This window comes from Vicugna pacos, chromosome 12 (genome assembly GCF_048564905.1).
Source record: "Vicugna pacos chromosome 12, VicPac4, whole genome shotgun sequence".
In the NCBI taxonomy this organism is placed as follows: Eukaryota; Metazoa; Chordata; class Mammalia; order Artiodactyla; family Camelidae; genus Vicugna; species Vicugna pacos.
In genome coordinates this window covers 53,592,803-54,608,889 of record NC_132998.1, presented here as the reverse complement: position 1 = coordinate 54,608,889, position 1,016,087 = coordinate 53,592,803, and the positions used below count along the sequence as shown (strand labels likewise).

The following is a 1,016,087-nucleotide window of genomic DNA, read 5'->3' as shown; positions in this document are numbered from 1 at the left end:
TGTTTTCACGTCTTCGTTACGGTGAGCAGAACTTGGGTTTGAACTCAGTTCTGTCCGATTCCATGTTCTTGCTCTTAGTTACTGTCTCTCCAATTTCCCAGATTAAAGGGCTGGGACCAGCCTACAGAGAGGAGAGTCTAGGGATGTGAAGCCATTACTTTTTTTGATTCCCCGTTACCCTTTGCACCTACCGGCCAGGCAGTTTGCTTTTACATTTAGGTAGTGTTTTAGAAAACTGAAACAAGAGCAAAGATTAACTACATGGCCCTACATCCTGCTCTCATCCCAAAACCCTGTAACTGGTAGAATATATTTGAAAAAGACTACATCTATAGCAGGGAGGGGAATCAGGAAAGGACAAGTGGATCAGAGGATTATGGGAGACTGAAGGCAAATGGGATCTGACCACTAATGGAGGAAAACACAACCTAAAACACCTGCAGGAGCCTATTCCAGGTTCTGGGGATGCTCCACGGTTAGAGACAATGCACACCTTGCACTGCAGGAAAGGGCTCTGAAGCAAACATCAGGGTGATTGGTTGGGGAGCCCACATTTTAAGCATCCAGGCACTTAGCCCTTTGTATGTCTTATATCCTCTTACACCAAGTGGTGAGTAGTGGAGGTGCCTGTCCCACCCTCCTATCCAGGCTGAAGTTATGAGTGTGGGTGTTTTGGCTAAAGAACTGAGATAGTGCCCAAAGATGTTTGGTAACACCAAGAAAGAATGGGGAGACCCCATCTATTAAAGAAAAAAATTGCCGAGAGGTGATTCTTGGATCGTGTCCTATTGTTTCCCCACGACTATTAGAGATGCATGGTAATAAAAAGAGAATACACAGACAGGAAGCTAGGGAATCTCAAAAATAAAGAGGCATCTGACCTAAAATCACTGAACCTCTGAGAAAGAGCAACACCTTGAAAGATGTATATACCACCATCCTTAGAGTGGAAGGAGATCCTGTCATGTGCTACAACACGGATGAAACTTGAGGACGTTGTGATAAGTAAAATAAGCCAGGCTCACAAGGACAAATACTGCATAATTCCACTCATAGGAGTTATCGAAAGTAGTCACTCAGAGAAGTAACTGTGTTGAGGGTAAGTTTCATGTTAGTGTGTGGTTATTTTTTACCACAATAGAAAGAAAGAAATAGAAATGGGAAGAGAGAGAGAAGGACGGAAGGAAAGAAGAGGAAAAGAAAGGATTGATTCTTCTCTAGAGCCTTTAAAGGGAGAATGGCCCTGCCAACACCTTGATTTCAGCTACCTAACCTCCAGAACTGTGAGCAAACACATCTCTGTTGTTTTAAGCACCCAGTTTACAGCCATTTATTATGGCAGCCCTAGGAACCAACATAAGACAGAAACACCAAGCTCAACACATAGAAGAACTAATGCCTGAGGAAATACAAGAGGGAAAAAAAAAAGATTTTAAAAGAAAGAAAAAGTATTTTCACAGGGACGAGGGAAGATATCCATGAAATAAGAAGAGGCTCTTAAGCGGTAAGACCCAATAGCCACCATGGATAACATCCTAAAACTCAAAACAGATTTGATAGTCTGAAGAGCGGGATGGACATCCACAGGGAATGAAGCCTAGGGATTCTCCCAGAATGCTGTGCAAAAGAAGAAAAAGATAGAAAAGAAAGTAGATTAAGATACGGAAAATATCTTGAAGAGACCAAACATCTTCAAACAGGAAGTCTAGAAGGGTGAGTGGAGGAAATACAGGGGAAAACATTTAAAAATGAACAAGAAGACATTTCCCAGAGTTAACGAAAGACACAAGATTTCAGACACCATGGGCACAAGAATGATGAGCCTGGAATGGAGAAGATGGTATTTTGATGTAACATGTCAGTGCTTAGCAAGTGAGGTGCTCACAGGTAACTGGGTGCCCCACCCTCACCCCTACCATTTATACTAGGCTTATCCCTATATGGAAGAAATCTGCTTTCTCTCTCATCTTCAATGCAACTTCTTCGTTACCTGAAATGCAATCAGTTCAGAATTCATCCTTGATTCTGGGCCAGTATTTGTGGTGTATGGAACTGGAAGTGCCCATTTCAGAAGAGGCCTGTGGTGTAATTAGAGTTTATTAGTCTCAGTAGTGTGTGTTCATCAGAAGTTCATCCCGTTTGACACAGTCTTGGCCCGGGATAAGCAAAAGCTTTCATCCCTGCCAAATTAGAGGGGAAATCAAGATAAGGAATCATCTCTAAGATCCTTTATTGCATATAAAATATGCAAAATGCTGGGAAAAAGTCGTGTAACAGTCTGTTTGGGTAATATTGGAATGTATTTATTGGAGATGTTGACGTGCAAGTGAGAAAATTATTGTTCATAAAGCGAAGTGGACTGGGGATTATAAGAACCGCTGACCAGATAACAAAAATAAAGAGCTCCATACACCAATCAAGGTTTTAAATTAAAAGAGCATTAATCTGGGATGTGAGGTATCAATTTTGTAAACATGGTTCAGGGCTGGTTCTTAGTGAGGTCCAGTGTCTCTTGAGGAATAAAACAATTCACAGGATTATTTTGTTAATCGACTCTTCGGAGACAGAATCAGACAAAAGACGTTTTACTTAGTAAATGAAACATATTGAATTTGGTGTCTCATTCTGTGTCGGTCTGTCTTTAGAGGAACCCATATCAAGACATGTAACAATAGCTTCCCATCAATAATTCTTTGACAGTTACTATGCTACTGGGTGCACCTTTCAAATTTGTAATTAGGAAGACTTGGCAGATGGGACATCTTGATCAATAACATAGTCAATTTTCTATTATGGAAATAAATGGGTATTTCCACTGTAAAAACATTTCTTTCAGTACTTCAGAACAACACTATTTATTTCCAGCAAGAATGTAACTAAGAGGAGGTATAAATGTTAGACAAATCATAGTAGGTGGGTACCAATCCTTTTGACTATGCTACATTTTTGATATTCCTAGGAGGTGTCAGGTTTGCTCAGCAACTTCTTTGGAAGAGTTTTGTTCCTAAATTGCTGCCTCAAGTCAGGAGAACTGGTCCCCATACTTATTTTACTGTTCAGCCAACCATGGTCACTATTATCGGAAATGGAGTTGGCCTTGGTGAAACGTGTGATGCAGAGGAATACAGATACAGAGCACAGATCTGGACATAAATCTTGGCCTTGAACTTGAACATCCTGCTGACACTCTCCGAACCTTAGATTCCTTACCTGTATGTTGGAGTCAACTAGATCTCTGTTCAAACGCTCACCATTCTACTTGCTCACTAGCTGGGGCAACCTCAACAGTTGAAGTAAGAAAATCTATATAAAGTCTCTAATAGAGTGCCTGAGACCTAGTTGGTCCTCTGCCCCTGTTGGTGTCCATCCTTTCTTGAGGGAGTGCTGCCCTGAGAGAGTTCACTCTAGGATTCTCCAGCATTGCTAGCCTGACTCCAGTGCCTTTTCATCTCCTTGAGGTTTTCTCCTCTCCTACCCCTAGGCTCAGCAACGCACGCGCACGCACACGCACACATACACGATTTTATTTCATTCCAGTCCCTATCAATGTCAGATCTTCACTTTATTTTTGGCATCCGCTTCTCAGCCTCCCTTCCACTCCCACCAATTCCCGCATGTCAGCGTGTCACTTGCTCTAGATCAGCAGGGTCCCTGGTGCCCTACAAAGCCACGTGGACCCTCTCTGGAAATCTGCTCAATGGACCTGCCCCCCTTAGGAACCAGGCTTGAATGGGAGGCTTCCAGCATTCATGGGCTCACTTAACCCAATGGGGGCCAGACCTGAAGATGCCTAGAGAGGGAGCTAGGGGCCTCGGGAATAGAAAGAAAGACATTTTAAGGGTTTAGGGAAAAGCTCCAAATTGCTGCTTTCCTCCTCAGAGCGGATTGTACTTGCCAAAGATGGTTGCAACAATTTCTCCCATCCCACAAGCTCTTCTACAACATGACCTAGACTCTCCTCCACCAAGATGTGGGGTGGGATTCTTCCTTTGGAACCTGAGCTCATCTCATGACTTGCTTGTAACTGGTAGAATGTGTCTCTGACTTTCAGGACTGGGTCAGAAGAGGCCAAGCAGCTCCCATCTGGTGTTCATGAACTGCTCGGTCTGGGCACACTCCCACCTGGAAATCAGGCACCGTGCTGTGAGAAGGCCATGCCACAAACAGATGCTCTGGATGCATCACCCCTGCCCAGGTACCAGACCAGCCCTCCAGCTGATCCCAGCTCCCAGGTATCTAAATCACCACTAGCCATCTGGTTGTCCCCAAGTGAAGCCCCAGATATTGTGAAACAGAGACAAGCCCTGCCCTTGGCTCCTTGCCTGAATTCCTGATCCATATAATCTGTGAGCTAAACAACATGGTCATCACTTTACACCAGTCAGTGTGGGGTGGTTCATTATGCAGCATTAGTGACTGGAACACTCCCCAATGCATATAACAGGTAAGCACATGTATGCGCGTTCACCCATGGTGGAAAGTGGGGCAAATGTTGAAGAAGAAAGATCAACTTGCTAACTCTCTCTATGGCCCAGTTTCCCCATCTGGCAGGTGGTAAGCAGGTATGACGATGCTCCCAGCACTAACATTCTGCTCCTGCGATCTCCCCTCCCTTCCCTTCCATTAAAGCCTAGTGTGAAATCCTCCAGGTTCTCAGAGGTACGCATGACTGACAGCTCCCCAGCAGTAGTTGCATTTTAGGCAGCATCAAAGCCTAAAGGGAAAGGAATAAAGCTTTGATGGTGGAATGTCAGAGCCAGTGGTTGTTTTTTTAGAGGATGAGGGAGACGTGGTTATCTTAAGTCTCAAAATCATGACAGTATTTGCATATTATTATGATATAAATGTTATATTAGACACAGTGGTCGTTACTTTACGTGGAGTGTTACCACGTGTTGATGTGCACTTCATGACAAGCGTTCTTCCAGGCGCCGCGCATGCGTTATCTTCCCACCCCAACCCCCTAGTCATGAGCGGTACCTGCCCTGATGCCATGGGAGAGAACAGAAGGAAACCTGTCCCCTAGGGCAATGAGCATGCTTGAGAATTCTACACTCAATGTGGGTCCGTTCAGCCCAGAGCTTTCCAAACTGCACTGCAGTGAAACACTTAACGTTTTATACTCTGAATCAAGATGTTCTGCTGATCAAATTGAATAATGTTAATTTCTCATTTGCAGAAGAAATAATGTGAGTAAAGAGGATTTTCAATTTTTCTCCCATTTTCTTTTTAAACCTTTGACGTTCAGCACCAGTGCTTGCTGGCTAGGAAAATCAGTTCTAGCTCAAAGGAGAAGAAAATATTGAAGCAATTATGAAAATGGGCTCTGGAGACAGATCTGGGTTTGGAAAAAAATGAACAAAATTAATCAACCACTTACAGCTGTGTGACCTTGGGGACGTCACTGTTCTAATGCTTAATTCTGTGATCTGTAACATAGGGTACCTATAGTTCCTCCTTCACAGGGTTGGGTTGGGACTGTTACCGAAGGTACGTTATGTGCGCGGCGCACCATGAGGCCAAACTGAAAGGTCGGAGTTTGGAGCAGAGGAAGGGTTATTGCAGGGCAGAGCAAGGAGGATGGGGTGGCTCACGCCCAGGCAAACCCTGAACTCTTCGAAGGGTTTCAGCAGAGCATATTTAAAGGCCGGTAAGGGAGGAGGGGGTCACAGGGTACACGATCAGCGTGTGCACAATTCTCTGATTGGTTGATGTGAAGTAACGGGGCAGTCAACACCATCAACCCCCAGGCGCCAGAAGGTCTAGGGCCACCTGCTCTCAATCATCAAGTAGTTAATTTTTTCCCTTTGGTGGTGGATTTTAGCATCTGAAAAACCCAGGAAATATACATGAGGTACTAGTATCTGGGTACTTCAGAAAGGAGCTACAGCAGAGGATATCGGGAAGGGGTCTGTCCCGGGAAGGCCCCACTGGGTCCGGCTCCGTTATAGGACTAAAGAAGATTGTGCATCAGGTAGGTTGCCTAGCACACATGAATAGTTCATAGAAGTTTGCTGCTTTTTATTAGTAAACCGTTCTTATATCACTGCAGGCAAATGCAAGATAGAGGCAATTTTCAGGGTGATTTTGGCCTGCCAGAGAAAGTCAGGGAAAAAGGAAAGTTGTGTGTGAGCACGCATGCACATCTGAGTTTTGCAGCTTAGATAGCTTCTTACGATAGAATGTCCAGGTTAGTTGTTTAATGTTCACTCTTCTTTTCTGATATAAAAATACCCTGGAGAAAAATAATACAATGAAGCAGGTAAAGCATGGCCTTGGGAGCAGAACAGAAGTGGGTTCTGATCCTGGACTAGTCACTCATCTTTGCTGAACCTTGGTGCAGACACGTATTAAGTGCTCAACAAGTATACGTGGAACAGAATTCTAAAATTTTTATACTACCTACCTTTTTTCTTTTTGTAGGATTAAATGAGATATAGAGTGAAAGTACCTAGCTCACAGTTGCGAGTCAGCAAATGTTCAGTTTTTGAATCCATATATTATTTTTTAAGTGCCTGACATTTTTTATTAAGAAACGCCAAATTTCACCAGTTTTTTTATTCTGATAACTGTCAGTTCCTCTGTTTATCATGCAGATAACTGTTTTAGCTACAGAGCTGGTTTTGCTGAATAAACTCACTCCGCTCTATCCAGACATTCTCTAAAACAACACACTGCAGGGCTATTCAGAGGCACTAAGAAGCTGCAGGTATCTCAGTCCTTATCCTTGTGAAGAAAGTAGGAAACACATCATTTTTCATTAACTTAGGAGATAGCTGAGTTTGCTTTTATCATGGACACACACACACACACACACACACCCCTCCTTATAACCATGAAGTCTGAGATGGTCATGGAATCATTAGACTCCCTTCCTCTGGAGATCAATTTAGCTCTCTGTGACTTCCTGAAAGAAGATCATTTGTTTCATCTTTAAAATTAAGAAGCAGTGGGGGAATGTTCCGGTGATTCTTTTTTTAATGCTCAGCAATTTCTGCTCTTCCACTTAGAAGCGACTAAATTCATGTCACATGACTCACCTTCCTGCTATAAATCTGGTGATCAATCTAAAAGCCCCAGTCTGCCAACCATTTCCTTGGTAACCAACCCCAAGTGACTTTAATGGACAGCCCAGAAGAGGCAGAAACCAGCAAGAGAAAGGAAAAAAAAAACTATCATTTTGTACTTTTTCTCAATATGCTTAAATAATTAAAAACACCATCAAGAAACTAATCTATAGATAGAATGGTATGTACAGTGTGATTGCTGAGTTCTTCTTCACCTTCATTGATTCACTCGAGAGGGGAGCGAACCATTTACTTTATTTGTCCCGAGAGAAATTTTTTCTGACCTTTGAAATGAAGTTAGAGTTATCAGGCTAGATCTTGTTGAGCGGATGAGTTACAAATGAGCATGAGCTAAATATTTGCAACAGCAATGACCTCGACGTTTGCTTTTAATCTGGAAATATTATAAACCGACTCTTTTCAGAATGTACATTGGGTTAAAGTTAGTAATTCAAGGAAACGTAAAGGTTAGAGCATCCTTTTGGGAGTTGGTCCTCAGTGAATTTTGGATCCAACATATATCAGTGCATGACCTTTGGAAGGGATACGAATCTTTCTTAGCCCCTATTTATTCATTTGTAAGGTGAGAGTAATGAAAATAAATTGTATCTCATAGAGTTATTGGGACGTCTACATCAGGTAACAGAATAAACCACCTAGCGCAATGCCCGTCACAGAGTAAGCCCTTAACAAAGGTTAGAAATAAATGAGAAAAAAAAAAAACCCCACCATCTTGTACGTAAATACTCTCTGAGCATCAGACACTGGGTTAAGGCATGAAAATACAAGAGCAATAAAGAGTTAAGTGGCTCTAGTTGTAAGAAAGAAAACCGTTAGCTCCGAATATCGTCAGCGGCTTTATAACAGTAAACATATATTGGGCACCCTCTACGTGCAAAACACAGTAGCAGATAGAGAGCCCATGGGTTTTTAGAATCAGATCGAAGTAGTCTGAAAGGCTATTTTTTCCTTATTAGCTATGTGACTGTGGATAAACAACCTACCTTCTCATCTTCAAAATGGGTACATCTATCAGGGCTCATGGTTGCAATCAACATAAAAAGACTCAGCAATCTTAACCCAAAGTGCAATTTATTAGAAGTACCAGGGTCACTTACGGAGTCAATGAAAGACCAGAAGACACGTTTGGAAAACTGGTTAAGGTTTGGAAAGTTCTTAGACAGCCAAGCGGAGGGAGCCACGGAAAGGCTGAGTGGTAGCAGTGGTCTGGTTAGAGGTCATCAGTGCTTCTGGCCGCCTGTCCTGAGGTCACTGGCTCAGGATTCAAAGTCCTTGTTTGTGACTGCTGCACGATTCACATGCTGCTGTTGACTCTGCCAGGATAAAAGAGACCTCTTCAGCCTCCCTCATGGGAGCAGGATGCTACCTCCACCATGACCATGCATAGTGAGCTATTCCAGAAAAGGACAATCCGGCACCAACACAGCAAACACTCTCAGAGGAATAATGATACAAAATATTCCAAACTTGTGAGGATGCAGGTGTGTATCACAATGCCTGGCACATAGTTGGCACTCACACATTGGAAGTGATTGTTATTACATGTTCAAAGCGTGGCCTCCAGAATAGAGCAAAATTTAATTAACTACGTAGTTTGTGCCTGGTCCCATGGGAGGCTGAAGATGGACTAGTGAAAATATAGCTTCATATAACGTTACATCTGCTCATAGTGAGATTACAGTGGAATGGGGAAAGCAGAGAAGTCAAAAATAATAATAGCAATTCAAAATAGCCATGATGAGGACCATATGCTCTGGGTAGGAGTGAAGTCCTCTGGATTCTAAAAGGAGAAAACTTTTTATTCTGTCTTAGATGGCTGGAAAAAGTGAGGACAGAAAAAAACAAAAGGAATTCCTTGCTGAAATGGTAGTGGTTGAGCCTGGAAGATACTCTCCTGTCCATCCATGCTGATTCTGTATATTCTTCAAGGCTCTGCCTTTAATGAAACAGCCTTGCTACTTAATCCAAAATGCAAATTGAAGGATTTGAATAGTGAAAAATTCTGGAATGAAATCTTCCAGGTGGGCAAACAGTTGACAGTCAAAGACATTCTTACATTCTTTTTTTTTTTTTTCCCATTATTAGTCATTGTCATCCTGACATCATTCTCAGGGGAATGTTTTTCCTCCTTAATGAATGGTCTGATGCAAAAGAAAGGTTTTTCTTTAACTCACTCATTCATTCATGATTCCAATAGATGGCCAACATTCATGGAGGTGACCCAGGCAGTACTGTTTCGTGGTTAAGCACCAGGATTGTGGAATCAAGCAGATCAGGATATAAACCCGACCTTTACTCCCCAAGTAACCTTGGGCAACTCTCTGAAGCCGTTTAACTGTGTGTGAACCAGGGATTCACAGAGCAAACACGATTCTCAGAGTTGTGACTGGATGCACATACACTCTCTTGCGGGATGATAGGTGATCAATAAATGTCATAATAAATGTTGTATTATTACTCTAAGTGGAATGTGGTAGAACTGTTTTCCATTAGCAAAAGAAGGTAGCCTAGAATTTTCAAAATGCTTTGTTAAATACTAGCAGAGACAGGAAAGAAAGAGAACTCAAGAAATACAATGGTATTCAAGGACTGATTTCTGATTCTTCCATCACCAGTTTGTCCCATTTTACTGTTTCTTCATGACTGGCACCAAGAAAGGTGCTTTATAAACATTTAATAAATTATTAAACTAAAACATGTGTTTAATTAATCAGCAAGGTTTTGCCAGGAACATCAATCACCTTACACAAGTCCAAGGGATATCATTTACATATGACACACATAGATGGCAACATTATGCTTAGAGCAGTGGTTCTCAGACTTAGCTGGACTTTGGAACCACCTGGCAACATTTGAAAAAATAATAGTGACTTGAGTCCTACCTCCAGAGATTCTGATTTAATTGGTACAGGGTGTATGGTCTGGGCAGTAGGATTTTCCAAAACTCCTAGGAGAATAAATTGTGCAGCAAAGTGTGAGAACCAGTTCTCCAAGGGACCATTGCATTCTGGGTGAGCACCCTGGATTATGCTTTAGGGTGTTCTGTTATTAATAGCTCAAGTCCCACGTTCTTGAAGATGTACAGTGGCAGGGAGCTGGGGAATGGGCAGGTCTGCCTATGGTGATAATTTATTGTGGTAAAAGGGTAGAGAATTGAGGTCAGGTAGACCTGGGTTGACATCTAGGTCAGCTTCTTACTACATTGTGTAACCTTGGGCAAGTTACACTGGGGGCCTCAAAACTCAATGAGCTGCGCTACATAGAGGACCTGGGAGAAGGGTCAGCCCTGAATAAAAGGTGATTATAACTAAGGCTTCCCTGATTGTTCGACAGTGATCAGTTTTTCTCCAGCCTTCTCTCACAGTCAGTCTAAACAAGGAGTTAGCAAAGCACAATCAGTGTATCAAAAATACACTTGTGTTTGTAAATAAAGTTTTATTGCAACACAGCCAAGCTCATCACTTTACTTTATCATCTATGGTTGCTTTCAGACTACAACTGTAACCAGACAGAACCCTATTGTCATCATCAGTGACCATCTGATACCTGTAATGGTGTTTGTAACTGCTCAACTGTATGATAGTTTAAAGGGTTTTCTCTCATGCTCTTGCTGACTAAGGTTGGGCTGGGAAGGAGGGAGGCCTGGGTGGTCCACCCAACCCCCTTGTGATGCTGTGTGCAAGGATCATTCTCAGAGCCTTGCTTTTGCCTCCAGTGTCCTGCTTTTGACCCAAGTGCTCTCTTCTTGACCCCGACACCTCAGAGCGAGCAGTTAAGTGTTTTGTGCACCTTGTTGTTCATAGCTGCACATGTCTGCAGTTATTTTTAGCCCTTTGTGACTTCTTTGTATTCTGTTGTTCCACATGCAGGTCTCAGCCTGTAGCAAGTGGTCTCAGGACTCAGCCTACCTGAAATACTAGATGCATTTATCAACCTGACTTTAAACTGCACAAATTTTTCTCTAAAGCATTTTTCCACAGACCCCCTTCCTAAGACCCTTTGTTCCAGACACAAGAATATTAGAAGAGTCCCAAAGCTGGCGGTGAGGGTCATACCCAGCAAAAAGAAGGGGATCATTGCTTTTGCAAAAACAAGAACAACTTTGCAACAATTTGTTGCCCTGTATGCTGTCTCTATGGAAACTAGCTCCACCTCTTGAATTCTCTAACTTTTACTATAAAACTCCCTGCCTTGTCTGCCTAGCAGGTTCACAGTCATTGAGGCATTAGCCTACTGAGACCTCTTTTGCCTGGAAAACAGATAAAGCTGCCTTTTCTACTTCATCCAAAACTCTGTCCTCGAGTCTCAATTCAGTAAATGGGGTACGGAGGCCATGTTTCGGCAACACAACAGCCACACTGAGTAGTTACAACAGAGACCGTATGTCCCACGATGCCTAATTTTTTTTTTTTTATCTCACTCTGCAGAAAAAGTTTGCCTGCCCCTGGTCTAATCCTTAGTTAAATACATTTTCTGTGCTGTTTATGATGGTGGAGATCTATTGTTATTTGAAAACCCCCTTCACCCCCCATTAAAATTTTAAGTTCTTTGAAGCTGGACCACCTCATGTAGTTTTTCTCTAATAATACTATTTCACATTCACTTCTTGCTTGTCAAAGAGCTTTGATGTGCAAGCTGTCATTTCCCACAGAGCCGAGTACAGTGTTGAGCAAACAGAAGACACTTGAAATATTTGACTGATTGATTGCCTTTGTCTGATTTATTTCCAGCTCTAAGCAATTGGGCCAATGGTTATTTTTATCACTGATGTGATGGGTCATAGAGACCATCACAAATCCCTATATCAAATGGGGACGGAATATTTCAAACCATTGTGTGAAATGGCTTTTTTGTAACGTTTCTGGTTGTCACTCGTTTCCATCCAAATCTTTTCTAAGCATTATGTAATTCTTGCCACAAGAGACAGGGCTGTGTCTGTAGAAAAGAACAATGTTTAGAGTCAGACTTGAGCTAAAATCCCAGCGTGGCCACTTCCTAGCTTTGAGGTCTTGGCCATATGGCTCGTGTTTCAGTATCATTTAGAATCTAGACAAGTCAGGAACGTGTTCTTCCTTTCCCTCATATGTCTTAGTCTCACTTTTCTACCTCGCAGAGCCACAGAAACAATGGTTTAGAATTTACCAGTTCCTGGGGAATCATATTGGGTGAATTGTCTTTTTTCATTGTAGACAAGGGCAGAGACTGACCTAAAGTCAGGTAAATTTGCTAAGAGAAAACAGTGATGAGAAGCAATGTTCAAGGCAGAAGATAAGAGATGCTGAGAAGAATACTTGCCTATCTGAGCAGCTCTAGAGTGATGTGACGTTTCTTGTCATTGATCTGACCTACTTAACAGCTCTTCCATGTGCGACAAAGCACTCAATAGTATTAAATATTCTATTTCTGCATGACGTGTAGTTAATTTTAATAATGTTTAGTTATTTTGTGCTTGTTATATAAGCCAGGAGGACCATCCTTTTATTTTTTTTTCAAGTAATTTAGTTTACCAACAAGATTTCATTATAAAAACAAGTTGAACATGGTCCAACTACTTAATATTATGGCTAAATATAAACCTAATGTTGAAGTTTTTAAATGGGAGATCTATGTAATTATTTTGAATTAATTCTGTCTTTATTCCAGGTATTGGATGCCCCTTCATTGGAATCTTGTATTTACCGAATGCTTTTTTTCTTGAATAATTTATAAAAGAGCCTCTGAAGGGAATTATGTAGCTAGAAAATAAGACCAAGTGTGGAAGAGATGCTTTTCAACCATATGAGAAGATGGCATAGACACTGCAGATCGCAGGTAACCAAAGACATAAATTGTCTTCCCTACAATCATACATTTGGCAGCAAAAGGGATTTTTATATTTATATTTGAATATGGAAGGAGCTTATATTATGAGAATTCAGGTCAAATTAGATAACAAACCATGAAGACTTAAACTTGAGCCTCCTTCAGAGCTTAAATAATGATAAGTCTTGGCTAATATAATAATAGTCTTTCTATGACACTGGTCTCATTTGATCATCACAGTGATCCTACAAGGTAGGCATGGCAAATATTAAAATCCCTATTTTATAGAGAAAGAAAGTAAACCTCAGGGAAAGCAAGAGCTTTCTCCATGCATACTACTGGGTTTTAAACCCATAACTGACTTCAAATTTTTGGGGGTTTCCAATCCTTTTAGATAAGCTCCTCAGAAGAGGGTCAAGCCTGGTCATAACAATTGTCCTGCATTCTCCCCCTCTGCAGAGTCTATCTATATGGCTTCTGACTTTTTGTTTTTGGTTTTGTCCCTCAATTCTAATCTGCATCCTTGGGAACCATTACAGAATTCAGCTTCCATTTGGGTGTCCTATTTCTGATTCCTTGTTGTTTTAGGGTAACTATTCAGGACTACCCAACCTTGCTACAAGACCTGAATCTATTCCTCTCCACCACTGGCAGATACTGCCTGCTCTAATAAGGTGCTTTGGCCTGCAAGGAGTCTCTGCACCCCATTTACTCTGGGAGCCTATTTTCAGAGACTAATAGTAGAGGCTTGAGTTCTGATTGGGAGCCAGGGATTGAAGAGGATGTGAAGATGATGAAGGGGATATTCTCTATCTGTAAGGCCACTAGAGTCAATTTTGGTCCCTATTGCTAGAGGAATAAGACAGATAGGATTGTTTTATTGAGAAACTTTATGAAACTCTAAGCAAAATCAAAACTGTTTTGGAGCCTTGTATAGAAATTTATTCAGCAAATATTTAATGAGCAACTACTGTGTGTCAGACACTGTTAATGGACACCAAAAATATGTCAGGGAATGAAACAGGAAAAAAATTCCTTCTCCCAAAGAGCTTACGTCCCGGTGGGAGATGCAGACGATAAACATGAACTATATATGTATTTTTTTTTTTTAGTCTTCCAATCCTTGAACCTGGTATACATTTCTATTTATTTAGTTATTTTACTTCTCTCAACAATGTTGTATAATTTTTTAGAGTACAGATCTTTGGGTATATTTAATTCTAAGTATGTTTTAAATGTTATTATAAGTATAATTTTAAAATTTCATTTTCCAACTATATTCTGCCCACATATATAACATAGGTGATTTGTTTATATTGATCTTGAATCATGCACCCTTGTAAAATCCACTTACTATTTCTAGTAGTTGTTTTGTAGATTCCTTAGACTTTTCTATGTAAAAATAATCATGACATGTGCAAGTAGAGACAGTTTTACTTCTTCCCTTTTGATCCTTATGCATTTTATTTCTTCATCTTGTCTTATTGCTAAGGCTAAGCTGTTCATACAATATTGAATAGATCCAAGATCGTGGAGATGTTTGCCTTATTCTTGATCTAAGGGTGGAAGAATTCAATATTTTACTATTAATTATCATGTTATTTGTAAGATTTTTTTAAATGTGTGTTTTAACAGATTAAGGAAGTTCCCTTCTATTCCTAGTTTGCCTAGAGATTTTATTATGACTAGGTATTAACTTTTGTCAAATGTGCTTTTACATCTATTGGCATGTTCGTTGACTCTTCTTATATTCTGTTAATATTATCAATTATACTGAGTTTTTAAACACAGACATATACATAAATATATATGTGTTATATACACACATTATATATATATATATATGTTGTAGAATAAATGCTATAAGAAAAATAAACAATTTAGAGGGAATAAGAGGGAAGTGCTATTTCAAACAGAGTGGGCAAGAAAGACCTCTCTGAAGAGATAACAGTTAAGTAAAGATTTAAATGAAGTGATGGACCAAACTATGCAAAACCATGATGAAACATTCCAGGCACCAAATAGTAGAAAATGGGTTCACAGAGATAACCAGGGGCTGAATATACCATGTGCCCTTGGAGGCAATTGTGAGGAGTCTGGGATTTTATTCTGAGATGCTGAGGAATCTTTAGTAGGTTTTTAGCAAAAGCGCATCATGAACTGTTTGTGGTTTTAAAAGACCCTTCCAGCTGTTGTGTGGAGAATTGAATGTAGGTGGCCAGAGCGGCATTGGGAAGTCAGTCAGGAGACTGTTGTATCATGCCACCAGGGATTATAGCATCTGGGATTGGAATGGTAAAGACGAGGTGGTAAAACGTGACCTGTTTCGGATTTTCTGTTGGATTGGAACTGGGGCCAGGGGAAAGTGAGAATTCAAGGAGAACTTGTAGAGTTTGGAGCCTGAGAAACTGAGCATATAACGATGCCACTTATTGATGGAGGAGAAGAGGACTGGGAGATAAAATGAAGAGGTCTGCTTATACCATTTAGAAAATCACCTCTGTAGGTGAATCCAAAATAGACAGCTGGATACAGAATCCTGGAGCTCAGGGAAGAGATGAGAGTAGAGAAAGAAAAAAGGAAGTCTTAAGAATATAGATGACATTTAATTCCACAGGGCTAAGTGAGTTCACAAAGGAAGTGAGAGTGAACAGAACTGTGTCCTGGGAAATTCTGAATCTTGTAGAGTCAGAAGGAGGAGGAAAGGCCAGCAAAGGAGGTTGGGAAGAAGCAGCCAGTCGGGTAAGAGGGAAATAGGAGGAATGGGGTGGCTCAGAAGCCAAGTGAAGAAAGGATTTTGAGAAGGAAAGAATGATCCATTGTGTCCGATGCTCCTAAGAGGCCAAGTGAGATAGAAAATCAAAAATTAAGAGGCTTGGGAGTGTGGTGGTGACTGAGGTAACAAGGGATAGAAGGCATAATGGGGTCAGTGCTGGGGGTCTTGTAGGGGAAAATGAGGTACCAATTTTCATGATGGACCCCCTTTAGGGATTAACCTAGTGGATAGTTAGCTGTGGGAGGCAGATTGTCATGGTTTTACCAATTCTGGGGGCCTCCTTAAAAGCCATGATGGGTTATATTATGAGATGTCTCTTCCCACCTCTGCACAGAAGCCCACACCCCGAGCCCTGGAAGTTGGAAAAGGACTGAGTCACTCCACCCTGTGTGGAGTCCAGAAGCATCATGCTGAGTGTGGGGAACAGTGACAGCTGCAGGGATCCTGTAGGCAGATTCCAGAGTGACCTTTTAAGGAATTCACCCCCAAATGGCCCACATTCCTGCATGAGAAGATGTGGGTAGAGAGCATTCCAGCCACTGTAATTTGGGTATAAGTGTGAAGTGACCCCATCCTCTAACTGGGTGGTTGAGGCTGGAGGACATAGAAGTTAGAGGCAACAGTTCCAATATCGAGCCTCTTTGTAAAACCTTCCCCGTATAACATACTTCTTGCTCCCTCTCTTTTAAAAAATGCAAACTTTGCCTTTTTGGAAAGCGTCCCTAGAGCAGCAGCAGTTCTTAAGCAGTTAGATTTCAAAGGATGGCTTCACTTGCAGAGCTACCCAGAGTTGACATGCCCACAAAGTAAGTTGGAACGTGGAAAGACATGGGGCTGTCACGTTCAACTTGTGCAAGATCGTCTGCGCCAGGGCATCCAGGACAAGGAATCCTGTTTCTAATCTGAACTAAGGCAAAATTCAGGCTAATGGTGGTCCTGAGTGAATACGCTTGAAAGCAAAACCAGAGCATATGTCCAAGAGGCAGCAGAGCACTCTTCATCTGTGTAAAGTGGGAGGACATGGACCTCACTGGTGGGAAGAGAGATGCAGGTGAAAGGTGGAGAAAGAGACCCGGTTATTTAAACGCTTCTAAAGGGTCAGCCGCTTTTTTTTAACAAGTCTTTTCAAAAAAAGCAAATTACGATATTTTTATCTTCAACTCTACGTGGAGTAGTGGAGGGTCTCTCAACATCTCTTTTAGCTCCACTACGGTATTCACTTCTCTGTTTCCCTTCCCTTTCTGAGGGTTAGGATGGTGGTGTAATTCATCTTGTATTCCCAGGACTTGACCATAAATGGACACGTGGAATATGCTTGTTGAACTAAAAACTGTGCAATATGCTGTGCATTGAAAGTTTCAGTTCTAAGACAATTCTGAGCTCAGAGTTTTATTATTACAAAATCAGAATGGATACTAAAAATAACTAATTTTTGTCCAGAGCTCCATATGAAGTATTTTAGTTAACCTGCACAGCGTAGTCCATAAGGTAGATACTGTTATTGCCTCTCTCTTATAAATAATAATAGCTATAATAATAATAAATAATATACAGTGTGTAGTAAGTTCCAGGCACTGTTCTAAGCACTTTTATTTATATGAACTAATTTAATCCTCCAAACAAACCTTTGAGGTAGGTACTATTATTACCCCAACATTAACGGCGTGATAGCAGAACCGAGTTGTAATGAACACATTTAGTAAGTAGCAGAAGTTGGAAACAATCTGGCTCCAAGATCCATGTGATTACATTGTTTCCCCAATATCCCTGGTCAAAATAATAAACATTCTAGGATTTTCCAAAACATCTATATTGACTTCCATCCCCAAACCAAGATGATTCTCAGCCCTGAATCCAAGAAATTCTGTGTTCTTAGGAGGAGAAAGAGTAACAAGAAAAGGGAAAGTGAGCCTTTGAACATATTTAATCCCAACGAAGCACTGATGGGAGGAAAAAAAAAATCAAGAGTTTAGAAATGTTATTTCAAAGCCTGACTGCACCCTTTCAACGACCCTCACAGTAAGTGGCCCAAGTATAGATTTCCCATTTGGTCATTAATACCCATTATCTCCCTCCCCCCAACAGACTTGCCAAATTTACTTTTAACTGCTCTCAGCACTGAGACAGAAGGGGGGCAGGATAATGAGTCTCCGCAATGTATAATTATTATAAATGAGCAGAGATAAACTACACCTGTCAAAATAAACGATCAGCGTCCTGAATCGCTGGTTTCTCCATTTACTGTTTTGTAAACTCGAGTTATTCACCCTTGCTAATTTCCCCCACTGCTGTTCCCACGAGTTCTTTTTTTCCTGAATTGAGCCCCTAGAGTTAGCTCGGAAGGTGCTTGTCACCCCCAAATTCCTCTGAGGATAAGAGAAAGGCTCGAAGTAAATGGCTCCTGCAGAACATGAAAAACTAGTTCGAGTTCCCTGAAAGGATGTCAGACATGGGCTGGCTCATTGTGGCTCCGTCTCTCAACGTTCAGCCCTTCAATAAAACCCCCTTTTTGTTCTTTCCCTAAGGTTCTGCCAAAGTGACAAAAAGACAATGGCAGCACAGCATAGAAGTCAGGCTAATTTTAAGTGTAACTGTATTTAAGAAACGTTCCACCGACAGTGTTTTGGATGCAGAAACACTTCATTCCATAATCTCTGAAGCTCAAATCCAACTAACAGAACTATTGACGGGTTCCAGGTCCTTGTGTCTATACTAGTTTAGAATAACTATCTCTGTGGTTTTTATTTACTCACTTTTATTTTTCGCGGGGGGAGATAATTAGGTTTATACAGTTCTTATTTTTAGTGGAGTACCAGGGATTAAAGCCAGGACATTGTGCGTGCTAAGCACACGCTCTACCACTGAGCGAACCCCTCCTCCCTATGTGGTTTTTAATGAGGCTCCACTTATGTCTCTTTCCTGTGATTTTTGTTTCTTACTCCCTGGATCTATTGGTCGGGATTCTCAGGATGTGAGCAACAGAAAAAAAGGAAGGGAGCTTTGTTGGAAGGACAATGCAGTCACTCCGCAAATCAGAGATGGAATCGGACAATCAGACAGCATGTCTGGAAATAGGGACACAGGACCTCCTAAGGGGATCGGGTCAGATTAATTTTAGCACCCTTCATTTTTCTGAGAGAGGACCTGATTGCCCTTAGAGAGCCAAGTGTCCAACTGCAGGGGCGAGTGAGCAGGATACAGCGAAAAGGGAATCTGTAACCAGAGGAAGGGAAAATAAGAACAAAAGAAAAGAAAAGAGAGAGCGTGCATCCTGGGTTTGGTGTGTTTCTCTGCACAAGGAACCCTCAGCCTTCTGGAATTTAGTTCCTTGGGCCACAGGCCGTGGCCCAAGGCACATCTGCTTTCCTTCGAGTTCTTGGGGGACAAGCAGCTCTATGAAAAGGGCAGGTGGTGGTGGTCTGAACACGAGGCTGCTCAGACCAGGCTGAGTCCACAGACTTGCTCCTTATTGGACTGGTCTGGAGGTTCAGCGTTTAGGAAGAATAAAGACTGGAACTAGCCTCTGTTTACCCAACACCCTCAAAAATAGCTCTCACGCTCTCGCAACCCATTGGAGACCCTGTGGTTAACCTCGCCTTAGGGTAAATACAGGATGATATTCAAAACCTATAGTAACCTGCATAGCACAGCCTCCCCCTTCCCCCCAGTGCAGATCCAGACCCTGTTGTGCCAGGAATCAACCCCTTTAGTTGCCAGATCATGGGGCGTCCAAAGGCTGCAGCGGGGAGAAGCGGGGGGTGGCCAGAATGTTGGCAGGGGCCCTCAGGGGTCTCAGTACAGTACCAGCCAGTACAGAGCATTTCAGTAGGTCAATCCCGGCACAGACCAGATGCTCATCCCAGGTGAAGGTCTGCCCAGTCTCAGAGACCCTGCCCTCATCCCCATAGCTGCAGCCTCTTGAAGCCCACCCACCCGTCTGTAGCCAGTTCTCAGGAGCAGTTCTGGGAGCATTCTGCCCCAAGCCCTTTGTGGCACGTCTGAATCGGATGAGTTGCTCCTGTTGGGTATCTGGGCTCCAGTCCTATTCTTGAGCAAGAAACCCCATGGAGTGACCCATTATGTAGATACTATAGTCACCAGCTTCTGTTCCAATAATATGCCTAGGATCTCACTCCCAACCTATGACTGGGGCAAGGCCCACTCTGCACCGTTTTCCCTGCGGTTCATCCATTTGTCTGTTCACAAATAACTCCCTGGGGATTCTGAGATGAATCAGAACACAACCTTTGCCCTCGAAGAACAAAACATCCTACTCTTTGAGCCTCACCTTATGCTGGAGGCTCAATACCTGCTCATGGAACTCTTAGAAAGTGACGACCTACGTGGCCTTTTGGTTTATTGCCGTGTCTAAAACTGCAGAAGCTACACTCTACCCATTTGTGGGGAAACCTGAATATTTAGGTGGTCCCTGCAGACTGGATATTAGGATGCAGCCTTCCTTCAGCACTAGGTGATGCTCCATTCCCCCCAAAATGATATTAATTTAGCTTTATTAACTCCCCTCTCACCTTCCCCGGTCTTACTAAGTAACAAGCACATCTAGCTGGATCCCCAGTGTAGCACCCTCAAACTCCTCCTCAAGTTCTGGTTCATCGTCATCATCACCGTGGGGACGCCTGTGTTCTCCCTGTTCCTTGGGAACACCAAGGCCAAGGGCTGAATGAGTCTGTGCAAAATGTGAGTGTTCAGGTTTCCCCAAAGCCCCTGTTTTAATACAAAAAGTATGATATTAGCTTAGCGAGGTCACCGTAAAAAAACCATCACCCAAAATAGGTTATTAATTCAGAAGATGCCTGATTTTGAGATGCCCTACTTTGTTACCCTAAATTTCAGACTTTGCTCTACCCATAGGCATAACTAGCTACTGTATAGCTGTCATGGCGTTTACAGAACACAGGGCATTGGAAGCCGTGGCTGAAATATGTTTGAGGATATATTTGTCCTTCAGAGAGAAAATAACTCCCAAAAAGTCAAATGTCACCTACTGGTATCAGGCAAATTTTTCTTTTTATACCAGAGGCAACCAGGACACTGGTGGAAACTGAACAAGCACGAGAATGTCTTCCTTCATTGGTTCTGCGGTGAAGAGAAACCTGCAAAGGTGAGTAGGTGTCACTGGATTGGCTGCATCTTGTCAATGTCCCAAGATGTGAAGAAGAAACATTTCTAGTAGAAAATGGCCATTGACAGTCAGCCCTGCAAGAGCTCATCTCCTTGATGCATTCACACACCTGGACCTCCAAGACCCAGTGCTACTTGGTTCTGACCCTCTTTCCCAGGCCCTCTCCGTACATTGCATTCCAACCTGGTCCCAATCTCATCACTCTTTCCTGGTGATGGCCGAGGTTCATTTTGAAGGCAAAATGTTCCGTCACTGTTTCCCTCTTTCCTTACTATGACCTTGGTTGACATTCAGAAGCCATTTCCAGCTACTTGGCCTCTGGATGCTGTGGGTAAATACCTTTTCCAATTCTTTTTGGCCGCTGGGCACTAGAATGGCGTCTCCAGGAAAAGAGGATTGATAGGCAATCATTGTCACTCTCTTGAATGAACTAACATTTATCTTTCCCGTAAAGACTGGCTGTGGCACGAGGCCATTCGCTTCCAAAGAAACTGTGAAGTCTATTGCCTTTGTGTTCTAGCTGAGATTTCATGAGGTTTTGTGCAAAAACAAAACAAAACAAGAAACCCACCAGATTGGCTTCCCAAGTGGTGAATTTGGATGTTATGTGGACGTTGTGGCTTGTCTTTGGTTAGAGCAGCAGGGCCTCCCAGCTGGGTCTTCTGGCCCTGTTCTTGGCTGTTGAAACCTCTCAACAAATGATACTCATCACTTTTGGCTATTTGGTACATTGTAATAATTAGTTGGCAGTTTATGTGATTGATAACCGGGTTCTTAAAACAGATTATTTTCCCTTCCTGTCCCCTTGTCAAAAATTTAGGGTTTAATTGTTCTTTCAGAGTATTATTGAGAGAGCTGAGGAAGGGTATAGAACTCAAAACAAAACTGATGCCTATGTGAGAAATTTTCTGAACATATTCCATCATGCACCTGCTTACTGGGCAATGAAATTTTGTTGGGGAAAATGTTTGAAAAGGGAAAGTTATTCTGAGACTCAACGTGCTCCTGGATTTAGTTGTTTATAAAAGCAAAGAAGAAAAAGTGGTGTTTGGCTCTGGTCTTTAGAAAATGTTGAAGTGAGACACCTCCATCTCACCACGTAAAGCTCCGTCAAGGTATGTTTTAGTAGCAAGAACTCTGGACTCTGAATTACAGAACTAACTTCTGCCCCCAACACATCATGTGACAGAGAATACATATTCATTCATTCACAAATACTTGTTGAGCACCTACTATGTGCTAGACCTTTGCTAAGCATCAAGAATGCTCAGTAAGTCCAGTAGACACCATTCCTACTGTGAAGAGGTCATGTAAGACTAGAACTGGATCCAGCAAGATGGAGGTCAATAGTGACTTTAACAAGAGCCATTTTCCATAAAGTACTAGTATCAGAAGCTTTTGGGGTGGTGGTGGAAGGGATTGGTTTAAAGAGTGACTGGTGGGTGAAGGATTGGAGGTAACAAAGGCCATCAAACATTTCTAAATTTTTCAATAAGGCAAGCACATCTGAATTGCCCATGCTTAGAGCAGAGACATTAGGCATAGGTCAATCTCCCTCCCTCAAATATAGCAGATAGATAATGTCAAAATTAACCACTTGATGAGAGATTTCTCTCAATGGAGTTCAAATTTCAAATGGTTTGGATTCTGTTCTCCCAGAACAGAATGATTGTCACCTTAGTAAGGCTTAACGAAGAAAGAGTTTCCCTCCTGTGTCCCTCTTACCCTGATAAGATCCTCTACTATGACTTTTGGCAGCTATAACATGAGTTCAGACTAAGGGCTGGGGTCTTAAACACAACTTTGCTTGGAGTAGATGCTCCAAGGACTGAGGATTGACGTGTTTGAAAATTATGTGGATGTTGGGTTAGTGCGGGCACGATCTTATGAGTTATCTTGGTGAAACCCTTTCTTGACCTGCAAGCTACTTGCTCTATTTATCTCTTTCTTAATAGCAAAACTTCTCCAAATGCAAAAGAACAGTACCTGGAACATAGCAGACATATGTGTGTGTGTGTGTTGTTATTGTTGTTAGCAATACTGTTATTTCCACGACTTAAGCCCCTTGTACCTCTAGTCAGGACTTCCATGAGGGGTGTCCACGTAATACTGGTAATTTTGAGTGCTAGGCAGGTGGTCCCAGAGAGCTACCAAACAGAAACACTTTCACACATAAGAGAATTATAAAAACTATGCAATTGACATTATAGCTCCACCTGGGGTGATGGAGAGGCCTGGGTGGATGGCTCTTGAGATGCGTGTGTTGGGATGCGTTCAGCTGCAAGTAACACGTGACATTGATGCAACCAATCTAAACAGTAAGGGAGTTTTCAGATTTCAAATTGCAAGCATCCTGAGGTGAGGTGTCTTCAGAATGGATGAATTCAAGGTTTATTGGCATTATTATGAAACCACATTTCTTCTAATTTTCAGCTGTCCCACCATATTAGCTATGTGCTTGGTGAAATCGTGGTCCTAGACTGGCTGCTGCCACTTCCAGCCTTACATACAAACACCAAAATGTCCAAAGGAAGGAGGGGGCTGTCTCTTCTCCTGTGTCCCTTTTTGTCAGCAATGAAGCCTACGCCCCAAAGCTGAAGCCTATTTCTCACATCTCATTGGCTAGAACTGCTTTAAGATGCATCTCTGAACCAATTTCTGGCAAGGTGTATGGGCCTCAATGGTAAATTGAGAGTCATAAGGATTTCTCCTTGGAGCTGGGGACTTTGCCAGCAAGGATGAAGGGAGAATTGCTTTGGCAGTAGGGACCGCACACCGTCTGTACAGCAGAAATTCTGCATGACCAGCATGTGAGTAGTCTGCAGACTGCTTGCTTTGCTTTAGAGAGCTGAGAATAATCAGGCCTCCTGGGATCACTTTCCCTGGAAGGGCGTATGAAGTAGCCTAGGAGTGTTTTATAAACAAATATTTCACAATGAGCTGGTGTTCTGGGCTAGGAGTGATAAGGGAGCAGACTTGGAAATACTGTTTCAGGCTATTTCCTGCTGGACATGCATTTATGGCCACTGACCAAAAACCTTCCGTGGACAATGGACTCTCCAAATTTCCCTTAAGACCTTCAGCTGTCAGTTATGCTGCAAATTTAGTGAGGATGGACAGTTTGATATGGTGATTTATAAAAAGAAATTTCTGTTTAGTCTTTGTCATTTCTGGCACACAGCTCCTAAAATCCTTGGAATTTCCTAAGAATCTAAGAGAGATTAAAAGCGTCTTTTGTTATGTTAATGAGATGACTTTTGGACTGCACCTAAGGATGGCAGCTGGTTGCCAGGAAACCAACTGTGTTATTAGAAGGTTGGAAATTTCAATCCCAACCCCCTGACCTCCAGGGAGGAGAGATGGGCTGGAGGTCGAATATACAGCCAATGGCCAACAATTTGTCAATCTTCATCCCTCTTTAATTTCCACATCAAAAGTTGGAAACTTACCTCCTACCAAGACCAAAATAATGGGGATTTCCCTAAATTAAGACACATTACGTGGCTTTCGGGCAAGATGGCGGAGTAGAAGGACGCTTGTAAGTCACCCTCTCCCACAAATACACCAAGACCCACATCTACAGACCCACTCAGCCAACCAGAGCACCTGCGGAACTCCAACAGATCATCGCCCTCTTCAAAAGATAAAGACGCCAAAAATCTGAGAACTTGCTCCACAAAGACAAACAAGCAGCTGGGTCTTGGCTCAGAGCAGGGACGAGGCTGCCCCTAGGTCTTCCCCGAGCCCACCCGCTGAGCGCGACCAGGGCGGAGCACCGACCAGGACGGAGCGTGACCAGGGCAGAGCGCCGGCCAGGGCGGAGCACCGGCGCAGAGCGCGCAGCCGCACAGAGCAGCGGAGCTACCGGCGGCGCAGGCAGGGGGAGAGCGGCCCCCCGCCTGTCGGGCAGGAACACAGCCCCTGACCGAGGTGCTGGGAGGGGGCACGACCCGCCCTCCTGCCTGGCCAGTCTGCAACGTCTGACTGCGGCATCCGGAGGGGCAGTGACCCGCCCGCCCGCAGCAGAGGAGAGCTGCATCTGACGCCGTGTTAGGAGGAGGCGCGATCTGCTTGCCGACAGGTGCTGGGAGCAGCACAGAAGAGGGCGCCAACAGAGGGCCAATGAAAACAAGCTGAGCTTCCAAAACAGGACGAAGACAGAAGGACATCACATTAAAAGCACACACACTCCAGGAGAACACCGACAACCCCCCCCTTTTTTTTTTGTTTTTGTTTTTGTTTTTTTTAATCTGTTTTTACCTGTTGTATTTTCAATTACTCTCTTAATTTGTACTTCTTAATTCATTTCTATTTCTCTTGGGTTTTGATGTCCTGTTATTGATTAGACACAGGCTTCAAACACATATATTCATCTCCCCACCCCCCCTTTTTTTTTAAAGGTTTTAAAAGGACGTCTTCACCCGATTAATACTCTGCTTCAACCCGCTCTTCTATTATTCATTATACATTGTTTTCAAACCCTCTTTCTCCCTTCTTTTAAAAATCTTTCTCTCTCTCTCTTATTCTTTTCTCTTTTTTTCTTTTTTCTTTTTTCTTTTTTTTCCTAAGTTCTATTCCTAAATAGGCATTAGATAGATAAAATCCTTAAGATCCAAAATAGACAACTGATACCCCATAAACCACAGTGCCAGAGAGGTATGAGCAAGATGAAGAAGCAGAGAAACCTTTCCCAATTAAAAGAACAAGAGGAATCCCCTGAAAGAAAGCTCAATGAAATAGACATCGATAGCCTACTAGATCAAGATTTCAAAAAAGGAGTGATCAAATTGCTGAAGGAATTAAAAGAGATAATGCTTAGAGAAATAAAATATGTCAAAAATGAAATTGAAGCTATAAAGAAGAGCCAAGCAAAATGGGAAAACTCATTGACAGAGATGAGGAATGATCTAACAGCTGTGCAAAGCCGACTAGTTAATGCAGAGGAACGAATTAGTGATCTAGAAGACAGGGCAACAGAAAGCACCCATTCAGAAGAACTACAAGATAAGCAAATAAAAAATAATGATAATAGCATAAGGGACCTATGGGATAATATAAAGCGTCCCAATCTTCGCATAATAGGGGTCCCAGAAGGGGAAGAAGGATCAAAGGGGATTGAAAAGGTTTTTGAAGAAATCATGACTGAAAACTTCCCAAACTTAAAGAAGGAATTAGATATCCAAGTACAGGAAGCTCAGAGGGTCCCAAACAGGAAGAACCCAAATAGACCCACACCAAGACATATCATAATCAAGATGGCCAGAGTCAAGGATAAAGAAATGATTCTAAAGGCAGCAAGAGAAAAGCAAAGAGTGAACTACAAGGGAACCCCCATAAGGCTCTCAGCTGATTTCTCTACACAAACACTACAGGCCAGAAGGGAGTGGCAAGATATATTCAAAGCCCTGAATGAAAAAAAGACGCAGCCTAGGATACTTTATCCAGCAAGGCTATCCTTTAGGATAGAAGGAGAAATAAAGAGTTTCACAGACAAAAAAAAGCTGCAGGAGTTTAGCAACACTAAACCCATGCTAAAAGAAATATTGAAAGGGCTATTCTAAATAGAAAAGCAGCAGGATGCTACAGAAATGAGAAACGTACAACTGGAAAGGTGATAACTCATGAATTACAAATAAAGAAAACACGAAATTATAAAAGAAGACATACAAATCACTGAGAGTGGGAGAGGGAGGCAGGGAAATATAGAATTTTTCTTTCTTTCTTTTTTTAAATTTTTTTAACAGTAGGATGGGTTTGAGATCATGTTATTATCAGTTTATTAAAAACGGGTATAGGTTAATAGATTTACAAAAAAGGGTAACCACAAGTCAAAAATTTACAAGGGAGTCACAAAAATTAAATAAAATCCATGATAATACAAAGGAAAATTACCAAACCACAAAAGGAAGAAGAAAGGAACAAAGAGGATATACCAATTCAACTGCAAAGATAAGTTCAAAATGGCAATAAAGACACATCTATCATTAATTACTGTAAATGTTAATGGACTAAATGCTCCAGTCAAAAGACATAGAGTGGCAGAGTGGATAATAAAGCAAGAGCCTTCAATATGCTGCATACAAGAGACCCACTTTAGGGAGAAGGACACATATAGATTGAGAGTGAAAGGATGGAAAAGGATATTCCATGCAAATGGAAAAGCCAAAAAAGCAGGTGTTGCAGTACTGATTTCAGACAAAATAGACTTTAAAACAAAGGCCATAAAGAAAGATAAAGAGGGACATTTTATAATGATTAAAGGAGTGATACAAGATGAAGACATTACACTCGTTAATATATATGCACCCAATATAGGAGCACCTAAGTACATACAAGAATTACTAACAGAGATAAAGGGGGATATTGATGGGAATACAATCATAGTTGGAGATTTTAACACTGCATTAACATCACTAGACAGATCTTCCAGACAGAAAATAAACAAGGCAACAGAGAAATTAAATACTACAATAGAAAAACTAGATTTGGTGGATATTTTCAGAGCATTACACCCCCAAAAAATAGAATATACATTCTTTTCAAGTGCACATGGAACATTTTACAGGATCGATCATGTACTTGGACACAAAAGAAACCTCAACAAATTTAAGAAGATAGAAATTATCTCAAGCATCTTTACTGACCACAATGTCATGAAACTGGAAATCAACAACAGAGAAACAAAGGAGAAAAAAAGAAAAGCATGGAGATTAAACAATATGTTATTGAAAAAACAATGGATCAATGAGGAAATCAAAGCTGAAATTAAAAAATACCTTGAGACAAATGATAATGAAAGCACAACCACTCAAAACCTATGGGACACAGCAAAGGCAGTGCTAAGAGGGAAGTTTATAGTGATACAGGCCTTCCTCAAAAAAGAAGAACAATCTCAAATAAACAAGTTAACCCACCACCTGAATCAATTAGAAAAAGAAGAACAAAAATCCCCAAAAAACAGCAGAAGGAAGGAAATAATAAAGATCAGAGAGGAATTAAATACAATAGAGATTGACAAGACCATAGAAAAAATCAACCAAACCAAAAGCTGGTTTTTTGAAAAAGTAAATAAAATCGACAAACCTCTGGCCAAACTCACAAAGAAGAAAAAAGAGAGAGCACAAATTAGCAAAATAAGAAAGGAAAATGGAGAAATTACAACAAACAAAATAGAAATACAGAATATCATACGAGAATATTATGAAAAACTATATGGAACCAAACTGGATAACCTAGAGGAGATGGACAAGTTTCTGGAAACATACAGTCCACCAAAACTGAATCAAGAAGAAACTGAACATTTGAACAATCCGATCACTAGAAAGGAAATAGAAATAGCAATTAAAAACCTCCCTACAAATAAAAGTCCAGGACCGGATGGCTTCACCGGGGAATTCTACCAAACATACAAAGAAGAACTCACACCAGTCCTTCTCAAACTCTTCCAGACGATTGAAAAGGAGGAAATGCTCCCAAACTCATTCTATGAAGCCACCATCACCCTGATACCAAAACCAGGCAAAGACACTACAAAAAAAGAGAATTATAGGCCAATATCACTGATGAACATAGACGCCAAAATCCTCACCAAAATTTTAGCAAATAGAATCCAACAACACATAAAAAAGATTATTCATCATGACCAAGTGGGGTTCATCCCAGGGACACAAGGCTGGTTCAACATACGCAAATCAATCAATGTAATACATCACATCAACAAGAGAAAGGACAAAAACCACATGATCATCTCAATCGATGCAGAAAAAGCATTTGATAAAATTCAACACCCATTTATGATAAAAACTCTCGCCAAAGTGGGTATAGAGGGAACATATCTCAACATAATAAAAGCTATATATGACAAACCTATAGCCAGCATAGTTCTCAACGGTGAAAAACTCAAAAGCTTCCCACTAAAATCTGGGACAAGACAAGGATGCCCACTATCACCACTCCTATTCAATATAGTCCTGGAAGTCCTAGCCAAAGCAATCAGGCAAGAGAAAGAAATAAAAGGGATCCAAATTGGAAAAGAAGAGGTAAAAGTGTCATTATATGCTGACGACATGTTACTATATATAGAAAACCCTAAAAGGTCCACAAAAAAGCTACTAGAGCTAATCGAAGAATTCAGCAAGGTAGCAGGTTACAAAATTAATGTTCAAAAATCAGTTGCCTTTCTTTACACTAACGATAAATCAACAGAAAAAGAAAGTAAAGAAACAATCCCCTTTAAAGTAGCACCCAAAGTAATAAAATATCTGGGAATAAATCTAACCAAGGAGGCGAAAGAATTATACACAGAAAACTATAAACCATTGATGAAGGAAATTAAAGAAGACTTTAAAAAATGGAAAGATATTCCATGCTCTTGGATTGGAAGAATCAATATTGTTAAAATGGTCACACTGCCCAAGGCAATCTACAGATTTAATGCAATCCCTATCCAATTACCCAGGACATATTTCACAGAACTAGAACAAATCATAATAAAATTTATATGGAACCATCAAAGACCTAGAATTGCTAAAGCATTACTGAAGAGAAAGAAAGAGGCTGGAGGAATAACTCTCCCAGACTTCAGACAATACTGTAGAGCTACAGTCATCAAGACAGCATGGTATTGGTACCAAAACAGACATATAGACCAATGGAACAGAATAGAGAGCCCAGAAATGAACCCACAAACTTTTGGTCAACTCATCTTCGACAAAGGAGGCAAGAATATACAATGGAATAAAGACAGTCTCTTCAGCAAATGGTGTTGGGAAAACTGGACAGCAGCATGTAAAACAATGAAGCTAGAACACACCCTTACACCATATACAAAAATCAACTCAAAATGGATCAAAGACTTAAACATAAGACAAGATACAATAAACCTCCTAGAGGAAAGCATAGGCAAAACATTATCTGACATACATTTCAAAAATTTTCTCCTAGAAGAAATAAAAGTAAGAATAAACAAATGGGACCTAATGAAACTTACAAGCTTCTGCAGAGCAAAGGAAACCAGAAATAAAACAAGAAGAAAACCTACGGAATGGGAGAAAATTTTTGCAAGTGAAACCGACAAAGGCTTGATTTCCAAAATATATAAGCAGCTCATACAACTCAATAAGAAAAAAATAAACAACCCAATCCAAAAATGGGCAGAAGACCTAAACAAGCAACTCTCCAAGGAAGACATACAAATGATCAAAAAGTACATGAAAAAATGTTCAATATCACTAATTATCAGAGAAATGCAAATCAAAACTACAATGATGTATCACCTCACACCAGTCAGAATGGCCGTCATTCAAAAATCCACAAATGACAAATGCTGGAGAGGCTGTGGAGAAAGGGGAACCCTCCTACACTGCTGGTGGGAATGCAGTTTGGTGCAGCCACTATGGAAAACAGTGTGGAGATTCCTCAAAAGACTAGGAATAGATTTACCATATGACCCAGGAATCCCACTCCTGGGCTTGTACCCAGAAGGAAATCTACTTCAGGATGACACCTGCACCCCAATGTTCATAGCAGCACTATTTACAGTAGCCAAAACATGGAAACAACCTAAATGTCCATCAACAGGTGACTGGATAAAGAAGAGGTGGTATATTTATACAATGGAATACTACTCAGCCATAAAAACCGACAACATAATGCCATTTGCAGCAACATGGATGCTCCTGGAGAATGTCATTCTAAGTGAAGTAAGCCAGAAAGAGAAAGAAAAATACCATATGAGATCGCTCATATGTGGAATCTAAAAAACAAAAACAAACGAAAACAAAGCATAAATACAGGACAGAAATAGACTCATGGACAGAGAATACAGACTTGTGGTTACCGGGGGAGGGGGGTAGAGGGTGGGAAGGGATAGACTGGGATTTCAAAATTGTAGAATAGATAAACAAGATTACACTGTATAGCACAGGGAAATATACACAAAATGTTATGATAAATCACAGAGAAAAAAATGTGACAATGAGTGTGTATATGTCCATGAATGACTGAAAAATTGTGCTGAACACTGGAATTTGACACAACACTGTAAAATGATTATGAATCAATAAAAAATGTAAAAAAAAAAGACACATTACTACTATGACTGTCCTTTCACATACCTTATGTCCAACGCTCACAGTGATGTCTAAATTTGCTATTACGGTACCCATTTTAGAAAGGAAATTAATCAAGGCTCAAAGAGATAAAACAACTCACTTTATGAAGTTATGTAAGCAAACAGCTGCGATTAGGCCAATCAAGTTCTTTTTTTTTTCTTTTAGTTTGTAAATAGAATTCATATCTTTTTTTTTAGATTCTACTTATAAGTGATATCATATGATATTTGTCTGTCTCTGTCTGATGTACTTCACTCAGTATGGTAATCTCTACATCCTTCCATGTTGTTGCAAATGGCACTACTTCATTTTTTATGGCTGAGTAATATTCCATTGTGTGTGTGTGTGTGTGTGTGTGTGTGTGTGTGTGTGTGTGTGTGTGTGTATACGTGTGTATACCACAACTTCTTTATCCAGTCATCTATTGATGGACATTTAGGTTGCTTCCATGTCTTGGCTATTGTAAATAGTGCTGCTGTGAACATTGGGGTGCAGGTGTCTTTTTGAATTATAATTTCCTCCAGATATATGCCCAGGAATAGGATTGCTTTATCTTATGGTAAAGTCTATTTTTAGTTTTTTAAGGGAACTCCATACTGTCCTCCATAGTTAAGCCCATCAAGTTCTGATTCCCAGCGAGCATCCTAAGCCAGACCTTTCTGATTCCTAACTCTTTGTTATTTCCCATGATGGCACTCCTTTCTGTTAATAGAGAGTAAAAATCACAACGTGACACAAAACACAAAATCCAACATCAACAGCAAGCCCTTCCCCCCAGGGGAAGCACATCACCCCTAGTAGTAAATTTTGGGAGAATTTTCTAAACAGTGTCCTTGCATAGGAAGATTCTGGAGGGTGAAAGATAATGTCCTCACCGGGAGTTTTGCAGCAAACGCAGGAGAGGAATGGGTTCTGCTGCTTCTTGAGGCAGCACCGCATCCTATCTGAGAGCGCAGGGGTGGGGAGACATAACACCCCTGACTTTGAACTCTGCCTCCTTCACTCGAGCTGTGGCATCCTGGGCGTGTTCCTTAACCTCTCTGAGCTTCATCTTAGTCTTCTGAGCAACAGGATAAGAATAGAACCGTCCCCTTTGTCATGAGAGTTGAAAAATAATGCATCTAAAGCACTTAGGGGGTGCAACGTCTGACATACATTAAATGCTCAACAAGGATTAGCTGTTACTATCCTTGGGTGACCTTTGATAAAAGGCACAGGCATTCCACAGAGGAGCAAGTCAGCTCCGGGTTCCGAGGGAGGCTACAGTGAAGCGGCTGAAGCCTCACATGGGTCCAACTTGATCCTGAACCTCTCCTCAAGTGAATTAAGGCTGAGTTTCATTGTATTTTTTTCCCCGCCAGGGATACAATAACATTCACCCTCCCTAATTCACAGAGTCATTAAGCAGGCAAAGTAAGATAATGTATGTGCAAAAAAAAAAGCACCAGGAAAAAAAAAGTTAAATGTCACCAAGTTGCAAGGTATTGTTGTCCTTGTGGCTGTTACTGTTTCGGAAAAGCGTTTACCCTGGTAAATAATGAGACTTGCCCTCAAAAGCCCTTAAGGATGTAAGGTCCAAATATGTGAGCAAAAAAGAAGTTTCAGGGATTTAAATTAGTCTGGCAAAAGGAAGGCTGAACAGGGTGATTTAATTATTTTTTTAAACTGGAATATTGCCTCCACAGGAAGGGTTGTGACCAAATCGCCTGGTTCCTACCAAGATCTGAACAATAGGAAATTAGTTTCAAGTGCAACTGGAAGAGATTAGGTTAACTCTAAGAGGTTTTATTGGAAGGATTAAGATGTCATATGATAATGCTACCTGGGTAACAGTGGGGGCTTTCTAGGAGCCCAGGTGGATGCTTTGACCAACTAACGGGTTTATAAAATAAGATCATGGCTTTTATTCTAAAGGCAAGCAACTGACCGGAGGGGATCCCAGCAAAGCCACCATGACTGAAAGGCCGTCCCATTCCCACTGGGAAGCAGCTGGGATGAGAGAGACAATCACAAGCCCAACTCAATTTAGAGTCCAAGAACTGTGGCAGTTTTCAAATAATCCCCTGCTTAGGACAGGGTGTTCCCAGAATATGACCGAAGGATAGGCTACAGAAGGAGTTAAGTAGGTCTTCCGGCACAAATTAGAGGAGACAGGAAGACCATCACAAAGGGTGAAGCTGGGTTTCCCCATCTCCCTTTAACAGAGGCAAAACTGAAGGACAAACAGAGTGGTAGGATATTGCTGGACAGAGTCCCAGAACTGTGCTGATGTGGGTGAGGATTAATTCACGCTGTGCTCAAGGGACCACACTGCTACGTGGCCATCCGCTGATTCATCTCTTGTTGATTGCGCCAGATGCCCTCAGCGGCTGTTCACGTCGTCGTCTCTTGAGGATGCTCCCTCCTGTTCACTGAGTTCCAGCCACACTGGCCTTTTCTTAGTCCCTCAGACCGGCTGCATTCTCCTGCCTCCCTGCTGTGCACATGCCGTTCCTCCGACTTGGACTCTTGTCCTCACTCACTGCCTGACTTACTCCTACATCAGATCTCAGCCTCAACGTACTTTCCTTGGAAAGATCACCCTGAACCCTTAACTCCTTTTCCCCACTGTACCTGTTCTGTTTCCTTTGTAGTATTTCCCTAATTAACCGTGAGGTACATATTTGTGTTTGTTTAATGTTTGTCTCTCCAACTACATCATTTTCTCTGTGAGAGAAGGAACACATTCCTTATTATTTGGCAAGAAGAGGAGACCCTCAAAAGATCTGGGTTGAACACATGGATGTTAAACTCAAATATCTTCAGTGGCAACATTTTCCACCAGCATGTAGCAAGTAATTTACCTAGGTTAGGCAGGAAAGAGTTAACTAATGGCCACAATAGTCTTCATGGGATGCTGAATCCACAGCAACAATCAGGCTAATGGTTAGGCTCTTCTGGCTGGCTTTGGCTTGGCTAATCCGACCACCAAATATGGTCTTCTTAAGTTCTTCTCATGTCCTATTGAAGTGGAGGATTATTCCCAAGAGAAGATGCAATATCTGAATTCCTATCTGAATTCCCACAGCCTGCTTCCACTGGAACTTTCCACTGGAGTATGTACTTGTCACTAAAGTTCAGCATCAAGCAAATCCTTCAGCAGGTGATGCGCATGAACAAAGGCCCTATGACCAGGCACAAGGAAATGATAAGCAGTGGTCCCCTCCCTCGTGAGCATGAAACAGCTTTGGTCCATCGTTGCCTTTTGCAACTTTACGCAATACAATTGCATGGAACAGGGGGCCTCTCCGTTGAGTTCTTATTTCTAGCAACTACACAGCTGTTGGTGGGGGTGGAGAAGGAAACAGTCATGGGTCAGGTCAGTCACCTTCACTGAGCCAATCGAAGCAGGAGGAACTTGAATTCATAGACAGACCCTTCGACATAATTTCTACCAACCCCCAGTGTTTGACAGAGTCCAGGTCTCAACTAATGAGACTCTGAAAGATACCGTTTCCACGGGTAAAGGAGTATGGGAATGCGCAGTGGAAGGAAGAGCTGGGAACTGTCGTTTGCATACCCCATCCTGTTCAGAGCATCAGAGAGCCAGGTGGCAGGGAAAGAGAAGACTGCTTCTCAGTCTAGCAAACACACATGACCCAAGTCAGCTGGGGGGTGGGAGTGGGGGGACACTGGCCAGGAGCTGTTTGTACCTACCAATCTCTGTCCAGCTGTAGATCTGGAAAACAGTTCCAAGCTACCACTCTGAGGCTTGCTCTAAGGGAAATCCATCACCAGCGTATTGGTAAACACCACATGTAGGTGAATTCCTTCTAACTTAAAGATCAACAGAGAGGAAAGAGCAATTATATGAAGCCAATGAAAAGCACTGCAAAGGTGGGAGGGTATAGCTCAGTGGTACAGCATGTGCTTAGCATGCACGAGGTCCCGGGTTCAATCCCCAGTACCTTCACTGAAAGTAAATAAACTTAATTACCTCTCCCCACCAAAAAAAAATTTTAAAGGCACTACAGAACAAGGAAAAGGGAAGAAGAATCTACAGATTTAAGCAAAGAGGAATTATCTCAAAATGATTTACTATTGGAAATAAAGTAATATTTTAGAACCCACTTGACATCAATAGAACTAGAGCAGAAAGGCCAAGATGCCAAGACAAAGAAAATGAAGTTCAAAGGGAGACAGATGGTGTAAAGAATTGTAAGGAGAATGAAAAAAAAATACAAATAGAAAAAATTAAAATTTACGATGAAGCAGTGAAGAACAGAAATGAACACATGGAAATGTGGATCAGGGGCAAGGGAGGACAAACCAGGGTAGCCCTCTCCAAAGGATTCTATAAATAATTGGGGGTTAAAAATAATGACACGGTGAATGGCATCTATATTAGATGACACAGATAGAAAATATAGGGAGCTAGCCTGCATCTCTATCCGCCTCCTCCCCAGCCATTAGTCAAGGTTGTGAACAACCTTTAAAAAGCCCCTGCAGCTCTGTTCGAGCGGCTCAGAGATGCACCTCCAAATTCATCTCCTCGTCTGTGTTATGATCGCCGTAATTTGTTCTGGTGCTCACTCTTTACAGAGGCAATTTGGCATGGTAGTTAAGAGCACGGGCTCTGGAAATAAACTCTCTGTGTTTGGATTCCAGTCCTACTGTTCCTAACTGGGTAACCTTTGATAAGTTACCCTACTTCTTTGGGTCTTAGTAATCTCACCTGTAAACTGGCTACGATGATAATACAGGTGTCCCCCTCTGTCTAAAAGCAGAGCATTCCGCAAGACCCTTCATAAGCTGAAACGGCATCAAGTGAAGAAACAATGAGCTTAGGACGCATCTTGCTAATGGATGCACAGGATAAAATGAGATAAAGCACAGGTGCTCACAGACGGTGCAAAGCTACGGTGGCCTGAAGCTGAGATGCTGAGTGTGGTTCCCGGGGAAGGAGCTTGGCAGGGGCCCCCTCTCCCTGCTTGGGGTGCATGCTGCCTCTGTCCAGTCTCCCTGCAAAACAAACGCCAATCGCTACTTTCACTTTTCACCTTTTTATTAATAAAACTGAAGATCCTCTTTGGATTTCTTTTGGTTAACGAAGACAGGAACTGATACAGGTCTTTTATAAAAGAGGAGTGGCGTACAGTGCTTTTGCAACGTGGGGGATACCTGTCACCGTAACACCCTCATAAGGTCGAGTATGAGTAAGCAAGCTAATACGTGAAAGTGTTTTGAACAGTGCCTGGTGGACTGAAAAATCCGTGGCAAATCATTATCCAAGTCTTTTAAAAGCATCATCCCTGGTTACTTCTTCTCTATTCAAACCTGACTGATACTTCAGGGTTGACACTTTATTTGAGGCTTTCAAGCAAGGTTCTGGAATATGGGCTTCCCCTTGGCTCTACTTTCTCAGGCTCATAGAACTCTTGGGGACTCCCCAAACCCTGTCAGGGCTGGGTATCCAGATCCCCATGTAGGGGAGTCAGACTAGAATTATATTTTTGGAAAGGAAGTGGAATCAAGACAGAAGTAAACATAAGTTTGTAAGAAATATGCTCAGATTTACTTTGCGGAGGTAAGTTGGTTAACATGTAGGACAGGGAAAAGGCTGGTCTGAGAAAGCTACAGCTTTTAAGGTGAGTTTTGCAATATTCCGGGTGAGAGATTAAGATCTGAGCTGAGGCAGAAACAGTTTGGATGAAGCCGAGGAGATGGATTTGAAGGATGTTTTGAGGGTGGGATGGACAGGGATTGGTGACTGAGGAAAAACAGTGGGTGAGTCAACGAAAAGTTAAGAATTTAACGCACCACCTTGTAATTTCCCCCTCTCTATCCACTTGACTGTGAGCCACTAAAAGAACAAGCACTGTCTTTATTTGTATTAAAATCCTTAATGGTCAGCATAGTAACTGACACACAGTAGGGATTCAGATACTCTTGGTAAAATAACTCTGGATCCAACTTAGCTGTCCAGTTTCTGATCCCTTCAATAAATGCATCACTGTAGCCAGTCACACCTTCTGCTTAACATCTTTGTTGCTCCTCAAAGCTTGAAACTTCTCTACGTCTGCTCAAATCTCACCAAATCCTCAAAATCCAACAAGAACCTCCTGCTCTTAGAAATTTTCTGAAGACTAGATGAACCATGGTAATCTCTCTTTTTCAGATTCATGACACAGCTTAACTTTACTGTATCTTTTGAGAAGACCCGTGACAAACTCTTTGTATTTATCTAATGGTTTGCAAAGTCATTTAACTCCTCAGAGTAAACGCCTGTCTCCTGAATTGGATTTGGAGATGCTCAGTTGTAGAAACCACATCCATATTTCTTTCATCCACTTTCCCTATCACTCCCACCCCACAGAATGCGTAGCAAGGTGCTAGTGTGTGGATAGTAGTTATGCTCTAAGCCGTAGGTGACATGATTCTAAACACTCAAGTTATATTTTTAAAACTTCTTAAGTGAGCAATAAAAAAAATTATTTAAGATAGAAATCTCTGACTTTCTAGCAGGACTGGGTAAAACACTGTCAGAAACAGCCCTTCCCTGGCTCTCAGGTATGCCTTCATCTCCCGTGAAAGAGGAGACTAATTTGGGGCTTGGGTTTTGAGTTTAACTGGGATAACGATGACTTGCCCCATCCACACAGAGGTCATCAATCTAAATCCCCTAGTTCTGTGACCATAGCATCCCCAAATACAAACACACAGAAATAAAAGCCAAAGGTCCAATTGCCGTGGTGAAGAAAAGAGCTGTTACAGGAACTTTTGAGTCATCGGCAGTTCTCAAGTCAGGTTCTTGCCAGAATATAGATCGTTCAAGGTCAAAGCGAAGGCTCTGGAGGCAGGATCCAGCCCGATAATAGAAATACCATAGCAGAAGCTATGGAATGGGGGTGAGGAGGATTAAAAAAACAACCAAGCAGTCTGGGTCTCAGGATGTGCCTCGGACTCAGCGGGGGATTGGAATGTGAACTAGATTCCCAGGCAAAGGAAAGTTGTCCTTCAGCAGACCAGCACGTATGATGGGTATTAGGTGGAGCGTAGGGATTAATACTCACAGGGCAGCTAGGTCTCTGTTCATGCCAAGCATAAAATTAATGATTTCCAAGCCCAATTTCACTCTCCAGAGGAGAGGGAGCTCCTGGTACCCTTCCACAGGTAGCTGTCACTGCATCCAGGGAGTGAGTCTTCGGACCTAGATCTTTTTGTCTGTATCAGTTAGGATGTTTTGACACAAGTAAGAGAAACAACTAAAACGTACATAGTAGGTTGATTTATTGGCCCACATAGATGAGGTTCAGAGTAAGGGTAACTTTCAGGGTTAGTCCTGTTCAGTGACTCAGTGGCATCATCAAGGGTCCTGGAGCAGGTGATATTAATTTGTACCCAAGAGCCACTTCCTCCCCTTCTTTGCTAACAAAACCCAACAATGTTGCACCTCCAGAAGGTGAATCACAATTAGCATAAGTCAATCCTAAGGAGGAAATATAGTAAAAGAGAAAGTGCTTTCTGCCTGTCTTTTTCTTTCTGCATTGGATGCTGGTTTGAGAACATGATGTTTGGAGCCACCACAGCCATCTTGTGACCATGAGGCAACACATAAAGCCAATATGTGGCAGATGGCAGAATAGCAGACTAGATATAAAGATCTTGGGTCCTTGACGAAACCACGGAGCTGCTGCAGCAAACCTGGACTTGCCTACCTTGAGATTTCTCATGATGTGAGATGATTATGTAAGGTCCTAGTAGCCTGACATTCTGTTACTGGCAGCAGAAAGCAATCTTGATACGTACTGGGTGTTCTGTCTCTCTGTGCTCTCCTATTCTCAGTGTCAGTTTTATCCTTTGTGGCAGTGAAAAGACTACAGCTTTGAATCTGTGGACCACATGGTGAAAAAAACACTTTTGGTAGTCCAGCATCCCAAAGTCCCGAGAGTCACCTTGATTGGACCAGACTAGCTTATCTACCCAGCCTTGCACTGATGATGGTGGTCAGGACTATGGAAGGCATTGGTTAGCTTATGCAGTTCAGGCTCTGCTCCTGGAATGAGGAATAGATAGGTTGGGTTCCAAATAAAATCTGGATTCTTGTAGCAAATGCTGTCAGTGTCTTGCTCATATCCCCTAGACCCACCGTGGGGATCACCTCCACCTTTGATGGACAGTTTCTATATACACTGATGGTTCCCTACCTGAAGCACCTGTTACTCTCTGCTGGGGGTATGCTCTGGCCAGGGAGCATGGAAGAACTACCAATTCCAACAGTACTAGGAACTGACCGATTTCCAACAGTAACTCTCATGAACGAAAGGATTTGGTGGATAAATATTCCTCTAGGTTTCCTGGCCCTTAGTAAGACAATTCCAAGTTATTTTCTTCACTTGTCCTGTCCAGCACAGTAGCCAGTAGTCATATGTGGCTATTTACATGTAAATCAATTAACATTAGAGAAAATAAAAAATTCAGTTTCTAGGTCACACTAGCCTCATTTCAAGTGCACAATAGTCACATGTGGCTAGTGGCTACCATATTGGACAGGACAAATATGTAACATTTCCATCACAGTGAAGCATTTTTGGACAATGCTATTCTAAACAATTTTCTCAGAGGGTCCTTATCAGAACTGAGCACCCACTGGCCATTTATTAATTCATTCCTTATTGGTCTTCCTCCCTTTCCTATTTCATTTCCTCACACTCTCACCAAGCTTCCAAATAATCTTCTGGCCCCCAAATTCTTGCCTCAGGGTTTACTTTTTGGGGAACTCTAGTAACACAATACCCATAGGAATAGAAAGGGAATATAGGATGTGGTTGACTACCAACACGTGTCCTTTACAGCCTTGCTCCTCAAAGTGCGGTCCATGGACAGGAACTTGTCGGAAAAGCAGTCTCAGGCCCTATTCCAGGCTGCTGGTCAGTATCTGCTTCTTAGCAAGATTCCCAGGTGATATATGCACATTGAGGTTTGAGATGTCCTGATCTACGGGCCCCTTAGATAGACGGGGTGGGGGGGAGTTAAAACCTGATAAAATATATCTGCACAACCATGACAGCCATTTAAACAGAGTTTATGCCTAAATGCCCCCAAAAGTATATGCTATCATCTTTTATTTCAGGACTTTGATGTCTTTACCAATGTTCAAATTTTTTTTTTTCATTTTTGTTTTGAGGGTCTTGTGAGCCACTAGCTTGAGGAGACCTTATCTTTACTGGGGGTCGGGATCTCGGGAGAAAAATCTCATTCCGTCCTGTAAGTGGACATCTTCAGCACTGATGTTTCCTTTCTGTCTCCAGAGGGGCTTTGGGTCCCCAGTGAAGCATTTTATCATAAGGTGATCAGGGTGCTCTGTACCTTGCAAGGTTTTCATCAGATGGACTTTCACAGTCAGTAAGTGAATCAGCTCTCTCTCCTAAAGACAATGGGATTCTCCATCTAGAGCCAGATTTGTTCTAATTAGCTGGCTCTGAGGGTTTTCAATGGCAAGTCTTCCGGAAGTTAATAATGCTATTTTGAGAATACCTGTACCTTGCCTGCTTAATGAACGTGATGATGAGAACATAGACTATCTCTTATTCCACTAAGAATATTTCATCCCCATTCCTGTCTCATGTCTCAGTTCTAGGCTTGCTTTGTTTTTTAGTTAAATTATGTTCAAATCACACTCCCATGAGTGTTAATTTGGTGGCTTTTGCAGCGTTCTTTATTTCTTTAGCTAGGAAGGAGCTTGTTCTCTGCTTAGCCCCGATGGAAGCATTTTGTTTTGCTCCGGAATGTCTTTTGAATATTGACCTCAACGACAGAGAAGAGTTTCACAGCCAGCACTTAAATTTACACTTGAAATGTGTCTGGATAAGACATCTCTTGCAGATATTTCTGCACTGTTGGTTAAAGGATAATTAGACTTCTCCATATCTGTGCAGCCTGAGTGCTGTTTGATTCTTGACTCTCATAAAGGATCTCTTAACCTTATTTACTGGTAAGATATAGGAAATCTATCATGTGGCTGCCAAGGATTTGGACGTCCTGAAAATCTGATGGCCAGATACTGAAGTCTACAGAAAATTTGGGGCAACTTTAGGTATGATCAGACCTGACATTCCATTGTTTTGACAAATATAATATTACTTGCTGAAATATTGAAATCCTTCCATGCTGGTTGGTTAAGTGTCCTTAGCAGTAAGCACCACCCCTCCACCTTTCCAGCATACTCTGTCTTACCACACCAGCTACCATCACCCTCCCCCAGGAATCCCCCCATGCCTGCCACTTCCACTTCCGCCACCATTTCACCAGGACCCACACTGAAGATTTAATAGTTGGCCTGCAAGGTGCTTCCAGGACTCTGGTCCAGGGCCAGCATCTCTATGGTTAGCTTCCTTCCCATAAGTTGGCTAGTGGATGCCCTGCTGTATAGGTTGTTTAAAATTTCTTCGTATCACCCCGTGAGGATTCATTTGTCTTGCTACCTAGCACTTGAAGATCATTCAAAGCATTCAGAAAAGAGCCCTAAAATCTTAGAATGGAGGTTCTACTTGGAAGGGTAAAAATAATTGGGTTGACTTAAAGATGGTAGGAGTATGTGGCTACTTTCTTCTCAGTTAGTACAATATTCTTTTTCTGCTGTTTTTTTGAAGGTGAGGAAAGAGTGGGACAACTAACTTGTTGACTCATGAGTCAAAATGGGACTCTGGTCTTTTAAAAACATAATGCCTGATTTGCCTCCAAAGCTTTCACCAGGCTTTTAACTTGTTTTTAGATTCAGTTTCATTAGGTACCCAGAAAAAGAGACCCGGAAAAACGGAGGTGAGAGCAGGTTTCTGTTTCCTCTTTGAGATGCCTTTAGGGCCCCCTAGTGGCTGTTTTAAGACAGGTTTCTTCCGATTAGGTCTCCTTGACCCTGTTTTTTAAAAAAGAGATCTTTGTGAATCTCTCCTGTGACAGGTGCAATAACTGTGTGGAGATAAATAGATAACAGTTGGTTTGGGCTCAATATTTTTTCACTTCTCGGTGCTTAGCAAAAGCAGTGCAGATTCCTCAGAAATAACAGATATATCACCTTACATATTTTATTCTGCATTCCTCATACTATATTATGCCATAGCTGAAATCCTTTGAAGACATTTATATCTGGTTCGCGTCAAAGGGCTGTAACTCACAGGCAAGTACATCCTACTTTAGGAGATATAGGTATAGATAGAGATATAGATTAAAATTTCCCACTGGTGGGGCAAAGGAATTCTCTAAATGTGGGGCTTGACATGGTATTAACCGACAAAAGGGTTCAGTTTGTGAAATAATGCAATCTGGCAACATTCCTATCATTTACAGCATTAGCTATCCCACTGACTTAAAAACACTGCAACACTGCATTGATGGAGCAAAGCTTTTTACATGTTCAAGGTGGTTACTGACTGATGCAAGGAATTTTTGTGAAATCCCTGAATAATGAATATGTGTTCAGTATACCTTACTGACTAGGGTGAATATTGCTCTGCACCCCACCCCCGGTCTTATTTATTTTTTTCTCTAAAATCCAATCTAGAGAATGCACCACATTTGGGTAATTATAATGGAGATATTTATTTTCCACGTGCTTATCTTTCAGTTTCTTATGTTATTCCATTATTTTCTCCTTTGCTTGTAAATTTCATGTCTTTCTTCCCTTCCTCAGTCACATTACCCTTATTAATATGGTAATGTATTGTAATAATACATTTTACACTACTAATGAAGTGAAGCAAAGCAATCAATAAAAAGAAAGCCCAAATTCTTGCTTTAACTTTACCCGGTTCCGGGGCGGGGGTTGGAGTAGGGGAGGAGGAATGTAGTAGGAAGCAAGGACATTCGGCTGCAAAAAATAAAAATGACCCCCTTGTTTTCAGCGCTTTCTAGAACAGAGCTCCACGTCACAGGAAGAAAGGAGCAGCTTTCGAGCTAAAAGGCTTGGCATTAAACTTTGACACTTTCATGGTCTCTAGGATATTAGATAATATTTTATCATACAATGTTCTTCTCCGACACGGTAATGGCATCCAAATCAGATAAGATCTCCCATCCCTGCAAACGTGCAGGGTAAGACTCATCCCAGCAGAGATAAGACAGCAGGACCCCAGCTTCTCAGTTAACTTATCCTGAAGCTCCAATGCAAACGTTTTTCACTTCGCCGGGACGCTGCTGTGCAACCGCTACCTTCTCGCATTCTGCTCGGCGGCTCCGTCGGCCACTGAGATTAGGTAAACAGCGCTCCAGAACTGGGGAAGAGCGGGTGTTGGTGGTGATGGTAGAAGCTGGGGGGTAGGTGGGTGAGGGGGTCGTTGCTGAAAGAGGCTGCAAGGAAGCGTGCGGATGGGGGAAGGATCCCGGCTGGGGCAAACTAAAAAGGCCGAGAGCTGGGTTAGTTAGGTAGGAGACACGTCCGGAGCCGAGCGAGGGACAAACCTCCGAAGCCCTTGGCCCCGAGCCTGACCTCTGGGGAGTGTGGTCAGCGCGGCAGCTCCAGCTTGGCGTCCTTTTCTTACGCACCCCCTCCCTCCTCCACCCTTGCACTTTATTCCTCCTTTTGCATCCTTCCCCTGCCCCTTCCTAGAACTGGGGTGGACTTCCCGCTGCCTCCTCTCTGAGCCCAAGGGCTAAGAGAGCGGCACGCGGAGGCGAGGTAGAGACCCGGCGGCCCGCCCAGCTGGGGAGAGGTTGGGGCCCCGGGGGGAAGGGGACCCCAGAAGCCTTGGGACCGAGCTGAGGAAAAACCCGGGAGCTGGATCGCGCGCGGGAGCGCCTGTCTCCCAGTCAGAGTTGTCCATCCCTCCGCGTCCTCCTCCTCTGGGTTTTCTCTCCAGGCCTCCTCCTTCTAGCCACTCTCACATCCCCTCCCCCTTTGCCCGGGCAATTTCCCCCACTCCCTCCCATAGAGGACTCTCGGCGCCCCACTCTCGTCTTTAGGTCTGGGAGGCTGGAAGTCCATTCAGTGGATCCGCTCGGGGTTCTTGCGCCAGGAGGGAGAGAGCAAGAATGAAGTCGAAAGAGGGAGGGGGCGTGTTGTGCATGCATGGGGTGTGTGTGTTTGGAGAGGGGCGGAGGAGGGGGGCAAAGAAATGCAGGTTCTCGGAAAGAATAGGGAGCCTGGGACGGCTTTCTTGAATACATAACCCCAAATGGTGCTGTTCAAGCCCTTCAGCGTGGCTCCCCGTAGCCTGAGCCTGCCCCATACCCTGTCCCTTTTCGAGAGAACGGCGACCCGAGTAGAAGTGGAGGCGGGGAAACTTCCTACTTCCCACGACGGCTGTTTTGTTCAAGGGGGAGTGGACAGGCTGCACGGTCTTGCGAGCCTGCAACAGTCTCTACGATAGCAGCTGCGGGCCCGTCCCGTTTCCCTTCCCCCTCTTTCCGCGAAGCTCGCCAGGCCTGAGGCGGCCGGGGTGGGGGGAGAAGGGCGGGGAGCTCCCGGCTTGCACCCTTTCATCCCGACCCAGGCCAGAATCCCGGCTCCGGGTGTTGCTTCCGCCTGCGTGCGAGAGAGCTGGAGCAGTAGAAGGGAGGTGCCTCGCCTGGGGGCGGAGCCTAGGCGGGGGCGACCGCGCGGTCCGCGCGGCTGCGGCGCGTGCCATTGGCCGGCCGCGCCGTCACGGGGTGGGGGCGGGCGCCGAGGCGGGCGCTGGCCCCGCCCCCGCTCGGAGCCCGGCCCAGGCTCGCGGTCCCCCCCAGCTGCACAGACATGACACAGACACACAGTCACTGCAGCTGCTGAGCGAGCCCGGCGCTCTGGGCACGCGGCGGCGGGGCCAGCCCGGAGCCCGGACCCCAGCGCTCGCCCGCCCGCCCGCCCTCCCGCCGGCCCCCGCGCGGCGGCTCCCGCCTGGCCGGGCGCGGGAGGCGGGGATTGCGCGCCGGCTCCGGCCAGCGGCGCCGGGCTGCCGGAGGCGGCTGCAGCGGCCGCCCAGCTCCGAGTGCCGGGCGCTCGGGGAAGCCGGCGCGTTTCTGAGGCGGCGGCGGCCGAGGCCGGCGAGCGCTCCCGGCTGCAGCGGGGCCGCCCGCCTCGGTTCCCTGCACCCACCGCGTTGCGCTCCGCCTCCGCTCCGGTGACCTTCCCGGGGCGCCTCCCCCGGCCCCGCGCCCCTGGCCCCGCTCTCCAGGCCGGGGCGAGGCCCTCTCCAGCGCCTCCTCACCGCGGAGCCGCGGGCGGGCGGCGCAGGCCCGGGGGGAGGGGGCGCCGCGGCCGGCTGCAACCCCCCCGCCGCCGCACTCGGTGCCCGGCCGGCCAGACTGCCGCTGCCCCGCTGCCCCGTTGCCGCCGCGCGGGAACCCGGGCGCCTGAAGCTGGGGGCGCGGCCGCGCTCGCCTGGCCGGGCTGGGATCGGGCAGGCCCTGCCTTGAAGGGGCGAAGCGGTGGGGAGCGCGAGAGGTGGAGCCGGCCCTGGCGGCTGCCCCGTGTCTCCCCCCAGTGCCCCGTCCCCGGACCCGGCCCAGAGGCGGACCCAGGCCCTTGCCCATGCGGGGCGCCCCCGGCTCGGAAGAGTCCTCGAGGCAGGGAGCAGCTCCAGGCAGCAGCGCCGGAGGGAGAGGAAGAAGGGACAGTGATCCTCTTGGGCGGCCGAGACCCTCCTCGCCGCGTTTGCAGGCGGGGGCGTCCCTGAAGTCTGCGCTGGGCACCGCCGCTTGGACTAGGGCAGCGCTTGCTGGGACCCCGACCCGGAACCCCTGCGCCTCGTAGGCGCCGGCAGCGCCGCGGCGCCACTCAGCTCTTCCGCGGTCTCCCTCTGCCTGGCGGCAGTCACGGCCAAGGTAAGAGCCCCGGGGGTGCGAGAGGGCCGCCCCGGGGACGCCCTGGTGAGCGGCGCTGGACAAGTTCTCCGAACCTGTAGCTGGTAACCCCTGTCCTCAGGATGCTGGCGAAGAGGGAGGGAGTGAGGGCACATCCTCTGCCGCCTGGGCTGGGAGGTAGAATTGGCCGAATTTCTGCTGTCCCCCAGGACCTACCCTGCTCCGAGACTAACAGGCTGCTAACGGGAAGCATGGAGGAATTACCCGATAACACCAGGAGGTGATGCCCACCCCCCTTACCCCGCAGCTTGCAAGCTGTGCACCTGTGCTTTGGGGGAACCTGCTGTGTTAGGAGCTGTCCCTCTTGGGCGATCCCCACCTGCTTTTTCTGGTGTGATGCTGTGAAGAACTTTTCTTTGCTCCTTGTTGCGGAGTTGAGGCCGATTTGGGGTGAGAGCCACAGCTTGCGAGTCCCTCTATTGGACAGAGCGGTTGGGTGGCAGCGATAGCTGTAGAGAGGAAACCCAACCAGCGTCAGTCCTGTTAGACAAAGCTGCTTGTGTTGAGTAATCAGTGGACAGCGATCCAGACAGTCTTGCGAATGTCACTGTTTCTAAAGGGTGGAGTGACCGACTCCATAGTTTGTGTGCCCTTACGTTATTTTGCTCGATGCCTTATTGCCTCTTAAGGAACCTCAGTCCTGCAAGCCTGCTCTCGTCTGTTTGAAATCTGTTGAACCTATGAGCCTTCCCTGGAACCATCTGATTTTAAATGGGTCACTTAGGGGGGAACAGATTGTCTCTCTTGCATCGAATCCATCCCCCGGGTGACCCTGTTTAATGCGGATGGGTTTTTCTTCATCTGCAAGCTGATGTACCTCGGTTGAGCAGGTTTCTGGTGAATTCCGAATCTGTGAATTTTGGCACTCAGTCCATTAAAATGATCTCCTGAGGGAGCAAAGTAGCAACTTAACACTTTCTGTGAATGTCACAAGTGCCCCAAGAGAGGGCTTAGGGCTCCTGCTTCCTTCATGGTGGGAGGGAGGAGAGGCGGCAGGTGGACGTTCACCTCCTCTAAATGCAGTGCCATCCTTCTCAGACTCGGGTGGAAACCCAAAATGCTTATTCACTCCTTGTCAGCAGTCACTTCAGGTTAATTTTCTTTCTCACTTCTCCTGCCTTCCCACCTCTGGAGTCAGTTTTGATAGACTTAAGATAAAGGAAGGTTCTAAATTAGGAAAGGAGCAAGTGGAGATTTCTTTTCTCATTTCTCACAGATGGGTGACATGAATGAATTACTCACGGGCATGCTGAGTCCCCACTGGAGATTAAAAAAAAAAAACACCTGGCTTTAAGGTTTCACACATCTCTTAGTGTACCTTTACTTTGCAAGAGTACTTTACACCTTAGTGAAAATTGCTAAGGGAGAACACATGCTTATCAAGCCTGGCCCTGTTAATTCCATCCAGGGAAAAAAACTAATTGGAAGAGAGAGGCAGAATCATCAGGATTTAGGTCTTAGTGGGTTCTCAGGAGTGGCAGGGAAAGGAAACCCATCTCCCTAGTGGGAAAAACAAAAGGTGGTAATCATGTTGAAGTAGACAGAAGTCGCTACTAACAAGCGTGGGCCCTGTTACTTCACTTAATAAAGTGTGCTTTATTTGGCTATCAAAGGCTTCATAGACTGATTCTCATAGGTTAACTTTTTGGTGTGGGATAATGCAGACCGCTTTCTTTTTGAAACATAACTAGAAGGGCCTTGCGAATGAAATGAAGATGTTTTTGTTTTTGTTTTTGTTTTTGTTTTTTTTTGTCCTATTGTAGGTCTCAGGAGTGCTTCCATCTCTTGGGAAGGAGGTGAAGGTTTCTCTTGGTTCTGGGTTCCTGAGCTGTGCTTGAAAGTTGATGCAGAATGTGGGAGTGTCTCCATCCTTCGGCCACCTACAGTTGCAGGACACTAGGGGGGACTAGTTTTCTATTTCAGCACTGATGAAGAGAACACTAGGACCTATGTTACAAAAGGCCGTGGTTTATCTCTAAGGCTCAGGAAGCTAACTTTTTGGTACCCAGTGCGTGCTTGCACGAATGAGTGGATTCTGAACGGTTAAGTAATGGGTCTGCCTACATCTAAAGTATCATTTGGGCAACTCAGAACAGGTTAACTGCAAAGTACCCTGTGAGACTGAAAAAAAGCTCAGTAATAATCTCTAAGTATATGGGGGCTTCACATTTCTGGGAGACAGAACCTTTTGCACGTTCCAGCCTTTGAGCATTAGACCATGCTAACTTTAAGTTCCCTGTTTTTTTGTTTTGTTTTGCTTTAAAGAGAGGAGGTGGTAATTAAGTTTATTCATTTATTTATTTTTAATTACTTTTTTTTTTAGTGGAGGTACTGAATATTGAACCCAGGACCTTGTGTGTGCTAAGCATGTGCTCTGCCACTAAGCTATACCCTCCCTCTCCTCTGGGGGTTTGTAGTCAAAACTCCCCCTTCTGCTTTTGGGGCTGCACCTCCCCTGTGCAGTCTTCATAATATTGGGCTACCCTTGTTCTAGATGGAGACTAGTATCGACTCCTTTAAACTTACAATTTCTCACTGTCATCCTCTTAAAAGTACATACCTTGTGTTTGTACAGATGTAACATCACATTTGACAGTGTGGTTGCATTTTCATTTCAGATGCTCTCTCTGCACTTTTAACAGTATTAAATCATTAGTGTCTAGGTTTCCTCCGGCAGAATTGGAAGACAGTTCTCTTTCTGCTGAAAAACAAAGCCGCATTGCCCAGGCTTACCCACTGTGGCCAAGTCTCATCAAAGCTGACTCCAGAGGTGGGCAGATAGGAAAGGTTGGAGAAACAGTCCAAGAATCCTGGCATAAAGAAAGGCGGATGTAGCCAAAGTTTAGGACTTAAATTGGATTATTAAAGACCCAACACAGCATCCAGAATTAGATTCAGTATTTAGATCTGTGAACTTGCAAGAGTTGCTACATTTCCCTGAACTCTGGGGTCGGGAAGACTTCATTTGTGATCCTTTACCCACATGTATTGAACATATTTAGGGAGTTAGAGGGGAGCTATCACTGTGGTAAAGGGGAAATGGCCAGCATAAAGCTTTATTTCGGCTATCAAAGGCTTCATAGACTGATTCTCATAGGTGCAGTATAGCCAAGGAGGAAGAGATTGGAACAGAAAAATACTGTTAAATTTGCCATTGAACATGAACTAGTGAAAAATGGTCCTAGAGAAGATACGACCGTGATCTTAAAGCACGAGTGAAGCCTTGTGAATTTCAGGGAAGCCGATGGCGGAGGTACCGTAAGAAGTCAAGGTGGGATTCTGGCCTTCCTTAGGGTCCGTGAATGTGATGAAGGTGTCCTTGCAGCCAGAGAGTCTCAGAGAGGAGGCAGCACGTGGGCTCAGTGGTGTAAGACCTGGGGGACTGAGAGCTCCAGGCACCCCACCACTGACACACCGTGGCGATTCAGCCGTCTCCCAGAGTCTGCTGGTGTTGGCTTTGCTGCTCGGCTCCAGAGCATTTGACATCGAGAGGTGCTCAGGTTCTCTGTTCCTCCCTGACCACACTGACATTTGGAGAGCAGTAGGCAGCAGCCAGTAAAGTTAAGGCTTAATTCAATGTATTTTAGGAGACTTTTCTCCGTTTAACTCAACAAATAATAACTGAACATCAGTTGTGTAGCAGATACCATGCTCCATGTGGGGGCTACAGAGGGTCCACATTTAGTTTGTAGTCTTTTGAGGGGAGGCAGACAGTGAGCCATTACAATCAGCTCCTTTGGTACAGGTTTGTTCAGAGGATGAGCTTGAGTTTGCCAGGACAGTAGAATGGGAGGGAATCCCAGGCAAAAAGGGCAGCATGGAAACCTTAAAGTCTGTAGCGTGAATGGAGAGTGGTCAATAATGTGGCTGGAAGATGAGATGTTCTGGAAGAGGGAAGCTTAGTGTTAACAGGGAAATAATTTCATAGGATTCCTAGTTTCATGCTCCATGTAGTCAAGCAGTGACAAGAATAGTGCTGGATGAGGTCCAAGAGTACTGTTTGATTATCCCACATTGTTATTAAAAACAGAAAAAGAAATTTTCTCTTTTGCCCTTTATCCGTCTCCATATAGCATTTTGCCTGTTCTTTAAAAAACTACTAGCGATGCAGATAAAGAAAGGGTCCCTTATCAACCATAAGTCTGCCCTCTTGTGTACGTGACTTCCATTCAGGGGCTTTCATTATGTGATTATGCAGCAGTGGGAGAAATGACAACGTTACTTGACAAATGATGGAGTGTGGGGGACAAATTCTTCTCTGTGAGACCAGATTCCATTTTGTCAGATTTGCTTCTGGGTAGAGTGATGGTTGCATTTCACACTTGAACAAGGTTCTTGTGTTTGAATCAGTCCTGGCCCAAATTTCCTTTGCTGTTGGAAAAGGAAGGGTTTTATAATGGAGGATGGATGTGTGCGTGCATTATATGTGTGTTTTGGGGGATGAGGAAACTGTATAGTAAGCATGAGAAGCAGCAACGCTGTAACTACCGAAGAGGATGTCAGAGAGAATGGAAACCACAGTTGCAGCAGTCATCCCCAGGGTCAAAAATATCTAGTTTTTTAGAAACGGGAGCCAGAAGCACAATGGCAGAAGAATCAACCTGTGTGTGTGTGTGTGTGTGTGTGTGTGTGTGTGTGTGTGTGTGTGTGTGTGTGTGTGTTGTTTTTATCATCCTTCCCTGAGTTAAGCTGAATGGGAGGCAGGGTGGTTTAAGTAAAATGGAGAGATCCGGGTTCTAGTCTTGCATCATCCTATGCTAACTTGCTGTGTGACCTTAGAATACTTCTTGACCTCTCTGGGTTTCAGGTGCTGTCTCCATACTTAAATGAGTTTTCTGTTTTGTAACTAGGTATGTAGAGGCCCAGAGAAGGGGCTGGCCTGAATTACTGAAAAGCTCAGACTGGTTAGGTTTTCTAGCTTTCTAGCTCTGAAATGGGAAGAGGTCCAACCAGTTGAAAGGTGTACTCTACCTTGAAATGTCAAGCATGCAATGCTGAAGAAAGGAATCAACAAGGCTTTGCTGTGTTGGTTGTAGATTCTGTGAAATTCTAGATTGCATTAGGACGTAGCAGTTAGGCCATTCCTGAGTAGCTGGCCTTGCTTGCTAACTTCTTACGTGTTATGGAAACCAGTGGGTTTGGGAATGTTCCCTATTTGAGGACTAATTGAGGGTGAAGTGCTTTGAGATCAAAAGCAATGCTGAAAATTACTATTATTTCCAAATTAAGTAGATAAAAAATCAGTTGACCCCTTGGAATTTTGCAAAGTCTGCACTCTAACATGGGAAGGGGAGCCCTCTCATTTGGCCAGGGAGGTTACCTTATAAGGGAGCTATGGAGTGAGTGTGGAGAGGAGGGATGTTGGGAAGCAAAATAGACGCAGAAAGCCATTGCATAGCAGTACACATCAGGGAGAATGCAAACCAGCTTAACCTTATGCCTCCCAGTTTGTGTTGCTAGAAAGAGGACTCCTCACCACTCTGGCAGTGATGATCTGGTGTAGAGGGCAGTGCTTATTGGAACGAAGAGGCTTGAAGCAAGTGTAATGTAAATATGACATTTGTTACATTATTATTTCAATGTGGATGCTAACTGGAGGAATGCCCTATTTTAGAAGAATTTGGCTTATCGATCTGATTTTAAAAGCAAATAATTTAACACAAGTAACTCTTTGGGGTACAAAAGGATTTTGATTTTACAAAAAGGATACATAGCCAGTCTCTTTTTTCATAGTCAGTTCTTGTGTCTCAAATTATTTGGTTAACATAATCAGGACGGATACTTTTGGGAGCTTTACCTGTTACGTAAAACCAAGGATTTTTCAGATATAAACTTTTCAGCGTTTGAACAAATAACTCACCAGATTCATCTGCCAAGGAGCCTCATACTGAGCTGTATTACAGAAAGGTACCCCTAGCAGTTACATGAACTTTGTAACCACTGACCGACCACGTAGTATTACTTTGCTGACTGACTTGCTGGGAGGCAGGTTGGTGATTTAACTTCCTGGAGATAGGCGTCCTGAGTCCCCACCTGCGTGAGTTCCATAACCACCCCCACATCCTACCTCCAAGAATATATCAAGAACAGAAGTGGTTTCAAAAGTAAATTAGGGAAGAGTTTTTCTAGGATTCTGAGTTTGCCTAGTTGCAGAAACACGGAATTAATTTTGTTCTGCCTGAGTATACAGTAGAGGCGGTGTGCACGAGACATTTGGAAAAAAAAAAAGAAATCAAAATCACGTTCTCTGGCTGGCTCTTCCTTCCCCACCACAGAAATATCTAGGGCTTTTGGGTTTTTTTTTTGTTTTGTTTTGTTTTTTTGTTCCTTTATCTCTTCTGGAAGTTCCCGGAGAAGAATTGGTTCTAGGAATGAAAGCGCATGGAAGGCGTGTAAGGCTCCAGAGGTAGTTTGGGGCAACCTGGAGTCGTGGGTAATCACAGGCTGGGGCTAGAACGGGAGTGCAGTCTCCCTGGTAATTTTAGCCTCTCTCGTCACATCACCGGGCTGTGCCTTGGGCGGGCAGCAAACGCAGATGGAGATGGAGCCCTGACTGCTGGGACCAGCTTGCTCTTAACATAGTCCCTTTTTGAAGTACCAAGGCCAAGTGGAAAGACAGGACTTGCTGGTCTTTCCAGCTCCCCATGAGAGCGTTAGAATTTGGGAGGATTTACTGCAGAACATGGGCATGTGGGGACTTCATTCTTCCTTTTTTTAAAATAAATTTAAATTCAGCAGGGACTCACGAACTCTTCAGTGTTCTTCTGTGGTTAGGAAGTGCCTTGGATATATTAAACACATATTTGTTATTATTAAGGTTAACATTTTTGTGGCTGACTGGGACCCATCCCCTCTCCCCTCTGGTTTCCAGAACAGTTGCAGAGATCCTTAATCTGCCAACACTATTTGTGTCCCAGCCTCCTTGACTGATGTCAGCTCTCATCTGGGCATGGTATTTCAGGGTTGCTTCAGGAGCCAAGAGAGGCACAGGCAGAGTGATAAGCAGGGTGGGGCTTTTCTCGCCGCCAGGAGTGGTGCCTGGCGCTTAGTGGGTCTGCACTGAATAAGTTGTCGTGTCCACACAGAATGATTGAGCTTTCTGAGTAATAGCCAGTTGCGTTTCCAGCCCCCTGGGATGCGAGTGATGGGGAGGGAGAGGTGAGTGGATACCGGTAGACTTGCAGACTTTGGATTCCTTCAGGCCTCCTCCGTCAGCTGTTATTTTAAAAATGTGAAGGACATTTCAGATCAGCCAGATGAATTCTCTTAGAGATCATTGTTGTGGTTCAGACATTGATGGCTCTGTAAAAAGGCAGAGAAAGTACAGTACCGGAATGCCTCGTGTGTTTTTGTTCCTCTCAGTTTGCAGGGATTTTGACTTATCTGACATGAGATGGAAGGCTCTAACGCTTGTTCCCACGTTCATGTCAGGCTGCCTTGAAGGTGCCTGGACAAGTGTCTTAGGGACAGCAGACCTTAGGATGGACTGCGGGTGGTGATCTCTGCGGTGCTGGAGATGAATGTGGAGTGACTTAGATGTGGATGGGCCAGGCCTCCCACGTTTGGAGGCGGGGCCTCCAGGAGGGAGAATTCTCCTCTGCCATCTCGGCATCTTCTCCCCTTGCTCCGTGGAGTTGACTCACTCCCACTTGGGCTGTGCGATTCCGGAAGCCCTCACCGATGCCTGCTCCGTGTAAGGCAGAGCTGCAGCGCTGAGAGGCCTCCGGAGCTGGGGGAGACCTTTGAGCCCGCTAGACCCACACCACCATTTCACAGCTGTGGGAACTACGGCTGGGGAGGTAAAGAGAATCATGCAGAGGGCACGCAGGACCAGAACCCAGGCCTCCTGACTGCCTTGTGCAGCCAGTGGCTCTGCCTTCCTACACCCAGAAGGATATTTGTGTGTCGCTTTTGTGCCAGGGACTCTTCCATCGTTCTCTTCCATTTCATCCTTAGAGCTACCCCATGAGGTGGGTGGTCTTGCTGTCCCATTTTCCGGATGTGGGAGGTGAGGCTCACTCAGGTCCCACAGCCCTGAAGCCAGGAACCAACAGCTGTTCTCACTCCTCAGTCTGCCCTCAGTGCCGCCCTCGTCTCTGGGCAGAATCTCTCCTCGCTGCCTACAGACCCTGCTCTTTCTAGTCTGCATCTACTAAGCCAGCATTCATTCATCAGCCAACACCCACTAAACTCCCCGCTCTGTGAGGTCTTGGCTGGACATCAGGAATGCAGAGGTGAGGAGATCCCCTGTCTGCAGCAGCTAATAGCCTTGTCTTGGTGAGGGAGGTCAGTGCTAACAGAGGCGTGGACGGAGGGCTGTGGGCAGTGTCTTGGGTAGCATTCTGCTTGAGGGAGTAAAGGAGAGAGTGTTCGAGCTGGGTTTCAGTGAATAGGAGACAGGATAGAGCCAGGGTTGGGGGAGTGGGCATTACTTAAGACACCCCAAAGGCCTCTTCCACTTGACATCATTAATGTCTTTATACTCTGCTTATTCCCTCCGTGTCAGCACGTTAAAGCACTGGGACTCGGTTCACACCCATCCTGCTACACTCCTGAGCACTTAGGAACCCTTCAGTGAACATTTATTAAGTTAAATTGAAAGCCTTCTGTCCTTGCCCTCAAGCAACGTAGTTGGGAAAAAAAATGTATGATAAGTTAAACCACAATAGAAGATTCAAATGAACAGTTCATAGCAAACAGTGGGAAGGAAGTGGCAGTGCAGTGAACGCTCGTGGCTCACGGGAGCCCAGCGTTGCTGGGAAGTCAGCGGTGGGCGTCTACTTGAGCTGCTGAAACTCAGCGGAGGTTGGGTTTGACTTGGGTCTTTGGACACAGGATAATTAAAATTTGAATAGAGGAATACAAGGGAGGTAGAGGGGCCAGCTTCGGTTAACAAATGCACAAATGTGTGTTTCGGAGTTACAGAAGAAGTCGGCTTGGGTTTCTGTTAGCGAGGAGTCGGAGAGGAAGTGGGCGAGCTGGGTTGGGGCTGTGGGCTTTTGGAGGCAGGGCGACTTTTGATCGGGAAGAGGATGTGTTCAGAGCTCTGTTTTAGGAAGATGAGTAGCGGTACTGGGGCTGGATTGGAGTGGGGAGAGAGGGAAGCTGGGAGGTCCCCTAACAGGCTTTTGCACTTAGTTCGTACACGAAGTTCTAAAGTCCGCTGGGTTCGAGCTGGTGCACAGTTGGATGGAAGCCGAGGGAAGCTTCTGAACTCTTCTCCAGCCCTAGTCATTGGTACTGAAGTCTGAGATAGTTTTCATTGCCCCCTGGAAAGTGACCTCATTGGAATGAAAGTCTGCTGTGACAGAAGCAGCCGTTCTTAGAATCACGCTTTCTTCCCTGGCTTGGCTGGACTTGGGGACAGGGCTTGGGGGACAGCGTCCGCCCTGGGGCCCCTCGTGGGGGGCATGTGTTCAGGTGAGCACAGGGTTATAGAGTAACCTTTCTTCTAGTCTGGGATGACGCCCCATAAGGGATGTATGTAGAAAATCCTTCTCTTCTTCACGAGGGGCCCCCAAAGCCGCTGTGGAGGGCTGGGAGGAAACTGCTCGGAGCCCTGGCATCTGGGCCCCGGATCCACCTCAATGCTGAAGCTGAGCTGTGCTTCCCGTGATGGGGGGGGCGTGTCTCAGCCCGCGGACATTGCACATTACAGTACCCCCTTTTCAGAATTGTGGAGTAAGCCATTGTGGCTAACAGAATTTTTCCAATAGGATAGGCTGATTCCTCATAGATAGAGCCTTTCTTTTCAAGCTTTAAAGAACAGGGGCTTTTCTAGAATGTTCTGTGTATTTACCCTCACTGGCTCACTATCAGCCACTGGAAAACATCCAGCTTCCTTATCAAGACACACCAAGCTTGCTGTGAACTGGCCCCTGCCTCTCTCTGCAGCCTCGTCTCTCGCTCCCCGCTGCCTCCCCCTACTGCATGCGTCACCGAACCCTAACTCATTATTTTTCTTCCTTTCTGATTATCACCCCTCCCCCCCAAACCTGCCCAGCTGCGCACATACCTCTCCTTTTGCCTGATAAGTTCTTTCCCTCTTTATCTGCTTGGACACTTCTGGTTTTCCTTCAAAACCCAGCTCAGGCGCTCTAGCCTTCAAGCTTTTCTCCTGATTTGGGGCTCTGAGCCACATCTCTCCTTGTACTGGCTTCTGCCGCCGCGCTTTCCGCACCATGTTCCCGGGGCTTCCGGCTGGCTGGCGTGCCAGAGTGTGGGAGCCCTTCAGTAAAGACCGTACCTTATGGCTCTGGGGACTCTTCAGTGTTTTACCGTGTGCCTGGATCACGCTGTCTACCCGATAAGTGGTGGGTGGTGGTGGTGATTTTGGATTTGCTGGATTTGGATTGAATTTGCTGGCTAGGCATAATGTAACCCTTTCTTGCTGAACCTTGAGTATTACACTGAACTCAGGGGTACCTGGAGTGGGTATGTATTAGCTCCCCAAGTTAGTCCCACATCTGAAGCATGCATGCCCCCTTGCCGATGACCAGGTGGCAGTGGGTCTTCCCTGGGGCCCACTGATGCCTTCAAGGAAGCTGGTATAGGTGGTGGGGTAGGTGGAGGAGGTGGAGGTGTTGGAGGTGAAGGAGTTAAAAATGATGGATTTGGAAGTGGAGGAGGTGGAGGTGACGAAGGGGATGGAGGTGGTGGAGGTGGAGAAGGGGCCCTTACGGTTTCTCCAGATGAGCAATCTCTCTGGGCAAGCCCTCAAGTCTCACCCATCAAGGGGGCTGGGAGGGCTTGATGGACCCAGTCGCTCCCCTTCTCCTGGTCTGTGTAATCTCCACTGCTGTGTTGCCACAACCCTCACCCCCATCCCTCTTCTATTTGCTGCCTTTTCTGTTTTTTTGCTGCTTTTCTGTGTGTTTTCCGTTTCGTCAGATCCTCAGCCTCCTCGTTCCTCTCCTCTTAGGCGCTTTAAACCCTGATGGAGAAGGTCAGTCCTTGGGAGGCATCGTCAGACAATCCAAAACACACCCTTTCTTCAAGTGTTTGATGGAAGGCCTTATCCTCAAGTGTTTTACACTTTCTGGCTGTGGCGTTGGTCCCTAGCTGCTGACGGAGCCCTGGACTGTGGCTTCTGTTTACTAGGCTTCACACCGTTCCACGTTCCTAGAGAACCAGTCGCAGCACTGCAATTATAATTGATGGAGAAAGTATCAGGCAGGGATGGGGAGTGGCTCAGGAGGACTGGATGAATTTGGGCAGAAGCTCGGCGTCGGTGCCCAGAGACTCTTTGCTGGATAACCATGTGCTTATGTTGGAATGTTTATTATTGCCTCTAGTATTTGTGAGGTCCATTTGGATTTTTATTACAGTGCCCGTGTAAGCCAGGCGTTGGTGCTGCATGAATAGGTCTGCTTAGCGAATCACGCAGGAGTGATAGATGAAGCCTGGGCTTCTGAGATGGTTCATGTGATCCAGGCACCAACAACGCTTCATGAACTTGCACTTGGCATGGGCGCTGGTTGCTTGCTTCAGGGAGCCCTGCTGCTTTTCCAGCAGAGGTCTGACCTAGTACCCACCAAGGGATGCTTTCTCTGGCTCGTGCTTCTGGACATTTTCCTTTTCCTTCTGCTCGGGTTTGTCCATAAGCCCTGTTGAAACAGCATTTTTGAGCTCATTAAGCCTGTTAACGTGTGTGTAATGCTTAGGACAGGTGCTGGGATGCAGAAAGCACTCCATCAGTACCGGCTTTTGTCGTTGTCATTATTACGTGGAGCCTCTGCACTGTTTCTCCCCCTCTCCCTCCTGGTGGTTGTGTTTGGGAAAATTAGAAGACAAACAGCTCCCAGGGATGGGGTTTGCTGGGGGGTGGGCACCAGCTTTCTCTGTTCAGCCTCGTCCAGGGGTCTCAGAAAGTAATCACCTGAGGCCATTTTTCAAGAGCTCTTGGGCCACCCTGCTCCTTTCTCTCGCCTGATTTTGGGCTCTGGCAGGTAAAGGGGATGAGAGCCAATGAAGGGTACAAGAAAGGACTCTCAGCCAGAAGTGATGCACAGCATTTAAAATAACCGTAGCAGCAATCACGGGTGGTAACAATTATACCTCTCACTTACTGAATGCTTCTTATGTGCTTGGGAGATGTGCTTGGCATGCGTGGTGTTTTTTGATCCTCCCTGCAACCCTCTGAGCTGCACAGTTTCATTTTACAGGTGAGGAAACTGAGGCGCATTGAGGTTATTTGCCCACGTGGTGAAGCCAGAGACAGGAAGTATGTCCTGCTTCCAGAGTATGTCCTCTTAGTCATGATCCTGGGATCCACCAGCCCAGGTAGTCTTGACACTGGACTATACATACCCCTAGGGATTCATGAAGATGTCTGTGGAGCATTGCAGGTGCAGAGAGTTTTCAGGGAATCAGTTTCCAGATTTTTGACCTCACCTGTGGACCCTTCCTTCAAATTGACCCCTGCTGGGTCCATGGTTCTTCCTTCTACCTCCATTTTCACAATCATGCATCCCCATTTTATAAAGTTACATTTCTTGTCCAATACTGATCTCACTCGGGTGAGTGGCTCTGAGTATGAAAACCGTAAGGGGCACTAAACAAAGGAACTGTTGGAAATAGGTTTGTGGAAACCTTCTCATCGAGGGAATTCGGCCAGGCTGCCCCTTGCCACGTTCTCTTTTATGTGTTTAAACTTGGTGGTAGAAACAGGGCATTCGGGCCCCTGTCTCATGCTAAGGAATGATATAAATTGTTCAGCTCTTAAAAAAAAAACCGAAAAACTTGGCTCTGAATTTTTCAAATGCACGATGAGTATCAGCTTGTTAGATTCTGTTAAAAAATACGATGTGAAAGTTTTATTTGAAAATGTTAATGTTTACAATATGCTGGAAATTCTATTCTTGGAAATTATTCAGTTGCTGATGAAAACTTTAGATGGCAACCTAAAAATAGGCAAGTCATTATACAAGGTTTTCAAATTTCAGAATACAAGAAAAGCTTGAAGATCACGGTACCATACTTCCTCCTAAGATACTGAAGTTTGGGGATGGCAATTCTTCCGTTGTTTTCTGCCACAGACCCTTATGTGTACCTAAATATTTCTTTTTTCATAGAATTTCAGGGGCATCCATATCTCCTAAGGCTCGTTCATTGCACTCCTGATTAAGAACCCTTGAAATCATAGAGGATTTCAGTAAAATATAAAATACTTTAAATTTTGATGGAACTTTTAAGTATGTAGCTAGATGAGTGTTCATGTGTGCAGAGAGCTTCAGTGTCTCAGCAGGGACCGTTTCAGACATAAGTGATAGAAGCCCAGGTCACCCTGTGACCATAAAGGGGAAAAAAATGGACTTTATCTGCTTCAGTAACTAGAAAACAGAGGGAAGCTTCAGGCAGTGCTGGATCCGGGTCCTCAAGTGTCATCATGAAGTCCTTGCTCTGACTCTTGGCTCTGCTCTCTTCTGTACTGGCATCATTCTCAGGCAGAGTGTCCCCTTGGAATGGCAGAGAGCATCTTCAGGAGCCCCAGGCTCACCTCCTGCCCAGCTCACTATCACAGTTGAAGGAGAGCACCTTTTTCCCAGTGGATCTGGTGAAAGTCCTGGTCATGATCTGTTTGGAAGGACCACGATCACACCCCTGGACCTAGTCCTGGGAGATGGGGTCCATCCTCTTTGCCTTGCTTGGAGAGGGGAAAAGGGGTGGTTCCCCAAGAGAAGCTGGACAAACAGAAAACCCCACTATGTTCAGTAGGAAGATTAACCTGAAGGTCTCGAAGGTCAAACAGACTACAGGCACCTTCTCTAAAACCCTTCACTCTCCTGAGTGTGCGTCCCTTCCACACACCACCAGCCAACACTTTCACTGTTGCGGTACCCATCTGCCCATTGACACAGTGACGTTAGTGATGCCGTCTGTTCCCTGCTTTGATAATTTCAAGTCTTTTACGGAAATGCCAAAAATCCTTGACTTAATGTATTTTGTGATTTCTTTTTTTTTAAAAGCCGTTAGTTATGCAATTAAAAAAAAAAGAAATTAAAAATTATGGAGCTCCATCTGCGTTAGTATGCTAGGACTGCCATAGGAAAGCACCAGAGACTGGGTGGCTTAAGCAAAAGAAATGTGTTTTCTCACGATTCCAGAGGCTAGACGTCCCAGATCAAGATGCCGACCGCGTCCTTCCTGACGCCTCTCTCTTTGGCTTGCAGACAGCTGCCTTCTTTCTCTGTCTTCACTTGGTCTTCCCTCTGTGTGTCTGTTCCAATCTCTTCTTATAAAGACTTCACTCATATTGATAAGGGCCCACCTTCATGACCTCACTTAACCATAATTCTTTAAGGACCTTTTCTCTAAATAAAGTCGCATTCTGAGGTCCTTGCGGGTTGAGCCTTCAACGTGTGAATTTGGGTGGGAAGGCGGGGGAGGGGAGCAGTTCAGCCCATGACACCATCTGTTGCTTTAACTCTGCGAATGGATTATATTTTGAAAATTAATATTAATGCACATGCCTTGTTTAAAACACAAATTAGTAACCCGTTCTCCTGTGCAAATGCAAACTAACCGTTTTGGGGATGGTAAGTTCGGCGTGGTTTGTTGCATGAATATACTTCCCCCTTTAATAGTGGTAGAGAGAAGATAGTGTCGAGGTGAGAGTTAGGGGTGAGTTTGTCGAAAATATCTCGTCTTCTTCACTTTTGTGTCTTAGGGAACGAAGTTTGCAGGCGAGGGGTTTAACGAGTCACTTTGACCCGATGTCACATCAGAAATCGCTTTGCATCCACAGCCAGGGAGCATCCTGTTTCAGTGCCTCAGATGACAAACCTGTCTCTTTTGCTGAGCAGTTGTCACTGTTCTCTTCCCTGCATTAATTATTGTTTTAACATGGCTTGTGTGTTCCATGTCTGGTCTGTCGATGTTTGTAATGGAACATCACAGCTGAAAAGATGTGGGGAGAAGGTAGCAGCCTGTCAAATTGTAGTCTTTTCATGTCAAAAATCAAAAAAAAAAAATCCCCCACTTGAATTTTGCTTACCTAAAAGCCAGAGACTCTAAAACATGATGCTTTGGAAAGTTGTCCACTCCAGGATGGGGTTGAAGGGCACGTGTGTTACCTGGGAGGAGGAGAAGGTTTTAGAAAAACCCATCCACATGGTATTACCCCTTCGTATGCTAGTATGGATTGTGGTAACTGATTTGGAGATTGTTTGAAAACAGGTCACAGTCTGGGAGAGAACAGGACCCTGGAGCCAGAGGTTTTGATTGAGCAAAATGTTAATTGCATGTGATTTACTACCTCAGCTAGGATAAGGTGCTTGCCTTCTCTGTATTAGTTAATTGTGGCTACGGTAACAAAGTACCACAAACTGGGAGGCTTAAAACAACAGAAGGGTATTGTTTCATGGCCCTGGAGGCTAGAGGTCTGAGGTCAAGCTGTCTCCAGGTGTCTCCAGGGCCATGGTCTCCGTTGGCTCTGGGAGAATCCTTCTATGCCTCTTCTAACTTCAAGTGTTGGCTGGTAGCCCTTGGTGTTCCTCCAGTGGTCCTTCCAGTCCCATGGAGGCCTGCTCCCTGTGTGTCTTCACGTCATCTTCCCTCTGTATGTACAGATAACACCTTTTTTATAAGGACACTGGTCATACTGGGTTAGGGCCCACCCCAGTGACCTCATTGTAACCTGAATCCTCTGTAAAGACCCCATTACCAAATAAGGTCACCTTCTGAGGTCCTGGAGGTTAGAACTTCCGTATATCTTTTGGGGATCACAATTTAACTCATAATTAATTCTTCAAGGTTTATTTTTCCTCCTCTGGGAGACAAGGTCCATCGCCCATTCCCACCGTCAACCTAAGTTCAAACACAATCACCTGAGAAAGCGCTCTAGAAAATACATCCCCTGGCTGATGGCAGGCTGCCCTGGGGGACATTAGATGTCTCTTATTCCCACGATATGGTATCCAGTGAGCATTTGGATCCAATACATGACATGTTCTGTGCAGTTTTTCAGTTGGAAGTCAGTTGGGATGGTGTGGATGTTTGACCTGAACTGTGTGCTTGGTGGAAACTTGGAGCAACTTGCAAGTTGGCAAGATTTGCAAGGGAAGTGCTACCCAGAGCTGTGCCCTCTTAGGAGTCTGAGATGGCTGTATCCTGACTCCCTGGCTGCTCACTGCTGCCCTGATGTTTGATTTGGATGTAAATCCTGAGTATCTGTCCCAACTCTTGAATCTTTCATAGAGAGCATGGGAACATGTAGTAGTTATGTTCGTTTCTGTTCAAGAATTATATTTTGATATTCCAAAGAGGTTCATTGGGGCAGAGGCTAAGGAGTTTTTTCAGAGTATTTTTCTCTTTGGCTTTCCTCTAATAACTTGCAGTGGCAAGGAAAAAAGCTACAAAATAAACCAGCCACAAACAGCCCTCAAAACTCTCACACTGACATTTGAGGAAATCGGAGTCTTTAACTTCCTTTTACATACAGCATAGGATGTGCTGCTGCCTGAATATGTGTGCCTGTGGATGTTTTGTCTGAGGTGCTCAAAGCTCTGCAGAGCTCTCACTTTGTTGACTAGGTCTTGGCTCCCTTCCCATCAGCGGGACCAGAGTTTTTAGGGGCTGCCAGTCACGGATGCTGCTTGGTTCTGTTTCATTCCTTGATTCGTTCACTCAGTGAACTCGCAGTCTTCAGTCATCTGCTGAGTGCCAGGCACTGAGCTGGGCACTGGGGTGGGGAGGAGAACGAGGCCCCGCCCGCATGGAGCTGTCACTCTGGGTGGCTCGGTTCCCCTGGTTCGGTTGTCTCTCAGCTCTCCATCCTGTTTGCAGGCAGTCTGCCTCCGCTGCCACTTACCACCTGTATTCCAGGCCAAAAGCTACCCTGTACCCAATGCCACTTGGTGCTTGTTGGGTTGTTGCACCAAATTCTGCAAAGCCAGCGGCATCACTGGGTTAGGAGGAGTCCTCTTTCTTCCACTCCCAAGAGGCTGCTCAGTGGGCTTTGATGATCCATAAAACTCAGCTCTGTTTCTGACATGGGAGAGCTTGTAACCTTTTCCACCCCTTTTCTGAATTTGAGTCCTTTACAGAGTATGTTGAGAGCTGGGCACTGTCGGGCGGGTTTTACGTCGGTGTGTCTCGGGTGGGCGATGAAGTTCTGGGATCAGTTTTGTGATGTGGTGCTCGGAAGCATTACCTCACAAGGAGTATTCTTTTCCTGACAAGATTTTGATGTGCTAATTGAAATGGGAATGGCTGAAAGGACCATCAATGTCTCCACGCTACAAGCAGAAGTTGACGCCATCTTACAGACGAGCCAAGGGTATTTGCCGCCTTGCTCGCTTCTGATGCGGAAAGAGTGGAAACGGTCCCCGCTGTGGGTGTCTGGCCCAGCACGTTCTGTCCTTGGGTATCCGTCCTTCCATCCACGTCCTGATGGGTAACACTGGGAGAGGACTTGTTTACAGTGTTTAGAATACGCTGTCTTGAAGAACAACTTGAGGGATCGGGGGGCAAGAGAGAAGGTTTCGACACAGAAAGGAGAAGAGGGCACTGGGGGAAGATGTCTCCGACAGTTGTGTAATGGGTTTGTTTTGTCTTAAGATGAATCTTGTAACGATCTTGTTGAGAGAGAGAGACGGAAAGAGAAGTAGTATTATTTGGCTTAAAGTTCTTCACATCCCTCTGGATCTTGTAGAAATGCCGAAACCTTGGGCTCCAAAGAGTCATGTGGACCCAGTGATTTATTTGGCAAGTGGGACACTTCAGCCCAGCACATCAAGGGACCTGCCCAAGATCACACCAACTTAATGGTCAAACCCAGGCCCCCTGACTTCCAGCCTCTTAACCATCCGCTTCTAGTCCAGGCTGCCTTCCCCATGATCCAGTGTCTCTTTAAGCAAGACGAAAGCCCATATCGGGCATGTGGCTCCCCCAAAGAAACAGTATGGCTCTCCCCGTAATGGTTGGGTATCTTTTTGGTTATTCCAGCCGTGGCCACACTGATGCCAGAAGGAACACCAGGGGTGGGTCTTGTGTTTTAAGTGGGGTCTCATTGCTGCGATTATCAAATGTATCTTTTAAAGATGAATATAAAACAGCTACCCTCCCAAGCAAATCATAAAACAAATTATGCCCTTGCCACCCCGAACTGCCGAGAAACAGCAGGCTCTTCGTGGCACGGAGAGTAATGGCTGCAATATTAAAACAGTGATGGGAAAACCAGGATCTAATAGCTGAAAGGCAGGGAGGAGAACAGTCCCATAATCCCCCAGGGATAATGGGTCTCGGCGACAGGCCCCTGCGATTTATTGTGCTTAATGTACTTATTTTTATTTGTCCCCTTCAACACGGAGCTTTGTCACCGAAGAGATTCGATAATGGCCTGTTTGCAGTCACTTAGACTCCATAATAAAGCGCCATGTTTTGGCTGTCTGGAGACCCGGCCGGCCTCGTTGGCACTCTCCCTCTGATTTCACCTTTGCTGGCTGAGATGGAGTGGATGGAGGCAAGGGCTTCTTTCCCGCCCTCGTGTGTTCCCATCGCACCTCCCGTCCCAACTCCTGCCACAGAGCCAGGCTGCCTCGGAACCCCTTATTCTGCCTGTGACCATAGATTCCCTAGGACTTTGTTCTCACGAACCACTCCAGAGAGTGTCCCGTTTGCAGTTTTTTGGGTAAGCCAAAATAAGAAGGCAGGTGTAGATGTGGGAGGTTTTCAGACTGAATGGCCTTGACTGGAAAGCTGTAACACGTTCTGATCGTGGTGGCCAGCTGTTTTGCAAAGATAGGTGTGTCTCAAAGTTGTGAGTGAGCCACCCTGAGGTTTTGTTTCAGCTTCTTCCCGGGTTTTGGGGGACAGGAGCTGGAAGGCTCCAGGGAGCATCTCAAAGAACCGACCGACTCCTTCCTACAGAACTGCCCCTAACCTCCCAAGTTTGGGGCAGAGGACTCCATGAAGCAAAAGTTAGGGGGAGATGGCTGGAAAAGAAGCTCCAAGTCTTTTCTGATGCGTTTCTTCCCATGAGGACCTCTCCTGGAGGACCGCTGTCAGGTCTGGTCTGAGCAAGATGCTCTGGTGTGTTACATCCACACTTGGCCCCCATGGCGAGGCTGGGAGAGACTCTCGCTTTTGCTGTGAGCTTATCTGAATACCGAGAGAGAGCAAGTAAGTATCTAATTATAGATAATTCAAACAGCAGAACAGAAAAAGACTCCTTTCAAATGTGCAGTGATAGCAGCAGTCGGGTGCAAACTAAGGCTGGGTTTTGGGGGTGGACGGTGTCCCTGGGGCCCGTGGGTGGGGTGCTGCAAACGCTGCTGAGTTTGCACATTCTAGCAAGGCAGCGGCACCGTTGAGGGACAGGTGGTGCCGACAGCGTGACACCGCTCTTGGGTAGTTGGGCACCCTTTCCTCTCCCTCTGCTCCTGTCAAGACTTAACAGACTCCGAAGCCACTTTTCCCCAATGTAGGCACACGTGGGCCTCAACAGTGTCCATGGTACCAGGTGATCCAGTAATTCCACTTCTAAGTATATACCCCAGGGAACTGGAAGTAGGGACTTGAATGGGTACTTGTACACCCAGGTTGATAGCAGTGCTATTGACATGAGGCAGAAGGTGGAAGATGTTTATGAATGGATGAATGGAAAAACACAGTGTGGTTATACCCATCCAGTGGAATGTTACTTAGCCTTAAAAAGAAGGGTTTTCTTTTTTGTTTTTATTTTTGTTTTTGTTTTCTTTGTTTGTTTTTATATACATACATATGTATTTATTGAAGTATAGTCAGTTTACAATGTTGTGTCAGTTTCTGGTGTACAGCATAATGCTTCAGTCATACATGAATGTACATATATTCGTTTTCATATTGTTTTCCACTGTAAGTTACTACAAGGTATTGAATATAGTTCCCTGTGCTGTACAGTATGAATTTGTTGTCTGTCTATTTTATATATATATTAGTTAGTGTCTGGAAATCTTGAACTCCCAATTTATCCCTTCCCACTCCCTTCCCACGCTGGTAACCGTAAGTTTGTTTTCTATGTCTGTAAGTCTATTTCTGTTTTGTAAAAAAGTTTGTATGTCTTTTTTTTAGGTTCTACATGTAAGTGATAGCATATGGTATTTTTCTTTCTATTTCTGGCTTACTTCACTTAGAATGACAATCTCCAGGTCCATCCATGTTACTGCAAATGGCATTTTATCATTTTTAATGGCTGAGTAGTATTCCATTGTATAAATATACTACATCTTCTTTATCCAGTCATCTGTCGCTGGACATTTAGGTTGTTTCCATGTCTTGGCTATTGTAAATAGTGCTGCTATGAACATTGAGGTGCATGTATCTTTTTGAATTAAGGTTCCCTCTGGATATATGCCCAAGAGTGGGATTGCTGGGTCATATGGTAAGTCTATTTTTAGTCTTTTGAGGAATCTCCATACTGTTTTCCACAGTGGCTGCACCAAACTGCATTCCCACCAGCAGTGTAGGACGGTTCCCTTTGTTCCACACCCTCTCTAACATTTATCGTTTGTGGACTTTTGAATGATGGCCATTCTGACTGGTCTGAGGTGATACCTCATTGTAGTTTTGATTTGCATTTCTCTGATAATTATCGATATTGAGCATTTTTTCGTGTGCCTATTGGCCATTTGTATGTCTTCATTGGAGAATTGCTTGTTTAGATCTTCTGCCTGTTTTTAGATTGGGTTGTTTGTTTTCTTCTTATTGAATTGTATGAGCTGTTTATATATTCTGGAAATTAAGCCCTTGTCAGTCTCATCTTTTGCAAATATTTTCTCCCATTCCAGAGGTTGTCTTTTTGTTTTGTTTATGGTTTCCTTTGCTGTGCAAAAGCTTGTAAGTTTAATTAGGTCCCATGAGAAGAGTTTTCTGATTCATGAGCCAACATGAATGAACCTTGAAGACATCATGCCAAATGAAATAAGCCAGTCACAAAGGACAGGCACTTATGATTCCAGTCATATGAGGTGTCTAGAGTAGTCAGGTTCACAGAGAGAGAAAGTAGAATAGAGGTTACCAGGGCTTGGGGACTCAGTGTTTCATGGGTGCAGAGTTTCAGTTTGGGAGGATGAAAAGAGTTCTGGAGATGGACAGTGGTGGTGGTTACACAATGGTGTGAATGTACATAATGCCACTGAACTAACTACTCACTTAAAAATAGTAAATTTTGTTAGCTATCCCTTACCACCATGAAAAAAAAAAGTGGTCCTCGGGGATCCCCAGGTCCTGATATTTATGGCCTTGTGCAGTCCCACCCACGTGGGTGTGAGTGGATAGGGCTCATGACTTGCCTGGCCAATACACCACGGCGCAGGTGATGGGGTATCACGCCTGTGATTGCATTTGTTGGCTGACTTGCTGTAGGGGCTCTCCTCACTGGCTTGAGGCCGTTGGCAAGGAACTGTGGGTGGCTTTGAGGAGCTGAGGGTGACCCCCTGCCGGCAGCCAGCTAGAAGGTAAGGCCCTCAGTCCTGCAGATACAAGAAAATGAATTGTGCCAGCCCCCAAGTTTGCAGGTGGACTCTCCCCTCAAGCCTCCACCTGGGGACACCTGGATTGTAGCCTTGAGAGTCTGTGTGCTGAAGACCAGCCAAGCTACGGCCAGACTGCTGAGCCCCAGAAACTGGGAGAGGGTGTGCCGTTTCAGGCCGCCAGCTTTGTGGTACTTTGTTACGCAGCAGCAGGTAACTAATAGGCGCCTCAGAGGAGCCTTCTCTGAACTTACTGCATCCTCATTTTCCACCCTGGACTCCTCGGGCCCCCGTCACCTCTTCTTGTCCACTGGGAGTGCATGCATAGCCTAGTTTTCATGTTGATGTTCAGACACATTTGTTGTTAGAGCCACTTCATCCTCTGGTTCCTTCCTGTTCTCTTGTGCTTTCTGGGTGCATTTTGAGAGGTGTGTCCCATCCCCTACTGGTGGGAAGAGCAGTAGTTTTTAGCGCAGTGACTTGAGTCTTGAGACTCTGGGTACCAGTTCACCTCTGTGCAGGTGAGCTTTCCTCTCCCTCCCTGACTTGCTCAAGCACTGGCCTACACCCTTATCTTGCCTCTCGGTGACAGTGCTCACTACACAAAATGTGGGTAATCCGATTTTCTGGAGTGGATCTGATTTCAAATATTATCTGCCTCCTTTGTTATCCTCATAAACTGTGAAGCTGTCCCCAGTATTTTATTTTGGTATATAAACTTTTCTCCCTTTCAATAAATTAGTAAGAGCCTTGCCACTTCGAGGGACCTGCTGTATGTCACACGCTTGATTAATGATTCTCACTGTGTCTTCCTGTCAACCCCAACGAGGTCGGATCACGGTGCCCGATTTCCAGAGCAGCACACTGAGATGCAGTGGGGTTCACTTGTCCAAGGTCACATGGAGCTTGTGGGTGTCCAAACCAGGATTGGAGCTGCAAAACCGCGCTCTAACTTACCTGGGCTTGCTGCTTTGGAAGAGTCCAGGAGTGTTTCTGCTAGATCCCCTGTCCCCGTTTTGCCTGGAAAATAGAGTTGCTGCACACAGGCCACCTGGAGGTTTCTGATGGTTCTTTCCCGATGGACCACAGGGGGACAACTTGCTGTTGGGGGCAGAGCTGAAACCTTAAATTAAAACAGGGAGGGAGACCACGTGGTCAGGAACGGAGGTTCCAACTGGGGTTAGCTGCCCTGGTAAGAGGGAGAGTGACTGGTCCTCAGCCTTGGCTGTGTGTTAGGGGCATCTGGGAAGCTGTAAAATCTACTCATGCTGGGCCCCACCCCTAGAAGAACTGATTCGACTGAGTTAGGATGCGGCTTGGGCACTAGAGTAAAAAATTCCCCAGGAGATTAGCATAATTATCCGAGATACACAGTCCTGGAAGGAAGACCTTCGTGGGATGGCAGTTGGGCAGAAGGTGGAAAGACAGAGGCTAAGGAGGGGGTCATGGTCTCCACACACCCACATTTCCCCTTCCCCATATAGAGGCAGGCCTTATGTGCTTACAGCCTTAAACTCTTGGATCCAGGCCCATGGGAATGGCTTCTAGGACCCAATATGGGGACCCAGCGAGGCAAGCGGATGGTTTACTATGGATTTGATAGATCCCTGAATCTCCAGTGCGATGAACTCACTTCTCACTCAACACACAGTGAAAGGGATGGAGGGGCTAGGACATGCACCCAAGAGGCCTTAGTAAGTCAGCTGTTTGTGTCTGCACGGCCTCTCTTTTCCCACTGCTTAGAGTTTGTGATTAAATCTGGGGTTTGCGGTTTTCCCAGGTCACTCGGGTACCTCTTGATGGCAAACACTTCGTGGACAGGGACCCCATATATGAGTCGGCTAGAGTGGAGGACGTGGTAGTTTACCTGTCCTGGGTGCTTTGTACAGCTTCATCTGATGATTGACTGATTTAAAAAGCTTCTCAAAGTTAAAGCCCAGAGAACCTAAGGTCACCATGGGAGATGAAAAACTTGGTGGTTTCCCCCCATTTAAATACGTATCTCTGTTAACTCCACCCACCCTCCACCTCCTTGCTCTGTTTCTTCCTGTGTCATCACCATCTGCTCATATGCTGTGTAATATTCTTGATGGTCAGCCGATGACCGCAGAGGTTTCTTGTCCCTTTATGTCTTGCACATTGAAGCCTCTCAATAAATATTTGTTGAGAGAATGAGCAAATGGTGGCTTGTAGCTGGTGTCAGCAGGACCCAGAGGGAGAAATAGACTCATCTAAGATTTATTCCTTTGATTGAGCCCTGGAAAGAACTGCAAGCTTTCCTGGGGCAGGAGGACTGGAGAGCCAAGGGTTAATTTTCTTTGGCCTGCCCTCTTGGTGCCTGTGTCTTCTTTCTCAATTAAAATGTATTTTTTTTTAAGCAGTTACCTTGTAATGGAAAACGACATTTCAGCAGACTTCGGTCTTTTATGTCTTCTAAACGGAGCCCTTTCTCCTGCTGTGGCTTCAGTAATGCATCATTTTATAAGTTCATGGACTTTAATGTGCTTCTGCTGAACCTCTAGTCTCAGCTAGGTAGTTAAATGAAAATTAACCACTGTAGGTTTCATTCAAAGTCACCTCTTTACCTTCTCCCTCTTCATCCCCTCCCTCGCCCACCCCACTTATGTAAAACAGTCTCACTTTTTTTTCTTTTACTGAGAGGGTGTGATGTGTTTGTGTGTGCATGTGGGTTCCCAAGTGTAAATGGATACATAGATTTATTTCATAATCAGAGATCCATGAAAACATAACAATGTGTATACACAAATTCTTCAAATTCCACCTATCCAGCTAACATACAGTGGAGTCTAGGGACCTGTCGCAAACTAATATTTAATGAAGAGTGTTACTAATGTACCAGATTTAGGATTCACAAGGGCTGCTGCTAAATTGTCGTGTATCTTGACAGGACTCTGAAATTTTCTCAGTATTCATTCATTCACTCATTCATTCATTCATTCAGTCAGTGCCTGAAGATTATTTTATATGTATGAGACACCTGGGTGGTGGATGTGATTCATTGTTTATATGAATGACCCCAATTCTTCACACATTTCTGAATTTCTAGCCAAAGATTGTGGTTTTATATTTCTGCAGCTTTTGACTTGGGCTTCACCGTGTGGCTTTCTTTGACCTGAAGGATGACGCAGAGGGGATGGTGTACTAGGTCAGAGCCTAGCACTTAGAAGACCTTGAGTGTTTCTCCTTTTTTGTTTTCCTGCCTCTTCACCTTTGCTGAGAGAACAGCATACCCTGGTAGCCTGTTGCCCAAGGAGAGGCAGGATGAGGATGAGAGACACTTGGAACAGAGCTGCCCAGCCAACCCCAGAGTCTTCAGTGAAAAGCCAGTCCCACCGTAGGTCAGCCGAGTCCCAGCTGACCTGCAGGTGCATGAGTGAAAATCAATGACTTGCCTCAAGACACTGCTTTGCAGGGTGATGTGTTACATGACACGATTATGCAGTGGTTGGCTGGTGCAGTGGGATATTGATATGATTCCTCTTTGATGTGCATCCTGTATGAAAGAAGTCTTGGTGAAAGAGTTTGGTGATGGTGGTGGGAGGGCCAGGGCAGGGTTAAGAAAGTACTGCCTGTCCTAAGAAAGAACTTAGTAAGGGGAGTTTAAGGAGGGAGAGTCTTCTGGGTGAGTGATCAGAGAAAGCCTCAGGAGAGGGTGGTCTTTTGAAAAGATGTTTTAGACTACATTATCACAGTTTAGATTAGAGAAGCATTGACTAGGTTTCTGAGTTTAAAATATGTGATGTTTCAAAACTGATTTCTCATCAAAGCCAATGCATGATGCCAATTTCCCATTAAATAGCTAATGACTTTGCTTTGCTTTCATTGTACCAAAAAAAAAAAAGCCAAGACATAAAGCTACTTTGGTATCAGAAGGCAACACCACCTCTTTGATAATAACCAGTATTTACAATGCTCATCACAAAGAATTAACCAAACTACCAACCTGTATTTGGCTCCCTACTGAGTGCCTTGGATGCGCTTGCTCACCATGTGGGCATGAGTTCATGTAATCCTCATCCTCATCCTTACAGACAGTAACAGATACTAATGTTCATTCAATTTTGCAGGTAAATTAACCAAGCCAGCAAGAGTAGGTTCCTTGCTAAAGCCATGCAGTGACATCAAAGTCTCATTCCACTCCCTGTCTCACCTGTTAGATTGACATCTTCTCCATTCATTTCTCTATCACTAACATATAGCATGAGGCTTGGCACGTAGTAGGTGCTCAGAAGATGTCTGGTCAAGGAAAATATGAATAAATCTCTTAAAAGGAATGATGGCGTCATTCACATCAGAATGGCAGTCGTAGTGTGGTTAAGGAGACATATTCTTGGACTGATGCTTATAAAACAATGAGGCAAGTCCGTGATGGAGAGAGAGGAAATATTTGTAAGTATTTGGGAGACCACAAAGGAGATGCCTTTGATATGACCTAGAAAGATAACACCTTCTGAAAGTGGTAAACTCTGAAATAAGTCTCAAATGAGGAGTCTGAATTAGATAAGGGAGGAGCAGGTGGCCAGAGTGCAGAGGAGATGTGACTATACAGCAGCCCGCGTGGCTTTTGGGACACGATGGCTGCTCGGTTATAAATGTTTATTGTTCTGACCTGTTGGATGAGGGAGGCACTGGCGGTGAATCTTCTGAGCTGCTGTGACCAATAAAACTGTGAACATTGGAATCTCTAGAGTCTGCTAACCTCTTTCTTTCCAGCTTCCCTAGCGCTGGTCACTTTGGGAAGACCAAGGCGGTGCAACGAAAGGAATTACGACCCTCTTTGTTCTAAAGAACTTGAGGAATTGTTGCCTAAGGAGGCTGGCTAATCACCAAGATGATGGTCCTCTTGAATCGTCTTAGGAATTCTACAGATAGATATGAAATAGCCCATGGTAGCCCAAAGCTTGAGGTTTTTGAAACTACATACGGAAGACTCCCAGCGTGACCCAGATCTGAATCCCGGCTCCAGCATTTACCTGTGAGATTTGGTGAAGTTCCTTAATCGCTTCCTGAGCCTCAGTCTCTTCATCTGTGAAACAGGGATAAAGTCCACATCCTAGAAATATTATTCAGCCATAAAAAAGAATGAAATAATGCCATTTGCAGCAACTTGGATGGACCTAGAGATTATCACACTAAGTGAAGTTAAGTCAGACAGAGAAAGACAAATATCACCATATCACTTATATGTGGAATCTAAAAAAATGATACAAATGCACTTATTTACAAAACAGAAACAGACTCACAGACATACAAAACAAACTTATGGTTACCAAAGGGGAAGGGATAAATTAGGAGTTTGGGATTAACAGATGCACACTACTATGTATAAAATAGACAACAAGGACCTACTGTACAGCACAGGGAACTATATTCAATATCTTGTATGGACTTACAATGGAAAATAATGTGAAAAAGAATATTCATGTATAACTGAATAACTTTGTTGTCCACCTGAAACTAACACAACATTGTAAATCAGCTGTGCTTCAATATTAAAAAATCCACATCCTAGGGTTGTACAGGTTCATTTCAAAAAAACAGCTAGCATTTTTTCTTTTTTTTTTTTAAAAAAAAAACTATGTGCCAGGCACTCTTTTAAACCTCTGTATGAATGGATTTGTTTGACATTTAAGTCCGCACAAAAAAAGCCCTGTGATAGGATCAACATGACGACGACCCCACTTTACAACACCGATAATTTGCCCCAGATTACAGGGCTGATGGGGGGAGAAGCTAGGATTTGAACTCCCAGCCGCATGCTCTTCCCGCCTCCCCCGGGCTGTACTAACTGCCTGGCGCACAGCAGGCACTCACGGGCCCCTGGGCCCCCATCCCTTCTCTGTGCAGGGCCACCCACCATTGTTGTCCCCTGGCCCCAAGAGGAGCTGGTGGATCTGGAGGTGGGTGGGGGCTCCCTCTCAGCACTGACGTGGCGGGGAATTTGTTGGCCTGTGTGTTTATCCTGTGGTTTTGCACACGTGCCAGGGACGGGGACTGTGTCTGCCTTCCTGGACCACACGGTATTTCTGGAATTAAAAAAGCCTAGTACCTCGTGCACACGGAGCACTCCGTAAACGCCCAGTGAATGGATCTACTTCCGTTCACGTCTCTCCTCCTCCATCTTCATCACGCGATTCCACTCTCCACTCAAGACCTCATTTGAGGGGGAGGGTGTAACTCAGTGGTCGAGTGCATGCTTATCATGCATGAGGTCCTGGGTCTGATCCCCAGAATCTCCATGTAAAAAAAAAAAAAAAAAAAAAAACATCTAATTGCCTCCCCACCGAAAAAATTTTTAAAAAGACCTCATTCAAAGGACCCCCGCATCTTGTGGCGACACTGGCAGCGGGAGCCTGTCTGTGACGCTGGTGTCTCGTGTAAGTTGGTGCCTCTGAGCGTTGGTGGGGTCTCTTTTCCTGCCTGTCGGTGAGCCCCTGCAGGACCCCGAGAGCCCACCTCCCCACATGGAATGTTCTCCATCAGCGATGTTGACATAAGTTGGTTGTGATTATGGGAACAGACGTCCCATTTGAGGAGAGCCTGGCTTCTGCCCCTGCTGGAACCTCCAAACAGCTCAAGAAAAGACAAAGTTTATTTACGGAAGGCGTTTTGCAGAGTTTTCCAAAGGTGTCTTTGTCCAGCTCCAAAATCTCAAACTTATGAAATGGATGGACTCCGAAGCATGCGTTTTCTCTTCTCCCATCGAGAAGGATGTCATGAAGGATGCTGAGGATTCCTGGGCGGTACACAGGCATCTGGGATGGGAGTTACCTTCCTGGGCCTCTGCCCTGGGAGTTGTCAAATGGCTACGCTTGCAAACCTGACAAGACGGGAGGACGATGTGATGGAATAAGGATTGTTTTCATTTATATTGAATGAAGGGGCTGGAGGAAGAGTCCATGTAATTAAAAGAACCATGGCACTTCTAGAGAGAGCTCGGGGAAATTCTGAGAGGCAGGTGCCCCATCGGCTCACTGAGCCCAGTCCTGCTTCCAAAGATCGAGTTTTCTTTAGGGTCAGGCAAGACCTCAATTTAATTTGGACCCTTGACTCAGTGTGCGGCTGACTTTAAGCTGCTGAAAACACCACCAGTTTTCCCATCTCTCAAAAGGGTGAGATGTGTTTTCAAGGCTGTTGTGAGGACTGTGTGAGGGTGTATGTGAAGGTACTTTATAGATGGGAGGGGCTCAAACGTTGGCCACTTTCTCACCGCCATCTGTGATCCATAAACACCCTTGTTACATGGACCCACCAAGTGCACATCGTTTCTTGGCTTGGAAGGGGAATGGAGAAGCAGTTGAAGATACAGCAGGGAGGGGTTTTGGGGGGATCACAGAAGATTTGGACAAAGTGGAAGGGAAGAAGATGACCTTCTAGGAGCTTGTTTCTCAGTGTTCCTGCACGTTGTAGGTGTTCTCTGAGTCACTGTTTTTAAATTGAATTTTTGTTCTTCCATTTACATTTTTTTTAATTGACATTTTCACGTCATTTCAAGTTAATCTAAGTATCCTCTGGGTCACCAGTGTGACCCTGAGTCACCAAACACTGCTGGATTGGCACCGGTGAGTCAGCGCTTTGGCACCAAGTGGCACCTCTTCAGTGGAGGGAAGCTCACAAAGCGGGCAGGGGTGAAGGGGGCGTCCAGGTCGTTTCACAGTGTTGCCAGCATCAGGAAGGCATGAGGCTGGGGGCACCAGCTGACCTGAGCAGGGCCCACGAGACTCCCTCAGGAAAGTGGTGGGCTAGGCTTAGCATCCATTATCACATTCAGGCAGTTGAAACTCGTTTTGATGTTAAACTGGACAAGAAAAAGGCACCTTGTCAGTTTGCTTTGCTTCAAGGTGGTTGTAGAGCCACGAGTCCTGGGCACGTGTCCCTCCTCTGAAGTCTCTACTCTTGGCTCAGAATTCTGTTTCCTTCCCCACCACTCCCATCCTGGGTCACTCCTGCTCTCACCTCGCTCTCAATTTATTTAGTCTTCCCTCAGCCCTCTCTCACCACCTCGCCCATGTCGAAACTTGCCTTCTGTGTTTCTAAAGACCTTTCAGGTCATTTTCCCAGTTGATTTTTATGGCTTATGTGGGATGTTTTAGTTCATTTCTCTCTTTGGTTAATTGCTGGACTGGAATCTTCTTGAGGGCAGGGCGTGTCCTTTTGTTCCCGTCCGCACTGCTGTGTCCTGCACCGTTTAACCAGTGCCTGGCACTTAGCACTCAGTGAATATTATGTGAATTTTTTTATTTTAATCTTTTACATTTTAATGCTTAAAAAATTGAAATAAAAGCAATTCAAGGTAAAACAGAGTTCCTTGCCAACTTCTTTTCTATGCAGGTGGCTCCTGGTCACTCAGGTCTGAGGAACGTAGTGAAAGAGGGATGGCCTTGGGGGGAATGGCTGAGCTTATGCAAAGGGAGAAGTAGGGATGTATTGGGTCCATGTGTCTTTGCCGAGCACCAGGTTGGGGGCAGGACTGCCCCAGGGCAGCGTCCTGTGGATCAGAGAGGAGGGGTGCCGCCTGTAACTCACTTTGGCTACTTACGTGAGAGGCTAATGGGGGAGATTATAATTCAGGGCGACCCCCTCAGGGTTTGGTGTCTCCTGAAGGGCCTTCATAAGGGCTGCATTTGTGTCTTGCATGGTGTTTGGTGGGACTCCAGCTTGAGTAGGAAGATGTAGCTCTGGTGAACTCACTCACCCCTCGCCAGATTTCATCGTAATTTTAATTTTGTTTTAAAAGCCTTTTACAGGTCACAAAGCACATTAACAGACCTTTTAGTGCTTCATCAAAATCACTAGGTCCTGACCGCAACCGTGGGATGAATAAACGTTCCCATTTCACAGGTGGACAGGCTGAGGCTTAGTGGGATTGATTTGCACTGGGGGCTTAGGGCTGCAAAGTCCCGTTGCCTCCACCGTGTCCTGTGAGCATCGAAGGGAGGGGTGTCTGCCTCCCTCGGTGCTCCTGGACTCAAGTCTGGGGTTTCAGCTGCCCCCCTCCGCAGGGGATCCCCTAGCACCCCAGCTTGTGATACGGTGGCTCAGTGGCCACTTGATTATATTTTCAGCCACTTAGAAAGGGATGGATTCTGTGCAGCTCTATGGAAGACAGTGTTGCTTGTGAGAGACATCCTGTCCGTGGACACTGGGGTGACGGCAGGTGCGGCTGCTCCCCGGCTGGGGCGGGTAACTTCTTGCTGTCTGAGCCTCGGTTTCCACGCAGGTGAAATGGGGATAGTCGCGCTTACTCAGGGCACTGGGATGGAAGGAGTTACCATTTGAAAACTGCCCTGCTCAGCACTGACACGCTCCATTTAGTATTCCCATTCCTCCCAGATTCTTACCTGTTCTTTTATTAAACGAATGTTTCTGCCGGGAAGTCTCCCCGGTGCCCCAGTGCAGTCACGGGCCTGGGGACTTAGCCTTGATGCTGGGCAGGACCTCAGACCTGCAGGGAGCTGGGGCTTCAGAGCCAGGAAGGAGGTGGACCTGAGCCGTCAGGAAGCCTGGAGGCCGTCCCGTCACCGTCCCTTGGCTTCTGGCGTGTGTGCCGTGGCCGGGATGATGACTTGCGGCAGGCCAGTCAGAGGGTGGGTGGCAGCCCTCAGCAGTGTGAGCGGCGACCTGGCCAATCGGGCGGCTCCGTGGTACAGTGACATCTGGTTTTGGGGCCTCCCCGATCTGGCCTTGCCTGGCTCCCACTGATTGATTCCTCGTGTGGTGGTGACACACTGGCCACACTCACAGTGGCTTGGGTGCGGCCCAGGCCTCCCCATGTTGGCTTCTCTGCCGGGGCGGGCTCGGTGCCAGGGCCTCAGGGGAGGTGTGGGGTTTGGTAAGTGGGCAGCTTCTCCTGGGCGGACTCACCCGCAACGTGGTGTGAAGAGCACACTCCGTAATGCCACCAGAGGACCCGTGCGTGCGGTGGGCCAGGACCACGTTCTTGTTAAATACACAAGTGCTTTCTTCAAAGTGATGCATTCCCACATCCTAGAGGGACAGCTCATTAATGATGAGTCAGTGGGAGGAATCCGTGTGGACTGAGGCCCGTTCTGGGGGCTCAGATCCCCCCTCATGGAGCTTACACTCAGGTTGAGGGGGGGAGAGGTGGTACTGTGATCAGAGACCACCTTGTGGCACACCTGCCTTTAAATCTTTTTTTTTTTTTGATTCATCTCAGACATTTACTGACTGCTGCTATGTGTGAGGCACTGCTCTAAGTAATACACATGGAGTGATAGAGCTCCCTGTCCTCGGGGAGCTTATATTCTAGCTAAGGGAGACCAAGACAGGCTAATACATGCAAGAAGTAAAGTGATGGGAGGAAGGGAGGTGCACGTGTGTGTCGGAGGGGAGGGGGTTAGAGTTTGCAGGTGTTAAGTTGGTCACAGAGGATGCTCAGGAAAGGTGATTTGAGCACACACCTGACAAGGTGATGAGATGAGTCATGGAGACTCATATGGAGGAGGCTGAGGTAAGTGCAAAGGCCCTGAGGCCATTTCTCAGTCGCTAATTGAGAGGCCACGAGGAGGGAGCAGAGAGGAAAGTTGTGGGGGATGAGGTCAGAGAGGAATGAGGGCCCAGTCGTTCAGGCCCTCGTGGACTGGGGCCGTTGGAGGAATGGCCGGAGTTGCTCATTTATCAGGGGCCTTGGGGCCACTCCTGTGTTGAGGATCACCCATGGCGAGCGAAGAGGGAAGCAGGGGCTTTGATGTGGGGGGGCTTTGACTCAGGCAGAAGAGGAGGGTGACTCGGCTAGGGCGACAGAGACAGGTGACATTGAGAAATGGTGATGCGGGGTCTCTGTTGCTTACCTCCCCTGTGACCCTGGGTGAGCTACCTGCTCTCATTCAATTTGCATTTTCTAGCGCTGCCACAGGAACACTAAAACCTACTTCGCAGGGTGGTTACGAGGTGGCAGCCGAGCATCGGCCTGGCCCTGGAGGGGTACTTCCCCGCGCAGCCGGCGTTACAGGTTTCTGCCTCACCCCTTCCACCATATCACACAGGGAGGCTCTTATGTTGCTGAGCCTGAAACGTGAAGATAACTCCCCACAGCACAGGCTCCTCCAGGGCCGGCGGCCGAGGAGATCTTTAAACAAGTTCTATCCCGACCTTCTCGTGTTACTGATTCGTCAGTCGGGTCCCAGACTGACTGTTTTCCCATTTTCCACATAACTCATCCAGCTGTATGTCACGCCCCGTGGCCCCTGTGGCTTTGTGAAGAGGCCAGGGCGACGTGTGGTCCAACAGAGGAAAATCGGATTATGGAGCAATAAATTAAAAAGAGTGCTCGATCCGTCTGTTGGAATCCCCATACTTTTGGGGCTCCTGGAGTTCGAGGTAATCCTAGCAAAGAAAGTAGGATGGTGGAAGAAAATAAACATTTCGGCGCCATTCTGTGAGTGCGGGATGCGCCCCTGTTGGGGCCAGATGGAGTCTCAGGAGTTTGCTGGAGATGCTGGAGGGAGGTCACCGAGTGCATTTGGTTGTTCTGTGGAATGCATGGAGCTCGTGTCTGCAAAGTGCGTTGTCCCCCCTCCTTTGTTAGTTTATATGACAAGGGTCAGCATTGCTGTTTGGGTTTTACTTACGAGTGAGCCCCCCACTCTCCTCACGGAATTTCATCCTGGGTGTTTTTCCTAAGCTTTAACCATGTCCCCTGCGAGGAAGCCTCCTGGCCCTCCTGTGCCTCCGTCCCTGGCCCCGTTCTGACTGCTGGGGACAGGGGTGCCAGCGGCCTGGCAGAGGTGCATAGCGAATGGGCCAGCCTTAGACACAGGCTCAGTGGCCGTAGGTCTTTATGCAGAAGGACAGGGAGCAGTGAAGGACAGAGGTGGCCTTGCTGCTGCAGAAAAGGTGTTTGGCTGGACCTGCTCTGGGGGAGACTGGGCTCCGTGTCATCTGTCCATTCTGGTTGTTACGGGCCTGAGGGCTTTTGCAGCATCTGCTTAGCATCCTGGGGGACCGGTCCCAGAGGTGAGTGTGGACGTGTCCACACTCAGGGGGGCAATCACTGGCATCAGGCCCCTATTTCATCCCCTGCCCCTTTGACGCCTTGTTAACAATACAGTGTCACTTGTTTCTTGAACCCTCCAGGCTCAGCTGTGGTGAAATGGACCCGGTAGATGGGTCTTTCTCAGAATGGGATCCATGGGTCTGTAGTCTGTGTTCTGGAAGAGGGAGCAACACTGTTTAAATTGGGGGGCTGCTGGTGAGGGTAGAGCTCAGTGGCAGAGCGCGTGCCTAGCACATATGAGGTCCTGGGTTCAATCCTTGGTACCTCCATTTAAAAAAAAGTCAGTCAATAAAGTGTGGGGCTTATATTTTTAGGATAAATAAAACAAAGCCTTGCCAAGATTCTGAGCCTTGCTCATTTGCACTTGAAATATAGTTTCATCGAATGAGACCTCTGCTTTTAAACCAGCTCCCCCTCCCTTTTAAAAGGGTGCATTTATTACCCACGTTTGGGACACTTGATCATCCAAATTGTTTTACTTTCCATTTCTCAAATTCCTCTCCAGGTGGTGAGGCTTCAGGGTCAGGCTTCCTACACAGGTGCTCACCTTCCCTTCAAATTGTCCACCTGCTCGTTCGAGAGCCGGAGGTGACTTTACCTGGAGACACAGCACAGGAACCCCTGGGGGCTCCCGGGCTGCTGCGGGTTTGGAGCGGTTTGCTCGTAAAGCTGGGCAGGAAAATGTGCAGAGAGCCTGCCTTGTGTGAGGGACTCCTTTTCCGGCCCCAGGGGGGCTGGTAACTGTGCTTCTGGAAACCTGGTACATGGGGAGGCGTCTGGAATGTTAGACTCTCCATATGGGAACCTGTCAGGATATGTCATTACAAGGTGGCCCGGCGGCCTCTGTGGCATCTTTATTGAATGTAAAAAAAAAAAAAAAAAAAAAGCTGCTTATAAAGTAGAAGGGGACAGTTAGGAAGAATAACATTCATCCTTTGCAATCAGCAGCCTAAAAAGTACATGGACATACGTAGTCTTTCCCTCTTTCTTCTGTCCTTCTACCTCTGTGTTCACTGCCCACAGAAGGGTGCATAGCAGGTATGAGTGAGGGAGAGAGAAGCACCTGTACCCAACGCCTGTGTCCTAAGAGGGAACAAAGACCTTGCTATGGAAAGTTTTTTTCAGAATTGGGAAGCAAGTTCTTGCTCAAGGTTCAGATGAGAACATCTTAACCTGTGACATCTGGGAGGGGAGGTGGAACTTCTACAGAGCAAAGAAAAGGTCAAGTGCACAAGGCAGTCCTGCAGTGACCAGAACCTGGCCAGTCAGTGAGCCAGGACACACGGAAGAGGCAAGACTATGACCTTCGGGTCCCGCAGGGCGGGGATTCGGCATGACTCTTGCAGCGATGAGGAGTGAGTTGGGATGTGAGCTTTGTCTCATTCCGCTTGGTGACCCTGGGCAAATCTGCAGTCTGTTTCTCAGATGAGCCTCAGTTTCCCTATCTGAGAGCCAGCATAAGAATAGCAGTCTCATAGTACTATGCAGGCGCTCAGTGAGAAAGCGCATGAGAGTCCACTCTGATACCTGTCTGCCATGTAGAAGCTGGGGATGGCTGAGATTTTGACCAAAATGATTCTTCCATCTGATCTGACTTAGACCCAGACATTCTGAAAAATAGGGCCAGTCGTGCGTGGTCCAGGCAGCTGTGAGATGATGTCTTTTGCTTCAGCTTAAACCTGGTTTGTTTTCCTGGCCATCCAGAAATGCTTTCATGGGCACATGGCTGGGCACACTTTGGAGTGCTTGATTAACCCAGCAATTAATAAGAGTGGAGAGGTGACAGTTGGTGTTACCAAGCTACAGTCAAAGCAACGCACTTGGCCTCTCTCCACGCAAACAGATTGGTGGAGGAATCCACCCATGGGGAGGACCATGGGAATACAGAAGAGGGAAGCTGGTGGGGAAGAGGGACTCAGAGCAAAAACTGGGGTGTCGAGATGGGGGTTGATTATTTCATTCAATCAACAGACATGTATTGAGTGATGCCTGTGTGCCTGATACTGTACCAGGAACTGAAGTGGACGCGTGGACCAGGCATCGCGTGTCTCATGATGAGGCACAGGCTGTCCTGGAGGTAATAGACCCATAAGCAGTGGATTCTGACACTTCACGGTAAGTACAAGGTAGATGGTGTCTAAAGTTCATGGGTGACGGAAGGAAGGAGTGATTGGTTTTATGAAAAGAGAGAGAGCCTTTTTGACTTCACAGAAAAGGTGGTTTGAGCCAGACCTTGCTGCAGGAAAAGGGCACTTGAGCATAGGGAACCACAGGAGCCGAAACGAAGGGGGAATCTGTCGTTACAGGGACTGGAACTGAATCCTAGCTTTGCCACCTCCTAGCTGGGTGACCGGGCAAGTCGCAGAACATTCCTGCGAGTCGGTTTGATTGTCTGTAGAATGAGCATAAAGAGTCCACGTCTCATGGGATACTGGGACGATTCATTCTTAGTTCACATAAGGCACAGCATACTTGGTTCAAAGTCACCTCTCCTGGGTGTGATTTGGTGCAGCCACTATGGAAAACTATGGAGATTCTTTAAAAAACTAAAAATAGACTTACCCTGTGATCCTGCAATTCCATCCCTGGGCATATATCTGGAGAAAACTCTAATTTGAAAAAGATACATGCACCCCAATGTTCATAGCAGCACTATTTACAGTAGCCAAGACATGGAAACAACCTAATTGTCCATCAACAGATGAATGGATAAAGAAGATGTGATGTGTATGTGTATGTATATATACATAATGGAATACTACTCAGCCATAAAAAGGAATGAAATAATGCCATTTGCAGCAACATGAATGGACCTGGAGAATGTCATACTAAATGAAATAAGCCAGAAAGAGAAAGAAAAATACCATGTGCTATCCCTTATATGTGAAATCTGAAAAAATGACACAAATGAACTTACTTACAAAACAGAAATAGACTCACAGACATAGAAAACACACTTGTGGTTACCAGGGGATAAAGGTGTGGGAGGGATAAACTGAGAGTTTGGGATTAGCAGGTACACACTACTATACATAAAATAGATAAGCAACAAGGACCTACTGTCTAGCACAGGGAACTGTACTCAATATCTTGTAGTTACCCATAATGAAAAAGAATATATTTATGTGTATAACTGAAACACTGTGCTGTACACCAGAGACTAAATGTGTGCTGTACAGAGACACGTTGTAAATCGACTGTATTTCAATAAAAATAAATAAATAAATAAAAATAAAAATTTGTTTGGATTCTCAAAACAAAGATACAAGGTGACTCCCTCCTTGAGAGCCCTGAAGTACTGAGGAATCCCAGGTTCCTGGAGTGTGCCCTTCGTAAGAAGGAGCGGAGACTGGAAATGTCATTTGGGGCCAGGTGTCAAAGGTGTTGAACTATCACACATCCTGATCTTATCTCTGCAAACGTTTACCCGCACCCTGTTTAAGCCTTGAGGTATCAAACAACTGTACCCTTTGAAACAGCCACCCACTGGTGGTCCTCGTGGCAGGTAGCTGAATGTTAGCTCTTCATTCTTTTCTGGGGTGGTAGCGTGGGGAGGCCACTGTTTTAAGGAGCAGACTTGGAGACGGGGGTGAATTAGTATCCAGTATTGGGAAGAGCTCAGCATTTAGCAAGACCTGGAGTCAGATTCTGACTCCACAGTTTGTAAGCCACACGCCCTTACGCAAGTCACTTCATCACTTCTGGGTTTCGTCTCTACCTCCATGGAACTTGGTCTAAAATGTATTTACGTAGGAAACATTTATCTGTAAGAACTGGGATGAAAATCCCTCTGAAAGAGGGAACTGCCTTTGTGTAGGAAGATACTTGGATAAGCTGGAACAGTGCTGCCCAGTAGAAATACAATACAGGCCACGTACGTAAGGTAAAAGTTTCCGGTAGCGACATTAAAAAAAAAAAAGTAAAAAGAAATGGTGAAGTTAATTTTAATCATCATAGGTCAGCCTAGCCAAAATGTATTAAAAAGATACTGAGATATTTTAATTCTTCGTTTCATACCAAGTCTTTGAAATCTGGTATATATTTTACATTTAGAGCACAATTCAGGTGTTCAGTAGCCACACGCAGTTGCGGACTACCTTCATGTGCCCATGCTCAGAGACGACATGGCTCGCCTGGGTCTCAGGGCTTGAGAACAGATCTGTGGCTCAGACCCGGAGCTGTAAGGCTCCAGAGCCTGTGCTCTTGACTGTTCCCTGTGTTTTCTTCTGGGACGTGTCTAAAACCCCAAGGTTGGGATGTTGAGGTTGAGATTGCTGGACCGAGCAGTATCCTGGGGCGGTTGCCGCGATGCTGCACCGGCTTTATCCCCAGGGCAGGCTCCCGGGCCTGGGGGCTGAAGGCCACGCCGCACCTGCCAGAGGGACTTGGCTGGCAGAGCCCATCCCGGGTGGGGCTGGGGGGCAGGCCCGGGGCTGGCCCTCCCCACTTGCTGCTGACAGACGCCCTCACGTGCTGGCGAGGGAAGCTTTCAACGAAACAGTCAGATGGGCATTTTCCCCCAGAATGAACGTGCTCTGTGTGGCCAAGTGAGAGCTGAATGCGCTGGTCCGCCCTGAGGGCGGGGCTGGGGCTGCTGCCTGGAGCGCCTTGGACTTGAATGCTCGTCTGCACCGAGGATGGAGCCGGAGCGGGTCAGGCGGGGAACGAGGCAGGGAGGAGGGCAGCCTCTGCCCAGCCTGGAGGCCCCTTGGAATGGTTGGAGGTGGGCGGACATACGTGTATTTCAGGACTAGGAGCTTCTCTCTCTCTGTCGTGAGCTTCTCTCTCTTCTGCCCCCACCACCCCCCGGTCGAAAGGGACAGGTGGTGGCTGTCATTCTGTCACTGGCCCCAGCCACGGAGAGATTTGCCAGCAGTTCTGGAGTGGAGATCCCCCCCGCAGCCTCTTTGGCCCAGAGAACACAGCTTGACCCATAAAACGGCACACGGGCAGTTGCCGGAGCCTGGCTTTCTCTCCAGTATGACAGGAGTGGATAGCAGGCAGAAGTGTAAGTAGTTACACTGGGCTTGGTGCCTCTAGGACTGAAATTTAATTCAAAAAGGCAAAATAAAATCACCCCTCTGGAGGGAATGTTTCTTACAAAACTAAAGCCAGTATCATTATAATCCTAGCGAGTGAGTTGCTGAACAATTTACTCCTTGCTGGCCACTGGGCCTAATGTCAGAGACTGAATGGGGTAACTCTGGACCCAGACAGTCTTGGGGTGAAGCCTGCATCCGCTGCTCAGCTGTGTGACCTTGGGCAAGTTACTCAACTTCTCTGTGCATCTGTGAAATGGGTTCACAACAGTCCCTACATCTTAGAGTTGTTGTATAATGGGTTAATGCATATGAAGCACTTAGCTCACTGACGTGTTGAAGTCTCAAGAAACATTCATATAATGATGATGATGAGGATGTGAACGGGGTCAGTCATAGGTGTTCTAGGTAGTTTTGTGTTCTGAGTTGATAGACAAGGAAATGGAAACACAGACAGCGTCAGTTCCTGGCCCTGTATTTCACAACCAGTAAGTTGCTGAGGTGGAATCTGAACCCAGAGCTGCCTGATGGAATGCTTTCCAGTGAATGTATGGTAAACCTATTACTGGCTTACTCAGGATTTATCGCCTAGAGATTACATTTATTTCAGAACAACCCCCCTCCCCCCCAAAAAAAAAACCAGTTCTGGTGAAAACAGGACAAATGCTAATTATTTTATGACTCATTTAAAATAATAAACATAGCTAATGTCCGCTGAGTGCATTGCCCCATCCCAGCTGCTCCATCTCCTTTGCCTTATTGTTCGGGTCATGTCCTTTGTGAAAAAGTTTGGAGGTCAGAGCAAATCAGACGGCAGCTTTTCTCGCCAGGGCTGACGAACATTTGTGGTGGAGTCTTAGGAGCAGGGACGACCCGCTTTCTCGTCTGTGTCTGCGATCTGTGTCCTTAACGGGAAGTGTGCTTGTCACCCCAGCTGGTTGGGCCTTCCTGACCCTCCATCCCTCTTGTGACCAGTCCTCGGTGTCCCTGTCGACTCTTAACAAAGGACCAAATCAGCGAAGAAAGATGAGGTTTCGGGTTTGACAAAGGTGGGACGGCACAGTGCAGCCTGTGGGAATAATACAGTATTTTTTTCATTTAAGTTCCCTGAGCAGAGGTGGGAAAACTGGACCAGAGAAGAGGCAGAAGGGAGGAGGGAGAGAGAGAAAAAAATAACAATGGGGTGGAGAGTGGGGGAGAAGTGTCAGCGTGGGAGGGTGAGAGGGGAGGGGATGGGGCAGGGGTGGAGGCGGAGGAGACGGGAGGTGCAGGGGTGACTTGCACTGGATTTTTGTGACATGTGAGGGTGGGGCAGGACTAGTGGGAGGCACATCCTAGGCCTGGTGGAAGGGGAGAGGAAGAGTGTGAGATGCAGCTATGGGAGAACGTGTGTAGAGAATGTGTGTGAACATGAGACCTCGACAAGTTTTAGTGCCACCTGATGGAGCCCTGTGACGGGCAGGCGGAGGCCCACTGTTGGCCACGCAGCTGATCAGTGGCAAAGCTTCCTGGTCCCGGTTCAGTGCTCCCTGGCCCTGCCATGTCCCCTTGCAGTCCGGTGGGAGATGAGCTTGCTGAAACTGGGCTGCTCTGTGGTTGGGTCTGCAGGATTGCTTCCCGCTTCCGAGCTCCCCAGGGACGCTGGCCCGGGTGCCGGAGCAGGGCACCGCTTGACACCCTTCAGAAAAGACCACACGATAAACTTCACCGTGTCTCATCAGTCCGGGAACAGCACGAGCTCACGGGGGCGTGCCCCTGTCGTGCGCTGCTCATGCCAGGGGTTAAAAAAAGAAATACTCCCGGCGATCCAAGGGCTTTTTGTGGGCAGGGCAGAAATAAGAAACCCACACCCAGAGTCCAGCCGTTTCAGGCGCTAGTTTGCCTGTTCCACTGAGGCTGGATTCTGGCGGCTCCAGGAGGTCATCGTGGCTGCCAGAGGCAGTCAGTTCCTCACCCTCTTGGGGGGCGGCCTCCCGGTTGCAGGGCAGAGGTAAGTGGGCATGTTTTCTGTTCAGAGGATCAAATTTTAGTGGAACAGACTTGTTTGTTTTCCCAGCGAGGCCAGTTCCACAGCTTTTTACCACGGCCCCATATTCACTGCAAGACGGCCAGCTCCCAATGTGAGCAGGGCCTGGCCTCCCTGTGCACGCATTTTGCATTTGGTCCCCATGTTCCAGGAGTACTTGTTTCACAGGTGTGGAAATTCAGGCCCAGGAATGTGGGTGACTTGCCCAAAACTTCTGTGCAGCTTTGGTGGTGGTGGTGGCAGCGGTGGTGATGGTGATTATGGTAGTGATGGTGGTGATGGTGGTGATGATGTTGATGATGATGGTAATGATGGTGTTGATGATAGTGGTAATGATGATGGTGATGATGATGACAGTGATGATGGTAATGATGGTGATGATGGTGAAGATGGTGGTAATGATGATGGTGAAGATGGTGGTGAAGATGGTGGTGATGATGGTGAAGATGGTGAAGATGGTGGTGATGATGATGGTGAAGATGGTGGTAATGATGATGGTGAAGATGGTGGTGAAGATGGTGGTGATGATGGTGAAGATGGTGAAGATGGTGGTGATGATGGTGGTGAAGATGGTGATGATGGTGATGATGGTGAAGATGGTGGTGATGATGATGGTGGTGATGATGATGGTGAAGATGGTGGTGATGATGGTGGTAATAATGATGATGATAACAATGAAGAAGGAATAGGATAATCACTGCTGTTTGCCTAGGCAGCCTGTGAAGTTCTGTGATGGTGAAGCCTGTGTTAGTAACAGCTGTGACTAATGTGTATTGTGTGTCTCCTCTGTGCTCTGCAAGGCCCTGAGCATCTCTGTGCACTTGATCTGGGAACGACTCTGTAAGGCAGACGCTGTATGCTACATTTACAGGGGAAGTGACAGAGGCTGGGTCACGTCAGAGCCTGCATGCTTTCTGCCAAGTCACATGCCACATGATGACCATGCCAGCTTGCTGTGTGTGGGGTGACCCTGTGGGTGGGCTAGTGGCCAGCTGAAAATTGGTGATATGTCACTATTCTAGACCCTTCTTTGGCTCCTAGGAACCGTTGTCCCCACCTCCCTGACATACCTCCCACCACCCCATCCCCATCCTTTTTCCCAGAGCTGTTTTCTCCTCCTCTGTTGATACAGAAATGGACTATTTCTATAGTCTAATGAGGGAACGTGTTGCTGAATTAACACTAACCGTCACTAGTTATCTATTAACTTTTGTTATTCAAGGCTCTGACGCTAAAATAATGTTTTCTGAAGGTAACCAATGACCTCTGTTCCCTTCATTATGGATCAGTCATCATGAACATTGAATGTTGCTGCACATCCTGTAGGACACCTGTGGGTTCATGCAGTGAAAACAATCTAGTATTTTAGGAAAAAGTTGCAGAGAGGAGAAAACAAAGGTGGAAAGAGGGAGGAAAGAAAGATTGTGTGTGTGTGTGTGTATGTGTGTGTATGTGTGTGTGTATGTGTGTGTGTATGTGTGTGTATGTGTGTGTGTGTGTGTATGTGTGTGTGTATGTGTGTGTGTGTGTGTGTGTGTGTGTGTGTGTGTGTGTTGGGGCACGGAGTTGGATTAGCCTAATAATAAGAAATAAGCTTGAAATTGAAGACGTAGTTCAGATGTCACCTACCTCGAAGCTATGTGCTGTCTACCTGGGCATATTGAGGCATCTGTCTTGGTTCTCCAACAGCACCTCCAGTAGCACCTCTGTTCTGATCAGACATAAGATTTACCAAGATATATAGCAATTTGACCATTTCCATGTCCTTCCTGGGCTGGGGCTGTGTCTTTTATGCTGCCTTTAGCTGACACGGTACTGGCATATAGTAGGCACTCATTAAATGTTTACTGAAATAAGAAAAATAGCAGTAATACATTTCTTCTGGTTGTATATAACACTGAAATAAAAGGAAACAGGTTCTCTTGAGGTTCTGGTATGCGTTGGAGCCCCTAGTGTATGCTGCTCCCAGAATAAAATTAGGCTTTTAAAAATTATGTCCTTGAAAAGTTTAAATATTAAAAAAATTAAACTATGTTTAAAAATTTTTTTTTAAATGTTTACTGAAATGACTGAGTACCTAAGAGATCTGTAAGAGAGAAGCTTTATGTCACACTGCTTGCTTAGGATCCAGGTAACGTGGTTACTCCTTTCCTGATTTCTGTTGCCCATGTGGGCTTGGGCCAGTCTTAATTGCTAAAATGAACTAATTTAAATTTAATTTGAGCTAATGCAGTCTATGCAAGGCACTGCTCATTTGGTTAATTTGTTTGTGTCGTCAAATAAGCAGTTAGTTGAAGGGCCAGCTAGTATGGAGCTTTGTATTGGGCAGGTGAAGAGAGAAGGATGTGGGCTTTGAAACCAGAGCACCTGAGTTCAAGTCCAGATTCAATACTCTTCTGTATCTGCACAGATTCTGGGCCTGGGTTTGAATCCTGACTCCACCTCTTACAAGCTGTGTAACCTTAGGCAAATTACCTACCTTTCTGTGCGTTACTCTCCTCTTCATTAAAGTGGGAATGCTTCCTGGGGTTGATGTAGGCTTAGGGTCTTTGTGGGGATTAAGTGAGTTACTACATGTAAAGCATTTAGAACTGTATTGGCATTTGTTATTGGCATTATTTGCTTTTAACTAAACTTCCCTGTTCTTATGTGTTAAACCTGACTTTTTAGTACCTGAGTCTTCGTAGAATTACGATGAGGATTGTATTCGTTTCCTGTGGCTGCTGTAACAAAAGGTTATAAACTAGGTGGCCCCAAAAGAGAAATTTATTGTCTCACATTTTGGGAGGTTGAAGTCTGAAATCAAGGTGTATCGCCAGGCCATCCTCGCTCTGAAACCTGTGGGGTAATCCTCCTCGCCTCTTCCTAGCTTCTGGTGTTTTGCCGGCAATCTTTGGCATTCCTTGGCTTGTGGACCTATCACTCCAATCCTCTGTCATCACGTGGCATTCTCCCTGTGTCTCTGTCGTCACGTGGCATTCTCCCTGTGTCTCTGTCGTCACGTGGCCATCTTTTAATAGGGACATCAGTCCTATTGGATTCAAGGTCCATCCTGCTTTATATGATCTCATCTTAATTACAACTGCAATGTCCGTGTTTCCAAATTAGGTTGGTCCCACTGAAAGTGAGGACTTCGACATACCTGTTTTGAGGAGACACAAGTTAGCCTGTAGCAAGGATGAAGTGGGAGAACCCACTTGGGGCGGGGTGTTGGGGGTAGAGCCTGGAGCAAAACAGTGTCAGTAAACTTTAGCCATGCCTGTTGTTCTTGTGACCCTGTCCTCGTTGTCATGATGCCTGCCCTTTGCTGGGTGGCCTTGGGCAGTTCTCCGGACATCTCTGAACCTCAGTTTTCCATATACTGACTGCGAACGGTGTGTCCCCTTGCAGGGCGAAAGAGGTGCTTGAGCTCCCTGGTCTGCGTTGTCTCGTCTCTGAAATTGGGAGGAAGGGACCGCCTACCCAGCAGGAAGTGAGGGCGAGCATGTGCTGGTGGCCCAGGCACACGGGGCCTCCTGTGCTTGTCACCCCTCCTTTCCTGCTGGTGCTTCGTAGCTTGGTGAGGATGAGTCTGTGTGGGGGTCCTGCACAATAGAGAAGGCTCCTGTTCCCCTTACCACAGGGTCTGAGTGGCTCAGAGTCATGTCTGGGTGAGGCGTGAGCAGGTTTGGATTTTCCGGATCCCCCTGTTGCTTTGCAGTCAGGATGGGAAAAAAAATACTGTTTTTCCATCTGGGAGCCAAGCAGATTTGCTCCCGAGAAGTCTGGATATCTGTGGAAGCAGTCCTAATTTTAGCCTTGCTGCACTTGATGCCAACCCCGAGAGTGCAGTGTTGGGTCAGGGCCCAGGGAATGGGGACGGTAAGCAGCCTGAAAGGGTCAGAACCAGCGCCAAGTAGCCAAGTGACTAGCGAGAGACAGGAGGGCGGAGAAATCTGAGTGGTTACAAAGGCGCTGGGACTTTCCTCCAAGGAGAAAATGGGTCCGAAGAGGGGGGCCTGGAGGGATGGGCATGAATCAAAAAGTAGCATTCTGAACTGAGGGCTCTCCATCCCCTCTCCCCACCCCTCAATCCCTGTCCACATCCTGCTCAACTTCAGGTGAGTTCGAGACCTTAATTTCAGCTTCTTACTTTAAGAATCAGCCACTTCTGCCCTGAATTCCCATCATCTTTCGTAATTCCGTGGATGCACTTACGGCAGCCCATTTAGTTTTGAGGTGAACCCATGTCCTTGCTGTCCCCCATTTGTTTCTGAGTCCCTCAAGGTCAGCTGTGGCCAATGTCCTGTCTGTATGCAGAGCCTGCCGTGGAGTGGACATGCAGAAAATGTGTAATGACCCCGAGTCGACATGTCGGGTGATCTCTGCTTAACTGAACCAGGGGCTGGGCTGCTACTAGAAAGGGGTATTCAACGAGTGAGTATTGTGCAGTGTCCAGACGCACTTTGGATGGGAATGGAAGTTGCCTGTAATTCTGCTCAGGACATGTTGGGGAGGGCCACAGGAAGCCGCGGCCGTGGAGGTGACAGAAGGAATTGACACAGACTGGTCTTGGCCATGCAAGGAGCATCACTCCCCTCGTGTGTCAGCCCCGCCTTCCCGGCCAGGTCAGCCCCTAGCAGAAGTCAGCACAGAATATCAAACACAGGAAGAACCTTAGGTATCATCCACATTTGTGTGTTTTGAGATGTGATTTTCAAGACAAGTATTTTTCACACAAATACTTGGTGATTTGTTTTAATGTGTGAGACCTGTTAAAAGCATGTGTCCTGGTCCTCATATAACCATTTGGCAGGAAGTCTTACAGGGATGGCGGAGGTTGCCGGTACAAATTCTTGTACTCCATTTCCATATGCCCTGTGTCCTTTTCAGTAGGATGAAAAGCGAGGTGGTTGTAAAATTGGGAAGGTAACTGTGCAAGAGATTGCAGGGTGGGCCGCCCAGACCCAGTCCGGCCCCCTCCTTGGAGTGGTAAGAAGATGGGCAAGACCCAGGTAGACGAGATGGCTCTGGTAGATAGTGACAGAATTGGGACCTTGAACATCTCCTCCTCTTGTTTGCCCACCTTGGCATGCTAGAGAGAATGTAAACTAGTTCCTGCCAAGTACAAGTTATCTCATTTAATCCCACTAACAATATTGTGAAGCAAGCCCTACTTCCCTTTACTACACAGCAAGGCTGAGACTGAAGGGGTGGAAATGACTTGCTGAGGCCTGTCCGCTCGTCCAGTGACTCAACATGTCTCCTCCCACGGCATTTAGCTGTGTCAGGGAGCTGCGAACCTACCCAAGGGAGCTTTGGAGTTTGGGAATAGAAGCACATACAGAGGCGTGGTGCCATCTGCCTCCTCCTGGGAGAGCGCTGCCCACTGAGTCGGAGAACTGGGGCTGCATCCAGGCTAAGCTGCTCGGTCCAGCAGGCGTGTCGGAGGGCTGGGTAGGAGCTGTCTGAGCAGTGGGATGCCTCCCTCTTGGGCATTTCCGTGTCCAGGGCCAGTGAAACGCTGTTGGCCCAGGGGGAGAGGTGGATGCCAGCTCGTCTGTGGGTTCTGTTCCCCTCCTGGGCACTACAGAGGAGAGTGAGCTGGCCCTGCTGACCTGGTGAGTCACAGCACAGCCCAGAATAGAAGCTGGAGGGCATGCCTGTGAAGGCTATCGCTACCCAAGTCCTTAGGGTTTTAAGATTCATGTTAAAGATGATTAAGCCTTTCTACATAACACTGCTTGCCAACTGCTTTGGGATCATTTGTTAGTGTTGCCTGGCAACAGCTCTCTGAGCTAACCACACCCACCGTAGGGTAATTCACTCAGTCACCCAGGGCCCAGCTCCCTACTTAAGCATTTATGGGCCCCCTACCAGCCCCCTCCCTCCATTCATTCATTCATTCATTCACTTTTATTAGGCACCCCCTTCATAGTTAGTTTTGTATTTGACAACATTCCCTTTTCATTGCTGGGGGTATTTAACAGGTGGTAAAAACCAGAAATGTTACTGTTCCTGGTCTTTCAGCATAATCACTTATTAATCATTTATTGAGATTGTGAGCTCCCTGAGGGCAGGGCCTTTGTTCATCTCTGTCTCCAGTGCCTAAAAGAAGGCCTAGTATATAGTAGGTGCTCCATGAACAGTTGTTGAAAAACCAAGTGAACTCAGTGTCTGCTATGTGTTTGGCCCCACGGGATGTGCTTTGCATAAAAATCTTTCTAATTCTCCCAACAGCCCATTCTGCACTGTATCTGTGTCTGCCCCCCATTGTAGGGTACCAGCTGGTGAGCGTTTACCATTATTGTAAGCACTTGCATAGCAGATAATCCTCATCATGAGTGAATGATGTAGTTCTTATTATCCCCATTTTACAGATGAGGGAATGAGGCACAGAGAGGTTAGATAATTTCCCTAAGGTCACACAGACGCTGTAGCTTTAAGCCATTTTTCTTTACCTCTGTGCCATCACTGTCTGGTAGAACTTTGTGCAGGATGGAACTCCTCTATATCTGCTCTGTCCACTAGCCACCAGCCACAGGTAGTTACTGAGCACTTGAAATGTGTTTGTGGGACTCAGGAACTGGCTTTTTAATTAAATTTTAATTTAAGTTAAATAGCCACCTGTGGCCGGCGACTACCATGTTGGACAGCACACCATCTCTAAATAATAATGATCACATCCCACTTCTATTGAGTACTTTCTATAATGCTGAAAAATTGTAAACACTTTACCTATAGTCTGTGGTTTAAATTAATCCTCACAACCACAAATGAATTAATGGTGGTCAGAAGTTAAGTACCTCTTCCCACCTCCAAATTTTACAGCAGGAACGTGGTGTAGCTGGATTCTAGCCCAGGGGGAGCTCTGCCTGACCCCAGAATTTTAAATGATCCCCTTGTTTTTCTCCCAGGTTTCCGTGTGATTAGCAACATGGATTGCCATGAAAAATAGGATTTCATTGTTCTAAGTGTTTTTTAGCCCCAAACTCAATACTTCCCACTGTGCTTCTTGGTAAAGGGGTCAACCCATATGCAGGCTTGCGAACTCACTCTTCTCACCAAATGACTCATTTAGGTTGAAAACATTTATATACTTCAAATGGAATTATGTCAATGTCACTCTGAAAGGAAACAAAAAACAAAAAAACAAAAAAACAAGGTGCCAGTATTCCTTACCAGAATGTTTTTTAGTTAAAACAAATGAAACAACACCTACTTCCTGGTGTAACGGTGATATTTTGAGGTTGGGCTGAAATTGTCTGCATCTTGCTGGGCGGGACAGGTGGCTGCAGCCTGTGGACATAGTGGTCAGATTTGATTGCTTCCAGCTGACCCTTCCCTTCGTGAGGGTGGGTGAGTGAGGAAGGGTGCTGTCAGGGGTGGGGTGACAGAGGAGAAAGCACAGGTCACTGAATTTTGCTCCACAATGGAGGTCAGCCATACTGGGTGACAGAAACTCATCTGACTGTGTTCTGTGTGCTGGAGCGGGGCTGTCAGCATGCCTGTAGCTCAGCCAGAAACTGAACTTATCTACAGGCAGTGCCAGGAGTTCAGGTTAGGAGCAGAACTGGGATAAAACTGATTGGGAGGGGCACGTGGAGAGAGTGAGAGAGAGAGGCCAGAAGGATGAGACCACATCAGGAGCGCAGCCTGAGTTCAGGCAGCAGTTGTAAACCTGGGGACCACAGGTCCGGAGTGCTTTGGGTTCTGATAAAAAGGGAAAAAAGAAAAGTGGCCACAGGCCTCTGGGCAAGGCCTTGTTTTGAGGGCTTTGATTGACTAGTTAAATCCATATTCTTCTGGTTGCTGCCTCAAGGCAGTCACACAGCTTCCCAAACCAGCCCCATCTCTCTGTCTGTTTGTCCATCCATTCATTCACCTATCTACCCATCCATCCATCCATTCACCCACCCACCAAGCCATCCATCCATCCACCAATCCATCCATCCATCCATCCATCCATCCACCCACCCATCCACCAATCCATCCATCCATCCGTCCATCCATCCATCCATCCACCCACCCACCAATCCATCCATCCATCCATCCATCCACCCACCCACCAATCCATCCATCCATCCGTCCATCCATCCATCCATCCATCCATCCACCCACCCACCAATCCATCCATCCATCCATCCATCCATCCACCCACCCACCCACCAAGCCATACATTCATCCATCCATCTACCAGCCTGTCCATCTATCCATCCATCCACCCACCCACCCACCAATCCATCCATCCATCCACCCACCCACCCACCAATCCATCCATCCATCCATCCACCCACCCACCAATCCATCCATCCATCCATCCACCCACCCACCAATCCATCCATCCATCCATCCACCCACCCACCAATCCATCCATCCATCCATCCATCCATCCACCCACCCACCAATCCATCCATCCATCCATCCACCCACCAAGCCATACATTCATCCATCCATCTACCAGTCTGTCCATCCATCCATCCATCCATCCACCCACCAATCCATCCATCCATCTACCCACCCACCAATCCATCCATCCATCCATCCATCCATCCATCCATCCATCCATCCATCCACCCACCCACCAATCCATCCATCCATCCATCCATCCATTCACCCACCAGTCCATCCATCCATCCATCTATACATCCATCCAGCATTTGAGTCTCATCTCTTTCCACAGTACTGGGGATAGTGTGGTGAACAAGGCACCCTCCCTATTTGTGAGGAGCTCATAGTCTTTTCTAGAGACGTGTACGTGTTTCTGAAGCAAGTAAAGGAAGGCTTTGATGCTCTGTATCCCAAAGCCAGCTCTACCTTGCTGTTACTAGCTTTCCCTAGTAACATGAAGCCAGCGTTGGTTTCTCTACTTCCCTCTTATCTTTGTCATATGTGATCATGTCATATGTACTTTGTGTCTTGTGCTTTGGGGTATTTAATTTATACTCAGTGTAGCACCTTCTTGCAGCTTTATGCTTGCCCTCCTGAAAATAGGAGACCCCATGTCCTCCCTGGGATGCAGCTCAATTGTGGGCCCTGTTGGGGACTGCTGAGGTCAGTCAGAGCCCTTAAACCTGGAAGGGACCTTAACAGTCATCAGGGACCTGCAGGGTCACTCCCTGCTTTCTCCTCTCTGCCCTCCTTAGGTAAGGCCCATCTGGGCGGGTTACTATTAGGAACTGTTGCTGGTCAGTGGGAGAGGGAGGGGGAGCCCCGCCCCTCACTGAAGAGAAGTTCTCTGAAGCCCATGACACCTCCCATGTTTTACAGTCACCTGGAAAAAAAACACGTGGGGAATTAGTTCTGCCACATTATCAGGCGTGGGATTTCACATATTTACTTTGCATTCAGGTTAAACCGGAATCAAATGTGAGCACGCCTGACATTTTTTTTTTTTTGGCTGTGCAAAAGTTCCAGGTTACCTTTGGTGCCTTCTAGGTAAGGAACCCCAATTTACAATCTTCTGAAAATAAAGGCACCCCTACCTCTCTTGATTCCCAGTAAAGTTAACCTGAGCCTGGAATGGAGTCCAAGGCCTGGCCCAGACGCCTGCAGGTCGGGGTGGCCCCATCCAGGCACGATGAGGTGTGCAGGAGGCCGCGGGTCAGGCTGAGAGGACCGGGGCCCCCAAACTGCTAGAAGACAGGACCCCGGCATGATGGGGATTTCCTCTGTGTCAAGGACTTAGCTCATGTTTTATTTTAATTGTCTCAGTTACCCAGTGAGGCTGTACTAATCTCCACTTAAGAAATGAAGGAACTTGATAAGCCCAGTGAAACCCATTTTGGACTTATAACCTTCAGAATTGGAAGATAATAAATTCATCTTAAGCCAAAAAAAAAAAAAGGACCAAAAAAGACTTAAAGAGCTGATACGCCCAAGGTCAAACAGCTTTCGAGTGGCTGATCTGAGACTTGAACCCTAATCTGTTGGCTCAGGTATGATGCTACTGTAAGGGGGTGGTGGGGACTTTGAATTCCCTGCTGAGGCCCCATGTGGAGGGACTCTCCCTTTTTTTTTTAATTCTTATTTTTTATTGAAGTGTCATCTTTTACAATGTTTGTTTCAGATGTACAGCAAAGCAATTCAGTTATACATACATATATATATATATATTTTTTTCAGATTCTTTAGGGAATCTACTATATTACATTCACATAATCTCGGGAAATTCAGTTGACTTTTGCACCTGTTTTCTCATCTATAAAATAGGTTAATAATAATAATAATAATGCCTCATAGGATTAGTAAGGATTAAGTGAGATTATTCGGGTAAAACCCACACATCATAAGCCCTCAATACATCTTAGCTCTACTAGATAAACAGCTATAATAGTAACATTAATGATCATCGTAGGTTTGACTATTTTTATTTCCGTTAACAATTTTGACTGTTATGTGGCTGGACTGCCCCTTCTTTGTTGACAGAGTTGTTGTTTCATTAATGAAGACACAGATCTTATAATAAGAAATTATATTTTACAATATCAAGCCCGCAGGGACCATCATGGTAGCCTCTAGGAACACGTAGCAGAGCTGGGATTTGAACCCAGGCCAGTCTTGCCTCCACGTCCCCATGCGGCCTCTTCTGGGGCCCCGGGGTCCTGCCTGCCACTCAGTTTCATCTCCCATGGTCCTGGTGATCCTGCTGCTGGCAGCCACTGCGTCAGGTAGTCCCGCCCCGGGTGAGTTTATAACCTAGTTGTGGGGATCCCACAACTGCTGGAGAAGGGAAGACATAGCAGGAGGTTGCCGAGCTACTCCAGGCTGGGCTTGAGTTACAGCTCAGAGATGGCTGGCTGTGCCCTTTCCGGGCAAAGTCCTGGATTGTTCCTGGCAAGGTTAGCAGTCACCACCACAGAGAAGCCCTCCCTGATAACACAGACCCTCCACGGTGGGCTCCTGGGTGGAGTGAGTGGAGCCTTCTTTTCTCCTGTCACAGTTTGTGTGAACTTTGTTGTCGCCTTTTCCATCCTGTGTTCTTAGGCATTTGTGTCTCTTTCTCCTCCTCTGGCCGTCAGCTCTGGAGGACAGAGGACTGTGTCTGGGTTAGAAACGTCTGCTTGTTGCCCAGATCCGGTCCTCCTCTCCTGGGCCCGTGAGAATGTTTCCCTTTCCTGGCTCTTCTCCTTGAAGCAGGACCATGCACTGATTTCTGGCTGAAGGGTGGTGAGTGGAAGTTACTTGTGCACCTCCAGCTACCGCATTTATTTGTTCAGGAGCCCGCGGGGCAGGAGCAGGTGATTGGAGCAGGATGGGGAGGGCGGCACCAAGCATGAGGTGAGGATGTCTGCGAACCCAGAGCCTCACAGCAGGGCTGAGCAACCAGGCATGGTAGCGTGTCCATTCCACCCCGAGGACCCTGAAGGCTTTGCGAGATTGACCACCGTCCAGGGTCCTACAGCTGGGATTCAAGTCCCGGTCTGACTTGTTCTGTGACAGTGTGCTGCCAGCGGCTGGTCCTGGTTTCTTGTGTTGTTATAATTTGATGCTTAAGGGGTGTGTGTGGAGGGGGAGGTGGGTGTGAGTTGGGGAACATTCAACAAAACTGCCAGGCTTGGCTCCCTTTTGCAGAGGGGGTGATGGTTGGCTGCATCCTTCCTCCAGGTTGGGGCTGTACCTGGCCACCAGGTTAACTGAGGGGAAAACGAGTGAGCTGTGATCTCTGTGCAGAGCCAGTTTCCCTCTCATGTAGGGTTCTCGTGAGAAGGGCAGGACACGGCTGTGTTTACTAACTTTTGCTCGCTGCACGGCTGGGAACAGGGAGCGTGGGCCGAGCAGGAGGATACAGGAGAGGGAGCCGCGGAGGAGGCTGCCTGGGTGATGCACCCCCCGTGCCCCCCCCCGAAATACTCAGGCTCAGGAAGCTTTCGAGCCACTGCTGACTCTGCGATTCGGGGAGGAAGGACGTGGATGCACCATTCCAGAGTGGCAGTTGGGGTGAGTGGCAGGCTGGTGCGGGGCATCAGGGCGGTGGCCTGGGGACCAGTCGCATTGAGTTTGTCCCCACTTTGTCCTGCTGCTTCCGATGAGGCTCACGTTTACGAGCACTCAGTGTATTCCAGGCAGTTTGTTAAGCCCTTTCCCACGCATTTATTCTCAGAATAGTCCCTTCTGAACTCTGGACTCTCTGGATGCTGCTGCCCACTTTACAGATGAGGACCGGGGATGCTGGGTGACTTTGCTCAGGACGCTTGGCGTCTGAGTGGAGAAATCAGGTTTGCACCAGGACATTCTGACTCCACAGTTCCTACCGCTGTGGTTTCTCTTCCAGGCACTTAACTTGTCTGGGTGACAGCCTTATTTCTTTTGTTTTCTTTTTTTTCTAAATTGAAGTATAATTGATTTACAATATTGTGCTATTTTCAGATGTGCTACAATGTGGATGAGTCATGTGATTGAGTTTTATATATATATATATATATATATTCATCTATTTTCCATTATGGGCTATTATAAGATATTGAATCTTGACCCCTGTGTTGTACAGTAAATCCTTGTTGCTTATCTATTTTATATATAGCGGTGTTAAGCCCATCCTCCTAATTTATCCTTCCCCCTGTCCCCTTCCCCCGTTAGGACACAAATTTGCTTTCTGTGTCTGTGACTCTGTTCATGTTTTGTAAATACAGCTTTGTTTCTTCCTTTGAAAATGAAAACAATGGGAGGCTCAAATATTTATTTGAACACCTATTATGCCCCAGGTCCTATCTTTAGATAATGATCATTATCTTGTCTAAATCTTGTTTCAAGCCCTGGGCTTAGATATCATTTTGTTGATTTGAAAAATACATATGTTAAACAATTTTTAATTGCGATAGAATACACATGAAAGATTTACCATCTTAACTGCTTTCAAATGTTCAATTAAGAACCATTAAACCCGTCCACGTTGTTGTGTAACCAGGCTCCAGAACTCTTTTCATCTTGCAAAACTGAAACTCCAAATCCATTCAGCAGCCCCTCTCCCTCCCTTCTCCCAGGCCTGGAGACCACCATTCTACTCCGTCTCTATGAATTTGTCTCCTCTAGGTACCTTGTATGGGTGGAATCATACGGAATTTATCTTCTTGTGACTGGCTTGTTTCACTCAGTCCTCAGGATCCATCCATGCTGGAGCATCTGTAGTGTCAGAATCTCCTTCCTGTTTAAGGCTGAACGATACTCCGTCTAGACCACGTTGTGTTTCTCCATGCACCTGTCAGTGGGCACTTGGGTTTGTTTCTACCCTTTGCCTGTGTTTTCTCGATTGTATTCATCAGTTGAGCCCAAGGTCACACAGGTGCATTTAAACCCAGGCCTCTGTTGGGTATTCAACGTCTGACTTCTTTTTATTTCTGAGGTCCTCTAGCTGTAGTAGTTGGGAATTTTGAGGTATGAGGGAATGGTGCATCCTCTAAAGGGGCCACTGGAGAAAGTTCTACAAATGTTGGCTAAGGGCCTTCGGGCTCCTCCTGATTCCTGGCTGCTGTGGTGCCCCTGTGTTTCTTCCTGAGCTTCTGCAGTGGCTTGGCAGGTGGTTCGGAGGAGCCCCAGGGAGTGGAAGGGGGGTGCCGGGGCGCACAGCAAGAGCAGAGGATGCCCGGTTTCCAACCCGGGCTCTGCCGCCCTGTGCGAGCCTGGGACCTTCGCTCCTCTGCTCTGGGCTCCGTTTGTCATCTGAAGAGTGAGGTTCTGGATGTCCTCCCAGACCTAGATGTTTCCCAGGCCCTTAAAATCTGGCCCCGTCTGGCCGGAGAAGTACGTTCACCGGGCTCTCATTAAGCCTGAGGTGGCCTTGGACCCTTTCTTTGAGTCCACACCCAGCACTTCGCTTAGAAGCCAGAAGTGAAGGCTTTTTGTTTGTACTCCGTTGGTGCCCATCATTTCCCCAAACTGCTCTTCCTTTATGCACCGGCCGTATCCCAGTTTGTAGAGTTCTTGTAAAGCTCTTACCTGTTCCTATTTTAAAACTGTCTTGAGATGCTGTTGTGAAATGAGCAAGGATGGTACTGTAACATGATTATCCTAGAGGTGTGGGTTTGCACGGGTGGCCCCCTTGAGGCTTGGTGTTTTCTCAAGGCCTGACGAATGGAGAGCCCAGTCTTGGGGCTTAATGATGTCACACGCAAGATCTCCTATGGAATATGCCAGAGTTTCTGTCCAATCCAGTCTGTCACCATTTGCTGTTTAAAATAAGTGTTCTGTTTCAGTAGGAGTGCGTTAATTACCAATCGCTAACATTTACGTGTCAACAACTATAAGAAAGATTTAAATCAGCGTTTCCTTAGGGAAGTAGGTTCCCTGAGAAACTAACTGCCCTTGGACGCGGTACCTTTGTACAGTTGTGTGTCCACTGGGGATATTTACTGCTCTCATCTGCTGAGCTCCAGCAGCTGGGGGCTTCCTTGCTGTTTGAATGACAAAAGCTCATAATGGATTTCCTCCTGCCCTTGAGGGGACTCTGTTTCTTTTGCTTCCAACTTAAAATCAAGGAGGCGTGTGGGCGATGAGGTGAGCTCCCAGAGGTCAGCGAGCCCCATCTGCCCCATGAACCTTGACTTAAGATGCTATTTCTGCCTTTGTGTTTGTTCTTGGCAAAACAAAAATTGGAAGAAAAAGAAAAAGCTAATTTCACACAGGTTCATCAGACAGCCCACCCTGGAGGGGCGTTTAGAAGCATTAGCCATTTGTAGAGCATCTGTCACGGGCCAGGTAGGATGAGGAGCGTTTTCAGTGTTCTGTTAAATCCCCACAAAATGTCCCTGAGTTCAGGGCTTGGTTCTGGTTTCCCCATCGCAGGAGACATAACAGCTTCCACTTGCTGGCTCGGAGGTGATTCTTAATCCCAGTTCTAGCGGGATTCTTCCTCTGTGTCTCGGCCTTTTTGCTGAGGGTTGGTAGATTTCCTTATTTGTCACTCCTAGGAGCTGGAGAAATCTCAGAGGCTTTGTTTCAGCTTCTTAATTTGGTCTGCACTGAGGCCCTGAGAGGGAAGCCACTGCTTAGGCCCTCCACACAGCTGGCTCCAGGAGCGGTTCCTGCCCTTCTTCTGTGCAGCGGGTGTGGCTGGCTGGCTGGAGAGCTTTCCCGGAGGCGCTCGGCACCTGAGAGCTCTTCCAGCCGTGATTCAGCACTCGCGCTGGTCGGACCCTGTGTGTGGAACATTCTGGAATCTCTTCAGTGGAAGTCTGGCATGCAGCTCTCTTCCCCGGCTCCCCCCACCTTGGCTTCTAAAAACAGAGGCCATTCCTTGTGCGTGCGCATCACCCCGGGGCTGGGGTCCGCAGGAGGAGGCCCCCGGGTAAGCAGCCCTGAGGTGAAAGGTGCTTTTCAGACAATTCAGGCTGAATCCCGACTCCATCACTGATTCTTTGTGTTCATTTAATCCTTTGTGCCTCCGTTTCTCTATCTTTAAAACAAGGAGGGGTGAGAGTAACTCCCCATGGTGTTACTGCAAGGACTCAGTGAGCAAAAGCATTTAATGAGGGCAAGTATTTTTGTTTTACTCAGCCTTGTATTGCCAGGAGGGTACTTGATAAATATGCATCGAATGACTGAGTGAGTAAGGAATCCCCTCTCTACGCCTCATTTGCCCCACTTTGAAAAATGAGATCATGGTGTTGATCAGTGATCTTAAGGAGGGGATGCTATCAGAAACTCCTTGGGGACCTTTCCCATAAGCACATGACCAAGCCCCACTGCTGAAATTCCGTCTCATTACCTCTGGGTCTTGGCACAGGCATCCTGAAAACAAGGCTTCCAGGTGATTCTCTTGGGCGGCTCTGGTTAAGAATGAGGGGCTCACTGGCCTTCAGGGTCTCTTTCCTGATTCTGTGTTGGACATGTAGAGCTGCATGCCATACTTCCACTGAAGAGGTTCCAGAATGTTCTCCATGCAGAGTCCATCCAGAGTGAGTGCGAAATCGTGGCTGTAAGAGCTCCCAGGGGCCCGGCCCCTCTGAGAAAGCTCTCCAGCCAGACAGCCGTGTACCCTCCACAGAAGAAGGGCAGGAATCATTCCTGATGGAACCAGCGGCCAGCAAATCATCAGTGTCTTCTCAGTGTTCTCTCAACCCCTCCACCTCCCACCCATCCTTCAAACCCAGCTTAAACGTCACCTCCAGAAGGACCCCGTTGTCCTCGGATGGCAGGCACCCACTCTGCTGGATGCCCCATGGTCCTGCTTCTCAGCTCCTATGATTCCACTACCAGCTGTGTCTTCTTTATCAGACCATGGGCAACCCGAGGGCAGCGTTACCCTGATTCAACATGGTGCCCCTCACAGCACCTTCCCCAGCCTCTTGTATCTAGTTGGCACATCATATATATTTAATTATGTCACCAGGAAATATGTGAAAGGCGATTTCAAAGCTAACCTCTTTGGTTTTATACGTAAAAGTCACAGCTGTCTCCCAGGAGATGCCTTCTGTACTTACTCAGACCAATGACAAAGGGCATCTTTGTTAGATTTGTTTTTTTTTTCTTTTTAAATAAACCAGAGACATTTAGGGGGGAAAATGCGATTTACTCTTCCTTTGTAATTAGCCGTGTTGATTAGACCGTCTTTTCCATTTTGTTTCATTTTTACTTTCCTGGAATTTATCAAGTGGCCTCTTTTCTGTGAAGGTTACCCTTCAAATGCGTAACGGAGCTTGATTAGAGCACTGGGGGTTTAACTTTGTGTTTTTTTTTTTTTTAATAAGGACTATGATGGAGAGGGCTGATGTCAGCAGATGAGTAAAAGGTCAGCTCTCGAGATATAAAAAGAGGCCTTCTCATGAGAGACTGAAACTGATGCTCCAAGAATAAGTTTTGCTTTGTTTTGTTTTCTCTTGCTGGCTACTGCTAAAGTCATTAATAGTCACTTTAATTTTCAAATTTGTTTTATATTTGACAAAGCCTCCTGACCAGTCCGTCATGGCTTGTCTTTCATATCCAGGGCAAGTTCTTTTTTTTTTTTTAAAGCACATTAGTAATTGCATTCATCAATTATAACTTTGTTAGCTGTTTGATTGTATTTGGGTTTTTTTCTTTTTTCTTTTTTTTTGGGGGATACAGCTAGGTTTCAGAGTGAATTCTAGAGTGCCTTGGTAGATGACTTAATCCCCACAAGAAACTGAATATTCTTATTCAGCATCTAAAAGGAGTGTCCTGTGAGGCTGGGCTGGGTGCCTACTGCCTTCCTGCCTGCCTGGCTGGGATTAGCTGGGGGACACACTGAGAGCAGTTTCACTTTCACACCTGCTTCCTCTTGTCCACGTGAATCAGCAAGTGTTCTTGGGGGTGGGGGAGGGTCCCTGGAGTGCAGAAGGAAGTGCTTCCATCCACCTATCCATCCACCCACCTACCCACCCATCCATTCACCCATCTACCCATCCATCCATCCATCCATCCATCCATCTGTCAACCCACCCACCCACCCACCCATCCATCTGTCCATCCATCCACCCATCCATCCATCCATCTATCCATCTATCCATCCATCCATCCATCCATCCATCTACCCATTTGTCCATCCATCCATCCATCTGTCCATCTGTCCACCTATCCATCCATCCATCCATCCACCGAGTGACTGTTTAGTACCCATCCTCAAAGAGGATACAGAAGACATCCCCACATCCTGTGCTTGTGAACACGCTTCCGCACCAAGCTCTTTCTAACACAGCTTACGTGGGAAGGGAGGTGTCCTTGCTGCCCTAGGCTCACTTACTTTGTCTCAACACTGTGTGCTGTAGATATTACTAGGGATTGTATACACACACATACATCTGTAAACATACTGGCGTGTGCTGTTTTGCCAGTCAGGTGCAGCTATGGAACTAGGCAGCTGGAGTTTGAGAGGAGACCCTGCCTCTTACCAGCTCTGTGATATTGAACAGGGACTTCACGTTTATAGCCTTGTGTCTACTGAATGAGGCGAATGGTTGGACTTCTGGTCTCGGGGTCACTGAGATAACGTATGAATTGTGCAGCACACAGCTCGGCTGCCCAGGGTAAACTCTTAGTAGGTTGGAACTGTAACAGGGGAAGAAACATTTTCTTCTACCCGGTTAGACTCAGTGGCCAGGCCTGTGAAAGAAACTGACAAAAGACAGATAAACAGGAGAAAAGGGTACACATTTTGATATTGGATGTTCAGAGTTTTACCTGGCACAGGAGTGGGGCAGGGGTGGGTGGAGACTTCATGGGAAGAGGAGAAAATCTCCAAAGAAGCAGCTAGGGTGGAAAGCTTTGTATACAGTTCTGACAAAGGATGATAGATCTGTAGAGAAATGACAAGACGAAGGAAAGGGGTTGCTGCGGTTTTTAGGGTCAGTAAATCGTGGGAAGGTCAATATATGGGGGATAGTCATGGCAGAGAAGGCTATGTAGCAAGGTTGGTTTATGTCCATTCTTCTCGGTGGCATCTCCATCTCTGATAAGGATGTTCTCGGGGACACCTTCATGGGGGAATTTATGCCCTGCTTTCAGGCCATAGGGAGTGGGCAGAGGCCTCACCCTGTGTCTGCTTTTTCTCAGCGCCTTCTGCTCAGAATTGACCTTACACCGGAGTGGCATCTTTTGAGGGGGCATCTTCTGGTCCCCTGCAGTACGGATGCACAGATGTGTATTGTAAGCCTGTGTGAGAAGGGAAAGCAGAGGCTCTTCCCCACAAGTCTGGAGTCATTCCTGCTTTCAGTTCTGCACCAGGATGGCCATAGGTCCTGTTTGCTGTTGTCAAGGCAGATTGTGACACAGAGTCACCTGGAGACGCGGGTGCCCCCGGCTCCATCACGTAATTGCTGGTCGGTGATCCCGGACATGTTCTCAGACCTCCCCAAGTCTCACTTTTCTCATCTCTGAACTGGGACGAGGACGCTAATTTTCACGGTCACCTTCTCCGGGTCCTCGAGCCTCTGTTTATGTTGCACAGGGAGGCAGCCTCCTCTGGAAGCCCTGCTTATGTCGCTTCCTTGCCCGGCATTCCCGGTCCCCTTCCCTCTGCTCTGTTTTCCTTTCCTTCCATAGCCCTTACTGCCCTCTAACATCCTGTAGGATTAATTTTTTTTTCAATGCATTATGTTTATTTTTAATCATTTTGTTCCCACATTGGAATGTCATCTCTTTAAGGGTTGGGGGTCTTTATTTTGCACCGAGACCCCCCTTTGAAATTGCCTGACACAAACAGATACTGTGGAGAGTTGAACAGATGACCAAGAAAAGAAAACAAATGAAACGCCAGCCCCTTCTGAGCGCTCGCAGCTTGGAGCTGGGCTGGCTCTGATAGCTGGGCTCTGGTATTCTCCTGTTGGGCATGAGGAATTTCACAGCACACTGACGTGTGACAAGGTCACTGTGTGATGGTGATCAAATGAGACACAGACAAGGCCACTCCGTGATTGAGACAGAGCACAGAGAAAAACAAGAGCACCGTGCAGTTCACAAAACTGACCAGACCGCCGCCTCTCCCAGGGCGTGCGAGGAACTGCTGTGTCTTCACAGGTAACAGCCAGAGCCCCGCTCTCTGCCTCCAGCCTCCTCCGTAAACCTTACAAGGATAATTGGGCGTAGAATTCCTGCTTTATGACTGCACCCACTAGAGCAAAGCTATGCCTCCCCCCCTTTTTTAAAATTGAAATAGAGTTGATGTACAGTGTTGTGTTAGTTTCTGGTGCACAGCATCATGATTCAGTATATGTCTGTGGGCGGCGGAGGTCCTGGAAGCAATCCCCGGTGGATACTGAGGGACAACTGTGTTACTAGCTGAACACTAGTGAGCAGATGTGTTATCTGCTGGGCCTGATTCTTCTAATCTGCAAAATGAAAGGCTTTCCCGGATGACTCACTCCTGACAGGTGTCACATTCTGTAGTTTCTGGGTATCACTAAGCACCGTGTCTGTTGTGCATTGTGGGGATTATAAAAGAAGTAGAAGCAGGAGGTGGCATCTTGAAATTCCCTCCTGGGCTGCCATGCTTATTTGCTGTGTGGCCCTGGGCGAGATCCAGAGCGCTGAACTTCAGTTGTATTAACTATAACATTGTGATAATGTTGGTTCTTCATCATCATCATCATCATCATCATCATCATCATCATCATCATCATCATAATAGTATTACGTTTCTAAGAGCTTACTCTGTGTTACCTGAGTCAGGCTCCCATTAGTTCTCACAATAACCTTAAGAGATCAGCACTGTTATTACTCCATTAAACCCACAAGGAAATGAAGTCACAGAGGAGTTCAGCAACTTCCCTAAGATCACACAGCTTCGTAGCATTGGAACTGGGATTCAAACGTAGATTTTTGTTACATTAAGTCACGTATCATACTGTAACTCCGAAGCTCAAACTCCTAATCACTACACTTTAGTGAACTAAGGTGGTTGCTGCTTAACAGATGTCACACCATGTTTAGCATGAACCCTGCTTTCAAGAGTGCACAGTTTAATTGCAAGACTAAGCCATACATACGCTTGTTGGTGGTTGAAACAAACCAGAATGTGATAGAAAGCAAAATACAGGGGTTGGGGTGTATGTGCCTCAAGGCATGAAGGTGAGAGAAAGGGAAAGCCTGGGGGACCGGGCTGATGGAGGAGGAGGTGGACGCCTCTGAGAGGCAGGAGAGCGCTGATGTGAGAGTCGAGACCCAAGGTCTTGTCTTGATCTTACTACATGTGAGCTCCTAGCAACTCTCATTGTGAGGTTCTTAATTTGTCAAACGAGTCAGTCATCTCTCATCTCACGTGAGTAGGTAACGCCTGTGAGAGCGCCTTGTAAGTGGCCACGTGCTGTGAAAGGGTAAGGCCGCCTCTCATTGTGGAGAAAAACAGTCACACGCAGTGTCAAGGTGTTTCATGCAACGTGAGCCAGGTGTTAAAAGTACCCTCCCCCCACTGCCCCAACTTCAGAAACCAGGGTTGCCATAGGAACCTTGTCCTTATCATTCAGCAGTTGTAGACTTGTTAGGGCGGAGTGTTTATTAAAGACCTGTTAGGTTACAGGTAGGGTCTTGGGAGTGAGAGTGTGGTGGGAGGGGCTGGCTGGAGGTGAGGGAGGAATTAGAATTGGGAAGGGAGCCGACAAAGCCCCTGCCTCCCCCAGGTGAGGGGACCAGGATCCAGCTGCTAAGCCATTTACCCTATCCCCTCCACTCTGAGTCAGCCTGAGTTGCTCAAGGATATAAATTGGAAGATGTGTTAGCCAGATTCTCCTTCCAAATAAGGTTCGGAGGTCTTACATGTAAAAGGCAGGAGGCGTTCCTTTGTGGAATTTCAGATCACGATGATGATGACAACGGTGATGGTGGTGGTGGTGATAGCAGTACCACCGTCTCCCACGTCTCTGGGTCTTAGATACCAGACGCTGTATTCAGCATGAGCCTGCACTGCCTCATTTAGCACTGACAGCAAAGTCATTATCATCCCCTTTCGCAAAGGAGGAAAGGAGACCCAGAGAGGCTAAATTACCCACCCACGGTCACTCGGTTTCACAGCCTAGGTTTGAACTAGGTCCTTCTGACTTCAAGTCCCAAAGCCTTAAGATGGCCCCCTGTGTCCTCACGAATAATCCTAGAATGTGAGAGCTGTTATTTAGGGCCGTCATCTTCCAGGTGGGAAGAGACTGTTTAGAAGAGGGGAGGTCCCTGTTTGAAGACTGTATGATTGGTGGTGGGGCCTGGGGCCTGGATCCCTTCCTCAGTCCAGGGAGTTAATATGCCTTTTCTCCGGATGGATTTAAATTTGTGTGGTTGTGGCTGGGGGGGTTCCTCAGGCAGAAGTGTGGGCCTCCTTTTATTTTTCACTTGCAAAAGACCTAAGGCCACAGATCCGGGGTTCCCATCCTGTCTCTCCCTGTGACCAGCCGTGTGACCTGGGGCTTATAATTTAATCCCTGTATGCCTTTATGTTTCCGCATGGGGAAAATTGAGATAATAACCATGCCAACACCATGGGGTTATCATAAGAGCTACAGAAATTAAATATACTTAAAACTCTTGGCCCTGTGGCTACTATGTAGTGTGTTGTCAGTGAGGGCTACCCGGTTATAACGTATTCCATTGCTTGCTGGAAGGGTTAGTCCTCCCTGGAGTCTGTTCCAGTACGCTGGAGTTCCTGATTTTGCCGCCAATCCCCGGGCTCAAACCCATACCTCCCTGGAAATATGGGTACTATTGAAGATATGGTGAAGTCGGTGGGAGGCTGGATGGTGGAGCGGAGAGTTACTGGTTCATGAAAAAATGTCGTTTGTGTGCCTTGCCCATGCAGGTGGTTGGGGTGTCTGTGGAGTGGACCTGCCTGTGTCTGCAGGACCTGGAGTTTAGGGGACGGGTTTTTTTGAGGCAGCGTCCCGTGCTGGGCTGACTCAGGGAGGCAAAGGCATTCCCTGGTGATCGAGACTAATGACGCACTGTCGCCCCTCGACCAGAAATGGCACAGGGCTTGGAGGTCTCTCCTGCTTGTTTTTCTGTGCATGGTCCCTGTGCCAGAGCATGTGCTTGCTGGGTGAGTGGTCCAGGGACTGTCCTCCATGTCAGGTGCAGATGAAGTAGAGGGGAGAAGCGGATGAAGAATTCGGGAGCAGAGTGGAACAGGGTAGGGTGGAGTAGAGAAGAAAGAAGAATGGAATTAGCCTTGATCATGGGATCAGTCCTCTTCATCCTTTTTAGAACGTTTAGGAGGTCGTGAATATGGTCCTCCAGTTTGGAGACCAGAAGAGATGTCTCAGATAAGGTATTGCCCATGGCTAGTTAGGGGGTGAATCAAGGACTTGAACCCAAGTCCCTCTGGGATGGACGCAGGGTACTCTCTCTGAGCAATGAGTTGAATACCAGTTTATTCAGGATCAGGGATCTTTAAATGGCGGGCATGCCTTTGGTGAGACCACAAGGATGAGCGTCCAGTGCCGGCAGCAGGCAAGGAGTGCGGGGCTCCGTGGTCTCCTTGGGGCTTTGGGAAGAGCCCCTTCCCTCTGACAGAGGCAGAACCAGGGTCAGGCTGGGGGTGGGCCCCCGCTGTGGGGACAGGTTATAACAAGGGGCCTCTTTCCTTCTCTTCTTTAATCCTGGAGGGAATGGTTCTCACTTCGAGTGGTTCAGCGGCCCTTGAGGAGCAGGGAGGATGGAGTAGCGCTGCTGGCTGAAAGCTCTGAACGCCTGCCCGATCTTGTTCCGCTGCCTCCTCCGGCCTGTCAGCCTGGTTTTAAAAATCACTTGGCTGCCATATTGTTCCCCTCCTTGTGATGTAAACAGAGTCGTCATGGAAAATTCTGGGGTGGCTGAGATACACTGGGTGGGAGATTTTTGGTTAGTCTTTTACTGATAAGCATGCACTTGTTTATACTCTGAGCTTTCACAGTTAATACAAGGGTTAGTATCCTTGTGGTCTAAAAAAACACAGGCCTACTGAGGACTTAAAAAAAGTCTGTGTTGCCTGATTTAATTTTGATTGCTCGTATCCCTGGCTTCTTTTATGGGACAATTAATTGACTGTAAGGGAGTAGCTGCTTCTCGCCAGGATAAGTTCCAAGTCATGAAGTGGAACGGTGGCATTGATCGTTTGGGGTCCTGAAGGCGCTACTACATGGAAGCAGGCTGCTAATTTTGTAACCACCAGTTAGCATTAGTGGGGGCGGTGGGAATCACTGGCTTGATTATTGATCAGGGAGGCGGGGGCTGTGGTTTATGCTCAGGCTGTTTGGGGGAGGAGAAGACTGATGGAACGGCTGAGTTAAGGCAGTAAAAGTTGAAATCATGTGGGGTTTTTCGCAGTTGTTTAAAAAAAAATGTGAAGTGGTGAGGAATGGGATTTTCTTGGCTTTTTCTGATTTGTAACCTGACAGTGGAAATTTTTAGGAAACTGGGATGTAACACACAGCACGCCTGGTGGAGCCCTTGTGCGAGTTAGTTGGTGGTACATCACTACTTTTTGGAAATCCACCTGGTTTACTAGTTTTGCTTATTTCTCTGAGAACTATTTACCAGTCACTTACTATGTATGAAATGCTATTCTGGACACGTGCCAGAATTTAAGCTGTAATTGTTAACATGTTAAGTGTATCTTATTGAATTTTTAATTAAAAAAACCCAATACTCTCATTATTAAATGAAGGGTTTCAGAACAATAGTGGGGTTTAATGCAATTTGGGTAAGAATTCAAAACTACAGCTTTCTGCATTGATGTATGTATGGACCATTTTGGAAGATACATAAGAAGCTGGAAAACAGCCTGATATAGAAAGTGATCATTCATGGCTGCCAACAGCACAAAAAAGAGAAACAACCAGATGTTATGTGTTTCCTGATGGAACTTGAATCTGGTCAAGACCCTGGATCTAACTCTGAAATTACCAGAAGTAGAAAGGGCAGACATTCGTATTCAATGACAAACAGAGATGCAATCGTGAAAATCCAGGCAGTGGGAGACTAGAAGAATGACCTAGTTCTTCATCAGATTAATTGTTAGAAGAAAAAAAATAATGAACAGTGATCTTGGACACTTGGATGTCAGATGATAAAAAATTCATGTTTTTTTTTTCCTAGTGTGGTAATGAAACTGCGGTCTAGTTTTTCAGAATCTCTATCTTTCAAATAAATATATTGAAATATTTTATAGCTAGATGGATAATACATGGGAGTTTTGCTTCAGAGTAATCTCAGGGGTATGGGAATTGGTAGGGGAGAGAGAAAGCAAGACGCTGACCGTGACTTGATGGTGTTGCTGCTGGGTCACAGGTGTATGGAGGATTCCCTCTTGCTTTGAACATTTTGACATTTTTCATAATGAAGTTTTAAATGAGGTTATCAATCTTATTTCTTATCCCCTCCATTTAGAGAGGTGTCATAAGGTCCATTGTAAGTAACAATTGAAAGTTCCGATTTAATGTGATCTTAGAAAGATGCTGATCTAGTTTCTTAATGATCCCCTTGCCTGAGTTTCTAGGATCCTGGGTTTCCTCTCAGGGAGGGAGAGCGGCTTAAGTAGGTGCAGATCCACGAACTTCACAGACACACTTTGATCACAGCTGTTCCACCTGGGTGTTTCCGTATCTTGGAGTTTCTCCATAAGATTTCATTTGGGACAGAAAGGCACTTTTACTCCTTAAAAACCAACCCCCTAATTTTATAAAACAGGAAACCGAAGCCCAGACAGGGACGGTGATGTGTCCCAATTCGCACAGCAGGCAAATTGCCGAGCCCCGACCTCTTGTTAGATGTTCTTTTGCACCACTCAGCCGCGCTACTGGTTATCCTGTAACCCTCCTGCACAGGGGCCTCCAGGAGGATAGGTCACCTGCATTCTGATTCCAGTGCTACTTCGCCCTGAAGTGGAAGCTGGGCTGACCTTTGCACCTGCTTCTCTGTGTGCAAAGAGCCAATGAGAATGTCCCGCGAGAGAAGCATTTGCTGTGTGCTCCACGCTCCTCAGTGCTGTCTCTTACTAGACTCCTGGCTGAGTCCTCCTGCCAGGGAGCCTTGTAGCAGGCGGAAGACATTGAGTTTGGGGAATGAGCAGTCTCGACAAGACTTTACCTGTATATTGAACACTTAACCATTTCTAATGCTTGTTTCACCTGCTGCTCATCTTTATTTGCCTCCAGTGAAACCTAGGCGCCTAGAACTCAAGAGATTCCCCATCCTTCAGGGCCAGGTGCACAGGTGGCTCATAACTAGAATCCAGGTGTACAGGGCTGTTTCAGTTAATTGAAGGTCTCCTCCTCCCCCTCACTTATCCAGGAAAAGAGGAGGGCACACTAGGAGTATGAGGGAGTGTTGTAGGAGCTTAGAGTTGCTTATGTATATCTCTTATGTGAATGCTGGACCACTGCCCCTAGAGTTCTTGTTAACTGGCCCCCAAACCTGCAGGGTAAGGCTTATCTCTATCAGGAGCTTTTTGGTCAAGACTCGGCCAGGTTGGGCATGCGGAGAGGGTCTGCTGGGACGTATGGGGAGGGTGGGGGTGGTAGTCTGTTTGCATGCCCTTTGAATAAGCCCCCATAAAAATCTTTGATCTTCCTGAGACCACCCCTCTGCCGTTGCTTGCCTCTGGGGAGATCTCCTTTTCAGTCTCTTAGTTTGACGTTTAGAGCAAGGCTGTTTCGCATTATGGAGTGTATTCAGAACTGAGTTTAGGATTAATAATCTTAATCTTTAACGAGGATACTCTGACTCTGGATTACAGGGATGGTTAAGACCCAGTACCTTCTCCAAGGTGCAAAGTCTAATGATTTATTGGAAACTAATGCGTAGGAACTCAGTTTTATTGAGTCTTTGCTCTTTGATGGGCAGCCTAGTAATGTTTTAGCTGTGTTTGGCCATTTAGTTCTTCCAACAGCCGTAAAGGAGTGGCCATTAGTAACTGCGTTTTACAGACGGGGCATTGAGCTCAGAGAGGTCCTGTAACTTGCCTGAGGTTGTACAGGTACTAATAAATACTGGAGCTTGGATTTGACACTAGGGAGCTGTCTCTACAGCGATCACTGTTACCGCTGTGTCCTACTGCCCTCCACTGTGGACGGGACAGGCTGGCGACCCAGGACGGTGAGCACAGCCAGAGAAATACGTGTCAGCACAGAGGTGGTGGAGAAGGAGGGGTGACCCGCCTCATGAGTGGGGGGAGAGAGGGAAAATCAGGGAAGGCTTCAGAGGAGAAATGAAACCTGGGCTGGCTCTGGGGGATGAAGACGAGTCTGCCAGGCAGGCGAGGAGTGGAAATTCCAGGCCAGAGGAACAGCATGTGCAAGAGTCCTGAGGCACAGATTCCCAATTTGGGGAACACCAGGTGATTTTTTTGTGTGTGTGCTGGGATGGAAAATGCAAGTGGGAGAGAGCAGATGACATGCCGGAGACATTTTCAAGGGCAACTTCTGTTCTGCCCTCCAATTCAGTCACCACTAGCCACTTGAAAATAATTATAATAAAGTTAACTAAAACTTCCAATTCATTAATAAGTTTCGACTGTCAAGCACAGGGAACTATATTCAATATCTTGTAGGAACCTATAATGAAAAGGAATATATGTATGTACATGGATGACTGAAACATTATGCTTTGACCAGAAATTGACACAGCATTGTAAACTGACTATACTTCAATTAAAAAAAAAATTCCGGTTTCTCCATCTCAATAGCCCATGTAACTAGTGGCTATGATGTTGGACAGCACAGATGTAGACCATTTACATCATCACAGAAAGTTCTGTTGGACAACGATGGGTTAAATCGCCTTCTTACTTGGCACATTCCCGGCAGACTGCACGCACCTGGTGTTCTGTGCCACCTGCGCGTGTCAGGTTTTAGAGGGTTTGTCGTGTTCAGTGGGAGAGCATGTGTTGGCTGCCTAGGCCCACTGTGGAGGGTTGGGGGATGGTACGTGCCTTTAGAGGAGAAGTGTTGTGCAATTTCTCAAGGTATGAATGCTGGTAACTTTTTATTTTTTACGCAGTGCTCAGATCAATATATAAAAATCCCAAGAAATCTGTCATTTCCCCTCTAAGCCGGCAGAGCTACTGGTTTCATTAAAGAGGCAAAGGCAAATCTATTTTTAATTTTATTTTTTATTAAAAAAGGCCCTCTTGCTTGAGATTCTAATCTCAAACTGAATAATAGGTGTCATTTTAGAGTTGCAAATAGCCAGCGCGGTAGCATGCACTGATGGGACTTAATAAATGGGAGTCAGTGCTGTACATTAGTGGAGGGACAAAAGTAGGTCAAAAAGCTTTTCCTTTTTCCTTTTGAGTACGCTGTTCCGACTTTCCAGATGGTGAGGAGCCATTCAGAGCTATAAAGGGATTTGGATTTAGATAATGGTCACCTTGTGTAATTTTACAAAATTTATATTTTGTAAAAGGAACTTGGCTGTCTTTGAAGTTCTGCAGGCAGTCGATCAATATTTTAGAATGTTATCTGTGACTAAGAGATGCAGTTTGGAAGGCTTTTTGTGATTTACTCTCTATGTTTTAAAACAATTTGCCACTATTTTTGGAGTACTCAAGTTTCAGAAATTGGTACTCGAGTCTCTCCTGATTTTGTCTCCTTGCATCGGTGTGACTTTGGTCAAATCACGTAGTCTGTAGTGGGCACCTCTTGATTTTCCAACTCAGCATTCACTCACTCTGCTCAGTTTTTCTTTGGAAATTCACCCTTCATCCCTTGAGCTTTGGTGGAGATGATGTACGTGACTTTGGGTGAGACATGTGACTCCATTTATCCCTGACCACAGTAGTGCAGGTGGGCATGTAGCCTAGTCAGAGCCAATAAAAAGTGATGGGAATTTTGCCAACTGCTGACAGAGGTATGTGTGTTCTTTTCCACTGGCTTGAACCTTAAAGGATGTAGCTGTGCACATTCTAGCTACATTCTACCTCACACTGTCTCTCCACAGCTTGGCATTTGGGAATGGAGTCAATCTGGGTAGAAGCAGAGCTCAGAAATGGAGAGAGAGTAGGCCATCCCTCAGAGCTAGATCAAACCTTACCTGAGGGGTGATCTATACATGAGCTTTGTAGATTATAAGCTACTAAATTCTGTGTTTTGTTTAGACTAGTTTTTTTTTTTAATCACTTGCCACTGGAAACTCCCATTTCCAATCTCTGTGAGACTTTTTTACACATTTGTAAAAGGGAAAAACAAGGAGTGTTTGTCCATTACCTAGGGTTGTAAAGTTGAAGGAAGGTGATATATATCCAAAAGCATTTTCAAAGCAGTAAAACCATGCTCACGTATTAGATATCTGCAAGGGAAAAAAATGCGGCAACTTTTCAAACCAAATTTTGACTTTGTATTGGTTAGAGAGCAACTTCCCACAGATCAAAGCTAACAGGAGAGATTAGACCATATTATAACACTTACAGTTTTCCCCAAGTGACTTGGGCTCCAAAAATAATTTTAAATGAATATACATAAAAGCAGTTCTTGAGGACCGGGAATAAAACTGCCGAAGGATTCTGTATTTATTTTTAGGATCATTTTTGTTTTTCTGAATTAGATCCTTTTTTTAGTGTTTGTGTCCTCGATGAATTTTCTTAGACTTTTAAGTGGGGGCTGTCCATTTTGAGGGGAGGATGCCTGTTCGGTACTGAGCTAGCTGTTTTGCCTCTGATATCATTACATCGAATACTTAGATGTTGAGTATGAAGTAGGAAAGAACCCCAGACCTGGTCGGTATGGGAGTGTGTCTCTTATATGGGATGTTTCCCTGGAGGTTTGCATCGCCTCTTAGCTTGTGTAACTCAGAAGCGTTTTAGAGACACATTCTCTCACAATCTCAAATCATCCACAGGTGACTGGAACGAACAGTTTTATGTCACACGCAGCCGAAAAGGCCTGGACTTTGCATGGATCTGGGTTTGAAACCTGAAGTCTTCACTCCCTGGGGCTGGGTGACCTCATCTGAAAAAAATGAAGGGTCCCAGTTCTTTACAGTGCGTTTCCTGTGCAGATTAAAAGGGGCGATGTGTATGCAAGGGCCTCATACCTAGTAGGTAGTCAGTCATCACTTTCCTTTTTTTAAATTCATGTAAATGAGATACTTTAAGGCAGTCAGTCTGGCCCTGGGGAAATGAAGAATTTTATTAAAGAACCACTTGGTCTCTCTAGCTTTCATCTTTTCATTCTTTAGGCTGCTAAATCTTATCCTCACTAGACGTTCTGTTTTGGGGATCTGGACAAGGTTTGGTAGAATGGTGAGAATGCTTTCTGTTTAGGCATGCTAAAATATATTTGTTTATTCATTTGTTCCTTCAACAAATATATAATTCATTCTCTGTCAGGTCACATAGAGGAAACATCTTTTTCTTAGTTTCTAAGTCATTTCTTGATTTCCCGGTAGATCTGTGACCTGGGCTATTTCTGAAGCTGATGTTGAGATAAAAGTAAAGTTTTCCAGCAAAATTTCCACCTTGGCTCCCTCTTTGGGGATAGATTCTTCTGTCATGGAAGCAGTCTACTCCTTTCATTTTTCTTCCCCTGATGTCAATAAAAATGTGGAGAGCAGTCATGGGGAAGACGAACTGGGTAGATGCTGCAGACAGCAACGAGGAGACCCAGCAGCTCTGGGGAGAGTAACAGGGAGCTGGGGAGGTACCCCAGGCAAGACTTACAGCAGCTGCAGCCGTCCACCCGTGCGATGGGCAGTTGTAGGATGCAGCTGAGATCCTCTGCAGAGGTGTTTCAAGTGAGGCCAGAGGGCAGTTACTATTATTATTTTTTTATTGAGGTGTAGTCAGTTTGCGAAGTTGTGTTAGTTTCTGGTTCACAGAATAATGATTCAGTTATACATATGTATACATATTCTGTTTCATATACTTTTTCATTAATGTAATTTGTATATTACAATTTTTAACACCATGATTTGAGATCCTTGTGGTTCTCTGAATCACCGGAGACTGAGCAGAGGAGAGTCCAGCAGCCATAGTCCCGGCATGGAATGTCCTGAGGACCTTGACCTTCCAACCCTGTGATGAGATCACCACGGGGAACGATCAAGGGCAGGAGTTGGGCACCACCTGTTATTGCATAGCCCACGAGCAAGGGATGGCTTTTACATTTTTAGTAGTCCAAAAAACAAAAAAAGAAAAAGAAAAAAAGAATACTATTCCATTATTCCATGACATGTCAAAATTACATGAAATTTAAATGCCAGTAAGGTTTTGTTGGCACAAGCACACCGTTCATTGGCCCTTGTCTAAGGCTGCTTTCTGCTGCAACTGCAGGCTTGAGTAGCTGCGGCCCCCAAAGCCTAAAATAATTACCATCTGATGGTTTGCGGAAAATGTTTGCTGATCCGTGTTCTAAAGCAGAAACTTCCTGACTCCTTGCACCATGAAGCTCCGTGAAAAATGATGTTTGCACGGTGCACTGGCGTAAACGGGAGATTCCCTGCCGGCCCAGGGCTGGAGGGGCAGGACCTCCGTACACCCGAAACCCCCATTCGGAGACCACTCTGGCCTCTGGCTTCAGTCCCACCGGTGGCCATCTGACGTGGACGTTCTCAGCTGAGTCAGCTCTTCTCCTGCGGCTCCTTGAAGAAGCCTCAAGACTCAGATGTTCACTGTCATCTACAGAACAGGCTCTCACAAGCGTTCCTGCCCTCCGCAAAGGGTTTTCACGGATGCCTCTTACTCTCTGGTTTTAATGGCCTTCACAGTCCACCTGGTTCTGGTTCCCCGTTTGAATTAACCTTTCTTAAAGGTGTTATGGGCAGGTACCAGAGCGTTTGCTGTTAAGAAATGCATAGCGTTGTTGGGGAAACGGGATTTATACATATGTAATAGAGGGTATTACAAAGACTGCGCCTTCGACATGACTGTTTTGGGACTTACCACATCCACGGCACCTGCTAATGGCAGTGGCCTCAGCCTTGTTGCTGGGGCTCTCCAAGAATCTCTGCTCATTGGCTTCAGGGTGGGCAGCTGACCCACCGGCCGTTCCAGAGTCTGGGCAGCATCCTTTGTAGCAGGCCAGCATACAGACCTGCCACCTTATTGTGATCATGGTGTTAGTTATGTGCATCTTTTGAGAATCTTAGCTAGAAATACAGAGAGAACCAGCCACTTGTTAACAGGAAATGAAGCAGGAGAGGACTTCATTCCTGTGGCCAGTAGGGTGTGCCTACTAAGGATGAAACATGCTTCTAGGAACATGAGGAAACAGACAATCCCCGCCTTCTTGGATGTTGTATTCTGGGGTAAGGAAATGTAGAAGAAATGTATTTTTTTTAAGATGAGTACTATGAAGGAAATAATACAGATTGATGGGGTAGAGAGTGGGTGGTGAGAGGGAAGGGTCAGGTGGTTAGGGAGGGCCTCTTGGGGAGGGGACACCCGAAGGCTGTGAAAAAGCTGCTATGCAAAAACAGGACAGTAGAGAGCTCTAGACAGAGGGAACCGCAAGTGCAAAGGTCCTGAGGTGCAAGTAGGCATGGCTTGTTCAAAGGACAGAGAAAAGCCGTTGAGGCTGAGATGGAGCAGCAGGAGATGAAGATGGAGAAGACAGGGCCAGATCTTACAGACACAGGGAGCAGCTGAACCAGCTCACGCCAGAGCCCACACTCTCCCAGCTGGGTCCCTTGTGCTGCGTGGGTTCTAGCTTCCAGCCCGCTATTGCTTGCACTAGAGTTGCTGTTCTGAGGATCATGGGAGAACCTGTCTCCCTTCCGTCTTCTGAGAGTTCACAGGAAAATGCCGTTCTCTGAGCTGGTGTCGCTGAATCTTTCTATTTTGCAATCACATACTCATCATAGCTAGTACTTGCAACACGCCAGACCTTATCCTCATACTTTGCAGGGATTAATTTTTTTCCAATGAGATGAATAATACCATCATCTTCATTTTCTAGATTAGGAACCTGAGTCACAGAGAAGTTGAGTTTCTGGTCTTAGAAACCAGCAAGGGAGTGGAAAGGCTGGTGTTTGAACCCAGTGGCTCGATTCTGAAGCTGTGCTGCCACTGGAACACAGTGGAGACTTGTCAGGAGGTTGTACTTGGTGGCAGTAGGGGCATGTTGAACTGTAGATAGGTGTACTCAGGTGAGATGGAGCTGGCCTGATGCATGCATATGAAGTTGGCAGGGGTTCAGGGTGTGCAGGAAAGCAGCCAATGGATGGATGGAAAGAGAGGAAAGGACTTGTACTGGGTCCTGTTGGCCAAGAAGAACCTTCTGTTTCTCCAGCAGAGACTGCAGCTGGAGAGACTAACACTTAGCTGGCACCACTGCATGCCAGATGTTTGTTATTGTACTTAACCATCCCAGCACCCCCTGCGAGGAGGTGGCCTTGATGCTGTGTTACTGAGGAGGCATGGTGCTCAGAGGGGTAGAGAGCCATGCTGAGGTCACCCAGCGAGGAGGGCACAGAGCCAGGGCTTTAACTTTTCAACAGTCTGACTCCTTTGTCTTTCCCTCCATCACACCAGCTCTGTCCCATCTGCAGGAGGCAGGCTGAGGGAGAGGCGAGAGGCGGACTCCACACTGGTCATTGTCAGCCTTTTCTGGCTGTGGTTCCCTTGGAGAGGCTGTTATGATGTGGCCTCTTCCCCCAACGTGCTTCTTTGTGCACGTGTGTGTGCATGCACACACACACACACAAACACACACAGAGTTCTGCACACAAATTGAAGGGCTTTGCTGAATCCCTTCTGGGGGCCCAGAACTCTGTTCCTGACCTTGCAGAGTCAAGGCTGGACCAGGGCTAACACAGTTGGGAGGAAAAGAGTGATTCCTAACCGTGAGCCTTATCTGTCTCTTTCTTGCCAATAAGCAATGAAATGACCTTGTTCATCTAAACAGTATAACTTGAACACCTAGGATGTGTCGGGCATGGGGCCAGGAAAACTTAACATGCCTGATTTCATTTCTGTGTCACTTTACTCCTATGATTATGTGTGGGTGTTACGATTTTTCTCTGTTTTATGATGTGGGTATTGTGATTTTCTCTGTTTTCAAGATGCTAGAACAAAGCTCAGAATTGGAGGGATTTATCCCGGCCAGGTGGGCTTAGAATCCTGGATTAAACTCACCTCGTAGTTATACGGATTCTCAGAGTAGTTGGGCCGCCGTTAGAACCAGCATGTTCTTAGCATGAATCATCGAGTGCTGGTGGATACTGCCAGGGCCTCACATGTCCTTTCTCATCTGCCTCTGGTAGGCAGCTCAGATCCGCGAGCCTGGGAGACGCTGGTGCATTTCTGGTCCCGTCTTGAATGCTATCCTCTGTGTTCATTAATGTGACACTGAAAGCACCTCCCGCTCAAAGAGAGTGGGTGTAGAAACATGAAATCCTTGCAGCCCCTTTGTTGCAGGTGACAGTTTCCAGTCTGAGAAAGCTTCCAGTCGTCCAGGTGGGTGACAGTCATAGAGGGTTTGCACTGACTTGCCTGCCATTACAGACCCCAAAGTGCAGAACTGTAAATGAAGAAAACACTTAAAGAAGCCACATGTTGTGTCAGTGCTTCTCCAGTGGTAAAACATTATCCCGACATACAACCCTTATAAACATGTAACAATAATTTATGCCTCAGCACCAGCCGTAAAGTGAAATTCCACTCCATCCGGTTTTGCAAGAATTTTCCCTGGCAGAGAGCGCTAGCCATTGTGTGAATTCTCATCTGGGCGAAGAAAAACAAATTCCATTTCCCTGAGCATGGATATTCTTTGAAATAGCCTGGGCCTCAAACTTTAGAGGGAAACATTTTCCCGCATAAGAAATGCTAAGTATATCATTTCTAAAACCACAGGCTTTGTTGCTAAGGCTTATTAACATGATAGAAACTTCTGCTCAGGGCTCATGACTTACTTCTGTCTGATTTATTTTTTTTGTCTACTTAAAGAAGAGTGGAATAAATAAGCGATGCTGTCCCCTCCCTTCTCCCCAGCATTTTCCCTCTGAATATTCACTTTCATGGTTTAGGTTTTTTCAAAGGGAAACTTTAATTGTTTGGCTTCAATGTTTATAGTCAGAACTGTAGACTAGAATGAGGAAAAAATTTGCTTATATTCCCAGCACTGTACTTATTTCTAAAGGTAAATATTTTATTTTGTTTTTTATTTTTTTTATTGAATTATAGTCAGTTTACAATGTTGTGTCGATTTCTGGTGTACAGCACAATTTTGCAGTCATACGTGAATATACATATATTTATTTTCATATTTTTTTCACCATGAACTACTACAAGATCTTGAATATATTTCCCTGTGCTACACAGTATAAACTTGTTTATTCTATATATATAAAGGTGGATATTTTATATTTATCTGATTATAAGTATCATTTATCTCCTATATCATCAGTCCCGTGAGAGAAGGGGTTTCCTGTCACTATAGTATTCTTGGCACCCAAAAAAGATCTTAGTATATAAAAAACAAAAAAGCTAAACAAACAAAAGGTCTTAACACATGGAAGATACTCAGTAAATATTTTTGAGTAACTATCAGAATAATCAGAAAGTGGCAGAAAGAGCCAGGCTTCATTCTCTTGAACCTCAGTTCACCACTTAGTGGCTGCCTGGCTCGGGCAAGTCTGAGAATCCCCGTGTTCTCGTGGTAAAATGACAATGACCGGGCATCGAGACTGATGCCTTGCGGGGTATATTAGGTAGTTAGGGCCACAACCCCAGAGTACCACGCACTAGGTGGCTTCAAATACAGGAATTCTTTTTCTCGCCATTCTGAAACTACCCTTCCTGATAAGCACCCAGTCCCACCGGACCACCCCAGTGATGCCGTTCGACCTCCGTTACTTCCTGAAAGTCCCTCCTGCAAGTGCAGTCGCATTCTGCGGCACTGGGAGTTAAGACTTCAGTGTCTGAATTTGCAGGGGCAGGAGGATGGGAGACACAGTGCAGCCCGTAATGCAGGGTTCCTGATTTGATCACACCTTGTAATCGGTAAGGTGCTATTCGGGTGTTTAGGCGTTACTGAGGAGTTTCAGATCTCACTGGGGAAATAATGTAATTAACAACGTGAAAGTCAACTCGCTCTGCAGGCTGACATATTCTAAGCTCTTTGGCAGGCGTGGTGCTTTTGGGGTTCTGGGGAAGACGTCACCCCACCCCCACAGTGGGACATAGAGGGGTTTTCCAGAATGTGCTTTCCAGTTGAAGGTACATGTGTGCCCTGGGGCTTATCAAAGCACTGGGGCCTGCGTTTACCCACCTGCGGGCAAGGCCACACCTCAGACACAGTTCCAAGTGGGCCCCCATGGAGAGTTTCAGAAAACTCCCCCAGAATCACAGAGCATGTGCTGGAGTCTAGATGTGCGCCCAGGGAGTCTGCTCCCAGCTCTGTGCTCCTCTCACCTACAGGGCTGTACTGACTCCAGGGGAGGTGTCCTGGACGCTCAGCCTTTCTGGCCTGGACCACAGGTGCTGATGCTGGAGGAGGGGGGAAAGCCCCTAGGAGCAAGTCTGAGGCCGCGGCTCCCTTATCCTCCAACAGGTGGTTTCAGGGTTCCATTGGCAGCCCCGAGAGTGCTCCTGTGCGCCTGCGGCGCCCCCAGGCTCCAGGCAGGCATGAGGTCCTGGCCCAGCAAGGAAAAGGAGGCAACTCCTAATGACCTTCCCACACCCCACTTCAGTGCAGCTTTCTCCCGACTCTTAGCATCTTTTCAGCTCAACAGACCTGTCCCCTCATCTTCAGATGTGTTACTGGAGGAACAGGAAAGGAGATGCAGGGAAACGGTGCTCATATGCACCCAAATGCAAGTTCAGATACTGCCATACATATATATACACACACATATATATATAATTAAAGTATAGTCAGATTACAATGTTGTATCAATTTCTGGTGTACAGCTTAATGTTTCAGTCATACATATATATTCATTTTCATGTTCTTTTTTGTTATAGGTTACTACAAGATATTGAACATAGTTCCCTGTGCTATACAGGAGAAACTTGTTGTTTATTTTATATATAGTAGTTAGCATCTGCAAGTCTCAAACTCCCAGTTTATCCCTTCCTACCTCCTTCCCCCCCAGCAACCATATGTTTGTTTTCTATGTCTGCAAGTCTGTCTCTGTTTTGTAATTAAGTTCAATTGTGCCCCTCCCTTTTTTTTCAGATTCCACATGTAAGTGATATCATATGGTATTTTTCTTTCTCTTTCTGGCTTATTTCACTTAGAATGGCAATCTCCAGGTCTATCCATGTTGTTGCAAATGGCATGATTTTATTATTTTTTGTGGCTGAGTAGTATTCCATTATATAAATATACCACAACTTCTTTGTCTAGTCATCTGTCGATGGACATTTAAGTTACTTCCATGTCTTGGCTATTGTATATAATGCTGCTTTGAACATTGGGGTGGATGTATCTTTTTGAATTAGAGTTCCCTCTGGATATATGCCCAGGAGTGGGATTGCTGGATCAGAGGATAAGTCTACTTTTAGTTTTTTAAGAAATCTCCATACTGTTTTTCATAGTGGCTGCACCCCACTACATTCCCACCAACAGTGTAGAAGGGTTCCTTTTCTCCACATCCTCTCCAGCATTTATAGTTTGTAGACTTTTGAATGATGTAAAATACTACCTTTTTACCACACTCTTCTCTTTTTTTCCCCCCATATTCTTTTTTGTTTGTATTTTGTTTTGTTTTGTTTTTATTGAAGTACCATCAATTACATAATGTGTCAATTTCTGGTGTACAGCACAATGTCCCAGTCATGCATATACATATATATATATTCACCTGACTCTTCTTTTAATGAAATTTTTTGTCACTCCTTTGCTCTGTGTACCCCCAGCATCTCTGTCCACATGTGAGCAGTGTCACCACCGCCACTAATGCCGTTTCCATCAGCACTGCCTCCCCCCATCACCATCCTTATCACCGTCATTACCATACTTATAATCACCATCACCATCATCACCGTTATCATCAGCATCATCTCATCACATCATCTCCAGCCTCTAGAATGCTTGCATGAACCACCACTTGACATACACGGACTCATGTAATTCTCTGACAGCCTGGATGTTAGTAACTTGTTGTGATCCTCACCTTACCTTTGAGGAAACCGAAGCACTGATGTGTACAATGTGTTGTCCCTGATTATACGGCTGATAACTGGCAGAGGCGGAATTCAAAACCAGGTCCCCTGGCACGAGTGTGCATCACTCCTGCCTCTCACAGAGGAAATGTGTCCCTGAGTTTCCTCACCTGTGAGTTGAGAAGAGGGATGAACCACAGCCACCTGCTCCCTCTGCCTTGGCGTCCTCCCGGCCTTGGTTTCCTGTCCTCCCCCGAGCTCCCTGAAGTTTTCTGTGCTCATTGAATGTGATCTGCTCGCTCAAGACAGTTGATTATGCTGGACAACCTCTTTCTGTAAATTTCAGAGATGGAAGGTCCCTTGAAGACAGAGCGGCCGTGGGTCTCAGGCATTGAGGCTGGGAGCGTACACCACCACTTTAATAAATGAGCTGGAAGCACAGGTCGCCCCCAGCCAGAAGGACCCTGTTGACTGATGGGCAAAGAGTATGTTACCTGTCATGGCAGCATCATTCTTCACCTCCCACGGCCGCTATCTTGGCTAAGTGCTTTTGCTCGGAGTTTCTCCATCTCCTCCCTTTCTGAAACAAGTCATCTGTAATCTCCCACGGTGGGGGGGGGGTCCTCCCTGGTTTCCTGTTTTCACCCTCAGTGGAGGGTGGTTTCTTCCCGGGATGCCCGGAAGCTCTGGGGCTCCTGGCTCGGAAGGAGTTAAGTCCAGCCAGGCTGCCTCCTGGGAACCTGTCCCCGTGGATCACTGTTGGTTTTCATCTTCATTATCTTGAATGACAATGCTGTCAGCACCCGGGAGGGGTCCTTGAACAACCAGATGGTGGCTGGATTTTTCTGCCAGTCATCAGTTTTCATCTGATGGCAGCGCAGGTGCGGGGTGGGGGTGGGGGTTTGTTTCTCAGCACTCCCCTCGACTTCCACTGTTCAAGTACATTCCTCCAGGAACCCTTGAAGGGACTGTCAAGGCTGGGAGAGGGAGAATTCCAGAGAGGTAAGGTAGTGGATTCATTCACTGAATACATATTGACTGAGCACCTACTATGTGCCAGGAACTGCGTTAGGCACTGAGGATACAGGAACGAGCCGAGCAAAGCCTCCACGCCAGTGGACCTTATATTCTGTTGAACAAAGAAACAAGTCTGAAACAGGTCAAGTGCAGAAGGGCTGAGAAGGGAAAATGTAGCAGGTCAGAGGGGTCAGACAGTGACCGGGCCATGAGTGACGGATGGGATGTTGCTTTAGAAAAAGAGATAATTAACAGCTTCTTGGAGAAGGTAGCATGTGATCACAGCACTGAATGAAATGAGGAAGCAACTTACCTAGTTAAGTGGAGAAAAGCATTCTAGAAAGAGGGCAGGGACAGGGCTCTGAGCAGTGTGATTAGCAAGGAGGCTCCGGTCGCTGAGCGTGGGGAGGGGAGGGTCACACATTGGTTTCATGCGCAGGGAATTCTTTTCTTTCTCTCATTCTAGCATTATTACATTTCCTCATTCATTCATTCATTCAGGGATTCTTTATAAAGGATGCTATTGATGTCAGGTGCTACTTTAGACACTGGGGATTGAAAAGCAAGTGTACTCCTTTTGGGGCACCCCTGGGATACTGCATGCTGGCATTAAGGGCACCCCCAGAGTTACCATGAACTCGCTGTACCGATTCCTGGCCCTCAGGCCCTCCTTGTCATTCTCTTGCTTGCCTGTTGCATCTCTCTTTAGACAGCTTTTTCCTCTACAGAGAGTGGCCCCTTGTTGTAAAGGTATAAAACCCTTTCTTTCTCATCCCAACTCCCTTCTCTGTCTGCCTTCATCCCCGGGCTTCAAAGAAGAGCTCGTGGAAAAGGCTTTCGCTTTCTCAGCTTGGCCACCGAAACCTGGCTTCTTTCCCACAAGCTGCTGTAGGTGCCGCCGTGGACCTGGTTGTCACATCTGAACAGCTCTCTGCCCTCCCCACCCTTCCCGAGCTCGCCAGCAGATCTCATCGCTCTGACGCCTCCGTCGGTGGAGGCTCCCTCTCTGCACTTCTGGAAGAGAGCTGTCCCGGGGGCCAGCCCGCCTGCCCCTGGAGCACTCCCGTCCTGTCCCCTCCTGCCCTTCAAAGGCAGGTCGCCTCCAGGTTCTGTGGCTTTTTCTCATTTATGAACCTGCCCCCTTGGTGTGTGGATGTGTTTTCTCACCTGTCCCGCCAGCAGCGTTCCACTCTGTGTATCAGATACAGAATTTTTCATCTTCCCTCCTCCGGACGGCTTTCCCTGACTCTCCTTCTTTTGGTGAGTACCACCTTTGTCCCTCTCTGCCACTCCATGTCTCCTCATCCACCAGGATTCTAGGGATTCTCGCAGGACTGGCTCCAATATTCACCCCCTTGAGTCCATTTCTACCTCTTCTCTCCTCCCTTCCTACCCTATGCCCTCGCTTCTCCCGAGAACAGGGCTCTCCATGTGTTGCCATAACACCCGCAGCTTCACATGCACCTGTGAACTTGTTAGAAATGCACGTTTGTGGGCGCCAACCCAGATCACCAGAATCTGAAACTCTGGGACTGGGACCCAGAAATCTCAGTTTTAACAACAGCTGTCGAGGTGGGCCAGAGGCTCCGTGACGTTTGAGAACTGGGGGAGATAACGGCTTCCTTCACAGTGTCCACGGCTCGTCTCTGCTCCAGCCGGCGGTGCACGCGATGCCAGCTTACCTTCTTAGAGAGCAGCCCTGATCTCACCCCTCCCCTCCTCACACACCTCCCGTGGCCTCTGCAGCAGCCACCGTGCGACAGGTCTGAGTTCACGCTGTCCAGCTGTGAACTTTTCATCTCCAGGCTCCTGGGCTGACTCAGAGGTTGCTTTTTTGGTAAATGATATCCCTTGGGAGAGATGCGCCTCCTTTTATGCCATCAGTGGGTCCCATGTCTTAAACACTGTGGATTTTTTCTGAGATGGGGAGGGAAAGAGGGTAACAGAATATTCTTTTCAGTGAACTCTTTTAAGTGTCCTGGGAGAAGCCACGGATTACTGGAGCTCTCGTGTGCTAGGCTGGGTCTTCTGGACAATCCCAGCCAATCACTTTCACTCCCGGCTTCCTCTTTCCCCTTGGAGGGAAAAGGAATTAGCTGATTGTCAAGGCTGATTCCAGCTTGGATGTTTTAGTTGTGTGACTCTTACTTGTTTCTTTGGAAAGGTTACATGTTTCTTGATTTTCTTAAAATGAGGTAGGAAGAGAACTGTAATAGGCTGAGAAATATCCCCCAAAGATATCAGATCCTGATTCCTGGAACCCGTAAACGTTAACCTTATTTGAAAATAGGGGAAAAGACCACTGGCGATAATCCTGGTGACGGTGGGGAGCATGGGTGGGGCAGGGGGTTTGCTAAATGCAGTCGCGTGTGTCCTTGTCAGAGGGAGGCAGAGGGAGATTCTCTACGCACAGGAGAGGAGGAGGCAGAGATCGGAGGCGTGCCGCCAGAGCTGGGAGAGGCAAGGAAAGACTCTCCTCTGGAGCCCCTGGAGGGAGCACAGCCCTTGACACCTGGATTTTGGACTTCTGGCCTCCAAAGCTCTGAGAGAATAGGTTTCTGTTCTTTTAAGCCACCAGGTTTGTGTTGCAGCAGTCATAGGGGATTTTATCACAATTAAAAAAAAATTTAAAAGATGCTGTAAAAAAAGAAGAGAAATGGCTGCGTCTGTTTGAAATGTGTCCTGGTTGGCAGGTGTGTCTGTCCTTGGCATCAAGGATCGTAGGTGTGGGGTGGGCGGGGTTTATGTCCTCAGCCCTGAGCCATCCCAGCTCTGTTCTGACCGTGTCCTAACCTCCCTGCTCTGCTTTCTCAGTCACGAGTGACCATTTTTGTTTCGCGATCCCAGCCGCTTCCTCCCCATCATAGTGCACCCCCACGTCCACACTTGCTGTTTTGTTCTCACTAATTGCAGCCGAGGAGATTTGCAGCATTCAGTGCTTCTTGGAGGTGGGATTGATGGGCAGTGGGAAAAACCAAGTGGGCTTCATCTCGCTGAAGCTGTCACCATCTCCTATCTGGAGACTTGATAAATGTCCCTCTTTGGAGTAGACTGGCCTCTGGGACGTTCCTTTATGAAGTTTCTCCTTCAAACTGGGGGCCCCTCCATGGTTTTCTGGAGTAAAGGCCAGTGTTCTCTGCAGGGGGAACTTGGAGAACGGTCTGCAATGCTTAGACATGAAGTTGCTCATTTATTGGTCAACTCCTAGCATCACAAGTCAGAGTATTTTCAGACTGGTTCCTGGAAGTGACCTGATTCATTTTCCTCATCTTGTTTGTAAGAAAGAAGAGGTCCAAAGTGTTACCTCTGGGGCGAGCTCTGGTAGGACTGGACGTGAGCCTGGTCCTTGCTGTCCGCCTGTCTCCCCTGCCTCCAGGCTGTGCTCTGATGTGCTAGCTGTCCTTATATTTCAGTTTATGAACCGCTGACATTTATTGAGGCCCTCCTATGGGGCAGACACCACTATGAACATTTTTCCGAAAGTCGTTTAATTCTTGTGACAATCTTATGAGGTCAGGGCTATTATTAGTAAAAAGTGTTTAGACTTTGTAATTGGTCAAACCTTTAGATTCTGGAACCATCCTTCACAGTTAAATTTAAAGCTCATGTGTAACATGGGGATAATAATGCCTCAGGCCCTCCATACATGTTTATAAGGTGGAAGGAAGACGTAGATGAACAGATAAATCACAGACTCAGAGAAATACACGGAACAGAGAAATATCCATCGATAGGATGTTAGCAAAATCCAGGGGCCTGGGTGTCTGATGTGGGCATGTGACGTGAACCTGTGGTTCTATCCTTTTCTAATCTGTGAAATGAGGGTAATGATATCCACCTTATAGGACTGTTCTAGGGACGAGTAATTTAAGTAGTAATTATTGAAGTGAAGTTCCTGCCCCGTATACAATGGAATGGCATGAAATTAGTGAACACGGGGTAAATGGCTGTTGGTTTTGTTCACTGTTGGATAATGCAGATGAGGAATGCATTGTCACCAGGCCATGGGGGTGCCCTGCGGTGACTGTTAAGTCTTGTACCAAGATCTGCCCTTTCAACAGGACAGGCAGCGTGAAGTACCAATGACTCCGTTTGAACAAGGACATCTTGACCCCAGAGGGCAGCGGGAAGAATTCTATCCACCAACAGGCCTGGCTGGAAAATTCCTCACCGTCTAAGGGGAAGGCATCACGGGCAGAGGGTGCTCTTGGCCGCGTGCAGCTGCATCTGACCACAGTCACACTGGCTCTGGGCATGAGTCATTGGCTGTGTCCTAAGATGTGGAGGGCAAGGACGGGGACACGCCATGTCATTGGACCTAACTGTTGGGGTGGGCGGAGCTCTGTTTTAGACCGATGGCTGGACCTAGTTCTTTCTCTAGTTACAAGTTCCATGTAAACTTGGGGAAGTTACTGTAGTGTTTTTTTTCCCGATCTCTAGCAAGATGGTTAACTTAGATGAATCATATTGACTTTGGCTCTGTACCAGGCAGTGTATTAGGTTCTGGGAAGACAGGAAGAAGAGACATGGTCTCTGTTCTTGTGTAGCTTACAGCTCCTTTCAGACCCCATTGCAAGGAAGCAGCAGTGGCAGGTGCGCTCTGGTTCTGTGGACGTATTCACACGCACGCACACACACACACACACACACACACAGCCTTTGGGCAGCCAAGGTGTGTGTCATGGTCTGAGTATTATGCAATGTTCTCATTGGAAGGGCTCTTGGCAGATGACTCATGAACTTGCTTTTCTTTTTTAATAAACCATTTATATTTATCATGGATTAGGTTATGCTATTTATGTGAACAACCTGCAGATCTCTGTGGTTTAAATAACAAAGATTTATTTCTTACTCATGTAACACATTCATCTGCATGTGGTATGTATGTATGTGGAGGAGGGTCCTGTCCCACATTACGCTCTGAGACTCAGGCACGTCCCACTCCCTGGAATGTCACAGATCACAGTGGTCAGAGGGAGTTGGAGCCTGGGGCACCGTGTTCTGGCTCTTCGCGGCTTCTACTCATAATTCCTTGGCCAGAGCTAGTCCCACAGGCACTGTTCACATCCAGGAGCTGGGGAAGAAGGTCAGGTCTACCTGTGACAGGGAGAAGAAGAAGCAGAGGATTCCTGACAGCCTGAAGGACCTCCGCACTCTTCCGACCAGCTTTGTGTTTCAATTCCTCAGCTAGAGGATGTAACAAAACAGTGCCCTTGAAAGAGGAGCTTGAAAAGCCAGCAAGCACCATGAATGACAAGTGACAGTCTGACCCGTAGGAGAAGTATAGGAAAGCTGTGTCCACCAGCTCTAAGGTCAAGTATATCTACTGCACTGGGCTGATTGCCTGGACCCCTTTGTAGCTCCCAAGGGCACACCTAATGCTGCTGCAGCTTAAGTAAAATTTAGTGCAACACTGATCCTTAGCCAGGCCCCGTGCCAAGGTCAGGGATACATGATTAACTGAGATCATTAAGAAAAATTTAGAATATATTTATAATATTGATTATAAAATCAGAGAAGTGTCTTTTCGTTTAGTTAAAATGAAGTGGTTTAGCATTAAAAACAGTAAGACTTTTGTTACCTAAAAAAGTCACTTAAATGGTACCTGGGGAATTGGTGCATCGCTGTTTACAGTTTTCCGGTTCCTTCCTGTGCCGTTTGTAAGTGCTTCGTCATTTGCGCAGCCTTCAGTCTCCCTCCCTTGTTCTTGTTTTTTCTTGTTCATCATGCTCCCAGTTGTTGAGCATTTCCAGTAATGTACTGAAAACTGAGCTACTTTGATATAAGCACAGACGTGTACACACGCACATCTGTCTGCCTGGAGAAATATGGGCTTCAGCAAACAGAAGATCATTGGTTGGGGTCAGAGAGGGTACATGGTGTCACTTTGGAGTGGTCTTGTCTGTTATCTCTGCTCTGTGCTCTTTCTCAGCATGCTCTAAGGTATCCTTTTATGCAGGTAGTTGGAAAGAACTTCTTAAATATCTTTGGCTGGCTTTCCTGGAGAGCTTCACTACCTCATTCGTCAAATAAACATTTATCTGACATGGTTTTTACCCTTAAGGCATGGTGGGGAAAGAAAGGGAGGTGTCAGGCATGGCCCCAATACTCGGGGAGTTTACAGTTTTGAGATGGGGGGTTAAACTCGTGTGTACCTACTATGCGCGAGGCACTGTTCCAGGCCTACTCTGGATACGTCACCTCTTTTAAGCCTACTGGAACCCTCAGTAGCTGCCGTTTTTTTCTGCTTTACGATGGAGAGATTGAAACTCATGGAAGACCGCTGACTTTGTACGTGCCTACATAGTTAAGGGGCAATATTTGTATATGAAGCTAAGATTCTCCATTAGTTCCAGCTTGTGCTCTTGCCACGCCTGCCAGGCAACGCGAAGCAGTTAGAGTTCCCTAAACCAGAGCAGGCTCTCAGGAGGGCAGACACCTTTGTTCTCTTCACTGTTGTGTTCCCACTGACTCTGTGAGAGCCTGGCAGAGACACAGTGATGACTGAGAAGGGCTCCTGCCTTCATGGAGCCTACAGTCCAGAGCAGTGAAATTGACAAGTAAATCCATCACATCAGCGCGGGATGTCAGCTACCAGGGACCTTGGCACAGAGCAGGGTGCGTCCCGTGAAGGCTTTCAGCAGGGGTGTGGCTTTTAGACAGCAGGTATCTTGAGCAGCAGCCTGGAAAAGGACCGGAAGGGGCGAGTATGGAGGGAACAAGGCCAGTTAAGACCTTGAATGAGTATGAATGAGAAGGGGCTGAGTTCAGACAGCAGCAGGGGCATGGTGAAGAAGTGTGTGGCACTAGGGGTGTTAAGCATGGGGAAAAGAAGGAGAGGGAAGAGTCTGGGAGGCCCTGCACATTCCTGGCTTGGGCAATGCAGGGGGTGGTGGTGGACCAGGAGGAAGACCAGGTTTGACAGAAAAGTTCATCCTGTTTCGAATAGGATGGAGACAAGCCCTGGTTCTATGTTAGCTTTTTGACTTTGGGCAGATTCTTAACCCTCCGAGGCTTAGATTCCTATACTAACTGTAAGCGTGAAATGAAAGCATGCACATAAAGCACTTAAAATTTGATATGTAAACACTGGCTGTTAATAATTATTAATAATTAATTAATAACTAGTGATGCATATGGATAAACGACAGCTTACTATAGTGGGGAAGTTAATATCTGGTGACCTCTATTCTCATTTTAAAGAACTGGAACAAAGTGCTACAGGAGAAAGTAAAGGGAGGAAGGAAAAATATGCTCAAATATCGTTGTATTGTCAGGCTCTGTGCCCAGTCCTCTGCATTGTGTTTGGCAAGTTGTCATTGTTTAATTGTCACAACCATCCTTTTAGGGTAGAAGAATGGTGCATTAGGTTAGAGCAGACTGAGTAGACCCAAGAATGTAGAATGAGTCAAGATGTTTATTTCTCACTCTCGGAATGAGTATTTTGGGGAGAATATTGGCTGTGGCGGGGAGCGGTGTCTGTGCTCCACACACAGTGACTCAGGCTGCAGGAAACTCTGTCATCGTCTGCATGTGATTTCTAAGCTCTGGACTCTGGTGTCCAGACAGCAGAGGGCATGAATGTGAGCCTGAGGAGGGTCCCACATCACTGCTGATTAGGACTTTGTCCTCTGGTCACACCTCGCTGCGTGGAGGCTGGGGACTGTCTCCACCTGCCCAGGATTTGGTGGACAGTTGTCACTCCCCACAAAGGGCCCCATGTGTAGGTGAAGAAATGGAATTTCTGAGACGCTAAAAACCTTCCTGAAAGTCACATAGATCATTCACAGGGAAGGCAAGATTCACATTCATATCCATTCCCCCCACCCCACCCTCCCCATGAGAAATGTAGAAAGGCTGGTGAGGAGGGCTGTGTGGGTTAAATGGAGTGGATTTACTGGGATTAAGTATTTAATAAAGTAATTAAGCAAATAATGAGTAAAGGAGGGATATTTGAAGTTAAGGCAGTTGAGTCAACTTCTGGAGGATGTCTGGGGCTGAGAACTGGCACTAAGGAGGCATGATGGTAAAGGTTGTTAGCAGGGAAATGAATGACTTGGTAAAGCAGTGGCCCATTAGAATAGCCCTGGATGGCGATGTAATTGGAAAGGGAGCTGGGTTGGGTGGGAGACCTGAGATGTGTTGGAGAACAGCAAGGGGATACAGAGCTTGTGGCCAGAAAGCCTGAACTTCAAAAAAAAAAATCATCCACAGCATGTGCGTATGTGGAGTACCCGGTTTTCTCAGCTCTGCCATGCACATTATAGAACATTAAACCGATAGTGAGCTTTCAGCTCACAAACCACTGAGAGGAGATAAAATGTGATGTGATGGTGAGGCTGACAGAAATTGGCTGTTGTGATCAATACCTTTGGATTACAAAGACCACGGGGGCCCGTGTGAACCTTGAAGTTGCTTGACATCTGGGATCGAGCTGCTGGTGAAATCGATGAGTCCAGTTCTCTTCAAGCTGGTGGTCTTTGAAGTTGCTTTTGAGCGTGGGGATAAATCAGTCTATCAACACGTACCGTGGTATTAGCATGTACCACATGCCCAAATATTTATGGCGCCAGTTCTTAGGATGGCAATGGGAGATGGGAATGAGGTGTAACCTGCAGCCGTAGCTGGGATCCGGTTGTGGAGAGGATGTTCTCCTGGGGAATGGTTGAGGGTCTAATCAGTCATTTAGCCATCCCAGGGAGACGGAAGACAAAGCCCTGGAGGTTGGGATGACCTGGGTTCTCATCCACTGGGTTCTGTGAGCCTTCAACAGGTTCCTGGGTTTGCTGGTCCTTGGGTGTCTCATCTGTTTAAAAGTAAACAAAAAAGCACGGGCAAACCTTCTTTGTTTTCGTGATCCGGTAAGTATTTGCTGTGTACCATCTGTTCAGGTCCACAGGGCACGGGAGGGTAGGACACAGAGCTGCTGCCCTCAAGAAGTGGGAGGAGCAAGATGCATCCACGCGGGGGGCAAGGCAGGCTTCTCCAGGCTGGCGGCAGATACTTCCGAGAATCTCCGTTGTCCAAGACTCTTCTCTAGGGCCATCTGCCTCCCTGCCTGCTTGCTCTCAAGTCGGTTCCAGTCGAGCGCAGCCGCCTTGAGTTGACTCCCTCCCCTCCCTTTCTCACCCCTCCTCCTTCCACCTCTCTTTCTTCTTTTCTTTCCCTCTCCTTTATTCATTCAGAAAATATTTACCAAACACCTATAGTTTATCAGGCTCTGGAGAGACAGCCATGAATGAGTTGACAGGATCTTTGTCCCCGTGGAGTATACATCCCCGTTGGTTTGGCAACCCGTCAACGAGTGAACAAATAAAGACGATGTCAGGTCTTAATCTGTGCCTGGAATACACTGCATTCAGGAGTGTGGTGGAGAGGGACTTGTGGGGGGCACGCTGTAGGGCAAGGTCTGGGCAGGCCTCTCTAGGGGGTGACAGGCTTCTCTCGGAGGAGGCAGGAGGAGCCGCCTCATGACTCTGAGGGACCAACATCTAATGTGTGGGCAGAGGCTCGATCCAGCCTGTGTAGAACAGGAAATGGAAGAGGCTGCAGTGGGCGGACGTCTCAAAACTCTGGAAGATGATGTGGGTAGATATTGAGAGACACGTAAGAAACATTAATGCACCCCCCCACCATTTTTTTTAATTAGTATCTGGCATATAGTAGAAGCTCAGTAAATATTATGAATGAATGAGTGCACCCAAATATACCACCTGTATTTTTTTCAACTAAAAGACCACCTCTCACTTTTTGCATTAAAATGCCCTGTCCATATGAGGGCTGTTAGTCCCTACACATGGACAAATCTTGAAAACTACACTCTGACCCTGCACCCTGCATTGACTGAGCCTTGGAATCCCTAGGTTGGAATCCTGAGCCCTCGGTCCCTGTGCCCCACCTTGAGTAGGAGGGGAAATGCCATTTATTCAGCTATTATGAAGGGCCCTTGTAGCATGGAGAGATACTGATATCTGTGCTCGTATGAGTAGATATAGAAATATCCCCATTTTTATAGGTGCGGAACTGTCCAAGGTCAGGTTGGTTGTGGAGCTGGAGTCTAAAGCTGTGAAGCCCTGTTCCCACCCACTACACCATGGTGTCCCCGTCCTGTTCCCCCCTCCCTCCTCCCCTCCCCCACCTCCTTCAGCTTCTGCCTCCGTCAGACGTGGATAATGATTTTGTCCTGCCTTACCACTGGCCCCTCAATAGTATTGACCCAGTGGGAAGCTGTAAGGCATGACTAATAAAAATGATGGTGAAGCATTTTGCCAATAGAAGGTGTGCCGCTGACTGCTGATCCATGGAGGAGCCTGGCTGTGAGGGGAGGGTGGATTTATTAGGTGGCTGTTCAGCCAGCCGAATTGTCCTGCCCCCCACTCCCCCCACCGCCAAGTCGACTCTGAAGCCATGCCCGGCTCCAGCATCTCCGTCCTCTCTGTTTTCGCTCTTACCCTCCTGTGATCTTTCTCTCTGTGGATCTGGTGACCCTGGGACCACTCGGAAGCGCTTCTGGTGCTTCGGAGTTGGGTTTGGTGGGTGCCACGCTGGGTGCCCAGCCATGGAAGCTGTGGGATCTGCCCCAAGGGTCTCCGCCCTCCAGAGAGTTGAGTGACATAAAGCTCCTCAGCTCTGGTTGAAGGAGAGGGAGGAGGCAGCTGGGGAGCCCACCACAAGGAGTCTGAGATGTGGGCCAGCGCAGGGGTCAGGGGCTTGAAAGTCTGGAGCCCACCAGCCCTTTCTGGCCGGTAGACCTTGGGCAAGGTATTCATACTCTCTGTGGCTGTGAGATGGAGATGGCAAGACTGCCATCATGGCCTGACAGTTGGGCTGATTTGAGCAATCAATGAATTTCTATGTGCAAAGGACTCACAAGAGTATCTGATATACAAGTACTTTAGACGCGAGGGTGTGTCTACACGTGTATTCCAGGCAGAAGTATTAGCACCTGCAAAGGCCGGTGGTGGGCATGCCCTTGCACAGCGTCAGCTGGGAGGCAGGGCTGCAGGCGGGTGCCAGGACGCTTGTGTGGCTGGCAGAGGGGGAACTTCTGAGCCGCCAGTGTGTATATTTGACGCTGTGTGTGTATGTGTGTGTATGCATGTGTGTGTACACACACGGACACACATCTGACATCCACCCAGTGTCTTAGCTCCAGGTTGAGGTCAGGTTGAGGAGGATGACATGAATGATTGAGACACTCAGAGGAGGGTGACAGTCCATCAGTCTAGCCTTTCCAGGAGAGCATTCTGGAATTTGAGATGATTGAGTGAGTCATGGAGGGGATATTTATTTTGGAAGTCAGACAGACCACTTAGTATCTTGGCCCTCAACATATCTCTCTGTATGTCTGTGTATCTGTCTATCTATCTACCTAGATATCTATCTGTCTATCTATCTACTTACGTACCTGTCTGTCTGTCTATCTATCATGTCTATCAAAGCCAAACTACCTCTTGTGGCTTAAACCACACATGAAATTCCAGATGCTGCCCTGCAAGGTTCCTAGATTTTTCACTTCTCATCTCTTTCCTACCCAGGCCACAGAGGGGCGCTCCCTGAGCCAGGTCTTGAGTTTCCATCTCTTAAAACACTTTGTATCTGTGCCGGCAACCAAACGCCAGACCATGCCTTTGTGTGCTCATTTAATGAGAAAACTGAATACGAAAGAGGAAAAGTTGGAGATAATTGGGCTCAGGAGGGTTGCCTGTTTTTTGGGAGGTGATGAGCGGCTGATAGTCTCATAAGAAGTGCTTATGATCTACACATGGTTCAGAAGCTGGATTCCTTCCTTCTGAAGCACCTCTCTCCACGGTTTTCCTCTCACGGCAAACCCTCCCTGTCCTCTGCGGATGCAGAACTTGCATCCTTGGGGATGTGAACACACACACCTTCCAGCGCCATCCCTTGTGGGAAAGGCAGAGAAAGAGCTCAGATCCTTGCTGCAACTCTGTGTCAAGGCTCCATTTTTCAGGGTCAGCCAGTCTCTTCCCTGAAGTTGCAGCCACAAGTGTGTGGGCCCTGGGGTTGGGATGGCAGACAGGTGCCTGCACTGTGTACATTGTTCCATCCCCAAGATTCGGTCTTGGATGCCAACAGCTCTATTTTGCGGATGTAGAAGCCACTGTAAAAAGCCAATCGCTCACCCACTTGTTGTGGACCAGATGAAGGCCACGCAGGGCTTTTCTCTGATGGCAGATTCTCCCAGCATCAGGAAAGGAACAAAATTGGAAAACGGGCAGCGTTCACAGAGCAATTACTGTGCCCGCTGGTGGGGTTTACATGAAGAATTCCTGTGAGTGAATGAAGAACAGTGAGTTTGGCATTTGTGTTGAATAGCTGGACAGCTTGATATGGGAGCAGGCGAGGGGGGCCGAGGGCTTAGCCAAGGGGAAAAGGACCGAGGGAAACCCTCAGCTCTGCTAGCCCCTTCCTCAGTGCCCTCCCGGTCTCCTTACTGTCCTGGGAGAAGCTGAACATGTCAGACTCCAGCTGCCAGCCTGCACCTTCCCCACCCAGACGGAGAGGCACCCCTTTGGCTGGGCTGTGGGCGCCCATCTTCCTCGGGCTGTGCTCAACATGTAACCAGTGGCAAACCACTAAATCTCCTTTCCTTGGCATTCCCATTAGGGATTCCGGTGACTTTGTGGGGGACCATGTGTCTTGGGGGAAGCAGCATACCATTTTGAGAGTAAATGTCTGAGTCTAAATCTTGGTCCTGTCTTTTAACGTCTGTGTGTTCCTTGGACACATTATTTAGCTGCAGGGAGCTGCAGTTTCCTTGTTTGTGGGGAAGGCAGTCTTCCGCAGGTGAAGAGGTTATATGCAACGTTATGCGTGGGTTGGTCATTGTATCATTCGGTGTTCTCCAGAGAAATAGGACCAGTGGGAGATATGGATATATAGAGAGAGGAATATACATATTCCTAAAGGCTTTACTTTCAGGAATTGGCTCACGTGACTGTTGGGGCTGGCAAGTCTGAAATGTGTGGCAGGCTGGAACCTCAGGCAGGAGGTAGTGCCTTGTGGAAGCAGAACGTCTTCCCTGGGAGACCTCAGGTTTTGCTCGGAAGGCCTTCAACTGATTGGACGAGGCCCACTCACGTTATTGAGGATCCTCTGCTTTACTTAAAGTATCTGACTGTAGATGTTACCCACATCTACAAAATAACTCAGACTAGTATTTGCTTAGTAACTGGGGACTTTAGGCCAAGTTGACACATAAAGCTAACCATCACAGTCATTGTCATGGGCATGTCAAGAACCAAGTGCTGTGTTGGAGATACTGGAAAAGGGTCATCTGCTGGCCTGACACACACTCAGTGCCTTAGCTCCAGGGACAGATCGTGGTGGGTGAGGTCAGTGGACGGTGACCATCCACCAGTCTAGCCTTTCCAGGAGAGCATTCTGGATTTGAGATGACTGAGTGAGAGTCACGGAGGGAATGTTAATTTTGGAGGTCAGATAGACCAGACATAGAATGTTGGCCCCTGACATATTTTCCGTCCCAGCCCACATTATGGTCATTAACTTAAACCTCAACAATGGTCTTTTTCATTTTTAACTTAAAATGGGGAAAAATAATTATCTTCCAGGCTTGTTGCAAGTGTGTGAAGTATCTCTCGCATGATTTAAACACTCAGTAAATAATCACTTCCCTCTCTGTATATCTGTTCAGTGTTCATGGAGTTGCTATGATGTGACATTTGTTTGAATCCAAAGATTTTCCTATAAGGGGTTTGAAGTTTGAGAGCATTGCAGAATGCAAGAGAGTTAAGGAAACCTGGGGATACCCATCAAGATGGGGCAGAGGATGGTGTTCAGGGATTCCTGTGTTCATAGTGAAAATGCATTTCACCATGACATCTTTGAGCAGAAAAGATGGAACATCCCGAGGCAGTGCTTTGTCATCTGGAGCTGGGAGCTGAGGTTGGGCGGAAGTGGAGGGTGGTTTCTCATTGGCTGTAGCCAGGTGGGACCAGCAGCGCATCATCACTTTTGAAGATGAGTGCTCACCATTCTCAGACCTGTTCAAGCATGCCCTGCTCTGTTAGGCAGAGGGGATCTCACAAGCTAGACACATCTGGCTTCCACTAAGATGTGTGTGGTGGTGGTAGGGGGCAGCATTGGCACCCTGTTCTCTTTCTGGCCCTGGAACACTTGACTGTCAGAAGATAAACAAAAGAATCTGTGTGATGCTGCTCTGTTACTACAAGCTTGACATCCTTACCTGGGACAGTTTGTTGCTTCTAAGAATGACACTTCTGAATGCAGTGGATGTTTCTAATAACACCACTGCAATAGACTGTCTGTGTGTCTCTCCCCAAAGTCATCACTATTAGGAGGTAGGGCCTTTGGGAGGTGGTTATGATTAAATGAGGGCATGAGGGTGGAGCTCCCACGAATGGGATTAGTGCCCTTATAAGAGTCGCCACCACCTGCATTTCACCATGTGAGGATATAGTTGTCAGGCTGCAGCCTGGGGCAGGGCTCTCAGCAGAACCTGACCGTGCTGGCACCCTGATCTTGGATTTCCCAGCCTCCAGAACCACGAGAAACAAACTGCTGTTGTTATAAGCCACCCCGTCCACGGTGCTTTGCTAGAGCTGCCCGAAGCCACTAAGACAACCACTGAAGCCAACGTTAAACTGACAGCCTGCATTTACATACTAACTCAGCATCACCCAATGGGAAAACCAGAAAGCCAGCAGAGCCAGTCTCACGGTAAATACACCTGCATTTTATTTGTCTTTTTCTTTCTTTGTCCGCTGGAGGAAGTTGTGAACTCCTTGAAGGACAGATGGTTTTCTTTTCATCTCTATGCCTCCCTGTCCAGCACGAGGTCTGGCATGCTGTCAGGCCTCAGCCATGTTTGTTGGGTGAGTGAACAGGCTGGGAAGAAGCGTGGTGATCCGTGTTGTGCTGTTGGCCCAGACAGCTGTTGAGGCTTGACTGTGCTTCTGGAGCAAACTGCTCTACACGAAGGGAGACTCAGCCGTGGACTGGCATCCCCAGAGGGGCATCTCAGAGGGTCTGACAGATGGACAGGACAGCCCGGCAAGGCGTGCACTGTCTGCACCCTGACCCGGCGGATCAGAGAGGAGCGTGTGATTGAGCGAGGTCTTAGCAATGAAAGCTCACCCGGTGCACACTGGGAGGCTCTGGTTTGAATCCCGGTTTTCCTTGGAGACTTGAGTTGATGGAAATGGCATTATGGTGTGCAGAGCCTCACTTGGGCACGCATCTGGGGGGAGTGATGACAAAGAAAAGACAATAATGCCTAAAAGAGCCTTGTTCAAGACGAAACTGCCTGTCATAAGCTATGGGCAGGTAAGCTGCTCTGTTGGAACCATTGGAAGGCAGAGTAGGGCAGACACAATTCTCGGTACATTTCAGAGTCTGTTGGAACTTAGCATGGTCTTGACCTCAGGGACCAGCCCTAGACATTAAGTGCCCTTGAGTAAGAAAAGAAATGAGTTTTCTATGTCAGTATTTCCATCTGTTAGTTGTTTTCTGCATGGGCCCATCCAGATTAAACCTATCAAAACAATGTCTAAAGGTCTCTTTTCATGGCATCATCATGTCCTCAAGGTTGACATCCCAGAGTCATCCCTAGAAACTTTCTCTCTCTCTCCAATTTCCCCTCTCCTTGCTCCCTCTCTCTTAGGTCATCCAGTTGAGCGCTAAGCTGCAGTTAGTCCATTCCCTCCTGATGCCTCCCGCAGGATTTTCCACCTCCATCTGTCACGGCCCTGGGTGGGGTTCCCATCATCCCTGGCCTGGTTCCTCCCCCCTTTGTCTCTTAATCCATCATTCTCGTGCTGCCATGGTGGTTTCTCGAAAGCCCAGAGAAGCTCATGGCAGTCCCTGCTTAAGCCTCCTTAAGGATCCCTTGTTGCCTCCAGACAAGTCCTGAACAGCCTAATATGATGTATAAAGCTTTTCCCAGGTGGGCTCCAGCCTTCTTGCCCTGGGCCCTGCCTCTCTATACCAAATCTCAACTTTCCCACTCTCTAAAGCTGACCGTCTTCCATGTTTCCAAGATTTGGGAATTCTTTTTTTAATTGGAAAGCGGATTAACATTTTCTGCCTGTCCGGCGCCTCCTTATCCTCCAAGGCTTCAGGTTTTGTTGGTTGAGCCGAACTGCGTGCAGACGGTGACTGAGAAGCTGCTGAGAGCGGCACACTTCTGGGGAGGGCATTGCTTTCGTGTAGTGGAAATTCTCTTCAGCTCAAGCCGGGAGTGCCCCACAAGGGAGCCTGGTCTGTTCATGCCTTTACTGGCTCTGCTAAATTGTGTTTTATTAATGTGTGTGATTGAGCTGATGCTCAGGCTACTGTGCTAATGACTGATAATTGCCTTAATGAGCTATTTGTGAGAAATACAGTAATGCCAGTAGGAATGAAAGCAGACCCCACCACAGCTGGTGGTGTAATAGCCCTTTGGCTGACTTCGGGGAGGAGCAGCCTGCAGGTTTCCGGCAGTTAAAATAAGGAAGAGCTCCAGAGTTCCCCACTTTTTTTGGAACACCAGATCTACCCATCTTCCACTCTCAAGTTAACCATGAGCATGTCAGGAGGCTACATTATGATGGGTAACAAAGCTCAGAGACTTGCAGTGATCAGAGTTGTCCCCCCAAACCACGTGTCTGTCCAGGGTGGGTCACCTATGTCTCAGCTCTGTGCTGTTTTCACCATGGGATCCAAGATGGTGAGGCCACCCCATCAGGACCATTTCTGGTCATTCTAGCAGAGAAAGGAAGACACACAGCTGGTTCTGAAAGCTTCCTCTCCATCACTTGTGCTCTAATTTCATTGGCCAGAGGAAGTCTCGTAACCATGACTGGGCAGAGAAGTTCTGACCTGATATGCTCAGAGCCTGAGGACTGATACTTGCGACCAGACTCTGGTCCACCAGACCAGGGAATATTGGTACACGCATATGTCTCGTGTAGTTGGGTTCTAGACGTCCATAGACAGATTTCATTCCCTTCGTCTGAAGCTCAGGAGTACCCTGGCGAAGGACACAGATGTGGGATTTAACCAGTCCGTGGTTCAAACCCTGCTTGCCACTGACCAGCTTGGTCAACAGATGTAACCGCTCTCGACCCCAGTTTCTCCTTCTGTGCCATGAGAGCAGCAATGCCTCTTACAGGATGGCGAAGGATTCCATGAGATGATGGGTCAGAAGGCAACTGTCGTCGTGTCACAGTGAATGTCCCTGTCTCCCTTGCGCTAGATCTCATTCAGCATGAAAGGTCTCAGTTTTTCGGGTGATGACTGTTGTGGTTTGTTTCTGTGCTTTGCCAGGCAGTAGCCACCCCACCCTGTGACTGTTGAGCGCCTGAAATGTGGCTCATGTGGCCGGATCTTCAAGTTTCACTTAATCTTAATAATTTAAATTTTAAACCTGGAGGAGTGTGAAATGTTTTTCCTTTCCACACAAGTTTATTATTTTTAGAAGGATTCCACTTACTTTAATCATTGAAAATTTAGCATCCAAATTGAAATGTACTTAGTGTCAAATATACATCCGATTTTGAATATTTAGGATGAAAAAAACCAGAATGTAAATGATCTCATCAATTATTTTTATATTGGTTACATGTTGAAATGGTAATATGTTGGACCTGTTGGGTTAAAAAAGATATACTATTAAAATTAATTTCACCTGTCTTTTTTTTAAATATGGCTACAAGAAAGTTGAAAATTACATATGTGGCTAGCATTATCTTTCTATTGGGCAGGGCTGGTTTAGAGAGAAATGTCCATGCCTCACTGGGATTTCAGTCTGGCTATCTGTCTGTCCATTTGTCTGCCTGTCTATTCATCCAGTCGATTTATATTTACTGACAGCCTCCTAGGTGTCAGGAGATGTGTTACACCTTTGGGAATCAGTCCTGTTAAAACACATGGTCTCTGGGCTCACTGCTAGGCTGGGGGGATGGGAACTAATCATATGATTGCACATTGGATGCCACGTTGGATGGTGCAGGGGGCTAGGAAGGCATGAGGCACAGGACATAATCTTTTTCATACCTTGGGTAGGTGGGTGGAGTTAAGGAAAGACTTGCTGAGTTCCACGATCAGAAGGAGGAGATTGGATGAAAGCGAGTGTCGGGTTTGGAGGGGTGTCCCAGGCAGGGTGGAGAGTGTGCTGACTCCTTTTGCTGCATCCTCGAAGGAGTATCATCCCAGTGCACGTTTCCCCCAGTGGACTCCGTCCATCTCTCATGTCAGATCTTAAGAATCCCCAGGATAGGGGAATTCTGGGTCTTGTTTATGTTTTCAGTCTCAGAGTTGTGCAAAGTGCCTCCCTCGCAGTTTATAAACACTCAACAAATCATGGTTGATTAAATTTATACACGACTGAAGAAGGCTCATTATCTGGATTAGCCCCACTTGTTTGTGTCAAGCACCTTTAGGATGGGTGGGGAGGGGCTGCATATATTCTCTTGCTGACTTCTCCCAGCACTCCAACAAGGCTTCATCCTTCTTTTTCCAAATGAGGATATGGAGGACCGAGGGGAAATGGGGTCAAGAGGGATAAATTAGGAGTTCAGGATTTGCAGATACCACATACTATATAAAATAGATAAACAACTAGATCCTACTGTATATCACAGGGAACTATATTCAGTACCTTGTAATAGCCTATAATAAAAAAGAATATGAAAAGGAATTTATATGTATGTGTGTAGCTGAATCACTGTGCTGTACACCAGAAACTAACAACATTGTAAATTGACTGTACTTCAATTAAAAGAAGAGAAGTTAAGACCTGATTTTGAAAGTGAACCCTCGTTAAGCACCTACTGTGTGCTGGTCGCTATTCTAAGCGCTTTGTATGGATCAGCTCATTTAATCCCCAGCAGTCCTGTGAGGCAGATATCATGTCTGTCATCCTGATTTTGCAGGTGGTGAAACTGAGCACAGAGCAGCTGGGAAATTCAGCCAGTGTCACACAGCTTGGAAGTGGCAGCCCTGGGTGGGGTTTGTATCCAGGCAAGCTCTCTCTAAGGCTTTGCTCTTTGTGACTTGCTGTGGTCTTGCCTGAGGCACCCAACTACCGATCAAGCTGTGGTTCTGGGAATTGCACGGTTTGAAGGTGTAAGGAAGAGGATTTGAGGGCAGCCCTGAGTCTTGTCCCCCTCTGAGCAGGGCAGCTGGTACCCCTGAGAAGCTTCATAAGCCTGAACACTGCTCCGGGGGCCAGAATTCAAAGAAGAATCAGCTCTCTTCCCACCTTCAAGGAGCTTATAGTTGGGGAGATGTCATATGACAGATAATTTCAATGTGATGCTGTAGCCATGTTCCTGGAAAGTGTTCAAGGAGCTATTTGTCCTTGTCCGATCTGTGACTACATAAAGATGTGTTTCTGCTGAAGGTTCTGTAAGCACTGTGTCCCAAAAATGGTCCAGGTTCATCTATAAGGCCCTTGGCTGTCCGGGAGGCAGGACTCAGAGACTCTGCGGCGTGCTGAGGCATGTCTGTAGCCGAGTTTGCTGCAGTCTGGTCCTCCCAGAGCTCCTCTCACAGCTCCTCCAGGGAACCTGGCATGAGTCAGCTTTTACTTCTTCCTTCTCCCTCTGGATACAGCCCATTGACTCATTCATTCATTCATTCCTCTCTCTGTCCATCCGTTCATTCATTTAACAAACGCTTATTTTTGCCTACTGGCTTTTTTTTTTTTTTTTTGGCCATGCACTGCTCTTTGGTACGAGGAATACAGTGGTGAAAAACACAAAGACTGTTGTCATAAATTAAGTTCTAGTGAGGGGCAGGGAAAGAAGTCAGACACTAGAAAAGTCCCATATTATATAATTCCATTTACATGAAATACCCAGAATAGTTACTCTATGGAGACAAAATCCAGCCCAATCATTACCAAGGCCTGTGGGGAAGAGAGAATGGGGAAAGACTGCCCAGTGGACGGCGGGTTCATTTGGAGTGATGGAAATGTTTTGGAACTAGGTAGAGATGCTGATTGTGCAACATGGCAGATTGTTCACTTTAAAATAGTTAATTTTATGGTATATTGCATTTCACTTGAATACATTTTTTACAACAGTAAGAAAAAGTGCTAAGGAGAAAGGTGGACATTCGGCCAAGTTCATAGTGATAGTGACCATTTTAGAAATTTAGAAACATTTAAGAAAAGAAAGGGAAGGGAAATGGGGCATGCCTACAAAGGGTGGGGGAATGACGGAGGGAACCAGTGGTGGGCAGTGATCAGAATCAGGATGTTTTCAAGACCAGATCAACACACTGGATGTGGAGAGCAACAGAAAGACCGGAGTCAGTGGTGAATCTTGTTTCTCATTTGAGCCACTGGAAGGAAGGGGGAGGGGGCTTCGATTTACCCTAATGGGGAAAGTCACAAGAGTAACCAGTTTGGAAGAGGATGTTAGTAGTTTGGCGTTAGTCTTAGAGAATTAACGGTGCCTTTTTGATACCCAAGTGAAGACACTGGGTTATGCAGTTGGCCATGAGCCTGGGGTCCCAGGGCAAGGCTGGGATGAGAGATAATCGGTTGGGAGTTACCAGCTTGTAGGTGGTGTTTAAGGCCATGAGCCTGGCAGGGATTGGCCAGGAAATGAGTATGAGCAGAGAAGAGGGGCCTGAACTTGGCCATACTCTCTCTGTGCTCTGGAAAACAGAATCTGGGGTGCACTGGGCTGGTTTAGTTAATTTAAAAACAGATTTTTTTTTTTAAGGCAACAAGTTGCAGTCTTACTCCCAGGGGAAAGTAGAAGTAGGTTGCTCCAGGTATCAGAACCACACAGATGTACAGCTGGCTGCGAAGTGTTCCATGGTCCCTGCCCTCCTGGGTGTGGTCTAGGGGGAGGGGATAGATACAGAAGCAAAGACTTCTGGGTGGAAAGTTTTGGGCATAAGGCTCCTTAGGGTCACACAGGAGCATGTGCCGAATTCATCCCGGTAGGGAGAGAGGTTGGGTGGTAAGTGAAGTTGTCACCCTACTGTGTGTCCTCAATTATCCGAGAAAGGGGGTCAGCCCAGGGGCTGTTCTCTGTCTCTGTCTTCATGGCCATTTAAGAAACGCAAAGGGAAGAGAACCCTCTCTTGTGTGAGTCCTCCAAAGGCTAATTTAAAATACTCTTTTCATCTGGGGTTCAGCTGGCACAAGGCCACCCGCTAGTACACAACTGGGGACCCAGCCATGTCCTAAGGCAGGTGGCTGTTCCCCTCCCTCACCTCCCGGTGGTCATCGAAGAAGACACCCAAACTGAGCGGTCTGGAGCGTCCCACAGGGTCTAAGTAAGAACTCTTCTCGAAGTGGATTGGGTCCGAAGCCCCCTTTCTCGTGCTGCCTTTGGAGTTCCGAGCCCTTCGCAGGGAGTATAGCGGTTATGGAGTCGGCAGCTGTGAGTCGAAGAAACCAAATTATAGATTTTATTTTTGGCTTTGCCTGGGGTCACAGTTTCTTTTTATTCCTCATTTACTTTCTGTTTGAGAAACTTGGCTTGATTTCTGTGTGCAGAGCCTTCTTTGGGCATCTCTGCCTCCATCAGCTCTTCCCTTTGTGCAGACGTGGGTGTGCCCGCATTTTTTTCATGTTAATGATCAGGCATCTGCTCTCAGGACTTTCCCAAGGTGGTCTGAGCGAAGGGAGGTATTACACATTTCCTAATAATAATAACCACAGCAAGTACTGAGCGTTGAGCACTGTGTGCTAGTGCTTTATATAGTTCAACTCTGCATTCTTAAAATAACTCAAGAAGCAGTGCTAGGATTACTGTCCCCGTTTTACATATGAGGAAACCGAGTCATGAGGGGAGGTTAAGGAATCGGCCCGAGTGCCTTTCCTAATCTTGGATTTAAAAAGGGCAGGAAGGGACACACAAAGCACAACTCACAACAAACAAACAAACGCAGAGGATAAATTGGGCTTAATCGAAATGTAAAATGTTGCTTCGGCAGAGGAGTCAACAAAAAAAATAGGGAAAAAGACAAGCGCTGACGACTGTGGACTTCAGGCGAGACTGACCAGGGCTCGGACTGTGTCTCAGGCAAACTTCTGGACTGTGTCCTCTTCCAGGTTGGGGGCTGCTCTCCCCCCAACCACCATGGTAATCAGAGCAACTCAGACACTCACGCACACACTCAGACACACACATGCACCCTGCGCCAGTCACTGGCACGGGGCTTTAATTACACTGATTGGAACCACAACACTTGGGGTGGTAAACTCCTCCCCAAACCCAAACAGCTGGGTCCTCTGGGACCTTTGGGGAGGAGGGAAGAGGAGCAGATGGCTGTAGAGGCAGGGAAAGCAAGCAGACAACAGTGTCCGGAAGTCATCGCTCCAGGCCTGGGTGGGGCTGCGGAGTGTCCTCCAGGGAAGGTGATGGAAGCTGAGAAGCAGAAGGGAAGGCGGATGGCCTGACTGAAGGGGTCTCCTTTCCACCCCTGTCATCTGCCTACTTCTGCCACCCACTCATGCACCCACCCACCCGACCTGTTTCTAGTGTTCTTTGCAGGGTCCCATTTTAACGAGCGTCTTCCGAGATGCTTTTAGAAGAGCCTGGGTCTTACCACGTCAACATTAAGGTAGAAATGCCCCCTCCCCTTCCACCTTGTCTGGGTCTCTCTCATTCCCTGGGGTCTCCCACAAGAGGGGTTTTGCTATTTTTCTTTCTCTTAGATTCTTGTATTGTGTTCTTCTCTGGTCTGATCATTTTTCAAGGCAGATCCAGTTCCTGACAGCTCTCCTCCTCTGATTTATTGTTTTGAAGGTTTATTTTACTTTTCTTATTAGAGTTTTAGGTAATTTGAGATGCCCCCTCCAAGTGTGTTAGAGGTCACGACTTCTTCCAGGTGCTCCCCCTCCCTGCCTTCTAATGTTTTTGCTTCTTAGCAGTTTGTTCTTTATTTCTCATTGAAACTGACCCTCAGAAAAGAGTCCAAGAACATGTTAAATTAAATTAGATAATGCAGGTATTTATGTCTGTATTTCCTGTGTAATATTTGAGCACTTAATATGTTTTAAGCTACATATATATATATATATACATACTTAGACATCACAGAATTGCTATGAGGTAGGTACAGTTTTTATCACATTTTACAGATGATGAAATTGAGGCCCAGAGACATCAGCTGACTTGCACAAAGTCACACAGCCTATTAGTGGCAGAGGCAGGATTTGAACCTAGGCAGTCTGGCTCCAGAGTCTACACTCTTAATCATTATGTCTACTGTGTATACACACACACATTTATACAACCTCATATACATATATCCATGAATGTATATGTAGTCATGATTGCTGCAAGAATCAAATTGGTTACATCTGTGTACAGAAATGAAAGTAAGTAACAGTAAATATTACGGCTAAGGGTTAACTGAATAGGTACTGCCTGCCAGGTACCGGTCTAATTGCTTTAGTTGCATTATTGCACGCTGAGCTTGCTACTGTTGTCAGCCCACGTTTTAGATGAAGACACTGAGGCTGAGAGATTCAGTAATTTCTACCAGGCGATCCAGTTGACAAAGATGGAGCCTGAATTTAAACTTCTTTAAAGATCAGTTCTCTTACCTCCAACACTGTTGGTGGGAATGTCAGTTGATGTTTTCACTATGGAAAACACTATGGAAGTCCCTTAAACAACTAAATATAGAGTTACCATAGGATCCAGCAAGCCCACTGTTGGGCATATAACTGGAGAAAACTCTAATTTGAAATGATACATGCACCCCGGTGTTCATAGCAGCACTATTTACAGTAGCCAAGACGTAGAATCAACCTAAATGTCCACTGACACGTGAATGGATAAAGAAGTTGTGATAGACATAAACAAGGAATAGTACTCAGCCAGGAAAAATGAAATAATGCCATTTGCAGTGACATGGATGGATCTGGAGGTTGTCATACTAAGTGAAGTAAATCAGAAAGAGAAAGACAAGGACCATATGGTATCACTTATATGTGGAGTCCAAAATATGAATGCAAATGAACTTATTTATGAAACAGAAACACTCACAGACATGGAAAACAAACTTATGGTTAACAAAGGGGAAGCAGGGTGGGATAAGTTAGGAGTTTGGGATTAGCAGATACAAATTACTATGTATAAAATAAATAAACCACAAGGTCCTACTGTACAACACAGGGAACTATACTCAGTATCCTGCAATAAACCATAATGGAAAAGAATATGAAAAATAATATGTATATGTATGTATAACTGAATAACTTGCTGTACACCAGAAACGAACACAACATTGTACATCAACTATACTTCAATTAAAAAAAAGATCAGTTCTCTTAAAAGAGGACCCACGATTACTACAACCATTCACTGAGTCCTATCCCTTGGTAAAGACTGAGGCAAACACTCCTTATATGGTCATAGTTCAACCACCTTCTGGTATTTTGGCCTCATGGGCTTCCTTCCACTCCCGAGAGTGCCCCTCCCACTTGGGGTGATTGAGTCTGGCTGCTGGGCAGATGAGGAAACTGCGTTTAGGGAATTTGTGTGACTGCCCAAGGCGACACGGCAGGAAGGGGTGAGTTGGGTTTGAAGTCTCTGCCCACGGAGCCGAGGCGATCAGCTATGACAGCACCTGGTTCCTGTGAGATTCGCTGCTTCTGGGCTCCTCCCAAGAGCAGTTTTGACTGAAAAAACTTGGTCTCTGGACAGATGCCTCACACTCCAGCCCGAGTCCTCAAGGCCCTGCTGGGACTGCTGGTGCTTGCATGATGCCAGGGCTTTTGGCCCCTCCCTCCTCCTCCTCCCTCCTTCCTTCCCACCAGAGACAGACATCATCTTTTGTGGTCCAGTATCTGGGAAAAGACAGCTGCACAGTGTCATTCAGCCTTTGCAAATGATTCACAAATTCTACCCATGGGGCCCAGACACACACTTCGTGGACCTGAACGCGGGTCCTGGGAAGCTTGTGGGTTTGTGAGTTTAGGAGGGAGACCATCACATCAAGTGTAAACTTATCTTCCTGCTGGCAGCCTTACCATATCTGAGCCTGGGTTGTTCTTTATTTTCCCTGCACTTGTGAGAGAAAGAGGTCCTAGTGAAAACTTGGAAGCCAAAATCATCAACAACAACAGCAGCAGCAAAACCACACAAAAAAACAGAAAGCGAAAGACGCTGCCTTTATCAATTCCATTTTTATTAGTTTTTCTTTGTTTTTAGATCTATTTGCGTAAAAGCTAGAGAGTCTCACACTGCCCTTCTTTTCTGATTATAACAGAGAGGCAATAAAAAGAGAGTTTGGAGGGGAAAGGGGGCTTGCTTCATTTAAATAAGCAGAGGTCTGCAGAGATGAGGAAGTATGCAAACCTGCCAGGCAGATTAGAAGACAAGCTGGGGGAGGTTCCATGCAGGGGGAAGTTTCCGTGTGTTCTCGGGGTGGCAGGAAGGAGGGACTCAGAAAGTGACAGCAGCCATCCGTACTCTGGAAGGAAAACCCTTCAGGGAGGAGAGGAGTTCGTTACTTCACACTCACAGCCTGCGCTGGGTTTCAGATTTACAGGTGGGAGTTGGGCAGTGCCGGCTTCCATTCCCACAGTGGAATTGTAATAAAACGAAACTTGAGTCCTGATTTAAATAAATATGGGGGAGCTGTTGGGAGCCGCTGTTCCCTGGTTTGGAGGGTTGTTTCTGCTCAGTTGCAGGAGGCAGTACGGATGCCAGGCAGGAGCAGAGACATGGTCTCCTTCCTCCTTTAAATCTGGAAAAGGCTAGTATCTGTTACCAGACGTGGGCTGTTTTACTTTCTCCCCTAGCTGTTACGTTTTTTTTGGAAATTGGCAACCCTGGAGCGATCCAGGATGGTGAGAGAGAGTAAGGTTTTAAACTTTGGAGACAAGTTATCCAAGTCTTCCCTGGGGCTCTAATGTGAGTGACGATGACACCTGCCTCGGAAATGCTTTAAGAGTGTGACGGGCATCGCAGAAATATGGGCAGCGTTGCATGCGATGGCTCAGCCAGTCCTGGAGCTCCCTTCTCCAGATGCACTCAGGAGTCTTTGTTCTTTTTGTGAAAAGTGGTTCCTGGAGACACACATGCACTTATTTACAAAACAGAAACAGACTCACAGACCTAGAAAACAAACTTATGGTTACCGGAGGGGGAAGAGAGTGGGAAGGGATAAATTGGGAGTTCGAGATTTGCAGATGCTAACTACTATACGTAGGACAGATAAACAACAAATTTCTGCTGTTTAACACAGAGAACTATATTCAATATCTTGTAGTAACTGATAAAGAAAAAGAATATGAAAACAAATATATGTATGTGTATATATATCTGAAGCATTATGGTGTACACCAGAAATTGACACAACATTGTAAACTGACTACACTTCAATTAAAAAAAAAAGTGGTTCATGGATACTGAATAAGATAGTACTGAACACAGACTAGACATTCAATGTTAGCCACTTCTGCTCCTCACCCTGCCTTTTCCTTTCTTTTTGGAGGGTGTGGGGTTTTGGAGAAACTCCTGGACATGGCGGGATGGGAAGTCTGAGTTCTCCTGGGGAATCGGTTGGGTAGAGAAGTGCGGGGAGACACTGGTGTGGACGGTTTGGCAGGGGCTTGGCAATGCCTGTACTTCCTATGGAGGAAAAGTCTAGATGCCTGTTGTGTTTTTGGTTTGTGTGCTTTGTTTTTTGTTTTTGAACATGTGACAACTAGTCTGGTTTCTCGTGTGGCCGTAAGGGTGTGAAAGATGCTTCCCGTTCTTTCCTGATCCCCCAACATCCTGCCCTCCTCGTGGGGAGTCCCCAATAACAGATTTCCCTGGTCATGCTTTTCTCCTCCTAACGTGTCTGATCCCACGAAGTTTGCAGTCCTGGTGTGTCCTGTCACCCAGAGTCAAATAACACCGGCCTTGGAGCTGGTGCGTCAGAGTCTAGACATCAGCCCTGTGCTGGTGGCAGGGCGCCTTGGCATCCACTCAGCCTCTCTGGCATCCCATTCCGCAGGAAAGGGGACAAGTGATAATAATGCCATTTACCCATTAGGGCACTGTGAGCCCACCCAGGGTCTGCCTATCCCAGCATGCAGTGGGCATGTAACAAAGGAGACACGTGAAGGTCGCCTTTCCCTTAGACACAAAGAAGACGCACAATGTTTTTTACCAGAAAGATGGTGGTAGCAGTTATTAGTGCTGTGGCACTAGTAGTGCTGTAGTAGTGATACTAGTAGTACCAGTGCTGCTAGTAATAGTGGTAGTTAAGCCTTTGGCTTAGCCTTCATGTGAAAGTCCATAATGATTTCTGTATAATAATCTAATAGATTATGTCACACATATGTAATATGATAACCTAACATTATATTACATGCTAATATTAAGCTATTATTAGTATATTAATAAATAATATGGCAAAGTAATATCGATCATCATTATTATTAATGCATCATTTTTATTAGCATAATAATTTTTAAGTGAAGTATAGTCAGTTTACAATGTGTCAATTTCTGGTGCACAGCATAATGTTTCAGTCATGCATGAACATACATATCTTCTTTTTCACATTCTTTTTCATTATAGGTTACTACAAGATATTGAATATAGTTTCCTGTGCTCTACAGGGTAAACCTGTTGTCTATCTATTTTATAGCTAGTAGTTATATCTGCAAATCTCCAACTCCCAATTTATCCCTTCCCTTTAATAATAACACAGCTTAGCAGTTTTAGTCCTATGAAAATTTATGCATAAAATGCCCCCAAACCTCATGCTAAGGCATTGTTAGCCGTGAAGTGTTCCATACAGGTGGGTGAATTTCCAAATGAAAGGACAGTTTGCCCCCTAAGCAGCACAGTTTCCCAAAACAAAAACAAAGTGCATAATTATATCCTGGCAACTGGTCTCAGCTTGTATTTTTCTCCCTTCTCTAACAGAAGAGTCTGACTGTTCTTTAAACTTTTTACCACGTGACTCATTTCATCTTTGTACCGTCCTGTCGTCCTGGGAATTTCTGAGGCGTGAAGAACACTTCGCCCCTATCGGAAGTGGCCCCACACCCGCCTGCTGGACTGCCTTTTACTGTTTTTTTCTTTAGCTCTGCTGTCAGACTATCCTCCTCACATCAAAATTGCTTGGTGAAAGTTTGAAGATGGCTATACTTTTTCAGCATAGAGCACATGGACTTCTTAATTTATCTCATCCGTTCCTGAGCTTTCCGTACTGACTTCTAGGAAAGCGGGTTCTTTCTTCACTTAAACGTCTTGTCGTCATGGCTAATGCAAGTTACCGAACAGAGCTTCTTATGCTCTCTTAAGGAAATTGTGTTTATGGCGTATAAAAAGAAAAGTTATTGCGGTTGTTTTCAGTAGAATTTGTAACCTGATGTTCACCTTGAAGGGACATGTGCCTGCGGGCATTTTGGAGCAAAAAAAAAAAAAAAAAGGATTGAAACTTCAGAAGTCATCTAAATAAATATTCTGGATAGGTATTGCTGTGGAAAAAAGATGCAAACCAGCTTTTGGGAATACCCATCAATTTTATCTTCTATTTTGCTAAATTTAGGTGGCATGTCAGACTGGTGCATCCTGTGCATGTGGGCTTTCTCAGTCTTTGTGACGGTCAAGGTAAACCTCAACTTTGGTCACCTTGCACAGAGGTACAGCCTGGTCTTTCATCGTCTCTTTGAAGGCAGAAAGATAAATGGCAGTCCCCGGGTGGTATGAGTTCTAAGTATTTCTGATGAGTTATGAATGCCTCAAGGTTAAGAACTACTTAGTTTTCTCTTTATTCACTTAACAAATATTTATTGGCTTTTGAAGCCGTTTGGTAGAGAGTTCCAAAGCTGAAAAACATTTTGGGCTCGGAGTAAGAAGACGTGGTTTACATTCCTGCTGTCTCTAGCACGATTCAGCGTGTGTCCCTGAGTCTCAGGTTCCCTCCACAAATAGTTATTGAGTGGTTGCTTTGTTCCGAGTGCTCGGTCAAGTACATGGACACGGCTGAGAACCAGCTGGACCCTCCATCCCTGCCCTCAAGAAGTTTACAGTGGGGCAGGGCTTTGTAAACTCTCATTCCCGTCTTCCTGTTCAGTGTTTGGCCACGTCTTCTGAAAACCTCATTGTTTATGTAAATACATTTATGGTGATTTAAGAAATGGATACCACTCTCCCTGAGTAGCAGATGACCAGACCAGCCATCCTCTCTGCGTTACAGTCTGGCCAGGTGCTGCTGCCAGCCAGAAGCATGTGGTGTGAATTCTCAGTTCCCCTTGTTGAGAGTTGGAGGGCAATAAGGAAATACTAGCGCCATACTGAGAGTTGAAAAGGGAGGAAGAAACCTTCTCACCAAGTCCTTTTGAACTAAAATGCACAGATTTTCAAAACCTGAATTGAATGCTTGATTTTCTCACTCTGCTGGAACTGAGGTTGGCCTGATGGGGAAGGCTTCATCAAGGAGGTGACAACTGAGTCAGGGTCTGGAAGTCCCATGAGGGTTAGGAGTTGACACCTGATGGATAATTTGGAGGAAGGATATTCCAAAGGCCAGTCATAAAATTGATTGTATTTGGTTTTGAAATGTCCATTATTTTACATCTGGTGTCAAGTGGGGAAATCTGAAATTCTAGAAATTAAAAGAAATTTCGAAAGAGTATTGAGACTTCACCATGAAGATCTGTTTTTAAGATGATCACAGGGGGGAGAAAAAAGATATCCTGATCAATTTCCACCTGCCCTTACTTCCTGCTAAGGATGATAACATCACCTCTTGGATTTAAGTCACCAGAATGCCTCATGGTCCTCATGCACTGAAGCTGGCCTCACCAGTGCTTTCACAGAGGTTCTGGTTAAGCGGTAAGTCAAGGTGTTTCTAAGGTGTTCTGTAGTTCCTGTTTAAAACTGGGTGAAAAATATTATCAGCCATTATTTGAAAGTAAAGTGTGTTATTTACTTTACTTAGAAAGAACCAAGCCCCATGGAACTTACACTCTAGAGGGGAAGACAGTAAAGAAATAAAATGACCTTGCAAGTAAGTGTATTTTGTAAAGATGGTAAATGTGAGAAAGGAGTGGTATTCCCTGAGCTTATGGAATTGCGACCAGCGGGGAGTTTAAGGGGTAAAGGAGAGGAGAATCTGGAAGGAAGAGGATGCTCTGAGACCCTTGGGAGGGAGTCAGGAGCGAGCTGGGGCTCCGGCCTCCCTCCCTGGTGCCTTTGTATAAGGTCAGAATATTTCCTACCATTTCCCAGTTCCTGGAAAAAAAAGAATCCATCTTTTCCTAGGTGACCTCTCCCAGCTCTGCAAAGTCTGAAGTGAAATTCCAAGGGCTGTAACTGCGACTGAATGTGACTTGCTCCTCAAAAGAGAAGTGCCCTTTGGCTGTGGAGTAGCAATATTGAATCTTACCTTGATAACTCATGATGGGGTGATTGGGAGAGTACTTTATTATTCCAGTTGAATAAGAACCTTGGTGTTCCTTTACATGATGCAATGAAAGTAATAGTTAAAAAATAGAGTTATCCTTCCTACCAAGGGCCGTATTAGAACTTGGTAAGAATTTGGAAAGCCACCTTCTTCATCTTCCCAGAGTCTGCATAGCACACGCCACTTAACGCCAGAAATGGCAGGCTTCTTAAGGAATTCCTCATTTCCTAGTGATCCTGAGTTATATCATTCGAAAGCATGTTTTTTCTACCTAAAGGATTTAAAAAAAAAAAGAGGAAGAGTTGGCCTCCAGGCAATTTAGGGCTGCCTGTGGCTTCCAACTCGGAGCATTTTAAACATTCTCTGCCTCTTTCCTTACTTTTATTTCTTTTGCCATCCTGCCCTGGTGGAGAGTTAATACAGCATGCCTGTAAATATCTCCTCCTTGTTTGTACAGAAGTAGTGCACAAATTGGATCAAATAGCATTTCCTTTTCCTCCTGACAGCTTGGATTTTTTTTTTTTCTTAATCGCTTTGACAAGAGTCAGGGCCAAATTATCAGATCATCAGGGTGACCCTTTCTGTTCATCAGCCACTAATGAACTTAGAAAATTGGAATCTCGTCTGGCAGAAAAACTCATTTTGTTTGACAAACAGCTTAAAAGTATTTGTAAACAAGAACAAATTGGGGTGTGTATTTTTTTTTTCTTCCTCAACTGGCTGCATGAACGAAATGTGTGGGTTTTAGAGACTTTTTTTTTTCCTTTTTAAACTTCTCAGAGGTTTATAGAAACACACTGGATTTTCTTCATGTTTTAGTTCCTTCCGTTGTGTTCATTGTCAGCCTGGTGGACCGTGAACACAGCAGCCCTTCCAGAATTAATGGGTGAGGTGTGCTAGAAAGAATGCTAGAAAGTGTGTGAGATCTGGTTTGACCAGTTACTCATCAAGTGACTTTATTACCTATGGAACTCAATTTCGTAGTTCAGAAAATGGATAGTAAAGTTAAGTAAAATGACGTATATGCATGTATATACATCATGTTTATATGTTGGATACTGTATATAGTATATATGTTACTATATGTGTGAATATAAACTATATATGCACCTGTGTGCCTGATTCTGTGTGTATGTATTTTTTAATTTATATCTACATGTAAATATTATATTCACTTTGTCTTATTATTACCTGCAACTATCTCCTGAAAGCAGACAGACCTCTTTGAGGTTTAGAAAGTCACTTTCATTGTAACTTTTCAGCACATTGTATAATTTTGTATTGGCGTTCCTAAACTCTGCAGTGGTTTGAAAAGCAAATTAGGACATGAGAGATCTTTACCTTCAACTTCTGTTCCCACAAATTAGGAGGAGCATTCAGAAATGCTTTAGTTAACCGCCCGGGGTCCCGCTCTACAAGCAGGACGTGTGGTGGAACACAGATGTTCTGGAGTCTGATGGCTGAGTTTCCATTCTTGTTGCATCGCTCACCGGTTGTGCGATGTTGGGCAAATTGCTCGGTTTTCTCTTCCATAAGATGGGGATTGTACCACCTAATCTACTGGGTTGGATTTCCGTAAGACACCGTATGGACAGCATTTAAAATACAGTGCTTGGTACAAAGAGGCTGCTCAGGATTTGATAGAAAATGGTACTAACCATTTTCTATTAGTAACATTATTAGTAACATTATTGCTTTATTCATTAGCAATAAAAACAATGGTTGCAATTGTTAAGCAAAAGAGAAAAAGCATTCTAATTAAAGAGGGTTTTTTTTGGGGGGGTCTTTCAAAGGAGTCTGGGTCAGCGTCACTAAAGAGGTGGTCCCCAAAGGATGGGTTGGAGGTTGTCCTGACTCGTCATGCACAAAAGGAGAAGAAGGGAGGAAGAAAGTGAAAGGTGGTCTTAGTGGCTCAGCGCTGATTGGCTTTACTCACTTAAAGTTCCCTTTGAGTACATAGGTTCTCTTTGTCATCCACTAATGAAAGAAGCTCCTCCCACCCCCACCTCCCCCCACCCCCCGCCATGCCCCTTCTTCCAGCAGAGCCTGGTGATCAGTAGCCACCTGGCACTTTCGAGCCTCCTGTACACAAGATTGTCAGAATCATGCAGTGGCACTAACGTTGCTCGTCTTGTTTTAAGATCGTGTTCCCTCCTGCCAGCTAGATCTGTCACACACAGTAGGCTGCGGTGGATATTTGTCTGATTAAATTAACAGACAGTTACAACTCTTCTGCCTGGAGTACAGAGTAGCAGTCAGCTCTTCTGCCTTTCATGGAAACTCTCATTTCTCAGCCTTCTTTCTCTTTTCCCATCCCCCGGCTCCAGTCTGCCTTCTGGTAAATCTCAAATGTCTCTTCCAAAATTGTTCTTTTCCTGAAAAAAACATAGTCCCTGTTCAAAGGGACTCACTCTCTGATGAGGGAAATCCAGACCCAACTAACTAAAATAGATTTTGCCGAGTGCTCTGATAGGAGACTGAGAAGACAGGCATTGGACTCCTTATATGATCTTGAGGACACGGGAAAACACTTTCTGTTTCTGTGGATTTGGACTGGGAGGTTCTTGAAGGATTTTTCTCTCTCTTCCATCTTGGATGCCTCCAAATCACAAGTCTTTCTACATTTTGGTCCTTTAAACATTTTAAAAAATTACGTGTGGACTTGATGATGACGATGGTGATGATGATGATAAAACTGAAACAGCAGATCAGGAGGACGAGAATTCAGAATCTAGACGTAATTCTGTCCTTTGCTCTCTGGATGACTGTGGATGTGTCATTCCCTTGTCTGAGCCCCACTTTCCTTATTCAGATAATTTGTATTGGATTCAAGAACTGCTCCCTGCTCCTTCCCCAACTTCTCTTTTAGGCTTACACCCAGTTATTTTGAGTCCGTGCATGCATATGTTGATTTGCCTTAAATATGCTTATTCTTTAAGTTTCTTTCTCTTATCCATAAAGCTGGAATTGTCTTCTTTTTTTTCAATGTCAGTGCTCTAATAAATATAAAAATAACTAAATATATATATCTAATTGTGTGTGTGTGTGTATAAAATAGTAGCATTTTTTTCAGGTACTTCTTAGAACAGATGAGGCAATTCACATAAATTATTTAGCAGAGGGTTTGCGCGTAGTAAGTACTAGATAAAAATTCTTTGCTAAGGCAATGATGGGTCACCCTGGGTAGACCAGTTGTCTTTTGCCTGTGCAAACTTGTTAAATGAGTCATCCCACATGACCCCAGTTGGAGGCTTTGTTGATCCTGGGATGGGGCCTCTGATATCTGCTCTCTTTCCCTCTTTGCCTTCACTGGTTTGTGGAACACGTCAGTGTGAAATTATAGATTTGGAAAAACAAATGCCACGAGAGGAACAATTCGCCTTACCCCGCTCCCTTCAAGTGGCGAGGGAAATGAAATACGTCCAAACTAAGACAAATGTATCGGATACCAAAACCACCAGGCTATTGATTCTTAAAGCCAGACAGCAAGGTTATGAATTGGGTGATAAAAATGGAAAGCATGTAGCTTGCCTTCTAAGACGGGGACAGCTTTGTGTGTTATCACAGCTATTGGGCTCTCCTGACAGCCCCACAACTAATGAACTAGCACTTCTTAACTAGGCTGTTTACTTTACGTGCTGCATCTGTCGAACGCGTTGTGTGAGTGAGATATATTGGAGCAATTGGATTTTTTTTTTTAATAGATGCCTGGATGCCTGCGATTGAATCTGACTTCATTTGAAGGTGGCAGGAACGTTAGCTGAAAGTTCTTACCTGGAGCTAGACAAGGGAGAGATTGTTAGACGCCATGAATGGTCCTGCAGCCCCGCAGAAGAGGGAATTAAATCCCCGATGGATTTCGGGACTGATAGGCGGATGCCGTGTTCTGGGTGTCAGAGATCAGTCACGGAGCCTGTCATTATTTTCGCTGGCTCCCGGCCCAGACAGAGTGAGTGTTCAGGTGGGTCCCGGAGTACATTGCCGGAATGAGATGTTCTGCAGCTTGGTTTCAGGCTCTTTGTCTCACACCATTTAGGGTGTTGAGACCTCTAGTAGAGTTCAGGCCAGCCTGTCCATCCTCCGGTTGCCTGGAGACAGTTCTGCGCTCTTTGACCCGTGGCCTCTGAGAATGGGGTATCTCTGACCCTGTTGAACTAAAATACCTCTTCCTGACTCTGCCTCGTGGTGGTTTCTTTTCTTGAGTTTTGTGTGATGGTGAAGGTAACTGTTAGGGGATTGATTGTGTCCCCTGAAAAAATTCATACGCTGAAATTTCAGCCCCCAGGACCTCAGAATATATTCTTATCGGGAAATAGGGTCATTGCAAATGTCATTAGTTAGGATGTGATCACTGGATTAGAGTGGGTTCTAATTCAGTCTGACTGGTAACCTTTTAAAAGGAAAAATTTGGAGACGACATATAAACCCATTCATAGGGTCTCCACCCTCATGACCTGACTACTCCCAAAGACCCCCACCTCCTAATCTCATCATATTAGGGGTTAGGGTTTCATTATATGAATTTTGGGGGATCCATTCAGTTCACTGGACCCATATATGGACCAGATCAGCAATTCATTAACGGAAATGTCCCCAAATTAAGAACTTGTGTATTGCCGTGGCTCCCAGGCATCCACTTGACCTCTGGGCAGCACCTTCTCCTCACCAACCTGGTCCTCACACTGTTTGTGGAGTTGTTGGTTTCCTTAAGTACAGATGCTGTCATTCCTGCTCAGGAATCTTCAGTAGCTCCCCGGGAGCTGTAGGATGAAGTTTGCGTTCTTCACTTAGTGTCCAAGGCCATCCAAGTCCCGTTCCCTCCACCCATCAGCCTTGTCATGTGATGGCTCTGGGCACCGTCCTCTGGAAGGAGTGGTTGGCTGCCATCCCCGTTTCAGACGTGCCCTTTCCCTTTTCCTGGTGGTCCCCTCTGCCAGGGATGACGGCTCTTTCCTCGCCAGCCTTTTGACATCACAGCATCCTCTTTGGCTGAGATCTGATTTTTTTTCTCCTGGGAACCCTGCCTCCCCTGGTCCTGTCTTGCGTTCACATTCATGGGCTCTGTGTCTTTCCTCTGCATTCTCATAGGGCTTCTCAAGGGTGGGGGCCCTGTCATCTCCACCTCTGTATCCCTCTCCCCACGCCCCAGGCCTGGAATAGAGCGTGTACGCCCAGTGAACGCGGCCTGCGTGGAATCGATGAGTGGGGAAGAGTAGAGAAAAGGTAAAGAAATCACTGCCTTCATTTTCATTTGCCACAAGAGATATTTGCATAAAATCTCCATAGGCCTCTGTACGCGAGGGAAAAACAGACTCTGCAAGTTAGACACGTAATCCCCCACCAGTCGGACCAACACAGTCCGATGGGTGGCATCACGGGTAGCCTCGTGGATGTGATTAAGTGCTGATTTAACATTCAGAAGAAAAACACAAAAATCAGCCTTCCCGGAGCGGCAGTCTGACCCCAGGAAAAGTGTGTATCCTCTGGAAAGACTGATTTGCATTAAAGATCGGTTTGGCAATGCATTGTTCAAAGAGGTTAATGTTGTAAGTGGAAATTTTTGATTGCTTTGCGATTCTTTTTCCCCTTTTTGCTCCTCCACCTGTGTCACCCCAGAGAGCGCTCTGTGCTAGAAGTGATATTTACACTGCCCGCCTACTGATGTCCCCATTAAACGTGAGTCCTTGCCCTTAAAAAGCAGAATCCAGGGTGCATGGTGTAATGGAAGGGGTGGAGATGAGGAAAAGTACCTGGGAGGCAGCTGAGCGCACTCCGCTTCGCCTGGCCAAGGGAGATGCCTTCGAAGGAGGAGACGACTGTGGTGAATCTGTAATTCTTCCATGGTTGTGTGTCCCATGGAAGGATGCTCTGAGGTCTTCAATGAGGGATGGGTCCCCCCTGGAGAGGTGGTGCCTTAGACTACAGTTTCTCAGCCTCAGCCCTGTTGTCATTTGGGCTTGATACTTGTCTGGGGGATGTCCTGTGCCTGGTAAGCTGTTTAGCAGCGTCCCTGACCTTTACCCACTAGACGCTAGTAGTACCCCCATTGTCTCCAGTCTCAACCATCAAAAATGGCTCTAGACATTGCCAAATGTCTCTGGGCAAGGGGCAAAATCATCCCCAGTAGAGAGCCTCTGTTCTAGGCTTACTGTGTAGATCATCAGGAGTTAGTCCGGTAGGAAGAGGAGGCAGCAGGCGGAAAGGCAGGGAAGTGTGAAGGACATGGCACCCCTCATTCATGCGGTGGTCCCGCCCTGAGAGATTGGACTTGGGTGGGACTGGAGGGACTAGGTTGGCAGGACTCAGATCTCGGGGGCCTTAACTGCCATGCTGAGGAGAGCACATTGGATCTGAAGTCAGAGGTCTTGGGGTTAATCCAGTGCACCTCTTCCCAGCTGTGTCCCCTGAGTTACCTAACCTTTTGAGCCCAGGCGCCCTCATCTGTGAAGTGGACTTTTCCCAGGTTGGTTATGAAGACTGACTTTTTACGGCCACATGGAAGCGTAAGTATGGTGGCTGGTATCGACATCATAGTTGCCTAGGGAACGTCTCCCTCTTTCCTGAGCGCGCCCGCATCCTCTCTAGTTCTGCTGCCGCCAGCTGGGGCTGCTGTGTGTCCAGCCTGTCTTCCTACAAAGCCCCGTGGGCTCTCTGCCTCCAGTCCATTCTCAAGTCCATAACCAAACTTACTTCCCTAAACAAGATATTTAAACTTGAACCACCTGACACCATGGCTCTTGCCCACTTGAAGTGTGGCTAGTTCCAATGAATATATATTACTAATATATGGTGCACTGGATTTTGAAGGCTTAGAATGAGAAAGAGTGTAAAATATCTCATTAATATTTTGTGTTGGGTACGTGTTCAAATGCTCAGATTTTAGACATGCTAAGTTAAATAAAACATATTCTTAAAATGAATTTCTATTTCTTTTTACCTTTTTAAAGGTAGCTGTAGAAAACAGGAGGAGTTTTGTAAGAGTGGCTATGGTCTTATGTAGGGAAGCATATTGATTCTTCATGGGAGAATCATGTCCTGGTGCTGAGTGTTGAAATATAATTTGTTTGGTGGGGCAATCCCTTTTTTAAAGAACAGAGGCCATCCCTTTATAAAGAGCAGTAACGTCTTGAGAGATGTGCTCAGCCCAGTTTAGTTTTTCCCGCTGGTAGATGTTAGAATATTCTTTCCTTTTTGCAGTACTTCCTTCACCGATTTGCACCACTTTGAGGCAGCACCATGGCACGTAATAGTTAGTTCCTTCTCCCCTGTTGTGTGGGCTGAATGTCTGTGCCCCTCTAAAATCTGTATGTTGACTCCTGACCCCCAGTGTGATGGTATGAGGAGGTGGGGCCTCTGGGAGGTGATTAGGTCATGAGGGTGGGACCCCTGTGAATGGGATTAGTGCCCTTATGGAAGAAACCTCGCAGAGCTCCCCCAACTTCTCTGCCATGTGAGGACACAAGGAGAAGGTGGCTTTCTATGAACCAGGAAGCAGGGGCTTCACCAGACTTGGAATCTACCAGCGCCTTGATCTAGGGCTTCCCAGCCTCCAGAACTATGAGAAATAATTGTTTGTGGTCTGAGCCACCCATTCTATGGTATGTTTGCTAGAGGAACCCCAGTGGACTAAGACATACCCTTCTCCATGCTTTGTGAATGTCGTAGCAAGGAGGTAGTAGCGTCTGCTGTCCTTAGAATTTGATCCGTCAAGCAGTTAACATTCAACTAATTCATTTTAATGTTATTAATACTACTGTAGCATCTCACCTTGCTGTGTAATCATATTTTGGGTTTCATTTGCTCTTCCCTGATCCTTGTGAAAAGAGATGGGAGCCAACGTGCAGAGCTCCCTGTCCTCTGTAAATGCTGTGAAGCCCGCATGCAATGCCGGCTGTGCCTGGGGGTTTGTTTTTTTAACATAATTAGAAATAAAATGGGCTAAAGTCTTAGGTGTGTCTTGACTGCGGAGTTTTGGGAAAATGGGTGGTTGAAGACTGGGTTTGAGACCCTAGGGAGGCCTCTGTCCTTAATCTGGGGCATCACAGTGGTTCTGAGGGCAAAAGGACATGTTTCCCTATAGCAGGAGAATTGGAGCTCACAGTGGGATCAAGACAAAGTAAGTTGTCTGGGAGGGACCCTTCAAGTCCTCAAAACACTGTGATCTCCACATTGTCAGTGTTTGTTTCAAAGCACATTGCATGTGGTTCTTACTCCTGTAGTTCACATGATCAATTTTTAAACACTGCCTCTGAGGCCAGGTGCCATTATCCAGATGAAGAAGGAGATGGGGAGACAAGTTGGACAGACCAATAGGGATGATGCTTTGGGGCCTGATGTGCAGATAGGAGATGAAGGGAGGAAGTGACTGCAGGACAGGCCTTCAGGAGGGATGCTCCAGGCCCAGAGGGAGAGGCCCGATGCCTCATGTGTTCTCTTCCTCCTGGGGCAGAGAAAGGAGAGAAAGTTGCCAAAGTCAGCCTTGCAGCAGAGACCTCAAACCTCACGAAGGGTCTCTAAGGGACACACTGTTGCTTCAGGGACCTACTTGAGATGCTGTGCGGATTCTGGTTCTCATTTTACATGTGGTGCCCAGTCAGACAGCTGGTTGGCAGGCTCCTGTTTCAAAGGGCTTCTGGAAGAACACTAGAGCGACAGCAAGGCGCCTGCTCACTGAGGTTCTCCCAGTACCTTCATCCATTGATTTGTTCATCCATCCATTCAAGGGAAGCCTCCTCTGTGTCTGAATATAAAGCAGTCATGGATTTTGCCCAAGTGGAGATTAAAATCTAGTGGGTGAGGCAGCCATTAAATGAGTAGTCAGATAATTGTGTAATTCCAAAACTGGATGAGTTCTGTAAAAAAATCACCCAGGGTGTGGTAATAGATCAAATGAAGAGGTGTGGGGGGGCAGTGTTTAGGCAGGGCAGTGTCTGAGTAGACCTCTCTGAGTTGACAGCTTTTAGAACCTAGAATTGAAGAGTGAGAAGGACTCAGTCCAGCAAAGAGCAGAGCGAGAAGCATTCCAGGCAGAGGGAGCACGCGTGCAAAGGCCCTGGGGTACATACCAGAAGTGAATGTGGCTGGTATAGAGGAGAATTAAAGGGAGAGTGGCCAGAGATGCAGCCCTAGAGAGTTAAAAGTCAAACCAAGCAGGTCCTTGGAGGCATGGCAAAGAGCTTAGGATTTGAGTGCTGGGGGAAAACGTTGAATGATTTCAGGTGTGATCTGAGAGGGCCGGCTGCTGTAGTAGGGACACATGTGAGATGATGAGGCTTCGATTCATAAAGTGGCAGGAAAACTAGAGAGAAATGGATGTATTATTGGAGGGAATATATATTTTATTTTTTAATTGGGGTATAGTTGATTTACAATGTGTTAGTTTCAGTTGTACAGCAAAGTGATTCAGTTTTATATGTATATATACGATCATATATATATTATATATAAATCTGTTCTTTTTCAGATTCTTCTCCATTATAGGTTACTACAATATATTGAATATAGTTCCCTGTGCTATGTATGGAAGAAATTTGCTTTTGTATCTATTTTATATATAGCAGTTAGTATTTGCAAATTTTGAACTCCTAATTTATCCCTTCCCAGCCCCTTCCCCCTGGTAACCATAAGTTTATTTACTATGTCTATGAGTCTGTTTCTGTTTTATAGATATGTTCATTAGTGTCTTCTTTTTTTTTTCGGATTCCACATGTGAGTGATATCATATGGTATTTTTCTTTTTTTATCTGACTTACTTCACTTAGTATGATAATCTCTAGGTCCATTCATGTTGCTGCAAATGGCACTATTTCGTTCTTTTTTAGGGCTGTGTAATATATGTGTGTGTGTGTGTATATATATATATATATATATATATATATATATATGCATATGCACACATATACATATACATACACACACACACACACACAACTTCTTTATCCAGTCATCTTTCAGTGGATGTTTAGGTTGCTTCCATGTCTTGGCTATTGGAAATAGTGCTGCTGTGAACATTGGGGTACATGAATCATTTTGGTTTTTTTAAAATTTATCTTATATGTACATTTATCTATCTTTTGTTTTGTTTTAGGGGAGGTAAGTATGTTTGTATGTTTTTTTGTTTTGATGGGGGTACTGGGGATTGAACCCAGGACCTCATGCATGCTGGGCATGGACTTTACCACTTGAGCTATACCCTCCCTGCTGAATTGTTTTCAATTATAGTTTTCTCCGGATATACGCCCGGGAGTGGGATTGCTGGATCATATGGCAATTCTATTTTTAGTTCTTTTAAGGAACCTCCATACTGGGGAGAAAATACAGGGTTTGAAGGTAAAAATGGCGGGATTGGAGGGTGTATGAGTTTGACAAGAGAAGAGGGCTCCCAGGTGTCTGGCCGGGGCAGTGGGGTGGGTGATGTTGCCCTCTGTGGCGGTGGGGCAGATCTAGGGAGGGACGGGTTTGGAAGGCGAAAGCGGAGTTGAGGTGTGAGGCATATGCAGCAGAGGAAGGTCGTTGTATGGGTGAATCCCAAGGTCAGAGGGGAGGCCGGGGCTAGAGATACAAGTGTGGGAGGCATCAGCCTAGAGATGGTTTTATAAACCATTGAGATGAGGGATCTGCCCTGAATGGAGTAACAAAGATGGGTCCCCCACTGAATCCTGGAACACTCCCGGAACTGACTGTTCTGAAAAGAAGAGGTTTGAGGAAAACAGGAACATACGAAATAAATATCTCAGAGGATAAGAGAGTGAGTTTTCCAGAGAAAGAGTAGTAGAATTTTGGAGCAGTTGGCCGCCCATTTGACATCAGAAATGAGTAAAGGGGACAAATCTGCCTGCCTGAGAGCGTGCTTTCACACCCTGACATTTAGCTTCCCAAGTGAAACCATGGGGCACAGGTGTGGTTGTGAACATCTGAAGCATCAGATTTTTCCAGGCTAGTGCGGTTGGAGAGAAGGAGGACCGGGGAGATGTGAGTGCTTGCAGAGGGAAGTTACAATAATGAACCATGACATCTGAGCCGAATAAGAGAAAACAGAAAGAGGATCCGGACCTGGATGAATACTGATGAAGACAGCCGGTGGGTTGGGGTTCATGACAGTGAAGAATTTGTGTGATGGCGGCCTGGGAAGGCGAGAAGAGGGGACTGATGCTGACATTTGAGATCCTGGGGTTCATGCTGGCATGTGAACCTGGCAGGTATTTTGAATTGGCCATTTTCATCATGGAATTAAGGTGGAGAGGTGGATGGAGGTGTGGTGAGAGCAAACATCTTCGAGAATGAGAGGTGTGACCAGGACTTGCGGCATGACTGATGTGGACAGGGAGAACCCGGGGAGTCCCAGAGGAACTGTGGTCTTCAGCGAGGGAGGGCGGAAAGCTTTGGTAGTGACAACTGGAGTCCAGGAAGACAGAGATCCACTTCCAAGCCCTTAGGTAAATGCCTTGAGAGTAGGGGACAGGCTTTTCCCTTGGGAAAGCAGTGGTCCAGGGGATGGCTGTGCTTTCTCTTAGGAGCTGGAGGTTGAATGAAGCAAGAGGAAGCTGAGGATAAAGAGAAATTTGTTGGTCGCAGAGTGGAAGTTCCCCTGGATTCCATCCTTGGGCTGGAGAGGAAGGAGCGGGCTGGAGCTTGTGTGAGGGGGTAGTTTGAATGATAATGAGCATCCAGGGAGGCTACTGGACTCAGTCATTGATCCTCTCGGTGCATTTTTATTGATCACCTCTTTATATGCCAGATACTGTGGAAGGCGTCCTTCATCTACCTTGTTGTGCTGGTAACAAACAGAACAGCAGTGGCCAGAATGGACGAGGTGCCTGCCCTTGAGGTGTCTGCTCTGACTGGGGAGATACAGGCTGGTTCTCAGTCGTCTGTCTGGTAGCAAAGAACTGATTTTCTGTCTTATTTTTGTTTTATTCCAGAAAATACTAGGATCTGAGTCTCAGGGTTTCCAACAACCAAATCAGTCTCCCTAGCCTCTCTTAGTTTCAGTTTTCTTTTGTAAGATGGATTTAGTGATGTCTCTGTGGATCCGGTGCTGTTTAACCATTATTCACATGTGCGAGTGTTTTTGACAGAGGTCGGGGTGAGTCGGCAGAGCCACCTCTAGTCCATAAGATGCTTCTGTTTAATTAGAAAAAGGCAGTTTTCCTTCTAGAGACTCAGTGTCCATCTGCCAGAGAACTGTAGTAAATATGCCATTGAAGAAATCCAGGGCGTGAATGGTGCCCCCAGTGCACTGGCTTGTCGTGCAGGGTAGGGTGAGGGGGCAGGTAGGGGGGTGGGAGGCCAGCTTTGGGTGTTAATAAGTTATTTACTAAGTACCTGAGTACAGCCTCTCAAACAGTCACGCACAAGCGAATCAGCTAGGATCTTGTTAAAATGCAGATTCTGATTCAGTGGGGCCGGGGTAAGGACCTGAGATGCTGCATTTCTGCCAAGAATTCAGCTGCCGCTGCTGTTGCCTCTGGTCCAGGCACCACACTCTAGGCTGAGATGGCTAAGTGTAAACCTTCATCTTAGCTGCTGGTGGAAGACCTGCATCCTTTGCCCTTAGGGGTTTTGGTCTGATGAGGAGAGATGAAGGCACCGGAAATGATTCGAAAACCAGTAAGTCACCAGGAATGTGCTGTTGACACCTACTGGGGTTCAGATCCAAGGGATGGAATGCTTCTGGGTCTGGACTTGCCGGAGAGGTCCCGCAGAAGCAGCCATGGCTTGAAGTTCCTCCTGAGGTCCGGCATGGGAGGAAAGACGTTGCAGGATGGTTGGGGTGTATTGAAGAGGATGGCTGGAGTCGAGGCATGAGGTGGGGATGTAATGCTATGTACAGTAATACAAATAGTGACCGGTAGAGGATCTGTCTGCTGTAGGGTCTGTATTATAAGCTCAATGAGTGGCACCTCTTTGCCCGCTTAATACAGAGGTGACAATGTGTGACTGACAGGATTCAGCTGATCTTCTAGTTGGAAAAATTGGTGGTCCAAAATCTGTTGCAAACCCGTAGGCTCAGTTTGGGATCCTAAGTGATTCTGATGGGTTTCAGCCTTTGGGTTCCTTGGACTTTTTTTAATTTTATTTTTGGAGGCTATTTAGATTTTTATTCCCTCTTCATGTGCAGTGTTTGTGGACGCTTCGCACATCTTGAACACCCATGAAAAATCATTTCTAACACTCATGATGCTAATTAAAAGATAGCCTCGGGTGTTGATCAGAGATGGCTGGAACACAGCAGTGTTTGCAATGTGGGCCTCTGACAGGCATCGTTCAAATGATAACCAGCCATGCCTGGAGGATATATTCCCAATTAGGATCCTACAAATAGATGTTAACTCACTGCGCCTAGCACTGTAAACTGAAACTAACACGTATATACGACACTGTCTGCGCTGAGGTGTTTTGAATTGCAAGCAATATAACAAGAAGACATGGTGATTTAAGCTTGTTAAGTATTTTTAAATGATAAAAGCAATGCATACTCCCCGTATAATATTTGGGAAAATATATATACTCATTTATTGAAATTACCCACATCCTATACCCAGAGATAACTTTCAACGCTTAGACCTTTTTCATGTCTATAGTTACCTAGGTATTTATACATTTATGTACAATTTATTACATTGGATTGAAGGATACTTGTGATCACATTTTATGTTCAACTTTGAATCCTGCTTTTCTGGCTTAACAGATCATGGTCATTTTTCTGGCTCACAGGGTGTATTTCATAGATGTGAATTTTATTGGTTAAGGCAGATGGAGTAGATGTTTAGGAGGAGAAACTGACCAGCTTGGTCAAGGCATTGGATGTTGGACTTGAGGGAGCGGCATTTAGAGGTGACCCTAGGTGAGGCAGTCTGCCTTTCCCTGAGGCAGGAACAGTTTAGAGACTGGTTTTCCTGGTTAATGCATCAACATTTGCACATGCTTGCGATGTAATTTCCAGCCCACCTCCGGTTTCTTCCTTCCTTTCTTCTTCCTGGGTTGATTCCTGTATTAACTTCCTGGAGGAACTTCTGATATAAATTGAGATTTTTTTTTAATGTGTTTTTTTTTAAGTGCACAGAGGTGTCATTTAAAAGTCTAATTCATGAAGGAATATTTTTTACCTGCTGGGTTTAATTTCAGATGCCAGCGTTATCATAAAACGCATACCATCCTAGACTCTGTTTTAAAACTTGGTACAAATTGTGCCAGTTGAAATTAACTTCTGCAGATGGAGAGAGGAAAGGAGGAAAATAAGTGTTTCAAAGAGTCTTAAAAAGTGTTATTTAAATATTAATGCACTTGAGTTCAGCTCCATATATAGTCCGATTTTCCCCTAAAGTCTAAATTCTTCTGTAGCTTTCCAATTCTATTTCTGTCTATTGAACTTTTTTCTTTTTTTTTTTTAATGGAAGCAAACAATGGTGATATGTTTGACCCTGGGAAAGAAAATAATCAAATAATCATAAAATTCAATATGAAGGATTTAGGTTCCCTCAAAAGGAAAATGTCCACTGGCAAAGTTGTTAGAATCAGTTACTAAAGGAGAGCGGAGCCAGAGGTGTCTCTGCCATAGGCGTGTGCAACCACTGGCCAGTTAATTCATCTTTCTTGGCCTTTGTTTTGTCATCCATAAAATGGGGATGAAAAATAGTCCCTGCCTCATAGGTTATTTTGAGAATTAAACAAGTAAGAAACATAGAAAAGTGTTTGACACATACTTCCTGCTCGTTGTCTTTACCATTATTAAGTGAACTGTTTAAAAAAAAAAGTCTGTTTCTGTTTTGTAGATGAGTTCATTAGCGTCCTCTTTTTTTCTTTTACTGTGCTATGTAAGTATTTTTAAAGTGATTTTTATGGGGGAGGGGATAGCTCAGTGGTAGAGTGCGTGCTTAGCATGCACGAGGTCCTGGGTTCAATTCCCAGTCCCTCCATTAAAAACAAACGAACAAACCTAGTTACTCCTCAAATTAATTAATTAATTAATTAACTTTTTAAAAAATGATTTTAATGTAATGGTACCCCCTGAAGGAGAATTGAGTGGATAGATCCTTCAGATTTAAAACACCTGTTTGGCATGTCAGTCAAGACCTGTTTGTTGAGATACATTTTCTGCCAAACCCTGTAGGGGCCGGGGAGGCTGGGAGTGGAGAGAGAGAAAAACAGAAGTAAGGCTGCTCTTTGGAAGAGAAAGAGGGGGATGAGTGGGAAGTCACCTCTGCCACATGCTTGATCATTTTTGCTAGTCACTTACTCTAGGGTGCTCCCATTTAAGCCTCAAAACCACCCTCCCAGACAGAGGGCACTGCTTCATTGCATAGTTGAACAAAATGAATCTCCCCCTGAGATGGGGGCTTGCCAGAGTCACAGCCAGTTGAGTGTCACACCTGGATTTGCATCCAGATCTAACTGCACAGCAACTTTCCCCGTCACTCCCTCTTCCAAAGAGATCCCTGGCATCTCTTCAGTTCTCTCGCTCAGGGCCGAGCAAAGTTTGCATGTAGGGCTTGTTTCCCATGCCCCCGAATGGGAAACTTCCCTGGGGGGACTTCTCAAGTCAGCATTCTTTGTCTAAAGGGCTTTTGCTTTCTCAGTGTTACTTTCTAGTCTGCACCCTCCAGCCCTGTGATCTTTCATCTGTTCCACAGAAGGCCACTTAGAGAATCCTGTCGGAGCGCCTACAGAAGGAAGCTTCGCAATGACAGCTGAGGCTGGCTCCAGGAGGCGTTTACTGCCAGCAACTTGCTGAACACAAATTCCTGAAGCTTGAGAGGGTCGCCTTTGGTTAGAATCTGATTCTATTTATTTGTTCAGCAGACATTTATCGGGCACCTGCAGGTGACAGGTGGTAGGCTAAGTCTGAGCCAATGCAAGGTGGCTGGGGCGAGGCATCTGTCTTGTGGAAACACCAAGACTGGTGGGAAGGGAGACACTTCAACCAGACCATCGTCACATGGGGTTTAAGGGCGACAGCAGAGGGGAGGACAGATGGTGGGACTTTGCAAGGGGGCAGCTGAACCAGCTCTTTCTTGGCCATCCATTCCTTGGGAATCTGCAGCTTTTGTAACTGTCTGGGTGGCAGGTTCTGCTCTGTGAAGGAGGCTCCTTGTGGACTTTTCTCTCCTGCATGCAGTGTGATACTTGTGTTTGGAGCTGGGAGATGAGAATGTCTGGTCTGTTGGTTTTTAAACCTTCCTGGTATGTCGCGTGACTTCCTGGTGAAATACTCAGGTGACAGATCACAAGCTCTCTGCTCCATCTGTATCGACCTCCTGCCTCTTTTAATCTGTCACAGCCAGTTCTCTGCAGTCTAAGGATTGTCCCTCTGCAGGCTGGTTGTAAGTTATCTGTCTGCATCTGTCCGTTCCCTGCATCTTTTCATTGCACAATACTTTTCTGGGCATCTTCTTCCATATTAAAAGGTGGAAGCTATTGAGAGAGTGGCTGTGAGGTTTTCCACTGTGATGGAGAGGCAGCCTCTTGCCGATGATGCTGAGGCCTCTCTGGTCTCCTTTCCTTTGAGTGTGTTGTCCGCCAGCCCCGCGTGCCTTTCACAGTTCTCTCTGCCCGAAACATAGACCTGTTCCGTCCCCTTGACCAAACACAAATCAGTCAGCAACTTCATTTGTTCTTCCCTTGGGGTCCGTGCAAGACTCAGTCATCACAGTCTCAGAGCTTTTTTGGATATTTTATGCTGGTCTTTCTTGTTAGACTCTGCTCTTCAAAGCCACCCCTTGTGCGAGTCATTTTTGAAAACACAGCACCTGGTTAGTGTTTGGTACATACAAGATGCTTATTAAGTGCTCCTTTAATAAGTGTGTTAGTCCAGGCTTGAAAACTCACCTGTACTGTACAACGTGTGTGTGTATCCATGTGAGAGTCAGAAAGAGAAAAAGAGAGAGAGAGAGAAAAAGAGAGAGAGAGAGAAAAAGAGAGAGAGAGAGAGAAGTCCCTTATAGTTTGTATCATCCTCCATTTGTTTATTTTGTAGAGAACGTTCTGCTCTCAGTTTCAGTAGACTACACGACTGCAGCAACATCTCTTGGGATAAAAGGTTAACAGGAAATTGTAGATGAGCCGAACCGCTTTCAGGATCTGCAGGATATTTCTCTTCCGCAATTTGCATCCATTTACACTGCTGAGAACTCAGCCCTTCCCCTTTGCTCTTCCTTGCAGAAAGTATTATGAGGGAGGCCGAGGACTCCAGGCTCCGGGCAGAGAAACGGCGCTGGGAATAGGGATTGCCACTTCTGAGAGGATGCTGGGAATCTGCAGAGGGAGACGGAAATTCCTGGCTGCCTCGCTGACTCTGCTCTGCATCCCAGCCGTCACCTGGCTTTACCTGTTTGCCGGGAGCTTTGAAGGTAAGAAGGCAGCTTTCCCAAAGGGAGAGGGACGGAGGGGAGAGAGAGGACACTGGCTGTCCCCAAATCCTAGGAAGAACCTCCAAGTCTTCTGATCCCAACTTCTCACTTCATAGAACAATAAAATACTGACGCCCAGTCACAGGGAAAGATGCGCGTCCGCTGGCACGGGTCGTTGGAGGGAGTCAGTAACGGGAGGAGAAAGAGAGAAACACAAAGGCAAAAGTAAGGTGTGCCCAGATGAAGCAGCGTGGTGGAGGCTTTGCAGACGTCAGGTTGCGGCTTTGCACGTGGAGCGCCGTGCGGATAACGGGGAAGAGGTTGGTCCCCGGGGGATTACTTCACTCTTCGCCGAGCTAGATGTGTCATTCATTCTGTCATCTGTTCACTCGTTTATCTGCACATTCAACATTTTGCTGTTGTCATTACTGCTGCTGCTGCTAACAGGTCTGGACCTTCAGAGCGCAGTGGAGGAGACGGGTCAGCACGTGAGCCCTGGGCGTTGCTGTCCATGGTACCCATTAGGCTGAGGCAAGCCCAGGGCGCTGGGGGAGAGGGTGGTTGGAGCTGCCAGGCGGGCTGGGTACCAAGATGCGCAGTGATGGTGATGGAGTGAGTACAGGGGTGCAGCAGAGGAGTCGCCCTCCCCCGACAAATAGCAGAAGCCCATCCCTGCCGCTTTCTCGAAATCCATCTGAAAGGGGAGGCTCACCATTCCTTCAGCCAGCAATTTCAAATGCAGTGCAACGTTTTGCGTCTCGAAGATGGTTTTCTAAGCTTTGGGGAGGGAAGGAATGGCAGTGGTGAAGATCACACTTTCTTTGTCTTTGCCCCCACACTTGAGTTAAAAATATATATATCTCAAGTGAAAATCTGTCTCCAGGAAGTCAGTACTGTGTTTCTAAACATTTCCTTTATGCATAATTTTATTGACAGCTCAAGGCTACCTTTTAATTAGGAGTTCCACTTCACTTTCTGAGATGTGCCCTGCGTTGGCTAGGCTGAATGTAAACGAGGTGGAACTCTGTCTGCACAGCAGGGGAGGGCCCCGCGCCACCCCCTTGCCACTTGCCTGCCCCAGACATCCCTGGAGCAGTGGGCTCAGGGTCCCTGAGCCCTGTGCCTGTTTCTGGTTATAAGGTGGACAAGTGTTCCCTGAGGCATGTGCAGTGAGACTGGGGAGGCCTGGCCCCCAAGATGAATGGTGCAGTTTCCTAAAGAGGAGAAACTAGAAATGGATCCAGGTTAGGGAGAATTCATACCTGGCTGTGCTTAGTGGTGGGTTGATGTGAACTGGAAGGCAGCTTGCCAGCATCATGCTCTCTGATCCAGCGCTGGCTGACAGAGTGAATGCTCCTTGCCTTTGAATGATTTTATTAGACTGGCTGATAAGTTGCATTAAATAGGGGCTGTGTGATGTGGGTACACGAACAGACGTGGTCTAGCTGGAATGATAAAGGCGATGGATTTCTTTTACTGGGTATCAGTTAGTCCACAGCTGGGCCACTGCATTTATTTCTGGATGCTACACTTTAAGAACAGTCTAGACAAGTCAGCACCTTTAGGAGAATCTAGGTGAGGGTGCCAACTCAAACCCTGTGTCACACCAAACAGCAGAAATCATGGGGGCTGTTTACTTGGGAGAAGCAGAGGCCCCAGGTGTCTGTGGCCAGTGGCAGCAAACAGTCAAAGGGCTGTCACCTGAAAGAGAGAGTAAGATCACTCTGATGGCCCCTGAATCTATGGAAGGACATCACGGGGAGCCAGAGGTCCAGCTCATCATAGTCAGGGTCCTTCTGTCCGTGCTGGGATGCGCTGCCCTGGGTGGGAGGGGAATACTGGGCATGAGAGAGGTGTGCAGGCGGACGTGCAGCTGACGGGAGGGAGTGAGCATCAGGGTAAGTTCCACAGCGTGACCTGCCCGACCCGTCCTGACCCAGAAAAGGCTGAGTACTTATCGAGAGACAGGGGCTTCCTCCTTGGAGTTTCTGCCAGTTGCCACAGGCGTCAGTGCATTTCCAAAAGGACCCGCGGAGACCTTCCCTTCTTTCTAGTTAAACGTAACCACTTTGCAGTCCATTTACTGACACCCTTGAGTTTTCTATTTCGAGGCCAGTGGAGCCATCAGTAAGGGAGAGAAGTGCTGCCTGGATTCAGGGTCTTGCTCTTCAGACTTTACGTGGGTTTATGTATTTTTCAACCCTGTTTGAATTTCGATGGATTGCCTGAGAGCAGAACCTAGAACTTCCCCCGAGATGCAGATGCTCTCAGCATAAACTTCTGGACTCAGATGACACACAGCAGCACGATGACACTGAGAGAGCACTGGATGGGGTCAGGGTCTCGGGCTCTCGTATCAGCTCGGCCAGGATAGCTGGGATATGTGGGGCACAGTCACGCCTCTCTCTCTATCTCCTCCTGCTTGAAATGACTTTGTAAAAATGAAGCCCATCTATTGAAGGCATGAATGTCCTACAAGTTTATGATTGTAAGCAGCAAATGTGAATGAATTAGAAATGACCAGAATCATCTTCAGTTGATGGGAAACATGACAGGGAGAGGGAGTAGGATCATTGTGAGCTGTGCCGGAGTGTGGATCCAGGGTCAGTGCATTAAAGTTCTGAGGAAGCAAGCATCTTCTCAGCATAGGAAGGGACACCTGTTCTAGCACATTTGCCAGGTGTTGGTGTTCACCATCTGGGAAGGCATCGAGATCCGCATTCCCAGAGAGTGGCCTTTGGTTAAGGTTGCTAATCAGGGGAGGCTTCTGCCGGTGCTGTGACCCCCAGGTTCCTAAACCCTCCTGACTTCATTTCTTCCCAGATCCTCCTCGCTTCCTCCACCATCTCAGTTAACATCCCCAGCCACCCCTCCTTCAGGCTCTAAGCTTTGGAGTCTTGTTCTTTTCTTTCTTCACTCCCCCCATCGCTGGGCTGCCCTAATCTGCTGGATCTGACCTTGGCTTCTTGCAGCTGTGTCTTTGGCGTCCTCCCTTTCACTGCCTCGGATGCCCTGGCTCCGTCGTTCACGTGTGTCCTTTGTGATCAGGACGGAGGCAGCAGCCGGCTCTCACACGTCGCCCCCGCCCTCCGGCCCCATCTCCTCACGCCCTCCGCACATCCTCCATCCAGCCCTACTGGACTTCCCTCGACGCCCGTGTGCACTGCCCCCTCTGTCCTCTGGTCTTGGTCCGTGCTTTCCCTCCCCATCTCGTCTTTGCTGGCTGACTTAGATCCTCCTGTCTCAGCTGTAGCGTGATTGCTTCTCACCCTTAACTCGGTTGGCGTCCTCTGCTCCACGCCCCACCCCCACCTCCTGGTCCTTTCCCCTTCCTCCTACTCAGGACATTTGATTTTTCTTGTTTTTATCACTGTTATCTTCACAACTGATGACAAGCTTCAGGAGGGAAGGGGATGTTTTACTCTGTTCATCCTTCTATCTCTAGGACCGTTTGCTGAGTGAGTGAGCAAAGGAACATGACCTCTCCTGGCTCTGAGTGCTGACCACTCTCACCACTGCCTCCCGGGTTAACTTCAGATGCTTCATTACGACTCTAGGGTCGTTCACAGACTTTCTCCCTTAGCTGATCATTTCTGCCTCCACTCAGGGGAGAGTGCCTTATCGAACACCCTGAGAAAACTTCTTAATTTTTGCTCCTTGTCCCTTCTGCCCAATATTGAGCTCTCTTTTTCCACAAGGCTTCCTCCCAGCCCGCACCTTCAGTGCCCAGATTCAGTGTCATTTTCCCCTTAAGTCTGATCCCGTGTGGAGCCTTCTGTGACCTCACTCACCAAAGGGTGTTTTGCTTGTTTGGTGTCTTTCTAGCCATTTGCCTCCGAGTTTCCTGAGACAAGGGGCTGTTTTATTCATCTTCACGTTCCCAGAATTTGAGTATCACCCTAGTGGGTCCTTAGTATGTGTTGGCTGGAAAGGGTTCTGTCTGTTAAGGGCAATGGGAGCCACAGGTAGACAAGGGCTCCTCCTGGTGTTCTGAGCATCTCTGATTTTGAGACCTCAGGATATGGCTCCAGGAACCTTACTTTCCTTGGGTATGGGATGGTATTGCTGGGGCTTGAGTAATGCTGCTTAAACACACCTCCATTTGAATTTAGATCAATACCTATTATTTTCGACCAGAAAAATCGCCTTTTCTCGTGGGCATGTGAGTTTTACTTGCCTGGGCATGGTGCGCTTCTGCCCATCAAGGAAATGGTGTTCAGCCGCTGTTGCATTAGCAGCACGTGGGAAAAGGGTGCTTCGCAGGCATTCAGAAAATTGTTCACACGTGCTGCCGTCCGATAGTTTATAACCAGCTCCGGGCAGACGCTTCCCGCGGTTGGAAAGGCGGCACGGTGAGGTTGTGGGTGTTATTTAAAAGCACATGTCTTCAGAGACTGCAGTGTCCTGTGCATTTCAAAGCAGTGTCATGGCCAGGCACAGGGTATTAATTTCTGAACTGATTGCAGCCTGCACCCACGTTTTGTCATTCTCGAAGCCTGACTTTGTGGTTATTATCAACACAAACTCCTCCCAAAACAAATGGTTAGAGAGTCATCATGATACATTTCAACAGAAAGAAATGAGGTCCTGACACCTGACCGTTTTGAAGAGTTTCAGTGAGAACCAAGGAGTTGTAAATTAAAGTGTTTTTTTTTAATTGTTTGTTTTTGGTCTTTTTGCTTTATCCTTATGGGGGATCATGGGGCACATGAACAAAAGGAATAGGGGGAAAGGGGAGGTCTTTGATCCAAGCAGAGCTTGTTCTAAGATGACTGATTCCCCAGCCCTGCATCCACTCTCCCCATCCCTCAGCCCAGAGACAGTGCTGGGGGAGGTCTGTGAGCTCAGCCTGTGCAGGGTGCTGGTGGACCATTTGCTAAAGGCTCTGTCAGCCCCGAGGCTAGGCTGTGTGGCAGCTTTGATGGCAGCCAAGCCATTTTGCCTGCCTGCCAGTGTCCCGAATGTATCACTCAATAAGGATATTATGGGGTAGAAGAACATGGGATGCTGAATGCAAAATGAAGTGGAGAGCATCTTATAGAAGTTTTATTATTATTGTTTTAATCAGAAATGAAGGGCTTCCTAGCCAATGCTTAATACACGTGCTGAGCTTAAGCAAAAGCCTACAGAGGATGAGGATGTGACAGGCACTGGCTGCAGACGGTGCGCAAGCCACAGGGCACACTGTGGCTGCCTGGGTCTGCTTCTTACCTTGGGCAAAAAAGGTCTTGGAATCTGAGAGGGCAGTTGAAGTCTATCACGATTTTGCTTGGTTGTGAGACGGTTGTGAAGGTGACCTCTACTTTTCTTAACACCCGGCTTTTGATCTTCAAATGACATCAGTGGTCCTGCCGGGGTGGAGAGAATGACCGTGATGTGTCAGCTGGCTGCATCTGCCGGAGGAGCTCAGGGTCAGAGTCTCGGACCAGCGTCAGGAAACCTGGTTTCAGCTCAGCCCAGCAGCTACCTTGTATGGGCTGCCTACGGCTGCCGCAGCAAATGACCACAAATTTATTATCTGACAGTTTCAGAGGTCAGAAATCTAAAATCAGTCCCACTGGGCTTATAAGCCAAGATGTTGCCAGGGCTGGTTCCTTCTGGAGGCCCCAGGGAAGAAGCCATCTCCTGACCTTTTTCACCTTCCAGAAGCTACCTGCTTTCCTCGGCTCATGGCTCCTTCCTCCACCTCGAAGGTCAGAAATGCAGCATCTTCAGATTGCTCTTTCTGACTGTGACCTCTGCTTCTGTGGTCACATCTCCTTGTCCAGTGGTGACCCTCCTGCCTCCCTCTTATAAGGACCCTTGTGATTATTTGGGGCCCTAAATCCAGGATAATTGTTCCATCTCAAAATCCTTAATTTAATCACATCCTCCAAGTCCCTTCTGCCATGTAAAGTAACATATTCACAGGTTGTGGGGATTGGGACGTGGACATCTTTGGGGAACCATTATTTGGTCCTCCGTGCCCATCCCCGTCCGCTTCTGCACTCCCTCCGTCCTGTTACTGTTCTTTAGAGACAAAGCAAAGGAGTGTTGTACCATTGGCTTTCTCGTACGGACCTGTTATCCTGCTCCAGGAGTTTTGGCTTCTATAATTTTAATTTGATACATAAATATCTAGCAGGATTTACCAGTCCTGAAAAAGGCATTGTATTCAGATGCATTTGCCTGTTCAAACAATTTTAGACCATAATACTTTGTCTATAATAGGTGCTTAATCCGTAACCAATAATAGGTTAGGGTTTTCTGAAAAGGCCGAGAACTTCTGCTCTTTGCAGGTTCTGCTTTCAAAGTGATTTCATTTATTTTTGTTTCAAATATCAACTTAACAAAAGGAGGGGAGGGGGATTTCATTCAGAGAGATCTGTTGATGGTTGAGTAGGTCTGTTAATTTTAAGTAAATGATAGCCATTTGTAGAACCACTTAGAATACTCTGGTGTTATCACCTAAACCTAACCTCTCTGTTCTGTCCCCAGTCATAGACCAAAGAGAGATGTGTGTACGTTCGCACAAAAGACATGCAAGAGAACTTCACATCAGCATGTGGGACATGTCTGTCCACAGTAGACATAAACACATAAAGAGTGGCATATTTATATCGCAAAGCACAACAGACCAATGAAAATCTACTCACAGGTAGCGTTGAGTGGAAGAAAACAGACACGAAAGAATATATACCATATGGTCTCAAATATGTAGGCAAACATTTATCTAGGGGTACAGATGAGACTGGAACAGGACAAAAGGAAGACTTCAGGGTGCTGGTAACTGTCACTTTAACCGGTGTGATTGTACAGGTGTGTTCATGTTGTGACAATTCAGTTTTTCATTTATGATTTGCTTGCTTTTCTGTACGTGTTTATTTTTTAAAAATCTTGGTGGATCTCGATCGTTTAAGTATCTGAATCTGAAGAGATTCTGTGGGTTTTGCATTCTTTTCAGATGAGAGGAATTTTATTAACCTTCGGGATTTACGAAGCTATGTCACTGTTTCGCTTTGAAATTCAGATGCTTTTTAAGCATGAAACTTTTCTTTGGGGGTGGATGTTTAACACTTGGATGTAGCCACACGTCCTTTTTTTCCTTCCTGGCGGACCTCACCATTTGGACATGTATTCCCCCTGTGAGGGTCTGATCACAGCTGTGACTTCAAGATCTGAAATTTGCTCAGAAAACCCTCATTCTGAAAAAGTGTTTTCATCCCTTTGAAACAAGACCAGTATTCCTACCAGAACTCTGGCAATGACATAGCTCCAATGAATAATTCAAACGATAATATTTCTTAACATGGTCACCAAACCACCTTGGATAAATGTTCCCATCGGCATTAGTCACCATACACCTACATCCTCATAAAGCCCTTGTGCCTGGAAAAGAAGGAAAACTTTTATTTTCTTGTAGGAGATGGGAAAGCACGGAAAGGTGATGTGCTATTGAAACCGTAACCACAGTGGAAGCCAGAACAATAGTGTCCGCCTGTCGCTTGTTAAGCAGAAATTGGCTGCAAATGACCTGCAGTTATGATGGGTTCAACCTGCCAACTGCCGTTAGCGGCTTTGAATGTGCTGTTTAACAGTTAAAAATTGGGAGCGTGCACATAAAAATAATGACTTCTGGCTTTCCTTAGTGAAATGGAAGGATCCAGCAAACCAGGACCTCATGTTGTGATGGCATCCACTGGCCGGGGTGGTGTAGTAGCTGTTCCTTTGCACAGTGAGGGAATGTTCTGGTCTGTCCCGGTGCCCACCCTCCCTGGTCGTCCTGTGCCACCCCACGCCCGAAACGGAACTGAGAAGAAAGGGCCGCTGGCATTTGGTCATGTGACTTGCTGATCCCTGTCTGGCGTGGGTTAACTTTGAGTTTGGACCCTTTGGCTTACCGTCTGGGCCCATGTGCTGGCCTAGGGGTTTTACACATTCAGTCTCATTTATTCCCCCAGTCAGCTCCACACTTGTCCCATTTTGTAGATGAGGAAATGGGCTCAGGGATGTTCAGCTTTCTCTGGCCAAGGTCACCCAGCCAGTAAGTAAGGGAGCCGACCCTAGAACCCAATCTTGCTAGAAGAGACCCTGCACACCGCTGTCTGCCAACAACTGGTAGGTGACATCTGACGTCAACATGCTCAGGTTTAAGGACAAGACGAACCCTGAGACAAGGGAAAAGGGGCCATCTCGGACGAGAAGGCAAACCATGTTCTGTGGCTGGCAGGATTATTCTAAGCCAATACAAGCAGAAAATTCGATTAGGCCTTTAATGCAATTTTGCATTTTGTTTCTGCCATAGACCCATACAATTAAGGGCAGGAATGGATGGTAGACTCATCTCGGCAGGCTTACAACCTAAGCAGATAAAGCCTTTGAAATCTACACAAGGACATTATACAAGGCAGGGCCTGACGGTGGGGTGCATGTGTCCCTCAGTGACAGGGGACACTGTTGAAATCACAGAGTGACAATACAGGAGCTGCCTAACGTCTCTGCCGGCGGGTGTCTCCGCCATGAGAAGGGGGATGTACGCTCTAGCTCATACATACCCATGTTAACAGGCTGAACAGAGTACGTGTTACAGATCAGCAGGGTTCGTTTCTTCCCCTCTAACACATTCCCAGGATGTTGGCAGGTCGTCCTGGGAGAGATGAAGAAAGATCACCCACCGGGGCTAAGTAAGGCCCCGGAGGCACACAAGGTCTAGAGAATGTGGCTGAATGAACTAAGCTCATAATCACAGCCTCAGCCAGTTTTTTTTTTAAATTCTTTTTTTTTTAAGTTTTTTTGGGGGGAGGGGTAATTAAGCTTGTTTGTTTAATTATTTATTTGTTTTAATGGAGGTACTGGGGAACCCAGGGCCTCGTGCATGTTAAGCATGTGCCCTACCGCTGAGCTCTACCCTCCTCACTCAGCCAGTTTTTTAATTGGAACATCACCCAAGTGGTCTGTGTCACCACCTGATTCACCGCTGGTCGTCGCCATCTTCATTGTCAGCTTTAGTCAAGACAAAAGACAGATGTCCCATTTGTTCATGGCTCTCTGTATTTCCAGACTCTAGCAGTTGGAAAGCAGGGTGGGTAGGTGGGGAGAGGGCAGGGAGACGCTGAGACATACGGTAACTGTGGTCATAAATGCACCTGCAGCTGCTAATTGTGGCCCCAGCGGCCATGTTTGGAAAAAATGATTTCACTCAGATGACCGGTTGTGAGGACGTTCAGGAGTCACAAAGAGAAAAGGACTGACCTCTGACACAATGTAGAATCACTTCTAGATCTGAAGGCTTGTCTGGTGGGGCTGTAGCTGAGTCCACACAGCTGGTTCAAGTTCCCAAACCTCCCCTTAAGTGCTGTGTGTCCTCAGCCGAGTCACTCAGCCTCTCTGAGCCCAAGTTGTCTCCTCCAAAGGTGGGGATGCTGCTTCCTATTTAACAGGGTTTTTGTGTAGATGCAGTGGAGTTCATGGTGTCAATCTATTGACAGTCATTGTGTGTTCAGCTATGCTCTTTGAAGCAAGGAATTGCTTAAGGAGTCAACAGAGTCCTGTTTCGGATGGCATGGTTGGGAAGATGCAGGGTTCCTTCTCTTTTTAGAGTGGGACCTTCAGAGAGTAGATCTTGGTCACTTTTGCCCCAGCAGAGGGCACTCCATTCTCCTCTCCTGCCCATCATGAACGCTCTTGTTGGCGCAGAGCCAGCGTTGGGTGCTGAAGCTTGCAGTGACATCTTAGAAGGCACGTCCTCCTTTGTGCCAGTAGGTGGTGATGAGGGTTAGGTAGCATGACGTTGTTGACCTCGAGCTTTCCCATGTACATTTAAATTATCCTCCCACTGCCCCATCAGGGAGGGGGAGGGTATTCCATTTCACAGCCCTTAGGTGGGTTGCTCAAGGTGGTTCATTCCTTCGACAAACACAGTCAGGCACTGTTCTGGGACACTGGGGACAGGGCTGTGAATTTCAGGAGTGTGTCCCCTCTTCTCAAGGAGCTCACTCTCCAGTGCAGGAAGAGGATGATTAACAGAATCACACTCTGCTGAGTGGTGATACAGGCTACAAAAAAGACTCAAGCAGGAGAGCTGATGGTGCACGGGGCAGTGGAGGGGCTGGGGGAGGAGCAGGGGAGTGGGAAGTGCTTTTGCTATCGTGGTCTCGGCAGGGCTCTCTGATTGGTGACGTTGAAGCCGAGCCAGGCAGAGATGGGGGAAAAGCATTTCAGGCAGAGGGAATAGAGAGTGCTTTGATGCCTTTGCAGAAGAGCAAGGAGAAATCAGGGCGGCCAGAGGGAGAGGAGAGGAGGGCTCATGGTGGACGCAGCCAGGGAACATAGCAGGGGCCCACCTTGCAGGCCTGGCAAGGGGTCTTGGAATCTGTGCTCTGACTTGCCTTTCCCTCATCCAGTCTCCTCCTTGGGAAGCTGGCTCCTTGCAGTCTGGACTTACCTTGGGCTGCTAACCGAAGAGGAACCTCAGAGAGTATTTCTTCCTCCTGCCAGGAAGGAGGTCACCGGGCTCTCTGGTTCCAGAATTGCCAGAGGATGAGGGCCACCTGGGCATCAGTTGAAGTGGCAGAGGCTCGGCCCACCCTGGGACAACACTTGAGAAAAATAGTTCCGGGGCCCTGGCCCGGGTCTGCTAAATGGGATTTTGCAGGGGAGGTGCCCAGGTGTCTTCATTTTCAACAAGTGCCTCTGGTGATCCTGATCTTGGGGCCAGTTTGGGAAGTTTGACCTGGATAACGTGAAGTCTCTGAGGGGCTGATCTCAGCTCCCCTTCTCAGCGCCTGGTCTTGGATTTCATAACCATCAGCTTGGTGATGACAGCACTGATGGAGTGCCTGCTGTTTGTCTAACAGAGCAGCTGGCTTAATTCCCTGTTGCCTTTGACATTTAAATCTTAGTCCTGAGGGCGATATTATTATCCTCAGCCACTGTATTGTTTGTCCTTCTGTTAATCACTTGTGTTGAGTTGCACCTCACATAACCTACCTCCTCTTCAGACGTGTAGTGCAGGCGTAGTGGTGTGTGTTACTGAGCGCCTGGCCCGTAATGAGGGCTGGATAAATTGTTATTATTACTATTTACTCAGATTTCTGCACCCTTCGAGTGGTGAGGCCTCACCTTTCTGTAATCTTCTTCAAATCCTTAAGCCTTTGGCACAATACCTGAAATAACATAGATGCGTAATAGGCGTTGGTGTGCCAGAAAGCAGGCTGATGTTAGCTACCATTTACGGGGCATTTAAATCTTTGACTTGTATTGACTCATTTGTTCCTCAGAACTGCCCTATAAGGTAGGTACGGATAGTCCCATTTTACAGATGAGGAAAACGAGGCACAGGAGAGTTCAGTAATTAGCTCAAGTTTCCAAGCTAGTAAGTGGTAGAGGTAAAATCTAACCCGGGCGGTCACATTCACCAGGATCTCCAAGGTTCCATTTACCTCTTCAATTGACGTCATAGAGCTTCCTCTTTCCTGGTAAGGTTCCTTCCTCCTGCTCTGTTCTCCATGGAGATAAGGAAAAGTGGGTCATTTCCTGTGTATGAATAACCCTTGACATATACTTGGAAAATGTCCTAGTTCCAAACTTCTTTCCCAGGCCAAGTGGGTTCAGTTGTGTTAACCTTACTTTCCAAGTCAGTTTTCCTTGCTTGTCTCCTGGGCTTAGCTGCCGGTTGCCTCTGCACCTGTTGATGGTTGGACCTAGACTTCAGGGACAGACAGGTGTTCTGAGCAGTGGAGGGAACTGGGCGGTCACCTTCTCTTCCCAGAAGCTGTACCTGTGTTTTATGTTTCCCGGGATGCTGTGCCTGGCTTGTTCCGGGGCAATTTGGGTTCCAGAATTCTTCCAGTCAGCAGTCCAGGAATGAACAGAGAGGCACACCTTGTTGGCCCAGAGAGGCAGGGCTCACACGGGGCCCGTTCTGGGGTGGCAGTGAGGGGGACAGGTCGGAGGAGAGAGGAACATCTCCCCCATAGCTTAATTTCATGTTTTGGATAAACACTCTGAGATGATTGATATGAAGGGGCGGACCAGTAAGGATCTCTGAGTGCAAGTATTTGTGAAATATTTGTTTTGTGTTCACCAGCCTCTGTTCATAGGGAGTCTGGTCAGATGGCTCTAGGAGCAAAAAGGAGTCTGCTTTTCCCTTCGGTCCACCCCTTGGTCCGCCCTTCTGCCACAAGCTGTCTCTGCTTTGCTTCAGTGACAAGTAGTAATCAGAAAGAGACCCTTGAACTGCTTATTTTCTCTGCTTCTTCACTTGTTCTGTTCCCAGGTGAAATTCCTGATCTCTGTTTGGCTGTGAGGAATTCCTTCCTTCTGTCCTTATGGATAGGATAGGATAGTATAGTGGAAGTTAGGATAGGATGTGATAATGAAAGGAAGTTAGCACTGGCCGGCATTTGCTCTGTGGACTGTTCTAACCCACCTGCTCTCAGGTAGAACCTCCCATCTTCCCCCTTTTATAGATCAGGTGCAGGATGCTAAGAAGCTGCCCTAGGTCCCAGCGCCAGTGCGTGCACACCCAGGTCATCTGACTCGGAGCCCATGCTCTTAACCGCAGATGAGTGGCTCTTGCCTCCCTCCCCGTCTTCTTTCCCTCCTGATCAATAGCACATCTGTAGCATCTGCCTCTGTGCCGAGCACTGTACCAGTCACCCGGGAACTGAGTGAGCGAGAGGTTTTCCTGGGCGTGGGAACACAGATGAACACAGAGGTCACGTTGTGTTGCCGGTGCTCTGAGGACACGGTACACAAAGCACGATGGGGCCCTGCATGGGCCAGAGGTCAGAAAGGGGTTCACGGACACAGTGATCCCGGGGCTGTTTTGAAAGGGCCCTTGAGAGAGCGTTTTGCCATTTGAGGGGAGATGAATGAAACAGCCTGGGCAAGAGGAAAACTAGAAGACATCCCCCATTGCTTATTCAAGAGGCGCGTCCACCTCCTCGGAGTGAGGACAGTGGGTCAGAGTGGGAGGGACATGGCTTTGCAGCAGCCAGAAAGCCCTAGGTTTGAGGCCAGTCTGTGTCACGTAGCGGCTCTGTGACCACAGGCACATCTCTCTCACCTTTTCTAAGCCTCAGATTTCTTATGGATAAAAGGGAACAAGGATGCCTTCCATAAGGATTTATTTGAAGGTCTACATGTGATGATTAATGTAGGCAACTGATAACATACTGGGCTCTCAGTAAATCGCAGCTACTTATTTTATGACATTTGTTTTTGATGAGGTCATTTATCGATAAACTTCAGATCTGTAATTGCAAATAAAATATAGCATAAAGAAATCCCTTGGCACATAGTCGTTGCCCAGTAAATATAAAGCCGAGGCTTCATTTGCATGCAGTTGGACTGGCCTTGTGGCCACATGATGGAAAAAGCACAAAAGGAGAACAGAGCGGTTAAGTGATGGCTCAGGCTCACTCAGCTCGTACGGGGCAGGGCCCACTTTCTCGTTGGATCTGCAACAACTTTGAGTCAAACCAGGACAGCACTGTATTCCTCGTAGAGAAAATGAGGCCCCAGAGAAGCGGGATTTCTTGCCCAAGTCATTCCAGCCATTGGGACCTAGGATGGACTTCATCACCAAATAGGCCCGTGGCCCATCAAGGACTCTGTTTCCTCATCTGTAGGATGGGAATGATGCTGTCTGCCCTGACCTCCTGTAAGAGTGATCGTGGATCATTGGGAACAGCCCGTGAGGAAGAAAACTAGGAAGTACATAAAAGTGAGCTGGCCTGACGAAGGACATGCAGAATTTCACTTCCAGCTCATAATTTTCCAGGGCTCCCCTGTTGAGTTCATTTCCGTTTTCTAGAAATATGGAAAACATTTGGAAGCGAGACGCTATTTTCAGTCCACGTAAGGATGTAGAAGAGAAGTCAAAAGATGAAATGCTTCCTCCCTCTGAATATAACTGAGGTCTGCAGAGTAGAAGGTGGAGGCACTTAGCCCTGGGGGAGAAATTCGGAACTTATCTTCTTCCTCATTGCACTGTTCAGAGGGCAGCCTCTGAACTCACCGCTTTGCGCTCCCAGCTCCTGCCCAGACTTCCACGTCCAGCAGCAAGGTGCACCGCCCTCCCCAGAGCCTTTTTCTTCCCAGTCATCCCTCTTTCCCGTGCAGTCCATCCACGTGGGCCAGGCGTTTAGAACCAGGGTCTGCAGTCTTGTTTTGCTTTCCTACTGCCTCATCTACTTATTCACTCACTCAGAAAAAGCTCATGAGGGTCTGCCATGTCCAAGGCACAGTTTTGGGTTCTCTAGAAATACTTTGGTCATCATGGAGCTTATGAGTTAATAAATAAACAAGAGAATGATGCTGCCGAGAGCAACCTGCGTGCGCCATTTTGGATATCGTGGTCTGGAAGGACTTTGATGCTCAGAAGTGACATTTGAGCTCAGACCTGAAGTATAATGATGAGCAAGCTGTGTGGGGATGACACCCCAGTAAAGAGAACAAGCATAATAGTGCAGAGGCTGGGAAGGACTAGATGTGTCTGGAGGCCAACAAGGCAGGGGTGGATGAACAAGAGGGCACGTGGTCTGAAATGAAGCTGGAGACGGAGGCAGGTACCCTGTGAACAGGCCACTGAGAGGAGTGTGGATACTTCTAAAGTCCACGGGCTGTCTGCCTAAGTCCGGGGACCGCATGGCCGGGTGTGTTAGCTTCCTGTGGCTGCTGTCACAGGTGATCATAACCATTGTGACTTGACACAACACAGATTTATTCTTAAAGTTTTGGAGGTCGGGAGTCTAAAATCTGTCTCCCTGGACTGGAGTCAAGGCGCCGGCAGGGCTGATTCCCTCCGGCAGCTCTAGGGAGCCGTGTGTCTTCCTACCCCTTCCAGGTTCGAGAAGCTCCTCTCATTCCTTGGCGTTGGCCCCTTCCTCCACCTTCAAAGCCAGCAGTCACATCATTCCAGCCTCTGTCTCCATCATTGCATCTCTCTGACTTTGACCCTCCTCTTATGAGGACCTTTGTGATTACATTATGCCCACCTGGATAATTAGGATAATCTTTGCGTCTCAAGGGCCTTCATTTAATAACATCTGCAAAATCCTTTAAGGCAACATGGTCACTGGCTCGGGAACGAGGAGGTGGACAACTTTAAGGGCCAAATTCAGCCAGACATACCAGGTTTACATTTCCAAACAATCTGGTGTCTATATTGAGAATGATCTGAGAGGCATAAGAATTTAGGCCAGGCCTTCAGCTAGGTGGCTAATGTGGCCATCTAGGTGAGCAGCGAGGTGACCTGATCGCAGGTGGTGGTGGTGGAGATGAGGCAGAAGTGGCCTCTGGAGATAGAGTTTGGAGGTAAAGCCTCCAGGTCTTGGTGGTGTTTGGGCTGTGAAGGTGAGATGCGGCCGAAAGGACCAGAGGTGACTCCCAGGCGTTGATGGGAGCATGTAGATGCCAGGTGGGGAAGCCTGGAGGAAGAGCAGGTGTGGGACAGGAGATCAGTGACTGGCTTGGGGAAAGAGAGAGAGTGTGGAGTAAAGATCTCACAGTCAGCGCCCCCAGCCTGCTCACATCTGGGTGCGAGAACCCTCGAACCAGTGACGTCCAGCAGGGAGGTGAGCTAGGAGGCCAGCGTCAACAATCTTTACAGAAAAAAAATAAAAATAAAAAGACGCAGTATGGAAAACAAGATTGGGGTGCTTTTTTCATTTCCAGAGTAGACACTGTAGTGTAACTTTCATTGTGAAAGTGTGGTAGAAATAAAGCCGGAGTGCCGGCCTTGGCTTTATCAGGCCTGCTCTCACGGTGTGCTCGGGATGGGGGGAGTTGCATGCATGGATTCGAGTTGATTCTGCCGCTCACCAGCTGCGTGGCCTTGCTGCCGCCCTTGATCTTTCTGACCCTCATCTCCTTCTCACTCTTTAAGGAGCGATTTCCACAATTAAATGAGCTATAATACGTGGCAGGAGCCTTGCGTGGGTGGTGCTAGGTGTGCAGGGGGTGTTCAAGCGTTAGCCTCCTTTAAGGGATAAGGGATGGGTAAGGACGTCATATCAGCAACAAGAATAACCACTAATTTATTGAACTTACTACACGCTGGACCCTGTTCTGTGATTTACACAGATTCATTCACTAAGTCCTCACAACCACCGTGTGAATTTTGCCCTGAGAGGGAAGAGGGCAGGGCACAGCCATTAAAGGAATGATACAGAAATGGCAGACAGGGCAAAAGCTAGTTAAAACCTGACTGGGCCCAAGACTGTGGGAGCTTCAACTCCCAGTAGACCTTGAGCTTCATAGACGGTCACTGTAATATACTGACGTGGTAAATGGCACTCCCACAGGCGCCAGGACAGTTCGGAGGCTGAGCGTGAAAGGTCAGAAGTGGGCGGTGGCCCAGTTCCTGGGAATCCCCACCCCTTCCTCAAAGTAGTTGGAATAATCCTCCCACTCGTTAGCATGTGAAATTACTGAGCCCTTGAACACTAACCACCCTGCACCTCGAGGTCACTCACTGTGTCTTGCCTTTGCATACGGCCCACGCTCTCTCTATGGAGTGTGTATCTCCCTGAATACATCTGCTTTCACTTCACTGTGGCTCATTCTTCAATTCTTTCCCCTGAGAAGCCAAAGACCCTCACTTGATAAGGCGTGTCCCAGAGACTCGCCCGAGACCTGGGACCTGGCCACCCTCTGGTGCCCCATTTTCCTGCCGCAGCCCTATTATTACCCCTCACTTACAGGTGACAAAAGTGATGTCCAGAGAAGGTTAAATTACTTACCCAGGGTCACTCAGACTCAGGACCCTGCCATCTGGCTCCAAGGACGGTGCTCAGCACGTGGAGAGGAGCATGTGATCTCTATCTAACAGAGAAGAAGACTGAGCCGCCGAGAAATTAAATACAAAGAGAAATTAAATACAAAGACACAGCGGGTCTGTGTCTTTGTATTTAAAGCTGAAGCTGGTTCTGCTGGGGCTCTGAGTTGAGGGGTTGTTCCTGGTTCCGAGCAGAGGCTCCAGCTGCAGGGGCGGCGTAGATCCAGGCTCGGATGCTCTTCCCTCTGCTCGCACCCTCCTCCTGGCCTGGGTCTTGGAAAGGGTGGATTTTTTTGTTGCAGGGCTGCTGCCCTGTTTCTCCCGCCCAGCTTCCGTTCCAGGTGCTCTGATTGGACTGTCTCAACATCCTGTTCCTCTGCAGCCCCTCCCACACCCCTGCCTGGGGCTTAGTGAGGAATTACTGTCCTGGATGGGGGGGAGGGGCATGTTGGTGCTTCAGCCAGAATCCTGCCCTAAGCACTCGCAGCCAGGCTGGCGCTGCGTGTGACTGCTGCCTCAGCGTTTCTGCCCTCGGCTCAAGCCCACGTATGCGTTTAGGGATGTCTCGAGTCCACTAGAGATGCTTGCAGCCAGCCCCTGGTGATGACCGTTCCATCTTTAGCCTCTGGTTTTTCTGTAGAATATTTACATTCCTATCGGCCTGGAAGTGCCTTTAAGGTTCAAACTGGCTTTGGGTCTCTTGAAATCCCCTACTGTGCTTTGTACACAGTGGGAGTGGTACAGTAGTGGGGGATGGTCCTGTATCAACCACTTTTTTAATTTGTCTTTTTTCTTTTCAGATTGAAGTATAGTTGATGTACAATGTTGTGTTAGTTTGTGGTGTACAGCATAGTGATTCAGTTATACGTATATATGTTCCTTTGCATATTATTTTTCATTATAGGCTGTTACAAGGTATTGAATACCTTGTTCCCTGTGCTCGACAGCAGGACTTTGTTGTTTATCTGTTTTATATGTAGTAGTTAGTATCTGCAAATCCTGAACTCTCAATTTATCCCTCCCCTCCCCTTCTCCCCTGGTAACCACAGGTCTGTTTTCTATGTCTGTGGATCTGTTTCTGTTTTGTACTTAAGTTCATTTGGCTCAGGTTTTTTTTTTTTTTTAGATTCCACAAATAAATGACATCATATGGTATTTTTCTTTCTCTTTCTGGATTACTTCACTTAGAATATTTAACCTACCTGAGGGGTTCGTGTTGTTGCATGATTTATCAACTTTTTTTTTTTTTAGAGGATAGGTAAGCTATTGTGTTGTTAAGACTCCAGTCTACAGGCATACCTCATTTTATTGCATGTGGCTTTATCTCACTTGGGCACTGTTTTCCAACAGCATTTTCTCACTTTGTGTCTGTGTGTCACATTTTGGTAATTCTTGCAACATTTCAGACTTTATATTTGTTATGGTGCTCTGTGATCATTGATCTTTATTATGGTAATTGTTTTGGGGCTCCACGAACCCACCCATATGAGATGGTGAACTGAATTTTTGGAATGACAACAAAGGATTTAGAATATTACATAAACTTAGTCGCTAAGGCAGCAGCAGGATTGACTCCAATTTTTACAGAGTCCCTAGGGGTGGGTCTAGCTCCGTGGAAGAGCGCAGGCTTAGCCTTCAGGGGGCCCTGGGTTCAATCCCCAGTACCTCCATTAAAAAAAAAAAAAAAAAAAGAGGCCCTGTCATGGGTAAAATGCTACCAGACAGCATCCCCTGCTATAGAGAAATCGTTCATGAAAGGAAGAGTCAGTTGATGCAGCAAACTTCTTTGTTGTCTTATTTCAAGAAATTAAAATTTCTTAATTTTAATTAAGCCCAGCCTTCAGCAACCACCACCCTGGTGAGTTGGTCCGTGACCATCACATTGAGGCAAAATTCCAACAAAAAGATTACGACTCGCTGAAGGCTCAGATGATGGTTAGCACTTTTTAACAATAAAGTATTTTTTAATTATGGTATGCACATTGTTTTTTAATTTTTATTTTGTCTTATTGAAGGATAGTTGACTTATAATGTGTTAATTTCTGGTGTACAGCATAGTGATTCATTTATACACATATATATATATTCCTTTTCATATTCTTTTCCACTCTAGACCGTTAGGAGGTACTGAATATAGTTCCCTGTGTGACACATGGTTTTTTTAGACGATGCTGTTGCACACTTAATAGATTACAGTATAGTGTGGCCATAACTTTCATATGCACTGAGAAACCAAAAACTCCGTGTGACTCACTTTATCGTGATATTTGCTTTACTGTGGTGGTGGTCTGGAACCTGGCGCGCACTCTCTCCAAGGTGCGCCTGTAATTAAAAGCTGGGGCAGCGAAGCCCCAGCGCTTGTAAGGCTGCCGCATTTATTCTGTATGCGTGTGCTTTGTGTCCCCGAGAGCTGGTTATTACACGCTCAGCACGCGCATGTGTTCATCAGACACTTTGCTGATGGCTTGTCCTCTTGCGTGAACCCCCAACCAGCACCCCCTCACAGCTGATGTTTTTCGTGCCCTTGACAAAGTGGTTCCAGTTCGCTCTGTAAAGCACGGGGGTCAAGCTTGTTTTGCACGAGGCCTGCACTTCCAGGATTCTCCCTTTCTGATTCCGCATTTCCCAGACCCGTACGCCCAGTTGTCAGATGGTGTGGGATTTGGGGAGTCAGGAATCCTGAGCTCATCTGAGATGAAAATTCACCTGAGTTTGAGTGAGGGTGAGTAGGGAGGGGAGAGAGAGGAGACTTCCCTTTGCTGCCCTTTTTTTAGTGACCACCTTTGAGAAGGATGCCCATACTCTGAACAGGAGAGACCTGCTGCCCCCCATGCCTTTGTACATTTCTTTGTGATGTGAGGTTTCGTCTTTGCAGCTGGCTGATTTTCAGTGCCTCTTTGTTCCACCCCCATGTTTTCCTGTCAGATGATGGGACATAGGTTTATTAAGGACCCAGGGTGTACTTGATACTGGCCCAGAGTCTGAGAAAGACACAGATAAGCTTGACTCATGGTCCCGGCCCTCAGGGAAACTTGTTTCCTTATTGGTCTTGGGGGACAATGACTTTGCTCCATGTGTTCCTTCCCTGAGGGTAGTGGGTCCTTAGAGGAAAGCAGGAGATGAAGTGATGGAGATGCTGTTATGGAAGTTACAGAATGGTAGGAAGGAAGCATTTAAGTCCAAGAGGAGCAGTCTTTTTGGGGGATGGCTCCCAGTAGGAATCCACAGTGATTACTGTAACAGAAGCATATACATCTGTCCTTGGGCATCCAGAACAAAGGACTCTGAACTATTTGGGGACATCGAGGAGAGCTTCATGAAGGAGATGCCTCTTAGGCTGAGTCTGGAAGCATGGCTTAGAGTGGTCCATGGAGAGTGGAGTTGGAAGGCCACCTGAGCTGTCATTGGTTGGAATCTTGAGATTGCAAGGAGGTGACCATCTCTCTGCTGAGACCACCCAGTGATAGCAGATGTGGTCTTTGAGACCAGCATGTTTAACCAGGTTGGTCCAGTGGTTTTAGGAGGAAAAGCACAACGTAGATCTGAAACTGCAAGGTCTCGTGCAGTGCCTTGGCCAGCAGGTTTCTGTTAGAACTTTTGAGCCTTGAAAAAATATTACCTTCATACATTCAGGGTGTTCCTTTCTGCTTCTGCACGGTATTGGTGAGGCAGTCTTGTCCCCTCCCCCACCTCCCTCCACGCCCCCATCTTTGGCCCTCAGTGATTCTGTATTAATAGAAGCGATTAAGCCACCTCATCTCATCAGGGAGGAGATATTAATCTTCATCAGGCCCCAGGAGGAGCTGCAGTTTTTTCCTACTCTTCCCTCCCCTTCTGCCAGGAGCTCAGGGGCTGCTCCAGTCTGTGGGAAGCTCTGTAATCTGCTTCTGCAGATGCGTTTCCAGGGGTCACTTCTCTGCCTCCCTCCCTCAGCCTCCCTGCGTCTGAGCATCGCACTCTATCATTGAAGACCACGGTCAGGAGATGAAGGGAGGGGGGGAAATGTCCCCTCGGATGGAAACTCCCAGCTTCATTGTCCTCACTGCTGCTGGGGAAATTAGAACAGGGCAGAGCCACAGCTGGAAGCGGCAGGCCTTCTGGTTTCTGAAATCCTATTCAGCCCTCGGAGCAGTACGCCAGCACCTGGGTGCCTTTTTAACGCTCCGTTTCTGTGATTAGCTGTGAGCTGAGGATGCTGGATGCCAGGGGACAGAGGCTGAAGGGAGGCTGGGGGATCGCTCAGAATTAGGATGAAAAGGAGCTTTTTCCCAAAGCTCAGCATCCTGGGCTCTTCCTGCTTGTGGGAACCGACTGCCAGTAATAGCTCATTACACATTGAGATTCTCTTCTGTGCCGGGCACTGTGCTGACACAAGTAAATTACGTACGTTGATTCATTGAAGCCTCACAGACATAGTTGCCAGATGTGTGTGGTTGGTCCCTTTTTCAGACGAGGACACTGAGGCCTGGGAGTTAAAGTGCCTTTATCCAGGTGGCCTGGTGAGCAGAGAGGAAACCAGATTCTATGCTCGGTTTCTTGTCTCCTCCCGTCACGTTCTGCCCGCTGTACCTGGGAAAGCTGTACAATTGATCATCCAGACTGGAATGCTTTAAAGGATGAGAGGATGCTATAATAATTAGGCTGGGACAGCAGGCACGAACGGGGATTGGTCCAGGGCAACTGAGAAGCTTCCACTCCAACTGAGGTAGAGAGATGCTTTCATGCTTCTTTTAGAAGAAGGGATGGTGAGATGCATGCTCGCCTCACCCCCAGCTCCCTTCCATCTCCCCTCCCTCCAGAAGTCAGCCCAGGCCCCTGGGAGCCCAGCTGGCCTGCCTCGTGCCTGGTGCGGGAGGGCCTGATCAGTTTGCTTCCAAAGGAAGGATCTCAAATAACCACTGCCCCTTCCTGCTCAGCACGCAGCCTTCATGCCCAGACCACCTCCGAGGATCTATCTAACTCCCTGTCCTCGGTGGGATGGATTGGTGTTTATGTTTTGTTTTGTTTTGTTTCTTTCTCTTTCAGCCTTTGAGCACACCTGGGTTGGGGAAATGGTTCTTTTTCCCAGAATGGGCTCTGCTTGCCTTCCACCAGCAATCTTCCTACTCAGAGGGATTCTCGGGACGTTAAATTAGCAGAAAATGACATTAGCACTAAGAACCAAGCTCGATTACCTGAAATACGAGTATTTATTGTAAGGAGTCAGACAACCTCGTCTCTGCCTCCCTGTGCCTAGATTGTATCCTCACGCCGGATTCTATTAATGCCATTTTCCTTCACTCTGGCAGCACTTCGGGCGTGGGGGAGGGCAGATTATCTCAAAGGCAGAGTATATAGTAATACTATGTATCAGCACAAGGCGAGTTTGTATGTGGCTTTTTCCCCTTGTAATTTGCCGACTTTCCAGGCTGTGGTCCTTGCATGTGAATTCTGACAGAGGCCACCCTCTCTCCCTTCCCACGTCCTCATCTCCCAACCGTCTAGAAGCATCATGCATCTAACTTGACAGATATCTTTTCTGCCTTTATTTTTGCCCCATTCTCTGCTTTTTCACTGTGTAAGCTCAACCTCAAGGCCCCTTGTACTTGAACCGGTCCCCAGCTCACTGTTTGGCCCTGGTGCTTGCTTGTCCCTCTGTCTGAGTGCAGAACTGGTGCTTAACATGTGCTGTAAGTGGAGCAGTGACATCGCTGCCGCATCAAGTCGTTAAGGCGTTAAGTAATCCACGTGGAACACAACGTGCGGAACCAGGCACACAGCAGTGAAAGTCAGCAATTACATGTGTGACTATTAAATACTGGGACATGACCGTGTCAGTACTCAGTGTGCGTCTCCCCCACTATAGTGACAGTTCCTCTAGGGCAGGGCCTCGTCACCTTGTTCGGTTTGGTATCCCTGGGGCCAAATACAAGGTACGCGGTATAAGTGTTCAATGAATTTAATTGAGCGAGTAAGATAAGTCCCCGTGGGAGGTGAGGTTTTGATGAAGATACTTCAGTCCCCTGAGTACCTGCGGGGCAGTGTGTGGCGGGGAGTGGGGCACAAGACCTGAGATTAATTAAAAAGGGTTCTGGACAGATAAGTAGCAGATGACAGACGTGGGCAAGTCTGTTCCAAGCACCCAGGGTCATTTCAGGCTGCTGCAGATCTGAATGTGAGTGTTTCCATGGTTGGGGCGGGGGCACAGCCTCTGGGAAGAGGGGAAGAGGCTCCCTCTGACCTGTGCCACGTGGAGACTTGGTGCGTGTGGGGAGGTGTGGCTCTAGTGTTAAGGTGCGCCTCCTTTCTAGAATCTGGCTGGGTGTTGGGACAGTGAAACAGATTTTATGTGGATTACCATCTCCTCCAAAGGGAAACAATGAAAGTCAACTCAAAATGGATCCTAGACCTCAAATAAATGTAAGACTCTTAGAAGGAAACATAGAATAAACCTTAGTGACTTTGGATTAGGCAATGATTTCTTAGATACAATTCCAAAAGCACAAGCCAAAAAAAAAAAAATTAGACTTTCAGAATTTATGTCTATTGTGTGTCAAAGGAAACCATTCAGAAAGTGAAAAGACAGCCCAAAACATAGAAAATATTTGCAGTCATATGACTGACAAGGGACTTGTATCCAGAAGAGATGAAGAACATTTATAGCTCAACAAAGACAAGGCAGATAAGCCCCTGAAGAAAATGGACCAAGGACTTGAATAGACCCCTCTCCAAAGAAGGTATACAAACAGCCAATTGCATGTGAAAAAGATGCTCAGCGTGGTTGGTCACTGGGGAATGCAAATCCCAGTCACAGCGGGATACCCCTCACAGCCCCTAGGGTGGTGATTATCAAAAAGATAGAGAGTAACAAGTGTTGGAGAGGTTGTGGGGAAATCAGAACCCCCGTACCTTACTGGGGGGAATGCAAAATGGCTCCGCCACTTTGGAAAGCGGTTTGGCCGTTCCTCAAAGTTACACGATCACCCAGCAATGCTAGTCCTAGGTATATGCCCGAGGGAATTGCAAACAGATACTCCAGGACTTATGTTCATAGCAGCTTATTCATAGTAATCAAAAGGTGGAAACTACCCAAATGCCTGTGAATTGATGAAGGGATAAAACAAAATGTGATCTAACCACACAGTGGGCTCTTATTCAGAACTAAAAAGAAACGAAGAATTGATACATGCCACAGTACGATTGAAACTTGGAAATATTAAGTAAAGAAGCCAGCCACAAAAGAGCATATTTATGATTCCACTCATATGAAATGTCAAAATAGACCGTAGAGACAAGCGAGTTGATTAGTGGTTTCCAGGGGTTGGGGTGGGGTGGGGGTAAATAGGGAGTGACTGGGAGTGGGTCCCCTGTTTCTTTTAGGGTTATGAAATCATTCAGGAATTAGATAGTGGTGATGGTTGCCCAACTCTGGGAATATATTAAAAGCCACTGAATTGTGTACTTTGAAAGGGTAAATTTTATGGTATGTGAATTGTATCTCAATAAAGGTGTTATTAAAAAAAAACAGATAAAAATGGAGCTGCTCAAGGTAAGACAGGACCAGGAGGCTCGGATTCCTTGTTTATTCTGGACCTCACCCCACAGGGTGTTCCCCGAGATGCCCTCACAGTTCTGGGGGGCACACTTTGCAGCACCTCTGTGGCCCTCTGGCTTGGGTATCCTCTCGCTCTAGGAAACGAAGGTGAGGAATCTCACGGCAGTGAGAGAAAGTGTGGAGGTGTTTCTTTTTCCCTCTGCCCCTGACTCCCTGGCTGTGAAAGGGGTGTGGCCGCCAGCCTCCCAGTCTAAACAGAAGTGGGAGAAGGTCGTCGTGATGACTGACCACTTGATGTGCAGATCAGTTCTGTGCCAGTGCGGAGGCCAGGGTTGTTAGGAAAGAGAAATATGAACCCCACCTGCCCCCCGACAAGTAGAAATGTGAGGGTTCAGTGGGCCTTCCCTGCCAGTTCTTGGGACAAAGAGGAACCAAAGGACAAAATTAAAAGTATCTTCATGTGGCCAAAAGAGTCTTCCCAAAGCACCACACTGTTTTAATCCTTTGCTTAGAACCTTTCTGTGGTTTCTCATCACTAGTAGGACGACAGCCATTGTCAAAGCCTCGGGTGACCTGGTCCCGTGTTCCACACCCTGAGCTGTGTCACTGGCCTGCTTGTCAAACAGTCACACCGTCCCCCAGACCTCCATTCCCTTGACTGTGCCAGCTCTCTTCTCTGCTGTCCTGTTGGTGAGCTCGTGTTTGTCTCTCGAGAGCCAGCTTGTCATGTTATGGGTTGAACTGGGTCCCTCTCCAATGATGCTGATTGAGGTTCTAACCGCCTAATGTCTGTGACGGTGACCTTGTCTGGAAATGAGGATCTGGTCAAGACGAGGTCATTAGGGAGGGACCTAATCCAAGATGACTGGCATCCTGGTGAATAGGGGAAATTTGGACCCAGAGACATGAACGAAGTGGACACACAGGGAGCATGCCATACACAAGCCAAGGAATGCCGGAAGCCACCAGAAGCTAGGAGAGAGGTGTAGGACAGGTTCTCGCCCATGGCTCTCAGTAGAAGCCAACTCTGCTGTTATCTTGATCTTGGAGTTCTGGCCTCCAGAACTCTGAGACAAGGCATGTCTGTTGTTCAAGCCACCCAGTTTGTGGCACTTTGTTATGGCAGCCAGAGGAAACTGATGCCCACCATCTTCCTGAATACGATGGCCTTTCTGCTTTTCTCCACCAAACCATTCACTTCTTGAGTCTTCTAGCACTTTTTCATTTGATTCTTATGCTTATTACATTGTGTTTACTTCTGTTTGTCTCTCTAAATAGATTGTGATGGTAGGGATGGTAACTGAATTCCTACGGCCTAATGGTGTACATGTCATACAGGAAGGAAGGATGTATGAATAAATGGATGGGTGGGTAAATGGGTGGGTGGGTAAATAGATGGATGGGTAGATGGATGCATCAAAAAGTCAGCCAGTCTCTTGATTCCCTGACTCCAAAAGAGAAAAGCCAAGTTCTCTGTATCAAAGTTTAAAGTACAAATTAACATTTGAAAGATACACATGTCATCTTTGTTTGAGTCTCTCTTTGGCACATACTTCCCAGCGTAAATAACTTCGGCTGTGTCAAAAGAGTTCAGCAGTGTTTAAGTTCATTAAATTAATGTTGTCATTTTGAGTTGCCGAGCGTGTCGCAGGTTGTAAACTGTTCATCGCGTTTCTGTGATTCTGCAGTACTGTCATCTTCAGGAATGTGGGGTGTATTAAAAATAGAAGAGTTGCTTTATACCAAGAATCCTAGACCAGAAATTAAACAACTCTGTCTGCCACTTAATGCTGTGTGGATTTTATTTTTCCATCCACTCAGGCATTCAGCTAAAATTTGAGTGCCAACTTTCTGCCAAGAACTCTGTTGAATATTAGAGGTACAGAAGTAAAAGCAATGAGGTATTTCTCTTAAGGAGCTTATAGTCTGGAAGTATGCAAAATGAATGAAGCAAAATTTGGGTACATAATTAAGTGGTATGGTAGGAGTTAGTGCAGGGTGCTGGGGCATAATACTCAGTACTTATACGTACCCAGTCTCTTAAGGTGGTTGTCAGGAAAGGCTTGTCACAGGCGGTGATTTGTCTGGTCACGGGTGAGGGGGTGGGTGGTGTTCCGGACACTGAAAGCACATGCAAAGGCACTGAGGCCTGTGCAAGCCCACTGGGCAGGTCCCTGAGAAAGGGGCCACGGTGACAGCCAGCAGTAGCAGCAGCATGAGAATAAATGATGTGGCCTCTGATTGTGGGTAGTTTGGAAGTGACTGCAATTGTTTGGATACAGAGGTTCCAGGGGACTTCTTAGAAATTCAGTCACATTCATTATTTTTTTTTCTCATTTGCCAGAGATTTGCTTACTTTTCACTTACTTGCCCACTCACCTGTTCATCCATTGACAGGATGCATACTCTTCCGCACTCCTTTTTGTCAAGCTGATGCCATGCACTGGGCACCTGGCAGTGAATCAGTCAAGCCTTACAGAGCTTCTGTCTGGAGGAGACCTCCTGGTCTGTGCCACTCCCCCCGTTCTGTGCTGCTCCCTCAGCCTGTTCATTTCTCTCCAGAAATGCTAGCCACTTCCTCCTTGCTACTCCTCCAGCAAACTTCTGCCTCAGGACCTTTGCACTGGATACTGGATTTTTTCTGTGGCCCTTCCCTCTCTACTCGCCCTTCTCCACCTTGGTGCCCCTCAGCCTGACCTGTATGGAGCACACCCACAGGCATGCTTGCCCCTAGTTTCCTGTTGGGAGGACCCTGGCAGGAGATCAGTGAGAGGGAAGAGAGTGAGGCTGGGGTCATTTCTTCCCTGTGCGTCCTTTCTGAGGGCACAGGAATGAAGCCAGGAGGGCTATGGCTCCTGCGGGCAGCCCTCCCTGTGCACTTCTGTCACATCCCCAGGACCACATCCTGTCTAGAGGTGACCCAGTCCCTCCTCTTACTAACCCTGGGCTTCTGCAGGACTTGTAGTTGCCCTAAACCCGACTTTTATTCCAGTCTCTCCTCAAATTCCAATTGGAGGATGCCACCTTCTTCCTGCCAGGAGTCCAATGAGCTATTCCCTTCCTTGGAATATTTTTTTCCCCTTAGATATCCAAATTTTGCTCAAGTACAACCCTCTCCGTAAGTTCCTTCCAACTGCTCTGCTTAAAAACGCAAACCCATCTCCCATTTCTTACCTTTAGTTTCGACTTAATTTTTCTCCTTCGTACTTGCCACTTTCTAATACGCTGTAGAGTGCAGCTAGTTACTATCCTTGGGTCTGTATCTCCCCCCAACACGCATGCATACGGGTACACACACACACAAACACGTGGATGGAACCTTCGTGGGACCAGGGGTGTTTCTCTCTGCTGAGTGTTGCTGTGCTCCGGCACTGACACTTGTACCTGGTGGGTTCTAGGTCTCTGTTGTTACGTGTTGGATGGGACCAGAGAGTTAAGCACTGTAGACTGTTTGAGCTCTAATTCGAAAAGACACACATACCCCAATGTTCACAGCATCACTGTTTACAATAGCCAAGACATGGAAGCAACCTAAATGTCCATTGGCAGATGACTGGATAAAGAAGTTGTGGTATATATGCACAATGGAATACTACTCGGCCACGAAAAAGAATGAAATCTTGCCATTTGCAGTAAAATAGAAGGACCTGGGAGTTGTCATACTAAGTGAAGTCAGACAAAGACAAATAATCATATGACATCATTTATATGTAGAATCTAAAAAAAAATGAGACAAATGAACTTCTTTCCAAAACAGGAACAGATTCACAGACATAGAAAACAAACTTATGGTTACCAGGAGGGAAAGCGGGGGGAGATGTGGTGGGATAAACTGGGAATTCAGGATTTGCCGATACTGACTACTATATATAAAATAGTTAAACAGCAAGGTCCTACTGTAGAGCACAGGGAACTAAATCCAGTACCTCGCAATGGCCTGTAATGAAAAGAAGTATGCAGAGGAATATGTATATGTGTAATTGAATCACTGTGCTATACACCAGAAATCAACACAACATTATAAACTGAATATACTTCAATTAAAAAAAAGTTCTATGGTAATAAAAATAAAAATTTTAATTCAAAAAAAAAAGAAAGGACTGTGTTCTGTGTTTGTGTAGGTCCTAATGTACTGTGACTCATTTGTTTCTCCTAACAGCCCTCCTCAGGAAGCCGGGAAAATGACATTTGATGTGTAGGAGCCGAGGCTTGGGGCTGGGGCCGGGGCCGTGTTCATCCTGTGTTCTGTCTGTTGACCTTCATCATGGTCCTCAACATCATCTCTTGCTTGGGAATGAGCTGTGAAGTCAAATCTAAACCAGGGACACCCCCACCTTTTGGGTCAATGGTGGCATTTTTAGCTGGAGTAAATGAAAAGTCCCTAAGATGCTGCTTTAAGGGGACAGAAGCCACTGGGTGCGGGATGCCTGGTGGATGACAGTCTGATTGGTCATGTTCTGAGCACACTGCTCTCCTATGCTTCTGAGCATAAAGATCTCTTTGCTTCCCCATCTCCTACGATGTGTTGCTGGAAGTGTCTGTCCCCTGAAAGCTGGCACTTGACCCCTTCCCCACGGCATTGTTCGTTGTTCCTCCTGTCTCATCAGAGAGACCCTCAGCTCAGCCCTTTGCCCTTCCTGCCCCAAGTGCCTTTCAATGTGACGGCTGAGTGCATCACCATCCTCTGCTGGGACTTGATGTGATCATCCCCTTTCCAACCCCTTACGCCATTATATATCTCCTTTTGCCTAATCTGCACTGGGAGTCCTGCGTATATATCATTTAATTGTATGGCAGCTCCTTTGGGAGAGGTGCGGGAAGCCAGTTTTAAATTATAAATTGAGAATTATTTTTTTAGTTGAAGTTCAGTTGATTTGCCATGTTGTATTTAGTTTCTTGTGAACAGCATAATGATTCAGTTACACACACACATATATAATTTTTCATTAGAGGTTATTATAAGATATTGAATGTAGTTCCCTGTGCTATACAGTAGGACCTTGTTGTTTATTTTATATATAGTAGTTTGTAGCTGCTAATCCAACACTCCTAACTTATCCCTCCCCCCACCCCTTTCCTCTTTGATAACCAGAAGTTTATTTTCTATGTGTGTGAGTCTCTTTCTGTTTTGTATGTTCATTTGTATCGTTTTTTTCAGATTCCACGTATACATGATATCATATGATAGTTTTCTTTCTGGCTTACTTCACTTAGAATGACAATCTCCAGGTCCACCCATGTTGCTGTAAATGGCATTATTTTATTCTTTTTGTGGCTGAGTAATAGTCCATTGTATGTATATGTATGTGTGTATGTGTATATATGTACATATATGTACCATATGTGTATATATATATGTCCACAACTTCTTTATCCAGTCATCTGTCCATGGACATTTAGGTTGCTTCCATGTCTTGACTATTATAAATAGTGCTGCTATGAACACTGGGGTGCATGTATCTTTCCAAATGAGAGTTTTCTCTGGGTACATGCCCAGGAGTGGGATTGCTGGATCATACACTAACTCTACTTTTAGTGTTTTAAGGACTCTCTGTTTACTGCCTTGATCAGTTAATCATTCGAATACATCGTTTTATGATGACACCGCATAAAATGGGTTCCATTTCTGAAATAAAAGGCTGATTCCCAAAATTACTTCTTTTTGAAAACAATGAATACCCCTGAGCTTCTGTATCTCTTATCCACGTACCAGACAAGCAGAGAAACCTGGGTATTATTTTGTTCACAGAGTTGAGAAGACTGAGGCCAGTGACAGGCCAAAGACTCATTTGCCAAAGTCTGTACAGGGACCCCTCTCCCCGCATTTTGAATGTTCACTTTATGCCAGTGCTCTTTTCCCGAAGACCTACAACAGAATCTGTGTTCACTAACTGAACGAAATCCCAAGAGGATATGCACTTCTACAAAAAAAGGCAAAAAGCGAAAATAGTGCATTCCATGTTTGTTTTGCTGTGAACCCTTACAGAGGCACCCAGGCACCCCCAGCAGCAAGGGGGGTGCCCCGCCAGCTCCTTCTCCAGGAATGACACTCGGCCCCCCAGCATCAGCTTTGCACTGTCTGTGAGAAGGTGTTCCTCAGCTCCGTGCCTTTTGTGCATCCCTGAGCAGGACGTGTCCTTAGGGAACTGCTTCTTCTCTTTAGGGCATTGCAGCTTACAAACGGTTTCTGAATAACACTGCTTTCCGATCGCAAGCAAACCTGTGTGTTCCCCTTTCCTTTCTTCTTCTTTTGCGGACTTGGTGTTTAAGCTTGGTCCCCCACACTCGAGCACCCACTGGTAGAGCTGCAAGTCCTGCCTCGTGTAGCTGGTGGGGAGGCCCGGCAGAACAAGCAAGTCTGGAACAGTCCACGTGGTAAGCCGAGGCGTGGCCTCCTGGGGTGGGAGGACCCGGGAGTGGGTCTGTCCTTGACGGTCCGGGACAACTTCCCATCGACAGTGTGCCTGAGATAAATCCCCTGGGGATGTTTTAATTTGCAGGCTGGAGTCTCAAGGCTGGAGGAGCCACCTACAAGTGTGTAAAAGAGTTGATGGACAAATTCAGAAAATAACCCATGGAGCTGGGCTGATAAGGTCAGAAAGGGTCAGATCATGTGAACCGTGTGGTATAGTCAGTGGAGGGCATTTCTGAGTCAGACTTGGATTTTACTTCAGTTTGTTGGGACAGTTGGTGTCTCCTGTCAGGCCTTGTGTGGTCCAGGCCCATCTGCCTGGCCTTTGTCCCAGTCGTTTTTTTTTTTTAAATTGAAGTATAGTCAATTTACAATCCTGTGTTAGTTTCTGCTGAACAGCACAGTGACTCAGTTATATATATATATATATATTCCTTTTCATATTCTTTTTCATTATAGGCTACAGCACCGGGAACTATATTCAATACCTTGTAATACCTATAATGAAAAAGAATATGATGTCCCCAGTCCTTTGGTCCTGCTCCTCACCCCTCTGATGTTTTCGGTGCTGGCCCTGCTCCTACCAGGCCTTCAAGGCTCAGCTCAAATCCCACCTCCCCTGGGAAGCTTTCTCTGCCCTTGCCAGGCCACAGGAATTCCCCATTTCTCTCCTTTTCTGAGCTTCTCTGCCTTTGTTTCCAGTGTTAGTCATTTAAAGAAAGGACCCAGTTTGAGGTCCCAGCCTTCTTGCCCAGAGGATCTGTGATCTTAGTCATGTCATGGTACCTCTGTGTCTTACTTTCTTCCTCTGTAAAATGGGCTTGATGATAATACTTTCCAGGCAAGGAAGATAGACACGTATCTGTCTCCTTCCTCAAACAAATGAACTTGGCCTTGATCTCATTCCCATGAGACAGCATTCATGCTGGAGTTTGAAGCCACGGGGCCCAAAATGTACATTTCTTTTCATGGTCTGTGGTCCAGCTCCGTCCGACGTGCCACAGTGTGGTGGCAGAACAGGGCACTAACACACCCAGATCTGAACACTGGCCTTTCACTTCCCTGGGTTTTGGAAATGCTTCACTTCCGAATGAGGGCCTTGTTTTCCTCACTGCAGTACATATGGAGGAACTTCCTGCCACCTGCTTTACTATGAAGACTGAATCAGGTTGAATGGATAAGGCCACGGTCAGTGCTCAGCCCTGAGTGGGTACTGCTTACATGACTTAAATCAGCTTGGGCTGCAGTGTTTGGTGTTTTAGAGCGGCCTGACATCCCTGGGTTCCTGATAACAGCCACTTAACAGAGCTGTCTTGAGAAGTAGAAGGCATTTCTCTTTGGGGGCCAGTTTGGGGTACTCTGGCTCGGGAAGCCCTCTTCCTGTTCATCCTGTGGAGTTTCCCTGAGCCACCCTGACCTATGTCACCTTGGCCTGTGTCACTGTGACCTTCAGGAAGCCTTGGTTCTGCTGGCAGCATTTCGTCCTCACCCGTGGCAAACTGATTCTGTTACCAGATTGGTCAGGTCCTAGCCCAGGCTGAGACCCCACCCTGTCCTGGCCAGGGAAGTTCTTTTTCTGATCAAATTCGAGCAGGCAATAACGGAATGGATACTGAAGCTGGAACAGCACCGGCTTTACTCACTGGCCAAAGAATGGAGAAGCAGGAACCTAGTTCACTAATCAGCTTCTCAACCCAATGCAGATGGAGACATGGAATATATAGGAGGGTGGAGGTGAGAGGGAGGGGATTAGAAAGAATAGGAGGAATATCCGTGAGGCCAGGGGTGTGCTTTGGACCTGCAACTGATACAACACACTTTGCCGTCCTTGTATGGCCTTTTCCGGTTGTTGTCATGGTGACTGACCATCAACTGTCCTGACGCTGGTGGGTGTGTCACTTCACATGCTAATGCATACAGTGAGCTTACAATGGGGCTCAAGGTCCAGTCCTCTGCCATCTTGGGCCTAGTTGGTTCTAACTGGTTCTTGTTTTTTCTCTTTGCAGCTGCCTCCCGAAACCTAGATAAGAGTGATTGGTTTCTATTTGAGGGAGAGGCAGGGGTATGATTCTGGGGCAGCAGCCCTGGTAACAATTCTCCCTACGTTTGCTTTTCCAAATCCACTCACATCTCATCTCAAAACCTCTCTCTTTCCCTCACTTGTATTGCCTTAATCTCTTGTTCCTCTGCCATTAAGTAGGTATTGATTTGTATTAAGATGAGCATCAGGGTTTATTGAGTGGAGAGGTAAATATGGGCAGAGGCAGGTGAGGGGGGATTCTGCCCCCTCTCCCGCATCCTGCTCCCAATGTGGTACCCCAATCTGTGGCACTGGGGGAATTGCCCACCTTGGGCCTCGGCAGGTAATGAACTCTTCACAGATGGACCAGGGTAAAAGGAACCTCTTGGATCTTGTGTTAGAACATCCCCAGTCCTGGCCTCATGCTTGGCCCAGGGGAGATGTCAACACATGTTTTTTGGAAGGAAGGAGGGAGGGGCCAGTATCTAGTAAGACATTTGGTACTCCTCTTCTCTGGGCAAAGGGAAAGGAAGTCAGGATTTCTGTGACGAATGTTGCCACCAGATTATATTTAAAACAAAGCTAATGTTTCTGCTCCAGAGAAGAATTAACCCCCAAAATGTGAAAGCTGGAAGTGAGTGATTTTCTGTGTCTCCTGAAACTTCACAGTGGTGGGCACTGCTTTAGAGTGAGGAGGGGGAGTCCCAGGGCCACATGCCAATTCTTGGCAGAGCTTGGCTTAGGGATACTTTTGGTCCGTTCCCTCATCTTTTCCCTATTTCTTGATTTCCTCATTTTTATCTCAATTTGTCTGCCCATCTGTTGCACTCTACCTGTCAGTCTGCTCACCTGTGTGATAAATAGAAATACATTTATGGTTTATTCCTGCTCACAAGCCTTCCATGCCTCCTTCTTGCCTGGAGAACAAGAGAGTTGGGCCAGTTTCACATTTAGTGTCCTCTGGGATCTTTTCTCTAACTTCTCTTTCCAACTCTGTCAAAGCAACCACCAAGCTCAACTTCCACTCACAACCCCACCCCTTAACCTATCCTAACTTCAGCCATTAGAGTGGGGTCCCCAAATGCATGTGTCCCTCTTCTGTCTCTGCGCTGTTACTCATGCAGGGACCTCCTCCCTGGGCCAACCCCACCCTCTCTATAGAGTCCATCTTAACTCTTTCCTCTGCCAATACTGTGCCGTGTTCCATCTAGTCCAAATTACTTTCTACCTCCACAATATTGCCATTATACCTCCATCCATTGTGGGAGTTGTTACAGCATGCCTTCTGCTGTGACCCTGTTGCGTGCTTTTTTGGCTGGGTGGTAATTCGGTTTACTTATTTATTCTTAGAGGAGGCACTGGGCATTGAGCCCAGGACCTCAGGCATGCTATGCAGGCACTCTACCACTTGAGCTATACATCCCCCTCTTATTGTGTGCTTCTGTCCGTCCACTCAATTCCAAGGGCAGGAACAGTGCACCTTCGTAACGTCCAGCTTAGCGCCATATACGTCATAGGTCTCAGCTTATTTGCGTATCATTGAAGAATTTTTAATATCGTCTTTGTCACATGTTTGTTCTCATTGTTATTGTCATCATCATCATGAATATCTTCATAGTAACTTAGAAGTGACAAAGTAATTTCTTATCCGGGCACTCTGTTATACTTCTGACCACCATGTATAAACTAATGTGTCAAAGACAAAGATAAACAATACAGAACGGAGTCAGTGTTGCATACAAGTCTTTTCTGATTCCCATTTAGCATCGAGGAAGATATTGCTCAGACCAAATCAGCCATTCTGTGTGCACAGGGGATGTGAAGCCTAGAGAAGTTCATTTATCCTGACACCAGTTAGAGTTTTTCTATCCGGCCTGTAGCCTGCACTGACCACTAAGCTTAAAAGGAGCACCACTCATATTTATTCTGTGACTGTCTTGGTCTTTCTTCTGCCAAATTTGTACGATGCTCTTCAATTGGGAGCTCAGGTTTGACTTAAAGACATCCCTTCTGGACACTTGGTGAAAATGTTCATGAATGCATTTCTTTTTTGTCCTCACGGCTTTGTAGCCTTCCACATTCTTTGCCCCACTTCATCCAGACCTTTAAGTAATGTGGGGAATTTCTAAGTTTATGACAACAAACAGCCCCCCATCATTGTCAAGAATTATACCTATAAGACACTTGCATCTTCCAGTTCTCACGTCGTCTTCATAATAAACATTAGAAAAACAGGTATTTTGGCCCACATTCTATGAATGAAGCAGTTGAAATTCATGCTTTGCTATGATTCAGTGACTTGCCCAAGATCACACAGCTGGAAAGCCAAGATTTCAATCTAAAGCCAGCAGCTCAAAGTTCAGAACTCTTTCCCCTTCCTAACACCTGATTGCAAAAGTCACTTGTGCTGAAAAAGCTCACTTAATCATACAAGTTAAGTTAAAGTTGTTTAGTTGACACCACACTGCTGAATCCTACTCCCTTCTGCCTCTGTTTTGCTTTTGTTTTCCATCAATGTTTGATTGGCCTTTGATGCTCTGAATTTCTGGTGTCAGTCCCTCGCGAATCCCAGAGGCACTCGGGAGGGACTCAGGAATTGCCCTCCCGGAGCCGAGTGAGCGCTCTGCGTGGGGGCGGGAGTCCGGGGGTCGAGCCTCTCCTTCCAGCAGCCCTCTGGCTTCAGTTGCCTCAGATTTCATGAGTGCCCATCTTCTGCTCTGCAACCAAATCACTCCAACCAACCATTTCACTCTCTTACTTAAACTCCCTGCCCCCACCCCCTCCATACAGTGGCGTAGGACAGTGTAAACTTCTCGTGCCTGCAAGGATGTGTTCAGATGGCCCCCGTCCGCCTTGCACCTCTGGCCATTTCCTTCTCTGACAGTCTACTTTCCCACCTTGTATAACCACACGTTGTCTTTTCCAGCCTTCGACATCCAGGTGTGCACTGGTATACCAACTCTCAGAAAAGAAAGAATCTTTAAAAGCCCTGAGATGTAGCATTGGCCCATTTCTGTGGTGTAAATTCTCCCACCAGTAGGAGCCAGCTCCAGCACCCTGGCAGTGCCAAGCCTCCTGGAATGCCCTCCTCTCCTCTCTTCGCCTAGCTGATCCTTGGTGGTTGGAATTAAGTTCGATAGTTGCAGAAAAATCATTTGATAAAATTCAACACCCATTTCTGATAAAAACTCTTAAAACAGTGGGTATAGAGGGAACATATCTCAACATAATACAAGCTATTTAGGACAAACCTACAGTGAACATAATACTTAATAGTGAAAAGTTGAAAACCTTTCTGCTAAAATCTGGAACAAGACAAGGATGCTCACTCTCACCACTTCTATGCAACATAATACTGAAAGTCCTAGCCATAGCAATCAGACAAGAAAAAGAAATATAAGGGGATATGTGGATGACATGATACTATATATAGAAAACTCTAAAGACTCCACACAAAAACTATGAGAGTTGATACACAAATTCAGCAATGTAGCAAGATACAAGAGTAACATACAGAAATCTGTTGCATTTCTTTACACCAACAATGAAATATCAGAAAAGGAAAGTAAAAAAAAAAATCCCTTTTAAAATCACATCAAAAATAATAAAATACTTAGGGATAAACCTGACCAATGAGGTGAAAGACTTATATGCAGAGAACTATAAAATATTGATTAAAGGAATTAAAGATGACTTAAAGAAATGGAAACATATCCCATGCTCTTGGATTGGAAGAATTAATATTGTTAAAATGGCCATACTACCCAAAGCAATCTACATATTTAATGTGATCCCTATCAAATTACCCAGGAAATATTTCACAGAACTAGAACAAATAATCCTACAATTTATATGAAATCACAAAAGACCCGAGATTCAGTTCAGATGTTGCTTCTTCCAGAATGATTTTCTCTACCAGCGCCCACCTGTCCCCTGCCTGGCAGAAGCTCTGTGTTTTCACTTGCCCCCTTGCTAACACTGGTTATAAATAGCACTCACCAGACTGTCTCATCATTGTGTGTGCTTGGACATCTCCCTTCTGTTTGCTGCACTCTGTGGGTGGGTACCAGCTGTGTTTTGATTCATCTCTCTAACCCAGCGCTAAGTACAAGGTCAAAGACATAGAAGATGTTCAGCAAATGTTTGTTGGGTGGAGGCGTGTTTTGACTTGAAAAGGACAGTAACCTTTGTACTTTGCTCAAGAAATGTGTTTCGTGTTGATGCAAGTTCTGATCCTGCGTGTTTTAGTTGCAAGACATACAGATCTGCTCAGGTTCGAAGAGGGGGCTGGTCGTGTTATTTATGAGACTTGGGTACTGCCTAAAAACCCAAGAGCAAAAAGTATAGCTCAATTTTTACTTGAAAATTTTGGAATCAAGGCTTTTTCTTCTAGGCTAGGGGGGTCATAGGCTGTGTCTAGTTCTATCTCCTCGTTTCTAGCTCTCCATCTTCCTCCTCTGGCTCTCTTTCTCTCTTTCTGCTTCCCCCACCCTCTCCTCCGTGTCTCATCATTCATCAGCTGTGTTCTTTCCCCCCTGCACCTGTCCAGCTTGCTCTATTCTTTCTTCTTTTGCACCACCCAGTATGGTCTTCGAGCCCCAACTCTATATGCCTGTGAGCTTAGGCACCTATCACCGGTGAGAACTTGTCTTTGTGTGTATGTGCCTTCTTTAAAATTTCCGTGAGAATAAATATGGTTGGCTTAGCACTGCTGGTTGAAGCTCCCAGTCGCCATCTTGGATTAGGACTCCTTGGCTGGAGTAGTGGGGAGGGCAGAGGCAGGGTGGGACACACAGACAATACTAGACCTGTTGAGGACATTTGGAAATAAGGTGTTTTCCTCTAAAGGGTGCAGTTCCATTGTGAAGCTAGAAATGATGGTAACTTGGAGCTGGAGTTGGGTGGCCACTTCATTCTCGGTAAAATAGTCATGGATTGGGAAGGGAAAAGCTCAGTCCATTCACCATGTGGCCAGTCAGCTCTTTGTTGGCTTCTGTTATTTCCGCCCAGTAAGAACCTGAGTCTATTAGAATAATCATGGCTGTAGCTTCCATGATTGCTGCTGGGAGTCCAGTCAACAATTAATTGATTATCTTAAGCATGAACAGATTTTCTCTAAAAAGCCTCCTGTCTGTTTATTTTCTTAGCCTCATTCTGTGTCTTCTAACTTGTCCACCTCGTTCCCCCTCGTAAATTGGTCACTGTCTTAGGTGTCTCCCTGGCATCTGGTTTGGCTCTGCACGACGTGGTCTTCTGGTGAGCCAGCTGGGTTCTGATGCGCCACGCTTTGCCAAGAATCCTCCGAGCAGGAAGATGAGTGTTTGTTAAGGTCTGCCTCTTGGATCGATACCTCAGGATATTGACATCCTTGGGCATTTGCTATCTAGACACAGTCAGTGTGCTAATAAGGGGCAGTGAACTGATAATAAATAGTGGTCCATTTGGCTTGATTGAAGGAGAAGTATAGATAGTACCTAGAATTGTCTGCAAGGAGACGATAAAGGTCGTCTACACTGCAGTATTGTGATGGAAACTCTGTTTAAATGGCTTATATTACAAAGTATTGCAGGAACTGGGGGATGAGAAAGAGAAAAGCTTTTGGGTTGAGATGGAAGGAACAAAAGCAGAGTCATGACAAATAAAAGGATGTCTCAGAGGTGGAGATGAATGCTGAATAGAGTGGGGGAGCCCAGCACAGCAGGGCTGGAATAGGGATGGATGGCCTGACTCTTTGGGACCAAGTGACTTTGGAGGCAGATGTTTGAAATGAAATTTTAGGACCCAGTTAGCTAAGTGGTTCCATGTTTGGTTTCAGTAGCCTTCCTTCTTCGTGCACTAAGTTTCCTTTTCCACTTGTTTGCACCAGAGAGAGAAGTAAGTGGCAGTTGGCTTCTTAATTACAGTCATTAGTACCTGGGACTGTTCACCCAAGAAGCATCTGTCTGTTTGGATCAGCAGTCTTCTCAGATCACCTGTGGCTGAGAGCACTCCTGCCCCACCGTGGGTCCTTGGTGTCCTGGAGTGGATGTATTGATCCCCAAGGGCACCTCTGTGGCTTTTTTGCATTTCTATAGGGTTGTAATCTGATCCCTAGGAAGTGTACTGGGTCAGGAGAGAGTCAGGGGCCTTAGCAATACTGGAAGGAAAAAGCCCTTACTCTGTGTTAGCAGCTGGGAAGAGGTTTACAAAACACTCCTCAAAAGAGGCCCCTGATAAAAAAAAATGTTGGTGATTGACTCTGAGAGAGTCAGTCTGAGGCACTAATCCGGATATCTCCTCGGATCTTTAGAGTGTTGCATCATTGGATGTTATAATAGAATAAAAAAACAAATGGTATAGTGTGTAGGTATAGGTGGGTGGATGGATGGATGGATGGGTGGGTGGATGGGTGGATGGAAGGATGAATAAGTAAATGAAAGGAAAGGAAGGAAAGAAAGGGAGAGGTTCACCAATATGATTCCTAGACAAAAACCACTTTTGTTCTACTTGGAGAGGCCAAAGGTAACATACATAGTTAAGGGGACTATCTTTCGTGTATCAGCTGGGAATCATTTGGGTTCCAGTAGCAGAAAAACCAACCAACAGTGGGTTAAACAAATAAGAGTGTATTTATCTTGCTCTGCCATCTCTCGAGGGGAGGTGGTTGTTGGCACTGGTTGCCTGGCTCAGTACCCTCGGTGCTCTGGGTGGGCTTCCCTACTGGTCCTTTGGTCTCCTCATATTTTTGCAGAATGGTTGCAGGAACTCCAAGCCTCAGCAATACTAAAAATTATCTCCTCCCCAACAGCCACTTTGGAAACATTTACCACCTACCCTGCCTATATGTCTTGTAATCGTGGTAAGTAACACAGAGTAGAGGCTCAGTATATATTTTTTGAGTGAACGTCACCAGATAAAATACAAGGCTCTTTGTTACATTTGAATTTCAGATACACATGTAACAATTTTTAGTATTAAGTATATCCCAAATGTTGCATGGAACATACTTATACTGAAAATATATTTTAGTTCATCTGAAATTCAACCCCAACTGGGTATAACTGTATTTTGATTTCCTAAATCTGGCAACCTGAGGGCATAGGAGTGACTTTGTCAAAACAGATTTGCTTCCCTTTCACAAAGTGAGGGCTACCTGTTTCAATCATTCTTAAGCATATGGGATGAAGTGGAAATTTGAGCATAGATTGTGCAAAGAGTTGGAACAACTTACCTAGAGGGAAACATGCAATTGGAATTAGCCGTTAGTGATGGAGAATTAACTCAAAATTAAATAAACTGTGGATGGTTTGTAACTCCTTAGAGAGATTTCTTGGTGTTGATTTCAGAGCAGTGAAAAGAAAGCCCACTGCCAGCTGGGACCCGCAGCATGTCAGTGGGGAGGCCTTTGCTTGGTGACATCTGCCTGTGATCACAGGAGAGTTGTGTCTGAAAGGACAGCTACTTCAGCCTGGCGTGTCTCCTGCCACTAGGGTTGCAGATGGGGGTCTGATTTGCGATCTGATTTGTGATCATTGCCACATGTCACTGGCTGGGGGAGTTTGGGACAATTTCTGAACCTGGAACTCGTTTGAAATGCAAATTCCTGGACTCCTCTCAGGACCTGCTGCAGCAGGTGCCTCGAGGGTATGGGGCCTGCAGGTTCTTACATTCCAGCCAGTCCTCAAGGTGACTGCCATGCCTGCGTACGCTGGGAGCTGCTCTTCTAGTCGGTGGCAGAATGTTTGCTTTGCATTTCAGAAGCTGGAGCATCTGCAGTGTGAGCACAGCTGGCCTGGAGAGATTACTCGAAGTCTAGGGAATCACCCAGGTCTTAATCCCAATATCCACCTACTAACCTGCTCTTGGAAGGGAGCATTAACTCAGAGAAGCAGGATGGCAAGGAATCTGTTGTGCCTCCAAGGAGTAGTGGGGAGGGCTCAGTGGATGGTGAAATGTTGCATGTGGATGTGAAGATACGGGAAAAATCCTGGGTGATAGGTGGGTACCCAGGGTCCTAGTCCTGACCTGGCCAGGAACTTGCTGGTCCATTGCTTACTTCTCTACAGACCTGTTTCTGTTTGTGTAAAATGAGGATGTCAGAGGGAACAGCCTACCTCTGATTCTTTCTAGCCCAAGCTTCTCATGCAGAAGACAGGAGAGTGGAAGGTGGGGCTTCCCACCAGCTGAGCGTGACTCTCAGGTCCCCCTGCCTCCCATCTGGGCTCGTTCCTCTCCACGTCGTTGTCCCCCTCCTTTCTCTCCTTGACTTGTAGCGAGCTCCTAAGGATGTCAGAGAGGGGACCACCTGTGACTTGAATTCTGGAGGATGGCCTGGAGTGAGACAGGGGGCCCTTGGAGGACTTCTGAGCTGAGTTAACATTTCTAAACTGGACAGCAGACAAGGTGATGCCGGATGAGCAGATTAACCTGCTCAGCCTCACTTTGTTCATCTGAGAAAAGGGCTAACAAGCTCAGACTCAGGCAGGCATGGTGACGGAATGAGATAAGGTACTGAGAGACTAATTCCCTCCTCCCTCCCGCCTCCCCTGCCACTCCTGATAGGATCGTCCCACTCATGCCACCTCTGCCTCTTCAGAGGCTGATGATGGTCCACGTGAGGTACCACTCTGCATCCTTCCATAGTCTGGGGTGGCTTCCATTGGAATTCAGGGGACCCAGGAGGCCAGAGTGAGGTTCAGGTGGGTCAGAGACCTGCGTGTGGTTGGCTGGTCTGGGAGGCTCCAGCGACGGTCCTGAGTGAGGACAGGTTGAGATGACATCATGGTTCATTTTACCTGGACATGGCAGACTGTTTTTCCAGTTTCTTTTGTTTTCCTCATCTGCCGTTGGTTTATTACTCAGGTCCGTTTGTGTTACAGTTCCTAACTGAGCGTTTACAGGATCAGATCAGCTGTTGCTTGGCTGTCTCTCCAGTGTATTGTGTGGTGTCTTTTCTCTCCATTTTGACATTGCCCATTTGATCCTATGAAGTAGGTATAATTCTTTCACCAGTTTACAGATGAGGCCACAGGCTTAGTGAGGGAAGGGGCATCTCCAAGGGTGCACAGGCCAAGAAGCCAAGATCTGAATATTTGGTCTGACTCCAGAGATGACACTTGAATTTTTCCAGACACAGATCAACTTTTTCATTGTCTTTGGAGCTTGTGATCCCATGTTAGTGTCGGGAGACCATTTCTGGCCTTGTCCGTCACAATAGCAGTAGGATGTAGGAACTTCCACATGTCACAGCCAAGTTAGTAGGAAGGTAGGAGCCAGTCTCCAGTTGCCTGGACCAGATTACAAGATGGTCCAGTTCACAAGATGGTCCAGTTCATCATTATTGACTGGTGGGCGTTGATTTTTAATGCTGATGGTCAAAGAGGAAGAGTAAACAGATAAATAGATTTTTATACCTAGGGGGAAAAAAGCCTAGAACAAAACCACCAGCTAGACAAGTAAGGAACTGTCAGATTAAATAGAATGTTAACCTGATTTGCTGTGTCCAGCCATGGGTATGCCGGCTGGTGTGTTGGAAAATAAACCAACAATACTTACGGTAATGAGTAATCTCCAAACTGCAATTGCGCTTCCAAAAGCCAGAGGTGGTGCCCTGCATTTGTATGCTAGAGGCACAGCCAAGGTGGGAGGTTCTTAGTGAAAGGCTGTTTGGGGACACATTTTAATGTGGTTGCAGAAGGAAGCAGAGAGAGTCCTCTTGGTTTTTTGTTTTTTCCCTCTGACTCGGGGGAGGCAGAGGGAGCTGGAGCCTTTTTTAAAGCCAACTCCATCCATTTCTTTAATGATCAGCTGAACAGCTAACCCTTCTGGGACCATTACATATAATTGTTCTCTAAGCTGCATCCATTCTCCCTGGTCTGTAGATATATCTATCCCCCGCCTCCTTTTTAAATAAAACTGATTAATTGTAAGAAAATTGATATGAAATGAAGCTCCAAGCTTCTTAGCAAATCTCAGCCCTCGAGTGAAGGGATTTTGCTCTCAAGATGGAGAGGTTCATAAAGGGAAGATTTTTGAGGACAAACACAAAACAAATTAGCCGTGGGGATAGGCAGCTTAGGTGGCTGTAAATGTGTAGCTGTCATTGTCACCATCAGCAAATATTTATGACAGACCTTCTGTGAGTACAACTGCCATGCAAGGCAAATTCCTAAAGGCACTAGACTCTGTGCCCGAGGAACAGAATTTTAACTTGACTCTATTCAGGAGTGTTGGAGGCCCAGGGTAGTGGCTCTTCGTCCCCCTGTTTTTGCCTCTACTTCCTTTTTTTGTTTTAAAGACTAATATGTTACTAGCTTTTGTTGCTGGTCTTGGTTGGTTATATGATACTCACATGTGTACACACACACACATTTCGTCGCTCCTTCCCTCCTCTCTCCATTCCTCTCTCCATCCTTCCATTCCTCTCTCCATCTCTCCATCTCTCCATCCCTCTCTCAATCTCCCTTCCTCTTCCCATCCCTCTTTCCCCTCCTCTCTTCATTTTCCTCTCTCTCCATCCTTCCATCCCTCTTTCCATCTCTCCATCCCTCTCTCCATCTCTCCCTCTCTCCCTCCTCCTCCTCTCCCTCCTTCCCTCCATTCCTCTCTCCATTCTCTTCTCCCTCCATCCTTCCATCCCTCTCTCATCTCTCAATCCCTTTCTTTCTCAACTGCTGTGACTCTAACCGCTCTTGGATTCCACCTGTTCTCCTGTGTCTTGATCACACTTGGAGCCAAGTTGAGATTTCCTGATGTCTTTCCATTGATGATGGAGTGGAATATGCAGCTCACCTAGTTGCCCAGTGGTTGGACTGTCATTCTGCTGTGCCTCATAGCCGGTGGGTCCCTGGCATCAGTGAACACTCCCCTTAAAGGCCTCTAGTCCCATGAACCATCTGATGCTGCCTGCCTCAAGACTGCTTGGATGCCCAGGAAAGGGCCATTTCTCTGACTGAGGCTGGCATCCTTGCTGGTCCAAGGCCATTCATGCCCATTAGGCCTGGCATCCAGGTTCCTTGGCTTCCCTACCAAGGTAGCATCCACCATCTTGCTCCTCAACCCACAAGGCTGTTGAATAGGGTAGTGGGGGTAATTAAAGCTCTCTAGAGCCGAACTACCTGGGGTTGAATCTTGGCATTAGCTTCTACTGGTTGGGTGATGGGACAAGTTACTCTACTTCCCTGGACTTCAATTTCCTCGTCTGTAAAGTGGCACACCGCTAAATATGCAGCAGGCGTGGGCTCTCATCTTAAGTTTGTGAAATCTGGAAGAAGCAACTTTTATTTAAAACCCGCATTTCTGCATGCTTTCCCCTACCCCGTGCTCTTTTCTCTCTGTCTGGTCTCAGGCATTTCTGCTCAAATCATTTGGCTCCAGGCAACACGGATTTTTTTTCTGAATAGCACCATATGGATTAGCCCACTGTGGGCAACTTACCTCACTTTGCTACAGTAAGATGATCAATCCCATTCCTGGTTTCCAGAGCATTCCTCAGAATTCTGTTTCATTTAAATGAAAGAGTAAAGAATTTGGATTGAGACTGGCTGTAGCAAAGTATTGTAACACAGAGATTAGAAACCTTTGGAAGGATCAATCTAGCCTGCTCTCAGAGTCTCAGTTTCTGCCCTTCTTCCTCTCTTGCTGCAGCTACATTCCCCTCCATCCCCCTCCCTCTCCACCCCTCCCCTCCTAGCCCCTCCCCCTCCATCCCTCTCCTTTCATACCCCTCCCCCTCCACCCCTCCCCCACTACCCCTCCCCCTCTAACCCTGCCTTCACCATCTCCTAGACCCCTCCCCATCCCTCCCCCTCCATCCCCTTCCCCCTCCATTCCTCTCCCCCTCCATCCCCTCCTCTCCCCCTCTACCCCCCCTCTCCCCATCCATCCCTCTCTCTCTCCATCTCTCCATTCCTCCATCCCTTGGCTCTAGCAGTTGATGAATTTGGGAGCCCTGAGGCCACATCTTGCCCTTGTACTGCCTCTTCCTTAGCACAGACCCCTTTCTCCCTTCTGCCTTGTTTCCACTTGTTTACCGTGTGAAACTTCCACAGCTCCGAGGAATTAAGTTGGAGTCAGGTGTTTCCCATCCTGTTACCTCTTATAGCACCTGGCACGCTTAAGCCTGCTCAGTGCCTAGCAAAGTGCCTCATACACAGTAGGGGCTCAATAAATGATGCATGAATGACTTCCCAAAACAAGGGTTTGGAACGGTTTGCTATCAAAGGTCTTTTCCAGTTCTGTGATTTGTTGCTTCGGAAACATCTAAAGATTATAGCTGGTCTTTTGAGAAAATATAAAACAACATTTATATTCCATTCTTATGCCTGTTGGGGCAATGACTTCTTGTCGACATGTGCCGCTGGTTTTCAGGAATGCTGCTGTCTCCTTCTCTAGTGTAAGGACCTCCTCACTGCCCTCGAGTCATCATGCTTACCTTTGGAGCCACCTTCCGTGATTCATTCTCCTGCAATCAAAGCAGTGCAGTTGAGATGATATCAGTTGCTCAGAAACCTCTTGCATCATTTTATTCCTCTGCTCAGGATAACTGAATGGATTTCTGGTGCCCATTGTATCTGGTCTAAATACCTCAATTGAAAGCACCATTCGTGGTCCTCCAGGAACCCCCTCTCCTGTGGGTGTCAGCTCCATCTTCCTTCTCCAGACAGCCCACCTCCTTTTTGTCCCTTGTCCCGTTATACATGGTATGGCTTCTGAGCCTTTGATTTATACCATTGTTCTTCCCATCTGGTTCAACATTCTGTGAAATCCCCGTCCATGGCCGTCCATTAGACCCAGACCTAGCTATTACCCAGGGCCAAGGCCAAGGTTTCCAGTTTTTGTTTCCCATTTGATTCTTTGATTCATAGATTGACGTCTCTTATCTCCCAAGAAGAGACTCTTTAAAATCCTAGCCCTATGTTAGTCACTAGGTATTCCTCAAAAACTAAACGTGTGTTCATATAATCTGCATTATACTGTTCTGCATTCTCGAATATTTTTTATCTCACTGAATTAGTGTAAATGCCTTGCTGTTACGAGCAATCGTCTTCTGCTTCTTTAGAAATGGCCCATGGTAATTCTTTGCTCATAGAGTTACTGAGACATTTGTTGAATGGTAATGACATTCTCCAAATAGGAGCATAGACCACAGGGACAACAGAGTTAGCTAATGACGATGGCATATTCCTTCTCTTTTCCACCCAGCAAGGGTCTGGGAAGGGAAGAAAGAACATCAAAGCAGTGCTGGAGTTAATTCTAAAGGGAAAGTTTAATTGGTCCCCAGGCTCTCCATCATCTGCACCTGGGCAGTGCCTGTTATTCTCAAGGGCACTTCCGTATCCCCGCACTATTCCTGTTGGAGATGCTGCCCTGATGTGCTGGTTGGGTGGGAGGAAGATACACGGTAGGGAAGAAAGGTACTGGATTAGGTCTGATGCAATCCTCAGCCATCAAGCAGTAGTCCCAGTGTCACCTCCTACAGCAGAATCGTGGAATTTCAAACTGGAAGGGTCTTTTAAGGTTACCTTGACTATACTGGCCATTCATACATTCAACAAATATTTATCAGCAAACTGTTACATGCAAGGTTTTCCATTAGGCACCATCAAGAGGCTCTTAGGAAGCATGGAATTCAATTTGGAGAAAAGGCATCCATCAAATGAGGGCTTTCTGAGGGTTGTCGTGATTCTACAGTTGAATGGCTTATAATGGAGGTTTTTTAAATACTGGTGCACTGCCCTGGAGAGTGGGTAGCTCGGCCCCATCATGGTGCCTGGACACCCCTGAACAGAGGAGAAAGAGTTATAATGGTAAACAGTTACTGGCTCAATGAAGGGCGTTTTTCACCTAAGTAGTCTTGGCATACTTGCGTGGATAACTCCCGGGGATGAAGATAGACAGACCCTGGATGCGAGTCCCCAGTGTCACACTTTTTAGATCTGTGACCCTCTGGTAAGCTAGTTAACCCTCCTGAGCACAGGTCTTAGGCAGAGGCAGCTCTTTAGGAGTAGAAGGATCATGTTTTTAAAGGCCTGGAAATGTGGGTTTGAATCCTAGGTCTGCCACAAACGAGTTGGTGTGGCTTTTGAGAAGTCATTTACTTCCTGTGTGTCTCCTGCTCCTCAGTGGTAATGCAGATGGTGGTGACTCTGATGGGTTGAGTTGTCCCCCCCAAAATTCTTATGTTGAAATCCTAACCCTCAGTGTCTCAGAATGTGACTGTGTTTGGAGATGGGGCCTTGAAAGTGGTAATTCAGGTGAAATGAGGTTACGTCCAGCAGGGCTGCTGTCCACTCTGGGCAGTGTGCCTGCCCTGATCCCGTCTGACTGTTGTCCTTATAAGAAGTGGAGGCTGGAACACAGACACAGACAGAGGAAGGACCGTGTGAAGACACGAGGGGAAGACGGCTGTCTGCAGGCCAAGGAGAGAGGCCTCAGAAGAAAGAAACGCTGCCATCGCCTTGATCTGGGACTTCAGCCTCTGAAACCGCGAGAAAGTTAATTTCGTTTGTTTAAGCCCCCCGGTCTGGGGTGCTTGGTGGTGGCAGCCCTAGAAGCCCAATACAGTGACAGTCACCTGGAGAGAGGCAGTGACTGAGAAGGCACGTCCCACGACGTCTAGGTTAAGGCGTGTGACACATGGCGGGCATCCTGGTGAGACCAAGGAAAGTAGGCTCAGACTGGCATCTCCATCCAGGCCTCTATGTCCACCTTCACGACTGCAGCTGCCTTCCATGGTGTGCCTCCTGGCAGACAGATTCAGGGCCTGGCGCACGGCCATGTTAACTAGATTCCTTTTAAAGTGGCAGCTCCATGGAGGGTCAACGTCTCTTGAATCTGTGGAGGCTGATTCCACTGCGGTGCCAGGCTCAGTTGAAAGTACTTTTTCTCCTCCAGGCCATGTGGTCGATGAGTCCTGAGTTATCCACCCTGGGAAACGGTCAAAGAAGTGTTTCCTAAGATCCTACTAGGTGATGTTTGGGGCTGCGTTGTTCTCAGCACCTCCTCTCAAAGACTACGGCTCAGTCCAGGATGCACGTGTGTGCCCATATCCACTGGATGGGCCTCTGCTGAGCGATGCTGCAGATGTTTTCAGAGCCAAGGGTGCACTGATTCCCTCATTCTCATCTCTCTGGCTTTCTCAGATGGGCCCACCACTGTGGATCCTTATGGGGGGGGCATGCCCCCAAGGTTTGCACAGTGCTACTAAAATCACAGTAGTGAAATCAGCCTGTTGGGTGTGTGGGTCGCCTGTGGGAGGCAGCTCCAGCTGGAAACTAAAAAGAGAAACAAAAATCCTCTTCTTTTCCTTCCCCCGGACTTTTCTGGATCTTTGCAGGTAGACGGGGCCAAGTAGGGAATTTACAAATTGACACCTTTTTTCCCCAAGCAGCTTGATTTTTTTTTTTTAAGTCCCTTTGATTGCAAGGAACTGGGTTCAGGGAATAAGATGAGCTGGGAAGCCAGAGCTATTGGAGAAAGGTGGGCAGGCGGGTGGCTGGGGGCGGGGGGTGATGCATAGGTACCCGGAGCCCTGGGAGCTTGGAAAATCTCACTTGTTCACTGCCAGTGTAGCCATAAACCGCAGCAAGAGGAGCGCGATAACCATTTCCAGCTGTTAACACCTGGAGGCTTCCTAAGTTACATTGAAAAAAGCATCTCCGGCAAGCCAAACTTGACTTTATGAATTTTGTTACATTAGCTTGAATGCTTTTCCTACTTACTTGGGCGTTCCCTGTACTTGACTGATAGACACACGGTAAAACAATCAGGCTGCCTGTGCCACAGGGCAGGGGTGGTCCCGGGAGGTCTCCCTGTAGCAACTGGTAGGAGGGTGACAAGGAGAAAGGAACACCCCAGTCATGTCAGGACAACGAGGAAAGGAAGCCAGGAGTGGCTGGTTTTCCCCCTTCTCCCTCCCATTTCTTTATTAGTCATAACATCGTTCAGCTGGAACTGGCCTCGTGTGCCAATTCTGGATCTCCTGGAGATGTTCAAATTCTTACTTGAGAATGGAGGTCACAGTTCTTTATCAGTCTGCTTTCAGCCTGCAGTATCAGCAGGATGCGGGCAGATGTAGGGTCTTGAAGGGGCTGTGGTGGTGGTGCCTTAGGGCAGAGAAGGGCCAAGCCATGGGTTTATGCCTGTGCATTCTGAGAAACACTTCTAAGAGGGGTAAGTTCACTGGGCAGAATGATCTGGGACCCAGGTCTCTTGTCTCGATTTGCTGAATCACTTCCTTTCTTTAAAACTAATCCTCCATTCTTTACCGAGAGTCTCCCCTCCTCCCTCCAGAGTGGAGTCCAGAATCACACCATGTTGTTTAATAATTGTATTCGTGTTCATGAGGCCAAGACTGACTTGCCCCAGGTCACGTGCTGGGCTGCCGGCAGAGCTGGAACTTGAACTTGTGACTTTTTTCCCAGCCTGATGCTCTTCCCCTTGTTCGGAGCTACTGCTGCTGCTTTCTCGGAGCCCTCACCTTTCTGCTCCCGCCTCTGCACCGCAGAGGGTGCCCCTGAGGGGGAGCCCTCCCATTCTCTCCAAGGCTCTGATGGAGAAGGCCCCTCTTAGCCATTGGCGGCCTGTGCTGGGATGTGAGCTCATCTTTGTGATTCTCATTTGCTATAATGGGAAGCGGCTCTCAGAAGAGAAAGACGTGCATTTGTCTGCAGCCAGTTGGATGGTGTTGAAATAAATGCAGCACTGATCAAACCACACATGGTCAGCACATCGCGGGGAGACGAACCAAAATGGAATTGCTGACTTTTCTCACCATCTCCTTTCAAAACCTTCTTCCTTGCCGCCCACCAGAGGCGGCTCACTGTTGGGACATTGTGACAGAAAACTTGGGTTTGGGAGACCGCCCTGTGTTCAGATCCATTTACTGAGAGCTGTATTTTTCCATTTCTAATCTGTGGAACTCTTGAGGGAAGTCACTTTTCTGAGCTTCACTCCTTTCATCTGTAAACTGGGCTAATTAGGGCCTCGCTCATGGATTTGGGGAGCTAAAATAATAGATGAACGTAAAGGGCTCTCTGCTCGATGCCGCACACGTGTTAGCATTCGGGAGGTCGGTGCGGTCCCCGTCAGCGGCAGCACCACCGTGACAACTGCCTCGTTGACCTGGATGGACGTGGGAGTGTCTGTGATAAAGTACCCAGTCTAGAACCTGGCCCGAGGTTACCTTTAATAAATGAAAGCCGTTGCAGGTGTGTGGAAGAGCTCGAAGATCTGAATAATTCAGCAGATGCAACAGAACTGAAAGAAGCCAGGACTTACATTCTTCTCCCAGCTCTGCCTCAAAAGAACTATATTGCCCAGGGCCAGTCATTTTCCTTTATAGGACTTCACGTCCCGCATCAATCTAGTGGGCCCCACTGAGCACTGGGTGACATTGAAAAGAGGGGGCGGGAAGGGAGGTGCCCAGTGCAGTGCTGGAAGGGGCGGGGCTGCATCAGCGGCTGTGGGATCTGAATTGCTGGTCACACTGTCGTCGCTCTCCCTGGAGATAAAACTGCCAGCCCACCACAAGAGCCAGAATTTGTGCTTCCCCTTTAACTCTGTCCTCCTCTTTTCGTAGGAACGTACTGTCCCCAGATAGAGATGCTGAAAGGAAAGGTGGAGCTGGGGAGCGTAGGGCAAGTCAGAGCGTCACAGCGGAGATGTTTGCAACAGCCCAGGTGGAAGACCCTGCGTGTGCCCCGCGCTGTCAGGCACTTGGGGTGTTTTGAGATCACAGAGCCCCCGTGGCTGTGCGAATGTCAGATGCGTGGGGAGTGCATACGGCTTTCGATTTGCGGGGTGCCCCGTCGGGAAGGGAGTTGAGGGGCGGTGTGAGGCAACGACCCGCTATTCTAACCGCCGTCCCGAGAGGGCGAGTGGGTTTCGGAATGGTTCTTCGGTTCGTTGGGCAGCGCTCCCTGTGGGTACCCCTGCTTTGACCACAGCCAAGGCACTTCTTGGAACCTCTGCAGCGCCTGCCCCGTGGCCTCAGGGATTGGGTGGCAGTGCCAGAGCGAAGCCAGCTTGTCCAGATCTGTAGCTGTTTAGAGGCCACCTAGGTGTTTCCTTTGGCAGCAAGTGACATTCGGCAAAAGGGCATGACTGGCAGCGGCCCTGAAGAGGTAGGTGTCGGGTTGGAGACGATGTGATGCACGTCGAGAGCCTGGAGGGCAGGGAGCGGGGTGGCTGCGGTTGTGCGTGTGAGGGCCGCCCGGTGTGCAGACGCCCGGCAGAGACGTGTGCGGCACAGAGCAGATAGACGGCCTCCTCTGCCTGCTCTCTGATGGGCCTTGTGCTCAGGAAATGCAGCTCGGTCACCTGAGTTTCAAGGGTCCCCTGGCACCTAGCGTGTGCCAGGAGAGTGACAATCGTCCTTCCTCAGAAAATTCAACAAGGTAGTGTTCACAAAGCCTTTGGCCCCATGTGAGCACTCAGTGTGCTGGCCCCCTTCCCCTTTCCTAGAGGCTGGGGTGAGGGAGGGAGGTTATTTATTTGAGCACGTGGACTTTTTAGACATAAGATAATCATCTGGCTAGGATTTGGGGAAAAAAACTCCCAGTTTCCAATACAGTCCGCTGTCCACTCGTGTGTGCGCATCCCTGATGGCAGCTCTGCAAACAGGTCTGCATGTTGGGAAACATCTGAGTAGCATTGGGAAGGCTGGATAGTGGTTACATCTACCAGTCAGTGATTCCTTCTTTTCATAAAGTCGTTCCAGTCTCTGATAAATGAGATGAGAGCCAATAAAATGGAGAATTAGACGTGTGGTGATTCCTTAGATTTAAGATCTAAAAAACTGGCGATTCAGTGCTTCAGCACAGGCAGTCTTGAGATATCGTGTCTCTGCTTAATTTCCTTTAGCAACCTGAATGTGGTGGGCAACATGGAAATTCAGCCTGGTACTCAGGTCTTTTGCTGATTTGGTCCGTGGCTTCCCTCCTCAGCTGGTTTCATCTTTCTGACATTTTTCTTTAACATCCCTGAAGGTGCACCTCAGTGTATGTGTATCAGTTTCTTGTTGCTGCTATAACAAATTACCATAAACTTCATGGCTTAAAATAGCACAGATTTATTCTTTTCTACTTCTGGAGGTCAGAAGTCCAACATCAGTCTCTTTAGGCTAATATCAACGTGTTGGCAGGGCTGTTTCCTTCCGGAAGCTCTGGGGGAAGAAAAATCCATTACCTTCCTTTTTTTTTTTTTTTTTTTAAGCTGCAGGTGGTTTCCTACATTCCTTGAGATTTGTGGCTGCTTCCTCCACCCATGAAGAGTCTTTCTTTCTCCAGTCTCTGCATTCATTACCACAATGGCTTTTTCCCTGATGCCGACTCTCCCTGCATCTCTCTTATAGGGATTTTGTGATTCTATCCGGTCCAGCCAGATAATCCAGAATAATCTCCCCATTTCAAGATCTGAATCGTACCTACAAAGTCCCTTTTGTCATATAATGTAACATTTGCAAATTCCAGGATTAACACTTGGGCATCTTCAGGGACTATTATTCAGCCTGCCCTAATGGGTCCCTGGTTTCTGTACGTTGTATTCTTGCTCTCTGAGATGCCTTTTTGTGCTTTCTTTGCCAGGCTGACTCCTACTTACCCTTCAGAACTCAGCCTCAGGGTCTTCTCTGTAAGAAGATATTCTTGGACACCCTCCCTCTCCTGTCCCATTACTCTGAGGCCATGTGCCTCTCCTCCTTGCTTACCTAGCATCTTGGCCCTGTGCCCTGAGTGGTGTTCTCGCCCATCGTATTATAATACAGTTTATCTGTTTGCCTGTCCCAGTGGTGCTTGCAGACAGGGACAGCATCGTCATTGCCTTCTTACCCCTACCATGGAGACCCAAGGCTGCACTTTGTAGACACTGGTGGATGGATGTTCAGGGAACATGCCTCCCATCTTGAAGACATCCCAAGGAGAAGCCCTTTGTCCTGGTTTCCACGTACCCTTGTTGGCCTGAAATTGCATTTCCTCCTGGGAAGTGAAGTCCTTTGGGCTTCAGCCTGTCAAGGTCCCATGCTTTCCTGTCCCTTCAGCTGCTTAATTCCCTCTTCATTGGGCTGCAGTAGATTAGCCCAAGAGAAAGAGAATAGACAATTTCCTATTAACATTTATATTGCTTGCTTTTCTATTTCTTGGCAAGGCTCTGAGGACGGGGATGGCTGCAGAAAATGTTCTCTCATCTCAATCATGTCCCTGTTGGGGGTTGGATTTAGCCTTTTTGCTGGGCTGTGGTGAAGAGTGGATGTGGTGGACTCATGAGCCCAGAAACGGTTGAGGCACAGAAGTCAATCCAGAAACTGCAAGTCGATTCAGTAAACGTTTGTGGAGTACCCGCTGTGTGTCTGTGCGCATGCTAGGTCTTGGTGTCCCAGGATTAATGTCTAGTGTTTATTAAGTGGGTATTACGTACCAAACATTGTTCCAAGTGGTTTAATTCTCTCGCCTCCTTGACTTCATGAAACTGCCCTGTGAAATATAAGTCCCATTATCTGAGTTTTACAGATGAAGAAATGGAGGCAGAAAGAGGCTCTGGGGGGTGTGGGTGAGGATGGTTGGAAATGGTGCCCTCATTTTACCGTCAGGCGAAAGGGTTGGGCAGATCTGTGATGTTCTCAAGAAGAAGGGCAGTCAGTGGAGAGGAAAATGGGGCGTGGGGGCAAAGTTGTTCAGCAAGAGGAGGAAGAACCGGAGTTCTGAAGATGCAGAGGAGGCTGATGGAAAGAGAATGGTGTGTCAGTGACAGTTAGGCTGGATAGTATATGACAGCAGGTCCCCAGTAACAGTGGTTTAACCAAAGGGAAGTTTCTCTCTCTCACATCCATGAACTCATGTTGGCAGTTTGGGGTGGGGCAGTAGTTTAATGGTGTCATGAGATCCCAGAATACTGTCTTCCAGTCTTGCCATCTTCAGCTCTAAGCCAAGCTCTCAATATCCAGTATGGCGCTTGGACGTCGACGTCTTTGTTGGGGGCCAGCCGCCAACAAGGAGCAGGGAGAAGGCCAGAGTGGGCGCACATCTCAGCGGGCAGACTGCCTCTGAGTGGTCTTCCTGGAGTCCCCCGGCCACGCTTAGCTGCCCCAGAGGCTAATTCTCTGGCTGCTTGGCTCCTCTGAATGGAAGCAGGGAGATGGATGTGGGGTGGCAGCGTGGCTGTCTGTGCCACAAGTGGACTCTGCTGAGAACTTGAGTGGGGAGGGGATGTTGAATGAATCAGATTTTAGAGTACACCTCTTAGACTGACAGGCTCTGAACCCACTCGTACCCTCTGCCTGACCTAGTTCCTGAGTATGAGTATCTCTCTCCTCTGTCTTAGAAAATCTGTGCAAACCCTTCTCACTCGAGAAGGTCCAGCGCCATTGCCTCCTCCTCTGAGAAGCCCACCAGGACTCTTGAATCAGAATCAGTCTTCCATCCCCTGAACGGAGCGTGGTATTGGCACCTCCATTGGCCTGCATTTTATTCCAATTTGTATTTTATTTAGTCATTTGCACCTGTGCCTCTTCCTTAGATTGCAGGGCAGCATTTGGCCCCCAGCATGGTGCCTGGCACAGGATGAATTCCCAGGACGTTTTAGTTAAACTTGACCGATCCAGCTGATGGCATATGGCAGAAGTGTTTTTCCTATAACGGAGCTCCTTAAACGCTAGTGTCCATCGAAATCAGCGGAGGGCTTGTTGTAACAATTCCCTCTCCCCTCAACTTCTGATTCAGGACTCAGGGAGCCCAAAGGTGTGAATTTCTAACAAGTTTCTGAATGATACTGATCCTCCTGGTCCCAGGACAACCCTTCGAGGGATTGTGGTCCTTGAGAAACACCCAGATTTTTTTTCTTTCCCCTAGAAGAATCTGCTATGTAAATCAGGTCTGAAAATAGACTTGGGGGTTAAATACAGGGAAATTAAGTCAATGAATGAACCAGTGGAGAAATATTTGGGTTTAAGAGTGCCTTAGCATTTTGGTCCCAATTTTTTTCTTAAACAAACTTCCTGTATCACCTAATCTTAGATGCTGCCAATTACAAGACGCACCATTATTTTCTATAAAGCCAAGAAATTAAAAGCACTTTTAATTAAGCTGTGACACAACGCTTTCTCATCCCTTTGAATCTTTTATACTTACTGAAAGAGCCCTTTTAGACCTAATTGGATGGGTTTTATCGTATTTTACTGCTGTGCCTACATATGAAGGAAAATGTGGTCAAACATGTTGGTTTAGGTATTTCTAAAACTTCTTCACGTTGGGTCTGTCTTTGGAATCCCCTTTCTTCTCGGTGTCATTGCCATCTGTGTGTTCTATATTGTCCTGTCCTCCACACCACTGAGAGCACCAAATTTCTTATGAGAATTCTGCGAAGAAGGCACGTGTGTCCACGTTGCAGCTCTGTGTTGCTAGCCTACTCCTGGGTCCTCTTTTGAGAATGCTGCCAACACATCTGACTCTCCACCTGCCCCTTCCCGCAACCATTTGGTGCATGGGGTTGAAAGAGCGACCTCCCCCCCATCCCCCTGCCATTGTCTCCAGGATTTTCCTGGCAGCCACTGACACCGGTTGTGCACCTGTTCTGAGTGTGCTGGCGGCGTAGCTGTGTTATCACTGTTTTGTGGTCTCCAGTAACTGCCGGAGGCTACTTGACTTCAGAGATATTAGAAGGTGAAAAACATTTTGTCCTGGAATCATTAAAAATTTTTTAAATGTCCACCAAGTACTAGGTGCACGTTTCACCGTCACGATTTTACGTATAACCCATCTCAGTTAATATGCACATTCGTTGTCTGAAGCATCGTGACCTCAGTTTTATGGATGAGGACCTTGCCAGCAGGTGATATTTGTTCACTCCTCAAATTTATTGAGCTCCTAAGATGTGTCACCATTCTAGGTACTGGGAATACTGAGGTGGAACATCCCCTGGGGGGAGAGTCAGTGAAGAAGCAGGTATGATCAGGCACCAATATCTGCAGGTTTCACATCCATGGATTCAACCAACTGTGGATCAAAAATATTCTAGGGGAAGAAACATTCCAGAGAGTTTCAAAAACAAAACTTGAATTTTGCCACATGCTAGTTACTATTTACATAGCATTTACATTGCACTGGCTGTTACAAGTACTCTAGAGGTGACTTAAGGTATTACAGGAGGCTGTGTATAGGTTATATGCAAACACTGTGCTGTTTTATTTAAAGGACTTGAGCATCGATGGATTTGTATTCACAGAGGGTCCTGGAGCCAATCCCCCACAGATACCAAGGGATGACTGGATATAAGATTGAATTATACAAATGCTATAAGAAGAAAAGTAAGTCAGGATATGCCAGTTATTAGGGAAGGCTTCTTGAGTAAACACTAGAGTGAAATGAGGGTACATACCATTCAGATAACAAAAGGATGCAGGTTCCAAGCAGAAGAAATTGCAGGTGCAAAGGTCCTGTGGCAGGAGTATGCTTCTCTTATTTGAGGAACAGCAAGCCTAGACAACTTTTAAATGCACGTGGGTTTCTTTCCACACCGGTTGTCCTACTCTCTGGGCTCCAACTGGGTATCTTACAATTCAGTTCTGTTCTGGCAGTAACTCCTCGGAGTTAGTTCAGACCCCGCAAGTTAAGAGCTCAGTTCCACAAGACTGTTGTAATTTCAGATTCCAGGCACGTGTCCCAGGTTGTCACCTGTACTCCTGACCAAGTAAGGGGTAAATTCAGAGGGTCTGCACAGCCCCCTTCTCTGGAACTCGGGAAAGTGCCTGACTTACTGCCCCTGGTTTACTGTTGAGAGATACAACTCAGGAACCACGGAATGGAAGAGATGCGTAGGGCGAGGTATGGAGGGGGCAGGGGTGACATACGCACCCTCTCTACACATGCTCCTCCCAGGACCTGGGTGTGTTCATCAACCTGGAAGCTGTCTTAACCCTGTCACTTAGGGGGTTTTATGGAGCTCTCACTGTACAGGCATGGTTGACGTAATCATTGGCCATTGGTGCTTGACTCAGTCTCTAGCCCCTCTCCCCTCCCTGGAGGTCAGGAGTCGGGTAGCACTGAAAGTTGCGGCCCTCTAATCATGTCTTGGTCTTTCTGGTGACCGATACCCACTCTGAAGCTTTCAAGGGGTCCCCTGCCACCACTCATCTCATTAGCATACACGAGACACTCATCATTCCAGAATTCCAAGGGTTTTAGGAGCCGTGTGCCAGGAACTGGGGACAAAGACCAAACACATGTTTTTCACAGCAAGGAAGCCAGTGGGGCTGGAGCAGTGGAAGCTCCAAAAAGTCTTGGTCGATGGCCCAAGCTGGGAGGTACCTGTGATTTACACATCTTGGGGTTCCAGGTTCAGGGTTTGTCTGCAGGTGGGTGTGAGAAGCCACTTCAGATTACATCCTTCTCTCCTTACTGGAGTGAGTTTAATCTTTCAGGAAACACATGTCTTGATTAATTCAGCTCCAGTCATGAGGCACAGCAGTAAAAGGTGCTCATTGCCGTCACCGTTCTAGGAAGTCCCCACGGTGTCTTGTTCCTAAGCGGTGGTTAAACCAACCCAGGTAAGGATAACGGCAGGTGTGGGAAGGTGGGCAAAGAAAATGACATGGAAAGACAAACATTTCATTCCCAGTGCATGTTCTCAAAATAGAACATGAGACTTTCAACTCTCTCTCCTTTGAAGAACACTGTCAAGAGAGAGACTCTGGCAGTGCGGTGTGGAAGAAAGAACAGAGATCAGGGTTTTGAACCCCAGTCTGCCAGTAATTAGCCGTGGGACTCTCCCTGTTAGAGTTCAGGCATGGACAAGAGAATGCATGAGTTTAAACAGAAAAGGACTTATGACCATTATTAGGTACCTTGCAGAATTCTAGGAGAAGCTAGACGGACAGGCTCTCAACTGAGCTGCGAGGAGCAGTTCTCGGAACCACCCAGAACCAGACCTCCAGGGAAACTGCGGTGAAGAAGCCACTGGGACAGCCCTGCCCATGAGGACCATGCCTGGTCTGCTGAGATCTGTCAGGGCACGATGGGCGCCCTAGTTTATTCATACTCAGGAAGTTCAGGACTGGACTCAGGGATCTATGCAGAAGCCCCCCCCCCAAAAAAACCACACATCTCTTACTCACGCTTGCCAGAAGAGAGTCGAGGGAGCAAAGAGTTGCCCTCCTTCATGGTGTTCATTTTTTGCATCTGCTGGTGGTCTGCAGCTGCAGGGGTGTCTGCCTGGTGGAAACTAAGTTCCACAGTAGGTGTCCAAGATGTAAAGGCATTCGGAAAGCATCTGATGTGGCTTTCAGTGTATATAGAGGCAAAGTTAAAACAATCCTATTGTAAACGGGAGAGGATAAAGGGATGCAAAGGGAGGTAAAACTCTCTGCATTTTACTCAAACTGGTAAAATGTCATCCCCGTAGGCACTGATAAGTTATGCAGATGGAATGCAATATTCAGAACAACTACTCCAAAAGCCATACAAAGAAATACTTTGAAAAACACCATAAGCAAATCAATGGGATTCTAAAAAAAAAAAAAAAAAGATGTTTGATGACCCCACAGAAAGGCAGGGAAAACCACAATGAGACGCCACCACAAACCCACCAGAATGACTAAAATTAAAAGGACTGACAACATCAAATGTTGGCAAGGATGCAGTGCAGCTGTAACTCACACGTTATTGGTGGGAGTGAAAAAATGGTTCATCAGCTTTGAAAAGAAGCCTGATAGTTTCTTATAGAAACAGACACCTACCTTCTGACTCTTCATTTCCAATTGTAGTCAGTGCTAAAACTGCAGACAGCCCAGGTGTTCATCAGTAAGAGGATGGATAAATAAATTGTGGTATATGAATACCATGAGTGTATCACTCACTGAGCAATACAAAGAAACAGCTGAAACATGCAACAAGGTGGGTGGATCGCGCAAATGTTACACTGCAAAAGATGCATACCCAAAAGATGATACACTCTGATTCCTAATGAACGAAGTTCTGGCACAGGAACATCCAATTCATGATGAAAATGCATTTAAAATGTGGTTGTATATGGGGAGGGTGGGCAGAGACTGGGTGGGAAGAGGCTTGGCTAAGTTACATCATCACCTCAGCTGTTCTGAATCTTAAAATGTGGTTTGGGTTATACAGGTGTGTACTTTAGTCAAAACTCGCCCATGGTTGGTCTGTGTATTTCAATGTATGTAACTCTTTTGAACCCTAGTTAATGCAGTGGATACCAAGGTGGCTAGAGAATAATGGGCTAATGACTGACTTGCTATTTTGAAATGAATTAGAAAAAAAATGGGTTGAAAGATGGATAGAAGGATAGTAGGTATGATACAGCAAGTATGGTAAGATGTTAATGGTAGAAAGTGGGTGTGGGGATATACGTATTCACTGTAAGATTCTTTTACCTTTATGGTATGTTTGAAAACTTTCATAAGAAAATGCTAGGAAAAAAATCTTAAAAAAAAAAAAAAAAGGATATGTTTTTCCCTCCTCTCCTGCACCAGGTGGCTGTTGTTGTTAAGAAAGTCACTCCAGCTGCCGGGCACTACACTATGGGACAAGGTTATTTTTTTCTAGATTGGATATAGAGCACAAAGGACTGAAAAATTTAGATGACTCAAATAGCTGAGATTAGAGAGAAAGTCTGGATATAGCATCCATCCACAGGAGATGCCCGGTAAGGACTTAATGTACTCTTCTTACTCTTGAATGACAGTCCCAAACTCTGATGTCTCTGAGTCCTTGTCCCTGCCTCTCCACCCCAGAGTCAGTGCCAGCCATGCAAAGACTACAGCTAGCCATTTCAGAGAGAACGTTAAGTATGAACTTTTATCATTGGAAGGGACCAAGGGAACTACCTAATCCTGTATCTTTTTGTGTATGAATGTACCTGAGTCAATTTAGTCATGCAAAAATCTTAGGTGATTTTATAGGTAACAGTAGTGGCCAAAACGTTTGAGGTGAAATTGGGCTAGCTTTCCCCACTACACCCTCACTGCATGCATTAGTCAGTAGGCATCGAGTGATTCAAGCAATCTTAAAAATATTAGTGTCTTTGCCCTCTGTCCTTATGCTCCGTCCACCACCTTACAGACAGACTCGCAAGAGGCAAGCACGGTGTTACCATAGGGACCATGGGTCTCAGCCTAGTAGCTGACGTCCGGCAAACAGAAAGAGGTCTTTCCAAACAAGAGACTGGAAACAAGACTGCTCAGGGATCACCCCTGGGATGGTTATCACTCAGGAAAGCAATTCCAGTTGCTCTAGATTTCCAGTCTGTTTAAGGAAAGGAGGAGAGACTCTTTAAAATACTTGAGCAGGTCCACATTTCTTAAAAACCTTATCTTATCTCACCAATTAGCACTCTTTTCTGATTCCATGTGCCATTGAACAAGCTGCTACATCACCTAGAAAACCCCATTCCTAAATTCTCTAGACCCGGATGCTGGTAACACACAACCTACAGCATGCTTCCTGGTTGAGGTTTTCCTAGCAGAGTGCCTTTTGTTTAACTGTCTTAAAATATACATAGCGTAAAATTTACGTCCCTGACCATTTTGAAGTGTCCACTTCCATGGCATTAAGTGCATTTGCAGTGTTGTGTGACTGTGACCGCTATTCATTTCCAGAACTGTCTCATCACCTCAAGTAGAACTCTGTACCCATTAACCCGTAACTTCTCATTTCCCTTCCCCCAGCCCCGGTAACCTCAGTTCCACTTTAGTTCCATAAATTTGCCTATTTTAAGTACCTCGCATATGTAGAATCATGATATTTGTGCCTTTGTGTCCAGTTTCCTTTACCTGGGAGATGTCTTTAAGGTTCATCCATGTTGTAGTGTGTGTCGAAATTTCCTTCCTGTTTAAGGCTAACACCCCATTGTGAGTATGTACCGCATTTTGTCTACCTGGTCATCTTTGGTTGAATATTTGGGCTTTTCCACCTTCGGAAGATTGTGGATAATGCTGCTACCTCTTTTTCTTATTTTAATATCCAAACTTTATGGAAAATATGTATCTCAACAGCACATTCTGGGGGTGATATTTACATAGGGGAAATTTTTATTTGCAAAAAGCAAGGTAATATTTTAAATAAAATAATGTATTACCACAAGTATTAAGTTACAGACCAGATACAATTGGTAGAAAGTCAGAATCATCTATAGACATTTTGAGAAGCTTCCCAGCCTCAACAGGACGAGAATGTGACACTGGGATGTTGCCAGCACTGAGAACGGCCACGTGGCCTCACGCACAGCGTGTGGACGCCGACAGCCACATGACAAGCATTCTGGTCAGGAAGCCACGTTTTAAGCAGTTTACATCCTCAGGATTTCTCACTTCCATACAGGTGTTTTATGTTAAGGTGTCTTTATTTCATTTTAGGAAATTGGGAGGAGGGAGTTGGTTTGCATAGAATGCATTGTGAAGTTTTAATTACAATTTTAATTTATAATTTTAATTATAACTTTTCCCACTAAAAATGCATGGAGAATGGGCTCCCCGTTTGCTTTTTGGCACAAGAGCATTTTATTTTCTGGAATGAATTATTGAAATAACAAGAGAGAAGCTTGCCTCCGAAGGTATGTTACGGAAACTGTAACACGCCTCACTTTGAAGAGAAGAACTCTGGGTGCAAAGGGAAGAAGAGTCTTGCTTCCCCCCAGGGTTCTTGGAGCTGCTTGGAGAAGAGCAGGGCACCCCCATCCCAGGCCGTGGCTCTCCCTAATTTCTTAGGGGTCTCCCACTGTATCTGTGTTAGAACCATCGAAGGGACTGGCCCGGGTTGGAGGCTAATTGCTGACAAGAGTCATGGCCTTTGCAAATGCTTGTTAGAATCAGCCAGGATGGGCCAGGACCCATTGGGAAACTTAGGAGAGATTAATGGAGCTTGGCCAGTTTGTGTGTCTGAGTGTGTACGGAGATGTGTGGACATGAGCCGAGAGGCAGCCTTATGCTTGCTGACTTGCCTCCTCCGGGCCTGTGAAGAGCCATCGTCCAGCCTTGGGCACTGGCTTTCTCCCTGCACAGTCGATATTTGCTGGTGAGAAATGAGCCCACTGGTACCACTGCGTCCGGTACTCAGCCACACCGGTTCCCTCTGATCAAAGATGTGCACGTGGCTTGTCGTGTTAGGGCGACAACAAATCTATTTTTAATTTCCCCTGCTTCCTCCCATCTTTTAGAAAAGGGTGAAGCCACTCTTCCTGACCAGCAACCTCTCCTCTGCCTTCTCCTCCCTCAAAATGTCAGCTGGATTAACATCTTGCAGTGGCAGCTGCCCCCGCATCTGCTAACACCACGTGGCGGGACTTTGCAAAGCAATTGCACGGAGCCCTTGTGGGGTTTCCGTGTTTATTTTCTTTTGATAACGTCCACAGCAAATTTACTCTGCTCTCCAGCCAAAGGGTGTTTCGTGTAACTGCCAGGGCTGCACAGTCAACTGGGGCCCTCGCGAGGTGAGGATTCTTGGATCTGCTGCCTCACCGGCTCTAATGCAGCTTCTAGAGCTAGGAAGGTACCCTCATTCTTACTGAAGAGATTCCAAGGCAGGGTGCACAGGAGCCCCTGTTCTGTGCAGCGGCAGTGGCTTTGCTGGAGGAATCCAAGAGAGGAATGGAGGGATGGATGTTTGGGAGGACCAGCCTGATGGGACCCCCTCCCTGTGCTGGCCTCATTGGCTAGAGGGACCTGCTAGGCCAGAGGGAGGTGATCCAAAAGCTAACCTTCAACTTCATTGCCTTTGTCAAGTTCTCAGTATCTCTCTACCCACCACCCTCCCAACCCCTTAAAACAATTTTTTTTTGATTTCTTTTACTGAAGTATAGTCAGTTTATAATGTTGTGTCAGTTTCTGGTATATAGCATAGTGATTCAGTTATATGTATATATTCCTTTTCATATTTTTTTTCATTATAGGCCACTACAAGCTGTTGGATATAGTTCCCTGTGCTATACAGTAGGACCTTGTTGTTTATCTATTTCAAATATAGTAGTTAGTATCTGCAAAGTCCAAACTCCCAATTTATCCCTCCACCCTCCCCTTTCCCCTTGGTAACCATAAGTTTGTCTTCTGTGTCTGTAAGTTTGTTTCTGCTTTGTTAATAAGTTCATTTGTGTCATTTTTCTAGATTCCACATATAAGTGATACCATACGGTATTTTTCTTTCTCTTTCTGACTTACTTTACTTAGTATACAGTCTCCAAGTCCTTCCATGTTGCTTTAAGTGGCATTATTTTATTCTTTTTTATGGTTGAGTAGATCCATTGTATAAATATACTGCAACTTCTTTATCCAGTCATCTGTTGATGGCCATTTAGGTTGCTTCCTTGTCTTGGATATACCCTACCCGCTTTTTCCTCTTCTCTCTTCTTTGGTGTCTTTACCTTCTCACTGTCTTCCATCCCACGTAAGGAGGCAAAGGTGCTTCTTCCTCCTTTTTCTTTTCTTCCCATGTTCTCCTTCCCTCCTTTCTCTCCCCCGTGGTCTCTAGTGAAAGGCACATGGAGTGTGTTTGAATTTCACCTCCTTTTGATTATCGGGGGTATTAACTTGAGTACCAGTATCTTCAAGGGTTAACTTGGGATGCAGACACTTATATCTGCGGTTGTTGGGATGACTGGGTAATAGGAACAGTCACTAAGACCAATATAGCTCGTGCGTCTATAGCACATTTACTGGGTCTCCTTGTGCACACTCAAGCCTCAGGACCACCCGGGGGCAAGCCTGTTATCCTCAGTTTAGATGAGGAAACTGAGGCCCAGAGAGATCAGCCAACTTGCTGAAGGTCATTTGGGTCACAGAAGGCAAAGCATTTGTTTGCCCCCAGCCTGCCTGGCTTCACCCTTCACACCATGACAGGATCACCTGTGGAAGCGTCTAGTGTGTGGGGAAACGAGTGACTGACGTTTGTTGACCATCTGTGGGTGGAAGTTCATTAACATGCATGTCGTAAGTATTTCAAAGATTATTCATATCATTTTTCTCTCCATTCTAATTATCTTTCCTTTTTTCTTTCCCTTCTCTTCATACTTGTGCTTATTCGCTTCTCTTAGGGGTTTGGTGCAGCCTTCTTTCCTCTTCCTTTGGTCTTTTTGACTTTTTGGACTCCCCAGTATATTCTCCTTTCCCTTTTTGTCTCCCTAAATCTCTCTTCCTGGCCCTCGGTTCCACGCTGGGTTTTTATTTCCTCCTTCTTTCTTCTGCCCTCTCTGTCTCTTCTCTCTCCGTTTTGGATCTGTCTTGGCACTTGCCAAACCAAATCCCCAAACTCCAGCAGAGTTTGAAGTCAGCCCCCTGACACAGTGGGACACGAGCCCCGGGAGTCGTGCTCATGTGGGGCCTCGTGACCCAGGACACACAGGGGCAGAGGATGGAGTGCAGCCCCTTGAGCATCCATCTGGGTGCCCTCTCTCTATGTATGCATATTTTAATGGAGGTGCTGGGGATTGAACCCAGGACCTCGTGCAGGCCGAGCCCTCACTCTACCACGGAGCTCTACCCACTGCCCCAAGGATGTGTTCTGTATTCACTCCTGTTCGAGGAAATGGGCCCCAGGCAGAGGGGCGATCACGACTGCATGACTGTGGCTGAGAATTTAATCTCCCCAAAGTCAGGAAAGTTCTGAGACGGAACTTCTGCATTCCTCTTAACACACTCACACACATTCGCACATGCGCATGTATGTATATTAAGGCAGTAAATTTGTCAACCTGGACAGTAACACACAGTTCTAAATACAGGCACAGTAGGAAGAGAGGTGGTTACTGTGGGAACTATAATTTTTAATTTACTGGCTTGGAGCTCTAAACCAGGGCCTGGTGCTTAATGTAGTGTTTTTACATTTGAATGTGTGCTCAGGAAAGGCATAAAACCTTGCAAAGCGAGGGCCAGTGTTAGGAAGAATCACTGAAGGAGGTTCAGGCTGGGGGTGGAGGAGGGGTTTAAAAATTAAGGATGTGCGGAAGGCCAGTAAGTGTGCCTGTAACAATGACAAGGGAAGATGGAGACAAATCCCGGGGGGCCCAGCTAATCAGCCCGGGAGGCTTCATGACCAGCAAGTCCATTTCCATCAACTAACTGATTAGGAGATCCAGGTCCAGAGAGAAGGACATGGCTGGGGAAGAAGCGGGGAGGAGCCAGAGGTCAGGTTCAAAACAATGCAATGTGCAAGGGATGCGGACTCCAGAAACCTGAGCTAAGGAGGTGATGACCACTCAGGTACTGCTTCCATGTGCCGAGCGCTATTCTCAGCCATTAAGACTCACTCGTTTCATCTTCAGTGCGTCTCCATGAGGCAAGTACTCTCCTGGCCACTGCTTTACAGATGGACGTGACGTTAGAGAGAGTGGCAGGCCTAGTGTTTTGTCCCAGGCATTCGGGCTCTCAAATCTATCTGCTTAACTTGCTGTGTTTCACTGCATTTAAGTCCTACCTTGGTTCCTTAATAGCTGTGTGATCTTGGGTAAGTTACCTAACCTTTCTGAGCCTTGATTTCCTTCCCAGTAAAATGGGGACACTCATACCTCCTGCATGTGGTTGTGGTGCATCTTAGGAAAAAATGAGCTTGTGGAAGTTCTCTGCAGGTGTGGCATTTTCTTGTTTACTATCCATCGAGAGAGAAGCAGATTGAGGGCCCTTTTTTGAGGACAAATAGGACAAGAATTAGTATTGGAGTATTTTTACTTTTTAAGTGGCCAGCACCCAGGTTGGCATCAGACCTACCTGACAAGCGGGTCTTCTTCCTCCCTGCCATCTTCTTTGCCTCATCTTGAGGCCATCAGTCCCATGGGCTCCCCCACCTCCCATCCTGACGCATTGTCCCAGCACAAGCTGTCACTGCGACGTAACGCCACCTGCTGGGGGTTCAGGCTGGCACGGCTTCTGTGCGGCTCTCTTGAGTGGAACAGACTGTGATGCCTTCTCCAACACCCATTCCCTCTGGACCTGTTTATTGTGCACCTACTGTGTGCCACCCGTGGTTATCAGCTCTGGGGGTACATTCATGACTAAGATAGTGTTTCTGCTCATAAGACTTATTTTCCAGTAAGGGCAATGGGTAAGAAATTCTGTCCACTGGCAATGAATGTTATGAAAAATAATCCAGGTAAAGAGATGGAAGCTGAGGAGCTGAGTGGAGAGTGGAGTTTTAGATCAGAGAGGACTTCTTGGAAGCCGCCGTCTTGGAGCAGAGGGCTGAATGGAGTCAGGGGTTGGAACCATGCAAAGGTCTGAGGGAAGAGTGTCCTGGATGGGAGGGAACCACACAGGCAGCCATTCTGAGGTCGAACAGATTGACGTGCTCACGGGACAGCCAGGAGGAGGAGGTGAGAACAGAGGGTTAGGCCGATGCCAGTGATGTGAGGCTCGCAGATGCTAGTAAGGAGATTGATTTTGATTCCAAGGGCAGCACGAAGGCATGGATATAAGGTTTCCAGATAAAATACAGGGCGGCCAGTTAAATCGGAATTGCAGATAAACCACAGATAAACGTGTAGTCTGGACACACCTGGGCATTCTGCATTTTTGTTTGCTAAATCCTGACAACCCCCCCATCACTGGGCTCAGAGCAGGGGCCTGCTGTGTGGAGCAGGTGTTGGCTGGAGGGGATTTTGCAGTCGGGGGACCAGGAATGAAGGAGGCTGTCCTCTCCCAAGACCGGGCTGGGGCTGGTCTGGGCCATGGCGGTCCCAAGTGGAGGCGCTGAGAAGTATTTGGATTCGGGATATATTGTGACGCCTATGGGATTTGGTAATGGATTGGATATACCAGGAAAAGGGAGTCAGGCGGGCCTGAGCTGGTCCTAGTTCACGAGAGGAAACGTTGAGTCTTGGGGCCTGAGCAGCTGTATCCCTGAGCTCTGATGGGTGAACGATTCAGGGCCCCGCAGAACAGAGAGCCGTTCACCATGGTTTGCTGTGTGTTTCTACACTTGGTAAATCTGTATGCATCCTGTCTGGATAGATGGGTCGATAGATGCTATCATAGATGAATACATCATCTTTTGAGCACCTGCCCTGTGGCAGACCCTCCGCTGATTGCTCTCCACGCCTGTCTCCTTCTGTTGGAGTCTCCCAACCAGGTGGGGTCGTGCTGGGATCATCCGCATTTTACAGCCTGATGAAGCAGGCCATTTGCTTTACCGGTGTCGGGGCTGTTTCTCTGTTCTCTGCAGGGTTGTGGGCATGTGAGGACCAGACCCCGAGACATGGCTTTAATGAGGGCTGTCTTCCAAAGCTGTCCTCACATCCAGGCCAGACTTAGAACCCATTTCTGATTCCACAAGTTTCTCGAGTGGCGTTCTCAGTCTTTAGTGGGAATAGAAACCACCTGGCGGGGAGGGGGGTTGTGGGAAAAAATGCACATTCCGGAGACCCTTGCCTGGGATTCTGGTTCAGTCAGACCCGGGTTGTGGCCCAGGGACCTGCATTTGGACAAACCTCACAGTGGATTCTGACGCCGTCATTTCTGCATCATGCCAGACATAGAAAACCCCCGTTCCCCAGGTGTCCCAGTGGGCGCGTGCTTGGATTCCATCATCTGGGTATTAGGGATGCAGTTTTGAATGCAGTTTGATGGCGTGTGTTACTCATACTCAGATTTTCAGGAATTTCCACGTGCCTTAATAGATGCTTCCGGGAGGCTCTGCCGTCAGCATTTCAGGCAGAAGCGCTTTGGGTTTCTTCTGCATATTGATGTCTCGTGTTTGCGCAGCACCCCCTACTTCCAGGGGTTTCCAGGCCCCCATCACTTCTTTTCTTCTTGTCTCCGAGACCTGTGCCAGCTGCCCCCCGCCACCCACGCTGTCCTGGGCCACATGTCCTCTCCTTCCCTCCCTCCCTCCCTCCTTGTGTGCCCAGTTTAAGGAGGGATTGCGGTTGGCTCTGTTTCCGTGGCGTGCTCGCTCCAGGGGGAATCTGTGCTGTTAGGGGTTTGGGGAAGCAATTGGTTCCACCCCAGGTATCTGGAAGTCATGGAAATGGACTTGAAATGATGGCGTGTGGGGTGGGTGGGGGCCTCAGCAGAGGTCAGATCGCACCTTAAGGAAGCGAAGAGAAAAGCTCAGAGCCTTGACTGGTAAAGCCGGAGGGGAGCGGGGAAGAAAGTCTGCGGGGCTGTGGGAAGGCCAATGGGATGGAGAGCCGTCGTAGCGGAGTGTGCGGGGGTCACAGGGAGGAGAGGGGAGGTTGTATCTGCTTCTTGGCTACACTTGAGCTGGCTTTGCCACGTTTTCATCATCCCTGGGCACACTGATGAGAAATTTGCCATCACGTCCACAGTGACCCCCAGTGAGCTAGGTCCTGAAATTCCACAGTTCCTCGTGTGGTTCTGTGCGGCCATAGCTGTCCCTAAAGGAGCCACCCCCTTGCGAATAGGCTAATTAGGAAGGCAGTGACACAGGAGATTAGCCCTCGAAGGAAAGGTTCTCAGGGGGTCCTCTCTGGGGTTTTCTCCTGCATCCGTCTTGTTTCTCAAGGGTAAATTATGCCTTGTGGGTACCAGGGATGTAAGGCTATAAAACACGTGGACAGCCCGGGGCCAGTCTCGGTGCTCTCTTTGGCCTCTGTCATTGTGTCGTGGTTCTCTTACATTTCCTGTAAGTCTGTTGTCAAGGTGTCGGTGGTGGGGAGCTTGGGGAGAGAAATGGAACAGATGCAGGAGAGAAGGAATTCCGGAGAGATGGGACATAGACAGTCCTTCCGCGGACACATTGTGCATTCACTGTGGGTACCGCCCGTGATGGTTTCTGATGCTGCAGACTTAGAGGCAAGCACTTTGGGTTCTAAATCTTGCTTCGTGTCTTATTAAAGAGCTTCTCATTATGCAAGTATTATGTGAGTATCTCAGAATGGTTTACCCTCAGCACCTCCCCGCCCTCCTGGCATCCATGCCAAAGGGCAGCCTTCAGGCTAGAGCAGTCTTGGTGCTGTTACAACTGCCACTGCCACCACGAGTAATGTGGAGATGGCCGTGGTGTCCCTGACTCCGCTGGGGCTTCACCTACAGTAAAACATCAGTTCTGTTCTCGTATTTCTGGACACATGCTGGGGCTTTTCACCAAGAGCTGCAGAGAGGGTCCCCGCTGTCCTGTGATGCACAGTCAGCCTGCTGGGAAGAGAGGCAGGCATGGCGGACAGTTCATGTACCACCCCCGCCATGTGAGAGCCGTGCTACTTTTGGGTACCATGCCATTCTGTTCCTCAGTTTCCTCTCCTCCAAAACTGCAGGTAGTAACCGCATGTGTCTCATGGTGCTATAAGGATAAAATAAAGAATGCAAAGTGCCTAGCGTAACACTTGTTACGTGGGAGGTTAGAATACGTTACCTAGTGTAATTCCATCACAGCTATTGTTACTCTTACGTGGTAAGTTGTAGCCGGGAAAGCTGGGGGTGAACTTCCTGCTCTACCTCTTCTGCCATTGTCACTTTGGGCTAAGGACTGCCCTCCTGAGTCCCAGCGAAACCAAACCACGCGTCTCTGGTGTTCCCTTGGGTTCAGGTAACAGCGGCGAGCACGCAGCGGAGGGACTGGCCCACCGCCGGCGATGCACTCGTAGGTACACTTCCCCTGAGCTCCTGCTCGGTGCCAGGCTGTGGATTAGTTAGTGTAGATCCAGCGATGCAAAGATGGATGGTCTCTGGTTCCAAGCAGCCTTCTGTTTTCTGAGAACACAGATGTGACCAGAGAGGATTTCATACGAAGAGAAAGTTGCCAAAATGGAAGACGGCACCACTAACTTCTGCCTGCAGGAGTCAGAGGTCTTCCGTGGATGGGTGTTGAGGGCTTGAGAGCTGTGTAAGGATTTCCCATCTGGGGGGAGTGGTAGAGGCCTGGGTGACAGGGACAGGCATGGGGCGCTTTGGTGAAGGGTGAGGTGGAGGATGTGGGGCGGGGAGAGGGGCCACGGCCAGATCGCAGGCCATTTGTTCTGTATAATCTCTGGGTGCTAAATGTCTTCCACTTTAGTATCTCACCATCCCTTTCACAAGCCACACAGTTTTCAGATGAATATAATTTTCACTATAATATTACTTACATGTGCAACCTCTGAAGAGATAGCTCGAATAAACTTAACAGTCCAGTACATAGATTTAGATATTATTTCTAACAAAACAGTGAACATTCAAATTGTCAGCGTGATTTTACTACGTCAGGTGATGCTACGTTATGCTCCCAGCAGAAATTCTGGGTGGACCACCGTGGCACAGAATCTGGAATGCCCATGTGTTACGTGATGTCTTGTTTCCCCTTGTTACTTTCCTCTCTTCCCACCAGAGAGCCCCAAACCACTGTGCATTCTTGGCCTTTGTATGGTGTAACTGCATCATCCATGTATCCACTCTTTCTTCGTTCCCTTCTCGTTAGCCCAGGAGAGTTGAGATCACGGGGACTAGCATGCCCATGACCACAGGTGCAGAAGTGGCTCCACTCTAAGGTGGCTGTCCCCGTGATCCTGAATGTGCTTTGATGAATTTTTGAAAAATTATTCGCAGGGGATGCTAGGGAATAGCTTAGTGGTAGAGCAGGTGCTTAGCATGCATGAGGTCCTGGGTTCAATCCCCAGTACCTCCATTTAATAAACAAACAAACTTAATTAATCTCCACCCTCCCCCCCAAAAAAATATAAAAGTAAAATAGTTGGACAAAAAAATTTTTTTTAATTATTCTCAAAGTGAAAATTCCAAATTAGCCAACAGTTTTAGTGAACACATGGAACCCCGCCCACCATTACATTGGAGAAATAGAAATGCCAAAGGGATTATGTGGTGGAAATCTAGTTGACAGAATCACTCTAATGTAGAGTGAAGGAATAATAACTACTTACTGTTCCACAAGTGATGATAGTTATTAATATTATGGGAAAGACTTACGGTAGCAAGTGCTTAAACTTTGCTTACAGGCCCCATTCTGAAAACTTTCCAGGCATTATCTGACTTCATCTTAACCACACTCCTTCGAGGTTGGTGCTATTAAGTATTCTCTCCTATGAAAGATGAAGCACAATTTAAGTCATGGTCCGAAGGACACAAGGCTGAAAAACAGCAGATCTTGGATGTGAACTTGGCTAGTCTGGCCCTAGACCCCTTGCTCCTGAAAACTCCTCTTTTACTAGCTACCTACTCAAATAACTAATGACCCATTTCCATTATTCTCTGCACGTGTTTAGGGGTAGACACTTGTTTAAAATTTAATATTCAGAGCAATGCTGCTACCACTCTTTGACAGTTTCAGATATAAATCTACCTTAAAGATGTGCAAGTACAAATTATGCAATGTGATTTTTTAAGTGCTTTTCCAGCAATGTAGATAATGAAGCGTGTTGGAACTGGCAGGTATCGTACATTAAATTGAGTGCAATTAAAACACTGTAATATTTTTTAATTAATAAGAAAAAAAAAGTGGAAAAATCAAGAAATCTGAAACTGTCTTTGCAGCCTCCTCCAGCTGGTAACTGGGCGGGTGATGGCAGAGGGGGATTCGGAACACTGACGCTCTGGGTTTCAAGTGTGATGATAGTCACATTTAACACAAAGAGCACTTTGATTTCGCTTCTGTGTAACAGGCAGACGACATTTCCAACGACATCATCTTTTCAGTGTTTTTTTGAAAGCAGATGACAAGGGGGTATTTGGAGAAGACATCTGAGTTGAAATAATGACTTGCCTTCTGGGTGGCGTCTCAATGAGACATCTGAAAGTCAGGGTTCTCTGCGAGACGCCCGAAGAATCCACGTCTTTCACACTCACGGGTGGGCTTCGCCCTTTGCAAAAAGCACGAGTCTGTTCACTGGGACCCAGGAGGGACCCACAACTGTTCGAACGGCTTTTCACGTCCCTCCCAGAGGTTTGATGGGTGGGGTGAGAGCTACTCTCGGCTAATAGTTGCTGTAAAATCCAATTGGTACTTTTTTTTTTCTAAAGTCCTTTTTTGGGGGGTGGGGGGAGAAATTAGGTTTGTTTATTTAGTATTATTTATTTTTAACGGAGGTACTGGAGATTGAACCTAGGACCTCATGCATGCTAAGCATGCGCTCTACCACTGAGCTGTACCCTCCCCCGGTACATGTTTGTTGATCAAAGATCTCCTTTGGCCTCCCCCTCAGTTCTGGAGTTAGAAAGGTCCCGGCAAGACACCACTGGCTGATTTTGTTGTAAACTTGCCTATACCTTTGAATTCACCTGAGTCTCTCCCCCGGAGTGGTCATCTCACCTACCTGTCCACTCACTCCTGGTGCTCACTGTCCTTTCTCAGTGTTCAGAGACTCCACAGAAATCCCATTTTTTGAAACGGGATGCATGGCCTGGAGCACGTGGTTTTCAGTGGCCCAGCTGGGGACTGTGAATAGCTTTAGCCTGGAGAGTAACTTCCTCAATTTGGAGTCCCTGTGTACTGATTTGCTAGGGCTGCCGTAATAAAGTGCCACAAACTGGGTGGTTAAACAAAAGAAATTCATTGTCTTCACATTCCTGGAGGCCGGAAGTCCAAAATCAAGATGTTGCGATGTTGGCGGCCCATGCTTCCTCTGAAGGGGCCAGGGAAAATCTGTCCCCCGCCTCTCTCCATCTGTCCCCTGCCTCTCTCCCAGCCCCTGCTCACTCTCAGGATTGTGGCAGCGTAACTCCAGTCTTTCCGTGGCTTTCTCTCGTGTGCGTGTCTTTTCCAAATTTCCCAATTTGTAAGGACACCAGTCCTTGTGGATTAGGGGCCCACTCTATGGGACTGTGACCTCATCCTCACTGGTTACATCTGCAGATGCCTTGTTTCCAAATACAGTCACCTTCTGAGGTACTGGGAGTTACAGTATCAACATATAAATGTGGGGGAAACATAGTTCAACCCATAACAGCCTGTAGCCAGTGAGCCACTGGCTTATTAATAGATATCTACATCCCTTGTTCATTCAGTGAAGATGTTCGTGACTTACATGTGCCAGGCACCATTCTAGACATTGGAGATGACCAGTGAGCTAAACCAACTCCTGGATCTCAGGAAGCTCTATCTTAATGAGAGAGATAGATACTAAATTAAAAACCTGTCAAGTGGGGGGATGTGCGATGAAGACAAATGGGAAGCAGGTAGCTAGTGGGAGGTGGCATAGGAGACTGTTTGAGATAGAGTGGTTAAGACAGGTGTCACCTGGGCCTGGCGGCATTCAGGCCAGAACTTCACTGAGTCAGCAGTAAGGTGTGGAGAGATCTGGAGAAGGAGTGTTCAGGCAGAGATGAGTGCTCCGTTGCACACGCATTAAGCAGTTCATGTTTGTAGAATCAGTTCAAGAAGGTATTTAGGGAGGGAGGTTATTCTTTAAAACACTCTGGGAGTATCTGGGAGTGAATGCTGATAAATGCGAGATGGGAAAGCACATTAGGGTCAGTGCCTAGTAGAACTCCCAGAACCTTCTGTCACATTTTCTGAACATCAGCCTGGAAAAGCATTTTAGAGGTTTTGGGGGATTCTACCCCTGTTTGAATCTTGGATTCATGGGGTTTCAAAGAAACTCCACATCCATTCAGAGCTTCCTCCCACCTGGTGCAGAAATGAGCCTCCTTTTCTGATGTCTCCAGTGGGACTCTGCATTCAGCCCTCTCCTGAGCCACCTCTTGGACGTGCAACTCAGATGCCCTGTTTAAGATAGCCCCCTGGACCAGAAGCTCCGAACCTAGCGTGCTAGCCCATGGAAATCTGTACTCCTCTGATGCTTCTCCTGGCCCGAAGTGTCTGTGTCCCTAACCCAGTGGTTTTCAAGGCTCCCTCCATGACAGAGTCATCTGAAGGGCTCTACAGATGGGCGATTCCCAGATCCCAACCCATATGTGCCGAATTGGAGTTTTGTGGGTAGGGGGCTGGCAGATATGTCTTTACAAAGCTCTGAAAATATTTCTGCTGTTAAGACTCACTGCCTAAAGCGCTGAGATTATTTCCCCAGTGGTCAGCTCTTTTACTAGGAGGACATCAAGAAAAGAGATTAGACGGGGATGTCACCTCTGCTCCCACCGTGACGCCTTGGCCATCATGATGCCAAACTGTCTCCGCTGCGCCCCTTCCTCCCGGTAATTACGAAGTTCCTCGTGCACTCTGCTCGGGTTTGTGGAGGAGACGTCACCTCATAAATCACACACACTCCTCAGATCTCAGCACGTCATTAAGAAACGCTGAGAGATGCAGGTCGGCTTGGAGAAGCTGAAAAAGAGAGAAAGCTCGTGCAAAAAGCAGAACTTGAGCAGAGATTTATCTTCTTGTTGCCTAAGGACCATTTGGGCAGAGAAATCGGAGCTAATAATGAGGTTTCCTGCTCTGGCATCTCCATACTGAAATCCTGTATGAAGTGAAGAATTCTCGGCAATGCCGAGTCCCCCCTGCTGCCCACCCCACATGTCTTGTGTTCACATTCAGGTGACTATTTATACTGAGTTTTTTATATCAATTGAGACACTTTGCTGCACGCATTCACAGCCCCTGCTGGAATTTACTATCAGCTTCTTTGGGTCAAACAGTTGCCCTTGCTTTGTTTCCTTTTCCCTCAGAGTCTGCCCTTGATGGGGTTAAAACGCAGCTTTCTGCAACTGTTGACTAGTATCCCTTTGCATAAAATAAGAACATCCTTCCCCACAACTGTATTTTTATGGTTTTGCATATTGGATTTTTTTTTATCCTTATGATTATTTTGATTGCTCTCATTTGGTCTCTCGCCAAGTCCTCCAGATTCCTCCCGAATTGAGTAAACACATCTGACTCCTTTTAAGTAATTTTTTGATTCCAGCTTGGCTTTGCACTCCTGCCGTCTGTGTGCTCTTTCTCTCAGATGGTAGATCTCAATCATCTGTCCTTTCTTTCTGATGGTCAGTGTGTTTGCAGTGAACACCGTTGTCTCAGAGAATCGGCTCTCACCCTTGGCTCCGGCCGGCATTCGTCATGGTGTTGGGAATCACAGTCTGGATCCATCCTTGCCCTTGGCTGATTGGACTAAGAATGTGTCTGTGGCCGATGTCTGGCTAATCCCTGTGCTTGGCTGTGACCAGTGGGATTCTCCATCCCAAGACCTGGAACAGAGACACGAGGCATAAGCAGTGGGTCTAGAGCAGAAAGGGAGGGTGGCATCCAGGCAGTGGTACCGCACTGGCAGGTGTACTTGTTCATGTGTCAGCTGGGGATGTGAAGGCGGGCACCTGAGAGCCAGCAGGGGACATCAGCTGGTAGAGCAGGGAGACTGCGGCAGACCCTTGAGGAAAACACAGATGAGGGAGCGAGGGAGGGAGGGTCAGTGAGAAAGGGACAGAGGGGGAGAGGGAGAGGGAGGGAAGAAGGGAGAGATGAAGGGAGGGAGGAAGGGATGATGAGAAGGAAGGAGGGAGGTGGGGACGGAGATGGACGTGGAAAGACAGCTGCCTTGATTTCCAGTGGGTTCCCAGTTCCCACAAAACTCAGAGTGCTTTGTTCCTGTAAAATTTCCGTGTGTTTATTATAAATGGTCCTTTTTCCAGTTGGGCCAGTTTACGTGAGTTTCTGTTCCTTGCCACCTGAAAGGTTGCAGACTGAATCCTGTTGGGAGCCCTTCCATCTTGAGGACCGTTTCCTCCTGGCGTGGTGAAAAGCCTCTGATTGCTAAAAGCCCCGCACGCCTGGCTTCTGCTCCTGGCTCTGCCCTTTATAAGCTGTGCACATTGTTTAAGGTCTCTGAGCCATAGTTCCTTCTTTTGTAAAATGGGGGCAAATAACAGTTGCCTCACAGAGTAGGGTTTTATGAAAATTATATAAAACTTTGGGAAACATTTTAATTTCCCTCCTGGTATAATGTCGAAGCTCTTTGATGTCTCTTTGAAGAATATAAGACTTGTCTTTTATTATTCTTATTGAGATATGGTTGCTGTACAATATCATATACATTCCAGGTGGATAGTATAGTGATTGACAATGTTTAAAGGTTATACTCCATTTATAGTTGCTATAAAATATTGGCTGCATTTCCCAAGTTGTACGATATATCCTTGCGGCTTATTTTATATCTAAGGGTTTGTACCTCTTACTCCCCTACCCCTGTATTGCCCCTTCCCCGTTCCCTCTCCCCACTGGTGACCACTAGTTTGTCCTCTAACCCTGTGAGTCTGGAGAAGATTTGTTCTTGACCTTCAAGGACAGGGCTTGGTAAATTATGGCCAGCAGGTCAAATCATGCTTGCTGTGCGTTTCTGTAAATAAAGTTTTATTACAACATAGCTTTATTTGTAGACTGTCTGCGGCTACTTTTGAACTACAGATGGCACAGTTGAGTGATAGCTACAGGGACCATGTAGCCCAGGAAGCCTAAAATATTTATTATCTGGGCCTTTATAGCAAAAGTTTTCCAACCCCTATTCAAGGATCTCAGAGTCTTGATGGGAATTAATGAAATATCCTTCTACTCTTCATGTTGTATTATATAGACTTTAGCATTTTGGGGGGGGAGGGGGGAAAGGAAGGTAATCAGGTTTATTCATTCATTCATTCATTCAGTGGCGGTACCGAGGTTCGAACCCAGGACCTCGTGCATGCTAAGCATGCGTTCTACCACTTGAGATATTCCCTCCCCCTGACTTTAGCGTTTTAATTTTATTGTCTAGTTCTGTTGGTCTTTGATCATGTATTTTGACTTTCAGTTACTTGTCTAGTACATTTTAATGCCGTTCTCAGTTCCTTCATTGTCTTTATAAACCATTTTTAGCTAGCTGTTTTTTTTTTTTCCTTCCCTTTGACTCTGTAACTGCATGATGGGTAGGCTGAGCCCGCTGGGCATGCTCTCACGTGCAGAGAACCGCGTGTGGCCAGTGACATCGCTCAGAGGATTCTCCCAGCTGTAACTTACTGGCTCATGCTCCTCTGGTCTCATCTCTGGGATCTGGCTTCTTTTGGGGGAACCTCAGAGCAGTGACTCAAGTCTCCCAGTAAGCAGACTGAGCCCGGAATCCGCATGAGCCACTTTTTCATGTTTTGTGCCAAAAAAAGAAAAAAAAATCCTTTGTTACCAAAATATCACCTACAACTTAGGCTGCTGGTGTCTGCAATGCATAAAAACAGAACTGTCTTTTGGAATAAGAATTTAAATAAGTATTTAAAAAAACCATAAACTCCAGGCTTCACAAGAGACATAATTTGGTGAAAGTATCATGGATGTTGGAGACAGATCTTTATCCAAACCTCAGGCTCTTTCACTTGGCAGCTGAATGACCTTGGCCCAATTGCTTTAACTTGTCTTAGCTTCAACTTACTGTCCTCTAAATCAGAGAGAGTATCTACTTCAGAAGTGTGTTGAGAGGATTAATTGAGATACTGCGTATAAGAAATTAGGGCAACACGCATTGTTTTCGTGTCCCAAACGTATATCAAACGCTTCTTGAAGTTAAGCAGTTCAGAGTTCACCACAGAGCTCTTTCTCTTTGTATCCAGCAGTTGTTTTAGGGATTAAAGGAATAACTGAGGATGAGGTTTGGCAATGATACCAAGTGAAGAAAGGAGATGTTAACAGCCTGCCATGGGAGGGGTCGAGGCAGGAGTTAAATTCACTGTAGGTTGACTACTTTTAGAATATGAGGCACACACATGTAAATGCTAGATGATGATGAATTTGGTTTGTAAAGCATTCTGCACTCAACATTGTGTTTTTACTTGGGTTCAGTAGGTTAGGTGAAGTTGCCAGCCATCCTGCAAAAACCGCATAATGGTTTTCATCAGAATGGGTCTGGTTCTCACCAGACCTCCATCCCCACTCCTCAGTTGGACTCAGTCAACCATGTGGCATCCACATGATGAGTGGGAGATGCAGCCATTCTGAGAACTGGGGGAAAGTTCAGTAAAATTCAGGTGGAATTGGAGTTTGTGCAACGGGGAACTTTAAAATTCTTTTGTGTCCCCCAGGGGACTCAGAATGAAGGCCAAGTTCATTCATGCGCTTACGGGGCCCTCTAGGATCTGACACACCTGCCTTTCTGGCATCTTCTTTCGCCGGTCCTCACCTTGCCATCAGTGACTTAGTCGTATGATGGGACTTTATGTCTGCTGTAAGGATTGTGCCTCTGGTCTCTGAACCACAGCTTTGCACACTTTCCCATTTCTTGGGGCCCTTGGTGTCCTGGCAACTTCTCACTCTGCCCACAGGCCAAATGAAAGATCTCACGATTTCGCGTATTAAGTGTGTACGTCCTGTTTTGTAACTGCATGAGAAAAGAACACACAGCAACTGAAGGCAAACATGTTTTTATTTCCCTCTTAAATAGCCACAGCTCTTTACTTACGGGATGTGTTTACCTGCTGGGATACACGACTTCTCAAGCCTTGGAATCAGACGGGGCACCTGTCACACCTTGATGATCATGCTGTTGCTGCCTTTTGTCATAGAAAATTCTGAAAAGTCAGCTTTGCAAAAAAAAAATTCGAAAGGCATTGAGCTGGTCATGGAGACAGTGCCCAGCAGATACTGAGAATGGCTGGGCTTCTCTGGAACTTTTTAAATGGTGGCGCCCCCATGGGTTTACTGGGGCACCTGGGCACCCAGTTTGGGAACCATGGCTCTGAGCCCCTGCGTATGCTGTTTCCTCTGCTGGAACACTTCCCCTCTCAAAATCCAGCTGCTACGGTGCTCATTCTTCCGCTCTCAGCATGGATATGACGACTCCTCGAAGGTTCCCTGAGCCTTTAAGACTGAGCTAGGAGGTGCGTCTGCCTGCTTCGCTAGCATACACTGTCCTGGATTCCGCTGCTTTATCTCTTTGCACTGTAATTTTGTCTTTACTTCTTTTTCCTCCCAATGGGCTTTAAGTTCCTTGCGGGAAATGGACTGTATAGTCATGCTATAGTATCAAAGATGCTTGATAAATGTGCAAGTGGAATGAATGAACGAATAAGTAAATGAATGAGTGAGTGAATGAATGAATGAGTGAAACACCTGTTGGATCTGGTTCAGAAGCTTGTAGAGTGGAGGAAATCAAGTAACAGTTCCAGGCAGGTTGACAAGTAGAGGACTCTTCATTTCTATAAGGATGTTTTAAAAGAAAGAAGCCTCGGCCTTAAGGACTTGCCGGATTTTTTGCTCCCCGTGCTCTTCGGCCCCTACCGCAGACCTCCCTGGGTACAAGCACGGAGGCTGCCCGAATTAGAATGCAAGTAACAGTGGAGGTCATTTGGATTCTTTTGCATTTAGTCATGTTGTGAGACACTGACCCATATACACATCTCTTTGGCTCGATAATTGTAGCTGTAACTTGCTTCCAATGTGTTTGTTCCTGTCCTCTTTAGAGGGAAATATATTAAGTTGCCTGATGGCTCGGACTCCCAACATCCCGTAGCATGATGGGGAATACAGTCGTGCTGCAGTCATTTAATCTCGAGGGGGTGGAGACTTGGGGCCTGGGGCACCACCCCTTTCTGAGGGAGCAGAACTTGTGTTTTACACTAGAGCAGGTGGGAGAGGTCACTCTCAGCCTCACCTAGCAAACAGTGGTCATTCAGGAGCCTACACACTGTCCTGGAATGAACAGAACATCAGGAGCCTTGTGATGACATGATGAATGTCCCCCACCAGGCCAAAATCACTCAGATGGGTTTTCAGAGCTCCGTGGACATTGTGTTTCTTGAGTTTTGCCTTATCTTCATAATATGAGGATGATAATGGTATTATCTGCACAGATGCCTGTTTTCACAAGTAAATTAAATTACATGGTGCATGAACGTTGGCTGATAATAGTAATAGTAATACTGACCAAGTCCTGCATATCTTCACTTGTCCTAGTCCCGTAAGATTTCCTGCCCCACCTCAGCCCATCCCAGAGGCTTTTTTAAAATGCATTTTCAAAATGGCCCTTTAAGGTAGACAGAAAGGTTTGTTCCCTGTTAATGGAGGCTTGGAGGGGTTAAATGACTTGCCCAAGGTCAGCACAGCTGGGAACCCCTGTGTCCTCATCTGTGATGGCTCCCCTGGTGCAAGAGAAGACCTGTTTCTCCACGCCTTTTCATGTCATTAAATTCTGGTACTCCTTCTAAAGTTATAAAGGTGCTAAGAAGCCACCAAATGAACACTAGAAGCAACTTCAGGAAATGTGAAATAGCACAAGGAGAATTCCGCTTTCCTTCCGGTCCTGCTCCCAACATGCCCGGAGTCGTTAGGCAAGTGCCCGTGGGCCTCTGGGTCTCACTTGCCTCGTGGAGAGGAGGGCACGGTTATCCCTGTTCTACCTACATCACGTCACGGGAGAGACCAATGGGCTGGCATATCCAAGGATGCTCCAGACTGGTCTCATGGTGTCCCACCAATGGAAAGGAGTATTATTTTTATCAGAAACACAAGGAAGTTTATTTCAAAGCCAGCATCCATGGTCGAGAGTAACTTGCCTGATGTAATCAAATAAATCCCTAATAAGAATTTTTACCAAGCCTTTATTTCATACCTAGCATGGGAAGCCTCTTGTGTGTTATCTTATCTATCTTCCCAGCAGCACCACAAGGTAGATGCTCAGCAGAAGACTTCCTAACTCACTTTCTCTTAAGAACACATCCAGTAACCAAGCACTTTCCCCATTGCCTCTGTCACAGCCCTGGTCACTGGCTTCTGCATGTGGAGTCTCCTGCCATTGGCCTACTTTCTGGCACCTTTTGGCACTGCTGGGTCCACCCATTGAATTGTGTTCTTCACAAAAGTCGTTTTAATAGACCATCAAGCCTCTTACAGCATCCCTTTACCATATAATTAGATAATATAATCGAATTATTACAGAACACAGTAAAATACTGCAGGAAGAAGCACTTCTATAAAAACACGCAGTGGTGTAGCTGTTGAATTCAGTGTAAGCAAGGCAACTGAAAAATGGAGGAAAAAATAAAAATGTGACAGGAATTCTGTAGTCAGATTCCTTCACAAATACCTTTTACGTTTTTCCCTACACTTTAGAGATATTCAAGCCGAAAGCATTTGGCAGTTTGTGGTTTCAGCAAGAAAGGCCATGTGGAATTTCACCCACTGAGCGTGTCCTTACAGAAGAGACCTTGACCCCATGTGAAAAGGTTGTCAAATGAAGGCATGCTTACAGGTTATAAATGAAAATAAACTGTTGACAGTCTGTATATACCATGAGGGTGCCGTGTAAGAGGGTCTTTGCAGAAGCTTTACTCCCATTTTACAGATGCGGGCACTGAGGTGCCAAGAGGATCACGAACTTAACCAAGGGTGTTGTTTCATCCTGTTGTCTGTTTCTGTCTTGAGGATGCCATGGGTATAACTTTAGACACCCTGTAAATTTAGACCTGGCAGCCTCCTTATCACCCTCACACCGTTAGCGCCTACAGGTGACACTGGTCTTTTGAAATCCCTGATTTTTCAAGCTGTGCTGAGGCCAGTGTCCTTGCTCTACTCCTGGGTGCGGAGGTTTTTCTCTGTGTGGCATCCTTTCCTGTGGGAGGAGAGACAAGCTCAGTAACTTCTTTCCTCCTCACAAGCCAAGATAACTCTCCTACCAGAGAGAAGCCATCAGATACTTGGAATTGCTGTGTGCATTTCCTTCTTGCTTCTTCCGGGCTGAAGCTTCTTAGTCGACAGGTGCCAAGACTGAAAAGTGTCAAATAGGCGGGGAGGCTGCAAGCCTTCTTTTTGGGGAAACCAATAACCACTCCATCAGCCGGTAAAGTAACCCAGGCGTGCCCGCGTGTGCCAGGCTGAAGAATGGCATTCCTCAGGGACACATCGGGTGGCAGACTACATCCTTGTGAGATATGGGAAGCGAAGTCTCTTATTTGAGCTGGGGATTTTGACACGTGGCGTATTTGGGGACGTGGGGTTTATTTCTGCTGAATATCCGGCCTGATGAGCGCGGAGAGGCACAAGCGAAGCGGCCCGGAGCCCCGCCCACCCAAACCGCCCCTGCGCGCACAATCAGGAAGCGCTTCTTCCTCCTATTGTGGCTTCGGAGGGAAGTGTGCTTTACATATGCAAATACAAGCCCCAAGTTTCACTTAATAATTATCAGCTGGAGATTCTATTGATGAGCAGCTGGAGCTACTCATCAGGAGAGAAGCTAGGAGTTAACCATTTCCAGGGCCCCGAGTTCTGTTGCTTCCGACCAGCCTCTGAATACTCTGGTGATTGCAGACAAAGCGTTCTGATTCCCCCCATTCTTCCCGTCTCCTGTCTGGCTGGGGTCTGGCGGCTGAGTCTTTCTGACCTCTTTAAGCAGCACGTGTGCATCTTTCCCGTGCCCCCACCTCCTCTCTGTTTTATGAGCTGCGGAAGGGAGAGTAGATCCATCTCTGTTTGCAGCCATGAGATTGCTCATGGGTCCAGAAATGATGGCTCGTGTTCTCCCCGCAGTGGCTCTCCTGCTCAGGCCACCTAGGGCTTTTTTTTTTTTTTTAAGTTGAAGGATAGTCAATTTACAATGTTGTGTTAATTTCTGATGTACAGCATAGTGATTCATTTACACACACACACACATACATACACCTTTTCATGTTTTTTTTCATTATCGGCCATGACAAGGTGTTGAATATGGTTCCCTATGCTATACAGTAGGGCCTTGTTGTTTATGTTTTATGTATAGTAGTTAGTACCTGCAAACCCCTAACTCCCAATTTATCCCTTCTTACCCCTTTTGCCCTCATGGCAACCATAAGTTTGTTTCCTATGTCTGTGAGTCTGTCTTTTTTGTAATTAAGTTCAATTGTGCCCCCTGCTTTTTTTTAAGAGTCCACATGTAAGTGCTATCATATGGTATTTTTCTTTCTCTTTCCGGGTTACTTCACTTAGTTTGATGATCTCCAGGTCCATCCATGTTGCTGCAAATGGAATTATTTTATTCTTTTTTATGGCTGAGTAGTATTTCATTGTATAGATATACCACAACCTTATCCAAACATGTATAGATTGACATGTAGGTTGCTTAGCTATTGTATATAGTGCTGCTATGAACACTGGGGTGCATGTATCTTTCTGAATCAAAATTTCCTCTTGATGTATGCCCAGGAGTGGGATTGCTGGATCATAGGGTATTTTCAGTTTAAGGAACCTCCATACTGTTTTCCATAGTGGCTGAACCAAACTACATTTCCACTAACAGTGTAGGAGAGTTCCCTTTTCCCCACATCCTCTCCAGCATTTATTGTTTGTGGACTTTTTAATAATGGCCATTCTGACTGATGTGAGGTGATACCTTATTGTACTTTTGATTTGCATTTCTCTGATAATTAGTGATATTGACTGAGCATTTTTCATGTGTCTATTGGCCATCTGTATGTCTTCATTGGAGAAATGTTTATTTGGGTCTTCTGCCCATTTTTTGATTGGGTTGTATGGCTTTTTGCTATTGAGTTGTGTGAGCTGTTTGTATATTCTGGAAATGAAGCCCTTGTCCCTTTTAAAAGAGTGTCCTGATGGCATTCTTTTAAAAGGACACAGGCTGATCCCAGGCAGGGTACCCAGGATGTCTAGATCAGGACATCAGGAACCTTCCCCCTCTCTGCTTCTCCTTTTCTTTCTCCCGTGGGTGCTTGCTCTCTGGGACATCTGATAGGATGTGTGGGCTGCTTTATCCTCTTCACCTGTTCTAGCAGTGGGCCTCGTAGAGTTCAGTGGGCTGTTGGAAATGGTTTTATGCGGATTCCCTTAGTATTCATCCTTCTGCAGGAAGTTCCTTACTGTCTTGATCCTGATTGAGCCTGTTCTGCTACTTGTCTCTCTTGTAAGTGTGGTATATGCAGGATGTCCCCTGTTTGTCACATGGAAATTCAACCTTTATTTCCTGGAAAGGGCTATTTAAAAGCAGAAGGTAGAATGAAAACAGAATGTTTTTTTCGGGTGTGTGGGTGGAGAGGGTCGTCAATTCAATTTTTCCTTTTTTCTTTTTTAACAGAAAATCTTGGCAAGTTCCTTCAGCTCCGTGAGCCTCTGTTTCTTCCTCTTTAAAATGGGGACAATAAGGGAGGAGGGTATAGCTCACTGATAGAACGCATATTTAGCATGTATGAGGTCCTGGTTCAGCCCCCAGGACCTCCATCAACAATAAAATAAAATAAAATGGGGACAATAAAACCCACCTCAGAGAATTGGGACTTAGATAATGTGTGAGACTCACTCAGCCAAAGCCAAAGTAGGTGTTCGGTAAGGGAGCTATACCTGTCATCCTCATTTGAAACCCAATTTGTGTCATTGACCTGTGTGAGTAATTTTTGTCTTCCTTGCCTTAGTCATTTAAGGCATTTATTGTAGGCCTATTACATGCTCAATTCTAGGCCCTGGAGATACAATGGTGGATGAGACATACCCATCAAAGACTCTTGCACATTTTCTAGAGAGTAGGGTCTTGTCTCGCACAGGAGAGAATTCAACAGCGAGCCACAGTAAAGTGAAAGCAAGTTTATTTATAGATGCACATTCAGTGGGCAGACTGCGGTCCGTCTCAGAAGGGAGAATGGGCTGGGTGTGGGGGTGGTTAGTTCTTAGGGACAGGGTAATTTCATATACTAACAAGTGGGAGGACTGCCCAAACTGTTTTGTGGAAGGGGTGGGGATTTTGTAGGATTGGGCCACCACCTGCTTTTTGGCCTTTTATGGTCAGCCTTGGAACTGTCAGGGCACCTGTGGGCATGTCATTTAGCATGCTGATACATTACAATGAGCCTATAATGAGGCTCAAAGACCACTGGAAGTCACATCTGCCGCCATCTTGAGACTAGCTGGTTCCAACCAGTTTAGGTCACATCTTCAACGGCTTTGTCATTCTTTTAGTGGTTGTGCCCTGCCCCCTTTCCCTCCTGTCTCACCATCCTTGAACTTGTATTCCAGGGGTGTAGATAGGCAAACAAGAAGGAAACAAATGTATACATGGGGAGAGTGTGGTGATGAGTGCAGTGGAGAAGGATAACCAGAGGAGTAAGAGAAGGACTGGGGCTGAAGGATGGGCAGGGATGGGGTTTCAGAGACTGGTGTACAGATGCTTCTCTGGGGCCTGGTACAGAGAAGGTTTCCCAATTAACAGCATGAAAGAGCCCCCAGGGTGGGACAGTGATGAGTATATTGGAGATGCATCTGGAAGGCTGGTGTGGTGGTGGCAGAAGGACTGAGGGGACATTCTAAGGTCAGAAAAATAACCATAGCCAATGTTTTGTGGCGACTTGGAACCCCATGTAAGGTGTTTGGGTTTTGTTTTAGTTTGCTGGGAGGCCATTAGAGGGGTGGTCTGGGCAGGTTGGTGATGGGTCTGAGAACTATTTTTAAGTGTCATCTGGCTGCTGGATGGAAATAGACTGTCTGAAGCAGAGGGGCTGGTTGGGTGGCTGTTGCATGAGTCCAGGTGGGAAATGTGGACTGGAAGGGTAGTGGTAAAAGTTTGGATTCGAGGTGCACTTTTGGGCGAGGGGTAAATTAGGTTGATTTATTTTTAGAGGAGGTACTGGGAATTGAACCCAGGACCTTGTGCATGCTAAGCATGCGCTCTACCACTTGAGCTATATCCCCTGCCCGGATTCGGAGTACACTTTGAAGGCAGAATCAACATTCAGGTATCTTGCTAATGCCGTGTATGTGGGACCTGAGGGAAGATACTCAGTAACAAGCTGTACGTTTTTGGCCTGTGCATTGGGAATAACAGTGATGCCGTTGGCTGAAGGGGAAGTGGAAGTTTCTGGAAGGGGTCTCCTTTGGCTGGGAGGACATCACATAACTCCTTCGTCATTGTCCCTTTCCACAGTTGGTGGCACAGAAGGAGGCCCATTGCTTATAGACCTTGTGCTAGGCGCTCAGGAAACCAGTGACTCCCCGTGGTCCCTGCCTTCCCTGGCTTGGCGTTTGCCCCGAGCAGGTGCTGAGGGAAGGGAAGTCCCAGTGCCAAGCCATTTTCCTAAACAGCTGCTACAGATGTAGTAAGAGCCATTACCTTGGATCCATGGTAGCAGGTTACAGGGAGAGGAATGGAGAGGCTCGCCCACCCTGGGCAGATGGGAGAAGGACATTGGAGAGGCCGAGGTAACTCACCAGATGTCAAGGCCCGCAAAGGGAGGAGCACGGACACTTAATGCTTATGCAGCTTGCCAGTCCTGCCACCCAGGACCTTAGCCTAGGCTTTGCTCGTGTAAGGGCTTTGGGAATAACTCGATGGTGAAGACCATTGTTTCTCAGAAGTACTCTTCAGGGCCAGAGGATGGCGTCAGAAAGCACAGCGGATTTCAACAGCAGTTTCAAAAAGTCCAGGAAGCCTTGAATAAGGGTTTTCCCATGACAGACCCACTCCAGTGTCCCCATCCTGAGGCCAGTACCATTTGTACAGCTTCGGGTGGGCCTCTGTCCTGCGAGGGGCTCTTCTCTTTGGGGCCAGGAGTTGGAATCTGGTCCCGGATCTCCACCATCAAGGCATCTCTTGGGTCCCCTCTTGGTGGTCCCTGCACCTAAGCCCTCGCTTCCTCTTGACTTGCCAAGGAAAAATCCTGGCTTTGCCTCACAATAGAGCTGAGCGGAGGGGCCTTGGTTTTATTCTTCTTGCCTTTGTGATAAGATTGGAAGCCCCTTATAGAAAAATCTCCATTATCCCTGGAGTAGGACTTGGAGGAAATAACAATCCGTCGAAAGTAGTGATGGTAGGTTTTGCTTAAAAGGTATTAGCACAATATTTTACCCAAACATCTATCTTGCTCTTGGTAATGTCTTATCTTTGCCAAGTGCCCATCCTGATAAAATGCTATTTCTGTCAAGCTGAGCTCTTGATAAAAATCTTCTATCTATCTGCTCTTCCCCCCTCCACCCCATCTTTCCCAATAAAAACCTCATTCTTCACTTCTGATTTCCTCTGAAGGGCTGGCTTAGATTTGTCAGGAACGGGTGAAGAAAGGATAAGGGTTTTTCTTTTCTTTTTCTTTTTTAAAACATTGTTTCCATATAGGTATTTGTAGCAATTGGAATAGAACTTCCAGTAAGTCAAAGTGATAAAGGGAGGGGGTGGCTGGAGGCTGTGAAGAAGTGGAAAGGGAGAGAAAAGGAGGGCAGTCATTTCTAGGCTGGGGGTGTTCAGGCAGGCTGTTGCTTGTTTTCTCTTGTTTTTAATTTATAGCGGAGGCGAGGAGGGTAACATTGATTTAGGCAATGTGGCAGTTTACAGGAAGGGGATGCTACTGAAGGAACTGAAGGAATCAACCACATGCACAGAATTATTGCCTCCTTTTCTCTTTGAAATGCGTGAGGATGTTCCTTACACGGCTCCTTGTGCTGGTGGTTGGCCCCGCAGCCATCGCTAACTGTTGCCTGTGCAGGTGGAGAGCCCGAGATAACTAACTCTTTCTACTCCTCCCTCCCAACCTCCTTTTTTCAGTATCTTGTCGGCTCTAACTGTATCCTGAACATTACAGGCCAGAGGACTGGCTTCTCCTGATGCAGCGCATCCCGGAGACAACGTGACATCCATAGAAGGTTGGGCAAGGACCGGGAGGTTTGCATGAAGGGCTGTGGCTTTGTCTCAAAGCCAGTTCAGTGTAGGGGAGAGGAGGTGCAGCAGAGGACCTGGAAAACACGATGCAAATCAAGCCAGTCCTCACTGACGGGAGACCTCCGGAAACACCAGGGGTGGGAGAGGAGATTTTTTTTTCCCCTCCATTAATCCCTTACGTGCAGCGCAGAGGAAGGGAGCTTTTGCTCAGATTTGGCATGAGCCTGATCTCAGGTGCAGTGGCGGATGAGCACAGGGACTGCCATCACTGACATGGAGCATGAAGAACACTCTCTCGACTTTGGGTCCGGTTTTGCACTCAATTTTCCTCTTTCACTCCCAGGACATTTGTAAGAGCTCCATCCTCCAAAGGCAGGAGAATATCCAAGTCTGAGTATGCTGTTTGGTTGTCCCCCTCCCTCCCCAGGAGAGCGAAGCACCATCTTTGGAGTCTGATGCAGCCCAATTAAAGATGCACCCATGGGGGGAGTAGAGCTCAGTGGTGGAGCATGCGTGAGGTCCTGGGTTCAACCCCAGTACTCCCATTTAAGACAAAAAGAAAAAAAGAAGATGCACTCATGATGAAAGGCAGTGGTTCTTTCGGATCCTTTTTTACAAGAGTCCCTGACTCTTTTCCCTAGATGTGAATTTCGCTCTGACCCTCTGCCCCTGAAACAGGGTGATCTGGAAGCACCGGGGACAAGAAGGGAGCAGAATGGATGGGCCAGGGCTTTTCTGACTTGTCTGGAGTCCTGCAGAAGCTATCGTCAACACGCCCCATTAAAATGTTTAAGTAAAATGTTCTTTTTGATAAATCAATAGGGCCACCAAGAATGGCGATGGGAGGCTTCTGGCCAGTATGCATTCACATTTTTAGAAAAGGATGGTTTTCCACATCCTTAGTGTGATGAATGTAACATTTTAAAACCTTGCTAAAGAATTCTCTCCTGTAGCTTTCTTGATGTGAGTAAGATTTTAACTACTCCTCCCTCTCCCCCAAAGTTAAGCCTCAAATTTTACTGTAAAATAGGATTCTCCCCTTGGAACACAATTAGTGGGGTTTTATAAGGGCTACAAATATTTCATATAAAATAACACTTTTATTGCTAAGGTTAAAAAAAAAAAGATCAGTGGAGACATATGCAGTCATTTATCTTGAGTGCTGCCAAAGAGAAGATTAAAAAGAAATTCCGGAATATTTCTGCATCAAGGGCCACGTCGATGACTTGGGTGAGGATGTCCAGTTGACACTTTACAAAGGACACAATCATCAAGTTCCTTTTGTTTTTAGTTTTGATGTCTCTCCCAGTAAAGGGAACTATGTCCAGTGATTGCAGGTGTATGAAGTGTCTCAAGAGACTGTGGAAGGGGAAACACTGCTTTCTCAAACTCAGCCATTGGACGCTACCAGTAAAGCCAGGTGTCTTTGAGGCTGTGCAGAAAGTGACTGAAGCTAATGAATTAGCTCACTGGGGGCAGAGAGTGATCAAAGGTGATTGGGATGTGAGTATCTTTGCTCCCACACACTGGCTGATTCTCCGGATTAGAATAAATACCACGTTTTCTTGGATGGACTGTAATGCTGCCCTCCAGTAGCTATTTGCTAAACCACCTGGTGATCTAAGAACTCAGCTGTGCTGTCAAGCCATTCAGTTTTCTAAAAAATAGAGCACTAAATGCACTATCCTTTGCCTTGTTTGTGACAATTTGAATGCTACCAACAAAGCCCTATTTTCATCTTAGACTCCTGGACATCAAAGAGAAATAAGATCAGCCGGATTTAGAATCAGGGAGATTCAGAGATACTCTGCTCTGAGAACCGTAGTTCAAAGACCAAATGCCTCAAACTTTCAGAACTTAGGATATTTGTCCCCCCAAAATCTGATGCTTTGAAATTGTTGAACCTGAAATTTCAAGGGGCAAACCACTAACATCGTTGCTTACTAGGATAGATTTCCGCCCATCCAGCTGAAACCCAGCCTTGGATACAGCCAGTTGGTGCTAAAAATCTCTTCATTTTCTTGACTTAATGAAGCTCATTAAGATGAGGTTGTGGAACATAATTTTACGGAGGGAAAATGGCAAATCGCAATTTACTCGATTGTGATGAAACAAATCCAGGCTCCTTTTCCTGGCCTGGTGGTTGTGGATTCTTTTTAGAAGCTTGTGGGGAGCTCTTTGCTCACTGTTGTGTTCAGTCTTTGCTGGAAGATCTCCAAGGTCTTTGCTGGAACTCCAGTTTGCTTTGGTTGCCAAAGATGACTTCTGGAAAAATCACTTTGGGGTGCTCTGGGTAGAACACTCCCTGTTTCCCCCATAACAAGCGAGCTGGCTTTTCATGTCATTACCCCTGCTTCCCTCCACACAGCACATCTGGTTCCACAGTTCCAGAACTTGGGGAACCTCCCCCCACCACCGCCACCCCAGACCCGTGTCTTACTCTGATGTGTAAACTGCCAAAGAGAGGGGAGCCTGGAACCAGGGAAGCTGGAAGGTTCTTGCAGCTGCAGTCATAGGGCCCTGCTTTGAGAAGAGCTCTCATCCTGGAAGGACGGAGATGTTAGGAACACAAGAGCCCCAAGCTCAGAGGAGCTAGAACACCAGGCAGGCTAGGATACAGAAAGTGAGGAAGACCCTGGGTGACAGGATGGAAGCTATTCGAAGAAACAACAGAGACTCAGGCAGGGAAGCTGGGGCCCTGGGTCCGAGCAGGACTGGAACTACGTGTGGCAGCGATGCTAAGACCTCTTTGCGTGTCTAAGCCAGTTCAGTTCCTTAGATTTGCCTTAAAGAGTAAACAGTGTGATGGCAAGTGGGGCTTATCGTGTCTCAGCCTGAAGACTGGGGGAAATGCCAGGGCTTCTCAAGCTCGACTACACATGAGAACACAGGAGGGTGGCTGCTTTTAAAAATGCTGATAACCAGGAGGGCTGGGGTAGAGCTCATGCCTAGCATGCACAAGGTCCTGGGTCCAATCCCCAGTACCTCCATTAAAAAAAAAAAAAAAGCTGATAGTTAGACTCTAACGTCCAGAGATTCAGAGCTAATTAATCTGGGTTTTGTTTTTTTGTTTTTTTGGGTTTTTTTTGAAGTTTCCCAAGGGATTGTCATGGTAGCTAGGATTGAAGACAAGGACAGGAAGCAGAAGCAACAGCAGCAAACTAGACTGGACCTGTTTGGAGAAGGGCAAAGAGGAGGCATCGTGGTTTGGGGCAAATAGAGCGATTGATCTGGAGCCAGTGAACCGGGGTTCAAGACCGCCCCCCCCCCGAGCTGCTGGGATGACATTGAGCAAATCATGTGTCTGTTTCTTCTTTTTTCATTTGTCAAATAGGGATAGTGAGAACACTCACTTCATTGAAGTGTTGAATAAAAATTAAAATGAGCCGACCCAGCCTCCAATACTGGACACGTTCTCAAGAGAAACTGACCAAGTGTTTGTTGAATTTGATAGGTGACCTCGAAGCAGATGGAGCTGCACTGTCGAACTGCAAGATGTGGTGGGAGTGGGAACATCATTAAGATCATTATTCCTGGCCCCCATGAGTAGGGCTCACAGGACCTGGGAGGAAACAAACCAAGGAGACCGATGTCTAGAACAGGGGTCCACAAACCAGCCACGCATCTGGCCCAAGACTTGTTTTCGTAAATGAAGTTTTAAGGCAACGCAGCCACGCTCACGTGTCATGTGTTCCTGTGGCTGCTTTTCTGCGGCAACGCCAGAGTTGAGCACTGGCATCGGAGACCACCTGGCCTGCCGAGGAAAACATATTTACTCTCCAGCATTTAGAGAAAAAGTTTGACGACCCCTGTTTTAGGATAAGATTTAAAGGCTGGTTTGGAGATGGAATGTTTGAAATGGAATGAGAAGCAAGTGCTTCAAACATCAAGAAGGGAGAATTGGCAGGCCCTGGTGACAGATTGTACGTAGGGGGGTTTTGCCATTTAAAGGTTAGGGACTCAGTGTCTTCCTCGCCGGTAGAATGATGCGCGGCGGGGGGGGCAGCCCTTCTGAAATCTGGGCATGAGTGCAGGATTGCGGTGTCTTTGACTAGAAAGATCTAGGACTGTCGCCACTGGCAGAAGCCAGTATGAGTCTCCGACATGGGTGTCCTCATGCCTCCCTTGATGAGCCCCAGAGTTCTGTCCATTTGCAGTGGCGGATGTCACAGTGCAAAACGCCCATACTCCAGCTAGAGCCGGAGAGATTCAGGGCACACCAATTGATTCAGATCATCGCTTAGGACGTTTTGGATGGCAAGTCCCTAATCTCTGTCACCATACTGCACGGAGGTTGATTTTCAATTTACCTTTTTTGTTCTGCATCTTAGATGTTTTGATTCTTAATTCAGAGCATTCATCTCAAGTGGATTCAGAGATTCAGATCCGATGATAAATTCATGTTTGTTGAGACGTTCTGCGGGGGGAGGAGGAAGATGTTGTCAACTGAGATTTTGAATAATGTCTTGTTTGACATTTTAAACTCAAAAGTGGGCTGAACTGTAGATCAACACATAGAGGCTTTATGTGACAGAGAGATGCACCATGTGTACAAATAGACTGTGTAGATCTGAAAAAAAAAAAAAGAAAAGAAAAGAAACCTGGAAGGGAAGGTAATAGAAAATCAAAGGTAAAAGTGTTCGGCAATGAAGGATCCTATTCACCATTGTCTTTATATGTCCTGCCTCCAGCTTTGGTGGAAAGGGGAAATTTGAACATGTACTCTGGTCAGGCCTGATGTTGGCAACACGCATGCCCACGTGCCCACACCCACACCCCATGTCCCCATTATACATACGGGGACAGCGAGTCATGGAGAAGTCAAGCACTCCGCCTGAGGTTAATTATTAGTAGGTGGCAGGACCATAATTCAAACTCCGCTCTTTCTTATTCCAAATCCCCATGCTTTTATGACTCTCTTTGATGTGTTGGCTTTTCTCGGTTATCTCTCACTCTTCTCCCTGCAATTAATATTATAATGAGGCTGCTTTTTAAGTACAGTGGATCCTTGAACAGCACAGATTTGAACTGCACGGGGCCATTTACATGCAGGTGTTTTTCTAATACACATATACAACAGCCCGGCATTATCTGTGTAGCTGATCGAATCCTCAGATGCGGAACCACAGACACAGCCAACTGTAAAGTTATACTTGGACTTTCAACAGCATGGGGGGGTCGGTGCCCCTAACCGCCCCCCAACTGGTGTTCAAGGGTCAGCTGAGCTTGTAGGTTAAGATTTTGCTAGATCTATTTTTTCATGCCTTTTTTTTTAAATAGAGAGGATGCTAGATGCCAGTTATTTCCTTCATCCCTCCTTCAGATGCTTGTCAAGTACAGGCAGCGTGCCAGGTCCTGAGGACAGAGAGACTGGGTATCGGGCAGTGGTACTCAGTGTGATTACAGACTGTTGGTGGTCCCTGCCTTCGTTAGTCAGGGTTCTTTAGAGAAACAGACCAATAGGGGGTGTGTGTGTGTGTGTGTGTGTGTGTGAAGAGATTTATTATAAATAATTGGCTCATGTGGTTATGCAGATGGTCAAATCCTGCATCTAAATGCAGGGTCAGTCTGCAGGCTGGAGACCCAGGGGAGCTGATGGTTCCTCTAGTTCTACTTGAAGGCTGGCAGACTCAAGATCCAGCAAGAGCCAGGGTTTCAGTTCAAGTCCAAAGGCAGGGAAAACCAAACAATGTCTCAGATGAGAGGCTGTCAGGTAGGAGTGACGCACCGTTACTTGTGGGGGAAGGGTCGGCCTTTTTGTTCTATTCAGGCCTTTGCCTGGTTGGATGAAGCCCACCACGTTAGGGAGGGCACTCCAGTCTACTGATTCTAATGTTAATCTCATCCAGAAACACCCAGGGTGAGTTTGACCTCGCATCTGTGATGCAGGAAAACGGATGTGGGGCGTGAGGAGGGCCTGTCCCAGGTCTCAGTTGAGCCCCTGGGACGTGCCCTGCCAGGTGTGGGTCCTTGGCTTCATGCAGGAAAGAATTCAAGTTGAGTAAAGGTAGATTTATTTAGAGAGATACACGCTGCATGGAGTGTAAGGCAAGAGAAAGGCAAGGAAAGAGGTGTGGGAACTGGGTGCTCAGGTTAAAAGTAGGCACACACTCCATAGACAGATTGCAGGCCGACTCCAAAGAGGAGGGAGTGAAAAAGGACAGCCAGGCGTGGTGCTGCCGGTTTTAAAGGGCTCAGTAGCTACATATGCCTACAGGTGGGACCATTCCAACTGCCCTGGGGAAGGGGCTGGGATTCCCAGGAGCTGGGCCACCGCCCATTCTTTGGCCTTTTTTGGTTAGCCTTGGGACTATCATGGTGTCTGTGGGCATGTTATTTATCACACTGTTACAATGAGCATATAATGAACCTCAAGGTCTACTAGAAATCAAACCTCTTAATCCTCAAGGCTAACTGGGAGTTGAATCTTCCACCATTTTCGTGTTAAATTGCTGTCATTCCTTGAGTGGCTGTGCCCTGCCCCTTCCCTCCTGTCTCATCTGGACACCCCAGGGCCCAATCAAGTTGACACCTAAAATGAACCATCTGAGTCCCCAAACCATTAGGAGTGGAATGAGGTAAGTACGGAAGTTGAGAGCAGTCATGTAGAAACTTCTCGAGCAGTTGGACGTGCATCAAACATGCAATCAGCAAACCTGTCTTGATGGCCAGGTATAGCCCAGTTTGTTGAGTTCAAGTGATGGATGGCCTGTGGGGCAAGCTAGGTACTAGGCACGTGGATTGGGCCAAAGGTTTATCCAAGATGGATTGGGGGAGAGAAACGTCACCGCTGACTGAGAAATACCTGCTGTGGGGAGCGTTGTTTCCAGAGGCCCTGAAGTCCCACGTGGTGAGGTTTATAATGACGACAAGGATGCAAAACAAGAGCAGCGCTCCTGAGAGAGACTGGAGCTCAGAAGATGCCACGGAGAAGTGCACACGTCTTCCAAGAGGGCAGGCTTTGTGCTGTCCTGACCCTCCCCCTGCCCGCCCCCAGAGAGGTAGGAGAAGCGGGACCAATGGCATCAGGAACCAGAGAGCTGAGAAGTCCAAGAACACAAGTGGGAGTCCGGCTGAATTCACCTAGAATGAGCTGCGAACACAGCAGGGCAACGGGCCCTTCTGTCTCGACTTCTGGCCATACAGCTTAGAGAAGTGGGGTCCATTTGTATATCACCTACCCGCCTCCTTGGACGGGGTTGCAGGAACTAACTGATACCCAGTGTCTTCCAATGAGAGGCCAAGGGCCTGGGGCTTTGTGTTTCTGTGTCTTACTGAAGCCTCCCATCAGACTTGCGAAGTCAGCATTTCTGCTCCCATTTCAGAGAAGGGAAAACAAAAGTTCAAAGCATTTCAGTTAATCCCTCCAAAGCCCAAATTTAGAGTTGCTGTCTGTTGTAAATTTTCCAGAGTTTCTGGGACCCTGGTGGGCTTCCAAAGCTCCCTGGGTTCCTCCCCACATGTGCCAAGGCCCTTTCAGAAGAAAGAAGACCTCGCAGGCCCCAGAGCACCTGTCCCTCGAACTTGGTGCATAAATGCAGGAGCTTGGCCGTGTGCAGTCACGGAGTCCTTGTTTCCAGTCATCACGATGGGAACTTGGCTTAAGCTTTGAGAGGCTCAGTTTCGCCTTCCGTACTGGGGACACCGACTGCCGCCTGCTTGTGCTGGGATAACCCAAGGCGTCATCCGCCCAACTACCCAGCACCGTCAGACGCACAGCAGGCACCGCACAAAGCGTGACTGCCCCGCCCTGCCCGCTGACCGAGCGAGATGTTTGTTTCTCCCACCCTCGCCTGAAGGGTCGATGTTGGCCGAGAAAACACAGTTGCTGTTGTCACCTTTTTCTTTCTCATTCTCAGTGAAGCTGATTTGTTTTTACCAAACGGGGAGACAGGTTTCAAAAGCCTGGGTCGGAGCTTGTCATGGGCCAGCTCGGTAACAATGCAACCTTAACCAACCCGTGATTTCCCGGCGCCACACGCTCGGCCTCGGCCTTTGATCTGTGGTCCTGAGCGGTGGAATGCAGCCAGTCGTATTTTTGCTGCATTGATAGGAGAGGACCAGGAGCTCAGGCGTTTAACCCTGAGGTGATTAAGAGGGGGGGAAAACGGAGTCCTGTTTGTGAAAACCCCGAGACACATCAAAAAGCCCTGGGCAGAGGCCGGCGCAGTAAGACAGCACAGGTGAGACCCGCAGGGGTGTCATTCATCACATTCTTTGATCCTGAAGTTTTGTGAGTCACAGAGACTCTCTGGGGTGGTTTGCAAGCTCAGTGGGGTCTAGGCAGGAAGGAGAAAAACTCAAAGTATGGAAAAAGAGGAGTGTGTGTGTGTGTGTGTGTTTTAGCAGGCGGCTGAGAGGGTAATTTTCTAGAGAAGTGATTTTTGCTTGGTAGTCTCTGAGACAGCTGTGTTGTAGCTGGATCCTGGGATGTGTGCAGCATGGAAACAGAAGAGTGACAGTTGTGGGTGTGTCTCATGTCCTTGGGGCTCCTCAGCAGTAAGCATGCATTGAGCACCTACTGTATACAAGGGGTTAAGCTAAGTATGATTGGGAGATGAGGTTTTTACATTAATAACTTTTAAATCCATAAGTCCATAAATACCCTATTATGAAACTGCATTGAAGTGGAAAGTATCCAGGCTCGGCCAACAGAGAAACCCGAGTATGAATTCTGATATCACTGTGTTGTGACTGTGTGACTTTGAGAGACCCACTTGTCCTCTCTGTGTGGGATTGTTAAATAGACTGTTTCTGGCACTCAGTTTAATGATTCTGCTCCTACTTCTTCCTTGTTGCACTTAATTATTTTATGTGTTGCATGACACATGCGTCCACCTTTCCAATATTTATCAGCTATAATGATATGTTACCACAAACATAAGTAAGATCTAGTTTTTTAACAAAGCCGTTTACCAAATCCAGTATGACAGGTGCATATTTTTCATAGTGCTGCTGGTATTTTATCTGCAAATTGAATAAGGCTGCCCCTGGGAGGTGATGCTTCTGAAACTGGGTTTTGAAGGATGAATAGGAGTTCACACAGGAAGGACTAAGTAAACGTAGTCATTATTAGTATTTCTTTCTTCTTTTTGTATCTTCTCTTCCTTTTTTGCCCTCCTGCATTTTCTCCTACTCCTTCTCCCCCTTCCTCCCATCCTTCTCCTTCGCCTCCTCCTCTATATTCATGTTTTATTGATAACAAGAGTATTTCCCTGGAAATGTGCCAAGTAGGGAAAAGACAGTGCATTTAATTAGGAAAATTATATTATGATTCTCTTCTCCAAACAGCATGTTAGCTGTGTTGGTTTTTTTAAAATCACCACAGTAAGGCATTCTGTTCTCAACTTTGTTCCCAGTTCAATCTGGCTGCGTTTATTCGTAACTCCCTTTCCATCTGCTCTCCCTTCCAAATGGGACTGTGAAAGAAGCCTCGCCGTGGAGTCGTGGATGTCTGGGGTCCATGGAGGGGCCTGGGGGGCTTTCCTTCGGCCTAACTCTTCCCTGGTCTCTCCGCCCCCGCAGATGGGAAGCCGGTGTCTCTGTCCCCGCTGGAGTCCCAGGCGCACAGCCCGCGGTACACGGCCTCCAGCCAGCGGGAGCGCGAGAGCCTGGAGGTGCGCGTGCGCGAGGTGGAGGAGGAGAACCGCGCGCTGCGCCGGCAGCTCAGCCTGGCCCAGGGCCGCGCCCCCGCCCCGCGGCGCGGCAACCACTCCAAGACCTACTCCATGGAAGAGGGCACCGGGGACAGCGAGAACCTCCGTGCCGGCATCGTGGCGGGCAACAGCTCCGAGTGTGGGCAGCAGCCGGTCGTGGAGAAGTGTGAGGTAAAGAGCATCTGGAACCTTCCGATGGCCCAGGGCCCCCATCTCCCACCCCCATCCTTTGCAAATGCCCCCTGGAAGCACGGCCAGCGGCCTGGAAGGAGCTGGCATTCTTGACTCAGATCTGGGCATGAATCTGGCTTGGTCACTGACTTTGCCGTCTGGCCCAGCAAATCATTTTGTCTCTCTGAGCCTCAGTTTCCCTGTCTGGGAAATGGGAGCAAGAAGGCCCGCACCACAGAGCTATTCCAAACTGATGGAACTTGCTGCTTGTTTCTTTGTGGCTCATTTTGACATGCTCAGGATCTCGAGGCTCAGCTGTCATGAGGGGGGTGCAGGGCGGGGGGCGGGGTCCCTGGTCCCTGTTACATAGCCTCTGGTGGGAGTGGTGCGCCTGGTGCTGGGGCCCTGGTAGGCCGTTCCCCTGGGCCTCGTTCTCACTTTAGCACCAGCTTCTGTAATTTGGAATCAGAGGCTTGCTCATCTAAAGCAATTGTTTGAACTTTTATAGCTTAATATCACCTCCCCACCAATAGAGTATGCTTGCTTTTTTAGGAATTCTTTGGTTGTTTGGAAAACTTACCCACTCCTTCCACCCCTGACATCCCCTTATTCATCCATCCATGCTTATGTGTGCGCTGAACATACACACACAGACACACACACGTTTTGCTTCTTCCAGTCCCAGTGGAGAAGAATTAGAGCACCCCTGTTAAGGGCAAGGCCTTGTGACACAGACAAGCCTGAGTTCATAGCCCAGCTCTGGTGGTTTCTGCCGTGAGTACACGTTGCCTTGCCTCTCTGCACTTCAGATGCCATCGATAAGTTTCAGAAAAATAACACCTGCTTCATGGAGTATTTCAGAGAAGTAAAAGGGATGGCGGAATAAAGCCACAAATAGTGTCTGGTGTGGTGCACATGTTCAATTATGGGTGAATTTTTTGCTATTTTTAGTTAGATACAGAGATTACCTGCTGTTTGTATATTCCATTTCCTGGCTGTGTTTTCAGAGTGTCAGACTTCCGACTCCCTGAAGAGAAAACAGTTTGTAAACTGTAATGCACTGTTCACGTGAATGGGGTTTTTAGTGACGTGGGTGATACTGAGTAATGTCATAAGGGAATACCGGGCTCGTGGAATGGTGTCCACTCAGTTCTATGGAAGGTTAGCGGTCAGGGCAGAGCTTTGAGACTGGAACGGTCAGGGAGAGCCCCTGAGGACAGTGGGGTTTCCTCTAGACTTTCAAGCCTGGTTGACGTGTGGGTTGGGGGAGAGGCAGAAGGGCAGATGGGAGACATTTGATGAGGAATGTTCCTGGGAGCAGGAGAAATGGAAAGCAGGCGTGGTCGGGCGGGAAGGCGCTCAGAACATGGTTGAGTTGGTCGGTCAGGTGAGCACAGAGGACGTGGGCAGGGAAGTGGCGGCCGTGTTATCATCATTCATCCAGCAAATACGTTTTGAGCCTCTGTTATGGGTCTCTGTGCTGGGAAATAGGAATGATGAAAAAAGAGACAACACTCCCTTTCTTCTGGTTCTTACGTTCTGAGGCAGGAAGGGAGGAGGAGATGATAAACCGAGAAACTCAGGAGATGTTAAATGCTGCACCCTCGTTCTGCCCTGACTCCATGCGAGGCCCAATCTCAGGTGCTTTTTCACAACCATTGCTAGTTTTATCAAAGATCTCTGTTTTATATCTTTGCAAATGAGGACTTAGTAACTTTAGCGAATTCCTTTGATCCAGGCTGGTCCGAGGAGGGCCCGAATTGGGGAAACTTCTTTCCTCCCCCGGGTGAAGGCTTGTTTGATTTCTTACAGACTCTCTGCTCCTGGGTTATAGTCAGGGCATCAGTTAGAATTTAGGGTGTAGGCGGGCCCAGACAGAGGAATTCTTTTCCTCGGATGTGTTTACGTTATTATGATCAGGCCTATTTAAACAGCTAAGATCAAGGAGGTGAAAAATAGAAAAAGAGAAGGAAAAGGAAAAAAATGGGAGGACAGAAGTGTAACGGAGGGAGAAAACAGGATTTCTCTTCCTGCTGTGGTCTGTCTGGCCAGTGCCTTCCTTCCCCTGCTCAGCTTTCTGAAGAGGGCTTCTGCCCTGAACGCCTCATGAAACAGTGTGGGCAAAAGACCACTGGCTGTCAAAGTGGGAGACAGGAGCCTAATCCTGGCTCCCTGCCTGCCTTGACGGCCATGTGGCATTGAGCAAGTTACATCCCTTTTCTGTGGGTCGATTTCTTTGTAAAAGTGACAGATTAAAATCAAGTTCCTGCCTCAAACTATTTCAGTGGCGACATTGGCTGTTAGAACTTAGGGCCCACACTAACATAGTTAGTTGTATTAGCATTAGATTTCACTGTGATTTATCAGACAATCTAAAGTAAAAATGGCTTTGCATCTTATTTCTCTTTACATTTAAGATGTCTGGAGGCTCTTGGTGTAGGGGTGTTAATGTCTGGGATGCAGGCTCCCTTTATCTTTCACCCAGCTTGCTTGACTGACATGTTCAAGGTCATCTCATGGTTTTAATGACTGTCAGAGCTTCAGCCCTGTCATTCATATTCCAGCTAGCAGGAAAGGAGCAGCATTAAGTAAGGGGATGCATATCAGATTTCGTTAAGAACACGTCTTAGAAATTTCACAATCCGTTCCTTTTACAACACGTTGGCAAAACCTCATTTAGCTGGTACCCTTAGCTGCCACCTAGCTGCAAGGGAGCCTGGAAAAGATAGATTCTATTCAAATGAAACATGTTCTCGGTTAACATTTTGCTACTAGAGGGAACAGAAATTACGGTTACAGTGAACATTCTGTCAAATGAATAGTTACTGAACGCGGTTGTAGATCAGAATTGCATACCAAACATGCAAATTCATGAGAATCTACTGATTGAGAATCTCTGAAAATAGGACCCAAAATATACGTATTAAAAATATATATCCAAATGATTCTGATAGTGGAAACTAGAAACCACTGCTTTAAGGCACAGCCAAAATAAATGATAGGGGTCACTTTATCCCTGTGATCTTTGAGGGATACAGTAGAAATACAGAAATTCAGACCTTGAGCACATTAACTGTTACTGTAACTTACTGTTTTAGCCTTTTGCGTCTTAGTTGTTTGTTGTTACTGTAATTTATTTGTCAGACTTTTGCACATGAAGAGTAGATTTTGTTCATTTGCTTTTCTTCTTTTACATGTCTTGATAATTTACTTCTTAGCCCCTTAATAAGTTGGGTTTGGTTTTTCTTTTTTTTTGGTAGAATTCATCTGTGATGAACCCTGGGTCCCCTTCAGAGGTTCCAGAGATGAGTTACAAAGTCCTGACTTGCCGGCGTCTTGTTTCAGTGTGCACATCTACCCAGAGTTGCTGGCTTCATACCCATTGGCAGGATGCCTCTCCCATTTCCATCACTGGGCATCTTTAAAGATGTTAGCGAAATGCCATAGAGGCAAACGAGAAATGTCAGTCAGTGGAGTCAAAATAGAAGCCTCCCTTCACCACCGCACTGGTGGTTACCAGTGCCAAAGCTAGCCCTGACACCCTGTCAGGGTGCAGGGCATCGTCCCCGTGGACCTTGCCACCATCTCTTGTCGCACTGAAACGTCTCTGGGGCATGACAAGTATTTCTGAAAGCTTTTCTATAATGATGCCCCGGCTGTCAGCTGAGATATGTGTTGAGAGAAATAACAGTCTGGCCAGTCCTGGGGCTCTCTTATCTTTTCTTAATTATGAGGCCTTCACACCACTGCCCATTTTATTCTTGCATAGTTCTGTTGTCAGGGCGATGCAGCTTCCGTGAGGGACAGGTTTCTGTGCACCTCGGGTCTTGAAGCAGGATGACCCTCTTTGATCTCCGCTTCTGCCTGTGTGTGTGCGGATAGGTGTATTTTTCTTGCCTTTCTGGTTCAGATCTATTCTGGGTGTCAGCGAGGGTGCAAAAATCACTGGAGCTGGAGTCAGAATTCCTAACAGGAACCTTGACTCTGGCACTCAGTAGCCATGTGACCTGGGGCAGTTCAGTTACCGTCTTGGCGTCGACTTCATTATTATAAAACGAGAATAATAATGTGTTCCTCCCAGGGCCATTCTGAGGATGAAATGAGGTAGCAAGCGGGAAACTAACTCTGTGTGAGCATCACGTGTGTTTATTGCGGGTATTCCAGTCCCCTACTGCCACCTGACGTATCACCGGAACCGTAACGAATGGCTTAAAACCACGCCAGTTATCTCATTAGCTCTTCTGGTTTCTGTGGGTCAGGGATTCGAGAAGAACTTAGCTGAGTGGTTCTGGTCTGGGGGCCTCATGCAGTCGGCTGGTGGCCGGAGCTGGAATGACGAGGGCTGGAATGACGAGGGCTGGAGCGGCGGGCCCTGGCCAGCATCGCTCCCCGCTGTGGTGGACGCAGGGTCTCTCCGTGTGGTGTCTCCGTGGCTCCTTTGGGCTTCCTCACAGCATGGCGGCTCCTGGGCAGCCAGCTGCTTCCATGGCAGCTGAAGGCTTTCAGTGCAAGGATTTCCGTGAGCAAGGCAGGACGGAAGCACTGTTAATGCCCTGGCCTCAGGCATCACCTAGTGGCACTTGTGCAAATAGCATAGTCTGTTAGTTGAGAGGACCCCCAAAGCCCACCCACTTTGAAGGGGGAAGACCCCCCCAACACCTGTCTCAGTGGGAGGAATGTCAAAGGATTATATTACATATTAACATGGAAAGTCAGGTGAGTGGTACTCTCTGATGTCAGACCCCACCTTGAGCCAAGTGTCTCTTTCCCTGTAGCCCATGCTTTGAACTTCATTCAAAATAGAATAGTAATAAAAGTTACGTGTCCCGAGCCCTGAAAGCGTGGCAATACCATGCTAAGACTTACATGAAGGATTTAATCGGTGTGTCATACGTTCATCACTGTACAGGCTAGACAGTTACTGCTGAGAAAAGGTAAAGAATTACTGCCGAGGCACACTGCCAGGAAGAGGTGGAGCTCCCACTTAACCCCGGCCAGCTGCCTCCCAGAACCCGGGCTTTGAACCACTGTGCTGGACACTGTGTATTCGAGCCCCTGGGACCCATCGGCTCAGAGCCCGGGTCCTTATTCTGTGCCTGGCAGGTGCCTCACCCCAGCAGGCTTCCGGGTGACAGCCTTGACATGATGGTCATCTTTCACCTTGGGGGCTGTCACAGCCCTGTGAGGGTAATTCCTTCTCTGTGGGTCTCGGCAAGCACCTGTCTGTTCTGTAAAAAGAAGTTGGGTGGTTTTAAATTGCCTTCCAGCTTGTGGCTGCATTTATCAGCTCAGGAGGAGTTTACCATTTTCCTTTAGGCTTCGTGTTTATAAAGCTTGACACATTTTACCTGCATTTTCTGGGGCCCTAAGAAGCTCCACAGAATTTCGGTCAATTTGATTTATTTCTTGGCTTTTGCTCCATCTTCCAGGTCTTTACATAATCCCTCCACCGTGGACAGGCTTGCCTGCCATCTTTTCATACATCCCATTGCTGTTGGAAGATACTGTCACAGCATCTGGGTTCACATTTCATTAGCCTCAGATGTTGTCTTTGGGAATCCTTCAAGGACAAAACTTGCATCCTAGACTTCATAGCTTCAAAACTGAAAGTTACCACGGTGAGGCCATACCAGTGACCTTGCTCTTTCAAGGAACATTCATCCCTGTTCCCGGACTGTCCCCACTCCCACCGCAAGCCCTGCCTCTCCTGTCCCTCACTTCTGCTCCCACAACATTTCGGGCCACCCAGAGCTCTTCCAGGAGTACGTTCATGACACTCCAGTTCTCTGCTTTCCCGGGTATCAGGGCCTGGCTGCTGCAGCCCCAGGTGATGAATTTATTCACGGTGGCAGGTGTATGAGATGAAACCAAAGAGATTGGAAAATTATGTAAAATGTTTGAGAAGGTGCACGCTCGTGCTTACATTTAATGGGCCCATTTAAAAAAAGTCCCTGAGTCCTGGAGCCAAGACAAAGTTTGATATCTCGGAGGCCGCGCATTTAAACATTTATGATTCCGAGGAGCCTGATTCAGCCTGCTTTTACCCGTTTCCGCCCCCTCCCTGCTTGTGTCTCCCACGCACAGGCGTCTTCTTCGTCATTTCCTTCATGATTTAAATGGTGACAGTTGCGTCTACATTATATGCATTCATCCTGAGTCCTTTGGAGACAATCCCGGCGATCAGCCCTGCCGTCTTCATTTTACAGGTGGAGAGGTTAAGATGCGCAGGAATGAGATTGAGAAAGGTATCTTTGGCGCCCCGGGGGACCTGTGCTTCGCCCCACCTGCCCTCCCCATCCTTAAGACAGGGTGCCCTCAGGCAGCGCTCTCAGCCTCTAGGGCAGAATAACTCTTTGCTGTTGGTGCTGTCCCGTGCATGGTAGGGTGTTGAGCAGTACCCCTGTCCTCTACTCCAGATGCCAGGAGCCCTGCACACCCCCAGGAGTGACCACCGAAGATGACTTCAGACATAGCCAGATGTTCCAGGGGACGCGGGGGGAGTAAATTACCCTGGTTGAGAACCACTGCCTTCCTGCCGAGGACTTTAGGGTCTTGGGTATTGGACATTGTGAGTTAATCGGTCTGAGATGGGACTGGGGCACAAGGGTATATTTTAAAATTTTCTGGGTGTTTTTGGTGTACCAGCAGCAGGGATAAGAATCTCTTTTGCAGAATTCAAATGCCATCTCTCTCAGCCTGTTTCCCGATCTGTGACACTGGGGACAGTAACGCTATACTTGCCTCGTACAACTCCGAGACTTGCGTCTGCTTATCTGTATACAGTGGTGACAAGCGCAGGACCTGGAATGGAATAATTTGCTCAATAAATATTAGCTCTTAGTGCGCTTTGCATTCCTCTCTCTCATCTTCCTTCTTGGTCCCCGGGTGTAAGCATGGTCCAGGGGTGGGGGTTTGCGTACTGAGTGTGGGGGCTGAACATGTCAGGGAGCCAAGAGGAGGGGAGATGGGTCAGGTCAGCAGCGGCCAGGTGGGGTCTGTTACACAGGGCAAAATGGGTTGTCCATGAAGAGGAGGGGCAGGTACCGGGGTGAGAGGATCTGAAAATCCTGCAGCTGTGGGTGAGCCCGTGATTTCAGGATTTCTCGAGAGAGGCACGAGAGGAAGCTGAGGGTCATCTTCTGGGAGGCCAGGGCGCAGGGAAGGTCCTTGGAGTTGGAGAGGGCTTGGAAGTGCATTCACCCCAGACTCTCGGCTGGTTCATCCTCAGGATAGTGGAATTTCCCTTGGTGATGTCAGGAGGCGGGCGGTGAAGTAGACCTGGGAACCAGAGGTCGCGTCCTGGAAGCCTGTGATGGGACCAACCAAGATGTCAGAATGGCACTGCAGTTGGAAGGGGCTGAGGAGGTAACAGGGGATCTGGAAGCTGTGCCGCGGGAGGAAGGACTGACCGTGAGTCGTTCTGAAAATGGAGACTCTTCCCGCGCATTTCAGTACTGGGTGCCTGGGGGCCACTCCATGTTCTCCAACACTCCCAGGACACAGCAGGGCTGGAGCGGGTGTTAGGAGGCAGGTTTCAGTTCAGGGAAGGCTGTGATTTGGTCAGAGGGACAAAGCGGAGAGGCAAAGCCCTCTGTTCTTCGGGCTGTCCTGAGAGAGGCTGGGCGACCTCCTGTAGGGGTGCCTGAGCGATGTACTTTCCAGTCTCTGTCGGGCTCCCCCGCTGGCTCCCACAGAGGATAACTGGATGGCATAAGGAGGGAGAGGAAAAAGGGACAGTGGAGGGCAGCCAGGCCTGGGGGAGGGGTACCCCTGCCTGGTCGCCCGGAGATCTCACTCGAAGAGATGAGTATCTTCATCGCCCGCAACTCATCATGGCACACTGACGCACCACGTCACCCTGTTTGGGAAACTCCACTCTAGAGGACATTTTGGCTGTGATTGCACTGTGTCTGCCATGTTCTGCTCTTGGCATAGTTCCCTCACTTACTGTGACACCCTGCAGGGCACATATCGTGACCCTCACGATGCAGTGAGTCAACCTGATGCTACATCTTTCCTGGGCTAAGGGACAGACTCCTGTCCGGGACCCACATTCCTGGCTGCTCGGAGGAGATGACCCCTTCACATCGCACTGATTCTGCCGTCTTCGGTTCTGTGCACAGTGTCCGGCCGGGGCCCAGAGCTGGTCACTGGTTCCTTTGCCCTGTTGTCAGGTTACCCCTGACCTGGGACGTCTTGTAAGAACACTTCCCACACTCCCTGAGCCACGACTTCTCAGTCTGAGGTCCTCATTTGTCAGTTCATCCTTTCAGGGCGTATTTCTTTCTTCTCTCTTGTCACCGATTGTCATTGTCTCCGGGTGAGGGGGGAGCATGGGGCTCACTGTTTGCCTGTTTGAGCCAATTGTCATTTCCCTCGTCCCCAAAATGGAACTGAGAAGCGCCTTAATGGTTTCCAAATGATGATGGCTCCATAAACCGATTAAAAAGGCCTTAATAAAACTGTCTCGAGTCATCCTTCACCGCAGCAGACGGTGCACAGTGTTTCCCAGTGATCCCAGCAAGAGATAAGGGCGCTTTTTCTCTTCCGTGCAGCCAGCGGCACCAGGAGGGTCCTCTTCCTCTGTCTAACCGTTCGCCTGCTTTCTCTGCTTCCCAGACAATCCACGTGGCCATCGTCTGTGCCGGATACAACGCCAGCCGGGATGTCGTCACCTTGGTGAAGTCTGTCCTGTTTCACAGGTAAGCGTGACCGTTGTCCTCTGCGGGCTCACGTGCGTGGCTGCCGGCCTGCGCCTTTCCTCCAAGAAGGGTTAGATAAAAGCACCGTTTCTCATCAATCATGTAAGCTGCTGTGGAGATGTAATTTTTGTCTGAAGCCCTGGGGAGATTATTGTGTTAATAATGTTTAACAGCAGCGATTAGGTGCCATCTCGCAATGTTTAAAATTATAGCTCTTCGACCTGAAGGGACCTTCAAGGACATTCCAGATTTGCTACTTCAATTTCTTCATTGGTTTACCCTGCCTGACAGTCACCAGACCTCTGTTTACCCATCCCTGTTGACAGGTTGTGTTACGGACTGAATGGTGGCCTTCTAAAATGTATCTGTTGGACTGCTAAACCCCAGTACCTTTGAATGTGACTGTAGTTGGAAATAGGGCCTTTAAAGAGGTAATTAAGTTAATATGAGGTCTTACAGGTGGACCCTCATCCGGTATGATTAGGGTTTTTGTAAGAAGAGGAGATTAGGACAGAGGGACAGCCATCTGCAAGCCAAGGAGAAAAATCTTATAAGAAACTGACCCTGCTGACAGCCTGGTTTTGGACTTACAGCCTTCAAAACTAGAGAAAATAAATTCCAATTGTTTAAGGCACCCAGTCTGTGGCATTTTTTACGGCAGCCCTAGCAAGCTAATGTAGGATGCTGACTCTATTCCAAGGTATCCACCCCATCTCCCGACACTTCTGACCGTTAGAAAGCCTTACCTTATATCAAACTGAAATTTTCCAAACTGCAGATCACGTGATGATGTCCGTTGGCTCTGGTGCGTCATCATGGAGACAGTCACACAAAGGATAGTTCCCTCTGCCGCCTGAAAGTGACCGTCTTCTCCCGAGTCGTCGTTTCTCCAAGTTAAACCCCTACCATTTGCTTCTACTTTTTCTGGGGACTTTTCTCCTGTCCCCTCACTGTTTTGATTGGTACCTAGACATTCAGGGTGTGTCTAGAATTGAGTCTGCAGCTCCCGCCAGGGTCCTCGGCTCTGTTCTCACATTCTTACCAAGGGTGTGGGTGAAGCTCTTCCCTAGCCGCAGCCAACAGAATGGAAATGTGTCAGAGGACACGGCAGGACCCAGAAGGCTCTTAGCAGTAGGAACAATCATGAAGAGCTCTCAGAGTTTAACTGAACGGAGATCAGTGTAAAGTTTTCTACCCAAATCTGCTGTCAACAGCATAAACAGAGATGGGAGGGATGGTAGACGCCCGAGACCTTTCTACCCTGTGAGAAACCGGGGTTGGCCTGGTGTCCACCTCTCTCAGTCCCCCAGCCAGCCCATCTGTTACCACTGCCTCGAGGCTCTCCCTCCTGGGTAACTTTCAGTTCCACCCCTTCTCTTGGCCCCCACCGTGACTGGCATACTTCAGGTCTGCGTGTACTCTCACCTGGACTTGTCCTTTGCCTCCCCTGCCCATCCTCTCTCACGCTGGAATGATATTTCAGACAGGCAAGTCTGATTTCCTAAAACCTTTCACTGGCCACTGCTTGTCAAGGGGAGAGAACTGAATCTCTTTACTGTGGCGCATCGACCGTCCAGAACCTGATGTCATTTCTCAGCAGTGTTTTCTCCCTCCTCCTCGCTGTTTCTTCGGGCTCCAGCAGCACTGCTCTGCTGGTAGCTCGCCACCCTCTCGGGGGTGTGCCCTGCCTGGTTTTCATCGCGCTCCTCTCTCTGCCCCTTTCTCCCCTCGCACCTTCTCCCCGACCCGAACCTGGCAAACCCCTTTTATCCTTTAAGCCTTTGCGTGGGCATCATTTCCAACAGGAAACCCACCTGCACCTGTCAGTCTGGTTTGGGGGTCCCCCTCCACCAGCCAGTAATACCCTGTGTATCTTTCTGTCATTGTATTTATTACATTGTATTTTATGTATCTATTCATGTTATGTCTTCTGTAGAAGAATCTGGGGCTGCTGGGGACAGGAGCCATGCCTTTTTGTTCCCATATTCTCCGTATCTTAGCAGAGTACTTAACATGTATGATATGCTCAGTCAATGTTTTACTTGTTTAATAAGTGAATCGAGGAGACCGCATTTTAATAACCTGATGACATATTTATTCAACCAGCTGCCTACTAGCCCAGACTTAGTTCGATCTCACTTGCGTGCCACTATATACCTCAGTGATTTTCAGCAGGTCATTTTACTCCTAAGGCTGTAGTTCGTATTGGTTAGCTTTTGCTGGGCATCAGTTCACGGTGTAACTCACGTGGGTGAAAACAACATTTATTCATTAGCTCGGTGTTTGTACTGAACTCACCTGGACAGTTCTTGCTGCTCCCCTGATGTTCCTGCAGTCAGCTGGCAGGTTAGCAAAACATCTGATTCACGGCCCTCCGGGAGCTGGCAAGGGAGTTGAGAGAGGTGAGCAACCAGTGAATACATTACGTGCTCAGTTACTGCCAGGGGCTCTCGGGTCCTCCTGGGAGCTCTGTCCAGTCGACACTGGAATCTCAGGTGTACATCTGAGAAGGAAATGGAGGTGCCGAGTCAAAAGGGGCCCTTTCCCACCACCCTGGCTTCTGTGCAACTTTTGACATTCTGTAGCAGTCACCTGCCTCTTGAAACCAGGCATGACATAGGCTAAGTATTGAATTAGATGAATGGTTTTCAGCCTTCATGTATTTATTCTTTGTCTCCAGTAAAGAACTCAGGTCCCTCCCTGATTGAAAAAAAAAAAAAAAGCCCATCCTTTAGAGAAGTGTATAGATAGTCACTTATGCTATTTCTCAATTACGGCAAATTTTCAGGTCATAAAAACTTTTGGTGGTGGTGTGGGATGTAAATACGATTGCAGTTGCAATAGTACTTAAATACAAGCCTAACAATTTCAATAGCTGTTGAAATCGTAAGAATCCTACTGAGTACAAACTTTTACTCCTACGGTAACTGCAGCACAAAGATGTTAAGTTTAAAAATAGCAGTAGTTTTATTATCGGCTGCTGATGGCATTCCATTCTTTCATGGCGGCGTGCGGATTTGAGAAGAAAGCAAATTCTCAGTATGTGGCTTGAAAATTCTGCACCCCACATCAGTGACTCCTTGATCTCCTTGGACCAAATGGCCAACTAAGTCCCTCCCATCCTTGAAATTCTACAAATGAGAATGATTATAAATTGATATGCTAGTGATAATGATTTGAGATATCAAGACAAAAGGACTTCTGAAAGGCATTCAGCTGAGAAAGCCCGGCTATAAATAGCTTCATTGCTTCCAAAGCACATTACAAGGATTAACTAATACATGATTATAAAATGCTTTGACAAATGAAGTACCTTCCTAATGTTAATAATATAATAACAGGGCTGCAGGATGCTTCTTTTGGCTTTCACTGTTAATTACAGTAATTAGATTTATTTTTCCAGACATGATTTTTAGTAAAATTTCATTTAAGGTTTGCTTTGTTACATCAAATCAGTTTTGCTTCTGTAGTGCACCTAATGACAGTGGGCATGCTGTATTTTAAAAGATAGTAAAAAAAAAACAAAAAATGCTCTGGGCACTCTCATATGCTGATGCTGGCACTAAAACTTGCTATATAACCTTTTAGCAAGAAAGTTCATAATATTTCCCGAAGACCTTTACCCTACATGGCTATTTTAGGGATTCTGAAAGGATATTCCTAACTACAGAAAAAGCTTTTATGAAATACTGCTTATAATTATAAAAACTTGAATAATGCTTACAAACAGCAAGTCTAAATACTGGAACATCTTCTTATAGTAAACCATGTTCTTTGTTGGCTTTAAAAAGTGTTATAACGTGGAAATGTAATATTTTATGATATAAAATAAGTGACAACAGAATTCAAAAACGTATTCATAATGTCATTCCCCTATATAAATACATGTGTGACGTGCATACATATACACGCTTAATGGGCAAAATACAGGAGTTGAAAGACTAGCAAAAAATACATGAAAAATATAATTTTTATGTGTTGTGTTTGGGGTGGTAGAAATAAACGTAATCGTGGTTTTGTTTTCTCTTTACATATTTTTCTTGGACATCTCATTCTGCAACCTCTATCATGAAGAAAAAAGGTGGACGAGAAAAAACACAAAATATATGAGAGCAAAGGTTGCCCTAGTAGGAAACAGCACAATATGTGTCTAGGTCCCCAGATGGAAGACTATATGAGGAAAAATTGGGGAAATGCAGTCCCAGTTGCAGATAAACTGGGAAGTTTAGTTCTTCAAGGAAATGGAACTTTAAGTGAGCGGAGGGGGAAATATATATATATATATTTACTTAGCAACGAAGTGCTTACCTCCTGGGCAGGAGGGTAGACCAGCTTGTGAAAATGGAATACTTGTTTGCTAGGATGATCTGCTTACTGTCTCACTGCAGCTCCGTTGGCAGGAAGAAGCTGGGTGATTTCCCTTACTTTGCATATCAAGCAGCTGGTTTTGATGTTTTTTTTAACGTGTGCCCCTCAAGAACGTAGAGGATAAAACAAGCATCTTTGTGAAAAGTATCTGCCTCTAATTGTCTTATTGCTTATTCAGGCTTAAACTTGTTATAGAAACAGATTCTAGATTCTAAATGGAGGCACCTAGGATTTGAATAAAGCAAAGAAACAGAAGTGGGTTCTGGTTCTGCCCTTTCCATCTAGGAACTGGTGACCCAGAAAAGTCACTGTGCTTCTTGGAGTTTTGGCTTGTTCCCCAACCTCTCACAGAGCCCTGTTTTGAATAGCAGAAGAGGTAATGGATGTGAAACATTTCTGTGTTTTATTTATTGAACAGGAGGAAGGTAGTTCTCACGCTGCATCAGGCTCTGTTCTAAGAGGTCCTCAGATACGAATGCACTGAATGTTCATCTAGCTCCATGCGGGCACTACCATTATCCCCATTTTACAGATGGTGAAACTGACGATCAGTCTGTGAAGTCATGGCTCAGGGTCACAGGGAGGCTGGGCAGAGCTGGCTTTGGACACAGTCAGCCTGACTGCAAAGTCTGAGCTCTGAAAAAGTTGCCACTTTGAGTGTCATGTTCTTAATTTTAATCATCATTTTGGGTGACCATGTAGACATTGGTGTCACTCCTGTGATCCCAGTGACCATCTTCTTTTGTGTTGAGTGTGAATCATAGTTTTAAAGGTCTGGACGATATAGTGTTCTAGTAAGACTTAAGAAAATGGTGTGGGGGAAAGAAGAGAAAACAGTGACTATGTGAGGCGATGGATGTGTTAATTAGCTTGAGTCCAGTGATGATTCCACAATGTATACATATATAAAAATATCACTGTAAATGTTTTCAAAATATTTAATACATACCTTAAATATATATACAGTTTCTATTTGTCAATTGTATCTCAATAAGTTTAGGGAGAAATAACAGCAAGGACATGTAATACCTTGAAGAGATAAAAGATCTATGCTGCATGGCCACACATGTGTATCTAAACCCAAAGAGAACGAATTCGTATAACTCAGGTGCCAAGGCTGGGTCATTGTATCTGGCCTTCATCTCAACTCCGTACAGTAGATGCCAGTATCCCTGCAAATGAGGAAACTGAGGCTCGGGGAGGGTAAACGGCTTGTTCAAGGTCACAGGTGAGTGAGTGATGCTCCTGGGGTTCCAGCCGTGATTCTGGCAGACCCTGGAACCCCTGCTGCACCTACCACACCGCGAGGCCTTTGATTTGCTCAGTTCCTCTCCTTGGAGAGCTCTTCTGACAGGACACCAACCTGTCCTCAAATCTTCCCACATTGTCAAGGCCACTTGTCCTCCCTCCAGCCAAGAACTCAAACCGAAAAGCCCTCATTCGGGCTGCTGGGTTTTTCTGGAATGAGTTCCATTAAATCTCTTAAGTGTAACAGATTCACTGAGCATTCGAGTTGCTGTCACAGGCACTTTCTTTTTCTCAAATTGCAATTCCATTGTAAACTTAATAATTAAGGATTATTTCAGCTCAGATGCCCCTGCGTAGCTTAACAGAAGCAGACCTTGGATTGCCTTCTAGGGTGGCTGTGGCACTTTTCTGACAAAATAAGAAAGGGAAAGCAAGGAGAGAGCTAAGGGTTTAATCATCTTTGCCTCTTTGTATTACCATATTTATTGCATCCCAACCTGGAACAGGGGAGCAGTTAGGGAAACCGGAGGCAGCAGGAGCATTGCTCATTATAAGCAAAGTCTGGCTTCCTTCTTTGTTATAAAAGTGGGATCTGGTCTGAATATAGAACAGATCTAACGTATGCATTGCTCGAACCCAAGCAAGCTACATGGGACCCATCATCCGGGAAGACGCGTCCTCGAGCTGGCCTGTTCGGGAGAAGCCTCTTCTCATGGGCTTAAAGCAGTGCTCCCAAAATACATATGGGAGCAGTAGTGACTGGAATCAAAGACTATTTTAGATGTTGGGCAGAATAAAAGTAAATAACATTGAATTGAGAAAATGATTCCTTTTGTGGTCCTTCTAAATGAGTTCTTACTGTCTTCAGTGGGCGCAGCTCACTTTGGTGTAAATACGTTCCTAACATCCGTCTAACTTGCCAATCTCCGTCTGGACGACAGAGCAGGGTAGAGGCTCCTGGCCTTTGGCTGATGTGGAGAATGAAACACCATCATTGTTGCGGTTTGTCTGGAATTGTGGGATATTCTTTCAAGTGTGGGTGCAGTCAGGCTCTTTTTTGTCCTGATGAATTGGGTTTACCTTACAGCCTGAGGCCAGTTGCAGGCCTTGCCTACCTGGGCACTTTATTTGCTGTACAGCACAGCTCCCTAAGGAAAGAAGCCCCAACACAGCTGAGCAGACCAGGGCCCATTCCCCCTCCCAGACTCAGAGGTCAGACCGTCACTCCCGTCTCGGGCCAGTTAGTAAGTATTGGGATGTAATTCACACACCAGGAAATTCACTCTTAAAAAGTGTACAGTTAAGTGATTTTTCTTGTATTCAGAGTTGTTTCAACTCTCACTAATATCTAATATTAGACCGTTTTCAGTATCTCATGAAGAAATCCCTCCACCCATTAGCAGTCACTCCCCATTTCCCATCCCTCCATCCCCTGGCAACCGCTAACATTTCTGCCTCTGTGGGTCTGTCTAACCTGGACGTGTCACATCAGTGGAGTCGTGTGCTATTTGTTCTTTTGTGCCTGGCCTCTTCTAGGTAGCATAACGTTTTCAAGGTTCATCCATGAGTCAGTACTTCATTCCTTTTCGTTGCCTAATAACATCCATTGCATGAAGATATTACATTTCGTTTATTCATCAGTTGGTAGCCATTTGGGTGATTTCCACTTGATTATTATGAATGACGCTACTATTAAAGTTTGCGTACAAGCTTTTGTGTGAATGTGTCTTTTCTTTTCTTTCTTTTCTTTTCTTTTCTTTTCTTTTCTTTTCTTTTCTTTTTTCTTTTCTTTTCTTTTCTTTCTGTATATAACTTAGTGTGGAATTGCAGAGTAACTCAGCAGTGGTAACTTTATGCTTAATCTTTTGAGAAACTGCCAAACTGTTTTCCAAAGCAGCTACAGTCATTTTAACAATTGCACAAGTAACAAACAAGTGTTCCAGTATCTCCACATCCTTACCAACACTTATTATTGTCTTTTTTTTTTTAAGCCATTTTAGTGGGTGTGCCGTGGTGTCTCAGAGTTCTGATTTGCGTTTCCCTGGTGACTAGTGATACTGAGCATCTTTTCCTACGGTCACTGACATTTGTATATTTTTTTGGAAAAGTGACTGTTCAGATTCTTTGCTCAGTTTTTAACCTGTTTAATTGTCTTTGTATTGAGTTGTGAAAGATCTTTATATATTATGGCTACCAGTCTCTTTATCAGACATGTGCTTTGCACATATTTTCTCCCATTCGGAGGCTGTCTTTTTCACTTTCTTGATGGTGTGTTTTGAAGCACAAAAATTTTTAATTTTGATGAAGAGCAGTTTATCTGTTTTTTTCTTTTGTTCTTTGGGCTTTAGATGTCATACCTAAGAAACTATCATCTAATGCAATATTAAAAAATTTACTCTCACATCTTCTTCTAAGGGCCTCTATAGCCAACTTCTAGGTAATTGTGTCCGCTGTGAGGGAATTTGGATCTCTTTGGTAATTATCCATTTGTCCATTTATTCCTTCTTTCAATAAACAATTACTAGATGGTTATATTTACAAAGAACTGTTAAAAATCTGGGGAAAAGATTGTTAACAAAATGTAGCTCCCTGTGCCAGGACTCCATCTAGCAGAGAACAGTTGCAAAAAATCTAAGTTTTGAGCCCTGAATTCAGTGGGAGGCGCTGAGGGCGTCTGATTCTGTGGAATGGCTTCCTCGGAGCCATGGTGTCTAAATTGAGAACAGAAGGCTAGAAGCAGTAAGGGAGGCAGCGTGTGGGCGGTTGTGGAAGAGTTGACAGCGTGAACACAGCCTGCAGAAGAACACAGCTAAGCCCTGGGACTGAGTCACGGCCAGGCACTTCCTAAGCACTGGGGTTGTAGAGGGAGTAAACAAGAGAGTAGGTACTTTGTGAAACCAAAGAACCTCTGCCCTAGACCGCTCACGTGCTAGTGAAGGATGGAGGATATGGAGATTTCTACTTCTAGTGAGTGATAGGAAGAAACCAAGCAGGGCAGTGGGGCAGGGAGTGGTGGGGGAGGGAGAGGGGTGTTTTGGATGGAGTGACCATGGAGGGCCTCCTTGAAGAGATGACCCTTCAGTTTATTCCTGAAGGAAGGAGAGGAGGCGGTCACGTGCCGGTCTGGGGAGGTCCATGGCTGGAGTGCAGGAGGGAGTGGGGAGACGTGAGCTTGGAGAGAGCAGGGTGAGATCGTTGAAGGTCCTGCTGATGAGTTAGAGGGTTGGAATTGGGGCCGCCTTGATTCCAGGGGGCCCACGGGGGCATATGAAGGTGGGACCACCTGCTTGGCATTGGAGTCACAGTGAAAGCTCGCGGGAGACCTTCTGGCCCACACTGAGGCGCGGTGAAAAGTGGCCTGGGCCGTGTTTTCAGGTTCTTTCTCCGTGACCACAGGAGGTGCCGTTGACGGGACCCACGTTCTCGTGATGGTACCCCAGGTGGGGCGCTGGCAGAGCCGCCCCAGGCATTCTCCCTCCCCACGATGCGACATGAGCCGCTGCTGGGCAGCCTGCATTTGACTGCTGAGATGGGGTCAGCAACTGGTCAGGGTCCCGGTGGTCCCCTGGGCTGGGGCCCGAGTGTCCTCTGATTAAGCATTTTCCTAGTTGTCTGAGGGAACCTGCTGAGGCTCATTGCCCTCCTTAGCCATGCAAACACCTAGTTTAGCGCTGAAAGATGAGCTCCTTGTCTTTCTAAATTGACTCTCCCTTCTGGAGAGATACTTTAAATAGACCAGACGGAGAGCATGGAAGAGGGGGAAAGCCTTGTACCAGTGCCTGCAGCATCCTCCTCTGAGAGTCTGTTCCTCTCACCCACGCTGGTCCATCTTCTGCTCTGTAACCAGATTAAGCTCCTGAGTTACAGCTTTGATCTGCTGCCTGCCAAGCCCCCCGACCTTATCCGGATATCCTCTCTCTCCGAGAAAGAAACTCAGTGTTTAGGAATTCACACACTCTGGCCCAGTCTGTCATTAAGACTACCTCTTTTTCTTTTCATCCTCCCCATTCCTGGCATAGACTAAGTGTTCAATAAACACTGGTTTGTGTGAGCCACTCAAATAAGACTTGTTCTTTCACAGACACACTGTGGACTTTCCCACCTCTGTTCCTTTCCTTGTTCTGTGACATCGTGCTGAACGCCTTCCTCCCTCCTCCATCATTTCCCATCCAAAGGGCCAGTTTACTTGCCACGTCGTCCATGGAAACGTCCTAGCTTCTCCACTAGCGAGAAGTGATCTCTCCCACCCTCATACTCCTGTAGCTTGTGTGTTCCTCCCTGTGGAGCCGTCCTGTACAGTTGTGCAAGTTGTTCACTGTCCAACTCTAGGGATGCCTTCACCAACCATCCATGTCGTGTCTTCAGATGGCTTCCTGGGAGCTGTGCCATTCCCAGACTTGGCAGCTGTGCATGCAGCGTGGTGCCGTGGCACACCCGTGTTCTAATGTTTATGTGGGTGTTTGTCTTCTGTCTCTCCATCTCCGCCAGATTGAGCACTGTCTGGAGAGAGGACTCTGAGCTCATCCATCGCCTAAATCCCTGTTCAGCCTCCCTTGCTGTTTGATAGCTCTTTGTTGGGTGTTTACTCATGCAACTCACTTGTGGTCTGTGGGTAGAGGAACTGATGGAAGATACTTCATTTGAAAAGTGATGCAAATGCAGTAGAGAAAAGAACAGATTCATAGGCTCATGTTGATAAGAGTTGTCCTAGTCCATTTGGCAGCTACATGTAACAACATAGACTGGGTGGCACGTGAACAACAAAAATGTATTGCTTCTCTCAGTTCTAGTGACTGGGAAGTCCGAGATCATGACCCCAGCATGGTCTGTTTCTGGTGGGTGCCAGCTTCCTGGTTGCAGACTGCAGACTTCTGTGTCCTCACGTGGCTGAAAAAGTGAGGTGTCTCTCTCTGTCTCTGTCTCTGTCTCTCTCTCACACACACGCACGCGCACACACACACACACACACACACACATGGGCACTAACCCCTGTAGGTAAAACTCTGCCCCTGGGACCCAATCATCTCCCAAATGCCCGACCTCCCGGCACCATGATGGACGTTAGGATTCAGCATGTGAGTTTGGACTGGGTAGCAACAAACATTCAGACCATACCAGTAGTTAACAGACATTAAAATCTTACTGCATGCCAGGCATCTTGCTAAGCACCTTGTGTATATCACATGGCTCGAGCCGCATGATGACCCATCATAATGTTGCTCACTCACCATGATCGTTCCTGATTTGAAATGAGGAAATTGAGGCCTAGAGAGATGAAGTCACGTGCTTATGGTCACTCAGTGGTGAATGCAGCAGGGTTCCGACCCAGACGTTCTAGAGCAGAGCCCCAACCTTGAACCATGGACGCAAGTGTACTGTCGGTGACTCCTGCTTCTTCTGGTAACGTTAACAGAGACAGGGAAGGAGGGGCGTGGGCTGTCTCTTCCTGTTGTCTGAGTGTTTCTTGAGCCCCCAGTACTTGCTCACCTCTCTGCTGGACCCTGGGGATGGAGATGAAAAGATGGTTCCCGTCCTCGGAGGCGTCGGTGGAGAGAAGGCGCCCGGTGCTGGGGTTTGTATCCCGGTGCCTTGCTGTAGGTGGAAGATTTGCCTTTCATTTGAGGTGCCGAGTTAGCAGGAAAAGGAAGGGTGAGACTGGGCTCACAAAAGGCTTTCAGGAGAGGACTTACAAAGGGAATTTGGAAGGCTGAACAGGAACTCACGGGACCTCCAAGTATAGGGAGTGATAGTCCAGAGAGACGGAACAGCCCAAGCAAAGATACAGACAGGTGGCAAACATGATGCATTGGAGCAAATATGAGTAGCTTGGTCTGTTTGGTGTTGTTACCCCATGTCTAAAATTGTGTGGATAAAAATGTCAGTTGACAGCTACACAGATTTACCTTCATCCATTCTTGATACGTAAGGCTCCACTGCGGCTCCTGGGACGGGGCGATGGCTGTGCCCACGCTGAGGGCTGAAGGGACAATCTGTCTTCCCAAGGACTGTGACTTCCTACCACTGGCTTAGCGTTCAGGGAAGTCTATAAGCAAACACGCCGTCACTCTCTCACGCCATCAGTCATCACTTAGGACTCCTGGCCACTTCTTACAGGGAAGCTATAGGGCACACATACCCCTTCCTTCTGGGCATAGATGCTTTAGTGGGAGGATGTGCAGTGTTCAGGCGGTGGGTGCCATGGAGAAATTCTGCAGTGCTGATCGCTGCTTTGGGCCAATTATTCAGTCTCCCTTATCACCCTTGAGCACCTGTTATGTGTTTGGCAGGTTGGCCTTGGAGAGTAACTTCTTTTAAGTCCAGACTCATCTACCCAGCTCCACCTGCCTTTGTCACCATCACCTTAAACTTGGTCTACCCAATCCCAGAACCTCGCCTTCCTCCAGTGTGCCTTTCTTCTTGTGCACCCCATCCTGGAGACATCACCACCAACTCTAGAACCCCAGTGTCGTCATCTTCTTCCTCTCCATTTGCCCCCGTACCCGAGATCTCTTCTCTTGAAATCCCTCTGGATTCAACATCTTTGTTGCTCTTCCACAGACACTGCCTAAATCAGATTCTCATTTCACTTTCCTTTAGTCTGCTAAATGAAGTGTCCACCCCTCGTCCCCTGATCTGCCCACTCTCCATCACCCATCCAACCATGCAGTACATTTGTCAAACTCCTAGTGCCTTTCAGGCACTGAGCTAGACCATGGGGCTCCCGTTTGAGCGTAACTGGCATGATCCTTCACCTCCCTGACCTCACAGTCAAGCGGGCTGTAGACAAGAGAACAGGCGGTCACAGCCTAGGGATGGTACATGGTCCTGAGATGCTGTCCATTAGGAAGGGCCCCTGAGCTGGTCGTGGGTAGTCAGGGAGGAATTCTAGGAGCAAATGATGGCAGACCTCAAAGGTAAAGGCTGGTGAGGGAGAACCAAATGGGGAATGGAGAGTGTGAAGGAGAGGGGAGGAGGAGGAGGAGGAAGGAAGAGACAAGACCGTGAGATGCCTGAGAGCAGGGATGGCGTGTCTTACCACCATGTCCCCAGCATCCTGTTCATCACCTGCAAGTAGTAGGTGTTTAACGGGTATTTATAGAATGAGCAAATGCAGGAGGGTTTCCTGCAGAGTAAACCATGTAGGTAAAGGCCCAGGTGGAGAGAGAGCACGGAGCCAGGCGGCACTGAGAGACGTCTGCATGGTTGGAACTTAACGCAGGGCTGGGGAGCGACTGTGCGCTGTACACGGGGCTGAGCACTGCAGGGCTGGTGATAGTCATCCCCCTGCTGAGCTGATGAAGTCCAGACTGCCCCGATGGGCGTTCATTGCTCCGCTCTAACCCCCGAGTCCCTGCTGACCCCGTCCTCAATCACCACACTCTCAGCGCACCCTGGACTCCAGCCACAGCCTCACTCCTCTCCTCGGATTGCGTCTCCTCTTCCTCTGCCGCCTGTCAGAGCCGTTTATCCTGTAGGGCGCTGCTTCCCCCAGCTCTTACACATCCTTCTGAGCCAGTCCCGCTCAGCCCTTCTTTTTCTTTCCTCGCCTAGAACCTTGTCACCACGTTCCACCTCCTGTTTACATTTCCTTGTGTTTCTATTTAACCGTCTCTCTAAATAGCATGAGCCCCTTGAGGGTGGGGGGCCAAGGTCATTCTCATCTTTCGATTTTGCAGCAGTGCTCCTTTGTGGTGTTACAATTTATGCTGTTACTTCTGCTAGCACAGTGGTATTTATGATGATGGTTCTTCTGGATTGAACTCTTGCTCTGTGCCTGGCGGTCCCTCAGGAAGGCATGTCTGCTGTCTGTCATTGTCCCACCTGTTTGTTATTGGCATGCATCGTGTGTTGTACTTCTCATCTCATTGACCCAGTAGCCCAGAGAGGAGGCTTCTCAAAACATTTTGCAGGATGAGGCAGCACCGTGTGGAGGTGTAAGTGACATGCTCGAAGTCCCCGCTCGGAGATGCCAGAACTAGGCTTTGAACCCACGTCTGTTTGAATCAGAAGCGTTGCCCTTGTGTCATGCTGGCTTGTATTTTGGGAGCTGCCTCGGTATAGCCGCAGGTTGACTGAGGTAGAATGAATAAAGGCTTCAGAAATAGAAGCGAGGGCGAGATGATACTGAGTGGGGGGAGCCCCTGATGGTGCCATCGTGGGTGCCTGGTTTTCTCTGGGGAGGACAGGATTCAGTGCTGTGCTGTGGGAGGGGGACCTTGCCAGCTCCATCCAGCCAGTCTAGAGACCTGACCCTTCTGGACCAATGCCCGCACGTCCAGCTGGTAAAGATAAAGCATCGGCCAAATTGTCACCTCTGCTCTACTTAGGATTTTTGGAAACACAGATGCTCTAATAACTGGTGGGACGGTTGGCTTGCCTCGGGTGTCAGCCATGATTTTCCCTTCTGTGGTCCTCGGTCGTCCCGTCCCTGAAATCCTGACTTTGGATGAGACGTCTTCTCTCCTTGTCAGCTCTGACACGCTCACCAGTACACACTGGTTTGGTAACATGCCTCGTTTACCTTCGCGATCGCTGTTGGAAACTGGCCGCGTTGTTACAGATCGGTAAGAGCGTGTTTCTGTGGCCGGAATTCAAAGGTGTCGATTCTCCCTCCTGACTCCTCCTCTCACTCCCGCAGGCGGAACCCCCTGCACTTCCACCTCATCGCCGACTCCATCGCGGAGCAGATCCTGGCCACGCTCTTCCGGACCTGGATGGTGCCCGCCGTGCGTGTAGACTTCTACAACGCGGACGAGCTCAAGGTACTGGAGGGAGGGCGAGGTGCCGCCTCGGTCTCGTCAAGCCAGATGCTCTTCTTGTTTGTGGTTCAGACAGAAACCTCAGCTCCCACCTGGAAGGGCCCAGTGTTTAACTAGGGTGTTTACCCCTGGAATCCGATTTTACTGTCTGAAGCATTAAAGTGGCCTCTTCTTTAGCACAGAATGTGCGTCGGTCTCTGTAGTCCTGGCCACCTGCAGAAGTGGCCCCTGGCCTGGCACGTATCTAAAGGAGGCCCGTGGTGACTTTAATCTCGAGAATTTTGTTACCAAGTGAGGTCAGTACTGAACTCAGGAGTCTGACGGACCTGGGTTTGAATTCGTATATTGTCATTAACTGGTCATAAGACACAAAATAAATAAGCTGTGCTTTTGCTGGGTCTGTTTTTCAGCAGTAGGAATGTGCTGACAGTACCAAGCTCACAGAGTAATTCAGAGGCTCAAACGAGAGAGTATGTGTGAATGTGCTTTAAAGACTCTGCTGAGTAAATCTGAGGGGTTAATTGGGCCAGAAGGTTTCACCCAAACGATACTCATTTGACCACATCATCCCCTTGCTTAAAATCCTCCCGTGGTGCCACGTTGCCTGCATCTAGATTGAGTTCCACAGTTTGATTCAGAAGTCCTGCGTGTTCTGGCTCATGATTCTTCTTCCCGTGTCATCTCTGGTCATTCCTGCAAATTCACCTGTTACTTAGCTCTAAGAAACCACCTCTGGGCTCTCTGTTCTGCCTCCTGTGTTTGAGCCTTTGCTTATGCTGTTCCTTCTACCCGACACACCCTTCCACCTACCTTATCACAACCCCCACTCGTCCTTCAGGACTCAGCTGCCTGGCCACCTCCTCTGAGAACTTTCTGTGACTTCTCCAGGAAAGAGGACTATGTTTTCTATTCACTTGTCTGTCTGCTGCTTTAGTTTAGAACCCTCTTATTGGAGGACAGGCCTGCGGTGCATCGTATTCTTTTCCCTATTTCTGGCACATGTGTTGGTACCTGTAACGCTCATGGATTTAACAAATTGCTCTTATTAGTGGAACCTGTAACTCTGCAGAAATACATGGATGCTCTATCCCCAATCACCTTGGGGAGGACTAAACACCTAGGCATGAGGCTGATTCTAGCAAATTGCTTGTTCCCAGCCTTCTCGAGCCATTATCTTTTCATTTCAGAGCCATAATGTTTTAAATAGATCACAGAGATGCCGACCGCAGTTTCTGATTTTCCCATATCTCAGGCTCCGAGGTTGATCGAGATGTTCAGAATTTAGCCTTTGGGGATTGTCGTGGTAATTTGTGTGCCATTCCAATCTATTCTGAGCTAAAATTGATTAATGCTTTTAAAAAGGGAAAAACAAAATTTAGCAAATTGCTGCGCTAATTAAGGTGAAAGCAAGCCACCGTGTCTCCCAGGGTCTTAGCGCCAACACCGTGGTGAGAGGCAACGGAGAGGAGGAGCAGAACGCTCATCCTCCTTTCTTAGAGCGGTCTTGTTCTCGCGCCCCATGCAAGCCTGGAGCCCCCAGCCTTTAAAGAAAACACCAAGTAGTTGGAGAAACCCCAACTTCATATCCTGTCTTGCCACTGAAGAACTATCTGATTTGGGTTCTGAGCCTTGGCTTCATCAGCTGTCAGATGGGTGGGATAGGACCAGCCCCCGAGGACAATGTTGACAGATACTGGGTTGAATGAGATGAGTCATGTAAGGGCCTGGCAGTGCCTGAAAAGCTGCAGGTTCTGGAAAATCCCTCATTCCCCTTTGCAGCCACAGCAATACAGGGTTAAAATCCTTTTGAGTGTATGTCTGTGATGAATCCACAGGCAGTTTGGGGTTGAAAGGTCAGTCTCTGTGGCCTGTAACCTGCTCCTGGGCACCCCAAGGCTTCCATAGGGTCTTGGAGGAAAGGAGGGGGGTTGGGGGAAGATCAGAGCTCTGACTCCCTCGTGCCCATGGGAGTCCAAATATCCATGACTTTTACATGCTGGATTTGTGTCCATTTGAATGGAAGCCTCCGCGGCTTACAAAATAAGAACTAAAGATAATACACTCTGAGGTGTTCTAAAAGATGTCCCCTCCAGAGTCCTGCCCTTTGCTCTGACTTCTGCCGCTGGCTCTGCCCTGCCAGGTCCCTTACTTCCCTACCGCGTCCGTATCTATTACCCACAGTCGTGCATCCCATCACTGCTGTCAGAATCCAGTAAGGACAGTGAATATGGAGGCACTGTGTTAAGCATCATTATTCCATAATACATGATAACAGTAGGAATAATGTGAACATAATTCTGCTCAGCAAACCCAGAACCGGGGTCTGCCCACTCCCCGCAGCCTGATCCTCTCCTGCTTCTGGCACCACCATCCGCTCAGTTACTCGTCCAGCACCAAGAGCCTGCCTTTGATCGGTCCCCTTCCCTCACCTGCGTCTAACCACTCCAAGTCCTCCTTGTCTCTGTCTCCCTGGCCACCATCCTAGTCAGCAACGTGTGGTATGTTCCCCAGCACAGCAGCAGTGTTTTGTCTTTTTTTATCCAGACAAATCTCTTCCCTTCTCCTCTGCTCACTCCTCCTCCTCCTCCAAATCTCTTCTCCATAAGAAGCAAGAGTCCTCTTTCTCGAAAGCAAACCCAGCTGTGCCGTCCCCTGTCTTCTGTGTAAAACCTTTGATGGTTTCCCAGTGCTTTTAGGATGGAGCCCACAGGCCCTTAACTGAGTTGTGTTCCTCAGCACACTCTGGCTCCTGCCTCCTTCCCCCTTCGTCTTGTGTGGTTAGCACCATCGCTCACCCACTCAGTCTTCCAGTCTCCTGTGCGCCTTCCTTTCCACTGGGGCCTTTGCACAAGTCCTTCCTTCTGTCTGTTATACTCTGAGCCTTCTCTCCCTCGTTGCTGACTAATTCCATGTTCCTGTGCTTAAGACTCCGTTTACTTAGGGGAACCTGCCCTGCCTCATCTCACAGGGGCTCCTTTGTTGTGTCTTCTCGCAGGATCACATACATTTCTTTAGTAAAGTCGCTGCAGAGTGTAAGCTGTCATGCCTTTGGGTAGGCTGGTAAATGTCTGTCTCTCTCCCAGAGTTTAGGCTTCAAAAGAACTGGGATCCTGTCTGTTTCTCCTCGCCCTTATATCCCTAATGCCTGGTGCGATGCGTGGTCTACGGAAACGTCTGCTAAATGAATGATACACAGTAAACTCAGGGTTAGGTCCCTAAGAATCATAAAGCCATTAGGAAGGGGTTTCTTGGTCACTGTCAGGGTTAACCGCAGTCCTGAGGCCGGTTGTGCCTCAGGGCACAGGCAGGCAGCCAGGTACTTGTCTACCAGCGACCCTGCAGTGGCAGAAATAAGGCGGCTGCATCTGTACCAGCCCCTTCTAAAGTCCCAAGAGCAGCTGGGGGACAGGTGAGTGTCTTTTCATGACAGGTACACTGGGGAGGGAGGCATTGAAACTCCACCCACTAGGGACGGGTGACCACACGGCATCATGCTGTGTTCTGCACTCATGCTCGGGAAGCGTGCCGGGCGGTACCCTCAGCAGACACTTAAGACGGCCTCCCCCCCATACAGCTCTGAGAATTTGCCTGTACAGCTGTGGGAAACGGCGTTTCTCAGAACTGCTCCTGCGGGCCCCTTATTCTATCTGTCAGCCCTGGAGGATGGAGTAATAGGGGAAAGGAAGTTATGAAGGATCGGTGCATGATGAAAAACGAACTGTGAGAAATTCGCCCTGGACTGGTACGCTTCTCTCCGTAATGACCAATTAGTGTGGATTTGCAAATAGCGATCGCTCAGCCTGCCCGCCCCCGTGGCCTGTGAGATGCTCATTGGTCTTTCTGATGTTTCCATGGCCCGTTCATTTCCGGCTCCCGAGTCCCCAGATCCACAGGCTACCAGGACGGGGTGCTCCCAGCCCCACTCCAGACACGCAGCTCCTGTCACCAGGGGAGGGAGGTGGAAGGAGGAGCAGGACGAAGACGACGCCCCCTTCCTGTGTGGAGCTCCATGCGTGGCTGCAGGCTGGCACTCGCTCCTCACGACAGCCCCGTGGGGTGGAGAGAGGGTATCATCACCTCCATCTCACAGGCAGTTTATAAATTGAAGCGCGGAGTCAAAGGAGATTTGCCTTCGATCAGGCAGCTAATAAATGCCAAGATTGCTATTTGATTTTTTTCCTTTTCCAAATGAAATGATGGGGGATACAGGACTGTGTAATTCAGTAGACACGGAGATGGGGTGGATCTGAAAGAGAGGTGAGAGGCATGGGCTGCAGCCTCCAGGGGATGAAGCTGGCACCACTGAGCTGGACTTGAACTCAGAATTCCTGGTTTCGGTGATCTTGGACCCGGCAGGCTGCGGTGTAACCTCTCTGATTTGCGGGACACTCTCTCGTGTCTGCGTGGTTCTCTCGTGGAGCACTCACCGTAACTCTGGGGATCTGTCCCACTCTGATCCCCATTATACATATTGGGAAACTGAGGCTTGGGGAGGTTAAATAACTGACTCCGTCCGAATCTTCCATAGCTAGGACGTGGCGGTGCTGGGATTAAAACCCAGAACCGACTCCGTGATCCACGTTCTTTCTCCTATGTTCTGTTCCCTTCTCTGTGGCCCGACTTTAAGCTAAGATACGATAATTGTGTCTAGACAAGGGTCCTCTGAGCTCTCGGTGGTGTTCTTTTTCTGGTTGTTCCTGAAGAACAAATGCACTAAGCATGACCCCTCCATTTAAAGGCCCGCGGGGAATGGAGCTTCCTGCCGGGGACAAAAGCATCTCTTCCTAATGATGCTCTGAAGATTGGGATGGCCCCGTCACTGCTATCCAAGGATCATTTTCGAAACCAAACAGTCCTCACTCTGGACAGTTTGCCTTAAATCAGCAAGATATTCGCCGATTTTCAGACAAGGCCCCGCATGCCCACCGGCCTTTGATCTTGCCCTGGCTGGCCCGGAAAGTCACCCCCATACCGCCCCCGGGGCGAGGATGATCCCAAGCTCGCGAAGGGAAGTGGCTGGGGCAGGGACTGTTTCATGATTCCCCCTGTCTAGCTGGGAGCCCCAATTTATCTCCTTTTCTCTTAGACCCGAGGCCTGCTCATTACTGGCATCAGAAGGATTAGGAAGTGGGATTCAGGACTGTGGTTGTAGAAAATATTGATGGTTGACTCTAAAAATTGGCTTCCTACTCATACTCAGTTGCCTTTGTACTGGTCCCTGTGGAGTCCTGTAGAGGCTCTCTTTAGATAACTGCCATCTTTCAGCATCTGCTGTCCTTTGGGACACAGACACCTATTGCTTCTCTCACTAGGGAGGATGGAGAAGCTGCTCTCTGCTTCCAAGGAAGACAGGCTCCCTGAGTGATGGGCATTTTTAGCCGGGAGGGACTGATGGGGATGGAAACTCATAGGGTTTCAGGATTAGAAATAAGCCCGTACTCACCAATTTTTTGACAGATGAGGCCCCGTGGGGCTAAGCAAGTTGTCCAGCATCTCACATATGATTTTTTTTGTAAACAGTCCTCTTCCCCAAGTTGGGTCTGGGTTTCATGATCGCCAGGCCTGGAATATAGTTCACAGGGACCACAATGGCCATGGCAATGGCTGAGCTCCCCAGTGCAGGGACCAGACACCCCCATGGACTGGAGGAGTTCCAGGCAGACGTGGCCTGCAGAGGAAAGAGGAAAGGAGACGTGGGACATGTCTCGCTCATAAAGGGCATGTCCTGCTCTGCGATGCCCTGCAGAAGAATGAGAAGTGAAGCAGGGTGCGTGTGGCCTTTGGGGCTGCCTCGTCCCATTTCACTAATGATATGGTGGCACTGAGCTTAATGATGTCTTGCCAAGTTGGAAGCTCTGGCTTTCCTTCATTGGCGAAGACAAAATGCAGTCAAATGAGATCTTGTAATGGAAGGGACAGTGCTTGGCACATAGTAGGCCCTCAACAGATTCTGTTTTCTTCCTTTCCTCTTTGGTATAATTGAAGATGGCAGTGGTTAGCCTTTTAAACCTTTTTTTCCACATCCACCATGTCCATGCACCTTCTCTTCCACTATAACAGGAACAGATGACTGCTCATCGGAGGGTTTGTATTTTAAGTTGCTTTTCTAGACAGTTTATGGATTTAGACTCCTGTTCCTTCTCTCCTTTTGGGTCCAGCATTAAGCAGGAGAGCTGGCTGAGGTTAAATATTAAGTCTGGGTCGGGAAAAGTTAGCATTTTCCCATTTCCTTCATTGCTTTACTGGTTCCTGGATTATCTGCCGATGGGAGAGCTGGTTCTGTAAGGCTGGTAGTGCTTTTCCGGCCTCTGTGTTAGCCTTTTCTCTCTAATAACAAGGACAAGATCACAGAACAGACATCAATAAGTGAAATACGTTTGAAAACAGTACCTTTCTGTATTCAGAAGAGTGATCTTTGGCTTTTAAATATTAGACATGGAAAATTGTAGGCAGCCATCAAAGTTGTAATCTGTATTAGAAAAGATCTTTCTGTGTCAATTGTACAATTCACTTTGTGCGCAGGCAAGCGTTTCTCTGTACAACGGAGTGTCTTAATGAATGGGCCCTGTCCCCTTTTGAGAATCATAGAATCTTAATTAGGAAGGAACTTGGCATTCGCCGGGCATAACCTTCCACTTTCTTCTGTAATATTCTATGTACATGGTCATTAATCTTCTGCTTTTGAGTACTTCCAGAGATAAGAGATCATTACCTCCCAAAGGACCTCGTTCCACATTAAGAAACACGATTAGAAATGTTCTCCTGGTGCTGTACTGAAATCTTCATCTATTGAATCCACTGCCCCCAGCCCCGCCATTGGTCCTGAGCCCTGAGAAAGACCAAATGTGAGTGTATATATCACCGTCTGTTAACTTGTTTGCCTTCCCCACTAGACTGTGTGAACCAGGAGGGCAAGACCTAAACTTTGATCTCTAGGCCCAGCTTTTGGGATAAAACTTGGCCAATGATGGCTCCCAGAAAATGCGTTAAGTTCTGTGTTTGGGGTCTGCAGAGCGAATCGGCCAGGTGTCAGGACTAGCATCTCTCCCGGGTCCTCTCTTCATCATCCGCAGTCCTTCAGCCATAATCCAAATAGCAGTGCTGGGAGCCTAGCTGACACTTAAACACATCTTCCGCCGTGTTTGTGTAGTCAATGGTTTCCGAGCTGTTGACTTGCTTGAATGGACTTCGTTTTGTCTCTGTGTCCCGTGTTTGCAATTCTCCGTGGTTCTTCAGAATGTAACAGTTGTTCCAGATCTATGCACGTGACCTGATTAAGTTGGCACGTGATCAGTTCTTACTCATGAGAGTTATTCTTAAAGGAAGAATTTTTTTTTATTCGTTATAATTTAAATGTTTTTCTAAGGTGTACCCCGATGTGGACAACTGTCACTGGTTTCACCTGGACTGAAGCGGCCGCTTTTGGTCCTACATGCATAGAATTCTTTTCAGCTCCTGACAGTTTTTCTTGGATTTCATCAGCCTCTGAAAGGACCATGCAACACCCTGATTTTCAAGTGCCTTCAGCCCTAAATTTCATTAGCTCTTCACCAACTCAGCCACTCCACCTGTGGGTAACGTGCCCAAAAATATACCTCCTCTAAGACACTGAAGCTCTAACATTTCACTCCCCAAATCTAGCCTTTTATCCTTTCAGAACATTTGGACAAAAACTCCTGTTTTTATCGTAAAAATTTTCTAACCTCATCATAATTTTCAGTAAGCTCTCTCCATTACTTTCTCCCAATCCATCAAGTGCCTCCGATCTCTGTCTCTTTTGTTTCTTTGGTCCAGCTTGTATTCCAAAACCCATCCTTATGACGGTACTCCTGAATCACTGAAGTTGTTTTTAACTCAAGTTCTGGACCCGTAATATCTGTGAGATGAGAGAACAGCGTTGCCCCGAAGGCCAGGAGAACTAGATTTTAACATCACTCTGACCTCGGATTAATAGCAGCCTGCTGATGATGTCTTTGGAAAATTCCTTCTTAACAAAAGGAAACATGTGCTGTTTTTGTAGCACGGGATTCTTGAAAAGGCACAATGAAATAAGGTGCATGAAAGCATTTACTTCAAGGGGAATGGAGAAGAAGGCCATAGCAAGGAAAGTGCGAAGGGACTAGTGATCAGGATGGGGAAAAGGTGGGTCGGGGACATAATGCATTTTATTTAATCCTAAACATTCCAGCATGGGATCAGTGTTTTAAAAGTTACTAATGAGATATCTTGCATATTTTTTTTGTACCAAGTCTTCAAAGTCCAGGGTTGGTTTTATATGTCTCAGTTTGGACACGCTGCATTTCAGGGGCTCAGTGGCCACATATGGTTGGTCGGTGGCTGTGGACGAGGAGTAGAGCTTGGCTTCTGAGGCTACCTTGTAATGCAAGGGTGGAGAGAACCAGTCTATGTTTGAAGAATAAAAATTCTCACTGTTACAATAAGAATGTCCTAATAAAATGTCTACAGAGTTTTGAGCAGAAAAGACGAGAGACCCCAGAATCCCAGCCAAGTTCTGTCATGTATAAAGGCAACAGGAAAAAAAAAAAAAAAGATGTCATGCTATGCAAGAACTCAAAATATACACCAGTGTATACTTCTTGAAGAAAGTATTGTAAGTTATTTCCCAGCCAACCAAGAAAGTAATCAAAATGAATATTCAGGAATGAGGAGGTCTTTTTCTAAAGGGGCAGGCAGGGTGTGCTGGAAGAAGTCACACATGGAATCATCTGTAAATAATTGTTCTTAAGTCAGTTGCAGAGCTGAATGCAAATGCCAAAAGTTGTTCTTGAAAACATACAAGTAACCAGTTGATCACAGACATTTTAAAACAGCCGAGGAAGTGTGGGTTGGGTTTAAAAGCTGCTAAGCTTCTTGTGTTTGGTGGGGTAACTCAGAAGATATTTTTTAACCCATCATTCTGAACACCGGGGGGAAGAAAGATAAGATGTTTCTGGAAAGCTTAAAGATGACTTCTGGTAAAGTTATAAATAGATTTAAGGCCAAGTTATTGGAGATGATTATTACAAATGAAGCAAACTCTATATAAAATAGATAGGGAGCAAAGAAAACGAGACAGAAAAAAAATAATGATGCTGCAATATTTGATTTCCTTGTGGGGGGAAGCTGAACCTTGACCGTCATTCTATACCAAATACAAAAATTAACTTGAAATGAATCGTACGCCTACATGCAAGAGCTATGCATGCAGAACTGGTGGGAGAAAGCAGAGGAGAAAGTCTCAGCGACTTTAGGTGAGGCAAAGATTTCTTAAATAGAATACGAAAAACGCAACTAAAAAAGAAGAATCTTGCTAAATTGGACTTCGTCTGAACTGATAGTTTTTGTTCTTCCAAAAACATTAACAAAATAAAACGACAAGCCACAGACTGGGAGAAAATATTTGCAAAGCACATGTCTGATGAAAGATTCGTATCTGGAATATATTGAGAGAACTCTTCCAACAATAACAGAAAGACAAATGACCCAGTTTAAAAATGGGCAACATATTTTAACAGACACGTCACCAAAGAAGACACAGGGATAGTCAGCAAATCCCTGAAAAATGCTCAACATCATTAGTGCAAATTAAGATCATCGTGTGGCACTACTTCACACTCACTACAGTGGCTAAGATTACAAAGACTGACAATAAAGAGTGTGGCTGAGAATGTGGATCAGCCAGAGCGCTCATCCATTGTTGGTGGCTGTATAAAATGGTACAACCACTTTGGAAAACCATCCGTCAGTTTCTTAGAAAGTTAAACATATACTCGCAATATGGCCCAGCAGTTCCATTCCTGGGCATTCCTCCAGGAGAAAGAAAAACGTACATGCTCACAAAAATTTGTATGTGAATATTCATAGCTTTATTCATAGGACTCCAGAGTCCATCACTTGGAGGAAACAGTGGTCCGCGTAATCAGCCAATGAAACATTTGACCTGTGTAACAAAAGTGCGTGAATCTCAGAAGTGGTACCCTAAGTGAAAAAAGCCAGGCACCAGATGTTATGTATGTATATCATTCCATTGATTTGAAATTCTTGAAAGCAGATCAGAAGTGACTAGGGGCCAGTGCTGGTGTGGTGGGGGTTGCTTTAAAAGGGACATGAGGCAATTTGGGGGACTGAAGACATTGTTCTATAAAGTGATTGCTATGGCCATTGGAGACTGTGATTTCGTTGAATTATACATTTAAAAGGGGTGATTATAATGTGTGTAAATTTTTTTCTCAAAGCTGAAAAGTAATGCCTAAAAATACTATTCCAGAAGCAAAACCAACATCATTTGTTTTAAAAAAAAATAAATGCTTTAAACTCTTTTATTATTGGACAGAACTCTGATGCTTGATTAAATAGTGATGTCTTAACTATGTGCTTACTATCTCCAAGAAGCACACCTAAAATAAATTATAAAGTTTGAAAATAAAATTTGTAGGATGTCTCAGATGTGTGGAGACAAACATGGTGCCGGTATGTTAATTGCAGATGAACTCAAGTATAATTAAGTACATTTCATTAGATGAAATTGATAACTTTGAATTGATGAGTATGATTTCCGTAAGAGGGTGTAACAGCCAAGCTATTTTCCAAGCAGAACTCTTCCAAATATGAAAAACAAGGACTGGTAGAAAATATAGGACATATTCGGAGAGTTTCAGCCACTAAAAAGGCAAATCGTATTGTTAATGACAAAGTTTTAAAACTGTAATCAATATCAATAGATGTCAAATTTCATATCAAAAATAGATTTTCAAGTGTTCATGAAAAAGCTTACTTAAATTGAGGGCCAAAGGGAACCTCAGTAAAATTCAAATCAGAAAAATTATAAAGGCCCCATTTTTGGCCACAGTGCAGTAAAACTACCTATTAGAAACAAACTTTTAAATGGGAGGCTCAGGAGAATTGGAAATTAGGGGAGGTTTAAGAATTTTTCTAAATGCTTATTTAATCCAAAAGGAAATGAAAGCTAAAATTATAGCCCATTTTGAAAACAGCACAAGAGGAACATTTCACAGTAGAGTTTATGGAATGCGCCCAAAGCCGTCACTGGAGATGTCGTAATAGCTGTCTGTGCTTTCGTTATTCAGAAACAAAGATGATGATAAATGAATCTCACATTCCACTTGGTACTTTCTTGGTAACAAGAAAATGGAAGAAAGCAGAGGGGAAGTACGGTGGACAGCAGAAGCCTGTGAACGAAGAAAAATGAAAAACAGAAAGCTGAAACTAAAACTTTGAAAGCTGATTTTACGCACGAGAAAATGGTAATCCCCTGGCAAGCCTAACCATGATCAATGGTGAAGGTATTAATAAGCGAGAGAATGAATGTGATAGCGTGCGACAATACAGGTGGAAAATGGTAATAAAGTATCAAAAATAGCCAGCATTTGTTTGGTATTCACCACATAACAAATGCAGTCATAAGCATTTAACGTGGATTATGTCATTTAATTCTCGCAACAAAACAACCCTTTGGAATTAGTGCTGTTATGATCCCATTTTGCAGATGTGGAACCTGAGACTTCGAGACAATTTGACCAACACATCTGGGTTAGAAAGGGGTAGAAACAGGAAAGGAGCCTCTCAGCCTGGCCGTGGGTCTGGGTTTTAACCCTGCAGCATGACCCTCTGTAAAACCCCGTGCTGATTTACGAAATCACTGAGGTGTGATCCTGTGTTTGCCTGAAATACGGTTTGCAATTATTGCTGCCAGTTGCCTGAGGCACTGTCAGTCCTGATTACTTCGAATTAAATTCTCCGTTTGAGGTTTGTCAGGCCTAACAGGTAGCCTGAGTTCAGAGCACATGCCATTGTGTGGCATGGCTTTAAGGTGTTAACTCTCCAGTACTGCGTCCCCCGCCGCCAACCAGCAACCAGCTCCAGTCTGCCATTAAACTAAAGACCGGTGTGTTTCCTGGCTGTTCTCTTCTGGATGGTGGAGTTTATTTCTGGATCACCTTTATACAGAGAGTGAGGATTTGAGGGGGTCCTGACTTTATGCAAATGTCTTCTCTTGACTCCTTATTAAGCCAGACCAGGACCCTTATCCTTTCTCTCCTGCGCCCCACCCATAGCAATGGAAGCAGTGCTCAAGGGTTTGCTTCCCTTGGGCAGTCCTGGGGTTCAGGAATGACTTATAGTCTAATTTTGCAGCTTCGACTTGCTTTTAATATTTGCAGTTTTGCTTTCATGCCAACTTATGTTTTATGTATATAATATGTAAATATAAATATACACATTTATTTATATTTCTTTCTCCCACTGAGAGGGGTTTGGGATTACCTAGTTCACCATGTTACCTGAAACAGATGTCTTCCCTCCCCATCTCTCATTTAGAGCTCAGTTTCAATCTCCAGGACACTGTGGTTGGCCCACCATCCTGTTAATTAATGTGGGGGTTCCCCTCCCATAGGCTGTGCTGCCACCCTGTGCTCCCTTTGTCATGACACTTGTCATTGTATAATTATTTGTTAAACATCTTCCTCGTATAACTGTTAAATACCCTCAAGGCTAAAGTGTTAGGTGTAGGTCTGACTTGTCCACCACCACGTGGAGCCCACTGGATGGTCTTAACTGCCCCATTTCTATTGCTAGAAGACTGCTTGCACATAATTGACTCTCAGTCAACATTTGGGTGAAAAAAGTCTTGATAAGGATGCTGAGGGTTTTTTTTCCTCCACTCAGAGTCCCAGGAGCAGTTATTTCTCTCAACTGTGACTGTGAAAAGGCGAGAGTGGTATCTGAGTATTTGTCGACCCTTGCTTAAGGAAGAGCTAGCAAGCCGTAGAGAAATAGTGGGTTATACAGCCAAAGGCATTGTTGTGAAGATTGAGCATTTGGGAAAAGATCAAATAGAATATATTGAGATAGAAAAAATAAATTTTGGATTGATTAAAGAGTTAAGCTGAAAACAGAACATTAAACAAAACCAGAAGAAAAATATGAAAATTTTCCTGTAGGGGGTGAGGAAAATTTGCATATGTCCAAGGGAAATGGAAAAAAAAGAAGTTGTCAAGGAAAACTCTGGTAGATTTGACTAATTAAGATGAGGGGAAAAAGGGAAAAATTCTGAGTGTTAATCAGCAACTGAAACAAAATTAAATGGCAAGTAATAAATTGGAAAAATTATACTTTAAACAAACATAGCAGATAATGTATAAAGCATTCTTACAAATCAATAGGAAAAATAAACAGACCAATGGAAAAATGCATAAAGGATAAAAATAAAGGAATTCACAAAAGAAGATAAACAAATGGTTAAAAATATATATATAGTAATATATAATAATATCACTAACTATTCAAAGAAATAGGGAAATCTGATTTTTATGTCTGAGTGACAAAGGCTTTGAAAAATGTATCACCAAAAAAAAAATGTTAAAAAAAATATATCGCCTAATATTGGCATGTATCCACCGGGACTAACTTACAAAAGTGTCTGTTGCAGACGAATGTCAGAATGGCCTTTCTTTTTAATAGTGTGGCAGTATTTACCAAGATCCTCTACAAATACATACAAGCTGCATGATGCAGAACTTCGTTGTCCTACAGAAATAGAAACAGAGTCATAAAATGTCACTGTGCTATGGTTTGTTTACCAGCAACACACATTAAACACAACTTAAATCCCAGCAGTGGCCAAAGGATAGAGACATGGCACGTCCTCGCGATGGGACATTCAAAGCTTTTCAAAAAATCACTTTTCTGAATAAGATTTTTGTTGATTTAATAACAAAGTTGAATGTTGCTTGAATAAACAAGAAAGGGGAAATACTTGGGATGCGATATTAAGCTTTTAAAAAAAAGACACAGAGCTACTTCTCCTCAAGTTGAACGTCATCCATACAGTAATGTAATTATTCCAGCAGGAAGAACATATGGTAACATTTCATAGGTCCCCTCTGGGTACAGGGCTTCTAGTTCTCTTTTTTTGTTGTTGTTGCATTTGACAGAATTTCTCTAGTAGCAGAGTTTAAAAAAGAGATACATCTTTCCTCCAGGAAGAAGGTGGGGAAGAGGAAGAAAGGAAAGAGACAGTAGGGACCGGAAACAGGTAACTGGGATAGAAGCCTTGGTGGTGCCCCAGCGTGGTGGGCAGCACGGTGTGTTCACAGGTGTAAGCGCACGTGCACCGCGGGGTCCGGCCCGTGTGCCCGGGGGCCGTGGCCATCAGGGCTGCCACCGTTCCTGTGAGAGGGGCTTACAGGTGGGGCACTGGTTGGGGGAGCGCCCAAGGACTTCCTGGGGCTTTATGTACGCTGGCCAATCCACCCTCTTTACCTAGATCCCGTCTGAGGTGTCTTTGTGGGACAGATAAAGGAGCCTAATGTAGAGACAGGTCATTAGGAACTTGCTTCACCCCGTTCTGTGCAGCCCCAGGGACACTCGCGTTATTTACGTGGTCGGAACAGAACTGTTTCATCCAGTCTAGACTCGCCGTTCTATACGGTGACAGTTCCCCCAAGAGAAGGTACCGGAGTGTTTTGGTTAAAACCTGTGTTGTTCCTAGTCTTTTCCATAATGATTTAATATCAGTTAGATTGTGTTTGTTGCTAATGGGGGGAAAAAAAAAGACCCCAGTAAAGATGCTTCAACAGCGTGTTTAGGGGGAGGGTATAGTTCAAGTGGTAGAGTGCATGCTTAGCATACTTGAGGTCCTGGGTTCAATCCCCAGTACCTCCTCTAAAAATAAATAAACCTAATTACCTCCCCTCACCAAGATAAATTAAAATAAAATAAAATGATACAATAGTAAATAAAAAAAGTAGACAGTATAAAATTAATTAGAATTAAACCATAACTGAAAAAAAAAACAGCATGTTTATTTTTCTCACACAGCAAGAAACCCAAAGGCTGACAGCTTCATGAGAGATGATGGTTGTCTTGGGGACTGTCTTGGGTTGCTCGTGGTCACAGTTCACAGAGCTCACTGCAGATCCAGCAGTCACCTCCTCACGGGAGATGGCTTATTCCTTAATTCCTCTCTCTACCAGGGAAGGGATCTTCTCCCCCAAATCTCCAAGCAGACTTCTCCCAGCTGCGCTGGCCAGGACTGTGTCTTATGCCCGCTCAGGTCTGCGGAGGAGACCGGGGCAGTGAGGGCGTGTGTGTGTGTGTGTGTGTTTGCAGTCTTTACCGTAGAGAATTGGAAGACTGGCTCTGGGTAGACAAACAGCAGTCTCTCACACCACCCTTCGTGGATTTATCTTGAGAAGATGCGTATTTAGGAAGCAGGGATAATCACGGATGTGTTTCTCTCCCTTCACTTTCTCTCTTTAATCCGTGGCTTCTGAGTTCACTGGTTTGGAGTTTGGCTTGAATAACTTTGTTGGGATTTCCCGAGGCATGTGGTCTGTACGTGAGGAAGCTCCCAGCCCCTCTAAGACCAAGGTGGATGGGCTGCCAGTAGTTCCATTTTCTCAGTTAGCACAGGGCAGCTGGCTGGCTTGGAGAACCGGATGCTAAGTCTAATTAATAACTAGCTGGATTCTTACCTAATAAAGAGAAAACAACTCACGTCTGAACCCGGGTACAGATCAATCAGCAGATGAGGCTTTGGTGAACGCACACTGTTCCAGGAGAAATCAGATGCAGGAAAGATCATGTCTTCCCCAAGAATTTAGTGGAAACTAATGAAATAGGGAACGGTGCTGTGTCAATAAGTTCTCAGCTGGAGAGTCAGGAATGGCTGCCCAGGAGAGACAGGACTTGGAGCTGAGCCTTGAGGGCTCGTGCCATCTCCAGAAGCGAAGGGGGAAGGGAGGGGGCGTTCCCCGTCAGTACGTCGTTATCAAGAACAGGTGCAGGGCTTTTTATCTTGCTCTGAATTAATAATAGGCGTTCGTTGTCTAAAGAGGAGAAAGACTTTCCCCGGGCAGAACTCCTTTGCCCACTTATGATCTGCTGAGCTTTGCTGTAAAACTTAATGCCCTTATCATTGCACTTCTTCTGTCGGAAAAGAAAGAAACGCATTTCTTTTATCTTCCTGGAACTTCTGTTTTTCACTTGTGAAAGCTACACCTTTTGGTAGTTGAAGCACCTCATAAACCAGATCACTAAAACTATCCCCCAGGACCACTCCGGATGCCCATAGCCTGTCCTGAAAATGGCTTTCACTATCCACATAGTCAGTGTGTCCATCTTCAAATTAGAAACAGTTTGAATGTCTGCTATATGCAGAGTGTTTGAAAAGCACTAGGGGCATTTCCAAGGTAAAAATTGTGACTCTACCATAAAGGATGTTCATGTGGGGGAGAAAAAGGTATGCTGGAGCGAGTTATCCACGGACTCAGTGAGGTGGAGGGACGCAAGCGTAGTAGCAGATGAGTGTGGCCTCCCTGGCCTTCCCTTTGGAAAATTGAACTTTGATTTTACAGTGCGCGGAGTCCACTTTAAAATCAATTTCCCTGACCTATTCAGTGCATTTGAGGGCAGAAGAGGGGGCTGGATGGGATAGGCATTGTTGAATTCCTGCCCGAGGTTCTGTTTCTCTTATTTATTAGACAACTTGCAACAGAAAACCAGCTCTGCCCTGTGGGGTGTCACTAAAATGAACAGGTTAAGTCCAAGACCCTGATCTTAAGGTTCCCCAGAGACTGAGTGACAATAGAGGCAGGGTGTCTTGGTGGGTGAGTAGCAAATCAAGAAAGAGTAGAATTTTTTAGAAAGATTAGAATTGGTTCATCTACTCCAGACTTACCATTTTATACAGTGACAGCTCCCAAAGAGGAGGTAGAGAAGCATTTTGGTTAAAAGGTGCATCCGTAGACAGCCCTTGTCCGGTCCAGGCGACTGCCTTGAAAGGCAGGCAGATTTTACCAGCAGACTTGACAGGGTTTGGGCCCACTGGACATGGCCGTCGAGGGAGAGAGCGATCAAGTTCAACTCCTGGAGTTCTGGAACAAGCTGGCGGGTGCGTGGTGGTGTTACCTAAGACGGGGGAAACTGAGGAAGGAGCAGGCGCTAGTGGGAAAAGCAAAAGTTCTGTCATCTAGACATCCTCTTAGAGTCGGTCGGTCGGGAGTATGCTGTCTGTGACAGGAGCTGTCCAAAGGACAGAAACACTCATCCTAGGTGTGATGGCCCCTTCCCCCCACAAAAGCGCACGGTGCTGGATTAGCAGGTGCCCACGTGCACCAGGAGTCCTGCCAAGAGGTGAGCCCCAGGTGGGCGACAGCTAGGTACATCCTGAGGCTGTGATCCAGCAGAAGGAATCCACACATCCCTTTTTGTGTAGGGGAAGCATGAGCGTGCTCTTGACCTAGTGAAGTTCACATTAGGGCTCCCGCATGGGGGTGCCTGAACTCAGGTGGGAGTGTTCAGGAGATGGCTGAGCAGCAGCAGCCGCCCAGCACCCGGGGCTCGGCGTCCTTGGTTCAGTGTGAGGCTGAGTTCAGGATGAGGCTCATCTGGTTGGCGGAGGAGGTGCTGAGTCTAGTGGGGAAGTGGAATCACTCCTGCTGGGAGCGGGGCATCCGTGCGTTCGGAGAGCGGGTTGCTGCCGGCCAAGAGAGACCCTGGCTTGAATCAGCCGCTGGGCAGTCTTGCTTGTCTCAGCTTTGTGTTCTTTCCTTTATAAGCTCCATTTAATTCTTTCTTATCGATGGGAGTTACGGAGTTGTCCTTTTTCTTCCTTTAAGTCAGGATGCTTGAGGACTTACCCTGATGCCCTTACCTCATTCCTAGGAGGCAGTTCCTTAATTCTGGATGGATATTGCAGGATTTTCCAGTAGGTCAAAACTGAGGCAAAACTTGTACCCTTGTCCCAGGATCAAATCAAGATCCTACTGTTCGTCTGCACACATTTCTCTGAGTCTTCACTAAAACTTCCAGACACGGACGTTTGCTGTTCTGGGCTAGATAATTCCTTGTCGTGGGACCCATCCTGTCTGACATGTGACAGCGTCCGTGATGTCTTCACTCCAGACGCCAGTACCACCCTTCCCCTCTAGTCGCGACAGCCAAAAATGTCTCCAAGCATTGCCAGTCACCCTTTGAGGCAAGCCCTGACTGACCTGTGATGCTTTTGATGGCAGTGGGATGGAAAATTCAAGCCACTCAGTCAGAGACCAGCTGCATGGATTTACGTCTTTTTTTATTTCCAGTCGCAGGAAACGTAAGTACCATCCAGCTGTTCCTTACCGGACACGTTGCCTGGAGACCCCATCGCGATATCCAGTCATAACTCTCTGACCTCATGTGGGCCGCTGAGGGGTCCAACCCTCTTTGTTCCCTGATTGAAACATGGAAAGCAGGCCAGAATTATTTGTAAACAGAGGTAAACTTGAATACATTTCAAGCTCTCACCCCTTGGTGCACCATGTCACCAACTTGACTTCGGCAAAGGGTACACGTAGGCATCAAAATGTGAGTCTCCTTGCGTAAGAACAACAGGCACAGTGGGTGAATTCCACCTGCTTCCCGCCGTCGTGTCAGAGCCTTGCCTGGGGGCAGCAGAAGGCCCTGGGCTTCATGGAACTGATTTTCCTGAAGGTCCCAAGAGGTGGGTTTCAACCCCCCCACCATTCACTAGCTTGGAACAGTGACGTTTTGAAGTGTTCGTTCCTGTATGTAAAGTGGAGGTATGGATTCCTTACTTGCTTGATTCACAGAATGATTTTGAGAATCAAATGAAATATGAGATGTGAAACTGCCTTGTGAACTAGAAAATGCCCTGCATCCCTGATTCATGCTGTCTTCACCATCCCTATTAGCGGTTTTGAAAGATGGACGTCTTTCCAAACTGACCTGCTAAATAGCCTTTTATATATCCCACTCCCTTGGCTGAAAACTTCTCCAACTAGGATATTTTCATTGGATTTAACCACTCAGCCAGGCTGAATGCAAGAACCCCAGTGGGTTTTAAGTCTGCTCACTCCTGGCTAAATAGTGTGTTTGAAGAGGAAATAGCAAGTGATGATCAACATCTTATTCGCGGGGATAATGGCGCTGCGGCAACTCCCCTTTCTCATCCCCTATTATTATCAACATGGTGTTATTACCTAACGTACATTGTGTCCCAGAGTGTGCTTCTTGCCTTTACATTATGTATACATAATACATAAGCCCTACCCCCCAAAACCAGCCGTTATGAAGAGGCGAGAGGAGATCACGGTGGGTGGCAGCTGTGGGAAGGCACTAGCGTTCTGAGCTCCCTCACTGTGAGCAGACCTTTATTCTGCTTGTCAAGTCGTGAAATATTCCTCATTCCAGATGCCGCATCAACCAGCCGCTCGTGAGTGTGGATGCGGTTAGGCACTCTGCTGGCTGCTTCCACATCCATCATCCCACGTTTCAGCCTTCCCAAACAACTGTGGATGGCTTTGGCTCCATCTTTCAGGTGCCAAGTCTGAGACAGCAGGGGACCGACCCAACTCCAACTGGTGTGTTTAGACTCTGAGTCCAGGGCTCGTTTCATTATTCCAGGTGGCGTCCAGGTCAGGAACGCTTAAGTATTCCCACACCAGAGAATTAAACACAAAAAAACGTCTATAGATAGGAACTTGACGATATCCTTGCAAATAGCAAAAACGAACTCAAGGGACAGAGCTGGGTGGTGCTGTTCCCAGCCTGGAGTTAGCACTGATGGCTTGGTGCATTGCCTCATTGTTGGGGCCCTCAGGCTTGATTGCACAAAGGGATTGCTTGATGGTTTTAGAAACACAAAACAACACCTGGAAAGCAATGCCTGGGCCTCCCCTCCTGGAGTGTGTATCAGCATCACTAGGTGTGTGGCCTTAATCAAGCCAAAACGAGCAGCGATGCCTGGCCCCACCACTAGATACCCCGAATTAGTTTTTCTGGGGCAGACCCGGGAGTGGGCCCAGGTGATTCTAATCTGGACCATGGCTCCCACGGGTCTCCACCTGTGTTCTGGAGAGTAGTACCCAGCCTCCATTGGCCTTGGTTCTGGACCCTTGATAGATGGCATTGCTCACATAGAAGGCCAGGTGAGATTTTCTCTGGCACCCTCTTGAGGTGCTAAAGAGTAGACATTAAAAAGATATTATACTGTGCACCAGAAATTGACACATTGTAACTGACTATATACTTCAATTAAAAAAATCCTTGTACAGTCTTTCAGGATCTAGGCTTATTTTTCAAGCTTCTCTTTCTGCTTTTTTATTTGGGTGTTGTTAAGAGTTTTCTTTGTAGAATGCTGCTGGCCGCGTGCGATCCTGCAGGTGTTGGGGAAACACTTGGGCTGAGAAGGTCCAGGACTCTTCATTGGTTGCGTCTGCTGTCACTGTGTGGGCGTGTTCCTTTGTGCTGGAGATCTGGGCCTGGGACAGCAGTCACCTTCACCTTTTCTAATTTTATCTCCTACTTCCAGGTGCAATTAGTGTCTCCACCCCAAGAATTCTAGTAAGACCTTCTATATAGTTTTCACCTCCTAATGATCATTTCAGTATCGTACTCAAGTCAGTTTCCAAAAAGACTGAGATTTTTGGATCGAGGCGAATCAGATTTTCAGTCCCAGCGCCTGCAGTTCTTGAACATTGTATGATTTCCGTGATGTCTACTTTATTCAGATTATTGTATGATTTAAAAGATAATATTTGTAAATTGCTTATAGTGTCTGTTACACAGTAAACAGTTAACAAATGTGATATTATTATAATTATCATAAATACAATAATACTCTTCCTTTTAATGGTGATCTAAGAAATAGAAACATTCCACATTTGTTTTATTTTGTTTTATTTTTCCTTAACATTTAGTATAATGTTGGCACACACAAGAAATATTTAGATAAAGAAATCATTTTCAGAATTAGGTGTATTTTGAAGGAGGAGGATTTAAAGCATTAGAATTTCCTTTGATCAGTAGCCAAATGCCCAAGTGGAAATAAAGGCTTAAATGGGATTATTTTGTACCACATGCCACCATCTATATAGCACTGTCTTAAGTGTGACATTCTTTTCCCTTCTGCCTTCTCATGTGTGATAAATTCTAAATCTAGACAAGTAGGCAGCTACCCTCAACACCTGGTTTGCTTGACAACCCTTATAAATAGTAAGGACCTGTTACGGGGGTGAATGCCAACGTAACTACAGTCTAAGTCATCTGAAACAGGCTTCAAGGACAAGATTAAAATATTTGAAGTTACACTCAGACCTTTATTTAATGTTTCCTGGATGCATTACAAGAGTTGAGTAGAGGCACCATCTTTTCAGGGGCGACGGGTGAAGAGGGTCGTCTTGGCTGTGAGCCGGAAGTTCTGACTGTCATTGGCAAGGTTTTCCTTTGCATCTTTTCACTGCACCTGGGAAGTTTTGCCTTCCGTGTTTTGTGAAAGAAAACAGCTTTTAAAACAACCAGAAATTAATTAAGTGGCACCTGTGGTTCATCCTCCTTAACCCTCTTTACCTGCTTGGAGTTGCCTCCCAGGCGTTTAGAGTGAAGTTGACCTGCAGCGTGGATCTCTGAAGCTGGGACCAGAGAGTGTCACCAGCAAAGGCTTTGCCTCCAAAGGATTACAAAGCCCTCTGAAAGTAAAAAGCGCCTCATTAATGCAGAGCAGCGTGGTACCTCATTAATTGCAGGCTCCGAGGCTGCCCCTTAGATGATCCCCTGCAAAGGAGGTGGTGACAGTGGAGAAGGCGCGATGGAGGGGGTGAAGGGGAGAGGATGGACAAAGCGCTCCCTGGATCTCCCTCCAGATGAACTTGAGAACAGACCACTGTCATGTTTTGTGATTAAACTGCCTCCTGATTAAACTCAGGAAGGCAGGAAGAACTGCTCGACTCAGCAGATGCAAATGTCTGGATTCAGGTTTTTGGTTTATTTGTGTGCTTTCGCACATTTCTCTGTTTGTGGCTAATTCGGTGTCGTATAACCCTGTAGAGCAAAACTTATCAACCTTTTGAAAAGTTTAGTATCGCCATCACCCCAGGAGCCTTTTTAGATATGTTTTTCCTAACTACGACCCCATTAGATTTTAGTAACAAATCATAGTAATATCCAAGATTTTTTGCCCTACAAGAAGCAATTTTTGCTTTCTTGCAGAAAGCAGAACTTTTGCATTTTGAAGAATGAATGCTGAAGACTAAATTCATGATGAAGAAACAACAGGGTTTTTTTTCATTGCATTTACTAGCAAAATGATTGTCTCCATTCTTAGCAGGAGCTGAGTGTGTGTGGAGGGGGGTTTGCAGGTACATGTGACTTTTAGCTGGTTAAGCTGGGTCCCCTTAATTCCAAGTCCTGGGTTCTCTCCAGGTCACATTCTTACTCCTTGGTCACTGTGATGTCTTTCTGTAAACACAGGCACATACACACATTTGAAGACTGCAGATAAACAGATTGTGACCTGCACCAGTAAAACACCACACCATCTAACTTAGAGCTAGAACAGGATCACCAAAGCCACCTGGATGTCTTCCCATTCCATCAGCCTACCTCCTCCAACCCCCATCAGGACAAACCACCAACGTGAGTGCTGTAATAATGCTTCTGAAGTTTTCATGTCTCCCCAGACTGTACTGTGATCCCCTCAAAGCATTCATGCTGGTGTTTGAATGAATGAGTGAATAAAGCCGTTCACCAGTGTATTCCCATCACAAGGGATGGTTCTCAGTAAGCATTGCTGGTTTACATGTACTGTTTTTACTTTTTCAAAACTCTTCGCCAAGTGGCTCTGTGTGTCAGACCCCGTGCTAAGGAGACACACATAAATACACATTGTGGGCTGCAATAAGAATTGCAGCTTCTAAAAATATTAAGTCCAGGCTACGCAGGAGCTAATGCAATTTCCTCCTCAGCGCATTGAAAAATCTATTAGTTAAGAAGGCAGCAATATTTCAGGAAATTAAACCACTGTAACAGTCCAGTTCACAAATCAGAACTCCCAGTGCTTTGAAATGCTCCATTTCCTAACATAAAGTCCTGAGAGAGGTTTGGGCCATCCCCCGAAGCATCACAGAGCTAAATGGAGAAGGCTTCTTGCCAGGCGTGGGGGAGGACGGGGTTTTGTGGCCACTGATACGAGGAGGAAAGAGTTTATAGATCCACAATCACGTTCCTCTTGGTTCACTGTGCCTCTCTCTTCATTCCAGAGTTAATTATGTTTGTGGAAGATGGTTGCTCAGTAGATTTCTGAATAATGAGCGTTTCAGGGGAAAGCCAGAGAGCTCATTTTTTGGCTGGGGTTGTATGTTCTGAATAAATATTTGTGGACGTCCAGGTGGGAACACTGTCACCTGTAAAGACCAGCTTAGGGGTTCTTACACACTCTCCCTCCAAGTTTCCATTGTGGGAAGACGTGAAATGTGTGACTTAGCTCTCCAGTTGGTATTGGTTACTTAGAATTTCACAGGAGCTGACCTAGAGCTGCTTGTCCTGAAACGGGATTTCTGACTTTAGAACGAAGAACAGCCAGGAACTCATCATGGCTTCACTGTCAAACCGCCCGTGAGGCATCAGGTCATCTGAAGAACTCTTGCTCTTCCATGAGCACTTTGTTTTATTAACCTCTGAGAAAGGTCCCCTCTCCCTGGACCTCCAGCCCTGTCAAGTTCAGGTGGGACGCTGAAGTTCAGGGCTATCCTGTATCTCGTGTTTGAACAGTCAGCTGGTTGGTGGCCCAGCGTAAATGATGCAGCCAACAAGATCTTGGAAAATCCGGTGTTTGCTGTATCTCCTAAATTAGTGTGTCTAAGCGTGTAATCCGGGGACACCTGCTTTAGGCTCCCAGGGGGCTCTGGTTAACAAGACAGATTTCTGGGCCCTACCCCAAGCCTGGGAATCTGCATTTTCCATAGGCATCCTCCAAGGTTTTGATCCCATCAGCTGCAGTTCTGTTCATCTTTTTCTTCCCTGGGTTGCTAGAGTATATCCCCAAAATACAGTTGAGATGATGTGTCTTCGCTAGTGAGGACCTGTTTGTTTCCTCCCACCGTGTCTGGGTCACTGCCCAGAGTTCCTGAGTGCACATACAGCAGTCCCCGACGTCTGACCCTTTCCTGCCTGCCCAGAGCCTCTTCCATCACTGACAGCTTCCAGCGTTACCGAGGTCTGTCACACTGTAGTTGTTTTACATGTGCCCACACACACATGATCTTTACTTATATCTCTGTGCCTTCACTGATGCAGATACCCCTCCCCTCCTGCCTTCCTCCCAATATTTGAGAAGCTCAACTTTCAACCCATTGGTCAAGATCCAATTTAAGGCTCATCCTTTCGGGACATCTCTAAGTGATTATTACCTCTCCCGTCCAAGCACCCCCCTTTGACTATGCTTTTCCTAGATCGATGCCATACACATACCTGGAGTTTATCACAATCCGGTTCTTACAGACGGTTCGTACTACAGACGTGGTAGCTGGTTTCCAAGATGGCCCCCCATGACCCCGTCTGCTGAAACTCACACCCTTGTCTAGTCCCTTCCCGTGATGCACAGGACTGACCTGTAGAATCGAGTAAGACGTTGCAGAAATGATACCGTGTAACTTTGGAGGCCGAGTCATAAGAGATGTCCTAGCTTTCTTGTTCTCTCTGAGATCACTGACTCTGGGAGAAGCCAGCCGCCATGTTGTCACGGCATCCGAACTGCCCTATGGGGTGATCCTGTGTGGGGAAGAGCTGAGGCTTCCTGCTAACAGCTGGCATCAACTCCCAGGCATGTGTGAGGGAGCCAGGCCGATCCCAGGCATTCAGATGTCTGCAGGCTCCACCAATGTCTTGACTACAGCCTCATGAGAAATCCTGAGCAAGAGCCACCCGGCAAATGTGCCCCCAAATTCCAAACACAGTAACTGTGCAAGATAATAAATAATTATTGCTGTTTTAAGCTGCTGTCTTTTAAAGTAACTTGTTACACAGCAGTGGCTGATGAATATCCACTAGACCATGGACTCCTCGAGCACTGGCCATGTTTTATTCATCATGGATGCTGGTCCCCAGCCCATCCTCGGTACCTGACCCAGATTAAGTGTTCCATAAATGCCGACTTAAATGATTACAAGTGAGTTAAACTGGAGTATTTTTTTTTTTTGCTGGCAAGGATAAATACAAATGCAGATGACTTTATCTAGCAGATAAGAATCTCATCTTTTAGTTTTGATCTTGGTTCCAAATATCATTGGTGATAACATTTATTAACAGTTTAAAATAACAGCCAATACTTTGATACAGCACTGAATTTTCACAGTCCTATCGCGTATATGCTGAATGTGCTCATTTTACAGGTGAAAAGACAGAGATACATTGAGGTTTAATTACTTGCCCAAAGTGACCCAGCTAGTGAGTGATGGAACCAGGGTTCAAACCTAGGTGGTCAGACTTCAGAGTGTGTGCTATTCACCAGATTGAAAGCTAATATGGAGCACTTACAACACTGAACCAGGCGCCTTAGTTCTCTTGCCTCATTTAATGCTTTTGCAAATCTCATGGTATGCATTTTGTTTTATTTTCTCTATTTTACGGGGTTAGGAAGATGACCTCACCAGGATAGAGGTGGTGGAGTTGGGAGTCTGGACTTCCAAGCTTATATCAGGTTCACGATCCTCCTCCGTGACATCACCCCGAGTCCCGACCCCACTCGAGCTCCCTGCCCTCCCTTCCTCAACAATTATGTTCTGAACGTACAGGTTGGTTGCCAAGACGACCACTCAGAAACAACATGAAAGGCAGATAGGACTTTCCAAATGTGCTGCAGCCAGGATGGTTTCTTTTTATTTAATTTTTAAAAATGGGTCAAGATGATTTGTCATCCACCAGGAAAATGTTGATTGTGGTTAGAAACGTATTTTGAACAATAAATATTTCCAGGATGATGAGGAAAGTTTACAGATCACCTAGAGCACACCCCTCTAGGAAGGGAGCCGGATATGCTACTGTTGCCCCCATTTTACAGATGAGGAAATTAAGGTCCTGACTTCAAAGCCAGGACTCCCCAACTCCACAGCCTTTGTGCCTGATTGCCTTGAACAACTGCTCCTTGGTGAATATAGACTTGGCCGGGTGGTGGCAGGGGCTTGTAGTAACTAACTTGGAGAAGTGAGAATACACCTCAGTGGGCCAGGGGCTGTGGGAAGGGTGAAGAAAAAAGTAATACTTGCAGAATTTCAGAATAGAGTATCTAGGCCTGGGTCACTGAAATTTGAGGTAAGGGAAAGGACTTGGTCCCCACCCCCCAAACTTTAGGTACTGGGATAATGCTATCTGACCTTTCAACTAGTTGGAAGGGATTTAAGAAAGATAGCACATAGAAAGCTCTTATAACAGTGCCTGATACCCAGTGAACACCCAGCAAATGCTAATAGCATTTTCTATTGTTATCATCAGGGGCATCCCAATGCACCCTGGAAATCAATACCTTCAAGAAGAAATGAGCATCATTTCCTGACAAGACCAGACTCTTTTCTGGCCTTCCCTTGCCTGTCAAAGGTCAGAAACTAGCATCACCCCTAAGATGGCACTCTCTTTGATGCTCCGTGTTTTAAGCACACACCTTTGGAGATGTGTCTGTTGTCCAACCCTCTGCCTCCATCCTCATGTCACTGCCAGAATTCCTGAAAAACTTTTCTGTGAACCACCCAGCCTCCGATGAACCCTAGAATCACTTGCAGCTCTTCAGAGAAACTCCCCTTGGGGTCCATTCCCCCGAGGAACTAGCAGCTTCAGGAAGGTGATTTTCCCCTTGAGAGCATCCCCCACCCCCCACTTTACACAGAAACCCTGAAAACCTGGGGTTGCTTATGCCATCTGGATGTAAGTGCATGAGGTGGTATTCTGGAACACAATTTCAGTTTTGCTAATTAAATCTTAGAACGTGCTGCTTAGAATTATTTATTACCAGCCATTGCAGGGATACTCATCTGTCCATTAAAACAAACCTAACTTTCATTCTTACTATTGTCTTAGTCACATGAACCCTTCGGCATGTTTAATGGTGATGAACAGGCTAGGATATTGCTCTGCTAGGTGGCGTTGTCTCTATAGGATAGTCTGGGGTCAGTTGGTGTGGGGCCCTCTAGGTTTCTGCAGCTTGCCTCCAAGGAGGGTCTTCTCTCCGATGACCCCAAGACATAATGTCCCCAGTTGGATTGAAGTTTATGGTAGGGTGGGAGTGAGATCAGTAGCAGTGTGGATTTGCACCAGGAGACTGCCCCAGTCTGTGATATGGGTGACCACTCCCACCCACTGTTCCTCCTCCCATAACCGAGGATGTGCTGTCTAATTTGGACAGCCACCAGAGGAGGCTTCAAGTTTTCCAGTAGACCCCAGTTTGTGATTTATTAATCTTTTATATAGAAATATAAGAAAAAGTGATGGGTGATTTATTTCCCCGGACAAAACTATCTCCATTCCCTACTTCCCCTGTACTTTTACTGTCAGAGGTACCATAACTTCTTGCCTTTATGAGACTCCAAATCCTGAATCATCTGAGCCTGGATCCCATCCATTAGGAGAAGGAAAGTGGGCTTTATAGGGACAGGATGCTTTTTCAGTCCTTCCAGCAATATTGTGAAGTGAATATTTTAATCTCTGTTTTATTTATTTCCTCCCTGATCTTTGTTATTTCTTTCCTATTGCTAACTTTAGGTTTTGGTTGTTCTTCTTTTTCTAATTCTTTTAGGTGGTAGTTAGATTGTTTGTTTGATTTGTTCTTGTTTTTTTTGAGGAAGGCCAGTATTGCTATGAACATCCCTCTTAGGACTGCTTTTGCTGCATCCCATAGAGTTTGTGTGGTTGTGTTTTCATTGTGATTTGTTTCAATGTATTTTTTAGTTTCCTCTTTGATTTCATCATTGACCCCCCTTTTTTTTAAATAGCATGTTTAGTCTCCATGCAGTTGTTTTTTTCTCATTTTTCTTTGAAGTGAGTATTTTACTCCCCCACTTTGCAGATGAGCTAACTGAGGCTCATGGAGGTTAAATGACTTGTCTGTGGTCACACAGCTTATTAGAAGTGGAACTGGTGCTAAGGCCCAGGCTCAGGGGTTCCCCAAGCTCTGCCTCTTCCAGTGACCTGTACTGATCTGGACCCCAGCAGTTATGGAGGCCTCTGCTTCTAGTTGAGAAAATGTCAAAAGTAGCATTTGAACCCAGGCTGGGCTGACTCTGTTGTTACCACCGTACAAATGGCATCATCCTTGCCTCAAGGAGTTGCGTTTCAGAGCAGAAGAGAGGCTTGGAAAACTAGACACAGAGTGATAGCTTGCTGTGCGGTGGATGGAAACAGCTTGCATGGGGGGCCCTCTCCCAGCCCCCGGCAGTGGGGAGGGGATGACTGCAGGCTGTTGCCTTCTAGGTTGAGACTCGGAGGAAGAGCAGGAATTGGACAGAGGCGGGGAGAGCGTGGAACGTGCTACCTCTAAGAACAGGAGCCATTTATAATAAACGGATGTTTCTTCCCACACGTTCTTTCCCCTCATAGATTCCTTAGTTTTCTTTCTGAATACAAACTCATCCAAATGCTTCCTTTACCTCTAAATGAACACTCTAACTTAATTGATTATGGATTAAGTTGGGGACTTGGGGCGACGTTCAGGCCTGGGCTCATGTTGAGATTAATTTATTCCTGTATTCCTACTGTTCTGTGATGCATCTGAGTGCCTCACACGTGTGTGAAAAATAGAGCCGGGAGTTGGAGCAATCTAATTAGACGGCTTAACCCAACGCGCTGGTGTTCAGCCTTCACCAGGCTCTCCTGCTTTGATGGTAACCAAAATAGATGAATAAGTTAATCAGAGGGCTGATTAAATAGCACGGCTCTGCAGCATGGGCCGATGATTGCCACGTTCGCGTTCAGGCAGATTCTCAAGGGAGGGAGGAAACCAAGCTGGGTTTTAAAGGCGAAGGCTTACCCAAGGAAGAGCTTTATAAACCCCCTGCAGGGAATTACTTGGGGTCCTCAGGCCTCAGATCTTAAAGTGACAGCTAGTCCGGAAGCAAACTCCAAAGGAGGGATAACATGGTTTGGGGAAAGAATGCCAGCGTTTACCTGGCAGGTTCCAGCTATAGCTTTGCATCTTGCTTGCTGAGGATTGTAGGCAAAGCACTCACCTTCCCGTGCCATCCACCCAGCTGTCCATCCATCCAGCTGTTCATCCGTCCACCCACCCACCCATCACATAGACGTCTGTGATGTGTGAGGCGTGGCACCTTGACCTTGCCATCATTACTTTAAGTGAACGATTGTGCTGTTGTATTAGGTTTCTCCCTCCAAGTTCGCCCTCTCTCTTCTTCACTCTGCTTCGTGCCTCTTGGGGCTGATACCTAAGTGCTGCCACCCTGAGCTCACTCCCTTGCTGGCTTCTGTTTGGGTTCGCCCAGTGGGTGCCCTTGCGGGAGACCAGTGGGTAGGAGGAGAGAGGAGCTGAGATCTCTCTCCCCGATCCATCCTGTGGAATTGTCACAGCAAGGCCATGTCCCTCTCCTGAAGGTCACTGCTCCTGCCAGGTGGCTGATTCATCTGGCTCCCTCCTCTCTGGATTCTAGCAGCTGCTGGCATTGGCCCTTCAGGCCGTGGGTGGTAATGGTCCCCCATCCTTCCCCTCCGCAAGTCTGCGCAGTGCCTTGTTCCTGCCCCTAAATTCTGCATTCACCTACACCCCTAGAAGTGACTGCCCTTTTAACGGCAGAAGCTCAGGAAGACTGAGCAAACTTGTCCAGGTTGACATGGAGACTAACTGACAAGGCCCAAATCTGCAGCTGTGTCTGACTCTAGGACCTGTGGTTCAATGCTGTACTGTATCCAGGACCCCCACCTTCAATACAAAGCAGTTACAGAGGCATCGAAATGAGGAGGGAGAAGCAGGAAGAAGGGTGGGAGCATGTATCTGCAGAGGGTCTTTGTATTCCAAGCACTGGAGTCCTTTAATGTCCTTTAATTTCTACATCCACCGTGTGATGTAGGCAGCATCTCCACTTTACAGGTAAAGAAACTGAGGCTTAGAGAGATCAGCACTTCGTATGGGGCTGGAGTCCATGCTAGAACTTTTGTCTCTCTTCTCCCTCCTCCGTGCTGTCCAGGAACACGGTGACAGGGATCACAGACAGTGGATGAGTCTTTGTCTTGGTGAAGAGTTCTGTCCATCGGTTTACGTTTCCTTTCTTCTGGTCAAAAGTGCACTCACTTATGCAAAGGACCATTGCAAAACTGAGAATAAGGAGCAGATAAAATATTTTCAAATAAACTGGAGATGAAGGCGTGATGTGGCACAGTTGTGGGAGATGGAACGGGTCATGTGGATCAACGCAGAGGGGATTTTTTCATAACTTCCCTAAACGCATTCCTGTTTCCCACTGTCACCAGATCTTGATATGTTTAAAAATAATGCAGTGCTTAGTTTCTCTTTACAACAGTTATAGTTGCTCATTTTCAAAAGTTGAAAAGTACAGATTAAATGTGTGTGTGTAATATATACATACATATATAGAGAGAGACACTGATTCTCCCATCATCCCCGAATGATTGCTGTTAGTCATTTGATGCCTGCTTCCATTTCTTTTTTCCTTCTGCATGAAGTTGGGTGGGTGTGTTTTCACGTTTGATTATACATTGTGGTTATTAAGCAAAAGCAATTTTGAAACTTCTTTTTTTTTTCTTTTAACATTAAGAAGAGATAAGAGAAGCATATTTCATCTCCATTGTTTTTAGCCTTCCAGCGTATGCTATCAGATTTTTTAACTAGCATGTTTTAATTAACGGTTCAATTTCTCAGCCCTTGGATTGTTGCTGTTTCTTCACTTTTACAGCGTCGCGGTGAACACTTCTGGGAATAAAACTGTGGTCTCTTTGTTTTTAAGTTTGACTATTTTTTTTAAGGACAGTGTCCCAAAGTGGAATTATAAAGATAAAAGAGGGGGATAGTTTTTGGAATCTTGATTAAGTGACCACCTTTTCCATTAAAGGTTCCATTACAACTGTTAACTTCTTGAAACTAAGAGTGCTTTGGCTTCCAAGGAGATTCCCTGCCCATAGTGGTCTTCATTAGTGACCTGTACTTCTGGGAGCCTTCATCACTCCACTATTAGGTATTATTATGAGCCTTGGTTATTATTATTAATTATTATTATTATTATTGTTACCACGTGGTACCAAGGTGTGTGACTTGCTGATGATTCTGGTCACCTGTGGGACATTTGTTCCCCATCTATATCGTCAGGATTTCAGTGCTAGCTCTCCGTGGTCATCCTTCTGTGTGTGTATACCCCGTCTTGCTACCCAGTGAAGAGGGCTGCATAGATTATGACCAGGTCCTTCTTGGGTGTTTCTCTGAGTTCCAAAAGAGTTGTGCAGCACCAAACTGCTCAATCACAGTTGTAAAAATAAAACAGATATGCACGAGCTTTAACAACACCATTAAGTAGTAGTTTTTAATGACGGAAAAATGGAATATGACTTGAAGAAATGTATCTACCTAGAAACAGTTAGGTACCGATTTATATATACAGTCTGACTCAGTTCTTGAACTTTTATTTCTCCTTTTGTGCATATGCTGATTTTCTCCAATGAGCCTGTATAATTTCTATGCTAACAAAAAAATCTTACTTTAAAAAAATCTGAGCTTAGTGTTTGCAGGTGATAATTATTTTATAAATACTACTTTCCCTCTCCCTTGATTCGGACAGGTTTTCTTCCAAAAAAAACTTAACATGCCAAACTGTAAATAATGAGAACCAATCTTTTAAGAAAATATTCATTTATGTGCTCAACAGGTTTTTATTGGGTATTTTTTATGTACCAAGCACTGTTTATAATGGTGATGCAAAAAATTAATATAGAGATTTTTTCTTCCTTTTCTCCAACTCCCTCTCTTCACTACCCTGTCTAGTCGGAAGTTTCCTGGATCCCCAACAAACATTACTCTGGGATTTATGGTCTAATGAAGCTTGTCCTCACCAAGACGCTTCCTGCCAACCTGGAGAGGGTCATTGTCCTTGACACAGACATCACCTTTGCGACCGACATCGCAGAGCTGTGGGCTGTGTTCCACAAGTTCAAAGGTAATTGCAGCTCATTTTTTCCTGGTGTCTTTGAAGATGTTGGCGTGCCGAGAACAGTAATTGTCGTTTTTTATAATGTGAGGTCAGCCCTTAATGAGGTCATGCTAATGAAATGAATAAGGAATTACGACTATAGCTGCGCCTCGGCTCTACTGCCGTTTGAAACGTGTTAGAGGGAAACTGGGATGTGTTTGCCTTTCTTTAACACTTGAAGAGGGGAGGTCGATGTTCAGAGGGGGAGCCCAGTTGAGGATTGCTGAATGGATTTGTAGGAGATGGTATCAAATGTGTGTATTTCGTATGCAGATGATTAAGTGCTGACTTCCCTGCGTGGAGTCGTGCGTTTATCGGTTTTGTCTTTTTATCAAATGGCACTTTGATTGCCAAGAAACCCTGTGAGGTGGTGGAGATGGGTATTGATTACAGAGTGTTTGAAAGTGTTCTTATGGCTTTGGTTTCATTAACGGTGTGGTTTGTCATTTTAAGGAAGGATAAAAGTTTGGCTTGATAAGACGTCCCTTCTGGTTCCTTCTTAGCCGTTACTGTAGTTCTTGCCACTACCCCAAGGTGTGTGTGAGTGTGAGGTGGGGAGTTGTGAGCCCGATGGGTGTACATAACTGGCGTGGATGCAGGAGGGAAGTGGCAGGCTAGCACCAGCCTTGGACTGTCATTTTAATACCCCTCTTCCAGCTGTCTTCCTTAAAACTGCATTATTTTAAAAATTCTTCTCGATATTAGACAAATACAATGACAGATGCATTTGGCAGTGAGATTTTTTTTTTCACCCTCTAGATTCTGTGTTTAAAATCCCTCCTGCCTCCTCTGGGTAGCTCCTTATCCTGTGAAGATGAAACACCACTTAGTGATGTTAAATTGCAGCGTTTTCATAAACCACAGGATATTCCAGTTGGGTTCAGTTTCCATTCATGGACAGAGGAGTAAATTCCTCACCCACTCCAGTCGCTGCCTGCTTCCTTCTAGGGGCCTCCTTGCAATGGGGTAATAGAAAACAAAATAAAGGCCTCAGCACACCATGGGGGGAGACACTCTGACCCTCAGACTCTTCCTTGTCAGGATCAAAATTTTCCTTACCCGTGTCAATAATGACACTAATAAAGATATCATTTAGCAAAACTGTTGAAACCGAGTGTCTCAGCTTTCCAATCTCTTTGTAGAATGCTTGGATCTGTCCTTTTATTTTATTTATACAAATAAAGAAATGGAAGCTTGGTGGAGTGAGGGTTCCACCCGGAGCTGGACCAGAATGCATGTGTGTACTGGCATCAGGTGCATCTCTTTTGAAGCCCCCCTATGTCTACTTGTTTTTTCTGATTACATTAAACTCATTGGGGACAGTTTTTCTACAACGTTGTGGCATCACATCCCTATTTTCCTGCTGGTGTTCAGTACTCAGTGATGTATTTAGTCAACAGGCACTCATTGGGAGTTGGCTGGGAGTCCCTGGCTGTAAGGAGATATCCACTGGGTGCTGGCTCTGAAGGACTGAGCCGTGAAGGAGCATGAGAGTTGCTGCCTCTCCTGAAGAGGGCAGAGAACCCAGCTGGGACAGTGTCACAGAGGAGGTGACCACCGTGTTCCGGCTCACCGGATGAGAGCAGTGGTTGTGCGCAGTGGACGACCACATTCCCCTCTGGAGTAAAGGGCTCCTTCCTGCAGCTGCCGGGAGCACTGCCTGCGGGCGGCCCTCAGCCCTTGGTCCCCTTCGGAAAGGTCTCAGGTGAAGAGTCACCTTGCCTGTGGCCACGCCCCCTCCTGAGGCGCCCACAGCGTGGAGTGACTGATGCTTGGGGAACCTTGCAGAATCCACTGTAGCGTTCCTTGGAGTCTGCCTGGCAGCTCCCTTTCTCCCTCTGCCCCATCCTGCTCGTCCTCCCGCTTCACAGGTGCTGTCCCAAGAGCTCTCCCTAAATTAACTTCCCGTGTGCTTACGTCCATGGCGGGGTCCGCTTCCGGAGAAACCCAGCCGGCAGTGTGCATTGACAGCTGCAGGGCTCCCCTGGACAAGCGGGACTCCACAAAGTCACCGGAACAGGTGGTCACTAATTGCCACCTCACAGCCAGGCATCACATTTCTCCTGTCCTGGCTAGGACCCGCCCCAGGGCTGGTGGGGCTCTGTCGCCAACCACAACAGCAGTCACAGTCCTGGTCTTAAATGCCAGCCCCCTCCATCAGCCATGTATGGGAACGCTCCCAGGACTCTCTCTGCTCCCAGAGCTGGCCCCGGGATTGGGATTTGGATTTAGATTTGGATTTGGAGGGATCTGAGACTCAGGGCAGTTCCTGGGGGCAGAGCAGGAATACGGGCCAAGGTCAGGGCAGGGGAAATTTGAATATAAGGAGTCGAGTTAATGGGCTGCGTTTTATTTGTTCCTCCTTTCGTTGGTTTATTTCTAGCATCAGTCAGGCTCCCGCTGTGCAGAGGAATACATTAGATGCCGCTGTTAGAACAGGGGCAGCTGCCTTCAAGGGGCTCGCAAGCAAAGCCTGCTGTGTTCCGCTTTCATCTGTCACCCACAGCGGAGTGCAGAAGCCTCCGAGGTTTCCCCACGCCCACCCTAACTTTTCTGGGAAAATATGGAAGTGAGAAGAAAATAAGTTCTCTCTTCTCTTTTCCATATGCACACTTTTGTACAGGGTTTCGGGTGTATGTATGTGTGTGTGGTCATTTTTCCCTAAACTGGAAAGATTAGAAGCCATGTCATGAAACAGGAAGAAAGTCCCTCAGGACAGACCCGTAAACGTAAGACGCTCTGATTCAAGAGGGAGCGTTCCCCTCTCAGAGTGGCGATCACAGTTGACACCTTTCACTGTGAACATTTTGAGTGACGCTGATGCAGTTTGGCCTCGTTGATTTTCCTCTGGTTGGGGACAGCTAGTTACCTGGGGCTGCAGTGTCTCCAGTGTCCAGTCCCATAGCGGCTTGACTCCTCCAGGATGCTGTGAAATCCCCCTCACCTAAACTCGTTACGTGGAGGAGTGAGTAAGAAGCTTTTGGGCAGGGGCTCGGACCATCCCCAGCCTCGGGCACCGGCACCTTCGTGTGTCTCTCGGGGCTGTCCGCGTGCTCCCTGAGCCCTGACTTAACCTGCGTGGCGGATGCCTCTCCCCACTGCCCCCAACCCCACCTCATCTGCATCCTTATCAAGCCTGCTCCAACAGCTGGAAAGTTCTCAGAGCCGCTGGTTCTTAACAGAAAGAATCAGACGTGCCATTGATGGTAGAATTCGGAGTCACCCATTCAGTCTTGTTTCCTGGACCCCTACTAGCTGCCAGAGAGTTTGCCAACTATGGGGAATATTGCAAGAATAGAGCAAGTTCAATCCTTATCCCTGTGAGCATGTATTTGAGTCGGGGGAGAGAGACAATCAACAGCAACAACAAATAAAATGTGTATTAGGCGGTGATTAGTGCTCAGGGGGAAATGAGAGAAAGGAGCCAAGGAATCTGTGTATGTGTGTGTGTTTTCATAGTCAAATAGGGTCATAATGGAAGGTCTTACATGAAAAGTGACATTTAAGCAAAAATCTGAAGCAGTTTAGAGGCCGAGCAGGCCGGCTCTCTAGGAGAAGAGGAATCGTGTCCATCGGGGAGAAGGAACAGCAAGTGTGAAGTTTCAGGAGCCACATGGCCTGGCTTTTTTGGGGGCCAGGACAGCATGCAGAGCAAAGCAGAGTGAGCCCGGGAGAGGGCGGGGGCTAGTGAGGGCAGATCGCAGATCGCAGAGCTGTGGGAAGCCAGCGTCCAGCTTTGAGCAGAGGAGTGGTGTGACCTGATTTATGTTTTTAATGGATCACCCTGGGCACCCTTTTGAGATTAAAAGGAAGCACAGAAACCCTGTAGGAGATGGTAGCAGTCACCCAGGTGAGACGTGCCGTCGGCTCCAGACTTGAAAGGGGCAGAAGCAGGGAAAGACGTCATTGTATTGGGGCACCTTCTAAAGGCCGGATCACCGGGATGTTCTGTTGATTGGATGTGAGGAGTAGAGAGATCGGAGTCGAGGATGCCCCCAAGGTAGCTGGAAGGGTGAGGTGACATTTGTGCGATGAAGAAGATAGCAAGACAAACGGGTCCTGGGGGACGGTCAGGAATTTGGTTTGAGGCATTTTAAATTCCAAATACCTAATTGGACGTCCACGTGGAGCTGGGGAGGAGGCTGGCGGATAAAATGAGTACTTGCCAAGCAAAAGGGGATAAAAGCACTGCTTCTTAAATACTTCTTCTGTTCCAGGCACTGAGCTAGACGCATTGCACATTTGAAAATGAAAATAAACGGGGCCCAAGAGGTTAAATAACTTTTCATGGTCCAAGGGCTGTTGCCCCAGACTGCCGGGCTGGGGGTCCGTGCTCTCCCTGCTGCCTGCGGCGCCCCCTCCAGGCTTCCCCCCGGCCCCGGGGGAGGGCACCTGGGAGGCAGGGTCTGCATCTCAGTGTGGGTGTGGCCGCCCATCGTGAGTCAGCTGGACCCCTGAGTGCCACAGTTTGACTGCATGAAAATTTGGAAATACTATCTGATCTTAGCAGTTTGGAGAAGATGCTGTAAAGGCGTAAGTGATGGGCGCACACCCGTAATGTGAAGCTTTTGGAGGAAAGCCGTGCTGAATGTTCAGGACAGTCTTTCTCCTCATAAGGACAAATGCCTTTCCTTTAAGAAGGTCTTGTTGCCATGGTGCTGAGTTCTGGCCTGGAAGCAGGTGTTGGCAGGGTCTCGAGGCCAGGTGGGTGTTACCCTGCTTACCCTCACATCTCCACGGTGTGGACAAATATGTCACAGCAGTGGGTGTTTTTTAAGGCTCCAATAGACTAATTCCAGTTCACATTTGTAAGCACTGATCCTGTGCCAACCACTCTGTTAAACACTCTCTGGGTAAACTCATTTAATCCTCACGGCACTCCCTTGAAGTAATTACTGTTGATGTTCCTATTTTCAAGATTTGGGAACCGATGGTTAGGGAGGCAAAGCAGCTTACCCAGCGTCTCAGCTCTTAAGTAGTGGAACTGGGATTTGAACTCAGATGGTCCAGCTCTAAATCCAGCACTGTGCACCCTGCCCCCGCTCTGCCCGGAAGAGGGGAGGGTGGAGCTTAGTGTCTCTTTGGAGAAACCAAAGTCAGGTGGATGAAAGAACCCTCAGTGACCGTAGAAAGTTTGCAGAGGTGGGCCCAAGATGATGCAGGCTTTTAGAGAGCAGGCATGGGGGCAGAATCAGAGGCATGAGGAAGTGTGGTTTTCTCTGAATTTGAGAAAATAAAACCTCAGTCTCCAGAATCCTGGCCCAGCTGTGACTTCCCAAAACATCCTCTTTAAAGTCGCTGTGATCCGTCAAAGCCCCCCCCCCACCATGTCCTCAACGCGGTCCAGTAGAATACGCCAGAATCGGGGCTTCCCGCAGGGATTCTGTGACCCCGGGCAGGTTACTTGACTTCTCTGGGCCTCAGTGAACAAGGAACAATACCAGCAGGGTCCTTGCGGGAAACACACCAGATCACAGGCACGGTCTTTCGCGTTCCGTTTTCTCAGGACTCCTGCCAGCGGGCGTGGGATGAGGGCGGAGATGGAAATGCATGTCTGCTCATTGCCTGGCAGCTTTGTCCCCACAGCCGTCGGGGCTGGGGTGGCTCCAAGTGTAAAGTAATGTAAAAATGCTCAGTACGAAGAACACCGAAGTATCATTTTTGAAAAGACATTCGTAGAGCTTTTGTGATTATGATCACTTGCCTTGAAGGGGGTTTTAGATATTCTTCCTTTCTTTTTTCTTTTTCTTTTTCTTCCCCGTTCTTTTTTTAATTGAAGTGTAGTCAGTTTGCAGTGTTGTGTCAGTTTCTGGTGCACAGCGTAACGTTTCCATCATACATATACATACATATATTCGTTTTCATATTCTTTTTCATTATAGGTGACGACACGATACTGAATACAGCTCCCGGGGCTGTCCAGTAGGACCTTGTCGTCTGTCTATGTTTTATACACAGTAGCTAGTGTAGGTCCTCTTGGACCTGTCTTCAGGTCTCCTCTCTCCTTCTTACCTGGCCGTGGCCTGCCCCTCCCTCCCTCCTTCCCTCCCTCCTCTCTCCCCAACTTCTCTCCCTTTCTCAGTGGAACTGGTGGAGTAGGGAAAGCTTTGCAGAGGAAGGTACCAAGTTTTAAATCCCTGCTGGTCTCCTCATCAGAGGATGGCTTGGGGTGTTGTTTTAGCATCTGTCAGCCTCACTCCTGCACCTGTACAAGGAAAATCCTGGTGTCTTCTCTTAGTGATGTGAGGTCCAGGCAGTGGTCCACTGGTTCCCAGTGGATGCTCAGGCCGCAGGATTTCCTTTCACCCTTCCTTCCTCCTCTCTCCTGTGTGAGTTTGTTCTTACCCACCCCTGCCCTTTCTCCAACTTCCAAATGAAGCTTCATGCTTCCCTCCCTTCAGCTGGTATAAAAGGAATCAAAGAAGGCCTTTCAGGATGACCATATAACCAGCCGAAAGCCGCCCCCTTCGGCCCGGCCTGGTGTGGTCCTCTCCTGCGGGTGCTAGTGGCAGACAGGGCCCCGGTCACCGCACATCTGCTCCCGACAATTCCTAAACTTGAGAGACTGTTTTGCCACGGGGAAGAAAAACAGAAATTTTAAAAGCTATAAAGTCTGCCATAAAGTGCTGTAAAATGACTCCAGCTGCGCTGTGCGCGTGAGGGACGCAGTGTCGGTGCGGAGGTGCTGGAACTCTGCCGGGACAGAGCCGAGCTGTCTGTGGTCTTCGTTGTCCGTCGTAAGATTCCGCTAAAAGGCTGGGGCACTTCTTTTTCATCTGGGCTGTGGTGTCAGTGTTGCCCTGCACTCCTGGTACTGCGGGCTTCCTTCCTCAGCACCCAGTTTCATTGCCCAGTTCTCTTTTTCACCTTCTAATTCCTGGGAAGCTTCCTGTGGCCCCTTATCCTCCCTCCCTCCACCTGCTGCACACCTGTTGTCCGCCCTGCCTTCCACCGAGAATCCAGGAGCTACGCGCTGATCCTCTCCGGAGATGCGTCATGGTTCTTCCATCGACAAGCGGAGATGCTCGCTGTGGGGGGCTCTCGGGACTTTCAGTCCTGGCAAATTTGGGGAAGCGGTTTTAATTATTTTTCAGATAAACTTTGACATGGATCTGCCTTCTCTCGCTGTTTGAGAAAAACTCTTTTGCCTTGCCTGAGCCTCTTGTGTTGCTGTTCTGTGAACGTGGGGGAGCGGGTACAGTACAGTAATCACTGCCCCACAGGCTACATTTGGTGGTTAAGTCGGCAAATGGCTCTGCCTTGCACAGTACTTAACAAGTAACTCCCTTCCTTTCCTTCTGCATTCGTCATTTTCATCTTGTTTTTTCAACCTGAAACTCCTGAGAGTTGGGGGAACGGAAGTCTGCCTGCCCTGCCCCCTGCCCCCTGCCCCCTGCAACCTGCCCCCTGCCCCCTGCCACCTGCCCCCTGCCCCCTGCCCCCTGCCTTCCACATTCTTTCAATCACCCGTTCTTTCATCAGTTTGTTATCTTTTGAGCCCTTGGACCTGTCCTAGGTCCTGGGGATAAAACAGTAAGTCAGGCAGACCCAGACCTGCCCTCATGTTGCTAATTTCCATTAGATGCTTTTTCTGTGTCAGGCGCTGGTCCGGCTCCTCGGCCCTCAGAGGTCTTTAAGTTCCTTGCCCAAGACCAGGCAATGAGGCAGTGGCAGAGCCTGGATAGAAGCCAGGCTGACCCCAGGCTGACCTCAGAGCCCTCACTTTTAGCCACTGGATTCTAAATCCAGCTTAACACACAGTCACGTTATGCGGAAAGTACCTTGAAAGGCAGAATCCAGCGTGAAGTGGAATCACATTTTGGGGAACGCAATCCTGGCCAGGTGGGCTGGGAGGTCAGGGAGGCTTCCGCAGGGAAGAGGCATGGGGACCTCAGCCTCCATGGCCCCACTTAGGTGGGGGGGTGTCGTATCCAAAGACCTGAGGCCCAGAGAGGGTGGTGCAGACCCTGAAAGAAACATTAACTCTGCTCCTCAAACAGGCCAGGCGGCCTCTGCCTTTGGTCCTTTGCTCTGATGTCCGCCTGCGGGGGCCGCTTGGACCCCAGACCTCTCCCTGTCTTGCTGCCATAAGTCCCTTTAAGTCTTTGCTCAAATCTCAGCTTCTCAGCCAGATTCCCCCCGACTGTCCCCTTTAATCCTGCGTCCTGAGATCCCCTGCGTCCCGTCCTTCTCACCCCGCTCGCTTCACCTTTGTGACGGCACCCCTCACCTTCTCATCCAGTTAATAGTTACTTACTGAGATGGCCGTTCTGCTCCCCGCAGCGAGCAGCACGGACCCAGGTCCCAGGGACACGGCTGGCTTCACCGGGCTCCTGTGTCTTTCCTGCTGAGACAGAAGCACCACACGGGGAGAGGCCTTGTTCTGTCTGCCTTGCTCCCGACGCCTTCCCGGCACCTGAGACAATGCCTGGTAGAGGAAGGGCGCTCAGTACATGGTTTCTGGACTAAATGAATAAGGCATGTGATTCTAAAAATAAGGCCAGAGAACTACGAAAGGTTTTATAAGTTACAGCTTTGGGTTTCACCCAAAGGTAACTGAAAGACTGTTCAGAGTTTCAGGGACAGAAAAGGATACTAGATTTTCAGATTTGAAAGGTTGCTTTGGCTGGAGTGCGGGATGATCTGAAATCTGAAGCAGGAAACCAGGGCCTTGGAAGACAGTTCAGATAGTAGGTGGGAGGCTGGCTACTGCGGTGGTCCAAGCAAAATAGGATAGTGGCCTGAGGCAGGATGTTGTCCTTGGGGGCAAGAGGAGGACCTGGGTTAGAGATGGACAGGGAGGCTGAGTGGACCCTGATGACAAGTTCAGTGTTGAATGTATGGAGATAAAGTGACGGGTCTGGGCCTTACAGAGAAGTCCGGGCTGAAGCTGTCTTGAGGTGTTTCCTTTTAGGGATGAAAATAGAGCTGTTTTATTAAGATGGTCCCACCAGGTTATGACAGTTTTCCTTTGCTGGACTTCGGGTGTAGAACCTGGGGATGCCAGCCCTGTGCCTCCCTGGCTGGATTTGCCGCATCTGTTAGGAGGCCAGTTGGGTGGTGGCAGGTGGGGATCAGCAAGTCCAAAGGCGGGGCAAGGTGTGACAGGCAAGCTGTGAGCAGCAAGGAGGGGGAGCAGAACCCATCAGAGGAAGATCCCTGAGCTCACCTTGGATGTGTTTGGAGCCCCTGAGCCTGCAGCCCATCCCCAGTGAGTGATGTCACCTCCTGCCCCAAACTGCCACTTTATCATCAAGCCAGCCACATCCTGAGTGTCAGGTCTGTGCTCCTCCTGGGATGGGGCCAGACAGCCACACTGTTCCCCCAACAGGGGAGGCGGGGCTTCCGTGCATTGTGTGATGTGCCTTCATGCACAGGGACCAGGTCCTCTGTGAAGCGAGCTGGAGGACACTGAGGCTCATGGGGAAGAGGAGGAAAGACAGATTTCTAGAAGTAGCTGTGTTGTATTTCTTTCCCCTCTTCCTTACCCAACTCAAGTGTCCATTCCCAGGGTGACAGGACAGAGACATCCGAGTCTTTCCTTAGGGTTGCTCCCCATCCAGCCTCTCACCGTCTTTATAACCTTGACACTTCTCAAATCTCTGAACCGCTGATTCCTGCCAGCAAAGTGGGGATGGTAACGTGGTGAGGGTGATGTGTGATGATACATAGAATGTCTCGGCGCAACACCTGACACCGCGTGAGCACTAACAATGTCTCGCTGCTGCTCTTACTGTCATTAGAGCCATTTCGCCGTCATCACAGTAAGGCAGCTGTCATCACACCTGAAAGATTTGGGTGGGGAGGGTCTTTGAGCTTAAAGGAGATGATAACAGTCCGCATGAGTAAGGAGAGCCCCCCAGATATCCTCAGTCACGATGAAGACAGGCCTAGATGGAGGGTTACAAGCGAATGAGAGTCAGGATTCTGTCCTGATTGGAAAGAGCTGGCTGCGTGTCTCAGTGGGGAGAGCAGAGGCTGGGGTGGGTGACAGTCCCCCAGGGACCTGGGTAGAGGCCTGGCTCTCCCGTGCAATCTACTCCTTGGTTTCTCAGGCTTAATGGGAACAATGTTTTGGAAGCAACATATGTAATTCACCTGGTCCTTGGCAGGTGTTTGTTATATAACCTCAGTTCTTTGATGCAAGGTTTTTGGTTCTTTTTCCCCTACATTTTACCATTTCTGAAATTAACATGTAACTTACCAAGTCAACTTGACTGATGAACATTTTTTCTTGTGGAAAACATTTTGCTATATCCTACATTCAGTGGCCTCTAAGAATCCAGAGAATACGGCGTTACTGTTTTTATTGTTTCTCTAGCTTTTCCATTTATCCTAGAGTGGTGGAGAAGAGAGTTGGACGGTGAGTGTGGCTCTGGACTGGAGAATGAAGAGCTGAATTGGGAGGCTGATTCAAATCAGTGAAAGAGAAGGATCTTAGGGTCTTAGTGTCTTAGGGTCTTTTATTGTGTGACCACAAGGTCCTGGGACATTGTGCTCTTGGTATTTTGGGTAAATACCTTGCTTGTGTCTCACATATTGGAATGGTTACCACCTCCGGATGGGCCTGGCCCTCCCCTTGTGAGACTGACCACTTGTTTCTTGGAAGTGGATCTTTATCTATGTCTTGGGCATGGAGAGAGTGGAGGACAGGGGCCGTCAGGTCATGGAATGGAAACAGTTTGGATTTTTTAAAAATTTCAGGAAAAGCTACTGAAAAGTTTAAGGATTAAACCTAAAACTCCAGGAAGTGACTCTGCCCATTTCTCACTCATTCAGATACTCAATAAATATTTACTGAGCACCTACATAGCACAAGTTTATGTTCTCTAATGCCCGGTCCATTAGAAATTCATGTGACTAACTCATCCTTATTGGAAAAAATCAGATACTTCTGGGCCCATTTTAGGGTTTCCTGCTATTAATGTGAACTGTTTAGCTAGATCGCTTCTCTGACATTTAGCTGACGTGAGCTGCCTTGAGTCAAGGAGATTTTGATCGTGAATGTTACTATTCATGGATACATGGGAGGGGTAGCACTTTCCTAGGTCACTTCGGGGGAAGGGAGGGTAAGGGAGCAGATTGGGACCAAATTAAGGCACAAGAGACTTAGTGGGAGTGACAGTGAGAGACAGGTGCAGATCAGGTAGTGGGAAGAGGCAAGAAGCAAATACTTGTTAGAGTAAGTTTGTGGAGAAGGACGAAGCCCATCTTTAGAATCATGTGCTCAGAAAGGAAACTGTTTTTTTTCTTTTTCTTGTTTATTCTACCAGTATCTGGGCCAAAGGGGTCTTCTAGGAAGGTTAGCTCTGCTCCTAGTCTATATAGTAAAATACAGATTGTATTTTGTGACAGCCAAGTAGTAACCTGATGGTCATTTACAGCTGTGCTCTCTGAGCAGTAATTCTGATTGCCAGGTGGAGGGTGGCTAATAAGGATTACCTGTAGTGTCTTTCCAAATTGTGCAGGTCCAAGGCCCACTCCCATCCCCTAGCAACACCTGGACAGCACCGATGCTCTGAGAATCATGACTTTATTGCAGAGTTTCTTTACCTCAGCACTATTGGCATTCGGGGCTGGATAATTCATTGTTGTAGGGGGCTGCCCTGCCCATCCCTAGCCTCTACTCACTACATGCCAGTTGTGACAACCAAAAGTATCCCCGGGATCATTAAATGTCCCCTGAGATGCAAAATCTTTCTCTACTGAGAACCACTTCCTTAGTGACCCACCATCACCGATAAAAAGGTGTAGGAACAGTCAGGTGATGATGGTGTTGGTGGTTTTAGCCATTTGATAATGGCTAGCCCCAAAGAAAAAAATGAAATCTGAACTTCCTACCACTTGTTTATTGGTTCAAATCTTGAAGGCCCCCTAACCATGTGCCCTTTGAATGACGTTCTGAATCAGCCCTGTGCTCAGGCGCCTACTATGTGTGCTTCAGACTTCTTCCCCTTCTGTTTTATACTCAGCCCTGGCCGCCAAACTGCTCGAACTGTGACTTTTCTCCTCTTCACGCCTACAGATAGTTGAATAAGTCAGTAGTGAATTTCCTCTTTCAGAAGATAAATAAATGCATTCGTTCCCTTGTACCTGGGAGGAAATGTGATACCAAGGGGAAATATGATTGAATTGATCAGTCTCAAATGCACTGATGCCGTAGATTTGGGTCGGACCCACTGGAATTTATGATATTCCCTCAAAATTACAAGAGGAAACCAACGTGCTGCTCATCTACATACTCGTGAAGAGAGGGCGTCGGCGCGTGTTATCCTGTGACCGTCACAAGGACACAATTTTTTTTCCTCCCAAATGCATATACATAGATTATTAGCAGCACATAGTCTATGACAAGGACGGACGTGGCCTGTCAGGGAAGACAAATAGCTGTTCTCCTCCATGTGTTGCGCTGGGCTTGCCCATCTGGAAGAGTGCAGTGGGCAGACTTGTGTGTGCCGATCCCTTATTGTGATGGATGGAGGGACCGTTTAAGGGAACACTGTCAGCCAGCAAAGGACCACGTCAAATCACCAGCTTCCCTAGAAGCAGAAGGATATTTTTTTCACACGTAACCTTCGCCATTAGACAAGGAGGCTTGGGTTCCTGTTTCCTCGTTGGCTTTTTGATAGGTCTCAGGGACGAAGAAGGTATGACAGTTTGGGACATCTTTACTGCTTAGATGTCAAAAGATCATATCCCATGATAGCAAAACTTCTTATAAGATAAAAAAGAGGATTTCCCAAATCAGGCCAATAATCTTTTTTTTAATAATGTGATACTAGGATATTTTTAAAAAAAAAGGCACCCCTTGAAGGGCTTTGTGGGGTGAGGATTGAGAAGGAAGGAAGGAGGGGTTTGGCTGGCAGTGATGAAACTTACTTTTTCTTAAGTGGACTTTTAAAATTTGGGGACAGGTTTTGATTTTACAGAAAAATGTTGAAGATAGTGCAGAGTTTCCACGTACCTTGCACCCAGTTTCCCTTACGATTCATATCTCACATTAATATGGGACACCTTGGGGGGAGGTGGGGACTGGCTTTGAGAAGATGCCTGGTACAATCCAGACTGTGCAGGGAAGGCTAAGATGTTCCACATACATTAGCTCCTTTCATCCTTACGACAATCCTGACATGTTCATTCCCCATTTTACAAGGCGAATCGGTGCTTTAAAAGGTTAAACAACATACCCAAATCATCTGAGTGATAACGGCAAGAGCCAGGATCTCACTCAGCCTGTCGCTTTCATTTGTCAGTTCATCCCACAGGTTTTTAAGCCCTGCTCCTTGTCGGTCTCAAAGTCAGTACTGAGCTGTAAGAATGGATAAGAGGACACACCTGCCTTCATGGAGATGATGCTCTAGTTGAGAGTTCAGAAGGGCAGACAATTCTGAGAAAGGACTGTGGTGAGACATGGGGGGGCATGTACCAAGCACAGTGATGCTGTCCTAGAGGGGAGAATTAACTTTGGGGACTGGGAAAGATGTCACCCGCAACATGAGATGCATTGGTCTTGTGGATTGGCTGGAGATGTCCATGTTGAAAACCAGGACCAGGGAGAACAAAATGGACCAAACTCATGAAGCCATGAAACAGCATGGCATGCTGCCTGAACTTCAGGGGGTTCCCTAAGGCAGGTATATTTTATACAAAGAATCAAATATGGGAGGATGGATGGGGAGTGTGATGGAAGATTAAAAAGTAGGCAGAGCTAGACCATGGAGGGTGTGGTGTGGCATGCCACACCAAGGAGTTTGGGCTTTTCCAGAAGACAGTGAGGATCCACTGACGTCTCTAAGGAGCAGAGTGATTCTAACCAGACCAGTCAGTCCTCAGCATAGAAAGGAGATGGTACTGGCGAGGAGGGGATGGGTTGGATGGTGCAAAACTAAAAATGGAGGCCAATTAGTCAGCCATGTCAATAATCCGAGAAAGACATGGTCATTACCTGGACTGAGGCAGAGGTGGGATGCAGCAAAATTTTAATTTTAATCAATTAAAAATGAGTGTCCTGGTAAGATGTAGTATAAGAGAGAAAAGATGTGTAGATGACCTTGGCTTCCCCGTTTAGCAGGCTGGGTGGGGAATATAAGAGAAAGCATAGACCTAGAGTGAGAAAATGAGTTCAGCTCTTTGACCTGTATGATGCTGGGATAGTGGTGGTGGATGTTTAACTAGATAGCAGGTGCTTCCTCGTAGCACACCGCACACGTGCCCCTGTGATAGAAATGCTTCACCTGCTCAGGTTCCATGTCCCCCTTCCACCAGCCTCAGCAGAATGCCCCTTTTTCTTTTGAAAACCATGTCTCTCCTTGCCTTAGTTGGTTTTCAGTGTGCATAAGGGGTGACAATCCCATCCCTGGCTGCAGGAAAAGGGTGGGACCCAGTCCCGTCCAACAGCGGGACGGCAGCCCTCTCCCTGGCTCTGGTGATTGCTTCAGGGTGGTTATGTGCGCAGAGCTGGGCCAGTCACAGCTAATGAGCATGGACCAAGGATTTTTGCTGGAACTTCTGGGAAGGATTTTCTAGTGCAGCTGCTAAACTGAGGAGGTGAGACTGGAACCTCCATCAGTCATCTTGCTACTGTTCGGGGGTCCCCAAGAGCACCCCAAGATTCAGGGGTTTGTTAGCAGGACTCACAGGACTCAGCATGCACCACACTCATGGCTATGACTTATTACAACAAAGGACACAAAGAAAACTCAGCAAAGGGAAAAGGCCCATGGAGGGAGGTCTGGGGATAATGAGGCTCAGGCTTCCAGAATCCTCTCCCAGCAGAGTCCACATAGGACACACTTCATTCGTCCAGCAATGAGTTGTGGCAACATGTGTAAAATGCTGTCCACCAGGGAAGCTCATTATAAACTCAGCACCCCAGCCATTATGGACAACAGTACAGAGGTTCCTTAAAAAACTGAAAATAGACTTACATATGATCCAGCAATCCCACTCCTGGGCTTATATCTAGAAAGAACTCTAAATTGAAAAGATACATGCACCCCTGTGTTCATAGCAGCACTATTTACAATAGCCAAGACATGGAAGCCACCTGAGTGTCCACTGACAGATGACTGGATAAAGAAGTTGTGGAATATTTATACAATGGAATACTACTCAGCCATAAAAAAGAATTAAATAATGCCTTTTATGGCAACATAGATGGACCTGAAGATTGTCATACTTAGTGAAGTAAGCCAGAAAGAGAAGGAAAAACACATATATAGAGAATCTAAAAAAAAAATGACATAAATGAACTTACTTGCTAAACAGAAACAGACTCACAGACATAGGAAACAAACTTATGGTTACCAGGGGAAAGGAGACATGGAATGCAGGGAGAGTTTGGGATTTGCAGATGCTAACTACTGTATATAAAGTAGGTAAACAACATGGTCCTACCGTACAGCACAGGGAACTGTATTCAATATCTTGTAGTAACCTCTAATGAGAATGACTATGAAAAGGAATATATATGTATAATTGAATCACTGTGCTGTAACCAGAAATTAACAAAGCATTGTAAATCAACTATACTTCAATTAAAAAAAAGAAAAAGAAAAACTCAGCACCCAGGATGCTTTGGTGAGGGCTGGCCACGTAGGCATCCTCCAACACATAACAAAATCCCCGACTCCTGGAAAGAAAGCAGGTGTTTATCAAAAACCGTGATGGTCACACAAGCAGCTTTAGATGCATTGGGCCATTCTTCCCAGGAAATAGTGGGAAGCTTCCTGGAACCCAAGTTTACCCATTGCGGCCAAGGGCCAGCTTGGCCAGCAGACCTTTCTAAGGATAGCGGTCTCAGGCCGGGGGTTACCTCTTTCCTGCACAGCCGGTCTGTCTGAGAGTGCAAGCAAATCTGAGATTCGGAGAAGAGAGACAGATTCCAGACTATATTGCGTTGCCATCTCTAGTTCCCAGCCGTGCCCAAAGCAAAATTTCCCTTTTTCATTTCTTAAGTCAGTTTAAATTTCTGTCCTGTGCAGCCTTAAGAAGCATGCTGGCTAATAGAACCCGTTCGAAGTAAAGTAGCTCTCTTCTGACTTCCTGCCCGCAAGTCCCCATCACCGTGTCTCATCCAGACAGGCTCCTCCTTCTGGGTGACCACAACTGGCGTGTAACAGACATTTGTAAATCTGGGGCACGTGAACATATTTCCTTTAGCATTTTAGAGGACTGCTCTGTCTAGATGGGAAAGGTAGATTTTGGAGCCTCTTTATCCACGAATGTGACCTAAGTTGAAAGTTTGATCTAGCTGAAAATCTCCTTCATCTTCCCTTTTACAAATTACTCCTCCCTGAGAAATTGGCCACTGCTCATGGTAAGCAGCGCCCCCAGCTCAGGCTCAGTCCTGAGCTTTCTTCCTGGTTTGGCTTCATTAACCGTGTCATCATTCATGCAGATTAGGTGTGTGCCTTCCTGGGACATCAACTGAGAAAGTCAGTGTTTGTCAGCGTGAAGAGGTGACATGTTGAAAGCTGAATTTTCTTTCTGGTCTCGTATGGGAACAGTAGGAAACAGAGGAAGTTTTGTCACAGCTTGACTGACATGCGCAGGTGTAGAAACTGCACGGAAGGAGTCTTAGAGATGGTGAACCAGTGCAGTGCTTCTTGTTGCAAAGGTACAGAAAGATCCAGAAGGTCTTTAATTTGTGATGGAGCTGCGGGAGGACTTACCTTGGATGCCGGTCCCTGTAGCCTCAGGCCAGTCGCTCTCCTTTTCTGATCCAAGGATATCTATTCAATAAGTATTTATTGAATGACTGGTGAAAAGATGAATGAATCTGTAAGGTAGGTTCGACTGGGTGGTCTCAATGTTCCTTTCAGGTCTGTGAATCTTACACAAAGTCACACTGTCAGGAACAGAGCAAGCACCATGTAAAGTATGAGCCCTTTTGATGTCTTTCTTGCCTTCACACTCTGCATTTATCTGCCAGCAAATCCTGCTGGCTCTGCCTTCAAGCATCCCAATCCAAGCCTGGATGAAATATCGGTTCCAGTAGTCCCCTCCTATCTGCAGGGATGTGTTTCAAGACCCCCCAGACTGAGGCTAGTACCAAACCCTATACGTACCTACTGATGATAAAGTTGAATTTATAAATGAGGCACAGTAAGAGATCATCCAAATTGCCAGCATCGCTGCTCTTGTGCTTTGGGGCCATGATTAAGTAAAATGAGGGTTACTTGAACCCAAGTGTTGTGATACCGTGATAGTCCATCTAATAATAGCTGCTGAGTGACTAATGGATGGGACACACGACAAAAAGATGCTTCATGGCCAAGGTGGGATGGCATGCAGTTTAAAACTTATGAATTGTTTATTGTTGGAATTTTCCATTTAATATTTTCAGACCACGGTGGACCATGGGTACGGAAACTGCAGAAAGTGAACCTTTGGGTGGGGGAGGGGATCGGGTTTCTTTTGGTTCTACGATGCTCTTTTTTCCCTTTCTGCTCCTATGAAGGAACAGATCACAGATGCCCTGCCATCACCAAGGGGGCTTGCATCCCTGAGGTTGCATCCAGGCAGGAAGCACTATCTAAGGCAGGAATGCAGACACAGAGTACAGGGGAATGATGAAGTGAGCCCCAAAACAGACTTCCACGAGAATTTAGACCTCCTGAGAGTGAGTGGTGACCCACTGGCTCGGCCCAGCAAGAATCCCAACATGTAACATTTGGCTTCCAAACCCATGTTAGGTTCTAGCCTCTTATCTCCAGAGACAGGCTTGGAAGCCCTTTCAGTGGGACTTGGGCTGGCTTTTGAATACCTCTTCAAAATGGCGCTTTGATGCCTTTCACAGCAGCACACAGTAGGTGCTCACCTCAAATGTTTGTGTCCCTTCGGCATAGGACATCCCTTCTTATATATATAGGTTTAGTTTGGGGGAAGAAAATATATTTTCTTTGTAGAACCAGAAGAAGAGCACTCCAGACAGGACGGGGGAAGGCAGCATAAAGGTGGCCCCAGGCATTATTTTAATAGTGAAAGGGTTTCGTCTCCAGAGGTAAAAACAAGAATTTACTGGACCCTTTCAAGAGTAGACTGCTCTGTCACGGGCATCATTAAGATTCACAGGACGGATCCACTTTCTGTGTACGTCATGGATGAAACAGGGCGAAGGTATACAGCACACAAAGAAGACAAAACCCTCTTGGGGTCTCTGCTACCTAGACTTGAGTATTGTGAACATTTTATTGTGAACATAATGTGTGCATTTCCTTTCAGGCACTTTTCTGTGCATGTAAAGCTTTTAAAATATATAAATTGGAATCATATTATAGTAGCATCTACATACTGTGTTTTTTTTTCTTTAACTACATATTGCAACCATTTCCCCCTGTTATGCACCAGGTCATTTGTTGTGTGTCCTGGTATTTGTGATGTGGCTGTGTTATTATTTATCTATTCAGGCCTTCTATTTTGGATTTTTGGATTCTTGGGCTGATTCCACCTGTTCTTGGTGTTCTAAAGAACAGCAAAAGGCTATTATAAGGCTCTGGCCCAAGACTGCTCGCATACAGACATTTGTAGATGCGACGTCCTGACCACAAAAAGGGTCAGATATCCCTGTGTCCAACTCCCACCCTGTCTGAGATCTTGGATGAACCGCTTAACCTCTTCCAGTGGTACATTACCTGTATAAAACTGGGCGCCTTCTCCACCAGTTCCCCGAGGCCGGCCTAGGGATTGGACCAGATCACCTGCCTCTCTGTCCCCTTCACTTCTCCCAAATGCACTGTCTCTGCTTGGGCTGCAGGTTAGAATCATCAGGGGAGCTCCTTGCGAAGAAAGATGCCCAGAACCAAGTCAGAATTTCTGGTCTGGACGCTGGATACCCATCCTTTCCAAGCTCCTTATGTAATGCTCAGAGGCAGATGGGGTCGAGATTCATTGCCCAGAAGTATCTGACCCAGGATCTGCTGGCTCCTGCAACCAAAGAGACATTGTGTCTTGGCTGTTTTGTCCTGGAAGTGGTGGGGCAAGGTGGCATTTGGGAGAAGTGTTTGGAGACAGGATTAAAATCCTGGCACTCATGCCTCCCAGTGAAATGTGCCAACATGTTTATTTTGTGTCAAAAGCTCAAACAGTGCTCAAAATCCAACCCGACATCATAAATACCAGAAAAGGTCAGGGCTGGGCTGGTTGTGGGATCGAGCCTGCGCTGGGACTGGCACTCGGTCAACTCCAAACTCTGAGGTGGCACGTGGTGCGGGGGGGACTCACCCGGGCCCCAGGCACACGGCGCCCCAGCCACGCAGTGGAGGTCCACACGGCTCTGTTGTTTTTGCCGAAGGAGGAGAAATGCCATTTTCTCAGCGGTGGTTCCCCATGACTCATTAATGAAGGTGGCATGTGGTTATTTTGTAACTTCTCTGCAAATACTCACAGAAAGAGAAAGGGAGTGGAAGCCGGGAGGTGTTCCTGTTTACTGAGCTTGGATCCGGGCCAGCCTTCCCAGGGTGGCAGGGGTGTCCCCCTGGCCCCAAGCCCACTGCCCACGGTGCAGCTGAGGGCCCTAAGTCACATGGCCACCCAGGAGCCGGACTAGGGATTCCGTCTCAGGTCAGCAGAACTTCAAATCTGACATTGTTTCCTCGGGGCTACACATGTTAAGACTTCAGGGGATGTAATCAGACCACTTCTGGATAATCAGACCTTGGTTGCGACAATCAGAAGGAAACCCGCGTGAAGGCTGTTCAAAGGAACTTACCACGCACGTTTGTGAGGCAGCCGAGGTAACAGAACAGGTGCCTTCCCGCTTCGGGCTCGCATAGCAACCCCACCGGCTCCTTTAATAAAAGAACATCCCAGTCCTCAGGGATGGCAGGGGAGTGTGACATGCAGATGTCCGTGGACTTGGGGACCTTACCTGCCAGGGCTTGCTTGCTCTTTGTATCTAGGTGGAGACATAGGACCAACAGTACTTTTCACACCTTTTTGGCTGTATCCTATAGTAAGAAATTAATTTTACATCACAATAAAAAATGTGTGTATGTGTGTGTATATATATATATATACACACACACATACACACACACACATACATCTGTACATATATACACATACGTATGTAGAGACTCATTACATAGATGTGCAGCTTAAACAAGAGTTTCATAAAACAATACTTAACCTTACTATGTTCCATGAATTTTTATATTTCTCTTTATTTGATGTATTTTGATTTTTAAAATGCTTGTGAAAGCCACTCAGTTATTTTCACAACCCCCTAATGTGCAGCAGACTCTAGTTTCAAAAACGCTGGACTGGAAGGTCTCTTAAGATGCCTTTTCACTCCGCGTTAAGCATTCTGAAATTCAGAAAAGCTGCCAGGAATGAGCGAAGAGATCATACGCTCATTTTCTAGAATCCACGTGCTGGAAGGGGCCACAGGGACATCATTTTGGCTGCTTCCCTCGCATCTGGCAGACCTCCACTTAAATGAGCTAACGTGTGTGGCCACCAGTGTCAAGCACAATACACACATAGTAGGGGACCCCTACGTCTCGTTTTATTCCTCTCTGTGTTCCCAGTAGCCAGTGTAATGCTCAGCATTGGGCTCAGTACATTAATAGGAGAAAAATGAAGGTGTCCTAGTTCCCTTTTTTTACTTAACCTTTGGGGAAGGTTGCACAGTCTGCCTTTTATAATGCAGTCCACTTATTTATTTTCTTAATTAGTTTTAGTTTAATTCAGGAATGTGTCTTGAACACCTTCAAGGTGGCAGGTAGAGTTGGATATGGAAGATACTGAACAGTCCACAAAGAAAGGAATTCTTGCATAAATAGAAAGGGGGAGAAAGAAGCAGAAATAACTGCAGAGTTACAGAGTTGCTACTCATCTGGGGAGTTGACCAGAGTGCTGTGGGGGCATTAAAGGTGGAGAACCAGCTCTGCTCAGGAGTGGCGGGAAAAGGATACAGAGGAGAAGAACTTGAGCTGGGCTTTGAAGGTTAAGTAGGAGTTTTCAAGAGGCCAAGTAGAAGGGAATTGCAGGCAAAAGAAACACCTTGGAAAAACCATGGAAGAATGGTCCTGAGGGTAAATTTGGTGTGACTGGAACTCATGGTTCATGGGGAAGCGGGTGTGCAGTGTGGTTGAACTTGACCTTCAGGTACTGGGTCTGAATCCCAGGCCTTCCCCTTTTTACCTGTGGTGGAAAGAATCCTACCCCCAAGGTATCTTCATCCTAATCCTTAGAAGCTGTGAAAGTTAACCTGTGTGGCAAAAGGGACTTTGCAGGCAGGATTAAGTAAAGGATCTTGCTTGGGGAGACTGTCCTGGACTCTATGTGTGAGCCCTAAGTGTAATGGGTCTCTGTGATCGAATAAAAAATATATGTCTGGTCTTTGTCCCCATTTCCTGACACAGAGCTCCTAAACTCTTTGGAATTTCCTGTGTAATTGGAACATCTTTTATTCTAACAAGGCCACCCTTGGCCCCAAGGCAGCTTTAGGATGGGATGGATCGCCAGAAAGACCAAGGCATGATTAGAGATTTGGAACCATCAGCCACATACCGCCAACCTCCTGGGAGGGGAAACGGGCTAGAGATGGAGTTAATCATCTCCACTGGCCAGTGATTTAATCAATCCTGCTATGTGATGGAACTTTCATTAAAAATCCCTAAACAGTGGGATTCAGTAAACTTCTAGGTTGGTGAATCCAAAGAGGTGCTGGGAGGGTGGTCTACCCAGAGAGAGCTCGGATGCTCTGCACCACTTCCCACACACCTACCCTAGGCATCTCTTCCGTTTGGATGTTCCCAAGTTGAATCTTTTGTAATAAACTGGTCATAGGAAGTCAAGTGCTCTCCTGAGTTCTGTGAGTTTTGCAAACTATTGAATCTGAAAGGCAAGGGTCGTGGGAACCCCCGACTTTCTAGCCAAGTTGGACAGAGGTGTGGGTACCCTAGGGATCCGATACTGCTGACTGGCATCCAAAGTGAGGGAATCTTGTAGGTCTGAGCCCTCCACCTGTGGGGTCCATGCTGACTCTGGGTAGTAAGGGTCAGAATCAAATTGGGTGATAGGACACCCAGTTGGTGTCCAGTTAGAGAATTCGCTGGTGGGAGGAAACCGCCTACACATTTGGTGTCATCGGTGTTATGAGTAAAAGCAGATCATGGTGTCCCTGGAGGAGGAGGAGAAGAACATCTGACTGCAGAGAGAAGCGATGTGATGATGGAAGCAGTGGCCAGAGTGATGCATGTTGAGGACCAAGAGCCAAGGGATGCAGGCAGCACCCAAAACTGAAAGGGTGAGGAATCAGAGTCTCCCTCAGAGCCTCCAGAGGGACGCAGCCCTGCCGACACCTTGACGTTAGTCTACTAGGATTTTGTACTGACCTCCGGAACCGTGAGGGAATAAATGTGTGGTTTTTAAGCCACTGGGGTTGTGATAGCACGTGACAGCAGTTAGGAAACTAAAGCAGTACCTAACCAGCCTTTTCAGATGACCTCACCTCTTTAAACCTCATGTGTAAAATTGGGGGTAAATGGAAGTAATCAGACTGAAGCAGCAACTTCACAGGGTTCCAGTGACGATTTCCTGTGTAAACTTTAACATGCGGCTTAGCCACGGACTGGCACACATTAGGGCCAGGAAGCAGATAAAGATGAGAAAAGAGAAGCAATCACAGGTGGGTTTCACGTCGTACTGAAAGGGCTTGTGGACTTGTCTGTTTCTGGCTCACTGCCGGGGAAGGGACCGCGTCTGTCCACATCACTGTCTCCCGGTGCGCGGCGCAGGCCCCGGCATGTCCATCTATCTGTAATTAACTGGGCAGCAATTGAACACATGCTCTGTTGTGTTTAGAGGGTCTAAACCAGGGGGCGGGGTGACGAACAGCACAGAGGCTGCTTAGAGAGGGAGGGGTCGCAGGTGGGGAGACCCTGTGGCCCCCGCAGTGCTCCAGGTGAGAGGTGACTTCTCCTCTCGTCCGGGCGAAATCCCTTATGCTGCACTTTCAGGCTCAGACCCTTTGGTTCTGTTCTCAGAGCAAAGGAACAGCTGGGAGCTGTCCTCAAATGGTCTTTTCTTCACCGTTAATTTGTTCTTCCGCCTTCTCTTTCCAAGCAAAATGACCCAAATTATTTTGGCTTTCCCTTGTTCAGGGTGCAGAATTGCCTTGCCTTGCACATGTCACAGGCCCTGGCCCAGTAGATGAGTTTGGCTTACACGTGGGGTTTAAGTGACCCACAAAATGCCTTTTTAAAAATGCAAATTATGAAGCTTTTTTTTAAAAAAAATGTAAATTATAAAACATTTAAATTACATTTAAAAATGTAAATTACAAAAAAGCATAAAACATTAGGGAAAAGTTTTTAGAAGTAAATTATAAAGTTATAAAAATGTAAATTATAGAAGAGGGCAGATTGGACACGTGAGCTAATTTTTCTTCCTTCCCAGAGGCCACGAAACTGGAAGGAAAGGAGTAAAGAAAAGACATAGTTTACAAGGACTAAGATAATAGGAAGAAAGAAGGACAGACAAGAGGCATCACTAAGTCCGGGAAGCAGAGTGCAGGTGGAGGAGTGGGATCTGGCCTCTCAGAGCAGCAAACAGGTGCATGGCTCTGTGACCCCAGACGAGGCTGAGCCCTGAGAGGTTTGGGGTACCCCCAGCACAGCATGCAGTGGGTCTGAGTATGAGGTGGTCGGTCGATAGTCTTAGATGAGAAGCGGTGGGAACCCCAGCCCGCCGTCAGCCCCACACAGTGCTGGAGCTTTTGTCCTGGGACACGCTGCATCCACGGCGGCTCCGGACACAGCTCACCGTGCACCCACGGGGCTGGGCCAGGCGCCGGAGTGAAACTAGGGAGATGACCTGAAAGTCTGCATCCTGAAAGAGAATTCCCCCTCAGCAGCGCCTCCTCTCCTGAGTACTTAGGAGGTTCAGGCTGGTTCTGCATCCTCCAGACCGAAAACTGGGCCGTCTCTGGGGAAATGACCCAGCAGGAGAGTCCGGCACTGACGTTTGGGAGACTCCATCCCCGCTGTGCTCATTTAAGGTCATTACTCTCAGTTTCCATCCCACCGTTCCGGACTCCGCTGTGTGACCCTGGGCTGGGACTCTGCTAACACGTCAGTGTTGCCCGCGGCTCCTGGGAGGTTCTCCCCACCGGGGCAAGAGGGCGCCGGCGGGGGAGAAGGGTCTGCTCCTGCTTGTCCGCTGTCTGTTCTTGGCAGAACCGTCCCACCAGGGCTTTGTTGTCTGGTTGTGCGGTTCATTCCAGTCTGCAGCCCTGCATTGGGCTGCCCCCTTCTCAGAGGCTGGGTCCTTGTGCTGTGAGCCCCCCTTCTGAGCTCCAAAAAGTCTAGCAATCCTAACCCCTTCCTTGTATTGGCTCAGCCCTCTGGCAGTGGTCCCTGGCAGGTGCTATTGCCTCTTTGCTTTTACAGCGCCCCCATACCTGGCAAGCAGCACTTTATTAAGGTTCCTTGGTGTGGGATTCCTGTTTCCTGACTGTACCCTGATAGATGGACCCAGTAAAAGTCCATGACTTGCTTCATCACCCTTTGGTGAAGCCCAGCACCTGTTACATGCGGAGTCCCAGCCCGGAGCCTGTGGGGACAGAGATCAGAATAACACGTGTTACAGGTGAGGAAGATGGGACACGCAGAGACTAACAAGCCCGTGGAGCTCACTGTACAAGAAAAGAAGGACTTACAGAGGTTAAGACCAGTAGCCCATGATGGAGGATGAAATAAAGGGTATATCCGGTCCTCCTCACCCCTGTTGTATTCAGTTCACTTACTTAGCAAATATTAGCTAAATGTTCACTACGTCCCAAGCATATCAGAGTTTGTACACCACTGTTGCATCTAAGTTTGTTTCAGAATTGGGCTAAAACAGCTTTCTGGATCTTCTTGGTGGTCCTGAGACTTCAAGCCCTTCCTTACAACCCCCGCCTTGCAGGTGTGCAGCCTCTGTTGTGTGCATCCACTGGAATGCCTGGCAGGCACGAGGCCTGTGTTGTCTGCATCCCTTGGAAGGAAGACCGTCTTCTCTGTTTCTGGGCCTCTTGAGTCAGCCTTGCATAAGCGTAACCCCATGGCTGTCTTACTTCCTGTCTCTGGTTTGAGTTCTGTCCTTAAGACCTTATAGCCGAGGTTGTCTGAGCCTCCTCTGACTGTCCTTTGAGTAACTGAAGTCTGCTTTCACTGCTGCCTGGGAGCTTCTGTACTCCACGCCAGATAGTCGGCATTCCTCTAGGAAAAAGGATCCTGGTTCACCAGAAGCTCTGCCTGGGGGCAGCAGCAGGCAGCAGTCACAAACCAGCTTCCCTTACACTCTACCATTTTCTAGCTTTATGACCTTGAGCCTAACCTCGGCTAGACTCCTCAGGAGGAAGTAGAGGTCACAGTGGTGCCTAGCCCCCAGGTACGGAGGAGACTAATTGATGTAATGTTATGTGAGAGGGTTGTACTCGGAGTGAGGGTCCCAGTTGTCCACGAGTGCAGTGTCTCTGGCTCGATATGGTCCAGTGTCAGGTTATAGAGGAGGAGGTGGTGATACAGTCAGGACAAGCCAGTCTTCCAGAGAGGCACATCTCTCGTGAGAACCAGATATCAGTGCCTGTCACCACTGAATGCCTGGGTGGAGGGTCAGTCTGTGTAGTGCCTGAACTCCTGGTGTGCACACCGTGGTACTTCATGGCCAGTCAATAGGATACTGTCCTTCTAATCGCAGGAAAATGACCGAAGAACCAGATAATTGCACCAGAATCCTGAGCCCATCATGTAGGCTGGTGTTTCTTGCATTTGAATGTACATCAAAGTGTGGCCCCTGGGGAGCTTTCAAGATCGTGGTCCCCGTCCTTGAAGATTCAGATTCTGTGGGTACTGGAGTGGGGCCTGTACTCTGGTGAATCTGATGTTGCTGCCTTCAGGGGTCATGAGAAGGCAAATATGCCTAGCTTCTCAGTGCCTAAGTGAGCTGAACTGTGTAAGGCCAGAGAGGACAGAGTGTCTGGAACAGAAGGAAATTTTCACCTGATTGTTCTGTTTTCATTTTTGGTTCAGCAGAAAAATGTAGAAATGGTGTTATTAGGAAATTTATCTGATAACTTAAAAAAATGCCTCAGCAAAACAGTCTTTACAGACAGAAAATGCACATCTTCATTTTTTCATCTTCTTGGCCAAATGCTATTTATATCACTTCCCTTAGGAGAGCTTTTGGCTGCAGGTAACTGTGCTTTAAGCCATGAGGAGGCAGGGAGTCCAGTGCCTGGGCAGCAGCTCAACAACATCATCAAGACCCCAGATTCTTTCCATCTTTTTTCATTCTTAGCATATTGGGTTTTTGTCTTTGTGCTCCTTGCCTCTTGGCGGCAAGATGGCTGCCATAACCCCAGACATCTTGTCTTCCCCCCAGGGTCTCAAGCAGGAAGGAAGAAGCAAGGCCAAAATTCTTTCTCCAAGAGGCCCTGACTTTTTATTTAGGAGAAGGCTCTCCATGGCAGACTTCCCTTTACCTCCCATGGTTTAGAAATTGGTCATAGACTGAATCTCGGACTCTATCACTGCTAGTAGGGAAGGAGATCACCATGACTGGTTTATGCAGATTATTAGTCAGACCCAGGAAACAGTAGAGGCCTGCCTTTCTTGAAATTGGGAATTTCCACCTGCCTGAACATAAAGCTTGGTTCTTTTATCAGAAGAGAAGAGGGAGACTCAGAGAGGATAAGTAACTTTCCCAAGGACACACAGACAGCAAAGGAGAGTCAGTGGTCAGGTTTAGGTTTGACTCTGAAGCCTGTATGCTGCTTCTTTTGCCATCTGGCTTCTCATACCACAGTCTTCTAGTGAACTGCACATGCTGTCTGGTCAGGCAAACCTTAGAAATGGCCCAATCTTTTGCCCTCATTTCACAGAGGGAGAAACTAAGGCCAACGTCAGGGAAGCAGTTCAGCCCAGTTTCTGTAGTGATTTCGTGGGTTGTGAGCCACACTGCCTTTCCTGCCATCAGCTACACGCATCAGGGCCACTTTCTGTCTCGTGTGTACTTCACTGTCCACCGTCATTTTGGGCACCACATGCCCACGTGGTGCTCCTGACTGGATCCCATGTGGGTAATGGCGTGTCCACAGTAAATGAGGAAGATAATTCTAGCTGTTGCATTTTGGTGGACCTTAGTGGTGGAGTTGGGATTACACTGGGCTGGTTTGACCTAAGGGACACGTAGCAGGGGGAAGCGTAGAGAGCAAGGGGGTTGGTTGCCAAGGCGAAGGGCCATGATGACACTCAATGGCAATGAGTCAGGGATTAGAGTGGGATCGCCGTTTCTTCTCCTGAAAAATACAAGTTTTCAACTTCCTCTTTGGAGAATTCTTTTTCTGGTAAGACATGACTAGTTAAAAAAAAAAAAGGATACTGGGGAAGGAAAAGAGAAAGAGGATAGCTTGCACCTTGTTCTTGGTGGGTATACAATAATTGTAGTTGGTGAGCTTCTCCACCTTCAAAAATCGGGGTGATAACAGTAACTGCCTCTCAGGAGTGCCCTACAGACTAAGTGACTCCTCGTATGCAAAATGCTTAGAACAAGGCCTGGCGCTTAGTAGACACCCATTAAATAATCTACTGTTATCCTTAATACTGGAAATTCTGTGAAATTTGACCCCCTAGAACCCATAGTTTGAAGAAGAAAGCAGGTACGTTACTTTGTGCGGAGGTCTGTTGCTAGAGCCTTTTCCCCCATATTTAATCCTTCCAGCAGCCTGAGGGATCGATATTAACATTCTGATTTTACAGAGAAGCAAATTGAGGGGACCCAGAAAGATGAAGCTATTTGTTCAAGTCCAGAAATATGCTGACACCAGAGCTGGTGTTTGCTCTGCTCTTCCAAACTGGAAACCCGTCTCCGCTGACAGCTGGCTGTGTCCCACCCTGGGGTGGGGTGTGATTTGTCATTTAGAAATGCCAGTTCACTCACTCTTCCTCCTCCCCAACTGAGCCTCCTCTCTCCTCTTTTATCTTTTCCCTTGGTTATTGTATCTCCTTTTGGCCAAGGGGCCAAACAGTCCCTTTCTGTGTATGTTGTCACCTTCCTTTAATGGGGTCAGCATCTGGGCAGGTGATCATCCACAGAGGAGCCTGGGAGCCTCAGCATCTGTGGCACTCAGAGTCTGGATCCAGAGCTGTCACATCTGATACCAAGACACGGTAAGTCATCTTGATGGAGAAAGACGACAACAGCGTTTAATGCTGATGCTCATCTTTGAGGGAGTCTGTGAACTGATCCCCAGCCTGCAACCACCCACCAAGAAAGAGTCATCTGAAAATGGATTGCCATGGGGAGGATGGATCTCATCTGCCCTTCCTCTGTGCATCCATGGTGTCAGCCGCCTGGCCCTTGGGAGCCCCTGCCATGGGATAGTATCATTGTCATTGTCCCAGTGTTTCTCAGGGTTGTTCTCAGGACCACCAGCCAGAAGCACATGGGGCATCCTTGCTGGAAAGCAGATTTCCAGGTCTGGCTCCCCCGACCTACTAGGATTTGTCCTTGGGATGTGTATTTTTAACCACCTCCCTTGGCGGCAGGGCTGTGGTCCTTGGGCTACACTCTGGAGAGCGCTATGCTGAACAGTGAGCTGCACAGGAGCAAGTCTGTGACACCACCTTTGCATTCCCAGCACCTTGCCTGGTGTTTTGTTTTTTTTTTTAATTGAGTGATGGCTTAATTGAGTCATTTGATTAATTAGTATACAAGAAGAACAGAAGGGATTCCAGGAAATGAAAAGTTCTGGTTTCCTAAGAGTAAAAGAAAACAGAATAAATCAAAGTTTCCCTGAAAGACTTGAATGGTCTATGTGATTTAAGGACTGTGTTTTGGCTTCTCTGCGTGAGCTCTTCCCAGGGCGCCATGCGGTGCCAATGCCATCCTGTGTTGCGTGCACTGCAGCCACTCTCCGGACCTCGTACTCCGCAGAATTTTCACTCCAAGCCAAACCCTTAGTCGGGGAGCCTCACTGAAGTGTAAACTAAGATGACCATCCTAGACTGGTTCCTCTGATCAATGCCTCCAAAGACCCCAAACCAAGGTGAACATCACCCCCTCTTCAAAGTCCACCCTTCTGTCCCGAAGCCAAGCAGGGTCCATCTCTCCTTTATGTACATGCCATCTGTGTCCAGAACAAACCTCTTTAAGAGCTTGCACTGCAATCATGTAAAATGTCCCCATGTGCACCTCCGTCATTAGACTAGAAGCTCTTGAAGACAGAGCTTTAAGTGCTGTGGACAAAGTAGGCATACACATCTTTCTGGAAGCAATGAATGGTTAATGGGGTGAGTGACCAGATTCTGATGCCACTTCTGCTTCTTCGGAACTAGCAGATGTCATCTTGCTGCCTCTGGTTTTCTTGAATCTCAAAACATGAATGACTAAGCAGTGGATCAGGCTGTGAATGGAGGAAGACACTGAAAAGTGGGCAGAAGGTTCTTTGTTGTCATTTGTAATGTCTGGGATGGAGACCAATCACTTTAGCTCACCTTCCAAGTTGTAAGCATATTGGTTAACTTTGCTTTGATTTTTTTTCCCCTAATACTAGTTTTTTAGCAGGCACTTATTTACTGGACAAGCTCCATTTCTTTTTTTTTAATAGCAGCATTATAAAGATATAATTCATATACCATAAAATATATTCTCTTAAAGTGTGCAATTCAGTGACTTTAGTATATTCAAATAGTCGGAGTTGTGCAACCATCGCCACTTTCTAATTTTAGAGTATTTTAATCACCCCAGATTAGATACCTCTAACCCGTTAGCTGTTCACTCTCCATCTTTCTCTCTCCTCCAGCCCATGGTAACCAGTAATGTGTCTCTAGAATTTGCCTATTCTGCATATTTCATCTAAATTGAATCATACAACATGTCATCTTTTGTGACTTGCTTCTTTCACCGAGTATAGTGTTCTCAAGGTCTTCCATCTTGTAGCGTGTATCTGTCCTTCATCCCCTTTTATGGTCCAATCATATTCCATGGTATGGATAAGCCACATTTTTTTTTAATGTGTTCATGAGCTGATAGACAGTTGGGTTGTTCCCACCTTTGGGCCACTGTGAATGGCGCTGCTATGAATATTCGCACGCACAGGGTTTGTGTGGACGTATGTTTTCAGTTCTCTTGGGAATGTACTTAGAAATGGAATCATTAAGTCATATGGTGACTCCGTGTTTAACATTTTGAGGAACTGCCAAACTGTGCCAAAGTGACCGCATCATTTGCAAAGCTCTATCTTAGACCGAGCTGTTCGTGTGCGGAGAATACCAATGCCCTGTATCTTCATTGCATGCCAGCTAATCAGACAGGTGAAACAGGTGACTAATGTGGAGCAGAGAGCTGCAGAATCTCGTCACTGCAGCCACTCTGGGCACCAGTTCAGACCTGATGAGTGGGTCCAGGGCACTGGATTGAAACACAAAGGACCCCCGGTAAGAGGGGTCACCTGGGAACAGACGAAGTTGTTTACCCATGAACTAAAGGCAGGATACTATCTAATGGATAGATTCCCATGCCTGGGGCCTGCATCCTAATTTCACGTTGTGTATCACTTGCTTTTGCTTTCCTTTATTTTCAGTGACATGCAGCAGAATTATTTGAGGAGCTGTTTCCTGCAGCTTTCGGCTTGCTTCCATCTCTGTTTTTTTTTTTCCCTTTGCACAGTAGTCACAATCAAGGTTCTGAACACCTCTGGTCTCTTATTGGTGGTCACACCTTCCAGGCCGTAGATTGTGCTGACACCATGGCCTGGGGAGGGGGTACTGGAATTTGCCTAGGAGGCTATTTCATTGAAGACATGTTTTCTCTGGGTCTAGATCTTAAAGGGTCCAACTGAGCACACGATTGCCAGAAGGTTGAGGGACCCCTCTGTTCTTGATGGCAGAGTCTGTTAGGAGACCTTCCAGAACGGGGTCAGGGTTGAGTCTCATCCTCTTTCCTCCCGGCCCTAATTATTCCTCTTAACTGAGGTAAGACTTCGAGCTTTATGACAAGACTCTGCTTAATGGAAAGATTCTAGACCAAGATGAAACATTGAAACCCTCCCTAAGCCACTAGGGCTGTGTACTAAATTAACAAATGCTTAACCGTCTCGGGGGTGCTTCAGACAAATTCTCTAGAGTCCCTTTTGCTGGGTTTCTTTACCAGAACCAACTCCCTCTGCCAACCAGAGATGAATTTAGTAGATAAACATGGGGGGAAAGGTCCCTGTACTGTGCCTTCTCCCATTGGGCTGAGCTCTCCTTATGACTTCTGTTTAACTTGAGAGTTATTTTTTTCAATCTCTGCCTTGCAAATTTTGGTAGACCGGTGGCTTCAGCTACCAGGGAGAGGGAAGGCGCCATCTCAGACCTCCAGGGGTCATCCCATTTCTTCACACCCACGTTGGAGTGAGACAAGAGATGGGCTGACCCTGAGACCTCTGGGATGGAAGACCACTGTCTGGCACCTGAGGTAGCTCTGGAAAGGGGTGGTTGCAGAGAATGTGGGAGCTCAAGAAAATGATGATGGGTGAGATGTGATGTAATCCCAGGAATGAGTCAGAAATCTGCTCTGTCTGCTTGAGTAAGCAAATTTTACATCTAATCCTATGCTTGGAGCACTAGAGGAGATTTCATACAATGAAAGTGTATGAAGAAAAAACTAAACAGATTAGAAAAGAAAATAGTATTAGTGATTTCCAGGAGCTGAGAATGATGGTGGGATGTGGGGGAAGTGCAAGGGAGTGGCTGTGATTTTTAGAGGGTTGAATTAGGGAGATCTTTGTGGTGATGTATCTTGATTGCTGTGATGGTTACATGAATCTACACATACGACAAAGTGGTGTATACACGTGGTACTCACGTCAGTTTCCCAGCTTGGATATTGTACTGTAGCTATCCAAGACATCACCATCAAAGACATCTCTGTGATGAGTACATGGGACTTCTCTGCATTATATTGCAACTTCCTGTGAATCTTTAATTATTTCAAAAAATTCTTAAAAGACTTTAATCTGGGAGAAAACACTAAGAAACAGTGATGCAAACAGAAAACAGTAGATGATATGATAGACAGTGCAAATAATGGCGTAGCATCTAAGTAGGTGTTACCTCTATTAGGCTTCTGACAAATGGTGACATTTAAAACAGGAGGGCAGCCACATGGTGGCTAATGTAGTGGCTGTCATTAAGATGTACCCAGAGGAAAATGCCTATGACTCATGTCACAGACAGTGGGCTAATCTCAAAATTATAGACAAAGAACTCCTGGAAATTAATATGAAAAAGACCAATAACCATGGTCAAAGAATATGAATCCACAGTTCAGAGAGGAGGAAATACAAATGGTCCTTAAACATAAAAAGAGACTCAACTTCCCCTTCTTAAAATTTTTTTGAAAAGTAATGCAAATAAAAAATATATCAAGATAGTATTTTTGGACTCTTAGGTTAGTGAAAATCTGTAAATTCAGGAACACATTCTGTTGGTGATGCCAGGGCCCTCTCGGGCTTTGCTGGTGGAATACAAATGGGTACAGCCCGCTACAGACTCCTACTTGGCAGTCTTGACAATATTCCTGAAACAGAGGCAGCTAACTGTTCACCAAGGTTCATTTTCCCCTTCCACACTAATACAGATGCAGCTGGAAAGTGGCTCAGCAGACAGGAAAACACTTCCCAGCTCTCTTTGCAGACATACTGCAAGTAATTTCTCATGGGATATGAGTAGAAAACGTACATGTGTATGCTTGTGAACATGTATGCACGTTTGCAAAAATGGCCAAAAGTTCTTCCCCTCCTTATGCCTGTGCCCTGGACCATGGCTTTGCAGCCCCTCCCATCAAGAAGAATCTGGGCAGCCCTTGTCACTTGTTTCAGCCAATGGGACAGGAGACAACATGCTACATGCAGAGACCTGAGAGCGCTTGCATTGGGGCTCACTGTTCTGCTGCTCTTGGAAGCCTTCTGCCATGATATGAACAAGCCTGGGCGAGCCTGTCAGAGGGTGGGGGACCATGCAGATCGAAGCCCCTGTCACCTGAGCTGTCTTATGAGGACTGGCAAAACCATCATATAGTAGCTAGTGCCAGCTGAGGCACCAGCTGAGGGGAGATGCTGAGCAGGACCAGCCAAGAGATCAGTCACACCCAACCAGATCCAGAGCAGCCCAGCTGAGTCAGGCCACATTGCCCACCAGCACCTTCAAGCCACTATGTGTGGGGTGTTTTGTTACACAGCAGTGCTAACAGATATAGTGTCCTACTTCTGGGACAAAATTTCTCAGAACCACAAATGCCCCCTCCGTGCTTCCTTTTCACCATGTCCTGAGATAACTTACAGTTCAAAGCCAGCAGAATATCATATTTTTCAGTTAGGCAGACAGTACCAGTAAATCCTCAAGACTCCACTTTGCTAGGTGCTGGGGACAGATGCCTCAAATTCAAGTTTTCCCTTCAGCAAAGGGGGATGCATGTGGAAAAGGCAGGAGATCACTGATAAGTGCAATGATGAGAATAAAGTGGGAAGGTTGATGTGCCTTCCCTAAATTACCAAGGAAGGGAAGTAGGTGTCCTTTTACAAATGAGGGAAGAGAAGCTCAAACAGAACAAGTCACAGAACAATGCCTTGTGTTTTGCTCGGCAGTCCCACCAACTTCTGTCAGGCTGTGTTTCACAGAGCATTGCTGAAGCCAGTGCAGGAAGATGCAGAAAACATTAGGAAGTCAGGCTGAGCCGGCTGGGATTAGAATTCAGAGATGTGGAAGCAGTCAGGGAACTGACCGTGGTTCTGCCCTGTGCCCAGGCGGGTGGTGTGCACAGGGCCGTGAGCTGCAGATAACCCAGTCTGTGTTCTGCACAGAAAGGCCTGAGTTACCTGCGATGCTTGTTGGAAACAGGAGCCTGGAGGGTCCTTTCTGCACAACGGTGGGATCCAGGGAAGAATATTTTATCAACTCCGCACGTGCATCTCAGACCCACAGCAGTTTAAGAAGCACTGTAATAGGTGGATGGTCTCTTAGTCTCTTAGCTCTCTTTGGCTACAAGAGGAAGCCAGCCAGAGCAACTTTTGAACCCTCAGAAGAGAATGCTCTTTAAATGAATATCAGGAAGATGCAAATCTCCCTTTCCTTAAGAAAACTTGTAAAAGTTCTCTTTTATGCCCAAATTAAAAACAGAATGTGGGCTGGTGATGCAGCCAGTCCAGACCAGACCTCTAAAAAGGCCTTCTTCTTCTTTTCTTCCTTTTCCTTTGCTTCTAAAATATGAAGTTTCTTTTTTTGGTTAAGTGACAGCCTTCCTTCAGTCGGGGATGTAAAAATAGCAGTGATTTAGAGAAAATCTGGGAAGGAATCTTTTCTCTTTTTTTGATCTAGGAGGTAAACACCTCAGGGGTGGGAGACCAGGAGCCTGGAGTCTGATAAAGTGGAATCTGATACGGGACCTGCAGGATCTGCAGGGTCTGCTTGATTTTATCAGCTCAGGTAACCAGCCTCAGGGCCTGGAGTGGAAGGCGGGTTTTAGAGGTAACAGTGCCCCCTTCTGGCACAAGTGGATTTTTAAAGTGTAACTTGCAAACCCTGAGCCCAGTGGCACTTCCAGTCTCTGGGACCAGATCCGAGCCTCAGCCGGTCAGTCTCCTTTGGGGTGAGTCCTGCTCTGGGGTGTATGTGTCCTCCACGTGTGGGCAGCTCAGGGGCCAGAGATCACTGTGCTAAGTGAGAAACTCTTCAGTCTTGGGTTTTGACTCACCATCCTCCGCATATCCATGGGGTTCTTCCTTCCTGCAGAAAACCAAAAACCCAAGTACCCTTTGACCGTGGTATCTATTATAAGTGAAACCGTCTCTTTTTCTTTTCCTAGAAACGTTGTAAGTAGCTGACTAAGTGGGGTTTTCCGTTTGCACGTCTGTGTGCTTCTTGCTGGGTGTATCTGAACGCGATCAGAGTCTAAACCTTTACCAACGACCACCACCACATCCCAGTCCCCCGGCAGGTCCCCTAGGGTAGGTCTGGCACTCTCTTTACTACAGACTCACTTCTCACTCGTTGGCGCCTATCCCTGGGGACTGTCTGTGGCCAGCTGGCCTGGGAGGGCCCCGGAGGGTAAACAGTACACAGGATACAGAAATGGTCAACACGAGTGGGGAGGCCCCATCTGCCTGGGCTCAGGTCTGAGTCTGCTGCTTACTGGCTGTGTGGCTTGGAGCAGGTGAGTTAACTTGAGTGGCCCCAGTTTCTTCATCTGTAAAATGGGGATGGTCACACCACTATCTGACTCACAAAGCTCATGTGAGACTCAAATGAGTGCATCTCTGTTATACACTTAGAATGGCACTTAGCAAAAAGTGCCCAGTGCACGTTCACCATGACGCTGGCTCCCTAGCCTGAGGCTTAACGCTACCCCGTGGCTGTCTTCTTGGCTCTATTTCTTCAGATCTCTCCTTGGATCCCACTGCCTTGGGAAGAGGGAGCCCTCCATCACAGCAAAGTCAGTAGGGGTTGGAATTTTCTAAGACAGCAAGGGACGTGAACTTTTGGTCTCATTTAATTCCACTCGTAATGTCTAGACCCTGATCTCTGGGGTCCAGCTTTGTGGCCTCATTTCTCCAGAGGAAGCCACCGTTATCGACCCTGACCTACCCCCTCCCCTTTAGGGTACACGGCACGTGTCTGATGCACACGCAGGGCAGGGGCTGGGCCAGCTCCCTGCAGGCACCCCCATTCCCAAATCAGGCCGCCTTATCTGGGGTCCACGGACAGACTACGACAATTCTCAGACCCTCCTCAGAAGTCGTGCAGAAAATTCATTGTGTATTAGGTGCATTTTTTTGGTGGAACTGCTCCACAGAGGTCGTCATTGTCTCAGAGGGAAACTGTCCTAGAGGTTAGAGTGTGTCCATCATACTTGACAGGCAGTGATGGAGGAAGGGGAGCTGGAGATGAAGGATGCACTTGTAACCACTCCCCAGCTTTTCATCCTATGGTGGGCTCCTGAAGTAACCTAGAGTTGGCCCTCCCGTGGCTCAGGCTGTGTGGCCTCCAGATGGTAAGTCAGGACCTGTTCTCCGCTCAGGAGAACACGCAGAAAGGAAAGCCACACGCCACCTTCCAGAGCCGGGCGTGCTCATCGGCTCTTCTGAATTATCCACACGTCCACTCCCACTATTAACGTAGACAGAAGAATTGGCAGCATTCTGGAGGCCCAGGCCCCAACACAGGAGTGTTTTTTTTTTTTAAGTCTCCAGTAAACATTTAAAAAGAAAATGATGGTGTCCCCATGGGCACTTCTGTGGGATTCTTGTCACCACTCTCTGGTAAATGGGGACAAAGTAGCTTACATAGGAGAAAGCTGGGGCCCTGCCCCCGGTTAATACAGGCCTTGTTCTTGAGGGTAATCTTGGTTAGTCCTCCGTGAATGGAAGAGCCAGGAGCTGGGCCAACTTTGTCATTGGTGGGGTCCAGGGCGAGAGTAAATGCGGGGACCTTTTACAGAAGTTGTTATGAATTCCAGAATAGTGACAGCAGAGCGGTGACCCAAGCAGGGTCCTTCTCAGCACGGGGCCCCGAGTGGCCGCGCAGGTTACAGGACCCTGAAGCCGGCCGTGGCAGGAATGCTGGGATGTGGGGCTCCTCCCTCATCCTCACCGCACTCCAGCCCCCGGGGCTTCTCGCCGCGCCTTCATCACACTGGGTGCCCGGCACACACCTGCGTCATGGCTTCGTACCTGCCGTTCCTCTGCCTGGAAGGATGTGCCTCCAGATCACCTTAGAGCTCACTGCCCTCTTTCCCCTGGGTTTCTGCTCAGAGGTCATTTAGCGGTGACACCTAGCCTCCCTGCTCACCCTTCCTGCACCCTTTGCAGCAGAGACGGGACTTTCATTATATATTTCCTCTTTTATCATTTGTTGCTCTTTTTACCCAGCGAAGCGTAAGGTCTTAGAGGGGGACTCGGTTGGCACGGCTCCCTGCTCTCTTTAGAGCCAGCGCCGTGCGGGGCGTACGCTGTGGCCCACAGGTGCGTGCGTAGGACGCAGGTCGGGGGGCTTTTTGCCGGCTGCCGGAGGCAAGCCCAGGGGCACGGAAATGGGGAGGGTTTGCTGTCAACTCCACCTGCTTATCCCTGGCCTTCTCGGGCAGAAGCACGTCCTTCCTCCTGGTCTCCACTCCGGGTGCCGTTCATAAGATTCAGGACCCTGACCGTGAAACAGAGAAAGGGCCTTGTGGTGACAGAGGCTGAATTCATCACTGATTTTTGAGAATCTGCTAGAAACACACTACTTTCTTTTATTATTTTTATTTTTTATTGACGTGTAGTCAATTTGCAATGTTAGTTATAGGTGCCCAGCAGAGCAGTTCAGTTATGTATATATTTTTTTTAGTTTCTTTTCTGTTATGGCTTATTATAAGATACCGAATATAGTTCCCTGTGCTATACAGTAGGACCTTGTTGTTTATCTGTTTTATATATAATGATGTGTATCTGTTAATCCCAACTCTTAATCTCTCTCTCCCTCCCCCCCTTTCCCCCGGGTAACCACAGTTTGTTTTCTGTCTGTAAAACACACTTCTTCCTAAGGCATGTTGACAGGTGCTGTGTAGCAGGGCTCCCAGGGGGTGGGGTTAGACCAGGGAACCAGATTCCTGACCTCAGGACTCTCAGAGCCCTGCATATGCTAATGCACATTGCATCCTCCAAACTTAGTAGGCCACAAGAAACGAGCTCACCGGGCCGCATCACAGGACACCACCGGTCCGGGAGGGGTACCCTGGGACACCCCGGCGTGGGGGCAGGTGCGCAGGCCTGCCCGTCAGGAGGCCAAGTCGTGCTCTTCCTGAGCGCTGCCTTCTGGGCAGATTAAGTCAAAGGACTGTAATTGGGAAGAACAAATCCAATTCCATGTTGGGTCTGGTTTTTTTTTTTCTTTAACCTTTGGATTCTGTTGATTTTGCTACAAGTTAATCACTAAAGGGATGTCAGCTATAGGCTTAAATTATGCATAATGGCCCATCTCTGGGAACCTGCCTCCCAGGTAATGAGCGTTAAGCTAAAGTACCTTTGCTTAGCTCACCGGAAACATCCTGACCAGGCCCGCCTGTGAATGGCTGCAGGCAGGAAGAAATGAACACATCGCCTCCCCGGAGGCTGACTGAAATCAGAGAATGTTTGACTTTACTCCCTCCCTCTTTAGCGTAAAAGAAGCCTGAATTCTAACTCAGGCAGGATGGTTCTCTAGGACATTAGTCCGTCATCTTCCCGGTCTGCTGGCTTTCCGAATAAAGTTGCTATTCCTGGCCCCAACAGCTCATCTCTCAGTTTATTGGCCTGTCGTGCGGCGAGCGGTGACGGGACCGCCACCCCCTCTCCCGGGTTCTCCAGTCTGTAAAACGAAGGCCTCTTTTCTGAGTCTCCCTCCTGAACGTGTGCTGGGTGAGCCTGGACTTGCTCTCCAGTGCCAGCATTCTGGAAAAGACAGTCCTGGCTTCCTGTTCTCTGATCGCTGTCAAAATCAACTCATACATTCAACAGCATGTGTTGAGCAATTACCACAAGCCAGGGGTTCTTTCGGCCCCTCCAGAAACGGCAGTGCACACCAGCAGACCAAGCCACTGGCCTCTAGGGCTTGTTTATATAGATGGCCAGGAGGGGCCGCCTGGCTGGGCGGGCTTGCTGTCTGTCCAGGTCCGGATGGATCAGTGGAAACTGGCGAAGCCGCTTGTAACGGACGCTGTAAAGGAAGGAGCGCTGGGACCAGCGTCTAGAGACCCAGGTGGGTGTCCAGGCCTCACCACCACCAAGAGTGACTCTGGGATCAAGAGCTTGTGCTCCGGGGTCACCCTGCCTGAGGTCCAATCTCGGCTCTACTGTTTGCTGAGACCTTGAGCAAGTAACTTCTCGAGGTCAGTCTGGTTTTGTTTTTGTCCTCGTCTGGAGGGTTAAGGGTAGGAAGCCCATCTGCCACCAAGGAGACACTGCATGTAAAGCTCCTAGCCCTGTGGCAGCCCCGCCGGTGAGCCCGAGGGGAGCTCGGGGGGCAGGCAAGCAGGCAGCTCCCTCCCAAGTCCTCAGCCTCTGCTGCCACCCCCAGCGGTGCCCCCTGAGGGGACTCGGGATGTGGAAGAACAGGACACCGGCCCTAAATAGCGAAGATGCAGCGCAAAGGGATGATCTCGATGAGCCCAGAATTCTGCCTCTCCCCATGCATAGAAAAGCACTAACTTCCTTAACTGGAGATGTCTGGCTTTCTTTAATTAACAGTGATCTTTTGATATTCCGACTACCTAGTCTTTGTTGCAAGAACTATTACATATCCTGGCTCCCCTATGTCTTCGGAGCAGAATCTCAGACCGAAGGGGCTGTCTCCCGGACTCGAAGTTCTCAGGAAGTTCACCAAATAAAACATAACTTTCAATTTTTAGGTTGTGCTTTTTTTTTTTCCTTCAGTCGACAGTCAGGGCCTGGTTCTTGCTGGTCATGTGACACTTTCTGTTCCTCCGTGTTATCACAGCCTCAGTGACCTTGGGCAGGTCACTTTCTTTGGACCTCGGCTGTCCCTTTGATAAAATGAAGTGTTTGTTTCAGACTCAGTTTCAATAGTGTTGGAACGCAGATGACTGTCTCTCCTCCACGTGTAGACTGGCCGACCGAGTGTGGCTGTCAGAGATGTCTGCATCTGTACGTTGGTCCAGGCTCACCTCGGAGAAATCGCAGGCGGGTTCCAGGCGACTGCAATGAAGCCAATACTGCAATAAAGCAAGCCACATGAATTTTTGGTTTCCCAGGGCGTACAAAAATTATGTTTACACACTCCTGTAGTCTATTAAGTATGCCACAGCATTATGCCTTAAAAAAAAGAAGTATGATTAAAAAATACTTTATCGCTAAAAGATGCTAACCATCAGCTGAGCCTTCAGTGAGTCGTAGTGGTAACGTCAGAGATCACTGATCGCAGATTACCATAACAAATATAATGATAATGAAGAAGTGTGAAATATTGCGAGGATTACCAAAATGTGACAGAGACATGAAGTGAGCAGATGCTTTTGGAAAAATAACCCCAGTAGACTCCCTCCACACAGGGTTGCCACAAACTTTCAGTCTGTACAAAATGCAGAATCTGCCAAGTGCAATAGAATGAAATATGCCCGGATAATGTGTATATGAATATATATTATATCTGTGCACATAAGTCTATGTGTATATATCTGTGCCTATGAATGTAGGCGTAATCACTGGGGTGTGCACACGCGCTCACGCACACACACGCGCGCGCACACACACACACCAGCTTTCAGGTGTCCAGAGCTTTCTACGCTTCACTGCAACCTTGCGGCCAGGGTTCTAGCCCTGGCACCCGCTGCTTTTTCGTGTGTTGGAGTGCTCCAGGCCCAGAAACGTGAATTCCTGCCCCTTCCGATGCAAGAATTCTAGCAGCCGTGTTGTAATCCAGGGAGATTTTACTTCCTTTCCTCGTTTGCATGGTGTTTCTTTTATTTCCATTTGAGAGCTGCCTCTCCCTGCCTCCCTCCTGGCTCTGCTCCTCTCTCTGCACCACTTAGAATTTCCCTGGGCAGGAGAACCCGTTTCTTGCTTCTGGTCTGCGTCGTCCACCTGTAAGACTCAGGCCCTGGCCCTGTGACAGTCTGCAATAGGAACCAGAGAGTGCTGGACTTGCCCTGTGAGTTAGCCCGTTTAGCGCACAAAGGATCCCAGCCAAAATTTGGACATGGGTAGCTTTTCCTATTACCTTGAAATTAGTCTCGATTACCCTTAAATTATTGAAGATTGACTACCATGCAAAGTGGCTTCTCCTTTCATTAATCTTACTAACCGGCTGCATTTGCAACAAGCCTTTTTTATTTTTTATTTTTTTCCTGAGCCAGCACATGACTCCTTTTCTGCAGAAAGGCTCGTCTCCTGCAGGGCCTTCTCTTTGATATTACTTACTTTTATTTGAGCATTTGATTAATAGTCACACCAGAACACGTCCTGACAGCCTGAGTTTCTACCTGTGTGTCACCCACAGAGGCATCTGGATGCAGGGTTTGCATCCTCTGGGATCCTCGGGTGTTAGGCACCTCTTTTTGCAAAAGCCTTGGATGGAGTGAAACAGCACATCTGGCTCGGGCATTTTAAGAATGATATTTTTAAAAACAGCGAATATGCTTTCTTATTATAGAATAAAGCATGCACATCACAGAATATGTCGAGGACTGGAGAAAATCAGGGGAGAGACCGAAATCTTACCTCTCTAGCCAGCTGGAGATCACCACTATTTGATCAGTTACTCCCAATTTATTTTTCTGCCCCTTTTTAAAGATAGTTGCAATTCTGGTTCTTGCTTTTTATTTTCACTCAACATGCCTGATCTTCATAACTCTCTCTTTCCCTGGCTGGGTCATGTTCCATCTAGTGACACATCATCATCATTATTTTAAGACATTCTTCTTATTTTTGGCCAGTCAGGATGTTTCTGACTTTTTTTGTGTGTGTGCTAGATTTAATTAAGACTTTGTTGAATTTCTTTAGCATGTGGCGTTCCTTCTTTCAGAGTCATTATTTCCTATAAATTAGCAGAATGTAATTTCTGGGTCAAAGGATTTGAATTTTCTTAAGGTTCTTAATGTATATTGTCAGTTTTCTCCTTAAAAGGCTTGGGCCACTTCATAGCGCAACAGACGATGTCAGAGAGAGCCCGAGCAGAGGTACATTTAATGTTTTTCTCTCATAATGAAGTTCTGCCTGTGACTGATTTTTTTTCTTGAACAGGGTGGTTTTGATCAAAAGGGAAAAATAGTGGTTTTCAAAAGAATTATTTTAATTGTATGACCTGCTGCCAACTGACAAGAAAATGATTCCGTTTCCTGGGTTTTAGTTTTCCTACCTGTGAAATAAAGAGATCAGATGGAGTGATGCACTGTGGTCCCATCCGCGTGTGTGGGTGGCCGTTACAGTTGGACAGTTTGACAAAAGCATCTCCTCTGGTGGAGTCGAAGGAGGAAAGGCTGGCCGCTAAGTAGAAAAATGACATTCTGTTTCGCAGGGAAAAAGCAACCGTGACATCATTCAGATTTGTCTTACCAAGCTGGAGAGGCGGAAGTGGCCTCACATGAGATGCAGGATGCCATGGAGACGGTTAGGAGGCGAGAAGATGCGCTCCATGTGAACGCGTCCCTTGTACCACGCCTTTCTCCACGGTGGAGCGTTCCACCCCTGCCGTACGGGCTTGCAAACATCCCTGCTCTGGACTGGAGTCGTCCTGTCTTTGTGGAATTAATCTCAGTGGTGAAACTTGATTCACCTAAATCCTTAGCCTATTTGGGAACTACGATAACAGCCGGAGATGCTCTGGGGTTTATGATGCAAAGCTGATTCCTGCTTTTGCTCTCTGTAGTAGCAACATGGATAACATGGAGAAAACCTCTTTAAATGCCAGGGAAACGCCACCAGCGCTGTCTGCGTCAGAACCTTCGGGCCTCCTCAACAGTGTAAAGGAGGCTCAACTATTAGCACGAAAGGTATGAAGCTTCCGGACCACTCCATGTACAGGCACAAGGGAGGGCACACACAGGTACGACTCCTGTGCTTGGCACCGTCAGTGTAAGGAACAAGGCGCCTTAAAAGCTGCATGTGAAGATACCCAAGTGCAGCTGCCACATGTGGAAACATCTGTCCAAATGGGAGCAAAAATCTGGCTCCCCCAGATCGGTCTCATTAGTCATTTAATAACCCATCAGTCGAAGGAGAAGAAAGTCGCCTTGTGTGTGACGGCTGGCTTGACACTCTCGCGCTGTCACGGCCCCGCACCCTGTTGTGCGTGCTTCTGTGTGCGCGCCTGGCCTGCTTTCCGGAGTGCCCATCATCAGAGAGCCCTGGGTGTGCAGCGCGGACTTCAGCTCAAACGCTACGTGCATTTGTAACCTTCTGCAGGCTTTGGTCTTTGTATCCGTCGGCACATGGGTGATGTCGCTCACCAGCAGAGTGTCCCTGTGACAGCACAGTGGTGCCTGCATGTGTCCGGGGCCGGGGAGCATGGGCACACATCTGACCTCCATCTTCTATTAGCAGAGTGGCATTGGCCAAGTTGTCTAGCCTCTCTGTGGCTCAGTTTCCTGGTCTTTAAAAGTTCCTAACTCACAGGGCTGTGCTGGTGATTAAATAAGTAGATGCGTGCCAAGTGCCCAGAGGGAGTGTGGAGCCCAGCGGTTGCTGTGTCCGCATTTGCTTGCCTCACTGGCCCTGCCACGGGGGCCGCAGGGACCAGGACTCACACCTTGACACTGCTTGGGGTGTGGGGTGCTTAAGAGATGGTAGTGACTACGCCCGCGTTTATACCCTTTATTCCTTGCACGTTGCGTGCTTGTGGTGGTTTACTGAATGGAACAATTCCTTCAGTTTATTCCCTAAACTGTTAGATAGGGGCCAGAGTAATTATTTTACTTTATTATTGTATTCACACATTCACACATCTTTGGGTTGAAAATGTTCCTAAAGAGACAGTAGGCGATGGGTCCTCCCAGTGAAGCACAGGACTTTTTTTTTCCTATTTGCCAAGTCCTCAGAGTAGCTGAAGCCCGCTTCTCCTTTAGTCTCTTTGTGATTCACTTCATGTCAATGAAAAGCAGAATAGAGAGACTGTAAAATGCCCCGTTAGGTTGGGGGCAGGCAGACAATGCATTTCTAGCATCCCTGCCTTTCAGTAGACGGCCCCCTGTTAAATGTAGCTCTGCCCACTGTGCAGCGTTGTGGGGGGTGGCCGCTGTGCCCCTGTTCTGGGGGTGGGACACCCGAGGCAGGAGAGGCAGAATCTGCTGCTTCGGCTGAGGTTAGGAGAGTCGTGGTGAGGCCAGTGGTTCTCAACAGGTGGCCCAGGGCCCGCAGCATCAGCACCACGTGGGAACTTTTTAGGTAGTCGCATTCTTGGGCTCCGCCCTAGACCTGCTGAATCAGAATTTCCTGGTGGCGGGAGGCGGGGTGGCTGCAGTCCTGTGCTTCAGTAACCTTCCCAGTGACTCGGATGCGTGGGGAAGTTTGAGACCCAGTGGGTTGGGCAGAACATTTCAGGCAGGTGGTACCTTTTGTAAGGACAGCCTAAGACCTGCCATCCCTGCTCTTTTTCTTTGCTCCCCAAGCGAATACATACCTGTGACCACAGTCAGAGTGGTAAATTGAAGCCAATTAGCAGCTAAGTGACTGCCAGCGCTCGTTACCAGGGTAGTTGTTAGTAATTAGCACTAATGACTCCAGAGAGGAGAACGGTTGTGGTTCAAAGACATCCTCACCATTTGAATTCACTCTGAGTTTTTCCTGCCATGTTTGTCTTTTACATTCAAACACCATCACGGTGGGATTGACGCTTCTCTTGAGACAAGATTGTGTGAAGTAGTAACACGTGGTGGTGTTTTCTTAATGCTTGCTAGAGTGAGACAGTTTAGTCGGGGTGTAAGCGAAGGGTGTGAATCAACCGTTTGGATGCACCCACAGTTACAAGTAGCTGTAAGTTACTGTGTAAGTGACTAAAGCCGTGGCAGGATATACCTTGTCACTTTCTTCAGGAGGCATGAAGTGGTGTACCAGCATGACAGCACTTGTCGGATGAGCTCACCAAATGACCGTTCTCTCTGAATTTTGTGAGAATACACCCAAAGAGACAGAAGGAAAACCAAGAAAGGGTCATTTTCAAATAGAAATCAAATATGTAAAATTTAGAGTTATCAAAGGTAGGTTTTAGAAAACTCTTCTAAGAAACGTTAGATGTTTAAGGATAGAATTTAATGTGCCGCTCCCATCCACTCGTCCGCGAACGTGGTGTATGCTGGAAGAGGGGAGCCCATGGCACACCTCCCAGTTGGCAATGACTGTGTCTTACTGGCCTGGGGTTGACTCTCCCAACAATCTTCAAAAGGGCTGGATTGAGTTGAGTGGAGTTGGAGCGAACGATGTCTGATTTTGGCTGTGTGCAGTTCTTCTGTTCAGCACAGATACCGTGTGCTCCACCGTGATCAAAGCTCGTCACTGTGAAAGTTTTTGAAGTTGGCAGATGTTTAGTTGTGCGGGGTCTTGTTAATTAGGAGAAGGAGCGAGTTATCAAAGGGAAGCCTGGCTGTTTCAGCTGTCGCCTTTCTTCCCTCAACCCAAAGGGATAAAATTAGGGACACTTGTTTGAAAAAAAAAAAAACCTAGGGGATAAGGGGGAAATTTTGTAATTGGAAGGTTCACCTCTTTCAGGAGGTGACAGCTACTGAAAACTGCTAGATTATCCCACAGGTGCTGGGCTCCTCTACTGCATCAGTGCAAAACAGGCTGAAATTTCTGAACTTCCATAGATGAGAGAAGGGTGGTCCTGGACATGTGTCCATCAGAATACCACGCTTCCTGGGTGCATCCTTTAAAAAAAAATTTTTTATTGTGGTAAAATATACATAACAAAAATCAGCATCTTAACCATTTACATGTTCAATTCAGTGGCATTAAGTACTTTCACACGGTTGTGCCACCATCGCGCCCATCCATCAGTCTTCCCAAACTGAAACTCTGTGGCCATTAAACACTAACTGCTCGTGTCCCGCTTCCCCCAGCCCTGGCAGCCACCCTTTAACTTTCTATCTCTATGAATTTAGCTACACAAAGTATCTCCTCTCCATGGAGTCATACAGTATTTGTCCTTTTGTGACTGGCTTTGTGCATAAAGTCTTCAGGGCCCATCCACGCTGTAGCTGGTGTCACAGTTTCGCTCCTCTGGGCATGCACTGAAGGACCGTCAGCATCCTGGGCCAGATGTGCAAGGCTCCTCTCTAGGCTGCCCATCAACCTTAGGTACCTGCACACAGAACTGTTTGTGGTTGGCTAGGCTCACAAGCTCTCAGGTCTCTGTTGCCTTTGCAAAAGCTGACACCCGTGCCCAAGATGCGCCTCTCATCAGCCTGCTAAATTCCAGCTCATTCTTAAGGTTTCCCTCAGGGGTCACACAGCTAGGTACTCCCAGCCCTCTGTGTTTACAAGGATCACACCTTGTGATCTCTCGTATGACAATGACGCTCTCATAATTGTCAATTCTGTGACACCCTCATCATTGTCAATTCCCGTATCTCTTTCTTACTCCTCACTCCTGGTCCCTTCAGCCTGTGAGGACCCCAAGAACAGAGACCATTGTTCTAGCATCTTCTCCCCAGTGTCTGGTGCAAAGTCCTGCAGTCTGTGCTCATAACCTTTGTCGTTCAGACAGATGATTCTAGCAGCTTGCTAATCAGAAGCCAGAGAGCCCAGAAATTCTGCTGGAATTTTTACTAATGAAGGAGATCTATTTGGGACCACAGGGCTTCTCTGTCCAGCTGCATTATACTGTTCTCAGCCCCTTCCCGAGGGGGATTTTGCAGGTGGAGTCCAGCCCGGGCAGAGGGAGGGGTCTCCCCCAGGACACGTCCGCACGCATATGCCCTTAATGCCGAAGTCGTGCCCTTGCGGGGCTTGAGCTCTGGCCTCGGGAGCTGTGTGCTTTCTCTTCCTGCTCCAGAGTTGTCATTTATTGCTAGGTTTAAATGGAAAATTGTTTCAGAAGCAGCAGCTGCCTCCCAGCCCTGAGTAAGAAGAGTATCTCTTTCTCTGATTCAAAATACATATATTTCACGCAGCGTGTACTATGTTCAAGGCATCCTGAGAGGAGAGGAGGTTTTTTGTTTTATTTTTTGCAGTGAGACCCATTCTCCCTTCAGGGAGGATCTAAACCCTGAGGAGGGTCAGGCAGGTGGCAGGAAGAATGCATTGCAGTGAGTCTTATAATCGAGCGAGAACGGCGCATAATTGTAAAGCAGAGAGGGTCCTTCTGCCCTGGCGCGGACATTCAGCTCTTCCTATGGTCAGGGCCCCGGGGTATCTGGGACTAGAGGACCCCCTGGCAAGGAGGGCAGCATGCTCATTAGAGCCAGTGTAGAATGGCCAGTGCTTTGTAGAGCAGAGGGCAGGTTGCCCCGGGGACAAAGTTGTTGTCAGATCCTTCTTTTATTAAGCATTGGTAAGTGAGGGAAGAGAAAGGAAATTGATTCCAAATGATGGGAACCAACAGATGATGCCGAAAAAGACACACTCTCAGCACGACAAGGCTTCCATGTGGCTCAGCGATTCATTGAACGAGGGCTCAAAATCCCATCTGGGGACTCTAGTATTTGAACTCTTACTATTATTTTTCTTTCAAATGTAGTTCAGTTACTGTAAAAGTTGCCCATTTGTATCTGGAGTACTGTTCAGTGGCGTTAGTATATTTATAGAGTTGTGTGACCAGCACCACAATCTAAGTTTAGAACTTTCTCAGCATTCCAGAAAGAAATCTGTGCCCATGAGCAGTCACTCCCATTTCTCTGCCCCTCCAGTGCTAAGTAACTGCTAATCTGCTTTGTCTCTATGGATTTGCCTATTTTGAATGTTTCACATAAATGGATTTATACAACGTATGACCTTTTGTGATGGACTTCTTTGACTTAGCGTTACGTTTTCAAGGTTCATCCCTGTTGTAGCCAGGACCTGGAGTCCATTCCTTTTTATGGCTGCATGGTGTTCCGTTGTGTGGATATATCACGTTTTGTTTATCCATTCGTCAGCTGATGGACATTTCGGTTGTTATCACTTGTTGATTATTATAAATAATGCTACCGTGAGTACTTGTGTACAGGTTTTGACATGCACATATGTTTTCGTTTCTCTTGGTCTGTACCTAGGAGTGGAATTTCTGGGTCATGTAGTGATGCCATATGTAGCATTTTGAGGAACTGCCAAACCATTTCCCAGAGTGATCGCACTGTCCTCAGTCACTGTTCTTGACTGCTTTTTTGAGTGCAGGAATCATGTCTTAGGTGTCCTGGGCGAACCTTCCCCAGCTCATCTTTCTAGTTCAGTAACCCACCTGGTGACTTTTTACTGCATTGCACAAAGCAGGAAACTTCCTGAAGCGCACCTACTTGGGGTCTCAACTCTGGGACTCGCCACTGCTGTATCTTTGGGTTTTTCAATTATTCTTTCTCCATCAGTAGAATGATTTGGTCAGAATTAGTGAATTGAAGGATTCCATGAGGTACAGGATAGAAAAGCCTGGCACAGAGCCTAGCGCATAGTAGGCACTCTTATTCACTCAACATTTCTACTTGAACTCCCACTATGTGCTGTCAAAGCACAGAGCAGAAGCCAAAGGGGTAAGCGCTGAACAATACAGACAAAATCCACGCCTGCCTGCCTTCCTCGTCCCCTCTCCCCCTCTCCTCTCCCTGCTTCACTCTAGGAGGACTGGTGTTCTGTGTTTCTGGAGTGAATCATTCTCCCTCCCACCTCTGGGCCTTTACACATGCTCTTCCCTCATACTGGAACTTTCTTCCCAGTGTTCCTAGGCCAGCCTCTCCACTGTTCTTGGTTGATCCTGCGTAGCATTACAACCTCAGCCCTGTCATCATGGCTTCAGAAGACCCTCACGTGTGCAGATACGTTCCTCTGATTTTGCACCTGCACACAGACATCGCACATTGCCCCGTTGCAGCACCTATCACGGCTGTTATTTTACATTTATCTGCAGTTGCGTGATCCTCTGATTAATGTCCATACTGCCCCGCCCCCCAAGCCTATAAGCTCCAAGAGGGCAGGGCCCGGGTGGCCATTGCTCATTGATCGCATCCCCAGCACCAGGCACACAGCAGTAAGCGCTCAACCAGTATCCAGTGATGGAACAAGTACCTGTTTCTTGCCCTGTAATTACAAACTGCCGAATATGCCTTGCTTGACGCTGGAAGGAGGGCACCATCTACATCTCGCCTGGGCGAGAGGACAAGCCGCCTGCTGCCACGTCTGGACCGCCGTGTTCAATGGGAATACGCCATGATGGACAGCCAGGTGTCGAGCAGGTTGAGATTAAGAAGGACTTGGAGCCCTTCCTACCAGTTCCAGGAAAGAAACCCAGTGTGTGTGAGATCAGAGTTGAGGGCCGCCAGCAAGCAGTCAGAGGGAAACCAGCCCATCTCCTGCTCTGCACTAAAGTGAGTTAATCCTCTCGTCTTCCTCCCACCTTGTGACCACTGCCGGGACTGATCATCACAGGTGCATGCATCCAGATTACTGCCCCCTCTGGGGCTTGGCTCTTTCTGCAGCTGACACAGGGGCCACCTCCCACCCTCTCTCCAAGTCAGCACCGTCTGTTTCCCACTCCTGCTGTCATGAGGAACAGCACCGCTCCCCAGCCCCTCTGCCGCTCGCTGCCTTTGAAGTATAAGTAATAAACTTACAGATGGTGACAAGAAGAGCCTCATTAGCTTCATCCCTGACTTGGAGAGTGGCTCTAATCCACTCGCCTTCTGAGTCCAGCTCTTTAATGTATCATTTTCAATCCTGTACCTCTCCAGTGCAGCCCTGGGGCGTCTTTGAAGTGTCACAACCACCCCCCCACCCCCCAGTCCCTTGATTTCTCTTTATGTTCCAAGCGTCAGTGCAGGGTCCCAGGCTGGGCCGGGAAGCCTTCTGTGGGCTCCCCCAGGAGCCTCCGTCTTTTCACTGGTCCGGTGGTGACGGTCTGCCCCTCTCCCCTGTGCTCGAGTCTCTGCTGAGGACATGTGACCCTCCTCCAGCCCCTCTAGGCATGGTAACTCTTCCTTTCATTTCACTGTGAATTTCCATTAAGCCAGTCTCTTGGATTGGCCTCTGTTAGCAAGTGCTAAAGCAATAATAGTAATAGTATTAATAACACTAGTAATAAGACATTCCATTTATTGGTAAAGCTGGTCATTAGACTAACGGCTTCCTGCCTTATTTAATCTCCCAACAATCATGTAAGGAAAGGTAGTTTTGTTTTGTTTTTTAATTGGTATTTATTTGATTTACAGTGTTACGTTAGTTTCTGGTGTACAGTGTAGTGATTCAGTTATACATAAATATATGCACACATATGTATATTCTTTTTCATTAGAGGTTACTACAGATATTGAATATAATTCCCTGTGCTGTACACTAGGATCTTGTTGTTTATCTATTTTATATATAATAGTTAATATCTGCAAATCTGGAACTCCCAATTTATCCCTCCCCCTGCCTTTCCTCTTTGGTAACCGTAAGTTTGTTTTCTATGTCTGCGAGTCTCTTTCTGTTTTGTAAATAAGTTCATTTGTGTCATTTTTTAGATTCCACTTACAAGTGATATCATGTAATATTTGTCTTTCTTGTTCTGGCTTACTTCACTTAGTATAACAATCTCCAGGTCCATCCATGTTGCTGCAAAAGGCATTATTTACTTCTTTTTTATGGCTGAGTAGCATTCTATTATGTGTGTGTGTGTGTGTATGTTTGTGTGTGTGTGTGTGTGATAAAAAAATTTTCTTTATCCAGTCATCTGTCGATGGACATTTAGTTTGCTTCCATGTTCTGGCTATTGTAAATAGTGCTGCTATAAACATTAGGGTGCATGTATCTTTTCAAATTAGAGGTTTCTCCAGATATATGCCCAGGAGTGGGATTGCTGGATCATAGGTAAGTCTATTTTTAGTTTTTAAAGAAATCTCCATACTCTTTTCCATAGCGACTGCACCAAAGTCTATTCCTACCAACAGTATAAGAGGGTTCCCAGACTTTTTCTTTTAATTCCCATTTTATGGATGAGGACACAAAGCTTCAGGGAGGTTAAGTAGTTTGTCCGAAGTTGCATAACCATCAAGGAGAGAGTCTGCGGTTAGAATCAGGCCAAATGGTGCAAGCACATGCGCTTAACCATCTTATAAGCCAGGAAGCTATGGGACTTTAACAGAAACATTCTGTAGAGTTTGTATATCCAAATGGTCTCCCATGGGACACTCTGCACTTTAATAACACTTCCCCCTTGCTTTAATTGTCAACATCATGGTTTTCAAATAGTGTTTGTTCCTATAATTGGACAGGTAAGATTAGGGGTTTGGGGAGACTGAGTTAAAGTAAGTGCCTTCCTAATTCCTTTGCTGCCTAAAGTGTTCCAAAGCTTAAATGTAATGGTCTTTAGAGAGAAGCCTCTGCCTCGCAGCACCTAACTTAGTACATGGCTTTACATCCTTGTCCTCAGGCACCTGCCCTTTGAGTAGCAGATGATTTCCCTCCACTCCTTGGGCTGCAGGCTTCCTCACTGAGCTCTGGAGGAGGAAAGGTCCTAAATTTCACTGTGTACCATCTTAAGTCCCTGGCCCACTCCTTACTCAGTTGTTATAGTTAAATCAGTGATTATGCTGATTGCCTTAATCAGACAGGGTCCACACTTTGAGCAGGGATGGCAGTTAACTAAACTGAACGGTGGCCACAAAAATGGGAGAAGAGAGGAGATAGGAGGAGGCTGTGAGTGCTAGCCTGCAACAAAGCATCTCCCTTGAATTCCAACACCACATTCAAGTCAGACAGCCCTGGGCTTGGGGTCCACTCTGACCCCAGAGTCCACCCTGCTACAAAGCAGTAGCCTAATTCTGTGGAAGGACAATAGGCAAAATGGCATATCAAAGAGGCTACTTTGGATGTCCATCATCCCTAGAGTCATATTCAAAATTACATTTAAACCTCACAAGTCTCTTTTTTATGGTGGGTTTTATGTAAATAAATTTTTAAAATCTTTATTATCTTCCTTTACTACCCATCTTATTGACAAGGTTTAGAGGTGCATGAGGTGCTTGGCTTTTCATGAAAATGAAGTCAACTCCCTGAAATGTATGCCAGCTCTTAGGTGTTGAGAACATGCTTTAGGATCTGAGGGCAGTTCTAAGACACTCGGCTGTTGTAACAGTAACTTTAACACAGCAACATCATTAATCTACATAACCAGCCTCCCAGATGACTATTCTGAAGAGGAAAATATCCTAATCACAGCTTGTTTTCTTCCTACTAAGTCCTTCTGAGGAGTTCTCGAAATTATTTTAAGAGAACAATTCCGCTTGAAGGATTGTTCCCCTTTATTTGAGGTTTAGAGAAATGCCATCAGCGAGAAAGTTACACTTGACCGCCCGCATGGTGGGGCCAGAGACAAGTCGGTTCTGTCTCGGACCCTCAGCTTTCCCATCTGTAAAATGAGCACCCTGTAAGCCTCGCTTTGTGCCGTGGGCATCAGCTGAGGTCAAGGATCTGAACGCTCTGCTCGTTAACTGTATTCAGTTCAGTTATTGAGCAGAGCATTAGTAAAAACTTGGAAGTGATCAGTAATACATGGCTTTGATATTCATGCCTTGCTCTAGAAGAAGAGTTCCTCTTCTGTGTGCACCAGGTACTGCGCACTTGGTATGTTTTACGACACTGAGAAACTGACAAGAATACAGCCCTCTGCTTCTGGCAATGATCCTACATGAATCATCTCCGCTGAAGTACAGGGCTCTTTTCAGACATCGTGCAGAATGGTTATGATAGCTGGCACTTCTGCAGCCCTTACTCTGGGACAGTCACCACGAGGCCGGTGTTTTATCATGGTCCTTAGTTTATATCGAAGAAACTGAGGCATCGGCTGGTTACTTCATTTGTCTAAGAAAATAGCAGAACAAAGGTCTGAACTTGGCAGTCTTGTTCTTGAGCCTGGGGTTTGGGTCCTTCTCCACGTATCTCAGAATACTTCAGAAAGAGCCCTGTTTTCAGCGACAAAAGCAAACAAATAAACAAAAAGACATCGTAAAAACAAACAAAAAAGAAATCAAAGATGAATTTATTATTTACTTACTTGCCATGCAAGGGAACACACGCCAGTGAAAAAAAATTTTACGGAACAGATGGCAGAGAGAAAAGTTGAGAGTTTTTAAGTGCAAAAGGGGAAGGAGGGATCGGAGATGGAGTTTGAAAACTGCTTTGCGTAGGATGGAATAAGTTCATGGGTTTGTACAGAGCTGTTCATTGGCTAGGAAGGAAGAAAGAGCATCGCGTTAGATCAGGTTAGAGCTTGCCATGACCGTGGTCTCTTAACAGCTTCAGCTGTTCGGTTGTACTGAAACGCAAACTTCAGTTTTGATCTCTACCAGGCACCTAGGTACTGGTAGGGGTGCAAATTTTTCTTTTTCATGCTAACTTCCATGTATTTCACAAAGTGAACAAGACAGTCCCGGGGCTTGTTTTAGATTTCCAGGTGGGGGAAACAGACCATACCCAGGCGAGATAACTCAGATGGCGATGTGCTGTGAGGGATGAGAGGGGAGCCACAGGCTAAGAGATTGAGGGAGGCTGAGGGGTAGGAGGCTCCCATTTAAAGTCATGGAGGAGGAGAAGGTTCAGCTCAGAGAAGACACCATCCCTTGCAAGAGGAGGAGTGATCTAAGCAGACAAGGGCATTTGCAGAAGCCGGAGAGAATTGGGGATGTTCGGTGAAGAGAAAGGAAGCCATGGTCCCTGAAGTGTAGCAGGTGGAGGAGGGGGAGTCGGGGCTGGTTCACGGAGGACTTCCTGATGAACTGGACAGGGGACAGAGAGAAGAGAGTCAATCCGCAGCTGTCCCTCGACGTGGGGCTTGGATAGCATCCGTGAGTGGAGTCTGGCTCTCCCCCTGGAACCAACAAGGCACAGTCGTCTGCCTGAAGGCAGCACGGGGAGGGGATGGAGGGCAGTTTCCTGGCTTCTCATGGGCTTGCAGTGTAGTCCTGGTGAAGCCGATTAACTTTCTTCGCTGTGATTTTGCATAACCTGTAGGTGTTTTCAAAGCAGTAGTGGCAGAAAGAGAACCCAATTCCTGGTCTTCGTTGCAGCAACTATGACTAACCTAGTGCCTTGAAGCAAGTTCTTTTTTAAAAAAATTTATTTTATATATATATATTATTGAAGTATAGTCAGTTTACAATGTCATGTCTTTAATCTCACGTTGCTCGCCTGCAAAATGATTATGATATTAGTGGAGCTACCTACCTGTGAGGAAAGTTGTGATTATCAATTGGAAAAACTGGTGGGAAAGCAGTTTGTAACAGTTAAAAAGATACAGATGCACGAGGCATGAATGTTACTGACCAATTGAAAATGTAAATAGTGGCACAGCATCTTAATATTTTGGTGCAGTTATCATCATCATCATCATCATCATCATCATCATCATCATCATCATCATCTACCACTGACGGGACACTCGCTCTGTGTCAGGCACTGTGCTGAACACTTTGACATACATTAATCTGTGTTGTATTTTACCAGCAGCTCAGCCATTTCAGTCATTGACACAACCCATCAGGCAGCATTTAACCAAGGGAAGTGCATCTCCACTGCTCTTTGCAACATCCCCAAGAGGCAAGTTTTGTTATCTCCATTTGACCGGAGGGGGATCCTGAGAGGTGTTGGTTAGATTCAGTGCTCAGAAGCCTGCAGCCTGTAAGTGGGAAACTTCCAGATCTACACCCGGGGCTGTCTGTCTTCAAGGCTGATGTCTGACCACTGTGCAACACTGCCTCCTCTCAGCAGGCTTCTCTAGAGCTGTAAGCATCGCTAGTGTCTGCAGATTATCTAATATGCAAACTTCACTCCCGGGCTGAAGAGGTTAGAAAGCAGGCTTCACGTGAGTGTTTACCCTTGTGCCCGTGTTAAACTGAGAACGGGCATCACCATACTCAGAGTAGCATCTTTTAGATGGGAGCCTTTAGAAGGGGTTGAGCAACCACTGTGCCCTCTGCAAACAGAAAGCATCTCATGCCTGCTACCCAGACCGAAGACAGAGGGCGCTGGTCAGCGAACAGGTTAGGAGAGCTTCTTAATCGTGTCAAAAGAACGGGCACTGGTAGTTATTAGCTTGGTGCTATGCAAATGTGGACCTCCCAGGGGCCCCTGGTTAAAATGAAGGCCCCCAAGTCCAATTACGTGGATATGAATCCAAGCCTCAAGATGTCCTAGCCTGGGTCACCTCGGACAAGTGGTTCTACCACTCTGTCCTCAGTTTCCTCATCTGCAAAACGTGTATGACAGTACTGCCTACTCCACAGGGTTGTTGAGAGGGGCTAGTTGGGGACAACTCATGTACCTCCCTTTGGCCAATACCTGGACCGGCACTCAGAGTCAACTATCATTTCCATCAAGCCAAGAAATCATGTCACTTCCACAAAAGACACTTAGAGACGTGGGCGTATACGAAAAGACCACGCCAATGGGGACATGCACGCGGGCAGAGATGCTTTTCACCAGGACGGCAGCACGGAGGGGTCGTTTCTCAATATAGGAGAGTTACACACACGTTACTCACCAGAGCCCTGCTAGTCTCCTCACTCACCCAGCCAGTAAAGGTAATTTTGGCTTTGATCGGATACTCTGGTATGTCTGCTTTGCCCTGAAAATGAGATGTGAGCAGGCAGTGCGGTAGACTGTGTTGCCTTTCAAGACAGAGTGCCCGTCACCCACCCCGCCACTGCCCTCCCTTCTCCCCTTGGGGACTTGCTGTTATGCTGGACACTGTTCCAAGACCCCAGGACAAGGACAGTATGCCCTTCCCTATGGTAATTTAAAACGTTATTTTTCTATTAAAACACAAGTATATTACAAGATAAATTTTAAATGCACACAAATGATTAAGATAAAAATTGAGACTTAAAAGAAATCACTCGCTGATTCAGGAGCAGACTCATGGGAGCCGTATATTCATCCTCAGGGGCTCTTTGGGATGGTGTTAGTGACAGAATCCGCAGAGCTCTGGGGACGCACAGCCTGGGCCTTCGAGCAGGTCAGCCGCAAGTCCCGGCTCTGCTTCCTGCTTTCTGTGTAGCCGGAGTGTGTTACTTAGAGACCCAGTTTCCCCTGCTGTGAAGTCGAGATGATACTGCTTTCCATGTGGATGAATTGGGGCTGCATCAAAGGAGATGACCTGTGTCAAAGTAGAGCGCGGGTCCCAGCGGGTGGGTGACGCCCAGGACAACTCCCCACCCTCCACTGGCTTCGCTTGGCGTTGAGGAAGTGGGAAGGGCTGGCTCTGCTCCCTGGGCCTTGGAATCTGCAGCCCGAGCTCCTGGCCCCGTGCGCCTCCCAGATTCGGAGGCTTTGTCTGGAGCTTGGAGTTTCTGGGTGCCTTTCCCTCACCTCTCCCTTGGTGACACGTTGGCTCATCTGTCACCTGCCAGTGGCTGATCAGTCCCCATCAGTCTTGCTCTTACCTGTTCATCCACCTGCTTTTTCTCTTTTCTGCCGTCACCCAGTGTGTCCTGCAACACTTCCCTGGTACCCACTCTGTTCAGAACGCAGCATCTTTTGCGTCTTTCTAGTTGTCAGATATCCCACGAGACTCTTGCCGTCTGTTGAGCCCTGTTCCCCTTCAGTGGGTCGGGCTCCATTTCAGCAGACACTTCGCATTCCAGCTGCCTCTGGAATGCTTTCCTTTTGCCCCTGACCTTGTCTGCATTTCATAGTAATTCTGCCACGTCTTGAATGCTGCTGCTTTTCTGTGTCATTCAGACAATTTTGCTTAGTTTCAACCACGCAGGCAGCGATAGCCAACAAGACGAATGGATTCATATTATCTGAAAGCTTTTCACACCTCCCCAGTGCTGGGCACAGAAACGGGGCTATGAACCTCGTGATTGAGTTCCAAGTTCAAATTAAGTGGCTTATTGTCCAGGCAAAGCCCTGTGTGATTTCCTCTTCACAGACAAAGACCTGAGCTCGGGGGAAATGCAGCCAAGCAACACTTTAATTAAAAGGAAGTTTTGAGAAGATTCTTCCGTCTTCAGAGTTTTCTCTCACCTTGAAATGAGCTCCCGGCATTGTCTTTTAAATTATTGAGTCCTGGCTGGCTGGGATAGCTCAATTGAGAACACGCATTCATCTTTTTAACTACTTTTATCAGCAGTTCTGTCTGACCCTCCACGGATGCAGGTCTAGTGACCTCAGTCTCTTTCCACCCACATGCAGCTATATATAAAAACATAGTTCCTGCTTGGGTCTAATTAATAATTCTTGCACTGCGTCTTACATAACCGCACAGAGGAGATGGCCAGCTATTTAGAAAGAGTATTTTGGTGCCCCCGAGCTTCCGGAAGTCCCCAAGCTTAAAAGTAGACACGGAACAACCATGGCGCTGGTAATAATTCCAGAAACTGCATGCTTGTGGTGTAAAGTTATGATTCTCTTAACTGCCTTGAGAGCTAGAGCTGTCCCCTCTTGACCAAAACATTCTGAGACCCAGAGACGGATCTGCCCCAGGGTGGTGTCACAGCCACTGAGGTAGGTGTAGGTACCGGGCTCAGGTTGATCTGGGTGAGCTGCTGAGATTCTTTGCAGTTTCTAAAGGACAACATGTAGACAACATAAAAGAGAAGAAACCTGGGACTAGCAGGGAAGGGTGCCCAGAAAGTTGGCGGCAGCGGAGGAAGGAGGTTTATGAAGCTTGGGGGCAGAGGGCCACCGAAATGTCAGTGCTATAGGCTCTGAAGACAAGGAGCCTCCCCACCATATTTGAGTGTGAAGAGTGATGGAGGTGATGGAGACGGTCAGTAACCACCTCTAACTCACTTTGTCCCTGAAGGCATCGCAGACAGCTGTGCAGACCTCCCAGGACCTGTTGCACCCATTGTGCTGGCCTCAGCTCACTCTAGTCAGGGACTAACACCAGAAGCATTTCAATAACCTCCTGGGTAACAGTACATGGATGATTGTGGCTCCACAGAAATTAATTTCGATTCGTAATAATGGTAGCTATGTCCTGAGCAGTTTCCTTGTTCTCTGCGCTATTGTAAACACTATCTATCTTTTCATTGGAATGGCACGTCAGTCCTTGGTAGTAGATGAGTGAGGTGGAGAGAAAAGCCATCTTTTTCAAATAAAGACAAAGGGGCAGGGATTTTTCTTTCATTCTCTAAGGTAGGGAAGCCGGGCAGGCTTTGCAGTTGGTGTCCTTGAAAGCTTCTGGAGTGAGTAAATGAGGCTGGATAGGACAGGGTCCCTGCCCTCCTCGTTTATCCATGTGAACCCAGCAGGACTAACATATGCCTAAATACATGCACATAATGTAATAGCGCATGATATTTGGTAAATCAACGTATTTGCAACGTAACAGGAGGACCCAGTTGAGAGAGGATCAGAAAAGCTCCAAGTACCATTGCGATCAGGGCTTGGAGGGGGAGGTGGCCATGTGTGCACGGTGGAGAAAGCACATCCCAGCATCCATAAGACATGCCTGTCTGTAGTCTCTGCGTGTCCAGATGCAGCGACCTTCCCCGTGAGTGGGACATCCCGTACCCCAGCCCCATCTGTGTGCTCCCGTCTTCCTTCTCCTTCCGTTTCCTCCTTGGCACTTACCTTCATCTGAACTACGACAGCATCACCTTGTCTGTCATCTCTCTCTGCCACCAGAATGTGAGCTCCATCTGACGGTCAGAGCATTTGTCTAGTCCCAATGTGCATAACACGGCACGTGGTAAGTGTTCCGTAAAACTTCACTGAGTGAATAAATGACAGTTTCAAAGGATTTAATAATCGATGTAGTAGCTGGATATAACAAAAGGACCCCACCAACCATTTTCTGGCCTCTGTAACACCGATGCCCATGTGGCATCCTGTGTGTCTTAATATCTTTATGTATCTGTTGCCTGTCCTCTCCTATTACAGGGTAAGCTCCATGACAGCAGGGATCTGTTCTTGTTTTCTGTTTTCTTCATTGCTCCATCTCTAGTGCCTAATACAGGATCCTGCATGTAGCAGTGTTTGATAAATATTTGTTGTATTGAATTAATGAATGAGGCTGCCCCCGGGGTATCAGATAGAGAAGGGGCGGTGAGGGCAGCGGGGTGGAGGAGAGATGGTGGTGGATATGGCGGAGTCCGCAGTTCGGTTGTGCAGGGGATCCTGTCTCAGGCCCAGGGCTTGTGATAAGCACTCTAGAGAACAGAGTCCTGTGTGGAATCTTTATGACCACATTTGCATTTTACCAGGAGCACCGGGTGTAGCCTGAGGGAGGCTGGGAGCATGTCAGAGCACTACGCTGCTCCAGGTTAACCCTAGACCGGTGACTCCTTGCTTTTCGGAAATGACACTAGATTATCAGAATTCAGCAGTCAGGGCAGATAGTAGGGGAGCTATTTGGCTTGTAGGAATGGATTCTGTATGACTTTTTAAAAATGTTTGTATTTTTGCTAATCAGTGAAAGATCTGAAAATGTCACAGCTCTGGTGCTGAATGGTGCTGAACTGTTAGTAACCATAGCTACTCAGTCTGTCCTATAAAACCATTAAATGCCCCCAGAGCACTTTGTCAGGACAACCCACAAATGAGGACAGCCTCGCCCGCTTGGCCCTGGCAAATTACTGAAAACATGCCGAAATTTCACGTGCCACTATGTAATTGACCCTCATGCCCTCCTGTTGACTTTTCCATTTCTCCTCTCATAACTTATTCCCCATCTCCCAGTGCTGTCCAGTAGAACCTTCTGCAGTGATGGAAACAATTGTCTGTGCTGTTCAGTAAGGTAGTCACTAACCACATTGGTCATTAAGCACTTGAGATGTGACAGCTATAACTAGCGAAGGAAATTTTAATTTAATCTAATTTTGATTCATTTAAATTGAAGTAACTACATGTGGCTGGTGGCTATGGTATCAGACGGCACAACTCTGGACGTTTGAATCGACTCTGAAATTTCACCACATCTTTTGGGCACCATTGAGGTATTTAAGCCCAGGACTATCCGAACTGCTCCAGAAAAACCCTTTTCCTGGGAAAGAGAAATGGCAAAGTCTTTCTCCTTGATCGGGGGCTGATATGAGTTAGAACAACTCGGGTTAAATAAGATGCTATTTGTAAAAGTGCCTTCACAGGCTGGCTGGCTCATAATAAATGCTCAATAAAGTGGCATTTACTTAATCCTCGAAGTAACCCCAAAGGGGAGATAGCATTATCTCTGTTTCGCAGATAAGGAAACTGACATAGAATTTTAAATCAAGTACCTGAGACGGTCCTACAGCCAGTGAATAACGGAACAGAGGTTCCTCACCCCAGTCTGTTTGTGCTTTCCTGTATAGAAAGCCAAAAAGCAAACCAGTTTTCCAGATTTCAGTGCATTTTACCAGCCTACTCTGCTGAATGAGGTCACCTCTTCACAGCACCAGCACAGACACTGCGTCTTCTGCAGCCCATTCATGCATCTCCCAATTCGATCCATATACTGACCCTGCAAGACGGATAGGCACTCTCTCTGATTATACCAGCTTGGCAGCCAGAGGGAAAGGCCTATCAAACCGAAGTGCTCTCCAAAGGTCCCGACTTGGGTAACTCATAGCCAGAAAAGCAGCCAGAGGGGTGTGTGTTGGAGGAAAGGACTTGGAAGAGAAAAGGAGAAAGCTGGTAGGCTGCTGCAGAGAAGCCATCAGACTGGTGTAAATCAGAGCAAGGGGAATTGATGGCCTCCACCTCTAATTGGAGTTGGGTCCTGGGGGATTCGGCAGACCTGTGATGAGGACAGGAGACAGGTGCCTAACTCCCAGCTCCAGTGAACTGCCTCCGTCTCTCCAGTTTGAGTGAGATGCTTTACCAGCATTGCCTGGATCAGTGTCTCCTCAATAGGAGACGTCCCATAACTATCTGGCGAATGGATGAACAGGTGAATGAGTGAATCATTTGATGAGCATAAATCTACTGTTACCCTAAAGCACTTTTCCTTTAAAAAAAAAAAAAAGTGTTTGCTCCTGCAAGCCTACAGCCATCTAAAAGGACCGGAGAATAAACTCAGACTGCAACCACTCATCCGGAGAGAATGTGAAAAGGAATATTTGCGTCTGCAATTCAGATCAGCCTTTTGATAAAAGTCACAGAATTACAATAAGATACAGTCATATAACCCAGTAGACAGATTTGATAGGGATCTCGATATATTCTCCCAAATGAGTTACGGGAGTTATAGCCTCAGCTTTCTGAAGATCCTGCAGCCAGGTTTAGGAGTGGGAGCTGGAGAAACCCGCCCAGGTCCCTGCTCCCCATCAGAGGGGCAGAGGAGGGGCACCAGGATTAGATGGGCACCCGTTCAGTTCGTATAAGCCCTGTGGGATTAGTGCAATGTGACAGCTGCCTCAGGAGTATTTAAGGAAGATGTGGATGAATTGCATGAAAATTCGCTCCCCTGCCTCTTGGTGCGCTTTTTCTCTCTCTGAAGTTACATTTACTCTCGTTGACAGTCTTGGCCAGCTGTCTCTCCTGGCCTCTTCTGTTTAGTCCTGCTGACTTTGTCATGGCGTCTTGGGTGCCCTCCATGCTTGGTTTGGATGCTCCATTTGGGCATCTCGATAAAATGAACGAGCTAATCTAAATGAAAGCATGTTGTAAATTGTCAAGTGCCGTGCCGGTGGAAGAAGGTGGGTTGGGTGGGGTGGTCATGATCAGACACGCACCCTGCTTGCTTTCAGTTCGTGTTGTTTTCTCCTTGGAGTCTGTATAACATCAAAGAATACGGAGATGGAAGAGCCTTTGGGCGTCAGGTACACCCAGCCCTCTCATTCACATTAGTGAGGAGACGGGCGCAGGGCAGACAAGCCACGCACTCAAGCTCAGTCCAAAATTTAGCAGTGAAGCCCGCACTGGCCGCAGGCCTCCTGTTCTCTTCCTGTCCCCTGTCCCCTTTGCTGGCTGGAGTGCCAAGGAGCAAATGTGCGAAGACCATCATTTGTTCCTAACAGCTCTTTATGGTTGGCAAAGAGAAGCATTTGCTGTTCTCCAGATAATCTGGGTTTATGCCTTCAGCATCCTTTGTCCTTGGGCACCAGGGAGAGAGCAACAAACAGAACAGACAAAATCCCTGTCCTCATGGAGCTCGCATTCTCCCAGGGAAAATGCGCAGAGATGTGTGTTAGGTGATGCTGCCTGCCTTGGTGAAAAGCAAGTTAGCGCTGGGGAGGCGGGGAGCACCAGGGCGCCCGGGGAGAGGGGTCTCTGTGGGACGTGGTGGGTGTGGGTCAGAGAGGCCTCACTGGTCATGTAGCCCTTGAGCTGATGGTTGAATATGATGGTGGCTTAACTTAAAACCCACATTCAATAATTTGGTAGAAATCGGGACAAGATTTTAAAAAAATAAAAAAGCATCTACTTGACAAAAAGTCAATGAATATCCACTAAAACGTTAACAGTGCTGATCCCTAATTAATAGGATTACAATGATGTCTGTTTTGTGTATTATTTTCTTTTCTACAAGGAATATATATTCCTTTTGTAATTAAAAAAAAGAAAACAATGAGTCATTGATTATATTGTGGGGGGAGGTATCACTGTAGAGAAGTGACAGCAAGCTAACATGGGTGGGAGTGAGAGGTGCAGGGGTGCAGAGGAAGAGAGAGATTGAACAGGAATAACCAGACGGGGGCACAGCTTTTAGTCCTGGCACAGTGTCTACTGACAAGTTTAACTAAAAGAATTTGGGAGAAGGAAAGCACAACCATTGCCATGACCCTTAAAGTCAGCAAGAGAGGATTTCGTGAGCCTCTACGTCGAGGCTCGCCCAGAGCCTTCCTGCCCTCCCTTCCCTCCTCGGTTTAAGATGTGAGAGTCCTCTGGCCCTTTAACATTGCTTCCACCTTTAGATGCAGAAACTCTGAGAAGATGGGAAAGAGGAATTTATCATCCTTTAACGTTTGTTTTCCAGAAAACATTATTCTCTTTCTAAGTATGATTCACAGTAAGATTTATCGAGTAAGTTCTGTTCCTGCATTTAAATCGTGATGACATTGGTTTTCGGTGGGGGGAAGAAGACTCTTAAATGGTCATTAGGTTGAAACTCTTCAAGGTTAGGTACCGTGGGTCATTTTTCTTTGTCTCACCCGTAGCACTTAGCCCCATAAATATTTACTGATTTTGTTAGAAGGTTTGATAAAGTGAAAGAAACAGTGGAAATGCAGTAACTAATGTTTTAAACGTAGGGACATCAGAATCTCCCCAAGTTGCCCATTATCCCAGTCTCTTTATTTGGTGAAGAGCATCTTCGAGGAAAGAGATGTCTTTGGCCATCTCTGAAGGGTGTCTCTGGAGCCACAAATGTAATTGTAGGGGTGAGGCGATGATCGTCAGCCCAGATCACTGCTTTCCACTGCTTTACACCCACTGTCTCTTCAAATGTGCTTGAGGGTTAAGAGGAAAGTAAATTGCCCCCATCTTGCCCGTGAGTCTTACTTTCCAAACCACCGTGATGACTGCACCCATTTCAGCAGACTGAAATTCACAGGGAATGCGGCGCCCCTGGAAGACAGGCGCATCTCTCCCAGAGGGTTATGCCTTTCAGCTCTCCAACCTTTTGGTGTGCCATCCCCGTTTCTGACGAGAATTCGCAAAGCCAGTGGCCCACTGCCCTGCCTCCATCAGTTTAACTAACTGAAGATAATTTAATTGTTCTTTAACAAGGCTGGATCTTAGTGCCTCGTGGTTATAATTAAGACCATCAGCGATCATTATAAGCATCTATTATCCTGTGCAGTCCCCTCCTCTCTAGTTCCCCCGGCTCCTTCCCTGCCCACTCTCACCTACCTCCCTTTTATTTAAGTGCCGAGAGCTTCCATCCCATAATTTCTCACCTGCCTCTTCACTGTCCTCATCCCTTACCGTCCATCCTTTCCTCCTCAAGTTCCCAAGGTAGCCCCAAACTTTGCTGGGCTGCTGGTTATATAAGAAAGCATTTCCATTAATACGTAACAAGTAAATATATTGATGTTTAATACTAATTAATTTAATGAGCTCTTGGATCTGCAAGGTGATTCTGGAAGTAAAAATGCCATCTTTTCTAAGAAGAGTTTGGTGCCCTCTGAATGTGACCTTCCCCTGTCGGGGGGGCATTTCTCTCTGTGCTCCGGCAGCAGCGTTACTGGCCCTCTGGTTGCTACCACATAACCCTTAATGCTGGAGGGTGACCTGAACCGAATGCCGACCAGCCAAGACTTTCAAAAAGATCGAAATTCTGCAATCGAAACGTAGAGGGGAAACAGTATTCATAAACAGAACATGAGAGGCAGAACCGCAACCTGAAGGAGATGAGAAGGGACGGTGTCTGGTGCTGCAAGGAGGGGCTGGTTTGCCTCAAGATGGCCCAGCCCTGTCCTGTCTCACGTGCCGTCTCTGCTTTGCTGATTTCCCAGCATCGCAGGAAAAGGGCGCCAGACCTGCCCCCACCATCCACCTGGAGCCCCTCCAGTGCTCAGCCTCCTGGCACGGTCGTGGTCAGAACAACGGAGCCAGCTTCGCAGGATGCTTCCCCACCCTCAATGTCGGACAGGGGTCTTTTAGCTCAGCTGTCTGTGACCTCCAGGGCGCTCAAAAGTTTGTCATCCCAGAAGAGGCTGCCACGGGCTGACTTTGCTAAGAGCGCTGGTGTGGTTTCTCTAGGACCCATTTCTACATTAATTGCCAACTTCTGCCTGGGTTGGTGGTGGCTTTGAGGGGCAAGGTTTACCACCTTCAAGAAATTCCTTTGATCATCCAACAGATAAATTAGTGATACACCTGCAGTGAAGGGTGTTTTGTCTCTCTTGCCAGAGTATTGTTTTCCCAGTAACTATTTGACAAATAAGGAGACAAGAACACTACAAATGAAAAATTGGGAGGATGGATGAGGAGAGGAAAGAAAACACCATTTTTTAAAAAAGTACTGAAACAAACCACTCCTTTGGGATTAGCAGATGTGAAGTACTATATATAAAACAGATAAACAACAGGATCCTACTGTATAGCACAGGGAACTATATTCAATATCTTGTAATGGCCTATAATATAAAAGAATATGTAAAAGAATGTATGCATATAACTGAATCACTGTGCTGTACACAGGAAACTCATACAACATTGTAAATTAACTATACATCAAAAGAACGCTCTACGGAAAATGCACATCATAGATGAAAAATTATGGGTCAATATTTCAATGTGCAAAATGTTTTTACAAATCAATAAGGAAAAATGAGAAGGATAGGCAAAGGACACAGTTTGCTCCTCCCATAAGAAGGAAACAAGTCAACTGACACGTGAAGAATTCTACATCCCAAGTAATCAAAAAATTAAAAATGAAACTGGAATGAAGCACTGGCAGTACTTTGTCTACATAGTTCCAATGACAGTAAAGACAAGAAAAATGTCAACCCTTCTTGCTGGAAGTAGTATAAATTGCAAAAGCATTTTTTGCAGGACAATTGGATAAAATGTATCTAATTTTTAAAATACACATATGTATGATGTAGCCGTTTCATTGCTAGGAAGTTATAAGAGATGGGAACAAGGAGGTCTTATCATTATTTATAAGAAAATATTTAAGACAAACCCAACTTCTGAAAACAAGGACTTGTTACATTTTGGTGGGTTCATGCAACAGAGTATTTTGAAACTGGTAAATGAAATGTAGACTGTTGCCATGAGTAGGTGTCGGTGACACATTTATAGATCCGCTGCAAAAGTGGATTGTGTAATAATTCTACCATTATCCTATTTTTGTCAAAAAATATATATATATCTCTGTATATCCGAACATGGAATTAAAGTCTGATTACATTCTTATATTGCCTCTAGGTGATAACATTACAAGTAATTTTTATTTTCTTGTTTATACTTTTTTCTGTTTTGCACATTTCACGCAAGGAAGATGCTTTTGTTTTGTCGTCGGAAATGGAGGTAATATACATCTAAAGCTATTGGAAACATGAGATTTGATTTACCGAGATGCCTTTTATGTGCAGCCTTTGGAGGATGTGTTCATTGTTTAAAAGCAAGGCCCAGCTCTCTACAACTGGAATAGGACTTCCTTCTGGAAAATACTGCCAGGGAGGACAGAAAAGTCTACTGTGGGCTCTGCGGGGCTCAGCTGTCCTCCCTGGCCAGAGAACCGGAGAAACGAGCAAGAGATTTACACCCACTTGACTCCTTGTTCTTATCCGTTTTGATTAAAAAATACTTCAAGACATGAAACGGATGGGAAAAACCCATAAAAATTGTTTTACTGTATTGTAAAAGGCTTATACTTCTGACACTGGGATCACTAAGGGATTAATTGATGCTGTCACTCTCTGCCTTTCTATCCCTCGCTGGGATAGCGCAGCCCTGCTCCCCGACCCTTGAAGCCATGGGGGTGCTGCTCCTTCTCCCCGCGTGGCTGTCTCCCCCCTGGGTTCGGTTCAGGCAGTATCCAAGGTCTCCGTAGCTCATGGAGGGCAAGGACCTTGTCTTGTTGTGTTCCCTGAATTTTGTACGTTGCTTAGCCCACAGGAGACATTCATTTTTGTTACTGTCCCCCACCACTTATTTTGAATGGCATGAATATTAAAATACCCTAATAATTTGAGGGGGATAAACAGATCAGGAAGCAATCTGAGAGCAATTTGGTGTGTCAGCGAGTAGTCATCCTTGATAGCCAGTTTTCCAAATGGTTGCTTGGCTGAATTTATTCAGTCATTCATCTCCTCATTCAACAAATATTTACTTAGTTCTTTTAAGTGCCAGGCACTGTTCTAGTCCCATTGGACACAGAAGCTGCTAACAATAGACAAAGGCGCTGTTTTTACGGAGTTTATGTTCCAGGAGCATTGAGGGCAGTTCATTCCCTCGTTCCTTCTTTTCCTTTCTCCTTTTTTCCCATCCTTCCTTCCTTCCATCCATCTACCATTTACTGAGTGTTCATCAGGGGCCAGGGGCTGTGCTGGGCAGGGGAGGACACCCATAAACCAAGACCCTACTTCTATTCTGAAAGAGCATAGAGGCTGGTGGGGAAATGAGACGAGGTCAGAGCTGTCGTAAGTGCTGTGCCAGGCACAACTGCAGGGCACCAAGGAGGGCACGTGGGAGCATCCCCCGCCAGCTGCAGGTCACCTCTTTCCTGACCACAGAGGCACCTGCCATTATCTAATTCCTGCTGTGGTAGCTCATCTGCTCTGGGAGAAAAGGTGCGTTCATTGTTCAGAAATTAGGCACATAAATAAGTCAAGAGATGTCACCATGCTGCCAAAAGCAGACTGAGGAATAGTTAAGTTTCCCAGAGGAAATCACTGCTGACCTTGCATGTCAGCATGCAGATAGTAAGGCTCCTTGAAGAAATTGGTAAAATCCTTGATGTCAACCACACGTTGAGCCACTTGCTCCATCCTGGGGGTTAAATGAAAGATGTAAATCTCAGGACACCCAAGGTTTAAGCCCCAAGGAGCATTCCCAGGAGAAGATGGCCAGCGATACTCACTCACACTTTTAAGTGCCAAGTCAGTGACACAGACTGTCCCTATTCCAGGAATCCCATGAAATAAAAAGAGGAAGAAACAAACCCACTGATGCATGGTAGATCCCTCCCAGGCATCGTACCAGAGGATTCTATGCACTATCTCACTTAATTTTCACAGAATCCTCTGACAACTAGATGGTTGTTTTCACAGATGACGAAATTGTGGTTCAGAGAGGTTAATTGGCTTGGCCAAGGTCGCAGGTATTGACCTGCTAAACCGAGTTCCCAAACAGAACTGTCTGACGTCTTCATCCTTCTGCCATTAGGAAAGCAGCCTGGAGGGGAGGGGACCCTTTGGCACTTTGTTTGACGTCCTCTCCCAGCAGTCGTTCCATCCTGCTTTGTAATGCAGCGCCGTGTCCCAGACTTCTGCTGAACACAAGATGTTAATAGGTGTCGGTGGTTAAATGCCTTGGGGGGATGCTGGGTTAAACAGGTTGAAGGAGGGAGCTCTTCCGTGCCTTCAGTGCTCCTCCATGAATTGTGACACTCGAAGAAGAAATTGCAGCAGGTGTAGACAAACACACGGTGCCTTGTGGCACTGGTGTCCCGTGGAAGCCAGTTTGGGAAGTGTTATTTAACCAGCTTCTGATGAAGCTGCTGCTCCAAGAACGACACCTGTGGTCCATGCTCTCGCCTCTCTCCGGACTGTAAAGAGAGGTCAGTTTCCTTGCCCTCTTCCCAGTGCCCACTGACTTGTCATAGTTAGAATTTAATTAAGGTGTGAGTGGGTGAGTGAAATGAGCCTTGACCTTGACCCCAAAGAAGGTAGAAGAAATGGTCATAGACTTACAAGAGGGGTTCCAGGAAACAGAAGTCACAGGACCTGTGACTCAGGTGCAGGAATGGAAATGCTGGGTGTTAGAGAAGTGGAGAAAGAGATTTAGGGGAGGCAGAGGGTGAGTAATTTAGACTCTGACAATGTGGGATCCTTTCTCTGGGCATTTGGACTGTTATTGCTATAAAATGGACTGTGCAAAACTTCAAGAGACAAGTGGTGGTCAAGGCTTGAATTTTCCATTTATTACGGATTTACTGCAATTCTTAGCAATACCTAGGTCATAGCCCTACTGCTTCTAGTCCATTGCTTAAAGGGGGGCTTATTCAGCTGAGCCCCAGGGCTGGAGGGTCTCACTGAGCTTTCGAGAGTGGGGATGGTGATGTGGGTCCGTGGCTGGGGGAGTTGTGCCTGACTGAGGACTGGCTTCTGGGAGGATGTTCTGAGCTCTTCTGTGATTTTTCTTGGACATGAAATAAGGTCCAGTGAGGATAAACAGCTTTTTTTTTTAACCTTACCGGGGAGACTGATGGGCACAATTTTCCCCAATCTTTTGTTGAACCAAAAGAGCAAGCCTGCATGGTTTCTAAATAAAGAGAGATTTTTGACAAAGAATCTTTAGATGGTGTAATTATCAAATAGAAACTTCCAACAAAGGGCCCTTGGGAGATTGCAAAAAGTCCCCTTTCCTTACAACTGACAAGTAAATGCTTTCTTGGAAGGGACCCAATAGTCTTGCCTGACTTCTGCTGAAGTGTCATAATTACAGTCCTTTGATCCCCTCCTGATTCGTATTAAGAAGGAAGAATCTATACACTCAAGTGTCAGGATTTCTCCAGCCCCAGGTGGGGCTTTTTCTAAGGGTACTCCTAACAGCGTTCCCCTGGCACCGGTGGCACTTTGAAAACTGAAAGTCACAGCAAAGCTCTTAGCGCTTCTTTTTCATCTCTTTGAAAACTTTTCCAAGGAAAGTTATTTCTACGAGACCCGAGAAAAGAGAGCTTGTGACAGGCCCATAAGACAGGAAATTGTTCCCTGTGTCCTGGGCAGCCGCGAGCCCCTCCTTACTGGCCTTCGTTTCAAGCAAGCAAAGCTGAGGAGTAGCAGGTGTGTTGGTCTGCTCCGGCTGCCTAACAAAATACCGTAGACCAGGTGGCTTAAATATTTATTTTCTCACAGTTCTGGAGGCTGGGAAGTCCAGGATGAAAGTGCCAGCGAGGCAGGTTTCTTATGACACCTCTTCTCTTGGCTTTGTGGATGGTCACAGGATTACTCTGGGCTCCCGTGACCTCTTCTTCGTATGCACAGTAGGGGGTGGGGGATGCAGTGGGATGGGAGCAGGGAACACGCTCTCTGGTGTCTCATATAAGATTATTATAAAAGCACTAACCCCATCAGAGCAGGGCCTGCCCTCATAACTTCATCTAATCCTAATTGCCTCCCAAAGCCCCCATCTCTGAAACCCCTCACACTGCCGTAAGGGCTTCAAAAAACGAGTTTTGGAAGGATGCAAACGCTAGTCCCTAACAGCAGGGTGGCACACCATGATGCATTTCTGAGCAATGTCACTGAAGCTTGATGAGGGAAATCCTGTGTGTTGTCCGTGCCCTGATACCGCCATTTTAGTCTCTGATTCTGCCCCTTTTTGTTCAGGACCTTGCCGTGAATTTGGGTCTGCATAATTACTACCCAGTTTTTCCCTGGGGGTGAAGGTATGGTGCAGAACAGGCATGAAATGATGACCTTGTTTAAGTGAAAACATTCTCTAATAGCACCTATTCAAGCTGTGGGTTCTAGACGGTGTATGGGTGACAGAAATGGGATTTCAAAGAATGGCTAATTGTTCAGTTGTGTAATTATATCTTAATAAAGTTGTAAAAGAATAATAATAATGGGTAGCTGATACTCAGTATCCAGAATGGACCAGGAACCGGACTAAACATTTTTATCTCCTTGATTGGTGTTCAGAGCAATCTCTATAATGTAAATTCTGTTATTACCATCCTTACGAAACAAATGAGGCAGCCAGTTTTGAAGTATGCAACTTGGCCTTGACCGGTCAGGTGACGGAAGAAGGAAGGGATGAAATAGGAATTTGAACCCTGGTGGTCCAGCTCCAGTCCCCACCTTCAATTTTGGATTGGGCAAGATTTCAGAGCAAACTTCTAACAGCACTGTTTTACATCCCAGAGCTCTGTTCCAGTGAGTCGACTTTACCATTCCCAATCCCAGAATTCAGATCTTCTGCTCCTACTGGTCAAACGCTTTACGGTTCCCAAAGGTGGGTGCTTACAAAGAGAGGCGTGGCTTGCATTAGAGGGCGTGAGGTCTCGGTAAGTCCCAAAGTTACTTTCAGAAACAGATGTCCCTGGCTTCTCGCTCCCATTTGTCTGTCTGCTATTTCATCCAGTTCTCCCTTGAACAGAATTGCTTCGAGCTTGCAAGTGAGCAGCTGTGTTTTGGGTGCGGGAGCTGTTGCGTCTTGCTGACAGCTGAGTTTCCCCTGGGGACATCAGCTCACCCGCAGCATCCTGCTCCTGTTCCGCACACCTTCCTCTCCTATAAGCTGTGGTTGACTTCCTCTCGTAACCACAACTCAATCTAACAGAGAACTGTTTTCTAGTTACTGCTTATTATCTCAAAGCAGATGCTCAAGGGGAGACTCAGGGTCACTTATCAAAAACGCAGAAGATATTTGTGTCTCCACGTCGTAGAGCGTGCTCTCAGATTCATACACATACAGGCAGAAGGGAGGCCATGTCACTACACAAAGGTTTCCAACGGCGAGTCGGTAGCTATTATGTCTCGGGAATCGTAACAAAGGGTGTCACCTGTGGAGTGACATTACCTTTTAAACATCAGGCTAAACACGATGGCCGAAAATACACATCTGAGGCCCTTTGGGTAAAAACGATTATTCAGATTTCATGGCGTTGAGGTTCCCGTGAAAGTCTGTGATGCTGTCGTACTAGGATTCCTTTGCGGAAGCCTGGCCAACCTACTCGCCCCCCGCGAAGATGTGCTGGGGTGCTACTTTGTGGAAAATAGTAAAAATATGGGATGTCTTCAAATTGTAGGGTGATGGGAAGGTGTGCCTTGGTATCAGCCACACATTTCAAGAAAGGAGCATGAATATGGGGTAACATGTGTGTAACTATGAGAAGATGCCTCTTCTTTTTTTCTTTTCTCCCTCGCCTCCCATTCACGGAATAATATTTTTTCAGTACTTCTCGTGTGCCAGGCACTGTGGGTTTAGGGGTATAAAGAAAAATAGGTGGTATGATTTTGAAACCACAGTATATTTTAGTGGGTTCATGTTACCAGGGTGTCCAGCTCATCCCACTTTGCCTGGAACTTTCCCAGCTTTGCATAGAAGCCCTACATCCGGGAATCCCCTCAGGACAGTTAGTCACCCTAGTGCTCGGACTGGCCACCCGAGCAGTGCTGGGGGCATCCCAGGCGAGCATCCGCAGGGCGAATTCCCGTGCGTGTGATTGTCGCCCGTGCAGACAGAAACAGGTGTGGTTGTATCGGTGGCTCACGTATTCCAAGCGGCTTGGCTGCTGTTGTCATTATTCCACTAAACGATGGACGACTCTTGGTAAAATTCCAAACAAAACAGAGTACTGTCTTCCCTGCATTCGCACAGCAGTGCATTGCCAGAAAATTCAGCATATGTGACCATTTGCAGAAACATATGTTTCGAGTTCGGATGTAGACTATGACTTAGATTTTATATACAGGTGATTATTGGCATCCTTTTCACTCAAGTGAGTATCTCATGAGGTACTTGAGAGCCCTAAGAGGTGGGAGACAATTCTTTGTCGTGTGGAATTGCCCCATGGACTGCAGAATATTGATCATCCCGCGACTTCGCCTTCTCCATTTAGCCAATAGCATCCTTCAGTCATAGCAAACATTTGAGAAGAAATAAATATTTAAGAAGAGATAAAGTACAGCTGGACCCTTCTACTGTTCTTTTCTCTTCTCCTTGTTCTTTTTTTTCCCCTCCTTCATCAAGTACAAAGTGTTGAAATTTTCATTGTGTACAACACCCGAGAGAATGCTTGGAAAAGCTCGCCACCAGCTCCCACCTTTGTCTCCAAGCAGTTTAAGGAACGCTCGGACATGTAAAGCCACCTGAAAGGATCAGCTGTGAAATGACCCGTGGCATGAAGCCGGGAGTGTCTGCTCGCCTCCAGCTGCAGCTGATAGGTGGGGTGGATCTTCCCCGATGCCTTCTCTGGGCTCACAGCTGAGCCTCCACTTCTCTTCTGGGGACCATAGCATCAGCCCAGTGGCTTCAGCCTCTTTTTGTCCTCTGGCCTGGCGACGGGAGGGAGGGAAGGAGCGAAGACCCATACCTGCTGGAGTGGAAGAGTTTCCTGAGTGGTCCTGTGTTTACTCTCAGCCCAGTTATTCAATAGGTTACATATTGGCAATTTTTTCTGAGTGAGACTCAGTGATGGGAAATGAGATGGATAAGGCACTTGAAATTAGAGAAAAAGAGACCTGGAAGAAATTATTGAAGAAACTCATTGAGAATGTGAGCAGGTGCTTTGTATTGTTCTAGAAGCAACAGCAGTGACAATGATAATAACATAAAATAATAAAATACAATCATTATTATTGTTTTCATATTGATGGGATTGCTTTTGGACTTTCCAAAATCCATGTCTCGTTGCGAGAAGAAAGACTCAGATGTTGAATCTCATCACATTTATAAGTCACTTGTAGAAACATTATCATATAGAGTGATCCCTTGGTATCCGTGGGGGATTGGTTCCAGGACTCCCTGCAGATACCAAAATCCTCCGATATTCAAGTCCCTGATATAAAATGCTGTAGTGTTTGCATCACCTCCACATACTTTAAATCATCTCTAGATTATTTATAATGCCTAAAACAATGTAAATGTTATGTAAAAGTTCCCTGTGCATGGCAAATTCAAATTTTGCCCTTTAGAACTTTCTGGAACTTGGTGGGGCGGGGAGAGATTTTCTGAGGTTGGTTAAATCCCTAGACACAGAGCCCACGGAGACAGGCTGACGGTACAGTCCTCACAACCACCTGCTACTGTCCCTGTTTCACAGTGTGATCTGAGGCTCAGTGTGAGGGGGTGACTTGGCCAAGGTCCCACCAGCCAGAAAATCACTGACTCATATCCCCCAGCGTTGTTGCCACAACACTGCACTGCTTTGTACACAGTGGGTATTTGTGGAACCGAATCTACATTGCATATTAGGTGTGTGGGATGTACCTTGTGGGGGGGGGGTGGAAGGGCCTGCTCCCCCTTACGGAAGAAGTGAAACTCAAACTAGACCTGGAAACATGGGGAAGATTTTGGAGGGGAGAGGGGGGCTCTTCCTGGGTGGTGAGGGAGGGGATGCCCAAAGGGAGCTGAGACCAAGCACTTGCATGTATTGACAAGGAGGGGAACTTGGAACAAAAGCAGGAGATTCTGAGATCTTTAAGGTCAGAGACTGTCTGTTCAGGTGTATAGTCCCAGGACCTGGAACACACATGCCTCAGACAGAGTAGGCGTTCCCTTGAAGGTTGTATCGGCAGGTGGAAGCCAAGCCAAGGCGTTTAGGCTGGAAGCTGTCAGCAAGAGAGAACCTGTCTTCCTTTTCAAGCCCAGTGAAATATTGGGCTTTCTAATTAAGGGAACTCGCAAATGAGTGATAAACGGTGAACGTGGTATTACAGGAAGAGCGATCTGGCAGTAGTGTGAGCTGGAGAAAGGGTCCAGTCGGAGGCAGGTCTGGATGGCGATCTGGGCTCACAGGCCATCACTCGGGAAGATGAGAAGAAGTGAGACTCCATGAGATGCTTCAGGAGGTAGCTTTGGGTAATAGAAAGAACTGAGCTTTATGGTGTCACAAGCCTGAGTTTGAATCCTGGCTCCACCGCTTTCTAGCCGTCTGCCCCCAGACAAGTAGCTTCAGCTCTCAACCTCAGTTTCCTCACCCTTAAAAATGGGGGTTAGGATCTGTACCCCAGAGAGCTAGTGGGAGAAATAAAACAGATAATGTGCACAGAGCGCCTGTTTCTAGGAAATAATCAGTCAATGTTACGGCTTTTTGTCTTTCTTTTTCGCAAAGGGATTATTGATCAGAATTTGATAATCCATTGAGTTCAAGGCCCCACAAGTGTTGCCTAAGACTGTTGACCGTGTTAGAAAAGTTAGGAGTTTGGGTTCTTGGTATGTTGAAATTTGAGTAGCAGCCTAGTGGGGTGTCTGGATTGGCGTTGGTGACATGGGACTGAAACTCGGAAGAGGTTTGATAGGAGTGAGTAGCTAAGTCCTCAGCAAAGAGGACCTTTCTGCTGAGGGTGACAGTATCAAAGCCCAGACTGCGGTCCTGTGTTTGGTGCAGTCATCAGCATCTCCACGCTTCAGGAATCGGGCTAATTCCATTCGACAGGATGCTTCCCAGGTATTATTGTCAGATTCCTCACCTTTTGCTACAGCTGGTAAGATGGGCTGCATGTGGGGTCTCCCGTCAGAGCCTCACCACGACACAAGAGAGGCTAGGCTGAGCTACGCCAGTCTGCACAGACAGCTGGACCTGGAGAGTGAGGCTTTTGGCAGCTTGGAATTCAACCGGAGCCGTTCCAGATGTTGGAACCAGAGCACCCTGCTTTTCTGTTACTTTCTGCCCACGTAGCATTAAAATTACCCAGAGAGCGAGCACCAAGTAATGAAGTCTGGGTCACTCCCCGTCTGTCTCACTAAATGCCACTTGGAACCAGTGCCTTTTCGTTTGACAATAAAATCAATGAATGAAATATCACACAGTTGAAAGCGATGCTGTGCAGAATTCATTACGGGCGGCGCTGTGTTCCCAAGGATGGAAAGGCTTGGCCCTCTGTACTTTACTTTCCGGTAACATCAACACATCTACTTAATGAAACTTGAACCTTCTGTTAATCCTTCACCTTATTTGCTTTTAAACTTGACACCTTTGAACAAAACTCAGAAGGCCTTCTCTTTGGATTCTGCCTCTTTATGAATGAGCTGTAATAAATTAAAATTATAAAAGGAAAATGCATCAGTTAAGGGGAAAAGGGTCTAGTTAATTAGGAAAATGGTGGATGAGATTAGAGGACTTTTTCTAATAATCACCAGGTTGCTATGCGCCAGCAGTTTCCTTTGAATTATTCTTTCCCTCTGAGCATCATCTCAGTACTGAGCACATTGAGCTGAGTGTCACAATTTGTACAGATTCAGAGACAGCCACAGGGTCAGTGGGCAAAGAAGGGTGGCTGAAGGAAGGGAGGGTGACTCCACGCTTTTCCTTTGAGTTGGCACCTGCCCCTTGGAGCATGGGAGAGACCATTGAAACAATAATATCATTCCTTTAGAAGTGATGAAAAAATAGGATCAGGGTGAGAGAATGACCTCTAAAGGTCTGTGTGTAGCAGAGTGGGGAGAACAGAGGAAAATCAGGGGAGAGCGAGGCGAGGGCTGGTGGTTCTGCTGCCCTTTTGTTACATAGAAGTGTTCTTTCCTTGGGAAAGCAGGTATTTAAATGAGGAAAGGAGAAACATCTGGGATCATAGTTAAGTTCATGGTTCATCTAGGGAATACCTTCAGTTTTAATCCAAGCTTTCTTTTTTTTTTTCCTTCAACAAATATTTATTGAGCACTTACTATATTCCAGACACTACTGGGCTCTGGATACATAATAACTCATGGCCTCCCCTAAAAAACTCCTGTCCGAGTGTGGAAGAGAGAGGAAAGAGAGCAGGCGAGAGAAGAACGAGACATGATGGGTGCTGAGAAGGGAACATAAGAGACTGAGAATCAGAGAATAAGAATCTGGGGGCTAATTTGGAGAGAGGGCCATGGAGGAAGGCTTCTCTGAGGAGGAGGCATTTAAGCTGAATGAGTGCACATACCCCTTGGTCAGTACCACATTATCTTTATATTATTATCGCTTTCTAATAAATCTACATCGCTGATCGTGCTGGTCCCCTCACCTGTTCTCCTCCCTTTTTAAAAACTTAAAAAAATTGAACTATAACAGAAATACAGTATATGTAAGTATATAGCACAATGAATTATAAGTCTTGTATTCCCCAAAATACACATTTTAGAGTAAGTTTGTCACGTTCTATGCATGTATGTGCACACACACGTGTTGAGATTTAGATTGGAATTTTATTGACTCTATATCCATAAATCACTTTGATGAGAATTGTTATCTTTATGATAATGAGTCTTCTTATCTATAAGCATGATTTGTTATTCTTTTGGTTTGCTCTTCTTTAGTATCTTCCAATAACATTTTACAATGTTCCCCATAAAAGTCTCACACATCTTTTGTTAGATGTATTTCTGGTACCTAATATATTTTATTGACATTGCAAATGATATTTTAGTGTATTTTTTTACTTATTCCTGGTATATGAAAAGGCAATTAACTTTTGTCATCCAGAAACCTACTAAACATACTAATCTTATTGACTCTAATAATTCATTGGTAGACTTCAGTTTTTTTCATAATGTAGAGACCACCTCTAGTAATGTCTTTTACCTTGGAATGTTAATTAATTGCCATGTTTCGTATTTGCCTTTTAGTTGTTTTTTCGTCTTTTTATTTTCAATATTCTTTCTTTTAAATGACATGTAGCTGGATTTTTAAAAAAAACAATTCTGTATAAATATCTGTCTTTCTCCCAGGAAGTCTGGTTTATTTATCTAGATGGCTGTTACCAGTACAGTTGGTGTTAGTTGTGCCATTTGATTTTGTGCTTCGTGTTTGTCCCATAGTTCCTCATTTCTCCTTTCTTACCTCCTGTGGATTGATTTTGGGTTTCTATGTCTCATCCCAATTTTAACCTCTTCTAGGTTGAAAGTTACATACTAGGGATCTTAACCTGAGTATTTAACTTAAAGTTTGAAATGAGCATCTTCCTTCTCCTAAACAGTGTGAGAACTTTAGAATGCTTTATCCACCATCACCTCCTCCTGAATTATGTGCCTGTTATTTACAATATGCTTGCTTACTTTGTTTTGGTTCTGTTTTCATTCATTACACAGCATTGTTGATTTTCGCTTGGTATGTTTTTATCTGTAAATTGCCTCTTTTCTGACTGTTCTTTCTCACATTTCAGACTTTTCCTTCTGGGATCATTTTCCTTCTTCCCGAAATATATCTTTTAAAATTTCCTGTAGTGAGTGTCTGCTACTGGTAAAATCTGGCTTTGATTCTCTGGGAAAAAGTCTTTATTTTGCCACCCTGAGAGGTGTCTTCACTGGATCTACAGTCCTGGTTGACAGTTACTTCCTCTCAGCACATCAAAGACATTATTCCACTCTCCTAGCGCTTACATTGTGTCTGCTGACAAGTCAGCTGTCAGTCACTTTTCACTTCTGCCCCTTTTACTTGGTTCCTTTTCAAATACGCTCAGTCATTTTTGACACTTTTCTTGTTCTTTGTTGTACTTTTTGGAGCCTGTATAGTTATCTAGTCATGCATAACAAACTATAGTAAAATTTAGTGTTCTAACAGTGAAGTTTAGAATTCAAACAAGTCACTTTATTAGGTCATAAGATTTCCATTAGATAGAAATTCAGGAAGGGCTCAGCTAGATCATTCTCTTGTGGCACCTCTCATGCAGTTGCAGTCATATGTCATCTTGGGCTGGATAATTGACTTTTTTCACATAAAAATGATACTGTGTAATGGTGTTTGTATTTTGGTTTTTGTTTGTTTTGTTGTCAGCTTCATTGAGATATAATTGACTTACAGCATTGTGTAAGTTTAAGGTCTACAACATGTTGATTTAGTGCACTTATATATTGGGAAATGATCACCACCATAGTGTCAGGTAATACGTCCATTTTGTCATGTTATTACCATTTCTTTTTGTGGTGACAGCATTTAAGGTTTACTCTCTCAGCAATTTTCCAATATATAAGGCTGTATTATTAACTATGTAATCACCATGCTGTATGTTAGATCCTCAGAACTTATTCATTCATTCTTATAACAGGAAGTTTATACCTTTTGACCAATGTCTCCCTATTTCCCCCGCCTTCCAGCCCCTGGTTAACACCATTCTACTCTCTGTTTCTATGAGTTTGGCTTTTTTCAGATTCCATATGTAAGCACTACTATACAGTATTTGTCTTTCTCGTTCTGACTTTCTTAGCGTAATGCCTTCAGGGTCCATCTGTATTGTCACAAATGGCAAGATTTCCCTCTTTTTATGGCTGAATAACAGCCCTGTGTGTGTGTGTGTGACATATTTTTTATCCATTCATCCATCAACGTACATTTAGGTTTTTTCCATGTCTTGGCTGTTGTGAATAGTGCTACAGTGAACATGGGAAAGCGGGTATCTCTTTGAGATTCTGTTTTCAGTTCTTTCGGATATATACCAAGAAGTGGGATTGCTCAATCGTATGATAGTTCTACTGTTAATTTTGTGAGGAACCCCCATACTGTTTTTTAGCGGCTGCACCAATTTGCATGCCCACCAACAATGCACAAGGGTTCCCTTTTATCTGCATTCTTGCCAACACTTACTGTCTCTTATCCTTTTTATAATAGCCATTCTGAGAGGTATGAGGTGGTATCTCACTGTGGTTTTCATTTGCATTTCCCTGACGATTAGAGATGTTCGGTAGTTTTCATGTACCTTAGATGTCTGCTTTGGAAAAATGTCTATTCAGTCCTCTGCCCATTGTTTAATCAGACTTTTTGCTTTGTTTTGTTTTGTTTTGCTATTGAACTGTATCAAGTCTTTATATATTTTGGATATTATCCCCTTATCGGATATACGATTTGCAAATATTTTCTCCCATTTCATAAGTTGTGTTTTCATTTTGTTCATTGTTTCTTTCACTGTGCAGAAGCCTAATCATTCAATAAGAGTCCCCTCCATTTATTTTTTGCTTCTGTTGCCTATATTTTTGGTGTCATGTCCAGAAAAACCTTTGCCAAGACCAGTGTCAAGAAGCTTTTCCCATGTTTTCTTCTAGGAGTTTTACAGTTTCAGTTTTATTATATAAATCCTTAATCCATTTTGAATTAATTTTTTTGAGGAGTGTAAGATCAGGATCTAATTTCATATTTCTGCATGTGGTCATCCAGTTTTTCCAACACTGTTTTTTGAGGAGACTGGATAATTGACTTTTAAGATACACTGACCTAGCTGGCAAGTGGGTGGCTGCTGTAGGCCAGTGGCTTTATTTTCTCTCACTGGAGGCTTATCCACAGTGTATCTTGAGTATCTTCATGACGAATGAGTAAACAATGAGAGAGAGAGAGAGAGAGAGAGACTATGAATGAACTAGGCAGTTAGAGAATGAACCAGCCAGAGGTTGTATCCTTTTTTATCACCTGAATTCAGAAGTCATATAGCATCACTTCTGTCACATTCTGTTCATCAGAATTAAATCATTAAAATGAATCATTCAGTGGGAGGGAGATTAGACTCTACCTGTTTGCACAAAGAGAATTCAAGCATTTGGAGATGTATTTAAAACCACCACCTATTTCTGGTTATTTATTTAAATATATTAAACACATCTGCCTTGTGTTCTGTATATAATAATTCCAATGATCAGTCTTTTGGGGTCGAATTCATGATTACTTCTGCACGGTCTGTTTCCTGATAGATTTTGTGTTTGTGACTGTGTGTATGTGTGTGCGTGTACGTGTGTGAGTTCATGTTTCTTGGAAATTCATCTGTGGGAATTCTTGGAGGCCAGGTTTTAAAACACAGACCTCAAGAGAGGATTTGTATTTGCTTCTGCCAAGCAACAAGTTTCACAGTGGCTTTCAGACGAAAACAATACCACTGAACTCTGGCCCCCAGACTACCTGAGGGTTAAAATATTCTCAGTGGAGACGTCTGTGTCATTGTCTTTCACCCGGATCCAAACCCAAGCCAAGTTTCTTACCGTCTTCTTCGATGGGGCTGGCATTCGACCACTTCACCCACCAGGGGTCTGACTTTGGGGGGATTCTGGATTTATGCTTCATTCTCCAGGTTGCTTTTGCAAAGTGCTAGTCTTCTCCTTTTCCTGTATTTGGCTCATTGAAACCAATGTGTCATGACACTAACAAGAGGCAGGTTCCGCAGCCTTGGCACTGCTACTGTCTTCAGTTTGCTTTTCTCTCTGGATTTGCCCTTTCTTATTAAATTTCCTTACTAATTCTGAAGTTTTACCTCATTTTCTTGTCTATTCATCTTTTTCCTACACACACAGACACACACACACACACACACACACATACACATATACATCACCTTTTTTTGATCCAACATTTTTAGTCGTTCTCTACCAGTGTTTTATTTTATTTTTCAGGATATATTGCTCTCCATAGTGTCCGATAGGCATGTACTTAGGGAGCACTTTAAAAATACAAATTCTCTGGTCCAACCCAGACTTAGCAAATTCGAATCTCATGAGATGGGGGCCAACTACATATATTTTTTAAAAACCTTCCCAGAGGCTCCTGATGCCCGCTACTGCCAAGAGATAATTATTATAATGAAGACATGGTCCAGAAGCAATGGAAGAGCTAAATTTGGCTCACAAAGTTGGGGAAGGTTTTATAGAGGAGGAAATTGCTTTTTTTTTTCCCCCTTAACATTCCCTCTTATCCTCTGACTGCTGCAGTTAGCTTCCTGGTCTGTAAGCAACCCAGCATCACCATCATTCCATGTCTCTGAACACCCCAGGGGAACCTGAAGGCAGCCGTCTTCTCACTGTGCGTGTAGCAAGGTCACGTGACTTGGCCTACCTTGTGGTGTAAGGTTCCCCAGCCCTTGCTAATGTCTGCCCAGTGCATGGACTCAGAGCCACCAGTGGTCCAGCTTACAGAGCAAGCATCCCCCTGCATTGTTCTCCGGTCCTATTGAGGGTATGGAGTGGGCTTTCTGAATTAACAGGTAGAGCACAAAAGTCAGAGAATTTCAACCTTTTCCCTGGACAGGAAGGTTTCTGCATAGGAGACAAGTTTTCTGAAGGTCAGGTCCCAGGCTTATGCAATCTCAAGCTGTACCAAACCCTGTCCAGGAAGCTTTGTGTAGACTTTCACGTCTAGTAGATCTAGTGGACCACATCCCTAGATCCGCTTTGGAAGGAGATGCTAAACAGTTCAAGAGGCATGCACATCTGGAGTCAGGAAGACCTAGTTTTGAATCCCAGCTCTACAGCTTACTAGCAGCATCACCACAGGCAAGACTCTTCGATTTTTCTGAGCCTCAGTTTCCACTTCTGTTAAGTGGAAGGTAATAATATCTGTCTTCTAAGGTGATCGGAAAACTTAAGTGCCCTGTACAGTGTCTACTGGACACTTCTGTTTGTTATTTTTTGCTGTTGCCATTACGGTTCTTAAAAACTCAAAGGATAAATAGGACAAGGATTATTTTCATATTTTCTCCTGTTGAGCAAACCTGATGTACATTCACCTCTGCATACAAGACAAGACCAGCCTTCCGTCTCTGCACACACCCCCCAGGCTACAGAAGTTTCCAGACTGCAAGCGTGCAAGGAAAGCAGCTTCTCTCTGCCCAAGTTGCGTACGTTCCGAAAGTTTGACTTGATCAGCTCTCCTGTTCCCAGTCTACGTCTCGCTCTCTGGCTCCCTTTGGCTTCCCAGTTCTCACCTGGCACATGATTCGAAATCTACAAAAGGTGACCGGACAGTGTGTTGGGTCCCCTCAGATCAGAGCTGCAGCTGCCCCCATGTAGAGGCCCTTTAAAATGATTCATCATGAGGAGCCCTACACCTAAGTTACTGGGTCCTCATCAATCACAAACCACATAAATGGAATGGAATTAGAATCTCTCGGGGACTAAAAAGTTGCGTTTATAACAGATCCCTCCATTTCTCTCATGCCTTTCATTCAGTGACACCTCAGTGGGAAGTTAATTGAAATGGAAAACGTCAGGTACAATGACAAAGAGGACTTTATAAGATCTTTGGGACTCGTCTACACTTTGATTTAGGCATAGATGTAGAAGTCCCAGGCAAAACACAGAACTTTATGTTTGAAACTATTAAGACAGTGCTATTTCTAAAATCTGCCTGTCTCTAAGAAAGATGAGAAAAGTACCCAACGTGGGAGGTATTGATGCAGCAAATAAGGTAGGTCAGAGTTCTTGGATCGTACGGGAGGTTTTTGGGTTCCGGTGGGTTAATGATTACATCTGGGTCTTAAGCAGCTATGAGATAATTGGCGGCCATAGTCTCCGAGGCTGTCAGAACTCAGCGGGGCCTTTGGGATTACCTCCTGGAAATCATTCCCAGAAGTGGAGGTCAAGGTCTCAGAACAATTTGGTCTGGCCTAGAACTCAGCTCCCTCCTTGCTTATTTCTGACACTGTCTGCAGTAACTGCTCAGACTGTCACCAAGCTGGCCATAATCTACAAACAAACATGCAAACGAATCATCGCTGTATGATAGGAGAATTGCCCCAAATGGAGGTATGTTAGAGCCAGAGCTTTTTCTGTGAGTCGGAGTCCACTTTGGGTCAGTTATGTGGCATTTTCCTTACATCGCCTGTACCCTTAATGTTATATTAATATTAATATACGTATATATAACATAACATAATATAACATTAATATTAATGACATTATTTCCAATTCCAGTTATGGAAAGCAGAGTTAATATTTAAAGGCATCCTTCAAGCACAGGAATGCAGAATCCAACTAGATTTTCACCACCTTTCTGAGTTGTCTAATTCAATAGCATTTTTTTCAGCACTCACCCTTATCAAATCTTTTATCTTTTCAAGAATTCAGTTCAGTTTTTCAGAGCAACAACCCTCTTATCACACTCGTCGCTAATCCACTTACATAATATTTACTTAGCAGACTTAATTGCCACACCAAGAGCTGGCACAAACAGGTTGAGAAGCAACCACCACTCGCCCTTGGTAAATGCGCAGCCTGATGGGTGAGGGGCCGGGGATGGGGTGGGGGGACATGCTGGAGCAAGGCTCCGGGTGGACTTTGCTCTGCATGCTGTGTGCTTCAGTCAGTATAGAGCGCAATCCAGTCCCTCCCTTTCTGGACCCAGGAAAGAAAGAAAGGTGACCTGGTCGTCTTATTAATGTAATGATGGTGGACCTTTTGTCAGACACACTCACAGTGCCTACCAGGAGAGAGTTCTTATCCGTGGATCACTTTTAGCAGCCCGGACCTGGTCTGTCTACAATTGGTACAGTGTCTTAGTTCACATGGACTGCGGTAACGCAATACCGTAGACTGGGTGGCTTAGAAACAAGGCAAATTTACTTCTTACAGTTCTGGAGGCTGGGAAGTCCAAGATCAAGGCACCAACAGATTTGGTGTCTGGTGAGGATCTCCTTCTTGGTTCATGGATGGCTGTCTTCTGGCTGTGTCTTCAGGAAGGGGAAGGGCCCAAGGACCTCTCAGGGGTCTCCTTTGTAAGAACACTGATTCCATTCATGACGCGCCACCATCATGACCTAACCCTCTTTTAAAGGCCCCACCTCCAAGTGGCATCAGCTTAGGGATTACATTTCAGCGCATGAATTTGGGGGTGGGGCACAAATATTCAGTCCATAGCGTATGGTAAACACTCTAATCAGTGGGTTTATGGGACATGGCCCCCTGGACAGCAGCACATAAATAGTGTGAGTGCTGGAGTATAAAATAGGGATGTGTTGGCTGACACAGGTGCCTTTAGTGTAGTGATGGCAGATTCGTAGCTCAGAGGCCTTGTATGTTACATCTGATCTCCAGCGTGGCGAGGAATGGGGCGTGACGCTGGCTGTCCTGGCTCCTCTCCGCCTTCCTCGTGCCTCGTGATCACTTGATGCTAGGAAGGAGCTCTGGTCCTTGCAAATCTGACCCTTCATGTTATTTCAGTTGCTTAATCCAGTGCATGGATTAAGTGTATTTCAGTGAAGAGAGCCTCTGATGCCTGTTCAAACTGCTGTGGGAAAAGGATAAGATGACTGGTTTTTCCCATTTTTCAGGTTTTGAGAAAACCCAGACATGTAGTGGAAACTTCGGGAAGTGAAATGTTTGGTCATAGGGACTGGAGGTCAGAACAAAGTTACTCCTGCATGAGTTTAGCTAGAACCAATGAAGAAACCAGGATCCAGGAGAGAGAGACAGACAGACAGACACAGAGACAGAATGAAGAGGCTGCTGGTCAGATGTGTCCGGGTCCAGGTTAATGTGCAGGGCCTGGTCCCTGGGTGATAAGGCTGAGCTCTTCTCTCCTGGGCTGTGTTTGACTCTCTGTGCATGAGCTGTAGCTTTATAGACTCCACCACCGGGGTGGGGTCATTCTGGTTGCTCTCTGGAAGGCTAGACTAAGCATGTGTAGCTGCCCACGTTTGGAATTCAGTGAAAAGACAGCATCTCAAAGCCAGAGTTCTCAGACAGTCCCAGACCTTTGTATGGTGACAGTGAAGTCAGCTTGTCCCTGGCCCACGACTAGAAGCTGGAAATGGGAAAATCATTTTCAAAAACTCATGTACAGCAAGTCACAGTCAGAGACCATGTAAGATGTTTAAGCAGACAGGGATCTAATAGCACTGTTTGTACAAATACTCAGTGTCATTTGTTACTCATGTGTAGCCTACTTTATTTTATAAAAGATTTTAGGCAACTTTTCAGAAGAGATACGGTAATGTATGAACTCTGTCTTTAAAGTTGACCTCTGAGCTTTTTGGCAGTCTGCTCAGTCAGTTAGAGGTTTCTTGCTCCAAAAGAACATCTGTCGTTTACTTTCAGTGGACTCGTGTTAATCCTGTTGTTTAGTTTTGAAAGGAGTCTCTCACCTGGGACCTCCCAGAAGGAATACCGACCTAGCCCTGCAGGGGGCAGTGTTCTCAGCAGCACCCCTGCGATATATGCATGCAGTGGAGAGTCTTACGAGGCTCTTCCGCTCAGCGTCCAGAGGGACAAGCAGGAGGCTGGACACGGGACTTGACCGCAGGAGCAGAGGGTGCGGCTCAGGTGCACAGAAGCCTGCGATTCCCCTGCTGGCCTTCGGACAGTCCGACACTGTGACTCAACTCTGCTGGGTGTCTGGAGGGTCCTCCCTAGCAGATTATCCAGAGTTAATTTCTAGAGAAAGGAAAAAGAGCATTTTGGAAGCTATGATATAAATGAATTGAAATGGTTGTCATTTTGACTAAGGAAACAGGACGGGAAAGCTGAAGCCACCTTGAAAGGAGTGCCTCTCAAACCGCTAAACCTCTGGGCCGAGGGAGGGTCATTTTTCTGCAGTTTTCCATCTCTCTCTGAGTCGGGCTTTCTTCCCCTCCTCCGATGGCTCTGAAAAGTGACTCTGACATATGCCCCACGCAGCCACATCCCTTCCTGACCTATTCATTCTCAGGCAGCCCCGAGCCCTAAATAAGGAACAAATGTCATCCCAGGCCGACTTCCACCCGCCACTCGCTACAAAATCGGTGACCTTTTCCAGATCGAGCCGGCGACAACAGCTTTCTTATGGAGCCGCTCACCTGGGACAGGTGTGCCCGAGCGGCCCCCACAGTGCCTTTCCTGGAGGCCTTGGCCCCGGAGCCTCCCTGTTCATCCAACACTCACTCCTCCTCCCTTGGCATCCCACTGAGCAGGGAAAATTTCCTTTCTCCTCAAATGTCACCTCAGCTGTGCTTTCCCAACCACCCCCCATCTTCTCTAGTGGAGAGCCCTGCCCCCATCACTCTCCATCCCTTCATCTGTTTTACTTTTCTGGTATGTCTTAGCACCACTTGGCCTTTAGTCATACACCTACTTGTGGTCTAGCTCCCCCACTAGAACGAATGTGCTGCTGAGACAGGGACTGTTGAGTTTGGAGCTTTGTTATTGTTGTTGTTTATGGCTCAGAGCCCAGAACAGTACTTGGCACATAATTGGCACTTGGATGAATGCATGAGTGGATGGATGGATGGATGGCTGATGGATGGAGGGATGGGTGGATGGATGATGGATGGATGGTAGGTGGATGAATGGATAGATGGGTGGATGGATGATGGATGATGGGTGGATGGATGGATGGATGGGTGAACTTAAATTGAAATGCAGTCTCTGGCTCCTTATTAAAAGTGACTGCCCAGTGGTCCTCACATAAACATGCATCCCTGCCTTTTGCTCTCCCCTACCACTGACCAACCGACCATCTCTGTAACTTTGCCAGACAAAATTATTTTCTACCTTGAACTTGGAAACCTCCATGTAGTCTCTATCAGAAAGGATATCAAAACTATTAAGAGGCAAGGTCTTGTGTGTTGTTATGGTTGGTGATTGAATGCCATGCCAAGAGAAGACCATTAGCTGACTATTACGGGTGTGTTGTCCTTGGCTTGCTAAGAGAGGACTGTCTCCCGGGAGAATGGCAGTGAGCAGGCTTACGCAGGGTGGCTTCACGAGCAGAACCCCCAGTGGTTCATGTGGCACGTTTGCTGCTCAGCACGTGGGCATGTTGGGTGAGCGTAGTCTGTATTAGGGCCTGAAGGAAGCCAAGCTCCATCTATACACCCAATTCCAGCTGTTAATTTCAGCAGCCTTCATTTCCAAGTTGACATGGAGCAGCTGAGAAGCACGATTTTGTTAAGAAACAAGGGTTCTGGTCCTTCCTCGGCTGCGTGATCTTGAGAACGTCATCTCCCCTCGCTGCAGCTGATTCATCTGTCGTATGGTGAAAAGACTGGCTGAGATGATCTCTAAGGTTTTTCCCAGTGTAGTATTTTTGATTGTATTAACATCTCCTATTTGTATGGCTTTCAGATTTCCTTCTAAAGTCTGCCTTTGTTAGTGTGCCTCTCTAACACGCCTTCCCATCTATTTGGTCACGTGCTTTGTCTCCTTGATGAAACCACAGCCTTTCCAAGGGGGAGAACCCTGTCTTACCTCTAGGTTTGGTACCCAGGGTCTAGCACAAGGCCCGGTACTCGTGCATTCGGTGCACAGTGCAGCCCAGCTCTTTCCCCGGCATCTGCTTACCTGTTGGTTGAGTTGTCACTGTACAGTGAGATGTCCCCAAAGACAGTGAATCTGTACCAAATTCACAAATCATCCACACGTAAGTTCTCAGCATCTGATCGCTCTTACTTGCCATCTCTGGCACTTCTGAGATGCAGCAACTTCTTTTAATCTTCTCTCTTCTCCTTCTCCTTTAATTTCATCCCAGTAAAACAGCATTGATGCTTCAGGGTCACACTCGGATCCCGTTCCATCATTTACCACTTAGCTGTGCAAATCTGGGCAAGTTACCTTCCATCCCTGAGCCTTGCAGTTTGGTTACAGGGTTAAGTACCTAGCACAGTATCTAAGAGGTACTAAATATATGTTAGTGGTTCCCTCCCGGGCTCAGCTCGAAGTGTCCCTTCCCCTTAGAGCTTTCCCAGCCAACCCATCTTGGCAATTGTCCTCTAGGCATCCTAGGATATGATACTTCTATTACTGTTGGTCTTGGAACATCTGAACTGACTTCTGCAAAATGGACTATAAAATGCTAAAACGTCAGGGAGCCTCATGGTGCCTACGAAAGTGTCTCCTCCTTTCTTAGGCCAGTGGCTGGCAAATAGCAGGTGCTCGATTCATGCTGCGTGCTGGCAAAGGCAACAAACAGCACAGTGTGAAGGAGGAGCGCGTCCTCACCACGTGGCCTCGGTTTGGCCACAAGCCCTCTCTGCTTCAGCTGTCTCATCATTCAGATGAAAATCTTGGTCCCAGATATCCCCCAGGCCCTTGCACCTCTGATACCCTGTGCCGTGCTGCTGCACCAGGTTTTTACCAGAGTATGAAAGCAGCATCCTCAATGCAGGAGTTTCCTGTGACACAGAGGGGCCTCGCTGAACACGGGCACAGCCTTCTTGCCTGAACAGCTGTGCTCAGGTCACTGACGAGGACGCATGTGGTTTGGGGCTCACCCTTCTTCAGAAGTGTGCTGGCTCCCCACCCAGGGGAAAGACCGGCACTGGTTTCTCTCATGCAGGAATGCACATCATGACACATGTGTACCAGGCATTTCAACCCAGAGTCAGTGAGAGGAGACTGGTTTTTCACTGAGGATGCTAAGGAGGTCAGTTACGAAACTCACCATAGAGAGATCATCTGGTGAAGGAAGGGCGGTGGCAGCTGTAATTAAATGGTGGTAAATATGGGCTTTGGAGTCAAGGCGGCTTGCCTGCAAATTTTTGGTCTAGAAAGATCTAGGACAGTGACAGTCTAGGATCCCGTTGGCTCCACTTGACCCAACACCACGTGGAGACCTTCTGCGCTTTACGGGGTTGGGGGGCAGCGTGCACGTCCTCATTGTGGAAGAGTCCTTCCCCGGCTTCTCCTCCTCCTTTGTTCAACAGCTAAGCGCTGGGAGGGCCCAGCCCTCCACCTTGGCCGTCTTCTCCATTCGCCTCTCCTGTGGATGAGCTCATGTTCTCAAATATCATTTAAGATCCAGATCTGCCATTTGGATCTCAGACGTAACCAGCAAAACAGAACTCTTGATTCCACCCAAATTATGTTTTATCCATACATTGGAATACCCCTCAGCTATGAAAAAGCATGTGATAATAATACATGTAACAATTCAGATAAATCTCAAAAATAGTATGCTGTTGGAATAGTTCTGTATCCTGATGATGATAGTTACCTGGCTGCACACAACTACCAAAATTTCTCAAACTGCGCCTAAGATGGATGAATGTATTGAATTATATTGTACTTCGTTAAAGCTTGGGGAAGAAGGACTCCATAATTTCTAGTCTAAGCAACTGGGCGGATTGAGAGAGGGAGCTGGTCTTTCCTGATCTGGGAGACACGGTTCGGGAAGAGAAAAAAAATCAAGATTTCGATTTGGGCTATTTAAGCCTGAGGTGCCTATTAGATGTTCAAAGTAGAGGTGTCAGGTGGGCAGTTGAATTTATGGTTCTGGAACTCCGTGTAGAGGGCAGACCGGAGATATAAATTTTGAAGTTGTCAACGTATAGGTGGCATTTAAAGCAAGGGCCTGGAGGAGATTGCCAAGGACACGGAGAGGCTAGGGAGGCTGGAGGCCAGGAGAGCCCGGGGGAGTGAGGGAGTCCCGGGCACCCCAGCATTTGTAGCAAAGACTCAATAGGGTAAAACTTTGTAAAATTACTACTGCCCTATTCCAGTGATTACTTCCCTGCTCCCTGTATGGTGATCATTTTCTGTTAAGGTGAAATTTACACAATTTTATGTAAGTAGCTATTTTTCAATGTGCAATTTCAGTGGTGTTGAGTTATTTACAACATTATGCAGTTGACTCCTCTCTCTAGTTTTAAGATTTTTTTTAATCACCCTGTCCTCATCAAATAATCATTCCACATCTCCCCTCCACCCATCTCCCATTAACCTCTAATCTGCTTTCTGTCTTTACGGACTTGCCTGTTCTGGACGTATCATATAAGAGGAATCATATAGTATGTGATCTTTTGTGTGTGGCTTCTTTGACCGAGCACAATGTGTGTGAGGTTCATCCAGGCTGTGGCAAGTATCGTACTTCGTTCCTTTTCATGGCTGGATACGTTATATTGTTGTATTATTATTCCACGTCTTTCCCCACCTTGACTCCAGAGCGTGCACGAGTGAGTGGTCCTGCCTGAGAATGTCCCCCTTGTGTCCTCTCCTCCTCGCCTCCCTCCCCTCCTGCCTGTGCTGATTTGTGTTGCAGGGGCCTTTTGTTTTGGTGCAGTCTGCCTGCTCCTTAGTGACACCCAGCAGCACCTCTTCTGCATCCCCCAGGACATGTACCTTAATGATTTCTTAAAGTCGCCCCTACCGCCTCTTTCTTGGAGCCTGATTGGGTCCAAACACAAACTAAGTTGTTTTTCCGACGTGAACATTCAGTGAGCAGGAAGAGAGCCCTTGGACGCCATCCACACTGTGCTGAGCCCCGGGACACCTGGGGTTACAAGAGCAGTGGAGTCTGCACCCTTTTCCCACACGACCCATCCCCTTACCAGGTGCAGGGGAGGTGAGCGCTCCCATTTCTGCCTCTCGGTGTGGCGCTTGGCCCGAGCACGTCACCTGCGCACAGGTGCCTCAGGAGATGTTTGATGACTGTGATGTGTGTGTACAGCACTTAACCTCCTGCCCAGGCTTGTGTGTCTCTAACATGATCTTTCTTAAAGAAAAGAAGAAAAGTGAAACCCTTGGTCTCTAACCCCGCAAATCATCCGTTGTTCCTTTCCCAGACAGCAGCAAGAATATGCTTTTCAGAACAGAATCCTTATCTCATTGGCTGCTTACTTACAGCGCCACCATGCTGCTACTCCGAGAGGCACTGTTCCCACTGTCTTCTTTGCAAATGGTGCTCCCAAGCTGTGCAACAGGCTGGTCCTGCCTGCCTAAGACCCTCGCGTGTCCTGCCTGGAGAGACCTCCTTCTGGGCCCCGCGAGCACGCCCTGCCAGCTTCAGCCTCGTCACCCCACTGCCAGCTCACCCTCCTCCCCGTGGTCTGTGTGTCTCAGTCACACTGGCCTTTAGTCCTTTGAGAGGTGTGTTCTCCTGACACCCATTAATTCTCCAGTTCTCTGAAAACACCAGTTGACAGTCTTTCACGACCGCCTGCTGTCAGCGTCAGACCCCGCGGGTTAAGGACTCAGACCCGCAAGACTGCAGATACTTCAGACACTAGTCTCAAGTGTTGGGTCCCTGGGTTACCCACGCTTCTGTTCAGCTTGGCTCCAAAGTCAGGGGTTTCCAAGACCCCCCCCCAGGTGGGTTTGCTACTTTGCTAGAAGGCCTCATGGAGCTCAGGAAGGTGCTTTACTTACTGCCACTGGTTTATTATGAAGGATACAATTCAGACCCAGCCACATGGAAAAGATGCACCAGGCAGGGTATGAGGGGTGGAGCATCCCCTCTACGACCCACCGCCCTCCTAGAACCTCCGTGTGCTCCCCCGCTCAGAAGCTCTCTGCAGCCTGTCGTTTAGGGGTTTGCAGGGGGGCTTCATCATGTAGGCATGGTTGACAGTCATTGGCCATCAGCAGTGAACTCAGGCTCCAGCCCCTCCCGCCTCTTCCCTGGAGGCTGGGGGGTGGAGCTGGAGCCGAATGTTCCATTCTTCCCATCAAAGCTTGACTCTTCTGGCAACCAGCCTGCATCCTGAAGCCATCGTGAAGGGGCTGCCAAAGGGTTTCCTCATTAGAACAAAAGATGTTCTTATCACTCAGGAAATTCCAAGGATTTTAGGAGCTCCATGCCAGGAAGCAGGAGCAAGCACCAAATCTCCTCCTGTGACAGCTCAGTGCTCGTCCCTGCCAAGCTTCCCACGGCAAGGTTTTAACACACACTGTTCCCCCGGCCTTGACACCCTAACCACCTTCCTTCAGACCTCGATGTAATCCTTATTTCTTCAGACGACCTCCTGGCCTCATCCCCTTGTGGACCCTGACCTCACTCTGGACCCCTCCCTCTCAGTCCTTTCAGAGTCACGGCTCCACATTTGTCAGTGTGAGTGGTTGGTGACCTTGCCCTGTGGTGTGGCTGAGTTACGTCGCCCCAAAGTTCATACATTGAAGGCGTAACCCGCAATGCCTCAGAATGTGACTGTACCTGGAGTTAGGATCTTTAGAGAGAGAATTTGGTAAAATGAGGTCATTAGAGCGGGCCTAACGTGGAATGACTAGTGTTCTTGTAAGAAGAGGTGATTAAGACACAGGCACACGGAGGGGTGACCCTGTGAAGACCCAGGGAGAAGACGGCCGTGTACGGGCCCAGGAGAGAGACCGTGGAAGGAACAGCCTGCCCAAATCTTGATCGCAAACTTCTCAGCCTCCAGAACTGTGAGAACACAGGTGTCTGCTGTTTAAGCCGCCAGTCTGTGGGGATGGGTTAGAGCAGCCCTCACAGTCTCCTACGCACCCCAAAATTGAGTCCTTTGGGCCCGGGTCGCACAGTTGATAATTGGAAAAGCCAGATCCTGAACATTGCCCTTCAAATCCTGCAAGAGGTGCTTTTTCCGCAACCCCACTAGGAAGGTTAGGGCACTGCTCCCAGGCACGGTTATTACTGATTCAAGGAGTGTCCAAGAGTGAAGGATCTGAGAGACGCCCACCGATTGTGTTTTTAAAAAGAGGCAGATCCAAGAAGCCCACGGTTGGAGGTGACAGCCGGGTCCAGGCCGGCTCTGCTCCCCCAGCTGAGGCCGCGTCTAAGAGGTGAAGAAGCCAGCATCCTGGGAGCCTGTGTGATGAAAGCAGCCTTGGAAGAGAGCCCAGCGGCTGGCTCCGCGTCTGTCCCTTTTTAGTTTTTCCCATTCCCCGAGACCAAAGATCACGGAAGGAAGAGGAGAGAAATCATTATTTGAGATCGAGCAGGAGTTTTTAAACGTGAGTTAAGTTGGCAGGGGCCCGCTCGGGGCTGACTTGGGGGGTGGGGACACTTGTTCCTACATCTCACCAGAGAGAATCGTCATCCGGAGGCTCTTTTCTGAGTCTCAGGGCTGCCTTCTCTGTTCTCCCTCGGTGCCCCTGGGTGGGCTGCGCTCTCAGCTTGGCACCCTGGGATAAAGGCTGAAGGAACTTGGACTCAGAGTGCCCGATGGGGACCAGAGGACCCTGCAGAGCCCCAGACCCCTGCCTGCAGCCCCAGGAGGCACCCTGGGCAGGAAAAGGTGGGCTGATCAAATACACCTGGAGAGCCTTTCCGCCCTTTCTGTCTGTGCCCTTCGGAGCTTTACCCGCTGCAGCCCTTCCCCTGGAGAGAGAAAGGCCCTGCAGATTGTTCCTAAGCACGAGTCTAGGTGTAAAACATGGGCTTTTGCAACAGAGAGACCTGAACACAACTCCAGCTCTGAGGTCCTTAGCCACATGTCTCTGACATTGACTTTCCCTCCCTAAACCTCAGTTTGCCTTCTGAGAGACGAGCCCTGTGCCCACCTTGTGGGGTTGTTGTAAGGGGTTCAGAGATGAGGCAAGGAAAGCACATATCATGGTACCTGGGCAACGTGCTCACAGAGCAGGGGCTGCCCTGAGAAAACAGGCTCCCCTTGGGGCCAGCTGTGTGCACACACACACAGCACATGTCCAAAACTAACGTGGGTGGGATGGTCCAGCTTGAGAGGATGTTGAGAAAAGGCATTGCTGGTCTAGAATAAAGAGACCTCATGGTCAGGTTGGAAGGGAGCTTTGAGGTCATCAAATCCAGAGTTCTGCTCAGTACAGATAAGCCCCCTCCCACAGCATGCCTGCTCAGGTGACTTCCCGCTCCCAAAGGTCCCCAAGCCTGCCGTGCATCGGCATTCATAGAGCTGTCCTTTGCAGAGAAATACCCTGGGCTTCACCCCAGGAGAATCTGCTTCAGGGAAGTCCAGCTGGGACCTAGCAGGCAGCAGCCAAACCATTTGAGAAGCTTTTTGTAGAGATCATACAATCGGAAAAGTCAGGACTAGGTCTGTTTCCTTCAGTGCGTGTCTCCAGCAGTTGGCGCATGGCCCAGGTCACGGCAGGGACATGGTGAATACCTGCTGGTCGGGGCTGATCACGCAGCCTCGTCTGGAACCCTTCCGGTGCTTGGAAGCTCCTCCCTGGAAATGCAGTTCATTTCTGTTGTGGTGAACCCCAGTGGCCTGGCTTGTAATAAGCAAAATCTATTTTCCTTCAATCTTCACTTGTAAAGCCTAATTCTACCTTCCAGAGTGACACTGATTCTAATTCCTCCCAGAAGGAATATCTCTCAGCTACAGAGGTCAGTAAGGGTGGAGTGTTTTTCCCCGAATGAAATCAGGGTTGGCTGAATAAGGAATAAACTGGAGGGGCCAGGGAGCTTCATCAAGCAGCCTCCAGGAGGCAAAATGATTGACAGCAGGACCTTTTTAACTACAGCCCATAGCTTCCAACTCAAGGACATGCTGTATAAACGCAGGGTGCATCAACCTGGTTAAGAGCCCCAGTGATGCCTGCAGAAATAGTTATCTTTACTGTAGTAATTTTACAGAGGAGGAAACTGAGGAGCTGAGAATTTGCCCAGGATTACCATTGACGCATAGAAGAGCTTGAATTTGAACTAGGTGAGAATCATATTAAAGTTGAAGGAGAGAAGAGGAGGCCACGTTAGGGAACCTCATGCATAGAAAAGACGTGGAGCGTAGAGTTGGTGGTGGAGTCCCGGCTCTTGCGTCGCCGGCATGTTCCTCAACACCTCATTCCTTTCTCTGGGCTTCACCTGTCAAACTCGGTGGTCCCAGAATAATTACTAAGCCCTCCGCAGCTCATACAAACTTCTGTGATGCCCAGGGTGCATTTAGCTGGAGCCAAACCGGGAAAGTGGGAGCGGTGAGACGTGCAAGTTCAGAAACAGCCCTTTTCAACCCATTCAGGGCTGTTTAAATCCCCTTTTGTGCTGCATCTTCTCAGGAGATGTTTTATTATTCTGCACCCACTAGCCAGGGGCACCTCTGGCTGTAGAGCAGTACTTTTCAGATGTTTAGTAAACAGTAATGTGATACTCTGTGTTTTCCTTAGTATAGCCACCCTGCACTCAGACATGCATTGAATGCTACCATTAAAGTCTTTTCTGTTTTAAAAGAGCTGAATAGAATAAATACAAGGTTGGAAGAGCATTGCTGCTTTCTCTGCTCAGACCTAGTACAGCCCCCGGTTATCACATTTTCAAATCCGCCTGCTGGTATATAAGGACAGCTGGTTTGCTACACAGCTGGGATTGGCAGACTCCCTCTGTGCACCCTGGAGCTTTCCTGGGGGTGGGAAAAAGCACTAGAAGCATCCATGATCCGCGCTAGAGCTACCTGCTCCTGGAGTTTACCTGGAGAGGTTAACTAGTAGCATCCTCCACCCCACTGACACAGAGTTCTCCAGATGGGCTGGGTTGATGGGTTATAGACAATGTTTCTTTTTCATTCGTTCATCCATTTATTCATCCATCTGTCTACCCATCCATCATCTATCCATCCATCCATCCATTCATCCATCTATCCATCCATCCACACTCAGCTGGGCCCCAGAAGCATTAAACTTTTCAATCAGGGAAGCAAAATCATTAAATTTGAGCTTTTAAAATATTTCTAGGGCTGAGTAAAGCAAAACGGAATGGCACAGGGCTCTCGCTAAGGGAAAGGTGATCAGGTGTGACTCTGCTAAGGTCTCAGAGAAGGAGAGATCATGAGGGCAAGGATGGGAGAGCTAGGAAGGGGATGAGTTTGACAACCAGCAGATAAGATGTGTAGGAGTTGACTGCAGCAGTGATGAGATGTGGGAAGAGAGGAAGGTGTCAGGGTGGAGTCAAAGGTTCTAGCTTTGGTGACAAGTTGGAAATCGATGCGCCCAACCAGCAGAACGGGCAGGACTCAGGGCGTTTTTTAGGAGGAGAAAATTGTGGATTTAACTTTGAATAATTTGAGTTGAAGGTTGTTGCGGAAACAGTCAAATGAAGATGGTGAGCAGATAGCTAGATTTAAGAGTAAGAAGCTCTGGAAAGTAGTCTGAGGTGGAGATGAGGGGTTCTCCCCCTACCGGTGGTATGTGGAGCCCTTGGAGTGGAGTCCATCATCCAAGATAAAATGTACAGTAAAATGAGAGGGGGCCAAGGATGGGAGTTGGGGAGCTGAGCATTGAAGGGGAGGCAGAGAGAGAGGAGTCCCATGAAGGAGGCGGGGAAGGAATGTTCAGAGCCGGGAGACTAGTGTCACGGAAACTAAAGGCTTCCAGAAGTTTCAGGGGAGCAGTGGGAAGAGCCAGCAGGGTGGGAGTTCGGGGAGCAGTCGGCCACATTTTGCAGAGTCCGGTCTGTACAGCTAGTGTCAGTGCTGGAATAGGAACACTTAGACTTTATGAACAATGGCCATCACGAAAGGGAAGGAGAGAAATGCCTTTAGTCGAGCATCCATCACCAGCCCGGGGCTTTGCACACATTGTCTTCTTGGATCTGCACACCCATTCTCGAAGACAGGTGGGAGATTCTATCCTTGCCTTTTTACAATAAGGAGATTGAGGCTCAGAGCAGTTACGCCTTGGCCAAGCCATACAGAGCTGGAGCTGGAACCCTGTTTTGCCTGGTTTTAAAACCCTTTGTCTTTCTCATTTACCATGCTGCCTTCCGCACACCTGGCGAGTGAATACCTTGCCTGCCCTTTCCGCGTCCAGTGTCTCACGCGGAAGCATCATCATTCCCGGCTCCCCCGGAGCCTCACCTCCTGAGTGGCAGGAACCCTGCCTTGAGCCAAAAGCTGCGGAAGGAGGGAGCCAGGGGAGTTCCCCGTCTGGAGCCATCCGTCTGCTGGCTGGTGACACCGACACCAGGGCCCCAGCAGAATAGCAAGCTTGTTCGCTCTTGTCTGGCTGTTAGCGGTGATGTATGAATAAGCAAAGAAGACAGCTTCATTTTCATAAGTTAACTTGTGCCTCGAGTAAGGAAGACTGGAAACAGTGCATTTAATCATAACCACAGGGCCAGCATGGGAAACAGTGACACAGCCTTTTGTGTTCGTCCCAGTGTTTCATGATAACAGCTCCTAAGAAGAGGAGACAGGCGGTGTGGAATGCGGGGGGAGGCAGCACACCTGGTCACCTCCCCAGGAGGAGTCCTGGGATTTTACCTCTTAATAGGGTGACAAGCCCCGAAGTGTTTGCATCGTCAAGATTAAGGCTTTGGACTTTGAAGACCAGGGTGTCAGTGCTACCTGGCTGATGAGCTGGGATTGGCAGAGCTGCGAAAGATAATGTGTCTCATATGTGCTGTCACCGCGGACCAGAGGGGACGCTATGCCTAGAAGGGTGTTACAGGACAGCACTGTTATCAGAAAAACTCTGGGGGGGCTTGGGAGTTTGGAGGTCTGTGTGGAAGGGGCAGGTGCAGCCTGCAGTGCGGCAGGGGCTGTGTGGATGCCTCCGGCGGGGGTGGGAGGGTGGGGCGGGAAGCAGGCATCGCCCACTTTCCCCCATCAAATCCATTACTCCCTGCCCTCCATTCGTCTGACTTACCAGTGTTTCTGTCATTGCATGTACCTCGCTGCTTCATAATTGTTTATCTGTCTCCTCCTAACTGCCTCTAGGGTGCTGGCTATGTTTTATTTGTCACTGATTCCTTAGTATTTTATGTGGTATCTGACACACAGCAGACCCTCAGTCGATATTTACACTGAACCAGAGTCTGGGCAGAGTAAGGATTGTGTCAGCAAAGGCAGGGAGGGGGCCGCTGAGATTGCAGGTGCCTGAATCCAGACACACGGGGCAGAGTGCAGCGCCAGGGAATTCTGGGCATAATGCTAACAGCAAAGACCTGCTGGACATTTTACTATTTTCCATGTACTGTTAATGGAGACATTTGAATAAGCAAAGAACACAGCTTCTTTTTCAGAAATTAACTTGTGCCTAGAGGAAAAAAATGTTTAATTCTGAGGTACGAACTTTTTCTCAACTCCATGTTATTAGTGAATGACGAAATAGACACAGAGAGGTTAAGTAACTTGTCCAAGGTCACACAGCTGCTTGCTATGTGAGGAGCCAGGATTTGAACCTGGGCAGTCTGGCTCTGCTATTCATCTTCTTCACCACTTTTCCTCAAGAAGCGTAGCATTGGAGATTGCCACTGAATTCTGCTGGTTTATGTGCAATTTTTAGACACCAAATGAGTTTACTGTGTGCTAAGGGCCCTGCAGGTGAACATGACCACTGACTGTAGCAAGGACAGAGCTTCCAGACCCTAATCAGTAATTCTCAAAGTTTAATGTGCATCCAGATTACGTGGGGATTTTTTTTTTTTAATGGAAGTACTGGGGATAGAACCCAGGACCTCGTGCATGCTAAGCAGCCACTCTACCACGGAGCTGTACCCTCTCCCCAACCTGGGGATTTTTTTTAATGCTGATTACTCAACCCAAGAGCCAGAATTCTTATTTAGAAGTGTTAGGTGAGGAGGGAATTCATATATGATATTACTCCTACACTCCGGGATCCTTTGAGATAAGATAAAGGAATGAGAACAAAATATCACGTTATTTTGCTCATAAAAGTTATATTGGAGGGTTTGACTCAGATGTGTATCTGCAGTGGGTGCCTCTATTCGTAATACCCAACCCAGAGCCAGCATCGCCCACCCCATCCCAGGAGGTGTGGGGCATCTGCCATCTCATCTGGAGGGGTCCTGCCACATAAAACTGAGTCAGGGTGGTGTCCTGCCGGCACGCTGGCTCCTAGGAGAAAGATGAAGGAAGGGGCTAAGCTACCTAAACTCAATTCTCTCTGCAACTCACCGGGTCAGGTCACTCCTTCCACATCCTTGCGGGAGAGAAAGGCTGGGGTAAGATGCCAGGAAATCCCTCCTTCACAAAGCCAGAGATATAGGGGGAGGCAGCCTCCAGGTCACAGTTAACTTCCTAGTCGAGGCCTGGGCGTCTGCATTTTTAACAAGAAGCCCAGGTGTTTTTGTAGCAGATGGTCCTCAGACCTCACCTAGAGAAACAAGGTTCTAGAAGGACCTCACTGTTGTGCTCAATGACCTCCAAAAAGAAAACCACATGGATGGGCTCGCTGTCTTCCAAAAGCTGATGGATGAGCTTGAATGATGATATTTTTGAAAAGGGCCATTACTTACTTAATGTGTCCCAGCCCCTATGATTAGCCCTTACACGTGTGAAGTCATTTAAACGTGCGAAGTCACAACAGCTGTAAGAGTTAGATACGGAGGCAGAGAGAGGTTAAGTCATTTTCTCAAGGATACACAGCTAAAGACGTGGAGGGCTGGGAACCGGAAGCAGGCAATCTGGTTCCAGTCTTCACCTCCGGCTACGCTGCTTGCACGTGGCTCCCTGACCACGGACACAGACCCCAGCCATCATTTTGATCATCAACAGAGCCGCTGATGTCTTCATCCAAAAAAAAAAAGCCAGAATGAAGTCTTAGCAGCTGTTTATCATTTTGCTTTCTCAACCAATGGATAGTAACCTTACAGCTCTCTTGGGGCAAAGTAAGGATTTTGTTTTCTTAACCTTGAAGAGGACTGGCAGATGTGAAAGGGCTGTGTGCCCCCGTCCTAGGAAATGCAGCCCGGGTGCAAACTGAGAGAAGGGGAACTTGGTTGCTGTTCTCTGAGATAACATTAAGGTTAACCAGGCAAATTACTCCTTCTCCGGAGATTAAGACCTTGAGTTCAAGCCTTCCAGTAGAGCAACTGATATAAAAGACGCTTTCAGGCGCTGCCTGCAGTTTTCCATGTAGGCGAAGAAGATGCCAAAGATCCCATAGCTGAGCGCGAGAATGTGGTGACACTGGGGAATGGGGAGCAGGTGAAGTGCTTTGCAGCTGCAGGGATGTGGATACACGAATGCACTGACATAAATGGTCTTCAGTCAGGAGAAATTTATGCAGCGGACGTCATTTATTTAGCAGATATTTATTAATGCCTCTGAGTATGTTAGATATTATGGAGTCCTTGCCCTTGGACGAATGGCGGGATGGACGTTTACAGATGAGCAGTGTGTGTGTGCCTGAATGTCACCCACTCTGTCTTTAACAGGATGTAAGTCAACTGATGGCAGGAATACCGGGAGGATGCCCCAGGTAGAGATGTCCCCATCTCAGGCGGGAATTCACAGGCGGCTCCGTGCTAGAGATGGGCCTGAAAGGATTACCGGTGGGGGCGGCAGGGGGCAAAGGCAATCCCCACCACGCGAGAGCCGTGCCAGGAAAACACAGAGGTGGGAACGCGAGCAGGAGAACTGTCCCTTCTCATGTGGCTGTTAGAGAATTCGTCTGAAAGAACACAATTCATGAAATGTCAGAATGTGGAGTGTGGACTTTCAGACAGCTGAAGAGTGTCCTTCCTGAAAGTCAGGTGGCCACCCTAAAGTCAATGAAACAGTCATTCCCCTTTGTCGGTTGTGAGCACGTGACACCCGTCACCCTACCAAAACCAACGTGGCAGCGCCAACCAGGGGTCATCGGTGATAATGAACCTGCTCCCCCAAGGACCCCACATCCTCTCTGCATCCCAGCCTCGCAGTGGGGTTTATTAAATGGGCTCTCCAGTGAGGTCATTGCATCAGGACTCAGCGCACGGCTTTCTGTGCTGAGGGCCCCGTGCCTTTCAGATCTAACTGTTGTGCACGAGCGTCCCAAGCTTGTTGCGGGCGGAATTGATTGGCTCTTGCGCGTCCTGAATCGGTGATCTGTTTTTCTGAGGGATTCTACGAGTTCTGAATGTGATCATATGCGATGACAAAGTGGGTGGTAGTATTTTTCCTATGCCTCTAATTTATGTGTTTGTGCTGGAGTGATGATTTAGATAGGAGCTCGATAAATTGATCAAATAAATTCCACCAAACCCACACACCATCATTTCAGGGAGCTGTCATCACACCAAGGAGGTTCTGTTTCACCCAGCGTGGTGTTCCCGGAGAACCGCTGTGCTTTCTGCACATGTTTCTGGGCTTCCATGCAGTCAGAAAGGGCTTTATTTCTCAGGCTGGCCAACGGTGTAAGGATCTGAGCTCTAGAAGGCATCAGTTAGCTGTGGATGACAGTGACTGTTAGTCCTGTGACCTTTAACAAGTTGTTTAAACTTTGAACCTCAGTTTCTCTTCCTGTAAGATATGTATTTGTAACTTCTACCTTAAACATTTGTCGTATAGGTAAGCAATAATGCTTTGAGACGGTGGAAAGGATCTGGGTGTCAGATAAGTGTAGATCCATGCCCTGGCTCCACCACTAGTTATGTAAATCACGGTCCTACGTGAGCCCCAGTGTCCTACTCTGTAAAATGCTGTTGATAATAGTTGCAAGAAATGCCTTCTGCACCTGGCATGACAGGGTTTTCTTAACGGAAGATAGTTGATTCTGATGCCTTCTTGCCCTACTTAGAAGTCCTGAGCCCAGAAACATTAACGCTGTAAGAAATCGGGGTGAGTGGCTCACTCACCCGAGGTGCTGAGATGCTAAGAAATTGACCGAGAGACCTGACTCATACCTTCGACGTTGGCCTCAGTACATGAGAGAGTGAGGCCAACGTCAAAGCTGAGCTCTGGGGACACAGAGGCAATTGTTCCCCTAGAAAACACTCCTGCCTTGAGATGATGTTTCTTGACACGAGATGAAGTGGATGTGAGAGTAAAAACGCTGCGGGAAGGTGGCTCTACTCTGGGGGCTCCCTTCTCCTTAACCAGGGGTCCTTTCTTCCTCACTGAGTGGGAAAATTATCTCAGCTCATGCTCCGAAAGCCAGTAAATTACTATACATTGGGAAATAGTGAACTGGAACGTTTGAAGAAGACTGTGTCAGTAAATAAATGTGTTGCATGAGTTGAGGGAGGGAGGGAGGGATAGATAGATGGATAGATGGATGGATGGATGGTTTGGGATTCTGGCTTTATCACAGATTAACTCGGTGACCTCAGGCAAGTTAACTAACTACTCTGGGCAACCTCCATTTCTTCTCTATAAAATGGGGATAATGAAAAAATATGGGTTGCCTAAGTGTGAGAATTAAATACATTAATACAAAGTATGCACTTAGGTCAGGGCCTGGCACGTCGTAAAAGCTCCCAATAACAAAAGCTGTGTTATGATGACTTGCTGTTGTCACGGCTCCTGTTCAGTACTCACTGTTCCACGTGGCTGGGCTTCTTTTAAGACCTCTGCATCCTCTGTACTTCACAGGTCAGCAGGTCCTGGGCCTGGTAGAGAACCAGAGTGATTGGTACCTTGGAAACCTGTGGAAAAATCACCGGCCTTGGCCTGCCCTTGGGAGGGGCTACAACACAGGTGAGTCCTGAGGGTGGCTTGCTGGGGAGGGGGCGGGGGTTGCAAAGAGCAATGTGAGGACTCAGTGCTCCTTCCTCGGGGAGAGGCGGTGGGCTACAGCGTGGGAGAAGGCCGCCCGGTTGCCTGAGTTCTGCGGTGGACGGTACATAGGCTATTGGCCTTCTGGTTCTTGCTTAGGGCTGCAGCTACAGGCACATAGGTACTGGGCCTGGCAGTCGGTGCCATTCTCACCAGAAAGCCCCTCCCCTGACCGACCTTCAGTCCCAGATCCGCTGGGCGTCTTTGCGAGTATGCCGTGTAGGTTGCTTGACTCCTAGAGATCATTCTGTCCCTTTTAGGTCCCCAGGATCTGCGTGCACCATGAGCAGTCAGGATTCGTCTTCTTTGTATAGGGAGGAAAGTAGCCAATGTCCTATTGACTTTTTTTTTTTAATGGAAGTGTAGTCAGTTTCCAATGTGTCAATTTCTGGTGTACAGCATAATATTTCAGTCATACATGTACATACATATATTCATTTTCATATTCTTTTTCATTATAGGTTACTAAGAGATACTGAATATAGTTCCCTATGCTATCCAGTAGAAACTTGTTGTTTATCTATTTTATATATAGGAGTTAATATCTGCAAATCTCAAATTCCCAGTTTATCTCTTCCCACCCCTTTTCCCCTCAGTAACCATAAGATTGTTTTCTATGTCTGTAAGTTTGTTTCTGTTTTGTAAATAAGTTCATTTGTCTCATTTTTTAAAGATTGCAAGTATAAGTCATATCATATGGTATTTTTCTTTCTTTTTCTGGCTTACTTCACTTGTATGACATTCTCCAGGTCCATCCATGTTGCTGCAAATGGCATTATTTCATTCTTTTTTATGGCTGAGTAGTATTCCATTGTATATATATATGTGTGTGTGTGTGTCTGACGACTTCTTTATCCAGTCATCCACTATTGACTCTTAAAGTTTCGGGTCAGAATGACGTAAATTCAGCTAACATTTCATTGGCTAAAGCATGCCATGTGGTCATGCCCACCTTTAATGGGTGTGGCCAAGTGCAACTCTACCATGTCCCTGAAAGGAGAGAAGGCAGAAATATTTGGTAACTGGCACTAGGGCGTACCACAGCCCCTAAACACCATGTGTCTGAAGTCAGATCTATTTTCTACCTTGTTGCTACTTCAAATGTGTGTCTCCTCTTTTCTTTCTCTCTTGATACCATCCTTCATTCATTCATTCATTCTTTGTTCATCTCCTGCCTGTCTGATGCTTCCTGTGCACTGGGCTCTATGCTAGTGCCCCAGACACAGCCCATGACCTCGTGGAGCAGAGAAACAGTGAAACTAGAACTACCTCCCTCTCTGTAGGCTCGGGTCCCGCCACTGTCTACCCTTGACCTCCACCTTTGATCTCTACCTTTGCCTCTCGATTGCCTCTTCCCCTCCATCCTCTTTGCCACTTCTTTCATACCCTATTCTCAAAGGATGCAGACCTGTGATCTGTATCAGGACTAGAATTGGAGCTCAGGGATCCGTAGGGTAGGTGAGGCCAAGAAGGGCTGGAACTTGGCATCTGAGACCAGTGGTACTGGGTTTGAGCAGGGCTCTGGGGATGGCACCACCAGAATGTGACAGGTGGCAGCCTGTCCTGGAGGCTAAGGTCATTCTATAGTGGGAAGAGCCAAAGAGTCACCTCCGAGAGCTGAGGGTCAGATTCCCCAGAAGTCAGACGCAAACACAGGGCCCCAGAGGCCACAGGAAAAAGGATGAGAGTCAAACTTCCAGAAGGGAAGTTCAGAGATCCAGTCCAAATGGGGTCAAAGCTGGAATCAGACAAGGAAAGAAAGGTCCAGGTCAAGGTCCTGAGCAGCCAGAGGTCAGGGAGCCCTGTATTAAAGGCCGGCCTTTGAGTTGGTGGACATGCTGATATTGGCCAGAACATCCAGGTGTGCCTCACGGGATGTAAGTCTTCCCTGCACCGCCTACCAGGCATTACTGGAAGCCTGCAGAGGTTGCAGTTGAAGAATTTCAACCACCAGCCCTTAGCAGACCCACAGCTGCATCCCCGAGGCTCCCCTGCTGGACTGGGCCTTAACCCTTGAGTTGCTGGATGGAGGGGAACTCCGGGGAGTGCCTGAGTTCAGGGGCTCAGAGCAGCAGCTCTGATTAGCCGGTTTGGAGGTATTTCTGGGTCTTAATTATGGGTAAGGCAGTGCCTCTGCATACCAGCTAAGGGTTGGCCAGGCACTGTGCTGGGCGCATTCAAGGTGGTAATCTCACCTCTTGAGGCAGGTGCGATTCTTGTCTCTGTTTTATACCCAGGATGCTCAAGCTTAGAGAGTTGAAGGCTGTCATCTGAAAAGTAAGGCTGCTGTTAACTACTAACCTTCCTAGCTTGCACTTGAGTGGCTTTCAAGAATGCTTTTTAAAACTGTGGAATCCTGGACTCTGCCGCCTTGAAACGTCTGGGCAGGGGCCCAGGATTCTGCCCTATAGGAAGCCTCCAGATGTTTCTGGAGCAGAAGGTCCAAGGCTCTGCGCTGATGGAACGTGGCACCTGTTTCCCATTCCAGCCAGCTTCCCCAGGAACTGTTTTCTCAGTGCGTTTGAGGTTGGACCCTTTAGGGGCCCACTGGGGCCAGTGGGAGGGCTCCCTGTGTCTCCTTTGATCAGTAAATGACCACCCCACGTTGATCTCCTGTGCCCGGATTCTGGCACATCCACTCCGGGCTTTCGTAAGCCGGAGACACCCATGTTTGTCGGGTGGGAGAGAAGGGGCATCTCAGGTAAACCCTGGCGTGTGTTTAGTTCCCGTCTTCCGCAATAGAGAATGAAAGAAAATGTCACGTGGACTTATAAACCACAGTGCCTCCAGGACACAGCACTGGGGTCATGGTTATCCGCGTCAGACAAAAACCGCCGGTCATCAATCCGGGTTTGCAGATGGAAGAAAAATGGAGCACGCTGGGGAATTTATTATGACCTAAATGCACGTCCCCTCCCGCTCCTCCTCGTCTGTCTCAGCACGTGAGGTCAGGAGATGTACAGGGACCTCGACCCTCTCCAGCTCCTACTCGATATGCCAAGGCTGTGAGTTACCTCCCATGCTGCTTCTTAAAGGGCAGAGCAGATGGGAAAGAGCCCTGTTAGAAGGGATGTGTCCGTTTAAATAAGCCAGTGACACCAAATGATCATTAGGAAAGAATTTATGCGACATCAAAATGCATTGGCTTTCACGATGGGGATTTGTTATTTTAAGACTGAGGATTGCGCCCTGATCCGTGGATGAGTCATTCAGACACTTAGATTCTCACGGACATCGAGGACGCCCCTGGAGGGAACCTGCCCCCTAAATCCCAGAGCATCTCAAGCCTCCAGAAGGGGTATGTCCAGCCAAGCCCCGTGTGGAGCCTTGAGCTTGGTGCTAGGAAACCGAAGCAGGTCCAGGTTAGGTTGCAATTCAGCCGTTTAGTCTCCTGGGTCCAAGTCGCTTCACCTCCTTGAAACTTGCTCCTCTCCCTTGTGAAATGAGTTAAATAACACTGGCACCCAGCATGCGAGGATTAGCAAGGTCACCTGTTTAATGAGCTTAGCCTGTGTCCCTGTTGCATTTTTCTGCCACTCAGTCTATCAGGCAATGGAATCCACCTGCTTTAAAAACGGTGGCGACCTGATTGCCTAGGGTTTGCTAAGGCTTCCTCAGCCCTGGGGTCAGAAAGAACCAGTACGTATTTTGCTTTTCTCCAAATATAATGCAGCCACCTTGCAGTTTTTCTCTCCACTACCTGGAAAATGTTAACTTTTCGTATTATTTTAGGTGCAAAAAAAATGACAAATTTAGTGTGTCTATCAGCTGTGTTCTACTTTGAAAATCCCCAGAAAAAGCATGAAATGTTTGATTTGGAGGCTCTGCCTTCATGGCCAGTCGCTTTTCCGCCTTGTGCCTCTGGGAAGCTTCTCAAGTGTCAAGCCCTGGGTTCTTCATCTGTAATCTGGGAATGGTGGTCCTCCCCGAGCCCGCAGTCAGGCTCCCACGTGGTGGTGTAGCTACAGGGCACTGGTAAACCCAAGTGCTTTTGGAAGTTGGTTATTGTTTTTCTTTCTCCTCCTAACCACAGCTTAGCTGAGAACCAGTTTTCAAGTAGTTCAGATTCAGCCCCATTTATCAGATTCAGCTGCATTCACCAGGCACCCTCCTAGGTACCTCCCGGTGCATCATCTTGGTTAATTGCTAGAATTATCTTGGATGGTAGACATTCACCTTCAAAGAGCCAGCCAGTTTCCCGCTCCTCTTTGTTTTTCTTTCCCAGTCTGCTTGCACACAGCCCACAGGGCCCTAAAAATCAGAGATCTGCCCACCTCGCCCACTCATCCAGCTCCCGTCTTCCTGGAGCGGTTTACAACTTAATTCCGTATCAAGGGAGCTGGTAAGCCACAGCAGCTGTGAACCACCTGGCAGATGCCAGAACAGGGTCCTTGCCATCTCCATTCAGGTGAAATAAAGGGTAACTCCCACATTCTTGCACAGAGAGGTGTCCATTCCCGACCATTCTGTCAATGCATCGTGTCCTGGTGCGAGCAGCTGTCATTCACGCAGCACTCAGCTGTCTGCAGGACTTTAAACAAATAAACAAACAAAACCAAGATGATGATAGTCTCAGAAAGATTCAACCCACTTCAGGTCATATGCTGACGGCGAATATCTTAAAAACAAACAGCAGCACAGAAGAGAAGGGGGTGGGAGCGCTGACAGCAGCAGGTGTTAGGAGAAGGAGTGCGGGAAGGCAGGTCAGAAGGGGGAAGATGGCGAGTTCATGAGAGGTTTGCTCGTGCTGGATCCCGGGGGCTTCTCAAGGAGAGGCTGCCTCCTCCCTGAGACGTATTCAGGACATGATATTAACCAGAGGATGCGTTTTAAGAAACAATTTAAAAAGAAAATGCATCCTGTTCCTTTTCAGTCCCCAAATTAGGCCAGAAACAGGCAGATGGAGACCTGGCTCTCCAGGGAGGGAGGGAGAGTTTCTCTAGGAATCCTTATCTGCAGAACAACAAAATTGGGACATTCAAGGACTGACTCACCTCTGAGGTTTGAGCAAACGGGGCCGTGAAGAAGTAAGTGGAAGGTAATTCATGGTAAAGTCAGACACTGTGGCGAATTCTATAGGGGGATTAAAGGGGCCAACTTTGGATAACTTGCTGAAGAACTGTTAAGGAAATAGCTTTAGTGGGGTAACTCCAAGTGTGGGGTGGAGGCCCGCCCTCGGCCCTGCCTCTGACACCCAGCCTTCTGCAACCCTGGACAAATGTTTTCATTTCCCCGAGCCTTCCTTGTCTCTTGGGCCAAGAACTAAGATCTCTTCATGCTCTGAAGGCATACTGTGACTGGATGATTTCCGCCTGTAAGAATTAACGTCTGGATCAACCAGACTGAAATGTAGTTTGTTCATTCAGTACATGCTACCAACTGCCTGTTATTTGGGGTAAAAAAATGATTTTTTAAAATGTGATCCCAAGAACCTTCCTTCAAGAAGATGATTGTCTAGGAGAGGAGAACTTGCATGTCTACAAATAAGTTCAGTACAACTTGAGCCTCTAGCATGGTTGAGATGCGGAGTTGAACATTAGCCCTGCAGTCACCCTCCCTGGACCAGCATTTTCTGGATGAATTCTAGAGGACATCGCAGGAGATGGGAATATGTGATCAGAAACTGGGGACAGGAAAGGTTGAGAAATCTGCATATTGCGTCTCTCCCTTGGAGATTCAAAGTGCGTGTTGGCGTATTAGAGATCCTGGAAAGCCCAAAAGTAAAGCTGTTAAACCTGGTAGCGTTCCCCACTCTTAACTTGATCCTAGAACTATGGAAACAAGTTTAGGAAGAACTGCCCGTACATTAATTCTGGGGTTGGGGGTTATCACTTTTTGAGCTCTGTATCCCAAGCCCTTGGCTTAGAAATATTTAAACAAAGAGTTTGTAGAATAATCCCTATGAAAGATGCTCGCTACTCTAGGAACAGTTCATCTGACACCACACTGAACAGAAGTGTCTACTCTCTTTTGTACCGTAGCTTCTCGTTCATTTTTCTACTGTAAGGACGTACACACCATATCATTGCACTTTCTTAATCAACATCCTACGTGTCGTTGTGTATCTGAAGCCGGTCACCAGCCAGCAACCCTCCAAACCTTTCCAACCTGAATGACATGCTCTGGCTCTTATCAAACTACAAGGGTCTCACTCCTCCACCTGGACACTTCTGCCCACTTTTCTGCATCACTTAAAATGCCTGTTGAAGATGTCATGCTTCAGGCCCCAACCCTGAGAGACCGAATCTGAGTCTTTAAAGACGAGGCCAGGTAACCATACTTTAAACATGCTCCCTACATGTTCTGATGCACGCTAGCCTCCTAGTACTGGCTTTCATGCTCATTTGCCCATCAAGCTCCAATTGAATTGAGTTCAGCTGAAAACTCTTTGCATGACCGTCCAGCTGAAGGTTCCCCGTTCAGCACTCCTGTGATAGATTTATTGAGCCTAAAAACACAGACTTTATGGTGAGTTTTATCTTAGGGAGGCCAATCTTTGTGTCATTTTCTTTGACTTCATTTGAGTTCTCAACTTAAGGTCAACCGCAAAAATAATGAAAATGCCTTCTGTTCATTCAGCCAGTGGCCTTGCCCCATTTTTTGCTAACATGTTTTGAGTGCCTTTCTTATAATCCTAGAATAAAATTCAAAGATTACCTGTGTGACACTGTTTACCAATGTAATTTCAAAAAAAATCAATAAGGTGCCTTTGCTCTGATATAAAGGAAAAAAAAGGAAATTAATTTACTAGAAAATATATTGGCTACAACATGTCATTGCTCACTCTCGGCTGCAGTTGAAGACATAATGCAGTGAACGAAGTGGTGGGTGCTTCTGTGCCTGTGTTTGGGACAGAGCCGTCTGCAGTGTGACCGCTGCCAAGCAGGACGGTCCTGATGGGAGACTGGCAGAACAAATTCCATGAGCGGTGTTTGCTGTCTGTGAGACGTTTTCCAAACTAGTGAACACCTCTAGCAGGAAGTACCATCTCTTCTTGATTTGTATTCCAAGTTCAGTGTCTATTAAATCATGCCCCAAAGAAAGCGCTTTGTTTTGTAAGTAGTATTTTTCCCAGGCTCAGCTAGTTGTAACAATTATATACAAGTATAACATGGATGTCCAGGGGGCCCCATGCGAGGGGCAGGAATACCCTTCATCGTGCTGGTCGGTCCTGAGAAGGGGTTCTGTCCTCCCCGAGAGTCATGAATCCAAAGCAGCAGGCTGACTCACATGCAAAGCCATGACGTGCCCAAGAGCCCCCTGGAGTTTGGGGTCAGTGTCTAAGAGAGTGCTCCCTGCTCCCGGAGAGGATTCAGTCTGCCCGAAGTCTACTCAGCTGTCCTCCCGTCCAGCTACTTCTCTCCGCTTAACTTTTTTAATTTTAATTGAAGGATGATCAGTTTACAATGTTGTGTTAATTTCTGGTGTGCGGCATAGTGATTCAGTTATATGTACATATATATATTCCTTTTCATATTCTTTTTCATTATAGGTTATTACAAGATATTGGATATAGTTCCCTGTGTTATACAGTAGGACCCTGTTGTTTATCTATTTTATATATAGTAGTTAGTGTCTGCAAATCTCAGACACCCAATTTATCCCTCCACTCTCTCCTTTTCCCCCTGGTAACCATAAGTTTGTTTTCTATGTCTGTGAGTCTGTTTCTGTTTTATAAATAAGTTCATTTGTGTCACTCTTTTGGATTCCATTTATAAGTGATATCATATGGTATTTTTCTCTTTCTGGTTTTTATCACTTAGTATGATGATCTCCAGGTCCATTCATGTTGCTGCAAATGGCATTATTTCATTCTTTTTAGGGCTGAGTAGTATTCCGTTCTGTGTATGTGTCTGTGTGTATTTACCACAACTTCTTTATCCAGTCATCTGTCAATGGACATTCAGGTTGCTTCCATAGTCTTGCCTCTTGAACATAGTGCTGTTGTGGATACTGGGGTGCATGTATCTTTTCGAATTAGAGTTTCCTCCAAATATTGCTAGGTCATAGGGTAAGTCAAATTTTCAGGAATCTCCACTTAACTTTTTTCTAAAGTTCAGTGATTTTACCCAAAGCTTTTCCACTTCCTATCCTGAACCAGAGTCTCTGTTGGCCCTTGTGGGTTCACATGGAATAAATCTGCTCCCTCGTCCACCTGACGACCCCTTAGCTATCTAAGGGAAAGAAAGCAAACGGTGCCTCCCAGTCTTCTCTTCTGGTTCCCTGCACCTCTCTGATTCTCTGAGCCCCAGTTTATTCATATATGGGATGGAGATGGCCGGGGTTTCTACCTCACGGAGGATTGCTGTAGGTCAGCGAGGTAAGAGAGTACATTTAATGTGGTAAGACAAGAGTGGGTGTGTAGTCACACTCAGGAAATGCCACAGCAGTTGCCTGTTGTCATCTGTTAAAAGGTAGAAAAAGAGACTACAGGAAGTTCAGCCTCTTACAGTGTTGGTCCCTCTGTGCCCCGGGAGCTCCTGTTTCATTTTTCCTGTTAACAGACAGCATCACTTATGTTCTGGAGGTGAACTATCCTGGGTTCGAGTCCCGGCTCCATGATTCTGGGCAACTAGCAGTGTTTTCTTTAGTTACCATATCAGGACAAGAAGGGTTTCCCTCTAACAGGGGTTGCTTTGAGTAAGAAATGAGATCAGATTTGAAAAGTACTTGGGACAATGGCTAGATCAACACATGTCAGCTGTTAGTACTTTCTCTTTCCTTTCATGTTTGAGGTTCACAGGCAGGGCGGACAGGTGGGGCTGTTCGGCGTTTTTGACAGTAACTCTGTCTTTTGTCCGGTGAGGGCACCCAGGGCTGAGCACTCCCTCCCCAGAGCTCACCATCCACTTGTCCATTCATTAGGCACATATTCACCAGGCACCTTTCTAGGCCCTGGGAATGCCACTGCCCAAGACAAAAAGAAGCCCTGTTCATGGGAGGTCCTTGTTGTTGTGGGAGAGAAGCCATCTTCCCCGTGTCCTGTGGTACCATCTCCTCCTGGGCTTCCGCATTCACCCAGCTCCAGCCATTCTTTCTTCCCTGCTGTGCCTCGAACTCACCTGTTTAAACCTGTGAGCCTCTCAGTCTCCAAGGTACAGCCTCGCTCTGCCCCCTTCCCTGCCTCATTCTTCTCCATCCGACCTTAAGATCATCGCCATCTGACCTAAGATCAGTTTGCCCATTTTCTTCTTAATTTTCTGTTTCTTTCCATGAGGATAAATTCCTCAGGGGTTATAATTCTGTCAGTCAGTTTTCCCGCTTTGTCTCCTGTACCTAGAATCATGCCTGGCGTATGTTAGGCAATGAGTAAGTATTTGTTGTTGAATGAAATGAATGATTTTGGAAGATGGTGTTTTGAAGACAGTAAAATAGAACAGCGGTGGCAGATTTGGTGCCCCGGGGGTCGCTGGCAGTGTCCGGAGACATTTTTAGTTATCATAACCAGGGAGATGCTACTGGCATTTAGTGAGTAGCAGCCAGGGAGGCTGCCACCCATCCTGCAATGAGCAGGAGAGTCTCCTACAGTGAAGAACTTCCCAGCCCAAAACGTCAGTAGTTCTGAGTCTGGGAAACCCTGACAAAATGTGATGGCTGGGAAGCATGGCAGGGAATCGGAGTCTTCTAGAAAGAGCCATTTTTTACAGAAGGGTTTTCCGAGAGAATAACACTTGAGTGCTGATGGAAGGGGAGTTGGCAGCCAGGCTGAGATCCAAAACAGTTGGATCCTAGGCAGAGGGGAGAAAGTGCAGAGATCCCTGAGCAGGAGTGGACCTGGATGTGTGCGTTCCTCTCACATGGTCATGCCCCCGACCCCCTGCTCAGAGACATCAAACGGGCCTTCGCCAAGCCGCAGGTGATTAACCGCTCACCGACGCTCTGTACGCATATATTGGATTCTCCAAGTGTTCAGAGTCAGAACGCCATCAGATTCTTCCCTGCACGCCCTGTGAACTCTCTGACTCAATTAACATGCTTTAGGGCCTTGCATCTGGTCCTGTTCCCCTGCCTCAGCTCTAGGGTTTGTAAAGGCCACTTGTAGCCCAGAGTGCATCCAGGCAAAGCACAGCATCCTGGGAAAAGAGTCCTCCTGGGCTGGTCTTGGCTAAACTCTCCAGACACATAGTCCCTCGTGGCTCCTACTCTTCCCTGGGCACCCCTGTTCAGCCGTGCTCGCCTCCTGACCGTTACATTCCCAAATGCATTCCCACCCCAGGCTTCAGCCCTCTGCCAGCTGCTCCAACTCCGAATCCTGTTACTTCCTCCAGTCTGCTCAGGTGTCATCTCCTCACAGTGGGCTTCCCTGACCGTCTGATCCAAAGTAGCACCCTCAGTCCCCCTCCTCTGATTTATTATTCTTCATGGCACTTCCCATCAACATCATAAAACATATGAATCAAATAAAAATATCAAATGTAAAAATTAAATAAAATGTTGTTGATTCCCCTGCTGCCTATTTGGTAGGCAGAATGCCCACCCTTCCTGCCCAAGATGTCCAGGCCTTAATCCCTGGAACCTGAGATTATGTTATGTTATGTGGCAAAAGAAACTTTGCAGCTGTAATTATGGACCCTAAAATAGGGAGATTATCCTGGATTATCCGATGGGCCCAGTCTAATCACAGGACTCCGTAAAGGCAGAGACTTTCCTCTACCTGAAAGCAGAACAGGTTGTGGCAGAAAGGAAGTCAGTTGGAAGCATGAGGAAGACTCCCTGTGCTGTTACTAGTGTGGAGACAGAGAAGACAGAGTGACGAGGAATGCAGGTGGCCTTTAGGAGCCAGTAAAGCCTCCCAGCTGACAGTCAGCAAGAAAGTGGGGAGCTCAGTCCTACAGCCGCGAGGAACTGAATTCTGCCAACAACCGGATGAGCTTGCACTGGATTCTCACCCAGAGCCTCCAGATAATACCCAGGCTGGCTGACACCTTGATTTTGACCTTGTGAGAGTCTAAGCAGAGAACCCAGCCCGGCCCCTAGATTTCTGACCTATACAACTGTGAAATAATAAATTGATATGTTTTGAGCTACGAAGGTAGTTTGTTGTGGTAGCAAGAGGAAACACACCTCTCTGTCTTTCCCCACCAAGACCAGTCTCCTTGAGGGCAAGGATCTTGTTTTGTTTACTCCTAAGTCCCCATAAACCTGCAAAGCTCTCAATAAATAATTGTTGAATGAATACGAGAGTTCCAGCTTTCTGCACCACTGCCTTTCTGGGCGTGGCAGAGAGCTGGGGGAAGCTGCTCGTGGGAAACATTCTGTATTCCTAAGTCTTACAGTGTTGCCTACTCAGCAGGCCAAGCCCTCAGCAGGTACCAGCCACCTGCCATGGGGCCCTGCCCCATGAGTAGAAATTAAAAATAAGATGCAGTCTCTGCTGGCACCACCATCAGCCCCGGCCCCCTGCAGGGGGTCCACTGTAGACTCAAAGATCAGAGATTAAGGACAATTATGTGCAATGAGGCCAGCTGCTGTGATGGAGGGGCACGTCTGCAAAAGGAGAGCTAGGGTGGAGGCCTGCTTGGAACCACTGAGAAGGGTGTCAGAGCCAGGAGGGCTGCAGGTGGGGAGGGTGGGTTGGATGTTCAAGACAACAAAGCAGGAGGTGTGGAAATACTTGGCAGGGTCAAGAGACAACAGATAGTTTGTCCATTTAGTTTAATCACGTGTGGAGTCTAGGCCTGGGATACAGGGCGTGCTGAAGTGCCTAAACTCTGCCTCCATCCTGACTAGTAGAGTGGGTGGCCTTGGACAGATCGCTTCATCTTTGTTTTAGGTCTTCTGTTTGTTTATTCTTTTGGGGTTTTTTGACCTGACTTTCCTCATCTGTAACATAGATGTGCCAATACAGACTCACAGGATTTCTGGAAAGATTAAGTAAATGGGAACACCTGGAAACCAGGAAACCCTCAGGAAATGGTGGCTAAGACTCCTGGCACAGCCGTAGAGATGGAGCGGAGGTGCGTGCTGGGTAAGCAGTGAGGCTGGGAGCTGGACAGGCCTAAGGTCTGGGTGCCAGAGAGGCAGTTCAGCTTTATCCAGCCGCAGCGGGGGGTTAAACAATGCACGGCTGCACTCCTGGCCTCAGGGAGAAACCACCCTCACCCAGCATCCTCTTCCCTTGTTACTGTCTCCATTCATGTCTTGTCCCTGAGCCAAGAGGCGCACACTGTTCAAACACGATGCAAAAGCTCCATCAGCAGGCCCAGGGCACCTCTCCCACCGCACTGCCCTCGGCGGCACTGGGTCGCCTGATGGACCCTCAAGAGGCAGCCAAGTGCGAGCTTCCCCCTGCTCGTTGGACTTGGTGGGCGGCCTCTAGTTAAACTCTGCTGCTCAGGAGTTTTCCCAGCTGCATCCTGAAAAGATGGCAAGGTCACCGCCCTCCGGAGCCAAAGCCACTGTTCTAGAAGAGCCCCCCGTCCTCGCTTCCTCTTCCCCGACCCGGTCTCACGGGAGAGAACGTGTATTTCATTTAAGGCTCCCAGAATCCGACCCTAAGCGCAAGGAGACTGCCCCCAGCTTCTCCCCTCCCTCTGAGACCTTTTCACGTGAACTGTGTTTCATATAAGCAGTTCTGTTTCCTGGGTGGTTCCGACAGCAGTCTCACGATTGTCCTCCCTCTTTGCTAAGTAAATCACAAGGCCTCTGCATGCTGGACAGGTGAAAAGTGAAACAAAAAGAAACTGAAAGCAAAAGCAAAACTTTCCCACCGAGCTGGGCCTGCCCCGCAGCCGTCCAGGTGGACTAGAGCGGCCGCATCTGTCAGACTGGAAAACTGAACACTGGCCGCTCCCCCTGGGTTTGTCCCTGATGGCTGTGCATCCTGCACTTCAGGCGGTCAAGCCACCTGTCCAAGCCCCGGCGTCCTCTCCTGTGAACTGAGAGTCAGGATGCTGTCGTGGCCCTTCCAGGCTGCCCTGGCAGAATGCGATAGGCTGGGGGCTTGTAAACTGCGGAAATGCATTCCTCACACTTCCAAGGACTGAAGTCCAAGGTCGAGGTCTGGTGAGAGCTCATTTCTGGCTCGTGGATGGCAGATTTCTTGCTGTGTCCTCCCATGGTGGAAGGGGCTGGGGAGCTCTGTGGGGTCTCTTTGATAAGGGCACTGATCCCGTTCAGGAGGGCTCCATCCGAATGACCCAAGTACCTCCTAAAGGCCCCACCCCCAATGCCATTACACTGGGGGCTCCACATAGGAATTTTGCAGGTACACAGTCATCCAGTCTGGCATAAATGACTTTCCTGAAATGTCACAATTTTGCTGAGAAGAGGAAAGGTACAGATACTGTAAAGTGGAACAAAATAGTCGGCAGCAGCATCTTTGTAACACGTGAGCACACGTGCCATCAGTGCTGCTGCCACTTTGTTAATGACGTGCTACCACTGCCCCTCCCAGCCATTCCTCATTGTACCTGCAGCCAGAAACCTCTTCTCCCCGAGGCCTGTGACAGGCACCCTCCTTCATCCATGGGGCTCACTTTGTCTTCATGTTGAGAGGCTGGTGAGCAGTTTCAAAAACCCCAAGGCTTGATACCTAGATCGGAGTGTTTCAGGGGACAAGTGGAGGTATCGTAAGGTACACATTTAATGTATATGCATAAAAAGTCCTTACAGAAGTGTATTAAGTGCCTGCAGTTAAACTGTAGCTCTTTTTGCAGAAGTTGGCACACAGTAGACCCTTCAGAAAGAGTGGTCCAGTTGCTTTAAAAATTCCATTATGGGGGAGGGGAAGGTATAGGTCAAGGGTATAGGTCAACACAAGGTCCTGGGTTCAATCCCCAGTACCTCCAATAAAAATAAACGTAATTACTTCCATCGCCCCACCACCACCAAAAAAAAAAGACAAAACAAAACAAAAACAAAAAACTCCATTATAGACTTTGCCAGGTGTTCTAACATTGTTAGATGACTGCAAAAGATAGGACATCTTTTAAAAATTACATATGAAAAAAGCTATTGACAGCAGCCCTTATCCACATTTGTTGTAAAGGACAAATAGTGTAGAAATGCAGCGATAGCCTGGGATTGTGAGAACCTATTGTTGAACTTTCAAAAAATGGGAGAGCTCTGGTTGTTAAACACAGCCAGTATTAAAAATCAAATTATCTAAACTTACCATTAAATAGTTTGAAAGCAAAGGTAATACTCAAAGCTCATGACCTCCTAATCATTTTGCTGTTGTCTCTGCTCTTAAGTTTATTTCCATCTGCTGTGGTGGCTGTGGGCAGGAAGCACTGTGTGATGACATGCTACTGCAGGTGGTTTCCCAGTTCTGGCAGTCACTATGTTGGTAGCTTGAAATCTGCCATGGTGGGAGTATTTACACCATGGAAATGGGCAAACGCTACGTATACATCAGGGCTTTTCTGTCTAGAGATCCTGTTAAAACTTAATCGTCATACCACCAAAATATACCACTGAAATACACAAATATATAAAATCCCTTTCTCCATCACGTTCCCCAGAGTTAAACACTGTTACAAGTTTGCAGTATACTCCTGTCTTTCCATGTGTGTAATGACCTGTTTCTCTCTGTATATGCATCTCCTTTTTAATTATTTTATGCCCTGCTTACTTAAGGATAAGATGTTGGGTATCTTTTACATTGATACATATAGTATTTTCTTTTTTCTTTTTAAGAACTGCATAGTTTTCTTTTCCACTTGATGAATGGACCATAATTTCATTTCCTCTTAATTGGTCTTTTAGTTGTTCCGAGATTCTCCACCACCCCCCAGTTATAAGCAACACCACCCACAAACATCCTTTACATTCTGCTGATGCAGTGAATTCTAAGAAATGGTACTTCTATATATATATATAGAAATGTTAAATGTTTATGTTTTAGAAAACGCCAAATGTGTCAGAGGTCAGATAGGTAAAAATAGAACTAATATTTAAAAGTAAACTGTTTTAAAATTAAAACAGTGTGCATGTGTGTGTATGTATTTAGCTTATTTGTTTACTGTGCTGGGAACACAATCTGTATGTTGCATAAAAACCAGTATTTTGCGGAGTAAGTGACTTAATGGAAACCTGCTATGGACTGAATTGTGCCCCTCCAGATTTAGATGTTGAAGCCTGACCCCTGCAATGTGATGGTATTTGGAAACGGGGCCTTTGAGAGGTGATGAGGTTTAGATGAAGTCAGGAGGGTGGGGCCCCCAGGGTGGGATTAGTGCCCTTGGAAGAGGAGACATCAGAGAGCTTGCTCTCTCCTCCACCACGTGATCATAGTGAAAAAGTAACCCTCTGCTCGCTGGGCAGAGAACTCATCACTGGAAAGCAACTGTACGAGTACCTGGATCTTGGACTTCCAGCTTCCAGAACTCTGACAGTTAATTTCTGTTGCATAAACTACATAGTCCATGAGATTTTGCTCTAGCAGCACAAACCGCCTGACACAGAACCTAGTTTTAGCCTTTTGCGACGTAGGCAAATGGTCTCTGGCTAAGAGGTCCAGCCAGGGCTTTGAAGCTGTGAATGACAGACCAGTAGCCAAGTGAAGCAGAGCCCTTCCCTTGCTCTGGGTAACTCTACCTGGCTCTGGCATTTCAGCGCTGGGACTAAGTGAACTGACCTGACCCATTAGTGGACACAAGGGGTAAGAGTTTCCTGACAATGTTTCTGCCCCGACTCTGCTGACCCATGGTTTCTGTGTCACTCACTCAAGTCTTGGCATGGTCAGAGCTAACAGGAGCCGTGACCCAGCCACTCAGATGCCTGTGCTGTTGCGTTTGCAGTGGAAGGGAGAGAAGGGAGGGCGCGATCCTCAATCTAACTGCCGTAAAGAAAATAATCAAATGTTCATTCAGTGCACGGTTTCCCTGAAGACGTATTTATGGTGAGAAGAGGCATCTGATTTCCTGGAGGTCTCTCAAGTTCACAGTACCCATCTCTTCAATTTGACTCGCGCATTCATGTGCATTAGCTCACGTAATCCCCATTTCAGAGGAGCCAAAGAGGCACAGAGAGGCTAATTGACGGCAGAAGTTAGCGGAGCTGGTAAACCACAGGGCGCAGTGCTGACGCCTGCCTGCCAGTGTCTTCTCAGAGCTGCAGTGCTGGAGAGTGACAGGGCGGTTGCTAAGATCCGCTGCAGGGGATTTGTCCAGCCCCTTCCCCAAAACACCGGACCTACTTTCTTAGCCCATGTGGACCATTTTATAACCATCCTTGAATCGAGGGCCCAGTGTTGTGTTCCTATCACCAACTGACACTGAGCATTTACTTTGTGCCAAGCCCTGTGCTAAGTGCTTTTTCTGCTTTATCTCATTCAGTTCTCCCTACATTTTTTGGAGAGGTTTACACGATTTTTCAAAATCTTACATAATATGTAAAATGTGTATACATATCACATTTTCTTTATCCATTCAACCTCAAAAGGCATGTAGGTTGAGAATAATGCTGCAGTGAACGTGGGTGTGCAGATGTCTCTTCAAGATATTGATTTAAACGCCTTCAGGAAGTTACCTGGTTTAACTACGTAAGGTGGTGGATGTATTAATTACCTTGATCTTGATAATAGTTCTGCAGTGTATGTGTATATCAAATCATCACGTTGCATACTTTATATACAATCTTACATATCAATAATTCCTTAGTAAAGTTAAATAAAACAAACCTTAAAAAACAACCTTAAGAGCAATTGCAAGAGATCATGATGCATAAATTCCCAGATGGAGAAAGCCCTGGGGCCACAGGGAAGAGGGGCTGCAGGGATGCCCCTCCAGTGGTTGATTTGCACCTCTGTTGTTGCCAGGGTTATGATCCTGTACTTTCCCTGGGACTGACAGAGCTCTGCAAAAGAAAAAAAAAAAGTGAGTGACATCATAGAGAGAAAGAGAGACTCCAGCCTCCTAGTCCGTCTCCTTGAGAGCTGTTCCTGGCAACCACCTTTATGCTGGAACATCCGTCCTCCCCCTCCCCCGCCTTGTCCCCCTGAGCCCTCAATTGCCCAGTCTCCTTTTAGAGCATATTTGACATTTCCGCACAGCAGGGCAGCTGTATTTGAATCAGAATGGCACCAGCGATGCTGAAATCGGTTAGCAGAGCCCTGTGGGACCTGCTATGAGTCAGGGAGTCTCTGCTCAGACAATTATCCGAGAGCAGCCTCCCATCTCTGAGCCCACGTCGCCTCTTTGCTCCTCGGACCCCCCCTGTTTCAGCACAGACCGTGTGCCCAGCGCGGTACAGACTGGCTCATCTTCAGCTGTGCCCAAGGGAGGCAACAAGAAAAGTAGAAAACATGGCTCTTGTCTTCAAAAAAAAAACGAAACCCATCCCCATCATCAAGTTGGAGCAGCAGGCAGATATACCGAGGGAACATTTAAATCTTAATCTTATTCAAAGTCGATGTAATATCTTCCTTGTGAAGGTTTACCAGTTTCCGGCAGGGGTCGGGTCCTGCCAGGTTTAGCCACGACCTGCTTTTGTCTGTCTCGAGCGAGGGAGCGTTTTTACATTTCTTTCATAATTGAGAAAAAATCCAAACATAAGTATGCTTTGTGACACTGGAAATTGTCATGAAATTCAAATTTCAGTGTCCAGCAATGAAGACTGATTGACACACAGACACACCATCCATTTTTGTTTTGTCTGTGGCTGCTTTGGAGCTAAAATGGCAGACGTTGAGTAGGTGCAGCAGAGATTTTTTGGATCACCAGGCCGAAAAATATATACGATCGGGCCCTTTAAGAAGAAGGTTCCTAGGGAAAGCTTGCAGATTAGCAGAAAGTGCGTGTTTGGGGGAATGCAGCAGACTGGGGTCAGGATCTTCCCTGTGCCACTTGGCTTTCCGCTCCGGGAAAATGGAAAAAAGAGGATACCATGACTCGGTGGTTGTGAGGATCGAACAAGCTGTTGTAAACATTACACAAAACCCACTGATCTAGAACTAGTGCTCAGTAAACATTGGTTACTTTCACCCACCTTAATTGTAGGCAGATGTAATTTCCTATCTAGACATTGAAAGAAGGGCAAAATTGCATGAGATCCGTTGAAATCTTCACGCCCCGCCCGTGAAGGAGGGAGTTACAGGTTGTGGTTACTCCCTGAAGTCGTTAACCAGGACTGGTGGGGATCGTAGGGACAGACCGCTCTGCGGAGGTGATGTTTCAGCTGAGACCTGAAGGGTGCATTGAAACTGGCCATGGGCTGAGCCTGGAAACGAGCCCCGATGTTGGCGCTCATTTGCCTTGTTCATGAACTGACCACAGCGGGAGGGGCAGGGGAAGCTTGACACTGGGGGTTAGGCCAGAGCTGCCCGGACTGTGATAGGATGATCTGGAGTTTGGGTTTTGTTCCATAACTCAGTGGCAAAGACAGCCCCCAGCTGAGAACGTCAGCGATCTCTTGTACGTTATTAATTAGTAATAATTAATTCCTTTTTACCACTCCTCATTCAGTATGAATTTTACAGGACATCACCCCCCACTCCCTGCATTTCAGTAAGCTGTTTATTGGTGCTTTGCTATGCTGGATTTGGACACTAAGAGTCACCCCCCACCCATGTCTGATCCTCTCTCCAAATGTTCATATGATTCTAGGACAGTGAGGGCACATGCCTAATTCTGTGTTCCAGCAGTGACTTAGGTGATGGAACGAAGTGGACTTCATCAGCCATTCAGTATTCCCTACAGAGATGTCTGCATCATCTCCCCACCCCTCTCTCTGGCCTTCGCGGCTCCTTCCAGCACACAGGTGGGATAGTCCAGATGGCTCTGGAGTGTGGAGCATGGCTGTTCCAGAACCTTCTACTGGTTTATTTTACCACCTTACTCTCCCATTTCCTCCCTTTTTTGGAATTGTCACCAACAGGTACACTCCAAAACTTGCTATAATTAAAGTGAAAAGCCTGTGTTTGAGGAAAAGGTCCACAGACTTCTGGACGTGGTAGAATTATCCCCAAGGGAAACTTGCCTCTGGAGAAAAGAGTTGTATTGTCGCCCCTATTTCACAGATGAGAACAGAGAAGTGAAGCGACTGTCCCAGCATCACACAGCCAGGAAGTGTCAGAGGCCAGATCCAGACCCAGGTCTGCCTGACTGCACACCCCAGCTCTTTCCAACTCCTGCTCTGGCCCAAAGGTATCAACAAGTGGGCTGAGAAGGTAGGCCTGAGGGAACTTCCCACTGCCGAGTCCGTGACATCTTGGCTATGACTGGGAGATGGACAGTCATTTAACACAAGAGTGGCGTCTTGACTTCCTGGCCTGATCTGTCCTGGCTGCAAGTGGGGGCTGGACAGGTCCCACCCCATCCCATCCCACCCCCACCCATCCAGGACAAACTAACTGGGCTCCCCACTGTCTCTAGGAACTCTGTCTTTAACCAACTCATTTGCATGTATCAGAGCCCATTTGACAATTAGTCATTCAGCAAATATTAATTGAGCTTCTGTTAGATGCCTCTGGGCAGGGCCTCTGTCTTATTTCTGAATTCATTCATTTATTTATCAACTCAGTCATAAACATTCTCTGAGTCTGTCTGCCGGGCCTGCCAAAGGCACTGGTGTTTGTAAGGATGACACCATCCCTGCCCTGGAGAACTCAGCACCTAGAAGGGGACCGCCGAGCAGCAAGATGACTAGTACAAGGGAATAGCTTCCAGGTGGAGAGGGGGTGGGAGGTGGCCAGCTGTGCCGCAGGGTCCAGGCAGGAAGGCATCTAAAGAGAAGGCTGGGGAGGATGAGGAGTAGAGCAGGTCAGCGGTAGACGGAAGCCTGAGGGGGAAAGAGCAAATTCTATTTAGCCAAATTAGAACTCAGAATGTCATGATTTTTCATTCTAGTTTTATTGAGATACAATGGACATATAGCGCTGTATCAGTTTAGGGTGTGCACCATAATGACTTGACTTAACACACGTCACAAAATGATTAGCACACGTTTAGTGAACATCCATCATCTCTTATGGATACAACATAAAAGAAAAAGAAAAAAAATGTTTCCTTGGAACGAGAACTCTTAGGATTTACTCTCTTAACAACTGTCGTATGTGACATACCGCAGTGTTAGCTATGTTTATCTTGTATATTACATCCCTAGTGCTGAGTTTTCTTGCAACTGGAAGTTTGTACCTCCCTGCATCCCCTGCCTCTGGTAACCTCAAATCTGATCTCATTTTCTGTGGGTTTGGTTGATTCTTTGCCTTTTAAAGGATAATTCTGTGATTTTAAAGAGATTCAAAGTGGTTTTGAAGAGATCCAATTATAAAAAGGCCTGAAGGTAGGGGGAGGAAGCCTAGCTTAGGGTGACTGCATGCCCATAAACGCAACACGAGGAAGCCAGCAAATTCCTTTATTTTCTGATTCCCACCCTCCCAATACGGAGTCCATCCATCTGGGGTCCTCTTTGGTTATCAGGATTCCTGAGAGTCACCCTGGAGAATTGCAGACCGGCCCTGCGCTCACCACGCCTCCCCTCCCCCGCTTAACAGAAGCAGAAATAAGTCTCCAGGGGAGGAACTTCACCCTGCCTTAAAGAGCTCCTTCAAAGGATAAGGCAGTTGGCTCCACCTTCTCCCTTCCCTTCTTTCTGTGTTATTGAACGCTGGAAAAGTTATCAAGGGAAGGACATTGATCACTCTTGCCCGAAAGCTTGAACCAGGGATAATTTTGCACAATCTTTTAAAATGACTGACACCACCACAAAGCTGGATTTAGTTCTCCCTTCATTCTCCCCAGCACTCAGTGCACGCCCTGCTAATCCAATTTACAGGAAATCCTCTCCCGTGAAACAGATCAGGCTGGCGGAGAGCAGATAGCCCGTTCATTAGCGAAGGTTCAGACCCCAAAGGGTTACCACGGCCTCCTTGCCTGCCGGCATCGCTTTCCAGTAGGTGGGGGGCCTGTGTGTGCCCACAGGAATAATGTTAATAGTCCTAGCTAACATTTATTGAGCACTTGTTATGAATGTGATATTTCAAATGGATTATTATCTTGTTTAACTTTCACCGCAGCCCGGGAGGCAGCACTGCTCACGGTTCCTGCAATATATCAGCTCTCTCAGGGCCTTTGCACTTGTAGCTGATTCCTCCGGAGTTCTGGCCCCATATCAGCGTGGCAGGCTCCCTCGCCTCCTGCATGTCTTTGCTTACAGAGTATCCCCTTCCCAGAGAAGCCTTTGCCGAGCACCCGTTGCAAATGTCCCCAGGTCCCGCACCTGAGTCCTCCTGCCTTTCTCTGCTTTATCATTGTCGTCACGCATCATCCTATATGTTTAACCTACTTCCTTTGTTTATTGTCTTCTCTTAGCATAAAGCCTCCCCGAGGGTAAGTATTTCTGTTTTCAGAAGGGGTTCTGGGACCTAGGAGACCCTCCACAGGTATTGGTTGGATGGAGAAATAAAGGTAGCATCAGCATACCCATTTCACAGGCTAGGCAAGAGGAGTTCACAGTCACTCACATGCCCCAGGTTCTACAGAAAACAAGTAATGGATCCAGGATTGCCTGCATCTCGGGCCTCCAATTCTTGACAGCATTACAGTGCCAGCACCTGGCCAGATCCAAAGCCTCCTCTAGAACTTTGGTTGTGCTGGGAAATAAGGAGACAGAACTGCCTACTTATCCCATTGAAATGACCCCTTGAAGTCGGCCTCAGTACAATAGGGAATCGCATTCATAGAGGAGCCACCTCCAGCCCCTCCTCCGCTCTAGGCACTTGCTCTTGGGAGACCCAGCTCCCCCGAATTCACTCAAGCTCTGCATCAATGCAGGTCATTGTGCTTGTCTTGAGCAGACCTACTGTGCGCTGCAGACTTTTGGAAGCTGTGGGTGCAGAGTCAGTCAAACACAGTTCTGCCTGTACATGTCTACACTGACTGTATGTCTTAACGTCACCGGTGTAGACGGGGTTGCGTAGTGCTTTTCTGCAGCCAAGTTTCCTGTACTGGTCGCATCATCTTATTGACAACGGTATTAGAAAATGTGAATTTCTAGTGTGAGTCTGGGCTAAACTGTGTTTGAATCCAGGTTCTTAGCATCTTGGTTACTTACTCGGTATTTCTGGGATGTCATAAGGAGCAGAGGTGATGGGCGTCCCTTGTGCAGTGTCCTCGTTATTATTAGCGCTGTTAGTGTCATCATTTATTAGTATTCAGCTTCTGAGTGATGAGTTCAGTGCCTCCAGGTGAATAGGAACTTAGTTTGGGTTTAAAAAAAATCTGCCCCAAGTCATAACAATGGCTCATTATTTCACTGAGACCAGCGTTTGTGTCAGTCACTGTGCTGAGTGTTGTGTTCTGTCTTATTTAGTCCTCGGCACAGTTCTCTGAGTCATTACTAACACCTGTTCTACGGAAGCGTGCACTGAGCCACAGGCAGTCCTCAGGTCACTGGGCCAAGGTCATGCAGCTAGTGAGCATGGAGCTGACATGGGGACTGACGCAGGACCCTTGCCCATCACCTTTGCGGCCGGATCCCCAGGAGATCCGAGTACAGGACTGGAGAGGGGACTCTGTTCTTGCCGTCATCCTTGAACCAGTCAAGGAAGCCACAAAAAGTAGCAAGGCTGCTGTCAGAAGACCTTCCATTCAAGTCCTGATGCTGCCACCACGGACGCGTGCTGACTTCAGGAGACTGAGCTCACTTCTGTGGGTCCCAGTTTCCCCATCTACAAATACAGCAGATAGATGCCGTCTAAGGGTCCTTCCCACCCCGTGGCCTCTGATTCAGGGAGGCGGCGCGTCCATGCCGTGTGCCGCAGGCCTACCAGAGTCAGCAGCTCAGAAAGAAACCCCAGCTGTGTGATCTCTCTGAGACTCTCAGTTTCCTCGTTTGTAAACTAAGCGTAATCATCCCAGTGTTCCAAGAGCAGCCCAGGGGATTAAGTGAAATAACATGCATGTAAGAGTCAGGACCCCATCACCTCGTCCGATAATTCGAGGTGTTTACATGAAGCGGCTGTTTGTGGGGTGAGTGGACAGCATTGACGGTACCAGCAGGGAGACTAGCGGACGCAGCGAGCTGGTACCAGCTCTGGGCCCGGAGATGCGTGTCAGTGTGGTACTTAGCACCACAGATGGGTGGCCTCCACAGGGGAAATTCACTTTCTTATGATTCTGGAGGCTGGAAGTCCAAGATCAAGGGTTGGTTCCTTCTGAGGCCTCTGTTCTTCTCTCATAAAATGCCCGCCTTCTCCCTGTGTTGTCACATGGTCATCCTCCAGTACCTGTCTGTCCAGGTGGCCTCTTACAGTTACTGGACATGCCAGATCAGAGCCACATGAATGACCTCATTTTAACTTAGCACCTCTTTTTTGCTGTTGTTGCTTTGAGGGAGGGTGGAGATAATCAGATTTATTTATTTATTATTTTTGTTTTATTTATTATTTTTATTTGTGATTATTATTATTATTTTATTTAATGGAGGTACTGGGGATTGAACCCATGACCTCATGCATGCTGAGCTATACCCTCCCCTACTATTAACTTAACACCTCTTTAAAGACACGATCTCCAAATACAATCACATCCCAAAGTCCTGCGTAGGGGTTAGGACTCCCATGTGTGAATTCGTGAGGGATACAGTTCAGCCCATAGCAAGATACAAAGAGAAGAGCTAATGCTGCCAGAAACTTGTGAGAAGAGAACCACGGAGGGTGGCTGCCCAGCGGAAGGCGCCGGGGAGGGGAGACGGGCACTATGGGAAACACCTCCCATCTCGAGAGTGCACAGAGCAGGTTACCCCCACCTCCCTCCCCAGTCCAGTCTGATGTGATGCTTCCAGCTGGGAACCAGCGACCAGGGATCCCCGGCGATTCGGTCTGCGAAGGCTGTGAGCCCTGCATCCCTCACCAGTTGTTCTTCCAAAGTCTGCTTCTTCATGGAGCGTGTGAGCGAGTGAACGGTTGAAAGGTGCAGAGTGTACCCTTCCATGCGGGTTCACTCTGTTTAAGTCTGAAATCTCAGAAATGCTCCTTGCCGTTCTGTTCCCACAGTCCATTAGCTCGGCGTTCAGTCAGGCGCTAGCACCCATTCAGCTAGTCCACGTTACTCAGCCATCCCAGCCGTCTCGCCCTTCCTGGTGAGCAAATGAGACATCATCTCGTGCAGTGAAGCATCCAGCCAGACCGGTAGGGAGACACAGGCTCATTATTTGTTAAAAAAAAAAAAATTACAATCTCCATACCAACAAGCCGCTTACAGATCTGACTTCTGTTCAGGGAGTAGGTATTTTTCAGTACCTAATAGAAAGCCCGTGGGGCTCGAACCCCCAGGCAGGCTCTGTGGTGCTGTCCTTCCTCAGCTCTTGCATCCACCTCTGGGTTTTCTAAGCATCATAATGGGCTTCATGTCGTTCAGTGGTCACTTTAAGACCAAAATCTTGGACATTCTACATTTTTCCCCCTTATGGATTCAGAAAATATTTTTTTTTTTTTTACTGGAAGAAACAGGCTGGAGAGTCTTTATTAACTCCCTTAACTGTGGTGGCCTGGGAGTGGCCAGAATGTCTTTGCTCAGTGTCTGTTATCTCCTGCTTTCTGATGGACTGACCATGAAAGGCTGTGTTGTCTCAGAGCTGGTTCTGTAACAGATTCGATCTCCTGGTGGGTTTTCTGGGTGGGAGGAGAGATGGAACCACAGACCAGGGAGCATGGTTTCTGCCTTGTGTTTTTCTTATCACTTGCTGTCTAAAATGGGCAAAATCACTTTTCGTCTGTGATTTAATGGTTATGTGAAAAAGTCTCCAAATCTGGGAAATGGCAGTAGTAAGTTTGGGCCAGGACAGCAGCTTAGGGTGCTGAGGAATCTTCTGTGTTTCTTTTAGAGGAAGCAGGTAGATGTGGGGTCTTGACGCTTGTCAGTTCCCTAGGACCGCTGTAGTCAAGTACCACTAACTTGTCGCTTAGACAGAAATTCATTCTTTCACAGTTCAGGAGGCTAGAAGTCCAAAATCAAGGTGTTGGCCAGAAGCCACTAAGAGAGGCTCTTTCCTTGCCTCTTCCAGCTTCCTGGCTTATGACAGCATCACTCCAATGTCTGCCTCCATCTTCATTCAGGACATCCTAGAGAGGCATCTGACAGCATATGGAAAGCTAACCATGGTCTTCTTCCTTCTGTGTTTGTTTGTCTGTCTTCTCCTCTTTTAAAGACACAAGTCGTTGGATGAGGGATGAGGGCTCTCCTTAATTTAGCATGGCTCTTCCTCACGTGATTATGTCTGCAAAGACCCTGTTTCCAAATAACACCCCATTCACAGGTCCCCGGGGTTGGACTTGAACTTATCTTGACTTGTGGTGCTCAGTTCAACTCATGACAGCACTTTTCCTAAACTTCTTACTTGCAAGCCACTCTCGGGTTAAGAGCAACTATCTGTAGAATCGCCTCAGGTCTGCACAGTTGACCAGGAATCACCCCCCTCATTGGGCAAATGAGTCTAGAAGGGCGGAGGGAAGCTGAGCTGACTTGAAACAGATTGACTAGAGAGGAGTGGAGAGCTGGAGGAAGAAGTGAAGTAAAGCACGGGGGGAAGGTGGGGTCTGAGGGGCTCCTGAACTTAGTTTACTTTGTGTTAGTTATTTTACCTTGACCTGCCCACTTCGCCTGTTTCCTTAGGGAAGTGAGGGTGGGGGACATGTATCTGATAACCTTCTGGGGTTTCTTCGAGCTTAATATTCTTTGATTCCACCCAAAACTAGCACAATAGGCAGTGAGCACCGCCCACCGAGGAAAGTCCAGCCAGCACCAAGCGGTGGGTTTTGACCAGATGAATATATATAAAGAACTCCTGCAAAACAACAACAAAAATAGGCAGACATCATGATAGAAAAATGAGCAAAAGACACTTCCTGAAAGAGGGTGCCCAACTGGGCAACTTGCATCAGGAAAGGATCTGAGCTTCGTGAGTCTTTAAATATGCAGATTTAAATACATAACGTGAAACTGCTATGCACAGACCGGAAAATCTAAAGTGCAAAAGGCAGGCAGCACTAGTTCTTAGTGGGAGCCTGGACCAGGAGGAACTCTCTGGACAACCAGTGGGAGTGTGAACAGGAAGAACCACTTGGCAGTATCTACTTAAGCTGGACACGGGCGCTCCCTGTGACCCCAAAATTCCACCCCTAGGTTTGCATCCAACAGTGATGCATACATGTGACACCAAAAGACGTGTTCTAGACTGATTATCACAGCCTTCAAAACTGGCAAGAACCCACGTGTCCATCAGCAATATAATGGATAACTAGGGCGAGCTACATTCATAGGCAAGGTAATGATGCAGCATTGAATGAACAGACTGCAGCGACATGCAGTAATATGAATGGATTTCACAGAAGTGGTGAAATTCACAGATTTCACAGATGAGCAAAAGGCCACAGAAAGGGTGCATACTGCACGATTCAATGGAAATATAATTCAGAAACTGATAAAACAAAACTGTGGTGATAATGGCAGGACAAAATCCCTATAGAGGGATTTCAAGGGGGGTTCTGGTCTGTTAGTGACATTCTGTTTCTTGGTGTGGGTTCTAGGTACAAAGGTGAGTTCACTTTATGAAAATTCCTCACACTGTGCACTTAGGCTCTGTGCTTTTCTGGATGTATGTTGTACTTCAGTAGAAAGATGACTGTGGGAAGGGATAAATTGGGCTTTCGAGATTTGCAGATACTAACTACTATATATAAAATAGAGAAACCACAAGATTCTACTGGATAGCACAGAGAACTATATTCAATATCTGGTAGTAACCTATAATGTAAAAGAGTATGAGAAGAAATATATGTATGTATGGGTATGACTGAAACATTATGCTGTACACCAGAAACTGACACAACAGTGTGCCAATTTACTGAGTATACATCAATAAAAAATTTTTATAAAAGTCCTGGCTAAGAAGTATTTGCCAGCCACCAAACCCTTTATGTTCTTAGTCCTATCACAGTCTTGGCCAAGTACGGTCTGTCCAGTGAGAGGAAGAAGGGTGAAATTCTCTTCTCTTAAAGGACCACTCCCCACAGCATGAGATCCAAACCCATGCTCCTTCTGAGCCAACCCTGCCTGCCCAGAACACACCTCTTTCTACTTCAGTCCCCATAGCATCTTCAAACTCTTGAGAGCAGGGACCACCATTTTTTCCATCTCTCTACACCTAGTGCCTGGCAGGTAACAGTCCCTTGATAGATCTTTATTGAATACATGAATGAGTGAGTGAGTGAATGACCACCAGCCTTTTATAAGATCTGAGCAGCCCTATATACTCCATCCATCCACATTTTCAGAAATCCCGGCAAAGTCAGGGAAGGCTTCAGATGGAAGGATTTCTGTTTTCTCTCTCTGATATAGAGCTTTCGAGAAGGAAAACATTTAAAAAGCAAGAAGTAGAACCTTTTAATTTATATGATCCAAAGTGAATACTCAGTAAAATCAGCAGGAGATTTTAAATTAGGTGAATGTTAATAAACTCACCTTCTATTGGGTCATCAGGCATAAGAAGAGAACTCTAGTGCTTCAAAGCAGAAGAGGGGAAAGTCGAAATTATGTGGGTCGTTGTCATAAACATTGCCAAGATGAGAGTCTGCATCTTCCCCAGATCCTCCTGCACAGCAGCCTGCTCAGTGCCCAGTTAGAGTTTTGTTTCTCTGGGTCCAAACAGCAAAGCCACAGGAAATGTTAAAGGACCAAGGATCAGATCTTCATTTTCATCTATCAGCCCTTGCAATGTAGCTGGAGAGCTGAAAAAATGCAGATGGAAGCCAGAGAGGACTCCAATGAAGCAAAAGGCAATATTCTACCCATTTCCTGGGGGAGAGAGAGGAAGAGGTCCTGGTAAATAAATCTAGGATGTATTGGATGCAGTAACCACCTTGGAGATTTGCCATGCGCATTGATAAATCCAACACTGTGTAATTTTATTTAACTCACTATCTCCCAAACTTATTTAACTTAGCCAGCCCTGCTTCCCACAACACCTATTGACATCCCGCTGAATAGCATGGAACACACTGTGCAAAACACTGAGTTCAGGATAAAAGGTTTCATCTGAAACCTGCTCTGAATTGGTCTGAAGGTGTCAGGTAGCCACTTTTGGACCTCAGTTTCTTCTTCTGAATAAAAGAAGCACGTGATCTGAATTAACCCAGCCAGTCCTGTCCCTAATTTTTTAGCTTGGCTGAAGAATGGAAGCAGGCTACGTGGGAAAAAAAAGAAAGAAAAGAGCGACAGAATCTCATCTTAAACAGCCGGTTTTTCCAATCACACATGTATATAGACCACTATACTAAGACTTCATGGTAACCAGAAACCAAAAATCTGTAACAGAAATATACACAGAAAAGAAAAAGGAATCAAAACATAACACGTTATTGACACATTAGACTAGATGGACTTAGTTGATATTGACAGAGTACTCCATGTGAAAGCAGCACGAGACACTTTCCTGTGAAGTGCACGTGGAACATTCTCCAGGATAGATCACACGCTGGGACACAAAATGAGCCTCAGTAAATTTAACAAAATTGAAGTCACGTCAAGCATCTTCTCCAGCCACAACACTATGAGACTAGAAATCAACTGCAAGAAACACAACCATGTAGATGCGAAACAACATGCTAATAAATAAGCGATGGATCACTGAAGAAATCAAAGAAGAAATTTTTAAAAAATACCTAGAGACAAAGGAAAACAAAAATACAGTGATCCAAAACCTCTGGGACACAGCAAAAGCAGTTCTAAGAGGGAAGTTTATAGCGATCCAAGCTTACCTCAGGAAACAAAAGATATCTCAAATAGCCTAACCTTACACCTAAAGCAACTAGAGAAAAAACAAACAAAACTGAAAGTTAACAGACAGAAAGAAATCACACAGATCAGAGCAGAAATAAACGAAATAGAGACTATCAAAACAATCAAAAAGGTCAATGAAGCTAAAAGCTGGTTCTTTGAAAAGATGGACCAAGTTGATAAACCTTTAGTCAGACTCACTAAGAAAAAGAAAAAACGGAGCCCAAATCAATAAAATGAGAAATGAAAAAGGAGAAGTTACAACTGACACCACAGAAGCACAGAGGATCCTGAGAGGCTACTATACACAGCAGTACACCAGGAAGATGGACAGCCCAGACGAAACGGACAATTTCTTAGAAAGGTACAATCTCCCAAGACTGAACCAGTAAAAATGTGGGGTCTCCCACATAATGCACCACGTCTTTAGGATACAGCAGTTTCTTAATAAATAGTAGGGGACAGTCAGCAGCATTGTCACCGTTTTTAGTATGTTCTCACTTTTGCAGTTGCATTGGGAAATATCAGTATCTGGCCCATTTAAAAAAAAAAAAAAGGTGCTTGATTCTCTCTCTCCTCTCGGCTTCGGCATCCAGCATCCTTTCCCGGCCATCTTGGCTACCGAGCTGTTACTACATGTTCAGTTTGGGAAGAAGAAACACTACCCTCTCTGATCCACAGATGAAACGCCCCACCACTAGACCAGATGTTTACAGGAGAAGCCTTTGATTTTTAATTTATGTATTCATTTATTTATTTAGTGTTGGTCTCATTGGTCTCTCACACTCCCAGCACAGCAGCTGGAGGTAAGGCCATACAGCTCTGTTGGGAGGGCCTTCAAATTCAAGGCGCGCTGCTCCCAGACCCCAACCCCAACAGCAAGTATGGAAATGCACAGATCGCACAGCAGCAAAGGCCAGAGTCAAGCTTTGGGGCACCCCTGCCCCCACCCCCAACAGCAGGAGAGCCGTGTCAACGTCTGATGTGGGGCACACATTCCAGAGCAAAGCTGTGTTGTTCCAACTTGAAAGGGTCCCGTGTCAGAAGGAGCCACTCTCATCATCTTCACCAGCGTTCGCTCACACAGCCTGTTCCACACTGCAGGCGGGCACGTAATGTGTGTTAATTCTGGTGGAAATGAAGCAAGTTCCGTGAGTGAGAACTAGGCACCTTAGGGAAGAATGTGGTTTCTGTTACTTTCTGTAACAGTTATTTATAAGCATGTATGGACCACTTCCTGTTTCCAAAGGCCTTCACGATCGTTAATTAGGGTATGAGTGAGGTCGAGAAGTGGTTGGAGTTTTTATTTCTCCCAGAAATGTTGTTTTTCAGCTCTCGTACCATCTGGGTACACACTCCCAACCTTTGAAGAAACAGGCAGTTTCTCCCACAAGTACGAGTCCGCGTGGTCATATTTGTTAGTTTAAGCAGACAGACTCCTTAGCTGCTCAGGAACATAATTTGTGCACGACGGTCCTTGGGGTGGATCTTCTGTCCCTCGTTATTGTTTTTTCTTCCCTGTGGGTTGTACCCGTTTAGCTGCCACATGCGGTAACCCCAGGGGACATCCTAATCATGCTGGTGGTGATAACCTAAGCTGATTGTGGACAGAAGACTGAGAAGGAATACAGATCTGGCGATATTTGACAGGTTTTAAGTGTCCAATGCATTCCAGGTGCACAGGGGATTTTTAAGATTCTTAGAAAGACCAGTGAATTCAGGCTTGTAGATGAATGATCGGGTATGGACATGCATTCTCAATTAATACTCCTCAAGTCAATCAATATTTTGCAATATTGGGTACTATTTGTCCTGTATGAGGCACTGTTATTTTTTAATGTCATGGAATCTTTACTTCAAGGTAGGACATCATAAACCATGTCCTACACCAGATACTTTTAAAGATATAATTTTTAAGTCCTTATAATCATCTTGGAATTTGTCCCCATAGTACAAATAAAGGCACTGGGACTCAGAATCCCAGTGACTTTTTTTCCAGAGATATTGCAGTCAGGACTTAAACCCAGGGCTTGTGGTTCCAAGTCCAGCAGAGTTTCCGTGTTCCCTGCGCTCCCTCCTGTGACGGCGACAAAGATGCCTTGTTTCAGGCATTCACACTTCTGCCTCAGTGTCAGGATACGGGGATATTTATTATATAAATAACCTGTGGTTAATTAAAGATTTATGAGCAAAGACAAATGTTTTCATCCATGCTAAACAACTTTATGCAGCCTCTTTAATTTTCATCTTTTGGGGAGAAGAGAGGGAAATGGATCATTACCTTTTAAGGTCTGCTGTTCAAACGTGGTAGAAAATGCCTCCTGCCTGATGGACATTCACAGCCCTGAAGGGAGACGTCTGTCTTGCTTGACCTTCAGGTGTGTAATCCTCTGTATCTTTTAGGTTTCAGTTTCGGCATCGGTTAGTTCAGGAAGTTTTTCCCTAATGCTTCCTGACCCCCAGATGGCAGTCGATTCCCTTGTTCCTGACTCCCGTGGTTCTTACCACATCTCGCGTCTGTCGCTGTTTTGCATTTTCTTGGTTCCCCGTCTCCCTTCCCTGTTAGGCTTTGCTCCCCAAGAACAAACTGCTGAGCCCCCAGTTAACTCAGTGAAAAGAACCCTAGGAGATACTCAAAACACACCTCTAAAATGAATTGTATATACATTATATTTCCCCTTCTGTGTATACTGCAGCGTGCTCACCGCTGAGAGCTTAGCTTCCATCCATCACCTAAAGTTGACCCCCGTTACCCATTTCACCCTCTCCTCACTGCCCCTTCCCCTCTGATAACCCCTACTCTGTTCTTTGTGTCTTCATGTTTGTATAATGCTGCACACATGAAACCTACATAATGCCATAAGCCAGTGTTACCACAATACAGTTTTTAAAAAGCAAGTTTCAGTTAGGTTGCACATCATAGGGGCTCGATAAATAACTGTTGAATGAGTGAGTTAAAGAAGAGACATGAGAGGCATTTTAAACATAGAATCCATGGGTCTTTGTGGTGGCCTGGGTGTAAGAGAGAAGGAAGACGGAACAGTTCTGAGATGTTTCTGGACAGATAGCACCACCAACCCAGCAATCCTTGCACAGCTTTGGAGGCTCTACCCCAGCAAAGCTCTCAGAACTGTGCCCGATGAATTGGCGTTAGGATGTTTATTGCTGCATTGTTTATAAGGGCAGGAACACAGGAAACAGCTAGAACGTCCTTCTGCAGGGGAAACGCGCAAATAAATTGTGGTATAGTTATGCAGCAAATCAAGTGATTACGCTGAATAAACTGGATACTGAAATCTTAACACGGTTAAATCTTAAAGCCGTAACATCAGGTGAAAAGTAAGTTAGAATAGAAAATGTGCACTTTAAAACATACTAAAAACACCATATATTGTTTATTATTATGTACATAGAGAATAAAAATTAAAACACATGCAGAGAAATGAGACCTAGTCTCTCCAGGATGCTGGCTACCCTTGGGGAAGGGAGGGCTTAACTGAGATGGAGGAGTTTTTCATTTACTTGGGACATTTTATTATAAACAGCAAATAGGACAATAGATCAGCACTTACTGAATCAGTGGGGTAAGGATTTGTCCTGTCAGTCTCTGTAGTTTTCTGTTGGTTTGAAATAGTTCATGCTTTTTAAAAATTACATTAAAATCACACCAAGGGGAAAGCTGGGTGCCTGAGAGAATGACCTCACATTGCTGACTGCAGTCTTCTGTTCTGGGCACCCCCTCTCTTTTCATCGAGCCTGGCAAACGGTGTGGAATCATGTCTGCCACTTAGGACTTGCCAAGTCTTAACACCATTTTAAAACCTCAGTTCTCAGCTCCATCTCCAGAGACTGGAAGATCTGCTCCTCGCTCCTCTAGAGGCTTCAAAATATGCATAAATATCTTTCATCATTGTTTAGAGCTTCCACCCCTACCCCTCACTGTTTCTGTATATTGGAGCATCTATCCCTAACACTAAATCTAATTAAAATTGGTTTCTGCAATAAGATTTAATGAAATTTTCCTTCACATGGGTGACTGGAATCTATTCTTTGGAAGCTTTTGTAACTTTGTACATTTTCCTTCCCTTTCTCCCCCAAAGAAGCGATCAGATAACACCCTTGTGGTGAATTTCGCTATTTCTAAAATTCCTTCCGCGTCTGGGGAACACTTTCAGTGGTGTGCTGGACCTCGCTCCCCCGAGCTCAGGAGGGCCAATTGGGCACTTTTCTTCCCAACTGCTTGCTTGACGACATCACATAGGTAGCTTGAAATTGGCCACAGTGAGAGTATTTGCACCATAGGAATAGGCAAACGCTACAAATCAGGTTTTGGTTTTTTTCCCCTCCCGGGAGAGCTGCTGGATAAACATTTACTAGCCTCCCACTAGGGGGCGAGGCAGCTTTCTGAGTTTGCAGGGTAAGTAGCATTTTCCTCCTTTTACAAACCAAAAGTCAGAAAAGGAAAAAGCTTAAGTGTCTGACTCAGCCCCTCCTCAGTTTCCCCACCTACAAAATAAGGATGACACTGTCTAGCTGATCAACGTGCAGAAGACCTAACAAAGCACAAGGGAGACACGCAGTAGATGTGATTTGCTCTTCTGACTTACAAGTTCAGATCTCTGATATTATCCCATTTTTCCCATAACCACATATATATATTTTTTTTAATTTCAACTCTACCTGACCAAACACTTTTCACTAAATAGTGAATACACTTTTTCTCCAAGTGTGTGCTACTGGAATAAGTTTTAAAAAAAAGTCTCCGTGTTGACATTTATGTGTGATTTGGGGAATCGGTTTCTTTCCAACAGTCTTAGAAATGTACGTACCAGGTACCAACTAAGATCATTTTTCAACTGCCTGGAGTTTTCTCCACTGACTCTTCTGCTGAGCTCAGCCTCCTAAGCGGGATTGATGTGGGAGCCCACGGGTGCCACCATGCCAGCCACCAGATTAACTGCAGTGGCCTGCAGGGACATCCTCTCATCTGTCCGTGTGCTTTCTCAGCTCTCTGCTTCTGCTGGCTGCGCTCACCGAGCTGCTGGTAGACATTTGCTCCTAAGCCATTGGACGAAGCCAACATTTTTTTTTCTTTTTAGACTTCTACGGTTATATTCACTAGAATAATCCATTTGGTTGTTTTAACATTTTTTTTAAAAATGTGCAAGTGTATGCAATGGTAATTTCCCTTCCTACCCAAGTCCCCCATTCACCCAAGACCGTCCCCATAAAAACTAACCCCGGAAAAAAAGGTGGAGAGGAGGGGGTAAGCGGTCTCTGTCAGTTTCTTATAAACCCAGAGGGTCTTGGCGCACACCTTGAACACCCAGCGTCAGCACAGCCTTCACTATAGTTTACATCTCTGTCGACTGTGTTGGGCCAAAGAAGGCTATTGAAATCCGGAGCACTGAAATGAGCTCTTATGTCTCGTCAGTCTGTATAAAGCGAATTGGCAAAGACCTGCTGAGAGTAAAGTCAGAGAGGATCTGCTTTTCTTTCCCTGTAAAGGTAAATGGCATTATGATGTACAAACACCATCCATCAGCTCGCCCTGTGTAGATGGTTGCGTATCTGGGGAAAACAGGGGAGAGTCTGTGCTTGCAGGGACATACTGCGTGTCAGGTGCAATGCGAGGCGTTTTTGGGTGGGGGGAGTGGTGGTGGTAGAATGTGCATAACATAAACCTGTCACCATCGTGACGTGTGTAGTTCAGTGGCAGCCAGTACTTTCACCAGGTGCTGCCATCAGCACCATCCATCTCCGGCAAGTGCAGGGCTCCTTTGCCCACCTCATTTGGTCCTTACAGAAGCCCTGGAGGTCTCTATCTGTGTCCCCCCTGTGATAAGGATGTTTCAGAGAGATGGTTTAGTGTCTCATACTGAGCAACTGGCAGAGCCCTGGGTTGAACCCAGTTGTGTTCGTCTCCCAAACATGTGGACGGGGATGCCTGGCTCTCTCTATCTCTCTCTCTCTCTCTCTCTCTCACTTTCCCCTCTCTTCCATCCTCCAGGGGTGATCCTGCTGCTTCTGGATAAGCTGCGGAAGATGAAGTGGGAGCAGATGTGGAGGCTGACTGCAGAGAGGGAGCTCATGGGCATGCTCTCCACATCCTTAGCTGACCAGGTGAGTGGCCAGGTTAGAAGGTACCATTCTTCCTGAGCACCCGGGGCTGTTTCCCAGACTTGCAAGTAGCTGGGTCTGCATGGCTTTTCCAGCTGCTTTGTGACTGCTTATGTGGATAGATCGGCCTTATACTTCCCAGCCTGTGACGACAGCACACTCTCCTTAGTTCATTCCCCTGGGTCATTCATTTGTTGGTTCAGCAGACTTTCCCCGCTCACTGTGCCTGCCAGGGACTGTGTTCAGAAATAGGATTACAGAGATAAATGAAGGACACAGTCCTTGGCCTCAGAGAGCTCCTCGTTTATTGAAGCAGTCTTATAAGTAAATGATAATTTGGTGTGTTAAGAGGAGATCACCATCTTCATCTCGGTGTAGAAGGCGCAGTGCCTGCCCCCTGAGATTCCTGAATGCCAAGGTGTATTTCCCAGACAAGATTTCATTTGGCTTTCTGACAAATAAAACCGAACTTTTAAAGCAGAGCCTTTTGCTTAGATCTTATACAATGACTCCATCCTCAAGGGAAATGTATTTAAATAGAAGGGACAAACCTCCTTGGCTGGTGAAACTAGCTTTTAATCCATGCAATCTGAAAAAGCCCATGAACTTCGCTAAACGATGAACATAAATTCATCAAAACCCCATTTCTCATTTTTGCTAAGAGATGTGGGGGCCTGAGCCTTTGACCTTGAACCTACCAGGGTCACATATTTAGATTTTGAGTTTCGCATGGTATAAATGACCATCTTGACGTGCAGAGATTTCTCAGAGTTCTCTGCCTTTTATCCTTTTCTGTTCAACCAAAAAGCAAGCTCACCCTCTGTGTTTTTGTTCGTCATTCACTTGTGTGATTCATTGAATTCTTGCAAAGTTTTCTAATCCAGAGGAAACAAGAAACTCTGTAGGGCTACTTCACTTTTTTTTTCTTTAGCATTGTTACTGTTCAGTATTTCCCAAGCAGCCAGAAACTCATTTCCTTTTTCAAACATGAGATACGGTATAATGAATGAGTTAAAAATTACCCAGGTAGCTGTTTTAAACCTGAGGGGAAAATTGTCCTCCATTGTCATATTTCAAGTCAGGGCACAATGACTTGAGTGTGTCCCCAAAAGCTAGCAATTGCATGTCCATGTCCAATGAGGATAGTTTATTCAGCCATCTCCTTCCGCTAAGGCCCATAATTCACCTCCCAGCACCACCTGTCAGCAGCTGGTTAATAAGTACAGCCTCGTGCGGGAGCTTGGAGAAGAGCTGGAAAGGCTTCCCTAGAAAAGTCAGAGCTGGATTTGGAAATGGGGAGCAGTGTGTACTCGGGCACCCTGGCACAGGGACCCCAGGCACATCCATCATCGAGTCTACCCAAAGCCCCAGGAAATGCTGCTGAAGTAGGATCCGTCGTTTGTCTCAGCCCCTGAATGAGCAGAGCAACTTGTCATCACGCAGTTTCCTCTCCCGGAGGCTCAGGATGGATGACAGGGGCTCCTGGGTGAAGCGAGAAGAGGGACAGAGAAGTGACGTCATTTATTACATACCAGCTTGGGTGGAAAAGGTGCTCCTTGTCTGCACCCCCCCACATCCCTTTGCTGCGTGATGCTGGCTGACGCCAGCAGGACCCAGGAGCTTCAGGTCAGCGTGGGACATTTCCCCCATCTCTGTCCAAACATTATTGCTTGGTTTCTAGAGGGGAAAGGCAAGGAAAATGCCCTGCAGCACAAGCCAGACTGTTCAGAGCAGGAGGCTCAAGAGAGATTGTGCAGTAGATGCGGTGCTGTGAGAGCCAGCCTGCCAACCTGAACCCATCTGACTGTTTTGACTGTGTCTCTGGCTTTTATCCTCCAGGATATTTTCAACGCCGTCATCAAACAAAACCCCTTCCTTGTGTATCAGCTCCCCTGCTTCTGGAACGTGCAGCTGTCAGACCACACCCGCTCCGAGCAGTGCTACAGAGACGTGTCTGATCTAAAGGTAGAGTAAGGAAGGCCCTGGTGGGCACCCGCTCATCCCCCAATTAGAGTGAGGACCAGTGGTGGCAGAGGGATGGGGCAGCACCCTTCGAGGGGGATGAGTGGCTTGGAGTGCTGTGTGCATCTTGGGGAGAGAGAAAGGTGCAGAAGAGCAGAAAGAATGTGCTTTTCTTCTTTGTATTTTTTTGGCTCTCTGTCTTGTTTGGGCTTTCTGGAAGGGATAAGGCTTCCCAGCATAAGAGCCAGCATGTGTGGTCATTCTTTCCGCCACCTGCTGCTGGCTGTTCTGGATCATGTCAGCTCCCCAAATCCAGTCATTTAATTCAAACAAAAACATTTACTGAGGGCCTTCTCTGTGCCAGGTGCCGTAGAAACAGATATGAATCACTTGTTTTCTACTTTCAAATCATTCTTGATATAGAAGAGCAGAGAAACACGTAAGGAAATAAATGTATAAAAAAAGAAAAATGGCAGTTGCTCTGATGGTTGTGGATGAAGTGAGACGTATAAATGTCTCATTCTACCTCAAGGAGAAGGGACAGGGACAGAAAAGCCTTCATCCTTGGTCTCTAGGTACCAAACATAGTGGTAGGGCCTGGCAGTAGATAGATGAAGGCGGTGGAGTGTATCAGTTATCTACTGCCATAGATAATGCTGTGTAACAAACTGTTCTAATCGGGGCTTAAATCAACAACCGTGATGAGTCTGCAGGTTGGCTGAATGGTGTCTAATAGTTTCTGCCTTAACCAGATGGATTGGCTGGTGGCTGGGGCAGCTTGGTTCTCCTCCAGTGTCTCCCGTGTCCCATCAGCAGGCCAGTCTGGCTTGTTCTCATGGTGAGGCAGAGGCAGGAGAGGAAGCCATAAGGCACACAAGGAAACCTGAGGCCTTTTCGCTGATACCCGATTGGCCAAAGTAACTGTATGGCTGAGCCCAGAGTTAAGGGCTGTATCAGAATTCCCTCCCCATGGTAGAGAAGGAGTGAGGAACTGACCTCATCTAATTAAGTGACAGATCAAAGATTTGAACCCAGGCCTGTCTGATGCCAAGTGTATTTGCCCTCTGGCTGTAACAGAGCGGAAGTAGATGTATGTATCCATAGAGAGTTTATTTCACTTAAAATTTATGTCCATTGCCCAGGAGACCACATGGTAACAATAATTGCAAGTTTTAAAAAGGAAAATGGACCCCAAACCTTCCTTTTCTAATCAATCAGTCTTTTCTAGTTGGTTTCTGGTCCATTTCCACATTGTGTGTGTATTGTGTCTCATTTATTGTCACAATACACATGGTATTTTGTATTTTTCCACTGCTTAGTCATTCTTGTTACCTTAGTTGTTTTCAGACTTTCACAAATATAAATGGTGTTGTAACAAACAGCTCAAAGTTCACACCTTCTCAGGAGTGAAATCACAGAGTCAAAAAGAAAGAACTTTTTTTTTAATGTACTTGAAGTTCATTACAAAATATTAGAAAATACTTAAAAAGAAAGTGCTTACATCATTTATTCTTTCGATTAGCATTTATGCAGTTCCTTTAATATGTCATGTACTTGTTAAACATCAGGAAAATAGATGAAATACATGGGACTCTTCCCAACAATATCATGAGTTAGAAGTTCAGAGGGGAGGAACATAAAACCAACTCGATAAGGAACACCTAAAAATGCTGCATACAAAAATTTTGTTAATGTTTTGAAAACATAGTTGATCAGTCCAATAAAGTACATGAAGTCAGCAGAGGCCAGAAAACAGTGATAAAGTAACTACAGAAGGATGAGCAAAAAGCAGGTGCATCTGAGATTTTCCGGGTATTTGCAGATCCTTGTGGCTGGAAGCCTGGTTTAACAGAAGGTAACTGTATAATTACTGTTCAAACAAGGGAGTGCTGCCATGAGTTCCACTGGGATAACAGGCCTCAATCAAAATCGGGCAAACAGTATGTATACCCATTCTATTGAAATGCTATGTGTGGGAACTTGGGCCCCAACAGGAAAAAAGACAATCAGAAGACCTTAGCATAAAGTCAGGATCCATGAAAAGTGATATATTCAGTGGATAAACAGTTTAAACCCCCATGGTGTAGAAGACGAGAGAGATTGTTGCCTATTCCATTCTTTGCTTTTAGGGGAACAAAGGAGAAATGTTTCCCCTGAGAGTTTCTAATCTCAAGCCTGTGCTCATATTATTTGCAGGGGATGGGGGGCTAAAATTATATGTGTGGGGCAGAAATACAAAGGAAGAAAAATGAAAAATTTCCAGGCCCTTGGAAGAAACAAACAGAAATCTGATCTGGAAGAATACTTTCAAAAACAAGACTTCAGAATTCTTTAGGGAGAGTTTCTAGAAAAACGAGTCCTCAGTAGTCACTGTACACACAAGGAAATAAGCTACCATGGGAGAGGGCAGAAACTGCAGGCTAGAGAATTAAATCTCAAAGGCTGCAAGTATTAGACTCATCGGGCATAGAACATAATAGAAGCATTTGTATTGCATGAGAAATAAAAAGAGAATATTGAAAGTAGAGTGGAGGAACAAGAGATCTGCCAAGGTGAATAGGCCTGTTTAGATCAACTAGGACTTTTAGATGTGAAGAATATAATTATTGAATTTACAAATTAAATGACTGTGTTAAGCAGTAGATTAGACCCAGCTGAAGAGAGATTTAGTAAATGAGAAGAGAGAGCTGAAGAAATTCCCCAAAACACAGCACACAGAAAAAAAAAAGAGAGAGATGGAAGACTAGGGAGAGGTTAAGATATTGGGATATGTCTAGTTAGATTATCAGAAGGAGATAATAGAGAAAATTGGAAGCAAGTCATCACTGGATGGGATAGTGAATGGAAATTTTTCAGAACTGTTGAAGATATTCATAGATACAAGAATTGTGTTTCCTAATCAGTTTCAATAAAGAGAAAGCCATTTTTAGACCCATAGTAGTGAAATTACAGCACCTTAAAGAAAAGTTATTTTTAAAATAGCCAGAGAGAGAAGATAGATTACCTACAAAAAAAAAAAAAAGAAAAAAAAAATTCCGTGTGCATCATGAGAGTTCTTAGCAGCAGCAGTGGAAGCCAGAAAAGAGTAGAAAAACATCTTTAATATGCTCAGAGACAATAACAACAAGTTTTATACCTAAACTAACAGTCTTTCAAGCATGAGAGAAGAGGACCTAGATGAGCAGAAACAAAGAAAATTCACCACCAACGTATGCAAAGAAGCTTCCAAACGATGTACTTTGGAATCCTTTGGGAAATGATTCTTGTTTCAAGAAGGAATGTCTAACAAACAAATTAGAAATATGTTGGAACTCTGAACAGTTTCTAAATGTAGCAATAGTAGTAATAATAGTAATACTACAATTTTGGGGTTTAAAAAGGTTGTACCTAAAATGTCAGACAGTGACATCATGTAAGTCAGGAGGGAAGTGATGGAAATTAAAGTATTCTTGAAATCATTGTTCTGTTGAAAAAGGGGATAAGATATCAGCTGCTAAGCTAGGTATGCATGCTAACATTTCAAGGTTAAGATCTAAAAGAATTGGAAAAAAGGATGGGGTGGAATGGAATAAGAAAAACCAAAACAACCAACCAAAATACCTCAATCATTTAAAAGAAAAACTATAATAGAAGAAAAGAAAAAACAAACAAACAAATAAACGTATAGGAAAAGTAGGGGGAAATAGAAAACAGGAAATGAAAATGATAAAATTAAGTCCAAATATATCAATAACCAAATAATCTGATTTTGCCTGTGAGAAGATAAGTTGTCAGATTGGATAGGAAATGGTATCCAACTACGCTGTCTGCAAGAGACATGCCTGATACAAAACAACCTAGAAAGGTTGACGGTAAAATTGTGGGAAAAGAATATCAGGCAGTTATCATCCAAAAGAGAACTGGGTAACTTATCTCGATACAGATGAAGCATTGATAGGTATAAAGATGGTCACATCTTAAAAACAAAAAGTTCACCAAGAAGATATAAGAGTTATAAACTTGTGTGCATGTCCCGCTGTCGTGTATATATAGGCAGAGCTGAACACAACTCCAGAGAGAGACTGACAGTTCTACTATCCTAGTAGAATATTTTAACATATTCTTTTCAAATATTGGAAGATCAAACATGAAAAAAAAAAGATTTTAAAAATACGGAAGATTTGAAGTACATAGTTAAAAATTCTGATTTATTGGACAAATAAAGAACTTTGTGCCTGACAGAGATATATGGCCTTCTTAAGCTCTCACAGGATGTTTATTGAAAACCACATGCTAGACCGTCAAACAAATCTCAGTACATTTCAAAGAATTATACTAAGTGGCTCATGGTTCTAAACAGAAATCATAATTGAAGCCAAAAAGTACTTAGAGCTGAATGAAAATAAAAACAGTACATGTCAAAATTAGTAGAATGAAAGGAACATACAGGGAAACTGACAGCCTTAAATGCTTATATTAAAAGGAAGCCTGCAAGTTAAGAAGCCAAGTTTATAACGTAAGATGATATATGAAGAACATTAGAATAAATTCAAAGAAAGTAAGAGGCAAAACATAAGACAGGAACAGAAACTGATCAACAAATTCTTCAACAAATTCCAAAGGGACCATGAAACAGACAAAGCTGCAGCGGGACTCATTGAGAAAAAGCAAGCGAACTCACCAATAAATCAATCAGGAGACATACATTATTCATTGTCTAAATGTTTTTGAGCCAGGGATTCTTCTGAGTTCTAGGAATACAGCAAAGATTAAAGCAAACACATGTCTCTCACTTGTGGAACTTTCAATCGAAGAGAGAAAGCAGAATTATAGGAGAGAATAAGAGAATACTGTGAACAAAATTATATCAGTATGTTTGAAAACGGTGAAAGGAACATATTCCTAGAAATGTGTAATTTACCAAAACTGACTTCAGGAAAAAAAAAATACAAGGTCTGGATTATTTTCTAGTCATTAAACCTTCTTCCAAAGAAGACAGAAGCTCTAGATAGTGAGAAGAGAGACATTCTACCAGTTTCTTTTAATCAAAAGATATTTCCAATTTTAAGTCAGCTTTTCCAAAGAATAGGAAAAGAACCTTTTTAACTACTTCAGTGAGGCCAGGATATCCTTGATACCAAAACCAGACAAGATTACAAGAAAGGAAAATTGCAGGCCTGTCTCACGCATAAATAGTGATGCAGAAATCTTAAGCAAAGTATGAGCAGACCGAATCCAGCCATGTATGAAATAGATAATACATCATGGCCAAGTTGGGTTTATTGCAGGAAAGACAAAGAGTGATCTAACATTGAAAAATCCACAAGTGTCATTTGGCATGTTAAGGGTTTAAAGGAGAAATACCATATAATTATCTAAATAGACGCAGGAAAATTATTTGACAAAATTGGATATTCATCTGTGACAAAAACTCTTATAAAGAGTATCTTCTGAAAACCTACAGCAAACTTTGGCTGAGCGTTTGCTTAGGGTTGTGCTAAATAATTAAAAGAAAAGAGTGGAGAGCCCAAGGGCGCCCACACATTTATGGAAATTTGCAGTATGCAGAGGTGGCATTGCTGGCCACTGGAGAGAGGGTACAATTTTCCCTAAATGGTATGGAAACATCTGATTATCTATGTTGAAAAAATGAAAATGGGTCCCTGTCTCACACATGCACAAAACTTACCCTGATCGATAAGAGACTTAAAAGTGAAAGGCCAAATTAAACATTTTTTAAAAATTAGGAAAGTAGCCTATGACCTCAGGATAGGGAAGAATTTATTCAACTTAGACACCCAAAGCATATGTTGTAAGCGAAAGGTCAGTAAGTTAAACCACAGTGAAATTAATAACTCCATCAAAGTGGCATCAAAAAGAGAAAAGTTTCAACAAACAACTAACGAAGGACTAGTAAACAAAGTATAGAAAAATTCTTTATTATTATTAAGAAAAATGTGTAAAAGACAAAAAGTCGTTCCACAGAATTACAGAGAAAATGACCAATAAACACTTGAAAAGATGTGCAACCTCTTTGTTAATCAGGGAAGTGAAAATTAAGACCACAGATAATTTCGCATCCACAAAATTGGAAGGGTGGCACCATCAAGTCTCACTTATCAGTAGGAACTCTCCTATACTATGGATAGGCGTGTGAAGCGGAAACAAGCAAATTGGAAAAACACTTTGGCGCACCGTGTTATAAAATTGAAGGAGCACCTGTTTTACAGTCTGGGGCTTGGATGTAATCGGTCAAAAATTGAGAGGCGGATGCCTTTCTGGGGGCAAATGGCGACAGATTGAAGCCAGGCCCTGTGTCCTCATAATAAATGACATTGTTTGACTAGGCAGGGGCACAGAACGCTTTTAAACTTTCTAGTCTCATTTCCATATCAGAAATAGAAACGAAAAATTGCCACAATAATCAGTGCAACTAAAAACCTCGGCAGGTTCTTATGAAGGGAGGAAATTCCGATATACGCTACACCAGGGATGACCTTTGAAGACGTGCTCAGCGAGATACTCCAAACACAAAGGGACAAATATTATATGATTCCACTTATATGAGATACCTAGAATAGTCAAGTTCATGGACAGAGAAAGTAGAATAAAGGTTACTCGGGTGAGGAGTTTCAGTCTGGGATGGTGAAAAAGTCCCGGAGATGCCTCGTGGTGATGGTTGCATAACAGGGTGAATGTACTTAAGGGCACTGAACTATACACTTTAAAATGGTATACAATATGTATATTTTATTGCAATAAAAAAAAAACCTGGGAGTGGTGGTGGAGGGACCTTGGCAAGTGTCTTGTGAAATTGATTGTTCTTAGGAGAATTAGTGTGCGTTCCATTAAAGAACCCAGTCATAAGCCAGGAGATTTGGCGTGATATCTGAGAGCCTCTAAATTGGCAGCTACAAAAAGGAAAAGAAAAAGCATCATAAATGAGAGGAGACTCCTCATTTGTGAACTTCCAACTTCCAGCTTTTGTAGATGCCAACAGAACTTGGTCTCCAAGTGTGTGTCACATCGCCCACCGCATGCACACCGAAGTGTTCATGCCCCCGAATTTACTGAGTGGTTACTATATGCCAGGCACCGTTACGGGCCCCGGTGATGCCACAGGAGGCTGAACAGACAAAGCTATCGGTCCCATAGAGCTTACGTGTTGGTGTAGCAGATGGCTGTACCTCTTTGGCATCGCTTAAGGGTTGCTTAATTAATGTCACTTTGAACCCATCCAACAAAATAATCAGTGGACTCTCTTTGGCAGCCTGTTCTCTGTGTAAGTAGAGGAATTTCCATCAAATGGCAAAACCATGAAGTTAAGAGTTAAGCCAAGTTTGATCTGTATCTTTGTAGATAAACCTAAAAAAGAATCCAGAGATCATTTTACCCACTAAAATCTTATCTAACAAAATCTGACACAGAACCCTAAAATATAGGCACTGTATAAAAGGGGAGCTGCCCTGGAGGTGGGGCGAGGATTAAGGGACAAGGCAGGGAGGTTAGCAGGCCTGAGCCCCACCCTCTGGGTCCTGTCAGGGTCTGGACATTGACAAGGAGCCTGAAGGGCTGTTCCAAGAACACAGCATGTCTGTCAGTCCCTCCAGGGCAACCTGGTCTTCAGATTCCAGGTCAAGGTGTATCTTTGTTTTTTTCTTCTTACTGTCTGCCTTCTCTTCTTCCTCCCATCCTTTATCTTATTTCATTCCTGGTGCTCAGCATCTATGAGGAGCCTCCTCTTTGCTGGCGGATTGTGTTCCTCCCTGGGGAGCATCCAGAGGTGCCTGAACTCTGCTCTCCATCAGCTCATGCTCTGTTGCTCCAAAGGGTAGCCAACCTGAGAAACCCTCCTGTGGGACCCAGAGGGACCTGCGCTGGGTCAGCTGATGGAAGATGTCAGCGTAAGCAAGAATCCTAAAAATATGTTAAGCTTGATTGGCCTGTCTTTGGGGGCAAATCCAGAGCCAGGTCTTTTTGTCTGCGGATTGTACCGTATGAACACTTACGGCTCTCTCTCCTCACGCCTCCTCTGTGGTTCTCAGGGCCCTTTCCAGCCGAACAAGAATTTAAGGGCTCTCACAAAGCAACTGAAGGACAGCCCTGCATTTCCCCTTTCATAGTCCTCTCACCCATGCCCAATCCGATAGCCAGTTTTTTTTTTAGGAACTTCTTTTTATCGAGTTGTTCCAGAACATTTAGCTTGCCTTTCATGGAAATAGCAATTCTCACCTAATTCAAAGACTATTTCATTACATGTCTGATTATGTTTGAAGGACAGGTGGCATAAAAACCCATCTGGTAACAAACACAGCTCCCTCCTGGTAGCATGGAGCTCAATCGTGATCCCACTTCCTGCTACAGAGGTGTCTGCCCTCCTCGGGCATCTACCATGGCCTGGGTGTCGGCCGTGAGCTCCGTGCTAAGTATAGGTTGGTTACGAGACCGTGGAAGGGGAGAAGTGGTTTCACTGAGGAGGCAGGAGCCAAAAATACAGGCTTCTGGAGCCAAGCCATCCTGTAAATTCTAATGACAGTTCTGCCTCATACCAGCTGAAGGACTTGAGTAAATCACTTAACCTCTCAGGCTCAGTTACAAAATTCTCGATAAAATGGAAGCCATTATTCTTGGCCCCATTCTCATCCAGGCCCCTGAAGTGCGCCAGAGAAATGCACTTGACTTTACCTCGGTCTTTCATGTTGCAAAGACCTTCATTTTTTCTCTTCAATCCTAAAGCTGGATGACTCAGCCTTCCCTGGCAGAGTCTTAAATTAAAAGGGAAGGACCCAAAGGAGCATCTTTTTATTCCTTCACCAGGAGCGCAGACTCAGGAGACCAGCAAAGGAGCTGTGTGCTGGCTTAGCGGAGGGAGACTGGGAGAGATTCCAGAAAGCAGTGCCCTGGTCCTTGAGTCTCCTGCAGACTGTTAGAAAAGGAAGCTCTGGGCAGAAAGGCTGGGCAGTGGCCAGGATGTGGCAAGCAGAGGGGTCCATCCTCGGGTCTGTAAGAGTCAGTGGAGCCCAGGGCTGGGTAAGTCATGGTTCTTGCCCTCAGGAAGATAACAGGCTATTGAGAATGAACCCGTAAGGAAACAGAAAATCCCAATGCAACCTGCTAAGAGCTGTGAAGTCGGGAAGTGAAGGGGGCTGACAGCAGGAAGAGGACCCGGGTTTAGACCGAAGCATGATAGGAGGTTCTATAGGAGGTTGGGGGTGAAACTCACTATTCACCCTCTTCTGCCCTCACGTCACTCCTCAAACACGCTTGCTGCTCCTCTCCCCAGTCCTCCCCCTCTTCCTCCCCAACATGCCCCTGGAGATCAGGGGGTGGAAACTCACATGCAAGTTAGGAAGAGTGAACCGGGGGCTGGGTAGGCAAGCAACGGGGGCCACCCCATTGCTACAAAACCACCTGCCCAAATGCACCAATCCCTCTCGGGGATGGACAGGAAACACATCTCAGGGGAAGCAAGCTGGGGCCAGGACCTCAAAGGATGAAATGGAGCATTCTAGGTAGACTGTGTGGGGATGATGTTCCAAACGTGGTGTCACCTGATCTTTACAAAAGATTATTCACAAGGTGAATATTGTTCAGTCTATTTCATAAATCAGAAAATTAAGAATCATTTGGATTTGTCACTTCCTTGCCCAGAATCACACAGCTGAAATTTGAGCGCTTGTCTGTCTTACTCCAAGTCCAGAGCTCTTTCTTCTGACATGGGGTTGAGTTCCCACCAGAATATATTTTCCCAGGGTTTCGTCTTATGGGAGGTAATGATTCTATAGGTTTCTTCTATATGAGCCCTATTGAAATTAAATGGGTTTTCAAGGTCTAACCCCAGAACAGAGACCCTTAATATAACATTATCTCCTCAAAAGAATGTTTGATTTTTAAGCAGCAGGTGCAAAGGCTGAATTTTTGACTGCCATCCATTCACAGACTGGGAACTGAGTGCACGGAAAAGAAAAACCCTGAAGGAGAGAAGAGAAACCAAGAGAAAACATGCCATCCATGTGGGGGGAAATGATGTATGTTCCTGGAGGCAATCTGTAGCATTTGCATAAGCGGAGTAGCGCATAACTCAAGATTTAAAACATTTTATAATACTTAGAGAGGTGTCAGGTTCGGCATCTTTTGAGGAAGATGAGGGGCTACCGTGAATTTGCATACCGAGCATGCCTTAGAAATGCCTGCTGCAGTGAGAAATGAGGCAGGGGAAACCAGAGAGAGGTAATAAGAATGATGAATGGTAAGGTTGATCCTGGAGGATTAGGATGGATGGAAGAAGAAAAAAACAGTTGCTTTGGAGGAGAAGAGCTAAAATCTAGAATTACCACCTTCCAACCAGACCCCTCTTTCCTTCAGGCCGGTGCCTGTTTAATTTCATCGCGTAACCCAAGTCCGAGGGCTCTAAGTGTTTTATTGTCTCTGCTGCAGTTGCTAAACCCGAGGAGTCCCGGGATTAAATATGAGGCATCTGGCTCCTGTCCAAGTAGCCTGTCTTTTGGCACCAATTGTTCTGCGGCTCATGCCTTGGGATCGCCCATCTCCCAGCAAACTGCACAGCACCCACTGTGCGCCAGGCTGCAGCACTGTCATTTGGTTACTTAACCTCTCTTCACCTTGTCCTCCCCTGAAAAGCAGGGAAGTGATCACCACTCAGTGGAGGAGATGCAAAGATCAAAAGAGGTGATGCATTAGCTCCAGGCTATGAAACGTGAATTAAGCCTACTGTTATTATTAATCATCCATCAGGGTTGTCCCCACTCGGTCTTTCGGGGTAATTTTCAGTCAGCTGGTGGGCAAAACACGTAGACAAGGGGTCTTCTTCCTTGTGCATGCTAATGCTCTCATTTCACAGACTGGAAACAGGGACCGGAAGGGGGAGGTAGCTTCCCAAGATCAGGCACTGGCGTGTCACGCCTAGTCCTGTGCCCACACATTGTGCTGGAGAACGACCCGCCCTGCGGAGGGGACTCTGGGTGGTTTCAGCTTTAGTCTTCTGTCTTTTCTCAACACTCACTCGTTCTTGGCTCATTTGGTAATTTTTGGAACTTATCTTCTTCGGGTGTTACTGATTTGAGTTGCCCATCCCTGGCTTTGTGACGCATAGCTGATGGAGCTCAGATGCCTGTATTCCTGGAAACATCAACAAGATTCCTAGAAGCAAGGTGATGGCTCTGGAAAATTTGCCCGGCAGTAGCATTTGAGGGAGCATGTGTCCAAGCAGTTCTAAGAACTGTTAATGGGTTTCATTAAAACAGAGGGAGCTGGAGAGGGGATGGGGAGAGGGGAGTTCTGTGTACTATAAATTCTACCATATACCATATTCTGAAGTCCTGCAGCAAGGGAATCTGAGCAATTTTATTGATTCTCCCCATTTCCCCCACATACTCCATGTCAGCACACAGACCTGAGACCTGTGACCATGGCATGCCTTGTGGTACAGGCTTCTTAGAAGCCTGCTGTAGGACACCCTTTCCTCAATAATCTGGGTTCTAGAAAGAAGAAAAGGATTTGGGGAAAGAAAAGCACCAATTAAGCAATATTGGTGATCGTAGACATCAACCCCTGAAGTTTTGAAGAATGCGGAAATGAGGGTTTTGGTAGCAAACATTGTTTTTTTACCTCAAAATCCTAATAATGATGAAAACGATTTCAAACATTTATTTCCTAAAAGCTCCATCTATATCACAGGTTCTTTCTAAAAGTAGTTAGTTTTCCATTCATGACCCTTGCACTGAAGGATCAGATTCAGGTGTGAATTTTTTTTTTCTAAAAGCATGAGATATATAGCCTGCCACCAAGAACCATTTTTCCGTAAGAACAAACTGTGTACATCATCTTTGCGTATGCCGTGTATTGTAAGTCCTTTGCCATGACTTAACCAGCGAAGCTGTCTGTTGGACAGATTTTCATTGTCATTCTTCATGTCATTAGAAAGTATTGTAAAGATCCTATGATATTTTCCGTCTTGTCTTCAGAAAGTTAACCAAATCAGTGACATCTAATAGTACTAATGTACTGTGGCTTCCGGTGTTTCCTTGCAAACTTGCCTATCGGTGATACAGTAAAGGAATTCAGTATGGGGCGCTTCCTCTGTGACCGTTCTCGGAATCCCTTTTGTTGTTCCAGTTAAAGCAACTGTACCTTCAGTGCTTCCACATCTGCACTCTCCATAAAACGTTACCATCATTAAAGGAGGAATTCACTGCTCAGAACATAACTGCTCCAGGACATCTTTTCTTTATTGCTCACTGGAAAGATGTCCTTTGTGGATTTCATTTTCTAAACAGAATCTTGCAAACGTCATGAGATGACGAATCCTCTGTACTTTCCGATTTAAGTCTATAGCAAATCTCCCATGCGATTTGTTCTGATACTAGTTTCTTCAGGCTTTCCTCGTTTGTTTTCTAGGACTCTTCCCACAGTATCTGCTGACAGAGGAATTTAGTTCGTTTGTTAGCACATTATCCTTTGTGCATTTTCCCAGCCGTACTTGCCAGGGCAGGAAAAACCAGTGTTTTCCTTACTCGATTTTATTATCTTTCGTTTTGATGTATGAAATCTCCAAAGAGACTGCAAAACTCTTTTTCACGGGATTTAGTGAGACGTTGTAAAGTTCGAGACTGACTATCGCCAAGACTTGAAACGTCATAAAAAATCGGTGGAGGCTTGTCTTCCTATTCTGGGTGCTTTGTTTTCCAATATCTTGCCAATCATGCATCTCTGTACTGACATTAAGTAACATCTCAAGGCATCATACATACTTGGGATGAAATTCTTCCATAACAGTTGTGGTTGTACATATATTTCTGAGATCGTCTTGAGAATTTAGTATTTTCCACCATCTTCTTGTCAGATCGAATTAGATAGGCATTTCTACACGTGGGGGTGTAGGAGCAGAGGCGTCAGCCGAGCTGCCGCCTTGCTGGCCACATGAGCTTGTGTTACTAACGTTCTCCGTCTGTCATCCCTTTGTAGAACTCTGTTTTTGCTGTTGTTTTTAATATACACTCGTACTTGGAAGAATTTTACACTTGCAGAAAAATTGTAAAAGTAGTGCACAGAGTCGCAAATCCCCCTCCTCCAGTTTCCCCTGATGTTAACATCTTGCGTAATGATGGCGAATTTCCCAGAACTGACAAACCAGCATCGGTGGATCGCTGTTCCTCAGCACTGGGCTCTAGCCGCATTTCCGCAGCTTTTCCTGTGTCCTTGGTCTCCTCTGGTCTCTGACAGTTTCGGTCTTTCTTTGTTTTCCATGACTGACCTTGATAGTTCCGGGTTGTGCACTGGTCAGGCAGCTTATAAAACATCCCTCAAATGTGGTTGGTCCAATATATTTTCTCATGGCTAGACTGAGGTTATGGGTTTGGGGGAAGAACATCTCAGTAGTGAAGTGCCTTCCCCATCGCACCCCTCTGGCAGGGACCTGGCCTCACACACGGTACCACTAAGGATGCTGACCAACCATCTTTCCTTCGCTAAGGGGGTGTTTTCCAGGCTTCTTTCTCCACTGTGAAGTTACTGTGTTTCCCTTCCTACTTCCTTTTCTGGAAGTGAGGCACTATATCCACCCCACACTTGAAATGAGGAGGTTAAGCTTCACTTCCTGGGGAGGGGGTAGAAGTGACACATATTGTTGGGGTTCTTCTCTGTCTCTTTCCCCTGTTTTTATTTATTTCTTAAATCATTTATTCATAGCCCCGTGGACTCATGTGTATTTATTTTGCACTTTGTGTGCAATTTGTGACATTTATTTTAGTTATATATTATTATTATTAAGTCATATTAGTAAATGCACTACAGTAGATACAAACATAGCCAGGCACATTTATGCCCCAGTCCATGTCAGCATGTGAGGGCTCCGTATCCTGCCCTCTGCATTGGCACAGTTCGATCTGGGAGCTCAGATCCCTCACTCTCTCCTTCTCTCTCTGTCTCTCTTTCTTGCTGCCTCTGCTGTTCTCTGTCACAGCGGGGTGACTTCAGGCAGCCCCCCAGCCAGTAGGGAGAGCTTTGCCATCCAGCAGGTACATATATGCACACTTGCACTCTTGCTGTGAGCCGGGCACTGTTCTAAGCACTGGTTGAACGTAGGGAAGCAGCCGGTGCAGGCCCCGCTCTCCTGAGCTTACATTCTAGTCCAGGATACAGATACCAAACAAGGAAACGAGTGATCAAATCGGTCATTTCAGGCAATAAAATGTGCTGTGAAGAAAGCTAGGCCAGGTCATGTAAAAGTGCCTAGGGTGCTGTGTGAAAGGAGAGAAGGTTAGCGCTTCCCTTGACAAGGATGGAAGAGGACCTTGGGCCTGACAACACGCCTACGGTTAAGGCTTTGCACCTGCGTCGTGACATCTAACCTTTGTTTTTAAGTTCAGGAGTTCGAGATTTGCAGATACTAACTACTATATATAAAATAGATAAACAACAAGGTCCTGCTGTCGAGCACAGGGAACTGTATTCAATACCTTGTAAGGGCCTGTGATGAAAACGAATATGAAAAGGAACATATAAATGTGTAACTGAACCACTATGCCGTACACCAGAAATTAACACTGCATTGTAAACTGACTACACTTCAATTAAAAAAAAAAGAGTAGGACACATGATCTCACACTGAAGAGAGAGACTCTCTTGCCTGCAGCGACTCTGGAAAACAACTCTGTGGACCCTTCATGGGATGCGTGCCCACGATGGTCAGGAATGACTCACTGGTCAGCCTGAGTCCCGTGCCCGAGCTCTGGCAGGTCAGGCCTGACCGATAACCCTGTTAGAATTGCAGGAGGAGGGCAGGGTCTGGTTCTGTGAAGGAGAGGTGCACGGTGCACGGAAAAGTGACAGTAGGCCCCTACAGAAGGTGCCTGCTGGGATCCTGGAAGCCAGCTGCCTTTCCAGGAGTTTCCAAGCAGGCAGTCATAGGGTGCCCCCCCCCCAGGGGTGTTATTGACATCTCGCCAAACTGGCTTCTCAAGCAGCCTTGGTGGAATCCCTCAGCTAAGAAATCCATGCCGGTCTCTCGAGATGGAACCCACTTCCCTCTGTCCTCCATGTCCAGAGATCAGTGGAGACACTCCCAGGAGGACCCTGTGGGGATTCTGTGAAAGTGACTATAGAGTCTTGGTAATTCATGCCGTAGAGGAAGCACGCAGGGCTTGCTACCGCCCATAGGTCAGATGACCATCAGGCAGCTTCATGGATGGTCCTTGTGCTGAATGCATCACTTTCCCACTTCCTTCTCTCAGAGGTCCATCAGGAAGTCTTCAGACGTACCAGAATCCAGTTCAAATTGATTGCTACCCCCATCTTACAGGAAAAAAAAAAAAAACCAAAACATTGAACATGGGAAAATAGAGCTGAGTCTTCTTGGATGCATGACCCTCCCAGCCCTGAGTGTTATTGGAGATTCCATTTTCCCAGTGTCATTTTTTCCTCTCCGCAACCTCTACCACCTCTGGCAGGGAAAAATGAGAAATGTTACAGATGACAGAGCAAAAAACGACAGGCTGTAGGACAGGGCCTCCGATGCATGCACTGGCCTAAGTCTCTTTATTTTCCAGATGAGGGGACTAAATCATCGCTGAGTTGCGCTTGTTTTCTTCCCCTTTCCTGGGTAATGATGCATTTTTGTCTGGGAATTTTTTTTTTTCCGTTGAACTTGTAAAAACCAAGGAGCAACAGGAACCCTTGTAAAAGGAGGCAAAGGGTCCCAGGGCATTTGTGGCTTGAAGTCTTGAGTAGCAGGGACACTGTTTTTATTTAATAGCCGCTCCCTGGTAATTGTCAGGGGTGGGAAAGGAGAAGGGAGTGACGTGGAATGGAATCGTTAGCAGTTGATGAAGAAGGGAAAAAGTGGAGTGGATTCCGCTGGCAGTCGGCAAACACTGACCACGCCTGTCACTGTGAATGCAAGCGGGACAGACACAGGTCTTGCATTCAGGGAACCAAGAGTCTAGGTTTTAAATACAGACTGAGAGACAGTGTCATTTTGGAGGAGATCCCATGGGAACGGACTGTGTATTTTCCAGAGACCCAGGCACGCTGAACGCCAGTCTGCTCCGTGCTGAAAGCCTTTACATCTCTTGTCTCGTTGAGCCTCTGAGGCAGGTGTTATTAGTATTTCCTTTTAACAGATGGAAAATAGAGGTTCAAGTACATTAGGCTGTTTGGGTGACCAAGTTGGGAAGAAGCGAGGGGGAGATTTGCCTCACTCCCCTGCCTGTTAGCGCTCTCCAGTCTCTGCCTAGTGTCTTACGCCTCCGTACCGCTTACCTTCCTGAACAGCCCCCTCCAGGCCTCTCCTTGAGGTCCAGCCAGGAGGTGCCTGCCCCTGGCGTGGTGTCCCCTCTAGGCGGTGCTGTCGGTATCCATCCTCCCCTTCTGCTCTGGGCTGCCACACCTGCAGTCCCTCATTTAAATTCTTTTTTCTTCCTCTTTCCTTCTCTGTTTTCATCCGGACTTCCTAGTCGGTAAGGTCTCATGAAGTCTAAAGCCAGAATTTTTTGCAGTTTAATGAGCACATGTGAAATGCCTTCATGACCATCAACACATTAGTCCTGGTCTTGACCACAAATGGCAAGGCAGTTGCTGTCATGTCCCTTTTATAGGTGAAGGACCATCTCTGTGATGCTAGGCAGCAAAGTGCCGGCCACCGAGCAGATAAGAGCAGGAGCTGGATGTAGGCGTGTCTGTCGTCCCTTTCTACCGTGCATCGTAATCCTGAGGGTGACAAGGAAAGGGACCTGTGAGTCTGTTGTCCTTCTCCTTGAAATATGAAACAAAGGAAGAGCAGAGGAAGCTCAAACTCCTTCAAGAGAAAATGACAAACTGGCCCTTACACAAAGAAAGGGGGAATGTGTTTCTCCATCCTAGAGCCCACATTAATAGGGCTTTTACAACTGATTTGCTGTAGACAGACAGGATGTGAGGATTATTAAGAATGTCATCATCATGATTTCCATTCTTGAACCAAAGGGCAGCTATTGAATACTAACTACTCGCCAGGCATACTGCACTCAGGAAGAATTATAACTCCGGGTCCCACCAGCCCAGAAAGTCACATCCCAGTGCTGTCAGATGCAGGCATGTAAATGAATAATTATAAGAGCATGCAATGAGTTCTGTAATAGAGTTAAGTGCAAGAGTGTTTAGAGCTCTGAGAATGGACCCAACAATTGCCTCAGCTGTTATATGAGGAATGCTTACAATGAGAATCAGAAAACCCAACTTGGAGTGGTTTACAATAAAATAGGGGCTTTGAATTTCTTAGCTAAGAGCTCTACAGTAAGTGGCTATAGAATTGATTTATAGATCAGCAATATATTGATCTCTCCCTCATAGTCACAGGATGGCTGTCATGGTTCCAGTCATTACATCTTTGTTCACAACAGAAAAATAAGTAGGGTGGAGGAAGAGAGTGCCTTATCTGAACCTCATGACTGAGAAATCAAATATATACTTCACCATGTGTCTATTTGAGCAACCCTGGGTCACATGGCCACCCCTAGCTGCAAGGGAGTCTAGGAAATCAGAGCATAGAAGCATCACGATTGTTGGGATCTTAAATGCATTGTGAACCATTCACAGGGGCTAGAGATTTTGCAACTACAAAGTTAATGCTCTGTTAGGAATGAAGAATAGGGTGGAAAGACATACTGGGAGGCAACATTCTGGTGTGAGTGATCATACAAAGATTAACAAAAGAAGTATATTTGAGCTCAGCAAGCATTCATGTGGTACAGAAGAAATAAGGATATTCTAGGGGGCAGGGAAGGGGGAAAGGCATAGACAAAAGCACTGAGTCATGGAAGACAGGTTCAAGAAATGCCAGGAAGTTCTTTTAGCTTGAAGTTAGAATTGAAATTGTAAGTGGGAGCCAGTTTGCAAGAGGCTTTGCTGCCAGTCTAAGGAGGATAGTTTATTCTATGAGCCAAGAAAGTCAGTGGAGGTCTTGAGACACACACTCATTTCCCAAATATCCCTTATCTCAGTCATTTGGAACACATAAGCTCCATTTTCTTATTCACCTGACACTTGCACACAGGTTCTGATTTCTTAGCACTTTTGCAGTATGAATTATTTTTATGAACCCACTGGGTTCCAAGTACTTTAGAAGCCAGGGTTTTGGCTCAACTCTTCCCATAGCCTTGTCCTTGTACCAAGGTCTTGTTTCTGTCTTTGAAATGCTTTTTCCTTCACCCTTGATGGGTGACAGAGTTTCCTGTTTCTCCTTTAATCACATTGGCTTCTGCTGTCTTCCCAGATGATGTTTAAGTTTCCTGGACAGTAGTCAATTTCCATCAATCTCTCAGGCTCATTGCAGGCTGATTCCAGGTCTGCACATACACGCAGTCTTTACGGATATTTCAGATCCAATCAGATCACACCCCTGGGGGCCCTGATGCCTGGCAGCTTCTGCAGCCCACCTGCTGTGCAACCTGGATGCCTCCCTCTGTGCTTCTTTCCAAGCTGGAGGTTCAGCCCGTGTATCTGAGAAGTCCTAAGACACCTGGCAGCCTTCCTGTCCCAGGGATGGGTGCGGCCCCTGTACTGGGGAGGAGAGAGTCGGTTTCATTCCTGTTCTGTGATCTGCTGAAAATCTCATGTTCATTGCTATAAACAGAGCCATTTGATGATTACAGACCTGGGAAAAACAAGAGAAATTCCTAATGTCTCTCCCTCTTTGGGTTCGAATCCTGACTCTCCCACTTTCTAGCTGTATAGCTTGGGGCAATTTGCTGAACTTTCCTTAGCTGGAAGACGGGATAATGAAAACACTACTGGTAGTATTGAGTAAGGAATTAATGAGCTTGACAGATGAAGTGTTTGGAGCAGTGCTTGGCACTGAGCAAACATCCAATATATGTTCCCCGCTAATATTAATAATAATTATTATTATGATTCCTGTGCTAAGGTGTCCCAGCCAGTGGAATAGGTTGTGATCAGTTTTCATCACCAGCCTCCTAGACTCACATGTACTTCCCAGCTCCTTGAGAAAATGTATTTCGGGCACCTTCCCATCTTCACTCCATCTCGAGTGTGAAAGCTTGTCAGTATATGTCACCTGCACCACCAGCTTGCTGCCCCCAAGCCAGCGATGATGGGTGACTCTGTCCCTCGAGGGACCAGGAAATGACATTTCTCAGCAGTCAGACATGCACTGATCAAATTATCAGCCGTCTTAATGCTGAGTCTGTTTCTCAGAGGCAGGCTTGTGGTGTAGTGGGAGCGGCAGTGCCCCGGGAGACAGAGCCGGGCACGACGTCCCCCTGTGCTGTGCCTCGAGGCACTCCGCTTTGTCCCTCTGGGCCTTGGTTTCTCTACACCTGCAGTAGCCCAGCCCAGAGACAATCACCAACAACCTCTCTTGACCATCACTTTAAAAGCACATGTGATACTTAAAATTGAAATCGGATGGTTTTTCAGCATCTGCCTCTACCCCTCAGTTGTCAGTTCCAGAAAGAGGGTCTTGCTCTCTTGTGTTCATCTTGGCAGTCACAGCCCCTGCCAGTGCCTGGCACATCATGATCGGTGCTCATTCTAATATTTGTTGCATGAACGAATGATGTGGTAGAAAGAAAAAGATTTGGGAGCAAGAGAGGCCTGATTTTGTATTCAGATTGGCTGCTTGCTAGCTGAATGACCCTGATTATATCATCTGTAAAACGGAGGTGAAAATAGAAACAAACATAGCAGGTCATTTTGAGGATTGAATGCGAAAACACACGCACACACAAACACATAACAACAATCCGTGCCTACATCTAGCATGTAATGGCTATTAGATAAACAATAGTTTTTACTGACTTCTCTAGAGCCTAGCACAGGGGGATGGAGTGTTCTACGTCATGATGATTAAAAACGAGATGGAAAAGGTAATTCTGAATATACATTAATAGACTTTGAGTGGGCATACCTGTCACAGGACAGCCAGGTTCATAGGGTTTTCCAAAAGCCCCCCTGGTCTGCCGGCGACCCCGCCACCCTCTCCCCCTACCTTCCTTTAACCTTTGCTGCTTTTTGTGAAACCCCAGCATTTTCCTGTAGGCGAGCCGCAAGCCCAGATCCCTAGGCAGAAATAACCTGTTGAGGCGCAGTGGAATCAGAGATGCCTGGAGCGGGCGGGGAGCACCAGGAGACCTGCGTCGTCCTCCCAGCTTTAGCCTGGTCCACACTCACCGTGTGATCTTGGGCAAGCCACCTCTCTCTCCCCTGCAGACCTCCCTCTTCCTGTCTGTGAAGTGCTCCGCCATTGACACGGAACACCAGAGTGGTTAGGAACCTGAGCTTTCGGGTTCAGAGCTGGCTTTGGGTCTCCGCTCTGCAGCTTCCCAGCTGTGACATATACGGGCGTGCCAAGTACCATCTTTGTAAAATGGACAGTGAAATTCAAATGGGCTCATTTGGAGCATTTAATGACGCAGTGTCTCCAGAGTGCCTGGCAGATTTGTGTGCAATTTGTTTGTCCGGGGACCCATGGGCTCACTCTGATTTCCCCTTCGTTTAAGCTTCTCCCTGTCAAAGAAGTCCAGGTTTCCTGAGTCAGGGGCACATCCATCAGCCTGCCTGCTGCCTCAGCACTTGGCAAGCACCGAATCTTTCCCAGCAAAGATGGGATCCCCACAGGGTGTGAGTGACAGCAGCTCACATACAATTATTTTAATGCGTGGCCCAGCACCTTCTCCTGCTCGGCTCGGGTGTATTCGCAGGGAGTCCTCTCTCCCCTTCCCTCTTGCACCCTTCTGAGGGCTGAGGAAGAGAATCACGGTCATCCTTCCCTGAAATGCAAATGCTGCGAAGTGGCCTTGGTCCAAGGAGGATCCGATGGCCCTCTCTGCCCTCTCTTGAGTGCTCGACGCCTGCTCCCTTCCCCACTGTGGCAGTGGACCTCCTGCAGGCAGGAGTGAAAGGAGGCAGAGCACACGTGGTACAGGCTGATGGGGGGAAGCCTGCAAAGCCCCATCCTTGAGGGGGAAGAGCACCCACTGAGATGGGATCCCCCTGACCTGCAGGCCATGCACCAAGCATTTGTTTTACCGTCTCTTAACCACTTTGGGAAGGTCAGGGCTATGACCCTACCTTGCACGTGAGGAAACAGGGGCTCCAGGAAATCCAACAGGTTGCCCAGGGATGCACCCAGCACATGCGGAGCACAGCTGGGATTCAAACCTCGGCTGGTCTGATGTCCCGGGTTCTTGCTCTGCTGTTCCACCGCCGCTAGCACTGGTGGTTCAGCGGTAGAATTCTCGCCTGCCACCATCGCTGATTACGGGAGAGCTGGGGTGTGGTTTGGACCCGATAGGCTTCCCACTGTTCACTCTGCCCTGAGAGAGGGCCTTGGTCTTACAGAGCAGTGCTTACCCAGCTGGCTCCAAGGGCTGTCCCTGCCACACGTCCCTGGGACCCGGAGAGAGGGCAGAGGGACATAGGTCTCAGACCTCTCTCTGGATGGCAGGCCCTGTTCAGGCTCCCACAGACAGAGTGAGGCTGAAGGAGGCACCAGGAGGTTCTGGACGCCCAGTTCCCCTCCTCAGCCTGGACGGTCAGAGAGGCTTTCCCTCCCACCCTGGGAGGAGAGAGTAAGGGCCGTAGGGGCCCGAGGGGGCGAGGGGAGAGCCGAGGGGGCGAGGGGAGAGCCGTGTTGTCTCTTTTGTAGTGTAACTAAGCATGAGACAGAAGTCTTTAGAACCTGGTTTCTCCTGTTCTCTGCAGAGCAGAGCAAAGAAGGCTTTTGAATCAGATTTATTCCGATGTATGTTTGAATCCGACCTCCAGCATTTACCAGCTTTGTGGCCCTGGGCAAGTTCCTTCTCCATAGTTTCTTCATCTTTAAAATTGCATTCCCCATTGGGGTCATCGTGAGGGTTAACAGAAGACAGCGGGCATAAAACAGTGTGGAACAAGAGGCAGTCCACTCAGAGATGACTCCCCAGCCAAGGGGGTGAGCACCGCCCCCTGGACATGACCGCTGACTCAGAACTGGGGTCCTGGGCCCCACTTTGGGCTCTCCCTCCCCACGACTCCCATCCTCACTGTTACTATCAGAGAAATCTTCCTAAAACCCAGAGTTACTCATTCCCCCCTCCTTAAAAATCCCCAGTGATGCAATCTGAGTTCAGAACATGGTCCCGGGGCCAGGATCTCCCCAGCTACGCCTCCCACCCACCCCGGCCAGGCCCGGTCTCCCCAGGAGGTCCCTGCTGGTCCTTCAAGCCCCAGCACAGGCACCTCCTTCTGAGCATCCTAGAACCGCCACTTCTCCTGGACCATCCCTCCATGATTGCCTTCTGTCACCTGTTTAAGGAGATGTCTCCCCAGCAGACCGTGAGCCTGCCAAGGGCAGACACTGAAAATAGGGGCCCCTGGCCATCTCCTAGCTCAGTATACTGTAGGCACTTAATAGTGGGAGCCAGCATGTATGGAGCGCTCATCCTACACCAGGCACTACTTACATGCTTTACGTGTATTGATGAGTTGATTTTTTGCAGCAGCTCTGTGAGACAGTGCATCCATCAGTCAGACTGGTGGCAGAAACCATACCAATTATTTGAACAGAGAATTTAATCTTTGAAAATGGTAACTTGACATAAAGTGTTCACTTGGTAACTGTAACAGCAAAAATAGAAAATTTGCAAGGAGCAGTTCCCACCCCTGGGGCTGAAGGAACCGAGGGAGGAGGTGGGGATTATGATTATTACAGCGTGGGGCTGGAACCCGCACTCCATCTGAGGCAGGATCAGCAGGCAGCTCCAGGGGGCAGCAGCACTGGCCGGGGGGACAGAGGACCAGGATGCTGGTTCTCAGTTTTGGGAAAACTGCAGAATGGGTTTCGCTGCCAGCAGGAAGAAAGGAGATAGGGAGATGCTCACGGGAACAGGAAGCAACAGGCAGGAGTGCGATCCCTTTCCTCCTCCAGACTCTGTCTCCCTCTCGTGGCCCCGTTGGCAGCATCTAACAAGGAGTGACTAGCAAAGCAGAAGCAGAGTTTGTAGAATCCTGGCTTCAGCATCACCAAGCAGGTTTGGGGCTGAGAGATCAAAGCTTAAGCACTGGCCTAGGTGGGAGCTGTTACCATTCCCATTTCACAGATGGGAAAACCAAGGCACAGAGACGTGAAGTAATTTGCCCCAAAGTAAATCACTGTCTAGAGCAGAGCCAGGATTTGACCCCAGGCAGTCTGGCCTTAGCGTCCCTGGCTCTAAACCCCTCTAGCCTAAATGTTGAGTAAGTGAGTGAGTGAATGAATGAATGAGCAACCCCCAAAGAGCACTGAGACCAGTGCCCAGCTGTGGCTTCCCACCAGCCCAGGTCCCCCCTGCCTGACCACCTCCTGATCACCCTGCCAGGTCATTCACTGGAACTCCCCCAAGAAGCTTCGGGTGAAGAACAAGCACGTGGAGTTCTTCCGCAACCTCTACCTGACCTTCCTGGAGTACGACGGGAACCTCCTGCGCCGGGAGCTGTTCGGCTGCCCCAGCGAGGCTGACGTCAACAGTGAGAATGTAAGTGGCCCCGGGGCTCGGCCACGCAGGGGCGGCCTGTCTGCTGGTCTGCTGGTCTGCTGGGGCCCCCCCGTGCACCAGGCTCCACACCAGGCTCCTACCAGACGCCATCCCTGCCCCGGGAGCCCGCCGTCTGGTGGGGGGGCCGGGCACACCAGCAGGTCACTTCCGTGCTCATCACTGTGGACGCAGAGGAGGTCTGCTCCGCCCAGACGAGGTGAAGTCAGCAGGGGGTTTCCAAGCAGAGGAGTCAGGATAGCGAAAACACCAGTGAAAGAGCAGACAGTGTCTCTCCCCAGCCAGGAATCTCTGAGGTCTTTGGGGACACAGCACCCACAGGAGAGACCCAGGGTTCAGGGTCAGTGCATGGGGTGGCACAAAAAGATGTTCACAAGTAACTGGCTCCGTTAGGGGTTGGCATGGATGAAGAACATGTTAGGTAAGTGGTCACAGGCATAGCTGACATTTACTGTGTTGTCCTGTGTCTCCACCGTTTAGAATTTTTTTATGTGTTATATCTTATTTGATGCTTACAGAAACCCTCTTTTCGCCCCCAGGGTTGATGACATTTAGGCACAGAGAGGTTAAGCAGGTTGCTCATGGGCACACAGCATGTAAGAGCAAAGTTGAGACTGATTTGAAGTTCTGAGGAGCAGGATGTGGGGAAGGAGGACACTACAGTGAACGATGCAGGGCATCTGGGGTCAGGCTGACCCAGGTTTGCCATTAATCTCTTCCAGTTTCCACCTGTGTGTCCTGGGTCAAGTTACTCAACCTCTCTGTGCTTCAGTGTCCTCAACTGTCGGATAGAGATAAGAAAAAACTGTAATAGGGGCGTTCTGAGACTTTAGTGAGAAATTGCATGTCAAGCACCTAGCTCAGCATCTGCCATATGTTAGAGGCTTGATAAATATTTCCTCCCTGCCCTTTCTTTGACCCTCAGTATTAGATACAGAAGTAGTTGGTTCATTCAGTCAGTCAGCAAACATTTACTGAAGGCTGCCTCATTCTGAGCACTGAGGATTCATAGGTGAAAAAGGACAATGGTCCCTGCTCTCATGGTGTGGATATTCCAGTGAGGGAGACACAATTAATAACTAGACAAACTATAGGAAAAATTATCAGCTGGTGGCAAGTGCTATATAGTGACGTATTAGTGAGCAGCTGGTTTGGGGGGTCAAGGAGGACTTCTCTGAGGAGGTGACACTTAACCTGAGACCCAGATATAAGAAAGAGACAGCCTTGGAAGAGCAGGAGATCAGGGAAATGCGAACCAAAGCCACAGTGTGGTATCTCCTCACACCAGTTAGGATAGCTATTATGGAAAAAAACCAAAAAAGATGCCAGGAGCTGGCGAGGATGTGGACAAATTGGAACCTTGTGGGCTGTTGGAGGAATGTAAAATGGCGTAGCTGCTATGGAAAACGGTACAGAGGTTCCTCAAAACATTCACAATACAACTATTGTATGATCCAGCAATCCTGCTTCGGGGTATATGCCCTAAAGAATTGAAATCAGGATCCTGAAACAATATCCACGTTTTCATAGTCACTGTAGCAGTATTCTTTTCTTTAAATTTATTTTTGTTAACGTATAGTTGATTGACAGTGTCGTGTTAGTTTTAGGTGTACAGCAAAGTGGTTCAGTTTTACACAGACATGTGTATCCATTCTTTTTCAAATTCTTTTCCATCATAGGTTATCACAAGATACTGAATATAGTTCCCTGTGCTCTACAGTAGGTCCTTGTTGTTTATCTATTTTATATATAATACTGTGTATATGTTAATCTCAAACTCCTAATTTATCCCCACCCCTTTCCCCTTTGGTAACCATAGTTTGTTTTCTGTCTGTGAGTCCATTTCCAGTTTGCAAGTAAGTTCATTTGTAACGTTTTTTTTTTAGATTCCACATATAAGCAACACCATTTGATATTTGTCTTTCTCTGTCTGACTTACTTTACTTGATATGATCATCCCTAGGTCCATCCATGGTACAGCCGTATACTTAATAGCCAAGCTATGGAAATAACCTCAGTATCCATTGACAGGTGAATAGATAAAGGAAATGTATATACATATATATACACACACATACAATGAATTATCATTCACTCTTAGGAAAGAAAGAAATCTTATCATTTGTGATAACATGGATAGGCCTGGGAGGCATGGTGCTAAGTGAAGTAAGTCAGTCACAGAAGGAGAAGTACTGCGTGATTCTTCATATATGAGGCATTGGAAATAGTCCAACAGATAGATGTAGGCAACAGAATGGGGGCTACCGGGGAAATGGGGAGTTGTGATCAGTGGGTCCAAAGTTACAGGATACAAGATGAGTAAGTTCCAGGGATCTCTTCTACAACATAGCACTTACAGTTAATAGGATATTGTGCACTTAAAAAATTTTAAGAGGGTAGATCTCATGTTAAGTGGTCTTACCAGAAAAAAAAAAAAGAAAGAAACTTTTGGAGGTGATGGATATGTTTATCACCTTGAATGTGGTGACAGTAACATGAGTATACACATATGTCCAAATTCCCAAAGTAGTTTTCAGTGTGTGTAATATTTTGTATACCAATTATACCTCAGTAAAGCGGGGGGTGGGGGAAGAACAAAGGAAGTACATTTCAGGTGGAGGAAGTCGCTGGTGCAAAGGTCCTGGGGCAGGGCGGGTTGGAAGTGAAGAACTGAAGGGTGGTCTGTGTGCCCAGGGGTTGGTGGGGAGGGAGGAGCACAGGAGATGCTGAGCAGCAGGTAGGCAGGAGGCAGACTGGGCAGAGCCTGGAAGTGGATCAGAGAGTCAGAATTTTGTTTTAAGACTGTTCTTATGTCATGTGTCAGGGGAATTGTCAGGCTCCAGTGGCAGTGGAGGGCGTGTGTGGAAGCTGTGCAGGCACACACCCACCTGGCCCTTTTATCAGGATGACTGGTAACACGGCCACCCCTGCTGTCTGTCATTTGGCCCCTGGGCCCCAGTGGAGTAGCCTCTGGCTCCGACCCTTCTCCGCATCACCCTCCATGCCTTCCTCGGGACCTGCCCTTCTTTACCACTGACTGTAGAGGCAAGAAAACCATTAAGCACTTGACCTCTGTCTCCGATTCCGGGAAGCACTTGGAGGTCTCGACAGACACTGTGTCCTTCTGGGTTTCCCATCAGTTCTCTTTACTCAGATCAGTCTTTGTCATCATCATCATCAATGTTAGAGTGCACATTCAGCACTTTTTTCCCAAACATTAAATATAAACTCTTTTCCTGCTCCCCCCCTCCCCCACCCACGGAAGAGGCTCAAATAAAAAGCCTTGCAGGGTGATGCTGTCAGTTACTCTCCTTATGGGTGAGTTCCTGGGGTGCACTGCTCAGGACCTTATGAAGCGGACTCCCTTTTTTTTTCAAAATTTTTTTACAGTTTACAGTGTTGTGTCAATTTCTGGTGAACAGCCTAATGTTTCAGTCATCCATGTACCTACATATGTTCTTTTTCATTGTAGGTTCCTACAAGATACTGAATATAGTTCTCTGTGCTATACAGCAGGACCTTGCTGTTTATCTATGTTATATACGGTAACTGACATCTCCAAGTCTGGAACTGGAGATTGTCATTCTAGTTGAAGTAAGCCAGAAAGAGAAAGAAAAATGCCACATGATATCACTTATATGTGAAATCTCACACACACACACACACAAAGACACAAATGAACTTTTTTAACAAAACAGAAACAGACTCACAGACGTAGAGAACAAACTTATGGTTACGGCGGGTTGGGGGGATCCCTTGAGAAATGACTCATCCACTTCCCCGGTGGGTCATCAGAGGGGAGAAGTCTTCGGGGGTCCTTCTCGGAATCTGTGGCTGCATTTACGTGCTCAGGAGGCAGGCGTGAAAGCCAGTCATCTGCCGGGCGCCGTGCAGGAAGGACGCTGTGGTTGGAATTAGAGGCTGGCCCAGGCCCTGCAGAAGAGGCTTGCCGCAGACCACTGTCAGAGATGGCGGAAGGGCATGTCTGGGTACCGCAGGCCCGTGAAGGAGAGCAGCCTTCTCGGAGGCTCACCGCAGCCGTCCTCCCAAACACCCTCCCCTTGACACTCAGCCCCCACCCCCACCTTCCTGTGCCACTGTGTACATCCCAGGCTCCCCCCAGCCACCTTCCTAAGTCCTGGAGCACCCCGGCCCACCCCAGCCTCGGGGCATACTGGACTCAGGCCCTCAGAGAAGTCACGTGAATGCTCCGAGCCCCGGCCTCACCATCTGATAAATAACCCAGGACAGCAATGCCAGTATCATAATGCTTCATGGATAACTTATGTTAAATCACCAAAATGGGACTCGGTGCCAGGAACACGGCGTTCACAGAATTGGGTTTTTTCCACAAACCACATTGCCCGACCTGTGTGATCATAATCCGTTGTTCCACGAATGGGTGTTCGGTTTTTTAAATTTTTTTCTGGGAAGGCTTGGCAGAGTCACTTAGAAATCTGTGTCTAAAACGTGGGAGGGGCTGTCACACTTGCTCTGGATCCAACAGTCCCAGGTAGGTTTCCCCACAATTAGGAGACTCCGAGTAGGGGGGAGAGGCCATTTGGTTGGCCTTTATGCCAAGAAGAGAGAGGAAGAAAGAAAAGAAAAAAGAAAAGAATGGGGGGCCTAAGATCAGGAAGTCAGGGGACTCAACTCTTCAGTAAGGAGCAGACTCCATTTTTGAGCCTTGCTCCAAATCGAGATGGTTTTGTTTGGGAGAACTCAGGCTCCAACTGTGGTGCAGAATGACAGTCGCTGATGGGGTCCGGCCTCTCCTGCCCCATAGTTTGTCTGAGCATCTCTCTAGGACCAGTGAGTTAGTCTGTGGAATACAGCAAGCATCCCATAGGCATTAGTTGCTGTAATTTGATTGGAGGAGCACTGGAGGCTAGAATGGCATGCGTGAGCATTTCCCTCCCGCTTCCTCAGCATCCCAGCCCCCTCAGGCAAATCCAAGAAGCCCTGGGACCCCACAGAACACAGCTGGATAATCACGGATATCCTCCACCCCCTCATCCATGCGAAAATCCTCCTACAGCCTCCCTAACAGGCTTGCATCTGGCTTCTGCTGGAATCCTCCCAAAGACAGAGAGCTCACCACCTCCAACAGCTTAACTACGCTGTTGGGAAGCTCCAGATGTTAACCGATTCTTCGTGCTGAGGTGCAATCCTCCCTTCTGGAAAGAATCCATTCATCCGAGTCCTGTCCTTTGGAACAGTGAAAAATAAGGACACCCGCTATGGTCCCTACCAGCCTGGCAGATAGGGTAGCAGCTTTCATTCAGTGTGTTGTTCGGAAGCCTGTAACCCTCCCTGAGCATTGTATTTATAAAGGGCTGCTTTATCATCAAGATAATAAAATTCCCTTGCTCCACCTCAGGGAACTTTCCAGGTAAAGGAAGCTTACCTTTTTAAATGTCAAACCATTCACATGTATGTCATTACAGATGTTTTATATTTTCCCAGATGGATGGGAATCTGGCTAAAGTGCATGCCCTTCCTTAGTAACCAAAGTGCACTAAACTCAATTTGCAATTTTTGATGACTCAGGTTGCACTGAGTCGGCCGAGGGGGCGGGAATTGGCCAGAGGAGGGAAGATGCAGTTTATCGTGGCAGGGAATGGCCTCTGACTCTTTGCTGCTTATTCTCCAGATTCCTTCCTGACAGCTGTCACTTTCAGTTCATCAGCTCGTGAACAACCCTTTCTGGGCTCATCTCCCTGTTTATTCTTCCCCTGGTGGCCAGAAAAAGAAAAGCCAATGGTATTAAAGCCAGAAAGGCCAATGATAAAAGAATTATCCACTGTCGTGTTAGCAGTTGAATTATGAAACATAGCAAAAGTCCAAAAAGTGAAAACAAAATACTGAACATTAGTGAGTTTTCACACTTATATATAAGTCACTAGACAGTGTCTGCCAACTTAGCATCTTCTCATCCCATGCCCGCAGCAGACATCACTAGTTGATGACCCCAGTCATCCGCCTGGGCTCAGATAAGTCACTAGACAGTGTCTGCAGATTAGCATCTCCTCATCCCATGCCCGCAGCAGACATCACTAGTTGATGACCCTAGTCATCCATCTGGGCTCAGCCCCAACCCCAGTATCCTTGCCCAGACCGCACTCCAGAGAACCAGTAACAGTCTCCAAGCGATGACACGGGAGATGCAGAAGTCCGTTGGGCATCCGTGTACTAGGCATTAGTCACTCTGTTCTCTCCTGCACTGGACAGCTCTCTTTGCTGCTCTAAGACCTTTCTCTGCTTCTTCTAGCCTTTGATGATGAGAGACTTGCTTCCTACAGGGAAAGAAAAGGGGAAATGCAACTTTAATCTTCACCACAATTGAGGGAAGTAGGCATCACTAGTCACATTTCAGGGATAAGGAAACCGACGCTCAGAAGAGATGCCACATGCTCAGGGTCAAGCAGCTCCTAAATGGTGGGGCCGTGATGGGAAACTACCTAACGTCGAAGGGGCAGACCGGAGCCAGGCTTCGCAAGGGGACGTAGCTCCCTATTTAAACATAACGGGAACCACAAGTCATTCCGCGGATTCTTCTTGTGGCTTGTGTTTGTATCCTTGTTCTTCCTCTTTTACAAACCCTGCCAGGCAGTTTTTATTGTTATTTTTTAGAGGAGGACGTGGAGGCTCAGAGAGAACTGAAATCAGAGAGCAAGTTGGTGGCACTCTGGAACTGGTGTCAAGCTTGACCCATAGCTGAGTGGTCTTTTCTCAGTCACTGAGAACACTCCCTGATCTAAAATTATAACACTTGCCCCAACCCCAGCGCTGCCGTCTCCCAGAGCCCCTGCCTTTATTCTCCATTGCACTTACCACCAACCAAAGAATGTCCTATATTCTGGGCTTATTTTGTTGATTCCATCTCTCCAACCAGAATGTAAGCTCTGGGATGGCAGGGATGTTTCTCTCTTTCATTCACCAGTATATCTTTATGTCTGTGAAAGACTGCCAGGTCCGTGCTGGGTAAATTTTGTTGAACAAGTGAACGATTACAAGTCCTTGTCTTGAAGCATTTGTGGTGTGCTGGAAAGATCCCTGACTTAAAAACAGAAAACCTGGCCCCAGGACGCGGTCTCGGACTTTGAGCATAACTCTTGCCTTCCATGAGCCTCAGTTTTCCCACCTGTAAAGTGGTCTGTGAACAAGCCCAGCCCAGGCTGGGAGGAGGGCTGAAGGGGCTGCGGGCCAGAGGAGGTCTCATTATGAGCGTTGGCCAGAAGCTCATCCCGAATGCCTTGTTTTCCAACCTCACCTCCGAAATGAAGGCTTCCACGCTCCGCCCCTCTTGCTACAAGGGTGATGGGCTGCCTGAGGGGTCACCGGTACTAAGCCACTGGGAAGAAAAGACAACGGCACCACCATGGCTCAATTACAAGTTAAAAATAAGACACATATAAACAGATCCTGCAAAGACTTTACAGCACCACTCTGTACAGCAATGCCAGGGAGCAGATGGCTCTGTGCAAACAGCTGGATCCCAGAGAAGCCCCGGAGAAAAACCGGAACGCGTTATTGCTCTCACGTGCGAGCCGCATGTCACCAGCTCTTTAATCACGCAGTGGGCAGTGGAGCCCGGGGTGTACAACGCCCGGAGTCCCACGACAGGCTGCCAAGGCCAGCCTCCAGTGACCCTCCATGGCGTGTTCAGTATCAGAGCCAGAAGCCTCACAGCCTTTGCCCGGATGGCCCGCGGAGGGGATAAAGGAAAGAGATGCAGGGTTAGGATCCTCACGAGATATGTCTGGGGCCACGGGCACGATCCACCTGGCACACATCCCTCCCTCACGCCCCTAGGCTCCAGCTGTAATCTATCCACACATGCCAGGGGCTCTACCCCCGGTGCATCTTAGAGCGGCCCCCCGCCCTCTTCTCCTTTCGGCTGAATCTTCCTCCTCTCACTGGCTCCTTGTGTGGTACATAAGAAGGCAGCTCTGGAACAAGACTGCATCACGTAAAATGTAAGGAATACTACCCATGGGATTTCAGGCCACTTCCTTAAACTCTCTGAACCTCAGTTTTGTCATCTGTAAAATGGGAGTCAGGTAGGCCTGAGTAAGGTAAGACAGGTCAGGAGCTTAGATCAGTGTAGCACATAGCACATCCCTCACTGACTTGAGTTTTGTTTGTGTTAATGGATGCACAGTTTTGTAATTGCTAACTGGCTTCTTTGCTCCCCGACCCAGACTATATGAACAATTAAAGTGCAGACACTGGCGTTCATTCCCCATTCGTAGAGTAGAGCTTATTAATTGTGTGTGATGTACTGATACCTGGGAGGGTGGACCCTGTGCCTTTTTCTTCTTTGTTTCCTCAGAGCCTCAGTCAGTGCTGGGCGGACCCTCTCTAAACCTTCACTGAGTGGTCCTACGCCCATGCCTCTCCCCTCCTACGAAAGAATGAAAGCGGCCCATTGTCTGGTTTCCTTGGAAAACAGTGTTTGGGGTTCCTGGACCGTTGTTGATTAATACACACAGCAGGCAACCAGTGAGCTCGTAATCTCTCTATACCCATACGTGTGGTTTAATAAAACTTAATCGCTTCGTGGAAACCACAGGGAAGAGCCCCGAATTAGGTTCCAGGAGACGTGAGTTAGAGCCCCAGATCTTCTGAGCACATCCCTTATGTCCCGGTTTCCTCATCCATCACCTGGGGGCAAGAGGCCAGCCCTACCTGTGTCATGCAGATGCTGGGAGGAACAGATGAAGACATAGATGTCGAGGCCACTGACCGTGGAAACTGAAAGTGTAAAGCAACACTCTTGAGTGTTGTAATCTTACCCACCAGATGTTTCTACCCATTATTCTAAGGCATCAGAAGGACACATGACCTAAGAAGAAAGATGGCCTCAGAGACGCCTTACTTAGTCTGTTGTACTGTCTTTATCACTTACCAGCTCGAAGAGTGCAAGTAGCTGTGTTAGTTAAGGTAACACAAGCAATTGTAAAAAGGGCTTGGCAGGCTGGTAAGTTCTTGACTCACACGAAGTCCAGGTGGGTGTTCCTGATTGGCACGTGGCTTTTCTCCAGGTTCAGGGCCCCGACTCCTTCCAGCCTGTGGCTCTGCCCTTCACGGAGCATCCTCTGCTGGAGGCTCTTGTTCTGGGTGACAAAGTGAAGACTGTGCATGAGACAGTCCTAAAAGTGCTTTCTGTAGCAGTCAGAATCTGCCCACATTCCACTGATCCGAACGTGGCCACACAGTTACCCTTAACCGCAGGAAGGTTGGAAAGGCTGTGCTGTGCTGCCGGGAAGACCCGAGAATGTGAACACTGCTGAGCACACCGAGGGGAACACAGGACTCAGTCCTCTGCAGTCCAGCACTAGAACTAGAAAGATCCCCAGAGGCTGATGAACAAGGCAGTGTAGTGGCTTGACGATGTACAAGAACTCAGGGGAAACACACCTGGGTAAGAATCTTGGTTGCTCTGTTCATTCATTGCATGACCTTGAACAAGCAGCTCAGCCTTTCAGATGATGACCATCTTCGTCCATAGGGCTGGTAGTGGTCTGTAACCTGTGGAGACGATGTGAGCGTGAATGAGAAAGTGCCCGTTACCTGCCCAAGAGAGCACCTGAGCCTGGAAGCCCAACCTCTTTGTCTTGCTCTTGGGAGAAATGACTTGCTCAAGGTCATGTGGAAAATGAATGTCGGAGGAATCAGGTCTCAGTGTCCAGTTATCCCCATAGTGTTTCCTGACGTTGAACAGAAGTCCATTAGGCCAGAGCCCAGCGACTCACTTCCAGCCCCTCTCAGCCCTCAGGCAGGACCAGCCATCGTCTCTGACCAGCCATCAGTCATCTCTGCCAGCTCAGAGGTCAATCTAGACCACTGTCCTTAAGGACAGGAAGAAATAAATGCAGACTGCTTAAAGGCCATTTTCCCTTAAGTCCAAATCTCCTATGCCTCAGCCGGCTGCCCGAAGAAGCAATTTAGCAAATGCATTTTATCTCAGGAGAAATCAGCCTTTTGTTTCTGTGACTTGCTTGTCAGGAGCCCCCTGCTCCCCGCGTGACTGGAGTGTGGCGAAGGGTAGCATTCAGACCCCACCAGCAAAAGCCACCACCCCGCCCAGCTCAGCGCCTCCCTGGGGAAATTACCTGTGTGAAAAAAAGAGACAGGTTTTAAGCCGCTCAGGTCTCCCCCTTGATATAACATCAGCCATGCGGTCGGTCGGCAATAAGCAGTCCTAGATGAGAATGTGGAAAGGTACATAACGTAATCATCATAACATTGCTTCGGTATGCATCATGCTCTACAGTTTACAAAGCCCTTGTACATCCATTTGCTAATTTGAGAAAATTGCAAGGAATTACTAAAGTACAGAAAAGTGTAAAGAAGCCAATAAAATTCATCTGTGAATCCACCACTCAGAGAAAAGCTTTGTTAACATTGTAATGCGTTCCCTTTGGTCTATTTTCTGTGCGCGTTTTCTGTTTGTTTGTCTTTTGGCTGCTTTGGGATCATACTGCATATGCATTTTTATGGCCTGCTTTGTTCACGCGGCGTTGTCTCTTCCGCCAGCTCATTTGATCCGCACATCCATCCCCCAGGAGAAAAGTAATTGTGCTGTGAAATGTCCCTGGTGTGAGGTCCGAAGACTGGATTTGCAATCCAGACTGCCTCCCTCTAGCTGTAACAGGGAGACTGCTGACAACTTCTGAGCCCATTTCCTCCGCCGTAAAACAGAGATCTGGGCTGAAGGATTAAATTAAGAAAGCAATGCACCTGATTTAGCACAACACCTGGCGCAGAGCAGGTGCTCGGTCCATATTAGAGCAAAGGTGCAAACCACCAGGTGGATAATAAACATCACGTTAAAGCTCAAGGAAGGCATCTGGTTGGTCCAGAGTCCCATAGACCCTGACGTCATACGTCTGATGTCATACCTGTTGTGCTTTCCGCAGCACTCAGTGTGGTTGATGGACAACAGTGTTCCCTAGACCCTATCCCTTAAGCACTGCGATGGCTGCAGGCAACCTCAGAATGTGGTTGCTATGGAACCACACTGGCACCATGAAGTTCATAGATGGAGGCTGCTTATCCCCGGGGACTGCTGGTAGACCCTCCCAGCTAGGGCAGGCCATACCTTGGTAGCCCTGGGAGCACTTTCATTGGCCACTGTTCCCTTTCTTAACATGCCGGGGTGACAAGAACACCCAATAGAAGCTTGCTGGGCATGCAAGGTACGCTCCACGGTCTGGGTTCAGGGGATTCAGAGATGGATGGGATACAGCTCCTGCCTTTAGGAGCTCACTATATGGGTGCTTTTCAGAAAACAGCTCTCAGAGCTCTTTACCTTGGATTGTGGTTTTCCCCAGCTCAAGGGCATGTGCCTGTGTTTGGATAAGGGAGGGGAGAGACCCCGGTAACACCTGCATGTCTTATGTTCTGGTCACTAATTTTCTCTCTCACATGAGGAGGATAAACAGCTTCTTTGAAATCTCATCAGGGAAGACCCTTTGCTCCACACATACATGCCTGGCCGTGCCCACTCTCACACGTCCACACACCTCCTCACACTTTCCCTCTTTCTCTTCATTCGACTGAAAGCCACGCGCTCCTCTCGGCATATTAAAAGCACAACACAAAACAGGTGCCACCCTGCCAAACTGTCCTGCTTTTGCGAAGAACTTGGCAGCTGTTTATTCCCTAAAGGGGAATAATTGCTTGTGTTCTTTGGCAGGTTGGGAGAGAAAGGGAAGGTGGTATCAGTTGCTTACGTGTCCTGCCGGCAGGCAGCACTGTGGTTTCCAGGCATCCTGGGGCCCAAGGACTGTCTGCGATACTCATGAAACAGAAGACGAGCCAGCCCCGTCCAGCCCCTCCTTCCTGGCCTTCCAGACCCTTGCCATGCCATCTCCTTCAGGTGACGTTTCAGGACAGCCAGCATCCACCTAGGATAAGGGATAACCCAGAACATCACGCACATCTTGCGTGCCCGGCAGGCCTCTATTGGATTGTCTTGTCGCCATGTTAAGAAAAAGAACAGTAGCCAATGACAGTGCTCCCAAGAGCTATTAAGGTCTGGCTTGCCCTAGCTGGGAGGGTCTACCAGCTGTCCCTGGAGCCCTTTCCTAATTGTGAGAGCAGTCACTGTGGAAGATGACATCTGTTGAGTCACTCTATAAATGCTGTGTTCAGATGCAGTATCTCCTGGAATCCTCCTGCCATGGCATGAGGGAGCCACTGTGTTACCCCCATTTTACAGTTGAGCAAATTGAAGCTCTGGAGGGTTAAACAATGTACCCACTCACCCGAGATCACACAAGGAGTGGGACAGAAGCGGTAACCTCAGCCCCAGTCCTGTGTCTACTTCTTGACACAGACCCAGAGTTGACCTCCCCAGGTGACCTCCAGATCTCAAAACTGCTTTCTCAACTGTCAAATGAGCCTGAGTGTCTCCTAGATCCCTGGATCACCGGAGAGCTCAAAGGGGAGGGAATCAAGCCCTCCCAGCACCTTGCACGGAGCCGGGCACATGCTTATTTGCTGTCCAAAACCTTTTCAGGCATTACAGACCCTTGACCTACAAATATAGGAGCAACTAATGGGCTTAAGAATGACCCCCTTCAACCCTCCTACACTGTTGGTGGCTGTGTTAATTGGTGCAGCCACTCTGGAGGACACTATGGAGGTTCCTTTAAAAACTAATAATAGAATTACCATATGATCCAGCAGTCCCACTCCTGAGCATATATTTGGCAAAAGCTCTTAACTCAACAAGACACATGCATCTCAATTTTCAGAGCACTATTTACAGTAGTCAAGACATGGAAGCAACTTAAATGTCCATCAACAGATGACTGGAAAAAGAAGATGTGGTGTGTGTGTGTATATATGTGTATGTGTATGTATGTGTGTGTGTGTATATATATATATATACACACACACATATATATGTGTGTGAAATACTACTCAGCCATAAAAAAGAATAAAATAACGCCAACTGCAGCAACGTGGATGGACCTAGAGATTATCATACTAAGTAAAGTAAGTCAAACAGAGAAAGACAAATAGCATGATTTCGCTTATACATGGAATCTAAAAAAAAATACAAATTTTATTTACAAACCATAAATAGACTCACAGACATAGAAAACAAACTGAGATTACCAGAGGGGAAAGGGAGGAGGGTTAGATTAGGAGTTCGGGATTAACAGATACATACTACTGTATATAACACAAATCAACAACAAAGACCTGCTATATAGCACAGGGAACTATATTCAATTTCCTGTAATGAGCTGTCATGGAAAAGAATCTGAAAATATGTATGAGTATGTATGTCTGTGTATAACTGAATCACTTCGCTGTACATGTGAAACTAACATTGTGAATTGACACACTTCAATTAAAAAAAAGAAAAAATTAAAAGAATGACCCCCTTCGAGGTATAACATTAGAGGATACAAAGGGAAAATGACAAGACCAGGCTGTCACAGTGACTGCAGCCTCCTTGTGTGCAGCAGATCTTTCTCGTGCACACTGAGCACCTGTCGTGCAGTGGACATGGTGCTGGGGACAGTGGTAAAGTGTCCCAGTCTCGCCAGAGAAGTTACCCTTAAATAATTTCAGTTCAAACGGACAACTGCTTTGGTGGATTTATGAATTGAGTGCTCTCTTGAGGCACAGAGAAGAAATGGCCTAGCCCTACCTGGTGGAGCCTGTAAAGGTTTCACAGAGAAGGTACCACTGATGCTGAATCTTGAAAGGGAAATAGAAGGTCCCCAGCCAGAGAAGAGCAGGTGAGGGAGAGGGGGCAGGGCGGAGAGGGAAGATGTGCAGTCATGGAGGTAAGGGACGAAAGGCAAGTCTGGGGGGCAGAGGGAGGACCACTGGTGTGAGGATAGAGTATGTAGTGGGGACAGACAGGGATTGATGAGAGAGAGAGAGCATATGACTGTCAGCAAGGATCTGGGTTTGTCCCTGCAGGTCAGAAGATACTGAGTTTAATCCTGCAGGTCAGAAGATACTGAGTTTAATCCTGCAGGTCAGAAGAGGCCACCTGGCTCTAAGTTCTTAGATGGAATGAGAATTCCAGTTTCCTGGCCTTTAAATCAGTTACCCTATTGGCACAGTGAGAATCTTCACATGGGCAAGGACACTGAATTGGATTTGAAAGCTGAAGAGTATCCCTGCTTGCATCCTTTTTAAAAGTGAAAAATGTTAAAGGTAGCTGAGAATGTCTCCTAGATCCCTGGATCACGACCAATTCCCCAAGTGGCATTTGGAAAAATGTGGGTGCATTTGGAGTTGTCCATGGCCTGTCTAAAGAATGGGCTAGAGCCCAAGAGGCTAATTGCCCTGTGAAATGTGGGGGAGGCTCACATAATGAAAAAGTACTCACGCAAAATGCCAATGGCATTATCAGTTATCTAGTGCTCAAAATCCATAAAAAGCTCGGTGGTGTACCGTGAGAAGGGTTTTGGAGACAGCTCTGCTGATCGTGGCTGGGCTCGCTCACGTGCCTGGGGCAACGAGAGACTCCTCTCTGCTCCAGGGGGCTCCCCTCCCCTGGCAGGTTAGCCCAGGCATTTTCTCAAGAAGCAGGCACTTCGTCTTGAGGCCTGGCCTCAGGACTCGGGCAGCATCTTCCCCTCCATTCTGTCTGCCAAAGCGAGTCACAAGTCCAGCCCTGATTCAGGGTTTAGGGAAACAGGTTCTGCCTCTGTAGGAAGCAGTACCGAAGGCCACATGACAAAGGGAAAGGATGTGGGACAGGGTGAAGAATTAGTGATGAACTCAGTCATCTGCAGAGCAAATGTCTTAAGAAATAACACTATAGCTCAATCCATCAAGGCAATGGTCTTAACTGATAGAAGGTCATAAAGAAGTGAGTGGATATACTTTCTTGTTGATTACTACACTATTGGTTTGGAGATTTAAATATATATATATTTAAATATGTATATATAAATACATATATATATATATATTTAGTCTTCTTGGGAAAATGTTCTGTTGCATTTAACTAAGGTAGTAACTCTAGACACAAACTTTAATCTATATTCAACTGTATGTCATTATGTGATGGACAGGGCTCATGTAACAGAAGATATATTGGAAGCAACCATGTGGCCTTTGGCAAATTATTATTTTCTTTAAATAAATTTTATTGAAATACAATTTGCATTTGATAAATCCACCCATTCTAAGTGTGCACATGCTTTCACAAATGTGTACACCCCTATAACCATCACTTTGATCACAACATAAAATGTTTCCGTCACCTGAAAGGCTTCTCTCCTGCCTCTTCCCAGTCCATTCATTCTGCTACCGCACATCCACTGATCTAATTTCCATCACTGTCAAAGTTCTTTTACTGTTTCACTGCAGCTCTACACCTGTAAAACAGGCATGGTCACACCTGCCTGGGAGGGATATGGTGAGGTTTACATGAGAGAGTTGTAAATTGGGTGACTGCGTGTTGGAAGATCTGGAAACCTGTGTGTCTGTATCTGCTTATGTGAAATGCTAAGTTCCTAGTTCTCTGTTATCAGGACAGTTCACTCTTTCACTAGTTGGGTAAGAAGGAGAAGAGTAGAACTGAATAAAGAACTTGTACCAGCAGATTAATGAAGTAAAAGACTTCAGAGTGTTATAAGAGTGGGTACTGAGACTGATTGAACTTGGATGAAAATAAAGGAGAAGATTTGTTTGTTTGTTTATAGGTTTGTTTTGTGTTTCTTTCCAATGCCTAGTGCAGAGATTGAAGTCCTGTAGTTCTAGGGAGAGAAAAGCATCACACAAAGGTTTTCATTACTCTGTTCTTAGCCAGTTTCCCCCGTTACTTAAAATTATTGTGCTAGGTTGTCAAGGAAGATGTTTTTTGTGTGTATAGGGAGTTTGTGGTTGCTTATGTATTTGTCAGTGCTGCCACCATCACTCTCAGCTCAGAAGGTCTCTCTCATTCTCTGATGGTGAAGCAGCTGCCCTTTATCATTATCTCTTTGAAATCAGATTAAATTGCAGAGGAAAATGAAAACAGGATCCTGTCCTCCTGTGTTTGGCCCATCAATAACGTCCGATGGGTAACAGACTAAGGGGAGGACAAGGCACAATGGACTGGCCCCTTTGGGGATTTCCTTCTTGTTCCCAAACCCTCTTTCCTACCTTTCAGCTCCAGAAACAGCTTTCTGAGCTGGATGAGGATGACCTGTGTTATGAGTTCCGGCGAGAGCGTTTCACCGTCCACCGAACCCACCTGTACTTCTTGCACTATGAGTATGAGCCTGCTTCAGACAGCACGGATGTCACCCTGGTCGCCCAGCTCTCCATGGACAGGTATGGCAGACGGCCCCCCATTCTCCACACCATGCCCTCACTCCTGCCCTTCACCCAGTTGATTGGAGAAGGGAGAGATGGCCTCACAGGCTTAGGACATTGAAGCTGATAAGGTGGGGCTTATGTGTCATCCCTCTCCAGCACTGGAAACAAGCGGCTCTAATGTTCTGGTGGTGGTGGTTGGTTTTGAAGATGGAGGAAGAATTGATTCTAAAAATCTGAGCTATACTCAAATTCCCTCAAGGAAAAGGGGAGGTGTATTAGAGGGAGACACATGGACCAGACCCACAATTGCTGTTGGAAAGCAGTTGCTGTTTCTCTTCCTTATATGCATGTTGATGCAAGGATCATTCCTTGAGGTTTATCAGGAAGTACTGACATGATCCCCACCCCTGTGTGGCTTACAGTGTATTGCACTGATTCTTGACCTTGACTGGGGACAAACTGAATCACCTGAGGGGCATTTAAAAACAAACTCATGGCCAGGCTCCACTGCAAACCAGTTGAGTAAGAGTCTTTGTAGGGTGGAGACCTTGCGTTGTTTTAAATTTGCCATGTGCAGCCTGATTTGAGAACGTGGAACTGGTGGTATAACAAGAAATAATTGAGTCAAGTGATTATAATTGTGATAAGTACTTTGAAGGAACAGAGACAGACAATAACAACATCAAGTCAGGGACCCTCTTTAGGTGGCATGGTTAGGGGAAATCTTTCTAAGGAGGGGACATTTCTGCAGAGACCTGAGGATGAGAAAAGGAGTCCAGCAAGTGAATTGCTGAGAATAGTTTTCCAGCCAGCTGAAATAGCAAGTGCAAAGGCCCTGTGGTAGGAAGGGCCTTGCATACTCAAACACCTAATAGAAGACCAGTGTGGCTGAAGCATTGCAGGGGCTTGAGAGGAAAGTGACATAAGATGAAGACTGTAAACGTTAGAAATGCATAAAATATTTCGATTTTATTCTAAGTGTGGTGAGAACTTATTGTAGAAATTTACATGAAGTTTTATACTCTGATTTACGTTTTTGAAAACATCCCCCTGGCTGCCAGGAGGTGAATGGATTCAAAGCCATTCAGTGCAGTGTTTCTATACCTGGCTGTCCTGTGTCTTCTGGCCACCTCAGCTGGCCAGCTTCCCCTGCAAGGTACACGTGGCCAACAGGAGCCGTCCTGGCCCCCGTTTCCTTCCGTCTTTCCCCTTCAATTCCCACAGTTAGGAAGGGAGTTCATCTCATTCTGTCTTTGAATCACTTTGGAGATGCCTGTCCAGCCTATGGATGAGAGCCCGTGGGGTGGTTTTAGGTTTATAAATGAGTTCATGCCTGAAAAGTGCTGGCACACTTAGTAAGTGTTCAGTAAATGTCGCTCGTTCCTAGTCATGAATGATTGAAGAACTCGCAGACAGATGAAGGAACCTGCAGTCGGACACGAAGAGGCTCCCAGAGAGGAAGCAGGCTGGGGGTTCTGGGGAGAGCGCGGAACCTGGCCCCCGAGGCGTCCGGGAGTGATGCGCGTTGGGCGTGGTGCGCGCTGGGCGTGGCCGTGGAGGCGGGTCCCGCTGCTCATTAGCCAATGACGGCTCGCGGAATTAAATAGCTCCCTGGGCTGGCGGCTTCCTCGAGATGCACAGCTTCCAAGACGCCTGTGCAGAAACTCGGAGCACGTGCTGACGGTAGCAGGTGACAGACACACGATGGGACAAAGGGGCGAGCTCAGAGGTAGCACCAGCTCCGTCCTCCACCCGCTGTGTCATCGCAAGCAAGGTCTTTCCCTTCACACGGCCGCAGTTTTCTCATCTCCAAAATTCCCGTGATGGCTCAGCAGACAGTCCGTAAGCATCTGTTACTGGTGTGTGCGTGCCAGGCTCCTGTGGGGCTGGGAATATAGAAGACTAGTCCTGCCTTCAAGGAATAACTAGTGTATTCAGGGCTCAGACCACGTATTAGTTTTGTATTGTTGGTTAATAAGTCACCACAGATCCCACAGTGCAAGGAACATACATTTGTCTGACGGCGTCTGAGTCAGGAGCCTGGACACGTGTCAGCAGGCTCTCTGCCTGGGGTCTCAGGCCTGAAGTCCAGGTGTTGTCTGGGCTGCGATCTTGTCTGGGAGTCGGTGCACTTCTGGGCTCATTCAGGGTTGGGCAGAATTCACCTCTAGGATGCAGGTCCTGTTTCCTTGTTGGCTGGGGGCCCTTCTGAGTTCCTGGAGGCCACCCTCAGGTCCTGGTTGTGTGGCCCTCTGAGCGTAGCAGCTTCCTTCTTCAAAGCCAGCGGGAGAATCTCTCCAGTCTGTTGTATCACCGAATCACAGTGATTTCCCATCGTGTTCTGGGTTCTGCTCGCACTCCTGGGAGGGGTGATGCAGGGCAGATACACCAGCGGGGCAGGAGTCTAGGGATCAGCTTCGACTTCCGGCTGCAAGAGGCAGGAAGCAGGTGCTGACGACAGGGGGAGGCTGAGAACCCCTGGCAGGAAACCCCCTTCCTGGCCAGGGCAGAGAAAGGAAGATACAGGGATTGTTCCCGAGGGAGGTAGAGGCCCAGGAGACTGAAAGCAGAAGGCTCGTAGAGAGAGAAGGAGGTCCCCTGCGCCACCACATGGAGAGTGTCCCTGGAACAGAGAGGACACGGGGCCCCCTGGGGAACACACGGAGGCGAGTGTGGTTAGAGCTTAGGTGCTTAGCGTGTAGGTGAGGAAGAGGAGAGCAAATGAACTTGGCCGGGTAGGCAGGGTGTGGGGAAACAAAGAGAGGTGGCCAGTCCTTCAGCTCAGACCTGTCAGGCTCTCAGGGAGAATCCACGAGGGACTGACCTTGACCTGTGTCCCATGTTACCCCTAAGCTTCCTTGTCAGTCTAGGTGCCCATGCTCTCCCCGACCAAGCCTAGTGTACCTCAGCCCCCTCAGACGAGGCACCTGAAGCTCAGACATTCTGATCTGCCCACGTGCGTGAGTTCCATGTAATCCCAGGCTCCCATCTTTCAGAGCATCCTGGGCTTCCTTGGTCCCATTCATGCCTCCTATTACACATTCAGTGTATCACCAAGACATTCTGCATCAAGATCAGTGGCCAGTGGCTGCCTCCAAACTCTCCAAACTTGGGTGAAAACATGAGACTGTCTGTGAAAACCCTTGACACTTAACCTTGCATTCAGTAAATACTTGCTGGATCCAGACGTCTGACCACAGCGTCTGCACAAGGCAGGTGTTTAGGAGAGGTAAAGTGATGTAAGGGGAGAAAAAAAGAAAGACCTAGGTTCAAAGTCAAGTTGTACCACTTACTAGCCATGTGAATTTGGGCAAGGTACTTAGGGTTTTTGAGCCTCACTCTACTTATCTGTGAAATGGCAATAATATGGTCAAGTTCACAGATCACTCAGTTTTATAAAGTAAGAGGCTGGAAAATGCCCCATGAGAAGCAGGTATGCCAAAAATATTAGCTTCTCTTCTTCCCTTAATGTTTTACCTTTATGCTGGCTGTGGGATTTGCTACCCGGAATTTATAATCAGAAGAAAAAAAATGTTTAATTATTAACAACCCAAATCCATCCTTCTTCAGGCACTTGTTATCAGCAAAAGAATAAGGCAGGACAGGGCCTCTCCTGTCCAAAGACATCCAGCCCGAAGCATCCTCCTGGCCAAGGCTGCAGGAGACCCGGCAGGACCTCCCCTCACAGCTAGCTGGCCCCTCTCCCATCTGCTGCAAACACTAACCTCAGACGCCTTCCCCTCCAAGCACACACATCCCCGAGCACGGCAGGCGCATGTTCCCCGCAACATGTTGTGACAAGTACTGCCAACTGGACAATACCTCTGAGAACCCAAGGAATTCCACGCCCTAACAAGAGATGCTTAGCGGGACATAATCCAACATTATAAAGCAGTACTGCAAACTGATGAAGACAATGGAAGTCCCCCTTCTCCCCCATCCCACACATCCAATTATGATGCGGCAGGCTGACTGGTGCCTGTTGGATTGATTTTTAATTGAAGAAACATTTCAAGTGTGTTTGTAAGCCTTTGAGTCAGAAGTAGGCCCTACGTGAGTGCCACAGCAAATTAGGAGAGCCAGCAGGCAGTGCCCAGTTCCCTCTAGAATTCCGTTCGGAAGGCATAAATGTAGCCTCGCCTGCCGCAGCCATGGGGCTGGCAGGTCTGCTCCCCGCCCTGCTCCTTGGGAGGGACGGAGGCTTCCCTCCCATCCCAGAGGCGGACGAGAATGGTTGAAAGGACAGAGTGGGCTGGCCAGGAGGGATCCTGGCCACCGCAGCCTGGCCAGCTGACCAGGAGGCGCTTGCTCTCTCCTGCCCTTGGACGAAGTTGTTCAGGTCCTAATGGGAGTTCCAGGGAATCGTGTGGCAGAGGGAGGGGCCTTCTGTCTGTCTTCTGCGACTCGAGGGGAGAGACCGTGAACTGAGCCAACAGGTCCCATCCTGTAGAGCCAGGCTGCTCCAGCCAGCCACGCAGCATCACTCGGGAGTCTGTGAGAATACAGATTCTCAGGACTCAGCCCAGACCCGCCCAACAAGCATCTCTAGAGGGAGGCCCAGGACTCTGCTGTCACAAGCCTCCCGCATGAGCCCCAGCCTGCTGGAGAGGGAAAGGGACTCCCTTCCTCGTGTAACAGCCAGGGTGATATTTTAAAAATCTTTCCATCAAGTCGCATTATTAGAACTCTCTGATGATTTCGCATTGCCTTTAGAATAATATCAGAGCTGCCCACTGTGGTCTCGCAGACCCACCCCTCCATGACCGAGCACCCGCCCACCACCCAGCTCTCCTCTCTTCCTCCTCCCTTGCCCGTCTGCCGTCCACACTGGTCCTGTCTCTTCTTCCTTGAACATGCTAAACTCTGCTCGATCCCATGGGCTGTTCTCTCTTCTTGGAAAGTTTTTCATCCAGGCTCTCCCAAGGCCGATCCTTCTCATTGTGCGGGTCTCGCGGTGGCCTCTCCGTCTGGCCTTCCCTGGCCAGCCCTCGCCCTGAGTCCCGTGTCTGGTTCTGCTGCCTCTCTAGCTCTTCGTTCACTCCGAACTTACCTTGATTTGTTATCTCCTCCCCCCACTGGAAAGACACTTCAAAAGTGCAAGAACCTTGTGTTTCTTGTTCGTGCTGGGGCCCAGCCCAATACCTGCACCTTGCTGTTACTCAGGAGATAGCTGTAGGCTGAGTGCATGTCTGAAAGGCAGAATTGGAACCTGAGGGGGAAATTACAGCTCTCATGTCCTGGGTACCTGCTGCATTTCCGATTTGCGCCAGACATTGATAGGGGTGAGTAAGGAGACTTGTTCACACGGTGGTGGTCACAAGGTTCCAAGGGCAGCTGGGGGCAACCCCCCCACATACAAGCACTTTTTAATACCTCTGCTTGCTTCGTGTTCCCTAACATCCCATGGATCAAAAGCAAGTCGCAAGGCCAGCCCAGAATCAGTGTTGGGGAGGGTGCTACCACAGGGTGAGACGAGAGGGAGAGGAATGACTCATAGCCATTCTGTAATGCACAAAGGTGTTGTTACCCCTGATATGCAAATATGGACATGTAATCCTGGGGATGCTGACGCCCTCAGAGTTCAAACCCAGTTCTGTCTGAGCCCAGAACCCATTGTCACTGTCTGTAGCCTGCAGCCTGCCTGCCTTGCTCATGCACCAGGTTGGAGATGTCTGCCTTGGAGGGAGTGGGTTCCCCATTCCAGCAGAGGTTGAGTGGCCACCTGCCCGGGCTGCTTGGGCCGACTGACGTTCTAGAATTCCTTCCAATCCCAGTCTTTGAGGTTTCGGACTCGACCATCTCCCTGCCTGCTCCCTTGCTCCTGCCCGGACCGTGTGGTACTTCCTGTCTCGGTAGGACTCCCTGGGGTCTTTTTGGATCTTTCTGGATCTTCCAGACCTCTCTTGGGCCATTCCTGAGCCTCTGACCTCCTCTTCCCAGTGTAGGGGAGGGAGACAGCACGGGACAGAGCACCAGGCCTGGGGGTCCTGGTGTCAGGCCTTCCTCTTGCCCATCATGAGCTTTCCCGCAAATCACCCCTCCCTGAGGCTGAGCTCTTTCTTCATAACAGCGGTATCATCAGATGAAAAGTCTCCAAGATTCTTTCCAAACTGATAATCCTATAGTTATAGAATTAATCTTTGTCTCTTGAAACAGTCTTCCTTGGCCCAGGCCCTTGCTGGGCCAGGCGCTTTTTCCTTCCTTCGTGAGAGATCAAAGAAAGATTTGGCACAAAACTTAGTGTCAACAAGAGCTGCGCGGGGACTTGAGGGGCGGGTGTGGGGAGAGACAACCAGGAGAAGGATGGAGAGCACGGGGGATCATGGAGGGAGACCCCCAGAGAGACTGGGGAGGAGGAGGAAGGAAGAGAAAGAATCGGACAGCCAGAGAAGAATGCATTCCTGTTTGGGGAGACAGGCGACGGGGACATCTTTCTCCACCAGAAACCAGTTCCTTTTGAATCGTGGTCTGGGTCCCGGGCACTGGCGTCAGGCAGACCTGGGAGTGAGTCCAGCTCCTCACTTGGGAGCTACGTGACTTAAAGGAAGTCGCTTCACCTCCTGGAGCGCCCTCACCTGTAAAGCAGGGATGAGCATCTCCACTCTGTCTGTAGCATCACTGTGACTGTTTAAAGTGGTAACAGCCAAAATGTGGCCGGCACGTCGTGAGCCGCAGATGAATGGTGGGGATTTATTGCATCGTGATCGCATTTTATGTATTATCATCATGATCGTGGACCTCAGTTTGTCACCGGTGTTCGGGTCCTGGCGGAAAGCTTGGTTCTAAGGGAGAATAGAGAGTTTGGGGCTGGTGGCAGGAGCAGACGTGGTTGTGCCATCATTAGTTTTTGCTCACTGAGTTTCCACGAAATATCGGGCACCCTTTCGTGTAATATCCACGTGGATGTGATGTTCGTCACAGCAGCAGCACCTCTCTCCTGAGAAACCTAAGTGCTCTGTGTCTCTGTTCTCACTCTAAACTCTTCACAGAGGTGGGAAGACGGGCTGGACCAGGTGGGGCTTGCTCCCTGCTTGGAAAACTCAAGACACAGAGTCAAAAACCACATCACTGGGAGAACCCACAGCAGAGGCTGACCTCTCATCACAGCCCCACGTGCCTCCGACATCCCGCTCCCTCCAGCAGCTCTGACGTCCACGTGTTAGAAATGATCCTTGCCCTGTCCTCTCCAGATCTCAGAGAATTTGTCGAAACAGCTCTCTCTTCCAAGTTCAGGGTCCTCCCTCTTTGCAGACAAGGAAACTGAGGTGCTGGTGGGATAACTCAGCATCCCTGATTCTCGGAGCCCAGCAGAAACCAGGGCCCTCGTAGCAGAGGCTGAACACAAATTTCATGAAATCAAGCCTTGTGGTGAATGTAGTGCCGCTTTAAAAACTGACTCTGGTCACTTTGATGAACAAGTGTCATAAAGTATGAGAAATGGAGGGCATTTTAGCCTGATGAATATCTTAATCCTTAGTGAAACAGGAAGCCAATCTAGGCAGTACCCACTCACAGAATGAGAGGAAACTGAACGTCCATCACGAAAGCCATTGACACAGGACAGGTGTGCCCATTTTCTTTTGTTTAGAAGCGTGGAAATGCATGAGGTCTATTTCCTGGTAACTGTCCGAATAAAGTGGGCCTGCTGACCGGGAGGCCGCTGATTCTGTACCTCTTGCTGGGTAGGGGAAAAAAATTGAAACAGGCTTTTGCTCTTTCTTAACCATAGATTTTGTGTACCAGGCACTTCTAATGCCTCTGGGGGAGAAAAATCTTTATAGATTCCTCTTGAAACATTTTTGCAGGACCTTCTCTGTTGGACGCACCTCTTGTTTTTACTTTGGGCTCCATTCTTCCCCCGCTCTCCTTGGCGCAGCGCTTCTCAGGTGGCCTTGCCTGGCGCTCTGGAGCAGTAAGGGCTCTGAAAAATGAAGACACCGTCACTCCAGGCTCACTTTTGTCCCCAACATTCACTTTTTCTTCCCCTTCCCTTGGCCAAACACCCAGTAGTACTTTCTTCTCACTATCTCAGAAGTCCTGTCTACACACATTTGGCCCAAGTTCGAGAACCAAAGGGGCCTGGACACCTAGAGCCCCAATTCCTTGATTAGGAAGATGGGGGGAAGGACAGCGGGGGCACAGGGTTTGGGGGGAGAATTCTGCAAAGTGTCTGGAGTGTGGTAATGAGTCGGTAATTGTGGTTATTATGACTCTTGTTTTTACTGCTTATTTTAATGCTCCTTGTAACTCACGGCCTTGATTTGGCTAAATCTCCTACGGCTGGTCCCTGCTTTAGGAGCGCAGTAGGGCTACTGTTCATCTTTGCTGAGACAGAAGGAGAGGTAGGGAGTTTCAAGCTGGAAGGGGATCTTTACATCATTTAGTATATTCTTCCCCACCCGCTGCGGAAAAGACGAGTCTGAAAAGAAAAGGCGTATAGTGGGATGTGACGCTCAATGTCACATCAAGATTTTCACATTTAGCTGGAAGCAAAGACTAGTAGCAGAAAGGTGAGTGTTTTTGTGCTCATTTTATAGGCAAAGGAACTGAGGTTTGGTGATTTGCCCCCATCACACAGTGGTTAATGTTTAGGGCAGGGGTTTGGATTTGGAGCTGGCTAACGAAGAGCTGAGGGAGATGGGGGTCTCCCAGGAGGCTAGCGGATACGCGGGTGATGCGGGGACGCCACGCGGGTGCGTCACGTTTCCCATCTCCTGCAGGCTCCAGATGCTCGAGGCCATCTGCAAGCACTGGGAGGGCCCCATCAGCCTGGCCCTCTACCTGTCGGATGCCGAGGCCCAGCAGTTCCTCCGCTACGCGCAGGGCTCCGAGGTGCTCATGGGCCGCCACAACGTGGCCTACCACATCGTGTACAAGGAGGGCCAGTTCTACCCCGTGAACCTGCTGCGCAACGTGGCCATGAAGCACGTGGGCACGCCCTACATGTTCCTGTCCGACATTGACTTCCTGCCCATGTACGGGCTCTATGAGTACCTCAGGTGAGGCCGCGCGGGGACGCAGGCTGGGGCGGGGCGGGGGCCAGAACTCCCCTTAGGGTCGCCGTCTAGTCCAACGCCCCGCGATAAATGGGGCAGCCGGGACCCAGGCAGGGACGATAACGGGCCAAGTCCACCCAGAGATGACGGCCCTTGACTGCCGGGTTTGGAGGACCCTTAGGCAACCGCACATCTTCATCTCTCTGATGAGCAGACGAAAACCCGGGTTTGCCTCCTGCAGCGGCAGCGGCAGCGGCAGCGGCAGGGCTTGGTCTAGGAAACAGCTCTGGTCTCCCAGTCTAATGCTCTCTCTATAGCGTCTATGAAAACAGATCGTCCCTCATCCAGTTTTGGGTCAGACTACCTTCATCTAACCCTTCTAAAAGATCACTGCCTATTCTGTAAAACGAATTGAGTGGTGGTGGCAGCTAACATTTACGGACGTGCTTGCAGAGTGCCGGGCACTGTTCCGAACATGTGCTGAGCAGGATTTCAGTCCCTCCCCTTGCAGTCCCTGCCACAGGTGGTATTGTTATTATTATTATATCTTTATTTTCCCAACGGGAGACTGTAGGAGGGGGATGGGGAGCTGTGATGCCAGGGCTGCTCACCTACTAACGTGGGACCCGGGGTCCGCTGGCCTGACTCCGGGGTCATGTGCTTAATCACTCTGGCCTCTGCCTCTGGGGTGCTCTGTGACCCTTTCCAACTCTCCCCATGTGGAGAGGCGGGCATCCAACAGCTGGAGCAAGCTCCCCACTTGTGAACAGCCTCGATGGCTGTGTGGGGAGAGGCATTATTATTGAATAACAAATCATCCAGACTGGAAGGGGCCGTAGAATTCATCTAGCCCAAAGGTCCCCACGCGAGCAAACTTAAATCACAAGATGTAAATGGCCAATGTTCTTTAATCTTTTATCATTGTTGTCAGTGTGAGTTAGGTCTGCTCCCAAGTGAGTGCCTGCCTGCCTGACCCAGGTACCATGAGGGGTGGTTTGCACAGATTAATTGTCCTGCTGGGACCACACTTCCAGCCCAAAAGACAGGCATGGTTACCAGCCCTCCTTTTATTGTGGGGAACAGTGAGGCCCAGAGAAGCAAAGGAATCTACATTCTCGGGCTGCTCTAGGATTTGAGCCAGTGTCTGGAGGACCCCAGGCCTGCAGGCCGCCCTGTACGCATCGTACTTGTCTGCCTGCTCTGGGGTTCCTGACTGTCCCAAACAGGGCAGGGTCTGAATTCTTTCTCTCCAGTTCCCTTGCCCTTCCCACTTCCCTCCTTCCGTGTGTGTTCCTGTCTGTCTCTGTCTCTCAGTCTGTCACTCTCACTCTTCAAAGAGCTTCTACAGGAGTCTCTAAACGTCTTGCACTCAAGCCAGGGCACGGGTGTGATGTGAGCTCCATCTCTGCCCTGTGTTCTCCGTCCACTGTCCAAGTCAGCTTTCCTTCCGGGGTTATCTTGGGATTTCAGAGCATCAGCCTCTCCCCTGTGAGCCGGTGGAGTCCCTTCCAGCCTGTCTCTGTGAAGAACAGCAGGTGATCGACCCCTGGGCAGCATAACCCCCAGCCAGGGAGGGTGAGAGGTGGCTTCCCAAAGAGCCTAGACTGTGGCACGGAGCACCAGGATCCCCAACTCCTGACCCTGCGGGGCTCCAGGAATGGAGCGGTCCTCCAGCTCCGGCTCCAGCTGGGCCTTGGGATCCCAGTGTGTGGAGTGAGGGTGCCCCCGTGTGGCCAGAGGGCGCTCCCAGCCCTGGATTCCTGTAAATTCTGAATGGTCAGCAGTTTGTGGGATGATGACAGAGCTCCCAAGCGAACAGGTGGTGGGGGTGAGGGCTGCCCCTGACCTGGAGGAGAGAGGCTTCAGGGTTGGAACCCAGCCCATCCTCCACCCTCCCGGGGCTCTTCTGCAGAGCACTCGAGGAGACTTCCCTCCAGCTAGTCGAAGGTGAATAGCCCCATCTTAAAAGTCTGTGGTCTCTCCTCCCCCATCAAAGACGATTTGATTGTCTTGCCTCGGGGGCTTCACGATGTGAGAAGCATGGCACGGGATCAGGCTGTGTTCTGTGCTGTCTCCCTACGTTTGATTGACGGAAGATGTCGTTAACTGCCTATCGTGACCTTACCCACCGCGAGGTAAGTGGTATTGCCCATTAGTTAGCATTTCCTTCCTGCAGTCACCTGAACTTTGAGTTGGTCTCAGCCATCTTATCACAGGAAGGTGTATGGTTTCCCTTGAGCGTTTTGAAATACTGCGAATTGCCCCGAACACTCCATTACTTTCTTCCCGGGCCCTGTAGACGTGCAGAGGCCCTGAGTGGAGAATACCTGATTTTGTCCACTTCTCAGTTACGTGCACATGTGCTTAAGTGCCCAGAGAAGTGAAGTGACTTCCCGTCTAGAGTGAAAAGGTAGTGGGACTTTCGGAGTTTTTCTTCTCTTCCATCCACAGTATCCATTTGCTTAGTGGATATTCACAACTCATCTTAGGGACCCCCGTATCTGTGAAGCACATGGGATCTGTGAATTCCAGAGCTTTAAGCCAACAGGAATATTTAAGACACAGATTCTTTAGCTACTGTGAGTGGGGTGTCCCATCCCAGTGTTATGAACCTAATCTGGGGTGGAGGCAGTCTGGGAAAGGATGGTCTAGAGAGATCTAAGTGGAGACCTGAAGGCTGAGCTGGAGTGAGCCAGGAGAGGGGGGTGATGTTCCAATAGAGAGGTCCATTCCAGGGAAGCAAGGTGGCCAGAACCCTGATGGGGAGGACAGCAGGAGATGATGTGGCCAGAAATGTAAGCCAGGTGGGTCCCGCAGGACTTCTCATAATATGCTAGGACTTGGGATTTTATGAGGCAGGGCGGCCAATGGAAAGTCGCTGAGAGAATGGCTTGATTAGCTGTGCATTTAAGGAAGGTCATTCCTGCTGCATCAGGGAAGGATCGCAGTCAGTAGGGCTAGAAGAGATGAGTTAGGAAACTGTTGCAGTCATTCTGGTGCGAGATGCTGGAGGCCAAGTGCATGGAGCAGCAGAGACAGGTAGATGGACCAGAGAGAGATTCTGCAGTGGAAATCATTAACTGTCTGCAAAGGAGGCTGAGCTTTGGAAGGGAAGACAAGGAACCTCTTTCAAATGTTGCCACCTGAGACTTGCAAAAGCCTGTACCTGGAAGTCTTTGCCTACTTTGGTCTGTTTCTCATGCCAGCCCCTACTCTTGGTTTGGTGTACCCATGTCCTTCCTGGTTTGAACATGATGTCATGGCATTGACTTTGTGTTTTATGGTGGACAGGGCATCGGCTGCAACCCAGGAATCCTGGCTCCCGCTTGCACCCTGTGCCGTAAGGAACTGTGTGACTTCCAACAATCCTGTTTATTTCAACCTGTGTCCTCATTGTAAAATGAAGACATGGACTTCTGTCAGGAGTCACAAACCTACATGCTTGCTGGGGCCAGGACCTTGGCCTAAAGGAGCCAAGAATAGGAGACCAGAGCCCTCATCTCAGGCAGCTGCCATCTGTTCACTGCAGTTGTGGAATCATTGCTCTGGAGAGAGTAGTGGGCCAAGGTCTCTGTATTTTTCAAGAGGAGCTAGAAATCTAGATGCTCATGTTTTGGTTTTTAGTGTTGACAAGTAACTTCTTAAAAAAGAATTCAAACAACTGTTGTGCCAGATCAAGCATGTCTTCAGGATCAATGGAACCGTCCCACCCCAACTCCAGACCAGTTTGTGACCTTTGACCTCGTTCATTGCTAGGCGCCAGAATTTTGAGAAGTGGTAAGGAAAACGATTCTATCAGAAGTCCCAAATAAGCATGCGCTGTCCTTTATCATAGGCACATAACCATATTGGCTCTCCATTGGCTTAAGGAAAAACTTCCCCTGTGAGTGGGTGGACTTGTTTCTGATCCAGACGCTTAAAGTAGGTATGTTTGTGACCAGGGTTACGGTGTTGGTTGGGATGTGGCTCAGAGTAGTTTGCGGTGGCAGCTGTGAGACCCCCCACCCCTCACCCACCCAGGGCTCCTGGAGACTGACTTCTTCAGCGTGGATATCCAGCAAAATGCTCCACCCAAGCTCTGTTAAAATATATCTGCTAAAAATGATGATAGTTGCAATTTATTGAGCCCTTACCTTGGCCAGCAACCCTGCCAGCTGTTGGTGTAAATCAGCTCTGTTCCTCACGCCCCTCTATGAGGTCAGTGTTATTACAGATGACCGGACAGACGCCCCGGAGAGGTTAACTGTTGGTGTCAGCAGGGGAAGGTGGGCTCCCCTCTGCAACAGCCTGCTCACTAATGGAAGGGGCTAGATCCATCTCAAACCCCAGGATACCGAAGCAGGCCGACTGGCAGCCCTTTGACCAGACCCCCCAGACACTTGCCAGTATCACTTTTTTTTCGGAGCCTACTTGGTTACCAAAAAAAAAAAAATCAGCATCAGAGCCTCCCTGCATGATTGCTTAGCAACCAGCTAATACTATCAATTGGAAAATAATGAAATCAGTTATATGCATGGACATAGCTACAGAGTTTCACTCAACCCTCCCTCCCACCCCTTCACCTGTTTCTTCTAAAAAATGAGCTTGTCGATGTGCAGCTTTCACTCTTGGTTTCAGAAATGTCAATGGAGATTCAGCAGGTGTGGCAGAAGTCACGCAGACCTGCACTGGAACCCAAGTTTTGCCACACTTGTCCAGGATGTGACTTGGGGAGGCTGCCTCGGTCTCCCCAGTCCCGTTTCCTCAGTTAGTACAGGGGCTAATAGTAGCTTCTTGCAGGGGTAGAGTCGGTGCTCAGCAGGGGTTAATTTTCTGTGCTTTGCTCCGTTCACTGCACTCTGAACAGTACTCCTTTGCTGGGCTCCCGCCCATGACCCTCCCTCCACCCCCACTGCGAACTCTGCCACCTGCCACACAGCCTGATAACTTCCAGTAACCATCTCAGTTTTTCTCCCTATGAAATAAGAAACTATATACCCATATTCATCCCAAAGAATACTGAGTGAGCACCTGCTGCGTGCCAGGCGGTGAGCTGGCCCCAGAATCACCCAAACCCACATTTCAACTTGGCATCTGAGTGCATGCTGAGTACTCCTTGCTCAGCATTTATGTGACCTTGGGAAAGGTGCTTAACCCCTCCAACTGTCTCCATCTATAAAATGGGAATCATATTATTTCTTCCCTCTTAAGGTTCTGGAAAGATCCAATGTAATACAGTATTGGGAAAGCAGCTGGCACAATGCCTGGAACATTCTACATTCCAGGGGTACACATGGTGCGTCTGTGCCGGGGGCTGGGTTCCTGCTGTCCAGGGGTTTGCCTTCCAGGGGGCGCTCCAGCTGCAGCTGCCGCTGCTGTTCTCATGATCCATCAAGATACAGTAAAAGATAAAGGATGGAGTAGCTCAGAACAGAGACACAAGACAGAGCAGCTCAGATACATGAGATGACTCTGTGTGGGAGGGCAGGAGACGCCTTGAAAGTAGGTGATGGCTGAGTGTGGGCTTCAAGGAGTAAGAGGTGTGAGGGCGTGAAAGACCGTGGCATGTACCCAGGATGGCAGAGGCCTAGGCAGCCCCCCTCAGCTGGGACTTCCCGCATCACGAGGCTGGGGCTGGTTTCTCGCCTCTGACACTAACCCTGCAGAATCTTCATCTTTGTTCAGCACTCGAAGCTGTAAACCTCTCTGCTTTGCTAACGTTGCGTGGCTTTCTCGGGGACACACACACCATGTTGGTCGAGACTGTATCCTGACAGTGTACCGGACTGACGCATTCCATTTGTCTTGTGTTCTTTCCAGGATGCCGTCTACCCTCGCTCCCCCGTCATGTCCCCTGGGGCACATAATACCTGCTCTATAAATACTGATTGAATGAGGGCAGAACTGTGAACAAGGCCAGGGACAGGTGGCGCCAAGCGAGGCCGACTGGCTGCTTGATGAGGGACATGACCAGGTGGCATTTCCTGGTGTGAATTCATCACTTTAATTCTACCGTAACGTTTAACATTTATCGAGCGCATACTATACGCCGAGCACCGATCCAAGCTCTTGCGCCTGTATTTTGTTGTTTAACCTCTGCACGGTTCATTTAACAGGTGAGGATGCTTCGGCGAAATAACATGCCCACGGGCACAGCATTGCTAAGCAGACAGCTCGCTCATCCTGGGCTTATCCAAAGGTGTTCTGTGCTTAACCTGTTAGCGATCCAGCGGCCGGATGGGCGCATCCCCACCATCATCATGCTGGCCGAGACCATACTCACAGGCTGCATTTATCGAGTGCATTCTCTGCATTAGAGAGCTGTCTTCACTTCCGCATGAGATATTCCATTTAATCTGTACAAAACCCCACAGCCCGGCTCCTGAGAGCATCCGTGGGGAGACTATGACACAAAGATAGAACTTGTTGGAGAGTGTGAGGTGGTGAGTGTCCAGGTAGGGCCCGAATCCGGGCAGGCTGCCCCACTGCGGAGCTCAGGTTGACCACCCCCCTCCCTAGTAACTGCCCAGCCCGCAGCCCACCTAGGGCCAGCACATGGAACGCTCCCCGATGCATAGCCATGATTGCTAAAAGTCTGGGCGGTGGGTAATTAAATCAGGTTGAATAGAGATGTCGAGAGCTGCATGTGAGCCTGACGTAGAACACAGCTGGGAAAATCACCTTTGCCTTTGTCTTGCATTCGTTTGCCCTGAAAGCTCATCCTTAGCTTCTCTTTCCTCCCTGCCCCTCCCTGCCGGACAGCCTCTCCCTCCGGAGGTGTTAATGTCCTCAGTGTGGGAACTGCCCAGTCTTGCTGGGGCCCGGGAGCCTCCCGGCTCTCAGATGGCCCTGCCCATCTCTGACCACATCTGTGGTGTCCGCCTTGCGGTGACACTCCCTGTAGGTGGCCACATCTCCCTTCTTTGCAACACTTGGCTGTCGTCCCCGCATACCTCCTGGGAGCCTGTCTTCTGGGAACTCATTTCCTGTGCAAATGGAATGGAATCTGAGCAGACCGTGTTACCTGGCCTCAGCGGGCAGGGGTGGGAAGACAGGGCTGGGACGGGCTGGGACCCACTGGGCTTCCAGCTGTCGACGCAGATGACAGGCACAGTTTAGCTCTGCCCGCTCCGCCCTCTCCGCCTGAGATAGGTTGCTCAGTCCCGAGAGGTGTTTTTCAGACGATTTTCTCTTGCTCTGGTTGAAAGTCACACTTCTCTTTCTTTGAAGCCAGGCAGAAGAAGGGGAGGCGGGCTGCCGGAGACCAGGGGGCTTCTCGGGCCACACACAGACTTGCACGTGCACACACGCCCTTCCCTGCCCTTCAAGGTCATTTCTACCTGTGGCCTCGTTCGCCCTGCTCATGTTCTAAGAAATTCAGTTCCCCCAAATCCTGCATGCTTTCTTGCTTCCAGAGCTTTGCAAATACCTCGAACCCCCTCTCCTGACTGGCTAACTCCTGCTTCTCAGTAGAGCCCCGCTGTACACCAGAGACCCCTGCACGTCTGTCTCTGTCCCTGACCCCCGACCCCACTTCGGGCTCTGTCAGGGCAGGGGTTGTATCTGTCCACTCTGCTCCAGATTCAATATCTATGTCTGGCTTCATCAATATTCACTAAATGATGAATGTATTATCTTAGTTCTCTTAATAACCGAGCCTGTGAAGTATTTATTATCATCAAGATAAGAAAACAAAAAGCCTAGAGCTAAAAAAAATTGCCTGTGATTACACAATTAGTGAAGTGGTGGGGTCGGGAGGGACTCTCCATCGTCAGATGAGTGATCATGCCCTTCCTCTCACTGCTCAGCCCCTCTTCAAACGGGCGTCCCCTGCGAGACACCCAGCCTCACGTGTGTTGAAAATCATTTCAGTTGGCTCCTCTTGAAACGTCAGACTATCTGGCCATCCCACATGGCAGCGCCCGCATTACCGCAGGGGCTCCTGACCCGTCTCCCAGCCTCTCCCCTTGTGACACCGCCGTCGGCTGTCAACACAGCAGTCGAGCGAGTCTTCTAACACAGAAAACAGATCGCCCACTCCCCAGCTTAAGGAGTTTGTGTTAGTCTCCTGTTGCTGCTGTAAGGACCCTGGAAAGTGTCTCGTGGAGGTCAAAACCAAGGTGTGAGCAGGGCTGCGTTCTCTCGGGAGGCTCGGCGGGAGAGTCTGTTTCCTGGCCGTCCAGAGGCCACGTACATCCCTTGGCGCATGGCAGCATCACTCCAAGCTCTGCTTCTGTCATCCCATCTCCTTCTCTGGCTCTGACTCTCCTCCCTACCCCTTCTAAGGATCCTTACTATGACCCTGTGCCCACCTGAATAATCCAGGATAACCTCATCTCAGCATCCTTAAGTGCATCAACAGAGTCCCTTTGCCATGTAAGGTCAGATACCTGCAGGTTTCTGGGATTCGGGGGTGGATATCTTTGGAGGAGGTGGGAGTTCTGCCCACTGCACCCTTCGGTGGTCTCCAGGACCCTGCGTGAGCTGCTCACTCCTTCCGTCCCCTAGTGCCTCTCTGGCCCCATCTCTGGCTACATTCTCTGTTCCTTATTCTGCTCATGTCATTAGGGCCTGTGCCCTGGCTGCTTCCTTAGCCCAGAAAGCTCTCGCCCCAGATCACCATGTGACCTGCTCCCTCACCTACTCAGGTATTTGTTTCAATATCCTCTTCTCCCTGAGATCCCTGCCTGGACCACTCTAAATTTACAACCCTTTCCCCACCTCCGGCATTCCTGACATCCCACATCCAGCTCCATTTTCTCTCAGCAGCCCTCACTTTCCAGCATACTGTGCGAGTCACTGTTTGTTCTCATGGGCTGTCCCCTCACCCACCCACCAAAATGTCAGCCCCACGAGGACAGGGATCCCTGCCTGTTCTCCCGACCAGGGCACCCCAAGTGCTTCAGCATTGCCCGGCACAGAGTGGAACGGTGAGGAAATGAACCAGTGAGGGGACTGAGTGGGAAGGTCCCGCCTTTGTGACCGTGGTCAAGCTGGCCCGAGAAGGTGGGCTGCAGCTTGGCTGATGGCCAACCCATACCAGGTGCTCATCACCTGCCAGGCCCGGAGGAAGCACCTGACCTGCAGGAACCCACGCGAGCCTCACAAGCACCCTCTGAGAGGAATGCTGTTAACCCCACCCCCACCTTTACAGACACAGACACAGCGGAACAGAGAGGTTAGGTGATCAGCCGGGCTGCAGACCCCCGCCGCCCAGCCTCAGCCCTCATCCTCACCACTGATGAGGTGATGTCACAGGGCCTCCTTGTGCCTGATTTCTCGGAGACACTTTCTCATAGTCTCTTCATGCCAGGAACCTGGGCTCTTTTCCTGGTGGCAGAGACCCGCCTCTCGGGCAAAGGATGGGGCTAGAAAGAGAGAGAGGGAGGGGGTGTGTGTATGCACACAGGGCTGTACACACGCAGCCAGCAGCCTGGATCGGTCTTGGGGTTTGGTCATTTTAAGCACCGGGAAGCCCAGCTACCTCACAGTGTGCCCTTGCGCACTGTTTCTTGCACTTAGCGCTGAGCCCCGTGGAAGCCTGCGGTCTCTGCCCGCACCCTCCCCCTCGATTGGCTTAGGAAACCTCGCCGTCCACTCACACACCCCTGCTGCACCCATCGGGTTTTACCAGGTAGGAGCAAAGAAGGCTCTGAATTATCTGCATCCTTGAGATAACTGAGGAGAGGCTGAGGGGGAAAGATGCAGAGGAGCGGAGAGCGGGGGACTTGAAGATCGTCACGGCCAGCTCGCGGGTCCGCCCGGTCAGCTCCGCCGGGCTGGAAGGGATGGAGGTCCCTGGCAGGAACGCCTCAGTTGTTTTTGACACGAAGAAGGACTCAGGGACCTGGCTGGAGCCCGAAATCTAACAAACTCTGTTTCCCACAGACAAGCAGGCCGGCAAGCCGGAAACCGGTCCTGGTTGTATGCAGTTGGTGGCCTTTTTGGAATCCCTCCCCCGCCCCCGTTCCCTCGTGCCAGGCCCACCCCTGAGCGGAGCCAGGAACGGGGAAGCAAGCTCGTTTACCCGTTACTCTGAGTCAGACACTGCGTCCAGCTCTAGAGGGATTGTTTCCTTCCATCCTCACAGCGATTCTGGTCAATAAGACGGGAGCATTATCTCTACTTTACAGATGGAGAACCTGTGGCTACCAAAGGTTTGGCGATGTCCCCAAGCTTGTAAGACAGGGTGGCAGGCTGCACTAGAACCCAGGGCTGGCTGCCTCCAGGGCACGGCGCCCCCCCACGGTGCCTGCAGGGTTCTGAGTGACTTCAGTAGGTACCTAAGGTTTCTTTTAAGAAACCTGAATCCTCAGCCCAAAAAGATTGTAGTGGGTTTGTGGATATTTTTGAAAGGGTCTTAGACAAGGGCAGTGTGTCAGTGAGGATTCTGCAGAGAAGCAGAGCCACAGGATGGCTGGCTGGGTGGAGAGGAAGTTGTTCTGAGAACTGTGATGACCGGCAAGTCTGAAACCCACAGAGCAGGCCAGCAGGCCGGAAACTCAGGCAGGAGTTCTGTGCTACGGGTTTGAAGCAGAATTCCTTCCCTTCCAGGAAAGCTCAATTTTTGCTCTTAAAGTCTTCAGCTGATGGGATGAGGGCCACCCACTTTATTAAGAGTAAGGGCTTTGATGTAAAGTCAGCTGATTCTAAATGTAACTCACATCCACAAAACACCTTCACAGCAACATCTAAGCGAGTGTTTGACCACCCAGCTGGGCGTCATGGCCCAGCCCCACTGACACAGAAAATTAACCATCACAGGCAGCGACCATCAAGTACTCAGCGCTCCATGTGCGCCAGGCGTCCCACCAAGCGCTTCCACACGCACGCGTGCTCTTTCTCATCAAAATACTTAACACACGCGCGAACTCTGAGACTCAGAAGTGACTTGCCCAAGACGAGTGGTGGAGCCAAAGCTAGAAACCCAGTTTGTCTGGTCACTACTACATGAGACTGCCTTCCAGAATCTTCTGTGTGATGACTCTGGATGAACCACTCAGAGAGAGCCGCTCAGCCGGTCGGAGATGGCTCCCAGTCGGGCTCTCCCACCTCGCCACACTGCCCCTGGGCTCCCAGAAGATTCTGCACTTGAAACACTCCATCCCCTGCAGGGCTTGCTTTCCAGGTTAATGGTGGCCGCCAGCCTTGCAGCCCTAGGTGGTCAACAGGCCCCAGCCGGGGAAGGATATGCGAGCGGGACACGGTGCAGGAAAGCGCAGGCTGCCGTTGCCACCTCAGTGAACAGACGTGCTCAGAGTTGGGGCCCTGCAACCACTTTATGGCTGAAACGACTTCATGGGGGGGGGGGGCGTTCAGGGCACCAGTATCAAAACCTCCTTGAACTGAGGCTGAAATGGACCGATCTAGTGACAAATCCGCCTTCGCAGCAGTTTGCGTTTCAGTGAGATTAAAGGGAATTTGCAGAACGCGCTCCAGAATCTGACTCCCTCTGCAGAAGGAAATAAGGCTTTCTAGGACTCGATTTCATAAGGCATGCTGCCGACTGGGTCTGCTGACTCTGGGCCTGAGATACACTGGTGGTTTGGTCGCAAGCAACCAAAACCAGTGCTAGACACTTAATTAAAATGAAAAGAAATCAAAGGGGATAAATTCCTGCATGCTGTATCTTACAAAAGCAAAGCTGGATCTGGAAAACCACTACTCGAGACAGTAATTAACCCCGGGCAGCTCCCGACCCCCCTGCAGCAGAGCTTCAGAAGCTTCTGGAGTTCTGCTTGATGTTAGTGCCAGTCAGCTCTGTGATCTCGTGTCTGCATCTGTTCAAATTTCCAGGAGAGAGAAACTGACGTGCTCAGCCTGAGTGTCTACACCTGAGCGCACGGCCCTGGCCAGGGCTTCATGTGGGACAGCAAAGATCAAAGCTGCCCCCATGTACCAGGGCCATGAGAGAAGGAATTATCTTCTACTCCAAGAAGTGGCTTCTGTAATAACCTTGATTGTAATAGTAATTTGAGATTTACATAGCTAGAGACAGCCACGTGTAGACTTCCGTATCGAGAGTGTGTGTGTGTGTGTGTGTGTGTGTGTAGGACTTGCCACTCCCTTCCATTGCCTCCCACCTATTTCCAAAGCAATCAGATCTTAAAATAATTAGCTGCAAATGCAGTCTTGGACCCCAATTTAGCGTCTTGAGACATTTAAGACAAGAATGTAATCACCAGGCAGGAGGAAGCTTTGGCTGTTTCGTTCCCTAGCACAGTGCCTGGCACAAAGTCGGTGCTTGGTGATTGTTGAATGCATAACCCCTGCCCATCAGCCCTGGGACACCTTCCCTCCTCTCCCCAAGGGCTTTGCCATCTTGATCCAAGGATCTTCTTTAGACCCCTAAGTCCCATCCCCAACACCCATGATCAATAAATAAGGTACAGACCTTTTCCGGGGGGAGGGTGACCAGCCCCAGCTCTGCCCGTGTCTCATGTAGGGTTTATATGAAAGAGATTGCCTGGCTGTGGACGAGGGAACCTGGGGTGTTTGAAAACCATGAAGTTACTGTCCAGAGAAAGACAAAGAAAGAGAGGAACGCAGGCCAGAACAGTCTGACTCAGACCCCTGGTCCTCCCACCGGCTGAGTCAAGCTCACCCAGGTCCCATCTTGGTCTCATCCTTTATGGAGCTCCCGGGAAATAGTGGCCTGAGGGCCGTATATCACATGGTATCTAATTAACTTAAGCATAATTGTAAAGAGTGGACTACAGACGATGCTTGGAGGACTCTAATGTCGACTTCCAGTCCCTCTCAACCGGCGCTTCTGCACGGGGAGCTGCTGATCGCTTCACCAAGGGTTGTTTCAGAGACCCATCCTGATTCCGACCTGCTCCAGAATCCCCCCCCTCACCACGTGTTGATACCAAACCTTGCGGTGGTTCTCCTTGGGCTGCCACTCTGTTCTCGTCCCACGCTGGCCTGGATCAACACAGTGACTTCCTTGGAGCATGACTGCTCCTTGCAGACCAGCCCCGGCCCCTGTGTACACACAGGCTCCAAGTTCTGTTGAGCAAAGGGACTTTGAGAAGTGACAGCAATAAGCAACTGTACGGCTACAGAGGGCTGCTGCCTCCAGTAGTTTTGCAAAATGCCTTCAATGCCTGCGTTACCCGGGGAGACTGCTTTCTCCATTTCAGAGATAACGAGCAGACAGCCTTGGCTGGCCTGAGACCCCGAGGGTCAGTGGTTGCAGCAGGACGCCAGCATGAAGTACCAAAGCCATGGTCAAAAGAGATCCTGGAAGAGCAAGCCAGGAAACAGGACAGCACTGCAGTGTGATAGGGACCACTTGTTGCTTCACGCCTGCCGTGTGCTGGGTTTACCTCCCAGAATTAGAATTTCTGTTTACCTTGTCCAGTCTCTCCCGCAGCTCAAGAGGGAGATGTTATGGCCCCATTTTAGGGAAGCACCTGAGGTCGGGAGAAACTAAATTCCTTGCACAATATGGCCAGATTTCGACAGAGCCAGGATTTATTTCTTGCCTGTGTTTATGCCAAGCCTCATGTTCTGTGACCCTTCTGGCCTTTCTCCCCTTTAAATGATGGCCACAGAGCTGGGCAATGGCAGACAAATCTGGAAGGCAAGAGCTGGGTCTCCCAAGAGCAGAGGGCCGGGTCCAAAGGCAGGAGTGAGTGGGAGGATGGAGACCTTCCCACCCGTAAGTGTGATACCGGGGCTGTACGTGCAGGATGCGGGCCGCGCGGGCTCTGTCTGGCTAGTTTGAAAGTCCGAAATCTGGAAGAGTCAAAAGATTGAACAGTCGCAGAGAGGGGACCCACAAATGCCCAGGCTGGTCATGATCCCATGAAGTAGATAGATGTCCAGCCCTCCCTTGTGGCCGGGGGTGGACTAGGAGTGTGTGGTCAGCCCAGTGGACCCAGCAGACTGCTCTCCAGTGAATCCCCGACACCTGGCTCCTGCACTTGTCTCCAACGGGCACATACTGCAGAAGCGAGGGAGGGTCCCGGCCCCTCTGTCCACTCCCCAGGAAGGCTCCGCCGTCTGGCCCAGAGACAGCGGGGCGCTCTGGTGGTGCTGGACCAGCTGCCTGGCCTCCCAGGGCCTCAGTTTCCCCATGTTTGAACCGAAAGGCTGACTCGGGCTTTGTCTCCCACCCCTCCCTGTGCCAAACACCTTCCCACCCTGGCGTGGGGAAGGCCTTCGCCTGGCAACCCCAGGACCATGTGTCTGCCTGCCGTCTCTTTCCAGGAAGTCTGTCATCCAGCTCGACCTCGCCAACACCAAGAAGGCGATGATCGTCCCCGCATTCGAGACGCTGCGTTACCGGCTCTCTTTCCCCAAGTCGAAGGCAGAGTTGCTGTCAATGCTGGACATGGGGACTCTCTTCACATTCAGGTGAGCAGCCCTCACTGGCGCCCCCCTCCGGGGGTGCCCGAAGCCCTTTGTCGCCAGCGTTAGGCCACCTTAAGGCCAAGAAAAGCACCGCTGGCCTCAAACTGTGTGCTTGGCACAGTCTTTCTCTTCCCACCTGCCACGTGCTTTCTGTACACTTGCGACAGAACTGGGTCCAGGCGGAGGGACAGGAGTGCTGGGCGGGGGGTTCAGCTCATCTCCTTTTGTACTTCCCTCAGCTCAGGTTCTGCCCCATCTCCCAGCTCTTGAGTCCTCTCTTTGGTTTGCTTGTCCACTCGCTCATCTGGTAAGTGGGTTTCATCATGTGAGCGCTGTGGTGGCCGTCTGCCTTTTCCTTCCTTCCTTTTTTTTTTTTTTCCTTTCTTTGTGAGCGGTCTGTTCTCCCAGGTCCTCAAACCTGGGCCGGGCAGCTGTAGCTTCAACCACTCAAGTCATCAGGGTGACTCCAAGTCATCGGCGGATGCAGCCACTGTGGAAGCTGCCTTTCCTCTTGCCTAAGTGACAGTCTCGAACAAACCCCTCATTTTCCTGGTTTCCTAGACCCCTAAGTCCTGCACAACCATCTCAGAGGAATTGTCCTGCCTCCTGTCCACAGTGCCCAGGGAGTCGGTACGACTGCACAGGTGGGAAAGGGTTCTGGCTCCTGGGGACAGGCTGCCAACACTCAGTGTGGCACCCCTGCAGGAAGCAGGAATCCTGGGGGTCTCCTGGCAGAGCAGTCCGAAGGGAGAGCCATGTCTTCCATCAGCTCCTGTTTTAAAGAGAGGCTTCCATCTTGAACAGTGTGAGAATGGCCAGCACTCCCTTTGAGCTAAAAAACATACAATTCTAGGCAAGCTGAATTTTATTGAAAAGATCACAATATGAAAACTTCGGTTTTCATACCATTAAGTTACTAGAAGCTTCTAGAAGGTTTTTTCAAACAGACATTATTTTGTGAAAATATCTTTATAAGATAGGTTATTCATTCAACAATTCAGAGATGATCCCTTTTCACCTTTCATTCAGATAAAGAAACTGAAGAGTTGAGGGTCCTGGAGGAGCCAGGACTTAAACTCCAGCCTTCTTTCTCCATCCAGAATTCTAGAAAGTAGCCTGAAAGAGTTAATACCCCACCAGCCAATCCTGCTTTCTTTTCGGAAAGAAATAATAACTATCACTTACTGAGTGCTTAACACATGTCAGGCCCTGTGATCAGTCCATTAAATCCTCATCACAAATCCTTGAGGCAGATACATTGTCCCCATTTTACAGATAAAGAAACTGAGGCTCTAAGAGGCTAACTGACTGTTCCAAGCCACACAGCCAGTCAGAGCCTGGATTCAGCCCAGGTCTGAGGAGCTGCCGAGCCTATAATCCTAACCAAAATACTGTCAGATCTCTGATCAAGTCCTGAATTTTCTTACCTGTGTTGAAGAGGCATGCAAAAATGGAGACTTTGGATGTAGCCTGATGACTGACCACCTGGCAAATTTCCAAGGCATCCTTCCTTCCATCTCCATCCCCAGGTGATTTAAGAACTCATTTCAAGGCCAACTTCGTGGGCGTGAGAGCTGGGGTTTGGCCTGCTGTGTACATGATTGCTGCTCCGGCCAACAGCTTGCCAGCCGCCCACGCCAAGTGCTAAATTACATACCTTCCCTCCGAGAAATTGCTTTTGTCGCCTTCCCTCCAAATGATGAACTCTTAATGCTTTCCAGCAGCTGGAACCTACTCCCCACCGCACCTGGAATGAGAAACTATCCACACCATCCACGTCCTCCAGGGCGGTGGTTCTCAGAGTGTGGTCCCTGGACCACTAGCATCAGCATCTTTCGGGAACTCGTTAGAAGCATCAGGGTCTCAACCCTCATCCCAGACCTGCTGGATCAGAAACTCGGCGGGTGGAACCTAGCAATCTGACTGTTACAAAATAGCCCTCCAGTGGATCTTGATACACACCCAAGTCTGAGCACCTCTGCTCAAAGCACAGTGCCCCAAGTCTCTTCTATACAGCGTCCTACAAAGCATGCCCAGGAAACCTCGCTCATCACTGGTTTTTTTGGGAGGCTGATGTTGATGGCCTCAGAGAGCAAGTCCTAGAGAACCAGTGTCGACTGGTCTGAAAGTAGGTTCCTTGGAGCAGTTTTCAGGCTGTGGCTTGTTTTAGTTAATGGCAAGTTAACTGTAACCTCCACTTGTTCTGTGCTGACCAGCCACTTGGTGTGCCATCAGTCTCCAGGGCTGAGCCCACAGAACCTGCCTGCCCACCCAGGGGAACAGAGCTGACCTAGCTGCCTCTGCTCTTTCCTTCTCTTCCTCCTCTTTTTCACATGAGAACAGGCCAAGAATTCAGGTTCTAGAAAAGGAGGACAAATAAGATGGCTATTGGTACCACTGACAGTAAGACCACCCATGAGTCGACATGTCTCGGAACAAACCAGGGGAAATCATGAGAATATCTTTATATTCTGAGGCTGTTACTGTGTATCAGACATCGCTCTAAGTATCCCACGAAGTAGGGATCATTCTCTCTGTGTTACCAACAGAAAGCAGCACAACCACAGAGGAGGCAGGTGACTCCTCTGCACCTGTCAAGGGACAGCGCAAACCCAGACAGGCCCCGAATCCCACCAGAACCAGTGTTTTTAACCACCTTGCAGGACTGGGTGGCAGGGAGCCGGCGTTTGTGGAATACCCCGCCCCCCGCCTCCCAGCACCGGGCCAACCTCTTTCCGCTTTCTCATTTAAGCCCCTCAGCAGTTCGCTGGTGGACACAGCAGGAAACTAAAGCCTGGTTTAGATGCTCTGCAGTCGGAGGTCCTCAGCGCCTAAGAGGTGGAGGTGATGTTTGAACCCTGGTCCAGTGGCTCCACTGTGCTGCACTCTAAACCTAATGCGTGTCCACCGCTGTCCTTGTGCCAGGCCAGTTCAGTGAAAGGTGTCAGGTGGCCAGACTGCCTGTTCACAAATGGAAAATCACCTCCTTCCTGGCCCGATTTTTGGACCACTCCCAACAACTCACAACATCCTTCTTTTTCACCCTTCGTGAATGTGGCATTACTCAGCCTTGTGTTGTCCTTCCACTGAAGTGACCTTGGTTGTGGTAGGAGCTGCTGAATTGGTGGAGTGGCAGGTTCCAGTGCCTGCATCCTCCCAGCCTGGTCACCTCCCCCAATAACACAACTTCCTGGAAGTCCACTTGCGGGCCAGGGACCAGCCAGCCACGCTGGATGGTTCTCTGCAGGTCCAGAGGACATCCAGCCTCAGTGTGAAGCAGCAAAATAAGGAAGCAGCCGCATCTCTGCCCAAAGCGGGGACACAATCCAAACCCCAGCAAGGGCTGTATCAGCACATACCTCTTTGTCCTCCAAACCAGCAGCATTCAGAGCTCAGCTCCTGTCCCTCCACCCAACGGCTTTTTCTCTGTATGTCCCAGGTACCACGTCTGGACAAAAGGCCACGCACCCACAAACTTCGCCAAGTGGCGGACTGCCACCACGCCTTACCGGGTTGAGTGGGAGGCCGATTTCGAGCCGTATGTTGTCGTGAGACGGGACTGTCCTGAGTACGACCGGAGGTTTGTGGGCTTTGGCTGGAACAAGGTGGCTCACATCATGGAACTGGATGCGCAGGTGAGAAGAGTGGAACGTTGGACCTCGTGCTCTGGCGGGGGAAGGAGAGGCTTGGATCTTAGCGCTGAAAGGGCCTTGGAGATGAGAAGGCAGGGACTGAGAGGGAACAAGATGTGTTCAGGGACCTAGAGGGGGAACGTGGCAATACTAACCCTCAGTGCTGCGGATCCCCAAACTCTTCTACCTTGGGTGAGAGTTGGTTCCCAGCCAGGACTCAGGCAAATGTGAGTGTCCTGGGACAAACCATTTCACCACCACCCACCTCATGCAACCCAGGGATGAAGACGAGCAAATGAGGACCATTCATCACTGGGTCTGTGAGTCACATAATTGACACAGAGCATTCTGGGAGTTTCATATCAGTGACACAAAGCATGCAGCTAAGGCGAAGCTACTGATTCTACCCTGTAACTGACAGACGGATGAGTTTCAGGCTGTATTTAATCATGAAACCTTTCATTCATTCAACTCATACTTGCTGAGCACCTACTTCAAAAGAAACCTCCTGCAGGGTTCTAGTAGGTTAAACCAGGGGTCTGCAGCGCCTTTTTCTAAAGGTCCAGATAGTGAGCTGGGAGGGCTTTGTGGGGCCTTCAGGCATCCTTTTCAACTGCTCAGCTCTGCCGTTGTAGTTCAGTTATAGCTGGTTTCTCAACAACCAATGTAGCTGTGTTCCAATAAAACTTTACTTACAAAAGCATGTGGCTGGCCAGACACACTGCAGCCTGGCAACCCCTGTGTCAAACAAACAGGCGCAAAGCTGACCTGGTTCAGCCAAGAGGAGGATGCCTGAGCCCCTCAACCCCACCCTTTGGTCTCTTGGAACGCTGTTCTCCAAGGCACCTCCTCAGCGCACAGTGCAAGTATTCCTCAACAGGACCATCCCAAAGTCAGGAGAAGCAATGGATGCTCAGTGCTGGCGGCCCTGAGAGTCACCTGGAGAACTTTCCAACAGTTCCAGGGTGTTTGAGAGCAGCCCCTGAATAAATATCTAGGGTTGCAAACCGGTGATGGAGATAGAAGGTTGTGGAAGAGTGTTCATGTTAAACAACAGAAAGCATGACCTTTAGTGTCCATGTTTCCAATAATCCTTGGGGGTGGTCCAGTGATGCTCACAGACAGAAACGCTGAGTCTGCCTTACCTTCTGCTGGAAAGAAATTTCGTAATCTTCGTGAGTCCGGCAGTATGGTGAGGCGAACTGGTTCCACCAGGTTAATTCTTCCAGCACTGAGACCTGGGCTTTTATTTGTTTTTAGCAGTTTTGACAGAACACTTGAAAATGTGTTGCCTCTTTTCCTTGCTTTGCTGTAGCACATGCTAAACATAACTTTACCCCTTCCAGTGATTTAGGGACATACACCCCTGAGAGGTAATCCAGCCACACCTACAGGGGCTAGTGGGATCGGAAAGGCTCTCTGTCCCCACATGAAGTGTCCCAGACAGCCAAGCTTCGGGAGTGCTTGCGTTTTCATTTCATGGTTTTTCTTAACTTCTTCCTCACCATCAACTGTCATTTCTTGCTGCTGTCAGCATTCCTCCATCTGTAACAGCTGCCTTTCCCCATCCTGATTTTTCCCTTGCTGAGTTGATTCTGATCTGCTCTGGGCTGCAAAACTAGATAACCAAGGCTTACCAGACATGCTGTCCGAAATTAGAGTACATGGATTCTGAGTACAAGTGTGCTGGTTCTCCTTTGAGTGACACATCCTAAATTTACACCCTCTATTTTGGCTCCTCAGAGGCCATTCATTTTTGATCTGAGTTTCTATATTCTGCAAAGTGGAGAACACCATTTGATGGTGGGACTTGTAATAAGGCTGTGTGGGTGGAAATTTGTGTTTTCGGTTTGTTGTTTGTTGGGGCTTTTTGTTTGCTTTGTCTGTTTTGTCCTTGATAAGCTTCAGTCCAGTGGAGTTTTTGTTTTTTCCCCCTCTTTCTTTTAGTGTCCCCTCTTTTGTACTAATCTGTCAAATCTCATCAAACTCTGTGAGAAATCACATAAACAGACATCATTTAATTGCACAAGAGAACCTCCCGTGGCTTGTGTCATTCTAGAGCAAACACGTGGGCGTGTAGTCTCATTTATCAAGAACCTGTTATGGGCCCTAAGCTCTGCCCAGCATGAGCCGTACATTATTGGTCATCTCGCAAGGTAGGTATTACTCCCTTCACTTTATAGATGAGAAAACCCAGGCTCAGGGAAGCCAGGTAATGTGTCCAAGTCATGAAGACAGCCCCGAGCTGTCCCCCTGCACGTGGTTGTGCTCTCCATGGTGCTGCCTTGTTTCTTGGTGTCACTCACATCATTCCTTCACTTAGTCAAGTGGTCTTCCGCCTGCGCATCCCTCATACAGGCGCTCACTCTGCTCTCATCTTCTCCCAGGAGTATGAATTCATCGTGCTGCCCAACGCGTACATGATCCACATGCCTCACGCCCCCAGCTTCGACATCACCAAGTTCCGGTCCAACAAGCAATACCGCATCTGTCTCAAAACCCTGAAGGAAGAGTTTCAGCAGGACATGTCCCGCCGCTACGGCTTTGCCGCCCTCAAATATCTCACGGCCGAGAACAACAGCTAGCACCGAGAGGCCCGGCACCAGGGAGACATTCTGCAGTGGGAGAGCCCCGTGCTGCGTGGGGCCCAGCCTTGAAACTCAAATGGAGCATTGCTTTTTTGGTTCGTTTTTGTTTGTCTCTTTGGCCCAACAGAGCTGCCCTCTCTACAGAGATCTGGGACAAGGATCCGGCCAGTCCCTCTCCGGCCCATGACCTGTCATTCCCAGAGTGTGGGAAAAACAGCCCATCCACATGGTCTCTCCAAGAGATGGGGCACAGAGGGGTGAGACGGAGCAAAAGGGTTATCCTTCCACAAAGCCAGATGACCAAGCAGGTCTTTAGGATGTCCTCATTGCTTTTAAAAAAGGGGAAGGTGGGGTGGGGGTGGGGGTGGGCAGCCATCCCAGGAAATAAAAGCAAAAATGTCTCTTCTTCAGAGAAAACTTTCTTCTTTGCCCTGAAATTTAGTTGAGTATCCCAGGGTAGGGCACACCAATGATCGGAACCAACTATTTGGCAAAACCCAGTGGGGACACTGTACCTGGCAGGACCTGGAGGTCGGATTGGTTGGTTCTTCATCCTCAAGGTCACCCTTGTTTTGTTTTGGGGAATTTTGTTTCTTTGTTTGGTTTGGGTCTGGGAATCCCAAATAGAAAACCTGATCTTTTAAGGCTCTGAAGGAGAGTCAGCTGCCTCGGTGAACATCCCCCTGTCAGCAGTGGCCCAGCAAGGAGGCCAGGAGTCCCGGCCACTATTTAAACATGGGTAGCCTTCTTCGGGATGATCACCGAGTGCCCCGGGACCCTGAATTCCCTACTCTGCAGGATCCAGGGGCGGTGATTGGGACTGTGGATATACAAAGACCAGCTGTTTCACAACCGGTCACGTTTTCTATTGGCTATGACTGACTCACGGGGAAAGGGCTTTAAAGGGACGGTTTCCATGCACGCAAAAGGTGCGAACCTCGCAGGCCTTTAGAAGAACTTTCATCGTTCACGCGAGCCCAGTCCCGAAGAGTCACAAGTCCACTTGGAGACCTTCGGGAAGAATGTATTGGGCTCCTGTGGTGTTGGCATCGGCTTCGCTGAAGCTGGGACGAGGTCACGACCTCAGGTTCCCTCTGCGACCCGGCCCAGGGTAGGCAGGCACCTTTGCCGTGACACAGATTGAGGGGACACTGGACTTTTTACCCATTTTCTTGAATCTTCGGTATTAATGTCGTGTTTACATTGATGAGAACAAGAGTCAGTGCCCTCCTCTCTGCCGGGCTGTGTGTGTCGAGTTGCAGTGTGACCAGCAAACGCTGCAGTCAATAAACGGAAGTCCCAACTGTTTCTTCCCCCGTCCCCACCCGCTCTTGTCAGGAGCTCCCGGACACACTGCGGTGTGGAGAGCAAAGTCGATAAATGGCAACTTTACACTTTCTCTTCTCCCACTGTGTTTTCTCCTCATTTGAACTTGAACCTCTTTTGCTCCTTGCTTGAGGTTAGATCTCACTTCATGCTCCAACCTGCAAAGTGTTTTCACGTTTTCCATTTAGCTTCTGTCTCAAGACCAAAGCCAGATGTTTCCAATACTCGATGTGGGCTAGCATGGTAAATCGCAGCGATGGTCCTGATAAATCAGGGAATGCCGGGGCAGCCTGATTTATAAGAGGCCCTCAGGGCACTCAAGTGCATGCGCTCAAATTTACTGAAAATTTTAGGAAAACCGTTAGGATGAATCCTCACATAGATCTACATAAATTTACATACGTGTGTGTGTATGAATCTATCATAGGCATACATTACATATATACAGCATTTGTTATTACAGAAGGCATACATGAATACTGTAAAAGTGAAGCATCACTAAAGGCTTCAAAGTCCATGTGGAAGTCCCCCTTGTCCCCTGGTGGGCGGAGCCAGCGCAGACCAGCTCACAAGGACTTCAGGTGCACGTCTCATTCCTACTCCTGGGTTCAGTGACGTCACCCACATAGCATGAAATCATCCACGATCGGAGTGTTTTCACCATGGAAACCAGAAAACACCACAAGTCAGGGCACCACCAGCCTGAGAGCCAGTTGTCACACATCCACCAGCACACCACAGCTCCTTCCTTCTCCCTGTGCACACGCACGTGCACACACAGGCACTCAGACTTCCTTCTCTAGAGAAGACCACTGCTAACAGACGCACTGATACAGTTTTTAAATTAATCACTACCAGCTACTTGAGCCAAGTGAAAATAGGCCAGTAGGCCTAGTTTCTCGGTGTGGAAAATCAATTTTCAATTCCCTAAAGCCTTTTTTTTAAATTTTTCACGGCCAGCCACCTGGGTTTCCCTTGAGTTTCTCTAGTTATAGTTGCGATTGTATAATGCATCATCCAAATGGGCCACTTCCGCGAATGAAAGAAGGTGCTAATTACTCTGAGACAATAGGTATAAATTGGAAGATGATGTAGCTTCACATACACTGAATTTATTAAAGCCGGAAACCAACAGGAAAAAAACCCTCTTTCCCCCAAAACAGGTGCCTGGCACCCTGAAGCCCCTCTCACTTAAGGCTAGAGCTCAGATATTGTCTGGGGCCCAAGTTCAACACAGAAGCTGCCAACCCAGTGGAGGCTGAGGTCTGCAGAGCCAACAGCATGAGTTCCCAGAACTTATGCTGGGGACAGCAGCTCGTCGCCAGCCCCCGCTCCCGTGTGGGGAGCTGCAGCCACATGGGCAGGAGCAGTTGCTACAGATGTTGACTCCTTCATATCGGTTCCCTAGCTTAAAACAAGCCTATAAATGGGGCGCACTGATGTTTTCATGCTTAAGTAAGCCAGTACCATCTCGGCTTTCAGCTGGAAGAAGGAAAGGAGTCTCTCATTTAGCCCCAGTAGTATTCAGTGTTCGGGAGAGCTGAGATTTACTGAGTAACCCCCATGAAAGGATATTTGGGTACATTAGCTCATCAACTCCTTGCAAAACAAAGGGGATATTACTGTCTATTGATGAGGAAACTGAACTCTGGGAAATTAAGTAACTTCCTCATGGCAGAACCAGAATTTAAATTCAAGCCTACTTGTTAAACCCAAAGCCACATAACCTGTCACGAGGCTGTCTTCCCCCATGAAAAAGGAGCACATATTAAATATCGGCAGACAAGAGTATCTGAACCGATGCAGGAAGGTTATGAGATTCCTAGTCCTCCTTCGCCATCCATCCAGTCACACACACAGCCTAGACAGCACCCTCTCCTCCAGGCTCCAAGTCTCGCTGTGCCCACGGGTTCTGAAAACTCATTTGAGACGGAACCTGGCAACCTACCACCACGTGTAGGCAGCTGGGATCAACTCTAGGGGGCGGTAACGGACTCCCCGAATGCTTCTCCTGGGTTATTTCCTAGATGACGGGGCACAGGTAGAGGGACTACGCTTCCAGCTCCCCCTCGGACCTCAAGTCAGCACACTGCTTCAAAGTGATCTCTCTGCGCTGAGCTGATTAACAGAGGACGTATTTGCCGAACTGACTAATAGCTTCTTTGTACCCCATCATGAAAGGACAGACCCTACTTTAATTCGATTCCTTTCAAAGACTCTACTGTCTTTGAGTTAAGGCCTCATTTGTGGTCACCAGGCCTTTAGGGAGCTCTGTGTTAGTGGGAGAAACGTGATTGAAATCCACTCTGACACGGCGCCTGCACACTCTTGGTGAAGACAGTCCGAGTGGCCATTTACTGAGCCAGGACTTCTATGGGAGTTGGCACCGACGGGTCCTCACAGCAACGTTATAATATAAGGAAGGCATTAGTACCCCTATTATGTAGCTAATGGAACCAGCCGTCTCGGAGAGAAATTACGCCACTTACCCAAAATCACACGGGTTGTTAATGGAGGGGCTGGAATTGGAACCAAGATCTGGCTAACATCAGAAACCAATGTCTCTCCGCTATATGCTGTTGTCTCCTCATGTGATACTGAATTCAGCTTGGCTGCTGTCCATATACAGTCATATCTTCATGCAGTTCATGGTCACAGGCTTTTTTATTCCTTACTTTTAATGCTAAGGGTTTATTTTCCAACTTAATGCCATTAGAGTTTAGGAAATGTTGGTTATCTACCAAAGGCATCCTAGGAAGTTTCAGTCCCATAGGATCTAGTGTTGGGGATACCAGAGTCTTTGTCCTCCTTCATTTAACAAAAATGTTCTAGTAAGTAATTTCAAGTTCAGTTTATAATTTCAAGGAATGATTGTTGAGATTGGAAGGAGACTAAGGGGGCGCCACCAAGACGTAGGATTTTGAGTGAATATTTGATGGATTTGGTCATTGGTTTCTTCCAACCCACTCAGATAGTCTTAAGAAACAGTATCTTCTGTAATGAAAGAAGGTCAGTCTGTGCTGGGAAAGTGTTTCCCAAGGTGTGGTACCCAGACCATCTGATCAGGGAGGCCGGGACGATGTCATGAAATGACTGACAGAGCCTGCCCAGAGCAGTCTCTTCAACAGAGTCCCGGGTAAGTTCTGCTGCAGTGGTTCCGAAGGAAGAAAGCCTGGGCTGCAGTGGCACCGGGTCAATTTCATGGCACTCTCCATCATTTCTCCTGTATCTCACATAACTGAGCGTCTGCTCCGTGACGGGCACACAAATCCGACAGGACACCAGGCACAGTCTGCTTTCACGTCATGCAGAATGAGCCAGTTAGCAGAAAAATAAACAGACTGTGCCAAGATGAGTTTCACCTTATTACAAGCATGTGAACATTTTAGTTCATTTTTAAACTTAGATTGCAGCAGAGTGGCAAGAGGACTACAAAAAACTTTCGCAGATCCTTCATTTAGGTTCGGCAGTTACTAACATTGGGCCACGAATGCTTCCTATCTCTCTGCCTGTAATATTTTTTCTGAAACATTTGGGAGTGAATTGTATCTGTCACGCCCTTTTAAAACCTGATTATTTTAGCGTGTATTTTTTTTTAAAACAAAGACATTCTCTTGTAGAACCACAGTGCAATGGTCAAATTCAAAAAATTTAACATTGAGATGATACCATCATCTAATACACAGTCTCCATTCAAAGTTCACCAATTATTCTAGCCACGTCTTGGTATCAGTAACCCCCATCATTCACACCCCTCACCCCCAACCCTGATTCCAAGATCCAGTCCAAGACATAATGCACTTTAGTTGCTCATAGTCTCTCATCAGGAACAACGCCTTGGTCCTTTTTTTGCACCTTATGACAGGGATATTTTTGAAGAGTACAGACAGGTGTTTCGCTGGCTTAGTGTTTTGAATGAGAAGTAGGTGTACTTACTCAGGGCAATTCAGAAAATAGGTGTCTATGTATATGTGACTTTTCAAGTTCGTTAATATTAAATAGCATAGCAACTCTGAGTGATTTAGCACACAAAACATACAATCCACAAACATAAAAACCTACATCTAATAGAGGAAGCTGACGAAGACCCTGTTTAAGCATGTCCTCTGACAACCATGTTCAGAGCTCCCGGTAACCAGTCACGGCTACCACGTGTGAAGCACGCACGTGCTGGTGGGCTGAACTGTTGCTTCTGTTGCCTGTTGGAATCTCATGAGAGGAAAGGTTATTCTTTTCCTAAGTGAGGAAACCGGGGATCGGTGAGAGGAAGTCATTGATGGAGCCACACCTCAAACATTCCTGACTCCAAGGACTGTTCTCTTGGCTTTGGTGGATGGAAGTGAAGTGAGTATGGGATAGGGGGGCAAAGAGCGTGGGGTGAAACACGCTCCCCCTCCTTAGAGCCTAGGTCCTTTCCTCCTGCTGCTTCGTTGTCACGAACCATCCTGAGTAATGCCGGCAACGGTGAGTCCGGAGCTGGGAAGGAGGGGGATGGGACAACCATTTGCCGAACAACGTACAACATATCTTATTTAATCAGCAACAGAAAGTATGATGCAGGCATTATCCCCATTTTAAAGAGAAGGGAGGGAGCAGAAGCTCAGACAGGTTAAAAAGAGCCCTGAAAATTGAACTCAAGTCTACGTGCTCCAAAGCTCATGACGTTGTCAGCTGTCACTTGCGCCGTTTCCCAGGGATTCAGAATCTTCGCTTTTGAAAGAAACTTAATAGTAAGAAAAAACCTAGTTGTTGAGGATACAGTTTTTTTTTTTTTTGGTTAATACCAGTGCTTCTCAAACTTTAATGTGCATATGAATCAGTTGTGAGGATCTTATCAAACTCTGATTCAGTATGTACAGCCTGGGAGTCTGCATTTCTAACAAACTGCCACGTGGTACAGACGCTGCTGGTCAACAGACCACACACAATAGGGTCTCTTCACACCTTTAAGACTCAGTCAGCTCTTTCCAAACATTTGTGCAGCCCTGACAGCATGTCCAGCAGTTCCACTAGAGACTGCAGAAAACCCCCTACTTAAGCAAGTGATTGGTTCACTTAAAAAAAAAAAAACAGTTATTAAGGTTCAGCCTCTGTGCCAAGTGGTAATAATTCAAAGACGAGTAAGACATAGGTCTTGCCCTCACGGACCCCCAGTCCAGTGGGCAAGGCCGAGAGGTGTATGAATGGTAACATTGTACAGGGGGATAAAGGGAGAGGAAGCCCAGGGTGTGATGGGAGCCTGGAGAAGGGTACTCCCTCACTCTCCAAGGCAGATGACAACTGGTAAAGAAAAAGTATTGATTGACTCAAGACTATTGCTGTAGCTGTCAAGACAGGTGCGACAGTGGGGAGAGACTGGGCTCAACTCTGAGTACAGGGGAGATTTGTAGACAACAGGCAGAATGGAGGGGACTGGTGGATGGAAAATGACTAAGAGGAGGCAAGCGTTGGGGGATTCTTGCTAAACCCACTTAGCAGGATTCTGGGTGAAGGCGATCAAGGACTTCCTCATCAAAAGGTAGGGGGTGAAGAATTTGATCAGATATCAACAGTGCGGTGGGATGGTTCTTACTAAATGGACATAGGAGGACTCTTTGCTAAGACTGCGCTGGGCTGCCCAAAGGCAGGAAGGGGACCTACTTGAAGAGAAGGCTCTGAGCAGCCGGAATAAGGTTTGATCAAGGAGAGAGTTTCTGTCCCACCTGAAGGAGGACATCACTAGCCTGGAGAACAAGAAGGCAAACTTGTTTACCAGCATGGAGAGGCCTGAAACTGTCCTGTTTTTCTTGAACCTGATTTAGACTTGATTTCCCCGTGAATAGGTTACAATATGACTTTAAGCCTGTGGATTCCAAAAGCCTTTACCTTCAGGATTAAAGGTAGTTTGCAAATTTAGAACCACGCCTCTGACCTTGAACAAAACACCTCCTCTCTCTCGGGAGCTCAGTTTCTATGTCTACAATGTGGAGCAGTAGATCTCCTGTATCTCTGAACACAAATTGTTTTGGTTTTGACTTGATGATAATGTCAGAAAGCACTGGGGTGGTCCTTGCTACATACCAGTCACAGTTCTAAGTATTCCGTGTGTAGTGAGTTCAGTAGTAAGTTTAAGTAGTAATCGAAGGTAGGTACTATCACTAGACCCATCTCAGAAAGGGGCAATTCAGGCACAGGGAGGTTAAGTAATTTGCCCAAAGTCACACAGTAAGTAGCAAAGCTGGAATTTGAACCCAGGCAGTTTGGCCCAGGGTTCACACTCTTGACCACTGTGCTTTATGGCATCCCTGACCAGGGATGAAACAGCATGTAATTATAACAGATCCCTCATTGTGCATTCAATATTTTGGGGGTGGGGTATCCATTTTCTATTAATATATAACAACTTACCACAAACTAGGTGGCTTAACCCAACATACACATGTTATCTAATAGTTTCCATGGGTCAAGAGTCCAGCGGTGGGTTAGCTGGGCCCTCTGATCAGGGTCTCACCAGGCTGCAGTCAGGTGCCAGCTGTGCTGTTTCTCACCTGGAACTCAGGCTCCTCTTCCAAGTTCGCTGCTGGAAGAACTCGGTTCCTTGTGGCTGCAGGGCTGAGAGCCCTACTCTCTCGCTGGCTGCTGGCTCAGGGCCCTCCTCAGCTCCCAGGGGGCACCTGCCCTTTCCTGCCACGTGGCTCTCTCCACCACATGGTGATTTACTCCTTCAGAGCCAGCGGGGAAACCTCTCCCTCCATCCTGCTAAGACAGACTCTCATCTCATTTCCTTCACGCCTGGGCACGCTGACAGGACATCGGATACATAGTGACCTCACTGAAATTCTAGAACCAACTACTGCCTTGAGTTTTTGTTCGGGTTTATTTAGTTTTTTAATCCTTCTTTCATTTTGTTTTGTATTATGTCTTGGCTTTGGTTCATTTTTTTTCTTTTTTGTATTTTTTAATAAAAGAAATAACCCTTTTCACACATTCTCTGGGAGCCACTTTTGAATCACAATTTGAATTTGGGACACAGAAAAATGGTCCCAATGCCTTCGGTCAGCCATACCCTGAGATCACCTTAGGAGTGAATGTAGACACAGAAGAGGGTCTAAGACAGAACCCAGAGCACTTCCAGAAGTTCCAATTCTCCTTGTTCTCTGGGAGTTTAGACGTTGCAAAACCTTCATCAAGACAGAAGATAAAATGGAAGAAAAGCTGTGAAAGAATCAGTGACAACATCACATGGAGGAACCTCCAGTTGGCACAACCAAGTGGTCGCCATCCCTGCTAGGGGATCTCCATCCTCCAGGCTAGACTGGACATTCCTCGGGAGAAGGGGGCATCACCGCGTCCCATCCCTGGCACACTGTCCGGCACACAAAGGCGAGCTCAGGACACGCTTGCTGCACATTCCAAGATATCTGAGAGATGGTACGGCTCTCACTTTGGGTGATGCCAGGCTTGGGCAATGCAGGTATGGTACCCACATGGACTGGACACTAACACTTTATTTTGAAAACACTGATGTTTCTAAAAGGAGAAGTCTCTCCCTTCTATCCCAGACATCTTTACCCCCGAGCTCTTCCGTAACCAACTTTTCTCTTGTTCCCTTGTGTTCATTCTCTTCTTGGGGGGGTGGGGGGTGGGGGAAGGGTTCCTTTTTTCTTAATCAAAGGCAACAACAAACATTCAGCCCCACAGGCACTGAAAGAAGGCATGAGCAGGAGCTCCCTGTTTGCTGCAGAGGATGGACACACAAACCATCAGTGTCAGTTGTGAGAAGAAATGAACACCAAGTACTGGCTCCAAGGCAGGTGTTTCCTCCCTGTACTGGCTGAAGGAGGTCATTTTTATAATGTGATCTGAAGGTGGTCCTTAGGAAATTGTTTTCCTTTAGAAAGAAACTGTATCCCAGCACCAAGCATTGTGCCCAGCACCTAGTAGATGCTCAATAAATATTTAGTGCCTGGGGAGCAAGAGATATATATAAGTAGTCAAGAGCTCAGACTCAAAAAATTCTCATTTTGCATCAAGGATGGGCCACTTCCCAGTGAGTAATTGTACTTTTCTGAGACTCCATGTCCTCATTTGTTAAGTGATGACACTAAGGATCTACCTTCCAGGGCTAAGAAGTTTACATGAGACAGTACCTGGGACACAGTCAGTGTACACACCTGCACATGCATGCACACACACATACACACACAAAGTTGATCCTTTCTTTTCCTTTTATGTTCCCTATGGTTTTCTCTGCCCCTTTCACAGATGTTTCCTCTACAAATCCTTGCAAGAATGCAGAAAGAAGGTCCTTAGGGCTGGAGTCTGAAAGCCACCAGGCGGAGAGGGGTGGGAGGGAGAAGAGATGGGATGGATGGTGACAGGATATAGGGCTGCCAGGAAGTACAGAGGGAAGTACAAGATACACAGAAGAGGAAAAACAGAGGGCCAACCCCAGTTGCCTCTAGTATTTTTAATTATAGTCCTTCCTGATGTTATATCACTTTATACTTTTCATATGCATCGTCCCATGTAACTCACAAAACAAGCTTGACATACAGGCAGCGTGCACATTTTTATCCTGATTTTACAAGTGAGGAATTTAAAGCTTAGAGTGGTTAACCAAAGTGCCCAGGTTATACACAGTCTACAGATTCAATGCAATACTTACCAAATTACCAATGTCATTTTTTCACAGAACTAGAACAAATAATTTCAAAATTTGTATGGAAACACAAAAAGCCCTAAATAGCCAAACAGTCTTGAGAAAAATCAACAGAACTGGAGAAATTACCGTCCCTGACTTCAAACTATACTACAAAGCTACAGTCATCAAAACAGTATGGTACTGGCACAAAAACAGACACATGGATCAATGGAACAGGATAGAAAGTCCAGAAATAAACCCACGCACTCATGGTCCATTAAACCACAACAAAGGTTGTAAGAATATACAATGAAGACAGTCTCTTCCATAAGTAATGCTGGGGAAACTGGACAGCTACCTGTAAAAGAATAAAATTAGAACATTCTCTTACACCATATACAAAAATAAACTCAAAATAGATTAAAGACCTAAATATAAGACTAGGCACCATAAAACTCCTACAGGAAAACAAAGGCAGAATGCTCTTTGACATAAACCACAATAATTTTTTTTATCCATCTTCTAGAGTAATGGAAATAAGAATAAAAATAAACAAATGAGACCTAATTAAACTTATAAATTTTGAACAGCAAAGAAAACCATAAACAAAACAAAAAGGCAAGCTACAGAATGGGAGAAAATACTTGCAAATGATGCAACCAACCAGGGATTAATTTCCAAGATACACAAACAACTTATACAGCTCAATATAAAAAAATAAAATTAAATAGAAGAATGGGCAGATGACCTAAGTAGACGTTTCTTCAAAGAGGACCTACAGATGGCCAACAGGCACAGGAAAAGATGCTCAACATCACCAGTTATTCAAGAATTGCAAATCAAAACTATAGTGAGGTATCACCTCATATTGGTCACAATGGCCATCACCAAAACGTCTACAAAAAATAAATGCTGGAAAGGGTGTGGAGAAAAAGGAACCCTCCTACACAGTTAGTGGGGATGTAAATTGGTGCAGCCACTATGGAGGCCAGTATGGAGGTTTCTTAAAAACCTAAATATAGAGTTACCAATATGATCTTGTAATCCTACTCTTAGACATATATCCAGAAAAGATGAAAATTCTAATTTGAAAAGATATATGCACCCCAGTGTTCATAGCAGCATTGTTTACAATAGCCAAAACATGGAAGCAATCTGTCCATCGACAGATGATTGGATAAAGAATTTGTGATGTATATATATAATGGGATATTACTCAGCCATAAAAAGGATGAACTAATGCCATTTGCAGCAACATGGATGGACCTAGAGATTATCATACTAAGTGAAGTAAGTCAGACAGAGAAAGACAGATATCATATGATATCACTTATATGTGGAATCTAAAAAGTGATACAAATGAACTTACTCACAAAACAGAGATAGACTCATAGACATAGAAAACAAACTTATGGTTACCAGAGGGGAAAAGGGAGGGTGGAGGGATAAATTAGGAGTTTGGGATTAACAGATACAAACTACTATACATAAAATAGATAAACAAGGTCCTATTATAAAGCACAGGGAACTATATTCAATATCTTATAATAACCTGTAATAAAAAGAAAAAATATATATATATAAGTATAACTGAATCACTTTGCTGTATACCTGAAACTAACACAAAATTGTCAATCAAATATACTTCAATAAAAAAAAAGAAAGCCCAGGTCTACATAAGAAGCAGAGTCAGCGCTGGAACCCAGGCCTGGCTCCAAGGCCCGTGATCTTGGGATAACCCTTTGATGAGCCATTGGCGTGAGAGAAGCAGCTGGAGTGAGTGCTGGATCCAAGCGGTTCATCAAAAACCCACTCTCAGACACTGTCAGCATCGGCAGGGGCTTTACAAAGGGGAAAAGAAAAGGCTCTGGTATGCTGGAGGTTGACAAATAAAGAAAGCAAAGGTTGAAAAGCTTATAATAAATCATCCATGGATTCTCTTCAAGATTCCTGGTTGACTGAACAAAAAACCAAAAATGAGTCGACAGAACGCAGACAGCAAAGGTGGCTCTAGACTGCTGAAGGGAGGAGGGGACTAATGTGCACGAAGCAGCCACCATGTACTGGCTCCTGTGCTATCTCATTTAATCCTCAACCAGCCCTGTGACACAGATGCTACGATCCCCACTTTTGTGCACGGGAAGAAAGGGTCAAGGAGGTGACGCAAGAGGCCCGCAGTCTTGCAGCTGGGGTGTCAACTCAGGTCTGCCAGGCTCCAGAGCTCGTGCCTGTCCACTAGCACAAGCCCAAGGAGACACGAGTGATTTCACATGGGATTTCTCAGAAAGGAATGAAAGAAGAGTCTGAGGAAGAGGTCTTAAAATGTTGGTTTGATTATTATTCAGGAATGATGAGGCCAACAGATCAGGAGATGATGGTCATTGAAAAGAGGGTTTGTTAGCCAGTGTTCCCAAGAGGAGGGGGCTCAGCACACCATGCTGGGACACACAGGGAAGCACCAGGATTGGCCAGGAGGCAGAAGGAGGAGGAGGAAAGTGTAAGTAAGAGCCATTATTCTTCCAGGGGAAGGAATGGGTGAGGCACGCTAGGCAGGCTCAGGACTGGCCAGTGTGAATAGTTTGTCGGCTCTGGGGTAAGGGCTTATCTCCTTGTCTGGTACCTGGCCCTACAGTGACTGGAGCAGAGAAGTGGCTTACAGTGTAAGAGGTGGCAGGGATGTGAGCTTTGGACTGGCTGATTTGCATATGGAAACTAGCTCTGAGAGGGACAGTCACTCCAGGGTCAGCAAAGTCCCCAGATGCCAGAAGGACATGATTCTTAACTGATGAGCAATATTTAACCAAGCAAGCAGGTTACATCACAAACCTTCAGAGTGGCTAAGAATGGAGCCCTGGGTCTTCTCTACATTCTGGAACCAGAGAGTGGGACTTCATAACACCAGGAGACGTTGCATGACCATCATGCAATACCATGCAACTGCACTGCATTGAGAAGTTGGGACGGCCGTTATTTTGGGCACCCCAACAGAAAGTAATTGCGGATCAAATAACCCAGGTGGATAAATTACTTGGAAATAAACGAAATTAACTAGAATAAAGCTTGGTTATCCCTGCACCAGGAATATCAAGACATCGTGCACGTGTAAAGTGCACACACAAACCAGGCTTGCAGAGAAACAGGAGGCATTTGACTGCCTAGGTGGCCAGGAAAATAGGATGTGGCAAGGGATGGAAGGAATGTCTTTCCAAGTTTATTTTTTTGCCCTTTGGGTGGTTCATGGACATAAATAGAAATTGAATCTGCCTCCTCTATTACTTATCCTTAACATTATTTGACAGTGCGACTAGGGGTAAGCAATGGAAATAGGAATCAGATAAACCTTTCGGTATTTCTTAGGATAAAGATAAAATTTCTTATCATGGCTTATAGAGTGCTGCAGACTCTAACCTCCACCTCCATTCCTCACCTCATCTCAGACCACACTCTCCCTAACTGCCTGAAAGGCCCTTGGCTCCTCCATCAGCTACCTGTCACTCATCCCTCAGTTCTCAGCTCTAGCACCATTCCCTCAAGAAAGTGTTCACTGAACTCCCTGCTCAAGTCAAACCCCCAGACAATGCTCTCACAGCACCAAGTGCTTCTCCCTTGTGACACCTGTCACAGCTGAATTCTCATTTGTTTATATAATGACTTGTCCCATAAGGCTGATAGGGCTGTAGGCTCTAGCGGTAGGTAAGAACTGACACTGGTTATATTCACCAGAGTAACTCAAGATTGTAACATGTAGTGTGTCCTAAATAGATATTTGTTAGATGATTAAATACATGAATGAACTTGCATTCTCTCTTCAGACCCATCTCTGCCCAGCTTCTCATTCTCAAACATATCATTTCCCCCTCTCTGAGCCTTCCTTTCCTCATCTGTAAAATGGAAGAATTTATTGTAGTGCTTTCTAAAGCTGTTCCTGGTCCCATGCTGACAAGGGCTGTTGAAGGTGCCAACTAAAAATTGGTACTTGCCATCCACTTCTACAAGGATGAAGTCATGAGCCACTGCAGCCACTGACCTTCAATACATCCTGAAAGGGTTCAGGGTGGAGATCAGGAATGAGGCACTCTGTGCTCTGAGAAAACTGGTGGAACAGGCCTGCAGATAGATATTTTCAGGAGATTTTATGAGCCTAAATTCTTGCATCCCCTCATATTTAGAAAAGCACTAAAATCATTGACGGTGACACCTGCTCCTTGTGAGTCTGCCTGAATGTCTGCTTGACTGTACAGGCCCCCTTCACTAAAATCATAGATAACACTGATGTTCCTCCCTGCCTCTTTGGAGCAGTTTCTCAGAGCTGTCCGAGATGCATCTCCCAGGCTATCGCCCTCATTTTGCCCCAAATAAAACTTAACTCACAACTCTTATGTTGTGCTTTTTTTTTCCTTCCAGTTGACAAAAGACTTTCTGCGTCTTCAAGGGAGAAATGTTATTTCCTAGGAAATTCTGTTTCTTCCTTATGGCAAGGAAAAAGGGGCTTCTTAAAGATGTGGAAAGGCTGCTGGGAGAGAGGGTATCTGTAATGTCAAAGGATGGTCAGGGAAGACCTCGCTGATAAGTTCAGAGACTTGAAGTGAGAGAGTAAGATGTGTGGACCTCTGGGAAAGAGCAAGAGCAGTCAGGTAGGACAAAACAGCAGGTGCAAAGGCCCAGGGGCAGCAGAATCCTTGGCAGCCTAGAGGATTAGTAAGAAGACAAGGAGGGCTGGAGCAGAGTGGGCTGGGGAAGAGTGATAAGCACTGAGGACCAGGAAGTAAGGATGGGAGGGGACGAACACACAGGGCCCAGGGAAGCTGCTGTGAGACTCTGGCTTTCACTGACAGTGGGATAAGAAACCATTGCAGGGCTTTGGGTAGAGGACTGACATGAACTGAAGGCCTGAGTTCCTGGATGACAGTTGAAAAATTAGTTATTGTAAATTGAGCTTATATTCGCTACAGCTGTAAATTCCCTGGAGTTCCATTTCCATAAATTCATGTCATGCCATAAAGATACTGCAATTACTGAAGGAAACAAAAATATATGTCATAAAAAAGATAACCTTGGGATTCCAACTACTCATTTCCTCACCTCCCTGTCCAATGGCCTCTGTGTGTATAGGATATATAAATATGCACCAGCTTTGGTGTAAATGCAGACCTTAAATTTTGTCTCTGAAAGTTATCAATTATAAGACTTTGAGCAAGTAATTGCTTAAATTCCCAGAACCTTGTTTGCAAAGTGAACACAGAAATATACCTTAATATATGAAGCATTGGGCTAACGTAACCAAGCAGGACCCTCTTGGCATCAGTGACCATCTGATATCTGCAATGATTGTAACTGCTTAGCTGTATAATGGTTTAAGGGATTTTTCTCATGCTCTTGCTGACCAGGGTTAGGCTGGAGAGGAGGGAGGCTTGGGTGACCCTCCCAGCCCCCTTGTGGTGCTGGTGTTGTATGCAGGGATCATGCTCAGTTCCCTGCTTTTGCCCCCAGTGCCCTGCTCCTGACTCCTTGTGGTTTCCTTGTATCCTGTTGTTTGAGCTGCAGGCCTTAGCCTGCTTAAAAGGCTAAAAGCATTTATCAACCTGGCTTTAAACTGCATGAGTTTTCTCTAGAGCTCTTTTCCATGGAGTCCCTTCCTATGCAACCTTTTTTCTAGGTACAAGAATGTTAAGAGAGTCCCAATGCTGGAGGTGAACTTCATAACCAGCAGAGGGAAGGGGACTGCTGTACCTGCAAAAACAAGAATAACTTTGCAAAAATGTGTTACCCTATATGCAATCTCTAAGGAAACTAGCTCTGCCCCTTGAAATTTTGAACTTTTACTATAAAGCGCCCTGCCTTCTCTCCCCAGTAGGCTCACAGCCTTACAGGCATTAGTGCACTATGACCTCCTTTGCCTGGCAAAGAAATAAAGCTGCCTTTTCTACTTCATCCAAAACTCTGTCCTCGAGCCTCAATTCAGTAAGCAGGGTATGGAGGCCGTGTTTCGGCAACACTGATGGGAAAGTTAAATGAAAATGCACACCCAATATCCTTAGCATAGTGCTTGGTGCCTACTTGGTGTTCAATAGATGCTAGTTTCCTTTCCTCTCCCTCCTTTTCTGTGGCTGGAACAAGATTTCATATGGGAGTTGGTGGCTGGGGTTTGGGGCACATTAAGATAATGATAATACTATACACTTCAACAGAACTTGCTGATGTTTCTAAGCACTGGCACCAGACAATTTTGTAAGCTCTCCAGAAGAGAGATAGCTATCTCCCTTTTACATGGAAAGAGTACAACCCGGCCAGTTAGAGTGGCTTGTATAGGATCACAGAGTCAATCAGTGGTAAAGTAGGGGTTTTGAGTTTCCCACTCCTGGTGCTTATTTCTGTGTTCTTTCCAGCTACTTCTCTCCAGGGTTTGGCTTCAGTTTGTTTTAACAGTCAACCAATTTCCAAGAACGCCCGGGATCTGTGAAAGGTTTAAATAACAAAGGCAGTCCCCATAGGTGTTATCCACACCATGCCTACGAATCTCTTCCCTTGTCCTCTAGATGTGTAAAAACCATATTTGAAAGATGAAAAGAGCCACGCATCTCTCAGTAGATTAATTCTGCTGGAAGAATTACAGCTGATAAATTCTTGACTTGCCTTGCTGACAGTTGCCTGCTCAGCTGGCAGAGGAAGCAGCAAGAACAGCCATTCTGGACTTGATTTAGATCAATAAGGAACCACTGAGTGCTTGTCTGGAAATGACAATGAACTGAAAGAAACAAGTCAGCATGGGGTGAAGGGAGGAAGCCCCTCCACCCATCTCCCCGGGCTATAATCTTTGATAATGCGGATGTCAAATGTGAGGCAAAAAGGAAAAAAAATAGACCCGATCCCAGGAACTGACTCTTCCAAAAAGCAGCTAAGATAGAAGATCCTAAAAATGAAATCTGACAATACAATTTAAAATATTCTTAGCCAGAGATGAAAGAAAGAGACACCTTAAGAAATTAACGTGGCTGCCGACGTAGGGTCTGTGTCTTAGGTGGGGCCCTTTGGGGTGCGAGTACCAAATCACTTTGAATTAACTTTAGAAAAACCAAATAAAGAGAATATATTAAAAAGGATTCTGGGATAAATCACAAAATCCAAGGGCAGCTAAGGCTCTCTAGTGGTCTTGAATCTCAAACAATAAACTCAGATATGCAAGAAATACTACATCAGCGTACACCTTGGTGTGATTCATTTTGCCAGGTTGAAGGGATATAAAATCTTGGTTATTTGGGGACATCTTGCCCACCTTTGTCCAAGGGGCACCAGAGAATAGTGGAAGTCTCTCCAGTCTCTGGTCAGCAAGTCTCAGTTTCCATCTGTTGTTCCATTTTTCCCATTGTCCGAGTCATTTCTCCCATTGTTCTAGTCATTTTCTCTATCATCCTAGTCTGTACTTCAGGTCTGGAAGCTCAGTTATCTTCTTGCTGAATCAGATAGAAATCAATATGGCTGTGTACAAAAATAACAATGGCTTAAAATAGAAGTCTGTTTTCCCTCTCATGTTCAAAAAAAAATCCAGCCACTTTTACATGGATGGCCAGATAAAATTTAGCATTCTTTTCTTCAAGAAGAAGGAAAGAATGGAAACTGGGAAGCTGCTAGCAGTCTGACATCCCTGCCATCCTCTGAGCACGGGGAGCTCCGGTGAAGCTGGGAGCAGAGTCCTGCTTCTGCTTCAGACTCAGGAGGCAGCCCTTCCCTCTGTGGGTCGGTCCATTCTCAGACACTGCTTCAGAGTTTGGCATGAAGCACTGCTCTTCCAGGCCATCCTAATCTCTACCCTCTACCTGGTCTGCTCCACCTGACACACACTATGTCCTCCAACTCCCTCATCACCCCTAGGGGCTTATAGTCCTGCTCTTCAAATAATTTCAGGCTTTGGGAAAAAATTAAGATAATAAAAATAACTTGCACATACTTATCAGTTCCTTTATGACATGATGGTAATTGTTCTAAGGATATTATACTTACAGTTAACTTAACTGTCACACTCACTGTATGAGATAGGCAGTGTTACCCCTATTTTACAGATGGGACAACAGAGGGAGTAAGTCATCCACCCAGGTTCACAGCCAGGAAGTGGTGCAAGATCCTTCTAAACCAGATGGCCTGGCTCAAGAACACATGCTCTCACCCACAGCCCCGCACTGCTTCTCTGTGTTCTTCAAGCAGCTCTTGCCTTCTGCCCTGTAACATGGACAGTCAAGGAAATGGGAGCAGGGACAAGCAAGAACACAGATTGGAATTTCAAAAAAGAATGCTGCCCTGATTGGCTAGGACCTGGAAAGTCATCAGGAGTTCATCTCCTTGATTCACTGTCTCTCATTCATTCTATGATTTGTCCATTCTCCTCTCTTACCAACTCACTGTGTACAGTCCAATGTCCTCCATTTTGAGATAGGAGGGAAGAGGGCAGGACATAACCACTAAAAGAATAACACAATTAGCAATAAGACAGCAAAAGTTCAACTCCCAGTAGAACTTGAGGGCCAAAATGGCAGGAGATTTGACTCCCAGCAGACTTTGCCCTTCATATACGCTCATTGTAATACAATAGCATGCTAAATGGCAGTCCCACAGGCACCACTACAGTTCCAAGGCTGACCATAAAAGGTCAAAAGGTGGGTGATGGTCCAATTCCTGGGAATCCCAGCCCCTCCCCCAAACTAGTTGGAATAATCCTCCCACTTGTTAGCATGTGAAATTACCCTGCCCATAAAAACTAACCCCCCCAGCACTTCATGGCCACTATCCCTTCTGAGTAAGATGGCCCACATTCTGCCTGTGAAATGTTTATCATCTAGGCCCCTCTGTCACCCTCTTGTGCCTTCAGAGACAGCTCACACTCTGTCTATGTAGGGTGCATCTTCTTTTTCTTCAACCATCCCAAGACCTCGTGGTCTCTCTGGCTTTCGGAGATGGCCTACATTCTGTCTATGGAGAGTGCATCTCTCTGAATAAATCTTTTACTCAACTATAGCTCACTCTTGATTTCTTTCCTGTGCAAGGCCAAGGACCCTCACTTGACGGGGCATGTCCCAGGGACTCACCTGGGACCTGGGACATGGCCATTCGCTCGTGCCCCATTTTCCTGTATCAGTTTCACAAACTCGGAGGTCCCAATCTCTCCATTCAGGTAGCCAACCCAAGTGAAAATACCAATTCAGTCTTAGCTCCAAATTCCTGAGAGAGAGAGAGAGTCTGATTTCTCAGGGGTCCATCCTTTGTCCAGTCAACTATGGTCTAGGAGAATGATGACCTTGCACAAACCCTACATCTGGCAGTCGGCTCTCAGAGAAAGGGAATGACCTTAGAAAGTGTCTCCTGGGCTATGTTTATAAAAAAGAAGCCTATGTACAAACTCAAGAGGGAGGGAATCATAGCCAAACAATGATGACAAATTATTGAAACCAGAAGAATATTGCCAGGAAAAGCAGTGGCTGGCAAAATTGTAAATAATACTACAAAGGAAACAGAGAAAGGTACAGACTCACTTCATAAAGCAGATCTTAGAATGTGAACACATGAAAGAGAGAAAAGTAAATGATTGAACTCCTACTTTGCTTCACAGCCAAGGGGAATAATTCTAACAATAAATGGTAAAAATGCTATCTTTCAGCAGACACTTCCCCTGAAGATGAAAGATAATAATAAAAGAGCACTTAACGTGCTTTAAATTCCCAGAACCAGAATAATTACATCCCAGGGCACAGAATGTATTAATAAAATGTATCTTATGTTGATGAAGTTGACATTTCTGCTCTTTAAGAAATGATGGAGGAGACTTAGGCTGGAAGACTGGGGGAAGGTAAATGTTGCTTAGTTTTACCAAAACGGTAAAAAAAGAGGGCTTCTAGAAATACATATTAATGAGTTTGAAACTAGAACAAGAAAAAAAACTGAGGGAATTATTTAAAATATGGTAAACATTTATAACTTAAAAAGATAATTATTAGGAGTCAGCAATGTTTATTTGATTAATTAATTTATTCATTTGTCAAAACATTGATTGAGTATGTAATACATGTGTCAACTGAAAAATAAAATGCACAACCTAAAAGCTGAGAATTACGTTTTGTTCGGCGGACTTGCTAAGGACTTAAGCCCAGGAGGCAACCTCTTGGATAGCTCTGAGGGATTGCTCCAAAGAGGCAAGGGAGGAGCCAGGATATAAAGAAGTTTTTGCGAAAAAAACAGGTAGTCAAAACATCAGAAGATTACTATTTAAGAAAACCAGACATCTCAAGTTACTGAATTTAGCACTTTTCTATGTATGGGAAGATGCAAGAACTTGGGTTCACTGAAGTCATTTCTTTGATATGCACCTTGTCTAGAGTGGCCGTCCTGCTCTTCTCCATCCTGAAGCCCCTCAGGGTGCAAGAGGGGGCAGCTGCAGTGGCTGATGGCTTAATGGCCATGACATCCTATGTTTACTGATATGACAGGTGACTTTCTTCATCCCCACATGCCAGACACAGAAGTTATAAAAATATGTAAGATTTAGCTTTACCATCAGTCTAACAGCATTTGCTCTAATAATTCAGAATGAACTAGCCTCACCGTATTTTTGGATGCTTTTACCAGTTTGGTGGGGATGCACTTGGATTTCAGCAAGAGCTTGGAAATGGACTCCAACAGCTTACAAACAAGGTGGGGATATATGGACTGGCTGGAACTTGTTACGTGTTTTCATAACTGGTGAAGTCACCAAAGACAGAGGCTGCTGACTCCTTGGCAGTCTTACCAGAGTGAGCTTCTCTGAGGCCCAGGCATTTTGTTTCCCAGCTGGTGGGGAGAAGGAGTGAGCTGAAAGACTGTACAGGTTCCTGTCACCCGGGTGGGACAGCAATGGGGAAACTGATCTGGAAACAGAAGCCAGTTTTGGAGTTTGAGGAAAGCTAAGTAATAGCACCATTTTTCTAACTGAGCCCTATGACAGACAGATTCATCCACCTTGTCACAGGTCATGTTGGACACTTGCCATGTGACAGCAGCCCCTGTTCCACGTTTGGCACGGTCCCGAGAGGAAACAGGGGAGGAAGGCAGTGGGTTACTCATGCCCAGTTTCTTCTTCAAAAACCACAAACCTCATAAATGGGAGCAGTTAAAGCCAGGTGTGTTTTATTAGTTGTGCTACCTCCAGGTGGAGAGACCCATCAAGAGTAAGAAGTGTGTATTTCTTAACAACAAGCTCCGGAAGAAGCACCCAAGTGCCACACTCAGAGGAACACGCTAGGCTATCTGATTGCCGAAGCTGGAGCAGTTGGCTCCAGGATATTCAACATGGTAGAGTATCAAGAGTCCAGGTAGTGAGTGACAGCAAGAAATCAGATTGAGTGATGGGTCAAAAATCAGTGATGGGGTTCCAACCCTGGGGAAAAAAGAAATGGCAAAAATGAGGACTGATGTTAACTTAGTCAACAGTCTGTGACTCAGGGTAATTCCTTATTCCAGGGGTAGGGGCTTTAAGAGGAGACAGAAACCTGGTCAGAATTTCTAGCGCAATGCTTCTCAGTTTCTCAGCATTTGCAGAGCACTTCATGGGCATTTGCTGTACGCAAGGCACTGATTTGGGGTTACCTGTAGCCAGTTTGATAATGAAGAGCTCAACACATGTCCAAGTTCCACAATCAGTAGATTTCCTTACTCTTTATTCCTTCTAAATTGGAAGATCCCAAATCATAATTGTAAGGATGCTTAGATAATTCTGGATATTCAAATAAAACATTGATCCAGAAAGGACAGATTTATCACTGAAGATGGCTTTCCATGTTCATCAGACATGCACACATCATTGGCAAAGTTTTAACTTTCAACTAATCTTTCAACTTGAAAGATGAATACAATTCATTCTTGGGTTGAATGCATCTCTGAAAAATATGGTTTATGGCAGCATTTCAATTTGACTTTTCAAACATTATCAATAATGTATCATCAGTTTCTTTCTCTGACAATGGAAGAAAAATATTAGCTGTAAGGGCTGAAGAGGAATTTGACACAACATTGTAAAATGATTACAAATCAATAAAAAATGTTTAAAAACAAATAAGGGTTGGAGAATTTCTTTACCATTTGGTCTTAAGAATTTCTAGTATCTTGTTCTGAACATTAGAAATTATAATCCTTTTGGTCTGAAATGATAGATTCAGTTTATTCAAGATACTGACTCCAATTTTAAAATACAGCAGTCCATTCTAAGTAATTGAAGTAATCAAGTCACAGAAAAATGTTTTCTTTTTATGCCTAACTTAAAAATAAGAGAAGAATTTGTTTGTATCAACTCTTATGTGTCAGTATGAAAAAATAGAGTTTCGTATTCACCAACTATTTCTCAACACATCACCCTGAAAATTTGCACAGAAATTGGCTATTATTCATCATGGTAAAAACCTCCAGTTTTTTCCAACCTTGGATCAAGATTTAGAATCATATTGTTGGCTGCTGATTAGCCTCTGGGAATAAAATATTTGGAAAAATAGGTGACAGTATTCTGAGCCATGTTCTTTGAGCTCTTTTGCAGATACTGAAACGCCACCAAATGGAAAAAGTTAACTGTGTGCTGCCCACAAGCATGCAGACCCAGACCAGTCGGAACCAGAATGCTGATGTATTGACTCCCAATTACGCCACCAGCAACCAATCAAAAGAATGTCCAGAAGCTGATCATGGACCCCACAACCCCCTTCCCTCACCCCATCTTTAAAAACCTTTCCCTGAGAGCCTTCAGGGAGTTTGGGTCTTCTAAGCACTAGCTGCCTGTTCTCCTTGCTTGGCGCCTGCAATAAATGCCGCACTTTCCTTCACCACAACCCGGGGTCAGGAGATTGGTTTTACTGCGAGGGGGTAGGTGGACCCCAGTTTGGTTCCGTAACACATGCACTACACATATTCAAGGAGCTGACTCATGTTCTGCATATCAGTGGGTTGAGCTACATGTAAAGCAAAGTATATGCTGGAAATGTACACCTAGTAATCTCTCTTCACATCTTTTTACAGTTGATAACGTGTAATATTGGAAAGTGTTATTTGATGAAGGAATTTTGCAAAAATTTCACTAACTTTTTGACTAGTTCAACAAGCATTTCAGCAGTGGTGTGCCTGGTACGTATTTTGAATAATGCCTCTGTAGTTTTGGACTCTTTTCTACGTTTGGAAATACAACTCACTTCTACTAGCAAGCATTATTTGGAGCAAGGCCTTGAGGGGAGAAAACATGACTGGATTACCAAAGAGGTCACTGTTTTATTTGAAAATGCTGCATTTCTACAGCTAGCTGCCAGTATTTGCAAGGATTCAAAACTGACAGTTCCCTGGGCAGCAGTAGAAGCAAATGAACTGCACATTCAATAAAACACATTTCCAGATACTTATTATAACATTTTGTATTTAAACTTTTTTGGCTGAAGATTTACTCTTCACTCTGTGTTGTATGGAGACCTTTCCATAAGTTACATTTATAATGTTATTTTGAATTTCTCTTCACTCTACTGTATGGAGAACTTTCCACAACTTGCATTTATAATATCATTACAATTTTCATTACTTTTATGTTTCGAAGAACTACTTTTGAGTCAATGGTAATTTGCATAATTTAGCCCCAAGTGGAAGAGTGGTCTTGTCATCACTTTTTAAAAGATGATGGCACTTTAAATGTTGTCTTCATGAGGTTGCCTTAAAGAAATTAGATAAGATATGGGAAGCCAGCCCAGAGCCTGACACACAGTAAGCAATTCTATAAATGACAGTAGATTCCAAAAGAGGTGACTCCATAGGGGTAAGTGGGAGCATGCAGGTAACTGTTAGATAAATGACTTTATGCAATTTAATCTTCCTGATAACCCCACAAGCTTGGTTCTCCAGTCTCCTCACCTGGATGCTACAAATCCATCAGTGTTTACTTTGAATGTCACTTCTCAGGGGAAGTCTTCACAACTCTCCACCCCAGTCCCCAAACAAGGATAGACAGATAATTCTGCTCTATGTTGCCATTTAATTCTATGATTTTTACCTCATGGCATTTTCTCAATTTCTTGTTAATGCTTGTTTAATTATCTTTACTCCCCACTGGATTACATGCTTTATGAAGGTGGTGACTGTATCTGTTTTGCTCAATATTATACCCCTAGTATCTTAGACAGTGCTTGGTTTAAAACAGAGAGCTTAGCAAAGCCTGGTTAAATGAAGGACTGAATAAAATTGGGGCTCAGAGCTTTTGAGATGCTAGAAAGCTCATAGTCTGTAAGTGGTAGGTGTCTAGGCCTACCTCCTCAAAAATCACCTGCTGATGCTCTAATGCCAAGTACCTGAGAATGTGACTATTTGCATTGCAGGGAATAGGGTCATTGCAGGTGTAACTAGACATGTTTAGACAAGGTCATTCTGGAGTAGGACGGGCCCCTAATCCAACAGGACTAGTGTCCTTATAAAAGGGGGAAACTTGGACACAGACATACACACAGGGAGAATGCCATGTGGAGATGAAGGCAGAAATCAGCGCGATGCTTGTATAAGATTGCCGAAGATTGCCAGCAAACCACCAGAAGCTAGGAGAGGGGCGTGGGGCAGATTCTTCTGCACAGCCCTCAGGAAGAGCCAACTCTGCCACCATATCAGACTTCCAGCCTCCAGAACTATGAGATCATGTATTTCTGTCCATAAGCCACCCAGTTTGCAGCACTTTGTCACAACAGCCCTAGCCAACTAATCCATGTCTCTAGAGTTTAGTTTGCTGCCTTGTTAATCATTAAATTCAACTTAAGTTTATTGAACACCACTGAGGTCTTCTACAATCATTTAGATCCTGTGGGGAAAACATATGAAATAGGAGATGCCCTCCTTGGGGAATGTACATATGGAAAAAAAAAAAAGGAAAACTTAATTCTTTCAGTTCCCAGAAGGAGTTCTGAGATTGTATCCATGTCAACCAAAATTATATAAGATTGAGTTAAAAAGTAGAAGCCAAAATACTCATTTACAGTGTGAATCTATTTCCCAATATTTATCATCCAGCCGACACATTTGTGTTGCAGTTAAGAAATCTACTTGGGAAGTGCATTAAGATTAGAAGATTGATTAGTGCATATAAAGTGACTTTGGATAATGAGTATTTTTAACAAGTGCTGGGGGCAGAATGAGTCACCTGTCTCCTCCACATGTACCGTAAGTGAGTCAGGGTTCCCACCCACGAAGAGTACACATGGAGGTACTGACAGTGTCTACTCGTTATTCATTCCCTGATCTAATATTGATGGAGAGCTTTGTCTGTGCCAAGCACTGTACTAAGTACTGGAAATTCAACAGTGAGAAAGACCCAGTTCCTGCTTTCAAGGGGCACCATGTAATAAGTGCTGCTTTGAGGAAATGCAAGCTGTTGTCATGAGAGCTCAGAGAAGAAACATCTCAACCAGCCTCGAAGAATCAGGGAAGGTCCCTAAACTAACAGGATGGGGAGTGGGTGTGTCTGGGGGACATATTGTTGAGGTAGCAGTAATAGGATGTACAACATTCCAGATTTAATCAAAGAAGCCTGTCTGAAAAGGCTACAAACTGTACAATTCCAACCAAATGACATTCTGGAAAAGGCACAGCTACAGAGACAGTAAAAAGATCGTGGTTTCCAGGGGCTTGGGGAGAGGGAGGGAGGGAGGGATGAGCAGATGAAGCACAAGGGATTTTTAGGGTGATGGAATTATTCTGTATGATACTATAGTGGTGGCTACATGTCATTATGCATTTGTCAAAACCTATAGAATGTACATCAAGAGTGAACCCTAATGTAAACTATGGACTTTGTTTGATAATAATGAGCCCATGTTGGTTCATCGATCGTTCCAGATATGCCACACTGATGAGGGATGTTGAGGGTAGGGAAGTATATATGTGTGGGTGAGGAGGGTTTCATGGGAACTCTGTATTTCCTGGTCAATTCTGCTGTAGACCTGAAACTGCTCTAAAAAAATAAAGTCTATTTAAAAAAAAAAAAGAGTCCAGATTTGAGAGACAGCACGTGTGTTCTTGGAGCTACTAGGGGCTCAGTATGGCTGAAGCAGGAGTGCAAGATAGTGAGTTTAAGTGAGGAAACCAGAGAGGTACGAAGAAGCTTTACCACACAACGGGTTGTAGACCACATTTAGCTGTTTGGAGACTTGGCAACGTGGTTATTCCCAGGAGTACAAGGCATCCTGTGGAAACTGGAAATGAGAGTGCCTAGTTCCCAAGACAGAGAGGTCAAAACACTGAGCAGATAGTCTAAGTAGAACTCACCCAGGAAGAAGGAGATGAGCCATGAACTTGGGGAGAAGTTATGAATTGGTAATTGAAGGAGACATAAAGCATCAAAGCGAGAGCTATTGGTACAAAGCTGAGCTTAACTGGATGACAAAGTGAAGAGTACAGGGGGTCCAGGCACAGAACAAGCAGAAAACAAGTAGTGCTGAGACCTAGGGTGGGTTAGAAATGGACGAGAAAAGGGTTCATCCAAGTCGATGGCTTTTTGATCAACAAGTAAGAATATCCACCCTCCCCAAACTTATCTACAAGTCCAATGAAACATCAATCAAAACCTCGTCGACAAGCTAATTCTAAAATGTACATGGAAACACAAGGAATTTTGAAGAGCCAAAGCAATATTGAAAACTAAGGGGAGAATTGGCAGATTTACACAACTTGACTTCAAGACTGCATTATTGACATGAGGAGAGACAAACAGATCAATGGAACATAATAGTCCAGAGGTGTACCCACACATATATGGTCAATTGATTTTTGGTCAGGGTACCAAGTCAATTCAAAGGAAGATAGAGGGTCTTTTTAACAAATGGTGCAAGAACAATTGGATATTATTTTGGAAAAAAATGAAAAAGAGTTCATATCCCAAATATAAGAATACAAAGAAGTCTTTCAAATCAATAATAAAAAGGCAAATATCCAATAAAAATAGGCAAAGACATCAAAAGACACTTGAAAATATTTATGAATGGGCAGTATGCAAATATTATTAGTCTTCAGGAAAATGTAAAAATAAATCACAAGAGAGGATATTTAAAACCCACTATCATGACAAAAATAAAAAGGACAGATAAAATCAAAAGCTGGTGATGATGGGGAGCAATGGGAACTCATACATTGCTGGTGGGAATATAAAATGATATGACCATTTTGGAGAATGGTTTGTCAGTTTCTTAGAAAATTCGATGCATATCTATATTATGCCCCAGACTGTCCACTCTTAGGCATCTATTCTCTAGAAATTAAAACATATGATCACAAAACGAGTTGCAGATATATTTTCTCCTGTATCAGGAGAAATTTGCTATGTATTAAATGACATTAGATTGGTGTCTGGAAATAATAATAAGCTTCTACAACAAATCTAAGAAAAATGCGAACAGTACAAGAGTAAAAGGCACAAAATTTTGAAAGGGCAACTCGCAGAACACGTAGAGATATTGTTAACTTACTGATAACCAGAGAAGTGTAAGTTAAAATGACTATGATATTTCACATGGTTGCCAAAAAGGAAAAAAAACAAAACCTAAAATAAAAACAAAACTCCAACCGGTTGATCCTAAATGTTGGCAAGCCTGTAGATAAATGAGCACAATCACCCACTGTTGGTAGGAATGTAAATTATTCTAATTATTTTGGAAATGCAGCTGACACTATGTATGTATACTCTTTGACCCAGAAATTTTACTAGATGTTTACGCTTCCCCTTGATTCCAGCATAAATAGAATAATAATAATTTTTAGTACAGCACAGTGATCTCTTATAGCTTAATAAATATGCCGATCTGTCCCTCTTTTTCACTCCTACTAAGGTCAATTCTTGCCTTCTTTCTCTCTTCTTTTTTTAAACAGATACTTTATTTATTAGTCTCTTAAGGGTAACTTTGACTTGGTGGATCTTACTGTTTGTTTTCTATTTCATTAATCTTCACTCTTACTGTTTCATTTCTTCCATTCTATTCCCTTTGGGAATTATTCTAGTCTTTCTCTCTCATCCTTTTGATTGTAACAGCTTCCTAAATTATTTCAGTCTTTCTTGTCTCTCAATATATGAATTTCAAGTTATAAATTTCCCACAAGGTACTGCTTTAGCAATGTCATAAAGTCTTCTCTATGTACTGGTTTCATTGCCATAATATTCTTAATATTTTCTAATTCTCATTGCAAATTTTTCTGCAAACCATGAATCATAAAGATGTATATTGCTAGTTTCAAATGTGGCTTTAGCAGTTCATATTTTGTTATTAATTTCTAATTTAATGGCACTACAAAATACTTATTCTTTGCTGTTTGCTAAGTTTTATTTAAGGACTATTTTGTGGTCAGTTTTTGCAATGGTTTCTTATGAGCTAGAACACACATTTATTCTCTTTGGTGGTGAATGTCTCTATTTGCCTACTGGCTCAAGTTTGCGTATTAGGTTGTATGAATGTTCCAAATGCTACCAATCCTTGGTCTGTTCAGTCTATTCATTTCAGAAGTGATATCTTAGAAACTCAGTGATTAGGGATTTGTTACTTTTTCTTTGTAATTATGTCAGTTTTTGCCTTACATATTTTTAGGTTCTTTGGCTAGCCACTTACAAGCTCAAGATGTATTTTTGACCCTCTCATTCTATCCTCAACATCTCTAACTTTTTATTTTGTATTTTATGTCTACCTCCTTTTGTTGCATTCTGGATAATTTTTCCAGTTTGCTCATTCTCTCTGTAGCTGTATCTAATTTGATTTTACCCCAACATCTAAGTTTTTAATTTCAGTTGCTATGTTTTCATTTCTTAAAGTTCTATTTGTTGCTATTTTGTAAAACTTGAAACAGCTTGTTTTGGGGGGGGTCTCCCATTTATTAGTATTTTTCTTATTCCTTTACTCATTTTAAACATACTTACAGCGCTTTGGACATTATTTATTAGTTCCAGCTTTGGGCAAGGGGATGATCATTTTTCTATTATCACATGTTCTCATGACAGGTCATTTGCTCACATATTTTGTCATTTTTCCCCCTAGGAAACTCAGTATTAGCAGAATTTGTTCAATTTCCTTTTTATTTTGAGTTGGAAGGAGAGAACTATGACCACTATTGTGAAAATGTTCCTTCATGGTAGGTTTACACTTATTTCTTCTTGAACTCTGTGGCTTCAATTATCTTGGACTAATTTTATTTTTCAGTTCTCAACTTGGGCTTCTCATCATGCAGGAGGTATATTTAATTCCTACATCCATGCATGGCAAAAGCATGGGATTTTGTTATCTCATGGATGTCTTTCTCTCCACCTCATCAGCCTGCCACTAAATTATCTGGACAGATAGAAAGCTTCCTTGCCCCTGATGGTTGGATCTGTAACGTGTTTATATGTAGTAAGTTCCCCATTAGTGGAAAAGTGTGGTGGGAGGATTTATTGAGTTGGACTAGGAGATCTTCACCGTCTAACTCTAACCAGCCATAGTAATCTCTGCTGTCTTATATTTGTTACATTTTTCAAAGCTTGTCTATATCCACCGTCTCACTTGACAATGAGATGCCCATAATTTGATGGTCTTTAAGCATCAAGCCTTAAATCTTAGATTCCTGGTAAACAGCTGGAGACACAGGATGCTCATATAAAGTCTCTCTTTCCAGTGTTTGAGACATGCTCTGTCTTTTCAGACCTGCAATAGCTGCCACATGTGCCCAGTTCCTGTGGTCTCCCTCTAGCTCTGGGCTGGAGTGGCCCTGGTGCCCTGTGGGAAGGAGTGGCAGCAGCATCCACCAACTCCTGGGTGATTAATTGTGGTTCCTTGATCTCAGCCATGACAGGAGCTCAGAAACTGTCAAATTTTTACCTTGATCTTTACATCCTGCTAAGAAAAAAAAAATCTAATATTCTGTCAAGCAGAAAAAAAAAAACAGTGGAACTTGGAGGTTGAGGTGTCAGTTGTAGCCCTAATGCGTGGGAAAATGTTGTTGGTTTCTTCACACCCCAACACTTGCCAAAGAAGAGACTGAGACAGCAAGGAATACACACACACACATGCACACACACCATGGATCATACATAGAAACAGAACATATGAATTGCTAAAGGGACAGGGAGCCAAGCTGACAGCGGCTGAGGCTATTGCCGTCTGGGGATACAAACGGTAACAGCAAATTGTATTTTCCAAAAATAGGCTCGACAGCATCTCCCACCGTTCTTCTCTTCTGCTATGTGACTTTAACACACTCTCATCAGGAGGTGGAGTCTATCTTTCCATTCATGCATTAGTTTTCTGCTGTAACAACTTACCACAATCTGGGAGGCTTAAAACAACAGGAATTTGTTTTCTCACAGTTCTGGAGGTCCATAAGTCACAAATCAAGGTGTCAGCAGGGTTGGCTCCTGCTGGGGGCTCTGAGGGAGGATGTGCCCTGCCCCTCCCCTAGCCTCTGGTGGTTGCGGACAACCCTTGGTGTTCCTTGGCTTATGATGGCATCACTCCAATCTCTGCTTCTATCACCACATGAGTTTCTTCCCTGTATCTGAATCTTTGCCTTACCTCTTATAGGATGCTAGTTATTGAATTTAGGGCTCACTCCAATCCAATGACTTCATTTTAACTTAATTCATGACGTCAGCCAAGACCCCATAAAACAAGGTCCCATTCTGAGATTCTGCATGGGAATGAATTTGGGGAACACTATTCAACCCAGTGAAACCCTTTGGAATTGGGCCAGCCCTTGTCATTGCTTTGACCAGTAGAATATTGTGGAAGTGACTCTGTGCTCATTTCAAGCTAGTTTCTGCTTGCTGCCTCTTGGAATGTTCAGTTTTGTATATCCCCTATTGGAACTCCACCATCATGCTGTGAGAATTTCATGCCACCGCAAGAAGCCATATATAGGGTAGAGGGGCTCAGGTGGAGCCCCAGTTGAGCTCCTAGTGAATAGCTACCATCCACTGCCAGCCGTAAGAGTGAACCATCTTGGACATCCATCTACTGGAGCTTTCATATGACTGCAGCCCCAGCCAACATCTGACTGCAACTACATGAGAGATCCTTTTGTTTCTTAAGTGTTCCAAGTTTGTCCTGAACTTGTGGCCTTGGAACTTTCTTTTTTTCCCCAAATGACTTTTCCTTCAAGCACTGACATGGGTGGCTTCTTCTCATTCAGATCTGAACTCAAATATCACCTCCTCAAAGTAGCCACTCTATCATAAAATCCCATTTTCTTTTTATCATAATGTTGTTACCTGATATTTTCTTGCTTACATAGTTGTTTACTTGGATTTTATTCTGTACTTCCTCTCCTTCCCCTAAAATGTGTGCTTCATGCAGGAGAGACCTGCCTTGTTTACTGCTGTCTTCCTAGCTCCGTAATGGCACCTGACATATAGTTGGCTCTCAGTAGGTAACTACTGAATGAATGAATGAATAAACTTGAAAGGGTTCTGGAGTCAAGCAGACAAGGGTTCAAATCCCACCCGTAGCATTTATTAGTGTCCTCATGCAAGTTAGTTAACTTTCCTGAGCTCAGTTTCCTCATCTATAAAACAGGAATAAAAATATTCACCTCAAAAATGTTTGTGATTATTTAATGAAATAATTTATGTGTAGCGTGTACAAATCTCAGTTGGGAAACTCAGGCATTTTTCTGAATACCGTTACTTAATTTTATTGGAACTTGGTTTTCTTACTATAAGCCTCCTGTGTTGGGATGATAATCTCAGACCATTTGGGTTTCTCAGCTTCCTTTGTGTTGTCACTAAGTGCTGGGCATGTGTGGTGTCACGAGTGCTCTTCACCGAACATTTCTACTTTCTCTCTTCCAGACACATGGCAGGGTTGGCCCCTTTGAAGACAGGAGTGACCATGTGATGCACGTTGCCCAGTGAAATGTAAGCAGGCATGGCTTGTGTTGCTTCCTGGTAGGAGCATTAAGAGTCAGTGTTTGACAAATAATCCTAAAATTTATATGGAATCACAAAAGACCCAGAATTGCCAAAGCAATACTGAAGAAAAAGAATGAAGCTGGAGGCATACCTCTCCAGACATCAGACAATATTACAAAGCCAGAGTAATCAAAACAGCATGGAGTTGGCATAAAAACAGACATAGGGATCAAGGAACTGAATAGATAGCTCAGAAATAAACCCACACACCTACAGTTAATCTTTGACAAAGGAGGCAAGAATACACAATGGAGAAAAGACAATCTCTTCAGCCAGTGCTATTGGGAAAACTGGACAGCCACGTGTAAATCAATGAAGTTAGAACAATCCCTCACACCATGCACAAAAATAAACTCAAAACATCTTAAAGACTTAAACATAAGACAGGACTTGATAAACCATCTAGAAGAAAACATAGGCAAAACATTCTGCGACATAAATTGTAGCAATGTTCTCCTAGGTCAGTTTACCTAGGCAAGAGAAATAAAAGAAAAAATAAACAAATGGGAAATAATTAAACTTAAAAGCTTTTGCAAGGTAAAGGATATATAAACAAAATGACAACCTACAGAATGGGAGAAAATATTTGCAAACAATATGACTAACAAGGGTTTAATTTCCAGAATATATAAACAGCTTACACAACTCAATAACAAAAAAGCAAACAACTCAATGAATAAAAGGTCAGAAGATCTAAACAGACATTTTTCCAATGAAGATATCCAGATGGCCAACAGGCATGTGAAAAGATGCTCAGTATCACTAATTATCAGAGAAATGCAAACTAAAACTACAATGAAGTATCACCTCACACCAGTCAGAATGGCCATCATTAAAAAGTCCACAAATGATAAATGCTAGAGAGGGTGTGGAGAAAAGGGAACCCTCCTACACTGTTGGTAGGAACACAATTTGGTGCAGCCACTATGGAAAAGAGAAGGGAGAGTCCTCAAAAAACTAAGAATAGATTTACTCCATAATCCAGCAATCCCACTCCTGGACATATATGCAGAGGAAGCTTTAAATCAAAAAGATACATGCACCCCCATGCTCATAGCAGCACTATTTACGATAGCCAAGATATGGAAGCAACCTAAATGTCCAGCAACAGATGACTGGATAAAGAAGTTGTGGTATATTTATATAATGGAATAGTACTCAGCCATAAAAAAGAACAAAATCATGCCATTTGCAGCAACATGGACAGACCTGGAGATTGTCATACTAAGTGAAGTAAGCCAGAAAGAGAAAGAAAAGTACCACATGATATAACTTATATGTGGAATCTTAAAAAAAAAAAAAAGGACACAAATGAACTCATTTACAAAACAGAGACAGACTAACAGACACAGAAAACAAACTTATGATTACCAGTGGGGAGAGTGGGTGGGGAAGGATAAATTGGGAGCCTGGGATTTGCAGATACTAACTACTATATATAAAATATATAAAAAACAATGTACTACTGTATAGAACAGGAAACTATATTAAATACCTTGTAATGGCCTATAATGAAAAAGAATATAGAAAGGAATATATATATATATATGAATCACTATGCTATACACCAGAAATTAACATTGTAAATCAACTATATTTCAATAAAAATAAATAAAAATAGATACCTGCACCCCAATGTTCATAGCAGCACTATTTACAATAGCCAAGACATGGAAGTAACCTAAATGTCCATCGACAGGTGATTGGATAAAGATGTGAGATATACATATATCCATATACCCTATATATATGATACATATCAATAATCTATAACAATAAATATGAAATATATATACGTAACTGAATCAAAATGTTGTACACCAGAAACTAACAGAACATTGTAAATCAACTATACTTTAATCAATTAATCAATCAAGTCCAAGAGCTAAGAGGAAAAAAAGAGTCAGTGTTCAATATGCCACGGTCTCATTCTCCCTTGATAATTGTACAAGGAAACATTAGGATGGAGGCGTCAGCAACTGGACCCCTGAGCAACCATGCTGAGCAGAGACTCCTTGCTGACACGTGGTAGACACGTAGCATGAGCAAGACCTTTTGTATTGTTAGTCCAGCCTTAGCAAATTAGTACAGCCATCTCTCAGGGTGTCCAGCTATGAGACTCTTTTCTTAGAGACCAAATCTTTGTGCCCCATCTGATACCGTCTCTTCATCCTAGTCTGGGATCTCTTTTCTCATCTGCAATCCTGCCTCTAGCCAAGGAAATCTGCTCATGCATTCTCTGTCCCCTGGGGCTCCACACAACCTAGACTTTTCAAACCTGAGGCCAAACAAATAAAAACAGACGGACGACTAAAAACATAGGATGTAGAATGGAGGCCAGAGGGAGGCCTGGAGGGGCGAGAAAATACATGACACCTGTCACATATGGAGGTTCCTAGCAGAGGCTTGGCATAGAATAAATGCTCTGCAAGTGGTCACTGCTATTATTTTATCATCATCCTCTCCATCATCATCATCATCTCCATTATCATCCTCTCTATCATCATCATCATCATCTCCATCATCATCATCTCCATTATCATCATGTCCATCATTATCTCATCATCACCGTCATCATCTCCATCACCATCATCACCACCATCACTACCACCTCGTAAGCTGTTAACAATCTGACTTAAGTAACTTCCTCTATCTGGACATTTACCACACCTCCCCTCCACCCTCACTGTGTTCTCTCTCCTTAGAGCCCTTCAGAATTCCTCCTCCTCCTTTGCATGCTCAGTGTCTGAACCTGCCTTAGAAAACCAGTTCCTGATAAGAGTCAACAACCCTTAGAAAAGTGAGAATTTAAATGAGTTGTAGTAACTCTGAATTCAAAGCACATCCTAACTTGAAGCTCTGCAGAAGTTTCCAAGGCCGGCGAATCCCCTGCCCAGGTGATGAATGGTGCACAGATATACCACATGGGGCACGAGTGTGGGCTCTGGCTTCCTGCTCTTGGAAAGCTAGGTTGTATTTGGTGTGCAGCCACTTTCTCATTTTTCCCCATCGTTTTGAAGCACGATCGCCAAGTCCCGGAAGACTTACGAGTCTGTAAGTCAAGCACCCTGGGAAATGGCTACCATCACTCTCTCATTTTTCACCCCGCCTTTCCAATGGGCCCCATTCATCTGCGGCTTCCACGCCGCACACCTTCCTTCTCCTATGTACTGCTTTGTGTTTCTGTCAACTAGATTCCAGTGAGGCCATCATCTAGGATGCATTTCATCAAAATAACCATGCCAAGAGCTAGAAGGGAGGAGCCAAAGTGAGAAAGCTGAAGGGTCAAGGCTTTCCAAACACCAGAAGCAAAATGGGACTTAAACTAATCTTCAAGCCATCCACTGCCAGACTCACAGATGCATGGTGGTTTTATCTTGGTTATTTTTTTTTCCCTCTTTTTCCCTGCAGGTGATCATGACAGAGTTCATCCTTGCCTTTGGTCCCCAGAGGATGTGCACAAATTTGTCATTTGCGGGAAACACTGCAAGTCAGTGGGTGTACCCCACTTTGATGCTGTTACAGTTCTTGGAACACTGCATCTGTACGATATAGAAAAAGCTGCTTTTTCTCTATCACTAATGTGACATTGGCATTTTGACAAATGGGCACCGATCACCAGGCTCGGCAACCGGGAGCAATCTGCTTTGCAGGCTGAGAGACACAGCTGTAAAACTCTGGTCTGTAAAAATCTGTTCTGTTGTGTTCAAATGCATTTTCGGTTGAGAAGCAGATTGGTGAAGAGGAAAGGGCGTGGTCTTGGGAGCTGGAGGGATCTAGGTTTGAATCCTGACGCTTCTGCTCACTGGCTATAAGTGGTGAGCAAGTTTTTTAGACATTTTCCTCATGAGTAAAAATGAGGAGATAAATACCATTCTTGCAGAGTTGCTGTAATGATTAGAGAGAACACTTTTTCTTAAGTGCCCAGCACAAGACAGGTGCACAGATGGTTTCTGGTAGTCAGGTAGTGAGGAGAGAACAGCAGCCATGTTAATTATGGTTGTAGTAATGATTGCAGTAATCGTAGTATAAGGATTAATAAGAGCAGTTGTTGTATTCATAGTAGCAAAGTGATGAAAGTTGCTAGTTATGAGCCAGAAGCCTGGGGTTGTACCAGTGATAGAGTTAACAGAATGAGTGGTAGACTGAAAATCAAGAGACATGATATCTAGTCTTGATAGTTCGACATTTTTGTGAGTCAGTGTAGAATTAAAGAAAATTGGACGATTTTATGGTCCTCTCCAAATCTTCATTTAGATGCTCTTCCCTTACTGAAATAACATATAAGTTGAACAGCAAATGTTTCTTCCTTGTTCTGTGTGATCTCAGTGTTAATAAAACAAGAGGAATTTATGCTAACTTCCACTGAGCATGTGCCACGTATCAGGAATATTTCAATATTACACATATTGCTTCATTAAGTTCTTATAAGTACTCTATGAGCTATGTCTCAATTTTATGCCTATAGTTTGGTGTTGAGGCATAAAGCAATTAAATATCTTACCTAAGGTCACAGAGCCAGTGGTAGAATCACAATTGGATCCTAGGAAACCCAGCTCCAAAGCTTGTGTCTAAACCCTTTACTGTACTATCCTCCATCAGTGAAAGTTGTCACAACTTGAAGGGCAGGGCACATGGTTGGTATCGTGGGATCTGTCTGTGTGAAAGCTGCTGTTACAATCTGTCAAGAGTGGTTTAGCACAGCTGAGATGCCAAGACCGAAGAATATATGAATTGCTTTTGTCTATTCAACCAGTCAATGAATCAACCAGCAAACAACCGATATTTATTGAATGCACAGTTCTTCAAATATGACTTGTTTTTAAGAGTTAATGAGCAGCCGAACCTTTTGGAGGGATTGGTTTAGAGAGCAGTGAAACATTATGTAACGGGACAGGATGGAGAAAGACCTAGAATGTCAAGCTAGATCTGAACTACAGATAATGAGGAGACAGACACCCCACTTCTCTCCTTCAGAGCACACTCTTTATAGTGATTGTGAACTTGCCTGTTTCATTCAGTATCTTGTAAACTGTTTGAGATCTATGACAATTTCAGTGTTCTCCTGACCAGTCCAGACAACAGTGGGGTCTTCCATCAGAGCCTCCCAGGCCAGTTCAGTCACCTGCCCGTAATCTGAGCCCAGCCCGTGTCTGAGAAGGGATTGACTCTCAGAGGTTGGAGTAAGTTAAGAACCTAAAATGAGCACAAACTTATTTGCCATGAGCTTCCTTTCTTCTTCTAGAAAGAAAAAAATGTTTATTTTTCTTTTGGGGGAATTCTAGGTCAGTGGCTTACGCTCTGATATCCAGGGTCCTTTTAATTTGCTGCTCCAGGAGGGCAAGGCTTGGAACTAACTGCTCTAGGATGCTCACCAGTGCAGTGCCTCACCACTGCGCTTGCACACGAGAGAGCCAGCGTTAAGTTCCAGGACATCAGTTATTTTACTTAAGAGCTTTGAAGGGATCATTCTACAGTTCTCCAGTCTCTGTTGTTCGTAAAGAACTCTCCTATCAATCTACTCATAATTCTTTTATAGTGTAGCCTTGTTTTCTTTCTCGTTGTTTTTATGGTTTCTTTTTGTCTCTGATGTTCAGAAGTTTTACTGTGATGAAGTTTTATGGATTGGGTTTTATTTGTTCTTCTCAGGATTCAGTGTGCCTTTTCAAGCCATCTTTGTTCATTTCAGACAACATCCCAGCTGTTATCTCTTCAAATATTGCCTCTCCCCCATCCTTTCTGTTCTCTGCTTCAATATTCATATCCTCTTTCTGAAATTCTACTAGATGTATTCTTGCACCTTTTTATGTCCTCATTCAATAGCTCATAATTTTATTTCTCTGTGACACAATCAGCTTCATTTCCTTCCAATTTACTGATTCCTTTTTCAACTATATCAAATCTTCCATTTAAATCCACCATACTGTTTTCAATTATAATGACTCTACTGTTTCAGTCTTCAAATTTTCATTTAATTATTTTTCAAATACATGTATTATTTTTTACTCATGCTCCTTACTTTTTATGACTTGTTTTGTCTTTTTTGTCTATTTTACATATTATTTTGTATTTTTTGGGGTTGTTTTCTTTTTTCCCATGTCGTGTGAGTACTAATTCTCCTCTTTATTACCTAAATTTCCCTCATAATAATTCTGTTGTTTAGTTTGCGATTTTAGATGGGAATTTATGTTCATATGATATTTCTTTTTCCCTGTGGGAGGCCTGTGTATGTATGCTTACAGAGTGGTTTTGGATTTGTAGCTGCTAAGATCCTTGTAGTCACAGTAATTTCAAAATAATTTTTGCCTTTACTTCCTTCTTGGAGTTCTCTGAATTATGGTAATAATGTGAATTCAGTGAATTCAGATCACCTACCATCCATGCTTCAGGCTTGACATTTCTGTTTTTCATGATGACTTTTTCTCATTCACCGTTATATAGAAACTTACCTGAGCTGGTGAATGAAGTTGATCTCCTTTTCACAGATGGAACAGCACTTCGAGGCTCCCAGCCCTGTGCAGGGGGCTCCATCCCAGCCCAGTCTCTCTCCCTTTCTCTCTCTCCCCTGTGCTATACAGTATAATCTTGCTTCTCTATTCTATATATACCTGTTAGTATCTACAAATTTCGAACTCCCAGTCTGTCCCTTCCCACCCTCTTCCTCCCAGCAACCACAAGTTTGTATTCTATGTCTATGAGTCTGTTTCTGTTTTGTATTTATGTTCATTTATTTTTTTAGGTTTCACATATGAGTGATCTCATATGGTATTTTTCTTTCTCTTTCTGGCTTGCTTCACTTAGAATGACATTCTCCAGGGACATCCATGTTGCTGCAAATGGCATCATGTTGTTGTTTTTATGGGTGAATAGTATTCCACTGTGTAAATATACCACATCTTCTTTATCCAGTCGTCTGCTTCTCTCTTTTATCTGTGTCACGGGTACCTAGCACTACAATTGGTGAATGCTAAAAATAACTCTAACACTGATTGAGCTCCTACTTTTGTGCTGAGCACTGCTCTACATACTTCACACATACAATTCCACTTTACCTTTACAACAAAGAACTGAGGCACAGAGATGTTAAGTAACTTGCTGATGGTCACATAGCTAACAGGTAGTGGGGCCAGTATTCAAGTCCAGCCATCTTGATAAGTGAGCACTTCTAACAAGTACTTAAATAAACACCCACTGGACGGATGGGAATATGTTGAAGTTACCATTATTACTGTCATCATTATTAAGTTTGGAGAAGAAGAATGCATTTGAGGGAAATCCTCACTGACTGTGAGCAAATGGAAAATTGACAGACAAGAGAACCAAGAGGCAGGAAGTGTATTAAGGAAGCAGTTCAGGCTGTTGGTGGGAATGTAGTTTGGTGCAGCCACTATGGAAAACAGTATGGAGATTTCTTAAAAAACAAAAAATAGACTTACCCTGTGATCCAGCAACCTGACTCCTGGGCACATATCTGGAGGGAACTCTAATTTGAAAAGATGCTTGCACCCCAATGTTCATAGCAGCACTATTTACAATAGCCACGGCATGGAAACAACCTAAATGTCCAACACCAGAGGACTAGATTAAGAATGGAATACTACTCAGCCATAAAAAATAATCAAAAATGCCATTTGCAGCAACACAGATGGACCTAGAGATGATCAAACTAAGGGAAGTCAGAGAAAGACAAATATCATATATCACTTATATGTGGAATCTTAAAAAATGGCACAAATGAACTTATTTACAAAACAAAGACAGACTCACAGAAATAAAAGACAACTTATGGTTACCAGGGGGGAAGTTGGAGAAAGGGATAAATGAGTTTGCAATTAACAGATCAAACTACTATATATAAAATAGATAAACAACAAGGTCCTACTGTGTAGCACAGAGAACTATATTCAATATCTTGTAATAACCTATAATGATAAAGAACATGAGAAAGAATGTATACATTACGTATGACTGAATCACTACACTGTACACCAGAAATTAACATAATTTGTAAATCAACCATACTTCAATAAAAAAATTTTAAAAAGGAAGCAGTGCAGAAACACAGCCAGCCCCTAGGTTTACGTTCCAGTTAGAACTGCAGCAAACTGGTCTTTCCGTCCACGCCTGGCCCCAAGCACCTCACTTGTGATCATTAATAACTCATCTGTAATATCACCATGTAGATCCAATGCTCTGTATGGTGGGAAATGAGTATATGTATTTTTAAGAGCCAGTTTGGGGGTCAAGTCCAAGCTCCACAACTTACTGCACCTCAGTTTTCCCAGTTGTAAAATGGAGAGAATGTATAACCAGCAGGGTTGTCACGAAGACCAAATTAGATAATGCAGTTGGAGAAGGGGCTCCCACATCCAGACAATATTTCTGAAGCCCTGATGGCGGGACTAGAGGACACAGCATTTCTCTTAAGGTCCCACCGTGTTTGCTTGGGCTTGTCTTTGGGACTGGGGCTCCCCCTGAGCGGAAGGAGACCACTGCAGGGAAGCGTGGACTGGGGCTCCCCCCTGAGCGGAAGGGGACCACTGCAGGGAAGCGTGATCCAGGAGTTAAGAGCACTGACTACTGAGCCAAATAACCTGGGTTAAATCCTGCTCTGCTACTTGCTGGCTGTGTGATGTCAGGCAAGTTACACAGGCTCTCTGTGCCTCGGTGCCCTCATCTGTCAAATGGGGATCAAAGAAGATGCTACCTCATATGGTTTTTTTATAAGGATCTCCTGAGCTAATACCTGGAGAGCACAAGGTGACACCGCCTAGGGACCCCTGTGCCCTGACCACCAAGCAGATGCAGGAAGGCAGTGTCTCCTGTCAGGAGGCTGAGTAGAAGCTTTCTCAACGAGCCATTTGACATCGCTGACAACCAATGCTGAGGGGACTTCACTGGGAAGCATGGAGTATGGAACTATGCAAGTTTCCAGCCAGCTACCTGGCAGGAGCTCCCCTGCCCAGCAGGGGCCACACTCACCTAAGCATTTGCTGCCAAAGAAGAAAGCAATCTCTCCCCCTTCTCCTCCAGACAAATGACTCTGAATAATCATTCTGATTCCTTTCTTTTGGCTGGCGGGCCTGACTGTCTTCTTTTGACAGGGACTGGCAGCCTGCAAGCCTGTGACCTACCTCTCCTGGTTCTTCCGAACACCAGCTTCCCTTGTCCCGTTGCTAACAAGTGTCACAATCTGAACTGCCTTTGACAAGGCCTGCAGGCCGAGATCAGACGCATTACTTAGCCGGCACCAGGGAGTTTGCTGGCCCTCAATTCAGGTCATGGTGGACCCTGGGACCTGGGACAACGTTTCCTGAAGTGTGATACTTCCGCGATGTTAATACATGACAAAGGAGTCTTTTTGATTAATTCCTTTTGGTTCTTCCCCTCCCTTTTTCATAAGGGCAAAGTACTGAGCAGAAGGGAGATGTACCTTATAATTTTAGTAAGTTTCTTAACAGAAGGAGGATGCTTGACACTTCTGCTTCTAGGTGTGTGTGGTGGGGAAGGTGTGGTGGGGAGTGGAATCCAGGGTCCCCCCCGACCTTCCAGTTTTTCAGGGTCTCCGTCCTGTGGAAGTAGAGGAGAGAAGAGGGCAGATCAGAGCCCAGAAGCCTTGCTCTACCCACGCCCGGCTGAATCTGTCCTGGAAATAGCACGGGAGTACATGCAGCTGTGTTCCTAAGAGAAGGAGCATGAAGGCTTCAGCTGAAGGATTTCCAGGAGATGGGGAGAGGAGAGGCGGGAGCCAGCCTGGGTCGTTGAAATGTGCAAGACACAGAGATCGACTTTTTCTGTGGCTGCATCTTCTGCTAAACAGCACCTGAGTCAGCACAGTCTATGCACAGCCTCAGTGCCATGCCCAGGCAATTTAAAACCCTCTAAGATGGTAAGACCTAAATACTTGTTTTAGGTTCAGAGGGGGAAGAAAACCCAGGGTCATCGACAATTTGGGGTGGTCAGGACAGCAAAAACCTTACGCCCACACTCTCTTCAAATGGAAAAGGAGGAAGGCAGGACCTCCACTCCCTCCCTCTTCACCATATCAAGTTCTTTTATCTGTTTGCTCTCTTTTTCTGTGCGGACTCTCCACTTCACCTCCCGCTCTTCCTTTAGTCTTTTTATTTGATGTTTTTCTCTTCCTTGATTTTTCCACGTTTTAAACAGCTTTTAAAACAAGACAGGGAGTTTGAGATTTGCAAATATTCATCACTATATATAAAAATAGATTAAAAAACAGATTTCTTCTGTAGAGCACAGGGAACTATCTTCAATATCTTGTAATAACCTTTAATGAAAAAGAATATAAAAAACGAATATATGTATGCAAACGCACGACTGGGACATTGTGCTGTACACCAGAAACTGACACATTGTAACTGACTATACTTCAATTTAAAAAAATTAAATAAAACAAAAACTAAAGTTAACGAAACAGGCATGTATCGTTTTATAACTTAACCTCCAAGCTTCTAACAATATTAGCGTAACCTCTCTCCCCAGACAGTCATTTCGAGAAAATGGCTTGAGCTGGCAGCAAACCCAATAAATTCCAAGCTGCCTCAGCTGTGTGCGACCTCACAGGTCCAAAGAAGGCCTTTCTCTGTCCTCTTCCATTAAGAGAGGTGAGCACTTCTCCCCAGAGCCCACTGTAGCAGAATTCAAGGCTGAATGAAATCCACCAACCATTGGATGACCCTAGCAGCCATCGGTCCTACAACAAGAATCAGTTATTATAGTGGACTTTGATCAGAAAGTAATCTCAAAGTTGTTTTCTCAGGACTAAGGCTGTTAGAGGAGGATCCTTCATGAAAGATGCCCTTGGGATTCCCAGAACTGTCCCTGATGACAGTGGGGGGAGTTGGACCTTAACTGCTGCTCTGAGCTTCAGACTAATTACCTGCCTCGAGGGCAGGGCAAACAGCAAGTCCGGCGGGCATGGGGTCTGAGTTCTGGTAGCTTGAAAGGCGGCCTCCAGAATCAAAAAGAGCAGAAGGCCCTTTGTGGCAATGGTTTAATGCTTTCCTAACTCCAGAAGGAACCCTAAGGAGTGCCATCCAGCTGGGCTTAGGGAAACCGCGCCGGATTGGAATCAGGAAGATATGGAAGGTCTGAGGTTCCTTTCCAGATAAACTCCTTACTGGCTCAGACTTCTGTTCACTGATTTACACAGTCCTGCTGGACCCCCACTCTGTGCAAAGCACCACGCTAACTATTTGGAAGGAGACAGCATAGCACAGAAAAGAGTTTTTCAGCATTTGGCTCACACCTAGTTCTCCTGGGGAGGTTGTAAATAATGCAGATCATTGTCATAAGCTCTAGAGATTTTAAGTCAGAAAATCTGGGGTGAGGTCCTATGTCTATATCTCTTACAGGCACCTCAGGTAATCCTTGTAAAGGTGGCTCTTTGCCAAGATTAGGAGAGACATTGGCTTTTAGTGATTAAAAGTGCAGATTTTGGATCTCATAGGTTCACGTCTCCACATTGTTCCTTTAATCAAAATTGTAGCCTCTAACATGAGCTTCCCTGGGTTGGAATCCAAGTTCCACCTCTCATTAGCTGTTTGAATTAGTTAAGATAATGCCAACTACTGTCTGAACTCTCAAAACTCAGTGACTTAGTAAGTTTTTCACACTTAACGTGATGGTTTTGTGTGGTTATTTCTGTTTGATGGGTGTAGTGAGAGCAAGTTTCAGGAGTTTTCCATTTCCTGGGTCCTTCTTAGAGTCCTCAGTATTCAGACGGCAGGTAAAGGCAGAGGGTGTAGAAAGCACACCCGCTTCTTAAGTGTCTTAGCCTGGAAGTGACACACATCCCTTCCACTTGGACTTTATTGGTGAGAACTAGTCACGTGTCCCACCTGGATGCGAGGCAGGCTGGTAAATAATCACGGGCTGAGTACCTGCCTCCCAGCCATCACTGCCTTATGGCAGTGGAAACATGAAGTTTGCAGACAGCAGCTGTCATCTCTGCTACACCGTATAACCCCGGCCAAGCTCCTTAACCTTTCACAATCTCACTGTCCTTGTCTATAAAATAGAACTAATAGTTCCTACATCTCTGGGTTGGTAAAAGGATCATACGAGCAAATGAAGTATTATTGCATGCCCAGTGCCTAGCACACAGTAAGCACCCATTGCATTATAGCTAGTATTTATTTTGAACCTTGCATCCAAGGAGCTCATGACAGATACAGACAATAAGGCAGAGAGATGTCAGTATCCTGAGAAAGGAGAAGCTAGGGTGTACTAGCTTGGGTACTTGGAAGAGGGGAGAGGTTACTTGCAAACACTGGGATCAGCGAAGACTTAAAAGAATTGATCTACGAACTGGGTCTTGGAAGATGGATAGAGTTTGTGCACGCTGGGGTAGGAGGGAGGGGCATTCCAGGCAAAGAATAGTAGGCATGGAGGCAGGACCGAGAAAAAAAGACAGAGGATATGCAGTGGGCATTTATCGTCATTGGCGTATAGATGAATGATGGTGACTTGAATTTCAGGAAAATAAAGAAATATTTAAACAGCTGACCAAGAACTTTTGGTTAAAGGAGAGGCCTTAAGAACTCTTTGGTTCAAGAATACTAACCTAACACGAGGTGACCGGGAAAGAAGGAGCTACAGGTGGGAGGCTCCCATAATGGTCCAGAGTTCTGTCTGTGGACTGAGATTATCCCTCAGGAACGTCACATCTTTTAAGAGCTTTAGAATACTTACAGATTTCTCGAGGCTCGGCTGGAAGAGAGCACAGAGCTACAGTGAGAAGTGCACTGGGGTGAAGTCAGCAGACCTCGATTTGAATCCTGGACTCGCCTCATTAAAGGCACATGATCATTAGAAATGCACTGAATAAATTGAGCTACATTTTTTCTTGTCTCTATGGATTCTCAACTTTTCCACCTCCCTGATGTGCTGCGAGGAATAAATGCAGTAACAAATGCAGAGGCATTTGCAATTATTAATTGTGAAATAATTTAAACCTATACAGAGATGGGACGCAGCAAAATCAGGCCTAAGAGGGAAGTTTATAGCTATAAATGCTTTACATTCAAAGAACTGGGAGAGTGGCCTTGCTGGTGGAACAGGAAGACGCAGAGCTCACCTCCTCCCACCAGCACACCAAAATCCCAGCTCTCTGGAGAACCACTGATGAAAAAGACCGCAAGCTACCGGAAAAGTCCTTCCGCAAATAAAGGCATAAAGAGGGAACCACATCTATATGAGAAGGAGGGGCGGGCTCATGATATAAGCAAATCCCATACCCCCAGGTGGGAGACCCACAAACAGGAGAACAATGATATTGCACAGGGTCTCCCACAGGAGTGAGAGTTCTGAGCCCCGCCTCTGGCTTCCCAGCCTGGGGGTCCAGCACCAGGAAGACGAGCCCCCAGAGCATTTGGCTTTGAAGGCCAGAGGGGCTGAAGTGCAGGAGCCCCGCAGGACTGGGAGAAAGAGACAAACTTGCGTGCACCGGAACCCAGAGCAAAAGCAGTAATTTGATAGCAGCCTGGGCCAGGCCTACCTGCTGGTCTTGGAGAGCGATGATCCTATCAGGGAACATTCAGCTCATTCGTGCCAAGACCCGGCCCCACCCAATAGCCTACAGACAGCAGTGCTGGGACGCCTCAGGCCCAACGACTAACTGGGAAGGGACACAGCCTCACCCGGCAGTAGACAGGCTGCCTGAAGCCCAGAGCCCACAGCCAGCCCTAGACCTGGCCCTGGACACGGTCCTGCCCCCCAGAGGGCCAAGACCCAGCTCTACCCATTCGTGGGCAGGCACCAGCCCCTCCCACCAGGAAGCCTGCACAAGCCTCTAGACCAGTCTCACCCAGCAAAGGGCAGACACCAGGAGCAAAACCATGATCCTGCAACACAGGCCAGACCCTACCCTGGGACCAGCTGGCCTGCCCACTAGCAGGCCAACACAACCTTCAGGACACCCTGGACCCCATACCCAACTGTGTGAGGATCTGCTCCCCGCCGCATGCCGCCCTCCCCCCATCGATCTGAAGAGAGCTCTGGGATCCCTGAGCCCCGCAGCCAGACTCCAGGAACCAGCTCTAACTGCCAGTAGCCTGGCACTAAGCGCAGGACCCGGCTTCACCTGCCAGTGGGTGAGCAACAGCCCCAGAGTCTTCAGGATCCTGACTCTGCCCACCCGTCAGCCAGCACTAGCCCCGAGGGGACCCCCTAGGGTTCCCCAACCAGGCCCCGCTAAACAGCAGCCGGCAGCATCCAGGGCCTGGCATCCCACCGGGCTAGGGGCCAACCAAAGAACTCTCTCAAGTCAGCATCCTAACTTTATATCTCAAGGAACCAGAAAAAGAACAGACTAAATCCAAGCCTAGCAGAAGGAAGATTAAAAAGATTAGAGCAGAGATCAATGTAATGGAGAATAGAAAAGCAATTTTAAAAAATCAAACTAAGAATTGGTCTTTTGAGAAGATTAACAAAATTGACAAATCCTTGGGCAGATTAACTAAGAAAAAAAGAGAAAAGACTCAAATAATCAAACCAGAAATAAAAGAGGGCATTACAACCCGTGCCACCGAAATGAAAAGGATTATAAGAGAATACTATGAACATTTGTATGCCACGCTTAGATTGAAATGGACAAATTTCTGAAAACACACAATATACCAAGACTAAATAATGAAGAAAAGGACAATCTGAACCGAACAATAACTAGGAAGGAGACTGAATCAGTCACTACCCCCTACTCCCCGCCCAGCAAAGAAAAACCCAGGAACAGGTGGCTTCACTGAGAATTCTAACAAATGTTTAAAGAGCTAACATCCATCCTCCTCAGACTCTACCAAAAAATTGAAGAGGATGAAACATTTCCAAATTAATTTTATGAAGCCAGCATCAGCCTGATACTAAAGCCAGACAAAGACGATACAAGCAAAGGAAACTGCAGACTTCATCCCTGATGAATAGTGTGTTAGAGTTCTCCAGGGAAATCAAACCAACAAGATACACGTGTTCGGGGAGAAAGAAGTTTCTTATAAGGAATCGGCTCTACAATTCTGGAGGCTGACAAGTCCTAAGAGCTGCAGCCACTAGGCCAGGAGATCCAGGAGAGCCAATGATATAGTCCAAGTCCAAAGGCAGGAAAAAAAAAATTGGTGTCCCAGCTTGAAGGCAGCACACAGGAGGATTTCCCTCTTACTGATGGGATGGTCGGATTTTTTGTTCTCTTAAGACCGTAACTGGTTGGATAAGCCCCATCCATGGTGGGCAGGCCAGTCTGCTTTACTCAGTCGCCCTACTCAAATGTTAATGTTATCCAGAAACATTCTTACAGATACATCCAGAAAATGTTTGACCAAACATCCTGTGGGCATGTGGGCACCCTGTGGCCCAGTCAAGTCAACACATAAAATTAACCATCACCATATAGCTAGAGAGAACCTTAATTCAAAAAGATACATGCACCCCAAGGTTCACAGCAGCACCATTTACAATAGCCAAAACATGGAAACAGCCTAAATGTCCATCAACAGGTGACTGGATAAAGAAGCTGTGGTATATTATACAATGGAATACTACTCAGCCATAAAAAAGAATAAAATAATGCCATTTGGAGCAACATGGAAGGACCTGGAGATTATCATTCTAAGTAAAGTAAGCCAGAAAGAGAAAGAAAAATACCATATTATATCACTCATATGTGGAATCTAAAAAAAAAGACAAACTTATTTACAAAACAGAAACAGACTCACAGACATAGAAAACAAACTTATGGTTACCATGGGAGGGAAGGGATAAATCGGGAGTTCGAGATTTGCAAATACTAACTAATATATATATAATAGATAAACAACAAGTTTATACTGTACAGCACAGGGAACTATATTCAGTATTTTATAGTAACTTATAGTGAAAAAGAAAATGAAAATGAATATATGCATGTTCCTATATGACTGAAGCATTGTGCTGTACACCAGAAATTGACACAACATTGTAAACTGACTATACTTCAATAAAAATATATTTAAAAAAATTAACCTTCACAAGTTATGGAGTCAAAATTGCTCAGCAAACCAAATACAATAGTGCATTAAAAGGATTACACATCATGATCAAGTGGGATTTATTCCTAGAATGAGAGTTCAGCACAGAAAAATCAATATAAATATAGCACATTAACAGAATAAAGGGGGAAAAACCCACAAGATAATCTCTGTTAATGCATAAAAGGCATTTGACACAATCAAACACTCATGATAAAAAAAAACCCTCAACAAATTAGTCACAGCAGCAGACTTCCTCAACATTAAAACGTCCCCACATACGAAGCCCACAGCCAACGTCTTAGTGGTAAGAAACAGACGGCCTTCCTTCCAAAACCTGAAATAAGACAAGGACTCCCCCTCTCACCGCTTACATTCAACACCGTATTAAAAGTCTAGGACCAGGCCGGAGCAAACAGGCCAGAAAAAGAAGGCATCCAAACAGGAAAGGAGGAAGTCAGATTATCTCTGTTCACAGATGTCATAATCTTACATGCAGAAAATTCTAAAGATTTCACCAAAAACCGTTTAGAATTAATAAACAAATTCAGCAAAGTTACAGGACACAAAAATCAGTCACATTTCTATACACTGGCAATAAACGAACATGGGGCCCACGAGCAGAAGATCTCCCCAAACAGAACAGACTCAGAGCGGCTCCCGGGAACCCAGACTGGCTCGCTTCCCGGAGGGGAATGAGCCCAGGTGAACCGGGCAGAATTTCCCATCCTGCGCAAGCCAGGGTGGCTCCCCCTAAACGATACACACCGAGACACAAACAGCAAATAAGCTACGGTTGCACAAAGATGTAATCTAGAGATTCCACTTCCACTCCCAGACAGAGGCCTCCGAACAGATTGGCCCAGCCCTCAAAAGAGAGCAAGCCCCAAGCAGCTCGCCATGAGCCCAGAGCGGCTCGCTTTCCACAGGGACTGAGCCCAGACGGAGCAGAGGGAATTCCCAGCCTGGGCAAGCCGGAGCGACTCACCCCAGGGCAACACTGAGTATGGACTGCAGCTCCGGACGGACGGACGGACGGACGGACGGACGTTTCTTGGCTCCAGACAGCTCCGAGCAAGGCGACTGGCGTCTGTCTGTCGGGGAGAGTCCCTCCCAGTTGCCCTGAGCGAAGTGAGCTCCGGCAGCTGCTGGGGACCCGGGGAAGGGGCCGCCCCTGGCCAGCGTCCACCTGCCACGAGCACAGACTCCTACACTGGCTTTGCTCAAATTGCTACCAAACCACGAGTTCACGTGCCTGAAGCACCCTGAGGCCAAGCAGACTGAAACGTGGGAGTTTGGAGCAGAGAAAGGTTTTATTGGTGGGCGGAGCAAGGAGAAGGAGTGGCCCAACCCCCCTCCTCAATTCCCCTGAGGGCTTCAGCTTCGCATTTTCACAGGCCAGGTGAGGGAGGGGCGTCCCGGGCATGTGAGCAGCTTGTGCTCGGTTCTCTGATGGCTGATGTTGAGGTAACACAGCTGTTAACCTTATCGATCTGTAGGCGCCCCAAGGTCAGGGGGCCACATGCTCATGATCATCAAGTAGTTAATTTCTTCCGTTTGGCGGTGGCTTTTAGCATCTGAGAAACTCAGGGAAACATGCATGAAATATTATCTGGGTACTTCAGAGAGGGGCCACAGCAGAGGATACGGGGAAGGGGCCTGTCCTTGGAAGGTCCCATAGGGTCCTGCTCTGTACAAGTTCATTAACTGAAACATTTCCAAGCAAGAAATGTTACATTTTGGTGCAACGCAGAGTTAGAATCTTCTCTAATGGTTTCAGAGATCTTCTGAATTGCAGCCCTTTAATCCCCACAAAAGCCATTATGTGGCTCACTTGTGCTTCTGAGATAATAAGGATAATGATCATTATTAGATTAATTTTCGTATTACACAAATAGCTCTTTCTCTGGCGGTGAAATGAGTTCCTTTCCTAGAACTCACTGTCACTTCTTGTTAGCTTTCAGCTCTCTCCAGCCTCCGAGTTCCAGTATTTCTTCCCTCTCTCCTGATGACATTAATTTTCCTTCCCCAAGGGCTTTTCATCTGATTCCCCCGCAACAGTATGTGTATATTTTCCCTATTCATTTATTCTTTCATTCAATTCATGTACCTCATAATATTAATTGTAAAATTCCCTGCTAAACACCGTGGGGACACACAGACTAATAAGATGATCCATCACACTCCAGGACCTAGAGACCACATGCAAAACAAATATATAAACATTGAAACACACATTCAAGTGGTACAGGGAGGAGGGCATGATGGGGGCAGAAATATACTAGTAGCTGACTTTACCAGGGATGAGCAGGTGGTGATCACGCAGGGCTGCAAGGAGCAGGCGGTGGATGCTTCAGCTGAGTCTCCCAAGAGGAGTAGGCGTCAGCAAGGCAGAGTGGGCACGGAAAGCATTCTGGGAAAAGGAAGCCGCATAGACAAAGTCACAGAAACCCAAAATGCTTGAGATGCTGGGGGAAATAACCAGCAGGCCCGTGTGGGTCTCACCTTAGCGTGCATTTCGTCACCTCTGCTTGCCTTTCCAGCTTCCTTTCATGCCACTCTTCCCTCGCTACAAACAACTTCTCCATCCATCAGTTAAAGGTGGGGACAGCTGTGGAAGCCTTCCTAACCATAGCCAAAAAATAGATACTCTTGGTACACCTGGGAATTGATTGAGCGATGGAGCAAGGAGTCGTCAAAGGATCGTTGCTCGGCAGTTCCCCTGTGGAACACTGGGTGTGCAAACTTGTGGTTGCCAACGGGGCAGGGGGTGGGAAGGGATAGACTGAGATTTCAAAATTTGTAGTTACTGACAGGCATATGCAGAAAAGATAAACAAGATTATACTGTATAGCACAGGGAAATATATACAAGATCTTGTGGTAGTTTACAGAGAAAAAAATGTGACAATGAATATATGTATGTTCATTTATGAAAAATTGTGCTCTACACTGGAATTTGACACAATATTGTAAAATGACTATAACTCAATAAAAAAGTTAAAGTAAATAAATAAATGAAAGAGGCCTAAAAAATAAAATAAAATAAAAATAAAGACATTTATTTGAAAAATAAAGAAAGTACAATTTTTAAAAAAGGATCGTTGCTCGGCAGTTCCCCTGTGGAACACTGGGCGGCGCTGTTTACCCACCAAAGGGGAGAGGCTCATTTCCAAGCCGTTTGTAGCAAGCATTTTCTTGGGAGATAATACTCACCCGAGGTATAAGACAGTTGGGCATCCTGCTCTAGGAGATCTTCTTGAATTGGGACAAATTAAAAAAAAATCTGACTTTGGGAAGGAGAAAGAGGGAACCTGTCATTCCAAATTAGGATCTCAAATCATCAGGGCTCGCTCGCTCTCTCTCTCTCTCTCTCTCTCTCTCTCTCTCTCTCTCTCTCTCGTGCGCGCACACACACAGAATTTAGAGTCTGTTTTTCTAAGTTCTATCTTGCCTGCTAAACTCTTCAGAGGTCCTTTCTTAACAGCAATTTATTTTTTGAAGCCATCTTATGTTGCAAAAAAGAACTATCACCAGCAAAGAAAAAAAAAAAAAACAAAGAAAACAGGACTTTGGCTAATTCCTGTTAATTGCCTGGCTGTCCAGGAAATTTCTCCTCCCATCCTCCCCACTGCCTTCTAGGGGACATCTCTGCTTCCCACAATGCCCCATTGTTCTTCTTCAAGGAGCCACTTTCCAGGGAAGCTGGCAGGACCCTGGCAATCAGTCCCCAGGACAGCCAGATCTGAGGTGCTGATGTAAATGCTGCAGAACTCCTTGGTGCTCCCAGGCATCCATCACATTCTCTGAAGATGAAGACCCAAAGGAGAATGAGGCCAAGGAGAAAGCGGTGGGAAGGGTGTCATACTGATTATTGAGCCGCTCTGTGGATCCCCGCTGTACTAGACAACATCTTTTAGGTCCCTTAGTTCTCAGACACATTTCCAAAGGCAGGAATAAATATTAAGTCCAAGGAATTGATACGTCTTCCTTTATTTGCTTGGAGTAAACACGTAAGCATCTGGCAACCTGGTCATGAAATGAATGGCTTCAAGTTCTTATTCAGAGAGTCAAGTAATGTCTGTTTCCCATTCTGGGACCTTTTTGCCTAAGAAAGCCAAGCTGGCATATGGTTTCCGTGCCAGAAAGAGGAATTCCATTTCTAGCATGGAAGGATGAGGGGGCCGCCTCGGGGTGTGCTGGGGCCCAGGAGGCTCGCGCCACTCTCCCTGAACCGGGCAGACCCTGCCCACTGTGGGAGGCAGAGCAGAAACTGGTCAGGGGGCGGTTTCTGCAGGAAAGATTGGAGTGGGGAGAGTATTTCTCTCTCAGCATCCCAGTGCTTCATACCAAAGCACCCTGGCTCCTGATACAATAACTACTACGCTTCTCAGCACGGCCACAGCTTAATCCTTTAAACTACACGTTAGATCAGGTCACTCCGCTGCTCCAAGCCCTTCTGTGGATCCCCATTTTCTTCACAATAAAAACCCAAGTCCTGATAATGGCCTTCAAGACCCCACAGGATCTGACCCTTCTTGTCTTTCTAACTTTCCCCGCACTCCCAGCTTCCTTCCTCTGTCCGGCCACACTGGCCTCTTCAAACACCAAAGGTCCACTCCCTCCTGCACTTTGCCTGGAAAACTTCTCCCAGTCGATAACAGAACTGTCTCCCATATGTCTTCCAAATTCTTGCTTAACGTTTCTCTTCTAAGAACAACTATTTAAAATTGCATGCAGCATATGCCCGACCCACTCTACATAACCCCTAACCCATTCTATTTTTTTTTTTAATTTCATGGCAACCATCACCTTTTTTAAAAAATTGAGGTAATTCCAATATAATAAAATCACCTTTATAAAGTGGTGATTTATAATTAAGTGGGGGGTTTTATGTTTTTTTGTTGTTGTTGTTGTTGTTGTTGTTGTTTTATTCACGAAGTCTTGCTGCCATCACTGCTGTTTAATTCCAGAACAGTTTCATCCCCGCCAAAAGACACTCTGGACCCATTCACAGTCACTCTCCAATTCCTCCTTCTGTCAGCCCCTGGTAACCACTGATTTATTTCTGTCTATATAGATTTGCCTTTTATGGGCATTTCATATAAATTTAATGATACAATATGTGGCCCTTTGTGTCTGGCTTCTATCCCTTAGCACCACATTTTCAAGGTTCATCCGCACAGCAGAATGTGCCAGTAATTTATTCTTTTCTTGCCTGAATAATATTCCATTGTTCCACATGGAACAGAGGTGAGATGTCTTCACAGAATCATACCCAAATTTCAGATGTAGAAAAGAAAGAAATGTTTAGTTGCTCAGTGTTTGTGTGCTTTGTTATGCAGCAAGGGCTAACAGACGCAAGTCCAACAGTGAAACATGGATTAAAGATCTAATGATTCACTTATAATCTTTACTGGTTTCAATAATCCACAACAAAACTTACCTGGGTCCTGTAGCCGCTCATTAATTCTGTGTAAGACTCACTGTTCAAATCTACTGGGTAGGAAAGGAGAGAGAAGAGGGGAGGGTGAGGGAAAAGGGAGAAATATTTTCCCTTGGATGTCAGACCCTTTTCTGAGGGGAGGAAATTACTTGGATTCAGCAGAGCCATAGGGCAGACAGAGACAATATTGACCAGGAAGGCAGAGAAGTTCTTGCCACCCACAAAACAGGAACGCTATATGTTGACTTCACGTGGGTTCCCGTACACTGCTGTATGGGACTTGCCTAGTGCGAACCAGGAGGAAGACGGGGCAGAAGGAGTTTCTCCGTATTTTTAATTTTTACACAGTTTTTACAGATTACACTCCATTTAGTTATTACAAAATATTGCTCTGTTCCCCGTGTTGTACAGTACATCCTTGTATCCTATCTTAGACCCAGGAGTATGTCCCTCCCCCCACCTCACCCCACACTGCCCCTCCCCGCTCCCCCACTGGTAGCCACTAGCTTGTTTCCTGTATCTGTGAGTCTGCATCTTTTGTTGTTATATTCACTAGTTTGCTGTAATTTTTAGATTCCACACATAAGGGATGCTATACAGTATTTGTCTTTCTCCGTCTGACTTCTTTCACTTAGCATAACGCCCTCCGGGTCCATCCATGTTGCTGTAAATGGTAAAATTTTGTTCTTTTTTATGGCTTTTATGGCTGAGTAGTATCAATTGTGTACGTGTGTATGTGTGTGTGTATACACATCACATCTTTGTCTGTTCATCTGTTGTTGGACACTTGGCTTGATTCCATATCTTAGCAATTGTAAATAACGCTGCTATGAACATCGGGGTGCATGTATCTTTCAAAGTAATGCTTTGGGTTTTTTTTTTTTTTTGGATATATACCCAGGAGTGGAATTGTTGGGTCATATGTTAGTTCTGTTTTTAATTTTTTAAAGAAACCTCCCTACTTCAACAGAAAGTATTTCTGAGTGCTATCCTCCTCTCCATTCATTCCCTCATCAAAGGTGGCTCAGAGAATGATTCATCAGCATATTTCATTTTTATTGTAATGTAAGCAATTGTTCACCCATCACAGAGACATTTACATCACTAACCTCATCTTTAGTTGTAAAGGAAGGGCTGTGCCCCCGAGGGAAAATACCAGGATTAAATGATGGAGGCGGGGCTGGTGGATACTTACCTGGGCTTCAGAATCATTGTAATTGGGCGTCTCTCAACCCCTACACACGGCTGGTTCTGCGTCATCACCCTCTCCTTCTTCCGCACGCACACACATACAGGCTGGCACCTTTCTGTGCTTGTGAGAAACGGCCAAATACAATAGAGTTTGATGAACTTAAAGTTATCATTTTATTCCTTTAAGAGTAATGCTTGTAATATCCTGTTGACGAAAACTCTGCCTAAACCGAGACATGAAGATAGTCTGCTGTGTATTCTAGTAAAAAGCTTGATTATTTTATTGTATGTCTATACTTCTGCTGTGTCTGATTTTTGCATACCATGTGAGATAAGATACATCTAGGGTCATTTCTATAAAATAATAAGAAATCTAGGAAGAAGCAGAAGAAAGATATTTCTCACCAGGCAGGCCAAGAAACCCAGGAGGACCTGGGGGACCAGAAGGCCCTGGTGGTCCTTGGACTTCATAAAGCCCAGGATTTTCTGGATCTCCAGAGGACACCACAGCCATTAGCATAGACATGACCGAAATCCAGGCACCTGTATCAGAGAAGCAAGAAAGACAGACACATGGTCAGTGCTGGCATTTCCTTCATTCCTATATGAATCTTATGTAATGAATTCCCAGGTAGAGATGGGACTTAATTTTCTTTGGAAGAAGAAAAGCTGTCATGAAAAGTTAGACCTACATATACAGAAACGGAGATTCAACTCATCTTTGGAAGTGTCCCTATACATTATGTACCAATGACATATATCCATCCATTTCTCAAAGGGCAAGTTTAACAGGATATATTTTGGTTTTTGAAGGGACTTGGCATGAACTTTTGGAACTGTTCCAACTTGAGCAACAGTTGGAAGGGAAAAAAAATACATGTAGCCTGAGATTCTATCTTCACAGTAAAGAGAAGCAGTGGATAATGCAATGATATAGTGTAATGGCCCTGGAATAAGACAATCTGATTTGGAACATACCTCAATGATTATAAGCCTTGGGGAGATGCATCACCTTTCTTAATTCTAACAACCCTAGGAAGTACGGACTACAAGCATCTCCATTTCATAGATGAAGAACTCAAGGCACTGAAAGATGAAGTCACTTGTCTACACAGCTGTGGATGCAAACTCATGAACACTTAGCCAACCAAGTTATGCTGCCTGGGAACATATGTATTTGAGACATACATACCATGTGAGAAAGAACTTCGCTCTTCTTACCAAGAAAGATCACTGAAAGCGGGAGTTAGGACATTGGACAAGTTAAGCATTGTTGCGGGCCCTAAGGACTGACTGGGCTTCTGCAGCATTTTCAAGCATCTAGACAATGAAGGCAGGTCAACTCTTCACACAGTTATGACCTCAGACATTCCTGCTTCAGTGAGGGTATAATTATGCATGATTTATTTGTTGGAGCCAAGGTCCCTGGGAGACTTGAGGAACATAAAACAGAATTTGGCTCCCATGAATAGAGAAGGAAAGGATTTCCTTGAGAAAAAAAAAATCCTAATAATCTGAATATTAAATACAACATTATCCTAGTTGTAATTGAAATCTAGCCTAGCTGGAGACATCTAGTTCACGCAAATAAGTAACTACTTATTATTGGTCACAATAATTTACTTCCCTCTAATATTTTATATCCACACCTTTTCCATACTCTTACGCTAGGCAGAGTGTGACCTCCCCTCCCCTTGATAGTTTTTTATGCTTTCATAAGAGCCAAATGCAACCAAAATACTCAAAATTAAATTTACAGACAGCGAATTACGGGTGGGGCTGGCAGCACATGGATTTGACTGCGCCCAGGGGTAGAAAACCCATAACGCCTTTGAGAACAGCATGAGCAAAAGCATCACGGCCTGGATTAATAGACTCTGAGACTGCAATGTACGTGGTCTTCTGACCCTCAACTCTCTACTAGGAGGAACCAGATGATCAGCCTGTTCAGCTGCCAAGAAGAGCATTTTTCCAAATCTCTCTTTCAAAGTATCTAGGGCCAGAAATGGAAACAGTACCTCCCAGAAAGAAGAGCCAGAACATATGGAGAGCAGTAGACTGGAGAGATCCTTTCAGGGAGTCGGAGCAGTTACCTACTTAAATAAGGATCCTCAGGGTAGCAGGACCTGGAAACAGTTGCCCAGAAGGGTTTCAGAGTTGCTTTGGATCAGTAATTGATAAGCACTTCACTTTCTTTCTATTTTTAAATGAGAGTCCTTCACTCTCCTACCACTGTTGACCATCATATATAGGCTACAGTAAAAGATAATTTGTCTCTTTAATTCATAGGTCCCCATATGAAAGTCATCTGCATCAAGATGATGTAAACCACAAGATGACTTCCAGCCTGATGCTATGAGGCGGTGAGGATTTTGGAGTTTTTTTTGGAGGTGGAAGAGACTTTAAAATTTGTAACTAAGATGGCATACTGGGGATAAATTCAATTATTGGTTCCAAGATTCTGCCCTCTTCAGCTGTGGTATGATACATCCACACTCTTGCCATGGCCTCATGGGGAGCAGAATTACTTCCACACTCTTGCACTTTGGGGCTTGGTCATAGACCTACTCTGTGCAAAAAGATGTTAGAAGACATAATCGAAGGAGAGGCTTGAAATATGTTTGCATTGCTGGTCTTGCTTTTTCAACTCCAGTGATCTCTTTGAGAGTTACTCTTCCTTGATGGCTTGTATTTTTTCTCCTCAATGTGGATCCCAGATTGAGACACGTGGAACAGAACTGATCCACATTCACGCACTGGAGTGAGGTCAACCAAATGTTAGCTCAGCCTCGCCTGAATCAGTAAAGCTATTGCTGACCTGCAAACCAGTGAACCCGGGAACAAGTATGTGTTCTTTCAGGCAACGAAGTTTTCAGGTGATGACTTTCAAAGTATGTTTGTATTTTGATCAATTGATTTAGTCAGGTGGGCTAACTAAATCAACTGATTTCACTAAATATTTGATTTCTTATCTCTCCTGAGGTTAATGGATGGGTTAATTTTTAACCAGAGAGGATTTAGGGCAATTGACATCCAAACTAGCTTCTTAACCTCCATAGACCTCAGGCAGTGAGTTGTTGACTCAAGACCAGGATCTGGATTGCTGAAGTAAGTGGACTCTGCCTCGGATCTACTCCTCTTTCAGCCCCATCCCCGCCTCTGAATATGAACCCAGTTCCTCATGTTCCTCCTCCTACCTACAGAATAGGACCAGAGGTGTTCCTTGGATTTATTAGCTTGGGTTTTAGACAGAAGACAGAAGCTAGAGAATTAAAGGATGCCAGTGGGAAAGGCATGTAAGCTACAAGTCCTAGGTGGTTCTTGATTTTTGATGTGAAAAATTGCCACAAATTTAGCAGCTAAAACAGCATGCATTTATGATCTCACGGTTTCCATGGGTCAGAAGTCTGGGCATAATGTAACTCAGCTGTGTCCTCTGCCAAGAGTTTTGGTAGGCGACAATCAATGTGTCCTTTCTGAAGGCACTGGGGAAAAATCTACTTCCAAGCTTATTCAGACTGTTGGGAGAACCCATGCCATGAGGTTGTAGGTCTGACGTCCCTGTTTTCTTTCAGGCTATCAGTCAAGGACCATTCTTAGCTCTTGAAGACTTCCCTGACCCACGTTCACAACATTCGCCTACCTTTCTCTCTTGCCTTCCTTTTCTGCTTATAAGGGCCCACGTGATTACATCAGGCCTGTCCAGGCAATCCAGGATCATGTCGCTGTGTTAGATCGGTCGTGCCGTGTAACAAAACACAACCGCAGAGGTAAAATCACACTAACAGGAGGCTGGACATGAAACCTTCAGGGGCACGACTCTGCCAACCACAATGTGTTTTCATTTCTCTAGGATAAATATCCAGGATTGGAATTGCTGTTTTGCATGATAAGTACATTCAACTTTATACAAAGCTTCCAAACTGTTTTCCAGAGCAGCTGTACCATTTTACATTCCTTCTAACCATATGTGAGAGTTCCAGCTGCTCTGTATCTTTGTATTATTAGTATTTTTTTCAATTTTAACTATTCTAGTAGATGTGGAGTGATATCCCATGTTGGCATTAATTTGTATTTCCCTAACGACTAATGATGTTGGGGCAATTTTCAATGTGCTTGTTTTCTATTTTTTTTTTCTATTTTCCATCTGTACACCCTCTCTGGCGAAATGTCTGTTCAGTTCTTCCATGTTCAATAGGCTAGTTTGATTTCTTACCGTTAGGTTTAAAGAATTTGTTATGTAGTCTTCATACAAGTTCTTTGTCAGCTAGGAGATTTGCAAACATTTACTCCTAGTCTGTGGCTTTTCTTTTTAATCTCTTAGTATTTTAAGGAGCAAAGTTTTCCTTTTCCATAAAGTCAATTTTATCAATTTTTTTCTTTTATGATTTATGTTTTTGGTATCATGTCTAAGATCTCTACCCAGCTTAAAGCCAGGAAGATTTTCTCCTATGTTTTCTTCTAAAAGTAATACATATTTACATCTTACATTAGGATCTATCATCCATGTAGTGTTAATATTTATAATGAGGTGTGAGGTTTAGGTTAACATTAATTTTTTTGACTACCAATTGTTCCAACATCATTTGTTGAATATCCTATCTGTGCTCCACTGATTTGGTTTTGTACTTTTGTAAAAAAAAAATGGGTCAGTCATGTGTGGTTAATACATAGACTCTCTTTTATGTTCCATTGATGTATGTTCATATCCCTCTGCCAATACCACAGTGTCTTGATCACCAATATTGTATTGATCACCAATCTACTGTATAGCACAGAGAACTATATTCAGCGGCTTGTAGTCACCTGGACGGAAAAAGAATATGAAGAAGAATATGTGTATGTATAACTGAATCATTTTGCTGTACACCAGAAATGAATAAAACATTGTAAATCAAAAAAAATGCAAAAAATTCTATACCAAGTCTTGAAAATAGAGCAGAAAAATCATGTGATCATATCAATTGATCAGAAAAGTAACCTGACAAAATTCAACACACATTCATAATGAAAACTCAGCAAACTAGGAATAAAGGGGAACTTCCTCAACTTGATAAAAAAAATCTACCAAAAGAACTACTCTTAATATCATATTTGTGGTCTGAAAATCATGCCTGGTACATGCATGTTCAGTTAGTTCTCTTCTGTGCTCTTGGTTCTGGCTGCAACCCCCATCAAAATACATTTCTGTAGCAAAGACTCTCCCTGACAAGAACCCTCTCCAAATAGAATTTTGGAGCCTGCGTGGGAAGATGAGATAAATGTTCCCCCACCTCAGTATATATAAGGTCAAGTTTGAACCTTAGTTGATGGAAGAAATCCCTAACTATCATCAGTTACATATGTCTTTAGTACAGCATAGATTAAAAAAAAATCCCCATTATATTTTATTTAAATGAAGAGATGACAACTGTTCAACACTCTGCTTGCAAAAATATTCTGAAAGTGAAGTTAGAGGATTCATTCGCCTACATGTTCTGGGTCATTCACAGTCTTCTGTTCGGTCAGGCAATTCTATTCTTCTTTTTGACAGCCATCTATATGCCATTCAGCCTGTACTCTGGGCAAGTACGGGTTTACAGGAAAGCATCCAGAAATTATTCACTTTTGAATCATAGTTCACCTACATTACATGTTCAATGCTGAGTGATCCCCTACCCCAACTCAGAATTAACTTCTAATTTCTTCTCCCTGTAAGAATGTCTTCTTCCCACACATTTGTATATTTGATGTAGATACTAAAGGAGATGTTTGATTCAAACGTTAGAAAATGGATGAGTTCATCAAAGTTCAGGGGCATAAGAACTCCAGGCAGAAAGAACAAAATAAGGGTTATGAGCAAGAGTATGGAGTGTTGCTTTGTATAAAATATAACATGTAATACAAATATTTTCCTTATAAAGTTGTTATAGGCATAAAAAGAGGTAAGTGACCTGCGTGTTAAAACAGTAACTAATATTAATCAGCATGGCACACTTTACATGTGCTTGACCATCCGATTATGTATCAGTGAATTACTGTTGCTTTCCCGTTGCACATTATTCTCATTGGAAATTGCCCTCCATTCTAGACTTTCTGCCCTGCATTTGGCTTCCTGTCCAGAAAATGGTTTGTCATGACTCCAGATCTGTGGTTAAACATAAGGAATAAGTCTTCATAAAGAAATCATGGGGAGGGTATAGCTCAGTGGTAGAGCCCATGTTTAGCATGCGTGAGGTCCTGGGTTCAATCCCCAGGACCTCCATCAAGAAATGAATAAGCAACTAAGCAAACCTAACTCCGTCCCCCAAAGCAAACCAAAAAAGTGCAAAAAAAACCCAAAAAACAACTGTATTTCTTTTAAAAAAAAGAAGTCAGAGCAAGAGGAGAAATGGACCCCTTATTTTGGCCTCATATGTGTTGACAGCTGCTCCCATGGTAGACCTGCTGGAAAGGACACCTGAAAATGACAGGACTTGTAGTTGAGAACCCTCCCCAGGCTGAGATCCAGATTCACAAAGAGCGGGTGACCTGAATCACCTTGCCATTAAATATTAATTTTGTTGTTGTCCCAGATTGCACCAGGGGTAAATATTTGAAGAAGCAACTTTATACCGTTTAGCGAAGGCCTTGGGTGACAGGGGCCCAAGCCTCAGACACAGAGCGAGGCATTTCAGAAAGAAATCTGAGAGAAGCCCACCCCAAGGGAAAGACTTTGTCCCGAGAATGGCTGGTAGGAGACGGACGCAGGTTGTGGGAGGGGCTGATCTCCTCGTTCAAGTATTTGCAGGAGAGTGGAAGAAGGGTATCATTTTATTAATAGGGGTATGGATATCTGAGTGCCAAAGATGGGTTTTCTGACATTATTGCTCTGGGTGAAGAGGGTAAACACAGAGAGGGGATGCCATCTAACTCAAGGTGCTTCTTGTGGGTTGCTGTGCTGCAAGCCTTGGCTGGAAAAGTCAAAGCCAAGGGCAGAGGGTTTGGAGAAACAACAGGGCAAGGAGGCTACCTAATTAATTACCTAGTTAGAATCACTTATGGGTAAGAACGCTGATTCTTAACTGAAAGTGCCTAGAGGTAGAATCTTGTCACCAGCTGTACCTAACTAGCAATCTGGTTAGGAATAAGAACCGCCTCTTTGAATCCCAAGCTACGAAATCTGTCAAATGAAATAGGCACCTTACCTTGCAGGGGTATAATGAGTGGTTCTAGGCACTTTCTCAATAAGCTACTTTGCCATAGACAACTGGACCACAAGTATTTCCTCTGCAAACATGGTTGCTCCATAACTAATTGGCCAAAAGGCCATTTTGCTGTAAAAGATAAAATAATGAAAAATAAAAGAGGGTCATTAAAAAGGACATAATGAAACACAAGAAATGAATAACAAAATTGAAAGAGGCTTTATTGTGACATACAAAATATTTGAATACATTAACAATGCTGTGTAGATTCATGGCAATACTGTGCAAATAACTGATTTTACTCTGTAAGTTGTACCTAAGCACTTGTCTTAAAAGTCTTTCATAGTATTTTGCACTTTTTTTTTTTTGCTTGTTAATTTGTTTCTTCTTTCGGCATCACATTTTTTCTTTTTTTGCTAAAATTTTCTCCTTCGTTAAGAGAGGTATCAGTTTCCAAATACTAGGATGCATATTTGTGACTGAGCTTTGTGTTGTGTTGTGAAAGCCAGTACATGGGTTGTTCTTGGCATATTGTCACATGTCACATGGAACGTTGATGAACGTTCCAAAGTTCTATGGGAAATGTGGGTTCAACTCTGCCTTCAGATCACCCAGGGACTTGCAAGCTGATACGCTGTCATTTTCTAGTATAGTATGCAGTCTGGCTTTACACGCTCTTATTCCACACTTCCAGGAAGTTTTATCACCATATTTTCTATCAAGTCGATGTACCTAGTCGTTATCATCCACTGTTTTAAGACTGCCATGCCTACGTGTCTCTGTATGGACCATTTTAAGGGCTAAGATTTATGTAATACAAAAATGGGATTGCTGCATCAGTGGAGGAATGAAATCAAACTGTCAACCAGTTATTTCGTCTTTTATGGCAAAATTGCCTTGCAGCCAATTAGTTATCTGGCAAAATGTTTGCGGCAAAGATGTCCATGGCAAGGACGCTTACGGCAAAAACACTGGTCGTGTCATGAAAACTTGATCGTATGGTATTTCTAGCACAATGTTTTTTCCATGATAAGCACTCAATATATAGTATGCTCCAGCAAAAAGGAACTGTTTAGTGACTCAACAAATGTTATTAAGTGCTCACTATGTGCTATCAGTTCAAAGATGGATGAAAACAAAGGTTGAAGGTCCAGGATTCAGAATCACATTTAATTGAGTAATTATTACTATATATTATATGATAATGAAGGGGAGTTAACAAATTCTAACTAAAGTTCAGAGGGTCACATGCTCAGTTTACTAGTAAGGGTCAGGGTGACATTTGAGTCCATGTGTCTAATTCTAGAGATGATGCACTTTATGGACCCGGTTGCAACTCTACCTATCCTGTCCTCATATAAAAACAAAACAAAACAAAATGGAGGGAAAAAACCTCTCTTTGTTTCTTTAATCAAGGTATCGGGATATTGGTCAACATCATCTTAGTGGCAACTGCTGTCTTTGAGAAAGGAGGATGTGCTGGACCTCCCGGGGCACCAGGATATCCGGGACCTCCAGGTCTGAGAGGGCCTCCTGGTCCCATAGGTGAGATGTGTATTTCTTCCCTCTTATTTTGTATTCTTGGCGGGGAAGCCATAATCCTCATAGGCTCAGGAGGCATTGAAGATGAAAAGAATGTGTAGAAAATAATCAGCTGTAGGTTTGGGTCCCAAGGCAGGGAGGCCAGAGCCCAAATCACAGGGGACAAGGGAGAATGGCCCAGTTCCAGTACCAGGGGACTGTGACCCACATGGGTTAGTCATGGTGGGAGCAGGGGCTAAGTAGAGTCAGCATCATGAATCAGACTGTCTGATAAACAGTAATGAAAAAAGGGGTTATAAATTCAGCAGGGCATCACGCACCAGCAGAAGAACTGGATTTCACTGGGCATTTAGAGCCCAAAACCTAGTTATTATGAAAAGGATGGTGCCCAGTGAGCACCTGAGCATGCAGCAAGATTCTTCCTAGATTCTGTCCTGGTTACCAGGACTCCCTTGCAGCTTAATGAGACTAGACCAAGAGGGGACTCTCAGGAAAGCTCACAATCGTGAATAGTATCTTGTGGGGCCATTATTATTGGTCATTACCTACAAGGATTAGATTTGGTAATCTAAAGATTTTCTGGTCCCCAGACTTAGACACTCAGGCCCTTTTATTTATCATCCTTGGTAAGATTAGAGTCATTAACAAGAATCAGTCCCACCCAAATCAGGTTGAGATAATATATAGGATCACTGACATCCATATAGGATCAGAAATCACATTGTTCACCCTGTACTGTTTCATTTCCCAAAAGTATCCCAGGAAGTACAGAATCCTACCAAACAACCGGGGCCCAACAGAATTAATAATAGCTAATGTATGTTTTCTTAACAGTTGATTTCTTTAACTGACAAATAAAAATTGTATATATTTAAGGTGATGTTTTGGTACATGTATACCTTGTGAAATGATTACCATAATCAACTAGTTAACATATCTGTCACCTCAGATAGTTACCATTGTGTGCGTGGCGGGGGATGAGAACATTTAAGATCTACTCTCTTAGTAAATTCCAAGTATACAATACAGTGTTGTTGGCTATAGTCACCACGCTGTCCATTAGATCTCCTAAAGTCGTTCACCCTGCATAACTGATGCTTTGTCCCATTTGGTCAGCATCTCCCCATTTCCCTCCTCTGTATGTATTTGAGTAAAGAAAAGAGAAAGAAAGAAAGCAATGGCAGGATGAAGAGAGGAGCTAGAAGTAGAATAACGTGCATTCTCACTATCTGGTGTAGCAAGAATCAGAAATTTTCAATGGATCTGGTCAACTATAGTCACCATGCTGTCCATTAGCTCTCCAGAGCATACTCATCCTGCATAATTGAAACATTGTATCCTTTGACCAACATCTCCCCCTTCCCCCTACCCTTAGTCTCTGGCAACCACCATTCTACTCTCTGCTTCTATGTGTTCGACTTTTTTAGATTCAGCATATAAATGAGATCATGACATAAAGGTTTTTCTGTAAGGTTTAATGTTTGTTTGGCCACTATAGTAAATAGTTTAAATGCAGTCTCATTAAGACTTCACAATAGCTGTATGAGAAGTCAATAATATTATTTTCAGATGAAGAAATACAGCCCCGAAAATTGAATTGACTTTAGCAAGTTCACATAGCCAGCCAATTTCAGAGATGTGACTTGTAAGCATTTAATCGTACAGCAAAGATCACTCTCTTAACCACGATGTTATAATAAAAAAAGTGGTGGTTTCACAGATCAACTGAGGTATCACCTTTTTATTGGATGCTATGAACTTCTTACTGGCTTGTCTCCATTTTCCCAAGGGGCCCCAGGTTTCCCAGGACTTCCAGGACTTCGAGGACAAAGTGTAAAATGCCCATGCGACAGAAAGTCAGCCTTCACTGTGAAGCTCAGTGGCAAGCTACCTTCACCATCGAAGCCTGTCACCTTCACAGAGGTCCTGTACAACGCTCAGAGAGACTTAAACAAGGACACGGGGGTCTTCACATGCAGGGTGCCAGGAAATTACCTTTTCCTCTTTGATGTAGAGCTCCGTCACTGCAAGGTGACCGTTTGGCTGATGAGGAACAAGAACCCTGTCTTAGAAAAGCATCAGGTCTCCACCAAAGAGTACAGGAATCTCTCAGGCATGCTGTCCCTTCCACTGAGCGTGGGTGAAATGGTGTGGCTAGAAGCTGCAGTGGAAACTGAGGAGCCTGAGCAAGCCACACTCACCATCTATTTCTCTGGTTTCCTAGCCTCCATATAGCAAAGACAAACCCCTTATGACTCTGCTGTCTAAAGCAAGCAAGCAAGCAAACAAATAAGCATGCACCACATCTTGACCTCTTGGACTTTTCCTTAGCATTTTGGAATTTTGGTAAATAGGTTCTACAATTATAGGAGGGAACAGGTAGATTTGGTCACAGAGGAACTGGGCTTTAGAAGTCTGTTTCAGAAGTCAAATGTGTTTCACTTAAAAACCACTCTTCTAATAATTACCCAGGCCACTCTGTCTCCTTGTCCCCAGACCCTACTATTGGATGGAAACCCTTTTCTCTAAGAGAAGCACACACATGGTCTCCCTTTACCCAAGCTACTTCTCCATCTAACTGACAGCTTCCACCATGAGCCCTTCCTCATCCCTCCAGCTCTTTCCTCTTCTATCCTTCACGCTGCATATTCTGTCAAGTCCTTTTTACAGTGAAAGGGGGTTGAAGTGAAACACATTACCATTATTCCACTTACGATAATGAAAGAATGAACCCTCCTTCCAAAGCTACAAAAACTTGGGGAAATATTGCATGATTTAAGGTAACACTAACTAATGAAACAGGTGAAAAGGGCTTACTTAACTCAATAGAAGTTTACTTCTCACTCATTAAAGTTCCAATATTGATATTTTTGGCTGGAGGTTGAACCTCTCCTAAACAGTGATTCTGGGGTTCGGGTTCTTCCCTCTCTTGCCTCTGCTATCTTTGACATGTAACTTACAAGCTCTCAGTTATTTCTGTACCAAGATAGCCAAAGGGGAAAGATCACAGAGAGTCGCATGTGAAATGTTTTGAATGGGCAAGGCCAAGAGATGGGTCACAGAATTTTTGCTTGCATGCCATTGACAAAAATCCAGTTGTTAACCATCCATAACTTTACCTCCTTTGGAATTTTGGTAAATAGATTCTATACACTTAAAAATCACTCTTCTCAAAAATAGATTTAAAAAATTTTTCTTCTGTATAGCACAGGGAACTATATTCAGTATCTTGTAATAACCTTTAATGAAAAAATATGAAAATGAATATATTATATATATATGCATGTCTGGGAGATTATGCTGTACATCAGAAGTTGACACATTGTAATTGACTATACTTCAGTTTAAAAAAAAATCAATTAAAAGAATCACTCTTCTCATAGCTACCAAGATCATACTTTCTGCTTATCCCTAAACCCACATTACTGGCTGGAGGAATCCTTTATCATATTTACAAATTAAATGAGACAATTACATAGTCATTTAAAAGGACAATAAAAGCATTTGATAAAAACTGGAACTTACTAATAATTTTTAATCTGTTAGGAAATAAAGAATAGAATTTTCTTAATCTGATAGTGACTACTGAAATATTACATGTAGAACATTTCACCCTGGAAAAGTAAGCTTTCATATGGAGGACCAGAATAATATGCCCACAATCACCACTACTCAGTACTGTAACTGAGCCCCCTGGGCTTTGGGGGGCCTTCCCGGGGCAGACCCCTCCCCCATATCCTCTGCCGTAGCTCCTCTCTGAAGTATCCAGATACTAGTCACCAAAAATGTCTTCGCTCATGCTGTAGCACCTGCTAGCCTGACTCTAAATTGCACATGTTTCTTTAGCGCCCTCCCCATCCCTCTTTGTTCCAGCATGTTTTGTTCCAGGCACAGAAATGTCTAGAGATATGACTTGTTAACTCCAGGTGCAGAAGACAAACACCAGACCAAGGCCCACTGGAGGCGGAGGTCATGGTCTGATAACCACAGAACCAGGTGGCCCCATCACCAGGTTTTCTTGATGTCAATACAATCGTGTCAAGGAGGAAAGAATGCAGCCCCTGCATGTTCACAGATGTTTATCAGAAGCTCTGTTTCTTGCTACTACCCCACCCCAGATCGGGCTCACAGTCTTGAGACGCTAGCCTGCTGTGACCCACTTTGCCTGGCAAAGAAGTAAAGCTCTTCTTTTCTGCTTCACACAAAACTCTTGTCTCCAGATTTCAATTTGGCACCAGGGCACAGAGACCGGGATTCGGCAACAGTATCACACCGGAGATGTCAGTCGTGGGGTAAGCAGGAAAAAAAGTAAGGCACATAAAACTGGAAAGGAAGAATCAAACGTTTACGACATTCCCAGTATGGATCTGAAAATAGGTTAACACAGGTACTGTGAACAGCTTCTTGAGACTTTTGGGGACAGACCATACCACAATAGATTAATGGTAGAATTTTCCTTAAAATGTAACAGATACTCCCACTGATATTCATCCTGGGGAGAAATTAACATCGGGGTGGAGACAACGCAGCCCCTGCATTGGGGAATGGCTGCATCTTCTCTTCCCCTTGGGCGCCAGGATTACTGAGATTTAAGCGTTGAGGAGAGACTTGGAGCAATGCAGCTCTTACTGTTCTGCATCAGTTCCCTTCTTACGTGCTTTGGAGCAACTTCCTTACAGTTTTGCCAAATATTCTCCCCAACTTCTTTTATCTGTAATACTTTGAAGTGGTTAAGAGAATGGTTTCTAGCCCTTGGCAAAGTTTCCACGTGTAATAGAAAAAGATACAATCTGTCCTTCAAATATGGAATGGTGATGTATATAAGTAATAAGATTTCCCTCCTGATAATGTTTTACTCAAGCACTGAAGGCACGTGCAAGGCAAGCTCACCCTCTTATCAAGACGGCAGAGAGAGGCGACCTCATAACCGGTTAGCCAGGTGAAAAAATATTAGGCTAATTCACCAAAAGTCAATTTTCCAAAAGCCAGTTCAGTAAACGAGCTATGTAATGATTGGCCATTGTGTGTGTTTTAGGATTATATGCGTTTGCCTACGATTGTCGTAATTAATCAGTTATTTTGTGTCTGTTATTTAAATCAAAAACTGTAAAGTGGTACCGCTAACTCTAATACAGATAAATAACTACATATGGTATAAATGTGAGTGCTAGAAAGTTGAGGGTATAACTGGACTATTTTCTGGCAACAGGTCTAACAGTAGAGGGTAGGCTGGTGACTAGGGACAAACCTCCTCTGAATTTTGACCCCTTGGTTCACCAGAACTTCATCCAAATGGGACAAAAGGGCTTTGGGCAGCCGCTCCAGGGAACAGGGCGGCAGACAGCTGCCCGCATCGCTAAAATCATGTGTGTCTGTATTTCTTGCTAGACAAATGATGTGTGTACTTTCTATTACATTGAAAGTAAATTTCCACAGCGCTGTGTGGCCTGATCAACATTTCCATACTCTAGAACCCTGTCAGTTTTTAACCAAAAGATCGTTAGTTCTGAATAGCAGATGTCACAATGTTTTACTCTCTCCTTCTTCTCTCTCCCACCATTGTCAGCAAAAGGAAATTAGTAGTAGAGATGTGTTTCTTTCCCATTGATGGGAAATGTTATTTTTACCCTCACCCTTGGACACACACACACACACACACACACACACACACAGAATAGTCAAAAATAGCAAGAGTCAGTTTTGCATTTCTCATGTCCTTTCATCCCTATATAGTGATAAAGATGGTGGAAAATTGAATGGGAACATGTATCTTGAAAGAGGTTTGGAAGGATAAAGTGCCTTGCTTATGCTCTTTACCATGAGGAAAGATTTCATATTCAGAAACAGCTGAAACTTTTGAAAAAACAAAATACATCCTCTCCAATCTTCATTGAAATTTTTCAGAAATAAGTCAAAAATACTGGCAAAATGATATGCCTCCCTCGAAGTGTTTCTGGATATTATAGAGTACCAAGTAAATTAAGACACGCCAGGTGAAACTATTTATTGAGAGTGAAGTGGTTGGAAAAAGTATGTATTTAATACGTATAGTTTTATTTCCTCTTGCTCCTCTCCATGTCACACTGTAAATATCTGTTTATTGGGAGCTATGATCAAGACCTTTTCTTCACCTCCTCTGGTGAAAAATGTTCAGCCATAATCAAGGAAAGGAATAATGGCTTTCCTGTTTCCCCCACCTCCAAGTAGTAGGCAGCTTCCGACCAGTAACTATTTCCTGACATACCCCTTCCCCGAAGTTTCTAGGATATAGCAGAGTACACGAAATGCGATGGACTTTCAATAAGAAATTGTTGACCAGTTAATGGATTATAAATTTTAACTGTTCTTTGGGTTACATTCACATTGGTGAACGGGGCGTTCTTAATGGTATTCATCCAATGGTCTCACTTAAAAATATCTAAGGGGAAAGGGAAGTATTCTGTAGAATTTAGGATCACTTGAGGGATTTAAGTGTGCCGTTATCCCTTAGCCAGTGTAATTTCACTAGAGCAAATACCCGAAGAACACGCTTTGAATCAATCCTTTCTCAGTCTCTGCTGTGTCTTGCTCGGATTCCAGCCAGACTCTGTCTCCCACGGTCAGCTGCAAGATGACATTTCCGGAAACATGCCTATAATTATCCTCGGCCCTGGCTTCCTTCTCGAGGACTTGGGTGCCATTCTTCATGAGCCCTAACTTCAGGGCATGCTGGAACAGCTCGATGTCAAAGCCAAAGTGGTACACGCCAGGGACGCTGCAGGTGAACACGCCCGTGGTGAGGTTGAAGTGCTCCTGGTCGTTATGCAGGGCTTCCTTGAAGACAGTGGGCTGGGAGGGGGCTGGGAGGGGATCACTCCGCTTCACTGCAAAGGCAGGTTTGGCGGGGGATAGACACTCCTCAGTGTTTCCTGGAATCCCGGTTAGCCCTACTGGTCCTGGAAAGCCTGAAAACCCTTAACACCAAAGTAAACAGAAGGAGGTTGGAGGAGTTTTGAAGTTCATGCATTTCACAGCCCATATGTTTCTTTCCACACTACTCCTCCTCCCAGTCTCACTCACCCTTCAAGGATCATCTTAAGTATCACTCTTCCCAGGAAGTCTTTCTCTCATCTCTGCCATCACCATAGCAGAATCCAGCATCTACTTTGATCATAGCATTTGCCACGCTGGATAGTAATCTCCCCCATCAAGTACCTATTTTGCTTCCTTAATTAGACTATGAGCCAATGACCTGCTTAATTTTGTTTCTAACGCACCATCACAGTGTCCAGTGTAGAGTTGGTAGAGTCAGAATATTCTTTGAAGCAGTGATTGGATAGTCACTTGAATTGCCCTTCCTGTTGATTTCATAGGTAGATCATATGTTTTTTGTTATCACAAACACCAATTAAGGATGACTCTCGGGAAACACTGGCACAGGGAAATCTAGGAATTGGATCATTCCAGAGATAAAAGGGGATGTTAGAGTGATGTTTCCTGAGCTGGACTGTGCACTAGTGTCTGCAGGGCAGACTGTGAATAATACAGTACCTTGGCTAATAGTGCAGTGACCTTCTGAATTAGAATTTCAGGGGGGTGAATCCAGGAACCTGCATATTAAACAACGTCCACAGATAATTGTGATGCACAATCAAGCTAGGAATTCCTGATGCAGGATCGAATTGGGATAGTTTCCAGCAAGGTTGAGATGGCAGAGCTAGTGCTCAGAATTGAGGGGAAATCTCCTAACACCGGATTCTCAATGGTTGTCTCCAATACCATTTGGCCCTTGAATTTGCAGGAAACTCACCAGTACCTGTATTAATTATGGGTTAGCATAGAGTAACTGCCACTTTAAAGAGTGCACCAATCTAAATGCTATCTAAACCATCATTTAGGTTTACAAGGGGTGTCTTCAGGACTCATCCCTGAAGTTTTTCTGGGGTAAAAACCTCATCTCCTGTTTTAAGATCCTAGGTGCTTAGCTGTGCTTGGAAGTGGAAGTCTGCAGTAATTTTCCTCCAGAAAATCGTTGTCTCAGTCATTACTGTGGGAAACACCTGGGTAATTTCCACTGGGTTTATGGATATTTCAATCAGAGAGAAAGAAATGACCAATGCAATGTGGAAAAAAATGTTTTCTCACCTCGTGGGCCAGGTGGCCCCACGGGGCCGGGGGGCCCTGGAGGTCCGGGATATCCTTGAGAATCACAGGGCCCTTGAATTTCTGGAGAGTTGACTTCGGCCACGGCTGATACAACAGACAAAGCTAAAATCCCGACACCTAGAGCAGGGGATCAATGGATAAAAGTTCACAGAAGTTGAAAGTTGGTGCTGCTTCTCTTGAAGGATTATGTTCCCAGCACTGTTTGGGGAAGCAAATTCTCACAAGAGCTAAGTATGAGCTTAGTCATATCAGTGCTTTCCCCTCGCCCCCATCTTGCTCCTTGATGGGGTACAATCAGGGCCAAAGCTTCGGTCTCTTTAAGTAAATGCTCCCAGTGGTATCATCCCTATGATGGTTGGGCACTTGTAGCCCCTACAATTAAGCACAGTGTTGCCTCAAAAACAAGCCAATTGGAAGTTTCATTTACTACTCACTGCTTGTATCTGCATGGAAAACTTCTTTTCATTCTTAAAAACTAGTTCAGAGATCACTCATCTTGGGAAATACTCCATGACATGAGAAGACAGTCTATGAAGACGGGTGCCTCTCTTATGGGTAAACACTAGAGGAAATTATCCCAGAAGACTGCCATCCATCTCATCAACGAAACATCGATGAAACAACTTTTGTTAAGTATAGTCGTCTAAGTGCTAACCTTTTAACTGGTAACAACATATTTATTACAAAAACTCTTTATGGAGATACAGTTTGCATACCATAAAACTCTCTCATTTTTTTTCCATTTTCATATTCTTTTTCATGACAGATTACTAAAAGATACTGAATATAGTTCCCTGTGCTATACAGTAGAAACTTGTTGTTTATTTAATATATAGTAGTTAGTATCTGCAAATCTCGAACTCCCATTTTATCCCTTCCCACCCCCTTTTTTCTGATTTATTTTGTGATTGCACATAAAGTGCCTCAATTAATCCATAAAAAAAGAAGTTCAGCGTGTCCTCCCCCATCTTTGCAGGTGTATACTTATGTCCAAACTCATCAGGTTGAATACATTAAATACGTAGTCTTTTGCATGTGAATCATACCTCACGAAAGTGGTTTTAAAAAAATTCAAGAGGGAGGACGGGACAGTGTAGCAGATCACAAATAGATATGTGAATGGAAAATGTCCAGATCTTTTTGCTTTTGTAGTATAAAGACTAGAAACTCAAACTGAATACTGTAGAAATTAGAATTTAATTCCGTATTATAATTAGTTAAATAGTGAAAGAAGTTAGATCATTTTCAGGAGACAAGAAGAAGATTACAGGGGAAAGCTGGAGGCAGAAGGGACTGAAAATGGGATCAAAACAGGAGAAAGTGACACAGGAAGAATGACAGCAGCTCTCAGATGGGCAGAGAGAGGAAATGCGTGGCAGAATCCGAGATGCGTGCAAAGAAAAGCCCAGAGACCCTGCAAGCGCCGACATGCTAGATTGTAAGGATCAGCGGATTAGCATTAGGTTATGTATCAGAGCATGGACATAGAAAACACATTAACAGTCCATAGTCAAATATGTAAAAATTTTGCATCATCTGCCCTTCGGCTTTATTGAAGTCATAATTCCCCTGTACTCATTTACATACAGCAGACCTACTTACATCTGGATGACATAAGCTTTAGCTCACATAAAACTTCCACTTCCGCTCCTTTCTGTTTGCCGTATCAGACTGGAAAGGCTGAAATGAATCTATCATTTTGTCCAGTGTTATGGGAAAATCGTGTCTCGGAATTGTTATGATAATAAAAAGAACTGCAGGTGATCACAGGAGACTGAACTTTGGGTAGATCTCTGTACCAGCAGAGGGGGTCCGGTTCCTTACCTGTCAGTACTGGTTACACTTACCGACAATTCCCATGGAGAGAGACCGTCCTCCTTCCCTAGGCATCCTGATGTACAGGTGGAAACTGCTGTAATGAGTATGTCTTCAGCTGTTCTGTTCCTTTTCCACTTGTTTGCCTTTCAAAGGTACAGGGAAGATATTCTAATAAATCAGTTTTCTTTAATATTTAATTTTTTGGCTTATCTGAGGTCATTGGCCAATGACCTCAGCTGGTTTTCACCAGAGTAAAGTACAAGTTGATGTTCAAACAGAGGCTCTGTTTGTTATTTGTTCCTTTTTTTCTTTAACTGTCTTTTTTTTTGAATAATTAAGAATTTTTTTTTAAGGATCTAAACTTATCTCCACTACTGGTTCATTATCTTTACCTTTGATTTTATTGTTTTAGTATGCTTTTTCTAACATTTAGACTATATATTTTCAACTTATCACAGTATAATTACAAATATTATACCTCATCTCTTAATAGATAAAAACTTTAAAGCAGTATATTATCATTTACCCCTTTTCATTCTTTGTGATATTTCTGTCATATGTTTGTTTTCATACCTTTAAACTTTCACAATACATAATTATTTTTCTTGTTTGCAATAATTATTTTTTAAAGTCAGTAAATGAGCAACATATCTTACATGGTTCCACAAATTTACTATTTCTGATGCTCTTTATTTCTTCAGGTAAATCTGAGTTTCCTTCTTCACCATGATTTTTCAAGAACATTTTCACTGGATGTACAAATCCAGGCTGGTCATCATTTTCTTTCATGGCTGCAAAGGTATAATTCTATTGTCTCCTACATTTCATAATTTCCTTGGATAAATCAGCAACCTTTATTTTTTTCCCTTTAAAAGTAATGTGCTATTTTCTCTGACTGCCAGATTTTCTCTTCGTATGATTATGAAATTAAAAATGTGATGAAAATTAAAAGGAGAGTATCATAATGTTTTAACAGTCCAACAAATGAGGATTTGCACAAGTCGGCTCAATCATCTTTCCTAAGGAAGCTATTCTATGAGCATTCTCACTAGTCAACATTGTTGAGGGTGGTTTGAAAGTACAGACAAGTAGGGGAGAAGTAGACTCTAGTTAATAGGAGGTACAGGGGCCCTCTTTGGCTACAAGCATCATATATTTGTGGACTGAAAGGCTGTTTAGTTAGAGCTGTAAATACAGGAAAGACTGAGATGTAAATGGAGAAGGATGGAGGAGACAGGCCTTGCACAGCATTGTAAGCCAAGCAAAAGGACTGGTCTTCATCCTAAAGAAAATTGGAAACCAGTAAAGGATTTTTAAGCAGGGGATAGTATGACCATATTTACATTTTGCAAAGCTCCCATGGGTTGATAGGTAGGATGACTAAAATAGTATCACTTTAAAAAGATAAATGGGGCCAGAAATAAGCTAATTTCTCAGTTTTGTATACTTGAAAGCTATCCAACCCACAGATCGTCTTATTGACTTCACTACGGTTATTGAATTACTTGGGATTCTGAGCTTACTTGTTCAATTATTTATCCCTCCTCTGTAACATTTACTGAGGTCTAGTGTTTATTAATTATGTGTCTCACATGTATACCTACATATAAGACCAAGTCTTACCCATTTCTAGGGATAAGTCTTGCTCATTTAACCCAACAAAAAAAGGACTGGCTCATTTCTTTAAGGAAAGAAGAGTGATGGAGAATTACATAGAGAAGTGAGGAAGATGACAGACCCTAGAGAAAGCATAGCCACAGAAGAAAATATATAGGTTTTGCATGAGTAGGGAGACTACCAGGATGGGAAAGATCCCTCAGCTGGCCTGGACTGACATGAATTGGCAGAGTTAGGGATGCATAAATACCTGTAAGACTGTTAAATGAATTAAAGTTATTATCAAATCTTCTGAAAAAAAATCTCGAGACCAAGATGATTTCACTAACAAATTTCACCAAACATTTGAAGAAGAAATAAACACAATCTTAAAAATTCTCCTCCAGAAAATAAAAAAAGAGGACAATTCATAACTCATTTTTTAAGACCAGCCTTGTCCTGATACCAAAATCAGACAAAGATAATATGAAGAGAGAAAACTACAAAGTCATATCCTTCCTGAACATAGATGCAAATATCCTCAATACAATTTTAGCAAAAGAAATCCAACAATATATAAACAGAATAACACACCACAACCAAGTAGGGTTTAGTGAGGAACACAAGGCTGTTGCAGTCTGCAGACCTCAACAATATTAACAGTTTAAAGAAGAAAATCCTCAGGGTCATCTAAACAGATGCATAAAAACATTCAGCAAAAATCAACTTCCATTCGTGATAAAATTATCATCAAATCGAGAATAAAATTGAATTTCCTCAATCTGATAAAGATTATCAACAAAAAGTCCATAGCTAGCATCGTACTTAACCATCAAAGACTAAATTCTATTTTCCTAAGAGCAAAAATAAGTAAGGATGTCTACTCTCACTCTTATTCAGCATAGTCCTACCCAATGCAAAAAAGCAATTAAAGGAAATAAAAGGCACGCAGAATGGGGAAAAAATCTGTCCCTATTTGTAGATGACATGATTGTCTATGTTAAAATTTCAAGGACTCTACAAAAGAAACTTCTAGAGCTAACCAGTGAGTTAGGCAAGGTTGCAGAACACAAGGTCAGCACACACACACACTCACACACACATCAGTCATATTTTTGTATACTAGAAGTGAACCATTGGAAATAGAAATGAAAAACACTGACACAACATTGTAAAATGACTATTACTCAATAAAAAAAATGTTCAAAAAAAAAGAAATGAAAACCACAATACCACATATTATGGCTGTGAAAAAATGAAATACTTATGCAAAAGTCTAATAAGACGTATGGGAGATGAATGCTAAAAACCAATCAATAATCCCACTCCTGGGTATTCATCCTAGAGAAATGAAAATCTATGTTCTTGCAAAGATCTGTGCATAAAAGTTCCTGACAGTTTTATTTGTTATAGCCCCAAACTGGGAACAAACCAAATGGCCTTCAATGAGTGAATGAATGGGTAACAAACTCTGGTATGTCATATAATGAAATACTTGTGAGCAACAGAAAAGAAAAAAAATTATTGATACACACAGCAGCTTCAATCTGTTAAACACAAAATTCCATCAGGTAGATCTGAAGATCTAATTGGCTTTAGTAGGTGATTCCTGAATCACATGGCATCCCATCTAGCAACTAGAAGATGCTCCAAGAAATGGTACAAAATGGAAGGCTTTTGTAGAAAGGAGGGTGGGGCAAAGAAGCCATTAGCAGAAGAATGGAGAGGGTTATTTGGGGCCAGGATGTCTTTTGGGGGGAAGGAAATGGTGAAGATTTCATCAAGCAAACTGCCTCTTCTTCCTTTGGAAGATGGAGGTGGCACCACGGGACAGACTACCTCATTGGTGCTGACCAGCAAATCCCCAAATGGTTGATTAAGATTACATTTCTGGGGAAGGTCAAAAGTGCAGTTAGGTTAGGTACTAAATCTAGGTTTGGTGCCATGGGCTTTAGCACAAGTGATACCATTTGGGGCCTGTGGGTTTTCTCTTTATTAGGTGGATTTTGAATTCATTGTTTTGCGTGAAAAGGTCAATCACAAAGCCACTCAAATATCCATCAGCAGAAGAGTAAATAAGTAAATGGTGGTGTATTCATACAATGAAACACTATACATTTCTATACAATGAAATACTACACTACTGTTACCACAGTGTGGATAGAGTTCACAGACAGTATGATGTGTGAAAAAACACCAGACACAAAAGATTTATGCTGGATGATATCACTCATATAAGGTCCAAGAATAGGCCAAGATAGTTGATGATGCTAAAAGTCAGAATAATGGATTCAGTGCTGCAGATGTAGTTGTGGACCAGAAGAGCACCAAGGAGACTTCTGGGACGATAGAAATGCTCTATACAGTCATCTGGATGTATCCATGTTTGTATGTGTACAAAATTAATTAAGCTGTGTACCTGAGAGTTTTGCACTTTACTAAAGTTCAGCTGTAGAAAAGTATACATGAAGTATATATATTGAAGTTTATACTTCAATAATAAAAAAGCAAAACCCACCAATATTTTTTAAAGTCTAGTCATCAGTAGTGTAAGGTTGGCTTAGATCCTCATCACAATGTACAAAGAGCTTGATTACTTTTATCCTGCTATATTATGTGGCTTTGGTTTAATGCCTGCAAGATGGTTGTTGCGTCTGGAAGAACCGCATCTTCATTCTTTATAGAGAAATGGAGAAAGCAAAGGGCAGAGGCCAGAGGCCAAAGACGCAAGCCAGTTGAATTGTTTCCATTTTAAACGCGACTCCAGCAAATATCATGAACTTAACATCTCACCAGAAAAGATGGCGTTTTCTACGGTCACCGTGAATGGAATAGAATCTCGTCAAATTACATTTTTGTAATCGGGCTTATTGAGGCAATGCAAACAAATTTAGCTAGAATAGAAATTAGCTGGAAGAAGGGATTATTGAGTAAGGAACTAACAGCCTGAAGGAAATTAATGACCTGAAAATTATGAAGCCACAGAAATTCCCTCACCTCTGTCTTTGGCCCTCTGCCTCTATTGCCACGTCACCCACCCAGTTATGTATGCCTTTGGGAAATCATCCGATGGGAAGCATTTTCATTTGGTCTTTTAAACCAACTTGCTATCTCTGCTAGAGATATTTACTTCTATATTTATATCCTTAATTCCAAAAATAGATTTGAGACTTTGAGCAAGGTTTTTGTCCCCTGGAAGAGATAAAAAACAAAAAAAAAAACAGGCTTAAGAAAAGAACAGAACGGGGCTTTTTCTGGTGTATTCAATAGAAATCTGGCTGGGCAGCTTCCTATCTCAATCTTTTTTTTTTTTTCCTACATTTTTGCCACTCAGGACCTTGAATTTTGGGAAATCACAAAAAAGAAATCGTTGAAATGTTGATGAACCATGAGTCTTTATTGATTTCAGTGATTGGTAATACATTCATTTTGTTCAACTTGGCCATTACTGATTTTGTGAGCTGTTCATCTTTTAACAATTCTAGAGGAAATACTTGGCATGAGAGGAGTAGAAAGCTTCTTTTCTTAAATTCAGAGTTACTTGAGGGAGGGAACTATGCAGCTAACCCAAAGCCATTTTAATTTCCATTGATCAAAAACCCATAAAACACGGTTTGAATCATTCCTTTTCCAGATTCTTCTTTGTCTAGCATTGACTCCAGCCAGACCCTGTCCCCTTTCTCCAGCTGCAGGATGGAACTTCCTGAAACATACTCATGGCCGTCCTTGGCCTCTGCCTGTTTGTCTCTGATCTGGGTGGCATTCCGTAGGAGACCCACCTTGACAACGTTCTGAGACAAAGCAATGTCAAAGCCAAAGTGGTACACACCGGGGACGTGGCAGGTGAACACCCCCGTGGCCAGGTCAAAGTGGCCGGGATGGTTGTACAGAGCTTCCTGGAAGACAATGGGCCGGGAGGGTCCCGGGAAAGACCCATTCAGCTTGACAGAAAAGGCAGACTGAGGTAGAGATGGGCACTTCTCAACCTCTCCAGGTAACCCAGTTTTCCCTCTTGCTCCCGGTACACCTGGGAGTCCTAAATTTCAAAATAAACAAACAAAAAAAATAGAATGATATAATTTAAGATTTTGTATTTTGCATGGTATGTGAATTATTTCTTCCTTCCTACCCCTCTTCCTCTCCAACTTCTTTCTTCTCACTGGTCAGAGCCTAGCCCAAGCATCACTGCTTCCAGAAGGTTCTCCTGTCTCCTCCAGATTTGGAAAAGTTCTATTGCCTTGTACCACATTTGGTATTGATTGTTACCATGGTTATAAAGAATTACCACAAAGAATTGTAATCTCTCCCTTATGTGACTATTTCCTTATCCATACTGGGAGCTAGGGTCTGAATTTTCTTTCAAAATGCTATACTCAGTAGCAATCATCAAATTAGCACTCAAAAATGTTCAATAAGTGAATAATTAAACGATGAATATGTGAATTGATCATCAAACATGTTCTGCCATGTTTTTTTCTTTACCATAAGGCTGAATATTAAGGATCACTCTGCAGCTACCCAGACAAATCCAGGGATCATAACATAACAGAATTAAATGGGAATTTTGAACAGTGGTATCCAAACATGCCTGTTTCTTAGACCCAGTTGTGGAACACCATCCCACCCGAATCCCCCAATTATTCAATGCCAGTAAACACTGTGAGCCTTTCAAGGAATCTCTGAGGATGGAGACTAGGAAGCTAAATGTTAGCAAGTCTGTGGATGAGTCTGATGCTCAGCCAGGTTTCAAAAACCACTGCTTCAGAAGGTTGGTACAAGTGTTCAAAGCAGATGGGATCGCCACGTGAGCTTAGCCCAGCGTACCTCTCAGCAGAAGACAAGAGAACAGGAAGCCGTGTATCTGCTGCCCCATGTGCCTGATGTGTCGCTGTATGAAGCTCAGCTCACACCTACACCGTGCGACACCAGTGTGAGTGCTCTGCCCTAGTCTCAATGTGGACTGCACCTCTCATGTGTCCAAAGAGCTGTTTTAGCATATAGATTTCTTGGTAGTTAGATGCTGTCTTAGTGGAAGAACATTACGACTCTTCAGGGTTGAGAAAAAGAGGGCGTAGTCATTTGTTACCAAGAAATGACTTGCCTTAATGATCAGCATTCTCATCAGATCACCTGGAAGATCTCGGTGAATCCATGAACATTGCCATCAGAGAGAATCTATGAGAGGCCAATAGAGCAGTTAGGTTTTTTTTTCACCTGGAAGTCCAATTGGCCCTGGAAGACCTCTGGGTCCTTGAGGTCCTGGGGGTCCATGAGGTTCACACGGCAGACCATCTGTTGAAGACTTGACATTGGCCACAAGTAATAGGAGAAATAGGGCTAAAATCCAGAAACCTGAAGCAGAAGAAAAATGAATGAAGTTTCAAGTAAGTTGGGAGATGGATCAGCCTCCCAAAAAGAGACTGTCTTACAAATTTTGTCAAGTGGCTGCACGTTTTCACAATTCCAAGAAACTGATGTTATTTTGGTCTTTAGTTCCACCAAATGCCACACGTATCAATGCTGTGACTTAGCCGGAGAAGATTAGAAGGCACGCTGAGTTGAGATGATTTCATGCCGAGCACAAAATCCAAGAAAATCAGCTAATCCATCCTATTTGAAACCAATGCTGCTTTCCCAATCTCATGCGAACCCCAGAGGTTCTCTCTCAGGGACTCAGAGCCTCCTGCCATCTGTTGAGCAGTGACCTTTAAATAATTGGATGATGATGAATAAGCACCTGAATTGCCCATCTTACTCTATATTGACTTATTGTTTTATTGTTTGAATGGGCTTGGAACAGAGAAGATATATGATTAATTGTTCTTTGATGGTGAATGAATCAATAAATACCAGATATTGAATTAGCCAACTACTCTTTCCCACTACCCTAAAATTTTTTACTTAGTTGCCTTCATTCCACTTTGAAGTATCAAACCAGTAAAAACAATCTGCTTGCATTGTACTTGCTTCGATGAATGCACCTGCTGTATTTCCCCCTTTATGAGACTACCAGGTCCTTGCGGGTAGCATTAAACCTTCTACCTGCCCTCAGTAATCAACTTTCAGGGGTTACAAATATACACAACAACTACAGGAAACACAACCAACTTTAACGTGAGTCATACACTCTTGAAAGTAGAGTGTTTCAATTCTTAAAATATCAGTCAGTGATCACAACTTTTAGAATATCTTTTCTAATTCAAACAAGACATTAATCACTTTTTGCCTTTAATTGATGATCCAAATGATGCTCTTCCAAAGCTGAAGATAAGTCATGAAAGGAAACACACTGATTTATGAGCGTATTTTAAAAGTCAGAGGACGTCGATTCAAATTCTAGCATTGCTACCTTAATGCTGAGTGACCTTAGGTCAGTCACTTAACTTCTCTTGCAGCTGTATCTACAGAACGATGCTGGGAGCATGTGCTTGCCGTGTTTAATAGTTTTAAAGTTTAAGAAGATATGTGTATGGTCTTTGTATGGCTGTCTAGCAGATAATTCATATTTCTTTACGAGTTATTTCTTATTAATTTTATTCTTATTGCTATCTTTCAAGGAAAGTGCTATTCTGACTTTAAAACTAGAGAGAACGTTAATACAAAGAGTTTCAACAATCAATCACATGAAAATGAAGGACACATCTCAAAACAATTTAAAAACAACTCTGAGTGTATCTTGAACAGTTTGGCACATTCCAGTGTTTCATGTTTCCCAAACTCCTCCACGAAACAGTGAGGGGCTTGGTAACCAAGGCCTGGAAAAGATGATGGCTGTGCTCTCTCCAGGCTTTTAAGTTTTGAGGATGAAACCAGGATTGAAACCTACATATCCAGACTCTCTGGTGATTTGTTCTTTCACACAAATACGATACTGGATTGTCTATGTCTTGGTGGATAAAAGTGGGCCACAATTTTTGTTTACACTCACTGCCTCCCCCATTCCATTCCATATACACACACACATTCATATAAACACACAAAGGCCACACAGGGAACTAAATTAAAATGATATATTCAGTTGATTTTGCTGAGATGAACCAGCATTATTCTCAAAATATAACGCCAGGACAATAAACGGTAACAGGAAATCTTTCATTGAATTTATTGTAGGAAAATCGACAAGGACTTTGTGGTTTAACTTACTCAGTATCCATAAATGAAAATCCAGGAAAATTATTTCCTTTTGCCGTAAGTTCAAGACCCTCAAGAAAGAAGCAGGTGTGACCTTCATACACAAAAAGTAATTTGCATAAATGACTTTTTTTAAGAAAGAAGTAGGCATAAACTTCACCAAAAAATTTTGTATAGTGACTACGTCTTTATCATGAAGCTTGGATACAAATTTTCATTTAAATTTCAAAAACTGCCTTGATAACTACACCTTATTTCCTCTCGTCTTCATTTTAGCCTACTTGTTCTGGGATTTGCTATAATAAAAGTTTTTTTTTCTTTTAAAAATCAATATTCCTCTGTCTGTTTATATTGTCCTGTGAATACTTGTGAATTCATGTAAACTCACTCCAGTTCTCTGCGGAATCAGGGAAAGTTTGAGAGACAGAAGTGAAAACTAGATGTGCGTAAGGATGTATGTGTGTGTCTGGTGGGGCTGGCAAATGGCTACAATGCTTTTAAAACACTGGGAATTTTACATATTAATAATTAATAAGAATAGATATTGTCAAAATATACTTTACTGTCTTATCAGTTGATATTGTTGAATAGTAAAGGAGTAAAATTAGTTGTGTGAATGACAAATACTGCAAACCAGATCAGTAAACAAAAGAATGCTGAAGCCATCAAGTCATCAGCGGCTGCCGCCACCCCCCAGGGAAGACAAGCCTGCAGCCCGGCCTCTGCAGCCACTCACAGTGGTGCCCTCTGAGGGGACTCAGAATAAGAAAGGACAGAATACTGGCCCTAGATAGCTAGGTGCTTGTCAAAGGAATGAATTCAATGAGCCCGAATGTTTGCTCCCTCCCATACATAAAAGAGCACTAAATTCTTTAACTTGAGATGCCTGGTTTTCTTTAGGTAATAAGTAATCTTTTAATGTTTCAACTACCTGGTCTTTGTTGTAAAGCTCTTATATATCCTAGCTCCTCCCCTACCTCTTCGGAGCAGTACCACAGAGTGATCTGAGAGCCATTCCGGCTCAAGTCCTCCCGCCAAATAAGAGGTAACTCTCAACTTTTAGGCTGCGCATTTATTTCAGTCAACAGTTTGAAGACAATGAACAAGGATTTCAAGTGGGACATAATCAAGAGAGAGCTAGAAAGGGACTCAAAGAGAATAAACAGTAAACACAAAATAGTCATAGTGAAACACATTTGGGGGTGAAATCAAGACAAAGAAAGGCAGTAACAGAGACAGATATCAAGAAGCAGAAAGAGAATAAGAAATTTTAACATGTAGAGCAGTGTGTTTTACTATTGGTTTGATCATGAGCATTGTAGTTTTGAATTTTAATGCATAATTGGAAACTATAAAGGACTTTGTTAGCATCCATTCTTTTGTTTATGTGAAAATAGCCTTGATTTCATTTGAGTGACTGGACAAAGGTCTTGGTTCCCAGGTGACACCTACTCCTTCTCCATTATTTGCAATATCCAATTGGCAGGTTTAAGAAAATGCCTTTCTTTTTGGCCAGCATTACCAGCAACTGCCTTCCAGGGTTGTTTTAATTTTAAAAAATAATAATAATAATAATAAAAATCACATGCAGAGAGAAGAAAGTGCACCTTACCAACACAATGGGTTGATTTCATCTTGACAGACATTGCTAAGAACACTTACCCACGATGCTCATGGAGAGAGCGCTTCCCTTTTCCCCAGGCATTGAAGCTTTTTCACGGACCACCTCCTCACCTGTCCTATAACTAGCTTGTCTGCTTGATTTTGAAACTTTATGGTAAATGGTTTAATAGATTGGTTTTGTCTCAATATTTGATTTTCTGGACTCTTGATGCTGAAGTCAGGGTTAATTTTTAATCAGGACAGTTAAACATTGAAATATGTTTAAGACAGCTGACAAGTTGACATCCCAAGTGAGAACACCTCTGTCTGCCCACCCCGGGAAGGCATCTCTTCTAACGACGGCCAAGCCTGGGCCCATTAGGCTGACAAGCTCTGTTTGGGGTATTCCCCCGCTCCTGGTCATTTCTTTAACACCACCTGAGAGTCCACCTCTGACTCTTCCCGGACAACAGAAATATGAGATGGACGAGAATCTCATTTCCTTTACTCTAAACCCATAATTTTATAGACTGGGAAATCAGCCCCGGGGGAACAAGTGACTTAGGTGATAAAATCAGGTCTAATTATAGGACAATAAAGGCTTTTCTCCTAATTTAAGAGCCCAGGCGTCTTTTTCTTCAACTTCTCTCCCTTACTATCAATATATCCAATAAATTCTTGCTTTGCCATAATAATCAGCTGTCGACTGAAATAAATGCGCAGCCTAAAAGTTGAGAGTTACCTCTTATTTGGCGGGAGGACTTGAGCCTGGATGACAGCCTCTCAGATCGCTCTGAGGGACTGCTCCCAAGGGGTAGGGGAGGAGCTAGGATATATAGGAGCTTTACAACAAAGACCAGGTAGTTGGAACAATAAAAGATTGCTTGTTATCTAAAGAAAACCAGGCATCTCAAGTTAAAGAATTTAGTGCTTTTCTATGTATGGGAGAAGCAAACATTTGGGCTCATTGAATTCATTCCTTTGACAAGCACCTAGCTATCTAGGGCCAGTATCCTGTCCTTTCTTATTCTGAGTCCCCTCAGAGGGCACCCACTGTGAGTGGCTGCAGAGGCTGGGCTGCACGCTTGTCTTCCCTGGGGGGTGGCTGCAGCCGCTGATGCCTTGGTTTCAGCATTCTTTGTTTACTGATATGGTTGCAGTATTTTCGTTCACACAACCTACCGACATCCTTGTATGTGCCCACCAAGCTCTCTGCTTGACAAGGTGAACCGAAGTTAAAAATTTAATTGAGAGTGAGTCCTTGGGAATAGCTTGGCAATCTTTAAAAAGCAACACTAAAACTGTACAAAATTGCCAAAAACAAACAATTAAAATTCTGGGAAATGACCAAAGTATAAAACAAAGTAAGAAAAGTTAACTAAGAAATATTTATTCCAAAAAGTCCACCGAATCTCAGTAAGAACAGTGACAACCTATGGCATCTCCACCAGGGGCTCCTGCCGTCTAGCCCTCAACTCTGCGGCCAGACGTTCGGCCAAGGTAGGGCAGGCGACGAGGGCTGGTAGCAGGTGGCGCTGCCTTAATTTTGAGCAGTAAATGGAAAAGTTCATGCTCAGGGCACTGTCAAAATAATAGTGTTTTAAGTATCCAGTGACCAGGAAAGGCCAACATCACAGCTAGTCTGAGATCTTGAAAATACTTGCAGTAAACAAGGAACCAACAAAATACTGTAAAAGCTGTTGATGGAATGGGACCACCAATAGTTCGTAAGAAGATCCTTATTATCCACGGTGGTCTGGAAAGCTGTGCGGGCTTTCCCTGTTCTCTCTAGCTACCAATCTCCGCCTTCCATGATTGGAAACACATGGTCCACCTCTCCTAGGGCACGTTTCTCATTGCCCCAGGCCGCAGGTCCCCTCACCTGGCCTCCGGCAGCCCTCTCCATCAGCGCTCCATTCAGCCCTTAGCCTGTGCACTGGGTGACCACTAATCTTTTTATTATTTATTAACAGAAACACAAAGTATTCATGTCTGAGCTTTCTTATCTGTCCACACTCTCCCTCTGTGTTAGTTTTCTAGGCTAGTTGCCTGGTGAAAAATTACTGCAGACTTAAGAGACTTAAAACAGCACCCACTTACCAGCCCACAATTCTCTAGGTCAGATGTCCAGCCAGGGTACGGTGAGGCCCCCTCTCAGGGTCTGGTGAGGCCCCCTCTCAGGGTCTGATGAGGCTGAAATCAAAGTGTCAGCCAGGCTGTGCTCCCTTCTGGATGCTCTGGGGGAAAAACCCACTTCCAAACACATTAAAGTTGCTGGTCAGGATCAGTTCCTATGGTTGTCATGCTGAGGTCTCAACTTCCTAGTCAAGGGTTTGTTTTAGCTCCTAGAAGTCACCGTCATTCCTTGCCAAGTGGCCCCCATAGGTGGTTCACAACATGCTGCTGCTTCTTCTTCCAGGCCAGTGGGACTGCATCTCTGCCCTCCCTTCTTCAGTCACCAACTGCAGAAAATCTCCTGCTGTGGTCTGTTTGGTTTCTTTGCTTGCCATGTGGTCTCTTTTTTTTCAAATAATACATACTATAAATATAAACAAATGCACACTATGCATTTATATACAGTGCAATTTAAAAATTATAAACAATATATATTGATTTTAATAGTTATTCCATGATTTGTTTCTAAAAGGTTACAGCAATTCCTACCACCATCAGCAACATTTGGGAGTGTGTATCTCCCCAAATCCAAAATAACAATTAAAGATAAGGGCTAGAAATTTTTTCCAGCCTGTTTGGAGAAAAGTGATTATATTATTATTTTAATATGCATTCTCATATTTCTGTGAAATTTATCATCTTCATACGTTTCTTGGTGAATTGCACTTATGTAAGTTGCCAGTTCATTTTTTTAATTAATTTTCCTTTGGGGTTATTTATCTTTCTTGTCCACTTTTTAGAGCTCATTTTTAAATGATAGATATTAAACACAGAAGTGACCATTTTTTTCAACTTTTCTTTGGTTTCGTTGCCATGAGGTTTTATTTTAGAGGCTCAAATACATTTACATGTTTTTAATAATTTCTGGGTCTCCAACCTTGGTTAAGGTCTCCCCCGCCTGACATTGTACTCATAGTCCCCTACATCACACTATAAAACTATTATTATTGCCACACTGCTGTGTGTAATGTGTCTAGAAATTTTCTTTTATTGGTTTAAGAGCAGGATCCAATTTTATTTTCTTCCACTAGGATACCTGGTAGTGTCGGTACCTTGTATACATCACTCACACTTTTTCATTTGGGAAAATAACAGCTTCACTCAAATATAAATTATCATGTATCCTAGGATCCACTTTTGGACTCTATATCCTATTCCACTCACTCATAAATAAGTCAGTCCATAGCTGTGCCAACCTCATATTTGTGAAAACACTCTGCTTTTAAAGTGCTCGCTTGATTAGGTCAAGCAATGATCTCCCTTAAGTCAACATATATATAACATAACCGAATCCCAGGAGTAACTCCGGCATGCTCACAGCCCTGGAAGTTACACAGGGCATGTACCCCAGGAGGCAGGGGACCTAGGGGACATTTTAGAATTCTGTCTACCACACCCTCCAAGCTTCTCTCTCTGAAGGAAGAAGTTTTGCTTTTAGGGTCAGTTTCTGAACTCTCCTTTGTAATCTGAAAACTGGACCGATTCCCAGCCCAAACTAGTGAGAGATGGAGCCACACGTCCCCTCCCAGCAGGTGGCAAGTTGCGGAGCAGGCCGGGAGCACAAGCTTTCTGGAAGGAAGTGGGGTCTGTGAACATCAGGACTGGAGTGAGAAGAAGTCAGAGGGAACGGTCTATGAGGGAAGGGATGGGCATATGAGAGCGGCAAGGTCTGGGCCTCCTACATGTGCGGGAAACTGAAAAGAGGCAGGAAGGAAACACGAGCTTGATTTCAAGTAGACATTTAGTAGCAAGTCGAGAATGAGGAAGGGAATTGAGAAGAACAGGGGAAAGAGATTTTTTAAAAGTATTGCTTTGAGTTATAAATTGTATCCTCTGAGATATGCCTAAGAGAAGCCAGTAAAAACATAAATTTGCTTTTAATAATGTTAGTTACTGAACTGTCTTTCCTTAGATGTGACTCGGTGCCGACACCGGGCCCAGTAATACATCTTCCAGTTGCACATGGAGGTACCTTGTCTTACTGGTTAGGCTGTAAAGTTACCTTAGTCCCCAGAATACACGACCGAACTTAAAAACCAAGGGAAAAAGTGAGTATGCACGCATGTTTTGTGTGGTCTGCTCTCTCAGTTCCCCAGATCCACCCATTTTCTCTCATCTACCAAAAAAGATTTCTTCTCTAAGTATTGTAAAAGTGAGTATTGTTCACATTGTATCTGCATGCGTGTGGGAGTGTGTAACTGAGTCATCTTTCATACTATATGAAACAAACGTATCTCAATTTGGAAATTACCAGCATTGGCCAACTCTTGATGAAGCACTAACAAGCGGGAAAACCCGGGATCTCCAGCCAAGACACCAGCACTGGTGTGTGGATTCTCACGGAGCCCCAGGCAGGGAGCACTGGTTTCCTTAGCTGATTACGAGTCACCTGCCCCACTCCCAACCGTTCTATGTGTCTTAGATGGAAATATTGACCATGTTAGTATTTGCCTGACTTTGCCCCACAAAACAGCAATTTTGAATGGTTTCACCTCCGAGAAGCAGTGGTATGCAGATGGAATCCCTTTCTGAGAGATGGTTTCAAAGTACGACCAGCTGCCTTGAACCCAGATGACTCTTCAGCAAGATGGTGGGAGGGTGGGGATGAATCTGTGCTGCTGACACTTTTACCCCTAAGAATTCTCCCAAAGTTCTTCATACGTGCTCTCAATGAACCTAATGGGTGCGCTGGTCCCTGCCCACGGCACAAGCTGCCTGTGGCTGGTAACCAGAGCTATGTGCTTGGATCTCCGCTCCAGCGGTGCATCAAATACCCTAAGCACACAGGTTATCTACAGCTACTCCCAAGTGTCTGATACAGTAACTATAGGATGAAGCTTTGACAATCTCATGCATAATCAGAGTTGAGAAATAGCTCATAGCCGTTGAAAAGAATTGAAACTTCTTCAATTGCTTCTTCTTCAGCAGTTTTGTCAGAGTCACCTGGGAAACAAATTGAAACATTACAACCGAGAGAGGAACGAAAGACCAGTGAAAAAAAAAGGAAACAATCCCCGCCTCTTGGATGGGCAACTCCTGTAGAGCCTGGGAGCTGATGGGCTTGGGGATCCCTGAGGGTCACGGGGCTCAGGACGTCCTTCGTCCTTCAGACGAGAATTCAGCTAGGATTGAGATGATGAACAGGGTCCAAATCCAGGAACCGAGAGCAGAGGTTACAAGTAGATTTGCACCTACAAAGGATACATTTTAAGGACAATAAGGACAATGGGTACCAGGTTTCTCACTGTCATAGAAAGGGTTTACGAACATGGAAAAGGTGAAAATATGAATGAGCCTAGTGGTGTAGGATTGGAATTGGAGGTATTATGTGAATTCAATTTAAACAGATAGGCATAGAGATACATATCGTGTAAATATGCACATCGTCTAGCTTTGTCCATTGATGGGGCCTGGGAACAGTGACACCCTAGTGCCCAGGTCTTGTTTGTGAAATACCCTTCTCCACTCTGAGGAATGAGGGCTCTTTGGAGCAAAGGCAGATTCCAGGCAGAAATAGGAAAAGAACCAGGTGAACCTTAGAACATTTTGTGCCAGAAAACAAAAACAAGTGCTCAAAGAGGATGGGGACGTGTCAAAATGACAGAGAAACTAGTTTGCAGGGGCTCTAGTGGCCAAATCAGGGACAACGTGCCCGTCAGAATACATGACAGGGATGGATTATAGCTCACCATAATTTGATAACAGGAAGCCAGGGGTCCACTTGATATAATAATTAAATGCATTAATTGAAAATTTGATGAAGAGCAATCTTAAAGCACCTTGCCCTCTCCCAAATACTTCACAGTGGGTGTGATGTGCAGACGTCGCCTTAATCAGATGGTCAAAGTGAACATCATCACTAACAGAACATTTCAACACCACGTGCCACCTGAAAAGACCCAAGGAGAGGAGCACGGCATCACGTGTGTGGTGTTCCTGCTAAGGATGCACAGGCTGATCTAATCAGGAGAGCGTCAGAAAACCCTCAGGTGCTTTTACAACACAGCTGGTTTGCCATCTTCAAAAGGGCTAAAATCATGAAAGTCAAGGGAAAAAACTGAAGAAATGATCTAGGTGGAAGGAAACTGAAAAAAGCATGACAACCAAATATACCGCATGATTCTGAATTAGATCTTTTTATCAAGAAGGACAAATGGGGACACTGGATGAAACTGAATGGGATCTGATGATTAGGTGGCAGTAATGGATCAGTGTTAACGTCCTGATTTGTGTGATGTTTTGAGGTTGTGTAGGATTTACACACTGAAGGACTCAGAGCCACTGGGCACCATGTTGGTGATGTACCCTCAAAGTGTTGAGAAAAAATAAAAGTCTCTACTACACATACAAATTTTGGGAAAAGTTGAGATTATTTCAATGTCTTTAGTTTTTTTTTTTTTCTTTTTAGGGGGTGGGAAGTAATTAGGTTTATTTACTTAATTATTTATTTCAGTGGAGGTACTGGGTTCCTCCACTGAACTCAGGAACAAAATTCTAAATTCAGATTGTCTTCACTTTTAGCCATTTGACATTCTGTTCCTTTTAAAATGTTACATTGTGCAAAAACAGTGGTTATCATTTCCTGTTTTTGAAGATGACTGAACAGATGAAGGCGTCACATGCCTACATAGATGGGACTCTGCCTAAGATCCACTGAAGATGAACCCAGGACCTCCTACGTGGAAGCATGCACACCTATCACTTGAGCTTTACCGTCCCTCCTTCAATGTCTTTAAAATGTGGGAGAAAAAAATACCTCTGTTCTTTTGGAATTTATATTTCAGCAAGAAGAGACAAATAAATACATAAGAAAAACATGTAGTCTAGCAAATGGTTACAGGCATGAGCCCGAGGGCCTCCCACAGTTAGAAATTAAATAGCGGACAAATCGCCAGCCAGGGATTGAGGAGAGGGCATCGGTGAGGCAGGATGTAAAGGAGAAGCTGAGGGAGAAAGAGTTTTCTAGAAGGATGAAGTGGCCCAATTTGTCAGATGCTGCTGAGAGATCAAACAAGATGAACAGAGAACAGGTGGTCCCTAGGGTTGGCCCCAAGGAGTGATGGGAGGAGGCACGTTGGAGCAGTCTTCAGCTGAGTGAGGAGAGCAGTCACATTAGGAAGGGTTGAAAAGAAAAAGGGTGTGAGGACATGGACTTGGTGAATAGAGATACCTCGTCCCAGAAGTGTTGCTGTCAAACGGAGCGGAGAACGATGTGGTATTTGTAGGTTATGTAGAGTCAACACAGATTTCTTTGTAAGAGGGAAGGTTACTGGGACAGTTTGCACAATGAGGGGGCTGATCCAGCAAAGAGGGAGAAACTCAGGATGCAGGACACACTCAGCCTCAATTGGAGGAGTGAGGGGGCTGCGGTGGAGGTTGCATGTGGGGACACTGCCACTGGCAGGGGCAGAGCCCCTTCAACCGAGTTATAGCGGGGAAGGAAGAGGGGAGAGGCCCAGGGGAGATGTGGCGTCTCCTATGGTGGCCAGGAGGGGAGGGCTTGGCCTGAGTTGCTCCTCTTCTCCCAGGGTACCCCGCGGCCGGTCATCTACTGAGATCAGAGCGGGGAGAAGGTGAGTGGTTGGGCGTGTGTGCTGGGACTTTGAAGAGAGGAGAAGTGAAACAGTGCTGGTCATTTTGGAGAGTGGGGACTCAGACAGAGGGCTGCAGAGAAGTGACTCAGATGGCCGGGCAGACTGGAGGGCCCACGTGAGATCTGTGGTTATGAGTTTCAAGTGAGACCTGTCAGCACGCTCAGGGGTTTCTCTCCCGCATCATCCAGCTGTGTGGGTACAGCAAAGACTAAGGTGCCAAGTCATTTCCCCAAATATATACATACATATTTTTTTTCATCAAAGACACTAAAAGGGTCTAAAAAAAGAAACAAAAGGTATGACTTGCAAAGCCTTTAATGATCGTGTTTGTATTTTTTTAACAGCATGAGTGATTTCTCATCTGTGGTTAATTAGCAATTATTTCCATACTTGCAAGCTCATCGGCCTCTGAATTTACTCATAATGCAGGAAGCTAATGAAATTAAGGAAAAGCAACCCCTCATCTAAACTCTCTATTTCTTGATCTAATCTCTCTTCGTGGTCAGCAAGATGCATGAAGGAGTTCTTTAAAAGGGCTAAAATATATCGATATATAGCTTGTGTGTTTATTTTTAAAGCTTCGTAAACACAAGCTTTCTAAGAAAACAGTTAAAGCAAAGGCCACACACTTAATGGAAACAAAAATCTTAATTCAGATTGTCTTCATTTTTAGCCATTTGGCCTTCTGTGCCCTTTAAAATGTTACATTACCCAGCAAACACTGGTTATCGTTACCTGTTTTTGAAGATGACTGAACAGATGAAGATGTCACGTGCCTACACAGGTGGCACTTTGCCTAAGATCCATTCAAGATACTCTTTAGTTACATTTCCATTGAATATTGGCCAGTACTTGTATCATTCAAGATTTAGTCTGGGTTATTTCCTTGATTAAGAACTGAATGGGCTGCAGATCTATTTGATAATTATGGTTTTAGACAAATGTTCACCAGCATTAGTTCTGTTAGCCAACCGAAAAGCACTGTAGGCCTCATATCCAACAAGAAACACGTTAGTAAATATTAAGCCTCTTAGAAAAAAGACCACATGCTCCTGCTTTTGTAGAAACATTATTTGCTTGAAAGAATGGTAGTATGACCTGTCACTTAAATTTTGATTCCTTGATATGAAAAAGAGACAAAATGAGCTGAAGAAGGAAACTCCGCAGTTACAATCTGCAACCCGCAACATACTTCCAGACATCTTGGCCTCGGCATTTATTTTTCCATGCCTCCCTGGAGAGAAAGATGAAACAAAGAGGAATAAGGTTAAAACGTAGCGGCATTCACTTAGTGTGATAATCTACCAGAAACTAACACGACATTGTAAATCAACTCTACTTGAGTGCAGAGAATCTTGAAAACTCTAGAAATCTGCTACAAGAAATTGAGGAGTAAAAGGGTAAGATTCTGAATCAGTTAAAGTAGATCGTTTTGAGGTAACACGCTTTTCAGTGTAAACCTGGAGCTGTAGTCCTCAGGTTTCGGCAGCACACTATGGTCTTTGGAAATGTTCCCTGACTTTTCTCAGAACAGGAGGGTAAACCAGAGCTCCCCTTTGATGCTTAAAACACAGCGTACTTGTAACAGGAACTAACAGAGTGTGGTAGGTGCCTTATACTTCAAAAGCAAACATACAAAAAACTCAGAAAAACAGATTTGTGGATACCAGAGGTGAGGGTTGAGGGCGGGATGAGAGGTGGGGAGGATGGAGAGGGGGAACTGGATGAAGGCAGTCAAAAGTCACTACAAATTCCAGCTATAGTAAGATAAATACTGGAGCTGTTATGTACAAACTGATAAATTATATATATAATAAATACAATAAATTATATATATAATTAACTGCTACATGTTATGTATAAAACTTGTTAGAGAGTAAATGCTAAAGGCAACACACAGAATTTTTTTCTTCTATTTCTTTAATTTTGTATCCATATTGTTGCTGGTGATTAGGTTCTTGTCTCCTGGTAGAAAGAATTCAGAGATGAGAATCTAAGAAAGTAAAGCGAGGATTTACTAAGGGACCGATAGTACACTCTCACGGGGACAGCAAGCAGTCTCAGGGAAGTTAGTGCCCTGATTTCGCTGGCAGATCAGTTACATAGAGTGTGAAAATGAGTGGGCGGAATATTCATTGTGGAGGAATTGGTTTGGGGTCGTATTCCCTGATTTTCATCCCAACTCCACCTTCCCATAGGGAGGAGGGATTTTTGTCCTTATTTAGTGTGGCTGGGAAATGTCATGGCTTTGGTGCATGATGGGTACTTCTAATCTGCAAGGCTAATTTTATGGTAATGAGGGCATAATGAGCAAAAGGTTACATTTGGACACTGGAGGTTCCTGCCTGTTCCCACCTTTCTTTGTCATCCTCCCAACCACTTGTCACTCTAAAATTTGTGACCGCTCATCAGCCCAGAGGTTCCTACTTTTCTTTCTCTGCCCAGGGACCCCTGTTGTTTACATGATGTAGGGTTTCCTGCATTTGGCCCCGGCCCCTCCTTTTCCTGCCACGTCCTGCCATTTGGCCTGCATCCCCCCTTCTCTGCTCACATCTAGCTGTCTGCCTGCTCTAACAGTCTGAGGGGATGGGTGTTCACTAAACCTACTGTGATGTACGTAAGTCAAATCATTACGCTGTATACCTTAAACTATCCAGTGCTGTATGTCCATTACATCTCAATAAAACTGGAAGAAAAAAAAAACATACCATGCTCTAACGCCTTTTGGGTCCCTGACAACCCTCTTTGCACATTGTATGGCTTTGGTGATGTCATCTTGCAGCAAAACTGAAAAAGAGATGGTGAGGAATGAAAACAACAGTCATAGAGATTTCATTTTAACTTAACATTCAGCCAGTTTTATTCTCTTAAGCGAAGAGAGAACGCAGATTACTTTTCAAGAGTCTATGTATCTACGAATATTGAGAGAAAACATTTTCTTCCTTGCATCACATTTGGCATGAAATAAAGCATTCTGTTTCTCGTTTTCCAAAGTCATTGGAAGCAATGGAATTATTAACTAATATGATAGATGTTTCTTTTTTTTTTACTAAACACTCTAAAACAAATGAACAAACAGAAACTGGCCTAGCATATTTTTGCTCAATAGTTCTACTACTGGAAAAGTATTACTAAAGAAATAATAAAAGCACACTCAAAGATGTATGTACAAGGTGTCTCATAGCAATTAATAAAGGGGAAAATGGGAACAGCCTAAGAGCTTACCAGTAAGAGCTAGACTGATAAATGACGGAATATTTATGTAGTGGAATTCTAGTCATCTTTAAAAACTAATACAGATTGGTATTTGTTGACTTAAAAATAATTTTATGTGATAAGAACAAATTGTAGAGCAGTATATAGAATGCAATATCAGTTTTGTTAAAACACACATTGCCTGGACATTTGTATGTGGGTAAATACGTGCATGACATCGCTTTACTTTCATAGACAAGTTTGATACATGTTCTGAAAGAATTTGTGTATACCAAGTTACCAGTGGTCACAAATCTCTGGGTAGTAAGAAATTTCATTCAATGACCACAAATTATTATATAACAGAAAATATTTTAAAACATAAATTAACTGAATATAAAAGAATATTCTAAGATCTTCATCTTCTGTATTAGAAAATTTACTATTTAAAAATTTAACAATAGAAAATTTTGCAATACTTCTCCAAAATTTTATACACAAAAGATTCCACATTCTCTCTAATTTTAAACTCAGTAGAATATTTGCTTCACTGCAATTAAACAAATCCATAAATTAGCTTGTTAGAATGACTATGATTATATAGGAACTGTATTTCTGGAAAGTGTAAACTAAAGAATTTAGAAATTAAATGTCATAATGCTTGTAATTCACTTTAAAATCGCTCAGTCAAAAAAAAATATATATATATACACACACAACACACACGCACGCAGAAGTAAATAAGGCAAAATGTTAGCAACTGTTAAAGTCCATGATGGGTACATTGCTGTTTATTATACCAATTTCTATAATTTAGAATATTTCATAATAAAAAGTAAAAACAATCTTTAGAAAAGGAGCACACACATTCCTCTTCCTTGATTAGTTAACGACTAATCCTTTCATTTTCTATAAAGGACCATAGATTTAAAAAAAAAAAAAAAGGCCAAACCACCAAATTATCCCCAAAGCTCCTCAGAGTAAGTCAGAGGAGTGCATAGTTCTGCACAGAGAGTCACACAGTCCAGCCTCAGTAAATTGATGGATCCCTCCAGAAACTTCTGTGTGTTAGAGAACAGCAACCTTTCATGATAAGAGCACTTTACGTTCTTACTTCAGGAATCAGGAGGAGGGTAATAAAGAGCTTCTGGAAGTTGAGATGGAGGTTTCCTAGGTCCCTGGTGACCCCATCAAGGCTTTATCACTTGTTCTGAATCTCTGTTCTTGTAAACGTGACAGGACAGTCCCCGTGCCCCCGCTCAGCGTCATCTTGTCTTACCGTTACATTTGATGCCACAGCCGTTCACTGCTTTTGGAGTTTTGCCATCGTCACACCAGTAGCGGCTGTTGATCTGGAATATCCCGTAATCGGTGCTTTTGCTGGGGGGGTTGTAGTTTGTAGCTTTCGTGTTATAATCACTTTCCCATTTGGTCAAACACATCCCTGAAAAGAACTTACTTTTAGTAGTAAACAGCAACACCACGTGACTTACATGGCAAAGCATGTTCTATTAGGCAAATTCAATTTTACTAATGACTGACCGCCTTTGTAAGTATAAAGATGACTTTTACATGTAAAGTATTTTAACACCTTAGTGCTAAAAGGCCCTTAAGAGAATTCTTTTGTTATCAAATCATTTTGTAATACTAATGAAACAAGATAACATACTTTAGAAAATACGAAACTAGTGGTTTTTCTATTACGCTTCCCCTGTTCCCATCCCTCAGGTAAGATTCAGCCTAGAAGAGAAAAATCAAGAGTTGTTGAGTGGATTTGTGCTTAGCAGTAGATATATAATGATGATGGAGAAGTGCTTTTTAGTGGGGAAAATAAGGATTGTCTGGGAGGAAGAAATTTTCTTATAATATCAAAGGTGAATTTGGATGTCAAATTGGATCCCAGACAAGAGCTGTACAATGGAGAAGGCTGTTCCATCCACCCACCCACCCACCCATCCATCCAACCAGCCATCTGCTCATTTGCTCAGAAATACTTATTGAGGGGAAATGTCTCAGTTCAATCTGAAAAATACGTGTCTACATCGACAAATATGCACTAAAATAAAGAGTAACTTTTACTTAGGGCACAGCTTGAATTCTGTGGAAGAAAATGAAAAATACTTAATCAACTAGAGGGAGTAAGAATGATGAAACGTCCTTTCCTGCTGCATTTCACGGATCCTCATACAAACACTGACTGAGGGGAAGTTGGGTCCTACTAGCCCCTGTGCTAGTTCAGCGGGGAGGGTAGAGCTCGGTGGTAGAGCGCATCCTTAGCATGCACGAGGTTGTGGGTTCAGTCCTCAGTACCTCCATTAAAAATAAATAAATAAACCTAATTACCCCCCCTCCAAAAAAAGAGTTCCACAGAATTGTTAAAATTTGCTGTTAAAACCCCAACATCATGATTGGAAAGGAGAAAAATGCTGCATTACTCTAGGCTTGCAGAACCCAAGTTCCAAACTAGACATGGCTGGAGTCAAATGCCAAGGGCCTGACAGAGACATCCCAGGTGCCCAAAAGTCAGCAATCCTAATAACTCCAAAAGTACCTTTCAGCCAGCCTTACGCGGGCCGCTGAGGGAACCGAACCCGCAAATTTAGTGACACTGGAAGCATGGGTCCCGGCATGCTTAGAGCGGTATAGAATTTTGCCCTCCCATATCCTCAAACCTTCATCTGGTACATCTCATTCCAAAGGAACAAGTTGATATTTCTAAACATTGTTAAGTGTACAAGTCTTCCAAGAGAGTTTTTAAAAAGTCCGTTCGCTCAAAGTCCCCTTCTCATTTTTCATCCTGCATTACTATCCGTTCCGCCCCCACCAGCTATTTGGAAGGATGAACAAGAGATGACTTACAGTTGGCCAGGCTGACTCCCCTGTAGCCGTCCATTCCGAGTTCCTTCAGCTTTCGGGCCAGCGCGCATCTCTCCCAGACCTTGCCCTGCACAGCGACAGCGAGGAGGACGAGCCCCAGCACAAGGAGAGCCTTCATGGTGACTGAGATGCCCGGACTGCAGTCTGCCCGGGGCTGAGCCGGCCCCAGTATTTAACTCCTTTGGACTTCCCTTACTCCTGGGGGTTCGGGAGCTCCACCCCTTGAGATTTGGGGGAAACAGGAACCATTTATTGGCCCACTGCCTTAAAATATTTTCTTTCTTATGTTTGAAGAGGGATATTCTCACATACTAAGACTTCACCTGCCGGAAAATAATGAAATGAGCTTGTTTAAAGTTATTGCTCAGGAACAATCTGGATTAGCACTGCTGCCAAAAGAGAAACTTCCTCCTGTTTTGTAATGAATTTGAGCAACTATAAATTAAAAAAATAATGGAACGAACATTTTACGCAACTGAAAATGAGCTCCCATCTTTGATTAACACTCATTCGCATTAAATTGTTTTATGTGCCTTCGCTCTGGGGTCTTCATCTTTTTCAGTTAAAATTTCCTTAAATGCACTTTCCACAAAAGAACACGACACCTTGCCTGTTGTTTCCACAGGGACATAGCGCAGCAGCACGCTGCTCAGCCAGATTCCGATACTAACTTCTTTGGATACTATTGTAGATTTTTAACTTCTAAATTAATGTTTTACTGTTGTAAATGTGTCTCATGGGAACAGCAATCCTAACAACTCCTTGTTGACAAAGCCTTACTTCACCTTTCTGTGTTAGAACATAAAGGGGTCCTTATAAGGCAAGGAAATTTGTAATGAAACCTACAGATGAATAGCACCAAATGCCACCAAAAACTACACCCCTTCAGCGTAAGGAGTATTTTGAACTGAAGGCAATTGAGAAGAAGCAGATCCAAGGAAATTTCTGTCTACCCGCTATTTGCCCGAATGCAGAACATAGATTTGTACAAATGTCAAACTCCAACAAGCCCAGATGCCTGTCAGCCCCGAGACAGCCCTGGAGGACACGACGTAACAGCCTGGACTGACCAGCTAGTATCTGCCACTGGTTTCTTACAGGTTTATCTGCCTACAATTTGCCACCCTTTGAAGCCTAAGACCCCTTTTCTCTGTCATGTCACTCTTATAAAAGTACATTGTTCTTTGATTAAGATGCTATGTAGGTCTGACCTCCAGCCACCTCTTTGAGTTACTCATCCTTGCATTTCTCCCAAGTACATATGAGACATGCATGTTAATACACTTGTTTATTTTTCTCTTTTGTTATAGAGTCCACAAAAAACCTAAACGGGTAGAAGAAAAAGGTATTTTTCCCTCCTGTACAGTTCTTGGTGGTGAGGATGGGACAGTAAAGCCTGGAACAATCCACTCTCCTCGGAGACCACAGCTGAGATATGAGGTAAGTGAGAGCAGACCCACAGAAGGTGAGAATTCTGAAGCACATCGACTCCCAGATCTCTGTTTGCAGTGCACAGTCAGGAGGAGGATAAACATTTCTCCTTGTCTCTTCTCCAAATTCACAATGGCAGGAGGAAACATTTGTATAAATAGCTCTTGAATCCTGACTTTTGTGAATTTGGTTTTGGTAATCCATGCCTATAGGTGTTAATTCTTAGCCTCCCAGAAACAGTCATATTTTCCTTTGTCTCTTTTGTTTTGTGTCATTTGTCATAAGGATGAGAAATCATAAGATGAGAAACTCCATTTGTCTTCTTTTATGTCCTGAGCCAGCTAGAAGCCTGAGACATGAAGTGACAGGCAACTTTGTCCAAGCATGGCAGCTTTCAGGGAAGTGTGTCTTAATAAAGGGTCACTGGCTATAAAGGGCCTGTGTCATCTCTATGCCTTCATTGCTTCGCTTGTGCTGGGAAAATTCTCATCCCAGTATCACCTTTCTGGTAACACAGCTTAGAGGGTCTGTGATTTACAGTGTCTGTCTTGTGGGAGATAGAGGTTTCTTTGCCACCTGTGACAATGAAGGTCTTTGGTTTTTAAGTTGTCTTCAGAGTGACTCTGCATTGAGAGGGCTGTATTTCTTTAAGGACATCTCTTGTGAACATGGTTAAGCCATAAACAGCTTATTGTTTTGTGTATGTGTGTGTGTGTGTGTGTGTGTGGTGGGAGGTAAGTAGGTTTATTTGTTTTTAATGGAGGTACTGGGGATTGAAACCAGGACCTTGTGCACGCTAAGCACATGCTCTACCACTGAGCTTTACCCTCCTCCCTGGCTTACTGGTTTTAAGCATAAAAAAGACCTACTTGTTTGGAGTCACCAGTAAGAGAGCTCTCATCTTAAACAAATGCCTTATTGATACCTAAGGGAAGACTAGGTTGAAAAAAAAAAGAGACAAGAGAGAGAAATTGATACAGAAGAACATCTTGTGAGAAAAGAGAAAACAAAACACTTTGTTAAGAAGATTAGGAGGTGATCAAACTTAGAAAAAAGGTCAGGATCTGCAGATGGCACTGAAGCAGGTGTAAAAGGTAGGTAAATATTGATAACCAGGAAACAGATTTGACAAAGACTCAGAAGATACACAGAAAATTTTGATTTGTTGTCCCTCACTCTGTAATCATACCCCACTGGTTCCAGACCTTCCACACATTGGACCTGTTCTACCAAAAAAAATTTCTTGGACTACCCGACTCTTAAAGGAAAGAAAAAGTTTATAGTAATTACACTACACATTTAAGACTAGGCAAGTATGCCCCTGAGTTCATTCTTAAGTAAAACCTACACTTCTCCCTCAGTCCCTTGGAACTATTAATCATAATTTATCTTTGAGATGTAAGCATCCAAAGAGAATTGTTGGCAAAAGCAACCGTGGAACAGGAACAATAAAGGAAAAAGAAAAAGAAAATAGAGATTTTTTAAAAAAGCAAACTGCTATATGTTCTATAAGCTTTCTTTCCCCAAGTTTTGTCTAGAGCCTTCGTATATTTCTATTAAAGACAAATAAAAATCTTAAAAACTCTTCTCCCTGGATATGGTCAAAGGCTTCAGCTATCTGAGTGGGTAACCTTAACTTGTTCCATCTGCCAGAAACACCACTTGGATCCAACTCTTATAAGTTACTGAGTTTTGTACTGTTGTACCTGACGTGCGGCTAAAATATTTAAATGAAAGCTATAAAATCTGTTTCCATCTGTCTGTACGTCTATGTGTGTATGTTACATATATGTGATGTATTTCTCACTCTGGATGTTACTCTTAACAACTAACTTGTAAAAAAGCTTAATTTAATTGGCTTAAAGAAAATGTAAGCACATATAAATGAAGACTAGTCAAATAAGTTCACGTTATCTCTACGAGGTGTTTGAGATTATGTAACTGCAAATTCAACATAAGAACTAAATGTACAATAAAAATGACTTGCTCAATGTATGTCAACATGGCAGGAAAACAAAACCCACGCTTAACTTTTTATATTCTTTGTTTCTGTGATATGTGCCACTTGCCTGGTTTGTCAACGAGAAAAATAACTTAAAATGATGGTAAATTTTTTAAATCTCATGAAATCCTCACAGCAATTCAAGAACAATTGTCAAGAACCCATGAATTAAATGGATGAAAGCGGGAGAAAATGCTGTAAATGAATTTTGCAGCCGTGATCGTGTTTTATAAAATACGGCTGCCTGAAAAAAGTTCCCAAATCCTTTTTGTAACCTTAACCTTAAATGATGGCTATTCATTAAATATCAATATCATTTCTAAATCAGAGAAAATACTGAAACACTAATTGCTAAACATAGGTTTAAGTTTACCTACGTTTGGCTTCTTATTATAGAGAATAAAGACATTAAGGTCCATTAATAACATGTTCTTTTTGCCACGTTAAAAAACTGTACTATAAAAAGGCATATGTCTCTAGACATTACAAAATGATATATTCCTCCATTTGCTAGTCTACTATGCAATGTCAATATGTGGCAGACAGTTCACAACTGCTTACTCCCAACTTTTTTGGAAATTTGTGTTACTAAAGGTTAAGCACTCTAATCAATATATGTAATGGAAACTACTAGAAATAATAAGGGTAAAGGAAAAAACTGTGTGCAAAGTATCCAAGGGAAGTAAGATATATTTTGCAGGGAAAGGCATGAGGTATCAGGATGCGGTTTTGTTAAGAGAAAGTAGAATCATTTTATCCTAAGTTAGAGATTATTTAGAGCTTGTTTTAGACCAGGACAAAAGAAAATGAAGGACCAAATCTACATGAATACAGCAAGTTAGGAAAAGAGAGACAGAATGAGTGAGAGAGAAAGAGAGAGGAGGGATTCCTGTCTTGTGTGGTCAAGTGAATGAAAATGGAATGAATTTATGATATGGGTTTTTTAAATGAGCTTTAACAGCAGTAGTGTGCCGATGCTAAACTAGAATTTAATTTTTTGTCCCGGTTAAATGATCAAAATTGTCCTCGATTACTGTGAAAATTTTTCTTTACCTGTTAAGTAACTCGCCTGGGAAACAAGGATTCTGAGTCTTATCGAGATCATTAATTGCATGTGCTTTATGATCTTCATCTGGTCTTTGATTACTTAAAAAGCCCAAGTTTTCCCAAAACTAAAAGAGATAAGTCTTTTTTTCCAGGTCCATTACTTCCTGTATTTGCCTTTGAAATACATAACTAACTATTGTTTCATAACAGTTTGTGATCTTATTTAATCAGTGTCAAACCTTCTGACATTTTCCGCTCAGCTCCTTGGTGCCTATCTCTTAATTATACATAGTCAGCAACAGTTGCCAGATACTTGATGAAAGCCGCTATTGTGGAAGACAGATCAAAATAAACACTTGGAGAAGAGGAACTCAGAGGAAACAGAGGCAAGAAAAGAAGAAAGAAGAAAGAAGAAAGAAGGAAATACAACTGTAATGAATATCTCACAGAAGTAAGAGAAAATGTCACATCCATGGAACACGCAGGACTGCTGTATAGCAAACAATCAGGGAACAAGAGAGGAGCCCTTGTGATTTAAAAATATTACCACATTCATAAAACATTTAATAGAAAAGCCAAGAGAAAAATTAGAGAAATATTCCCAGAAGTAGAATAAAAAGACAGAGATTAAAAACAGGAGAGAAAATATGAAAAAAATAAACTGCAGAATAAAGAGATCAAACATCCAATTAATAAGAATTCTTAAACAGAATATTTAAAAAAAGGAAATGTAAAATAAATTCACAAAACTGAGGGACACAGGTTTCCAGACAGAAATGACCACCAAGTACCCAGCACAATGCTATAGAATAAAATCCATATCATGCACACTATCGTGAAATTTTAGAATTTCAGGGATAAAGAGAATTTTAAAATTTAAGGCCAACGATGTTAAACCTAGATTCTTATATACAATCTGTCAAGTGTGAGAAGAAAAAAACAAAGACATTCTCAGGGACCAAAAACACTTCTTTCTGCACCGTTTCTCACGAAGCCTCTGAAGGACACTTTCCATTTAAAAGAGAGGCACTAAGATAGAAGATGTGGGTTCCAGGAAACACAGCTCTAGCACAGGAGAGAGGAGAAGGAATTATCGAGGTGAAGGAGGAAGAGATGCCCGGCACTGACAGATGTGCTACAGGCTAATCGAAGCCAATCCATGTTGTAGCAGGAGGGGATGGGCTCCATGTGGACGCCGGGGAAATCCAAACTTAAAGATGGCCTGGAGTGTCTGCACCTATTGAAGGGAGCTTGGCTGAGACTTCTGGTAATGAATTAAAACATAAATAAATATATGGAAACCTAAGCAAACAGAAAACTAAGGCAATTATTAATTCTGAGAAAACCAAAAGCCTTGAGTGGAAATACAACCAAATTGTACCATCATATTAGACTCATCTGGGAGTGTTTGTGCTTGCGTGTAAAGGGGAAAACAGAGCAGGGGGAGGTGAGAGAGAGCTAAACCTGCATTTTCCTGGGTAGAAATAAACAGAAAATATCCATGGTTGAAAATGAAGAAATGGTAGAATCACCCTGCTCCTGAGATATGTGGCAGTAACACTAGAGTGTAGTTAAAGAAGCTAAAAATAGCTAAAGAAGTTAAAAAGGTGTTACCTCTGGTGTTGGGAATTAAATTGGAAAGGTTAAGCCTGTTTTTCCTCATTAACCTTATAACAATTTAGATGACTTTTTAAAATATACACATGTATTTTGTGATTTAAAAGTTTAAAAATATATTGTGTAAGAAAAAGAACTAAAAGACATACAACGAAATGTTCACAGTGGTTATTCATGATTACTTTTCAGAAGTTTTATTTACTCTGCATTTTTTGGCATTTTTAAAGTTTTCTTCTCTCAGCATATATTTTTGCATTTGCAATAAACAAAATAATAAATAATTATACACACACAGAGGAATGTGCAGAATTAGAAAAAACAAAAACAGGTGGTTATTTGAAGTCCTAAACATTTCTCTATGTGTATCAATTCAGCCATATATGTAGGAATATTCTTTCATTTAACTTGATCTTTCTCCTGTGTAGAACTACTGTACCCCATCAGTGGTTTCTCAGATTTCAGTGGAATAAAGTTAAATATTAATTTTCCCTGAGCTTCAGGAGCAGCATTAAAATGAACTTATTTACAAAACAGAAACAGACTCACAGACACAGAAAACAAACTTATGGTTACCAGGGGGGAAAAGGGTGGAGGGGTAAATTGGGAGTTTGAGATTCGTAGACACTCACGACTATACATAAAATACATAAACCACAAGGTCCTACTGCAGAGCACAGGGAACTATATTCAATACACTGTAAGGGCCTGTAATGAAAAAGAATATGAAAAGGAACATATGTGTGTATAACTAAACCACAGTGCTGTGCACCAGAAATCAACACAGCATAGTAATCTGACTGGACTTCAATTCAAAAGAAAAGAATACGAGCAGCACTAAAAAAAAAATCCAGATGCTGATGTGTAAATGACGGATGGTTGTGGAAAGCTTGTGACACCTTTGTGAATTCTTTCTGAGTACCATTCTTTCTGTCATCTTTAAACTTCCAGGGCCAATACAGTTAGAGCTTAAGCTGCATCTCATTTCCCCTTTCACAGTATGAGCAAATATTTCAATTCCCACTTTGGTCAAGCCCCAACACAACCATTGGGCATTCAACACGGAGAAATTACATGAAGTGTAACTGATTTCTCAAACATGTGATGAAACATAATCTTGTTTGCAAAGAGGCAGAAGTGTTCCCTTTTTAGTGACCGCTTTCCAGAGGAGTATTCTGATTTCATTTGTCTTTCGAGTGTGACTTCGGTTTAAGGTACAGTATGATCTTTTTATTTGTGCCCATGCAACTGAGTATTTGTTAAATTTCCTTCACTGAGCTAGAAAACAGTGATTTCAATCTATATATGAGTTCTGGTAACATCACAAAATGCTGAGGCAAGAGAGAAGAAATTGTTGCAAAGAGAGGAGTAAGGTCATGTAGTTGGCTGGTATTTTTCGCCCTCTCGACACACAATTTACTACTGCCCTTAGCAAGTAAATGAGATAATACACTCACCCTATTACTCAGAACAATTTCAGCGCACAGTGTCCTGCAGGTGCTGCCGCTCTCCCTGTGGCATCACTCCAGGCTGTTTCAGATGTCGCCACACGTCCTCTCCCCGCAGGCCCCCACCTCCCGTCACTGTGACACCTCTGTGAGCTGGCTGCTCGCTGGCATGGGAATGGTCTATTTCCAACTCAGTCAAATAGGAGCTGAACTCACACACGGCACCATTTACACCTGGGTCTCACAGTGTCCCGACCCAGAGACAGTGAGGGCTGGTGTCAGTGTCTACACAGTCATCTAAAACATAGTTTCCTTGATGGCTGATTCAAAATGATTTTCCGTTGAAGAGTAATTTAGCACGCTAGAAATCTTATACAGACATTGAATGGTAAGCTCTAACCTGCTAAAAAAATGAATGGATGTTTTAACACCTAGGAAGTTAAGGTAATCTTATGTTTCCTAACAAGTATACTATCTTCTAAAATAGAAAAGTTTACACACACACATATTCATACACATATGACTACTAATTTTTGTGAAAAACAATGAGAATAAAAGAAACCTGAATACAGAAACACCGCACTGAAAATGTCTTCCTTGTGTAAGAAATTCTGCAAGTCAGATGTCCTCCATGTACTCTGGTGAGTGAAATCTGCTTTAGACCTGAATTTCGTGGTGGGACTGCTGACATGGCCTTACCTCCGGCTCGTCTCCCCTCCAGCCCACCCTGCATCCAGAGCAAGCCAACCCTGAACGCAGAGGACTCGCGGTTTGTGACACACAGATGCCAATCGCATGGCATCTACAACTTCATTGTCTGTCCTGTGCTGAGCTGTCACATTGTCCTCATATTCACCCTGATGAGCTCTTTGAAGGCTTATGGTCCTTTAAGGCTTCTCCTCTGCCTTCTCAGAAAGAAGCACATTCATGTGTACAACGTAGACATTCAATAAAGTTGGTAATTCACCGTGTAAAAAGTGCATTCTATATCACTAATTATCAGAGAAGTGCAAATCCAAACTACACTGAGGCATGACCTCACACCAGTCAGAACGGCCATCAGTACAAAGTCCACAAATGACAAAGGCCGGAGAGGGTGTGCAGAAAAGGGATCCTGCTACACTGTTGGTGGGAGTGCAGCGTAATGGTCAAGGAATTATACATGAACAGCTGTATTGTGGAAGAAGGTGCACTGTCACATTTAGTTATAAACATTAGGAATTTGTTCATTAATTAATCCAATAAACAATAACAGTTGATTGAATGTTTTCTATGTAAGATGCACTATATTGAGGCTGAGGATACCAAGGTGAAAGGGCATGACTGTTTCCCTTTATAGGACGTTCCAACCGACAATTACAATTCAATATAATAGTTGCTTTAGTGTTGGTCCGCACGGAGGGCTGATGGGGCATGGAGGGGCCTGAGGTCCGTGGGGGAGAGACAGTGAAAGCTTCACACGATGTCAGCTAAATGAGAATTGGGGGAAGAACAGGATTTTGTTTGGTGGGCAGTTGGGTAGGAGACTTGTGACAGGGGCTTCCCACGTTTGGTTCTCCTTCTGGTCACATGGAGGATTGTACTTCCCTAGTCCCTTGAACCTGGGGGAGACCTGTGTAGCTAACTTTGGTCAATGAGCTGTGGGCGCACATGATGTGAGTCACTTCTAAACTGAGACATGTAATGCTAGGGCAAAATCTTCCAGAGATTTTTTTTTTAAGGCAGATATATGAGAGATCATGGTATCTTCTGGAAATTCCCTTTCAAGTGGGGAGTAATTGAAGAGTTTGGCAAGTAGGCACAAGAATTTTTAAGCTATTCAAAGGGGATTCAATGTTTAAATTGTGAAACCTGGCTGGGGAGGGAGAAGGAAACGAGGAATTAACGCCAAGATGGTAAGAGGGGTGGTGATCTTCCAGCTCTCTTGACTGTGGTCCACTTTGCAGGGGGGAGAAATGACCCCAGAACTTACCTCATCCCACCATTGCTGCTTTCCCGAGAATAAAGTACTGAACTTTTAGGATGAAATGTCATTTTTTAAACCAAAATTTGATTGGATTCTATACACATCTTCTTGATCATTAGGGTTGTGAATGATCAATATTTCAATCAAAATATGTATGTATCTTTAAATATAAAATCTTTAAATATAAATAAACCAAAGCATGGTCATATAAATAGACATATATGGAAAATTATCATTAAAAAGCAAAGAACAGGAACTGAAAACTATGACCCTGACAACACGGCATCTTTTCAGACACTGAGGTGATTCCAACTGTTTCTGTAAAGTAACACTGCATTCAGCCAGACTTCCTTGTAGGGTACAGTTTAATCCGTAAATCCTATTAATGTGCTAATTTTAGTTTATTAATACAAAATTTCAGTAATGCTTACTACCTCACTTAGGTGATCTTTAATAATTAATCCTTTGCTGTATATGCAAATGAGGATATATGGAATTATGCACCATTAGCCCACAAAAATTTTTAAAAACTTTCATTGTTTTTTTGTTGGTCTCTTTGGGGGACTGTAGACTGCAAATCATCATATGAGAAATTGCTGCTACAGTCTACGAGAGAAATAATGAGTGACCAAGATAGGAGAAGGCAGCAGATACAGAGCCCAGGAGGTAGATGAGATAGATATCAAAGGACCAGAGAACCAGGAGAATTTTTTGATTGCTTGGACGGGGAGAGATAAGGTAGAGAGAAAAAGCTAGCTGGATGTTTGGGTTTCTGGCAGGCCAGTTATGGGGAATTCAGGACAGTGAATGAACTTGAAGGAGGAGAGAGTGGGTAGGAGCTAACTCCAATTTTTAATACGTTGTGTTTGAAATTCAAGTGGATGAGTGTGGTAGGCGGCAGGATCCTGGGATCCTTCAGCTTAGAAAAAAGTTCTGGGCTGGAGCTGTTGAGTTCCTAAGTTGGAAAAGGGAAACATCCATATCAGAGTTTGACTTCTCTAACATTTATAATAATATATAGGAAATCCATTTTTAAAAAGCATTCCACTGCATTTCTGGAACTAAATATAGGCACCCAGGACTAAAGAGGGGGAAATTCAGAGCAACTAAGAATTCCCGAGATGCAGCAAGAGTGACTACCCTGGGTGATTACAAATTCTTGGTGAACGAAGTTTCTGTTGCCTAATTTCTTGATAATATGCTCTCCACATCTTTGTTCCTCCTTGCCCGTCTCTCCCTCTTTAAATCATGGGATTCTGGTGTCCATTTATTTGTTGTTGCTCTTTTACTGTTTATTCATGTCTATACTCACTTTGAGTAAAGTTCACAAATTTTAGGTGTCCAGCTGAAGGACTTTGTACATATTCCTGTACACTCAACACACAGATCAACATATAGAACATATCCAGCAGCCCAGAAGATCAGATGATACCTCCTTCCAATCAAGACGTCTCCAAAGTTAGCCGCTCTTTTGATCTGTATTATTATGGATTTTTTCTGTTTTGAGCTTCATAAAAATGGAATGAGAGGCTATGTTTTCTTCATGTGTGCTTATCTCTTTCCACATAATGTTTTTAACATTAATTCATGTGTTACCACTTTGTAGAAATTCATTTTTTCTCTGAAGTATTGTTTTGTATAAACATGCCACACTGTAGCCATTCAATTTTTATTGAAGGATTTATAATTTTATAGTTGTTTTAGGTGTACAGCATACTGATTCAGTATTTTATAGATTATACTCCATATAAAGTTATTACAAAATAATGGCTATATTTCCCTGTGCTGTACAATCTATCCTTGTTGCTTATTTATTTTATACACAGTAGTTTACTACTCTTAATCCCAAATCAGAAGGGAAGAAGTGAAACTGTCACTATTTTCAGATGACATGATACTATGTATAGAAAACCCTGAAGTCTTCGCCAACTTTAAAACTAATCAATTAATCCGGTAAACTTACAGGATACAAGATGAATGCACAGACATCTGGGGCTTTTCTGTGCACTAGTGATGAACTATCAGAAAGAGAAAGCAGGAGGAAATCGTCTTCAAAACCGCATCAAAGAGACTGTGCTGCCTAGGAGTGAACTCAGCCAACATGTGAGAGACCTGCACTTGGAAAACTATAGAGCATCGAGGAAGGAAACTGAAGAGGATGCAGTGTTATCCTGTGTTCTTGGATTGGAAGAATGACTGTTGTTAAAGCTTCTGTACCACCCAAGGCAACCTACAGATTTAATGCAATCCCCATCAAAGTACCCATGACAGTTTTCACAAAACTCGCCTAAAATTTATATGAAAGGAAAGACCTCTAATTACCAAAGCAATCTTGAGGGGAAAAAATCCATTCTGCTATTGATGAATTATGTTTCACTTTTTTGGTAAATATGAGTAAAATTGCTATGAACATACGCACACATGTTTTTGGTAGACATATGCACTCCCTTCTCTGGAGTCTCATCCAAGCAATGGAATTGCTGGGTCAGAGGACCAGTGTTCGTTTGGCTTTAGTTAGTTTCACCAGTTTTGCAAAGCAGCTCTGCATCTTTAGACTCCCACCAGCAATGAGGGAAGTCCCCATCTCTCCAGACTCTCAGTATTAACGGCACTTTTAATTGGCGCCTATCTGGTGGGTAAGAAGTGGTATCTCATTGGTTTTTTAAACGTAACTTTTCTAAGGTATAATATACATAAAGTAAACCTCACACATTTAAAGTCTGTCCAAAAGGGTAAGTTGTGACATATGTGTATACCCATGAGATGACCCCCACCAAGACAGTGAACGTGTATTTATCATCTCGAAAGATTTCTGTATCCCTTTGTAATTTCTCCATCTGCTCAGCCTCACCCTCCTCTTTCCATGCAACCACTGGTGTGCCCTCTGTCACTGTAAACGTGCACTTAGTGGAGTTTTATATGAATGGAAACACACAGGGTCTACTCTTCATCGTCAAACTCCTTTAACTCAGCATAGCTGTGCTGAGAGTCGTCTATATGATGGCAGCTGGCAACAGTCCATTGTTTCTGTAGCTGAGCAATATTCCATTGTATGGCTGTACCACAATCTGTAACTGCATTTTTCTGCTGATGGACATTTAGGCTGTTTCCAACTTTTGGCTATTACAAATAAAGTTGTTTGAACATCTGTGTCCAAGTCTTTTTATTTTTATGGACATATATTTTCTTTCTCTTGGGTAAATACCTAGGAATAAAATACCTGGATCACATGTTAAGTGTTTGCTTGACATTTTCAGATATGCCAAACTGTTCCACCAATCCTTGTCAACACATGCTATGGTCATTCTTTGTAAATTTTAACCACTCTGATATCCATTATCTGTTTTGATAACCATTCTAGTGCATAGTGGTATCTCATTTTGCTTTTGATTTTCATTTCCCTAATGACTAATGGTGTTGAACATTTTTTCATGTGTTCATTCAGCATCTCTGTATGGCCTTTGATACAGTGCCTGCTGAAATCCTTTGTCCATTAAAAAAATACTTTGTGAACTTAAAAAAAGGGACAAACTCAACTGCAAAACAGGAACAGACTCAGAGACATAGGAAACAAACTTACGGTTCCCAGGTGGAGGAAGGGTGCAGGAAGGGATAAATTGGGAGTTTGAGATTTGCCGATACTAAGTACCATATAGAAAACAGATAGACAAGTTTACACCGTACGGCACAGGGAACGACATTCAATATCTCATAGTAACTTATGGTCAAAAAGAATATGGAAACGAGCATATGTATGCTCCTACGTGACTGAAGCATTGTGCTGCCCACCAGAGGTTAACACAATACTGTAAACTGATTATACTTCAATAAAAATATACTTTAAAAAGAATACAAAATACACATGAATATTATTGTCGTTGAAAAAATGGTTTGCTGGTTTTCTCATTGCTGGTGAGTTTTGAGAGTCCTTTATATATTCTAGGCACAAGGAACTTTTCAGACATTTGCTTGTTGATTATTGTCTCCTAGACTGTGACCTGTAGCTTGTGTTTTCGTCTTTTAACATCATCTTTTGAAGGTTAACCACTTTTAATTTTGATGAAGTTGAACTTACCCGCTTGTTCTTTCATGGGTTGTGCTTTTGGTGTTGTAGATAAGGTCCAAAGATTTTTTTTTCCTTTGCTTTCTTCTAGATATTTAACAGTTCTGGTTTTCGCACTTAGGTCTGTGATCCATTTTGAGATTATTTTATGTATGGTGATATGGCTCGAGTAATGATGATGTTTTTCTGTCTGGATACACACACACACACATACATGCACCCGTACACAATTTAAGTTTACTAAATAACCAAAGATAAAATTGACATCTCAAAGAAATAGATTTCTTTCTTTAGATGGTAACTCAGCAAGGAGCATTTCCAGATGCATCTACACTGTCAGGATGTTGGAGGTCAGTTAGGTCTGTAATCGAACTGCGAGTGGCTGTGTTGTGGTTTTGATTTAGTTCACCATTTGCTTTGAGAGTAGGATGAGGACTTTCCCTTTAGCAGAGCCTGGGATCTGAGGACTAACAGGGTCCCAGAGACGCACCTGGGCTTCGTAGCCATGTCACCATTCCCAGAATCCCCCTGCGTTACTGCCAAGCTGCCAGCTGGCTGGGTTGCTGGGGATTTTGCTCTGCCCTTATGTCTGCCCTCTTCCTTCAGTGCTCGGAGATCCCTTTCAGCCTCACTGTCCATCCTCCGGCCTTTGGAGGACAGCTGCCCTTCTCTCCGTGAAGGTCCAAAAGGCCTCAGAGGGGTTTCTCTCAGCTCTGCTGCTCTGGGAGTTTGGGAGTTGGAGTCTGGACTGCTTCTGAGGTGCCCTGACCCATCACCGGACTTTGAAGGTTGGACCCTGGAGAACCCCTGGCGGATTTCCCTCAACTCTCCTGCCTGTTCCTCTTGCCTCCAGGGCATGGCTGCTTTAAACCTGCAGAGGCTGCACGCACCTCAGGAGGGGATCTCTTTCAGCATTTCCTCTCTCCTCCCAACCTCCTGCCCACTTCTCCTGAGTAGGACCCACAGGGAAGAGTGAAGGGTTGGGTGCAGACTTGCTCTGTGGCTGGGTGTCCTTGGAAACTTGATTCGTCACAACAGCCCCTATGTGTCCAGTAGGTGTTGATTATAATTTAGCAGCTTCTCCTTACATCCATCCCCGGTGGGTTGGTCCTTCCTCTTGCTGTTTCTCCAGTGATAAGAGCAGCTACGTTCTCTTATTTTCTTGAAAGTGCTCTTGACGTTCTGGAATTTCTTTGTGTTTCTTTTCTTTCTATGTTCACTTGTGTCTTCAGCTCTGTGAAGCATTTTTAAAAACTGTATCTGGCTTGTTAATATGAGAGTGATAACCTATGATTTTCTACAACTAAGTCAGAAGCAGGACTGAAACCTGTTGTTCATCATTTGAGAATTGTGACTTTGCAAATAAGTCTATTTATGGCTAAATGGGTAACTAAGGTTTAGAAAAGAGAAGCAACTTGCCAAGGTGAAAAAATGGAGTAGGGGCTGTCTCAGCTCCAACTGCCATAACAAAGTGCCATGGACTAGATGGTTCAAAGAAAAATAAGTTTTGTTTTCTCATGGTTCTGGAGGCTGGAAGTCCAGGATAGGGTGCCAGCATGATGAGGTTCTAGCAAAAGCTCTCTTCCTGGTTTGATGACAGCCACCTTCTCACTGTGCCCTTGCGTGGCAGAGAGGGCTCTGGTGTTCCTTCCTCTTCTTGTCAGGGTACCACTGTCCGTGGATCGGGACTGCAACCTCAGGACCTCATGTAACGTCAGTCATGTCCTTAAAGGCCCTATCTCCACACACAGTCACATATGAGTTTGGGGAGGACACAATTCAGTCCATAGCAGCAGCCTGCCTGAATTACAATCCCGAGATTCCATGGCCAGTCTTTCCAGGGTGAAGACCGAGAAGACAAACACAGGGTCAAGGAGCTCAGAGTCAGGGTAAAAGCAGTCTTAAAAGCAGAGGCTTTAAAGTCACAAAAGCCTGAGGTTCAGTGCTGGCTCTGCTCTAAAGCTGTGAGGTTGCTCTCCTGGGAGATGTGAGCGTCAGATGTGATCACATATGGAAAGTGCCTGTCTGTCTTGATCGTCCCTGTGGGATTTTACTTAATGGAGGTGCCTGAATGACGTCACAGTGCGGCTAATGTCATTGAAAGAAGGCTGTATTGTACTCACAGTTCCCAAGAGGGGGCACGTGGGACTCACCATGTCTCCTGTGTGGTTGATATATGTACAACCCCAAGACCAACCTTGAGGGTTTATTTAGGATTTTCTGTCTGTCCTTTGGCTTTTTCATTTCATTTTGTTTGGTACTGTTCCTCCATTTACAGCCAAATAGTTTTGTGTCATTTGAAATTTTATTGATGTTCAATGGAGGAAAGGAACTTAAAAAAAAAAAATCAAAACCCTGTCTGTTCTTGTCTGAGAGAGGGACATTCCCAGCAAGAAGGGAAAGGTTCCCATGGTTCCTAAAGTCACCCAAATCCACATCCCAGATTTCAGCCCATTTGGTTGAGGCCAAGGCAAGAAGTCAAGGATGGAGATGATCAATTGCTATTCATGGATTTATGGGATGACAGCTCTGTAGCTATCCTGTGAAGAAGATGGCATCCTTTACGTAAGGATTTGTGCCGTTACATCAGGGAGAATTAGAAAAGGCAGGGAACAGGAGTGCGGATATGACGATATGCTCCAAACCTTCCCTCCTCCAGCTGAGCTCGCTGACCCAGCTGCTCTGGCCATCATGCCAGTGTGTCTGCTCCTTCACCACCTCCTATTCCTGTCCAGGCTGAATTCCTGGCACTCGGCTCAGGACCTCCCCTTCTTATAGGGATCTATTTGAAAATTCTGTGTTAGTTCCTGGGGCACAAGGGACTGGTCTGGTATCGCCAGCTAAGACCCAACAGGGTACCCAGTTCAGGCCGGGAGACACTCCTGGGGCAGCACAATTTCCATTAGGCTCTTATCTCTTAGTACACACACGTATTTGACCAATGTGCCTGTGTGTAATCAATCTCCCAGCACTGGCACGCCATGCAATAGATGCTCCCGACGCAGGCTCTGATACCCCTCATCGCGCCATCCCTCCCCCCACATCTGGATGCCCTCTCTACTGTGCTTACATCTCTGACACACCGTGCTGGGCCACTCTCCTTACAGGAGGGAGGGCTGACAGTTTTACTGTTGTTTACTCTCACATTCCAAACACCTACAGCAGTGTCTATAACATGATACACACTCAATAAGTATCAATTAACTCTCTTTCTGATTATTTAGTATATTTCCCCATGTTGAGCATTCTGAGATTTTTTTCTTACTCTCCAAGCACATGATTCCAAGGCTCAGGTCTCAAGTTACATGGCTGCAGTGCACACACCAGCCACGGGAGGGCAGCAGAGGGCCCCAACACAGGTGCAGCTTCAGGCTTCAAGGTTGTGGGATCATTTTGGTATGAATAAATGGAAAAGAGTATGGGTTTATTCTTATCAGGATATTTAGAGATGTGTGAAGAATGGGTCAAGTTGGGAGAGAGAGGCTTGAAGAGTGGCAGCTCAGATGCATCTAGATTTTGTACAAGTAGATTTTGGTTCACTAGGTCTGGAGGCGGGGCCAAAGATGCTACATTTCTACCAAGCTCGCTGGTGCTGTCAGTGCTGCTGGTTCACCAGCCAGTTTTTAGTAACAAAGAAACAGACGGTGCCCAAGGAGCTTTTACACTAACTCCTTTCATACCCATCCTGGGTCTTATTTCTCCCTTCAAGGAAAAAGACATATAGCATATTAATCCCATTGTTCCTTACTAGGTGTTCATAGTTTATGGACAAGTCCATGGGCTGAAGACTTGAAATGTCTGTGCTCAATTCCTGGCTTTAGAAGTTACGACCTCTGTGAACTTGAGCAAGTCACTTAACTTCTCTGTGCCTCAGTTTCTATCATCAAAATATGGAAAATAACAATGTTTTATAATGTTTTTTGAGTTTCACAGGTGACTGTGATGCTTCAGTCGGTTTCAGTACCACTGATCTGTGCTCTGTTTGCTTTAAGTTAAGAAAAACAATTCATGCACTCAATGCATTCAGAAAATGTATTTTCAATGGTAACTACAAGCTGGACCTGAATGAGGCACAGGTATAGTTACGTATACAAGTGCTTAAGGAAGGGATTACACTTCAGGGAGGTAAAAGCTATGATAAAAATAAGCACCAAATGCTGTTCCCATAGAATAGAGAGAGAATCCTTAAGAGTGAATAGATCATAACATAAAATGGGTCTATGGGAGGGAGGGAGACAGAAATATGTTGATCATAAAATGCATGAGTTCAGAATTCCTTCCTTCTTCTGTCTATATAACTTGGAGTATAGGACCTCAAGGTTATCCAGGAGAAGTGGGACCAAGAGGGCTACTTGGAGCTATAGAGAAGTGCCCATCACCATCAGAGTCTGCCTTTTCCATAAAGTTGAGTGAACCCCTCCTGAAGCCCCTCAAACCCATTATTTTCAAGGAAGCCTGTATAATCAGCAGGATCACTTTAATTTGACCATGGGAGTGTTCAGTTGCACCACTCCTGGTGTGTATGGTTTTGACTTGACATTGAGCTGTGTCAGAGATCCGTGAAGATAGGACTCACAAGAAATGGCATCCAGGTCAGACAGCAGCAAGCCCAAGCTGAAGACAGCTATAAATGTGCTTCAAGATCGGTCATTGTGCACCTGGAGAAGGAGGACAAGTTCTGGCTGGAATTCAAGCTGGATGAAGCACAATCTGAAAAGGGGACCACTCAACTTAGGTTCTTTAGCTATTTGTTTTATGGAAAATAAGATGGCTTGATATTCATAGCACTCCTCCCTTCCCCATGTGAGTCTCAATTAATGAGCATAAATTTCCCCTCTCACACTTTTCCTACAACATCATAGAATAAGCAGAAGTCCATAAAATTGAGTGCCCAACTGAGAAAAGTGAATTTGACAGTGATGAAAGAAACACTGAAACAGTCCTGGCCAATGATAAGTATGTGAGAAAGGCTTCTGAGAAGTCTATTTAAACGGGATCTCACCTGAATTACTCTTTGACTCCTAGCTTTTGCCGTTTGTCCTTCTCCTTTCTTCTTCCTTGGTCTGCAGTATAATAGTAGGAGCTGTAGCAGCCATGCTGTGATCATGAGAACTAAAGCTCAATGCTAAACATCTATCTTTTTAAAATATAGAGCGTATCCTATACCCTATGTTCTTTTCAACAAAATCAAGTTTCTCTTTCTTTTAACATAATTTCTTTTAACACCTCAAATTTAGAAATTCTTCCCTAGCCAGGAAAGACAGTCTTTTTTCTAATTTTTTAAACAGCAGGTTAATTGTCATTAATTAAACTAGAATTTGTTTTGATAACTGCTATGAAGCAATGATCTAAATTAAGTTTTCTTGCCAATAGCTCATCTATTGTGACAATATCATTTACAGAATTACCTTTTTCTTCCTTACAGATTTGATACTGTTGAGAAAATAAACTGAAAATAATACAAAACATGCAACTTACTGATAAAAGCTCCCGAAGCTTATAAAGTTCCATTCAAAAGCTTTAACAAATCAAAATTAATGTATACAAAAGCCTTTTTATAACACAGATTATTTATATTACACATAAATGTATTAATATTAATTTTGTTGAAAACACAAAAATGTGGACACTTGAATTTTAAAAGAGAAGCTTCCTCTACGAATTGGCCACATTTATGGGAGAAACAAGATCCATAATGGAAAGAAAATGACCAGTGACAGATTACGGTAGCATATTGCTTCAGACCTTGCAAAGTGATCACATACGTATCTGCTTTGCGTTCACAACACAGTAGACCAGGTAAATACTTTTACAGATGTAGAAACTGAAGCATAAAAATTTTAAATGAGTGTGATTTTAAATTTTATACAACTACCAAGCGGCAAAATTACAACCAGTATTCAGATCTTTTAACTCCGAGTCACGGGTTTCATGAAAATACAAACAAAACACTATGTATAACCATTAATGGTCAGACAACAACCTCTTTCTCCTCTACATTCTCGTCCCCTACTCCCATTTACTAGATCCCTTCTCCCAGCCTACAAATAAACTGGTCTATTTCCCCTGGAAAACACCGCCCTCTTGACCTCATATCCTGCTCCTGCTACTGCTTCAAGGACTGCTTTCCCTTCACAGCCAAGCTCCAAGACAGAGCTGTGCACTGCGCCTGTCCCCAGTTTCTCTCACCTCACTCTCTCTTGATCCACTTCAACTGACCTTCTGTCCTGACTGTTCTCCTTCAACCGCCCCCATTAAGATCACCAAGGGCCTCCACCTTGCGGTCACCCACTTCCTGGCTCAACTCACCTGACCTATCAGAGGTACTGGGTACAGTTAATGACTATTTCTTGATGTACTTTCTTCACTTGGCTCTAGGATTACGTGCACCTAGCTTTTCTCCCTTCACACTCATTTTTCTTTCTTAATTTCCCATGCTGGTCATCTTCTTAATCCTTAAATGCTGGAGTGCTCAGGGCTGTCTTGAACTCTTCTATCTTTACTCACTCTTTTGATGATACTATGTGGTCTCTCAATTTACAAATCCATCTCTGTATTAACTTTCAAATTTATATCTTTAGCCCAGACCTCTCCTTGAATACCAGACTTGGGGTACAACTCCCTTCTCCCTTCAAACGAATGAAAGATCAAAGGAATAACTGAAGGAATGGTGACAAATATCAACACAGGGTTGGTAAACAGGTTTCATTTTCATCTTGAATGCCAACTGCAAATGACAGGCAACAGTTGCATCAAATCCTGTGCAGTGGATTCTGAGGCCACATCAGCTTAGAGGGGAAAATACACCATGACTGATGAACAGTGAGGCATTCTGGTTTTCACCCTCTCAGCATTAATATAAAACTATATAAAATTAATATAAAACTGTCACAGTATAGCAAACTATAATAATGTTATGCAAAGTTCTTCAAACGAATTTTGTGAGTAAAGACTAGTAAAGAGAAAAATGATCGAGTGACAGGTTAAGCAAGATTAATGAAAAGCTATGTTTAAATGTAATTAGTGAATAAAAGGCAAACAGAATTTCACAGTATGTGAGGGGTCTTTACCGTCCTGACAGCAGGCCTACTTTGAGAACATCTAAAACATCCTTCCTATGCAGCAATACATACTTTGTTTTATAATTTAATAGTCGCTAATCATACAATCCTTTCACCATTAAAGAATACATTATTTCTCAGGGTTAATTATGGGCTCATGGCACTTACATTCTGTTTCATGCTTATAGGCTCCTAAGGTAAGCTGACGAGATGTGGTTAGTAACTGTTGCATCATCGCTGTTGGGTCTTGAAATATCTAATGGGATAGAATGAAAAAAAAGCCCAATAACTTCAAAGTGTACCATTTAACATGCTTTACAAACTCTCATCATTAAATCTACTTACCATTTCATCATAGAATTCTGAAACCACTGTCTTTTCCCCCAGCATTGCATTGGTGTCTGACTGAAACAGCTTTAATAAATGATACAGGGTTACCTGTGAAATAAAAACAGACATGATATCTGTGCAATGGTTTTCATCATCATCATGAGACATCATCATTTCTGTAACTGATTCAGTAAACATATCATATTCAGGACCTTGTCTCAACAACTTACTGTGGCAGATCACCGAAATTCTCTGTACTTTTATTTTTCTATTAGGTATTACTATCCATCCACATCTACTAACTACAAATGTTTTGAAGAGGGTAAGGATCTGTTACAAAACATCTCTAGAGAGTGACTGTATATAAAAGTCACACAAGACACAGCTATGGAAGTTAAACTGGGGAATCACTAAGACTTGAATTCTTTTAATTATACAAGTGAAGTTAGATTCACTGTGACAGTTACTCTGTGAAGATTAAAGTTTACAAATCTACTGTGGGGAAAAAAGATTTAATACTTTCAAAAGGAATGACCAATATTAAAATGCTCAGTGAGGGCAAGATAATTTCTCTAATGTAAGAATAAGATTATTACATAAATAGTATAATAAACAAAAAGTTACTCAGTGATAATTCACTTTGGCAAGAGCAACACGTCTTCAAAATACTTAAAGACAGATACAGTTAAGACATCAAAGGAAAAGCTTTGTAGCGTGATGTGCGATTACTTGAGCAAAATAAAACCTAGCTGGTGAAACATCAGAGTTCATGTTGAAGCTGCAGAAACCTATTTAGAACCTCAAAGAATTTTCCAAAAAGTTACCTAAAATCATTATAAAGTGTATGCATCAAATGCTATATTTAAAGCAGTGTGAGGTCTAAGTGGGGAGGGTATAGCTCAGTGGTAGAGCATGCGCTTAGCATGCCTGAGGTCCTGGGTTCAATCCCTAGTGCTTCCGGTAAATAAATAAGTTAACAAACCTAGTAACCGCCCCCCTCCAAAAGAGTGTGAGGTCTGAATGCAAATACTTGGGCTCAAAAGCCAGCTCTGCCACAATCAGCTCTGTGTTTTGAGCGTGTGGCTTCATCTCTGAGCCTTCGTACCCTCATCAACCCCACAAATTGCTGAAGGGTCAAAGTGAAAGCTTGAAGGGACTTTTTACATTATCAAGCAACAAACTGAAGAAGAGGTCAAAAGATGAAAACATCAGTGGTTTTAAATAAGGATTCACGAATAAGATATAAAGCTGCTAGGACTGATGGGAGTTTGAAAAAGCAGTAAGACTGTTTCAAGGCCTTTTAACTAAAACACTGGATAGTCCCATTTCAGGGATCCTGTGGACTCAACCTGTTTATTACTAATAACCAAATGATACTAATGACTTTTAAACTTTTTGATGTAGTAAGCCTATGACTGCCATGATTTCTTTCAAATAACTGTTCACACTGTATCCCTTCATTTTATACTTGAAAAATGGAAGAGTTTTGAAAGGCACTTCACTTAAAAATGAAAAATCGTAACTCACGGCAAGTTACACCACGCCATAAGCTTACATAGAGTATATCTGAATAACAGTGTCAACATATAACAAGCTATTCATTAGGTACTGTTACATTTTCACAATTACTAAGAAAATACCCATTTTACATTTGCAAAGATTAGCATTACTCACAGGTCTTTCATTAGGATCAATGAAAAATATTTTGATGATTATTTCAAATTCACCCCATCCTGTTTCAGTAATTTCATATGGAGGCTTTGTAACAACTAAGAAAAGAAGAAATAAAACAATTATAAATTATAAATTATCGATACAGTTTCCCAGCTCTTTTTAAATGTATGTGTTATGAATCAAAAAACTACTGTACCTCTTAAAGGATTGCCATAGCTTTCATGTAATTTAAATTGGATTTTCTTCACATACGCTGACATATCCTAAAATACAGAGGAATTAATTAGTTCTGCCATCCACATATAAAACTGGGAGAGAACTACACTGAGTATATATACTAATTTTATAAAAGATACTTCCCCTCAAATTTTATGGAAATCAATTTTCTAAAAACATGAATTATACCCTGGAGGTTTTTTTTATTTTAAACAAAGGAAGCTTGTGCTGAATTTTCATAACTCATAACGTACAGAAAATCACATGTCCCTAATTCACTTATTTTGCAAATCCTGTTTTTGTACATCTCTGTAGACAATACTCAAATCAGTTTTGATTTTTCCATGAAACACAGTACGTTTCCAATAATTTTAATAGAAATAACCACGTAAACCAAAGCAAATCTAAGAACTAAGCAACTTCAAAGAACAAAACTACACCATACAGGTCAACTAAGCTAAGCGACCTAAAACTGCTGGATGTAGAACCCCTCCTTTTCTTAATTTCATTTTGAAGCACAGAAGCATATTCATTAGTTCCTGCACATAAAAGGGATTCTCCCTGTGAAGATGGCCTCTTCAAAAAGAATTCGTTATAGAGAAATAGGAAAACGCAAAACAGAGTAAGTCGCATTCAACAGTAATGTTCATTAATCTTCTTACTTGCTGCCCTCAGCTCAGTCACGGTTCTGCATGGCAATTTAATGTGTGGCATATTGCCCTTCCTCTCATTTACCTCTACATTTGTAATCTCTTAATTTATTAAATGTGACTGAACATACTGTGGGGTTACGTGGGGAGAAAGTGTATTTCAGTATTGGAAGAAATTCTGAATGATAAGTCAGCATCTCCACCCTTAAAACTTACAGAATTATTTTGAATATTTATTAAATTCATTCACAAAATGTGTCCTCTTCATAAATTAAATGTATGTCCAAAATTCTAGTCTCCTACATATAATCCAAAGTGTTTGCAGCAGACTGCCTTCATCATGATCGAGCTGTGAATTTACCCCTGGGCTATTAGCCACCGTTTTCATCTTTTAAGTAACACCTCTTCATGACATCTCTAAATGATTTTTCAGACTTTCCAAACAGTGACAAATGATTACAATGATAACATAGATTCTCACTAGTCTTCTTGCTTCCACTATGTTGGCTCAATGATAACTGAAATACAGAATGAAGGGTTTTCAAGAGTTCATTCACTCAGTGCATATCTGCTGAATACCTACTATGTACTGGCTGCATTCCAGGCACTGAAGATTCAGCAGCAAAATAAAATTACCAGCAGCTAGATTACATAACAGTTTTGTCTTTCATAATCTCTGATGGTCTTATTATCAAATTATCACTTAAATTTACTCTTCCTGAAACATTTGATTATATACTAGGTTACCTTAAGGTGTGGTGATTGGAAGATGTACTGTGTTTCTAGCATAGTTCTTGTTACCATAACTTAATTAAAAAAATTATTTGGAAAAATTGATTTCTACTAACAATTATATGAAGATGACAGCTTTTACTTTATTCCATCAACTTTTTTATAATGGGTCAATTTTATTATTAGGTTACTATAATATTACAAGTTATCTTCAAGCAAAACAAACTGTAGCTTCAAAAAAGTTTCAGGAAAAACAAGTACCTACCTCATTTCTATATGGCTTCACGTATACTGTCCACTGATGGGTGTGCCCATCCTCCTCTCTTTTCTTTCCAAAATATCGAGCAACATTACCATAAACTATTGGTTTAACGATAGTAACCCCCTATAAGAAAAGTAATTTCAAAACCAATTAATATTGTATTGTTACCCAAATGAACAGAATGAGAGCTCTGAAAGCTTGTTTTAAGGAATGGCAGGCAGTCTAACAACCCAAGTTTGCTCCAACCATGGATTCCCCTCAAAAAATCAATTCCAGACAATTATCCTTATTTCATATTATCATAAATAACACTAGATTAATTACAATGTTCCCATTTTGAAAATGTCTATTTCAATCATGTAAAGTACTTTGAGAGCTGCTTTTTTTTTTTTTTTTAAGAAACAGAAAAGGGTCTTTAGTGAAAAACTTTAAAGTAAGGTCTGGATATGGTCATCGATTTTGACTGCCATCACCTGCTGGTAATGTCCTTATTTCTCAGCTTACAGCAGTGTTTTCTAAAGCACAGCACAAAAATTAAAGGCAGTTTGGAAGAGGATTTTAGGTGGAATGAGGGCAAACGTTTTCCTTTTATTACTGATTGTGCTTACTTTAATCTGTATTAGACAAACCATAACTAGAACTAGCAATTCAAACCCACAATTTCAAAAATCGTAACGCACAGGAAAGGGCTTTAAAAATTGACAACCTGTTAAACATTACAGTTGGATTCAGATAATGATAAAGAGGCACTTGGATGACTGAGCTTGGTAAACACTGGATGATGGAATGTTTGCTACTTCTGTGCTCAGTTCCAAGATGTACATACATGTTACTCATCACATCTGGTAAGAGTAAAAGGCAGTGAGTTTTAACAGATTATGACGGAAAGAAGAGAGGAAAAGTTTCAAGTGAAGAGAAAAAGCTGAATGTTGCACGTGAATCTGAGATCAATCGTTCAACAGTAATAACCTGAAGGTCAAAGAGCAAGATACATCACACGTAAGAAGTGCTGGGCCAGTGTAATCAGCGGTTAGCAAGAAATGAGGAAGAGCGGTGAACAAATGGGAAAACTTTTCACTGTGACTAGATAATTCACAAATAAACCCAACACCTTTTAGCCTAAAGTTAGTTCAGAAGAAGGGAAGCAGTTTGCATGCGAACTTAGACAATCCCAGCCAGTGCTATTGGTATTCTTGTGACAACCAAAGATGGGGCCCCAGGTCCAAGGCTTGAATGAACACACAGAAGGAGCACTGACATGCTGAGTGGCTAACAGATCCTCTAGCTGCTACAGCGTTGCTAGGAACTTGCAGAGTTCCTCAGAACACCCTCTACCTGGGTGAACTTTAACTAAATTGTAAAAAGATGCTTACAAGCCCACATAACAATCAGCAAGGAGGAGCAATATGTCCCATATTTTAAAGTTTTACATGACTAACTCACACCCGTTTTTGGTGGAAAAGCTTTGAGGACTACAGACCTGATCTCAAGTCATTTTGGATTAAAAACTTTCAGAACCCAACATGAGTACAAGTAGAGAAAGTTTTGGAAGTTTGTCTCCAAAATCTAGCGTTGTAACACTTTGTTCAGCAGTACTTTCTTATCAGTCCAAAACCTGGCCCCAAAGCGTGGGCAAATGTATATGTTAATGAAGCTTATGGCACTATGAATTTTACCTGACATCTCTCTCCCCTTCCATTAAATTTCAGAAGCTTTTGAAACTTTCGAAGAACTCCCACTTTGCAAGAAGTACTAAAGCACTGTGTATGCTAATTGTATACACAGTATAAAATCACATGAAAACAATGTAACAGAGAGAAGAGATTGGTGCAAAAGTGGGTGATTCCTTTTTAAAGAAAAATTTCCTTTCTGCGATCAATTAAAACCAGAAGGGGTAAAATAGGTGTTTTATCGGGACCAGCTGGTCCTGTCGTAAAAAGTTAACGTGCCAGGGGATGTAGTGGGAGGAAATGTGTCACAGTGTCAAACACTACGGTAGGCTCTATGATAACTTCTATTAGAAACAAAGCAGCTAACATGGACTCAATGTTGCCTATGTGCTGGGCAGTGTTACGTTCTTTGCAGGCCTTGGTTAGTTTTTCGGCTGTAGCTTTGGGGCTTTATGAACACCATGAACTTGGGGACGTTTTCTGAACTTTTCTTCCCTCGGTTCTTCAGTTACTCGTGAATACTGGGGGGAAGAGGGGTTTGATGCTGCCTTTGTAAGGTTGCTATAGGGTCTGAATAAGAGAATCGGGTAAAGCGTTCACCTACTGGGCTTCCTCAGTAAGTGAGTATCGAAAATGTGCTACTGTTATTATTCTCACAATAGGTGGGCACCCAGACCCCCACCCCGCCCCGGTTTACAGGTGACCTGGGCTGGCAGCGGAGGAGCACCAAGCCGGGACCTCCCAGCCCGTGTTTCTTGGCAACAATGTCCAGCTCTCCCCTGGGCACCACTGATGACATCTGATTTTTGGGCCGGGACGGAAGGCAGGCGGCGACGCGCGAGGCTGGGGCCCAATGAAACCGTGATGTTCCCTCTGGGGCTCGGACTCGCCGTCCTCCCGGAAACCGCGGTTCCATCCCGAGGCCAGAAGACGCGAGAGGCAACCAGCGGGCCGTCCCCGGCCGCGCAGGGAGGAATCGGGGCGCGAGAGCCTCTCCCGGAGGGGGGGCGCGGGCCGGGCACTGACCTTCACTCTCCCGCCGGAGTCAGGCCCAAATTCAGCCATTCTCTTGAACATATTGTCCTACGGAGGAAGCCGCCGCCGCCGCCGCCAGGGAAAGAGACCGGGGCCGGCGGGCTCGCCGCTCCCCTCAGAGGCCCCGCTCCTCCCGCGCGGGCCCAGGAGGAGGGTTTCTGGCTGACGGAGGGCGAGTCACTGAGGCTCGGGGCGCTGAAGAACCGCCAACTCCTCACGGCGGGCGGCTTCCCGGAAGCCCATTCAGCACCGCGCCGGGGGAGAGCTGAACCCAAACAGCGGCTGCGGCGGCGGCGGCGGCGGCGACGTCGTGCGCAGGCGCCGACGAGCTCGTGCACGAGCGCACATTACGCACACTGCGCACGCGCGGGCACTGCGCACGCGCATGGCGCTTCACGTCTCGGTCGTCCGAGTCTGAGGAGTCCGGGCGTCTCCAGCCAGCCTGTCACCGCCACTGAACGCCTAGCTTCCTAATGACCGAGAAATTCGCTTTTGGAGGCAATGCATCTCCATCGCCAAAGCATTACAGTTCTGAAATGAAGTTCACGAAATCTCACCCACCCACAGCTTTTCGTTGTCTTCATCCAGCCCCCTAGGCCTCCCAGACTTCCAAGCTTGGAGCGCTGATTTCTTCTTTTATTTGCTCCCCTTTTCGTTTCCTTTCTACCTTTTCTACTCAGTTTAGGTTCTAAGGCCCGTAACGTGGCACAACCCCCCCCCCTTCTTTGCCCTTCTGTGGTTCTAACGGCTTTGCAGGTTAGCGCAGTGCCAAGTTAATGATCTCCAATTTAAGCGAAGTATTAAGAGGTTCGCTCTCCCTTTTCTTCTGTTTTAAACTAGAAGCTGTTCAGAACTTTTCGCTAGTCTCTTCAAACCTCCAACCCTCTCATTCTGATCAGGTGACTTGGCATCCTATTTCACGGAGAAAACAGACCTCCGTGCCCCCAGACCTAAACACGAGCTTTGGTTTGCCTGATATCCACCCTGCCTTTCTTCTCTTCTGTTCAAGAGGGAATCTTCTACTTTAAAATACTTCCGTCTGTGTTCTTGATCTCATTGTTTCTTGCTTTCTCAACGTTTTTGCCCCATCAGCCATCTCCACTCTGCCCTGCGTTGCCACAAACCTTAAATTTGTTAAAAACAAACAAACAAACAAACAAACAAACAAACAAAAAAACCAATATCTGCAGGAGCACCATAAAGTGAAGCACAGCAAACTGTGAGTTTCCAAACTGAAAGATCCTTCCAAGCACCCAGGATAAAGATGACAGCAAATCCACATCAAGGCACGTCACCATGAACTTTGAGAACTCTGGGGATGAAGAGAAGATCCCACACAATTCCAGGTTGTAAAGACTCCAAAATCAGAATGGCTTCAGTCTGCTGACGAGCAACATTGGACTGTAAGGAACGATAGCGTTCTCTAGAGGCTGTTCCCCAGGTGGTCCCATTGCAATGGGCCACCTTCAAAATTCTGAAGGAAAATTAATTCCAACTTAGTGTCCCATACCCAGCCCACTAACAACCCAGTCTGTGTGTGACTAGAACACACACGACTTTAGACATGCTAAATCTCAAAAAAAAAAAAAAATTACCTCTCTTGTACCCTTTCTCAGGGAGACTCTGAGAAATGTGGTCCAACAGGGAGATGTGGTCCAACAAACTGAGGGAATAAAATAAGAAGGAAGGAATTATGAAAAACAGGGAACATAGTGACTATCCAATATGGAGAGAAAAGAAGAGAATCCCAAAATGATGCGGAAAGAAAGAGCCCAGGATGATAGCCATGTATTAGACACAGACAGGAATCAGTCCCAGTTAGATTTGGTCAGAAATCTTTGGGAATTACTGCTTTCAAAAGATGAGATTGATGAAATTGTAGCTGCGTCTGAAGACCTGAGAGGAGACTTAAATGTAAAACTTAAAGAGTGGCAGATTAAGAAGTACAAGCTACTATGTATAAAATAAATAAGCTACAAGAAGATATTGTACAGCACAGGCAGTGTAGCCAATATTTTATAATAACTATAAATGAAATATAACCTTTAAAAATTGTCAATCACTATGTTGTTATATAATATTGTACATCAATTATACCTCAATAAAGGAAAATAAAAGACCTAGCATTTGGGAGTTGAACTAATGACAGATAAACAGAAAGCTAAGCCAAGTTAAGAATCATGAAGTTATTAGCACTAGGGAAAATCTTGTATAACAGAAGAAAGCATGACTATGTAAATACCAATTACTGATCATATATATATGTATATGTATATATGTGTGTGTGTATATATATATTTACATTTTAAGGATGGATTTTGGAGAAAGGTGCCATGTGTGATGGAGATGGGGGAGGAGGAAATAGAACTTAATTCTTAACAGTGGGAAACAATAACTTAAAATGGAAAAATCAAGGAGCAACATAAGCCTAATACTTAAAGCATGAGAATAAATATAAACTCATTAACATTAAGCTAAAACAGTAGAAAATTGTTGCATGTGAAGGAGGAGAAATTGGGAGGTACATCTGTCAGAACAAACTTGTAAAACTATCTGACTGTAAGCCTCGAGAATTGATAACATTGTTAAAATTAAAAATGATTTAAAATATAATTCGTAAAATGTAATTTGTATATAGATGTGTGTTTAATTGAAAAACATTGTGTCTGTGAATGACTTTAGTCACTCCCGATTATAAGTTAGTATACATTATAGCAACTTCTAAGAAAATATTTTTAAGATGAGTCCACTGAATAGAAGTGCAAGAAATGTGCTCAGGGCTTACCTATAATTAGCGCCAGGCGAAGAGCTCAGTTATCATCTGGAACATCACTCTGCATTTGAAATAATATCCTGGGGTGAAATTAAGGAACATGGAACTGAGTTTCTTTTAAAAATAATCAAATATTGATATTGAATTTGTTTTCTTCCAGAATAAGGGTAGGAATTTGGTTTGGAAACTTAATTGTATTAAAATAAAAGGTATAAGTAAGACTTGATATTTGTCAAAAACACTAAGCAAAATCTCCAACAAACATTGCTTTCCCCCTTTGGCCAACTTTCACCATATTCTCTGGTTATTTCTTCCATCAGCCATCATTGTGGGGCTATCCTGGTGCTTCTTGGATATATCCCATCTCTGCATCTGAGCTGTCACTCTTCAAGCCTCTCTCCCCTACCTTGACACGATCTTCATACGCCTCTAAACATCCTGATAAGAATAAACCTAAGTTCTTTCCCATTTATTCATACCCAGATGATCCCGGAACCTCAAAGCCTGAGGCTGCACCTGTGTTGGTGCCCTCCGCTGCCCTCCCGTGGCTGGTCTATGCTCTACATTCACGTAAGTTGACACCTGACCCTTGGAATCCCAGAAGCTGTTGTACTGCAATCATGTGGGCTCCGAGGGTAAGAAAAATCTCAGAATGCTCAACGTAGGGGAATATAGTAAGTAATCAGAAAGCGATTCAACTGATATCTATTGAGCATGTATCATGTTACAGACACTGTTCTAGGTGTTTGGAATGTGAGTGTAAAAAACAGTAAAAAAAATTCTGCCCTCCTTCCTATAAGGAGAGTGGTCCAGCATGGTGTGTCAGAGATGCAAGCACAGTAAGAGGGAGTCCAGATGTGTGGGGAAGAGATGGCCCGGTGAGGGGTATCAGAGCCTGAGGGGAGAGCATCTATTCCATAGTGTGGCAGTGTTGGGAGATTGGTTACATACAGGCAAATTGGTCAGATACATGCATGTAAAGAGGATACATTTAAAGGATATTAAAGACAGTGGGTACCAGGTTTCTCACTGTTATAGAAAGCAGTTACCAACGTGGAAAAGGAGAAAATTAGAATGAGCCTAGTGGTGTAGGATTGGAATTGGAGGTATTATGTGAATTCAATTTAAACAGATAGCCATAGAGATAAATATCGTGTAAATATGCACATCGTCTAGCTTTGTCCATTGATGGGGCCTGGGAACAGTAACACCCTGGTGCCCAGGTCTTGTTTGTGAAATACCCTTCTCCACTATGAGGAATGAGGGCTCTTTGGAACAAAGGCTGATTCCAGGCTGAAACAGGAAAAGAACAAGGTGAACCTTGGAACATTTTGTGCCAGAAAACAAAAAGTGCTCAAAGAGTGATGGGAATGTGTCAAAACGACAGAGAGGCTAGCTTGCAGGGGCTGTAGTGGCCAAAACAGGGACAGTGTGCACATAAGAATACATGACAGGGATGGATTATAGCTCATAGTAATTTGATAACAGGAAGCCATGGGTCCGCTTGATATAATAATTAAATGCATTAATTGAAAATTTGATGAGGAGCAATCTCAAAGTACCTTACCCTCTCCCAAATACTTCACAGCGGAGGTGATTTACAGACATCACTTCAATCAAATGATCAAAGTGAACATCATCACTAACAGAACATTTCAAAACCGCATGCCACCTGAAAAGACCCAAGGAGAGGAGCACGGCATCACGTGTGTGGTGTTCCTGCCAAGGATGCACAGGCCGATCTAATCAGGAGAGCGTCAGAAAACCCTCAGGTGCTTTTACAACACAGCTGGTTTGCCATCTTCAAAAGGGCTAAAATCTTAAAAGTCAAGGAAAAAAACTGAAGGAATGAACTAGATGGAAGGAAACTGAAAAAACATGACAACCAAATACACCACATGATTCTGAATTAGATCTTTTTATTAAGAAGGACAAACTGGGACAGTGGCTGAAACTGAATGGGATCTGATGATTAGGTGGCAGTAATGGATCAGTGTTAACGTCCTGATTTGAATGACACTTTGAGGTTATGTAGGAATTACATACCAAAGGACTCAGAGCCACTGGACACGATGTTGGTGACGTACTCTCAAAGTGTTCAGAAAAAATAAAAGTCTCCACTATACTTGCAAATTTGGGGAAAGATTGAAATTATTTCAATGTCTTTGTTTTGTTTTGTTTTGTTTTGTTTAGCAGGTGGGAGGTAATTGGGTTTATTTAATTAATTATTTATTTCATAGAGGAACCCAGTACCTCCTCCACTGAACCCAGGAACAAAATTCTCAATTCAGATTGTCTTCATTTTTAGCCATTTGACATTCTGTTCCTTTTAAAATTTTACATTGCCCAATATGCACTGGTTATCATTTCCTGTTTTTGAAGATGACTGAACAGATGAAGGCGTCACATGCCTACATAGATGGGACTCTGCCTAAGATCCACTGAAGATGAACCCAGGACCTCCTACGTGGAAGCATGCACACCTACCACTTGAGCTTTGCCCTCCCTCCCTCAATGTCTTTAAAATGTGGGAGGAAAAAATACCTCTGTTCTTTTGGAATTTATATTTCAGCAAGAAGAGACAAATAAATACACAAGAAAAACATGTAGTCTAGCAAATGGTTACAGGCATGGGCCTGAGGGCCTCCCACAGTTAGAAATTAAATAGTGGACAAATCGCCAGCCAGGGATTGAGGAGAGGGCATCGGTGAGGCAGGATGTAAAGGAGAAGCTGAGGGAGAAAGAGTTTTCTAGAAGGATGAAGTGGCCCAATTTGTCAGATGCTGCTGAGAGATCAAACAAGATGAACAGAGAACAGGTGGTCCCTAGGGTTGGCCCCAAGGAGTCATGGGAGGAGGCACGTTGGAGCAGTCTTCAGCTGAGTGAGGAGAGCAGTCACATTAGGAAGGGTTGAAAAGAGAAAGAGTGTGAGGACATGGAAAGTTGGTGGTTAGAGTTATCTTGTCCCAGAAGTGTTGCTGTCAAAGGGAGCGGAGAACGATGTGGTACTTGTAGGTTATGAACCGTCAACGGAGAGTTCTTTGTAAGAGGGAAGGTTACCGGGGCAGTTTGTATAATGAGGGGGCTGATCCAGCAAAGAGGGAGAAACTCAGGATGCAGGACACACTCAGCCTCAATTGGAGGAGTGAGGGGGCTGCGGTGGAAGTTGCATGTGGGGACACTGCCACTGGCAGGGGCAGAGCCCCTTCAACCGAGTTATAGCGGGGAAGGAAGAGGGGAGAGGCCCAGGGGAGATGTGGCATCTCCTATGGTGGCCAGGAGGGAGGGCTTGGCCTGAGTTGCTCCTCTTCTCCCAGGGTACCCTGCGGCCGGCCATCTACTGAGATCAGAGCGGGGAGAAGGTGAGTGGTTGGGCGTGTGTGCTGGGACTTTGAAGAGAGGAGAAGTGAAACAGTGCTGGTCATTTTGGAGAGTGGGGACTCAGACAGAGGGCTGCAGAGAAGTGACTCAGATGGCCGGGCGGACTGGAGGGCCCACGTGAGATCTGTGGTTATGAGTTTCAAGTGAGGACCTGTCAGCCCGCTCAGGGGTTTCTCTCCCGCATCATCCAGCTGTGTGGGTACAGCAAAGACTAAGGTGCCAAGTCATTTTCCCAAATATATACATACATATTTTTTTCATCAAAGACACTAAAAGGGTCTAAAAAAAGAAACACAAGGTATGACTTGCAAAGCCTTTAATGATCGTGTTTGTATTTTTTAACAGCTTGTGTGATTTCACATTTGTGGTTGATTAGCAATTATTTGCATACTTGCAAGCTCATCTGCCTCTGAATGTAGTCATAATGCAGGAAGTTAATGAAATTAAGGAAATTATTATATGCTTGAAAGAATCGTAGTATGACCGGTCACTTAAATTACGACTTCCTTAAGATGAAAAAGATGCAAGATGAGCTGAAGCAGGAAACTCCGCAGTTACAGATCACAGCCCGCAATATACTGCTGCACATCGTGGCCCTCACAGTGGTTTTTCCATGCCACCCTGAAGAGAAAGATGAAACAAAGAGGAATAAGGTTAAAACGTAGCTGCATTCACTTAATGTCTTAATCTACCAGAAACTAACACGACATTGTAAATCAGCTCTACTTGAGTGAGGAGAATCTTAAAAAGTCCAGAAATCCGCTATAAGAAATTGAGGAGTCAAAGGGTAAGATTCTGAATCAGTTAAAGTAGATCGTTTCGAGGTAACACGCTTTTCAGCGTAAACCTGGGGCTGCAGTCGTCAGGTGTCGGCAGCACACTTTGGTCTTTGGAAATGTTCTCTGACTTGTCTCAGAACAGGAGGGCAAACCAGACCTCCCCTCTGATGCTTAAAACACAGCGAGCTTGTAACAGGAACTAACAGAGTGTGGTAGGTGCCTTATACTTCAAAAGCAAACATACAAAAAACTCAGAAAAAGAGATTTGTGGATACCAGAGGTGAGGGTTGAGGGCGGGATGAGAGGTGGGGAGGAGGGAGAGGGGGAACTGGATGAAGGCAGTCAAAAGTCACTACAAATTCCAGGTATAAGATAAATAAATACTGGAGCTGTTATGTACAAACTGATAAATATAATTAACTGCTACATTTTATATATGAAAATTGTCAAGAGAGAAACTCCTAAGAACATCACACACAAGAAATTTTATCTTCTGTTCCTTTAATTTTGTAGCCATATTGTTGCTAGTGATTAGGTTCTTGTCCTCTGGTAGAAAGAATTCAGAGATGAGAAGCTAAGAAAGTAAAGCGAGGATTTACTAAGGGGCAGATAGTACACTCTCACGGGGACAGCAGGCAGTCTCAGGGAAGTTACTGCCCTGATTTCACTGGCAGATCGGTTACATTGAGTGTGAAAATGAGTGGGCGGAATATTCATTGTGGGGGGAAGGGTTTGGGGTCCTATTCCCTGATTTTCATCCCAACTCCACCTTCCCAAAGGGAGGAGGGATTTTTGTCTTTATTTAGCGTGGCTGGAAAATGTCATGGTGTTGGTGCATGATGGGTACTTCTAATCTGCAAGGCTAATTTTATTGAAATGAGGGCATAATGAGCAAAAGGTTACATTTAGACACTGGAGGTCCTTGCCTTTTCCCACCTTTCTTTGTGGACCTCCTGGTTGCTTGCCACACCTAAATTTGTGACCGCTTATCAGCCCAGAGGTTCCTACTTTTCTTTCTCTGCCCAGGGACCCCTGTTGTTTACATGATGTAGGGTTTCCTGCATTTGGCCCCGGCCCCTTCTTTTCTTGCCAAGTCCTGCCATTTGGCCTGTGTCCCCGCTTCTCTGCTCACATCTAGCTGTCTGCCTGCTCTAATAGTCTGAGGGGATGGGTGTTCACTAAACCTACTGTGATGTATGTAAGTCAAATCATTACGCCATATACCTTAAACTATCCAGTGCTGTATGTCCATTACATCTCAATAAAACTGGAAGGAAAAAAAAAACATACCATGCTCTAACGCCTTGAGGGTCCCTTACAACCCTCTTTGCACATTTGACAGCTTCAGTGATGTTATCTTCCAGCAAAACTGAAAAAGAGACGGTGAGGAATGAAAACAATGGTCATAGAAATTTCATTTTAAATTTAGTTTCAGCCAGTTTTCTTCTCTTAAGCTGAAGAGAGAACAAAAATTACTTTTCAATTGTCTATGTATCTGTGAATGTTGAGGGAAAGTTTTTCTTCCCGCATCCCATTTGGCATGAAATAAAGCATTCTGCTTCTCGTTTTCCAAAGTCATTGGAAACTCTGGAATTATTAACTAATATGATACATGTTTCTTTTTTTTTTTTACTAAACACTCTAAAACAAATGAACAAACAGAAACTGGCCTAGCATATTTTTGCTCAGCAATTTGACTACTGGAAAAATATTCCTAAAGAAATAACAAAAACACACGTAAAGATGTATGCACAAGGTGTCTCATTGCAATTAATAAAGGGGAAAATGGGAACAGCCTAAGAGCTTACCAGTAAGAGCTAGACTGATAAATGACAGAATATTTATGTAGTGGAATTCTAGGCATCTTTAAAAACTAATACAGATTGGTATTTGTTGACTTAAAAATAATTTTATGTGATAAAGAACAAATCATAGAGCAGTATATAGAATGCAATATCATTTTTGTTAAAACACACATTGCCTGCACATTTGTATGTGGGTAGATATGTGCATGACATCGCTTTACCTTCATAGACAAGTTCCATACATGTCCTGAAAGAATTTGTGTATATCAAGTTACCAGTGGTCACAAATCTCTGGGTAGTAAGAATTTTCATTCAATGACCATAAATTATTACATAATACAAAATATTTTTAAAAAGAAGTTAACTGAAAACAAAAGAATATTCTAAGATCTTAATCTTCTCTATTAGAAATTTTAAGATTTAAAAATCTAACAATATAAAGTTTGCAGTATTTCCCCAATACTTCATGCAAAAGACATTCCACACGTTATCTCTATTTTAAGATAAACCCAATAGAATATTTGCTTCACCCCAATTAATCAAATTAGCTTGTTAGAATGACTATGATTATATAGGAACTTTAGATTTTGAACGTGTAACCTAAAGATTTTAGAAATTAAGTGTCATAGTGTTTCTAATTCACTTTAAAATCACTCAACAAAAAGTATGCATATATACACACACACACATAACAGAAGTAAATAGGACAAAAAGTTAAAAACTGTGAAAGTACATGATGGATATATATCTGTGTATTATACAAATTCCTCTATTTTTCTATATATTTAGAACATTTCATGATAAAAAGTAAAAACAATGTTTACAAAGGACCACACATATTCCTCCTCCTTGATTAGTTAACTACCAGCCCTTTCATTTTTTCAACAAAGGACCATGGATGAAAAAAAAAAATAAAAGGCCACGCAACCAAATTATCCCCAAAGCTCCTCAGAGTAAGTCAGAGGAGTGCATAGTTCTGCACAGAGAGTCACACAGTCCAGCCTCAGTAAATTGATGGATCCCTCCAGAAACTTCTGTGTGTTAGAGAACAGCAACCTTTCATGATAAGAGCACTTTACGTTCTTACTTCAGGAATCAGGAGGAGGGTAATAAAGAGCTCCTGGAAGTTGAGATGGAGGTTTCCTAGGTCCCTGGTGACCCCATCAAGGCTTTATCACTTGTTCTGAATGTCTGTTCTTGTAAACGTGACAGGACAGTCCCCGTGCCCGCACCCAGCGTCACCTTGTCTTACCGTCGCAGTTGATGCCACAGCCGTTCACTGCATGTGGAGTTTTGCCGTTGTTACACCAGTAGCGGCTGTTGATCTGGAATATCCCGTAATCGGTGCTTTCGCTGGAGGGGTTGTAGTTTGTAGCTTTCGTGTTATAATCACTTTCCCATTTGGTCAAACACATCCCTGAAAAGAACTTATTTTCAGTAGTAAATAGGAACACCACGTGACTTACGTGGCAAAGCATGTTCTATTTAGCAAATTCGTTTTTATTAATGACTGACCGCCTTTGTAAGTATAAAGATGACTTTTACGTGCGAAGCATTTTAACACCTTAGTGCTAAAGGGCCCTTAAGAGAATTCTTTTGTTATCAAATCGTTTCGTAAAACTAATGAAACAAGACAACATACTTTAGAAAATATGAAACTAGCGGTTTTTTCTATTACGCTTCCCCTGTTCCCATCCCTCAGGTAAGATTCAGCCTAGAAGAGAAAAATCAAGAGTTGTTGAGTGGATTTGTGCTTAGCAGTAGATATATAATGATGATGGAAAAGTGCTTTTTAGTGGGGAAATAAGGATTTTCTGGGAGGAAGAAATTTTCTTAGGATATCTAAAGGTGAATTTGGATGTCAAATTAGACCCCAGACAAGAGCTGTACAATGGAGAAGGCTGTTCCATCCACCCACCCACCCACCCATCCATCCAACCAGCCATCTGCTCATTTGCTCAGAAATAGTTATTGAGGGGAAATGTCTGAATTCAGTCTGAAAAATACAGTGAATACATTGACAAATATGGACTAAAATAAAGAGCAACTTTTACTTAGGGCACAGCTTGAATTCCGTGGAAGAAAATGAAAAATACTTAATCAACTAGAGGGAGTAAGAATGATGAAACGTCCTTTCCTGCTGCATTTCACGGATCCTCATACAAACACTGACTGAGGGGAAGTTGGGTCCTACTAGCCCCTGTGCTAGTTCAGCGGGGAGGGTAGAGTTCGGTGTTAGAGCGCATCCTTAGCATGCACGAGGTTGTGGGTTCAGTCCTCAGTACCTCCATTAAAAATAAATGAATAAACCTAATTACCCCCCCAAAAAAAGAGTTCCACAGGATTTTTAAAATTTGCTGTTAAAACCCCAACATCATGATTAGAAAGGAGAAAAATGCTGCATTACTCTAGGCTTGCAGAACCCAAGTTCCAAACTAGACATGGCTGGAGTCAAATGCCAAGGGCCTGACAGAGACACCCCAGGTGCCCAAAAGTACCTTTCAGCCAGCCTTACATGGGCCGCTGAGGGAACTGAACCCGCAAATTTAGTGGCACTGGAAGCATGGGTCCCAGCATGCTTAGAGCGGTATAGAATTTTGCCCTCCCATATCCATTCGCGTCAAAGTCCCTTTCTCATTATACATCCTGTATTAATATCCGTTCCGCCCCTATCAGCTATTTGGAAGGATGAACAAGAGATGACTTACAGTTGGCCAGGCTGACTCCCCTGTAGCCGTCCATTCCGAGTTCCTTCAGCTTTCGGGCCAGCGCGCATCTCTCCCAGACCTTGCCCTGCACAGCGACAGTGAGGAGGACGAGCCCCAGCACAAGGAGAGCCTTCATGGTGACTGAGGTGCCCGGACTGCAGTCTGCTCGGGGCTGAGCCGGCCCCAGTATTTAACATCTTAGAACATCCCATACTCCTGGGGGTTCGGGAGCTCCGCCCCTTGAGATACGGGAAAAACAGGAACCATTTATTGGTCCAACTGCCTTAACACGTTTTCTTTCTTATGTTTGAAGAGGTATAATTTGATGTCACAAACATCACCTGCCGGAAAATAATGAAATGAGCTTGTTTAAAGTTATTGCTCAGGAACAATCTGGATTAGCACTGCTGCCAAAAGAGAAACTTCCTCCTGTTTTGTAATGAATTTGAGCAACTATAAATTAAAAAAATAATGGAACGAACATTTTACGCAACTGAAAATGAGCTCCCATCTTTGATTAACACTCATTCGCATTAAATTGTTTTATGTGCCTTCGCTCTGGGGTCTTCATCTTTTTCAGTTAAAATTTCCTTAAATACACTTTCCACAAAAGAACACGACACCTTGCCTGTTGTTTCCACAGGGACATAGCGCAGCAGCACGCTGCTCAGCCAGATTCCGATACTAACTTCTTTGGATACTATTGTAGATTTTTAACTTCTAAATTAATGTTTTACTGTTGTAAATGTGTCTCATGGGAACAGCAATCCTAACAACTCCTTGTTGACAAAGCCTTACTTCACCTTTCTGTGTTAGAACATAAAGGGGTCCTTATAAGGCAAGGAAACTTGTAATGAAACCTACAGATGAATAGCACCAAATGCCACCAAAAACTACACCCCTTCAGCGTAAGGAGTATTTTGAACTGAAGGCAATTGAGAAGAAGCAGATCCAAGGAAATTTCTCTGTCTACCCGCTATTTGCCCGAATGCAGAACATAGATTTGTACAAATGTCAAACTCCAACAAGCCCAGATGCCTGTCAGCCCCGAGACAGCCCTGGAGGACACGACGTAACAGCCTGGACTGACCAGCTAGTATCTGCCACTAGTTTCTTACAGGTTTATCTGCCTACAATTTGCCACCCTTTGAAGCCTAAGACCCTTTTTCTCTGTCACGTCACTCTTATAAAAATACATTGTTCTTTGATTAAGATGCTATGTATGTCTGACCTCCAGCCACCTCTTTGAGTTACTCATCCTTGCATTTCTCCCAAGTACATATGAGACATGCATGTTAATACACTTGTTTATTTTTCTCTTTTGTTATAGAGTCCACAAAAAACCTAAAAGGGTAGAAGGAAAAGTTATTTTTCCCTCCTGTACAGTTCCTGGTGGTGAGGATGGGACAGTAAAGGCTGGAACAATCCACTCTCCTGCGAGACCACAGCTGAGATATGGGGTAACTGAGAGCAGACCCGCAGAAGGTGAGAATTCTGAAGCACATCGTCTCCCAGATTTCTGTGTGCAGTGCACAGTCAACAGGAAGATAAACATTTCTCCTTGTCTCCTCTACTCCAAATTCACAATGGCAGGAGGAAACATTTGTAGAAATAGCTCTTGTATCCTGACTTTTGTGAATTTGGTTTTGGTAATCCATGCCGATGGGTGTCAATTCTCACCCTCCCAGAAAGTGTCACATTTTCCTTTGTCTCTTTTGTGTCATTTGTCATAAGGATGAGAAATCATAAGATGAGAATCTCCATTTGTCTTGTGTTATGTCCTGAGCCAGCTAGGAGCCTGAGACATGAAGTGACAGGCAACTTTGTCCAAGCATGGCAGCTCTCAGGGAAGTGTGTCTTAATAAGGGGTCACCGACCATAAGGGGCCTGTGTCATCTCTTTGCGTTCTTGCCTTTCTTCTGCTGGGAAAATTCTCATCCCAGTATCACTCTCCTGGTAACAGATTAGTGGGTCCATGATTTACGGTGTCTCACTTGTGGGAGATAGAGATTTATTTACCACCTGTGCCAATGAAGGTCTTTGCTTTTTAAGCTATCTTCAGAGTGGCTCTCCCTTGAGAGGGCTCACAAGGACACTTCTTGTGAACATGGTTAAGCCATAAACAGCTTATTGTCTTGGATTTGTTTTGTGTATGTGTGTGTGTGTGTGGTTGGAGATAATTAGGTTTATTTATTTTTAATGGAGGTACTGGGGATTGAACCCAGGACCTTGTGCATGCTAAGCACATGCTCTACCACTGAGCTTTACCCTCCTCCCTGGCTTAATCGTGTTAAGCATAAAAAAGACCTACTTGTTCGGAGTCACCAGTAAGAGAGCTCTCATCTTAAACAAATGCCTTATTGGTACCTATGGGAAGACCATGTTGAAAAAAAGAAAGAAAGAGAGAAGAGAGAGAAATTGATACAGAAGAACATCTTGTGAGAAAAGAGAAAAAAGAAACAAAATACTTCTTTAACAAGATTAAAAGGTGATGAGACTTAGAAAAAAGATCAGGATCTGCACATGGCACTGAAGCAGGTGTAAAAGGTAGGTAAATATTGATAACCAGGAAACAGATTTGACAAAGACTCAGAAGATACACAGAAAATTTTGATTTGTTGTCCCTCACTCTGTAATCATACCCCCACTAGTTCCAGACCTCCCACACATTGGACCTGTTCTACCAAAAAAAAATTCATTGGACTACCCTTCTCTTAAAGGAAAGAAAAAGTTTAAAGTAATTACACTAGACATCTAAGACTAGGCAAGTATGCCCCTGAGTTCATTCTTAAGTAAAACCTACACTTCTCCCTCAGTCCCTTGGAACTATTAATCATAATTTATGTTTGAAATGTAAGCATCCAAAGACATAATTGTTGGCAAAAGCAACCATGGAACAGGGAAAAAAAAAAAGAAAAAGAAAGGAGAGATTTTAAAAAAGCAAACTGCTATTTATTCTATAAGCTCTCTTTTCCCAAGTTTTGTCTACAGCCTTCATGTATTTCTATTAAAGACAAATAAAAATCTTAAAAACTCTTCTCCCTGGATATGGTCAAAGGCTTTAGCTGAGTGGGTAACCTTAACTTGTTCCATCTGCCAGAAACACCATTTAGATCCAACTGTTTTTTTATAAGCTACTGAGTTTTGTACTGTTGTACCTGATCTGTGGCTAAAATGTTTAAATGAAAGCTATAAAATCTGTTTGCATCTGTCTGTACGTCTATGTGTGTATGTTATGTATATGTGATATATTTCTCACTCTGGATGGTATTCTTAACAACTAACTTGTAAAAAAGCTTTATTTAATTGGCTTAAAGAAAATGTAAGCACATATAAATGAAGACTAGTCAAATAAGTTCACGTTATCTCTACGAGGTGTTTGAGATTATGTAACTGCAAATTCAACATAAGAACTAAATGTACAATAAAAATGATTTGCTCAATGTATGTCAACATGGCAGGAAAACAAAACCCATGCTTAAATTTTTAGATTCTTTGTTTCTGTGATTTGTGCGATTTGCCTGGTTTGTCAACGAGAAAAATAACTCAGAGTGATGGTTAATTTTTTAAATCTCATGAAATCCTCATGGCAATTCAAGAGCAATTGTCAAGAACCCATGAATTAAATGGATGAAAGCGGGAGAAAACTCTGTAAATGAATTTTGCAGCCATGATCGTGTTTGTTAAAATATGGCTGCCTGAAAAGACTTCCCAAATCCTTTTTGTAACCTTAACCTTAAATGATGGCTATTCATTAAATATCAATATCATTTCTAAATCAGAGAAAATACTGAAACACTAATTGCTAAACATAGGTTTAAGTTTACCTACGTTTGGCTTCTTACTATACAGAAACTAAAGACATTTGGGTCCATTAATAACATGTTCTTTTTGCCACGTTAAAAAACTGTGCTATAAAAAGGCATATGTCTCTAGACATTACAAAATGATATATTCCTCCATTTGCTAGTCTACTACGCAATGTCAATATGTGGCAGACAGTTCACAACTGCTTACTCCCAACTTTTTTGGAAATTTGTGTTACTAAAGGTTAAGCACTCTAATCAATATATGTAATGGAAACTACTAGAAATAATAAGGGTAAAGGAAAAAACTGTGCAAAGTATCCAAGGTTAGTAAGATATATTTTGTAGGGAAAGGCATGAGGTATCAGGATGAGGTTTTGTCCTAAGTTAGAGGTTATTTGGAGGTTATGTTAGACCAGGTAAAAAGAAAATAAAGGGCCAAACCTACATGAATATAGCAAGTTAGGAAAAGAGAGAATGAGTGAGAGAAAGAAAGAGAGAGGAGGGATTCCTATCTTGTGTGGTCAAGCAAATGAAAATGGAATGAATTTATTATATGGGTTTTTAAATGAGCTTTAACAGCAATAGTGTGCCGATGCTAAACTAGAATTTAATTTTTTCTCTTGGTTAAAAGAACAAAATTGTCCTGGATTATTGTGAAAGATTTTCATTTACCTGTTAAATAACTTGCCTGGGAAACAAGATTCTGGGTCTTATCAACATCATTAATTACACGTGCTTTATGATATTCATCAGGTATTGATTACTTAAAAAACCCACGTCTTCTCAAAACTTAAAGAGATAAGTATTTTTTTCCAGGTGCGTTACTTCCTGTATTTGCCGTTTATATCTTATATTGTCACTTTGGTTAAATACATAACTAAGTATTGTTTCATAACAGTTTGTGATCCTTTTTAATCAGTGTTCAAACCTTTTGACATTTTCCACTCAGCTGCTTGGTGCCTATCTCTTAATTATACATAGTCAGCAACAGTTGCCAGATACTTGATGAAAGCCGCTACTGTGGAAGACAGATCAGAATAAACACTTGGAGAAGAGGAACTCAAAGGAAACAGAGGCAAGAAAAGAAGAAAGAAGAAAGATGGAAATATAATTATAATGAATATCTCAGAGAAGTAAGAGAAAATATCACATCCATGGAACATGCAAGAATGCTGTATAATAAACAATCAGAGAAGAAAAGAGGAGCCCTTGTGATTTAAAAATATTACCTCATTCATAAAATATTTAATAGAAAAGCCAAGAGAAAAATTAGAGAAATATTTCCAGAAATAGAATAAAAAGACAGAGATTAAAAACAGGAGAGAAAATATGAAAAAAAAACTGGAGAATAAAAAGATCAAACATCCAATTAATAGTTCTTAAAAAGAATACACAAAAAAAGGAAATATAAAATAAATTCACAAAACTGAAGGATCCAGGTTTCCAGATAGAAAGGACCACCAAGTACCCAGCACAATGGCATAGAATAAAATCCATATCATGCACATTATCATGAAATTTTAGACTTTCAGGGATAAAGACAATTTTAAAATTTAAGGCCAAAGATATTAAACCTAGATTACTATATCCAATCTGTCAGGTGTGAGAAGAAAAAAACAAAGACATTCTGATATATGCAAGGACGAAAAAACCTTCTCTCTGCACTCTTTCTCAGGAAGCCTCTGAAGGACACGTTTCATTTAAAAAAGAGCCAATAAGGTAAAAGATGTAGGTAGGTTCCAGGAAACACGGCTCTAGCCGTGAGAGGAGAAGGAATCACACAGGTGTATGGAGAAATGATGCCCGGCACTGACACCTGTGCTACAGGCTAATCGAAGCCAATCCATGTTGTAGCAGGAGGGGATGGGCTCCATGTGGACGCTGGGGAAATCCAAACTTAAAGATGGCCTGGAGTGTCTGCACCTATTGAAGGGAGCTTGGCTGAGACTTCTGGTAATGAATTAAAACATAAATAAATATATGGAAACCTAAGCAAACAGAAAACTAAGGCAATTATTAATTCTGAGAAAACCAAAAGCCTTGAGTGGAAATACAACCAAATTGTACCATCATATTAGACTCATCTGGGAGTGTTTGTGCTTGCGTGTAAAGGGGAAAACAGAGCAGGGGGAGGTGAGAGAGAGCTGAACCTGCATTTTCCTGGGTAGAAATAAACAGAAAATATCCATGTTTGAAAACCAAGAAATGGTAGAATCACCCTGCTCCTAAGATATATAGCAGTAACACTAGAGTGTAGTTAAAGAGCTAAAATTAGCTAAAGAAGTTAAAAAGGGGTTACCTCTGGTGTTAGGAATTAGATGTGAAAGATTAGGGCTATTTTTCATCCTTAAATTTATGACATTTTGTATGACTTTTAAAAATATACACATGTACTTTGTGATATAAAAAGTTTAAAAATATATTATGTAACAAAAAGAACTAAAAGACACAACGAAATGTTCACAGAGGTTATTCATGAATACCTTTCAAAATTTTTATTTATTCTGCATTTTTTGGCATTTTCCAAGTTTTCTTCTCTCAGCATATATTATTACTTTTGCAATAAGCAAAATAATAATTACACACAACAGAGGAATGTGCAGAATCACTAAAAAAAAAAGGATGATTATTTGAAGTTCTCAACATTCCTCCAGGTATATCAACTCACCATATTTGTAGAAATATTCTGTCATTTAACATGACCTTTCTCCTGTGTAGAACTACTGTACCCCATCAGTGGTTTCTCAGATTTCAGTGGAATAAAGTTAAATATTAATTTTCCCTGAGCTTCAGGAGCAGCATTAAAATGAACTTATTTACAAAACAGAAACAGACTCACAGACACAGAAAACAAACTTATGGTTACCGGGGGGAAAAGGGTGGAGGGGTAAATTGGGAGTTTGAGATTTGTAGACACTCACAACTATACATAAAATACATAAACCACAAGGTCCTACTGCAGAGCACAGGGAACTATATTAAATACACTGTAAGGGCCTGTGATGAAAAAGAATATGAAAAGGAACATATGTGTGTATAACTAAACCACTGTGCTGTGCACCAGAAATCAACACAGCATAGTAAGCTGACTGGACTTCAATTCAAAAGAAAAGAATACGAGCAGCACTAAAAAAAAATCCATATGCTGATGTGTAAACGACGGATGGTTGCGGAAAGCTTGTGACACCTTTGTGAATTCTTTCTGAGTACCATTCTTTCTGTCATCTTTAAACTTACTGGGTCAATGCAGTTAGAGCTTAAGCTGCATCTCATTTCCCCTTTCACAGTATGAGCAAATATTTCAATTCCCACTTTGGTCAAGCCCCAACACAACCATTGGGCATTCAACACGGAGAAATTACATGAAGTGTAACTGATTTCTCAAACATGTGATGAAACATAATCTTGTTTGCAAAGAGGCACAAGTGTTCCCTTTTTAGTGACCGCTTTCCAGAGGAGTATTCTGATTTCATTTGTCTTTCGAGTGTGACTTCGGTTTAAGGTACAGTATGATCTTTTTATTTGTGCCCATGCAACTGTGTATTTGTTAAATTTCCTTCACTGAGCTAGAAAACAGTGATTTCAATCTATATATGAGTTCTGGTAACATCACAAAATGCTGAGGCAAGAGAGAAGAAATTGTTGCAAAGAGAGGAGTAAGGTCATGTAGTTGGCTGGTATTTTTCGCCCTCTCGACACACAATTTACTACTGCCCTTAGCAAGTAAATGAGATAATACACTCACCCTATTACTCAGAACAATTTCAGCGCACAGTGTCCTGCAGGTGCTGCCGCTCTCCCTGTGGCATCACTCCAGGCTGTTTCAGATGTCGCCACACATCCTCTCCCCGCAGGCCCCCACCTCCCGTCACTATGACATCTCTGTGAGCAGGCTGCTCGCTGGCATGGGAATGGTCCATTTCCAACTCAGTCAAATAGGAGCTGAACTCACACACACGGTACCATTGACACCTGGATCTCACAATGTCCCGACCCAGAGACAGTGAGGGCTGGTGTCAGTGCCTACACATTCATCTAAAAAATAGTTTCCTTGATGGCTGATTCAAAATCATTTTCCATTGAAGAGTAACTTAGCACGCTAGAAATGTTATACAGACATTGAATGGTAAGTGCTAACCTTCTAAAAAATGAATGGGTATATTAGCACCTAGGAAGTTAAGGTAATCTTATGTTTCCTAACAAGTATACTATCTTCTAAAATAGAAAAGTTTACACACACACATATTCATACACATATGACTACTAATTTTTGTGAAAAACAATGAGAATAAAAGAAACCTGAATACAGAAACACCGCACTGAAAATGTCTTCCTTGTGTAAGAAATTCTGCAAGTCAGATGTCCTCCATGTACTCTGGTGAGTGAAATCTGCTTTAGACCTGAATTTCGTGGTGGGACTGCTGACATGGCCTTACCTCTGGCTCGTCTCCCCTCCAGCCCACCCTGCATCCAGAGCAAGCCAACCCTGAACGCAGAGGACTCGCGGTTTGTGACACACAGATGCCAATCGCATGGCATCTACGACTTCATTGTCTGTCCTGTGCTGAGCTGTCACATTGTCCCCATATTCACCCTGATGAGCTCTTTGAAGGCTTATGGTCCTTTAAGGCTTCTCCTCTGCCTTCTCAGAAAGAAGCACATTCATGTGTACAACGTAGACATTCAATAAAGTTGGTAATTCACCGTGTAAAAAGTGCATTCTATATCACTAATTATCAGAGAAGTGCAAATCCAAACTACAATGAGGCATGACCTCACACCAGTCAGAACGGCCATCAGTACAAAGTCCACAAATGACAAAGGCCGGAGAGGGTGTGCAGAAAAGGGATCCTGCTACACTGTTGGTGGGAGTGCAGCGTAATGGTCAAGGAATTATACATGAACAGCTGTATTGTGGAAGAAGGTGCACTGTCACATTTAGTTATAAACATTAGGAATTTGTTCATTAATTAATCCAATAAACAATAACAGTTGATTGAATGTTTTCTATGTAAGATGCACTATATTGAGGCTGAGGATACCAAGGTGAAAGGGCATGACTGTTTCCCTTTATAGGACGTTCCAACCGACAATTACAATTCAATATAATAGTTGCTTTAGTGTTGGTCTGCACGGAGGGCTGATGGGGCATGGAGGGGCCTGAGGTCCGTGGGGGAGAGACAGTGAAAGCTTCACACGATGTCAGCTAAATGAGAATTGGGGGAAGAACAGGATTTTGTTTTTGTGGGCAGTTGGGTAGGAGACTTGTGACAGGGGCTTCCCACGTTTGGTTCTCCTTCTGGTCACATGGAGGATTGTAATTCCCTAGTCCCTTGAACCTGGGGGAGAGCTGTGCAGCTAACTTTGGTTAATGAATTGTGGGTGGACATGATGTGACTGACTCCTAAGCCGAAAAATGTAATTGCCAGTAAAAACCATCCGAGTTTTTATTTTTAAGGAGGTATGTGAGAGAACATGGTATGTTCTGGAAATTCCCTTTCAAGTGGGGAGTGTAAGTGAAGAGTTCGGCAAGTAGGCACAAGAATTTTTGAGCTATTCAAAGGGGATTCAATGTTTAAATTGTGAAACCTGGCTGGGCAGGGAGAAGGAAATGAGGAATTAACGCCAAGATGGTAAGAGGGGTGGTGATCTTCCAGCTCTCTTGACTGTGGTCCACTTTGCAGGGGGGAGAAATGACTCCAGAACTTACCTCATCCCACCATTGCTGCTTTCCCGAGAAAAAATTACTGAACTTTTACGATGAAATGTCATTTTTTAAACCAAAATTTGATTGGATTCTATACACATCTTCTTGATCATTAGGGTTGTGAATGATTAATATTTCAATCAAAATATGTATGTATCTTTAAATATAAAATCTTTAAATATAAATAAACCAAAGCATGGTCATATAAATAGACATATATGGAAAATTATCATTAAAAAGCAAAAAACAGGAACTGAAAACTATGACCCTGACAACACGGCATCTTTTCAGACACTGAGGTGATTCCAACTGTTTCTGTAAAGTAACACTGCATTCAGCCAGACTTCCTTGTAGGGTACAGTTTAATCAGTAAATCCTATTAATGTGCTAATTTTAGTTTATTAATACAAAATTTCAGTAATGCTTACTACCTCACTTAGGTGATCTTTAATAATTAATCCTTTGCTGTATATGCAAATGAGAATATATGGAATTATGCACCATTAGCCCACAAAAATTTTTAAAAACTTTCATTGTTTTTTTGTTGGTCTCTTTGGGGGACTGTAGACTGCAAATCATCATATGAGAAATTGCTGCTACAGTCTACGAGAGAAATAATGAGTGACCAAGATAGGAGAAGGCAGCAGATACAGAGCCCAGGAGGTAGATGAGATAGATATCAAAGGACCAGAGAACCAGGAGAATTTTTTGATTGCTTGGACAGGGAGAGATAAGGTAGAGAGAAAAAGCTAGCTGGATGTTTGGGTTTCTGGCAGGCCAGTTATGGGGAATTCAGGACAGTGAATGAACTTGAAGGAGGAGAGAGTGGGTAGGAGCTAACTCCAATTTTTAATACGTTGTGTTTGAAATTCAAGTGGATGAGTGTGGTAGGCGGCAGGATTCTGGGATCCTTCAGCTTAGAAAAAAAGTTCTGGGCTGGAGCTGTTGAGTTCCTAAGTTGGAAAAGGGAAACATCCATATCAGAGTTTGACTTCTCTAACATTTATAATAATATATAGGAAATCCATTTTTAAAAAGCATTCCACTGCATTTCTGGAACTAAATATAGGCACCCAGGACTAAAGAGGGGGAAATTCAGAGCAACTAAGAATTCCTGAGATGCAGCAAGAGTGACTACCCTGGGTGATTACAAATTCTTGGTGAACGAAGTTTCTGTTGCCTAATTTCTTGATAATATGCTCTCCACATCTTTGTTCCTCCTTGCCCGTCTCTCCCTCTTTAAATCATGGGATTCTGGTGTCCATTTATTTGTTGTTGCTCTTTTACTGTTTATTCATGTCTATACTCACTTTGAGTAAAGTTCACAAATTTTAGGTGTCCAGCTGAAGGACTTTGTACATATTCCTGTACACTCAACACACAGATCAACATATAGAACATATCCAGCAGCCCAGAAGATCAGATGATACCTCCTTCCAATCAAGACGTCTCCAAAGTTAGCCGCTCTTTTCATCTGTATTATTATGGATTTTTTCTGTTTTGAGCTTCATAAAAATGGAATGAGAGGCTATGTTTTCTTCATGTGTGCTTATCTCTTTCCACATAATGTTTTTAACATTAATTCATGTGTTACCACTTTGTAGAAATTCATTTTTTCTCTGAAGTATTGTTTTGTATAAACATACCACACTGTAGCCATTCAATTTTTATTGAAGGATTTACAATTTTATAGTTGTTTTAGGTGTACAGCATAGTGATTCAGTATTTTATAGATTATACTCCATTTAAAGTTATTACAAAATAATGGCTATATTTCCCTGTGCTGTACAATCTATCCTTGTTGCTTATTTATTTCATACACAGTAGTTTACTACTCTTAATCCCAAATCAGAAGGGAAGAAGTGAAACTGTCACTATTTTCAGATGACATGATACTATGTATAGAAAACCCTGAAGTCTTCGCCAACTTTAAAACTAATCAATTAATCCGGTAAACTTGCAGGATACAAGATGAATGCACAGACATCTGGGGCTTTTCTGTGCACTAGTGATGAACTATCAGAAAGAGAAAGCAGGAGGAAATCGTCTTCAAAACCGCATCAAAGAGACTGTGCTGCCTAGGAGTGAACTCAGCCAACATGTGAGAGACCTGCACTTGGAAAACTATAGAGCATCGAGGAAGGAAACTGAAGAGGATGCAGTGTTATCCTGTGTTCTTGGATTGGAAGAATGACTGTTGTTAAAGCTTCTGTACCACCCAAGGCAACCTACAGATTTAATGCAATCCCCATCAAAGTACCCATGACAGTTTTCACAAAACTCGCCTAAAATTTATATGAAAGGAAAGACCTCTAATTACCAAAGCAATCTTGAGGGGAAAAAATCCATTCTGCTATTGATGAATTATGTTTCACTTTTTTGGTAAATATGAGTAAAATTGCTATGAACATACGCACACATGTTTTTGGTAGACATATGCACTCCCTTCTCTGGAGTCTCATCCAAGCAATGGAATTGCTGGGTCAGAGGACCAGTGTTCGTTTGGCTTTAGTTAGTTTCACCAGTTTTGCAAAGCAGCTCTGCATCTTTAGACTCCCACCAGCAATGAGGGAAGTCCCCATTTCTCCAGACTCTCAGTATTAACGGCACTTTTAATTGGCGCCTATCTGGTGGGTAAGAAGTGGTATCTCATTGGTTTTTTAAACATAACTTTTCTAAGGTATAATATACATAAAGTAAACCTCACACATTTAAAGTCTGTCCAAAAGGGTAAGTTGTGACATATGTGTATACCCATGAGATGACCCCCACCAAGACAGTGAACGTGTATTTATCATCTCGAACGATTTCTGTATCCCTTTGTAATTTCTCCATCTGCTCAGCCTCACCCTCCTCTTTCCATGCAACCACTGGTGTGCCCTCTGTCACTGTAAACGTGCACTTAGTGGAGTTTTATATGAATGGAAACACACAGGGTCTACTCTTCATCGTCAAACTCCTTTAACTCAGCATAGCTGTGCTGAGAGTCGTCTATATGATGGCAGCTGGCAACAGTCCATTGTTTCTGTAGCTGAGCAATATTCCATTGTATGGCTGTACCACAATCTGTAACTGCATTTTTCTGCTGATGGACATTTAGGCTGTTTCCAACTTTTGGCTATTACAAATAAAGTTGTTTGAACATCTGTGTCCAAGTCTTTTTATTTTTATGGACATATATTTTCTTTCTCTTGGGTAAATACCTAGGAATAAAATACCTGGATCACATGTTAAGTGTTTGCTTGACATTTTCAGATATACCAAACTGTTCCACCAATCCTTGTCAACACATGCTATGGTCATTCTTTGTAAATTTTAACCACTCTGATATCCATTATCTGTTTTGATAACCATTCTAGTGCATAGTGGTATCTCATTTTGCTTTTGATTTTCATTTCCCTAATGACTAATGGTGTTGAACATTTTTTCATGTGTTCATTCAGCATCTCTGTATGGCCTTTGATAAAGTGCCTGCTGAAATCCTTTGTCCATTAAAAAAATACTTTGTGAACTTAAAAAAAGGGACAAACTCAACTGCAAAACAGGAACAGACTCAGAGACATAGGAAACAAACTTACGGTTCCCAGGTGGAGGAAGGGTGCAGGAAGGGATAAACTGGGAGTTTGAGATTTACCGATACTAAGTACCATATAGAAAACAGATAGACAAGTTTACACCGTACGGCACAGGGAACGACATTCAATATCTCATAGTAACTTATGGTCAAAAAGAATATGGAAACGAGCATATGTATGCTCCTACGTGACTGAAGCATTGTGCTGCCCACCAGAGGTTAACACAATACTGTAAACTGATTATACTTCAATAAAAATATACTTTAAAAAGAATACAAAATACACATGAATATTATTGTCGTTGAAAAAATGGTTTGCTGGTTTTCTCATTGCTGGTGAGTTTTGAGAGTCCTTTATATATTCTAGGCACAAGGAACTTTTCAGACATTTGCTTGTTGATTATTGTCTCCTAGACTGTGACCTGTAGCTTGTGTTTTCGTCTTTTAACATCATCTTTTGAAGGTTAACCACTTTTAATTTTGATGAAGTTGAACTTACCCGCTTGTTCTTTCATGGGTTGTGCTTTTGGTGTTGTAGATAAGGTCCAAAGATTTTTTTTTCCTTTGCTTTCTTCTAGATATTTAACAGTTCTGGTTTTCGCACTTAGGTCTGTGATCCATTTTGAGATTATTTTATGTATGGTGATATGGCTCGAGGAATGATGATGTTTTTCTGTCTGGATACACACACACACACATACATGCACCCGTACACAATTTAAGCTTACTAAATAACCAAAGATAAAATTGACATCTCAAAGAAATAGATTTCTTTCTTTAGATGGTAACTCAGCAAGGAGCATTTCCAGATGCATCTCCACTGTCAGGATGTTGGACGTCAGTTAGGTCTGTAATCGAACTGCGTGCGGCTGTGTTGTGGTTTTAGTTTGATTTAGTTCACCATTTGCTTTGAGAGTAGGATGAGGACTTTCCCTTTAGCAGAGCCTGGGATCTGAGGACTAACAGGGTCCCCGAGGCGCACCTGGGCTTCGTAGCCATGTCACCATTCCCAAAATCCCCCTGCGTTACTGCCAAGCTGCCAGCTGGCTGGGTTGCTGGGGATTTTGCTCTGCCCTTATGTCTGCCCTCTTCCTTCAGTGCTCGGAGATCCCTTTCAGCCTCACTGTCCATCCTCCGGCCTTTGGAGGACAGCTGCCCTTCTCTCCATGAAGGTCCAAAAGGCCTCAGAGGGGTTTCTCTCAGCTCTGCTGCTCTGGGAGTTTGGGAGTTGGAGTCTGGACTGCTTCTGAGGTGCCCTGACCCATCACCGGACTTTGAAGGTTGGACCCTGGAGAACCCCTGGCGGATTTCCCTCAACTCTCCTGCCTGTTCCTCTTGCCTCCAGGGCATGGCTGCTTTAAACCTGCAGAGGCTGCACGCACCTCAGGAGGGGATCTCTTTCAGCATTTCCTCTCTCCTCCCAACCTCCTGCCCACTTCTCCTGAGTAGGACCCACAGGGGAGAGTGAAGGGGTGGGTGCAGACTTGCTCTGTGGCTGGGTATCCTTGGAATCTTGATTTGTCACACCAGCCCCTATGTGTCCAGTAGGTGTTGACTATAATTTAGCAGCTTCTCCTTACATCCATCTCCGGTGGGTTGGTCCTTCCTCCTGCTGTTTCTCCAGTGATGAGAGCAGCTATGTTCTCTTATTTGTTCGAAAGTGCTCTTGACGTTCTGGAATGTCTTTGTGTTTCTTTTCTGTCTATATTCCTTTGTGTCTTCAGCTCTGTGAAGCATTTTTAAAAACTGTATCTGGCTTGTTAATATGAGAGTGATAACCTTCTATGATTTTCTACAACTAAGTCAGAAGCAGGACTGAAACCTGTTGTTCATCATTTGAGAATTGTGACTTTGCAAATAAGTCTATTTATGGCTAAATGGGTAACTAAGGTTTAGAAAAGAGAAGCAACTTGCCAAGGTGAAAAAATGGAGTAGGGGCTGTCTCAGCTCCAACTGCCATAACAAAGTGCCATGGACTAGATGGTTCAAAGAAAAATAAGTTTTGTTTTCTCATGGTTCTGGAGGCTGGAAGTCCAGGATAGGGTGCCAGCATGATGAGGTTCTAGCAAAAGCTCTCTTCCTGGTTTGATGACAGCCACCTTCTCACTGTGCCCTTGCGTGGCAGAGAGGGCTCTGGTGTTCCTTCCTCTTCTTATCAGGGTACCACTGTCCGTGGATCGGGACTGCAACCTCAGGACCTCATGTAACGTCAGTCATGTCCTTAAAGGCCCTATCTCCACACACAGTCACATATGAGTTTGGGGAGGACACAATTCAGTCCATAGCAGCAGCCTGCCTGAATTACAATCCCGAGATTCCATGGCCAGTCTTTCCAGGGTGAAGACCGAGAAGACAAACACAGGGTCAAGGAGCTCAGAGTCAGGGTAAAAGCAGTCTTAAAAGCAGAGGCTTTAAAGTCACAAAAGCCTGAGGTTCAGTGCTGGCTCTGCTCTAAAGCTGTGAGGTTGCTCTCCTGGGAGATGTGAGCGTCAGATGTGATCACATATGGAAAGTGCCTGTCTGTCTTGATCGTCCCTGTGGGATTTTACTTAATGGAGGTGCCTGAATGACGTCACAGTGCGGCTAATGTCATTGAAAGAAGGCTGTATTGTACTCACAGTTCCCAAGAGGGGGCACGTGGGACTCACCATGTCTCCTGTGTAGTTGATATATGTACAACCCCAAGACCAACCTTGAGGGTTTATTTAGGATTTTCTGTCTGTCCTTTGGCTTTTTCATTTCATTTTGTTTGGTACTGTTCCTCCATTTACAGCCAAATAGTTTTGTGTCATTTGAAATTTTATTGATGTTCAATGGAGGAAAGGAACTTAAAAAAAAAAAATCAAAACCCTGTCTATTCTTGTCTGAGAGAGGGACATTCCCAGCAAGAAGAGAAAGGTTCCCATGGTTCCTAAAGTCACCCAAATCCCCATCCCAGATTTCAGCCCATTTGGTTGAGGCCAAGGCAAGAAGTCAAGGATGGAGATGATCAATTGCTATTCATGGATTTATGGGATGACAGCTCTGTAGCTATCCTGTGAAGAAGATGGCATCCTTTACGTAAGGATTTGTGCCGTTACATCAGGGAGAATTAGAAAAGGCAGGGAACAGGAGTGAGGATATGACGATATGCTCCAAACCTTCCCTCCTCCGGCTGAGCTCGCTGATCCAGCTGCTCTGGCCATCATGCCAGTGTGTCTGCTCCTTCACCACCTCCTGTTCCTGTGCAGGCCGAATTCCTGGCACTCGGCTCAGGACCTCCCCTCCTTATAGGGATCTATTTGAAAATTCTGTGTTAGTTCCTGGGGCACAAGGGACTGGTCTGGTATCGCCAGCTAAGACCCAACAGGGTACCCAGTTCAGGCCGGGAGACACTCCTGGGGCAGCACAATTTCCATTAGGCTCTTATCTCTTAGTACATACAAGTATTTGACCAATGTGCCTGTGTGTAATCAATCTCCCAGCACTGGCACGCCATGCAATAGATGCTCCCGACGCAGGCTCTGATACCCCTCATCGCGCCATCCCTCCCCCCACATCTGGATGCCCTCTCTACTATGCTTACATCTCTGACACACCGTGCTGGGCCACTCTCCTTACAGGAGGGAGGGCTGACAGTTTTACTGTTGTTTACTCTCACATTCCAAACACCTACAGCAGTGTCTATAACATGATACACACTCAATAAGTATCAATTGACTCTCTTTCTGATTATTTAGTATATTTCCCCATGTTGAGCATTCTGAGATTTTTTCTTACTCTCCAAGCACATGATTCCAAGGCTCAGGTCTCAAGTTACATGACTGCAGTGCACACACCAGCCACGGGAGGGCAGCAGAGGGCCCCAACACAGGTGCAGCTTCAGGCTTCAAGGTTGTGGGATCATTTTGGTATGAATAAATGGAAAACAATCAGCTCAGATGCATCTAGATTTTGTACAAGTAGATTTTGGTTCACTAGGTCTGGAGGCGGGGCCAAAGATGATACATTTCTACCAAGCTCGCAGGTGCTGTCACTGCTGCTGGATCACCAGCCAGTTTTTAGTAACAAAGAAACAGACGGTGCCCAAGGAGCTTTTACACTAACTCCTTTCATACCCATCCTGGGTCTTATTTCTCCCTTCAAGGAAAAAGACATATAGCATATTAATCCCATTGTTCCTTACTAGGTGTTCATAGGTTATGGACAAGTCCATGGGCTGAAGACTTGAAATGTCTGTGCTCAATTCCTGGCTTTAGAAGTTACGGCCTCTGTGAACTTGAGCAAGTCACTTAACTTCTCTGTGCCTCAGTTTCTATCATCAAAATACGGAAAATAACAATGTTTTATAATGTTTTTTGAGTTTCACAGGTGACTGTGATGCTTCAGTCGGTTTCAGAAATACTGCACTGTGCTCTGTTTGCTTTAAGTTAAGAAAAACAATTCATGCACTCAATGCATTCAGAAAATGTATTTTCAATGGTAACTACAAGCTGGACCTGAATGAGGCACAGGTATAGTTACGTATACAAGTGCTTAAGGAAGGGATTACACTTCAGGGAGGTAAAAGCTATGATAAAAAAAAGCACCAAATGCTGTTCCCATAGAATAGAGAGAGAACCCTTAAGAGTGAATAGATCATAACATAAAGTGGGTCTATGGGAGGGAGGGAGACAGAAATATGTTGATCATAAAATGCATGAGTTCAGAATTCCTTCCTTCTTCTGTCTATATAACTTGGAGTATAGGACCTCAAGGTTATCCAGGAGAAGTGGGACCAAGAGGGCTACTTGGAGCTATAGAGAAGTGCCCATCGCCATCAGAGTCTGCCTTTTCCATAAAGTTGAGTGAACCCCTCCCGAAGCCCCTCAAACCCATTATTTTCAAGGAAGCCTGTATAATCAGCAGGATCACTTTAATATGACCATGGGCGTGTTCAGTTGCACCACTCCTGGTGTGTATGGTTTTGACTTGACATTGAGCTGTGTCAGAGATCCGTGAAGATAGGACTCACAAGAAATGGCATCCAGGTCAGACAGCAGCAAACCCAAGCTGAAGACAGCTATAAATGTGCTTCAAGATCGGTCATTGTGCACCTGGAGAAGGAGGACAAGTTCTGGCTGGAATTCAAGCTGGATGAAGCATAATCTGAAAAGGGGACCACTCAACTTAGGTTCTTTAGCTATTTGTTTTATGGAAAATAAGATGGCTTGATATTCATAGCACTCCTCCCTTCCCCATGTGAGTCTCAATTAATGAGCATTAATTTCCCCTCTCACACTTTTCCTACAACATCACAGAATAAGCAGAAGTCCATAAAATTGAGTGCTCAACTGAGAAAAGTGAATTTGACACTGATGAAAGAAACACTGAAACAGTCCTGGCCAATGATAAGTATGTGAGAAAGGCTTCTGAGAAGTCTATTTCTACGGGATCTCACCTGAATTACTCTTTGACTCTTAGCTTTTGCCGTTTGTCCTTCTCCTTTCTTCTTCCTTGGTCTACAGTTATAATAGCAGAAGCTGCAGCAGCCACGCTGTGATCATGAGAACTAAAACTGAATGCTAAACATCTATCTTTTTTAAATATAGAACATATCCTAAATTAAAACAGCACGTAAAACATCAGCACAGTGTAAATAGTGATAAAACGAGTATCTGTGTATACAACATTCAGGCCAATTATCAGTAGAAATTTTGTCAAACACCAGAAGTATCTTACGTCCTCCATCTGCAAGGTGGATATGAATATAGAGCAAATTTGGTTCCTTAATATCTTCCTTAAACAGGAAACTCAGCCCTGGACGTCCTCTTTCTAGATATTTTGTTGTGTGAGACAAATTAACTTCTCATATAACTTCTCATTTAGTTACGCCATTGAGGTGAAATTTCTGCCATGCAAAGTCACCTCTTACCCTACATAACCAGGAGCTTGCTTTCCCCTGTGCCTATTTCTTTCTCCCGCCATTCCTTTTCCTTCCTGATTTGTCCCTCTTCAAAGTCAACAATGAACCAAGTGATGTTTTGTCACTGAGCATATAGGAATCGGCAGAACTCAGTTTCTACCCACGAGGGACTTAAACTAACCAAGATACATAAATACGGACAGACAATTCCTGCTCTCTAATGAGAGTTCTAGCCCTGAAAAAAATAATTATCCCACAATGGTTAAAATCATTAGCTCAACAATGAGTTTCCATGGGTGGGAGCAGAATGCATGACCTCCCTCTCTTTCCCCACCTCATCTTTTCGCATTGCTCCACTTCACAATAAATGCCGTGACCCTCTACCCAGGCCCGCCAAGAGCCTGTTTCCCTTACCTCTCTCGTCCAATTAAAGCTTGTCAGTTTTACCTTCTAAGGTTCCTACACAATCAATTTTCATTTTTCCCGTGTCTACAACCATCTTCTGCTATTCAGTTTCCATTCTCATGGACAACACCTAGCCAGATCTTCTGCCAATTGCTTCTCAACCTGGCAGTCACAGGAAGTTTTAAAATGCAGTTATAATCACCTTAACACTTGCCTTAACAGCTTCAGTGGTTTTCCATTGTTTCAGACTGTTTGGCCACTTCTCCCTCCTCTTCTCCCTTTGGTCACTGGGTTTCTGGTCTAGACATTTTATTTTCACACATTGCCATCATCTTTCCCGTATCATGGTTTTGAATATACTCTTCCATTGCCTGCGATTCCTACACCCCACCTTCCCCACCTCCACCACCTCCACCGCCACCTATGACTTCTCACAGGGCTCAGCGGATGCCTTTCTGTGCAAAGACGATTGGGCTTCATTGGACGACCCTCTTTCCTACATCCTTAACGCACCAAGTTCCCCTCCTGCGGAGTATTTATTACAATTTAACATATGCCTCTTTAAAAATTCTTAAATTAATGTTAGTATCCACAACTAAACTACAATTTCCATGACAGACAGACTTCGACTTTCATTTCGCTCTGCATTTTAATTCCATAAGCCATTATTAGACATTAAAGCACTCAATAACGTTTTGAAAGAATGCAACACTTAGAATTTATCATCTCCACTGGCACAAAATGAATATTGGCCATTATTATTATTGTCAGTTTCATTGCTGTAAATTGATCTCATGTCCCTACTGATCTGAGCTTGTAGATTTCATCTCCTTGATATGTTCACATCTTTTATGCATTCAGTAAATTTTTGTTTACTGAATAAGATAAAAAAATTAATAGAAATAAAGTGACATTTGTCAAGTTTTTTATATGCCAAATATGCCTGCTGCTGCCCTCACAATTCATTTTCTATTATACAAAATGCGGACACCTGTCCTAGAAGGGTTGGCATAGTCCCAGTTTATGTATATTGTGCCAATGCAGTTTCACACTGTACCAGTGCAGTTATGACTACTGTCCCTTTTACCCTTAGAATTGCCCCTTGATGGGAAAAGTCTGTATAATATATATATAAAAAATGATATGTTTCATAACCATAAAAATCTAAGAAATATTTAACAGGAAAAAATCATTTTGCCTTCAATTTTGAACTCTTTATGACTATAGCAAGTAAGATAGAGAAGATCATATATTCCGTCTCCGTATTTTCAAGATGTTTGGCTAAGCACTAACACCATTCTTAGTGACAGGCAACTTCCACAAGGAACTTTAAAGTTGCAAAACCCCTCGTGGACATTGTCCTGTGCAGTCTTCAGAGCAAGCTTTTGAGGAGCCTTTGTTGTTGGTATATTAGGATAATACCCTTAACATACCCCCCTCATTGTGACCCACCCGAGGCCCCTCTGCCCTGTCTGTTCCCTTACCCCCCACATTCCTCCGCACTCAGGAGATTTGTTGTTCCTCAGGTTAATTGAGTGACAAGAGCGATGTGAAGCTTTAAAAGAGTATGAGAAAAAAGTGGAGATTAAATATCTGAAGGTGCATTTTACAATTAAAATTGCATTCTGTGGTTCACTGTGCTTGAATAAGTTCTTCTCTCCCTTCCTCTGATAATCAAACAGGACACGTGCCTAGATGGTCTGAGAAGGCAATTCCAGCACCATATTTAGTGAAATTGGCCCTGAACTTGAGTTATTGGCTTATTCAGAACTCACTAGAGATTCAGAGTTGTGGTCCCATTGGACGCCCTCCCAGGTGATGATGACCTGTGCTCAGAAACAGAACAGAATGTCTTCCTGAATCCCAGGTGGCTGATTGTCTTCAGATCTAACTGGGGGTTGGATATACAAGCAGCCAGAAAAGTGCAGTGATAGGGAGGGACGGGCTAACAAATGCTGGACTCCCTCTTGCTTGCTCCCTCCCTCCGCCCCTCATTTCACTTGCACCAGCAACTGAGTGATGAGAAAAATCTCTTCTCTCTGTGGAACAGATCCTGCTGCTGTCTCTAGAGGGCGCTCGACAGCCACTGATCTGCACGCAAGCGCTTCCGGACGGAAGGCGGAGAACAACGAAGAGCCAGAGGAAGAGCAAGACATACAAGGAGCACAGAGCTACGGAAAAACAGAGCAAAATCTGTTCTCCTCTCCTCGGGGAAAGGATCAGCGACCCCCGAGTCTCTGCCCTGTTGGGTCACAGTATTTCAGTTAGCATTTGGCCTTTTACCCAACAAGTATCTCCGGAGGCAGAACGAACCTGTGCACTCCTCAAGGCCAGACTCCAAAGGGGCAGCACCGTGTGTGAGAACGGAATAAACGAAACTACCATTAAATGTGCATCCGCCTTGTGTGTTAGTCTGTTCAAGATGCTTTACCCACACACTGTAACTTACACTCATAGCAGCACAACAGGATGCGTGTTATTCTATTTATTTTGTAGGTACGGAAGTTGAGTTGCAGAGATGAATAGCCTGACCAAAATGAGCACAGCTTATTGGTATTGGAAGAAACTCCAAATCCATGATTTCTCCGGAACACCATCCAACCCTTTTCTCAGGCACTTAGCAAATCCATACTGAGTTATGTAAGCAATGATTTGCACACGGAATGCAAAATAGCAGAATGTGGTAACAAATGTTTAAATGCAGCATGTGGAAGTTTATACAACAGAATTTCAGGGCTAAACCTGATCTCGGAGGCCATTCAGTTCACAACACAAATCAACGAGTCAAACTTCATCGTATGTTAAAGGGTCCTTTCCAGCTTCTGCTTGAATGCCTCAAATGACAAGGAATTCCCTAGTCTGCAAATCCATCCACCCACTGACAAACTATTCTGTCAGAAAGATTTTCCTTGTTTGATCTCAAGTCTATTGCCCTGAAACTTCCAGCTGTATCCTAAAAGCATCCCTTGTGCCCAGAGTACACGATCATTCCTTGCTTCATATAACCACGTCTCACGCACTGCATGCCGGTCAAGCTGGCCCCATCCCAAGGGTTCTCCTAGGGTGACTCCGCCCCTCTCTGCAGCTGGCATTGAGGGGCAGCTGGGCAAGGCCCTTTACCTCCTCCCAACACCGTCCTCACGGGGGTTTAACACCTCTCTGCCACTCTCTGTCTCTATAGAGTGAGAACAATATTGGCAGAAGCCACAGAAAAATTTGCCTTGCACCTGATTCGTTCAAATTGATGCTCATTTCTGAACTAGTCCCGTAGCCAGTCGAGTGCTCTTCACTGATTGGCTTTGGCCTGGGTTCTCCCTCTGGAAACGGGGATCTGACTTCCAGGATTAGCTCAACTAATGAAGCCCCAACCCCGCAGATGTTGTGGAGTGGACGTAGGGAAGTTGACAGTAATTGTGTGGTCTTGGACAAGTTGTTCACTCCTCCGGGCATCAACTCTCACTGATAAAATGGGAATAGTCACACACATTTTGTGGTGGAGAGTACCTGGGGTAGTTCACGTGAAATGGCAAAATACTGTGCCTGACACTTGGGAGGGGCTCCATAGGTGAATAAATGTTTGATGAATCCATGAACCAAGTAATCAGGTTCCTGAAGGTGGCAATGGCCAGGAGATGGTCATTCCCTCATCCCCCTCTGGCTGGACATTTCGGGTGCATAACTCAGGAAAGTCCTTGAAACGGAGTTAAGCAGGTGAAAAATCTACCCACACCGGAGCAACCCAACCTGCCTGGGTTGACGATGAAGAGCTTGGGCTCCATGGTTAGACTCCCCAGATTTTGAACCCAGAATGTGCAACTTCGTGGCTGTGTGACTTTGGAAACATGCCCTTCCCTCCCCAAGCTGCTTCTTTCTCCACGAAACGGGTGGGTAAGAAGCAACACGCATTAAACACGAGCATCAGACAGGCATCGTTCTCAACCGTGATCAGGTAGAATGTCAGTCAGTCCTCTGTACAGTCCCATCATCTCGGCATTGTCATTACCCACCCAACCCACCAAAAAAGTGTGGAGCCAGGATTTTAACACAAATTGTTTGACTTCAGAACATGCCTTCGTAATAGTTAACTTCTACTATAATAAGAATACATAACTCAGGGGATTTTCATGATGATTAAATGATATAATGCACGTACGGTGCTCAGCAGGCTCTGTGAATATTGTGAATCATTACTATTTGTCACAGGTGGTGATGAAAGATACTTCTACTTTAGCCCAGCATTTCCAACCCACTGTGGGGGAATCTTCCTCTTACATTTTTTATTTTTATTTTATTTCATTTTGTTTAAATTGAAGTATAGTTGGTGTACAATGCTAGTTTCTGGTGTACAGCACAGGGATTTGGTTATACATATGTATATTTCTTATATGTCTTTTACATATTCTTCAGTCTTCTGTATGTGAATGCTTTATTCATCTTCTGTATGTGTGATAATGATATCTTAAGTTTTAAAATTTCATTTTTCATTTATTTTTTGTTTGTTTTGTTTTTGCTTTTTACGGGGGAAGTAATTAGGTGTATTTATTTACTTTTGATGAAGTACTGCGGCTTGAACCCAGGACTTTGTGCATGCTCGGTATGCTCTCTAACACTGAGCTCTACCCTCCCCCACTGAATTTTAATTTTAATTTTATTTTTAAAGCTTCAAATCAAAAGGCTGAAGGCAAAAAAATCTCATTAAGAAGAAAACCATAAAATTAAATGAAGCCACATGGTACTTGAGAATATTAAATCCGTGATTAAATTTTAATATTTGCTTTAAGTGTGGTTTAAAATGCACTGTGATAAATAAATAAATATTTTTTAAATGGTTAAAAGGCATTTCAAAAGTGCTGACTGTGGTAAATACATGAGATGATGAGCATAATACGAATAGAAACTTAACTCTCAGGGATTATTCTGTTTCTTACCCTTGGTATCGAAGCGGTTTCTCAGTTGAGTGGGCCCCATCGTGTGTGAATTATTTGTTTTCTCAATTATGGGGAGACTCCAGGATGATAACCATCCTGAATTAATCTTGCTGTCTGGAAAGAACTTCATGGATGCTTAAATGTTGAATCAGTGGTGAAAATGTATTTTGACCTCTGGTCATTTCACATTGACCTCTTGATTAGCAAAACTTCTGATTGAGATGGGGAAAATCTAGCAGCAGGAATGAATTCCCACTGAAGCCCACGTGGGATGCTGTGGTCCATTCCTCATTCTGAGCTACTTGCAAGTATCATTCGTTCAGGGCTCAGCGAAAGGTTGTGCTACTGGTCAACTTCGTGTTGTCCACATCCTCTGTCCACACCCTCATCTGCTGGACAGTGAGTCTTTGAAGGAACTCTGTCTTCTTTCGCTTCTGTATCCCCATCTGTTTCCCAGATGCATGGCACAGTGGGTGTGCCCAGTCAGTGGGTGCTGATGGAGCGTTTCTCAACTGAGCAACAGCTGGGAAGGGCCACATCAGAATTTCTTTCTCCACCTTAAACAACCCACACCAGCCAGCTGGGGCCTGAGACTGAGCTTGGAGACCTGGCACTTGGGGAGCTGCTCAGATAAACCCAAAGGGCCAAGGTCAGAGGGAAACTTGACAACCATCTGGGCTTTTGTGTTCATTTTGCTACTGAGAAAGGGAGAGCCACAGCGATGAGGGATGTTACCTGATCTGACATACCTGGCAAGCAGTGAAGCTTGGACCAAACCTCGTTTCATCTGGCTTCCAGCCTAGGCACCTCCTGCTTTGTCACAAGGCTTCCCCTGCTCAGAGGGATGTGCCCCTCCGTTTATATGACACAGAACACTTCCAGGCTATGAAGCATCATGCCATCTCCAGGATGGGGAGCCTGCAGCCAGCCTGTCTTCAGACAGCTCATCTTCCAGCCTTACAGATTCTACTGAACTGGGGCTGCCAGCCTGGCCCAGTTACAGCATGCCCCACTTTAAGAAAACCCATCATCTAGAAATAAGAATTAGGCAAAAGGATTAAAATCTGAGGTTGAAGATTGACATAGCAAAGAGTTTCTTTCCTTTCTTCACTGAATGGGGAAGAGTAAACAAGCAAGGCTATTGGATTCCCAGCTTCCATTGTTGACCTGTTAAACCTCGGGGTTGGGGTTGCCCTTACTGAGGGTGGTAAGTTAGGGGGTGCTCAGGGCAGGGGTATTCGGCTGGGTCTTGAAAGACAAGTGAGGAAAAGGGAAAGAGGGCTGCAGATAGGGGAGGCGGCACATGCAAATTCCTGGAAATAAGAAAGTGCAGGACCTGATCAGAGAGCCGCCTGAAACAGCTGCAGAAATGGAACGGGAAGGGAGCCGTGCCTTTTCCGTCTTCCCACATCTCATCTTCGCATGTTCCCTATTCCTGTTTCCCTAGGAAAATTCCCGCTTGTCCTTAGATCAATCTCCCTACCTAAAGGCTTTCCCTGTTTCCTACAGCTACCAAACTCCGCCATCCATCATGGGATGCACACTGTCCACCTCTCCTAGGGCGCGTTTCTCATTGCCCCAGGGCACAGTTCCCCTCGCCTGGCCTCCGGCAGCGCTCTCCATCAGCGCTCCATTCAGCCCTTAGCCTGTGCACTGTGTGACAACTAATCTTTCTATTATTATGAACAGAAACACGAGGTATTCATGTCTGAGATTTCTTATGTGTCCTCACTCTCCCACTGTGTTAGTTTTCTAGGCTAGTTGCCTGGTGAAAAATTACTGCAGACGTAGAGACTTAAAACAGCACCCACTTACCAGCCCACAATTTTCCAGGTCAGATGTCCAGCCAAGGTACGGTGAGGTCTCTTCTCAGGGTCTGATGAGGCTGAAATCAAGGTGTCAGCCAGGTTGTGCTCCCTTCTGGATGCTCTGGGGGAAAAATCCACTTCCAAACACGTTGAAGTTGCTGGTCACAACTGTTACGGTAACGACAGGCCAGCCAAGAAACAAGCACCCCTCGGAGGGTTGGCGTACTCAGATGTATTACGCCGGCGGGCTCAGAGGGGCTTCTGCTCCGAAGCTCTGAGCACCTCCAAGACGTGCGCATGAGGTTTTATAGGGTAAAGTACAAGCTTGGGGTATTCGGCCAACAGGCATGGAACAGCTTTAGCAGCATCATTATCACAAAAGCGGAGGCAGGGAGGCAGCAAACCAACATTCCAAAGCCAGATATATCTCTTTGAAAATCCAGCTGGCTAGCAAAAAAACCATGAACAGCAAACCAACACTAACTAACGTAGATTTACAAGTTAGTCCAGCAAACTCACATCAGTATTCCGATACTTAGATTTGTAAGTTAACTTGTCAGCCCGGCTTTTCTTGTTAGCCCAGCCTGGCTTTTCCTTCACACAACCAGTTCCTATGGTTGTCAGGCTGAGGTCTCAACTTCCTTGTCAAGGGTTTCTCTTAGCTCCTAGAAGTCACCCTCATTCCTTGCCACGTGGGCCCCACAGGTGGTTCACAACATGCTGCTGCTTCTTCCAGGCCAGCGGGACCACATCTCTGCCCTCCCTTCCTCAGTCACCAACTGGAGAAAAGCTCCTGCTGTGGTCTGTTTTGATTCGTTTGCTTTTTGCCATGTGGTTTATTTTTTTAATAACACACATTATAAATATAAACAAATGCACATTATGCATTTATATAGATTACAGTTTGAAAATTGTAAATCATATATATTAATTTTAACAGTTATTCAATGATGTGTTTCTAGAAGTTTACAGCAATTCCTGTCACCGTCAGCAACGTTTCGCAGTGTGTATCTCCCCAAATGCAAACTAACAATTAAAGAAAAGGCTTAGAATATTTTTTCCAGCATCTTTGGAGAAAAGGGACTGTATTATTATTTTAATATGCATTCTCATATTTCTGTGAATTTTATCATCGTCACACCTTTCTTGGTGATTTGCACTTATTTAAGTTGCCTATTCATATTCTTAATTAATTTTCCTTTTGGGTTATTTATCTTTCATGTCCAATTTTTAGAGCTCCTTTTTAAACGAGAGATATTAATCACAAAAGTGACCATTTTTTTCAAGTTTTCTTTGGTTTCATTGCCATGAGGTTTTAGTTTAGAGGCTCAAAGACATTTACATGTTTTTAATAATTTCTGAGTTTCCAATCTTGGTTAAGATCTCCCCCGCCTGAGACTACTCATAGTCTCCTAGGTTATACTATAAAACTATTAATATTGCCACACTTCAGTGTGTAGTGTGTCTAGAAATTTTCTTTTATTGGTTTAAGAGCAGGATCCTATTTTATTTCTTCCATTAGGATACCTGGTAGTGTCGGTACCTTGTATACATTACTCACCCTTTTTCATTTGGTAAAATCACAGCTTCACTCAAATATAAATTATCATGTATCCTAGGATCCACTTTTGGACTCTACGTCCTATTCCACTCACTCATAAATATGTCAGTCCATAGCTGTGCCAACCTCATATTTGGGAAAACCCTCTGCTTTTAAAGTGCTCGCTTGATTAGGTCAAGTAATGATATCCCTTAAAGTCAACATATATGTAACATAACCGAATCACAGGAGTAAACTGCGGCGTGGTGATAGCCCCGGAGTTACACTGGGCATGTACCCCAGGAGGCAGGGGTCCTAGGGGACATCCTAGAATTCTGTCTACTACACTCTCCAAGCTTCTCTCTCTGAAGGAAGAAGTTTTGCTTTTAGGGTCAGTTTCTGAACTCTCCTTTGTAATCTGAGAACTGGACCGATTCCCAGCCCAAACTAGTGAGAGATGGAGCCACACGTCCCCTCCCAGCAGGTGGCAAGTTGCGGAGCAGGCCAGGAGCACAAGCTTTCTGGAAGGAAGTGGGGTCTGTGAACATCAGGATTGGAGAGAGAAGAAGTCAGAGGGAACGGTCTATGAGGGAAGGGATGGGCATATGAGAGCGGCAAGGTCTGGGCCTCCTACATGTGCGGGAAACTGAAAAGAGGCAGGAAGGAATCACGAGCTTGATTTCAAGTAGACATTTGGTAGCAAGTCGAGAATGAGGAAGGGAATTGAGAAGAACAGGGGAAAGAGATTTTTTAAAAGTATTGCTTTGAGTTATAAATTGTATCCTCTGAGATATGCCTAAGAGAAGCCAGTAAAAACATAAATTTGCTTTTAATAATGTTAGTTACTGAACTGTCTTTCCTTAGATGTGACTCGGTGCCGACACCGGGCCCAGTAATACATCTTCCAGTTGCACATGGAGGTACCTTGTCTTACTGGTTAGGCTGTAAAGTTACCTTAGTCCCCAGAGTACACGACCGAACTTAAAAACCAAGGGAAAAAGTGAGTATGCACGCATGTTTTGTGTGGTCTGCTCTCTCAGTTCCCCAGATCCACCCATTTTCTCTCATCTACCAAAAAAGATTTCTTCTCTAAGTATTGTAAAAGTGAGTATTGTTCACATTGTATCTGCATGCGTGTGGGAGTGTGTAACTGAGTCATCTTTCATACTATATGAAACAAACGTATCTCAATTTGGAAATTACCAGCATTTGCCAACTCTTGATGAAGCACTAACAAGCGGGAAAACCCGGGATCTCCAGCCAAGACACCAGCACTGGTGTGTGGATTCTCACGGAGCCCCAGGCAGGGAGCACTGGTTTCCTTAGCTGATTACGAGTCACCTGCCCCACTCCCAACCGTTCTATGTGTCTTAGATGGAAATATTGACCATGTTAGTATTTGCCTGACTTTGCCCCACAAAACAGCAATTTTGAATGGTTTCACCTCCGAGAAGCAGTGGTATGCAGATGGAATCCCTTTCTGAGAGATGGTTTCAAAGTACGACCAGCTGCCTTGAACCCAGATGACTCTTCAGCAAGATGGTGGGAGGGTGGGGATGAATCTGTGCTGCTGACACTTTTACCCCTAAGAATTCTCCCAAAGTTCTTCATACGTGCTCTCAATGAACCTAATGGGTGCGCTGGTCCCTGCCCACGGCACAAGCTGCCTGTGGCTGGTAACCAGAGCTATGTGCTTGGATCTCCGCTCCAGCGGTGCATCAAATACCCTAAGCACACAGGTTATCTACAGCTACTCCCAAGTGTCTGATACAGTAACTATAGGATGAAGCTTTGACAATCTCATGCATAATCAGAGTTGAGAAATAGCTCATAGCCGTTGAAAAGAATTGAAACTTCTTCAATTGCTTCTTCTTCAGCAGTTTTGTCAGAGTCACCTGGGAAACAAATTGAAACATTACAACCGAGAGAGGAACGAAAGACCAGTGAAAAAAAAAGGAAACAATCCCCGCCTCTTGGATGGGCAACTCCTGTAGAGCCTGGGAGCTGACGGGCTTGGGGATCCCTGAGGGTCACGGGGCTCAGGACGTCCTTCGTCCTTCAGACGAGAATTCAGCTAGGATTGAGATGATGAACAGGTCCAAATCCAGGAACCGAGAGCAGAGGTTACAAGTAGATTTGCAACTACAAAGGATACATTTTAAGGACAATACGGACAATGGGTACCAGCTTTCTCACTGTCATAGAAAGGGGTTACCAACCTGGAAAAGGGGAAAATGTGAATGAGCCTAGTGGTGTAGGATTGGAATTGGAGGTATTATGTGAATTCAATTTAAACAGATAGGCATAGAGATACATATCGTGTAAATATGCACAACGTCTAGCTTTGTCCATTGATGGGGCCTGGGAACAGTGACACCCTAGTGCCCAGGTCTTGTTTGGTAAATACCCTTCTCCACTCTGAGGAATGAGGGCTCTTTGGAGCAAAGGCTGATTCCAGGCAGAAACAGGAAAAGAACCAGGTGAACCTTGGAACATTTTGTGCCAGAAAACAAAAACAAGTGCTCAAAGAGGATGGGGACGTGTCAAAAGGACAGAGAAGATAGTTTGCAGGGGCTCTAGTGGCCAAATCAGGGACAACGTGCCCGTCAGAATACATGACAGGGATGGATTATAGCTCACCATAATTTGATAACAGGAAGCCAGGGGTCCACTTGATATAATAAGTAAATGCATTAATTGAAAATTTGCTGACGAGTAATGTCAAAGCACCTTGCCCTCTCCCAGTACTTCACAGCGAGTGTGACGTGCAGACGTCGCCTTAATCAGATGGTCAAAGTGAACATCATCACTAACAGAAATGTTTCAGAGCCACGTGCCACCTGAGAAGACCCAACGAGAGGAGCATGGCATCACATGAGTGGTGTTCCTGCCAAGGATGCACAGGCCGATCTTAATCAGGAGAGCGTCAGAAAACTTCAGGTCCTTTTACAACACAGCTGGTCTACCATCTTCAAAAGGGCTAAAATCATGAAAGTCAAGGAAGAAAACTGAAGAAATGATCTAGATTGAAGGAAACTGATAAAAACATGACACCCAAATAGACCACATGATTCTGAATTAGATCTTTTTATTAAGAAGGACAAACGGGGACAGTAGATGAAAATGAATGGGATCTGATGATTAGGTGGCAGTAATGGATCAGTGTTAACGTCCTGATTTGAATGATATTTTGAGGTTCTGTAGGAATTAGAAACCAACGGACTCAGAGCCACTGGGCACCATGTTGGCGATGTACTCTCAAAGTGTCAGGGAAAATAAAAGTCTCCACTATACTTGTAAATTTTGGGGAAAGTTGAGATTATTTCAATGTTTTTAGTTTTTTCTTTTGTTTTATTTTTCTTTTCTGGAGGTACTGGCTTCCTCCACTGAACCAAGGAACAAAATTCTTGATTCAGATTGTCTTCACGTTTAGCCATTTGGCATTCCGTTCCTTTTAAAATTTTACCTTGCACAGCAAACAGTGGTTATCGTCTACTGCTTTTGAAGATGACTGAACAGATGAAGGCGTCACATGCCTACATAGATGGGACTCTGCCTAAGATCCACTGAAGATGAACCCAGGACCTCCTACGTGGAAGCATGCACACCTACCACTTGAGCTTTGCCCTCCCTCCCTCAATGTCTTTAAAACAGTGGGAGAAAGAAAAAACCTCTGTTCTTTTGGAATTTATATTTCAGCAAGAAGAGACAAATAAATACATAAGAAAAACATGTAGTCTAGCAAATGGTTACAGGCATGAGCCCGGGGGCCTCCCACAGTTAGGAATTAAATAGCGGACAAACCACCAGCCAGCGACTGAGAAGAAGGCATCGGTGAGGCAGGATGTAAATGAGAAGCTGAGGGAGAAAGGCTTTTCTAGAAGGATGAAGTGGCTCACTTTGTCAGGTGCTGCTGAGAGATCAAGCAAGATGAACAGAGAACGGGTGGTCCCTAGGGTTGGCCCCAAGGACTCATGGGAGGAGGCACGTTGGAGCAGTCTTCAGCTGAGTGAGGAGAGCAGTCACATTAGGAAGGGTTGAAAAGAGAAAGAGTGTGAGGACATGGACTTGGTGAATAGAGATATCTCGTCCCAGAAGTGTTGCTGTCAAAGGGAGCGGAGAACGATGTGGTACTTGTAGGTTATGAACCGTCAACGGAGAGTTGTTTGTAAGAGGGAAGGTTACCGGGAGAGTCTGCACAATGACGGGGCTGATCCAGCAAAGAGGGAGAAACTCAGGATGCAGGACACACTCAGCCTCAACTGGAGGAGTGAGGGGGCTGCAGTGGAGGTTGCATGTGGGGACACTGCCACTGGCAGGGGCAGAGCCCCTTCAACCGAGTTATAGCGGGGAAGGAAGAGGGGAGAGGCCCAGGGGAGATGTGGCGTCTCCTATGGTGGCCGGGGGGAGGGCTTGGCCTGAGTTGCTCCTCTTCTCCCAGGGTACCCCGCGGCCGGCCATCTACTGAGATCAGAGCGGGGAGAAGGTGAGTGGTTGGGCGTGTGTGCTGGGAGTTTGAAGAGAGGAGAAGTGAAACAGTGCTGGTCATTTTGGAGAGTGGGGACTCAGACAGAGGGCTGCAGAGAAGTGACTCAGATGGCCGGGCAGACTGGAGGGCCCACGTGAGATCTGTGGTTATGAGTTTCAAGTGAGACCTGTCAGCCCGCTCAGGGGTTTCTCTCCCCCATTATCCAGCTGCGTGGGTACAGCAAACACTAAGGTGCCAAGTCATTTTCCCCAGATATATACATACATTTTTTTTTCATCAAAGACACTAAAAGGGTCTAAAAAAAGAAACACAAGGTATGACTTGCAAAGCCTTTAATGATAGTGTTTGTATTTTTTAACAGCATGCGTGATTTCTCATCTGTGGTTAATTAGCAATTATTTCCATACTTGCAAGCTCATCGGCCTCTGAATTTAGTCATAATGCAGGAAGTTAACGAAATTAAGGAAAAGCAACCCCTCATCTAAACTCTCTATTTCTTGATCTAATCTCTCTTCGTGGTCAGCAAGATGCATGAAGGAGTTCTTTAAAAGGGCTAAAGTAGATTGATATACAGCTTGTGTGTTTATTTTTAAAGCTTCGTAAATGCAACCTTTCTAAGAAAACAGTTAAAGCAAAGGCCACACACCTAATGGAAACAAAAATCTTAATTCAGATTGTCTTCATTTGTAGCCATTTGGCCTTCTGCCCCTTTTAAAACGTTACATTACCCAACAACCAATGGTTATCGTTTACTGTTTTGAAGACGACTGAACAGATGAAGATGTCACGTGCCTATGTTGGTGGCACTTTGCCTAAGATCCATTCAAGATACTCTTTAGTTACATTTCCATTGAATTTTGGCCAGTTCTTGTATCATTCAAGATTTAGTCTGGGTTATTTCCTTGATTAAGAACTGAATGGGCTGCAGATCTATTTGATAATTATGGTTTTAGACAAATGTTCACCAGCATTAGTTCTGTTAGCCAACCGAAAAGCACTGTAGGCCTCATATCCAACAAGAAACACGTTAGTAAATATTAAGCCTCTTAGAAAAAAGACCACATGCTCCTGCTTTTGTAGAAACATTATTTGCTTGAAAGAATGGTAGTAGGACCTGTCACTTAAATTTTGATTCCTTGATATGAAAAAGAGACAAAGTGAGCTGAAGAAGGAAACTCCGCAGTTACAATCTGCAGCCCGCAACATACTTCCCGACATCTTGGCCTCGGCATTTATTTTTCCATGCCACCCTGGAGAGAAAGATGAAACAAAGAGGAATAAAGTTAAAACGTAGCGGCATTCACTTAGCGTGATAATCTACCAGAAACTAACACGACATTGTAAATCAGCTCTACTTGAGTGAGGAGAATCTTAAAAAGTCCAGAAATCCGCTACAAGAAATTGAGGGGTAAAAGGGTAAGATTCTGAATCAGTTAAAGTAGATCGTTTCGAGGTAACACGCTTTTCAGCGTAAACCCGGAGCTGTAGTCGTCAGTTCTCGGCAGCACAGTTTGGTCTTTGGAAATGTTCTCTGACTTGTCTCAGAACAGGAGGGCAAACCAGAGCTCCCCTTTGATGCTTAAAACACAGCGTGCTTGTAACAGGAACTAACAAGAGTGTCGTAGGTGCCTTTTACTTCAAAAGCACACATACAAAACACTCATAGAAAAAGAGATTTGTGGATACCAGAGGTGAGGGTTGAGGGCGGGATGAGAGGTGGGGAGGAGAGAGAGGGGGAACTGGATGAAGGCAGTAAAAAGTCACTACAAATTCCAGCTATAGTAAGATAAATACTGGAGCTGATATGTACAAACTGATAAATTATATATATAATAGATAGAATAAATTATATATATAATTAAGTGCTACATGTTATATATAAAAATTGTTAGAGAGTAAATCCTAAAGGCAGCACACGGAATTTTTTTCTTCTATTTCTTTAATTTTGTATCCATATTGTTGCTGGTGATTAGGTTCTTGTCTCCTGGTAGAAAGAATTCAGAGATGAGAGGCTAAGAAAGTAAAGAAGGGACAGCAGTACACTCTCAATGGGGCAGTGGGCAGGCTCAGATGAGCCACTGTCCAGAGTTTCTTTGGCAGATCGGTTACATAGAGTGTGAAAATAAATGGGCAGAATATTCCTTGCAGGGAGAAGGGTTTGGGGTCGTATTCCCTGATTTTCATCCCAACTCCACCTTCCCAAAGGGAGGAGGGATTTTTGTCCTTATTTACTGTGGCTGGGAAATGTCATGGCGTTGGCGCATGATGGGTATTTCTAATCTGCAAGGCTAATTTTATTGAAATGAAGGCATAATGAGCAAAAGGTTACATTTAGACACTGGAGGTCCTTGCCTTTTCCCACCTTTCTTTGTGGACCTCCTGGTTGCTTGTCACACCTAAATTTGTGACCGCTTATCAGCCCAGAGGTTCCTACTTTTCTTTCTCTGCCCAGGGACCCCTGTTGTTTACATGATGTAGGGTTTCCTGCATTTGGCCCCGGCCCCTCCTTTTCTTGCCAATTCCTGCCTTTTGGCCTGTGTCCCCCCTTCTCTGCTCACATCTAGCTGTCTGCCTGCTCTAACAGTCTGAGGGGATGGGTGTTCACTAAACCTACTGTGATGTATGTAAGTCAAATCATTACGCCATATACCTTAAACTATCCAGTGCTGTATGTCCATTACACCTCAATAAAACGAAGGAAAAAAAGACATACCATGCTCTAACGCCGTGAGGGTCCCTGACAACCCTCTTTGCACATTGTACGGCTTTGGTGATGTCATCTTGCAGCAAAACTGAAAAAGAGATGGTGAGGAATGAAAACAACAGTCATAGAAATTTCATTTTAAATTTAGTTTCAGCCAGTTTTATTCTCTTAAGCTGAAGAGAGAACACAAATTACTTTTCAAGAGTCTACGTATCTGTGAATGTGGAGGGAAAATATCTTCTTCCTTGCATCCCATTTGGCATGAAATAAAGCATTCTGTTTCTCATTTACCAAAGTCATTGAAAGCTCTGGAATTACTAAATAATGTGATAGAATTTTTTCTTTTACTAAACACTTTAAACAAATGAAGAAACAGAAACTGGCCTAGCATATTTTTGCTCAGCATTTCAACTACTGGAAAGATGTTCCTAAAGAAATAATAAAAACACACTCAAAGATGTATGTACAAGGTGTCTCATAGCAATTAATAAAAGGGGAAAATGGGAACAGCCTAAGAGCTTACCAGTAAGAGCTAGACTGATAAATGACGGAATATTTATGTAGTGGAATTCTAGTCATCTTTAAAAACTAATACAGATTGGTATTTGTTGACTTAAAAATAATTTTATGTGGTAAAGAACAAATCATAGAGCAGTATATAGAATGCAATATCATTTTTGTTAAAACACACATTGCCTGCACATTTGCATGTGGGTAGATATGTGCATGACATCACTTTACCTTCACAGACAAGTCTGATACATGTCCTGAAAGAATTTGTGTGTACCAAGTCACCAGTGGTCACAAATCTCTGGGTAGTAAGAATTTTCATTCAAGGACCAGAAATTATTATATAATACAAAATATTTTTAAAAAGAAGTTAACTGAATACAAAAGAATATTCTAAGATCTTCATCTTCTCTATTAGAAAATTTAATATTTAAAAATTTAACGATATAAAAAACGAAACATAAATAAAAATTTGACAATATAAAATTTTGCAATACTTCCTCAATACTTTATGCACAAGAGATTCCATATGTGACCTCTATTTTTAAATAAACTCAATAGAATATTTGTTTCACCCCAATTGAACAAATCCATAACTTAGCTTGTTAGAATGACTGTGATTATATAGGAACTGTGCACAGGAACTAAAGAATTTAGAGATTACATGTCATAATGTTTCTAATTCACTTTAAAATCATTCAACCAAAAAAAAATATATACATACAGACACAGAAGTAAATAGAAGAAAATGTTAAAAACTGTTAAAGTATATGATGGATATATTTCTGTATATTATACTAATTTCTCTAATTTTCCATATATTTAGAACATTTCATAATAAAAAGTAAAAACCATGTTTACAAAAGGGCCACACATATTCCTCCTCCTTGATTAGTTAAGTACCAGCCCTTTCATTTTTTCAACAAAGGACCATAGATGAAAAAAAAAAATAAAAGGCCACGCAACCAAATTATCCCCAAAGCTCCTCAGAGTAAGTCAGAGGAGTGCATAGTTCTGCACAGAGAGTCACACAGTCCAGCCTCAGTAAATTGATGGATCCCTCCAGAAACTTCTGTGTGTTAGAGAACAGCAACCTTTCATGATAAGAGCACTTTACGTTCTTACTTCAGGAATCAGGAGGAGGGTAATAAAGAGCTCCTGGAAGTTGAGATGGAGGTTTCCTAGGTCCCCGGTGACCCCATCAAGGCTTTATCACTTGTTCTGAATGTCTGTTCTTGTAAACGTGACAGGACAGTCCCCGTGCCCCCGCTCAGCGTCATCTTGTCTTACCGTTACATTTGATGCCACAGCCGTTCACTGCTTTTGGAGTTTTGCCATCGTCACACCAGTAGCGGCTGTTGATCTGGAATATCCCGTAATCGGTGCTTTTGCTGTCGCGGTTGTAGTTTGTAGCTTTTGTGTTATAACTACTTTCCCATCTGGCCAAACACATCCCTGAAAAGAGCTTACTTTTAGTAGTAGTCAGCAACACCACGTGACTTACATGGCAAAGCATGTTCTATTAGGCAAATTCAATTTTACTAATGACTGACCGCCTTTGTAAGTATAAAGATGACTTTTACGTGCGAAGCATTTTAACACCTTAGTGCTAAAGGGCCCTTAAGAGAATTCTTTTGTTATCAAATCATTTTGTAATACTAATGAAACAAGACAACATACTTTAGAAAATATGAAACTAGCTGTTTTGCCATTGCCATTACCCTTCCCCCACTCCCATCCCTCAGGTAAGATTTAGCCTAGAAGAGAAAAATCAAGACTTGTTGAGTGGATTTGTGCTTAGCAGTAGATATATAATGATGATGGAAAAGTGCTTTTCAGTGGGGAAAATAAGGAATTTCTGGGAGGAAGAAATTTTCTTATGATATCTAAAGGTGAATTTGGATGTCAAATTAGACCCCAGACAAGAGCTGTATAATGGAGAAGACTGCTCCATCCACCCACCCACCCATCCATCCAACCAGCCATCTGCTCATTTGCTCAGAAATAGTTATTGAGGGGAAATGTCTCAGTTCAATCTGAAAAACACAGTGACTACATTGACAAAATTGGACTGAAATAAAGAGCAACTTTTACTTAGGGCACAGCTTGAATTCCGTGGAAGAAAATGAAAAATACTTAATCAACTAGAGGGAGTAAGAATGATGAAACGTCCTTTCCTGCTGCATTTCAGGGATCCTCATACAAACACTGACTGAGGGGAAGTTGGGTCCTACTAGCCCCTGTGCTAGTTCAGCGGGGAGGGTAGAGCTCGGTGTTAGAGCGCATCCTTAGCATGCACGAGGCTGTGGGTTCAGTCCTCAGTACCTCCATTAAAAATAAATGAATAAACCTAATTACCCCCCCTCCAAAAAAAGAGTTCCACAGAATTGTTAAAATTTGCTGTTAAAACCCCAACATCATGATTGGAAAGGAGAAAAATGCTGCATTACTCTAGGCTTGCAGAACCCAAGTTCCAAACTAGACATGGCTGGAGTCAAATGCCAAGGGCCTGACAGAGACACCCCAGGTGCCCAAAAGTACCTTTCAGCCAGCCTTACACGGACCGCTGAGGGAACCGAACCCACAAATTTAGTGACACTGGAAGCATGGGTCCCGGCATGCTTAGAGCGGTATAGAATTTTGCCCTCCCATATCCTCAAACCTTCATCTGGTACATCTCATTCCAAAGGAACAAGTTGATATTTCTAAACATTGTTAAGTGTACAAGTCTTCCAAGAGAGTTTTTAAAAAGTCCGTTCGCTCAAAGTCCCCTTCTCATTTTTCATCCTGCATTACTATCCGTTCCGCCCCCACCAGCTATTTGGAAGGACGAACAAGAGATGACTTACAGTTGGCCAGGCTGACTCCCCTGTAGCCGTCCATTCCGAGTTCCTTCAGCTTTCGGGCCAGCGCGCATCTCTCCCAGACCTTGCCCTGCACAGCGACAGCGAGAAGGACGAGCCCCAGCACAAGGAGAGCCTTCATGGTGACTGAGGTGCCCGGACTGCAGTCTGCCCGGGGCTGAGCCGGCCCCAGTATTTAACTCCTTAGGACTTCCCTTACTCCTGGGGGTTCGGGAGCTCCGCCCCTTGAGATACGGGAAAAACAGGAACCATTTATTGGTCCAACTGCCTTAACACGTTTTCTTTCTTATGTTTGAAGAGGTATAATTTGATGTCACAAGACATCACCTGCCGGAAAATAATGAAATGAGCTTGTTTAAAGTTATTGCTCAGGAACAATCTGAATTAGCACTGCTGCCAAAAGAGAAACTTCCTCCTGTTTTGTAATGAATTTGAGCAACTATAAATTAAAAACAAAATGGAACGAACATTTTATGCAACTGAAAATGAGCTCCCATCTTTGATTAACACTCATTCTCATTAAATAGTTTTACGTGCCTTTGCTCTCGGGTCTTCATCTTTTTCAGTTAAAATTTCCTTAAATACACTTTCCACAAAAGAACACGACACCCTGCCTGTTGTTTCCACAGGGACATAGCGCAGCAGCACGCTGCTCAGCCAGATTCCGATACTAACTTCTTTGGAAACTATTGTAGATTTTTAATTTCTAAATTAATGTTTTACTGTTGTAAATATGTCTCATGGGAACAGCAATCCTAACAACTCCTTGTTGACAAAGCCTTACTTCACCTTTCTGTGTTAGAACATAAGGGGGTCCTTATAAGGCAAGGAAACTTGTAATGAAACCTACAGATGAATAGCACCAAATGCCACCAAAAACTACACCCCTTCAGCGTAAGGATTATTTTGAACTGAAGGCAATTGAGAAGAAGCAGATCCAAGGAAATTTCTCTGTCTACCCGCTATTTGCCCGAATGCAGAACATAGATTTGTACAAATGTCAAACTCGAACAAGCCCAGATGCCTGTCAGCCCCGTGACAGCCCTGGAGGACACGACTTAACAGCCCGGACTGACCATCTAGTATCTGCCACTGGTTTCTTACAGGTTTATCTGCCTACAATTTGCCACCCTTTGAAGCTTAAGACCCTTTTTCTCTGTCATGTCACAGAGGTGTCACAGTGACGGGAGGTGGGGGCTGCGGGGTGAGGACGTGTGGCGACATCTGAAACAGCCTGGAGTGATGCCACAGGGAGAGCGGCAGCACCTGCAGGATACTGTGCGCTGAAATTGTTCTGAGTAAGAAGGTGAGCGTATTATCTCATTTACTTGCTAAGGGTAGCAATAAATTGTGTATCGAGAGGGCGAAAAATAACCCAAGTACATGACCTTACTCCTCTCTTTGCAACAATTTCTTCTCTCCTCACCCAACATTTTGTGTTGTTACCAGACCTAATTTACAGATTGAAATCATTGCTTGCTAGCTCAATGAAAGAATTTAACAAATACGCAGTTGCATTGGTACAAATAAAAAGACCATACCGAGCCTTAAACCAAAGTCACACTTCATAGAGAAATGAACTCAGAATACTCTTCTGGAAAGCGGTAACTAAAAAGGGAACACTTCTGCCTCTTTGCAAACAAGATTATGATTCATCACATGTTTGAGAAATCAGTTACACTTCATGTAATTTCTCAATGTTGAATGCCTAATGGTTGTGTTGGGAGTTGACCAAAGCGGGAAGAGAAATATTTGTTTATACTGTGAAAAGGGGAAATGAGATGCAGCTTAAGCTCTAACTGCATTGACCCAGTAAGTTTAAAGATGACAGAAAGAATGGTACTCAGAAAGAATTCACAAAGGTGTCACAAGCTTTCCGCAACCATCCGTCATTTACACATCAGCATCTGGATTTTTTTTTTAGTGCTGCTCGTATTCTTTTCTTTTGAATTGAAGTCCAGTCAGATTACTATGCTGTGTTGATTTCTGGTGCACAGCACTGTGGTTTAGTTATACACACATATGTTCCTTTTCATATTCTTTTTCATCACAGGCCCTTACAGTGTATTGAATATAGTTCCCTGTGCTCTGCAGTAGGACCTTGTGGTTTATGTATTTTATGTATAGTCGTGAGTGTCTACGAATCTCAAACTCCCAATTTACCCCTCCACCCTTTTCCCCCCTGGTAACCATAAGTTTGTTTTCTGTGTCTGTGAGTCTGTTTCTGTTTTGTAAATAAGTTCATTTTAATGCTGCTCCTGAAGCTCAGGGAAAATTAATATTTAACTTTATTCCACTGAAATCTGAGAAACCACTGATGGGGTACAGTAGTTCTACACAGGAGAGAGGTCATGTTAAATGACAGAATATTTCTACAAATATGGTGAGTTGATATACCTGGAGGAATGTTGAGAACTTCAAATAATCATCCTTTTTTTTTTAGTGATTCTGCACATTCCTCTGTTGTGTATAATTATTATTTTGCTTATTGCAAAAGTAATAATATATGCTGAGAGAAGAAAACTTGGAAAATGCCAAAAAATGCAGAATAAATAAAAATTTTGAAAAGTATTCATGAATAACCTCTGTGAACATTTCGTTGTGTCTTTTAGTTCTTTTTCTTACATAACATATTTTTAAACTTTTTATATCACAAAGTACATGTGTATATTTTTAAAAGTCATACAAAATGTCATAAATTTAAGGATGAAAAATAGCCCTAATCTTTCACATCTAATTCCTAACACCAGAGGTAACCCCTTTTTAACTTCTTTAGCTAATTTCAGCTCTTTAACTACACTCTAGTGTTACTGCTATATATCTTAGGAGCAGGGTGATTCTACCATTTCTTGGTTTTCAAACATGGATATTTTCTGTTTATTTCTACCCAGGAAAATGCAGGTTCAGCTCTCTCTCACCTCCCCCTGCTCTGTTTTCCCCTTTACACGCAAGCACAAACACTCCCAGATGAGTCTAATATGATGGTACAATTTGGTTGTATTTCCACTCAAGGCTTTTGGTTTTCTCAGAATTAATAATTGCCTTAGTTTTCTGTTTGCTTAGGTTTCCATATATTTATTTATGTTTTAATTCATTACCAGAAGTCTCAGCCAAGCTCCCTTCAATAGGTGCAGACACTCCAGGCCATCTTTAAGTTTGGATTTCCCCGGCGTCCACATGGAGCCCATCCCCTCCTGCTACAACATGGATTGGCTTCGATTAGCCTGGAGCACATCTGTCAGTGCCGGGCATCTCTTCCTCCTTCACCTCGATAATTCCTTCTCCTCTCTCCTGTGCTAGAGCTGTGTTTCCTGGGACCCACATCTTCTATCTATTGGCTCTTATTAAATGGAATGTGTCCTTCAGAGGCTTCCTGAGAAAGAGTGCAGAGAGAAGTTTTTTTGTGCTTGCATATCTCAGAATGCATTCGTTTTTTTCTTCTCACACTTGACTGTTTGGATATAGGATTCTAGGTTTAGCATCATTGGCCTTAAATTTTAAAATTCTCTTTATCCCTGATATTCTAAAATTTCACGATGATGTACATGATGTGTATTTTATTCTATACTATAGTTTTGGGTACTTGTTAGTCCTTTCTATCTGGAAAACTGTGTCCTTCAGTTTTGTGAATTTATTTTACATTTACTTTTTTTATGTATTCCTTTTAAGAATTCCTATTAATTGGATGTTTGATCTCTTTATTCTCCAGTTTTTTTTCCCATCTTTTCTCTCCTGTGTTTAATCTGTCTTTTTATTCTATTTCTGGAAATATTTCTCTAATTTTTCTCTTGGCTTTTCTATTAAATGTTTTATGAATGTGGTAATATTTTTACATCACATGGGCTCCTCTCTTGTTCTCTGTTTATTATACAGCATTGTTGCATGTTCCATGGATGTGACATTTTCTCTTACTTCTCTGAGATATTCATTACAGTTGTATTTCCTTCTTTCTTCTTTCTTCTTTTCTTGCCTCTGTTTCCTTTGAGTTCCTCTTCTCCAAGTGTTTATTTTGATCTGTCTTCCACAATAGCGGCTTTCATCAAGCATCTGGCAACCGTGGCTGATGATGCATAGTTAAGAGATAGGCACCAAGAAGCTGAGCGGAAAATGTCAAAAGGTTTGAACCTTGATTAAATAGGATCACAAACTGTTATGAAACAATACTTAGTTATGTATTTAACCAAAGTGACAATAAAAATTTTCAAAGGCGTTACAGGAAGTAACGCACCTGGGAAAAAATACTTATCTCTTTTAGTTTTGAGAAGACGTGGGCTTTTTAAGTAATCAAAGACCAGATGAAGATCATAGAGCACATGTGAGTAGTGATCTTGATAAGACCCAGGACCCTGTTTCCCAGGCGAGTTACTTAACAGGTAAAGAAAAATCTTTCACAATAATCCAGGACAATTTTCTTCTTTTGACCGAGAGAGAAAATTAAATTCTAGTTTAGCGTCAGCACACTATTGCTGTTAAAGCTCATTTTAAAAACCCATGTCATAAATTCATTCCGTTTTCATTCACTTGACCACACAAGACAGGAATCCCTCCTCTCTCTTTCTCTCTCACTCATTCTCTCTCTCTTTTCCTAACTTGCTATATTCACGTAGGTTTGGTCCTTCATTTTCTTTTGTCCTGGTCTAAAACAAGCTCTAAATAACCTCTAACTTAGGACAAAATGATTCTACTTTCTCTTAACAAAACCGCATCCTGGTACCTCATGCCTTTCCCTGCAAAATATGTCTTACTTCCCTTGGATACTTTGCACACAGTTTTTTCCTTTACCCTTATTATTTCTAGTAGTTTCCATTACATATATTGATTAGAATGCTTAACCTTTAGTAACACTAATTTCCAAAAAAGTTAGAACTAAGCAGTTGTGAACTGTCTGCCACATATTGATATTGTGCAGTAAATTAGCAAATTGAGGAATATATCATTTTGTAATGTCTAGAGACATATGCCTTTTTATAGCACAGTTTTTTAACGTGGCAAAAAGAACATGTTATTAATGGACCTTAATGTCTTTAGTCTCTATAATAAGAAGCCAAACGTAGGTAAACTTAAGCCTATGTTTAGCAATTAGTGTTTCAGTATTTTCTCTGATTTAGAAATGATATTGATATTTAATGAATAGCCATCATTTAAGGTTAAGGTTACAAAAAGGATTTGGGAACTCTTTTCAGGCAGCCGTATTTTAACAAACACGATCACGGCTGCAAAATTCATTTACAGAGTTTTCTCCCACTTTCATCCATTTAATTCATGGATTCTTGACAATTGCTCTTGAATTGCCATGAGGATTTCATGAGATTTAAAAAATTAACCATCATTTTAAGTTATTTTTCTCATTGACAAAGCAGGCAAGTAGCACAAATCACAGAAACAAAGAATCTAAAAAGTTAAACATGGGTTGTTTTCCTTCCATGTTGACATACATTAAGCAAATCATTTTTATTGTACATTTTATTCTTAGGTTGAATTTACAATTACATAATCTTAAACACCTCATATAGATAACATGAACTTATTTGACTACTCCTCATTTATATGTGCTTAACATTTTCTTTAAGCTAATTAAATTGAGTTTTTTTTTTTACAAGTTAGTTTTTAGGAATACCATCCAGAGCGAGAAATAATCACACATACATAACATGCACACATAGACGTACAGACAGATGCAACAGGTTAAGTTTATCCAGTCAAATAGCTGAAGCCTTTTACCATATCCATGGAGATGAGTTTTAAGACTTTCATCTGTCTTTAATAGATATCTTATGAAGGCTGTGGACAAAATTTGGGGCAAGGGATCTTATAGAACAAATACCAGTTTGCTGTTTAAAAATCTCCCTCTTTTTCATTTTTTTTTCTTTTTTCCTATTCCATTGTTGCTTTAGCTGACAATTATCTCTTTGCATGTTTATATTTCAAAGATAAAGTAAGATTCACATTTCCAAGGGACTGAGAAAGAACTGTAGGTCTTATCTGAGAAGGAACTCAGGGGGCATATTTGCCTATTATCAGATATCTAGAGTAATAACTATAACGTTTTTCTTTTCCTTAAGAGAACAGCAGTTTTTTTTTGGATAGTCCAGGCCCAACATACGGGAAGGCCTGGACCCGGTATGGTATGATTATAGAGCAAGGAACAATAAACCAATTTTCTGTGTATCTTCTGAGTCTTTGTCAAATCTATTTTCCTAGTTATCAATATTTACATAAGTTTTACAACTGTATGAGTGCCATCTGTAGTTGCTGACTTTCATTGTTAAGTCTAATCACCTGCTAATCTTGTTAAGGAAGTGAGTTTTTCTTGTTCTATATCAGATTCTCTTCTTTCTTTCTTTCTTTCTTTCTTTCTTTCTTTCTTTCTTTCTTTCCTTCTTTCTTTCTTTCTTTCTTTCTTTCTTTCTTTCTTTCTTTCTTTCTTTCTTTCTTTCTTTCTTTCTTTCTTTCTTTCTTTCTTTCTTTCTTTCTTTCTTTCTTTCTTTCTTTCTTTCTTTCTTTCTTTCTTTCTTTCTTTCTTTCTTTCTTTCTTTCTTTCTTTCTTTCTTTCCTTCTTCCCTTCTTCAACCTAGTCTTCCCATAGGTACCAATAAGGTATTTGTTTAAGATGAGAGCTCTCTTGCTGGTGACTCCAAACCAGTACGTCTTTTTTACGCTTAAATCCAATAAGACAGGGAGGAGGGTATAGCCAGTGCTAGACAGTGTGCTTAGCATGTACAAGGTCCAGGGTTCAATCCCCAGTACCACCATTAAAAATATATAAAACTAATTACCTCCTATCAAAAACAAATTTTAAAAAACCCAAAAACCAGTAAGTCATTTTTGGCTTAAACATGTTCAAAAGAGATGTCCCAAAAGAAATATAGCTCCATCAAGATGCAGAGCCACTCTGAAGATGACATAAAAAGAAAGACCTTCATTGTCACAGTTGGTAAAGAAACCTCTGTCTCCCAGTGTTAAATCACAGACCCGCAAATTGGCATTACCAGGAGAGTGATACTGGGATGAGAATTTTCCCAGCACAAGCAAAGGCAAGAAGACAAAGAGATGACAAAGGCCCTTTATGGTCAGTGACCCCTTATTAAGACAGACTTCCCTGAGAGCTGCCATGCTTGGACAAAGTTGCCTGTCACTTCATGTCTCAGGCTCCTAGCTGGCTCAGGACATAACACAAGACAAATGGAGATTCTCATCTTATGATTTCTCATCCTTATGACAAATGACACAAAAGAGACAAAGGAAAATGTGACACTTTCTGGGAGGGTGAGAATCGACACCCATCGGCATGGATTACCAAAACCAAATTCACAAAAGTCAGGATTAGAGAGCTATTTCTACAAATGTTTCCTCCTGCCATTGTGAATTTGGAGAAGAAAACACAAGGAGAAATGTTAATCCTCCTTTTCACCGTGCACTGCAAACAGAGACCTGGGAGATGGATGTGGTTCAGAATTCTCACCTTCTGTGGGTCTCCTCTCAGTTACCCCATATCTCAGCTGTGGTCTCGCAGGAGAGTGGATTGTTCCAGCCTTTACTGTCCCATCCTCACCACCAGGAACTGTACAGGAGGGAAAAATCCCTTTTCCTTCTACATTTTTAGGTTTTTGGGTGGGGCTCTGTAACAAAACACAGACTAACAATAGAAAAATAAACAAGTGTATTAACATGCATGTCTCATATATACTCGGGAGAAATGCAAGGATGAGTAACTCAAAGAGGTGGCTGGAGCTCAGACCTACATAGTATTTTAACCAAAGAACAATGTATTTTTACAAGAGTGACGTGACAGAGAAAAAGGATCTTAAGTTTCAAAGGGTGGCAAATTCTAGGGAGATAAATCTGTAAGAAACCAGTGGTTATTGCTACCCTTAGCAAGAAAATGAGATAATACGCTCACCTTCTTACTCAGAACAATTTCAGCGCACAGTGTCCTGCAGGTGCTGCTGCTCTCCCTGTGGCATCACTCCAGGCTGTTTCAGATGTCGCCACACGTCCTCACCCCACAGCCCCCCACCTCCCGTCACTGTGACACCTCTGTGACATGACAGAGAAAAAGGGTCTTAAGCTTCAAAGGGTGGCAAATTGTAGGCAGATAAACCTGTAAGAAACCAGTGGCAGATACTAGCTGGTCAGTCCGGGCTGTTAGGTCGTGTCCTCCAGGGCTGTCACGGGGCTGACAGGCATCTGGGCTTGTTGGAGTTTGACATTTGTACAAATCTATGTTCTGCATTCGGGCAAATAGCGGGTAGACAGAGAAATTTCCTTGGATCTGCTTCTTCTCAATTGCCTTCAGTTCAAAATACTCCTTACGCTGAAGGGGTGTAGTTTTTGGTGGCATTTGGTGCTATTCATCTGTAGGTTTTATTACAAGTTTCCTTGCCTTATAAGGACCCCCTTATGTTCTAACACAGAAAGGTGAAGTAAGGCTTTGTCAACAAGGAGTTGTTAGGATTGCTGTTCCCATGAGACATATTTACAACAGTAAAACATTAATTTAGAAATTAAAAATCTACAATAGTATCCAAAGAAGTTAGTATCGGAATCTGGCTGAGCAGCGTGCTGCTGCGCTATGTCCCTGTGGAAACAACAGGCAGGGTGTCGTGTTCTTTTGTGGAAAGTGTATTTAAGGAAATTTTAACTGAAAAAGATGAAGACCCGAGAGCAAAGGCACGTAAAACTATTTAATGAGAATGAGTGTTAATCAAAGATGGGAGCTCATTTTCAGTTGCATAAAATGTTCGTTCCATTTTGTTTTTAATTTATAGTTGCTCAAATTCATTACAAAACAGGAGGAAGTTTCTCTTTTGGCAGCAGTGCTAATTCAGATTGTTCCTGAGCAATAACTTTAAACAAGCTCATTTCATTATTTTCCGGCAGGTGATGTCTTGTGACATCAAATTATACCTCTTCAAACATAAGAAAGAAAACGTGTTAAGGCAGTTGGACCAATAAATGGTTCCTGTTTTTCCCGTATCTCAAGGGGCGGAGCTCCCGAACCCCCAGGAGTAAGGGAAGTCCTAAGGAGTTAAATACTGGGGCCGGCTCAGCCCCGGGCAGACTGCAGTCCGGGCACCTCAGTCACCATGAAGGCTCTCCTTGTGCTGGGGCTCGTCCTTCTCGCTGTCGCTGTGCAGGGCAAGGTCTGGGAGAGATGCGCGCTGGCCCGAAAGCTGAAGGAACTCGGAATGGACGGCTACAGGGGAGTCAGCCTGGCCAACTGTAAGTCATCTCTTGTTCGTCCTTCCAAATAGCTGGTGGGGGCGGAACGGATAGTAATGCAGGATGAAAAATGAGAAGGGGACTTTGAGCGAACGGACTTTTTAAAAACTCTCTTGGAAGACTTGTACACTTAACAATGTTTAGAAATATCAACTTGTTCCTTTGGAATGAGATGTACCAGATGAAGGTTTGAGGATATGGGAGGGCAAAATTCTATACCGCTCTAAGCATGCCGGGACCCATGCTTCCAGTGTCACTAAATTTGTGGGTTCGGTTCCCTCAGCGGCCCGCGTAAGGCTGGCTGAAAGGTACTTTTGGGCACCTGGGATGTCTCTGTCAGGCCCTTGGCATTTGACTCCAGCCATGTCTAGTTTGGAACTTGGGTTCTGCAAGCCTAGAGTAATGCAGCATTTTTCTCCTTTCCAATCATGATGTTGGGGTTTTAACAGCAAATTTTAACAATTCTGTGGAACTCTTTTTTTGGAGGGGGGGTAATTAGGTTTATTCATTTATTTTTAATGGAGGTACTGAGGACTGAACCCACAGCCTCGTGCATGCTAAGGATGCGCTCTAACACCGAGCTCTACCCTCCCCGCTGAACTAGCACAGGGGCTAGTAGGACCCAACTTCCCCTCAGTCAGTGTTTGTATGAGGATCCCTGAAATGCAGCAGGAAAGGACGTTTCATCATTCTTACTCCCTCTAGTTGATTAAGTATTTTTCATTTTCTTCCACGGAATTCAAGCTGTGCCCTAAGTAAAAGTTGCTCTTTATTTCAGTCCAATTTTGTCAATGTAGTCACTGTGTTTTTCAGATTGAACTGAGACATTTCCCCTCAATAACTATTTCTGAGCAAATGAGCAGATGGCTGGTTGGATGGATGGGTGGGTGGGTGGATGGAGCAGTCTTCTCCATTATACAGCTCTTGTCTGGGGTCTAATTTGACATCCAAATTCACCTTTAGATATCATAAGAAAATTTCTTCCTCCCAGAAATTCCTTATTTTCCCCACTGAAAAGCACTTTTCCATCATCATTATATATCTACTGCTAAGCACAAATCCACTCAACAAGTCTTGATTTTTCTCTTCTAGGCTAAATCTTACCTGAGGGATGGGAGTGGGGGAAGGGTAATGGCAATGGCAAAACAGCTAGTTTCATATTTTCTAAAGTATGTTGTCTTGTTTCATTAGTATTACAAAATGATTTGATAACAAAAGAATTCTCTTAAGGGCCCTTTAGCACTAAGGTGTTAAAATGCTTCGCACGTAAAAGTCATCTTTATACTTACAAAGGCGGTCAGTCATTAGTAAAATTGAATTTGCCTAATAGAACATGCTTTGCCATGTAAGTCACGTGGTGTTGCTGACTACTACTAAAAGTAAGCTCTTTTCAGGGATGTGTTTGGCCAGATGGGAAAGTAGTTATAACACAAAAGCTACAAACTACAACCGCGACAGCAAAAGCACCGATTACGGGATATTCCAGATCAACAGCCGCTACTGGTGTGACGATGGCAAAACTCCAAAAGCAGTGAACGGCTGTGGCATCAAATGTAACGGTAAGACAAGATGACGCTGAGCGGGGGCACGGGGACTGTCCTGTCACGTTTACAAGAACAGACATTCAGAACAAGTGATAAAGCCTTGATGGGGTCACCGGGGACCTAGGAAACCTCCATCTCAACTTCCAGGAGCTCTTTATTACCCTCCTCCTGATTCCTGAAGTAAGAACGTAAAGTGCTCTTATCATGAAAGGTTGCTGTTCTCTAACACACAGAAGTTTCTGGAGGGATCCATCAATTTACTGAGGCTGGACTGTGTGACTCTCTGTGCAGAACTATGCACTCCTCTGACTTACTCTGAGGAGCTTTGGGGATAATTTGGTTGCGTGGCCTTTTATTTTTTTTTTTCATCTATGGTCCTTTGTTGAAAAAATGAAAGGGCTGGTACTTAACTAATCAAGGAGGAGGAATATGTGTGGCCCTTTTGTAAACATGGTTTTTACTTTTTATTATGAAATGTTCTAAATATATGGAAAATTAGAGAAATTAGTATAATATACAGAAATATATCCATCATATACTTTAACAGTTTTTAACATTTTCTTCTATTTACTTCTGTGTCTGTATGTATATATTTTTTTTTGGTTGAATGATTTTAAAGTGAATTAGAAACATTATGACATGTAATCTCTAAATTCTTTAGTTCCTGTGCACAGTTCCTATATAATCACAGTCATTCTAACAAGCTAAGTTATGGATTTGTTCAATTGGGGTGAAACAAATATTCTATTGAGTTTATTTAAAAATAGAGGTCACATATGGAATCTCTTGTGCATAAAGTATTGAGGAAGTATTGCAAAATTTTATATTGTCAAATTTTTATTTATGTTTCGTTTTTTATATCGTTAAATTTTTAAATATTAAATTTTCTAATAGAGAAGATGAAGATCTTAGAATATTCTTTTGTATTCAGTTAACTTCTTTTTAAAAATATTTTGTATTATATAATAATTTCTGGTCCTTGAATGAAAATTCTTACTACCCAGAGATTTGTGACCACTGGTGACTTGGTACACACAAATTCTTTCAGGACATGTATCAGACTTGTCTGTGAAGGTAAAGTGATGTCATGCACATATCTACCCACATGCAAATGTGCAGGCAATGTGTGTTTTAACAAAAATGATATTGCATTCTATATACTGCTCTATGATTTGTTCTTTACCACATAAAATTATTTTTAAGTCAACAAATACCAATCTGTATTAGTTTTTAAAGATGACTAGAATTCCACTACATAAATATTCCGTCATTTATCAGTCTAGCTCTTACTGGTAAGCTCTTAGGCTGTTCCCATTTTCCCCTTTTATTAATTGCTATGAGACACCTTGTACATACATCTTTGAGTGTGTTTTTATTATTTCTTTAGGAACATCTTTCCAGTAGTTGAAATGCTGAGCAAAAATATGCTAGGCCAGTTTCTGTTTCTTCATTTGTTTAAAGTGTTTAGTAAAAGAAAAAATTCTATCACATTATTTAGTAATTCCAGAGCTTTCAATGACTTTGGTAAATGAGAAACAGAATGCTTTATTTCATGCCAAATGGGATGCAAGGAAGAAGATATTTTCCCTCCACATTCACAGATACGTAGACTCTTGAAAAGTAATTTGTGTTCTCTCTTCAGCTTAAGAGAATAAAACTGGCTGAAACTAAATTTAAAATGAAATTTCTATGACTGTTGTTTTCATTCCTCACCATCTCTTTTTCAGTTTTGCTGCAAGATGACATCACCAAAGCCGTACAATGTGCAAAGAGGGTTGTCAGGGACCCTCACGGCGTTAGAGCATGGTATGTCTTTTTTTCCTTCGTTTTATTGAGGTGTAATGGACATACAGCACTGGATAGTTTAAGGTATATGGCGTAATGATTTGACTTACATACATCACAGTAGGTTTAGTGAACACCCATCCCCTCAGACTGTTAGAGCAGGCAGACAGCTAGATGTGAGCAGAGAAGGGGGGACACAGGCCAAAAGGCAGGAATTGGCAAGAAAAGGAGGGGCCGGGGCCAAATGCAGGAAACCCTACATCATGTAAACAACAGGGGTCCCTGGGCAGAGAAAGAAAAGTAGGAACCTCTGGGCTGATAAGCGGTCACAAATTTAGGTGTGACAAGCAACCAGGAGGTCCACAAAGAAAGGTGGGAAAAGGCAAGGACCTCCAGTGTCTAAATGTAACCTGTTGCTCATTATGCCTTCATTTCAATAAAATTAGCCTTGCAGATTAGAAGTACCCCGCATGCGCCAACGCCATGACATTTCCCAGCCATACTAAATAAGGACAAAAATCCCTCCTCCCTTTGGGAAGGTGGAGTTGGGATGAAAATCAGGGAATACGACCCCAAACCCTTCTCCCTGCAAGGAATATTCTGCCCATTTATTTTCACACTCTATGTAACCGATCTGCCAAAGAAACTCTGGACAGTGGCTCATCTGAGCCTGCCCACTGCCCCATTGAGAGTGTACTGCTGTCCCTTCTTTACTTTCTTAGCCTCTCATCTCTGAATTCTTTCTACCAGGAGACAAGAACCTAATCACCAGCAACAATATGGATACAAAATTAAAGAAATAGAAGGAAAAAATTCTGTGTGCTGCCTTTAGGATTTACTCTCTAACATTTTTTATACATAGCATGTAGCAGTTAATTATATATATAATTTATTCTATCTATTATATATATAATTTATCAGTTTGTACATATCAGCTCCAGTATTTATCTTACTATAGCTGGAATTTGTAGTGACTTTTTACTGCCTTCATCCAGTTCCCCCTCTCTCTCCTCCCCACCTCTCATCCCGCCCTCAACCCTCACCTCTGGTATCCACAAATCTCTTTTTCTATGAGTGTTTTGTATGTGTGCTTTTGAAGTAAAAGGCACCTACGACACTCTTGTTAGTTCCTGTTACAAGCACGCTGTGTTTTAAGCATCAAAGGGGAGCTCTGGTTTGCCCTCCTGTTCTGAGACAAGTCAGAGAACATTTCCAAAGACCAAACTGTGCTGCCGAGAACTGACGACTACAGCTCCGGGTTTACGCTGAAAAGCGTGTTACCTCGAAACGATCTACTTTAACTGATTCAGAATCTTACCCTTTTACCCCTCAATTTCTTGTAGCGGATTTCTGGACTTTTTAAGATTCTCCTCACTCAAGTAGAGCTGATTTACAATGTCGTGTTAGTTTCTGGTAGATTAAGACATTAAGTGAATGCAGCTACGTTTTAACCTCATTCCTCTTTGTTTCATCTTTCTCTCCAGGGTGGCATGGAAAAATAAATGCCGAGGCCAAGATCTCAGGAAGTATGTTGCGGGCTGCAGATTGTAACTGCGGAGTTTCCTTCTTCAGCTCACTTTGTCTCTTTTTCATATCAAGGAATCAAAATTTAAGTGACAGGTCATACTACCATTCTTTGAAGCAAATAATGTTTCTACAAAAGCAGGAGCATGTGGTCTTTTTTCTAAGAGGCTTAAAATTTACTAAGTTGGATATGAGGCCTACAGTGCTTTTCGGTTGGCTAACAGAACTAATGCTGGTGAACATTTGTCTAAAACCATAATTATCAAATAGATCTGCAGCCCATTCAGCTCTTAATCAAGGAAATAACCCAGACTTAATCTTGAATGATACAAGTACTGGCCAATATTCAATGGAAATGTAACTAAAGAGTATCTTGAATGGATCTTAGGCAAAGTCCCACCTGTGTAGGCACGTGACATCTACATCTGTTCAGTCATCTTCAAAACAGTAAACGAAAACCATTGTTTGTTGGGTAATGTAACGTTTTAATAGGGGCAGAAGGCCAAATGGCTACAAATGAAGACAATCTGAATTAAGATTCATTAAGTGTGTGGCCTTTGCTTTAACTGTTTTCTTAGAAAGGTTGCATTTACGAAGCTTTAAAAATAAACACACAAGCTGTATATCAATCTACTTTAGCCCTTTTAAAGAACTCCTTCATGCATCTTGCTGACCACGAAGAGAGATTAGATCAAGAAATAGAGAGTTTAGATGAGGGGTTGCTTTTCCTTAATTTCGTTAACTTCCTGCATTATGACTAAATTCAGAGGCCGATGAGCTTGCAAGTATGGAAATAATTGCTAATTAACCACAGATGAGAAATCACGCATGCTGTTAAAAAATACAAACACTATCATTAAAGGCTTTGCAAGTCATACCTTGTGTTTCTTTTTTTAGACCCTTTTAGTGTCTTTGATGAAAAAAAAATGTATGTATATATCTGGGGAAAATGACTTGGCACCTTAGTGTTTGCTGTACCCACGCAGCTGGATAATGGGGGAGAGAAACCCCTGAGCGGGCTGACAGGTCTCACTTGAAACTCATAACCACAGATCTCACGTGGGCCCTCCAGTCTGCCCGGCCATCTGAGTCACTTCTCTGCAGCCCTCTGTCTGAGTCCCCACTCTCCAAAATGACCAGCACTGTTTCACTTCTCCTCTCTTCCAAGTCCCAGCACACATGCCCAACCACTCACCTTCTCCCCGCTCTGATCTCAGTACATGGCCGGCCGCAGGGTACCCTGGGAGAAGAGGGGCAACTCAGGCCAAGCCCTCCCCTCCTGGCCACCATAGGAGACGCCACATCTCCCCTGGGCCTCTCCCCTCTTCCTTCCCCGCTATAACTCGGTTGAAGGGCCTCTGCCCCTGCCAGTGGCAGTGTCCCCACATGCAACCTCCACCGCAGCCCCCTCACTCCTCCAGTTGAGGCTGAGTGTGTCTTGCATCCTGAGTTTCTCCCTCTTTGCTGGATCAGCCCCCTCATTGTGCAGACTGTCCCGGTAACCTTCCCTCTTACAAAGAACTCTCCATTGACGGTTCATAACATACAAGTACCACATCGTTCTCTGCTCCCTTTGACAGCAACACTTCTGGGACGAGATATCTCTATTCACCAAGTCCATGTCCTCACACCCTTTCTCTTTTCAACCCTTCCTAATGTGACTGCTCTCCTCACTCAGCTGAAGGCTGCTCCAACGTGCCTCCTCCCATGACTCCTTGGGGTCAGCTCTAGGGACCACCTGTTCTCTGTTCATCTTGCTTGATCTCTCAGCAGCACCTGACAAAGTGAGCCACTTCATCCTTCTAGAAAAGCCTTTCTCCCTCAGCTTTTCATTTACATCCTGCCTCACCGATGCCTTCTTCTCAGTCGCTGGCTGGTGGTTTGTCCGCTATTTAATTCCTAACTGTGGGAGGCCCCCGGGCTCATGCCTGTAACCATTTGCTAGACTACATGTTTTTCTTATGTATTTATTTGTCTCTTCTTGCTGAAATATAAATTCCAAAAGAACAGAGGTTTTTTCTTTCTCCCACTGTTTTAAAGACATTGAGGGAGGGAGGGTAAAGCTCAAGTGGTAGGTGTGCATGCTTCCATGTCGGAGGTCCTGGGTTCATCTTCAGTGGATCTTAGGCAGAGTCCCATCTATGTAGGCATGTGACGCCTTCATCTGTTCAGTCATCTTCAAAAGCAGTAGACGATAACCACTGTTTGCTGTGCAAGGTAAAATTTTAAAAGGAACGGAATGCCAAATGGCTAAACGTGAAGACAATCTGAATCAAGAATTTTGTTCCTTGGTTCAGTGGAGGAAGCCAGTACCTCCAGAAAAGAAAAATAAAACAAAAGAAAAAACTAAAAACATTGAAATAATCTCAACTTTCCCCAAAATTTACAAGTATAGTGGAGACTTTTATTTTCCCTGACACTTTGAGAGTACATCGCCAACATGGTGCCCAGTGGCTCTGAGTCCGTTGGTTTCTAATTCCTACAGAACCTCAAAATATCATTCAAATCAGGACGTTAACACTCATCCATTACTGCCACCTAATCATCAGATCCCATTCATTTTCATCTACTGTCCCCGTTTGTCCTTCTTAATAAAAAGATCTAATTCAGAATCATGTGGTCTATTTGGGTGTCATGTTTTTATCAGTTTCCTTCAATCTAGATCATTTCTTCAGTTTTCTTCCTTGACTTTCATGATTTTAGCCCTTTTGAAGATGGTAGACCAGCTGTGTTGTAAAAGGACCTGAAGTTTTCTGACGCTCTCCTGATTAGATCGGCCTGTGCATCCTTGGCAGGAACACCACACACGTGATGCCATGCTCCTCTCGTTGGGTCTTCTCAGGTGGCACGTGGCTCTGAAACATTTCTGTTAGTGATGATGTTCACTTTGATCGTTCGATTAAGGCGACGTCTGCACGTCATACTCGCTGTGAAGTACTGGGAGAGGGCAAGGTGCTTTGACATTACTCGTCAGCAAATTTTCAATTAATGCATTTACTTATTATATCAAGTGGACCCCTGGCTTCCTGTTATCAAATTATGGTGAGCTATAATCCATCTCTGTCATGTATTCTGATGGGCACGTTGTCCCTGATTTGGCCACTAGAGCCCCTGCAAACTAGCTTCTCTGTCATTTTGACACGTCCTCATCCTCTTTGAGCACTTGTTTTTGTTTTCTGGCACAAAATGTTCCAAGGTTCACCTGGTTCTTTTCCTGTTTCTGCCTGGAATCAGCCTTTGCTCCAAAGAGCCCTCATTCCTCAGAGTGGAGAAGGGTATTTACCAAACAAGACCTGGGCACTAGGGTGTCACTGTTCCCAGGCCCCATCAATGGACAAAGCCAGACGATGTGCATATTTACACGATATGTATCTCTATGCCTATCTGTTTAAATTGAATTCACATAATACCTCCAATTCCAATCCTACACCACTAGGCTCATTCACATTTTCCCCTTTTCCAGGTTGGTAACCCCTTTCTATGACAGTGAGAAAGCTGGTACCCATTGTCCGTATTGTCCTTAAAATGTATCCTTTGTAGGTGCAAATCTACTTGTAACCTCTGCTCTTGGTTCCTGGATTTGGACCTGTTCATCATCTCAATCCTAGCTGAATTCTCGTCTGAAGGACGAAGGACGTCCTGAGCCCCGTGACCCTCAGGGATCCCCAAGCCCGTCAGCTCCCAGGCTCTACAGGAGTTGCCCATCCAAGAGGCGGGGATTGTTTCCTTTTGCTTTTACTGGTCTTTCCTTCTTCTCTCAGGTTGTAATGTTTCAATTTGTTTCCCAGGTGACTCTGACAAAACTGCTGAAGAAGAAGCAATTGAAGAAGTTTCAATTCTTTTCAACGGCTATGAGGTATTTCTCAACTCTGATTATGCATGAGATTGTCAAAGCTTCATCCTATAGTTACTGTATCAGACACTTGGGAGTAGCTGTAGATAACCTGTGTGCTTAGGGTATTTGATGCACCGCTGGAGCGGAGATCCAAGCACATAGCTCTGGTTACCAGCCACAGGCAGCTTGTGCCGTGGGCAGGGACCAGCGCACCCATTAGGTTCATTGAGAGCACGTATGAAGAACTTTGGGAGAATTCTTAGGGGTATAAGTGTCAGCAGCACAGATTCATCCCCACCCTCCCACCATCTTGCTGAAGAGTCATCTGGGTTCAAGGCAGCTGGTTGTACTTTGAAACCATCTCTCAGAAAGGGATTCCATCTGCATACCACTGCTTCTCGGAGGTGAAACCATTCAAAATTGCTGTTTTGTGGGGCAAAGTCAGGCAAATACTAACATGGTCAATATTTCCATCTAAGACACATAGAACGGTTGGGAGTGGGGCAGGTGACTCGTAATCAGCTAAGGAAACCAGTGCTCCCTGCCTGGGGCTCCGTGAGAATCCACACACCAGTGCTGGTGTCTTGGCTGGAGATCCCGGGTTTTCCCGCTTGTTAGTGCTTCATCTAGAGTTGGCCAATGCTGGTAATTTCCAAATTGAGATACGTTTGTTTCATATAGTATGAAAGATGACTCAGTTACACACTCCCACACGCATGCAGATACAATGTGAACAATACTCACTTTTACAATACTTAGAGAAGAAATCTTTTTTGGTAGATGAGAGAAAATGGGTGGATCTGGGGAACTGAGAGAGCAGACCACACAAAACATGCGTGCATACTCACTTTTTCCCTTGGTTTTTAAGTTCGGTCGTGTACTCTGGGGACTAAGGTAACTTTATAGCCTAACCAGTAAGACAAAGTACCTCCATGTGCAACTGGAAGATGTATTACTGGGCCCAGTGTCGGCACCGAGTCACATCTAAGGAAAGACAGTTCAGTAACTAACATTATTAAAAGCAAATTTATGTTTTTACTGGCTTCTCTTAGGCATATCTCAGAGGATACAATTTATAACTCAAAGCAATACTTTTAAAAAATCTCTTTCCCCTGTTCTTCTCAATTCCCTTCCTCATTCTCGACTTGCTACCAAATGTCTACTTGAAATCAAGCTCGTGATTCCTTCCTGCCTCTTTTCAGTTTCCCACACATGTAGGAGGCCCAGACCTTGCCGCTCTCATATGCCCATCCCTTCCCTCATAGACCGTTCCCTCTGACTTCTTCTCACTCCAGTCCTGATGTTCACAGACCCCACTTCCTTCCAGAAAGCTTGTGCTCCTGGCCTGCTCCACAACTTGCCACCTGCTGAGAGGGGATGTGTGGCTCCATCTCTCACTAATTTGGGGTGGGAATCGGTCCAGTTCTCAGATTACAAAGGAGAGTTCAGAAACTGACCCTAAAAACAAAACTTCTTCCTTCAGAGAGAGAAGCTTGGAGAGTGTAGTAGACAGAATTCTAGGATGTCCCCTAGGACCCCTGCCTCCTGGGGTACATGCCCAGTGTAACTCCGGGGCTATCACCACGCCGCAGTTTACTCCTGTGATTAGGTTATGTTACATATATGTTGACTTTAAGGGATATCATTACTTGACCTAATCAAGCGAGCACTTTAAAAGCAGAGGGTTTTCCCAAATATGAGGTTGGCACAGCTATGGACTGACGTATTTATGAGTGAGTGGAATAGGACGTAGAGTCCAAAAGTGGATCCTAGGATACATGATAATTTATATTTGAGTGAAGCTGTGATTTTACCAAATGAAAAAGGGTGAGTAATGTATACAAGGTACCGACACTACCAGGTATCCTAATGGAAGAAAATAAAATAGGACCCTGCTCTTAAACCAATAAAAGAAAATTTCTAGACACATTACACACTGAAGTGTGGCAATATTAATAGTTTTATAGTATAACCTAGGAGACTATGAGTAGTCTCAGGCGGGGGAGATCTTAACCAAGATTGGAAACTCAGAAATTATTAAAAACATGTAAATGTCTTTGAGCCTCTAAACTAAAACCTCATGGCAATGAAACCAAAGAAAACTTGAAAAAAATGGTCACTTTTGTGATTAATATCTCTCGTTTAAAAAGGAGCTCTAAAAATTGGACATGAAAGATAAATAACCCAAAAGGAAAATTAATTAAGAATATGAATAGGCAACTTAAATAAGTGCAAATCACCAAGAAAGGTGTGACGATGATAAAATTCACAGAAATATGAGAATGCATATTAAAATAATAATACAGTCCCTTTTCTCCAAAGATGCTGGAAAAAATATTCTAAGCCTTTTCTTTAATTGTTAGTTTGCATTTGGGGAGATACACACTGCGAAACATTGCTGACGGTGACAGGAATTGCTGTAAACTTCTAGAAACACATCATTGAATAACTGTTAAAATTAATATATATGATTTACAATTTTCAAACTGTAATCTATATAAATGCATAATGTGCATTTGTTTATATTTATAATGTGTGTTATTAAAAAAATAAACCACATGGCAAAAAGCAAACGAATCAAAACAGACCACAGCAGGAGCTTTTCTCCAGTTGGTGACTGAGGAAGGGAGGGCAGAGATGTGGTCCCGCTGGCCTGGAAGAAGCAGCAGCATGTTGTGAACCACCTGTGGGGCCCACGTGGCAAGGAATGAGGGTGACTTCTAGGAGCTAAGAGAAACCCTTGACAAGGAAGTTGAGACCTCAGCCTGACAACCATAGGAACTGGTTGTGTGAAGGAAAAGCCAGGCTGGGCTAACAAGAAAAGCCGGGCTGACAAGTTAACTTACAAATCTAAGTATCGGAATACTGATGTGAGTTTGCTGGACTAACTTGTAAATCTACGTTAGTTAGTGTTGGTTTGCTGTTCATGGTTTTTTTGCTAGCCAGCTGGATTTTCAAAGAGATATATCTGGCTTTGGAATGTTGGTTTGCTGCCTCCCTGCCTCCGCTTTTGTGATAATGATGCTGCTAAAGCTGTTCCATGCCTGTTGGCTGAATACCCCAAGCTTGTACTTTACCCTATAAAACCCCATGCGCACGTCTTGGAGGTGCTCAGAGCTTCGGAGCAGAAGCCCCTCTGAGCCCGCCGGCGTAATACATCTGAGTACGCCAACCCTCCGAGGGGTGCTTGGTTCTTGGCTGGCCTGTCGTTACCATAACAGTTGTGACCAGCAACTTCAACGTGTTTGGAAGTGGATTTTTCCCCCAGAGCATCCAGAAGGGAGCACAGCCTGGCTGACACCTTGATTTCAGCCTCATCAGACCCTGAGAAGAGACCTCACCGTACCTTGGCTGGACATCTGACCTGGAAAATTGTGGGCTGGTAAGTGGGTGCTGTTTTAAGTCTCTACGTCTGCAGTAATTTTTCACCAGGCAACTAGCCTAGAAAACTAACACAGAGGGAGAGTGAGGACACATAAGAAATCTCAGACATGAATACCTCGTGTTTCTGTTCATAATAATAGAAAGATTAGTTGTCACACAGTGCACAGGCTAAGGGCTGAATGGAGCGCTGGTGGAGAGCGCTGCCGGAGGCCAGGCGAGGGGAACTGTGCCCTGGGGCAATGAGAAACGCGCCCTAGGAGAGGTGGACAGTGTGCATCCCATGATGGATGGCGGAGTTTGGTAGCTGTAGGAAACAGGGAAAGCCTTTAGGTAGGGAGATTGATCTAAGGACAAGCGGGAATTTTCCTAGGGAAACAGGAATAGGGAACATGTGAAGATGAGATGTGGGAAGACGGAAAAGGCATGGCTCCCTTCCCGTTCCATTTCTGCAGCTGTTTCAGGCGGCTCTCTGATCAGGTCCTGCACTTTCTTATTTCCAGGAATTTGCATGTGCCGCCTCCCCTATCTGCAGCCCTCTTTCCCTTTTCCTCACTTGTCTTTCAAGACCCAGCCGAATACCCCTGCCCTGAGCACCCCCTAACTTACCACCCTCAGTAAGGGCAACCCCAACCCCGAGGTTTAACAGGTCAACAATGGAAGCTGGGAATCCAATAGCCTTGCTTGTTTACTCTTCCCCATTCAGTGAAGAAAGGAAAGAAACTCTTTGCTATGTCAATCTTCAACCTCAGATTTTAATCCTTTTGCCTAATTCTTATTTCTAGATGATGGGTTTTCTTAAAGTGGGGCATGCTGTAACTGGGCCAGGCTGGCAGCCCCAGTTCAGTAGAATCTGTAAGGCTGGAAGATGAGCTGTCTGAAGACAGGCTGGCTGCAGGCTCCCCATCCTGGAGATGGCATGATGCTTCATAGCCTGGAAGTGTTCTGTGGCATATAAACGGAGGGGCACATCCCTCTGAGCAGGGGAAGCCTGGTGACAAAGCAGGAGGTGCCTAGGCTGGAAGCCAGATGAAACGAGGTTTGGTCCAAGCTTCACTGCTTGCCAGGTATGTCAGATCAGGTAACATCCCTCATCGCTGTGGCTCTCCCTTTCTCAGTAGCAAAATGAACACAAAAGCCCAGATGGTTGTCAAGTTTCCCTCTGACCTTGGCCCTTTGGGTTTATCTGAGCAGCTCCCCAAGTGCCAGGTCTCCAAGCTCAGTCTCAGGCCCCAGCTGGCTGGTGTGGGTTGTTTAAGGTGGAGAAAGAAATTCTGATGTGGCCCTTCCCAGCTGTTGCTCAGTTGAGAAACGCTCCATCAGCACCCACTGACTGGGCACACCCACTGTGCCATGCATCTGGGAAACAGATGGGGATACAGAAGCGAAAGAAGACAGAGTTCCTTCAAAGACTCACTGTCCAGCAGATGAGGGTGTGGACAGAGGATGTGGACAACACGAAGTTGACCAGTAGCACAACCTTTCGCTGAGCCCTGAACGAATGATACTTGCAAGTAGCTCAGAATGAGGAATGGACCACAGCATCCCACGTGGGCTTCAGTGGGAATTCATTCCTGCTGCTAGATTTTCCCCATCTCAATCAGAAGTTTTGCTAATCAAGAGGTCAATGTGAAATGACCAGAGTTCAAAATACATTTTCACCACTGATTCAACATTTAAGCATCCATGAAGTTCTTTCCAGACAGCAAGAGTAATTCAGGATGGTTATCATCCTGGAGTCTCCCCATAATTGAGAAAACAAATAATTCACACACGATGGGGCCCACTCAACTGAGAAACCGCTTCGATACCAAGGGTAAGAAACAGACTAATCCCTGAGAGTTAAGTTTCTATTCGTATTATGCTCATCATCTCATGTATTTACCACAGTCAGCACTTTTGAAATGCCTTTTAACCATTTAAAAAATATTTATTTATTTATCACAGTGCATTTTAAACCACACTTAAAGCAAATATTAAAATTTAATCACGGATTTAATATTCTCAAGTACCATGTGGCTTCATTTAATTTTATGGTTTTCTTCTTAATGAGATTTTTTTGCCTTCAGCCTTTTGATTTGAAGCTTTAAAAATAAAATTAAAATTAAAATTAAGTGGGGGAGGGTAGAGCTCAGTGTTAGAGAGCATACCGAGCATGCACAAAGTCCTGGGTTCAAGCCGCAGTACTTCATCAGAAGTAAATAAATAAACCTAATTACTTCCCCCGTAAAAAGCAAAAACAAAACAAACAAAAAATAAATGAAAAATGAAATTTTAAAACTTAAGATATCATTATCACACATACAGAAGATGAATAAAGCATTCACATACAGAAGACTGAAGAATATGTAAAAGACATATAAGAAATATACATATGTATAACCAAATCCCTGTGCTGTACACCAGAAACTAGCATTGTACACCAACTATACTTCAATTTAAACAAAATAAAATAAAAATAAAAAATGTAAGAGGAAGATTCCCCCACAGTGGGTTGGAAATGCTGGGCTAAAGTAGAAGTATCTTTCATCACCACCTGTGACAAATAGTAATGATTCACAATATTCACAGAGCCTGCTGAGCACCGTACGTGCATTATATCATTTAATCATCATGAAAATCCCCTGAGTTATGTATTCTTATTATAGTAGAAGTTAACTATTACGAAGGCATGTTCTGAAGTCAAACAATTTGTGTTAAATTCCTGGCTCCACACTTTTTTGGTGGGTTGGGTGGGTAATGACAATGCCGAGATGATGGGACTGTACAGAGGACTGACTGACATTCTACCTGATCACGGTTGAGAACGATGCCTGTCTGATGCTCGTGTTTAATGCGTGTTGCTTCTTACCCACCCGTTTCGTGGAGAAAGAAGCAGCTTGGGGAGGGAAGGGCATGTTTCCAAAGTCACACAGCCACGAAGTTGCACAATCTGGGTTCAAAATCTGGGAAGTCTAACCATGGAGCCCAAGCTCTTCATCGTCAACCCAGGCAGGTTGGGTTGCTCCAGTGTGGGTAGATTTTTCACCTGCTTAACTCCGTTTCAAGGACTTTCCTGAGTTATGCACCCGAAATGTCCAGCCAGAGGGGGATGAGGGAATGACCATCTCCTGGCCATTGCCACCTTCAGGAACCTGATTACTTGGTTCATGGATTCATCAAACATTTATTCACCTATGGAGCCCCTCCCAAGTGTCAGGCACAGTATTTTGCCATTTCACGTGAACTACCCCAGGTACTCTCCACCACAAAATGTGTGTGACTATTCCCATTTTATCAGTGAGAGTTGATGCTCGGAGGAGTGAACAACTTGTCCAAGACCACACAATTACTGTCAACTTCCCTACGTCCACTCCACAACATCTGCGGGGTTGGGGCTTCATTAGTTGAGCTAATCCTGGAAGTCAGATCCCCGTTTCCAGAGGGAGAACCCAGGCCAAAGCCAATCAGTGAAGAGCACTCGACTGGCTACGGGACTAGTTCAGAAATGAGCATCAATTTGAACGAATCAGGTGCAAGGCAAATTTTTCTGTGGCTTCTGCCAATATTGTTCTCACTCTATAGAGACAGAGAGTGGCAGAGAGGTGTTAAACCCCCGTGAGGACGGTGTTGGGAGGAGGTAAAGGGCCTTGCCCAGCTGCCCCTCAATGCCAGCTGCAGAGAGGGGCGGAGTCACCCTAGGAGAACCCTTGGGATGGGGCCAGCTTGACCGGCATGCAGTGCGTGAGACGTGGTTATATGAAGCAAGGAATGATCGTGTACTCTGGGCACAAGGGATGCTTTTAGGATACAGCTGGAAGTTTCAGGGCAATAGACTTGAGATCAAACAAGGAAAATCTTTCTGACAGAACAGTTTGTCAGTGGGAGGATGGATTTGCAGGCTAGGGAATTCCTTGTCATTTGAGGCATTCAAGCAGAAGCTGGAAAGGACCGTTTAACATACGATGAAGTTTGACTCGTTGATTTGTGTTGTGAACTGAATGGCCTCCGAGATCAGGTTTAGCCCTGAAATTCTGTTGTATAAACTTCCACATGCTGCATTTAAACATTTGTTACCACATTCTGCTATTTTGCGTTCCGTGTGCAAATCATTGCTTACATAACTCAGTATGGATTTGCTAAGTGCCTGAGAAAAGGGTTGGATGGTGTTCCGGAGAAATCATGGATTTGGAGTTTCTTCCAATACCAATAAGCTGTGCTCATTTTGGTCAGGCTATTCATCTCTGCGACTCAACTTCCGTACCTACAAAATAAATAGAATAACACGCATCCTGTTGTGCTGCTATGAGTGTAAGTTACAGTGTGTGGGTAAAGCATCTTGAACAGAGTAACACACAAGGCAGATGCACATTTAATGGTCGTTACGTTTATTCCGTTCTCACACACGGTGCTGCCCCTTTGGAGTCTGGCCTGAGGAGTGCACAGGTTCGTTCTGCCTCCGGAGATACCTGTTGGGTAAAAGGCCAAATGCTAACTGAAATACTGTGACCCAACAGGGCAGAGAATCGGGGGTCGCTGATCCTTTCCCCGAGGAGAGGAGAACAGATTTTGCTCTGTTTTTCCGTAGCTCTGTGCTCCTTCTATGTCCTGCTCTTCCTCTGGCTCTTCGTTGTTCTCCGCCTTCTGTCCCGAAGCGCTTGCGTGCAGATCAGTGGCTGTCGAGCGCCCTCTAGAGACAGCAGCAGGATCTGTTCCACAGAGAGAAGAGATTTTTCTCATCACTCAGTTGCTGGTGCAAGTGAAATGAGGTGCGGAGGGAGGGAGCAAGCAAGAGGGGGTCCAGCATTTCTTAGCCCGTCCCTCCCTATCACTGCACTTTTCTGGCTGCTTGTATATCCAACCCCCAGTTAGATCTGAAGACAATCAGCCACCTGGGATTTAGGAAGACATTCTGTTCTGTTTCTGAGCACAGGTCATCACCTGGGAGGGCGTCCAATGGGACCACAACTCTGAATCTCTAGTGAGTTCTGAATAAGCCAATAACTCAAGTTCAGGGCCAATTTCACTAAATATGGTGCTGGAATTGCCTTCTCAGACCATCTAGGCACGTGTCCTGTTTGATTATCAGAGGAAGGGAGAGAAGAACTTATTCAAGCACAGTGAACCACAGAATGCAATTTTAATTGTAAAATGCACCTTCAGATATTTAATCTCCACTTTTTTCTCATACTCTTTTAAAGCTTCACATCGCTCTTGTCACTCAATTAACCTGAGGAACAACAAATCTCCTGAGTGCGGAGGAATGTGAGGGGTAAGGGAACAGACAGGGCAGAGGGGCCTCGGGTGGGTCACAATGAGGGGGGTATGTTAAGAGTATTATCCTAATATACCAACAACAAAGGCTCCTCAAAAGCTTGCTCTGAAGACTGCACAGGACAATGTCCACGAGGGGTTTTGCAACTTTAAAGTTCCTTGTGGAAGTTGCCTGTCACTAAGAATGGTGTTAGTGCTTAGCCAAACATCTTGAAAATACGGAGACGGAATATATGATCTTCTCTATCTTACTTGCTATCGTCATAAAGAGTTCAAAATTGAAGGCAAAATGATTTTTTCCTGTTAAATATTTCTTAGATTTTTATGGTTATGAAACATATCATTTTTTATATATATATTATACAGACTTTTCCCATCAAGGGGCAATTCTAAGGGTAAAAGGGACAGTAGTCATAACTGCACTGGTACAGTGTGAAACTGCATTGGCACAATATACATAAACTGGGACTATGCCAACCCGTCTAGGACAGGTGTCCGCATTTTGTATAATAGAAAATGAATTGTGAGGGCAGCAGCAGGCATATTTGGCATATAAAAAACTTGACAAATGTCACTTTATTTCTATTAATTTTTTTATCTTATTCAGCAAACAAAAATTTACTGAATGCATAAAAGATGTGAACATATCAAGGAGATGAAATCTACAAGCTCAGATCAGTAGGGACATGAGATCAATTTACAGCAATGAAACTGACAATAATAATAATGGCCAATATTCATTTTGTGCCAGTGGAGATGATAAATTCTAAGTGTTGCATTCTTTCAAAACGTTATTGAGTGCTTTAATGTCTAATAATGGCTTATGGAATTAAAATGCAGAGTGAAATGAAAGTTGAAGTCTGTCTGTCATGGAAATTGTAGTTTAGTTGTGGATACTAACATTAATTTAAGAATTTTTAAAGAGGCATATGTTAAATTGTAATAAATACTCCGCAGGAGGGGAACTTGGTGCGTTAAGGATGTAGGAAAGAGGGTCGTCCAATGAGCCCAATCGTCTTTGCACAGAAAGGCATCCGCTGAGCCCTGTGAGAAGTCATAGGTGGCGGTGGAGGTGGTGGAGGTGGGGAAGGTGGGGTGTAGGAATCGCAGGCAATGGAAGAGTATATTCAAAGCCATGATACGGGAAAGATGATGGCAATGTGTGAAAATAAAATGTCTAGACCAGAAACCCAGTGACCAAAGGGAGAAGAGGAGGGAGAAGTGGCCAAACAGTCTGAAACAATGGAAAACCACTGAAGCTGTTAAGGCAAGTGTTAAGGTGATTATAACTGCATTTTAAAACTTCCTGTGACTGCCAGGTTGAGAAGCAATTGGCAGAAGATCTGGCTAGGTGTTGTCCATGAGAATGGAAACTGAATAGCAGAAGATGGTTGTAGACACGGGAAAAATGAAAATTGATTGTGTAGGAACCTTAGAAGGTAAAACTGACAAGCTTTAATTGGACGAGAGAGGTAAGGGAAACAGGCTCTTGGCGGGCCTGGGTAGAGGGTCACGGCATTTATTGTGAAGTGGCGCAATGCGAAAAGATGAGGTGGGGAAAGAGAGGGAGGTCATGCATTCTGCTCCCACCCATGGAAACTCATTGTTGAGCTAATGATTTTAACCATTGTGGGATAATTATTTTTTTCAGGGCTAGAACTCTCATTAGAGAACAGGAATTGTCTGTCTGTATTTATGTATCTTGGTTAGTTTAAGTCCCTCGTGGGTAGAAACTGAGTTCTGCCGATTCCTATATGCTCAGTGACAAAACATCACTTGGTTCATTGTTGACTTTGAAGAGGGACAAATCAGGAAGGAAAAGGAATGGCGGGAGAAAGAAATAGGCACAGGGGAAAGCAAGCTCCTGGTTATGTAGGGTAAGAGGTGACTTTGCATGGCAGAAATTTCACCTCAATGGCGTAACTAAATGAGAAGTTATATGAGAAGTTTATTTGTCTCACACAACAAAATATCTAGAAAGAGGACGTCCAGGGCTGAGTTTCCTGTTTAAGGAAGATATTAAGGAACCAAATTTGCTCTATATTCATATCCACCTTGCAGATGGAGGACGTAAGATACTTCTGGTGTTTGACAAAATTTCTACTGATAATTGGCCTGAATGTTGTATACACAGATACTCGTTTTATCACTATTTACACTGTGCTGATGTTTTACGTGCTGTTTTAATTTAGGATATGTTCTATATTTAAAAAAGATAGATGTTTAGCATTCAGTTTTAGTTCTCATGATCACAGCGTGGCTGCTGCAGCTTCTGCTATTATACTGTAGACCAAGGAAGAAGAAAGGAGAAGGACAAACGGCAAAAGCTAAGAGTCAAAGAGTAATTCAGGTGAGATCCCGTAGAAATAGACTTCTCAGAAGCCTTTCTCACATACTTATCATTGGCCAGGACTGTTTCAGTGTTTCTTTCATCAGTGTCAAATTCACTTTTCTCAGTTGAGCACTCAATTTTATGGACTTCTGCTTATTCTGTGATGTTGTAGGAAAAGTGTGAGAGGGGAAATTAATGCTCATTAATTGAGACTCACATGGGGAAGGGAGGAGTGCTATGAATATCAAGCCATCTTATTTTCCATAAAACAAATAGCTAAAGAACCTAAGTTGAGTGGTCCCCTTTTCAGATTATGCTTCATCCAGCTTGAATTCCAGCCAGAACTTGTCCTCCTTCTCCAGGTGCACAATGACCGATCTTGAAGCACATTTATAGCTGTCTTCAGCTTGGGTTTGCTGCTGTCTGACCTGGATGCCATTTCTTGTGAGTCCTATCTTCACGGATCTCTGACACAGCTCAATGTCAAGTCAAAACCGTACACACCAGGAGTGGTGCAACTGAACACGCCCATGGTCATATTAAAGTGATCCTGCTGATTATACAGGCTTCCTTGAAAATAATGGGCTTGAGGGGCTTCAGGAGGGGTTCACTCAACTTTATGGAAAAGGCAGACTCTGATGGCGATGGGCACTTCTCTATAGCTCCAAGTAGCCCTCTTGGTCCCACTTCTCCTGGATAACCTTGAGGTCCTATACTCCAAGTTATATAGACAGAAGAAGGAAGGAATTCTGAACTCATGCATTTTATGATCAACATATTTCTGTCTCCCTCCCTCCCATAGACCCACTTTATGTTATGATCTATTCACTCTTAAGGGTTCTCTCTCTATTCTATGGGAACAGCATTTGGTGCTTTTTTTTATCATAGCTTTTACCTCCCTGAAGTGTAATCCCTTCCTTAAGCACTTGTATACGTAACTATACCTGTGCCTCATTCAGGTCCAGCTTGTAGTTACCATTGAAAATACATTTTCTGAATGCATTGAGTGCATGAATTGTTTTTCTTAACTTAAAGCAAACAGAGCACAGTGCAGTATTTCTGAAACCGACTGAAGCATCACAGTCACCTGTGAAACTCAAAAAACATTATAAAACATTGTTATTTTCCGTATTTTGATGATAGAAACTGAGGCACAGAGAAGTTAAGTGACTTGCTCAAGTTCACAGAGGCCATAACTTCTAAAGCCAGGAATTGAGCACAGACATTTCAAGTCTTCAGCCCATGGACTTGTCCATAACCTATGAACACCTAGTAAGGAACAATGGGATTAATATGCTATATGTCTTTTTCCTTGAAGGGAGAAATAAGACCCAGGATGGGTATGAAAGGAGTTAGTGTAAAAGCTCCTTGGGCACCGTCTGTTTCTTTGTTACTAAAAACTGGCTGGTGATCCAGCAGCACTGACAGCACCTGCGAGCTTGGTAGAAATGTATCATCTTTGGCCCCGCCTCCAGACCTAGTGAACCAAAATCTACTTGTACAAAATCTAGATGCATCTGAGCTGCCACTCTTCAAGCCTCTCTCTCCCAACTTGACCCATTCTTCACACATCTCTAAATATCCTGATAAGAATAAACCCTTATTGTTTTCCATTTATTCATACCAAAATGATCCCACAACCTTGAAGCCTGAAGCTGCACCTGTGTTGGGGCCCTCTGCTGCCCTCCCGTGGCTGGTGTGTGCACTGCAGCCATGTAACTTGAGACCTGAGCCTTGGAATCATGTGCTTGGAGAGTAAGAAAAAATCTCAGAATGCTCAACATGGGGAAATATACTAAATAATCAGAAAGAGAGTCAATTGATACTTATTGAGTGTGTATCATGTTATAGACACTGCTGTAGGTGTTTGGAATGTGAGAGTAAACAACAGTAAAACTGTCAGCCCTCCCTCCTGTAAGGAGAGTGGCCCAGCACGGTGTGTCAGAGATGTAAGCATAGTAGAGAGGGCATCCAGATGTGGGGGGAGGGATGGCGCAATGAGGGGTATCAGAGCCTGCGTCGGGAGCATCTATTGCATGGCGTGCCAGTGCTGGGAGATTGATTACACACAGGCACATTGGTCAAATACGTGTGTGTACTAAGAGATAAGAGCCTAATGGAAATTGTGCTGCCCCAGGAGTGTCTCCCGGCCTGAACTGGGTACCCTGTTGGGTCTTAGCTGGCGATACCAGACCAGTCCCTTGTGCCCCAGGAACTAACACAGAATTTTCAAATAGATCCCTATAAGGAGGGGAGGTCCTGAGCCGAGTGCCAGGAATTCGGCCTGGACAGGAACAGGAGGTGGTGAAGGAGCAGACACACTGGCATGATGGCCAGAGCAGCTGGATCAGCGAGCTCAGCTGGAGGAGGGAAGGTTTGGAGCATATCGTCATATCCTCACTCCTGTTCCCTGCCTTTCCTAATTCTCCCTGATGTAACGGCACAAATCCTTACGTAAAGGATGCCATCTTCTTCACAGGATAGCTACAGAGCTGTCATCCCATAAATCCATGAATAGCAATTGATCATCTCCATCCTTGACTTCTTGCCTTGGCCTCAACCAAATGGGCTGAAATCTGGGATGGGGATTGTGGTGACTTTAGGAACCATGGGAACCTTTCCCTTCTTGCTGGGAATGTCCCTCTCTCAGACAAGAACAGACAGGGTTTGTTTTATTTTTTTCATTTCCTTTCCTCCATTGAACATCAGTAAAAGTTTTAAATGAGACAAAACTGATTTGGCTGTAAATGGAGGAACAGTACCAAACAAAATGAAATGAAAAAGCCAAAGGACAGACAGAAAATCCTAAATAAACCCTCAAGGTTGGTCTTGGGGTTTTACCTGTATCAACCACACAAGAGACATGGTGAGTCCCACGTGCCCCCTCTTGGGAACTGTGAGTACAATACAGCCTTCTTTCAATGACATTAGCCGCACTGTGACGTCATTCAGGCACCTCCATTAAGTAAAATCCCACAGGGACGATCAAGACAGACAGGCACTTTCCATATGTGATCACATCTGACGCTCACATCTCCCAGGGGAGCGACCTCACAGCTTTAGAGCAGAGCCAGCACTGAACCTCAGGCCTTTGTGACTTTAAAGCCTGTGCTTTTAAAACTGTACCCTGACTCTGAGCTCCTTGACCCTGTGTTTGTCTTCTCGGTCTTCACCCTGGAAAGACTGGCCATGGAATCTCGGGACTGTAATTCAGGCAGGCTGCTGCTATGGACTGAATTGTGTCCTCCCCAAACTCATATGTGACTGTGTGTGGAGATAGGGCCTTTAAGGACATGACTGACGTTACATGAGGTCCTGAGGTTGCAGTCCCGATCCACGGACAGTGGTACCCTGATAAGAAGAGGAAGGAACACCAGAGCCCTCTCTGCCACGCAAGGGCACAGTGAGAAGGTGGCTGTCATCAAACCAGGAAGAGAGCTTTTGCTAGAACCTCATCATGCTGGCACCCTATCCTGGACTTCCAGCCTCCAGAACCATGAGAAAACAAAACTTATTTTTCTTTGAACCATCTAGTCCATGGCACTTTGTTATGGCAGTTGGAGCTGAGACAGCCCCTACTCCATTTTTTCACCTTGGCAAGTTGCTTCTCTTTTCTAAACCTTAGTTACCCATTTAGCCATAAATAGACTTATTTGCAAAGTCACAATTCTCAAATGATGAACAACAGGTTTCAGTCCTGCTTCTGACTTAGTTGTAGAAAATCATAGGTTATCACTCTCATATTAACAAGCCAGATACAGTTTTTAAAAATGCTTCACAGAGCTGAAGACACAAGTGAACATAGAAAGAAAAGAAACACAAAGAAATTCCAGGACATCAAGAGCACTTTCAAGAAAATAAGAGAACGTAGCTGCTCTTATCACTGGAGAAACAGCAAGAGGAAGGACCAACCCACCGGGGATGGATGTAAGGAGAAGCTGCTAAATTATAATCAACACCTACTGGACACATAGGGGCTGATGTGACGAATCAAGTTTCCAAGGACACCCAGCCACAGAGCAAGTCTGCACCCACCCCTTCACTCTCCCCTGTGGGTCCTACTCAGGAGAAGTGGGCAGGAGGTTGGGAGGAGAGAGGAAATGCTGAAAGAGATCCCCTCCTGAGGTGCGTGCAGCCTCTGCAGGTTTAAAGCAGCCATGCCCTGGAGGCAAGAGGAACAGGCAGGAGAGTTGAGGGAAATCCGCCAGGGGTTCTCCAGGGTCCAACCTTCAAAGTCCGGTGATGGGTCAGGGCACCTCAGAAGCAGTCCAGACTCCAACTCCCAAACTCCCAGAGCAGCAGAGCTGAGAGAAACCCCTCTGAGGCCTTTTGGACCTTCACGGAGAGAAGGGCAGCTGTCCTCCAAAGGCCGGAGGATGGACAGTGAGGCTGAAAGGGATCTCCGAGCACTGAAGGAAGAGGGCAGACATAAGGGCAGAGCAAAATCCCCAGCAACCCAGCCAGCTGGCAGCTTGGCAGTAACGCAGGGGGATTCTGGGAATGGTGACATGGCTACGAAGCCCAGGTGCGCCTCGGGGACCCTGTTAGTCCTCAGATCCCAGGCTCTGCTAAAGGGAAAGTCCTCATCCTACTCTCAAAGCAAATGGTGAACTAAATCAAACTAAAACCACAAGACAGCCGCACGCAGTTCGATTACAGACCTAACTGACGTCCAACATCCTGACAGTGGAGATGCATCTGGAAATGCTCCTTGCTGAGTTACCATCTAAAGAAAGAAATCTATTTCTTTGAGATGTCAATTTTATCTTTGGTTATTTAGTAAGCTTAAATTGTGTACGGGTGCATGTATGTGTGTGTGTGTGTATCCAGACAGAAAAACATCATCATTCCTCGAGCCATATCACCATACATAAAATAATCTCAAAATGGATCACAGACCTAAGTGCGAAAACCAGAACTGTTAAATATCTAGAAGAAAGCAAAGGAAAAAAAAATCTTTGGACCTTATCTACAACACCAAAAGCACAACCCATGAAAGAACAAGCGGGTAAGTTCAACTTCATCAAAATTAAAAGTGGTTAACCTTCAAAAGATGATGTTAAAAGACGAAAACACAAGCTACAGGTCACAGTCTAGGAGACAATAATCAACAAGCAAATGTCTGAAAAGTTCCTTGTGCCTAGAATATATAAAGGACTCTCAAAACTCACCAGCAATGAGAAAACCAGCAAACCATTTTTTCAACGACAATAATATTCATGTGTATTTTGTATTCTTTTTAAAGTATATTTTTATTGAAGTATAATCAGTTTACAGTATTGTGTTAACCTCTGGTGGGCAGCACAATGCTTCAGTCACGTAGGAGCATACATATGCTCGTTTCCATATTCTTTTTGACCATAAGTTACTATGAGATATTGAATGTCATTCCCTGTGCCGTACAGTGTAAACTTGTCTATCTGTTTTCTATATGGTACTTAGTATCGGCAAATCTCAAACTCCCAATTTATCCCTTCCTGCACCCTTCCTCCACCTGGGAACCGTAAGTTTGTTTCCTATGTCTCTGAGTCTGTTCCTGTTTTGTAATTGAGTTTGTCCCATTTTTAATTTCACAAAGTATTTTTTTAATGCACAAAAGATTTCAGCAGGCACTTTATCAAAGGCCATACAGAGATGGTGAATGAACACATGAAAAAATGTTCAACACCATTAGTCATTAGGGAAATGAAAATCAAAAGCAAAATGAGATACCACTATGCACTAGAATGGTTATCAAAACAGATAATGGATATCAGAGTGGTTAAAATTTACAAAGAATGACCATAGCATGTGTTGACAAGGATTGGTGGAACAGTTTGGCATATCTGAAAATGTCAAGCAAACACTTAACATGTGATCCAGGCATTTTATTCCTAGGTATTTACCCAAGAGAAAGAAAATATATGTCCATAAAAATAAAGACTTGGACACAGATGTTCAAACAACTTTATTTGTAATAGCCAAAAGTTGGAAACAGCCTAAATGTCCATCAGCAGAAAAATGCAGTTACAGATTGTGGTACAGCCATACAATGGAATATTGCTCAGCTACAGAAACAATGGACTGTTGCCAGCTGCCATCATATAGACGACTCTCAGCACAGCTATGCTGAGTTAAAGGAGTTTGACGATGAAGAGTAGACCCTGTGTGTTTCCATTCATATAAAACTCCACTAAGTGCACGTTTACAGTGACAGAGGGCACACCAGTGGTTGCATGGAAAGAGGAGGGTGAGGCTGAGCAGATGGAGAAATTACAAAGGGATACAGAAATCTTTCGAGATGATAAATACACGTTCACTGTCTTGGTGGGGGTCATCTCATGGGTATACACATATGTCACAACTTACCCTTTTGGACAGACTTTAAATGTGTGAGGTTTACTTTATGTATATTATACCTTAGAAAAGTTACGTTTAAAAAACCAATGAGATACCACTTCTTACCCACCAGATAGGCGCCAATTAAAAGTGCCGTTAATACTGAGAGTCTGGAGAGATGGGGACTTCCCTCATTGCTGGTGGGAGTCTAAAGATGCAGAGCTGCTTTGCAAAACTGGTGAAACTAACTAAAGCCAAACGAACACTGGTCCTCTGACCCAGCAATTCCATTGCTTGGATGAGACTCCAGAGAAGGGAGTGCATATGTCTACCAAAAACATGTGTGCGTATGTTCATAGCAATTTTACTCATATTTACCAAAAAAAGTGAAACATAATCCATCAATAGCAGAATGGATTTTTTCCCCTCAAGATTGCTTTGGTAATTAGAGGTCTTTCCTTTCATATAAATTTTAGGCGAGTTTTGTGAAAACTGTCATGGGTACTTTGATGGGGATTGCATTAAATCTGTAGGTGCCTTGGGTGGTACAGACGCTTTAACAACAGTCATTCTTCCAATCCAAGAACACAGGATAACACTGCATCCTCTTCAGTTTCCTTCCTCGATGCTCTATAGTTTTCCAAGTGCAGGTCTCTCACATGTTGGCTGAGTTCACTCCTAGGCAGCACAGTCTCTTTGATGCGGTTTTGAAGACGATTTCCTCCTGCTTTCTCTTTCTGATAGTTCATCACTAGTGCACAGAAAAGCCCCAGATGTCTGTGCATTCATCTTGTATCCTGTAAGTTTACCGGATTAATTGATTAGTTTTAAAGTTGGCGAAGACTTCAGGGTTTTCTATACATAGTATCATGTCATCTGAAAATAGTGACAGTTTCACTTCTTCCCTTCTGATTTGGGATTAAGAGTAGTAAACTACTGTGTATAAAATAAATAAGCAACAAGGATAGATTGTACAGCACAGGGAAATATAGCCATTATTTTGTAATAACTTTAAATGGAGTATAATCTATAAAATACTGAATCACTATGCTGTACACCTAAAACAACTATAAAATTGTAAATCCTTCAATAAAAATTGAATGGCTACAGTGTGGCATGTTTATACAAAACAATACTTCAGAGAAAAAATGAATTTCTACAAAGTGGTAACACATGAATTAATGTTAAAAACATTATGTGGAAAGAGATAAGCACACATGAAGAAAACATAGCCTCTCATTCCATTTTTATGAAGCTCAAAACAGAAAAAATCCATAATAATACAGATGAAAAGAGCGGCTAACTTTGGAGACGTCTTGATTGGAAGGAGGTATCATCTGATCTTCTGGGCTGCTGGATATGTTCTATATGTTGATCTGTGTGTTGAGTGTACAGGAATATGTACAAAGTCCTTCAGCTGGACACCTAAAATTTGTGAACTTTACTCAAAGTGAGTATAGACATGAATAAACAGTAAAAGAGCAACAACAAATAAATGGACACCAGAATCCCATGATTTAAAGAGGGAGAGACGGGCAAGGAGGAACAAAGATGTGGAGAGCATATTATCAAGAAATTAGGCAACAGAAACTTCGTTCACCAAGAATTTGTAATCACCCAGGGTAGTCACTCTTGCTGCATCTCGGGAATTCTTAGTTGCTCTGAATTTCCCCCTCTTTAGTCCTGGGTGCCTATATTTAGTTCCAGAAATGCAGTGGAATGCTTTTTAAAAATGGATTTCCTATATATTATTATAAATGTTAGAGAAGTCAAACTCTGATATGGATGTTTCCCTTTTCCAACTTAGGAACTCAACAGCTCCAGCCCAGAACTTTTTTCTAAGCTGAAGGAGCCCAGGATCCTGCCGCCTACCACACTCATCCACTTGAATTTCAAACACAACGTATTAAAAATTGGAGTTAGCTCCTACCCACTCTCTCCTCCTTCAAGTTCATTCACTGTCCTGAATTCCCCATAACTGGCCTGCCAGAAACCCAAACATCCAGCTAGCTTTTTCCCTCTACCTTATCTCTCCCCGTCCAAGCAATCAAAAAATTCTCCTGGTTCTCTGGTCCTTTGATATCTATCTCATCTACCTCCTGGGCTCTGTATCTGCTGCCTTCTCCTATCTTGGTCACTCATTATTTCTCTCGTAGACTGTAGCAGCAATTTCTCATATGATGATTTGCAGTCTACAGTCCCCCAAAGAGACCAACAAAAAAACAATGAAAGTTTTTAAAAATTTTTGTGGGCTAATGGTGCATAATTCCATATATCCTCATTTGCATATACAGCAAAGGATTAATTATTAAAGATCACCTAAGTGAGGTACTAAGCATTACTGAAATTTTGTATTAATAAACTAAAATTAGCACATTAATAGGATTTATGGATTAAACTGTACCCTACAAGGAAGTCTGGCTGAATGCAGTGTTACTTTACAGAAACAGTTGGAATCACCTCAGTGTCTGAAAAGATGCCGTGTTGTCAGGGTCATAGTTTTCAGTTCCTGTTTTTTGCTTTTTAATGATAATTTTCCATATATGTCTATTTATATGACCATGCTTTGGTTTATTTATATTTAAAGATTTTATATTTAAAGATACATACATATTTTGATTGAAATATTAATCATTCACAACCCTAATGATCAAGAAGATGTGTATAGAATCCAATCAAATTTTGGTTTAAAAAATGACATTTCATCTTAAAAGTTCAGTACTTTTTTCTCGGGAAAGCAGCAATGGTGGGATGAGGTAAGTTCTGGAGTCATTTCTCCCCCCTGCAAAGTGGACCACAGTCAAGAGAGCTGGAAGATCACCACCCCTCTTACCATCTTGGCGTTAATTCCTCATTTCCTTCTCCCTGCTCAGCCAGGTTTCACAATTTAAACATTGAATCCCCTTTGAATAGCTCAAAAATTCTTGTGCCTACTTGCCGAACTCTTCACTTACACTCCCCACTTGAAAGGGAATTTCCAGAACATACCATGTTCTCTCACATACCTCCTTAAAAATAAAAACTCGGATGGCTTTTACTGGCAATTACATTTTTCGGCTTAGGAGTCAGTCACATCATGTCCACCCACAATTCATTAACCAAAGTTAGCTGCACAGCTCTCCCCCAGGTTCAAGCGACTAGGGAATTACAATCCTCCATGTGACCAGAAGGAGAACCAAACGTGGGAAGCCCCTGTCACAAGTCTCCTACCCAACTGCCCACCAAACAAAATCCTGTTCTTCCCCCAATTCTCATTTAGCTGACATCGTGTGAAGCTTTCACTGTCTCTCCCCCACGGACCTCAGGCCCCTCCATGCCCCATCAGCCCTCCGTGCAGACCAACACTAAAGCAACTATTATATTGAATTGTAATTGTCGGTTGGAACATCCTATAAAGGGAAACAGTCATGCCCTTTGACCTTGGTATCCTCAGCCTCAATATAGTGCATCTTACATAGAAAACATTCAATCAACTGTTATTGTTTATTGGATTAATTAATGAACAAATTCCTAATGTTTATAACTAAATGTGACAGTGCACCTTCTTCCACAATACGGCTGTTCATGTATAATTCCTTGACCATTACGCTGCACTCCCACCAACAGTGTAGCAGGATCCCTTTTCTGCACACCCTCTCCGGCCTTTGTCATTTGTGGACTTTGTACTGATGGCCGTTCTGACTGGTGTGAGGTCATGCCTCAGTGTAGTTTGGATTTGCACTTCTCTGATAATTAGTGATATAGAATGCACTTTTTACACGGTGAATTACCAACTTTATTGAATGTCTACGTTGTACACATGAATGTGCTTCTTTCTGAGAAGGCAGAGGAGAAGCCTTAAAGGACCATAAGCCTTCAAAGAGCTCATCAGGGTGAATATGAGGACAATGTGACAGCTCAGCACAGGACAGACAATGAAGTCGTAGATGCCATGCGATTGGCATCTGTGTGTCACAAACCGCGAGTCCTCTGCGTTCAGGGTTGGCTTGCTCTGGATGCAGGGTGGGCTGGAGGGGAGACGATCCGGAGGTAAAGGCCATGTCAGCAGTCCCACCACGAAATTCAGGTCTAAAGCAGATTTCACTCACCAGAGTACATGGAGGACATCTGACTTGCAGAATTTCTTACACAAGGAAGACATTTTCAGTGCGGTGTTTCTGTATTCAGGTTTCTTTTATTCTCATTGTTTTTCACAAAAATTAGTAGTCATATGTGTATGAATATGTGTGTGTGTAAACTTTTCTATTTTAGAAGATAGTATACTTGTTAGGAAACATAAGATTACCTTAACTTCCTAGGTGCTAATATACCCATTCATTTTTTAGAAGGTTAGCACTTACCATTCAATGTCTGTATAACATTTCTAGCGTGCTAACTTACTCTTCAACGGAAAATCATTTTGAATCAGCTGTCAAGGAAACTATTTTTTAGATGAATGTGTAGACACTGACACCAGCCCTCACTGTCTCTGGGTCGGGACATTGTGAGATCCAGGTGTCAATGGTACCGTGTGTGTGAGTTCAGCTCCTATTTGACTGAGTTGGAAATAGACCATTCCCATGCCAGCAAGCAGCCTGCTCACAGAGGTGTCATAGTGACGGGAGATGGGGGCCTGCGGGGAGAGGACGTGTGGCGACATCTGAAACAGCCTGGAGTGATGCCACAGGGAGAGCGGCAGCACCTGCAGGACACTGTGGGCTGAAATTGTTCTGAGTAAGAAGGTGGAGGTGAGCGTATTACCTTATTCACTTGCCAAGGGCAGCAGTAAATTGTGTGTCGAGAGGGCGAAAAATACCAGCCAACTACATGACCTTACTCCTCTCTTTGCAACAATTTCTTCTCTCTTGCCTCAGCATTTTGTGATGTTACCAGAACTCATATATAGATTGAAATCACTGTTTTCTAGCTCAGTGAAGGAAATTTAACAAATACTCAGTTGCATGGGCACAAATAAAAAGATCATACTGTACCTTAAACCGAAGTCACACTCGAAAGACAAATGAAATCAGAATACTCCTCTGGAAAGCGGTCACTAAAAAGGGAACACTTCTGTCTCTTTGCAAACAAGATTATGTTTCATCACATGTTTGAGAAATCAGTTACACTTCATGTAATTTCTCCGTGTTGAATGCCCAATGGTTGTGTTGGGGCTTGACCAAAGTGGGAATTGAATTATTTGCTCATACTGTGAAAGGGGAAATGAGATGCAGCTTAAGCTCTAACTGTATTGGCCCTGGAAGTTTAAAGATGACAGAAAGAATGGTACTCAGAAAGAATTCACAAAGGTGTCACAAGCTTTCCACAACCATCCGTCATTTACACATCAGCATCTGGATTTTTTTTTTAGTGCTGCTCGTATTCTTTTCTTTTGACTTGAAGTCCAGTCAGCTTACTATGCTGTGTTGATTTCTGGTGCACAGCACTGTGGTTTAGTTATACACACATATGTTCCTTTTCATATTCTTTTTCATCACAGGCCCTTACAGTGTATTGAATATAGTTCCCTGTGCTCTGCAGTAGGACCTTGTGGTTTATGTATTTTATGTATAGTCGTGAGTGTCTACAAATCTCAAACTCCCAATTTACCCCTCCACCCTTTTCCCCCCGGTAACCATAAGTTTGTTTTCTGTGTCTGTGAGTCTGTTTCTGTTTTGTAAATAAGTTCATTTAAATGCAGCTCCTGAAGCTCAGGGAAAATTAATATTTAACTTTATTCCACTGAAATCTGAGAAACCACTGATGGGGTACAGTAGTTCTACACAGGAGAAAGGTCATGTTAAATGACAGAATATTTCTACAAATATGGTGAGTTGATATACCTGGAGGAATGTTGAGAACTTCAAATAATCATCCTTTTTTTTTAGTGATTCTGCACATTCCTCTGTTGTGTGTAATTATTATTTTGCTTATTGCAAAAGTAATAATATATGCTGAGAGAAGAAAACTTGGAAAATGCCAAAAGATGCAGAATAAATAAAAATTTTAAAAAGTATTCATGAATAACCTCTGTGAACATTTCGTTGTGTCTTTTAGTTCTTTTTGTTACATAACATATTTTTAAACTTTTTATATCACAAAGTACATGTGTATATTTTTAAAAGTCATACAAAATGTCATAAATTTAAGGATGAAAAATAGCCCTAATCTTTCACATCTAATTCCTAACACCAGAGGTAACCCCTTTTTAACTTCTTTAGCTAATTTCAGCTCTTTAACTACACTCTAGTGTTACTGCTATATATCTTAGGAGCAGGGTGATTCTACCATTTCTTGGTTTTCAAACATGGATATTTTCTGTTTATTTCTACCCAGGAAAATGCAGGTTCAGCTCTCTCTCACCTCCCCCTGCTCTGTTTTCCCCTTTACACGCAAGCACAAACACTCCCAGATGAGTCTAATATGATGGTACAATTTGGTTGTATTTCCACTCAAGGCTTTTGGTTTTCTCAGAATTAATAATTGCCTTAGTTTTCTGTTTGCTTAGGTTTCCATATATTTATTTATGTTTTAATTCATTACCAGAAGTCTCAGCCAAGCTCCCTTCAATAGGTGCAGACACTCCAGTCCATCTTTAAGTTTGGATTTCCCCAGCGTCCACATGGAGCCCATCCCCTCCTGCTACAACATGGATTGGCTTCGATTAGCCTGTAGCACAGGTGTCAGTGCCGGGCATCACTTCTCCATACACCTGTGTGATTCCTTCTCCTCTCACGGCTAGAGCCGTGTTTCCTGGAACCTACCTACATCTTTTACCTTATTGGCTCTTTTTTAAATGAAACGTGTCCTTCAGAGGCTTCCTGAGAAAGAGTGCAGAGAGAAGGTTTTTTCGTCCTTGCATATATCAGAATGTCTTTGTTTTTTTCTTCTCACACCTGACAGATTGGATATAGTAATCTAGGTTTAATATCGTTGGCCTTAAATTTTAAAATTGTCTTTATCCCTGAAAGTCTAAAATTTCATGATAATGTGCATGATATGGATTTTATTCTATGCCATTGTGCTGGGTACTTGGTGGTCCTTTCTATCTGGAAACCTGGATCCTTCAGTTTTGTGAATTTATTTTATATTTCCCTTTTTTGTGTATTCTTTTTAAGAACTATTAATTGGATGTTTGATCTTTTTATTCTCCAGTTTTTTTTCATATTTTCTCTCCTGTTTTTAATCTCTGTCTTTTTATTCTATTTCTGGAAATATTTCTCTAATTTTTCTCTTGGCTTTTCTATTAAATATTTTATGAATGAGGTAATATTTTTAAATCACAAGGGCTCCTCTTTTCTTCTCTGATTGTTTATTATACAGCATTCTTGCATGTTCCATGGATGTGATATTTTCTCTTACTTCTCTGAGATATTCATTATAATTATATTTCCATCTTTCTTCTTTCTTCTTTTCTTGCCTCTGTTTCCTTTGAGTTCCTCTTCTCCAAGTGTTTATTCTGATCTGTCTTCCACAATAGCGGCTTTCATCAAGTATCTGGCAACTGTTGCTGACTATGTATAATTAAGAGATAGGCACCAAGCAGCTGAGTGGAAAATGTCAAAAGGTTTGAACACTGATTAAAAAGGATCACAAACTGTTATGAAACAATACTTAGTTATGTATTTAACCAAAGTGACAATATAAGATATAAACGGCAAATACAGGAAGTAACGCACCTGGAAAAAAATACTTATCTCTTTAAGTTTTGAGAAGACGTGGGTTTTTTAAGTAATCAATACCTGATGAATATCATAAAGCACGTGTAATTAATGATGTTGATAAGACCCAGAATCTTGTTTCCCAGGCAAGTTATTTAACAGGTAAATGAAAATCTTTCACAATAATCCAGGACAATTTTGTTCTTTTAACCAAGAGAAAAAATTAAATTCTAGTTTAGCATCGGCACACTATTGCTGTTAAAGCTCATTTAAAAACCCATATAATAAATTCATTCCATTTTCATTTGCTTGACCACACAAGACAGGAATCCCTCCCCTCTCTTTCTTTCTCTCACTCATTCTCTCTTTTCCTAACTTGCTATTTTCATGTAGGTTTGGCCCTTTATTTTCTTTTTACCTGGTCTAACATAACCTCCAAATAACCTCTAACTTAGGACAAAACCTCATCCTGATACCTCATGCCTTTCCCTACAAAATATATCTTACTAACCTTGGATACTTTGCACAGTTTTTTCCTTTACCCTTATTATTTCTAGTAGTTTCCATTACATATATTGATTAGAGTGCTCAACCTTTAGTAACACAAATTTCCAAAAAAGTTGGGAGTAAGCAGTTGTGAACTGTCTGCCACATATTGACATTGCGTAGTAGACTAGCAAATGGAGGAATATATCATTTTGTAATGTCTAGAGACATATGCCTTTTTATAGCACAGTTTTTTAACGTGGCAAAAAGAACATGTTATTAATGGACCCAAATGTCTTTAGTTTCTGTATAGTAAGAAGCCAAACGTAGGTAAACTTAAGCCTATGTTTAGCAATTAGTGTTTCAGTATTTTCTCTGATTTAGAAATGATATTGATATTTAATGAATAGCCATCATTTAAGGTTAAGGTTACAAAAAGGATTTGGGAACTCTTTTCAGGCAGCCGTATTTTAACAAACACGATCACGGCTGCAAAATTCATTTACAGAGTTTTCTCCCGCTTTCATCCATTTAATTCATGGATTCTTGATAATTGCTCTTGAATTGCCATGAGGATTTCATGAGATTTAAAAAATTAACCATCACTTTGAGTTATTTTTCTCCTTGACAAACCAGGCAAATAGCACAAATCACAGAAACAAAGAATCTAAAAAGTTAAGCATGGATTTTGTTTTCCTGCCATGTTGACATACATTGAGCAAATCATTTTTATTGTACATTTAGTTCTTATGTTGAATTTGCGGTTACATAATCTCAAACACCTCGTAGAGATAACGTGAACTTATTTGACTAGTCTTCATTTATATGTGCTTACATTTTCTTTAAGCCAATTAAATTAAGCTTTTTTACAAGTTAGTTGTTAAGAATACCATCCAGAGTGAGAAATATATCACATATACGTAACATACACACATAGACGTACAGACAGATGCAAACAGATTTTATAGCTTTCATTTAAACATTTTAGCCACATATCAGGTACAACAGTACAAAACTCAGTAGCTTATAAAAAAAGAGTTGGATCTAAATGGTGTTTCTGGCAGATGGAACAAGTTAAGGTTACCCACTCAGCTAAAGCCTTTGACCATATCCAGGGAGAAGAGTTTTTAAGATTATTATTTGTCTTTAATAGAAATACACGAAGGCTGTAGACAAAACTTGGGAAAAGAGAGCTTATAGAATAAATAGCAGTTTGCTTTTTTAAAATCTCTCCTTTCTTTTTCTTTTTTTTTCCCCCCTGTTCCATGGTTGCTTTTGCCAACAATTATGTCTTTGGATGCTTACATTTCAAACATAAATTATGATTAATAGTTCCAAGGGACTGAGGGAGAAGTGTAGGTTTTACTTAAGAATGAACTCAGGGGCATACTTGCCTAGTCTTAGATGTCTAGTGTAATTACTTTAAAATTTTTCTTTCCTTTAAGAGAAGGGTAGTCCAATGAATTTTTTTTTTGGTAGAACAGGTCCAATGTGTGGGAGGTCTGGAACCAGTGGGGTATGATTACAGAGTGAGGGACAACAAATCAAAATTTTCTGTGTATCTTCTGAGTCTTTGTCAAATCTGTTTCCTGGTTATCAATATTTACCTACCTTTTACACCTGCTTCAGTGCCATCTGCAGATCCTGATCTTTTTTCTAAGTCTCATCACCTTCTAATCTTGTTAAAGAAGTATTTTGTTTCTTTTTTCTCTTTTCTCACAAGATGTTCTTCTGTATCAATTTCTCTCTCTTCTCTCTTTCTTTCTTTTTTTCAACATGGTCTTCCCATAGGTACCAATAAGGCATTTGTTTAAGATGAGAGCTCTCTTACTGGTGACTCCGAACAAGTAGGTCTTTTTTATGCTTAAAACGATTAAGCCAGGGAGGAGGGTAAAGCTCAGTGGTAGAGCATGTGCTTAGCATGCACAAGGTTCTGGGTTCAATCCCCAGTACCTCCATTAAAAATAAATAAACCTAATTATCTCCAACCACACACACACACACACACACATACACAAAACAAATCCAAGACAATAAGCTGTTTATGGCTTAACCATGTTCACAAGAAGTGTCCTTGTGAGCCCTCTCAAGGGAGAGCCACTCTGAAGATAGTTTAAAAAGCAAAGACCTTCATTGGCACAGGTGGCAAATAAACCTCTATCTCCCACAAGTGAGACACCGTAAATCATGGACCCACTAATCTGTTACCAGGAGAGTGATACTGGGATGAGAATTTTCCCAGCAGAAGAAAGGCAAGAGCGCAAAGAGATGACACAGGCCCCTTATGGTCGGTGACCCCTTATTAAGACACACTTCCCTGAGAGCTGCCATGCTTGGACAAAGTTGCCTGTCACTTCATGTCTCAGGCTCCTAGCTGGCTCAGGACATAACACAAGACAAATGGAGATTCTCATCTTATGATTTCTCATCCTTATGACAAATGACACAAAAGAGACAAAGGAAAATGTGACACTTTCTGGGAGGGTGAGAATCGACACCCATCGGCATGGATTACCAAAACCAAATTCACAAAAGTCAGGATACAAGAGCTATTTCTACAAATGTTTCCTCCTGCCATTGTGAATTTGGAGTAGAGGAGACAAGGAGAAATGTTTATCTTCCTCTTGACTGTGCACTGCACACAGAAATCTGGGAGACGATGTGCTTCAGAATTCTCACCTTCTGCGGGTCTGCTCTCAGTTACCCCATATCTCAGCTGTGGTCTCGCAGGAGAGTGGATTGTTCCAGCCTTTACTGTCCCATCCTCACCACCAGGAACTGTACAGGAGGGAAAAATAACTTTTCCTTCTACCCTTTTAGGTTTTTTGTGGACTCTATAACAAAAGAGAAAAATAAACAAGTGTATTAACATGCATGTCTCATATATACTTGGGAGAAATGCAAGGATGAGTAACTCAAAGAGGTGGCTGGAGGTCAGACATACATAGCATCTTAATCAAAGAACAATGTATTTTTATAAGAGTGACGTGACAGAGAAAAAGGGTCTTAGGCTTCAAAGGGTGGCAAATTGTAGGCAGATAAACCTGTAAGAAACCAGTGGCAGATACTAGCTGGTCAGTCCAGGCTGTTACGTCGTGTCCTCCAGGGCTGTCTCGGGCTGACAGGCATCTGGGCTTGTTGGAGTTTGACATTTGTACAAATCTATGTTCTGCATTCGGGCAAATAGCGGGTAGACAGAGAAATTTCCTTGGATCTGCTTCTTCTCAGTTGCCTTCAGTTCAAAATACTCCTTACGCTGAAGGGGTGTAGTTTTTGGTGGCATTTGGTGCTATTCATCTGTAGGTTTCATTGCAAGTTTCCTTGCCTTATAAGGACCCCCTTATGTTCTAACACAGAAAGGTGAAGTAAGGCTTTGTCAACAAGGAGTTGTTAGGATTGCTGTTCCCATGAGACATATTTACAACAGTAAAACATTAACTTAGAAATTAAAAATCTACAATAGTTTCCAAAGAGGTTAGTATTGGAATCTGGCTGAGCAGTGTGCTGCTGCGCTATGTCCCTGTGGAAACAACAGGCAGAGTGTCGTGTTCTTTTGTGGAAAGTGTATTTAAGGAAATTTTAACTGAAAAAGATGAAGACCCGAGAGCAAAGGCGCATAAAACTATTTAATGAGAATGAGTGTTAATCAAAGATGGGAGCTCATTTTCAGTTGCGTAAAATGTTCGTTCCATTTTTTTTTTTAATTTATAGTTGCTCAAATTCATTACAAAACAGGAGGAAGTTTCTCTTTTGGCAGCAGTGTTAATCCCGATTGTTCCTGAGCAATAACTTTAAACAAGCTCATTTCATTATTTTCCGGCAGGTGATGTTTTGTGACATCAAATTATACCTCTTCAAACATAAGAAAGAAAACGTGTTAAGGCAGTTGGACCAATAAATGGTTCCTGTTTTTCCCGTATCTCAAGGGGCGGAGCTCCCGAACCCCCAGGAGTATGGGATGTTCTAAGATGTTAAATACTGGGGCCGGCTCAGCCCCGAGCAGACTGCAGTCCGGGCACCTCAGTCACCATGAAGGCTCTCCTTGTGCTGGGGCTCGTCCTCCTCGCTGTGGCTGTGCAGGGCAAGGTCTGGGAGAGATGCACGCTGGCCCGAAAGCTGAAGGAACTCGGAATGGACGGCTACAGGGGAGTCAGCCTGGCCAACTGTAAGTCATCTCTTGTTCATCCTTCCAAATAGCTGGTGGGGGCGGAACGGATAGTAATGCAGGATGAATAATGAGAAAGGGACTTTGAGTGAATGGACTTTTTGAAAACTCTCTTGGAAGGTTTGTACACTTAACAATGTTTAGCAATATCACCTTGTTCCTTTGGAATCAGATGTGCCAGGTGAAGGTTTGAGGATATGGGAGGGCAAAATTCTATACCGCTCTAAGCATGCTGGGACCCATGCTTCCAGTGCCACTAAATTTGCGGGTTCAGTTCCCTCAGCGGCCCGTGTAAGGCTGGCTGAAAGGTACTTTTGGGCGCCTGGGGTGTCTCTGTCAGGCCCTTGGCATTTGACTCCAGCCATGTCTAGTTTGGAACTTGGGTTCTGCAAGCCTAGAGTAATGCAGCATTTTTCTCTTTTCTAATCATGATGTTGGGGTTTTAACAGCAAATTTTAACAATTCTGTGGAACTCTTTTTTGGGTGGGGTAATTAGGTTTATTCATTTATTTTTAATGGAGGTACTGAGGACTGAACCCACAACGTCGTGCATTGTAAGGACGCGCTATCCCACCGAGCTCTACCCTCCCCGCTGAACTAGCACAGGGGCTAGTAGGACCCAACTTCCCCTCAGTCAGTGTTTGTATGAGGATCCCTGAAATGCAGCAGGAAAGGATGTTGCATTATTCTTACTCACTCTATTTGATTAAGTATTTTTCATTTTCTTCCACAGAATTCAAGCTGTGCCCTAAGTAAAAGTTGCTCTTTATTTTAGTCCATATTTGTCAATGTAGTCACTGTATTTTTCAGACTGAATTCAGACATTTCCCCTCAATAACTATTTCTGAGCGAATGAGCAGATGGCTGGTTGGATGGATGGGTGGGTGGGTGGGTGGATGGAACAGCCTTCTCCATTGTACAGCTCTTGTCTGGGGTCTAATTTGACATCCAAATTCACCTTTAGATATCCTAAGAAAATTTCTTCCTCCCAGAAAATCCTTATTTCCCCACTAAAAAGCACTTTTCCATCATCATTATATATCTACTGCTAAGCACAAATCCACTCAACAAGTCTTGATTTTTCTCTTCTAGGCTAAATCTTACCTGAGGGATGGGAACAGGGGAAGCGTAATAGAAAAAACAGCTAGTTTCATATTTTCTAAAGTATGTTGTCTTGTTTCATTAGTATTACAAAGTGATTTGATAACTAAAGAATTCTCTTAAGGGCCCTTTAGCACTAAGGTGTTAAAATGCTTCGCACGTAAAAGTCATCTTTATACTTACAAAGGCGGTCAGTCATTAATAAAAACGAATTTGCTAAATAGAACATGCTTTGCCACGTAAGTCACGTGGTGTTCCTATTTACTACTGAAAATAAGTTCTTTTCAGGGATGTGTTTGACCAAATGGGAAAGTGATTATAACACGAAAGCTACAAACTACAACCCCTCCAGCGAAAGCACCGATTATGGGATATTCCAGATCAACAGCCGCTACTGGTGTAACAACGGCAAAACTCCACATGCAGTGAACGGCTGTGGCATCAACTGCGACGGTAAGACAAGGTGACGCTGGGTGCGGGCACGGGGACTGTCCTGTCACGTTTACAAGAACAGAGATTCAGAACAAGTGATAAAGCCTTGATGGGGTCACCAGGGACCTCGGAAACCTCCATCTCAACTTCCAGAAGCTCTTTATTACCCTCCTCCTGATTCCTGAAGTAAGAACGTAAAGTGCTCTTATCATGAAAGGTTGCTGTTCTCTAACACACAGAAGTTTCTGGAGGGATCCATCAATTTACTGAGGCTGGACTGTGTGACTCTCTGTGCAGAACTATGCACTCCTCTGACTTACTCTGAGGAGCTTTGGGGATAATTTGGTTGCGTGGCCTTATATTTTTTTTTTTCATCCATGGTCCTTTGTTGAAAAAATGAAAGGACTGCTAGTTAACTAATCAAGGAGGAGGAATATGTGTGGTCCTTTGTAAACATCGTTTTTACTTTTTATCATGAAATGTTCTAAATATATAGAAAAATAGAGGAATTTGTATAATACACAGATATATATCCATCATGTACTTTCACAGTTTTTAACTTTTTGTCCTATTTACTTCTGTTATGTGTGTGTGTGTATATATGTATACTTTTTGTTGAGTGATTTTAAAGTGAATTAGAAACACTATGACACTTAATTTCTAAAATCTTTAGGTTACACGTTCAAAATCTAAAGTTCCTATATAATCAGTCATTCTAACAAGCTAATTTGATTAATTGGGGTGAAGCAAATATTCTATTGGGTTTATCTTAAAATAGAGATAACGTGTGGAATGTCTTTTGCATGAAGTATTGGGGAAATACTGCAAACTTTATATTGTTAGATTTTTAAATCTTAAAATTTCTAATAGAGAAGATTAAGATCTTAGAATATTCTTTTGTATTCAGTTAACTTCTTTTTAAAAATATTTTGTATTATGTAATAATTTATGGTCATTGAATGAAAATTCTTACTACCCAGAGATTTGTGACCACTGGTAACTTGATATACACAAATTCTTTCAGGACATGTATGGAACTTGTCTATGAAGGTAAAGCGATGTCATGCACATATCTACCCACATACAAATGTGCAGGCAATGTGTGTTTTAACAAAAATGATATTGCATTCTATATACTGCTCTATGATTTGTTCTTTATCACATAAAATTATTTTTAAGTCAACAAATACCAATCTGTATTAGTTTTTAAAGATGCCTAGAATTCCACTACATAAATATTCTGTCATTTATCAGTCTAGCTCTTACTGGTAAGCTCTTAGGCTGTTCCCATTTTCCCCTTTATTAATTGCAATGAGACACCTTGTGCATACATCTTTACGTGTGTTTTTGTTATTTCTTTAGGAATATTTTTCCAGTAGTCAAATTGCTGAGCAAAAATATGCTAGGCCAGTTTCTGTTTCTTCATTTGTTTTAGAGTGTTTAGTAAAAAAAAAAAAAGAAACATGTATCATATTAGTTAATAATTCCAGAGTTTCCAATGACTTTGGAAAACGAGAAGCAGAATGCTTTATTTCATGCCAAATGGGATGCGGGAAGAAAAACTTTCCCTCCACATTCACAGATACGTAGACTCTTGAAAAGTAATTTTTGTTCTCTCTTCAGCTTAAGAGAATAAAACTGGCTGAAACTAAATTTAAAATGAAATTTCTATGACCATTGTTTTCATTCCTCACCGTCTTTTTTTCAGTTTTGCTGGAAGATAACATCACTGAAGCTGTCGAATGTGCAAAGAGGGTTGTCAGGGACCCTCAAGGCGTTAGAGCATGGTATGTTTTTTTTTTTCCTTCCAGTTTTATTGAGATGTAATGGACATACAGCACTGGATAGTTTAAGGTATATGGCATAATGATTTGACTTACATACATCACAGTAGGTTTAGTGAACACCCATCCCCTCAGACTGTTAGAGCAGGCAGACAGCTAGATGTGAGCAGAGAAGCGGGGACACAGGCCAAATGGCAGGACTTGGCAAGAAAAGAAGGGGCCGGGGCCAAATGCAGGAAACCCTACATCATGTAAACAACAGGGGTCCCTGGGCAGAGAAAGAAAAGTAGGAACCTCTGGGCTGATAAGCGGTCACAAATTTAGGTGTGGCAAGCAACCAGGAGGTCCACAAAGAAAGGTGGGAAAAGGCAAGGACCTCCAGTGTCTAAATGTAACCTTTTGCTCATTATGCCCTCATTTCAATAAAATTAGCCTTGCAGATTAGAAGTACCCATCATGCACCAACACCATGACATTTCCCAGCCACACTAAATAAAGACAAAAATCCCTCCTCCCTTTGGGAAGGTGGAGTTGGGATGAAAATCAGGGAATAGGACCCCAAACCCTTCCCCCCACAATGAATATTCCGCCCACTCATTTTCACACTCTATGTAACCGATCTGCCAGTGAAATCAGGGCAGTAACTTCCCTGAGACTGCCTGCTGTCCCCGTGAGAGTGTTCTATCTGCCCCTTAGTAAATCCTCGCTTTACTTTCTTAGATTCTCATCTCTGAATTCTTTCTACCAGGAGACAAGAACCTAATCACTAGCAACAATATGGATACAAAAGTAAAGGAACAGAAGATAAAATTTCTTGTGTGTGATGTTCTTAGGAGTTTCTCTCTTGACAATTTTCATATATAACATGTAGCAGTTAATTATATTTATCAGTTTGTACATAACAGCTCCAGTATTTATTTATCTTATACCTGGAATTTGTAGTGACTTTTGACTGCCTTCATCCAGTTCCCCCTCTCCCTCCTCCCCACCTCTCATCCCGCCCTCAACCCTCACCTCTGGTATCCACAAATCTCTTTTTCTGAGTTTTTTGTATGTTTGCTTTTGAAGTATAAGGCACCTACCACACTCTGTTAGTTCCTGTTACAAGCACGCTGTGTTTTAAGCATCAAAGGGAAGCTCTGGTTTGCCCTCCTGTTCTGAGACAAGTCAGAGAACATTTCCAAAGACCATAGTGTGCTGCCGAAACCTGACGACTGCAGCCCCAGGTTTACGCTGAAAAGCGTGTTACCTCGAAACGATCTACTTTAACTGATTCAGAATCTTACCCTTTGACTCCTCAATTTCTTATAGCGGATTTCTGGACTTTTTAAGATTCTCCTCACTCAAGTAGAGCTGATTTACAATGTCGTGTTAGTTTCTGGTAGATTAAGACATTAAGTGAATGCAGCTACGTTTTAACCTTATTCCTCTTTGTTTCATCTTTCTCTTCAGGGTGGCATGGAAAAACCACTGTGAGGGCCACGATGTGGAGCAGTATATTGCGGGCTGTGATCTGTAACTGCGGAGTTTCCTTCTTCAGCTCATCTTGCATCTTTTTCATCTTAAGGAAGTCGAAATTTAAGTGACCGGTCATACTACGATTCTTTCAAGCACATAATAATTTCCTTAATTTCATTAACTTCCTGCATTATGACTAAATTCAGAGGCAGACGAGCTTGCAAGTATGGAAATAATTGCTAATCAACCACAAATGTGAAATCACACATGCTGTTAAAAAATACAAACACGATCATTAAAGGCTTTGCAAGTCATACCTTGTGTTTCTTTTTTTAGACCCTTTTAGTGTCTTTGATGAAAAAAATATGTATGTATATATCTGGGGAAAATGACTTGGCACCTTAGTCTTTGCTGTACCCACACAGCTGGATGATGCGGGAGAGAAACCCCTGAGCGGGCTGACAGGTCTCACTTGAAACTCATAACCACAGATCTCACGTGGGCCCTCCAGTCTGCCCGGCCATCTGAGTCACTTCTCTGCAGCCCTCTGTCTGAGTCCCCACTCTCCAAAATGACCAGCACTGTTTCACTTCTCCTCTCTTCAAACTCCCAGCATACACGCCCAACCACTCACCTTCTCCCCGCTCTGATCTCAGTAGATGGCCGGCCGCAGGGTACCCTGGGAGAAGAGGAGCAACTCAGGCCAAGCCCTCCCCCCGGCCACCATAGGAGACGCCACATCTCCCCTGGGCCTCTCCCCTCTTCCTTCCCCGCTATAACTCGGTTGAAGGGGCTCTGCCCCTGCCAGTGGCAGTGTCCCCACATGCAACCTCCACCGCAGCCCCTTCACTCCTCCAATTGAGGGTGAGTGTGTCCTGCATCCTGAGTTTCTCCCTCTTTGCTGGATCAGCCCCGTCATTGTACAAACTGCCCCGGTAACCTTCCCTCTTACAAAGAACTCTCCGTTGACGGTTCATAACCTACAAATACCACATCGTTCTCCGCTCCCTTTGACAGCAACACTTCTGGGACAAGATAACTCTAACCACCAACTTTCCATGTCCTCACACTCTTTCTCTTTTCAACCCTTCCTAATCTGACTGCTCTCCTCACTCAGCTGAAGACTGCTCCAACGTGCCTCCTCCCATGACTCCTTGGGGCCAACTCTAGGGACCACCTGTTCTCTGTTTATCTTGCTTGATCTCTCAGCAGCATCGGACAAATTAAGCCACTTCATCCTTCTAGAAAAGCCTTTCTCCCTCAGCTTCTCAATTACATCCTGCCTCACTGATGCCTTCTTCTCAGTCCTTCTTGGCTAGCTCTTTCCTCTGCAATTTAATTCCTAACTGTGGGAGGCCCCCGGGCTCATGCCTGTAACCATTTGCTAGACTACATGTTTTTCTTGTGTATTTATTTGTCTCTTCTTGCTGAAATATAAATTCCAAAAGAACAAAGGGTTTTTTTTTTCTCTCCCTCTTTTTTAAAGACATTGAGGGAGGGAGGGTAAAGCTCAAGTGGTAGGTGTGCATGCTTCCACGTAGGAGGTCCTGGGTTCATCTTCAGTGGATCTTAGGCAGAGTCCCATCTATGTAGGCATGTGACGCCTTCATCTGTTCAGTCATCTTCAAAAACAGGAAATGATAACCAGTGCATATTGGGCAATGTTAAATTTTAAAAGGAACAGAATGTCAAATGGCTAAAAATGAAGACAATCTGAATTGAGAATTTTGTTCCTGGGTTCAGTGGAGGAGGTACTGGGTTCCTCTATGAAATAAATAATTAATTAAATAAACCCAATTACCTCCCACCTGCTAAACAAAACAAAACAAAACAAAGACATTGAAATAATTTCAATCTTTCCCCAAATTTGCAAGTATAGTGGAGACTTTTATTTTTTCTGAACACTTTGAGCGTACATTACAAACATGGTGTCCAGTGGCTCTGAGTACTTTGGTATGTAATTCCTACATAACCTCAAAGTATCATTCAAATCAGGACGTTAACACTGATCCATTACTGCCACCTAATCATCAGATCCCATTCAGTTTCAGCCACTCTCCCCGTTTGTCCTTCTTAATAAAAAGATCTAATTCAGAATCATGTGGTGTATTTGGTTGTCATGTTTTTTCAGTTTCCTTCCACCTAGATCATTTCTTCAGTTTTTTCCCTTGACTTTAATGATTTTAGCCCTTTTGAAGATGGCAAACCAGCTGTGTTGTAAAAGCACCTGAGGGTTTTCTGACGCTCTCCTGATTAGATCAGCCTGTGCATCCTTGGCAGGAACACCACACACCTGATGCCATGCGCCTCTCCTTGGGTCTTTTCAGGTGGCATGCGGTTTTGAAATGTTCTGTCAGTGATGATGTTCACTTTGATCATTTGATTAAAGTGATGTCTGTAAATCACCTCCACTGTGAAGTATTTGGGAGAGGGTAAGGTACTTTGAGATTGCTCCTCATCAAATTTTCAATTAATGCATTTACTTATTATATCAAGCGGACCCATGGCTTCCTGTTATCAAATTACAATGAGCCATAATCCATCATTGTCATGTATTCTGACGTGCACACTGTCCCTGTTTTGGCCACTACAGCCCCTGCAAGCTAGCCTCTCTGTCGTTTTGACACATTCCCATCACTCTTTGAGCACTTTTTGTTTTCTGGCACAAAATGTTCCAAGGTTCACCTTGTTCTTTTCCTGTTTCAGCCTGGAATCAGCCTTTGTTCCAAAGAGCCCTCATTCCTCAGGGTGGAGAAGGGGATTTTGAAAACAAGACCTGGGCACTAGGGTGTCAATATTCCCAGGCCCCATCAATGGACAAAGCTAGACGATGTGCATATTTACATGATACGTATTTCTATGTCTATCTCTTTGAATTGCATTCACATAATACCTCCAATTCCAATCCTACACTCATTTTAGGCTCATTTTAATTTTCTCCTTTTCCATGTTGGTAACTACTTTCTATGACAGTGAGAAACCTGGTACCCACTGTCTTTAATATCCTTTAAATGTATCCTCATTACATGCATATATCTGACCAATTTGCCTGTATGTAACCAATCTCCCAACACTGCCACACCATGGAATAGATGCTCTCCCCTCAGGCTCTGATACCCCTCACCGGGCCATCTCTTCCCCACACATCTGGACTCCCTCTTACCGTGCTTGCATCTCTGACACACCATGCTGGACCACTCTCCTTATAGGAAGGAGGGCAGAATTTGTTTTACTGTTTTTTACACTCACATTCCAAACACCTAGAACAGTGTCTGTAACATGATACATGCTCAATAGATATCAGTTGAATCGCTTTCTGATTACTTACTATATTCCCCTACGTTGAGCATTCTGAGATTTTTCTTACTCTCGGAGCCCACATGATTGCAGTACAACAGCTTCTGGGATTCCAAGGGTCAGGTGTCAACTTACGTGAATGTAGAGCATAGACCAGCCACGGGAGGGCAGCGGAGGGCACCAACACAGGTGCAGCCTCAGGCTTTGAGGTTCTGGGATCATCTGGGTATGAATAAATGGGAAAGAACTTAGGTTTATTCTTATCAGGATGTTTAGAGGCGTATGAAGATCGTGTCAAGGTAGGGGAGAGAGGCTTGAAGAGTGACAGCTCAGATGCAGAGATGGGATATATCCAAGAAGCACCAGGATAGCCCCACAATGATGGCTGATGGAAGAAATAACCAGAGAATATGGTGAAAGTTGGCCAAAGGGGGAAAGCAATGTTTGTTGGAGATTTTGCTTAGTGTTTTTGACAAATATCAAGTCTTACTTATACCTTTTATTTTAATACAATTAAGTTTCCAAACCAAATTTCTACCCTTATTCTGGAAGAAAACAAATTCAATATCAATATTTGATTATTTTTAAAAGAAACTCAGTTCCATGTTCCTTAATTTCACCCCAGGATATTATTTCAAATGCAGAGTGATGTTCCAGATGATAACTGAGCTCTTCATGTGGCACTAATTATAGCTAAGCCCTGAGCACATTTCTTGCACTTCTATTCAGTGGACTCATCTTAAAAATATTTTCTTAGAAGTTGCTATAATGTATACTAACTTATAATCGGGAGTGACTAAAGTCATTCACAGACACAATATTTTTCAATTAAACACACATCTATATACAAATTACATTTTACGAATTATATTTTAAATCATTTTTAATTTTAACAATGTTATCAATTCTCGAGGCTTACAGAGTCAGATAGTTTTACAAGTTTGTTCTGACAGATGTACCTCCCAATTTCTCCTCCTTCACATGCAACAATTTTCTACTGTTTTAGCTTAATGTTAATGAGTTTATATTTATTCTCATGCTTTAAGTATTAGGCTTATGTTGCTCCTTGATTTTTCCATTTTAAGTTATTGTTTCCCACTGTTAAGAATTAAGTTCTATTTCCTCCTCCCCCATCTCCATCACACATGGCACCTTTCTCCAAAATCCATCCTTAAAATGTAAATATATATATACACACACACACATATACATATACATATATATATGATCAGTAATTGGTATTTACATAGTCATGCTTTCTTGTGTTATACAAGATTTTCCCTAGTGCTAATAACTTCATGATTCTTAACTTGGCTTAGCTTTCTGTTTATCTGTCATTAGTTCAACTCCCAAACGCTAGGTCTTTTATTTTCCTTTATTGAGGTATAATTGATGTACAATATTATATAACAACATAGTGATTGACAATTTTTAAAGGTTATATTTCATTTATAGTTATTATAAAATATTGGCTACACTGCCTGTGCTGTACAATATCTTCTCGTAGCTTATTTATTTTATACATAGTAGCTTGTACTTCTTAATCTGCCACTCTTTAAGTTTTACATTTAAGTCTCCTCTCAGGTCTTCAGACGCAGCTACAATTTCATCAATCTCATCTTTTGAAAGCAATAATTCCCAAAGATTTCTGACCAAATCTAACTGGGACTGATTCCTGTCTGTGTCTAATACATGGCTATCATCCTGGGCTCTTTCTTTCCGCATCATTTTGGGATTCTCTTCTTTTCTCTCCATATTGGATAGTCACTATGTTCCCTGTTTTTCATAATTTCTTCCTTCTTATTTTATTCCCTCAGTTTGTTGGACCACATCTCCCTGTTGGACCACATTTCTCAGAGTCTCCCTGAGAAAGGGTACAAGAGTGGTACTATTTTTTTTTTTTTTGAGATTTAGCATGTCTAAAGTCGTGTGTGTTCTAGTCACACACATACTGGGTTGTTAGTGGGCTGGGTATGGGACACTAAGTTGGAATTAATTTTCCTTCAGAATTTTGAAGGTGGCCCATTGCAATGGGACCACCTGGGGAACAGCCTCTAGAGAACGCTATCGTTCCTTACAGTCCAATGTTGCTCGTCAGCAGACTGAAGCCATTCTGATTTTGGAGTCTTTACAACCTGGAATTGTGTGGGATCTTCTCTTCATCCCCAGAGTTCTCAAAGTTCATGGTGACGTGCCTTGATGTGGATTTGCTGTCATCTTTGTCCTGGGTGATTGGAAGGATCTTTCAGTTTGGAAACTCACAGTTTGCTGTGCTTCATTTTATGGTGCTCCTGCAGATATTGGTTTTTTTGTTTGTTTGTTTGTTTGTTTTTAACAAATTTAAGGTTTGTGGCAACGCAGGGCAGAGTGGAGATGGCTGATGGGGCAAAAACGTTGAGAAAGCAAGAAACAATGAGATCAAGAACACAGACGGAAGTATTTTAAAGTAGAAGATTCCCTCTTGAACAGAAGAGAAGAAAGGCAGGGTGGATATCAGGCAAACCAAAGCTCGTGTTTAGGTCTGGGGGCACGGAGGTCTGTTTTCTCCGTGAAATAGGATGCCAAGTCACCTGATCAGAATGAGAGGGTTGGAGGTTTGAAGAGACTAGCGAAAAGTTCTGAATAGCTTCTAGTTTAAAACAGAAGAAAAGGGAGAGCGAACCTCTTAATACTTCGCTTAAATTGGAGATCATTAACTTGGCACTGCGCTAACCTGCAAAGCCGTTAGAACCACAGAAGGGCAAAGAAGGGGGGGGTTGTGCCACGTTACGGGCCTTAGAACCTAAACTGAGTAGAAAAGGTAGAAAGGAAACGAAAAGGGGAGCAAATAAAAGAAGAAATCAGCGCTCCAAGCTTGGAAGTCTGGGAGGCCTAGGGGGCTGGATGAAGACAACGAAAAGCTGTGGGTGGGTGAGATTTCGTGAACTTCATTTCAGAACTGTAATGCTTTGGCGATGGCGAGGCATTGCCTCCAAAAGCGAATTTCTCGGTCATTAGGAAGCTAGGCGTTCAGTGGCGGTGACAGGCTGGCTGGAGACGCCCGGACTCCTCAGACTCGGACGACCGAGACGTGAAGCGTCATGCGCGTGCGCAGTGCCCGCGCGTGCGCAGTGTGCGTAATGTGCGCTCGTGCACGAGCTCGTCGGCGCCTGCGCACGACGTCGCCGCCGCCGCCGCCGCAGCTGCTTGGGTTCAGCTCTCCCCCGGCGCGGTGCTGAATGGGCTTCCGGGAAGCCGCCCGCCGTGAGGAGTTGGCGGTTCTTCAGCGCCCCGAGCCTCAGTGACTCGCCCTCCGTCAGCCAGAAACCCTCCTCCTGGGCCCGCGCGGGAGGAGCGGGGCCTCTGAGGGGAGCGGCGAGCCCGCCGGCCCCGGTCTCTTTCCCTGGCGGCGGCGGCGGCGGCGGCGGCGGCTTCCTCCGTAGGACAATATGTTCAAGAGAATGGCCGAATTTGGGCCTGACTCCGGCGGGAGAGTGAAGGTCAGTGCCCGGCCCGCGCCCCCCCTCCGGGAGAGGCTCTCGCGCCCCGATTCCTCCCTGCGCGGCCGGGGACGGCCCGCTGGTTGCCTCTCGCGTCTTCTGGCCTCGGGATGGAACCGCGGTTTCCGGGAGGACGGCGAGTCCGAGCCCCAGAGGGAACATCACGGTTTCATTGGGCCCCAGCCTCGCGCGTCGCCGCCTGCCTTCCGTCCCGGCCCAAAAATCAGATGTCATCAGTGGTGCCCAGGGGAGAGCTGGACATTGTTGCCAAGAAACACGGGCTGGGAGGTCCCGGCTTGGTGCTCCTCCGCTGCCAGCCCAGGTCACCTGTAAACCGGGGCGGGGTGGGGGTCTGGGTGCCCACCTATTGTGAGAATAATAACAGTAGCACATTTTCGATACTCACTGAGTACAAGCCCAGTAGGTGAACGCTTTACCCGATTCTCTTATTCAGACCCTATAGCAACCTTACAAAGGCAGCATCAAACCCCTCTTCCCCCCAGTATTCACGAGTAACTGAAGAACCGAGGGAAGAAAAGTTCAGAAAACGTCCCCAAGTTCATGGTGTTCATAAAGCCCCAAAGCTACAGCCGAAAAACTAACCAAGGCCTGCAAAGAACGTAACACTGCCCAGCACATAGGCAACATTGAGTCCATGTTAGCTGCTTTGTTTCTAATAGAAGTTATCATAGAGCCTACCGTAGTGTTTGACACTGTGACACATTTCCTCCCACTACATCCCCTGGGACGTTAACTTTTTACGACAGGACCAGCTGGTCCCGATAAAACACCTATTTTACCCCTTCTGGTTTTAATTGATCGCAGAAAGGAAATTTTTCTTTAAAAAGGAATCACCCACTTTTGCACCAATCTCTTCTCTCTGTTACATTGTTTTCATGTGATTTTATACTGTGTATACAATTAGCATACACAGTGCTTTAGTACTTCTTGCAAAGTGGGAGTTCTTCGAAAGTTTCAAAAGCTTCTGAAATTTAATGGAAGGGGAGAGAGATGTCAGGTAAAATTCATAGTGCCATAAGCTTCATTAACATATACATTTGCCCACGCTTTGGGGCCAGGTTTTGGACTGATCAGAAAGTACTGCTGAACAAAGTGTTACAACGCTAGATTTTGGAGACAAACTTCCAGAACTTTCTCTACTTGTAATCATGTTGGGTTCTGAAAGTTTTTAAATCCAAAATGACTTGAGATCAGGTCTGTAGTCCTCAAAGCTTTTCCACCAAAAACGGGTGTGAGTTAGTCATGTAAAACTTTAAAATATGGGACATATTTCTCCTCCTTGCTGATTGTTATGTGGGCTTGTAAGCATCTTTTTACAATTTAGTTAAAGTTCACCCAGGTAGAGGGTGTTCTGAGGAACTCTGCAAGTTCCTAGCAACGCTGTAGCAGCTAGAGGATCTGTTAGCCACTCAGCATGTCAGTGCTCCTTCTGTGTGTTCATTCAAGCCTTGGACCTGGGGCCCCATCTTTGGTTGTCACAAGAATACCAATAGCACTGGCTGGGATTGTCTAAGTTCGCATGCAAACTGCTTCCCTTCTTCTGAACTAACTTTAGGCTAAAAGGTGTTGGGTTTATTTGTGAATTATCTAGTCACAGTGAAAAGTTTTCCCATTTGTTCACCGCTCTTCCTCATTTCTTGCTAACCGCTGATTACACTGGCCCAGCACTTCTTACGTGTGATGTATCTTGCTCTTTGACCTTCAGGTTATTACTGTTGAACGATTGATCTCAGATTCATGTGCAACATTCAGCTTTTTCTCTTCACTTGAAACTTTTCCTCTCTTCTTTCCGTCATAATCTGTTAAAACTCACTGCCTTTTACTCTTACCAGATGTGATGAGTAACATGTATGTACATCTTGGAACTGAGCACAGAAGTAGCAAACATTCCATCATCCAGTGTTTACCAAGCTCAGTCATCCAAGTGCCTTTTATCATTATCTGAATCCAACTGTAATGTTTAACAGGTTGTCAATTTTTAAAGCCCTTTCCTGTGCGTTACGATTTTTGAAATTGTGGGTTTGAATTGCTAGTTCTAGTTATGGTTTGTCTAATACAGATTAAAGTAAGCACAATCAGTAATAAAAGGAAAACGTTTGCCCTCATTCCACCTAAAATCCTCTTCCAAACTGCCTTTAATTTTTGTGCTGTGCTTTAGAAAACACTGCTGTAAGCTGAGAAATAAGGACATTACCAGCAGGGGATGGCAGTCAAAATCGATGACCATCTCCAGACCTTACTTTAAAGTTTTTCACTGAAGACCCTTTTCTGTTTCTTAAAAAGAAAAAAAAAAGAAAAAAAAAAGCTCTCAAAGTACTTTACATGATTTAAATAGACACTTTCAAAATGGGAACATTGTAATTAATCTAGTGTTATTTATGATAATATGAAATAAGGATAATTGTCTGGAATTGATTTTTTGAGGGGAATCCATGGTTGGAGCAAACTTGGGTTGTTAGACTGCCTGCCATTCCTTAAAACAAGCTTTCAGAGCTCTCATTCTGTTCATTTGGGTAACAATACAATATTAATTGGTTTTGAAATTACTTTTCTTATAGGGGGTTACTATCGTTAAACCAATAGTTTATGGTAATGTTGCTCGATATTTTGGAAAGAAAAGAGAGGAGGATGGGCACACCCATCAGTGGACAGTATATGTGAAGCCATATAGAAATGAGGTAGGTACTTGTTTTTCCTGAAACTTTTTTGAAGCTACAGTTTGTTTTGCTTGAAGATAACTTGTAATATTATAGTAACCTAATAATAAAACTGACCCATTATAAAAAAGTTGATGGAATAAAGTAAAAGCTGTCATCTTCATATAATTGTTAGTAGAAATCAATTTTTCCAAATAATTTTTTTAATTAAGTTATGGTAACAAGAACTATGCTAGAAACACAGTACATCTTCCAATCACCACACCTTAAGGTAACCTAGTATATAATCAAATGTTTCAGGAAGAGTAAATTTAAGTGATAATTTGATAATAAGACCATCAGAGATTATGAAAGACAAAACTGTTATGTAATCTAGCTGCTGGTAATTTTATTTTGCTGCTGAATCTTCAGTGCCTGGAATGCAGCCAGTACATAGTAGGTATTCAGCAGATATGCACTGAGTGAATGAACTCTTGAAAACCCTTCATTCTGTATTTCAGTTATCATTGAGCCAACATAGTGGAAGCAAGAAGACTAGTGAGAATCTATGTTATCATTGTAATCATTTGTCACTGTTTGGAAAGTCTGAAAAATCATTTAGAGATGTCATGAAGAGGTGTTACTTAAAAGATGAAAACGGTGGCTAATAGCCCAGGGGTAAATTCACAGCTCGATCATGATGAAGGCAGTCTGCTGCAAACACTTTGGATTATATGTAGGAGACTAGAATTTTGGACATACATTTAATTTATGAAGAGGACACATTTTGTGAATGAATTTAATAAATATTCAAAATAATTCTGTAAGTTTTAAGGGTGGAGATGCTGACTTATCATTCAGAATTTCTTCCAATACTGAAATACACTTTCTCCCCACGTAACCCCACAGTATGTTCAGTCACATTTAATAAATTAAGAGATTACAAATGTAGAGGTAAATGAGAGGAAGGGCAATATGCCACACATTAAATTGCCAAGCAGAACCGTGACTGAGCTGAGGGCAGCAAGTAAGAAGATTAATGAACATTACTGTTGAATGCGACTTACTCTTTTTTGCTTTTTCCTATTTCTCTATAATGAATTCTTTTTGAAGAGGCCATCTTCACAGGGAGAATCCCTTTTATGTGCAGGAACTAATGAATATGCTTCTGTGCTTCAAAATGAAATTAAGAAAAGGAGGGGTTCTACATCCAGCAGTTTTAGGTCGCTTAGCTTAGTTGACCTTTGTATGGTGTAGTTTTGTTCTTTGAAGTTGCTTAGTTCTTAGATTTGCTTTGGTTTACGTGGTTATTTCTATTAAAATTATTGGAAATGTACTGTGTTTCATGGAAAAATCAAAACTGATTTGAGTATTGTCTACAGAGATGTATAAAAACAGGATTTGCAAAATAAGTGAATTAGGGACATGTGATTTTCTGTACGTTATGCGTTATGAAAATTCAGCACAAGCTTCCTTTGTTTAAAATAAAAAAAACCTCCAGGGTATAATTCATGTTTTTAGAAAATTGATTTCCATAAAATTTGAGGGGAAGTATCTTTTATAAAATTAGTATATATACTCACTGTAGTTCTCTCCCAGTTTTATATGTGGATGGCAGAACTAATTAATTCCTCTGTATTTTAGGATATGTCAGCGTATGTGAAGAAAATCCAATTTAAATTACATGAAAGCTATGGCAATCCTTTAAGAGGTACAGTAGTTTTTTGATTCATAACACATACATTTAAAAAGAGCTGGGAAACTGTATCGATAATTTATAATTTATAATTGTTTTATTTCTTCTTTTCTTAGTTGTTACAAAGCCTCCATATGAAATTACTGAAACAGGATGGGGTGAATTTGAAATAATCATCAAAATATTTTTCATTGATCCTAATGAAAGACCTGTGAGTAATGCTAATCTTTGCAAATGTAAAATGGGTATTTTCTTAGTAATTGTGAAAATGTAACAGTACCTAATGAATAGCTTGTTATATGTTGACACTGTTATTCAGATATACTCTATGTAAGCTTATGGCGTGGTGTAACTTGCCGTGAGTTACGATTTTTCATTTTTAAGTGAAGTGCCTTTCAAAACTCTTCCATTTTTCAAGTATAAAATGAAGGGATACAGTGTGAACAGTTATTTGAAAGAAATCATGGCAGTCATAGGCTTACTACATCAAAAAGTTTAAAAGTCATTAGTATCATTTGGTTATTAGTAATAAACAGGTTGAGTCCACAGGATCTCTGAAATGGGAATATCCAGTGTTTTAGTTAAAAGGCCTTGAAACAGTCTTACTGCTTTTTCAAACTCCCATCAGTCCTAGCAGCTTTATATCTTATTCGTGAATCCTTATTTAAAACCACTGATGTTTTCATCTTTTGACCTCTTCTTCAGTTTGTTGCTTGATAATGTAAAAAGTCCCTTCAAGCTTTCACTTTGACCCTTCAGCAATTTGTGGGGTTGATGAGGGTACGAAGGCTCAGAGATGAAGCCACACGCTCAAAACACAGAGCTGATTGTGGCAGAGCTGGCTTTTGAGCCCAAGTATTTGCATTCAGACCTCACACTCTTTTGGAGGGGGGCGGTTACTAGGTTTGTTTACTTATTTATTTACCGGAAGCACTAGGGATTGAACCCAGGACCTCAGGCATGCTAAGCGCATGCTCTACCACTGAGCTATTCCCTCCCCACTTAGACCTCACACTGCTTTAAATATAGCATTTGATGCATACACTTTATAATGATTTTAGGTAACTTTTTGGAAAATTCTTTGAGGTTCTAAATAGGTTTCTGCAGCTTCAACATGAACTCTGATGTTTCACCGGCTAGGTTTTATTTTGCTCAAGTAATCGCACATCGCGCTACAAAGCTTTTCCTTTGATGTCTTAACTGTATCTGTCTTTAAGTATTTTGAAGACGTGTTGCTCTTGCCAAAGTGAATTATCACTGAGTAACTTTTTGTTTATTATACTATTTATGTAATAATCTTATTCTTACATTAGAGAAATTATCTTGCCCTCACTGAGCATTTTAATATTGGTCATTCCTTTTGAAAGTATTAAATCTTTTTTCCCCACAGTAGATTTGTAAACTTTAATCTTCACAGAGTAACTGTCACAGTGAATCTAACTTCACTTGTATAATTAAAAGAATTCAAGTCTTAGTGATTCCCCAGTTTAACTTCCATAGCTGTGTCTTGTGTGACTTTTATATACAGTCACTCTCTAGAGATGTTTTGTAACAGATCCTTACCCTCTTCAAAACATTTGTAGTTAGTAGATGTGGATGGATAGTAATACCTAATAGAAAAATTAAAGTACAGAGAATTTCGGTGATCTGCCACAGTAAGTTGTTGAGACAAGGTCCTGAATATGATATGTTTACTGAATCAGTTACAGAAATGATGATGTCTCATGATGATGATGAAAACCATTGCACAGATATCATGTCTGTTTTTATTTCACAGGTAACCCTGTATCACTTATTAAAGCTGTTTCAGTCAGACACCAATGCAATGCTGGGGAAAAAGACAGTGGTTTCAGAATTCTACGATGAAATGGTAAGTAGATTTAATGATGAGAGTTTGTAAAGCATCTTAAATGGTACACTTTGAAGTTATCAGGCTTTTTTTTTCATTCTATCCCATTAGATATTTCAAGACCCAACAGCGATGATGCAACAGTTATTAACCACATCTCGTCAGCTTACCTTAGGAGCCTATAAGCATGAAACAGAATGTAAGTGTCATGAGCTCATAATTAACCCTGAAGAATAATGTATTCTTTAATAGTGAAAGGATTGTATGATTAGTGACTATTAAATTATAAAACAAAATATGTATTGCTGTATAGGAAGGATGTTTTAGATGTTCTCAAAGTAGGCCTGCTGTCAGAATGGTAAAGACCCCTCACATACTGTGAAATTCTGTTTGCCTTTTATTCACTAATTACATTTAAACATAGCTTTTCATTAATCTTGCTTAACCTGCTCGATCATTTTCTCTTTACTAGTCTTTACTCACAAAATTGGTTTGAAGAACTTTGCATAACATTATTATAGTTTGCTATACTGTGACAGTTTTATATTAATTTTATATAGTTTTATATTAATGCTGAGAGGGTGAAAACCAGAATGCCTCAGTGTTCATCAGTCATGGTGTATTTTCCCTCTAAGCTGATGTGGCCTCAGAATCCACTGCACAGGATTTGATGCAACTGTTGCCTGTCATTTGCAGTTGGCATTCAAGATGAAAATGAAACCTGTTTACCAACCCTGTGTTGATATTTGTCACCATTCCTTCAGTTATTCCTTTGATCTTTCATTCGTTTGAAGGGAGAAGGGAGTTGTACCCCAAGTCTGGTATTCAAGGAGAGGTCTGGGCTAAAGATATAAATTTGAAAGTTAATACAGAGATGGATTTGTAAATTGTGAGACCACATAGTATCATCAAAAGAGTGAGTAAAGATGGAAGCGTTCAAGACAGCCCTGAGCACTCCAGCATTTAAGGATTAAGAAGCTGACCAGCATGGGAACTTAAGAAAGAAAAATGAGTGTGAAGGGAGAAAAGCTAGGTGCACGTAATCCTAGAGCCAAGTGAAGAAAGTACATCAAGAAATAGTCATTAACTGTACCCAGTACCTCTGATAGGTCAGGTGAGTTGAGCCAGGAAGTGGGTGACCGCAAGGTGGAGGCCCTTGGTGATCTTAATGGGGGCGGTTGAAGGAGAACAGTCAGGACAGAAGGCCAGTTGAAGTGGATCAAGAGAGAGTGAGATGAGAGAAACTGGGGACAGGCGCAGTGCACAGCTCTGTCTTGGAGCTTGGCTGTGAAGGGAAAGCAGTCCTTGAAGCAGTAGCAGGAGCAGGATATGAGGTCAAGAGGGCGGTGTTTTCCAGGGGAAATAGACCAGTTTATTTGTAGGCTGGGAGAAGGGATCTAGTAAATGGGAGTAGGGGACGAGAATGTAGAGGAGAAAGAGGTTGTTGTCTGACCATTAATGGTTATACATAGTGTTTTGTTTGTATTTTCATGAAACCCGTGACTCGGAGTTAAAAGATCTGAATACTGGTTGTAATTTTGCCGCTTGGTAGTTGTTTAAAATTTAAAATCACACTCATTTAAAATTTTTATGCTTCAGTTTCTACATCTGTAAAAGTATTTACCTGGTCTACTGAATTGTGAACGCAAAGCAGATACGTATGTGATCACTTTGCAAGGTCTGAAGCAATATGCTACCGTAATCTGTCACTGGTCATTTTCTTTCCATTTTGGATCTTGTTTCTCCCATAAATGTGGCCAATTCGTAGAGGAAGCTTCTCTTTTAAAATTCAAGTGTCCACATTTTTGTGTTTTCAACAAAACTAATATTAATACATTTATGTGTAATATAAATAATCTGTGTTATAAAAAGATTTTTCTATACATTAATTTTGATTTGTTAAAGCTTTTGTATGCAACTTTATAAGCTTTGGGAGCTTTTATCAGTAAGTTGCATGTTTTGTATTATTTTCAGTTTATTTTCTCAACAGTATCAAATCCATAAGGAAGAAAAAGATAATTCCGTAAATGGTATTGGCACAATAGATGAGCTTTTGGCAAGAAAATTTAATTTAGATCATTGCTTCATAGCAGTTACCAAAACAAATTCTAGTTTAATTAATGACAGTTAACCTGCTGTTTAAAAAATTAGAAAAAAAGACTGTCTTTCCTGGCTAGGGAAGAATTTCTAAATTTGAGGTGTTAAAAGAAATTATGTTAAAAGAAAGATAAACTTGATTTTGTTTAAAAAAATTAATTTCTGCATTTCTAAAGGGCAAAAAGAAAAATAAATTTGTGGAAAATATGGCAAAGAATTAATATCTTTAAAACCCTAAAATAAATAAAATAGAAAAAATATTTTTAAACTTTAGCTGATAAATAGACAAAAGGCATGGATAAACAGATGAAAAAAAGAGATGACTAGTAAATAAAAAGGGAAATATTCGACACTGCTAGTAATTTTTTAAATGCAAACCAAACAGTAGTGGGTGGCTATATATGTATCAAATGAGCAAAAGGAGTCTCTAATAGTTGTACTATTAAAGATGTGGTGAACCTTGCATTCTCATGAATTGTTTGTGTGAATAGGCCTTTTAGGCAGGCAACAAGAATATTAGTCAGAGGTCTAAAAAATGTACACTTTTACCAATTTGAGAGCATTGTGCTCAATATTTGGTAATAATATCAGATATATTGAGTACTTACTATTTGCACTGTTCTAAGTCTGTACATGCATAAACTGATTGAAATCTACAGTAACTTTATTAGTTAATCTATTTAGAAAAGGAAAATGAGGTACAGGGGGGTTAAGAAGCTTGCCCAAGTACTAGTTAGTGGTAGAGCCGGGACTTGATCCCAGATCCTTAGAACTTAGGATCGAGAAACAGTAATATTTTTAGATAGAGTAATAAGATAGAGGTTGCTTATTATACAGCACATTAAAAATTTATAAAGGTATTTATACTAGTAAGCCATGGAAATTAAGCACTGTTGATGTGGCATTTAATAGAAATTGATTTTACAAGGAATAATTAAAGTGATAACGAACACTTAATGAGAACGTACATGTACTAGACAAGTGCTTTACATTTCTTAACTCACTGAATACACTTCAAGGTACTAGGAGGAGGGTACTGTTAGCCCCACTTTGTAGGTAAGACCACAGATCATAGAGCAATTTGATATCTTGCCCCAAATCACCCAGCAGAGCCAGGATTTAAACCCAGATAGAGTCTGTGTTCTTAACCAATACGTTGTTCTATCTCTGTATAAAAGCTTTACAGTCTGTGCTTCTAACCTGCAAGCTACCTTGGCTTCATGAAAGTAGTTCTTTTTCTTTGATTGATTTACTCTAAATTGAGGCTTCATTTGAAAATTTAAAACAGAAAATTTTTTAAAATATATATGAGCATTTATATATAGGAAGCAGAAAACTAGAACAAGCCGAAAGAAGCTTTTTAGTATTTTCCCGTAGGATCTCATTGTTAATTAACCCAGTTCTTCCAGTATATGGTTCCCTTTGCAATCCTATGATTTGTCAAAAGTAAAGTAAAAAGACTAAATTAAACAATAAGAATCTGTAGTGAATGCTGCCCTTCTGACAAATGAGTTAAATTAGGTCTTCCTGACTCTATTTAAAATTACTTGTTATAGTCATATGGGACTCCTTTTTGTTTCCCAAATCTTTATTCCAGTTCACCTGCCTTATTCTTTTCTCAGTCTTTAAACCTCAGTTCAGATTTTGCTGCTGCCTAGAAGTCTTCCTTGATACACACACATGCCCTTTCCCAATGGTGTAAATCCAGTCTGCTCTCCTAGCTCCTTGTGATTACCTCATGATGCTGTAGTACATTTTTCTTGTCTGTCTCCTACCTCTGCATCTTATCATCTAACAATGTGCCTTTCACTATGTATTTTAATTGATGAGGAGAGAGGGAGCAAGGAAATAAAAATTTCTGCATAGTAAAAGCATTGTCAGCAAAGCCAGGAAAAAGCATTGTACTCATGTCACAAATGACTAGTGTCTTTAATATATAAAGAGCTCCTGCACATCATTAGGAAAGACCAAAAACCAGTAACTAAAAAGCTTCTGCAGAACAAAGGAAACCATCAACAAAATGAAAAGACAACCTACTAAATGGGAAGAAATACTTGCAAATTATATATCTGATAAGGGCTTAATATCCAAAATGTATAAACTCATACAACTTAATAGCAAAAAAAAAAAAACCCAAAGCATACAATTTGATTAAAAACTGGGCAGAAGATCCAAATAGACATTTTTCCAAAGAAGACATGCAGATGGCCAACAGGTACATGAAAAGATGCTCAACATCACTAACATCACTAAACATCAGGGAAATGCAAATCAAAACCACAATGAGATATCACCTCCTGCCTGTTGGATTGGCTATTATCAAAAAGACAAGTGACAAGTATTGGCAAGGAAGTACAGAAAAGGGAACCCTGTGCACTGTTGGTGGAAATATACATGGTGCAGCCACTGTGAAAAATAGTATGGACGTTCCTCAGAAAATTAAAAATAGAGCTACAGTATGATCCAGCAATTCTACTTCTGGATACATATCTGAAGAAAACGGAAACACTGACTCAGAAAGACACATGCATCTCCATGTTCCTTGCAGCATTATTTACAGTAGCCAAGATAGGAAAACAATCTAAGTGTTCATCCATCCATGGATGAATGTATACAGAAAATGTGGTGTATATATGCATAAACATACAGTGGAATATTGTTTAGCCATAAAAAAGAAGGAAATCTTGCCATTTGCAATAACATGGATCAACCTCAAGGGCATTGTGCACTGTGAAATAAATCAGACAGAGAAAAACGAACACTGTATGATCTCATTTATATGTGGAATCTTAAAAGAAAATAATAGCTCACAGATACAGAGAAAAGGTTGGTGGTTGCTAGAGGCAAGAGGTGGGCAAAAAGTTACAAATTTCTAGTTATAAAAGAAAAAGTCATGTGGATGTAATTTATAGCATGGTGACTATAGTTAATAATACTGTATTGCATATTTGAAAGTTGCTAAGAGAGTAGATCTTAAAATTTCTCATCCCAAGGGAAAAAAAATGTGTAACTGTATATGGTGATAGATGTTAACGTCAGACTTACTGTGATGATCATTTTGCAATATATACAAATACTGAATCATGATATTGTACACTTGAAACTAATATGTTATATGTTAGTTTAAAAAAGCTAACTCAAAAAAAAAGAAAAAACGGTTGGGGGGTGGAGTGGAGAGCCAATAACCTAATAGAAAAATGAGCAAAAGAAAAACAATTCATAAAACGAAAGGGAGAAATGTCCCCAAAACATGGAAAGATCGTCAGCCTCAGAAGTCATAGAAATGTAAATTAAAACTACTCTGAAATACCATTTTCAACCTTTCCGAGTAACCAAGACCAAAAAATTGATGCAGTAGGAAAATGGACATACAATTCTAGTGAGATTTTAAATTTAATAGAACCTCGAAGAGTCACTTGGCTTTCTTCCAAAATTACAAGTGCAAATATCTTTCAACCTAACAATTACTGTTTACAGCAGTGTATCCCCCAAGTATACCGAAATGATTATGCACAGCATACACATTATTGCATTGTTCGTTAACAGGGAGAAAAATGGAAATACTCCAGCTGTGCGTCAGAGGGGACAGATACATGAATTTCATGTGTCCATTCAACGAGGTTCTCCGCAGCCATTGAAAGAGTGAGACAGCTCTTTGATAAGGAATGAGCTGTCAGATACAGTAATGTTAAGTGAAAGAGCAGGCTGCAGAGCAGTGTGCATAGTGAGTGTGACACTACTTGTGTTGGGGACAAGGAGAGGAAGTCACACTTAGGTGTATGCTTGTCTCTGAACAGATTACTTCTGGAAAGAGACCAAAGAAACATAACAGTGATTATCTCTGGGAAGAGCACTTGTTGCTGGGAGGCAAGGATGAAAGGAGACATTTTTTTCATTCTCTGCACTTTTCAGCCTTTTAATTTTGTATCATGTGTATGTACTGCCTATTTTCAAAAACAATCTTAAAAATAAAAGCAGTGAAAGAAATTACAAAGAAAAATATGGGTTGTTTTGGCAGTATAAAAATTTACCTGTGTTACAAAATCTATCACAAAAAGAAAGTTACCAGCAAGGGCAAAATAAGGAAACATTGCTTGTTTTTAATGTGCTAGATGCTTTACATATATTACTTAATCCTCATAAATCCTCTGAGAAATGTTAAGTTTTAACCACATCATACAGAAATGAAGGGAGACTTAGAGATACCAGCATTCAGCTAATAAGGGGTCAAGGGTGTATTTGAGCTAAAGTCTTCCTCATTTCAAGGGATTTGGGGTTTTTTCTTCACCGAACCATGCTGCTTCCAGTCAGCGATCATCTTATATTAAGAGAAGTACAACTATGCCTTTATAGTCATCGGCAGCAATTACCTGAAATGTCCACAAGGTGGAAATGTTGGGTGGTAATAGCTATTTTTCTTTGTAAAACATACTGTTACACTATCCAAGTGGAATATTTAAATAGATACATTCTGTTTTGCAGTAATGATATTTTTTCTTTAGTAATTTTTATGTAGCCAGCAAGAATGTCTTGAATATCATTTAGTGATCCTCTGTCATAAGAGTTGTTAATATGGCTTTTTATGTGCCAGTTATTCTAGATACTTTATATACTATTTCATTGAAACTTTTCAACAAATAATATTAAGAGGTGTTTGCTATTATAATCTTCATTTTAGAAATGAGGAAATGAGCACAGAGGTAATAAATAGCTTATTCAAAGTGGCACAGTGAATAAATAATAGAGCTGGAATTCAAACCTAGATGGTTAATACTGTCTTCTTTTGAAAAAAGATATAGATCTGTTTTACCAGTGTGATTTTGTTTATGTAAACTTTACCTGTACATAAATTACAAATTTACACATTTACAAGTACTCTGTTTAGTTAACTCTTATTAGCTGGATGTCTCTTGGATTGCATGCTCCCTTATTTCCAAATAAATACGTATGTGGAGAAAAACAAGAACATTACATCTTAAAATCTTAACTGTGAATTAAAATTAAAATATTAGTGGCCAGAATTTCATTCTTTTTGGCAGAAAACATCTTAGATCCTCTCTTGACAGTTGAGAATTTCTTTCCCACGCCCATGTTTAAAGTTCCATATCCTAAGTTATCCTCATTTCGTCGTGGGAGCACTAACCTGAGGAAATGCTGCATGTATTACTCTGTGACATATCTTAGACATATGAGAAAAATGAAATGAATCAGTAAAAGTGTATATTTTCTTCAGTTGCAGAACTTGAAGTGAAAACTAGAGAAAAATTAGAAGCTGCGAAAAAGAAAACAAGCTTTGAAATTGCAGAGCTTAAGGAGAGATTAAAAGCAAGTCGTGAAACTATAAATTGTTTAAAAAATGAAATCAGGAAACTCGAAGAAGATGATCAGACAAAAGAAATATAAAGAGTTCGGAAGAAAACTTGATAGTAAGCAAAACTGAAAATAAGGGACTTTAAAGAAGAGATGGACTGCAAATGCTGGCATGTTTCTCAGAGGAACTGCATTTACAGTTGTCGGCCATAGATTTCTCAGCAGTGGGGGCAAAGTATTTGAGCTTTTCAAGCGATCTTTAATGTGAAATACATATGTGTATAAGGATGAATGCTGTATAGCATGTCATCAACCCATTTCAGGGTAGTTCTGTGTTAAGCACAATTTTAAAACATTTTTATTGCATTGTATGTATAGCTTATCTTTTTAACAGGCATCAAAATTTCATTGTAAGGTATAACTTGTACAAATTTTGTACCTCCCTGGTAGTTAGAATTAGTGGTAAAATTAGTGTGTATATTAAATTTTTTAAGTTCTTACCTGCCCCTATCCTAACTCTTGTATCTGATGTGCCCAGTGCCCAGTGAGCACTCAATAAATGTCGTTCATGGATGCTGTTTCTGCTCCTGATGTGTTTCTTTGTCTTGAAGACCTGGAACTCTTTCTCTATAGTACTGTGACCACACATCTCTTATTGGCAGTCCTCATGGCATAAAGAAGCTCTTTGACAGCGAAAATCATATCTTGAATATTGTTCTGCCTAACTACCACAGTGTCATTAGTTTTCACTTAGAAAAATATTTAATCTCTCATGCATGTTCCAAAGACACAAGATGCAGCTGTGCATCAGTTTCACACACTACCTTTAATTTCTCTACCTTCTCCTCAGGCTGTCTTGTTCAGATTCACGTGGTGAGCCCTCTTCTTTCGAATCCTCTAATTTGAGCGGTAGTGGTACTAACTTTTAAGGCCGTGTTGGCTGAACCATCTTGGTAGCCTAGGAACAACAATAGATAGGAAAGTATGTGGGGAAAACACATGTAACATTGATATAAGTTACAAGCTCCTAAAAAATGGCAATCATGCCTTTGCCTAATGCAGATTTATACTCTGGAGTCGTAACTAGCCACTCTAATACTTGAAAACACTTTTATCTCTTTGCCCTGGTGGATTGGTTACTTCTTACTTTTGCTTACTTTTTTTAGGTTGTGACATTTGTAAGCATTGTAGAGATTGTGCAAAACTCTCTGTGGTCTAAATTTTCTGCCAGGGGCCCCTGGGGATTGTGCCAGGCGTCATTCAGCTTTCCCCTACCTCCTACCCCAGTGTCTACATTGTAGGCTAGGGCTTGGGAAGAGATCAGAAAAAAGGGATGGTGGAAAAGTCCCTTTCTACTTAAGGAACCCTGACATAGGAGACCATCCCTCCGTTATTCCAGTCACATTAGCCCCCATGAATGTATTGGTTCATAAAACTAAAGTTCATGGAGGTAATTCTGACTTTATGCATGGATGAATACAAGAGTTCAAAATATGTCATCATGACTCAGTCTTGCCTTCTGTCAGCTCTTATTTGTATGTTGGTTTTAGTCTAAATAAGATCTCCCATAAGTATGCAGAGAACTAACAAAACAAGAACAGCAACCCAATTTTAAAATGGGCAAAGGATTGAATAGACATTTCTCCACAGAAATACAAATGGCCAGTAAGCCCATGAGTGCTTCATTAGTCATTAGGAGAATGCAAATCAGAACTACAAGGAGGTACTACTTCACACCCACCAGGGTGGCTGTGATTTTAAGCAAAACAAAAACAAAGTAAGTTGACAAGGATGTGGAGAAATTGGGAGGAACCCTCATACATTGCAGCCACTTTGAAAAATAGTTTGGCAGTTCTTCAAAAAGTTAAGCTTAGTTACTCTAATGACCCAGTAATTGCACTACTCCCAAGTGTATACCCAAGTGAAATGAAAACATGTTCACACAAAAACCTGTACGTGTATTTTCATGGCAGATTATGCATAATACCAAAAAGGAAACAACCCAAAACAAATATTCATCAACTGACGAATGAATAAAAGTAGTCTGTCCATACAGTGGAATATTATGCAGCCAGAGGAAGGAAATAAGTACTGATGCTACTACAAAATGAATGAATCCTAAAAACATATGCCAAGTAAAAGGAGGCAGACACAAAAGCCACATATTACATGCTTCTATTTATGTTCGATATTCAGAATAGGCAAATCTGTTTTAAAAAAAAAAAAAGAATTAGTTGTTGCCAGGGGATTTCCATTTGGGATGATGAAATGTTCTAGAATTAGTAGTGGTGATTGCACAACTTTGTGAATGTACTAAAAACACTCAGTTGTACATTCTTTAAATGGTTTAAATGAATACTTTGTGAATTTTATCTCAAAAAAAAAATTTAAACATTTAAGTGGCAAATTTTGCTTAGAATTATAAAAACCTTGAAAATATTCTATAAGGTCTTGATTTCTATTTCCCTATTCTTCTGTAAGTGGAAGAGAATATTTACCAAGGATTAGTAACTTCACTGAGATAAAGACTAAGTAATTAAAGGAAAGGTGTCTAATTAGGCAGCTCACTTCTTTAAAGACAAAATGTTAAGTCTCATTTTTCTATACAGTGTGGGAGGTGGGTAGTGGTGCTAGCCATATTTTACAGATAGATTAGGGACTATAGCTAGATGTTGAGTCAACCAGCAGTGTGGCTCAGACTAGTAATGTTCCTGCTTCACTAATTCTTAATTCTTCTCATGTTCAAAGCATTAGCATTTTTAATTGTCTGATGCTCATACCTAAATACTTCTCAAATCTCCTTTCTTTTAACTAATTGGAGTAATTTAAGACTTTATCAGATATGAACATCAGGTGGCATGAATGTGAAACACTGAGATAAGACTCTTGGTAGCCATTAGTAACTTGTAAGAAAATTCTGGTATTAAATCCTGTTGGTTGGAATATTTAAAAATAGGTATTTGAAATTTCCTGTAGAAGACATTTTGGGTACCTAGTCCTTAACATTACCTCAAATGTCTCCCGTTTGATTTTAGTCTTTGTTGTTGTTGTTTAAATAATAATAGACTTCAAACTCTTGAGACTGAAACCAGAGAAAATGAGGTCATACAGGTACTTGCTTGAAAAAGCATCAGTGAATACTTTGCTGGAGTTGGAAAGAACTTTTAAAGCACAGTGGGAAACCTAGAAATCATAAAGTTGTAGATCTCAAATTGATTGAGTTTAGGAATCTCCTGGGATTTGCTTTAAAATAATCTGGGGAATGGGTGATGGTAGGGGGAATCCAGCATGTAGAGGAAACAAAATTGGCCATGTTGATCATTTTTGAAGTTAGGAAGTATTATTCTCTCTACTTGCATATATGCTTAAAATTTTCCATAAGAAAAGGGATTTTTTTAATGTTAGAAAAAAATTGAAATTCCTTTTTTTCTCCTTGAAGTCAAGAACTAATAAAGACTAAGTCATTTTCACCACAGTGCACTCTCTCAGAAGATAATAGCTTCCACTTGCATTGTTTATGTGTTTACTTCTATTTTTTTTATTTTAATAATTCTAGCAAATTTTTCACTTGATTATTGAATATAACAAAAGTCTGGATGGATGGGTAGGAGGAAGGGAGGGAAGGAGTTAAAAAGAAAAGATGGAGATAGAAAAAGAGAAAGGAGACAATCTCCTACAGAGATTTTAAGTACAGAGTTCCAAGTTTCACCCCCAGAAATTTTATTAGCTGGGTCTGGAATGGAGCCCAGGAATTTGCATTTATACAAGGCATTCAGGTGATTTGAGGAACTGTCATGTTGGTACAGTTTGATAAGCTGGACTACATAAAAATGTAACATTTCTAGATGAGGGGAAAACAAAAATATTCAAAGGGGAAACTGGGTCATATATAACATGGTCTATTTCCTTAATATAAAAATATTCTTGCAAATCATTAAGGAAAGCAAATAAACTACTGGCAAAAGGAACAAATGATACAAACAGGTAGTTCACTAAAGAGGGCATAAAAGTGGCCAATACATATGCTTATTCTCACTAAATCTTAAGAATACGCAAATTTAAACAGCAAATATTTCTTATTTAGGATGAAAAAAAAATTTCAGTTAATTGTTGATAATCAGAGAAGACAATCACTGATGATACCAAAGGAGAGACCAGAAACAGAGCCAGTTTGCAGGTGGAGATGGGTAATCTCTTTTTTGTTGTTTGTTTATTTGAAATTCATGTTTAATTAGACATTCTTTATTTTTACTTGCTGAATCTGATAACTCTACATCTACAGGAGATGGGAAAGATTTAAAAAAAGAAAAAGAAAGAAAGAAAAAGACTGCCCAGTGCTAGCTAGAGAGTGGGGAAACAGCTGCTTTCATACACTGGTAGGATTATAAATTGAGTCAACATTTTGGAGGACAGTTTGGCAATATCTACTAAAATATCCTTTGAGTCAGCAATTTCATTTTTAAAATTTACATTTGTTAACTTTTTACTGAAGTAAGCAATTAGAGTTTTAAGTATCTATTATTGAGAAACAGTTATCCGAAGATGTGAGACATATACAAGAATGTTCACTGTAGTATCATTTATAAACCGAAAAATTAGAAACAAGGTAAATGTGCATCAATGAAAGCTGCGTAAATTATGATACAGTGACGCGGTGGACTCCTCCGTAGTTGTCAGAATGGATAAAGCAGAGCTACATGCTCTGACATGGAAAAGTGTCCGAATTATACTGGTTAGTGAGAGAAACAAAAGGTCCCTTGCAAAACAGTGTTCACGGTTCCATTTTTGTACATAATGTTACGTTAGGATAGACAGAGAAAACATTACTTGGAGGAATTGTCACCAGTCTTAACAACAGGAAGAGGAATTTGAGGGACTGCCCCTATCCACATTATGTGTGTGAATGTTAGAGTTTTTTTTACATTAATAGTGCATTTCATTTGCATGAAAGAGAGTTTAAAAATCATTTTAAAGTGAAAAGGAAAATATGGTGTCTTTTGATTATCAGAACATTGCCTCCTATGAACCAGATCATCGTGAAGTGTCACATGACAGCCCAGGGACGTGAAACGTGGCCTGCAAATGATGTGAGAAGCTGATGGGCCAGGACTTCAGGACGTTTACTGGAGGAGCTTATGGGTAAGACCTGTGCTCTTCAGTGCATCATCCAGTGAACAGGGATAAGTAACATCGTGATCCTGATTTTATCTGTCTTCTGTCCCAGGCTGGACTCTCTGATCTGGCTTTTTAATTATTTTAGTTATCTTCAATTAAAATGATTTTTAATTGACCACCTAGATACCCCATGATATCCATAACTCTGGGTAGCCTCTCCCAATCAGTTTACTTTCTCACTTTCACTGGCTTCCCCCCTCCCCACCAGCTTAACTGCTCTCTGTCTCCAGGCTTCGTTACTTTTCAGTAATTCCTTATCTACCCTTAGTGAATTCCAGGTCATTGCTGTTTGAAAATTTCCAGTCCACTGAATCACCACTCTGCTTATTCGCTAAATTAATAGGGTCATAAAACTGGAAGGTGGCTTAGAGAACATCTAATTCAGTTCCTTCATTTGATGGGGGAGTAAAGTCTTGCAGAAATTAAATGACTTTCAAAGTCACACAGTCCATTGGGACCAGAGGTAGAATTTGAACTCAGCATTCTCTGGCTGAGCAGTCACGGCACATCATTGTACAGCTACACCAAGGCTTCGAGAACAGTGTGTGAACTGGCAGTCAACTTGGATAAAGGCTTTCCAAGAAAGGAGTCTGTAAGTTGGGGTGTACTGTTACTGACACAGTCAAATCCCTGTCATCAAAATTTTGGTTTAATCTCCTTCTAGCTTATCTGATCAAATCATGATCTCAAAATTAATGAGAATTGTCACCCCTACTTGGTTTAATTACATGCATGAATTGAAACCACAAGTCTATTTACTCTTATTGTGCACATCAGCAGATTACCTCAGTTCTTATGTCATTGAGATTACGGATGCCATTCAAGCTGACCCTGTAAACTTCTAACCATACAAAGTTTCTCTTTGTTCTCACCAAATCCTGCTTCCTTTCATCTCCTTTATGTTCTTCCCATCTGTAGTTTTGATTTGAATTTATGCTATATGTACTACTGCAAATTAGGGAAAAATCATTTCACTTTCCCGAGCCTCAGTTTGCTTTAGTGAATGAGTATCTAACCACCTCATGCATTCTGTTTAAGGGTAAGTTGAAATAGCACATGAGAAAGCATTCTGAATGTTAGGAATAAAGAGAACAATAGTGCTAGCTGTTCATAGAACTCCTCAACAAAATGCTAGCAAACTGAATCTAGCAACATGTAGAAAGGATTAAGTGATCTCCTGATCAAGTGAGGTTTATTCCAAGAATACAAAGTTGGTTCAACATATAAAAATCAATCTGTGTAATGCACTGTTACAGGCTGAATGGTGTCCCCTCAAAATTCATATGTTGAAGTCCTAACCCCCAGTACTTCAGAATGTGACTGTATTTGGAGATAAGGTCTTTAAAGGAGGTAATTACATTAAAATGAGGCCATTAGGGTGAGTCCTAATCCAATATGACTGAGTTCTTGTTGAAACAAGATGAGGGAGACCACGTGAAGACACAGGGAGGAGAAGGCCATTTGCAAGCCAAGGAAAGAGGCCTCAGAAGAAACCAACCTGCCACCGCCTGGTCCTCGGACTCCCAGCCTCCAGAACTGTGAGCAAATTTTCTGTTGTTTAAGCCACCCAGTGTGTGGTACTTTGTGTTGGCAGCCCTCGCAAACAGTACCTGCACCATATTAATAGCATAAAGGACAAAAACCACGTGATCATCTCAACTGATGCAGAAAATGCATTTGGCAAAATTCAGTACCCTCTTATGATAAAAAAAAAAAAAATCAACAAACTAGGGATATAAGGGAACTTCCTCAACCTGATAAAGGGCACTTAGGAAAAACCCAGTTAACATCATGCATACTTGTGAAGGACTGGGTGCTTTCCCCCTGCGATCAGAAACAAGGCGAGGGTGCTTACTTCCACTGTATCTGTTCAGTGTTGTGCTGCTGGAGATCTAGCCAAGGCAATTAGGCAAGAAAAAGAAAGAAAAGGCATCCAGATCAGAAAGGAAGAGGTGAAACCATCTCCGTCTGCAGGTGACATGATCCTGTACCTAGAAAATCCTAAGAAATACACACACAAACTACTGGAGCTGATGTATTAGCATGGTTGCAGGATACAAGATCAACATACAAAAATCGGTTATATTTCTATGTAACAGTGAAGAACTGAAAGTAAAATTAAGAAAACAATTCCACTTACAATAGTATCAAAAAGAATAAAATACTTAGGAATATGACACCTAAAGCTCAAGTAACTAAAGAGAAAAATAGATAAATTAGACTATATCACTAAAAACTTTCATGCTTCAAAGGAAACTATCAAGAAAGTGAAAAGACAGCCCACAGAATGGGAGAAAATACTTGCAAGTGATATATCTGAAAAAGACAACCAGTGAAAAATTGGGCAAAATACTTGAATAGACATTTCTCCAAAGAAGAAATATAATTGGCCAATAAGCACATGAAAAGGTGCTCAACATCATTTGTCATTAGGGAAATGCAACTCAGAACCATGGTGAGATACCAGTTCATACTCACTGGGATGACGATAATAAAAAGAATTAGACAACAAGTGTTTACAAGAATGTGGAGAAACTGAAACCCTCATACATTGCTGGTGAGAATATAAAATGGTGCAGCTGCTAAGGAAAACATTTGGGAGTTCCAGAAGAGTTATTATATGGCCTAGCAATTCTCCTAGGTACATGCCTGAGAGAATTGAAAACATAGGTCCACACAAAGACTTGAACCTGGTAGCAGGGTGATTCGTAATAGCCAAAACTGGAAACAACCCAAATGTCTATCAACTGATGAATGGATAAATCAAATGTATATCAATACAATGGGTTATTTTTCAAAATAAAAATGAAGTGCTGAAACATTCAACAATATGGATGAAACCTTGTAAACATTACGCTAAATGAAGAGTACCAGACACAAAGACCACATATTGTATCATTCCACTTATATGAACTGTCTGGAACAGGCAGATCCAGAGAGGTAAGAAAGTGACTAGGGGTTACCAGGGGATGGGGGTATGGGAGGTGGGGGATGATGAAAATGTTCTGACATTAGTGGTGATGGTTGCGTAACCTTGTGAATATACTAATATACACTTTATGGTATGTGAATTATATCTAAATTTAAAAAGTAATAATGTTATGTGTTACCATTTACTGAATACTTAACGGCCCCACACTTAGCTAAAGACAGTGCGTGTTATTATCCCTCTTTAACAAATTAAAAAATCTAGGTTCAAGGAGATTAAGTGCTTTGCCCATGGTCACATATACAAGGAAGCTCTTGAGCTGAGGAGACTCAGATCTAACTACAAAGCCCCAGTGTTTAATTGCTCCCAACACCAAGCTGCCCTGATCAAAAATCACTAGTAGTTTTCATTACATATCTGATGATACCCAAATGAAATATTTATATGTGTGTGTATATGAATACTTCAATATATATGCCATATATAGTAATATAGAGAAAATATATAGTAATAGAAATGCAGTAATGTGTATATTATATATACTATATAATTTGTAGTATATAATAAATAATACAATATAATAATATAACTATATTACCCACAAATCAATTAAAAAAAGTCAAGTCAGCTCCATAGAAAAATTGGCAAAAAATATGATCAAGTAATTCACAAAAGGAAAAATGCAACTGGTGGCCAATAAACATTTGAAAAGATGTGTGAACTCAGTAGTAATCGGAGAAACACAAATTAATCCAAGACCAAAATGTAAGATTTCTAATACACAGTGTCACGGGAGGTGCTCAATAAATGGTTACTGGCGTTGCCTTGTTCTCTGCCACTGCCCTGGGTCTGTTCCACACTGAGGCACAAGTCTAGTTGCAGGTCTTGGCTTTCCCTTCATCTGCTCTAGCCTGTCCCAATGCTAGACACAGAGTCTTTCCCAGCTGTGTCCCAAGATACCACAAATAAGTACAAATAAGTCAAAGCTGAAGACTACTGGATTTGGCCTAAAATGGGGGCATTCACGGGGGTCTCCTTATTCCAGGGTTGTTCCTTTACTTAAGACTTTAGGAGATCAGACAAATTTATAGAATGTTTTTATTGAGCTTTGATGACCAGAACTAAGCTATTTTTATATCTCTAAAGAGCAACCTAAAGACCCAGGACCACTCTGTCTAATCTTCTAGGGTAGGGATCCACAAACGTTTTCTGAAAAGGACTAGATTGTTTTAGGCATTGTGAGCTGTGCATCCTTTGTCACTGCTCCTCAGCTCTGCTGTTGTGGAATGAAAGCAGCCACACCCAAACAAGTGAGCGCTGTGTTCCAATGAAAATGCATTTAATGACACTTGAAATTTGAATGTCGTACAATTTTCACGTCACTAAATATTTCTTTAGAATTTTTTTTCAAACATTGAAAAATGTAAAAGAAACATCCTGAGTTCACAGGCCATTTGATAACAGGCAGAGAGCCAGATGCAGCCCCAGGACCATAGTTTGCTGATTCTTTTAATATTTCCAAGACGAGGACTGTATGAGAATCGCCAACCCCAAGAGGGAGCTCTAGGATCTGCTCTGCGAATTCCGAGTGAAAATTTGAGATTGGGCCTTTGTAAATACCCCCAGCTGACTAGGTGAGTCCGCGTTACCCCAGGAGATTTGCAGAACAACCGTGAAGCACAAGCACACGGACTTATTCCTTCTAGTCAATCTCACCAAGGCTTGTCGCCTTGCTGTTTCATAAGTGGCTACAAAAGCACTCAGCCATGAAAAATTCATTTCCAGACCTCCTAATCTCATTGCAGTTTGGTTTCTTCCTTCACGCTGATGCACCCATAATCAGAGACCTTGACACCGTATCTAACTGGGCAGTTTTCAGAGTTTTCTTATCTAACAGAATTGACCACTTTCTTCTTCTTGAAACTTCTCTCTCCTCTTTCAATGACTTTTTTTCTGTGCCACACCCCCTACCCACCCATCCATAACCTGGTCCTTTGGGGCCAGTTTTTCTGTCTCTTCTGGTGTTTCCTCTTCCTCTGTTTATTCTATAACTATTTTTTACTCTCCAGAGTTCTCTCATGAACCAGCATTTTTTTTCTTACTTACCCGTGTTTTGAATACTGCTTTTATGCTAACTCTCTTAAGGCTGGATTTCTAGTCCAAATTCCCATTGCTGAACTCTTTTACTTTTTTTCATTCATTTACTTCCTAGACAATTTCTTTGGATGTGCTGTGGGCATCTCAATGGAACATGTCCAAAACTTAAGTTATCATCTTCCATTCTGGCCCCATCTCCCCATCCTGAATTCCCTGCTTTGATAGAGGGCATCAGTACCAACCCAGCTTCCCCAGTTGTCAAGGTTGGGCAGGCTCTTCCCAACCTAGGCTCCCTGATGAGAACTGGAGTGTCTGTTCACAGAGGTGAGTCTTGTGGCCCTTCCCCCTGGCTAGAGAGAATTGGATTGGGGTGGATGCTTAACCCAATCTGAATCAGTTTCTCTCCTGGGATTATCTTCAGCCATTCCTGATGCTTGAACTAGAGCTGGTGCAGCTTTGTGCATGGAGAAGAGTTTGAAAGTTGTTCTACTGAGAGATATTAAAGTTGACAAACAAAGAGAAACAGAAAGAGCAGAAGAAGTGGACTTAGAGTAATCTTGATTCTGCCCTCCCAACTCCCCTCCTGCCTGTGCCTTGCCTGCACAATTATAGTTTTCTCCAGTGATAAGAAATTATCACTTCATTTGTAGCAATCTGAAGGGGAAAAGATTGACAAAAGAGACTATGAGGGAGAGTGCTTCTTTGAACTGCAGGAGGATGAAGATGGCCAGGGAAGGATTTCAGGAGATCTGCTAGTGAGAAACTGTTTCTCCTTGGTGAGACCTGAACTGGCAAGCTGGTCCCCAGAGCTGCTCAGGCACAGCTGGTAACTAACTTATCAGGACGTTTCATCAAGACCACTTTTGCGAGGCCACACCCAGAGGGCAGAGCATCCAAACAGCCAAGGACTGGGGGGGGGGGGGGAGGGGAGGGTATAGCTCAAGTGGTGGAGTGCATGCTTAGCATGCATGAGGTCCTGGCTTCAAGTCCCAGTACATCCTCTAAAAATAAGTAAATAAACAGACAGCCAAGGACAATGTGGAGGCTGCACGAAGATGGGGCTTTGGACCACATTTAGATAAAATCTGTCTAGGGTATTATGTCAAAACTGCCAGTGAAGAAGTCTTTGTTTTCCTCACTTAAAAGAGTTGGCCCCTTGTTAACCTTACTAACCCACAGTGACTATAAACCAAAACTACGTATAGGTGTACATATGCACATGTATGTAGCCATTTATTCAAAAATACTAAGTGCCTTGTGTGTGCCATGTGCTACTGCTCTAAGCACTTGGGAATATATCGGTGAATAAACAAAGGTCCCTGCACTTGTGGTGCTGGACAAAATAATCACAAAACGTAGTGATAAATAAGTTAACTAAAGTGTTGAGCCAGAAGGTGTTAAGCTAAAATCAGGGCAAAGTAAGGGGGTTGGGAGTGCTGAGGGTGAACATGGATAAAGTTGCAATTTTATTTTTTCACTTCTTTTAAAAGCCACTTTATTGTGGTATAGCTGACATACAAAAAGCTGCACATATTTGATGTCTACAACTTGATGCATTTGGAGGTATATATACATCAGTGAAACCGTCACTACTTTCTGTGCCATAAACATATCTATCACCTCCAAAATTTCCTCCTGCCCTCTTTTTTACTTCTTTTCTTTTTGTGTGTGTGTGACAAGATGGCCATTTTTTTCATTAAAAATTTTTTTAATTAAATTTTTTATTGAAGTGTAGTTGATTTACAATGTTAGTTTCAGGTGTACAGCAAAGAGATTCAGTTATACATATACATACTTTTTTTTTCAGATTCTTTTCCATTATATGTTATTACAAGAAATTGAGTAGTTCCCTGTGGTATATAGGAGGTCCTTGTTCATCTGTTTTATATATAGTCATGTGTATCTGTTAACCCAAACTCCTAGTTTATCCGTCCCCTGCCCTTTCCCCTTCGGTAACCATATTTTGTTTTCTATGTCTGTGAGTCTGTTTTTGGTTTTTAAATAACATTTGTATCATTTTTTTAAGATTCCACATATAAGTGATATCATATGTTATTTATCTTTCTCTGTCTGACTTACTTTACTGAATATGATAATCTGTAGGCCCATCCATGCTGGTGCAAATGGCATTCTTTTTTATGGCTGAGTAGTATTCCATTGTATAAATACACCACAACTTCTTTATCCAGTTGTCTGTTGATGGACACTTAGGTTGTTTCCATGTCTTGGCTATTATAAATAGTTCTGCTATGAACATTGGGGTACGTGTGTCTTTTCGAATTATAGTTTTCTCCAGATATATGCCCAGGAGTGGGACTGCTGGATCATATGATAAGTCTATTTTTAGTTTTTTAAGGAAACTCCATACTGTCTTCCATAGTGGCTGCACCAATTTACATTCCCACCAACAGTGTAGGAGGGTTCCTTTTTCTCCACACCCCTCCTGCATTTATTGTTTGCAGACTAATTTAATGATGGCCATTCTGACTGGTGTGAGGTGATAAGAGGTTGCCATTTTAAACAGATGATCTGTGTGGGCCTTATTGGGAAGGTGGCATTAGAGCAAGACATGAAGGAGACGATGGAGTTCATTAGCAATTATCTCTGGAAATAGTGGTCCCAGGCAGGAGGAACAGCCGCGGTAAACTTCCTAAAGCAAAAGCATTCCTGGTGTGTTCAAGGAGCATCCTGGAGGCCAACATGGCTGGAGCTGAGAGAGCAAGTAGGGAGAGGAGCAGAGATGCGGTCAGGTGGGTAATAGGGACTCAAGCCACATAGGGTCTTGGTGTCCCTTGCAAGCACTTTAGTTATTATTCCAAGTGAGATGGGGAAGCAGAAGAGCAGCAGGGTCTGACTCTGGCTGGGCTGGAAGGGAGGAAGGACAGAGCATGAGCGCTGGTCAGGATCCTCTTTCAGAATCCAGATCAGTCAGGGGCGGTGGACCTGCCAGGTTTGTGCAACTGGAGATTCATTTATCCAGCAGGTAGTCATAGGCACTGTGCTCCGGGCCAGGATGCTGCAGTGACCAGCCTCGTGACAGTCCCTCCTAATAGTATAGCCTATTACTGTAAACAGTTAGTGGTCATTGTGCTTGACACATTGTAACTGAATGTGCTTCAATAAAAAATTTTTTAAATAATAAATTAAAAAGCCCAGTTAATGAATGGTAATACTGAATATGGACAAAGGGCTCGCCGCTAAGCAGGTCAACTGAGAGGTATTTACTTTCTCAGTTAACATGGACCTACATTAAGAGCTCAGGTGTCACTGTTGTCACCAATTAAAAGGTGAAGAAAGTCAAACATTAAGAGGGTTAGTGAGTAGCCTGAACTTGCACAATCAGGTAAAGCAGGATTTAAGCACACAGGGTTGGGCTCCAGAGCGTCTCCCTTAGAGACCGTGGGTGTGATGGGGTTAGCGTAGGATGATGCGGGAGAGAGGAGGTGACACTGAGGCTGAGACTTAGCCAGAGTTTGCCAGGGGGAAGGGTGGAGGTAGGGAGAGGCGAAAGCAAGGATGGGAAGGGGAGTGGTCCCCATTCAGGGAAGAGCATGTACAGAGACAGACCTAGAAGTGAGAAAGCAGGACCTTGGAAAGACTGAAAAAAAAAAAATCCCACAATGTTGTTGGAAGCCCTAAGTGTATGTGGGATGACGATATAAAACAAATCAGGGGAGGGTATAGCTCAGAGGTAGAGTGCATGCTTAGCATGCATGAGGTCATGGGTTCGATCACCAGGATCTCCATTAAATAAATAAATAAATAAATAAGTGAACCTAATTACCCCCCCCCAAAAGAAACCAAAAATAGAATAAACTAGAATGAACCAGAAAGATAGGCAGAGAATAGAACTGTGGCTTAATAAATTTGTGGATCAGTAATCTACTAATTACATGTTCTGTCTTTAAATTATTCTTCCTGGGATCTTGTGTAGCAAATACCTCAATTGAAAGAGAGTGGATGGAGTCAGAGAAGCAATGGCAGCCCAAAAAGTAGCTTGCAGTGAGGATGCTAAAAGCCTCCTGATCTCCATCACCCCCTTGATTTAACCCAAATATATATATTAAGTAAAACAATGAGCTAGCTATGCAAAGGCCCCTTCAAGAAGTCCCCTGCTCACATTTCCATCAGACAGCTGCTCCTAACCCTCTAACACAAACGTTTTAGAGCCTCTGTTACAGAGAAGCCTCACTGAATCCTGCTCTACCATTTATTAGCTTTGAAAGAGCATGAATTCTTTCACATCTATAAAGTTCATTTGTCTGCTCTGTAAAATTGACATATGACCCATCTCCTAAGATCATCCACACTCTCAACTGAGCTAATGCATACAGATTGTGTATTTGACACTTTCTATTCATTTGCAAAACTCAAGTATCTAAACAGTGGCATATTCTGGTAAAGAGTGCTTTTTTGATTATTCTACAGTTGGACAAATGGTTTAGTCTTTAGGTCATCCTGAAATAGGAAAAAAGAGTCAAATGTTTGATTTCCGCAAACTCGATCCACTTCTCTCTAGAACTTTCTATTTCTTGTATGTCGAACTAAGGGAAATTTCTTGGCATAAGATGTGTGGAAGTAGGAGAATACACTGACTTCTCAAGCAGAGAATCCCGTGGACTTCCAGGGTGAGAGCTAACTTGGCCCACTGAGAAGTGTCCAGACTCTGAAACCAAACTGGTCTGGGATTCAGTGGAATGATATTGGTTGCTAAGGAGTAGTGTTAGCAATGAATTTGCACTGCCTTTCGTTTAAGTGACTTTCTTTCTCAGGGGAAATGTTGCCATCAGTTGCTTGGTGAGATATCAACAACTTGGCAGGGAAGAAAGTCTTTGACAAAGTCTTGTAGCTATCGGAAGGGTGAAACTTTGGGGAACCCCACCCAAATTCCTGCAGGATGCAGACAGGTGTCCACAAAGAGCAAAAGCAGAGCAATTCAAAACCCATGGACTCATGAGTGGTTCAAGGCTGCATGAGCTGCATAAAGAGCAGTACTTTACCCTCAGAGCCAGGGGCCCTGGAGGAGTAAGAGGAACAGGAGAGCTCGTTTCCCCAGTTAGCCTTTGTACCCTCTGTTCCAGTATTTCTAATTCAAGTCGTTAACTGGACAAAAGTCCAGTGTACTCAGTGATTCCAAACCAACATTTAGTATCACAGAAGTATTTGGAGCTAGTAATGGACCCAGTGACAGTGACCGTTTCAAAGCAAGGATGGCCTCAGTGCTGAGTGAAAGTGGTACATCTGTAAAAGCCAAGGCCATATGTGTAAGGGGACAGACGGGCAAAAAGCATGTGTGCAGGGAGGTGACCACAGGTGAAATGGACTCGGAGGGGAAAGATGTCTAAAAGGCAATTCAGGGAGGGCGGGGTGGGAGGAGAACGGAGTAGGGGACCGTCCGCGGGGTCCCAGGCGGGAACAGCAACCCTTCTTTAAATGTCACGTGTGTCACTGCCTGAAGGTGGCATCTCTCACGCTGAAGGATTCCTGTGAAGATGAAGAAGCCCTGACATACATTTCTGGAAGGTCGGTTCACATCTGTTTTCTATTTGTCATGTTCTGTCAGCACTTCTGTGAGAACAGAGCCATTACAGTAGCCTTGGAAGCCAGAGGCAGCTGGGTCCTCCAGGCCTGGCACCTTCCAGGCCCTCGGTCCCAATTCAGCAGCAGAAGAGTGCATCCCAGCTTCCATTCCCTCTTTCTGAGAGCCCCACCCCACCACTGACTCTCACCCGCACACTGTCCTTCCAAGAGCAAACAGATACAAAGAATTCAACCTGGGTGATCAGTTGTTCTCCCGCCCAGAAAACAACATGACAGTAAGCAACTTAGAGGCTTTCTGATCCTTTAATGGGTTATGTAGTAAGCAATCAAAAAGAAGACGAACTTCTCCTGATTTTTCTATTTACAGCCCTCTAGCTAGGGAACTGGAGTTTGCCCAGAAGGCATGTTGCAAAGTGATTGTCTGGTCCCAGGGAAAGACCCAGAACTCCATAATACTCTCAGTGACCTTGTGATGTTTACTAGAAGGGTGAAGATTTCCAAACGGTGCTTATCAGTATGTGGGGGAACTTATCACAAGATTTCCACTGATGTTCAAAGGGCAGCCCAAGACACACAGTGGGTCACGTTCGCTGCCACCCTCCCACCGCCGTCAGATGACGTAGGCAGGCTTCCCCCAAGGTCTGGATTTGATATTACAAGGCACCTAGGATTGTCCACTTCCCTCTCAGGTCTGTGTGTAGTGACCGACTCCCTGGGCTTAATTTTGATGGTGAGAATGCGCTTGGTGGGAGGTGGATGGTTCGTACCCAGTTTGGTCGGAGCTAACTTACCAGATCTTGGCTGAATACCTTTGAAACTTGGGAGCAGATGAGGCAGGATGACCAGCTACTAATGCTTAAAAGCTGCGTGGGCGGGAGGCTAAAACTCCTGTGACTATAAATCCTTTGCTTTTCAAGTGTAATTATCTGTGTTTCTCCATTAGGAATTTTGTGATGTCTCTTATCTGGCTTTAAAATGGAGAGAGATTTAATTTTATTGATCACTATCCATGTTGCTGTGTTTCTAGGACTGTTTATTATGGATATTTCTGCAAAAACAATAGCAACCACTTGTTATTGTGGAAACAGTCCCAGTGGAAATCAGCAAGGCTTAGTTTGATGTTGGCATTTTTTGTTGCCTGCCTCCCCAGAAATGCTTTACTTAATATTTTTACAATAGGGAAGAAAAAGGCAATAAAACCTTTGAAGCCAGAAGTTCCTTTAAAAGACTGTTGATAGGTAACCTTTTCTCGGGGAGAAAGAGATGTCAGTTAAGATGTTCAAGGAAAATCAGTTGCATTTAAAGTTTCTGCCTTGTTTGTCTGTCTTAGGCAAATAAAGCTGTGTATTTTAGCAAAGAAATCAAAGGTCATTCTTCTGACAAAGGTACTGGTGATTGTCTTGTATTAGGGAAGCCACGGTAGCAGTGACTTCAGCCTTGGCGTGTTCCATTGTTAGCAGGTCCTCCCAGCGTCTTTCAAGGGACAATGCTGTTCAAGTCATATTCAGAAGATGGGAGAGTCCCAAAATCTAAGTCAGTTTTGGACTGCAGATACCGACTTGCAATTTGTATTAGGCACTTTTTACTAGTTTTCTGATCTTCACCAAATCTTGATTGACGACTCTCTAGCGCTCTCAATGTTTTTTTGAAGGAAGGATTTTTTAATAGGATTTTTCTTTAATTTTGTATTTTTTAATGGAGGGACTGGGGATTGAACCCAGGACGTCGTGAATGCTAAGCATGCGCTTTCCTGCTGAGCTATACCTACCCCCTTCTCTATCCCTCTTTCTAAAATGTCAGTAGTAAATAGCTGCTAGTCTAAAACATTTACCTGTCCCCAAAGTGATGAATGTGTCAGAGGGAGTCAGCAACCAAAAATTGGAGTAACTTCAGTTGGTTTTCCCGCTCACATTTCCCTTGGTAGAATCTATCCTTGTGTGAGAGTTAACGCTTGTTTATCTATTTCATATCGAAGTAAAACCAACATAATCTCAGTGCATTTGGGCTAATCCTTCAACCTGGCTACCTTTCATCATCATATTTGCCAAGAAGTTGTAAATACAGCTGACCTAAGTGTCACTGCAATCGTTCCTCCCACCCACCTCTCTGACCATCCTTTCTTTAGTGCCGGATTCAAGCGTCACATCCTCTGAGGCCTCATTTTCCCATTCTCAGTCACTCTTCCACGAATAAATCCTCCCTTACCCTGCATATACCTTGGCTGGGCTCAGCATGCTTTACAGTTATGTGCTTCTGTGTCATTCTCACTGGCTCAATTAAGAACCGCATCAGGGCCGGGGCTGTGCCTCATCCAGCTTTGTGTGCGAGCACCTGGCTCCGTGTCTGCCACCAGAGAAGGCTTGTCTGAATGCTGGTTCTTTTTTGTTTTCAAATTGAAGTACAGTCAGTTACAGTGTATCCATTTCTGGTGTACAGCACAGTGTCCCAGTCATGCATATATATACATTATTCATTTTCATGTTCTTTTTTATTCAAGGTTATAACAAGATATTGAATGTCTGTCTAAATGCTTGTTGATTGAAAGGATACCACGTGATGGGCACTCTGATGGGATGAAAGATGGAGAAAGATTCAGTCCTGACTCTCAAGGAGCTTACATTGCTGTGGGTCAGAGAAGGCCTGACCATAAATATAAGAATGTGTGTGACAAGTGGCGTTATCAGTGAAATATTTGAGAGAGGCCTTGAAGGATGCTAGGAGGACCTTCCAAACAATGGATCTACATCAGCAAAGGGGGAAAGCAGGAGGTAACTTCAAGTTGTCTGGTGAATTTCAAGTTGTCCAGGTGACATTAGGTGGGTGTCAGGAAGCAGTGGGAGGGAGATAAGGTTGGAAACCTAGCTGAGCCTGGACAGCTGAAGGTCATAAATTTCGGTCATTTTCTTTTTCAAATGATGGAGAACTGCTAAAAGTCTGATCCACCAAGAATGGTGTGGTGAGGGTAGACTGTCGTCGCTTTGAGGTTTAAATATAACTGGTTTGCCAAGAAGAACATGGGCAGGAATCTTGACTCATTGCATGTCTTGTCCTTTCCGCTTCTGAACGTAGAGCAGTAGAGAGGCATCACCACAGTGGTGTTTTAGAAGGATGATCTCGCCAGGGTGTAAGGAATGAGATGTGAACAAGGAGCAGGAGGCAGGGAGGCCAGTTAGGAGGCCAGGAATTTTGAGGACCTGAAGAAATGCTTTGGATGTCAAAGGAAAGGGGTAAAGTGATTGGCAGCCTGGGTTGCTGTGAAAACTCCGTTAACAGTTAACTAGTCAGGAGCCACCTGGTTTGGTCAGGAGGAGGGGGTGGGAGGCAAGATGATGAGTTGTGTTTCAGATGTATTAAACCTGAGGTGCTACAAATATATTCAGGAGGATGTTTCCAGCAGACCATTGGAGATATGTGAAAAGAACATGAGGAGGAGACATTAGAGACATTAGAGACAGTTGACATTTGGCAACTCTTCATGTAAAGGGATGGATGCAAAAGCTACCTGATCTGGTGAGCCTGTGGAGGTGAGTGGGGTCCTAGGCAGAAAGTTCTGAAAGTGAATCTCAGGAACAGCTTTCATTTAGGGAATAGGAGTCAAACCACAAACAAAACTGGCATGGGGGAATCTCATAGAACCAGGAGCATAAGGTGCTAAGGAAGCCAGCTGGATGTGGTCTCTAAAGAGGTGATAGATGCAGAAAGGACCAAGAGAATGGAGCACACACCTGTGTATCTCGTAACTGGAAAATCACAGTGACTTTAAAGAGGGAACTTCCTTTTGAAGGAACCAAACTCTAGCAAGGGACTGCAAACTCAAAGGCTTACAAGGACCTGACAGGTAATAAAAGTGAGCAAAGAGCCAGAGGAGACTGTGATGACCCACTGATCACGTGCCCCACCCAAAGGTAGCTGTACCCAGACCATTGCTGCCACATGGAAAAGGTGGCCCAGGGCAGCCAGCTGTCAGACCTTTACAGAGAACACCAAAATCTTTATTTTAAAGTGAAATTTCCCAATTAAAAAAAAAACATGAGAGTCACGTGAAACTCTTCTATCTGTTGTATCTGGTATTTGAGCCTCCAGTTCTAACAACCTCTGCTCGGTTTGAAGGCATTGATGACAGGACAGGGATCTTTTGAGGTGTAAGGCAGTGCAAGAGTAACCAGTCTGTTGGGTGTTTTAGAGACCAAAGTGCTTGCTAACGTCAAAGGGAAGATTAAAGATTCTGGAGCAAGGGGTCCAAGTAGCAGGTGGGAGGCATGAAATCCTTGGGGAGAAGGATTTTCCTTTCAGATCAGAGAGATGAAGAGAGTGAAAGACAGAGGGATGTTCAATGTTGGGAACGAGCATTGAATCTAATGAGGGAATGTTAAGGATGTTGAACTTAATGTCGTCAGTGAATTCTAAGAAGTAAACGTTGAGCTTACCTGTTAAGGATAGGAGAAGAGAAGACTGCACTTGGGCCTTGGGAGAGTAGGGAGTGCTTGCAACAGTCCCCAGGGTCAGGATTCACCAAGTAACAAATCAGGCAAAGGCCTGATTGAGATCCATAGCTTATGTCCACAGGACCAAGCAACTCACTGTTTTCTCAAGAAACCATAGCTGGTTCCTTAATGCACCACTTGTGTTTGCTGTTTCTCCATCCCTGATTTTCTTCCTTTTCACTCACTCATGCCGCTCTGGAATCGTATCCCCTTCTTTCCAGTTACACAAGCATATACCCTGGCCTCAGCCTTGGTTTTCTAGGCTAAGACAAAGATTCTGTTGTTTAGAATCAGTTTCCTTACTGTATATTTGAAATACATATCTTGTGTGTCTGTGGCTGCCACTTCAGTTGAAATTCAAACCTAGACAGGGATGCACCTGATTTTCAAAAACTCTTTTTGTTTTAAGTAAATCAATATCAATGAGGGGCATTTCCATTTTTTAAGCAGTCTGTTATTTATTTATTTATTTATTTATTTATTTATTTATTTATTTATTTTATTGGAGGTACTGGGAATTGAACCTGGGACCTCGTGCATGCTGGGCGTGGTTTTTAACCACTCTTAAAGAAGATGAAACAAGGTCTCAAGGGCAGTAAATTAACTCCTAGGATAAGCAAATGTTTAGTTGTCCTTGATTTTAAACATTAAGTTGTCAGTTTGAGCTTGATAAAGAGTTTTTATTTTTAAGTGGCATTATTTCTCAAGGCATCAAGCCTGTGTTGACAAGTTTCTTGAAAGAGAGTTGAAAGAATAATTGAAAGATACTTAATTATCCTTTGCTTGATGTTTGGTCATGTCATTTCATATCAGTGAAAGCTACAGCAAGGGACCGAAATATCTGAGTGATTTTCTTTTGACAGATGTGCGACACTATACTGTTTTTAAGCATTATTCTGTTTATCACAGGTGTCTTTTTGATGCTGTTAAGTTGTTTTATATTGAATACTTAGAGGAGTTACATATAATTAATAGGAGTGTCCTCGGGGGAAAAATGAGACTTCAGTCTCAGTGGCAGCATAACCGTCTTGAATTTATGAACATTTCTTCCTGTAGGAGTCTGGAATCATTAGCAAGATAAATGAAAAACATAATTTACAAGAAGTATATTAACCTGCATAATCTTATCTGAGATAAGAAACCAAGTCCAAAAATTTTAGCACATTGCTAAACTACCCGAAACAGAAACCCATATGCAAAGAAAAAAAAGGATAAATATTGGGTCTGCTCTGGGAAGGACCAAGAGGGGAGATGTACAAGTTGAAATGGACCCGTAAAGGAAAAAAAAAAAAGAATATGATAAATCTAGCAAAGATTACGTTCTTTGAATTTCAAATTATTTAATTATTTCTTGAGACTAGAAAAGCCATCAGAACTCCCCCAAATGAGACTGGAAACTAACAGCGTTCATAGTGAAATATGTGCATGTTAAACACAGTCCACCACCAACCATCCTATTAATGGACGAGGGTACAGTGGACCCTGAATCAATCAGAAAATGTTTGTTAGATGCTACCTGTGGAGATTTGCCCAGAGACCCCCACACTCGGTTCCTGCAGCTGTGTCCCCTGATCAGACTGGAAATTGCCAGCATCATCCACGACCTGCTTTATAACTGAGTTTGCCTAATCATCAGGCCCCTTGGAGAAGAGGAGATAATAACAAAGTGGGAAGGAATGATAAAGAGGATAGGATAGTTTAAGGGAGGAGAATTTTGAGAAGACTGTGACCCAAATATTGCCCCAAGAACAAGAGGAATAAGGAAAAGCCTTTGGAATTACTCAGGAGAAGTCACTGGGGTCTTCAAAGAATAGTTTTGGCCGCTCCAACTTCTGCTTACAGTGAAATCATCAGAACTGGAATTAGCCTTGAACAACTAGAAAACTGGACAAAATGTATGAAACAACTGTTTTCAGACTTTGAACAACAGGTAGCAGGAGACTGTCATCCCTGAGAGAAGGTGGCCCTCAGATGTCCCCGGCTCCCTGCCCTGAGACGCACACCGGGCCACGGAGCAGGGAAGTGGATCCCAGGCGAAAACATGGTGATTGTGTTGAGTTGAGACAAACATCAGAGAGTTCAGGAGGCCTGAAGCTGCAAGTTGTAGCACAGAGTTGCAGGGAGGAGGAAGCTACCTAGAAAGTAAGTTCCAGAAACCTTTATGGGCTCATTTTGAGTCTTCGTGGAATGCAGTGAAACTCCACAGTTTGGACGAAGAAGAGGTTGGGGAACTGTGAACTGAACAGTTCTTGAGCTTACACAAAGCTGGGGTTGCTCAGATTCTGACTCGCCAGAGACGAGTGTCCTCAGTGATCACCAGGAACACTCAGCAGAGACCCTAGAAAGGCCATGCTTTAGTAGTGTTACTAAATTATTCCTAGAATAAAGGCTACTTTATGTCTGCCCTTAAAAGGCTTAAAAACAAGCCCCCAAAGTATCACGTGCCCTTAACTGCCTGTCACAACAAAATTCAATAGTCTTTAAACGAGAGCAACAAAATCTAGACACTCAACAATATAAAACTCTCAGTGTCCAGTAAAAACGTACTAAACATGCCAAGAAGCAGGAACATGTGACCTGTAACCAGAAATAAAATTACTCAAAGAAACAGACCCAGAAATTATAGAGATGGATAGAATTAGCAGACAAGAATGTTGAAACAGCTCCTTTAACTGTGTTTGACTATGTAGATGAAAACATGACCAGTGAGGAGAGAAATGGAGGACGTTAAAAAAAAAAGTGAAGTTTCAACATAGCAGTTGAGGGGGACAAAAAATGCCAAAAAGGAAAAAGATGAAGAGGACAATGTGAAGTTAGTGGGGAAAGACCAATTATTTAAGAAGTATGACTACACAGACAGACAGAGGCAGCAAAAATTATCAAAATCTTGGGTTGTTGGTTTCCTAGAAGAAGAAAAAAAATGAGACACTGAAAATGAAAACTAAAGAGAAGGAGGCAGTTGAGAAAGAAATATTTAATTGTTAGAAGAAATTTATGTGAAGTTGATGGCTTTAGGAAGCTTCAGGAGAGAAGAGGGATGATCTTTTTCCCTCTGGGATAATGGAAAGAAGGTGAATATAAGATAGAGACAGAAAGTTCAAGGGAACTCAACAAGACCAAGGTAACTGATGGAGTTTCAGGGAACGGTAGGGAAAAGCATTCACGAAGAGGCCAAGGGAATTAGGAATCCAATGAGCAAGAAAGGCGAAGAGAGAGCTGGAACCAGTAACTATGGAAAAGAAGACTCAGAGAAGATGTAAGATGGATACTTACATCCACAGGATCCATGCAAAAGTGTCCCCCCAAACAGACCCATTTCCCCCAGCACTGTGTGTTGATTGGATGTCAGAATGAGTAAGAAGGGAATTGTGAAATGCAAAGCAGGAGGGAATTGAGTTTAAATGTTAAAAGGAAAAGGATGTCTCTTTTTCTTTTAGTACAGTAAATCCTAGTGAAAACTTTCTGAGAGAGTCATCATGTTGAGGGGGTAAGAACTGTGAAGAAACTGGCCTGGGATAAAGGAAGGAAAATGGGAGGCGGGGAAAACTTTGAATGAGTTGGACAGGAATAGAATGGCTGTGGTCTTCAGACTACTAAATTTTTATTTTTGAAAGTACATTTGTAAACTTGGATCATAACCATGCCTACATGACATTTGGTTGCAATAAAAACTACAAAGTCAGTTGCATGTCTGTGTTGTGTGATGAGGTGAGAGACTCAGGCCAGGAATCAGAAGACATAGTGTTGTATCTGGTTTCTGACACTGACCATCTTTATGGGCTAGTCATCTCATCTCTCTCAGTCCACTTCTGCGTCTGTAAAATGGGCAGAATGCCAGTTATGCCTACTCCAGATGAATTTGTGCAGATCAAATTTGAGTATACATGAAAACATTTTGTATGCTGTTAAATGCTATAAAACACTAGGTAAGTGTAGACTTTTTTTTTTGTGCTCTCTATCCAGCTCACAATGACTCGTCTTTCTCTGAGAGTTTCCTTCCCCCACACTGGGATGATGCCAGTCCCCCAGGTGGATTTACTGCCTCATTCTACCCACCTACCCACAATTGATTGGACCAGAGTTGAACACCTAATCCTAGATGAGCCAATCAGTTGCTCTCTTCTGTGAATTTAGAATTAAGAGGAAGAACGTCCAATTTGTACTGGTCATTTGAACAGAAATGTGAAATCTGGAGCAACAGGTTGGCCGTCTGCTGCCTCCTGAGGGCATGGAGATGAGAGAAAGCCAGTCTAGAGAGAGAATGAAGCTGACAGGCGGGAAGAAATTGAGATAAGAGCAAGGGCGAGAGTTTAATACTTCTTTTTTATTTCATTGAAGTATAGTTGATTTCCAATATTCTGTTAGTTTCAGGGGTACAGCAAGGTCCTCCCCCCGCCCGCAGCCCTGCTGACACCTTCATTTCAAACTTCTGGCCTCCAGCTCAGTAAGAGAATAAATTTATGTTGTTTCAAGCTACTCTGTTTGTGTTACTTTGTTACAGTACTAAAACTAATCCAAGAGGATGGCAGGGCAGTTTGCCTCAGCATTGCTGTTTTCCAGCTTTGTTATGGACAGGGCCAGACTCCACACTAAGGAGAAGCCCTTGAAGCTCTTTGATGCCTTTCGGGCCCACAGCTCCTTTCTGACAAGCAGGCCCCTTGCGGTTTGTTCTGCATAAAGTTGTTCTGTTTCTTGCCATGCGAAACCAGCCCTGCTGCTCCAGCTCCCCCTGGTTGGGAATGGACTAGTCAGAAGGAGGCCAAAAAGTGCTTGGTGTCAAACGGCCTAAGAAGGACACTGTGTATTGGACAGTGACAAATGGCCCCAACCGGGAAATATAAACACTAAATAAACAGAAAGTAGGCAGCGATCCCGTCCACGCCGAGCCTTTGTTTCATTTCACCATGAGCCTGTAGACCATCCCTGTCTGGGGAGCTCTGTGACTGAGAAAGGCTGCCCAGGTGCCAGAGGGCACCCCCACGCTGCCGCGTGAATCCCAGCAGTGACCCCCGCCGTCAGGGATCTCTGGACCTGCTTCCTGTTACAGCCTGTTTTAGTCTGCTCAGGCTGCTCTAGCAAAACTCTGCTGAATGTGTGACTTAAACATACAAAATGTACTTCTCTCAATTCGGGGGGCTGGGAAATCCAACATCAATGTGTTGGTCAGTTAAGTTCCTAATGAGAGCTCTCTTCCTGGCTTGCAGGTGACCACCCTCTTGCTGTGTCCTCATAAGGACTTTCCTTTGATGGGTGCACAGAGAGGGAGAGAGAGAGGGAGAGAGAAAGAGAGAGAACCTCTCTCTCCCTCTTCCTTTTTTTTATTCTTAATTTTTTTTTAATTTAATAGACTATTCTTTTAGAGTAGTTTCAGGTTCACAACAGAATTGAGCAGTAGATACGGAGTTCACACATAGCCCTCTGCACCCACACATATATGCTCCCCTACCCTCAACATCCCCCATCAGTGTGGCATATTTGGTACAATCAATGAACCAACATGGGCATGTTATTATCAGCCAAAGTCCGTAGTTTACATTAGGGTTCACTCTTGATGTACAATCTATGGGCTTTGACAAATACATAATGATGTATTTTTATTCTTAATTTTTATTGAAGTGTAGTTGATTTACAATGTTAGTTTCAGGGGTACAGCAAAGCAATTCAGTTATACATATACATATATTTTTTTCAGTATCTTTTCTATTATGGCTCATTACAAGAAATTAAACATATTTCCCTGTGCTATACAGTGGGTCCTTGTTATTTACCCATTTTATATATAGTAATGTGTATCTGTTAATCCCAAATTCCTAATCTATCCCTTCTCCCCGTTTCCCCTGCTGATAGCCACAGTTTGTTTTCTATGTCTGCGTCTCTCCCTCTTCTTGTAAAACTACCAGTCCTATCAGATTAGAACTCCAACCTTGTGACCTCCTTTAATCATAATTACCTCCTAAAAGCCCTGTCTCCAAATATAATCACATTCGGGCTTATGGCTTCACCATACGGTTGGAGGTGGGGCTCAATTTATTTCATAGCCAACCTTAAAGGATCTAACTAACAGAGGCTAGGCTTACAATACTCCCATATGAATATGATGATCACAAAGATTTAATATGCATTTTGAGGGATGGGGAAGCAAATAAAAAACTTGTCCCAACTTTGCCACCACTTCCTCCTCCTTCACACCTGGTGGTGGTGTCACACAAAACCCCCAGTCCCCTGAGGTCTCCCTTCCAGAATGGCTGCTGGAGAGCTGGTGTCATGGGATTGGCCCAGCCCTGCTGGAAGGCAAGTGTCTCCTGGGAGTGTGCCCACGGGGTCAAACTGATGTTTCTCCTTAACACCTTGTTAGAATCTTTTCACCAAACAGCTAGCTTATTCATGATTCCAATGCCAGGGTTCACACTGAAAGACAATCTTGGTTAATTTCTGTCACCTTGCTAAGAAACAGAATGTAGTTTCTAAACTACAAAAATGAGGACACACACACACACACACACACATGTCTATGTATGTATACATATATACATGCATGAATATGTATTTATACTACATATATTTATAGATACATTTAGATATATATATTCATATTTCCTATGTGTCTGGTATTATGCTAAATGATTTATCTATATCAATTCATTTTATCTTTACAACACTTTCATGAGGCAGATAGTATTATTATACTCTTTTAATAGTCCAGAAAATGAAGGGAAAAGAGACTAAAATGATTTGCCCAAGCTCACACAGCTAGTAAGTGTTAATTAGGACGTGACCCACACAATTTGGCTTCAGAGTTCATGCCCTTACCTGCCATAATTTGCTGCCAAATTAACAAACCATCGTCCCAGCTATGAGAAACTGCTAGTGCAGAGGGTGGGACAAGGGATGAGCAAGAATATAGGTAGAGAAATTGGAATCAGAAAATTATGATAGGAAACACGCTGTTTTGGATGAACCATCTCTCAGCCTACGAGATTCTATGGACCTTGATGGCCGTGTAGTAACTGACAGTCCATGGCACAGCTTGCCTTGGACTAAGACTGTATCAGCAAACGGCTCCGTGTGTTAACTGTATCTGTCTCGGGACAGCGGGCAAGCCTTTCTCATCACATTGCGAGTGTCCTGAGCACCGAGCTGGTTGCTCTGAAGTCTTGTCCCCGGGGCAGAAAGGAGAGAAGACTGCTCCTTCCCAGAGCTCGTCGCCATCAAGCGCCCCTGTGTGCTCCAACAAGAGGTTCTTCTTAGTTGGATGAATGGATGTGTAGAGAGGCAAGAGGCCAGGACTTATGGGCTCAAGAATGTGTAAGATTTATTGGAGCTGCTGGTTAGAACACTGCTGTTTTCGTGAACTGGACCAAAATGCTCTCACACCAAGCTTTCACCAATAAAATAAATAGCCTCAGGTGTCTATCGACCTAAGAGGACCTGCTTGTAGTTGATATCATTGCCAAACCGCTCGCTGGGAACTTGACAGATGAGTCCTTTAGCTTTCGATCCAGGAGGAGAATTTGCACCAAAAAACAAGACTCATGCTTTTTTTTAAAGAAAAAATATAAATACCTGTTTTCTTAATCTTCATTCGTTCAACAAATATTTATTGAGTGCCTACTGTGTGACAGGCACTGTTCTTGGAGATTGAAATACATCAGTGAGCGAAACACAGATTCACGCCCTCATGGGACTTGTACTCTAGTATGGGCAGATAGTTGATTAGCAGTAGACATGATAAATAAGTTATATGGTGTACACAAAATGGCTGTCAGTGTTTTGTAAAGAGGAGGAGGTAGAGTGAAATGAGAGGGATTGAAAGGATGGTTGCCATGTTAAATAGAATGGTTGGGGTAGACTTTATTGAGAAGGTACCATTTGAGCAAAGACTTGAAGGCGTTGACAGGATCAGCCAAGTGGGCAATCAGAATGAATGGACTGTTGCTGTTTATAACAACGAAGACTAATCTCACAGGTACAATGTTGAGGGAAAGAACCCCTGAGGTCAGAGCTGCCAGGGCCGTAAGAGCCCACCAGGGTCTCCTCCTCCTTTTCCAGATGAGAAAATAGAGCCCGGAGATGGTGAGGTCGGGAAATCTTGAGTGCTTCAGAACAGAGAGAGGAGCAAAATCAGGACTTCAATATGATAAGAGGATTACAGTGGTTAAAATAAAAAGAGAGGAGAAATGTGAGGAGCTGTCCCTACGCCCACGTCTGGACTAGCTGGTGTCTCCTTCCTCCCTGTCAGGCCACAGGAGTTGTGATGTTTCAGAGTGAGCCACCTCCATGCTGTTGAAGTAGACCTGGGTTCCTGATGCAGGTGTTTGTTCACAGGATGAGGAACAGTTCTATTTTGAACAGTTATTTGGTGGGGTTCACGGCTTCTCATGGCACTGCATTATCCTTCACATGCAAAGATGAAATAAGAACCCAAGACAAGAAACAAAAAAATTAAAATTAAAAAAAAAGGAACCCCAAAAAGTGCTTTGAGTGTGTGATTAAATTAAACAATAATCTTCAATTAACTGTGATTAGGTTTTGTGGTTTTTTTAAAATCAATGCCTGTATTTTATTTTTTTAATGGAAGTCGAGTCAGTCTACAATGTTGTGTTAATTTCTGGTGTTGATTAGACTTTGGTAGATAGACTTCCTGACAAAATCCTGAGTATAATTGTATCTGCGTAGTTTCTTTACCGGAGTTTCACCTTCTTGACCTCATTTAAATCCTCACAATAACCCTGCAGTAGGTATGACCCTCGCTGGCCAGATATTTTAAAGATGAAAATCTGATTATACCCTTTCCCTGCTTATAATCCTTCCGTAATTCTTTGCTGCCCACCCATCGGCTCATTAATCCTTCCTTGGGGAAATGGGTTGTAAGTTAATAACCTAAAAGAAATAAAGGGCAATTTGTACAAGGATGTATGTAACAGCTTTATTGACAATATTAAAAAGCTGGAAGCAAACCAAAACCCAACAATAAAGGGCAGGACTAAGCAAATCCTGCTCTATCAATACACTGGAATACTCTGTATCTACTTTAGGTGAGAAGGATCTGGTCTGTGCTGAGGCTTGAGTGTGTGCCTAAAGGTGGGAAATGTGAGATACGTTCAATAAACAGGATAATGAACACCCTGCTTTCAACTCTGTAAAAATATACATGTACCTGCCGACAAAGACTAGACTAATGAAAAGTAATAAAATGTTTGGTCTTGTATGTGAATCTGATTTTCTGCTTAAGTGTGACACATTTACACAGGGAAAATAACACCTTTGGAGATTTCTTCTGGGGACACTCACATAGGGTTTCATACGGCGAAGAGAAAACTAGACGTGGAACTTAGACGCTGAAGACCTCAGTACAACAGGGTGGGCCAAGGGCACGGTGACAATTTTATGTCGGGATGTCAGTGTTCTAGTCAATTCGAGTCACAATGGGGATGCTGCAGGCGGCCGTTGGCAGCTGTCCTTAGTCACGGACGCACATGCACGCTTAGCCCGGGGTCACATCGGTGACGGCTGCTGCAGCAGTTCAAAGCCAGGGAGAAGTCCCAGAACAGGAAAAGAACTGCCCCAATTAACTGAGGGAAAAACTGGTCAGACTTGATCAAGCACAACATGAGTGTGTAATGTCAAACTGACCTGCGTAGGGTTTCCCGGAGGCTCCAGGAGCAGTTTGCTGAGTTCTCTTTGTGGGCGTTGGTCGTGGTCGAAGGCATGAAGGCATAAAGGCATGGCACTGAACTCTCACTGTTATTGCACACAAAGAGCTTGCGTACCTGAACTTGGGTATCCATCCAAATGTGTTCGTTAGGTCTCTTCCTAGCTCTCTTTCAAGGTTCTCCCCCTGACCTTCAGCCTCAGAGGGTTTGCTTTTTGTACCTTTCATTGAACATTATTATTGCTGATTGAGTCCTCTGTATCATTTCGTTGTGTCCATGTGAGGAGTAGGTAGATGGTCAGGAAAGATGGTGCCCTTCCCGATTTTCTGAGGGTTTTGTCTTTGTAAATCTGGATCCTCAATCTTGGTTTATCCTGGCTTGACCAGGACCTAAGAAAAACTGGCCCGTGTATCCCAAATTCACGTGAGTCTGCTTTGCATCCGAAAACCAATTTAATCATTTACAGTGAGAAAGGTAGTGGCGAAGTGGGGCGGTATTTACATTGGTCAGTTTGTAAATTCTCTTCCCACAAAGGAAACCAAACCAAGATCAGAAGTCTTGCTGTGTGAGCGTAAGGTATTGGTACAAGGAAGGGGGTCTCAGAGAGATTTATTTATAAATTGATCCATCTAGAATTCCCTGATTTTCTTTCAGAGTCCAGCCTTCTAAAGACCCAGCTCACACCTCATCTATTCTGCGAAATTTTTTCTACCCTTGGAAAAATTAATCATGCACCCAGTTAGGCTGCCATAACTTTCATCCCTATTATGGCACCAGTCACTTGTATGCTAGTAGTCCTTTTCAAAAAATATTTATTGTTTGTTTTTATTTTTGTTTGGAGGGGAGGTAATTAGGTTCATTTACTTATTTTAATGGAAGTACTGGGGATTGAACCCCCGACCTCGTGTGTGTTAAGCATGCACTCTACCACTGAGCTGTGCCCTCCTGCCATTCCAGTAGTTCTGGATGTGCCTGTCTCCCTGGTGTTTCGAGAGTTGGGACAGAGACTCTCTATTCACTTTCCTCAATGCCCAGCACATAATCAGTGCTCAGTGCAGAGATGCTAAATGAATGAAGGAGTGAGGGAATGAATGAAGTTCTCTCTCCATCTACCCTAATGACCATCCAAATCCAGATTTATTAAATGGATATAGCTAGCTATTAAGAGCAAATGAAAGAGAGAGAGAGAGAGGAAGAGAATGAGTCCTATTCCCTAAGGAGGAGAGACCTCCAAAGGTTATACCATGGGGAACCCATAAAAGCCAGTCTTAGGCAATACTCAATGCTTTGCATTTTCTCGCGGACTGATCTGCTTATTTGATCCTTCTTTGTTATTCTCTGGCCTCATCTTAGGCCTCGGCTTCTGTATGCCTCAGCCCGTCTCTTTGTTTCATTGGACAGTTTGGCCCCCTCCACAAGCATATTGATGTGGAGTCTCCTAACTCGCCTTTTACCCCTCTTGCTTCTCAAAGGACCAGCAGCGTTAACGTCACCTGTGAACACGTTGGAACTATAGACCCGCAGGCCCCAGAACTGCTGAGTCAGAATCAAGACCCCCACGTGATTTGCGTCCACATTAAAGTTGGAGAAGCTCTGCTTGAAATCTTGATGGTGCCCACTGCTCCTGGCTCATGGTTTTCCTTTCTCTCTTGTCTCCTGTTATCATCAAGACATCAATATCCATTGTATTACTTATCTATGACTACAAATAAAATCACCCCAACTTACCGGCTTAAAACAACAAACATTATCTCACAGTTTCTGTGCGTCAGGAATCTGGGCAAGACTTATCTGGGTCTTCTAGCTCAGGGTCTCTCCCAAGGCTGCAGTCAGCCAGGTCTGCAGTCACTGAAGGCTTGGCTGGGGAGAAGCCAGTCCAAGCTCACTCGTTGTCAGTGGTGGGCCTCGTGTCTTCATGGGCTGTTGGCCAGAGGCCTTCCTCAGTTCCTTGCCTGCTTGGTCTCTCCACCGGGCAGCTCACAATGTGGCTTCATAGAGCAAATGAGTGAAAAAGCACGAAAGGGCAAGCAAGATGGAAGCCAGAGTCTTTCTGTAACCTCATCTCAGAAGTGGCAGCCCTTTATTTTTGTCTTATTCTATCTGTTAGGAGTAAGTCACTAGGTCCGGTCTACACTCAAGGGGAGGGGATTATACAAGGGTGTGAGTAACAGGAGGCGGGGATCTTTGGGGGCCAGCTTAGACGCTGCCGACTACATCCCAGCGCATCTTCATCTAATAACTTGGCTGACTAGTTTCTGCTTCCGTGATGTGTTTGTATGACCATATCTGGGACCTCAACACCACCTGGAATTTTATGTTCCCCAGACTTTCACCCTCTGAATTTTCTGTCATGACTACAACTTGTCATTCCCTCTACCTATCTGACACCTTCACTCACAGCCAACATGACTTCCTATCCTTTTCAGCCTTTCTTGTTCAAGCCTGTTAAACATCCTTTTTTTCCTACTCAAAGCTCCACACAGGGGCTTTCCTGTGAGCAGCCAGCTGTGTATGGCCTGACTGAACACTTAGGAGCACCCACACTCACCTAATTGATATGTGGGTTTGTCACCTTCCCTTCCTCCGCTTTAGGAAAAATCTACCATTCTCTGGCTTTTCTTCCATTTCCAGGCTGATGAGCAGGCCTGCAGGAAATCATAAAATCACACTGATTGGGTGGACTATAAATAGATGCTATCAAACTTCATCCGGGTAACACCTCTCTTCAGGAATGCACCCCTGCAGAATTTACCCAGCAGCATTTCCAGAACTTTCTCATTCTCAAGTCCCCACGTCTACCTTCCCTGTTCTTGATCTACCCTTGGCCTTTCTCCAGTGGAAGGCCATTCCCCAGTTTGGCTGTCTCCACTTTAGAATGTTCTCATCTCTTCACTCATGAATTGTTTCATCCTTCCTGTCTCAGAGGACTAGGCGCTGCTCTGCCTTTCTGAGGCTAAGCTTTTCACATGTCCTTATATCCCATCCTCTCCCACTTCTTTGGCTTCGCTCCATTGGTCCCCCTCCCCCCGCCCCATATTGCCTCCTTCCCTTCAGCTTACAAACGTGTCCATAGTAAAAGCCTCCTTGACTCAGTTTTTGCCTCAAGCTCGTGCTTCGTCACTCTCTACCACTAAGTTTACGTTTAAATTTATTTTAATTTTCACATACACAGGAAAGTAGACTAGCATAATAGATAACCTGTATACTGGCACCTAGATTTAACAGTTGACCATATTTGCTTAATCTTTCTTTTCCTGAAGCATTTTAAATCAAATTATAGACATCTTGACATTTTACCCCTAAATACTTTAAAGTGCATCTCTTTAAAAAATACCATTATCACAATTAACAAAGCTAATAACATTACCCTTATTTTATGTAACAGATTGCATTCAAGTTTTCCCAACGGTCTCAAAAAATGCTTTTTACACCTGTTTTTTTCAAGTGAAACTCAATTAAAGACCATGCGTTGCTCAGGTTGCTATATGGCTTAATTCTCTTTTGATTTCAATAGTGCTTCCTGCCCTCTTTTTATGTCATTGGGCCCATTGTCCCTCTCTCATGTCCCACTTTCTGGATTTGTCTGATTCTTTCTCTTTTGGTGTCATTAGGGGTTTATCTACCCCTGTATTTTCTATAAACTGGAAATGAGATATAAAGGCTGATTTCAATTCAAGTTCAACACTTTCGGTGGGAGTGTTCACAGCCGCTGCTGTGTGCTTTTACTGCATCACATTTTAGGCACATTACTTCTGATTGCCTCACTTTTAGTAGTGCTAACATTAATTACTGCATTAAGGAGGAAACAGCCCAATCTTCCCACTGTTAAGTTATATATATATATATATATTTTTTTTTTCCTTGCAACCAGGAAATAATCACTCCATGAAGTGATACTTTGGTACCATTTAATGCCAAGAAATTTTTATGACTCCCATATTGCTGCCTCGTACCCCATTCCCTAATTCTTCCTCCCCAACTAGAATGAAACTCTTCTGCAGGTCACTATGACTTCCTTATCACTAAAACCAAGAGCCCCTGGCTTTTCATGAAGATGATGCTGAAAGCAAAGAAGGAAATCCCTGCTCCTTACCCTCCCAAAGCTGAAGACAAAGCAGACTTTGAAGGCCAAGAAGGCAGTGATGGAAGGCATCGCACAGCCATAATAAAAGAGAAGGCCTGAATGTCATCCACCTTCCAACGGCCCAAAACACTGCAGCTCATAAAGCAGCGCAAACATCCTGGGATGAGCCCTCCCAGAAGAAACAAGCTCGACCACTATGCCAGCATCAAGGTCACCTCGACCACTGGGTCAGCGAAGATAAAAGACAACAGCGCACTTGTGTTCACTGTGGATGTCAAGGTCAACAAGCACCAGATCAAACAGGCTGTGAAGAAGCTCTGTGACGTTGACATGGCCAAGGTCAGCACTCTTATCAGGCCTGATGGAGAGAAGAAGGGGTGTGTTCCACTGGCTCATGACCATGATGCCTTGAATGTTGCCAACAAAATTGGGATCATCTAAACTGATTCCCGCCGGCTAATTCTAAATGTAACTTTTCACCCATATTTTAAAAATAATGAAAAATAAAACCAAGACTTTGCTCATCTTCCTTGAGCTTTCTTTTTTTTTAACATTTTTTATTGATTTATAATCATTTTACAATGTTGTGTCAAATTCCAATGTAGAGCACAATTTTTCAGTTATACATGAACATATATATATATTCATTGTCACACTTTTTTCTCTGTGAGCTACCATAAGATCTTGTGTATATTTCCCTGTGCTATACAGGATAATCTTGTTTATCTATTCTACAATTTTGAAATCCCGTCTATCCCTTCCCACCCTCCACCCCCTTGGCAACCACAAGTTTGTATTCTATGTCTATGAGTCTGTTTCTGTTTTGTATTTATGCTTTGCTTGTTTGTTTGTTTTAGATTCCACATATGAGTGATCTCGTATGGTATTTTCCTCTCTCTTTCTGGCTTACTTCACTTAGAATGACATTCTCCAGGAGCATCCATGTTGCTGCAAATGCCATTATGTTGTCGGTTTTATTCCTTGAGCTTTGTGAAACATTTTATGTCATTATACCTTTTTAAAGAATTTCTTTTCCCCTTTCTTTCATGAAGTTTCCTATTTGAAGTACTTCTTCCTATAGCTACTTATTTACATCTTTGTTAAATATTTTCATCTGACGCTAAAGAGGGTCACAGTTTTACTCTCAGTCTTCAACTTGGTCTTTACACTGCCCCCTTTAGTAACTACCCACTTTCACTGCTCAAGCAGGTTGCTGAAAAAAAAGTGTACCTCTAGCTTGACAGTCTATTGCTTGTTAACATTTCCTCTTGGAGTCCCATCAGGTATAACTTAAACTCAGCCAGCATGAAAGAAGAGTCATCTTTCTCTGTACCTCTATCCTCCCAATATAGGAGTTTTGATTAATTCAACATTTAAGTTTACATTTATGCTCATATAGATATTGTTCATTGCTGAGACATATAGTGTACTATAATCACACATCCTTTTATGTAAGAATAATTACAATCATAATTACCTTGTTTTTCTGTTTGCTTTGTTTTCTGTGTACTCATCATGATTTATCCTTTTCCTCTCCCAGAGCTGTAAATTTTCTCTCTATATATTTAAATACATCAGGTAATTAGTTAGTTTCATGTTTTTTTTTTTTAATCCCCTTTATAAACAGCCCTTCTGGAGGTCTCTGTCCTCCTGCTCCAACCAGTGACTGGCAGGTCTCTAAGCCTGTTGCACAGCTGGCCACCTGGGACTTCCGGTGATTCCCTTCTCCTCCCTCCTGTATTTGATCCTACTCTTCCTGTGTTCCATATATGCCTCTTTCCTGGTTTCTTCCATTTGTTTGGGTGGAATACTTTCTCCAATAGCTTCCTAAGAAGTGGTGCCTGGAGGCAAATCTTTTGAGATCTTGTATGTCTGCAATGTTTTTTATTCTCCCTTACACACAATTGGGAGTTTGTATAGAATTCTAGATTGGAAATTTACTTTGCTAACAATTCTGAAGTCACTTTTTCATTATCTTCCAACTTCTAGTATTGCTTTGAGAATTCTCATGCCATTCTGTTTCTCCTTCTTGCATGAGCTGTTTTATTCCTCTAGAACACTTTAGGATTTCATGTCAATTAAATTTTTGTAAATTTTCTTTAATTATGTATTTGATTTTTACTCCCCATTTTTCTCTGTTCTCTCTCCCTGAAACTCCTTTTAGTTAGATGCTAAATTTCCTCTGTTTATTTTTTTAAAGTTTGTTTTCCTTACTTCTTTTTTACTCTTTTAGAGACATTTCAACATCATTTTCCAACCCTTCTGTTGAATTTTCTGTTTCTGCTATCACAATCTTAATATTTGCAAACTTTTATAATTCTCTGAATGTTCCCTTCTAGTACCATCCTATTCTTATTTCACAGATGCAGTATTTTCTCTTATCTTTCTATGAAAATTATAATTGTAGCCTTTATGCTGTCTTCTGCTCTATATATTGTTTCTATTTCTTATGAATTCATTTTTTCAATGTTTGAGGATTTTCCATATTTTATATTAGAATCTTTTTTCTAGTATCTGGTGACCCTTAGTGATCTCTTGATATTTAAGAGTGAGGCAATAAAAAGTCAGTTCAAACCTCTGTGCACGGGCAAGATGATTAGACAGGTCTTTGGATGTTTACTTGTTCTTTCTCCCCAAATGCTTTTCTCTTGGGAAGTCAAAATAGCTCCAAAAATGAATACTCTTCTCTTCAACCCAAGGATAAGGTAGTATATGCCTGTCCGCCACCGTCTAGACCCAATAGTGTAAATGGCTGGGGACCTCATCATTTAATGTGTAGACTTTACTGAATCCCTAGTAGTCTCAGAGTCCAGAATATTTCTGGTTCAGCCTCTCCAGATAGTAAACATCCTTCATTCTGCAAGGATAAGTTTATCAGCCGTGGTTCATTAAAGGAAACAGAAGCCAATCTAGATATTTTCTTTTTTAACCAGAAAGAGATTGAATTCAAGTCATAAGGAGCTTCCAAATTCACTGAAAGGGCTTGAGGAGAAGGCTCTTCTAGGTCTCCATGGGGCTAACCACCGGTGTCCCAGGGCTTGCCATGCCACCAGCGCTGTGCTGCCACTGCACCTTCACATCCTCAAACTGAGGTCCTAGAATTTAGCAGAACAACTCGTCTCCATTTCCATGCTGGCCGGAAGCAACAGGCAAAGGAAAAGGAAGGTGGCCTTCATCCAATCTCTACCTTCCAGATTTAATGCATGTCATTTTTGGAACCCAACTCATGTCTTGAAAACTAGATGTAAAGGAGTCTGGAAAAAATTTTTTTTCTTAGCTTTCCACCAGCCCCTGCACACCAGAAGAATTAGAATAGTTACTGATCAAGACAGTCCATGAAATCTACCAACGCAGGTTAAGGGCAGTGATAGGGAACTGGAATTCTAACTCTTCCCTGTACCCGAGACTTCTAGGTTCTGTGGCAGGAATCGGAATGCCTCTCAGAGGCTTCCCCTCTGCAGGCACGATGCAGAATGGAGAAGGTGCAACCTGACAGTTCCTATCTTAATGTGCTTCCCAACTTTTGAGATTTTGTAGATGTTTCTCATCTACTATTGCCTCATTTTACATTCTGCTGTCCCTGTTAGTGTGTATTTTTTAAAATTCTCATTTTTATTTGCATTTTGTGAGAAACAAGAAATAAGGACCTTTTCGAATCTACCAGATGATTCTCGAACTTTGTTTCACAGATGCAACTGAGTGATAGGGTATTCCCTCATGTCCCCATGTGGAGGATTGGGGTGACATTGAGATATACTAGCATACTAGAGTGCAGATATTAATAATTTTTAAAACTCCCGTAGGTAATTCTGATAAACTCTACCAGGACCACCATTCATTGCTGTATACCATATTACTCTCAAACGTAATGGCTGGAAACAATAAACATTATCTCACCACCAACAAATATTATCTGGGGAGGGTATAGCTCAGTGGTAGAGTGCATGCCTAGCATACATGAGGTCCTGGGTTCAATCCCTAGTATCTCAATGAAAAATAAATAAATAAACCTAATCCCCCCCCCCAAAAAAAACCAAATACCTGATAGTTTCTGTGGGTCAGGAACTTGGAAGTGGATTAGCTGGGTGCCTCTGGCTCAGGGTCTCTCATGAGGCTGAAATTAAGTTGTCAGGTAGGGCTGTAGTCTTCTCAAGGCTTGACCAGGAGAGAATTTGCTTCCGAGCTCACTCACATGGCTGTTGGCAAGCCTCAGTCCTTGCTAGCTGTTGGCCTGAGATACCAGTTCCACGTCACTTGGGCCTCTCAGTAAGGATGCTCATGACATGGCAGCAAAAGATTGAAGAGAGAGGAAGTACGAGTAAGCCCCCAGAGAGAAGCTTCAGTCTTTTTATAACCTAATCTTGGAGGTGACAGCCCATCACTTCTGTAATATTCTCTATTCATTAGAAGTGAGTCACTAGATCCAGTCCACACCCAACGGGAGGGATTACACAAAGATCGTCGGGGGCCACCTTAGAGCTGCCTGCCATATCCGTGTGCACCAATGCTTTCCTCCAGTTGAAAGTCACTGTTCTCAACACTGGCTTTTGACCTTTCTGAAGTAATGCTCCTTACCTCTTCAACCTTAGATCAGATGCACACCATCTCCTCCTCAGAGATGGATACAATCAAGCCAGCAGGAATATAATAGAGGCCATGTAGGAGAGAGTGAAAGTACAGTCTCTGGAGTAAAAGATACCAGAATTTGAGGAATGGCTCTAGCGTTTCTCTGCTATATGGCCTTATAAATGGTGAAGGTCCTGTAGAGGGAGCATAAATGGTGTGTTCAAAGGTCAACAAGGGAGCCAGTGTGGCCAAAGGTGAAGGAGGCAAATGGGCCACGAGAGATGAGATCTGCACAGTAGGCTGGAGAAGGTGTGTGTGCAGAATGTAAAGGACGTTGTAGACCATTATCAGGACTTGACTTTTTCTCTTGGTGAGGGGGAAAGCCATTTGAGAAAAGGAAAGATTTGAGCGAAAGAATGAGTGACACAATCTGACTTAATGTTTTAAAAGGCCCACTCTGGGGGCAAGGGCAGGAGTAACCCAGCTTTCAAAATAATCCTGGTGAAAGATAACGGTGGCTTGCACTAAAGTGATACTGAGGTCGTAAAAAGTGATTAGAGAAAATTAAAAGATAACCCATGAGTAACTATGACCTAGCTGAGGTAGCATTTGTTGGGTAGTTACTGATTGATTTTTGTTTTCCTATGCTAGAAGAACTCTCTCTAGTAGTACTTAGGAGGTAAGGCTGTGGATGGAAAAAGCAATGACCAACAATGCTAATGGCTTGGGCGAGGGTGGTACCAGTGAAGGAGGTGAGAAGTTTTGAGAATCTGGATTTATTTTGAGAGTAGGACTAGCAGGATTATATTCCACTAGGCATGGAATATAAGCAAAAGTGAGAAATCAGGAGTGACTTTAGTTTTGTTTTGTTTTGTTTTGTTTTTTTGTCCTAGAAGGTTAGAGTTTCCATTAGTTGATAATGAAAAAACTTTAAGAAGATCAGATTTGGCAGAGAAGATCAGGAGCTCATTTTTGGACCCTGGAGTTTGAGTTACCTTTTAGACACTCAGGTGGAGATGCCCAGTTGATGACTGGATGCATGAGCCTGGCATTCAGGAGCATTTAAAGGGAGTGCTTTTAGTCACCATTTTTGATGTAACAACCAATCTCCAAATCTCAGTGGATTATAGCAACAAACGTTTATTTCTTGCTCTTGTCCCAGATAGGTGACAGGTTGATGGTTCTGCCCTAGGCTGTGGGCCAGCTATGTGTCTGATTCAAATGTGTTCTAATTTGGGGCCTAGGCTAAAAAAACAGCCACTGTCCAGCATACACCATACTCATGGCAAAGGGCAGAAGCAAGAGGGGCCAAACTAAACGATGCAGTTCAGTTTAAAGCTTCTCTTTGCATGTGGCCTACACCACTTGCTTCCATTCCATTCCATTGGCCAAAGAAAGTCACATAGCCCACCCCTACATCAGGACAAGGATGTATATTATGCACAAAAGAGGCATTTCAAGACGAATTTGAAGGATATACAATCCTCACAGAAGGGAGGGAGCAAGTAGTTGTAAACTATAATTCAATCTATCACAAACTGAATACATTGAAGGGAAGAAATCCAAAGACTGAGACGTTCCAACGTTCAGAGGTCGAGGAGATAAGGCAAAAACCAACAAAGGAGACCAAGAAGGCACAGATAGTAAGGCAGGGAGAAAACCAGACTGGGAGTCAAGTGAAGAAAGCATCTCAGGAAGGTAGGAGGGATTAACTATGTCACGTGGTGCCAATAGGTCAAGCAAGTTGAGGGCTGATACTGACTGTTAGATTTAGCCATGTGGAAATCTTCGGTCATCTTGACAAGAGAATTAATGACATGGTGGGGCAAAAGCCCTATCAATGTGGATTCAGGAGAGAGCGGGGGGAGAGCATCATACTAAGTGAAGTAGGCCAGCAAGGGAAAGAAAAATGCCGTGTGATAATCACTTACATGTGGACTCTTTAAAAAGGACACAGACGAACTTACTTACAAGACACAGACCGACTCACAGACATAGAAAACAAACTTAGGATTAACAGGGGGGAAAGGGGGTGCGGAGGGAAAAATTGGGAGTTTTGGATTTGCAGATACTTACTATTATATATAAAATAGGTAAACAACTTGGTCCTACTGCATAGCACAGGGAACTATATTCAATATTTAGTACTAACCCATAATGGAAAAGAATATGATATATTTTATATATGTAGAGCTGAATCACTATGCTATATATCAGAAACTAACACAACATTGTAAATCAACTATATTTCAATTAAAGAAAAAAGAGTAGGAGAAAAGTTACAGAGAGTGGGTATAAGAGACTGCTCTTTCAAGGGTCTTTGCTAAAAAGGGGAGGGAGGAAATGGGGGAGTAACTAGAAGGAAAAGTGAAGCAATAGTGGTTTGGTTTTTTTTTTAAGATGGGAGAAATAAAACCATGATTTCATGGATGATAGGAAAGACCCAGTAAAGACGAAGAAACTGACGATGCCAGAGGAGGCAGAGAATTACTGTACTGAGGTTCGAGCACGGGCCAGAGGGGATGGGATCCCGCTCGCTGTGGAGGGCTGGTCCTCGTTAGGAGCGCGGACAGTCCGTTCAGAGTAACGGGTGACAAGGCCAAGCGCATGGACGCCAGGGCCGGCCGGTGAGTAGACACGATTATGGGAGCATCTGAAAATTCTCTTCTGATAGCTTCTGTTTTTCAGCAAAATAAGATGCAAGTCATCAGCTGAGAGTGAGGACAGGGAGAAGTTGCGAGAGGGATTGAGAAAAAAGGACGGGTAACCTAGAAGAGTGGGAGATGGGATTCGCTCGGGAACAACAGTGACTGGTAGGTAGCAAGAAAGACCTGTTCAAGGTTACTGATGGTTGTGTGGTCTTTTTCCTCCCACTGTAGTCAGCTATGGAGGTATGGGTGCAGAGTTAAGTGGAGAACTGGGTTTATCCAGGTAACCAACAGGCAGAAAGTTAGATTTAACCAGGATTTGTCAAATTAAAAAAAAGCAAGAGAGACAGGTCTGTTTTTTTCCCATGTGTTTTGGAATTTAGATTTTCAGAGTCATTTTAAGTAAGAGGGACTTTTTTGTTTGTAGTTTTTTTGGGTTATTTATTTATTTGCTTATTTTTGCCTTCTACTTCCTGTGCTCATGCCTCCACATCTAGCAGTTTTGTGGCTGCCTCTAGTCAGATTCTGTTCCCTCAGCCCAAAGTCACAATCGGCAAGGTCCTGCGTTAACTCCGGGATATCAGAGATGCTGCGGTCCAGTCACCGAGATGGTGGAACACTTTGTTCATTCCTAGTCGCTGTGTCCCTGTCTCCCTGCCTCCTCTGGTCCACAGCTCTATATAATGCCAAAACCTCAGGCAGAGGGTTGTTTTTTAGCCTCTTATTGTAAGTAGGAGAACTGTAGACTTAGAGGAGATGAGGTGCATCGGAGTGTCCTCTTGGAGTCTTCTGAGAGTTGTATACTTTTATTTATTTTTTAATATTTAAATCTTTTATTGACATGTGGTTTATTTTGATGGGAGTTTTGAAATAAGAATCTAACGCTTTTCCTCCAAGTATCTAACCATTTGCCCCCACATTATTTATCAAATGATGTATTGAATTGCTAATTTCTGCCACTGCTACCTTTTAAATTGCCTTCCAATCTGTCTCTCTTTTTGGCGGAGGTGGTGGGTAATTAGGCTTAATTAATTAATTTATTTTAATGGAGGTTCTGGTTTATTTATTTATTTATTTTAATGAACCCAGGGCCTCATGCATGCTAAGCAGGCGCTCTTCCCCTGGGCTGTAACCTCCCCCTGTCTTATTTTTTATATTCCCACTGCTACTGCCCTAGTTTTAGGTCACTGTCATCCTGCCAGCTTTCCCCTAGGCTGCTGCCATAGCTTCCTAACTCTTTCTCAGTCGTCGATCCCTTATACATACTGCAGTCAAAGTGATCTTTGTGTAACACAAAACTGATCATGTTACTCCCTGCATAAAACCTTCCGGTGTCCATCCCATCCCCTCGAGATGAAGTACAAAGTGCTTAATGAGGCTTACTGTTATATCAGCTCATTTACGTAGCTTCATCTCTCACCATTCTCCTCACCCTCATCTCCACTCTCCACCCCTAAGGCATTTAGCCTCCTGAGTGTGCCTTGCTCTGTCTAGTTTCTAGGCATATGCTGTTCTTTGCCTCTGCTCTGCCCCGCTGTGCCTTTGATGACCAGTCTCACCTATCCCATAGGTTTCACTACTGTATCACATCTTCCAATAAGTCTTTCGTGATCTTCCTTGATCCCAGATTAGGGGCTCCCCCTCTATGGTATTTTTCCCATCATAGCACTGATCATGCAGAACTGCAATTTCTTATTTACTTTCCTGTTTATTACCCTTCTAGGTCACAAGCCATTTGAGAGAATTTTGTGTTCTACTTCTGAATCCCTAGCACCTAACAGATGGTAAATTTCTACAAATAGTTTTTGAATTCAACAAAAATTTATCAGCTGTGTGGTAGAGAACAAGACACTGTGCTATGCTATGGAAATACAAGAGAAAACGAGAAAGACAAGATCACTCCCCTCCCATAACCTGTATTCTAGTGAGAGAGACAGACAATAGAGCAAACAGAGCAGCTTGTGTTAAGAAGAATATAAACATTGGCTGTAGTAAGAAATAACAGAGGGTCCTACTTTGATAGGATGGCCAAGACGTTTTGCTCTGCGGGATTGACATTTAAGCTAAGAATTGAAGAATGAGAAGGAACCCGTCACATGAAAAACCAGAAGAAGAATATTATAAGCAGAAAGAAGAGCCAGTGCAAAAATTCTGAAACAGAAGACCTCGATGTGTTCTAGGAACTTTGGCTGCAGAGGACGCTTTGACAGCTGGTGGGGTAAGGTGCATGGTATGAATTTGGAGGCCTCAGGCAGGTGGCCAGATCACACATGGTCTTTTTGGTCATAGCCAGGCATTTGGATTTGTTCTAGTAGCCTGGAAAATCATAGAAGGGCTTTAAGGATTTTAAGGAGGAGAATGGCATGCTTCAATTACATTTTAAGAGTTCACTCTGGCTGTGTTGATAATGGAATGTAAGGAGGTTACTGTGGAAGTGGAGGGACCAGTTAGAAAGCTATTGTAACAGTACAGAAGAGGGAGAAGGGTGGCTTAATCTAGCGTAGTCACAAGTGGAGATAGGAACAAGTGAGTGAGTTCTATCAAGATAGATGTTGGAGGTAGAACAATTTGGACCAGCTGATGGGTTGTCTATGAAGGATAAGGGAAAGGGAGGAGACTAGGATGCCTCCCAGTCTTCTGACTCCAGTGAGAGAGTGGTGTTGCTGTTGATAGAAACAGGGACAGTGGGGAGGAATGGCTTGGGGAGGACACAGGGAAATCAAACGTTCTATTTTGACTAAGTTTGAGATGTTTGTGCGGCAACAAAGTAGAGATGTCAAATTAGCAGTTTGAATATATTAATCTGGGGCTCAGATGAAAAGTCTAGTCTTATTTGTTTATTGAAGTGTAGTTGATTTACAGTGTTTCAGGTGTACAGCAAAGTTATACATATATATATATGTATATATTATATATATTCTCTTTCAGATGCTTTTCCATTGCAGGTGATTGCAAGATACTGAATATCATTCCCTGTGCCGTACAGTAGGTCCTTGTTGTCTGTCTGTTTTATATTTAGTACTGTGTGTCTATTAATCCCAAAAGGTCTGGGCCTGACATATAAATGTAGGTTTCATCAGCATGAAGCCTTAGGAAATGGATGAGCTCCCTAGAGAACAAAGTCTGTGTGGAGAAGGTGGCGGTATTTAGACACAAGATCTGGGTCAGTTACTGGAGCTGTCCCTTCTCCCAGACCTTCTCACTGGACCGAGCTAGGAAATATATGTATGCATAGATGCGTAAATATGTATTTACATACGTACATTTATATACATGTATACATACATTTACATCTGTGTTTATTTCTATATCTATTTACCTACATTGAAAACCATGAGTTCACACTGACATGTCCTGTTTCCGTCCGTTACCACAGGGCTCATTCTAGGTTTCCTCCATCCGTATTTATACCCCTCTTCTCCCACAGTGAAAAACGTGGCTGTCGTTATCCTCAACATTCTGCTAATTTCCTTGATCTCCCTATGTGTGGTCAATCTCCTGACACCTTTAGGCTGCCACCTTGCTAGAACACTTCCCTTGTGCAGGCCCTGGACTTCGTGCAGCTCTTCTGGTCAGGAAGGAAAGAAAGTTCATTTTCTTTATTTGGGTTCTGCACATGTCTTATTATATACATTCTTCGGTATTTTGTTTGTTTTGTTGCTATTTTGAAAATGCGCTTTTTAAAAAATTACATTTTCTGTTTATTGCTTATGTTTGAAAAGTCTGTAATATATAGTTTCATTTTTTCATGTTTGAAAATTTGAAGGAAAAAATGTTTTTATTTCATAGCTTTAATTCGTTATTAGTAACACTGAACATTTCTGAAGTGTTTTATTAGCCATCTTAATTTATGCTTCTGGGAATTGTATGCACCCCTTGTTTTTTCTCTGAGAATCTTAGTGTTTTTTTTTAAAATCAGGTTTCTTGAGTTCTTTATAAATTCATGAGAGTAATTGCCTGTTTGTTGCAAATATTTTCCAGCTGAATTGTTTATTTTAAATTTTATTTTATTTTTTGTAATTTACAGAATTAAGAAAATGTTATATGGCCAAATATTTTGATCTTTTCTAAGTTATTTTTAAGCTTCAAATTCCCTTCCCTCTCCAGAAGTTAGATACTCACCTATATCTTATTTTTGTTAAAGATTTTCAGAAACTTTCCATTTTAAGAAATGTTACTAAACATTTTTGTTAAACATTTTTAGAAATTTTGTTAAACATTTCTTTAACTATCTGGAACTTACTTTATTATATTTTTAGCCAATCTGTAGAAAACTCTAATATTAATATTAATCCTTTACCTCTCCAATTTGTCACCAAGATTTTCCCCAGCTTTTTATTTGCCATTTAAATCTTAGTTTGATTTTTGACATGTAGAATTTCTTTTTTATTTTTTGTAGTTAAATTTACTAGTCTTTACTCTGGTGATGCCTCCCCTTGCTTTTAAGCTTAGAAAGAGATCTTCCCTATCCAGAGATTTAATGAACATATACTTATATTTTCTTTTTTCTCTTCCTCTCCTTCCTTCTCTCTCTTTCTCTCCTCCTCTTTTTGTTCCTCATCTTATCCTTGTTTATTTTTGGGGGTTTGTCTCAAGGCCAGCTTTAGGTAAAACGAGTCACTGGGCTAGCTCCAATCACTTTGGTCTCTTGGGGGTCTTGTAGACCAAAAAAAAAGAAAAGAAAAAGAAAAAAAATGGGGTTGGGATGAATGTCTCTATAACACATAAAACCTCCTACGTAAAAAAAATCTCAGTGTCGAACCCCCCGAGATGTGTGTGTTCATCTGACGATTCATAAACTGCCGAGGTGAAAGGTAGCCTTTAGATACTCCATATATAATTTTAGATATTTATACAGAGAATGAAAAAAAAAATAGGGCCTGATTCTGATCAGATGCTGCTTGCTTCTCCTTACACCATGGGGTTCTGTTCTATGTCATTTCCTTTGAAGTCAGTGGGAGCTCTGTGCAGGATGGCCACTCCAACACCGGCCTCTGTATATGAAGGTGAGAACTGCCATTACGATAAACTACTCGGCCGTGTGGTGGAGGGAACACTGGTTTAACACACTTGGTGGCTACCCTGCAGATCCCACTGTCTGTGAGAGCTTTGTTCCACCGGAGCAAACAAGAACGTTTTGAATCTGGACATACAAGGGCTCATTCAGCAGAGCATCCCCTGTTATGAGAGGAGGCACAGTGCTGGGCAGACATGGCAGTTTTTCGCCAGCACACTGAGGGCATTTCGTTCACATTCTCTCCATCTGTAGAGAGACTGTTTTCAAGACCCCAAAATGGTTTTCTATAGATTGGAGAGATGTATAAATATTTTTACATGTTTGTACCCGCCTATAATGAGGGGGCAAACCACAGTCATCTCAAAGTAGCCAGGCCTTTTCAATACGGAAAGAAAGAATTCTTTGCAGATTTTAGCTGAGGGTGTTATTTGGTGAAAAGCAGAGCTCATAATAGAAACAATGAGAGAAACTTTGATGTGGAGAAGGTATTGGAAATGAAGACTCAGGTACAATTGCTTTCGATATCAGAAGCATTATTTTGTTAATTAGCCCATAGAGACATTCTCTCCCACTTTCACAATGAGTTATGTACCATTTTTAGGACTCCAGATCAAATGGTGGTTTCAGGTTGTTATTCTACAAACATTGGAATCATTAGAGGTCAACGAGCAAATTGCCTAAATTGATGGGTGATTCCCTTCCAACCTCCGCTCATCCCATGCCCTGACTTTGAAATAGTGACGTCCCCTTACTGATTCCTTCACCATATCCTTCTGCTCCTGGCTTCAGGCCCTTGCTTCAGCTGTAGCATATGCCCAGCTTCCAAGGGCCCCTCTCAGAGCAGAACACCAGCATTTTGTATTCATAGTTGCTCCTGTTGGATAGGATTGGGGTGGAGCAGGCTTTTTTTTTCTTACAGTTTTGAATTCTTTTCATAAAACTTATATCCACTTCTGTATATGGTATACCCTTCCTTTCTAAAGAGGCCATCAGGTAGTTAGCATATAGACAATATTTAAATCCTTGGGACTGGATGAGATCATTAAGGGGAGAAATGTAAATGGAGAAGAGAAAGACTGAGTTCTGGAACACGACAAATGTAAGAGACTGGGGAGAAGAGAAAATACATCTGCAAGATCACTCTGTTATAAGGGAGCAGCAACATTCTTTGAAATAATAATTATGTTGTAATATATTTTGTAGTTACAACTACAAATAGTTGTAAACTATTTTAGTGTGTGAATATGCCCTAATGTGTATAAGCAATTCTCTACCAAAAGCTTCTTAACTATTCCTCCTGCTCTCAGTTCATCCATACTCCAATCTACTCAATATATCACTAAGGTTAACCTTGGGTTGATTTTAGTGATTTGTGCCTGGGTGAAAAACAGAAAATTGGGTAAGTACAATATATTACATTTATATGATAAAATACAGTGTAGTTACAGTTTTTAATAAGAAGATATTTGCTAAATAATGTTGAGTGAATGAAGCATAATCTCAGTTTATACACACACACACACACACACACACATACATACAATACACACAAACATATATAACCAGAAAAAAAATGCTGTAAGTTTATCCATCAGAAGTATGGCATATTTCTGAATGGTGGGTTTCCAGATGACTTTTATTTTTATGCTTTTCTGTGTTTTGCAAATTCCTTCAGGAAAGAAAAGTTTTTGAAAAGTAAACTTTAATTATGTTGCTTCACAGTCAGGAAACCAGCTTTGACCTTTTTTTTTAATGGAATGAATTTGATGTGTAACATTGTGTAAGTTTAAGGTGTACAGCATGTTACTTTGATACATTTATGTACTGTAATAGGATTGCTGATACTTAATCACATTATCTAATTATGGTATAATATTATTGTCTACATTCATGATACTGTGGGTTAGATCTCTACGGCTTACTTACTTATTCATTGCAAGTTTGTACTCTTAAACATCATCATTTTTATCCTCCCCACTGGTCCTTGGTAAACAGAAAATAGAGCCTTGCTCAAGGTCCATGCATGTGTTGCAAATGAGAGGATGTCTTCCCTTCTCATGGCTGAATAATGTCCCATTGTGTATATGTACCACATCTTTTTTTTTAAATCCATTTATTCATGAATGGGCGTTGGGGTTGTTTCCATGTCTTGGTTCTTGTGAATAGTGCTGCAGTAAACAAGGGAGTGCGTACGTCTTGTTGAAATCCTATTTTCATTTCCTTTGGGTACATACCCAGAAGTGGAATTGCAGCTTTGATTCTTTATTGCCTAAAAATATAATGTCCAAATATCTTAATTTAGGAATCAGGACCCTTCAGACTACAAGCCCAACCTACTTACCCAAAGTCTCTGTTTCACTTAAAAGGATCTGTTCTAGGTCTTCTGGGTGTGCTCTGAACTTTCCCCCTATACTTTTTTGAAAGCTGGGATTCTTTTTATTTCCCTCCTTTCCCTATAATTTCGACAAGTCCTTTAAGATACTATTTAAATTCCACCTCTTAACTTGGTCTAAGACCGTGAACAATGGGAGAGGTTTCAAAGATTAGTGGCTCTGTTATTCCTTCCGTATTTACCCTAGGATGCTTGGCATTATTATGCTTCTTCTTCTATGAGTCTATAACTTATCTCCCCTACTGGCATTTTGAATCTGAGAGTTCAGGTTCTGTGGCTTCGAGTTCTTGGTGTCCCCTGACCCACCTGTGTCTTATTCACAGTAAGTGTGTAATAGACATTTGCAGTGGTTTAGATCCAAAGTTATTTCAAATGTATGTATGTATATGTGTATACAAGTAGATATATACATACTTTTTTCCTTTGACATACCTGCATTTCTCTCTTTACAGAAATGTTTGTATCCTCTAAATGCATTGAGCTTATTCAGCAGTTAACTTACTATAAGGGAAACATTTTAAATACATGTAGCAATAAACTATTGCTTAAGCATTTCTTTCATCCTTCACAGAAGGTCATTGGTCTTCTCTTCAGGGAATGTTCTCTCCTTACTGTCTGCTGAAATACAATGTAGCGTTACTTTTCTGCTTTATTCCCTGGTCCTACATATAATCTCCACATGTGCCCTAGGTTTGTAGGTGCCATACTTCCTGCCTCAGGGAAACCCAGCTCCCAAATGAATTTCTGTTGGTTTCGAGAGCAACTTGGGGATTCTGCATTTGGCACCATTCAGTTTCTTTGGCATCCCTCCATGGTCACCATTTAGAAAGCTCCTGGTCGGCAGAATTTCAATCCATCATACGCTCTGTGGAGATTAAAAGAGGATTGTATTACATTGGCTTGAAAATGTGATGGAAAATGAAATTTGCTTTCCCAAGAAAGGAAGCTTATGAAACTCAAATTGTTCTAATAGGACCCTTATACAGAGATAGTTCTTAGTGGAGTAACATGGCATGTCTGGTGAAAGTTCCTTCTTATTTAGATTGCCACCAAGTAAACATCACAATATTTAAAACACTCACACGAATAGAGAAAGTTGTGAAACAGTATGATTATATTTCTGGTCTTAAAAATTATAAAGCGAGCTTGTATTAAGATCTTAAGTCCTAAGCACTGAAGAGCTTATGGTACATATGAAATAATATCCTATTATTTACTTTAAGATTAAAGCCATTTAAAAATTAAATGCATGTAAGGAAGTCCCAACAAGTTCTGATTTTTTAATATGTATGCATTAGTAAAAATGTCAAATTCTTTCCAAAAAATTTTTGTTGGGTTCTGCTTTGCTGGTGCCTCAAGACTATGGGATAATTCTGTCCTGTTTATATGAATACAAATGTGCGGAAAAAGGTCTGGAAAGGAGCACTCCAAATCATTAACAGTGGCTGCACCTGAGAAGAGGAGTGGGCTGGGGCGTGGCGGGTATTATATTTTTACATTTTACTCTACTTATTCCCCTAATCATCTATAGTCATTATTTCATGCACAGTCATTAAAAACAAATATACTGGGAAAGTGAAATGCCTCACATTTTCTTTTTCTATCAAAATTTGATATTAAAGTGCTTATATTTGGGGGAGGGTATAGCTCACTGGTAGAGCACATGCTTAGTATGCCCGAGGTCCTGGGTTCAATCCCCAGCACCTCTGTTAAAAAAAAAATAAAGTGCTTCTATTTGATAAATGTGAATGTAATCTAGAGGGTGGCTCAAATCATGCTCCAAATGGAGTGTAAGTCTTTTTTTTTTTTCCTCTTTTATCCAATAGCCTGGTTAGACAGCCCCTCACTGTTAGTATTTTTTTTCAGATATTACTCTTAGTCATTGTCTTCACTGACATCCACTGAGCTCTCACAGTCTGCCAGGCCCTGGTACAGAGCTCTACACGTATTAATTTGTCAAACTCTCACAACAAGCCTGTGAGGTGGGTATTATTCTTACTGTAATTTTACAGTGGACAAAAAAGAGGCTGGGAAGCTGGGTCACACAGCTAGCAAGTGATGGATCTGAGCTATGTCTCTGGCTGACTGACTACAGATTCTGCACAGGAAAGAGGAGGAAGGGAGTGGAACTGGTGTGTGGCTTAAGATTTTTACTTTATTTCAAAGTTGGCATATACACTTTTGTCTAATTGGGAGGTGACTAAAGGCATCTGGATCTGGTTGATGTGTTGGTTGAAAATTACTATTATTATAAGGTTGATTATTATAGTATTTAGTAATTATGCAGTGCTTTATACTTCAAAGAACTGTGCTTTATAATCATTTATTAGCTATGTCTCACAACATTTCTAAGATACAAAGGTGCACCTATCGTGCATTTTTGCAGATGGAGAAACTGGGGCAGAGAACGATGGGGTACCAGGGAAGGTAGAATGCAACCTCCTAAATTCCTGAGAGCTAAAGAACTCATTCTGGGCCACAACAGAACTTTAATTCTTTAACCTTTTTAAAGGAGGGTGTCAGATCCAAGTTTTTTTTTTCCATAATTAATTAAAAATTGTCAAATACGTCAAAAACTGATGCTGACCATTCCCTGTTAAGTCCTCTGTCTTTGAGCTTTTACGGCATTTGTGTCAATGTGACATTTTTGCTCAAATTCAACCTTGCTATCTCCCATTTCTCCACACAAGCATAATTTGACTACAGATACTGGTTTCCAGTGTCAATATTATATTGCTTCAAATTGCTTCCATCGTCTTTGAACTTTGTTTTTCATTTTTCTTTTTTAAATGGAGGTACTGGGGATTGAACCCAGGACCTCACCATGCTAGGCATGAGCTCTGCCACTAAGCTATACCCACCCCCTCCATTGTCTTTAAAAAATACCTTTTGTTTACCATGTGCATAGGATTCTTCATGATAACTTGCAGTAAAAACAAACTCCTTGCAAGAATTATATTGGAATTAAAGGAGGTCTTAGATGTTGGGCAGTCTGTATACTTCAAAACTGAAGATTATAAACATGTCAGTATGACTTGGGGTGGGAGGAGAAGGGAGATGAGAAGGATCTGTGTGGGGTTATTATAACACCCTATAAAATGCCTAGAAGAGATACATGCAATCTTCTATAAATCTGGCAGTCTCTTTCAGTTGGGAGGCAGGCATGGCCATAGCACATGGGAAAGGCTCAATAAATATTAATTTAGTAGTTAAGACCACATCTCTGGAGACAGGCTTCCTGGGTTCTAATCCTGGCTCCATTGCTAGTTACCTGAACTAGTTGTGCTTGTGTTTCTCCATCCAGGAAAAAAAAAAAAATTTACAATCCACAAAGTTCATTTATCATGAAATTTATTCAAGCATTTGTTATTATTTGTCATGTCAGTTTCCAAGGCAGCTGACAAGTAACGTCAGCTTCAATGCCCTTAATGTGTTGGTGGGAACGATACTGCTAATTCGATGTCTGCACTTGCCTGGCTTGTTTTGAAATGGTACAGCACGGTCCCCCACAGTTTTCTTCCCCAGAAAAACAATTTAAAGTTACCTCAGAATACATTGGAATAAATCGTTAAGAGCACATGAAAACCTATATGGCGAAATTCTATACTCGTTTCTCTAAAACATCCATATGATCTCACATACCAGTGGCTCCAAACTCAGTGAAGGTTTCACATGTGAGTGAAGCCAACTCATTGTACTTCCTGAATAGAGAGCTGCACCTGAACTAGACATGGCTGCCTTGGGGGACGCACGCCCAATTTGCCAGAGTTGGATTTTTCAAGAGATGCAAGAAATTGGGATTTTTATTTTATGTGACACTTCTCAAAAATTTGGGCCTCAGTTTATTTCTTGGCACAGAACTCTGTGGGTCAGACAACACGTTTGAGGCCGTTTGTCAAATCTCTGCCAATTATACTAGTACATATATACGAGTACACTGTGCTGTGATTCAAATCAGCAAATGTTTTTTAAGCACGTGTGCCAAGACACAAACAAAAGGTGAGGAAGACAAAATAGGACAAAACCTTTATGAAACTCACAAGTCTAGTGGGGAGAGAAGCAATAATGTCACAGAAAGAAGTGAAAAATGCCATAGCAGAGTGTGGAACCCAAGACTTAAGGCTGGTGGTTTACATATTTGATCAGGCCCTTGTTAAAACAAACAAACAAAAGCAAAGAACTTCATTATTGGAAAGGTTGGCAAATTGGTGGACACCCACGTAGATGGCTCTTTTGTTTAGCAAAACACCTTAATGGATTTGGGGGTGGGGGAGCACGCATAGACAGGACTACAGCCTTGCACACTTTCAGGGCTACCATCCCTATTGTGGCCTGTGCAACTGGCACCCCCTTGAGCATCATTCAGGTTGTATTCTTTGTGAATGGCACCCCCTGGAATTGTGCAGCTTGGCGACTCTGTCAACAAAGATCGGCCTGGAGTCTGGCCTGAGAGGAGGGTTGAGAGCTAAATCCTTTTACATAATAAAGTGGGAGGAATTTTAAGTCCTTGCCTAGTGGGTGGAAGCAGGAGGGTGGAGGGGTGCCTGTAACGGGGAGAAGAAAGGGGTTTGAAGAAAAGATCTCTAGGATGAGGATGGGACAGCAATTTGGCAACAACCTGGAGCATATGAACACAGTAAGAGATTCCTTGTAACTTTTTTTTTTTTAACGGAGGTACTGGGGATTGAACCCAGGACCTCGTGCATACTAAGCATGTGGACTACCACTGAGCTATACCCCCACCCTCTGATTTCTTGTAGTTTTTAAGAGTGACACATAAAATCCTCTGTCACTCTCTTTAACCTCCAAGAGACACTAACAAATGAAGTCAAACAGCTTTTTCTTTGACCTCAACTATCGTCTTTGAACTTCTTATGTATGAATCAGGATATAACCAGGAAAGAGTCAATGCTCAGGGTCACAGAGCAACACTTGGCTCAACAAATAATACCATAATAACCTGCCTTTTTATTGTTTTTCTTCAAAAAGCTCAAAGCACTTACACTTTTATTTCCTCATTTGTTCTAACATTCCAGTGTGGGAGGGGCAGATTTATGATAACATTATTTATAGATGGAGAAATTGAAATAGAGATTAAATCGCTTACTCAATGTTGCATAGTTGGGGTGGTGTGGCCCACACTGGAATTTGGTTCTCCAAGCTCCTGCCACAAAGTGGAGTGATCATGAGTTCTGGAATTAGAGGGATCTTTGTTTGAACAACCCTGATTTCTGCCCCTTAATAAGAATGTGGCCTTAAGTCAATTACTTTACCTAAGCCTCAGTTTTTCTCTTCTGTACAATTAAGACCATAAAACCTCATAGTAGTGTAGTGAAGATTAATTTAGAAAATGCGTGTAAAGCTCTAGTACAGAGTAGTTCTCAAATAAGATTAGTTCCACCCCCAACCCAGTATTACCTGGTTAAATTTCAGTACAAATTGCAAGTAATCAAAAAAGAATCCTCCGCTAATTTTTCGAGCCTCGTCTCCCACTGAGAGCACAACATAAATATAAATGCTTCAATATATCATTTAATTCAGTGGGAAGAACTTTGGCTTCAGTGGGATTCTTCCTGTTGGGGATTATTTTTTTTAAAAAGAGAGATGTGTGTGGAAGACAAGATAGATTGTAGAATGCCCGGTTCTAAAACCTGAGAATGTATCAGAATCACCGGGAAGGCCTGTCAAAACACAGATAGCTGGGCCCCACACCAGTTTCTGATTCACAAGTTCTGGAGCAATGCCTAATAATTTGCATTTGTAGCAAGTCCAAAGATGATGTTGATGCTACAAGTCCAGGAACGACACCTCAGAGAAGCTGTAGGATGGTTACGAGAAATTCTGGGGGTGAGGTTTAGCAATCTGTGTTTTAACACTACCTCCAGGTGATTCTGACGCCCTCTCAAGTCTGAGAACCACTGGCCTTGTGATGAAAAGCATCTGAGGAGAAAGGCTCACATTCAAATCCTGGCTGCATCATTTACTAGTTAGGTGACCAGATTCAATGACAAACCTTTAGCGCATCTGCATCCCGCAGGGAGCCTGACAATGTCCTCAATTCAGGATTCCTCTCGCTCCTCGGGGGAAAGAGCAGTTAGTGAGTGCTGCCAACCTAGGCTCTGTTTTTTACTTCTTCACACCCCAAGGCATGAAAGGCTGGTAAACTTGGGTATTAGAGAATAATTTACAAACACTTCTGTGATCACAAAAATAAAATAAACAAGACAGCACTGTTTAAAAAAAAAAAGCCAAAAGCAAAGGCATTGTTTGCATCTTAAATTCGTAAGAACTGGTTCTGAATTATTTCAATTTCCCCTGCTTTTCTTAGTAGAAAATTAAAAAAAAAAATTTCCTTCCCCACAGTTGTAGGAGATGCTTGTGAATCTGTTTTGCAGACAGCATGCATGTAAAGAGGTGCCCCTCAATGCCCCCCTAATCTGGCCTCAGATACAGAAACTGCCTCAGATGTTCAGTGCCTTCCTGATTTTGTGGCTGAGGAATCCCTTTTTCTTTCCCTCCACCTCCTTTCCCTGCCTGGCATCTGACTCAGGGTCCTCAAACTGTCTCAGCTCACAGTTTCACAAGTTTCCAGGCTGGCCTCAGGACATTCTTTGGCTCACCTACCTTCATTTTTCCCATTGCAAAAACCTCTGAGCTTTCTTTATTTCCTTAACTAACCTTTTCTATTGCCTGTTGCTAACCCATAGTTTTCCAAATGACCCCTGCCAGAGTGACTGCACTGGAGGAAAAATTGTTCCCATTAATGACCAGGTATGAAAATTGTTGATTTCTACTTATAACTATATTGGTACTAGGTACACCTCCAAACTGTTTATCATGCATTTTTCATTTTGAATTCCTACAACAGTCCGGAGATGATTATATATATGCCTATACACACACACACACATCAAATATATCAAATACATTGCAAGTGAGAAATAGGCTTAGAGAGGACCAGACACTTGGCCAGGGTGAAAAAGTAAAGTGCAGGACCCATTCAGGAAGATTCCAGAGTACTCCAGCTATTGGAAGTCCAAGTGATTGGAATATAGGCATATGATTTGGCTCCTGCCCTTAAAGAACTTAAAACTCGTGTTGGGGATAGGTGAGATTTGTACACACAACGCGAGTTAAAATAAAATCAAGAGTCAGCGTTTATGGTATTGGGTTTGGTATCTTTAACCGGTTTCCTCCGGTGCAAGATGCAGATAACAGCACCAACCTCAAGGGGTTTGGGGATGATTAACTGAGTTGAACACTCGAAGAGCTTAATACAGTGGCAAGCAGCAAGCGTAAATGTTAATATTCATTATTTTTAAAGGAGGCAGATTGGAGTGGTAAGAACACTGGGCAGAGTTGGAGGGCGGGTGGATCCTTGCACCTAAAACTCTTGGAGCCTCGGTTTCCTCCTCCGTAAAATCAGGTGGCGGGAGGGGAACACGTCGGAGAGCAGTGAAGGATGCGGCCGCGCGTAGCCTGGGGAACCGAGGGGCGCGGGGCTGAAAGGGTTAGCAACGATCAGGGGGCGGGTTTGCGGGCGCCGGCGGCAGAGGCCCCTCCCCTCCCCGCCCCGCCCCGCCCCGCCCGGGAGGCCCTGGCCGCTCCAGCCCGCGAGCAGTTCCGGTGCCAAAACCCTTCCCTCCCCCGCTCCCCCGGAAGTGCTTTTTCAGGATTCGGGCCGGAGAGAGGCCTTGTAGGCACAGCCGCTGAGGCTCGATAGGCTCCGAAGAGGGGCTCCTGCACGGATCGGAGCCTGGGGGTCCGCGCCCGCCGACCCGCGCCCTGTTCCCTCCCAGCGCCCGGGCCGACGGTGAGTGGCCGAGGAAGCGGACTGCGACGGCCGCGGGCGGCGTCGGGGCTGGCGCTCCCGGGCCCCCGCTGCCCGCTCCGGGCTGCGGGCTGCGGGCTGCGGGCTGGGCTGTCGGGGATCGGGGAAGGGGGTTGTCGACCGCCGCGGTCTTCGCCCAGCCCGCGGGGCGGGAAGGAGCGGGTGGCGGGGCCGTGGGGTGGGCGGGGCGGAGCCGGGGAGGGGGTTCCCGGAGCTGTTGTTGCTGTTGGGACTCGAGAGTAAGGATGGGCTGGGCCTCCGTCCACCCGACCCCCTCAATTCTGCTCCCCCAAATCTTCGCGCTGCCTCTCGGATTTGGTTTTCTGAGTTCTACCTGGGGCTGGGAATCTGGACACCAGACTCTGTCTTGGGCTCTAGTTCCCGACTTTCGCGACCTCTGGGTCTGTCCTCGGGCTCAGTAATTAGCTCGGGTCCCAGGGGTGTTGTCTTCTCGGTCCCAGGGCGGGGCGATGCCTGTGTAGATGCCGGGGATCTTTTGCAAGGCTTTCCATCCAGACCCGCTAGGGGTTGCCCAGGATCGATTTGGACGGCGCTTGGGACCGGTTCTGGATACGTAGGTCTCAGTGTGGCACCAGCGTGCCTCCCATGATCTTTACTCACTCCAGTGCTTACTCAAGCTGTTGTTGAAGTCACTTCTTAAAAAAACAGCTTGCTAAGGAAAATCAAGAGTTCAGGTAAGTTCCCTTATTTTCTTGCAAACGTAAAAAATGATCCTATTCTGTAATCTGCACTCGTAATTCCTGTGGCTTTCTGAAGTCACAGTTTGATGAGTCCAGTCTGTGGCTGTTGCACGAATTGATTGCAGAGGGTTGGAGATTATTATACCTCCTTTCTCGAAGTCTGTATACCTTGCTATTTGGGACTGTCATTTCCCTTCAACTTCTAAAGAAAAATTGTTCTCGGTGACTCCAAAGAGGTTCCTTATACTGTTACAGCTGTTGCTGCAGTGCAGAGAGGTTCACATAGGTGGGTAGAGGTGTTTTGTTTTATGGTTTTTTTTTAAACAAAATTTTTATTGTGAGATGTTCACTTAAGATAAATTGAGCATTTCCTCGAAGAGAAAGTGATGTAGGTAGTTATTTTTAGTGAACAGATTTTAGGTAATAAACTCCTCCTGAAAGGTTTGTAGGAAATAGAATTTTCCACCTTTGATAGTGGTTTTTGAATTATGATTATAAGGGAATGCAGATACTGCAAGTTTCGACTATCAGTAGATGACCATTGCTTTTGCAGTGTAGACACACATCACCTTTGGGAAACCAGTGCCACCCTCCTGCACTTCTTTCTCATCTTGTGCTTATGTTAGGCCTTGTACTGTACTTTTTTGGGTGCTTATCTCATTCTTTTTCCTCCCACCACTGGAAGGGGAGGTTATATCATGAATTAGGGGAAACAGACTGAAGTGACGAGTGAGCTCCCTTATGCAAAAGAGAATTTATTTCAGGGTTGTTGATCTTCAACGGGCAAAGGGTGGATGATTTTTAAAGTCCCTGGAAAACATTGTGGAGGGAAGATTAGTTGCTGAACTTTCAGGTTTAGATAGCAACTATAGATTCTTAGCTGTTTCAGCTGCTCTAATTGTTTAGAGCATATGAGTGGAATGTTGGAATTGAGAGAATCTGGAAAAAGAGTCAAGTTAGATGTGGTTTGGGTCCATACTGAAGGTATGATAGTTAATGTTTTGAAGGGAAATATTTTAAGAATTGTGAGAGCAGAAAAAGGTAACTGGGGAAAATCAGATACCCTTAGGCATTGTAAATTTAATTATGTTCAGGTCAGTTAAACAGATACTGAACATTTTTGCACTGTAAATTTTGTTAATATTATTCTAGTGAATTCAACTGATATTGCTAAGTTAGGCATCAAGTTATATTAGGCAACCCTGTTGGAGCAAGGAAAGATACAGCCACAGCAACTAAGCTTCATGTTTCGGCAATAATTTTCTGAGATGTGTCAGAAATCATGAAGAGCATATGAAATATTTAGGCATGTTAAAATCTTTTTCTAATCGAGGGTAAGTGCGGTGTGCTTCATAAAACCACCGGCAGACATTATAGGATACAAATGTTAAGTCTTTGGTCTTTAGAAATTTGAATTCTAGAAGGGAATGTCAGATATTTGCATAGAAATTTACAACATATAGAAATGTATGTAAATGCTTGCTACATGAGTGGTTAGACCTGAAGTTTGGAGTTGTATGAAAGGAAAATGAGTTCATTTTAGCTCGAGTAAAATGGAAAGTGGTGAATGTATGGTCTTACTTATAAAGGTGGCTCTGAAGCTAGTGTTTATTTGGTGAACACCAGGCTCTATGCTGGTTGCTTTACATATATTTTCTAAGCTTCACAAGAACATCTAAGCATATTTCTTAGTAATGAGGACACTGATCTTTAAATGAGTTTGGTAACTTACCCGACTGTGTAGCTAGAGGTAACTGAGGCTCAGTTTGAATCCAGATCTGCCTGGTGCCAAAGCCTGTGTGTTTTCACTAAAGCATGCTGCCTGTCTATCAGCCAGTAACCTGAGTTCAGCATTGCAGAGGGTAAAAGGCTCTTCTAAGACAAACATTTAGGGACTGGGAGTAGGTGGATGAAGAAGGCTTTTCAAATAAAGGGGATGATGTGAGCACAAGTGTGGAGGTGGGAAAGTTCACTGTGTACTCAGAGGAAGGTTAGTGGACCAGATTACCTAGAATATAGGATTCATTTTTGGGAATAAGAGATGAGGTTTGAAATTTAAGCTGGAGCTGCATTGTAGAACATGTTTAAATACTGTATTTAGGAATATTTGGGAGGTAGTGAGAAGCTACCAAGGTCTCATAGTGTACTGTGTAGAATGATTTAGTGTAGAAAGCCGACTTTCAATAGAATATAAATACTGGGCAAGGGCATTGATGTTGGGATGTTTGGGTGGGAGAGGGGATTGTTGGGGGAGGTTTGGAGGAAGTGGAGGTTGAAGATTACACTCATTTTAAGTGCAGGTGATGGCAGTGGTGTTGCTATTACTAGAAATATGGGCCGGAAAGTGCATAATGAGATCAGTTTTGAATATGGTGAGTTTTTTATATGCTTGCCAAACAGTGGGAATGCCCAGAGTTTTTTTGAAATATGGGTTTGTAGTTCGTGGGGGAGAGAGGTCGGTGCTAGGCATGTATTAAACATGGGTGTAGCGAATAATATAAATAGATGTACTAGTTAAACCTGTATAAGATGAGAGGGCCAAGGGAGGGTTTAGACGGAAAGAAAAAACCCAACCCTTTATTTTAGATGGCATCTGTTTGAAACAGAAGGAAAAGACACTAAATAGATAATTTTATACAGTGGGCAAAAAATTTGATAGTCTGTGTACTGTTCCCTCACATTGCAGATTCTGATAGAGTAGAAAGAATAGATTATTGAAAATCTAATTGGAAAACAAACCTTTCTTGCCATTGCTACCAAGAATACCATGCTATCATTACTGTATTTCAGAGAGGAGGAATTATTTCAGATTCATTTGGTTCAGAGTGTTAGTCTTTGGTTACTGTAGAGCTGTTTGGTCTTTTGGACGTTTGCTGGCAAGTGATATGCAAGGATTTGGAAGCAATTTTTCTAATACAGTATTCTATTTATGTATATGTATGACTTTCAATTTTGATTTCAATATCAAAAACCTCTAAATATTCAAAGATACTTTTTGTGCCCTTTATTACTACTGGCTACTAATAGTGCCTTTTATAGAAAATAGTGTTTAATTACATATTTTTCTTCTAACTCTCTTTTATAAGTACTTTTGATTAACATGAGTGGTTTTGTCTCTAATGTTTGGATTACCCTAGAGGAATAGAATAAGATCCTTTTATTCATTATATAATGATACATATATAAGAAGTATATATTTTAACTTGAAAACTAAGAACTATAGATTTATATAATTTCATGTGGTTTTCTGTTAATATTTAAATTAAGGGAACTTGTGTATTAATGTATAAAAGATTGTAATTATTTGCAGAATGTGGCTTAGAGTTGTAACTTTTTGAGGGTAAGTTGATGATTTTTAGATTGAGTTACCATGGAAGTGTTTATTTCCTTCTTGAGAGTTAATACATTCCTTTTGTTTTTTAGGAATATGTTTTTCACTCTATCACAGGCACTTAGGAACATCCTAAGAGTCCTGCGTCAGTGATGTTGGAGGCAGGGGTTTTGTGTGTGCTTTGTCTGGGCTGGTTAGCTTAGTTGCAGTGAGCCTGGTATTAATGAGGCAAAGGTCAGGAGTTCCATTTAGCTTCAATGTGAGTGATGGCCCAGGAGTACACCTCTCACTCCCGCCAGCTGTCCTGGAAATTCCTCGGTTGTCGTTGGTCACAAAGGTGACTGGATTAGGATGGATCTTTTTAACCGCTGGAAGAATATTAGAGAAAATTTAGCATAATGGTCAGGAACTCTGACTCTGGAATTAGACAGACCTGTGTCAGAATTCTTGGTCTGTGACCTTGGGAACGTCCCTAAACCCCTCCAAGCCTCGATTTCCTCATTATTGAATAGGTTAATATTTGGTTTGGGCATGTCCTACCATTGCTTTTTTTTTTTCCAAGTGGGGGTTACCTGCTTAGACCTGTGGTTCCCAAATGCTGGACTGTGGAGTGGTGTCAGTCCACAAGGTTTTCTCTTGTCTAAAGTGCAGTGAGAATAAGTGAGCTTTTCACAGAGCTACATCGACTGAGTTTAGAAGATAATATTTTTTCTAAAATTATCTTTTATCATTTTTGGTATAAGCATATTCGTTTTTTAGTGAAATAATAGTGATGGTAATCGGTAGTTATTTTCTTTTTAAGTATCCTTGGCAGAATAAAAGTTGGCAACTCTGTGTTGGTCCCCCCAGTTTTTTGTTTTGAAGATTATGGTTCTGTGAAATCTGAAAATCTTGGTTTGAACAGAACCAGGAGATGAGGGGAGAGTACGCATGCAGCATATTTATGCACGTTCAAGTTAGGTTTCGGGGATGTTCTACCCTTGATTACCCTGCAGGCGCTGTACTGGGATTCTCACTGCCATTGAATTTAATTTTGTCAAGTTTTACAGTAGTGCTTCTAGCATATTTCAAGGAGCAGTTCAGATTATTTTCAGTTGAGTTCAAACAAATTGCTCCAAATTATTTGTTTAAAGCTCTGTTTCTCAACCAGAGTCCCGGGAGGGAACTGGCGAACTGTGGGGGCTGGCTGGGGGTGCTGCTGTGAGCCATTACTCTGTTGATCAGCCAACAAGATAAATAACTCGCCTTTGACATCGTGTGGTAGAAATCGGCTTTCCTTTTCACCTCTTCTGCAGGATCCTTGAAGCTGGAGCTTCGAGAAAAGCTTTTTTATTTAATATAGCAAGTAAACCTTGTGCACATATCAGTATTCAAAGTGCTTTCTAGAGAAAGAGAATAGTTCAGTACTTTGCATAATGGGTTATGTAAGGGGAGCCACAGAAGTCCTCCTGGGGACACAAAACAATTATTAGCATAAGCGCTTATTGAAATTGCATTCTGTTGTCTAGATGAGAAGCTGACTCCCTGGTTCTCTTAAAGCTGGGGGAAAACTTCAGGTGCAAACGTCGCCTAAGTGACTATTAAATTAAGGCTTAACGTTTGTTTCCTTTGAGTGTTTTTGGTTAGATAATTGAAAAAGTTGGGAGTGCTATAGAAAGACTTAATTTGTGTTAGATTGCGTAAAGCAGAATGTTCAGGTTAAGTTGAAATAGCTTAGGCCACCTGTCCTTTAAAGAAAAACTGGAGGTTTGCTGCTTTAGATATTAAGAATGTTACTGTTTTATAGAGTTTTATTTCTGGTACTTAAAAAAATCATACAGAATTCATTTATTTAACAGTCTTGAATGTTTCCTCCAGAGTACTCCTAATGGTAGAAATGAATGGTATGCTCAGAAGTCTAGAGATGCAGCCGAGTGTCCTGCTATAATTAGAAAATTTCACGGTGCCTATAGGGTTTTGTTTTTAAAAATTCATATGATTTTACATGTTACTATTTTATATGTATGTAGACAGTGTTTAAAGTACTGCCAACTAAAATTGGTGCCCCAAGAAGGGGCATATGTTCATCCTGTGGATTTTTGTGTCCTTAGGACATGGCTCGTATTACAGTTTAGTAGCACTGTGCTTAAGTATTTAAGTTTGGCTTATTGAAAAAAAAATCCTGTGTTCTGATGGTTTTGGTGGGACATAGGGGATGGCAAAGAGTTCCTGACACTTTCTATATATTTCTTAACAGCAAACTATTTGAAATACTACTAAGGAGCTGTAGTTTCATAGAAATAAAGTGAGTTTGAGAGGAGATTTAATAAATTTTAAGATGTTCTTACTTTTATAATTAAAATGATTCAGTTATCGATGTTTCTGGTGTTACAAAATATAGAACCTGCTGCAAAGATTGAAATGATCTATATCTGTAATATTTAATATAGTGGCCCTTATGGCTACTGAACACTTAAGTGTGTCTAGTGTTAGAGAGGAACTGAATTTTTAATTTTTTATTAATTTTAATTTGTTTCAGTGTGAATAGCCACTTGTGGCTACTGTAGGGTTAGGAAGACAAGAGGGAGAAGAGAAGTTAGGAATCTTGAAGGATTAGGCAGGGACCCAGCGAGTAGTTTTATGAAATAATGAGTCTTCTTTCAATTTTAAATACCAAGTTTTGTGAAGTATTCTAGAGTTTTAGGGAGTGATCACTAGTCTTTTGGGTTTTTTCTTATGTTGATTTTAAAAGTTTACTTCTATTACAAAAGCATGTAGTATAATAAACATACAACTTAAATAATTATAAAATGAAATATGAGATACCACTAACTGGCTTAAACAATAGAATGCTGCCTCTCTGAAGCCCCTTCGCACTCCTCACCACTTGTGTTCTCAGACATGCTTCCTGCGTAACTACCGTCTGAATTTTGTTAATCATTCCCTTGTTTTTCCTTTTATTTTTAGTGAAAATATTTTTAAAAATCCATTTTTATCTCTCTTCACATTTGGAAGTTAAACTCTATATGTTTTCCTTTATTTTAGTTCTCCCTGACCCCCAACAAATTAGATATTGTTTTAAACACTCTTGCTTTGATTTGCCTGTGTATTTACAAATGTCTTTGCTCATTTCCATTTGCATCTCAGACCTTCTCTCTGGGCTGTGAGTTCATTTTTTTCTCTTCCTGAATATCCTTTAGAGGGTCTGTTGTTGGAAAGTACCTTAGTCTTATTCCTGAAGGTGGCTTTTTTGAGTGTGCATTCTAGGCTAGCAGTTTTTTTTTTCTTTATTATAGATCTTATTTCATTCTCTTCTGTCTTTTACTGCTCTTGAAAAGTTGGTAATTCATGTAATTGACGTTCCATTATAGATGAGGTTGGCCCTCTTATCTACAGGTTCTGCATCCTTGGATTCAACCCCCTATGGATTGAAATACTCTGGGGAAAAATTCCAAAAAAGCAAAACTTGAATTAGTTGCATGTCGGCAACTTTTTACTTAGGATTTACATTGTGTTAGGTATTACAAGTGATCTAGAGTATACACAAGGATGTGCCTAGGTTATATGCAAATACTACACCAATTTATGTAAGGAATTTGAGCATCAGAGGGTATTCTCTGTGGTATTAGAACGATTCCCCCTCGGATAGCTGAGGGACTGCTGTATCTGTTGTTTCATTATAGGTAGTTTTAGAATCTTTTCTTTGTCTTTGGCATCCAGCACTTTCATTTTGATATGTCTAGAAGATGAGTTTCTTTTTATTTCTCATGCTTGGCATCCACTAAGCTTTGGAATCTGAAGATTGGTGTCTTTCAACAATTTTGGAGAACTTTGGGCCATTTTCTCCTCAGAGTTTATCTTCCATATTTTCGATCTGTAAATTGTATTTGAACGTTAGATCTTTTTTCTCTACCTTCCTTGTCTCTTAACCTTTTGTATTTTCCATTTCATTATCTTTCTGTATTGTGTTCTGGAAAATTAGTGTCTTCTTCCAGTTAGCTGATTTTTGTTTCATCTGTGTTCACCTAGTTTATTGAAATTTTTTTTCAGTTTAACTGTTATATCCATTTCTTTACTGTGGTAAAACGTACCACATAAAATAGAATTAACCCTTTTAACCATTTTAAAGTGTATAGTTCAGTGACATTAAGTATATGCACATTGTGCAACCATCACCACTATCCATCTCTAGGACTATTTTCATCGTCATAAACTTCATGAAATCTGTACCCATTAAACAGTAAATCTCTAGTCCCCCCTTTACCCAGTCCCTGGTAACAACTATCTTACTTTCTATCTCTATGAATTTAACTGTTCTAGGTGCCTCATATAAGTGGATCATACAATATTTGTCCTTTTGTCTGGCTTATTTCATTCAGCATAATGTCTTCAAGGTTCATCCATGTTGTAGCATGTTTATTGAATTTTTAAAAATTTTATTTACTATATTTTCATTTCTAGAAATACCATTCAATTCCTTCTTAAGACTGTTGATCCTTTTTTTTATAGTTATTCCTTTTTTAGTTGTATTCTCAAGATAAATTTTATTTCTTAAAAACTTATTAAATATATTTATTTTGTATTTTGTGTCTAATAATTCCAGTATCTAAAGTCTTTGCAGATATGATTGTTTGGTTGGTTGGCTCTTGCTCATGATGCTGTGCTTTCTTAATTTGTTTTATAATTTATTTGACTGAAATTCTTTAGAACTTTCTCTATATTAGTTTTGCAGAGTAGTATATAGCTTAGAGCGTATCAGTAACCCCCTGAGATTAGTATCCTGTTTTCTCAAGCTTTTTATTTTGAAATAATTTCAAACTTAAAAGTTGCAAGAATGGTAGTAGACTCTTGTATACCCTTTACCCGTATTCACCAGTTTTTAACATTTTGCCATATTTGTCTTATGGCATACATACACAGTATTATTTATTTTTGTGAACCACTGGAGAATATGTTACATGCCTTTTTACTTCTTAATACCTCAGGGTGTATTTCCTAAGAATAAGAATATTCTCTTACGCAATCACAGTACTGTTATCAAATTCCAGAAGTTTAACATTGACAAATACTTTAACTTACATTCACTTTATATTTGAATTCTGTCAATTTGATCATGTCTTTCATTTGGTTGCCATTTTCCTTTAGTCTTCTTTAAATTGTAAGAGTTCCTTAGCCTCTCTTTTTGTCTTTTATGCAGTTAAAAAACACAGGTACATTTTTTGTTTGTTTTGTTTGTATTGATTACAAGTAAGTTATTTTATAGAAAGCTTTTCAGTTTGAATTTGTCTTATTTGATCTGATTTGCCTCATGACTTAATTCAGGTTATTTATCTGTCTTCAGTCAGATTGCTACAAAAGTGGTGTGTTCCTTTCAGGATATGATTGGATATACATAATGTCCATATGCCCCTCATTAGCAATTTTAATTTTGGTCGGGGTGTTGTCTGGTTTATTCACTGTATAGTTGACGGTTTTTCCCCTTACAATTAATAAACAATCTGTAGGGAAGTCCTGGCGTTTATTTCTTCAAAATGAAAAGCTAAGTACAGTAATAATATACCTTTCATATGTGCAGTGCTTTCTAGGTTGCCAAGCATTTTTATACAGATGTACCTCATTTTACTGCTTTTTTTGGTTAAAAAATTTGCTTTTATTGCACTTTGCTCTATTGTATTTTTTTTCCCCACAAATCAAAGGCTTGTGGCAACCCTGTGTCAAGCAAGTCTATTGGCGTAATTTTTCCAATAGCATTTGTTCACTTCATGTTTCTGTTACATTTTGGTAATTCTCACAATATTTTACACTTCTTTATTATTATATTTGTTATGGTGATCTGTCATCAGTGATCTTTGATGTTATTAATGATGTGCTGAAGGCTCAAATGATGGTAAGCATTTTTTAGCAATAAAATATTTCTAAATTGAGGTATGTTTTTAGCCATCATATATGCTGTTGCACACTTAATAGACTATAGTATAGTGTAAACATAACTTTTATATGCGCTGGGAAGCCAAAAAATTTGTGTGCCTCGCTTTACATTCCCTTGTCTCCCACCCTGTCAGAAAAGCTTATTATTATACATGCAAGTGCATGGATTTTTTTTTTTAACTTTTATTTTGACTTACAGACTCATAGGAAGTTGCAAAGACAATAGGGCCCTATGTACTATTCACTCAGTTTCCCCAGTGGTGACATCTCATATAACTGTCATACAATGGGGAAGCCAGGAAATTGACATTGGTACATTACTGTTAACCAGACTACAGACCGTATCCAGACTTCACCTACATTTCTGTGTGTCTGTATGTAGTTCTGTGCAGTTTTATCCCATACACAGTTTTTGTAACCACCACCACATTCAAGATACAGAACTGTACCATCCCCACAGAACTCCTTAGCGCTACCTCTTTATGTTTATAATCCGTCCCTCCACTACTAGTTTAGTCATTTTGAGATTTACATGAAACAAATTATAGTGTGTCCCTTGAGGCGCATGTTTTTAAAATATAATTTGTTTTAATTCTAAACATAAAATAACGTTTCAGAGTGGGTAGATAATAGAAAAAACAGATTGTGAATCTACCACTCCAGTACAGTCATCATTTGGGTTTTTTTAAAGCTCTTTTCATATGATGTTTTATGTCATATTTATAGTGTATGCTCAATCTTGTTTGCTTTTTAAACTTAACATTATATTAATATTTTCTGTGACCATCGTACTTAATTTTTGCTATTGTAAGAAAGGTTGCAAAAAAATACCTAAGAACATACATTTTTCTTCATATTTTTAGTTATTTCCTTATAGCAGATTCCCCAGATGTATACTGAGCCAAAGGATATGAGGGTTTATTAGTGTGGAGATTAATTGTTTTAGTGTATTATTGTAGAGGTCAAATTGTTTTTCAAAAGGATGGTAGATGGTATGACTGTTTAACTGTATCTTTGTTAGATTGAATATTAGTGTTACTTTCCACCCCCAACTTAATAGGTGAAAAGAGTACTTCATTTTTCTAATTTTAGAGTGCATTTCTTTATGTAACAGTTTTCCCATGAAGAATAAAATTGATTGTAATGTCAAAATGACATGAACTTTTTAAAATGTGATTTTGCTTTTAAGTGATTTGGAAAAGCATTTTAATATCTATGTCAGTGTTCAACAGTTCTGAGCAGGAGGTGGAATCACCGGACCCTTCTCTTGACCTCACCTGGAACCTCTTCAGTTTATAGATTTGTTACCCACAGCATGGTTGCCGGTTTCTGCTTTGCCTCTCCAGTCTCTGCCATTATCTCTTCCGCAGCCTGGAGCTTTGACCTTTTCTTTGTTCCCTCTTCAGAGAGCAGCTGCTCCTCCACTAGCACCGCACCAGCACCTCATTCCCTTTTCCTTCTTCCTTGTCAGTTGTGTCAGCTGTAAGCTCACGCTGATGTGTCAAGGCATTACCATAATGTTATCCTTGCAGTTCAGTGTCACCCTGGAACCTGCAGTCTCCTGCGGCTCTTAGGGGCTCTTAGAAGTATTGGATGTCTCTGCCTTTTTGATGGCCACCAGGGAACTTCTGTGGCTCATCATGTATGGAGTATGTATAATGCACCCGAATACAGAAATAACAGTAACAAGGAAATTGCACCTCTAACTTTTCTGTTTTGAAGGACAGCATTACTAGATTCTTAGAACAGTAGACCATCACTTTAACAAACCCTTAAAGTAAAACAGAAGTTTTTAATTGAATATCACCAAGCGCCAGGCACTGTGCTTAAGTACTTTATTTTCTTATTTAGTTGTCGCAATAGTCCTATAAATTTTTGAGTTAGCTATGTGTGAAGGTCTCACATGTGATGTTGAGTAGATAATTTTAACAGTATTTAATCTTACCTCAAATATACCCTCTTTCACCATTTTTTCCCTCCATAAGGTGAAGATATTTTTTATGGATGGGTCCTTTCATTAGAGTTCTGGATTTTTTCTTTTAGCATAATCTACATCTGTAAGGATCCAACTTGTCTGTTAAATATCCTAGTAGTATCCCTTTCTAGTAGAACAGAGAATTTAAAGGCACTTTTAATGTATTATATAAAAATTCTACAGTTTTATGCTTACCCTCTATTCTTTTTAAGCTGTTTTACATACACCTAACTCTGTAACAACTTTAAAAAATAATTAGCCTTTGAATTTTTTTGAACTTTTTGACATAATTTTCAGGGAAACAACCCCTTTCACTCATAATTCATCCGTTTACGTAATCTTAAATTACATAACTGCAGTAACAAGTACAGTTGGCATAGATGGATTTGGGAACAATCCGCTGGCTCCTGTTAAGCACCTGGCTCACTGGGTGAGAGTAGAAGGGTGAGCACACATTAAGAATGTGGTCCACTTAGAGGACTGCCAGGTGCAAGTGGTCAACCTGTGATGGGCATCAGGGAGTGATGTATGGAGGGATTGAAGCCTTTTATTTCTGTAAGTTGATAAAGTAGAGGTCTATTAAATGAGTTTCTACTGAATTATCCAAATTTCCATTTTATAGAGGAGAACAATGAGGCTTCCAAGTTAGTTCAGTCAGATTCCCAAGGTCAGGCAGGTAAAAGTGGTGGAGCCCTAGGATTTGTATCCAGAGCTGTGTCAGGTTCAAAATCAGCGTGTTGTCTTACCTCCTGTGCAGGTGTTGGATGCCTTTCAGGTCGTCCTGTTTACCCAGTCATTAAATACTCAAGTGGCCTTTAGGTCGTGTAGTGTTTTTACGGTTATCATCCCACATCTTGGGCCCTCCATTCATTTTGCTCCTTAGTCTTTCTTATGTCCTATGTAAAAAATGAGGGTGCATCCTAATGTGAAAATTAGGCTCATAACATAAGCATTTGTTTTTGTTTTATATTGGCTGCGTACATGTGAAGACTATGACTAAAATCTTGCAGTGTTGTAGCTTACGAGGTAGTTATGAAGTAATCCAAGAATGTAAAGGGTGAAAATGGAGAACACAGATAGAAACTTTGCTCTTCCTTCTGTTAAATTTCCTTCTTAGTTTGGGATCTGATCAGTCATCTTTATCTGTGTCATTTCTTATTATGTCATGAAGCATCAATTGAGTGATTAGGATTTAAAGAAAAGGACATATATACGTACATATATATGTGTATAGTAATTCATTAGTGTCTTTCTGTCCTTACCCAGCACGCAAACCTTTTCCAGATAAATATGACATTTTGTGAGTATTTAGAGTGTGGTATATATTTTTAATTTGCATTTTGCTTTTCTAGAACATTTCTTTAAAAAACTACTTTATTTCCATTAATTTTCAAATGCTAGAATCCAAAAAAAGTTTTCCCACAAAATAAAATACATTTGTTACATAATAATTCATTAGGTTTTCTATTTTTATTATTGAAGACTGTAACTACAGCTGGAGCTTTTGATCACTGTAAGATAATTGTTACCACGTTGAGTTTTAATTCCAGTCCTCCAAAAAGAAATTTAGTTATTTTACTTAGTATAAAAAAGCTTATTTCAGGCAGTATATGTGGCTTTTAAGCTATTTAAATCATGAAAATAGCTTAAGGAACTCTTAGTTCTACCTTAGGATTGAAATCCATTGATAACAATTTAAATGTTCATTTGTGTAGTTATTAGTTCCTAACTTTGATATGATTATGATTAATATTATTAGCGGTCCTCTTCAGTTGAGTTTATCTAGTACCTTGGACACTCTTAAGCCACAGTAAATAGTTTACTGGTATGTATAAAATAATGTAGAATAGAGTTTTTCAGTTGATAACATTCTTGTCCATTTTTGTTGTAAATGTTAAGATATGTAAATTTCACATATTAATTTCTGAAGCACTTTTTACCTCCTGCTTTCTAGAGGATGACTATTTCATGATCTTTCTTTTTTCCCTCCCTCTTCTTTCTTTCTTTCTTTCTTTCTTTCTTTCTTTCTTTCTTTCTTTCCTTCCTTCCTTTCTTCCTTCCTTCCTTCCTTCCTTCCTTCTGTCTTTCTTTCCTTCTGTCTTTCTTTTTCTTTCTTATTAGTTAATATGTTTGAATCTGGGAAAGGAATATACTGATTTTTTGATATGCCAGCTAGCGTTCTTCATTTACTGAGGTATGTCCTAGACTTCAGAGGACTGTAATTGGTTATGAGAACAAACCTTTGGGCTACATAGTTTGATTTTTTTTTTTCAGCAAGTCAGTACATCTGTAAAATTTAAATTGTACATAGTGATACAGCTGTGTGTTTAGATGGCAAAGTCATAATGTCATAGTGTTGTTAACAGGAGACCCCCAAAATGATTTTTTTAACAAAGTAAATATGATCTTATTCCTAAATGTAACTGTTATGTACCCTCTTTCAAGATTTTTATGTTCTATTTTTCTGTATTTTTTTTAATCTAGCAGTCAGGTTGTAATAAAGTTGAAGCAGAGGAAGAGGGAACCAGATTAGTATTAGTTGCTGTTATATTAATTGTTCTCTTTATCTAGTGGCAAAACTTAAATAGTAACATTTAAAAATAAGCTTGAAATAGTTTGAATTGTTTCTTTCAGTTTCTTGAGTTTTAATTATTAAGAGACTGCTTTTTCTATCTTACTTGTAATTTAAGAGATAAAGAGAAAAATTCTATTAGAAAAATGGTATCTTGAAAGTTTTTTTGGCATTTGAAACATTGCCCACGACTTTGTCCTCCCCTTCCCCGTGTTTTTTAACTGTCTTTTGGATTCGAATGGTTTTGACACTTCCAAGTTTCTTCACAAAATATTTCTGGTGCATGTAGCCGTATGAGATCTAGACCCTAACCAGAAATTCCAGCCAGATAGTTTGTTTTTTTCTTTTGGTGAAGCATGGTTTTTAGAGTGCTGACAAAATTATACTGCACCAATTTTATTTCGGTAATAAAGTTTGCTTTGGGTAACATAAATTCTTCACCTATTGGACTTTGCTTTGATTGATGCAGAGTTGTCATAGTTGTACCTCTTCTCACTAAAGAGGAGATGAACCCTCTACTGTGGCATATAGGTTATTGATAACCTCTAGTAGCCCAGATTCTCAGTCTCAGCCTACAGGTGAGGAAAGTGGAACTACTTATGCATCAGAGAGAATTGTCTACATTCTTTAACAAAATTTTAACTTATTCATTTTTAATAAAAAGATAGTATGTGTACATGATCCAAAATGTAAAGGAGCAAAAGGGTTTGTTGTGAAAACAGGACTCTCTTTCCACCTCCCTGTCTACTAGGTCCCCTCCCCTGAGGCAATTGCTGTTTGTAGCAAGTTTCTTCCTGTGTTTACAACCATATCCACTCTTGGCTGCATAGTATTCATTGTATTGAATATACTGTACACTCCCTTTTTGGTTGATATTTAGCTTGTTTCTTATCTTTTGCATTTATAAATAATGCAGCAGTGGGTACTGTATACATATAAACGTCTGTGCAAATCTGTCAGTGCTTTAAATTTTAGACACGGAATTTCCATGCCAATAGATACATGCATTAAAAATTTTGATAGCGCCAAATTATTGTTCTTGGTGTATTCATTTCTGAAGTTAGAATATTACTTTTGCAAAAAGCATATTATAAAACTGTGATCACTAGTTGGTAATATTCTGTTTATAACCAGGTTTCTCATCTTTCTTTTTATTAATTATGTGATTGTTAAGCATGGTTCACTCATGTTGCACAAGCTACTAGCACTAACTTGTTTACTTTGTCAAAATGTATTTTTTAATTACTAGCAGTCACTAATTTTACTCTTTTATGTAGATAGCCTCTATTTTGTAAATGAATTGTTTAAAAAAGATTTTGGCTAGAGGATGAGGGTGGAGGAAATGAGGAGTTAGGAAAAGGAATTTGGAATTAGGAGCTTATTTTTCCAATAAGTCATATAAAAGTGGTATTTAACTATATAGGTCAGGCAATAAAAAAGTGTTGTAACCCATTATATCACAGTGTATTCAAGTCACCCTTTATAACTGGTGGAAACTCATTCATCCTGCTGCATTCCTATATTAGGGAACTGGGTCTAAAAAAATCTAAGCCCTTGGTTGTGACTTCCATTACCTGTGACGGGGGAGTGGGGTTAATAGGGTGATGCTTGGGGAACAAAATGTCTAGAGGGAGCAGTGGATGAGTTAGGGGTAAAAGAGTGAGAAATAGCAATATGAACTTAAGCTGCTTTATTCCTCCCATTTGCTGCTACTCTGCAGTTCTTGGATAGGGTAAGGGAAAGAGCTGGGAAATGGGGAAGATGAGATTTTCTTTCCCTTTCCCTCAAGTATGTTCCTCTTTTACTAGCCCCTTTCAGGGGATCCTGATTCCTGGGATTCAAGTGAGTTAAGATGAATTACAGCTTGACGGAGATGATGGAGAGGGATGCAGAATGAAAATGCCTGCAATTGTCAGGAAGATTTATATAGTCTGAGAATAGGGAAATAGAATGAAAAAGATTTCCGTGATAAGACAGAGAACCATTTGTATATCAAGTATTTATAGTTTATTCTTTTTTTTGGAAGCAAGTGGGTGGGAGGTATTGAGGGCACTTTAAGCATTGTTTGTGGGGGAGAGGCCAATAACCTCTTGGCTCCATGTGTGTTTTTTAAGGGTACTCTATAACCATTCTTCCCTTGAGTGAAAACATACACAAAGGGTCTGATTTAAAGAGAATGTTCTGTCTGTTATATCTCAGTTGGTTTAAAGTTGGTATCTGTGCTGGTCTCACTTGAAGTGGTAGCAGTAATTCTCTTCTCTCTGGTTCCATGGTGGAGCAAGCTGGAGTTGACTATACAGCCGTTGTCCTTCAGACATGTCTAAATTTCTCAGTCTATTTATGAGCATCAACAAACACTTTGTGCATACTTCTGCCATGGGTTGAATGGGTCTATTTTCCCTTAATTTAGGTTAAAACTAGTAATGGAATTCCTGAGGTTTTGAGAGGAATCATGTTGGCAAGCTTACTTTTGAAACTAAAGGCAAATTAAGATACCAAGCAAAACAGGAGACTATTACTTTAGAAAGGGATCTTAAAACTCTGCTGACATTTGCAAACCCTGTGTCTTATATTTATATAAGCTTTAGATAGGAACTGCTATTTTTCTAAAATTGTTGGTTTAAAAATAATTGTTACATTTGTGCATTTTAAAAGTTGCTTCTAACACACTTTGGGTATGCTTGAGCTCAGCCTTTTCAGCATATATTCAGACATTTGGGCATCAGCCTTTTTGGTCTTATTCTGTCTCAGACCATATAAGATAAATTAAGATGGATTGTAGGTGTCTGAAATTTGATAAGCTTCATTAAAATCTAATATAGTTTAAAATTTTTCTTAAAATGGCCTTTGAACCTGTTAAAATATGCTACCGTATTGGGATTATGAAATTTAGCTGAGCATTGCTGAAATGACAAATGATGGCACTTGTCATTTTGATGTTTGTTCTTTAGTTGTGCTATTTCATTGCCTTTGAAAGATATTAGCAGCATGTACTCTGAAGGATTATGCTAATTAAAAATAGACTTTCCCTGATTGTATCTATTTAATTCTGGCTTCTTTGGTGTATCCCACTAGGATTCATTTGTAGCCTCAGCTCTTCATGTGAGTTTTACTCATGAGCTTTTTTGAGTGCCTACTGTGTGTTAAATCTCTCTGTATATTTTATTTTGTTATTAAGTATCTCTTATTTTAAAATTTCTTAGGGACAAGAATTAAATTTCTTACATTCTGTAGTAATTCTTCACAGTGCAATGGGATGACTGTTTTGTTATGGTGGGTAGGTACTTAGATACTTGTTTGCCCGTTGACCATTTAACAGATGTTTACCCAATGCTTATTTTATTCTAGAGGCTGAGTATACTGAGTCCAATATGGTAAGGATTCTTCCTTCAAGTTGCTTAGATTTTGATGGGAGATTCAGAAAACAAGTCAGTTATAGTACCATATGTCATTCGTATTTTGACATCATCTTTTGAGAGATCCAGAGCTCTACCTCTGATAGGGAAGATATTTGTATTCACTCTGAAGAATGGAAACTAACTTTTGTAAAGTGTCTAAAGGTTTCCATATCAATTTATCCTCCTAAATTCTTAAACATAAGCATGATATCCATTTTATACTTGAGGAAACTGTCTTAGAGAAGTTAGATAATTTGCTGAAGGTCATTTAGGTAATAAGTTATAGAGATAGGATTCTAACTTAGTATTCTTCCTTTCATACCAGGGTTTCTTGACTTTAGCACTGTTAACATTTTGGACCAGGTTATTCTTGGTTGTGGGGGACTATCCTGTGCATTGTAGGATGTTTAGCAGTGTCCCTAGCTTAATCCCAGGCCAGGAGTAGGGTAAAGAAAGGAGGCACCTGGGACACAAAATTAATCCTCGTGACAGCTGAGAAAATTCTCCCACACCAGCCTGTTGCTTCTAGGTTTTGATTCAGTGTTTTCTAGTAACGGTATGAGGACTAAATCCCCCCAGGCATTTAGCTGTTCTTTGGGAGCTGAAGAGCAGGGATGAGCAGGAGCTTTTTGTCTAATTTGTCTCTCTCATCCCAGAACGTACACTCTGGGGCAAAAGTGACTAATAAGAAATGGCATTTGTAAGTGCTAAGTAAATACCTTCTAAATAGTACGGAGCTTAGAACCTTTAGGTGATACGTTACAGAACAAAGAAACTAGTTGCTTCAAACTAATGAAAACTTGAAGCAGATATTATATATTGAATATACTCAGCCTAATTAACTTTGTGCCTGGTGGTCTAGCACTTAGCTGCTGGCATTGATTTTATACCATTAGAAATTGCATTAATTATTTTCTCATGCCTCTGCTTTAATATAAATATATTCTTATTGTATGGATATATCTATTAATACCTTTTGATTAAGTGGACTGTAGCTTGCATGCTAAACATACTCCAGGTAGTTTGTATAGTTCTCCAGAATGGAGTCTTTCAAAAATGAAGTATGTAATAACCTGAATTTCAGGAGTGCTGAGAAACAGTGCCTAACAGAATTATTAATAGTATGCTAGATTCAGAGTCTCAAGTAGTAAGTTTTAACTTACATTTAACTTTCTGATAAAACATCACTATTTAACCCATGATAGAACTATTTTTTCTTTTCTTTTTATTTTGGTAGGATTGGAGCTAGATTATAGAAATCCCTAAAAAGCTGGTAGAGTAGGCAGCTCTTGTTATAGGCAATAGAGAGCCTTTAAAGCTCATTGAATAGAAGAGTAATTTAGTAAAGGTAACTTTTTAGAAATATTATTCTGACATCTATATGTATAATGTATTGGGCAGTGACCTTCACAGAGGTCAGTTTAGAGGCCCGGAGGGAGGACATAATGAGAGTCTGAACTAGGATGCTTGAGTAGGAATGAAGAAATGAATTGGAACTTTTTTTGAGTTTATTTTTTGATTAAAAAATATAGAAAATAAAGTACAGAAAAATGTGAAGAAAGTCATACTTATCTTTACTTCTACCACTTAGAAATACAACCACTCTTAATATTCTTTGGCATTCCTTTTCAGGTCTGTCCCATTTCACGTCCTCCTCCCCCTACTTTCAAATTTTGAGAGTCCACAAGGCTACATGTCTCTTATAGATGATGAAGTTGTAAAAGAGATGGCTTTCTAAAATGACATGATTTTGTTCATATGCAGCAGGAACCCAACAGGTGTTTGTAGAATGAATGAATTGTGGAATGACTGAAATGATAACTGCTGGAATTCAGTGAATAGAGAGGGATGAGTCAAAGATAACCACTAAGTTTTGAGATTGTGTGGATAGTGTAAAGGAGAATTTGGCTAGCTTTTGATGGTGAGGTTGGAAATGGTGGGGTGATCCAGAAGAGAACGGATTTCATTTGGAGGCATTGAATTAGATGTGATGGTACAATATCCTAAGTTGAAATCCAGAGCTTAGCTGAGCATTTGGGGTCATCACCGAAGTAAGAACATGTGGAGAAAGAACTGAGTTTAGAAATAGCCACTGTTCTGGTCAGCAGCATCAGTTTTTTGAGGACCACTCCAAAATGCATTTATTTCCGTAATGTCTTTCTTTAAATGACTCTTACTTGAAAAGGGAAACTCCATATTGGTTCTGTAAATGGCAAACTAATATCACGTGCTTGAAATAGTTGGTAATGGAAAAATTAAAATGATAACAACAAAATAATGATGTTAAATTTTAGTTAAGTCCTCTGGGCCTAGTCTACTCTGTTTAAATAAAAAGCCAATGAAACAAACAAAACCCCCCAACCTCCCCCCAAAACAAACCCATTAAGACATTGTACTTAGAACATCTGAGGGCTTGACAAACCAGTAACTTTCTCATGACATGATTTATTATTATTTTTTGCCACCTAAAGTGGGTATACATCCCATGATTTGGGAAGGGGAAGAAGAGCTGTTACGGAAATAGAGGCAGCTTAAGAGAATGATGATGTCCTGGAAGTCTTTGGAAAGTGGGATTTTCCAAAAACTGTGTGTGATGCTGATGAAAATTCAAGGAGAGGTTTGTGAGAACTTACATATCAACATGTGATACTGTCTGTTAACATGCACCAAGAAGTTTTTGTGTTTTGGTGATTCTTACATATTTGGATTTAGCCTATTCCTGTTTGATGAGCATGTACGAACTGATAAAATATGTTCTTGTGTGTTAGTAAGTTTTATCTGGAATGTAAATGAGTAAATGGATATGTGGAGCCAGACATATGACAATGATGAGGGAAATTACATTCCTGGCTTTCAAATAAGTAACTATTAGAACATTCTTTTGGTCATGTTTTTATTCTTATGATTGATACTTAGCAGAACTAGTTAATTCAATAATAATAATTCAATAAGTGAAATTTGTAGATCCAGGCATAAACATGAATTAGGCTGCCATATAGCAAATACATACCAAATACACACACACACACACACACACACACACACACACTCTCTTACTGTTTCTTTAAAAAGTAAGGGAAAGGGAATAATTTTGAGGAATAGTTGTCATGCAGAATTTTTGTCTCTGTCATACACCAGGATATGAACCAAGACTGGCCTCAGCTGTGAAGTTCTTGTTACTTCTGATGGGTGGGTGGGGGCATATGAATGTATTAATTGTTCACTTGTATTTTTTGTTACCCTTCAAGTGAAAATTTGTTCCTGAACTCTGAACATATATTAGAAGTTCTTTGAATTTATGGTAATGAAATCATTCTACTTTTCTGTGAATTACCTGTAATAGTACTTTTTTGTTCTCTGCATAATAAAATTTATTTTAAAGGATATCTAAGTAAAACACTTGATTTCCCTACCTCATTTTCAAGCTGAATTTAGGTGATCTCAATTGAAGATTAACCCTTTTCAATTAAAACAAGAATTGTTTAGAAATTTCAGTACTTAAAAAAATTATTAAATTGTTACATACGATGATTCAGCCTCAATCCGTCCCCCCTTTTTAAAGAATGAGGCAAAATATAAATAAATGAAGTACGTAGTGGTGGTTGCCAGGCCACAAAACCCTGTAATGTTCCTGAAGTACAGTACTGTATCACCTAACCACCATTTATACCAGTGATTGGCAAAGAGGTATTCACGACTCCCAAGCAACCAACCAATAAATCATTTTTGAAATGTATCATGTTTGAGTTGGAAACTGCCACAGAATTAATTGATTCTGGCAGAAAAGAGATGTGTTAGAAGAGAACTAGGTGTGTCTTTTGCCATTGTCTCCTCTTCAAAGTGCCTCAGTCTGTAATCTGTGTCTCGTAGAAGGTGTAATTACTAATATATTTCTTTTGTATTATAGTCGGGATTTCAAACTTATTTTGAGCAATATTCTGTTTAGCACAACAAAGAAACTACATGGAAATGTGATGTACTTTGAGCTCTGCTGCTCATCTGGAGATTTTTGTGGTTCTGAGTTTCTTCAAGTGTATTAGGATTCTAAAGAATCCTAGTTCTGACTCTGCAGGATGATGACTCTGTTGATGACTTGAATAGGCTCCATCAGTCTGAAAGTGAATTCCTCATTTGAATCAGTTTTATTTTTTAATTTCATTATATTCTTTACTGAAACACCATTCTATTGTTAATTTATTTATCAGGCTATAAGCATTCTTTAATGGATGGCATCAGTGTACACATTTATAACAGCGTGTGTGAAACATCTATGTATGGACAAACATATCTGTTTTGTATTAAAGGGAGATTATTTGTTAGAGGAGACTTCGTTGGATGCAGCATGTTCAGTTGATTCATATTCATTTCCTTATTGTGAGAAACCTCATATGACACAGTTCGCTGTGATTTTTGGTTATTGATTGACGGAGGCTATTCAAGTCATCAACTTCCCCACACCCTGCAGAGTCAGAACTAGGGTTCTACCTCCTTTTCCTCCAAGGAGTCCCCTCTATTGGTTTTCTGTTGCTGTGTAACAGTGGCTTAAAATAATACCTGTTAGCTCACCGTTCTGTGTCAGAAGTCTGGGCACAGTGTGGCTGGGTTCTCTGCTCAGGGTATCATAAGACTGAAGGAAAGGTGTCACCTGGGCTGCGTTCTTGTCTGGAGGCTCTTCCAAAGCTTGCTTCCAAAGCTCATCCAGATTGTTGGCAGAACTTGGTCTTCGCAGCTGTAGGACCGAGATCCCATTTCCTTGCTGGCTGTCAGCTGCACCCTCAGCTTGTAGGCCTGTGTTCCTGGCCTTGTGGCCCCCTCCATCTTCAAAGCCAGCTGTAGAGAATATCCTTCATGTCCAATCTTTCTCACTCTCATCTTTCTGACTTCTCTGTCTCTCATTTCTGGACCCAAATTTAAAGATTTTCAGTGGTTAATTCAATCCCACCTGGATAATTCCCCTTTCTTAAATCACTGTCTTAAAGTTAACCTAATCATGGAAGTGAAATCCCTTCTCGTTGGCAGTCCCAAAGATTATACAGGGCACATTCTCCAGGGATCAGGGATCTTGGATCTTAGAGTTCTGTCTGCCACAGACAGTCCCCTTTGTATGGCTGACAGTAAGTGTTGCAGTTGCCTTTGTTGTGTCAGCCCCACTTAATACATTTATCTATGGCCGGAGATCATGAGCTTTGTCAGTGGTGATAGATTTCCCTCTGGGCTCCTAAGAGGAAGGAGTTTGGGCAGAAGTAGTTAGCAGGAAGTAGCGAAGTGGAGGAGCAGTGTCTCTGTGTTTTCCTCTTCAGAGCGAGGAGTGAGATGGGGAATGGTGGCTCAGATCCCTTATATAAAGGAGCAACAAATGTATCCCATAAGTTTTGATTTATATTTTAACATATACAGGTGGTCTTAGTTACATCTAGACAAGAATACCACTTAAAAAGACTTGTTGTGTAGCATAAAAGTTCTTATTAGATATGGAGCTATTTCTGCCAATAACTTGGCGTTTTGAGGACAGATAGCATTCCATTTCGAATTTGAGATTGGCTACAAAAATATCCTAGGGCTGAAAATAGGCATAGTAAATTGCACCCACAAAACCTTCTGTAAATTTATGGTGGAGGAAAAGTCTTCATTGAGTGTGCATGGAAAAATGTGACATAAACTCTATGCTTTAGAACAGTAGATGGGACCTCATAGTTTATTTTAATTACTCTGTATAATTAATTTTCAGTGCAAATCCCAAAAATGTTTTTGCACATGAGTTACTTGGCCTTTTTTTTTTTCTGTTATTTTCATCTTTGGCTAATTAGAATTCTCCTCCCACTTCTGTTCCAGAAGTGTTTCATTAGTTTTCCTTTTTTTATTTTTTTTAACATTTTTTATTGAGTAATAGTCATTTTACAATGTGTCAAATTCCAGTGTAGAGCACAACTTTTCAGTTATACATGAACATACATACATTCATTGTCACACATTTTTTTTTTTGCTGTGAGCTACCACAAGATCTTGTGTGTATTTCCCTGTGCTATATACAGTATAATCTTGTTTATCTGTTCTACATTTTGAAATCCCACTCTGTCCCTTCCCACCCCCCGCCCCCTTGGTAACCACAAGTTTGTATTCTGTATCTATGAGTCTGTTTCTGTTTTTTATTTATGGTTTTGTTTGTTTGTTTGTTTTGTTTTGTTGTGTTTTGTTTTTTAGATTCCACATATGAGTGATCTCCTATGGTATTTTTCTTTCTCTTTCTGGCTTGCTTCACTTAGAATGCCATTCTCCAGGAACATCCACGTTGCTGCAAATGGCATTATATTGTCAGTTTTTATGGCTGAATAGTATTCCATTGTATAAATATACCACATCTTCTTTATCTAGTCATCTGTCGATGGACATTTAGGCTGTTTCCATGTCTTGGCTATTGTAAATAGTGCTGCTATGAACATTGGGGTACAGGTGTCATTTTGAAATAGGGGTCCTTCTGAATATATGCTCAGGAGCAGGATTCCTGGGTCATATGGTAAGTCTATTTATCTTCACATTTTCTTTGATTTATGTTTTTATACTACTTTAACCTTAATTTTTCTCCTAGTGCTTTAACAAAATTATGAGACAGTAAAGTTATCTTCAAATGTCTTATTTTGACTCTAGTACTGTTTGAGTTGGCTTTTAAGACGTGCTTATTTTGCATAAATTTCTCTTCATGGAAAAGAGTCACTTCTAGCATTAACACCTCAGGGAATTGTTTCAAAATTTAGCTTATTGTCTTAATGTTAATAAGACTTCTGGAAGTTTTGTTTTTGGTTTATATCCCCAAAGAATATATTTGATTGTGTTGTATTAATTGGATTCTATTAACATTTGGTTTGATCCCAGATATTTCAAAAAAGATCATAATTAACTTTTAGTCTTTTTATTAGTTTATCCAATATTTTAGAATAGTACTTTACAATTAAGCTGATAAATTGAGAAAGTACTGATATGTATTCTTAAGTGGAAATAATTTTAATAAGATATTAATACTGTTAACTATTAAATATTTAAGGAAACTTTAATAAATGTTAATACTATATTCAACTGTTAGATAAAACTTTGTGGTGGAAGCAGTAAAACATTGTATGATTTTAATTTTTGCTAAGCTATAGAAATTCGTTTAGCCTTTTTTACAGTTATCAGTGAAATGTAACTAAAGATAAAAGACATCTAATCCTGTCTATTAGGGTATACTCTTGTTGGTCAAATATTTAATTAGTCTGATCTATGGTCATTGAAATGGGCTAATAATTTAATTCATAAAAGTCCGTGTTCTGTGTGTTTGAACTGATACATTTTCAGAGAATTAAAAATAGTAAATTCCTGAATGGCTAATGAAGTATGTTAATGAACATTACTATTCTTTATTGATTTTCTGAGTGTGGTTGATAAAACACTGATCCCAGTTTCTGGTTTGCTCTTCATACCTACTACAATTATTTCCTTGGTGAAAGGAAGTCTCAGATAATTAAATGTTAATCTAAGACATATTCAGGAAGATGTGTGCTAAAAAATCACATAACATATCCAAAGGTAAGTAGAAATAATGATCCATCCACAAGTATGTGGCTGCTTAGTGGAGTGATTTAAGAGCCTGAGCATTATCCAAGACTCTGCTAAGCTGAACATGGCAAGCTGAATTGCTAAGTGAAAGAGGTCACTCAGAGAAATAGTTAAGTAGCAGAGCTGGGCTTAAGACCCTGCCCCTCCACTCCAGGTACAATACTTTTATAGTGTCTTAGAGGGCTGAAGGTTGTTTGGGCTCTTTTGTGCCTCCATTTAGAGTTCCTTTTCCCTGCTTCTCTCAATCACACATGAAAACACAGGTAAAGATATTGAAAGGAAATTTGGTTACACCCTTCTGTGTACTAAGTAAATGGGATCAATTAATTCAGTGGTGGATCCCGGTGGAAGGGAGAGGGAGCTCCTGGCTACTGCTCAGGGGTATTTTAGGTGGGAGTGTAATTGGAGAGCAAGAGAGCCTTCTGCCTTGGGGTGTGGGGAGACAGAGAAGTGAGAGAATATAAGGGACTTTGGCTCCTAGATGCTGGACCAATGAGTGTTTTCCAGTTTGTGATGAAATTAGTTTAGTTTGGAGTACACTAGTAAACATAGATACCATTTGTAGATGTAGAAAAACAGTATGATCTTATCACTTTCGAGTAGGGAAATTTTAGGTGTAAAAAGTAATATTAGTTCCTGGGAAAGCTGGTAAGTTTGTGACTAATAACTGTATGGCATAATAATGTGTATTTCATGAATATGTTTATTTTATAATGTTTCATTTAGATATATTGCTTTTATTTGATTTTTGATCTCTATTTAGGTAGCTGTCAGCTTGCAACCAAAATAATTTAGATAAAACATTGAAAAAGTTCTGTATGTAAACTCCTTGAACTATGATTTTAGTTCTGAAGTTTGCTGCCCTAGTGTTACCCTCTCCCCATCTTCCTATTAGAATGGCCTGCTGGCTAGAGAAATAGTACTGGAACAACAACATATCTCAGTTTACCAGAGAGGCCATGGTTCTGGTTGTAAAAGTGTTATGGTCTTAACTGAGCCCCATTTGGTTCTTGTGTAGTATGGCATTCTTATTTTAAAATGGACATCTTTTTCTTTTTTTTTTTTTTAATAGCATGCTAATGTTTTTGGTATAGGAAATTGAGGTTGATAATGAAGTAAGCTTAAAGTAAAATACTTAATACATAAAATAGTGTGTAGTATAGTAATGGATAGATTATGGGACTGGAAATCAGGAAATCTCAGTTGTCCTTACGTAGTTTTGTGGTTAAAACTTGTGTCAGTTTCACATTGTGCAAATGAGATTATAATGCTTTTATTCTCTCTCAAATGATGGAATGAGGCTGATCAAAATAATAAATTTATTGATAACACAATATATATGGTTGTTGGTTAGGGTGTATTTTTTTTTCCCCTTTATGGATAGTTTTCCCTCTGTTTATTACTTAATTTGTTTTCCCTTTTCTGGGTAAGTTCTCTTTCAGATTACTTTCCTTTTTTGATTTTGCATACATTTGCCCCAGTATATCATTATGAAAGAATTTTTAAGTTTACAGAGAGAGATCTTTCTCCCTTACTTTTTCAAATGCTTCTCTACAAAGTTGAGACCCAGTTTGATGCCTCCTTCCTCTTTCAAGGCAACTATTAGCTTCCTCTTCTCTAAATTGATCCTTTATATTTTGTAGTTTAGTACTCAGTCATTTTGCTGTTCTGTATCGTTCATGAATTGTTTTCATGCCTTGGTCTTGGCTACCCCACCACACATACTTCTTACTTCTCCTGCACTGCGAAATCTCGAACTCCTTAAGTGCAGCAGTCTTGTCTCAGGCATTTCTCCCTTTCATGTTCTCCAATATGTGGGCACTCAGTGATAAACATTAGAGGTTTTCTTTGGTTGCTCTCTCTCTGCCTCTATTTCTCATGTGATTATATGAGTGTACAATGTAAACAATATATGTGATTTTAATGCCCTTAAACCTTTGTGATAGTTGTTTAAGTATCTGTAAATTTGTTATGTAATAGATACATGAAATTGAGCAACTGTGTGTTGTAGATCAGCACATTCATTAGCACTGCTGGAAAAGCAAACCAAGTCTCAGTTTTTATCTTTATATGAAAAGAACTTCATTAATTTTTAAAAAATTCAATAGATTCTGATGTAGTTGCTCATGGTTTTAATCTTGTGCGTTGAAGTATTTCTTTTTCTGGAATGAAGTTCTTGGTTTTGACTGTGTAGAAGAAATATGTTAATTAGATTATATTTAGTTGGTGAATTTGTGGCCACAAGAATGTGACTTTTAAAAAGTTGCAAGTTGTACAGTTCTTGCAGATAAGATTGTTTCCTGTTTTCTTTTGCATGTTTAGTACTTTTATATATTTTTCCATGAGTAGCCTTTCAGTTTGTCCATTTGTGTCATTTGACATTCAACTCACATTTAAATTCAGCTCTCCCATCCCTGGTGCTTACAAATGCTAGTCATTCAAAATGTCAAAATTTGGATTTGATCCAAGAGTTACAAATAATATAAGCCTTTATATAAATATATCCAAATATATATTCTTAGGGGGAAAGGAATAAATAAAATACTGTGTTTATAGAGTGGTTTTAAACAGTTAGGCCTTAGAATTGCTACATGCCCAAAGTATTTCTTCAGTGAATTGCATACTGTATCAGTTCATGAATTGTGCTATAAGAAAGGTGTTTTTTTTTCAAAGTGATGACTAGATTTAATAAATTAATATACATTTTATTTAAAGGTGTACAGTGCACATTCTGTTTAATCCAAGGGTTTAGGGTATCTAGGAACTTCTTTTTACACGCATACAGACCTCAGACAGCAGTGACGTCAGAAAATGCAGGAAGGGCAGCAGAGCCTTGCACTGTTGATCTCGGAGCACTAAGAACACAAGTCAAATACGTTTAACTTAAAAATGATGCTGAGAGATCATTGGGGGAAAATCTCCAAAGAGAGAAGTCCACAAAAATGACACAAGAAGGCAAGGGGAAGGTCAGGGTAGTTGAGACCAACCGCTTTGTTTTTAGGACAACTGTGGAGGTGGCTGGAGGTGTACCTTGTGTGCCAGATTTCTGTTCATGGTTCACAAGGCGTTGGCCCACAAGGTACTTTTCATTTTTTATGTGTTCATAAAGGCGCTTAAACTGGCAGACCTGGAAGGATAAGATGCCCATCAATACTACGACCACTGGTAAAAATGGATAAATCCGCCGGCAGACCAAATTTTGTAATTGCTCAGTAACACCTGGTAAAGCAACAGTGCTGGAGGTGATGATGAAAAGTGTACACAGGGAGAGCAAGAGCACAGAGATCACTGGTGCTGCCAGTTTCTGAATAATATAGTCAAGGTCAGTATTCTGGATGCTGTTTGCGTAAACCTGCTCAGTTACAGTAGCTGCAGTGGTTTTGGTGTGCAGGACTCCCAAGTGCCCAGTCCTGCCAAGGGTTAAAAAGAGGAACGTGAGCCAAGGGAACCCTCAGGGGAGCAACAATAACCAGCTCAAACAGGAGCCCCAGAAGAAGCGGGAGGACTCCAGCCAGCAGCACCACAACTGTCAGAAGTCTTCCTTATCATGAGGGACCATTCTTTTTTTTTTAATTGACAAATAATTTTTATTACCACTCTGATTACCATTATCACTAAACATCAGTAATATATAATTAAGTAGCTTTTAAAAGACTAGACTGAATTTTGTGGAACAAATTTGGAATCTGAAAGTGGATGATTTTAACATTATCTCTGTGAGGAAGTATGGCCACAGCTTCACCTTGGGAAGAAACAGGTAATGAGGGACCATTCTGAAACGTCTGAAGACCACTCTGCGTCGCCGTGGCATCCCTGCCACCAGCACGTCCACCACCCTTATTGTCGGCCAGCAAGCGTAGCGACTGCAAGCCGCTGTGTAGCGTTCGTGGATTTGGATGTTCCCTCTCCAAAACGACATTAACCAACAGCTGGCAAATTCTAGTAGAGTAAGACAAATGAGACTGGCAGTAAGTAAGGTTATACACATAACCTTAACAACAACAACAAAAAACCCTTAACCTTAACAAAACATCAACAAAAATATCCTGAGTGGAAAATTTAAAGGCTGGCGGTAAGACTGGAAGCCAGCAGGCCCTTCCTGCTGGAGTATCGCTTGGTGGGCTGCATGGAGGACTTCCTCCATCACAGGAATGGCGTTATGATTTCAGGCATGCTGGTTGCTGTTAATTTGTTGGTTTGCGCTGTTCTCATTTTCTTCCTGGACTTCCAACAAATAGGAATGAATATCCAGCGAGTATCCAGCAGTAACAGTACATGCTGTCCCAAGCCCCTTCAGTCACTGCCGCGTACATCCCTGTTCAAGTAACTCTGATAAGACAACCTGCAGCAGAAGCAGCTCAAGGGCCAGTTCAGTCACTGGAGCATCACTGTAGAGCATGACACTGTATATAAGAAAATTAGGCAGCAGACTTAATTATACGAATAAGTAGTGAAAGCACCAGGACAGTGGAACCAAAGACAAAATAATCTTTGGAGATGCCTTTAAATGGGCAAGTGAATCATTTCTCGTACTGGATTAAAATCTGGATCATTCACATTCTTTTGAAACCGCAAGATATCGGGTCAGACTACCTCTCCCAGCAACAGAATGAAGGAGGCAGAGTAGACTGTGTATACTATTCACACCAGCCAGTGCAGGAACATGGTAGTACTGGAACCCACTGAAAACTCAGTTCTCCATCCTTTGAACTAATGTTGAACATTTCCAGGGGACAGATAACCAGCCACCAGCCACAAATGAGAGGGAACACTTCGGTTTAAAGAGACCTTAACAACAATATAGTTGACTTCTAGCAGGCGACAAGACCTATGAAATTTAACAACGGTTGCCAAGCCATGACAAATTATCGGTGTTATTGCTGAAAGTATACACCCAACGACGTCTGTTATTAGGCCTTCAAAATGAGATGCTTGGACATGTTCTTCAAATCCCAAACCAACAAGGGAGAAATGACACATGTGGTCAGGACAGAATGTAAAACCAAGAATGAACAGTGTATTTAAAGACACCACCCAGAAGACACGTTCTAGAAAAACTAATGATCTGTCAGGTCCTGGCATTCTTTCCCATGGAAGCTCTTCTGCAGCTTGGTCCCATTCTAAAGTGTTCCAGTTCCTGTCATCCTGGGCCCTGATGTTGGCGTTGGCTGCATCTTCCCCACCTGCCTTGTCTCCCTCCTCCTTCTCCTTCTCCTCCTCCTCCTCCTCTTCTACTTGGTCATCCTGGGCCTCAGGGTTTTTCCCACCACCGTGTTTCCCGCTGGTAGGTAAGCAAGCTGCCCACGGGCAACATTTTCAGCACCATTTCCTCCCCCTGGAGCCTCATTCTGGTGATGCCCGGCAGCAATGATGGGCAGAGCAGCATGGTGACCTCAATACTGAAAACCCTAAGAATTACATAAATCTAACGTAATAGTTTGAAAAAAAGATGTATACTTAATTTAGAAGATTTTAGATCTTTTTAACATCATGACAATCTTCTGCTTTACCTCTAAATTTAATTTTTATTTATTTAAAAATTAAAGTGATATTTGTACCTATGCAGTTCTAAAAGTCTGCATAATATCGAGGTTTATAAAAACAGCTGTTCCCCCACCTCTTCTCATCTTACCCCCAATCGCTAACCTTTGGAGGCAGGCAGTTTCAGTTCTTTCAGCTCTTTGTTCTGATTTGCCTTTATTTTTCTAAGTCAGTTCTGTTTTTTGTTGGCTTTTCACTTTAGACAGTAGCTACTCACTTCCTTCTGAGAAAAATGAGGATTAGTCATCTTAATCTCTCTGCCGCCTGCAAACATTTATATGTATTTCCCTTTCTCTCATCTTCCTTTAAAGGGTATCAGGTTTTGGGGGTGACTTCTTTAGTATTTAAATTATTATGGCTGCAAATACTTTCACAGCTGTGTCACAGAATACACTGCAATTGTATTCGCTTTCTTGTCCAACTTACTGTTTTCCCAAATATCTGAGTTTGAAATTTTATGTATCTTGTGCCTATTAATTCATTTGCAATTCTCTGACAAAAATAAAATTCCTTTTAGTATGGTTGGACACATTAGGTAGTCTGTCAGTTCCTTTTTTTTCTGGAGACAGTCTGCTTCCCATTTATAATGTAGACTTTCACATAATTCTCCTGTATTTCAGTAATCATTTTGTCTTCCTTTCAGTTTTTACTTAGGTTTCAAAGATCAGAGTCTCTGGTCCACCCTCTCTAGGAGATGGGGAGAAGATTGGTTTTTGGGGTGAGGCCACTTAAGTGAACTTTCAGCCAGTCATCTTTTTCCCAGACGCACCCTAGGTTTTTGTCTTCCTTATGCTCCCAGAACCTGAATCTCTCCAGCATGAGTCAGCTTGCTGCTGCTTATTTTGTTTGTTTTATTGTGGTAATGTGGTACAATGTACATAACCCAGAATTTGCCGTTGTAACCATTTTAAAGTGTACGATTCAGTGGTGTTAAGTATATTCACATTGTTGTGTAACCATCACCACGGTTCGTCAATCTCCAGAGCTTTTAGAATCATCCCAAACTGAAACTCTCTACCTGTTTAGCAATAACTGCTCATTTATTTCTCCCCCTCAAGCTCCTGGTGACCATTCTATTTCTTGTCTTCATCAGCTTGCATTTTGATGGTGTCTTCTTCTCAGGTTTAGGTTTCAATTTTTTGGGTCTAATTAGGTTAGTTACCTCTTTTTTCCATTTCTACCTTCCAGAATATTGTTGACGTCTCTTATTTGCCATTGTGTCTTTCCCCATCCTCTTACCCTTACAGCTTTTATACTTCTGAAAACTGCTTTAACTTTTTAAGGTGAGGTTTCAAGAAGGAGTCAAGGTCAGTCATGCTTAACTGAAGGTCTGTTTTCCCCCTCACATTCCTTATTGTTTTTAAAATGTGGGTTTTTTGTTTTTAGATTATGAATTTAAATACAGGTATGTCAAACAAATAAAGGCAGTTTTTTAGCTATATTGGCTATAAACTTAAGCTTGGTGGATAGGCTCCTTATCATGGTTCCCATTGTGTTGGCTGGGGTTTGATCGCTCAGACCTGTTGCCCCCCTGCACTCTCCTCCAGCAAACCTAGGATGGCTCTGCTGTGCTAAGACATGTTCTGTGCTCCTGAAGCAGTTTTCTTAGTGCTGAGAGCCTGGCCCTGCTGTGGGGAGTGATTTTGGGAGACAGACTGTTACAAATTTCTGTAAAAGCCTGTTATTCAACGTGCAGTTCAGGGGTTTTCTCCTCTCTGCAATGTCTCCAGAGTTAATTACTTCTTCTGTTCCACGACACCTGTGAATAATTCTGTTTTATTCTAACCAAGTTAGATCTATCTATCTGCACTAGTATCTGCTTCATGTTGCTCTGTCTTAATCTTTCTTAGACCTAGTGTTTCTCAAGGTTGGAGAATACTCCCACATTTCGATACAGTTTTTGGTCCACAACAGATCATAAATAATTATTTGTAAACGAGTAAGTAACCCACCTGGATTGATTGAATTTCCTGTTTGCTGGCAAGCATATTGTTCTTGTGCCCTGCTTCACCAGTATCCACAGAAAGCTATTAAATGCTTTTTGCTTGTTACTGGGAGTCAATTCTGTGTAGTGATTAGAAGTGTGGCCAGAATGTCCGGGTTCAAAAAACACGCAAGTTTCTAACCTCTCTCTGTTTCTCTTTCTTTACCTACAAAATAGAGATAGTAATAATATAATGTAATGTTGTCAGCATTAAGTTACTCCACCTAAAGTGCTGGGTCTGAGCCTGTTGGCATATGATTTTGTAGTTGATCTTTTTTATCTTCATGAGGACATTGCCTGTTATACTATCATTAGAACTTGATGATAGTAGATGATGATTTTTGATGTAAGGTCAAGGTAAAATAATACATCTAGTTACTATAAAAATATTTAGCTTTTTGAAATTTCTATATAAACATGATCTGACATGATTTTCATGGACAATAGCAGATGATGGCATATAAATAGTAAACCGGGAGAAATAATATCTTCAGTGTGTTATGTACCTACTAAAATACTGTATTTTGAAAATATATATAAGATATCCAAAGTCTTTTAAACACATAGAAATGTATTGAATGGCTGTGTTAATATTCATGTTCTTTTCTCCCTAAAAAGAGTTTTATGCAGCCCATTGATGAATGTGATATTGAACATAATTGTTGTCTTCTAATTTGGGAGCCTGCTCTCTATAATTCTCCCTTCAGAGACATTGTGCTAAGGGAAGAGAAACCTCTCCCACGCGTTCAGCAGGCACTGAACGCTTGCTCATGTGCCTAGGCTTTGTGGATAAAGTGAGCATAAGGCATAGTTGTTTTTCTCAAAGAACCATAATCTCTTCATCAATTCAGTAATACCAAAATCAGATGCTCTGGCAGAATCTATTCACACTATTTGACCCAGAATTCCACTTATAATACTTTATAAATGGAACAAAAAATGTGCACAGAGATTTATGTACAAAATGTTTGTAAAAATATTAATTATAAAAGCAATAAAAATATATGGATTTTGGTACATCCATTATATTTTCTAGACTTTCAGTTAGAAACATACTATTACTTAAATAAAAATTGTATTTTAAAAAAAGTTAAAAATAGCTTAGAGGGTGGGGTGTGGTATACCTCAGTGGTAGAATGCATGCTTGGCATGCATGAGGTTCTGAGTTCAATCCCTAGTGCCTCCATTAAGGGGTGAAAAATTTAAAAATAGAAAGAAAGAAAGAAAGAAAAATCTTTTCTGGTGTATATACATGGGTTAGTCAGTTGAGTTGCCTGATCCTTAAGAGAGGTAGTGAAGTGCTCAGGTCCCTGTTAGAGCCCCAGTTCCACCGCTGATTGTGTGTATGACTCTGGCAAGTTGGTTGTTTAAAATTCTGTAACCTCAGTTTTTTTTTTTCCGTCTATATCATGGGCAAAATACTAGTAGCTATGAAGTTTGTTGTGAGGACTAAATGAAGCAGTATATGTAACAAAAAAATAAAATAAATACCTCGGTAAGTATTTGTGACTCTTACTGTTACTGTTTTTCCTTACACTCATTCCCTCGTTAATGAGTTCTTCTCTGTAACCTTCCCCCAGTCGGTCTAAACCAGAAATGGCAGTATTTTGTTTGGTCTAACTCCCATTGCTTTGTAGTAGCCATCAAGAGGTTTCTGAGTCCTTTGCCAGCCTCCGCAGAGCTGTCACCTGTTACCTGTGTCAGCCAGTTTTGAAGAAGGGGAAACAGCAAGACATGTGCCTTGGGTTTGCCATTTTTGCTTTAAACCTGCTTTGTCTCTGTACACGTACTCACTCCCTGGTCTCCTTTGGAATTTAGGTACCTTTTGTTCTTACACCTTACTTTGATGGAAGTCTGGTAACTCTTTTTTTTTTTTTTTTAATGTTTTAGCTGTTAACTCTTGTTTCATAGCACAAGTTACTCTTCATAACAGGGTAGTAATCCAGAGCTTTAGCCCTGCTTCTCCTAGGCCTCTCATGAAACGTAAATACAGCTGGTTTGTAAGGCTGACTCGGACATGCTTCATTTGAAGAAGAGTTTGATTTTGTGTTAACTTTTTTTCACGCTCCCCGGAGTAGAAAGCTCCTGCTATGTTTAGTGTAAGGGAACCAAATACCATGGAATTTTTCCATAAGGGATTATGGTGTCCTTCTAGGGCAAGCAGATTATGACCAGAAACATTTCTTCTTCTTGTTAATTCATGGTGTTTAGTATAGGTTATGTGCTGATAGCATCCTGTAAATAATAAGCAATGAATTGTAACTGGTGATGAATGAAATAACCTCCAGCAATAGGCAAAAGTGATTTTACACATCGGGAGTTATGGACACTGTGAAAAGCTTTTACTTTCCTTGATGATTTTTTTCTGCATTGGTGAAGTCCAGGGTATTTTAAGTTATTATAAATCAGAACTTTATGTTAAAAAGCATATTAACAGTTGAGTTTTGAAATCACTTGCCTTGGATTTAGTGTTTTTTGGTTGTTATTTTAAATCCAGGAATCAACACCATATGGTGTGCAGTTAACTTTGTTTTGTCTCTGTTTGAAGGACAAGCTGAAGGTGTTTTAATGATATCACTCAGCTGGGAATCAAGATAGGTTCCTTGGGTACCTTGCTTAACTCTCAGGGCCTCAACAGCTTCTGCCCTGTAACCGCTGTAACATGTGATTGTCCTGAGCCTTAAGATTCTGTGGCCTTTTTTTTTTCTTTCACTAATCTATACCAAAATTCAGGTTTTTTTCCTATGGAATTTTTAATATGTTAGATATGTATTAGCTGTCAATATGCATTTCCAAGTGCTTGATTCTTTTTTCTAACTTTTAATCTGAAAAGGCTCACTTTTTTCTTTTTAAAGAAAACTATGTCTGATTTTGTTTGGATTGTTCTTTTATTCATTAAAACATAGTTTCAACTCTATGTGGTAGCTGGCTCCTAAGATTAAAAAAAAAACAGTTAGTCCCCCATTTTCACACTCCCCACAATCCTTGTATCACATTTATATTGACAAGTAATAAAATTAACAGATTTGCGCTTTAACATTCTAAATAGTGGAAAAAGCATTACTGAACTATAAAATAGTCATGCAGAGAATTCTGGCAGAGGAAGAGGAGTGTGCTTTATATACTAAAAAATCAGCCCATGGCGATCAGGCACTGACTTGCTCTGCACTGTTTTAACAGAGAATTGAATAGTTTTGTTACACAAATATTTTACAGTTATTTGTTAAAACAAAAGACGGGTACTTAAGGCCTTTTGATAATAATTTACAATTTTTTTTACCTTAAATAACTTTCAGGAGGAGTAGGGGACTCCTTGGTTGTAGAGCCTCAGGTGAAAAGCTGCTGCTGGAAAGCAAGCCCGCTGGGAATACACCGAGGGTGGTTTCAGGCATGGTAGAATAATGTCTGTTTCCTCAGTGGTACTTACTCCTTGCATGTGGGTATTCTGTGTCATCACTTCTCTTTGACTGTGTTTCTTTGAAATAAATCTGAAATTGATTAGCTGTTTATCATACTCTAAATTAGGAAAATGATATTCAAAACTTATAAAAATAAGATTTCCAAAACCTCACAGGATAAGTCCATTGGTTGAAAGTGAGCAGTACTTTTGTATTTCTTTGGAGAGATTTAAAATTAGAGTCTTTTTTCCCCTGTGGTGCAGGTGAGACTGGATGTTACCTTTTACGTGATGTGTCAGTCAGAATTCTTGGTGGCAGGAAAAAACCAATTAAAGCATATCATGTATTTTAAAAGGATGGTGGATAGAGCTCAGGGGCTCATCAAATTGTTTTGAGAGTTAGAGAACCAGATTCAGGGCTAAGCAGCCAGAAACAATGCCCAAAATCACATTGCACAACGATTCCCATGAGGATGCCAGTACCATCCAGAGACAGACTGACAGACGCCACAGCCTGCCCCAGTGACACTGCTAGCTCTGGATGGCTCTAAGTGCTGCCACCTCTGCCCCAGACTTGACCTTCCTGCACTTGCTCCACCATTAGTGTGAGAGAGAGTTCCTTCTGGTCTCTTCTCCCACTCGTTAGTTGCCCATTCCTGCTCTGGGCTGGGCATGTGTGTTCGGCAGAGCCCATGTGGGACATGTGGGAAAGTGTCTAACCTTTTGAAATCATAAGGTGGTGTGAAGTTCTTAAGTTTAAGATGTGGGAAACTCTTTGACCCTCTGAAATCATAAGGTGGGGAAGTTCCCAAACTTAAGAAGGGAAGTTCAGATGTTAGGCAGACAAAAAGAATGATAGATGTTGATTGCATCTGATGTTTTAGATGTGACCTGTGTGCTGAGCCCTCACTGTATGTTAGGCACCATGCATTTTGTCTTACAAGCATTATCACAGGCCATCCTCTCAACATTAGAAATGAGGCCAAGAGAGAGTAAATAAGTCACCTGCCCAAGATCATACAAGTCACTGCTGAGCTGGGACACAAACTCAGAGCTGCTTCCAAAAGCCTATGCTCATAGCTGCTGTATTAAACCGACTCTTTTAATATCCCCACCCCGCATATATTTAGCTCAAAATCCTATAACTAAATCTGTTACATTAACTCTGCTAAGTTTATTAACGTCATAAGTATAGTATACCCATGTATTTAGGCATTTTAAAGGAAATAAAAATTTGTGGCTTTAATCTTATCTATTTTCAACTAATTGAATGATTTAATTTTTTCTCATTTTGTGACTATTCCATCTCACTTTGCCACAGGCTACAGTCTGATAAACTGCTTTCTTTCTGAGTATCTGTGCTTGCAAGCCAGTTATTGAGTGTAAGAGGGACAGGTCAACAAGGAGAGGGGACATAGAGTGACCGAGACTGAGGCATGGAGGTAGACACATTACACAGACACACACACAGAGACGCATGTGTACCTGCACAGCCCTGGGAGAGGAGAGACAGAGACAAACGCGTATGGAAGAAAAGGAATTGGGGGGGGGATGTGGAAACGTTAGTCTACAGGCAGCATCCTTCATATGCTTTGTTATTTGTTTTGATAGGTTGAAAAGCAGTGAAACAGTGAAACTCCCCTTCTGCTTTAGAAGTCATTGAGGTCTTTTTTTTTTTTAAGTTAGACTCAATGCTTTCTGTAAACGTTGAGTTTTAATTTTAAGCCTCTGTACTAGCTTGCATTTTGAATTGACTTATGTACTTCTGTTTTAAAGCTAAAAAAAAAAGGTAATATCTAAGAGTAATAAACAGGAGCTGTTGTTTAACTTGGATTATGTCCAGCTTGGTTTGGGGGGAAAATCATAAAGACAAACTCCCATAGTTACTATGATGTCACCCAAGCTAGAGTATTTCTTCATAAACCACAACTCTTGATAATTATTCCTTTAGTATGAGTCTGTCTGTCTTGCAGATTCTTCTACGCTACCAAAATAGCACTTTATAATAATGTTATTTTATTCACTTGCACCTTTGGGAGTAAATGGGCAGCTATAATTTTTGTGAAAGTGAGCAGATCAAGAGCCCTTTCACACACATACTCTTGTAGACAGTGTAAATGTGAGTTGGGTGCTAGAGAAATGCTTGATGTAAGGTAAATGTCCATGAAATTGAAAGTGATTTTTGTCCTCTGCAAGTATTACATTTTAATATTGAGTATACTGGCTTTTTGTCCTTATCCCCATCTGATCTGTCCTAGGATATAAATTTTAATTTGAGAACTCTTATTTCTCTATGACTTTTTTTTATTTGTGGTCCAATGAAGGCTGCATATAATGGATTTTATATAAAACATCGATTGTATTTATACAGAATTGTGTGTATATATGTATACATACACACACACACATCCATACACACATTCTGCTGTTCTGCTACTTTACTTTGAGATTCATTCATCTCATGAACTGGTTTAGTGGACCAGCAATCCTCAAATGGGCAGTAGTCCTTTTATTAAGCTACCAAGTTGAAAACAGGATGTTGGCATACATAGTTTGTCATCTTATGAGCATTAGCTGATGGCGAATTTAATTAGTCATCTAAGTAAGAAATGCCATGCTGGGCCAGAGCTGTGGTCCATCTGGCACAGACTCTTTTTAAAGAGCTGCACTAAGGAATCAGGTTACTTACTGGAATTTTGTCATTCCTAAAGGACACATGGGCCGTTGCTCATTTCCCTTAACCTACATACTGCATTCAGAATTCATGCCTTCGTTTAAACTCTTCAGCATTGCAGTCTGTTCTAATTACAGATGCTATGTATGTATTGAGCTAAAACATCTTATAAATTTGTTGGAATGGGTAATTCAAGGGGAAAGTACCATTTATAATGTGAACTGCAGTCTTTCCTTGCTCACTCATAAGCTGTTGCAGTTTCTTCACCTGTAAAATATAAAATTATTTCATGGTTTCCCCCACCATCTAAGAATCTGTTCTGTTATTTCTAATATGGCCAATTTATGAGGTTTATATTTCTCACTCTCCTTCTTAACATTTTTTTTCTCTACATGCCATTTAAATATAGAATATTAAGCAAGTTCTTTATGTATAACGAAGGAGGACCAAGTTACAGAGGAACACTGAATTCCTTTGAATTATCTGATGACTGTAACTGACAGTTTTGTTGATTTTAGAATAAATATATTTCATAGTTGTAGTTCAGAGAAAACAAGTAAAGCTTATGGTGAGTACTTTGGGATATGGGTTTATTGAAGGTTCTTTCATGAGACGTGAATTCTACTTTTCAGTTGGCTGGAAACTGATTTAAGACACTGGCCATTCCTTCTTTCATTGTCCTTTGTACAATGCCCACCATGAGAAATTAGAGTTTGGTTGTGGGTAAAATTGTATCTGTTACATTGCTGAGAAATATTTAGAGCCTACCAGAACTGCTAAAGAATGAAGATAGTATTTTCCTTGTAGCAGATAAAAGAGGAATTTAGAAAAAAAATTATAAGCCTTCTTGGTTGACTTCTATTTTTGAAGTTATCGATTATCCCCTAGAAAATGAAAGAACTTAAATGAGCTTGATAAAAGTTGTTGCCACTTTTGAGAAGTTAATGCAGTTGGATGACGGTCTGTGGAGCACACATACATATGATGACAGCATTTTCCAGCAGAGACTATCAAATACTGAGACCTTTTGGTGTTCAAGTAACTCAGCTCCCTGGAATAGAATCTGCATTAATAGCAAGCTGCTCTCCACGGTAAATGTTTTATTGTGTGTTGTATTAAAATTCATTAAAAACAATAAAGCCACAGGTTCTGTGATACTTAGATTTGTATATATCTCTTCATTATGTATAATATTGAAGACATAGTAGAAAACTAATACGGGAAATGTTTACCTTAATGTTCTGCATAAACTCACATGTTAATATTCTACATAGATAACCATGTTATTTCTTAGCAAGAAGTACATTTTATTGTCATGGCCAGAATGTGAATAGCGTTTTTATATACAAAACAAAAACAAAAGTTTTAAAAGTAACAATTATTCATACTACGTGCCAGAGGAAGGAAGGGAAGGAGAGGAGACAAACACTAACTTTATGGAGACGTGTGTATGATAAAGTTTCAAGAAACAATACATGCCCCATCTGTTATGCAGTTGCATTTTGTTAAAATACAAAACAAAACAGCAAATGCTGTAGGTAATACACCCAACATTGATTCCAAAACCATACAAACCATTCCACTATCTTTAGTCTTAAAGGTCTGTGCACAAAGTGTTCTGTTGTTGAGAAAGAAACACTGAAATCCTAAGATTTTGAAAAAATAAGGTTGTGTTATTTATAATTGGTGTCCTGGAAGAGTGGGTCCTCCTCTTCCCTCCTCTTTCCTTCATCATTCTTAACCATCAGTGGGGTGATTTGAGATTGAGAGAGAGGTTTTTTTTTTTATAAAGTGTTAATTTATGCTGAAAATTCTCAGGACACAAGCAAGTATTTAGAAGACTAGCATATGTATTTAGGCCTTTGGGAAACTTTAAATCATGAATCTGTTGAGTCTCTGTTCTGTGTAAAGCAGTAAATTATTTAAAAGACATGTTTTTTAGTCTATACGGATAATTTGTTCCAAGGAATCCTCATTTTCTCCAAATAACTGAGACATTAGTATAGCAAGGCCACATTTCCTGGGTAATGTGTCCTGGTAGTTAAGTAATTACCCTGATTTTTATTTTAGGATAGGTATGATACCTTTACTGTGTGACAGATCTAGTAACAAATTAAGTTTGTAAGTTTTTGAATTTTGTTCTGTTTTGAAATTAGTTTTACAAGATATTTTCTGATTGACATGTTAAAAATCAGATTCTGTTAAGTATAAAGAACTGAGGCAAATAAGTGTTATCCTATAGTGTCAGGAATTAAGGTGTCCCACATGAGAGAATTTTCCGGAAGGGGAAAATTAGGGCTCATAACTCTGATAATTTTGTTGTAAATTTTAAGAAATTAGTGAAATACTTTATGTATGTTTATATATATTATCTGTATATCAAGGGAGAAAGAGAAGTATTTCAAACATCCAGAAAAGTGCAGAAACTATTTTGGTAAACACCTATGGTACGCACTGTACTAAATCTTAGCATTTCTTGGAGTATGTGGGATAGCCATCAGTCACTTAGAGCTGATTCAGGTTAATTATTATGAATGAGAGCTGATGAGTGAGCTACGCTCTGCCTAGCTTATTCTTACTCAGTTCCCTTAGACCTAATGTGGCATATTCTTCTGATTTATCCTGATGCTACATATTTCTTATTAATATACAGCAGTGAACCTTTCCCTTTTACCCTCTTATTTAAAGCAACTTTGGAAGAATGGAACACATTTCTCAGATGAACAGCCTGGATTTGCATGTTACTCATGTGAGGCAAATGTAGTTGTAACGAATAATTTTATTCCAGTTTGCTGCAGATTATAATCGAAAAAGAAAGACTGAGATTTTTGTCTTCTAGAGCAGTTTCTTTCTGGTTTGGACAAGTTATTTAACCACTCTATATTTTGTTAATACCTTCCCGATAGGAAAGTTGTGAGAATTAAGCGAGCTAGTGTATGTATCTGGCACACAGAAGTTGTTCAGCGAAGGTTGCTTTGATATCACTAGCCTTCTTTCAAGTGATTAAACTTGCTGAAGTCTGATTTCCAAATGAGTGGGGGCATTTCTGCACAACAATATTCAAGGATTTCCATCCCTTCCCCTCCCCAAACAAAGCAGATTTTAACATTAGATTTCGTCATCCAACTCTTAGAACCTTGCTGATTTCATTATACGTCTGGTTTATTTTTGTACCTAAGGTCTGATAGGCACATAACAAATGCTTTGTGAGCCTTAAAGTAAGTGAAAATAGATTGTTCAGATGAAAGGTATGTGGATAAGTCAGTTTTTGGGCAATTCTAGAGAACTCTTGCCAGAACTGGTATCTTTGTTTTGGTCTTCAGAGACTATTAAATGTGATCACTGAGTCATACTTGCTGTGTTCTCTGTCCCCTGGCTCTCTCTCTTAAGACCCTGAAGCTTGCCAGCCACACACAGGATGTTTAAAAGGCAGAGTAGGCCTTAGCCCAGGGGGAGTTTGTTTATTTAAAGAAAAATAATTAAGTTCAAACATCCCTACCATGTCATAGCTAGTCTAGTCATGTTAGAGTTAGCGAGTTCTTTTGATTCTTTCTGGTGGTCATGGTGCCTAAAGGTAACAGTTAAATTTGAAAGGAGTTAAACTTTTCCTGAGATTACTTGGAATTTTATAATGTAATCCCAAACAAATCCCTAAAGTGGGAGGAAAGGGAATGCCATTTATTTTGCTAGTTGTTTTTTAATGAGACTCATGTAATTCAAATCTTTCACCACTTCTTTCTAGGGTTATGAAAGCGATGATTTAAAAACAAAACCAACCTCCCCCACCCCCACCTCCCAAAAAACCTTCCCTTTCACACACATTATGGTAGCTCTATCTTTATTAATTCTTTGAAGTTGGGGCCATAAGAATCTTTTAAAAGGGACAGTGTAATTTCATAAATGTTTAGGCATGAAGAAATAAAAATGGATTATGTTTGTGTTTCAAATGATTATCATCTCTAAAATTGATGACTGATTTCTCCTTACATATTCTCTGCCAGATAAGGAAATCTGAGACAGACGTTCTGGGCCTACCCTAGGGTACCAGTGTGTATCTCTTCAATGAGATAACTTAAAAACCAAATCCTAAAGGAAGTGGAGAAGGAATAAGTACAAGTCCTGAGGCCCTGAAGTGAGAACATGCTTGATGTGTTTAAGGAAAGAGGGCAGTGTGGCTAGAATGGAGTGAACAAGGAGATGGGTAGGAGATGAGGTTAGAGAGATGGGGAATATCAGATCACGGTCCTTACAGTCTTTGCAAGGATTCTGGCTTTTAAACTGGTGAGGTGGACTCAATTAGAGGGTTTGAGCAGAATGACATGATTTGACTTTCTTTTGAAAAGGACTAATTTGACTGACTTGTTGAGGTGAGCCAGGGGAGAGGCTTATTACAATAATGCAAGTGAGAAATAAGGCGGCTTGGACCACTGTGGTAAGAGTGGAGGTGGCAAACGTGGTAATTTAATGAATACCTTTTGAAATCGGAGCTCCCAGGATGAACACTTAATGAATGTGATGAATACTTTTGCACATTAAGTCTGGCTGATCCTAAAATTTTAAATGATGTTAAGGTTAATCACTGGGTCCAAGTTTTATCAGCCTGATTATTATAAAGTTTCCCATCAACTTTTTAACCTAATTGTTTTAGCAACTTTTGATCATTTTTTAGATTCGTTATTTCACAAAGGATGACAAAATGGTTATTTTCTGATTCTGTCATTCCTTTACATTTGTTATTTGGAATCCTATAAAAAAGGGTTTTACTTATTCACTACCTGGTTACTCTGGGGTACCTTTCATATAAGAAAGTCAGGAATAAATGCTTAATTCTTTCCCATTATCAATTTTCAGAATAACTAGTTTATGCCCTAGTGACTTCCAAAGATGATCATGGAGTTTTAAATATATATATAACTTATCAAATCAGTGGAAGTCATTATTTTGATGTTCAAAATGTCATTATCTGATATTCATTTGACTTTAAAACATCTTGACAGTGAAAACTATGAAATAAGATACATTCTGAGAAGTGAAGTCTAACTCCATCAATGTCCCTTCTACCTTTTTTCTTTTTTTTCTATAGATAACTATTTATAAATGGTTTTGGTTTATCCTTCTATTGATTTTTTTGAAAGGAAAAAGTGCAATTCTGTAATATTTGTATCCTCCTCAGTTTTTTTACAAAAAGAGTAGCATTTTGTGGAATACGAATTTGGTTACAGGTTGGGATATACAGGAAACTGCTGGATTCCTTGAGGGTTATTGACATCAATCAACTTTTCACTGCTTGTAAAAGATTTTCTCTTATATTCCTAGCTGTCGCTACAGCAGGCACCTCAAGGAACATACATGTTTAAAAAAGAAAAGGACACTCACCCACACCATTTGACAATATTCAGCAAAATTGCACATCCAGCATTTCCTTTTCTAGGAGTCTTTCCCAGAGGTTGCACTAATAAAATTACAAAGTAATAAATGCGTTTGTTCTGTTCTTTGAAGCTTAGAACCATGTCTTGATTGTCTTTTAATTATGGGCTTTGTTTATTGGAGAAAGAAACAATACTGGTGGTGTAATTGGCATTAATAACATCAATGGTGTATGTATGGAAGAAATGGCACTTTGAGACTTGGCCATTTTGACATACTGTGAGGTTAAATATTTCATCAGTTAACGTTAAATCATTCATCAATTTATTAATTCCTTTAATAAATATTTACTGAGCACTTAACAGCATGGCAGCCATTGTCTTAGGTGTTCAAGAGATCAGTAAAGAAGACAGACAGAAATCTTCTGTAGAGTTTGCTTTGTATAGATGTGAGGGGGAAGTAGACGAAGTATAATAAACAAGCAGGTAATTTATTGTTTTCAAATGTGAAGTTTTAGGTTTCCTCTTCTACATCTTACTTGTTTCTTTTTCTGGCCTATAAGTGGCATCATTAGGAATTGCAAGACTCTGATAGGTGAAAGGGATTGAGGACTGAAGAGGTTGTAAATATGTATACTCTGTATGTGTAACATAACTGTAATTCTGGTCCCTCCCTCCCACCTCACCCTCAGCTCTGTAATGTTTTTTTATTAGAAGGTTGCTCAAGAACTGTTTTGATGGTTCCTTGTAGTCACTAATATTTAGATAATTGTCCTGAAAGATCTTATGTTTTTGTTATGATGTATTCTTAATGACTGCATCTTTATTTCAGAAATGACCATTAAGAAGTAGATGTCCAGATGCAAAAGTGATGAAACAGTCAATTTGTCATAAAGTAAGATGCAGCTGTGGCTTTTCAACCAGATTAGTAAGTGTGGCCAATTTTTTTTTAACTCTATACTTATTTTTTCTACTTTGAAAAGCATTTAGTAAGAAATATAGTAGACTTTTTTTTTGAAGTGTCGACTTGTATTTCTGTTTTTACTTTGGATTATAGTACAAATTCTAGTATATAGCTCTAGAAAATATATATCCTTGCTGTCTGTACCTTTTTAAGAACTATAAATAATTTAAGAACTATAAGTAATAAAGGTAATATTATAAAGTCATAGCTTTAGAGGGAATGAAAAAGAGTCACTGTAATACTACTATCCAAATACAACCACTCTTATAATTTTGGGATATTTGTTTTCCCTGCTGGTCTTTGTTGTACACATTTAAAAATGTATATAATTTTGATCATAGTGTTGTAAAGAATGTGATTCTTGTATATCTTTAAAAAATTTAATTTGTTAAGATGTTTTTTTCCTGGAAATAAAAATGTACCCTTCAGTATAGGGTTTCTAACTGGGATTGGGATGATGAAAATGTTCTAGAGTTAGATGGTGGTGATGGTTACATTACTTAACGAATATTGTAAAAAAAAAAAAACCCACTGAATTTTACACATTAAAAGGGTGAATTTTATAACACGTAGATTATGTCTTAAAAAAAGTGCCATTCGGAATATCAAATCTTCGCAAGAATAAAACCCAGTTGAGTACTGATGTTTTAGAATATGAAAATGTGCCACTCATTACTATGTACTTAGCAACAGTAATTTGATAGCTGGTAGAATAGTGTTTTTATAATAATAAAAATAATGAATTTTTAATAAATGTTTTTATAAAAATAATAAAGTACTTTTGTTATTAGAGACTTAATGTCTTAAGAGACATTAAGCTTTCTTAATGCCAAGTGCTGTAATAATCTGAATGTACTGTGTTAGCATTTTGTAACTTTTCATTTTCAGGAGACTTTCTGTTTGAAACTAACACTTCAACTTTTCTACCTGAAATTTTTTTAGGAACAAAATTGTGTCTGTTTTTCTCAGAAGAGAATTCCACAAGGTAAGACATTGTTAATGTAGTAATAAAACAAATACAGTTGAATACAGACTTAATTGCTCTGGCTTTTTAAAAAAGTCCTTTTTCTACTTTTACTTTATATCTTTTCTTGATTATTACAGTGTAAATTTGTTAGCTACTCCTTTACTACTTCAGAATTTACTAGCAAGGCACAAGCCATCGTATTTGAGGTCAAGATGAAAAGAGTGTGATAAACGTAGTACTTTTAAAACTCAAATACCGCTTTTCATTGTCAGAGCTTACTCCTAGCATCCTTAGGAATTAGTTTGTCCATTCTGAGAAAAAGTTGTTTTCTTTCATTGGGGCACGTTCACCTTTTACCTCAGTGGACATTATCTAAATGGCTTTGAGGAGTAGTGGGTTCATAGAAGCTCTCTTAGAGCCTTTAAGATTATTTAGCAATGCTTCCATCTGTGGAAATTGTATAACTCCTATATTTAGTTTAAAAAGTGGAATGCTTCCTACCAGGTAGATAAAAAAAGATTGAGTAACATCTAGTGTTTTTAAAAAATCCTGAATGATCACCTTACAATGGATTTTAAATGATCGTTGAAATACATTATTGTACACTTTAGACTTCTGAAGGGTGAAATGTTCAAGTGAGTAAGAGTAAAATCTCCTTATCAGTGTGCTTATGCTATGCCAGGAACTTAAAATCAGTTACTTGGCAGCATCAAGAATTTACTTTGGTTAAATTTTCAGGGGAACTTTTGGCATAGGTAGTAGTGATTAACTGCAGATTAATTCAGTCTGTCAACTGGAAATGCTTATAGAGTGAATTATTCAAATCAGTAACTTTCTCATTTTTTCTCCTTTTTCAGTATCCTATGTCTTAAGGGGAGCATGCATTCTCAAATGCATCTTTTCCACCTGTTTTTGAAACTGTCCCAGATTTAGTTAACCAAGTTAGTTTTTATCCTGATAATGGAAAATAAAGGGTTAAAATAAAAGGGGACGCACTAGCTGATGAGGAGGAAGGGAGAGCAAATTACCACATTTTAATTTCCAAGTTTCTTGTGAAACTCTTTCCCCCTGTTTTTTTCTTCTACTCGTAGATGGTTAAGGGAGGGGGTCCTGGAACCTGTGTATAGATAGCACTATCTGATCTCCCAGGGCACTACTCAGAGGAGAAATCCAGATCCTTCTTTTCCTGGACCACAGTGCTTAAAGTAAAAGCAGAAACTTTCAAAATATTTAATCTTAGTGAACTTGATCTGTTACATCTTTGTCATTGTTCTTTTGGCAAATAAAATTTAAATCTTGGACTTCAGTACAATGTATGATGCAGCGATGATGAATCATAGTGTCTGTACTCTTAGGGTTCCCCTATATGTGTTCAATAAACACAAAGATGCTTTCGTAATTTTTTTAGAGTAGAAAATAATCTTTAAAAGATTTTTCATGTTTATACAGTATCACCCTGCTATACACTTAAAGGCATTAAAAAAAAATGAAAACTTCAGTTTTTATTAACCACACATTTAAAAATAGTTGAAATGGTAAATTTTATGTTATGTGTATTTTATCACAATTTTAAAAGTAATTTTTTTTAAATTTTGGGCAACTCTGTTTATTATGAAAGAAGATGGCTTTGTCTGAAGTATGTTTTAATTTCAGGTACAAGAGTGTGAAGTTAATGATACTCCTCACTTTGTGTCACACCCATTTGTTGGTGGTCCATTAAAGGACTGTTCTTCATGTCTTTTATAATTAGTCCCTATGTAAGTGACCCTTTAATGTGTAGGTGTATATCCTTTTGTTTGTGTCTTGTAAAAGATTTTATTTTATGTACCTGTATTTTAATTATACATTAGGCCTTAATCTAGTTCTTTTGGTCCCCTCCACCCTCCTCTTTCTTATTTTTTTCTAAGATCTGGCTATTTTACTGTGTTTATCTTACTTGTTTTGTCCAACTGGTGCATTGTATTCCAGGTTGTTTATCAAAATGAAGCTATTAACTCATCGACATAGAAAACAAACGTACAATTACCAACGGGGAAAGGGGAGGGGAGGGATAAATTAGGAATTTAGAATTAATAGGTACACACTACTATAAGTAAAATAGATAAACAAGAACAAGCTCAGGGACCTGTGTTCAATATCTTGTGGTTACCTGTAGTGGAAAAGAATCTGAAAAAGAATTACATCTATATTTATATGTATGTATAACTGAATCACTTTGCTGTGCACCTGAAACACTGTAAGTCAACTATACTTCAATTTTAAAAAAATTTTTAAAAAATGAAGCTATATATGTAAAGTACTTTAAATGTATAAGACACATAAAATGAGAATTTAGAAAAAGGCCAGTTTTTGCACATTTCTTTTTATTAGAGTTGAAATTAAAGAGTGAGTTAGATGCTGTGAAAGATTAGAGGAAATATTAAACATCTGTTTAGAAGGCTTAGAGTCTTGTTAGAACAGTCAAAGAAAAGAATTGTTGGGTCTAAAAAAACATGTATTTTTCTTCTAAAAATAATATGTTAAAATGCCTAGGTCTCAGAGTTATCTGGCAAAAGCCTAATAGTTGAAGATAATACCAGTAATAGTATAGAATCTCCCCATTATCTATTGCTTTTTAGTTAATTTCTCCATTGTAATGCACAGCACTGATCAGGGAGGGGCTTCTGTCAAGTGGGAAAATGCACCTTGTTGGGAGCAATTTCTTTTTGTGGGAGGAGAATCTTAGGGGCACTTAGTTCTGGAGGCTAGGAGGAAATGTAGAACTGATGTGAGTAGTGGAATGGAGAAGGGAAGGAATTCACATCTGCTAAAAGCCAGTGTTGAGGCTTTTTGAAAGAAGTAGTTACTTACATGTCAACACTTAAGTATTTGTAAAATCTCTGGTGTGAAGACTGGCATCTCTTGAAGTTGATAATAGATTTGGTATCCTATGCATTGTTGAATACTCACCCCACTCTTTAAAAATTACAATTCAGGCACAGGGAAATATACACAAAATGTTATGATAAATCACAGAGAAAAAAATGTGACAATGAGTGTGTATATGTCCATGAATGACTGAAAAATTGTGCTGAACACTGGAATTTGACACAACACTGTAAAATGATTATGAATCAATAAAAAATGTAAAAAAAATAAAAATTGCAATTCAGGGTATTAGACATGAGATAACATGGTCTCTTTCTCAGGTTTCTTTAATTTTTGAGTATTTTGTGTGGCATAGTAATTTCATTATTTTCACTTTGTTAGCACATACCATAAGTAGGACAAACAGTATTCTCAATTTTACAAGTGAGGAAACCAGTAGTGGAATTAACTTTAGATTCTTTTTACTGATCTACACTGACACCCTATCAATGGATATTTTGCTCTGTATAGAAGATGTAGTTACAAGGATAGTTTTAACTTGGAAGATATGTTTCTAACCAAAAAGAACCTCATAGCCTGAGAAGTTTAAAAAAACATATGTATATAAACAAAAATATAACCAATGAATAAGGTAGATGGTATTCACTTAACCTTAAGATTCATTAAAACAGCATTTAATAAATTAATATTGGTTTTGTCCACCACTGTTATATACAAGATTATTTCATAAATATTTCCAGCTTAGAACAAATACCATAAATTGAGATTTTTTTCATTTTGAACTTGCCTTTTTAATATACTTTAAAATTAGATGTCTAACTTTAATGAGTGGGAAATTAGAACCCTTTTGTGAATTTGGAAAGGGCATTTGATCTCACACATTTCAGAATATGGTAATCCTCTTCTCATAAATTATTTGTTTGTAGTATGAAAATCAGGCAGACTGTATCATAAACCTGTATCTTTTATCCTGAGAGACTACTTTGGTTCAGGCCTGGCTTTAGCACAGATCAAGATTGGTTTTGAGTAATCCAGTGCAATCCTAGGTCATTCTAGGTCTGGAGGGTCCTCGGATATACTGACCATTTGGTTTCGATACCTGGTTTACATTTGAGCCCGTGGAAAGATTTCACATGTAGGTGGTGGGATAAAGGGATACAGATCAACTCATAGTCTATTGAGTAGATTGGAGTTATAGTATTTTGAACTTTGGCATTGTTTTTGTTGTTCAAAAATAGGCTATGGCAGGTCTTCTAACTCAGATTTCTTACTGTATTTTAAGGCTTCAAATGTTACAGTTCAATTTAAGTAAATTTTAACTTTCAAAAATATGGATAGCTTTAGCCTTTTATAAAAGAATACAGTTATTTCAGATACCTTGTGTTTCATCTTCCACTCTTCCTTAGAATTCTATATGAGCTGTCTTGATTTTATTTTACTTTTAAGCCATTTGCTTTTAGATTAAAAAGAAAAAACCTCCAAAAACAAAACACAGAATAGGTTGAAACTTGACACAAATTGCTGCCACAGAACAAAAGTGCTGATCAAGTTAAATCAACCCCTGTAATGTGTATTGAAAGGAAAACCTCTCCTCTCTCCCCCAATTTGAAGAACAAGCATTTTCCCTGCCAAGAAGGGCTGACTTTAAATGGACCAGCTGTCCATATTAGGAGCCTAGGGTTGCTAAGGTGACCATGGCTGTTTGGAGAAGAATGCAGCTGAGAGGGCAAGTTCTTGATGTGTGAGCTGAGGGAAGGAATGTGGTGTGATTGTGCAGCGTTCCTCCTAATCACATGCTCACAAAGTGCTGTGTGGGCAGCGTGTAGAAAGTACAGGTCTGAGTGCTGGAGCTTGTTGGTTAAAATCATTTTGTTTTCACGTGAGGCAGAGGCTTACAGTTTAGATCGAAAGCATTTACCTTATATGTATGTATGTGTTTTGGGTAAAGGGGAGGGTGTTTTAATGGTGGATGAAATGGTAATGAATTAATTTTGTTTGATGGACGTACATTTTTATATGGTTGAGAAAAATGTATCTTACTATACATGATCGGTTTCAGTCATATGTACAGTGTTACTAGTTCTCCAAGTGAATGATGTATTCTTTGTAATTGTGCTTATTTCTTTGACACTTCTAATTACAGAATTACTTGAAAGTCCTAAGAATATGCTGTCTGTTTGCTCTATTTTTTCCTTTTCTTCTTTTTAAAGTTCTTATTCCTTCTCTAAAGGAGATCTTAGTTCATTAAGTGTTCCTTCCCCCAAAGCATCCAAAGATAGGTTCCGGAATTTGATAAAAAAAATATGAATCAAGGAGCAGTGGGAAAGGTCAAAGGAACACCTCACTTACCTGAAACACTATTTCAATTTTACCATGAGCATCATTACTAACACTTGCAATGACACGCAAACACAAATACTGATATGGACACTTACTGAACTGAAAGGTTTTTTTTTTTTTTAAATCCTTGTTTCCACGTCCCTACAATAATATGTTGATCCTAAGTGAAGGCATAAATGTGTAATATATTTAAGATGTGAAATAGTTGGAGCATTGACATTCCTGTATTACATTAGCATTTTTTTCAGATAGTCTACTTTTTTTTGACATGGTTGCTATTTAACTGAATTATTTATAAAATATGGAGAGAAATTAAAAGATTAAAATATTTGATTTTTGAGTTCAGTTGGTTCACTGACATTTCTTATGTCTACCTTGATAACTTTTAATGACATTCTCTATAACCTGTACTGTTTCCCCCAAAATGCAGCAGAATATTATTGGTTTACATATATGCTTCGTAACAGTCCTTAACTTTAATATAAATATGTAGGTTTTTTTTCCTTTATAGTTTATCTTAATCTTTTTCTATCCAGAAGTCATATATTCTTCCCCGCTTTGTCAACTAAAAGCTTTATGGTTATGCCTTTCACATTTAATTCTTAAATCTTCCAATAATTGATTTTTGTTAAGATACGGGTTATGAATTAATTCTTTCTATATGAATAATTGGTTATTCCAGCACTGTTAATTGAAATAGTCCTTCATTCCTTCCTGATACGCAAAATTCTCTGTGTTACAAATTTTCATATATGAGTGTTTTCATTTCTATACTCTTTCTTCTGTATCTTTGGTCTATTTGTTTACCTCTGAATTATTATTCTACTTTCTTAGATATCTGCAGATACTCAGTTTTGTTTCTTATCTTGTTTCTGATCTCAAAGGAAATGCTTTCAAGTGTCACCATTTAAAATGACACTTGTAGGTTTTTCTTTATTTTTTTTTTTGAGATGGCCTTTATCAAGTTAAGGAAGTTTTGTTCTGTTCTTACCTTGTTAAGAGTTATGTTTTGTTTTAAATCATGAATAGTTGTTATGCTGTATTGAAAGGCTTTTCTTTAACTCTGGAGATGGTCAGAATTTTTTCTCTATCTGTTAATGTGGTCAGTTACCTTGATTTTCAGATTAGGCTAACTAAGCACTCCTGGGATAAATCCAGTTTAGTCATGATGGAGTATCTTTTTTTTATAAATTACTGGATTTGGTTTGCTTACACCTTGTGTACAATTTTTTTTTTTTATACATCTGTGTTCATGAGTGAGATTAGTCTATAAGTTTCTTTTTTCATATTGTCCTGGTGGAGCTTTTTTAAAAATCTCTTTCTCAATGAGTTAAAAAACTTTTAAAATTGTGGTCGAATACACCCAACATAAAATTTACTTTCTTAACCATTGTAAAGTGTACAATTCAGTAATGTTAAGTATTTTCATTTTGTTGTGCAACCAATCTCCAGAACTTTTTCTTCTTGCAAAACTGAAACTCTACCCATTAAACAGCTCTTCCACATTTCCCCCTCTCTATAGCCAACCTCTATTTGACTTTACGTTTTTATGAGTTTGACTGCTCTAGTTACCTCTTAAAAGTGAAATTATACAGTACTTACCTTTTTGTGCCTGGTTTATTTCACTTAGTATAGTGCCCTAAAAGTTCATCCATGTTGTAGCATGTGTCAAAATTTCCTTATTAAGGCTGAATAGTATTCTACTATATGTATAAACATTTTGTTATCCATTCTTCTGTCATCAGAAAGTTACGTTGCTTCTACCTTTTGGCTATTGTAAATAATGCTGCTATGAACATGGATGTACAAATATCTTTCTGAGACCCTGCTTTCAGTTCTTTTTGGTATGTACCCAGATCACTGGATCATATGGTAATTCTATTTTTAAGTTTTTGTGGAACTACCCTCCTGTTTTTTACAGCAGCTATACCATTTACCTTCTGGCAGCAATGCACAAGGGTCCCAGTTTCTCCACATCCTTGCCAACACTTATTTTCTGGCTTTTTTGGTAGTAACCCATCCTAATTGATGTGAGGTAATAGCTCATTATAGTTAACAACTATAAAACAACTCAACTAAAAAAGATAGATGCAACGCCCCTCCATGTTCATGGCAGCATTATTTACAATAGCCAAGATCTGGAAACAGGCTAAGTGTCCATTGATTGATGAATAAAGAAGTGCTTATATACAATGGAATATTAGTCAGCCATTAAAAGAAGAAAATCTCCTTTGTAACATGAATCAACCTGAGGGCATTATGCTAAGTAAAATAAGTCAACGAAAGATACGTACCATATGATATTTCTTATATGTGGAATCTAAAAGCAAAAAACATAAAAAAAAGAAAAACCTAGCTTATAGAGTTGTGGTTGTCAGAAGCAAGGGTTGGAGGGTGGGAGAAATGGATGAACTCTTTTTTTTAATAAATTGAATTTTTAAAAAATGAACAACACTAGACAAATCCCATTAAAGAGACGTTCAACAAAATACTTGACCAGTTTTTCCCAAGACTGTCAGGGTCATCAAAAACAAAGAAAACCTGAGCAACTGTATAGCCAAGAGGAGCTTAAGGAAATATGATGGTTACTATAATGTGGTATCCTGGATAGGATCCTGCAACAAAAAGGTCATTATGTAAAACTAAGGAAATTTGATTAAAGTATGGACTTCGCTTAATAAAATTATATTTATTACTTGTAACAAAACTACCATACTAATAGAAAATGTTAATAATAGGCAACATTGGGTGTGGGGTGTATAGCAACTCTGTACTGTCTCTTAAGGTTTTCTCTGAAATTGCCCTAAATAATAAAGTTTATTAAAAAAAAAAAGTACTGAGTCCCTCAAGTATTTTTTTTTAAACCCAGAAAACATGTACTTCACAACTTTTACCAGATTTTTGCTCATATTCCACTCTTAAATACATATTACTCCTGGAGCAACACAAGTTTTAAAAACTGTAGTAAAAAAGTGATTTGCTTGAGGGTGTTACATAACTGGTTCTTGCAAACAGGCCCAGCATTTATTACGCTGCATTTGCTGCTAGCTGCAAAACACACAAATAAATAAGGTGTGTTAAATATAATCTAAGTCCTTTACTATCATTAAAAGTTTTTAATTTTCAAAGTCCACCAACATTCTTGTAAAAACAATATTGACTATACCTTTGAAAGTGTAATTTGCGTCCCCTAAATTCTTTCTTTAATAGAGTCTTATTACATTTTTATCATTTAAAGACAGATGTTGTTTTCAAATAAGTCATTTGTCTATTTTCAGAACAGTCTTGTCTTTGACACTTGAGTGATGGTTTGGCTATCTTTTTATACTAAAGCAAGTGTCACTGGGGCTGCACATGAAGGAAACAGCATTTATTGCCTCCAACCCAGATATTTTCTTGGCTGGCAGCAGGGAGGGGTAATATGTTCTGAATATTTTCCCTTACTTGGAGTCATACTTGGTTTTGACAAAATAAACACATTATTTTGTAGATTTTAATTAAAGTGAAAATGTGCACAGTAGCAAACCCAGCCTTAAACAGTTTCAGCCTTATCAACAAGAGGAACTTAAAGCCTTGCTTTTTGTTTTTAGCTTTACTTTTGGCCTATTAATAGATGAAGAGGAAAAAAGATGAGCTCTTTTATTCTTTGAAATTTTAAACAGACTTTTTTGAGTGAATTAGTCTAGAGAAAATATTTGAAGAAACTAACATTGTTAATAGCTAAACCATTACTTCAGTAGTCTCTGATGTTCCAAACTTGTGCCTTCCACTTATGTAACCTCATTCCTCTTTAGCTGAAGTTAACTGCCATGTCACTAAATCATAGAAATACCAAAAAATTAGACCAAAGATGTTAGTTTTGGAATTGTATATGGTAGGTGGTTCAGGTGATACTCAAAGAAAATACTAGTTAGTATTAGGCAGCTTTTAAGGTTAAAAATTAATAGCTTGGGTCAGGGAGGATAATAGCTCAGTGGTAGAGTGCACGCACAAGGTCCTGGGTTCAATCCCTAGTACCTCCAATTAAAAAAGTCAGATTAATAGCTTAGGGAGTGGTTTAGGATCAGAAACCCAACATAAACAGTAGTCTCAGTCCTAGAATATTCTCCTTCATGTAGGCCCATCCCAAGGCTGCGGGAACTTCAAGGAGGAAGTGTTACAACTTGGATAATGACATTTAGACAGTTGACTTGCTCAGGTGGATTATTCAGGCATCACATCTGCTATGAAACCTACCATCCAGGTGACAGTCTTTGAATCTATGCAGTATGAAAAGGAGGACATCTGATGTCACTTAAAAGGAAGTGTGAGTTGTGTGAGTATACTCGCCCACTTTGACAGCCACATGCTCGCACTGCTTGTAAGATAAATTTTGTGGTACCGTATGCAAAATTTCATAGCATTTTCCCTGAAATAGCTGTCCGTGTTTAGGCAAACCTAAGTGGTAATTTTGAGCTCCATTTTAAAGGATGAAGGTAGCTAAAATGTACAAACTTCCAGTTATAAGACAAATAAGTACTAGGGGTGTGGTGTACACGATGGTAAGTGTAATTAATACTGCTGAATGTTATATATGAGAGTTGTTAAGAGAGTTAGTAAATCCTAAGAGTTGTCATCACAAGGAAAGTTTTTTTCTTTTATTTTGTGTTCTTATCAAATGTAGATGTTCATTAAATATCCTGTGGTAATCATTTTATGATGTATGTAAGTTGAATCATTATGCTGTATGTCAATTATATTGTAATAAAACTGGAAGGAAAAACAAAACTATTAGCAGTGTATTAATTTGCAAAAATACAAGATTATTTGGCTGTAGTTTTATTGATACGTTTTAATATTGTAGAAATTCAGGGGCAAAGTTATTGGTAAGTATATTGCTAATCTGAAACATTACTGAATAGGGTACTTAATCATTCAGCTAAAATTTGTTGAGCATTTAATATGTGTATGGCACTCTCTAGGCACTGGGGATATAGCAGTGAAGACAGTCTTTAACCCTGTAGGATTTACTTTGGTGGTGGTAATGGAGTAGGGAGACAGGGAATCAAAAAATAAGTTAATATATAGCATACCAGTTGGTAGTGAGTCATTTGGAGAACAACAATGCATTGTAAGTGGAAGCGGGGTTGCCACTGCAGGATGGCTCTGGAGGGTCAAATGGAAAATATCTAGCACTGCAGGTAACTTAAATTCTGCCATAAAAAAACAAATAAGCAAACAATGAGCTGATGTGCCTGCATTTTTAAAACAAAGAACATAATTTTTTAGTAGTAGAAAGTTACAAAAAACTCAGGTAGGTTTTGATGACATTAAACAAATACTACAGCTAAAAATCAATCATAAAATTTGGTCAAGACTTTAAAGTTTTTATATCATATTAAATGTTTTACTTCGGATTCACAGGGTTTTAAAAAATGCCTTTATGTTTTCTGTGTGTTTTTGTGTAGAATTAATTGAATATGGTTTTTAAAACTTTATAGAATCATTATTCTATTTCTAAGTATTTAAAAACTCTTTTCTTATGTCTTTCCCTTTGTTCTTTTTATACATCATATTTCAGATTTAATTTAGTTCTTGAAATTTACTTCAGTTGGAAAGAAACTTAGGTCATCTCATCCAGCTTCTTAACCAGTAGTGGAATCTACTGAACATTGGTAGTGATTGGGAACTCCACATTTAAAGGGGAATCAGTTCTCGATTAGATAGATGGGAAAGTATTGTATTCCTATAGATGTCTATGCTTTGGTCCAAGTCAAGTCCATTATTCCATAAAAGAGACAGAAATTTTGACAGCTGATTATCTCTTCATACTTAACCTTCCTTACTGCTAAATATTATTTTCTCCAAACTAACTTGCCATGGTTCCTGCAGTCTTACCTTACTGATTAGACTTTGTGTCCTGTTTCACCTTGAATCATTCTCTTCGCTAGGCTCCATATTCTTGGTGATTTTCTTCCTACTTCTTGGACGATGCCTGTCCAGTCTCCTTCATGCGCTTCTCTTCCTCCCCAGTTTCCTTAGATGTTGATGTTTTCGAGTTTCTGTGGGTCTTACTTCTCACTGGGCAATTTCATCTTGTCCCGTGCCTTTTATCCATAAGCAGATGACTCCTAGATCCTTATCTCCAGGTCAGATCTTTCTTCCACCTCGATGTTTGTATTTCTGTTAGTCTGTTGAGCATTTCCACTTGGATATCTGACAGACATCCCAGTATGTTCAAAACTGAACTTATCAGCTTCCCTAAACCACGTGTCCTTCCAGTGTCTTCTAACTCTATTATGAGTGTACTGTCACCTAAATAGAAAATGCAGATGTGTTCCTTGACTCCTATCTAATCAGTTATCACTGATTGATGCTAACTTCTAAGTATTGTTCTAATTCATCCCTCTTTTTCCATCTTCGTTGTTCACTACTGTAATTCAGACCCCTTATTACTACAACAGCCTCCGAACCTGAAACAGTCGTATGAGGTAGGCAATGGTGGTCCTGTATTTAACTTACCTATGATAGGTAAGATTCAGAGACATTAAGAACTCAGACCTTTCTAGTTCTAAAGCTCATGATGTTTTCACTGTATCATGCTGCCTTGCTGGCATTATCAGATTGATACTGCCTTTTACTGGAGGAATTTAGAATGCTGAAAATGAAACCTGTTACTTGAGATTCTAATGTAATATTTCAAAATATATTTAGATAGCAGAGCTGTTGTAGCTTATCAATTTATGAGAATTAAAATCTCGCCTTAGCCACATTCTACCTTCTGTGTAACAGGGTTAATAGCTTCAGAGAATTCAAATTTGGAATTTGCATGTGGAGAGTTAAAAATTTTAAGGCTTTGGCAAGAGTATTTTATGAGACTAATATTCTTTGTAGCTAATGGTTGAACTAATCAAGTTCATAATTTTGGGAGGGGTTGGGATTTTGTTTTTTAAAGAGGATTTAAGGTAGATAGCTTTTAGTTAGTTTTGGTGAAGAAACGTTTTGAAAGTGGGACAGAGTACAACATCTTAGAAATTCTGGCTGTTTTCTGTAGAGATTAGTTTTTTCCACATTTGTCTTAGGGAAAGAAAAGAGGTATTCTCAGCATTGCTTTAAAATTATATTTTATCATAAGTTGTGCTCAGAGGGAATAGCCCCAGTGACCCTAGCTGTGCTTTTGAATATAACTCTTTAGAATTTCTTTCACCATGGATGATTGATATCCTGAATTTAAGATCAAGATAAATTTGAAGCAAGACAAACCATGAAACCTTTAGGGAAAGAGTACATGTTGTCTTTATTAAAGTGGTAGGCAGGGAAACTGAAAATTCTTAATTTGGCTTCCAGTAAAATTTTGATTAATTTTTTTCACTTCATTTTCCATTTGAAGAATGAAGAAAATAGTTCCCAGCAATCTGCACTACAAGATTGTTCTCCAGACAAGTAATTGTTATTTGTCTCAAAAGAACATTGAGTCTTGGACACTCTGAAATGCTATTACTTTATTGTAACTGTCTTCTAGGGAAGGAGCAAAGAAAAGACATTTTAAACGTCCTTTCATTAGTGTTATTTGTAATGAGTTAATAGTCTGCATCAACTGTATACTATATTTCATTGATTCTAAGGGATGTTTTCCAATTTTATTCACTGAAATTTAGGCGTATCTAACAGTGGCATGTCATAGTTTAACTGGCACCTTCTGTTTCTTGGTGGGATATAAAATATCAGTCTTAAAATCAGTTATGTCTCAACTTTGATGAAAACAGTATACATCTTCATTGATATTAAAAGTAATAACAGGAACAATGTTGCGATCTCTCTTCCTAAGGATCACTGTTTTGGTAGCCTCTAACAAAGTATTCTATTGTCTCTGAGTAGAAGGCCTTATTTTGCACCTCTTCTTAATAGGTATGGGTATCTGATTACAGCAGAGTCCACGAGGATTCAGAAGAATAAACTTTAAAAATATGCACATACATGTTTAAGTGACAGTTCTAGGACCTGCTGACCATCAGCTGAGAATGAAGGTGACCATAAACAAAGTAAGAATTAAAATTTATTTTTAAAAAAACAGCACAAAACACAGAACTGGCCGTATAACACTATTTCAGGAGGAACAGACAGCTTGACAATCACAGATCACCCCCGATTACCGCTTAGAAGAGATTCTTCATCAAAATGCAGTCTGTCCGATTCCACTGGCACTTTCTTTAAGGGACAGTTATATTTTATTTTAATTGGGGGAACATTTGCTGTTGATTAAATTTTCCCCTCTTGTGGCTTAATGAAGTTGCCAGAACATACTTTGCCCTGAAAGTATCAGAAAAACTTTTCATACTCACCTGTCAGGCATCTGAAATAGGCTTTGATTCAGCTCTTGTGGTGGTCTCTGCCCATATTGCTAAGTGGCACCAGAGTGCTGTTTTTAGGTCTTAGGGCTAAAGACTGGGCATAGGTTGTAGGAAGGTGTTAGAGAGGAAAGAAAAAGGAGAAAAATGTAGAGAACACATTGTGGTCCTGAAGTGTTTCTAGAAGCTCTCACTGAGCAGTTGCGTGCGTCTAACTGCATTATTTTTGTTTGGGATAAACCCAGGTTATGTATCTCCATAAATTCTTAGCATTAGGGAGCCTTTGGGGACATTCCCCTAAGATGTGAATTCTGAGCATAACTTTGCTGGCTGCAAGCACTGTTAGCCTAAGAGTAGATGTTAAGTTCTGTGTATGGGCAGGTTTCCAGCCTTTACTAATTAGGTTTTGCCTACTTAAATTCTCCTGGCAGTTTCCCTTGGCCACTGTGTTCTTCATACTCTGCCCTAACCTGTTTTGTCTGTCGTCAGCTTTTGGTCTCTGCTTAGGCATTTATAGCTTTTCTTTCTAAAGAAGCCTTTAATAAAGTATTGATTTATACGTTCTTTAGTTAATAATTTATTGTTAATTATAAAAGCAATTCACATTCTATAGGAAATATAAAGAGAAGAATACTTTTCATCCTAATAGTGTTAACACTTTAATGTGTTTTAGTCTAGTCTTTTTTTTCTGGGTTTATGTATTTTGTTTAGGGAATGCGAGAGAAAAAAATAAGTAAAAAAGTTATTTTTTTAAATGAGAATCTTCTCAAACTTGGTACTGGCCATGCAAAGTAATTTTTTAAATAAAACTTTTTTTTTCCCAGAACCATTTTAGAATCCCAGAAAAGTTGCAGAGACAGTACAGAGATTCTCATACATCCTTCAGTCAGCTTTCCCTAATGTTAATCTTTTATAGCTACAGTACACTTGTCAAAACTTACGAAATTAACACTGGTACAATACTATTAACTAAACTACAGCCTTTATTTGGATTTCCCCAGTTTTTTCACTCATGTCCTTTTCTGTTCCAGGATCCAATCCCAAATACCATACTGCATTTTAAAAGAACAGCTTTGTCTTTTTTCTGCTTAACTTTTTATACCATGAACATTTTCCTTTGTCATTATATGTTCTTTAAACAATGCTTATTAATGGCCCCGTAACAGTTCATCAAATGGATAGCTAGATGTACTCTGACCTAAATATTTCTGGTTAACTTTTTTTTCCCTTGCATTTTGTGAGTGTGGGGAGTGTTAGAAAACAAAGTCAAATATTTTTATTAGTGAGGTGCTTGAGTTAGGTGAGTTTACTACTAGATTGTAACAGTAATTCTGAATGTATTGCTTAAAAGTGGAAAATAAATTATCGAGTTTATTTTCCTTAGAGGATATGTTTAAGAGCATTTTAGACTTGAGACTAATGCAGAAAGTCATAGTGACCTATTCATGAAGCAGTTTTTTTTGAGGGTTTTTTAAGAGTTATGTAGCATTTGGCTTAGTGTATTTTGACCAGATTGTATGGTATGTACATGCTTTAGATACGAATAGTCAATATTAAGCTTATAAGTCTAGTAACTAGTATGATAGCCATCTGAGTTTAGTAATACAGATTTATGTATTTCCTCTTATACAACTGTGTATTCTGTTTCGAAAATTACTTTTTGTTTACTTTTCTGTTATTCTTCATTAGCACTTACTTAGTTCTAGATTAAGCATATTATATAAAAGAGAAGATGCTTAGAGATTTTCTTGTATGTCTTGTAGTGTTTTGCTGATGTCTTTAAGTTAGGTTGACACTGAATAATTTGTATATTTATTTAACATGAAATTGAAGTTTGAAAGGCTTACATTTAGTGTTTTGTTATTTTAAAGAAGGAAGCCATAAAGCCAAATGCTTTTTAAGAACTAGTAGTGGTATCATACTAAGGGAAAACACTGTAAAATTCATATTTGGATTTTACCTTTTATTGTTGGTCAGTGTAGTAAAGCCTCATAAGTTAGATAGTTATTATGCTAGAGTTCATTCCCTGCCCAGGGACTAGTGTCTGTTAGTAAATTTATAAGCTGGAGGTTTACTGTGAGTATTAAGCAATCACTGATTAACTTGACACAATTGCAAGAATTTATATAGAAATAATAACTGAGTTGAACAATACAAACATGGAATTCTGATGTATAATGCTTACAGAAGACTGAATGCACTATCTCCATAATATCAAATATACATATGCATTCCAATTTTCAGAGTTAATAATGAATGCTTTCTGGAGGATGACTGTACTTTTTTACTGCTATCTTACAACCACGTGTCCTCATTCTGTGGTGCAATCTGTGAATTTTTAGTGGAGAGAGCTTCGTGATCTGTCAGATAGATTGTTCATCCCTTGATGTTGCTGGAGGACAGTATTTGATTTCCTTGTACATATTTTAATATTGCAACATAGGGCACTTAAACTAAGACTTTCTCTGGGAGTTCCCAAGGCTGGTATTTTTTCCTGTGATTGAAGGTGCTGGGATTGTTGCCATTGGTACTGATTACATTAGAATTAACCAAGGCAGAGTGACTCATCTGCTGGGCTTGCACATCTGTAGGTGTGTTTTTATATCTTAGGGCAGAGATTATGGGTACCCAGATTTAATTGTGTAAATTTCATCACCAGTGTTTCTGGGTGTAAGTATGTTCCAAGATTGTAGATGATTCCAGGATTGAATTATGACTGTGTTATTAAAGGTAAATATTGTGTTCTATATATAAGCCATTTTACTACCATTTTCTCAGCACTTACTAAACACACATACACAATTGTTGATTGATAGATAAATGGTAGCTGAAGATATACGTACAGATTCTTGGATTTCTGTTCCTAAAAACCAGAATGCATGATTCAAAGTGAGTTTGTTAAATTCAGTATGAAATATACGGTTAAAGTGAGTAACATTTTCTAGAGGTGAAAGGAGGGGGAAGTCTAAGGTTTAGGTCATCATCCTACAGTGACACTCGCTACAGATCCAGATACTGTAGGGAGACTGTTTATAGATAGACACTGTGACTTACCGTTAGACTTCAGGCATCCTAGTAGAACACCATTAATTTTATTCTTAGGAATTAGACATTCTCCTTGTGTATATTCTAGATTGTCTGCTTCTATAGGAAGATATTTTGGTAGAACATTAATGGTGTCTTTAAGATCATAGGGGAAAATGTGAACTCAGCAGTGCAGACTGGCCCTTTATAAAATCCATGAGCCTACCTTCCTGCCTTTCTCCTGTTATTTTCCCATGCATATGCTACATTTCAACTATAAGGAACTTTTCCTCTGAAGCAGGCCATGCATGTCCTTTTAGGCCTCTGTGCTTTAGTATGCACTCTTCTTGATCTGGATTAGCAAATTCCCATCTGTCTTTCAGGACTGACTCTCCTCATCTAGGAAGGCTCCCTTGTCACTTCTGTCTTTCCTTTTGCTCTGAGTTAAATGTTCTGATTGCACTGGTGCATGGGTCTGTAACTCTGCCTCGTATTTCTTTTCTTGTTTATCTTCCTCACTGAACAGTAAACTCCTTGGAATTAGGGATGGTATATGTCATCCTTCTTTCTTTAACTTTTAAGTCAGTGTCTGACTAAAAGAGTTGGTACTTAGAAAATACTTGTTGAATGCTTTAATGTGTAGATGGAGAAATAAATGAACTCATTTTTTTTCCTTCCTTAATACTGGATAGCTGTTTACAAATCATTTTTATCTATCAAGTAACCTTTATTAGCTTAATTTAAATAGCTATGTCTGAAATAAAGAAATGTTACTTTAATAATATTTTAAATTTATTCATAAGAAAATGAATTGGTGACAGTTTATACATAAGTATGCACTTAATATTTCTTGATCATCCTGGTTGTACTTGTCTCTTACAGAGAAAACAAAAATGAGAGGAATCTGGTTTAAATTGCAATACAAGGAATCTAGATTAGACATAAAGAGTTTCCAGAAAATAAAATATGAGATATTGAAGTGATTTGTAAGTAATGTAATTGATTTTTTTGGGGAGTTGAAAAGGAGGAGTGGATGGAGGGTTGTGAATTGCAAAGTGGTTCACCAACATTGCCCTTAGTAAAGTGAAAAACTTAAAGTAAGAAAATCTATTTAGGGATATATAGGTACAACCATATTCATGGATAGATGCTTCAGAATACTGGGGTACTTTTTCAGTTTAGTGTGTACATGTATATTTAAAATTTTCAGCTAACCAAGGGAACTGTGTATCCTTGTCACAGAATGGTTCTTGTTTAGATGACTAGCAGAATGTACTGAGAATCTCCCCCCTTAGCTTTTTTTTTTTAACTTCCTTAGAGCAATATAAATAATAAAAAAATCTTCAGTAGTGTTAAGAATAAACAGAAAATTAAGGCATTTCAATTAAAAAAAATTTATCCAATAGTTTAAAAATAATCAACCAGACCAGTGACACAGAGAACAAGGCTTTTGAATGCTATTCTCTTGATTGTCTTAATATAATTAAATATGGCAGTTAGTTATGCCTAAAATTCAGTTATATTGCTATGCTTCTAACTATAGATATTCTGTCCTGGCTGTATTTGAACAGAACTACTGTAGTGAAAGCCAAATTCACCCTCTGTGCTAGTGAACTGAAAGAGCAAATATACCTTCTTGAGCACCAGATTTATAATCACACTCGTGAATAGAGTTCAGTGTTCTCTTTGCTTGTCATTCTGCAGGAATCGTGTTGGAATAATTTAGGACAGCTTTACTAAATTTATTAATGTAACTCTTGTTAAGAAGATGGTACTTAAATTCTAGGCTTTTGTGCTTACAGTGGGAAAGACTATAATATAAAAGACAGGATTTTACCTGTACTGGTTATATAATAACGCCTGTCTTTTTAAATACTATGTATCTTTCTTAATGTCTTTATGGCCAGAATTTATTTGGTTTTCACAATAACTGTGTGAAATAGGTATCCTAATCTTTTAAGTGAGAAAATTTAGGCAAAGAAATTTTGACCAACTGCCAAAGACTTACAAGGTTTTTTTTTTAATTGGGCTGGGGAGAGAGGTAATTAGGTTTATTTATTTATTTTTGGAGGAGTTACTGGGGATTGAACCCAGAACCTCATGCATGCTAAACATGTGCTCTGCCACTTGAGCTGTACCCTCCCAACTAAAAACATACAAGTTTTATAATAAATTGTTGTTATAATTTCAATAGCTAACATTTCCTACATGCTTACTATATGCTAAGCACTATTTTAAGCTTTTTATGTGTATTAATTGATAAGAACTTGGGCTTTGGAGTCAGATCTGGATTTAATTCTGGCTTCCTCTTATCAGCTGTTAACCTAGGGAAAGCTACTTAAACCCTTCAAGCCTTAATTTCCTCATTTGGCACATGGAAATAATGATATACTACCTCATAGGGTTGTTGCATGGATTGAGATTATCCAAGTGAATCAATGGTTGGTGCACCATAGGGGCTTTAAAATCAGTTTGCTGTTTTACAAAATGGAGTGTTAGTAGACAGGATTAGTGTAATTTTTAGCTTATTTGATCATTTTCCTGCTAAACTCACTGTATCCTTCTTGAGTATAGACTCATAGTTGATGATGACATAAATACCTGTTTTATAGAAAAACATCCATGTTACAACAAGATTAGAGCTCTAGGTAGTGGTTCTAAGTACCTCTTCCCTCTCACTACCTCCCAATCACCTTTCAGTTCTAAACCTTCCACTAGTCAGAAGAAACCAAAGAGGATTAAAAAGCCATGGAGGGTACCTAATGTATTCATGCTCCGAAGTCAAAGGCAAGACATCTTCAGTCCATTGGGTTTTGTTCATTCAGTTGTTAGGAACTCAGAATGTATTTTCTTACAGATAATATACTTTTTAATGAAGCACATAAAGTCTTTTAATTCCTGATACAACTGATACACTGTATATTTGCACTGAAAAACAGTAAAAAACAAGCAAAAATGTCATAATACTTTGATACCACGAATACTCGGAGTAATGAAATCAGTGACACTATATTGTTCATATATATTGATCCCCCCCAAAAAAGGCCTGGAGAGGATTCTGGGAGGATAGAATAGGAAGCATCAGGAATTTGTCTCCCCACCAACATGATAGTTGCATTGGCAGAATCTGATGTAACTGTTTTGGAACTCTGGAGTTACTGAGACTTGCAGCTTCCAGGAGAAAACTCAGATGTGAATTGCGGCCATGCCCTACTCCCAGCCCTGTGCGGCTTGCACACAGCTTTTGGGAGATTGGGTAGATGAGGACCCTCTCCTCCAAATACCAAGAATTTATACTGGGATCACAGATTCCTGCTTCTGGTCACAGAGATGCAGACAAAGAGGTGGACAACCATTGTTATTGTATGTACCCGCATTGTTGCAAGCCCCTCCTCCCCCTTTTGAAGTCACTTCCAGGAGATTTAAAAGACTGGCAGCCCCCCCCCATTCATTCTTCTCTTTTTCGCCCTTTGGGAGCCAGAAATTAAAGACTAGGACATTCAAAAACAACTGCATATACAGGGAGAATTAAAAAGTGACAACACATGCCCAGAGAGAGGCTCAGAAAAGATCTGAGAAGAACTTAAGTTTACACCTCAGTTGACCCTTGGCAGAGGCAGCCTTCAACAGTCAAAAATTTAAAAAACAAAAAAACCCCCAGCAAACCCTGGAGAAGGAAGAGAATATTATTTCCAGAATTACCACATTTATTAGATTCAGATGTCTAGTTTTCAACAACAACAACGAAACCACAAGGCATACAAAAAGATAGGAAAATATGGCTCATTCAAAGAAAAAAATAATATTAGACAAAGACTTTAAAAACAACTGTCTTAAAGATGCTCAAAGAACTAAAGGACAATGTGGAAAAGCCAAGAACAAAAGAAACATCAATAAAAAGAAACCAAGTAGAAATTCTGAAGCTGGAAAGTATAGTAAATAAAATGAAAATTTTAGTACATAAATTCAAAGGCAGATGTAAGCAGGCAGAACAGAGAATTGGCAAACTTGAAGATAGGACAATTACCAGCTCTGAGAAATAAAACAGTGGAAAAAAGCAAGCAGAACCTGAGGAACCTGTGGGACACTGTTAAACAGACCAACATACATATTGCAGGAGTCCTAGAAAGAGAAGAGAGTAGGGGGCAGAGAGAATATTTGACGAAATAATGACTGAAAGCTTCCCAAATTTGATGAAAGACATGAACATAAATAAACATCCAAAGAGCTCATCACGCTCCAAGTAAGATTAAGTCAAAGAGATTTAGAACAAGAGACATTATAGTCAGCCTTCCAAAAGACAAAGGCGAGGAATCCTGAGAGCAGCAAGAGGAGAGCTCATCATCATATACAAGGGGTGCTCTGTAAGATTATTAGCACATAGCTCATCAGGAACTTTGGAGGCCAGGTGACAGTGTGCTGATACATTTAAAGTGCTAAAAGAAAACAGTCTGTCCACTAGGAATCCTATTACCTGGCAAAACTGTCCTTCAGAAGTGAGGGAACAATTAAGACATCCCCAGGTAAACAAAAGCTGAGGGAGTTCATTACCACTAGACCTGCCCTGCAAGCAGTGCACAAGGGAGTTCTGCAAGGTGAAGCGAAAGGACACTATAGTAACTTGAAGTCATGTGGAGAAATAAAGATCTCAATAAAGGGAATTATAAAAGCTAGTACTACTGTAACAAAGATTTGTAATGCATTGTTTGTTTTCTATACAACTTAAGAGATTAATACATTTAAAGGGAAAAATTGTAAGTCTAGAAGCTTATATTGCTGTAACTTCAGTTTGTAATTATTTTCTACATAATTTAAGAGGTTAATGCAGTTAAAATAATTATTAGATTACATGTGGCACACAGTGTATAAAGATGTAATTTTGTGACATCAGTACTGAAAGGAGTGGGGATGGAGCTATGATGGAGTAGAGTTTTTGTATGTTATTAATGTTAAACTGGTATAAATGCAAAAAGAACTGTTACAACTTTAGGATGTTAAATGTAGTCCCTATGGTAACCGCAAAGAAAATAGCTGTAGAATATATACAAAAGGAAATGAGAAAGAAATTTAAACACTTCCCTAGAGCTTAATACAAAAAAAGACAGTAATGTGAGAAAAGAAGGACAAGGAAACTTAAAGCATATAGAAAACAAATAGCAAAATGGTAGACCTAAACCCTCCTTATCAGTATCAAAAAAGACAGATTGGCAGAATGGACAAAAACACACGATCCAACTGTATGCTGTCTCCAAGAGACTCACTTGAGATCCAAAGACGAAAACAAATTGAAAGTGAGAAGGTGGAAAAAGATACTATGTGCAAATAGTAACCAAACAAGGGGCAGGGGTGGCTATACTATTATCAATCAAAATAGAGTTTAAATTTTAAAAGGTTATTAGAGACAAAGAAAAACATTATATATTAATAAAATGTTCAGTAGAGCAAGAAGATAATAACAGTTATAGACATTTACTTACCTAATCACAGACCACTGAAATATATAAAACAGAAGCTGATGGAATTGAAGTGAGAAATAGTTCTGCAAGAAGAGTTGGGAGGCTTTCATGCTCTACCCACAGCACTGGAGAGGACAACCAGACAGAAGACAAGTAAGGAAACAGAGGACTTAACGCAGTGGACCAACTGTCTCTAACAGGTACATACAAAACACTCTATCCAACAACAGTGTACACAGTTTTTTCAAGTGCGCATGGAACATTTTCTAGGATAGACCATATGTTAAGCCATAAATTAAGACACAAAACATTTTAAAAGATAGATATCATGCAAAATATCTTCTCCAACCACAGGGAATGAAGTTAGAAATCAACAATAGAAGGAAAACTGAAAATTTCACAAAATTGTGTAAATTGAACAACACTCTTTTAAACAATCGATCAAAGAAAAAAAATCACAAGGAAAATCACAAGGGAAATTAGGAGATACTTAGGGACAAATGAAAATGAAAACACAATATGCCAAAACTTAGGCTAAGGGGGATTTTGTAGTTATATAAATGCTTACATTAAAAAATAAAAAAGATCTCTAGCTTTATAACTTAAGGAAATAGAAAAAGATCAAACTAAAACCAAAGCTAGCAGAAGGAAGGAAAGATTAAAGGAGAGATAAATGAAATAGAGAATAGAAAAAGTCAGTGAACCAAAAATTTGTTCTTTGAAAACATCAACAAAATTGACAAATGCTGAGCTAGGATGGACTAAAAAAAGGAGGAAAGACTCAAATTATTGAAGTCAGAAGTGGAAGTGATGACATCACCATCAATTCTACTGAAACAAAAAGGATTATAGAGAGTACTATGAACAATTATATGCCAACAAATTGGAGAACTTAGATAAAGTGGGCACGTTCCTGGAAATACAAAAACCTACCAAGATAAATCATAAAGAAATAGAAAATCTGAATAGACCTATAAGTAAGGAGATTGAATCAGTTAAAAAAAAAAATCTCTTGACTAGAAAAGCCGTGGCTTCAGCAGTGAGTTCTACCAAACAGGTAAAGAATAGTATCAGTCCTCTCAAACTTTTCCAAAATATTGAAGAGGAGAGAATTCTAACTATTCTACGAGATCAGCATTACCCTGGTAACAAAGCCAGACAAAGACACAGGAAAACAAAACTACAGATCAGTATCTCTCATAAACACTGATTCAGAAATCTTCAACAAAATACTAGCAAACTGAATTCAGCCACATAATAAAAGGAATACATACCATGGCAAAGTGGGATTTATTCTTGGAATGCAAGGATGGTACAACATAGGAAAATTTATCTGTGTAATATACCACATTAACAGAATGAAGGGGGAAAAAGATCATCTCAATTGATAAAGAAAAAGCATTTGACAGAGTTCAACACCTTTTCATGATAAAAGCATTAAAAAATCTAAGAATAGAAGGAAACCGCCTCAACATGATAAAAGCCATGTATGAAAAACTCACAGTGAGATTTTTTTCAAAAATAGAAAAACTATCTCAAGGGACCCTGAATAGCCAAAACAATCTTGAAAAAATAAAACTGGATGACATTCTTCCTAATTTCAGAACTTTCTACAGAGCCACAGTAATCAAAACAATGTGGTGCTGGCATAAATACAGACATATAGACCAATGGAATAGAATAAAGAACCCAGAAATAAATCCTCACATATATGGTCAAATAAGTTTTGAAAAGGGTACAAAGACCACAATGGGGAAAGAGGGTCTTCAACAAATGCTGCTGGGACGACTGGATATCCACATACAAAAGAATGGACCTTCTGAAATGAGCTGATTTATAGTAACCTTCACCTAACACCATATACAAACATTAACTCAAATTGGATCAAGGGCCTTCACCTAACACCATATACAAACATTAACTCAAATTGGGACCTTCACCTAACACCATATACAAACATTAACTCAAATTGGATCAAGGGCCTAACTAAAAGACATAAAACATTAAGATTCTTAGAAGAAAACAGGACAAAAGCTTCACGACACTGGATTTGACAGTGCTTTCTTGAATATGACACCGAAAGCACAGGCAACAAAAGCAAAGTAGACAAGTTGGACTTACTGAAAAATAAAATTTTTACATTAAAGACACTATCAACAGAGTGAAAAAGGCAACTCATAGATGAGAGAAAATATTTATGAATCATATATTTGATAAGGCATTAATACCTAGAATATATAGAGAACTTCTAAAATTCAGCAACGAAAGAACAAACAACTTGATTAAAAAATGGGCAAAGGACTGGAATGACATTTCTCCAAAGAAGATATACAAATGGCCAGTAAGCAGATGTAAAGATGCTCAACACTAATCATTAGGGAAAGGGAAATCAAAATTACAATGAGATACCACCTCATACCCATTAGCAAGGATAATTAAAAAAAAAACAAATATTGTCAGGGATGTAGAGGAACCCTTGTGCATTCCTAGTGAGAAAGTAAATGGTACAGCCACTGTGGATACAATATGGAAGTTCCTTAAAAAATTAAAAAATAGAATTACTACATGATCCAGCAGTATCACTTCTGTCTATGTATCCAAAATAATTGAAAGCAGGGTCTTGAAGAGTAACTGTGTGTCCATGATCATAGCAGTGTTATTCACTATAGCCAGAAGGTGGATAAATGTCCATCAACAGATGAGTGGATTAGCAAATTCTGGAATATATTCAGCAGAATGTTGAAATTCTGACACGTTATAGCATGGATAAACTGTGAGTACATTATGCGAAGTGAGATAAAGCAGACACAACAAGATTAATACTGTATGATATCACTTAAATAAGGTACTTAGCATAGTCAAACTCACAAGTACAGAAAGTAGAAGGGTGGTTGCCAGGATTTGGGCAGAAGGGAGATGAGTTATTTAATGGGTATAGAGTTTCATTTCTGCAAGATGGAAAAGTTCTCAAGATCAGTTGCACAATATTGAATATATTTAACACTACTGACTGTACACTAAAAAATGAGTAAGATGATAAATTTAATGTTATGTGTATTTTACCACAATTTTAAAAATTAGAAAAAGAAAAAAGATCTGAAGTGAAACAATAAAAATTTTCCAGAGTTTCCATCAGAGGCTTTTTAATATTTTCAAGAACGTTATAGGTTGGTACACTGATTCTTTTGTGTGTTTAACTACATTTCAAAACTATAGACTTCTTGATACAGGGGTGTAGATGGATCATCCTCACTTCTCTTAATCATATTTACTATAAATCAGCTCATTTCAGGATAGGGGTTGTGGACAGTTTTACAGACCAGAGGCAAAGCATGATGTATGTTAAGCTTCTGGAGAAAAGAAAACTTTGCTAAGGAAGAGGCAGTAGGTTGCTGCCCACCCTAATGTGGGATGTAGTAGCAGCTCACGGCGGGTGTAACCAAACACCTGGCCAAACTGCTGATTTTTATGTATAGGTTAAAGGTCCAAAATTACAAATTTTATTTGTGGGTGGGTTCCTGGTTTTGGAAATGTTCGTTTTGGGTATCAGTCATATTTGTTAACTTAATATGTAGATTAAAATGAGACTATTCGTAAAACCCTGAACATAATGCCTAATATAGTGCAGCTATTCAGTAACTGCTAGTGCTCATGTTTGAGTGAATTTGATTTTTTTCTGTGTTACAAAAAGTGAACTAACCAGAAAGTTTCCAAAAGTATATTGGAATCTCTTGAAGCTCTAGATTGTAATTTATTGCTGTAATTTATATCATTATCCTGTGACCCTGTGGCATGCTTGTTCATCCTGACTGTTTTCTGATAACTGACTCCCCTGATTCGGTTCTGGGAGGTCTTGTGGATTAGGGAGATACAGAGGGTGGATTCTAAAGAACTCAGCTCTTTGGGAGGAGTGACAGCAGGGTTTAAGAGAAGTGGCTGGAGGTGGAGAATTAGCCTGCCATTGGCTAACATGGGGTTTTAGAGCTGGAAAGGAACCTGGAAGGTGGTTTAGTCTAACCTCTCATTTTATGGCTGAGGAGATAAGTACAGAGAAGTGTGCTGTCTCGTGTCACAGCTGTAATGGAGAAGCTGGAATCAATGGCTCCTAAAGGTCCTGATATCCAAACAGCATAGAACACAGGTTATTGGATTTTTCTTTTTCTTAGAAAGGGCCATGTTAATGACAACATGCATACACCATATTAATTTTTGGAATAGATCTTATACATTAAATAAACTTTAATTAAAAATTTAGACTTTTCAGTTTGTTTAAATAGATGAACTAAACTAACAGTACTGCCAGAAGTCTCATAAGAAAAACTGGTTTTAAAGAAATAAGAAATTCTTGACTGTTTTCTTGCTATTTCTAGGTTAAGTCAGCAAACAAAGAAAACATGGTATTTTGAAGTATGATTAAACTCCTGATGCTGCAGCAGAGGCTAAGAATATTAATGGCCAGATCTAGGTAAGTTGAAGTTTACTTTTTAAAAACTCATTAAGTCCACAAATTATATTTTTTAAACTAGAGATTTTAAATTTTTTTAATAAAGTCATTTTGCCTTCTGATATGCTGTCACCTCCCAATCCCCAAAAATAAGGCCAAATGGCTTTAATTAAATTAAGACAGTGTTTAGTAATTTAAAATATCTAGCACACCTGTGGCAGTATTGCGCTTCCCAAACAGTAGCTTCCTTTTGTTCTTGAGTGTACCCTCATCACTTTCCCATGTGGCTTTGAGTCAGGAGGCTAGGACGTCTATCTGTTTTTGCTGAGCTGTAAACTTGGCTAAGAGGATGAGATCACATGGTTCCTCATCAAGTGTTTACAGTATTGATGCATGTTATTGGGTCTTACATAACTCAGATGGTCGCCAAGTATTAATCTGATTGTCATAAATGCAGGATAGCTAGTTAGTATCTTGCCTTTCCCCCCGACCTGGGAGTTTGTGCTTCAGAAGTCCGAGGTGTGGGTGAAAACTCCACGTTAAAAAAAAAATCTGCTTCTCTGTTGGAAGATTGACCCCCCGCTGTCCCAGCTGTTTCAGAGTCTCACTCATACTAAGCCTGCCGTTTAACCTCACTAGGCCTCCTGCTGCTTTTTTTGCCTCCATTTTCTCCCATTTCATCAGCCCTCATCTTCCTTTGCTTCTTTCCTGACCAGACCTGATGGTCCATCACTTCATATCACTGTATTTCCAATATCCTTTAGTTTCCTTGTCCTCTTGCCAGGGTCAGTTGAACTGTCTACTCTCTTGCCTGCTGATCCCAGCTAGAAAAATAGCAAGATCTTACTCTCCAGATTCTGCTAGATCTCCGCATACCCTCCTAAATAATCCTGCTACCTCTCCTGGGTAGCTCCTCAGGGGATGGTCCTGCCATCCCCTCAAGTCTCTCATTCTGCAAATTTGCCTTCTGTTTTACAAAAGAAATTTAGGACGATGGAATTTCTCTCTTTCAGCTTCTCTGCCATGCTCGCCCATCCTTATTTTCTGCCTCTCTTCCCGGAGGACAGGGCATTCCTCCTCCTCTGGGTAGACTTCTCCGTCTGGGCCCTGGAACTCTTCTCTCGTTTCCCCTCTGTCTTGATTCATCATGTAGCTGTGTCTTTCCTTTGTCTTTTCCTGTGTTCTTTAGCCTTTACTGATGTACTGATTAGAAACCTGCATAAATCTGTGTCATCTTAAAATAATACATAAGAAACATATTTTCTTTTGAAACCGTGTTCGTCCATACCCTGTCACTCTAGGCTTTCCTTTCTCACTGTGTTCTTGAAAGAACCTCTTCCAGTGTCTGGAAGACCACTTCCTGAGCTTCCATTTGCTCACTGCTGTTTGCCCTCTGCCTCTACCTAACACTCCGCCTTGGACGGAACCCTCCTTCTCGACACTTTCTTTGCTTAGTTTGTCCCATTCTGATTGCTTTTCCTCTCCTTCACTTGCTTTACTCTAGTACGTACACATTTCCAGAATTTCAACTGCAGGCTGCTTTTTATACTGTCTGTGAAGAGGGTCTTCTGTTTTCTAGCTTCAAATGCCACACGTGTCGCAATATTTTACCTCTTCCCTCAAACCCGTACTCATGTACTTAACTCTCTGTTGTGTGTCTCCCTTTGGTGGTTCTCTGCAGTGTCAGTTTAGCATGTCTAAAACTGTGTACTCACCACCAGCACTCCCACCTGAGGACCTGAGAAGGGCTTTCCCATCTCAGGGAGTGGAACCAGCACCCTCCATCTGCCGCACTGGAAACCACCCCTTGCTTCCTGTGTGCCTAGCCAGCCACCCAGTGCTGCTGACTCAGCTTCCAAAGTATTTCTTAAATTTATCATTTACATCTTTACTCCTACTATTGCTGGTTTTCTTTTCCTTTTCTTTCTTTTTTGATATAAACAAGATTTTTATTAGTGAAGTTAAAAACAAAGTAGCAAAAGATAGTACACTCCTGAGAATTGGGAGCAAGCCCATCCTAGAGAAGAAAAATGGCGATTACTGGTTTTCTGGTTTTAAGTCTTTGACATATTTTATTTTTCAGTAGTCTGTAACTGGCTTCCCGTCCTCTGAGCTGAACTCCCACTTAAATTTATTCTGCAGATTGAGTTATCTAAAGTGATGTCCTGACCACTTCCCTTTCCTGCTTAAAATTCCTCAGTGGCTTTCCATCATGTGTAGGATGAAATCTGTCCTCTCTAGTGTGGCATACAAGGCTTTTACGTCACATGTTAGGCTTTTCATTAATTGTTTTTGTCCTGAGCTGAAACATCCAGTGTGGTTAAGGATGCACCATCACTCCTGTACCCCTGACACAATCCGAGGTGCTGCCTTAACAGGCAGCCTGTGAAGGTGCCAAGTGGAGGAATGATTTTTCTACTCCTTTTGAGAAATAGTTTAAAAATATTCATTTGAGGCATTACTTTTTCAGCAAAAGGCACTCTAGTTATCATTTAGCCCTTTGTGTTCACGAGGAGGTCAGTGGTGAGGACGGATATGTAATTGCAAGACGACTTTTTTGTTTGTTTTTTGTTTCTATCAATTATCTGTCTGCTTAACATTAAAAAAAATTCTTCTGACCTCCTTTTCATCCGATAATTTCTTAAACATTAATTTTTAAAAATTAAACACTTAATGGAGCATGTGCTGTGTCAAACAATATGCTGAGTGCCCTTGAAAATTCAGAAGACAGATTTCCTATCTTCACGGAGATCACAGTGGAGTGGGTGGTGAGACTGGTGGACATTACAGTAGCATGTGGTAAATGTCCATTTGCACTGCAGGGACGCTGGAAGCAGGCTCGCATCAGGTTAGTCGGAGCCCCAGATCCCCAGCTTGTTGAGGATGCTTTATGGTTTGGCTCCTGCCTGTGTTACAGCCTTACAGGTACCCTGGTCGTCCTGGGTGCCTGCTTTCTTCTGACCACAGTACCACCTATCATGACCTTTGTCTCTGCACCTACCCTTTTATCTGTCTCAAGTGCCTGTTTCTACTTTTTGCTTAGCGCACTGTTTCTGCTCGCCTTTTAAAATGCCAGCTCAAGTGCTGCTTCCTGCCCTGCCTGACCCAGAAAGGTAGTGGCTCCCTGCTCTGTGCCAATGGAACTCTTCTCATACTCTAATATAAGGTTCATCAAAATGCATTGTCTGTTGGCATCGCTGTCCTTCCCTTAGACTCATGACTCTTCAGAGGAGCATCCTGTGACTTAGTCATCTTTACACCATGATACTTAGCTGGTATATTAGAGCAAAACACCCAATATGAGCCTAATTTAACTTTACTATTTTATTTACCACTTCTTTTGGTTAATACACTAGTATACTTTTTCACCTGCTTCATACTTAGACCTGCAGCATTCTTTATCTTCCTTTAGTGCAGTTCATTCAGCTCACAAGAGGCTTAGAGCACCTACTATGTGCTAGGTATTGTGTCAGGCACGGGGAATGCAAGAATGAAAAAGGTCCATCCCTGCTGGGAAGGAGCTCAGAGTGGAGGGAAGATAGATCATTAAACAGACAGTCTATCACAATTTCTACTAAGTAGACAGAATGAAAAATGCTGTCACACGGGGAAGCCCAGGAGCTTTGGGGGGCACACAAGAAGTATAACTTGACCAGTTGGTTGGAGGCAGAGAGGGCTTGCTGAAGGCACTGTACTCTGAGTTGGATTTGAGAAAGGGGCAGCATGGAGGGGTGTGAGAGGACCAGATGCTTGCGGGAAACTGTTCAGTGTGAATGGATAGGGCCTGAAGCAGAGAGCTTAGACTCGATCTGTAGACAGGAACCAGGTTGGGAAGGACCTTATGTCACACTGATGAGCTTTGCACTTTTTCCTGAAGATGGTGAAGAGCCCCTGAAAAACTTTAAGCAAGTTGTAATCAGAATTCTGTTTTTAATGTTTAGTAATTTCTTGTGCTTCCTTCCCTCCCCCTTTTTCAAATACTGTCACATTCATTCTGATTCTTTCCCATGTTTGCAAGTGAAGTTTTGAGTTTTTCCTTTGTTTGATCACTTGGAGTGTTCTTGAACACTTAATGTCACTATAACCTCTTACCTCTAACCGTTTATGGGAAAGCATTAGATAGACACGCTCTATCAGTTTTGCCAGGATTCTCTGTGTTAAGTTATTGCTTGAATTTTGAGTTATCTTTCTCTCTTAATGAACTGTTCCAAGTTTGGTTTTTTGTCTTATTTACCAATGAACTCTTGTCTGGTGGGATACATAAGGAATTACTACAATGATTAGTACAAATCAAAATACTTGCCAAGCCAGAAGTCTAGCATCCTTTTTGAAATTATTAAATGATGGACACAAGATTCCTGAGAAGCCAGAAAGGTTTAATTCCATGAATGACTTTATTTTAATGGTGTTACATGTGAGACCTTAAATTGGTTTGTCTTTAGGTAATTTTAAAATAGGCAGATCTTTGCAACTTAAATTTGAGGTTTCTGTGAAGTCTCGTTGCCCCTGAGCAAGATTCACCAGCTGGTTGTGTGAAATTGAGCCCTAGCTATTTACCTTCTTGGGCTTAAATTTCCTCATCAAAATAATGCAGGGCTTGTGTTAGATGATTTCTAAAGTCTTTTCCTGTTTTATGAGTTTTGTATCCTACATCTAATAATTTTTTCCAAATTATCTTTTGTGTAGTGCTCACATGGTCTTCTGAAGAAGCCATGGGTAGCTGTTGTAGCTGTCCAGGTAAAGACACTGTCCCGGATACCCATCGGAACAAGTTTAAGGTCAGTAAACCTGCCTCCCTGGGCGCTCTTCTTTTACGTCGCTTGCCATATCTTACTGCTTCCTCGCTTTTATCTTTGGACCCTTTTATTTTCCTTTTTGTCCGTTCTGCCTTTTCTTGTTTTAAGAAATGATGACATTTTCTTACTGACAGTGTGAAATCCTCCTCTCATTTTCCTTTGGTCTTCCTTATCCAATTAGCCACACAGTTCTGGTAATAGTGTCTTTAAAATTCCATTTTTAAGGTGTCTCTTCAGTCCTGTCACCACCTCCCAGTCATTGTTTAATGGCTGGGCAATTTCTTAACTGGACTCTACCTCCAGTCACCTCTGTGATCCACCCTTCAGTTGACATCAAATTAATCTTCCTCTTTCATCATTCTAAAACTTCGGTGGTGTTGTGTTACATAGAGGCTAAATGCTCCATTCCTTACTCATCCACAGCCAGAGTGTCTCTCATACTCTGACCTCAATCTGTTATGAATCATAGCCTCTGGATCACACAGACCTAGGTGTAAGTCACAGCCCTCTTGCTTCATAGCTTTGTGACCATCAGCAGGTTGCCTTATCACTAAGTCTTTGTTCATTTGTATGCAGTGGATAAAATAGTATTACCTGCAGTTTAGGATCGGTAAGAGTATTAAATGACAAAAATATGGGTAGAAGCACCTTGCCCAGTCCCAAGGGTATAGCAAGTTCTCCCTAAGTGTCATCTGTTCTTCATAATCTCTGGCCATTTTCTGCAGCTCAGCAGTACAGAACCTTCCCTTGCATGAACTCAGTGCCAGTCTTGTCCTGGTCTCTCTGGAACGTCCCTTCTTTGTCTCTGCTAAAGCACTGGGCCTTCAGGATGTGACCCCTAACTCCTGACCCACCAGCTGCCCTTCTTAATGTTGTTTCTCCTGTCTAATTCAGTCGTACCCGAGGCCCAGCTCAGGTCCCTCCTCTTAGGTGAAGGCTTCTCCAGAAACCCAAGGCCCCAGTTCCTGCCTTTGTCAGCTAATTGTACACAGTTTTGTGTACTGACTTCGTCTTTGTGTGTCGTGTCTCCTCGATGGGAGTGTGAGTTCTTGCGGATGTAACCGGGTGTCACACTGCTACATCGTCCATGCCCTGCACACACAATCAATGAGTGACCTAAACAGGAGTCAGCAACTGAACCCATTAGAAACAGTACATTTTCCTGACAAACCGGTGAAATACGCGTGTGACTGTCAAGTGGGAGCATCGAGTTAGTGCTAATTAAACGTTCTTTTTAGGTCATTAATGTGGATGATGACGGGAATGAGTTAGGTTCTGGCATAATGGAGCTTACAGACACAGAGCTGATTCTATACACTCGCAAACGGGACTCGGTAAAATGGCACTACCTCTGCTTGCGACGCTACGGCTATGATTCGAATCTCTTCTCTTTTGAGAGTGGTCGAAGATGTCAAACTGGACAAGGTAGGGGGAGCCTTTATTTTTTTTCTCCAAAAAGTTTCAAATTTGAAATATTCTTCTTTCAGTTACTCTCTCTCTATATAACTAATTAATATTTTACTTCCTCCTCATGGGAAAAAATTCTCACATAAGTGGATTATTAAAGAAAGATGCAGTACACTACATATTCATGTATCAAGCATATCCTCTGCAGAGTTTTGGCTCAATATTAACTTTAAGATTTGTAGTAAGTGATTAGTCCCAGTAAATCGCCTGTGTGTCTTTACTGGTAATAACTTGAGGGAAAGAACCTAAACTTTGGAATCAAACAGAACATAGTTTGGGTTTTTTTTTGCCACCTACTGCTTGAAAGTCTTTGGGCAAGTTACATGACCTCTGTCTCTTCAAATTCCTTCTCTATCAGAGGGGAATGGTAATCCCTACCTTAGGAGTTAGTGTAATGATTAAACAAGATAACGATTGTGAACCACCGAGCAGGGGCCTGTCACATGGTAAAGGACCTCCTTCGGAAGGGTGAGTTGGGCTCCCTCTACTGTTAAAATGCGAATCTTGTCTTCTTCATTTTGAGCCATCGCCCATGAGCCAGTGACAGTTACTCTGTGAACTTTTTCTTGGGTTTATGTTTTAAAACAGGGAATATCGTTAATGTATCAGACATTCATTCTAAAGGCCTTTCTTGCTGTTGGTGCACAGAATGCTTCCTTTGCAATTTTGTTCTTTGACAGGTGCTCCTGTGTCTTTTTTAAAGATGTAGTAACCGTTTTTTTCTTCTGGCTTTATATTTGTAGGAATCTTTGCCTTTAAGTGTGCTCGTGCAGAAGAATTATTTAACATGTTGCAAGAGATTATGCAAAATAATAGTATAAATGTGGTGGAAGAGCCAGTTGTTGAAAGGAATAATCATCAGACAGAATTGGAAGTCCCCAGAACACCTCGAACACCGACTAGTAAGTGCCCATTTTCCCTCTTCTGTTATCAACTCTAGATTATGGACATTTAATCTAAAGCACGTTAGAAATTACCATTGGCTAACATAAATAAAATGGCTTTGAGTTTTAACTACTGTTAGCTATGATTATAAACATTTTTAGTATTTAAATATGAAAACATTAAATAGTTCATATTATTTAAAATCTGAGTAGAAAGTTGGAGTAGAATGAATTTGCGATGGGGCCACTGTTTGTGCTGTTTCTGCTGTGTCTTGCCAGAAGCACTTCCCTTAATCCTCTCAGGGCTGACTCTATTCTCATTCATTTTTATTCTCTCTGCCCTGCCCTTTTATCCTGCTTTTCTTCTTGAACCACTAAACAAAAACCCAGCTCCGGGGTTTGCTGCTCAGAACTTACCCAATGGGTATCCCCGATATCCCTCATTCGGAGATGCTTCATCCCATCCTTCAAGCAGACATCCTTCTGTGGGAAGTGCACGCCTGCCTTCAGTGGGTGAAGAATCTACACATCCTTTGCTCGTGGCTGAGGAACAGGTAAGCGTGTGCTGCTGAGTATTGCGCGGGGTGCAAATGTTTGCTGTGCTAATACTCAAAAGTTTTAGTCAGTTTGAATTTTAGCTGTCACTGTTTGTATGTGACTTTTGTAGTGAAGAATCAGAGGAAATAACATATATTTGCTGACATGCCCAACCCTGTTATAGGTATTGAGGGAAACTTAGCGTATAGTCAGTTTGTGGGTTCACAGGTGAGGGGCATCTGTAGATAAAGAAAGGCATAACTAATGGCTAATTCTGTTACAGTAGCCTCCAGTGGGTGCTTTTCATAGCACAGTTTTTACAATTAGTAGACCACTAGCAGGAAGGCAGGTTCTGTTGTCAATGTTTCATTTAACAGAGCTATTTAAAATTCCTGACTGTTCTATTTTCAGAAATGAAGTATCTGACTGAAGGTTGTCCATGTATTACTTAGTTATCTTTTGTATGGTTGTTTAATCAGTAAGAAATTTTTACTGTTTTAAAGTCCATTTCTCTGTGTTCTTTACTTGGTAAATGAGTTTTTATATTATTTGCTGTGGTTTCATATCTTTCAGTGTTGAATTTTGAGTTTTTCAGATTTTATGAATAGACTTCTAAACATTTTTAAATTGTACCCCCAGAATACCATTGAGTAGTAACTAGTACTTAGTAAAAAAGTAAGTAGCGATAATTTCCTAGTAGGTGGCCTTCATTTTATATCTGTGCATTTTACACAACTGTTATTAAACCTAATAGGGTTTGTCTCTTTCTGTAGTCAGATCATCTATACATAATAATAAATTTGTCTCTTTTTAATACTTGTTATTTCTTGTTTCTAAATCATGTTTCAATGCATTGATGAGAATTTCTAGAACAGCATCAAAGTGACAATCCCTATTTGTTCCTGACTTTTTACAGGATGCTTATCATGTTTCACCATCAAGTGTATTTTAAAGTAGATATTCTTTTGTCAAACTAGGAAGACATTTTTACATTCCTCCCCTCCCCCAACCTTTTTATTAGTTTAAAAAAAATGTATGAACAACAAATTTCTACTGTGCAGCACAGGGAGCTGTATTCATTATCTTGTAGTAACTTATGGTGAAAAAGAATATGAAAACGAATATATGTACGTTCCTAAATGACTAAAGTATTGTGCTGTATACAACATTGTAAACTGACTATACTTCAGTTAACCCCCCCCAAAAGAAAAAAACAGGTACAAAGCTTTCAAAGTAAGAATATATTTGGAGAGAAAATTATAGAATGAATTGATGTAGTCAGGCAAATTTTTTTCTGTGTTTTTGTTTGTTTGTTTGTTTTTTAAGCAAGTTATTGATTCCCTTTTCCTGTTTTGTTTTAGGTACACACCTACGTCAACACTACAGGTGTGCAAGAAGAGCGGAAAAACCGCACAAGCGTGCACGTCCCGTTGGAGGCGAGGATTTCCAACGCTGAAAGCAACACGCCGAAAGAAGAACCAAGTAGTATTGAGGACAGGGACCCTCAGATTCTTCTTGAACCCGAAGGAGTCAAATTTGTCTTAGGACCAACCCCTGTTCAAAAGCAATTAATGGAAAAAGAGAAACTGGAACAACTTGGAAGAGATCAAGTCAGTGGAAGTGGGGCCAATAACACAGAGTGGGACACTGGGTATGACAGTGATGAACGAAGAGACGCGCCCTCCGTTAACAAATTGGTGTATGAAAATCTAAATGGGCTGTCTGTCCCCAGTGCCTCGGGGCTTAGGAGAGGTCGCCTACCATCCACCAGTACCTCAGAGACCCAGAACATCAACAACTCAGCTCAGAGAAGAACTGCATTATTAAACTACGAAAATTTACCATCTTTGCCTCCTGTTTGGGAAGCCCGCAAGCTCAGTAGGGATGAAGATGACAATTTAGGACCAAAGACCCCATCTCTAAATGGCTACCATAATAATCTAGACCCAATGCATAACTATGTAAATACAGAGAATGTAACAGTGCCGGCAAGCGCTCACAAAATAGACTATTCGAGGCGTCGGGACTGTACACCGACGGTCTTTAACTTTGATATCAGGCGCCCAAGTTTAGAACACAGGCAGCTCAATTACATACAGGTCGACTTGGAAGGTGGCAGTGACTCTGACAACCCTCAGACTCCAAAAACGCCCACCACGCCGCTTCCTCAGACCCCGACCAGGCGCACAGAGCTGTATGCGGTGATAGACATCGAGCGGACTGCTGCCATGTCCAGCCTGCAGAAGGCGCTGCCTCGGGATGACGGTACATCCAGGAAAACGAGACACAATAGTACTGACCTGCCCATGTGAGCCCGGGAAGCATTCATTACATTGTTTGCACCTTTGTGAAGTTTTCAAAAAAAAAAAAAAATGAAGATGCAAGTGCTTCATTTTAGTTTCTAAACACTAACTCCTTTTATAGACTGATAAACAATTTTTTTCTGAATATTTCATGTGCTTCTTTAACTAAAGGGAATTAATGTAGAGCAGGTACTCATCAAAGAACACTAATTTCATTACCTACTGCTCATGACTGTACAGCAGCGTTCCCATTCTCACAGTGCCTATTTAAAATGAGAGTTGGAGTGAGTGACATGCTGGTCGATTTGTATCAAGATTTGGGACTCATGCATGTCGTTCATGTCTAAGTCATGGTTGGCATTTAAAACATTTTATAAAGCCTCTTGATAATGTGCATTGCTAACGGATAACTCTAGGCTTTGAAAGTAATATTTGTAGATTCACTATTCATGGTATGTGGCCTCCAGCATGTAACATGAGGAATCCTTTCTTTCATTAACTGTAGGCTTTTTGACTTGAGCCAAAACGTATGTAAAGGAAATAGAAGTACCACACCTCCTTATACCAGTCAGTTCCTTTGCCTTCGGCGTTTCTAGAATGAGTCCCGTGTTCGTGAATATGGTTTGCCATGGGTGTCTTGAAAGGCAAGAAGGAGACAAGATTTTGTTTTCTCATCTCATGATGTCATTTGAAGGGCATGCCCATATATCTTAATCAGAATTGCAGTAGGCTCAAGATTCAGTCTCAGGTCACTTTACCCAAAAACATTTGAAAATCTGAACCATGATCTCTTGAAAGTTTCTCTCCTGTAGATTATTAACAATAAATAACATTGTTCTCTGGAGGCATTTGTGCCATTAGGTTGCCATGTACCTTCAGTTTTTTTCCTTTGGTGTTTGGGATGTCTAATTTTGTTGCTTCATGTCTTTTTCAATTTAAAATGTTTGAGTTTGTATATAGTTTTGAAATTGGGTTATGTGTTCATTGTTGTTTAGTTTGCATTTTTGTCAAATTGTGGTTTTGAAGGTTCATTTGGAACTTACTGTTATTCTATAACAGGGTTACCCTTGTCCAGTATTTATTTATATGCTGTTTACTTTGCTAGTTGATAAGAGCATTCTCTCAGTTTTCAGTTTCACTTGTGTCCATAGGTGATCTCTCTAGCAGCTAAGAAAAAAAAAAAAAAAGAAAGCTACTTTTAACGCGCAAAGTTCCCTAAAGGTACTGTGTTTTCCCTGTGGGCACTCCCCCAGCACTTTAGCAGTGATTCCCTCAGTCACGTGGCTGCAGCTGTACTTGGCCCACCGTAGCGCTCCTCAGCTCCGCTGTCCTTCCACTTGTAGCTGAATCTTTCGATTAGCCCTCGATTTCAGTATAATGTTAAGATTGTTGCCAGCATAGCAGGTACAGTGGAAGTCTTGTAGCAATGAGATTGTGTCATAATTTAGGATTGAAAATGAAGTTTATATGAACTGATGAGAATCTGTATGTCTGTCTCTTGGAAAATCAAGAATTTTCCAGTTTCCCAAGCCCTAGAGGAGACAAGAGAAGGTAGAGTAGAAAGAAGATTAAATAACCTTGCAAAATATTTCCTTGTTTCCTCTAAATATGGGGAAGTTTGAGATTATGATCTGGATCTACCAGATGTAACGAAGGTTAATTTAGCATGAAAAAGTTTCAGTCATATGGCATTTAGTCTGTTCCATAAATGACCTAATTATAGGACAGTGAATGGATTAGCAAAATATAGGGAGGGACCATTGTAAAGAAAATACACTATTAAAGGGTGTCTTTATATTTTCAGTGCCATTGGTTTATGTGCATAGCAGAATTTTCTTCTTTTTTTCTGTGAATTTGGTGCTTACTAAAGTGTTCACTGTTCTCTGAAAAGAGAGCAGTGGTATAAGGTGTGCAGTTTCCATTTTTAATGTTATTGTTCCACTTTTGCTTTCTTCTGAGTAGATTGCTAATCGTGCCAAATTTGTGTGATGATTTTTGTAACATGGAATAAGAATTATGATGGAACCAGTGCACATGGTTTTCTCTGAAACAAGCAGTCAAGACAGAACGTTAACCTCCAAATGAAAGGGCTGACCTATTTATTCAGTTTGGAGGTTGGATACTTTATTTTCTTTCTTTTCCTCATCCTTTTCATTTTTCCTTCCAGATTCTAATTAATTTTTGTATTTTTAAAGCAACTCCAATATAACCATTGCAGTTTATGCTTTAAATACTGTGTGCTTTAAAAATGAAAATGGGACCAATTTGTCTGCTAAGAATTTGATTTTAGGTACTATGAGTGTTAGAAAGATGTATACAACTGGTGTTAATTTCTAGATGTCTCTGGAAATCACCCATGTTCCTATTTAATAAAAAGTGATGTAGAACACTATTTGTCCTTTGCGGTAGTCCAGTAATGGGCAGTAAGCTCTGTCCTGGAAGAATGTACCTATTAGTAGGTGCATTTTAGAATGAGATATTTTATTGGGATGTAATTGTGGCCATATGTTTCAGATTTTCTGAGACAGACTTAACTTTAGATATTCTGTTCTGTTGATAGACCATGTGATCCCACTTTTCGGTTTGGGAAATACAATCGTCATTCATATGTTTTCCCCTAACAGAATCTCTTTTCTCTACGTAGCTCATAACAGCTTTTATCCCAGACCAGGGTTGGAAACTGACATGGGTACCACCTGTACTTTCTCTTAGTGTGTTTCATTTCCCAGTTTTATCTTCCTTTAAAAATGAAAACATGGTGCCTTCCCTCCCTCCAGGAAGATTGGCAAATAGTTCCTTTTATTTACTGCTGCTGTGGAGTGATGAGATATGCACTTTACTCTTGAAGACTCAGCAAAAAGCTTTTCACTTCTCAGTATATCCAGAATAGATCACATTCGGGACTTAAGAAAATTTGCCAAGCAATCTTTGTTTTTTATAGATATTAATGTTGACCCCACAGTTCAATGTTATATGTCAAGCTAGTGTTTGTTTCCTCCCCTCCCCCAAAATAGATCTGTGGCACAGCATATAAAAATGTACCTCAATAATGTTCTATTAAAAATGGGACAGGGGCCTTATGTTTTCATAATTTCCTAATAATGTGCCACCGTATTTTTGCCTCAAGGTAAAGGTTTTAACAAGCTAAAAAGTACTTCCCACTTCCCCTTGTGCTATTCCTAACCTGTAATGCCCAAGTGTTTTGTGCAATGTGTAGTGTGTGTGTGGATATATATATATATATGTATGTTCTGTATATACATATATATATATATATATCCTTGAAATAGACATACCATCAGAGACAACATTCAGAAGTAACTGATGTATTGGCATCTCTTTCATATGTGAGGTATATGGTACTACTTACCTGTTCCTTGATGTTTGCCAAATTTGAATAAAGGCATTGGTACGAAATCACAGAATGTATAGGAAATGTTCTTGGCTTGAAAAATTAACAAATATTTTATGACATACCACAGGAGACTCTGCCCAAAGCAGCACCCTATCCATTTGTCTTTCCTCTTCTTTAAATCCCTCTTCCCCATCCCTCCTTCCTCTCTCTTGGTTGTTGTTGTTTTTTGGGTTTTTTTTTTTGGTATAACAATTCTTTTGTAGCATCATTACAATTACAATTCTATGACAATTGGACAATAATAGCATGGAAACAGACTGGTATTAATAGTACAGTAGTCACCGGTGTGCCACATTTGCATTAGTAAATGCAAAATACACATTTTATAAAGGACAAATTTTGTGTTATGTTTTTATTTTCATTACCTTGTATAATACTGTAAGATTATTGTATGTCCTAATTTGCATTATAAATGTTTTTTTCCTACGTAAAGGCATAAATATAGCAACTTTGTATAAAGGTAGCTTACTAGATTTTTAATTTTTTCTTTTATAAAAAATTGTCTAACAGTGGGACTACCATTGCCAAATTGTATATGAAATATGAATTTTACCCCAGATGGTTAATTTCTTTTATAAACATTCCATATTTCTCTAATAAAAGACAAGTGATACTGTACTATGCATACAATTGTATTTTAATGCTGTTTCATATCAGCATTTTAAATTTTGGTTTGCATTTTTAATATTGGCAAAATCTACCACTGTTGATTAAATCTTGTTGTATATGTAACAACATCTTTTGCCCCCTACCCCCCACCACCACCCTTGTTCTCTTTCTCCCTGTCAGTGCCAACTTCATACATTTTGTAGCATGGCAATAAAATATAACTTTTACACTGAGGCCAAGTGTGGCTTTTTGGAGGATGTGGAAATGGGAGGATCACCCTCTAGTTGTTCTTTGCATTTGACTTTTTGCCATATAAACCATGTTCCCAGGCATGAGGAAGTTATTGCGTATATGATGTGAACATGCTTTTAAGGACAAGTGTGAATGTGCTTTGAAGCTTAATTTTCGTCCTAACAAATAAGAACTAATTTTTTTTTTATCTTTGGAAAAGTCAGAGTTGTTGAAGTACAATCAAACCTTTATTAACTGGAGTACTTAAAGAATAAGCTAATAATTGAATTCAGTTCAACAAGGGCTCAGCAACACATTTTTTTAAATCCTTATTTATTGTTAGAGTATCACTATCCTGTCCTAGAAATTATATGTAAAATATAGTTTAATCTTAGATGATTTAGGATCTTGCAATGCCTTACTTTTGTCATTCTGGCATAAATTCCCACAATGAAGTCTTCAAGTTGATACTGGAAGCCAAGCTGACTATACACTAACCTTAAGCGTTCATGGAAAACTACTCTGTTGAATAAAATCTGATCGGAGTTCTTATGGTTACTTTCCCATTATTGCCGAAAGTAGATTGCAATAAAACCTCAATAAAAGTTTGGTTGAATACCTATTTAAAGTTTTACTGTATTTATATTTCACACATTTCTTGAAACTATATGATAAGAGGTTTTCTTAGTCTCGTATCACTGCCTCCATTTTCCAAGTGAACATATAATGGGTCAAGGATCATGTTTCAAAGTGAAATGAAATTTTAAGTATCTGACAGACTCACAGTTTTTAATCTTCATGGACATTCTAACTCGTAGTTCTCAGCTCTGTGACTCCAAACCTGTTTTTAGTCACTAAGTGTCACAGCAAAGCCAATTGGGGTACAGCTCAAGACGGAGATCACTTCAATAATGAAGGGGGTAGACAGGGCCACAGATGACTGGGTGCTTACCATGTGCCACACACCATGGAAAACATACATCAGTTAAGAGGTGACAGAGATCACATCTTGGAAAACTTAGGTATTTGTTCTCAGAAATTAAACACTTCTTTGGATTAATTCTGAATTTTTCCTTTGAGTTCCTCGAAGACAGTAGCTATTCACATGTTCTTATTTAATGAATGAGCACGAACTAGGCCCTCTGCTAGTAATAAAGATAGCAGTCCTTGTCCTCAAAAGAATTTGTAGTTTAGAACAACCCTTCTAATGGTGGCAGTCCCCTTCCTCCCCGCAGAGAACTAAGCCTTAGGACAAATTATATATAATGTCACCTTCTCTCTGGTATCTCTAGAATGGTGGTAGCAATATACCTTAGGAGAACTGAAAAAATTGTCACTCCAGTTCCCAATATGTGGTGTGATAAAGGCACATACAAAGAAAGGGCATTTAGTTGGGTGGGGGTTATAGCTCAATGGTAGTAGCGCCTGATCCCCAGCGCCTCCGTTAAGGGGGAAAAAAAAGAAGAAAGGGCATCTAACTCAGCCTAAGGATGGACATTTTCGAGAAAAGCTGGAGGTGTCTTTAATCCCTGAGGTGTTTAATGAGAGCTTTCATCACAGATTAGAGCAGGAGGGGAGAGGATGTCTTCAGGAGAATACCATGCGCAAAGGCACAGAGGGGCAGAAAGTTCAGTGACAGCAAAGTTCCATGTGACCAGCATACGAGGTGGGGGTGGGGAGATAGAGAAGAAGGGAGACGTGAGAGAAGTGAGAGGTGTAGAACGTGAAGGAGTTTCTGTTTCAGTCTAAATGAGGTGAGAATCTGAAGGGTTTTAAACGTTGGAGAAATAAGTTTATTAAGATGACTGACATCAACATGGAGGATATGGCAGAGGAAGTGACATTTTAACAAAGCAGGGAGACTGAAATGGAAGTGAAACTGGATAAATGCCTATTTGAAAGCATTGTTCAAGGACTGTGAGGTTATCTGTTGCTATGCAACAAGCCACCCTAAAACCTGGTTTAACACAAGTCATTTTTTATTATATCTCACATTGCTATAGATCAGGGTGGGCAGGCCAGTGGAACCCACCCCAAATCGCAAAGCTGGTAAATGAGAGAGTTGAAATCCAAACCCATGCAGTCTTGTTCCTGAAGGTGAGTGTTTAACTCCTGGGACACAGGGGTGACACCAAAGGAGGTAGAAAAGGATGAAAGGTCAAAAACCCACGCCATAGAGAAAGGACAGTTTGCTGCAAGTTCCCTCATAGTGGACTCCTGGCTTCTCTGGCTCAGCTCCACAGGAAGCAGGGCCTGCCGCCCAGTCTCCATCCAAAAGCCCCTGGCTTTTTTCTCTTCCCCTTAATCCCCTCCAAAGCCCAGAAGGGAGGGGGCGCTGGCTTCTCCATCACCCACAGTCTCAGGTTTGCCTGCCAGAGGACGTAATAATCAGTATTCCCAGGTATGTGATTCGGCCCACAGTTAAAACAGCTGTTTTCAATATTGTGCAGGCATCCTGGCTTCTGTTTGTGACTCCTCTCATTCCACTGTGCGATTTGAGATCTGCATTTCCTCAAAGAAGAGCAAGTTTTCCCACAAAGAACACAAAAATTCTTGGTAGATTTAAAATAACAACTTGCCCAATCTGAACACCCCTTTTCTTTATGGACCTTGGAAATAGGTTAATCAGGGTCAGGAAACAGAGTAAACAGACTCTGTCACAACTACTCGTCTTCCATTGCATAACTCTGTATTGTATTGCATGGTTTAAAAATGAATGAGTTTGCTTCTGTTCCAACCAAGCTTTATGGACACTGAAATATTAATTTCATATAATTTTAATGTATCACAAATGTTTTTATTTTTCAACCATTTAAAGATGCAAAAATCATTCTTAACTCTCTGGCCATACAAACCCAGGTGGCAAGTTGGATTTGGCTCCCAATAATTTGTCAACTCCTGGTGTAAACTCACCCTCTTAGAGTATATCTGAAGGGTAGAAACAATTAAAAATTTAAAACATCTATCAGTGTTTACAATTGCCAAAATCCAAGAGCTTGCTAAGCAATTGGTCAAAAGGAGAAAAAGGTATCAGTAGATGATGGAAAGCTAAATAGAGTTTTTTTTTTTAAGCACGTTTAAAACGTCCAAGGGGGTCAACTTAGAGAAAGTAGAAAACTGTTCTTCATAAACGGAAATATTTGGGATTGATCTTGTTCTCTACCAAGACATGTAAGAGGATATTAGTCATCTCTACAACAGTGTGTGTCGGGGAGGATGGGGGGCAAACGAGTGAAATGCAAAACCTCCTAAAAATGAGCAAAGAAAAGTAAATGTCTCTGACAGATCTCACAAGACCTTGTTCTGGACAGTCCAATTAAAAACGGCGTTTTAGAATTCAACCAGGGGGAGGGTGTAGCTCAACAGTAGAGTGCATGGCTAGCATGCACAAGGTCTTGGGTTCAATCCTCAGTACCTCCATTAAATAAATAAATCTAATTACCTCCCCGCCAAAAAAACAACAAAAAGAAAAAAAAAAACTGAGGGAGAGGGTATAGCTCAGTAGTAGACCGCGCGCTTAAAATGCGAGAGGTCCTGGGTTCAATCCCCAGTACCTCCAACAAAATAAATACGTAAATAAATAAATCTAATTACCTCCCCCCAAAGCAAAACAAAATTCAAACAAAGAAATGTAGGTTTTCTTCGGTATTACTCAGTAAATGTTTAAAATTAAGACAGCAATAAAATATTATTAGGAATATGATGGTAAAATCTTCAAAATGCTCAAAAAGTTTAGAGTGGTTGCTACTATGGGGAGAGGAAGTAATGAGGTTGGTGATTGTTTTCCATTGTTAGTACATAACACTTTACTCTGTATATGTAGTACTTTAAGGCAAAACTTTGTAAAGGTTAAATTTAAGAAAAGGAAAACGTGCGAGCGAGAACTCCGTTGCTGTGGCAACCCCGCGGCGCGGCGGGGCGCGGCGTCCCTCCGGTTCTCGGGCGTTCCACTCCCAAACCGCTCGGCCCCCACGCGAAGTGTCAGACCCTCCCCTTCCTGGTCCGAGCGGGCGGCGCCGCGCGGAGCGAAGCGCGAGCCGAGGCCCCGCCCCTCCAGTGTGACGGGAAGCGTTTCCGACCAGCGGGCTCCCCTCAAAACGCTGCCCCTCCCTTCCCCCGAGGGCGGTGCCCGGAGGAGGAAGCGCGCGGGCTGAGGCTCCGCCCCCTGCGGCAGAGCGTGTGGCGTCACTTCCGGCTTCTCTTCCCTGCTGTCCCGGTCGCGAGCTGTGAGGGGGTTAGCGTGTGTGCCGAACTCCTCGGAACCATGGTGAGTCTGGCTGCCTTGGCCGTGACCTAGGCCCGCCGTGGCCTGTCGTCCCCCGCAGTCCCCCGGCCCCTGTGTCTTCCCAGCGCCGCGGACTCCCGGCGTCTGTCCCCAGGCCCGCCGCACATGGCGCAGGCCGCGGCCTGTGGCCTGCGCCGGGCCGGCGGACAGGGCCCTCCCGGCGGACCGGGGATTGGCGGGGTTGGGCCTCAGGGCCAGCCTCTTCCGACCCGGCCTCTCCTCAGTCCCGGGACCCCGAGGCCCGTGGCTTATCCCGAGCGAAGAAATTTCTAGTGCACCGGGCGTGTCGGCCAGACGGGCCCCGCCCTCCCTCTTGGGGCGGAGCCTGGAGCCGCCCGAGGGCGCAGATGGAGGGAGCCGCTGCCTAGCTCCATGCGCCCGACGAGGCTCGCGCGAATGGCCTACCACCCCCGCCTGCCTTACCCTTAGTTTAAAAACTCGTGTTTGGTCTTGCCGTGCTTACAGTCAGTCTCTCTGGCATAGAATTTTAATTGCTGGAGCTCTTGTAGGTCCAGAAAGCAATGTCACCTGAGTCCCTCCCTCCGCTTTAAATAAATGACTACCCCAGTGATGCAGAGCTTCATTTGTTCGAGAAATTTCACTGTTCTGTAAATTAATTTTCTCTTAGATACTGTAAGTCTAGTGGAAGGTATCTAAGTGTATGTATTAAAGAATACCGCTACTGAGTATTCAGACTGATTCTTGGTTTTCCTTTTCAGGCGTCCCTTTCCCTCGCACCTGTTAATATCTTCAAGGCTGGAGCTGATGAAGAGAGAGCAGAGACAGCGCGTCTGGTAAGCCTTGTTTTTCCCATTCTTTTAAAGATATAGTAGTTTTTTTTTTAACAGCTTTAAGACCTTGAAGTTGATTTTGACTGTCTCTTTGATTTTCGTCCCCAGTCGTCTTTTATTGGTGCCATCGCTATTGGAGATTTGGTAAAGAGCACGTTGGGACCCAAGGGCATGGTAAGAAAAACGGGGAATTTTAATAATTGTTTTAGAGCCCTCAGTAGAAATACAATAACACACTTTTGAGGGATGTTTTTTGATCTTTAAAGCTCAGCTGTTAATTATACAAGTAAGATGTGTCTCTGCTAAAAATCAAAATGGTACCTATACAGCTAAAGTCCCCTTTGACCACCATTCCCAATGCCACTTCTCTCCCCAGTGACAGCCACTGTTAGCATTTGGATATAAGTATTCCCAACATTTTTGCTTTTATGTAGATGTATGTGTATCTAATGTATTATGTACTTTTATGTATTCTCATTGTGACAGATGATGTTTTGTCATAGGTGTTGTTTGTGTGTCCTTTTTCTGTAGTTCGGTTGTTTAAATTCATTTCAGTGTAAATAGATACAGTCTTTGTCCAATTATATTCTGCATCTTGTTTATTTTATAGTTCGCACTTATTACCGAATTGGGGGATACTTAGTTTGTGTACATTGCTTTTGCTATTACAGTACTGAAACAGCCCTATTCGTGTCTCTGTTCTCCTAGTGTCTTAGAGGTAGACACAGATAGACACCAAAATTTACTTATGGAAACCTTGCATTGGAAGAATTTTAATGGATACTGCCAAATAATCACTGAGACTATTTACACATCAGCAGTATATGAGAGTACTAACTGACCGTGCATTCTTCCAAATGTACTTATAACTTAACTTGATCCAAGTATGTTCCTTTTAGGACAAAATTCTATTAAGCAGTGGACGAGATGCTTCTCTTATGGTAACCAATGATGGTGCAACTATTCTAAAAAACATTGGTGTGGACAATCCAGCTGCTAAAGTTTTAGTTGGTGAGTCTGAGGATAATGTTTTGTTGACATTTTGAAACAATTTATATAGGCTGTCCTTTTTATTAATTGATACCTACTTTTTAACTGATTATTATCATAATTAATATACAAGTTTCTGGAGTGCCGTTACTTACTGATGGTAAAACTTGCATTTCAGACTGGAAAGTTCCTAAGAATTTTGAGGGCGGGTATAGCTCAAGTGGTAGAATGCCTACTTAGTATGCACAAGGTCCTGGGTTCAATCCCCAGAACCTCCTCTCAAAATAAACAAACCTAATTACCTCCCCCCACCAAAATAAAATTATTGAGTAATACAGTGATAAATAGAATACTAAAAAAAAGTTCCAAAAATTTGTCAGGTGAGGAAACCTAGATAAGTGAGATTTAAATTGGTAGTGGGTATGTTTGGAGAATTTGGTAAGCCACCAAGCAGTAGTTTAAAAAGCAGGATCAAACATAAATGAGTTAATGACTAGGTTTTTTCCCCCCCAGATATGTCGAGGGTTCAGGATGATGAAGTTGGTGATGGCACTACCTCTGTCACTGTTCTAGCTGCAGAACTACTAAGGGTAATTCACCTGAGCAACTTCAACCTCTTCTTACTGTTTTTTTCTGTTGTTGTTGTTCTTGGGGGTTTTTTTTTTTGCTACTGTGGTTTTGAGTATCAAGTAATCAAGTTCTTCCTACAAATTTACTGTTAACGAGTGTTTTCCCCCTTTTTATTAATAGGAAGCGGAATCTTTAATTGCAAAAAAGATTCATCCACAGACCATTATTGCGGGCTGGAGAGAAGCCACAAAGGCAGCAAGACAGGCTCTGTTGAGTTCTGCAGTCGACCATGGGTTGGTATACCGAAATACTGTTTTAAGCATTTAACTTTTTTTTGAAAATATGCTCAGTGCGGGAAGTCTAAAGAACAGTGAAAAGCATACACAAACATTGATCCTGTTGCCTCGTCCTGCCTCTACAACCAAGAAAACCCCACAGTACCCCCCAGAGGTAGTCACTAAAGTTTGGGTTTCCAGTTTTTTTGCATATATAATCACAGTAGACAGATCAGACAGTATTATTGTATAGAGGGTTTTTGAAGTCTCTTTAAGCAAGTTGAATAACAAGCACATTTCTGGGTGTCAATATTTTCTGTAATACTAGTTTTAATAGAGGTATGCATTTGCTTATGGGACTGTGCTATAATTTACCTATCTATATTTGGAGAATTGTATTTTGACAGTTTTTAGCTTTATAATGTGAAAAACTTGTCACCCAAAAGTAAGTGTAGTTGCTTGGTTTGAAGGTATGTGTATTTAAAGACATTTTTATTTATATTACAAATAATCCTCCTAAAAAAGATTTATTTACAGTCCCACAAGGTGTATAATAATGCCTCTTTTCCCATGGTCTTGAAATTTTTGTTTGTTTCTCTTTTAGTAGTTTGCCAGTTGGTAGGAGAAGTGTCCTTCAATTTGTATCTTTGATTACTGATAAGATTCTTTTCATATTACTTAGAGCCCTGACTAGTTGAGGTGAAAGTACTTACTTACAAACCAGCTATCTGATAAATTTTGAAAAGCAAAACAGGGTAATAACTTTGGAGAAACATTTCAAAAACAGACATGAGTTTCTTTGTTTGTTTGTTTTTAGTTCTGATGAAGTTAAATTCCGTCAAGATTTAATGAACATTGCGGGAACAACATTATCCTCAAAACTTCTTACTCATCACAAAGACCACTTTACTAAGTTAGCTGTAGAAGCTGTTCTCAGACTGAAAGGCTCTGGTAACCTGGAGGCAATTCATGTCATCAAGAAGCTAGGAGGAAGTCTGGCAGATTCCTATTTAGATGAAGGTATGTATGGTGTTGGATATGGGAGAAGACGTTTTGATCAGATGTTGAAAGCTAAGTACTAAGGAAATTCTCTTTTAGTCAGGACTAGTGACTCTTTATAAAGCCAGAAAACTGTATGTAAGGACGTAAATCATATAGCAGCCTTTTTTGTCATCTTAATCTATTTGTTATATAGAGAGTGTGCTTCATCAAATCCCAGCGTTTCTTTGGTAACTTCTAGGTTTTACTTTATACCATGAAATAAATTGTAGTCTCTAATAAAGAGAAATTGTAGTTTTCTTTTACTAGAAGTCAGCTGTTGTCAAATGGCACTTTGTCCAGGACTGCATGTGTTCTCCAGGAAGGGTCTGGGTAACACACCATTTAGTTGGCAGGTGTTGAGGGTTTGTTTCTGGTGTTCTTAAAGAGTGATGAATGATTCTTAGCAACTGCTATTTCCTTAGTAATACTGTATTTTGTTCTTAGAGTATGGATTTTTCAAAGCATCTTTGTATTATGTTTACTTCACAGAATGGCCTGTAGAGAGTATAGCATTCTCTTCCATAGAGAAGGGAAAAGAGGAGTAAGTTGTGCTGTACGATTTCTGCTTTACCAGTGGTTTGAGGTCTGGGTTTTGTTGTTTGTTGTTTCGAGGGAGTAACAATTCTGAATATTCTTAGTTGAATTTACATGCAAGGGCTGTGTGGCATTTCTAATAGAGGTGGTGGTAGGGAAAGATAATTAAAACAAGGATAGCTACCAATCTTGAATGTCTGCTCTGTGCCAGGTGTTCTAGTTAGAATTTTACTTCAACTCTCATTTATTTCTCAGGATGTTGACCCAGTGAGTGAAATTTAAGTTCAGCTGAATAGAGCAGAAAATCAAGGTGATAATGCTTAGTGAGGTAGAAGTTACGTATGCATCTAAAAAGAGCCCAGAGAGGGAGGCGGTACTCAGTTCACATGGTAGTTCCATGTCAGCAGGTTCCTGGGCCGGTAACTAGCATCTTTGCCCCTGGTGATCTTCCTGCTTATAGCTGAATAGCTGAAGTTGAATAGTTTGTCCAAGGTTGCTTACGTAGCGTGTAAGCAGCATAGGCGTGACGGGCCAGGTTGGTCTCACTCTGCTGTCGCTGGCTTTTCATTTTATCACCAGCCTCAGTTCTTTAAGAAGTTCAGTCATCTCTAGCAGTACCCTGTGTATCTAATCTACAGCTGGTTTTCTTTTGTGTTGGTTTTAAGCTAATGAAAGTGGACTTAATGTCTTTACATTGCAGCCCACACAACCTGCACATGTAGTATATGTCGGAGACAACAGATTCAAAATGCTGTTTATTCTTTTTCAAAAAATTAATTTTTTAGTGAACTATAGTTGCTGTACAGAAATGCTCTTTTACTCTTAATATTTCTGCTGTGCTCTTATATTTCCTATTTTGCATGTTTTTAAATGATCTGCTAAATTGATTTTATGATCACTGCTTTATAGGTTCTAGGAGCTTGGTGAATTGGACTTAAATGCATTCTTTGAAAAAGTAATTTGATAAAGCAGGTTACTTTAAAAGATTTATTAATGCAGCTTTGAAGTATTTAATACAATACTGTTATTATATTGTAGGCTTTCTGTTGGATAAAAAAATTGGAGTTAATCAACCAAAGCGAATTGAAAATGCTAAAATTCTTATTGCAAATACTGGTATGGATACGGACAAAATAAAGGTATGTTAGCTACATTTCTTGGAATTCTGATTACTAGCTGCTATAAACTCAGGCTTGAAGTCAGTTACCTTAAAAAAAAACCCTAGGATATATATGAATATATGTAAATATGTACACACACACATGCACATGTAGTTTTTGGTATATTTACAAAAAAAAGTTTATGCTATGAAACTGTGTGTGATGAGAGTGATGCTATTTTTTTATGCTTTCCTTTGTCTCAGATATTTGGTTCCCGGGTAAGAGTTGATTCTACAGCAAAGGTTGCTGAAATTGAACATGCGGAGAAGGAAAAAATGAAGGAGAAAGTGGAACGTATTCTTAAGCATGGGATAAATTGCTTTATTAACAGGTCTGTGTACGCTTGTGCTAACAATATTTGTGATAATCTAAGAAAGGATTTTTTTTGTGAAGTTTGAGAAAGGTACTTTTATATTGAATTTAGTGATCTGATATTTAGGAAGTGTTTTTTCCAAGTATAAATACAGTTGTATAGCAGAACATTTGCATTACAATTATTTTAGTGCAAATTTTTGTTAATATACTTGACTAAACTTTTTTGTATCAACAATAACAGTCTTCTGATTTGGCAGTTACATTAGTTTTGGCAGTAGTATGCATATATTTTGGAAGAGAGATTTAATTCCACATTCAACGATGGGGTTCTGAAGTAGCATAGGAATAAAAGAACAAAGAGGTGAAAAGTATTAAGAGGTTTAGGGCTTATCTTTAATTCGTATGAAAAACAAATGTGTAACCTTCCCCGTGTGGTGTTTTTGGGGTTTTTTTGTTTTGTTTTTTGTAAATTGAGCTAAAGCATATATATTCTTTTATTTTGTCCTGCAACCACTGTGAAGTAACAAGTACAAACATAAAATAAAGGTTGCCTGCTATGGCTCTTTCAGTAAATACATTATGTACTTTTTTTCTTCTGTAAATTCAGGTAGAACCAACTCAAAACAAAGGGGAATGTGATGGCTAGAGACTCCTAGCACAGCACGATACTGCTTTCACAGTAATGGCTGGGGCTGGTGCTCTTTCCAGTGCTTTGCTCCCAGACCCACGTATACAACCTTGGGTGAACTGCACCTGCCTGCCTCCTCTCTCTCTGCCTCATGCCTCTGATCATTAGAACACTTTCCTATGTGTTCTTAATTGTCAGTATCTAAGGGTTTTTTGGTTGTTGAGACTGGTGAAAATACCAGGAGGAACAGGGCAGTTCAGTCTGTGAAAAGGCAGTAGTTAACTTTGAGAGAGATTTACTGCTTTATGAAAAGTTGAACGATGTTTTTTTCATATTTCATTTATAGGCAGTTAATTTACAATTATCCTGAACAGCTCTTCGGTGCTGCTGGTGTTATGGCTATTGAGCATGCAGATTTTGCAGGTGTGGAACGCCTCGCTCTTGTCACAGGTATGAGGAAAAGACATTAATTTCAAACAAACATTATAATCATTCTTGGATTTACTGAGTGTTAATGTATGTAACTCATTGCTGAAAGTACAAAGAAACCCCTTTAAGGAACCTAGAACATAAACAGTTAATCTGAAATCTGACTTACATCTTTACTTACATTATTTTTAATATACCAGATTATATGCCGGCTTTGCCATGTGTGTATATTTATTTTTTAATGTTGTTTTAAAGATAACTACATCTTTTCTCACAAACCCCACAGGACCTCTGTCCTAAACATAGTCTAAATTGAAGATTAAAAAAGGAGTTTTAAGTCTTCCCTAGTATACTCATATAATTCTAGTGCTAAGTGAGTTGTTGAATGCTTTATGCCCTCTGTGGTAGGTGGTACAGAATAGTAACCACGTTGAACATTTAACCATAAGCCAAAGAATGGGTCAAGTACAAAACATTGCTTTTGTTAATTTTTAAAAATTTATGGAAGTAATAAATATTGAAATAAGCATGAAACAGTCCAGCAGTGTGTGATGACAAGTTAGTATACTCCAGCACCCTTCAGTGGAGGTAGGAATTTTACAATCCCAGTGTGGACTGCAAAGTGTGTTTACGAATGTGTCTACATCAAAATGACATGGAGTGCGATTGGTCACATTTTGTTGTAACGGTTTTTAAAGTAACCACTAAGCGGAAGATGGGGGATAGCTCACGTGGTGGGGCGTATATTGAGCATGCACAAGGTCCTGGGTTCAATCCTCGGTACCTCCTCCAGAACACAAATAAGTAAGTGAATCTAATTATCCCCCCCCCAAAAAAACATTTAAAGTAACTGCTGAGTAGCCCTTGGAAACCAAGATGACAGTCTTTATTCTCTAATTTTCAGGCCTTTGGAAATGAATGAATAGGTTGGAAAGTTGAATAGCAGCCTGCCAGTGAGAATTGAGGGGCATGGGGTTTGAGGTGTAAAGCTGCTCGGAACATCAGGTTCCGTTTGGAACAGCTGTGTGTTTTAGAAGAAATTGAAATTAAAATTAGTAATGACTATAGATAGTAGCATTGGTTTCATCTCAGAATAACTTTTTAAGCCGTTTTTAGTTTGAGAAGCATAGTCTCCTGACCTAAGCAGACGTTTTCCTTTTGTTAATTACTTGGCGGTGTGTTTACTTGCTTTGAAGGTACTTCATACATGTTGCTTAAGGTGATAAAACTTACAATGCCCATGTTTCTGTAATTCTTCTCTTAAAGCAGCAGGATTAAAGATACGACATAAGAATAAATGTGAATGATGGCACATTCGTGATATGAGTTGCTATCAGAAGGGCTTGCTATGGTATGATGCCACATACAGCCAGAAGAAAATTCACTGGTCCAAGCGCACCAATTGTATGGCTGTGAAGTTGGCCTTGTGGTGGCTCCCGTTGTAGTAACTCATCTGTTGCCAAGATGTGTGAAATTGGTTCTTGCAGTTGTCTAGAAATAATTTGTAAGCAGATGGCAGCTGAGTGAGTGAGTGAGTGTAGGACAAGTGAAAATTCTCACAAGCCAGATTGGTCTTCTTTAGGGGAGGTGATGTCCTGGACAGCCATTGTGTCTCATGTCTAGGACACACAGCAGTCTCAGGAGTTTGCCAAGCAAAAAGTAAGAACTTCAACCCTACAGATTATACAGATTATAAACTATCATTTATACAGAGTATAAATGAGCAGAGTTGGGAAGACTAGAGTCCTTTTTACAAGTTAGTTATAAAACAGAAATAAAGCATCAGTCATTGAGATTGATCAGTAAGGAGTGGAAAAGGGGGTTGATTGATGCTGGAGGGAATCGATTAAAAGAGTAGTGAGCTAGAGAAAAGGAATTTAAAATGGAAACCGAACTTGCTTGCTTAAGAGCTAAGAAAGGAAATGTTTACAGCGTGGAAGATGGAGGGAAAATAGGAATTGATGTAAGACCTAAGGAGTAAAATGAATTTACTTTTTGACTCCTCATTAAGTTTGCTCTGGGAAGTCCTCAGTATCCATTTCCCCCTTTTCTAGGCTTTTTAGGCGCTCCTGACATTTCAGTTATTGTGATAATTAACAGATACCAGATGCTCACTATTTTAAGCAGTTCCTAATGTCAGTACGTACTAAGACTAGTCCAGTATTTTCATAATTTGTTTTGGAATATTGGATCTCAAGAGACCTGGTCTTCCAGACTGGATTCTGAAGAGAATCTGAATTTAAATTCAGACTGAAAGTTAGTCTCAGTTGAGGTGATACTATGCAGCGTGTGTATATAGGTCTGAAATCAGATTGCTTATACTGAACTACAGCTTCATGTTTGTTTGGACTGTGTAACTTTGGATGAGAAACTAAGCATCTCTTTACCTCAATCTTACTGTTTCTAAATGGGTTAATAAATGACCCCTCTCTTATTAGGGCTGTTATGAAGGTCAGGTAATTGTTATTTTGTATGAAGTGTCTCAAAGAGTGCTTGGCATATAGTGAGCAATCAACTTAAATATTGTGTTTTCTGTTCATTACTGCTTGTTGGAAAACAAATGTTAAACCTGCTATGCATTTAGTGAATGTGTATTTTTGTTCATAGGTGGTGAAATTGCCTCTACCTTTGACCACCCAGAACTGGTGAAGCTTGGAAGTTGCAAACTTATTGAGGAAGTCATGATTGGAGAAGACAAACTCATTCACTTTTCTGGGGTAGCCCTTGGTGAGTGATTATGTAGATCATGGTTTAGGTTCCTAAATCTATGGTAGGCTCTGTTGAAGTGAAACAGTTACTGTAGTTACTAAAATACATGTCTTAATTCTTGAGAAAAATGGTGTATGTTAATTTCAGTCTCTTGAGGGCAGCCTCCTGTTATTCTTGTCTCTGGGAACAGTGCGTATTCAACATAATTGTTACAGATAACTGAGAACTGTTAGGAACAATTTTTAGCAAAGAGAATATGTAACAATGGAAGACATGATAGCTTTCAAAACCAAATAATACAACCTGCATAAATAATTGAAGATGAAGTTTTATGTTTGATAACTAAGTATTTACTGTGACATAAGAACATTATCTTTTTTAACTTCAGGTGAGGCTTGCACCATTGTTCTACGTGGTGCCACTCAGCAGATTTTAGATGAAGCAGAAAGATCTTTGCATGACGCTCTTTGTGTTCTTGCCCAAACTGTGAAAGATCCTAGAACAGTTTATGGAGGAGGTAAGCATTTGAAAAATACTGAACTTATTTTATTTCTTAAAATGTAAAAATGACTTTTGCTTTAATAGGCTTTACAGGAAATTTATATTGCCTTTGCACTTAATTTTTAAGTGCTTGGTATATCTTAAGGGCAGTCAGTACTTTAGTGTCTTGGAGACAATTAAGTATAAATGAAATTTTAATCTGTAGGCTGTTCGGAGATGCTGATGGCTCACGCTGTGACACAGCTTGCCAATAGAACACCGGGCAAGGAAGCTGTTGCGATGGAGTCTTACGCTAAAGCCCTGAGAATGGTAAGTGAATGAAAGACTTGAACTTATATTTTGTAGGTATTGATGGTTTTTAAATGAGTACATTTTTCTACGTTGGACAGAAAATGTTTACTTTCTTGGCCTTAAAAGAATTGGTTCACACAGCTTAAATTTGATTTTGGAGTTTATCTTCTTTATGAGCAGTAATTAAAAGGAAGCAGATTTTGCATTGTTTCTAAATGTATAATTTTAGAAAGCTTTTTCTTCTAGTTTGTAAATTAACCTTTTTTGTGTGGAATAAATAGTTTACTGTGTCTTCTTCACTTCATAGTTGCCAACTATCATAGCTGACAACGCAGGCTATGACAGTGCAGACCTGGTGGCCCAGCTCCGAGCTGCCCACAGTGAAGGCAATACGACCGCCGGCCTGGGTAAGAAGGCAGTGGGGACTTTAACCTTGTGGTTGTCGAGAGTCACTCTACCATTCTCTCTCTCTTTTTTTTTTTTTGGTAAAGATAAATTCTCTTAATAGCCATGTGGAAGATTCCTGTGACCCTTGCCTTTATAACCATTATACTTTCTAGGAAAGTGTTTAACTTCATAATCTCAACCCTGCCAAAACATTATTATTCAGTAAGGGGAATAAAACTAGTTAGAAGATTTGTAACAGGTTTGTTATATAATGACTACAGGATTTAAATACATAAAAACAGTATTTATGTTCTGAAATAAGTGTGAATTTTACTCTGTCTCTTACAGTGTTAACTCCTAAACTCACAGTAAACTTAATCTGAGATATTTTTGAGTACAGATATCTGATAACATACATAAAAGTGGCCAAAAAACAGATTTAATTCAGATTGAAAAATTTCCCAACAGCCTGTCTAGGACATTAAAGGGACAGACTTCGAGGGTAGATAATCCTGTCACTGGGCAAGAGAGCTAGTGAATAATCTGTCAGAAGATGAAGGGTGGGCAGAGGGTATGGTTCAAGTGGTAGAGTGCATGCTTAGCATGCTGGAGGTCCTGGGTTCAATCCCCAGTAACTCCTCTAAGAATAAATCAATGAATAAATGTAAATACTTCCCCCCACCAAAAGAAAAAATGGCCTTTAGAAAATGAAGGGCGATTCTAACAGGAAGAAAAGTAGGTGACTTCTAAATTCTCTTCCAGTTCTTAGGAATCCGTGGTATAATCAGTGATGAGCAAATTTTCTGCAGTTTTATTTATAGATAAAGATCAGTGATTCAGTGTTCTGTTAAATTTTCTGTCATTTGACATAAGTTGCCCTCTGTTAATACAGATGATCAATTGTTGAGTTTTTAATTCTAAAGGTTTTTCTTGAGTGCTAGGCTGAGAATGCACTAAGTTTGAGTAATTGGTTGTAGCCTTTTTTTTTTTATAAGTCAGGATTCATCTTGTTAGGCCATTAGGTGTGTTTTGATACAGTTAAGACTGTAGTTGTTAATTTAGTAAATGCTTTTCAGATATGAAGGAAGGTACCGTTGGAGACATGGCCTTACTGGGTATAACAGAAAGTTTCCAAGTGAAGAGACAAGTTCTTCTAAGTGCAGCCGAAGCAGCAGAGGTGATTCTTCGTGTGGACAACATCATTAAAGCAGCACCAAGGTATTGTAACACTTCAGAGAGACATTTCTCAGGGAAAATTAACATGGAAGCAAAAAACTGGTAGCTGCATATATTTGATAACTATTGTTAATAGAAAATGGAGCCATCTTGTCTAGATAGCAGTATTACGCAAGTTACTTAAAATCTGTAGCACAACTCAGATTTAAGCCAGAAAGGCTTAGTTAGTGGGTAACACAGGGTAGCCCTCACAATTGAAAGGGCACATAAAGAACCAGGTGTGGGAAGGTCGAAAACCAGAGAGCAGGAAGGTGGGAGGTGCAGTAGTAAGAACTGGCGTCTTTTTACCAGGGTGAGTTGGCGCCGTCATACTCTGTCCTGGGTGAACTTCTCCATATGTACTTTCTTAAGCACATAATGTGCATAGTTCTGTACATGGTCCTATTCCAGCAGCTTTTCTAAGATGAAAATTCTTTTAAAAACTCATTCACACAAAAATGATTTAGTGGCCAGGAAAATCTTAACATTTGAAGATTCAGCAGTCACCAAAACCATGTATTTTACCTGCTAGTGGAGGCTCAGGGCGATGAAAGGGAATGGTGGCTTGGACCAGTAGATTGAGGTGAAGGTGGTGAAAATCGGTTGATAATAGATCTATTTTCGAAGGTAGACCCGGCAATATTTGATGATAGATTGGATTTAAGGTCTGAGAGGAAAGGGGATTAAGGATAATTCAAGAGTTTTTGTTGAGAAAAATAGGAGTTTCTTTTATCTGAGGTGGGAGAGGCTTTTTAAGGGAAGATGGGGATTGTCAGCTTTGGCCATTTGAGATGTTTGTTGAGAAAGCAGTTAGTTGGATAGTTGCGTCTGTAGTTTAGGGGAGAAGTTCAAGCTGGAGTTACAAGTTTGTCAGCCTGTATGTGATATTTAGAGCGTGAGACTAATATAAAATTTTAAAGGTGGGGGGGTTGCCATTGAGGTAGGAGGAAAACCAAGGGAAATGTGTGTCCCAGAAGCTAAATGAAGGAAGTATTTGAGAGGAGGGGTGATCAACTGCCAAAATGATACAAATAGATCGAGTAAGATAAAGGACTGAAAAATTGACCTTAAAAATTGGATTTAGCAACAGAGGCAGTTGGCAGGCTTGACAAGCAGTTGTAGTGGAGTGGTGGGGGCAGAGAGGTGTGAAGTAAATTCCATAGAGGCGGGGGAAAGAGGAATTGGAGGAAGTGTATATAGACTGTTTTTTCAGGGACTGGTTTGTGACTGGGAGCAGAGAAGTGGGGTAGTAGCTAGAGGAGGTGTGGGCCTTACTGTGAAAATTCAGTGGGTTTGAGTTGGAGCAGTTTCAGAGGAGGTGATTGACGCAGAAGCAGGGCACAGTCCACCAGCAGCTGCCAGGAGCTCAGAGGACAGGAGGTTTGTGCGTAGCAGCAGGAGGGAAGTAGGAATGTTACTGGGAAATTACGCCTTTAATGGACTAAGTTGCAGACCTTTCTTTGTGCAGACCCTGCAGCGCTCCTCTCAGTGGCTTTTGTGGATGGCAGCTGTCCTCTACTGTTAGCAGAACGAAAGGGTAGAAAGTAGTGGTTTGGGTGTAGAGAGAAAAGCTGAAATGGTATTCAGATCTCTGGTCGTGTAGTGGAAGGCTCTGGGCTGAAGTCTGGAGAGTGCTCCTGGTATGGGAGGGCAGGGTAATGAGGAGCAGCCATTTTGAAATGGAAAATGGTGAAGGAAGGCAAAGTTGACAAAGTTTTCTTGAAATCAGTGCCACCAAAAGTGGTTAAATGCAGTTACGTTTTCTGTTCTCTTCAAACACAGTGAAAGCACAAGGAAACTGGGTTGTATAACTGAAATGCTCTGACGGGGGTCGAGGTCAGGGAGCCACACCCACCCTGAGGTCTCAGCAGTAGCTGGCACCCTCGGCCACACTAGAAGTGTATGCTGGAGTGTTTCGTTCGTTCTGGTGTCACTGATTTTGAAGTTTAAGTGTCTTAAATATGTGAGAAATTCTGAGTAATTTGCAGTGAAAAAACATGAATGATTTGTTGAAGTTGGCCTTCCCAAACGTACTGGACTGTGGGCTGCTTTTCATACTCATTATTAACCCCCAGGGACTTATTTTTCAGACCAGTGCTTTGTGGCAGCTGCTTGATGACTTTTTCTGTATTAACATCCTTTGGTCATACTCCTGTAAGCTACCAGGGTTAGGTGGCCCCGTTTGCTGTACTTTGGGTCTGTTTTTACGGTTTTTCCTGCTTCTCTTACCTGTCGTGTTTGCCTCTAGAAGCAGGGTCTCCATGGGCATTAAGTAAACTTTGCTAGTTCTCTGCCATGCCCCCTTGCCGAGAGGTTTGCTGTATGGTCAATAGAGAATAAGAATTTGTCATCAGAGGTGTGAGAGGCACTGTGGGCACACTTCAGTGAGTTACTCAACCCCATCACACTGCTTCATTTAGAGCAGTGATGCAGACAGAGGTTTTCATTTTAAAGCTCCAGAGCCTTGTCATTTTACAACTTCTGATTGAGAGAACCGTCTTTTGACTAATTTAGTGAAATGTCCTAACATATTTAGTTAAAAACATAAATTAATGAATTTTTGGAGAATGCTATTTGGTTAGGATGAGAAGGTGAGAACTGAATACGGACAGATCTTCACATTCCACAGATTTTGTTCTCTTACTAATACAATAATTAAGAGATGTTAATTATGAAGTAGGAACATCCTTGTTAAATATTACAATTGATTTTAATAAGATTAGGATCCTGGCTGTGTTTGTGTTTGATATAGACCTTTGGTTTACAGTCACACTTTTCATTTTCACTGTTGCCTTTTTTCTTAAGTGTATGTTCTGTGATGTTTACAGGAAACGTGTTCCTGATCACCACCCCTGTTAAGCATTCCCATATGCTGTTGAGCTCTGGACCAGTTCGTAGCAAAGTTGTGTTTGAAAGACTTCGAGCTTCTGAAAGAAGACTGTAGAGTCGAAGTTTATCTGTGGCTGTTATATCCTTAAGTTTGGACATTTAACTGACCTTCTATTTTAACATGGGTCTAATTTATTTGCTGTTTCATTTCCCATAAAATTCATTTGATTTAAGAGTTCATTACTCATACTGTGCATCAAAATAAAAATTTGAACAATTACTTGGTCCTTACCTGACTTAGTGATTTGTACCCTGTTTTAACTGCTTAATGGGAGTGGAGGATTGTACTTACAGTTTGGAGTTTATTTAGCTTGACTGACATAATCATTTATGGAAAAACTATGTTGATTAATGTGAATCCAAGTCAGATGTGATAAATACACATTAACCTTTTGATTCTCAATCATACATAATTTTTATTAACCATTTTGTTTTGTGAAAGTACCATATACTTCAGTGCATTTTTGAAGTTGTGTAGTCTAAGTAGTGTCTCCTACGTAGGAAAAAATTATGGTGGTTTCCGTTACTTCAGGTGTGAGTTATATTTTAAATGGTTGCTGCAAGCAGCTTCAGCACTGCTAATACTTTACAGGGTAATACTCTCCTAAAGGAGATAGATGTGGTTAGACATAAGCATTACTGTTTTGTTAAGGGTTTTTTGTTTTTATAAGAGTGTGCTGATTTGATGGTTTAAAGGTGAATTTCGGCTCGGAGGTAATGAATAGATCGCTGTGTAGCAGGACGCACAGGAAGTGAAGCAAAGCCCAACAGTGGTTTCCATGGGCGTCCCATGGAGGGACACTCCGTTTCTGCAGAGGAACGTAGGAGTTCCCAAAGACACTCTGATAAGCCACCCCGTTCTGTTTTGCTCTTGTGTGAAAGCTTGCCTCAGCATTTTAATATTACTCGTTAGGAGCTATTAAAACTGAAAAATTTGTTTTTGGTTGTGATACTAGTTTATATCCTACACATTCACATAAAGGAGAAACTTCCTAGATTGCCAAAGAGAATTACACAGATTTTTACTTTTTTCACTTTTCTAAACGTTAATAGCAATACTGTTTGCAGTGTAATGTTTTCACAGTACTTTATCACACGTAGCATCAGTACTCATCCCACAGCTCGGGTAGGTGGAGCAGTTAGGCATTTCCTGACCTAGAAAACCTGCAACTCAGAAACAGCAAATATGGAAGCAGTGAGTTTTTCTTCATTTTCACAAGACTTCAGTGACACGGAAATAGAGATTTTTGGAATGTACGTTAATAGTTAACTGCGTAGAAATTGTCTGAGTGCTCAGGGTTTTTAAAGCCGTCCTAGCAGCCTCCTGCTTCTCCTAGAGGAAGGGCAACACGTGTGCTGGTTATTCTTTCACTCTCCTCAAGTCAGGATCCGTTCTTCGCCTGCTCGAGGCCGTGGGGCTTCCCTCGGTGCCCGGCTCCCGGCTCCCTGTGGACTGGATTCCTGTGGTTTAACTCGGGAGGCACTGGTAGGATACGGGAAGAGGGAAGCGGTATCTTCTTCCTGCTCTTGCTCTTCGTCTCGGGAATTGGCTGCGTCCCTGTGAGACCTACCATTCCAGCTCACCGCGCAGCCCCCTCTTCATGGCTCTCAGCCACCGCGTTCGGGTAACACTTCTGTTCCCTGTTCGTTTGGCCTCATGGGTGGTGACAACTGCTGCTGTTACTCGTGCCATTTACAATTACTTGTATTAACTTTGATTTTTTTCCCCTCCCTTTAATTCTGGCTAGTAATGGTTCCTTTGTTAAAGGTCTGTCTTTGTAAACCTTATGGGATGAATACATTTTCCTCTCAGGACCCTGACTGATGAAAGTCAATGGAACACTTCGTATGAAATCCTTTTCCAAAGGCTGCCTTGTACCTACTCTAGTGTTTTATAACATGAACAGAAGTGCAAAGACTTAACCTTTTTTTCATCGTATTACTATAGAACATTTTTGATTCTCAATATGAAGAATAAAGACAAACCTGGGTTCAGATTTCTCACTTGTAGACTGTGAGCAGTACGAAACACCTCTTTCAAAGGCGTATTGAAAAGACTGTAAGTTAACTTACACAAGACCCTGAGGATAGTAACCTGACCTACAGTAGTGCTTCGTGTCAGTCTGTCCCCCTGTCCTGTGGCCTGTGTGCTGGTAAAGTCTCCAAAATTCAGATAATGTAGAATTGCGCTGGGCACTGGGGATTCAAAGATCACTATAACCTGCCTCCTGTTCTCAGAAGTGAACAGTCCTTTTACTATTTCTAATAGCATTACTGTTCTTTACTATGGCAGTGAGATTATAAGGTGTATTTTTTAACAGTGGCAAAAAAGGAGACCGTGAATTATCTAGCCCCCACACACCCGTGTCTTCAGTTGCATGCCTCTCTTACTCCCCTTCTGACACCAAATGGGTTTTGTGCCAAGGAATAGTCTCACGCTTTCAAGTGCTTTGGTGATTCTGCAGATTCTAAAGTAACATGGGCTGAGTGTATTCCCTTAGAAATGTGAAAATGAATCCTGGGCAATCATGTCTGCGTTTTCCCGTGCAGGCTGAGGCAGGAGCATTTGACCTCATTGCAGTTACAGTTCTTACATTTGATAGTACAGATAGAGTTAAAAATTTTACTGAGAGAAAAGGCTTTGTTGTTCTCTTGCTGTTGGTGTTTTTCCCATCAAGCAAGGAGGTGCACTGCTGGTGTAAGTAAGTGTTGTGCTGCTCGGCACAGCGCCCACTGCAAGTCCGTGCTAAGTAGACGGCTGTCCCGGGCCAGGCGCTGTGCTGTGCACTCCACACACTGCCATGTGTTTAACCCTTGCAGTGCCCTGAGAGGCAGTTACCATTTTACTGATGAGGAAGCAGGCGCAGAGGTGGGTAACTGACCAGTAAATGAAAAAACTGGGATTTCAACTCAGGTAGTTTGAAGGGCTGTGCTCTTAACCATTGTGATTGTGTGTCAGGATAGGTGCTTTTAGTTAAAATTGGAGTAGTTGATTTTTAGATCACAAGCCCACTTTTTAAGTGTGAAATTGCAAACTGTTAATGATATTGTTAATGTTTTAGGACAAAAAAGAAACTTGGTTCATTTCCATAGAATCCATATTAAAGATGAGTTGGTATAATTCGTATCTGTGGAAGCTGAAGTCCTACATAAGCTTGTGGAAGAGGTTTTCCTTTGATGCACTTTGGGTTTCGGGACTTCAAAAATCATGAGTGAAAAAGTTTAACATTTGGTGTTTCAGCATTTTTCCCTTTTTAAAAATTATACTTGAATTTTAAGAAAACATCAGAGGGTTATGAAAATGTAAATATTTATTTACAAATTGAAATCCTATAGGGAAAACACTTTTAGACAGCAAAGTTCATGGTAAACTCTTCATTGTTTGAGAAATGCTTATTTGTTGTGTATTGATTATTTTAGAAGACAACAGCTCAACTATGTGTCATGTTTATAATTTGACATTTGAGTCAGACCAGGTGGCTCATTAGATGAAAACTGTAGGTCAAATGGCTACAGCCTGGGGCTGCATTATAAAAGGTATGTCCCTTAATCTTAGGGGGAATACAGGGTTGAAAGAAAGTCACGGCCATGGTTAAGGATGAGCTATGATACAGCTCAGAAGGCAGTTTTATTGGCAAAGTTTCTAGTATCAGCTGAGTGTAGTTGGTAATTGCAATCATTAGGAATGAGTAAATAGACTAAACCCTAGCTGTCTGGTAGGCATCTGAACTCATTACTATAGGAGTTAAGTATTTGACAACGTATTGCATTTAGTGATGAAGAGGGCCCTTGGGCAGCCTCCTCAGTGGGTTGCAGACACTCCACAGAATGGGAGGTGTCGATGGGAAGTGATCATGTGAAACCATAAAACTGCCTTCCTCTGGTTTAGCAAGAAATACTTGTGGTAGGAAAACACGAGAACAATCTGCTTTCTAACGTCATTTTAGAACCAAATTTTGCTGGGTGAAGGTGCTTTTATGGCAAAAGTACTTTTTAAAAGCTAAATTCAGTATGTTTTAGTCAAGATGATCCTTTTTGTGTCCTTGATTGCTGAAAGTGTTCAAGAACAGAAAGGATTGTGTTATTAAACTACCCACTGACAGCAGTTTCTTTAAAGTTGATGTATTCATGGGGAGAAGAAAAGGTCATAATTAACATATTTCAAAGAAACAGCGGCCTGAATACCTAAGTTTTATACAGGGACCATCAAAACCCCTATCTACAGAGATCAAAACAAGTCAGAACAAAAGTAGAGGGAGAGAGGCTGAAGAGGCAGGCGCTTCCCCTGTACACCACAACCTGCAACTCACATTGCTTGTTTCTCACCTACCACCTTTATCCTAGTGCGAGTCTGGAAATGTGTTTCCCTGCGTGCAAAGAGATTCAGTTCGACTCTGGTTCATTCGTATGAGTAAACAGGCTCTGCTCCACTGAGGCAGCCAAATACAACCAGGCTGGATTTTAATGAGACCGCACTGCCAGAGAGGTTCTGCTTTCTAGATGACTTTCAGCATTGTCAGGGAACAGTTGGGAGTAGACCTTTAGTCAGATTTTTTGAGGAAAATGAGCTAAATCAGTATGAACCACTGTCAAGTTTAAATTGGCAGTTGGACCCCACCAGGAGGCATTCTCCAGCAGGGGTGTCTTCTCAGCAGTTGTTAAACTGCAGGGAAGAAGCTTCATCTTGAGCCTTTGTGACAACAGAGTCTGTAACTATAGAGGCATATCATTTTAAAGTGGCCTGAATTAGTAATATATTCATACGGTTTGTGGCCATGCATAGTAAGAAGATACATCCTGCCAAGGGCTGGAGACAGGCCACCCGAACTTCTACAACAAATACCTTGCTTGCGGGGCTCACAACCCTCGTGACCAGCTGCTTCTGGAGCCTGGAGGGGGCCAGAGCATCCCGGCCCTTCTTGCTCTTCAGCATATCAAATAACCTGCTTGGAGAGGCTGGTTTTCTTGCAAAGTAGTTGTCACGCCTCCTACAGCTTACAACTTCCCTTTGAGAGAGAGATTGTTGGCCAGGAGTATTTTCTTGGTGTGGGTTGGGCGTTTCATCAGACTCCATTCCATCTCCCACCGGCAGGGGTGCCCCCAGGTCTCAGAGCAATCCTTTGTTCTCTAGTGGAGATGTGTCCGGAAGATGCTGGAGTTGGGCCTTTGGTACTGACCTACAACTGAAGCTCCTCGGGAGCTGGTGGGAGGGAGTGGGAGAGGCTGGGCCGGTGCCTGTGCCTCCTGGCTTTCCTCCCTGGCCAACGCATAGCGCCTGGCTTTTCTGGGGTCAGGCTCTGGTGTCTCCTCTGCCCATCTTCCCACGCGGCGCACGCCCTTGGCCACCTTGGGTGCGTTCCTGCAAGGATTGTGGTCATAGATGACCAGCTTCAGGCTCGACAGGTGGGCCAGGCTGGGGAAGTAGCGGATGCTGTTCCAGTCCACGTCGATCACCTCCAGGGAGGGCATGTGGAGCAACACGGTGGGGAAGTCGGTCAGCAGGTTGCCTGAGAGCCAGATGGTCCTCAGCTCCCGGAGGCGCTGGAGCTGGCCTGGCAGCAGACGCAGGGCGTTGGAGCCGGCATGCAGAGTCTTAAGGAGACGCAGCTCACAGACCACGTCCGGCAGCTGGGCGAGGTAATTGGCCTCCACCCACAGGGTTCGTAGGTTCTGGAGCAGGCTCAGCTCCCTGGGGAGGTCGCAGAGTTTGTTGTTGCCCAGATAGAGGATGCAGAGCTGCTTCAAGGTACACACCACCTGGGGCAGAGCCTTGAAGTCGTTGAAGTCCAGGGCCAGGATCTGCAGGTTCTGCAGCTGCCCCAGCTCCGGAGGCAGGCTGTCCAGGTGGTTGTCGCTCAGGTAGAGCTTGACCAGTGCCTGGAAGGAGCACACGTGCACGGGGAAGCGGCGCAGCCGGTTCCCGCTCAGGTCCACCATCCTGTCCAGCGGCATCTCCCGGAGGTCCCGGACCACGTAGTTCTGGCAGCGGTCAGTAGGGATGAAGGCCACGAGGGCCCTGATGGTGTTCCCCATGGCAAGCCGCAGCCCACCGACCCCGAGGCTGCTGCTGACCGCTCTGAGGCCAGTCCTCCCCCCTCGATGTAACCTGGGGATCGGTGACAAAAGCCAGTCACTTCAGCAGAGAAGAGTGCTCCTGATAGCAACCTGAGTGTCGGGTGACAGGCCCAGCAGACGGCCAGGGTCTGGGAGGCCGGCTCTGACTCACATGCTTGCTTTCTGTCACCTAAGCCCCCGTCCTCTTTATCTACATTTTGTTTGATTGTTTGTTTGTTTCAAGCTGAAAATAGCTTCCCTGTTTTTTCTAATGATAAAGCATTAAGATGTGACATAAAGGAGTAAAAGAAGAAAGTGAGAACGCCCATAGTCTTACCTGCCCGGGACAAACACCATCAACATTTTAACCGATGTCCTCCAGCCTTTTTGCTACAAGTAGTCAATTTGTTTAAAAAATGATGCGTGCGGTCGAGGAGACTTACTTTTTACCATAACAGATGGCCATCATTTTACATCTGCAGGTACCCATGGAATTATTTTAAACACCTCCCAAGCATTCCATTATATGGGTGCACTGTAATTTGAACAGGTCTCTTTTGTTGGGCGCCTAGGTTGCTGACAATGTCAGTGTTACAAATACCCCTGCGCACACAGCGTGAGCAGCCCTCCACTAATTTCTTTAGGAGATGTCCTTAGAAATGTCACTGGGTCACAGATATGCATCCTTTAAAGGCTTTTTTCATTGTTAATGTCCCCCCATGAGATCTGAACCAGTGTACACGCTCTACAGGTGTCCATTTTCTTACTTCTTCGCTATTATCAGGTAATAGTTTTCCATGCTTCAAAAATTTGCCTTTGACCAAAGACAAGTAGAAAAGCAGGAGAAGAGGAAAGCCAGCCTTCCAAGGCTTAAATACACGGGAATGCATTCCTACAGGGCGTCTGTGTCAGGTGTGGCGAACTGCCCGTGAGAGTTTGCGCCTCCTTCCGGAGGGCTGAGTTGTGGGAAGCAGCTGTCCAGCTGGGACCCTCCCTGGTATTAGTCTGGAGCAGGGAGGCTAATTCTGGCCAGTGGAATGTGGGCAGAAGTGAGATACATCACTTCTAGGCCTGGTTCATTTAAAACAAACGTCACCTTCCTCCACACTCTTTTCCCATCTGCTGGCTGGATATTAACACCCAGGGTGACCTTAGAAGCCACCACGTCTGTGGAAGTCACATGTTGAAGTTCTGGGTTATCTTGGATCCCTGAAGAAGTGTTAGGATCGGAACACCTCCCCCTCCCACACACACAGTCACTACCACCAGTTGGATTTAAGTAAATGAGAAACTTCAATCGCGTTAACACATCACAACCTGGGGGCCTTACCTATTGCATTATCTTAATGAACAGAGCAATTGTGAAAAAGAGGTAAATCTGCATATACTGATGCGCGAGGATATTCAGGATAAATAAGGGGGGGGAACAAGTTTCAGAACAGTTTTTACGATCCCATCTGTGAAAAAATATGCATATCTTCTTGTTTATGCATAAAAGTATCTGTAAGACGGAACAGTGATGATCTCTGGGAAATCTGCCTGAAGGTTTGGGGTGATAGGAATGCTGACTTTTCCATTTACACCCTCTTGTACTGTTCGATTTAAAAACAAATTATAGACGTATATTACTTTCAAATACTATTCCAAAAGAAACATTCCATCAGCCTGCCTGCTGTCTGCAGGGCGCATCGGGGCTTCCGGGCAGGCTTGGTAAACCATTTAGCCTCCTCCCAAGCCTCTCCTGCTCAACTGCTTGTAACAGGCTGGACAGAGCGGTAGGAGGGCGTCCCGCGGGAATGGCCATCATTCCACAGAGCTTTTTTGCCAACGCAGCATCCCCGCCCACCTTTCTTCTCAGTCACGACTGAAGCCAGTGTCCTCCTTGGACGTCCCACAGGTTGAACGCCAAGGGCTATTATCTCGAGCCCTCTCTGCTTTTCTGATCTGTACTGTAGCCAGCCTCTTAGCAAGTTCTGTGCTCTGCCTCTATATTTAGCGTGGCCAGTGGTGACCGCAAATGGTCATGAAGCAGCTGCCCTGATACTGCCCTTAGCAGTGAAAATGACAGTAAGAATTGGTCCCCATTATTGTTTATAACTAATCCAAGTACTCAGCACGGTGCCAGGTGCTTCACACACACTATCTTTCCTCACAACACCTGCCAGGTAAATAGTTTTATCCTCAGTTTTCCGATGGGAACCCCGAGTCTCAGAGAGGTGTAAGAATAACCTCAAATATTTATTGAGCACCTACTATGTTCTAGATGCAGGGAATCTGGTGGTGAACAAGACAGAGAAGACCTGGACCTCAGAGAGTCTGCGATTTGTCTCAGAGCAGGGTTAGGTTGACCAACTGCCCTCACACACATGTCCACTTGGCACTTTAACACCAGCCCCTAGATACGAGCAGGCATCTACGGAAAACCACACGAGAAAAGCCGTCTGCGTGAAAGATGGAGATTGAAATAAGCAGAATGGAAGAAACTGAGAAATAAAACCAACGGAGAGAACAGAAGAAATTCTTAACTAATTTTACTAGAGTGCTTCCCGGGAGTTCACTGTAACACGTGTGTGTTGGTCACAGTATTATTAGCTTATTTAATTCCTACAATAACCGTAAAATGTAGGCACTTGTGAAATAATAGAGAATCTGTATTTTGGTTTCTACCCCAGGTGCTGGTACAGAGCTCCTAAAACCGTTGTAATTTCCTGTGTGACAAGAGCGCTATCTCTTGTTCTAATGTCTGGTCTTTGAACCCATCCAGATACAGGCTCCTAAAACCCCTGTAAATTCCTACGTGATAAGAACACTTAAGAGCACGTTTGTTCTAATGAGGCAACTCTGCGTGGGTTCCTGGATGGCTTCTGGGTGGGGGCTGGTCACCAGAAAGACCAAGCCGTGATTAAGAGTTTGGGAAGTTCAGCTCACTCTAACGACCGATTTGTGCCTTTGTGAGAGAAGCCTTCCTAACACCCTGGTGTTAGGCAATTGGGGAGGTGAACGGTCCAAGCTTCCACCTCCAGGTGGGCGAACACATCCAGACTGGGAGGGTAACATTCCATGAGGACAGAGGGTCCTGCACTCGAGACCCTTCCAGCCTCGCGCTATGTATCTCTTCATCTGACTATTCATCTGTATCTTTTAATCTTTAACAAACCGGTAAAATTAAGGGTTTCCGGGAGCTCTGTGAGCCGCTGGCCGGAGGGTGCATTGCTGTGCCAGGGCAGTGCAACGTGGGGGGCCCCCGGTGGAGTGTGTCCCAAAAGAGCCCCCAGGAAAGAGCCAGCATTTGAGTGTCTACCACAACAGAAGGCCAGTTTCTGCCAAAGGAGAACTAAAACTATCTGGAGTGAAGGAAGTCACCTCTCCTCCCTGCTGGGTCCTGCCCCCTTGGGGTCCAGGGGGAGGGTAGGGGGCGAGGAGGTGGGTCCCAGAGAGTGAAGAACTGAGTAGGCGTCTCCTACCTTCACCACCAACACCCTTCTGTTTGTGGGTCCCCAAGCCACAGGCCACGCCTCCACGGGGCAGAAAGAAGTCTTAAACTGGATGAGATGTTTAAATGTTAATGTAGACTTGACTCAATGGTTAAATATCTGAAAGTGTCAAAAGAAAGCTGTAGCATCTGCCCAAGATGCCATCGGGGGGTTGGGGCAGGGATATGCTTAGACTGTGTGAGAGAAGAGGTAGGAAAAATGTGGTTGTGGCTGAGAGCGTGCTCAGCCCGCCTGAGGTCCTGGGTTCAATCTCCAGTACCTCCATTTAAACAGACAAACAAAAGAATAAACTTAACCCCACCCCGCAAAAAAAAAAAATAGAAAAATATGGCTGATCTTTATTATACTCTACCGGATTCAGCCCCCATAATGTACTGATACAAACTTATCAAACTGGCCTCTAGTAAAACAGCCTATATCGAAAAACCTGTATCAATTTGTGCGTGCAGCCTACTCGCGTGTACGAATATACACACACCAAAGAAAAGACAATCCATGTTGCAAAAGACAAGCAAAAAACTCTGGAAAACAGAAAACGTAAAGTGAATTTTTTGTGTGTTCCAGTAATAAGCTCTGAGGTACAGCTGGCTTTTCCTTTGTTAGAATTCATGGGGACCGTGGTGGGGACCGGATGCTGGGAAGGGTCCCCAGGCCAGAGTCCTGGGCCTTCGAGAAGAGTGGTCCAGAAGCAAGCCCATCCCCACAAGCTTGAAATCAAGCCTAGACTCGTGTCTGACCATGTGTACCTGCTGGTTTTGAGTCCAGACCCCTCCACTGAGGTGTCTGCACAAAACCTTGGTCCAGAACTAACTGATACTGGGTCTTCCCATGCTTCCAGGTACAGTTCTAGTCCCAGGGTTCTTAACTTCCATGCCGCATAAACCATCTTTGGATGATTCAGTGAAAATAATTTATGACAAGGCATTAGGATGCTCACAGACCCCTTGGGTGCCCTGGGGAACCTGGCTTGGATGCTGCAGCCAAGGTCAGTGCAGAACTGGCCCCGTAAGGGCATCAGGGTTACCACCCCTGGGCCCAGGCCCTCTGCTTCTTCAGACCCCCCCGGTGCTGAACCCTGCCCCCAAACCTGGGTGTAGCAACCACACCCCAGAAGGGATTTTTTTGTAGGCCCTGCTTCTTTGCATCACTGGCAATTGAATCTGGGTCTGATGGGGAGGGCTCATTGGCCACGTGCCCCCCCTAACCTGAGGGAGGCTAGGGTTGGGGTTTTGGGTTCTATGATGGGGAGTGGTCTTTTTCCATCACTAAGATTCATGAAGTGAGAAATTCCCCAAACACAGGGTGGTGAGTTGTCTACTGACAGTCAGAACGAATCATGAGCACCCATTGTAACTAGCCTGTGGTTTTACAGCCCCATCCGTGGCTGTCTGACCCCGCACAGTTGATTTTCCTTCCTCTATCTACAGGACTATTGTGAGCAGTTTACTAAAGCAGACTTAATTAATATGCAATACGTGTGGATTTCCCTGAGCTGGAACATGGCTAGTTTCCTAAACAATCGTGTAATGTTAAAAGACTTTGAATGGAAGGATTATAATCTTAAAACCTTCAAAATAATCTAGTGACCTCCAATATGACAGCTGGATCAGCAGATGACAGTACTGCTTACAGAGGGAAATGGCATGTCAATTAAATATTAGTGGATAAGAGCTAATATTTATTCCATCAGTTACTAATACACATTTATTAAAATGAAATGAAAGCAATCCATCAAAACAGGATTCCTAGGTGGTATTTGATTAGCCTGGTTCTGTTACGTACTTAAAAGTAAAAAAAAAATTGCATATTACTCTAATCTATAATTTAGATTTATGATTAATTCAGACTCTCTCCTATCCTATTTCGGTTAATGAGATGGCAGTAGAATTTAGTATCAGGAGCAAAGTTTTGGCATTTAAAAGACCTTGTGCAGTTGGAACCTAGACCCTGGTATTTATTTGTTTGGAGGCTTTGGACAATGTTTTGTGCCTTGGACTCCTCATTTGCAAATGAGGTCCAACTCGGGTCCGCCTCGGGTCCGCCTCACTGAGTCACCGTGAGGATTAAATGAGACAATGTACTTACAGTAATTAGCACAGCATCTGGCGGTGGTGCTACCCACCCTGAGCTGGTGTTACTGCTCTGCTTTTTTAAGGTGCTGTGCTGGGCTCACTGAGGAGCGTGTGAGCTGCCAATCTGTGTTCTGCCTACGAGCTGCCTACAACCTGAGCGAGAGCCTGGCGTAGGGACCCCTGTCTGCTGAAGCAGAGCTGGGGTTCTAGAAAGTGGTGATGGGAGTGACTTCTGGTAGTGTTTACTCAGCACCTGGAACAGAACAAGGACATCACTGGCACTTGGTAAGTGTCTGTATATTACTGGAATGGATGAACTGTGTTTGATGAGAGGCACGTGTATGCTGATGGAATCCTTACAAAGCCAAGGTAACCTGGGACCCTGTTTTGACTTGGTGTTGTGTCAAAAAAAAAAAAATCATACAGCATCTCCAAAATAATGAAATCCAATTTAAATCTTTTTTAAACATTTTTGTATTGAGTTATAGTCATTTTACAATGTTGTGTCAAGTTCTAGTGTAGAGCACAATTTTCCAGTTATACATGAACATACATATACTCATTGTCACATTTTTTTTTTGCTGTGAGCTACCACAAGATCTTGTATATATTTCCCTGTGCTAAACAGTATAATTTGTTTATCTATTCTACATTTTGAAATCTCAGTCTGTCCCTTCCTATCCCCCGGCCCCTTGGCAACCACAAGTTTGTATTCTATGTCTATGAGTCTGTTTCTGTTTTGTATTTATGTTCTTTTTTTTTTTAGATTCCACATATGAGTGATCTCATATGGTATTTTTCTTTCTCTTTCTGGCTTACTTCACTTAGAATGACATTCTCCTGGAACATCCATGTTGCTGCAAATGGTGTTAAGTTGTTGGTTTTTATGGCTGAGTAGTATTCCATTGTATAAATATACCACCTCTTCTTTATCCAGTCATCCGTTGATGGACATTTAGGCTGTTTCCATGTCTTGGCTATTGTAAATAGTGCTGCTATGAACACTGGAAACCCAATTTAAATCTTTATCATAGTCACTTGGGAAAATGACAGAGGACTGATCACTTGCATGATACCCAGCAACTCTTTCTAAGACTCCTTCTGCCTGCCTTCCCCTCCTCCATCTCCCACCCAGAGCGGGTGGGCGCCCCAAAGCCCTCTCCGTGCTGCCTCTGTACCACCCCACGGGGCCCTGGAGAATCTGTATGATTGGCAGCAACCACACCCAGATCCCTCCCTCGCAGGCTGTCCCATCTCACTTTCTCTTCGACCCCTTTGTAGCCATTCTTCTCATGCCCTCCCCGGCCCACCCAACTCATTTCCCACTTGTCGGCTGCAGCGCCTCCTCGTGGGGCCATCGAAGTATTGTCACCCCAGTCCAGCCTAGGCGCAGACTCCTCAGCGACGTTTAGGGGACCCTCCAGGATCTGCCCCTGCGCATCTCTCCAGCCCCTTGGGGCTACCCCGTCGCCTCCTCCTCCTCCTCCTTCACAAATGTGCCAGCCTCCCGCCCCGCATCCCACACCAGAGCCTTTCCACGTGCAGCCCCGGGGCCTGGAACGCTCTTCCTCACCCGCGACCCCTCTCTGCATTCACCCCGACTCATTCATCCTCTCCCACCTTACATGTCACTTCCTGACTTTCTAAACCGGGTTGGTGATTTGATCGTGTGCTGTCAGTCCTTCTCTCTGTAAATATCTATTGATTGCCCATCTCCCGACACTGGACTTGACTCTCCCTGAGGGCAGAGGTGGGCTGGGACTCCCTCCCTGGTGAACCCCTCTGTCTCGGCCTCAGTGCCTGGCACCTGCTAAGTCCTCAGCCAGCAGAAGTAAATGAGCTAGCGCGCACTGGCTGGGGAAGTCGGCATTGATTTGCATAGAGGGAAAAAAGTTTTAAATGCTGAAGATAGCGTTAAACACAGGAAAGAACCCAGATTTAACTTGTCACCTGTTAGTGCTGCTGTAGGTAGTACCTTGAGTTTTACATACACGACTGTAGTTACAAGGTATTTTTAAATGATATCTATAGAATATAAATATATAGTTTCACATTGTGAAAGTAATTATTTCCTTGGGAAAAGGAGGTAGAGATGGAGAGTTTCAGATAGAGTAATTAATAATAATAAAGTTACTTTTCAGGTTGGTATTTTAGTCACAAACTTTTTTTTCTCCCTAAATAAAAAAATATTTATTTATTTATTTATCTATTTATCTATTTATTTACTGTGGGTAGGGGGTAAATGAAAAATACTTCTAAGCCCATAGTCATCAAACCTCTTTATCTGGGATTAGTCCGGGGTTAAGCCTGGGAAGAAAGGTCTTTCTTTCCCTGTCACCTCCAGCACCATCACTGGGTCAAGGTCTTCTTACATAGATACCACCCAGTGTTACGGTCAATACAGTTGTTCTGGGAAATAGTGGTTTTTTACCTTATTTTCAATGAGTAACACAAGCAAGGAAGTCTCAGGGCCTTTGTGCTAAAGTCTTTTTCCTCAAATGTTCCCTTGAAGCAAAGGGTGTATGTGTATTTCTGTGTGTGTGTGTGTGTATTTGTGTGTGTGTGTGTGTGTGTGTTCCTCTGAAAATCTTTTCAGGCCACACTTTGTCTTCTAGTCTCAGCTTAACGGCATTTCCTCCGGGAGGCTCTCCGTGACCACCCTATTTAAGCCGGCTGCTTCCCCTCCCCGGTTTTCCCTCCGCGTAGCTCTTACCACAGTCTGTGAGTGTTTTGTTTCTCTCCCGGTTCTCTTGGCCTCCTGCCGCGGGGGAGCTCGGGGCCAGGGCTGGTGCCCGCGCTGTTCGCTGTGGTACTCTTAGCACAGATGACAGTGCCTCAGACGAAGTGGGCACTAATTCACTCAACAAATAAGGGGTGAACCGAGGGCAGGATTCCCTGCCCTCCTGGAGCATTGGGACGAGTGAGTGAATGAGGTTCTATGCTCAGTTTGATCATGTAAACTCCAGCTGCTGGAAGCCAGTGACTTAATATACATTTATGAGTCAACAGATTTTTTTTCTACCTTTGATTATCATTGAGATAAAAGAGAGTGGATCCGAGAGTGACTCAGAATGTGCGGAGCACAGTTGGCGAGGGATGCACAGGGCTGGGAGGACCTAGGAGGGAGCTCCCGTTTGCTTCACAGCCTGTAGTGTCAACTCCCGTTTTGTGCTTTGCCAGAGCACAAAGCAGGGGTGGAAGAGGAGGGTGTCCCCTGAGATTTCAGCCTACGGCAGTGACACATTACTGAGCCCGCCCTGGGAAGTCTCCCAAAGGATCCTGCGACGGTAATGAGAGTCCCACTGAACACTGAACCGCTGGGATCAGTTCGGTGGCCCTGCTGAGCTAAGACAGTTATTCTGAGAACGGAGGCTTCAGAAGTGAGCAGTGAGGGGAAACTGGAACCCGGAGGGAGGTCCATCCATCCCGGTGGGTGGGGGGAGAACAGGGGAGAAGGCAGGGCAGTGGGAAAGGCAGGGTTTTTGCAGCCTGCGTGTGAGTGGAAGGCACCGAGGCCAGGAGGACGGGCCTTGAGGGCACGGACTCGGCCTCAGGATCCCTAGGAACCAGCAATGAGGGAATGTGCTCTCTGAGGCCGCGTTTCTTGATGGCCTGGGTACCAAGCCTTGCCCGTGATTACAGCCGAAGGCCATTTCAGTGACCACCTGCTCCCTGTTTACGGGGCAGGACTTGCTAACAGAACACGGCTCAGTCCTGCTCATTTCAGTGGCGTGTTTCACAGCTCTGCCAGGTTTAGTGCAGACCTGTGAGTCAACAGGTCCTTCTGGATCATCAGCCGTGGCCGGTGGCTGTTAACTAGTGGTGGGCTAGCCCTCCAGGAGACAGTTGTGGTGTCTGAAGACAGTTCCGGTTGTCACAACTGACAGGGCGCTCCTGGCATCTGGTGGGTCGAGGCCAGGGCTGCTGCCAAACCTTCTACATCGTGCAGGACGCCCCACAACAGAGTCACCTGGCGCAGAAGGTCGGGAGTGCGAGGGGAAGGGCCCCTGGGCTATCCCGGCACCGGAAGTCCTCCTCCAGGGAAGCGCATCACTGTGGTTGTGACGGGTACAACGGCTCCTATGTTATCTTCTGGACTAGAACACCTTTTTTTTTTTTTAAGCTGTAGGGAAGATTTTTTTCCAGCTTAATAAAGTGAGGTGGGACAAGAGAGAAATACCCCATAGTTAATTATACTTTCAGGGATTTACTCTGCCATTTTTTGATATTCCTAGATCTTCCCGGTAAGTAAAGGGTGGATAACAGGAAAGCAGCGCTGGGTTTGGACCTGTGAAATTTGAGTCGACTATAAACTTTATGAAGGACTCATGAAGTCTCTTGTAAGTTGGTTTTGTTTTTTTTTGGAAAGTGAGGGTAAAGTGTGTGACCTTTTAGTGCATTTTCCAGTAAATTAAGCTATAAATGGTGATATCGCAGGTTAATCTTCAAGAGTTCGCTTAACCCACAGAACAGCGATGCGGTGATTACATGGCGACTGCAGTCTCACTGACTGTTGTGTGTAAGGTGCTTTCTATGAGGAAACGGACTCTGAGCTGTAGCTCGGGCATCGGGCCCGGTCACTAAACGTGACTTCAGAGGATGGTCGAGGCTACTAAACTCTGGGGCCATCCGGAGCTGGGCACCTTACTGCCCTTCAATGCAACCATGTCAACAAGGCAGAAAGGAAGGGTTAGGAAACCAGCACCACCTGCCACAGGAAGGTCTGGCGGGTGTGGGTTGGCAGCGAGGTGGGTCCGGGCTGAGATGTGTGTGTGTGTGTGTGTGGTGGTGGGGTGATTAGGTTTATTTATTTATTTTTTGAGGAGGTACTGGGGATTGAACCCGGCACCTTGTGCATGCTGAGCATGCGCTCTTGAGCTATATTCCCCCCACCCCTGGGCTGGGATTTTGGTTCTACCACTTCCCTCCTTTCTGGCCTTGGGCAACTCACTGAATCTCTTTGGAAGTCCTTCTGCATTTGTCAACTGGAGATGATATTAATGTCACGTGGGGATTGAATGACAGTACATATCCAGAACACAGAAGCTTAATACAGGCTGACTTCTCCTCCTTCCACTGCAAACTTTCTTAGCAATCCTTGCTTGAGGCCACCTCACATCTTTAACGAATGTCAGTATCTGTGCCTGAGTCTGTGGTCAGCTCCAGCCCCATCATTAAAACCACTGCCAATGTAGAACCTCCTGGAATTGATGGAACAGACTCACAACTTTGGGAACCAACGAGCTCTCAAAAAGCCCGGTGAGTAGTGAGCGACCCCTGGACCAGGCCAGTGAGGCTGGTCCTGGTGGCTCTGGTGTGCCTTCAGGTCATCGTGGCACCGAGAGGTAGGGGCACCTGGACACAGCCGGAGGCTGTGACATCATCTCTCCTTGACTGACACCTACTGTCCGCCACACACTGCTGAGTTGACGTTGGAATGAGATGAACTGAAACTCAGGCTGGGACTGACACCATGCGCTCACTCCTCCCTGTCTGTCTTTGCAGGATTTCTTTGATCCGAGGCGAGTCCAGCAGACCTCATCTTGGAATCTCAGAGAAGCAGGGGCCCTGCAGGAGTTCACGGAAGCCCGCCAGCTGTAAGTTTTTGCTTGTAGGCACCTGCGATGCTGCCCTCAGGAAGTATGTTTACAGGGGAGGATGACAAGCGAGTCCTTGTGTGATTACGTGACTAGATCGTGTGGGTAGATTGGCTCCGAAAGGCCACAAGCCAACCTGGACCCCTCTGTGCCCAGGATAGGCTGTGCTTTGCTTTTGTTGGAGAGTTTCTCCCGTTTACTTTGGGTAGGCTGGTGGCATTGGCCCAGTACTGCCCTACCGCGCGTGTCTTTCAGACAGTAAGGCTCCGTCCAGGTCTTGTCGATGGGGTCAGGGGATGTCATGGGGAGGGTCGCAGACTTGGATGCCACGGGGCTGTGTTTGAGTTTCTCTCATTGCCGTGTGACCTTTGTTGAACTTCTCACGCTCTTCTCTTCCTCACATGGGGACAAGAGCGTTGGCTGGGGGGGGGGTCTCCAAGGTCCCCATCCAACTTGGAGAGGGAACTTCCCACTGCGTGACTTTGGTGTCAGCAAACACGCATCACCCAGCCGCACGTGCAAGGGTAAATGGGGCGGGGACTGTGCTTGAGAAAAATACCATTATTTTGGTTTGAGTTTAAATTCTGAAATGCTAAGTTAAAACGGCCAAGAGCCTGACCCAGATTTCCTTTGGCGTAACCTCCCTAAGTCACTTAGTAGGGCCTGCACGACAAACGCAAAGAGGATGCATGAGGTTTGGAGTCAGAAAAATTTGAGTCTGTGTATCAGCTTTGCTATCACTCGGGTCAGATGAACAACATCTCTGAGCCTTAGTTCACCTCTCTGCAAAACTGGAAAGTAACATGGGATTGCCCCAAGGTCAATACGATAATGTGTTTATTTGCAGATAGAAGGTGTTTGAAAAGGGTAGATATTATTATCCCTTTATTATTATTATATTATTATTATTATTATTATTACTATCATTATTATCAGCTATTGGGCTGCGAATGTTCCAGGCAGTCCTAATGGATATCCACATGAGTGGAGCCCTGAACCAGCTCTGGGGCTGCTTCGCTCAACCCCTGGGCCCGTCTGGCCTCCTGGCTCGGTGCAGAGAACACCTAAAGCTGACTGGACCAACTAAGTGAGCCAGCGTTGGTGCTCCCAGCTCCTAGTCCCACCACGATGATTACAACGTAAATTATTCCTGTGGTCTCTCAAGCAGATACTTGCCTCCTTACAGAGGGAAAGAAAAGGCTTTTATGGACCTCTTTTTTTAATGTTTTATTTATCTATTATACTATTTAATTTCTCTGTTTTATCAGAGGGGGAGGTAATTAGGCTTATTTACTTTTAGAGGAGGCGCTGGGGATCGAACCCAAGACCTGATGTGTGCTAAGCACGCGCTCCACCACTCGAGCTATCCCCTCCCCCTTGGCTTTTATGGACCTTAAATGGTATCCTTTGAAATGTTGGTGAGCTGCTGTTGTCTGAATAGTCTTATGTCCTCCTTATGTACAATGTCTCATGTCCCCCCTTTCCTGGCCTGAAAGCAATGTCACACCGGGTTCTCCCCCTGGGGAATGAGCGGGCATGTTATAAGTCCCTTGGTGAAATACTTTGGATGGTGGTCTGCAAACCTTCCGAAAAGTGGGCCCTCGGGCAAACCAGTGGAAGTGGCCTGATGTTCACCGGCTACACCCGGGACAGAGCGGGCTTGCTCCTTTGTCGGGAGCACAGCCCTGGAAAGAATGCCTTTCTCTAAAAATAGGACAGTTGGAGGCACAGCTACACAAGCAGATAGTCTTCCCAGCGGCTCTGGGGCCCGCCAGCTGATAAGCTTTCTGCTCTGGGTGCCCCAGATCACTCACAGCTGTTCTCCAGACCGAAGGACCCCAGGGATGCTGGGCCAGCCTCATGCCGCACGTCAGGGGCCCTTCATCACATACGACACGTAAGGCAGTGGTCGGCTTCATCAGCCTTGAAGTCCTGCCTGCCCTCTGGAAAGGCTGAGGAAGGGCTGGAGACCTGAACTGTAAGCACATTCCAAAACGCAGCAATCTCTTTGTTTTACTTCATATGTACATTTCTTTTTAACTTCTTTCAAAAGTTGGATTTTTCCTTCCATTAGGAGGTGGGGGGTGGTTAAGTCCAGTGGATAAAGGGGTGCACCTTGGAGCCAAACTTCCTGGATTTGAAGCCTGTGCTTTTTTTTTTTTAATTAAGAAATTGTATTTTTAAGAGAGGTTTAACATTCACAGAAAAACTGAGCAGAAAGTACAGATATATATATATATCCCCCTGTCCCCACAACCACACAACCTCCCTCCACTATGGACATCCCGCACTACACGGTACATTTATCCCAGTCAATGAACCCAGATTCACACATCATTATCGCCAAAGTCCATAGTCTAATTGGGGTTCATTCTTGGTGTTGTACATTCTCTGCATTTGCACAAATGTATAAGGACCTGTATCCACCATGGCAGTGTCATAAGAATAGATTCACTGTCCTAAAAATCCTCTTGGGTGTTGCCTGTTCATCTCTTTCTCTCCAGAAATGGGCAACCACTGATCTTTTCATTGTCTCCATCGTTCTGTTTTTTATGTCGTGCAGTTGGAATCGTGCAGTATGTAGCCTTTCCAGATTGACTTCTGTCACTTAGTAACATGCCTTTAAGTTTCTCCCAGGCCTTTTCATGGCTTCACAGCTCATCTCTCTTTAGCACAGACTAGTATTCTATTGTCTGGAGGTACCACGGTTTATCCAGTCACCTACTGAAGGACATCTTGGTTATTTCCAAGTTTTGAGAATTAGCAATAAATATCTGTGTGGATATACACTTTCAACTTCTTTGAGTCAATACCAGGGAGCCTGATTGCTGGATTATATGGGAAGAAAAATGCTTAGTTTTGTCAAAACGACCAGACTGTCTTCTAAAGTGGCAATAATATTTTGCATTCCCACCAGCAGTGAATGAGGGTTCCTGTTGCTCCACGTCCTTGTCAGCATTTGGCGTTGTCAGTGTTCTGGATTTTTGAAGCTTTTGATGATGAGGCCAGTTGCTAAACCTCTCTGCCTTGGCCTCCTGGTTTGTGAAACCCAGTGAACAGGAGCACCTCCACTGTTGGGTTGTGATGAGGATTAAGTAAAGTAACCTATGCGAGGCATTTGGCCCAGGCTGGCCTGTGTAAACTCTCAAGAACCATCGGCTCTGATGTTTGGACTAGGTTGGATTTCTGTTCTAAAAAGCCCTTGAGATGCTTGGGCACAGCATGATGTTTAGGTTGGGGCTGGATTCCACAAAGTCACTTTTAATAATGAGTTGACTCCATGCCATTCACCATGCTGAGGACTTCATATACTGTCTCCTTTGAATTCCACTTCTGTGCTCCAGAGTAGAAGCCAGCATTATTTTCCATTTTCAGATGAGGACACTACAGCCCAGAGAGGCTGAATTAACTTAGCCAAGGTCATCCAGCTCAGAAGGAGAGCTGGGACTTGAACGGGAGTTGATGTGATACTGATGTCCAGCACTTAGCCGCTTACGACACTGCCCCAACCTGGTCTCCCTGCCAACCTGATCTCTGGCTTGAAAATTTAGATTTACAGGGTTGCAGTTGTCCCAAACCATTCTCTGGTTAAGTGTGAAGCCAGGCCACATGTTAGAATTAACTGCACCCCAAACTTGACACATCAACACGATTATATTGAAGTTCAGGTCTATTTTGTTCTACTGCCAGCTCAGCCAGTCTCCAGTCTGCACGTGCTGCCCCCTGCCTCCCCCACCTCCTCATCTGGCTGGCTCCCACCCTCACATCTTGGCTTAGACATTACTTCCTGTAGCGAGACTTCTGGGTTAGGTGCACTCCTTTGCTCACTGTTGTGTGCCGTGCCCACAGGACAGCACCTGGCACTTAATGTGGAATCACAAGTATTCGTGGAATAAAAGGCTGAACGGGCAGAGGGGGCTGGTGTTGGCTGCAGTTCTGGGTTTGGCGTGTTCTTCTCGCAGGCCCAGGCTATGTGGTTGTTGGCACTGACACCCCAGCGCAGAAACTCACTATGGTGCCTGACTTAGCATCGTCTGTTTTCTGGGTCCCTGTCTCTACTGCACCAGCAGGGCATGCAGGAAGGAGTGACATGGATAGGGGTGATTTAGCAGCTGAGTAGACACTTGAGCACTGAAGCCCTTCTCCCCAGCTCACTTTCCCTGCAACAGGGCATGGGCTCCAGACGGGCTTAATACAGCCTGTGGTCTCTATGTTCTTCGGGGGTGGGGTCCCACCATGACCTTCCCAGGGTCTCAGCTGGGCATAAATCAGCCGGTGCACGATGGTTTGGCCGTACCAGTTGTTAAAGTGTAAACCGATATGTCCACATCAGTTGGTAAAGAGCCCTTGTCCAGAGGCAGCTGTGTATTCTCTCCATTGCTCCAGCCTCCCTGGCCCCTTTCCTGGGACCCCTCACTTCCCCACAGTCCAGGATACAAGGTGGTAACACCTGGGGCACCAGGAGGCTCCCAGGACCCTGTTCCAGCTCCAGGGCTGGCACCATATTGCTTCAGCCTGAGTCTTTACACGGTCTGAGTAATATGCTCTTGGGAAATGGGACAAGGAAGAGGGAGAGAGGCAGGGGGGTGGTGGGCAGGAGAGGACTCAGGCAGCATCCTGGCTCCCCTGACACTTGCAGAGAACTAAGGGAATGCAGGAATTTGAGTGACAGTACAGATGGGTGATGAGTTGTTTGCACATGGTCTGCAGCGACCCACTGCACAGAAAGCTGCTCTGTGCCCTCCTTCACCAGCGTCTGTAGAAGGTTTCTAGGACGACAGCCACCACTGGCTGAGCGCTCTCTGCGCGCTCAGTACTCAGCTAAATGTCTCTTCTCCCGACGACTCTGTGCGTCTGAGCAATCACTAGCTTCGTTTTCCAGATGAGGAAGCAGGTCTGGGAGGCTAAGCTGATGCCTGGGTCACGGAGCTCACAAGTGGCAGAGTTGGGAGTCTGACCCTGGAGGCCCCACGGGGACTGCACTGGTAGGAAGTGTCTTTGTTCTAAGGTGGGGGCACAGAGGCTTCCAGAGAGGGGAAGGCACTTTTCAGTAAACAGTGCCGAAAAGTGAAACATTCATGGAGACAGGGCTGCCACAGAGCCACATCCCTCTGGCGGCCAGAGGGAAACTTCCCAAGAATCTTAGGTCCTGTGGTTGGATGGGGCTCTGCATGCTCTGAGCCTCTGGGCTGACAGAGGTGAGTCAGCTGCAGTCCCCAGAGTTCCCTCTGGGACACCGGCCCTGAGGGCAGTGCACTCAGCTGACTGGCTCTGTGACCTGCCCTGAGGTTTCACACCACATTCGGTCTCCACAGCTACCCTGGCTCTCTGGGCAGCGCCCTGGGGCAGGCTGGGATGTTACAGAACTCCTGGCTGGGAGCTCTAGGTCATCCTTCCTGGATGTCTGAATAAAAGCCTGTTGCTTCAACTGAAAAAGTGTGAAAATCACATCTAAGAACAGAAAATTCTTTTTGTTTGTTTTTCGGTTTTCTTGTTTCTTTCTCTTTTTTTTTTAAGTTTTTTTTTGTGTGTGTATATATGTTTTTATTGAAGTAGAGTCAATTTACAATGTTCTGTCAATTTCTCATGTATAGCAGATTTTCATATTCTAAAACAGAAAATCCTTGAAGGAAAAATATCTTAAAGAATATTCTTCAATGAAGAATTTATATCTTGCTTATGATTAAGGGGAAAAAAGAAAGGAAGTATGTTAAAATGCTGACATGGTTTTGATAATAGGCAATTTATTTTTCTTTCCAGTTTTTCCAAAATATGTAATGTGTTTACTTTTTAAATGAAAAACATGTGCATTAAATTCCCCCCTTTCCTTCTGGGATGGCTTATGTCTCTCTATAGGAGCTGGAGGGGAGAGGTGGCCAGGAGGAGACCAGCCGATCTCCTCTACCCTTTGTGACTTTGAGCAAATCCCCTGAATGCTTTGATCAATTTCTCATTTATAAAATGGGGAAAACAGTAGAATAGCAGGACTTCATAAGATTAGGATGAGCAATGAATGGGTTAATCCGGGTAAAATTTTTATTACAAGTCTGGCTCATGATAAATGCTCCTGGGAAGTGTTATTCTGATCACCAGCTAACGAGCTGATGGTGTCAGTCTTATAGTGGTCAGCATTACTTTTGACCACCAGGGGGCACTCGTGTCTCTGGGAGTCCACCACGGGGCACCAGGATTCCAACACTGTGTGCCTGTCTTGGTGAGTGGATGTGAGAAGAAAGCACACAAATGCCCCTTCCTCGCTGGCTGATCTCTGAGAGTCCAACTATGTGCTGAGAAAGAAATCGGCTTTAGAGTTGGAGGTGGCTGGCTTTCTCTAGCAGTGGGAGAAGCTGACCATGTCCCTCCCAGAAATGCACACGATTCAAATCCTTCCTCTGGAGTCCCCATTGACAAGGAGGGCAGTGCACTCCCTTGTGTAAAGGATGGGGACCTCCAGGGATGGTGGATGGAGGGGGGAATGGGGAGCGAGCCTGAGGTCTCTACTACTTGGGTCGGGGGTGGGGTACAGAGGAGAGGCCCGCGTCCTCTGCTCTGCTGGTCGCTGGCTCTGGAAGGCCACGTGGAATGAGGCTGGAATCCCGGGTCAGCTGAATTTCTAGGCAAGTTCATGCAGTGATGTAGCTTTATTCCCTGTGAATTGGTGTCTCCATGCTCTCTCTCCAGCCCTGACCTCTCCTCTAAGCTGCAGACTTGTCTGTCTATCCAGCTGTCTGTTTGATATGTCTACTTGGATGGGGTTCGTGTATCAAGAGTAAAACTGTTCCTCCTGACTGTTAACAACAAGCACCAACTACAACTACAACAAAACCAGAGTGAGCCTATATTTTCAAAATGGCATTCATTTACTAAGCAAATACTCCTTGAGTGTCTAGCAGTGGACCAGACAGCGGACGGATCTTTGCGGGGCGGATACAGCAGTGAACAGAACAGGCCCAGGTCTCCCCATCACGGGGCCACGTGAACAGAAGCCCAGGGTCTGTAACAAGGAAGCTGATTTGGGTGGGGCCATGGTGAAACTGACACACCCAGCAGAGAGAGATCAGGATGTGAAGAGACTCAAGATTATGAGATGTAAAGAACAACTGAGGTCTTGGTTCGGCAAGATTTGATCTCAAGAAAAGGTGTGTGTGTGTGTGTGTGTGTGTGTGTGTGTGTGAGAGAGAGAGAGAGGGGGCGGGGGTAATTAGGTGCAGCATAATGTCATTCCTCAGACGTCTGGGGCTGGTCCTGAGTGCAGAGAAGGATGGGATAATTGGGGATGGACCCAGAGGCAGACTGAGAACCCGTGGGATCTGGTTGCCAGGGGGCAGCTTTCCCCTTGTTGTGGACAAGGCCGTCTCCCGAGTGTGATGCCCCAGCACACAGTAGGTCGCCTTGCGGAGGCGACTTGTCTTTCACTGGAGGAATTTGGCTGGATGAATCCCTGCAGGAACGCTGTAGGCAGAATTCTATCACTCACGCTGGGGCACTGAGCTAGGCGAGCCCGAAATTTCCTTCCCATCCCGAGGTTCTAGAAACTGGCAGATCGTTGGCAAGGAGACCCAACATGAATGTGTTTACTGTCACCTGCCTGGTGCTGGTAGGCCGTCAGCAGCCTCTGAGGTCTGTCCCTGGATGTCCTGCAGACAGAGACTATTCCTAATGTCCCATTGATTCCAGAAGAGAGAAGCAGCTGGATCTGAGGGGCCTCGAGATGTGATGAGGCCGAGGCCCCCAGCTCTGCTCAGACTGGGGTGTCCGCCTCCCACTGGTGCAGCCTTGCCCCCTCTGTCCCCACCCGGCTCTCTCTCCTTGACCTGACAGACACCCGCCAGCCCGAGCGCACCCGGGAGGGGCTTGTTCAATCACCTCCTCGATCTCAGATGGCACACTCATCTTTATTACATTTTCCCGCCTGATAAGCCCCTTAGCTGCCAATTTCTTGGCTGTTTTTCTCTTTGGTAAACAACCTATTTGGGAGAGATTTTAAACGTTAACGAAAGTTTTAAGAAATAAAGTGTAGGTGCCTGTGCTGTCCTTGGCCCCCATCTGGTATCGCCCTTGGATTGGGGGTGGGGGCTGTGGTTCAGAATGAAAGCAGGGGCCAGGCCGCCCACGGCCCTGGGGGTACCGAGTGGGCCCGGGGGGCAGTGTGGGAGATCCCTCCCCATTTTTGTCTTTCCCCCTTTCCTCTCATTCTACACCCATGCTTCCTTCTTTTATTTTCCCTTTTGTCACCTTAGACTGGGGACCTTTGCTCCTAGCAGGCCCCTCTGCCACCTGCGAGCCCCTCCGTGTTTCGGAACACCTCACGCTATAGTTTCTCACGTTCAAGCCCTTCCCTGGGGCTGGGACTGCTCGGCCCGGCAATGACACCAGGGCAGGGCGCCCAGAAGCTCATGGGGGAGTCCTGCGGCCTGAGGCCAGGCCCTGGTTCCAGGAGGGATCTGCCCCACCAGGGCATCATGCTTGGGCCGGGTGCTTTTTTTTTTTTCCTCCTTTTCCTTTTTCTTTTTGATGTGAGATTGGGCCTTCAGAAAACACACGCTGATTGGGGGTGACTCAAATAGTTGTCTGACCTGGGGCTGCCGAAGGGCCACGTGCTAACTGCTGCCCCCTGGCGGCAGGCCGCGGCTGCGCCGTTAGGGGAAAGCCCGCTTTGGCCGTTGCTTCTGCGAGCGGAGTTGGCTCTGTGCTGTTGTATCAAATGGGCCGAAGGCAGGAAATTTAAGAAATTATGTACCCATGTCTTTGACTCAGCAGAGAGGTCATTTTTCTACTTTGGGGAAGAAACATTAAACATTCTCATATGTTACTTTTGTTCTAATGTCAAGCCCATTTCATTAAATAACAATAAAAATAGTTAACAATTACTGGGCTGTAACTTGGCTCCAGGCCCTGCCTTAATTGCTTTAAATCCACTATTTCATTTAATTTTCAAAACAACCCTAGGAGGAGGGTAATGGCATTAATTTCATTTTACAGTTTATGAAACTGAGGCTGAGGCACCTCGGGTAACTCGACCAGGTCACGTAGCGAGTTAAGTGTTTGAGCCTGAACAGAACCCGGTGTCCCAGCTCTTAATCACCATCCTCTTTAATACCACGATGATATAATAATGACAGCAAACATATAAAAGGGGGGAAGGGGTAAATTAGGAGTTTGGGATTAACAGATATACGCTAATATATATAAAATAGATAACAAAGACCTGTATATAGCACAGGGAACTATATTCAATATCTTGTAATAAGCTATAATGAAAAAGAATCTGAAAAAAAAGTATTATATATATAACTGAATCACTCTGCTGTACACCTGAAACTAGCATTGTAAATCAACTATACTTCCATAAAATAAAATCGAAAATTTTAATTTTTTATATCAAAATTTTTAAATATAGAAGTCACACACACATTTATTAAGTGCTTACTACATGACAGGCAATGTGCTATGAGTTTCGTATGTATTAACTCATTTAATACACACAGTAATAATATTACTATTATCCTCATTTCATCTGTGAGGAAACCAGGTCGCAGGTTAAGGAACTTCACAAACAGGGATGGATCCAGGATTTGAACCCACACAATCTGAGTCCAGAAGCTCATGTTCTTCCCCTTATGTTCTCTTGTTGGCACACGGTGACTAGGCCACATTCGAAGTTTGGTTTTATGAGTGGAACATAAAGTGAAAACAAGAACTTTGTCTTCTGTGCCCTTGGTGTAGTGTGGACCACAAAAGACTATCAGTGTGTCTTGCCTAACCTTTACCATTGACCCATGGAAGTCCATCCTGTGTGCTGAAAACTACACCGGAAAGGTGCGAGCCGGGTCCCCAGCCTGCCTCGTGTCGTGGGTGCAGGGCGGTAGTGATGCTCACGTGGTTCCCATCTGCTGTTTTTGATCCCAGGAGGCCCTGCGGGATGGGATTGTGTGTACCAGCAGTTTTCAAGATCTAGACGTCATCACCAGCTCTGGGCAGCTCTGGATCTTAGGAGCTGTGTTTATATCAGAATTGTACTGTGTATTTGATGGGGTAACAGCAGGGCGGGGTTTGCAAAAGCTGTGGCTGGGGGTGGCACCCACCTCGATGGCCTCGGGTAACAGGTGAGGCAGCTGCCAGCCCCCCAGGGTGGTGACGGGACAGAGGGAGAGGGTCATTTCCAGTCTGACACTGGGCTTCCTACTCTTGGCTCCCAAACTCTCGGGCTCCTCCCACAGGCTCTCTGAGTAACCCTTGGAGTGTATTCTGAGGAAAGTGACTCTGGACTTACTGTTGGCTAAACACAAGCCAGTGCCCATCTGGGAGAGCGCGACCAGCAGGCGACTGTTTTGCCCTCTTGGATTTGGTGTTTTTCCCAACATCCGGTCTTTGATCAACTTCTGGCCCCATGTGGCTTTTAGAGGTTTTCTTTCCCAGGCAGTGAGCGGGTCTGATTTCTTCCCAGTCATCATTTCCCCGCTCCAACAGGGTTTAGCAACTGTGGCTTAGCTGTTTCTCCTCCTTCCACGGACTGACTTGCCCTTTTTCTCAGGAACATGAAGCTGTCTTCTAAAATGTATACATGCTTTCAGCTCCCCTCCCCGTGGCGCTGCCCCTGTCACATTCAGTGCTCCATGCTGCTGGCTCTGGAGCTGACCTCGGAGTGACTGATGGGTCCTGAGGCCGATGGCTGGAAATAGCAGGGGGGCTCCAGGCTGCCTCTGTCCACAGCAAGAGACGTCCCACCTGCCAGGGCCTGGGATTGGCCGCAGTGGAGGAGCTCGGGTCTCTCCAATGGGGATGACACAGATTTGACATGCTGTCTGACATCCCTGCAAGGCCTGCTGCCAGCAGGGCCTGTCAAGCTAGGTTGGTTAATGTCCTGAATCCCTGCATCTTGAATGAGCTGCGCTGTCGGTGAGCCAGGGAGAATAAGACCATAGAGTTCACCCAGAGAGGCAGGTCGGAAAAGAAAGAAATACAGGTTTAAGGCATCTCAGTGGTCGCATGGGGCTGCTGCGGTTTATAGCAATAAGTAGAAAGATGCTCTGAGACTGTTACTCTATCCTTCTTTGCACAGTTTAGGGAACTCACTGTCACTGAGGTCTCTATGGATCTGCTGGTGCTTTATTAGTAAAAGAACTGCAAATTCAAGATACCCAACAGGGCCAAGGATGCAACCACTGATTGAAGCAGGCCTAGTGTAGGGCATTAGGGAGTGGTGGTGACTGTGGTAAATTAGAGAATCTTGGCCAAGCAAGAGCTATCAGAAAATCAGATTCAGAACACCAGCCACCGCTTTCCCACTGGAGCTCAAAGTTGTATATCTAACTTTGTCTCAGACTGCAAAGTCACGGAACTTATTACTTGACATTATTCTGCTTAATGTGAAAAAAAAAAAGAACAAAAAACCAGATTCAGTAAAATTGCTATAAGTTTTTCCACTGTTGCACTTTCTCTTCATGGAAACTGTTGCTTCTCAGATGCCCCAGTACAAATCCTTGGGTCATGATCATATCACTATGATCTCATGCAGAACCTCAGCCCTGAAGTCAGCACATAATGAGAACATTGGTAGAGTGAAAATGACCATTGAAAATCTCTTAGGGAGGGTCCACGTCAGGCACTTTATTAGTACCTTTCTCGGGAAGTCCATATGCCTGGATGTGAAAAATTGTTCAACTGGACAGCAGATGAAATGGTAGGCTTGTGTTTAGGAACCAAGTTGCTTGGGAAATTCTCAGGAGAATCACTCTCAGCGCATTGGGACTGACTGACTGGGATGTACCTCTTCCATCTCCCACTCACTCCGAGGGATGTGTTCTGCAGGGAGAAGTGATGAGGGCCTTTTCTTTATTTTTTCTTAATTTTTTAAATTGAAGTATAGTCGATTCACAATGTTGTGTTAACTTAGGTGTACAGCATAGTGGTTCAGTCATACATATATATATTCCTTTTCATATTCTTTTTCATTATAGGCTATTATAAGGTATTGAATATAGTTCCCTGTGTTATTTAGTAGAAACTTGTTGTTTATCTATTTTATACATGGTAGTTAGTATTTGTAAATCCAAACTCTCAATTAATGTGTCCTCCCCTTTCCCCTGGTAACCATAGGTCTGTTTTCTAAGTCCGTGAGTCTGTTTCTGCTTTGTAAATAAATTCGTTTGTCTCATTTTTTTAGATTCCATATATAAGTGATATCATATGGTATTTTTCTTTCTCTGTCTGACTTACTTCATTTAGTATGACAATCTCTCGGTTCATCCACATTGCTGCAAATGGCATTATTTTATTCTTTTTTATGGCTGACTAGTATTCCATTGCTCATATATATGCCACATCTTTTTTATCCAGTCATCTGTCGATGGACACTTAGGTTGCTTCTATGTCTTGGCTATTGTAAATAGTGCTGCTAGGAACATTGGGGGGCACATGTATCTTTTCAAATTAGAATTTTCTCTGGAAAACTCTACATATGCCCAGGAGTGGGGTTGCTGGATCATAGGGTAAGTCTATTTTTAGTTTTTAAAGGACTCTCCATATTCTTTTCCATAGTGGCTGCACCAGGGCCTTTTCTTTCATCCTTTCTTCCTTCCTTCCTTTCTAACCTGTCTCAAATAGATTTATTATTTATTTATTATTTTTATTGAAGCATAGTCAGTTTATTAGATTTTTTTTATTGAAGTATAGTCATTTTACAGGGCCTTTTCTTTATGCATGTGTATAAGTGCTTCTCTCTTCCCCTTGCTGAGCTCACATAATCGAATTCATGTAAGTCACACACGTGTAATATGATTCCAGCACACAGAAATGTTGGAACCAGCATTTGAGAGGGACCTTACATCACTTAGTCTCGCCACTCATTTCAGAGCTGAGCAAGATGAAGTCTGGAGTGTTGCAGTAACTTGACTGAGTCCACACAGCTCAGATTGTTGGTGATATTTGATTGAGATTTCCTGGTCTGCTAACTTTGGATCTAGATCTAGTTTGGTTTATTTATTCATTCATTTTTCTTTCTTTCTTTCAAGCACTCATTCATGTATTTTTTTGAGCTGTGTCAGGCACTGTCCTAAGCATGGGGACACGTGGGTTGAACAAGACACTGAGTGGAAGTAACGTCCCAGTGGAAAGGGCGTGGCTGCCTCCTAGGACAGGTCAGCACATGCCCCATTTCCGCTGCACCCACGAGGGTGGCATCACCCCCTCTGACCTCTTACAGCTTATTCCGAACCTTCTTCCGTGGCAGAGTGGCAGGGGGCACACAGCCTCTGAATGGGGACCAGGGGGAGCAAGCTTATGTTGAAGAGAGGTGTAGCTGTCATTCAGGAACTTGCCTGTGTTCTCACATTCTTTAGTGATGGACTCCATTTTTACTGGGAAAAAAATGTGATGGATCCTTTGCTTGAAAGTGTTTTTCTTGGAGGAGGGTAGAGCTCAGTGGTAGAGTGTGTACTTAGCATGCATGAGGTCCTGGGTTCAATCCCCAGTTCTTTCATTAAACAAACAAACAAACAAACAAACAAATCTAATTACCCCCACCCCCAAAAAAAGAATTAAAAAAATTAAAGTGTTTTTTAATCTTGAGAAGTGTTCCTCCCATTGAAGTTTGTGAGGTCCCCTGACCGTGTGTGTGAGTAACAAGCTCACCATTAGTATCAAGAGGACTCCCTACAACCAATAAAAAAAATAGAGAGACCCCTGTTAGCTAAAGGGGCAAAGAATCTGAAAAGGCAATTTTCAGAAGAGGAAAGAGGAGTCCGAAAAGAATTCAGCACATGAAGAGACACTTGACGTCGTTTATAAACCAGATGAATGTTGTATAGTCATCGGTAATGTTTAACTGGCAGGTGAATGCCAGGCAAACATCCAGCCGGCGCCACTTCACACCTGTGGGACTGGAAAAATTAGAAATCTAGGTGATGCCAAGCATGTGGTGGGGGTGGGGAAGGAAGTGGAGACACAGCGAGCTGCTGGGGGCGGAGATGGGGTGCCAGTCTGTGCTGTCATTCCGGAGAGCCTTTTGGCAATAGAGTCAGGTTCAGTATATTAAGACCCTGTGACCCGGAGACTCTGCTCATGCGTGTGCACCCCTAAGAAACTCTCCTACAGGGTTATAAAGGAACGTGTCCAAGGGTGCTTCCGTGGAGGGGATGGAGGCAAACTGGGAAGCAGATAAACCAGCTATAAGACACCTTAGACCACGCAGGAGTGAGTTGGAAACAGTGGATTAGATGTACACAGGAAACTGGGGAGGATCTTAAAAACATTGTATGGAGTGAAAAACAATCCAACAAACCAACAAAGAAACAGATGAGGCCAGTAGTATGAACATCTGCATAAGCTGAGAATACTTGCACACAAAACACTAATACACTTTTTGTAAGAATGTACACAGACAAAGGGCTTTACATTGAATACATTAGGATGGTTGGGAGGGAGAACAGGATTGGGGATGAAAGGAAACAGACAAACAAACATACAAACATTAAGCTGGTGGACTTCCGAGGGCATTTTGATATTTCTCTGTTTATCTGCAGAAGAGTGACAGATGGATGAGGAGGGGAGAGGGGCCCAACACCCACCCACCTGGCTTTCGCTGAATGCCTGACACACAGCAGTTGCTTAATGTTTCACGAAGGACTATGAATAAAAGTCCCCCTGGAGACATCACCCAGAACTTCACCAGTTTCCTCATTTATTCTCCTGGGAGTGCTGGAGGCATGCAGGAGGTGGGGGAATCCATGAGCTTCCTTGGCTCATGAGTTCGCAAAGGAGGCAGACAGATCCTACCCAGGGTACCTATTTACTAGTAAAAAAAATAAATGCCAAATCATCTGCCAGAAGATATGGTTTATTTGTTTGGTCCTAAGTAAGACATATATAAAGGCCAAAGCTGGATCAGGTGTCCATCCAGTGTCTAGCAGTTTATTGGCACGAATTCTTATATAATATTTGGCATCATAAATTGTTGTCACCCTTTATATAAACTGCATTCTCAGAAAAGTCTAGTCATGCTAGTGATGGCATTTAATCACTCTTCCTGGTGAGAGCCATCCGAGGCATTCCCTGAAGGTGCCCCTCGGGGCTCCCATCTGATTTTTCTGGATTTGATCCTTTAACATCAAGGGAGAAATGGTTACTAGTTCATAGCCTATGCACAGAATAGGAATTTCGCACTCACTGGGTTTGCCTGTTCTCTTCTAGTTCTGTTTCTTTCTCTAGTTCATCTCTCTTGATTCATCTCTTTGTTGGTTGTCTCATTTTTACCTTCCCACTGGCCTAACTCAGGTTTCCCAACCTGTCTTCGGCTTGATGGTTGTTGTGGGCATCTGTCCTGTGCGTTGCAGCATCTCTGGCCTTAACTCACCTAGACGCTGGTAACACTGCCCAGCGTGACAGCCCTGAATGTCTCCAGATGTTGCCAAATGTTCCCTGGGTGCACAGTCGCCTCAGGGGAACAACCACTAGCTCGGGAAAGAACTTGGGGCACACTGCATTTCTGAACAAGACTCTATTTTAGAAATGCTCTTACCTGTTTTCAGGATCCAGGAGACAACATGCCTTTGGCTGCCTCTGTGAGGTAAACGTCTAAAATGAGAAATTCAGAGATGATGCTTGCAGGGAACCACCTGGCCAGATCTTCCTGTGGTGAAAGGAAGAATTGGGCCGGTTCTCTAAACTAACTCAGACACAGAACACAAAACCTGCATCTCCAGTTGGAGTTAATTGAGTAATTAACTCAATTAACAAATACGTTATTTGTGCCTCTATTTCCCAGGGTCATTTCTTCAGTTTTCTTTTTTGCTACAACAGGGGATGAGCTGGCCACACACACCCTTCTTCTGGGTCTTCTAAGATCAGTTCCAGTATTTGTGAACTGGTTCCTTCGACTCAATAGCCATTTAGTGGAAAAGAACTAAGGAAAACAGAAAGCCCTGTGAAAGGATTGAGGACCTGAGATACGTCTGATAAGACAAAATGAGGAAAATCCTTGGTTATTCCTATTCAGACCACAGCACTTCAGTAAAGGACTGTGTCGACCATGGAGATGATGATTGTGAACAGGGAAGGGAATTAGGTTCTAATTTGCCTCTTGCTTAGGAATTTTTTTGGAAGTTGTATTTATTATTCCTACTTAGGACCAGGTGTAGGGAGATTTGATGCTCTAAGAGGATCCTTGTCTAATGGCAAACCAAGGATGCTAAATCCTCTAGAATTACAGTGGAAAGAACAAAGACAATTAATTTTTCCCTAGTTCCACATTTGGATCGAGGGGACTGATACACATGGTGGGTTAGGGGCAGAACTGATCGCCGTGGTGCTGCGGCAAGTGAAGGAGTGAGAAATACACTGGGGAGAAGGAGGAGAGGGGAGAGAGGTTGGAAAGCGTATGAAAGAAAAAAAAATGAAGCCAAAAGAGAAATGGCGAGCATTCTGGATGAAAGAGATGAGAATCTTGGAGAAGAGAAGAAGGGGGTCCTACAAGCAAATGCCTGAATGAAGATGGGAGAACGAAGTCCTTTGTTTTGTAGTCGGTGGTGAATCCCTGAGGGCACCTGTCCCAGCAATGCCCGGGGGTCCCTGCCTTTTCACATCCACTCCCTGCACTCCTCGCCATGGCCAGTGAGACGGCGCAGAGAAGAGCCCATTTCCCAGATGAGAACGTGAGAGACTGAAGGGCGGGGCCTCGTTCAAGTTCATAAAGCTACTCGAGGGGAGTCACAGGCTAGGTAGTCCCCGTTCCATCACCCCCATGGCTGCCTGGGTTCAGCAGATTCTGAGAGGAGACTCCATGGTAAGAAGATCTCAGAATGATGCTTGAGGATTGAACCACTTTCCCTGGAGACAGTGGAAGCTGGAGGGGAAACACTAAAAAAGAGGGCTGTATGTTTGAGTCTTCTCTAAACCCATGGTAAATTTGATATTTCCCCATTCTATTTGAAATGTGTTTTTCACAGCTTAGCTGACCTGGGCCGAAATGGATGCCTGCCCCAAGAAGCCGACCGTTAAAAGGGCAGGGAAAATAGCCTTCTTTGTTTTGACGGGAGCAGTCCTCCCTAAATTCCTGGGGGACAGAGAAAAGGTTCATGGGCCTTTATCTTTCTGGCCTGCGGATGCCGGCATCAGGGCAGAGTTCTCATCTCTGGAGACCAGAGACTGCAGTAGGGGGCCTGGCCACACTGCGCCCCTGGCTGGCGGGTTACAGCTAATGCAGACCAGCACTGAGCCTGTTCTTGGAAGGAATAAGCCCGAACACTAAGCCGCTGGACGCTGTGACCATTCATCCAATGGGTGGAAGTTTCCAGAGCTCAGGAGGAAATGGCCGAGGCAGTCAGTAAAACCAGGCACACGAGAAGAAATCGTTCTGTTTTTGCAGCTTTGGTCCGTGTCGGGTAAAACCTGAGTTCCACCACGTGGGCTCACCCGAACAATCATCATCCAGTTTGCGGTGCAAGGAGTAAACGGAGGCCACCTCAGATGTTGATGAAACAGCAAGGAAACGAGATGACTCTTTGGATGAAGGTACCTAAGGGATGGATGCAAGCAGAGTTACATGGACCCTCCTGGTCCCCACAAAACGTGTGACTCTGTGTGTAATTTATCACGTTGGATTTTGGAAGAAAAATCGATTTTATTTCGAAAGCAGCTAAGTAAAGACTTACTTGAATTTTGAGCAACAGACAAAGCCAAGAGAAGAGAGTAGAAAACTTCAGTTGAAACGTCCAAGAAGATAGGACGAAGAGGCTGGGAGAGGTGTGGGTTCCTGCGTGTTAGCCGTGGTGTACGGGGGCTTGAGCGCATAGTCCAGGCACAGTGCTTCGGGGATCTGGGTGCTTTCACCGCTGCTGACGCCACAGACTGACACAGAGAACCATCAGTGTGTAGCAGCTCTTCCAATAACGTACTTCCTTTCAGTCCTTTGAGAAAAGCCAGTTCAAGTAAATGTCGTTGCTGTCCTGCAGCTGCGGTGGCCCAGTCGGATGCGACGCCTTGTAACAAAATGTGCTAATTATAACATTGCGTATTGGGAGGAGTTGGGGAAGGGAAGGGAGGGTCCTGCTAACTTTCTTCTGTTAGAAAAATGAAGGGGACCATAGCTGGGCTCCAAGGTGGGGCACTGCCATCCCGGACACATGCATAAAAGACCCAGGTAGACTTAATTAAGCAGGGAGGACCCAGACAGGCCTCCAAGGCTGGAGAGATTTGGGCCTGGCTCCTGTGGGGCATCGTCCGGAATTCTGGGCAAACTGCTGGCAGGTCTGGGACCCTCCATTCAGCACAGCCCAGGGATGAAGTGCTCTGGGCGAAAGAGGGGGCTCTTAAGTCAGATAAACCTGGGCTTGAATCTGAGCTCTGCCACTTCCGGGCTGTGTGACGTTAGTCAGATTACTTGCCTTCTCTAAAGCCTCTGTTCTCTTCATCATTTTTTTTAAAATTTTTATTAAAAAAAATTTTTTTAGGGGAGGAGATAATTAGGTCCATTTATTGACTTATTTTTCAAGTGGAGGTACTGGGGATTGAACCCAGGACCCTGTGCATGCTGGGCAGGCACTCTGCCACTGAGCTATCCCCTCCCCACTCTCCTCATCTTTAAAATGGACGTAATGGTATATCAATTCTTAGGATTGCCATGAGGATTAGTGGGATTATCTGTGAGCTTTAAGCGCTGCTGCCTGGGACTCTGAACACTCAGTAAGCAGCAGTAATTAGGGCTAGTTTATTTCTTAAGCCATATGCAGTCAAGCATCTTTACATGACAGAAATAGTGAGAGCAGCATGGCCTTCCAGACAAAGTTGGGAGACCCCAACACACAGCCACCCTAAGAGCTCCTCGGAGGATGCGAGCCCTCCCCATGGTACGGTCCTGGACCGCCTTCACCTCCCAGCTCCAGTACCCTACCGCATCCCGGCCGACCCGGCCGGCACGTGGTCCCATGCCGCGACACGACTGGGACTCCTGCTTTAAGAGCCTGAGTGAGACCGTTTCAAGCCTTGCTATTTGGTTCTGTGGCATCTGGTTATGCAGGTTTCATGTCCTCTTGGCTTCGGTTTTCTCCAGTGTTCAAGACCTAAGAGAGGACGCGGAAGGAGGTGGCCTGGCGGCCCAGGGTGTGGTGGGCAGCCGCGGCATCCACACCGTTTCCATTGCCAGGCTGGACGGTGTCAGGCTGGCTTTGCTGACACCTTGACTGCTCTGCGGGAGGCCTTGCCCGGGACTTTGAAACCCATGGCAAGAAGCAAGCAGCAGAGACGGACAGAAGAAAATACTATTACCTGAAAGGTGGGGCAGATGAGAGTCACTGGAGGAGCAAGAGCAGGGAGAAGAGAGGACAAAAGGACGAGAGAATAAAGGGGGAAGAGAGGAGAATGAAGTCGTGAAGGTAGAAAAGGGGACTGAAGGGAGATGGAGCTTTCCGATGCTGGCGAAGCTTAAGAATTAGGAAATGATAACAGATATAAAAGTGGGATTGAGATGGTTAGAAAGCCTCAAACAGGGAATCGTGATTGGGGAGGGGCTTTTGAGGCATCACATGATCCACCTCTCTGTCTTTATAACTGAAGAAAAGAAGAAAGAAAGAAAAAAAAAGGAGAAAAGAGAATTTTTTGTCTCCCTATTGGCAAAACTAGGGGGACTGGACTATGATCTGTAAGGCCCTTTGCACAGCTAACAATCTATGAATTTATAAGGCATGTGCTTATTTTTAAGTTCCCTTATTTGGTTAGGACACATCACTGTAGCCTGCTTAAGTTCCACGAATGTCACTTTGTGATAGATGGTGCGAATGTGTTTGATTTTCTCAGTTCTCAAAAAGTCAGGATCATAATGCCCTTCAGAGTTTTCAGTAGCTTATACAGGGTGATCGTTTAGAAAAAAATTAGCTGTCAGGTATGCTCTGGAACTAATGCTGAACTTTCAGGTAAGTAAGACTCAAGGCTAGAACCAGGTCCTAGAACGTTCTGGCTTTCCTTTGGGTGACTCCTCTGTCTGCTCGTTGTTAAACTCGATGATGTCGGTTTCCCTGGTGTCCAAGTTTTCCATTAAATACAGCACGTCGGGAGAGACTCGTGAGCCAGCCACAGTGTTGATTCCACTGGTCTCTGAGGATGTTTCTGTGTCAAGTAAAAGAAGCGGCTCAGGGCTCACGGGATGTGGACTTCGGCCTGCCAGGGAGGTGCGGCTGGACCCTGGGAGGCTCCACCGTTTGGGGGGCGTGTCATTGTCGTGAGGGTCTTCCTGGGAGGCAGACATGAGGATGTTTCTCTCATCTTTGGTTGAAGCTGTCTGGGAACTGGGGTCTCTCGGAAGTGATCCTTTCTCAGAGGTGAACAGGATCAACCCCACTGGGTCCTCCTGCTCAGTCTCGCCCGGCTGAAGCCCGGTAAAGTCAGAGCTCTGGATGGAGGTGGTGGAGTCGTGGTGGTCGCCCTCCGCCAGGGGCACCCGTGCTGTGACCTGTACCTCGGGGACCCGTGGCATTTTGGTGGGGGAGCCCATCACACTGGACTGGGGAGTCAGGCTCTGTATCGTGCCTGTCTGGCTGGTCTCTCGGATGGTGGACAGCTCTCCGAGGCTGGAGTGCAGCGGGGGCCCCCCCTCGGCGGTGTGGGCTTGCTTCCAGGCAGCCGAGGCACAGTGGGGGCTTCTCGGGGGCACGGCCAGCAGATCCCTGGCCGGGCTGAGGTCGCTGTGCGGGAGGAACATGGAGCTGTCGCTGGCCTGCCTCCCGTAGCTTCTCCGCCTGGGGCTGGAGGGGTGCTCGTGGGCGCTCAGGAACCTCTTGACTCTTCTAATCACGGACCGGCGGTGGCCAGGCTTCTCATAATCCCACAGCCACTCCTCGCCGGGCAAGTCGGACCCGGACAGCCTGAAACACACAAGGACAAAATGCAGGCAGAGCAGCTTCAGGGGCCCAGCTCTGGGGCCAGAGTCTCAGACTTTGGTATTTTTGCACTATGGTTTTTGACATGGAGTGGGGAGGGGGACTTTGGGGGAGATAGTCTAGCAGAGGTTCTCAAGCTTTTTGGTCATGGGACCCTTTTAAACTTTTAATAATCACTGGGTACCAATCAAGGTCCATACAGATCCAAAAGGAATCTGTTGGGAAGAGACATACCCCATACCACGCATCTGCGGCTGCAAGTGACACTGTTTTACTACCAATGCCTGCGGGAGGAGGAAGGGTCTCTTCCCTACCTGGCAACAGCTCAGCCAATGAGAGACTGTCACAGCTCAGCCAATTAAAAGCCATTATACTTTGAACTCCCAGTTTCCTCCAATGGACTTTTTATCAAAACCTCTTCCAACCTCCCCTTCTCCTCATAAATTAGTTTGCTTTGCTTTGCTTTGTTGGATTTGCATATGGCTTGCACGGTTGCATGTTCCGCACTGCAATTCTTCACTGCTCCCAAATAAACCCATTTTGCTGGTTAAAAAAAAAAATTATTGAGTACCCCAAAGAGATTTGTTTATGCGGACTATAGTTACTGCTCGTTACTGTGTTAGAAATGATGACTGAGGGATATTAAGAAAAAGCACAAGAAAGTACAAGCACACACTCCATTAACTAAGTGATGACATCACTGCACAGTGCGTAGCCTCTGGAGAATTCCACTTTACACTCAAGAAAGAATGAGAGTGAAAAAAGGCAAATAGCATTTTACTGTTTTTACAAAAATAGTTTCACGCTTAAGGACGTGGGTCTTGGCATCTTGATTCTTGGGGATTTCCAGAGATTTCCCCAGATCGTACTTTGAGAATCACTGATCTAGAGACTTGGACATAAAAAAGAAAAAGAAGATACAGTATGTTTTCTTTCTCCCTGTTACCGGTGAACTAGTCATGTTTTCCCAGGACCCGTGTGAACCCCCAAGACAATGGGTCACAACTAAATTCAAGGCAGTCCGGATAACAGCTAACATTTCCTGGCTGCACCTCCTGGGTATTCATTCATTCAGTTATCACAGTAACCGTGTATGTTAGTATTGCTATTACTATGCGCATTTTGCAGGTGAGGAAACTGAGGTCCTGAGAGATTCGTTAAGGCTGTATAGCTAGTGAGGGCCAGTCCCAGAAGTCTGATTCCAAAGTCTTTGTTCTTAATCCCTTCTTTACAAAGCCGGCTACATCAGTGTCAAGGGATGAGGTAAGAGTCCTGGCCCAGAGGTCACTTGCTAACATTCCTGGTTCAGGCTTCGCATTTCTGTCTGCTGACTCAGGGTCAAGGTACTCTTTGTGGAAAGAGCACATCCCATGAGATGGTGTGGACTCACCACGCGAGTGGGCTCCCCTGGTGATCAAGTTTGATGGATCTGGTATTGCTAAGAATATCCTGTTAAATTTCTAACATTTAAGACATAAAACAAAGAATCCTACCATTGTTAATCTTCTTCAAGGCTGCTATAAATGGATGGTTGAGATAACAATAAGGTCTACTGGGTAGTATCAGATTATATCTCTGTGGATTTGTGGTTTTTAACGAGGTTAAGAGGAACCACACAAAGCCTTGGCTTTAAACTAGAGATGTTCCCGCTGGCTCTGGGAGCAACAGTGATCGGGCCCTCCCAGTCCAGTGTCCGTACTGACATCCACGGTGACAAGATGCTTTAACTATGTCAGGTGCATTTTATGGGACATAAAGGAAGAAGTTGGAACAGCAAAAGCATTGGTGTAACCTGAAAGGGCGAAGTGAACAGCCAAAGAGAACGTCATTCGTCCACGTTTATGAATAAAAGATGGATGACTGAGATGATTAACTGGCTAAACACCCTGGGGGTGGCATCCGATTACAGCCTCGTGCTGTTATTCTAAAGCCCCAGCAGTGCCCTTGGCTACCAGATAGCCTCCTGGCCCACCCTGCACCGTGCACGGCGCAGATTCTGTTACACTGACCCGAGAAACGCAGACTCATGCTTTCAGCAGCCTTGGTGACCCTGCTCATTGCATCTCATTAGGTCAGATCTCCAGGCACACTTCAGGAATCCATTTAGTGACGGAGCACATGGGAGTGGTTGGTCACTGAGATTGCCACGCTGGGCGTGCTCTGGGAATCCGAGGTGGAGCTGGCAATCTCCCTTTGTAGGACAGGTCCCTGTCCTTCATTTGGGATCTTGACTTTTTATTTGGGATTTGTCCCCCTTAACTACTTTTAAACCACACGGTTGTGTGGGAATGACAAAATCTTGCTAGGAAAAAAAAAATCTGTATTGTTATCACTTCAAAACTTTGTGAATCCTAAGGGAAAATCTTTCTAACGATGCGCTGATGTAGTGGGGTAAAATGATTAAGGCCACGGGTCATAAATTGGAGAAAAACAGGCTGGTTGCAAAGAGCAAACTGCAAAAGGGCTGGCTTTCTTGCTAAAGTTCTACTGATTGACCGACTGCCATTGGGCAGGGCTGTCGACGAAATGCTATCACACCTTCCTGCCTTGTGAGATTGTGGTGTGGACGCATGTGATTTATCCACTTACCCAGCTAAACTGATCGAGCATCTACCATGAGCAAATTTGTTGCATTAAGTTCTATCTAACGTAATTTAAAAGGAGGGCGAAAGCCTGTATATAAATAGTTAAATGTGGGGGCAAAGTAAGGTCTTTGCTGGCCTTTGACACTAAGTAGGAGTCAGATGGGCTGAGAAGGGATACAGTACTCCAGGCGGAAGTGACTTGAACAAATGAGACAGTGGGGAGCCTCAGGGTGTTTGTGAAGAATGGGAAATCCTCGAATTTGCGTCAAACACACAGAATAGTGTCAGGCAGGAAGCTGGTGGCCGTGGACTGTGTTATGAGGAGCCCTATATACTGGGGAGAGGGATTTGGACTTGATTCCAGAGGCAGTGGGCAGCCTCTGGGGAGGGCATCACTGGGGTGCATTTGGTGGTGGTGTCCAAGCAGGAAAAGCTACGACGAAAGCAACTCTGCTGAGTGGTGTCAACCAGAAACGCCTTGGATAAGAAACACGACTCAAGAGCTTTCCACATCGTTAGTCCGAAAGGCCCATTTGTGGGTCTTTGGAGGGACACTTGGTGGCCTGTGATCTGGGGGGCGGTGCTGTGAGCCTCATGCTGGAGTGATGAAGGAAGCCTCGCAGCTCCTCCCGCTGGCCGAGAGCAGCGCGGAGCTCCCTGGCATGACGGACCCCGGGACCTTTCTTCCTAAAGTTCCCGTGATGGAAGGTCTTGTCGCCAGAGCCCAGTGCCCATCTCCTTTCTCTGATACTCATGCTTCTCAATATGACAGCAGAAACTGTGGTTTAAGAGCAAAATGGTTTAAAGCTTAGAGCATGCAGAATAGAATACATTAAAAGAGTCTTTATTTCCCAGTTGGGACGCTTGGATGTACCTTTTAGATCCTTTAAGACTTTTCCTCCTCCTTATTTGATATTTAAAGTGTACTTTTGGTATAGGGTTAGTACAGTCCAGAAGCCCAAATATAACACCCCTCAAAATGCCCCAAAACAGTTATAGCCAAAACATGAGATGGCAGACTGTAAGCACCCTCCTTATGTTGCTATGTGTTAGAGAAGGTCAGCAGAAAAAGCTAAGTCTTAGGTTCTGGGATTCACTTGGACTGAGCCAGGCTGGTAATTAGAGACCAGAGGACATTCATGGAAAGTGCCATGCAGCCATTAACGTCCAGCAGATGGAATTTGAGAATTGCGTCTGTGGTCAGGAAAATGATTTATTTTGGGAGCCTGCAGAGCCACGATCAGTGCTACTAAGGCTGATGCTACCTGGCTGTGTGACCTTTGGATACTCAGCTAACCTCTCTGTGGCTTAGCATCATACTCGGTAAACTAATGACACCAATACTTAGTCTACCTGCTTTACAAGGGTGTTTGGAAGTTCAAAAGGAATAATATGTGTGGAAAAGCTTTGAAGAGTAAGAGATATTAAAAGGACCCTGTCAATGACTGGCAGACTTTCAGAACTGGTTTCCAAATCATCATCGACTTCTTGCACACGGTTGGAGGAAATAATAGTATCTGTCTGAAGGTCACTCCGTGCTCTCCTTCCAGAGTGTCCTTCAAAAATGTTATTACACCTTGAAGCTGCCCCCTAGCAATGAACATGTTGGAAATGATGACTGTAACCATCATTTAATGGTGAGACGAGGGTGCTGAGTAGATGGAGAGGAAACATAAGGACAGGGAGAAGTCGGATTTTTTGAGAGAAAGATGATAAGGCCAATCAGGTGGGGGGACTGCCCTGACCTCGGCTCCCGATGTCATTTTTTTGTGCCATTTGCAGACATTGTCAGGTCCTGCAGTAAACGTTATAACATTGTAAATCACGAGTGCAGAAAGGCCGAGAATGAGAAAGGTTATGGCATGTATCGGGCTACTTCTGAAGGGAGGAGAAGGGCCAGTGGGGGAGAGAGAATAGGTAAATCTCAGCAGGCTCGTTGGTTCTCGTTGATTCTGGAAGGAGGGAGAGCGTGCATTGTTTCCATAGGGTCAGATCGATGTCAGGATTGGGGTGTGTTCTTACTTTAAACTACAATGTTTGAAAAAACCCCAACAACCCCAATTTTCAAAATATCTGCTGAACTCCTACAAAACCATTAGCCCCACGGTCTCCCTTGCCAGTGGCAAATCTGAGGGCAGGAGCAGCGGTGACTTAATTAAGGCCTCTTGAAAAGATGTTTGGGCTGGTCAGGGGTGCAGAAGAACACACCGCCTGTGGCCATAACAAAGAAGAGGCAGGGCACAGCACGGCGGCAGGTGGCAGCCGACCTTCAGACCTCTTGGCACGTGTCTGACGTGGAAACACCAAAACACCCTTGATGGCTTGAAAGATTTAATGCCTATTTTTCACAGCAAGCTTTTTGCAAAGCGACCCCCTTCTCCTGAATGTGATCAGACAAATATAAAGCCTGTCTTTCTCTGTGGCCACTTTTCAAGTGGTATTTTGACAATTTAAATTCAAATAATAAGAGGTCATCGTCACAGGACTGAAATGAGGAATTTAGGAAAATGATATTTAACGCAAGGAATTCTACTTCCCCGGGTCAGATTTATTGTTTTCAAATTGCCAGCGCACCCAAAGTCGGGCGGCTGCCTTGGAGGGAGCCGATAATTTGCATGAAAATCTATCAGGACAGAAGCACGCGTGCTGGAGTGTTTATTCACAGGCAAAGCAAAATGTATTCTCTAAACCCTTAGAGGCCAACGCTATTATTTTTAACCTTCTGCACTGCAGAATCTCCACCAAAGCTGTAGCCAAGGGTTTACAAAATGAGTAAATAACCCTCATGCTAAGCTGGGAGTGAGTGGCGAGCACTGTGACAAAAACCCGGTGGACAGAAGGTTGTGTCCACCCAGCCCCCTCCCTGCTCCCCGGGTTGGGGGACAGTTCCCACTAGTGGCGCCTGATGGGAAATGGCTCAGTCCGGAGAGCTGGCGACCTTCCCGCTGCCTCTCTGTTGCCTCGCAGCTAGTTTGGACCGAGGATGATGGCGAATCTAGTTAAAGAACTGGCATTTCTAGCCTTATCTGCTCATCCCGCCTCCACTGGCTGTCGCAAAAAGAAATTGTGGCCCGAAGTGGGGGTTCACTTAAAGCCCCTGCCTCTCAATACTGTTGGATTCTATGGGAATTTTGTTAGAAAAGGGAATTACACCATCTCTACCTCTCACACCACTTTCAAGGTGAAAACCAAGCGCCAACGGTGACGCCTTGTCGGCATACGCAAGAATCCCTGAACAAGTTCTAAAATTATAAACTTAATGCACATTCATCTCCCTGAGAGCTTCCATCTCTCCTTCCTTTCTGGTACATTAAGTGAAAATCAATGTTCCAAGAATATATTTTTGTTGAAGTTAGTGATTCAGAATTGGAGACATTTTGGGTTGTTTATGACACAAGCGTGCAAAAGTATATATATCAGACTATGCATTTTCTTGTAAAGTTAAAATATTTGTATATAGCTGGCTAAGAAGGGATTACTGACGAGAGCATCCATCTAGAAGTCTATTTAACCACACTTCAGTAAAGTCTTTGCTTGCTGGAATATGTATTTTGGTATACTTGAATTAATATCACTAAGAATACTTCTAATGGCACTGTACAATCTTAAATGCTTTGTGAACATCCAGTACATACGTGTATGATTGCAAAAATAGTTGCATTAGTGCTACATAGTCTTAGGACTGTTGGAATGAAGATGGATAGGTCAAAGTCATGGTTTCCAGGTACATGGTCGTAGTTTCACAGTACCAAATTAATATCAGATGAATTCCTCAACTCCCAACCCGAAGGAACTCTCACAAAAATTGGGATATTTCTCCTCTTTGTCAAATGGATCCTTAACTGATGTCACAGACCCATTGCCTAAGATCACAACAAATGTGAGGACGTTTTGACATACTTGAATCACGGCAGAAAACCCAAGAAGACAGTCTCTTGGAATAGGACTGCAGCCAGCAGTTTAAGGTTCCCGGGCTGAGAGTATGACCTTATCCATTAGCAAGACACAGTGAGCACAGTCCTCCGTGTCACCCCTCACGACACGCTTGAGTGACCTAATTCATCAGCAGCTGCAGCCTCTCTTCTCCAGAACTTCGAATCCTGCAGCTGCTGTGGATGGGTGTTTTGTTAGGGTTTCCCCAGTGCCTTTAAGGGAGTATCGCTGGTTTCCAGTTGGCCATTTTGACTTCCAAGACAGGATGAAAGGGAGTTCTGAGAGGTTTTTAACGTCCACGTGCTCCATTCCTCAGAGCCTTAAAAATCTGTGCTGATGATAATCCCAGATATTTAAAAAGTAAGAATTTTGGAGTGAACCCAGGATGCTAGGATGTGAAGACAAGCACCCTGCCTCAAGCTCGCTGTGGCAGGAAAGGCCTGGACCTTACTTGTTTGTTTGTTTTAAAAAGAAACGTGTTTTCAGCAACGCCGGCTCGAGTTTGAGCAGCCTTGGCTTGTTTTGGTTAAGTGAAACTTACCGAGCGTCAAGTGTCTACTAGCGCCTGAAGAAGACCTGTTTTCATTTTAGGATTTGGGCCTGATTTCTTGGTGTGTGTCTTATGAATGCCTCTTTTTTGGCTGCTTGTGGGCAGTTTTCTTAATCTTGGTCACCAGTGGCTCCCAGGCCATTCCTCGCTGTCTCTTACTGATTCCTGTCTGGTTTATCTCCTCTCCATAGTCCAGACTTCTCAAAAAAGTAGTTCATGACGAGTTAATGAATTAAGGAACTATTGTGAGGTTTTTTGTTTGATTTGGGGTTTTCTTAGGCATGAAAATGGCAAATGGCATTGTGTTTAGATCTGCTTTGCAATGGGCCGGTGGTGGGGAGGGTGAAGGTGGGTGGGAGGATGGAGGAAACCAGGCTGACCATGATAATGGAAGGTGGGTGATGGGTACATGAGGTTAATTGCAGTTTGTTCTCTACTTCTGTGTACGTTTGGAATTTGCCATTATACAATTATTTTTAAAGTAGTTCCCACTGGAAATCTTGATCTCCTTGCCTCCCAGTCACTCCTCAACCTCCTGTAATTCAGCTTCTGCCCAACACTCTCACTTAGGTCTCCAACGACCTTAAAATGCAAACTCTCATGGTGTTTTTCAGACCTGATGTTGGAACGTCCACCGCTGGCCCCTAAGACAGGGCATCCTCTGGGTTCTCTTCCTGCATCTCTCCTGACCATTCCTGCTCTCTTTCAAGGACGCCTTTCTCCCTCTGGCCTACTCACTTCACCCTGTCCTTGGGTGGTCCCTCTCACTGTCTCACACACCCAGTGCTGATAACAGTCAGATGCATCCTCCCGCTTGGATTTTGTCTCTGTTCTCACTGCTGGCTGGGCCATCTCCCTGTGAACTGTCCACAGATGCCTCAAATGTAGCCCATGCAAAAGGAAGCTTATCACCTCCCTCCAATGGCAGCTCTTCCTGAATACACTCTGTGACCCTTGGCTCATTACCAGCCACCCTGTCATTCTCAGCTCCTCCTCTTTTCTCGAATCTGTCCCTTCTGCCATCTCCACTGTCTACACGCCTTGTAGGGTCACCCGAGTCAGGCCCTTATCCTCTCCACTCTAAACTGTACTGATGGTCAGCTCACTGGTCCCTGGTTCTGGTCTTACCCCCAGCCATCCATCTTTCAGCCAGATAAGCTGCCTGAAACACAACTGTGACCATGTCACTTAATAGCTTTGGGACAAGGCTGAAACGCGTTCCTCAGACTATAAAACCCTCCGTAATCCTCCCTCACCTCCCTCCCTCTCCAGATTCATTTCTTGGCTCTTCTACTTTGCATATCAAATTGTTACTCTAATAGAAGCACAGCGTAGAAAAGTGGCCGCCAGGGGCTGGGAGGCTGGGGGTAAATAGAGATAAACTAGGTAAAAGCGTGTTAATGTTAAGCTGTGAGGTAAATAAGGTCCGAGAAGCTAATGGAAACATGGTGACTAGAGTTGATAACACTGAATTGAATAATTGGAATTTGCTAAGAGAATAGAACTTAAACGTTCTCATCAAATATATATATATATATATGTGTATATATATATATATATATATATATACACATATATATATATGTATATGTATAGTGATGTGTTAGTCCACCAGATGGTGGAATCCTTCCACAATGTATACATATATCAAATCACCACAATATATACTTTAATTGTCTTATAATTCTATATGTCAGCTATACCTCAATAAGCTCAAATTTTAAAACATTTCTACTTTGAATATACCATCGCTCCTTTCCGTCTTTGCTCACCCTCTGCTGGAACCCCCCTGCTCTCTGTGTTGGCTCCAAATTCATTCTGAACGATGCACATTAGACTCCCCAACTCCAAGGGCCTCCTTTGACTCCCCGGTCTCTGTGAAGGGTACCTCCCCTGTGTTCCCAGAAGACTCAGCATTTGTCTATTGCTGCGTGTACCACATCGTGTTATAACTTGTCTCCTCTTTGTGTCTGTGAGCTTAGAAGGTGTGTTTTTTGATTTTTGGTTTTGTTTTTGCCTCTCTCTAGTGTCTGACATAGAACCTACCATACAAGAGAACCTCCAAGAAAATTTTGCCTGAATAAATGAATGAGTACATTCCGTATGTGAAGATAAAAGGAAAAACATGGTCAATTAAATTTGTACTTGAGATAAAAGGTGGGAGGAAGTTATTTTATTTCAATAATGTATATTCGGTAAATGTGCAGAAAGTAGGGCAGTATTTTGAATGTATTCCTGAATGTAAGGAACAAAGGAATTGTCTCCAAGGAGTTTCCTTTTCATGTGGAAATGAGTAGTGCTCTGAATGTGAAAGAAAACGGGAGACAGAGTCATCCCTCAGGTTCCCTGGGACGGTACTTCTGCTGAGTTATTGAAGTGCCCTTTCCTCGATCTTGGAATTTCTGGGTCATTTCTGGGAATTGTGATTTACACACCTGAAAGGTTGATCTGAAAAGATAAGGCAAATTTGATTTCCGAAAGAAATATGCTGGGAACCTACATCCTAAGTAGAATAAGAAAATAAAAAAATCCAGGAAAGGATTTTATATGCCATCAAGCAGCAAACACTGAAACGTTTGCATCCGTACCACACTGACACCCCGTCTTCCTCCTAATGCCAGGAGCTCGCTGGCTCAGGCATCACCAACCTCCTGTGCTACAGAAATCCTTACTTCTACTTCCCTTTTCCCTGAGCCTCGGTCAGATGGTTTACTTGGTACTGACATGGCACTTGGTGAGCGAACAATTCACTGCGAGGGAGTTATCTTTTCGATTTTAGAGGGCATCTCTTGTTTTTGCCAGCGCGGTAGACCATTCGCCCTTCTCCTGGTAATAGCACGCTGATTTTGCTCCAGACATCACCTACTCTATATGGTTGGTTGGGGCTGACCACATCCCTCGGTCCAAAGATGGACACACAAGGTAACCTTAACCAATCCAAATATTGTGTCTTCCTTTTGACAGCTGTTGGTTCAGGAATGGGCATGGTAGCCGAGCCCAGCCAGTCGTCATAAATCCCAGTGCTTTAAAGAGTTGGAAAAGAGATGTGCTCTTTCCACGGGGTTTGCTGAGAAGATAGGCTGGGCACTGGGAGCTGCTGGCTGCCATCTGGTCTTTCTGCCATCACGACGGGGGAGCCTGCTTGACACCTGAGCCAGTGGAGAGAAAAGTAGGACCGAGGGACAGAGAGGGCCACACGGGTCCTGTCTGATCAGCACTAGTTAGGTAATATGCCTGCTAGACCCCTCCATGGCGCCTCCATTGCAAGGTCACGCACGCACTTTTTGGCCTGGTGTGACTTCCTTATTCCTGCTGCCTCCTGCCTAGAAAAGTCCTTCCTTTGTCCACCTCCTTGGAGCGCCTTTCTGCTAGGTTGGATGCTGCTCCATTCATGGGTCATTAAACAAAGACAATAAGATCTTTAAAATTTACACAATTGAATTTTAGTTTTTAACAGTAGGGAACGAGGAGGGCTCAACAGTGTGGAGGGAAGAGAAAGAAAGGTCACAGGTGGCAGCACAAGCTTGCTTCCCAAATCTGCTTAGAGCTGGCCTCAGGGAACAATGAACCATAGTTCTGCCGAAAGTTATGAGAAAAAATTTGCAAAATTCTACATTTTTTTGGAGGGCTTCTTTTTACTTTTCTAAATCTGTCTACACTCTTCTCTTTAAGATACTTGGAAACTGTGGCGTCTGCCTTCAGCAAATATACTTAAACTCCCCCACATTCACACATCTCTCCAAAACCAAATACATTATCAGATTTAATAAAATTATTCACGAACTATATATGTTTTACTGCAGGCCCCAGCCCATTTATTTAAAGCTCATAGCACACAGGGACAGATTGTTATGTTAAAACCACTGAACAGAGACCGGCTTGTATACTAAACGTGTCAGTTTCATCAGATTATAATCTTCGAGAAAATTTCAGATAAAATTTATCTTATTCCTTGCTTGTCTCAAAATAGCCTAACACAGCACCTGCTCATGGTATATCTCAGTAAATATTTGTTAAAATACGTTGAACTCTGATAGTCATAATTAAGTAATAAACAATTTTATAATTAAATGAACCACTCTTCAAGGTGGAGGGGAAGAAGAGAATAGTTTTATGACTATTGGAAAGTTTGCTGTGGTATAAGAGCAAGGTAACATGCAAATTACCTCCAAACACACACACACACACACACAGACACACATATAGACACAGACACACACACAGACACACACACACACCCACCCCCTATTTAAACCAACCAGAAACTATAATCTCTTTACTTTCTCACTCTCTTGGCCTTATTAATTATGTCTGAAAATTTGAAAAGGCTACCATTAAAAGATACAAATCATTGAGAGTTCTCATGAAAGTAACTTCAAGACTGGAGCATAAAGAGATCAGAACAGTGACCTACTGATTTCCCAAATATGGATGGTTTTTAAAATGCACTCACCCCATTTGGATTGTTGACCCCAGGAACGAGGGTATGCAGTAGTCAGCAGCTGCCAGCGTGTACGGCGGTCGAGCAGCAGAATCATCCCAGTAAATGTCCTTCTTCATCTTGGGTAAGCTCATGTGCATTTCATCCACGGCTAAAAGGGACACCTAAAACCACCGTTACCGTGTTAGAATAATTCACGTGTGAATTGTATAAAGGAAGAGAATAAGTTCCAGTGCGTGGATGGGGTTTGGAGTGAGGTAGAACACAGTCTGAATGAGTGAATGTACAAATGTCTACAGTTCGTCTTTGCTATAACCAGGGCTGCTACAGTGAGTTGTACATGGCACTTACTGCACGAGACCACTTGGCAATGGGGGTCAGTGGGGCCGTAAGACTGCCCAGACTAGGTTCATCAAACCCCATGCCCCACAGTGGAGGTGCATCTTATCAGAGGCAGGAAAGACACCTTTTCCTTCTTTGCTCAAAGTTACCTTACTGTCTAGTGGCTATTCTGACAGCAACCACGTAATCCCAGATGTTACAAGAAGTCGAAGATTTCCATAGCCCCTTTCATCGATCCAATAAGTACGTTTCTTCTTCTCTTTCTTCTTCTTCTTCTTCTTTTTTTTATGGAGGTACTGGGGATTGAACCCAGGACCTCATGCACGCTAAGTGTGAGCTCTGCCGCCGAGCTATACCGTCCCCGCAAGACACATTTATTCTTGATATCATTTCTTCTGTGCCCTGAATTTTTGTTTGTTTACAAAAGTCTATCAACACGCCTATACCACTCGGGGTTATAGTGGTCTCTCCTCTTGACTTTGACAAAATGATGCGTGAATAAATTATTAATCCTCTGGGAATCCCATTTTTACACAAAGTGAGTGACGTGCGCGTTACGCTTCCTCCTTAACTGGCTGACAGTGCGATTGTTGGAGGTCATCTAGAGGTCGTGACTTGCCCGGTGAGCTGTGAGCTGGACCAGGGCAATCAGAGGCTCCTCTCCACCATCCTTGGAATGTCCATTCCACCTACCGTTCCCATGGTGGGAGCTGCTTTAAGGACGCAACCTTGAGAGAGTAATGTGTTTTGAGACTGTCTGGACTGAATACCTAAGTGAACCCCAGTAAGGCCTCTGTATCAATTTTTGAGATCCTGGCAGGTAGGTGTGGAGTTCTGTTCATCTCACATCCACCCAAGACAAGCCTCTTAAGTAGGCTCCCTTGCTTATTAAACCTCCCACCTACCAGTCTGGAATGGTCTGCCTTTTTCTCTGGTCTCTCCTTGCCCTCTGTGTACGGGGCCAGTTTGTGAACAGACAGTGATCTATGGTGACGTGTGTGACCCTGTTTAAGAGCTGAGCAAGGGCTTGAAATCAATTAACAACTTGAAGGCCTTTCTCAGCCTGTGATTCTCAGAGAAGAGAATGGTCTGAGGAGAGTCTTGCCTAAAATGAAAATTCTCTTATGCTGCTTCTTCATGAAAAACCTCTCTGGAATAATGCCTCGGGGTAAAGGCCCCATGGGGTCCATTTGGTGCAGTTCAAGATTTGAGACATGGGCTAGTGTGACCCGTGTTCCCAGTATCCAGCTGCTGGACGTCTGAGTGTAGGGACCTACATGACATGAGCTTGGGAACTCGCACTGGATTGTGTCTGGCCGCTGTTTTATGTCACTGTTAACCTTTTTAGGTGACAATAGGAAACAGAATAAAGAATGAATTAAAATATTATTCTGTACTAAGTTGGAAGAAGCTATGTAAAGCTAATAAAGAAACTTACAAAGAAAACTGGCTTGAAATTCTACTTCAAAGGGTCTAAATTTCACTGGCACTGAGATCCAGGACCTGTGAGGTTCCAAAAGGACCTTGACACAACGTACTTAATAGCCAAACTTCTTTCATCTGAGGCTGAAGCCCTCAAGTTCAGGGGGCTGCATTTAGGGCTTGTTTAGATTCAAAACATCACATGTGATTTATTATTAATGTTCATAAGGGAAAGAAAAGCTCCCCTCACCTGCAGGTTTCTGTCAATGCACCAGTTAGTTTCAAAATCATCATCATCTTCTCCAAAAGGGTTGATGAGCTGCTCCGCTACCTGCAACGGAGAACAAAGGATAGGTCTGCCATGGTGCTCGTGAGGACCGAGAATGGAGGTTGAAGAGGATTCCTGTTTCACTCTCTGCTTTCTCTCGTAACAGGAAGCCAGGAGGGGAGTCGGCTGTTCTGCAGACACAGGTATTTGAGAGCAAGCGAGGCGGGACTGTGAGACCGCGAATCACACACCTGCGAGTCACACACCCCATGCTCTCCCATGGCTCTGCCTGTGCCGCTGCCGGTGACAGTGCAGGCCCCAGCTGGGAGAAGCTCCGTACTGCTTAGGAGCCAAATGATTGCTTCTCAGGTACAAATCAAGCCAGTGAACATCGAAGGAGCACTGACGACGTGCTAGGCACTGTGCTAGACCGTTTGAGGGGTACATAGTCTGTACTCTTTTAAAAAAAATTGTTTTTATTGAAGTGTAGTTGATGTAGAGTGTTTCGAGCATATTGCAAAGTGATTCAGTTGTACATATACATACATACATATTTTCTTTTCAGATTATTTTCCATTATATATTATTACAGGAAACTAAATATAGTTCCCTGTGCTATACAGTAGGTCCTTGTTTATCTATCTTACATATAGTAATGTGTGTCTATTAATCCTCAACCCCTAATTTATCCCTCCCCGCCATTTCCCCTTTGATAACCATGGTTTGTTTTCTATGTCCATGAGTCTGTTTTTGGTTTGTAAATAGAATTTGTATCTTTTTTTTTTTTAAGATTCCACATATAAGTAACATCATATGGTACTTGTCTCATAGCCTCTGCTCTTCAAGAATTTACACAGGCCCAGGTGACCAGATAACATGTAAACACGGGAAAGGTTAAACAGCAAAGAAAGAGTTAAATTATAATTAAAGAAAATAAGACAAGGAGATTCACAATTATCGGACACGACTGCTAAATGAATGAGTCAGAGAGTGACTAAGTCCTAAAGCTGGAATTTGTCTTACTTAGTTTTACCGTAAAGGACTTACTGCCATCTAGTAAGTTACTCAGAAGTTACATAGCTTCCTGTATCTTCCAATGGTTGGTCAACATTAGATGGTCTTACCATGTTCCTGAATTGAGTAGCCTTCTTGATGAGAGATTTATATGCCAAGTATGACTCACCTATTATTCTCCATTTTGATTAATTACTTTTACTTTTTATTATCTGGACACGTGTGTGTGCATGATTTTACACTGGGCCTAGATGTGAAAGACGTTCAAGTGTATAAAATAAAGTCACCATTGATTAGTTGAGCTCCTAGATTCTGAGACTATTTGGTAGAAACCTACCTGTGTGTCTTTTTAGGATTTAAGTCTCACCACTTAGAGCAGTTGTGTTCAACCTTGGCCGAATGTCATAGTCACCTGGGGAGCTTTTAAAGAAAATTGATGGCTGGGTCCCTCCCCTAAAGACTCTGACTGAATGGGTGTGAGGTTGAGCCCAGGCATCAGAATTGGGTGAAGCTCCCAGGAGGGTTTAATGTGTGGCCAGCGTTGAGAACCACTGACACAGAGAAGTACGTGACCCTTGTTGTGAGGGACAGCCCGTGGCGGGGCCTGGGCCCCGTGTCAGTCAGCCTCACAGTGATGTCCACGTCCACGTCCTTCACTGCACGTTCCAAGGGCCTGTCTACCCTTTCTTGCCGGCGGTTTTCCTTAAATTAAATGGGCTACTGGATGGGTCCTGAAAATACTTTGGTCATATCCAGAAGTTCACTTTTATGGGGTCAGTCCTGAATATCATATCAGAGTCCACGTTTAACTACCAAAATGATACCCATGTCTCTGAGTTGACTATGCCACAGAAATACCCTCTACTCACTGGGAGGCCCCATCAGCAAATACTGAATAATTCACTGTCCATAGGATTAAGATGGGTTTTCTGTACTTTGAAAAGCTTTATAAATATTACAATGGTTAAGACAAAACAGCTGTTTAGAAATCGAGATACAGACCACTGGGCGGGAAAGCTCTCTTCTCTTAGGACTGCCTACCTCTTAATGGAGCTAAGACTGTCTTCTCATACTTTGCCTTCAAGGAAAGGAAAAGAATGTTAATGTTTTAGAGAGCACTTCGGAAGGCAGCAGCTGCTAACTGTTCCTTCCAGGCTGGCCGAACACCTCACTCACATGGACACAAAGTGAAGGGCAAAAAGCTCATCACAACTCAGGGGAAAGGACAATGAAAGACCAGCGTGACTGAGTGTTTGGGCCAATTGTGGTGATTTTCCATTTATAAAAGTGGAGTCTACTTTTTTTTTTTCTCTAATGGGAAATGAGAGCTGTTGGTCTCTCTTGCTCTTTCTCCATCTTAAATGGGTAAAAATAATTGAGTCACTGTCCTCTGGCTAAAAATGGTTTTGCCATTTGTAAAACACATGCCTCTACTCTTTGGAGCATAGTTTGAAATGCTAACATATAAATTTTTCCTGGTTAAGATTCAAACCAATGAAAGTAAAGGCATCTGCAGGGAAGATGCTGCCACAACCTGGAAGGCCTGGACCATGCCAGCAGCAGGTGGCTGCTGGGAAGGTCAAAAATCTGAAAATTCTGTTTTAGTAAAGTTATCTTCCAACTGTCCTTAGATTTCCATTAACTTAGTGAAGCCACCGTCTCTGATCGTTTTCTGTCACGTACGAAAGAGCTGGAAGATTCAGGCATTTGATATTTACATATATATCTAAGAAGGGGTGGGTGGGGGAGATGGTGGTGGGAAAAAATGAGATTCTACCCTGATGACTGGACTAGCTGTTTTCAATACTCTGGCCTGTTTTTAATTTCATGGCAAACCAAACACCATCATTAATCCTGGTCTTTCTGACTTTATTTATTCTTTTTTTTTCCCCCAGTGACTTTCTGATTTTATTCTGATGAATTTTTTTAATTGAAGTACAATTGATTTACAATGTTGTGTCAATTTCTGGTGTACAGCATAGTGATTCCATTATACATAAATATATTCTTTTTCATTAGAGATTATTGCAAGATATTGAATGTAGTTCCCTGTGCTATACATTAGGACCTTGTTGTTCATCTATTTTATATATAGTCATTTGTATCTGCTAATCCCAAACTCCTAATTTATCCCTCCCTACCCTTTCCCCTTTGGTAACCATAAGTTTGTTTTCTATGTCTGTGAGTCTCTTTCTGTTTTATAAATAAGTTCATTTGTATCATTTTTTTTAGGTCCCACATGTAAGTGATATCATATAGTATTTGTCTTTGTCTGACTTACTTCACTTAGTATGATCATCTCTAGGTCAATCCATGTTGCTGCAGATGGCATTATTTCATTCTTTTTAATGGTTGTGTAGTATTCCATTGTATCCCTCTCTATATCTATATCTATATCTGTATCTATAGATAGATATCTATATGTAGGTATCCACCACATCTTCTTTATCCAGTCATCTGTTAATGGACATTTAAGTTGCTTCCATGTCTTGGCTATTGTAAATCGTGCTGCTATGAGCATTGGGGTGCATGTATCTTTCCATATTAGAGTTTTTTCCAGATATATGCCCAGGAGTGGGATTGCTAGATCATATGGTAACTCTATTTCTAGTTTTTAAAGGAATCACCATACTGTTTTCCCTAGTGGCTGCACCAAATTACTTTTCCACCAACAATGTAGGAGGGTTCCCTTTTCCCCACGTCCTTTCCAGCATTTACTATTGTTCGTGAACTTCTGATGAATTCTTTTGAGTCTCAGGTCTGGTTTTGAAAATGGGATGCATTTAAAGTTGTGGGACAGCTAGTGGAATTTCAGGAAATAGAAGCTATTTACAGAGGTGAGCAGAACCAAGATAATAACATAATCCTAATACTTAAGTCTGAGATACAAGGATTCCTAGTTACTCTCTTTTACTCTTCCTAGTTGCTCGTTGTGGCATAGATATCAATGCAGTTATGGTCATTACCTTAATTACATCATCGTGATCCTAATGGGAGCGCACAAAGACTTGAAACAATCAATAGCCCTAAAAGTCTGTCCTGGTAATGTCTTTGCGTAAATGAGCTGCTTCAGACTGTCCCACAGTACTCACCACATCCCCGTCACTTTAATCTCCGGTTGAAAAGTGATAACATCTCTGAACTAATAAATGTTAAATCTACCTTTGACTCATGAATGAGAGATTCAGTTAGGGATCAGTGTGCAGAGTTTGGCACATGATGAAGATTACAGAGCAGATCTCAGACACGGAGACTGTCGGCTACCTTAAGCCATCCTGCGTAGAAGAAGAACTGTAGGAGAGTGAAGACCGGGATGTAGAGGTCCAAATCATGCCCCGCGTAGCCTTTGGTGGGATCCAAAAACTGGCGTCCAATCAGGCACGCCAAGAAGAAGGTGTAGACAGCCAGTGTGACGACCTGAAACAGAGAAACCCGAGTGAGAGCCCAGCGCTGGCTGCCCACAGCAAGCAAAGCGGGCAAGTAGAAAGGAAAGTCATGTGCCAGGTGTTCAATACCTGCGTGTAAACCAGCGGAATCCCAACCCAGTCATAACCAAATAAGAGGCTGCACCACGAGCGATACCGGTTCATTTCCTGAGCCAGAAACAGAGAAAACACGGGTGACTAAAATGAGGGGTGTAGTCATAAATATTTACTGACTCAGAATGTGGCCGTACCTTTTAGGAATATGCCTGTAAAATGGTGGTTCTGAAGGCCACCCCAACAAGAGCATTTTGAAAATCATGGGCTACCGACATCATTCAGCAATGTGCAAAAAAAATGAGTACAGTTGGACATTTTTAAATATTAAGATAAATCAGAACTATAGGAATATCCCCTATTCTACTGAATCCATAATTTCCAACATATATATTGGTCCAAAGTGGTGGTGGGAAGGCAGTGGTTAATATTTTAAATAAGCCACTTCTAGCCATTTTGGTAAATTATGTGGAAAGCAGATTATTTTTTGATTCTCTATCTCTTTCAAAAACATGCTTACTATAGATCTTAGAAAAAAGAGCTAAATACATCCTTAACCTTTCCCCCAACAAATGAAGACTTTAGAATGCTGATATCGACAGAAAATGTATCTCTGGAGCAGGAAGTACTGGGACCCATTGATTTTTTTTTTCCTCTATTGAACACAAGTTATTATTTAAGACTGGGAAAAAGAGTGTATGTTAATCTGGGAGCTATTTTTAAAAAATTTTTTAGGAAGGAGGTAATTAGGTTTATTTATTTAATGGAAGTCCTGGGGATTGAAGCCAGGACCTCATGCATGCTAGGCAAATACCCTACCACTGAGCTATACCCTCCCCCAATTGGGGAGCTATTTTTAAATCATTCACTCCTTTTAGCCTAATCCAGGCAGAGGGCTGTCATGGCACAAATCTACCCAGCTCTTCTACAAATTTGTTTCTCAAATGAATTCAGGGTTCTTTCATTTCATGAAAACACAGTTTGGTTTCCAGGAGCGTCTGGGAAGCTGAATTAACCCTGGGAGATTCCAGTTTGGGGAAACTGACTGGGGAGGTTTATTTCTACTCGAGATTTTATTCTCGGATTCTGGAGTTAGGGATGGCAGAGCTGCCTTGTTGGTGCCAGGTCCTTCAGAGTCCTGGGTAGGCAGTGATGATCAATCAAGGAACACTTTCTTACACAGCCTATCACAAAGCCTAATTCGGTTTAAAACAGAGCCTCTAAGCTACCAATTAACCTGAGTTAACCTGTGTACCCTTGCCCTCCCGCATGGTGAGGGTTCTGATACCCACCCAGTCTTTCCGGTTCCTTTGGAACCAGGATTGAACAAAGCAGACTTGTCCAGGTCCAACCTGTTGCATCCCGGTCCCTGCTGGTCTCTGATTAGCATCTTTTACTGACAGTTTACGATGTACTTACAGTCATCAGTGACTGCAGATCCACACTGTCTCTGATTCTGCCTTCTTTCCGGGCTTTAGCTGCGAGATTTCCAAACCAGATGAATGGAACCCAATATTTCAGATGAGGAGATTTGAGGTGGTCAAATAATTTTCTCTCATCCGCTGTCATAAAACCTTTAGACAAAATAAAAATAGTTAGAAATGATATAGACGTAGTTTAGCATTAATATGTTTCCGTAAATATTTCAGCATCTACTATGTGATCATATAATGGGGGATATTAAAGAAGAATAAAATAAAGGTTCCTGCCTCAAGTAGTTTATGCTTGTTTTAGAGAAAAGGGATTTGTACTCACGAGAACCCCCACACACCCCCATACACACACAAAGTTATACATCAGTATACAAGGCAATGCATGTGAGCAGTCCCTAACAGAAGCATCTGGGGAAGATTTCTTCAGGTTTTGGCTTATTCATCTAAAATTGGAAATAAGCATACTCAGAATTGGTAGGATTAGAAGTAAAAAGGTGATAATGTACAAAGCACTTAGTATAGTGTGAAGTCATGAATCACACTTTTCCTCCTGACCCCTCCCTTCAGAGTCTTACTTAACCAGGTCCTCTCTGGCCAGTCCTGCCTTGATTCCTTCCTTTTCCTGCCCTAGGGTTTCTCCCCTTCCAGGCTCCACCACGATGCTCTCTCTTGCCTTGGATTGTGGTCACATTAGACATAAGTGTTTCCCCTGCTAAGACCCTTTGGAAGGGCAAAGAGCGTATTATCTTCATAGACCCCACTGCATTTTGCATACACCTTAAAAGTGCTTCTTTGATTTTGTGTGCCTCTGTGTGTGTGTCTGTCTGTGTGTGTGTATTTGCTTGAGCTTGCAGTGACCTCTCTGAGCCTCCGTTTTCACATGTATTAAAGAGAGATGATAATATCTATTTCACAGGGAAATTGTAGAATTACCTGAGATGAGGAACACAAGTCAAGAGGTTAACACAATGCTCAGCACACACTTAGCACTCAGTCAGGGCCGAGGCATAATCTATTATGTGAAACTTTAGTTATTCACCACCCTGGCACCAAGGAAAGAAAAGATTTGAATAACAGGAGAGGAGAAATAAGGTAGCAGGTTTATTTAATAAAAATTTATTAAATGTCTGCTATGTACCAGGGTTTGTTCATATAAAGATGTACTTTAAAAGCTTACAGTTTACACTTGACCTTTTATTTTTTTTAAAGTTTGATTGATGGAATGAGGGTATAGCTCAGTGATAGAGTGCATGCTTAGCATGCATGAGGTCTTGGGTTCAATTCCTGGTGTCTCCTTTAAACAATAAACAAACAAACAAACAAACAAACCTAATTATCCACCTCCCCCCACCTCAAGAAAAGAGGATTAAAATTTTTTGATTTAGTGATTCAAATGGTACAAAAATCCAAAAGGGCCAAAGGAATAGTAATGGGGAAAGTGAGTCTCATTTTCCCAACCAGTTTCCCTCCCTGAAGGAGATCGCTACAACCAGGCTATTGTGTGTCTTTCCAGGGAAATATCACAGGTTTCATACAGGCCAAATTTTTAAAAACAGAAATGGCTTTATACTCCATCCATATCTGCCATTTGCTTCTATTTTTCAAGTTACATCTTAGAGGTCTGTTTTGGTTAATATGTGGAGAGCAGCAGCATTCTTTTTAACGGCTGCATTCTAGTTAACTACGTACAATATTTTATATAACTAGTCCTCTTCTGAATAGACTTTTAAGTTGTCTAAATTTTTTGCTATTAAAAATAATGGTGCACAACATAGATGGACCTAAAGATGATCATATTAAGTGACGTAAGTCAGAGAAAGACAAATATTATTTGATACGACTTACGTGTGGAATCTTAAAAAATATGACATAAATGAACTTATTCACAAAACAGAAATAGATTCACAGACATAGAAAACAAACTATGGTGACCAAAGGGGAAAGGTGGAGGGATGGATAAATTAGGAGTCTGAAATAACAGATACTCATTACTATATGTACAGTAGATAAACAACAAGGACCTACTGTATAGCACAGGGAACCATATACAATTTCTTGTAATAAGCTATAATGGAAAATAATCTGAAAAAAATATGTATATATATGTATAACTGAATCACTTTGCTGTATACCTGAAACTAACATTATAAATCAACCATGCTTCAATAAAAAATAAAATAAAAAAGCCTTTTAAAATGCTGCAAAAGGGGAGGAGGGTGTAGCTCAAGTGGTAGAGCACATGCTTAGCATACACAAGGTCCTGGGTTCAATCCCCAGTACTTCCTCTAAAAATACATAAGTGAACCTAACTACCCTCTGCCCCTAAAATAAATTCATTAAATTTAAAAAATAAAAATAAAAATCAAATGCTGCAATGTGCAATCCTTGTACTTACCCCATTGACTATTTATTTTAAGGATACTTTTATATGTTAATTATGATTTAGTATAAATAGTGTTTTCTGAAGTAAAGCTTATTTCTAAAACTGATTTTTGCTGTATATGAATTTTGAGTTACTTTTGATTCAGAAATGCAATCTGCTTATGAAATTCTGATCACACCTTCAGATGACAATCAACTTTTTGTTTGTTTGTTTGTGGGGAGGTAATTAGGTTTACTTATTTATTTTTAGAGGAGATACTGGGGATTGAACCCAGGACCTTGTGCATGCTAAGCACACGTTCTACCACTCAAGCTATGCTCTCCCCGCAAAAACCAACTTTTACCCTAATGTGACACAGTTTGTATCTATTGGTAATCAGTTTATGAATTTGGTTTTCGTGCTTAATGTAACCCTCCCTCCTCACCATGCAGACTGAATTTTTTTTGCAGGGGGAAGGTAATTAGGTCTATTTATTTGGTTTTTCAGTGGCGGTACTGGGGATTGAACCCAGGACCCCATGCGTGCTAAGCATGCGCTCTACCACTTGAGCTATACCCTTCCCCCCAGACTGAGTTATATTTATGTGATGTTGCTATGACAGAAAAGAATTCAAAGTGAGACTTGCCCGCTTTGATAGTCACTGATCCACAGAGCTTTGGAGTCACCTAGACCTTCGATGAGTTCCAGGCCAGTGTAGTGAGAATAGGGTCCACAGGTCATGGGCGTCTGAATCACTTGTGACACCCATTATATATGGAGAGGGCGGGGCTCCACCCTTACCTGCTAAACCAGACTCAGTAGAGCAGGAGTTCTCCACCCGGTGTTGAACCTTAGAGTCTCATGCGGATACTTTTAAAAAATACCAGTGCATTTATTTGCCTTATCCCCAGAGATCGTGATTCAGTTGGTCTAGAGTGAGGTCCAGGCATAAGCATGCCTTTAAATCTTCCTGGGTGATTTAATGGAATTGGGTCCAGACAGTTGCATGTTTACCAAGTTCTGCAGGAAATTCTAATGTACAGCAGTGTTTGAAAATCACTGCCTCACTGAATGAAGATTGTGTTTATTCAGTCTTTGAAATAAACAGAGTATCAACTACAAAGCCAATATTTACCAACAAGAGACTAGTTTTAGATAATACCCGGGTTATCTGGGAAGGGAATTGGACTCTCTCTGGTGGTCAGAAATAAGAATGAGCCTGAGAATTCTTGTCTTGTTCCTCAGTTCCTTTCATAGTTGCTGCTTGATCCAGATAATCTGTTTGATTTTTTTTTAAAGACGCACACTGTGATTAAATCTTATCACAAGAAGTTAATAGATGAACTTTACCTGTCTTGGCTCTTTGCTTAAAGACTTGCTGCCGTGGTTCTACCTTTTTCTGGAAGCCTGTTTTCAGACATTTCATGCCAATTGTCTAGCAGCTATATTCTTGGGATTTATAGTGCAATTTTAAAAAATGACCCCATTTATATACTGGCTGCAATCTCTGTCATTTGACCAAAGAATAACTCTACCTCTGGTTATTTTTTATTCAAGAGTATGGCTCAGATTGTGCTGGCAGGTCCTTTCTTGGCTTCTCAGTGGAAAGCAAATGTGCAGAGTGAGGGTTCATTTAATGCAAACACTAAAACCAGAGTTAGGTCCGCCCCTGCCTCATGTGGCACACCAACTGACGGGAAGGGGACGTGGAGAGCTAGGAAAGCAGGTGATTTTCAGTGTTCAGCCCAGACGTATTGAGGACTGGTCTAGGTGCTGTGAAAGATGAACCAGACATGAATGTGTCCTCCGAGAGTGTTTATTAGGCCGAATAATGTTTATCTCCCACAGGGTTGCACATCTTATCCAAAGTAGCCCCATCTTTGGAAGTTGAATTATCGGCCCATTGAAAGAAAAGTCTAGATGGTCGGTCATATCAATTCAAGGGGCATTTGTTATGAAATGGAATGTTATTGCCGTCAGCACTTCAGGTCATTCTAACCGGAGACCAACGATCTTTCTCAGAATGTGGTCATCATCCTCATCTCTAAAGCTATGCTAACCACAGGTGTTGATCTGCTACAGTTTGGCCCCACTATCAGCTGGCTGGTCCTCGCGTGACCCAGGCTCCATCACATGTCTGTCTTCATGCCACGCTCCCTCAGACCCTGGCCACACCCCTGACATCACTGTTTTATCTTGCCATCACATCTGCCTTGAATGTCTTGCTATCTCTTTTCCTTCTGGCTTTCTGGCTGGTTCAGCTCTGCTCAGCAATTTTCATATTGCTTATCCCAAAGAACCTTCCTTAGTATTTCAAACCAAAGTGAAAAAAATATATATATATATAATATAAACACACACATACATATATGTTTGTATTTACTTGTTACTTGAATTGTGGTTTGATAGAGTAGGATCTGCTACTTTAAGGCAAAATTTTATGGACTTTAAACCTAAGGACCGCTGAAGTCCATTGATAAACAGTATTCCGGGAATCACAGATTCAGTTGAAGCTGAGGCAGGTGGTTTTTTTTTTGTTTGTTTGTTTTTGTTTTTTTGCCTTTAAAGCAGAGCGTACACATGAGACTCTATTAGCAGAAGAGCTGAAAGCTCTGTGTCTCAAAACTTTCAGGCAGAATGGGTTTATTGCCCATTATTTCTGAAAGAGAAAGCTGTGCATTCAGCGTCTGAGCCCTTCTCAGAGAGATGACTCGTTCAGGAACATTGCAGCGAGCCTGGCTCATTTTCCTCGCCGTGCTTTTCAAGTGAATGGAATGAAGCCACCAGATTCAACTACAGCTGTTCTTTAAGTTCAGTGGTAGAAGTTTAGAAATCTCTGTCAACTGGGAAAATGAAGGAGAGGCAAAACGAGAGTGAGAGAGAAATGGAATCAATATTGTGAAGGCACCGGGTATTTTCAGGCAGTATTCAGACATTTTTTTTTTTTTTTGCCATGAAACCCAGTAAGATATATAGTTGTAGTTCCCGAAACAATTATTGGCTCTTCTGCATGACGTGCTCTCTGATATTTGCTGTTCTGTTCCATTCCATTCCGTAAAAGATGCTGGCTGAAAGCCATTACAATGATTTAAGAACCTAATAATAAGCTACAACTCACAGTTTGAAAAGCTGGAAATAGGATATGGTTGAGTAAAATCAGTTTCTGGGGTAGCAACGCTGAACGGAGACCAAGAAGCTCCTCTGTTTTCCTAATGTGAGCAAAACATCTCTAGTCAGCCATATTCCCGTCTCTAAATTAGCATCCTATTTGCCTTCTACACAGGATGCACAGGAAGTATCATTCATAAAATCTGTACTGTCAACTCCTCGCCTGTCCAGGTGGCCCAGAATTTGATTTGCTTTGGGTAAACAGGTTTGAGGCAATTTTGCAGATAAAGTTGGAAGAGTTAATAGATACACTCTGGCGCAGTGATTCCTAGACTTTGCTGCATGCTAGAAAGGTCTGGGGAGCCTTTAAAAACTCCTGATACCCAGGTTGCTCTGTGTGCCTACTGCATCCTAACGTCTGGGGGTGTGAGCCAGACATCAGTACTTTTAAAAATTGAAGTATAGTTAATTTACCATGTTGTATTAGTTTCTGGCTTATAACAAAGTGACCCAGTTATATGTATATATTTGTGTGTGTGTGTATATATATATATATATATGAATGAAATCTTTTTCAGATTCTTTTCCATTATAATTTGTTATAAGATAATGAATATAGTTCCCTGTGCGGTATAGTAGGACCTTGTTGTTTATCTATTTTATATGTAGTAGTTTGTATCTGCTAAATCCAAACTCCTAATTTATCCCTCCCCCATCTTGCCTTCCCCCTCTGGTAACCGTAGGTTTGTTCTCTATGTCTGTGAGTCTGTTTCTGTTTCATAAATAAGTTCATTTGTATCATATTTTAGATCCCACATATAAGTGATATCATATGATGATATTTGTCTTTCTCTGTCTGACTTAGATTACTTAGTATGATAATTTCTAGGTCCATCCATGTTGCTGCAAATGGCATTTTTCATTCTTTTTTATGGCTGAGATAGATATATATATATATATATATATATATATATATATATATACACATACCACAACTTCTTTATTCAGTCATCTGTTGATGGATGTTTAGGTTGTTTCCATGTCTTGGCTATTGTAAATAGTGCTGCTATGAACACTGAGGTGCATGTATCTTTTTGAATTAGAATTTTCTCCAGATATATGCCCAAGAATGGGATTGCTGGATCAGATGGTAACTTTATTTTTAGTTTTTTAAGGAACCTCTCTACTGTCCTCCATAGTGGCTGCACCAATTTACATCCCACCAGCAGTGTAGGAGGGGTCCCTTTTCTTCACAGCCTTTCCAGCATTTATTGTTTGTAGACTTTTGATTATGGCCATTCTGACCTGTGTGAGGTGATACTTCACTGTAGTTTTGATTTGCATTTCTCTAATAATTAGTGATGTTGAGCATTTTTCATGTGCTCATTGGCCCAGATATCAGTATTTTTAAAAGATTCCTAGCAATGTCAACTTGTAACAAAGTTGGAGACAACTGCCCTCGTGCACAGAGTCACACAGCAAGCTGGCCTCTTTAGTCTTCTTGGTCTGGGTCAAACATAGCTCTTCTGGGGAGCTTGTTTAAAAGTGGACTTCTAGGTCCTAAGCCCCAGAGATTCACATTTCATGGGCTGTCTGGGAATCTGCAGTTTAAACCAGCACCCTTGATAATTCAATGAATGTGGTGGTCTATGATCATACTTAGAGAAATATTGATTGGCACATCTTGATTTAACTCCTAAAACAGAGCTGTGGGGAGCCTTCAAGTACTGGGCTGAGACTGCCCATCCATGGTGTTAATTCAAGGAGGGTGTTTCTACTGTGCAATTTCCCCACTGTGTAGAGCCAGCATGCATAGGTGAATCAAGTTTCACTCCCAGGGTGACATTCCATCTGTTTTGGGCTCATCGTGTGAGACTATAGACTCAGCCTGTAAAAGTTCAGCCAACAGAGAAAAACTGGCACAGCCATGAATGCCACCGTCCCCCTGATCATCTCTCCTGGAACACAGAGCAGTGGGGGATTTCAGAGAGACCAAGGAGTCCCACGGCCACAGAAAGAGGCAGGAAAAAACTTGAACAGCTGACCACAGGGCAGAATGTCAATATTAGACAAAATCCATTGGATTTGACTTAGGGAGAGAAGATCACAGATAAATGATCTAAGTGTGGGGCTAGAGCATCCAAAGTTAGAACTTTTCTCTCAACAGCCCCTTGGCCACTGGGCTTGCTTGGTTATGCCTGTTAGCCTAAAACTCCTGACGGGGTCTTCACAGGCTCTCTCTCGTCATAGCGGAAGCTCAAGGAACTTCATGTTAAGATTCCAGGCCTTTAAGAAAACAAAACAGTGCCCTTGTCTCCAATTTTACTGTCTTTCAACCACTCCTACAGGCTACCAAGCACAGAAGGAAACTGTTTCAGAGAGATAGGAATGCAATGGAGTGATGTGAAGTCCAGCCATAAATATGTTTGTGCTTGTCTCTCAAAATGATTCATGGGAGAAAAGATTTGTAGTGATTTTTCCTGATCCTTGAGGACAGGGATGGTATCCACTCTTGCTTTTAGCCGTATACTGTATATACTCAGTAAATCTTTGTTAACTCAGCAAAGGCATGGCAGACTTAGCAACAGATTAAGTAATGTTTCTTTTAGAGGAACGTATATCATTTCCCATTACCTATTTTTGTGCTTCTGGTGCAGAATTTTGTAGGGAAAGATTTTCTTCTCTTGATCACTGTAAAACCCCAGAAAAAAAAGTTTTGACTCAGCCCCATACCATAACGTAAGCACCCAATTAAGGCCATTACTTGAATTGGCAAAGGTCTGGAACTGTGCACCTGACCGGATTTAGACTGAGACATCTTCCAGCGAAGGTGATTGAAATGACTGGAATTTTCCAGAATAGGTTTGTAGCCAAGAGGGAAAATAACCGAGACTCCTTGGTTGTAGCTCCTCGAATAAATAAAACTGTTTGGTAACAGACCGGTTTGGAGAATTTTCAGCATAATAGACATTATTCTGCATTCGGTTGTTGTATTTCTAGTTTCTGGGAGCATAAATTGAGAACTTTCAATTTTTAATTTAAGAAATTTAGCCTGTGACATCAAAGCATGTGTACTTCCCAAAGTAATGGTACTTTAATTTCCTAGAATAATGTAACTTGACGGTCCAACTTAAAGCAAGGAACGTTCAGGGACCAGCAGATGAGTGACCTAGCTCCCAGCTCTAGTTAAACAATTGCCAGATGCTTCAAAAGGAGGTGCTGATCTTCATTCTCTCTGCCCTCTCACTCATTTCCTCCTGGCCAGCCCTGAATCTGGGGGGCAAGAGTCCTTCCCAAAGCAAAACAAAGAGGTTGGAGGGAAACTCCCATTGCCTTAAAGTCCACTGTTTCTCAGAGTGTGATCCAGAGACCCCTCCCACCTCAAAATCTCCAGGAACTTGTTAAATACACTCATTCCTGGACCCCACCCTAACCCTGCTGAATCGGACTCTGGGGCTGGTGTCTTGGGATCTGCGTTTGGAGCAATATTGATTTTTTTTCTTTTGGAGGGAGATAATTAATTAGATTTTTATTTATTTAGTAGAGGTACTGGGGATTGAAGCCAGGAGCTTGTGCATGCTAAGCATGGGCTGTACCACTGAGCTATACCCTCCCCCCTGAGCAATATTGATTTTTAACCATCTCTAATGGGCACTGAAGTTTGAGAACATGTCCTTTCCCTGACAGGTGGTTTTATGGAGGGAAGTCACCTGACACAAGGCCTTTGGTGCCTCCAGCATTGCCTCCTGCCTTTGCCCCACTCCTCTGGGGCCCCTGAGCTTTACTTACTAGCCCTCTCTGCCCTCGGGCAGAGCAGGTGCCCTGGCTCTGGGCTCAGGGCATCTGCCAAACATTTCTCACCATCCCTGAACTCCCTGTTCTTCCCAGAAACCTTGGCACTGGCGGAGGACAGTCAGAGAGTGGTGGAGGCATGTGTCCAGCTGGGAGAGCCTAGACACTGACCCCACGTGCAGACTGAGTCAGCCTTCTCTGTTGGGGGCATGGAGCAGGAAGGCCGGTCAGTCCGGGCCGCCGGTGAACAGAGAGGGTGCCCACCCACGTGGGCGGCCGTGGGGCAGCCAGGAAGGACCCGGACTCCGAAGCATGTCCCCCAGCTTGCTCAGGCAGTGGCTCAGAACCTTTGCTCCACCACCTAATATGCAAATCTTGCTTTCCTGCGAGCAAGCGGATCCACTACCCTTCTGCCTTTCCTTTTAGGAATATAACAGAGTAACTGCGTTAATCGGTGCTGGCCCCAGAGGGCACTTGCAAAGGCTTTAGCCCCGCCCCCGTCTCCCTCAATTCTCTTCCTCCTTCAGACCCGCCGCACAAACTGACCAAAAAACTGAAGCCAGAACGATGCTTCTTGAATTAGTCCAGGCAGGTCTAACTCAAGTCTCCTAGATGGTAGCTCTGACCAGACGGCTCCCCGAAGCCACCCTCCTATTCTGCAGCCTCCAGCACGGTCAAAACCTTGAATTCACCCCCTTTTCTTAACAGTCGCAACTTTAAAAAATATTAGTAACGAATTATTTGATGGATGCCAAAGTCTTTTTATCCCAGGGGTGAGAAAAAGGGTTTAGAGAAGCAAGCATCTCAGAAAAGACTCAGTACTTCTCTAACTTCAGTGTATTAAAAAACACAATGTCAGAGCATGTTTAAAAGCAGGTTTCCTAGGCCTTCCATACAACAGTTCTGATTCAGCAGGTCAGCGGTGGGGCCCAGGAGTATGCATTTTAAATAAACAACTCAAGTTATTTGAGATGTAAAGGGTCTGTGGGTCTGTGGGTCTGCGGATCACACTTCGAGACACACACGCTCGTTTCAATGCGCATCAAGAAGGGATGGTTTCCATATGCCCTTGGAATGGCTGGGGGTGTTGGTAGTTGGGGAGAGAGAAGTATTCCAGTGTTCCAAATGCCTTGGAAAGGGGGAAAGGGTGGATGCAAGTACCTGACAGGCATTTGTCAAAGTTTGACAAGGAGTGAGACTTGATATTATGAAAAATGCTCCTTAAGGAAACGAGTTCACGGCGTTCTCCCATTCATCGCGCCGTTTCTACTTCCTGCTTAGACCTGAGCACAACTCAGGCCTCGTTGAGCCCAGGTCTGACCAGAGGCCCCAGAGGCCCCAGAGGCCTCTCCATCGCCAGCCGACCCTGGCTGCCTCCTGGCCTGATTTCCACGTGGAGGTGACGCTGAGAGGATGAGACTCCCTCTGAGAGTTGGGCCTGGAGTCCGATTCCTGTCAGAATGCGCTCTCTTCTTTCCAAGGATGCGTCAGGACTAGAGAAATGTCCCCTTTATTCAGCCAAGTAAACCTCAGCCCTCACTCATCCATCTGGAGTGGGCCAAACCTTTGTCGTTTGTTTTCAGCACTTTATTCAGAGGTCAGAATTCTTATTGCATTTGATTCCTTTAGACATCGGGGTGAGAAAGTTAGGCTATCAGATGGCATTTTCAAGTTGGTCATTCTGAATCCATACTCAACCGTTAAATTTCAAGGAGGTGTGGTAGTTCATTTTTTTTTTAAGTTCCAGCTGGTTTTATATCATAATATACCTGTGTTTGTGAGGCTATTTGTCCCCTTCATCTGAATCCTTAACCAACTCTTTCCATCCCATTACTTTCTCAATACCCCTAATAACACCCTCTACACTCCTCCTTTCGTATTTCCACCGTGACTTTCCCAGCCTCCTGGTCACAGCAGTTGAAGAAGACCTGGAATGTCGTATCAAATGGGTCTTCTAAAGTGACCAAAGGGCTATGTGTGCCATTGGACCATTGTATCATTATTAACCGCAAGAACCCATGTCACACCATGTGCCAGGTGCCGCTCCAAACACTGCAAATATTAACTTATTTAATCCTCACAACAAGCCCATGGGAAGTGTATGAGATAGATGCTGTTATAAATCACTATAAACTCATTTCACGGGTGAGGAAATTGAAGCGTAGAAGGACTAAGTAACTCAGACAAGGTCATGGGGCTAGTAAGTGGTAGAGTAAGGATGTGAACTCTTACTCTGGCTTTTTAATTCCTGTTTATATCACCCATCCAAGAAGGCAAAACCAAATCAAACAAAAGCCCCCCGCAAACCTCCAAAAACAAACAAAAAGTGTTTTTCTCAAAAAATCTATTTTCTACTGTATAACACGGGGAACTATAGTCAATTTCTTGTAATAATGGAAAAGAATCTGAAAAAATATATATACATATGTATATGTATAACTGAATCGCTTTGCTGTACATCTAAAACTAACACTGTATATCAACCACACTTCAATACAAAATACAATTAAAAACAGAAGCCACCCCCCAAAAAAAATCTATTTTCAAGGACATTTTAGAAAAGAAGACTGGATATTGCAACCTAACTTGAGACTGTACTCAATATAAAGGCAGGATCATCTCATGGTTCTGGTATTTTCTACTATTTGTTGATACATTCCAACAAACTCTCAGATCTGTCAACAACAGGAATGGAAATGTTGGCTCTCCGGCTAATGACCAATGTGATCCAGGGCAGATCGTAAACTCTCTGAAATCTCTCTTTTATTTTTTGAGGTCCCAATGAAATAATATTTATTAAAGTACATAAACTGTTAAGTGCTAGGAAATTAAGGTAACATTACAGATGGCTTCAATAAATAATGATAATAATTATTTTATTTACCTAAAGACCGTGTGACTGTCCCCGACTTCATTTGAGGTTGACTGCTGCTTCCTTTGCTCCGCCCCCAAAGTAAACTTCCTGAGGGCAGGAACCATGTCTTACTCATTTTTGCCTCTTAAGGCATGTGGCAAGTAATCAGTAAATGTTTCTTGAATGATGAATGAATGAATAAATAAAAGGAATTTTCAAAGGAACTCTGAAGGTTCTCACAGGGGCTGAGTGGAGCCCCGTGGAAGGAAAAGCCATTCACAGTACCTGCTTCCACCACATGGTCCATCGTCGGGAACCGCTTGTACACAGCCGTGCTCACGGAGCGGAAGATGAGCAGGGACGTGAGGTTGACGTAGCGCATCAGCGTCCTCCTGAGCAGGCGGCCGTGCTCGTCGCTCCCGTGGACACTGCTGGAGATGAGGAACATCAGCCTGTCCGGCCAGGGCAGGTTCACAAACTGGTTCCACCATCGGTTCACTACGAGAGTGACATAAAACCCTGTAGAGTAACAGGAAACTGTAAAGCAGTTTCTTCCTGCAGACACACTGTCGACACTGATGCTTTTAGCAGATTTTTAGCCTTTTTAGGGATGGGGGCGGGGGCGGGTGGTAAAAATACATCGTTATCCATATCTAATGGTTTTGCCCTCCAGAAAAAAAAAAAATGTAATTTGTGCCTGGCAATGCCGTAGCACCCAGTAAGTGGGTATTAGAACTCAAATATTGATGGCAAAAATGGAGCGTTAGTCAAGAGAAAGCTTAATTGTCCAAGAGCAGATTATTACCTCAGACTTGTTTGGTGTTAATTTAGCGAAAGCCACCCTGAAGGTCAACCTTAAGGATGATTCTGGTTTGTACTGCAAGCACTGGCTTTTCAGGCATGCCTCTCAGCTTGGAAACACTCCCATGCAGAGTCATCGGTGTCATCCTAACGGAGACAGCTGTGTGGCTGCATTCTGCGTGTGACCTATACTTACCAAGCACAAAGGTTACTGGAATTTGTTCAGCATATCTGTCACAGTAAATTGATAATTTTTCAAAGTAACGTTTTTGGGCTCCTGTAAGTAAGAATCTGGAGCAAAAATAAAATGCACAGCCCTTTACGATATTATACTTCTGCACCTGCTTTGCAAGTGACATTCAGTGCAAACAATTAAGCACAAATAATCTCAATTTTTTTTTTAAGGAGCAATAACTTTTTCTTTTCTACTGAAGCTGATGTATTTCAAAAGCTTTTTAATGGCTGAATGTTTCAAGTACTAATATTTTTAGTACATAAGTGTTATTGGCCATTTGACAATGAGACGTATTGACCATTTGATTTTTAAATAATTCATATTTTAAAATTTTTATATGATTAATGTATTGGATTCGGAGCGAGATACCTCACAAAAGAGTTCATTTTTTAATTATTCATCAGATGTACTTAAAAAAAAGAGCATCTTAATTAAGTGGATTACACTTTTTAAGTAATTATTAAATAATAACCCTGGATTTAACATTTTGATCTTACTTCCTCCTGAATACACTGCTTAGCACATGCTTGATTACACATGTTGTGCTTCGAGGGATGTTATGACTGTTTATTTTAAAGCCTACAATTATTTAAAATATAAAACAACACAGATTTGACAATTAGAAGTTAAATTTTTATTATTATATTTGATGGGTTTATATTTCTATAATATAAATATTAAATTTATATTATAGATCTGATGCAAACCCATTTCTGGTATTGTTAAACATAAATCCATTTAATGGAGCTATTATTGATATTTATGTGGCGAGGAGGAGATTCAGACTCAGAAGAAATGTCTCAAGGCGTGTTAATAATAATGATTAAAATCCGGAAAGAGAAGCAACACAGATGAATTCGTGTAAACGAATGGATGCAGCTGTTCCAAGGGAGGAAGGGATCCCTTGGAAACACTCATTATAACATGTGTCAGAGGACTTTGGGTCAGCAGAGCTTTGATGGAGGAAGCAGAGGGATACTGGACAGTGAGCCACCAAACTGACTGCAGATGAAGACTTGGGAGCTGGTGCTGACCGAGGTGTGTGTGGGGTGCCAAGTGCGCTTGGAGTTCCTGCCTCAGCTTCGGAGGAGATGTCAGAAATTCTGAAGTCAGGAAAAGCTGACAAGAGAGGCATCACCTGGTGGACAGGCCTAGCAAGGTGATGCTGATGACACGTTACAGCCGGAATGGTTTCTGGTACTTAAATAGAAACAGTCAGAGAGGATTTAATGTGGAGAGCACAGACCGTAGTGTCTGACCACGCTAAGTTTGAATCCCGAAACCTGCCACTTACAGATTTGGATTTTGAGCATATTTTTAAATCCCTCTCAGTTTTCTCATTTGTAAATGGGGATAATAGTACCTATGTATCAGGGGATGTTGTGAGAATTGAAATATATATGACATTCAAAATCACTTAGCATATGGTGTCATCCTTAATCAAAAATAAAGTGGTGGTTAGTATTAATAGTTGTCCAAAGGAAAAAATACTTAGCTAATAGACACAAAAATTTTACAGAAAGCGATTACTTTGTCTAATCCATCCCCAAATCAAAAGAGATATAATCAAACTAATGAATTCTGGTTCGGTCTTATGACTTTTTGCTAAGTCTAGCTATTTGCTTGTAACAGAATTAAAGACTTGGGGTCATTGGTAGACATGAGAATAAAACTATGTCTGTACATGTCCACAGGTGTGTCTGCCTTCCTTGACAAATCCAGCCTGTTGTTCGTGGTAGACCTTTGATCAAGATGTAAGGATCCATTTTAACAAGCTTTTACATTTGAACTTCAAAAAATGAAAAGTGACTTGAACTAATGCTTATTGTTATAAACGTAAGCACTCTTTGGTCTTTAGAAAAAATATATGTATACAATTTTGTGGGGTATAAATAAGATGTTGGAACCAAAGTTAAGGCCCCACGGAGCATTTCTGGCTATGACCAACTGCTCTAAGAGTTTTCTATTCTGAGCAGCAGTAGCAGCAGTAAATTCACATCAGTAAAAATAAACTAATGAGACAATTATCCTGAAACGTCATGTGTCTTCCACCATTTCATAGTCTGGAGGATTAAATGACACATAAATAGTCCAGATAATATCATATGGAGAAGATATATCTGAAAAATTATGAGGTTTTTCATAAAAATTTCCCTTTAAATATATTTTGCCAATATGTATACCAATATATACATTTGTTTGGAGTGACAGTTTTGATAGATATTTTACTTCTGGTCATTATCAGCCAGCCAAATTAATGTCTCTCTTCTTCCTATGGGGTCCTGTGGCTGCAAGGAAGAAAGCCGGTGACAGCAATGGTACCCAAATTTGTTCACTGTACGCAGAAGGAAAAGCACAAACTGATGTGCACAGAACAGGTGGAAATACAGCCTCAAAAACCTTTAGCTTTTCTCTTTTAAGTTTTAACTTCTCCCAGAGAAGAAATGTATGCAATCATTATTAATAATTTAAAAAACTCATAGAGCTTCCCATTTATAATACTGATAAAATTTTATTGACTATAATTTTTAGTCATAAAAGTATTTCTTGGGCATAATGTTGCTCAAATGTCCTGTCAATCTGACAGGCGTAGCTTGTGATGTTATAAAGAATAAAGATCTTCTTTTGTTCATATAATATGCCTGAACTCAGAAGATGTAAAGAAAATAAATTAATTTTCAGGCCTTTGCTTTCACTGAGCTATTGGTAAGGTTGGTGGGGTGGGCACCATCTTGGATAAGATTTTGTCATTCCAGGAAAAAAGAAGGAACATTCCCTGAGGTACACCATTCACAAACACGTTCAGTATGTAGGCAGTCGCTGCAAGTTGTCAAATCACCACCTCAAACTATGAATGACATAGTTGAGAGAGAGGCACAAATAACTATTTGTCTGTGGACTTTTGCCTTCAAAATCATCCCTTAGTGAGGGTCTACGTATAAATCTTCCATCTTATGCCTATAGCAAAATTCTGGAAGCATGACCAATACCAATTAGCACCAATCATTGTGACCAATTAGAGTCTATTTGACATTGTAAAAATGGCTAGGTGTGGATTAAAGTGCCCTGTCCCAGGGAGAAGAGGCAACAGAGGATCATGCAGAGGAGGAGGTCACATAATGCAAAAGTCAGTGGCAACTGAAAGGCTTGGATTTTTGAGACTGTATTCTTATACGATATTTGTTGGCCATTTAAGGACACATGCAAAGGAAAGTACCTGTACGCCAAACTTATTGCTGTGTAAAGAACAGCAAAAACAATAAATTCTCTGTACAGCAGTTTGTAGATGCTGCCTCTCCACTTGAGTAGTAACCTATGAAATCCAAAAAAAGTCGCATTTGCTACTTTACTGGAGTAAGTGACAGTCATCTTGGATAGTTTATTTTTTCTAGAAGAGCAAGAAGACAAAAACAAAACAAAACAAGTAAAAAGCAATGTTTAGGACGGAGCATAGATCTGTATCTCAAAAGAAACCCTCGCCAGCAACCAGTCAGCCATGTCTACTTTTTGCCTTTCTCAGCTTGAACACCTTGGAATTTGAACAGTTTGGGATTTGCATCTCAGTGCTAAATCTTTTAGTAGAAAAGGTGGGAGGGGGCTGGGTGTCTTGAAAAAGTAGTATTAGAAATCTTAAGCTTGCTTTAATTTCTAAATATTATTTTCAGATTATATAGCCATTAATAAATATTTGAAGAAAAAACACATGAGCTATATGCTCTATGTCACAAGGCC

The 1,016,087-nt window shown here is 44.0% G+C and overlaps 15 protein-coding genes, 4 long non-coding RNA genes, 2 other non-coding genes and 2 pseudogenes across 36 annotated transcripts; 12 read left to right on the top strand and 11 right to left on the bottom strand.

Annotated features, from left to right (window-relative positions):
- Positions 1-44,791: 44,791 nt before the first annotated feature.
- Positions 44,792-533,658, top strand: LARGE1 (LARGE xylosyl- and glucuronyltransferase 1). Its single transcript, XM_072973425.1, has 15 exons — positions 44,792-45,696; positions 172,262-172,449; positions 269,084-269,385; positions 278,005-278,087; positions 292,342-292,465; positions 324,246-324,417; positions 425,929-426,033; positions 460,840-460,952; positions 462,789-462,914; positions 486,242-486,397; positions 502,557-502,720; positions 511,426-511,704; positions 525,898-526,044; positions 529,481-529,676; positions 532,061-533,658. The coding sequence occupies exons 2-15, from the start codon at positions 172,344-172,346 to the stop codon at positions 532,256-532,258; spliced, it is 2,271 nt and encodes a 756-aa protein (XP_072829526.1). The 5' UTR covers positions 44,792-45,696; positions 172,262-172,343; the 3' UTR covers positions 532,259-533,658.
- On the top strand, positions 169,947-170,019 carry TRNAA-AGC (transfer RNA alanine (anticodon AGC)). Its single transcript has one exon. It is a non-coding gene; the product is annotated as a tRNA-Ala (tRNA).
- LOC140700258 (uncharacterized) lies at positions 423,634-442,868 on the bottom strand. Its single transcript, XR_012078628.1, has 6 exons — positions 442,736-442,868; positions 439,524-439,645; positions 426,289-426,415; positions 425,875-425,945; positions 424,608-424,784; positions 423,634-424,027 (listed from the first exon to the last, which is right to left on the bottom strand). It is a non-coding gene; the product is annotated as an uncharacterized lncRNA (long non-coding RNA).
- On the top strand, positions 477,146-477,270 carry LOC116282747 (U6atac minor spliceosomal RNA). The gene has a single exon (XR_004192326.2). It is a non-coding gene; the product is annotated as a U6atac minor spliceosomal RNA (small nuclear RNA).
- Positions 533,659-593,510: 59,852 nt separating the features above from the next.
- On the top strand, positions 593,511-597,748 carry LOC102525044 (protein HP-20 homolog). The gene is made up of 3 exons (XM_006207163.4): positions 593,511-593,517; positions 595,388-595,516; positions 597,303-597,748. The coding sequence occupies exons 1-3, from the start codon at positions 593,511-593,513 to the stop codon at positions 597,746-597,748; spliced, it is 582 nt and encodes a 193-aa protein (XP_006207225.1).
- Positions 597,749-602,017: 4,269 nt separating this feature from the next.
- LOC102524800 (protein HP-25 homolog 2-like) lies at positions 602,018-605,548 on the bottom strand. The gene is made up of 3 exons (XM_072973940.1): positions 605,506-605,548; positions 603,638-603,775; positions 602,018-602,457 (listed from the first exon to the last, which is right to left on the bottom strand). The coding sequence occupies exons 1-3, from the start codon at positions 605,546-605,548 to the stop codon at positions 602,018-602,020; spliced, it is 621 nt and encodes a 206-aa protein (XP_072830041.1).
- A 5,102-nt stretch (positions 605,549-610,650) lies between these two features.
- Positions 610,651-615,908, bottom strand: LOC102546080 (protein HP-25 homolog 1-like). The gene is made up of 3 exons (XM_006207161.4): positions 615,866-615,908; positions 612,287-612,424; positions 610,651-611,108 (listed from the first exon to the last, which is right to left on the bottom strand). Exons 1-3 carry the CDS (start codon positions 615,906-615,908, stop codon positions 610,651-610,653), a joined length of 639 nt encoding a protein of 212 aa, XP_006207223.2.
- A 7,963-nt stretch (positions 615,909-623,871) lies between these two features.
- On the bottom strand, positions 623,872-630,909 carry LOC102545826 (lysozyme C-like). Its single transcript, XM_072973424.1, has 4 exons — positions 629,629-630,909; positions 628,049-628,213; positions 626,283-626,361; positions 623,872-624,808 (listed from the first exon to the last, which is right to left on the bottom strand). The coding sequence occupies exons 1-4, from the start codon at positions 629,762-629,764 to the stop codon at positions 624,742-624,744; spliced, it is 447 nt and encodes a 148-aa protein (XP_072829525.1). The 5' UTR covers positions 629,765-630,909; the 3' UTR covers positions 623,872-624,741.
- Positions 630,910-639,854: 8,945 nt separating this feature from the next.
- Positions 639,855-657,154, bottom strand: LOC140700257 (YEATS domain-containing protein 4-like). Of its 7 annotated transcripts, none has more exons than XM_072973417.1 (8): positions 656,839-657,154; positions 654,146-654,265; positions 652,479-652,545; positions 652,283-652,377; positions 650,624-650,716; positions 650,447-650,534; positions 648,220-648,314; positions 639,855-640,109 (listed from the first exon to the last, which is right to left on the bottom strand). In XM_072973417.1, the coding sequence occupies exons 1-8, from the start codon at positions 656,887-656,889 to the stop codon at positions 639,939-639,941; spliced, it is 780 nt and encodes a 259-aa protein (XP_072829518.1). In that variant the 5' UTR covers positions 656,890-657,154; the 3' UTR covers positions 639,855-639,938. The 7 variants fall into 7 exon arrangements, with proteins under 7 accessions (XP_072829518.1, XP_072829523.1, XP_072829520.1 ...); XM_072973422.1 differs by having other exon boundaries at positions 640,091-640,109; positions 648,220-648,280; XM_072973419.1 differs by lacking the exon at positions 639,855-640,109 and adding an exon at positions 647,678-647,927.
- Positions 657,155-663,331: 6,177 nt separating this feature from the next.
- Positions 663,332-668,465, bottom strand: LOC140700493 (lysozyme C). Its single transcript, XM_072973939.1, has 4 exons — positions 668,294-668,465; positions 666,838-667,002; positions 665,071-665,149; positions 663,332-663,622 (listed from the first exon to the last, which is right to left on the bottom strand). The coding sequence occupies exons 1-4, from the start codon at positions 668,427-668,429 to the stop codon at positions 663,556-663,558; spliced, it is 447 nt and encodes a 148-aa protein (XP_072830040.1). The 5' UTR covers positions 668,430-668,465; the 3' UTR covers positions 663,332-663,555.
- A 17,353-nt stretch (positions 668,466-685,818) lies between these two features.
- Positions 685,819-686,945, bottom strand: LOC140700492 (uncharacterized). The gene is made up of 2 exons (XR_012078894.1): positions 686,803-686,945; positions 685,819-686,458 (listed from the first exon to the last, which is right to left on the bottom strand). It is a non-coding gene; the product is annotated as an uncharacterized lncRNA (long non-coding RNA).
- A 13,809-nt stretch (positions 686,946-700,754) lies between these two features.
- Positions 700,755-706,695, bottom strand: LOC116282708 (lysozyme C). The gene is made up of 4 exons (XM_072973938.1): positions 706,501-706,695; positions 704,942-705,106; positions 703,151-703,229; positions 700,755-701,687 (listed from the first exon to the last, which is right to left on the bottom strand). Exons 1-4 carry the CDS (start codon positions 706,634-706,636, stop codon positions 701,621-701,623), a joined length of 447 nt encoding a protein of 148 aa, XP_072830039.1. The 5' UTR covers positions 706,637-706,695; the 3' UTR covers positions 700,755-701,620.
- Positions 706,696-715,548: 8,853 nt separating this feature from the next.
- Positions 715,549-721,465, top strand: LOC140700491 (lysozyme C-like). Its single transcript, XM_072973937.1, has 4 exons — positions 715,549-715,737; positions 717,132-717,296; positions 719,009-719,087; positions 720,551-721,465. Exons 1-4 carry the CDS (start codon positions 715,602-715,604, stop codon positions 720,615-720,617), a joined length of 447 nt encoding a protein of 148 aa, XP_072830038.1. The 5' UTR covers positions 715,549-715,601; the 3' UTR covers positions 720,618-721,465.
- Positions 721,466-753,817: 32,352 nt separating this feature from the next.
- On the top strand, positions 753,818-759,080 carry LOC140700490 (lysozyme C). The gene is made up of 4 exons (XM_072973936.1): positions 753,818-753,997; positions 755,387-755,551; positions 757,239-757,317; positions 758,767-759,080. The coding sequence occupies exons 1-4, from the start codon at positions 753,862-753,864 to the stop codon at positions 758,831-758,833; spliced, it is 447 nt and encodes a 148-aa protein (XP_072830037.1). The 5' UTR covers positions 753,818-753,861; the 3' UTR covers positions 758,834-759,080.
- Positions 759,081-765,237: 6,157 nt separating this feature from the next.
- On the top strand, positions 765,238-785,075 carry YEATS4 (YEATS domain containing 4). Of its 3 annotated transcripts, none has more exons than XR_012078626.1 (8): positions 765,238-765,548; positions 768,128-768,247; positions 769,850-769,916; positions 770,018-770,112; positions 771,679-771,771; positions 771,862-771,949; positions 783,242-783,334; positions 784,166-785,075. XR_012078626.1 is itself a non-coding variant. In XM_006197815.3 (7 exons), the coding sequence occupies exons 1-7, from the start codon at positions 765,498-765,500 to the stop codon at positions 779,248-779,250; spliced, it is 684 nt and encodes a 227-aa protein (XP_006197877.1). In that variant the 5' UTR covers positions 765,238-765,497; the 3' UTR covers positions 779,251-779,730. The 3 variants fall into 3 exon arrangements, 1 of the variants encoding a protein (XP_006197877.1); XR_012078624.1 differs by having other exon boundaries at positions 783,242-783,344; XM_006197815.3 differs by lacking the exons at positions 783,242-783,334; positions 784,166-785,075 and adding an exon at positions 779,081-779,730.
- Positions 785,076-812,984: 27,909 nt separating this feature from the next.
- Positions 812,985-814,283, top strand: LOC102530052 (large ribosomal subunit protein uL23 pseudogene; annotated as a pseudogene).
- Positions 814,284-822,057: 7,774 nt separating this feature from the next.
- On the top strand, positions 822,058-823,977 carry LOC140700489 (uncharacterized). Its single transcript, XR_012078892.1, has 2 exons — positions 822,058-822,118; positions 822,358-823,977. It is a non-coding gene; the product is annotated as an uncharacterized lncRNA (long non-coding RNA).
- Positions 823,978-835,254: 11,277 nt separating this feature from the next.
- LOC102536289 (E3 ubiquitin-protein ligase MARCHF6-like) lies at positions 835,255-867,764 on the bottom strand (annotated as a pseudogene).
- FRS2 (fibroblast growth factor receptor substrate 2) lies at positions 835,413-922,645 on the top strand. 8 transcript variants are annotated; one of them, XM_072973414.1, is made up of 11 exons: positions 835,413-835,556; positions 880,843-880,938; positions 881,917-881,959; positions 895,037-895,170; positions 903,988-904,156; positions 908,327-908,421; positions 913,087-913,178; positions 914,435-914,621; positions 915,407-915,565; positions 915,938-916,101; positions 917,446-922,645. In XM_072973414.1, exons 7-11 carry the CDS (start codon positions 913,113-913,115, stop codon positions 918,394-918,396), a joined length of 1,527 nt encoding a protein of 508 aa, XP_072829515.1. In that variant the 5' UTR covers positions 835,413-835,556; positions 880,843-880,938; positions 881,917-881,959; positions 895,037-895,170; positions 903,988-904,156; positions 908,327-908,421; positions 913,087-913,112; the 3' UTR covers positions 918,397-922,645. The 8 variants fall into 8 exon arrangements, with proteins under 8 accessions (XP_072829515.1, XP_072829511.1, XP_072829516.1 ...); XM_072973410.1 differs by lacking the exon at positions 895,037-895,170 and adding an exon at positions 883,595-883,698; XM_072973415.1 differs by lacking the exon at positions 895,037-895,170 and having other exon boundaries at positions 904,010-904,156.
- Positions 922,646-926,782: 4,137 nt separating this feature from the next.
- Positions 926,783-941,872, top strand: CCT2 (chaperonin containing TCP1 subunit 2). The gene is made up of 16 exons (XM_006197817.4): positions 926,783-926,909; positions 927,647-927,721; positions 927,827-927,892; positions 928,618-928,729; positions 929,222-929,298; positions 929,459-929,571; positions 930,371-930,573; positions 932,167-932,267; positions 932,492-932,619; positions 933,578-933,681; positions 936,268-936,387; positions 936,758-936,886; positions 937,076-937,179; positions 937,469-937,568; positions 938,625-938,766; positions 941,592-941,872. The coding sequence occupies exons 1-16, from the start codon at positions 926,907-926,909 to the stop codon at positions 941,620-941,622; spliced, it is 1,608 nt and encodes a 535-aa protein (XP_006197879.1). The 5' UTR covers positions 926,783-926,906; the 3' UTR covers positions 941,623-941,872.
- Positions 941,873-946,702: 4,830 nt separating this feature from the next.
- Positions 946,703-947,685, bottom strand: LRRC10 (leucine rich repeat containing 10). The gene has a single exon (XM_006197818.4). The coding sequence runs from the start codon at positions 947,683-947,685 to the stop codon at positions 946,780-946,782; it is 906 nt and encodes a 301-aa protein (XP_006197880.1). The 3' UTR covers positions 946,703-946,779.
- A 19,828-nt stretch (positions 947,686-967,513) lies between these two features.
- LOC140700255 (uncharacterized) lies at positions 967,514-988,954 on the top strand. The gene is made up of 3 exons (XR_012078623.1): positions 967,514-967,584; positions 967,852-967,905; positions 988,832-988,954. It is a non-coding gene; the product is annotated as an uncharacterized lncRNA (long non-coding RNA).
- BEST3 (bestrophin 3) lies at positions 978,742-1,015,724 on the bottom strand. The gene is made up of 9 exons (XM_031683340.2): positions 1,015,573-1,015,724; positions 1,012,317-1,012,411; positions 1,011,605-1,011,838; positions 999,190-999,344; positions 997,807-997,884; positions 997,556-997,708; positions 993,260-993,340; positions 991,258-991,409; positions 978,742-979,721 (listed from the first exon to the last, which is right to left on the bottom strand). The coding sequence occupies exons 1-9, from the start codon at positions 1,015,722-1,015,724 to the stop codon at positions 978,791-978,793; spliced, it is 2,031 nt and encodes a 676-aa protein (XP_031539200.2). The 3' UTR covers positions 978,742-978,790.
- Between the last annotated feature and the right edge of the window lie 363 nt (positions 1,015,725-1,016,087).

Bases quoted from the DNA above. Each gene is read 5' to 3' on its own strand.
- LOC116282708 (XM_072973938.1), bottom strand. From the start codon at position 706,636: ATGAAGGCTCTCCTTGTGCTGGGGCTCGTCCTTCTCGCTGTCGCTGTG. The intron at 705,107-706,500 runs GTAAGTCATCTC...AGCTCTTTTCAG, and splicing joins GGGAGTCAGCCTGGCCAACT to GGATGTGTTTGGCCAGATGG. The intron at 701,688-703,150 runs GTATGTCTTTTT...CTTTCTCTCCAG, and splicing joins CCTCACGGCGTTAGAGCATG to GGTGGCATGGAAAAATAAAT.
- BEST3 (XM_031683340.2), bottom strand. From the start codon at position 1,015,724: ATGACTGTCACTTACTCCAGTAAAGTAGCAAATGCGACTTTTTTTGGA. The intron at 1,012,412-1,015,572 runs GTACTTTCCTTT...TTTTTGCTCCAG, and splicing joins GCAATAAGTTTGGCGTACAG to ATTCTTACTTACAGGAGCCC. The intron at 991,410-993,259 runs GTGAGGGGAGCT...CGGTGGTTTTAG, and splicing joins GCATTGACAGAAACCTGCAG to GTGTCCCTTTTAGCCGTGGA.
- FRS2 (XM_072973409.1), top strand. From the start codon at position 913,113: ATGGGTAGCTGTTGTAGCTGTCCAGGTAAAGACACTGTCCCGGATACC. The intron at 913,179-914,434 runs GTCAGTAAACCT...CGTTCTTTTTAG, and splicing joins CCCATCGGAACAAGTTTAAG to GTCATTAATGTGGATGATGA. The intron at 915,566-915,937 runs GTAAGTGCCCAT...ACAAAAACCCAG, and splicing joins AACACCTCGAACACCGACTA to CTCCGGGGTTTGCTGCTCAG.
- LOC140700490 (XM_072973936.1), top strand. From the start codon at position 753,862: ATGAAGGCTCTCCTTGTGCTGGGGCTCGTCCTCCTCGCTGTGGCTGTG. The intron at 755,552-757,238 runs GTAAGACAAGGT...TCTTTTTTTCAG, and splicing joins CTGTGGCATCAACTGCGACG to TTTTGCTGGAAGATAACATC. The intron at 757,318-758,766 runs GTATGTTTTTTT...CTTTCTCTTCAG, and splicing joins CCTCAAGGCGTTAGAGCATG to GGTGGCATGGAAAAACCACT.
- LOC102546080 (XM_006207161.4), bottom strand. From the start codon at position 615,908: ATGCCTGGGGAAAAGGGAAGCGCTCTCTCCATGAGCATCGTGG. The intron at 612,425-615,865 runs GTAAGTGTTCTT...CTTCTGCTTCAG, and splicing joins TCTCTCCATGAGCATCGTGG to GTTTCTGGATTTTAGCCCTA. The intron at 611,109-612,286 runs GTGAAAAAAAAA...TTTGAAATTTAG, and splicing joins AGGGCCAATTGGACTTCCAG to GACTCCCAGGTGTACCGGGA.
- CCT2 (XM_006197817.4), top strand. The intron at 937,180-937,468 runs GTAAGTGAATGA...TTCACTTCATAG, and splicing joins ACGCTAAAGCCCTGAGAATG to TTGCCAACTATCATAGCTGA. The intron at 937,569-938,624 runs GTAAGAAGGCAG...AATGCTTTTCAG, and splicing joins CAATACGACCGCCGGCCTGG to ATATGAAGGAAGGTACCGTT.
- LOC102525044 (XM_006207163.4), top strand. The intron at 595,517-597,302 runs GTGAGATGTGTA...CATTTTCCCAAG, and splicing joins AGGGCCTCCTGGTCCCATAG to GGGCCCCAGGTTTCCCAGGA.
- LOC140700257 (XM_072973417.1), bottom strand. From the start codon at position 656,889: ATGTTCAAGAGAATGGCTGAATTTGGGCCTGACTCCGGCGGGAGAGTG. The intron at 654,266-656,838 runs GTCAGTGCCCGG...CTTTTCTTATAG, and splicing joins ACTCCGGCGGGAGAGTGAAG to GGGGTTACTATCGTTAAACC. The intron at 652,378-652,478 runs GTACAGTAGTTT...TTCTTTTCTTAG, and splicing joins CTATGGCAATCCTTTAAGAG to TTGTTACAAAGCCTCCATAT.
- LOC102545826 (XM_072973424.1), bottom strand. From the start codon at position 629,764: ATGAAGGCTCTCCTTGTGCTGGGGCTCGTCCTCCTCGCTGTCGCTGTG. The intron at 628,214-629,628 runs GTAAGTCATCTC...AGTTCTTTTCAG, and splicing joins GGGAGTCAGCCTGGCCAACT to GGATGTGTTTGACCAAATGG. The intron at 624,809-626,282 runs GTATGTTTTTTT...CTTTCTCTCCAG, and splicing joins CCAAAAGGCGTTAGAGCATG to GGAGGCATGGAAAAATAAAT.
- LRRC10 (XM_006197818.4), bottom strand. From the start codon at position 947,685: ATGGGGAACACCATCAGGGCCCTCGTGGCCTTCATCCCTACTGACCGC.
- LOC140700491 (XM_072973937.1), top strand. From the start codon at position 715,602: ATGAAGGCTCTCCTTGTGCTGGGGCTCGTCCTTCTCGCTGTCGCTGTG. The intron at 715,738-717,131 runs GTAAGTCATCTC...AGCTCTTTTCAG, and splicing joins GGGAGTCAGCCTGGCCAACT to GGATGTGTTTGGCCAGATGG. The intron at 717,297-719,008 runs GTAAGACAAGAT...TCTCTTTTTCAG, and splicing joins CTGTGGCATCAAATGTAACG to TTTTGCTGCAAGATGACATC.
- YEATS4 (XM_006197815.3), top strand. From the start codon at position 765,498: ATGTTCAAGAGAATGGCCGAATTTGGGCCTGACTCCGGCGGGAGAGTG. The intron at 765,549-768,127 runs GTCAGTGCCCGG...CTTTTCTTATAG, and splicing joins ACTCCGGCGGGAGAGTGAAG to GGGGTTACTATCGTTAAACC. The intron at 769,917-770,017 runs GTACAGTAGTTT...TTCTTTTCTTAG, and splicing joins CTATGGCAATCCTTTAAGAG to TTGTTACAAAGCCTCCATAT.
- LOC102524800 (XM_072973940.1), bottom strand. From the start codon at position 605,548: ATGCCTAGGGAAGGAGGACGGTCTCTCTCCATGGGAATTGTCG. The intron at 603,776-605,505 runs GTAAGTGTAACC...CCCCTGCTCTAG, and splicing joins TCTCTCCATGGGAATTGTCG to GTGTCGGGATTTTAGCTTTG. The intron at 602,458-603,637 runs GTGAGAAAACAT...AAGGGTTTTCAG, and splicing joins GGGGCCACCTGGCCCACGAG to GCTTTCCAGGACCAGTAGGG.
- LOC140700493 (XM_072973939.1), bottom strand. From the start codon at position 668,429: ATGAAGGCTCTCCTTGTGCTGGGGCTCGTCCTCCTCACTGTCGCTGTG. The intron at 665,150-666,837 runs GTAAGACAAGGT...TCTCTTTTTCAG, and splicing joins CTGTGGCATCAACTGCGACG to TTTTGCTGGAAGATAACATC. The intron at 663,623-665,070 runs GTATGTTTTTTT...CTTTCTCTTCAG, and splicing joins CCTCAAGGCGTTAGAGCATG to GGTGGCATGGAAAAACCACT.
- LARGE1 (XM_072973425.1), top strand. From the start codon at position 172,344: ATGCTGGGAATCTGCAGAGGGAGACGGAAATTCCTGGCTGCCTCGCTG. The intron at 269,386-278,004 runs GTAAAGAGCATC...TCTGCTTCCCAG, and splicing joins CGGTCGTGGAGAAGTGTGAG to ACAATCCACGTGGCCATCGT. The intron at 486,398-502,556 runs GTAAGTGGCCCC...CCTACCTTTCAG, and splicing joins CTGACGTCAACAGTGAGAAT to CTCCAGAAACAGCTTTCTGA.